The sequence below is a fragment of the Triturus cristatus genome, chromosome 5_2, assembly GCF_964204655.1.
Source record: "Triturus cristatus chromosome 5_2, aTriCri1.1, whole genome shotgun sequence".
Lineage (NCBI taxonomy): Eukaryota > Metazoa > Chordata > Amphibia > Caudata > Salamandridae > Triturus > Triturus cristatus.
The window spans coordinates 887,735,746-888,889,178 of record NC_140588.1 but is presented as its reverse complement, the minus strand read 5'-3'; the positions used below and the strand labels follow the sequence as shown (position 1 = coordinate 888,889,178).

Sequence of the window (1,153,433 nt, the reverse complement as noted above, 5' to 3'; positions counted from 1 at the left end):
GCCTCCTCCCAAGCAAAATGTTTTCAAGTCGAGCCCTCATCCCTCCACCCCCCCCCCACCTCCAAACACTATGGCAAATATTGGGGCGTGGGAGGGGCATGGCCGATCACATGTGGTGGGAAGTATGAGCTCATTCATTTCAGGGGTGCATCTGTGTAGATCATAGTCCACACTAAATTGAAAACTTACAAAAGAGCAAATATATCAAACAAAACTGACCAAAAACACTACTCCCTGTAATTGGGGTTCTGTGAGCTCCTTGCACTCCTAAACCTTGCTGCTGCACTGATAGCTGTGTCCTGTTAAAGACTGAAATGAAGTCTTCAAATACCGGAAGAGTCAGTCATGGGGTGATTTCCAGTATCCTTTTATTCTGCTTCTGCAGCAGCAGCTGAGTCTGAGCATTGGCCAGAGAGTGTACTTCAGCTTACAAACTACCCCGCTTATATACATTTGTAGTCCGATAGGAAACAGTGGCAAACAATGATCCCAAGAAAAAATATATCTTGAAACACAAAGGTCCTTGAGAAATGCAGCCCTAGCAGGAAGATTTAAGCCAGACTCATGTGTATCATTAACAGCTAATGGGTTTTCTTCCTTTCTCATAATGGGTGGTTACGCTTTAAATGAATCATTATTCACCAATCTTGACAACACAATGGGGAGTTTGTAGTATGTATAACTAAAACTTATGAGCAGCATCAGCTTCGCTCCCAGGCCCCAGCTACAGTTTACAAGAATAAGTGAGAGACCATGCTTTCCTTTAGGGATCTTTGAACAGGAAAGAAATGTTCTGCAGTCGAAGCTTATTCTTGGGCACATAATTCAACTAACCTTTCCATGAACCCCAGCTACACTCTGCTAAACTAAATAAACCTGTTTATCCTAGAAATAAGTTCTTGTAAAGAATACAGAAGAGTAAAAAAAATATATATGGTTGAATTCCCTCCTCTCATAGTTTGCTTTTACTGCTGGCATAAGGACGTCCTAATAAAGATATCTGAGTAGCTTGGAGTTAGTTTTATCTCACATACACTTTCCTCTTTTTAGGTCTTGCCTAGGCAGCGCTTGCACTGTTTCTTCGAGAAATGTGGTATTCAGTCTATGGGCTTATAAACGCGCACATCACTTTCCATTGGTTCTTTCCTCCACCTTTACAAATTTCTTCGTTTTCGTTTCGGTTGCATACATTTGTCCCGCCTTTCTGCTGTTTTGTTCTCCCTGCACACTGCCCCTGCTACATGAATCCTTCCACTATGGCCCATGTGTTTTCCTTCAGTGCACTACTGAAGTCTATTGCTCTGTCCTCGCTGCTGTTCCCAGTCATTTAATCTCCCCTGTCTTTCCAGAACACCACCTCCCGCCCCTTGTTTTCATTCTGAACAGCTGCTCTTCGCTCCCTGTCGGGCTGCATTTACCTCCTACTTCTAGATTTCTTTTCTCCCGTACATCCTGCATGTTGCTGCTGATTCACTTCCCCGTATTTAGAAGTGAGCAATTACAGCTTCTAGAGCGTGAGTTTCTCTGCTTTAAAAATAAGAATGAAGATCTGCTTCATCTTCTTGAACTTCCCACCTCTTGTGTCTGGCAGTGTCTGTTATCTCCTCGTAAGTTGATGTGAAGGCTGCAGTTCCATTAGAGCATATTTGTATATTTAAGAAATAAAAGAAGAGACCTCTGGGCCCCCTGCCTTCCTGACAGACCACCCAGCCCTGCTCCCCAGGGAAAATGACTCCTTGACCCCTGTGACTCTGGGTCAGTTTCCTTTTACAAAGCAGTCCTTGTCCACACACAGCACGAGTGACAGGGAAAGGAAAACATGCTTCAAAATGGCCAGCCTATTTCGCATGTTATTTTCCAAATGCGTTCATTTTGTCGTGCTCCCAAGTATGATCATGTAGCTAAGAAGCTTGTTCATTTTTTAGGTCGAGCATTCGAGAACTCTTGTATATACTTTTTTTTAATTGATATTTTCAATAAGTACAAAACAATACAATCAATAAAACAAGCCAGTCGTTGTCACATCTTATCAGTATTCGTGGTGTTGTCAGATTTCATGCAATAATATACATACTAAACATTTGGTCATGTCAGTCTTACAATGAAATGTACACACATTTAAACTTCCACTTGGGTTCCGGGGGCTGTTCACAGCAATATAGTCTCACACAGATGCTAGAACATAGAACCCTCCGTGAGCTGCCACAGAATCGTATAATCCTATACATGCCCATGCATTTGTTTTCGTCGTTCACCAGGATCTTAGCAATAGTGGTCTAACACTTAGTTTACATTCTCCATGTACCGTCTCTATCTACTCCAGGAACTACACACCTAAGGTGTTCTCGGCTACAGTCGCCTCTTGTTGTGTCTGAGCCCACTGCATGAACGGCTCCCAGATGTCGCAAGGATGGGAAGTTGACGGCATTAGTTCCCAGAACGTGTTCAGTTGTGTGTGGCCATAAGCTACATCAGCCAACCAGCCCTTTATCGAAGGTACCCTTCTTCTGCCCCAATACACTGCCACTTGTCTTTTAGCGAAAAGGAAAAGCAAAGCGTGCAATTTGCGTGATTTGGGTGGAGTATACTTAACATATCCCAGTATACCCAGTTCAGGGGATGGAGTATCCGATCGCCCAACAATCTGATTTACCAAGTTAAAAATCTTAAACCAATAGCTCTCGATCATCGGGCAGGACCACGCTATGTGTAAAAAAAAAAAAAGAGGCAGGGGAGTACCCACATCTCCAACATCCATCTTCCTCCCTAAGCCCCATCCTGTACAGACTAATGGGTGTCATTTGAAGCCTGTGCAAGTATTTAAAATGTATCAACCTTAACCTATAGTTTGGAGAGAGCTCCGGAAGTTGCCCGCAACAAAAGTTCCACTGTTCTTCATTCAGCGGAGATTGAAGGTCCTCATTCCAATATTGGAGGGATTTAGGTCTGACCACTGGTGCTGTGTTCTGCATTTGCCTATATATTCGGGTGACCAGTCTACGTGGGCCGGGCAGCCCACCAAGCTCTCCAAGGCAGGGAACATCTGGGGGGCCGACGGGAAGTCCTCGCTAAGTGCGCGGCATGCCGTTCGCAGTCTGATACCAAAACAATTCAGAGAAGGGCACAGTCTGTCCTTCATCTGCCATCGGAGGGGACATAAACTTGTTGTCGGGAAACAGATCAGCAAATGTATGAAGGTGCAGTTTCTGCTCTAGGGGTTTTCCAATGCTGTCCTCAATACATGGCAGCAATGGGTTTTGTGCCAGTGAAAGCGAGGGGGCATATAGCATCGGGACTCCCACCCTTTTGCGCAATTCCTCCCATACCCAACGCAGTGTTCCAGCAGAATCTACATCCCCTCTGGGGCGTCGCGTCTTTACGCAAATGGCCACTTTTAGCGGAACTGGCGCTACAGCATCTTGCTCTACCGCTACATGGGGTTGGAAGGGAGTTGGGTGGACCCAGAAGTGCAAAAATTGGGCCTGAGCGCAAAGTGTATAGAGACGCATGTCTGGGGCACCCAAGCCACCCTGCTTTAAAGGTAGTGTCCGCATATCCCAGGAGGCTCTTGCCTGTCCACCCGCCAGCGCAACCAGATGTGATCTTAGAGTTGTGAAAAAGTGCGATGTGAGTGGAATCGGTATTTTGCAAATAAATACAGAAATTTGGGTAATATGACCATTTTAGCCACAGCGTTCCTCCCCGTGAGTGACAACGGTAGTCTTGCCCATATCTTCACCTTCTCTTCCAACCACATGACCGCCCTCCCATAGTTTAAGTTCCAAATTTCTTGAAGATCCCGGCTTAGCCATATCCCCAGATACTTGACCGCATCAGCCTCCCACTTCAGGGGATATTCAGAAGATACCTGCGGGGTATTGTCCGTCAGGGGGAAAACTACCGATTTGGACTAGTTTACAGAAATCCCAGCCAGACCCCCAAATCGAATAAATTCACACAGCACTGGGTCCCGATTTTCTTTCGGGTTTATAAGGTAGAGGGTCACATCGTCTGCGTACAACGAGATGAGAAGGCTTCTGGAGCTGAATCCTATACCCAGCGCCGTACGATGTTGCCGGATTCTAGCAGCCAAAGGCTCCATTGCTATTGCAAACAGTAGCGGGGACAGGGGGCATCCCTGCCTCGTACCTCGGGAAAGGGTCTGAGACCAAGCGGTTCACCCTGACCCGGGCGCTGGGCTTGGTATACAACAGGCGAATCTTTTTAATGAGAAGCGGGCTAAAGCCCATCCGACCCAATATGGCAAATAAATATGGCCACTAGAGTGTCAAAGGCCTTAGTGGCATCTAAAAACACCACTGCAGCCTGAACATCCGGGTGCAGATAATGCAAAGTGGAAATAATCGTACGTATGTTGTGTGAAGTCGATCTCCCTGGAATAAATCCAGATTGATCAGGGAGTGCTATCAAAGGTAGCATCGGCTGCACCCGGTTAGCAATGGGTAAACAAGTTTAGTACGTTAGCAGTTCAAGAGAGATTCGCATAGAAATGCCTGCAATCCAGTGCGCAGCTTAGCATACGCCTGAGGCCATGTGACAATTCAGCTGAAGGTAGTCAGCATGTCAATAGGGAGAGTTTGTTATTTGCAGTCCATTTGCATTCTGCTTTATCGAGAGAAAAGGGAACAGCGCGTGGGCGCTTGAGTGAAAGGCATGGTAACCATATCTAACAGGAGATTCAGCCAAACTCCTTGAGCCAAAAGGCGCTACAGCACGTGTCACGGAAAGCGCGTCAGCATAGTATAGTTTCTACTGCAATTATGGTTGGAACACAGAGGGTGGGGTAACAGTTTGTATTTTTGCCAACCTGATTTTTGAGACAGGCTATGTGATTGAATAAGTGGGAACAGTGTCGGTATTGATACATGAGCCACAGATGTTGGCAAGTGAAAATGTTTATGTAAAATTTTGAATAGTTGTAGAATATGGCGCGGTGTTTTGTTCACTGTACTATTAGTACCATTATGGAACTGACTATGATTAATTTCTTTGTATTTTAGAAAGCCCTGAAGAAGGGATAATTCCCGAAATGCATTGGGTTTTTTAAATAAAAGTGTGACGTGTGGAAACAGTCATTCTCCTGCGTTATTATCACCAGCAAGCAAAAAAGGATGAGTATAATGGATTGAAGAAAAAGAAAAAATAGGGACGAAAAATATTGGATTAAACTGTGGAAAAATAAGATAGTTGAGTATGAATTTAATTCATTGGATTCATTCTAATAGGCTGTGCAGCTTTTATGGGAACCGAAATGAGGTTCCCTCGTCTTCTTTTCATGTTGCAGCGCAAGCGGGCAGAGCGCGGAGTGAGCGAGCACGCCGACAAAGTTTAAATTGTGGAGGACATCAATAATGGAATTAATTTGTGGAAAAAGACGGTGTGCATCTCAACACCATGTCCGTGTTAGCAATTAACTTGGCCAGAATTTTCACATCTACATTTATCAAGGAGAGAGGCCTGTATAAGTCCATCTCCTCTGCCGGTTTATCTGGTTTTAGCAATGTGATGATTAGAGCTTCTCGCGTGGTTGCAGGCAGGATCCCCTCTCCCAAAGCCTCTTCGTATACGTATATGTAGTTCATGGACATATGTCATGGATCTTGGTGGTCTTAGCATGCCTGCCAACGTTCGACCCTGCCTCTCCCCGTACCTCCTGGCCTCTGCATATTTTCCCAAGAATTTCACCTCAAGTTGTGCTTCTTCAGCATAGTCTAATAGCTTAGTTTTCAGCAGACCAGTTATTTCTTGGTCGCCTGTTTCGTAGAACTTATGTTCGAGTTCTTTTATACTAGTCTCCAGGGATGCGAGCGTGCCTCTTATAGCCTTCAGCACTCCTGCCTGGCAGGCTTTACATTGGCTTCTGATTACAACTTTAAATGCCTCCCATAGGGAGGTCTCGGTGTCCACCGACCCTGTATTTAGCTCAAAATAATCAGTAAAATCCTTCCTAATCTCTTTAAAAGCATCATCAAGTAGGGCATGCGGTGGGAGGCACCACGAGAAGGCCCGTCAGTAATTTCAGCAAGCAGGGAGCATGGTCGGATAGAGAGCGGGGCATGTGTTCCACATCCGTAGTCCACATAGCCACATCTCGTGTTACCAACCAATAATCCAAGCGGGACCATGCACTGTGATCCGAAATACAGGTACCTTCCCTCAGTGATCCATGCCTACCCCACCATACATCAATTAGTCCTCCGTCAGCCATTATCGCCTTCAGGGCAGTGCTAGCCATTGGATGTTCGAGCAGCTCCCCTCCTGTCAAGCGGATCATCAAGGACAGCGTTGAAGTCGCCCCCCAGAAAATCGTATTACAACCGGTTGCCCTAATCTTCGCCCAGACCTTGTGAAAGAATTCAGGGGAGTTGACATTTGGACCATATATAGCCACAATGAATGAATGAAGCGGGACTTGTAACGCGCAAACTTAGCCCAATGGGCGTCAAGGCGCCTAACAGAAAAGCTGACTGGAAGCGAGCATGAGAGCTTACTGGTAAGCCTTTATAAAGTACCAGGTTTTAAGCGCTTTTCTAAACAAAGACAAAGAGGGAAGCGCCTTAATCTCTAGAGGAAGGCCATTCCAGAGTAGAGGCGCAACAGTGGAAAAGGCTCTGCTCCCCCATCTAGATTTTTTAGAGCGAGGGACTACAAGCTGGTTGGCGTCTGCAGAGCGCAAAGACCTGCTAGGAATATATCGAGTAAGCAAAGACCCCAAAGCATTTGAGGGGCCAGCCTGCACGGCTCTATAGGTGAGGCAAAGGAGTTTGAATGAAATTCTAAAACTGATGGGGAGCCAGTGCAAGTTCTTCCTGGCCATCGTCGCCGAAGAGTCCCTAGGAAGTGCTAAAACAAATCTAGCGGCAGCGTTCTGTACCACCTGCATACGTTGTATCAAATATTTATTAGACTCCGCGTATAGTGCATTGCAGTAATCTAATCTGGAGCCCACTAGGGCAGTGACTGTATGTTTTCGTGCCTGCGGGGACAGATAATGAATGATACGTTTTAGGACTTTAATAATTCCCCAGCAAGTGGCCACGGTCCTGTTAGTCTGGCTGTTCATGGCAAGTGAGGTATCAAAAATGACACCAAGATTCCTAGCCGTAGAGGAAGGAATAGGACAGGTTCCAAGGGAAGGAGGCCACCACTCATTGGACCAGATGTTTTGATCTTTGCCGAACACAAGAACCTCCGTTTTATCGGCATTGAGTTTTAAAGAATTAAGCACCATCCACTCAGCGACCAACTGCATGCAGGCCCTAAAGCTCGCGGCGGAGACACCCAGGGAATGGTTGAGGGACACCATAATCTGAGTGTCATCCGCATAGGACGCTACCTCCATCCCCTGCGATCTTACTAATCTTGCAAGGGGGGCCACATACAGATTAAATAGGGTGGGGCTTAGGGCCGAACCCTGGGGCACTCCACATTGCAAAGATTTAGCAGGGGAGAGGTACTCACCCAGCAGAACTCTTTGCTCTCTCTGATGTAAGAAGGAGTCAAGAAGGCTGAGAGCCTGTCCTGCGACCCCTGCCTCCCTCAACCGCGATGTAAGGGTAGAGGGAGACAGGGTATCGAATGCTGCAGTCAGATCCAGCAGAACAAGAATCGTCGACTGACCCAGATCAACTTTACGCCGGATGTTATCCACCACCATAGTCAGAGCAGATTCAGTACTATGAAACTTCCTGAAACCGTGCTGAGAACTATCCAAGAACCCAGAGGAATCAAGGAAGGTGGAAAGGTGAGAGTTTAAATGGGCTTCAAGCATCTTTGCAGGGGCAGGCAAGAGGGAGATGGGCCTAAAGTTCTTCATCACTCCAGGGTCCAGGGAGGATTTTTTTAAAAGGGGTTTCACTATGGCCTTTTTCCAGACCATTGGAAAGATGCCCTGAGTCAAGGCCGCGTTCAAGACTGCCAGTAACGGTGGCAGAAGTGATTCCCTACAGTCCCTTAGAACTTTCAGCGGACAGGGATCAGCCGGGGAGGCTGACTTGGTCCGATCCAACAGTAAGATAAGATCCTCAAGGGAAAGAAGCGGAAAGTGGGTAAGAGAGATATGTGAGTCTCTCCTCCAGGATTCCGAGGCCTTAATGTTACGCAGAGAGTGCTCATCCAGCATCTTCTTCTGGCTGTCAAGGGCCGAATGGATATCCGAGATTTTATTATAAAAAAAATCGGAAATATTATTGCAAAGCTCTTGTGAAGCCACCACTGGATCAGGGGTCTGAAGCGAGCACAATGAGCCCACAATCTTAAAAAGCTCTTTGGATGAGGGGAGCGCAGTTGTCAAATGGGAGAAATATTCCTGCTTCTCTTTGATAACTCGAGATTTATATTCTTGAAGTATCCGTTTATGATCTTCTCTGTCAGAAGGAGCCCATGACTTACGCCATTTCCTCTCCTTAGTCCTGCAGGTTTGTCTTAAGAGTCTTAGAGGCTCCGTAAACCAGGGTGCATAAGGTTTCCGCCGCGCAACATAGCGTAGAGAGGCGGGAGCTAACGTATCAACCGCAGTAGTGATAGAGTTGACAAGCTCCTGAGCAGCCCCATCCACATCTCTTGAAGCGGAAATATCACAGTCTCTTAGGAAAGGAACGAGAGATTGATTATTGATTTTCCTATATCCTCTTTTCAAGACTCTGTTATGAGGAGCAGCAGTGAAAAGATCCTTGGAGACAGATGAAAAACCAAGGGGAACCGCAAAGTGGTCCGACCAAACCAAGGGGAGGGGAGAGCCAACAGAGAGTCTAGGGTCATTGGTAAACACCCCGTCCAAGGTGTGGCCAGCCCGATGCGTCGGATAGTTTACACGCTGAATGAACTCACAGGCTTCCAACGCGTCAAGGAGCAAAGCAGAGTCCCTAGAGGCCACATCCTCTAAATGAAAATTAAAATCCCCCAGGATAGAAAGATGAGGTTTGTCAAAATATGGTTCCAGGATACGGAACAACTCAGAGCAGAAGCTGGTTCTGGGACCCGGTGGTCTATAGACCAGGATACCCGTAAAAGACTCTGTCGGAGAGCAAGTTATACAAAAGTATAAGGCCTCAAAAGCGTCCGCAGGGTCAGACAGTGTTTTGATAGAGCCCAGGAGTGGGGCCCTACAGATGATTGCCAAGCCCCCCCCTCTCCGTACCAATCTGTCCTGTCTGTATAAGGTGTAGCCTTCCGGTATTGCCAACAGATCATTGCCCGACGAGGCAGATGCCCAAGTTTCAGTCACAAATACCCAGTCGGGTTGCCTGTCATTGACAAACTCATGGAAAGCTATATTATTTTTTATAAGTGACCGAGCATTAATCAAAAAGCCAATTCTAGGGGGTAAGACAATCAGAGGTGGTGGGAGTTTAGCACGTACCTTTCCACCACAAGCCACGGGGCAGAGCACCACATGACACCATGGACAGGTAGAATAGCGTGTTACCCCATACGGCGACCAGCTGTGATGACAACGTCGGGGCGGAGGTCTAAGAGCTAACGGCTCATGTACTGAGTACCACCTCCTCGTCAGTGTGGAAGGCACGGAAGTACTAGAGTCCAGCCCGCCCATCAGCCCGTCCTCAGCGCGGACGGGCGCAGACGGGCTGAACTCAGGCGTAACTCCGGCGGAAATGACCATGGATATGCCACATAAGAGCCCCTGAACCAAGACATAGCGTCCCTCCGGGTCTCCCTGCACCGACCCCTCCCTCCAGTCTAGTCCTCGTTTGATCAGTACAGCTACCCCGTGGGCATAGTTTGAGTATATAGCAGAGTAACCATGACCCCATCTATTATGGCGAAGTCGTTGGGACGGCGTGGTATTCAAGTGTGTTTCCTGCAGCAGGCAGATATCAACGTTGTGGGGGGCTAAATAAGCATGAACCAACCTGGACTTCCTACCATCGTTAAGCCCCCAAACATTCCAAGTTAAACAATTCAATGTATTATCAGACCTGTGTGCATCGCGCTTTGGTTCAGGTTCGTGGAACAATAAAACAGACATGGCACATACCCTCCGAAAATGCCATCAGACACACACCCATTTGCATTTATACTGGCATTTAACAACAAAACAAACCCTTCCCTCCTTCCACCACCCACTCCAACCCCCAAATCAGGTTGTAGATTACCCATCCCAAACATTAAGAACAAACCAATTCTCATCAAGAAAGGGAGCTTTCCCATGGGGGTGTAACTATGCCGGCGACTACCCTGTATTGGCCGGAAAATCTGCGGGTGACTCAACTCGCCCAGAGCCACATTTGTTTGAAACAGATAAAGTCAGCGTGGGAAGAAACCTTGAAATTCAAATGCACAAATAAAGCAACAATTCTCTGGCTTCTATCTGAATAGCGTAACAGGGTCAATATACATTCAATACGATACCCAGATCAGTCATTGTCATTTAGCTGGCCTCCTGCTGCCCCCGCACCTTCCTGATGTCCCTTGGTTTTCTTTCCTCCAATATGCTTAGCGAATTTCAATGTTGACTTGGCATCCATAAAAAAGTGGGCAATTTCGTCGAACGATACTTTGAGTTTAGCTGGATACAGAAGAGAATATGGGATCTGCGCCTGTAGAAGGACAAGTTTGGCCGGGAGGAATTCTCATCTGGCCGCCTGCACCGCAGGGGTAAAGTCCGGGTAGAACGAGATATTATTTGCTTTATGCGTAATTTTGCCCTTTTCTCTAGCCAACCGCAGGATGAGGTCCCTGTCTTGATAATTCAGAAGTTTCGCAATGATAGGCCTGGGCGGCGCACCAACAGGAGGTTTCTGTCCCAGCGATCTATGTGCTCTCTCCATCACAGACACCTCAGAGGTGTGGGTCAAAGAGCTCATGTAGCAGATCTGCAATATAGGTCTCCATTTTGGATATGGCGGTCGTCTCCGGAATATCTGTAACACGGAGATTGTTGCGTCTTGATCTGGCCTCCAAATCGTCATTTTTAGCTCTGATAACCCCGAGTAGCCTGTCCATGTGTAACAGCTGTTCCTTAGTTTCTACATGGAATTCATGGAACTCAGTATGATGATTTTCCAGTGTGTCCAGACGAGTCTCTCGTGCGTTGACACCTGCGACTTAAGAGTCTAATTGTGACGTCAGGGTATCCAGTTTAGTGTCAATGTTGCGGAGACTAGACCGCATCTCCAGCATAAGTGTCCTCAGATCTTCTCCCTGATCTTCCGCATTGGGATCTCGTTGGCCCTCCGCTTGTGTCTCCGGCTCCCAGTCCGCATGTCGTGTTGAACGTTTATGATCAAAGGTCAGCTTCGGCTGCTTAGCATCCTGCTTGCCCATTGTGGTTGAGATGTCTGTCTTTTCACAGAGAATAACAGTCAATGCTCCCCCGACGAGGCGCTGTGAAGGTTTCACGACGACTCAGCCCCTGCTCTGCTCCTGCCACAGTGGTGTTCACGTGCCGCTACATCTGCCCTGACGGTCCTCTCTTGATGCCCCGTGGTATGTACAGGCTGTATCTTCTTGGAGCAAGAGCGCACTTCCCGTATCTAAGCTCCCTGTTTGGTTCCACATACAGATAGGGGCGGAGGTACACGGTGATATGGTCAGTTGCAGAGCAACACGGTTTATTCCCAGGCCACAGCTGTTTCCACTTCCCGTCTGGGTCCACTATCCCGCTCGGGCTTGGCAGATCAATGTTCACACTCTAAATTCAAAAAGCAGAACAGATGCAGCCAGCCAGAGCACATCGTACGCACCGTTCCGTCTCCGCTCCACCACAGGCAAGCGATCTCCCCATCTGCACCACAACAATAGGGGGCAACAACGGCTTCCGCGCTGATCAACACCCGGTCGTCGCCTGACCGCTTCTTCTCCAAAGGACATCAACACCTGCCAGCAGCGCAGCCGTCCTCAGTCACTATTCGCCACAGGCGCGCCCCTCGCAAAGTAGGTGGAATGTTGTCTTGGCAGCTTCGCAAGTATAGGACTGTTTTTGGGCTGGAGGGAAAGGTGCTACCAAGCTGCGGCGCAAAGCGCACCTTCGGGGAGGTCGCGGGCTTCTAGAATCTGGCCCTGCAGTCATGCACAGGAGAGTGTGCGCCCCCCCTACAGCCACCGCAAGTTTGTATTGCAATTACGCCCGCACTTGCCAGCGTAGTCTCAGCTTAGCAGCTCTGCAGTTCAAATAGCCGCATCGGGCATCGCCGGGAGTGCCACATAAAATGGCGGCCGTGTGTTCATTTGCTGGAGTGCTTTTGGGCACCGGAGACCGCAAACTTAACAATCATGGGGGTGTCCTGCGGCTTCCACGGACTCTGCACCCCAGCCGCACCACACAAAAGCCAGCGCCTGCTGTATAGCACCGGCACGCTGCAATTTGTCTTCAGCGTTCCCGCAGGCAGCGCCGCCGCTGGGCGCACACTGCGAGGGCTCGCAGGCCAGCCAGCACCGCGCTCCACTTCTCCTCCCCAGGCACCTGACAGGACCCTCGCAATTTTACTCACCACGCCCGTAGGATGTCTGTTGGCGGAGTAGATGTTCCTCCGGCAGTGGCAGGTGATGCTCCTCCCCTTAGCTAAAGGCCTTAGGCAACGGGGCAGCCTTGGCCTCGAGTTTCAGCGTGTCCCGTCGGCCCTCCAACGTGATCTCCAGTAGTCTCCCAGTGCAGACGCTGTCGAGCCCATATCTCGGCCTCCGTGCACAGATTAGCTGCGAGATTGTACCCACAGCTGTCCCACGCCATCCCCCGTCCCTGCAGGTGGTCTGGGCTGTTTCTGGTCGATCTGAAGTGCAGGATTTTGCAAGGATTTCAGTCCGGCCGGCGGAGCATACTCAAGGAGCGGCCATTCTGCTGCTCAGCAGGCCGCGCCCCCCCCCACCCCCCACTCTTGTATATACTTTAGTATACCTATATGTGTATGTAGTTTGGGCTCTGAAGATCAGACCTAGGACATGTCTGCTTCCACTTAGGGACTTTTTTTCTGTTCAACTACCTCTATGTAACTGTCTTGATAGAAAAAAAACAGGAAAATGCCAGAATTGCTCTCTGCTGAGGGACTTTTTTAAAAAAAATTGTTCTGGCAACTGCCTCTATTTAACTTTCTTGATAGAAAATGACCAGCAGAGGTCAATAAAATACCAGAACCACTTTAAGCATTCTCTAGATTCCAGTCAATAGAAATTGTCTTCAACAAGCAACCGTAGACAATAATATTTTTTTCAAATCTTGTATTTTCAGTGAAATGACCACCGAAGGCTCTGATTTTATATTAAAAACAGAGCTTTGCCACGGACTCAGACTGAAGCGAGAGGCTGTGAGACATACTCTTGGGGTGTGGCTGTCAAAACTAGAATAATGTGTAGCAGTCCTGCCGAGGGGTGGGATATAGTGACCATTGCGCAAAGGTTTTCTGCTGTGGCATTAATGTGTACACGGATACTAATGCTTTGTACTGTTGTAAATCAAAATAATAAAAATTGTTTAAAAAAAAAAAAACAGAGCTTTGGACTATACCATTTACCGCTGAAAGGCAATATTTCTCTCCATGTGTTCCCATACCTGGCATGTCACGCAGTATGGTGCTTACTTTCCCTCCATGTTAAAGAACAGTAGATGTTTCAGCACACAGGCTAATGTGCTGCATAGCTAAATACATATAAGGTGCCTAAGGCGAGACCGATTGCATTGCAAATGCTTGTTCAGGCAGCCCCTCCTGTCTGGATGCTCTCGCTCATTCTACTCCCACTGCTCCTCTCACTCCTGTCCCCCCATTCCTTTCACTTTCTTGTCTCTCCTGTGTGCCAGGTATATAGAACCCAGCACTTGTATTTACAAGTCGCACTACTGTCACTGTCCCGCCACACTGTTCGTTACTCCGCCCCTCTCACTGCTCTTCCAGCTGCTGCTCAGGCTCAGTGTTGTCTTGTCCCACACGGCTCCCTTTCAGTCTGATTCTACCGTCTCTCATTTTACATTGCTGCTGTCTGCTACTCAGACAGTTCTTACTGTTTACCTTTCTCAGTCTGCTGCGCCTGTATGGCAGGTCCCACCCGCTCTAATCCTCCTGTCCTCCCGCTTCCCCCTGTCGTCCTGTTCTTGTTGTCTCCTCTGTCCCTTGCTTCTGTGGTCGCAATGTTTCTCTCTGTGACCCCATTGGCCATAAAGGCTCCATTTCAAATGTATGATTATGCTTTACTTTTGGAATGTGATGCTTTAATTGAAATGTATACTGAATGCTCGTTTTCAGGGCATCCCTGTATCTACTGTATACTGAGCGATGTTGCAATAAAAATTGTTTGCACACAAAAACATTTTCTCTCACAGTGCTCCTGTTACCTTCTCCCCCTCGCACCTCTGCACCTGCTGCTCCCGGTCTCCCTCACACTTCTCATCTTTTCACTCTGTTGTATTTTAAGGCGTCACAAAATGCTCCATCCACCAGCAGCCTCTTGGACCTGCTACTGAGTTAAGCTGCCCAGTTAGGGAACAGACATGCGACCTGTGCCTTTCGGATCAAAAGCCAGAGGAGTGAGGCTCCTGGGTCTATACCTCTGCTGATGCAGTAGGTACAAATGCACTTGTTATTAATTAAGCACAAACTATCAACTCAAGGGTATCTTGAGGTTAATAGTTCATGACTATCTATCTGAACAAGTGATAGAACAAGAAGAGAGTGTTAAGGCCGAGTTCCTTCCTACCAATTTACTGTGGAACTCTTGGCCGATGGACCTTTGTTACCTGCTGAGAAGTGTAGAGTGGAGAAATAACTCATTAAAGCAGACTACAATTTTTAAGAACCATGACTGAAGAATCACAGACTCCGAATTCCAAGTTAGTGGGTTTATTACAAAGCCAAAAACAACTGGATATACGAGTTTGTAGAAGTACATGGGAACTAATACAAATTCAAACCTATGAGCTAGTTTTATGCGATGAATCATAAACGGAATAACAATTTCCAGAAGTAAAACGCAGGCAATGATTGCCCCCACGTCAAGATCAGACAATCTGAGGCTCGTGAACAGAAAGCATTAGTCTGTCCCTACACTACCACTACATCCCTACTTCGCATTCCCCAGGCAAGATCAGGAAAAGGTGTCGGTGCATGAAGACTTCCTAAGAGGTACACTCATGTTGTATAGGTCAAGTAACCAAAGCTACGGAGCTCATTCTAAGATGCTCCTTCTCTCTCCTTCAATACCCTCATCTCTTCTCCTGACTCCACCCTAGGGCAGTCCCTAATACAAAACATAGAACACGCCCACAGATAACCTCATTTCGCTGGACACTTCTCATAGGTGATTTTCCATTCGGGTCAACTTTCAGCTACTGGCTCGATTAGCTTGATTCCCAGGCCTCCCTCAGTGAGAAAGAAAACCGTCTCCCAATTAGCAGCGTTCCTTACACATAGTATCATCTCCTCTCCGAGCCTAGCTCCTAAAACAAAAGGCGTTATTCTAACTAACAAAAACAACTTTCTCCACACGCAACAAAAATGTGAGAACAGAACAAATTCAACATGCGCATGAATTTCACTAGTAAGCCTTGCCTGAGAGCTTCCAGGGAAAATGCATTTCAGGCCGACAAAAATAGGACAACATAAGAATGAAACATAGGCCCTTCAAATACACGCATTGGTGAACATTTCATTTGGGCCATTCTTCATCATTGTACTTTAGCACACCAAATGCGTCAAGCAACTTATGAAATCCTACACGTTAAACACAATTAGTAACATCTACTTGCAACTTTAATATGGTGCACTTTTAAATCAAATGCATTATTACATATAAGCAACTTCGTTAAGGAAATTCCATCAAATACTATGGATTACAATATTGAAACACAAATGCCACGTTTCTTCACATGACACAATATCTTTCTATCATTACACTTTCACATGTTATTACTGAATATGATCTAATAACTGTTAGACCTGGCATCTTTGGCGTAGTTTCCCCTGACATTTTTGCCTCTACCTCCTGTATTTTTGACGCTGTGCTGGATTTCGTTTTTGCTGGTTTAGATGCTTTGGGCACTTTGCCACTGCTGATCGGTGTCAAAGTGCAAGTGCTTCCTAGGTAAATTGTTATATTGATTGGTTATCCGTGATTGGTATATTTGTTTCACCTGTTAGCTCCAAGTAAAGTGCACTGAGTGTGCCAGGGCTGGGGATTCAAATGCTACTAGTGGGCCTGCAGCACTGATTGTGCCACCCACAGGAGTAGCCCTAAAATGGTGTCAAAGGCCTGCCACCACAGTGCCTGGGTGCAGTTGCTAACTGCCATGCTGACCTGACCAGTGTCCATACTGGCCAGGCCTAACCCTTCCCTTTCCGTACACATTGGACACCCCTATGGAAGGCCCTAGGTACTCCCCTGGGCAGGGTGCAGTGTATGTGAAAGGTAGAGCATGTACTGGTGTAAGTGACATGCTCTGGTAGTGAATTACAGCCATTTTTGTTTTGCACTATTGAAAGGCTATCTTGCCCATAGGCTATAATGGGGAATGCGGAGTATAATGTTTACCTGCATATCTTCCCATAGGAGCAAGATAGAAAATTAAAGTTTAGTATGCCTGAACTCAGAATGTTAAAATATATCTTTTAGTGAAGTTGGTTTTTACATTCTGTGATTGGAAAATACCACTTTTAGAAAGTAGCTATTTTCTTGTCTAACCATTCAAACCTGCCTCTGCTAGGTTGTGTATTTCTTGTCTGAAGTTTGAGTGACAGGGGCTGGGGAATTCCAGGGGGCTGCGGATTTCCCGGAGACAGGGTGAGTCAGCACAGGGCTGAATAGAGAAGATCTCCATGTAGATGGGTGGGAGGAGTTGCACCTGGGACCCGAATAGGACAGTGCCTGCCCCCCACAGTGCTGGCTCCACCCCCTGTGGTGCGTCTGATGTCTCTGCCCTGCACTGTGAAAGGAGAGAAGGAATCATGTCAAAGTGCTCCAGGGCTGTGCTTTCCCTCCACAATGCTGGCTCCACCTCCCGTGGGGTGTCTGATGTTTCTGCCCTGCACTGTGAAAGGAAAGAAGGAGTCATGTAAACAGAGTGCTCCAGAACTGGTTTGGACTGGGCAAAGGCCTCTCTGCCCTCAGAGGACAAAGGATTTGGGGGTATAAATATTGGGACCCTGATCCCAAGAAATTAGATCATCCTGGAATCAAGAAGGAACCTCTGCCAAGGAGAAAGCTGGAAGACTGAAGAAGGACTGACCTGCTGTAAGGCTGGCCTGCAGTTGCTTTGCTGCCAAGGAGAGGGGAAGGACTTTGCTGTGTGCTGTGTCCCCTTGCTTGAAGGAATCTCCAAAGGCCTGAGTAGAGTTGGTCTCCTGTTAAGAAGTCCCAGGAACAAAAGGACTTCACCCCAGCTCCCCCCTGAACTCTGCTGTGTGAGTTCTACCCTTCCTAGAGTGCTTGATCCAATTGTGGGGCCTCTGGAAGTTGTGCCTGCTGTTGGGAAGCTGACCAAGAGAAAAGAAGTAAAAGATCTGCAACTTTTTCACGCACCGCCGGCTTAGCGAGATAATTTCCGTCGCCGCGAAGATCGTCGCAACGCCTGTCGCCGCTGCAACATCAGCGCCGCGTTCATCTTCGGGATGAGACAACCAGGGTATGGACTCATAATCAGTAAGGCCGAGCCCAATTTACACAACAACCAAGAAAATGCCAATACTGATGATTATTTCCAAATTTATTATCAAAAATGGCACCTTGAATTAATCAAAAATAACCACCATCATTTTTTCCAAAACTTGTAATTTTTATCAAATTTTTTTTTTCACACAAGAATATTCCTCTCAATTACATATATCAAACCAATTTCACCCTCACACATTCTTCTTCCACATTCTTTAAAAGGGCATCAACTCAACCATACACATTTACACCTTTTCAAAAGATCTCCACATTCCAAAACACTTTCTCACACGCTCCAGCAAACTCACTTTCATCCAACCTTACATACCCACAAGAAATATATACAGATTTTAATTGAATAGTTCACAAAAAAAGACCTTTTAAGCCACAACAAAACCTATGGTGTAAACATTTCACAATATCTACAGTAATCCAACAAACTTGTTTCACAAGTATAAACACTCTATAGGTTATAACAAATAGGTCTACGCGTTTTGAACACCAGTATCCAGTTGTTGGTGTTCTCATCAGGACCAACAAGCTGCAACGACATTAACAAAACACAAATCAATTTGAATCTTATAAGCTAGTGTGAGACCAATTCACTATCTCGACCTTGCCACCTTCAGTGGCTTCAGCTTACCTCTATTTTACGAACAATAGATCGTCCAATCTATTAATCTCATGGAAATGACACAAATCTGTGTGAGAGGTCGCTGCAGAGCCTGCTCCTGAGACCTGGGACCTTGTAAGATGCCTAATATAGTACTACGCTGGTTGTCAACCTCAAATTTTAGTCTTTAATCTTCTATCGTCAACTCTAACTTCAACTGCCGGACCCTAAGACTCTTCAGATGGTGATTACGCTCAGTGTTTGCCAGGAGGACTGTGGCGCGGCAAGAAAAGTGAAAAGTGAAATGTAAGCGGACACCATTGCTTTTGCGGCACTCTTCTATCGTGTTTTGATTGCGGCAGTAACTGTTGCAACATGAGCTTTGTGCAATAGACTTTTTGCTCTGGGAGAGAAGTTGAGGCCCGCCACGTAAGGGGGGGAAAAAAAAAAAAAAAAGACACGATCACGCGGCTTGTGCGGTAAAAATTTTCTAACTTTCTTACTATCGGTTATAACTTACCGGCTACCCCCGGATCCCTGGACTTACTGCCTCGGTGCCGTAGCGCTAGCAGAGTTTGCTTGCTACGCATGGCTCCATAACGGAAAAGCGAGGAGCGAGGAGCGAAGATGCGATGCAAAGCCGGGATGTGATGTAAGCTGGGGGGGAGAAATAGTTAGAAAAGAAAATCAAATGATATAAGGGATCTCTACCTGCTCTTCCGCTCTTCCGCTCAGCGTTGATTTGCTCTCCCTTCCATTTTGATCTGTAGTGAAGCTTCTTCTTCGTGATTTGTGTTAATTGCTTTTGCCTCTCTGCCTCTCTGCCTCTCCGCCAACTCCCGTGCTCCGCTCCGCTTACCGCTTGCTGCTGCTGCTGCTGACTGACATCTGTCATCTGCAGACACGACTACGGGGGATATGTAGGCGGGAGATCGCGTCGTTGTCAAGGAGACGACGCCTTTAACCCTGAATGCCCGGGGGGGCCAAGAATAACAGAGAAAAAAAAAAGGGGGAGCACAGAACACTGCACAGTATAGTATAATACTAAAAGGGCAGAAAAATTGGAAATTGAAAAAAATACATTTTGGACAAATAATAATGGAACAGAAAATGGGGAAAAACAAGGGAAAGTAAGGAAAATTCCAAAAAAAAAAGAGAGAGCCAAAAATAAATATATACAATACAACAGCAATAATATACCTGGAGTGAAAGGAGCAAAAGGAGTTGAACCACGTATGGGCTCTCTGGTGGTTGGCCAAAACTCTCAGTTGATTTATTCAGACCTACAATTGGGGAAAAACACAGGTCTAGACATTAAGATTCTCTGGGGGAAAAGAGCGTATGCTGTATTCCCAAGTTTACTTAAATCAACTACAAGTTTTAAAGGCGGAGGACCTGGGGCCAGAGGTAACGCAGTACTGTTAGTAAATATAACGGAAATTACCATACAAACTTTGAACACAATCATGGAGAAAGATATGGAAAAAGATAAAGAGAAAAACAATGATAGAACCAGTGACTTTGTTCGGCAAGATGAAACTCAAACTCAAAAACAGAATCAGACTGGGATAAAGAATGATACAACAACCGATACAAAAGCTAAAGCAAAGGCCCAGGCCCAGGTTCAAGGAGGTGAGGCTGATCAAGAAAAACTGGAAATACAAGAAAATTATGAAAGAGAAGAGAACTTAGAGGACTGGGACAGAGGAAATACCAAAGAGATCCTTAATTTACAAGGATCTCAGAAGATAAAAGAAATACAAAGACGACCCGAAACCAGGGGCTACAAAGCAATGGAAAATAACGACGAAAATAATGACGATGGCAAAATAAGAGATATCAAGTCTGATGGAAGAGATAGAAACATCGAGAATGGACAGATTGAACAGAAACGGAATAAGGAAGCTGAGAAATTAAAAAAGAAAGCCAAGGAAAAACAGAGAGTAAAAGAAATAGAAAAGGAAAAGGAATTGGCAAGTAGAGAGAATCTTGACCTATTGGAGAAAAAGGCCAAAAGACTACAGACGATCAAAAATTTAAAAGCTGTGGCTAATATAACTGGGCATTCAACAGGCTCCCAACCTAGAATTTCAAATATATTCAGCCCCGCAATTAAAGAAAGACAGCAGAACGGCCCTTATAATGAAACTGCATCAATCACAATGGATCAACAAGGATTACAAAAAAGGACCATAACTGCTGTAGATGAGGTTTTAGTCCCGGTAGAACATCTAGAACAAGAAAATATGTGGAAAGTGAAAGGCAGCACTTCAGTAGAACTATCGAATATAAACCGAGCTACGAAGGGGTACGCTTCAGCAGAAGTTTCCGATGGCTCTGAATCGGAGATCTATGAGACAGGACTATCAATCTCCAGTGAATTCAGCAAATCCAGTGAAGAGACTGATCTTGGTGAGAATCCCAGACAGGAGGAACTGGACAAAAAAGTACTTTTACCGACAGAAATTGGATCTAAAAATGCTCTACTATATGATTATATATCAACAAAGAAAATGGGGAGAAAAAGAAACAAACATAAAAGGCACCCAAATATAATTCAGGATGAAACGACAGATCCTGGGAGCAATCCAGAACAAACAACAGTGAGAACCAAACTCTCACGCAAAAGTCCTCATCGTAAAACAAACGCAGAATCTGAAAGAAATAAGAATATTTTTGACAACCCGGATGACGATGGGCAGCTGAAGCATAGAGAACCTACACTGAGTGAAGTCTTCGAATCAATTAAAAATTTTCATCAAGATGTAAAGAAAGATAGCCAAAGAAACCATGTCGCTATTCAAAAATTGGAAGGAGCGATCAATAAAGTTGGAAATACATGTCAGGAAATCTCTGATAGAATGTGTTCGGTAGAAGTTCGTGCAGAAAACCTGGAATCAGACGTTGGCAGATTACAACTCCAAGCAAAGGAGCACAAGGGTATAATCAAAGACCTAATGACAAAGGTTGAAGACCAAGAAAATAGAACAAGAAGGAATAATCTTCGATTTCTTGGGATTCCCGAGGGCTCGGAAGGGAGTGATCCAAGAAACTTCATGATCAATTTACTAAAATCTTCTTTCCCGGAACTCAACTCCTGGGAAATGGATAAAGAAGTATGCCGAGCACATCGCTTTCCACTAACATTACCAAAACGGTCAGAGAAATCTCTAAAATATCCGAGAGCTTTCCTAGTCAACTTTGGAAACTTTTTGGTACGTGACACTATATATGACTTGGCTAGGCCAACGGCTCAAAGAGAATATAGGGGCTTTAAGTTTTTTGTAAGACCAGATTTTGCACACGCAACAGTTGAAAGACGATGGCGAATGCGACAGCTGTTTGCCCCTTTCGAAAAGCTTGGAGCAACGGTCTACCTGCAAAATCCGGCACGATTAAAAATAACATATAAAGGCACAACGAGGAGCTTCACAAGTGAGATTCAGGCGGAGGTCTATCTTAAGGAGGTTGAAGCAAGAATGAAACAAAACAATGGTAACTGAACAGAAGAAGACATTTAGTGCCGACAAACTATTAACTACTATTATTTGATATAAGGTTGACACTCAGTATGATCATATAGTATCAGGCCAGGTAGTAGGTCCAGGCGTGTGGAACACACGGCCATCAACAGCTGGGTGAGTCTAAACCCAGGATGCCTCAAAGGGTGGCAGGAGGGGGGGCGGTAAGAGGGGGGGAAGGGAGGGGGGGAAAGGGGGTTGGGTGGTGGATCTAGGGGGAGAAAATAAAAAACCGAAGAGAGTTCGTACTGTTAAAGGGATTTCGAATGAAGGAGGAAATTTGAAACAAAGGATGGGTTCTTATTATGAATTCAGGTATCCGGACAGGTTGATGTTATGGAAGTATTTAAAAATTGGCTATGCCGAAGCTAAGGATTGGATCTCTTAACATAGGAGGATTAAATGATTGGAAAAAGAGGGGGAAGCTTGAACAATATTTAAATATGATAAACTTAGATTTAATATGTCTACAAGAGACCCACTTACCTTGGAGCAAAAAACACTGGTTGAATTTTAAAGGCTATGAATTGTTGTCATGTACATCCCAGACTTCTATGATAAGAGGTGTGGCCATAATTGGCAAAGTGGGGTTAGGGGGGGCCAAAAGGTGTAAGGTGGACTCACTAGGAAGATGGGCAATATGCGAAATTAATTTAGGTTTCACTATTTGTACAGTATATGGATCCAACACAGACGAGCCACAAGTTTTTAGCCACATTGAAAATGAATTAATTGATTGGCATACCAACATAGTACTATGTGGAGACTTTAACATCTCTGCGAATTTTACGGATGGTAGTGCATACATAGGCAGGAAGCCAAGGGTGTTTAGAGCAATCATGTCAATGATGCAGTCACATGGCTTATACGATGTCTGGGGAAATTTACTGACCGGAGATCCAGGGTTTACTTATTATTCACATCCTTTTAATAAATATTCGAAATTTATGATCTCGACTACCTTACTTAAGAGTGTTCAAATAAACAAGCTTCCCAAAATCATGTCAGATCACAACCCCCTAGTCTTAAATATGGTCATCAATAGATCATACAAGGTTCCTAGACCTTGGACATTTGATAAAAAATTATTAGCGGATGTCGACTACATCACTCATATGAAAATATGGTCCAAGTCCTTTTTTGACGCTAATAGGTATAGTGCATCAAGGGGAGTGGTGTGGGATAGCTTCAAGGCAGGAATAAGAGGAGAGACCATAAGCTATACCACCAACGTATGGAAAAAGGTTAATAGGGAAAGGGAAGCATTGATGGGAAAATTGAGTGAGGCAGAGACACAACATAGACAAGATTTAATTACAGGTGATCAATCTGTTGAGAGCCTACATAAAGTTAACTCCTTAAAAGCTGAGATCCAGAAACAATTAGCAAGAAAGGCGGCAGCATACTACCAGGCACAGAGATCATGCCTTTATGAAACTGGTGAGCAAGCAGGTAGAGCTCTTGCCTTGCGAATCAGGCAGGTTGCAAGTAAAAACATTGTGACACAAATTGAATATCAGGGCCAAATATACGACCAGCCTGGTGAAATTTTGGAGGGGTTTAGGAAATTTTACCAAGAACTATATCAGGAGGAAGCGGTTGGAGGGCACCCAAATATAAGCTGGTTAGACATGGGTAGTAAGCTAAAATTAGGCCAGATCGAATTACTGGAACAAGATATTACATTGACGGAGGTATTGGAAGCTCTGCAAGATCTTGCAAGCGGAAAGGCGGCGGGCCCAGATGCCATACCGTTAGAGCTATATAAAAGTCTAAGGGAGGAAACAACACCACTGCTCTTAGATCTATTCAATGGTGTTATGAATACCGGAATAATACCTGAGTCTTGGCAAGAAACCAATATAGTAATCTTTCACAAAAAAGGGAAACCAAAGACCAACCCGGGCTCCTACAGACCAATATCATTGATTAACAGTGATAACAAGCTATATGCCAAAATCATGTGCACTCGTATGGGAAGGATTATTGCGTCCTTGGTCTCCCCCTGGCAGCATGGATTTATCCCAGGAAGAGGAACCACAAACCATATTAGGAGAGCAATTACCTTATTTGACATCGGTGCTGCTAGGGGGGAGAGGGTCGCAATGATCCTCCTCGATGCAGAGAAGGCATTTGATCGCGTTAGATGGAGTTTTCTATGGAAGGTTATGGAGGCAAGGGGATTTGGCCCTAGATTTTGTCAAGCTATTCAGGCTATGTATTCATCACCTACGGCTAGAATTCAATCAATGGGGGAAAGATCAGATATGATCAATATAACAAGGGGTACGAGACAGGGCTGCCCATGCTCTCCAATCTTGTTCGCGCTCTACATAGATCCTTTAATTACACAATTAATGAATAGTGCGATTATTAAACCAGTAATATCAAATGGGTTTCATACTAAAATTCTCGCTTATGCGGATGATTTAGCAGTCATTACAAAAGATCCAGAGCTAGCTATGAGGGAGGTAGTTAACATAACCGGTCAGTTTGGAGATGTGTCTGGCTACCGACTAAATGTTGATAAAACTCAGGTATTATGTTAAAAAAAAATAGCCAAGGTGGATGGAAGATATGTAGGATCTGTAGCTTACCTGGGTATAACAATAAATGCAGAACCAGGTAAAATAATTGACGATAATTACACCCCTCTTTTGAAATCTATGGAAACAGACCTAAAAAGAATGGACTCATTACAGCTGTCACTGATAGGGAGGGCTAACGTTATAAAAATTACAATGTTTCCTAAGGTGCTTTACAAATTAAGGTCAATCCCATTTAAAATTGATGAGAAAATTATTAGGAAGATTGAGGCCATTTTTATGAAATTTTTATGGCAATACGGCAAAATAAGGCGGTCAAATAGATATATGTCATTACCACAAGATAGAGGTGGGTTGGGACTCCCAGATATTAAGAGCTACCATCTTGCATGTCTCCTTACAGACATGGCTATTCTACTCCATCCGGGGGGTCCAACACTCAGACAGGCGGCTATACCATCAATTTTTCAGCTATTGGTAGGAGGTGAAGCCGTAGGGCTTTTATTAAGGAGAACTCAGAGGAGTTATTACAAGGAAATTGGTTACAAGACGCTTGAGGGTGTATGGTATATTTGGAAAACTGTTAAAAAAGCTCTAGATATACCTACCATCCATCATCGCACACCAGTTTGGAACTCAACACTTTTTCCAAATTTTAGTAGGGATGGAACGTGGCGTCATTGGGAGAGTCATGGTATAGTGGAGTTGGGGCAAATAATGATTGGTGATCAGTGCAGAACACTCGAAGAACTTACACAACACTATTCACTACGAGGCTATCAAGAGTTCAAATACATGCAGATTGTAAATAGAATTAAATCAATTAGGCCACGTATCACTCTGCAAGGGAAATACGAATTAATTGAGTATTTGAAGTCAGGGGGCCATAGAATTAGAGATATATATAAAATATTTAACGATGCATCAATAGATGATATTGGGAAAATTGAAGCTGCATGGTCCAAAAAATTGAGAGATCCCGAAATAGACGTTGATAAGGCGTTAGCTATGGATAAGAGGTTCTTGCGCTCCTCGAATCTCAGAGCCCAACATTACAAAACCTTATTTAATTTATACTATACGCCCGAAAAATTATTTTCGTGGGGGAAAGCGACAGATAGCAATTGCCCCAGATGTGGAAATGGTACAGCAGATCTTGTACACATGTTCTATGGCTGTGAAAAATTAAAATCTATCAAAACTGAAATAATACGGTTTTTAGAGGGGCTACTTGATGTCAAAATTAACCTATCCCCAACCCTGATAATAATTGGCTGCGACGTGAAACTAAATATAAGTATCGAGGTTGAAGCTTTAGTTTTCATCTCTGTAGCAGTCCTTAGGATTCTAATTAGCGCAGCCTGGAAGGATACAGAAGCCCCAACTTTTCAAATGTGGTTGTGCAGAATGTTGGGCATACATAATATTGAGGAAGCATTATATGATTTAAAGGGAGCAAAGCTAAGGGATGTGGGCAAGCGACTTTGGGCCCCAGTGGCTACATGGAGGACAGCAAAATTAACTACAAATGAATGACTTACTGGCTGTGTAGATATTTAACATGTCAATTGATCTCGTATTGTTTATCACTGTTTATCACTCTTTCTGTTTCTGTTTCGCATGACGGTATAATGCTATGCTTCTATTTTATGTATTTATGTATCCATTTAGGAATATGTATTTACCGGTACGAACTCTCAATAAATAATTTTAAAAAAAACAAAAAGGAAATGACACAAATCATCTGAAAAAACAAAGACACCATGTCTCCTTTAGCACCATTCCTAATAAACACTACAGCCACCTTATACTGAACAATTGTTGAACACTCACTTGGCTCGTTTTAAATGGCATAAGGCATGTTGTAATATCGTATCACTGCACCCACAGTGCAACCTCCAGAACGTCACCTTAAACGAAAAAATGCAAAGAATATTTAGGAACCCAAACACACTCCATAAGAGTAAACGCTTTTTATCTAATCCTTCCTGCACTTACTTGTTTGGAAGCTGCGAGATATTAAAACAGAAGCCGCTGCTCTTAGTGGAAGAATAAATTATTTCTGTATTACTAAGAAGAGGAACGGGTGGTTAACAGGCACCGCTCGATTTAGGTTCCATATCGCGGCTGAGTTCAGCGCGTATTTGTTTGCAAGTTACCTTATTTAAAAGAACCAGGGTTACCCGCTGGTTTAACACATCGGGAACCTGGTGCATACCAAATACGCGTAGCGGACCTTCGTTTCCTGCCAAGACCGGGGTATCGCGTTAGCGCTCTACTGCCAATATATGACAGAGCGTAACAACGTACGGGCTGCTGTGAAATGCAGTCCACGATCACAAACGCCCGTATGTTGAATCAAAAATGACAAAATTCACCATGGCAGCAATAATTAAACGATTATGCTCTTGCGTTTAATTATTGCTGCCATGGTGAATTTTGTCATTTTTGATTCAACATACGGGTGTTTGTGATCGTGGACTGCATTTCCCAGCAGCCCGTGGTGCTAAAGGAGACATGGTATCTTTGTTTTTTCAGATGATTTGTGTCATTTCCATGAGATTAATAGATCGGACGATCTATTGTTCGTAAAATAGAGGTAAGCTGAAGCCACTGAAGGTGGCAAGGTCGAGATAGTGAATTGGTCTCACACTAGCTTATAAGATTCAAATTGATTTGTGTTTTGTTTGTCATCGCAGCTTGCACTGATGAGAACACCAACAACTGGATACTGGTGTTCGAAACGCATAGACCTATTTGTTATAACCTATAGAGTGTTTATACTTGTGAAACAAGTTTGTTGGATTACTGTAGATATTGTGAAATGTTTACACCATAGGTTTTGTTGTGACTTATAAGGTCTTTTTTTTGTGAACTATTCAATTAAAATCTGTATATATTTCTTGTGGGTATGTAAGGTTGGATGAAAGTGAGTTTGCTGGAGCGTATGAGAAAGTGTTTTGGAATGTGGAGATCTTTTGAAAAGGTGTAAATGCGTATGGTTGAGTTGATGCCCTTTTAAAGAATGTGGAAGAAGAATGTGTGGGGTGAAATTGGTTTGATAGATGTAATTGAGAGGAATATTCTTGTGTGAAATACATTTTTTTCATAAAAATTACAAGTTTTGGAAAAAGTGATGGTGGTTATTTTTGATTAATTCAAGGTGCCATTTTTGATAATACATTTGGAAATAATCATCCGTATTGGCATTTTCTTGGTTGTTGCGTTCATCTTCGGAGCGCATCGCCCCCGGAGCGGGAAGATTCCCGTCGCTGCGAGTATCGTCGCAGAGCCTGCCGCCGCTGAGTGAGATCGTCGCACCGCTCGTTAGCGGGCCGCATTTTGTCGCTGCGAACATCGTCGCAGAGCCATCGAAGATCGTCGCATCGTGCCTTTGCAAGTAAATTTCTACCGGAGAAGCTACGCCTTGGGATCCATACAAGTATCACCTCACTCCCCATACAGACTGGATTCGTCGCACACGCCCGCTGCATGCAGCAGGGTTGTCGCATCGCCTCCCTAGGGTCTCAGGACTGACGCTGTTGCTTGTTTTTCGACTCGCCTGAGCGCTGCTAGAAACTTTTATCGCATCACCAGGTACTGTTGGCTAAAATCGACACTAATGTGGATTATTTTGTCGCTAAGCTAAGAACTCTTTTGAAACCATATTCTTGAACTGTGTATGTTGGATTTTTGTCGTTTTGGTCTTGGTCTTTGTGTAGTTTATATAAAAGTACTTTATTTATCTACACTGGTGTGGAGTCCATTTGTGGTGTTTTCACTGTGTTACTGTGAGTGTTGGTACAAATACTTTACACATTGCCTTTGATAAGCCTGTCTGCTCGTGCCAAGCTACCAAGGTGGTGAGCAGGGGTTATCTAAAGAGTGTATCCCCTTTACCCTGACTAGAAGTAAGGGTCCCTATGTGGACAGTGGTACATACCTCTGCCAACTAGAGACCCCCAGATCTAACAATAACCAATTGTTATCACGACAATTGAATGTATATGTGGATGTGGACTATCCACGATTATAATGAACCCCTACAAATGAAAGAGCACCCTCGCGCTACCTCAGTCGCAAGATACTATGATACAGCCAGGTCTTCAGCAATTTTTTAGGCAATGATAATTCCATTCTCAAATCCAGTGGCATACTATACCACAGTCTTACCGCTGCCACAATGAAAGCTCTGCCACGTAGGGTAACAGTACAAAACCTTTGTACTCTAGTAGAAAGAAAATCATTTTGATAGAGGACTCAAGCAAGAGTCTACCGACCAGGCCCAGATGCTTAAATATTACTCTTTGGATCACCCGGAGCCAATGCAATTTCCCCAGTACTGGTGATATGGACTCACATTTCATCATATCAAAAACAAGTCTGACTTTTGCATTTTTAACCATCTGAAGTTCACTCATTCATTTACTTGGGAGGTCCAAGTACAGAAGAATAATCTGGCCTGGCTGAGATAAAAGCATTCATGATCTGTGTTCTTTGTTGAAGCGTAAACAACTTGATTAAACATTTCAACACCCGTAATTGATAAAAACAAGTCTTCGCCACTGATTTGACTTAATCCTACATAGTGAGATTTGCATCGGCCTTAGGGCCCAGGTTCTTTACACACTTCACTCGACTGGGCATTTGGTCAAGCAATACTGGCAAGAACATATGGTTCGAAGCTGATGTTAGCTGAAAAGAAACCAACTTTTCTGGTTTTGCAATATTCATATGCAAATGGTCATAAGACATCAATTTCTGTACATTGGCCATACAGCTACACAAATTTGCTGGCCTCAGAATGGGTTCGACATCAACCACAAATAAACATGGGTGTCATCAGCATACATCAGGACAGTTAGACCAAAACGATTCTAGCAAGTACTCCACTACAGCCATCTATAAATTAAAGATCAAGGTTAAAGGCACTGAACCTTTGGGAACCTTAGAAGTCCATGCTTTTGTGTTAGACCTGGCACCATGGGTGTGGGTTTACCCTGTATTTTTTGCCTTTGCCTCCTGTTATTTTGCTGTGTGTTGGACTTCTTTTTTGCTGGTCTAGATACTTTGGGCACTTTGCCACTGCTGTTCAGTGCCAAAGTGCAAGTGCTCCCTTTGTAAATTACTGTTATGAATTGGAGTTTCCATCATTGGCTTATTTGATTTACCAGTCAGTCCCTAGTACAGTGCACTGTGTGTGCCCAGGGCCTATAAATCAAATGCTGCTAGTGGGCCTGCAGCACTGATTGTGCCACCCCTCTAAGCAGCATGTAAATGTAACTCAGATCTGCCACTGCAGTATCTCTGTGCCGTCTAGTACTGCCATGTTGACTTGGCAAGTGCACCCACTTGCCAGGCTCTACCCTTCCCTTTTCTTGCATGTTAATCACCCCTAATGTAGACCCAAGGTACCCCTGTGGCCAAGGTGCAGTGTATGTGAAAGGTAGAACATGCCCTGGTATGTGTGCGGCATGTCCTGATAGTGAACTACTGCCAATTTCGTTTTTCGCTATAGCAAGGCTACCTGTTCCCATAGGATAGAATGGGAAGTTTGCTTACAACATCTTATAAACATAACTACCCCTGGAAACAAGGTAGGACAATAACGTTAGTATGCCTGAACTCAGAATGTTAAAATGCATCTTTTAGGGAGGGTGATTTTTACATTGTGTTTGAAAATATCACTTTTAGAAAATAGGTATTTTCTTGCTTAGCCATCCAGTGTGCCTCTGCTGGGTTGTGTATTGACTGTCTGGCTTTGGAGTGGCAGTGGCTGGGAAAGTGCAGTGACTCCAGAGAGTCTGGATGAGTCAGGGCTGGGCTGAATAGACATGGGCTGCATTTAGAGTAGATGGAGGAGATTTCCTTTCACCTGGATGGGCCTGGTGCACAATGCTGTCTCCACCTTCTGCCAGGAAGCTGCACCAGAGAGGACAGAACTGGGTTTGACTGAGCACAGGGCTTCTCGGCCACCAGAGAACAAAGGCTTTTGCTGTATAAATATTGGGGCCCAGAACTTTTGATCACTTTTGGGACTTCAAGAGGAACCTCTGCCAAGGAGAAGAGCTGGAGGAGGAGTTCTGCCCCTTTGCTGTGTGCTGTCTGGGGTTGGCCTGCAGTGTGTTTATGCCAAGGAGAGGAACTGTGTGTGCATCCTGCTGGAGAAAGTATCTCCGAGGGCTTTGAAGTGGAGCTTGCCCCCTATTCAAGAGGTCTTGGGAACAGCAACGGTCTCACCATCCTTCGGGGCACTGCCTCTGGTTCTGCTAGTTATAGTCACTGCAGAAAAAAAGAGCAGCTGACTCTGTCACTGAGTCCGTCGCAGGCTCAGCGAGCCGCTGCTTGCACTGCGTCCTGTTCGCAGCGCACTCCGCACCGGTTCGCTACACGCTGGACAGACGTCACCGACTCCGTCGCTGCCCGACTTGAACATCAACCGGCTCCGTCGCCGCACCGTGACTTGCCAGCACCGCATCGAGCATTGTCTCACCCTTCCACGTAAGCCTTGGTCTCACCGACTCCGTCAACGAGCCGCTGCCTGCACCAAGCCGTGAGGACACCACATGCTGCAACGGTTCCATCTCACTTTGCAACCGCAACAGTTGCCCCTGACCGGCTCATACCATTGTGTCGGCCGCAACAAGAAAGGTACTGTCTCAGTCTTTCGACACTTTAGCTGACCCGTATCGACGCAGTTGGCTGGAATTGTTAGAATCTGTTGTGTTCAGTGTTGCAGTAGTCCCAAAAGGAGCTACCGAGTCGAACGAACTGTGTTTCAAAGTTATTCCTGCAATTTAAAGGTTATTTTGCACAGTAACTATTTTTACAAGAATCATTTGTTGGATTTTTGTTGTTTTTGGTCTTGTGGGTTTAGATAAAGTTTTGATTATTTTTCTAAACTGGTGTGGTGTCCATTTGTAGTATTGTAACTGTATTACTGTATGCATGCACAAATGCTTTACACACTGCCTCTGAGATAAGCCTGTCTGCTCATGCCAAGCTACCAAGGGGGTGAGCAGGAGTTATTTTAGAAGTGTATGCCCCTTATCCTGAATAGGAAGAAGGGTCCCTACTTGGACAAAGGTACCTACCTCTGCACCCCCATTTCTAACATGTTGTTACTAGTAGAAGTACCTAATGGGACTGTGAGGAGGGTAAGGATACCCAAGAAGAAAAAACCCCATACTTACCACCTTTTCCGCACCCCCTCATGTGAACACCGGCAATGCTGCACCTGGGAAGAAAACAAAAAAGGGGTTAAATTACAAATAGTTTATCCTTTTTCTACCCAGAATGTGAAAGGACCTCCCTGGATGGAGAGCCAATCAGAAGGCCCGGACCGGGGTGAAAAGGACACCATCCAACCGCAAGGGAAGAGAGACAGAGGTGAAGGACCCCTGCTCCTCTCAAACCGGACCCCCAGTATCGCATTCCACTACCCTAGAGATTCACTCCTGACACTATCCAAATACGTACCAAGCAACAAAACCTCTTGCACTAAAAGCCACCCAGGGTACATGGAGGGTCAGTTTACATGTCTTAACTGTAAATAGTGCAGCCTAGCACAGTCAGACTGGACACACAGAAGCAGATGACCAGTCTAATCTTAGCTGCATTTACTTTAATGCCAGGTCTGTACCCAAACACTCCCTTGATATTTGCGACACCATAAATGAGATGAACCCTGACCTAGTTTTCATAACTGAAACCTAGCTGGACGAAAAAAATTCCCCTGACATCACCAATGCCCTACCTGCTGAATACAAAATACTAAAACAAGACTGGCAGGGACGGAAGGGAGGGGGGATGGCTATTTTGTTAAGAGACTACCTCACTTGTGAGAGCATGAAATATTATCATTTCAGATGTCCAGGGAGGGCCACGCAATACTAGGTGGAGCAGTGATCTATAATCCACCTGGACATCAATCAGAACTCTGTGCCAAACTACTTACCCAATTATTTCCCTCATGTCGGAAACACAAAAACTACCTAGTAATAGGGGACTTTAACGTCCACTTTGAAAAAGCAAACAACCCTGCGGCAATGCACCTGGAAAGTGGTATGCAGATTCTCCAATTAAAGCAATGGGTCAACGGACCCACACATATTCGGGGCACACATTAGACCTATTATTCTCCAATATAGAATCCACTCTTGTCCAGGAGATCAAACCTCTCTCCTGGACAGACCATTCACTTATATCTTTCTCGCTCAGACTGCCGGCAACCCCAACAAAATCTCCTAAGCCCTATTGAGTGGCAAACAAAGCCTGGAGATTGGTCACCCAGGACTCATTTCAGTCCCACTCCCTCCACAACAATCCAAAGACTCTAGGTGTTCTCCCGGCTAATATGGGAGCAGTAAGCCTCGAAACCGAGATCACAAACACACTGGACCTGTGTGCACCTAAATTAAAACCTAAACTGATAAAGAGATCCCAATCCGTGAAGTGGTACTCATCTGAACTTAGGGCACTGAAAAGAAAGTGCTAACAATGGAACATTATTGGAGACTGCCTAAACAAGAAACTGATAGATTGCTATATAAGACAGAGTTGAGGAATTATAACAATGCTATCAAGAAGGCCAAGAAATCTTACGTTGTAAAGTGAATAAACAAGAATTGTAACTCGGCAAAAGAGCTGTATAAAATAGTAAAGGAACTCTGCAAATTAGTCAGTATGCCCCAAACTTTGCCCCCAAAGAAGAATGCTGCGAGGAGATCAGCAAATTATTTTCCAACAAAATTAATAAAATGTATTCCTCATTTAGTATAAATACCCCATTAGTCATGACTAATTGGGAACACCTGGCCCCATACGCAGACGCCTTAGCATGTATGGGTAGTTTCTCCCCCTTTACAGAGGAAGAGGTTGCAAAAGCAATGGGGGAAGTCAATTCAGGGTCCCCCCTTGATCCATGCCCACATTTCATTTCTGCTCGGATCATACCCGTAATATGTCCATATGTCACTCAGTTAATCAATCTCTCGACACTGCAGTCTTCCCAGAAACCTGAAAACAGGATATTGTAACCCCCCTGCTGAAAAAAGCAGGCACGGATGTTCACAATCCATCCAACTATCGGCCTATTTCTCAACTATCGTATCTCTCCAAAGTCATGGAGAAGTTGGTGAACAGACAATTATCCAACTACCTAGAATCCAACAAACTATTAGATTCTTCTCAAGCCGGCTTCAGAGCCACCAACAGTACGGAGACAGCCCTCTTAGCCATCCTAGACAATATAAGATCTTTGATCGATAAGGGGAAGGCTGCAGCCCTAATCCCGTTGGACCAGTCGGCAGCATTCAACACAGTCTCGCACAACCTCCTGCTGGAAATTCTTCATGAAAAAGGAAATCAGGCCAAAGCTCTAAAGTGGTTCAGCTCTTTCTTGAGCAATAGTACATAAACTGTACAAATGAGCACGTTCTCCTCAAAACCGAAAACAATCAGCTATGGTGTCCCACAGGGAGCGTCCCTGAGCCCCACACTTTTTAACGTCTACATATCATCCTTGGCAAAAAATAGTAAGAAATGGGGTTTCAGTATCTGCTCCTATGCGAGTGACACACAGCTGATGATAGCCATTGAAGAAAAGTATGAGGACACCAGGTTGAAATTGAACAATTGCCTCTTGGAGATGGCAACCTGGATGTCAGAACATTGTCTAAAACTAAACGCTGAAAAATCAGAAATTCAGCTCTTTGGGGGAGCCAGCTTTATCTGGGATGCTACATGGTGGCCCCAAACCTTGGGTGATGCCCCAGCACCCAAGCAATGTGCTAAAAACCTGGGCGTCCTTATCTATAATACCTTATCCATACAGGACCATGTGCGGGTCCTATGTGGAAGAAGCTTCACAACTCTGAAGCTCCTAAAAAGGCTTTTTCCCTGGATCCCATTGGAATGCAGAAGAACAATTACACAAGCCCTACTTATTAGCAAGCTAGATTATGGAAACGCACTGTTTGTAGGCGTGGCGAATTACCTCTTCACACGTCTGCAGGTGATACAAAACGCAGCTCCCAAACTGGTGTGCAATAAAAGTAGATTTAGCTCAGTGTCCGAGTGCATGAAACAGCTCCATTGGCTGCCCATGCGCCAAAGAGTGAGATTTAAGCTGCTCAGCCATGCACACAAGGCACCCCGCAATTCTTCAGAACAAAATCGAATTCTACGCCCAAACGAGGTGCCTGAGGTCATGCCATAGGGCGCAAGCCACGACAAAACATATAAAGAAAGCCAAGGCAGGAGGTTGTATCTTTTCATTCCTGGCGGCTAAGCATTGGAATGAATTACCACAGGATCTGCATCTCACTGTTGACTACATAGCAATCAGAAAGAAACTCAAAACCCACCTGTTCCCCAAGGCCTAATGTCGGACTTCCTAGCAGCACCCGGTACCCACTATCACCTCTACCATGAGACCTCGCTATTTTAGCGCAGTGATATCTTTTTGGATGAATGTCGCGCTCTATAAATAAATAAAAGGGTGGAGCCCACTGAACACTGATGACACTGGGAGCGCTAAGCCGAAGAAGACTTGGTCGGACGCCGAAGAGGGACACACCAAGGGAGCCTACCCAAAAGGAATGAAGACAAAAGCCGAAGAAAACCTTGAGAGCTGGAGTGAGGAGTGGTGGACACCCACAGAGGACACCTGTATGCTGCCGCAATGCAGGAGAGTGGTGGCATCTGCAGTACGTGTCCAAAACTTGGAAGTTCATTGAAGGGGAGGATTGGGATACCTAGGGGTTGGGGTCGTCTATTTTCCGTTGTGGTTAGGTTGCTGTTTTGTTTGTTTGTTTGTTAAGAGTCAGGCAGTTACTGTACGACCCCCCAGAAGGGAGGGGCGATTGGTAGAGAACCACATTTTTTCTCATTTCCTTCTTTTGGGACCCTGATAATCTCTCTCACACCTCTGTTTGGACCTTGATCTAAGGGACTATAATTGCATAGTCTGAGCTAGCGAGATTTGCTACCCGAGACCCCATTGTTTTTCCTTTCCTCTATCCCATCTCTCAAAATCCACTTGGGTATGGTAAAGGATTCTATCCTGACAATACCTGATGTAACCCTCATACTTATCACCACCTCTTCCTTTTTCTGAGCCTCCGGGGTAATCCCTCCTTGGAAAAGAAGACGATAATCTAAAAAGAGAAAAGAAGGAAAACTGAAGGTTCTAAGGAGGAAATAACTAGCTGTGTTAAAACCAACATTAACTTTACTCAATAAAAATACACCAAGATTAAACACATCCATCTTCTTCGCTTCTTTTTCCGCCCATCCCTCCCACAGGGGCTTTAATGTCCTGATTGATCAAAAAACTTTATATCCTGCATGTTAGTCGAAAAACTGATATCATATACAGGGATGCCGAGAATGGGACACAATATGGAGTGTTTAGAACTCGTATAAGGGACTGATCTAATGAGACTCTGAGTTTACTAGTGGGAGTGTGACACGTCCTTGGTGAGCTACAAGATTCTAGTGGGACAAGGTGAGGTGTTGATGTGGGCTGCTAAGGACAATTCTTGAATGTATTCTGATGCGTACAACAGTGTTAGTAATGACTGCTGGTGATGTTATTAAAGAATTTTCAATAAAAAGATATGAAAAAAAAGCCATGTACGGACTGTAGCTCTGATACTGAAGCCCTTCAGATGTTCCAGTAACACCTAGTGGTGAATGGTATTTAAGGCAGTTGAAAGATCCAGCAGGGCCAAAGCTGCCAGTGCAGCCTGCATTCGGCATAGAGGCATAAGTTGTCTGACATTTCAGTCAAATCGCCTTCAGTGCTGCAGCCGGTGCAAATGCTAGCCTGCATTTAAGGTAGTAGAACTTGAGATTTAACAAATGCTGATGAATGATTGAAGACCGCCTGTTCAGTAATGTAACCATGAACAGTAATTGTAACACGAGTCTTTAGTTACAAGGGAATTCAGGAGCCTTAGAAGGTTTTTTGTAGGAGTCGTCAATGTTAGCCCTTATAATTAATCTTGGACACAACCAGTTTCTAAATGAAATAATGAAAGTGTCAAATTAATTTTGTATTAGAAAATAATGCTCTACATAGGTTTGGTTTACTTGACATACATAACTAGGACTCGCTAGGCCACATAATGAAAAGAGCATGTTTAAATGTTGTGCACAAGCATTGTTTTTATTTGTTTTTTTTAGAAAATCATCAGAATTCAGCTGCAGCCACGGTCTGTGTAAAGTCGCATTCCTCAGCCAAAGTGATGTGTTTGAAACAATACCAGGTTATGTGCTTACTATGTGTTGCTTAGCTTCTCGTGATGGTTGTTCAGAAAAGTTCATTCTATTCATTTCCATTCCCTTGTTTATTACCTGCTTGCAACTAAATTCTGTGAACATTTTTTGTAAGTAGATCTTATGTAGGGTGGATTAGAAACTAAAATTGTAATTGGTATGCTGTGTAAACAACATTTTAGTGCTGCTTTTCAATGTAAGGTCATGCTATGAAATTGTGTTTTTTCATCGTCTGAAAGATTATAAAAGATTAGCTATTTGGGGAGGAGTTCATTCATACCCTCACTCTCATTTTGTCTTCTGCTGTTGTTCTAGAGAGGGCTAGATATGCGTCGTCCTATTTATTAAGACTCGTTATTATTAATTTGACTATTACCATATTTGGTGTGGTTATTTAATTTCTAAATTTCACATTGCATTTATTGATGAATCAGCTTCTGATGCCAACTAATGTTTTACTGCCTGTAATGATTCATTTGATATTTGAATTCATCCTAGTTTTGCACATATTGCCTTAATGGTCTTGGCTGATTATTTGAGCAAAAGATTCAGCTGCAAACTGCATTAACCACGTGGACGGAACCACGTGTGCCGTAACAATGCAAGCTTTACCACGCTTGCCTTTACCACGCATATGCCCTTAACATGCATATTCCTTTACCACGCATGCTTCTGCAATGATTTTCTTTGTAAAGGTGGTAAAGGAATGTGTGGTAAAGGCAGTCAGCACTCTAGACTCCGAGGAATCGGCGGGGGTGGGAGGTGATGGAGAGGAACTTCCTGCCTGGGGGAGAAAGGGAGGAAGGAAAAGGATCCGGCCGGTGTTGGTGAGTAGTTTTCACGTTTTCGGTTTTAAGAGCTCGGGGTGGTAGGGTTGGAGTAGTTTTTAGGGCTAGGGGTTTGCTTTAGGGCTCAGGGCGGGGGTGTAACAGTTATCACGTATAGGACTTTACCAATAATGTCTTCACAACGAAATTCGTTGTAAAGGCATGTGTGATAAAGGCATGCGTGGTAAAGACCATTTTAAGGCATGCAAAGTAATTGCATGCATGGTTCCGTCTTACAACCAAATTAAGCCTAAGAATTTATATATCTTACCTGGAATGATATCTGTATCAGAGCCTGATGGTTTGCTATTCTTTATCATGATCATGCAGTCCGCATCACTCAAAAAAGAGAAGTGGCTTATTACTTCTTTTACTTCTGAAATAGCTAGGCCTTTGAAGTCCTCACTTAAGGCTTAGTCTAAACTGGAAGTAAGCTTTTATGGCTTATATTTTATGTTCAAAGAAATCTTCAAATTGATTGCGTTTAACCTCTGACCAGGTGTTTGCTTAAATTGCTTTAAAGACATATGGTGCATTTCGGTTTTTTTCTGCAAAATATTCTCTCTTAGAATATTTTATCGACTTTTTGGAAACCTTATTAAAAAGTAGCCATTCATTTTTGTTAGTTGCCTCATAATCCTTACACCTTCTGAATTCCAATTGACGTAATTTATGTCTCTTCATTGGTAGTTCCTCATTGAACCATTTTTCTGCCTTTCTTTGAGCTGCAGAAGTATGTGTCAAGGATGCCACAGAATGCTAACATTTATAAGCTACACCTTTAGCTAATTAAATATTCTATCTGGCAAGTATTTTGTGAAGTATCTGAAAAAATCTTCAAAAATAGAAAAAGATATTTCCTATACTGATCAAAGGGGTGGGGAGGGCTATGGGTGTTATCTACGTTTAGCTGCTTGTTTTTTATTTTTTATTTTTTATCTGTGGGTGCAGTGCAGGTTAAATGTCTGCAATTCCACTTAATACAAAAGTTTTTGCCTTGGACTTGTTAAAATCCAAACTTTTGCTATGTGAATGCATAATTATCATCTTAAGAACAACTGATATAACTTCAAAGTAAAAAAGTTGCCAATAATGCTCCAACAACAATTTTTAGAATCCCATAAATATTTAATACACATAAAAAGCTAGTGGCATTTGTTAATATAGTTTATTATCCATTGGACTAGATGCATCATCAAAACATTTAGTCCGAAGCGTTTTTTTTTTTTCCTTAAATAATTTTTATTGAAGAATAGAAACATAGAAATACAATATAATATATTGTTCAGATGAAACTATAAGTATATACTTATACAATAATAACATTGGTAAGCAAATGAGCTAAAAACATAAGAGCATTAAATGGCATAAAAACTGTAGTGACACTTTTGTTAAAAACCATTGATAGATAGTACATAAACAATATAGAACTGAACCCTGGATGAAAAACATTGTATATCTGTGAAAATATGAGATAATATATTATGTTTCAGAAGTTTTTATAGTAAAATAAAGAAAGAAGAGAAGGTGTAGGCAAGAGAGAGGAATAAAAGGGGGAAAACTAGGAAGAAGAGAAGAGAAGAAAAGAAAAGACAAAAGAAAAAGAAAGTATTAAGGAAAAAGATGAAATCATAGTGAAGGTGAGTTCGATGACACATAAGTAGTGAACGGTAACCATAATAGATCAGATTTGATCTGTAAGTGAATTGAAGCGTGAGAAACCGAAGCAATTCTATGTTCATCACAGAGTAAATTCCACCAATGTAAAAAAGATAGCTTAGAGTTGTCTTTCCAGCAAGTTAATATAACCGTAAAAGCAACTGCAATACATAAGTCGAATAAAATTGATTTGGAGGAAATTTGGTCAAAGTCGGGTGACAAAATACCTAAAAATACATTGCGGATATTAAGTGGAATACTATAAGAAAAGATCATAAGACATTTTGACCAAACATTTTTCCAAAACGCATGTACCTAAGGACAGGAGTAAAGTAAGTGTATTAGAGAGCCTTCAGCAGTAAGGCATGACCAACAAGAGGGTGAGAGTGATGCGTTGAATTTATGCAGAAGGAGTGGAGTAATAACAACTCTATTATAAATAAAGTAAAGGGATTGAGTAATATTTGCTGCTTTGGATGTCATGAAACGTTTTTGCCATAATTTGTCCCATTGAGAGATAGATATTGTTTGGGATAAATCCTGTTCCCATTCTAGCTCGGTACAAGATTTATTCTGTTTACCATTAACTGTGGATAGAGTTTTATATATGAACAAAGCACTTGGAAGTATATCATGAGAAACTTGGTACAAAGGTGTATCTGGAGTAAATGAAATTGGGACTGGCTGGGAGATAAAATTCTGTAAACAACTCTGGAGTACTGGAACTAAAGTGTCATATTGTTGAATACATGAATCAGGAAGATTAAAATTTTCTTAGAATTGATGGAAAGGCAAGATCACATTATCAATCATTTGATTGACATAAAAAAGACCCTTTTCTTTCCAGTGCTTGTAGTAAAAGGATTTATGACAACATTTTATGTATTTGTTATACCATAGTGAGGATGCTAGGAAAGATTGATATTTGTCGAAGTGTTTGAAGAAAAGTGAATGTAGAAGATAGTGAGGGTATTTCAAAATTGGATATTTAGAAATGAAGGTACAATTCGACATAAAAGCAACATCCTGTAATGAAAATTCATTTAACAATGAGCGTTCAGCGCAACCAAGATGGCCGCGTAGGTGCGAGGCTCCCGAGGACCTCCGCGACCTCCTGAATTAATCCTGGCGATATCCTGTCCTGTTGAGGGGACTGTGTCGGGGAACCCGAGCAGAGGCGCCACCCGTTTTTCGGGCTCGAATCGGACCCCGGACACCGGTGGGAGCACCGATCGAAGGTTGCGGCCTTCTCCTCGCCGGCCCCCCGGATTGGAGTAGTGGGGCGATCCGGGGACATATTGAACAACAGCGGCGGGCAGGGCTGGGTGACTCGCGTACCCCGCACTTTCACTTTCGCTTTTGCGCCCTCCTTGCACCCAAGCGAGGCTGGGTTGCGGAGCCGGGTGCGGTGGTGTGGTCTTGTCCAGGAGCCCGGCCGACCCGCCGGCGGTGGGTTGACCTGCGGTTCGGTGGTCGCCCCCGCCCCCCCCCGGAGCCCGTGAATTGGTATAGCGGCCCGTTTGAGGAGATTGGCACGGCGGTGGGAGAGCAAGCATGGCCACCAAACAAGATGGCGACCGGGCGAAGGTGAAGACAACCCGCCGTGGCACGGCGCACCAAGCTAACAGTATGGACCGCTACACGCTCCAGAAGGGTTCTCCGGAGACATTGCGCGCATCCCCGGTGGGCCCGACGGAGGCATCTGCTCATCCGGTGGATCTGACCCTCCGGGACGTCATGGGCGCCATTGCAGAGATGAAGGCCTCGGTGGACCAGCGTTTCGACACCCTAGCGCAAAAAATAGACTCGGTCCTGGTGGATGTGAGCCTTGTGAGGGCAGACTTGTCCAAAACGAACGACCGGGTCGATTCCCTGGCCCACACCACAACGAGCCTCACGACGGACGTGGTGGCCCTCCAGAAGGAGGTGCGCCGGCTTGGCCAGGCGAGCGCCCTGATGGACCGGCGATTGGAGGATTCCGAGGGTCGGGCCCGGAGGAATAATGTCCGTATTGTGGGGGTGCCGGAGGGACGAGAGGCGGAGGCGGCGGATCTTTTTGTGGAAGAATTGATCCTGACCCACCTCCAGCCCGGGGGGCTGAGTAAGCTTTTTGCGGTGGAGCGTGCTCACCGGGTCCCTGGGGGCAGACCTAAGACCGGTGCCCCGCCGCGGCCTCTCATTGCCCGGATTTTTAATTTTCGGGACAGAGATGCTATCCTCCAGACCTCCAGGCAACAGGGACCGGTCAAGCTTGACAACATGGATGTGCATTTCTACCCAGACTTTACTCCGGCGGTTCAGAAGCAGAGACAGAGTTTTCTTGGTGTTAAACGTCGCCTACGGGACCTGAACCTCAAGTACTCAATGCTTTTTCCAGCTAAGCTGAGGGTGGAGGTGGATGGTCGCACGCACTTCTTCGACCGGCCCGAGGCGGCTGGGGACTGGTTGGACACTCTGCCTGGAGATCGGGGCCGGGGGGGCGGGGGGGGCGCGGCTGGCGAGGAGGGCCCGCCGGATCAGAATTGAGGGGTGACTGAATAGGCCTTGCTCTGGACGATGTTCCTTCACCATTTATTGATTGCATATGTTCCCCTCCTATGGAGGTCATGCGGGGTCTGTTGGGGGCTTCCCTCCTCCTCTGGGGGACTAGTTAGTTTTAGCTATGGGGCGACAGGCACACTGCACTTTGGGGGGGCTGTCTGGGCTCATGCAGGGGTGCAGGGAGGGGGGAGTTCTGTTGGGATGGGGGGGTGGGGGGGTGTGTTGTTTGTTTGCACCGCAAGGCAAACCCGCTACTGTGTTGTTGTTCTTAAGATGCCCGGTGGGGGACGACCGATTGTTTCGACGTATGATGGGGGGTAGGGATTTGACTGTGTTGTCTTGGAATGTTAACGGCCTGGGGGATAGGATTAAGCGTGGTGTGGTCCTGCAGTACTTAAAACGTATTTCACCAGCTGTTGTCTTCCTGCAGGAGACGCACCTTATAGGTAACTCCTTTCATGCAATGAATCGGCGGGGATATCGTTTGGCGGCCCATTCTGGCTTCACTTCGGGCTCGCGGGGGGTGGGCATTATGATCAAGAACTCGCTCCCGTTGGAGATTGATGAGGTGCGCCATGATGAGAGGGGACGCTACACTGTTCTGGTGGGAAGAATGGAGGGTAGAGTGTTTATTTTTATATCAGTGTACGTCCCGCCTGGGTTACAAGCCACCACATTTGCGGATCTGGGGCACCTCCTTCTGGACCTTCCGAGTGGCCTGCTGGTGGTTGGAGGGGACTTTAATGCGGTAGCTTCTGGGTCTATGGATCGCCATCCCCCTAGGGACCTCCCCCGGGCACAGGCGTGGCTGCCCGGCCTTTTAGACACGCTGGGCCTGGTGGATTGCTGGCGATTAAAGCATCCCGCACAGCGGCAGTACACCTTCCACTCGGGCGCCCATGGTAGCCTCTCGCGGCTTGATTACATCCTTGTCCCGGCGGCCCATGCAGGGAGGGTGGGGGAGGTGCGCCATCTGGCGCGGGGTATCTCAGACCACTCCCCATTGCTGTTACATTTCGATGTCTTCCCGAGGGGGGATGGCAGGGTGGCTCCAATCAATGCATGGTATTTGCGCGACCCCACCATTCGTGCCGATTTGATCAAATCCTTACAGCGATATTTCGACGAGAATGTGGGGTCGGTCCCTTCGGCCATCTCCCTGTGGGAGGCTTTCAAGGTAGTTCTTAGAGGGGAGGCCCTCTCCTTTATCTCCCATGCCCGGCGGCGCGAGCGGGAGGAGGTGACCCGGGTAGAGGCCGAGATTGCAGAACTGGAGGGTGACCTGGGGAGCGGGGTAACAGACGCCAAGCTGCATGTTCTACACCTAAAGCAGGCGGCCTATCGGGCCCTCGTCACGGAGGCGGCCAGGGGCCTCAGTAGAGAGCAGCAGGGGCGATTGTATGATGTGGGTGATAAGGCTGGCAAATTGATTGCGTGGTTGGATAAGAGGGAGAGAGTGAGCCGCGTGGTCCCTTTGATTGAGAGTGTGGATGGTGCGTGTGTCACCGAGCCGGAAGCCATTGTCTCCTGCTTTGCGGACTATTTCCGCGAAGTCTACTCCCCGGTTTCCCCCTGCTCGGAGGAAGATTCCCATGCCCTGCTTCGGGACATCGCACTGCCCTCCCTTACGGTGGAGGACAGGGATTCGCTGGATGCTCCTCCCACCTCGGACGAAATTGCCTTGGCTATTCGCTCGGTTGCATCCGGCAAGGCCATGGGCCCCAATGGTATTCCCATTGAGCTATACAAGCTACGCCCGGATGTGTTGGCGCCCCACCTGCGCGCGATGTTCCTGGCGGCCCACTCGCAGGGTTCCCTCCCGCCGGACCAGCGTCTGGCCACAATTGTTGTGATCCACAAGGAGGGGAAGCCCCGTGAACGGGTCACATCCTATAGGCCGATCTCGCTCCTGAACGCGGAGCCCAAAATCCTCGCCAAGGTGTTGGCCAACCGGTTGGTTGGCGTGGTGGGCGATTTGGTCCACCAAGACCAATCTGGCTTTATACCACACCGCAACACTGCGCTCAATCTGCGGCGCTTGCACGGGGTGCTCGTGCGTGTCCCATTTGTGCGGGAGCCAGCCATCTTGGCGTCCTTGGACGCCACCATGGCGTTTGACACGCTGGAGTGGCCATACATCTGGGCGATGCTGGCGAAATTTGGATTTGGACCGGGCTTTATCAGCTGGGTCAAATTGTTGTACTCGGGCCCATTGGCGCAGGTGGTGGTGAATGGGCGAGTCTCGGTCCCATTCGCGCTGGGGCGGGGCACGCGACAGGGCTGCCCCTTGTCACCTCTCCTGTTTGCACTGGCCCTGGAGCCCCTGGCGGAGTGGCTGCGGTGGCACCCTTCCATCCGTGGTCTCCGCTGGACCCCCGAGCATGAGGACCGTGTGTCCCTCTATGCTGATGATATCCTCCTGTATCTCGCCTCCCCGCGTAAATCACTGATCGTCCTGGTTGATGTTTTGCGCTCATTCGGTCGCAACTCAGGACTTGTCATCAACTGGGCGAAATCCTGTGTATACGTGCTTTCCGGGGAGGCTCCGGTCCTGCCACGGGACTGTCCGATCCAGATTGCTTCCCAGGGGTTTCGGTACCTGGGTATATATATCACTCTTGACCCGGAGGCCCGCTATGAGCGGAATTTGTTGCCCCCCCTCCAGCGCTTGAAGGAGGACGTGGTGCGCTGGCGGCGTCTGCCGCTTTCGCCGCTCGGCCGAGCGGCCTTGTTTAAAATGATGTCCTTGCCGCGCTTCCTCTACACCCTCCAGAATACTATGGACTTGGTTCCAGCACGCTATTTCCGTGAGGTGGAGGGCCTCCAGCGGCGCCTGTTCTGGGACGGGAGGCCGCGCATTGCTCTAGCTAAATTGACGCTCCCGTGGTACGATGGGGGGGTCGCCCTCCCGGACATTAAACGGTATTACTGGGCCTCCCAACTGGCTGCAATTAATCATGGCCTTTACGGGCCCGCCTTGAACCCGGCGTTTGAGATGGACAAGATGCTCCTGCCCGGTGGCGACTACAATCGAGCGCTCTACTCTGCCGCGCCCGACTCCCGTCTGACGGGACCGACGCGTGTCATGGTGCGTGTCTGGCACGCGGCTAATGCAGCCATGGGGTGGAAGGACCGTTTGACCCGAGCGTCACCGCTGTACGCGTCTGAGAGGTTGGGCTCCCTGTGGACGTCGAAGGGCTTCGAGAAGTGGGACACGATCGGAATCAGCACGGTGGGAGATCTCTGGACGAGGGGGGGATTCAAGACTTTTGCGGCGCTGCAGACGGAGTTTCAGCTGCAGGGCAGTGAGTACTTTCGGTACCTACAAGTCCGCCATGCGCTGGGCTCCGTCTTCCCGGATGTCGCGTCCATTCCGGAGTCTTCCCCCCTGGAGGACAGAGTGCTGGATGGCCATGTCCCAGACAGCACGATCTCCCTCGTATATAAAAAACTGATCAACGACAGATCGTGCCTGCTGACTAGTCTCCGCGAGGCCTGGGTCGCCGACGGGCTAGAGCTGGACGACGAGGATTGGATTTCCGCGGTGGCCTCTCCAAAAGAGGTGGCCATCCCGGCTCGCCTTCGTTTCGTCCAGCTTAAGATCCTTCACCGGGTTTACGTGACGGGGCCAAGGCTTCTACGTATGGGCTTTGCTGGTGACGGAATGTGTAAGCGTGGCTGTGGTGCGTTGGCAACTTTCATGCATATACTGTGGGAGTGCCCAAAGGTGGAGCGATTCTGGCGTGGTGTGCATGAGGTCCTGCGTGTGGTTACGCGTGTCGTGCTGTTGCCTGAAGCGAGGAGATGCCTGCTGAATGTGTGGGAACCAAATGACTATTCGGTCCCGCAGACGCGGTGGGTGACTCTGGGATACATGATAGCTAAGCGTGATATTGCACAATTGTGGGGATCCCAGAGGCCCCCTGCGGTGTTGGCTTGGAAAGAACATATGGATTGGTGTATGTTTCGTGAAAAGGTGGCGTATGTGGCGAGGGGTAAGCCTGGGGCGTGGGTGAAAATCTGGGGCCCCTGGAACGCTTACCGCGGGGGTATTTGTGAGCCGCCACTGCTACCGGCTGCCTCGCCTGCTCCGTCTCCCTAGATGGCCCCCCTCCCTCGGCCGTGGGCACGCGGTCCCCCAGTCCCTGATCTACTCCCATTCCCCTCGTCAGAGTTCTGCTGCTGGTTTGGATCCCCCACTTATGGAGCACATGCTGTCACTTTGGATCGCGGGTTGCCTTGCGGGTGTGGTTTTTCGTGTTGTTTTGTTTTGAGAAAAGGGAACCGTACTGTGGGCATGGAGCTATGCGGCCTGCAACATTGATATCTCCTGTTTCGCTACTCTGCACTGCCAAGAGACTCTTACTGTATGTATGCAATATGCTTTTGTCACTCTAGCGGCCGGCCGGGTGGTTGTAGGCCCATACCTGTAAATTTTTACAGACTGCAATAAACGGTTTCAAAAAAAAAAAAAAAAAAAAACAATGAGCGTTCAACAGTAACCCAAGAAGGTTTAAGTAAATCTTGGTAATCTTTGGACATAGCATAAAATTGACGAATCAAAAAAGCATTATGATATAGACGAAAGTAAGGAAAGCGAACCCCCCCCTCGGATTTTGGACGAATTAATTTGGATAGGGCAATACGTGCATGTTTATTATTCCATAAAAATTTAGTACAAATAGAATTAATCTGTGTGAAATAGTAATTGGGGATTTTGAATGGTAACATCGACAGTGTAAATAATATCTGGGGAACAATCATCATTTTAATTGTATCTAGTCTCCCCCACCAAGATAAAAATAAAGGAGACCAAGAGGTCAGTTAATTGTTAATTTTGAGTTTTAGAGCAGTTAAGTTATGCGATTAGGTATCACGGCTATTGGAGGAAAACCATGTTCCTAAATATTTAATTTTTTGAGGGCACCATGTAAAGTTGGTAGACTCAAACATGTGTTGGTAACGTGAGGAATTTAAAGGTAGAATCTCAGTCTTGGAAAAATGTAGTTTATAACCAGAAACATTAGAGAATAGTGAGATTTCATGTAAAAAGGGGGGTAAAGAGGAAATAGGGTTGGATATATAAATAAGAATATCATCTGCATATGCAGAGAGTTTAATTTGGTGGGATTTCAGTGTAAAACCAGTAATAAAGTGGTTATTTCTAATTCTTTCAAGGAAGGGTTCCAAACATAACAAAAAAAGTAGAGGTGACAGGGGACATCCCTGGCGTGTACCTCTTTGTTGACAAAAATAAGGGGAAAAAAGACCATTAGCGAAAACACATGCTTTTGGATCTGTATATAATAATTTGACATAAGAAATAAACTTTGGACCAAATCCAAACCATTGTAAAGTGTGAATCATGAATTCCTCATTTATTCGATCAAAGGCTTTTTCCGCATCTAAGGATAAAGCGGCTAAGGGAGAAGGATATTTTGCACTAAGGGTGAGAATATTGGAAAACATTCTGGCATTATCAGAAGCTAAACGGTCCTTGACAAAACCAGCTTGGTCTGGATTAATGAGAAGGGGAATAACTCTCTCCTAGCGAGTAGCCAAAATCTTTGCAAAGATTTTACAATCCTAATTAATGAGTGATATGGGACGATAATTTTTACAAAAAGAGGGATCTTTGTCTGGTTTAGGTATAACAATAATAAGGGCTTCTAAAAAAGAGCCACAAGCCTTAGAATTGGAGAGGAATGAATTAAAAAGTTCTAATAATTTAGGAATAAAAATTGAGGAAAAAGCTAAAATTAATTCAACTGAAAAGCCATCAGGGCCAGGAGCCTTAGATTTTTTCAAGGATTTGAGAGCATCGGATATTTCTTGGAGAGAAATATCCTCCTCCAATGGTGAGAAGATATCTGGAGGGGTTTGAGGTTTAGGAATATCTTGGAAGAAAGATCTAAAATCTTCCTCAGAGGGATTAGTAGATTCTGTGTATAAAAGATTATAATACGATTGAAATGTATTAATATCGGAATCAGATGAAAGTTGTTTATTATTCGTTTGAGTGGAGAGGACCAATATTCTTACGTTCTGATTTAATTTTTAAATAGTTAGCTAACATTTTCCCTGCTTTGTTCTGACCTCCGTGAAATTTCGATTTAACCTTAAGAAGAATGTTACAAGCGTCTATCGTAGCAATTTTGTTGAGGGTGGATTTAACTTTAATTAACTCTTCTAGTGAAGAAGTGGATTTGGATGAAAAATATTTATGTTCCAAGGTTTTGATTAGGGTATCTTTATATTTAGCACTCATCAGCTTTTTTTTCTTGGAGGAGTCAGCAATAGTAAAGGCTCTAAAGGATGCTTTAAAAGCATCCCAATTATTGTGAATTGAGGTATCTAAAGAATTGTTGAGAACAAAAAATTCATTGATAAAAGAGGTCGCTTCTGAAATAAAAGTATGATCTGTTAAAAGGTGAGAATTGAAACGCCAGCGACCTTGTTTGTGCGTATTGATAGATATATCAATAATGGTAGAAATGGGAGCATGGTCTGAAATAAAAATAGAACCAATTTCAGATGAGTGGAGGCAAGGTTAAAGTGATTTGGAAATTAAAATATAGTCAATACGAGACCTTGTATGGTGTACCGGAGAAAAAAAAAGTAAATTCTGAGACATCTGGGTTACATGTTTTCCATGCATCAAATAAAGGGCGAGATTAAATGACAGCTTGGAACGATTTGTGGGTTTTATCGGATTTAAATTTACAATTGGATTTTCTGTCTGAAAAAGGATCTAACCAATTATTGAAATCACCACCAACCACCACATTAGAATTAGAAATAGATAATAGTTTCACTTTTATAGAATGCCAAAATTCCGGATCTGGTTTAACAGGGCCATAAATATTAAAAAAGGTCAAGTGCAATTTATTGATGATGGCGTCAACCAGCACCCAGCGACCATCAGAATCACATTCTGATGAAATTATTTGGGTATTGGTAGACTTATGAAACAATATAGCAACACCACCATGACGATCAATAGCAGGAGAAAAACAATTTGATTAACCCATTGGCGCTTGAGCTTAAGAGATTCTGTATCATTACAGTGGGTTTCTTGTAAAAAAGCAACTTGAGCATTAAGTTTAGCTAAATGAGACAATACCTTTTGACGTTTGACAGGGTGACCAAGACCACTCACATTCCACGAAGGCACATTGACCACGATGGTGTATTAGGGGATACATGAGGGAACAGGAACACGATACTGCATAAGCAACAAAAAAGAGAAGAAAGGAAAGACAGTGTTTAATATGTGATGAGGAAAAGGCATTGTAAAGAGTAGTACATTCATCATAAAGCATAACTGTAATTAATAGGAAACAATAGAAATGAAAAGAAAGAAAGAAAAGAGAAAAGGGGAATAAAGGACAGGAGGGAAAAACAAGTGAACAGATCAAGGATGAACATCCAGATCTGTATTGAGAAAAAAGATTGAAGAAAGAGGAGCATAGTGACACCGAAGGACACGGACCACATTAATAAAACAAAAAGAAAGAAAATAGATAAAACGAGAACCTCATTAGTAAACAGAGAACAAATAGTCAGATAAATTCAGATGAAACAAACTTTTGGAGTCAAATTGATGAATCTGAAAGAGAAGGGCAGTCAAACATTTGTATCCATGCCATGGGAAGAGAGATCATGAAGAACGAGTTTAAGTTTATCCGGATCATCAAATGAACGTGACCGACCATTGTGTATAATTCTACAAAGGCACGGATTGAGAATGCCATATTGGATGTTAAGCTGTCTCATCTGAGGACGAAGAGCAAGAAATTCTTTACGTCGGGCGTTTGTAGCATTGGATAATTCTTGAGATATGAAGATATTATGGCCCGACCAGATAAGACGACGTTTAAGTCTTACAGCTTTCAGAACTTTCATAAGCTCAGTGAATTCCAAAAAAAGCATTGTGATACCACTTGGTTTATTAGCAGAAGGATGAAGACGACCCAGCCGGTGAGCTCTTTGTATATTAAGAGGGCTTGACAATGACTGAAGATCCAGAAGTTCTGGAAGAAATTTCTGTAGAAATGCCACCATGTCAGGACCTTCAATATTCTCCGGAAGTCCATAAAGGCACAGGTTATTTCTACGATTGCGATTTTCAAGATCCCCTGTATGGATTTTTAACTTGTGGATTTCTTGTTCCAATGTTGGGATCTTAGAGGAAACATCTTGTAAGTCGCTTACGCGCTGTTCAAGATCCAAAACTTTTCCTTCCATGACAATCCATCTCTCCTCAATTTGTTTGAGCTTTTTATTGGTTGCTGACATAAAAGGTTGAAGGCCACGTACCTAGTCTAATATAGAGTCAAGAACAGGATTTTGCGAGGAGAGGATAGGAGACGGTGGATCATTTTTGTGTCTTTTTGGCTTAGTGCCAGAGGAGGAAGATCTAGCAATATGAGAATCACTAACCATTATGATGACGAAATGCACCTCTGGATGAGTTAATATACAAAGATAGAAAAAGCAATTCGCTGTAATACAAAATGACAGGAGCACTGAGTAGTGGTACTGACTGTGGTGAGTATTCTGTGGTCAGGCTCCTTCTGTTATGGCTATCACTTCATCCAAATCTAGACAAGTGGTGCATCATACAGCTCGTTTCTGACACAGAGCAAATAACACCTGGCAACACAAGCAACCAACCGTGACCCTTACAGCATAGTAAAAACAATTGAGTTTCTAGTCCGGGGTTAGCACCTCAAATTCAAATGCATTCTGAGCTGGTGCCGTACGTTGAATGACGCCTGAAGCATAGAAATTGGCAGTCATGAGAACGTGAGCGCCGCGATGTAAAATGGCGGGCCGCGCTGAGGTGAAATCACCGCCACGGCGTATGGGCTCGTTTTTGGAGGAATAACCTCGCAAAGCGGTACCGGGACTCACCGCATCATTGCCAAGCATAAACCGCCGTCCGAAAGCAGAAATAAAGGCTGCAGGAGGTTCTTAACTGGAAAGAAGTCCCGCTGCGGTGCGGAGCTTACACCTGGTCCGCCATTACGCTTCGGCGCGCAGACCACGCCCCCCCTGGTCCGAAGCGTTTTGGTGGCTCCTTGAACCTTTATCCCACCTTCTTCAGGACCAATAACTGAATGAAAACTGGGAGAAAACAAAAAATATATTTCTCCATAAAAACAGTTGTTAAACAAATTATATAAACACATACGGTTGGGCAAACAATGCTATTCTTACTTTAATTCTTTTATACATATATATTAAAAATAAATAATTAACCGTACTGCAATCTCTGGGCATCTCGCTGTATGCGGATGATTTGGTACTATATGTGAGAGATCCAGTCATGTACTTTGCACCTATAATACGCAAATATATACAGTTGGGTCATTATTTGGGCCTGAGCATAACTGGTCCAGATCAATTATTTTTCCATTGACCCGATCTACTGCTTCCTATGTATTATACTAGCCCTGTGAAATATTTAGGGATCCGAATCCATAAAGATCCTGAATCTGTTGCTACAATACAACTATAAAAAGAACAATTGATGGACAGAATGCAGAACAATGTCATATATTCACCCCAGTACAGAGATCTGGGCCTAGATCCATCGTTTTTTTGCTCACCATGTCATTGCAGTTTGGACCCAGCCATATGCAAATCAGTCTTGACCCTGAGCCCAATGGGAACAGTCCAGCCCGAACTGCCAGGCCAGGTCATCCCTGGACTGGAAACAAGCATCCTAGTACCGGTTTTGGGGCTTTCAGCCCTCATCAGCCACGATAGCTTGACTCCAGAGGCATGGAGAGCACGGGACTCACGTCTGAGCATACCTGTCCCATCCGAGGTGACAAATGCAAAAAGAACAATTGATGGACAGAATGCAGAACAATATCATACATTCACCCAAGTACAGAGATCTGGGCCTAAATCCATCGTTTTTTGCTCACCATGCCATTCTAGTTTGGACCCAGCCATATGGAAATCAGTCTTGACCCTGCGCCAAATGGGAACAGTCCAGCCCGAACTGCCAGGCCAGGTCCTCCCTGGTCTGGAAACAGCCCTCAGCCAGGATAGCTTGACTCCAGTGGCAGTTTGGGCTGGACTGTTCCCATGAGGCACAGGGTCAGACAGATTTGCATATGGCCATGTCTGATTTGGGGTGGTGGAGTGAGCTAAAGAATGATGATGGATTAAACCCAGATCAGTTGACTGGGGGTGAGTGTTTGATTTGTTCAAACACTCTGCCCTTCATCCCCTTTGGTATCGCTTTGTTCACCCTAAGTTGGCAGGGTATGCCCACACGTGGGTCCCTTGCTCACTTTGCCACTGGATTCAAGATAGCCTGGCTGATGAGGGTTATGAACCCGAAACCGGTCCCAGGATGCTTGTTTTCGGTCCAGGGAAGACATGGCTTGGCAGTTCGGGCTGGACTGTTCCCATGAGGCACAGGGTTGGACTGATTTGCATATGGCCATGTCTGATTTGGGGTGGTGGAGTGAGCTAAAGAATGATGATGGATTAAACTCAGATCAGTTGACTGGGGGTGAGTGTTTGATTTGCTCAAACACTCCGTCCATCATCCCCTTTGGTATCACAATACAACTATGGCAGTTCCATGTCGCAGCTTGAAGATCAGGTACAAAGATAGTTTTAGGGTGGCTGTAATGAAAATGGTGATATTACCTACATTTCTCTACCTTTTTATTAACATCCCAATTGTACTGTCAGAACACTTATTCAAAATGCATTTAATAACATTGGCATGGGCAGGAAGGCAGCCCAGAATATGGTGGGAGACACTTACTTTACACTACACACAAGGGGGTTTTCATTCCCCAGACCTAGAACCCTGTTATCTATATGCACAAGCCCATTTCGTACACTACAGGTATCTCCTGCAGGTTTACATCCTACATTTAGCGATAGAGCACAATGATGCCGGCCACTTTAGTTGAAAGCTATCCTGCCACATAGACGATCTCACATTGCCATGACTGAATTTAACGCGATCCATTGTACCACCAAGGCCTGGCGCCTGCTTGGTGCACGTGCTGGCAAAGTCCCCTTGTAGTCGCCAGCACTTCCTCTATCATTTCACCTGGCCCTATCAGTTACACATGATCCCAGAGCACTGGAGATCCTTTGTAAGACAGTTTTGAAGACTATGGGGGACATGTTCCCTCGGGGAGCATTCTTCTTTCTAGAAGAGATCTCTCACACCCCATTGCTGACCTTCATATACTTCCATCTCTGTAAGAGGATTCCCACAATTCCCAAATGAACCCCCCATTCTCCATGCACTACATAGACTGCGGATTATCACCATGAATAAAGGGCTAATTACTAGGTTATACGTATCTGCAAAAAATGATATGATATCAACAACTGACCTGGCACTGGAGAATTGAAATGCAGTAATGGATCAACCAATGAAGATAGCGACTGGGCAGTCTGCTGTACACAAACCAGCATGCTTACACCTAGTTTTAATTGACGTATAATGTACCTTGAATGCCTTCACAAAATGTATTATACCCCTGCTATACACAGGTGTGGCTAGTGTGAGGATGCTGTTTAAGGTGCCTATGCTGACTTCATGCACCTGGCATGGTCTGGTAAGAAACTTGCAGTCAGTAATGCGCAGACTCACAACACACGTGGAGGCATTTACTGCGGACCGGATTTTGTGACCGGCTTGATTATTTCTAGCTGACCGGGAGGCGGTTACTTTTTGGATGTTTTGTTCTTCCAATAGAGAATAAGCGCAACGTGCGAGATAAGGGAGTACATTTCTGACCCCAGCGCCCACCAGGTGCCATAGAGGCGCAGTTTGAGGTTTTCAACTGTTGAACCTCATAGAGAAACCAGGCAATCACTGTTCCTTTGCCCTTGTCCTGAGGAGGCCGATTTAATTTCAGAGGCTGAAACGCATCGACGTTACGACTGTGGAGGAGTCCTTATTGAATATTTCATAAGTTATTGTTTTGTGACACAAGAGAGCTACAGGATAAGGGTTGGTTTGCCTCTGTGAACACATCATTTAGCTACCTCCAAGTGGACTGCCTCAAATAAATGGGCAGACACTAATGTGACAAACAATTTTCAGGGTATTGGTAACACTACGTTGTTTTTATTAGGATTCATGTTGTGTATATATTTTTCCTTATGTACATTTGTATGTCTTTATATATTTATTTTTTTTTTTATTTGAAGACCGGTTCCATCATGTATGTGTGCCCTATATCAAATTAGGTGATACATGTTGAATAGGATTGAAGGACTAAGGTGAGGGTAATTGCTTGTTCCCTACACTTGAATAAAAGTAATATATCAATTCCTCCGTATCATTATTCACTTATATATGATTGTGTCCATTACCCAGATACAGGAGGGTGAGTTGGGTATACTCCTGAGATATATATATATACAGACTCACAACAGTGGCACTATTGTAGGCCAAGAGAAGAATTGTGATATGCTGGGGCAATGGGAGATGCCCTCAAAACGACAATGGCTCTTGGACATCACCTACCGTAAAGAACATTTAGAACTGAATTGACGACACCCTCACAGCCAAAGGATGTATGCCCCCCCCCCCCCCACACTATACCTTCTAACCACTCCAGATTTCCCCTAAGGGTGGGAGTACGAATGATAACGCATAGTGAGGGACGTATTAGTTAACCGGCACTTCACTGATGATGGAGCGTAAAAGTTAAATAACGGTTGCCTTTATCAATTCTCACTGTCAAAAGAAATTTATGATAATAAATTCCTTCTAGAATCATGTAAAATTGTTAAAACGAAAAACGTGAGCTTTCATAGTGCATTGTAAAAGCATGCAGAAGTGTTATTCTTATTTTTGTGGTCCGGTTTTTAGCGAGGCCGATGTCAGCCTTCCTTTGCTTTGGGAGCTGTAATGGGAGGTAAAGCCCCAGGTCCCGATGGAATCTCAGCTGACATATTCCTTTTCGACAAACCTAAATGGAGCTAGTACATCATGACCCTAGCAAATGAAATTGCTAAGGGTGCTATCGCTGAGTCGCCGGCCTCATGGAAATGGGCTTAGGTAATCCCTGTTTTTAAAAAGGGGGATCAATCTCAGCCTGGAAACTCCAGACCAATTAACTTGATAGATTCCTTCCAAAAGGTCATGGGATGGCTCGTATTCAATAAGGTGCAAGATTGGGTGGATGAGCAGGGCATACTTTCACCACTTCAGGCGGGGTTTCGGGCACTATCGACCAGATATTTTGCTCTACAATGTTGTACTGGAAGACCGTGGTCCTGGACAAGGGCATCTTATATGCTGCCTTTGTGGACCTTAAATCAGCTTTAGACCTAGTCTCCCGTAGCAAATTATGGGTAGTACTGCAAGACCTGGGTATGCCCCATGAGTTACTATCTCTCATAGCTAGACTCCATGAGGGAAAGTATGCAAAAATCAGGTGGGGCACACAGGGACAGACCACTAATCCTTTCCCCGTAGAAAGAGGTGTGCGACAAGGTTGCATAATGGCTCCTACTCTATTCTCCCTGTTCATCAACGGGATCGCAAAATTCCTGGAAGCTACCCCAACTGATGCCCCGGCCTCGCTGGTGTGAGAATTCCAATCCTAATGTTCGAGGATGACACGTTAATAATCGCTAAAACACCGAGCAGTCTGCAACGAGCCCTGTTACTCTTTGAAGAGGTTTGCCATCTGCGGGGCTTGGAAATCGTGTCAAAAACGAAATTTATGACTTTTAACCCTCATAGATCATTTAGAGGAGGTGTGGTCTTGAACAACCAACCTTTAGAACAGGTAAAAGACTTTACATATTTAGGGGTTATAATGCAAGGAGATATGAAGTGGAATAAGCAACTGGACATGGTCACATTGAAGCATCGCCAATTGGCGGGAACTGTGCAAACTGAGTTTAAAAGAACCTAACCCTGAGGCGTCAGAAAAACAATTGGATTCCGAAAGTCACCAGAACAAAGAAAAAGGGCAATACTTTTCCTTTCTTGAGTCCCCTCACTCACCAGGGTTTCCCCACGGTGACATGCTTCATCATTGGGGTCCTCTCAGTCCTCTACGGGCTGAGGCGTGCTGCAACTTGCGGATTACGTAGGAGCACTTAAAACAGATTATGTGTAGTGCAGGTGTGGTGCAGTGAAAGGAGTGGGACAAAAATAATTTAAAATAATCAACTAGTGGGCCAAATATATTTTATTCTTGCTCCTAGCTAATTGGTTAAAAACGGGGTAATATGCTAAAGGCCCTAAATATAATGAATAGGTGTACCTAGCATATGGTCAACTAGTTTCGAGCTTCCCCAGCTCTTCTTCAGGACTACACCGGGACCAGCCCAGTGCAAGAAACCACTCCTAGTAGACCTAAATATGGTGAAGAAAGTGAGACGCCGCAGCTAATAGGCATGCTTTTAAATTAATACATACGTAAATATACGTCTGGAAATATATGTATTGAAGCACCAATATGCCTCGTGGTCAACGGAGAGGGTGTGGAAATCTCGTACACTTGTACTTTGAAGACCACACTCTGGCACACCTACTAGAGCCCAAGCCTCACGGCCCGCATGGGGTCCGTGAGGCTTGGGCTCTAGTAGGTGTGCCAGAGTGTGGTCTTCAAAGTACAAGTGTACGAGATTTCCACACCCCCTCCGTTGACCACGAGGCATATTGGTGCTTCAATACATATATTTCCAGACGTATATTTACGTATGTATTAATTTAAACGCATGCCTATTAGCTGCGGCGTCTCACTTTCTTCACCATATTTAGGTCTACTAGGAGTGGTTTCTTGCACTGGGCTGGTCCCGGTGTAGTCCTAAAGAAGAGCTGGGGAAGCTCGAAACTAGTTGACCATATGCTAGGTACACCTATTCATTATATTTAGGGCCTTTAGCATATTACCCCGTTTTTAACCAATTAGCTAGGAGCAAGAATAAAATATAATTTGCCCACTAGTTGATTATTTTAAATTATTTTTGTCCCACTCCTTTCACTGCACCACACCTGCACTACACATAATCTGTTTTAAGTGCTCCTACGTAATCCGCAAGTTGCAGCACGCCTCAGCCCATAAAGGACTGAGAGGACCCCAATGATGAAGCATGTCACCGTGGGGAAACCCTGGTGAGTGAGGGGACTCAAGAAAGGAAAAGTATTGCCCTTTTTCTTTGTTCTGGTGACTTTCGGAATCCAATTGTTTTTCTGACGCCTCAGGGTTAGGTTCTTTTTACCTGTTCATTCAGGTTGTTATCTAATTTATGTACTAAATGGAGGGTGAACCTAACCTCGAAAACCTCTAATTCCCCCTTTTTTGTATTTACCAAACTGAGTTTAACACATCTTTAACTAAACCAGTTAGTCCAGCTTTGTAAATATATAATATGAAAGTTGTCAGTTCCGTGTTATATGGGGCAGAGCTTTGGGGATTCAAGAACCTTTCTAAATTAATATGACCTAGGCAGGAAATCATTGGCTGATATAGCCAGATTGCGACCCTTGCTATATTGGCGGAGAATCTGGTCCACACCGGAACTGAGAGCTTATGCTGTGGGCCTTAAGGACCTAATTAGAGCAGACCGCCATAAAAAAAAAAAAAGTGCATGGTTGCAGGAAATTAGACTTATTCTAATAAGTATAGGTATGGCTACCCTATAGGAGAACCCAGAAAGTACCCAGTTTCCACCTAAAGCACTGTTGAAGGAAAAATATTGGGGCTGGGTGACCGATAACATCGTCAGGAATAGCGACTCCTCAACACTAACGGGCACTTTCTAAATGTGAAGCCGCCACAAAAGCTGGAACCATACTGGGATGTTATAACTAAGCCACATGACAGAAAGCTATATTTCCAATTTAGAGTTGGCTCATTACCAGTAAGGTCTTTCTCGGCTAGATGGGAAATGCAAGCTAATATTTCTTGTCCCGCTTGCCATGCTCATTCGGAGTCTGCAGCCCATCTATTATTTGCTTGCCCAGCTTATACGGCCCGCATTGCATGTGGTTGTCTCCAATCTGCAGAACATTGGGAACTAGAAGTAATGAAATGGCGCTCAGACTACTGCGCTCAGAAACAATGACACCTATTGTCATTGCCCTGGGAAAGTTCTTAGATTGGGCATGGTCTATCAGATATCAAGCAATATCTCTGTTGTGTAGTAGTCTGATCGTGAGTTTACTACACGCTTCTAGTTTCTTGGTTGTCATTTTGACTTTCTAGATCCAATCTCTTTATACTGTTGTCAAGAAATAATATGGCATGGTAAAGGCTGATATAATGAATTTGTCTGTATATTGCACAATAAGTGGCATAATGTACCTTATACTTAACTAGCAGCTATGAGTGTTTAATTGTCTGACGCTTTTTAACTGTCTTTTTTAACGGATTTTATGCTTTTATTAGAAAGTCTTATTTTAATGTCCTATTAATCCACGGTCATGTGTTTTATAAGCTTTTGTACATCTGCTTTGATGACTAAAATTGTCGAATAAAGCTAATATGAAAGTGACAGCATGCAGAAGTGTTTAAAAGATGTAAATGTAAAAACGTAAACAAAGAGCAACAGATATTTACTTATGCATGTAATCATGTAGTTTGAGAAACTAAACTTAATTAACTTTAAGAGGTGTCAAAATTAAACTGTTTATGAAATAAAGCACCTGACAATGATTAAAATGCTTACTTTCGCAATGACAGATAGTATAAAGGCTTGCAGCTTATTTTAGTAATGAATGATAAAAACGTGTACTTTAGAATGGAAATGTTACTATTTTGTTTTGCAAATGATGAACATGCAAGTAATTTTTGGTAGTGCCTAATATTGACATGTAACATCTAGAGTTATAATAATAATTGAATTAACTAAGAAAATTGAAAAACTCATATTAATATGTGCTGTATATTAATCATAACGTGGAAATGATTCAGCAAATTTTCATGTACGCCTCAAATACTTTGCTTTCCTGGTCAAAAAACAGAAGCTAGCTGAAGTGTTCATTTTAGATTCAGTGAGAACTTTTGGTGAAGTTTCTTTTCTTGTGCTCTAAGACTAAGAACTGTCTTTTGATTCAGCAACACTTTTGAAAGAAATGTATCGATAAAATTGCACACCCAGAGAGAGCGTCTGGGAACAGACAGTGAACAAAATCAATCCTCTTTCTTCCAAGGCAAGGATAAAATTATTGAATTTGATAAATTTGCAAAAGGATCACTTAATGGTTCCGGATTTTTCAGTGAGGTATCGATCACACCATGAACAGCCCATTGTGGATGACCAGTGGAAATCATATGGGGTGACCAAAATGGATACTTATGGGCGTAAACTAAACTTTTGGAAGTTTAATTGCCCCCGTGGAGGAGGAGTCTGGTTTGGCTGTCATTTATTTCCCTGCCTGGCATGCTGTCGGACTGAACTCTGATTTCTCTTTAATGCCAATCCATTTGAACTGAACTTTCCTGAACAGCCTCGAACCTTCACTTGCCGGCAGGTAAAGTGTGCAGGAGTTAACCTTTCGGCTGAAGGGTTACGGACTCTTTCCTTTGGCATCTTAAACTACGACTCTACATTATTTAGTTTGTATAATCTGAATGCTTAATCTCGATTTTCTCTATTTCTTTCTCATTTCTCTCCTAGGCAATCAGCAAATGTTTTCCTTTTTTAAATCTGAATGACATTGTATGGCTAATTTACTAATTGATATTGAATCTGATTACGAAAGGGTATTTCATGTTTCCTGACCATTCAAATTGAGGCTTTACATAAATGATTTACATGAACAAATCTTATCGTATTTGAGTCCCTCTTGGAGTGAACCTCATGTTTTATGGTTTACATTTATTGATAACAAAATGGAAATGGTTGATGGAAAATTGCATGTTTTTGGCATTTGTTATTCCAAATCCTCATAAGGAATTGCCACCTGTTCTCTGAATACCAAAGTCCCTGTTAGCTTACATAAAAGTTCCATTAGAGGACCCGTGAATTGTAGTAGGTTATGATAGGGGCCCAGTGTGTAAAAATGATGGGAATGATTATTTAGTAGTGAAGAGAACTTTTGCCCAGTCTTCTGCTGGATCACTGATGTACAGTGTTACAGTTAGTATACTCTGTCTTTCTGGATTTGGCACGGTATGTGTTTATGCTGTCTGCATTTCCAAATAACCTAAAATAATGAGAAAAAATATGAAAAGCAAGGTAAAAGGGAGTGAGTTAATGTTTCATTTGATATATGATCAGAAAAGACAGCAGCTAAGTATAACTTACCCCTTCTAGTTATCTCTGCAACTTAGCTTGCAGGGTAGCAACACAAATAATTTAGACAAATCTGAGCTCAGGGATGCCGCCCACCTCCAAGCAAAGCTCTTTACCTGCCAAGGTTTTTGTTTCCATGCATGCTTACCCCTTCATGCCTAGATGGTGCAGAACCATCACATTCCAATTCGCTTCACGTGGTGCGTTTAAAAGCAGGGAAGGCTGGCAGTGTGCACGGAGAATTGGCACTGCTTGGAGACAGGCTTCCATCTTCACAGGATGCGGTACGGGAAATGCATATTTTCAACAACCACATATCTCACAAAGCCACAGGACTCACAAGATTTTTGAGCAGTGGTGGCCATCTTGGAGTCAAAGAGTATATTTTTCTTGTGGTCCAAAGTGTCCTTGCTAGGCAATTGAGATACATAGTTGCTACGGCCAGAACCTTGTGACCAGTGGTTTAAAACTTTGCTGATTGTTGTTACATTTGCAAGTTGACAAATGACTGACCCAGATATAGAGAAGTATTCTAGAAAACTATTTATGTTTAAGGATTTGGGCATATGTTTACAAAATTAATTCAGGAGTCATTTATTGAGGATTATTGATAGACCTGACATCCTTGGCATGGTATTCCCTGACTTTTTTCCTTCACCACCAGTTTTTGCGTCACCCCCCCCCCCCTTTTAAAAAAAAATTAATTACCGCTCTGTGCACTTTTTTCCTGCTAACCAGTGAAAAAGTGCTTATACGTTCTCCTTCGACAAGGTAAAATTGACATACATCCAATTGGCAGAATGAATTTATTTATGGTAAATGACGAAAAAGTAATACTAGACCTGCTTGCCTTGATCCCAGGCTCCCCAGAACTGACTTCAAGGGTCAGTTGGCTGACAAACTGTTTCAGCTACAAGGACACAACAACTTCTATAGGGCTCCTCTGCAACTGCCCAGTTGACAAGCACCTATTTGACCTGCCTGAGCCCTGCTGCTGGCCTCTTATGGAGTGAGTCTGATCTCCAAGAGTTGCCCCTTAATGTCCTGGACCATTCGCTGGCATGAGTGAGCACTCCTGCCTCAATATCACAAGTCCGGAGCTCTAGTAAAAATCCAGATATTTTGGGGCTTTTCACATCCTCATGTCACCCAACAACCATCTGCGATGCCTGCTGCTGCGAATCTCCTGCAACGGTTAACTCCTCACAACAGCTCTCAGATCCCACTCCAATGGTGACCGCCTATGTCGACCTTCAATATGAAGCTCCAGTGACGGACAGCTCTTGGTGTTGATCATAACTGTCCCCAACGCCCGACCTATACCTTTCTCCAACAGTTTCCTTGCGTTGACCGCCAAGGCAAAACTCTGCTGCATCTCCCACGTGGACTTGGACTCATAAAAGTCAAACTCTTCAGCAGAACAAACGTAGAACCTGGATCTGACCCATGTTCCTTCATACCTCTGAGGAAAAACCAAGTGAGCAGGGGGCAAGGTGGACACCAGGCAGGCTGGTGACTGGATCGCCTATGTGTCTGCGGCGGGCTGATGGCGCGAACCCTGAAGAAGGGCGGGCTCTGCAGCTGGGCGATGTGGCGATGGAGCGGAGTTGCTGGGGAGAGTGCTGGCCTGGACCGGAGGTACAGATTTCACATGCGCTCCCCCCGCAGCGGCCGCCATTATGTAGGGGAGGGGGGAGGGGCTGGAGGTAGGGAGGCGGGAGTGGGGGCTGTGTCGGGGAGGGGCAGCAGCGGCGGGAAGAGTATGGAAAAGAAAACATACCCAAGTAAGATTAAAGAAAGTAAAATTAAAGAAAAAGGAGGAACCAGGTGCAAAACGAATTAAGTAGTAGTAGTCCTGAGGAAGAACCAAGTGAACAGGGGGTGAGGGGGACACCAGGCGGGCTGATGACTGGATTGCCTGCGTGTCTGCTTCCTCACAGTTTCGTAATATGTTGTTCTCAAAGAACTCCAGAGGAAGCTTTTTGTTACTTTCATGAATCTTCCTACTAGCTCGCTGGAGACAATTCAACAATGAGTCTTTCGGGTCTTCCGGACCCTCAATTCACTGCTCACCTCCTTGCTTTGGGCGGGGGGGCGTAGCAGAGTGGCCCTCAGGACGGTCGTGCGCACCTACGAGGAAGGGGGATTAGAAGCCCCACGCTTTGATTTATACTATTATGCAGTGCAGCTTCTCCCGGCAGCCAGATGGTTTGCAGACATGGAAGGGTGGGAGACGCAACTGTTGGCGGGCAGGGCCACGGTGAGGGACCTCCAGTTGGCTTTGATGCGGGGGTCGGGGGCAGACAAGGCGTTGCCCTACGTGATGACACATACGGCACGGGTCTGGCAGCGGTTTATCGTGCGGGTCTTTCGTGCGGCACCATTCCATAGGGACTTACCTATTTGGATACTGGCCCCTATGGTGGAACTAGAAAGCCAGGTGTCCTACCGGGACTGGAGGGAGGGGGGTTGTGAAGTGATCGGAGATCTATACCCCTCGGACACCTTCCTGTCATTTGAGCAGGCGGAGGACTTTTATGGCCTTAGTGGGGGACAATACCTACATTATCAAGGGCTGCGGGCGGTGGTGCGATCGGTCTGGCCGCAATGCCCGGAGATGCCCCAGATGACTCAGACTCTGAATGTGATTCTGACGTGCTGCCGGGGCCGCAGATTGATTGCCTTGTTATATGCGGCGATGAAACGCGATTCGGCTCCTTCGGAGCCTTCGGCGTGGGCGGCTTGGGAGGCGGACTTGGGAGAGCCATTGGATCAGGGGCAACGTACCCGAATCGGAGCCTTGACGAGGAAAGTGTCATGCAACGCGCGGTTTAAGCTTACTCATTTTAATTTCATGCACCACACCTACCTAACTCCACGGGCTCTGAGTCTATTTGGCACGGGCAGAGGGGACAACTGCCCACGGTGTGGCGCCGCGGGTGCGGGATTTATACACCTGGCCTGGGACTGCCCGCTGGTTGGGAGGTTCTGGGTGGGAGTGGTGGGCCGCATTGTGGCCGCCACGGGTATCCGAATCCAACAGACACCCCTACACTGCCTGTTAGCCCTGGTTCCCAAGCCGCGGAAACGGAAATTATCCTATAAATTGCTGCAGTTAAGGCTGGTTTTGGCGAGGCGTAGGGTCGCGATAACCTGGATGGGACGGAGGGCCCCGGAGCTTAATAGGTGGCTCCGGGATGTGAGGGAATGGATGCTGGCGGAAGAAACACATGCAGTGCTCTAGAAGGGACGACAAATTGCAGGAGGACCTTCTGGCGTGGAGAGTCCTGTGTATGGAAGGGTTGGCGGAGGAGGGGCGCTCGCCAGAGAGTGAGTCGGAGGGTACGAGTGGAGAGTTGTATTCCCCGCTGACTTCTGAGGGGGAGGGGGACGGAGAGGTAGGCGAGATTGCACCTGTACGGCACTGAGCGGGGCGGGACCGGATGCCCTCACGTTATGGCCTGTGACCTGTCTCACTCTTTGGTCCTACATATGACTATATTTGCTGCTTCAACCTGTATGTACTGCTTATCTCTGATGTCGGGGGGAGGGGGGGTTGAAATGTACTTGTTTGTTTTCAAAACGAAAAATAAAGTTAAACAAAAAAAAAAAACAATGAGTCTTTCATTGTTCATGTAATCAGTTTGTTCTGACATCTCTGATGAGATTAGGTCATAAGGGGTGAATCAATATTCATGAAGTGGGATAGTGATCACATGGCGGTATTGCTGACATTGCATTTTTCATTGCTCTCAATGATGAAATTCAATATAAATCACCCTCAATTTGGGGGTGAGCTAGATTCTTTTGAATCTCTACACAATGGACTCAGGGCCTCATTTACAATGAATTGGCGTACGGTAAGACCACTGCCTTATGCCAATTCGAAAGGGCAGGAATGCACTGTATTTACAAGATACAGTGCATTCCTGTCCTTTCTGCCTGCGCTGGCACACAATTCGGTGCGTAGCGTCATTGCAGACACCCATGCACCGTTACGCAAGGTTGTCTGCGTTGTTGGCAGGATTGTTTTTGTGCAGGATGGGACACCATCATGCTCATAAACAATCCATGGAGGCTTTTTCTTCTTTCTATGGGTGCTGCAGAATGCGGTACTCTTATACAGTTAAAAACAAGGGAGATACAGATATTTCTCCTCGTTACACCTCCCCAGGGTAGGCGTACAGTTTTGATGCATTCCCATGTTTACAGATCCTTGTAAATCTGGGAATGTGTCAAAACCCATGGGTGTTGGGTGGGAAAACCCACTGCAACGCCCATGGAATGCCCCCGGACTCAGCGTATGTTATGCTAGCATCCATCCAAAAGCTACAGGAATAGTACAATTTTGAACACGTCCTGCAATGGAATTCCTCCATCGACAATCCGTCGCTAGAACAACGCCAGCGCAACTGTGAAATCAAAATAGGCTTGATGCAATCCCGCCACCCTGATGGCGACAGAGTAATGTTAGCCAGCAGAGGAGTCCGCTGCATCAACAGCTGAACTGTTTACACGACAGAAAGCAGTCTTTCAACACGGACAGTGGATCAGCTAGCCAACATCTCAATAGGGCAGACGGGAATCCGTTAGCTCGATGGAGCACTTGTGAACTCTCGTGCAGAGAGATGATAGGAGTCACGCCAAAGTGTTTTGAGTGTGGAGTAGTGTTTCCCTTCCTGTGGCAGCATGGCCAGTGGGTTGTGCCTATGGTGTGATTAACTTCAGAGGAGGCCTCCTTTCCTGTCACAGGAATAGACAGCTAACATAAAGGCCAGTCCTCTCTTTCGTCCAGCTAGCCAGTCAGGCTTCAATCACAGTGGGTCGCTTTTTGACATTACAGTGACAGGTCTAGTGAACAATTGGGAAGCACTTCAAGGTGGTGAGGTCAGGATACCAAAACAGCTCTTGTATATTCACTGTCTTGCTGCTGAAAGGCAAGGTTTTGTTTTACCAGACTTCTGTCTCTGATTTTCTTGAGACTGCAAGGACTGCCTCAAACTGGATTTTGGTGTGTTGGATGTGGGAGAACACTCACAGTCCTCGGAGCCCAGTTTAGTGTAGCCACAGACTTTCACCATCTTGAAAATGGCCAAAGTGGGTAGGATTAGCCCTAGAAACCTTACCTCATTGATTAGGGTGTCCCCAGGGATCATTCCCACCCACTATCCCATGCCAGGCACACATGTGGGACCTCCAGGCACCCACTATCTGAACCTGAGAAGAACAGAAGAAGGCCTGCCCTGCTGTCTGTGACCAGAGAAGAGCTCTGAAGACTAGACCTGCTCTCTATCTCCTTCTTGTCCACAAGACAAAGAAGTGGGCTTCAAGGATCATACCGCTGACCTCCTATTAAAGCAACCAGGGCACCACAAGCTACAAGAAGCCTTTTCCTACAATGTTCAAACTGATGAATGGCAACTGGATACCACTGTGGCCTCCAACTTCCACCCTGTGAGCCTCTAAAGTGCCTCCTCAGAGGTCCTTGGCTCTTTAGAAGTGTACTGTGGTGGACAGGGACTTAAAGAGCTAAAGCCAGACGGTAATCTGTCCTGCACTCCCTTGGAGTCAGCGTCAAATTATGTACAGGTCCTGTTCTACCATGACCTTCTAAAATTGGCACTTTGTGTTTCTTTGTGGTGTGTTTACTTAAATGTTAAAAATTCATAACTCCGGTTGTCTCATTGGATTTATGGCATTTTGGTGTCAATTTGCTTATTATATTTTACTCTATTTTTCTAATTAATTATGGGATTTTTATTGTTTTTGCATTTTCACTTTATAACAGCTTTAGTACTGCATAAATACTTTACACATTGCCTCTAATTTAAGTCGGTCTGCTTTTTGCCAAGCTACCGGAGGGTTGAGCACAGGTTTATTTAGTGACTTTTGTGGTTCACGCTGACAACGATTATGATTATTTGAGATGGGTTCCCAGTTCCCCTCAACTAATAAATCCAATTCCTTACACTGTGCTGCTGGTGGGTAGGCTCTTGAATCTCTAGGCAGGTTCTTGGAGGTGAGTGTGGGAAAGTTATATCTTAGATAATCTGCATGATAGAAGTGCCCAGTGCAATGTCGGGGACAGTGTTATCCTCATAAGTAGATGAGGCAATGGGTCCCTAAATATAAGATTCAAAACAGCTTATTTACAGCTTTATTTTCATGCCCTTTGCACTGCCGGTGCATCACTTTTTATAACGCTCCGGTGGTGCAGAGTGCAGACTTTTCCGTTACTTTTCATGGCCTCATAGATATAGTGTAAGCAGAACTTTTGTCAGTGAAGTCAAGTTATTTTTTTGCTTTCTCTGTTACTTGAACCCTTTGTTCTTCTTTCATTTATTTTCTTGTGAGCATAAAAATGTTTTTCATTTCTTATTTGTTTTTATATTGGCAGGGAGGGGAACACCCCGTTTTATAGAGGGAGAATTGAGTCATGGTGGATGAAATTATTAGAATAGAGCCACAATTGCTTGCAGCCCAAGTACAAAATACAACCATAGCTCTGAAAAGATAAATGTGGGCCAGAATAGTTGACAGAGTGAATACTGTAGCAAACAACCTGCGCACACAGGAGGAAATTAGAGACGTGGAACGATCTGCAAGGGAGTGTGTATTTCCTGGCATCCAACCATCACCTGGAGGCCCAGAGGACTGTGGTGGTTCTCCCAAACCCCTTACATATTTTTCCCTGGGTGGAGAAGGTCTTGCAGATCCTACATCCTGAAGGTTTGGCCGGAATCGCAGGTTGAGTGGATACTGGTAAGTTATACTTTTGAATGTGTCACTTAACTAAATGTTGTGTTTTTACAAATGTAGCTATTGCTAATGTGTTTTGCAACTTTTGGAAACCTAGAAACCTATATATATTAGTATCATTTTTCCTTGTCCTGTTTGAATGTATTTTCTTCTATATAGTATTAGGATTTAGGATTGTAGGTTTCAATCTCCATTACATTGCACGTAATGTAATGGTGTTTATAAGTGTTTTTACACCATATAACATATTTCAAATATGTGTTTTATATTGTAAATGTATGTTCTTTTCTTACTGCCTATTTACACTAGATCTGTTAACTTACAATTATGCAAATGCTGTTAATGTTAAATTGAAATGACTACAACTACCATGATGCCTACATTTGGTTTGTGAAAATATTATGGTAATGTTATCTTGCTCATGTTCTCTTATCTATCATCATTTTCTCATATTTTAAAGTGTTATGTATTTAATAATCTCTATTTCATGATATGTTTAGAAATGTTTGTGTTTAAATGTGTAGGTTGTCCTATCCTTGCTATTTCATTGAACGGATGCTGTTTCTATGACATATCAAAGTTTGTTGACTTAAATGTTAAGGTATATAATTTTGTATGCTGAATATCAGTGTATTTTGTTTTAAAATGTACTCTGCAATGTGGATATGATAACTAATGCAATATATACATCTAAGTTGTGTAATTGTCAGATTTCTAGCCTGATAGGCCTTGGAATGGCTTTTCACAATTCTCTCTCCTGTGTTGCATTGAATCTTTGGAGTATTTTATGTGTACTTTCTGGTTTTAAATTGTTTACGACGCCATTTTACCTGCTTTTTTAAATAGTCTTCTTGTGTGTAATTTAAACTGTTTGTGTGATTTATTATAATACCATTGAAAGGTGCAATCATTAAAGTAATTTTCTTTTTCCTTTAAGTAGCTTAATTTTTAGCTTCAAACTATTCTGATGTATAATCTATACTTTAACAATATATATTTTTATTTAATTCATAATGCGTACAACACCCAGAGTACGTGGACAACCATCTGCCACTGAGGATACCTCTGCTCCAGACCCGGAACAAGCCTTCAATGAGAACTACACTCCTGCAATTCTGTATGACGAGGAGCAGCCTGGTACATCTGATCTTCCTGGGCATGCCACTCAAGTGAGTCTCACTTGGCCCAAACCTACACTTTCCAACCCAGCTGTTACCACACCTCATCCTATGAATACCTCCACTTCCAGTGTCCAAATCAACATGTGCCCCCGCAGTCCTGGCTCCTGTTGATCCAACACCACCTTTAATTCAGCCAGGAACCGGTGGGATGGGACACACCAAGTTAAGGGCACAGGGTGGTGGTCGTGGGAGGAAATTATGGGCCATCAAAGTGAGGCCACTGGGTTCACTGTCACCCAAGCCACCATCTACCAAGTCTTGGGATGCCTCCATCAGTCCCAAGACATTTTGGGCCAAGGCCTGACAGAGCGCCGACAGATGAAGCAGTTGCGGAGAAAGCTCAATGTACAGATGGGGAATCTAAACTCCAATCTGGGCTCCCTGACTGGGGGGGCTGCATGATATTTTTACCTATATGTGCAGGGCTTTTCCAGCAACATCTTCCCCTTTATGTGTTCTAACAACATCAGGGCCAACTTCGTCTGCCTCATGAATAAAATGGGAGAACCTGTCACAAGAGGGAGTAGCTAAGTACCAACAACTATGGATCCACCAGCCCCCCCACAAGAGGGGACGATTAGCCCGACTAGCTGGAGAGGATGACAAGACCCCCACCACCACCAGAAAGAGACAGTGGAACTAATTTCCTCCATTGTGAGACTGCCATTTACTCTGTGGACTAGTTTGTTGACACATTTACCTTTTTCATGCCAGTTGTATTTTGGACATTGGATTCCAAGCAATATAGGCTCTTCAATATTGGTTTCATTCACCATGATTGACTTTGTTTGATTTTTTTGTTAAAATCCTGTTTTAGTTAAAGAATAAAATAACAAATAAAGACTGGTGTTGTATTTATTTTCGCAATATGTTCATTTTTTGTAGTTCCATCATACATTTCAAAAAGTTAAATGAAAAAAGATTGTTAAATCCTTAATGAATTCCATATAGGTAATGTGTTTCACATTTTTAAAAAGAGGACAAAAATGAACAAAAATCACAAACTAGAATATGTGTTAATTGGAATAAAGAAATGTTATTCATATTCTCTTAATACATTATACATGCATATGTCAAAACTATCATGCAATATTTTCATTCACAGTTCCAGACCTTGCCACCATAGAAGAATAGGAGATAATCCAAATACTCAGATTAAGTAGGCAAACTCTTGTTGATGGATGTCATCAGTTGGAGCCAGATCTTCTGCCTCACAATAGGAAACACACATCAATAACATAAATAGTAAAAATTGCTTTGGAGGCACCAGGATCATTCCAATACACTGTTGCAGTATCTGGTGGAATGCCACTACCAACTTGAAGTGGTGCGCTACAAGATGTTCTGCCTTCAATGATGAGGCACATCAACAGCTACATACAGTTAACACAAATTGTGGATTTGGCCTACGTGAAGGGAGATTTGTATGCTTTTGGTGGCAGTTGCGGCCGGCATGACTCCCAGATGAGGGGGCGAGGAGTTGCGCTGTGACGGGGTCGTGCGGAGGGCAGGTTAATTTAAATAAAAAAATTAAAAGTTAACTAACCTTTGCCGGCCCGGTCCCGTGTCGTCTGCGCCTCTCCTGCTCTCGTGCCTCTGGCAGGAACAGGAAGCAGGCAGCTTCCGTCCCCTCCTCTAAGCCAACCACAACACTGCAATGGCAGCGTTGTGATTGGTCGGGACGCCCATAAGCCAGGCGCCTATGGGTAGGCCATTTTCTCCATGTAGTCTGCGTGCAACCTACATGGAGAAAAAGCAGAGTGCGCATGACTGGTTTGGCCGGCCCCAGAGGGCCGACCAAACAGTCAGCGCCCTCAGCAGTGGGCAAGCCCCTCCTACCCTGCTCTAGAGTGGCCCCACCTGCCCCCAAACAAACACTCCTGCTTTCTTGCAGTGCGAGAAGCAGAAACATAAAATGGTAGTTTTACAATTTTATGTTTCTGCTTCTTGCACTGCGAGAAAGCAGTGGGGCGATGCTCCTCCGCCCTAGTGGTCAGAGCAATTTAACCGGCACATATTGCCTTCGTGGAAACAATGAACAGAAAACAAATCTAATGCAATCTTTACAAATACAATTCTATCACTGTACAAGTTGTCTTTGTACGAGATCTGCACATCCAAAGTGTGTGCGTCTTTTACAGGCTCAAACCATGTTCCCTTTATACTACGCAACAGCAGCATATATCCTCAACTGTCACTTTGTCGAAATGTCCAAACGAAGATGACATGGTGAAGGAACCTAAAACAGATGAAAACAAAAAGAATATTGTGTATGACATTACAAAATAAACACATTAGAATTGACAGATTTTGAGGAAATATTTTCTAAAAACAATCAAAGATAAACAAAGTAAACAAACACAGTACTCCATGTGTCAAAACTTAGATCAGCAAACATCTTTGCCCTGGATTTACCTTAACTTGCCCTTCCTAAAAAATACATAGCAAAGGCTTTTATTCTCATTAGATTAAAATTTGGTTTCAAATGTAATGTAAGAATATGTGAATATGCACTTACACTCATGTGAAGAAGATGGCAATTTTTAACAAAAGAAATATGCTGTTCCTCTGAGATGAGTCAATGACAGGGAATATAGACCAACCTGACCAGGAGGGTTAAAAGTTGGGAATCCATTTTATTGGATTATAATGCCGTCACACACCCTATCGGATGTCATGCTTCATCATTGGACTGCTCGTCATCGGGTCGGCAGTGCAATACCCGACGGGCTCCCTATAGTAGGAGCACTCAAACAGAGATCTTTTTCCAATAACTGTATGATGAAGTGCGGGTGAGGGACCTAGTGTGTGTGTAGATGAGTGTGTATTGGTGTGTTAAGAGAGTATAAGGAGTTGAGCTGAGGTTGTCTCTGGTTATAGCACTCTCATACGTGGTAGGTCAACAGGTTTCTCGCCAAGTGAATAGTCTGCGGGCGATTCGTCAGGACCAAAGCAAGGGGTATTCTATCTACAACTAAAACTAAGATAGTGTTGTGGCTGCACACTCACAACACCCATCAGACTAACTTGTCGGAAACCTGGTAGTACTGAAACTACCTGCGGAGAGAGAATAAATCACAACGATAAATGTAGTTACAATGTAATGGATACATGCTCCAATATTCCCTGTGAGTAACTGACTCTCTAGACATCGTGGTGAGCATCAAACAGTTAAAACCAAGTAAAAAAACACAAAGTGCCACACGGTGAGTGCACAGGGTGAACTAGCGTAAACTTCAGCCCTTGTGGCACTTATTAAGACATTTCAAGAAAAACAGGGGAACCCTACTCAAGCTGACTGATGCAGCTTTTTCTCAATCTACAAGCGGAGCGCTGTCCCGTTTTTCCATTCTTCTACCGAGAAATACTCTCAGTGCATTGTCACTGTTAATCCACAGAGGGATTATACAACGCTAAGGCAGTGGCGTATATTTGAGCCCCTCTGGCCCACCTACATACCCCATTGGTTTGACAACCTGTCCTCACATTGAGTATCCGGACGGGTCCTCATGTGAGTAAACCATATATTCAGATGTCCCTTCATCAATAGTCCTGAAGAGACCCCACATTGTTTTGAGGGCCGAAACGCCGTCGACATACAGAAGAAGCAAACCATTTCCCCAGCACATATCAATGTATATAACTGCTGTTCACATTGAATTATTATGATAATGGTCGACTTTACAAACTGTGAAAACCTTGTATTTAGTATTCACATTGTCACTTAGGTTTAGGTTCCCTTTGTCACTTGGGACACGATGCACAAATGTTGTTTTGATGTATAATGTTTACTCCTAACCTTATTGTTTAAAAAATCCATAAAATATACTGCACTGTAATCGGTGTGTTAGTGGTTCCTTCGCGCTCTGCCATTATCTAAACCCTCTATATCGCGATTGTGCTTATGTATTATAACCTCATAGTATATTATTCCACAGGACTTAAGACATAGCAGAGAGCAAGAGGACTTACCCAGAATAATGGACTAATCAGGCTTCACAGTCCCCGGTAGGTAAAAGACACAAGAGGTTCCTCATGTACTAGGGTCAGCAAGAGAAGGGGGGAAGAAACACCAATTGAAAAGTAGCATTGAACAAACTAGGAGTCACATGTGTGGTAGAGACCTAAGTCCCGGTAGTGTGAGGTCCACACGACTGCTAATGTTAGTAAACACTTAAATTACAATAGCCATATGTTGAGAGGAAAAGTGGATCGTGTTACCATGAACTCACTGCTAATCAAGTCATGTCTATGTGATGTAGGTGGTGTAGTGCTATAGTTAGACGCCCACCTCACAGGTACTGCTGTTGGTAATGTATGCATAGTTTCTAAGTGTAAAAACCAAACGAAATGATGGACGGAGTGTTGAACATTGCAAGCACTCACCCCCAGTCAACTGATCTGGGTTTAATCCATCACCGTTCTTTAGCCCACTCTGCCACCCCAGTTCAGACATGGCCATATGCAAATCAGTCTGACCCTGTTTCTCATGGGAACAGTCCAGCCCAAACTGCCAAGCCATGTCTTCCCTGGACTGGAAACAAGCTTCCTAGGACCGGTTTCTGGCATTTCAGCCGTCTTCAGCCAGGCTTGCTTGTATCCAGTGGCAAAGTGAGCAAGGGACTCACGTCTGAGCATACCCTGCCAACTTATGGCGAACAAAGCAAAAACCATAGGAAATGATGGACGGAGTGTTGAACATTACAAGCACTCACCCCCAGTCAACTGATCTGGGTTTAATCCATCACCGTTCTTTAGCCCACTCTGCCACCCCAGTTCAGACATGGCCATATGCAAATCAGTCTGACCCTGTGCCTCATGGGAACAGTCCAGCCCGAACTGCCAATCCATGTCTTCCCTGGACCGGAAACAAGCTTCCTAGGACCGGTTTCTGGCATTTCAGCCGTCTTCAGCCAGGCTTGCTTGAATCCAGTGGCAAAGTGAGCAAGGGACTGACGTCTGAGCATACCCTGCCAACTTATGGCGAACAAAGCAAAAACCAAAGGAAATGATGGACGGAGTGTTGAACATTGCAAGCACTCACCCCCAGTCAACTGATCTGGGTTTAATCCATCACCGTTCTTTAGCCCACTCTGCCACCCCAGTTCAGACATGGCCATATGCAAATCAGTCTGACCCTGTGCCTCATGGGAACAGTCCAGCCCGAACTGCCAAGCCATGTCTTCCCTGGACCGGAAACAAGCTTCCTAGGACCGGTTTCTGGCATTTCAGCCGTCTTCAGCCAGGTTTGCTTGAATCCAGTGGCAAAGTGAGCAAGGGACTCACGTCTGAGCATACCCTGCCAACTTATGGCGAACAAAGCAAAAACCAAAGGAAATGATGGACGGAGTGTTGAACATTGCAAGCACTCACCCCCAGACAACTGATCTGGGTTTAATCCATCACCGTTCTTTAGCCCACTCTGCCACCCCAGTTCAGACATGGCCATATGCAAATCAGTCTGACCCTGTGCCTCATGGGAACAGCCCAGCCCGAACTGCCAAGCCATGTCTTCCCTGGACCGGAAACAAGCTTCCTAGGACCGGTTTCTGGCATTTCAGCCGTCTTCAGCCAGGATTGCTTGAATCCAGTGGCAAAGTGAGCAAGGGACTCATGTCTGAGCATACCCTGCCAACTAATGGCGAACAAAGCAAAAACCAAAGGAAATGATGGACGGAGTGTTGAACATTACAAGCACTCACCCCCAGTCAACTGATCTGGGTTTAATCCATCACCGTTCTTTAGCCCACTCTGCCACCCCAGTTCAGACATGGCCATATGCAAATCAGTCTGACCCTGTGCCTCATGGGAACAGTCCAGCCCGAACTGCCAAGCCATGTCTTCCCTGGACCGGAAACAAGCTTCCTAGGACCGGTTTCTGGCATTTCAGCCGTCTTCAGCCAGGCTTGCTTGAATCCAGTGGCAAAGTGAGCAAGGGACTGACGTCTGAGCATACCCTGCCAACTTATGGCGAACAAAGCAAAAACCAAAGGAAATGATGGACGGAGTGTTGAACATTGCAAGCACTCACCCCCAGTCAACTGATCTGGGTTTAATCCATCACCGTTCTTTAGCCCACTCTGCCACCCCAGTTCAGACATGGCCATATGCAAATCAGTCTGACCCTGTGCCTCATGGGAACAGTCCAGCCCGAACTGCCAAGCCATGTCTTCCCTGGACCGGAAACAAGCTTCCTAGGACCGGTTTCTGGCATTTCAGCCGTCTTCAGCCAGGTTTGCTTGAATCCAGTGGCAAAGTGAGCAAGGGACTCACGTCTGAGCATACCCTGCCAACTTATGGCGAACAAAGCAAAAACCAAAGGAAATGATGGACGGAGTGTTGAACATTGCAAGCACTCACCCCCAGACAACTGATCTGGGTTTAATCCATCACCGTTCTTTAGCCCACTCTGCCACCCCAGTTCAGACATGGCCATATGCAAATCAGTCTGACCCTGTGCCTCATGGGAACAGCCCAGCCCGAACTGCCAAGCCATGTCTTCCCTGGACCGGAAACAAGCTTCCTAGGACCGGTTTCTGGCATTTCAGCCGTCTTCAGCCAGGATTGCTTGAATCCAGTGGCAAAGTGAGCAAGGGACTCACGTCTGAGCATACCCTGCCAACTAATGGCGAACAAAGCAAAAACCAAAGGAAATGATGGACGGAGTGTTGAACATTGCAAGCACTCACCCCCAGTCAACTGATCTGGGTTTAATCCATCACCGTTCTTTAGCCCACTCTGCCACCCCAGTTCAGACATGGCCATATGCAAATCAGTCTGACCCTGTGCCTCATGGGAACAGTCCAGCCTGAACTGCCAAGCCATGTCTTCCCTGGACCGGAAACAAGCTTCCTAGGACCGGTTTCTGGCATTTCAGCCGTCTTCAGCCAGGCTTGCTTGAATCCAGTGACAAAGTGAGCAAGGGACTCACGTCTGAGCATACCCTGCCAACTTATGGCGAACAAAGCAAAAACCAAAGGAAATGATGGACGGAGTGTTGAACATTGCAAGCACTCACCTCCAGTCAACTGATCTGGGTTTAATCCATCACCGTTCTTTAGCCCACTCTGCCACCCCAGTTCAGACATGGCCATATGCAAATCAGTCTGACCCTGTGCCTCATGGGAACAGTCCAGCCCGAACTGCCAAGCCATGTCTTCCCTGGACCGGAAACAAGCTTCCTAGGACCGGTTTCTGGCATTTCAGCCGTCTTCAGCCAGGCTTGCTTGAATCCAGTGGCAAAGTGAGCAAGGGACTCAACGTCTGAGCATACCCTGACAACTTACGGCGAACAAAGCGGTACAAAAGGGGGTGGTGATGGACGGAGCATCAGAACCAATCAAACACTCACACCCAGTCAACAGATCTGGGTTTGATCCATCACCGTTCTTTAGCCCACTCTGCCACCCCAGTTCAGACATGGCCATATGCAAATCAGTCTGACCCTGTGCCTCATGGGAACAGTCCAGCCCGAACTGCCAAGCCATGTCTTCCCTGGACCGGAAACAAGCTTCCTAGGACCGGTTTCTGGCATTTTAGCCGTCTTCAGCCAGGCTTGCTTGAATCCAGTGGCAAAGTGAGCAAGGGACTCACGTCTGAGCATACCCTGCCAACTTATGGCGAACGAAGCACTAACCAAAGGAAATGATGGACGGAGTGTTGAACATTGCAAGCACTCACCCCCAGTCAACTGATCTGTGTTTAATCCATCACCGTTCTTTAGCCCACTCTGCCACCCCAGTTCAGACATGGCCATATGCAAATCAGTCTGACCCTGTGCCTCATGGGAACAGTCCAGCCCGAACTGCCAAGCCATGTCTTCCCTGGACCGGAAACAAGCTTCCTAGGACTGGTTTCTTGCATTTCAGCCGTCTTCAGCCAGGCTTGCTTGAATCCAGTGCAAAGTGAGCAAGGGACTCACGTCTGAGCATACCCTGCCAACTTATGGCGAACAAAGCAAAAACCAAAGGAAATGATGGACGGAGTGTTGAACATTGCAAGCACTCACCCCCAGTCAACTGATCTGGGTTTAATCCATCACCGTTCTTTAGCCCACTCTGCCACCCCAGTTCAGACATGGCCATATGCAAATCAGTCTGACCTTGTGCCTCATGGGAACAGTCCAGCCCGAACTGCCAAGCCATGTCTTCCCTGGACCGCAAACAAGCTTCCTAGGACCGGTTTCTGGCATTTCAGCCGTCTTCAGCCAGGCTTGCTTGAATCCAGTGGCAAAGTGAGCAAGGGACTCGCGTCTGAGCATACCCTGCCGGTCCTAGGAAGCTTGTTTCCGGTCCAGGGAAGACATGGCTTGGCAGTTCGGGCTGGACTGTTCCCATGAGGCACAGGGTCAGACTGATTTGCATATGGCCATGTCTGAACTGGGGTGGCAGAGTGGGCTAAAGAACGGTGATGGATCAAACCCAGATCTGTTGACTGGGTGTGAGTGTTTGATTGGTTCTGATGCTCCGTCCATCACCACCCCCTTTTGTACCGCTTTGTTCGCCGTAAGTTGTCAGGGTATGCTCAGACGTTGAGTCCCTTGCTCACTTTGCCACTGGATTCAAGCAAGCCTGGCTGAAGACGGCTGAAATGCCAGAAACCGGTCCTAGGAAGCTTGTTTCCGGTCCAGGGAAGGCATGGCTTGGCAGTTCGGGCTGGACTGTTCCCATGAGGCACTGGGTCAGACTGATTTGCATATGGCCATGTCTGAACTGGGGTGGCAGAGTGGGCTAAAGAACGGTAATGGGTCAAACCCAGATCTGTTGACTGGGTGTGAGTGTTTGATTGGTTCTGATGCTCCGTCCATCACCACCCCCTTTTGTACTGCTTAGTTTCTAAGCTTGGCGGGGTCAAGGGAGCGTGCTTTGAAAGGGTAGAGCGCGCTGACTAGTTTGTCCTGCATGGCTTGCGCTCAATGGGTGTGCAATGTGGCAGCGGGCATTAAACAGTGGATCGGGAGGCCCATTTAAAAAAAAAATGGCGCCAGACTGCCTCGTGTGTTTATCGTAACACCGTCGCAAACAATAATTATCGCGGCGCAAAGCATCTGTATCAAGTGCCGGATGGAGGGATTGAAGGCGGAAAAGGTGAGCCATGAAAACCGCTCATGGTGGCTCCTGGAAGAGTCCAAGTTCCAAAGTAGTCTAGGGAGCAAATAGTAAAGGGAAGTAGGAGCTTGCGAACATACGGGGTGACAGTCACTCCACAAACAACCATATCAGCCCCAGTACTTACTCAGGTGCAAGTAGCATGAAGTCTGAAGACCTACCCACTCCTACCAGGGGCGGGGTGGTAGAGAGGAGTGGGTCTGCACCGTATTTAGTGGTGCCGAGCATTTCCGGGGGGGGGGGGCGTGGTGTTAGTTTATGGAGGGTGTGATGCGTATAGTGTTAACCCACCTAACGGCCATGTTGGTAGGTGGTCATTCGTTATACCACAAGTGTAGCGGCCATCTTGGAGTGAGGTCGTTCTCTTCGTGATTAGGCGGCCATATTGGAGTGGTGTCAGCTGGCGTCAATTCAGAAAAAGGGGGATTGTTGGTCAAGGGATAGGTTTAAAAGTGTGTATGGCATGTTTTCCATCAAGTCTCATCTCGGGAGATCGTACAAGAGAACATAAGTAGGTTTCCCACAGTAAGGCAGTCAAGTGGGTTGTAGCATTAGCAGCATGATTATGTATGGTTACAGCTTTCATAATCAGGGACAGTAGTAAATTCACTCAATCGTGCAGTGTTACCTGTAAAATAGTGACCCCTAGTTGTCTGGTGTCAAGGGTGTGTATTGTAGTGAGGGGCAGGGCATGCCAACCTGAATCGAAAACCATGGTGTACCCTTGTGTTGATGAGTGATATGTAAGCTAAGCCAAAGTCCTATAGGTGATTGGAGATACGGATCTTAACAGTGGTTGGATCATACCCTCAGTGCACTCCAAGGTATATCGTCATTCAACCCTTGGGTGTGTGAGGATAGTCTGTGTATCCATCTCTGTTCAATCAAGATAAGCGCATGTTTGGTGATTTTGGCGAATGTCTCTAGGATCACCCATTTTAATGAGTTGGGTGAGTGGTGTAGTTCTAGAAAATGGGAGCACATTTTGGTGTTCGTCCTCTGACACCGGATGTTGCTCTGGTGTTCAGCAACGCGTGTCTTGATGGGGCGGGTTGTCATCCCTACGTATTGTAGTTTACAGGGACAGGTAATCAAGTATATGCAGTTTGATGTATTGCAATTGGTATGGGCCCGCAACTCCCAAGTAAAATTGTTGGAGAGGGTAATCGATTTACATATGTAAGTGGATGTGCACGCCAGACAAGACCCGCAGGGATAATTCTCCTTCACCGGTGGTAGATCCCATAAGGTCCTTTGGGCAGTTGGTGCACTACTAAACTACAATACGTAGGGATGACAACCCGCCCCATCAAGACACGCGTTGCTGAACACCGGAGCAACATCCGGTGACAGAGGACGAACACCAAAATGTGCTCCCATTTTCTAGAACTATACCACTCACCCTATTTATTAAAATGGGTGATCCTAGAGACATTCACCAAAATCACCAAACATGCAATTTTCTTGATTGAACAGAGATGGATACACAGACTATCCTCACACACCCATGGGTTGAATGACGATATACCTTAGAGTGCACTGAGGGTATGATCCAACCATTGTTAATATCCGTATCTCCAATCACCTATAGGACTTTGGCTTAACTTACATATCACTCATCAACACAAGGGTACACCGTGCTCTTCGATTCAGGTTGGAATGCCCTGCCCCTCACTACAATACACCCCCTTGACACCAGACAACTAGAGGTCAATATTTTACAGGTAGCACTGCACGATTGAGTGAATTTACTACTGTCCCTGATTATGAATGCTGTAACCATACATAATCATGCTGCTAACGCTACAACCCACTTAACTTCCTTACTGTGGGAACCCTACTTATGTTATCTTGTACGATCTCCCGAGATGAGACTTGATGGAAAACATGCCTGTCAGGAGTCCGCTGACGACGGGAGAACTGGTTGGCCTCCCGACACGATTAACAGCGGATTGCTACTTTACATGCAGGCAGGAGTGGAGCCCTTTAAGGAATCTCCTTCGGAGGACTTCCCGGAGGCGTGGCCTGTGACGTCTTCATCGTCCATCCAATCGAGTGTGAGAGCAGTCGGAACAAGAGAGATGAGCCCCCGCACGTATGCGGAAGACGAATCCCAGCCGAGAGCAGAGTCGGAGGCATAGAGGTTGGAGAACCCGGACGAGCGGAGAGGAACCGAGAGAGGAAGCGCTGTCCTTAAAGAAGACGTGAAGCCAGGAGGCCAACGAGACCGTGCTCCACCTCGCCACCCTCCAGGAGGAGGGTGGCTTGACAAGGTACGGGCAAAGCAGCAAGGGTTTCCAGGGCACAGGTACGGGAGGTGCCAAATGAGAGGGAGGTCACGATAGGGATCGCACGGTGTCAGCGTTTGTGGTGGTGACTCATCCCTCATTTCCCGCTCCCTTTTATGAGGAAGGAAGTCGCTTCCCCACTGACCACATTTTCATTTCTTTGACATTTTGGGTTTTTGGCCGCGTTAACCGAGACAAGCTTTGGAGACAATACTCCAAGGTACCTGAACCACAGACTGGTGGAGAAACCAGGATGGCCTTACATTTCTCGTTTTCCTGGTGACAAGGTGACAATTCCAAGAAAGCCCCCACCAAAGGAGGACTCGAGTACATAAGAGACTGATTGCAAAGTCAAATAAAGATTTGTTTTCCCTTCCACCTTGGTATTTTTATTGCCTAGTATCGTTCTGGACAGTAACCCGTCACAATGCCATACACACTTTTACACCTATCCCTTGACCCACACTCTCCCTTTTTCTGAATTGACGCCAGCTGACACAACTCCAATATGGCCGCCTAATCACGAAGAGAACGACCTCACTCTAAGATGGCCGCTACACTTAGGGTATAACGAATGACCACCTTCCAACATGGCCGTTAGGCGGGTTAGCACTATAGGCATCACACCCTCTATAAACTCACACTACTCCCTCCGGAAATGCTCGGCACCACTAAATACAGTGCAGACCCACTCCTCTCTACCACCCAGCTCCAGTAGGAGTGGGTAGGTCTTCAGACTTCGTGCTACTTGCACCTAGGAACTGTGGCTGATATGGTTGTTTGTGGAGTGACTGTCACCCTGTATGTTCACGAGCTCCTACTTCCCTTTACTCGTTGCTCCCTTGACTACTTTGGAACTTGGACACTTCCAGGATCCACCATGAGCGGTTTTCATGGCTCACCTTTTCCGCCTTCGATCCCTCTATCCGGCACTTGATATAGCTGCTTTGCTCCGCGATAATTGTTGGCGACGGTGTTACGGTAAACACATGAGGCAGTGTGGCGCAGTTTTTTTTAAACGGGCCTCCCGATCCACTGTTTAATGCCCGCTGCCACATTGCACACCCATTGAGCGCAAGCCATGCAGGACAAACTAGTCAACACGCTCTACCCTTTCAAAGCACGCTCCCTTGACTCTGCCACACTTAGAAACTACGCATACACGACCAAGAGCAGTACCTGTGAGCTGGGCATCGAACTATAGCACTACACTGCCGACATCGCATAGACATGACTCGATTAGCAGTGAGTTCATGGTAACAGGACCCACTTTTCCGCTCAACATTTTTTGTTCCAGGTGTGGATGGCTATTGTAATTTAAGTGTTTACTAACATTAGCGGTCGAGTGAACCCTATACTACAGGGACTTAGAAGGTCTCTACCACACATGTGACTCCTAGTTTGTTCAATGCTACTTTTCAATTGGTGTTTCTTCCCCCCCTTCTCTTGCTGACCCTAGTACATGAGGAACCCCTCGTGTCTTTCACCTACTGGGGACTGTGAAGCGTGGTTAGTCCCTTATTCTGGGTAAGTCCTCCTGCTCTCTGCTATGTCTTAATAAGTGCCACAAGGGCTGAAGTTCACGCTAGTTCACCCTGTGCAGTCACCTTGTCGCACTTTGTGTTTTTTTAGTTGGTTTTAGCTGTTTGATGCTCACCATGATGTCTAGAGTGTCAGTTTCTCACACAGAGCATTTATCCATTACAATGTAACTACATTTATCGTTGTGATTTATTCTCTCTCCGCAGGTAGTTTCAGTACTGCCAGGTTTCCGACAAGTTAGTCTGATGGATGTTGTGAGTGTGCCGAACCTAATAATACATAAGAGGGTCCCTGTAAAATCCATAACAAGGGGAAAAGAAGCAGGGAAATACAATCAAATAAACAACACAAAACCCCTTCCAATTAGAACACAAACAATGTCCCACAAAAGAGCTGACCAATATCTCTCATAAGTTTGTATATTATTATCAAAGATATTTTTCTTTTTTATATACAATAATATACATCACTGAGGGCCTCATGTAGGTAGCGAAATACCGGTCGGTAACGGCCGATTTTCGGTAAATATGCCGTTACCGACCGGTATTCAGACAAGTGAGATGTAGGAGTCCAAAAACCACTTTTCGGTAAATATGAGGCGGTAAATACCGATTCATAGTTACCGAATTCCAAAATACCGATTCATGTTTACCGAATACATAATTAACGAATCGGTAAATATGAAGTGGTAAATATGAAGTGGTAAAAATTTAAAATGACATGTAGGAGCAGGCGGTAATTAAGAAATCCAGGAAAATCGGTAAATAAGAGTCGGTAATTAACACGGATTGAAAGCAGGTGGTAACCATCAACAATGCACATAAGCAATCCCAAAATGCAACAGCGTGGACAACATGGCCGCCATGTACGTCATTGCAAGGCGCCTACGTCTACAGGCAGCAGGACTGAGGGTGTGGCGACGGGAGGAACAAATCTACAGACAGCGCATCACACTATTACAGCTGACTGATGCAGAGATACATGAGAGGTACAGGCTACACCCCGAAACCATCATGGACCTGATAAGGGACCTGCACCCACTCCTGGACCAGCCAATAAGAAGGGCGCACGCCATACCCCCACATGTGCAGGTGCTCTGCAGCCTACATCTACTGGCATCCGGCAGTTATCAGGTGGTGATAGCTGCGGTGGATGGTGTATCCCAGAGTTGCCTGTCCCGTTTCTTCAGGAAGTTCCTGGATGCCATGATGCAGAGAATGCACCACTACATAAGCTTCCCAAACACACAGGCTGCACTGCAGAAAACAAAAACAGACTTTTATCACATGGCACAGTTCCCCCATGTCATCGGCTGTATTGATGGTACACACATCCCAATCTGTCCACCAGCTGATACAGAGCACATCTACAGGAACAGGAAGTCCACCCACTCCATCAATGTGCAGGTGATCTGTGATGCAGGGAACATCATCACAGATATTGTTGCAAAGTTTCCTGGGAGCACCCACGACTCTTACATCTTCCAGAATAGTGGGATCTACACACGACTGAGTGCCGGTGAATTCGGAGAGGGATACCTGCTGGGTAAGTAACAGTGACGCCCCTTGAAACCTGCAAATCAGAGTGTATAGAGGCATGTAACTGATGGTTCCCTCTTACTCATCCAGGCGACAGTGCATATGCATGCCGTTCATTCATCCTCACTCCCTACCTACACCCAGCAACCCAGAGTGAGAGACGATACAACGTGGCCCACAAAACAACACGCAATGTGGTGGAGCGCACGTTTGGACTACTGAAGAGCAGGTTCCGCTGCCTCCACAAGAGCGGAGGCGCACGCCAGTACAAACCCATCACCTGCTGCAAGATTATTGCCACTTGTGCAATGCTGCACAACCTTGCCACGAAAAAAGGTACAGATGTGGAACTAACATATTTTGAGGACAACGAGGATGAGTCAGGCCAGCCAGAGGGCAGCGCAGCTAGAGTGCCAACTGCAATCGATGGGAGAGAGAGACGGGCAGAGATCACATGCAACTATTTCTGAGTAAGTGAGGGGACACAGCGAGTTGTGAGAAGTCATGACGTAGTTTAATGTGGCACCACGCCATGAACACATGAACAGGCCAATCTGGCAATATACCATCTATACAAGGAGTATGTCCAGGGTTACGTCACCCAATGGGAAGTGGCTAAGCAGGGCCACATCAATGTTTGCGCATACGCGCTGCAGTGGTGGATTGCACGGCCTGTGCATCCTCACTAGAGCCAACCCCAAGCCGCCTGCTGCTCCTGCGTGCTTCTGGGACGGGGGGTGTGATGCTGCTGCTGGTGTCGATGCGCTCCGCAGCATCCCCTGCAGCAGTTGTCGACGCCTGACTAGTCAATAGCACCCCTAGTGCACTTGTCACCTGCACCATCCCCCGAGACAGGTCGCTGCAGCACTGTGTTAGGCCCTCCTGCATCGTCACAGAGCGCCGGCAAAGTAGGGAAGTCGCAGTTGCCAGACGGTTGAGTGCCCTGCTGGTAGTGTCCCTTCTCTGGCGTTCCCGGCGCCGTGCTTCGATGTCAGCATCTAATTTGCTGCACAACTGCTGGATTGACTGGGACATGTCCCGAATGCCCGCAGCCATGCCGCCAATGTTTGTGTCCATGTTGACTAAGCTTGTCTTCATCACCCGCATGTGCCTCTGGACTGACATAACTGCCTTTGATTGCAGGCGCTGTTGCTTCAACATTTGGCCCTCGAGCCCCAAGAAGACACCATGGCCGTCAGTGGGTGCTGGTGGACTCTGGACACGCGACCTGCGGCGCCCTCTTGCTCCCGTCTGTGCTGCCTGTGAGGTGTGGGGCACAGTGGGATGGCTCCCTTCCTGGTGCCCGGTGCGGTCTTCTGGGCCCATGCTGTCGTCTGACGAGGTGTCGAAGGCTCGTAGCCTGGCTGCTGGACGCCTCCTCATTCTCACACCTGCAAGCGGAGATGTGGCCGGTGATTCGAACATGAGTGGCGATGCTGGCTGTGGTTGTGGTGATGCTGGCTCTCGGTGAGGTGATGCTGGCTCTGTGTGCGGCGAGGCTGGCTGTGTTGGTGGTGCGGCTGCCAGTGGGCCTGCTCCCTGGTCTGAACTCGTGCTGGCTAGAGGTGATTTTTGTGGCAGGTGTGCCGTCTCCCCTGCAGCATGCCCTGTACTGCATGATGTCACATCTGTGGACAGAAAAACAACATTGGCTCAGTGTCCCCGAAGGGCTGCATTGCAAGCGTCACAATAAATCATTTCACATTCCAATCTGTCCTCTGTCTCCTTGTGCCTCGAGTGCGTGACATGCCCTGTTGCCCTGTGACATTTACGTCATGGTTAGTGTTGCCCTGACTACATCTCCCGGAATGCATTGCCTGTCTGCACTGACACGTGTGGACTGCAGTGTGATTCTCGTTTCACAATGGGGGATGTGGGATAGGGGTAGGGGGGGCTACATTGCTGTGCTTTCGTCTTACCTTGGTGTGTTGCGGCTCTGGCAGAGCTGTCGGCGTCCCCAAGACCCACGACGCTCTCTTGCTCGATTGTGGCCGCCACCAGCTCCTCCAGTTCGGTGAGGGCAGGTGCCCTGTTGGTTCCACCTCCGGTCTGGCTGGCCTCCTTCTGGATGTCGCCCATCTTCCTCTTGGTCACAATCCTCAGGTCATACCAGCGCTTTTTGAGGACCTCAATGTCCCTGTGGGTCACTCCCACAGCATTGACCTGCGCCTGGATGGCCAGCCATATGTTGCGCTTTTCGGCCTCAGGCACTTGCAGGGATTGCCTCCCAAACAGCTTCTGGTGCTGCTTCACCACCTCCTCCACCAGCACCTGGAGTTCCTTGGGGCTGAATTTGAGCTTCCTCCTCCTTTCCCCTCCGTCTTTCTGTGTTCTCTGGCTGGACATGCTGTTCGTTTCCCGCTCGCACATGCAACTGCTCCCTGCCTCTCCTCTGCACTCCAAGCCTCTCCAGGGTCGGCTAATTATGTACACCTGCCTGGGTGTGGCCACGTCGGCTAATTGTGTACACCTGCCTGGGTGTGGGCAGTTCCTGGTTGGGTGGGCTGTCGTTGCACAGGATTAGCTGTTTCGTCAAGTCATGTGCTGTTATTTACCGAATCCGTACATACCGATTCGGTATTTTCCGATTCGGTGGATACCACCTCGGTCTTTTCCGAATCGGTAGATACCACCTCGGTATTTTCCGATTCGGTAATTATCACCTCGGTATTTACCGATTCGGTGAATTCCGATTCGTATTTACCGAATGTTACCGAATCGGTAACTGTTACCGAATTTTTACCTACATATAACTTACCGATTCTAATTTACCGATTCGGTACGGCTCGGTATTTAAGAACCGGTAAAATTTATTTACCTACATGAGGCCCTAAATCAATAAATATATACAGCTATATTCTTCATCCATAAATGGAGAAATTCAGAGCACGACGAAGCAAAAACAGTTAATCCAGGTACATGACTCAACAACAATAGACATACAGAAAAAAATATATATAGAAAATCAGAACAAACAAGAACAAATATAATACATAATACATATGACAATAATATACATCAAGGACAATATACAGAACAAAAACAAACAAATGCACCGACGCGCGTTTCGGAATCCAATGTGCCGTCCTTCCTCAGGGCGCTGAAGGTATAGGAAACCAATAGTTCACAATGACTGATGTATTTCATTCATATATTTAAAGATTCAAGTTCAAACATTAGAGTGATATATATTATTGTAGATAAAAAAGAAAAATATCTTTGATAATAAAATACAAACTTATGAGAGCTATTGGTCAGCTCTTTTGTGGGACATTGTTTGTGTTCTAATTGGAAGGGGTTTTGTGTTGTTTATTTGTTGAGTGTGTGCAGCCACAACACTACCTTTGTTTTAGTTGTAGATAGAATACCCCTTGCTTTGGTCCTGACGAATGGCCCGCAGACTATTCATTTGTTAAGAAACATGTTGACCTACCGCGTATGAGAGCGCTACAACCTGAGACATAACCTCAGCTCAACGCCTTATACTCTCTTGTTTTTACTTAGGGTAGGAGACCCCTTGATTAAAGTTGTTTTCATATGTACTCCCAACCCTATGACCTCTAACACACCAGTACACACTCATCTACACACACTAGGCCCCTCACCCGCACGTCATCACACGCCAATTGGAAAAAGATCTCCGTTAAAGTGTCTCTACTATAGGGAGCCCGTCGGGTATTGCACCGCCGACCCGACAAGGAGCAGCTCAATGATGAAGCATGACATCCGATAGGGTGCGTGAGGGCATTATAATCCAATAAAATGGATTCCCAACTTTGAACCCTCCTGGTCAGGTTGGTCTATATTCCCTGTCATTGACTCGTCTCAGACGAACAGCATATTTCTTTTGTTAAATACTCTCCAGGGGCCTTTATGCTGGACCTGTCCAAAAGTCCCCTGTCCCCCCTTGGGTACTGAAGAAGTTGGCAATAACATCTTGACGCAAGTCAATTCCTTCTTCTTCATCACTACCATATTATTTTGGCATTTCAACATCCTCACCAGGTGGCTCATCATGGTCTTCTTCCTCTGCAATGTATGAGATGTTCTGTTGCATGGCTGTGTAGTGTAACATGCAGCATACCACTGTGATTTTGCACACCTTATTGAGTGGGGGAACATAGAAATCTGGCTCTCAGGAGCCCAAAACCCACTCCACTGGCCTCTGTGTTCTTCCATGGTCCTCATTGAAGCTGGCTTCCCCTGTCATTGTTGGATTCCTTAGCAACCACGGTCGGTTAGTATAAGCTGAGTCTCCTATATGGGAAAAAAAGCCAAACTTACTATTTTTGCTCATTAGAATTGAAATTCACAAAAACTTCTATTGACAGATTGTACTTACCAACAAGCCAGGCTCGCTCATATCCAAGTTATGACCTTTGCATGGGTATGGTGCTGTTCCGACGTACAAAGGAATCATGTTTTGATCCTGAAAAACGTGCACACACGCATGTGATGTACAAATCTGATAAGCACACAACTTGCACATTGAGCGAATGTAAGTTTTTACGACTGCGGTAGACTTGTTCTCGGTCGTGTGGTGGCACTAAGGCAATATACGTGCCATCAATTGCTCCAACCTCATGTGGTAGACAACCCGAATAATAATAATCTCCCTTCACATTGGCTAAACACTCCATTCGTGGAAACTATATGAAGCTGTTGATGTGTCATTATTGAAGAAAAAACTTCTTGTAGCACACCACTAAATGTTGGTTGTGACAGTGTACCAGATACTGCCACAGTGTATTGGAATGATCCTGTGGCCACAAAATGAAGTACTGCCATGATTTTGACTATTGGTGTAAATGATGAGGCATTCCCATTGTGAAGCAGAAGATCAGGCTCCAGCTGAGACATAAATTAAGAATAGTTTGCCTATTTAATTCCATTCTTCCATGGTGGAAAGGTCTGGAAATGGTCTAAAAACGTCAGGTTGTCATCTCCTCACTCTCCCTGGATTCATATGTCTGCATTTAAAATAAAAAAATAGAAACTTTTTGCTAACATATTTTCAAAGCAAAACACAAATTTCAATCAATCAATCAATCAATCAATAAATCACGGCATTTGTAAAGCGCGCTACTCACCCGGGAGGGTCTCAAGGCGCTGGGGGAAGGGGAAATGTCACTGCTCGAACAGCCAGGTCTTGAGCTGCTTCCTGAAGGAGAGATGGTCTTGGGTTTGCCGAAGGTGGGTGGGGAGGGAGTTCCAAGTCTTGGCTGCCAGGTAGGAGAAGGATCTTCCTCCGGCGGTGGCTCTGCGGATGCGTGGAACGGTGGCGAGGGCATGGCTGGTCGATCGTAGCTGGCGGGTGGGCGTGTAGAAGGTCATGCGGTCGTTGAGGTACTTGGGGCCCAGGTCGTGGAGAGACTTGTGTGCGTGGGTGAGGAGTCTGAACGTGATTCTCTTGCTGACGGGGAGCCAGTGCAGGTCTCTCAGGTGTCCGGTGATGTGGCTGTGTCGGGGGATGTCCAGGATGAGTCGTGCGGAGGCGTTCTGGATGCGTTGGAGTCTTTTTTGAAGTTTGGCTGTGGTTCCGGCGTAGAGGGTGTTCCCGTAGTCCAGTCGGCTGGTGACGAGTGCTTGGGTGACGGTCTTCCTGGTTTCGGTGGGGATCCATCTGAAGATCTTGCGGAGCATGCGCAGGTTGTTGAAGCACGAAGATGTGACGGCGTTGACTTGTCTGGTCATCGAGAGGGAGGAGTCCAGGATGAAGCCCAGGTTGCGTGCATGGTCTGTTGGTTTGGGAGCGGTGCCCAGGGCAGGGGGCCACCAGGAGTCATCCCAGGTGGAGGGTGAGGATCCCAGGATGAGGACCTCCGTCTTGTCCGAGTTCAGTTTGAGGCGGCTGTTCCTCATCCAGTCGGCAACGTCTTTCATCCCTTCGTGTAGGTTGGCTCTGGCGGTGGTTGGGTCGTTGGTGAGGGAGAGGATCAGCTGGGTGTCGTCGGCGTAGGAGATGATGTTGAGGTTGTGATGGCGTGCGATGGCTGCGAGGGGGCTCATGTAGACATTGAAGAGGGTTGGACTGAGTGAAGATCCTTGTGGTACGCCGCAGATGACTTCGGTGTCCTCGGATCTGAAGGGGGTGAGGCAGACTCTCTGGGTTCTTCCGGCGAGGAACGAGATGATCCATTCCAGTGCTTTCTCTCGGATTCCAATGTTGCTGAGGCGCTTCACTAGGGTGCGGTGGCAGACAGTGTCGAACGCCGCAGAGAGGTCCAGGAGGATGAGGGCCGCTGTTTCCCCGTTGTCGATCAGGGTTCTGATGTCGTCGGTGGCTGCGATTAGGGCGGTCTCGGTGCTGTGGTTGGCCCGAAACCCGGACTGCGAGGGGTCGAGGGAGCCGTTTGTCTCGAGGAAGGCGGCAAGCTGTCTGTTGACGGTCTTCTCGATGACTTTGGCCAGAAAAGGAAGGAGCGAGATGGGACGGTAGTTCTTGAGGTCGGTGGGGTCTGCCGTTGGTTTCTTTAGGAGGGCGGTCAGCTCGGCGTGTTTCCAGCTCTCCGGGAAGGTGGCGGTGTGGAAGGAGGAGTTGATGATGTCCCGGAGATGGGGTGCGATGATGGCGTCGGCTTTGTTGAAGACATGGTGTGGGCAGGGGTCGGTTGGAGATCCGTTGTGGATGGAGTTCATCGTGCGGGTGGTGTCTTCGGTGCTGATCGGGGTCCAGTTGCAGAGGGTGGTGGTGGCAGGCGTTGGTTCGGTGGTAGGGTGCGTTGTCTGTGCGTCGAAGCTCTTGTGTATGTCGGCGATCTTGCGGTGGAAGAACGAGGTGAGTGAGTTGGCGAGGTCTTGCGAGGGAGTGATGTCGTTGTATCTGGCGCTGGGGTTGGAGAACTCTTTGACGATGCTGAAGAGTTCCTTGTTGTCGTGTGCGTTGTTGTCAAGTCGTTCTTTGAGTGCCGACTTCTTGGTGGCGCGGATCAGCTGATGATGTTTTTGGGTGGCGTGCTTGAGGGCGGTCCTGTTGTCTGTGGTCTGGTCATGCCGCCAGGCTTTCTCGAGGGTGCGGCAGTTTTTCTTGGATTCCTTGAGTTCGTTGGTGAACCAGGGGGTTTTCTTGCTGCCGGGTCTGCTGGGAGGGTTCTTTAGTGGTGCGAGGTCATCGGCGCAGGCGGTCAGCCACTCGGTGAGGTTGCTGGCTGCTTCGTTGGGGTCCTCTGTGCTGGCGGGAGTGTTCTGGCTGAGGGAGGCGGTGAGCTGCTCGGCGGTGATCTTGCTCCAGCTCCGGCGGGGGGCCTGTTGCGGGTGGTGGTGGGTCGTAGTTCTTCTGAAGCTGAAGTGGACGCAGCTGTGGTGGGTCCAGTGGAGTCCGGTGGCGTGGCTGAAGGAGATGTGCTTGCTGGATGAGAAGACGGGGTCAAGCGTGTGGCCGGCGTAGTGGGTGGGGGTATTCACCAGTTGCTTGAGTCCGAGGTTGGTGAGGTTGTCCAGCAGGGCGGTGGTGTTCCTGTCGTTGTTGTTCTCCAGGTGGAAGTTGAGGTCCCCTAGGAGGATGTAGTCAGCGGAGGGGAGGGCGTACGGGCTGATGAAGTCTGCGATGTCTTCGCTGAATTGTGTGTGTGGTCCCGGGGGTCTGTAGATGAGGGTGCCTCGGAGGGTGGTCTTGGGGTCAGTGTGTATCTGGAAGTGCAGGTGTTCGGCGGCGGTGAAGGTTTCGTCGGAGTTAGTCGAGATGCGGATGGTGTTCTTGCGTATGATGGCGATGCCTCCTCCCGTCTGGTTGATGCGGTCCTTCCGGGTGATCTTGTATCCGTTCGGGATGGCTGTGGCGATGTCGGGCGCTGAGGAGGCGTTCATCCAGGTTTCGGTGAGGAAGGCGACGTCAGGTGCTGTCGCGTCGAGTAGGTCCCAGAGTTCCACGGCGTGCCTGTGGATGGAGCGGGAGTTGAGCAGGATGCACTTCAGGTGGTTGCTGCTGGTGCTCGACTTGATGGTGCAGGTCCGGTAGCAGGTGAATCGGCAGGCTTGGTAGGCGAAGGGTCCGTGGGTGCGTCTCGGGGTGGCTCGGTAGCAGGCAGGGTTCTGGCCGGCATTGAGTGCATAGAGAGTGGCGGCGTCGTAGGTCCGTCGGGTTGTCTTGCATCGGCGGGGGCCAGGGGTTCCGGCATTGGGTGCGGTCCAGGCACGGACGGGCGTAGAAGGGCTTGCCTTTGGCGCGCCTTCGGCGCTCCCGCTGCGCGTCTGCGCGGTCGCCATTTATGGCTAAGTGGGAGGAAGGAGCAGCTGGGAGGCGGGAGCGGGGAGGACACGAAAAGGGGCGTGGCCGCGAGGACGACGGCGGAAACCGGAGAGCGGGGCAGACACAACAATCACCTAAAATCACAACATTTATGCACAAAAACAATTACAAAATGCAGAGATAACAGAAAGGAACTAGAACACAGCTGGGGGACAGTGCGAGGCAGGCAGAGGGCAAAACGAGTCTGCGAGCAGCAGCAGGGCACACGAGGGGGCTCACACAGCTGGGGGCCGTGCGGCGCGGGGGTGTCCTGAGAACAGGTCACACTCACCTGCGCCGCGCGGTCGCCATTTATGGACAAGTGGGAGGGAGGAGCAGCTGGGAGGCGGGAGCGGGGAGGACACGAAAAAGGGGCGTGGCCGCGAGGACGACGGCGGAAACCGGAGAGCGGGGCAGACACAACAATCACCTAAAATCACAACAGTTATGCACAAAAACAATTACAAAATGCAGAGATAACAGAAAGGAACTAGAACACAGCTGGGGGACAGTGCGAGGCAGGCAGAGGGCAAAACGAGTCTGCGAGCAGCAGCAGGGCACACGAGGGGGCTCACACAGCTGGGGGCCGTGCGGCGCGGGGGTGTCCTGAGAACAGGTCACCTGCGCCGCGCGGTCGCCATTTATGGACAAGTGGGAGGGAGGAGCAGCTGGGAGGTGGGAGCGGGGAGGACACGAAAAAGAGGCATGGCCGTGAGGACGACGGCGGAAACCGGAGAGCGGGGCAGACACAACAATTACCTAAAATTACAACAGTTATGCACAAAAACAATTACAAAATGCAGAGATAACAGAAAGGAACTAGAACACAGCTGGGGGACAGTGCGAGGCAGGCAGAGGGCAAAACGAGTCTGCGAGCAGCAGCAGGGCACACGAGGGGGCTCACACAGCTGGGGGCCGTGTGGCGCGGGGGTGTCCTGAGAACATCTAGTTTTAAAAATACTTTTTAAAAATAAGTACATACATTACATTTTTTTATTTAAAATTTTTGGAAATCATATTTGTAAATAATACATTGCATTTTTTAAAAAAAATTTGTCATCAAAATTCAGTCAACGGAAGTATAAACAAAACTGCACAAATATTGCATTTAATCACAGTAACGCACTATAGAACACTTTTTGTGAAAATAAATGAATAACATTAGCACTCTGTTAGACCTGTCAGCCCTTTGGGTGGTCCCTCCTCATCATTATTTATTTTGTCCCACTTTTGCCTCAAACCCTGTTAGTATTTTTTCCTTTTTGGGAACCACCAGACTTTTTAGTATTGATGCAGATTCAGGGAGCCATTTTATCTACCCCTGGAACTTCTGTCTGAGGGCCTGAAACACAAAATGGTGGCCACCCATTGTCACCTGTGACATCACTGGAACCTACCAGCACCTTCCAGAACATTCCAGAACCCTGTGACAGTGTGAGGCAGGTTTAGAATGTTGGGAAGGCATCTCCAGGTGGGCAGTTGGAGTTGGCAGTTGGCACCTGACTGGTGAAGAGAGAGGAGCACAGAACTGAAGGAGGAAGGAGTGAGGCAACAGGGGTGGAAACTTGTGCCTGGAGTGGGGTCCAGAAACCCACCCTTGATACTAGTCCCTGCTGACTGAGCCCAGCCTGGAGCCCTGTGTGGGAGAAAGCAAGAAAAACCATCTTAAGGACCTGGACAGCCGGAACAGGCCTTAAAAGTAAAGAACAGCAAGTTCCTGACCTGGTTACTGGTAACTTCCTGAAGTCCGACGTCGAGAAGCCTGGAGACCTGGAGCCCGAGGTGGAGAAGCGGCGCTGACTGGAAAGCAGACGTTGTACCCGGAGCCGCCAGAGGTCGAGAGAGGGCGCCGACGGAGGCCGTGGAGACACCAGAGGTCGAGGAGGAAGACACCTGAGGTCGAGTGTGCGGCGTCGACGGGGGAGTGAAGTCCGCCCTCCGGAGTCGCCGGAGACCGAGGTGAAGCGTGCCGGAGGTCGGGAGTGGAGATCGCACTCCGGAGTCGCCGGAACCTGAAGAGAATCGTGCCGGAGGTCGGGAGTGGAGGTCGCACTCCGGAGTCGCCGGAACCTGAAGAGAATCGTGCCGGAGGTCGGGAGTGGAGGTCGCACTCCGGAGTCGCCGGAACCTGAGGAAAGGAGCACCGGAGGTCGGGAGTGGAGATCGCACTCCGTAGCCGCCGGAAGTCGACATCGAGCCAAGGCCGCCCGACGTCATCGAACCGGAGCCGCCCGAAGTCGACATCGAGCCAAGACCGCCCGACGTCATCGAACCGAGGCCGCCGACATCGAACTGGAACCGCCTCCCGGCGTCGACAAGAACTGTCATTGAGCCGAGGCCACCGACATCGAACCGGAACCGCCTCACGGCGTCGACACGACTCCAGCGGCGTCAGAACTTCATAAAAAGGGCAGTAAGTGGAATAGAGGGCGCCTAAGGCCCTGTGAAGCCCTAAGAGACCATCCTAGAGGCTAGGGAGGTGCTGGAACCAGCTTGATAGTGCCAGGGGTGAGCTGAGACTAATACAGAGGGGTTGTGTAGTGTGGGAGAGCCAGATCTCTAGATTCCCCCTTGATCTACCTCAGTTTAGGCCTCAGCCTTGTCCAAGCCAGGTAGTACACCCCGCAGGTCATCCAAAACTCTACAAGCTGGGATTGGGCCAATTCATCCCATAGTACCTCAGGAATGTGAACTGATTTTCAAGTGTCACTGTTGGCTTTTATTATTTATTGAGAGCACTGTATTTATTGTATTCATCCTATTTATGGCCTCACAGTATTTATTGCCTCACAGTATTTATTGTTTCACAGTATTTATTGTCGCACAGTATTTATTGTCTCGCAGTATTTATTGCCTCGTAATATTTAATTGCCTTTTATGTAATGCACTTATATTTATGCCTTGATTATTTATGATCTACCTTATTTATTGAATCGTTGAAGTATTATTGATTTGATTTACCCTTCCACAGGAAAAGCCTTGTGTACTGTGATTGTATTATTATTTATTTAATCAGCAACTAAGAGAAAAGAAGATAAAGAGATATATTTTCAGTATAATTTTTAAGGTGTAGTGTCGTTTTTGGAACGGATGCACGCATGGTTATTGTGTGGGTATGACGTATGCTTAGCACGGTGCCTGATCCCTGACCCCTCGAGCCAAGCTACCACAGTGTATGTCTGGGAGAACACCACCACCCTTCCGGTGTGGGAGTGTTTTTCTAACACACTCTGTATATGTAAATGTAAACAAAGTAGCCACAATTTTGAGTCACAAACACACTATTTCACAATCGACCTTGCCGTCAGGACATTAGCAATTAGGCAGCTGTAGGCAGAAGTTGACCGGGTAGTGGGTGGGAAACTCATCGACAGACACTGTCAAAGGCTAACATGTTTGAAAGCAACATACAAAGCCAGTGGATGTTTCCGTCTCCGTTGACGATTGCGCACTTTGTGTAGATATTTCTTTTCAAGAAAACCTCACCTGCCTCATAACACTGCAACCAACAACACCTCCTAAACTTTTGCTCCTGTTTCTGACATCTGGGAGCCATGATGACAGGAAAAGCAGGTGACAGGACCCCAAACTTCTCACCAGAGAAGCTGGAGTTGCTGGATACAGAGGTCCTGTCCCTGTACAGCCATCTGTATGACTCACCAGAGGAACAGGTACATGTTAAAAATGAAAATGCAATACTGACTAACTTGGTTTTTTAATTAAACACAGACTAGAATGTCTCTTTTAGTTCCTGAGGGAACTTATGGTCTGTATTTTTAAACACATAATTAGACAACACCACAACATATGCATGTATTGTGTGTTCGATCCACTATTTTTTATTTGGTGTGTATTTCTATACACATCTATGCATATTTAAGAATTTCAAGTTAAATCTACAAAATTAACATTATGTTAAATTAGAAAATATTATACTTTCAATACAAATTAACACACACACACAGACACACACACACACACACACACATATATATATATATATATATATATATATATATATATATATATAATCTACTGGCGGTCGCCAGTAGATAGTTATAGTTAGGACTGTGTTTCCATAGGAAATCCGCAGCATTCTATTTGGAATAACTTTGGCGCCGGTTGACGAATCCTCGCGAAATTTTCAAAATAGGTGGGGCGCTCCGCTCCGACCCTGAAAGTCTCGGGGGGATTCGTCAAGCGGGGGCTGAGAAAAAAGGGGGGTCCCAAAATGCGTTTTCCCCATGCAATTTTCCATAGGGACCTTTAGTCCAAGGTACAGCCCGAACGGCTGAACAGAATTACTTGAAATTTGGCAGAGAGGTAGTCCTCAGCTCAGGGAAGTGCCTTTTGCAGGTCTGGTGTCAATCTGTTCAGTAGTTCCTGAGAAAATCAAAAGTAAAATCATATATATATGTGGGCGGAGCCTAACCACACATCTCATCCTGAGATCTGATTGGCTGTCAGCACTTCATCCAAGAAGTGTTGGCAGCCATCTTGGGACCAATATACATGATAGCACCTCATTAAAAAGCATTGCAGTTAATAGAAGGTTTTAAGACTTTAGTTACATTATAAATCATCTGTTGATGGTACCATACTCATTTTAGGAATTGTGGTATGTTCCAAGGTGATTTCACCATGTGAAAAAGCCTTCTGCTGGGATATCATGATTGAGAGAAAAATATTTTCTCATGCTTTTCCCACAGTGGTTTGGAAGGTGATCTATAAGCTAAACTGAGAGCTTATTTTCTGTAAATTCACATTATCTTTCTCAGTCATGTGAGAATGAAGTCTGACATTCTCAGTAAAACATGTACATCCAACAAGGGCAGAGACTGTCAGTTGATTCCTTTGTGTTCTACTGCAGCTTCCCAGAGTGTTCCAAAGAACAACTAGAGCGCTAACAGTCCTACTTATGATAAACGTATGGCACACCTGAAGCCATCTTGCTTGGATTAAAGTGGTAACTCTTAAAACATTTAATTTCAAAAGGAACAAAATGAGGGGGTTCATTTTTCCATAACAAGTATGATTAGCGCTGCAGAAAGAAAAACTAGGGCACATTTTGACTTCTGAAATCCTCTTTTATTTTATTAAAAAATTCTGACATGCAGACTGAAACATGCACTTTCAATACCAGCAGCAGTTTTCCCTGGTGAGCAGTAGCTTTACTACAGTGATCTAATGAGCAAAAAGAGTGCTAACATTCTGAATTTATGGCAAATGTGTGACACATCTGAATGCCTTCTTGATGGAATCAAAGTAAAAAGCTGAAAGTATTTCCTACTGAGGAGACTGCAGTAAATGAGGAAATTAGGAAACTTCATAACAAATAAGTCTCCCAAGATGGCCACCAGAGACAAAAGAGCCCAAATATAGCCCAAATATCACCCAGATGTAGCCCAAGTATAGCCCAATGACAGAATGTCCCAGAGTGTTCTTAAAAACAACTAGAGCGCTTACTGTCTTCATTATGACAAAAGTATGGCACACCTGAAGCCATCTTGATTGGAATAAACTGGTAACACTTAAAACATTTAATTTAAAAAGGAACACAATGAGGGGTTCATTTTGCCATAGAAATTATGATTAATGCTGAAGAAAGAAAATGAGGGCACATTTTGAGTGACTTCTCAAATCCTCTTCTATTTCGTTAAAAAATTCCGACATGCAGACTGAAACATGCACTTTTAATACCAGGAGCAGACTTCCATGGTGAACAGTAGTTTTACTACAGTGATCTAATGAGCAAAAAGAGTGCTAACATTCTGAATTTATGGCAAATGTGTGACACATCTGAATGCCTTCTTGATGGAATCAAAGTAAAAAGCTGAAAGTATTTCCTACTGAGGAGACTGCAGTAAATGAGGAAATTAGGAAACTTCATAACAAATAAGTCTCCCAAGATGGCCACCAGAGACAAAAGAGCCCAAATGTAGCCCAAATATCACCCAGATGTAGCCCAAGTATAGCCCAATGACAGAATGTCCCAGAGTGTTCTTAAAAACAACTAGAGCGCTTACTGTCTTCATTATGACAAAAGTATGGCACACCTGAAGCCATCTTGATTGGAATAAACTGGTAACACTTAAAACATTTAATTTAAAAAGGAACACAATGAGGGGGTTCATTTTGCCATAGAAATTATGATTAATGCTGAAGAAAGAAAATGAGGGCACATTTTGAGTGACTTCTCAAATCCTCTTCTATTTCATTAAAAAATTCCGACATGCAGACTGAAACATGCACTTTTAATACCAGGAGCAGACTTCCATGGTGAACAGTAGTTTTACTACAGTGATCTAATGAGCAAAAAGAGTGCTAACATTCTGAATTTATGGCAAATGTGTGACACATCTGAATGCCTTCTTGATGGAATCAAAGTAAAAAGCTGAAAGTATTTCCTACTGAGGAGACTGCAGTAAATGAGGAAATTAGGAAACTTCATAACAAATAAGTCTCCCAAGATGGCCACCAGAGACAAAAGAGCCCAAATGTAGCCCAAATATCACCCAGATGTAGCCCAAGTATAGCCCAATGACAGAATGTCCCAGAGTGTTCTTAAAAACAACTAGAGCGCTTACTGTCTTCATTATGACAAAAGTATGGCACACCTGAAGCCATCTTGATTGGAATAAACTGGTAACACTTAAAACATTTAATTTAAAAAGGAACACAATGAGGGGGTTCATTTTGCCATAGAAATTATGATTAATGCTGAAGACAGAAAATGAGGGCACATTTTGAGTGACTTCTCAAATCCTCCTCTATTTCATTAAAAAATTCTGACATGCAGACTGAAACATGCACTTTTAATACCAGGAGCAGACTTCCATGGTGAACAGTAGTTTTACTACAGTGATCTAATGAGCAACTAGAGTGCTAACTTTCAGAATTTATGGCAAATGTGTGACATATCTGAATACCTTCATGATGGAATCAAAGTAAAAAACTGAAAGCATTTCCTACTGAGGAGACTGCAGTACATGAGGAAATTAGGAAACTTCATAACAAATAAATCTCCCAAGATGGCCACCGGAGACAAAAGAGCCCAAATGGCGCCCAAAATCACCCAGATGTAGCCCAAATATAGCCCAATGACAGAAGTGTGCAAAACACTTATTATTTTGTGTTTTTGCAGTGTAATATAGTGCAGACTTGTCAGGTATTGGAGTGCTTTACATGAGCATTGGTTACATCACACAAGAACAAATTCATTTTGGTTGTAGACATGGGGAGACTAAGTGATTTGACCAGAATCACAGAATGTCGAGCTGAAGCAGAAACTCCAACCTGGTTCCCCAGTTGCAAAGTCTGCAGTTCTGGAAGTAACACCACATCCTCTCCCCTAAGTGCAACATTTAATCAAGTGGTCAACTGGATAAAAAAACATAAAGATAACAAATAATTTAAAAGTGCTTTGTCGCTATTTGAAAACTCAGAAAATATGTCCTTATTTTAGTCTTTTAGAGCACTAACCATAATTTTGATGCCAATAAGACCCTCTCATATATGTAATTTCTAAAGGAAATGCTCTAGGTATTACAGTTTTGATTACATCAAGATGACGTCAGGCGTTCCACACTTTTGTAATAAATATAGAATGTTAGCAATCTAGTTGTTCATTAGGATACTGTTGAGAGGCAGAGGCCAGGGGCACGGACTCTGAAAATTGAAGGCAGGTAGGAGGGTGCAAAGGCAACAATTTAACCACACTGAGCAGGCAGGAAGGGCCGTGGCAGCACAACAGACTATGGAGGGCAGTGGAAAGGAGGGCAGGGGCAACAAACCAACAATACAGGACTTGCAAGAGAGGCTGTGGCAATGTAATAGACCATTGTGGGCAGAAGGAAGAGGCAATGGTAGTACAACCATACATGCCAACAGACCCGATTCAGCCAGGAAATGTCCAATGTTTTTAAGCTCAAATGGGCTTTATTTGATCTGTCTCCTGTCTACAATCTCCTCTTTTTCAATGTAACTCAAAGGGGAAAATCAATACCCCAGTTGTTTTTCAAAATCTCCCTCTTACCAAGTTCAAAATGTTCGCAAGTATGGTACATTGGATCATGGAAGGAAATGGGGTAGGGACATGGACTTGGATAACAGAGGACAGGAGGGACATGGAGAGGTGCACCAAACTGACCCTGCAGGGCAGGCATCAGGGTTTGCAGCAGCACAATACACCACACAGGGCATGCGGGACGGGAGTGCAGCACAACAATCCATAGAAAGCAAGAGGGAGGGGACAGGACCATGCACATGGACAACAGAGAACAGAGGGGCAAGAGGCAATGGTAGCTAGCTGACCATAATGGACAGACAGGAGAGAAAGCTGCAGCATAACAGACCATAAAGGGCAGGAGGAATGGATCAGGGGCATTACAATGGAACAGACAAGCCAGGAGGGAGAGAGTAGGGGTCTGCACATGTAAACAGAGGGCTGGGGGCAAGGGGGCAGGGCAGGAGCAGCAAGATAGCCATGGAGGTCAGGCAGGATGGGCACTAGAAGCAAGACACACCATGAAGAGCAACAGTGAGACTGTGATGGCATACACACAGACCATGGAGGGAAGGTGGGAGGGGGTCCGGGGCAGCTAACTGACCACGCAGGGAAGGTGGGAGGGGCCATGGCAGCACAGAAGACCATGCATGGCAAGTGGGAGGGTTAGTGGCAGCACAATGGCTATGATGGGCAAGAAGGAGGGTGCAGGGGCATGCACAAAGGACGATGGAGGATAGAAGGGAGGGTCAGGACCTGTGCACAGACAAGAAAGTTCAGGGGAAGGGGCCTCACAACAGACCGCACGGGGCAGGCAGGAGGAGCAGTTGCAGCACAACAGACCAGGGAGGGGAGAAGGGTGTGGCAGTACAATGGACCATGTAGGACAGGAGGAAGAGGATAGGGGCATGGAATGTGAACAGGCAGGGTGGAGGTGGCAGGGACAGGTTACAGTCATCTGACAATGCTAGGCAGGTGGGAGGGGAGTGGCAGCTCAACAGAACACTCAGAGTAGATAGGAGTGGCAGGTCCATGGAACATGGTGGGCAAAAAGGATGGAGCAGGGGCATGCACAAAGACATCGGAGGGCAGGGGGAAGGAGAATAGGGGCAGCAAGCTAAGCACAGAGTTTAAGCAGGAGGTCAATGATGGGGCATAGAATTGGGCAATGGAGGGCAGGAGGAGGGGACTGGTACATCATACTAAATTGAGGGCAGTGGCAGCACATCAGACCATGCATGGCAGGAGGGAGGAGGCTAGTCCATGGATTCACACAACAGAGGATAGGGAGGAGGGGGATGGGGCAGCAAGCTAACTGTTCAGAGAAGGCGGGTATTAGGAACTTTATTGTTTTTAAAACGTGTGTCTGTGCGAACTACTTAAAATATGAACAAGTATGCAGCATATTCTCACTTTTATTCCGGAAGAAGAGGACGTTTGTGACTGAGACTCCGGGCTCACTTGGCAGAAACACCCCCTGACCCTCCACCACCTGACCCTCCACCCCCTATCGCAAAATGTAATGCCCGTGAAAAGGGTAGGTGAACTCAGTGTTATATAGAACATAGTCCTGAGAGCACGATTGAAAATGAAAACTAGATATAGTGTATGGTATAAACTATGCACCAAAAAGTGTGATATAAGATGAACCCGGGCGTGAAATATAATATGCAATACATTGTGCGCAATGACAGATTCATTGGAGAGCGCAAGATAGCACAGGCACTAGCGCGTGCTATGCGATGTGCGCCTTGGAGTGTAATATGCACAGGGCAGTGTTGTGTAACCTAACTAGTCTCTAAAGTTGTAATATAAAATATGTGCTGGGGAGTGTAACGTTGCGTATGCACTGTGACAAAGATATGGATCCCAGATTGTAATATGTATGGCATAGCACTGTGCGTTATAACATAGGCATCGAGGAAGGCATGTTAGATGGGGCAATATAACCCGTGCGAAGACAAGTGTGGCATGACATATTCACGGGGTGGTGTTACAGTGCACATGGGCTAGAGAGTGTCATAGCATATGCACTAGCTGGTGGAATACAACACAGAGGTGTGTGGCACTCGCCAGGCAATGGTGGGTGTAACACAGCATTGGGCTCTGCCAGGAGCGCGCTGTGACTCTCAAGTGATGTTCGTCCCCTTTCCAGAGAGTAAAATAAAAAGTATTACACATCCGGCAGTGGATGTGTGTTTTATTAACCGTGAGGGGAGTTTCTTACATAGTTTTGGTCGAATTTTTGTCGAATCCCCTTTGAATGGCTTGGTGTGCATGTGTATTAAATGTGCCCGTCAATAGCTACCCATGTTTGTATAAATTAACGACAAGGGTGTCTACAGGGATTAGGCACGGTAGGGCATCAGACATGTCAGAGCTTCACTAGTGGTGTAAATACATTCCACGTGGATTCATTGTATGCATAGTCGCCTTTTAATGAATATCACTCAAATCGTCATGGTGATTGGTACGTACGGTTTGTCCAGCATGTCCTAGGTGTGTCTATAAATATATATTTTTTTAAAATAATAAAAAACAGTGGCCGGCCCTGGGGATTGGGTTAAAAAAATATAATTAGGAGACAGGCCCTGGGGGATGGGGTCATCAGGGCCAATAAATTAGAATAAGAAGGGGAACCACACAGCCCCCCTTCTTAAAAAATTAAAATAAATAAAAGACTGGCATTGTGCCAGAGGCCACGCCCCCTCCTTGCAGCACTCTGCAAACACGCCCCCTGGCGAGTTGTAAGTTGGGGAATTAATTCCTCTTCAATACTGAGGGTCCCTGAGGGCCAACTAGCCCAACAGGCATCTCCAGTATGCGCCAGGGAGCTGCGCTGCAGACAGGTGTTCTGAGGCCAAGCCCCTTTTTACACCTCTGCAACGCAGCTCTGTGGCGCTTACTGGAGGGTACCTAGTGGTCTAGTTTGACCCTAGGGACCCTTAGGATTCAAGGGGACTTAATCTCTCAACTTAGAACAGCCACAGGGCGCGTTTACACAGTGGTGAAGTTGAAGGGAGGGGACGGGGCCTGAGGTGACGTGTGCAAACACGCACTATGGCACGTTTTAAATTGGGGATATAATTTCCCTTCAATACTGAGGGCCCCTGGGGGCTAACTAGCCCGCCAAGTGCTTCCAGTAAGCGCCACTGAGCTGCATTGCAGAGAGGGGATCCAGGCTGTGCCACTTTTTACACCTCTCTGCAACGCAGCTCTGTGGCACTTACTGGAGGTACCTAGTGGGCTAGTTGGACCCTAGGGACCCTCAGGATTCAAATGAACTTAATCTCCCAACTAAAAACGGACACAGGGCGTGTTTACACAGTGGTGAAGGGAGGGGACGGGGCCTGAGTTAGCGTGTGCAAAAACGCCCTGTGGCCTGTTTTAAGAGGTAGTTTTAATCCCCCTGCCCTATTATATACTAGGGGCTTACAGAGGAGGTCATGCTAATCACAGGGGGACCCCAACGCATAATGTTCCCTAGTGTATGTAGGTGTTTTCACTGTATTCTAAGTGTCTTTTAACATAGCACTGGCTCTAGGACTGGTTAGTCAGACTCAGTTACCACCAGTATCCATCTGAAAAAGTTGAGGGTACAGGATGATTTTGCAACAAGGATTCTTTCTGCTCTTCTTTTTGTTCTTTCTGCACGTTATCCTTCTTCCTGCACTTTTCTTCGTCTTTGAGGACTTCTGTTGCTTCTTTCTGCACTTCTTCTTTTTCTTTCTGTGCATTTTTTCTTCTTTCTTCACCTGTCCTATCTCTGTAGGCATAGTTAGAAATTAGCATTTAAAAAACCTTTGAAATTCACAGAAAAAACCATAGGTTTCAGGCAAGTTATAGTTAGGAATTAGCATTTAAAAAACCTCAGAAATTCACTGAAAAAACCATAGGTTTCAGGGGTGTTATAGTTAGCTGGACTTTTCACTTGTACAAAACCATTGAAATTCCCCCGTTATAGTTAGTTCAGCTAACTATAACTCGAGCGCCCGCAATGCACTGCTGATGACCTCACATATTACATCACTAATGACATGGTCAGTGACATCACTCATGACATCACTGATGACATCTCAAATGACATCACGCATGACATCACTGATGACATCATCCTTGTGATAGAGTGGCAGACCTCCTCTCACCCTAATATAACCTTTGATACACACATTCAAAAATAGAGACTAAAATTTTCAAAACAATGGACATACCAATACCAGTTACAACAACCTCTTCAGTAATTCTAAGATCCACATACACATCCACTCATTCACCAACAGTCCTATACAGTCACTCATACATGTACTCAATCATCATATGTACTCATACACCTATACATCCTGTTACACAATGCCACTCATCCATAGAGTTACTCACACACATAGTCACTCATGCTAATAAAGAATCAAACATACATTTACTTGCATATACAGTTATGCACACACCACCACACTTACTTCTACGGAAACTTACACATACTTAGTCTTTTAAACAATCACTTATAGAAACACATACTTATTCATACAGGAACTCTTTCAATCTCTCACTCTCACATATACTCACTTATATACACCAATAGTCACATATACTAGTTTAAAACATATGTAGTTACTCATAAAGACACTATTGAGACAGTCATTCACTCACTAACACACCCGTACACACACTCATCCACCCATACAGTCCTGCACACATGCTGTCTTCAACACATACAAACAGTGAGTCACTCATTCATGGACCTATGCACTACATAATACCCCCCCACCGAACCATGCAGACACTCAGACTGATACTCAAAAAACCAACTAATAACCTATATAGACACCCATGTAGCTACTCACCAACCCATGCATCCACTTATACACAAAGTGAGAGACTGATACAGATATTTACATATTTAAACATTACTCACTAAGCCATGTATTCACTATGATACACTTAATCAGTCAGTTACACAATCAATTTTTCAAAAACAAATCATCCATTTAGACACTTATATACCCATTTATTCTTCCATCGACCTTGAGATATACATATATAAAACATATTTAATTTTCAGAAAAACAGACATTCACTGGATGATGTAATCAGTGATGTCATCAGTGATGTCATTTGAGATGTCATCAGTGATGTCATGAGTGATGTCACTGACCATGTCATGAGTGATGTAATATGTGACGTCATCAGCAGTGCATTGCGGGCGCGCGAGTTATAGTTAGCTAAACTAACTATAACGGGGGAATTTCAATGGTTTTGTACAAGTGAAAAGTCCAGCTAACTATAACACCCCTGAAACCTATAGTTTTTTCAGTGAATTTCTGAGGTTTTTTAAATGCTAATTCCTAACTATAACGTGCCTGAAACCTATGGTTTTTTCTGTGAATATATATATATATGTACAGAGAGAGAGAGAGAGCGATAGATAGATAGATTTTACATGCCAAATACTTTTTTTGCTATTTGTATTATCCCACAAACCACTAAGCCTAGATCAAGTGTCTCCAACCAGTAGATCATGAGCTACCTGTAGCTTTCAGACACCTTCACAGTAGCTCACAGCCTTGAGTTAATGTTAAAATAAGCACAAGGTCATATTTTCCTTTTAAAGTTCAGGGAAGGCTGTGTTTATTTTACATTATCCTCATCAGGCTCCAGATGGCAGAGCATGATAATGTGCAGTGCTCAGTTGGATTGATGACCCAGTCTGTTGCTGGGCCACAGAGGTGAACAACCGAAGAACTGAGGTATTTAACTCTTAAATAAAAGTCCTTGGCAACTCAGTATTGGAGCTCTGAACAAAATGATGTTCCTGAATGCTTTTAATCGAAATGTAAAGTTACCTTAATGATTAAGTTAACTCTTCATTTCAATGCCCTCCCATTTCAAAGTCTCACATTTACAAAAAGTAGGCCCCTTATTCCCAGTGAACACTGTGTCATTTGTATAACAGAATAAATACAGCAATTTTTTAAATGAAAGACAAATGTTCCATATTATGAACTTTTTGCAGATTATTTTTCTGCACTTTAAATTTCTCCCTTTTATAAAAAAAGAAGAGCTTGTGTGTGCAATACAGGTATGTCCTGTGCTGAAAGTACATATGAAACCGGCTCTAAGTCACCCATACAAATATGTACCATTCATACACAGACATGTTCATACATCCACAAAGACTGCACTCTCATAGACACACATAGCAGCCCTTTTATCGTGCTCTTAGCCATAGTACGTTGTTCAAGCCATTGTATCTGGCTCTATGGACATTAGCCTTAAAGTCAATAAAGCTGGGCATGAGGGAGTCTGGTAACAATGTGCAAGTTGTTTAGCATTCAGTAGCTCACAATGATTTTTTTCTCACTAGTCAGAAGTAGCTCTCATTACAGAAAAATGTTGGAGACCCCTGGCCTAGATGATGTCACTGACCTGGATTTGTTACATAAGGACATTACTATGGATAAGGGTACTCAACAGGTTACTGCAGTTTTTTATTTTATAAAAAAAATATATGCTGTTGTAACTTTTTAAAAAATGCTTGTGATTAATTTCTCAAAATTGTATTACATCACTCCAGTCACAAAACATTTTTCATGTCTTTTTTTTTTTTTTTAATCCATACCGGTCAATGCCCATCAAAAGAAGACCATATGGAATGCCATTGCAAAGAAAGTGCGGACCCTGGGGACCCTACCAGCGGTGCAGCATTCACTGCGATGGGAGGACCTGCGACTCTGGACCAAAAAGTCAGCTGAAGTCTAGCTCGGCCAGTTATCCCAGCATGCGAAGGGTGTGCGCCTCACCCTGACTCTCCTAATGGCCTGCATACTTACGGTGGCCCATCCCCAGTTTAATGGGTAGTTGAGAGCAGCAACAGTTCTCTTTGACCTTGTCATGTTAAATAACTTTTTTTGTTACAGCAAGAAATGATGGCATCAACATAAAGGCTGACACATGTCCAACACACAAGAAGAGTTCTGGAAGGAGTACGTTTAGCACAAGGTGTATGATGATGTGTTTTGTATATTAATTTGTGGAAAATTATACCACTATATTTCTGATCACTACCTAAGGACTAGTTTGAGCATATACATGCCTGCCTAAAAAAACATAAATGAGTTTGTTTTATGTTATAAGGGACAGTTGTACCAAACAGGCCACAATCTATGATTCGGCCAGGTGTGATGCTAGATGTGGTACAGTGGATGTTTGTCAGGAGGAGACCGACCTTACGCCCTCCAAAGTGCCCCACCTACCTTGGAGAAAGACAACGCTCTCTTGAACCAGGAAATGCTCGGATGCTGCGGCAGCTAACCCTTGGTTTGCGACCCCTTCCCTACAGGGAGAAAGAGATGCTCGTAATAAGGAAAGCCAATCAGATGTTCGGGTGCCTTGAGAAAAGGCGTTATCGGATGAAGAGGGACATCAGGAGGAGGAGGAGGAGACCGGAAGGCGGAACCCAGAGGAGTTGCTGAACGCTGTGGCTGAAGAAAGTGAGGAGATTCTGAGAATGGGAGGCGAGGAGACCGACAACAACTGGAGCGGTGACGAGTGGTCCGAGGAGTGGTGGAGTCCTCCCAGGTGGAGCGGAAACTCTGCCGCAACTCAGGAGAGTTGCGGCCCAGATGGTGAGTAAACCGTACACTGTCCTGAGGCTGTTGTCTTTGGGGACTGGGTAGGAGTGCGAGGGAGTAGGGAGAGAACAGGAAAAGGGGAGGGTTAGCATTCCACAATCACGGGTGTGTGCTCTGTTCTCACAGTGACTGCATGTGAATTTTCCGTTTCATCACGTCCAAATCCCCCTCTTCACAGTTTTCTTCTTTTGTTTCTTTGATGTGTGAAAGGACAACCATACCGGTGTATCTTTAGTGTCACAGGGAGATGTTCCCCTGACTTCCAGGTGTGCAACAAAGCTGCATTTCCACACACTAAGGGTTGTTAACTGGGGAAAAAAGGAAAGGGAGGAGGTTGGGGGAAGATAAAGTCGATCCCAGCCGGGGACAGACCTGAAGAAAGCGAGGCAAAGCTTAACAAGACGGGGCATGAGACCAGAACCATCTTAATTTCTTCCACTCTGTATATACATACTAGAGCCCCTTTCTCCTCACTTACAGCGCGGTAACGGTTTCTAAACTAACCATAAAGAGGAAGATACCCTTCAAGACCACTTACCGTCCTGTTTCTCTCTCTTTAAGCTTCCTGCGGGGACAACAAACCACAGAGCCACATTGGTGAGTTGGGATTATAAACAGGCAATTGTGAGTATGAGAGCCCAAATGACTAGAAACATAAGAATAAATGGCTACATTAAAAAAAAAAACATAGTACAAATATGATTTTGCTAAAAATTACAATTACATTTTTGTTAAAAGTGACAGATTTGCTTGATATCTTACTAATTCACAAATGTGCACATAAGTCAGTCTGTTTTTTTGAAAAATGAATTTGATAGGCATACATTTTCTTAAAAATTAGACAGGGATGTGAACACATTGGTGACAGGGTAAAACATACCCCAAAACATCTTATTTTTGTCCTTTGTTATGTGCAGATGATAAATCAGTAATGAAAAAAAATAGATTAGTTAAAGGGACTTTGGCAGATGGAATTTTCCATCACATATATGTTGAAGTATCCCATCTGGGAAAAATACCAATCAGGCACAATAAAAAACTCATTAGGAGATTTTAGAAATGCATCAAGGATAAACATTTTTCATCTTTCGCCCACTGAAAAAACTGGTCAAGGACTTTCTAAGGGGACACTTCAGACACAGCATAGTGAAAACAAAACTCTATTTTCCCATAGATCAGGGTGGCCTCATGGCCCCGAATCTAGACAATTGCAATGGGTTGCCAGGTGGATAGCCGATTGCCACAGAGGAGACACTGCAACCACACCTCTCAAAACTGATAGGACTCTTTCACCCCTGCTCAAATACCAAGACGCCAGACTTGTTGCTGCTCAACGTGGTGCATAGGTGCTACCGTAGAGCACTATACATCACCCACGCAGTCACTCCATATGCACCAGCCTTGCCACTAGAGGGTGCCGCAATAACCACAGCGGCTGATCTACAACCCTGGCAAGATGCAGGGGTCCAAGACATAGGGGATCTGTCACACGAGGGAACATTAACTCCGTACACTCCGCTGGTAGAGGAAGATGAATTGCCCACTGGCCATTTTTCACTTCACCGGCGCTTGCCACCAAATGAGGTGATTTGTCCACCGAACCAGCGACGCACCTCACTGTACAATATATACATACATCATGGGATGGGGGACACCTAACCAAATTGATTGCTGCCTCGTTAAGACACCATACAGCGGCTGACTTGTCGCCACTCAGTCAGCCTTGGAAAGACGTAATGGGCTGTCCATTCACAAACTCAGAATGGTCCTCGGTACTGACAAGCCCGATACAAATTCCTAGGAGCGCAGGCCTACGCCAAATTCAATTCTACATCGCCCATAGAGCATACCTCACTCCTGCAAAAATTAACCAGTACTTCCAGTGCCAAGATGCTGCATGCTCTGCATGCTCACTTACTGATGCGGATCTATTGCATATACTCTGGGGTTGCGCCGCCCTATTTGGCTACTGGAAAGTGGTAGCAGATACCCTGTCACAATGCATGGGCCGTTTCCTCTCGCCCGAATGGCACACCTACATCCTGCACCTATATTGGAGAAGCCATAACAACAAAGCCACCTCCCGATTCCTGGACCTGGGGATGGCGGTAGCAAAACGTCTGATCATCAAACGCCGGAAAGCCCCCGACCCCTCTGCATAGCAATGTGGAGACACTCGATGCTTACCTGGGCCAAGGCGAAAAGCATCGCAATCCACGAGAATATATGCTGGGCCTCCGCAAGATCCCTATAGCTGTTAATTGGGACGCGATCCTAGCTGCACTAACCCTCATCAATAACACTAGCACGCCATTCGTACACCCATTAGCAGCATCACCTTAAAAAAGCTTGTACCACAAACAGATAATGACATGGAACAAGACACGTTACGGAGAAAGCAAACAAAAAAAGTGTGCACGCCCACCCTACAGCAGACCAAGTACCGTGCCCAGAATGCCAGTTACTCACACTGGTTCACAGAACGACAGCCAGGGTGTTCATGCGTCGGCTTCGCAGCTCAGTTTTTATACCCTATTCAGTTTTAATTTGTCACTGTTTCATTATAACCTGCCTCCACAGTTCAAACTGGTTTAAGCACCACACAATCAAACCACGGAGATAGAGAGCATGCCTCAACAACTCCAGAAGAACTGCGCTAATCAATAATTTGCGTGATAATTAACTGTTAATGCTATTGAACAATGCATACCTTGTTTGTAATGTTAATGGCTAATAAATGAAACACCTAATTAATGTATGTATGATGTTGAAACGCCTGCCAGCAGTCATACGTAATAAGCAACTGCGAAAAGCATCAGTTTGACTAATTTGCACAACTCATGTAAACCTGCAAAACAAAAATATGTAATAAAAACAAATTAAAAAAAAAAGATAAACATTTTTCATATTGTGGTAAGCAATTTGATTTATTTTTAAAAATATATCTTAATTAGTGTCTTTAAAATGTACTGTAATGTTGTACCAATTTCTGCATAAAATGAAAACCAGTATTTTTTAAAACTTTATTAACAATGGTAAAACAAACTTTTCAGAGGAGAGGAGTTGGCCTAACGGCTAGGGCGGTCGACCTCGTATCTGGGGAACTGGGTTTGAGTCCCTGCAATGACTCTGGACATCCTGTGATTCTGGGCAAATCACTTAATCTCCCCCCTGCCTAACAAAAATGAATGTGTCTTCATGTAATACAACTGGTGCTATGTAAAGTGCTCTGATACTGATTTCGGGTCAAGTTTGCGCCAAAATAAACTCTGTAAAAAGAAAACGTAAGATAATTTGGAGTCAAATGTAAAAATATGTGTGCTCTGTACTAAAGTGGGTCAGAAAAGTATCAAACCCTTTGTATTTACTTATGCCGTAAAAGTCATTTGAAAACACCAACGAAATTTCAACAGCAGAAGTAAATACATAGGGTGTGATACATTATTAAGCAACTTAAGTACTGAGGGTCTCTTTTATAATATTTTGACGCACTGCTGCGCTGCTGTGCGTAAAAAAAAAAAAAAAGGGCTGGAATCCACCGTATCTGCAAGATACGGTGCATTCCTGTCCTTTTCCCCTGCACTTGCGCACAATGGGTTGCCATGAACTAATCCAGCCCCCTTGCACCATGTTGCAATGGTGTCTGCATTGTAAGGGTGTTTGTTTTATGTGCAGGAAGGAACTCCTTCCGGCATAAAAACAATCACAAGTGGTGTTTACCTCTTTTTATAGAAAGAGGAGAAATAAAGTTATTTCTTCTCGTTGCGCCTCCCTTATGCCTTCTCTGTGGAGGCGTAGGAATCTAACGCATTCCCAGGTTTACAAAACCTTATAAATATGGGCATGCATCAGGTTCCATGGGAACACCCACAGCAACACCCATGGAACGCTCCTTTCACGCAGAGTAATGTGTGAAAGGGGGCCATATTTACAAGGCCAAGAAAAGCCACGTAGGATGGCTTTATGTGGCCTTTTAAATCTGGGCAGGCACACTGCGCCGCCAGTGCATCAAAAAAGTGATGCGTCGGCAGTGCAGAAAGCTTGTAACTAAGCCCTTGAATCCATAAAAATATTTTTTACATTTCAAAAATACTTACGTTACTTGAAGTAAGTGTTACCATTGTGAAATGCCCAAACAAAAGAAACAGAGTGTCAGTTTTTACAAATATTGGTACAGCATTCCAGTAAATATTAACACACATTAAATCATAATTGTATTTAAAAAAATATGAATTAATCCGCTATTTTTGCTTTATATGCAGAATGTACAAAGGGATATTTTCTTTATATTGATTTTTGAGGCATAAGTTCACTATTCAAAACAACCAAACAGAAGTGTTAAACAGTTCCTGGAGGGATTTGAAAATGGTTCGGAGAAATGGTCACAAATAAGATAGGAGCAATAATGGGAACTTACAAAACTGTGACCAAATGGTTTCTGAAGATGCATGAAATAATGATAAAACATAAACTAATGTTTGAAAGCCTTGGAGGTGGTAAAATATGAAAATGTGGAAAGATTTTTGAGAGAAACCTTCATGATCAGTTCTATTTACACAGATAAAACTATTGTATATGCCTTTACAGCATCTTCAGGAGGAGGTGAAGGGGATCTTGGCTACGTAGGCAGGGCAGCAGCCGGCCATTGTGTTTTGGGTGGTGAGACCTCGGACACCGATGGGCACAGTGGCACGGAGTGTGAGGGGACTGGAATGGAAGCCACAAGCTCATCATCATCTTTGGAGGCCTCCAGAAGTGACCAGTCTGTAGCGGTGGTGGACCCTACAGGAACTGTACCACCATCATCCTTGTCCACCACCCAGACACCCATTTCCACCCTTCTTCTTACTCCCTCCCCCTATTGGCCAAACCCATCCACCAAAACAGCTGGGGTCTCCTTCGCTACAGGCACCTCAACCCCTGTCCCTGTCACCTCGGCTGCACTGAGTTAGGGGGCTATTGACCTCTTATGCAGCGTCTCTGTAGGCCAGACTGCAATCATGAATGGTACCGAGGGTCTTAGTTTGCCAAATAAAACAAATGGTGGCATTTCTGGATGCCATTCAAAGTTTGATGTCGGGCATGCAGAGATCGCTTGCAAAAATAGCCTCCTCACTGACTGCAGCCTCCAAACCAGCCCAAACTTGTGCCCCAACTCAGGTCACTTCCTCATCCCAAATACCAAGTCTCAGCCCTATCCCAAGCACACTCACTTTTTTGCAGGCACCCACTCCAATAGACACACATAAACACAAACACACAAATAAACAGATACACCCAAACAGCATACACACACTATTGACACTACACCCACAGGAACCACAACACCACCACACCCACAACCACACCCACAACCCCAGCACACCCACAACCACCGCCACACCCACAACCACCGCCACACCCACACCCACCACAACCACACCCACCACAAACATCACTACACATGACAACCATCACTCCCACAACCACCACCACACCAACCACCTCAACAGCTTACTCATCCAAACTAACACACTCACACACAAGCACACTACATGTAAAACACCCACCAAACCCAAACGCACACACTCACGAAAATACCAGACACCAAGCAAACCACACACATCCAAACATACACTAGACCCACATGCAACTGCAAAACATACAGACACACACACACACCATAACCACATCATCCACCTCAACAGCACACTCATCCAAAACAACACGCTCACACAGAAGCACAACTACATGCAAAAAAGCACCCACCAAACGCACACACTCATCCAAACACCTGCCAAAAAAACACATTAAAACAAACACAACATGCAGCAGTCCCACATGCAACTGCAAAACAATCATACACATGCGCAACACCCACACCCGCTCCTTTTACTTCCCAAACCCAATCCTCTCCCACCCTTCCTACCTGTACTCCTCCTGGCAAATTTACTTCCTACCTGTCCCTAACCACAGTCAAACCTAAACCCCACCCTCCCAAGAAAAATCATTGAGGTGCCTGCTCTATGCCCACTAGATGCCCTGTCAAGAACAGGTTACCCTTGGATAGTATGTTTAGGAGGGAAGTTCTGGGCAACAATCCCACAGGCTGTTGCTGTGCATCATGTTTGTCCTCCCTTTATAATTCTTAAAATAAAATATTTGAGAGAAGTATCTAATTTATTAATAAAAATATTTTGTTTGCAAAGTGTGTCCTAAACAGTATTATTCATTTATAAGTGATTATTAACAATGTTCATGATGAAAATATCAGATACATATTCTTACTTACATTTATGACAGTAAAGACAAAAATGTTTTTCAATAATATGTGTGTGCAGTACAAACATGAGTGATAACAATTTGTAATGTACATAGAAATTTTGGTGCAAGAATTCATCTTGATAGCGGACACACCCATAAAAAATATTTATTTTTGTATTTTTAAGTGTTAATTCAGGTGTGTTTATTTTAACTTGATAAGTGATACAGATAAACACATATGCATTACACCTTAAAAGAAGTAAGAGTAAATTAATGTTTTATAATAATCAGAAAATACAATAGACAAGGGGAAATGTGAAATTAAGAAAAGTTATAAGCTGTTTCAAGTTTGGAGTTAACTTTGTTTTATATTTATTGAAAAACAAATGTTTTGTCTTGTTTAGTGCAATTGCTACATTTTATTAATTTTACATTATTCCAACAATGTGTAATACATGTGTATATAATTTGATAGTTTATGAAAAAACATTAAAACACACCTGTATGGAAACACTTTGAATTTTGGAATAATGTCAAATTTTGTGTAAGTGACCATTACCATGAAGGCAGCTTGCACCAAATATTGAAATTAAATAAACTTATACAGGTGGGTTTCTTTAAATTTCTTAAACATGACACGCTTGTAAGAGTGATTTAAAAATTCACTAGTCCTGAGCTAATGTAAATGGGCAATTCAAAAGGTAACAAGTAAAAAAGAAGTAGCAGCAGCAGCAAAGGCAGTACTTGGACGATCGGGTCTATGATGGAAAGGAAGTTGAAAACAACAGTTTTTCCAAAGACAATTTCTGTCTTATATTCCTTTGAAAATGCCAACTCAAGTGTGGAGTTTTACCTGCCACAATTATGTCGGCAGGAAGGCACAGCATGAGTGACTCGACCGAAACCCTGGCTGTACTCCCTCCGACAGCTGCTTTGCATATGGGACTTTCGATGCTTGTGGAAGAATCTGGCAGAGTTGGCAGCACTCAGATGGACTCCCGTCCATCCAACCACCAGCATCTAAATAGAGGGGGCGGACAGAGAATGAGATGGAAAAGCAACTGCGGCCAAAATCTAAATAAGGCCACTATTCGCTGTCGGTGGGCAATACATATATACCCCAAAGAAGCCATTTGGGGGTCAGGTGACACTGGAAATTAGCAGTAAAGCCTTTCAGATTTAGGCAGGAAAAAGACAACTTTCTAAAAGTGTCATTTTCAAAATAGTGATCTGAAACCTGACTTTACCATCAAGTTAGATTTGAAATTACTACTAAATTGAGTCTGAAATATGTCTCTAGTTGCTCCCAAGTTGAATCTAGCCTGTATTAAATATGATAGGGGAAACCAGTGCTAGTCAATAAGAGGCCTGCCTTGTCACAGTGAAAAACGACTTTGAAGAGTTTTTACTGCAAGACATGTAAAACATGAAATATTCATGTCCTCATTTAAAAAAATCAAACACACTGCCCTGTTGGCTTTTAAGGCCTACATTAGGGGTGACTTATAAGTATTAAAAAGGAAGGTTTTGCCTGGCAAAAAGGCTTTGCGAGGTCGAAATGACAGTTTTAAACTGCACGTTTATACTGCACGGCACGACTGAGACATGTTTTACAGTGCTACTTTAATGGGTAGCTCAATGGGTGCTGCAGCCCACTGGTAGCATTTAATTTACAGGCCCTAGGTACCTGTAGTACCATATACTAGGGACTTATAAGTGAGTTAATTGTGTCAATCATGTGTATGCCAATTCTACCATGTTAAAAAGGGATAGCACAGGCCCTTCACCCCTGGTTAGTAGGGGGTAAAGTCAACCTTGTCCTATGGCCAACAAAAACCTGTTTCAACAACAGAAGGCACAATCTGGGGTGAGCCCATAGAAAGGGCATATTTCCAACAAATGGTGAAGTGGCCATTTCAAGGGATTTACCCCCCTCCCCCTTTTTGCATCACCCCATACAGCACTGGGACACGGTGTCCCTTAGGGTTTAGCGCGTAGCCCTACCTTTTTTTTTACATTTCAATCAGACCACTGGCTGTAGTAGGGAAATCTTTTGGAATCTCACTAGTGTCATATGTTAACGACACTCAGCTACTCATCTCCTTTACATCAGAATTGCCCAATGACTGCACTGATTTTAAAAACTACCTAACAGCAGTCACTGGATGGATGCATGATAACTGCTTAAAACCTAACGCCAACAACCCGGAAATACTCCTGCTGGGTAGGCATACCCATGTTTGGAGTTACCAATGGTTGGCGGCAACATTGGGCTCCCCCTCCCCGAACCTAAATCAGTGGGGAAAAACATTGGGATACATATGGATAATTCTTTATCCTTTGAAACCCAAGTCACTGTTTTGGCATCCTTAGTAACCTAAAGCCCATTCTGGGTTTCTTTCCCCAGCAAATATGCCAACTGATTCTTGATCTTCTCGCGACTTGATTACTGCAACATTCTTTATCTGGGATTAAACAAATCAGTTTTTGAATCACTTGCAGGTCAATCAAAACGCCGCCGCAAGACTTATTTTTTCTCTCCCCAAATTCAGTTCTGCCTCCCATCTTCTTGTCAAGCTCCACTGGCTACCTATTGGAAAGCGCACCAAATACAAGGCCCTGTGTACCGCTCACAAAACTCTATATAAGCAAGGAGCCCCAGTCTGGCTACTCGGATGCATTTCTACATGCCCTCTAGAGCACTTCGCTCTGCTGATTTAAACCGGGCCTATATCCCTCGATATAGCAGACCCAGAATGGGAGGCTGCTCCTTTCGTGTCTTAGCCCCGACACTATGGAACTCTGTGGAACCTACCATTAGGAATATTCAAAATCACTTACGATTCCGGAAACATCTGAAATCCTGACTGTTCTCCAGCTAGGCTACTGTTCTCTGTCTTACTACGACCATATCTCACCTGTGACTAGCCCCGGGAGGCCCCTTTAGGGGTATCCGCGTGCTTCAGAAATCTTTACAACATAGCATGGTTGTCACCAATTTTATAAGAAAGAGGCACACTTCAGATGGAAGTAGACTGTTTTATTGGCAGAAACCTGCAGTATTCCTCTCGCCTAGACAGAGTAGGACAAGCATTTAACTTGAACCGTTTGTGAACCTCGAGCCTAGTGGCATAGCTATTAATAGTGCAGCAGGTGCACCAACAATGGGGCCCATATGTGTAAAGCACCTGCTACCATCTAATTAGGTCTGTCTTTTACTATACAGCCAGAAGCTCTGGGGGTGATGGGGAATTTTGCTTGCATTACGGTCTTGGTCACAGTGGCGGCCGCTGCAAAACTCAAGTGTTTAATGGGTTAGGTGTTTAGGGAAATATTTCATTTAAATAATTACAAAAATCTAACCTTCTCTGCCGCTGGCCGCCTCGGTGCTCATCTGCCCTCCTGATGGTATCCCAGCAGTCCCTGGGACACCAACACCAGCTCCCTACCTAATCCCCACCCTGCTCTCAAAATCATGAGAGCAGTGCCAGGATTGGTCTGAGCGGCTTGGTTTGCCGCTCAGACAGTGCCTGGGAGTCTGTGCTGTTTCTCCAACCGAGCTGTGCAACACAGCTGTATTGGAGAAACCCTAGTGCGCGTGATGGTTTGGCCGGTCAAACCATCATGTGCACTACTCCTCCCTTGCTGTCATCATGGCCCGCTAAGACTTGGCTGGCTCTAGCAGGTAAAGAAAAATAAAATGATAATAAATTGGTTTTAAATATAATTTTATTTTTCTGTTTCCCTCAGCTGGCTCTCAGAGGAGCCATAGCTGCCTGGTCATCTTGATTCACAGTTGTTCAAGCAATCACTGCAGGAAACAAATAATGTGAATATATATATATATATATTTTTTTAAGCCCTACATACTACAGTACCTGCTTTCCCAGGGATGTATCTAATTTTCTCTTTCTCTTTGTGACACCATTGCTCATAACGAATGGTAAATCTCTCTTTTAGCTTATACAAATTTTCCCACATGCTTTAACCATTATTCAGATTGAAATAGAGAACAATATGAAAACTTATGGCCTGTGCTTCTTGTGCATCTTCTCATTAGTAGGTAGGTTGGCACGTGGATATGTCGACCTCCCATCAACAACCAGATGGTAGCTGCAGAGCAGCTGGACTTGCCTGCTTACACACTGTGCTTTTGCAGTTAGTCTAGGGCAAGGGGTAAACTTTGGCTCTTGGGCAGAAGATGTCATGGCTTATGCTCATCTATTAATTGACTAACATTAGGATTAAAAGTATTTGCTTGAAACTAGGCCTGGGTGAAATTTCTGTTACACAAGTATATTCTTGCGCAATTCTTTGTACTTTTGCATTATGCTTGTTATGCAAAATGTAAACAAAATGCAACTATATGGCCACATTGCACTTTGTACTGTATACTGCACTAAATATAGCACCACATGCTGGTTTTTCACTCAATTATGCATAATTTTGTGTAACAATTCTAAATGTTTTCCTAACTACACAAATATCTCACGCCCCCGCGTGAAACGCCAAATGCCAGTTTTTAGGTCTTGTCTGAGCCAGCGCATGCGCTGCTCGGAGAGACATTTAGTATAAGGGTTTCCAAAGTGCTGCCACAGCCGGCCTAGCGCTTGCGTTCACGCGAGCGTGCACGTGCGCAGCCGCCATCTGCCTCCCTTCCAGCGCGATCACTGCTGCGCACGCACCACTCGCGTGATTACCACAGAGCACGTCCGATCACTTTCAGGCCCCTCCCCCGCCGCTTTCACTTTCGCGCGCGGCCAAGCATGCCGTAATTATGGGAGTCCTTTCAGCACTGTTCGCAGCCAATGCTTGTTTTTTAAGTGAAACACTTCCCCAGCTCTCCATTGATGGGCACCGTTGCAGCTCTAGGGTGCATTCACCAGCTCTTTCCAAGCTGTAGCCAATATTTTCAATCACTACATTTACACGCCCTTCATTTCATTGTAAACTTAGGAGAAATTAATCTGTCCTTCACTTGAGCTGTCGCACACTCCAATCAAACACACTGCAGCTGCCTCACTCATGGGGAGAGTTTTATTTTTCTAATGTCAGGCATAAGCACTGAGCAATAATCGGTTATGTTAGTTGTATGATGCCCGAATGCTAACTGCAGACTGTTTAACACATGTAGCATGCTTTAAATTAAGAGAAAATAACAGGAACCCTTCATTTTTTTGGGTAATTGTATTGCTGTCCAGACAGGTGCGTAACAAAAGTCCCTGCAGCCTCTGTGACATACCTGGGGCGTGCCCCAACCGTTCTGCTGCCCCTTTCAGAGCACGGCCTATTGATATCTGTGCGATGTGGGAGAGTCAGAGACCCTATATCACATTCTGTAGGGGCGGGTGCATCATTTCAAATTTTCCACTCCTACCAAATTTCTTTTCTAATGTCCATTGTGGTTTCCATGAAATCTCAAAGAATTTTCCAAAACCAGTACTTGAGCTAAATTCCGCAAAGTATATATAGTTACTATTTTCATGTATTTTATCATATCAGTACTGAGGTCTGCCGAGCCTCTTTCTACTGCAGGTTTGTCATGATGACGCCCTTTCTGTACTCGCCATCCTTACACGTGTACGTGAATGAGCCCCGGATCAAACGATCGCTACTGACAGGTTTAAAACACCCATCTGTCAATCTTCCGCGAGATTGTTAGCCGAGAAGGCTCGAGTGGGGCTTCCTCCTTATCTGTTTTCAGTGAAACAGTTTTTAGTTTCATGTTCGAAAGAATCTTTATCTGTTTCCTTTGAAAAGACCCTACTGTCTTAAGCGCTGCAATTCAAGGCGATTGTATTTCAAGCGGATCCTATTTTATCACTGAGGCTATATCTCCCCGCCTTTCATCGCACAGATAGATAGGTTCCTTTCAAGTGCCCCCTCTGCGTAAGTTCTTTATGGCGCATTGTGCTTCTGTCAGATATTGCCCTCTGGGTGTTAGTCGTTTTGTGGAATTTTGCAACTTAACACGGTTACTGGTAGGATGAATTGAATGAGAAAAAACCCTTCAGAGGTATTCACAAAATGCAACATTAAACACAGGTTGGCTACGTAAACGAAGCCTGGCAGAAGCTGGTTTCTCTGGATTATCTGGGCATCCAATACTCCATGGCCAGTGCCAGGCTCCCTTTCTCACGGTAGGCTGCATGCGTTATGTTCCACTGAGAAAGAATCTATGGGATTCCCAACAACAGACATTCGAATCGCCAATGAACCACTGCTTCAGCTCCTTCCCCTAGCAGGACATAACAGAGACAGCCTAAACAAGCATTTGCAATGCAATAGGTCTCGCATTTGCTAGATTTTGACATAATTGGCATTGTAAATGACAATGCTATTTATTTATGCGTTTAAAAATACACCTCCAATAATAAAAGGCAGTGTCATTTACAATACCATTAGGTCAAAGCGAGACCTATTACATTGCAAATGCTTTTATTATAGTGCTTTGAGAAATGGAATATTGACATAATGTTACAAAAGCTTAGATTATTACTACGTCTACTATGTCTGTGCTTTCAAGAACTCTTCTTAAGGACAGACTACCAGTCAGGAAGAACAGAATTACCGTTAGAATTTTGCTGTATCCGATCACGAGTGGGGTGGTGTTGTCACATCTAGTTTTCCACTGTGTGGAAATACCGGAACTGATTTTACCAGGTGGCAATTACGTCCGGTAACACCACAGGAGGCTTTAGCTGCAACAGCAGCCAAAGTTCATCCCTTGACTTTGCCTTCTTACAGGGTAGCATTTTTCGACCCCCACCAGGAGTATCTGCCTCTTCCCTCCCTTATTCTCTACTCCCCTCTCGCTGTCACTTCACCCTCACCTCCAACAGAGTCTGCCACACACCTTCACCACCTTCTCAGAGCAGCTGGTTAAAGTGTGCGTCAAACCCCAGGGAATCAGGAATTCCATGTGGTTTTATGCCTAGTAATACCGGGTCCACAGTTATTCCCCAGCCTGTGGTTTAATTCATACCGGCACAGTGTCACTGCATGTGAGCACACATTTCACATGCAGAGTTCGCACTCCACCAGTACCAGCCAACTTAAAATCAGGCCCTTGGAAACATCGATTTTTGTTTTTAATCCTTTCTTCTCACATATGCCATTTCTCAGAAAATATTTCAGCCTAACACTTCATATGTATATGCCATATTAATTTAAAGAGCGCAGCACCACCACTTCAGAATGATTCTGCACAACCACAGCATCACTCAGCGCCACCTCAGCATCACTCAGGGCCACCACAGCATCACTCAGCGCCACCACAGCATCACTCAGCACCACCTCAGTCTGCCCTCGGAATCCGGCATCTGTTGGATCTCCCCTAGTGTCCGTCCGCTGCTCATGTTGCAATTCAGGTACTATTTCTCAACCTCCACTCTCCTGTTGTTTATGTCAACCCCCTAAAAAAAAAAATGCAATAACAAACAAGCATTAGAACAGGCAGGAAGAAATTGCAGGGACAAAAAAAATACATTTTGTATGTTAATTCTTTTTTTAATTGGGTCGTTCAGTTGTACATATTGTCTTCTTGGTTATATATAAGGTAGCAAAATGCTTATAATACTCATAACTTCAACATGCCGCACAGCAGACACACTGCTCTAAAACATAGCTTAAAGACATTGACAAAGCCTAAATCTCTGGCTAAACACTTATAAGGTCCCTAAGGTGAGACCTATTGGCTATGCCAATGCTTGTTTTATTAGGACATTGTTGATCTTCCACTTTAAATTTCACCAAAGAACAGGGTCACGGCAACCATGTATTCTTCAGTGAACTCTGTAGCTCAGGTTAGTGTTGGGTTATCTCCACTGTAAATCTTGGGGGGGTGGAGAGGTTACATTTTCAGGAAAAGAAGACAAGTTTAGATTTCTACACCATTGGTGAAATGACACCACAAAATTGTTCTTTTGATTTTAAAATGTCTGTAGTTAAATTGTGTTTCCCACCCTATCTCATTGTTCTTAAGGAGTTGCTCCCTTTGTAATTGATTGCACGTAAGTTGTGACCATTTGAGGTCTACCACTCCCCCGTTTCATGACCAGTAGAATTTGCCTGTGCGCAAAACATTTGATCTTTGGCCCCGTCCAATTCAGAGTTAATTCAGAGTCCCGCTTCCTTCAGGGAGTTCCAAGAAAAACACCCACTTCATTCCCTCCCTGGCTGAGCAAACCTGAACACGCCATACTAATCAGATACACGACTGTGATAGTTTTCTTTTTTTTTGTAACATTTTTTATTTTTTATTTAGCATGAACTTAGTCTAAGCATATGACTGATATTATGGTTTGGTATTTATTTCTCCCATCAAGCCTGCTTTAATGTGCTCATATATTGTCAGATTAATGGACAGAGACACAGGGAGAGTGTGATTCGCCTAGGTTCAATCAGCTTGTTTAAAGTAAGTTACATCAATATGCGCATTTAAATACATACAATACCTAGTAACAAATATGGACATAGATGGACTGACCGGGAAGGCAGATGACTATGTATATCGGGCGCGCAACGCCCCTGGCGCACTGAGGGCTGCAGATACACCCAACAGCTCATAAAAAATATCGGCACATAAACTATGTATGTAGAAGCACGAGTTGAGTTCGATGTTTTGATTGAAGAAATAGTGAGTGACGTCCAAATCAGAATTTCGATAGAAAGAAATCCCACTCTTGTGGGACATAGGGTGGGTTCAGGAGTGAGGCTGGTGAATGCGCAGGCTGGTTTGGACAAGAAGCAGGAAATCCAGGGTTTAACGGCAGCAAGGGTGGAGCGAGGGAAAGTGGGCGGGAGAAGAAAGCAGAGGGAGTCAGGAGAGTTTTAGAAGAGGTATCTTAGGAGGAGGTGTTCCTTGAACTTTATTAAGATGCTGCCAGAAAAGGGACTTCTCTGATTGCTTTGGGAACATTGCCCCTTGTACCTGGAGCACCGTCAGAGAAAGAGCTCGCCCATGCGAATGTGTTATTATTGTACGGAGCTTCACCACGATGTGCGCTTTCGAGTCTGTACATATTCAGGATTTATCATGTGTCTTTTAGGTTGTAGGAAGTAACCATAGAGCCAGGGCCGGCGCTAGGCATGGGCAGTGTGGGCAGCTGCCCAGGGCCTCACACACAGCCTACCAGCATGGGGCCCCGCGCTGATCGTGTGTCCTGTTGTTTCCCTGCAGATCCAACTAAAAGAAAGGGGTCTCCTTGCAATTAGGGTCCATGGGAGGGGTCCCCTACCAGGGCCTCTCAGTAATGGTGTCTGGAGGTGATAGAGCGTCATGTTGCTCTGAAATTTGTAGGGCTGCATTATATTCACCGTTAGTCAGCACCCGCATATTAATCAATGTAGGCTAAGAAGTGACATAGAAATGTATTGCAGTAATCGTTTAACATAGAGGTGATTAGAAATGTAATAATGCTTTTCGTGAAGAGTAACGTTGTAGATTATTGCGAATATGTTTAGTGAATGCATACTGATTAGTTTATGTAATGCAATGTGTTAGGTTAAACGTGTGCTATACTAAAGTTAAACGTGCAGGTTGCTTATTCACGTATATGAGAATAATGAACTAATGCTTAGAGTGTGATTTAGTAATGTTTAATAGTGTAAAGGCCTGATCACATATACGTTTAAAAGAGAAAGGCCTGTTCATTTCTTATGTTAGCTAACGTTGTAGGCCGAAAATGATTTCCCTTGGTAAAGGCTTTGGGTTGCAGGGAGATGTAAATTCCTAGAGAAATGAAATGTTTTTCATTCCCATGTTTCTGTTGCAGTTGCAAGGATATTTAGCTCGTCAGTGAGACTAGGTCTTTGTTTTAGGAGTTAGGATGCTGCGAGAAGCCAACAGGGGAGTACGTTGGAATGTGAGGATGATACTTTCAGTGGAGAAGGTGCCTGGGACCCAAGGTCAAGCTAACCGTCGTTGGATGCGAGACAAGTTTTGTAGGAAGAGTACTGGAAGAAGACATAGCAGAAGAGGTGTGCCGAAGGGCGTGTTCTACGTTTTTGGGGTTTTGTATTAGGGATAGTGCCCCGTGGGTTGAGTAGTTGAGGTTTAGACGGGAAGCTAGAAGGAGCATCTTAGAACGAGCTCTGACTAAGTGAGTGTACTTCTTAGGAAGTCTTCACTTCTGACACCTTTAATTGTCTTGCCTGGGAAGGGGAAGGTTAAGTAGGGATGTCACCTTAGAGATAGAGTAGGGATAGACTAACGTTTTTTTTTCCTTTTAGACTAATGATTCCTAATTTGGACATTGGCTTAACCATTGCTTTCTTGATGCTTTTAGTCAGTGATTCTTTTTGTTTTGAGTCGGATGAGAATCTTACGTAGGCTTGCATTTGTATTAGTGCCCATTTACCTTCTACACCTTGTATTAAGGAGTTTGTATGTTCAGTTATTTTTGGTTGTAATAAAATCCTATACATTTTAGATTCGGAGTCAGTGGTACTTTCCAAATGAAATCTAATGTTGGCGATTATGTGTTGATAATTGTATTTCCTCCCCTCTACACTATTTAGCAGATAAAAAGATCCTGGCGACCTGAGAGGATTTTTGGAAATAATTAGGTAGTCAAGAATCCGGCCCCATCAGTTGGTAGCAGAGTAGGATGGTTATCTCTGATAGTGAGGAGAGATCTAGATCAGGATAAGAGATTCCAGAGGCCCATAGAAGTCAAGTGATGGTGACTCATCGGATGGCGAGCAGCGGATGGCAGCGGTTGATGGAGATTGATGGAGAGTAGCAGTGCGGCGGAAAGCGGCAGTTCGTGGAGGAGTGAGTATGAATAGGGTGAGATGTTTGTAGATTGCAGTGTTGATTTGTTGTGTGATGTCTTGCGGAGTCGGAGTGAGTGTTGAGTGATTGTGAGATCAGGCTGTGAGCACGTGCAGCCCGGGAAAATCTTAGGCTCGACGAGTAGCTTAAGTGATTGTGGTGTAGAAGACACCAGAGGTAGATTTTGTTGACCACCGAAAGGGGATCGTGAGACGTCATTGATTACCTGGACCGAGATAGGGGGTGCGAATGTGCAAGTGTGTGAGGAACCGACGCTGGTCGTGGGTTGTTGTACGTGGAATTTGAGCGTTTGTAACCTATCAGAGGCGATCGTCCGGTCGCTTTGCGGACAGACAGTTGCCAGTTGAGGTCGACAATTTCGAGAGACTGTGAACAGACAGTCAGAGAAGTAACTTGTTTGGGACAAACTGTTATTTCAGCGTGTGAATGGGACGAATGCAAGGATGAGACGTGAATTGTGAAGGAGGGGAACTGCTGCGAGCGGAGGAAAAGTGACGTCAGAAGGTGTCGCGCTGCGATAGGTTGGTTGGTGTGAGTTGCGCTGCTATTGGTGGATTTGACATCAGGTGAACGAAAACATTGTGCGCAAGTGAAAACTGTTCTTCATGAAATGTTTTAAGGTTTTCCGAGAACTATGTAGAGGTGACAAACATGTGGTTACTCGTGGGGGAGAAGAGGCCCCTCCCGAGGATACTCCGGCGCATTAAATGGCAAGAAATGTGGGGTTACATACCATAATTTGGCTTGAAAATTGGCATAAAATGACTCAAGGCAAGGGAGAATTGGCTTTTCCACGGTACGGCTCCTTCAGGTTGGAAGTGTTGTACCAGTTATAATCTGTGATGGCGGCACTACGACCTTTGCCGAGACCAACTCAGTTTGAGGCATTGCATGCATGGATCAGAGCAGCGCATGATAGGAAAAGAGATCGAAGTCAGGAAAGGGTGAAGAAGTCAATTAAGGCATTTCAGGATGCGAGGTTGGACGCAGAAGAGAAAAGGTGGAGAGTGAAAACAATAGAGGGAGACAGGTTGTATCCACTATTGGTAAAGACTGATGGCTCGAGGGTAAAGAGTGAAGACGATGATGACAGAGATTCAGATGACAGCTTACTAGAGAGGTTGTTGTCTGAGAGACCACCTCCATACAATCCAGATTCTTATGAAGGGAAGTCGGCTCCAGCAGAAGGGACTAGTGGATTACAGACTCAGTCAGAGGTTAGAGTAGAAGGGAAAACCTCGACAGGAACTGAGGGCATGAAAAATCAGTCTGTAGCAAGCACTGAGGTTGGGAGAGGTGTGAGGTTACCGGACGCTCTAAAGGTACCGGTTACCATTGGACCCATTGTTTCTGTTTATGACCCAGATCAAGAGAAGGTTGGGAGTTCAGTGCAGTCAGCTGTAGGAGCGAGGAGTGTTATCGAGGGAAATGGATCCGTGATGGAGCAGACTCCAAAACCTATAGACTGGAGTACGCCATTGCCAGCTACAGCAGACTCCTCCAGGGGACAGGCAGAGGCAAGACCAGTGAGGCCGAGGTCTTTGGCCGACTCAAGATCAGACTTGCGGATGTGGGTACAGCCAGTGAGAAATCAGAATCAGAGTGAGGGGACTGTAGAAAGTGAACGAGGCACTGTAGTAAATCATTGTGTTCCTATGAGTATGTCAGAAGAGAGTAGGTCCCAGGAACGGGAATGCGATTACGATGAACAGAACGGAGCAGCTTATCGAGAAATATTGAAGGGAGCTCTGAAAGGAAGAATGTTGGATGTTGTGAGGTTGAAAGCAGAAGTAGATGTGATAATAAGCGGAAACTTGCCTCTTGAAAGAACGTACATGTACGAACAAGATGAGTTACTTTTTGTTGCGAAGGAGGTGACTCGCAAGGCAAGAACTGCACATGAGAAGTTGTCAGATTTAGCGAAGAAGTATGATGTGGACCTGTCTAAAACAAAATCATTGCAGGGAAGCCATAGATTGCAGTATAGCAACCAAGAATTGGAAGAGAAAAGGGTCATGGGATTGAGGACTCATATCAAAGATCTGATTATAGCAATGCGTGCATGGACCATGCTTGACAAGTGGGAAGAAAGGTGGTCCAAGAAGAAGTGTTCTAGAAGAACAATAGGAGAGACGCCACCTCCAGGTGGAGGGATGATGGATGTAGGGAATTTCCCTTTACGAGAGGTACAGAATGGAGGCTATGTGCATGTGCCTTGGAGTAGGGGTGATTTGGCTGCATTTACAAATGATTTTTCCCGTTTGATGGAAAAGCCTGTGGAGTGGTATAAGCAGGTTGATCGGTTTGTTAAAATCTCAAAGGTGTTGTGGGTCGACTTGAATACATTTTTTGACCTTGTGGTTTCCGAGTGACCTATGGTCGGCATGCAAAATCGCCGTTGAATGGCCAACCTCAGAGCCAGACAGGGATCCAATTTCAAATGGTCCGTCACCTATAGTCATGAAGAAGTTCGAAGAGGTGATCACATGGTTGAAGTCGAAAATTGCACCTCAGGATATTGATTGGGTCAAGATAGATCGGACAGTGCAAGAACCAAAAGAGACAGTGCACGAGTTTTATGAGACTCTTGCAGGCCTTTAAGCAGTACAGTGGATTAGCTGTATTGGATACAAAAGACATGGGACAGTTTGTTTCGAAGTTTGTGTTGGGATTGAGGCCAGAGGTTAGTCTGATGATACAACAGCATTTGATTTGTTGGCAGAATAAGCCGGTGGATGAGATTTTGCGGTATGCCAGGTACTGTAGTGATGAGATAGAATCGAAGCACAGGAAGCTGAAAGACAAATTGATGTTTGTTCAGATGCAAACGGCTCAGGGACAGCCTAATGGAGGGACGTTAGGAAAAAAACAGGGAAATAACCAAGGAGGAAACCAGAATGTCCAAGGTCAGGGAAGACCAAAGTCAGTTGATCCCAAGACAGGGATGGATGTGGCGACATTGAAAAAGACCACTGCATGTCATCTTTGTCACCAGGTTGGACATTGGAAACGCGAGTGTCCCTTGAACCCGATGAATCAGGTGCAGCAGGAAGTGGAGCTAGTTCAGGTACCTGTATCTGAAATGGTTCCCACTGTAGCCAGACCTAGGATGGTGAAAGGGGGGACTAATAGTCCGCATGTGCAAGTTCCTCAGCCACCTAGGGTTCAAAATGTTCAGCAAGGAGTTCGAACTTACCAACAGATGCCCTTGGTCGAAGGGAATGAGGAGTTTGGTCCAGATCCGTTGGCATGACGATGCCTGACAGTGGCGGAAGACTGCACGCTTGGAGCAGTCTTAGAGGTAGACCAGAGGGGACCATTTGTGGAAGCAGACATTGATGGTCACCCTACCACCTTTTTGGTTGATACTGGTGCTACCCGGTCTACTGTAAGATCAGCAGTAGTCCCCAACCTACCCCTCTTGGGACAATCGATCCAAGTTGTTGGCGTAGCAAATAAGAAACTGACTAGCCCATTGACAGAGCCAATTCCGGTGAGAATAGGAACCTTCAAAGATCGAAACCAGTTTGTGGTGTGCGACTCGAGTCCAGTATGCCTGTTAGGTAGAGACCTGCTTTGCAAGTTGAATTGCACCATCTATTGCACACCAAAGGGAGTTGAAGTACAGACAAAAGATGATGATGTGACCTTTAAGGTTGCAAACCAGCGAGTGTGTATAGAAATTTACCCGGCGCTGACAGTGGAAGAGCTTCCACTTGATCTGAGGGATTCTGTGCCAATTGATGTGTGGGATCTCATTGGAGAAGAGATCGGATTGGTCAAAGGCCTAGATCCAGTGAAGATACAGGTCAAGCCGAATGTAGAATTCCCTAGGGCGCCACAGTACAATTTGTCACCTGAGACAATTGCAGGGATCAAACCGGTAATTGAGTCTATGATCAAGCAGGGAATTCTGAAAGAGATCATGGGTAGCCCATGTAATTCACCTACCATGGGACTACAGAAACCGAGTGGGAAATTCAGGATCGTGCAAGACCTGCGAATAATCAATGAGATAGTTGTTCCATGTTGTCCGGTGGTACCGAATCCATCTGTAATCCTGTTTCCGATTCTATGTGAAGCTGAGTGGGTTACAGTGATTGATTTGTGTCAAGTAGTCTTCTCGATCCCACTCCATGAGGAAAGCAAATTTCTTTTTGCTTTCCGGCTGGAGAACCGTGTGTTAACGTGGTGTCGTATCCCACAGGGGTACACGGAGAGGCCATCGATTTTTAATCAGATCTTGAAGAAGAATCTTGAAAGTCTTGTGTTGCCGCAGAACTCCGTTCTGGTGCAATACATTGACGATCTGCTCGTTGCTTCAGAAACTGAGGACGCTTGCTGGATCGATACCATTGCCTTACTGAATCATTTGGCAGAGAATGGACACAAGGTGTCTCTGAGCAAATTGCAGTACTGCTCGAGTGAAGTGCAGTATTTGGGTCACAGAATTGAGAAGGGCAAGAGAAAGGTGTCACCAGATCGCATTGAGGCAATTATGAACATGCCTGTGCCCACCACTCAGAGAAGTCAGAATGTTTTTGGGGATGGTTGGCTACTGTCGCCAATGGATTCCCAATTTCTCCTTAGAAGCGAAGCCTTTGCAACGGCTGACGCACAAGGATGTGAGTGATCCTGTACCATGGGATGAAGACTAATTGAGATCATTTTTGAGGCTGAGAGAAGCCCTGTGTTGCGCTCCAGCTTTGGGGATGCCAGATTACAACAAGGCTTTCTCGTCGTTCTGTTGCGAGAGAGAAGGTTGCGCATTGTCAGTTTTGACTCAGAATCATGGAGGTGTCCGTAGACCAGTTGCCTACTTTTCAGCTACTTTAGATCCAGTAGCTTCTGCGTTGCCTGGATGTCTCAAATCTGTTGCTGCAACAGGTGTCAGTATTGAACGATTGTAATGGGACATCCACTTACAGTTTATGTGCCACACTCAGTTGAACTGTTAATGACAAGGACTAAAACACAGCACCTCACGAACAACAGGTTGACACGTTACGAGCAAGTCATACTTGCTGCAGAGAACGTAACATTGAAGAGGTGTTCTGTTTTTAATCCTGCGCCATTGATGCCTATTCCAAACGTAGATGATGAAGATTGTGAGGATGACGATTGTCTCGATGTGACTGAACTGTGCACCAAACCGAGACCAGATATTGCTGATGAACCGCTCCTTGACCCTGATGAAATTTTCTTTGTGGGCGGTTCGTGTCTACGAGACAATGTTGGTCGACTGAGAGCAGCATTTGCTGTATGTACCATTACAGGGGTGGTTGAAGTTGCTTGTTTAGAGGGAGTACACTCCGCACAGGTAGCTGAAATCATTGCCTTGACCCGTGCCTGCTTGGCTGCTGATCAGATTCGGATAACGATTTATACCGATAGTCTGTACGGGTTTGATGTCGTTCATGACTTCGGACAGTTATGGTCACAGAGAGGGTTTATGACATCTTCAGGTTCGCCCATCAGAAATGGGGAATATGTGAGACAGTTGTTGGAAGCATTACAACGTCCGAAAGAGATTGCTGTTGTCAAATGTTCTGCCCATTCTAAAGGAAGCAACTTTGTGTCTATGGGGAATAACTATGCTGACGAAGTTGCGCGGTTTTGTGCAGAACAAGGATGCATATTTACTGGAGGGTATACTGGAGAAAGCCAAGAAAGAACCGATCTCAGCGTGATGTTAGCCATGGCCGATACATGGGAGGAGCTGAAACGACTGCAGGGTGAGGTTTCTGATCAGGAGAAGGATGGCTGGATAAGATTGGGATGTGAGAAGGGAGATGTGGATGTGTGGGTTTCGAGTGATGGACGAGCTGTGCTACCAGAATGCCTGTTGAGTCCAATGGCAAGATTAATTCATGGTGCAGTACATCTTGGCAGAGATGCGATGGTGCGAGTGTTCAGACAGACATGGTACAATCCGAAGTTTCGTGCAGTTGCCGAAGCTGTATGTCAGAGGTGCGTTACATGTCAGCAGATGAATGCGGGGAAGAGAACTGCTATGACTTTAAGTCACATTGGGAGGCCAGGAGGGCCTTTCAATAGGATGCAGTTAGACTTTGAGATGCCGAAGTGTAATGGGTTGAGGTACATCTTAGTTGTGGTATGTGTCTTTTCAAGATGGGTGGAGGCTTACTCAACACGTAGATGTGACAATCACTATAGCTAAGCTGTTGCTGAGAGAGCTTATCCCAAGGTTCGGTTTTCCGACCTCTTTGGAATCGGACAGAGGGACACACTTCCATAGTGGAATCATGAAGTTGCCGTGTGCTGCCTTGAATGTGGATCAGAGATTGCAGTTACCGACCAGAGGCTTCTGGGATTGTGAAACAAGTTAATGGGACTTTGAAAGCACGGATGGCAAATGTGTGTTCAACGTCTCTGAAATGGCCTGACGCACTGCCCTTGGTCCTCATGAGTCTTCGTAGTGTTCCTGATAGGAGGACTGGGTTGTCACCGCATGAGATTTTGATGGGGAGGGCAATGCGAGTACCAGCAATACCTGCCACTGCTCTGATTAACATCACTGACGACTTGATTCTCGAAAACTGTAAGGGACTGGCTGACTTAGTCCATTCTGTGTCCCAGCAGGTGTAAGCAGCAACTGTTTCAGCCACAAGTGACCTGTGCCACGACCTGTGCCCGGGAGACTGGGTGCTTGTGCGTAAACACATGAGGAAGAGTTGCCTGGACGTTCATTGGCGTGGTCCGTACCAGGAAATACTTGTCACGAACACGGCAGTGAAGTGTGGGGGACTGCCGAACTGGGTGCATGCCTCCCATACCCGGGGACTGCCGAACTGGGTGCATGCCTCCCATACCCGCCGAGTTCCAGCACCCTTGGAAGATACAGCCTCTCTCGTGAATGAAAATCCAGCTGAGGTGGCAGGGCCATCTGAGAGGGCAAGCCAAGCTGTGAGGGTTGCTGATGCAGTTGGTTGTGCACTAGATTGAGCTGAAAGGGGTTGTGCAAAACGAAGCCCCGAATTTGACTCAGACGGAGAAAGTGTTGTTGTGGGTGGAGTAGAGTCAAATCCTGTTGAAGAAGGAAGTAGTGCACAGGGTATTCGAAGGGAGAGCAGAAGTGCCACAGAAGCAGAAAGAGTTTGGCCCGTGAGTCAAAGGCGGCTGAATTTGAGATTGGCACCTGAAAGATCTTGCCCCAGTTTCTGAAACGCCTGAATCCGAAGAAAGTGACGAAGAGCAAGCTCGAACTAATCTGAGGAGATCAAGGAGAACAAGACTGCCGTGTCAAAGGTACGCCTCACCAGAGTGGACACACGCTGTGACTGATGCCAGGTGTATTGAGCATGGGGAGGCTGAGGTCCTTGACGTTGATCAGCAATTCTCCGAACCTGAATATAGACATGTTGTTTCTGGTTCCAGGGCTGGAAATCGAAGGAATACGGACTCTCAATATTTCAAATCCACCACTTCTGAGCAAGGTTCGTGAGTTGATCTTGGAGACACTAGTTTTTCCGACTTTTGGCATTGTACCACCGCATCAAGAGTTAGTGGTACTTCGTCTTGAAATTTTGCAAGGTGTCTTAGAGATTTTGCGAGCTGATCTTGTTCTGGATTGAAGGTAAAAACTCTGTTGTATATATAAGTCCAAAGAAAAAGATAACCTAGGCCCAAGTGGAAGAAGAATAAAGTTAGGGACTTTCCGTCAAGACGACAAAAGGAGGGCTAGGGAAGTCTTTTTGTGGACTGTGTAAATAAGGAACTGAAAATTGCAAGGGGATTTCCAGCTTTAGAAGTGTCGTCTGAACTGGTTGACAAGCAATAACCGGAGGAGAAATAGACTCTTACTTGTTGCTGTCGAGCCAAGAACTTTGAGAACTTTGCAAAGATGGCAGATGCTGGAAATACTCACCGTAGGGCTAAGTACACTTTTAGGGTTGGTGATAGTCTCTATAGTTGTAATAGTTGTAGCCTCATATATCATTTCACATGAGCAGGAGGGGTAGGTACAGGGGACACCTACACCTACCACCTCTAGCCAGAAGGAGGTTACTATAGGAGCTAAAAGAGGTTTGTTACTTGAAGAGGGTCGTAGGTTTCACATAGATCTGTCTAGAAATGATTTTAAGCTTAATGCGTATGCGAAGCTGTTGTACGAATATGTGGATGGGATGGATGCGAAAGACTGCTATGTGTGTATGCAGCTACCTTCTTCTGTAGATGAGGGTATTAGATACCATCACCTTCCACTAACATATGGAATTTCTTGTAGTTTGCAGATTAGTATTTTTATGAGAGAAAACAATTTGAGTATTTCTTTTCCAATTACGATGCAGTACTTCCCGAGGTTCCAGCTTACAAGCATTTGAACAAATATGATTATTACAAGTCAGAGGACAGACTCCGGAAGTATTTCATACCGTCTTTGGAACTGGATACGGCTTATGCTCACCGACATAGTTTGACATGTTCATTGTCAGATACAGAGAAGAAGTTTATAGGTTAAATAGAAGATAGATATAGAAAACTAACCCAGACACGAAATACAGGAGAGAGTCCAGTAGATTAGACTGATGAGGAGAGACTACACAGATCTAAGGGAAGTTATGGTCCCATAGCATTGGACCAGGTGCAAAAGGGGAAGTTGTGTGTGAGACGTCCTCAGACCTATTATGAAAAGGTTTCGGTAGGACAAAGTGCTTGTGGTCATGTCTTTACAATGGAAGATTCTGCTAAAAACTTTTTGCAAGGTCCGGTGCAAGTGATTCCAATTGTTTATTACGTGTGTGGAAGGAATGCCTATGTAAGGTTGCCTGTGAATTGGTATGGTACATGCTACTTGGCTATTATTTTTCCGAAAATATATCATGCAGAAGATTTGGAGCTTGTGGAGACTGGACACCATTCCAGAGTTAAGAGGGCTGCGAGTGCAGGAGCAGTGATTGGTGATATTTTTGGAGCAATGATACCAAGTTTGGGCGTGGTCTTGAATGATGTAAAGATCAGAAGGTTGGCAACTGTGGTTGATGAGTTGTCGATGAATACTGCAAGGTCTTTGCTACTGGTGGATGGAGAGATGTTGTCGATAAGAACAATGGTTTTGCAGAATCGCCTTGCTTTAGATGTATTATTGGCAAAGGAGGGCGGAGACTGCAAATTATTGACAGTTCAGGAAGGTTGTATGTATATTCCAGACAATAGAAGGATCTGGAGAAATATATAGACAACATTACCACGATTCATCATGAAATTGAGGATTTGACTGAAGAAGGGGTGTGGGAAAAGAATGGTAAGGGATTTGGTTGTGTGGGAAGTTGGTTTGCGAGTTTGAGAAAAGGGTTCCTTGGATTTGTGCTCAAGCCTCTCATTGTTGTGGTTTGTGTGATCTGCTTGTGGGGTCTCAGAGCTTACAAGTGGTACAGAGGCAACAGAATTGAAAGAGCTCTCAGAGCGAGTGAAGTGCGAATGGCTAGACTGCAGGGCAGTCAATATCAGAATATCAAGAATATGGAGAGGTTCCGACGGGGAAGGATGGCAACAAGTACTGTTTAGGTCGGTTCTTTCTCCAAAGGAAGAAATTGTGTGATGGTGTGATGACATTTGTCATCAAAGGGGGGAACTGATAGAGCGTCATGTTACTCTGAAATTTGTTGGGGTGCATTATATTCACCGTTAGTCAGCACCCGCATATTAATCAATGTAGGCTAAGAAGTGCCATAGAAATGTATTGCAGTAATCGTTTAACATAGAGGTGATTAGAAATGTAATAATGCTTTTCGTGAAGAGTAACGTTGTAGATTATTGCAAATGTGTTTAGTGAATGCATACTGATTAGTTTATGTAATGCAATGTGTTAGGTTAAACGTGTGCTATACTAAAGTTAAATGTGCAGGTTGCTTATTCACGTATATGAGAATAATGAACTAATGCTTAGAGTGTGATTTAGTAATGTTTAATAGTGTAAAGGCCTGATCACATATACGTTTAAAAGAGAAAGGCCTGTTCATTTCTTATGTTAGCTAACGTTGTAGGCCGAAAATGATTTCCCTTGGTAAAGGCTTTGGGTTGCAGGGAGATGTAAAATCCTAGAGAAGTGAAATGATTTTCATTCCCATGTTTCTGTTGCAGGTGCAAGGACATTTAGCTCGTTATTGAGACTAGGTCGTTGTTTTAGGAGTTAGGATGCTGCGAGAAGCCAACAGGGGAGTACATTGGAATGTGAGGATGATACTTTCAGCGGAGAAGGTCCCTGGGACCCAAGGTCAAGCTAACCGTTGTTGAATGCGAGACAAGTTTTGTAGGAATAGTACTGGAAGACCACCTGGCAGAAGAGGTGTGCCAAAGGGCGTGTTCTACGTTTTTGGGGTTTTGTATTAGGGATAGTGCCTCGTGGGTTGAGTAGTTGAGGTTTAGACGGGAAGCTAGAAGGAGCATCTTAGAACGAGCTCTGACTAAGTGAGTGTACTTCTTAGGAAGTCTTCACTTCTGACACCTTTAATTCTCTTTCCTGGGAAGGGGAATGTTAAGTAGGGATGTGACCTTAGAGATAGAGTAGGGATAGACTAAAGTTTTTTTTTCCTTTTAGACTAATGATTCCTAATTTGGACATTGGCTTAACCATTGCTTTCTTGATGTTTTTAGAGTCAGTGATTCTTTTTGTTTTGAGTCGGATGAGAATCTTACGTAGGCTTGCATTTGTATTAGTGCCCATTTACCTTCTACACCTTTTATTAAGGTGTTTGTATGTTCAGTTATTTTTGGTTATAATAAAATCCTATACATTTTAGATTCGGAGTCAGTGGTCCTTTCCAAATGAAATCTAATGTTGGCGATTATGTGTTGATAATTGTATTTCCTCCCCTCTACACTATTTAGCAGATAAAAAGATCCAGGCGAACTGAGAGGATTCTTGGGAATAATTAGGTAGTCAAGAATCCGGCCCCATCAGTGGCCTAGGGGAGTGAGAGGCTTCCTCTTGTCCCAATTGCAAGGAGACCATTCAGAGACACTGCTGGAGGCCCACTGTCCAGCATTTTAGCGCCCCAACATTTTTAACTTTTAGCCCACAAGCAATTCTCACACCTATCTGGCTGAAGGTTAAAACTGTGGGGGCGCTAAAATGCTGGACAATGGCCCTCCTGCAGTGTCTCTGAATGAGGTCACTTATGTAAATTAGAGGGGCCTTGCACATTCCCTTTTGGCCCAAGGCCCCGAAAATCCTAGAACCGGTCCTGCATAGAACAATCGTATTTCTTTGAGTTTCTCCTTTTCTTATTAAACGGCTGAGAGTTGAATAATCTTAGCAACATAGGCTGGTTTCCCCGAGTGGCGAGGTTAGTACTGGCATTGTGCCCCCCCCCTAGCAGTCTTCATGTGGTTCCCCAACACCCCCCGCACCCAAGCCCCGCAGTCTACTGAGTGCCACTAGGTCGGCGCACCATGCTGCATTTTGCAGGTTTGCCCCACAATTGTGACTTCTGCTCTGGTGTTTGCATAAAGGGCTCTGCGGGACGCCAATTGTCAGCCTTTCAGTCCTCTATGAGCTATCATAGAGGCTCCTGTCTGTGACTGGAGACGAGGCATAGCACTGAGTGGGGTTGGTGGGGGTGTCCTGTACAATCCACCCTTAGGAGCAAATTCCTTTATAGAGGTACAAATTCAGCCACTTGGCATTAACAACACCAAATATATGAATGAAAACCACACTGGGGATCAACTGAGAAAATGGTTTGGTATGTCTTTCATCACGCCTTTTTAAAAGCGCTCACAAATTGTCAGCTTACTTACTATACAGAGGCACAGGGACAGTGTGATTTGCCCTGGTTCAAACATCTTAATAAAGCATCAACCCGAGACTGCAACACTCCTTTGCTTGCTCCAAAAGCTAGACATTTACCTCCGCATGGTATTTTGATGAATATACCAAGGTACTGGGCAGTGTCCCCTCTCCCCCAGGTATTATCTAGTCCCGTTTATTTCAAGCACACACTTACTAACAGCTTTGACGATAACTATAAATACTGTCAGTTTTTCTAAAAAGGGAGTAGAAGAATAAGCTCAAGAAATGATTGCCAACAGCGCACAACTTGTCCGAATGGGAAGGTAGGAATTAAAATCCATGTCTCACGGTTCCAAAGTTTCCAACTAACCCACTAGACCACAACTAGGATTGGGATTCCAATGGCAAGGCTGAATGTCCACCATTCCCTGGGGAATGCCACTGTACAGAATACACTGTTTATTCCCAGTATATTTAGGTGGAGTGGTAAAGCCGAGGTTAGAGGTCAAGAGTCCTAAATCCAAAACTTATCCACTGGACCACATCTTGTTCAGTTGTCTGTCCACCCCAGTTAATCTTGATGGGGGGCATGTTTACTTGCATTTTATAACCAAAAGTTTGTTCCATTTTAGTTTGTTTTTGACTAAAGAAGACATAATTTCCTCCCAGACCAGGTAGATGGTATCCCCTAAGTTAGGGTCAGAGGTACTTTTTTATCTGCATGTGTATTTTTTCATATGACACGTGTTTGTTGTGTGGTGTGCAGTGTACCGTCACAAATGCTACACATGCCACACTCTGTGTCTGCATGTGTGAATCACTAGAAGATCCATTATTCTTGGATTGACACTAGTATTATTATTGTATATTTTTCATGTACAACTAAGAAACAAGGTGGGATCCACCTTGTTTTTATCACTCACTGTACTGGTGATTAAGCCAGCCCGTTAGCGATCCATGGTCCTGATGAATGCCCGTGACTGGTATTGGCAATAGTTAAAGACAGAAACATGTTGGCATAATGGAGATGGATTGAGCCATAGAGCTCATTTTCATTCTAGGTATTCGTTTTTAGGTCTCGCCTGACCCAGCGCATGCGCTGGTCTGGCGAGACTTATTGAGATGGCTCTAAAAAGTGCTACCAGGCCAGCCTAGAGCTACAGTGCATGTGCGCGGGCGCGCATCGCACTTTACCGCAAACACATTCACTTTCGCGGCCGCTTGGCCGCTTTGATGTTTGATCGCGATCGCTTTGCACAGCCAATAGGTCTCGCTTTTGGGACCTTATAAGTATTTAGTTATGCAACTGTTGCATGGCTAAACACTTATAAGGTCCCAAAGGCGAGACCTATTGGCTATGCCAATGCTTGTTATATGTACCAGGGGTTTGATAGCCTGGACACTTCTAGGTATTTTTAGTCTGTCTGGATCCCTTACTGTTCCCTAGCACTTTATCTAAGTACTCCCTCTGTTTCTGGAGGTTGTGTCCGCTCTAGTGGTATTATCCTACTGGGTGGGGAGAGGATGCTTATGATGAAGCATAACAAATAATGTGTGAGGCTTCCTCTTCCAAAAAGATTGGTCTCTGCTCACATGCCCACCAAAGCAGATGCGAAAAGACTGTCTGTACTCTGCATGTTACCTGCCCTGTCCACTTGTGCCAGACATCATCTCTGTGGACCCCATCCTACTCCCACACTTTAATCCCTGATCTATGGATGCGCCCCTCCTTCTCTTTTTTTGCCTGTGCCTGGCGTGACATGCTGCTCACATGCCTACCAGAGAGGATGAGAAGAGGCTGCCAGACTCTGCAAGTTACCTGTCTCCTCTGCAAGGACTCAAGGATGAGAACAAAGGTAAGCAGGGGTGTAGCTATCACTGGTGTAGCCAATGTAATGGCTCGAGGGGCTGGCCCGGCTTGTGCCAGCATTTTTGTTCTTTGCTTACCTTACTCTTCAGAAGGCTCTTCAAGCTAGTGTGAGTGTGAGGTGCCTAGGACAACGACAAGGCAGAGCATTCATTACCTGTATGTACGATTGAGGCTGAAGGCTATGATGAGAGCATGAGACATGGTTTTGTGTTGTCTCTGGTTCTGTGGTAGTTGGGAGTGGAGGTTGAGATAGGGGTAGAATTGGCACCTTTTCAAGAAACGTATTTACCAGTTGGGGGAATTGCTCAATTCTTAGTTTTCTATTGTTTCCACTGTCTTCACAGTGAAAGTACAGACTGCATGTTTTGTGATGCCAAGCTGTTTGACGATATGGTGCAAGCCAATTCATCATCATACATTGTTCTCTTACATGCGGCAGGTAATCGGTTCTTAGGCCTTGTCTCTCAAATGCAGGTAGTTCGATAAGAGTGGATGCAATAAATATTACTCCTCGAGTCACAGATTTTGAATCACTCAAAAACTTCCTATAATAAAACAATCTGTTGCACTTACTGAATGACAACTGCACTATCTTCCTTGGCCTTTATGGGTTATCTACGGTCCACTCTATGCTAACCAGGTAGACCTGAACTTTATGTCCCTGAGTTGCAGAATTAAGCCTTTCTTATACAGACTTTTTAAATCAATGAACACATTTAGTTTAAAGTAACTATGGACTCAATAATAATCAGGCAGGATGGCAGCCGTCCAGCTGCCACAGCTTGCCATCAGGCGTGACCGATGTCATAGCTGATGGCAGGAAAATAAACCGACATAAAACAGTCAGATGTTCAGACTTCAGCAGCAGCAAGTGCTGCTACCAGCTACTGATCAAAGCGTAGAGACTGGAATAACAAGCAGTGGCAAAGCCAATCAGGGCTTGCCTAGGAGAGCTATTGGCAATATTTTGTAGCCATGTTGTAAAGCAGCACGAATGCTTTGCAGTGTGGCTAAAAATCTTTCTTAAACTAGTTTCAGCCTCACTGTAAAGCATCCATGTACAATAAGGCTACAAAACATTGCGAAAGCCAATAGCTATCACATGCTTTGCCAATGCTGGTTTGAACTAGAGGTATAAAAACTATTTTAAAGTGCTCGAGTTCGGGCTATGTAACACTGAATGTAATTGGTGCTCTTGTAAAGCTCTCGAGTTTGCGCTATATAACACTGCACACAAAACCGCAGGAAACAATTTACTGTTAACATTCACCACATGGGAGCTGGCCAATAAATTGACACCAAAGATAGGGTGACCAGAACTTTAAAGCCAAAAACCAGGACATTTCACAAAAATAAAGGAAGGACTACAATTTTACTTAACCGAGCACACAGAATGACAGTGTCCATCAGCATAGAATTACAGAAGAGGCAGTGAGAAGACTAATAAAATGCAATTTTTAAAGCCAGTATCATGCCTCTTAATTAAATTGCTTTCTTATAACAGCTGCTAACTATCCCTGCGATAGAAAACATAAAAAGGCACCTGCCACCGTTTTGAGATGACCGTCTCTAAAAACCGGTACATGAGCTAAATTTCCCAAAATCTAGGAAAAACTGGGACTGTCCCGGCAAATCTGGGACACCAGATCACCCTAACCAATAGAGGAGTGACACAAATGGATAGCAATAGGCAGCCTGCAAGCCCTTTGTTATACACAATACAATACGCAAGCGAGACCTCAAATTACTAATGGTGACACTTAAGTATCAGTCAGGTGGTAACCCTATGTCAGGGACTGAGGATGGAGTGCCCTTTCCACTTCCGAAGGGTGTTTTTTGTTTACCTTGGCTCAAAATCGGTATTCCATAGCCCAACGCTTCCAACCTCCACCCACAAATACACTTTGAGAACATGCTTCTGTATTAAAGCATAATTTGTGCTTGAATGCTGAAATTGTTGAGACGCAGTGGAGGCAATGTAGGGCTCGGAAGTAGGGTAGCCATCTTTAAATACCACATGGCAGGACACGTGTTACATTCCATAACCCCCCTCCACAGGGCCCGTAACATAATGACAGTTACCATGCAAGAGTAGTCCAATGGCCTACCACCTCAGTTCTGATCCAACGGGTTAGTTGGAAATTGTGGAACTTGGCAATATTGCTTATTAGTCCTGGCACCAGCATTTGACTAAATGGAGTGCTCCTGGACAATAATTTTTTAATGTATTCCTCTTCTTCCTGCAATATACAAAAATAATTATAACACCATACTTCAAATGTATATTTGGTGTTGTATAATGAGAATTTAACACTTTGAAATGTTTGCATGCTTTACTTCCACCATTCACGTTTTCCTTACAATATAATTTGCCCCGAAACAGAAACTTTATTGCTTCTATTATAAGATTACCGAAGGAGTCTGTCACAAAAGGCACAATAGTACAACCGTAAGCTTTTCTTTTATACACATTTATAATCTACATCTACCGTCCAATTATAGTCATTTGTAGAAATAAAGACTAAAACTGCGACAGTGCATTGTGTTGTGAAAGAAAGGTTAAGGACTGAAGCATTGTTTCTTCGGTACCATACAGCCATCTGGTCACCTTATGAATGAAGGTGTGATGGCTCAAGGATGAAGGAGACCAAATGTAAGTTTCACGTAGTATTTATTTGAGCCTTGGTGAAAAACAACTGCCACAGATTCAAATATATTCTCTTTGCATATCAATTCCAAGGTTCCACAAGCCTGTGCAGTGAGTGCCAGCCATAACATACATGGATTCTACATGGTTTTTCCCTTTTACAAAAATGGATATAGCCCAACATGGTTCGTGAAAATTACTCCCAAATATTTGCTAGGCATATTATTAAAAATAATAGTTGGAGCACAGGAGTACAATCAAATAAATCTATATACATTTGTAAGTAAAATATATACAACTATTAGAAAACAAAAAAATATACACCATCACAAAATATAAACACCAATATCATTTTAATACACTTAAAACTGGAAGTCGATACAGTAATCATAAAAGCTAAAATTTTAATCATTAGAACAAAGAGGTAATTTCCTCACCCTCCCACTGCTTCTCACTGACAACCCCTGGTCCCATTTTGCCACACCTGGTCTCTGGTCATTTGTTTCGTCACCAGACCTGGTCTTCAAGGAATTCAAGTCATGACCCAGTAAATCACTCCCATTCTACTTGCTCTCCTCCATTACTCCACCACTGTCTATCTTCAACTCCCATACAGTTTTCTTTTACATCCACAACTTTAACTGAAACACCAAATTTGGTTTCACCCTTTGTTCCATGTTGTCTTTCCTACTTTAAACTGTAGAACCTTGACCTTGTTTCCTTCATCAAAATATTTCTTCTCTTTTTTTTCTACTCTGGACCTAATGCTCTCTTCTGACCATTTATGCCGACTCAATTTAACCCACTTTTTCATCCACGCTTGACAGAAGCAAGTCATGGCTCTCCTTCCCTGTAACAATTCAAAAGATGAAAACCCAGTTGACACATGGGGAGTGGTGCAATAACACTATAGCATACTCTTCACTGCATTCACCACAACACATCTGTTTGCAATAGCCCACTGAATACACACCTTATTCATGCTCTCAACCAGTCCATTTGTTTGGAGATGATATTATGAATTTCTGAGATGTTTAATGCCGCTTGTTGTCAGTAAACTTTCTACTTCACTAGAATTAAATTGAACCCATTTGTCTGATGGTAACATGGCAGGAAAACCTTTTTCAAAAAAACTTCCTTTAAAAACTCGACAACCACTTTAGATGTGGCTTCACTCTTAAATTTCACTACAGGCTATTTGCTATAATAGTCCATCATAACTAAAGCAAAACGTGAAGAGCTGGCCAAGGAATTGAATATCCCCAAAATGTTGATTGCACATTTTTCTCCCCAGGCACAGTGGGTAATTTAATTGGACACAATGGGGGAGTCCTTAATTTGATTGACTTTTCAGAGTTTAAACAGATAACTGACTCTTTAACCACTTGATTATCCCCTCTAGCCATAGAAGGCCACCAAAATGTAAATCTAACACGCCTGCTCATCGTGGTAGCACCCAGATGACCATCATGAGCTCTATCTATGATATGATTCCTTAAGGTAATGGGGGGGACCAAACATTTCCGCTCTTAAGACCAAGCCATCTTCTACTGATAAATCCTCAGCAATGCACAACGATGGCTTGGCAACGCATAGGGCGCATGTTGATTGTCGTCATACTTTATTCCCCATTGCTGCCCCTCAGTTATCATCTGAATATGCCCTTTCTCTTAGAAATTGCATCACTTCAAAGAGCGCACTCGCATTCACACCTGGGGGGACCTATTCCACAATGGTCGCTTTCGTACTATTGAACATGTCTACCAGGGCCTGCAACAGACCCCGTTGGATGTCTTTCTATATATTCGCCTTAGACACGGAATCTGGTCTATAATACCGGACTCCCCGGCGGAGCCGCAGGCTCTGACCCCGCTTCAATTAATACTTAAAAACACGACGAATAAACACCTTGTCTCCCTCATTTATCGGACGGTGCACACACACAGTGAATTGCCGGCCACGCTCTCCCGTGCACGGTGGAACGAGGAGCTGGGACTCGTCTTGATGGATGACCAATAGGAATATTGCTGCTTGCAAACTGAGAGGGTCTCGGCTAGCAGTAGGCTCCGTATACTTCATTATAAGTTCCTTCATAGATTATATTACACTCCGGCCAAGATGCACAGATATCACTTGCGGGATACGGACAGATGCGATAGGTGTCAAACTCCTAGGGCAGATTTTCTGCACCTGGAGTGGAGCTGCCCGGGGGTGCATGAATTTTGGGGGCAAGTGTTTGACGCTTTAGCTTTGATGACGAATGCGAGCATTGAACCCACGCCCCTGATGGCGCTGCTTGGTTATGTCAAACCAGTACAGGCGATACATCGTAAATACGTTGCTCTCGCCCTACTCATGGCTAAGAGGCGGGTGGCTTGTCGCTGGGGCAGGGGACGGGCGCTCAAATTTAAGGACTGGATCGATGACTTGGTGGTTTGCCAAGAAAGACTCACCCCATATGCTGAAATGTTGCCTAGTGCCTCTAGACCTAGGGATATCTGGGCCCCCTTGACATGCTATTTATTGGCGCGCCCGCATGGGCCAGATTCCTCTGACGCAGTAGTACTTACACGATAAACTTTTCCATGGTAATGGGAATGACATGGCGGTTCCTCTATCCGACACTTATTTCACATTCAGGTAGAATATCTCCAAGAGTATAATTGTGGTCGGCGGTACGGGCTCCTTACTAGCGATGCGTACTGACATTCTGAGCTCTGTAATGTGTTGCCGGATGTAACCAAGAGAAGGGGAGAAAACCCAGAGTATACAAGTCTGAATGATGGGTCTCCTGATATGTACAACAGCGAGATCGCATGCGACAATGATAGCAGCAAACTCACATAGGTTGCGGGTCTGCCCACATGCCGGCTCACATGGATGTGACAGAGCTGACAAGTGAGGGGGACAAGCCCAGGGTGTCGGGGGGCTGCCATATAACCCCTAATGTAATACTGATATAATATGATGTTCTGTTATAGTGTGTGTACTGTCTAGTGATATCATTGTTGGAGAAACACACGCACTGATGATGTACTAATTATTGCTTGTAATGATGCTCTGGATGTTTTTGGTTGAAAAACAATAAACAGAATTAAAAAACAAAAAAAAAATTCCTCAGCAACTTTGACAAAAGTTTTGATCAAAATCAAGATTCCTCTCCAACCTGACTCTATATACTTCATGACCAAACCCAACGTAGCATCTTCTTTCAGCACCTTGGGCCAATCCTGCTACGTAAAGGCACCCAATTGGGGTAAAGCAATAAATGACACTGTACAATCCTCCATATCTTCCTCATATCCTAATTCTTTATTCTCCTCAGCAAACTTAGATGAGTGTGAAAGGTAATCTGCGCATCCATTGTTCCCACCTGCTATATAATTAGGTACAAAATCATATTGTAAAAGCTTAGTCGAAAGCTTTGCAATATAGTGACAATGTCCTCTGATATTCATCCCACTCAAATTGTAAACTAATGGTTTGTGATCCCTCTGGATCACTAAACGATTACCCCACAGATAATTCTGAAATTTCATGACTGCCCACAAGCAAGCCAAGAGCTCTTTTTCAATTACTGAATACTGTTTTTCAGCACCAGTCAACACACAGGATGCATATCCAGTGATCTGAATCTGAGAATCCTTCACTTGGCTGAGGACTACATCCAACCCCACATTGCGTACATCCACCATGAAAATGCACTGGGGTTCAGGGTCATAATTTTCAATACCTTAGCAGAAGCTAAATGCTCTTTTACCCACTCAAAAACATTTTAACATTCCATGCTCCATTCAAATGTTATACCTTGCCTTAACATACAGGACACAGGTCTCAATTCAGTTGAACATTTTATATGGATTGAGAATAAAACTCACACAAGTCAAGAAATGACTTCAAACCAACTTTATACACTGGTGGTTTGTCTTGATGACACTTTTTAACTAAAATGGGGTTTGGTTTGAATCTCTGACCTGTTACACAATATCCCAACTACTACACTTTGTCAGTGATAAAAACAAAATCGTCCCTACTGACATGTCCCAAAAAGGAAACAAATGCTGTCAAATGCCTCGAATCTGTCTCCAATTCGATCTGATAATAGGCGGAAGCCAGATCTAGCTTAGTAAAAAAACTTCGACTCTTTCAACCCAGCCAACAGCTCCCCAATATTGGGTAATAGATGTGAATCGATCCAAATCTTTGTTGCGACAGCGGCGATGGACACAAACCCTCAATTCCCCACTATGTTTGCGAGCAACCACCAAAGATGGCAACCACTATGGGAAAGTGAAAGGTTCAATTATGCCACTTTTATACAATGAGTCTAATTCTTTTTGAAGATCCTTATGAATGCTGAAAGACACATTCCTGAGCTTATGTTTAACCGGTCTTGCCCCCTCTTTTGTAATGAACCGGTGTTCAAAATGTTTTACTTTCCCTAGTTTTCCAGAACATACATGTGGATATTTATTCACGATTCTTTCCAAATCCTCATTATCTCTAATTGCCAGCAATTGCTCTTTTGGTGCCTGTCATGCCAAAGAGTTTTTGGTGGAACCACCTTAGAATGTTAAGGTCTTTGTAGGCTAGATAGATTTCACCAGCTATCGTTCGCTCCTTAAACTCCTAAATGTCTTCAATGTATCCACACAAATCCATACTGCGTAATTCATATGACACTACTGTACGATCAGGAGGTAACAGTGGTCTGTTTGGCCAAACCTTGTCATATAACTCCTGCGTAATTATAGATATACGTGCACCAGAATCCACTAGTAATTTTAAGACCTTATCACCCGTGATGACTTCCACATACGGATCAATACATAAACTGGGGTCACCCATTTTTACATCTTCAATTTAAACAACAAATACCATGTCCCTCAAGTCTCTTCCAATACATTCTTCATTTTCTAGTACGCTTTCATCTGTAACACATTTGATTGATGATGCCATTCTTGGTTTTTGACTTTGACAGACTTTCACAAAGTGACCATGCTTGTTACATTGCCTGCAAATCACATTTTTCGCAGGGCACATACATCTTGTTGTGAGAAAAATGATTTGGACTTGCCCACTTGTTTTATATCTCTTGGGACTTTCCTCAAACTGGTATTGACTACTGCTACTATATCCGAATTCTTACTTTCTAATTCTTTAGCATACACCTGAGACCTTTCAATACTTTTACCTGATTTCATTGTTACTTCTAATGAAGGATTCCCCATGGACAAAAGCTTTTAATTGTTATTAAATTATTATCACTACAGTGATCAATAAACTGATCCCCCTCGATTTGATCAGCAAAGTTTTCAAATCAGCCACTAACCTCCTCAACGCAGTTATGTATGCATCTACATCCTTGCCTGAATTTTGAACCCTCTTAACGAATTTCTGTCTAACAACCAGTACACTTGGTTGGACAGCAAACCTGGCCTGTAGTTTTTTCACAATTTCCTGGTATTCATCTGACTCCTCTTCTTCCTCCACTTCTAATTCAGATAAATGTTTGAGAATGGCCCTGCCTTCACAACGCAAGGAGTACAGCAATGATATTTTTCTTACTTTCTGGGTGAAACATGGTGCCTCAATGGCACCTAGGTATATCTCAAAGGCATCGAACCATTGCTTCCGAACCACAGGAGAATCCCCTGGTGTTTGTAAGACGTGAGGAGGAGGATTTACAGCCTGCATTTTCCACAATAACAGTAATAAGAAAACAGTGGAAACAATGTATCTACTACAATATAGCACTCAGAAATGCAAGCCCAAAGCCTTCATACATAGGAATATGAGGTGAAAAAGTGCACTGTTTTATCGAGTGCTTTTTTTTAACCAGCTTTATATTTCCTAATATACTCTCCCAATACCTGCCATACAAAACTATAATAAAAACAACTGTGCTAGAATAGTTCCTGTTCATACAAATCAACTTGAGGTGGAAATTGCCAGCAAAGTTTACATTGAACAATATGTATATCCTTATGGAAAGGATGGGCGACTGGGAGGCCGGATGTGTCTATCAATGTTGGCGTTTTATTCTGTTTTTAAAAGAAATCCAATCAACAGTAATATAGTAACAACATGAAATGATGAAACTATAATTGGTATGCAAGATTGTTGATATATGTTTCGATTCTTCTTTCTTCTCAAGGTTGTTCTTCTTCTTTCCTTTGTTTTAGGTTCAAGCTTCCGTGGTGGTTCATCCCCCGAGAGCATGAGAGAAGACAAGGAGAAAGAGCGCTAAGTGTAATGCCCCCAATATTCTCTTGTACAGAATAGGGACAGTCACCACACCCAGGAGTGCTTGCTAGGACTCTTTTCCGGCTATGAGTCTCTTGTAGTAACAGTTTAAGTAGGTAGGAAAGGGAATGTGCGTAAGGGAGGTAAGTGAATTAGTCCAAATTACCGCTCCTTCCTATTTGGATAGTTTTATGCCAGCTGCTCCCCACTCGCCCTTTCTGTTATTGTTTACGATTTATTACTGTTGAATGGTAATCACAGTTATATAAGTTCACTGTATTTCTCCCTCAGACTTAGCCTCAAACTCAATTTATAGTTGATGCAACAGACCTTACTATTCCATCTGTCCCAAACGCATACCATTAACAAGAAAAGACAAGCATTGGCATAGCCAATAGGTCTCGCCTTTGGGACCTTATAAGTGTTTAGCTAGAGATATTGACTTTGCTTATGTTTTAAAGCTGTGCTGTACATTAGTTTGTAGAATGCTGAAAAGTTATAATAAAGAAGTGTTGATAGCATTTTTGTTACCTTATATATGACCAAGAAAGCATTACGTCCAAGTGAAAGACCATATTAAAAAAGTATTACTTTTAAATAATGTTTTCATCTAATTTTGTCTTATAAATGTTGGCAACTTGTTTTTGCTTGTGCCAATGCGAGCTTGTTATCGTTTTGTTAGTTATGGGGGGCATAAATAACAGGAGGCTGAAGCTTGGGAAAGAGAAAGAAAGTGAAAGAAAGAGAGAAAGAGAAAAAGAAAGAAAGAGAGAAAGAAAGAAAGAGAAAGAGAGAGGTTGAGAGAGAGTTAGTTAGTGATAGAGAGTTAGTGAGATAGAGAGAGCTACTTAGTGAGAGAGAGAGTTAGAGAGTTAGTTAGTGAGAGAGAGAAAGTTAGTACTTATTTTAAGCGTTATTTTTGTACAATCAAAGCACTGTGTACATATAAAGAATACTAATAAGGAGTGTAGCAAAATAAAGTAGCAGAAAGTTGAACTGCAATTTAAAAAAACGTAAATTAATTTTGTGAATGCTGTAGTGTATAAATATACGATTTTTCCTTTGATTAATTTGCAGTTACATTTGTTTTGCACATATAAAACACCCAATTAGAGTACTTAGAACTATAGTGAGTCTTTTAAAGTTACCTGAAAGGCAATTAAGGCTGGTATTCCTGCAGATAAAAAAAAATCCCCTGGGGTGACGGCAAAAATAGAGTGCAAGAGAACGACCCGTCCCCGCGCCTGCTTTTTAAAACTGTTGGTGCTGAGCACCGGCACTAGTGCTCTGCATATAGTCATTCATGGTTAGTTAATGCATCGTGAAGCTGGTAGGATAGCTCAGCGAGCGTAGTGCCCATTGCTGTGATTTGTGTTTGACATGCAACAGCTGATACTGCGCGCCATGGTGGGGGAAGTGTCGCATTACATAGCACCATAAGGCAGCTGCCTACAATGGCCCTAACTTAGCATTGGCCACGGGCGGCAATCACTAACTGAAAAATAGTGTTTAGCATAGTGTGTTGCGCGACTGGTATTTTGCTGCGTCAGTAATTGCATATATAAATTATCTACTGGCGGTCGCCAGTAAATAGTTATAGTTAGGACCGTGTTTCCATAGGAAATCTCAAAATTCTATTTTGAATAACTTTGGCGCCGGTTGATGAATCCTCGCGAAATTTTCAAAACTAATGGGGCGCTCCGCTCAACTCCTACCCTGAAAGTGTCGGGGTGATTCGTCAAGCGGGGTCCAAGAAAAAAGGGGGTCCCAAAATGCGTTTTCTCTATGCATTTTCCCATAGGACCTTTAGTCGAAGGTACAGCCCGAACGGCTGAACAGAATTACTTGAAATTTGGCAGAGAGGTAGTCCTCAGGTCAGGCATGTGCCTTTTGCATATATGGAGTCAATCTGTTCAGTAGTTCCTGAGAAATTGCAGTTAAAAGTACATAAATATCTATAGCGGCGCACCGTGCGCGCACAGTGCGTGCACCGTGCGCGAGCGTAATTCTGATTGGTGGTTACATGTCAGTCAACGTTTGAATCGGTCGAAATCAGGAAGTGTCGGCCGCCATTTTGTTTGTTTTGGGTGCGACACTGGAAAAGAGAGGTGGCCAACGTGAAAAGGGGGAAGGGTAGAGAGTTCCTGACCCCCTAGCCTTTGTCAGGGGGTGCCTGAAGGACCCCGAAGGGTGAAAAAAACATTACAGTTAGGAATTAGCATTTAAAAAACCTTGCAAATTCACTTAAAAAACCATAGGTTTCACACATGTTATAGTTAGGTGGACATTTCACTCGTAAAAAACCAATGAAATTCCCCCGTTATAGTTAGTTCAGATAACTATAACTCGCGCGACCGCCACTCTATCACAAGGATGATGTCATCAGTGATGTCATGAGTTATGCCACTGACCATGTTATGAGTGATGTAATATGTGAAGTCATCAGCAGTGGATTGCGGGCGCGCGAGTTATAGTTATCTGAACTAACTATAACGGGGGAATTTCATTGTTTTTTTACGAGTGAAATGTCCACCTAACTAGAACATGTGTGAAACCTATGGTTTTTTAAGTGAATATATATATATATACATATATATAGATATATTTCACAACACGTAACATTATACCTACAACAAGCCGGGACTCTTGGCTTTGTTTATGGTTGTTGGTTGCATAAAATAAATACGTAACAATTTTGGCTTCATTCCATAGCATGTTGAAAATGCTTTAGTTCTGATATGATAGGACTTAGAAAGAAGTATAGCGAGTCTTTTTGAAGTTACCTGAAAAGCAATGAAGGCTGGTATTCCTGCCGATTTAAAAAAAAAAGAAAAAAATCACCTGGGGGTGACGGCAAAAATAGAGAGCGAGATAACGACCCGTCCCCGCACCAGCCTTTTAAAACTGTTGGTGCTGAGCACCGGCACTAGCGCTCTGCATATAGTCATTCATGGTTAGTTAATGCATCGTGAAGCTGGTAGGATAGCTCAGCGAGCGTAGTGCCCATTGCTGTGATTTGTGTTTGACATGCAACAGCTGAGACTGCGCGCCATGGTGGGGGAAATGTCACATTACATAGCGCCATAAGGCAGCTGCCTACAATGGCGCTAACTTAGCACCGGCCACGGGTAGCACTCACTAAATGAAAAATAGTGTTTACTGACTTTGCAATGCTTGTTTAGTTACTGCAGCTGATGTCACCAGCGTCTTGAGACCTACTGTGGCTATTAATGCGCGATAATAAAGGCCTCGGTCAGTCATTCACCCTTGTCTTACTCACATGCACTTTTTTCATTGAGTGTATGTCAAACAATTTTTCAATATTTGTCAGACATCTCTATGGAGCCATACAAGTGCTAGTTAACTATAATAACGTAATGTCTCTCTTTTCTACTCTGGCAGCCAGTCGGAGATTTACAACCTATAGACACGTCGGCGGGGTCAGCAAAACAAGAATCAGGGCAAAAAACGGAGCCCCTTGCGTCTACTATAATCTATGAGTACCCTTTTGCATATTCACCTACACGGAATGCATGTTCAATAAGTAGAAACAATTATTCTGGTGAGAGAAATTAATGTAAAAATAGTGATGATTTTGTAACACATTTACGATATTCTGTTGTTAATGTTATTAAATGGGAAGGCCTTTCAGATAGCAATTTCTCTCCATCCTCTCTGGGATAGAGTGAAACTCACTCATGACAATAATGTTATAAAATAATTTTAAATGAATTAACGTTGTGACATGTTCTCCCTCTCCTTTTAAAGTGGATTATCTGCATACAGAATTAAATTAAGATTTCCTCTGGAAAGACCAATATCCTTGAAGTCTCCTCTTTGAATAAGTTACTCTTCATCGCAGGGTGGGGGGGAGGGGAACAGGTGTCTCCTCTGAGGCTGATGTAACCCCTTTAGTTTGGCTGCTATGAACCCAGTGTCCTGATATCTGACTTTTATTTGCGAGTCAGCAGGTCCCTAAAATCAAATTGCTCAATGGTGTGAAGAGGGCCGCGTGATCCATTCTGAATCAGAGTGCTGATGCTAATGCACCCCCGCCGTGACCACTGTGGGATGTCACTGGTGACGTAACACGCCAGAAATACACCTACTGGAACCCTCTGAGGAGGGAACATTCAGAGATCCTTTGTGCAGGGAAATATGTGGAGATGAAACGCGTCTCTCCCTGCACACTGCATGAATATAAATACGTCCCAATTTATCAAGCGAGTGAATCCCTTCTCTTGTGATCTTTCGAGTTGCGATGACAAATCAAAGCACAAGAGATAGTTAGAGCGAAGCAACAAAAAAAACAACAAAAAAAACAGGCTGCATATTAGGAAATATTTATGGCTTCGTCATTCCGCGAGGGACAAGGGCGCGATTCGTGACTAGTTAAAACAAGCAAAAAGGAAAGTGATCGCAATCGCGCGAAAAACATAAAAGCAGGGGTGCGTGCCTGCAAACACGCGAGTGGGACGGCAAAGGTGAAAGCAGGGGTGCGCGCGCAACGGCGCGAGTGGCACGGCAAAAGTAAAAGCAGGGGTGCGCGCGCGCGATGGCGGAAAAAGTGAAAGCTCCAGATGCCGCCTCGGGCGCTGAAAGCTGCTGGCTGCGCGCGTGAACGCAAGCGCTAGGCCAGCCAGCAGCACTTTGAAAACTCACCTACTAAATGTCTCCGAGCAGCGCATGCGCGCTGATTCGGCGAGACCTAAAAAGGAGAGAGAAAGAAAAAAGACAGAAAGAAAATAATGATACAGGTATAGCTGCTTCTCCCCTCATGCTATTCAATTTTTTCCTCAAGGTACCCCCCTCGCCTCTGTTTGCTTTGCCCCAGACCTTCCGCTCACCCTCCCGACATGTACCGCAGAAGCCACAACTCTCTCCGGAGTTGCGGAGGGGTGTTTACGCCTCCCAGGGCGACCACCACTCGTCGTTCCAAGCTTCCAGGGACTCGTCTTCTTCTGCTGCTTCTGGTGCGGCCGCTGGTATCCTCTTGCTGGCCCTTCCTGGTGGCGTCTCAGTCGTCCTCCCGGTTAACAGAACAGGCTGGTGTTTCCTTCTCCTGACGTCGTCATCCCTCCGTGCTCCACTCCTCGGTGTCTTCCGGATCCAGCCTTCTGTTCGCCTCTTCGAATCCGGCTGCCCCCTCTTTCCTCCCAGCCTCCTGCTTTTATTGGTCCCTGATGCTCATTTGCCTGCCTCCTTCTGTCGTCAGCGGATCCACAGCAGGAGAATTAACTCCTTTCTCTTTTGGTTTCCAGGAAAGGAGCTGATCGTGGTGCTGAGGCGAAAAAAGGTAAGTTAGGGGGAAATATGAATGTCGGGGCTAATATTATGTTCACAGAGTGGGGTATGATCTTACTCACAATCATATACAAACACAAACTGTGCCCTATCAAGTGTAGTTCCCACCAGGGTGATCACCTTCTACACAGCCACTTTGCAGAGTGAACAATGCACCAACTTTTGACCCTATACTCACTCATGTTAAGGGCACCAACCAAAGAATTTTAGTCAGAGACGACAAATGGTGTGAAAATTAGCATCTGCCCACACAATTCACATCAAACGGCTATGCTGTGCACACTAGGGTGAGCACCCACCGTGGAGCTTCAGTCATGGACAAAAAGGCTGTGCACCTCAGCATGAGCACCCAAGCGTAAGTCCATATTCCAACGTACTGTGTGTCAGCGGTTCGATACACACATACGCAATCCACCCTATTTTCGTTGTGCTCACCAGTGTGCACACCAGAATATAAGTCTGCGAATGAACATATACTGTAGGCATCAGCGTTTCTACACTCCCACACCTTGAATCAACCGCCTTCTTCCTTTCAGAGTTGACAGCGCAAAGATAGCTGGTATGTGGACTTTGCTCGTATAAACAACAAAAGAGTGATTAATATCGAACTGATAAAACAGCGTGGGAAATCAAAATTATTTTATAGAAGAACCCTCACTCACCAACCTGGTTGGTGACATGCTTCATCATTGGGTTCCCACCAGAGAGGCCAAGTGCCTCCCTGGTGTGCTTCGACGCCTGAACTACAGCGGAGCGGGTTTCTTTTGGAAGTGATTGTGAAAAGTGTGCTGTGAGTTTTAAAAGGTGGCTGGTTTTAACCAACAATGATTTATTCCAGGTAAACCAGCAACCGTTAAAAACCAAGTGGGACGGACAAGAACTGGCTGGTTAGGATAACGAGAGTTGTCCGATTAAAATAAGTGAAAGGAGATGGTCAACATGTTTCAGCTTTTGATGCAAATTTGCTAAGCATTCTTCAGGACCAGGTGAGATGAATCGCTGCCAGGATGACAATGCGCTGCGTGTCACATTCGCACAGGCGTTTCAGGAAGCAACTTGGCATTCTGTGCCCCTAGCTGCGGTGACACTCCTAGTAACATCATTGTGCCGCAATGATCATTACTGCTCTCTCTTACTTGAAGGGAACCTTGAAATGCCGAGACGTCGTAGTACCAAGAAGTCTCAACACTGGAACGAAGTGTCCGTGTCAGCAGCTCGTCACTCGCTCGTCATCAAAAAGATGTGGTGGCTCAAGGACACAGGCCGAAGGTAAGTTTCAAGTAGCATTTATTTGAGCCTAGATGAAGACGAGCTGCTGGTGGCACCCAAGTGAAAACCAACTGCCACAGATTCATAACTACATTCCACGTGGAACCTTCACATGACAATGACAATATTCTGTGAGCTTGTGCAGTGAGTGCCAACCATAACATACATAGATACTACAGAATTGCATGCGCATGTTGCTTGGTTAATTAAAAATCATTTACATTAATCTAGAGCAAGCCTAAGTATTTTACTTGAGACACCACTATATTCTGCACGCTTATCTCAGATTTCGAAATTATGGCTGAAAAGAGGCAAGAGGGTCACAAAAGCAAAGCCTTGGTATTTGCCTGCTGGCACTTGTACGCCTAATTTCTATAATGTGAACATTGAGACTACATCTCAGCATGCAAAGTCCTGTTATATGTGTTATCCCCAGTTTTATCTCTGGTGGTTCTTACCCCTTAAAATCTTATATAAAGGTATCAGTGGTGTCCGACCCTGTTCCCCAGACTTTATGGCATTTTTACTAGAAAACGGTGCAGCGCAGTGGCGCAAGCAATTTTGCTGTGCCGAGCTGCGTAATTTTTTGACTACAGGAATACACTGTACAACAATATGACTCACTCCTGCACCTGGGCAAAAAAAACAACAGCCTAGCGCCAGTGCAGGCTCCCTTACACCATGGTGAAAGGGTGCCTGCATTGCACAAATGATTCTGTTGAGCAGGAAGGGACACCTCCCTGCACAAAAACAATCATAAATGGTATTTTGCACCTTCTGTTTGCAGCACACATAGAAAAAACAAAGAACTAGGAGAAATAAAAGTATTTCTCTTGTTGTGCCACTCTAACTCCTCCCCTAAGGAGACATACGTTTTTGGCACTGCCTCAGACTGACAAATCCTTGTAAATCTGGAGCTGTGTCAAAAAGCAATGGGTGTTACATGGGAACGCCCAAAGCAACACCAGGGGCGTAGATGCGGGGGTGTTTGGGCTCTGAACCTCCCCCCCCCCCCCCCCCCTCCCAATAAATGTATTTTGTGTTAAATAGTTGAGTTCAGGTGCTTTAAGTCAGGTATAGTGAGTCGTCTGTTTGATTTCTCCAGGAATTTTTACACACAAACAAAAATGCCCTCACAGTCTCTCCTGTTTGGAAATACTTCAAAAATGTTGGTTATTTGAAAAAATGATGTACTGTCTCTGACTTAGTACCCCAACAACTACCCCCCTCCCCATCTTATTGACCAAGCTACGCCCCTGAGCAACACCCACACAGAAAACTGTGTCAAAGGGAATAATATTTACCAGGCAGCATTAAGCCACACAAAGTGGCTTCGCGCTAAATATGGAGCAGGGCACAGTGCCACCAGAGCATTGCAAAAAGTGACATGGCGCAATGTCCTTGAAATATGCCCTTTTAGTTTGAAAGTAAATTTGTTTGAGTCCTCTTCACAATATGTGACGAGACCTCTTCTTTACTCGGCAGTTCACATTGTTCTTCTATAGTTAAGAAAAAACCACTAGATGGCGATAAAAGCCAACATATCACGTTAGTATGTATCTACAGGCACCAGAAGATTTGTCAGAAACCACACTAATCAGGGCAAACCACGGATTTGGTGAAATATGTAATTAAATTTAAAGAAAAAGAATCATCGGTAAATTCACAGGCTTTGAAAAACTGTATCCTAAATACATACATTTATCACTCACGAAAGTTAAATTGCCAAGTAAAGCAGTGGCCCACCACGCCATGTGTCTTTATTTTTAGGTGGAAATGTGCATAGAATTAGGCACGATGCTATCAGTCTAAGTGCAAAAGAGCCGATTTGGGCTGACCCAATGCACCATGCTGTGTATGTTGTGGTAGGCCGCACTATGTGAATGACCTGAACAGACCAGTGGATACACTGGGCTGACCCACAGGGCGTGGGCTGACCCACAGGGCGTCTACATATGCATGCATTTGTATTTATTTATTTTTGTATTTTACGTAAAGCAGACGAGAAACAAAAGAAGCTCAGGGCAAGACAAAACAACCAAGAGAACTAGCTGAGGATAGGTAAAAGATAATCGCATCAGTGGCTACCATAAATAACACAACTTTACCTTTTGGTTTACCAGCTGCAGTTTTAACACTCATTTTACATTTTCAGGTTCGATCAAGACCTTCCGCTGATGTATTTTTCGTGTTTGCACCTGATACAATATGTTTCTTTGTATTTGTTTATCAATTTGGTATTTTTCGAATGCCTTAATTTTCTCCCTAATATAGGTCTATGAAACTTGGTAAACAGAAGGTCTGCTGGTTATGTTCTACTTCCCTTTATTTTATTTTTCTCATTTAATAAATCATAATTTCTTAGCTATGTCTCTCTTGGCCACTAAGAGTCCATTGCGAATGATGGCTTGTGCTTATTTATATGAGTCAATATTTGCCAGTACATCAAGAAGAACTATTTTAGCCGTGAGTTCTATGGACCACCCCATAATGCTTGATATGGTCTGTCCCGTCCCCGTGAGAACCCCTCAACCCCCTGGTATTATTACTTTTTTTTTTGCAGATTTATATCAGCAAACTCGACCCAAGGGTATTATTTTTTTTTTTTAGGTAGGCACCTGGAGATTAAGTGATTTGCCCAGAATCACAGGATGTGGAGTCCACCCTGAGGCTCGAATCTTGGTTTCGGGGCTCCAAAGTCGGCAGTGAGTCTAGCTGTGAGACCACATCCTCTCCCTTAAAAGAGTAAGTCAGTTCAGTTCAGTTCAGTAGTTCTTTATTCGGTGATTAAAAAACACCATAAAAGTCATATAGATACAGACAGTTTAGTTTTTCCTAAAAAAAACAATTAAATCATCTTAGGAACCCTGACTGGAATTACAATTCATCAAGGGGAAACACAGTTGACTCACCCTCGAACCGTTAACTAAAATCATATTACATTAGAACCACATGAAAAAGCAGACCACACATATCCATAATAATCACATTAAAACCTCCCCTCTGGTTTCTCTTAATCTCAGCGCAACTTTAATAAAATTCATCATACAACATAATGTCAACGGCTCGTTAGCTTTTTGTAAAAAGAGCAGAGCAGATTTAGCTTGCGTCAGTTTTGCCCTTTTTAAAATTTCTATTAAAAACTTCAGCCGTGGCATTAAATAAAAAGGACAAAAAAATACAAAATGAAGGGTGTCCTGCGGAGACCTATTGTCGCAGCCGCAGGCACCCTTCTGCTCAATTGACACTGTAAAACCTGGCGGATCTGCCAGTAAATGTGGTAAAAGATTGAGCCTAAAACTACACATTAAAAACCTCTCTTGGGTGTTGTGCATGAGATAGAGATAGGGTTCCATCCCCTCGGTGGTCTTAACCGTGTTATGAGCAATCACCGCACCTTTGGACCCTTCCCCTAGTGTTCTCCTTGTGTCTCTTTGGGCCATGAAGGATCTCTTTAGTGTCATTTTATCTTGAGCGGTGATTGCTTCTGGGTTTACAAACAAATCTTTACAGCCTAGGCTATCCAAGTTAGACTCGACATATTTTAGCCATGGGATATTCATACTTTTATCTCTTGTCAAGCAGTCTTTTAAAATGAGCCTACTCAGTGCGGCTTCTGGGTTTGTCCAGATTTTTAGTCAAGTTAAAATGGGTCTAAACTTGACCATATCTTCGATATAAGGCCTCCCCAATTCTCTGTGCGCGATAACAGCTGGAATACTCTGGGGTAATTTTAAGACTGACCTGAAAAATTTATTTTCCTCGCGCTGCAGCTGATCCGTATTTACATATCCCCACACTTCCGCACCATACATAGCTTTTGAGCAGCAGATAGAACTGTAGAGATTCATGGTTTGTTCCAGGGACCATCTGCCCAATCTCCTCCCATAACTCGCTATTGCTCCATTCGAAGCAATTAATTTTCCGCATCGTTCCTCCACTAGAGGGGAGAATTTTAGTGTCTCATCAAATCTTAGACCCAAATAGGAGAAGGACTTCACTTTTTCCAATATGTGGCGCCCAATCCTGTGCACAAGGTTGGAGCGTGATTTATTGCCTACTGACATCACATAGGATTTACCAAGATTAACCAACAGGTCTAAGGCTTCCATAAACTTAACAAAGCTGTCAATCAATGTCTGTAGACCTTTCGGGGTGCGGGCTAGCAACACCGCGTCATCGGCATATACCAGGACCGGGATATGGCGCGATCCTACTTTTGGACAGTCAGTGTTTAGGTTAATTAAACACTGCTCTAGGTTGTTGATGTAGAGGGAGAATAAAAAAGGGGCAAGAATACACCCCTGCCTCACTCCACTGGAACATGCAAAGGCTTCTGTTAGCCCCCCGTCAATGTTGTAACGTACCCTGGCTGTAGTGTCTCGGTGTAGTTCTCTCAGTATGTTAATCAGCCCTGGGTCTATTCCCAACTTACTCAATTATCGACTAGAGTTTGCTCCTGTTTACGTGGTCAAATGCGGCCGCGAGATCCATGAACACTAAATAAATAGTTTCATTGCTCGTTTTAGCATACTTTGCGGCCAGCATGTACAGGTTCAGACATTGGTCACTAATAGATCTACCAGATCTAAAACCGTATTGTATGTCTGAGACAATATTATTGTCTTCAGACCATTCAATAAGTCGGTTCAAAATGACCCTTCCTAAAATTTTGGCTGTTACATCAATCAGCGAAATTGGCCTATAACATTGGGGGTTGTCCCTATTACCCTTTTTAAAAATAGGGACTATAACTGCCGTAGACCAGGACCGGGGTAGACCACATATGACTGCTGTATTTATAACCCTTGTAATAATTGGAGCCCATAGGTCTACATTACTCAAAAATAGATCTGGGGGGGTCCCATCTGGGCCCGGAGCTTTGTTTTTGGTCAAGCCCTCAATGCCCACCCTAATTTCGGTTAAGGTAAAGTACACTAACTGTATATCTGGAATCGCCATCTCTTCCTCTATAATGGGGTCCTTGCAGTGGTTGTACAGACCCTGAAAGTGTGCCAGCCACTGCTCAGGCAAGATGTTTGGTCCGATCTCAGGGGCGTTGTCTTGAAAGCATGGGATGTTTATTAAGCTCCAAAACTTGGTGATATCCTTTTTTTCAGCCGCCTCCCTTAGGTCTGCCCATGCTGCTCCCTGCAGTGCAAGTTTCCTCTTTTGGACCTCATTCTTATATACCAATCTGCACTGCCTTATTTTCTGATTATCCCTCGGCTTAAGTTTCAGGCTACCTTTAAGATCTCTAAGGGCTCGTGAGCACTCACTATTAAACCATCTTGGCTGAATACCCCTTCTTTTTGGCGCATTTGTTGACAATAGCCCATCTACCAAGTTGGTTACATAGCCAAATGCTTTCATTAGTTGAAGGCCCTCAATGTCCAGGTCTAAACAGTCTTCAATCGGTTGCTTTCCCTGGGCCATTAGGGACCTGTAAAATTCTGTGCCATCTATTTTTGACCACCTGAGGCGCCTTCCTTGGTCAGTCGCACTCAGGGCAATGCCATCCGTATGACTCTTTCTCCCTTCCATCTGATAAAAAAGCTCCATTATGAGGGGATTGTGGTCACTGAATGGGCTCCACTCAGTATCCACTGACATAACCCAGTTTTTTAGAAGCCTGGAGACTAAAATATAATCAATAGTTGATGCACACCCTCTTCCCTTAAAGGTAGGAGGGAGGGAGCCATCACTCCCCGCCGTCATCATATTGACCGTATGCTCCAGGTCATGCTTATCCAGAATCTTACTCAAGGCCCTCCCCTCCAGTGTGTGATCAAAGTGGGGACCTTTCCTGGCTTGACAATTGGACCATTCGGTCTCAACTGGAAACAGAAGGGGGCACAAATGGATATTAAAGTTTCCCATAACTATATACAAAGGGGTCTTTGCCCCTATTGTTGTAGGATGCTCATGTCTTAATCGAGAGTCTAGCTCCCTAAGGATGGGGTTGTTCTCCCCTCCTCCTCCTGTGTTATAGACATTGAACATAGTTAACCTAAACCCATTAGATCTAAATCCCAGTGACTGAATGTGCTGGGAGGACCAAGTCATGTTTGTCCATACACCTTGCACCCTCAAATCTACATATATGGACAACCCACCTTTGGCCCTACCTGAGCTGGATTTCATAGCAGGGATAAAAAAAACATTTGTAACCTAAATTGTGAAAGGGACTATCATCGGTCACCCATGTCTCCTGCAAACTAATTATCTGGAACTGCCCCATATATTCTCTCCATTCCAGATTGTTAAATTTGCTTGCCAAACCAGCCGTTTTCCATTAAATGAATCTCAGGCCCTCTTTACTATTAATTCACGGCCCCTGTCTATAAGGCCTCTACTACTTATTACTGCTTTAAGGCCTCCTTCTAAGGGTAGTGTGTGCCTCCTTACCGCCCCCGTATCCTGTGTGGTGTCTCCCGCTGAGCCCCTACTACCTAAGTTGTTTGAAGGTCTTAGATCATTGCTTATTACCGGGTGAACTATAATCTCTGCCAGCCCCGGCGCCCGCATGTCCCTTGGTATTCCTGTCTTTTCTAAAAGAGTAAGTCACATGTAGCAAGCCTGCCTCTAAATTCCTGCATCTGAGGCACGTTGGACGAGGTATTGCTGGATGCGGCAGAGTCTCCTGTGTGTCCAACACACTCGGAGGAGTTATTTGAATAGAATGATTCAGAATTGAGCAGAGATTGTTGCCTCTCTCAGAGCCATGAGGGGGTCTCTCCTAATCACCCATGGGGCCAAAGTCTTCCTCCCTCGACTTCCACTGTGAATAGAAGGTTTCCAGCTTGTTAATCACGACCAAGAGGTAGAGAAGTGGGATCCAGTGCGGTTGTTTGTATCTTTGGTCTTTTAGGAGTTAGCTTTTCCTACTGATCAGCAGGATTGCATATTTTACGTAGACCTATGTGAGGGTGGAGTGCTTTGGGAACTGTTACAGGGTGGGTGGGAGCAAATTATTTTCTTTATAATGTTTGGTTAATTCTCTTGCTTCTTCTGGTGTGACATGAGGTGAGGGAGGTGACGACAAGGTACAACTAAGGCAGATTTGGGAGTTGGAGGTTAGTTGGCTTAGGTGTTGAGAGTTACTAAAAAGGAGGCAGGTTTTTGCTAACTTATGGTGTTGATTTATCCTTTACATAAGGTTTTCATCCTCTCCCCAACCTGCAAAAAGAACAAATGATGGACAGAATGCTGAACAATATCAAACACTCACCCCAGTACAGTGATCTAGGTCTAAATCCATAATGTTTTTGTTCACCACGCCATTCCAGTTTGTACTCAGCCATATGCAAATCAGTCTTGACCCTGCTCCCCCTGGGAACAGTCCATCCCGAACTGCCTGGCCAGGACCTCCCCAGACCGGAAACAAGCATCTTAGGACCGGTTTTGTGGTATCACCCCATATCAGTCAGAATAGCTTGACTCCGGTGGCATGGTGAGCACGGGACCCACGTCTGGGTATACCCATACCACTTAGGGTGACAAATGGAAAAAGAACAAATGATGGATGGAATGCTGAACGATGTCAAACTCTCACCCCCAATACAGAGATCTGGGCCAAAATCCATTGTTTAATTAATCACCACACCAATCCCCAATCCGCAGCAGCTGCTGCTTTAAAACATTTTCATTTATAACTTTTAAACCGTTCACGTTTTTTATTTGACCATATAGATCCTGGACATTTCTAGCTTCATCTGGATATTAACAGTGTTATCAAGGCTAAGTCCGTTCATCCCTCCTTTTCCCCTGTGTGCAGTAGGTATGTGTCTCCCAGGGTCTATGGTGGTCTGGGAGTGAGGCTGCAGTCAGTGAATTGCTAACCGGAGTTTTGCCTACACCATTCCTAGGATTTAAAATGTATGTCAAAGCCTACCCTTCTTTGGTCTTGGGTGATGCCAGGTAAGCATTACTTGACATATACCTCTGGGTTAATGCCCCGGTTACTTACTGGTAATCTTTATTACTCAGAGTCCAGTTCTTCCCTGATACAGTGCTCGCATGCGAGATGTAATCTCCATCTTGCTGAATCTGTTACATAGCAGACACAAATTAGTTCCTCCAAGATGGCTGATATTACCCAGCCTTCCTTATAAAATGGAGCAACTACCACTTATTATCCTGTACATTATCCAAGTACCAGACAATCATCAGAATAAGAAACCAAAAAAATATGATCAGTCCCAAACTCTAAACAGCACTTTATCAGGGAAGACCATGACTCAGAGTAATGAAGATTACCGATAGATAACTTGGTCATTCCTGACTATGAAACTGAAGACAGGACATGATCATCAAATGAAGTCGAGAAACCCTCACCAACTGAACTCTATAATGAGACAAGAAAGTGTGTGGAGTACTCTACATTTCAGCACAGCAAATATCCCTAAGGCAAGCCCGATCACAGGATGCTCTAATCTCACCGATCCTCATTCCAGAACAGATTGCCACCAGAAAAACTACTTTTTCTGTGAGGAACTTCACGTCTACAGAACCAAGAGGTTCAAAAGGAGGACTTGTCAATGACTTGACCACCATAGGCATATCCCGAGTTGTGCATGGGAACGAAGAGCTGGGCACTGCAAAAAGAAGCAACGTAATAAACATGATGCCAAAGGAGCAATGATAGAAACTCCATCACCCCTAAAAGCCTGGATTGCTGCGGAATGGGCTCAAATAGTTGAAACATCTAAACCCTGAGCAAAGCCATCTAGGAAATAAAACAATATTTTCACTGGCTCACAATGAATAGGCTACAATTCACCTGGATGTCTGTATGACTAACCCGGCTGATTCCCAATCATGGTGTGGAAGAAAATGAGGTTTACCCTTACTGCCAGAAACTCCCTCCATTTGGACGAGAAATGGGACTCCTGCAAGCTCCGCCTACCCTGAGCTGTGATGTTTACAGCACCACCCCATCCGTTTTTACTGGCTCTTGTATAAATGATAGGTGGCGGGAGTTGCTTCAATTGGTACCCCTCAGGTTGGATGGATAGAGCTACCTATGTAGATCCATCTTGACTTGATGGGTTACCGGAACCAAAGTCTTGGAGTCCTGTGAGATGAGGTTCCAATGAGCTAAAGATGATGAGCCAAAGAGGAGCCTGCTCCAAGGAACAACAGCTAGAGCTGAAGTAGAGTAGAGGAACACATCCTCAACCACAATAATCAAAACAAGCCCATCAACACTGAAAAAAACAAACTATACAAGGTAAAAATGATTCAAAGCCACAATAATTTTTTGTTTTGCCGGTTTCAAGTAAAGAAGCATTCTTTTTTAAAATGTATCATTGCATTAAAAATTTGAGCCTCACAATCCAAAGCAAAATAATTTTTTTTCTAGTGCATAAGCACTAATCTATTTCTTTGCAGGCCATTTGCAAAACTAAAAATTTCCAAGCAAAAACCTTTTAACATTGCGTCACTTTTTTCAGAAACAAAGAATCAAAAGCTCCAAAAAACCACACAGAGAAAGACTGAAAGAAAAATCCATCGACAACCAGCATCTACACCAGGACTTTCCAACCACACAACAGAAAAACCTTAAAAAGGTAACCTTTTTCATTCTGTCAAGTCTATCCAAAATTAACCTTTTTTCATCAAAGGTATCAAAGCAGCAAACAATTCAAAACAAACATTATCAAGCTAATTCAATTAAATCCTGGTACAATTTTGTAAAAAGCAAGCTGTAATATAAATAATGTACACAAACTTTTCACTTGCAGGCAAAGTATTTTTAAATGCAACCACTCTTAAAATCACTAGAAACAATTTTATTCTCTTTTTCTTCTTTCTACAGAGAATGGAAGCAAGAAATAAGCCAAATATTTACAATCGAGCAGGGTAAATAGACTATTAACCCCTTCTATGCCCATGACGAGATAGTCTCATCATGGAGCGCGGTTGCGCTGTGCCCATGACGAGACTATCTCGTCATGGACCCCGCCCGCTAATGAAAGGCCCGGCACAGGAGGGGGAAAGGGCGGGGCACTCAAGGGGTTAAGTTACAGTGGCTATGTTTATTGTAAGGAGAAATTAAGTGAGCCCAGGTGTCATTGGAGGTGAGTGCATTATTACTCATCTCATTGCAGAGGCAGAGTGGTTACTCTTGGTGACACTGTTGAAAGGACACCGAGCATAACCACTGTGCCTCTGTAATGGAGATAAAGGTAAGAGAAAATATAAATGAAATGAACGCCCTGGCATCGACCTCCAATGAACCCCGTGGCTCAGTTTTTAGGGAGGTATCACAAAACATTCCAGCACATGTAGCAAGTTGTATGCCCACAATTCCCAACCTACACAGAATTATTCAGTGTAAAAAACAGGCAAGTAACCACCCACGTTTAACACCCCAAACCTTCTCTGATATTAACATTCCTCTTAAACTTTCTGTAACTGTTACTAATGAAACCTTTCTTTAGCTTGACAACAAAAACCCTCTACAAGAATTCTAATCTTTAGCACACCCCATAATTTTGTTAAGTTAGAGAGTAGTGATATTTGGATGACACAAGGGAAGTTTAAATCCACACCCCATCCATTCACCCAAATATACACTATTCACCCCTACATTAATCATACAGTAGTGCCCTTGGTGTACAGTTTACTCCCAAATAAACATTCTCATAATACACTGAATTTGTCATTGATAAAAGCTAAAACCATGAACAAAAGTCCTAGAAAAGTGTTAATTGACTTTGAATTACCTATGATTAACACAATTACCAAAATGTACACAGACACCCCAATTCAAGGATGTTTTTTTCACATTTTATAGGCTTATTGGCGAAAAATGCAAAAAACATCCTTATTTGAGGATTACATATCAGACAATAAACTGCAATTTGAATTGAAGAAATTAACAGCACTTTGCTTTGTTCCTCCTGACAGTGTATGTGAATACTACACATCTATTACTGAATAGGACTATTTTACTGCAAACGAGGACAAATCGGTACCCCTTCTAAATTACTTGAAGACACATGGATTGGCCATCTAAGCAGGTCAGGTTGCAGGAGGAAGCCACGTTTCCATGTGAAGTGGTGGAACTGCTATTTGACCTGCTTAGAGGGAGGAGCAAAAACAAACAATGTCAAATTTCTAAAAGAACAAAAGGAATGTCAGAGCGAGAAACTAACCAAAATGGACACAGTTTGGCAAAGCCACTTTTTACAGCAAAAATTGTGCTGAAAACTGTACTGTGCTCACCTACAAAAACCGCATTCCCCAAAAAATCCCGAAAAAGAATATTTGTTTGGCAAAAAATCTATTGTTGCAATCCTCTCTTGATCAAATTCAGGTTAAAAGAACAAGAAAAAGAAAATACTTTTTTGAAAAAATAAATAAATAATCCATCGATGAATTCCTCTCTCGACCGAAACCAGCACAAGTCCCAAAAACCATACATCGATGTTTAAAAATGTCCCGAAAAGTATTTCTGCAATCCATGAAGTCTGTGTCTATATGTCTTCGACCTATCCGTAAAACTGAACAACGCAATAACTTAATTTCAAAAACCCGCTGCAGCAAAAAAATTAAAAAATATATTTGCTTTCAAAACACTATTGTTTAATAGAAAAAGTTACCATTCTTTTAAAATAATTTTATTGAACAAAAAGTGTTATGAAAGCAATGATGTGGGCCTACAACTGCTACCTGTTTTGGAAAACTTTTTAAAGTTAAAACATACAAAAATATCAAAATACAACTACCCTAGTTCTCACAATCTCACTCCTCTCTCCTTACAATCAACAAAGCCCTCATTAATCTATTTTTAATATTTTAAATTTGCCTTACCTGGATGCAGCTCTTCCTTGCTTCTGAACTGGCCCACGACGATCCTCGCAATTACAAAACTTAAGAACAAGCAGCACCGTCATTTCTTTCCGTAAAAAGGAAAAAAGGACAATTTCTCTAATTCACTGCAATGGGAAACTGTAGGAAAACCTAAAAAGAAAAATTATGTGTTACAATACAGTTTAAAATCTGTTTATTTAAAAAAAAAAAAGTATTTAAGTTTTTAAAAACATTTTTTGATTACTTTTTATAACTGTATTTTTAGGTCTCGCGTGGCGTGGCAGCGCGCAAAGCGTTGCTCGCCTCGGCGAGATTTATTGTTAATAAGGAGTTTTAGAAAAGGGCTTTAAGCCCCGCCCCTCATTTTCATTGGGTGGCGTCACCGTTTATGCTAAACGGAGGCCTGCCATTGGAAATGAGGGTTTTTGGGAGGGTTTTTGGGTGACGGCCTTTGGCCTCCGAGCCGGACTGGGTAGCCTGCTTTGCTGCTGTTGCAAAGCAGTTTCTTATCTTTATGGGGCCATGTGTTTAAACACATGGCCCCATAAAGACAAGAGATCCCCCATGCTAAGGCTGCAGCGCGGTCCTCTTTCACTTTCGGGACCACGCTTGTTATGTGTTGTTTCGGGCCAAAGTCTGGTATGCGCAATTCAGTCTCTGACTTTCAGAATAAAATATTTTCGAATCTACTCATTCACAACAAAATCGTTGTTATTCATGTGTCTGCGGTTGCTGACCAGCCTCGGCAGGACAAGTTGGTCTGGCTCATTGCGGTGTGTGTCGCTCTTAGTTGTGTCTTTCTTTATACAATAACACAAAGCACGGATCGGCGCACCCCTACTGTGGTCGGTGCCCCCTGCGTGAACCGGTGTCTCACGGCGCCATTGATAATGCCTCTGACAAACCGGCTTCACCCTACTTCGAAACCCCCAGGTCCGTGCTGCACAGACTCCTGGGTTGGCACCAGAGGGCCCCCTTCTAGGGCTCCCCCACCCCTGCCCCGACTCTGCGCTCTTTGCTGGCTGAGACTCACTCCCAGCTCTGCTCCTCGCACTCAGTGTGACACACGGCGGACTCAAAACTCCCGGGAGGGGCGGATGGGGAAGACGTTAGAAGTATACAACACCATCGCCCTCTGTGTACTGAAACGGAAGCCTGAGCAGTGCCAGCACTCCACTCCCACACTGCACCCGCCTGCCTCCAGACTCCCCTAGGGCTGAAAGTTTGACGGCCTCTACCCAGTCCTTATAAAGACGACATCCCGGGGCGAGGGCTGGCGTGTCTGACGGCAGATCACCCAGACTACACAAAGTGGTCCTCAAGGCAGGGCTCCGTCAGCCCAAGACCACACTGCCTGACAGGGCACACCCAGAGATCTCGGGTTTCTTCTGACTCGTACGTGAGAAGCACAGCCAACCCAGGTTTTGTTTCTGTTTTCTGGTATTTGAATTCATATTGATTACCTTACAACACAATAAAACTACAGAATACACAAAGCAATGTAAGCTTGGGTAGCTTAATTAAGTCACGCAGAGCCAGTGCTTGAAGTATAGAAATAGAAGACACTCCGACCCAGCGCCTGCCTACTTTATTCGAAATCTCGTTGTAACATTGGCAGCGCCCTTCTGCTACGAGGGGAATTTAGAAATTAAATTCTGCCTTCTCTAGAAGCATTTCTGACTCGCACATTAACATAAAATCTGACAGCGGAAGCTTCTACTCTGCTCCTTTTTCCTACTCTACGCCAGACTCGCAGATCTATTAGAACAGATAAACCATATTTCCATTTGCAAATGGCTCGATTTATAGGGGCACTGGATTTACAGATGGTGACCTTGCACATGCTCCTTATTTTACTCATGCACCATAGTACCTCGGGATGGATTTTGTTCAGCAGAGTAGATTTCTCTCCAAGAGTGTGGGGTGAGTACCCCAGGGTAGCATTTGCCTGGAAAATATAGGGAGTCCAAAATCCGAATGTGGCCCTGTCCTCCCTGCCCTTGCAAAAGAACAGGTCTTTACTCCTTTCCTTTCAAAGGGGGACGGAGAAAGGAACAGCCTCACAATTAGCGGCAATGGAGAATATTTGCCATTTAACAAGTGCCACCTCAGGACACACTGTATCACCACATGGTCTCCTAGTGAAGAGACTTCATCAAACAATAAAAACCAAAAGTCAGCTGGAAAACTATGCAAATTAAGTTTTCAGCGTCTGTATGTGGAGGCCTTTTACAGCTTTGATCCACTTCTGTTTTACCCGCTCTGTAGAACATCAAAGCAGGCCCCTGGGGATTTTGGTTATGTTGGCTGTGCGGTCCCTAAATCACTTTTTTAAGCCCCCCAAAACTGGTTAATAAATGATTACCAATTAATTCTTTGACATGATTGTTTTGAGCTTTGCTTCTAAATTTCAAATCGGTATCATGTGTATGAATGGCGTGTGAACATGATTCTGGTCGCAAACCATCAATAAGTTGCCAACTCCTAAGTTGAAGTAGTAACTGATTTACAAAGGGGACTGTTAGACCTGTTACCATTGGCATGAGTCTCCCTTCCATTCTTTCTGATTGCCGCCTCTGTTTTTGATATGTTTTGCTGGTTTAGATGCTTTGGGCACTCTGCCACTGCTATTCAGTGCACAGTGCAAGTGCTCCCTATTTTAAATTGATGTGTTGATTAGTGACTCCATGATTGGGTTATTTGGTTTACTTGTCAGACCCTAGTACAGTGCACAATGTATGCCCAGGGCTTGTAAATCAAATGCTGCTGGTGGGCTTGCAGCACTGATTGTGCCACCCACAGAAGCAGCTTGTAAAGTGTGTCTCAGGCCTGCCATTGCAGAGCCTATATGCAGTCTGGTACTGCCATGCTGACTGACCAAGCGCACCCACTTGCCGGTCCCTAAACCTTCCCTTATCTGCATATCAGACTCCCCTATGGTAGGCCCAAGGGCAGAGTGCATTGTAAGTATAAGGTAGGACATGCCCTGGTGTGTGTGGCATGTCCTAATAGTGAATTACAGCCATTTTCATTTTTCACTATTGCAAGGCTACCTGTTCTCCATAGGCCAGAATGGGTAGTTTGATTATTACATCTTATAATCCTAACTGACTCAGGGAACATGCTGGAAATTCGAATTTAGTATGCCTTAACTCAGAATGATAAAATACATCTTTTAGTAATGTTAGTTTTAACATTCTGTGTTTGGAAATACCACTTTTAGAAAGTATGTATTTTCTTGCTTAACTGTCCAAGCCTGACTCTGCCAGGTTGTGTATTGTGTTTCTGGTTCTGTGAGTGACAGGGTCTGGGGAGAGGGTGAGTCAGCCCTGGGCTGAATAGGAAGATCTGCATGTAGATGGGTGGGAGGAGTTGCACCTGGGATCTGAATAGGGCTGTGCCTTTCCTCCACAATGCTGGCTCCACCTCCTGTGGTGTGTCTGATGTCTCTTCCCTGCACTCTGAAAGGAAAGGAGTCAGGTAAACAAAGTTCTCCAGGACTGACCAGAACTGGTTTGGACTAGGCAAAGGCCTATCTGCCTTCAGAGAACAAAGAGAAAAGCAGTATAAATATGGGGACCCAAACCCCAAGATGTTAGATCACTTCTGGAACAAGAAGAAGAAACCTCTGTCAAGGAGAAGAACCAAAGGAAGCTGTAGGAGTTGGACTGGCCCCCTGCCAGTGTGCTGTGTTGTTGGGTTGGCCTGCAGTGGTGTCTTCATTGCCAAGGAGAGGAGAAGGAACTTGTGTGTACTTCATCATCTTGCAGAATATTTCTCCAAGGTCTTGAACTTGTGCTTGCCTCCTGCTGAAGTCTCAGGTATAACATTCTATCTGCAGAAGCCTGCGTGTTGCTGGGAGCTAGAAGCGCGACGCAACAAGAAGAAGCGTGTCGCCGCCGCCGCAGCTGTAGTCATCACATCGCCGGAGAAGTGAGCTACCGCCGCATCTCCCAAAAGCGTGCCTTCATCGCAGCTGTCTGCTGTCGCATCACCGGAGAAGCGCGTCGCAACCGTGAGGGTCGCCGTCGCATCATTGGAGAAACGTGTCGCAGGGCCTGTCGCGGCTCCAAAGTACGGAGTTCGGAAGGCTACCAGGGCGTGTTGCATCGTCTCAACGTCGTCACATCAAGGGCGCCATCTTATCGCATTGGATTGTCGCATCACATCGAGGCGCCATCTTGCCGCATCCCAACCGGGCTGCAGCACAAGAATCTACGCATCACCTCCCCTCCAGTAAGGATCAAGATGCATCCCCTACTCTGCACAAGCATAGAGGCGCAACGCATCGTCTCCCCCGAAGCAAGGAACCGACGCATCTCCAACGCTGCGAGCCATTTGTTTATTTTGCATTACGCATCCAGGTACTTTTGTGAGAACTGTGTCGCATTTACCAACAACTTGAACTAAGTTAACTCTACCATCATTAAGTCATTTTTGACTACAGTATTGTGGATTTTTGTCATTTGTGGTCTTGTGTTAAGTCTATATAAAGAATACTTATTTTTATAAAACCTGTGTGGTGTCCATCTGTAGTGTTTTCACTGTATTACTGTATGTGTTCACAAATGCTTAACACACTGCCTCTGAGATGGGCCTGTCTGCTCGTGCCAAGCTACCAAGGGGGTGAGCAGGGGTTATCCAGTAGTGTAATCCCCTTTCCCTGACTTAGAAGCAAGGGTCCCTATTTGATGAAAGGTACCTACCTCTGCCAACTAGAGACCCCCAGTTCTAACAGGGATGTGGCTCCCTTTCAAAACCTTCCCCTTAAGGAATCATGGACGTAACTTAAGGGGAGTAAGCAGGGGTCTTGCTGGTCAAGCCAACTCACACTGAAGTCTTTCAAAATGGAAATTTGTTTTTAAAGCAGCTCCGATTGCTTTAAGGAAATCAGGCTGCTTAAAAAAAGTCTTTTTGAAATGCAGTGAAAGGTATGGATGTCTGCTGTCCTGTGCAGGCCATAATCTCTGCCATCGCAGCCAATCACAAGCTGTCACATATTGCTTTTAACTAATGAGCAATAATTCAGCAGGGCATTCTGCCTACGCTCACATATTTTAAGAAGTGACCTATTATTTCATAGGTTGGTTTGCAAACTAAAACGATGGTGACAAAAGTCATTGCTCAATTTGCGACCACTTGTTGCAGCCAGTATGGCAGTACAGCCAGGCCAAAGTTTTTAAACATAACGTATCCTAACATGCACATTTTAGAACACACATTCACCCATGTGGTGGTCTTTTCATGTTTTTTTACCCAACTCAATGATAGTGATTTAGTCCGCTCGGAAGGATAAAAGACTGTGTTCACCTGCTAGGAGTCAAGCCTGTGACCATGGCATCAATTAGAGAGCCGTGGGGTGGATGCGTGAGTCAATTGAGCAAATGGGCTAATCTGTGGGGACGAAAAGTGTCTGTCCATTTCACAAAACCAATGGCATTTCTCCATGTAGAATTCTGCGAAATATATGGAATAAGACATGCAGAAATAGCTGCTCTTTGTCTCAAACAGGAATTGCTAGAAGTGCGCCTGATAGCCTGCAACTCTCGCATGTGTCCATGTATAGTTCTGAGAAATTTGTGGTGTCCTAAAAGTTGTAAATCTGCCCCAACAGCAAAGTCGTAAACAAATGTGTGCAGATTTAAAATCTACTTTGTATATCGGGTCATAAATATGACAGAAAAGAAAACACGTGGTTAACTTTCCCTTGGCCTTCTGTGTCCTAGTTCTTTCCTACGAATGACTGCTTAAGGCTTCTTTGGACTGGTTTGTGTCCCCAGCACTTTGCTGGGTTGATGCTTAGTCCATACACCCTGACCTTCTTGTGCAAACATCTTTTTTCATGGTACTCCTCTGTAATCGCCTACTGAAAATGCTTTACTAGTGCATTCACTTTATATCTTTTAGGCACTTCATTATCCCCTCTCCTCCCTTTCTTTGAAAGGGAACATTTTTATTCTTACACCTTCCCGCCTACAACCCCTTGTGTGTTCAGTGATCATAATGCATGCGTTGAATAATTGACAATTCTAATTGACATTGAAAGGATGAAAGACCAACACAGCCAAATTGGTCTTCTTTAGCTCAATCGTAGTAGATTAAACTTGTGAAGTGGTGATGTGTTGGTGACAAATCTTTGAAGGATGAAAGGCTGAGTCAGTCCTGTCTGTCGTCTTTTCCTCCCTCACAGGTTGTCGTTGGGTCGCTGACATTGTATTTGTTTGTCATGCACCCAATTGTTAGCAATATACACTGTCATCAGTCTTATCATACTGTTTAATTTCATGATTTTGTTTCATTTAGTGAATATGTTTCCCTTTTTACATTTAGATCAAAGTAGATATCGAGTTAGTGCTGCAGACTATCCATAATATCTTTAAAGGACACTTTGGCCAACGGTTTGCATTCAAGACACATCAGCACAGGGGGAGTTATGCATTCTGAAACAATTTTAATGTTTAATTTCATAACCCCCTTTTATAAATCAGCTCCTTTAAAAATATCTTGTGGTCTGTTATTTAGCGTATCAAGTTTGATTAGTGTGTATCATTTTCCACACAATTGCCATCACATATTTCCACTTCAAAACACAAAAGTTAAAAACATTTACATTCAACGTCAACAGCTCTAACTCTAAAAAACATAAATGTGAGACCGATGGCATTGCAAATGCTTGTGTTTTTCTTTTGCATCCATGACATACGGTTACATTTTCAAGTGCTCCGTTAGAGATTACTTCCTGTAAAATGCAACGTCACATCTCTATGTATAACAGCGCTCTTGTAAATTCGAAGGCTAAATCGAAATGAAACGCTTGTTTTATCAGACCTATGCAGACTAAGACTAAATACCGGTGCATCGTTATTTTCCCCTCAAAATATTATACAAACTTATAAATAAAGTATTTATTAATATTTTATAATCTTGCATGAAAGGCAAGAATGAGACATATTTTCAATACTATTGGACTGTTGTTTTCTTCGATTTTAGTCCAAAGTCTTTTTTTCCAATTGTGACATATTTGAAGAATGTCCTTTGCAAAGATGGCTGCTTTATTCAAGTCCACTTTCTGTCTCTTTATTTCGGCTCAAACAGATCATCGGAGTAGTCTTAAAACATGTTTTACGTTATTACACCAACACTCGAGTACAAAAAGCACACCTCGAACAGTCAGCACAGTGTGAACAAATTTGCAGTGGTACTGAGAATACCCTTTAAACAAGCATTTGCAATGTAATAGGTCTTGCTTTTGCGAGAGTTTGAGCTGTTGGCCTTGTAAATGACAATGCCTTTTATTTACGTGCTAGTTTTTAAAACATAAACAAAAGGCATTGGCATTACAATGCTAATCGCTTAAACTCTCGTAAATGCGAAACCTATTGCATTGCAAATGCTTGTTTTTAATGAAATTAATTTCCTTCAATACTATTAATGTGTCAATTAATTGTTTTGTTAACTGTTACATGTTTTATTACTTAAATTTATGTTTTTGAACATTTTCAATGTCTATGTAATGTGATTTTGATTTTAACCTTGCACTGTTTTAGCCAATAGTTTGCAGCACATTGCTATGTTTTACTGAATTTGAAACTGATAATTTGTCACGACTCACCGTAGTCTCTGCTCAGTGTAGGAATAGCACGTTCAGTGTTCAGCGGGGCTCGCTAGGTGCTGATTGGCTGTTGGGGACCCAATCTGCAACCCGGCGGGTCGGGGACTGGGGAGAGGGCAGACTTCGCCTACATAAGAGCATGTATGGCGCGACCACGCCGGTAACGTGATTTTGATTTTAATCTTGCACTGTTTTAGCCATTAGTTTGCAGCACATTGCTATGTTTTACTGAATTTGATATTTAAAATTTGTCATGACTCACAGTAGTCCCCGGAGCTCCGACTGTGCAATACCACAGGAATCTTGTGTGGGAACCCCGCAACTGGCAAAAACTACGCCCTAAAGAAAAAACTACGCCCTAAAGAAACGCTGCTGAAATGTAGAATTTTGCCGGCTGATCGAGAACGGCACCTTGTCCAAAGCAGATGCCAATCTTTAAATGGCAGCCGCGAACTAAACACCTGAGTAGCCGTGAATTCAATACTTGGCCCGCTTCGCATCAATTACCGCAGCCTGATTCTGGGACCTAATACAGTGTGGCGTCTTTCAGACTCGGCAATCATCAGCTGGATGCATTACCCTCAGCAAAGTGCAATCGGGAAGTCTCCGGCAGTAATACACGCGGCGTGTATAAGATGGCGGTGGCCCAGTCGTACCTGACAGCAGAGCTTCCAGTGTAGTGGTACAACAGTTTCCCTCCTCGAACAGCTGTTCCTTTAGGGAAAACCCACCCATCCACTCGCCAGATTCCATTTAAGGTACCCATTTACTATTTAAGCCAACTCATGCTGCACGCCGATCGGGTCCTCAATGCTGCCTGACCCTATGATAGCGACCACACCCGCGCTAATTAAATCTGTGCCGTGACAGCGCCCAGCTCACCATGCACACCGTCCTGCAAGGGAGCTTCTCCTATGCTTACCATGCCTGCTTCTTTTAGTACTGTTGATCAACGGCCAGTTAAACGCCCAAGCACACTAATCCCCAGATCCACAGCGGATGCGCTTCGGAGACGGTGAGTAGGGGAGCAGAGGACCTGCTGATGCCTAGATTGGTCCCCTGTGAAAGCTATGCTGGTACTTTTGAAATGAGAATCGCCGAGCCTAACCCTAAAATGGCGCCCGCCAAGGCAATTTTACCAATGAGGGAGGATGTCCCTTAAGACGAGGGGGTCCCGATGTTTAATCTGGTCAAAGGCTTTGCAGAGTAAAAGAAATACAGAACTAGAGGCAAGACCAACTGCAGAATCACAGGGATCAACCGACTTCACTTGCCAGACTTTAGGATGGCAGTCAAGCCCCATATCCTATCCTACCATCCATGTCATCTCCATTCTCCTGTTTCTGGACTCAAGACCTTTGGACACTTCATGATCTTCATTCTAACCCGGCGGAGCCCGAGCAACATGGCCGATTCCCGGAAGAGCTGCATCGACAGCTATAGGGGAGATTGGCTCAGGCTCACCGCTAGGTCTGTCACCTACCCAGCCAGACATCGGACATAGGTCTCGTCGTTTTCTCCACTGCTGCCTCCTCCCTATGGACTTCCAGCTCTCTTCGACACTGCTTTCAATGGAACTATGATGTTGCCCCCTGGGCGGAATTTTCAACTGTTTGGACTTACCGCGGAGCCAGGGTAACCTTTGGATGATCCCCGTGGAGCTATCATATGTAGCTATAGAGGAATTTGGCTCTGGGATTCCCCCCTCGGCCAGCACCTACCCAGCCGGACGTCGGACATTGTTTTTCCTCGTCTCCTCGTTTTGTTCCCTTCCCTCCCCCGCATCAGGGACACGATCACCATGAGACTCCTTTTTCTCCCTCTGCCTCTACTGTCCCCTACTGTTCTTCACCCCATGACCTTTCAGCTGTTTCCTGATATGCACTCAATCCCCTTTACTGTTCCCCCTTTAACCCTCCTTACTCCATCGGTTTAGTTTTTCTATGTCATGGAAAGCACTAGCAACGAATGTCACTGTAACTGATTTAACCCTGTATGATTGTTTAATCCTCATGTAAAGCGCTCTGATACCTCCGGGTCTAGCCAGCGCTATAAAAAAACTCAATAAATACATAAATAGTCTCTGCTCAGTGTAGGAATAGCGCGTTCAGCATGCAGCGGGGCTCGCTAGGTGCTGACTTGCTGTTCGGGAACCAATCAGGAACCCGTTTGGTCGGTGGCTGAGGAGAGGGCAGACTTCACCTACATAAGAGCACGGATGGCACGACTGGGCCGGTAATGTGAATTTGATATTAAACTTGCACTGTTTTAGCCATTAGTTTGCAGCACATTGCTATGTTTTACTGAATTTGAAATTGAAAATTTCCAGTTCACAAGGACATATGGGTTGCTCTTGTGTTTCGTAATATGGAATAGCGTGTTCAGCGGGGCTCGCTAGGTGCCGATTGGCTATTGGGGAACCAATCAGCAACCCAGTTGATCGGGGGCTTGGGAGAGGGCAGACTTCGCCTACATAAGAGCACATATGGGGCGTGACGGCACTGGTATTGTGATTTTGATTTTAACCCTGCACTGATTTAGCCATTAGTTTGCAGCACATTGCTATGTTTTACTAACTTTGAGATTGAAAATTTGTCATGACTCACCTTAGTTTCCGCTTGGTGTAGGAGTAGCGCGTTTAATGTTTAGCGGGGCTCTCTGGGTGCTGATTGGCTGTTGGGGAACCAATCAGCAACCCGATTGGTCGGGGGCTGGGGAGAGGGTAGACTTTGCCTACATAAGAGCACGTATGGCGCGACCGCGAATGCGTCGTGCCGAAGGCGGGCCAAAGGCAAGCCCGTCTGCGCCCGTCGGCGGCCGGCCAGGGCCAGGGGCCAGTTACTATGCCCCTTTCATCTCCTATGACAGAAAAGATCTGTTGGCTCTGAATCGGGAGACTCATATTATATCTATCACACTTATGAGATCCCTAAAGGAAGTGGGGCTACTGAGCTCTCCCAGAAAGAGCGACCTAGAGGGTGGTTGGCAGGTCAACCTCCACCCGGACAATAGTGTCACTAGTGTCATCCCTTTAGTGGAAAAGAGAGGTCAGGCTGACAGTCAGGATATATACCTGAATACGCGCTCTTTGGGAAAGCACCAAGATGAAAATTTCCACATCCTGGAGTCCCACTCGCCAGATTTGTTGCTATTAATGGAGACGTGGCTCACGGAGGAATCATCCCCTGATATACTGTCCGCACTGTAATGTACAAGATCCACTAACCTGGTAACAGGTGGGTTCCACGGGAACGAAGAGAATTTTCCCAACACTTCCCACAAACAGCTTCTAAATGAGATATGAATACTTCTCTGTTAAGAACATTGCTCATGGGGAGAGAAGGGGAAGAGACTATCCTCCGTCACTCCACTCTTCCCCTTATAGGTATGACAGGCCAATCCAAGAGATGACGCAAGGACAACGGCAACTGAAAGGGAATTCAGAACACAATCAGACCCTTTCTCTGAAATTCTCAGTAGCTAAGGGCCCGATTCACAGAACTAACTTAAGACAAAAGCCTAAACTTACTACCATTTTGGTATTCACAGAAGGCACTTACTCATTTTGAATACCGAAAGTCTTAAAATTAGGATTTTTCTCAATTTAGTAGTAGTAAAGTTAGGACTCCTAACTTTAGGACTCCTAAATACCTTCTGTGAATACCGAAAGCCTTAAAATTAGGATTTTTCTCAGTTTAGTAGTAGTATAGTTTGGACTCCTAACTTTAGGACTCCTAAACTGAGAAAAATCCTAATTTTAAGACTTTCGGTATTCACAGAAGGCATTTAGGAGTCCTAAAGTTAGGACTCCTAACTTCTGTGAATACCGAAGTGAGTAAGTGCCTTCTGTGAATACGGAAATGGTAGTAAGTTTAGGATTTTGTCCTAAGTTAGTTCTGTGAATCGGGCCCTAACACTTTTAATTACAGTGCAAGTTAGTTCTCCCAAGGTCACTGAAGAAAGTGGCGTAGAGTTGACAGCACTCTACATACACAGGGCTGGTAAAGAACAAGTTACGTACCTTCGGTAATGCTTTTTCTGGTGGATACAGTATCTGCCTGTGGATTCCTCACCTTGCGAATATCCCCTGCGCCAGCATTCCACGGAATTATTTCTTCCCCAGCACTCCACGTCGACGTGGACTGTGTCACAATACATCGGCTCCACTCGCGACTCCGTATGACGTCACCGGAGCCATAAGAGGCCCACGTCGGCGTGATAACGTCAGTTCCACCCATTTTTTCCGTGCCTTCTAGGCGAACAGGTGAACCAACGACAAACTCAAAGTATACACAGTATACAGTATACCAACACATATACACAGTATACAAAGGAAAAGGATGCTAAATAAATAAGCATTTCCAACGAATGTACAAGCATTCCAAACAAGACCTATTTCATGCTACACAAAGGTGGACAACGGGGAGGCGGGTGGGCCAGTGAGGAATCCACAGGCAGATACTGTATCCACCAGAAAAAGCGTTACCGAAGGTAAGTAACTTGTTCTTCTGATAGATACATCTGCCAGTGGATTCCTCACCTTGTGAATAGATTCCCACAGCAGTCCCCACTCCCGGAGGAGGGTGTCCACCTTCCTATACCAGAAAATCTTGCAACACAGAGCGCGCAAAGTGGCCCTCCCTCCTCATCTCGGAGTCCAAGCAATAATGCTTTACGAAAGTATGGAGGGAGGCCCACGTCGCGGTGATGAATACAAGCCCCAGCTAGGCCCGCAAGAGACAAGGGTTCGCTCTTCTGTAACGATATCTATAAGGAAGTTGGCACGGAAACTGCAAAGTACAAAAACAACGTTTATTAACCCTTAAGGGTGGTCCTACAATCCACACAACACTCTTCAGTATTGCAAGGAGTAGCACACCGAACTTGCGTACATTGTCCCCTTTTATACACAACAGAGGGGCTCATGAGTGGGTGGATACCACATGAAGTCGAAGAACATTACCATTTAGGGTCATTCTCGATACCAAATCAATACATGGGCGGAGCTAACACACTCCTTGAGCCCGCGAAAACACATGGTCAAGCAAAGCTAATTATAACAGATGTGGTCAAGTCTGGGCATGCGCCAGATGGACAAGAGAGCTATTTATAACTGTTGCTAGGCAGATTACAAGAGCAACTAACACAGAGGTCGGACTCTCCTCGTGGTGAGCACATGGCAGCATGTCAATACAAAATGGAGTCCGGACTTCGGCCAACATAATGAGGAAAACACGATAAAAGGGAAACACTAATGTTTTCAGTGAATGCTTAATCACATTCTGCCTTAATTTACAACAGACGACCCTTTCAGCATTTACTGAAGACATCCGGTTTCCAAGAATAATCATCGTATATGTCAATTATCATCATTCCTTTAACCTCTTTAGCTAGACCCTTCTGGCGTGCAACATCGGCAATAGCTTTCTTATCTGGAATGCAAAATGAAATGCATACGGAACAGCACAATGGTCCACATTGAATACACATACAGAGAAGGAACAGAATTGCTACAATAATGCAGAGACCAGTTAAGACCTTCCATCCCCAGGCAGTAACCAACGCCCAAAACCATCCAGAAAAGGACCAAGTGCCGTTTTCTGTGTGGATTTCAGCTGCTATTTTATGCAGCTTATTAATGGCGTTATAAACGGATGGCGTATGATCAGGAATGAACACACAGCAGCTACTTCCAATAATTTTACAGGCTCCTCCTCGATCTGCTAGCATTACATCCAATACCATACGGTTCTGCAATGCAACAATTCTGGTAATCTGTAATTCTTCCGTAAGGTTCCCAAGAGCAGCAGCAGTCTGATTAGTCACAGCTTCTACCACTCTTGTTAATCTTCGGATCTTCCTACTATTCAGAGCGGCTCCAACAAAGAAAAACAGTCCTAAATTGAAATCAATATACTGTTGCAAGCTGGTATCAGTTTGATCCACCTCATTAATAGATAGAGTACGTTTATATCTATTTACAGTAACATTATTCAGCAATTTCAAATCCTTATGATATGACGCGGGTGCTAGAAATACAGGAGGTAATAGGAATGATACATAGCATACCCCAGACCACCCAGCCGGCAAACGGTAATAACCTTTATTTCCACATACAAAATAGGTATTATGGGATGCTAGGAAGGTGCTGTTGTTCAGCCCATCGATGTTTAATACGGTTATACAATCACTGACACCAACAGGGATAAAACCCACACTCTGGACGCACAGGTCCGCTTGGGCTTGTGCCACTTGGATTACAAATTTTTCCTTCCCCACAGTGTCTCTGGTATTCGTGAAGATATAGGGAATGGATTCATTGTCCGGTCGGTACTCTTCCCATTCCCAAATTGTCCCATTCGCTTGTGGATACCCATTCTTGTCCTGATGGCATTCTTTATTAAGTCTGAAAAGCAATCGTCCCACTGTCGGTTTTCGAGTGGCAAACAACAGAGTGTACCATGCTCTACAAGAGCCATTGTGAGAGAAAGGAAGGGGTATGAATGGCGTACCTCCTTTCTTCTGATGGGCTGGCATCATCCCACATATCCAACAGTTCGTAGCATTTGTAGCAACGTGGGTGTGATGCAGCATCTGAATGAAAGTGTTATTCAAATAGGATTGTCGATGCTTCAACTCTTGGTATGGCAATGTGTAAAAGTAGTGCTCCGCAGGCACTGGAGTCGTCAACACAAGTGTCTCCCGGGCAGGAGTTGCCTCCTCCACAAACCATGTGGTTATACCAATGATAGCTACTGTTAGCATGAACCCCAGTGCACAAAGAATTTTCTTCTTCTCCATGTCAAAGGAAACAATACCCTGGTATCTTCCTGAAACTAAAAAGGTCTGTCAGAACTCTTCCCCTTGGGCAGCGGTTGATTTCTTCACCAGCGGGCCAAGACGGGTGTCACTACACTAATGCAGGGCTGATCCCCCCCCCTTGCCTCATCGGCTCTCCGTTTCACTAACCCAAGGGCCGTTCTGACAGTATGTCCCGGTACTGGAAACCTCACTTCCTTGGTCGCAGATGATATCGCCTTCCTCCAGAAGTCGTGTGGTCCGAAAAGAGCTCCTCAGTGTCGTTTGGCTCTGCAGCACGACCTGTCTCTGCTGCTAGGATGTCTCGTTGATCGGTCAGCACGGCAGATTCCACCAATCCGGGCGGTACCTTTCGACAGTGCAAGGAATGGATCCAATTCTTCCTGTTCGAGACTCGCACAGCCGTCCTCGTTGCAAGAAGAACTTGCTCAGGTCCGACCCATCTCGGCTCCAAACTGTTCGTTCTGTCGAAAACCTTCAGCATGACATGATCCCCAGGCCGGAGACCATGTCCTTCACCGGTAGACCGATCAGGGAGCGCCTCTCGGACCTGTTGATGAATAGAAACCAAGTTATCCGTTAACTGTGCCAGATAATCACTCATCATCACACAAGGTACATCATACACAGCCTTAGGTCTTGGTGGACCCCAAATATTCATTGGGCGTCCAAATACAATCTCATAGGGTGTAAGGCCGGTTCGGGAGTGTGGCACCGACCTAATTGACAATAACGCCAGTGGCAAAGCGTCTGGCCAAGTCAAAGACGTTGAAGCTTGAATTTTGGCAATCTTAAGCTTCAGTGTACCATTATATTTCTCGACTAGTCCTGCAGACTGAGGGTGGAACACGGCGTGAAACTTCTGGGTGATGCCTAGGCCCTTCAAGACATACTTTATAACATCCGCTACAAAGTGAGGGCCATTATCACTCCACAGAAGTCTACAGACGCCGTATCGGGGGGAAAAACTCTTTCAGCAATAGCTTCGCTGTAGTCATTGCAGTATTGTCTTTCGCAGGGTACGCCTCGACCCATTTACTAAAGGCGCAAACCACTACTAGAACATACTTCAAATTGTTACAGCGCTCAAGCTGGATGTAATCCATCTGCAGAACCTCAAAGGGTGCAGTGGGTGTCGCAAATCCTCCTGCTGGAGTTCGCGTGCCTTTCCCTGGGTTATACTTCAGACAGATCATACAGGTCTGCACCACCCTCTTTGCCGTGCTAGCAATCTCTGGATGCTCCCAGACTTGGGTAAGCAATTTCACAATTGCGGAAGCTCCAACATGTGCTAGCCCATGTGCCATCTGGACCATAGGTTGTACAAAAGCCGTGGGTAATTTCCATCTATCCATCTGCTTATTTCTCCAGCAACCCTCGTCATCCAGTTCTCCTTCGCTAGCCCATTGTTCCCGCTCTTTGTCAGAAGCGGTCTTTTGTATTTCTCGCACTTCCTCCTTCGCATCATGCCATCTCTCCACCTGTGACTTCACTACATACATGGCAGTAGTACCGGGCTGCATCGCAGTCTCCCGTGCTACTCGATCCGCTAACGCATTCCCTTCTCCAACCTTATCAACTACTTTCCTATGGGCACTACACTTAACAATGGCAATTTTCTTTGGGTATGTCAATGCAGTTAAAAGATTGTGGACTAACTCCCCATGCATTATCTGCACCCCATGTGACGTTAGAAACCCTCTCTCCTTCCAGAGTAGGCCGAAATCATGCGCTACTCCGAAGGCATAGCGGCTGTCTGTGTAAACATTTACACACAATCCTGTACTAAGCTCACACGCTCGTGTTAACGCTATCAGTTCCGCTGCTTGGGCTGATTTCTGTGGTATGCGTGCTGTCTCCACTATCGTCTGTAACGTGGTAATTGCATATGCTGCTGAAGTCGTACCATCTGGTAGCTTCAGGCATGATCCATCTACCCACAACTCTCCATCTACCTCTGAAAAGGGCGTATCCTGGAGATCAATACGACCCTTTGTTTGTTCCTCAGTCACAAGAATACAATCATGCGCTTTCTGTGCCTCAGGCTGTGTCTCGGGGTATGGCAACAATGTGGCCGGATTTAATGTCACGCACCTTTTTAACGTAATGTGAGGAGCTAAAAGCGTCAACTCATATCCCGTTAAACGGGCACTGGTCAAATGCTGCGTCTTTGTTTGATTAAGCAGGGCATCAACAGCGTGGGGAACTAACACCAACAGTTTATGGGACAATACAATTCCTTCACTCTGCCGTATTGACACAGCTGTCGCCGCAACCGAGCGAAAACACCCCGGCAATGCTCGGGCGACAGGATCAAGTACAGCCGAAAAGTATGCACAAGGGCGCTGCTTATCACCATGCATCTGTACTAAAACTGATAATGCACATCCATCTTTCTCATGCACATACAACGAAAAGGGTTTTGCATAATCAGGGGTCCCTAACACTGGTGCTGAACAAAGGGCCTGTCTCAATTGCTGAAAAGCAGCATCACACTCATCTGACCAAGGGATTGGGATAGGCGTATCTTTTGTCAAGAGGGCTAGTAATGGCTTAGCCGTGTGTGAAAACCCCAATATCCACTGTCTACAAAAAGAAACAAGACCCAAAAATGCACGCACATCCTTCTGCGTGGATGGCCTTGGTGTGTCCAAGATTACTTGGATACGATCTGGTGTGAGTGCACGCCCCTCCTTAGACAAAAGGTGACCCAAATAAGTCACCTTTGGTCTACAGAATTGCAATTTCTTCCTAGAGACCTTGTGATTGTGGGAGGCTAAAAAGGAAAGTAGGGATAGCGTGCTTTTCTCGCACAACTCCAGGGTGTCAGCCGCCAACAAGATGTCATCGACATATTGAATGAGGGCGACCCCCTCGAGTAAAACAAAGGAATCCAACTGTCGCTTCAAAGCCTGACTATAGATACTAGGGCTTTCTGTGTAGCCCTGGGGAATTCTACAAAAACGATAAGATCTATTGTTTAGTGTGAACCCAAAAAGAAATCGGCTATCAGGGTGAATGGGAATAGAAAAGAAGGCATTTTTCAAATCAATCACTGAGAACACGGTCGCCGTAGGCGGGACCAAGGTAAGCAACGTCGTGATATCGGAAACCACCGGGTACTGAGGTATCACGATCTTGTTTACCTCCCTCAAATCAATTATGAACCGATAGACCTTTGCATCCGTGTCCTTTTTCAGAATAGGGAGAATCGGACTGTTACAGATATTATAGGGAACTTCTTCCACTACTCCTACTGCGATCAAATCCTGCACAATCTGTATGAGAGCTTCCTCGCCCTCCTGGGAAATACGATACTGTGGGAGGCGTGGTAGCACCGCCCCCTCCTGGACACTAATGTGGACCGGAGGAATCACCATTTGTCCGACATCTGTGTCTGAAGTCGCCCATAAAGCTTGGGGGAGGGTAGCCAACAACGCATCCTCTGAGATCGTACACATCCGCCCAGATCGGGGGTAGTTGTCATTTAGAATCACCCTCACACCCTCAGGGGAACAACGAATTGTAGCCCTAAAGTGTTTTAACATGTCAAGGCCCATAATGTTATCCGGTGTGTACGGGGCAAGCAGAAACGGACAAGGCGCAGAAAAACAATCAACTTTAAACGCAAGGGGCTGTGAAAGAGGGCTTCGGGAAAGTGTACCGTCAAACCCTACCGATGTAACTATTGAGCCGGATGGGGGAGCCCCCGGAACCAAGTACCTAGACAATGCACTACGTGTCGCTCCTGTATCCACTAGGAACTGATCAGTAGAACCTAAAACCTCAGCCGATACATAAGGACCCGTCTGATCGACCGGCACCTCAACTGATTCGGACCCCCATCCTACGCATTCCTATGCATGCTGAGAATCATGATATCCTGAGCGATCGATGTCCGATACATGATACTGATGCTGGCGATCGAAAACATTTGAGCTATCTCGGTGCTGCCCAGCAGTGTCGAAACGGACATTATCGTTAGAATTCCCTCTAAAGTTCGAGAAGCCCCCTCTACCTCTCTGGCCACCCGCAGTGTGCCCCTGCCGCGAAGCACGCAATGCTGGGCACTCCCTGGCCCAATGGCCCAACTGCTTACAGTACGCACATTGGTTCTTATTCAAATCAGATCGGCCCGAAGGGGGACCATAAGATCCGCCCCTTCCCCTATTATTATTACCCCGGCGGGGCGGGCCATATACTTGTGCTAACATCACTTTGGTTTTGAGATCTTTCGATTTCTTCTCCTCCTGGCCCTTCGCCTCGTGCTCTTGACGCTCATAATACTGAGCGATGGTCAGAAGGGCCGTCGGTGTCGCGGAGGACCAAGAACTCTCACTCGCTTTTAACCGGGCCGCAACTGCCGGCAGCAGATTGGCCACATATTTGTCCGCGAAAAGGTGGCGGCCTGTGTCGTCGGTAAGCGACTGGCAACTAAAGTCATGGAACGTTTCTTCGAAGCGCGTGAAGAAATCTGCAACTGACTCATCAACTTTCTGCTTACATGCCGCTAACATATTCCAGTCAATCTTTTTAGGGGGGATTATTGTTTTCAATTTAGCCACAATAGCAGCAGGGAGATCTAGAATATTCTGGGGTGGTTTCTGTGCGGGCTTCCGTTCCCTATCCTCATCCTCAAGCTCAGACCACCGGGCCTTAAAAGCAACTGCATCATCCACCTTTCGGACAGACCGCCACGTGTCCGGTGGTAGAATAAGGCCAAAGAACAGATCTATATCCGCTAAGGTCATAATGCAAGAATTCAAGGCCCCCTCGACTTCTTCATAGAAGGCCGCTGGATTCTTGCGGGGGTCAGGCAATGCATTCTTTAACGCCATAACATCGGCCCTATGCCAAGGAGTATAAACCCAATTATACACAAAATATCCCCTAGCATCGGCGGAGTTAATGTCCGAGCTAGTCCCTGCTCCTTTCGGAGGGACATACAAAGGTGCCGCCTCTCGCATCGGTTTAGCATGCACTACATTATCCTTATCTGACTGGGAGGTGGATGGGTGGCCCCCTGCCGCAACTGAATCCGACCGCTTCTCCTCCTCCGCTCGTTGGCGTGCTTTCTCTCGAAGGGCCAGCACCTCGTCCCGCAAGGCGAACAGCCGCCGAGCCGCCTCAGGAGCCTTAGAGGGAGAAAAGGCACCGTTACGTATTGCTCTGGCATCCGAAGACACTTCGTCAGGCTCAAAAACATGAGAATATTTTCGGAAAGCATTAATCACTTCATCCGCGAAATGACCCAGAAAATACACTTTATCTCTCTCCTGCCATGGCCCCCAAATTTGAAATAATTCCTCCATGGATACCTTGCCTTTAAGCGCACGGAAGGAAATTTGCCGAAGCTCAGCCATTTGCTCGGCCGGCAGCATGGACCGTGTGTCTACCTTACCCGAAGCCGGGTCAGAATCTTGCGGCCGCGGAGCGGATGCGCCAACATAAGGGGGCGGAGAGCGATCTAGCAAATAAAAATCATCATCAGGATTATTAAGGACAGGATAAAGCGGCTGGCGAACAACATATTGACCCGAAACTTGCAGCCTACGCTCTTTCTCTTGTCTGTCCGTTTGCTCTTTGTCCTCCCGATGCTTCGCTTCCTGCGCTCGCATATGATCATTCTTTCGTTGCTCCTTATCAAACAGCGCTTTCTCACGTTTCTCTCGCTCACGCACTTCCTTCACCCATAATCGCACACACTCAAACATATCCTGACGAGCACGTCGCTTACACATACACTGTTCCACATACTCAATCTTACGTATATCAAACGATCCATACAAAGGCCATCGCAACTCAGGATCCTTCCTAGTATATTTCCTCCATAACGTGCTGTACATTATGGAAGAAAGACCATGCTTCACGTACATATCCCTATTAGGAGTCCCCTCTGGGGGAGCTGGAGCAGATTCCTCGAGGTTCAACCGGTTATCCAAACAGCAGCACCACTTACGGAGTGCGCTAAAAGCAGGCATGCTAGAAATAATGCAAAATATGCAGTATTATCAAGAAAAATGGCACTTAATCGTTGCGCCGTTCCAAGTTTACACGGCTCCGGAGAAATTTCTCCACATTACCTGCCTATATGTGTTGCAACGCATATATTTTCACAAAGACAAATTCAAAATATGACTAGTCACCATCAATCAAACTCAAATAGCCAGACCAGGCTTCAAAACTCGGAGCAAGTACCGTACAACGGTTCTTACCAATCAAGAGTCCAGGTTCCAACTGCCAAGCTCCACAATCGCCCAAACGGCTCTCACGGCAGGACCGACAGAAGAGGTCTCAGTCGATGACCGGCGCCACCCAGATGGTCAGCTCGGAAGGGAAGGAAGAAAAACCTCGGGATGCCAGGGCTAAGACGCCGCTGGCAGTGATCACGTCCCCGGCCAAACTCCTCACCTTCGTCGCGACCAGTCCTTCGAGCATCCGAGTCGCCGATGAGCCCCACGTGACGGGCGCCAATTGATGAATACAAGCCCCAGCTAGGCCCGCAAGAGACAAGGGTTCGCTCTTCTGTAACGATATCTATAAGGAAGTTGGCACGGAAACTGCAAAGTACAAAAACAACGTTTATTAACCCTTAAGGGTGGTCCTACAATCCACACAACACTCTTCAGTATTGCAAGGAGTAGCACACCGAACTTGCGTACATTGTCCCCTTTTATACACAACAGAGGGGCTCATGAGTGGGTGGATACCACATGAAGTCGAAGAACATTACCATTTAGGGTCATTCTCGATACCAAATCAATACATGGGCGGAGCTAACACACTCCTTGAGCCCGCGAAAACACATGGTCAAGCAAAGCTAATTATAACAGATGTGGTCAAGTCTGGGCATGCGCCAGATGGACAAGAGAGCTATTTATAACTGTTGCTAGGCAGATTACAAGAGCAACTAACACAGAGGTCGGACTCTCCTCGTGGTGAGCACATGGCAGCATGTCAATACAAAATGGAGTCCGGACTTCGGCCAACATAATGAGGAAAACACGATAAAAGGGAAACACTAATGTTTTCAGTGAATGCTTAATCACATTCTGCCTTAATTTACAACAGCGGCTTTACAAATATCTGCCACAGGAACACCCCAGGCCAAAGCAGATGTAGATGATTTCGCTCTAATGCCCTCAGGAGGAGTCTTACCAGCCAGGGCATAGCAGATCTTGATGGCAAGGATGATCCACCTTGATAGCGTGCGCTTGTGCACCGCTCTACCCTTCGAATGACCAACATAGCCAACGAAGACTTGATCATCTAGACGAAAGTCTTTAGTCCTGTCCAGATAAAAAGTCACAGCCCTCTTCGGGTCCAGGCGATGGAGTCTTTCCTCCTCTTTGGAAGGATGTGGAGGAGGATAAAAAACAGGGAGAGTAACAGACTGCCCCAAATGGAACGGAGTAACAACTTTTGGCAGGAAACCAGCCCTGGTCCTAAGAACCATCCTTTCAGCATGTAATGTAAGAAAAGGGGGTTTAGAACTAAGAGCTTGAAGCTCACTCACCCTCCTTGCCGAGGTTATGGCTACAAGAAAGACCACCTTAAAGGACAACAGCCTCAAAGGACAGCTATGTAGAGGCTCAAATGGGGACCCCATTAGAAAGGTTAAAACAAGATTAAGGTCCCACTGTGGCATTACAAAAGGAGTGGGAGGAAACATGTTTGTAAGGCCCTTGATAAACCTCAGAACAATCGGAGATTTAAACAGTGACGGTTGATCCGGAAGGCAAAGAAAAGCCGATAAGGCCGAAAGATAGCCCTTTACTGTGGCCACAGCACAGCCCTGCTGAGCCAAGGAAAGAGCAAACTGGGGTACATTAGATAGATGGGCCTTTAAAGGGTCAATGGACCTCTCTCCACACCATTTTACAAATTTAGACCACCTGTAGGAGTAAATGGACTTGGTGGAGTGTCGCCTGGCCGATAAAATAACGTCCACCACATCAGGCGGGAGAGAGAAGGAACTCAGGTTGCCCCGTTCAATCTCCAGGCATGAAGGTGTAAGCTCTGGAGGTGGGGGTGTAGAACCTGCCTCTCCGACTGCGAGAGGAGGTCTGCCCTCAGAGGGAGACGGAGCGGAGGGCACAAGGAGAGGTGGAGAAGATCTGTATACCACACCCTTCTTGGCCAATCCGGGGCGATCAATATGACTTGGGCCCGGTCTTGGCGAATCTTCCTCAGAACCCGAGGGATTAAGGGTATGGGAGGAAACGCGTAAAGGAGTTGTGAACCCCAACTCAACTGAAACGCGTCCCCCAACGCCCCCTGCATCAGAAACTGGAGACTGCAGAATGACGGGCAGTGCGCGTTCTCGCGGGTGGCAAACAGGTCCACCCGAGGAGTCCCCCACATCCGAAAGACATGGCGGAGAACTGCCGACTGAGACTGTCCGCACGTACGTTTAGAACCCCGGCCAGATGATTTGCCATCAGACAAATCTGATGGTCCTGAGCCCAGGACCATAGACGCAGAGCCTCTCTGCAGAGACAAAGAGACCCCACTCCTCCCTGCTTGTTGACATACCACATCGCGGTAGTGTTGTCCGTCAGGACTTGAATCGACCGACCGCGAAGGGAAGGGAGGAAGGCCTTGAGCGCCAAACGTATCGCCCGTAACTCCAGAAGGTTGATGTGAAGCAACCTTTCCTCTGGAGACCAAAGACCCTTGATCTCCAGATCCCCCAGATGAGCACCCCACCCTAAGGTGGATGCATTCGTTATCACTGTGGCCACCGACGGAGTCAGATGGAAGGGCTTTCCTTGAGACAGATTGCCCTCCACGCTCCACCAAGATAGATCCGCTGCAGCTTCTCTGGAGACCTTGATCGACTCCCTGAGATCCCCGTTGTGCTGATACCACTGCTTGCGGAGGCACCACTGGAGCGCCCTCATGTGCCAGCGTGCATGGTTGACCAACAGAATGCAGGAAGCGAACAGACCGAGCAGGCGAAGGACCTTCAGAACTGAAACAACCGCTCCATTGTGGAATAAAGGGACCATCTCCTGAATGTCGAGAATCCTTTGAGGAGGAGGGAATGCTCGACACACAGTAGTGTCCAGTACTGACCCTATAAACAGGTTGCGTTGAGAGGGCACCAGGTGAGATTTGGGCACATTGATTGAAAAACCCAAGTTGAATAACAGCTGAGATGTTACCTGCAGATGACGCTGCACCATCTCTGGGGACCCTGCCTTCAGAAGCCAGTCGTGCAGGTAGGGGAAAACTGGAATCCCCGACCTCCTGAGATGAGCAGCCACCACTGCCATCACCTTTGTGAAGACTCGAGGTGCGGTAGTAAGACCAAACGGGAGGACCGCAAACTGGTAATGTTGCGACCCAACCTTAAAACGGAGATACTTCCTGTGCGACTTCAGGATTGGAATATGGAAGTACGCGTCCTGCAAGTCGAGCGACACCATCCAGTCTCCTTGATGCAACGCTTGAAGAACCTGCGCAAGGGTCAGCATCTTGAATTTCTCCTGTTTCAGGTAAAAGTTCAAGACTCTGAGGTCCAGGATTGGACGCAATCTGCCGTCCTTTTTGGGAATCAGGAAATACCGGGAGTAGCATCCCTGACCCCTTTACTGCCTCTATTGCACCCTTTTGAAGCAAGGCTAGATCCTCTTTCTGAAGGAGAAGCAGATGGTCCTCTGAGCAGTAACCTTGGCAAGGAGGGTAAGGGGGAGGAAACTCCCGAAAGGGAAGGGCGTACCCAGTCTCTACGAGGTTCAAAACCCAAAGGTCTGTCGTAACAGATTTCCAACCTCGTAGAAATTAGGACACCCGACCCCCCACAGGTCTTACATGAACCGGGATGGGGGATCTAGGGCTGCTTCCCTGATGCCTCATTGGGAGCAGAGGAGGAGGAGGAAGAAGAGGGGTTGCGTCCAGAACCTCTCCGACCCCTTTGTCTCCCTCTATAGGATTTATAGAGGGGATTCTGCTGCTGCTGCTGTTGTTGCTGAGGCTGTCGGTAGGAGCGAAAAGACGATCTTCCAAAGCCCCTAAATTTTCTAAAACTAGCACCCTTTGCAGGAGCCTGCAGACCCAGAGACTTTGCTGTTAATCTGCTGTCCTTAAATCTCTGCGGTGCAGAGTCTGCCTTCTCACCAAACAACTTCTGCCCATCAAATGGCAAATCCACTAATGTGGCTTGAACATCTGCGGAGAATCCTGACGAACGGAGCCATGCCTGCCTTCTTGCAGCTATGGAGGAACCCATAATCCTCGCCACCGAATCCGCCGTATCCAATCCTGTCTGGCAGCGGCCTGAGTGTCCGTAACCACCTCCAAGAAGGACGCCTTATCGCCCTCAGGCAGCTTAGGGGCCAAAGTCTTCATTGAGTCCATCAATGCATGTATGTAACGCCCCAGCAAGTACGTGGCATTAGATGACTTTAATGCCATACTCCCTGAAGAGAAGGTCTTTTTAGCAGCCTGGTCCACCTTCTTAGACTCCCTATCTGCGGGAGACTGAGGGAAAGCACCCGAAGCATGCTTCGAGCAGGATGCCTGCACAACTAGGCTCTCTGGAGACGGGTGTATCAATAGAAAATCCGGATCCCCAGGCGCCACCCTATACCTTCTTGCCACCTGTCTGGAAACCGCCTGAGAAGAAAGCGGTTTCCTCCATACATCCAAAACAGGCTCCAAGATGGCCTCATTAAAGGGCGGTAAAGGCTCCGAAGTGGACGTAGGAGCGTGCAGAACCTCCGTCAACAAGTTCGATTTATACTCTGCCGTGGGCAACTGTAAATCTAACAGCTCTGCAGCCTTTTTGATCACAGTATGGTATAGAGCCAATTCTTGAGGCGGAGAGGATCTTGCCGAAGTGTGCTCCCATTCCGGGGTAGTGTCCAGACCACTAGCCTCTTGTATGCCCTCAAAATCATCAGAGGATGTGTCCACCTCACCTTCCTCCACCTCTGCTCTATACCTTCCTTCTTCTAATACTCTCTGGGCCTCCCTTCTCGATCGAATCCGAGGAGCCGGCGTCGTCGACGTCGTACGCGGCGTCGGTGGAGCCAGAGTTGTTGGAGTCAGCGGCGCCGGACGCGGCGCCGATGGAGTCGTCAGCGGCGTCGAAGAAGGCTCCGAAGTCTGATGGTCCATCCGAAGTCGTGTCGGATCCCCAGACGGTGCCGGAAACTGCCACGAAGGCGCCATCAGCAGAAAGGGCATGAAGGGGGCCTGAGCATAATGCTGCGGCACCCCCAATGAATACGCCATAGGACCCACGGGACCAGTTGGTGATCCGGATGGGAAGGCCACCCTATTGAAAATACCATACATGGCATTCAAGAACTAAGAAAAATCAGTACCTGGAACAGGAAACTGAGGATAAGGCACTGACCCTGTATCCCTTTGCGGAGTACTTGGCTGCGGCGCCGTAGTGTCCTCCACCGGAGCCATAGATTCTTCCAGCGCCGGAGTCGGTTCCTCCTCTCGCTCCTGATCCGAAACAGGCACCGGATCCGGAGACGACACTGGAGACGGCACCGGGGACTGCTCCGGGGACTGCGCCGGTGAATGCGCCGGAGCCCGCTTCGGCGACGGAGAACCTGCCGGAGTCTTAGAGGGAGAAGGAGATGGTGAAATGTTCTTACTCCGATGACGCCGAGGTGAAGCCGACCTCGACTTCCTGTTCTTCGAGAACCGACGTCGTGAAGAGTGTTTCCTCTTCTTATGATGTCTTTTTGACTTCGACGACCTCGAAGTCGATGACCCCGGCCTCGACTTCTCTTTCTTTCTCCCTCTCTTCTCCTTACCGATCTTCGCCATAAACAATTTGGCCTTTCTTTCCTTTAAAGCTTTAGGATTCATCCTCCTACAACATTCGCAGTCCTCGACATCATGGTCCGAAGAAAGACACCACAAACAGTCCTCATGTGGATCTGTCATGGACATATGTCCGCCATATTCCCTACAGGGCTTAAAGCCCGACTTCCTCGTCGAAGACATCACCTCATTTTGTAACACCTTAACACTACAAAGTAGCAGGAGTACTGGAAAAAACCGTTGCACGTCAACAGCGCGGAAAAAAGGGAACTGACGTCATCACGCCGACGTGGGCCTCTTATGGCTCCGGTGACGTCATACGGAGTCGCGAGCGGAGCCGATGTATTGTGACGTCGCCCACGTCGACGTGGAGTGCTGGGGAAGAAAAAATTCCGTGGAATGCTGGCGCAGGGGATATTCACAAGGTGAGGAATCCACTGGCAGATGTATCCATCAGAATGCTTCTTTACCAATAAATAAATAGACATCCAAAAAGCTGGATGCTAAGTGGCAGCAAAGAAGTGGAGTTCAAATAAAGCAAATGGCAGCAGCAGCAGCCTATAAGCAGAACAGCACAAGCCGGGTAAACTGGGTTGGCAAGGAAGAAACACAAGTACCAACTGTAGCTGCTACAATATGAATATCAGAAGCAAGATAGAAGGTAGAGGGAATGGGAACTGCTCTGATCAACTGCAGGGCAGTCTGTGGTGAAAGGGGATGCCGGTAGCGCGTGTCTGTGAGCAGTCTCCTGTTCTGTAATTGACGGGATACAATGCATCAATTATCCCGGAAGAAAGCAATGAGGTAAAGTTTTTCGCCAAAGCGAGATACAATATTGCAGTCTTCCCGCGTCCACCAGCAAAGAAGCAACGAGATACAATGTTGCCAGTATCTTAAGTCTACATGCACGTACTGCCGCGTACCGTCTAACTCGCGTCAGCAGGGAACTAATTAGCAAGGACGCCGAATTGGAAGGGTAAGGTTAGGTTTAAGTCAGCCCTGGGCAGAATGGAGGAAAAACAAGCATTGGCATAGCCAATAGGTCTCGCCTTTGGGACCTTGTAAGTGTTTAGCCATGCAACAGTTGTACCAAAGAAATTGTGCTGCATAAATAAAATACTTATAAGGTCCCAAAAGCGAGACCCATTGGCTATGCCTATGCTTGTTCTTTGTACAGAAATAGATGCTTGTTTCTATTTCTTTACTTTATCTATAATCGCGGCAACGGCGCTTTATTTTCAACATTAAAAGTAAAGCGCTGGTGCCGCGATTATACCAAAGGTAAAGAAATAGAAACAAGCATCTATTTCTTTACTTTTGCTATAATCGTGGTACCGGCGCCTCATTTTTAACATTAAAATTAAAGCGCCAGTGCCCGATTATAGCAAAAGTAAAGAAATAGAAACAAGCATCTATTTCTTTAGAAAGAAAAAAGCTGGGGGGAAAAATGCTACCGCCGGCCACAGCCTGCAGTGCAAGCACGCGCCCGCGCACATGCACTGCTGTAGCCGGCGGTAGCATTTTTTGAAGCCCTCCTTACTTAAGGTCTCCGCCAGACCAGCGCAAGCGCTGGGTCAGGCTCGACCTAAAAAGGGGGGATTCTGGAGTCAAAGCAAGTTCATGCAAATATTCAGGAATCTGTAGAGACAGGGCAAAGTCGAAACACACAGCAGTCAGGAAATGATCTCAATTGGGGGGGGGGGGGGCGTGGAAACCAGTAAGGACAGATAGCCAAGAGAAGTCTCTCTCTCACAACGCAGGGATATAGTCATAAGGGAGCGTGTACAAATACCTCTTCCAGTATCCAGGAGTATAAGTAAGGGAATCTCAATAAAAAGAGATACTCCTTATACCAGACATGCACTGAGGAACTAGATTATGTTCCACATCACGGAACACGTGGCCTGGTTCCTGACAAGCACTCCCTAGTGAGTATAGGGAAGGGGGGGGGGGTGTTGAAGCTATAATTAAAAAGTCCCTTCAGTTTACTAAGCTGTCCTATTGGATTTACCAGCGGTAGAAACGTTAGTTATTCATTTGAAATCCATGACTTCGGCCCTTGTGTGCGTTCCAGTATATAGACCTCCTTACTATATGCAGGAGTTTGCTCTGGCCTTTGCTGAGGCCATAACCCCTCTAATGGTAGATCATGCTAATGTTCTCCTGATTTGGGATTTAAACTATTAGGCACATGATGAAAACGGGAGGCACCAAGCCTCTGACCTCACAGCCGCCTTAAGTGACATGAACCTGGAACAATTAGTGAATCTCTCGACCCACATTAAAGGCCACATACTGGATCAAATCTGGACTTTGAAATTCCCTGTGCGGAATTTGAGCATAGTCCTGTGTGGGTAGTCAGACCATCATCTGATTTCCTTTTCTGTAGCTCAGCCAAAGGAGAAAAGCCTGAAGAGTGGCCCGGCTATTTTGTCTAGGAACTGGGCCCATGTCAATCTCACAGACTTCTGTAGGGACCTAGGGAAATCTTTTCCTGCTCCAGTGGAGGACATTGAAGGTTATGAGCAAAATGTCTCAAATTGGCTGAAGGGGGCCAGTAACATCCACGCCCACAGCCATAGTACCAGCAAGCTTTAGCTCCTAAACTCTGGAACTCCCTTTCGGTGAACATCAGAAGCATTCATAATCATGCTGCTTTCCGCAAGGCCATAAACTCATCTGTTCACTAAATAATTGGTTGTGGCGTTCTGTGGCCCTGCACCTTCTTCTGTCTGAGCTTAGCATTGGGAAGTCCCTTGGCTGGGGCAGCCATGTGCTCCATAAATTTTAAAACATAACAAGATGAGAAGCCATGAGGCCAATAAATTGTTCTCCGAAGATCTGAAAATGGTGAAACTCAACCACAGACATGCAGAAAAGAAATGGTGATTGGAATATTTGCCAGATCTGAGAACCAGATATCTCCAACAGCTCAAAGAGTATAAGTCACTCGTAAGGCAAACCAAAGTATACTACTTCAAGAGCAAAATCTTGAAGGCCTCAAACAAATCCAAGAAGAAGTTCATGATCACTAATGAACTATCTAACCTAGACAGGGTGACTCTTCCGGTCACACCCTCACAGAGTTTGTGTGATACCCTCAATGCCTTTTTTGTGAATAAGATTGAGGCTAAAAAAAAAAAAAATGCATCCCTTTTAGTTCTTCCGCTATCAATCCATCAGCAGGTGACATGAACAGCCACACGATCACGTGTTTTCCTAATGTTTCCCAAGACAATCTCATGGGGTTGATGGTGAAAGTCAAGTCAGGATCACCCAACGACATTTGTCCCCCAGGGTCCTAATAGTGGTAGCTACCTCTTGTAGAGATAGCCTTCTACAATTCCTCAACCGCTGTATTGACTCTGGCTTTGTATCTAGATCTTTTAAAAAAGCAGTCATCGTACCCCTCCTTAAGAAAGTGGGGGCATACCCTTCTGACATGAACAACTTTGGCCCTGTGTCCCTTCTTCCGTACTTAGCTAAAAGTCAGAGTTTTTGGACCCCTGTTAGGCGGGGTTTTCACCCGCACACTCCACCGAAGCAGTGGTCACGTCTGTGATTGACGAAATGCGCAGGGAGGTAGACAAGGGGAACACACAAGCTCTGGTGTTACTTAACTTGTTGGCGGCCTTGGACACGGTCGACCACTCCTTGTTGGCTGAATGGGTCAGGGCCGCTGGGCTATGGGGTGCAGCCTTGAACTGGATGATCTCTTTTTTGAAGGATAGATCCCAATCAGTAAGGCTATTCGTTTACACATCCACGGAGGTCAAGTTGAGTTGTGGAGTGCCTCAGGGGTTCCTCTCTTACTCCCCACTTGTTCAATATCTATATTCAACCTTTGGCCAGCTCCCTTAAGAAGATGGGAGTGAACATCTTCAATTACGCTGGCGATATGCAACTGCTGTTTGCGATCAATGATAGCGTCCCGGCCAGGCAACATTTTCAAAACACAATGCTGTTCATCCGTGATTGGAGGAACGATAACCATCTAAAACTAAACTTGGATAAAACCGAGATAGTCCTCAAAAAGAATAGGATTGCCTGCTGGAATCCCACGTGGTGGCTCAGTGAGATGGGCTCTCCCCGACCCCTAAAAAGGCAGAAAAAGCTTGGGGGTGATTATTGATGAGGATCTCTCACTTAAACAGCAGGCCTGTTTTCTGCAACTGTGCCAGATAAAAAAAGATTAGAAAATTCCTTATGAGGGAGGCCCTGGTCCAAGTAATAATGGCCTTGGTTACGTCCAGAATTGATTACGCGAACTCTATCTGGACCTCCAGAAATTCCTTTTGCTTAAGCTTCAGTTAATTCAAAATCAGGCCGCCAGGCTGATAGTTCATCTGCCCAGGGGGGACCACAACTCGCCGGTGACTAAAGACCTTCACTGGCTGCCAGTCATGCAGAGATCCAGGTTCAAGGTATGCTGTATGGCGTTCAAGGCGTTTCATATGAGCTGCCCGGCCTTGGTGAAAGCTCGGATCGTAAAATACTGTCCAACAAGAGAACTGAGATCCAGATCCCTCCACTACCTGGCTACCCCAATTATAAGAAACACAGGATTGGAGGTCACAGGTTCTCTGTCACGGTCCCTCGAGCATGGAACCCACTTCCCATGGAGATTAGGCAGTCTTCCAACTATATTAAATTTAGGCAACTGAAGACTTGGCTGTTTACACAGGCTTATCAGTAACAAGGTTTTTATGACATATCAGTACCCAGCGTCAAGAGACCTTCCGGTGAACGTGCACTCTAGAAATATTCAATAACATATATTCAAACTCATGTTGTACATATATGGTTTTTATAATTTTTAAACTAAATTTATATACTTTAAGTTTAATACTATTATCAAATTTAAAATATATCTTAATTTTTTTATGATAGCTTATAATTAAAACTTGATATCAAATCTCCCCCTACCCAGAAACACCCTGTTTGTCTGCATATCAATTTTATTGATGTTATTATAATTTTTGTTTTTTAACAATTACATTAAAATAAATTATAAATTAAGCAGTAGTTAATAATCAAGAATTAAAAATAATACCTGGGTATTAATACACTCCCCCACCCAAAACCCCCGTTTCCCATGCATCCCGTTCCAGAGGACAGGTGCCAAAGCCTTTGTTAATTCAAAAAAAATATATTAAGATATGCTATCACTAAAAATAAATAATCAGTTAACTGTCAAGTATTAAAATACCTGAGCATTAATACACCCTCCACCCAAAACCCCTGTTTCCCATTCATCCCGTCCCAGAGGACAGGTGCCAAAGCCTTTTTTTTTAATTTTCCATGAGTAAAACTAAATAGCAATTACTTCTCAAGTATTAAAATTAATACCCGAGTATTAATATACTCCCCCACCCAAAACCCCCATTTCTCATGCATCCCGTCCCAGATTATAGGTGCCAAAGCCATTTTTATTACATTATATAACAATTATTTTTAAAATTATCAATAAAATAAATATCAATTAATCCTCAAGTTTTAAAATTAATATCTGAGTATTAATACACTACCCCTCTGTTAACCAAACATCCCATCACAGGGAATACGTGCGAAGAACATTTAATTCTTTTTTTTAAATATATTATATTTTAGATATATATTGTTTATTTAAAAAATAATACCAACTAAATTTTAAATAATCAAGTTTAAAAAATATAACATTATTAATACACTACAACACCAAAATCAATCCCTTTTAATTAATTGTTTTGATCTATATCTTTTATTTTAAAACTTCAAACTTGTAAACTAAATATTAATTAATTTACAAATATGAAATGCAATACACATCCAGTTTCCCAAGCATCCCATCCCGGGGGGTGGGTGACGTGCCCTTTTAATAATTTTGTTTGATATATATTATATGAAAATAAAAACAACTGATAAAAAAATATTAAAACACCCCAACCCAAAACCCCAATTTCCAAACAATACTTGGATAATACTCAAATAAAAAAATAAAAAATATAAAAACTTACCGCCATTACTCACCTTACCATGTATTGTAATGGCACATGCGTTGTAATGCATGCATTGTAATATCACCTGCATTGTAAAAGTTGTGTTGTAAAGGCATTAAGATGTGATACCTGCATTGTAATGGACGTTTCCCCGAAAGTGACATGAGCGAAAATTTCAGGCTGTAACCCTCTCCTACCACTCTGACTGCACATTGATCTGGAGCCAAGTTCTTCCTAATTTTCTGAAAAAATACGACCCTCAACTGGCGACAGAATTTGTCCATTGGATAACGTTTTGCCAGAAATCTTAGAAAAGCAATCTTAACTTCTTTCCATTCATGGTCTGAAATTCGTCTAATAGCCCCACGTAAAGAAAGTGAGTCTGGCTCCGAACTTTGATATTTTGACAAACAGTCATCCTCTTCAGTCGAGGAATAAGGAGACAGATTTATATTTACCCGCAAATGCTGAAGAACTTCAGAAAGTTCAGGACCCTGAACAAAGGGCCCCTGACGGCCTGCCTTCTCCAGCAGTGATAGAATCTGTGTTCTTCGTTTCCACGCGTTTTGTCATCACGCCTTGCATGCAACCTGGGCACCATCTTGCTTTGGGCAGTTTCATTTCGTTAACTGGTAGGTTACTGAAAGAGCTTCTCAATCAGTGATGAGCTCACTAGCACGATTGAAGTGATATAGACGACGTGTTGCAGAGTCCAGTTTGCCAGCTTGTTACTGACTGCCAATCAGTGACACACACACTGCGTATAAACTAACAACGTCTGGTTACTGACAGCAGTGTGTCAGTCAGTGATACGCACACTATTTACAAATATCTCGGCGTGTTATTGATAGTGTGTTACTATTCAGTGACACACACTATATTTTAAGCTAACTGGTGTAAATACGCATGTTATTGATGTCTAAGGGCAGTGAAACGTAAAAAGTGACTTGCATATTGCCATAAAAACAATTTTGGATGCTATTTTGTACAGGGTTAGTCATTCTATTTTCATCTTTTGCAGCGTGTCACATTTAGAACATCACAGTGATACGTGCATTTGGGATAATATGTGTAACAGTGACATGCGCAATATTTTATATGCCTACAATTTGAGCCAGGTCTTGAGGTCCTTCCTGAACTGGGGCAGTGTGGGAGCGTGCCGGAGGTGGAGGGGGGAGGTCGTTCCAGGACTTGGCTGCGAGGTAGGAGAAGGACTTTCCTCCCATTCTGGTCTTGTAGATACGTGGGATGGTGACCAGAGAGAGGTCGGCTGAAAAGATGCGTCTTTTGGGTGTGTGAAAGAGAGGCAGTTGTTCTGGTATATCGGTCCAGAGCTGTGAATGGCCTTGTATGCGTGGGTGAGGAGTTTGAAGGTTATTCCTCTTTCAACTGGGAGCCAGTGAAGATCACGGAGGTGTTGGGTGATGTAACTGGGAATGTCGAGGATCAGTCTTGCTCTGGCATTCTGGACGGCCTGGAGTTTGCTAAGGAGTTTCTTGTTGATTCCGGCATAAAGAGCGTTGCCGTAGTCCAGTCTGCTGCTGATGAGAGCGTGCATGGCAGCAGTTTTTCTGGATTTGGATGTGATCCATCTGAATGTATTTCGAAGCATGCAGAGGTTGTTGAAGCAGGTCAAGGATACAGCGTTGATCTGGCGGTTCATTGTGAGCGATGAGTCTAGTACGATGCCGAGGTTTTGTGCGTGGTCCGTCGGTGGGGGTGGATTTCCGAGGGTGGGGGGCCACCAGGAGTCGTCCCATGTGGAGGGGGTGGAGCCAATGAAGAGGACTTATGTTTTCTTGGAGTTAAATTTCAGGCAGCTGTTCTTTACCCAGGTGGTGATGGCTTTCATCCCTTCTTGAAAGTTGTGTTTGGTGATATTGGGTTTGTTGGTGAGGGAAGAGTATAAGCTGGGTGTTGGTGGCGTAGGAGACGATGTTGAGCCCATGGTTCCTGACGATGGTTGCGAGCAATGTTCCCTCTATTTTTTCCACTGTGTGCGGCAGTATAAGGTCTCTGTGCACTGCAACTAAGGTTATGTGCGCTGGGAACTAAACCGCGCGTGTTGGTGTAGCGCCAAATATCACTCCGAGTGCATTTCCACACATGTAGCGTCTTTAAGGCAGGTTTTCAATTTGGAAATACACGCAATGACATGAATTGGTTACACAGGCAAGTACACTTTGAGTTTAGAAAAGCACAGGACTCCAAAGATGGTACTGTAATACGATTTTACTAAAGATCCTCAACTCGATCATTGTTCATAGCTTGGGGAATGTTGGGAGCCTATACAAGATCACATATATCCACAATTACATAACATATTTACAATTTGATGTGCAAGCTACGGAGTAATGTCTGGCTTTTCCGTCAGAGATAGTTTGTCACCAGTCCAAAAATTAGCCCCCTACAGCAAGTCGTCGTAACAACTTCTGGATTAAAGTAACTTGTGGTAAAGTCGCAGTCGGGGGTAGTGAATGCTTTGCAAAGGCTGGTCATTGTTGAAACTGCGAGGTAAAGGAGGTTTCCCGTGATTAATATTTCTGCTGAAGAGAGTGGTTTGTCTAGTTGCAGTTTTGACTCATCATAAAGTAGTACAGAGTGTTACTATGGCTGTTACAAAAATGTGTATGAAGTTTCAAAGAGCTGCTTGCAAACTGCATGGTATAGGTTAAAGAGTTAAGTTTTTTTCCTTATCTTTCACTATACTAATGATAGTAAAAAGGGTTGGTTTGGGTAGAAATACATTCTTATTATTAAAGATAACCCTAACCACTCCAGTACGTTTTAAACCCTTGACTTCTCCTGCAACCACTGGCTCAAATTAAGCACTAGCAACACAGTCTGTTGCCTTCTGCTGGGGCTCTAATTGAGTTTCAATTTAGAACTTTGAGGTATGAGTTCTGGCCTCAGCATTCAACCCCTTTATGAAAGTATAGCGGTTGGCACGAGCCACGATCCAAACCACAAGCTGCACAGGATTTAGGGCAAAACAGAAAAACAGTTCACATAGATGATTTTAGAGCTCCCAATCCAAACTACAAGTAATGTTTGTATTTACCCACGTTTTTATATTGCAGGACAAATATGCGATAGTATTTTCAATGGCACATTTAATTTTCTTTAAAAAAATTAACATATATGCTTTTTAAAATTAGATGAATATATTGAACCACATTCTGCCTGCAAAGCTAATAAAGACAGCATCCGCTTTACAACTACTTCATTTAAATAAAAACTGTCTTGCGTTTTCATTTTTTCTTTGTTTTGGGATTGAAACGTAGAAGACCAAAAGATTCTGATTTAAATATCCTTTACCTTTTGGAAAAATGATACAAATGGCTCGTGCCTTTGCATCCTCAAATGTGGAAGGCCTCTCTATTTCCAACATATGACAATAAGCAGCAAGAGCCTAGCGCCAATAATGGTCTCTCTCTTCTTTTGTTACCTGCTTGCGATGGGTGATAGCTGGTCACTGCAGGGTAATGACACAGTGATGGCTGGTGCCATAATTAATCCATGCAGGGCAGGAGAGCTTCGGCCTATCATTGGAGAGGGTGTGACACAGAATATTTAAAGAATTTCAAAAATAATTCACCATAAAAAGGAGACACAGGGAAAAGGGCACAATAAAACAAGTATGAAAAAAGTAATAGATGATGTAGAAGCACTAGAGTATAGGTAGCCTAAAAATGAATGTGTCCGTCTGGAATGCAACTGGCGATTATGTAAAGCACTCTGATACCTTCAGATTGAGTTAGCGCTATATAAAACTGCCAACAGATTTAACAGAACTCTGGCCATAGCAAGGATTTCCAACTAGCTTTGTTGGACATTGAATATTTCCATGGTCTACGCTGACTCATTTGTAAAAATAGAATTGCCAGGGCCTAAGCCAGATAATGGTGCTCACAAAAGTCCCTACACTGGAAGTTAAAGAGCACCTCACCTTTCATATTTTACTCACGGGTAAAAAGAGACTGCCTCTTTACCACTATTGTGAAATTTACCTCTTTCATATTATCTGGTAAAAAAGAGAATGCCTCTAGCACGATTGTGAAATTTACCTCTTTGATATCATCTGCAACCTGGCTCTGTAGAACCAGTCACGCTGATCTGACTTTGAAGAGGTGAATTTCGTGTTAATGATTCAGAAGCATGCTTTCTTCCTGGTGATTGCAACATAAAAGGTGAGGCGCTCATTTAACTTCCAGAGCGTCATGGAACCAGCCTGCACATGACTTAAAATAGTTTGCTTTCAACTCAAAGAAAGAAAAAAAAATAAGTTTTTCACCTAGGCATCCTCTCTTTCCGTTGAATAAAAATGAAAGGGGAGATGCTAATTTGACCACATTATGTGGTCCCTGTACAGCACCTCAATCTCTATTTGCTCAGCTCCCTTCCCAGAATACACCTAATTTTACCTTCCTTTTGGAAAGGCGTGTTAGTGGCAGACACTCCACGCACCAGAGCAAGTCATCGGGAGGTTCCAGGCCACATTACACTAAAGTGCAGTCAGGAGCGAGTAGGCGGGGGCGCTTACTTTGTAACATCAAGTGTTTGAAGTTGCACAGACCCACAATCAGCTCCGCAGCCCCGCACTAATAAAAGAAATGCAGTCTCAAACACGACGTGTGTTTTCAGAATCCTGGAAGCACAAGTTGTGCTTGTTGACTTTCTGCATTTCTTTTCCTAATAGTGCACGGCTGCGGGGCTGATGTGGGCCTTTGAGATAGTATTCATGTTAATTGCAGCGCCCGTGTGCTCTGCAATTAACATGAATACTATCTCAAAGGCCCACATCAGCCCCGCAACAGCGCAATCTCTAGAAAAGAAATGCAGAAAGTCAACAAGCACGACATGTGCTTTCAGGATTCTGAAAACACACGTCGTGTTGGTTAACTTTCTGCATTAATTTTCCTAATGGTGCGCGGCTGTGGGGCTGATGTGGGCCTTTGAGATAGTATTCATGTTAATTGCAGCGCCATTGTGCGCTGCAATTAACATGAATACTATCTCAAAGGCCCACATCAGCCCCGCAGCCGTGCACTATTAGGAAAATGAATGCAGCAAGTAAATGCCAGCCCTCCCTGACCCCACAGGCGGTAAGGGAGACACTTACCTGTCACTCCTTCGTGTCACCATTGTCTCTTCCTTCCTCCTGCAACCAGGAAATGACCATATTGCACGCTGTTCAGGTTTTAAAAGCGGCGCCGTGAACGGTCTCACAGGGATGCAGTGTGTGCGCTAAATCCAGGACACTGCGCTCTCCGGGTGACCATGGTGCTCGCGCTCACCTTATTGGGAACAGTGGTTGCGAGGGGGGCCATGTAGACATTGAAGAGTGTGGGGCTGAGGGAGGAGCCCTGGGGCACTCCATAGTTTGTCTCCGTCGGTTCCAAGAGGTAGTGAGGGGGTCTTACACACTGAGTTCTGCCGGTGAGGAATGAACATTTCCAATCGAGAGTCTTGCCGCGGATGCCAGCGTTGTGGTGCCCGATAATGTAGACAAAAGATTTAGCACAGACTGCTATAGTACACAAAAAAGTCGCATTACATCCCCCTCAAGCTAATGGCTTAGTTAAGAAAATAAATTGTACTTTAGTTGAGTGTATCAAATTGACAGTTAACAGAATCGAGATGAGAATGACTGTGGATCGCATGTTGTTTTCACATTGAACAAGTCTGAAGAACCGGGGTTTAACCCAGCGGCGTCAGGGACACGCCTAAGATCTTCGAGTTCACCTGTCTTGGTATACAGAGACACGGAATACTTCTGGATGGCATCAGAGACCAAGTTTATTAGCTGCAGCTAGTAACAGTGATCCTAGAAATACATCACGGTGTAAATTCTCAGGAGACTGCTCATTTTACTAAGGCGAGACGTCTCCTTTTATACCCAATATTCACATTAAAAATGTACACCCACTGCACAAAATTCTAGCCGATCAAGTACATTTTCAAACAAAGTGTCAGATAACAAAAACTCAATTTGCAGTATCCCAACCCAAAAGTTAATTATTAGGAATGTCCCAAATTCAATCTCCACAAGCCGTACAAACCTATAATTGAAAGCATAACCCATGTAATGTAGAAACATAAAAAAAGAAACGGTAACAGATGCTGAACAAGATAAGGCATGTGCAAGGAAACTAAAAGTTAACGATGTCCTGAACATTGATTGGCAATCTCAGACAAAGATCGATCAGGGAAATTGGCTTTGCGGGGTCAGTTTCAGGTGCAGAGGTCAGTTTCTTACAGTTCATTTCAGAGTCAAAAAGAAACCTAGTTAATGTATACATGAACTAAGAAGGCCAGGCCACTTTATTCGCCAGGCTACCTTCACAGGCCTACGTGAGGGCAACACAAAATGGTGGCACAGAACAAAATGGAGTCAGCCTGAGAATTACAGAACCTCAGACCCTCCTTTTGCCATTACCTAGGCAATAACCTAAGACTCATGTTAATCTGAATCTAGGTCTATGTCGATATTCATTAGGTCATCAAGGTGTTGCTGTAGCATCATCTTATTATTCTCTACTTCTCTCTGGACAGGTCTCCGAACACACATAGTAGCACAAAGACTACAAATGGCGGGACCACACTGTATGCAAAGACAACAAGAGAAAAGGATGGTTAAAACCATACCAAGGAATGTCAAAATCTTCCATCCCCATTTGGACAACAGTCCCCAAAACCATCCCGTCAATGACCAGTCTCCTTCGTCTACATGGATAGACTCAGAGATTTTATACAGCCTAGAGATGGCTTGGTACACTGTAGGGGCATTATCTGGTATGTAAACACAGTAACTGGATCCAATCAATTTACATACTCCTCCTCGATCTGCAAGTATGATGTCTAATACCATACAGTTCTGCAAAGTCATAAGACGGTCCGCTTGAAGCTCAGCTGTAACATTACTAAGAGCACCTGCTGTCTCATTAATAGTAGCTTCAACAACGCGGACAAGCTGTCGAATATGCCTACTATTGATCATAGGACCCCAAAAGGGCAAGAAGCCCTTGAAGAAATCTCCTACTTCGTGTGCTGCGGTATCTTCCTTATTGAAGACACCGCTACCATATCTCGTTCTATGATAGTCTGAGCAGTAGTGTATGTAGGGGGAAGTAGAAACGCCACATTACACGTTCCTGAAACATCAGGTGGCAACCATGTGTAGGCTCTGTCATGACAAACAAAATATGTGCCTTTAGCTGGCATAAACGGTGGAGAAGTCCGAGATGAATAGACATAGGTTTGAGCACACACACTCTTACCTAGCTGAGCTTTCGGATTCCGACCATTACCTTGAAAACAAAAGTGGCCTCGGTGGGGTACAATCCAAATAGGGGGAGACCTTTTTCGTCTCTCCTTCTCTGTCAAACTGGTACTATATCCAGTCACGTTCCAACCAACGTAAGCCTGCACCTCATCCTCAGGGATAGCATTATATGCATCAATATCTCGCATCATAGCTACTATTACCCTTATTAAGGCACTATTGCTCGAGTTATCTTTAAGGGAACGTAAGGGGCGTATCTCATTTGCATAGATAAACATGGTCTGAAAAGCCCACACAGACCCATTAAAAGAAAAAGGCAAAACCAAATATGGCATACCTTTATCTGTCGTATGAGGCATAAGACCACAAACCCAACAATTAGTGGTATTTACTACTAACTGATGCTGATGCAACAACTGTATAAACGAGTTATTGACAAATTCTGATCTCCTTGTCTGTTCATGTTCAGGCAACGTATAAAACTGGTGCAAAGAAACAGTAGTGAAAGAAAGCATAGGTTGGGAGGTGGGTGCAGATGTCTGTTGTGTAGCATAGACAGTCCAACCCACACAAGCTAATGTGATACTTAAAAACATCAAAAAGCACAATATTATAAAACATTTGCTATGTATCAATGTACAAAATCTTATCTTAAGATCTATTCTCTCAACATCTCTTTCAGTTACAACAGACTCCATCCTCTAACGTGCTGCTTGCGGCAATTTTCCTTCTTCACTCAAGTGTGCGTCCAGGCGTCCTAGACGTCCCTGGAACCGCAGACCTTTCGTCAATACGCGGGCCACCCCTTAAGTTCTTATACCGCGACCCTGCAGCTGAACCCGGATGGAGGTTCGAAAAAGAAAAATAGTCTCTTGTCTGAAAGAGTGTAATTCACAAAAAAATTCAAGGTCCTTTTTAGACCTTAAGTTGTAGCGTTCTTTACCAGGCACAGTTTGATCCTGAAAGAGTCTCAAACACGGCGGCACAGCTTCTTGCAAGACTTTATCATCCGCACGTTCTGACTGAGTCCATTCCAGATGTGCATCGCTAAAAGGTACAAATCTCGGAACCCTTTCACTCTCAGAATCGGCAACACCTTCCCGGACCCACTTATCGTACGGTAAGGGCAAAGGTATCTTCTTACAATGGGTACCATGTACCCAGTTTTTCTTGCCAAACACCTTAATAGCAGTCCGAGTTGATAACAGGACTTGGTATGGACCGGTCCATCTTGGTTCCAAGTTCTTTGACCTCTGGAAATTCTTGGTTAGAACCCAGTCGCCAGGTTGAATCGTGTGGCCTGCGTCTACAGAAACTGAAGGCAAAGTGTCATGGACCTGTTGGTGAAGAACACGCAATTTAGCAGTCAAATCATGGGAGTAGTCAACCAACATAGGGTACTCGATATCACTGTACTTCTTAGGCCTCGGCACACCCCAGACATTCGCCGGGCGTCCAAAAACAATCTTGTATGGGCTAAGTCCCACGCGAGAATGTACTGTCGTTCTCGTGGACAAAAGTGCCAATGGTAAGGCATCGGGCCATGTAAGACCAGAGCTCGCTTGCACCTTGGCCAACTTCAGCTTCAGAGTGCCATTATAGCACTCGACCAGGCCTGCTGACTGGGGGTGATTCGCAGCGTGAAATTTCTGTTTAATACCCAGACCCGCACATACTTTCTTCATAATCTGACCCACAAATTCACTTCCATTATCACTCCATACCATCCTCGGCAAGCCATATCTGGGAAAGAATTCTTTGAGCAAAACCTTGGCTGTAGACAAGGCAGTATTATCCTTTAGGAGGTAGGCCTTCATCCATCTGGAAAAGGCACAAACAACCACAAGGACATACTTCAAGGTATTGCATCTTTCCATATGAATATAGTCTATCTGCAGCACCTCGAATGGATACGTTGGAGGAGCAAAATGACCCGCTGGAGTTGGGGTTCCCTTTCCAGGATTATGCATCAAGCAAATCATGCAGTGTTTAACCAAATTCTCAACACACTTAGGAATTCCACCATTCTGCAATACCGGAGCCAACAACTTACATATCCCTTTTGAACTAATGTGAGCCAACCCATGAGCCATAGTAACCACCGGAAGCACATATGCATCCGGCAACAACCATCGCTGGTGCTCTCACAACTCAACCCAACAGCCTGTTGAATCCAACATTCCCGTACTCTCTCTCCACATACTCAATTCTTTCTCAGTAGCTTCTGCCTGAATCATCTTCACACTTTCTGTTGTATCTTCACACATTCCTCCTTCCACAACCCATCTGGCAGGACCTGCAACATACATCCGACTCGTCACATCTTTCGCCGTTTCTCTCGCTACTTCATCTGCAAACGCATTCCCTTGACCCACATCATCCGTAACCTTCTTATGCGCACTACACTTCACTATCGCAATTTGGGTCGGCAAAGTAAGTGATTCAAGAAGTTCACTCACTAATTGTCCATGCTGAATTTTCGTACCATGGGAAGTAAGAAATCCTCTCTCTTTCCTCAACCGACCAAAACTATGAGCCACGCCAAATGCGTATTGGCTATCAGTATAAACATTCACTCTCTTTCCTTTTGACAACACACATGCTCTAGTCAATGCTATCAACTCCGCTGCTTGCGCTGAATTCTGTGCAATACGTGCTGTTTCAACAATCGTGTGCAAAGTTGTGACAGCATATGCTGCAGTCGTCTCTCCATTCGGAAGCTTAAAGCATGAACCATCTACCATAGGGTACCATCAGGATTCGAAAGAGGAGTATCTTTCAGATCAACTCTACCCTTCGTTTCCTCCTCTGTCCGGAGTAAACAGTCATGCTGTTCCTGAGCATCCGTCTCTACAAAAATCGGCAACAATGTAGCTGGATTCAATGTGTTGCACCGCTTGATGTGCACATGGCTAGCCAAAAGCGTCAACTCATAACCTGACAAACGCGCACTGGTAAGATGTTGAGTCTTCGTTCTATTCAATAGGGTATCCACTGCATGTGAGACCATCACAATCAATGTATTATCCAATACCAAACCAGCAGACTGTCGGATAGAAACAGCCGCTGCCGCTGTAGCTCTTAGACAACTAGGCAACGCCCTAGCTACCGGATCTAAAGTAGCTGAAAAATACGCACATGGGCGCTGCTTGTCTCCAAATTGTTGCGTCAACACTGACAACGCACAACCTTCTCTCTCATGTACATAAAGTGTAAAAGGTTTACTGTAGTCGGGGGTACCCAACACCGGAGCAGAACACAATGCATCACGCAATTCGGAAAAACTCTTCTGACATTCGTCAGACCAAGGAAGAGGGTGTGGTGTGTCCTTAAGAGTAAGTGCCAACAAAGGTTTCGCTAGCAAAGAAAAATTCGGAATCCACTGTCTACAATACGAGGTGATACCTAAGAAGGCACGCACCTCTCTCTGTGTACATGGCACAGTCATTTGGGCAATCGCTTGAATACGCTCTGGGGTCAATCGCCTTCCCTCCTTCGACAAGATATGACCTAAGTAGGTCCCTTCTTGGCGGCAATACTGCAACTTCAAAGGTGACACTTTATGATGAAGGTCAGACAGGTGTCGCAACAAAGAAAGAGTAACTTCTTTACAAATCTCTTCATCATCAGCAGCAACCAACAGATCATCAACATACTGGATAAGAGTAACACCAGAAGGCAATGCAAGAGTATCAAGCTGAATTTTCAAAGCCTAACTGTAAATGGAGGGACTCTCACAATAACCTTGAGGAGCACGCTTAAACCGAAAACTGCGGCCTCCTAAAGAGAAGCCAAAAATATCCCTACTTTCCTCAGCAATCGGAATACTGAAGAAAGCGTTCTTCAGATCAATAACAGAAAACCAAGCAGCTGAGGCAGGGATCATAGTCAATAAAGCAGTAATGTCCGGGACAACAGGAAACTGTGGCACAACAATCTTATTGACCTCTCGAAGGTCGATCACAAACCGATACACAGGTGGCTGAGAAGAGTCAGTACGCTTAAGGACAGGCAGAACAGGACTGTTACACACATTACCTCTCGTTTTTTCAACCACACCTTTCTCAACCAAATCATAGATAATCGCTAAAAGAGCTCTTTCGCCATCACTGGAAATTTTGTACTGGGAAATGCGAGGTAATTTAGCATTCAACTTAAGGGTAACAACGTAGGGTGGAATCTGCAAGAGACCAACATCATTGGGACCTGTAGCCCAAAGTGTATCAGGGAGAGAACGCAGTTCCAGTGGAAGGCGATCCTTAGACAGATACATCGGGGCAATCACTTTCTTACTCACCGTAAGATGTACTCCCGGAGGAGAACAATGTAATGTTGCATGCAATCTTTTCAACAAGTCCAAACCCAACAGATTCTCGCCACAGCCCGTCGTTAGAATAAGGGGAGCCTCCAATTCACAGGGACCAATAGAAAGGGGCAAAGGACAAGAAACCGGATTACGAACTGGGGCGCCAGAAAATCCTACTGAAACATTGGTCAAGCCAGACAAAGGTGCGCCGGGGAGTTTAGAGTGCATGATAGAACTCTTTGCTGCATCAGTATCCAAAAGAAAAGGTTCTGCCACACCTGATGTAATCACTTCAACATAAGGTCCACTCTGGTCTACTGGAACTGACACTACTCCCTCCCTTTGTCCATGGCTGTCCTAACTATCATTAAAACCAGCACTCTCACTTCCAACATAATAATCATCAGTGTAGTACTGAGCGGACTGGACGGTCGGAACATTCTGTTGGTCAAAATAATTCATAGAATTCTGAGGGGAAAAGAAACGTTCATTCTGGGGAAACGTACCACGTCCCCTACCCCTAGGTACTTGTTGGAAACCACCACGACCTCTCAGACCAGACATACCATTCGCACGCTGTAGCAAGATCGGGCAACTATTCTTGAAGTGACCTTCTTCTTTACAATAAGCACACTGATTAGGGCCTAGCGGGAGTCGCGAAGCAAAAGACTCAGGCTTCTGCAACAGTTTCTGAAACTGTGGGGGTTGCTGAAACTGGGAAGGTTGCTGAAACTGACGCTGATTAGGGCGAGGCGGATAAGCCTGCTGCAGAAGAACTTTGGTTTTTAATTCTTTAGTCTTCTTCTCTACTTTATCCTTCTCATCTTTATCTCTATTCTCATAGTATTGTGCAGTAGCCAATATCTGAGCCGAAGAAGAACCAGCCCATGAACTCTCAGAGTCCTTTAGCTTATTAGAAAGTTCAGGAAGTAAATTAAAAACAAACTTATCTACAAACAACCTCTGACCACCTTCTGTACTCATATCCTGACCACTATGATCAATTAATGTTTCCTCAAACCTAGTGAAGAAATCAGACACACTCTCGTCTTTCTTTTGTTTGCATGCTGCTAACTTGTCCCAATTCACCCGCAGAGGAGGCATCATAGTTTTCATTAAATTAATAATCCTACCAGGTAGTTCTGCAACTAAGGGTTCAGGTTTGGTACCTCCTACCTGCCAACCATCTGCAGCAGTAATATTAACCCACGTATCTCCTAACTCTGGCAGGTGATCCTCGTGACGGATCTTCGCCCACAAGGGTTGAGGAACTACATTACCCATCAACATATCTATGTCAGCTAAATTCATAACACACGCATCAACTGTCTGAGACAACTCCTTATAATAACCAGCAGGATTTTTACAGGGGTCAGGCAAAGTCTGCTTAAGAGCCAGGACCTCAGCTCTCTTCCAAGGGACATGCACCCACACTCGCGGAAAATGAGCCGGTGCAGTCGCAATACCATGAGCGGCATCAGCCACAACTGCCTCTCTCCATACAGGGGGAACCTCTCTCATAGGATACTGCTTCACTTTTCTCCTAATAGAAGGGTCAGGCTCGAACAATGACTGAGGTGGAAGTCTAGACCTAAAAGTGAGTAGTGTCTCTACCGCTTCCTCAACATCGGAACCCACTATCGTCCCTTTAGCAAATTCAGACTGAACATTAAGCAATTCCAGTGGAATTGAACCCAACTCATTATCTTCCCACTCCTGACGAAGGAAGGTACACTTGACATCAAAAACATATCTTTGTTTTGGTGCCTCCCACTGTAGGAAGATATCCATAACCACTTGTGGACTGTACTTGGAGGTATTCGAAACCCATCTACGAGCAAGGAGATCTAACACTGCCCGCTCTTCGGGACCAGGGAGCTGACTACGTCTCTGCTTACGTTCAGAAACAGGGGTCATATTCAGTGACCCAAAGAAAGGAGACAAAAGACTAGTGACAGTCTCAGTCATTCGTTGCCGAGCAGAAGGAGAAGAAGTTGACATGAGGACAGGAGACAAAGTGTTTTGAGGTGACAGAGACGTAGGGACAGAAATAAGAGAAGTCGAAGATAAAGGGGTATAAGGCAAAGGAGTTTGAGGCAAGGCTGGTGGCAAGGCCGGCGGCCCTGGAGGCGGCTGCGCCGGGGGAGGAAGAACCACCTGTGAAGCAACGGGTGGCTGAACAACAACAGGGGGTTGAACGACAACAAGGGGTGCAACAACTGGAGGTAACGGAGGTGCAGTAGCACCCTGCACATTAGGGGGTGGTAATCTCAGTAAATGTGACATCAAAGGATCCTTTTCAGGGTCTATAGTCACATTTGAAAGGGGAGGTGGCAAAGCCGGGTAACATTTGTCAATGGCCATGCAATGTTGTCTATCTGACACTTCAATCGCACGATCTTCTTCATCTTCCTTAAACTGCCTAGCAGCTTGCATTACCGATATATTCCTTTCCTTCCTATCTCTCTTAGCTTGCTTAATTTCTCGCTGTTTGGCTTCCTTACGCCAAAGGCGGAAAGAGTCAAACATCGCCCGCCGGGCTTTCTTCTTAAATAGCGCAACTTCTAGGTTATCTAAAACATCTGATTCAAAACTACCATGTTGGGGCCATCGTAAAACACCATCTTTCCTTGTATAACGGATCCATACTTCATTAAAGGTAATGGGACCTACACCATGTTTGAATTGAGCTCATAAGTCGAAGTTCCAACCGGAGGTATCGGACACGAGTCCTCCAATTGGGAATCCCTATTACAACTACAACAAAACCATTTCCTAAATTTGCTAAAACCAGGCATCTTTTAGCTCACTAGTCTTGCTTCAAACTTCAAGGGGTTATCAAGAATGATACACCCGCAAATATACGAACCCCCCGGCTTCGACTATTGCAATAGCCGAATCAAAACCAAGAAACAAAACAAAGTCGTGGGAGCGACCCACTTATACTTAACCAAAATGTCTGTCACGCCACCAGAAGACCGTCTAACGTCTCGCCTTACAAATCATCACAAGATGGTCCAAGACAGGGCGACAGTCAGGGCAGCAGTCCTTCGCAGCCGTCGGAAAGGGGAAGCCTCGCAGAAAAAAACCTTCGGTCCACGACGACATGCAGGGGTCGATGAAGTGGCGGCCGTCCTTCAGAATTTCCTCACGGGGCTCCTCACAATCTTCGGGCTTGGACCAGTACCGCTGAAGTCGCCCCACGTTGGGCACCAGTTGAAGAACCGGAGTTTAACCCAGCGGCGTCAGGGACACGCCTAAGATCTTCGAGTTCACCTGCCTTGGTATACAGAGACACGGAATACTTCTGGATGGCATCAGAGACCAAGTTTATTAGCTGCAGCTAGTAACAGTGATCCTAGAAATACATCACGGTGTAAATTCTCAGGAGACTGCTCATTTTACTAAGGCGAGACGTCTCCTTTTATACCCAATATTCACATTATAAATGTACACCCACTGCACAAAATTCTAGCCAATAAGGTACATTTTCAAACAAAGTGTCACATAACAAAAACTCAATTTACAGTATCCCAACCCAAAAGTTAATTATTAGGAATGTCCCAAATTCAATCTCCACAAGCCGGACAAACCTACAATTGAAAGCATAACCCATCTAATGAAGAAACATAAAAAAAGAAACGGTAACAGATGCTGAGCAAGAAAAGGCATGTGCAAGGAAACTAAAAGTAAACGATGTCCTGAACATTGATTGGCAATCTCAGACAAAGATCGATCAGGGAAATTGGCTTTGCGGGATCAGTTTCAGGTGCAGAGGTCAGTTTCTTACAGTTCATTTCAGGGTCAAAAAGAAACCTAGTTAATGTATACATGAACTAAGAAGGCCAGGCCACTTTATTCGCCAGGCTACCTTCACAGGCCTACGTGAGGGCAACACAAGATGGTGGCACAGAACAAAATGGAGTCAGACTCGAGAATTACAGCACCTCAAGGGGTGGGTGCAGAGGACACCCAGCAGTGGACAGCCATGTGAGGGGTGGGTGCAGAGGACTCCCAGCAGTGCCCTGCAATATGAGGGGTGGGTGCATATCACTCCCAGCAGTGGACAGACATGTGAGGGGTGGGTGCAGAGGACTCCCAGCAGTGGACAGACATGTGAGAAGTGGGTGCAAAGAACACCCAGCAGTGGACAGACATGTGAGGGGTGGGTGCAGAGGACTCCCAGCAGTGGACAGACATGTGAGGGGTGGGTGCAGAGGACTCCCAGCAGTGGACAGACATGTGAGGGGTGGGTGCAGAGGACTCCCAGCAGTGGCCTGCAATATGAGGGGTGGGTGCATTTCACTCCCAGCAGTGGACAGACATGTGAGGGGTGGGTGCAGAGGACTCCCAGCAGTGGACAGACATGTGAGGGTTGGGTGCACAGGCCTCCCAGCAGTGGCCTGCAACATAAGGGGTGGGTGCATATCACTCCCAGCAGTGGACAGACATGTGAGGGGTGGGTTCAGAGGACTCCCAGCAGTGGACAGACATATGTGGGTGGGTGCAGAGGACTCCCAGCAGTGGACAGACATGTGAGGAGTGGGTGCACAGGACTCCCAGCAGTGGCCTGCAACATGAGGGGTGGGTGCACATCACTCCCAGCAGTGGACAGACATGTGAGGGGTGGGTGCAGAGGACTCCCAGCAGTGGACAGACATGTGAGAGGTGGGTGCACAGGACTCCCTGCAGTGACCTGTAACATGAGGGGTGGGTGCATATCACTCCCAAGAGTGGACAGACATGTGAGTGGTGGGTGCAGAGGACTCCCAGCAGTGGACAGACATGTGAGGGGTGGGTGCACAGGACTCCCAGCAGTGGCCTGCAACATGACGGGTGGGTGCATATCACTCCCAGCAGTGGACAGACATGTGAGGGGTGGGTGCAGAGGACTCCCAGCAGTGGACAGACATATGTGGGTGGGTGCAGAGGACTCCCAGCAGTGGACAGACATGTGAGGAGTGGGTGCACAGGACTCCCAGCAGTGGCCTGCAACATGAGGGGTGGGTGCATATCACTCCCAGCAGTGGACAGACATGTGAGGGGTGGGTGCAGAGGACTCCCAGCAGTGGACAGACATGTGAGAAGTGGGTGCAAAGAACACCCAGCAGTACACAGACATGTGAGGGGTGGGTGCAGAGGACTCCCAGCAGTGGACAGACATGTGAGGGGTGGGTGCAGAGGACTCCCAGCAGTGGACAGACATGTGAGGGGTGGGTGCAGAGGACTCCCAGCAGTGGCCTGCAATATGAGGGGTGGGTGCATTTCACTCCCAGCAGTGGACAGACATGTGAGGGGTGGGTGCAGAGGACTCCCAGCAGTGGACAGACATGTGAGGGTTGGTGCACAGGCCTCCCAGCAGTGGCTTGCAACATGAGGGGTGGGTGCATATCACTCCCAGCAGTGGACAGACATGTGAGGGGTGGGTTCAGAGGACTCCCAGCAGTGGACAGACATATGTGGGTGGGTGCAGAGGACTCCCAGCAGTGGACAGACATGTGAGGAGTGGGTGCACAGGACTCCCAGCAGTGGCCTGCAACATGAGGGGTGGGTGCAGATCACTCCCAGCAGTGGACAGACATGTGAGGGGTGGGTGCAGAGGACTCCCAGCAGTGGACAGACATGTGAGAGGTGGGTGCACAGGACTCCCTGCAGTGACCTGTAACATGAGGGGTGGGTGCATATCACTCCCAAGAGTGGACAGACATGTGAGTGGTGGGTGCGGAGGACTCCCAGCAGTGGACAGGCATATGTGGGTGGGTGTAGAGGACTCCCAGCAGTGGACAGACATGTGAGGGGTGGGTGCACAGGACTCCCAGCAGTGGCCTGCAACATGACGGGTGGGTGCATATCACTCCCAGCAGTGGACAGACATGTGAGGGGTGGGTGCAGAGGACTCCCAGCAGTGGACAGACATATGTGGGTGGGTGCAGAGGACTCCCAGCAGTGGACAGACATGTGAGGAGTGGGTGCACAGGACTCCCAGCAGTGGCCTGCAACATGAGGGGTGGGTGCATATCACTCCCAGCAGTGGACAGACATGTAAGGGGTGGGTGTAGAGGACTCCCAGCAGTGGACAGACATGTGAGAAGTGGGTGCAAAGAACACCCAGCAGTGGACAGACATGTGAGGGGTGGGTGCAGAGGACTCCCAGCAGTGGACAGACATGTGAGGGGTGGGTGCAGAGGACTCCCAGCAGTGGACAGACATGTGAGGGGTGGGTGCAGATGACTCCCAGCAGTGGCCTGCAATATGAGGGGTGGGTGCATTTCACTCCCAGCAGTGGACAGACATGTGAGGGGTGGGTGCAGAGGACTCCCAGCAGTGGACAGACATGTGAGGGTTGGTGCACAGGCCTCCCAGCAGTGGCCTGCAACATGAGGGGTGGGTGCATATCACTCCCAGCAGTGGACAGACATGTGAGGGGTGGGTTCAGAGGACTCCCAGCAGTGGACAGACATATGTGGGTGGGTGCAGAGGACCCCCAGCAGTGGACAGACATGTGAGGAGTGGGTGCACAGGACTCCCAGCAGTGGCCTGCAACATGAGGGGTGGGTGCAGATCACTCCCAGCAGTGGACAGACATGTGAGGGGTGGGTGCAGAGGACTCCCAGCAGTGGACAGACATGTGAGAGGTGGGTGCACAGGACTCCCTGCAGTGACCTGTAACATGAGTGGTGGGTGCTTATCACTCCAAACAGTGGACAGACATGTGAGTGGTGGGTGCAGAGGACTCCCAGCAGTGGACAGGCATGTGAGGGGTGGGTTCAGAGGACTCCCAGCAGTGGACAGACATATGTGGGTGGGTGCAGAGGACTCCCAGCAGTGGACAGACATGTGAGGAGTGGGTGCACAGGACTCCCAGCAGTGGCCTGCAACATGAGGGGTGGGTGCATATCACTCCCAGCAGTGGACAGACATGTGAGGGGTGGGTGCAGAGGACTCCCAGCAGTGGACAGACATATGTGGGTGGGTGCAGAGGACTCCCAGCAGTGGACAGACATGTGAGGGGTGGGTGCACAGGACTCCCAGCAGTGGCCTGCAACATGACGGGTGGGTGCATATCACTCCCAGCAGTGGACAGACATGTGAGGGGTGGGTGCAGAGGACTCCCAGCAGTGGACAGACATGTGAGAAGTGGGTGCAAAGAACACCCAGCAGTGGACAGACATGTGAGGGGTGGGTGCAGGGGACTCCCAGCAGTGGACAGACATGTGAGGGGTGGGTGCAGAGGACTCCCAGCAGTGGACAGACATGTGAGGGGTGGGTGCAGAGGACTCCCAGCAGTGGACAGACATGTGAGGGGTGGGTGCAGAGGACTCCCAGCAGTGGCCTGCAATATGAGGGGTGGGTGCATTTCACTCCCACCAGTGGACAGACATGTGAGGGGTGGGTGCAGAGGACTCCCAGCAGTGGACAGACATGTGAGGGTTGGGTGCACAGGCCTCCCAGCAGTGGCCTGCAACATGAGGGGTGGGTGCATATCACTCCCAGCAGTGGACAGACATGTGAGGGGTGGGTTCAGAGGACTCCCAGCAGTGGACAGACATATGTGGGTGGGTGCAGAGGACTCCCAGCAGTGGACAGACATGTGAGGAGTGGGTGCACAGGACTCCCAGCAGTGGCCTGCAACATGAGGGGTGGGTGCAGATCACTCCCAGCAGTGGACAGACATGTGAGGGGTGGGTGCAGAGGACTCCCAGCAGTGGACAGACATGTGAGAGGTGGGTGCACAGGACTCCCTGCAGTGACCTGTAACATGAGGGGTGGGTGCATATCACTCCCAAGAGTGGACAGACATGTGAGTGGTGGGTGCAGAGGACTCCCAGCAGTGGACAGGCATATGTGGGTGGGTGCAGAGGACTCCCAGCAGTGGACAGACATGTGAGGGGTGGGTGCACAGGACTCCCAGCAGTGGCCTGCAACATGACGGGTGGGTGCATATCACTCCCAGCAGTGGACAGACATGTGAGGGGTGGGTGCAGAGGACTCCCAGCAGTGGACAGACATATGTGGGTGGGTGCAGAGGACTCCCAGCAGTGGACAGACATGTGAGGAGTGGGTGCACAGGACTCCCAGCAGTGGCCTGCAACATGAGGGGTGGGTGCATATCACTCCCAGCAGTGGACAGACATGTGAGGGGTGGGTGCAGAGGACTCCCAGCAGTGGACAGACATGTGAGAAGTGGGTGCAAAGAACACCCAGCAGTGGACAGACATGTGAGGGGTGGGTGCAGAGGACTCCCAGCAGTGGACAGACATGTGAGGGGTGGGTGCAGAGGACTCCCAGCAGTGGACAGACATGTGAGGGGTGGGTGCAGAGGACTCCCAGCAGTGGCCTGCAATATGAGGGGTGGGTGCATTTCACTCCCAGCAGTGGACAGACATGTGAGGGGTGGGTGCAGAGGACTCCCAGCAGTGGACAGACATGTGAGGGTTGGTGCACAGGCCTCCCAGCAACATGTGAGTGGTGGGTGCAGAGGACTCCCAGCAGTGGACAGGCATGTGAGCGGTGGGTTCAGAGGACTCTCAGCAGTGGACAGACATATGTGGGTGGGTGCAGATGACTCCCAGCAGTGGACAGACATGTGAGGAGTGGGTGCACAGGACTCCCAGCAGTGGCCTGCAACATGAGGGGTGGGTGCATATCACTCCCAGCAGTGGACAGACATGTGAGGGGTGGGTGCAGAGGACTCCCAGCAGTGGACAGACATATGTGGGTGGGTGCAGAGGACTCCCAGCAGTGGACAGACATGTGAGGGGTGGGTGCACAGGACTCCCAGCAGTGGCCTGCAACATGACGGGTGGGTGCATATCACTCCCAGCAGTGGACAGACATGTGAGGGGTGGGTGCAGAGGACTCCCAGCAGTGGACAGACATATGTGGGTGGGTGCAGAGGACTCCCAGCAGTGGACAGACATGTGAGGAGTGGGTGCACAGGACTCCCAGCAGTGCCCTGCAATATGAGGGGTGGGTGCATATCACTCCCAGCAGTGGACAGACATGTGAGGGGTGGGTGCAGAGGACTCCCAGCAGTGGACAGACATGTGAGAAGTGGGTGCAAAGAACACCCAGCAGTGGACAGACATGTGAGGGGTGGGTGCAGGGGACTCCCAGCAGTGGACAGACATGTGAGGGGTGGGTGCAGAGGACTCCCAGCAGTGGACAGACATGTGAGGGGTGGGTGCAGAGGACTCCCAGCAGTGGCCTGCAATATAAGGGGTGGGTGCATTTCACTCCCAGCAGTGGACAGACATGTGAGGGGTGGGTGCAGAGGACTCCCAGCAGTGGACAGACATGTGAGGGTTGGGTGCACAGGCCTCCCAGCAGTGGCCTGCAACATGAGGGGTGGGTGCATATCACTCCCAGCAGTGGACAGACATGTGAGGGGTGGGTTCAGAGGACTCCCAGCAGTGGACAGACATATGTGGGTGGGTGCAGAGGACTCCCAGCAGTGGACAGACATGTGAGGAGTGGGTGCACAGGACTCCCAGCAGTGGCCTGCAACATGAGGGGTGGGTGCAGATCACTCCCAGCAGTGGACAGACATGTGAGGGGTGGGTGCAGAGGACTCCCAGCAGTGGACAGACATGTGAGAGGTGGGTGCACAGGACTCCCTGCAGTGACCTGTAACATGAGGGGTGGGTGCATATCACTCCAAACAGTGGACAGACATGTGAGTGGTGGGTGCAGAGGACTCCCAGCAGTGGACAGGCATGTGAGGGGTGGGTTCAGAGGACTCCCAGCAGTGGACAGACATATGTGGGTGGGTGCAGAGGACTCCCAGCAGTGGACAGACATGTGAGGAGTGGGTGCACAGGACTCCCAGCAGTGGCCTGCAACATGAGGGGTGGGTGCATATCACTCCCAGCAGTGGACAGACATGTGAGGGGTGGGTGCAGAGGACTCCCAGCAGTGGACAGACATGTGAGAGGTGGGTGCACAGGACTCCCTGCAGTGACCTGTAACATGAGGGGTGGGTGCATATCACTCCCAAGAGTGGACAGACATGTGAGTGGTGGGTGCAGAGGACTCCCAGCAGTGGACAGGCATATGTGGGTGGGTGCAGAGGAGTCCCAGCAGTGGACAGACATGTGAGGGGTGGGTGCAGGGGACTCCCAGCAGTGGCCTGCAACATGACGGGTGGGTGCATATCACTCCCAGCAGTGGACAGACATGTGAGGGGTGGGTGCAGAGGACTCCCAGCAGTGGACAGACATATGTGGGTGGGTGCAGAGGACTCCCAGCAGTGGACAGACATGTGAGGAGTGGGTGCACAGGACTCCCAGCAGTGGCCTGCAACATGAGGGGTGGGTGCATATCACTCCCAGCAGTGGACAGACATGTGAGGGGTGGGTGCAGAGGACTCCCAGCAGTGGACAGACATGTGAGAGGTGGGTGCACAGGACTCCCTGCAGTGACCTGTAACATGAGGGGTGGGTGCATATCACTCCCAACAGTGGACAGACATGTGAGTGGTGGCTGCAGCGGACTCCCAGCAGTGGACAGGCATATGTGGGTGGGTGCAGAGGACTCCCAGCACTGGACAGACATGTGAGGGGTGGGTGCACAGGACTCCCAGCAGTGGCCTGCAACATGACGGGTGGGTGCATATCACTCCCAGCAGTGGACAGACATGTGAGGGGTGGGTGCAGAGGACTCCCAGCAGTGGACAGACATATGTGGGTGGGTGCAGATGACTCCCAGCAGTGGATAGACATGTGAGGGGTGGGTGCAGAGGACTCCCAGCAGTGGCCTGCAACATAAGGGGTGGGTGCATATCACTCCCAGCAGTGGACAGACATGTGAGGGTGGGTGCAGAGGACTCCCAGCAGTGGACTGAGACATGGGGGGGTGTACATCATTATCAGATGACCACAACTCCATGGGTGTATGTACGCATCCCTAACTGTGGAAAATGATGATAGTGCCATAACAACACATCACTGACAGCAGTGTCCCACTCCCAGGAGGATGGATGTCACTCCCCCACTGCATGACACACCACATGTGGGTGTGAGGACAAATAACACATGCATACCCACCCCTGGCGGATGCAGCACAATACACACACTGAGATCATGCCACAAGACTGTATAGTCATGTCACTGCCTACTAAACTAAGAGAACCAAAGGGAACACACACTGTCACGCACATCCCAGGACTGATAGGAATGTTCAGGTGCTGGGCCAGCCACCAAGATGTTGTTTCTCATGGAAGGACTAGGGTGGAGTTCCCACAGATACAATGCCCACAATTGTGAGTCAGGTGCACAAATACCCTGAAGAAAAAGTACCAGATGTGTGCTAGGCCGGGAGTACACACATGCATAGTGCTGAAAAGGGAGAATGTCTCCATGAAGGCATTTCGACATACTCAATACACAAGTACAGTGACTAGCAAGGATGGCACATACGATGCAGCCGGAGACATTGCTGAGCAGGCATGGCCATAGTTGAAGGGATCCGTCACCAACTAAGGAAATGTAGACACAGGTCAGCACAACATTTGTGCAACTCTTTGCAGGGAAGATGTCAGGTGCCACAGAGGAAGGAACACTCCTTGGGACAATGTCTCAAAACCAAAATAACACACACTAACAATGATTCTTTGCAGAGACTGAGGAACTTCGATTTTCGATCGTGATCATATCGACCCGCCATTTTGTGCTCCGCCGCCATTTTGTGTTGCCCTCACTCAGGCAGCACGACGATCGAAGTCTTTTCTGCTTTTCCTGCAATATTGTGTCGAAGTAACGTTGTGCCTCTGTTTACAAAAGCTGGTGTTAGAGACTGGCCGAGTACACTAACCCCTGTCTGGTTTTTCTAATCCCTGTCTTTACTATCTGTTGGTTCACACTATTCTCTTCTGACTTAATCTTATCGTCTGGCCTTCGCTGTCCTCTGCTCGTATTCTCTTGTTTCACAACTGTCCTCCAAAACACACAAACGTATCTCGTCACCTGCAAGTCAGCTACAAGTCAGTTCATGAATTAGCTTGTGGGGAGGGGTGACAAACACAGTTAGATGAAAGGCTTCTTCGAGTTACTCGATACTTTATTTTCAAACCTTTCCTATTGGTTCTGTTCTGTTTTCCAACTATTCTTATTGGCTCCTTTTATATGTTTTAGGTGTGTTCTTAGTTAATGTATATGTCACCTATGTACTATATAAGATTGTGCGCCACGGAGTGAAGTGGCAGTCTCCTGAGAACATACCGTGTGTACTTCTAGGACAACTGTACTAGCTAAAGCTAATAAAATCTGATCTTTTACGCCGACAGAGTGTCCCCGTGTCTCTGTGTAGCTGAGCAGGAGAACCCAGGAGATTAAGGCGTACCCTGCGCCGCCAGGCCCAAATGGTTCTGGTTCTTCAAGACCTTGTGATCGCACGCAGAAACCATGGTCCACCTCATGACCATCAGAGTAGAACATTTCTCAGAACCATAACACATTACCACTACGCCAACGCCAGTAGCCTCAGCACCAACATCAATACCTGAAATGCAATAGTGTGCAAAGTAAAAATAAATGCTTTATTCAGCATAAAATAAAAAACATGAAATGACACTATATACAAAGGCCAATGGCCAGTCTACAATAGAAGTCCTTGGGGGGACACATGGGCACGCGTCTCCCCTAGCTTGCCTGCACATTGGAACACTCAGGTTCGTCGACCGGGGGGGGGGGCGTCATGTGGGGAAGGAGCAGGCACCGCAGGGACAGGAGGGGGAAGGGCAGGTGTGGTGGGTGCAGGGGTGGACGTCTCCCACGCAGGGGGTGGGGCAGTGGCAAAGGTGGATGGTAGCACGTCGCTGCACACTGCTGCCAGGGCGTCCAGGGTAAGCCCTGCACTGGAAGAAACCCCTGGGCCAACGGAGGGGGGGTGGGCGAGGGATGGGGTGCAGCGCTCGTGAGGGAGGGAGGGGGTGGACAGGGGGGGACTTGACTACCCTGGCCGGGGATTTCCTCGCCCGCTTGCGGGGTGGTGTCACAGTGTGGGTGATGGCCAGCTCTTCGGGTGTCAGTTTGGCAGGGGAGCCAAGGGGAGTGCTTTTGGAGGGACTGGGTTGTGAGGCCTGCGGACTCAGACTGTGGCTGCGTGCATGTCTTTTTGCCCCAGACCCAGTGGGTGTGCCTACATCCCCTTGAGTGTGCGTGACAGGAGGTGTGCGCTTGCCCTTACTTGGTGGTGTGCTGCCTGTGTCTGGTGGGGTGCGTGCATGGGAATGTCTGGGTGTGCATGGGACAGGTATGGGAGAGGGAAGTGTGGATGGGGCTGGGGTGTGGGGGGACGAAGCACTGCAGGAGACTCACTGCTGCTGTCAGTGAAGAGTCCATGGACCGCAGAAACCTGCGTTGTTCAGACATCGATGCTGACATGCCCTCCATGAACGACACCATCTGTGTTAGCAGTGTGGTGTGGCCATGGAGGACAGTCAGCACCGATGCCTGCCCAACCTGCAACTGCCGCAGTGTGTCCACAGACTCTGCACTGAGGGCAGCAGGGGTGACAGGGGCAGGGGGTGCGGTGCCTGTCCCGAAGGAGACATGGTGGTGCCCTGCAGGGACAGAAGGGACCGGAGCAACTGGGAGGGCGGTGCTGGGAATGGAGGAGGCGGGGACAGATGTTGGGCTGCAGTCAGGTGTTGTAGCAGCCTCCACCCCCTCGATGAGGTCAGCCTCGGACCCGTCTGCGTCGTAGTTGGATTCGCCACCAGACAGGTCCTCTGACTGACTCCCCTCGCCCTCCGTGCCACTGGCTCCCGCAGACTGGCCAGCACTGGTGGCACTGGCGCTGGGTCCCTCATCCAGGTCCATGCCGGTGTCTCCCTCAGTTTCCAATGATGATGCTGTGAGCAAGGTGAAGATACAGAAAAATATCAGTCACCTGTATACATCTGACACATGAGTACAAAAACAATAGGTCACAGTGCACATCAGGCAATGCATCATCATGCGTAACAGCTAGATTACTCCGCACATATGTAAGCCCTGTACTCCCCAGTTGGTAGACCCACCATGCCACTTGGACACAAGGAACAATAGGACACACCAGCCCAAAACTTGAATGAGAAAACACTGAGGAGCTAGTGTCTGGGAACAGGTGAGCACAGCAATACAATGAAGTCATGCCACCCCTTGTTTACCCTGAAAGAAACAGTAGTGGTGCCCTCAAGGCAAAGTAACACACCTCAATACCAAAGGTGTCCCCACACTCAGAGACCTGTAAGTACTTTGGAACACAAAACGAAAAAAAGTTTGTCCCTTGGGAATCACAATACTTGACACAATCAACATGGTCAGAATGTGGGAATGTGCCATTTTGTGAACAGAACACACATGTGCCTTCATAACAGATGGCTCCCAAGGAGGTGCACAGAAAAGTACATTTACCCAGTCATTGAAGAAGCTGGCAGCCTTCTTTAAAGAAGCCACTGTTAGAAAGAAATGTAGTTGCAGAAAGTACATATACATGGGCCACGGAGGGCTTGATGACTTGACACTCGTAAGTTGGTATCAACAACTAAGGACCTACCCAATTTCCACAACACTGGGGGAACATGTAAATGTATCATCAGAAAAACAGTCTCATTAGAACAGTGCCTTATTTAAAATTGTGCGTGTGTGTTCCCTGAAAGTGTAAAGGTGGTATGGTGTGCACTTCCTTGTGAGACATCTGTCATGCAGGCACATTATTGTTCTTAACAACAAAACATCAAACTAAAGCATAGGAAACATGAAGACCTGTTGACAAGTGTTGTGAGTGCCAAGGTACAATACCTTGTGACTAACAACTTGAATTATGTCAGTTGTCACATGGCCATCCGTTACCTGATGACACAGTTGCCAACACATCTGACCCACTGCCTGTCATGTGGAGTGGCACACATGTCCAAACCCAGGACAATGCATGAGCTAATGGGCCTGCTATTGTGTTGTAAAAAGGCATACCTGCACTGAGGAGACACCCCCATGGCAAGCCTGAATGTCCACACAGATGTCAGCACACACAGACCAAACTACGTAGCATCTTGACCACACACTGGTGCAAAACATGAATGAGCAGGAATCATGTATCTAAACAATTGACACATGCTGCAAAGCACAAACATTAAACCCTGGACAACATCACTGTGACACTGCACGTTGAGTCTCTGTCCAGCCACTTATCACACACAGGTCAGACCTGGCAAGGAGACATAAGGTCTGGCCATGTAGGCCTCGCCCGCACAAATCCCCCATACCTGAGACAATGTGATTGAGACAGACAAGAAGTGACACCTGTTAATCAGGCTTTACTCAAATGTGCAGCAAGACTTCCCAAATGTACTCCACATCACCTTGTGGGGCTGCCAACACATATTTGTGACAAACAACCATCAACAGATAGTTGTGAATAGACACACAGGCACTGCCCAGTGTGAGTATGCACAAGCCAAATGGGGTCTCCCTGTCCAGTCGACTCATGTAGCACACTTTGGATAAATACAAATGAGGCCAGGGAACAATGCCACAGAGGCAAACATATGCTGAACACACTGAGAATGGACATAGTGTTGGATGACACACATGATTACGAGGCAAGGGTGTCTCAAGGGACTGTAGTGGGCACACTGCTCCTTGTTCCTGGAATGATCTGACTGTAACATGAGCAACCGTCCTGGCTCTATGCATATCTCCCACTCATGCACATCATGTCTGAGGCCACAACATTGGTCATGCATGCTGCAAGGGTGTTCATTTGAAACCTCACACTCCCATGTTGAGACTCATCATCAGTGCCAACAAATATGGACCCCCAACAGAGTGAACAGGACAGGGCACAGGCAAGGTAACAACACATGTCACAGACCACCCTCCCACATGATGCTGAAAGCAATGTGCACTTGGATCAACTGGCAGGCTAGATGACCATGTGCAATTGTGATTACACACAGACATGGGGACACATGTCAAGCAGGGGAAGGGACGAATAAGAGCACCGGTTGACTTTGGGGAACAGAATATGCGCTGCCCATATAAACCCTGGTAGTGTATCCAGGCTACAGAGCACTTCCAAAAGCTGGGGACACACAACACAACAAACAGACAGGTACCTACCCCCTCCTTGCTGCTGTCCCTCCTGTAACTGCTTATCCAGGTCAGGGAACACCACCGCCAGGACACGCATCATGTGGGTGGTCAGGCGTCGGCGCCCGCCGTGAGGGCGTGGATGGGAGAGCCCCAGCTGGACCCGGGCAATCCGCCGGGTCAAGCACCGGATGTCCTGCCACCGTTTCCTGACTTGGGCTAGGTGCCGACTGCGACCCCCCCGCCACTCTCACGGCCCTGACGATCCGCTTCCAGATCCCCCCTACTCATAGGCAGTTAACTGTGAGGATGACAAAGTGAGACAACATCACTACACCTGCTCCATGTCACAGAGACACACATTTGAACATCGATGATTTGTTGAACATGGCATAGGATGCTGCCAAGGAATCCCATCTTACTCATATCGACATTGGCCTCTGTGGAAGCCCCAATGCACTACATGGCATTGAAACTACACAGGTGGCAGGAGTTGTGCGACACACTCCCTGATCATGGCACACACTGTGCATCACATGCAAAACCAGGCTGGTGGACAGCACCTCAAAGCAGTTACATGCCCCAGCCCACTGACGCAACCTCAGCAGAGTACACAGACACACACAGGCACAGATCAATCACCTGCCATTGGCTACAGCGGATACATACCTCACTCTGCACATGTGTCACTTGCCTGTGGGGTGTCACAGGTGTCGGGCTAGCCCAGCAAGTCAGACACACAGCACGGCTTACTCCTCACATCAGATGGGTAGAGCTGTTGCCTCCTCCATGCAGCTGTGGTGCACCACTTCACATAGGCACTCACCCACATGACAAGGAACCTTCACACACATCAATGTCCAGGAGGGCGTACACATCACTTGGACACTCTCACCACAGCTCCCCTCAACTCATACACATCTGTGGGTACAGTCACCTGTCACACCGGGGGGACCACTGAATCACCTCAGGACAATAGCCAAAAAATGCCACCCAGGATTTGCCAGGCTGAATGTGTCATGCACTATGCAGTGAATGTCACAGTAAGCATAATGCAAGTGAGGAGTGCACACAGGAATTACTTCATGCTCTGCATGACAGACATAAGACTTCCCCCCCCCCCCCGGGACCCACTCTAAACCTCATTGCATGTCTGTCACACCTGGACACAATGCCAGAAGTGACAGCCACGAAACAGGTGCACAGTCAAAGGTAGTGGGGTCAGCACTCACCTGCTCCCCTGGTCTCCCATACAGGCTGGGGTACTGTGGGAGGAGGACATTCAGCAGGGCCTCATTCTCCTCCATGGTGAATGGCTGGGCCCTCTCCACAGTCCGCAACATGGTGCCAGAGGAAGCACAGACAGCAGCAGTGTGGTAGACAGGAAAGTTGTGCAGGCAAGTGCCCTCTCATGGGTTCTGGCTGACTTATATCTGTCTTGCTGGGGGCTTTCATTTACAGGAGTACAGAGTGATTGGCCAGACTCATTTGCATCCTACGTTTCCTCCAATCCCTTTAAACATACACCAATGACACGCATTTGCATGGTTCAAAATATGAGCATCATAGCAAGGCAAACACCACTTTGCAACATTGTAATTTTTGGGCCAACTGACTTTTCAAGCCCACATGATGGCCACATTGCAACTGAAATCTCTGTATCCATGACAACCAGCATGCATTTTGGGCCTAATACTTGTCCCCTATGTAATTTTTTATTTAAAAAAACATGTACGGTGCGTTTCACACGTACCTGTACACGTACGGCACCACTACAATAGTGATACGGACCTTACACACGCTCTGAGAGCGTGTGTACGGTCCGTATCACTATAGTAGTGGTGCCGTACGAGTAGGCATGTGTGTACGGTCCATACCACACGTACTCCTACCGCACCACTACTATAGTGATACGGACCGTACACACGACGTGTGTACGGTCCGTACCACGCGTACTCCTATGGCACCACTACAATAGTGATACGGACCATACACACGCTCTGTGAGCGTGTGTACGGTCCGTATCACTATAGTAGTGGTGCCGTAGGAGTACGCGTGTGTGTACGGTCCGTACCACGCGTACTCCTACGGGACCACTACTATAGTGATACGGACCGTACACACAACGTGTGTATGGTCCGTACCATGCGTACTCCTACGGCACCACTACAATAGTGATACGGACCGTACACATGCTCTGAGAGCGTGTGTACGGTCCGTATCACTATAGTAGTGGTACCGTAGGAGTACGCGTGTGTGTACGGTCCGTACCACGCGTACTCCTACGGCACCACTACTATAGTGATACGGACCATACACACGACGTGTGTACGGTCCGTACCACGCGCACTCCTACGGCACCTCTACAATAGTGATACGGACCGTACACACGCTCTAAGAGCGTGTGTACGGTCCGTATCACTATAGTAGTGGTGCCGTAGGAGTACGCGTGTGTGTACGGTCCGTACCACGCATACTCCTACGGCACCACTACTATAATGATACGGACTGTACACACAGCGTGGGTACAGTCCGTACCACGCGTACTCCTACGGCACCACTATTATAGTGATACGGACCGTGCAGACGCTCTGAGAGCGTGTGTACGGTCCGTAACACGCGTACTCCTGCGGCACCGCTATTATAGTGATACGTACCCTACATACGCTCTGCGAGCGTGTGTACGGTCCGTACCACGTGTACTCCTACAGCACCACTCCTATAATGAAACGGACCGTACATACGCTCGGAGAGCGTGTGTACGGTCCGTGACACGCGTACTCCTATGGCACCACTACAATAGTGATACGGACCGTACACACGCTCTCAGAGCGTGTGTATGGTGCGTTTCACACGCTTACACTGGTGATAGGAGGCGCACACGAAAGGAATGGAGGTCTCCGACTCGCACAAGGCTGTACATCAAGCCATTGTCATTGCAGACGTTCATGTGCAGGGCCTAGGTGTGTCAGGCAGTGATCTTGCACATGTCTCCTCATGTAGTTGCACTATTGATGTGTGATGACCTGTGTACACATGTCATGTGTGATGGGTCACTATGTGGCACACTTCCCCTTCCATGTAGGGGACTCTGGCTATCCCAACATGCCATGGCTGATGACGCCTCTCCGCAACCCAAGATCAGCTGCCGATCACCGGTACAACAATGCACAGAGGCAGACCAGGCGAGTGATTGAGAGGAAGTTTGGCCTCCTGAAGAACCGATTCAGGTGCCTTCACAAGACAGGCGGGTCCCTCCCATATGCACCAGTGAAGGTCTGCAAAATCTTCCTCGTGTGCTGCATGCTGCACAACATGGCAGTGGAGAAGGCAGTGCCACTCATCCTGGACCAGGATGAGCAGGAACATCCACCCGTGGAGGATGAAGGGCTTGGTCACGAGGCAAGTGAGGAGGAGGAGGAGGATATCCGGAGTCAGCTCATACACAACGTTTTTTCATAATGGTGAGTCACTGGGTCTGAGTGTGCACGCTTGTAGCCTTGGGTGGCATGTGTTGCAATGTGTGGGTCCAGCTGACTGCATGCTAAGTGACTTAGATGTGTGTTCTGATGTGTCACTCGAGTGATGATGTAATTCTGCACATTTTAGCAGGGACACTTTCTTTTAAATTTGCATGGGGCCAACATTGTTCCTGTTCAGTAAATGACCATGTATGTTGAGATAAATCTGTTAGCTGACTTCTTGTGTGTCTGTCATTCCCAGGTTCTTGCGCATGTTGTCTGCTCGTGTCATCATTGTCCTCCTGCTATTCGTAAAGAGTATTGCAACGTGTGCTGAATCAGCGTTCCATGCACGGACATGGGGAATTTTCATTTTGGGTAAGGATTGCAGCAAGGCCTTTTGGGGGTGGTACGTGTTTGGAATTGGTGGGGACTGCTTCTGTGCATTTTGTGTTACCATGCATACATGTTGACTCACCATGGGGCACATAACATGTAGCATGACTCCCATGAATTGACAGTCACCCTTCGTGACAGTCATCTGTAATGGTTTTTGGATTCTGATGAAGGCATCAATGTGTGTAAAACTTTCCTCTGAAACATACGGGATGCTACGGGTGGACATAGTGTGGGACATCCCCATGACGGGCTCAATGGGGAATTGCAGCCTCTCCGTGTGCAGCAGGAGGTGTTTGGCTCATCCCCTTAACTTGTGTGCCAGTTCATTTGGATTTACTACATCCGTGTTGTGAAGGGGGTGTCCAGCGTAGGTCCCACATGTTCAGTCAAATGACCTGTGAGTCTGTTCGTATTGATGCATTTCCCTCAGTGTGAGCTTGAGTAATAAAGGTGTTCATCACCCTCCGAAGTGCCTCATCTCTGTCAATGCAGGACTCTTGCCACTTTGCATGCGTCATCTCTGGCATAGTTGTCAAAGATTGTGCATATGAGTGTATGTGTAGTTCGGCAACATGCATGCAGTTCTTCATGGATAATAATCTCTATTGTGCATGAAGTCCATGGTTGTGTATGTATTTGGTCAGGTTGCTTCCACCAACAGGCCGTCAACGCCTGCTGAGGGTGTGTCTCCTGTGCGCAGCTCTGCCTTCTGTTTCCTGATCCTGTGTCAGTCATCTTTGGTGATTGTTCATCCATTTTCTCTGGGTTAGCCATGAGTAACCTGACACTCCTTCCTTTACATGCACCTGTTCAAGTTGTCCTTTCTGACATCCTTGTCTTTCTGTGCTACTTTTGGCCTAGTTTCCAGTACATGCCGCCTGCTGCTGCGGGCCCTGCAGCAAGGGCCCACCAAGTTCCCCGATTCTGCAACCCACACGCCTCCAAGATGCTCCTCCCTTCCTCTCTCCACCCATTCATTAGGCTGTCATCAGCTTGTCTGTGCCACTGTTGCGGCCAGGCGGTGCCAAAGGCAGGACCGTCAGCGCATGCAACGTGCACATTGCACGACCCTCATGTCCTTGCATGACCCACATCACACAACAGTCTCATGATGCAGCCACCCTCCAAGTAATGTCCAAGCGAAAATCAACCGCCTGCTCTCAGGCATACCCTAAGCGCACACACCATACCTTCGCATGCTGAGTGTGCAACTCCAACTGCTTACACAGCACTGCCCCGCTTTCCAGGCCCTGTCACTCCAACCAGGTCATGTCCCTCCTACTCCACACCGGCTCCGTCCAACAGCACGCCATTGGACTCTGTTACCTCCTCAACACAACAGGCCCACACATCACCATCATGACAGTGACCTGGATGAAAGCATCCTCAGCACACAACTTCTTCATTGCCATCTCAGACGGATACAAGAGCACCCGCAGGGACGGCACTAACAATCCCGGAGGATGAATTGATATCTATTCCCAAGTACGCACTCAGGGTCACAAATCCGGTTTGGCACAAACCTCCTGCAAACCATCAGAGTAACACTCATCTGCAGATCTCCAGCCCTACATCCACAATTCCGCTAAGCCATCAACACGTCCATCGTCACGCACGCCCTCACATCCACAGGATACATGTGGCTGTGGGCCAGGAACTTCTGGCTGGATGAGAACAACACCAGCATCCATCATTGGTCCATCCACATTAGCATCCACGTCTCCGACGGGCAACACACTGCCAAACACCCCTCTACCAATCCCCCAATGATGCTTGATGTAAGTCAACACAGACATGCTGTGTGGGACACTGGAGCCAAGACCACCGCCACACCCTGCAACCACACACACTGGATCAGCAACTGATCCAACAATCTAGCCATGTTGACAGACTTTCCTGTGACGCACGTCACCAATTAAGCCACCTGGGACAAGGCAGACCTACTGGACTCATACACGTCTAGCAGGACTCTTGTGCCCAGCTTGCAACACAAATAACCATCAGTGGCCTTACAACCCTGGAAAACGGCACACACAGCCATCACCATATCATCAGCAAGGACAATTGGAGATCCTTCAGATGGGGACGTGGACAAAAAACAGCACAACATCAAGGAGCTCATCAGCATCGTGAGTGCACTGACGTCAGCTCTCCATCCAAAAGACACCCCACCCTTGCAAGGCTGAGCCAATCCCTTGCAACTTTCTACCACTGCAAGCTCATGGACATACACGCAAGCCTTGGCACACAGAGGCAGAACGCACGATTATACACGTGACCAACCACCCTCAGGTTTTGGACTTCCATCATCAGCAGATACAACACTCGGCTCATGTGCAACATCCCCTGGGGATCTCCATCAGACCCCTTCCCACACAACATCTCAACCACATCATTCCCCATCCTTGTAGCCCCCGTCCAGCACGTCATGTATGTATCTTTGGAGTTAGCCACATTCTATGGTAGATAGAGGCATGCAGTGACCCAGGCCCTTCTTAGACAATGGACGGCAGGAACGCTGGCTCTCAAGGAACCTCAACGTGTTTCCCTAGCCAGCAAATGTCATCAGGAAGACAGTCAACGAGCAACTGACAAACTTCCTCCACGCAAAGAGCTCCAGGCAACCTGCACAAGACCGTCTTCCACAGTAATCACCCCACTGCAACCGTCACCATTGCCACCAACACCGACAACTTTGCCCTGCTCAACAATGGTGAGGACACCCCCTTGACCTCTCCACAGCATTATGCACGATGTGCTCACACACTGTCAGCTCACACATCTCCAACACTGGTATCCAGGGGATGGACCAGGATGAAATCACCAAGTGGCTCACCAGCAAGGCCATGGGAGTGGGACTCACGCCTTCAGCATGTAGTACAGTGGCGTAATCTGGCACATGGCCCTGGGGTCATCTCTCAGCGTGCCAATCTTCAATGTGTCCATGACCCCACTCTCCACCATCACATGCGCACATAACCTCATCATCTCGTGTGCCATTGACAGCCAGCTGCTCCTCACCCTCACCAAAGACACAGCCATTGCCAGTTCCAACTTTCAAGACGGCATGAGGTCCGTTGATGAATGGCTGAACATCAGCCACCTGAGGCTGGACTTGTACAAGACTGAGGTAATCATCTGAGGATTGTCCCCTTACAGCTGGGTCAACTCCTTGTGTCCCACCCGCCAGGGCACTGCACCAGCACCCAGTGGCCACGCACACAAGATGGTGTGCATCATGGACTCGTCGCTCACAATTGCCATGCAACTCACCAGCATCTGTACCTCATGCTGCAACACCCTCCGCATGATGCACATGACCCACAGATAGATCCACTCCAAGGCAAGACAGACCGTCTCCCAGGTCCACGACACCAGCCGTGTCAACTACAGCCCCGCCCTCTACGGAGCAAGTACAGCCAAACTCCCAGAAAACTTGTCCACATCCAGGGTGCATCTGCACACCTCAGCTTCAACATCCCGCGCCCCAGCCACATCACCGTCCACCTGAGATAGCTGCAATGGATCACTGTCTGCTGCAGGATGACCTTCACACTCCTCATCCACACTCAGGAGGCAGTCCACAACCCCAGACCCCAAACCAACCTTGGAAGTCTGTCATCCAAGACCCTGTTGGGCCAACTCCGTGCATCCAACCTTGCCCTGGACAACATTCTTCACATCCACCGAACTCCAGCATGCAAGACATAGTTCTCCCACCTGGCTACACATACCTGGGACTCCCTCCCCGGGCACCTCCACATGAGCCATGACCTCTACACCTTAATGATGCTCTTCCAAACTGGTCTCTCCGCACAGTATTGCAAGCCCCCCCCTCAGCAGCTTGAGGCCATCACGGGTGAGTATTGTGCTCCATGTCTGTATTGGATGATACATTGTGACCCATGTGTGTCCTGTACCGGACTCAGATCCCAGGGAATGGATGGCTGGAGTTCGTTCAACACTCAGGCATAGTTTGACATTTCCCCACACATATGTTGTGGACTCATGCAAAATGACTACAACATCTAATTAAAGAAAGTTTGTTTTATTCTCGGTGGGGGGCGTCTATTGTGAGTGAAAATAGGTGCTATACAGTGTGGCTAGAATCCAAAGTTCACAGGGGGAGATGGGATCCTTTGCATTTGAAGTCATCAGAGTCCAGAACACAGAGTTTGTCATCATTGGTCAGACTGTGACCAGCAAGTCCATGTGGCAGAGAATGTCAGTGGATGAGGTGCTGCTGTTGCGCATGAAGGCCAGGTGCCAGGCCAGGTGACCTGAGAGATGTGGATGGTCCGCTGCCTCTCACGGTCTTTTCCGTGGACGACCCACCTTCCTCGGGGGACCCTCAGATGCAGGCCTTGACGATGTTTGGGACGCTCCGTCGGACGAATCCTCCTCCTCCTCCCACCCTGTGGCTGGTGTTGGTCTTCGCCTGGTGGCAAAGGGAGGGTTGCCCATGTTATCGCCGATCCGACGGAGTGAACGGCTTATGTCCGTTTGCACCGCCAGGAGCTCAGCCAGTCTTGCCTCCATCCGTCCTTGGTGTTGTTGTTGACTGGTGTGTTGCTCGGCCTGCTGGTTCTTAATCTCTGTGAGGGTCTCCACTACCTGGCTTATGGCCCTGGTGTCACGCCGGTATGCGTCCATGATGTTGCGTATGTGTGACATACCGGTCCCTTCAGCTGGTTGGTCAGGTTCTCGCCTCCGCCTGCCTCCACACCCACCACCCCTGCCCACACGAGCCTGGCCTGCCGCTGTGGGCACATCGGGTCTACGGGACCCCTGAGGGATGGCTGTTGCGGGGTTGTCTGCCTCCTCCTGGGTGCCCGGCGAACCTTGTCCCTCCAGGTCAGAATGGCTCAGTTGTTCACTGCGGGCAGGGCTACTGGGTGTCTCCTGGGATGTGGCAGGAATGGGGGTGGTGGTTGGCACAGATGTACCTGAGGCAGGTGCTGCAGGGGCTTGAACACCAGAGGGTCCAGGTGGGTTGGGGTCATCCGCGGACTGTTGAGGGGCATCGCTGCCGGTGGGATCAGGTTCCTCCCGAGCCTGGGACTGTGATTCTTCCCCCCCATTGTTGGGGGGAGATTCATGAGGTTGCCCTGTGTGTGAGAGAGAGACAATGTTAATGCTGTTTCATGCGACATCCATGTTTCATACATATTCAAGTTGGCACAGTTCCTCCAGGTAGTTGTATGTGCCTAGCATTCCCCTCACTGTTCACTTGTGGATGGGTATGTTGCGGGGGACAGATTGATATGTTCTCCTGAGTGTTTGACATGTAGAGTTTTTGCTTGGATGCTTCTTTGGCTATGAATTGATCTTGTTGTGTCACATGTCCATTGTGAAAGTGGGTAAATCCATTGCCTGCCCCGGGGGTGTGTGCTTGTGTAAGGGGTGTGTGTGACAGGGCCTGCTGGTGGGTGTAGTGTGATTTGGCTGTGGGTCTCCCAGGTGATGTATCTGTCCCCTCGTGGTGCATGCTGGCATGACAGTGAGTGTGAGTGTTTGAGTTTACAGTGGTCACAGGAGGGCCTTGTGCTGGCTACAGCAGGGCCAAGTGGCAGCTACCTTGTCAGTACTTTGCCAGTCCCTGTCCATTGAGCATGGTGCATGGGTATGTACCTGGGCCATATGGGCTGAGGGCAATGGTGTCTGATTCTGAGTTGAACAATGTGTTTTGTGAGCCCCACCCTCCCAGCATCCCGGACATCCAGTCTTGGGTTTGTGCTTCGTGTAGCCTGGGACATGGCATGACCTTGCTTTGTGGATTGGGCATACACATGTTAGTGGTATGAGTGTTGTTTTTGAGTGTGGTGGTGTCCGGTGAGGGCTTAGGGGTAGTTGCGTGCATTTTGTGTAGTTGGGGTGTGGGTGTCATTACCCCATGTTACATAAGTTGTTAGTGTACTCACCAGGCTCTGCAACTCCTTCGACTCCATGTACTCCCACCGGCGGAAGCATGGCCATCACCTTCTCCTCCCAGGGATGGTAATGTACCGGTCTGCGGGGCAGCCCACCTCCAGTGATGTTGCTCTGGGCGTAGTCCTCGTTCATTTTACGCTTGACTGCCCTCCGCAGATCGTACCACCTGGCTTGGCATTCATTCCTGGTCCTTCTGATGGGCGCAACAGTATTCACCCTATCGACGATCCTCTGCCACAGGCATGATTTTTCGGCTATGCTGGTCTGTCTGACCAATGTTCCAAAGAGCTGTGGCTCGACTCGATGTCCAGCTCCTCCCATGTGAACTTTGGATTCTTGTCTGTGGGCATGGTGTGGTGTGAGGGTGTGGATGTTTGTGGGTGTGTGGGTGTGAATGTGAAGGTGTGTGTGGGAATGTGGAGAGGGGGTTTGTGTGAAGGAGTGTGTGTGAAGGTGTATATGTTAAGGTGTATGGGTGCAGTTGTTGGGGTGTGCTCTGTAGCTGCAGTGAGTCTATTGCAAAGGCTCATGGTTTGTGTGTGGGCCCTTTTTATTGGTCCATTTGTGGGTGGGACTGAGTTTGAAATTTTGGTGGGTATGTTATAAGAGGTGGTTGTGAGTTTGGGCCTCTGTTTACCTGTTTGGATGTGCCAGGTCAGTTATTTTGATGTTTTTTGTACTGTAGACGTGTTTTGTGGTGTTGTGCGAGTCAAATTGACCCTCCTTGTGCTGTTTTACAGTGTCCTGGTTCAGTATGAGTCATTTTCGCGTATGTAAGGTGCGTCCATACACGATGTTGTTGTACCGTGCTCGCATACGCAATGTTGTTATAAGGTCGGTACATACGCGATGCTGGGGGACGGTTCAGGGGTACGGTGCGTACAAGTACGGTGCTGGGGTACGGTGCATCCAAGTAAGGGGCTGGGGGATGGTGCGTACAAGTACGGTGCTGGGGTACGGTGCGTCCAAGTACGGGGCTGGTGTCGGGTGCCCCACAAGACTTACCTTTGCTTGTGAAGCAATTCCGCAGAGACGACAAGAGCGCCCGTCCGTGTACCAACCTGACCCCCCTTGGACAGGGAACTCAACAGGGATGAGATGGACACAAGGATGGGAGCCGATTAAGGACGTAGGGCGGTGGTAGTGGAATGGAGCGTGCAGGGTATCCCGGGGCAGCTGGAAAACAAACAATAACAGGATTGGTAAACTAACCCCAGGCTATTCCAGAATATCCCTAAAACACACACAACCGTTCTCCTGCCGGGACTCACCAGTGCTTCTGTCTCCAGAATCCAGCGAGACTCTCCTACTCAAGGTCATGAGAACAAACGGGCAGAAGGCAACACAGCGATCCAGCAGAAGCCCTAACTGCATCCAAATAATAGCGCTCCTGCGCGGCTCCCCCAAAATAAACAAGTAATGCGCTCCTGCGCGGTTTTCCCCAAAATAAACAAGTCATGCGCTTCTGCACGATTTCCCAAAACAAACAAGTAATGCGCTCCTGCGCGGTTCCCAAAATAAACAAACAATGCGCTCCTGCGCGGTTTCTCAACAGACAAGTAATGCGCTCCTGCGCGGTTTCCCAAATAACAAGTACTGCGCTCCTGCGCCACTCTCCAAATAAACAAGTCAAGAGCCCCTGCGCTGCTGACTCAAAAGAAATGTGAGTAAGGCGCTCCTGCGCTGCTCACCCAAAGAACAAGTTCAACAACGCTGCTGCGCTGCTTCTTTACTGATCGAATGCAACAGCTGTAGCACTCCAGCAATGGTGCCAGAACGAGAGCGCTCCTGCGCGAGAACCCCCAACACCACAAGTACCTTCGTATTTGCAGCGGCCAGAAACGCTCCTCCGTCGCTGAAGCCTCGGAACAAGAATTCAAAGCACAGAGCCGGCGGGAAACGCGGTGATAAGGCGTTTCCCCCGGAAGTGCTTCCAGGACCCGCCTGTGGCAGGAGAAGAACTAGACCGGGGCTCAGCTTCCAGCCGGAAGTGAGGATCCCGGCAATGTTGTGCGTGCTTCGTGGGATGTCGGGAAACGGCAATCGCCGAGAACCCGACAGCTGGGGTACGGTGCGTCCAAGTATGGGGCTGGGGTACGGTGCGTACAAGTATGGGGCTGGGGTATGGTGCGTCCGAGTACGGGGCTGGGGTACGGTGCTGGGGTACGGTGCGTACAAGTACGGGGCTTGGGTACGGTGCGTCCAAGTACGGGGCTGGGGTACGGTGCATACACGTACGGGGCAGGGGTACGGTGCTGGGGTATGGTGTGTACAAGTACGGGGCTGGGGTACGGTGCGTCCGAGTACGGGGCTGGGGTACGGTTCGTACAAGTACGGGGCTGGGGTACAGTGCGTCCGAGTACGGGGCTGGGGTACGGTGCTGGGGTACGGTGCGTCCAAGTACGGGGCTGGGGTACGGTGCTGGGGTACGGTGCGTACAAGTACGGGGCTGGGGTACGGTGCGTCCGAGTACAGGGCTGGGGTACGGTGCTGGGGTACGGTGTGTACAAGTACGGGGCTTGGGTACGGTGCGTCCAAGTACGGGGCTGGGGTACGGTGCTGGGGTACGGTGCATACACGTACGGGGCTGGGGTATGGTGCTGGGGTACGGTGCGTACCAGTAAGGGGCTGGGGTACGGTGTGTCCGAGTACGGGGCTGGGGTATGGTGCGTACAAGAACGGGGCTGGGGTACGGTGCGTCCGAGTACGGGGCTGGGGTACGGTGCGTCCAAGTACGGGGCTGGGGTACGGTGCTGGGGTACGGTGCGTCCAAGTACGGGGCTGGGGTACGGTGCTGGGGTACGGTACGTCCAAGTACGGGGCTGGGGTACGTGCGTACAAGTACGAGGCTGGGGTACGGTGCGTCCGAGTACGGGGCTGGGGTACGGTGCTGGGGTACGATGCGTCCAAGTACAGGGCTGGGGTACGGTGCTGGTGTACGGTGCATACAAGTACGGGGCTGGGGTACGGTGCGGACATGGGGGGGTACGGTGCTGACATACGGGGGATACGGTGCTGACATACGGGGGACGTGCGGACATACGCAGGGCGATGGGGGGCTGTATGACTCGTATCCCGGGCACAAGTTTACCCGGGATACGAGTGGTACAGAGTTCGCTCCGTATGGGACGTTTTACATATGCTTGTATATTCGGAAGGGCGGTACGGATCGTACTTGTGCGCTCGGACTTCAGTTTTACGATTTGTATGTAAAACTGTCCGGGTACGTCTCGTAGACCTTTTCCCGCAGCGATCGTATGTATTTTTCACGTACGAATCGTACTTCACCGGTGGGTCGGGACTTGTACGATTCGTACGTAAAAATATACGGATACGAGTCGTACGGGAAATTATTTTACCCGAGCGGAATCGGCACCTAAGTGTAAATTCAGTTGAAGAGAAAACCCCCAAACCAGACCTGCTTATGCAAAATCAAACAAGTCCCAAATAGAAGCCTACAATGCTTAATTTGTAAAATATAAAATGCCAGGGCTGAAAGCAAAATACAGACGTATATTACTTCGGTTCTATCTAAACATAATAAGATACTAGTTTCAGCAATTCTAAAGTATCTCGCCAAGCTTCAACTCGAGTAATTCATAAAAAAATGTGTGTGACTTTTGACACAAAGACCTACCACCCCTACACATTAAAAAACACCCCGAACTTAAGCACATTATAAATTATTTTGGAACAGTAGTGATGGAGCGTGATGGTGTTCTGAAATTTGTAGGGGTGCATCATAATCACGGATAGTCTGCACCCTTATATACTCCTATGTTGTATTAATTTTTGATTATTTGAAGGTATTCAGTAATATCACGTGAAAGTGTAAGCGGTAGGTAAAGTGTCGTGCCACGTAGGGAGACAACGTAGCATTCATGTGAGGATAATAGTACTTGATGTCATTGGCCTAAAGAAATTACTTAAATGTGATGTGATGTGTATGATTTAAACGTGCACCATATTAAAGTTGCACACAGACGTGACTAAAGTGCCTTTAACGTGTAGACCTTCATAAGACGCACGTAGTTAACAATGGATTTAATGTGCCTTGCAATGTAATGAGATATAAAGGCGTAGATAAAATGTTCACTTACGTATATTTGAGAGGCCTATGTGTTACGCTCTTATGTTGGCCGATTTATGTAGGTCTGAAATGTATTTGCCCTGGGGGCTCAATAATGAGGGTTTTAGAGAATTTTCATGTGTATGTTGAATCTGTTCTGTTCTCACGTTTCTGTTGCAGGTGGAGAAAGTCGTCTTTGATAGTTAGAATAACGTCTTTTGTTTAGGAGTGTTAGGCTCTGAAGGATGCAATACATTTTGGTGAAGCAAGCTGATAATTGGGAGCCAGTGTTCTTTCTCATTGAGGGAGGCCGGGGAATCAAGGTAATCGAGCCAGGATCTGGGAGCACCGACTCTGCATGGAAAATCACCTATGGGAAGTGTCCAGCGAGATAAGGTGATCTGTGGGTGTGTTCTATGTTTTGCTTTTTTGTATTAGGGATAGTGTCCTGGGGTGGAGCTAGGAGAGAAGGGGTGAGGAGATCGAGGAAGAGAGAAGGAGCATCTTAGAGTGAACTCTGTAGTTTTGCCTACTTGACTCATACAACATGAGTGTTCTTCTTAAGAAGTCTTCACTTGCTGACACCTTTATCCTGATCTTGCCTGGGAAATGCTAAGTAGGGGTGTCACGATAGTGGTAGTGTAGGGACAGACTAATGCTTTTAATTCATACTCTGCAGATGAAGACCGAACTGTACGTGGGGGCAATTATTGCCTGCGTTCTGCTTCTGGAGATTGTCATTCTGTTCATGATTCATCATATAAAGTTAGCCCGTAGATTTGGATTTGGATTAGTTCCCATGTATTTCTACAACCTTGTAATGAGGTGCTTGCATATCCAGTTGTTTTTGGCTTTGTAATAAACCCACTAACTAGGGGTCTGTGATTCTTCTGAGTCATGGTTCGTTGGAAATTGTGATCCTGTTTAAATGAATTGTTTCTCCCCTTTACGCTTCTCAGCAGTCAATAAAGGTCCATCGGCCGTGAGTTCCACAGTAATTTGGCAGGGAGGAACTCGGTCCTTTTAGTTGGTTGCACAGTGACGTTGCCTCTGCAGCGTGGGGAGAAGATAGGAATATTAGGGACAGTTAGTCATAGTGTCCCAAAAAGCCCAGAGGATGAAAGGTCCGAGGATTGAAGGCGGAGGACGATGGACTTTGCCAGAGACCGATAGAGAGTGACGGTGCAGCAGGAACAACAGTTCATGGTGGAGTAAGTATGAATAGGGATGTATGTGTTAGATTGCGGTGATGATTTGATTGTGTGATGTCTTGCGGAATTGGGTCGAGAGTCGAGTGATTGTGGTTTCGGGCCGAAGGTGCGTGGTCCTGTCTGATCAGTGATTGTGGGAGTCGTGAGACGTCATTGATAAAACCCATTGGGAGATAGGGAACGTGTGTGAGAGAGCTTGAGAGAGTCATGTGAGAAGCTAATGCACAAGGGCAGACCACAGCGATTCGAGTGGCCGATGCAGGTCGTGGGTCACTGTGTGAGCGAGTGGATCCTATTGATTAGTTATATGACTTTCTGCCCGTTTGTGGGCAGATGGTTTAGGTGTTTGTCCGGACAGTTTGTGGACAGACAGTTGCCAGAGGTGAGGCAGACAATTACTTGTGAGACTGTCCGGTCGTTTCGTGGACAGGCAGTCGGTTAAGTGACTGTCCGGTCGTATGGTGGATAGGTAGTTACTTGTTTCTATGAATTAGGTGTGTGAATCTGTTAGGGAGAGATTGTGAAGAGGGGAGAACTGCTGAGCTCAGGTGACTGATGAGAAAGAGTGACGACGGAGTGTGCAGCGCTGCGATAGGTCGGTTGGTGTAAAGCCGCCCTGGTATTGGTGGATTGTCATCAGGAAGTAAGAACGACAACATTTTGTGAGCGAAAGGAGTTGGGGTTTAAACATGCGATGCTTCAGGGTGTTATGTGACCTTTTTAGGGAGATAGAGGAGTAGTAACTCGAGTGGGTGAAGAGGCACCACCAGAGGACACACCAGCACACCATAGGACTCCATACTATAGTTTTGATTGAAAATTGGCACAGGGTTACTGAAAAGGAGGGAGAGTTTGCTTTTCTACGTTATGGGTCTTTTAGGTTGGATGTATTGTACCAGTTGAGGTCAAAGATGGCTTCATTACTACACCTAGACCAACACAGTTTGAGGCACATGCGCTGAAGAGGGACCAAAGCCAGGAGAGAGTGAAAAAGTCAATAAGGGCGGTTCAGGATGCACAATGGGATGCACTGGCAAAAAGATGGAGAGTAGAGACTATTGAGGGAGAAAGGTTATTCTCGATGTTAGTGAAAGTGGGAAATATCCAAAAGAAGAAGGAAAAAGATGATAGTGACACCGATGATAGCTTGTTGGAAAGGATGATATCAGAGCATCCACCTCCGTATAACCCAACTACGGAGGAGGGAAGACAAACGCTTACAGAAGGGACAGGTGAAGTGCAGACAAGTCCTAGTGCAAGAGTTGTGGGGAAGATTTCAACAGGAACGGAAGGAATAGGAATACTGCAATCGAAAGATGCAGAGATGAGTGGAGCTAATGCTGTTACACGGTTACCGGATGCCCTTACGGTGCCAATCACCATAGGTCCCATAGTGTCAGTGTATGATCCAGGTCAAGCAGGAAACAATAGTATATCACAGTTACCAGCCGCAGGAGACATTGTTAATGCTGGAGGAAACGGTACAGTGAATAGAACTGGTACTCCTTTGCGACCCTTACTGGCTAGTACTCTATTGCCAGCCACTGCAGACTCTTCTAGAGGACATACTGAGTCTAGATCAGTAAGATCAGGGTCGTTAGCAGACTCATGTTCTGATTTGAGGATGTGGGAACCCCCAGTTAGAGGTCCCCTGAAGAGAATAGCAGAAGGAGGGATAGAGCAAGGATTCTCGGGGAGACAAAGTGTCTCACGGTCCATAGTTGAAGGGAGCCACCGAGGAAAGCAGAGCAGTGAAAGTGGGGAGGAAAGTAGTACATCAAATCAGGGAACAATCAAAGCTGCCATGAGGGCTAAAGTGCTAGATGCGGTGAGGTTGAAGGCAGTAGTGGATGAAATTTTAAGAGGAAATTTGCCTTTGGAAAGAATGGAACTTTATGAACAAGATGAGCTGTTATTTGTGGCGAAGGACTTAACTCATAAAGCAAGAAAAGCTCATGAGAAATTGTCCGAACTAGCGCGAAGATACAATGTAGATCTGTCCAAAAAGAAGATGTTGCAGGGAAGTCACAGATTAAATTATAGTGATCAGGAATTGGAAGAAAAAAGAGTAATAGGATTGAAAACACACATTCGAGAATTGCTTGTAGGGATACGTGCATGGAGCATGCTTGACAAATGGGAAGAGAGGTGGTCTAAGAAGAAGAGTGTCAAAAAAGGTATAGGTGAATCGCTGCCTCCGGGAGAAGGAACAGCAGGAGTAGAGGCTTACCCATTGCGGGAGGTACAGAGTGGAGGGTATGTACATGTGCCTTTGAGCAGGGGTGATTTCTCTTCAGAGGGACCTCTCGGTGGATGCTGCCTATTTGTGGAGCACAGCTTTATTTACACCTGTTGCAATTTAAAAAAAATTATGTATGCAATATTTGTATAGTACATGGTGAAAGACAGGGTTACAGTCAACAAGTGATCGATGCGTGTGATGTGATCTGAAAGCAAGACCTATGACCTCTGGTCTAGGCCTGCTCTCTCCCCAGCAGCTCCGCTGTGCCATGCTAAGACCTTGGACCTCCACCTGGGAGATTCGAGGCTGCTGTCTGCCGCTGGTTGCTCATCCCTGCTGCTGCCCACCTCCACCGTGATCCAGCCTGCTTCAGCCCACTCCACTATCTTTCACTTGATTTCTGCCTTACCACTGTACTTAGCTTATTTGATTTTTCCCACCGTTCCCCAGCCCCCGTTCCCGCCGCTAATGCCCCAGCCGCCCCTCCACCTGGATGGTCCCCGCTCCCGCCTCCCAGCTGCACTTCCCTACCCCTCCCCTATTATTGGCGGTCATGCAGCGGACGCGCCAATGGCAAGCCCATCTGCGCCCGTCCCCGACCCGACCGCAACCAGGGACCCGGGATCTCGAACCATCCACCGCTACAACACATCCACCCTCCTCGCACTCAACCCCGGAAGAAACACCAACTGCCAGAAGGCCACGCCAAACACGACCCACGGGCAGTTCTCCTACTGCTACTGCCGTCAGACCTTCACCACCGCTCCGGCCGCCAACACTGCCGAGGCCAACACCCCCAGCGCCCTAAGATGCATCCTCCTCAACGTGCACTCTGTGCACCGACATGCTGTGGAAATCTGGAACCTCCTGGACTCGCTCTCACCCGACGTCACCTTCTTCACGGAAACCTGGACTAACGCCTCCTCAGCCCCTGACATCGGCATCCCAGATGGGTACCAGATCCAGGGGAAGGACCGCCCCAACCACCCGGGAGGAGGCAACGCCATCGAGCACCTGCCCTTCCAGGTCCAGACCTGAACTTCCACCTTGACAATCTCAGTGACCCCAACTCTGCCGTCCTCTGAGACAACCTCGCCAACATCGGACTGAAACAACTCATCACCACACCAACCCAGAAGGCAGGACACACTCTCAATGCCATCTTTGCTGGAGGTAGCAGTGTTCACTTCAGCCACACCACGCAGCACCCCTGGACCGACCACCACTGCGTACGCTTCCTCGTCAACAAACCTAAGCCACCTGAACCTCCTCCGCACCTCCCGCGTAGGACCTGGAGCAGAGTCACTGAGGAACAACTCAAATCCACCCTCAACGGCAACACCCCCTCTGACGCCAACCTCGTGGTCATGGAATTCCACACTTGGATCACCAACTGCACAGACAAGCTCGCCCCGCTGCGCAACCCCGACAATCAAAACCCCAGGAAAGCCGCCTGGTTCACAACCGATCTCCAAGAAGCCAGACACACCTGCAGATGCCTGGAGGAGAACTGGAGAAACAGCAAGACGCCCAAAAACTACACCACCTACAAGGAAGGTATGACGGAATACCATCAACGTATCAGAACCACAAAGAGGACCTTCATCCACAACAGAATCCTCGCCAACTCCAGCAACTCCAAGGAACTTTTGAGCGTCATCCAGGAATTCACCAAGCCCTGCAGCGGAGCCACGGACATCACCCCCTCCCAGGACCTCTGCGACAAACTCGGATCCTACTTCCACCTAAAGATAAAGAACCTCTACGACAACTTCAACGACCACACGCCTGACCCCGCAGTCAGCCTGCCCTGCGGCAACACCAGCCAGACCCCCATCTTCGCCTGGACACCGATCAAGACCGAGGAGACCGCCGAGACCATTAAAGGCATCCACTCCGGGGCCCCCACAGACCCCTGCCCACCCAACATATACCACAGAGCCGCCACCACCATCGCACCCGTGTTACAATGCACCATCAACACCACCTTCAAGACCAGCTCCTTCCCTGACGACTGGAAATGCGCAGAAGTCAGGCCCCTGCTCAAAAAGCCCTCAGCAGACCCGACGGACCTCAAGACCTATAGCCCATCTCGCGCCACCCTTTTGCAGCAAAAGTCGCAGAGAAGACCATCAACGCAGAACTGACAAGGTTCATCGAAGACAACGTCATACTCGACCCTTCTCAATCTGGATTCTGAAGAAGGAACCACAGCACCGAGACCGCCATACTCGCCACTACCGACGACATCCGTACCCTCCTCGACAAAGGCCACACCGCAGCCCTGATTCTACTTGACTTGTCAGCAGCTTTCGACACCGTCTCCCACCGCACACTCGCAGCCAGACTACACGACGCCGGCATAAAAGGAACCGCCCTTGACTGGATCAGATCGTTCCTCACTGGCAGGAGCCAAAGGATCAGACTGCCACCCTTCCTCTCCGAACCCACAGAAATCAACTGCGGAGTCCCACAGGGATCGTCACTCAGCCCAACCCTCTTCAACATCTACATGGCTGCCCTCGCCGCCATCGTCCAACAGCACGGCCTCATCATAGTCTCTTACGCCGACGACACCCAGCTCAGTCTCTCCCTCACTAAGGACCCTACCATCACCAGACTCAACTTCAAGGAAGGAATGCAGGACTTCGCAGCCTGAATGAGCAACAGCTGCCTCAAACCCAACTCGGATAAGACAGAAGTCCTCGGAACCACCCCTTCGGCATGGAACAACACCTGGTGGCCCACTGCCATCAGCAGCCCCGACCCCCACGGACCATGCCAAGAACCTCGCCATCGTACAAGACACCTCCCTCTCCATGAATCGAGAGGTCAATGACGTCACCTCCAGCTGCTTCAACACCCTCCGCATCCTCCGTAAGACCTTCAAATGGATCCCCACCCCCCGAGGCAAGGAAGTCAGTCACCCATGCACTCATTATCAACAGGCTGGACTACGGAAACGCCCTCTACGCCAGCATCAACAAGTCCTAACTCCGCAAGCTCCAGACAACACAGAGCCCAGCCACAAGACTCGCCCTCGGGGTCCCTCGACACAAACACATCAGCAAAAACCCACGCAAGCTCCACTGGCTCCCCGTCGAGAAAAGAGTCACCTTCAAGATACTCACCTACGCCTACACAACACCGGACCCCAATACCTCAACAACAGAATCACCCTCCACGTATCCAAACAAAACCCCTGCTCCACCAACATCCTCCTTGCTGAACCCCGCACATCTGCAGAGCCAGAGCAGAGGGAAGATCCTTCTCCTACATCGCGGCCAAGACCTGGAACGAGCTCCCCACAGACATCAGATGTGCCCTGACCCTGAACACCTTCAAAAAGGCTCTGAAGACCCTGCTCTTCGACTGTCCCGAAACTGCTGACCCCCCCAGCGCCTTGAGACCCCTCACGGGTGAAATAGTGCGCTTATAATTCCCCCGATTGATTGATTGATTGATTGATTGATTTAGCAGCGTTCAAAAATGACTTTCCTCGGCTGAGAGAAAAATCTGCTGAATGGTACAAGCAAGTTGATAGGTTTGTTAAAATCGCGAAGGGATTGTTTGAATACATTGTTTGACATTGTAGTACCAAGTGATTTGTGGTCAGCCTCTACAATTGCCGTTGAATGGCTAACGTTAGAACCAGAACGAGATCCTATTACTCATGGTCCTTCACCTGTGGTTATGAAAATGTTTGAGCAGGTTATCACATGGTTACTGGCAAAGATTCCGCCACAGGACATTGATTGGAATAAGATAGATCGAACTACCCAAGAGCCCAAAGAGTCAGTTCATGTCTACTATGAGAGGCTCTTGCAAGCCTTCAAGCAGTATAGCGGGTTGGATACCTTGGAATCCAAAGATATGGGACAGTTTGTTTCCAAATTTGTTATAGGGTTAAGACCAGAGATTAGCTTCATGATCCAACAGCATCTCATCTGTTGGCAAAATAAGTCAGTGGATGAAATCCTACAGAATGCCAGGTACTGTAGTGATGAAGTAGGCTCAAAGCACGAGAAACTCAAGGATAAGTTAATGCTGGTCCAGATGAGAAACTCAGAAAGGATAGATCCGGCACAGCCCAGTGAAGGAACACTAGAACAAAGACAAGGGAATGACCAGAGGGGGGTCCAAAACGCATCAGGTCAAGGGAGAGGGAAATCTGTAGACCCAAAGACAGGTCTAGACGTTGGTAATCTGAAAAGACTACTGCACACCATTATTGTCACAAAATTGGGCATTGGAAGCGCGAGTGCAGGTTAAATCCCGCTAATCAGGTCCAAGATGAAGAGATAGAACAGGTACCTGAGATGGTAACTACCACAGTAAGACCTAGCTCTGTACAAGGAGGAAGCTTAGGACCACAAGTGCAAGTTCCCCAACCGTAGCAGATGCCACTCATTGAGACCTTCGATGAGTTTGACCCAGACCCATTACAATGACGGTGCCTGACGGGGGAGGAAGACTGTACCCTTGGAGCAGTCTTGGAGTTAGACCAGAGAGGACCACATGTAGAGGCAGATTTTGACGGTCACCCTATTACCTTTCTAATTGATACTGGTGCTACCCGTTCCACTATAAGATCAGAAGTAGTTCCAAACCTACTCCTCTCGGGACAATCAATCCAAGTTGTAGGAGTTGCAAATAAGAGAATGAAAAATCCTTTGACAGATGAGATACCTCTGAGAATAGGGACATTACACAATCGACACCAATTTGTGGTGTGTGATTTGAGTCCAGTCTGTTTGTTGGGTCGAGATCTCTAGTGTAAATTGAATTGCACCATCTATTGCACGCCCAAATGAGTGGAGTTGTAGACCAATGATAATGACATTGCATTTAAACTGGGGAACCAGAATCTCTGCATGGAGATGGTACCTGTGTTGACTTTTGAGGATTTACTGCTCGATTCGGGAGGTTCTGTCTCATTGGAGATATGGGATTTCATGGGGGAAGAAATAGGATTGATCAAAGGGGTTGAGCCAGTTAAGGTTCAGGTCAAGCCAAATGCTGAGTTCCCAAGAACGCCTCAATACAACCTGACGCCGGAAACGGTGGCAGGAATCAAACCTGTAATTGGGTGCATGATTGAGCAGGGAATCCTGAAGGAGATAATGGGGAGTCCATGTAATTCCTCTATAATGGGACTGCAGAAGCCGAGTGGGAAGTTTAGGATCGTGCAGGACCTGTGAAAGGTCAACACGATTGTAGTTTCATGTTGTCCTGTGGTACCGAATCCATCAGTGATCCTATTTCAGATACCGTGTGAAGCCGAGTGGTTCATGGTGATTGATTTGTGCCAAGCATTTTTTTCGATACCCTTGCACGAGGAAAGCCAATTTTTATTTGCTTTCCCTCTGGAAGATTGTGTGTTAACCTGGTGTCGTATCCCACAAGGGTATACAGAGAAACCATCGATTTTCAATCAGATTTTGAAGACGAATCTTGAGAGTTGCCTTGATGCTCATTGGAAGGGTCCATATCAAGTTATCCTAGTGACCAATACAGCTGTGAAGTGCGGAGGCTTGCTGAACTGGATACACACCTCCCACACCTGCAGAGTTTCAGAACCCTTGGAAGAAACAGCTCCTCTCCAAGAAGAAAATCCAGCTATGGTCGTGAGGCCACAGGAGAGGACAAGCCAAGCTGTGAGGGCTACTCCTCGCAGTCATTGAAGAGGCAAGGGGCTTACTGGATTCAGGAGGATCAGTGGCAGTGATCCTCCTGGATCTAAGTGCAGCCTTTGACACGGTCAACCACCGTGTCCTTCTGCATAGACTGGCGAATGCAGGACTTACCGGGACAGCAATCAAATGGATCGAATCCTTTCTTACAGGACGCACTTTTCAAGTGTGGGACGATAACCATCACTCATCCACCCTCCTACTCACCAGCGGCGTCCCCCAGGGCTCTTCCCTGAGCCCGACGCTTTTTAATGTCTATATGGCCCCCCTCGAGGACGTGGTAACACCATTTAACATAAAAATGGTGAGTTACGCTGACGACACCCAACTAGTCGTCTCCTTGTCCCAGTTGATCGACCATCCTGAAAATCTGACTAACTGCCTCATAGGTATCCACAACTGGATGAATGACTCATCACTAAAATTGAATGGGACAAAGACAGAAGTAATTCTACTTGGCAAGCAATGGACAACTATCCCTCCTACACTATGGCCCGATGTGTTCGGAGAAATTCCCCCCCCAAAACGCGAAATCAAGACACTCGGGGTGTGGCTTGAGCCACAGCTCACGATGAAAACCCAAGCAACCAAAACCTCGGGCACATGCTTCGGGCTCATGCGCACGACCCGTAAAATCCTGCCCTTACTCCCACCTATGTCCAGGAAGCTCCTCATCCAGGGACTAGTGCTGTCCCGCCTGGACTACAGCAACCTGGTCTACTTGGGAGCCCCCGAGTCTACTATCACGAAACTCCAGCGGACACAGAACGCGGCAGCACGCATGATTACTAACACTCCCTCCAGAATGTCCGCCAAGCCAGCCCTCAAAGCCCTGCACTGGCTCCCCGTGCGCCAAAGGGTGCACTTTAAAGCAATGTGTACCACACACAAGCTTTACAACGGATCTGGTCCAGCGATCCTTAGTAAAATGATCACACCTTACACAGCAACCAGATCCCTACGATCTCAAAATGAGAATTTAGTCAGCACCCCCAGATTCAAAAGAACCCGCACAGGAGGTCGACAATTCTCCGTTCAAGCGGCTAAGGGCTGGAACGCACTCCCTCGCGCCCTCAGACTAGAATCCAACTACCTTGCTTTTCGCAAAAAACTAAAGACCCATCTGTTTCCTAAATAACACCCTTCGGTCGCCTTCCCCCCTCTCTCCCCCTCACTAGGATTTCAAGTTACATAGCGCGGGGATGCCCTTGGGTCACCAGGCGCTTTAGAAATCGCTAAAATAAATTAAAAAAAAATCTACAAAATATGACTGGTTCAATTTGTCAAAAAATGACCATGTGCTGTGGAATACCAATTTCACACAGCATTCTGTCTGTGGTTGAGAATGATAATTTTTTGGCACAGCTTCATATGTTCATGCCCTTCGAACTTTGCTGTGGGTGTGAGAAAACATGGATGGAGTGGAATAAGAGACAATTTATTCTGCTCGCTGGGATCACCCTAGAGAGGTTTAGCATCTTTTTTCAGTCGGTGAACCTTAGACTGAGATAGTAACTTTCAGGGCATGTGGCTTGTTGCTTGGGATCTATCTATCTGTCTGTCTATCTACACATAAACACACCACCACCAATATAGGTAACCTTACGTACTTTCTGTGTGAAAACCATAGACATTTGAAGGCAGATTTCTAGCTGGCTTTAGATGGAAATACAGAAGCTCATTCACATGTTTGCTTCTGATAAGTGCTTGTACTCTATCCTAAAGTGTTTTTATAGCAGAACTGAGAAGCACATGTACTCTCCTTTTCAAATTACTCAGTACCGGACCATTTAACTCGTTCCGTGCTCATGACGGAACCACGCCGTCATGAGCCACGGTTGCCGTGTGCTCATGACGGAGTGGTTCCGTCATGCTGCGGCCGTTGGCGGCCGCGCCGCCCACGCGGCGCTAATTCCCCGCCTGTGCGGGCGATTAGCGCCGTGGGCGGAGTCATGACGGAACCACTCCGTCATGAGCACAGCCCAACCGTGGCTCATGACGGAGTGGCTCCGTCATGAGCACTGCGCTGCCCCCAAACCCCCCCCAGCGCTGCGGCGGAATTTCCGCCGCAGCGAAGGGGTTAAAGCACTGCTAAAGCCACAGCAAATTGCTAGTTTAAGTGAGCGCATGTGTGCATTGTCAATTTAAATAAATGTGGAAAAATACTAGCTGTAGCATCGTCTTTTACTTGTGGCAAAAATAAATGTGGATAAATACAGAAAAAATGCACAAAAAATAAATCTGGATAAATACAGACGGAAATGGCAAAAAAATAAAGACCATAAAACCAGGAGTCCTAGTTATGATATAAAAAAGGCCATGATAAAATGTTCACTTACGTGTATTTGAGAGGCCTATGTGTTATGCTCTTATTTTGGCAGATTTCTCTAGGCCTGAAATATATTTTCCCTCGGGGCTCAATAGTGAGGGTTTCAGAGAATTTTCATGTGCATGTTGAATCTGTTCTGTTCTCACCTTTCTGTTGCAGGTGGAGAAAGTTGACTGTGTTAGTTAGAATAACGTCTTTTGTTTAGGAGAGTTAGGCAATACATTTTGGTGAAGCAAGCTGATAATTGAGAGCCGGTGTTCTTTCTCATTGAGGGAGGCCTGGGAATCAATGTCATTGAGCCAGGAGCTGGGAGCACCGACACCGCGTGGAAAATCACCTATGGGAAGGGTCCAGCGAGATGAGGTGATCTGTGGGTGTGTTCTATGTTTTGCGTTTTTGTATTAGGTATAGTGTCCCCCGGTGGAACTAGGAGAGAAGGGGTGAGGAGATCAAAGGAGAGAGAAGGAGCATCTCAGAGTGAGCTCTGTAGTTTTGGCTACTTGACTCATACAACGTGAGTGTACTCCTTAGGAAGTCTTCACGTGCTGACACCTTTATCCTGATCTTGCCTGGAAAATGCTAAGTAGGGATGTCACGATAGTGGTAGTGTAGGGACAGACTAATGCGTTTTATTCATACTCTGCAGATGAAGACCGAACTCGATGTGGGGGCAATTATTGCCTGCGTTCTGCTTCTGGAGATTGTCATTCTAGTTGTGTTTGGCTTTGTAATAAACCCACTAACTTGGAGTCTGTGATTCTTGTGAGTCATGGTGTCTTGTAAATTGTGATCCTGTTTAAATGAATTGTTTCTCCCTTTTACGCTTCTCAGCAGGCAATGGAGAAACCGCGGCCCTCATCCTCCTGGACCTGTCTGCTACCGCACACTACGAACACGCCTCTACAACGCCGGAATCCAAGAGAAGGCCCTGGACTGGACCTCCACCTTCCTCTCCGGCAGAACACAGAGCGTCTGCCTTCCCCCTTCCGCTCCGAAGCCACCGGGATCATCTGCGGCGTACCCCAAGGCTCATCCCTCAGCCCAACGTTGTTCAACGTCTACATGGCACCGCTCGCCCACGTCGCACGACCGCAACATCATCTCCTACGCTGACGGCACCCAGCTGATCCTCTCCCTCACCAAGGACCCCCAAACCGCCAAAACCAACCTCCACGAAGGAATGAAGGCCGTCGCAAACTGCATGAGGAACAGCTGACTGAAGCTGAACTCGGACAAGACAGAGGTCCTCATTCTCGGATCCACCTCCTCGGCCTGTGACGACTGCTGGTGGCCGACTGCACTAGGAACACCCCCAACTCCCACCGACCATGCACGCAACCTAGGGGTCATCCTCGACTCTACCCTCTCCATGACGAAGCAGGTCAACGCCGTCTCCTCCTGCTTCAACACCCTCCGCATGCTTTGCAGGATCTTCAAGTGGAACCCCACCGAAACGAGAAGGACGGTCACCCAGGCCCTCGTCAGCAGTAGACTGGACTACGGGAACGCCCTCTACGCATGAGCCTCGGCCAAACTCCTGAAACAGCTCCAACGCATCCAGAACGCCTCCGCACGCCTGACCCTCGACATCCCTCGCCGCAGCCACATCAAACCCCACCTGGGAGATCTGCACTGGCACCCTGTCAACAAGAAGATAACCTTCAAACTCCTCACCCACGCACTCACGGACCAGCATACCTCAACAGTAGACTCAGCCTCTACACCCCCACCCGCCAGCTCCGCTCCACAGACCGCGGCCTCACCACCGTCCCAAGCATCCGAAGATTGACCGCCGCAGCAGATCATTCTCCCACCTCGCTGCCAAGACATGGAACACCCTCCCCATCCGCCTACGGCAGACCGAAGACCTTCTGACCTTCAGAAGACTTCTCAAGACCTGGCTCTTCGAACAGTAGCAGCTTCCACCCCCCCCCCTCTAGCGCCTAGAGACCCTCACGGGTATGTAGTGCGCTTTACAAATGCTATGAATGATTGATTGATTGATACAGGTCCGTCGGCTGTGAGTTCCACAGTAATTTGACAGGGAGGAACTCTGCCCTTTCATAAGTAATATAAAAGATGTACAGTGTTAATATCACAAACTAAACTACGTCATCTGTGCTACAAAAAGCTACATTTAACAGAAAAGTTTTTCAAATGCACGATGGAGGTTGACTTAATTAAACGGAGATTGCTGTAAAATAAACCAGGTATTTTGAACACATGGAGATAAATATTGCCTTTCAGTGGGAAATGATATACTCCAAAGCTCTGTTTTTAATATACAATCAGGGCCTTCGGTGGTCATATCACTGAAAATACAAAATTTGAAAAAAATATTATTGTCTACGGGTAGAAGACAATTTCTATGGACTGGAATCTAGAGAATGCTAAAGTGATTCTGGTATTTCACTGACCTCTGCTGGTCGTTTTCTATCACGAAAGTTGAATAGAGGCTGCGCCGGACTAAACCTCAGCGGCCGCCATTTTGAGACACACACGGTCCCTTGCCGTAGAGACACGGGCCCAGCAAATTAGCCACATCCTGTTCACTGCTGTGTTTGCTCGACCCCCGACGTCCTTGAATCCCGGCATTTCTTGGTCGGGGAGGCGATACAGGACACAATGGCCACACAGCGGGGACCCAAACCATCCACTCTCCATAAATTGTCCAAATTTGCTAACATCAAATCGGGCGAAAATGAAGAGCAACAATCAGATGTAGAGGCAAAGCGGCAGACAGCTGATGGGGGCTCGACGCTGGCGGACATAATGGAAGCTGTACAGGGAGTCCGCACGGCGCTGGAGCTCAAAATTGACACCGTTTCCATTGACGTTAATTTGATCCGTACTGATCTGCGAAACACGACCGACCTTGAAGCCCGGCTGGAGGATTACGAAGGGCGCGCAAGAAGAAACAACGTGCGTATTTTGGGAGTTCTCGAACGGGCGGAGGGGCCGGCTACCGATCTGTTCGTAGATAACTTAATACAAAATCACTTACAACCACGGTCCCTCTCCAAATACTTCTACGTCGAACGCGCCCACAGAGTACCTGGAGGCCCTCCGAAGCCGGGTGCTCCCCCTCGTCCCATCCTGGCGCGGATCTTCAATTTTCGGGATCGCGACGTTGTCCTTCAGGCCGTAAGAAATGGTCCACGCCTGAAAGTTGAGAATTCAAGTATAACCTTTTCCCCAGATCTTACCTACAAGGTGCAGCTGAAACGTCGCTCCTTTCTGGAAGTTAAACGTGCTCTCAGGGGGCACAATTTGAAATATGCCATGCTCTTCCCGGCGAAGTTACGTGTGCAGGTGGACGGCAAGTCGCTATTCTTCCAGTCCTCGGAAGAGGTCTGGGACTGGTTAGTGGGGTGGCGATCATCTTCAGACCGGGACGCTGCTTCCTGGGAACACCCACATGAATCCAAACGTCTTCAAGGTAAAGTTGGCTGAATTCATACGGTGCAGGTATCGATATATTTAACACGAACTGGGATTCATTCCTTGTACTTTGTAACTGGCTACGACATTGATTGCGTCCCTGGGCCATACTCCTGGGTTGTTGTGGATAAGAATCCTCTGCTAATCATATGTTGGTCACTGTATATCTGTCCTTACATAATTGAACATTTCTCGACATTCGTTAATTTAGGACTGGACTATTTGAGGGAATGGGAATGCTGGGTCATTTTTTTTTTAAGGTGCTCGGGGTCATAGACTTCCGGCTTGAAGCTATCCAACACTTTAAGCTCTACTATGGGCAATCATAATGTTTCGTTTGGGGGAAGAGGGTCAAATCTTGGAATACGTTGGATGTGTAACGTTTCCCTCTGATTGGGTTCTTTATGGGTATCCAAGCGCTCTGCAAGTTGGGGTGGTGGGCAGTTCTGAGTCCACGTTGCAGGGAGGCAGGGTGGGGGGGGTCCCAGGGTGTTTTATTATGGGGATTTTTTATTTTCTGTTTCAGGCTTTGAGCAATTTGTCCATGTTGATTATGCACACTTGTAAGGTAGTAGCTGTTGCGCACAGTGATTTTGTCTATTTCTGCGTTGTATCCCATTGTGTAACATGGCCATGTGGGCCCGGTGGGAGATGGGGCTCTTGTTTCATGATCCTAATGAGTGACACTCATGTATTTTCCACCTCCCTGGGCAGACTCAAATTAATCACCTGGAATGTGAACGGGTTGGGCGACCGGATCAAAAGGGGGTTAGTCTTGCATATCTGAAGTGTCACTCCCCTGACCTTGTACTTCTTCAGGAGACACATATCCCAAGCACTACATATAAAGCATTGAATCGCTGGGGCTACAAACTACTCGCTCATGCGGGGTACACCAGGGGGTCCAGAGGGGTTGGTATTTTTGCACGATCCTCCCTTCCCTTTCAGGTTGAGATAATTTCACGCGATCCAGATGGGCGATTTGTCACGGTATCCGGGGATTGGGAGGGCCGCTCTCTCAATGTGACCTCACTATATACACCCCCCAAACTCCATTCCTCCACTCTGACCACACATCTGCTGAATTTGCCAGAGGGGGACATTTTATTAGGGGGTGACTGTAACGCTCCCCTGGTCGGAGAGCTGGACCATTTGCAATCCCGACTGACTGAACCACAGGGGAAGTTATTGTCAGACTTTTTGACGGCCCTGGGATTGATCGACACGTGGCGTACACTCCACCCTTTAGATCGACAAAATACCTTCCTTTCCGGGGTCCATGGGAGCCTGTCTCGTATCGATTATCTTTTCTGCCAAGCCTTACAGCTTTCCATGTTTAGTGACATAACCTTTTTACCCAGGGGCATATCCGACCATTCCCCTTAACCCATGGTATCTCCGAATCCCGGAGATACGGGACAAGCTGATAAAGGCCACGTCGTATTCTTTTGCAGAAAATGAGGTCTCCGTCAACTCGGATGTAACGCTATGGGAGGCATATAAGACAGTGATTTGTGGGTGTGGGGTGGCAGCGGTGGCAGGCCATCGAAAGGAGAAACGTAAGCAGTTAGAGGATATTGAATTGGAAGTAGCTAATCTTGAACGCGACCTTATCGCGTCTTCCTCCCGGAAACTTCTCATAGGCTTGCAGTGAAACAGAGGGAATATCATGATATAGCTAGTGAGGCAGCCCGGGCGCACTATCGCTCTACTCAGTATCGGGTTTACGAAATAGGAGACAAGGCCAGTAAATTGTTGGCGTGGTTAGATAGGCGAGAAGCTGGCAATAGATGGGTTGCTGAAATTGTGGTGCCAGACGGAGAGAGACCAAGTGACCGGGATGGAATTGCAGAGATTTTCGCCAAGCATTTTGAGCGTCTCTATGTCCCTACGTCTACTTCTACGCAGGAGGAGGCCGCCGACTTACTTTCTACCCTCCCTCTACCAAGGTTGGACCCTCAGGATGTGGCAGATCTTGACGCTCCTCTTGATTATTAGCAGGTGTCTAAAGCTATTGGGGTATTGCGTTCTGAAAGAGCCATTGGGCCTAGTGGCCTCCCAATTGAGTTATATAAAACGGTCTCATCGGTTCTGGCTCCATACTTAATACGAATGTATGATGAGAGCGCAGAGCATGGGTGTTTGCCCGAAACACAACGTCTAGCTAATATTGCAGTCATATACAAAGAAGGGAAATCCCGAGATCAATGTGGTTCCTATCGACCAATTTCCCTCCTTGACCCAGAGGTCAAAATCCTAGCTAAACTTTTGGCCCTTCGCCTATCACCCCACCTCCATAAGCTAATCCACCCGTACCAATCCGGATTCATGCCGACAAAAAACACAGCGCTCAACCTCTGTCGCCTCTTCGGAGTATTGGGTAGGGCCTCCACTATACAAGAAGATGCGGTAATTGTGTCCTTGGACGCTAAAATGGCATACGATATGATGGAATGGCCTTTTTTATTTGCCTCTCTGGAGAGCTACAGCTGCGGTCCACGCTTTATGGCCTGGGTGCGTTTATTATATACCAATCCCTTGGCCCGAGTTTCGGTCAACGGTGGCAGATCGGCAATTTTTGAGCTTGGGAAGGGCACGAGGCAGGGCTGCCCCGTGTCGCCGCTGCTTTTCGCTCTGGCACTAGAGCCCTTGGTGGTGTGGATTAGAAGGGACCCATCTATTTGTGGGATGAATTGGGCTCCGGATTGGCCGGATAGAATATCCCTCTATGCCGATGATATTCTTTTATATTTAGCCAAACCTTGGTCTTCGCTACATATCCATATCCATACTCTTTTTTGGAAGTATTCGGGCTACACCATTAACTGGGACAAGTCCTTGATATATGTCCTCAGTGGGGATCCTCGACGGCTTCCCCTGGGCTGTACGGCCAGTGTCGTCACGGAGAGTTTCTGATATTTGGGTATTTACGCCACTAAAGACTTGGGCGTTTTCCACAGAAGGAACCTCCTTCCTCCGCTGCATCGCCTCCCAGCTGATGTGCAACACTGGAGGACATTGCCCCTTACCCTACTTGGTAGAGCCACCCTCTTTAAAATGATGGCACTTCCCCGCTTTTTATACGCCCTGCAGAATACGCCCTACCTTGTCCCACCACAATAATTTTTAACAATTGACTCTGAGGTCCGCTCGTTGTTATGGAATGGCGGAACTCCCCGAATCGCTCTGGTTAAACTCCTACGTAGCTGGTACTATGGTGGTATTGCACTTCCTGCAATTAAAACGTATTACTGGGCCTCGCAATTGGTGGTCCTCAATCACTGGGCCCATCATCCCATTACGGACCCTGCGTACAGAATGGATCGCTTTAAAATGACGGCGGGCAATTATATGAGGGCACTGTACGGTGGACCTAAGCATCTACCTTTATTTCCACCCACCTCCACTACTGTCTCAATCTGGCACGCGGCTACAACCGCGCTGGGCTGGAAGGGTAAAATCTCACGAGTCACTCCAGTATTGGAATCCTGTCACCTAGGGATGTTATTGAGTCTACCCGGTTTTGATAAATGGGACCTGATTGGTCTCTCTGCAGTTGGGGACATGTGGGTGAAAGGTGCGGTGGTTTCATTTGCTGAATTACGGGCAAAATACCAGCTGCACGAGGGTGAAACATTCCGTTACCTACAAGCGCGTAGCGCACTCACTAAGGCCATCCCCAAAGGCTTTGATCTCCCCGTCTCTTCACCTTTAGAAGACAGGCTCCTAGACGATTACCTTCCGGACAAGGCTATTTCATTAACTTACCGCAAGATACTAAACAACTTACCGGAACCACTTGATAAAATCCGCATGAACTGGGTGGACGACATAGGGAACCTGCCGGATGAGGACTGGAGGGAGGCCTTGGCATCTCCCAGGGAGGTGGCAATCCGATCCCGATTTAAATTTATACAACTAAAAATACTACACAGGGCCTAAATACTTCCACGGCTCTGGTTTAGATGGGATTAACAACCTCCCCACTTTGCCCCCGTGATGTGGTGCCTTGGGTCCTTTTTTGCATCAGTGGTGGGGCTGCCCGATTCTCCAACATTACTGGAATGAGATTATGTCTACTATGTCCCAAATATGTCAGAAACCGATAGAACCCTCTCCCAGGCTCTGTCTCTTGAACATCTGGGAAGCTACCGATCTTAACCGCACCGAACAACTGTGCGTCTCTTTGGGCTGTATTATAGCAAAGCGAAACATTGCCAGAACATGGAGGGGGGGGGGGGGGGGGAGTAGTGCCTCGACGTACGGACTGGGCAGGTGACATGGATTGGTGCATGCAAACAGAGAGGGTGATCTACGAAGGTAGAGGCTGCCCAGACAAATGGACTAAAATATGGGGTCCATGGAATGAGTATAGAGGACTTTTATGTACCCCCTTTGCGGAGGATGCCCCATACAATGTGGATAGGGAGTCCCCTTAAGGACTTAATATCATTATGTGTCTGTATGCTATTGTCATTGTTTATCTTCATTTATTGGTCGTATATGTGATGCATTTACTTTTGCATGATGTGCTATTCCTGACGATTGCTCTCTTTTATGTTGTTGTTTTTTTATTGTATGGTTATTTAGTGATTTTTCAATAAAAAAGATTTTTTTTAAAAAGAAAGTTGAGTAGAGGCAGTTGCCAGAATGTTTTTTTTTTTTTAAAGTCCCTAAGCAGAAAACAATTCTGGTATTTTACTGACCTCTACTGGTCGTTTTCTATCAAGACAGTTAAATAGAGGCAGTTGACAGAAAAAAAGTCCCTAAGCAGAAGCAGACAAGTCCTAGGGCTGATCTGCAGAGCCCACAAAGTACATACACATATAAGTATATACTAAAGTATATACAAGAGGTATCGAATGATCGGCCTAATGAAAAGAAAAAAGAAAACTTTTTTTTTTTTTTAACGCATCCCATTTTCCTTTAAGGAAAACGAGCTGCGTTTTTTTAAAATTGCTTTATTTAAAAGCAATCACGGACATGGCGGTCTGCTGACCCCAGCAGGCCACCATCCCCGTGATTTTAGCAATTCCTAGGGGGTCACAAATTGTGATCTACCTCATTAATATTAATGAGGCAGGTCGATTTGTGACCCACTAGGAATCGGTATATGAAACTCATGGAGTTTCATACATTGGAAATTGCGATTACCTTAGTGCGATTCTCAGGTAATCACAATTTCCAAATTTGATACATGTAGCCCTTAGCTCCTCAAAGTAAGATTGTCTGTGGCATCTGTGTACACTGGTTTTTAATCTTACCACAAACTTCATTTGTTTGTTATGGATTTTTTTGACTTTGGAGTATATATATGCATTAAAAACCAATAACGCTCACCGTTTAGTGGTAATGTAGCGGACGCTTCCAGCTTTCCCCCCGCCTAGGAACCCCCCCCCCTGCCTGGTATCCTTCCTATTTTCCCATTTTGTCTCAGTTTTCCCCCCGGTTAGTTGACTGTATTGTGGGCACTCTTGGTCTCAGGGATGGTCCCGGGGGCCTCGCGCACCACCCTATCGCTGACAAATCTGAAATGCCTTATTGCCGGCTTCATACAGGCGCGACTCGCCTAATAGCGGTTAAGCCACCCCCTGCCTTATAGGTCCCTGGTGAAAGACGCTGTGCTCCCATCGCCCTAGGCCCCCGCCACTGCATGCTGGATGTGTGACCATGAGCGGCTGGAAGTGAGGTGGGAAGGGTGGGGCTCCCGCCCAGAGCTGGCTTGTCTGGGCGTTGCTTCTCTTCAGGGGGCGGGGGTGACGGCGCAACTACAGTAAGTATACGTCAGGCATAGGAGGCACAAAGGGGTTTCAGATACCGATATCCTGCAACGAGCAGGTCCTACAGCGGGGGATGTAGCCATCCTTTGAGCCTGTTGCTGGCCTACGGCAACCCTGTGATTGTCTGTCTCCGCTGGTATACCCTGGGGCGGTCACTGGGTGGGGAGCTTCGGGGCCGAGGGACCTTGTGCATGGTAGACCTACAATTACAGCTATACCTGGGTCGTGGCATATACTCTTGATCGGTTGGGCCTTCGCCCTTTGTTAACTGAATGTGGTAGCTGCCGGCCCCTGAGGTTGTAGGCGAACAAGCTGTGTACTGCTACAGGAGTGATCCTTTAAACTCAATAAAAAGTTGTTTATAAAAAAACCAATAACGGAAATCCTGTGTTTATAATAAAATGTCAGCTGATGACAATGAGCACTATTTGAAATTGCAAAGTCATCTAAAAATGTAGTTGGGGCAAGCATGTATTCCTATATCAGACTGCATGGCCTACTGTATAGTAAATTTTATAGCTATTCAATTCCTGGCAGCACAGCACCCAGGATGATATACTGCATCGCTAAAAACGTATAAAGTCCCAAAGGCCACCTCACTCCAAACCAAAACGCATAGGTAAAACGCATTGTTATTTACAGCGACAATAACTCTTAACTCGCCCAAATGCAAAACCTATTGCCTTGCAATTGCTTGTTAACTTTCCTACTACAAAATGCAGTAAAGAAGGTTCGTCATAATGGAGCCTCCGGTTTTGTAATCATATAATAATGAGTTCCTCCTTATTAAATGACCTCTCTGGGACTTTTTATTGTAGGGAATCGAGTATCATGAATTACACGCCTCAAAAGATTTTACATGAACAACAGACTTTCAATTTTAACACGTACATACTATCTGTGGCATTTTGAAATACTAACCACAAGAGTGATGACTACGAACATTCGAAGTCAGAGCCGGAGCCGGAGCCGTCAGGTCCCGCCGGGTGTTGGGTAACACGTTAATTTCTGACGATAATTTAAAAGAAACCGCCAGTCAGAGGCCTGACAGAAGCACGGCATTTCGGAAAATGTAGTCAGACTCTTCAGCGTCCCTGGTTGTTTGGACGGTTGGTAACAATACTACATCTCCCAGAAGAAGTCGCGCTCTCAGCTGCTTTGTCCAGCGGCTGACGGTCTGAAGTCCAAGTGGGAGATGTAGTTCCTATGCACAGACCTCCGCCCAGCTAGCCTGGGAAGCCGTCCGCCGGCCTGGCTGGCAGGTTTGCTGCTTACGTGTAAGGGTGAGGAGGAGCCGTCAGGGAGAATGCGATAGGGGAAGGAGGAGGAGGATAGACAGACCACCGCAGCCAAGATGTGGCTGCGACCCGAGGAGGTGCTGCTGAAGAACGCGCTGAAGCTCTGGGTGACCGAGAAACTCAATAGTTACTTCGTGCTGCAGCGGAGGAGAGGCTATGGAGAGGAAGGCGGCGGCGGGTTGACAGGTAGGGCAGCTGCGCCAGTAGGGGAGCCCCGTGTCCGGATACCTCCGGAGGTCGAGGCTGGTCCTCGCTCCCACCGCCTGCAGACGCGGCGGAGAGGTCACCCCCAGGGGGTGCAGAAGCCCCGGCTCAGCCGGTCTGCAGCCCAGCAGGGCGAGCACCTGCTCTGCGTTTATTCAGGGGCAGTCGACACATGCTGCGCTTAGAAAAATGATCTTTGTCCGGACAGACCAAGTTTGGGAAAGAGACCCAGGACAGTGGTGGAGCATTACTTACTTAACATCATGTACTGATTGATGGATGTACACCTAAGTGTTGGCATCCACGTCAGGCATTTATATAGGATATTCTCCAGTGAGCTTTGTGTACATAGTGGCACATGCCCACCCATATTGCAATGACAGAATTTTTTCAGGACTGTTTGATAATGCCTATTAGTTTAACGTTTTATTTAACGTGCTGTTGCTTAATGGTATGATAGAACTTCCATTGTCAGATCCAGTGCTTGCCCGGAGGCTTGTTCATAAGCAGGTGTCGTAAATGGATGAATTAAAAAACATACGCTGTTTAGCAGGTTATATGGAATTTCCAGAATGGCAGAGAAGAGCTTAAAGGTGTATGTTACCTTGGCAAATAAAAGCAAAACCTGTCCATTGCGACAGGCTAATCAAACGATAGACTAGCTTAGTTATCTGCATCCATTTGATTGCTGCTATGTAGAATTATTGTATCTACTATTGGGGATGGCATGGGCTTTCAGATAAGGTTGTCAGATGATTCTATGTCATCAAGTATGCAGTGATCTACTCCTGGGATTTTCTTTTACTGAACATTGTTTTCCTGTTTGTTAGTCCAGTTTACTTAACCGAAGTGAACTAGGACTATAATTCCGAGAATGCAAATAAAAGAAAAACAGGACTAGTGCACTATCTTTGACATGAAGTCATCTGGCAACCATGTTTTTTCTGTGCTTTACTTGTCCTTCTCTCAATGACACTGACGAGAAGAATAGACGTCACTCTTGCTTTATTTCACTAATGATATTACCAGTTGTGCAGCTATAAAAAGGTTCGTTCTGTGCCCATTTGGCCTATGGGTTTTTAGATTTCTCATAATGCTCCATGCACATGACCAGCGAAAAAAGCAAGCATTCTATTATTGTACTCCAGCTGATACCAGCGGATGCTTGTAGCCCACTTCAGAAATCACGTGATAACAAATTTCAACGGTGAAGCTGGCATTTAACTACTGATTGCCTTTACATTGGTCATTGGCCCTCATTTAGATGTATTACTACTCATTCATACAATTTTCCAAGATTTAGAATGCTGGGTGGGATGCATCAGTTAATAGACATTTCCCAAGTAAAAACCACAAGCAAATGCGTGTTGATAACATTCAAATAAATTCAGAAAACATACTGCAAATTGTTCATCATTTTTACACTGAAACTCTAAATCTGAGTGCAATACCATCAAGTAAAGTTGTTACAATATCTGTTTTTTTACTCTGTGATTTTGACCTTGTTGACCCCCAAAACTTTATCGGAGCCTAGCATATCGATGTTCCAAAGAATTGTCAAGGCAGGGACTTGTGTGCAGCTGCCTTGAAGATCCATATCTAGTCGTGTCAGAGTCCCTACTTGGTCAGAGTGCACCAACCCTTAATTCTAAAGTGACATTGGTTCTTTGATTAGTTGGCACAGCAAGGGTGCCAATAGTCCTGATGCAAAGAAATAAACTGTGCCCTCATCTCCTGGTTTTTGTAGTAAAATACAGCCATTGGAATGAAGTGGGCCTCTCAGACCCCTGGGCCCAGGTGTCACTGCACCTACTGCACTCTTGTTAACTATGTCACTGCCTTGGTTGTAGCCAGTGTGTATGGTCCGTGCAAGCTCTCTGCATTACCAAGCATGCCCCAGGATTCACCTCTGGCGAGGCTGCATATTTCCCGTTGTTCTTTGCACTAACACTGATCAGTTGTTTTTGGAAGGGTGTGAAAAGGGTGTTATTTATTTGTACTGCAATGTCATTGGACTTATAGAGCACTTACTGTCCCTGATGAGGAGTTGAAAGTTCTGGCCAGTAACATACTACTCTATATCCCAAGATAACTGGTTAATCCAGCGGTTGTTGGGATTGCTGTTGTGCTCCAAAGGGAAGGATTCCAGGCACCTACTCCAGTTTCTTTGTGGTTGACTAGATTAATACGAGTTGTGTGTGTGTTCATTAGTGGGGCTGGTGTGAGATTTTATAATTGTTTGGTGGGATGAAACGATAGGCTAGAGGAGATTGGGTATTGTTAGGGCCATGGATATGGTTTCGAAGATGGGAGGTTGCGGTCTAAGAAATGAGGTGTAGGCATTTACAGTCAAGGAGACTAAGGGTGACGGGCATACACCTACAAACAAGTAGGCAACACTCGGAGAGAGGGAGAAGGCTTGAAGAAGATGGAAGGGAGGTGGGAGCATTCCAACAGAAACAAGAGGCAACAACAACTGAAAGTTCGTCTGTCAGATTTGTATGTAGGGTTTTAGAATAGTGAGAGGAGGGGATACTTTTGTTTTTATATCTGATGCAATCTGGGGAAGTAACACCATAAAACGTAATGTGAAATAGTATTTTTGGAAAGTACTATCTTATTCGTTATCTCTGCTTTAATTCTGCATGAGGCCAATGCTGACCTATTAATTAATATCCGAAGTGCGCCTTTCGCTGTCTTTCCCAGTCAATTTGCAGTCGCCCATCAGATGCACTACAGTAGAAGGTTTGACACATTACTAATCCTGCACCTCTCCGTCCCCTCAGGTGTGACAATCCATTTTCCCTCGCACTAGTGCCAGTGGGCACTGGGAGTTCCCTCACACAAGTGCCAATGGGAGGGCGCCCCCACCGGTTAAAAAGTGCACGAATTTTCCGCGCTCCACCCTGTGCCAGAAAGCAACGCAGAGCCTGGGGATGGGTGGGAGTATTTGACGGGAACACGAAAATAAACAGGGCTCTTTGCTTCTGCCTGACAGATCTGCCAGGAAAGCCCGGTGCCAAGTAGGCAGCAGAAGGTGCGCGTTTCTGTTCCCGTCTGCGGGGGAGGCCTCGGTAGTAAACATTGCAGCGCTCTGGATGGCACTGCCGTCGGAGCGGCGGATGATAAACTCACAGGGGGCTAGCAGCGCTGCTTGGCTGGCAGGCATTGGAGGGCGAGCAAGGAGGCCGCGCCCGCGTCTCGCCACGAGACAGTAGCGACATGCAAGGCTGTTGGCGTCCGTGCATGTTCCCAAGTGGCAAAACTACATCTCGTAGTTACGTTGTATTTTGAAGGTCTGCTCTAATTGTATTACGTCTGTCTTATTTATAAACCGGTCCGACAGCATACAGTCAAGATGCCCCATGACACCAACCTACAAATCCATAATACTTCAAGAACATTATCGAATTAAAAATTTAAAAACTCATCGAACATTGGCAAATAATATAGCGTTTTTTTCAAGAATGCGTAGCGCATTTCTAGAAGTAGGCCTTTTTCTAATAACTTTCCGAGGACTACATATCCTCAGTCACACCACATTGCTGCTTGGCATTTTTCCAAGTCAGACCTGGCCTTGCATGTAGTACTTACGTGCAGTGTGTATGCATTCAAGACTCCAGAAGAATGGCCTTTTTGGTGGAGTCCACTACCACCTTAATTCTTCTTTGTCGCTGTCTCTACTTTATTGAAGTGCGTCTACCGCTTCCCAGGCAGCACGCGACTTAGCTGATCTTCTTCCAAGGCAACTTCCACAAGAGCAGCCATAAAGAAGAGGTCCACCGGACCCAAGTCCTGTTTTTTTTTGTCTGGATTCCAACAGACAACATTGTGCTTCTGGCTGTATTTCCTCCTTCTCTGGCCCTTGTCCTCATCATTATGCATGAGAGTGAGCGGAACTTGCTGGCAGAAGAAATGAGGGGCGAATTTACCTCAATTTGCTTAACTGTGTTCCCGCCATAGGCAACATGTTATTTTCCAGCTGTTTGAACTCACTGCAAACATCGCCCCTGTGCTTCCGAGATAGTTGCCATGACAGGCTTTCTAGATGTCCAGGTTTTTGGGTCTTACACTCCTATTTTTTGTGTTGTGGTTCGTTAGGGAGCAGCCCATTTTTTTGTCCTACATTGGTTGGTTCTGCCTGCTTTGTCGTGTCAGGCAGGGGGCTTGGTGCTTATAGGCAGAGGCTCTTGGCTTCCTGCCATGGCTTGGGAACCATTTCTTGCCCTTCTCTTTCTTCTTGGTTATCATGGTGGGTTTTATGGTGAGCTCTTCTCTCTGCTCTAGGTGGACTTGGGGTGATGTGGGCAATTTGTATTCTGCTCTCCGTGACCATAGCTGCTTGGGTTCTTGAGCTGTAGCTGTTTGTTTCTCTTTTTTCTTCTTGATGCACCTGGGTTCCAGTTTTGCTCTTTCTTCTTAGTTCTGATTATCTTAGGCACTGATGGTTCGCCTTTATTGCTTTTTTGGGGGATAGTGCATGTGAAGGTGCCTGCTTCCCCTGTTGTGGGGTGCCCCATTGGCACAGTTTTAGGTTTCTGGTGGTGGTGCCCTCTTGAGTGGGCTTGTGTTGGTCTGTGCTGCAGCCACTGCCTTGTGCACTTCTGTTTGCTCACAAAACTGTGGTTCGTTCTGTTGACCTTCCTAGCATCTTTTCTAGGTTTTCTGTCTTCCACATCCCTGTTCAGTCCCTTGGAACTGTGTGCTTTAAGATTGGTCATCTTTTCATCTTACTTCTTTGACTTTCTCTTTCCCTGTGGCCTGGTTGTTTTTTGGGGCCAGTTTCCGGACTTCAGTAAGACTGTTTTTCCTCCTGGTAGGTATGCTGAGTTGCTCCCCTCGAAGGTTTGTTGACATGGACTCCGATCTGAACCTGAGTCTGGTTTCTGAGCTCATGGTGTGTTTCTGTCAGGGTTGTTCAATGGTGACGTGTGGGTCTCGGTGCTCTTCTTCATGATTCTGCTTTATTGGGGATAAGTTCATGGGCTCACTGCGCTTGTATATCCATCATTAAGTAAGCACTAGCGTGAGGAATGGATGAGAAGATAATGCAACCACTATTTTCCGTTAAACTTCATTTCTCAAGTTACCCTGCTTGTTCCATTACTTTTATACTGCATTACCTTCCCTGGGCCAAACTTCGATCACCAGTGCTTGGTGATGTCAGGGCCTAGGTCAGGTATTCCTCCTCTTTATGGTCCCTCCTGACGTAGTAGCCTGAGAAGAAAGTCAGAGGAGGGAGAATAGGGCTGTTTTCTTTTCCTTTTTAATTTTGCTAGATCATTTGGTGTCTGGGAGAGGAAAATGGGTCTATCTTAATTAAATATTCGGACTTGGAAGAGCAATTGGAGTATTGAGGATTACTGCTAAATATTCTGTGCACTTTCAAAGACCCAAAAAAGGTGTTCCAATGCCTAGTGGTAAGGCCTAGGGTTTCTACCAGTTTTCCACCATCTATGTTCACTCTGTAAACTTGGGACATTGCACAGCTCTCCATGAAGTTATCTTGTGCAGACTGGAGAGTATTTCTTGAAAGCTGAATTTCCACACCATTAAAAAAAAAAAAAAAAAAGTTATTTTTAGAAGTTCAGATTTTAGCACAGTATCTTGTTGCCTTTACCCTTGACTAAATGTCTCCACTTCTAATTGCAGAGCTTTGTGTCCTGCAGAGTTCTCAAGACCAAGTTTGTTTTGGTCGCACATAGCCCACAAGACAATTTGGCTGCCCTCAAGCCCTCTCGCTTTTTGTACGCTGAGTGACTGTTGGTAGAGACATAGCGGCGAGGCATGTAGTCCTGCTCTAGCTTCCTCTTTGCACTATGATCTGTAATCGTTCCGAATAAAGCTCCAATTTTACTTATCTGCTGGCTCCTGGAGTTATCTCTTCACAGATAAGTACTTTCCAGGCATCCACAGGGTATAAATGTGTTTTTGATTGAAATATTGTTCTGTCAGTCAGTGATAGTTTGATAAAGGATCAGTAAAAAAAAAAATGGACAAGTAGAAGTACAGAAAACTGACTAGTGCTTAATTTGTGCCTGTGGTTTCTGGTGCTTGGCACCAGCACTGTCTGTGTAATTTAGGGATGAGCACAACAACAGTTGATTATGAATTAATTATACATTAGAAATGACTAATGCCTGCAGCCCAAGCCATTCTTACAGTGTTGGGTGCCTGTAATAGTCCGAATTATCACACTTGTAGAAGTGTGATCATTAGTAGTTGTGTTGATACTATCATTGGCAGCGGCAATGTGTGGTGTAAGCTGCAGTGGCCTTCTGCCCTTTGCAATAATTTTTTGTTACAAATTAAGCACTGAAGCTCACCGCTTCTTAAAGTACCTTTATATGTTGGCCTACTTCCGATGGAGGCATGGTTTCAAAACTAGAACTTCGGCTGGACACGCCGAGAGAGATCGCAGTTGGCCAACTGGAGATTGGTGTCTGCATGCACTGGTATAATGCTTAACGGAGAGTTAATCGACTGAATATTCTTGTTTACACTGCATAGAACACAAGCATTCTGTTTAGGGTTGTAAGTTTGTTATGTCCAATATTACTGTTCAGCTATCGCATCCTTTTATGCTTACCCCTGAAGAAAGTTCCACACTTTCTGAGACTGATTTAAAAAAAAAAAATTATCTGTATTTCCCCAAAACATAAGGGTATATACCACCAGTAGGTAGCAAACGTGCCTTATTGCTAAATGAAAACAGTTTACTTCACCAATTGTGAAAGTCACTGTTAAATGTATAAATAACACAGGTTTGCTGGTAGGGTTGTATTTGCAACATCGAGACATTTGTAGCCTAAATGAAGAAATATTGAATGGCAGGAACAAATTCGTAGGCATATAGGCTTTTGCTTTAATTAATCAAAAGTTATTTTTTAAGAACAGCATTTGATAGTAGAAGGAAGATTAGCACTATCAACTCTATTTAAAAACGCAAGAAGTGTTTTGATAGATCCAAGTGGGATTACTGCTTAAAAATTCGAACTCACAACGACTGAAGCATCCTTCTCCAGGGTGGACGTACCAAGGCAGATGTTGGTGGGGTAAGCAAGAAGAGGTGCATTCAGAAGAAGTACATACGGAAATATGACTTTCCAATGAAGTACCTAGAGGATAAAGTGAACTTTCCTTTGCACTGTCTAGTATGTTTTGTAATTGTTCACGGGCTCACATTATCCGACTTTCGTTTAGGTTTATTTGTAGAAAATAGTTTGTTACAATCCCGGCTGTTCTGTTGTGCAGTGTGTATTTTAGGATTTTCCTCTCCTGCCATTTTCTAGAGGACTAGTAAACCAGCACTCAAAGAAGTTTCCAGTTATGTTATTTTGTAATTTTTAAGAACAGTGTTCCCTAGAGAAACAACAGTAAAAAGGGGGGGGGGGGAATGAATATAGACCCAGTCAGTACTATATTAGTATAACTTGTCCAGCAGGACAGAGGTCAGATATTTAATAATTCAAATTTGAACAATACAGACAAGACAATTTTGTAAGTGGGACACAAGCCTGCATCCAACTAAACCAAGAGGGACAATCAATGAAGAACACAAAAGGCTCAGGCAAAGCTGTAAGTTTGTTAAACGCACAATTTTCAATGTTACAAACAAATTGCAAGAAAACACCTTTACACATTAAATGACAATATAGAGCAGGTGTATTGTATGGAATGAACTTACACAAGGCAGTGAATTTCGTATTTCCTGCTAACAACTTGAAAATATATGGTTTTACTACATTTGACTTGCTGCGTTCCTGGTTTGTATTTGTGCCCGAAATGTTAGCTGAACCATTTGGTTTCCTTGCACAATTCTTTTACATTGACTCTCGTTGGACGATGAAGACCCCACAAAAAACTAGACCTATTTTGGCCTTTCCTGACTCTATTGAAAAAAAGAGAACCATTTTTGCTTTTCAGAAATTATTTTTTCCCCTTATGAGCAACATAACATAAAGCCTTATGAATTTTTGGATAACCAATGAAAATCTTCAAATTTGGTCTTCACCGTCGCGAAAATGGAGAGTTAGTTTTGACTCAAGTGCTTAAACACCTTGGTACCCGTTTGCGCTTTATTTTTATTCTTTAGCACATAGAAGCTGTTTCTTCATAGTTTGCGCTTTGGAATCTGCCCTTAAGACGCCAATAAGACAAGACATGAACCCTCCTTTTTAAATACCCACTTTTTCTGTCAATAAAAATTTTGGTGGGCTTTCTCCTTAAAACTTGTGTGTTTTGGTGCTGCCTGCTTCCCTGTCTGATAAAATGATAAAAATGGGTTAGAATCTCCAAGATGCTGCTGTCATTGTTTTGAAGTAGAAGAGCTGCATGTGAAAGACCACTTAAAATCAAATTGTGTAGTGTGTATCTGCTCATGCCTTATAATTGCAGCGTGAAAAGTAAAATGTCAACAAGCTGGAGAAAAACATGGGCGTGAAGAGATTTTTCCTCTGTACAGCATGGCTAATTAATGTGTTTACATGTGAGATTTCTAGACCACAATCCCCCACCCCTTTGTCCACGCCGCGCTGTTAACGTTCAAATTACCAGGTAGGTCTTAGTTTTAGGAATATACTGATGAAGCCTTACAGCAAGAAGAGTATTGACGGCTAAAAACCTTTCAACACATTACAACGGTAATTGAAAATATGCTGTTGGTGTTACTACATTCCACAGGAGGGCCAAACAATAAAAAAAAAATTCCTAGTCACCTCTAGGCATGTTTTTTATGACCTGCGCCATTGCAGGATATTGTTGTGCTGCAGCACAAAGGCGTTTTGAATAATTTAAGTTGTCATTTATATTTCTGCTTTGAGCGGTTGATCCATGGTAAGGACTCCTATTATAGTCTAAATTGTCATCCTGGAAAGATTCTCGTGTGCTTTTGAGTATGCTCATTGCGAGAGAAGTGATTTTGTATTCTTCTTTATATCTGCCAATTGTTTTTTCTCATGCTTGTGAAGGGCGCTTGGTCGAGCAGAGTGAAATAGGAGGCTTTACATAGTACCTAGAGTGGCAGCACGAAGCCACACTCCCCTGTCGTCATGGCTTAAAGTTTTTGTTAAAAATTCAGGTCTCTTGCCTACTACATAACTTTGTAGGTGAGAGTGCAAACCTTAAATGTAATTCTTGGTTCCACGGGCTGCCAATGGAGTCCTCTATGTAAAGGAGTAGTTAGTGTGTGACCTCCTCCGTGCTTCGTAAATTAGTCTGTCTTCTTGGCTCTGAACGACTTGTAATCTGTAGATCATCTTTTTGGGGAGGCTTCTGTATAAAGAGCTGGCATAGTCTAATTTAGATATGACTAGAGCTAAAATAAGTTATTCAAAGCATCACAAGAGAGAAACCTAGTGATTTAAAAACAAAAAAAATCATCTTTCTCAATACAAGTGTGCAGAATGAAATGACTGCACCGATTTACGGTTTAAGAGTCAGGTCTCTGTCAATAATGATTTCAAGCCTTTTTAGGTCTCGCTGAGCCCCAGCGCTTGCGCTGGCTCGGAGAGACATTTTATAGTTGGGATTTTTAGAGTGCTGCCTGTGGCCTAAAGCTTGAGTGCACGTGAGCGTGCACGCGCGCAGCCGCCAATCACTGCTGCGCGCGCACCACTCACGTGCTTGCAGTTGCCACACGCAGCGCTCCCATCCAAGCGATCGCGATCACTTTCGCTTTGATCGCGATCGCTATTACTTTCATTTTCACGGCCGCGCGGCCGTTACAGCACCGAAGCCCTGCTGCCAGCCTACCCCCACGGACAAAAACGGCCCCCACCAGCTGTGAAACAGACCCCCACCCTGATAGACCGCCAGGAAAACACTTGATGCCCGTGACGGCCAGTCTGGGCCTTAACATCTCTAAAGACGTCTGAGATTGCAATATATTTCTATCATTTCTCCATACCTTTGGGGTTTCCTGAAGGCGGGAAGCAAACGTCGCCCAGCTCCTTGGCACGTTCTTCCGGTGCCACGCGCGCGTTACTGGTGTGACCCGGTGTGTGCTCTGCAGTACAGTCGTGCTGAATACTGGACGCACCGAAGAGGGAAACTTCAGTACAGAGGTCACCGCGCAGTAATTATTAAGCAGATTCCACTCAAGGAAATGTCTGGTGAATACAACGTTAACCGAAGGCTAATTACCTTATCTACAACAAGTCTTTCAATTCTTTTTCACTTAACTGTGCGATTACAACCTTACTGTTAATGTTTAGGTCTCGCGCAGTCTTCGTCACGTTTTTCGAAGGCTCGCAAGTTTCTCTACAGTTAGGCGTCAGCACATTTTATTTTCCGTGCACAAAGAAACCTTTACAGCTTATCGTTTAGACCGCCAGGAAAACACTTGATGCCCGTGACGGCCAGTCTGGGCCTTAACATCTCTAAAGACGTCTGAGATTGCAATATATTTCTATCATTTCTCCATACCTTTGGGGTTTCCTGAAGGCGGGAAGCAAACGTCGCCCAGCTCCTTGGCACGTTCTTCCGGTGCCACGCGCGCGTTACTGGTGTGACCCGGTGTGTGCTCTGCAGTACAGTCGTGCTGAATACTGGACGCACCGAAGAGGGAAACTTCAGTACAGAGGTCACCGCGCAGTAATTATTAAGCAGATTCCACTCAAGGAAATGTCTGGTGAATACAACGTTAACCGAAGGCTAATTACCTTATCTACAACAAGTCTTTCAATTCTTTTTCACTTAACTGTGCGATTACAACCTTACTGTTAATGTTTAGGTCTCGCGCAGTCTTCGTCACGTTTTTCGAACGCTCGCAAGTTTCTCTACAGTTAGGCGTCAGCACATTTTATTTTCCGTGCACAAAGAAACCTTTACAGCTTATCGTTATGCAAGTCTATGAACATTTGCATTATTTCAGGTGTAGCTCTATTTTTCCTGCTTTATTTTAAAATGTTTGCATTTAGAGAAAAGTCATCGATTTTTGTTTTCTGATAAACCATGGTTTGCAATTACCATTAAGCGGACATTAATTGGTAGTTAAGCTTTGCAGGCATTAGACGTCGATAACTTCTGTGTTTATTTATAATGCAGGATCATTGTATTTTCCTGCTTGGTAAGTGAGTGGTCGTGATTTGACCTCAGTGGGTGATAGAGGGTGGTTCAGTTTTTAGGTCTCGCTGAGCCCCAGCGCTTGCGCTGGCTCGGAGAGACATTTTATAGTTGGGATTTTTAGAGTGCTGCCTGTGGCCTAAAGCTTGAGTGCACGTGAGCGTGCACGCGCGCAGCCGCCAATCACTGCTGCGCGCGCACCACTCACGTGCTTGCAGTTGCCACACGCAGCGCTCCCATCCAAGCGATCGCGATCACTTTCGCTTTGATCGCGATCGCTATTACTTTCATTTTCACGGCCGCGCGGCCGTTACTTTTACATTAAATGTAAACAGTAAATTGTTTACCATTTCTGCCACTACTCACAGCTTTATACAACGTGTTTCACAGTTGTTACTCCTTCCTGTTTGCTGCTTTCCTCTTCCCTTTAGTTGGTTTCTTATTACTCTTGTTTAATTTAGCATCACTTTTTACTTACATCAGGTGTCGCGGTTTTTTACCCGGTTTTCAGTTCCACATTATAAACTACGTTTCCCACTGGGACGCTTATTTACGTTTTTAGATGGAACTACACTTAGTCCATCATCTCTTTTCATCTGTATCATGTGACGAGGTTTACATCCGCTCAACTTCGTTTTAACCCCGTTTCATTTCCGCCTCGCGGTTAACTCGGACACTCAATGAAGCATTTCTCAGAAATTGGCTGCCATTGGGATTATTATACATTCACTGGTAAGCTGCTGTCACCACTTCAGCCCGTTCGCTCTGATACTTACATTTATTATGTCCCTCGATCTAACTCTGTGTTTTTTTTCAACATAGAGAATCACGTTTTGAATTATCTGCTAACAGGTATAACGACCCCAATTTTTCACCGGTTAATTGCTGTTTGACAGGTGAGTACATGGGTATTTACGATACTCATACCTTTGAGCATCACAATTATCAAGTTCCTCATTGACCGTTCTCTTTTTTTTTAATTTGTCACAGTTTCTATTTCAAACGTGTTTTTAACTAGGAAGACCCATAGAGTTTTCCATATTTCCTATGGTGAGTTATTATTTATCGAGATATTTATGGTATGATCACATCCTTTCCAGTGGCACACTGAGTCTAAACTTCTTGTCGGTCTTTGGGACGTTTTCCAGAACTAGTACATTATCATGTATTTTTTGTACCTTGGGTACTGATGGTCTCTCATCTTCTTTGCCCCTTATTTTTGAGCACTTTTTAGTGACTTTACACACAGGCATGCCACATAAGTTGTGTTTAAGACTGATAATTACAATATTGTGCATTTTATATATCTCTAATTGACGAGGAATGCTGAAAAAGAGATCTTGCTTACGTTACCGAGACACTTCTACCCTGAAGAAGTCAGTACTCCTTTTCTGTCACCCTTATTCCTGTTCTCCTTTCCCTGTTGTCCCTCGCTCTTTCCGTTGGCATTGTTGTATTGGCCATAATGCTGCTTATAGGTTAAGGAATCGTAGAGGATTTTCAGCAGGTTCGCCTTCCCTGAAACCTGACAACATTAAATGATATACATAGTACATATAATGACATCTACAGTCTCAGGAATGATAACATCAAAACAAATCCGTACAAAACCTGTTTGTGCTCCTAATTGAACACACGATGCACAAGTGAACAAGCATTTGCAATGCAATAGGTCTCGCATTTATACGAGTTTGAGCTATTGGCATTGTAAATGACAATGCTTTTTCTTTGTTTGGATTTTTAAAAACATAAATAAAAGGCACTGTCATTTACAATGCTAATAGCTCAAACTCTTGCAAATGCGAGACCTATTGCATTGCAAATGCTTGTTGCTTGGGAGTAGGATCCTGGCCCAGCTTGGAATTTCAGTACAGTTGGCAACATATACAGTCCTTGTTGTTTAGAATTACTATTTCTATCGTATCTGCTTTACGTTTCACCTTGTTACTGGCCATCCAGTTGCAGATGTAGCTCATGGTGTTTTGAAATTTTTTCTACGAGGTGGACAAACCGGAAGACAATCCGAGAGTCCCCAGTATAGTTATTTAAAATGCAATCTTTGTTCCCGAGGTCTTTGATGAGAGGCCTCACATAAAGATTAAAGAGGTGGGGGGATATAGAGAATCCCTGAGGCACCCCACACTTAACCTTGATTGCAGGTTTTGAATGAGCCAAGATGTACCGCTTGAGTGTATTATTTTGAAAAGATTTGATCCACTCAAGGGCGTGATCTTTTATTCAAGCGGCCTCCATACGGTCAACCAATAATTTACAGTGGATCGTGCCAAAAGCCACTGATGAATACAGCTAGAGCAAGGCTACTATTTGTCGGATGTCACCTGCCCCACGAATATCGTCAAGTACAAATAGCATATATAACTCTGCATTATGGGCTGGCCAAAAGTCTGCCTGAAGGGGATCAAGAAAGTCAGTTTCCTTTAAGTGGTGACATAATTTCTGTGCTGTTTGTGCTTCCATGACTTTGGAAGAAAACGGTAGTAGAGAGATAGGGTAGTAATGTTTTAAAGACAAAGGAGCTTCCCCTTTGTGTTTTTTGGCAGTGGTATAAGAATAGCCTCTTTAAAATAGTTAGGTGCAACCCCTTGAGAAAATGAGTCATTTAAGAGGCGTTGTTAAGGTCTAGCCATTTCAGATTGAAAACGTTTTAAAATACTGGAGGGCAAGGATCTAAGGGAGAGCCAGATTTGACCTTCGACATTAAAAGAGCTTAGCGTTCTTCATCAGTATGGGGGAAACTTATGCATGGTAGTATAATTCCTATTAGAGGAAGACAGTAGCATCATCGACTCAATAGGAATGTTAAGAATACTGTCTTAAATTTTGTTTATTTGTTTCTATGCTATAACTAACCGGTCACATAACTCTTGAGTATGTACGACCATCTGGACAATTCTGTCAGATGCTGAGAGTTCGTTTACTGTTCTAAAAATATATTTTTGTCTATTAGCAGACTACATAATCTTGTTGGTGAAGAAAGTATCATTAGGTTGATTTATTAAGATTTTATATTCTGTCATTTCTTTCTTAAAGATCATCCATTTTTCCATTGACGGTCCAGTTGGTGTAACTTACGTCATTTGGAAAACCAGGAAGCTGATCTAGTTTGGTTCTTTGCTTTGGACTTTGCTGGATAGGCATGTTGCTCACTCGCTGCTCTCAACCAATGATTAACCCCTTCCATGCTGCGCAGATTCCGCCGCTGTGCTGACGGAATCTTGCGCGGGCGTGGTCATGACGGAACGGTTCCGTCATGAGCACAGCTCAACCGTGGCTCATGACGGAACCGTTCCGTCATGTGCACCGAAGGGGTTAAAGTTATCAGTGACTATGTTGACTTCATATTTTCACACAGGCAGTAGATTATGTGGTACCATACTCTGTGTTTACTAAGTGTCAATTGCGAGGATTAATTGATATAGTAGTCCTAATGAGACATTGCTGAAGAACAGGCAGCCTATATTTAGGCATATAGTGGTCAGATTAAATGCACTGAATTGCTTCAAGTTTTATCACCTGGGGATTGAAAGCAAACAATAGGTCCAATAAGTTACCTTTAACAGGAGTAGGGTAAGAAATATACTGATCGAGGTGTAAGCTTTACACTAGCTCCAGCAAATACCGACCTTTATGGCCTCTGTTCTCATAATTGCCCCAATAGTTGAAGACCCCAATTAAAATTAATTATGAGTAATCAACTAACAGGAGAAATATAGTTTTGTAGAATTATTAGGGGAAATCAATCATAAGCTTAGGAAGTTGGTAAGTTAATAGATGTATCCACGTCTGTTGATGTAGCTCGATTTTGAGTATTAACAATTTCACAGCTGTTGTAGTCTTAAATTGTAGTAAGGATAATTTAAGTATTTTATGAGCAATCGCTGCACTCTCTTCCCCTTTTTTACTGCCATTTCTGTTAACTTGAAAAACAGTATAGTTATTTTATAGAGCTGCCAGTAAGTCCACAGTGGATTCCTCAGATAGTCATGTTTCATAGAGCAATAAGATGTCCGAGCTCACTGTATTTCGTAGAGCAAATATCTCCCCTCTGTGATTAGCTAATGATAGTGTTCAGATAAATTGCATAAGAATTGGTACAGCTGCTTGATAAGTGGGCACCATTAAACATGGTAACCTGTGCCGGAGTGGTGAGTAGAGAGTGGTGGATTTGCGAGTATGCTGTTAGCCTTCATAATATTCATTACATCAGAGCTGATGTGGCAACTTGATGAATGAAGAGTGTGTTTGGGGGGGGTTTTGCGCATGTGTATGCATGTATGTGTGTGTGTATATATATATATATATATATATATATATATTCACTGAAAAAACCATAGGTTTCACACATGTTATAGTTAGCGGAAATTTTACTGATAAAAAACCAATGAAATTCCCCCGTTATAGTTAGTGCAGGCAACTATAACTCACGCGACCGCAATCCTCTGCTGATGCTAATACTGTATTTAGACACTTATTTGCCCATGTCTTCTTCCATACATTTTTAGCTATACATATATTACAAATATTTTTTTTTCATAAAGACACATATGTCATCAGCAGAAGATTGCGGTCGCGTGAGTTATAGATGCCTGCACTAACTATAACGGGGGAATTTCATTGGTTTTTTATCAGTAAAATTTCCGCTAACTATAACATGTGTGAAACCTATGGTTTTTTCAGTGAATTTGCAAGGTTTTTTAAATGCTAATTCCTAACTATAACGTGTGTGAAACCTATGGTTTTTTCAGTGACTTTGTACGGTTTTTTAAATGCTAAGTTACTTTACGCCATTCGTGGCGTGCGCGCCCACTTAACGCAGTACGTTCCGTGCGCGCACGGTGCGCTTCGCGCACCGCGCGCCCACTTTACGCAGTTAGTGCCGTGCACGCACGGTGGGCACGCGGTGCGCTAAGTGCACCGCGTGCCCACGTTACGCTAGATGGGCCATGTACGCACGATGCGCTTCGCGCACCATGCGCACATGGAGGACATATGATGCACTTCGTTTTGAAAGGTAATATTTTAATTTTTCGTAATTTTTATCAGCCATGCACAAATGGTGCCCTTCGGGCACCATTTGCACACGGGGTGGACAGAGTGTGGATAATTTTTTTATTTTATTTTTTTTAAATATTATAGTTTATCTCAGCTGTCATAAGACATGCACAATTGGTGGCCTTCGGCCACCAATTGCACACGGGGAGGGGAGAGTGTGGATAATTTTTTTTTTATATCATTTTTTACCGTACGCGTACGGTAAGCGTAATCGGCGCAATTAGCGAAAAAAAAAAATTCCGTTTTTGGCCTTGGGGGATCTTTGGGGACTCCCTCAACATGGCTATGTGTGTGGGAGCTGTCTAAACAGCCCCTTTACATGTTTTTGTGCTTTGTATTTTAATCATCACTCTCAGTGCGAGAGAGAAAATGGCGGCCGCCGCTTCCTGGTTTCGGCCGATTCGAATGTTTACTAAGATCTAAGAGCCAATCAGAATCGCGCTCGCGCACGCCACCGTACGCGTACGGTAAGCGTACCGTAAGCGCACCGTAAGCTGGCTCAGATATATATATTGATTTAAAGGCTATTTTCTCAGAATCTACTGAACAGATTTACACCAAACCTACAAAAGGCACTTCCTTGACCTGAGGACTACCTCTCTGCCAAATTTCAAGTAATTCTGTTCAGCCGTTCGGGCTGTAGCCCTGTCTAAAGGTCCTATGGAAAAATGCATGGGAAAAACGCGTTTTGGGACCCCCCTTTTATCTCAGCCCCCGCTTGACGAATCCCCCCCGAGACTTTCAGGGTAGGAGCGGAGCGTAGCGCCCCACCTATTTTGAAAAATTCGCGAGGATTCGTCGACCGGCGCCAAAGTTATTCAAAATAGAATGTTGCGGATTTCCTATGGAAACGTGGTCCTAACTATAACTACCTACTGGCGACCGCCAGTAGGTTATATATATATATATATATATATATATATATATATATATATATATATATATATATATATATATATATATATATATATATATATATATATATATATATATATATATATATATATATATATATATATATTTCATATATTCACTGAACACCCATAGGTTTCAGGCACGTTTTAGTTAGGAATTAGCATTTAAAGAACCTTAGACATTCACTGAAAAAACCATAGGTTTCAGGGGCGTTATAGTTAGCTGGACTTTTCACTTGTACAAAACCATTGAAATTCCCCCGTTATAGTTAGTTCAGCTACCTATAACTCGCGCGCCCGCAATGCACTGCTGATGACGTCACATATTACATCACTCATGACATGGTCAGTGACATTACTCATGACTTCACTGATGAAACACGCCCTAGTGTCCAACTAGCCCACTAGGTACCTCCAGTAAGCGCCACAGAGCTGTGTTGCAGAGAGGTGTAAAAAGTGGCACGGCCTGGACCACCTCTCTGCAACACAGCTCAGTGGTGCTTACTGGAATAATCTGGTGGGCTAGTTAGCCCTCTGGGGCCCTCAGGATTGAAGGGGAATTATTTCCCCATCTTAAAACGCGCCACAGGGTGTGTTTGCACACGTCACCTCAGGCCGTCGCCTCCCTTCCCCACTGTGTAAACACACCCTGTGGCCGTTTTTTAAGTTGGGAGATTAAGTCCCCTTGAATCCTGAGGATCCCTAGGGGCAAAATAGCCCACTAGGTACGTCCAGTAAGCGCCATTGTAGAGAGGTGTAAAAAGGGGCACGGCCTGCGCCACCTCTCTGCAACGCAGAGCAGTGGCGCTTACTGGAAGCACCTGGTGGGGTAGTTGGCCCCAGGGTCCCTCAGGATTGAAAGGGAATTATTTCCCCAACTTAAAACGCACCACAGGGTGTGTTTGCACACGTCACCTCAGGCCCCCTCCCCTCCCTTCACCACTGTGTAAACGCGCCCTGTGGCCGTTCTAAGCTGAGAGATTAAATCCCAAGGGTCCCTAGGGTCAAACTAGCCCACTAGGTACCTTCAGTAAGCGCCACAGAGCTGCGTTGCATAGAGGTGTAAAAAGGGGCGTGGCCTCAGAACACCTGTCTGCAACGCAGCTCCCTGGCGCATACTGGAGATACCTGTTGGGCTAGTTGGCCCTCAGGGACCCTCAGTATTGAAGGGGAATTAATACCCAAACTTTCAAGTGGCCAGGGGGCACGTTTGCAGAGTGCTGCAAGGAGGGGGCGTGGCCTCCGGCGCGATGCCGGTCTTTTATTTATTTAATTTTTTTAAGAAGGAGGGCTGTGTGGCCCCCTTCTTTTTCTAATTTAATGGCACTGGGGACCCCATCCCCCAGGGCCTGCACCCTAATTTTTTGTTGTTGAAAACACAATAAATTTGTCCCTCCCAAGGCCTTAATCGGCCCCGGGGACCCCAACCCCCAGGTCATGGCCTTTTTTTTTTTTTTTTTTTTAAATTCTTTAGGAGGGGGGCTGCGTTGCCCACCTCCTCATGGCCCGGGGACCCCATCCCCCGGGGCCGGCCGTTGTTTTTTATTTAAAAAAAAATAAATATATTTATAGAAACACTTAAGACGTGCTGGAGAAACCGTATGTACCTATCACCATGACGATTTGTGTGATATTCATTAAAAGGCGACTATGCATACAATGAATCCACGTGGAATGTATTTACACCCCTAGTGAAGCTCTGACGTGTCTGACGCCCTACCGTGCCTATTCCCGGCGCCCCCGCCGGTGGGTACTCTCCAAGTAGACACCCTTGTTGTTTATTTATATAAACATGGGTAGCTATTGACGGGCACATTTAATACACACGCACACCAAGCCATTCTAAGGGGATTCGACAAAAATTCGACCAAACTATGCAAGAAACCCCCCTCACGGTCAATAAAACACACATCCACCGCCGGATGTGTAATACTTTTTATTTTACTCTCTGGAAAGGAGACGAACCTCACTTGAGAGTCACAGTGCGCTCCTGGCTGAGCCCAATGCTGTGTTACACCCACCAGTGCCCGCCGAGTGCCACACACCTCTATGTTGTATTCCACCAGCTAGTGCCTATGCTATGACACTCTCTAGCCCATGTGCACTGTAACACCACCCTGTGAATATGTCATGCCACACTTGCCTTCGCACGGGTTATATTGCCCCATCTAACGCGCCTTCCTTGATGCCTATGTTATAACGCACAGCGCTATGCCATACATATTACAATCTGGGATCCAAATCTTTGTCACAGTGCATATGCAACGTTACACTCCCCAGCACATATTTTATATTACAACTTTAGAGACTAGTTAGGTTACGCAACACTGCCCTGTGCATATTGCACTCCAAGGCGCATATCGCATAGCACGCGCTAGTGCCTGTGCTATCTCGCGCTCTCCAATGAATCTGTCACTGCGCACAATGTATTGCATATTATATTTCACGCCCCGGTTCATCTTATATCACACTTTTTGGTGCATAGTTTATACCATGTACTATATCTATTTTTCATTTTCAATCGTGCTCTCAGGACTATGTTCTATATAACACTGCGTCCACCTACCCTTTTCACGGGCATTACATTTTGCGATGGGGGGTGGAGGGTCAGGGGGTGTTTCTGCCAAGTGAGCCCAGAGTCACAGTCACAAGCGTCCTCTTCTTCCTGAATAAAAGTAAGATTATGCTGCATACTTGTTCATATTTTAAGTAGTTTGCACAGACGCACATTTTAAAAACAATAAAGTTCCTAATACCCACCTTTTCTGAACAGTTAGCTTGCTGCCCCATCCACCTCCTCCCTATCCTCTGTTGTCTGAATCAATGGACTAGCCTCCTCCCTCCTGCCATGCATGGTCTGATGTGCTGCCACTGCCCTCCATTTAGCATGATGTACCAGTCCACTCCTCCTGCCGTCCATTGCCCAATTCTATGGCCCATCATTGACCTCCTGCTTAGCCTCTGTGCTTAGCTTGCTGCCCTATTCTCCTTCCCCCTGCCCTCCGATGTCTTTGTGTATGCCCCTGCTCCATCCTTTTTGCCCACCATGTTCCATGGACCTGCCACTGCTATCTCCTCTTGAGTGTTCTGTTGAGCTGCCACTCCCCTCCCACCTGCCTAGCATTGTCAGATGACTGTAACCTGTCCCTGCCACATCCACCCTGCCTGTCCACATGCCATGCCCCTGTCCCCTTCCTCCTGTCCTCCATGGTCCATTTTACTGCCACACCCTTCTGCCCTCCCTGGTCCTCCTGCCTGCCCCGCGCGGTCTGTTGTGAGGCCCCCTTCCCCTGAACTCTTGTCTGTGCCCAGGTCCTGACCCTCCCTTCTATCCTCCATGGTGGTTTGTGCATGCCCCTGCACCCTCCTTTTTGCCCATCATAGCCATCGTGCTGCCACTAACCCTCCCGCTTGCCATGCATGGTCTTCTGTGCTGCCATGGCCCCTCCCACCTTCCCTGTGTGGTCAGCTAGCTGCCCCATACCCCCTCCCACCTTCCCTTCATGGTCTGTGTGTATGCCATCATAGTCTCATTGTTGCTCTCCATGGTGTGTCTTGTTTCTAGTGCCCATCCTGCCTGACCTCCATGGCCATCTTGCTGCTCCTGCCCTGCCCCCTTGCCCCCAGCCCTCTGTTTCCATGTGCAGACCGCTATTCCCTCCCTCCTGGCTTGTCTGTTCTATTATAATGCCCCTGATCCGTCCCTCCTGCCCTTTATGGTCTGTTATGCTGCAGCTTTCTCTCCTGTCTGTCCATTATGGTCAGCTAGCTACCATTGCCTCTTTCCCCTCTGTTGGCCATGTGCATGGTCCTGTCCCCTCCCTATTGCTTTCTATGGATTGTTGTGCTGCACTCCCATCCCGCATGGCCTGTGTGGTGTATTGTGCTGCTGCAAACCCTGATGCCTGCCCTGTAGGGTCAGTTTGGTGCACCTCTCCATGTCCCTCCTGTCCTCTGTTATCCGAGTCCATGTCCCTACCCCAATTCCTCCTGCCTACCATGATCCAATGTACCATACTTGCGAACATTTTGAACTTGGCAAGAGGGAGATTTTGAATAAAAACTGGGGTATTGATTTTCCCCTTTGAGTTGCATTGAAAAAGAGGAGATTGTAGACAGGAGACAGATCAAATAAAGCCCATTTGAGCTTAAAAATATTGGACGTTTCCTGGCTGAAACGGGTCTGTTGGCATGTATGGTTGTACTACCACTGCCTCTTCCTTCTGCCCACAATGGTCTATTATATTGCCACAGCCTCTCTTGCCAGTTCTGTATTGTTGGTTTGTTGCCCCTGCCCTCCTTTCCACTGCCCTCCATAGTCTGTTGTGCTGCCACTGCCCTTCCTGCCTGCCCAGTGTGGTCAAATTGTTGCCTCTGCACTCTCCTACCTGCCTTCAATTTTCAGAGTCCGTGCCCCTGGCCTCTACCTCTCAACAGTATCCCCATGAACAACTAGATTGCTAACATTCTATATTTATTACAAAAGTGTGGAACGCCTGACGTCATCTTGATGTAATCAAAACTGTAATACCTAGAGCATTTCCTTTAGAAATTACATATATGAGAGGGTCTTATTTGCATCAAAATTATGGTTAGTGCTCTAAAAAACTGAAATGAGGACATATTTTCAGAGTTTTCAAATAGCGACTAAGAACCTTTAAATCATTTGTAATCTTTGTTTCTTTATCCAGTTGACCACTTGATTAAATGTTGCACCTAGGGGAGAGGATGTGGTGTTACTTCCAGAGCTGCAGATTTTGCAACTGGGGAACCAGGTTGGAGTTTCTGCTTCAGCTCAACATTCTGTGATTCTGGTCAAATCACTTAATCTCCCCATGTCTACAACCAAAATGAATTTGATCTTGTGTGATGGAACCAATGCTCATGTAAAGCACTCCAATACCTGACAAGTCTGCACTATATAAAACTGCAAATACACAAAAAATAAGTGTTTTGCACACTTCTGTCATTGGGCTATACTTGGGCTACATCTGGGTGATATTTGTGCTGCATTTGGGCTCTTTTGTCTCTGGTGGCCATCTTGGGAGATTTGTTATGAAGTTTCCTAATTTCCTCATTTACTGCAGTCTCCTCAGTAGGAAATACTTTCAGTTTTTTATTTTGATTCCATCAAGAAGGTATTCAGATATGTCACACATTTGCCATAAATTCTGAATGTTAGCACTCTAGTTGCTCATTAGATCACTGTAGTAAAGCTACTGCTCACCACGGAAGTCTGCTGCTGGTATTAAAAGTGCATGTTTCAGTCTGCATGTCAAAATATTTTTATGAAATGGAAGAGGATTTGAGAAGTCACTCAAAATGTGCCCTAATTTTTCTTTCTGCAGCACTAATCATAATTTCTATGGCAAAATGAACCCCCTCACTTTGTTCCTTTGTAAATTAAATGTTTTAAGTGTTACCACTTTATTCCAATCAAGAGGGCTTCAGGTGTGCCATACTTTTGTCATAAGTAGGACTATTAGCGCTCTAGTTGTTCTTTGGAACACTCTGGGAAGCTGCAGTAGAACACAAAGGAGTCAACTGACAGTCTCTGCCCTTGTTGGATATACATGTTTTACTGAGAATGTCAGACTTCGTTCTCACATGACTGAGAAAGATAATGTGAATTTACAGAAAATATGCTCTCAGTTTAGCTTATAGATCACCTTCCAAACCTTCTGTGGGATAAGCATGAGAAAATAGTTTTCTCTCAAACATGATTCATGATATCACAGCAGAAGGCTTTTTCAATTGGTAAAATCACCTTAGAACACACCACGATTCCTAAAATGAGTATGGTACCATCAACAAATGATTTATAATGTAACTAAAGTCTTAAAACCTTCTATTAACTGCAATGCTTTTTAATGAGGTGCTATCATGTATATTGGTCCCAAGATGGCTGCCAACACTTCTTGGATGAAGTACTGACAGCCAATCGGATCTCACGATGAGATGTGTGGTTAGGCTCCGCCCAGATATATCTATCTTTTTAAATCTAATTTTCTCAGGAACTACTGAACGGATTTACACCATTTAAGCAAAAGGCACGAGTCTGAACTGAGGACTACCTCTTTGCCACATTTGGTGTAATTCCGTTCAGCAGTTCGGGCTGTAGCTGCTTCCTATGGGAAAATGCATGGGGAAAACGCGTTTTGGGACCCCCCTTTTTTTTCGGCCCCCGCTTGACGAATCACCGTAAAATTTTCAGGATAGGAGCGGACCAGAGATGGCCACAAGTTTAGAAAATTTTGTGCAGATTCGTCAATCGGCGCCACCGTTATTCCAAATAGAATGTTGCGGATTTCCTATGGAAAATAGGTACTAACTATAACTACCTACTGGCGAATGCCAGTAGGTAATATATATATATAAATATATATTCATCACTGTTTGGCATTTAGGCTCACTTGAGCAATACTATAGCACAAATAAGAACAAAAAGAGAGCGAGGAAAAAGAGAAAACCTGTCCTCTTCCCCAGTAACTTTAGAAAAACAAAAAGGACAAGTTTTTGGTGATTTAGAGCAAACATTTTTCGCTGTCACCTTATGGGAAACTTGAAAGGAGAGTGCACAACTGTTGTAGAAAAACCCCTCATCCACCTACCTAGTAGGTGGCATGCTTCATCATTGGGGCCCAACTGGATTGCCTAGTACAATCCAGCTGTGCTACGACGCCTGAACTACAGCGGAGCAGGATTTTTGAAGTTGAGCAGAATGTGACGTGCTATGTGAGGTGTAGCTATAGGTTAAAAATGGCTCTGAGGAATGCCCCTTGGAAAAAGTTTTATTAGAAGGGTCCCAGGACAAGTGTTAAAAATTATTCGGGATCTCTAAATAGGAATATTATTTTCCTTGGTATCCCTTGTACATAAGGTCTACTAGTTTCAGCCTACTGAATGGATCTGGAGGCTTTCGTCAGGACCGAAAAACTGGTAACTGGCCGCAAAAACATGAACAAGGCCAGGTGAAATGTGAATATCAGCACACACCCTAAAGTGTGCTGTGAGTGTAGTGGTAGTTTACTCACAGTATCTCCGTTTGAGAGTACTTGGGTATCGAGGTGGCTATGCCTCTGGTATCCGATCGACGTGTAAATTCCCCTCTTGACCCTAATGAAATAGAGAGGTAATGGCGATATGTAGATCGGGAGGTTGAGCAGTATGAGGCTACGTGGGGTTATTTTACACGGAGCATGTCAGCGCCACTTACTATGTGTGGAGCTCGTCTGAGACTCTGTAAGGGGCTAAAGTAGCAAGTATGGCGGCGTGCTCCGTGTTGGAGCGTAGTACTCACGTTTGTCAGGGAAAGTTAGGTCCGGAGTACCTAGGACGTTGATCGGGTCCGCTTGGTAAGCCCCGCACTGATGGTTGGAGGGGGCTAACAAGGAAGCAGAAGGGAGGCGGTGTGTCACGTGGGCAGCCCTGAAAGACTAGACCGTGGTGCCTGCGAAGGGTGAAGACTGTGCATGTGTGAGCGCGATGTGAATGGCAGGGGAAACTAGCATGAAGATGCCACGATAGATCCTGACTATGGATCGAGGTTTTGTGTGTCGTTCCGCTGCGGTGCTGGGGATCATCTGATGAAGACACGTGAGCTGGATGGGCAAAAGGAGGGAGGAGTAAAGTGTATGCCATCCTGTTAGGAGTGTATTCAGATATCTCAATAAAGTTTTTGAGATAGGCTAAGAAGAAAGCGGATGCCTTCCTGTTAACAATGTGCTCGAGTCTCTCAATAAAGTTTTGGGGATGGCTATCATTCATAAGGTCATGTGTGGTGTAGTAGTACTACCAGATAGTTAAAGACAACAAGATGGAAAATACAAAGTCTGGTGGATTAAAAACCTGTTATGTGTATTATGAAGTGTAGTAGATTAAAGTATCATTGTGTGTATTTAACATCTTGAAAGGTAGTGACTATACACAAGTTGTGTGGGCGCCATGGTCCCGGTGCAGCGGGCAGGAAATGGGAATGAGAGGTCGCAAATATGTTGTTAAATAATTACATGGACTTGTATGTGGGTTATTGATGCTGGTAATGCTTAGAGGACTCTTGTGACGTCTTAACGTCTATATAGAGTCCTAAGAGTAAGAGATGGAGTGCCGATGGCAGAATGTCAAACAAGCCAGTGTAGTAAAGAGTGGGCATGTGTCTATAATGATAATCCCACTGTAAATATCCTCGAGTCTATTTAGGGAACGTGCAGTTGAAACCGTGATTACATCTGTTACATACATGGGTTCTGGAATTTGTTCATGAGCGGTGTATGCCCTGAGATGTGGGTTGAGAGTCTATATACCCAACGTTGTTCTTTTTCGAACAATCGTTCCTGGATATTGAGCTGACGGAGCCGACCGGGGTGGTTCATTGGGCGGGACATCGATCCTTGGGGTTGTAGCCCAATTGGCACTCCCACCACTCTGTTTTTGAGCTCATGAGGTTATTTATCTCTTTTCAACAAGTTAATCGGATTATGTAAGACCTATTGAGGCATTACTACCTTCTGGAGGTTATTTACTTCCTTTACATTGATTTACTCATATTTTTGTTGTTTTTTCACACATCACAGTGAGTTGTAGGAAGGGATCCTTAAGGTCCTGACGAAGAAGCATGGGGAAGCTTCGAAACATGTCGACACCACTAGGAGGCATAGCTCATTGAGGCATACTCCCTCCTCCCCCTCACCTTTTACTAATACCAGCTCAAACGGCTGAATAAAATTTTCCTAGACCAGAGAGCCAGGTATTTTTTAATTCACCTGTCCATCCACTCCTGACCCTTCCTCTCACACCCCTGCATCACACATTGTTGTCTCAGTAACAACAGTGCTCCCACGCAAACGTAGGTCGTAGCACGCCCCGTCCCGTAGAGGGGCGGGAAGACCCCTATGATGAAGCATGACACCAAGGGCCCTTTTGGTGTGTGAGGGGTATTTAAACAACTAATGTGTATTCTCCACGACTGTGGGATACATATTGTACAAACGGGAGATTCTTGATTTACTATACCCGTGGGTGGATCCCTATGTTTATGTATATTGGGCTGATTAGACTCAAGTTGTTCAATTATGACCCAGGACATGTCATTGTTGGTGTGTCCCTTAGCTAGAAAATGTTCTGTGAGTTTTGTCGTGCTGCGTTTGCAGCGGATGTTGCTGCGATGTTCACAGATTCTGATTTTAACTTTTCTGCTGGTCATCCCCACATACCGTAGTTTGCAGGGGCATGTAATAAGGTAGATTACATTTGCCGAATTGCAGTTAGTATGTTTCCTGATGGTCCAGGTTTTACCTTGTTCGAGATGTAAGGTTTTAGTTGTTTGAGTAAGATGGCAGATGCTGCAGTTGCCACATGGGTAGTGGCCTGTCACTTCTGGTAGCCCCCATGCATTCCGTACTGAATTGGGTGCGTTCGGGACTTTTTTTGGTCTGGTGAAAACAAGACTGTCTCTAAGATTGTGAGAATACTATAGCACACCACAAGTCCTAGGAGGCCTTACATGTGGCTGCGCCCATGAGGGCGTGGGATCTGAAAATAACCTCAGGTGTGCTACTAACTTCTTGCACTCCAGTTTTCAGAGCCAATGATTAAGGGCAGGGGCCCGAAACGCGTCTGGCTGTATTGATGGACTTTGCATTTCTCATGTCGTGCGCTGCAGCCATGAATAAATCATCCAGCTTTACTCGTCCGTGTGGGATCTCTCTTCAAGGTAACTTTTGCGGTATAATTTGGAACGGCTAACCTGGCCGTGAGAGAGTGCCGCTGCAGTTTTTCAGCAGACCTGGAGAACGCCATCTGCCGTCCATCGCAACAGGACGGGGGCCGTTATTCATGGCATGAAGGTGTGTGCGCAAACAAATGAGGACTGCAAAACAACCCACTGAGGTAACATGAATGAATTCATCACTGTTGGCATTTAGGCTCACTTGACCAATACTATAGTGCACCACAAGTCCCAGGAGGCCTTGCAAGTGGCCATGGATCTGAAAATAACCTCAGGTGAGCTACTAACTTATTGCACTCCAGTTTTCAGAGCCAATGATTAAGGGCAGGGGCCGAAGTACATCTGGCTGTTTTGATGGACTTTGCATTTCTCATGTCGTGCACTGCAGCCATGAATAAACCATCCAGCTTTACTCCCCCGTGTGGGCTCTCTCTTTAAGGTAACTTTTGCTTTATAATATATAGACTTCACCCCATCCTCCCCCCCGAAGAAAATGAAGGGACCGCACTCCATCAAAGGTGAGACTTGGTTATTTTTTTAAACCGTGATAAAGCACAGGACGCGTTTCGGCTTCGCGCCTTTTTCCAACTTTACAGAGTGCCATTCGTTCAATGATATTAAATCCTGTTTGTTTATTTTACTTCCGGTGCACCATCTCATCAACATAGAAAACAGACTATGACATTACTTATTTGTCCGCGCCATCTTAACACTGGTTTTTAAAACAAGCAAAGGAGAAAGAAAGTATATACATTTAACTCCTAATTCATCACGTTTCCATTTGCTTAAATTCATTAATGATTATTAAATTAAATTCCCTAATACATTATATTTTGAATAAAAAGTCTGTGATTATTCTCACTAACGACTGTTGCTCCATTTGTACAAAGATCAAATATAAGTGCATGATTAATGACAATTCATCAACTGTTATAAATGTGAACTCATTAAATTCATAATTAAATCGTATTTGAATTTGTACTATCTTGATATATCATCAGGCTCTCAAATGAGCAAACGACAGTCAACAACTAATGATGGCATCTAATTAAATTCTGCAATAATTACTGCACATCCGACTAAAATCATTAAGCCCTGTATGAGCAGATCCCAGCACATATTCTTGATAGAAATTCACATAACTGTGTACAATTCGACTCTCAATGAATCCCAATAATGAAATGAAAGCATATCTCTAAAAAAGAAGAAGAATGAACTTATCCTAAATGAATTGCAAGTTCTTCTTCTCTATTTAAACCATGGGGCATGGTGGTTAGAAGATTAATTATGAACCTTGATTCTAACCTATGTAGCTTAAGTTCCCGGTTCCCCCCTCGTTCACTTGGGGGAATGTGATCAAGACAATAGAATTTCAATGAATTCTTATCACTTTTATGGAATAAAAAAAAATGTCTAGACACGGGATAAGTAAAATCTTTGTTCTCTATTGCCCTGGCATGTTCAAGAATCCTGCGTTTGGTTGGATGTATGGTGCTTCCAATATATATTTCAAATTGCAAGGAAATACCAAGCAATACACACTGAACGGTGTATTGCAGGTCATGAATTTGTTGATCTTTCTGGGTTTTGCTACGCTGGTAATCTTATATGTTAAGGTCTTTGTACTTGTCCTGCAGGCCTTGCATATTTCACATGGGGAAAAAAGCCTCTTAATGTACTTAGTCTTGGATTGTAAGGAATTGATTCACGATGACTATGTACTAGTGTGTCTTTCAGGGATCTACTATGTCTAAATGTGACTTGAGGGTAGTCGGGCAGACTTTTTCCTATTATCATGTGCGATTGCAAGATATGCCAGTTGCGACATAGTATTTTCCTTAAAGGACCCGCATCGTTGGAGAAGGTGGTAATGAATCTAAAGGTTTCACCCTCTTGCTTATTAGATTTCGCATTGTCCTTTAAAAGACAATGCCTTGGAATTTTATCCACTTTATCTTGTGTACAATTTCTTTTCAGGTGCAGTAATTCTCCATACGGTATACTGATTTTCAATGACTTCATGTGGCTACTGTGGGCTTCTACTATGGAATTACCTGCAGTATTTTTTCTAACTAGAGAAGTGCATATTTTTCCATCCCTCATAAAGACCTTTAGATCTTAAAAGGCCACCTCTGTGGTACTGATATGCCCACTAAAGTGTTAAGTTCAATGAATTATTGAGTTCTGATATATACAAATCTGCTTCGTCTTGAAAGCCCTGCCATAGTATGAATAAATCATCTATGTATCTGTACCAACACCCAATGATTGTATCTGTCAACCCAGGCCACCTGCTTCTCCCACCAGCCTACGAACAAGTTCGCATAGCTGGGGGCGAAACAGGTGCCCATGTCCGTGCCCTGTACCTGACGATAATGCTGCTTGTCAAACAGAAAAATGTTATTAATTAGGCAGATGCGCAAAAATTCTATCAACGTTTCATTATGTTCTACAAATTTCAAAGATCTTCCCTTTAGAACATATCGTATTGCCCGTAGGCCGTCCTCGTGTTCAATACAGGTATACAGACTTGTAACATCAAGCACAATCATCAGCATGTCTTGTTCCCAACAAATATCTGAAATGTTTCTAATAATATCGGTTGTATCTCGCATGTATGATGGTAACATCCTTACAAACTCTGCAAGATTGTAGTCCATATATTGTGCCATTGATTCTGTTAGGCTGCCCTTTGAAGATACAATCGGGCGCCCCGGTGGTGATAAAGCCTCTTTAGGAATTTTGGGCAGATGGTAAAATAGGTACAATGTATACCCATAATCCAGGCAAGTTTTGAGCCAATACACTGAATGACGAAGACGGGTAAGTGAATCGACTTACCTGATATGAGCGATCAAAAATAATAATCACTCCCTTTCTAGTCCTGAAGAAGGCTCACAGACCCTTAGAGCCAATTAAGGACCGAAACATGTCCCCCTCTCACGACTAAAACACCAGGTGCGGTAGATCACGAACCTATTCACCTCAGCACCAAAACTTGTTAATATTTACGCCTTCCTGAACTATTAAACTCTCCAAAAAGGATAGGAGGTCATTTTTAATCTTTAGTTCCTCACCCTATTTTCCATCTCTTTACGATCGTCAAAAACCAGATGGTCTACCTCCGGCTGTAGGATAGTAGACCGCCTGCAGAACTGGAAACTCAGGCGGTGAAGACCCAATGATTACACTATTCACCTAACCAATAAGGCGGAGAACCAAGATATACCGCCCTAACAGAGTGAATTAGTTTTTTTTTACAACCTATAGACCCTGGTACCAACCAGACACGTGATCCATTCTCTCTTGATTGATACCTTTACCCACGGAAGCCAAATGTATCTCAGCTTCTATATACCTCTAAAGGATATATGAATAAGAAATGGACATCCATGCAGACCATAGGATAAGAAGTGTCCCACGAGGAAGTGAGTGAACTGCTGGCAGAGTTAGAACATTTCATATCAAGTAGTTCTTGCCAGCAGGTAACAGCTAGTAACAGACAGCAGTATGATCCAAAAGATAATACTGTGTGGTTCTAACTGAAACAACAGGAAGCATTGCTGTCCGGATGGAGAAAGGTCCTCTGCGTGGCTCTGATGAGCATGTGCCCTGCCTCAAATTTTGTTTAGCCAGCACACAGAAGAATCATGTGTATATGATGGAGGTAACTCTTGGAAAGAGAATTGAGACCCAGGTCTGGGCTCTGTGAGTGGTGAGGCACACAATGTGCACCCACCTTTAGATGAGCACAATTACTACCAGCCTGCTGGGCTGTCGTTGCACTGACAACGGTGGGAGCGACAGACCTTTATCTTTTGTTTTTAAATTAGTTTGTCAGTCCCCCTGCATGAGGATCCTTCTGCGATCCACGTGAGACACAGATATCATATGTGTGTACCCTTTAGTCCATGTTGAGGATGCACACATGAAGCATGTGTGACACGGGTGACAACAGCCACCATGTAATTCATTCAGTAGTTGCTACATTGTAATAATACCCAAGAGGATGGGTTGGAGGGGGAGCCCAGATAGCAGCTGTCAATTGCAGGGCTCTCCCCAGAAGATTCCAGATTTTCTTTGTAGTGGATCAGACAAAACAAGACAGATAGAGATTATGTACAGTTATTACACTGTGTGTTATTCATAAAGTGTGTTTCTTGTTATGAAGTACTGGCTGGTCTGTGATTTATTAATTCAACAGATATTCTATAGAATTTTTAGATGTTAACCCAACACCACCTCCCTAAGTAAGACTTGGACAGATCGTCTACGCTATCCTTTGGGTCAAGTGCTAAAGAGGTGGTCTGTTTTGGGTCCAATAGTAAGTCCAGACAGACACAATCCTATCCCAGTAACACTTGATTACCAATGGGTTCCCGAAATCTAGTTGCATGTGGCCTATAAAAACTGGCCATAACCCTGCCACTGACAGTTACGGGCAGGGTGGCACTGTCCAAAATGGTGATCCTTCCCAGACTATTGTACTATTTTGCCAACCTGCCATTATACATACCGGTGGCCTTCTTTGCCACGTTCTCTAAGCTGCTTTGGGATTTCATATGGGGGAGTAGCCGCCATAGGTTGTCCCTAGCGAAAATATATCTGCCCACGGATCAGGGGGGGGGCTGGCGATGCCCTGCCTAGAGCACTACTACTTAGCAGCACAACTGCAATGGATCGCCCGCTGGTTTGCGGATAGGGGTAGGGATGACAGGGCGACTGTGCTACCCCCGTTATCGCAGAAGCCTATTTCTCAACAGAAATCTGATCCGCCATGCACCGGTGCTGCCATTAGAGGGTTCTCCCAGCGGGATACAGACACTTGCCTCTCTAGCTCTGGCGAGTTGGAAAGAGGCAGATATACAGACTTTAGGAGACCTATACAGAGACGGCTCGTTGGCAACGTTGGAATCGTTAGTGGAGGAAGTGGGACTCCCGCCAGGGCAATTTCTCATGCACCGATCACAAGTCGCAACTCTGACTGCTAAATGGGGGGACATGTCAATGGAGCTAAAACAGCACCTTACCATACAATACCTTCACGTTATGGGGCGCGGTAGACACCTGGTCCGCTGGTTTGCAGCGTATCTACGCATACACGCAGCGATTACACTGGAGCCCCTCCGACACAAGTGGGAAACTGTTCTGGGGAGGCCATTAGCTGACAGGGAGTGGGAACAGGTATTGAAAGGGCCAGTATGCATCCCCAGGAATATGAGGCTCCGGCAGATCCAGCTGTTTATAGTACATAGAGCATACCTCACGCCGGAGGCTGTCAATCGGTTTTTCCATCGGGTGGACGCGGTGTGCCCCAGGTGTATGGAGCCTGTGGTGGGTCTTGTTCACATGCTATGGAGCTGTCAGAGGATACGCACTTACTGGAGCGCGATCAGTGAACTGCTCCATGTAAGTACCAGCCAAACTTTGTCCTTTGAATGGGAGGTGTATCTGCTGCACCAGTTTCGCAGAACCCTAGCCACGAAGGTGTCATCTAGGTTCCTGGATCTGGGAATAGCGGTTGCCAAACGATTACTCGCCAGACGATGGAAGGCACGGGATCCACCCCACGTGCAGGCATGGGGACACTCGTTTTTGCATTGGCTAGGGCAGAGGGGACAGCAATCAGGAGGGAGGAAACATTGGGATTAAGGAAGGAGCCAATAGCGGCTCGTGGGAAGGGCTACTCCAGGCACTCCAGAGGGGTGAAGAGGAACGTATGAGGGGACAACCTGAGGAGAGCGGCGCAGGCCCAGGGTAGACGTCAGAATCAAAAGTGGGGTGTGCGTGCGTTGCTCCATGTTTCATGTCTCATGCTTAATTTAAGTGTCATTTCACAGCCTCACAAGGGGATAAAATGATAAGCGCCATTGTGGGGGGATACTAGCCTGTTTGTACTGCTGGGCAAGGCTGCCGGGGAAGACAAGAAGGAGGGTGGGATGGGGACATTGTCATTAGCGCCGATCTGAGTTGGGATTGTTGGGTATTAACTGTTTTTTACACTATTACGTCTGTTAGCCAGTTCAGGAGGAAATACCAGAAGGACTTGTACATGGGACTCTCGAAACTATGCGGTAGTCATGTAGGGGTACATCCCACGCAGAGCAAGCACTGAATGTTATTCCTGCATCCACCCTGGTGTGACAGTTGTGTCGGGGAAAGATATGAGGCTAAGGTTATGTGAGATGGGAACTGGTACCTATAATGATTGGGTGACACCATACATGGAGTGTAATTTGTTTATGATGGCTTACAAGCAACTGAAACCTTTAAAAATGTAAAAACTTAATAAAATAGATGTAAAAAAAAAAACTGGCAATAACCCAAGTACACCCATAAACATCTTCCAGTTAATGCTCCCTCAATTTTCACCCCTACAGCAACACATACACCAGGCCATATCATACAACACACATACCTTAAAATACTAGACTGTACAATACTGTTTTCTGGCACATATCATTCACCACCATATCGCCACATAATGCTGGTCATCATCACAACACAGCAGACAATCCCACACTTTTTTGGTCTGTGCACTAGGACATTGCTAACCAGACCCCAGTGTATATGCTCTGACCCCTAAAACATGTCCGAACTGGCTTGCTAACTGACCTGTTTAATTTTCCTATACGGCCATAATATATGGTGTTCCAAAATACACTCAAAACATGGAAAATTAAATGTTAACTATAGACTGCAGCCATTAGTGTGACAAGACAAACAAGACTCCAGGCCTACTATTCTAGTCTTGTTGCAGCAATTTTAAAACCTACGCCTGACATGTCAAACTGAACCTCTCTGACAGGAGAAAATCTCCCTTTTAGATATTAATAAGCCGAAAAAAGTATTAATAATAAAATAAGCTAATTCTTTGTAGGACTTGTAGCCCACAAGTTAGAGTGCATGGCATTTAAAAGTAGAATATGTAAACATTTTAAATTAACATGTCTTTACGGTGGCTAGCACTCAAAGGTTATTTTCACTGTGGAAAGCTGGCTGGCCCATAGAGGAACACTGGGAAGCATTAATAAATATTAGTCTGCTATCCCAGGCTAGGGACCAGCTAGTAAAACAAACAACTATTTTTAAGATGGATTAAAATCCCAACCTAATGTTTTGAAAGTTACCTTTTCCCTGTAAGAATCTCCTGGAGCTCGATTTACATTAGCCTCCAACGATCACTGAGCTGGTGAATAGCCCAGATGGGCTGTGGAAACTGCTCCCAGACCAGAGACAATAGCCTGGGCTTGCGGAGGTGGTTTTGCACCCCTGGCAGAAGGACCATTTGGAGTAGGCAAAGGTACTTTATTAACTTCAAAGGGGTCTCCCCGTCACAAGCAGATGACACCTAAACAGGCCCCTTCCTGAGTCCTCCCATGCAGGAAGGTGCCAAACCCAGTGAGGGCAAAGGCGTTTTGGAGTGATCACAAAGAAGGGGCTGCTCATTGCACTGCCCACAGATCTGGGTGGGTAGGTACACAGGCTCTGCAAAATAGGAAAATGGTCTCTCCTTGGATTTAGTGAGTGAAGTGCACCGTGAGAACGTTTGCAGAAGGGCAGACTGGAACTGCTGTAAAAGTGAGTGGGGCTAACTTTAGGAACGTTTACCCTATTGGTTAAGGAACGTCCAGGAGTGATCCTCACCCACTAGCAACTCCAGTCATAAATGTGGCACCCAAAGCCATCTTCAGAACACTCAAGACCTGGGGAAGAAGTGAAGCACCTGCTGTTTAAGACCTGTGAGAACACCTGAAGGGCTGGACCGTCTCCTACTTGTACCCAAGACAAATAAACTGACTCCAAGGGTCAACTGACTGTCCTCCTGTGCGCTTACAGCGACACAACAAGCTACAAGAGGCCTTTTTTATCTGCCCAGCGGACCAGTACCAACTGCACTTGACCAGGACACTGCTGGTGCCCTCTGCTGGAGTGAGTCTTCACCTCCAAGTGCTGTTCTTGAGGTTCTGGGACCCTTGACTGTCTAACTGGACTTTTCCTACCACCTGCGAAAAACCTAGGACTTTCAAAATGTTTGGAATTCTAGACCTCCATAGGACCGAGACAAACATGGCTAGCCAATTAGCCCCGGGATTACCTCACTAGGCTGAATAAACAGGTTTCCCACCTTAGAGAATCTCCACAGAAGCAAATCAGATTAACTGCAGGAAAGTATCCGAAATTGTAGAGCCTGCCTCGGACACAGTCAGCAGCTTTACCCAGCTAGTGAATTCTGAGCTTCGAAAAAGAGACCGAGTCTGAAGGTAAAAATCCTGACCAGGCAAAGGCTGGAGGACTTCCCTGGGTAAAATTCAAATTTTACCGCTCAGTTTTTCCCGCTAAAATCAGCTGCTTCACTGGGACCTTCTCCAATGCCTATCTGTAATCCTGGAGCCCTCCTCGGATAAAGCCTGGTACTTTGCCACGCTGGAGGATTTTAACTTCCATTTTTTAAAACTAAGTACCAAAGTAAAACGTTAGACCAAGACCAAGCTAGTTGGTCGAAGCCTTTTTTCAACCAAGGGTTTCTGGAGGCAGCTGACTGTCTTAGTATTGTCGCAAGATGGTATGCAAATGTGACCTTCAGGGAATTGCCCCCTGATGCGGCTCTGTAGGATAGGTGAGTTCTTTCGACTAACGGATGTTCCAGGATAAAAACGTACACACACGTTTTCAATGTTTAGTAATGTGAGGCTAAGTATACTACTCCCAGAATGCTCTCTGATTAGATGCAAATATTTGCAGAAGCTTGAAAGCAAGATTGATAATTCTTTGCTTTCAAAATAAAATGTTCACTAAAAATGCAAAAACATTACGCTAAACTACTGTCACATTTTTGGTACCATTTCTTTGCAACATTATTTAGTAAAATGTGTTGATGTATGCTAGTATTTCCCTAAAATATATATAATGGAAAATCAGTGTAACCAGATTTAATAAGATTATGGGAAACAAAAATAAACAAGCATTGGTAAAGCCAGTAGGTCTGAAATTGTTGGTCAGCCTTTTGGTTTTGTTAATGTGTGACTTGTTTTGGTATGTTTTTGGTAAAACCATATTGGTGTGGGATTTGGGGGGGCCCTTACCATTATAACAAACATTGGCAAAAGAAAAAATTGTTTTGGTCTCAAAAAGCACACATTGCCACAGTAGTTCCTGGCACTGAACAAAACTGTGTGTTGATATGCTCCTTGTGAAAGAACAGAATGCTGTCACTCACAGTGAAGCTAGCTGATAGACCGAGAGAGAAAGACGGACTTTTAATAAACACAAAAGCTTGTGGTTAAAGCCAGACCTGAGTAGGGGCCAAATTATTAAATAAAGTCTCAAAAGCGCACCCATGTCCTTGCATTAAGTACAGATATACTACTTTTGTGAATTCACAAAACTTTACACAAGTAGGCCAAGAAATAGTATCCCAACCCTGGAAGAAGTATTGTGTTTGTTATTGTCAGGAGTAAATGTCCAACCTTTCTCAGTATGGGAACAGGATTAGAGAAGAGTTGGTGAAAACCCTTAAAACATGCAAATTAGTAGGTTTGCACAGACTCAAATGGGCATTCCAACCCTGGAACTGTTGCCTACCAATGCCTTCAGCTCCAGTATGTAGATCTGCGGAAACGTGGCAACATAAGGGAATTAGTAGTATTCAAACCCTACTATGGAAGGAGCCCTGGCATAATCGGAGAGGATATTTCAAAGCTTTTATATAATGAGATTGTTGACATAATTTGTCGCCGCATTACGTGGCACAAAAGGGACAAGTGGATTTTGTTACAGAACAAGTAGATTTATGAAGCAACCTGCCCCATGGACAAGTAGATATTTTATTAAATTCCACACCCCTGCAAACCACAGAACCTAGTCTGCCACTCGAGTAAGAGGAAGACAAGTTAACAAATGTGACATCTGAAAATAAGGACTTATTCTTTAAAAAAGCGATAGCTCTGACTGAGCATTGAATTTGCGAGATCACTATTTAATACTCTATTTGAGTTCCAAACATACTTCCACCTCTTAGAGTGAGTCTTGATTACTAGACTTGGATACCCTTAGAGCAACTTACTTGGTTATGCATCAGGGAACAATAGAACCCAAGGTCTTGGGACATCAGTGATAACCAATAGTAACCACTAACAATACTGTCAACAAATAGAAAAGAGACAAACTCTATGCAAATTAAAGGTCCAGCTAAAAGAGTTAATTAAAGACCAGCAGCAACAGAGGAGAGATATTGTGCACATGAACAACACAATTTTGAGGGAAGGATAAGGCAAGAGGCGAGAGCCACTAAGAAATACACAGAGCAAATCCTAACCACCACAGAGCGAGTCAGCTTACTGACAGAAGTCAACAAAAGAGTAAAGCACAAGTAAGAGGTTGCACAATATAAGGCAGGACAGGTACCGGCAGGAGCCTCAAGCAGGAAAAAGGACCAACTAACAAGGAGGCATAGAGGGGTAAGGGTGCAGTAGATGAAGATGGGGTTGGTGGTGCTAGAAACAGAGGATATAAGGCACAGCATGCTTAAAAAATTAAATAAAAGAAATCAGAAATTTGTAGTGAATTTATTTCACACCAATACTATCCAAGTGCAACTATATCAAAGTGAATAAAACACTTTTCAACCAGTCAGCGTTAGCTGTAAGAACCTAACCTTCCTCCATGGTTGCATGTTCTTTCCGCTGTGCGGTCTACCTATTTAAAATGGTCGTTCAAGGGGCAGGACGACAGATTATGTCATCAGTGCACACTCCGATATTTTCATACCATACTGTATCAATATATAAACGTAATAAAAATAACAAACAATTTCCAATGCTGGGTGAATAGGAAGTATCAAGCAATATGTTAGCAGCTAACGAGTCAGTCTAAAAGGCAATGCTATAGACAACTGATTATAATATTTTTTAAAGTGTTTTAAAGATATTGGTGCCAATGTAAGTTGCCCAGAAAGCATGGCATGCATCACCACTTTTAAACGGAGGATAGACTATCTTTCTCATTACAACAAATGACAGCTTTGCCTGGGTTATTGATGTGTTAGCAGTAGACAGCAGTAATAATGCCAAACAGGACAACGTTAAGTAGTATTATCTATTACTTAAAGCTGGGAAAAGTGCATGTAAATAGTATAGTAATGGTTCCTGTGGATAAATAGAACTAATATTTGAATTACTTATGCACATTCGCAATAAAAAGGACCATCGAATGTCAGAGGGCAAGAAAAACCTTATACACAGTTTGCTCAGTATAACATATTTTATGAAAAAATAAATAAATAAATGCACAATAGGTACACTTTTTTCAGTCAAAAGTAGTACTGTTTGTGCATTGTGTCCCCAAGTGAAGAAATTGAACCAATAAGCGAATATACAAAGTGAATTATTATGTATACGGTTTCCATCAGTTGTGAAAAACGACTATTCTTATACAGTATTTTTTACAGCTTCAGTACACAATGATATGGACTGGGTAATGGTCTGTTCTTTTTACTTGTCGACGGCGTTTCGACCCTTCTATCAATGGGGGTCTCCTCAGGACTAACGATGTCATTGCACCCAGAGCCTACTTGGGAGGCCTCACTGCAGCTGACACACGCTGCTGCCTAAGAAATTGATTTATCCAGACAAGAACAACAATAACCTACAGTGCATCGTCACTGTAATCAGCAGAATGCTATGGCTGTAGCGAAACTATAGAAGAGCTGACCAGCCATCTAACATCCTGAAGTGCCGGCCTGACCTCACTTTGAGAACCCGGCTGGGTCCTCACGTGAGTTTTTACTTTCACCTTTCACTTCACTGTCACAGAGGCAGCACTCTCTTCGTCCAGATGTCCCTACATCGTTCGTCCTGAGGAGACCCCCATTGATAGAAGGGTCGAAACGCCGTCGACAAGTAAAAAAGAACAGACCATTACCCAGCCCGTATCATTGTGTACTGAAGCTGTAAAAAATACTGTATAAGAATGGTCGTTTTTCACAACTGATGGAAACCGTGTACATAATAATTCACTTTGTATATTCACTTATTGGTTCCATTTCTTCACTTGGGGACACAATGCACAAACAGTACTACTTTTGACTGTAAGAAGTGTACCTATTGTTTATTTTTTATTTTTTTCATAAAATATGTTCTACTGAGCAAACTGTGTAGAAGGTTTTTCTTGCCCTCTGACATTAGATGGTCCTTTTTATTGCGAATGTGCATAAGTAATTCAGATATTAGTTCTATTTATCCACAGGAACCATTGTTTTCTTATATATAAATATTACCCTGGTTCCGTCGTGAGTAGGGTTCCCCTGTTACTTCCCTGTAAATAGTGTAGAGCAGCAGAATTACACAATTCAAACATGTTATACATTACAATGGAATAAAAAAATGAACAAGTTGTGTCTACAACAGGGGTCTCCAACCTTTTCTGTTATAAGAACTATTTATGTTGAATAATAATCATGCCTAGCTTTTAATAAATACTACTGATGTACTTGTGACCACATCAGACGATTAAAATTAGCGGTCTCCTTATGCAAGCTTACTAGCAGTCACCAACTCAGTGAATCATGAAAAGTAACAGCCATAGCTAGAATTCTGCTGACACCAAGGTAATGGTATTAGTAAAGAGTCTACCCAATACTACATGATTTATCACTCAAATATCAGCTTGTTATCTTTAGTTAAGTCAGCCATTTTTCTTCAAACATCAGCTTATGATTTGTAAAAATACACACATTTTCGTATCCAATACATACTCTCAATTTTGGTATGCATATATTATTTCAACCAAGCAAAAGCTTCTAATTTAGAAGTCTGGACTACATACGAGCAACTTGTTGGTAAAACCTGGCCTAGAACATTATCAGTGATACTGAAAATGAGTTGTATTACTCTAGAAAATCAGTGAGAAAAACAAATCACTCCGAAAACAAAAATGTCTCACCCATGCGTGTTTTCCAGACTCAGTCAATCACAAGAAAATGGCATATATGTTAAACAGGGTTTCGATCAAAATAGGTCATGCAGTGGATGTGAAGATTTAAACAGTGCTTAATTTGGGCCAGTGTTTGTAAGTGGTAGGCAATGGCACTCATTTTCATTGCGTGACTTTGACCGGGAAGGAGAAAGCCAGGAAAAGGTGAAATTGGGAGGGGAAGAAATAGATGAACACAGTGCCAGACGGAATAATGTAGGAGGAACAAGAGCCTACAGGAATTTAAGAGTGACTGGAAGTGCAGGGTGAGGTAGTCAACACCTGGTAGAAGGGCATGGGTTTGGCAACTCCAGCATTCGGCGGGGCCTTCTAAGGAAAACATTGGACCCGCTCAGTTATTTTATTTTTTATTTGTTTTGAACTGGTGGAGGTCTACCCTGAAAATAAATGGATTGTGTCTGCAGGAAGGAGATAAGTAAACTCTTGAGCACTCTTAACGGTCCCAGCTATTTGGACTTAGGCATGCGATGAATGGCGGTAGAGTCATCTCAATCAAGAAACCCTGAAACGTTGTGTTGAACTGCAGCTCCAAATATGCATTTACAATGCAATAGGTCTCGCTTTCACGCGAGTTTGAGCTATTGCCATTGTAAATGACGATGCCTTTTATTTATGTTTTGGGTTTTAAAACATAAATAAAAGGCATTGTCATTTACAATACTAAAAGCTTAAACTCTTGCAGAGGCAAGACCTATTGCATTACAATAAAGGGCCTTCTCGACAGCTTGCTAGATTGTAAATATCAGAGGAAGAGACTGGCCTGCGACTTCTTCAAAGTAGTGATAAATAGTGCAGTGAGGAAGATGTGTAAGTGTTGTTAATTACACAGATACAAAGTGTGAAGTGAGAGTTACATATGATCCGAGCTATAAACACTAACAAAGCGCCCCAACACCTTTTGCACTGTGATTACACTGTCGCGGCTCAGGAGGAAGAGCGGGAGAGGGGAGCTGTTTCCTGCCCTCTCCGTGATTTGAGTGTGCAGTGTGGCATTGCGTAATGTCATTGCTATCTTTGGCCTAATAAACACTCCAGCTGTATCAGGGCCCTGGCTTCACCTCCTGGTGCAGAACGGGCTGTGTTTTATGGCACGCTTGGAGGGAGGGAGGGATGGTCTCAGCTACAGCCTCGTACAGTGCCCCTCCTATTACTAGTGAGCGAGGCGCTGAGGTGGTGGTATTGGTGGTGCTGATATTGGTGGTGGTACTGGTACTGTTGGTGGTACTGGTGATATTGGTGGTGGTACTGGTGGTGGTGATATTGGTGGTGTTGGTAGTGGTACTGGTGGTGGTACTGGTGGTGGAGGTGGTACTGGTGGTGGAGGTACTGGTGGTGGTGGTACTACTGGTACTGGTGGTGGTGGTACTGGTGGTACTTGTGGTACTGGTGGTGGTACTGGGGTGGGGGTGGTGGTACTGGCGGTAGTGGTGGTTCTGGTACTGGTGGTGGTAATACTAGAGGTGGTGGTTGTACTGGTGGCGGTACTGGTGGTGGTACTTGTGATGGTACTGTGGTGGTGGTACTGGTAGTACTGGTGGTGGTGGTACTGGTGGTGGTACAGGTAGTGCTGGTACTGGTGCTGGTAGTACTGGTAGTGGTGGTACTGGTGGTGGAGGTTTTACTGGTGGTACTAGTAGTGGTAGTACTAGTGGTGGTACTGGTGGTGGTAATAGTAGTGGTGGTTGTACTGGTGACGGTACTGGTGGTGGTACTGATGGTGCTACTGGTGGTGGTGCTACTGGTTGTTGTGGTACTGGTTGTTGTGGTACTGGTTGTGGTGGTACTGGTTGTGGTGGTACTGGTTGTGGTGGTACTGGTGGTGGAGGTGGTACTGGTGGTGGAGGTGGTACTGGTGGTGGTAGTACTAGTGGTGGTAGTAGTAGTGGTGGTAGTGGTAGTGATACTTGTGGTACTGGTACTGTTGGTGGTGATACTGGTAGTGGTAATGGTACTGGTGGTGGTAATGGTGGTACTGGTGGTGGTAATGGTGGGTGGTGGTACTGGTGGTAATACTAGTGGTGGTGGTGGTTGTACTGGTGGCAGTACTGGTGGTGGTGGTGGTACTGGTGGGGGTGGTACTGGTGATGGTACTGGTGGTGGTGGTACTGGTAGTACTGATGGTACTGGTAGTGGTGGTACTAGTAGTGCTGGTACTGTTGGTGGTACTGGTAGTGGTATAGGTACTGGTGGTGGTACTGGTACTAGTGGTGGTACTGGTGATGGTCGTGGTACTGGTCGTGGTACTGGTGGTGGTAGTGGTGGGACTGGTGGTAGTACTGGTGGTGGGACTGGTGGTAGTACTGGTGGTGGTACTGGTGGTGGGGATACAAATGGTGGGACTGGGGGTGGTGGTACTGGTGGTGGTACTATTGGTGGTGGTGGTACTGGGGGTGGTAATAGTGGTTGTACTGGTGGTGGTACTGATGGTGCTACTAGTGTCGGTGGTACTGGTGATGGTACTGGTGACGGTGGTACTGGCGGCACTGCTGTTGGTGGTACAGGTGGTGGAGATGGTACAGGTGGTGGAGATGGTACTGGTGGTGGAGGTGGTACTGGTGGTGGTGGTGGTACTAGTGGTGGTAGTACTGGTGGTGGTGGTGGTACTAGTAGTACTGGTACTGTTGGTGGTACAGGTGGTGGTGGTGGTACTGGTGGAGGTAGGAGTTGGGGTGGTACTGGTGGTGATGGTACTGGTGGTGGTGATGGAACTGGTATTGGTGATACTGGTACTGGTGGGGGTGCTATTGGTCGTGGTACTGGTGGTGGCACTGGTGGTGGTACTGGTGGTAGTGGTACTGGTAATGGTGGTGGTGGTACTTGTGGTGGTAGTAGTGGTGGTACTGGTGGGAGTGGTGGTACTGGTGGTATTGGTGGTGGTGGAACTGGTATTGGAGGTACTGATACTGGTGGTGTGGTGGTGGTACTGGTATTGGTGGTGGTATTGTGGTGGTGGTACTGGTTGTGGTGGTGGAGGTAGGAGTGATGGTGGTACTGGTGGTACTGGTAGTGGTGGTGGTACTGGTATTTGTGGTATTGGTGGTACTGGCGGTGGTACTGGCGGTGGTACTGGCAGTGGTAGTACTGGTGGTGGTACTAGTATTAGTGGTGGTGGTGGTGGAACTGGTGGTATTGTGATGGTACTGGTCTCGTCTGAACAAAGGTGCGTGGCCTCAATTAAAGTGAAAACGCAGAATGGGGCTCTTTTACAAATAAAAGCATTTGTTTCTCAAGTCGACAAACAAATGCTCTCTTTTTATAAAAGCACCCCATTCCACGCTTTCACTTTAATAGCGGCCGCGCACCTTTGTTTAGACGAGCCCAGTCTAAAGAAAGTAGCGTGCCACCATTAAAGATAAAGCGCGGGAACCACAGACACACATACAGACATTCACACAGTTTAGTCACTAGTCTGCAGTAAGATACATTTAATGACTCACTTATAGAGTCAGTTACGCACCTAGAAAATCACCCATTCACACACTTGTACACCCACTCATTCTTCCATAGGCCTTTCTCTATAAATCTATCAAACATATTTAAACTTTACAAAAACACAGTCACCGGATGACGTCATCAGTGATGTCATCAGTGATGCCATCAGTGATGTCACTGACCATGTCATGAGTGATGTAATATGTGACGTCATCAGCAGTGCATTGCGGGGGCGCGAGTTATAGTTAGCTGAACTAACTATAACAGGGGCATTTCTAGGGTTTTGTACGAGGGAAATGTTCGGCTAACTATAACGCCCCTGAAACCTATGTTTTTTTTTTTTAGTGAATTTCTAAGGTTTTTTAAATGCCAATTCCTCACTATAACGCCCCTGAAACCTATGGTTTTTCAGTGAATTTCAAAGGTTTTTTTAAATGCCAATTCCTAACTAGAACGTGCATGAAACCTATGGTTTTTCAGTGAATTTCAAAGGTTTTTTTAAATGCTAATTCCTATCTATAACTTATCTCTAAAGAGATCATGTTTAATGATTTTCATTGGATTTCTATATTTGTCAAATTCAGTGTGTCAATTACATTATTAATGTTTTTTTGAAATTCTCTTATCACCATTGTTTTTAATTTTTTTTTTTGAATTTATTCTTTTAAAAACTTAAAAAATATTTGTTTTCATTGGGTTTTTCAAACATTTTGATATTTTTAAAAATATTTCTTTAACTACATGTTCAAAACTTTATTTTATATTTTTTTATTTTAATTTTTTTTTTTTTTTTTTTTTTAGTCCTCGATTTGCAATACCGGGTATTGAGATTTCTCAGGGATCTCTTGACGTTTGTGTTTCTCTCCTTCGCTACCCCCATTACGGAATGTAAATAAGGGAGCTTCCCTTGTTCTGTCAAGGTCACTGTATCTCTTTTACCCTTTTGCGGGAGGTGGGAAGAGCTAGCCTTTCAGGCTACTCCAGCAGCCGAAGCTTCTAGTGTATTGCCATTGCATAATCATTGGACCCATTTAGAACCGCATTTTGTTTAACTATCCAAGACTTCTTGTTGTTCCCAAATTTCCCAAAATTTAAATCTTTTATTAACCTTCCCACCTCTGTCTAATCGAGAAATCCTATGTATGTGATTAATCCACCCCATATGTGAGGGGGGGTTGGCTCTTATCCAATTCACACATATTTCCCTTCTGGCAAGTAAAATTAGGCTAAAAAGCAGTTTCTCTTGGTCTTTCGTTAATTTAACAAGATTTGCCCCCTCTTCTCTAACCCCAAAGATAACCAAATGGGTACTTACATCAACTGGATATTTAAATACCTTCTCAAGGGTTTTAGTCACTTCTCTCCAGAAGACATCGATCTGGGGGCACTGCCGAAACATGTGCAAGTCGTCTACCTCTTCTTCTCCACATTTCGGACATTTTTTTCCGATCTGAGTTTTTAAATTTTGAGAGCTTTTTCGGTGTCCAATACGCTCTATGAAGAGTCAACAGGTGATTCCTCCTTAGGGCAGCAGATTTTATAACACCCCAGCATTTCCCCATAGATACTTGCCATAGGTTCTCAATGTCGCTCGATGGCAGTGCATTCCTCCAGATCTTCTCTAGTGTCTTGAGATTATCCTCTCCTGATTCTATGAGTGCCCAGTACCATAGAGAGACTTCTTTCTTTTGGGCTCCAATGCTGAGCATTTTAAGTTCCAGTTCTCGGTCTCCTTCGTAGGGTTCCGTCAATGCCTTAATCCAGCTAGATAATGGATAGAACTTAAATTTGGATAGGGAGCCTCTCATGATATTGTCCAGGAGAGACCAGTTTATTATGTGGTCCTGTTTTATAAGTTGCCCCCATCTAGTAATCCCTGCTAAAAGTAAGGGAGTTGAAAGACTATCTTGGAGACATTCCGGTGTGCCTGGGGATTCCCAGATCGGGCGTATTCGCTGTAGTACGGGATTTTGATTGATTTTCTTATTTGCGTCCAGAGTTTAGCTGCTGATAAGAGAACCTTTAATTTGATTTTTTTTGTAGAATTTTGGGTGGCCAAATTTGTATAGAAAGTTTCCCACAGGTCTTGTTATGGCTTGAAGGTAAGGTGGGTAAAGTTCATAATCATTTAATAAAATTCTAGCGTATTTGAACTGGAAGGCCCTACAATACTGTAGTAGATCCGGGCTCGCTATACCCCCTCGATCTTTCATCTTTCTAAGCTTATTCCAAGCAATTCGGGGGCTTGTACCAGCCCATATAAAAGAATTTAATTCTCCCTGCAGTTTCCTTATTGATGTTCTATCAAACTCCAACGGAATCGTACTAAAGATGTAGGTACATTTAGGTAATATCATCATTTTGATGATATTTGACCTTCCCATAAAAGTCAGAGGTAAACCACTCCAAGTTTTTAACAATTTTCTAGTTTCACTTAGTAACCTTTTAAAATTTACTTCCGTTATTTTATTTATATCTTTAGTTATGTCTAGACCCAAATATCTTATTTTCGGTTTTATCAAGGGGTGATTGCTAGTACAGTTCCACTCCATAATTTCAGATTTGGCCTGATTAACCATGTATTCGGAGATTGCACTAAACTGATAAATAGAAACCTCAATGTCATGGAAAGATTTTAAAAAAATTGTCTGTGAAAATCATCCGGTCATCTGCGAAAAGGGCAACTTTTTTCGTCCAACCATTATAAGAGAATGGAGATATTTTAAAGTTGTTCATTAATTTAATTGCTAGAGGTTCAATATACAGATTAACAAGAAGTGGCGACAGAGGGCATCCCTGTCTGGTACCTCTCATAATCTGTATCCTATTCGAGAGGTTGTTATTGACTAGGACTCTAGCTGATGGATTTCTATATATTGATTTAATTGAATCTTGAAAATTATCTCCTAACTCATATCTGCTCAGGGCTGCGTTCAAATATAACCAGTTGACCCTATCGAACGCTTTAGCTGCGTCCAAGGTGATAATGGCTAATGGAAGTTTTTCCTGAGTTGCTATATCTATAGCTGTGATAAGTTCTTGGGTCAGTTCTTGTATCTGTCTACCCTTCATAAAACTTTTCTGGTTATTGTTGATTAAGGGGCTGACTACTTTGGTCAGTCTTTTTGTTAAAACTTGTGTATAGATCTTATAATCACAATTTAAAAGGGATATGGGCCTATATGATTCACACTGGTCAGGATTTTTCCCCGGCTTCAGTATGATGCTAATGATCGCTTCGTTCCATGAAGTCGGGAGGTCTTTTTTATTAATGAAGATGTCATTCATTAATTCTGTTAAATGTGAGATTAAAACTGTACTTAGTGACTGATATAATTCATTCGGTAAGGCATCTGGTCCAGGTGCTTTTCCTCTCTTAAGACTTCTGATAGCTTCTTCGACGACTTCTTCATCTATTTTCTTGTTTAACCCTATCCTCTCCTCGTTGCTGATGGATGGAAGGTCTATAGATTCCAGATAGTTTTGGAGTTGAGCTTCAGTCGGAAAACAGTCTTTGTTAGACCTGGCACCATTGGCGTGGGTCACCCTTCCATTTTTGTCTGTGCCTCAATGTGTTTTGTGTTGGTGTTAGCTGCTCAGGGCACTGTGCCACTGCCATCCAGTGCCACAGTGCAAGTGCTCCCTATGGTAAAATGTATTATGTGAATTGACTTCCACGTTTGGTTTATTTGGTTTACTATCAGTCCCTAGTAGAGTGCACCAGGGGTGCCAAGGGCTTGTATATCCAAATGCTGCTAGTGGGCTTGCAGCACTGGTTGTGCCCCCCCACCGAAGCAGCGGGGTAAAATGTGTCTAGGGTCTGCTACTGCAGAACCTGCGCGCGGTCTGGTACCGTCGCGCTGACTGAGCAAGTGTCCCCACTTACCAGTCCCTAAACCTTCCCTTAACTACATGTTAGTCACCCCTCTGGTAGGCCTAAGCGCAGGGTGCATTGTAGACCTAAGGTAGGACATGCCCTGGTGTGTGTGGCATGTCTTAATAGTGAATTACAGCCATTTTCGTTTTTCACTATTGAAGGCTACCTGCTCTCCATAGGCCAGAATGGGCTGCTGGGATCGCTACACGCTGTGACCCCAGTAGACTCAGGGAGCATGGTAGAAAGTCATGTTTAGTATGCCTGAACTCGGGATAATAAAATACATCTTTTAGTAAAGGTTATTTTAATATCCTGGGTTTGCAAATGCTACTTTTAGAAAGTTAGCCTTTGCGTGCCTGACCATCTCAGTCCGCCTCTGCTGTGGGTGTGTGTTCTGCCTAGCAACAGTACAGGAGCAGGGCTGGGGGGATTCCAGGAGACAGGTTGGCTGCCAGGTGGTGGGTAGAGAGATTACACCAGGATGGGTGGGAGGAGTACACCCTGACTCTTGAATAGACCTGTGCTCTGCCACCACAAAGCCGGCGCCGCCCCCTGTGGAGCGGCTGATGTCTCTGCCCTGCTGCTGAAAGGAAAGAGCAGAGTCACCAAAACAAAGTACTCCAGGAACTGGACTGAGCCGGGCCCAGGCCCCCTGGCGCTAAAGAACAAAAGAATCACTGTATAAAAGTAGGAGCCTGGCTCCTAAGAAAGCAGATCCAGATTGAACCACAAAGGAACTCTGCCCGACTAGAAGGACCTGGAAGAAGCTGAAGGAAGGAGTAACTTTCCCTGACCTAAGGGACTGGCCTGCAGTAGGTGCCTTGCTGAGGAAGGAGAGGAAAAGACTGAAAGAGACTTTGCACTTTGTTTTCAACTATCTCCAAGGGCTTGGAAGAAGAGCTTGCCCCCTGAACTGAACCCCAGGACCAGTGGGTTCACCGTGTCTCCGCTCGTCTGAGAATTCGAGCCGTGTGCTTTCTCCCGCCGGAGTGCCCTGCGCACCTTCGCATCCCTCCTAGGGCCGTGACACCCAGAAGCCTGGCCGCCTCCACTCGCCGAGAGCCCCGCTCTACCTGAGTCGCTCTGGACCCATCGAGTCTGGCCGTCCCGCTTCCCTGTCACCTGCCTGCTACTGGAGCGCGCTTGGTGCCCTCTCGCCGGATTTCTAGTGGGGAAGTGAAATCCAGCCTCGGACGGCCGCCCGTACGTCGTAACGTATCCGGCCGCCCCGCTTCACCTCCCAGCCTGAGTCTGACCGTGCCGCCCTCCGCAGTGACCTCCCGCACAGTCCGTGTCGGAGGCCCTGGGCCGCACCTGTCTACCGAGAGCCGCCCGCTGAATTCTTGATCCGGAGACCCACGAGGTGCAGAACCGGCATCTCCCCCGAAGACTCGTCCAAGCACATCGCACGTTCCCAGGTACAGTGAACTTTCTATCGGACTCGGGGTCCGCAACGTTCTGATTTCCCCGTATCACTGTATCCCGGGTGCACTGCGCATCATCGTGACTGGACCGACTCAACCGAGCCCTGTGAAGCGCTCGTGATCAAATAAGTTACCAAAGACAAGAACAGTGCCTAATTATTATCTTGTGGCTTCCATTTCGCAACCGTTATTGATGGTCTTGTACATGCCTGCGTAACCCAGAATCTTTTATATAAAGCATCCGTATTTTTGATACAACCTACGCCTGGTGTCCATTTGTGGGGGATCATTGTGGTTTACTGTGTGTGATCATAAATGCTTAACTGACTAGCGCCCTGAAGTTTAGCCCTGACTGCTCGCGCCACACTACCTATAGGGTGAGCAGGGGTTGTTCTGAAGGGGTAATTCTCTCGCCCTGAATAGAAGAAGGGACCACTGCTTGTCACAAGTGCTTACCTGTGCCAACCAGAGGTTCCCCATTCCAACACTGGTGGCAGCGGTGGGATTTCGAATTTGCATTTATGATTTACATACAGTGAATTATTGATCACCACGTAGCGCAGACCTATAACGCAGCCACAGATTGATTGACAGTTGTTGCTAAAGAAGAATCTCCACCTTAAGAAACCATGCCTAGCTCAGTCAGTGGGAGCAGAGCGTCCTCTGTATTCTCTGGAGTTGATGACATCGATTGGGAGGAAGGCGCACTGCGGAAGTGCAACAATGATATCTTGAAAGGATATCTCTCCAAGTACCGAATTAAACAAAGCGGACTAACCACTAAGGATCAGTACGTAAAGGCGCTGAGAGCCTGGCACGAATCAAAGTTTCCAGAGAATGCCCGAGAGGTGATACCCCCAGAAGGTGTTTCTGAGCCTAGCAGAGGCCTGTCGCCAGAGGAGATGGCCGACAGGAGTGCTGCACGAGCACATGAGGTGGAGATGGCAAAACTGCAAATGGAGATGGAAAGGCAGAAACTGGCCATGGAGCATGAGGTAAAAATGAGGGAGTTGGATCTCAAGGCCAGGAGTTTAGACAACTCACCCTCTGGTGGCAGCAATTCAACAGAGTCAAGGGTGCACATTCCTAAAGATGTAGTCAAAGAATATTATAAGCAGGATGATATTGGGCAGTGGTTCAGGGCCTATGAAGTAGCCATGTCCTCCCACCGGGTCCCTGAGAAGGATTGGGGAGCGGGGTTGTGGGGAAGGTTCCTGAGTGAGGGGCGGGACACACTGCTAGACCTCCCCTCTGATGTCCACACATCCTATCCACACATGAAGGAGGCTCTTATGACAAGGTATGGGTTAACTCCTGAATTGTACAGGCAGAGATTTAGGGATTGCACCAAGAAACCTGGTACCACTTATGTAGAATATGTGACCTTTTTTTGCAGAGCGCTGGATGGTTGGGTGAAGGGTAGCAAAGTGAACGATTACCAAGGGCTGTTTGATTTAATTGCATGGGAGCACTTGTCGGATAATTGTTTTCCTGAGCTACGCCAGCACCTGATCGATAGCAAGCTGTCCAACCCGAGGAAGCTTGCTGAGGAGGCGGACCTCTGGATCAGCACCAGGGTCCACAAGGGTCCCGTGGGAGGCCCCGCCAAAGGTGTTCAGGGTCCCCAGCCGAAGAGTGGGGGGGACAAGGGTAAACAGAGGGAGTTCTACAGAGGGCCCCAAAGTAATTCCCAAGGGAACCAAGGGAAAGGTTCTCAGCCACCCCCACCCCCGAAGCAGACCGGGGCCCCGACAGGTAACCCTGTTCAAAGAGGGCCCCTCAGATGTTACAAGTGTAACAACCTGGGGCACATTTCCGTGGATCCCAAGTGCCCCCTGTATGGTAAACCAGCACCCTCTGGTGCTCCACCTCCCAAGCAGGTGAATAGTGTAGCCTTGGGGAGGGAGATAGATGTCCAAGGGGCGGGGGATCCCGTACAAATGACCCTAGTCTCATTAGGAGACAGTGAGATGGTCGCTGAGGCCCAGCTGCCCCCCAATACTCAAAAGTATGGGCAGTGGGTGACCATAAATGGCAAGAGGGTGGGGGCTCTTAGAGATACAGGAGCCAGTGTGACTGCTGTCAAGCAACACCTGGTGTCTCAAGAGCAGGTTGTCCCACACGCATTCTGCCGTGTTGTCAACGCCGACAACACAGAGAGTCAGTGTCCAATGGCTCAGGTTCCCTTTGAGTGGGGGGGGGTCTCGGGTACTCTACAAGTGGCTGTGAGAGAGGCCATGCCTGTTGATTGTCTCCTAGGTAACGATTTGGAGAGCTCCCCTTGGGAAAAGGTGGAGAAGACAACTCACCTGCGGATGGTGGGCTTGCCTGATTGGGCGTGCGTGACCACCCGGTCGATGGCAGCCGGTAGGGGTGTTGAAGGAACCCTGGAGCCTGAGGGAGAGGCCCAGGATCCGGCCTTAGAGAGAGGGCAAGGGAGGCACGGGAATCCGGCTCCTGAAGTTCCCACGGCCCAGGAGGAAGCAGACCTTGAGGGGGATGCCCTGGAGCCTACCGGGGAACAGATAGCCGAACTGGGGGACCTGCCTGAGCTGACCCATTGGCAGCAAGAAGGAGGCCCCACCAGGGAGGAATTCTGCAGGGAGCAGAAAGAGTGCCCCTCTCTAGAGGGTATGCGGCAGCAGGCTGCAGCCCAGGCCAATGGTGATCAGTCCGGAACTCACTTGATCTATTGGGAGAACGACCTCCTATACTCAGAGCCTAAGGTTGCTGAACCTGGGTCAGCCCGTGCGCTGGTGGTACCCCAGAAGTTCAGAGCCTTCCTACTGGGGCTGGCTCACGACGTACCGTTAGCAGGACATTTGGGGCAGGACAAGACCTTTGAAAGGCTTGTCACCCACTTTTATTGGCCCCAAATGCGCAGGAGTTCCGACACTCACTGCAGGACATGCCAGACTTGCCAGGCAAGTGGCAAGAGTGGAAGGAAGCTGAGAGCTCCACTCCAACCTTTCCCTGTGGTCAGTACCCCATTCCAGCGGGTGGGGATTGACATTGTGGGGCCACTGGACCCCAAGACAGCCATGGGCAACAGGTTTATCCTGGTCTTGGTGGACCACGCCACCCGGTACCCTGAAGCCATCCCTCTGAGGACAGTGACGGCCCCCGTGGTGGGACGGGCACTGATGGGAATTTTCTCACGAGTAGGATTCCCTCTAGAGGTGGTGTCTGACAGGGGGACCAACTTCATATCGAAATATATGAAGTCCCTTTGGCAAGAGTGTGGTGTAACCTACAAGTTCACCACACCTTACCATCCCCAAGGAAACGGGTTGGTTGAGCGCTTCAACCGAACCCTGAAGGGCATGATTATGGGTCTCGAGGAACCCATGAGGCGAAGAGGGACGTCCTCTTACCATGCCTTCTCTTTGCGTACCGCGAGGTGCCACAAAAGTCTCTAGGGTTCAGTCCCTTTGAGCTTTTGTACGGCCACCCAGTACGAGGACCTCTTAGTCTGGTCAAGGAAGGCTGGGAGCAATCTCCCAGGAAACCTCCCCAGAATGTATACAGTTACATGCTGGCTTTCCGGAACCAGACTAGGCGTTTCAGGCAACTTGCTGAGGCAAACCTGGAAGCCAGCCAGGAGGAAATGAAGCGGTGGTACGACCAGAATGCCACTCTGGTTGAGCTTCAACCTGGCCAAAAAGTGTGGGTCCTGGCCCCTGTGGAGCCTTGTGCACTCCAGGACAAGTGGACCGGACCCTTTGAGATTGTGGAGTGCAAGAGTTCTGTCACCTACTTTGTGAACTTGCGGTCTCCTAGGAACCCCTTAAGGGTCCTACATGTCAATCGACTGAAGCCCCACTTGGAGAGGTCCGAAGTGGGCATGCTCTTGGCCACCGATGATGGGACGGAAGAGGAGTCCGAGCCTCTTCCTGACCTCTTGGTAGCCTCAGACCGAGACGGGTCAGTGGATGGAGTTAACCTCTCACCCACCCTGACCCCTGAGCAACAGGGTGACTGTCGCCAGCTGCTGGGGCAGTTCCCTGACCTGTTCTCCCTGGTTCCTGGTATCACAAATTGGTGCGTCCATGATGTAGATACAGGAGACAGCTTACCTGTGAAGCACAAGGCCTACCGGGTAACTGACAGGGTCAGAGCCTGCATCAAAGAGGAGGTCTCGAAGATGCTTGCCCTAGGGGTGGTTGAGTCCTCCAGCAGTCCTTGGGCCAGCCCAGTGGTCTTGGTCCCAAAGGCTGCAGCGCCGGGTGCCACGCCCGAACTCCGGTTCTGTGTGGACTACCGAGGACTCAACTCAGTCACGAAGACTGATGCGCACCCCATCCCCAGAGCTGATGAGCTCATCGATCGGTTAGGGGCTGCACGGTACCTCAGCACGTTTGATTTAACGTCTGGGTACTGGCAGATCGCCTTAACTGAGGGGGCCAAAGAGAGGTCCGCATTCTCTACACCAGATGGGCATTACCAGTTCCGGGTGATGCCCTTTGGGATGAAGAATGCCCCTGCCACCTTCCAGAGGTTGGTCAACCAGGTGTTGGCTGGGCTGACCGAGTTCAGCGCCGCCTACCTGGATGACATCGCAGTGTTCAGCGGCACATGGGAAGAACACCTGCAACATCTCTGGGAAGTGTTGATGGCGCTGCGCAAGGCAGGCCTCACGATCAAGGCAAGCAAGTGTCAGATCGGGCAGGGTTCAGTGGTGTACTTGGGACACCAAGTGGGGAGCGGCCAGGTGGCGCCCCTCCAGCCCAAAGTTGAAACCATCCTGGCTTGGGAGCCCCCAAAGACCCAGACGGAAGTGAGGGCCTTTTTAGGACTCACCGGGTACTACAGGAGGTTTGTCAAGGGGTATGGCAGCATCGTTGCCCCCTTGACAGAGCTGACTTCGAAGAAGCAGCCCAGAAAAGTGATATGGACTGACACCTGTCAGAAAGCCTTCGACACCCTGAAAACTGCCATGTGCACGGCGCCCGTGCTCTTGGCTCCTGACTTCTCCAAAGAGTTCCTGGTGCAGACGGATGCATCAGAGCATGGTGTAGGGGCTGTTCTCTCACAGATCACTGAGGAGGGCTTTGACCAACCCGTAGCCTTTATTAGCAGGAGGCTACTTCCCCGGGAACAAAGGTGGAGTGCGATAGAACGAGAAGCATTTGCTGTGGTCTGGGCGCTGAAGAAGCTAAGACCCTACTTGTTTGGGTCTCACTTCCGGGTTCAGACCGACCACAGGCCCCTCAGATGGTTGATGCAAATGAGGGGTGAGAACCCAAAACTGTTGAGGTGGTCCATCTCCCTACAGGGTATGGACTTTACGGTGGAGCATCGCCCTGGCACAGATCACGCCAATGCTGACGGTCTGTCCAGGTTTTTCCGCCTTAGTGATGCAGAACTCCCTGGGGTAGGGTAGTTCTCCCCACTTTTCAGCTGGAGGGGACACGTGTTAGACCTGGCACCATTGGCGTGGGTCACCCTTCCATTTTTGTCTGTGCCTCAATGTGTTTTGTGTTGGTGTTAGCTGCTCAGGGCACTGTGCCACTGCCATCCAGTGCCACAGTGCAAGTGCTCCCTATGGTAAAATGTATTATGTGAATTGACTTCCACGTTTGGTTTATTTGGTTTACTATCAGTCCCTAGTAGAGTGCACCAGGGGTGCCAAGGGCTTGTATATCCAAATGCTGCTAGTGGGCTTGCAGCACTGGTTGTGCCCCCCACCGAAGCAGCGGGGTAAAATGTGTCTAGGGTCTGCCACTGCAGAACCTGCGCGCGGTCTGGTACCGTCGCGCTGACTGAGCAAGTGTCCCCACTTACCAGTCCCTAAACCTTCCCTTAACTACATGTTAGTCACCCCTCTGGTAGGCCTAAGCGCAGGGTGCATTGTAGACCTAAGGTAGGACATGCCCTGGTGTGTGTGGCATGTCTTAATAGTGAATTACAGCCATTTTCGTTTTTCACTATTGAAGGCTACCTGCTCTCCATAGGCCAGAATGGGCTGCTGGGATCGCTACACGCTGTGACCCCAGTAGACTCAGGGAGCATGGTAGAAAGTCATGTTTAGTATGCCTGAACTCGGGATAATAAAATACATCTTTTAGTAAAGGTTATTTTAATATCCTGGGTTTGCAAATGCTACTTTTAGAAAGTTAGCCTTTGCGTGCCTGACCATCTCAGTCCGCCTCTGCTGTGGGTGTGTGTTCTGCCTAGCAACAGTACAGGAGCAGGGCTGGGGGGATTCCAGGAGACAGGTTGGCTGCCAGGTGGTGGGTAGAGAGATTACACCAGGATGGGTGGGAGGAGTACACCCTGACTCTTGAATAGACCTGTGCTCTGCCACCACAAAGCCGGCGCCGCCCCCTGTGGAGCGGCTGATGTCTCTGCCCTGCTGCTGAAAGGAAAGAGCAGAGTCACCAAAACAAAGTACTCCAGGAACTGGACTGAGCCGGGCCCAGGCCCCCTGGCGCTAAAGAACAAAAGAATCACTGTATAAAAGTTGGAGCCTGGCTCCTAAGAAAGCAGATCCAGATTGAACCACAAAGGAACTCTGCCCGACTAGAAGGACCTGGAAGAAGCTGAAGGAAGGAGTAACTTTCCCTGACCTAAGGGACTGGCCTGCAGTAGGTGCCTTGCTGAGGAAGGAGAGGAAAAGACTGAAAGAGACTTTGCACTTTGTTTTCAACTATCTCCAAGGGCTTGGAAGAAGAGCTTGCCCCCTGAACTGAACCCCAGGACCAGTGGGTTCACCGTGTCTCCGCTCGTCTGAGAATTCGAGCCGTGTGCTTTCTCCCGCCGGAGTGCCCTGCGCACCTTCGCATCCCTCCTAGGGCCGTGACACCCAGAAGCCTGGCCGCCTCCACTCGCCGAGAGCCCCGCTCTACCTGAGTCGCTCTGGACCCATCGAGTCTGGCCGTCCCGCTTCCCTGTCACCTGCCTGCTACTGGAGCGCGCTTGGTGCCCTCTCGCCCTCCCGCCGGATTTCTAGTGGGGAAGTGAAATCCAGCCTCGGACGGCCGCCCGTACGTCGTAACGTATCCGGCCGCCCCGCTTCACCTCCCAGCCTGAGTCTGACCGTGCCGCCCTCCGCAGTGACCTCCCGCACAGTCCGTGTCGGAGGCCCTGGGCCGCACCTGTCTACCGAGAGCCGCCCGCTGAATTCTTGATCCGGAGACCCACGAGGTGCAGAACCGGCATCTCCCCCGAAGACTCGTCCAAGCACATCGCACGTTCCCAGGTACAGTGAACTTTCTATCGGACTCGGGGTCCGCAACGTTCTGATTTCCCCGTATCACTGTATCCCGGGTGCACTGCGCATCATCGTGACTGGACCGACTCAACCGAGCCCTGTGAAGCGCTCGTGATCAAATAAGTTACCAAAGACAAGCACAGTGCCTAATTATCATCTTGTGGCTTCCATTTCGCAACCGTTATTGATGGTCTTGTACATGCCTGCGTAACCCAGAATCTTTTATATAAAGCATCCGTATTTTTGATACAACCTACGCCTGGTGTCCATTTGTGGGGGATCATTGTGGTTTACTGTGTGTGATCATAAATGCTTAACTGACTAGCGCCCTGAAGTTTAGCCCTGACTGCTCGCGCCACACTACCTATAGGGTGAGCAGGGGTTGTTCTGAAGGGGTAATTCTCTCGCCCTGAATAGAAGAAGGGACCACTGCTTGTCACAAGTGCTTACCTGTGCCAACCAGAGGTTCCCCATTCCAACAGTCTTCTTTATATAGACCATTGAAGAAGTTTTGAAATTCTTCTCTGATTTCTGCATCTTCTGATGTTGATATTCCCGAGTGACCCTTGCGTATCTTGAGTATCTTGTTCCTAGTTTGTTCTGTTTTTGATTTCCATGCTAATAGCTTCCCACAGCCTTCTCCATACTCGTGGTGTGAAAGTTTACTCATCTCCCATTTCTCCCTTAATCTCATCTCTAGATGATCAGCTAGATTTTCCTTTTTTTGAGTTCTTTCAGCTATCAATTGTACTCTATTTAAAACTGATGACTCTCCTTCAAGTTTAGTATCAAGGGTTTTTAGTTCTTCCTCCATAAGTCTGATCTTAGATTTATTTGTTTTTACTTTCCAAGCTGCTATGTTTTGAATTTTGCCTCTTATTACTGCTTTGTAAGTGTCCCAAACTATTTGCAAGGGCATCTCTTCTTTATTTATCCTAAAGAATTCTACTGTTTCAGTCATGAGTAGATCTATATACTGATTATCTGAGAAAATCGTACGATCTACTGTCCAGCGCACTGGGACGTTATTTTTTTCCACCTGAAAGTCCAGAACTATTGCTGAATGGTCTGATAGGTGTGCCGAGATATGTTCTACTCTAGTAGTGTTTGGCACTAGGCTGGAATCTAAGAGGAAAAAGTCAATTCGGGAAGAGTGGCCCAATCTTTTATTTTGGAAAGTGAATCCCTTTATTTCAGAGGTTTTTTTTCTCCAAATGTCTACCAATCCAAGATCTTTCATGCTCAGTGAAATCCATTGTCTCCTTTTTGGTAGATTTATTTCTTTCCTTGGAGGTTGTCTATCAAGTTTTGAATCTAGAATTATATTAAAATCTCCCCCCCAAATTATGGGGGCTGATGATGTTAGTAGCTGAGTATAAAGGTTTTGCAGAGGTTCAGGGTCATCACAGTTAGGGCCATAGTAACCAACTATAGTAAATGGATTACCTTGTAATTTTATATTAACAATAGCCCATCTCCCCTTGTTGTCAACTGTGCTTGCTACTACACATGCTTTTGCAGTTTTTTTAAATAAGATAATTACTCCCTTTGTATTACAATTCTGATTAGTATAGACATATAAAAAATCTCAGATGGATAGATTCATAATGTTTTCCCACTCATCCTTCAACAAGTGTGTCTCCTGGAGAATCAAGATATTGCACTCAGACAATTTCAGATATTCTAGAATCATCCTCCTCCGGTTTTTAATCCTGAGACCATTAACATTCCAGGATACATTTTTTACTGTCAATAGATCATCCATGAGGTAATGTCTTTTTCTCGGTACTGGAGGTTGTTTTTATTTGCCCTTTGATCCCCTTCAACGTTTTTTATTTTTCCCTATTTTGCTCCCCACCCTTTTTGTGCAATATTTTTCTTATTTGATTTACAATACATCTAAAAGCCCACCCCAAGGAAGCCTCCCTTGTTTCTTTCATTGGCAAATTGATTTGCCCGTTTGAACTCTCTACCTACCAGGCTAAAAACTTATTCTCTTATTTTTGTTCCTTCATCTGTATCAGTAATTGCTCGACCTCCTTTGGATCTCTAATGTTGTGCATTTTATTTCTCCACATAATCTTCAAGGAGGCTGGAAATTTCATCTGCACAGTCACCCCAAGAGATCTTAGCTCAGTCATAAATTGTCCAAGTTGCCATTGCCTATCCTGTGTGACCTTGGCAACATCAGATCTGATTCTGAAGGTCCAGTCATCCTTATTGTAACCTCCCTTTTTTAGAGCTTCACCCAGTATTCTTTCCTTAAGGGAATAAGTTTTAAAATTAATAAGGATTTTTCTTGGATTTTTCTTGAGTTTATCTTTCCCAAATGGGTCTCGGTGTGCTCTTTGTATGTCTTCTGCTAAAACTGCAGTATCTGCCCAAGGGAAGTGGTCTTTAAGTAGGCCTGTTACAAAACCTTTCATATCTCCGCCCTCTCGACCCTCTGATATATTCAGAATTTTTATGTTGTTTCTCCTAGATTGATTCTCGAAAGATTCCAACTTATCTCGAAGAGCAGCTTCGTTAGATTTTAAAATGCTGATCTCACTTTGCGAGGATTCTACTTCCTTACTCAGAAGTTCCACTGCTGATTCCACTATTTTAACTTTCTCCCAAAGCATTCAGCTTGGTATCAAATGCCTCGCATGTCTCTTGGATTTTTAATTGATTCTTCTCCGAGATAGCAAAGTTATTTCTCATTTCTGACAGAACGGTTTCGAGGAGACTACTCGATGTAGTCATTGATATGTGTTGAATGATCATTTTAGTATCTGAGGGTATAACCTCGGCTGAATCCGCCTGGGGGAGGTCATTGACTATAGTACAAAGATGTTCACTCCCTAAGCTCCTCTCCCCCCCTGGCCTTTGAAGCAGAGTCAAACTCAGATTCAATCATGGTCTCTGTCTCGGTTTCGATCGGGCTGCTCCTGGCCTTAACTCCGCTACTTATAGGATCCATCTTCGCTATAATGGTGGTATCTATTAAGTTGTTATCTCGATCTAAGGTAGCGCTGTCGGAGATAGGTTCCAAAGTCATTTCAGAGTTTTGTTTGTTCGTTTGTTTCTCCTCTTGGATCTGGATTTTAAAAAAAGATCTGAGGGAGGGTGTAACCTTGAGTTTAAGATCTGTCTCCAGAAGGGGTTGCTTAGCCCTATCCTGTTTATTTTGGTTTTTAGAGTAGGAGGCTGATGGAGTTTTTGTGGTTATACCTCGCTTTTTACCCCTTATTTTCGTAGTACTGGCAGGAGTAATCTGTGGGGCTTTTGAGTTAAGATTAGTCAATGGGCAATCTGCTAAAAATTGTTTATTCCTGAGGCAATAGCTAGCTCCTCTGTTAAATCCACAGATATCTCTACTAGCCCCCCCTATATTCCCCGGAGTCAAGTTACCACCTAATGGTATCGTTAAGGAAATCAAGTTCGGCGTAGAATTGTCATTCGGGGTTTTATTCTCCGTCTGCTTGACAGTTGGCCTTTCACTATAAATATATAAAACATATTTAAACTTTACAAAAACACAGTCACCGGATGATGTCATCAGTGATGTCATTTGAGATGTCATCAGTGATGCCATCCGTGATGTCACTGACCATGTCATGAGTGATGTAATATGTGACGTCATCAGCAGTCCATTGCGGGGGCGCGAGTTATAGTTAGCTGAACTAACTATAACAGGGGAATTTCTAGGGTTTTGTACGAGGGAAATGTTCAGCTAACTATAACGCCCCTGAAACCTATGTTTTTTTTGTGTGAATTTCTAAGGTTTTTTAAATGCCAATTCCTCACTATAACTTATCTCTAAAGATATCATGTTTAATGATTTTCATTGGATTTCTATATTTGTCAAATTCAGTGTGTCAATTACATTAATTGTTTTTTTGAAATTCTTTTTTATCACCATTTTTTTTTATTTTTGAATTAATTCTTTTAAAAACTTAAAAAATGTTATTTGTTTTCATTGGGTTTTTCAAACAATTTTTTATATTTTTAAAAATATTTCTTTAACTATATGTTCAAAACTTTATTTTATATTTTTTTTCTCCATGTTTTTGTATCTGTGCACCCTATGCGCACCGTTCTCGATCCCTACGGATCAATGTACCATACTTGCGAACATTTTGAACTTGGTAAGAGGGAGATTTTGAAAAAAAACTGAGGTATTGATTTCCCCTTTGAGTTACATTGAAAAGAGGAGATTGTAGACAGGAGACAGATCAAATAAAGCCCATTTGAGCTTAAAAACATTGGACGTTTGGTGGCTGAAACGGGTCTGTTGGCATGCATGGTTGTACTACCACTGCTTCTTCCTTCTGCCCACAATGGTCTATTATATTGCTACAGCCTCTCTTGCCAGTCCTGTATTGTTGGTTTGTTGCCCCTGCCCCCTTTCCACTGCCCTCCATAGTCTGTTGTGCTGCCACTGCCCTTCCTGCCTGCCCAGTGTGATCAAATTGTTGCCTCTGCACTCTCCTACATGCCTTCAATTTTCAGAGTCTGTGCCCCTGGCCTCTGCCTCTCAACAGTATCCCAATGAACAACTAGATTGCTAACATTCTATATTTATTACAAAAGTGTGGAACGCCTGACGTCATCTTGATGTAATCAAAACTGTAATACCTAGAGCATTCCCTTTAGAAATTACATATATGAGAGGGTCTTATTTGCATCAAAATTATGGTTAGTGCTCTAAAAAACTAAAATGAGGACATATTTTCTGAGTTTTCAAATAGCATCAAAGAATTATTAGTAATATTTGTTTTTTATCCAGTTGACCACTTGATTAAATGTTGCACTTAGGGGAGAGGATGTGGTGTTACTTCCAGAGCTGCAGACTTTGCAACTGGGGAACCAGGTTGGAGTTTCTGCTTCAGCTCAACATTCTGTGATTCTGTTCAAATCACTTAATCTCCCCATGTCTACAACCAAAATGAATTTGATCTTGTGTGATGTAACCAATGCTCATGTAAAGCACTCCAATACCTGACAAGTCTGCACTATATAAAACTGCAAATACACAAAAAATAAGTGTTTTGCACAATTCTGTCATTGGGCTACATGTGGGCTAAATCTGGGTGATATTTGTGCTGCATTTGGGCTCTTTTGTCTCTGGTGGCCATCTTGGGAGATTTATTTGTTATGAAGTTTCCTAATTTCCTCATTTACTGCAGTCTCCTCAGTAGGAAATGCTTTCAGTTTTTTACTTTGATTCCATCAAGAAGTTATTCAGATATGTCACACATTTGCTATAAATTCTGAATGTTAGCACTCTAGTTGCTCATTAGATCACTGTAGTAAAGGCACTGCTCACCATGGAAGTCTGCTGCTGGTATTAAAAGTGCATGTTTCAGTCTGCATATCAGAATGTTTTAATGAAATAGAAGAGGATTTGAGAAGTCACTCAAAATGTGCCCTAATTTTTCTTTCTTCAGCACTAATCCTACTTTCTATGGCAAAATGAACCCCCTCATTGTGTTCCTTTTTAAATTAAATGTTTTAAGTGTTACCACTTTATTCCAATCAAGATGGCTTCAGGTGTGCCATACGTTTGTCATAAGTAAGACAGTAAGCGGTCTAGTTGTTCTTAAGAACACTCTGGGACATTCTGTCATTGGGCTATACTTGGGGTACATCTGGGTGATATTTGGGCTACATTTGGGCTCTTTTGTCTCTGGTGGCCATATTGGGAGAATTATTTGTTATGAAGTTTCCTAATTTCCTCATTTACTGCAGTCTCCTAGGTAGGAAATACTTTCAGTTTTTTACTTTGGTTCCATCAAGAAGGCATTCAGATGTGTCACACATTTTCCATAAATTCTGAATGTTGGCACTCTAGTTGCTCATTAGATCACTGTAGTAAAGCTACTGCTCACCAGGGAAGTCTGCTGCTGGTATTCAAAGTGCATGTTTCAGTCTGCATGTCAGAATTTTTCTATGAAATAGAAGAGGATTTGAGAAGTCAAAATGTGCCCTAATTTTTCTTTCTGCAGCACTAATCATAATTTCTATGGCAAAATGAACCCCCTCATTTTGGTTCTTTGTAAATTAAATGTTTTAAGTGCTACCACTTTATTCCAATCAAGATGGCTTCAGGTGTGCCATACTTTTTTCATTAATTAAGGGGGCTAGTTGTTTGTTAGAACACTCTGGGAAAGCTGCAGTAGAACACACAGGAATCAACTGACAATCTCTGCCCTTGTTGGATGTACATGTTTTACTTAGAATGTCAGACTTCATTCTCACATGACTGAGAAAGATAATGTGAATTTACAGAAAATATGCTCTCAGTTTAGCTTATAGATCACCTTCCAAACCTCTGTGGGAAAAGCATGAGAAAATAGTTTTCTCTCAAACATGATTCATGATATTACAGCAGAAGCTTTTTCACATGGTAAAATTACCTTAGAACACATCACAATTCCTAAAATGAGTATTGTGCCATCAACAAATGATTTATAATGTAACTAAAGTCTTAAAACCTTCTATTAACTGCAATGCTTTTTAATGAGGTGCTATCATGTATATTGGTCCCAAGATGGGTGCCAACACTTCTTGGATGAAGTACTGACAGCCAATCAGATCTCACGATGAGATGTGTGGTTAGGCTCCGCCCAGATATATCTATCTTTTTAACTCTAATTTTCTCAGGAACTACTGAACGGATTTATACCATTTAAGCAAAAGGCACTAGTCTGAACTGAGGACTACCTCTTTGCCAAATTTGGTGTAATTCCGTTCAGCAGGTCGGGCTGTAGCTGCGTCAACAGGTCCTATGGGAAAATGCATGGGGAAAATGCGTTTTGGGACCCTCCTTTTTTCTCGGCCCCCGCTTGACGAATCATCGTGAAATTTTCAGGATAGGAGCGTCCCGGAGCTAGCTAAAAATTTGGACAATTTCACGAAGATTCGTCAATCGGTACCAACGTTATTCCAAATAGAATGTTGCAGGTTTCCTATAGAAAATAGGTCCTAACTATAACTACCTACTGGCGGTCGCCAGTAGATAGTTATAGTTAGGACCTATTTTCCATAGGAAATCCGCAACATTCTATTGGGAATATCTTTGGCGCTGATTGACGAATCTTCGCGAAATTCTCCAAACTTTTGGCCAGCTCCGCTCCGCTGCTACCCTGAAAGTTTCGTGGTGATTCGTCAAGCGGGGGCCGAGAAAAAAGGGGGGTCCCAAAACGCGTTTTCCCCATGCAGTTTCCCATAGGATCTGTTGTCGCAGCTACAGCCCGAACCGCTGAAAGGAATGACACCAAATTTGGCAAAGAGGTAGTCCTCAGTTCGGACTCGTGCCTTTTGCATATATGGTGTGAATCTGTTCAGTAGTTCCTGAGAAAATTAGGGTAAAAAAGTTAATGATATCTATGGCCGCGGAGGATCCGCGGACCCTACCCGCACCGTAAGCGCACCCTCCCCGAACCGAGCGCGCACCTTCCCGATCGCGCGCTGAATGCTAATTGGCTGTTGAGCGTCTCTCTACATTCGAAACCAGGAACTGTTGGCGGCCATTTTCTGCCTCGGTAGAAGCGAGGCTGAAGATGCAAGGGGAATAAGTGTGTAAAAGATATAAAGGGGGCAGAGTGGAAATACTCTGACCCTCTAGAGGTGCTTAGGGGGTCCCAGAAGGACCCCATGGGGCCCCCCCTTTTAAAAAAAAAAAAAAAAAACCACGCCGAAATGCGCGCATGGTGCGCGCATCCTATTGCTTTGGGTGCGCGGATCCGCCGCGGTGGGTGCGCGGATCCACGGCAATGTTTTTTGAAAAAAGAAAATAAATCATTGGTTGTATGACTACTTTCTACACTGAAAGGTAGGGTGTATATTTTTAAAGGTATGATTCTTATTGGTTAACAAAAACAGATTGTAAGGAACATTCTATATGATAAGCTGATATGTTGAAAAGTCAAGCACACTTCCTGTCTTGATTAGCAACATTGTGTGCTGAACTTGTGACCTGTGAGCTCAGTGTAGTGTTCCATGACCTGTTTCTATGGTAACAGGCAGAAGGCAGATTGGGGGAAGGGTTGAAATGTATTTCAGTTGGAAAGGGTTGAAATGTTTAACCAATCGAAATGTGTGTTTGCTTTTGAGTTTATGTGCGAAGGATTGTGATTTGATGTTTACATGTATATGTGTGGAAAATGGAAGGGAAACTTTTTCATTCTTTGCTTTTGCTGAGAGGTGCACAGTGCAGAGATTCGGTAAAAGAAAATATGATGAGTGATTGATATACTTCTTCATCTACAAAAGAACTTGAAAGATGAGTTATTTAATTGTGAGGGGATGTATGTAGACTATTTTGATTTTAATCAGACTAATGTATTTTTCCTGCTAAAGTGTAGGGAGTACTTTTTTTCTCTACAATGTGTGTGCATGTAGAAACCATTCTGTGATAAGCATTTGTGTTTTTCATGTGTTTGTAAACAGATAACTGTGCAGTTTTTATATTTTGGTAGAATTAGAAACCAGCCATTGTTTATGAACTTGTGAAATGAGTTATGTTATGTTTCTATACTAAAATGTAGTACTACTTCTAGATGAAGAAATGTGTTTTGGTATAGTGCAAGGGATAGTGTTTGTCTAGAATCACACAGTGAGTCTGTGTGCATTTGGGAACCACTGTGAGAGAAGCATTTGGTAACATTGTGTATTTGCTGACAGATAACTGTTTTAACTTGTCATGTTGTGAAGTTTTAGTAGCATTAGAAGACAGTTATGGCTTATGATTTGATTGAATGAGTCAGGCTTTGACAGAAAAGTGCAGTCCTGAAATATGTAGATTGTGTGCAGTTCCCTTACCAGTTGCACTGTAGTGAATGAGTTTTGGTAAACTCCTAGGGATAGTGGTGCATGTCTAGAATCACAGTATGAGTTATTGTGTATTTGGGATCAGTGTGAGAGAAGCATTTGGTGATATCATGTATTTGCTTACAGATAACTTTTTTTAAACCTGTCATGTTGTGAAGTTTTAGTAGCATTAGAATCCAGTCTTTGGTTATGCGTTGATCAAATGAGTCATGCTTTGACACTGATGTGCTATACTTAAATATGTAGATTGTGTTCAGTACCATTAAGTCTTCTAGACTAGTGAATGAGTTTTGGTAAACTCCTAGGATAGTGTTGTCTGTCTACAATCACACTGTGAGTCTGTGTGCATTTGGGTAAGGATTGTGAGAGAAGCATTTGGTAATATCGTGTATTTGCTGACAGATAACTGTTTTAAAACCGGTCATGTTGTCAAGTTTTAGTAGTATTGATGCCAATCTTTGTTTATGCTTTGATTAAATGTGTCCGTCTTTGACACAAAAGTGCAGTCCTGAAATATGTAGATTGTGTGCAGTTCCCTTACCACTTGCACTGTAGTGAATGAGTTTTGGTAAACTCATAGGGATAGTGGTTGTTGTCTAGAATCACACTGTGAGTTTGTGTGCATTTGGGTAAGGATTGTGAGAGAAGCATTTGGTAATATCGTGTATTTGCTGACAGATAACTAATTTAAAACCTCGTGTGGCTCACTGGTTAGAGGCGGCAGACCCGTAAGCAGAGAATTGGCCAGGGACCAGGGTTCAATTCCCGATGCGGCAGGGTCGTGGACCAGGGTCAAAAACGGACTCGATAATTCTCGCCTCGGTACCTACTCTAACAAGGAACACACTCGGCAACTCTGGGCATTAAGCTTGCCTCATCTCTACAACGGCCCCCCACAGACACCGGGGATGCCTGGTTTCACCTTGGAGATACCCAGAAAGGGACCATTCCCCAGTGGTCTTCAGCGCCAGGATACTCCATGGAGTCACAGTGCGCTTTACAAGTACACCTACATTTACATTTACATGTTGTCAAGTTTTAGTAGCATTAGAAGCTAGTCTTTGCTTATGCATTGATAAAATGAGTCAGGGTTTGACACTAAGGTGCAGTACCATGTACTATTCTGTTCACTGTGGCAGAACTGAAAATTTAAAGTTTTACCTAAGCACTGTCCTAGAAGTAGTCTGATTATTTAGTCAGTTTCTAAGTACCAAATAGACTGCTTCAAATGTCTATGCAGTATGCATGTAGTGTTCTAACATACTATACACTTGTCTTTTACACCTTCAATTCCCTAGTCAGTATCCATACACTTCCAGGAAATATCCTGTCACTTCCTTTGCAGTCCTCTAGAGACCCATTCAACAGCATGTACTAATCCATTCACTGTGCCAAAACCCAAACACTTATAAATTCACCAAGACACTCTCTTTCCAGTACTCTAATGATGCAGTCACTGCCTAAGTATTCATGTCAGGTCTTAGCATATGGACTTCTTCAAACCCCTATCCACTATGCGTGCAGTCCTCTAAGCACTTGTCTTTCACACCTTCAATTCCCCAGTCAGTATCCGTTCACTTCCAGCAAACACCCTGTCACTCCATTTGCACTCCTCTAGTGACCCATTCAGCATCATGTACTAATCCATTTACTGCGCCAACCCCTAATAAATTCACCCAGGCACTCTCCTTGCAGTACTCTAATCATTCAGTCAGTACCCAAGTACTCATTCAGTGACCCAGGCCTTAGTATATGGACTGCTTCAAACCCTTATCCACTATGCATGCAGTCCTCTAACCACCTACACAATTGTCTTTCTAACCTTCAATTCCCTAGTCAGTATCCATACACTTCCAGGAAATACCCTGTCGCTCCCTTTGCAGTCCTCTAGTGACCCATTCAGCACCATGTACTAATCCATTCACTGTGCTAAAACCCAAACACTTATAAATTCTCCAAGATACTATCTTTGCAGTACTCTAATCATTCAGTCAGTGCCTAAGTATTCATACACTGAGCCAGGCCTTAGCACATGGACTGCTTCAAACCCCTATGCACTATGCATGCAGTCTTCTAACCACCTAGACACTTGTCTTTCAAGCTTTCAATTTCCTAGTCAGTATCCATACAGTCCAGCACTTGTGACTGCCTTTGCACTCCTCTAGTGACTCATTCAGTACCAAGTACTAATCTATTCCCTGTGTGAAAAGCCTAGCACTTATAAATTCACCCAGGCACTCTCCTTGCTGTGCTCTAATCATTCAGTCAGTACCCAAGTAGTCATGCAGTGAGCCAGGCCTTAGCACATGGTCTGCTTTAAATGCCTATGCAGTATTGATGCAGTCCTCAAATCACCTACACAGTTGTTTCACACCTTCAATTCCCTAGTTAGTATTCATACTCTTCTAGCAAACACCCTGTCACTCACCCAGTGTGTCTCCTTATAGTACTGTAATCATTTAGTCAGTTAGCATGTAGTCTTTTAGTGAGGTAGGCTTTAGGGCATGAACTGCTTCAAAGTAGTATGCACTATGCATGTAGTGTTTTAACGATCGTCACACTTGTGGTTCAGGGCTATAGTTTCTTAGTCAGATTTTATATAAAATGTGTTTGTACAATAATGGAATAGTATACATTTGAAAGTTATTAATATACATTTATTTGTGATTCTTTTTTACAGATACAGAACAGGAGTGTTTCTCATCTGTTTGCACTCTTCTTGTGCAAGATTGTTTGGATGAAGGGTCCTTAGGTGTTTCATCATACTTGCTGTGCCGCACGAGTATTTTTTGTTAGGATCCCCTCGTAACAGAACTCTTTGGCAAATCTTGCGTATGAAGAAGGTGGCATTGGTCTTTGTTTGCCCCTTGGAAAAAGTTAAAAATTTCTTCACCACTGAAGAAAAACGTTGTGGGCGTGGTGCTTTCTGCAAAAAAAAATCCTCAGATTCGGTAAATATTTTAAAGCGGCAACATTTACAGTTTTTGTAAGTTAAACTTATAAAATTTTGTTAGCTGTATACATTTTATATATCTGTGATTTGTTTCTTGCAGTATTTTGTTGAGAATACCATGTTGTTTTTTTTTTAACAATCTTTTTGATTTTCCAGGTCTGTCGTCGACATCCGTGGTTCCCACAGGAGTGTTCCGCTTTGTTGTTTTGTATTATTGTTGTTACATTTTGTTTATTAGTTTATTGTTTATATTTATTTTAATAAAAAAATAAAGTTTGAAAATAGTTTTTCGTTTATATATTTATTATTATAAAAAATAAAGTTTGGAAAAAAAATTAATAATGTTTTTGGTTGTTCTCTTAACTGCTGTGTGACTCTTTCTTGTTCTTATTACTGTTATTTGATGGAGTCCACCATGGTGTTAATGTTTGGGGCACTTATCGCTGGAATACTAGTGATATCTGCAGTTTGCACCAACTACTGAATAGTGTGTTAGATTTTTCTCAACTTTACTTCCGTTAAAGTGCTGATAATGAAATGGAGAGTAGCCGTTCCCGTGCAAAAAGACATGAGGTTCACCTTTGAGATTTATTCTAAATACTAAAATCCTGTATTGTATTCCACTGAGGTATTGGCTGCACTTACAGTGTACACACGAAATCTATTAAGAAATCTCATTGTATTTATATTGATTGGGAATAGTGCGTCAGGTGGTGGATCTTGACTAGATACACTGCTCAGTTCGTATATTGTTGTGCACACGAAAAAAATCACATCACAACTTTCACACCAATTGCAATGCGAAACAAATTCCGGCGATAAGACACGTTAGCACCAGGGATTTTACACCTGCTTTCTGCTGGTGTTAAGCAGGACAACTACCTGCACCATGAAAGGGAACACAGCCAAGAGCCACACCAGAACACCCACTGGTGCCATAGAGTCAATGAGCATGATACAGGGATACCCATGAGGGCCAGAAGACTCATCTCTGCAACTCAAGGACCGCCAATGCCCCCCCAAACCCACATCTTCGTAAGTGTGTCCCTGTGGTCCTTGTCTTAGCATGATAGGCACGTGCCCTGCAACATCATAGTGTGCTGTCACCTCAGCTTTGGCAGTGAGTCTGGATGTGTAGCTACGTACGCATTCTCCTGCATGCACAACTGGCGTGTTCTGGTCTGGGGTTCACAGGTCAGTGCAGGGGTGTGCCTATCCGGCAAGGGGAACGGGGTGTCCCGGACATGTCCGTGTACAGGAAGTGCAGTAAGTGTGTCTCTGTGTTCTGGTGTGGCCTGTTACAAGAGCCGCAGCAGTCGATGTTGTAAAGTGGCATGCACCACCTCCAAACGGCACTGTGATGTTGTTGTTGGATTGTAGCAGGACATGCGCAAATGGGCATTACAATGGCGTGCCGTACGAGTGCACGAGATACAACAGCTCACCGTACAAAAGTGTGGGGGCTTGTGGGAGGGAGGAGCAGCCGTTTGGCAACATAACACACAGTGAACTCGACCATGTGCCACATGCTGGGCACCTCATCCATGATGACCACGGTCACAGACATCCCACAACACCAACGACTGGCCTTTGTACACATCCTGTATGAATGCAGCGTGGTTTTCACTTCTATGCTCGTTCAGTGGTGTGATGTTGGCAGGTTGTGTGACTTGTGCTCCTTGTTGGTGTGTTTCATTTTGGCCATTGTTAGTCTATATGTGTGTTGTACTTAATTGTGCATGTGTGCCATTCAGCCCATCTCCCCCCTCCCCCCACTCCCTGCTTCTTCCTCTCCCTAGTGCTGTTGTGTCTATAATTTTGTTGCTGCACACATAAATGCATGTAAAGAATACATTAGAATAGTTCCTTGATTCTTTTAGGTTTCAAAACTTCTCTATTGGTTTCTTTTTAAGTTTCCATATGAACCGTTTTTTTAAATATTCAACAACACATAGAAGTTAGAAGTGCAACGTATTCTATCAACACACTTTCTAGAACATTCTACAATACGTGCAGATTAAAAGTTCATCAATTTTTTAAAACTTTACGATATTTTTTTGTAACATTTTCTTGAACATTTAACGACGCATGCAGGTTAAAAGTTGACGATTGTTTTAAGTTCGAACAGTGCCTTCCAAATGCAAGTAGCAGGTGTGGTTGAGCTGAGCAAATTTTATCCTATGATATGTACTCCACGTTGAAACTGCTTTTTCTTAACCAATCACAAAGATGCTTTTCCACAAAACTAATGTGCACCCTACTTTTAAAAAAAGAATGGTTTTCATGATATCTTCAGTGATAAGTTATAGATAGGAAGTGGCATTTAAAAAACCTTTCAAATTCACTGAAAAAACCAAAGGTTTCAGGGGCGTTATAGTTAGCAATTGGCATTTAAAAAACCTTAGAAATTCACTGAAAAAACCATAGGTTTCAGGGGTGTTATAGTTAGCTGGACATTTCCCACGTACAAAACCCTAGAAATTCCCCTGTTATAGTTAGTTCAGCTAACTATAACTCGCGCCCCCGCAATGCACTGCTGATGACGTCACATATTGCATCACTCATGACATGGTCAGTGACATCACTGATGACATCACTGATGACGTCATCAATGTGATAAATTAGTGCATCTTCTCACACCCTAATATAACCTTTGATACACCGACTCAAAATTTCAGACGGCCATTTTGACAACCATAGATACTCCAATACCAATAACTACTCACCCACTCATTGACTTTTAGGTCTACATACATGTCCACTCACTCACCCCTACAGTCACTCATACTTAAAGTCACTCTGTGCATTTATACACTTATATAGACACTCACACACCGCCAATCATCCATTAAGGTACTGACACATCTAGTCAGTCATGCAAATAATTAATCACAGTCCAATTTACTCACCTATACAGTAAAACACACTCAAGTTCACTTACTCATAAAAATACTAACAAATTCTGTGTCTTCCTGCAGAAAAAACAAACAGCACATGCCACAGATATCCTTGCACTATGGCGCATACAGCCACTCCCAAAATCTCACACACTCCCATATAGGTAGTTATATACTCTTACGCATATATACACTGCGTTTCACATATGTAGTTAGTGACACATGTACAATTGAGATATACATTCAATCACTAACACACCCATACATACACTCACCCAACCATACAGTCCATCACAGATGCACTCTTAAAACCATGCACCCACTGAATCACCCACTCACACATCTAGTCACAGAGTCATACACACCCTACCCACACAAACACTCAGGCACCCATACAGATACTCTGACAACCAATCAATAACCCATATAGACACTTATATAGCTATTCACAAAACCATGCAGCCACCTATACACCAACACACAGACACAGACATCCACACAGTTTAGTCACTAGTCTGCAGTAAGATACATTTAATGACTCACTTATAGAGTCCGTTACGCACCTAGCAAATCATCCATTCACACACTTGTACACCCGCTTATTCTTCAATAGGCCTTTCCCTATATATATTAAACATATTAAAACTGTTCAGAAACACATACTCAATGGATGATGTCATCAGTGATGTCATCAGTGATGCCACTGACCATGTCATGAGTGATGTAATATGTGACGTCATCAGCAGTGCATTGCGGGGGCGCGAGTTATAGTTAGCTGAACTAACTATAACAGGGGAATTTCTAGGGTTTTGTATGAGGGAAATGTCCAGCTAACTATAACACCCCTGAAACCTATGTTTTTTTCAGTGAATTTCAAAGGTTTTTTAAATGCCAATTCCTAACTAGAACGTGCATGAAACCTATGGTTTTTTCAGAGAATATATATATATATATATATATATATATACATATATATATATATATATATATATATATATATATATATATATATATATATATAATATTCACTGAAAAAACCAAAGGTTTCACACACGTTATAGTTAGGAATTAGCATTTTAAAAACCTTGCAAATTCACTGAAAAAACCATAGGTTTCACACATGTTATAGTTAGCTGGACATTTCACTCGTGAAAAACCAATGAAATTCCCCCGTTATACTTAGATCAGCTAACTATAACTCACGCCCCCGCAATGCACTGCTGATGACGTCACATATTACATCACTCATGACATGGTCAGTGACATCACTCATGCCATCACTGATGACATCTCAAATGACATCACTGATGACATCATCCAGTGAATGTGTGTTTTTCTGAAAATTAAATATGTTTTATACATGTATATCTCACGGACGATGGAAGAATAAATGGGTATATAAGTGTCTAAATGGATGATTTGTTTTTGAAAAATTGATTGTATAACTGACTGATTAAGTGTATCTTAGTGAATATATGGCTTACTGAGTAATGTTTAAATATGTAAATATCTTTATTAGTCTCTCAATTTCTGTATAAGTGACTGCATGGGTTGGTGAGTAGTTACATGGGTGTTTATATATGTTATTAGTTGGTTTTTTTAGTATTAGTGTGAGTGTGTGTATGGTTCGGTGGTGAGTATTACGTAGTGCATAGGTGCATGAATGAGTGACTCACTCTTTGTATGTGTTGTAGACAGCATGTTTGCAGGACTGTATGGGTGGATGAGTGTGTGCATGGGTGTGTTAGTGAGTGAATGACTGTCTCAATAGTGTCTCTGAGTAACTGCATATGTTTTAAACTAGTATATGTGACTATTGGTGTATATAACTGAGTATATGTGAGAGTGAGAGATTGAAAAAGTTCCTGTATCAATAAGTATGTGTTTCTATAAGTGATTGTTTAAAAGACGAAGTATGTGTAAGTTCCCGTAGAAGTAAGTGTGGTGATGTGTGTATAAATGTATATGCAAGTAAATGTATGTTTCTTTCTTTATTTTCATGAGTGACTATGTGTGTCAGTAACTCTGTGGATGAGTGGCGTTGTGTAACAGGATGTATAGGTGTATGATTACATATGATGAGTGAGTACATGTATGAGTGACTGTATAGGACTGTTGGTGAATGAGTGGATGTGTATGTGGATCTTAGAATTACTCAAGAGGTTGTTGTACCTGTAATAGGTATGTCCATTGTTTTGAAATTTTTAGTCTCCATTTTTGAATGTGTGTTTCAAAGGTTATATTAGGGTGAGAGGAGGTCTGCCACTCAGTCACAAGGATGATGTCATCAGTGATGTCATTTGAGATGTCATCAGTGATGTCATGAGTGATGTCACTGACCATGTCATGAGTGATGTAATATGTGACGTCATCAGCAGTGCATTGCGGGGGCGCGAGTTATAGTTAGCTGATCTAACTATAACGGGGGAATTTCATTGGTTTTTCACGAGTGAAATGTCCAGCTAACTATAACATGTGTGAAACCTATGGTTTTTTTCAGTGAATTTGCAAGGTTTTTAAAATGCTAATTCCTAACTATAACGTGTGTGAAACCTTTGGTTTTTTCAGTGAATTTGTACGGTTTTTTAAATGCTAATTTTTGTATTTAATGAAAAAAAAATTTTTAGATTGAAAATAAAATTCCTATGTATTCATTTATATATTATCTGTATCTTTTTATTTGTTTTTGCTTTTTAAACAAAATTACAATTAGGATAAAGTTGAACAGTTTTTTTAATTTTTGCAATTAATTTTTCTCCATTTTTTTTTTTTATATAAATTCTTGGAGTGCGCGCTCTGAGCGCGCTCCTAGTACAATTTCGTAAGTTTTTATGAATACCGCCGTACGTTATTTACGTACGCAAATTTACGTTCTAGTGCGCGCTGGGAGCGCGCACCCAGTAGGTATGCGTACGTACGTACGTATGCGTACGTGCGTCCTACGCGCTCCACGCGGTTTACTTCCGCATACGCTAAAATTACGCGCAATAACGGTCGCGTATACACGTGTTCAACGTATGCGCGCTACGTACGCGCATATGACGTATGCACATGCGCTCCTACGCGTTCGCGCATACGTAATCACGAGGTGCGCGCTCGGAGCTTGCGCAGTGCGCGCACCTCGGGTTTATGCATAATAAAACAGCACTTCTTATTGGTTATCATTACTTTCAGTTTCTAATTGTTTCAACACCACACCCAATCCCTTCATGGCAAGTCATGTGATCAAGAATCATCACTTTTGATTGGTTTGAAGTACTTTCAGTTCCAGATTCTTCCCAAACCACACCTACTCCCCTCATTATTAGTTCTGATTCCTTTTGAGAAGGAGCTATTCTGTTGTTGAGAGACAATGGCTGAACAGCAACCATCTTCAGACAGTGACCAGGACACTCTTGAGAGGCAGAGGAACAGGAAGCAGAAAGACAGCTTTATATGGCAGTTTTTCACTTTTCCAGAGGGAGAAAAAAAGGTAAATGCACATAAAGTTACATGTAAACTTTGTCAAAAAGTCTTGTCACGTGGGAATCCTAACAAGAAATATTCTTTTAGCATTCACGCTATGTTGAGGCATGTTGACAAAATGCATCCAGTGACTTTTCGTCGAGCTTCTGGAGCAAACCCTCCACCTGCTCTACCGACGACATCTGCAGCAGCTCAGCCGAGCACATCTTCGGCAGCTCAGCCGAGCACTTCTTCTGCAGTGGTGCCTTTGCCTTCTTCCACACCTCTGTTTGGACCACCTTGTTTGGCTAGGTTGTCCACACGCTGCACTGATTGCGGTAAACTTATTTCTGTGGGTGAGACCAGTCTTGATCTCATTCAGAGAAAATTTGATGCCCATGAGTGCAAGTAGGCCATAGATGTTTTTTCTTTTTTTTCGTTTTTCTCTTCCTGTTTCCCTCCATTAACTCAAGGGCTCTTTTAAGAGCCACTTATAAACTAAACCCCATAAATTTTTTTTTTGAGGGATTTTTTTTAAAAAATTTTTTGAGGTTCATAAAGAGGTGAAGAAATGGAAGCATGAAAAGGGAGAATTGAGTAATACTATTATTTTTCACTTATTTTTTTAAAAAAATAAATTTTTTCTAAAAAAAAAATTAAAGTATTTTGCAAGGGAACAGATTTTATTTTTTTTTTTTCTTTCCAGTTCTGCAAAAAAAGAAAAAAAGTATTAATATTCAATCATACATTACAAAAAGCATTACATCTTTTTACATATCTTACTAAGCAATTTTTTGCCCTTTTTTTGCTGTTTTCAGAATTTTTTATTTTTCACTTAAAATAGTGAAAACAATTGTATTCATCATTTAACAGCGGGCAAAAAAAAACCAATCTGAAAGATTGCTTAAAAAAAGCCCTAAAACTTTCCTCACTAAAATATACCTTGTTAGAAATATTACATATATATCACAAGTACTTCTCTAGATGAATAAAAAATTTCTAGACAAACCGTCTTTAAACCTTGTCGCAAAAGCACACATGCCAAAATAATTTCTGTCAAAGGAGTCCACAATTGTTTTTATTACTTTTCCTTTAGGCCAAATAGTAATTTCAAAATCCTTTTTAAGTGATATCTTCAATTATAATCATTTAAAATTACAAAAAATGCTTCCTTCAGATGCAGTTTTTAGTTTTCAAAATTTAGGTTTCAGAAAAACTAAGTAAGAATTGGGTAAATCATAAGGCAAACGTTGCTTGAAAATCAATTGGGAATCATTACACAGTGTCCAGCCTTTTTCACATTTAAGATAAACTGTGTAATGTCCAGAAGTTACAGTAGGTCCTTCATGAAAAATTATTGCAACTGTAACAAAAGTTTTTCCAGAAATTGATAATTGCTGTCCTGTAAACTTCTTTATTAAAGTGTCCAATTTTGAACCATCAGCTCTACAACGTTGCACCATTAAAATTACATACTGACCATATTTCTGTAAAAATAACGTTGAAAACATGTCTGATTTACATTCAGAACATTCCATGTTGTGTTTGGCATCTTTAACTAATTTACTAAAAGTCACTGATTTACTTTGTGGTAATGGTAAAAATATGAACCTTTATGAATCAACATTACTACTGCATGTGTTCATACAGTTTTCACAGCAATGTTCCCATTTGTAAGAGACACCAAATAAGTTTTCTACTTCTCCTCCTTCATCTTCTAGTACACTCAAAATATATATTAAGAATTCCTGAGCATCTTGCTGGACATTTTCTTTAAACTGTGTAGAACCACAACATACATCTAAAAGATTTCTAACATCAGTAGCACTTTCTATTTCAGTTTTATCAGTACTCAGCTTCTCATAAAGGAGACTCAGCAGAGAACACAATCTTTTTCCATGATTTACTATTATCTGTTCTAGCAACTTTTCAAAATAAAATACAACATTCAGCACTACATTTGCATAGCAGTTGACACCAGAGCTATTTTCAAAATGGCAACCAACAACCTCTTCAACACTGTCCTTTTTCTTTTTCCTTGCTATCACATCATTGTCCTTTTTTTTTTCTCTTCTGTACATCCTCATTACAGATATTCTCAAATCTCCTTTTCCGACAAACAACATGTTTTTCAATCACAGGATACTGACCTAAATGAGGAGCATATGTTCTTCTTAATCTGTTATACTCCTTTACACAGTTTGTATCAGCACTAACTTTTGAGTCATCAAAGTCTATCATAAATAAACCAGATAATGTTTTCACGCGTGACAAAGCAACATATGCCATACCTTCTTTGAACACAGTAGATCCAATGTTTACAAAAGCACTTTCTACAGTTAATCCTTGAGACTTGTGAATAGTTACAGCATATGCTAGAGAAAACGGAAACTGCTTCCTACGTACATATAAGTCTTTCACTAGCCTGAAACGAACTGAACAACGACAAATGTCTATAACTTCTTCTATCTGATCAAATTTTATTTTTAAACATTCAATTCCAACTTTTTTCTGGTAATTAATAAAACCCACAACTCTTCCCATAGCTCCATTCACTAAACCTTTTTCTACATCCAAATTTCTCCTTAAAATCACTCGACAATTCATGCAAACATATAGATTTTTTTCTAATCCAGCTGTTTTGAAAATATTCTTCTCTAGTGAATCCAATTTATTTTTCAGTTTGCCTGTTAATGTAAAAGTAATTCTTTCATGCTGAATTTTGTCCTCTGCTTCCATTTTCTTAATCTCTTCCTTTTCCAATTTCAAAAGTTCCTCATTGAATATTGAGCACTCACGTAGTGTTGGCATTAAGCAGATTACAGTATTTTTGTTTGCAATGTTCTGGTATATTTTCGCTGCAACTATTTCTTCATTTGGAAATAAGTTATGTAGCAACCGACTCTGTAATGCTTTTTTGCCAACTTCTGTGAGTAGTCCAATTCTGATATCTTTCAGAATACTTGCATAATCTTCGTCGTTTGCTTGTCTCATATTGGTAGTGAGTTCTTTGTACTCAAAGAACAACCAAATATTCGCATTACCAATGCTTCCTAATGACTTCTTCGTTTCTTCATGTGTCACAGTATTAAACACTGGTTGTCCTTTAACTGGAGTGAGCTGCAGAAGATCCCCAAAAACTATGACGTGTTTACCTCCAAATAAAACGTCATAGTCTCTCTTAAGAATTTGTTGCATTCCTAAATGCACAAAGGCAAGCATTAAATTTGAAACCATGCTCACCTCATCAATAATGAGAACTTGCATCTTCTTCAACACTCTTGAAACTTCGAGGCATGCTTCTCCAGTTAGCTTGTGGTATTCTATTTTGTTCTCATGCTCCACTGGTAACATTAGCAAGCGATGTAAGGTAATTCCTTTTATGTTATAGGCTGCTAACCCAGTTGGAGCAGTTACCACACAAGACAAATTTGAAGCTGTTTTTTGCTGTAGGTAGCTTCTGATGACTTTTATTAAGAAACTTTTACCAGTTCCAGCTTGTCCACTCACATACATCCTGATTGGTTCAAATGATGTGCATGAGCACTCTTTCTTTTCATGTAGTAATCCATGATCAATTTTTTTGGTGACTTCTTCATGAATTTCTTTTTGTTCTTCATTCAGTTGTTGTTCCAGATTTAGTAAGTCGATTGAATCTTCCTGTGCTTGATTCATAGCCGTTTCTACTTCAGTCATGGCTACTGCAGCTTCATTTTCTATGATTGGTTGTCCTAGGGGATCTTGACTAAGTGTTACTGAACTTTGGCTGTCTTGAGAACTGTCTCTAGCTACTTCAGCTGCAATTTTTGCTTCCTGTTCATTTTCTTCATTTAACATTTGGACATAAGTTGAGAAAGTACTGCATTCTATACTGTCTTTGCTAGCATTAAAAGAATCTTCATAGCTTTGAAATTCTCCCAGTAGTTCGTCCTCTGAACGCCATGGTTTAAACAGCTGTAAAAGAGCCAAGTAGTAAAATTCCTTTTTGTCAGTAGCTTCGCAACTGAGCTTCCTGTGATTTATCAAACTTCCTTTTGTTTGCTTCACCAAACATCCTTCCTCACCAATGACTTTATATTTTCCATTATTGATGTCTTCTGTGGCTTTCCGTGAATAAATGTAGTTCTGCAGCACTTCATAGAGACACATGTTCTCAAGATGATGACTTCTCTTTGGGTAATATGTGTCCAACATGTTTGATTTCAAAATATCTGTACTTTGTGGGTCATTCTCGGCCAAATATTCAATTTCTCCAACAGATTTCAGTACCCGATTTCTCATTCCTGCAAGGCCTAAGCTTACCCAAATTATTCCTCTGGATTTCGAGTAAAGACTTGCAGATGATAACCTATCTGAGCATTCGTAGGATCCAATTTCTCGATGCGATAACATCTTTAAACTGAAACTGTACAGCTTCTTACTGACAGTCTTCTCGTGAGAAATCTCTTCCCACATTTCCTTCAATTCTGTGTTCTCAGATTTAGTGATGTAAGATGTGACATACCGAGCAACAGCAATAGAATTGTCTGCCACATGCTGAATATCCATGTTAGCATTCCACATGGATAAAATGACTGGGTTGAAGTCATTTATAAATTTTGACTCTTCTTTTCTTTTTAGGTTGTATGTATTTTTGGGAGATTTTCTGGTTATAGTATGTCGCACAGCTGACATAAAACTGTTTACTCTTCCTTTTGAAATAACAGGTCTAGGAAATCCAAATCGACACTTTGTGTAGAATTTATCTTTCGTCTTGTACTTCCGTCGACAGTATTTTCCACACCGATGACTTTGGAAACGTAAAACTTGCTCTTTTAACTTTTTCTCTTCTGTGCTTTTAGGTATAGCACATGTTGCATATTCTTCAATGAAAGATAACACTGCTTCATCAGTATCTGTTCCAAACTTTGGAGCATCCTTGATCCACAACAGCATATGAATATGAGGAGCACCTCTTGCCTGGTACTCTTTTCTCCAAAAGAAATCCACTACTTCTCCAAGAGGTGGATTTTTTTTATTGCAGATGAAGGACATCATAGCCTCAAATCTATGATTGAAATATCTGCAAACATTAACTGGATCCAATGAGCACAGTTCTCCAGCTGTCTTGTATTCAATGTTTTTAATGTTTGAATTTGCCTCTCTTAGAAAATCCAGTAAATCATCCCAAGCGTACTCGGCACAGCTTAGGGTTAGAAACCATGTAGGAGTTCCTAAATTCCGTAACATGTATTTTATTTCACCATGGCGTCGGTACCAATATTCATTTGTTCCATGCTGACAAGCCATCAGATTGATCAGTTGTGTTTCCAAATGATCATCTCGGTGCTGCACTTTCTCCATAAAATCCTTAGCAGACACATTTTGTAAATGTACTCCACTTTTTAAAATGTGATTTACTGCATAAGATAATGCAGACAAGTCGCTTTCAAATAAAAGATGGAACAAATAAGGAATACTTTGACGAAATCTTGGATCTTCTGCCTATAGTCTTGTAGTCCGATACTCAGAAGCTGGAATCTGTTCTGGACGTTCATCGTATCGTCCTCCTTTTCCTGTAGGAAACAGCTGGGGAAAACATCGAGCTTCCAAGCTCTCCTCCCATACACTCACGGGAGTTCCTTTTGCTTTCTTCATCTGAAACAGATCAATAGTGTCTCCCATAACTTCTTTTGAATGGAGAGGATGTATGCTAAAATGTTCATAAATTTCTTCTTCCTTTGACTTGTCCACTTTTTCAATTTGACCAGTTGGTGTTTCTGTGTCTTCTTGTAAATCTTCTTCTTCTTCTTCTATATAAATTGATTCATACCATTTGTTATTTTTTTTCAAATACAAATTTGCTCTTTGTACTTTTCGTACATCCACCAGCTCTTGCCAAATCTTCTTATTCTTTGTAGGTACACCATTAACCAGAATTACTAATGGTTCAGTTTCCAAAGTATCTGCATCAATAGTTTCCATATTTTTTTTCAAACCCAAGGGCAAATATACCACTCTTCCTTTTAAACCTCTCAGTAAATCTGAAGGAGTTAATTTACCAGTTTTGGGCTCCATACGTACTATGGTCTGGAACGGATGAACACATTGAATGAGTATAGACTCATATGTATTTAATTCAGAAAGTTCGGCAGGAATAGCATCCAATTCTAAATTATTATGTACAGCTCTGGTCGGCATTCTATTTTCTTCTAACTTATTATAACAGTATTTACAAATATGCTGATCTTCACCCAACTCAAAACAATTTTCAAGAAATATATATGTTGCAAAATCCTTCCACTTATAATTATCTTCATTTTCACTTTTTTTATACAGATCAACACTCCTTGTTTGAATTTTATAATGACTTCTGCGGCAACAAATACAAGTAATATTTGGTCTTTCATTAGAGGTGATAGTAAATTTTGTCATTTCATCCTCAAAATTTTTAGTAATAATGAGTTCCTCATTTTCCTGATTTACTGTGTCCTTTTCTGCACTTTCTTGTTCTGGACCAAAGTAACAAAACTGAATCTCATCAGTAACCTTCACTACATCTGATACAGATCCACGGAACCGAGCATTATTCAACTCATTCAACTTTACTGCTGGACTTTTAGCAAAATACAATGTTCTCACAAACTTTCTCATTTCAGTATGATGAACAGCCAGCATCCTAAAATGAAGAAAAACACTTTTACACACTTTTCTAGATAGACAAGCCAGAGAATGTCCCTGCAAACCAGTATTTTCTCTCACTCTGCATGGATCTAGTGTTTGAAGCACCTTCATCTTCTGTTTTACACTCTTTTTACTATATTCTCTTAGAAAGTCACGTAATTTATCAATAGATTCCTGACGCACAGTACAAATACTACTACAGTTCCAAGTGTACACTGGGGCTTTTGGACGTCTCCCCATAGCCTCAGCAGCCATTACTTCTTCCTCATTTCTTGGGACCATTTTCTCTTTTTGCATCACACAACCATCCTTAACTTCATATGCTCTACCATTGGGGTCAACTGCATGCAACAAACTATTACTTTGAAGATAACTCTCTTCATTAAAAAATGGTTCATTACTTGAACTGTGTTTCCATTCTCCCAAGAACACTTTACAAAAGTTACTTTTCTTCACTTCTCTTTTCCTTTTGCTTTGTGACTTCATTGCACTCACTAATTTTTCTAATCTACGCATCCTATTCAAAATTAGAATAAAAAGTTTTCTTTTTATTTCCAAAGCCTTACTTACAATATTTTCTATAAATCTTTTTTTCTTAATAAATTTAGTTTTTTTCTTATATTTTTTCACATCCTTTAGCAAATTTAACATCACTCTTCTATTAAACATTTTTCGACGAATGTTTTTAAAATCTAATTTTCGTGTTAAATCACTTTGACATACTTCTGATTCTACATTAGCTTTTTTTTTTTTTGCTGTAGACTGTGTTGTTGCTTTGTACATAAAACTGTCTTTGTTTTACAGTTATTTTTGCCATTTTTTTGTTTTTTGAAAATCTTTTTTAAGAAATCTTTGCTCTGCTTACCAGTAGACTTTTTTTCTTTTTGCCATCTCCAGCTTCTCCTGCTATTTTTTTTTTCCCAGTTTTGTCCAGATATACTTGTTGTTGCTTTTCTTTCCTTTTTCTTGTCCTTAAAGGCATTTTTTTTTTCACTGTTGCTCAGCAATACCTGCAAGAAACTAAAAAAAAATCCTTTTTGTAATTATAATTCATTAAAATATTTTTTTTTACTTTTCATTTATTTCAAATGTTTTTCCATTTGTCTCTCATTTGTGATTTACTAATTTGTGCACAGTACTAACCACCACAGTTGAAAAAAAACAAGCTGCCCCTTTCCTGCAAGGGCATTTTTTAACAGAACAACCGCAACACAAATTATATCTGTGGCCACAATTCCTGTGCGCACACAGCCTCATGGTGTGCTTCTAAGCAGAAAACAGAATTTGATTTGCAAATTCAAAGCACATTTACTACTCTGGTAGATCAAGTGATAATTGCTGTTACAGCCTTACACATTTTACCTGGAAAATCACAGAGGCAGAAAAGAGCACATTTCCTAACAGCTACTTCATACCATAAGTATCTGCAACCTGGGTGAGTGTTTAGAGTAGAGCAAAGAAAAAGAGGCCTTGGTGACGTTGAATGTGTTTGCATTACACACAGACCTGAGTAGTACGCATGGGAGTGTTGGAGAAGCTGCTGCGTGTCTCCCAAGAGTGTGTTTCTGCAGACTATATATTGTCAGCTGCAAGAGACATGAGCAAGGAGATTTCCAGAACTGCATGAAGACTACAGGGATGTACGTAACAGTGCATGTGTGCTAAGGGATAATTTGTGTAAACACAACAGGCTGCCCCTTTCCTGGGACTGCAATTCTTACTGAACAACAACTTCACAAATTTAATCTCTGCCCACAATTCCTGTGCGCACACAGACTCATGCTATCATTTTACGCACACAACACAGGCTGCCCCTTTCCTGGGACTACATTTCTTACTGAACAACAACTTCATAAATTAAATCTCTGCCCACATTTCCTGTGTGCACACAGAGTCATGCCATCATTTTAGGCACATAACACAGGCTGCCCCTTTCCTGGGACTGCATTTCTTACTGAACAACAACTTCATAAATTAAATCTCTGCCCACATTTCCTGTGTGCACACAGAGTCATGCCATCATTTTAGGCACATAACACAGGCTGCCCCTTTCCTGGAACTGCATTTCTTACTGAACAACATCTTCACAAATTAAACCTCTGCCCACAATTCCTGTGTGCACACAGACTCATGCCATCATTTAAAGCACATAACACAGGCTGCCCCTTTCCTAGGACTACATTTCTTACTGAACAACAACTTCACAAATTAAATCTCAGACAACAATTCCTATATACACACAGACTCATGCTGTGTTGGTAGGCACAAAACACAGGCTGCCCTTTTCCTGAGTTATCAATTCTTACAGAACTAAAGCTTTTTTCAAATGTGCTGCCATTTTCCTCTCTTTTCTTTCAAAGTGATTTCTGCTAAATGCTAACCATCACAATTAAAAAGAAGCTGTCCTTTTCTTTCAACTGCAAGTCTTACTTTTCAACAGCAACACAAATTAAATCTCTGTCAACAATTCTTATTGGCACACAGACTCATGGTTTGATGGTAGGCACAAAACAGTATTCCTCATTATTACCAGTATACATTAACTTATGGTGAAAACATACTCCATAATATTTTACATATTCAAAACAGTTAAATATCTCCCAAAACAGAAAATGTAAATCACAACTTTAAACAAATAATCACAATTCTTTTTTTATATCTAAATTAACCACAAACGCCCCCTCTCAAACTCATAACTCACCTTTAAAATTAATTAGTTGTGAAAGAAATGTGGCAGTCACACAGCAGTTTATCAGACCAGAATCTCTGAGCTGAACACCTCTCTCCTCTCAGCAGAACCAGTTAATGGCACAGTTTCCCTCTCTTTTTTCACACATATACATGTTAATTTCAAATCTCTGTGCTTCCCACATTTTTTCAAATGAAATCACACATTTCTATTGGTTGAAAACTTCAACCCCTTTCCAAATGTACCCTTCCCCCAACTTGACTTCTGCCTGCTACCATAGCAACAGGTCATGGAACACAGGTGTGAGCAGAGAGGTCAGAAGTTCAGCAGACAATGTTTCATTTTCAAAGAGCAAGACTGCTTGACTTTTCAAACCTAACAGCAAATCCAAACTAATGTTCTTTGTTCACACATTTTTCTCAACCAATACAAAACATGCTTTTTAAAATTTAAACATACAGCCTAGTTTTTAGTGTAGAATGGTTTGAAACAGCCAATGAGTTCTTTTTATAAAAAAAAGTATGTGTGCCTCCTTTTTTCAACTGTCTTTCATTTCATATTGCCTTTCTACTGAAAGACACCTCCTGAGTGCATCCAGATCTCCTTGGAAGATGTTCACAGTGTGGATTGTAGGTCACAGCTATGTCTTCTGGAGTGAAAAGTATGCAGAAAAAAGAGGTATGGTGAGAGACCTTGCTTTGCCAAATGTAGACATTAAATGGATTGGTCAGAGAGGGTTAAAGTGGCACCAATTAATGCCTTTGGTGAAAACCTTTCTACATCTCCCACTGCCTAACCTTATTATTGTGCACTGTGGTGGTAATGACCTAGGCACTTTAACTGGGGTAGGTCTGGAAATGCTTATTAAGGACACCTTTGTGCAATTGATGTCGCTTTTTCCTCAATCTGCCTTCGTATATTCTAACATATGCCAAAGGCAAAAGTGGAACTGGTCCAACCAATTTTGTCCGCAGATTGACAAAGCAAGGAAGCACGTCAACAAATCTATTTCTGCTTTCCTCAGAGACTATGGTATGGGTTCTATATACCACAACAACTTGCGTTACAACATGCAAGACATTTATAGAGGAGATGGTGTACACTTCACTGATGAAGGAAGGCAACAGAGTCTTCCTCTTGAACTTTAGATTCTGCATCGGTACTTACTTGTAGGTACCGAAAAACACACAATAAACACAAGGGCTCTTTTTAGAGCCACCTTATATCTAAACACTTAAATGCAATTTTTTTTTAAAGGTTTTTTTCGGGTGCGCGCTGGGTGCACGCACTCGGCGATATTTTTTTTCAAAATATCAATCTTTTTTTTTGCCTTACAATGCCTAGTGGGTCAATATCTCCCCACTCTGCCCCCTTTTCAATTTCTCCCCCTTTGTTTATCACCCCCTCTTTATGCGAGAGACAAAATGGCGGCCGCCACTTCCTGATTTCCACCGATTCGAATGTTTACTGACATCTAAGAACCAATCAGAAGTGCGCTCGCGATCGGCAAGGTGCGCGCACAGGACTTGCTCAGTGCGCGCACGGTTCGCGCGTACAGATATATATATTGATTTAAATGCTAATTTCTCAGGAAATACTGAACAGATTTACACGAAACCTGCAAAAGGCACTTCATGGACCTTATGGCTACCTCTCTGCCAAATTTCTCATAATTCTGTTCAGCCGTTCGGGCTGTAGCTGCGACTAAAGTCCCTATGGAAAAATGCATGGGGAAAACGCGTTTTGGGACCCCCCTTTTTTCTCAGCCCCCGCTTGACGAATCCCCCCCGAGACTTTCAGGGTAGGAGCTGAGCAGAGCGCCCCATTAGTTTTGAAAATTTCACGAGGATTCGTCAACCGGCGCCAAAGTTATTAAAAATAGAATTTTGAGATTTCCTATGGAAACACGGTCCTAACTATAACTACCTACTGGCGACTGCCAGTAGGTAATTTATATATATATATATATATATATATATATATATATATATATATATATATATATATATATATATATATATATATATATATATATATATATATATATATATATATATATATATATATATATATATATATATATATATATATATATATTAGATAGATGATAGATAGATGATAGATAGATAGATGATGATAGATAGATGATGATAGATAGATGATGATAGATAGATGATAGATAGATAGATGATGATAGATAGATGATAGATAGATGATAGATAGATAGATGATAGATAGATGATAGATAGATAGATAGATGATAGATAGATAGATAGATGATAGAGATGATAGATAGATGATAGATAGATAGATAGATGATAGATAGATGATAGATAGATGATAGATAGATAGATGATAGATAGATAGATGATAGATAGATAGATGATAGATAGATAGATGATAGATAGATAGATGATAGATAGATAGATAGATGATAGATAGATGATAGATAGATGATAGATAGATAGATGATAGATAGATAGATGATAGATAGATGATAGATAGATGATAGATAGATAGATGATAGATAGATGATAGATAGATGATAGATAGATAGATGATAGATAGATGATAGATAGATGATAGATAGATAGATGATAGATAGATGATAGATAGATGATAGATAGATAGATGATAGATAGATGATAGATAGATGATAGATAGATAGATGATAGATAGATGATAGATAGATGATAGATAGATGATAGATAGATGATAGATAGATAGATGATAGATAGATGATAGATAGATGATAGATAGATAGATGATAGATAGATAGATAGATGATAGATAATAGATAGATGATAGATAGATAGATAGATAGATAGATAGATGATAGATAGATGATAGATAGATAGATAGATGATAGATAGATAGATAGATGATAGATAGATAGATAGATGATAGATAGATAGATAGATGATAGATAGATAGATAGATGATATATATAGATATATATATATATATAGATATGAACCAACAAAACAATCCACCTCCCACGGCGACACCATGGAAGGAAGCACGGACACAAGTGGTTCAGGATTCGGCATCACTTTATTTCATTGCAGTCGCCCTCAATCCCAAGCATCATGAGAGACGCGTTTCAGCCTTCAGAAGGCCTTTGTCAATCTAATTTGGTGTTTCTGAAATGCTTCATTTAAACAGCCCTTCCCACCTGACTAAGGTGTAAACATAGAAAACATACTGTGATCCACTAACGCCTCCAGTAAATGCTGTCACCATCCGAAAATCGGCACTAACACAGTTAAAACATAACATTAGGAATGAATATTACACGCAATGCTTGCCTATACGTTTGCAAATAATGCTGAAAAATACGGACAGCGTATATAAATCAATCATAAAAACATTGTGAAACATTAGTCACGATGGGATTACTGCGGGCATTTAAAGGTATATCACCAAACTCTTAATCCTGTATTATCGTTTTAAACATTCATCATGATCAAAAATATACTTGTTAAAAAGAAAGGAATGTCAGCAGTTAAAATGTATGTCTTGTGGTTACTGCCGATGTTGTTTGAAGTTCACCCAAGCAAATGCCATGTCTGTGCATGCGTCACATATATGCGTAATATATATATATATATATATATATTATCTATATATATCTATATATATTTAGTAATAAAATATATAATGGACAATAAAGTCACTACACTAGCCTATCCTTGTCCTTTTTGTAAAAAGAGAACCAAATCTGGAACACAGCCAATCAGGCTCCAAAACACTCTACAGAGAGGCAAGTCCCACAAATTTTCAATCGCACGTCGTATGACAGGGACTCTCCCTGAGCTCTGCTCTGTTTTTTCTCAAAGTCTGCTGAATACTGTGAGTACAGGATATCTGAATCTTCTAAGAAAGGATTATTCTTGCCTTGTGGTTCCTGTGGGAAAAAGAGATTACATTTTGAGGATCCCCACAAGGAGTGTATATACTGTTTGTATCCTTCTCATAAGGTCAAGTACTGCAGGATTTGTAGAACATTTTCTTCAAAGACCTTAAAGGATAGAGAAGACAGGTTATTGATCTGGCTGGAGAAATTGAAGGTGAGATCTGAGGTGGTGTCTGAAGAGGATAATAGTGAGAGCCTACCAGCTTCTAAGAAGAGAGATAGATCTTAAGATCCACCTGAAAGAGCTGGCAAAACATCTAAAACGTCTCACCATGAGGCTAGCCACTCTGCCTCTAAAAAAGAGAAGCTTTCTATATCTTCTGAAGGAAAAACTGTGCAAACATCAAAAATGCCACTTAAAACGGCATTGAAACAGTCCAAGATTCAGTCGGAGTCTGTCAGATCCTCGTCATCATCAAAAAAGACCCGGTAATATCTGTACCTTAGACAAAATCGCCTCCGTCGACGATCAAAGTCTCGCCTCCGTCGACGTCCCATCCGTCGATGGCACCATCGACAACGGTCCCATCCTCGTCGATGCTCCGACCGTCAACGACGGTCTTACTCTCGTCGACGCTTCCACCGTCGACGACGACCTCCACTTTGACGACGACATCGTCGACGACGGGTCTTCCGTCGACGACATCGAAGACCACGTCAACGCTAACAACGGTAATGGCAGCTTCCGCTGTCCCTATATCTTCCATGATCATCTCGTCGATGATCATGCGGAAAAGGTCTTCTTTACTACAAGTAACTCCTATTTTGTCATCTAAATTATCGTTTACGCTCCTGTCTACGAGTGGCTATTACCATGACCCTTCATACATTTCACCATTGCCTCCCAGTCCATTTTTTTAGAGGAGTCAGAGGATGATGGGCTGTTCAGTCCTGCACGCAGCCCCTCTCAGCTTCATGTCGAATACAAAGAGGATGATGAGGACAAAGAGTATTATGAGCCTTATCAAACAGTACAAAGGCCTCAAGTTTTATTGCCACGTCAGGAATCTGTGGTGCAGATGCCCGTGACTTTAGTACAGGACTTGGCAGCTATGCTGAAAGATTACCATACTTGTTTACCAACTGCGGCTGATCCTGTTCAAAGACAGCCTTCTCCTTCATCTATTTTGCATATTTCAAGTTCATCTGTTCCGGTTGCTGGGTTTCAGGATATCGTGTCTATACCACAAGACCAAGAGGTACAAGATGATGACGAGGATGCAGTCGCCGAAGAGGGCGAACTCCCTAAATCACCAACAACGGTGGATCAATGGGAGGATTATGTAATCCCTACACCATCATCGCCAGTTCCTCAGTCAATTGGTTCCCCTCCGGAGGACATCGGAAGTTTTCATGCAATAATGGAGAGGGAAGCAACACGACTTCACCTGCCTATGCCTGTTAAGCAGTCCGACTGCTTTCTCTATGATTTTAAGTATCAGAGCAGGAAATCGGTGCGTGCCATTCCCATTATCGACCATATTTGGAAAGAGGGCGTCAAGATTATGAGGAACCCTCTCTCTGTACCGGCAATTCTTCCCAGGATTGCTAAGAAATATAATACCCCGGATGATGCCCCTGCTTGCCTGTCCGGTCATCCTAGACCTGACTCTGTCATCTCTCAGGCTGCTCAGCGCAGGTCGAGAAATCCAGTGGTACCGATTACTGCGTCTCCTGACAAGGATGGTAGGAGGCTTGATAATATAGGGAAGAGGTTTACCACCATGACAGGTGCTTCCATTCATGCCGCTAACTCGTTGGCAATCCTAGGGAGATATGACCGCCAAATGTGTTCAGATATTGCTCCATACCTTGAGTTTTTGCTAGAGGATAAGAAGCAAGAGGCGAGAAAAATTCTCCTGGAGGGGGAAAGAGCAGCATCGGAAACGATTGATATTTCCATTGTTCTGGCATCCCCAGGGTTCCGACAACTGGCTGGAGCAGCGGTCCTCCGTCGCCAGGGTTGGCTTAAATCTACCTCTTTCCGCCCGGAGATACAAAGCAATATCCTCGATATGCCATTTGATGGGGATGCGCTCTTTGACAAGCACATCGATGATGCCCTGCAAGAGATTAAAAAGGACACCGACACTGCCAAAGCCCTGGGTATGCTTCAGTACAGGAAGATTCCTTTTCGAGGCGCCTGTGGCAGAGGCTCTTTCTCCTTTCGTGGAGGTTACCAAAAGTACCAACCCCAAAATTACCAGGGCAGATATGGTTTTCAATAGCAATAAAAATCTTACAGAGCCCCCCTGCTGCCGCTTACAGACAACAGAACAGGAGGAAGCAGCCCCAACAGGGCAGAGATAATGGAAGGAAACAGTGACGTCTCCCCAGCACCTGCAACAGTTCGGCCGCACTTCAACATCAAGACGCCTAACATTTCTCGTCATTTCAACCAATGGGAAAAACTGACCTCTGGCAAGTGGGTTTTGGAAATAATCAAATTCGGACACACCCTGGAATTTGTGAACCTCCCCCCCGCCCCATCTGACTTTAGAGAAGCATCCACCACATCCTAACTCTTCTCAAGAAAGAGGCAAGGAGTATGCTACAAAAAGAAGCTTTAGAGAAAGTGCCTCGCTCTAAAGTGTGAAGAGGTTTTTACTCCCGTTTCTTTTTAGTCAAGAAAAAGTCGGGATAATGGAGACCAATCCTTGATCTGAGGAAGCTGAACAAATACCTGCAAAAGAAAGCCTTTCGCATGGTTACTCTTCAAGAGATACTACAACTCCTAGACCATGCAGACTTCATGACAACATTAGATCTACAGGATGCATACTTCCACATCCCGATCCACCCCAAACATTGAACGTTCCTCCGTTTTACTGTGGCAGGTGCACATTTTCAGTTCAATGTTCTCCCTTTTGGCCTGCGTTCAGGTCCAAGAGTTTTTTCACAAAATGCCTTGCTCCAGTTGCGGCTCATCTCACGCTGCAGGGCCTGCAGCTTTTCCCATATCTGGACAATTGGCTAATAAAAGCTCCTTCTTTTCGGCAGGCCTCAGAAGCAACGCATACCTGCCTTCGTATGTTTCAATCTCTGGGACTGTGTCTCATCTCCCAAAAGTCAGTTCTTCTTCCATCTCAAAGGATTCAGGTTCTGGGAGCAGTTTTGGACACTATCCAGGACAAGGCTTCCTTGTCTATAGAAAGACAATCGCATCTTTCTCTAGCATCAGACCTACAAAAAAGAAGGTTCACTTCTGTGAGGAAGATGAAATCTTTTCTCGGGATGTTGTCCTATGCAATCCTTTTGGTTCCTCACTCCCATCTCAGAATGAGACCTATCCAAGAAGAACTGGACAGTCAATGGCTTCAAATAACAGGGTCGTTCGACCTGGTGAGGATAACCCCGGCTATGGGGTGGCTTTGCTTTGGTGGCAGCGCTCCAGCAATGTCTGGACCGGGCTTACCTTCCTTTCTCCCCCACCGGAGTTCATTTTGACTACAGATGCATCTCTCAAAGGATGGGGTGCGCACCTCCAAGATCTCTGTATAAGAGGGAAATGGTCCAAAGCATTGCAGAGAATGCACATCAATTTCCTGGAGCTTCGAGCTATTTTTCTGGCTCTACAGTCTTTTCTCCCAAGACTTCAGGGGTCTTCAATTCTCATAAGAACCGACAACACCACTTGCATGCATTACCTAAACAAGCAAGGGGGGACTCGCTCTCACATCCTATATCAGGAAGCGCAAAACATATGGAAGTGACTCCTTTGTCATCACATTACTGTAAAGGTGGAGCATCTGTCAGGTATAAACAACACTCTGGCGGACACTTTGAGCAGAACATCAAACTCTTGCCACGAATGGGAACTAGACCAGTCAGTCGTGGAACAGATTTTTCAGATGTGGGGCAGACCCAACTTGGATCTCTTTGCCGCCAAGGCAAATCGGAAATGCCCATTCTGTGCCAGTTAGGATCCAGAGAAGGGCTCTTGGGGAAACGCCATCATGATGTATTTTCGCTTACGCTGCACCCCCTTTCCGTTTCTCCGAGGCTTCTAAGAAAACTGTAACTGGAACTGGGCCGAATGATTCTCATTGCACTATGATTGCCACATCAGCACTGGTTCACAGAGCTTCTCCTACACTCCGAATGCAACCCATATCGCCTCCCAGTGTCTCCAACTCTATTGACAATCAGCAGGGGCCAGATTCTCCACCTGCATCCAGCCCCTCTGCAGCTTCATGCCTGGCTTCTGAGCTCACTGAATTCAAGGAGCTAGATTTACCGCAAGACTGTAGGGACATACTTGCAAAAGCAAGAGCCCCTTCTACTCTAAAAACGTATTCTCTGAAATGGGAACATTTCTGTTCTTGGTGCCGTGATAATAATACACATCCCCTGGACTGTTCTCCGGAGCTGGTTCACCCTTACCTTCTTTCACTAGCTAAGTCTGGACTTACGTTTTTATCTGTTAAGCTGCATCTGGCCGCAATCTCGACTTACAGGCGCTCTACTGACGGCCCATCTCTCTGCTCTAACCGTTTGGTCAAGCAATTTTTGAAAGGTCTCATCAGAGCTTTTCCGCCCATCAGAGCTCCTCCCCCTGAATGGAGGCTTAACCTGGTTCTATCACAGCTCATGAAGCACCCATTCGAACCCGTGCACAAAGCTGAGCTTAAATATCTCGCCTGGAAAACTGCTCTTTTGTTGGCGCTTACCCTGCTTGGAGAGTCCGGGGAAATTCAGGCATTTACTATCAAACAACCATACCCAAGGTTCACCAATGACTATTTTCTCCTAAGAACTAATCCTACCTTCATTCCAAAGGTTCCATCTACTTTCCATCTTAATGAGCCCCTTATTCTATGTACTTTTTTCCCAGTCCTTCCACCCCGGCTGAGAAGGCTCTACACACTTTGGATATTAAAAGGTGCCTTAAATTCTACTTATCACGAACTGTATCCTTCCGGAAGTCGGATCAATTGTTTGTATCTTATGGTGGTCAGAAACCAGGTACAGCAGTAACGAAATCAACAATTGCAAGATGGATTGCATCTGCGATTCAATTTTGCCATTCTAAAGCTGGAAATCCTCTATCCGTGCAGCCTAAAGCTCATTCCACAAGGGCTGTGTCATCATCTGCAGCGCTTTTTGACAGAGGGCCGTTGGAGAAGATTTGCCGTGCTGCAATCTGGAAGAATGTGCACACATTTACACTGCATTATTGTCTGAATCTGGCTACAGAAGTTGTCAGCAGTTGGTCAAGCAGTGTTACGCAACCTGTTCAAATAAGGTAAGCCTCTATTGAGAGGTGACTATCTTATTTCATGCTTTGAATGTAATCTCTGTTAATTGTTAATGTTATTAATGTCTCTCTCATGATATAGCATATCTTATAAGTATGTTCGCAAGTATATTTTGCGAGGTATCTAATGTGGTCTGTTTAATACCCACCATCCGCTAAGGAACTAAGATTCTTACTGCTAGCTATTCTGATTCAAGCATGTGAATCTATGAAAGATACCCCAATACTGGATAAGAAAACTAGTTACTTATCTGTAACTTCAGTTATCCAGTATTGGTGTCTTTCATAGATTCACATGCTAATCACCCTCCTCCCCGGAGACGCTTCCCTTATTACTATGTTATACTTACTGGCACTTGTGCTACGAAAATGAGAGGGACTTGCCTCTCTGTGGAGTGTTCTAGAGGTTGCTGGAGCCTGATTGGCTGTGTTCCAGATTTGGTTCTTTTTTACAAAAGGAAAAGGATAGGCTAGTGTAGTGACTTTATTGTCCATTATAGCCTATTGTATGATATTTTATTATATATATATATATTTTTTTTTTATTTTTACAATGAGACTCCCACCTCCACGGCTGGGATGATTCAAGCATGTGAATCTATGAAAGATACCAATACTGGATAACTGAAGTTACAGGTAAGTAACTTGTTTTCTTGTAAAGTATTTGTACCAACACACACAGTAAAAGTGATGACACCACAAATGGACACCACATCAGTTTAGAAAAATAAAGTATCTTTATCTAAATTCCACAAGACCAAAACAACAAAAATCCAATGTACAAGTATTAAGAAAAATGACTTTCAAAAAGGTTTTAGCAACTGAGTCCATAGAAAACTATGGATGCGCGAATATTTGCAAAGTACCTGTCATTGCGACAAACTTCCCCAAGCCAAACAGCCGCAGCAATGGAAAGCGTAAAAAAACAGATGTGTTGATTCCTGAGACCTTCGTGGCTGCGATGCAACAGTTCCGCTGGACACAGGGAAGTGGTGCGTTGGGTCCGGTCTGTTTGGGGAAGCGATGCGTTGATTCTGAGATGACTCCGATCCGTGAGTGATGGGTCGGGGAAACCTTGCTGCACAGGGATGATGCCTGGAAATATGGGATGTGTCGGCGAACGGTGCGGCGGCGTCGAGAGGCGATGCGTCGGTTTCTTCAGCCACGATCCCTTGATGCGTCAATTCTTGCAGCGGCGACAGGCGATGCGTTGGTTTCAGCAGCGGTGGTGCGGGGAGATTCTTCTCGCACCACGGCGTTGCATCGGAAAAACTGTTGCAAGAAGAGCTATGCATTGATTTTCTTGTTGCGTTGCTTTCCAGCTCCCAGCAGCAGAAACAACCTCCAGAGGCCCCACACAGTCACAGGCACTCATGGCAGGTCAGAAATCCCAGCAAGGAAGTTCAGGGGAGCTGGGGGTCAAGTCTTAGTGTTCCTGAGACTTCAAAACTGGAGGCAAGCTCTGCTCCATCGCTTGGAGACTGTCCTCAAGCAGGGGACGCAGCACACAGCAAAGTCCTTCTCCTTTCTTTGGCAGAAACAGCAACTGCAGGCCAACCCCAGACCCACAGCAAGGACAGTACTTCTCAGTTTCTCCAGCTCTTCTCCTTGGCAAAGGTTCCTCTTGATTTCAGAAGTAGTCTAAAGTTTAGGGGTTTTAGGTCTAATACTGATACCCCAAAATATCTTTGTTCTCTTTGTGCAGAGAAGCCATGTGCTCAGTCAAAACCAGTTCTGTCCTCTCTGGCGCAGCTTCCTGGCAGGGGGTGGAGACAGGATTGTCCTTGGCAGACCGGGCCCATTAAGGTGAAAGGAAATCTCCTCCCCCTACTCTAAATGCAGCCCAGGTCTATTCAGCCCACTGCTCCTCCCCAGCCCCTGACACTCCAAACCCAGGCAGTCAATCCACATCCTAGCAGAGGCACACTGGATGGCTTAGAAAGAAAATACCTACTCTCTGGTTTAAAAATGCTTTATTGAGAAATAAATATGAACCACGTGCAATTACATCAAAACATAATAATGATCTATAAGACAATCCAAGTGAATGTAAGAACAAGTATTAAAATACAATATAAATAACCCGATAAAAAACAAGAAGGTATTAATCCTTTAAAAGATGAACAAGCTAAACCTATCAAATATTATAAGAATATATACTAGAAAAACTTGAATTGTAATGCGAATTATAATGCTAAAGTAAATGCATTTTAATTTTTTGAAAGGTAAAAGGAAGAAAAGAAAGACGAGACCAAGGGAAAAAAGTGAAAGAAGGGAGAGGAGAGGGAAACTATATTCCAAGATAAGGTTGAAACAGCGAGTGTCTAACAACTATGCAATAGTATAAACAGATAATTAAAGAATTATAATTTAAGGAGGTTCGTAATTACAAACTTTAGAAATAGATCGGTTCATACTTCTAGATAAAAATGAAGTAAGAGGCGACCCTAATCTTTTTGAATTTTTAAGGGAATAGATGTGGCATGGGCACGATCTAAACGGTGATGATGACATAACAGGTTCCACCACGCCATTCAAGAAATTTTAGCTGTATCCGTCCAATTAGAAGTAATTATTTGAAGAGCCAAGGCAATCATTAAGTCAACAAGTTTTCCAACAAAACTTTGAAAAGCCCAAAAGGTGGAAGCACTACCCAAGAATATATATGTAACATCAAAAGGAAAATAAATACACAGAAAGAATATCATTCATTTTGTGCCAAATCTGTAACCAGAACTTTTTAACAAGAGGGCATTAAAAAACATATGAAACAGATCACTCTTATCATGCGTACATGACCAACAGTTAGTATTAGATGATGCTTTAAATTTATACAAGCTTGTAGGTGTGATAAATAACCTGTTGTAGAAGTAATATAATGTTTGTGTTGTGTTTGCTGAGGAGGACGAAGTATTTCTCTTGGCCCATATCGATTTCCAAGTGCGAGCTGAAAATTCTTGATGTAACTCTGATTCCCATACAAGTACTATCTTATGCTTTGAAACAGATTTAGAGGAATCCATCAATAACTTGTATATGGTTGAAGCTTTTCTGTTGTGTAGAAAAATCAATTGAGGAGGAAGGAGGCTGTATGTCTGTATCTGTAAGAGTTTGCTGGGAAGTGTAGGTAATAAGGAGAGGTCTAAGGAGTTCAAATTGAGAAGCATATTTGTTAGATATATGAATTTTGTCTTGTATCTCAGAAAAAAACAAAGTGTTATTATGAAAAAGCAACAGTTTACAGAACAATTTACAATCTTTACACAGGAATATTTCACAAACAACCTTCCTTCAGACATGCAGATGAATTTTGTTTGGGATGTGTTTAAACAACTGCACGAGGCTTTAGAATTGATTATGTAGCCAAGAAAAAGAAAAAACTTCTTAAGGATTCCAAACAACTCTTAAATCGGATCAAATCCTTGGAACATGAGTATTTTTCCTCCAATAATAGTGAAACGATATCTAAACTTATTAAGTCCAAATTGCAATATAACAAACACTCTAGGGATGATGCCTGTGGTACACTGCTTAGATTTAATACCTACTTTCTAATAGTGGCATTTTCAAACACAGAATGCAAAAATCACCTTCCCTAAAAGATGCATTTTAACATTCTGAGTTTAGGCATACTAAACTTTATTTTCCGACCTTGTTCCCAGGGGCAGTTATGGTTATAGGATTTAATAAACAAACTCCCCATTCTGTCCTATGGGAACAGGTAGCCTTGCAATAGTGAAAAAACAAATTGGCACTATCAGGACATGCCACACACACCAGGGTATGTCCTACCTTTTACATACACTGCACCCTGCCCACAGGGGTACCTCGGGCCTACCTTAGGGGTGACTGACATGTAAGAAAAGGATGGTTTGGGCCTGGCAATTGGGTGCACTTGCCAAGTTGACATGGCAGTTAACAACTGGGCATAGACACTGCAGTGGCAGGTCTGAGTTACCGTTTCAGAACTACTCATGTGGTTGTCATAATCAGTGCCGCAGGGCCACTAGTAGTATTTGATTTACCAGCCCGGCACACTCAGTGCACTTTACTAGGGACTGACCAGTAAATCGAACATGCCAATCAGGGAGAACAAATCATAATAACAATTTACACAGGGAGCACTTGCACTTTGACACTGAACAGCAGTGGCAAAGTACCCAAAGCATTTAAGCCAGCGAAAACGAAATCCTGCACAGCATCAAGAATACAGGCGATAGAGGCAAAAAGCCTGGGGAAACCACGCCAACGATGCCAAGTCTAACACAAACCTACCAGCTGCACTTTTTTTGAACTATGCAGTTGGTACACTGGTCCCTCCCCCTCTCCCCCCTACACCCCCCATCACTTCCTGGTTACCAACTCATATCCTCATATAATCTGAGAGGTTGCTCAGCCATAAACAAAGCTTTAATACCTCCAACAAGTGCCTCCTGAAGCAACTGTAGAAGATCCACTATGGGTTGTGCATGCAATTTTAAACAAAGAGCCACACGTAGCAATCATAAGTAGGCAGGAACAGAGGTCTCTGAGAAGAAAGTGTTCTCTAAAATAAGTGAGCTGCTTTTTAAGAACCTTTAATTAGGAGGTGGGCCTGAAGGTTCTGCAATGAAAGGCTCAATGAATAGCACCCCAAACAGATTAAGAAGTGGAGTCCAGTATGAGGTTTGGATCATTGGAAGGAAAACTCAGAAAAAGGTTACTCAGACGATAAAACCCACACATTAAGAACAGAATATCAAATACCCATGTCATTTATCCCACTCGTATGACTTGGTAGTGCTGTTAATCTAAATGGAAGCTCAAGCTACCCCTAGGAGACAGATCATTGTGGGAGGAGATGTTAGTGCAAAGCTATGCCAACTGATTTATGCCAGAAGGGGCAACAGGAGCGGGAAATTCGAGCTGTAACTTTCCTGTGGAAGACAAAAATGGAAAACGTTTGCAAACATTTGTGTAACATTGGCACGGTCAACGACCTCCATATGCTGGCAGAAGAAAATGTGAGCATGCCTTTATTTTGTAACAGATGTGTGATGTCTCATTATAAACCTGATTCCTATTCAAAGAAGCAACAGTTTCTATAGGAATCAGAAGCAAAGACAATCTTCTTAAAATTAAGGCGGAATATGGTTTCTGAATAGCACAACAATTTGAAGATCAAGGTAAGAAAATAGAAAAAGACATAATAATTAGTACCAAGTTAAGATGGATGTGTAATACAAAGAGGTTCCTATGAGTATAAAAGGAACTCCTGGAAACAGATGGATTCTGGCAAATTGTTCTCTGAAGTTTGGAGGAAAGCGGAAAGGAGATGAAACATTATCAGCTTATGGACAGCATATTTTACTTCAAGTAGCATCCAATGAACTGCAAGAGTCACTAGGCAGTTCAACAATTTTAGACCAAAAATACTGAATTTGGAAAAATTCCAAAATGACCATGTGTCAAAATAAAATGCGGTCAATGTATAAGAAAGAAGTGAAACTGTAACTCCATACCGGGGAAAAAAGCCAACTTGCACCAGAAAAGCAGTTTTTCATGGTCACCTGGGCCCTCTACCGAACCGAAACCCAGCAGCTGAGCCTGCGCAGAGCCAACTCTTTGATTAAAGGCTCCAGCTATGTCTTCTAGATGTTCGTATTAGGTTGGTCAAGGTAATCCCCACCAAAGCGCAAAGGAACACCCAAGGAAAGTGCCACATAGTGTTCCCCATCTGATGTAGAGAATTTTTGATCAGCTAGCTTGTTGAGAAGCATGTTCAAAGGCCTCTTTGGATTTGCGTTCTTCATCCATCCATTCTTGTGCAGTTTATAAGATGGCTTCTCTAAAGATTCTAGAAAGATTGATACTGACATATAAATGAAGAATGTAAGCCAGTAAGATTTTAGGTCATCAATCATAAATCTATTTGATCACAATTACTCCAAACCAAGTAAGGAACAATACATGACACATTCTCCCAGCACTCCTCTGCCCCTGTGACCGGGAACACACCCAGTCAATCCACCAAGAACATTATGTTATGTGTGTTTGTAAAGTGCACTATAACCATTGAGGGTATCCTGGTGCTAAGCAGGTGTTTGTGCTTAGCCCGGTGTATGGTAGGTTGCTTACATGAAAAGCTAGTTCTTCAGCTTCTTGTGGAATTGAAGATGAGAGGAGGAGGCTCTGATGTGGAGTGGGAGACTGTTCCACACTTTAGGAGTGATGTAAGAGAATGCCTGTTCTCCTGCTCTGGTTTTGTGTAAGCATGGGATGTGTGTGCAGAGCAGAGGTGTATGTGTGGGTGTATAGGTGGTAGACGGAAGTAGATGCGACTGTTCAGGTAAGTGGGCCGTGAGTTGTGTATTGCCTTGAATGTGTGTTGAGAAGTTTGAATTGAGTGTTTATGTATCGGGAGCCAGGAGAGCACCATGCGATGTGGTGTGATGTGAGTTCTGTGTGGCAGGTTCAGGATGAGTCTGGCTGCTGAGTTCTGGATGGTACTAATCCCTCACAGGCAGTGCTAAATGTGTGCCGGTGGTTGCAGATAGGTGACCCTGGCATCTCATTTTTGGGGCCTTGCACTTATTTTTCCTCCTCAACCTTTAACCCAGAGAAAGAAAGTGAAAAATATAAAACATACAAGGTGGAAAGGAGAAAGACGAGAAAAACAGAAAGGAAAAACACGACAAGGGAAGAAAGCAGGAACCTTCAAGAGAGTTAAAGTGACATGGAGTGTCTGGTGGTGTATTAAAGAGGCATGCGATGCAATCAAGACTACACAGCTTTGTTTTTTGGCATGCCTACGTACAGTAGTGCCGGCCATGGGCTTTAAACAGATCTTTGGATGCAGCACTTATTATATATGTTCACCCGCCTGGCAGTTTGGACTCTTTTCAGACTTTGCAAACTATGATGGCAGTGACCATTGGGCCACATCAGCTGTTTTATATTTTCATGAGCCAGTTGCAGGGGAGAAGATGCTGTCCTTGAGGGTATCTTACCTCCGGAGGTTCACAACTCGTCTGACCCCGCCCATTTTCAGCTTCTAGCAGCATATCAATTTACGGAAAACACTGAGGTTCTCTCCGTGGGTCATGAGAACTCAATTGTGTTGTTTAATGAGATCCTGATTAATATGTTGGACTGCATACACGCAAACATCAGAAATGTTAGGTCAAAGGTAACTTCTCATGTCAATGGGAAGAGTTTGTTTGACTCAGCCTGTCCGCAAATGAAATGCCAGGTGAGGAGTGCAACCAAACAAGCCAGGCTGCACCCAGATGGTGGTTAAATCAGGAGTTGGCCAGGCTCAAGTATCAATACAGACCTCTGATTAAAGAGAAAAAGGCCTCTTTCTATCATAGCAAGTGGGATGAGATGCTGAAGATTATCCAATCAGGGGATCAACGAGGCTTCTGGGCGAAAGTAAATAAATCCAGTGGCCCTAATGGAAGGACTTTAACATGTATGATCCCTGAGGATACATGGGCAGCGTATCTGGTTTATCTGCATGGTAACCCTTCTACCTCATTTAGTCTTGAATGTGTTGCTTATGATAAGAATCTCCCTCCCACCTGGTTTTCAGTAAAAGAGGTACGGGCGTTAATTGATTGGATTAAGCTGTCATGAGCTGCAGGCCCCGACAATATCCCAGCAGTGATAATTAAGTCTAATAGCAACTGTTGGGCAAGGGTGTAGCCTCAATGAGCCACTACTTTGTCATGTAAGGGGCCAATAGCGAAACCCATATTAAACAAGCATTGGCATAGCCAATAGGTCTCGCCTTTGGGACCTTATAAATGTTTAGCCATGTAGCACATGTTCTTTGGTGCTACAACATCTACTGTTACATCATGTGCGCCTTGTGAACGGCCACACACCCAAGGTTGGTTGTCCATGCTTAAATAATGCATTAAATAAAAACATTTTTTAAAAAATGCTATTTAATAAACAGTGGAAATACAATACATGCCCAGATAGGACAAGTCTGCATGTAAAGGAATTGAAATGATGAATAAAAATAATGTTACTTTCAGTAACTGCACCAGTCAGTGATGCAACGATAAAGTAAAAAGTACCAATGACGGACCAACACAAAGGTAAGATTCCTCACTTGGTGCACAGGCAAAAACTCTGGTCCCTGATTTCTCAGCAACACCTAAAGCAAATTGGACATGCTTGCAAGCAGCAGCGGAAGGTGGAGCATACAGGCACTAATGAGTCACCACAACAAGCAGCAGCTGTTTTGAAGCACTCATGCTTGTGCTGGCCTCTGCCTTGCTCCGGCAAGGTGGATGCCAGCACAAGCACGAGTGAAAAGGAGCAGACCGATTTTATAAAGGTCATCTCCGACCTAAAAATTATTGATGTTACTTTATCCGGGGATGATATCAGGGCTGGAATATGCACAAAGTGCTATATAGTCGGAAAAGGGTTAAGTTCCCAAAGAGAGAAGGCGCCCATGCCCCCTCGTGCGCAAAGCATTCCAGTGGACTTTCACAGGACCCCTTGCATGGTTGTGCAATGCTTTCTGAAAGGGGGGGTTACCCACAAGCTTTTGGTGATGCAGGGAGGTGCCCCGCCCCCACGAAGCGCTGTAGAGCCCCCGTCATGCAGCGCTAGGTGCAGAGGGACAGTACAGGATGTCAAAGTCACCACCCTTGGCTCGGGGAAGAAGGTGGGTTCGGAGCCGGAATCCTGACAGACTCTGACTTTCTTGGCGAAGAGTCGGTTCACCCCTGCTGAGAATAAAGAGCACTGCAGTCCCTCAGTTGCCACAGACTCGGACTCTGGGCTGAATGAGTGGGACTGTGATAGTCACTCATGAGAGAGCCAAGGAGCCCCGCCCACTAACAAAAGACTGGATGTACAGCAGGTAGACTGTGCTGGGGCACGTGCACTCTCAGTGACATCCCATAGCAGCCAATGAACAACTGGCAAGCCCGTCTCTCAGCCAATCTCAAAACTGTAAAGCTCAACAGCCAATGAACAATGAGGACTTCCAAGAAACCCCCTTGACAAGCCTCCATACAACCAATCCACTGCAAGGAAACTTCTTCTAAGCTCATAAAATGTTTTTCCTAAATTTCACCACGCTTGTGAGGTAAGCATTTGGATAGCTATGCTGAGCTCAGCTCTAGGCAAATGTGGCTGGGGCAGAGAGCGTCATAACGTGACAAAGGACCGCAGTTTCATTTAAAATACTGTCAGTAAAATTCTGCGCTGATATTCATTGCTGGAAATGGAATTTATTCTGGTGTCCCATAAATTTGTGCGAAGGTGGGAGAGCTAGAATTTAAGCGAGTGGCAACATACAGTGGGCTGAGTCACACTGCCGATTGGAGGTTGGGAGCGCGGCAGCGAATGCAGCTGCAGCATCCTGCGGATGGTGTGCGCGCTCCCGCAACAAGCAGCAGCTGTTTTTAAGCACTTGTGCTTGTGCATGCGCGCACGGTCTGCTCTTTTTCGAAGCACATACTCGTGCTTGTGACACGCCCCTGCGCGCTCCCGCAAGGTGTATGCCGCCACAAGCACTAGTATGTGCTCCGAAAAAGAACAGAGCGACATGCGCGCTGCGTAGGCGAGACCTAAAAAGGGGAATGGTTCGGACCCTTCATATTATAGACTGATCAGCCTTTTGGACATCTCGGTTAAGGTGTTCTCAAAAATCATTTGGCAAGGTTGACGGACTGGACTTCTGAACACAAAATTGTACTGATTGAGCAAGGAGGATTTCAGGAGGGTCACTCAACCATAGAGCATTGCTTTGCTCTCTGGGTCATAATCTGGTAGGCGCTAGAAGTGAACCAAAGCCTATGTTGTTGTTTACTTGAATTCTGGAAAGCCTTTGACTCAGTGAACATGGAACACCTATGGGAGAAACTTGTTGCCTTGAAGCTCCCAACCAACCTTCTTCATGTATTACATGCTTTACACACAGACAGCTAGGCATAGGTCAAACTAGATGGATAAGGTAGGCTATCTAAAAAAAAATCCATCAAGAATGGTCTTCGAAAAGGGTTCTAGTCCCCTTGCTATTTAGTTTATTTCTAGCAGACTTTCTGGCATCTATAGCCCAGGCAAAGTCATTTTCCCCCAAAGGTGGGAGTCAACATATTCCTTGCCTGCTATATACAGACGGTCGCGTTCTGCTGGATTATACCCCATTCGGTTTTGCAGAGAAAACTAGACTCCACTGAAGCATACATTAAGCACAATATATTGAAAATCAGTCTGGAGGAAACCAAGGTGTTTCTCTTTGGGGAAAAAGTAATAAATCTTCAAATGGTACCTGCATGCTTGAGAGCTGGCAATAGTGAATTTTAACTAATACCTATGTGTCTTTTAACAAGAGATTAGAATGGGACACACATGGGTTGTATCAAGCAAGGGTCTATGCTGCAAGCCAGTTGCCTGAACAGATTCAATTGAAAAAACGATGGTCTTGCCCTCACCCCACTTAATAAAGGCTTATAAAGGGGAAATACCCTCTTTGGGGTTGTATGGACCTGAAGTACTTGCCCTTGACCCCTCTTGCGATCAGCATCAGTTAGAGATGGCAGTTCTCGGAAGGCTCTTGTTGTTGCCTTCAGGTACTATGGTCCAGGGCATAAGGAGGGAACTGAATCTCCTGGAACCTGTTGGCGCACTCCCGGGTCCTCATATTTTTCAATAAACTTTTGGTGGATGCTGAAGCCTCAAAGGTGTCTTTACTGTGTTGGGAGGAGATCCAAGGCAGTGAAAGGAGGTGGGCAAGGGAAGCAAGGAAAAGGCTAAGGGACCTCACTCGCATTCTGAGTGAGGTACAATCGTAGCCTAGTCCCCTTTTTCTGCTAAACAAGTGCTGAAAGAAGCTGTGGGAAAGGTTGCCAAGTTACTTGACTTGACTTATCTGAGGTAGAAACCTTCCATCAGCTTCTGATTGAATACCTTTGGCCTTGACATGGTTTACCCCTGTCTAGCCCAGTAAACATACATGCCAATTGCGAAACAAAATTCTAAAGGTGAGAGTGGGTTGTAAATGTCAAGATAACTATAGTGGTTGATGTTCCTGCTAAAGAGAGGGATCAGAGTTTTGTATAGTCGCAGTTTTCACTTGCCATAAAGTAGCGCAGAGGTTTCGTATGCCTGCTGCAAATAACTTGTACCGTGCCAATCAAGGATCTGTATTTAGTATGGATTGCTGAGTGGATCATTGCTTTTGTCACTCTAGTCAGGGTAAGGGAGTTACACACACAAGATGACCCCTGTCACGCCCTTGGTAGCTTGTCATAGCAGTCAGGCGTATCCCAGAGGCAATGTGTAAAGCAGACACACACACACACACACACACACACACACACGCACACGCACACGCACACACATGCAGAGACGCGCACACAGAGACGCGCACACAGAGACGCGCACACAGAGACGCGCACACAGAGACGCGCACACACCCCGACATACACACCCCGAGACACACACACACCGAGACGCACACACCCACAACGCACACACCCACAACGCACACACCCACAGACACACACACACGACACACACACACGACATACACACACACACACACGACACACACACACGACATACATACACACACACACACACACGACACACACACACGACACACAAAATGCACCATAAAAGAGACTTCACAAAAGGTTATGTAAAAATATCACTTGTATTATACATAAAGCACATAGACCACCATTACATAAACCACTTTGCCACTAGGCTATGGTCATAAGAAGGCATAGATAATGAACCACATAAATCACTTTGCCAAATAGCAATTGTCATGACATTACATGTTGTGCACTGAAGTAAATAACTATAAGTTGCACATGTCCTAAAACATTGTGAAAACATATAACACCACATTCGGTGCACCTTCTCTGTACATATGGTGCAGTTTCTGAGAGGGTACTCATACCCCTATCATGGCCAGGCATAACTAGCATATCTCACAACATTAGGCCATCAAACACTTTGTATTATGCAGTTTCAGAAAATCACAGCATTTATCATGGTCTTACTGCAGGGCATAAACCTGTAGTAGTTCCTGCATCAATCAACGCAAAACGACAAGGCACAGAAACACCTGTGCTCCTCTTAGGTGTAAAATGGTACCCAAGCACAAGCATATGAGGTACCTGTTTTCGTATTACACTTGCAAAGGTAATAAACCCAAGGCGACCGAGCGCGCCAGCAAGCCTATCCTAGGCAGTACATGGATTAAGGCATGTGTATGCACCCTACAACCCCCTCGCCGCATGACTTTCCAGGGAGGCTGCCCATAAGTGCGTGGAGCAGCTGACTGCGAGCACATTGTCCCTGTGTCATTGCGCTTGTTAGCATGATGGGGCCTCTGTCCCCGAGGTGGCTGCATGGAAATCCAACGCAAATGCTGCTGGTGCTGCTCGGCATGCAGGTGTCCCTCCGGCAGCCTGTCCTTGGAGCAATGCTGGCGGTCCCCATGTTATCAGGGAAGCAGCTCCGGCTCAGCTTCTGCTGAGGTGTGCACTCCCAGAGCGTCGGGGTTGCCATGGCAATTGGGAGGGGCGGTTCACAATCACAGCTCCCTGCTAGACTCTGCCAGGAGGCGCTGATCCGGTGGCCAGCAAATCCAGAGGAACGCTGCCTCAGCCGGTTCCTGTGTTGCTGTATGGCCCGGCCGCCCTATCCAAAGGGAGGAGCAGCGCTGAAGTGGGATTTCGGTGGGCGGTGCTGCAATAAGCCTCCCGCGCTCCTTCCTCTTTTTATTGCAGAGTGAACCCTCACCATGCGCTAGTTTGAAAAGTAAGGTGAGAACACGGCGTTTACCATGCACTTGCTTGTGATTTGTTTCTCTTTAGAAGGAAGAGCACAGTAAAGCACTCTTGCAGGCTGTTTTTTTAAAAAGGGTGAAGAACAGTCCAGTGCTTCTCCTGCTCCAGGCCGATTCTTTCTAAATCCAGCAAGTATCTTTCCTGAAGTCTTTTGTCTCCCTGAGACTTTCTTTTTTTTTTTTTTTTTTTTTGAAACCGTTTATTACAAGTCTTAAGAGTATACAAGTATGGGCCTACAACCTTCCGGCCGGCCGCTAGCAATGATAGGAACATACGACATACATTTATGGAACACGTGGTGTTACGGAGGAGCATTTCTCAGTAGGTAACAACGTCAAAAGCCACATCATCCAGACCCCATTATGCGGTTTCATTTTAATTTAAGAACAACAAGAAAACCACACCCACAAGGCAACCCACAATCGAAAATAGCAGCACGTGCTCCCCTAGAGGGGGGATCCCAACTATCCACAGAAGTCTAAAGAGGGGGAAGAGAACAGAGCGAGGACTGGGGGAACCCAATGCCCGGCAGCGGGGGAACGAGTCGGCTAAGGGGATGGGGCTGGCGAGGTATCAGGCAGCAACGGTGGTGCACGGATACCCCCGCGGTAGGCGTTCCAGGGGCCCCATACTTTCACCCATGTCCCAGGCTTACCCCTCGCCACATACACCACCTTTTCCCGAAACATGCACCAGTCCATGTGTTCTTTCCAGGCCGAGACCGTCGGGGGCCTCTGGGATCCCCACAGTTGAGCAATATCACGCTTGGCTATCATATATCCCAGAGTCACCCACCACGTCTGCGGCGCCGAGTAATCAGTCGGTTCCCACACATTCAACAGGCATCTCCTCGCTTCAGGCAACAGCGCCACATGCGTAACCAGTCGCAGCACCTCATGTACACCACGCCAGAACCCTTCCACCTCCGGGCACTCCCATAAAATATGCAGAAAGGTCCCCAAAGCACCACACCCACGCTTACACAACCCATCTCCAGCATAGCCCATACGCAGAAGCTTTGGCCCCGTCATGTAGACCCGGTGGAGTATCTTGAGCTGGACGAAGCGAAGGCGAGCCGGTATGGCCACCTCCTTCGGGGAGGCCACCGCGGAGGTCCAGTCCTCGTCGTCCAACTCCAGCCCGTCGGCAACCCAAGCCGCACGAAGGGCAGTCAACAGGCCCGAGCGGTCGTTTATCAGCTTTTTGTATATCAGTGAGATCGCGCTGTCCGGGACGTGCCCATCCAGCATTCTATCCTCCAGGGGGGAATATTCCGGGATGGAGGCAACGTCCGAGAAGACGGAGCCCAGCGCATGACGGACCTGCAAATACCGAAAGTATTCACTGCCCTGCAACTGAAATTCCGTCTGCAGCATATCGAACGTTTTAAATCCTCCCCTCGTCCAGAGATCCCCCACTTTACTGATACCTATTATGTCCCACTTCTCAAAGCCCTTAGAGGTCCACAGGGAACCTAACCGCTCAGACGCGTATAGTGGTGACGCCCGGGTCAAACGGTCCTTCCACCCCATAGCTGCATTGGCCGCGTGCCAGACTTGCACCATGACACGCGTGGGGCCCGTCAGACGAGCGTCGGGCGCGCTAGAATAGAGCGCTCGATTGTAGTCGCCACCTGGCAGGAGCATCTTGTCCATTTCGAATGCCGGGTTTAAGGCGGGCCCGTATAGGCCATGGTTAATTGCAGCGAGCTGGGAGGCCCAATAGTACCGTTTAATATCCGGGAGGGCAATCCCCCCGTCATACCATGGGAGCCTCAGCTTCGCCAGGGCAATATGCGGCCTCCCGTCCCAGAACAGGCGGCGTTGCAGACTCTCCACCTCACGGAAGTAGCGCGCCGGGACTAAGTCCATAGTGTTCTGCAAAGCGTACAGGAAACGCGGCAGAGACATCATCTTGAACAATGCCGCCCGGCCGAGCGTCGAAAGCGGCAGGCGCCGCCAGCGTGCGACATCTACCCGCAGGCGCTGGAGGGGGGGAAGCAGGTTCCGTTCATACTGGGCCTCCGGGTCCAGAGTAATGAAGACACCCAGGTACCGAAATCCCTGCGGGGCGATCTGGATCGGACAGCCCCGCGGGAGAATAGGAGCCTCCCCAGAGAGAACATACACGCACGATTTAGCCCAGTTGATGACGAGACCGGAGTTACGACCAAACGAATGTAAAACATCAACCAGCACTATAAGTGATTTACGTGGGGAGGCTAGGTACAGAAGGATGTCATCAGCGTATAGAGATACGCGGTCCTCATACTCGGGGGTCCAACGGAGACCACGGATGGAAGGCTCCCACCGCAGCCACTCCGCCAGGGGCTCCAAGGCAAGCGCAAAAAGAAGCGGCGACAAGGGACAGCCCTGTCGCGTGCCCCGGCCCAGCTCAAACGGGGCCGATACTCTTCCGTTCACGACCACCTGCGCCAATGGGCCCGAATACAACAATTTGACCCAACTGATGAATCCTGGGCCAAATCCGAACTTCGCAAGCATCGCCCAGATGTATGGCCACTCAAGCGTGTCAAACGCCATGGTGGCGTCCAAGGACGCCAAAATGGCCGGTTCCCGTATAAATGGGACGCGCGCGAGCACCCCATGCAAACGCCGCAGGTTAAGGGCTGTGTTGCGATGGGGAATAAAGCCAGACTGGTCCTGATGAACCAGATCTCCCACCACACCGACCAGCCGATTGGCCAGTACCTTGGCGAGAATTTTGGGCTCCGCATTCAGTAGTGAGATAGGCCGATAAGAAGTAACCCGGTCCCGATGTCTCCCTTCCTTGTGGCTTTCCACCATTGTAGCCAGTCGCTGGTCAAGCGGGAGGGAGCCCAGCGAGTGGGCCGCCAGGAACATTGCGCGGAGGTGAGGCGCCAATGTATCCGGTCGCAGCTTATACAACTCGATAGGGATACCATTCGGGCCCATGGCCTTGCCAGAAGCGACCGAGCGTATGGCGAGGGCGAGGGCGATTTCGTCGGAGGTGGGAGCGGCGTCCAGCGACACCCTGTCCTCCCCGGAAAGGGAAGGCAGCGCGATATCCCTGAGCAGGGCACGGGAATCCTCTTCAGAGCAAGAAGAGACCGGGGAATACACCTCGCGGAAATAATCCGCGAAACAGGAGACAATTTCTTCTGGCTCAGTTACACACACACCATTCGTTTTCTCAATCAGCGGGACCACACGATTCGCTCTCTCCTTTTTATCCAACCACGCTATCAGTTTACCAGCCTTATCACCCACATCATACAGTCGCCCCTGTTGCTCTCTACTAAGGCCCCTGGCCGCCTCCGTAACGAGGGCCCTATAAGCCGCTTGTTTGAGCTGGAGGACATGTAGTGCAGCATCCGTCACCCCATCTTCTAGATTACCCTCCAACTCGGCTATTTCAGCCTCCACCCGGGTCACCTCCTCCCGCTCGCGCCTCCGGGCGTGGGAAATAAGGGATAGGGCCTCCCCTCTGAGTACTGTTTTGAAGGCCTCCCACAGGGAGATAGCCGAAGGCACTGACCCCACATTCTCATCAAAATAGCGCTGGAGGGATTTAATCAAGTCAGCGCGAATGGTGGGGTCGCGCAGGTACCAGGAATTGATTGGGACCACCCTGCTCTCACCCCTCGGAAAGACATCGAAATGCAACAGAAGCGGGGAGTGGTCCGAGATACCCCGTGCCAAATGGCGCACCTCCCCCACCCTCCCGACATAGGCCGCCGGGACAAGGACATAATCAAGCCGTGAGAGACTACCATGGGCCCCCGAGTGGAAAGTGTACTGCAGCTGCGTGGGATGTTTTAAGCGCCAGCAGTCCACCAATCCCAGTGTATCCAAGAGGCCGGATAGCCACGCCTGTGCCCGGGAGGGGTCCCTAGGGGGGTGACGATCCACAATCCCAGAAACCACCGCGTTGAAATCCCCCCCCACCACCAGAAGCCCCCCCGGAAGGCCAAGGAGGAGGCGCCCCAGGTCTGCAAAGGTGGTCGACTGCAACCCCGGTGGGACGTACACTGACACAAAGACAACCACTTTGCCCTCCATTCTCCCCACCAAGACAGTGTAACGTCCCCTATCATCGTGGAGCACCTCATCAATTTCTAACGGGAGCGAGTTCTTTACCATGATACCCACACCCCTTGAGCCTGACGTGAAGCCCGAGTGGGCCACGAGGCGGTAGCCACGCCGATTCATGGCGCAGAAGGAATTGCCAATAAGGTGTGTCTCCTGCAGTAAGACTACATCGGGCGAGAGTCGCTTCAGATACTGCAGGACCACACCTCGTTTGATCCTGTCCCCCAGTCCATTAACGTTCCAAGACAACAAAGTTAATTCCCTACCCCCCATCATACACAGAAACCATCATTCGTCCCCCCGAGAGCACAGTAGAACCAACACAAAAAAAGGGTTGCCTTGTGATAATAACGAACAACACCCCATCCCTGCCCACCCACCCCAACAGAACTCCCCCCTCCCTGCACCCCTGCATGAGCCCAGACAGCCCCCCCAACGTGCAGTGTGCCTGTCGCCCCATAGATAGTTAAACTAACTAGACCCCCAGAGGAGGAGGGAGAACCCCCAAGAGACCCCACACAACCTCCATAGGAGGGGAACTTAAGCGAACCGACGTATGGTCAAAAGTGGCATCATTTTTGTCCCGAGCGAGGCCTAATATTAGTCCCTCAGTCTTGATCCGGCGAGCCCTCTCCCCCGGCCGCTCCCCCCCCACCACCCCGATCCCGATCCCCAGACAGAGTATCCAGCCAGTCCCCGGCCGCTTCGGGACGATCAAAAAAGTGCGTGCGACCATCCACCTCCACTCGCAGCTTAGCTGGGAAAAGCATGGCGTATTTGAGGTTTAGGTCCCGAAGACGGCGTTTGACACCGAGGAAGCTCAGTCTCTGCTTCTGGACCGCAGGGGTGAAATCAGGATAAAAATTAATGTCCATATTGTCAAGTCTAATCGGTCCCTGTAGTCTGGAGGATTGCAGGATAGCGTCTCTGTCCCGAAAATTAAAAATCCGGGCAATGAGAGGTCTCGGAGCGGCTCCGACCTTAGGCCTTCCCCCGGGAACCCTGTGGGCCCTCTCAACAGCAAAGAATTTACTCAGCCCCCGTGGCTGGAGATGGGTAACAATCAGGTCTTCCACGAAAAGGTCCGCCGCCGCCTCCTCACGTCCCTCAGGCACCCCGATGATACGGATGTTGTTCCTCCGGGCCCGACTCTCGGAGTCCTCCAGGCGGCGATCCATCAGCGCACTCGCCCGAGCAAGCCGGCGCACCTCCGTTTGTAGGGCCGCCACATCTGTCGTAAGGCCCGATGCGGTGTGGGCCAAAGAATCGACTCGGTCGTTGGTCTTGGAGAGATCGGCCCTTACCAGGCCAACATCCACGAGGACCGAGTCGATCTTCTGCGCCAGTGTATCAAAACGCTGGCCCACCGAGGCCTTCATCTCGGCGATGGCGCCCATGACATCCCGCAGAGTCAGATCCGTGGGCAGATCGGGGGCATCAGTAGGGCCCTCAGGGGACCTGCGTGGCACCTCGGGAGATCCCTTCTGGAGGGTATATCGATCCATGCTGTTGGACTGATGGGCTGCGCCACGCCGGGTCGATTTTATCTTTGCCCGGTCACCATCTTGTTTCGTGGCCATGGTCCCAGTCTCCCGGTCGCACCAGCCACGTCGTGAAGGGCAGGCAAGCCGGTCCACGGGCTCCGGGGGGGTGCCACCCCAGATCTGCGGGGCGGATCAAAGCCGGCGGGCAGGCAGGGTCCCCCGGCGAGGCCACACCAACACACAAAGCCCCGCGACCCAACCTCGCAGAGACAGCAAGGGGGGTGCGAAAGCGAAAGTGAAAGTGCGGGGTACGCGAGCCACCAAGCCCTGCCCGCCGCTGTTGTTCACTTTGTCACTGGATCGCCCCACAGCGCAAATCCGGGGTTCGGCTAGGAGAAGGCCGCAAACCTCAATCGGTGCTAAAGCCGGTGTCCGAGGTCCGATTTGGAAGCGGAAAACGGGTGCCACCTCAGCTCAGGCTCACCAACACAGTCCCCTCATCTGGGACAGGATATGTTCAGGATAGTCATCCCTGAGACTTTCAATGTAATCAAAAGCAATTTCTCGTGGAAGACTTTATATCCTTGATCTCATCATACGCTCATTCATTTATGCACTCTTCAATTATCCATAACAAATTATTTAAACAGGACCCAAAAGGACTATTAAAAATAATTTTGAGTATATATCAATACATATTTATTAAAAATTATAATTATAATGCTATGCAACACAATTCATAACCGCAATGTTATTCAAGATTAAAAATGATCCAATAGTCAGTGTATAATTGTCTAAAAAGCAATCCAACAGCTATAAGGATGAGAGACAAACAGAGTGACAAACATCTGTCATCATAAATATGTTAATTCGGTTGAATCAGTATTGTCTGAGTCTATAAAGGTTGTTGCGTTTAGACTGTACAATTCCTCGAATTTAACTAAAGAGGACTAGCGTTGACGCGTTTCGGTGGACAAAGTATTGTTAATCCACCTTCTTCAGGACTAACGATTTTTTGTCCCTCCTGAAATAGAATAATATACATCTTATGGATAAAAGTATTCTTGCCGATTAGAAGGATATCAAATATGTCTCAATCTAACCTGTATAGCATTCTCTCCTATTCTAACCCTGAAGCATTGTGTTTTTCAAATTCTTGGGCAATCCGTTTCAATTATATTCAAAGCACTTTTTAACGGCGCAGTAAAAATTATATCCCACACGGTTTTAAAATCCTCTAATTTTGAGATATAATGATGGGAACTAATCATTTCCACCGGTTTATTTCGGTGTTGTGCTCATTGATGGTATGCTTCCGAGCATTGCAAAGGTTTGTTTATTTCCTTTTTGCGGGTTGTTAGGTGTCTTCCATCTTGGTCAGGTTTCCGGGAAAACCCTGAAACTTTCAACAGGAGGCCAGCACACACAAGCCCTTGGAGATTCTTCACAAGCAGGATACCACAGCAGGGCAAAAAGAGTCAAAAGGCTGTGCTCCTCACACAGTCCTTCCACTCTTCTTTTTGGCAAGCTTCTCTTGTTCCTCGAAGTAGTCTAAAGTCCTGCTGTCTTCGGTCTAGTACTTGTACCCCATTTTGCCATTGTTCTCTTTGTGGCAAGGGTCTCTGACCCCAGTCCAAACCAGTTCGGTCCTTCCTGGTGCAGTATGACCACAGGGGGCGGAGACAGCATTGTGAAAAGGAGACACAGCCTATTCAGGTGCAAGTAAAACTCCTCCCACCACTCTAAATTCAGACCTGGTCTATTCATCCCAACTATGAGTCGAGGCAGGCCACACCTCAACCTCCCCTAGTGACTGTCTAGAGTGAATGCACATCCCCAGCTTCTGTCACTCCAACACTAGACACTGAAGACACAAACAGTCAGAGGCACACAGTATGCTAAAGTAAGAAAACGCTCACTTTCTAAAAGTTGCATTTTCAAACACACAATTGAAAAACCACCTTTACCAAAAGGTGCATTAATAAATTCTGCATTCAGAGAGCCTTAACTCCATTTTTCTGTCGTGTCCCTATTGAAAGCTACACATGTAAAAAGGTTACAATAGTGAAAAGCGAAATACACAATTTCACTATCAGGACATGTCACACACACTAGTACATGTCCTACCTTTCACATACACTGCACTCTGCCCATGAGGGTACCTTGGGCCTACCATATGGGTGCCTTACATGTAGGAAAAAGGAAGGTTAGGGCTTGGAAAGTGAGTGCACTTGCCAGGGCAACTTGGCAGTACTGCACCCGCGAACACTACAGTGGCAGGTCTGAGATATATTTACTGGGTTACTTATGTGGGTGGCACAACAAGTGCTGCAAGGCCACTAGTAACATTTACTGAACTTTACTAGGGACTTACCTGTAAATCAAATATGCCAATCATGAATAACCAATCATCACAATTTATACAGAGAGCATATGCACTTTAGCACTGAGCCGCAGGGGTAAAGTGCCCAGAATCCTATAGCCAACAAAAACATGGTCAGAAAAATAGGAGGCAAAAGGTTTGGGGAGAACCCTGCGAAAAGGGCCAATTCTATCAACCCGGTAGTGATATTCCTGGATAACTCTAACTGTGCCATCTCTACAGAGAGACTTGGATCATTGCTTTTAAAGACGGGCCAGAAACTAGGGGACAAAGTGACTTTGAAGGTGTGCCCCGTGGCTCAAGGAGGCCTGTTTTTTTAAATTGTTTTTCCTTTCATGCAAATGTTTTTTGTTGAATTGTGTCCTATCTTGAAAAGGGGGCATTTTGGCACAGATTCACACACTTTGAGTTACGCGCACCTGGACCATTTTGATGTAAATGAGATGTGCAGGAAATTATTGGAATTGCATCGTGAAATTCTTGTGGCTACCAGCACCGTGCTTAATTTGATCTGGTGGTTGCCGGTGCTTGTCTCCGGCACTTAATTGTCAACACTAGCGCTTAGACAGTTATGTTATGTTAATAGTATTTATAACGCGCACAGCTGCCCCAGCTGAGGGGCGTCCTGGCGCGCGACAAGGTATAACACAACAGATACTAACACAGAACCGAGAGAGAGGGAGCAATTAAAACAAAAAAGTTTTTAATGATTTCCGAAACAACAGAAGATCGATTGCGCGGAGCTCAAGCGGAAGCGAATTCCAGAGCGCTGCAGCTTTTATCCGGAAAGAGCGCCCACCAACTCGGCAAAACTTGAACCTCGGGACTACTGCAAGCGCTTGACCCGAAGATCTTAACGAGCGGGTCGGTACATAACCGGACAAGAGATTCGAAAGAATCTGGGGAGCAGATCCTTTCAAAATTTTAAAAGCCAGACATAAAACTTTAAAATGGATTCTCGACTTGATCGGCAGCCAATGTAATGCTCGAAGAGTGCTGGAAGCCGAGCATAACCTAGGCAAGCCGACAATGGCTCTAGCAGCGGCATTTTGAACGCGATGAAGACGAACAATTTCTGCCTGATTACTCCCTATCAGAAGCGAACTGGCATAGTCCAGGCGAGATAAAACTGTTGCCTGGACCACCATCTGCCTGGTAGGGGGTCAAAAAACTTAAGGACAGGCCTTAAGCCCCGAAGGACTCCAAAACAGCATGCTGCGGTTTTCTTGGTGTGCCCCACAAAGCTGAGAGTAGAGTCCAACCACACTCCCAGATTTCTCAACTCCATAACCGGAGTTGGAGCCACACCAAGTTCCGGCGGCCACCATCTATCACCCCAGAGATCCCTACCCTTCCCGAAGATCATAACCTCGGTCTTCTTAGCGTTAAGCTGGAGACAGTTGGCAGTCATCCAGCTAGCCACCTCCCTCAGTCCGTTCTGGAACTTGGGGGCGTCCACATCGGCATCCCCACTGATAGTAACCGCCAGCTGAGTGTCGTCAGCATATGAGACCATATACATGCCCCATTGTTTGACAACATCAGCCAGCGGTCTCACGTAAAGATTAAATAAGGTGGGACTCAGTGAGGATCCCTGCGGCACCCCCAAGTCCAGAGGATGGAATTTGGACTGATAAGGAGGTGTAGCAACGCAAAAAGACCGATCGTCGAGAAAGGAACGGAACCACTGAAGGGCCGACCCCATAACGCCAATCTCTTCCAAGCGGTGCAGAAGGATACGGTGCGAGACCGTATCGAAGGCGGCGCTCAGATCTAACAACACTAGCGCCGCCGTCTGTCCCTGATCCAGCACCGAACGCAGATGTTCAACCATGGCGAGAAGGGCAGTCTCCGTGCTGTGCCCAGCCCGGAACCCATTCTGGGAGTCGTCCAGAATGTTAGCTCGGGTGAGATGGTCGGTGAGAGCCTGATTAACATGAGCTTCCATCAGCTTGGCCGGCCAAGGGAGCAAAGAGATGGGCCGGTAGTTCTCTGGTCTCAAAGCGTCCAAGCTTGGCTTCTTCAAAATAGGAGAAACCACTGCACGCTTCCATTTGGTTGGGACCGTGCCCGTAGCCAGCGAAATGTTAATCAAGGAACAAACTGTAGGACGTCCCATAAAAGACTGGTTCCTAAACAAAGCAGGACAGACCGGATCCAAAGGTGAGCCAGATTTGACCTTCTGAGCCAGTGTGTCAAAAGCCTCAGGTAGAAGCTGCGGAAGAGAATACAGCATAGGAAAGGCAGGGACAACCACCACAGCCTTCTGGGAGGGTCCCACACCAGGAAAAGCACGATAGATGCCCTGCACTTTTTCCAAAAAGAAAGATGCTAGGGCTTCACAGTGCGAGGTAGAGGCCATAACTGGAGAGGTAGTTCGCTTAGAGAGCAGATCCTTGAGAGCTTTGAAAATCGTTTTAGATGGATTTGGGCTGTTGCGGAATTCCAGAGAGTAGAACGTCGCACGAGCTCTACATATGGCACGGTGATAGATCTTAATTGAGGCCAGATACAGCGCTTTCTTCACCGTATCATAAGATCTCCGCCATTCTCTCTCGGCACGCCTGCAGTTCCCTTTCAGTGTACGTAGTGCACTGTCATACCAGGGGTTAGACTTTCTGGGACTGATTTTACTAGTCAGTATGGGAATCAAGGAGTCAAGCGCCCTGGTAATCCAATTACAGAACTGGTCATAGCCCAATTCAACATCATCCGAAAGTTCAAGCGGATCAGTGGTCAGAGCAAGATGGAAATCCTCTAACCTAAGCTTACTCCAGTGTCTTCTAGGGATTGATCGGGCTAAGGGAATTGGAATAATTTCAGGTGACAAAACCCGAATATCCACTAGAAAATGGTCCGTCCATCCAAGGGGTGAAACGGAAAGAATTGAGGCTTCCGTTAAATTTGTAAAAAAAGGGTCCAATATATGCCCTCCTATATGGGTGGGTTGAGAGACTTTTTGGAACAACTGAAGGGCCTCAAGATCCGCAAGAAAATTACATACAGCCGGGGCACTCTGATTATCAAAATGGAGATTCAAATCTCCCAATATAGAGAAGTTGGCACAACCAATTGCCAGAGTGCTGACAGCGTCAGGGAAAGCCTCTCTAAACGCAGCGTCATTACCTGGGGGGCGATAGACCACCATCCCCGAGATCGAATACTGGGGGCTAATCCCGATCTTAAAAGAGGCACTCTCACACCCAGCAATGTGTAAAGCATTCCAAATACAGGAGAAATTGGATTTCACCGCAAGTGCGATACCCCCCCCCCCTCTAGTAGGGCGATTAAGGGTAAAAATAGAATATTCCGGAGGAAAGGCAAGATTAATAATCGCTGCATCATCCTCCTGCAGCCAAGTTTCAGTAATGGCGAGAATATCCGGGGTCTCATCATGCAAAAGGTCAAAGATATCTTGATGATGCAATACCAATGACCTAACATTCAGGCTAAATATCCGCAGGGCGTTCGTCGAACTCGGAGAAGTCACAGCAGCAGGCTTCTGGCGAATAGGAGCGGGTGGGGCCAAAGCCCAACCTTTACAGGCGCAGCAATAAGGGCCACTTAAAGGGTGGACAACCTGATTGCATTTAGTGATGGTCAAACCAATGGACCGTAACGTCTCATTAGAATACGTAATCATCTTTCCTCCCTAGCTAACAATACAAGCACACCCACCTGCAACGTCCCGCACGTCCCTAGCGCGGACGGGCGCAGACGGGCAGGACTCAGGCACGACTCCGGCTAAGCGACGGCGTCCCACTGCGCGGGAGGAAGCGACTTTAAGTAGGCGTCCCGCGAGGCTGACCCGGGCGCTGTAGCGCTCAAAATGGCGCCCGCCAGAAAATACCCTGCCCAAACCAAAATGGCGTCCACCCCGGGGAATCCCCGTGACCCGGACCCACCAAAACGGCGGTGATCAAGACAATTTTACATGCGGTAAGAGGGGGGGGAAAGTTACCAGCCTAATCCCAGCCTGAACACAATTAAAATCAGGGGAAATGAGTAACGCAACAAATCAAATACAGAACAGGAATAGTTAAAAATTCAGTCGGTGGCAGCAGCGCGAGCGAAGTTTAGCTGTAGAGCAGTGGTTCCCAAACTTTTGACTCCTGAGGACCCCCATTGAGTCACCACTGGAAGCCGGGGACCCCCTAGCAAATTGTTGGATTTAAATTTCAAACATTAAAACAGTAATTCCAACAAAAAAAACAAATGTGTGCACACAAAACAAATACTCAAATTTCTAAGGATTCTAGGGGCATATTTACAATTCCCTCTCCCAATGGGAATGTCACTTTTTGCGATGTTCCTGTGGCGATAGGGGCTTCGCCTTATTTACAAGGCAGCGTTAAGCCACTTATTGTGGCTTAACGCACCCTTGTAAATAAGGCCCCCTTTCACGCAATGCTTAGCGTGAAAGAGGTGGGCAGTGGGAGTTGCAGTGGGCGTTCCACCCCAACACCCATTGATTTTGACGCTGCTCTCTATTTACAAGGGCAGCTTAAATAGGAGACAGCACCTAAATTAAGACCATGAAAAACCTGGTCTTAACTTGGCGAAACGAGGAGAAATGCCTTATTTCTCCTCGTTTTTGCTTTTTCCCACGGAAAATCCGTAACCCACTGTCCTATGCATATAAAATGCTGTTTTTTAAAATGCATAGTACACGTTCTTTGCAGTAGGCATATTAACCCTCTGTGTCACATTAGATAAGTCAAAACTGACACTGGACAAAACTCTCATCTCTCTCCAGCAGGTACATTAATCACTGGCATTTTCTTGACACTTTTATAGTTGCTGGAAAACTGCTAATTTTACAATGAACTTTGCAGTGCTTTTAAAACTGCTGCCTGCGGACCCCCTGAGAATGTGCCACGGACCCCTGGGGGTCCTCGGACCCCAGTTTGGGAAACACTGCTGTAGAGAATACCTTGTCAGGCATCCCACGTAGAGAAATCCGTCTTAAGTAGGCGTCCCGCGAGGCTGACCCGGGCGCTGTAGCGCTCAAAATGGCGCCCGCCAGAAAATACCCTGCCCAAACCAAAATGGCGTCCACCCCGGGGAATCCCCGTGACCCGGACCCACCAAAACGGCGGTGATCAAGACAATTTTACATGTGGTAAGAGGGGGGGGAAAGTTACCAGCCTAATCCCAGCCTGAACACAATTAAAATCAGGGGAAATGAGTAACACAACAAATCAAATACAGAACAGGAATAGTTAAAAATTCAGCCGCTGGCAGCAGCGCGAGCGAAGTTTAGCTGTAGAGAATACCTTGTCAGTCTGCCACATGGTGATGTTGTTTGTCTAAATTAGAGATTAACACAACAATAATTGTTTATTGATCCAATATACATCGAAAATGCTTCATACATGCTGCTAAAGCCATTCAGTTTTGGAGGCCCCTCAAATAGTCTGACTTGTTACGCTTCCAGGGTGTGATGCTTAGTAGTTGTGTTAGTTCTTTCATTGGCAGCTTTGGCAGGGGTAATGGGTGGTGCAAGCTGCAGTGACCTCCAAATAAACAAATGAGGACACTGGAACTTATTTCATTTTACAAATTAAGCACTGTACCCACAGTGTTGCGTACTGTTGTTCGAACTACTTTTTGCACTCTCGTGACCCTCCAGATACTTAACCGAAATTCCCCTTACTGTAAATATGTGGTTGTATTTTTCTGTGCCTATGTGGAAACTATGCATGAGTTCTGTACAGTTTCCAAATGGATTCTGCGTGCACGCATGTCTTACGCTGTCTTCGCACTCAGTAACTTCGGAGTACGACCTGCATACATACATGCATACATTGCGAGTTTTCCTTACAGAAAACTGCTATACACCTGGAAACATCTTATTACGTCTGCTCCCACAAGTGATTAGGATTCCTACACATGACATGAATGACATTCCATTTAAGTGTATAAAAATGATACGTTAGATGGATTGTCACAAATGTTTAACTCGCCACAACAATATAACAAGAATAAGTGTGCCTGTAATAAAATAATCCAATGGAATAAGTAGATAGCGGCATAAGGGAATTCTTAGATCAATTAGTCTTCTGTTAAATTGAGGTAGCTTGAGTAACTAAACCTCTTCTATTTACAGTGCATTTATTTCCGCAAGGGTAATAATGCCTTAATATAGTCCCCTTATTCATTTGCCTTCCAGATATGAATTTTAAATGGTATAATGCTTTTCATGTAAGAGGTATTTAAATATGAATGAAGAAAAGCATGCGGCTGTGGGTTTCATTTGCGTTTTTCTTTTGCTTTTAAGGCCTACACACTACTTTCCACACCTGCCCCTCTAGACTAGCATAACGAGATAAAGACAGGCTTGTGACAAATCACAGCTAAATACTAATTCTGTTTATTGCATACTGTGGCTGAAACTCGGTGGGTGCATCTGGAAGCAAAATCACTTCCCGTAAAACGCAGCGGTGTGGCTCAGAAGTGCTGCTGTACTCCGTCCCTGGAGGGTATGAATAAAACATCAGTGAGTGCACGCGGTGCTTTACTGCCTGTTTCCTCCATTATTTCCCCTATTACAGTCCACAGGAAAAGCTCAAGCGCGGGGGGATTCGTTAGAGCCGTGAATCTGGCGACGAGCCCGCGGGTTGTTGTGCTGAAGGATACGGGCAAGCTCTGTTTGTACAGCCAACAGTCGCTTATAATGACGGGAAACAGAACACATTTGAATTACAATTTCCTACTGGTAATGCACTTTTGCATTACAAAGCTCCGTAATTTGCAGCACTTTACATGCGCCTACTCAGTGCAGATTAACAAAATACCCGTCCCGTCTGAGCTGCTGCAGTTGCCGGTATTGTTCTGGAAGGATTTGAATGGTTATCCAATAGATGTTGACATTCCTAGTAGAAGATTTGCCCCTGTCCAAAATACCGGATCAGTTACGTTGAAAGATAGAGGTCCTCGAGGTGGAACAGGAACGAATTGACTGGTTGTGTCTACGCATGTCGATTAGTATTGTTTTCCAATTGAATTTATATAGCGCGTTTGCAATTTAATTAATATAGCGCTTCTTACCTCAGACATGGCATTAAAGCGCTTTGCGCCGGGCAGCACGCTGCTCCGGAACCCTTGGTTAGTCGTTAATCTAGTAGTTGTTGATTATTGTTGGTTATTCGGACGAAATTTGTCTCTCAAGGAAAGGATTCCGTGCATGTTCTCCACTTTCTTTGTAGAAGACTGCATTAATAAGAGTTAAACGTGACAGTAGTGGGGCGGGAGGGTATGTGTGTTGATGCAGATGGTTGGTGGGGATTAATAGATGAGGTAGAGGAGATTAGTTGTTCTTAGGTTGCAGGGGTATGACTTTAAGATTGTTTAGAGGAAAACCCATGAATAAAGTATGCTATCCCTGCTCCGTGGCATTTTCAGAACATACCCTTTAATGCTCTGAGGTTCAGTGGATTTAAACCTACCCTTTAAAGACTTCTAAAAGGCCATCATTATAAGGGTCAGAGAGATGACTCTCCCATATGGGATCTGGGTTAGTTAGGTACGGGATGGAATGAAGGCTGGAGCAACGTGTTCTCATCCAGTATGATCTGGGGTAGTGCTAACCCAGACCAGACTGCTGTCAAAATGATAGAGGGTACTCGAATGGTATGTATGAGTACTTCCTGGACTTATGTGGCAGCACCTTTGCAGGTTTTGTGTTCTCCCAAGCATCTGTCCCCCTAGTCATTTCTCCCTCTCTCCTGCCCTCTCACTCGTTACCCCAGTGAATGTGAAGAGATGGAGGGCTGTTGAGTCCTTAACATTTTTGATGTAGTGGCTCATTAACATCAATAAGTTAAAATCTGCTGTAATTGTACACTAGATAGATGGCAGAGACTATTAGATAAAATACCCTATTCCACCTTCGCAACGGCATAAAGAGTGAGCATACCAATATATCTCATTGCAGCGCCCTTTTTTTTAAAGTCATATTACAGACATGGGAATCCGCAATTTTCTTTTCGGGGGGGGGGAGGCATCATTTTAACATCATCTATCCTACCGACATGTTGTGCCAGGTGGGGCCAAAGCAACACTGGCTGCAGAAGGAGCCATGGGACGCAGGAAGCAGGCCGCTTATGTTCCCTGAAACCATGGGTTTGTTAGTCCACAGCCATCTTTCTTTTGTGGCCTTTGGTAGATATCACACCTTCTAGCAGTTGGCTAAGAAAAAATCAGAGCTGCAGGCAGGAGCGGCTTCTGGCCAAAGGTGAAAAAGCACAGGCATCCAAAGGGTTGAGAAACCTGATGTCAAACCTTACTAGAAATATCAAGTTGCCATTGTTTGATTAGGAATTTCAAATCTGTTTTTATGTTGCCACTATTGGATGCAGCACATAATTCACACACACATGATCAAGGCATTATAACTGAATAATAAAAAGAAAAAAGTAGAATCTGCATTTGGTGTTAATGTGCACAAACAAATGGCAATTAATATATATGAAAAATGTATTCATTCTGAAAAAGTCTTGATTTAAATATAGTAAAATAAATAACATTAAATATATATTAACTTAAATAAAATAACAGCTGTTTTCATCCAATTTGGAAAAAAAACACAAACTTAAACTGGGTAACTGTTGCAGGTTAGGTCCTGCAAACATCTACACTCTTGCTAAAATTTAACAATCAGATTCTCCAGTGAGTAGTTTTATACAGTTTTTGTTCCCTGGTTAGTGATCTCGATAAAGGAACTGTAAACGTCTGTAGTCGTGTTCAAACTTATCAATTACTTTTTCAATCAGCTTTTTGTTTTCGTAAATTCTTGCTCAATGTATGCTCATCATGCATAAACCAGATAAATGATCATTGTCATTGTCTACCTCAACCAGGTTTTCACTCTTCTCGTTGTGCTGAAAGACCCTTCCACTGTACAGGTGGTCACTGGTAATGTGAGAGCAATAAGAATTGCTTGCTGGACTGATGGAAATAAATCTGCGTGGTTTAGCAAATCTAAAAATCTTCTCATACTTTGTTGACCAGATCTCAAACCATGTGACTGCTTCAGCATCCAGGTTATCAATGTCGTAAATTTGTCTGATGTTTGCAGTCCGGCATTTGTATTATTCAAGTGTCATTTTTGCCATGTATTTTTAGTAAAGTGAGAACAGACACATTTTTCATGTTTTCATTGCCAAACCGGCTTTCTAATGATGCAATGATGAAGTCCATGTATGGCACATAGATTTCCATGCAATAGTATTCTTCCACAGAAGAGGGACCACAATTTGAACAAAACACTTGCTGGCCACACTATCTGGCAACACAAAGTTCAGTGTTCAATTTTTTCTGCTATTGCTTGAGCATTTTAAAATATGTCCTTATGATTTTTGTCTGTGATCACGGCACCCAGTCAGAAGGTCTTACATGTGATTACACACTTGAGGATATCAGGCTGTACTGTCTGGAGAGCCTGGCTTACAGATTCCAATCTTGATGAGTAATTTGAAGTTATGGACAAGCAAAAGAGAAAGCTCACTGTGCTGGAGGAACATTGCAATTGATATGCATTCTGAAGTGTTTTCCCTGATGCTGCTGTAGCCAGTAAGCCTAATTGCTGAAAAATCTCTTTTGAGTTTGAGCTATAAATTCTAATGCTCTTGTATTTTGCTGCCCATCGTGCTTTTCTCAGTAATGGCACACTGAGAATAAGAGATCTTCTTTTTGGATACTCCTGGAAAAATTTGATGATGGCTCTTACTGTGCCATTAGAATTACGTGTATCGGGAGTATCATTCAGGTCATTAACAACCAAATGTAGTTTATGCGTAGCACAGTGAGCAAAAGCAGCTTTAGAATATTTTCTCTTTATTATGGCTTGAACGCCACCTTCCTTTCTTGCCATTTTAGAGCATATGTCATATCCTTGGCCATGGAGTTTTTCTAAGTTTAATTCAAATTTAGAACATGTATCTCATTTCATATTTTCAATTGATAGCATCCATTTCTTTTAGAGCTGTAAATCCAAGGAATTCTTCTCTGATGACCGCCATTGTGCTACTTGTGTTTACAAAACATACTCCTATTGACATCTGTTCTTTTTCTGATAGGTCAGAACTTTCATCAACAGTGATTGAAAATCCATTTGACCTATTGGCTGAGGATACTAGATCTTCTCCAAATGTTTCTTCCCATAATGTAATCAATTCATTTTCAACTTTAACTGATGTGTAACGTGCATTAACTGGTGCAATTTCCATATGATTCTTTAGGATCACATCTCCTGCCTCAATGCAAAATTTTGCCCGTTTCCAATTGTACTTTTTGCCCATGTAATTGAAAGTCATGTGTGCCACAAAATAAGATAGTGGACAAAATTGAACATATATTTTTCCTATTTTCTAAAGCTTGCCTTTTCACAGTGCTATTTGCCGAACAATACTTGTTTCTGATTTCTGTCTGATCCCCAAAAAGTAAGTTGCATGCACTTGTGTGTTTTGATGCCAAGACAATGAAACATGGCAGCGTGCACCTTCAATTACGTCTTTATATTTAGTGAAAGGGGTAGTTATGAATGCTCCTTGTGTCACACGTTGAACTGGCTGTGGAAAAATTGTGCAATACTTGCAAATGGCACCTTTCAGTTGTAGAGAGTAGCAAAGCCATGGTGAATATTGATCAGTCTACACATGATGTAAATAGCGTGGTCCACTTGAATCCTTCTTAAAGTCATACGTTTCATGTGTAGTATACTTATTTATCAGTAGATTGCACTTAAAACAGTCTTAGTTTTTTTTTTTTAAATACATTTTATTAGGTTATTTTGCAATATGTAGGGATCTCAGCCCCACCATGGCCAGAGAGATGCACAGTGAGGTTGTTTCAATAACCACATTTCCAATATTTAACAACACCCACCAAACACATCGGTGACATAAATGAAAAACGTAGACAGGTTCAGGTCTCCATGTTCGTACAGGCGGTGCAGTCGTCATGGTGTGCCACATTGAATACATACACATACATGTTTGTCCAAAACTCACGGGGATACAAAAACAACATAAAACTGAGCCACTCATTTTTAGGGGTCCGCCTCGGGCAAGGTCGATACCACGATAGTCTGCCCATCGAGTCCAGATTTTGCAGTGTTTAGCGGGGCATCCCCGGGCCTCAAAAAGGGCTATCTCAGCCCCCCATACAATTATCTAATTCAGTTTTCCATTTGCCCAGGGTCAGGGGTGATGTTGCCTTCCACATTTGTGCTATGTCCCGCTTGGCCACCGCGAGTGCTAAGAACAGGAGGTGCTGCTTATACCTATTCCTCCCTATGTCTTCTGTGAAGTGTAACAAGAACAGGCGAGGGTCGAGCGGGAGATCCCATGACAGCACTTCATGGAGGCACAAACCAATTATGCTTCAAAATGGCAGTAACGCCAAGCAGCTCCAAACCATGTGTAAAAATGACCCCTCCTCCCTATCGCACCTCAGGCACATGGGGGACTGGATAACGCCCATCCTCCATAAACGTTTCCTAGTGTAATATGCGCGGTGTAGGTACTTAAATTGAATAAGCCGAAAGCGCATGGACTCCGACGCCCCCTAGGGCTGGCGATGGCTTCGGCCCAATCATCGTCGGTGATTTCAGGTATATCTGCCTGCCACGCAAGCCTTGTCTTATCCAGTGTGGTGGGTGCATTGGTAGTCAGTGTCTGATAGACCTGTCTGATCTTGTGAGGTCCCAGGTCTCCTGTAAGCAGTCGTCCCTCTTAGGGTTGATACCCGGGGAGGGATTCTAATGTGTGGATCTGGGGCAGAAGTGCGTGTCAAAGCTGAAGGAACTTATAGAATTGTGATTTATGTAAATCAAAGTCGGTTTGTAGTTGTTGAAAAGATTTAATTGTGGCGCCATGCATTACATCGCCCAGGAACGAAATCCCGACACGATCCCACCCCCTGAAACCTGTTAATATCGATACAGATCAGAGATATGTGCCCTGCCATAGGGGAGTCATTTGAGTAAGTGTCCCACGCCAGCCCATCTGTCGGGTCTTAGCCCGCCAGAGTTGTATCACCACCCTGCCAGCCGGTGGTAGGTGATCGAGGCGAACCGTGCTGTATAATAAATGGAGGAGCGGGACCTGATCCATAGCAGCATGTTCCGCCGAATATGCTGGATCTGTGGGGGAGCAATACCACCATTTGTTTATTACCATCACATGGGACGCTGCTTAATAAGGATAGACATCTGCTGCGGCGATCCCGCCACAATACGTGGATTGTACACCTGTGCCGAGCCCCACTCTGACCGCCCCGCCGTTCCACATAAATTTATTTTGTATGGCTGCCACTTGTGCAAACCATGTTCGCGGAATGGGATATGGGTAATTCTGGAGGCGGTACAGAATACGAGGGAGCGATACCATTTTAAAGATGGCTGAGTGCCCATACAGGGACATAGGGAGAGAGGACCGCACGGTGGTTTCATTGTGAAGGCTTGTCAATAAGTGAGAGATATTGCGTGCCTAGGAGATTTTCGGACATGGGGAAATATATATACCAAGATATTTGAAGCCCTCCGTCGCCCGAGATAGCTGTGATGCCCAGGTGTGATGCCCGCACACCGGGAATAGAATAGATTTGGTGGGGTTAGCATGGAGGCCTGAGGTGCCCCCAAAAACTGAGGATTTCCAATATACGGAGACCCGAGTTCCAGGGATCAGTCATTAAAAAAAAAAAAGGACATTGTCTGCATATAATGCTATACGGTTCGAGCGTGACTGGGACCAGTCGAACCCTCGAAGGATTGGATCACTCCGAACCCACGCCGCCAGAGGCTCTATCGCCAGAGCAAATAACTGGGACAAGGGGCAACCCTGTCTGGTACCCCGCTGGATAGAAAAGGGCAGTGAATGATGTCCCGCAACTCGGACCGACGCCGTCAGCTCCGTGTATAACAGTCGCACGCAAGTCAAAAAGCGAGGTCCCAAATTTAGCGCCTCGAGGAGCTGGAATAACCCAGCTCAGGGAGTCGAACGCCTTGTCTATGTCGGCAAGAAGCAAAGCGTCTGGCCTACCCACCGCCGGGGCTGCCGCCATGACATTGTGCACTCATCGGATATTATGTCTAGTTGCCCTGTGTAGCATAAAGCCCGATTGGTCCGGGTGGACCAGTTTATCGATGCAGCTGCGCAGGCGATTAGCTAATACCTTCCCCAACAGCTTTGGTTCGAAGTTTATAAGGGAAATGGGGCGATATGAGGACGGATCTTCCAGGGGTCGACCCGGCTTGTGAAAAAGCAACATTTCTGCATGTTGCCAGTCCCGAGGCAGAATTGCAGACTCCACAGTCTCCTGAATGGTCGGCAATAGACGGGGTCCCAACGTATGTCTGTTCGGCTTTAGGAATTCCATTGGAAATCCATTAGGTCCGGGGGCACGGACCGAATGAAGTGCATTGAGGGCTCCAGTGAGTTCCTCCATGGTAATGGGGGCGTCCAGTTGTTCACGGAGGTGATCGGAAAGACGACTGGGGGGAATATCCACCAAGAATTCAGTTCCGGGGGAATTTGTTTGCACCTTGTATAGAGGGTAGTAAAGTGCTCAGCGAATGCCGCAGCAACACCCTGTGGTGTCATATGGAGGAACCCGTCGTTACCGCGAATTGCAGTGTCAACCGCCAGAGACGCATCCGCCCTGCAGAGTCTACGGAGCATCTTACTGGACTTATCGCCCCATTGATAAATTCGGTGCTGTGACGCCTATTATATATCTCCTTTGCCTCGCCCTTGAGGTGCTGCCAAAGATTGTGTTGTGCCTGCAACAGATTTCGTGCCATATGTCCGCCCACCCCAGGGTATTGACCAAGGTATGCAGCTTAGTTTGGCCCTGTAAGGGTGCACTGTCTGGCGCTGACGATCAAGGGGTCCCATGGTGTCATTCCAGTCACTCCCCAACAGGGTTAAATTCTCGTGTACCTTGCCCCACGTTGCTACTAGTTTGTCAATGAATGTAGTCCCTAGAGGAGGCGGCGCATATATACTGCCTATAGTGATCCACTCCCCGGACAGTGTGCATGTGACAAAGAGGAGCATCTGTCGCGGTATGTAACCCAGGAAATCACCAACCGGTGGGCCCCTGGATCCACCCCAATGGATCCCATCCCACCCACATCCCACCCCACAAACATTCACAACAAAGGGGCACAATGAGTCTGTGGCCTCGCAATCACATGGCCATGCCCCACGCCCACCCAGAGGAGATTAATAAGCAAATGTTACTAAATAGACCAGCCCCAAGTCAACTTGCAGTTAAGACGTAGACACGACTTCCGGATCATCAAGGTGGCCTCTCCGGACTTGCGGATCTTCTGCTGGATCCAGAGCTGCGCCGCTTTTGGGATTGGATGCGAGAGGAGTCCGAATCCACTACAGGCGGAGAGTTAGGCTTCAGTTGTGGGCGCTCATCAGTCCATGCAAAAACAGCCTCAGGGGTATCAAAGAAAAAGGATTTGGAGTTGTAAATCACCCGCATCCTGGCTGGATACAGCAACATGTATTGCAAGTTCAGCTCGCGTAGTCTACGATTCGTAGCCGTGAAGGATTGGCGCTATTGCTGAACCAGACGCGTGTAATCTGGGAACACCATGATTGGGTGAGAGTCATGCTGGAGGCCGTCTTTGTGAGTTCTGGCAAAACTTAAGATCGCACCGCGGTCAGCATAGTTCATAATCTTGGCGATGACCGGCCTTGGGGCCGCACCTGGTGGAGGTTTGTGTGTCAAGGCTCGGTGGGCCTGTTCCAATACAAAGGACGATGAAAGGAGATCTTTTGGTAAGATATCTGTGAGCCATTTGGCAATGAAGGTGGTCATTGAGCCACCCTCACATCCCTCCCGCAAACCCACAAAGCGTAGATTGTTGCGTCGTGCGCGTCCTTCTGCATCTTCCACTCTGGAGGCCAGCTCCTGCGACACCACGGTGAGCTTGTTCACCTTTTGCTGGAGGGAGGATACCGTGTCCTCCACCGTCGAGACCTGGGTTTCGGCTTTAGTAATCCGGTCCACTGCTTTGCGGAGATCTTGGCGCAGGAAGGAGACTTCAGACCCCACTGCGCCTATCTTGGCATCGTGAGTGTCTCTTGCGTGGTTGATTGCTGCCAGGAGGGCTGCATTGTTGGGTGTAGCAGCGCCCCGTCTCCTCCCGCGGCCCCCCCAGTGGGCGTCATGAATTGGTCAATTGTGCCCTGCTTGGGGCCCGCACCCCCGGGCCCGCCCTTGCCCATCTCCGAGGGGGGGGTGGGAGGGGAAGGCAGGCCAGTTGCTCAAGGCACCCACGCACTTACGAGTGGAAGGCATGAGTCTGGAAGCTGGGAGCGTGGGGAAGATGCAGCCGTCGTTTTCCTGGGTCCACTCAAAACCGGGCCTGGCCAGGCCGCGGAGCTACGTGCACAAACCGGACCAATCAGTGATCCCGTGCCGCCTCATCCCACTCAGGGTCCCCACCAGGGCCTGGGCCGTGCCCCAGGTCAGCAATCTCCTGAAGGCCACGCAGTGGCATGGCTGCGCCCCCACCAGCACGGATGCCCGAACAGGATGAGGGCAAGGGGGAGCAGTTGCAACAGCGAGGATCAGCGCAGGGTCAGCTATGGCGGTGGCCCCACCCGCTGAGCGCGCTAAGGCGACACGCACCTTCCAATCCTCTCCCCACAGGTCGACACCGCCAGAATCGGCTTCCTGCAGTCCGCTTCAGTCAGGTGGGCTCAGGCCTCCACCCGCGTCGACCGCGCCTCTAGATGGAGCACCGCAAAAGTGGGGAGGAGGGATGTCAGTTGTGCCCCCACTGCGGCGGGGGGCCATAATCGTCCTGCGGTGCCACCCCACCCCAGGAGGCAGGGGCAATCCTCCCCAGCCGGACTCTGCAAACAGGAGCCTCACTCACCGGCAGGGGGTGGGGGGGAGCCAAAACACCAGTTACTGCGCTTCAATCTGTCCCTGGCCCCAAAGCAGTCCTCTGGAGCCTCACACGTGGCTCCCGCAATGATTCAAAGCGTTAAGGCCAGCCGGAGCCCAATAATTGGCACTTCTTTAAAGGGCGGGTCTGACCGGGCCGAGATCCCTGAGGGCGCCGGTCGGAGCTCCGCAGTAAACGCTGGTGAAATCGGAGGCCGCGGCGTGTCACGGGACGGCCCAGCTGGGAACCGCCACAGTAGCGCCGCGATCAAGGATGTGAAGCCGCGGCCACAGCTGATCAGGGTGTCGATCAAGGTAGGTCACAGCTCCTCAAGGCAGGATCTGTGAAGGATTATCGGCGGATTTGTGCGTGGGTGGACAGAGCCCGATCAGGCTGCGTCCGCCATGCTTGCTACCCAAGCCACGCCCCCCTCTAGTCTGTTAGTTTTAATGATGAATTAAAATACAATCCAATATAATTTACAGGAGCTTCAACATCATGGCTACATTCTGTTGAAGCTTAAACTGTACCTACAGAACTCCTTGTGCTTGGTTCTTCAGCCTCCTGTTCAACATGTCTAGAATATTTTCTTGCTTCCTTGATATCAAATTCTAAATCATTTAGTTTGCGTTTTGAAAACAAGTTGCAAATGTCCATTTCTAAAACAAGAACAAAAAAAATCCCCCAAAAATGGGGTCATTAAATGCTCTGCTCATCACCAGGCGAGCTGTTTTTAATAAACTGTGAGTTGTAGATGAGCTGCAGGGAGTTGAAAAATGCCTTTAAATTTCTCCTGTAAGGAGAACCAAGCTTCCCTTGCATAATGCATATTTATATTAGTAAGGTGAGATTTGTGAACTTGAAATATCTCACCAACTATGCACTGTTTATTGAATATAGCCCTGTATGCAGTAATAGAAACTTGAAAAATTAAGTGTATAATACACATTCAAAGTCTGACGCACGCGCACACACACTACAGATGTGTGTGTATATGTGTGCATATATATATATATATATATATATATATATCTCATTGTATCCCAACTCGTAACCCAGGATCCGGATGAACTCCACAGCAAAATGTTTCAGCAAAGGTTTATTTGAGAGCGTGCAGAGTGACTGTCTACGTGTTTCAACTGCTCACAGCAGCCTTGATCACGACAGTAGGCGCCATTATTTTCCAAAATATATATAGTAATGTGGGTGAGTAATAGACATGAACAAAAGATGCAATGGACATAGAAAACATATCCAATTAGAAATGTGTACTATACATAGGCATGATTATATTCGTAGGACTTTCTATATTTTCAGGTTTAAATCATGAAATTATAAATGCCTCCATATCAGAATAATAGAGTAATTCTCAAACTATACATTTAGGTAATCTAAATTGATCCGCTAAAATATATGTTGCCCTAATAAAGGGAAGAGAAAATCCTATATGCTGTCCCTTTCTGAGGTAGTGTTATATTGCATAATCATTAAGCACAGTGCCATCCATAATTCAGATACTACATAGTTTCAACCACAGTTGGTACGAAACCTCAATATCAAAAGCAAGGGTGTGTGACTACATACAAACCTCATGCCTCGAATATACATAAATGTCCAAAGGGATTTTTTTAAGAGATGAGAAATATTAGTGGGCAAGTGCCCCTATGCAATTTAGTGTATCTATATCACATATCATAAAGTGCACTAGTGTAAAATAAATCCAAACAAAAGTACTTACAGCTCTCGCTAAGGGCAGGAATATGCCACATCAAGATAATTCAAAGTTATGAGCGGACAGGGAATATGCTGCATCTCCTCATAGTGTCATTTGACACTATAATACAGTAGAGAGAATGACATGCCGAAAGAGGAAAGAATGCTAAGAATGCTAAATACAATAAACAATAATTTTTGCTATTTTAAATTTTTCTAAACTACAATGTATTCCAGTGGCTACTTATGGAGCCGAGATTTGGGGTACTGCAAACAGTTCCTGCATCCAGCAGGAAGAAAACGGATTTTGAAGGAAACTGCTGGGCATCCCAATCTCCACCCCATAATATATTTGCCACAAAGAATTAAACTTAAATGATATAACTGATTTTATGCGTGCTCGTCCAGCCCTTTTCTGGTTATCGGTCTGGAAGAACGAGGCAGCGACTTTAAATAGAGACATTATTACCGATTGTTTGAAGTGTGAGAAGGGGATGGACATTCCCTGGCTATCTGGAGTATATCAGAGTTTATGCAGCATCAATAAAGGCTGTATCTTCTTAAATCCCAGCAAAGCTGACACTCTGCATAAAAAACAACTTAGAAGCGCCCTCTATTTGTCATATAGTACAGAAAGATTCGCGCTGGAATCGAAGAAACCCTTTGTTTCTAGTTATATGTCTCTTGAGCGGCATTGCCATCCTCTACCAAATTATCTTATTTTACCTATGAGTTACTGGGAAAGGAGCCTTCTATTCTGCTTGAAAGCAGAGACAGTTAAATTTGCATTGTGTTTTCCTCTTGGCTACCATTCAAAACTTGATTTAGTACCCTGTCCTTGTGACTGGGTGAGTGGCCAATGAACCTCACATTTTTTGTTTTTCTGTAAATATTACATGAAATACAGCAAGGGGCTTCTTTACCCTTTTTTTATTAGGAGCAGGCCTATTAGCTTGAATTCTGCCTTTTTAAGTATACTTGCCTTGACCGACGAAGAGCTTGTTTTTCGTATAAGTACATTTCTGAGAATTGCTACTCTGGCACGTAAGACAATGCTCAACCTTTGAGTTTCTAAGTAATGAATGGATACATTTATAATTGCTGATAATGAATCTTCCATTTTATTTACAACTTAGAACCTGTAACGTTGTGTTTTATAACTCAAAATTTTTATTAGCATTTACTATTAATCTTCTTTTGTCACTTACATTTCTTTTAACTATTTTGTACTGTTATGGATACAAATGTTTATCCAAATAAAGTTTATGAACTGAACATAAACAATAATAATGAAAAGTAATAGATACAAGAATGAAACAACACAGTTCAAAGTCTATCCTTGAGAGAGTCAGATATTGTCTCTTGAAGGAGGCAATTCGTAAACGGCTCAATGGCCAGGTGGGGAACAGAAGGGAAAACTCACCACGAGTAGGAGGGGTTTCTTTGGTTCTTTATTTGTCTCTTTTATCTATGCAGTAATCTTTTTCTGGGATTTTGTTTTGTCAGTCCCATAGAGTCCACATAAATAAAAATAAAACACAACAACTAGGGATCCTCTTCTCCCACTAGGTCGTCGTCTTCAGGGGAGGGGGGCTTTTGGAGCTTGATATCAGTGTGGCCCTTGGCGTCGTCCCACAGACCGGGAAGTCCAAACAAGGAGGGAAAACAACAACAAACCGGGATTAGCAAATGTCCTTTTTGCTTTCTGGCTAGTGTCAGTGCTACCACCACCAAAACGAAGTGCTGGGGAAAAACGGGGAATCGCGTGCAGGTGCCTTGTGCTAGGGAAAGTGCACGAAAACAAACACGTGCGTGCTCTATGTCCCCATGCCGCCACACAACCACTAAAACGACCCTCTTAAGGCTACTTGCCTTGAGCCACGGCCCAGGACCAGGACCGTGGTGCTGGGACCTGGGGCGTCCTCTGCCTTCTCTGGGCCGCCGGGCTTATTCGCAGTGTACTCCGCTTCAGGGGTTGTCTGTATGCCGCCGCTGGGCTCCTCTCGCGTCTCATCGCACTCCACTCCTCTCTCCGTTGCCTCCGAGTTACTTCCTCGGTCTCGCTCTCCTCCGCTTGAAACCTGGCTTTCTTGTTGGTCAGCCCCCTGTGTCTCGGCCCGTTTCTCTACGCTTTTGGTTCGCCGGCTCCTCGGAACTCTCACACAGGTGTACAATTCTTCATCCATAATCAGAACCATGTTTCAAGTTTGTGTAGTTCTTTCTCACTGTCCCCTCCTCTTTTCTTTTTGGGTATTTGTGCCACAAAGCTATGCTTCAGGACTGTTGGGTCGCCCTGGTGGACTTGGCGGGCAACAGGGTAGCTGCGATCTCTATGTGTAATGGCACAAATATGTTGTAATAATCTTTTGTGTGCCAGCAGCGTGGTACTCCCCACATAGATTTTCTTGCAGGGACACAAAAGAATATATACAACAAAGTTAGATTTGCATGTTAAGTTGCCCCTTATCTTAATGACTTTGTTACATGGTGTCTCTATGCAAGTCCGGTTCTCACCGTTCCTACAAGCCTTACACTTGAGGCACTTTCTTAAGCCATCATATTTCATCAGCCATGATTGTGGTCTGGCTTGTCTTTCAAAGTCACTTTCAACTAGTTAATCTCTCATGGCCTTTGATATCCTATAGGCGATCATAGGGCGTTTAGGAATTAGACAACCTATAGTAGGATCTTCTCTCAGAAGATGCCAATGTTGTGACAAGATCTGACATACTTTTTGATCTTCCTGATTATATGTTGTTATGAATCTAGGTTTGTTGTGGTGTTCATTCTTTTTATGCTAGTTTTAGTAGGATCAAACAATGTTTTGTCCCTGTTTATGCATCTAGTTCTTTGGCAGGCTGTGTCTAGGATTCTGTCAGGGTAACCTCTTTGCTTGAACCTTTTTAGAATTTCACTTTCTGTAGCAGCATAGGATTCGTGGCTGCTGCAAATTCTCTTGGCTCTATACAATTCCCCAAAAGGAATGCTTCTAATGAGTGGTGCAGGGTGGGAGCGTTCATGAAAGTTCTCTTTGATTGACGTATATTGTTCCATATTAATAGGGATGTAGCAGTTCTTATCATTTAATTGGGATAAAGCTTCTTTTTCATAGAGATCTCGATCCCAGAGAACCACGTTCCCACCTTTGTCTGAAGGTTTCACTATCACTTCATCCATTTGTTTGAGTCTCCCCATGGTTTCAAAAAAATCTTTATCTCTCCGATTGGATGAGTTGAGATTCCTTTTGGCTTCCATTCCAAGCACTTCCTTGTTCTTGATGTCCGCGAATATATCTATATATATATGTATATATATGTAGGGTGGGTCATCATGTGATCTTGGGGGTGAAAGCTTCAACCAATGGGAGTTCTTTACAGCATTTAAAGGTGTGGGTGGAGTAGTGCCGGGATTTTAATGGCATCTGAGGAAGGCGATTACTCGCCGAAATGCATCCTGCCTGTTGCCCTATTGAAGACTTCCAAGATATTCCCCGGTGTGGCCTCCAACTTCTCTTCAAATCTGAGGGGTTTTGTTTGGATATGTATGTATGTGTATATATGTATGTGTATATATGTATATATGTTCCTCAACTCGCTCTGCATGCGCCTTTTCCAGGAAAAACGAGCGTGGACCCAGGAATCTGTGCAGTAATTTTTTATTTAATTGCCAGCTCTGCCATTACGCGTTTCTGGCGATTCCCGCCCTTGATCACATGACAACTCCTTGTCTTTTGACATCGCCCTTTAAAGTGCAAGTGCAATTGACAATCCCATAGACATGGAAAAAATACTCTTTTTTTTCTGACATATAAATCAGTCACATATTAGAAACATGAATGTTATAACGTGGCTGATAAATATCCTATTGAGACGGATTCACAGATATTAATATGTATTTTAAATATATATTTTTATATCCGCTTAAAATGCCTGAACCACGTCCACAAATAATACCATGTCCAACTCCTGAAACCCTGCAAAGTGCATATTTCCTCAGTGCAAAAAATCAAATTTCCCTTTGTAAAACCCAAATGAATATAAATCCAAACACTTAACCAGTTTCAGTTACCAGCATGGCAATACCCTAAATCATCATAGTCAACGAACCCCTAATGTAAACATATTTGCCAAAGTCCTTAAGTATATTCTTGTATCATACTTGTTAACCCAAGGAACACGGACATATTGTGCAAAACAACATTGAATTTTAAAGTGCATTAGTGCAAAGGACAAATTTCATTTGTATCATGTATAATAAATGGTTGATCCCTCAGAGAAACACATTAAATAAATAGAAGCATAAAATATACTTTCTAAAATACGTTTTCTAAAATCCAAACATAAGTTTCATAAATACGTAAATATCCTAAAATGCAAGTAAAAATATCATGTTTAGTAAGAGTGAATTCAAATCGTTACTGGAGAGGATGTGTAATTTTATGTATCTTACAAGTCAGAGTGTTCCATCTTCTCTAGTTATTAATACATCAGTCATTCCATGTTTCTCATAAAAATGTGTATGTCTTCACTGGCAGTGAGGCCCCTAGGTTGTTTGGAATCGAATTGTAATATGCAAGTTGTTTCCAACCTCCTTAATTTCGATTCCCTATCTCCTCCTCTTTTCTGAGGGGCTACGGCTTCTACAACAAAATATTTCAGATGTTTCGGGTCACTGTTATAACAGATCTTAAAGTGCCTGGCCACTGGATAACTTTCATCCTTGTTGATGATAGCACGAATATGCTGCAGGATCCTCTTGTGTGCTGCTACTTTGGTGCTACCAATATATTTGAGATTGCAGCTACAAGTCAACACATACACGGCATATTCCGATTTACAAGTAAGATGTTGTTCTATACTACAAATCCTAGTGTTAAATGCCATTGTATATGTAGTAGTATTGACACCATATTGGCAAGCTTTGCAAACAGAACACTTATAGAATCCTTTTCGTGCAGATAGCCAGGAACCCCTACCCTGCATTTCTAGATTACTCCTTGTGAGTGACATAACCGTGCTGTTTGCCTTTCTAAAAGAAACAGCTGGAATAGAAGGTAATGACTTGCCTATCACAGGATCGTCTCTCACAATTCGCCAATTATGTCTTACAATTGCTCTAATCTGTTTTTCTTGTCGTGAGAAAGACGCAATTAATCTAGTGGGTTCCTCAGTGACATCCTTCCCTGTGTTTTTCTCTCTATATTTCAACAAATCTACTCGTGCCATGGTTTTAGACTTGGCAATTCCTGCATCAATTACCTCAGTTCTATATCCTCTGACCAGGAACCTGTTGCGACTTTCCCTCTGTTTATGTTTACAGTCGTCTTCCTCACTGCATATTAGTCTAATGTGCAACATTTTCCCATAGGGAATGCTTTTAACAAGATGCGGCGGATGTGCGCTTGAAGCATGCAGTAATGTATTTCCTGCTGTTGGTTTCCTGAAGAGAGTTGTTGATAATTTGTTGTCAACTATCTGGATCCTCACATCTAAAAATGAGACCATGTCTTTACTGATGTCAAATGTAAAATGTAGATTGACTGCATTATCATTCAATAAGTTAAAATGTATATGTGTGTGTATGTGTATATATATGTGTGTATGTGTATGTATATATGTGTGTATGTGTATATATATGTGTGTATGTGTATATATATGTGTGTATGTGTATATATGTGTGTATGTGTATGTATATATGTGTGTATGTGTATATATATGTGTGTATGTATATATGTATATATGTGTGTATGTGTATATATATGTGTGTATGTATATATGTATATATGTGTGTATGTGTATGTATATATGTGTGTATGTGTATATGTATGTGTATATATATGTGTATATATATGTGTGTATGTGTATATATATGTGTGTATGTGTATATATATGTGTGTATGTGTATATATATATGTGTGTATGTGTATATATATATGTGTGTATGTGTATATATATGTGTGTATGTGTATATATATATGTGTGTGTATATATGTGTGTGTGTATATATGTGTGTATGTGTATATATGTGTATGTGTATATATGTGTGTATGTGTATATATATGTATGTGTATGTATATATATGTATGTGTATGTATATATATGTGTGTATGTGTATGTGTGTATGTGTATATATATATGTGTATGTGTATATATGTGTATGTGTATGTATATATATATGTGTGTATGTGTATATGTATGTGTGTGTATATATATATGTATGTGTATATATATATGTATGTGTATATATATATATGTATGTGTGTGTATATATATGTATGTGTGTGTATATATATGTATGTGTGTGTATATATATATGTGTGTGTGTATATATGTATGTGTGTGTATATATGTATGTGTGTGTATATATGTGTGTGTGTGTGTGTGTATGTGTGTGTATATATATGTGTGTGTGTGTGTGTGTGTGTATGGGTGTATGTATATATGTGTGTGTGTATATATGTGTGTGTGTGTGTATATATGTGTGTGTGTATATATATGTATGTGTGCATGTTTATGTGTGTATGTGTATATGTATGTATGTGTGTACATGTATATGTGTATGTGTATATGCATTTATATATCAAATCCTCAAGAAAGGGTCATTTCGAGACCAAGCCCATTGCCAGTTGGTGCATGACGCCGGAAAACCCAAATACCGGCAAATTAATAATCCACGTAAGTTCCAAGTAAATGTAAAATCGGAGTTCAGATTGCAAAGCTTGGTAGCTATTTAATGCTAGTTACGTGTTTCGACCGTAGTCTTGATCACACGAACATAACATTTCTCGCGTGTTTAAATAAAGTAAAAAGCACCATTACTTGTGATGATCGACAAAGTACTACAATTCAGATAACCCTCTGCAACATTTTCGGCGGCAGATATTTTGTAATGGGCAAATCATACATATGGAGATGCAATTTCATTTATGAATAACATGTCAACATCAACCTAATAATTGATATGTGAGGAATTATTATATTTCAGATTGGCTATCGTATTTCATGATTTAGCCACGTTGTACCGACCTATTCTCAAACATAATAAGTCATTGTGAGCCTTTCCGGTATGATGCTACGTTTCCATATGGTGCTACATATAGCATAGATATCAGTCAACTATGCCAACTGTTATAATCATAATTTCGTTGCACTAGTGGCAGTAGCTTAATGACAGTACCAATGTTATTCCTTTTAAGCGGACATACCTGATCGGTCTAGTGCCATATTCCGGATTCATATACGCTGTAATCCGCTATGCTCCCCATAATAAATTACCACTTGTTCTCAGTAGCCTATACATGCGGTCTAGTGCCACAATATTTCCGGTAATTTCTGCATATATTACATTAGTATATACATGTAGCCCTGTGAGTACGTACTTCACAAAAATTATGTTAAATCATGTTAAAACAATTCACAAAATTCTGGTTGTCCATTATATATCATGTCCATGTCGTTATAAAAAGTCAATTTCGTCGTGAATAACAAAGTGCTGTGAAATAAGTGCTAGAAAATAATTAGAAAATGCTCCTCATATAGAATAGTCCGCGGAATTCAAAATTTAAGTAAATTATAGTGAGATAAAAGTCTCTTATCTGGATTCGGTGTTGACCCGAGCCCGGGGAAGAAAAGGGTAGGGAACCCGTGAAGTGACCATGAAGACGGTGGGTCCCTGCCTTTCCTCCTGTGAAAGGAGAACACCAATAAGAGATATACATAAAATGCAGTTTCTTCCACAGAGCACATTATATACAAAACAACAGTATCTTGCAGCAAAAGACATTTCAAGTAATCATAGGACATGTTGATGTGAGGCTAATTCCTCATCGAGGTTGTGTCCTCCTGGGAACTTGGATTCTAGTTCTAATATCCATTTGGATTCCTTTTGTCTAAGTAACAATTCCCTATTGCCACCCCTTATACCTTCAACTATTTGTTCAATAGCAACAAATCTAAGTAGGGAGTTATTAGATTGATGGTATTCCAAAAAGTGTCTGGCAATAGGGTAAGCTATGTTTACATTTGTTATGGCTCTAAGGTGTTCCATGACTCTTTTTTACACCATGCATGTTGTGCTGCCCACATATTTAAGTTTACACTGACACTCTAGTACTGACACAATGAAAGTACTACTACATGTCAAGAATTGATTGACTTTCCAATTTTTGATTCTCCCTGGGATACTGAATTCATTCACTGAATGGCTAAATCTACAAGCCCTGCAGTGCCCACAGGGAAAAAACCCTTTTAACTCATGGAAATCATTATTTTTAGTCTCCGTTATATCACCCCTCACTAAGATATCTCTCAGACATTTTCCTTTTCTATAGGTGATTTGGGGTCTCTCTCCTACCTCTTTACCTACGATGGCATCTGTTTGAAGAATCTTCCAATTGTCTGTTAAGACTTTGCAAATTTTATTAGATCTGTTGTTGTAAGTCGTGATCATTCTGATACCACTGTCCGTTTCCTTATCTTTTTTGTTAGTCAGTTCAAGTGATTTCTCTCTACTAACTTCATTAATCTTGCTGAGAGCCCCATCCAGGACCCATTCGGTGTACCCCCTTTGTCGGAACCTTTCAAGCATGATCCTTTGTTCCTCATGAAATTTCTCATCAATACTACAGTTCCTTCTTGCCCTCAGTAGCTCCCCATACGGAATACTCAATTTGAGAGATTCTGGATGTCCACTGAGGGCATGAAGTAGGCTGTTTCCAGCCGTCTCCTTCCTGTAGAGACTGTGACAAGGTTCCTATTCTGTACCTCTCTACGGGTATCTAGGAAGTCCACACTCTCGTTACTGATGGTATGTGTTAGAACTATATTGTATGGATTGTTGTTGAGTTTGTCAATAAAGGCAACAGCATTCTCTTCAGTTCCCTTCCATACAATAAATAAATCGTCAATATATCTTAGCCATAAAGCTACTGACTCAAAATCTTTGACGAGTAACTGACCTTGACAAATCTCCTCTTCCCACTTGCCCAGAAAGAGGTTAGCAAAGCCAGGTGCGAAGCACATTCCCATTGCCGTGCCCCGCACCTGCTTGTACAATGTCCCGTCAAACATGAAGATGTTGTTTTTTAAACACATTATCATGTCTGCTGACATACGTGTGTGCTCTAAGTACATGATGGATCTTGTTCCTAGATAATACATGCAGGCTTCCACACCCTGGACGTGATCAATTATAGTATACAATGAATTCACGTCCAGGGTAATGAGGTAGTAATTTTCCTCCCAGATAAGACCTTCTATTTTATTTCAAAAATCCTTGGTATCTTTTCCATACGATGGTAATTCCATAACATGTTCTTTAAGAAAATGATCAACATACTTTGATACGTTTTCGTTCACATTGCCCACCGAGGAAACGATGGGTCTCCCAGGTGGAATAGTGGGGTGTTTGTGAATCTTTGGTAGGAGGTACAGAATTGGCAATTTGGGGAAATCCTGTTTCAAGAAACCGTATTCCTTCCATGAAATAATGCCTAATTCTTGCCATTCTGATAATTTCTGCCAAGTGGTAGTTATACTGGCATTATATGCTGCTGTATCACATGTACAACTCTGAGTGTGCGTTTACTTGAAACTTACGTGGATTATGTATGTATAGGTGTGTATGTGTATGTACATGTATGTGTGTATGTGTATATATATGTATGTGTGTATATATGTATGTGTGTGTGTATATATATGTATGTGTGTGTATATGTATGTGTGTGTATATATATGTATGTGTGTGTATATATATGTATGTGTGTGTGTATATATATGTCTGCATGTGTGTACGACTTGACTTGTCTACGGGTCTATTCTAGTTTCTACCTCCTGCAGTGTGGGGCTAGGTTGAACAATTTTTGCTAAGTTTGATTGTAGTTACCCCTCTTGCCCTGGTCTCCCTATGTTTCCAGGGGCGGCTATTCCACTAAGGCAGAGGAGTGTCGCTCCACTGCTTCACAGCAGTGAAGTACAGGAAACATAAAATGATAATATCTTGCGTTATTATTATTTTAAATATTGCTTCTGCTGCGGCAGCTTTTGGGGCAGGGTGGTGCTGCTCCGACTACAGAGGAGCAGGGGAAGAGTGGTATGCCCACTCCTAAGTGCAGATGACTCTTTGGCCAGCCCTCTGGGACCAGCCAAACAGTCATAGGCACTTTCCCTGTTATCAACCAAAGCACCTTTGAGGTTCTGGACTTTTAAGAGTCCAGAGGTGTCAGGGAAACAACACCCGAAGACCCCTGAGTTCCCCCTGTCCCGGTGCACAAACAAACAGAGACACGGGCTTCTCGATGGCGGCGTCAAAGACCAAGGTTTATTTACTGCAGGGATACAGAAATCATAGGAACCACACAGAGGCAGAATCTAGGAGACTGTTCGAATTGCATTAAGTGGGTTGTTTCTTAAATACAAGAAAAATGTCTTGGGGCAACATTACACGAATATTTCTCATGCCCAACCCGGTATCCCAAACAGATAATAAATAAACATCAAACAATGATTAGTTGTAGGTTTTCGGTATTCGATCAGGCTCTCTTGTCAGTTCTTCATTCTCTACTTGATCCTCCCCATCATAAAAATCGTAACCTCCCCATTGTAAAAGCCCAGAAAGAAAGGAGCAGAGCCAGGTGCAAAGGATTGAAATGTAGGATAAGAGGTGTTTATGGATCATAAACGGGCAGGGCAATCGTCTTCGGCCTTCAGTCAGGACAACGGACACGAGAACCAGTATAGCAGGACTGGCCTCAGGCAAGGGAGGCAGCTTGGTTCTGCCTAGTCATGTAGCGTCAGCCTTTCTCGGGGCTCGAGCTTGCGTGTCCTTAACAAGGTGATCCTGCCGGGGTCATCGTCCGTTCATTGACTATGTGAGGACAAGAAACAAGATGGATGCCGTAACTAAAATGGGTGCCATGGCATTTACGAGAGAATGCCCTATTTTCCAGTGAATTCGTGCTAGTTGCGCAGCGAAAACACTGTCACGTATACAATGGATCATTTGCGGTTCATTGGTACCAAAATCGTGTCAGTACTATGATACCGAATTCACGGGTTCGGATCGCTACAGAACCTCAGACCGTCCTTTTGCCCTTACATAGGCAATAACTCACTCGATGTCAGAGTCCAGTTCTATGTTCATCAGGTCACTGATATGTTGTTGTAGCATTACTCTATCCCGTGGCGTATCTCTGAAAACAGGTGGTCTTCTTACGCATGATGAAACACAAACGCTACATAAGGCAGGGCCACACTGAATAATGAGACAGCACGAGAATAAAAATACTAACGTAACACCAATGACCATTAGAACCTTCCACCCCCATGCAGATAACAGATTCCAGAACCATCCCATGAGTGACCAGTCACCTTCTTCTACATGAATGGAGTCGGAGATTTTGTGTAGCTTAGAGATGGCCTTGTATACTGTTGGCGCATTATCTGGGATAAAAACGCAGCAACTTGATTGGATCACTTTGCATACCCCACCTCGATCTGCAAGTAACACGTCAAGAACCATACGGTTCTGTAACGTCATGAGGCGATCCGCTTGAAGCTCAGCTGTCAGGTTACTAAGGGCACCTGTAGTTTCGATAATGGTGGATTCAACTACTCGTGTTAGTTGACGCAGGTTTCTACTGTTGACCATAGGCCCCCAGAACGGGAGGAAACCTTTGAAAAAGTCTCCTGCTTCTTGGCCAGCAGTATCCTCTTTACTGAATACACCTCTCACAACTCTCGTTTTGTGATAATCCGGTGCAGCAGTGTATGTCGGAGGTAACAGTTGAGCGATATAACATGAGCCTGAGAAGTCAGCGGGCAGCCATGTATATGCTCTGTCTTGACAAACAAAATAGGTACCCTTAGCGGCTAAGAATGCAGGGGAAGATTGTGACGGGAACACGTACGTTTCAATACAGTCACTCTTCCCTAGTCGAGCTTTCGGATTCCTCCCATTTCCTTGCAAACAGACCTGACCTTGGTGGGGTACGACCCAGATCGGAGTTGAGCTCTTACGTTTGTTCTCACCCAGAGTGATGCCATATTCTGTAATGTTCCACCCCATGTAAACTCGCAACTCATCCTTGGGAATGTACGGAGTATTAGTGACATCTCTCACCATATCAGTGATTCCTTTTACCAAGGCTCTATTAGCAGAGTTATACCGGGTGGAACGCGGAGGTCGTGGAGGGTAGGTCTCTAGAGCATAGGCGAACATGGTCTGAAATGCCCAGAATGATCCATTATAACTGAAAGGCAGAACCAAATAAGGGATGCCCTTGTCCATGGTATGTGGTATCAGGCCACATACCCAGCAGTTTGTTGTGTTAACCACTAGTTGATGTTGGTGCAAGAGCTGAATGAAAGTGTTATTTATAAACTCAGAGCATCGAGCTTGCTCGTGGGCAGGAAAAGGATGAAAAGAATGAATAGAACCAATAGTCGGGGAAACAGAAATATGGGGAGATACTGTAGACGTAACAGGTGCAAAGATCAATTGAATACCAAAAATAATTCCGCCTATCAGAGTTATAAAAACAATCAGAAGTGTCAGGGCACATTGCATTAGGAAACATTTACTATACAATATGTCATATAATTTTGTCTTGTGCACCTTTATGACTTTAACCCGTCGTGATTCAGGAAGCTCCATCTTCTACAACCGTTCGCAACGGATGGTTTGTACCTGTTAGAAACTTACCTCTGTCTATCCTGGGGGTTCCCAAGACAAACAGAAGAAACCGACCTAATGTCTGATTCCGTGTAAATTAAAACAAGGCACACGTTACGACCCTACGGTAACCCAGATGGCAAGGGGAAAGAAACATAAAAATAAAAAATAAAAATTCTAGCAAACTTCCTCATTGACTGGAATGCAGTATGATCAAAACAGTTTTACAGTCTTTAAACAGAAGGGCAATAATGCAATGTCATTAGTTCATAACATGAGAACGTAGATTATATCTGTACTTTCCGGGTCTTGTTTGGTCTTGAAATAGCTGGTCTATAGGTGCAGAAATGTTCGACTCCACAGGTGACAAGTGTTCACTTTGTGCAATACTTGGTTCAGGATTCAAAGGAGCGGTTTCTGCTGAGGTGTCAAAGTTCTGCGTTTCGGTTCGTGGATGGTCCGTTAGGTACTCTGCATCACTGAAAGGGATGTGCCTAGGAACAGGTTCTGTCTCGGATACACCAATTCCCTGTCTAACCCAATTGTCATAGGGGAGTGGGAGAGGGACACGCTTCGTGCGGCTGGCGTGCACCCAATTTTTCCTGCCAGCCAGGCGTACTGCAGTTCTGGTTACAAGGAGGACCTGGAACGGGCCCACGAATCTTGGCTGAAGGTTTCGAGTGCGTTCAAAGTTCCGCACCACAACCTGGTCGCCGGGTTTCAACGTATGACCTGGACTCTCCGGCAGTTTAGGCAAGGATTCGAATACCTGTTGATGAATAAGGCTCAGTTTAGCAGTCAGATCATGAAGGTAATCAATCAACATTGGGTATTCTATCTGTCTGAATTCCTTTGGCCTAGGGACTCCCCAAACATTAGCAGGGCAGCCGAACACAATCTCATATGGGCTAAGCCCTACTCGAGAATGTACAGTCGCTCTGGTGGACAGTAAAGCTAGAGGCAGTGCGTCTGGCCAAGAGAGACCAGTGGAAGCTTGAATTTTCGCAAGCTTCAGCTTCAGGGTGCCATTGTACCCTTCCACCAAACCTGCTGACTGTGGATGGTTCGCACTGTGGAATTTTTGTACAATTCCTAGACCTGCACACACACTCTTCATAACTTTCCCTACAAACTCACTTCCGTTGTCTGACCAAACAATCCGTGGCATACCATACCTAGGGAAGTATTCTTTGAGGAGGATTTTGGCAGTGGACATGGCAGTGTTATCCTTTAATGGGTATGCCTCAATCCATCTTGAAAAGGCACATACTACCACTAGGACATACTTAAGATTGTTACACCTGTCCATGTGGATATAATCCAACTGAATCACTTCAAAGGGACAAGGAGGGGGAGCAAAATGACCAGTTGGGGTTGGGGTTCCCTTGCCAGGATTATGCATCAGGCATACCATGCAGTTTTTCACCACTCTTTCCGCACACTTAGTAATTCCATCGTTCTTCCATACTGGAGCTAACATTTTACAGATCCCTTTCGAACTGATGTGTGCCGCTCCATGTGCCATCGTGACTACTGCAAGTACATACGCATTGGGTAACATCCAACGTTGCTGCTCAGACAGATCAATCCAACATCCACTCGAATCTATTTTACCCGTTTTCTCCTTCCATTCATTCTTCTCATTTTCAGTTGCCTCATTCTGGATTGCTTTCACACTGTCAATCGTATTCTCACACATTCCTGATTCAGCAATCCATCTTGCAGACGTTGCAACATACATTCGGCTCGTCATGTTCTTGGCTGTTTCTTTAGCGACCTCATCAGCAAACGCATTCCCTCGGCCAACATTATCCGTAATCTTTCGATGTGCACTGCACTTCACAATCGCAACTTCATTCGGTAGGGTCAGGGAGTCTAATAGATCGCTGACTAACTGTCCATGTTGGATCTTAGTTCCATGGGACGTGAGAAAACCTCTTTCTTTCCAGAGACGTCCAAAACTATGTGCAACGCCGAAGGCGTACTGGCTGTCAGTAAACACATTCACTCTCTTTCCCTCAGCTAAAACACACGCTCTTGTCAATGCAATTAATTCTGCTGCTTGGGCAGAATTCTGACTCACTCTTGCAGCCTCAACAATCGTACTCAAAGTCGTAACTGCATACGCGGCCGTCACATCACCATTCTGTAGTTTAAAACAGGACCCATCGACATATAACGTGCCGTCTGGGTCTGATAACGGAGTATCTTTCAAATCAATTCTACCTTTTGTCTCTTCCTCAGTTCTGAAACAACAATCATGGGGCTCTGAATCACTCGACTCCTGAGTAGTCGGCAACAGTGTTGCTGGATTCAATATGTTGCATCGCTTGATCTGAATGTGACTTGCCAAAAGCGTCAGCTCATAGCCTGATAATCTAGCACTGGTGAGGTGCTGAGTTTTCGTTCGATTCATGAGTGTATCCACAGCATGTGGAACCATGACTACTAGCATGTTGTTCATGACTAATCCGGCAGACTGTCGAATAGACACTGCGGCTGCTGCTGTGGCTCTCAAACAACTTGGCAATGCTCTGGCTACCGGATCTAACGTGGATGAAAAATATGCACAAGGCCGCTGTTTGTCGCCAAATTGTTGCGTTAATACGCTCAATGCACAACCTTCTCTTTCATGGACATATAGTGTAAACGGCTTACTGTAGTCAGGAGTACCCAACACAGGAGCTGAACACAGCGCATCACGTAAGTCAGAGAAACTCTGTTGACATTCATCAGACCATGGCAAAGGGCTCGGAACACCTTTTCCAGTCAGGGCTACCAACGGTTTTGCCATGAGAGAAAAATTTGGGATCCATTGCCTACAGTATGACGTAATACCCAAAAACGCACGCACTTCTCTTTGTGTGCTTGGTACAGTCATCTGTGAAATTGCTTTGATTCTCTCTGGGGTCAACCTTCTTCCCTCCTTTGACAAAAGATGACCTAAGTAGGTCACTTCTTGGCAACAATATTGCAGTTTAGAAGGTGACACCTTGTGATGTAAGTCTGACAAATGACGCAATAAAGAAATTGTAGCTGCTTTGCAAGTTTCCTTGTCATCAGCAGCCAGTAAAAGATCGTCTACGTATTGGATCAGAGCAACACCATGAGGAAGTACAAGAGCATCTAATTGACTTTTTAATGCTTGGCTATAAATTGAAGGGCTTTCGCAATAACCTTGTGGAGCGCGTTTGAATCTGAAACTGCGTCCTCCTAAGGAGAAACCAAAAATGTCTCTACTTTCTTCTGCTATGGGAATGCTGAAAAAGGCATTCTTCAAATCGATCACCGTAAACCATGATGCCGATGCAGGAATCAACGTCAGTAATGCAGTGATATCTGGTACCACTGGAAACTGTGGAATCACAATTTTGTTAACCTCTCTGAGGTCAATCACAAATCTGTAGATTGGAGGTTTGGAAGGGTCAGTGCGTTTCAAAATCGGCAGGACAGGACTATTGCAGACGTTTCCTCTAGTTTCCTCAATCACATCTTTCTGTATCAAGTCTTTCACAATCAGCAAGAGTGCTCGTTCACCCTCATTCGAAATCCGATACTGTGGGATTCGTGGAAATTTAACATTAGCTTTCAGACTTACCACATAGGGGGAATTTCCAAGAGGCCTACATCGTTTGGACCAGTCGCCCAAAGAGTATCGGGGACAGAACGTAGCTCCGGTGGGAGCTTGTCCATCGACATGTACATCGGAGAGATGACTCTTTTGCCTAATGTGAGCTGTACTCCCGAAGGAGAACAGTACAGTGTCGCATGCAGGCGTTTCAACAGGTCTAAACCAAGGAGATTCTCATTACAACCAGTAGTTAGGATAAGGGGTGCTTCTAGCTCGCATGGCCCAACAGAGATAGATAAAGGACTAGACACAGGATTGTGAACAGGGGCGCCTGAGAAACCTACTGAAGTGTTCGTTAAGCCGGACAAAGGTGCGCCAGGGAGTTTCGCACGCATGATTGAACTTTTTGCCGCACCAGTATCCAACAGAAACGGTTCGACCACGCCTGAGGTAACTACTGTGACATAAGGTCCACTCTGATCAACTGGAACTGATACTACTCCCTCTCTCTGCCTGCGGCTGTCCTATTGCTCGCTTCTATGAATCTCTTCATTATGATCGTAGTAATCTTCAACATGATACTGTGGAGATCTACCTGGTTGCGTAGGTTGTATATTTCGCTGGTCGAAATAATTCGATTGGCGATCAGCCTGTGGTGTCATCGTACCACGCCCTCTACCTCTAGGAGCTTGCATAAATCCAACATTACCTCTCTGAGCTGGGACACCACTAGTTTGTGGGTGTAGTACTGGACACTCATTCTTAGAATGACCCTCCTTTTTACAATAGGCACACTGATTCCATGCTAACTGTTGTCGGGGAAAACTATAATTAAATCTCTGGGCCGTCCCTTGCTGGAATTGTGGCTGCTGTTGAAACTGGGGTCGCTGCTGTGAATCTGACTGATTCGAACGAGGCGGATATGCTTGTTGCAACAGAACTTTGGTTTTTAAATCTTTCGTTTTCTTTTCTGATTTTTCCTTCTCTTCTTTCTCTCTATTCTCGTAATACTGTGCAGTTGCAAGTATCTGTGCTGTCGTCGACACTGCCCATGCACTTTCAGAATCCTTTAACTTGTTACTAAGCTCAGGTAATAAATTAAACACGAACTTGTCAACAAACAATCTCTGACCTCCCTCGGTACTCATATCTTGCCCACTGTGGTCTACGTAAGTCTCTTCAAATCTAGTGAAGAAGTCAGAGACGCTTTCGTCCTTCTTTTGCTTACATGCTGATAATTTATCCCAATTTACTCGCAACGCTGGCATCAGCGTTTTCATCAGATTAATTATTCTGCCAGGTAAGTCAGCAATTAGAGGTTCGGGTTTAGCTCCGCCAACCTGCTGTGCGTCTGCCGCTACGATAGCTGGCCAATCACCTCCTAAGGCGACTGGGTGGTTCTCTTGCCGAATCTTAGCCCATATAGGCTGTGGTACTACATTACCAAATAGCATTTCAATGTCTGCCAAATTCATGATGCATGCTTGGACTGTCTGCGTTAATTCTTTGTAATAACCAGCAGGATTCTTACGAGGATCTGGTAATGCTTGTTTTACTGCTAGTACTTCAGCTCGCTTCCAAGGTATGTGTATCCACACTCTCTGGAATTGTGCTGGAGCAGCTGCAATACCCAAGTTCGCATCAGCGGCAACTGCTTCGCGCCATATGGGCGGAACTTCTCTCATCGGATACTGACCTCGTCTTTTCCTAGTTATCGGTGTACCATCAGGGTCTCTTGTCGCCCGAAAAGGGGACTCATCCCTATAAGCTAAAATTAATTCTATCGCTCTCCCTACTTCTGAACCTATCACCATTCCTGCGGCAAATTTCTGCTGAATTATTATTAAATCAGAAGGGACGGAATCTAAGTCATCATCTTCCCATTCCTCACGCACAAGAGAACACATCACGTCAAAAACATAACGTTGAGTTGGTTCATTCCACTGCATAAATGTGTCTAACACTCTTCGTGCATCATACTTCGCAGCTTTCGACATCCACCTAAGAGCTGTCGAATCTAACGTCTCTCGTTCCTCGGGACCAGGAAGCTGGCTACGTCTCTGTATAGAGTCAGAAACGGGGGTCCCAATTAAAGACCTGTAGAGAGGAGTTAATATATTAGTTACAGAGTCGGTTATTTTCCGACAAACGGAAAGCGGAGTCAGAATGACAGGGCTTGGGGACAGGGCAGCTGAAGCAGATGAAGTAGTAAGGGTAGGAGTAGTAGGTAAAGCAGTTTGCGAAACGATAGGCAAAGGCGGAATAGGCGACCCAGGAAGAGGGGGTGCCGTAGGATCATTGATCACGGGAAATACAGGAGCTGGATTCAAAGGGAGTGGAGCACCTATCCCAGGCTGACCAACAGCTGGCTGTACAACAGGTAGTAACTGTGGTACTGTAATACCCTGTGCATATGGTGGAGGTGAACTCAACAGATAAGACAACAGGGGATCCTTTTCAGGGTCCTCTATCGGCTTAGCAGGACAAGATGGCAATACAGGGTAACATTTATCAATTGCCAAATTATGTTTTCTATTCGCTATTTCTATTGCTTTCTCGGTCTCGTTGACATGCAGCTGCCTAGCAGACTCCATTAAAGTCAACCCTTTCTCTTTCTGTTCTTTCTTCGTTTTCCTAATTTCTCTCTGTTTGGCTTCTTTGCGCCATACGCGAAAAGAATCCAACATTGCCGGCCGGGCTTTTCTCTTAAACAACTTCATTTCTAAATTATCTAGAATTTCCGTTTCGAAACTACCAAGCGGTGGCCAACTAAGGACACCATCTTTCTTGGTATAACGGACCCATACTTCATTATACGTAATAGGACCCACACCATGTTTACAATAGAGCTCATATGTAGGAGTCCCAATCGGAGGAACCAAACACGAGTCCTCCAACTGTGAATCCCCGTTGCAACGTAACCAGGACAAAAAACAATTTTTACCCTTAATCATGACTATAAAGACAAATTCTAACCAAAATGCGCAGAGAACTTAGGCCTACCAAAATGAACCAATACCAAATACAAAGATTATCCTAACAAGAGCAACCAATGATAATCTACAAATCCAAAACAAACGTATCCAAATAACCAGACTGAGCACAACCCAATTAATACTTAACTGAAATGTGGAAGACGTCACCAAGGAGAACCAGTCTACGTCTCGCCGTACTAAGGTCTGCACCTCGGGTCCAAGACAGGGCGACAGTCAAGGCAGCGGTCCTCTGTAGCCGTCTGGGAACGGGAACCCTCGTGGAAGAGATCGTCGGGCCACTTTTACGACATGCAGGGATCGATGAAGCGGGGTACCTCCCTCCGGAATCTTCACACGAAACTTCTCGAACTTTTCAGGCTTTGGACCGGTACCGGATGACGTCGCTCCACGTTGGGCGCCAATTTGAGGTTCTGGACTTTTAAGAGTCCAGAGGTGTCAGGGAAACAACACCCGAAGACCCCTGAGTTCCCCCTGTCCCGGTGCACAAACAAACAGAGACACGGGCTTCTCGATGGCGGCGTCAAAGACCAAGGTTTATTTACTGCAGGGATACAGAAATCATAGGAACCACACAGAGGCAGAATCTAGGAGACTGTTCGAATTGCATTAAGTGGGTTGTTTCTTAAATACAAGAAAAATGTCTTGGGGCAACATTACACGAATATTTCTCATGCCCAACCCGGTATCCCAAACAGATAATAAATAAACATCAAACAATGATTAGTTGTAGGTTTTCGGTATTCGATCAGGCTCTCTTGTCAGTTCTTCATTCTCTACTTGATCCTCCCCATCATAAAAATCGTAACCTCCCCATTGTAAAAGCCCAGAAAGAAAGGAGCAGAGCCAGGTGCAAAGGATTGAAATGTAGGATAAGAGGTGTTTATGGATCATAAACGGGCAGGGCAATCGTCTTCGGCCTTCAGTCAGGACAACGGACACGAGAACCAGTATAGCAGGACTGGCCTCAGGCAAGGGAGGCAGCTTGGTTCTGCCTAGTCATGTAGCGTCAGCCTTTCTCGGGGCTCGAGCTTACGTGTCCTTAACAAGGTGATCCTGCCGGGGTCATCGTCCGTTCATTGACTATGTGAGGGCAAGAAACAAGATGGATGCCGTAACTAAAATGGGTGCCATGGCGTTTACAAGAGAATGCCCTATTTTCCAGTGAATTCGTGCTAGTTGCGCAGCGAAAACACTGTCACGTATACAATGGATCATTTGCGGTTCATTGGTACCAAAATCGTGTCAGTACTATGATACCGAATTCACGGGTTCGGATCGCTACAGAACCTCACCTTGATCCTGGACGCAACAGCAAGATGCAGGGTACATCTAAGCAATGTGTCGGTGTCCATCCCGCAGTTGAGGTGATTATTATTTTTTCCATGCAACAATGGCGATGAGCTTGTCCCGAAGATGAAGCACCGGTTCCGAGAAGCGATGGTTCTGAAGCCGATGCGATGAGTTTCTCCACGCACTCCAGAGGATGAGTAGGTTCTCTCGCTGCAGTGGCGGTGATGGCGTGGTTCCGATGGAGATGCACTGTTTCAAAATGCAGTGCGCAAGTTCTGTTCCCGCAACAGCATTGATTCTGCTTTCACAGCAGAGGATGTGTCGGTTCTGCTGGTACAAGCACCTGCGTCCACTTTCAGTCGACTAGTGATAGGAGCATGTACCTGAGTCTTGAAACAGGAGGCTAGTCAGGTAGCCCTTAGAGTCACTCTGGGTTGCAGTGATGGAAGGCCAGCCTTTACCCAGGTACAGAGAGCAGCATGCAGCCGGACAGCACAGCAAGGTAGCAGTCTTCCAGATCAGCAGTCCAGCAAAGTCGCAGTCGTTAAGCACCAAACTTTTTCTTCCTGGCAGTGTGGTTTCAGGTCCGGAAGTGTACTGAAGAGGTAGGGTCAGAAATCCTGTTCTCATACGCAGTGGTGCATTTGAAGTGGGTATTGGCTTGGCTCTAGACTCACTCCAGGGGGGTATGCCGCCCATTGTGTTGGGACAGGACACAGCCAATTTAGGTGTAAGTGCCAGCTTCTCCCTCCCATCCTGCCCAGGATGACCCATCAGTATGTAGATGGCTTCTCGGTCACCCTTAAGCTTCCTTTGTGTGTGCCTGTCTAGAGGGAATGCACAAAGTCCAGCTGTCATCCACCCCAGGCATGTATTGGAGACAGGCTGCAGACACACAGGACTAAGGCCAGTAACGTGCCATCTTTCTAAAAGTGGCATTTTAAAAATTTGTCTTTACCAGTAAAGAGTATTTATCATTACCATTCCAATAATAAGAAACCTGACAGATCTACTCCTTCTCAATCAGGAATTACAGCTTATTAGTTTTAATAAGGAATTCCCAATGTTAAACTATGAGAGGGGTAGGCCTCACAGTAGTGAAAAACAAATTGGGGTGTTTTTCAATCAGTCAATCAATAAGCATTTGTAGAGCATGGTTCTGTCACTCCTGAAGGTATCTGGGCACTGGGGTGTGAGGTCTCCTTCGAAAGTTAGGCTTGAGGAAATGGCAGCAAGAGGGAAGAAAGGAGCAGAAAAGGGCAAAACAAAGGGCATAAGGAGCTAGCAGAAAAGGCAAAACCAAGGGCAGAAAAACCAGCAGAAAAGGCAAAACGGGGCAGCGAAACAAGCCGAAAAGGCCAAACAGAGGGCAAAAATTAGTTGAAAAGGCAAAACAGGAGAAGGGCAGAAAAACCATCAGAAGAGCACAACAGAGAGCAAAAAAACAAGTAGAAAAAGGCAAAATAGAGGGCAGAGAAACGAGCAGAAAATGCAAAACGGAGAGCAGTACAACAAGCAGAAAAAAGCAAAACAGAGAGCAGAAAAACTAGCAGAAAGAGGCAAAACAGAGGGCAGAAAAATTAGCAAAAAAGAAAACTGAGCATAAAACAAGCAGGGGAGGCACAAACTGAGAGCAGCAGATAGACAGACATAAGAGGGTAACAGACTGCGGGCAAGCGGCATAGGAGAACTGCTGTAGGGGAGCTGGCACGAGGACCTGCTCTTCTCACTACCAGGGCAAAGTAATTAATTGTCCTCCCTTTTGATTACACAGCACCCTGCCTTACGGGCTACCTAGGGCCTACCTTCGGGGTGATTTATATGTAATAAAAGGAGACTTTAAAGGGTGGCAAGGTGTTTAAATTCCAATTCGACATGACAATGTAAACTGCACAGACAGACTCTGCAGTGGCAGGCCTGAGACCCCCTTTAAAGGGCTACTTAAGTGGGTGGCACAATCAGTGCTGCAGGCCTACTAGCAGCATTTAATTTACAGGCCCTAGGCACAGGTAGTGCACTTTACCAGGGACTTATAAGTAATTGAAATATATGCAACCTGGGTATAAACCAGTATTACCATGTTAAGAGGAGAGAGCCCATGCACTTAAGCATTGGTTATCAGTGGTAAAGTGCTCAGAGTCCTAAAGCCATCAAAAACGAGGTCAGAAAAAGAGGAGGAAGGCAAAAAGATGGGGGTGACCCTTCAGAGAGTGTCATTTCCACCAGTTCTGAACTAAACCTTGTCTGTTACTGAGGGCTGCATTTCTTCTGTGGTTTCTAAGGGTATGTGGCTTTTTTGCTGCCTCTAGTGCCAGCAAACATTTCACTGCCCACACTGTGCAGTGTAAACAAACAATGCAGCAGATGCAGGCAGCGAAATGACGTGGCAGGATGGTCACAGAGAGCGGGTGTGTCGGTGTGGCACCTTTCACCTGTAAAGGACAAAGCAAGTGGGGACATGGAGAGGGTTATAGACAGACTGCCAGAGTCCCCATTCACATCCGGGTCAAGGTCTGCCCCACCCACCCCAAAAGAATATTAGGGAGCTATCTGACGCTCTTCCACAGCAGTGTGAAAGAACGGCTAAATGCCACCTTCGAAAAGGGGATGTGGTTAAAATAATAATGATAATCCCATAGGTATCATTACAGGGCAAACACCTGCACATAGTTAATCAGTGTCCCTGGGAAAAATATCCACAAATCGTGTGTGAGGTGAGGTTCAAGACATAACAAGATTCTGGCTTTTTTCTTTACCTTTTCTGAGAGCCACATGATTACTAATATGTAGACAATAGTAAAGAGTAGTTAGATTGAATCCCTTTCATAACCCATGGCCAGGCTCTGACGTACCTGATGCTATACCCACTGCCTTTTAGTGTGGGTTTATGGGACTCGTGCTTTAGTGACTGCAAAAAGGTGTATACATTATTCTCCTCTCAAGTCATCCACCTCATTCTTGTCAACTAAATCCCTGGTTTCACACTCGAGTCTGCCCTCACTTTTAACCCACATATCAATAACATGGTGAACGCTGCAAACTTTAATCTCCGTTTATTAAAGCATGTATGTATTCATCTTTTAAAAACAGATGTCCACTCGCTAGTAATCACACGAATTCATTTTAGCATAAACTGGTACTTTATCTGGCAGCTAGGTTAATCCAGTTAGCAAGGGAATTTGACTGCATAATCCCATTTATTTTGAAAGTTGCATTGGGTGTCCACTGCGATAAGAACTCAGTTCAAAATCTGCTTCTTTGCCCAGGAGGCCATCTATGGAAATTCCCTGCTGTATCTTGCTGATTTATCTCATATTTCTGGCGGTGAAAGAGATCTAAGAAATCATAAATCTCTTCTGATTGAAACCCCCATACCTTAATGCCAATCCTTTGGTGCAGACCACTCAGCTAGGAGAACTTTTCCACATATTCTCAGAATACTGATACTGATCAGCTCTGTGGATTATATGTGCTACATAAGGGAAAGTTCAAATGTTTAATTCGGTTAAAGATGCCACTATGTTCTTCAACTATAAACTGAATTCGATGTGGCTTAATTCAAGTACTGAAAGGAGTTGAGGTTAAAATGGAAGGTATGACATCCACTCATGGTGCCGGTAATGGCAAGGGTGTTTAGAGCAGGAGGTGGGACGAAACTCCTGTCAGAGGAGTTAGAGGCGGGGAGGGGGTGGCAAAAGGGACATTATTGAGCGAACAATAAGGAGGACTGGAGTAACAGAAAGGAGGCCTGGAGTGACAAGATGGCTGTGCACAGATTATATAAGCACATACAGTATGCACCTTGGAGTTGGCTAAGATACTGGTGTCCCTAGTTGCACAAATTCTCAATAGCACCTATGATATTTACTTTAAAAGATGAATTTTATATGTGAAAAATGCGCTAGGCACTTTGAGTGGGGGCCCGGGGGGCTCAACTGGGGAAACTACTGTGATACTTCAAGGAGAGATCTAATTGGATTATTTGCACAGTGTGCTATGCGAAATTGCACATTGGATGATGAAGAGTCTAAATAATTTGAAGCCTGCTGGGAGCCGGGCAGCTGAGAGAGGGAGGGAAACTCTTGATTGGGGAGGAGGCTTTTGTTTTAACAACAGTAGGGGTGTTGTATATGCCATATATGCTCTTTTTATAAGTGTAATTGAAGGCTTTGTCTGAAGACCCATCAATGGGTGAAGCATTTGGTGGTTTATCAGTGGGAGATGAGTGTCTTGGATGGGTGGAATCCTGTGGATTCACATGGTGGGGGGAATCTCCACTTATTAGCTAGTTATTAACTAGAGTATGACTGAAGGGAGGAATGCTTTACGATTTTCAGATAGTTGCATTTTTTCTTTCAATGCTAATGGTTTAAAGTGAATGGTATAATTTGCATCTGGTGCTCATCAGTGGGGAGGGGATGAGTGGAATAGATGAATGTAATCCTGTAGATTCAGATGTCGGTAGGAGGCTCCATTTATTAGCTAGTTATTAACTAGAGTATGACTGAAAGGAGGAATGCGTTAAGATTTTTAGCTAGCCTGAGAATGTTTTCTTTCAATGCTAATGGTTTAAATAATAGGAAGAAATTACATACCATTAAGGCTTTGGCGGGGGGATGGGGGGGGGGGGGGGCGCGCGTAGATTTCAGTTTTCTACAAAACTCAGAGTTTGATACTACAATGGGCAATAAGAGAAAACATAAACCTAAGAAAGCAATCATTTTGCAGGATTATCAGAACATTATGATTTTGATAGATTAATGTAAAGATGCTTTTTCAGAAAAAATCATGTGTTTCTGCCGGATTTAAAATGGTTGCATGGATTGAATCATTTTTAGCGTCTTCTAGAATGGGATTTGAATATCTGACAACACTGCCAAATGTATTCTCCTCTTATTTGGCTCTTGAGGTATGTATATCTGGAGGTAAAGAAAGTTTTAAACCAAAAAGATTGTTTTTAATAAGACATATTTGGAGGATAATAAGTGGGTTGAAGTGTTCAGGGAACAGATTCATGAATTCCTGATAATAAATCAGGACACGACCCCAATGAATATAATTTAGGATGCTTTAAAAGCATCTCTACGAGCATAAATAATTGCTAAAGACATAGCTGCAAATAAACTTATGTCAGAACCCCATTCAGAGGGCTACGGGGCAAGAAGGGGGTGGCTGGGCCCAACCATGAGGGTTAAGGCCTTTTACTCTTGATGTCCCATGGCCTGACAATATGGCTCTAGAGCATCAGGGCCAATTACCCCTTCAGCACTTGACTCTCCGTGGTAGCACTAGTCCAAGACTTAAATGAGGTGGGGAGGTGTGAGGTAGACACATGGGAGTGAACACAGGCTCACAAATTAACTCAAAATACGAGCAGCAGCAGCAATAAATGAAAAATAGGAGCATTTATATACAACCACAAAGTATAATATGACATTCACCAACAATACACACATACCCATGAGTGTTTCATAGACAGTAACCTGAGTCCCTCTCCCCTCAGGCTAGCTGTAGTGGTTATTCCGAATTCACTATAGGTGACATTCAGGTTAAGCCCCACTAGTAGCCTGAGTCTAAGATATCCCACTCTGACTCTTGAGTAAAGTCAAGTGTTTCGATGACAAAGCTCTATTTGGCAAGCAAGTTCCCCAGGGGCCGCCTGACCCAAAAATGATCTTACCCACACCAGTAAGATCTGAACAACCATAGTATCTGAGTGCGCCCCCTCAGCGAGTGCTGAAGCTGCAGCGGCGGTCTCAGTTAAGCCTTTTAAACGCGGCCCTGGTGGGCTGTGGTCTGCTGCCCTTGAGTTCCTCACACTAGGTCCTGCAGCGGCCAGGGGGTTCTCAATGCTCCTCTGATGCTGGCTAAGTTCTTTGGTTCCTTCCACAGGTTGGGGGGTGGGGGGGGCAACGATCCTGGTACTGGTCCTCAGTCATGACTCAGGCACTCAGGGCACCACGGTGGCCTCACTCCTCTATTGACGGTCTCAACCAGACCTCGCTTCTTTCTTGGTCCTAGTGGCTCCCACTGGCATATGGGGTCACCGTTCCTCCTCTGTGCACGGGCTCCAGCACACTTGGCGCAGAGGCCATCTTCACGGCAAACCCACCTGACATACGAAGTCGCCGACCTAACACTGCACATGGGTGATGACCCATTTGGTGCAGCTATGGTCTCCGCTCACTTCACAGCAACTCTCCTCTGGCATATGGGGGGTTGACTACTTTTCCCTGCTCATTTGCAATTACAGAATCAGTGCAGCAGCCGTCTCCTCACACCTAGCTATGGGGATCCACTCGCTAGGATTCCCCCACTGGACCTCGTTGTCAAGAATTCCTGTCATGCGAGGGGAGGAAAACGGTAACCAGCGAAAACGGACTACATCTCCCAGGATGCTTAGCGGTTGAGAGGTTATGTAAACAGGAGAGCTGTTACATAACTCAAGGAAAACACGCCCTTATGTAAAACAGGAGAGCTGTTACATAACTCAAGGAAAACACGCCCTTATGTAAACAGGAGAGCTGTTACATAACTCAAGGAAAACAACGCCCTATAAAGGGAGGAACCGGGAGGTACAACGCTGTTGGATATTGTGTTTACAACCGACGTACCTGCTTAGTGAAGAGCAGTGTTCCGGAGTGGTGCTCCAGTAAGGCAAGAACGGAGGTAGGTCGAGTCGTTACTCCCTGGGCCGTGTCTTGCCCCATCGTCACCTGTGAAGGACCCGGAAGCTCTACCGGATAACCATTGAGCTTCGCTTTTTGACTCGGCTGAGTCAAAGCGCAGTGGCGCTTTTGCTGGTTGGAGTCGTAACTCCCAGCCCGACCAGAGATACAGGGACTGCCAGCTGTAACGCACACCAGGAGGTGTTTGCCGCGTTACAGACTCGGAAGTCCACAGGATCGATCGAGCGGCTGCTCTCGGTTCAGTCTTCTTTGCTTGTGATTGGGGTATCGGTGACGCATCACCAGGAGGTGACTCCGCGTCCCGGTGCAGTCTGAGGAAGAGGTTGAGCGGCTGCTCCCTTCAGGTAGAGACCCCGGCTGGGTGTTTCCCTGACTCCTCGATTCTCCCCAACACTCTTCGTGCCCCTCACAGCCTACCGATTGGCATTGTCGGCCCTTTCATTTCTGCCCTCTGTTGGCATACGCCGGGATCGGCGTATATGCAGAGGACGGTTAGGACCATCCGTGCTGTGGGCTGGTAACGTACTTAGCCTGGAGGATTCCAGTGACTATAACCTTTGTTTATTCCTTGTATTATTTTTGCCTTCATTAAAATAACTAAACCTTCACAAGTGGTTGCGTTCTCATTATCGTGTCTGTTAAACGATCCTGAGACGTTCAGGGCGTTACAAAATATCCGACCTTAATAACACTAACTGTCTCCCGGTCGATAACAGACATGGCAACACTTGATGATGTGCTGGCTGCTTTAGCGACCGTGCAAATTGAATTGGCTGCCTCCAGGCAAGAAACAGCCGATGTAAAAGCCAGACTGGATGCTATCCAATTGGACCCGCTCACGCCCAGCACCTCCCTCACGAACCAGACCCCTGCGGTAGTAGTGGAAATGCCGGTAGCCGTCCCCTTGGCAACACCAGAGAGGTACAGTGGGGATCCTAACACAGTGCAGGTATTCCTCACACAAGTGGCGCTACATCTATCGTGCAAACCAAGGGCGTTCCCCACGAGTCAGGCTCGTGTGGCTTTCCTTATATCCTATTTGGCTGGAAACGCGGCACAATGGGCCGTACCTCTGGTGAGCAGGGACGACCCCATCTTATGTGATTGGGGTGCTTTTCGCGAGGAATTCCTGAAGGTCTTCGACAGAAGGGCTGACTCGTACACGGCGGACCGTGAAATGCTTGAGTTGAGACCGAGATCCAACGACCTGGTGCAGTATCTCAACGCGTTCCGAAGGCTGGTTGCGGAAACCAAGTGGCCTGTTGCTAAACAGACGGCGCTCTTCCATCACGGGCTGTGCGATGAGCTCAAGGACGCCGTGGCTCATATTGACCCACAACCCAAGACATGTGAGGGCCTTATCAACCTGGTATTACGGCTGGAACATAGGCTAAGTGAAAGAAAGGGGGATCATGGGAAAAAGGAAAATCCCTTCCATCCTATGTGACAGTGGGAAGTCCTGAAACTTCCACCGCATCCAAGGGAGAACCCATGGACATCGGCGCAATACGAGCGAGCCTCACAGCCACGGAGAAAGAGTCACGCCGTAAACAAGGATTGTGCCTATATTGTGGCAAAAAAGGCCACTACGTACGTGAATGCCCTGCCACACCGAAGACGTCACGTTATCGGGCCAACCGGTCGGTAACAGCCGTGGTGGACGTACCGGCGGAAAACTAGAGGACTCCCAGACCAAAGAAGGGGCATCTCGGAGTCACTCATCCATCCCTTCACTTTCCAACTTGGTCACTAAGGGACAACGACACCTGTTTCTCACGGTGCACGTGGGAGTGCATGACCAGTGGATACCCGTTGTGGCCATGGTGGATTCAAGGGCCACTGGCATGTTTATGGACCACAACGAGGCATGCAGGCTAGGGCTAGTGCTTCTTCCCAAAGCTGTACCCGAAGACGTCTATGCTGTAGACGGAAGGCGATTGGTGATGGGGCCCATCGGGCAGCACACGGGGGTCCTTCCGATGAGATGTGGGAGGAACCATTTGGAACAAATCGATTTTAACATCATCCGAGCGCCCCAATATGGCGTCATATTGGGATTGCCGTGGCTACAGAAACACAACCCCTCTGTGGATTGGCCAACACATCGCATCGAACTGACGTCACCGTATTGCATCCTGCATTGTGGAATAGGAACGGAATCCCTTGACGCAGATGAGAGCGGGAGTCAGACGGTGGCTACAGCGGCAGAAAAAGATGTGGCTCTCCCCCAGGCTTATCACAGTTTTGAGGATGTATTTGATGAGGTGAAGGCGGAAGTGCTACCACCACATAGACAGTTTGACTGCCAGATCGACCTGGTGCCAGGGGCCAGCGTTCCCAGCGGCAGGCTGTATGCCCTGACGGAGCCTGAAAACGTGCATCTCCGGGGGTACCTGGATAAACTCCTCAAGCTAGGATTCATCCGCCCGTCCAAGTCTCCGGCCGCCTCGCCACTCTTCTTCATCCCGAAGGCTAATGGGGAGCTGAGAGCCTGTGTGGACTTTAGGGCATTGAATGCGATAACTGTAAAGAATCGGTACCCCTTGCCTCTCATCAGTGTACTCCTGGAACAGGTCAAGAAAGCTCGTATCTACACCAAGTTGGATTTGAAAGGGGCATACCATCTGGTGCGCATGAGGGACGGAGACGAGTGGAAGACCGCCTTTAAGACCAGGTTCGGCCTTTTTGAGTACCTTGTCATGCCGTTCGGTCTGTGCAACGCCCCGGCAGCCTTTCAGTACTTTTTGAATGAGGTATTCAGAGAGGAGTTGGATATCTACGTGGTCGTATATATCGACGACATCCTCATCTATTCGTCCAGTGTGGAGGAGCACGTACACCACGTCAAAGCTGTGCTCCAAAAGCTGAGGGAAAACATGCTGTTTTGTAAACTCAGCAAGTGTGACTTCCACGTCACATCCGTGGAATTGCTCGGAGTGATGCTGAGTCCAGAGGGACAGGAGATGGCAGAACGAAAGATCAAGGCGGTGAAAGAATGGCCGGTGCCCCAAAGCGTGAAGGACGTCCAAAGTTTCATTGGCTTCGCCAACTTTTACAGGCGGTTTATAGATGGATTTTCAGGATTGGTGGCCCCAATCACACAGCTACTGAGGAAGTCCAAGGAGTTTGTCTGGTCCCCTGAAGCGAACAAAGCCTTTGAGGCCCTGAAAAGCGCCTTTGGTAAGGCACCGGTGTTGGCTCACCCCGATCTGGATCTCCCCTACGTGGTGGAAGCGGACGCATCGGATGTGGCGCTGGGGGCTATCTTGTCCCAACGCAACCACGACACAGGGGTGCTTCATCCCGTTGCGTACATGTCCCGCAAACTCAACGATGCCGAACGCAACTACCATATTGCGGAGAAGGAGCTTCTCGCAATCAAGGACGCCTTCACCGAATGGAGGCATTGGTTGATGGGGGCAAGACATGTGGTATCGGTGTACACGGACCATCGGAACCTACAGTTCATGACGGCCACAAGACACCTTTCTCCCAGACAGCTGCGGTGGATGATCTTCTTTGCGGGGTTCAACTTCCGCATCACATATCGGCCGGGGACGGAAAACCGGAAGGCGGACGCCCTGTCCCGTCAATCTGCAGTTAAGGAACCATTGCCTGCGACCGAGCATTCCATCATTTCCCCGAGGATGGTATTGGGGGTTATCCAACCGGATACTTTCCTGAGGGGAATAAAGAGAGGGATCAGGTCATTCGCATGGCGGAGGTGGCTCCTCAGTCACAGAGAATGGCAGCTGAAGGACGGGATACCCCTGAAGGGCAGGTGCCTATTGATACCCACGCCTAGGCTAAGGAAACAAGCATTCATCTGGTGCCATGACTCTCCATGCGCAGGTCATTTGGGCTTTGAAAAAACGGTGGCTAGCATGGGACGGCATTTCTGGTGGCCAACCATGAGAGTGGATGTCAGGAGGTGGGGACAGGAGTGTCCTACGTGTGCTACCATGAAGGCCGACCATGGCCGAACCCAAGGGCTCTTACATCCACTTCCGACCCCGGATAGACCATGGGATAGCATATCACTGGACTTCGTGGTGGGCCTACCGGTAGACCAGGGGATGACGGCAATACTGGTGGTGGTGGATTACTTGACGAAAATGGGGCACTTCATCCCCTGCAAGAGTCCCTACGGCCGGGGAATTGGCGTCACTACTCCTAAAGAATGTGGTACGACTGCATGGATTACCTGGGGTGATCGTGTCGGACCGGGGGTCGCAGTTTACTGCGCAATTCTGGAAGACTTGGTGCACTGCGCTGCATGTTAAGACCGCCCTGTCCACCAGCTACCACCCTCAAACGGACGGCCAAACCGAGCGCCTGAACCAAACGCTCAAACAGTATCTGCGATGTTTTGTGGACCAGGGCAGGGAAGAATGGGTCGACTTGCTATGGGTTGCAGAGATCGCCTATAACAACGCCACTCACAGCTCCACACAGTCATCTCCGTTCTATAGCAACTATGGCCAACATCCCAGGTTCTTGCCATTTCTACATCCGTTCAGAGAGGACAGGATTCCCGCTACAGCGGACAGGGTGGCACACATAAAAGACACGTTGATGCGCTCAAGGGCTGTCCTAATAGAGGCCAAGAGAAGATACAAGGCTGCGGCAGACAGGAAGAGAAGGCCCGGGCCACTGTACCGCACTGGAGACTACGTCTGGATATCCACAAGAAACATGAGGTTTCGAAAGAACAGTGTGTTCCATCCCAAGTACATGGGCCCCTATCGAATTACCAAGTGTATGGGTCCCGTGAACGTGAAGGTGTGCTTGCCCCAGTCATTGCGGATACACCCTGTCTTTCATGTATCATTGCTCAAACCAGCACCCTCCAAGCCGTCTGGGACACCTAGGCCGGTATGCGTGGAGTCGGAGGTGGAGTATGAAGTGTCGGGCATACGGGCGTCCCTATGGCGCAGGGGGAAGCTGTGGTACCTGGTTGTGTGGAAAGGCTATGGCCCGGAGGAGCAGTCATGGGAACCGGCTGAAGGGGTTCATGCTCCGCGCTTGGTCTCCTTGTTCCATCGGCGTTTTCCTGCCAGCGCTGGACCCGTGGGGAGCCGCTGAGAGGGAGGATGTACTGTCAAGAATTCCTGTCATGCGAGGGGAGGAAAACGGTAACCAGCGAAAACGGACTACATCTCCCAGGATGCTTAGCGGTTGAGAGGTTATGTAAACAGGAGAGCTGTTACATAACTCAAGGAAAACACGCCCTTATGTAAAACAGGAGAGCTGTTACATAACTCAAGGAAAACACGCCCTTATGTAAACAGGAGAGCTGTTACATAACTCAAGGAAAACACGCCCTTATGTAAACAGGAGAGCTGTTACATAACTCAAGGAAAACAACGCCCTATAAAGGGAGGAACCGGGAGGTACAACGCTGTCGGATATTGTGTTTACAACCGACGTACCTGCTTAGTGAAGAGCAGTGTTCCGGAGTGGTGCTCCAGTAAGGCAAGAACGGAGGTAGGTCGAGTCGTTACTCCCTGGGCCGTGTCTTGCCCCATCGTCACCTGTGAAGGACCCGGAAGCTCTACCGGATAACCATTGAGCTTCGCTTTTTGACTCGGCTGAGTCAAAGCGCAGTGGCGCTTTTGCTGGTTGGAGTCGTAACTCCCAGCCCGACCAGAGATACAGGGACTGCCAGCTGTAACGCACACCAGGAGGTGTTTGCCGCGTTACAGACTCGGAAGTCCACAGGATCGATCGAGCGGCTGCTCTCGGTTCAGTCTTCTTTGCTTGTGATTGGGGTATCGGTGACGCATCACCAGGAGGTGACTCCGCGTCCCGGTGCAGTCTGAGGAAGAGGTTGAGCGGCTGCTCCCTTCAGGTAGAGACCCCGGCTGGGTGTTTCCCTGACTCCTCGATTCTCCCCAACACTCTTCGTGCCCCTCACAGCCTACCGATTGGCATTGTCGGCCCTTTCATTTCTGCCCTCTGTTGGCATACGCCGGGATCGGCGTATATGCAGAGGACGGTTAGGACCATCCGTGCTGTGGGCTGGTAACGTACTTAGCCTGGAGGATTCCAGTGACTATAACCTTTGTTTATTCCTTGTATTATTTTTGCCTTCATTAAAATAACTAAACCTTCACAAGTGGTTGCGTTCTCATTATCGTGTCTGTTAAACGATCCTGAGACGTTCAGGGCGTTACACTCGTTCCCTCCAACGATCTCCTCTTCCTTATGGGGCACACTAGTCTTGGCAAGCAGGCAGAGGCTGATGCACCTGGCTCCTAGGCAGGTGGTCTTGGATTTTCTGGCTGATGTCTCCTTACCCACCTGGAAGAATAGCAGGCCTTGGTCCCCAAGTCCAGGTCACAGGCAGAAGTCTTGTAGAGCTTCTCCTACCTGCACAGCCAATCTGACTGCCGGAAAGTTGGAAATGTTTAGAGTCTCAAACTCCCCTTCCTATAGTCCGTTTTTAGTCTCCAAATGAGATTTAGAGTCTGATCTTTGAAGTTTATGTTGGGTGTCTGCTTTCTTTTGAAGTGCCCTTTCTTCTATCTTCCTCCTGAAAGCCGTCTGTTACAGCAGGAGCGACTCTGTATGTTTTTCATATCAGCACCATCTCCTTTCTGAGATGTATTTAGGCACCTTCCCAGTGACCTCTCTCTGAATCAAAAAGCACCCTTTGAAGTGTACTGTAGAGCCTGGCTCTCCCTTCCTCCAGTGTGTCGTACCCAGGTTACAGGAATGCAGCAATACACGCAATTGTCTAGGTGGATTACTCGTCGTCCTCTCCTCATTTCTCTCTTCAGCTCTGGGCCTCCCAAAAGGGAACCTAGAGTTGTCCATGTATTGTACCATTCACAGGCACATATACACTCAGTACATGCATATATAATACAAACGCAGCACTACATTTTTTATGTACTTTGTAGGGGATGCTTAGTGCCACCGGGCTGTGATGGACCACAAGACACAGTATTAGGGAGTACGTGACTTCTTTTATTTTCTTTCTAGGATTAGAGTAGGTGAGGTTATATCGGGTTACTGGTAGGATAGTTGCACAAGAATAGTTGACAGTCTTTCTTCTGGTTTCCTTGCTCCGAGACAGGGTAGGCTGGGGTCCTCCAGGGTTCTTTCTGTTTTGCTTGGACACACGCGTTGGGCGGGGAAGGGAGAAAAGAAAACAAAAGAACAGGTCGGTGTTCAGTACTGTGCTCGTGGGTTAGGGTTTTGTTTGTGCTACCTTCACCTGTCTCTACATGCGGGAGGGGGTCGTGAAGGTCCTTACTACGCGAACCACCACTAAAGTGCCCTACCTCCCCACACCTCCTCACCACCAAAATGATCCCCGAGGGGTACTCGCCTTAGGCCACGGCCCGTTTCCAGGACCGTAGCGTTGGGACCCGGGACGTCTTCTCTTCCCTTCGGCCCACCGGGTTTGGTCGCAGTAAGGAATACCTTGTCCTGGCTTTGTCGGATTTGATGGATAACCAGTATCCCACAGACCTGTGCCATTAGATGGGACATGAAAGGAGTCCCTTGGTCGGTGAGTATTTCTGACGGAAAGCCCACCCGGGAGAACAAAGTAACCATGGCCCTGGCTATAGTAGGGGTAGTCATTGATGACAAAGGAAAAGTCTTCGATAACTAAGATGTACTTATGGCCCCTGGCTGATGGAGGCAGGTCCATGCCAACGCGCTTGAAAAGGACATTTATGACAGGCAAGGGGAACAAAGAGGCCTTTCTTATCCCTTCAGGGTTCGTGTACTGGCATCTTACACAGGCCGCACCGTGCTTTGCCACATCCCGGTACACCCCTGGCCAGTAAAATCTATTCAGAAGGTACTTCAATGTGTTTTCTTTTCCATAATGCCCTCCCCCAGTGTGGTTGTGGGCCAGGTGCAGCACATGGTCACGGAAGGAAAGCGGCACAATTAGTTGTATGTTGGTATGTTCTCCCCCTTTTACAGATCTATACAGCAATCCCTTTTTAACGAAAAAATATGGTCCTAACTTGTCTGGCTCTTGTTCCTGTACCTGCTCCCAGGCATGGATAAGGGTGTTATCTTCCCCCTGGGCTGAGCGAAAGCTAACCGGGGCTGTCTCAACTGGGTTTGTAAGGGAGAGAGGAAAAGCATGGTGTGATGTCTGCGTCTGTTTCGCTCTCCGTCTCTCGCTCTTGCTCTTCCTGTTCTTTCCTGCTGTGCCCTCCAAGTCGCAATGACTGAAGGGGGCTTCTCGTAACCAGGGCAGGCCCTTACTTTTCGTCTCTTCCAAATACTGGTCAAACCTGGGGTGATCAGTGCCAATAATGACCGCCACTGGTAATGACGGTATGACCCCCACCTTCCGCATCTGTGGGTCGTTTGAAACCTCAAACAAGACCTCCGCTACCGGATATGACTTCGTGTCTCCATGAACACAGGTAACTTGTACCCTTTCGGTCTCTCGTACTTGGGGTCGGGGTACCAGGGCTCTATCTACTACTGTCACATATCACCCAGTGTCCAAAAGAGCCTGTTGCTTTTTCCCATTCAGTAATACGTCCTTCCTGTATTGTTGGGGACCCTTGCCGGTTACACATATTCGCCCCCTGGAATACCCTACTTCCATGGGTTCTGCTGCTGGGGCTCGGTGGGGACACTGCCAGGCTATATGTCCCCACTTGGTGCAATAATAACACTGTGGTACTTGCCCACTTGGACCTGAGATGGGGTGGGCCGGTCTAGGAGCTGCACGTGGTACTGCCTGGGGTTTGGTATCTGGTCTGGGTGTGTTTCTCAGGGCTAATAAAGGGGTTCGTGGTACACCCGCCTTGAACTCTGGGGATCTAAAAGTCACACGGCAGATCCACAACCATCTCAGTGGTGAGGTTGGGATGCTGCTTCACCCACAAACGGGTTGTTGCTGGTAGGGCGTCGAGGAATTGCTCCATAAACACTTTTCGGTCACTTCTTCCATACTAGAAACATGAGGAGTCAGCCAGCGAATGCCCAGATCCTTGATCCTGTAATACAGGGCACATGGGTTGTCCCCAGCGCTCCACCTCTCTTTCCGGAATTTGGCTCTGTAATATTCCTGGTCACACCCCAAGCGTTCCAGGATGGCTCTCTTCACAGCCTCATAGGCTGTTGTACCGGCTGGATTGGTAGCCTGGTAGGCTGCTTGGAGCTCTCCGGACAAGAGGGGAGCAATGTATTGGCTCCATCTCTCTTGGGGCCAGGCAGCGGTGGATGCAACCCTCTCAAAGTTAATAAAAAAGTAGTCTGGGTCATCCCCCTCTTGGAACTTTTGCAGGACAGACCCAGGGACGTTTAGGTGCTCTCGGGTGCTTACAATGGCGTCTGTAGCTGGAGTATCGCCATGTCCTGTATCTGCTGGTTTGAGGCGAGTAGGGTGGCTTGGTTCCTCAGGGCTTCTTGTAAGGCTTCCCTATCTTTCTGGGCGGTTTGTACCTGCTGTTCGAACACCAGTTGTAGGTGGCGTTGTCCCTCTACAAGTTGGTTGATTATGCTCTCCACGGTCATAGGCACGGGTTGTGTCATGGTCGAGACCTTGGGAAGTTAAATCCCACTTCTGACACCAATTGTAGGGGATGCTTAGTGCCAGCCGGATGTGATGGACCACAAGACGCAGTATTAGGGAGTACGGGACTTCTTTTATTTTCTTTCTAGGGTTAGAGTAGGTGAGGTTATATCTGGTTACTGGTAGGATAGTTGCACAAGAATAGGTGACAGTCTCTCTTCTGGTTTCCTTGCTCCGGGACAGGGTAGGCTGGGGTCCTCCGGGGTTCTTTCTGTCTTGCTTGGACACACGCGTTCGGGCTGGGATGGGAGAAAAGAAAACAAAAGAACAGGTCGGGGTCAGTACTGTGCTCGTGGGTTAGGGTTTTGTTTGTGCTACCGTCACCTGTCTCTACGTGCGGGAGGGGGTCGTGAAGGTCCTTACTACGCGAACCACCACTACTCAAGTGCCCTACCTCCCCACACCTCCCCCATCAAAACGATCCCCCGAGGAGTACTCGCCTTAGGCCACGGCCCGTTTCCAGGACTGTGGCATCGGGACCCGGGGCATTTTCTCCTCCCTTCGGCCCTCCGGGTTTGGTCCCTTGCGGGGTGTCCAACTGAAGACCAAGAAGGGTTATTATTTCTCATACTTCAGTTAATGGGCTTTCGACTAAATCCTAGAGGGATTCTTGGCTTTTACACCTAGTCATATGCTAGGTACACTTAGGTACATCTAGATAGGCATCGTAGGAGTACGCACACTTTTATCATGCATTTTATATTCATGTATTTATTCCTGCTAATTGCACAATGGTAGAACTGTACTATCCGTTTATAATCATAGTACTGATAATCATATATCTCTGCTACTGTCTAATGGTTGTTACAGCTCATATATTCTACACAAGAATAACAACTGTTTAATAAACCTTTTATTGAAATGCCCAGACTGTTTATTCTGTGTACCTCTGAGATAAACTAAACGAGCACGAGTGACTGAGCGAAAAGTTATACATTGTTTCCACGATCTTGAGGGATCAGGGTTGTCATGTTCTGAGGCTGCCAGAAACTAATCTCTCCCCGATAAGAGAAGACACTAGTGGCACTGTGAGCTAGCTAATGCGAAAACTGGCTAACATACTTGGTGGGGGTGCTCAGAGTTAGTCTATCGCCAATCCTCCAGTTTGTTACCAAAATGCACAGGTCCTGCATGGGTACTATAGGAACTACACGACATGGTGCCACCAACGTTGGTTGGGTAATTATTTAACAGTAGAATCTGAGTAGTTCAGTCGTTCTATTTCTCAGAGACCCCTACTCACAAAACACAAGAGATGTCTGGAGTGGGTGGGCACAAAACTCCGCCACAGCTGAGTAGCCAAAATAACCTATTTATTGGCTGCTGGTTAATCAAGCTTTACAGGACATAGTGTTCCTACATTGTGCATAACACCTTATTTTAGTTCCCTTGAACAAACTTTGTTTAAAAATGACAGACAGAATAACCCTGTGGTGGCTAGGCGCCTCTGAGCAGAAAATGAAGAGGTGGATGGAATTCTAATTCCACCTAAATTCAGACATACCATCACCCTGAAACTATTAGAAATGGTTTACCAGCTAGGAGTTGTTTAGTAGCTTTTGTTATTGAGGCACACAAATCAAACAGAACAGAGGTATTTTGTTTGTGGGCTACATTCCCAGAAGCAGATGCTAGAATACATACATTTCACTCTGACACAGAGGGAGATGCACCAGCTAAATACAGTCCCTGTGAGGACATAGAAGTTCCACTCAATTACTCATACAACACAAAGATTTAATTAAAATCTTCAGAAACTTGACGCAATTCGTCATGCGGACTTTCACAGTCCAACCAACATCAGTTGCCACAAATGGAACTCAATCACCGGGTACAGCAACTAAAATAACTCCACAAACATTTCACGCGGTAATGAGCAAAATGCCCACGAAACGTGAACAAATACCATTCTGGGTAGCTCAGAAAATAACTCCGCAGGAGGCAGTATTCCCAAATACTACCATGTTTGAAAAACACAGAATGCTAACAATTTGCTTGCCCATGGGGATAACACCACAATTAGAGGATTGCACCTCTTGGTGTACATTCTTTGCTGCCCTATATACCAGAACACATGGTATTCCTTCATTAGCGGTGGTACCAGATATATTAAAAAAAATACAGGAGTACGGGGCGGAGCCTGCTCTGAACTTAGGGATGAAGTTATTAAATAACTATGACCAGGTATCAGCCCTAATTCTAGCTAATATTAAAGGGTAAGAAGCATCAGTGGCAATCTGCCAACGCCTAAGAGAGTTCGGTCCATTGGATCAACAACACGAACTGCCCGAAATAATTGAAACTGCATATGCAGAGTTGGGCAGAGACAGTTTCGGTGGGAAAGGTTTAAAACCACCTCTGATGGGCAGTCCTGAAAAGGACACTTCTAAGCAGACACCTGCATCTTCTAAAAAGAAGTGGGATAGTAAAAAACAAAATAACGTTACAGAAAAGAGTCTCAATCCCTAGGTAGATCTCCTCCACAGGAGCCCTCTGAAAAGCGGTACAAACTTAGGAATAGGGATAATATTAGGAAACCTGACGGGTATCAGGATACTGATGCACGTTCCTCTCGTTCCTTTCAGGGCTCGATGAAAAACGGAGAGAGAGAAGGACGGTCAGAACACAAAGAAGAGCATACAAAGTCCAGGGACAAGCAGCACGCTCAAAACTACACGTCTAAAAAAGAAGACCAGACAAAATCAAAACCTCAATTTAAAAAAAAAGAAAGTTGCAGGTCTGAAGATCAAGCATGCCTAGAAATCTGAGGACCCAGCTTCTGAAGGGGGATTGGGCTCAGACGATGCTAGACAGTGCGGCAGAAGTAACAATAGCTCACCAGAACCTGAAGGAATGTCTGGTGACAGCCGACTTGAATGATTACATCACAATAGAAACACCAGACACCAGGATGAGAATCCCACATAAGTTGCACAAAATAACACTCCAATGGAGGGGGACAAGCCCAGGAAAGTTAAGGGTCTCTTTTGGTAAAATCTGTCATCCGGGTATGACATCCTATTAGCATAACATTCGTTATGGAGTGCCCAAGGGGAGAAAATGTAGTTTTTCCAGCATTCTCTAACCTCGTTCCCATACACCTTAAACATGCATATGCACTGGAGTGGGCAGTAGTCCTAGCTCCAGCATTGTATAAAAATCCTGCAGGGTGGGATTAGGAGTCAACCCTCCATGTGATCCCGTTAAGTTTCACCAAATGCACAGAGGCAATACCCAATAAAGCAAGAAGCTAAAAAACAGGTCAGGGAGATCTTAGATCAACTTAAATACCAAAGGGGTGATTGAAAATTGCACCTCACCAATGAACAATCCTTTGTTTTCCGTATCAAAACCAGATAATTCATATTTTCTAGTTTTAGATTACAGACATCTAAACATATGCACAAAGACATTTTCTGTCCAAAATGCACACAGTGCTGCATTAATGAATAACATTGTGCGGAAAAATACAAGACAACACTTGATGGAAAGTTCCATCCAAGTTAGACTAAAACGCAATCTCTAGGAGACTGCACGGCTCAGTTGGCAGAACTAAAAGCACTGATACTGGCACTTGTAAATACCGATCACGAATTCCCCACACTAATTGTGTGATTCCTTTTACTGTGTACAGTCGTACAATGAGTACTTACATCATTGGGAACTAAACGGTTTTAAAGAGCCAAGAGGATCGCACAATTAAGCATAAAATACTATGGGAACCGGTAGTAGAGTTGAAAAGCGAACTACCGCGGGCTCATGTGATACTCACTGAGTCATCAGCGTGATGGCATTCACGTTGAAGGGAATCCATTGGCTGATGAAGCCGCAAAGGGGGCTTTGCGAACGGCTTCCGTAGCTGCAATCACTCGCTCTAAAACGAGAATAGATGGCGAGATAATGGTGGCTGTCATTGCTTCAAGCAAGGGCAGCTCAGCAGTACCTCAACAAAATTCCACTCAAATACTCCAACAAGTTAGATGCACACAACATTCCATATGCTCAGATTTCTGGAGTGGGGGATAGAGTAATACCAAATATGGATCATAGACAAGGTTTGATTGTTGCAGCACACGAGGGTTGGGGTTCTGTGCACACAGGCGTTACAGCTACTATTTCCTTGTTGAAACAGCGCTATTGGTGGCCAGGTCTAGCGAAACAAACTAAAGAATATGTCTTGAAATGTGACATCTGTCAACAAATGAAAGGCTCTACAGTAACATGCCCGGCACAGACACCATTATTAAAATCTGACAAACCTCTTGCTTGTGTTTATCTGGACCACTGCAAGTCGAACTCATCAGGGGTATACCCAAATAACCCTTTTATACCTGGGCAAGGGACATAGTTTTATACAATAGCAAGTGGTATAAAGGAATAAATACACAATAATTTCTGAGTAGAACACATTTAATTACCCTCTCCACAATTATTATTTCTTGATGAACTGAATCAAAACATTTTTATAATCTACATTGACAATAGCTCCTGATCAAAGTAGGAAAAAACACACAAAAAAGTGACATATATCACAACATTTATATACAAAACCAAAAAGACATCAATGTATAACATAATAACCCTACAGAATTTATTCTCACTAGTGTCCTCCTTACAGTTCTGGAAGGACCACTAAGGGGTAGTCCGGATGGCACACTTAAAACTAATCAAATAGTACCACTTGTTCTGGTGTGACACCCTATGATTCCAAACAATCACTATGATTCCATCGACTCCTCCTTAGAAGTGTCTACGTGACCACGTTTCAGCCTTAATACTTCTTAGGCCTCCTCAGGACAGGGTCAATACATTAGTCTCTCTAACCAATAACACCGCCAAAAATTCATGTTATGCAGCAGTACAAAGCCTTCTCGGTATTCAGGACACAATACGCCTCCTTGAGCAAACAATGGAGATCCCTCCTCAAGGGTACATCTACGTATGTACCGTTATCATTATTTCTCCATTCTGAATTTTCAATACTACAGCGCAACTTAAAGTTGATCTCGGGGGAATCAATCTCCTCTCTTCCTCTTCTTCTTCGGTCCGCAGCCACAAATAGTCAGAAATTGTGTATTTATTCCTTTATACCACTTGTTATTGTATAAAACTATCTGGACCACTGTGGCCCTTTACAATATGATGGGGCTTACAAGTATATCTTGGTGGCAGTGGATTCTTGCTCCAGATTCCTTTGGGTTTGGCCTCAGCGCTCGGCTGATGCTCGAACTGTTATAAAAGATTTGCGAGTCTTTATAGGGACATACGCAGTTGTCACTTTACATTCTGACCGTGGCCCGGCATTTAGCTCTCGGGTTTACAAAAAGGCTGTGGAAAGTATGGGTGTTGCATTGCGGTACTCCTCTCTGTACCATCCTGAGGGAAATTCGGTTGTCGGGAGGAAAAACCGGGACTTAAAGCAATCTTTAACAGCTAGGGTATTAGGCAAGGGCAGTAGTTGGGTCAATCACTTATATGGGGTTGAGAGAGCACTCAACAATCAGCCAGGAAGTTCTCTAGGGGGTGTCACTCCATAGGAGGTCCTATTTGGGATGAGAATGTTGGTACCTGATCTTGATTGTGGAGGCACAGTGGCGGATGGGAAACCATTTGATATCCATGATCGTTTGGCTTTTTTACAGGATCTAAATGAATCCAGGACAAGACAAAGTAACGTCCGCACCAAACAGACCGCCACTGGGGAACTCAAGGCAGTCACGGCAAGACCTGTCTGGATCCCAAAAGTCGGAGATCTGGTCAGAGAAAAAATACAAGAAAGAATTCGGGCCATTCTACAGAAAACCTGTACCAGTCCTAGCAGTACAAGGAACAAGAACTGTACTCTTGGCGCCTCTTGCTGGAAAAAAGGAGAAAAGATTTGTCTCAATTGACTTAATCAAACCACACTATGTGGCCGATTCTGAACAGTAGGCCTTGTGAACTCCACAGTAGCAGACGCTACAATCTAAGAAGTTCAAACAGAAAGACTCATCACGTTTGAAGAGCTTCCTGTACGGAATGAAGGACTATGCAACAATACTATGGAACTCATTCCCTTTGAACCCGAAGTTCATCTTCAAAATCAAACTCAAAATAATAACCAGATTGCAATTAGAACAAATACAGACGTCTGCAGCAACATGCCTCGACGAGAGCAGAATACGACTTTAACAGATCCCGATGCAATTCCAGCAATTGATCGAACTGCTTCTGGATACTCAATGAACTTTGATACATTTTCTTTGGGTCCAAGTGAACTGGAAACCACGCCAGTCCATCAATCACACAAGCAACAAATAAAGAACTTTCTTCACTTTCTTCAAAAGACATACCTAGTATCGCCTTGGGTAGAACTCTGGGTAATTACTGGGATACAGTTTTTTTCTTTTTTGGCTAGGCTTAGTAATAACTTTTAGCATACTTGTTAATGGAAGATACCTTCAGCAAAGCACAACAGCCCAAAAAGTAAACTTAATTTTAAAGCCACATCAATCATTACACCGTGAACAAAGAGACTTTTCATCAGTGAACATTTCAGCAGTTCCAATACCGGATGGTATAGTTTGGGACAAGGTTGATTTAGATATATGCGGCCCGACGGAACTTTTAAAAATTCCTCATTTATTTAAAATTTCTTTAAGTGATATTACCTCCAGTACATTATCTGATGATTGGGACACTGAAACTGTTCATAACATGTTTTCTGATTTATTACAAATGGCTGCATTTCTAAACGCTGAAATGTTACAAAGTAATTCAGACTATGACACTTTGTGCTGTTAAAGCAAACAAATGATGGACGGAATGCAGACAATGCAAACATTCTCCCCCAGTCAAAAGATCTGGACCTAAATCCATCGTTCTTTTGCCCACTATGCCACCCCGGTTTGGACCCAGCCATATGCAAATCAGTCTTGACCCTGTGCCCCATGGGAACAGTCCAGACCGAACTGCCAGGCCAGGTCCCCCCTGAACCGGAAACAAGCATCCTGGGTCCGGTTTCAGGGTATGTCACCCTTCTTTAGCCAGGCTAGCTTGAATCCAGTGGCACAGTGAGCAAGGGACCGACGTCTGGGCATACCCATCCCACATAGGGCGAAAAGTGTTAAAGCAAACAAATGATGGACGGAATGCAGACAATGCAAACATTCTCCCCCAGTCAAAAGTTCGGGCTGGACTGTTCCCATGAGGCACAGGGTCAAGACTGATTTGCATATGGCTGGGTTCAAACTGGAACGGCATGGTGAGCAAAGAAACGATGGATTTAGGCCCAGTTCTCTGTACTGGGGTGAATGCATGACATTGTTCTGCATTCTGTCCATCAACTGTTGTTTTTGTACTTTATACTGTTACCAACATTATGGTCATTTTATACACAAATCTATTTCACCTAGAAATATATTTGAGTACCATCAATGGGAGCATTGCCCTACACCACCCAAAATTAGTTCGCAAACTTTTGCACTAAAATTTTCATTTTTTTAGGTTTGAATACCACTGACCTGACCTCATTTTATTGTAAGGTTATGCCGACATCTGCACTGAAAATTATGCTGACTAATACCTTTATTGTCCAACTGTCTGAACAGGTTGTTGACCTATGGAAGGACACAATAGACTTAAAATCAGTCTGGGGTTCTAGGGACTGGCAAGTCCAGGGAACAGAAGCGCTATTTAGAGCATGCCTCATTCTATAGCAGATGATATTTCTAAATGAAACTGTGCAATAGACATTCTGTCTTGGATTAGCCAAGATAAAAGACCTTAATACACCTCGGTTTCCAACACCATCACAGGGGTGGCAAAATTCGACTACACAGGATGGGGCAACAGTAGATGACATTTTACAGTACAATAGAACAGACCCCAATCGGAAAGAATGGGTGGTATGGCCCTTAGACACGAACATATGTCACAAGAGATTCTTGGGTATTAACGAAAAGTATAGTATCTACAGGCCAGACCCACATTCTGTACAGCAGGAACAACCGGGGGTAGTGAAATCCTATAGTGTTGGGAAGTTGTGCCTTGATTGGCTAGACAACTCAACACTCAAAGAAGTGAAACAACACTTATCTTTACTCTCACAAGACATGGATCATAGAGATTTTTTATTAGGTCCCAGAAAGACACGTCCATAACGTTTCATATATGCTGGCATTTACACTGCCTATAATAAAATCTGGAAAATTTCCCAACAAGAGGCTGCGGAAAGAATACGGGAAATAGACCTTATTAACTTAGAAAAATCGTTAGCTCTGGTAGACAATGGGTTAACAACTTTGTCCTCTAGGATATATTCTTTAGGCAACATTGTGTCTTCTGCGATAGAAATCCTAGAACAAGATTTGGCCATATTACAACACGGGCAATCTCAACCACGTTCCATCATGTTATTGAGCTGGACGCTGCAATCTTTGCGTGCAGGCTTTGTGCATTGTCGTTTTATAAACAGTACGTCTCTGTTTTCTGAATACAATCTTACAGATAAACAGGTTGAAATGGCACAAAGGGGAGCGTATTGAAAAAGTGGAACGACTACCATTTACAGTAGCCGAAGCTCCGTCTACTGAATGGCTTATCCATGGCCACATAACTCTACCGGTCACTACTTTTCAGTTTCAATATTGCCTTGAACATAGGCAGGCGGGCAAATATGAAAAAATGGATAAGGCTTACATTAAGGCATCCTGGGATTTACCATATAGATTTCGATGCCGGAGTAGGGATCAATAAGTGTTTCTGAGTGGTACAAACTGCAAGAACGCTTTGAGCGGTTCTCTCATGTGCCAGGATATTTCATTGCACGTAGCGTGTAGTGGTTCGATAGTAAACTTGTCCTGCCGCAGGAAAGGAACTCCAGCTGCTGTGATTAAACTAGTTTTCGAGCTGCTCTTGAATGGGAGTTACTTGATGCTGAACAATCAAAGTTGCTGTGGCATGCTTCCGGGCATTGCCTATCTGGTCACTGTGAACTCCAGGGTTACTTGCTGTATGCAAGTATTGTTTCCCCCAACAAGTACAGTCAGGGAGGCGCTGTTAAGGCCTTTGTTGAATGTTTCTTTTATACAGTTTGATCCTTTGAGCAGACTGAAAGCCATGCTTTTACAGCAAACCGTACACTTAACCTCCGCTCGAGCGACCTTTGATCTTCAATAGCAAGGACCTTCGACTGAGATACAGACACTTATACGTACAAACTGCCCCATTCATTTAGCAGAAATGGTGGGTCGTATCTTTAATATGTCTGATATGAGTGGTATTTTACACCTATTTAAGACCATAGGGACAGGATTTCTTAGCACCTTTCAGACAATCCTCGGAGTTATTCCAAACTTTATACACTCCGTATTTGGAAGTGTATTTGGAGGTCTACCTCTGATCCTGCTATCAATAGCGGGAATCCTGATTGTCATCTGCTACGCAATGAACGACACAATCACCAACGAGATGGCAAAAGCGCTCCTGGAGCATAAGTACCGTGAACACATGGTACAGCATCTGGGCGCACCTCGCCTACGAGAACTGAGCGCCTCTTGGTTCTTGTCATTTAGACCAGTCTGGAAGGACTGCATCTTACCTGTTATTCGATGCCCGTTTTGCGGAGACAAATGCGTGTTAGATCTCTGTCTGACATATTCATCAGCTATGCCTTCAGACTTGGATGCTTTACTGGACCCCGTAAAGGCCCATGCTATGCATAGTCCCCAGCGTATTCCTATACTGGTGACTGCATTCCTCAAGAATCCACAGGTGCCGTTCGCTCCTGCTGGGTTAGGTGGTGACTCTCCACAGGCACTCGGGTAACAACTGCTGCACAAGCTGCCCCAGCTCTGGCTGTTGCCAGTACTGAATATCATCAATGTGCAATTGATGTCCTCTGCGAGGTGTTAGACTCGTCATCTGCTGCTACAAGCACCAATATTGTTACATCTCCCAGCCAGAACATATTATCTCGAATTAGCTCATCGTGTGCTGAGAAAGAATTCGGCTTCTTCCTTCTCATAAACAAAACACACGAATTTTGGAGCATTTCCTAAATTGACACTTTGATTTTGAAAGACATGGCCTTCTGCTCGTAGTAATGCAACTTCTATAAAAGAACACATTGAACTTTTTGCCTGAGTGACAATCCAACAGATCTGAACTTTTCCTTTTTATTTTTTAAACACTATTGGTAAATGCTTTTAAAAAGTCAAATTTGTATTGTGCGCTAGTTACCTAAATAGCATTTATCATTGTCATCCGTTTCGGAAAAGGAGTGGGTGTTATGTGGAGGCCCTAATATAGGCATGACTCTAGATGTCCTAATATAGGCATGATTCTAGATGCCCTTATATAGGCACAAGGAGGGTTTTTCCCTAAACAAAGGCCTCCTATAACATCTCCGATGGGCTCATACATTATGTATGAACATTCATGAGGGTTCTTGGAAACGAAGCAAAAACTACATCACCTGCATAATATCTATGTACAAGGTTCATCCCTTACGTCTTCCTCAGTCCGATAATGACCTATACAAAACATACAAGGGACAAAGAAGCCCTAGATATTTTCGGGAATAAATACACCACATCTTGCAAAGATAAGGCAGAGGGAACCGAGACTTCCAGGCCGACACACTGACCAGAGATGCTGAGGCTCTTGCATGCAGATGCTCCAGCTGACAGTGGTCTGAACATCCCTTGCGGGGTGTCCAACTTGAGACCAAGAAGGGCTTTGACATTTCTCATACTTCAGGTAATGGGGTTTGACTGAATCCTAGAGGGATTCTTGGCTTTTACACCACTCGAATTCTAGGTACACTTAAGTCCATCTAGATAGGCATCGTAGGAGTACGCACACTTTTATCATGCATTTTATATTCATGTAGTTATTCCTGCTAATGGCACAATGGTAGAACTGTACTATCCCTTTATACTCTAGTATCATATACCTGTGCTACTGTCTAAATGGTTGTTACAGCTCATATATTCTACACGAGAATAACAACTGTTCAATAAACCTTTTATTGAAACGCCGAGACTGTGTTTATTCTGTGTACCTCTGAGATAAACTAAACGAGCACGAGTAACTGAGCGAAAAGTAGTACATGGTTTCCACGATCTTGAGGGATCAGGGTTGTCATGTTCTGAGGCTGCCAGAAACTAATCTCTCCCCGATAAGAGGAGACACTTGTGTCACTGTAAGCTAGCTAATGCAAAAACTGGCTAACATACTCGGTGGGGGTGCTCAGAGTTAGTCTGCCACCAATCCTCCAGTTTGTTATCGCGCAGGTCCTGCATGGGTACTATAGGAACTACACAACACTTTGTTCGCCCTAAATTGGCAGGGTATGCCCAGATGTGGGTCCCTTGCTCACTTTGCCACTGGATTCAAGCTAGCCTGGCTGATGAGGGCTGTTAGCCCGAAACCAGTCCCAGGATGCTTGTTGCCGGTCCAGGGAAGACATGGCTTGGCAGTTTGGGCTGGACTGTTCCCATGAGCAAAGGGCAAGACTGATTTGCATATAGCTGTGTCTGAACTGGGGTGGCGAAGTGAGCTAAAGAAAGATGATGGATTCAACCCAGATCTAGGACTGGGGGTGAGTGTCTGAAAAGTTTCAACGCTCCGTCCATCATCTCCTCGTGTTCACGCCTACTGATCACTACACAGTGTGCTGCCACCACCACATTCGAGTTGCTCTACTCGTGGAAAAGGCAAGAAGTACCCTTTCACCACTGAGAGTAGCAATTTGGGCGCCCCTCCACGTCCGAAAAGACTGCCACCCGTGAGACAGGCCAATGTCATGGCGCACACCTGTAGTCCTTGTTCACCCATCACAATGAAAATCAGCATTAGGGATCAAGACATTAGTACAGTTGGGGCAGTCAGGGCAGGTGTGCACGTCCTTCATCCATGCAAGGGAATTTCTGTCCCAACAACTTGCTAAAGCACAAACGTGGAAGCTAGAAAGGCAAGTTAGAAGTGAATATGAGAAGTTCCTGTTATTTTTTTACTGAATGGAGCAGAAAGGTGTTTTAAAGAGATATCGGATTTGATGGAGCAATATTATGCTTAGGATATTTAAATAACTCCACTTAACATGTAGAAGTAGTATAAGGAAAGTAATTATGTAGGAAGATTCATGGCCAGGAAGGCACAGAAGAAAATATTAAACACTATCCTCACTGTAATATGTCCTAGGACAGGTGTTGGTAGCAGGAAGACAGAAAAAAAGAATTTAGTTTTTTTAGAACAGTATAATCAAGTCCACAATCGTATCCAGTTAGTGGATAGGAATAAATTAGATAAATTCCTAGCTCAAATTTTGACACTAACACTGTCAGAGGAAGATTTAAATAACATTGTTAACCCTTTTACTATAGAGGAGGTTATTAATAATTTATTGAAGGCTAGGTTTGCGGCCCAGATTAATTTCTTTGTGAATTTTATAAGACATTACTATCCAATTTTATTCTAGGCAGAGGTCCAATCCCACCTTTTTTTAGCGTTGGAAATGTTTTAAGTTTCTTTAAAAAGTGTAAGAACCCAGTGAACCCAAATTCATACTGCACTTCCACATTGTAAAATGCGGATTACAAAACCATTATGAAACTGTTGGCAAATTAGTTTAATAATGTGGCATCCAGATGAATTCACTCACACCAAAATGTCTTTGTCTTCAGTGGTCAGCTGTTTACCAGCCCGCTTAATGGAGGCCCTGAAGGTCATCTCTGTAAAACAAATTCCCTCTGCAGTTTTTAGGTCGAGTCTGGGCAGCACATGCGCTGCTCTGCGAGGCATGCTGTAATCAGGTATGGACTTGAAGCTAGGCCCACTCTCTGCCCCTATTTTTCATTGGCTTCTGTCTTTTCCACTGTAAACTGTGGCTTCTCATTGGTCAATAGTCTTAGTAGTCCCTCCTTAGTACCGGTGTGACTCATTTTGTAACCTCCCATGAGGACAACCCCTGTTACCTATGTTGTTACTCTGTAGGCTTTAATTACAGCCTCCGAGCACTATTTTCTTTAATAGCAGGACACGCTCACTCCTAATGTTTTAACAAGAAAATCTTTATACCACGGGCGACAAACTAATTTGCAATGCAATAGGTCTTGCTTTTGCGAGAGTTTAAGCTATTGGCATTGTAAATGACAATGCCTTTTATTTATCTGTTTTAAAAACAACACATAAATAAAAGACATTGTCATTTACAATGCCAATTACAAACACTTGTAAATGCGAGACCTATTGCATTGCAAATGCTTCTTCAGTTAGATATTGTGAAGGCCTTTAACCCCGTGTTCTTGGGGATGCTTTTCTGTATTTTGGAGAAATGTGGGGTTGCCTCCCAGATTAGTGCTTACACAGAATATGTGTAAAAACGCAGAGGTAAAGTTGATTTTTAATGCATCAGAGGCAAGGACGTTTAAAGTTCAAGGGACTAGACAAGGCCGTTCCCTCTCCCCACTCCTGTTTGCCTTTTTTTAGGTCTCGCCTGGCGTTGGAACGCACACGCGCTCCTCGCCTGCGAGAGCAAGTTTCAAGGAGGGGACTCGAAGCCCCGCCCCTCATTTTCATTGGGTAGGGTTAGCAATTATGTTAAACACTGGCTTCCTATTGAAAAGGAGGGTTTTCGGTTGCCGCCCTTTGGCCTTTTTGGACGGCCCCCAAGGACTCGGTCGCCTGCATTACGGCTGTCGTGACGAAGTTTCTTATCAGAAGCTCCGTCACGCTGCCTTGCACGCGCCAGTCCGGCTTTCTCATTGGGCGCTCTGAGAACGCTCGTCCTGTCTGAACAGGCTTCTTTTGGTAGGACTCCCGCATGTTTGGGCGTCTTTCCAAGGCGTGCATGACTTGCGTAGCGGCTTTTTCTCCTCCTGCTTTCGGCGGTGTTAAGATTTAAAGAAACACAACTCTAATAGTTGTCTTCAGTCTCAACTGTCACTAACTCATACCTACAATTACTCCTGGGGTCTATAGTTTCAGTTTCAATTCCCAGCCTTTGCAGATGCGATACCCCTAGACGAGAACAAACTATGAGCGATTTTCCTCGAAATGTAAGTGCGAACAGCTTAACACCGAAGAGGACAAACAAAGAGATGTAGGCTACCTGCCAGCGCTGCCGACTTTGGAGCTGAGGAACCAGGTTCGAATCTCCGCGTCGGCTCAACATCCTGTGATTCTGGCCAAGCCACTTAATATCCCCGTACCTTTTATAAAACAAGCACTTGCAATGCAATAGTTTTAAGTTACACAGTAGGAGGAATTCTGTAGTTTGTTTCACTTGAGGACTGCTTTAAGTCCATTTCAGTAGATCATATTTATTTATCGTCAGTTTGGGATCAGTAACTTGATATGCGTGTTCATGCTCCCAGGGCTGTGACGTGACGTTTCTTCATTTAAAATAAGGAATCTGTAGAAGAATTGCTAACTTGCGTCGTGAAAAAGAATAACTATTGCTTTCTTTACAATGGAGATATGATATCAATCAATCAATCAATCAGTGACACTTGTAAAGCGCGCTACATACCCGTAGGGTCTCAAGGCGCTGGGGGGGGGGGGAGGGGGGGGTGCCGCTACTGCTCGAACAGCCAGGTCTTCAGCTTCTTCCTGAAGGAGAGGTGGTCTTGGGTCAGGCGCAGGTCGGTCGGGAGGGAGTTCCAGGTCTTGGCGGCCAGGTAGGAGAAGGACCTTCCTCCTGTAGTCGCTCTTCGGATGCGGGGGACGGCGGCGAGGGCGTGGTTGGCTGATCGGAGGTGGCGTTTGGGAGCGTGGAAGTTGACTCGGCTGTTGAGGTAGCTCGGGCCTTGGTCGTGTAGGGCTTTGTGTGCGTGGGTGAGGAGGCGGAAGGTGATTCTTTTGTTGACGGGGAGCCAGTGAAGGTCTCTCAGATGTCCGGAGATGTGGCTGGTTCGTGGGATGTCGAGGATGAGTCTGGCTGAGGCGTTCTGGATCCGCTGGAGTCTCTTCTGGAGCTTGGCGGTGGTACCGGCGTAGAGGGCGTTGCCGTAGTCCAGTCGGCTGGTGACGAGGGCCTGGGTGACGGTCTTCCTGGTCTCGGTGGGGATCCACCAGAAGATCTTCCGTAGCATGCGTAGGATGTTGAAGCACGCCGAGGAGACGTTGTTGACTTGCCTGGTCATGGAGAGGGAGGAGTCCAGGAGGAAGCCCAGGTTGCGTGCATGGTCTGTCGGTTTGGGTGCGGTGCCCAGGGCGGGAGGCCACCAGGAGTCGTCCCAGGCGGAGGGTGAGGAGCCCAGGATGAGGACCTCCGTCTTGTCCGAGTTCATTTTCAGGCGGCTGGTCGTCATCCACTCGGCTACCTCTTTCATCCCTTCGTGCAGGTTGGATCTGGCGGCGGCGGGGTCGTTGGTCAGGGAGAGGATCAGTTGGGTGTCGTCGGCGTAGGAGATTATGCTGAGGTTGTGTTTGCGTACGATGGCCGCGAGGGGGCTCATGTAGACGTTGAAGAGGGTGGGGCTCAGAGATGATCCTTGAGGGACGCCGCAGGTGACTTCGGAGGCCTCTGACTTGTACGGTGGTAGGCGGACTCTCTGTGTTCTTCCGTCGAGGAAGGAGATGATCCAGTCCAGCGCCTTGTCCTGGATTCCGATGTTGCTGAGGCGCCGTACTAGGGTGCGGTGGCAGACCGTGTCGAATGCCGCAAAGAGGTCTAGGAGGATGAGGGCCGCTGTTTCTCCATTGTCCATCAGGGCTCGGATGTCATCGGTGGCGGCGATGAGGGCGGTCTCGGTGCTGTGATTGGCTCGGAAGCCGGACTGTGAGGGGTCGAGGGATCCGTTTGTCTCGAGGAAGGCGGCCATCTGCTTGTTGACGGTCTTCTCGATGACTTTGGCTGGAAACGGGAGGAGCGAGATGGGGCGGTAATTCTTGAGGTCGGTGGGGTCCGCTGTAGGTTTCTTTAGTAGGGCGCTGAGTTCGGCGTGCTTCCAGCTCTCAGGGAAGATGGTGGTGTCGAAGGAAGTGTTGATGATGTCTCGCAGGTGGGGTGCGATGACAGCGTCGGCCTTGTTGAAGACGTGGTGAGGGCAGGGGTCGGTCGGTGATCCGGAGTGGATGGAGTTCATCGTGCGGATGGTGTCTTCGGTGCTGATCGGGGTCCAGGCGTGGAGGGTGGTGGTGGGGGGTGGTTGTTCGGTCATGGTGTGCGTTGGTTGGTTGTTGAAGCTGTTATGTATGTCCGCGATCTTGTTGTGGAAGTATGAAGCGAGGGAGTTGCAGAGGTCTTGCGATGGGGTGATGTCGTTGTTTCCTGCGCTGGGGTTGGAAAGCTCTTTCACGATGTTGAAGAGTTCCTTGCAGTTGTGTGCGTTGTTGTCCAACCGGTCTTTGAATGCTGTTTTCTTGGCGGCGCGGATCAGCTGGTGGTGTTTCCGGGTGGCAAGTTTGAAGGAGGTCCTGTTGTCTGGTGTCGGTTCCCTTCTCCAGACTTTCTCGAGGGCTCGGCAGTTCTTCTTGGAGCTCTTGAGTTCGTCGGTGAACCATGGGGCCTTCTTGCTGCCGGGTCTGCTAGGCGGGGTCCTCAGTGGGGCGAGTTCGTCCGCGCAGTTGCTGATCCACTTCGTGAGGTTGTCGGCGGCTTGGCTGGGGTTCGCTGAGCTGGCAGGAGGGTGCTGGTTCAGGGAGGTGGCGAGCTGGTCTGCTGTGATCTTGTTCCAGCTTCTGCGGGCTGCCTGTTGCTGGTGTTGGTGGGTCGTCGTTCTCTTGAAGGTGAAGTGGACGCAGCTGTGGTCCGTCCATTGAAGCTCTGTGGCGTGGCTGAAGTCTATGTCTGTGCTGGATGAGAAGACTGCGTCGAGTGTGTGTCCGGCGAGGTGGGTGGGGGTGGACACCAGTTGCTTGAGTCCCAGGTTGGCGAGGTTGTCGAGCAGGGTGCTGGTGTTGCGGTCGTTGTTGTTCTCCAGATGGAAGTTGAGGTCTCCCAGGAGGATGTAGTCGGCGGAGGGGAGGGCATGCGGGCTGACGAAGTCGGCGATGTCCTCGCTGAATTGTGTGCGTGGTCCAGGGGGTCGGTAGATCAGGGTGCCTCTGAGGGTGGTGTTCGGGTTGGTGTGGATCTGGAAATGCAGGTGTTCGGCGCTGGTCAGGGTGTTGTCGGTGCTGGTCGTGAGACGGATGGTGTTCCTGTGGATGATGGCGATGCCTCCTCCCATCTGGTTGGCGTTTCGGTCCCTCCGGACGACCTTGTAGCCCTCTGGGATAGCGATGGCGATGTCGGGAGCTGAAGAGGCGTTCATCCAGGTCTCCGTGAGGAAGGCGACGTCAGGGGCTGTGGCGTCTAGAAGGTTCCAGTCACTGTGCATTACTGTGAGAATGTACACGTCTCTATGTCGAAGCAGCGAATCCTGCTGATAAATGTATGCTCAGAAGAGAGGAACGCACAGGGCCATTGAAGCCGGGGGTCTGCCTTTCAACACAAACACTCAAAGCCCCATCCTTCCTGCTGGTTTGGTATTTACGCGCAATAATTAGTTTTAACGCCCATGGCCTGTGGTAGGGTTTTTTGTAAACCCAATGAATTCCTGACTAATGGGTTTGGAATGGAGTACTAATCAATGTGCATTTTTCTAGCCTAAAGAAAACAGCGCTGCTTGTCAATCCCTAATTCTGGCTTAAACACAAAAGCACCGAGGCCGTGTGCACCGCCGTGTGCAGAGTGCACTAGCCCGGGGGAGGCAGCCGCAGATGCAGGAAGCTTCAGGACAAGCGAGGGCCACCGTCCCGCTACCGGTCCTCGAAGGCTGCCCTCCCTGAGGCTTCAGTTCAGGCCTGCTCCCAGCATACCTGCGCCACCGCCCACAAAGCTGCCGCCAATGTGTGCGGTGCCATCCACACGAATGCTGCCTTCCCTTGCAAGAGACATACTCCTCTCAAGAAGTGCTGCTACGTCACCCTGCGAAAGTGCTCTCACCCCACGAAACGGCTGTCACCCCACTCAAGTGCCGAACCCATGCAAAATATGCCCCTCGGTGCAAAGACTGCCCCATGCTTTCCAGCCCCTAAATACGTATTTCCCCTTCTCGCAAGAGAACGGGGACAGGACGTACAGTCTAGTAGCAGCCCCCCTCCAGGCAGCACGCTGTCCTCATCTCATATCTGCTGGCACTATATAGTAAAGCGCTTTCACTCAAGCGGTTTCCCGTACAAGCTCTCTCTTCCGTATGTGCTTTCCCATAAGTGCTCTCCCCTCACGAACAGTATACATGCACGAGAAGCGTATTCTCATGTGCATTCTAAGCTCTGCCCCATGTACTAAGAGTTTGCTCCTCATGTGCATTCCAGTGGCTGCTGTCCCATTTACTAGCTCTGCAGTCCACACGTGCATCCATTCCCACGAGTGCAGTCCTCTGGCCTAGTCTTGTCCTCATGCGCGTTCTTGTAAGTGCTGTCCCATGTTGTAGCACTCTCCACTCGTGATTTCCCCTAAGTGCTGTCCCATGAACCACCTCTGTCCTTCTCACGTGCCTTCCCGTAAGTGCTGTCCCATGTACTAGCTCTGTCCTCACGTGCATTCTCGTAAGCGCTGTCCTAGGTACTAGATCTGCCTTCTTGATCTTACTCAGTGCTCCTCCTGTGCCCTAAGCGCTCTCCCCTTGTACTAGCTCTGTCCTCCACACGTGCATTCTCAGAACTGCTGTCCCGTGTACCAATTCTGTCCTCTTCATGTTCCTTCCAGTAAGTGCTGCCCCCCTGTACTACCTCTGTCTTCACGTGCCTTTCCATGAGCGCTGCCCCCTGTACTACCTCTGTCTTCACGTGCTTTCCCATGAGCGCTGCCCCCTTGTTTTAGCTCTGCCCTCCTCACGTGCCTGCATTCCCATAAGCGCTGCCCCTTGTTCTAGCTCTGCCCTCCTCACGTGCCTTCCCATAAGCGCTGTTCCTTTTTTAGGTCTCGGCCTGGCGAAAGCAGCGCATGCACTGCTCTTGCCATGCGAGGGCTTCTTGGAATCAATACGGATTCCGAAGCCGTGTCTCCGCTCCGCCTGCATTTTTCATTTGTGCGCGTCGTTTGGCTTCACGAATTATGCCAAAGGCAGTGCAATGATTGCACCGGAGGCATTTCAATCCCTCCCGGTTGCCACCCTTTTGGCGCCGCCCAGCAGGATTGCATCTCTTACTGCGGCGTGACACAGTAGGCTTATTAACTTGCTGCACTTTTTATTTTTTTTATTTTTTAAACCACTGCATGCATTTCTGTGTGGAATGCATTGTATGCTTGTACGCTACTATGTATTCAATTCTTATTATTACGCTACTTTGTTGTTATAGGTTTCTTTTTGTATGTACGCTATCTGTTTGTGTTTGTTTTTTTTGTTTTTTTGTGCTTTGAAACTGAGCGCGGCAATGCTTCAATTACACCGCGGTCGGATTAGTTATATATTTCTTAACTTTCACACTGAGTGCAGCGCCCGCTTCAAGGACACTGCGCTCAGTGTTAAAGTTAAGAAATATAACGAGCGCGGTGTCCTTGAAGCGTCGCCATGCTCAGCTTTAAACTTAAGCATTTGCAATGCAATTGGACCAATTGCATTGCAAATGCATGTTTTTTGTACCAGGTAATTAACAAGCAAGAGGCAAGATTCTCTTTAAATAGACCGTGCAGAGTTTTGAATTGTCGCGGGTTTTATTATGTAGATGTGGTAACGCTTCCCAAGCTGCAAAAGTTAATTATTTTGCCCCAAATCTTCACCCGTGGGCCGCTTTAAACCTGCTGATCCCCAGACAATCGGAGAGGGGGAGGGGCCCTTGGCATAGAAAAGGCCTCAGGGGCGCTCAGTGTCTGGTTACAGTATTTCACTGTTGACCCCCCCCCCCATAAGGAGAGGAGCACCGGCGCCTCAGTCATTTCCCCCTCCAGATTCCCTGCTGCTCTGCCCCCCACCCATCTCACTACGAGGCCCCACAGTAAACAGAGCCTGGTGCAGGACATCTGTTAAACCCCACAGAAATTGTTTAAGAGTGGGTCCTGCCTTGGGGGTTTACAAGTTACAAGGGCCAAATAAAAATGACCGAATGGCAAAGCCACGTGTGCAGTGGGCACACAGTCGCAGCCAAGAGACTACAGGCGTGCACACCTGCATCGTGCAAAGATGGCTTGAATTTTTACATTTATCCAGAGTTACGCAGCGGGCTAAATTGTTTTTTGCTGCTGTATATAGTGCGAACTCAACTCGAAGGTGCTGGAGTGCTTTACATGAGCCCCAGTTACATTACACGGGGTCACGTTCATTTTCTGTGGGCATGGCGAGATTAAATGATTTGCCCAGAATCACAGGAGCTGACGCAGATACTCAGACCTAGTTCCCCAGTTCCAAAGTCAGCAGCTCGGGCCGCTACGGCGCAATGAATGTAATTTGTCAGTTCATGTACCTCGAAATCATGAAATGTTGAGCTGAACCTGCATGTTGCACCATAAGTCAGACTTGTTTGTTTTGTTTTTAAACCCGCCGAAGCCAGCATTTTAAGTGCAGCCAGGAAATGGCACCCCGGCCGGAAAGGGTCCTTTTATTTACTTTGGGTTGCCACCCCCTCAAACTCAGACAAAACGGACTGGGACGGCAAACCACTTTCTCAGAAGTGGTGAGGTGCATTGTGGGAAGCCACCGAGTGCCCCCGTTTCCAGTGAAACGTGGAGAGCTGGATCGGATTTGAATGGTCGCAGATGTTGAGAAAGTAACGTAGAAGGGTGCCCCTTGAGCTGGTGAAGGTGAAACCGCTATTGAACGGACCATGAGTTTATTTATTTTGTTGCAGTTTTATATAGCATGAACTCGACCCAAAGGTACAAGGGCGCTTTACACGAGCACCAGTTACATTACACAAGGACACATAAAGACCACACTCGAACCTGGCTTCCCAGCTCCAAAGTCAGCAGCTCTGGCCATTACGCCACAGCCTCTTGCTGGCTTGTGGATTTAGAGGGCCGGGAAGATTGGGGAGGTATTTCCCCGTGCAAAGACTCACCACTATTCGTGTATCTGTGTCCAGTAACAGGTGGCAGGAAGCGATAAGGTATCTGGTTGCTGGGGGCGTAACTGGTGCCACTGCAAACAAGCATTGAAAATGCAATAGGTTTTGCCTTTGATTAAGTTAAAGCCATTTGCTTTGCTAATGGTATTGTATAGCAAAGCAAATGGCTTTAACTTAATGAAAGGCGAGACCTATTGCATTTTTAATGCTTGTTCTAGCTCAGTCTTCAAGTGTTTTCCCATGAGCACTGTCCCACGTGCTACCTCTGTCCACCTAAGATGCCTTCCCTTAAGCGCATTTTCAAATCAAATCAAATGAAGTGCGACTACTCACCCGTAAGGGTCTCAAGGCGCTCGGGGGTGTGGGGAGGGGAGGCTCGCATGTTCCAGTCCATCAAGGAGGGGGTCAGTCGAAGAGCCAGGTTTTGAGGTTTCTTGCGAAGGTGGAGAGCAATGTTATCTGTCTGAGGTGGAGCGGAATGTCGTTCCAGGCTCTGGCCACGCGGAAGGAGAAGGAGCGGCCTCCCGATCTGGTCTTTCTGGTGCGGGGGACAACGGCGTAGGAGAGCTGGGTTGATCTTAGGATCCTTTGGGGTGCGTGGTATTTGAGTCGGCTATTCAGGTATGCTGGTCCAGTGTTGTGGAGGGCCTTGTGAGCGTGGGTTAGCATCTTGAAGGTGACTCTAGCTTCGATGGGGAGCCAGTGGAGTGTGTGCAGGTGCTGGGAGATGTGGCAATGTCTTGGCAGGTTGAGGACCAGTCTTGCGGCGTTTTGGATGTTCTGTAGCTTGGGGGTGAGGCTTTTATTTATTCCGGCATAGAGTGTGTTGCCGTAGTCGAGCCTGCTGGTGACCAGGGCATGAGTGACGGTCTTTATGTGTTTGAGGGGGATCCATTTGAAGGTCTTACGTAGGAGGCGGAGGGTGTGGAAGCAGGACGACGAGACGGAGTTGATCTGGCGGTCCATTTTGAGCTCTGAGTCCAGGATGATTCCCAGGTTGCGTGCGTGGTCTGTGGGGGTGGGCGGGCTTCCGGGGAAGGGGGGGCACCAGGTGTAGTTCCAGGCATCTGGGTTTGGGCCCATGATGAGTACTTCCGTTTTGTTGGTGTTTAGTAGTAGGCAGCTGTTTTTCATCCATTTGGCGACGGCTTCCATGCCTTCTCGAAAGTTGTGTCTGGCGGTGTTGGGTTCGTTGGATTGGGAGAGGATGAGTTTGGTGTCGTCTGCGTATGACACAATGCATTTTAAAGGCGGGGAGTCCTGTAATAACCATGTTGTCCTCGTGTGCTGCACGATAAGCGCTGCCTGCGACGCTCGATGCGCCCGCCTGAAAAAAAAAACCACACACACACACACACACTCACTCACACACTCACACTCTCTCTTGGCTCAAAAGACTTGCGAGGTGCACTGCAGTCAAGACCTATGTCGAATATTCCTACAAATGTGAAAGGCTGGACACACACATCCGTCATTAAAGCTGCCCCTTTGGGAATGGTCGCACGCGCTGAGCACAGACCATTCCAATCACACGAGTCACGGATAGCTGCTCTACAAACAGGCAAACACAGACCTATCTGGACTCGCACAAAGCGCGGGCATTCCAAGCACCTGCAGGGAATTATTTGAATTTGTGGGCGTTAAACCCGTGTGGTTTAGATTACCAACAGCCCGCCCGACTATGGCACACATAATAAAGTTGTGTGAAGGCACAGATACCACCGCATATGCGATGCCATCCTCTGGGCGAGAGAGTCTAGCTCTGCTGGCTGCATGCTGCCAGGTGAAGTCCGGGTTAGGAATGGAAAGGAGCGCGCGTCGATTCAAAATAGATTCTACGAAAATGCGCAATCCAGCCAGCCAGAGAGGGCGCGATGAAATATGTGCCTGTTCTAACATCAAAATCTACAGCGGGTAAAGGTGAAACCACCAGAAAACACTGTCTGGAGTGTTACTCTGCACAATCACTCCCGCCAATGGCATCTTGAATAACACGAAAGACCAATGGCATCTTGAATAACACGAAAGACGTGCGAGCTGTTTTAAATGAAAGTACCACCAAAGAAACGCGGCGCACTTCAACATGCTCGGTGAAGAAACCCAATGCATGTCAGGTGGAAACCCCGTCATCAGCAGTAACTATGGACCAAGAGAATGGTTCACAATGAATGACCTGATGGTCAGGTAATCATCGATATTCACTGAAAACATCGGAAGATGGCAAAGTAGAGCAATTAGAAGAGAACGAGAAGAGCAAAGGAAAAAGTCCATGCTGAAAGTGGTAGTCAGAGTCACACCCTGACTGTATACAGTTACCCAGCATGCAACTCGGCGAGGTTGGGTATGTAACTGTGATTGTACTCACTATCAACACCTAAACTGGGTTCACGATCCCCTTCGATATGGAGTGCGCTCATTAAATGCTAAACCGCAAGCCTGTAATAATAAAATGCTGTCTTTTAAAACTCCGTGATGCGCGTGGTGTCATGAAATCGGAATCTGAAGGATGCGCGTGAGACTCAGTACCTGTGGTGGCGGCACGAGGCATCTGGTGCTGTACGGACACATCCTCGTAACTACGGGGCCCACTTAAAACAATGTGCCCGCTTACTCCATGTTAAGTGCAAAGAACAAACACAAGAAACAAAACATTTATACACAGGGCCGGCTTTAGGGCGGTGCGACCGGTGCCACCGCACCGGGTGCTGGCTTCCTGGGGGCGCCGTGTTTGAAAGTTAATTATTCTTTTGAAGCACCTGCTGCAGCATTTCTTTTCCCGGTGATTACCAGGCCTCACATAAATGTCAAGATAACTTGTGTGATTAATTATCTTCCTGGAGAGAGATCAGCATTTTGTATAGTTGAGGTTTTGACTTCGGTGAAGTTAGTGCAGAGGGTTAATATGCCTGCCGCAAAGAACGTGTATCAAGTAGATTACAGAGTGCGTATGATGTAAACAGATCAGCAGGTTACTGCTTTCAAAAGAGACATCCTTTTGTTACTTGCAATTTATAACTTAATGTCCTAATATAGAATAGTGAGCTATTAACTTTCATCTTTGAACTGCATACACACTGCAAAGTATACATTATTAGAACATTGATTAATGTTGCAAAAAGGGTTAATTTGTCTATAAATCAATTACTATTATTAAAGAAAACTCCCAACTATGCTGTTTCTTTTTCGACTCTGAGTTTGTGCTTCTCCACACCAACCACTCTTAACCCCTTGCATGCCCGCCCCTTTCCCCGCCCAGTGCCGCGCTTTGTATTAGCGGGCGGAGTTCACGACGAGCTGGACTCGTCATGGGCACAGCGCCACCGCAGCCCATGACGAGTCCAGCTCGTCATGGGCACTGAAGGGGTTAAACTATACTGCCTACCAGCATGGATGAAATGTGACACCTACACTTTTAGTCCTTTGGCTTATGTAACATTTCCTATACACTGATTTACACCGGTATGATTGATTGTCTCTGTGTAATGTGTGTGTGATGCAAAGTGCTCGGACACCCTACACTGGTATGAGTGGCGCTATATAACTAATTCAATGCATCTGAGAGAGTGTGGTTATGGAGACTTGGTCACTGTTAAAGGGTGCTAGTGAGAGAATCCGTGGTGAAGGTGGTCATTGGGGGGGGGGGGGCGCCAACAAACATTGTTGCACAGGGCGCCACCAGCACTAAGGCCGGCCCGGTCAATACTTAATGGTGCCTGCGGTGGGCGAAGCTGCCTACGAATAGGAATCCAGAGTTATGTGCTGCATGTTACCTGGAGAAAGATGCCACAGGATAACCTCGTTATGTCATGAAATGCAAGGCAGTGTGTATGCATGATCGGAGTTAAACCAACCAAAACATGCGAGCTGTGATAACCGGTGACAATAGATATGAAAAAAAGATAACCCGTGGAAAGTTTAAAAGAATAAACAACAACAGAAGACTAGTGACTACGATCGCGTATACATATTCTAACGTGAAGTAGTGTGTATATGTGAATGCTAATTAAATTAAATGTTCAGGAATACATGTATACATATTTGATGATAAATTGTTAACCGTTACAATAACAAGCATTTACAATGCAATAGGTCTCACATTGACGCGAGTTTGAGCTATTGGCATTGTAAATAACATTGCCTTTTATTTTTGTTTTCTTTTTAATTTACAATGCCAATAGCTTAAAGTCGTGTAACTGCGAGACCTATTGCATTGCAAATGCTTGTTTTATCGAGCAGCTGGATATTGCCATTCCACAGAATGGGATCATTCAGTCACCTCTGCCACAGATAGATAAAACTCAACTTTATGCAGATGACAAAATGGTGATCCTGGATCCAAAGATGGAAACACAAAAAAGTGTTTTTGAAATCTGCTCAGTGTTTCGAGCCTTAGGAGACTATTAAAGGAATAAAGCCAGAACTGACATCATACTATTCAATTGTTGCATGGAGAGTTATTTTCTGAATTACAATGCTGTATACACACTCGACCCGAGAGATATCTGGGAGTGAGATTTACAGAAACTGTGGACTAACTCTTTGACCTGAATTACAGAACGCTTTTATTGAAAGTGAAAGCGCTGCCAGCAAGATGGAGTCCGCTGCCACTTAACTTATTAGGCAGAGTGGATTTGATAAAGATAGATGTTCTTCCATTTTTTTCCCGCTCCCATCCCCTGTATTTTATGTTTAACTTGCTTCAAGGAAACTGAATCTATGATTTCTTCTTTTATCTGGCAAGAGTCCAGCTCCAGGCTAGCACTGAGCACCTCATACAGATGTGTGGGGAATGGAGGCCTATCACTTCCCAATTTGAAAACCTATTGCGCACATTTTTGACAATATGTATTTGGATTTAGATGGGTGCATACATGATATCTATATTTTAACAATGACTTAATGAACGTACATTATGATACTGTATAATAGGGAATTGGTTTTTAATTTAATCGAGCATTCAGTGATTAAAAAAAGCTGGAGAATAGGGCAAAATAGCTACAGGTATAGAATAAAGTCGACGTCTTCCAAAAGAATGGGAACTAGGTGGAGAAAGTGGAGGACATTGTCTTAACCTGAGAAATATTGGGAAAATGAATAAACTCCGTTTCTCTGCTCTTTGGAGAGCCAGTTTTTGCAGAGCGCAGTTCTACACAAAGTAGTTAATTCATTGGACACTGCAATTCTTAAATAAAATCAATCCAGAAATCTTGAGTCATTGTTTTAGATGTGAATCTATGGATCGTGCAAGCTGGTCCCACTTTATAAGGTATTGCAGTGAACTGAACTGTTTTTGGGTTTTGATTTTTCAGTATTTAGAATCTCATTTTCAGATTCTATTTTCTCCCCAACCCAATGCTGGTAATACTGTGGATTATCCTACGCAAGGGACATCAAAAATTAATTGACATCTTAATGCAGTGGCTCGTTCATTGTTAATACAAAGGTGAAGGTCCAAACTCATTCCCTCTATAAGAGAGGGGCTTGGGAAAGAGAAGACAGTAAGGCAAAGGGAACATTTGCCTGTTTCCCGTAATGGGACTACTGTTAAGTTTAATAAATTGTGCGGCCAGTGTATTGGGTATACGGAATAAAAGGCTGTTAGGAATGAAGCATCTGGAAATCAATGAGATAATGTTTATGACGCGGTTTAAGAGAGTCATGTGAATACGTAGTTTGGGAATGGTTATTTTTCCATTTATTAGGGAATGTGTGTTAGGGAGTAAATTGTGTAAAATAATTTGTGACGTGTTGATAACTAATGTTCAAGCATGGTCTTTCAAGGTCTATTGAAATTAGAGATCTGTGCTATGTATAATATAACATGAATGTATTCTTTATAGTGATGTATTAATAACGCATGATCTTCTTTCGCATGCTTTTGTCGGATAAATTGTACCCCCGAATTAAAAATATTAAATTAAACATTTTTTTAGCTTTATAGTTGATTTGCTTGAACGGAAGATGGGTATTGCATTTGAAGTTTTTGCTACTGTATTGCATATGATGCTTGTAACTCTGTTTCATAACATCACATTTTCCAGTTATGCAGACCGCTTATTACAGCTGAGACATTGGTGTGCATATGTATGGGAGGGGGCCAAACTGATTTCTTGTAAGTTAATAGATTCTATTTGGAATATGGCTCATGTTATATTCATAGTTTTTTGCGTAAGAGCACAATACCATTGCTGGTCTCTTGGTGCTAAGTAAGTCACATTCTATTCTAACCTGACAAAACAGAGCAAGCAGTTCAAGAGCATTAAAGTGTAGGAAGTTTTCTAAAAAGCCATGTTTAAATAGTTTGATGGAAGCCAAGGAAGGTGAGAGGGATCGAATAAATATAGGGTGAGTATTCAATGATTTAGGAGCAAAGTCTGAAAATCTTCTACTGCCTGTCCGAGACATAATAAACTTCAGGTTACATTTTAGAATCTGGGATAGCAGCGGGGAAAATGAAGACTGGGCTGTTCTTAATTAAGGCTGCTATAGCTTTGCAGAATTTCAAGTGTCTAGATGAATTTTCCCCTGCTAAGGCCATTATTATATGTTGCACGGACCCGACCCCTTACATTCCCCAAATCTATCTCTTCCCACTGAATATGGATGTTTCACCACTAATGCACATTAAGGTAGCCTACATTAAAATAATTCAGTTAACGATTCTTTGCACGATAGATGAATTCTTGCTCACGACAGCAGTGTAAACCATAGCAATACCTAACTTAGTTGATCAAGAATAGGCGAGAAGAGCTTGTACGTCTGGTTTCAAAGTTTGAGTAGAGCCATGCAATCACATTGCACAGTTGCCTCAGCATAGCTTGCTCTTGGCTCTAATCCGGTCTGAAGGAGGCCAGGAAAGCCTGTTTTAGGCCTGCCTTGTGTGCACTTGAGCCAATAACAAACTGAAGATGTTCTAATATAGCCCTTATCCATGCGGAAGTTCACTAGATAAGGTGAGAATAAACATCCTACATATCCCTGTCTGAAGAAGAGGCCTGCAACTGGAAAAGTAAGGAAGATCAGGAGTTAACAAACCATACTACTAAATTGAAATAGCTAAAATAAGCGTGAAAGTTCTAAATGTTAAGCGTCCAATTAGATCACCAAAAAATGTCAAAAGCAAACTAAAAAATAACCTGCCGCTTTATACAAGGGTATTTCAAGCACCATCCCAATTACAAAGTGCAAGTTGTGTAAATAAAACAAGCATAAATATTTGATTCTAACAACAATTATAAGTAACTGCAAGAACGAAGGACAATAGCTGTTCCAGTCTGAGTAGCGCACTCAATGTGGGCGCAGATAGGCAGCGGACTTCCTATTAAGGCCACTTCCCATGGAGTGAGTATAGTAGGCGGGACAAGCACGTAGAGTAACCTGTCCTTCCTCATGTAGCATGTGCAATATTTACTTCTGCTGTAACTTCTGTTGTTGTTCTGTTCAGACCACTAAATAAGCTAATCGGCTCCTCAAGTGAAGAGAGAAGCTGCCTATTAATATTCCACTAGTTGCCTGGTAGATCGAGTGTATATATATATATATATATATATATATATATATATATATGTAAATGCCTATTTGTTACCTGCGAGTGTCAGAGATTCAAAATATCTGGTCAGTTGGCTTTCCTGCACTGCAACCCCAAGAAGCTAACATACGTTATCGCAAAGTATCCCCCTAAATGTTTCATTTGCTAATATCCGGATATATTAAAACAAATAACAAGGGTGTTCAGTATTTGAGGATTACATTCGAACTACGCTAACAGAATTTGTGATATTGAGCCATTTTGGACAGATGTGTTTACATTTTAGGGACAACTTTGGGTAAAACTAATAGAAGAGCAATACCATTTAGTCTTGGTGCTGTCACTGAAATTCCTGGGACAGAGAAAAGCCTTTTCTCTTTTGGAAGCTCACTAAACTGTTTGAATGTTTTGAGACAATGGACGTCAGGTGTTACCTAACCAGAGAACAGAGACGGCAATTAACAATCAGCAGAGGACGCTCAAAGCTCTTTGATGTCCAGTTATACATTTCTCTTACATTTAGATTAATGGCAAACAGAATTGTTGAATTCGTTTTAACAATAATATTTTTACCCAACTACTGGAAACATGAATTTGTTGGACAAAATCAGATTTAAAAAAAAAAATGAATGCAATGGAGGAGAGATTTCTACCCATCTGGGAATCACCCAGGAACTTTCTGTCTTATCTTAACCTCACCGTTTGGGGCATTATTAAAAAAACCTGACCACATTTACACTAAATCTGAAAAAGCACACACAATGCATTGGTCTCTCTCTTCATGCCAAGATTGGTGTTGATTTGTACAATGTATTTTTTTCTTTAGTCTAAGCTAAACATCATTTTTCAAAATTTGTATAAGAAATTTGTTTGAGAACCCCCATAATCTTTTCCCCGTTTTATAACATTGGCTAATCTGCACTATTGAGGCTTTAGATCAATGACATTGATTTTTTTGGTTTGTTTTTGGCGAGGGGTGAGTTAAAGTAGTGCATTATGTCCTCAGTGACCCAGAACACATCTGGGAATATTGAATTAATTACATTAACCTTCCATGCACACTCGGACAGCTATATTATCAACACAACACTAGCAAAACAGCAACACAAAAAGCAGAGCAAAATTGCACAGCAACATATTTGAGAATAACCAAATACAACATCACTTCACAATGGCCAACTAAAGCGGCAGTTGCTCACAGCTCAGTAATACAACTTGACAACTGTAATGAAGCTCAAGAAAAACACAATACAGCAACAAAGCACAAAATCAATAATACAGCAACCACATAATAACAACGAACCCCATTATCCACCCTACAACCTCCAACATCCATTGGCTTCCATGAATTTTGTACATTTACTGTTCCTAACTTTAGTAAAATATGTACCATGTAGGTTTTTTGATGTAAAAATATTATCATTTTGAAATAGACATTATTCTTTTCTGGTTCAAAAAGCTTGTCTGTTGACCCCTGGGGAGGTTGCAGTGTCCCTGTGGACCTCACTCTGCTGGCTTGTGTTGTTTTAACACTCTTGCTAGTGCAACAGGAAAAATGCAACTAAATTTGCCCTGGCGCCGGATAATACCTACTATATTTCTATAACCTGACGAGGGCTCAGTGTATCAGTTTTCATCAGTTTTCATCCATCAAAGCAGATTTGCTTGCTTGTTGCTGCTTTATTAACATCCTAAAATAAAATGTCCAACTAATCTCTCTAAAGAATTTCTTTTTAGGCTACATGACCTTCTCTTCTACAACATATGGCCTTTTAGCCTGTGGTTTAAACATCTGTCTGCACACAGCAGAGGCTGGCAGCCTGTGCAGAGATTTGATTCATCTCAGCTTGGCTTGTTGTGAAAAAATGTAGCCTGGCAACCAATTACTGTGATCGCTGTTCAAAACATGTTTTTATTATCTATTGCAGGTATTCTAGTGGGAACGCTTGATGCCGTACTAGACTCCACGTCGAAAGTCGCGCCTTATCGCATCCTCCATCAGACACCAGACTCTCAGGTCTATTGGTCTATTGCCTGTGGTAAGCATGGGAAGTTTAAATGGGGTTGACATCTAGTTTATTGCTGCACTTTATCCCCAATCGGTTCTAAATCCATCAGTCACTGCAGAACACTTACATTTATAGAATCCTTTACAAATGGGTAACTTGAATCCTTGGGATCTGAACTGTGGTCGAATATTATTTGGCTGTATTTTACTATGTATGTAGTCTTGCTCCATTTCTTATAGCCGATTGATTTATTGTGGCACTTTAATCTGCAGAAGTATATTTCCACGTTTTCCTCAGTGGTCGTGTTCTCCCCCTTGTGCTTGCTGACATTTTCTAGTTTCATGCAGTACAAGTACTCATTTAAATATTCAGCCACAGCATAGGATGTAAGGAAAAGAAAGAAAAGAAAGTTCAGACCAAGGGAAATAACAACAAGCATTAAAATGCAATAGGTCTCGCCTTTAATTAATTTAAAGCCATTTGCTTTGCTATACAATACCATTAGCAAAGCAAATGAATAACTTAATTAAAGGCGAGACCTATTGCATTTTCAATAAAAGCTGAAACTGGGGGTCAGTGAGAGAAGAAGACACTGGTGACCAATTAAAGCTGGAACTGAAGATCAGTGTGAGAAGCTGGCCCTGTGGGCAGTACGAGTAACTAGAGCTGGGGGTCAGTGTGAGAAGCTGGCACTGGTGGGCAATAAGAGCTGGGCATGGGGTCAGCATATGAAAATGACACTGGTGGGCAGTATGAGAAGCTGGAACTGTGGATCAGTATGAGAAAATGACACGGGGGAAGTAAGAGGAGCTGGAGCTGGGCGTGAGTGTGAAAAGCTGACACCGGTGAGGAGTAAAAGTAGCTGGAGCAGAGGGTCAGTGTGAGAAGCTGACACTGGTGAACAATAAAAGCTGAACCTGGGGGTCAGTGTGAGGAGATGACACTGGTGAACAATAAAAGCTGAAACTGGGGGTCAGTGTGAGAAGATGATAATGGTGAACAATAAAAGCTGAAACTGGGGGTCAGTGTGAGAAGATGACACTGGTGGGCAATATGAGGAGCTGGAACTTGGGGTCACTTTGAAGAGCTGGCATTGGTGGGCAGAATGAGGAGCTGAAACTGGGGGTCAGTGCGAGAAGATGACACTGGTGGGCAATCAGAAGAGCTGGCTGGGGATCACTGTGAAAAGATAACACTAGTAGGCAGTATGAGGAGCTGAACTATTGGGTCGCTGTGAAAATCTGACCATGATGGGCAATATTTGCTGGAGCTGGGGGTTTGTGTTATAAAATGGGAATGGAACTGGCCTGGCGGGCAGTCTGAGATGGTGAAATTGACGGGATGCGTAAAGGACTTCCATTAATGCTTACTCCAGGAATCCGGTGGGCAGCATGAGCGAATGGCACTGCAAAGCTGTGTGAGACGCTGGATCTACCGGTCAGTGAACGATATGGCGCTAGCTCCTTGCGTGAGGCGCTACCATCGGTGGGAAGCACGGGAAACATGCACCGGAGGGCATTGTGGGGCGCTGGAACTGACCGGTAGTACGAGGAACTTGCTCAGTGAGCAGTTTGAGGAACGGGCACTGACTGGTAATTCTTTAAGATGGTGATGGTGGGCCGTGTGCGTAACAAAGGGCACAACCCCCCCCCCCCCCTCTCTCTTCTGCGCCACTGCTGACCCTCGGAGAATCTGGCTATTGTCAGTATCCGGTCTCCCCGGCTCTCTTTCACTTGCCTGGAGCAACGTAAAAGTTTACACGACCTCTCGCATACTTTTCTGACATACCTAAAATCACCCAAAATCTCACAGAAAACGAGCACAATTACCTGAATTCCTAACGGCAAAGATTACAATTAAAGAGGTGCCCGGGTTTAGATAGAAAAGTTATCGGTAAATGGGGGCGCAGGTGACAGCAGAACCAACACAGATGTACGGGGTGGAGGCGTAAGCAACCCGTAAGGCACATGTGGGGGAAAGCAATATGGCGGGCACGGATGGGGGGGAACAACACAGGAAAAAGGTGGGCGGATGCCACACAGACGGTGCAGGTTTGAGAAAAGCAAACGGACGAGAAAAGCAACGTGCGACTTGCAGGCAGAAACATAAGAGATCTAACCGCTTCCCAGCAATAGCCCTGTTCCTGGCTGGCAGCCCCCGGCTCTGCTCTCAGTCCCCAGTGCGGCAACCCGGTCACATGGGCGTGTAGACACGCTGTCGCTTTAGAAAAAAAAACGCGCGGTCCCGTAAGTGAAGGAGGACTGCTCTGCATACGATATCTTGTCTTTATGGGGCCATGTATTTAAACACATGGCCCCATAAAGATAAGAAACCTTTTGCGACGGGAGGAAGTCAGACGAGCCCGTCCAAGTGGGCCGTCTGAAAAATGGAAATGTCTACGTCACAAAGTGCTCTTTCCCAATGGCTGGCCACCGTTTAGCCTAAATGGTGACGCCAGCCAATGGGAAAGAGGGGCGGGGCTTGAAGCCCTTTACTGAATTCCCTCAGAATCATTCATTCTCACCGAGAAGCTGTAAGTAAGCAAGGGTGATGTGCCTTTTTCAGCAAACCTCTCTCAGCTGGGCCTCCTCAGGCAGCCCTGTCAGTCCTAGGCCTTGCATTCATAAAGTAACCACTTGAATAATGGGCTCTGCTATATGAATATTTAGCGCCTGGAAGTGTTTTATTGTTTTATAAAGTGCCACACTAGTATGCGGCATTTCATTTTACATTATAGACAGGCTGTCCTATTTTCAGTGTTTATTGTTTGGAATATTTCAATGGTGTGTTTTCAGTGTTTCCAAACCTTTTGAAACCATTCTTTATCAGTGTTTTCTCAGCTGTCTTACCCCCAAAATAGACAATAACTGTATTCCAGTGTTTATGAAATGTTATTTTTTTTGCAGTGATTGTTAAATAGCACATATTTAATTTACAGTGTAAGTAATGCAGGGTATGTTGTGTCTTTCGATTGGCAGTGTCCCCAAAGAATTAATTTTAGACTTTAGTATGCATAGAAAGTCTATGTATTGAATGCTCGCTCACACTGTCATCTCATTACCGTCTCTTACATCGCATTAACTCTCAGACTCAGTCTGTCAGGACTCTGCCTGGTTTACAAAACTATTAATAGATTAAAAAAAGAGTGCTATGTTCAAATGTTTTAATAAACAAATTCATGGACACAGTTGGGTATCATTTTCCTACTCCTTGCCGAGTGTTATGACATTGTAGGGGTGATCAACCTTGACAACAGCATAGTACTTTGTGAATCTTTTAAAATGTTGAATTACACCAGATTCATTTGTATCCTTGCATTCTAAGGCACTTGAAAGTTGATGCTTTAAGCATGCCCACCATTGCTTTTGTTCAAACTTTGCTTGACTACATTAAGTTGCCGCTGCTGTTGTGCAGACTCATCGCCGCCAAGTGTCCCCATGGCAAATATCTCACTTTTAAGTCAGTCCTGACCTTTTAAAAGCCTTCACATTGTATTCTGGGACTTGAATTGTTGCTGTTAACATTTTATCTATGGGCTCAAAACCCCCAGCAGTTTGCTAAAAAGCCTAGATTAGCAGAAGGTATCACACATAACAATAGGACACCTTGCAGCTATGAATTTTGTTGGTACGCGGAAATTCCTGATTCATGTTTTCACCAGTAACCCATGCGCATGATGACCGTTTTCTTTTCACATGCGCCGGTCACTACACCTTACATTTAATTTTTTAAGCCTAGGGTGTTTGGCATTTGACCTGCTAAAAAAACTGACTTGTTAAAAAAGGGGGCTGATGCCTCAATGAGTTTTACCCATTCTGTGAGTAAATGTGATAGTACATATTGGCCAAAATTCTTATGAGCCAACCATTTCACTAATTGGTGAAAGAATTAAACAAAACCGAAGATCAACTATGATTTTAATATTCTCTGTTTCTCTACACTATATAAAATATGTAGATCAGACCTAAAACATGGTTCTAAACCCTGCACCTTTAATCCAAGCACACAAGACTGAAGGAAAGAAAAGGAAGAAGAAACCGTATTTTAGTGACATCCCTAAGAAACAAAACTTAATCTTAGACCAGCCTTTCTTGCTGCTACTGTGTATTAGAAAGTTACATTGTGTTGGCCACTTCAAGATGAAACAAGAATTGGCATAGCCAATAGGTCTCGCCTTTGGGACCTTATAAGTGTTTAGCGAGAGATATTTGGAAAGAAATTGTACAAATCGCCGTGCAGCTCAAACACAGAAGAGCCTCTTTATCTATACTTCGCTCATGTACAAGGCCGTTTATATCAAATCAGTGAGCTCAACCGTAATGTTTTAACAAATGTGAACTCAAAGGTATGGCTCACTTAATTGTAATGGGCTGAATGTCATACGAATACCCACAATTTTTAGGTCTCGTAGACCTGCGTTGCAGCGCGCATGCGCTGCTCTCGTCTGCGAGACATATTGTGGGTGAGTATATTTCAGAAGCGGGCTTGAAGCCCCGCCCCTCATTTTCATTGGGTAGCGTCACCATTTATGCTAAACGGAGGCTTCCGATTGAAAATGAGGCTCCTGTGTTACCGCCCTTTGTCCTTTTGGGACGACCCATCTGGACTGGGTCTCCTGCTTCACGGCTGTCGTGAAGCGATTTTTTTTATCTCAGAGGCGTTTTATGTAAACAAGCATCTGAGATCTAGTCCTGATGGGCCTCCCAAAAGGAGACAGGGCGCATGTGTTTATTTTTTTATCGTGCTTTCGCTTTCACTGAAAGTGAAAGCGCGATGCAAATATAAACAGCGCTATGGTGCTACCGGTAGGCAAGCAAAGGCAGAGGATCAATAGGAGCTGCGTTGAGCAGCCGGGACCTCGGATGTGGAGATGCACATGACTCTAAAGCTACAGCGACCCCAGAGAGTGATGCTGCTGAGGCGAGGGTGGTGGCAGATGAAGCCTGATCCAGACGCACCCTGAGGCACCTCGGCCGGGACCAAGAGTACCCACTGTGTCCATCGACACACATTCTGAGTGAGGTAGGTGGCGTGTGCGCCGCTTCCCAGCCTGTGGTAACGCTGCCAGGAGGGAGGACCACAATTAGCCTGGGGTTGCCCTCATTCATCTTGCAGGATGCTCACCGTGCCTCACGCAGTTAGACTTCGTCTGCTTGTTAATGTTTGCACATCGACAGAATCTTCTGAGAGATGCTCATGTGCACTCAGGATCCAGCCACAGGGATGCGGTGCGTCGAGTATAATGCACGTGTGGTTAAAGCATCAGCTACAGAAATTTGTGCGCAACTTGCAGGGAACAAGTATATATGTCATCGAGTGGCGGGGTAGCTAGCAGGGGTTGCCATGCTCTAAAGGAGTACCATGGAGTTGGGTGATTAACATTATAAGTTTTTGTTGTGCTTTATATAGTGCAAACTAGACCCGAAGGTATCAGAGCGCTTTTTGTTACGCACGGGGGGTTTCAATGATTTTCCCAGAATCATAGGTGTTTTGAGCGTCCCTGCCAAGACTCGAACCCGGTTCCGCTGCTTCGGGGAGGGAATCCTCTAACCATGAATGTAGAGAGGAAGAAAACTACCTCATAGTCTCTAGAATGCGTGTGGGAAGGAGAGCTCAGAGAAGCTGTACCCCTAGTGATTTTGTAAACGTAACTGCATTCAAGAATCAGATAAGAGGCTCTGGATTTCCGTCTCTTCCTCTGGTCATCCTAATGCCCCTTTCAGTCTCATTAGGGCACTCACAGCAATCCCAGATTTGCAGGGCTCATCCTTCTTAAGGATTGAACAACTGCCCTGCTGACAGCTGTAGTTAAAGTGCTGCAATTAAAGACCGCTCTTTCTGACCCTGTAACCCGGAATAAAAAGAAATCTGGAGAACTGGATCCTGGCGCAGTGCTCTTTCACAGGCTGCTCCTTCCCATGGCTGTTGACAGGACGGTACCACCCCTCATAGCTACCTTTGATTTAGTTGTAATTGCATGCCTGTGTTTAGAGGGGCTCTAACGTGTAATCCTCACTTCACACACCCTCACAAAGCAGTGGTTCGCCACCAACTGGAAACTAGCAGATCTGTCCGATTGACTTTCCCTTGCCTGTTACAGAAGACAACTATGAATCTTCGCTATTCCAATCATTTCCCAAGCCACGATGGGAATCTGAATGTTACACCGGATAGGGCCCAGCACTGATCACACATACATGACTTGCATTATTAAGTACGGTAGAGGATGTGGCCTAACGGCCAGAGCTGCCACCTTTGCAGGTGGGGATCCAGCTTCGTGCCTTGGTATTGTAAATGACAATGCCTTTTAATATTATAAAAGGCATTGCCATTTACAATGCCAACAACTCAAAATCTCGCAATTGCGAGACCTATTGCATTGTAAATGCTTGTTCAAATGTGATTGCCGGCTTAATAATGCAATTTGGCTTGAAATAAACTCCAACAACTTACCAACACCCTATACAACCAATCCTAATACTACTAATATTTCAGACCATTAATTGTATCACCACACGCACAGCATCAAAAACATACAGTTGTCAATGTGACACTTTAAAAAAAAAAAAAAAAAAGTACAGATATGATTATATAAAACACTCCAACGCAAACAACCATATTTCTCGCACCTGGAAAACATAGGAAATATTAATGAAACCAATTAAACACACTTGACAGAACACTCTCATGCCCATTACACATCATTCTTATTCCAAAATATAACTGATACAACAGCATCTAACACTGCTGAGCGCAAAGACCAAACCCAACATTCACGGACCAAACAGAACACTTTTAGCCAGACACTACCGAAATTTAACACAGAAGTACAAGATTAGCCGCCAGTCTATGGCTAATCATCACAACAGGATAACAAAAAAATACACATGGGTTATTCAATAAGACACAAAATCTGAATGTAAAGACTAAATTAATTATGAGCAAATACCCAAACACAACAGGGCCACAGAGTGATCGTTCAACATAGCAAGTAAAAACTTCACAGCGTAATGAGCACCAGGTGAATCAGACGTACCACATGCACCAAGGACCTGGGTGAAACACACCCCACGGCAGACTCCCAGTCACATTTCTCAACACATCAGATACGCTTTGTAATCTCCACTCTGGTCAGTGCGAGAGCCAAGAACAGGGGCGGTCGCACAACCCTGGCCGTTAAACTGTGCCATGCACTCCAAATTCTGATAGCGTATCATAAATATGAAATAATTTGAGTGATTTCAAAAGGTTGCAGATTTGTTTTCTGATTAATCAACAACAAGAATGTTAGATTTTCTGCAGTTAATTGGCTACGAGTCTTTTTTAACAGTGTGACTCGTCTCGAGGAGATGCAGTCGAATTATGCCAGTATCAAGAAAACATAACTAAAAATATTTTGCAGAGTTGGGATAACCGAGGGGTTACTCTGCTGTGCCGTCCTGAACGCATACAGAGCTTGTGCAGTATATTGGACTGCTATTTACAGGACTTCGATGCAGCCCTATCCTTTCCACGCCAACAGCTATGCAAAGTCAAACACAATTTACCGTGAACTAATTCAATACCATCTGCTGTTAGTACCTATGATGCACATTCTCACCTGTGAGCAAAATATTGGGAGCCTTCTGGAAACCGTTCGAATCTGCCATGTCACGTCCAGTTATTCAACTCCTGTACAACATGCGTAGGCACAGAGTAGCCCTAACAATGACAAAAGAGGACCTTACAAACCAAGAGTGTGCTCTAGGGTGTCAACTAACCTTAAGGTGGCCTGGCAGTTGTCTGCATCCAATGTAGTGAGCTCTTCCGTCGCCTTTCACTGCTCCTGCGCTCATCGGTCGATCTTTGCTTGTAATGCTATACGACAGGAAGTCGCAACTCATAACAAGTGAAAGCATGGCGCGTTGTGTATAACCTGACCCACGAGAAATGCAGCTGCCACCCTGCACAATGCTGCTCGCACCCGAGAGCAAAACGCCGTGGTAGTCAGCATTACAAAAAGAGGTGGGACATGCACCCGCCTTTAGCCATTTGCGTGCTTTCATTCTTGAAAGACACATGCAAAAGCCAATCCTATGCGTGGGGGGAAGCCAGAATCCACACAGAGTAGTTTAGAGTGCTTACAAGAAGCCTCGCAGAGCAGCGCATGCGTGCTGGCTCAGGTTCGACCTAATAAAAAGGACTCATTCTCACTCTCTTTGCTTTTTTAAATGGCATTTTAGTTTTTGATTGTACATGTGTTTAGCAGCGTTTATACATTTCTTTTAGACAGTCTTGCACTTTTTTTAGACCGCATTACAATGCATGTTGTTTTTGAGCCGCTACTTTCAATGCAAGAAGTTGAAAAAATTCCCCAGACTGTAATTTGCTGTTGGCAAAGAAGCCAGTGCTGGCTCAAAGTAGCATGCGTATCGCTGGGGCATTTGGCAGTAGCGGTGCAGCTCGAACTTGATTGCATGATTAACTTGCACGTTTGGGAGCTTTTCTGCACATTTGGTGTTGTGGTAATAGGCTAAATCCGCAGTATGTCCATGCAAAGCAGGAGTTGCCCACACTTTTGGTTTATGAGGTTGCTGCATAACAACAGCTTTGTTTGCATGCCGACCCATGAAAATCTGGCGCCTGCAGCATTTTTACGGGGTGGGCAGTTTCACTTTGTTTGCCATTCTCAGTGCTTAATTTGAGCCAGTGGTGGCAGTGGGGCCCACCAGCTCTTATTCTGGGGTCAACACTTATGTTTCCTCACAAAACATATGTCCAAAGCAAGAACACAAAAGGGGGATAAAATGAGGAAGGGAAAGACGGCAAACAGTGGACGAAGGGAGAAAGCAAAGATTAAAAGGAACCTGCACCAATGAGCTAAAATGGTAGGAAGTGTCTGATGGTGGAATAAATAGGCACACAGTAGAATCAACACTACACAGTCTTCTTGATACATGGCACCCCGACCTTCGATATTGCCATCTGTAGGCTTCGGAATAAAACTGTGGGCCTGGCTCTTATCTTATTTATTTACTTATTTTTGCAGATTATGCAACGGCCACACTTTTGTGACGCTGAGAGCTTGCACAAGTTTGTGTTCATTATGTTTTTTGGGGGTAAAACCTCATAAAACACATAAAAATACATAATACAGAGTAAAATATATATTTTTTTTAAATCATCAAAATATTCAACAACTTGACTGACTACCTCCTGCTCCACTTATTCCCACTCAGCTGACAGTTGGTAGGGAGTAGATCATTTGACTCCAATCTGGTGGTGCCGAGGAGGCTATTACGCAGGAGGGGAATCAGGCCATGGCAATCAGGTGTAGATGTTTCCCTGCCCTCATGTAGCATTTCTCATAGTGATGATGTTACATCACCCTTAGTAAGTCCATTAGTTTTTCGACTGGGGACATTACATCCAAGGTAGTATGCACCCCATTCTAGCCTAGTGGAATGTTTCGGGCTTGGCCAGTAAGTAGGGGAGGTTTGATTGTCATGAGTGTGTGAAGTCTCATGCGGTCATCTGTCTACAGGAGAGATGGCTTACTGAACCCTTGTACTTGGATGGTGACGCCACGTATTTCACTCGTGCTCTTACAGGCTCTGTTGTCTCTATTGTGCTTCCAGCACAGCTTGAATGGATGTACCTGAGCTCCCCACACTACCAACTTATTCTCTGACAGTGATTAATAACCCAGTTGCTTTTAATCAATGTTTATATCAATGTTTTATATCAATTTTTTATATCAATGTTTTGATACCTCTATGGCTGATTTTCCCTAATGAATAATTGGTGACGTGGATGACTATGTAAGTAATATACAGCGAAATTATGTGGTGATGCTGTGGGGGATTTCAATCTGAGATGTCAGTTTTCTGTGTCCTTGGTTTGTAGGTTGTTGGACAATATGGGGGATCCTTTCACCCACAGTCCACTCTGGGACGAATTCAGCAGTCTTAATGTGAAATACAATTTGATGTTTTCCTTCGACTCACTATTGCTGAAGCCTATTGTGTCGCCCACTTTTGTAAGAAGAGGCACCCCTAGTCAGATTGACGCTATCTTTTTTACTTTTTCCCCTGAGGGGCTCGGTGGTGGACTTTAGTTTGAGGTACTCGCCACTTAGTCATCACATGCTCTTGTGTCTCTCCCTGCATGCTTCCTTCTTGACCAAACACCTAACTACACGCAATCCTCTCTCTCGCTCTTCAATACATTTAAAATGAAGGGTGGATTAAGAAGTGCTCCAAGGTAGACATTGCTTCATTCATGACCAGTTTAGTACCCCCTTTGGCTGAAGAACACAGCAGGAGGTAACTGACAGTTTTTATAAAGGATCTGCCAGACTATCCTTAATTTACTCTTGACCCCTCCCAACCATAATCGGGAAAGAAGCATCAAATGGTTTGACGCTGACTGAACAGAAGCACACAACCAGCTATTGGTGTCCCTTAAAGAGACCCCCAGAGTGCAGGAGAATGTGCAGAGTGCCAGGTGCGGTTAGTCATGTGCTGAAAGCAAGGAGAGCAGTTATCGGACAGGAAGCGTTCTCTGCCCTACTTCAGGCTAGTTAAACACATGGCACTAAGGCATTTTGGTGACGGTCAGCCACAATTATTTTACCAGTAGCAATGAGTCAGGGTTGGATGTGGTTATCCCTCCTGATGTTTGGGTTGCCCACTTTAAAGAGCTTTATGCGGACGCCCTTGCTAAGGCTACAGTTGCTTGTAAGCCAGCAGTGGATAGCTCGACCAGGTCTCCTCCAGATTTTTTGCCAGGGTCAGTCCCTCCGGCTGGACCGGAGATTGAACTTAGCGAGGTCCAGCTTGCACTACTAGGCGGTTGCCCCGCCACCAAGGTGCCAGGTCCCATCAGGATCCCTGCTGATTTGTTCAAGGCTACATCTGAGCTGTGGGCCCCAATTTTGACAAATGTCCTTAATGTGTTCCTAGTCATTGGCCCACCTAAATTTTGGACCCGCCACAATTGTCCTCTTTCTTTTAAAAAAAAAAAAAGGGCTCTAAGAGTAAACCTCCACTGTTATCACCCAACTTAATTGATTAATTCCATCGCTAAAGTTATGGGGAGAATTTTGTTGGAACGACTGCAGACATGGGCAGAGGATCGTAATGTATTGTCTGAGCTAAAGTCTTTGGCTTCAGGCTGGGTCTGAGAATGGAGCAGGCCTTGAACTTTTATCTTATAATAAGCAAGTGCACATTGGCTAAAAAAGGCAGGCATTTACGTATTTAAGCTCCGGGTTTTACTCCATTAACAGAGCCAAACTGTGGAGCACTTTGTCAGATATGGGAGTGGAACACTACCTAGTTGATATTTTGCAGCAAATGCACAGGGACATAACGGCCAGTGAACGATATGGCCTGGGGGGGGAGCACTGAGGGTGAGTGAGAGAGAGGGGGAGTGAGACCACGGCAGCCTTTAACTTGACATGGGGCATGCGACAGGGCTGTGTGATGACCCCATTTCTGCTTTCCCTGTACAGTTCATTTTTATGCTGACTACATGCCTTTTACTGTGCACTTTGTTATAAAAGACCCAAAATCTGAAGGTGAGTCAATCTGGGTTACCCCAAAACTTTGAAAGCAGACTCTTGTTAGGCTGTCTCTTGCTAGGGACTTAAAATACTTTACTCAGAGGCTTCACTTCAGGTCAGGTTCTTGCAACATTTGACTGAGCCTTATGCTTATTTCCTATATTTGATTTAACTTGCATTTTGAATAACCCAACTTTTTGTTTGTTTTATCGCACTTTAATTATTTAATAAACCTTCATGGTTTCTAGGTTATAGTGGTCATGTTAGCGCTATATAAAACTTTTTTTTTTAGCTCCTACGGTGAGCATTTACCCACTTAACTGCTAATTTTAAAAAATGTGAAGGAATATTTGCTTTATGGGGCAGGTAGCCTTACAATTATTTTTAACCCTCTACATTGTTTCCTTGCAGAGAGTCACATCACTGCAACCACCATCTCTCTCACACAGCACTGTTCATCAGTCACCAGACAGAAGATTAGAGAGAAAAAACTTACATGTAAGGAGCCCAAAACATACCCGAATCAAGTAACAGCGAGAGAGGTTAATTGGAAAAAACAGAAATCTGGGAAACCACAAATAGGTCACCAAAATAGGGAAATATGGGAACAGAGGGCTTGGGGTGCAGAGTACAACACCTGATAGATTTGAGGAAGCCAAGCAAAAACAGCAGAAAGGAACTCAAAGCTTGAATGAATTATTAAAGACTGCTAACTACTAAAACCAAAAAACAGGACAGGCAATTAGTATCCGTATTCCGTTTCGGCCACTGTCTAAAGAACACCAACAAAAGGGCAGCTATCAACTTAGGCCGCTGCGACTACCAAAAGTCACTCGAACAACACATAGGAAAGGGCAATTCACCACACCGTGCAGTGAGGGCTCCAACAAGACCTCAAGCGAAGGAATACACCTGCATAGCTGACAGAGTTTAGGCAGGGGATCAATAAACCCACACCCTCACTGTGATGCAAACCACAGAAACACCACAAAGAGATACTAACTCCTCATGAATTTGTATGTCAGGTCGCAAGGCCTCATGGAACGGGGAAATCTCACTCCATGCTGGACTGACATTTGGGCCAGGACCGGTTGACGGAAGGTTCACCATGGACAATCCACAATCATAGAAAGGCTTTAATCGAAAATCGCTAAGGGGCCAATTAATTGGTAATGTAACATAAAAATAAGTCACCAATTATCAGAACTGTTTAAGACGTAATATATTTTTGGGTTTTGCCATACTTCCTCTGAAGTATGTTTGTTGTGCATATATCGGCTTACACGTACAGTAGGTTCTCGCTATCATCAAGTGCTCCTGAAAAAAGAAATTAAACACACATTAAATGTATTTTCTTTTAGGAAGTATTTTTCTCTAGGAATTAGCACGAATTTCGGGTAACACAGAGTTTACAAAATTCTTTCTCTGTTAAATTCAGACCATTACTTTACATTTTTGGATTATCTGTAGTCTTCCTGCATAAACATACAGATCTAAATGTTTGCACCAGGTGTTACCCAGACATTCAAACTCGCTGTAAGCCCTATTCATCGACAATTTTTTGCCCCATTTGTTTTATGTGTTCATTGTTTTTATTGCACATTTCGAAGGGCGCATTTGTATGTTCCCGTGTATCTTAGGCTGTAAATACCTCGAAATATATGTGTAAAGCTGTCCCTGCGGCTGTAAAATGGCTGTCAAACAGCCTCTGGCTTTGAGAGCTAGCAGTCTATTATTAGCCAGTTTGATTTGATTAGACAAAGCCACCTGGCTGGGTGAAGTGACGGGTGTGTCGTTACAGACATGCATTCTGCACCTTATGATATGAGACTCCTGCTTCTGGGTCGCAACGGAGATCGTGGTTCAGAAACAGATAATCCCGGATGAGGCAGTGTAATGCATGTATGCGGTTACCAGCGAGCGAGTGATCCTATTAGAGCCAGCCTTCTAGAAACTAATTGGTCCTTATGTCCTCCAAAACTTATGTTTCAGATTGCCAATCCTTGTTACATCACATGCTTCATTTTTGAACTCTCTAGTGTAGAGGAAGAGTTCTCTTTAACTAGCACTGCCTCGCTTGCAATGACCAACAATTGGCATTCTAGAATGTTCATTTGTTTGATAGTGTCAGGTCGGGTTTTAAGATCTTTTGTGACCTCATTTAGTGGATGACCCCTTCAAATTTGAAGTTTGCTTAAAAACACTGCTATAGAGTTGGTGACCAGACCCAGCAAAGTAAGGTTCTTTCATTATGTGAAGTAAGTGAGGTACAGTGCTTGGCACCCTAGCTGCTACAGCTAATTTCACCCAATCCAGCCAATAGTTAACATTGGTAAATGCGGATCCAGAAAGAAATATAACTTTCTCATAGACACCAGACTGGATCTGGAAATGTTTTTCACAGCAGTGGTTTTGTACATTGCTAGGCAGTGTTGTGTTGCTCTATGCTGGCCCCTTACCACCCTGGCAGAGTTGGAGAGGAGCTGCATATAAATGCCACACCTGTGTGCCAATGTCAGTTCATTTATTTCTGTGACTTCCAACACGGATCTGGAGCTCCACTCCCATTTTATTTCTCCCTCTTTTTAAAAATCTTTTTATTAACAAAAGCTCGAGAAATCACATTACACAGCATAAATGTCATGAGTGCATTAAGTTCCATTTGTAGAGATACATAAGCAATACATTCTCGGGCGGAGCAGGCTCCCACGTCATCCATTGTCACAATACTATGCTGCCTCCAACAGCCCTCTGTATCTTCCCCACCTTTTTCCATTTCCGGGCACACCCACCACTCTTGTACACTGTTTCCTCCGCATTTTAACACCAATCAAGATCACGTTTCCATTCCTCAATCAGAGGGGGTGCCGACACCCCCCAATGTTTGGCGATGTTACGCTTTGCCACCCCCGCTGACAGTGCTAGCCATATACTCGAATACCTGGACCAGTCTGCCTCCCCCCATATCATTAAGAGAAGTCATTTTGGTTCAAGGGGGACAGGCGTGTCCACCTCCTCCGACATAACTTCCGTAACCCTCTGCCAGAATATGCAAATTGTGGGACATTCCCACAAGATGTGTATGAAGGTTCCCTCCTCCCCGCACCCCCTGATGCACCCCGCCAATGGAACACGACCCCAGGAATAGAGATGGGTGCGAGGGTACTAGGTGCGATGCAGTATCTTGAGTTGTACCAGCCTCAATCGCACGCGCATAGCCACCCCTCTAGGACTCTGGAATGCCTCCTGCCAGTCCTCATCGTCTAGAGTCCCCAGGTCTCTAGCCCAAGCTTCCCTAAGAGAGATCAAGGAATCCGGGAGGTTGTTAATCAGTTTGCGGTATATTGTAGAGGTTAGTTCCCCTGTATGGGGTCCAACAGCAATCGATCCTCCAGTGGTGAATATTCCAGAATGTAGACCCCCAGTTGGATGTGGGCGCGTCGGGCATGTAAGAGCCTCAGGTGTGTGTAGCGCTGCGAGTCATGCATGTTGTACTCTTCCTGTAGATGTTCAAATATGCATTGAGCTTCTCCCCTCCATACATCCCCCAGGTATTCAATGCCTATTAAGCGCCAACCCCTGAATCCAGATAGCCCGGCTACCTCTCGAAGGGGATCTCCCGCCCAAAGCGGAGTTTTGGCTGTCAATCTCCCCACCCAGCTGAGCAATTTATTGGCGTCCCTCCAGCACTGGACCACAACCTTAGTGTGTTCCGGCCAGTCCTGGCCCATCCGCTGGGAATACAGAAGGGACTCGCAATTGTCCTGCGACATCGCTGCCCTATCTACTCTATATGCCGGCTCATACATTCCGACATATACCCAATCATTAATCCCGTGCATTTGGGAAGCCCAGTAATAAAACCTGACACCTGGAAGTGCAAACCCCCCATGGAAGACCCCTCTGTGCAGCTTGTGTAAGGCAATTCTCGGCGACCCCCCCAGCCCACAGCAGAGTTTGCAGTTCCTGCGCTATACGCTTAAAAAGAAGCTGTGGTACCTGATACGTAGAGTAGCCGCGGTAGCATCAACATCTTGTAGAGGGCCGCCCGCTCCGCAGGAGAGAGTGGGAGTGAACGCCAATGACTGACATTGGAGGTGAGGTACTCCAATTGGGGCCCCAGGTTTTTTGCTAGGAAGTCTTTCTGATCCCTGGTAATGAAAATCCCTATATACTTAAATCCACCCAGCACCACCGGAGCCGCGCAGCACCACGGTACCCTAGGGGGAGGGCCCGAGAGAGGGAAGATTACCGATTTTGACCAATAAATATTGTATCCTGAGTAGCTACCGAACAACTTAAAGATGTGAAGGATCCTCGCTATAGAATAATATGGCCTCGCTAGGTATAGTAAAATGTCGTCGGCATACAAAGAAATCCGTTCCTCCCAATCCTGCTGCGCCTGCAACTCCCAAATCTTGGGATCTCTTCTAACCCAGTGAGCCAGAGGCTCCAGCACCAGGGCAAACAAGAGCGTGCAACTCCGAAGCCGAAAGGATCTAGACAGAGTACCATTCACCCGCACTCGCACCGTGGGCTCCTCGTACAGAAGTCTGACCCAGCTGCAAAAAGAGGGGCCAAACCCCATCCTCTGAAGGACCATGAAGAGGTACGGCCATTCTATACTGTTGAAGGCCATGGAGGCATCAAGCAACATCAACGCAGTCTGCTGAGACACGTTCCCTTCCGTCATATGCAGAACTCCGTAGAGCCTCCGCAGGTTGTGCCTAGTGCTTCTACCCGGCATAAATCCTGACTGGTTCACATGCACCAGTTCTTGGATTACCGACAGCACCCTGTCTGCCAGCACCTTTGCCAGGACCTTCGCCTCGACATTTATGAGGGATATTGGCCAATAGGAGCTGCATTTGTCAGCTGGTTTGCCCTCCTTGTATATTACTACGATCGTGGCATCCATTTGGTCAGCCGGGAGACGCCCCCTCTCTCGCATTTCTTGCAGCATCTCTAAGAGCGGGGGGAGGATGATCAATGCCTGCTTCTTTTACATTTCTACCGGAAGCCCATTAGGTCTGGAAGCCTTCCCCGGCCGAAGCGAACTCTGAGCCTTACCCAATTCGTCTACCATTATGTCTGCTTACAGGCCATCATATTTTTCCGGGGGGGACCGTTGGCAAGTCAAAATCCCAGAGAAATTCCTCGCAATCACTCGCTGATCTCGTACTAACTAGAGCGTACACCTTTTCAAAGTGTGCCGCAAATGCCTCTGCGTTATCAGGACTAGCAGACCGAAGCAACCCCTCCGAGTCTCGGATTCCAACCACCCAGGATCTGTCCCTGTCTCGCTTTTCCAACCATGCCAGGAGTTTGAGGGCCTTATCCCCAACATCATAGAGGCGATGCTGGATCGGCAGCGCATACGCCTGTGCCTCCCTGCCCGCCAAGGCCCGCAGCTCTCGCTGTTTCAACGCCAGCTGGTGTCGCGCCTCCACAATTGTGAGCAATGCCGCCTCGCCCTCCATCTGGCTGATCTCCTGCTCTAGCTGCCTACATTGCAGGGTCTCTTCCTTCTTTTTGGCCCCTATTAACGTCTATGCCTGTCCCCGCAGCACCGCTTTGTAGGCTTCCCACAGTGTGATGGTCGATTGGACCGTCCCCCTGTTCTCTTTAAAGTAAAGCTCGGACCCCTCCCTCAGTTTGTTACTCACTGTCGGATCGCACAGTCTCCACGCATTAATCCGCAGGAAGGCCGCCCTGTCAATTAATGGGCCTTTGAGAGTAGCACAGACTGGGGCGTGATCCGATATCCCCCTCGCCATATGCTGGGCCATAGAGAAGTCACCTACTTTGTCTGTGTGCGTGAACAGATGATCAATCCTAGAGACAGAACCATGCCTTGCCAAGTAGAAAGTATATTGTCTCAGTGTAGGGTTGTGTGCCTGCGCAGTGCCCTCGCGAAGTCTGTTAGGCCCCGTTCCCCCATTGTACTCGATTGAGAGCCTGACCTATCCATTTCCGGGTTCATTACTGCGTTGGTGTCGCCTCCGAGAAGCAGAGTGCCCATGGGGAGGTCTGTAATAAGTGAACAGAGCTGAGGGAGTATCACGATTGGAGCCCCGGCGGTACATAGCAGGACCCAAATATCAATACGCGCCCCTCCCACTTACCCGCAGCCACGGCATAACACCCCACCTTGTCTGACCAAGTGCCTGTGATCACTAGGGGTAGCGCTCTGCGCACCAGAATAACCACTCCCCGCGCTCCGGATGTGAACCCAGAGTGCACAACCATCGTGTACCCAAAGCGGTCCGGGGCTTTACAGCTGTTGCCCCTCAAGTGCGATTCCTGAATGAGAACTACGTCTGGGGAGTGCCTCTTCAAGTACTGCATCACCAGTGTGCGCTTGATCTGATCTCCACTCCCATTTATGTTTGTTTTCCGATAGCTTCTTAATGATCTCACAATGTGCTAGTGAACAATAATACCACCGAAAAAGACGGGTTTCAAGTCATGCTGTGACTGCGGGAATCCGATGTCAGTCATAGACCCTCACCAGGTGTGTTTAGGCTTGGGACACGACTAAGTATTGTGAGAAAAGCTCCCTCATGCACCCTAAGGCGATCCAAGATTGGGAAGCGAAGTTGTATGTCGTTGTCGGAGCCTTCACGTAGGTCCAGTCACACTCTGAGCTGCAGGCCGAGTCACACTCTGAGCTGCAGGCCCACACTCTGTCACATTGCTTCTCCCTCTACCATTCAACTTTGCCATCAAAGTCCTCCAGTAAATCCAAGTCTAAACACAAACATAAGTAATCGAGGTGGAGCTCAATCCCATCCCACTACTGTGACTCCAAAGAGATGGCATGAGAACATCACACTGTCAGTCGCACTCCTTTGAGGTCTCCAGTTTGGAACCAATTCCTCAGTCAACCCCAAAGCAGAATGAGGCCTTTGAAGAAGCCATGCTGCAAATTGTCAGTGCACTTTCGGCTTGCTCCGGTGTGCCTTTGGGCTCCATGGAACCATAGGGACTTTCAGTCGCTTTACTGCCAATGGGTCCCGTCCTGATGCAGTCTATCCCATTGGACCCATTACTGGGCTCGTACCGATGCCGCAACAGACTACTTCAGTCCAATTTCCAGCCCAGGCTGGTTCCTGTCACCCAGGCGCTGGTACCAAAGTCAGAAGTGCTTGAGGATGATCCGGTGCAGACACCAGTGTCGGACCCCTTACTGACTTTAGCTTTAGTCTCACCAATGTAACACTATGGAATAAAATAGCACTGCCGGTTTTCAATCAGCCTGACTCTAATAAGTGCCTCAACTAGGTCACAACTACTACCAAAGGATCCATTATCTTCTTGGTTCTGACTCTGACACTACGGCAGAGCTCAGGACACCCCAAGCTGTTGATCGTGATTAGGATGGCTTGCTTTCCCCTCGTTATACTGATGCCTTGTATATTGATTTACACAATGCAGTGGGCTCGATCTCTCTCCTGAGATGGCACTTGACTTGCACTATGGCCACTTGTGGAAGAGAGTGTCTTATTTGCAGTGCTGGTTTGAAGGTAGGCCTGGGTGGTGTTTTCTGCTCTCCGCGGAGCTCGTGGAGTGTAGAAAACTCTGCTTCGTGGTGTGCAGCGGAGTTTTTTCTACACTCGCGAACGGTAAGTTTGCGAGCGCGAGCTGCTGCTCGGGTAGAATTTCTACCCGAGCGGCAGGAATACCAGCACAAACTGCAGTTCGCACTGCACTCCGCCACTCGCGGAACTTCGCAGAGGTTTTTTGTAACTTCGCGGAGTTCCACATAGCAAAACTCCGCGAACTAGGCCCAGGCCTATTTGAAGGTCAGCTGCGACTCTAAAATTCCTGCTACTTTCTATCAAGACCAAAACAAATGTTCAGACTAAAATTCTGCAGCATGGGCCAGCGACCTCTGAGCTTTTAACGATGCCGTCACAGATACTGTGGCTGCTATGTCAAAACCATGTTCTTGTCCACCTGTTAATAGGCAGATGGCCAGACTGCACAAACCAATGTCAGATGATACAGTTTTCCTCTCCAAGCACCCCACCCCAAAGAGGCTTATTGCAGAGGCCTCGACTAGTAATGTGAATCTAAGCTCCTTTCCAACCACTACTCCAGATAGAGAATCTACAAGAATTGATGCTTCACTGAACCACATGTCTCCTTCTACCAGTCTAGTACTGTAGTTCATAAATGCAGTTTGTCTTCTGGGTTTCTATGCACATGCCCTCTTGGACATGGCCAGCGAGATCTTGCTGGCTTCTTGGAAGATCTTAGGGACTCTTTGGCCCAGATGATACATGATAAACAGCATGCTGCCAAATATGCTATTTGCTTAGGTCTAGAAACTACTGATTACTGAAGTTGGGTGGTCAGTACAAGTGTTGTCATTTATAGATATGTAGGGATGTGATCCACAGGATTGTCTGGTGACCTACAGTCCTCTTAAGTGGTCATGCCCTTTGCTTGGTACCACCTCTTTGTTGAGAAGGCAGACTCAACGTTGAAACACTTTTTTGTTTTAATTTTCAAAAACCTTTATTGGAGGTAAGAAGTATTGACCACAGCATGGTGCCTACATCCCTGAACGGGCCGGCAACGCAAAGTAATGTTCAGCAAAGCACTATAGGCTGGGGAAGGATACACAGCAAGCCGCCTACAACCACAGCGGGCCGGCCGCGTCAGTTGGGACAAGTTGAGTTAGTAGCATCATAAGGTCATAAGCATATTGGTCCAAAGAACAAACAAGAAAACAACAGTACCATTTAAGCATATTTGCAGGTGGAAGATGCCCGTGTATGCTGACATATGCCAACCGTTGATTGAAGGAGTGATCTCACCCTTTACACTGTCGCCCCTTTGGGCATTATACCCTGGCCTGAGTGAGATCCCTCATGCATCAGTTCACATCCCTGGTGTGTGCCCCATCCTCATTAATGCAAGGGTCAGCGGCTGAGTGTGTCGCGGTGGTGTGTTCCAAAAAAAACATTTGGAGGGGGGCCCATATATCACGTGGGTGGGAGGAAAGTGGTAGGAGTTCTGCATAAATATGTAATTGCTCTTGACAGTAGATAAGATCTTGCAGCCAGTCTTTGAATTTGGGTGCCCTCCCTCTTCCCCACCTGCAAGCGATCCGCCTTTTGGCGAGAAGAAGCACCAGGGACACGTACCTCTGTACCTTGGCGGCCAGTGTCTCAGTGTAGCCTAGAAGTGTGGTTAGGAGGTTATCGGGAATATGTAGCCCAGACATATGGTCAAGCTCTGCTAGCACCTACGACCAGTAACTGCGAATGGGCGGGCAGTCCCAGGCAACGTGCCTAAAGTCTGCTCCTTGACTCCCGCAGCGACCGCACCGGTCATTGTCGTGGAGGTGTAGACAATGCAAGCGTGCAGGCGTGTAGTAAAGACGGTGAATGTATTTGTAATGAATGATGCGCAATCTGCTGCTGGCGGAGATGCTTCCAGTTTGTCGGCAGCAGAAGGACCATTGGTCCTCAGTGAGGGTGGAGCCCTCCTCCTTGGCTCGGGGGGGCCGTATGTACGGTCTCTCTGAACGGTGCAATATAGTAGTGACACAACGTGTGTAGGGGTAGTTTGCTGCAGAAGGGCATGTAGGGTAGACATGATGGGGGCCTCCCTTGGGAAGCAGGGTGTGAGGGCCTTCACATCCTGCCGCAGTCTGACATCGAAAAACTGTTCTAGTGGGGTAGGAGATGTGGAGCCGAAGAAGTCCTCACTGGTGCAAAAAGTTCCTCTAATATAGAGTTTCCCCCAGGTCTGGAAAGACAGTTTCCGAAAGAGCCGATGGCAGCCTCCCTCGTGTGTGACCGGAAGATCATGTCTTCCGAGGAGGGGCAGGAGGAGAGAGTATAGCAGGGAACATTGCAGCAATCGACCTAGGTTGCGCCACGCGCTGGTGGTGCATTGTACAGTGGTGGTGGCGAAGCGCCGTGGGACGGCAGGGGTGCTCAGGTAGGCAGTGCACGGGGTTGGCACCATATATCCGTCCTCTATCTGAAGATGGGGCATGTAAGAGGGGATGTATCCAGTATGATGCAAAGTGAGCCTGAGCGCAACTGAAGTATAACTCCAGATCCGGTACTTCGAATCCTCCGGCATCAAAGGGTCATGTGAGAGTGTCCCAGAGCAGCCTGGCTTGTTTCCCACCCCAAATGAGGTGTATGAGTTTTGTTTTTGCAGCTTTTAAAAAATGTCGGCTGGGGGCGTAGGGGATATTAATGAAGAGGTAGAGCAATTTGGATAGGACCACCATTTTTATCAGGGCAACTCTTCCAGCCAGGAAGAGGGGTAGCGTGATCCATTTGGTAATTTTTTCAGTTATTAGATCAAGTGTACGTCCATAGTTGGCCTTCATCAGCTCCTCACGATTGCGAGTGATGACTATGCCAAGGTATGTGAGTGTATCGTCGCACCATGTAAGTGGATAGTCAGGCTCAAAACGCATAGTGGCATCAGTGAGGGGATAGATCTGGGACTTTCCCCAATTGATATTGACCCCAGAGAGGCGACCAAATAGAAGAGGTAACCTGAGAATAAGGTTGAGACTTTCGTCCGGGTTTCATAGATAACGGGTGAGGTCATCAGCGTATAAGGAGATTAGTAATTGTGTCTCTGGATAGATGAGAGCATGATCACGGAAGTGTTGCCGGACTTTAGCAGCCAGAGGTTCAATAGCCAGAGCAAAGAGAAGGGGCGAAAGAGGGCACCCCTGTCGAGTGCCTCTGGCTATTGTGAAGGGGGAGGATCGAGCGCCATTGACGATCACGGTGGCCCGCAGGACAGTGTACAACAGATTTATCCAGGCCAAAAAAGGGCCGGGTAACCCATACGGTGCAGAACAAAAGCAAGATAGTCCCATTCCAGCGAATCGAACGCCTTAGTGGCATCAAGAAAGATGGCCGCAGCGTTCATATCAGGGTCGATATCGTGGAGGACCGCAAACCGGGTGCGCAGGTTATGAGATGTGCCTCTGCTTGGTTCAAACCCCGACTGGTCGGGAAGGACCAGAACGGGCATAAGGGGACTGATGTGATTTGCGATCAGTTTAGCTAGGATCTTCGCTTCGACGTTAATGAGGGAGAGGGGCCTGTGCGAGTCGCACTGCGAAGCTAGCCTACCCGGTTTTGGCAAGGAGATGATGAGCGCTTCTTGAACTGTTTGGGGTAGTATGCCCGTCTCACGGGCCTCTTCGAAGACATATCGTAACACAGGGATGGGTAAGTGGCGGTATAATTTGTAGAATTCGGCCAGGAGGCCATCAGGTCCCGGGGCCTTGCCGGATTGTAGTTGCATTATAGCGGATATGATCTCCTTGTCCTCATGATGCGCAAGGAGGAATTCTCTTTGGTTGTCTCCCAGCCGGGCTATGGCAGTATCTTCGAAGAAAGGGGTGAAGTCTATGGGCTAAGTTCTGTGTGTCTTGTACAAGGTTTTGTAACAACGTTTGAAAACATCTACAATATCTGTGGTGTTTCTGTGTAGTTGGCCTTCCTGGTCAACGATTTCGAGGACAATATTGGAGAAGCTTGGGGGGGGAATCAAGGATGCTAGCGCTTTCCCCGGCCTTTTACCTTCTCCATAACGACGCACTTGGTGGTATTTCCCCCTGAATTTACATTACCCTTCGGCCATCTCCTGGTAGTCCGTGAGCATGTCTCTCAAATGCGCTTTCAGTTCAGAAGTGGGTGTAGCCTGTATCTGCAATTCTGTTTGCTTAAGCTCCAATTCTAAATTTCGAAGTGTGGAACGGATATCCTTCAAGACACCCCCACTTTTGACAATACAAATACCACTTATGGTGATCTTCAAGGTCTCCCAGACCGTCGAATATTATGAGACTGAGTTGTCATTGCGGGAAAAAAAAATTCTGGTATTTCCTGCTCTAGTTCGGTCTTGAATACTGGATCTAATAGGGTCTGTGGGGCCAGGAGATATAGGATGATTCTTCATGAGGCGGCGTGAGCGTGATGAGGACAGGTGAGTGATCGGAGTATGTGCGCGGGAGGTGAGAAGCGTGTGACAGCCAGGGTGTTAACACTTTAGTGAGGAGCCATCCGTCTATGCACAACCAGGAGGAATGAGCAGTAGAGGAGCAGGAACCCTACCGAACTTGCGGCTGAAGGGCTCGCCAGGCGTCAATTAAATCATGGTCCCCAATAATGCGGTTGAGGGTGTAGTGTGCGTTGGAGTAGTGATGGGGTTGTGACCGGTCTATTGTCAGATCCAAGGTGACATTAAAATCTCCCCCCACATCAAATGTGTGGAACTGATGTAGAGTATCTTGCCCCAAAGGATGAAAAAATTCTGGGTCATCAGTGTTAGGCCCATAGCAGGAGTCGAGAGTTCTAGATTGGGCAGACAGTCTACCCCTTGCGTAAGACCCGATGGGGGTGTAGGGAAGCGTGCGTTTCACTAGGATAACCGTGCCCCGGGCATAGGAGGAGTATGATGAGAAGCATCTACAGGTCGCCCATGTGGTGGGTGTGGTGGAGGCAAGGTGCGTTTCCTGAAACCTAGCACAGTGGACATTGTGCGATCTAGATAAGAAAGGATATGTCGGGGTTTACGGGGATCACCCAGGCCACATACATTCCATGTCAGGAAATTATATTTGGGTGGAGTAGGTCGGGTCTCCATGACAGTTGTGTAGATTGATAATGGAGGAAAGCGGGTGCTGTCAAAGCTGGTTAGTCAGCCAGGGCATACATGTGTTGATCAGTGCAATAAAAAGTGGCACAAAACATTCCCCATTCCCTCTCCCCACCCACAGCTGCAGCCCAACCCTGCTGTGACGTACCCCCCTCCCCCTTCCCCAAAGTCCCCATGTACCACACTCCCAACAGGGGAGAATGGGACCAACATGTTAAACATTTCAAACCAAGTCAGTTTAGGGTTCACTTGAGTGGGTAGTAGAAAGAGGGCAGCCAATAAACCCTCGCTTCAGCAAGGGTGCTCGTGGGGTATTAGAGGTAGTCTTCACCAGTCCAGAGCGATTGTAGAAACGGGCAGCGGAAGTTGTGTCGCAGTTTACCGCAGGTTGCGCGGACTTCCAGTTAGTAAAAGAAAGGGGGGGCCCTCCGCCGTGTAAGTTACCACGTGGAGATGAGTATTGAAGCCTTGGCTCAGGCTATGGTTGTCATACCACATCCAACGTGCCGCCATCATCCTGGGATCGGTTGGAGGGGGAGGAATGGTCCGCTGCCATTTTAGGTAGAGTTTTTAGGAAGTCATAAACGTGCTGAGGGTTTGTTAAGAAGTGCTGTTTCCCATGGTGAGGGACCTTGAGGCACGCAAGGAAGAGCATGGCGTATTGGATGTTCATTTGTTGGAGTTTTTTCGTTACTGGGAGGAATTTTCTGCACCCCTCCTGAACAGCCAGTGTAAAGTCCGGGTAGATTGAGACTTCTGTGCCTTCAAAGAGTACCTTCTTGTGTTCCCTGGCAAGTCGCAGGGCAGCATCCCAATCCCGATAGTTAAGTAGCCTCGCAATAATAGGGCGAGGAGGGGCGCCAGGCACGGGAGGTCAGTGAGCGATGCGCTGTTTCTATTATGAACACCGATGAGAACGCCTCCCTGCCAAATGCGGCGATGAGCATACGTTCTACATAGTCCTCCATTTTGCCAGTGGTGGTGGATTCCGGTACTCCCAGGTTTCGTAGATTATTGCACCTGGAACGCGATCCCAAGTCCTCATTCTTTGCGGCGATAAGTTTCAGAACTTTCTCCATAGCCAACGTTTTAGTAATGGTGGTTGCGGAGGCATCGTCTAAGTCGAAGATACGTTGTTCAGTTTCCTTGAGGCACTCTTCATGTTGATCGCTTTTGTGCGCTAGGGTGTCAATGCGCGCATTCATAGTGTACATTTTAGTTTCAATGGAGGACAGGCTGGATTGTATGGCGAGAAGGAGGGCCTTCAGGTCATCTGTGGATGTGGGTTGATCAGGGGCGGTGGATTGTTCGCCATCCATTTCGGCCTGCGAGCGCGAGGATTTCCTGACTTCTTAGGTAAGTTTGGGTTGTTTACCATCTGTGCAACCCACAGCGAGGTGTTAGCTCCACGGGGGCAGGCAGCGTCTGATCGGACTGGAGATGCGTGAGTCAGCCAGCCAAGAAGGGAGGACGTTGATTGTTGCTCGTGATGCCGCCACGTAACGCAGCGGAGCCTAGTGGCTCGACCGTGTGTAGGCCAGAAGAAACTGCGGCTTCTCAGTCCTAAGAGGCCGGACCGCGCCACTCTTCACAGGCGGCCTCGGTTGGGCGGGCCGGTGGGGAGTGTGCCCAGTGGTGGTGGCGGGGTTCCTGACAGGTGTGTTAACAGTCCTGCTGCGGGGACATCCCGCAGGTGAGAGAGTATCCAGGGGGGGGGGGGGGTCAAGGGTCCGTGCTTCTACAGGCCCCCACCACATAAATCCTCCAGCATGTAAGTTCACGCGGCAGCAGCACTCCCTCCCCCCACCCCCCACCCACCGCCTCCCAGGGGGCTGCAAGCAGATTGGACCGGGGCAGTTCCCTCCTCAGTGGAACACAACAGGCAAGCGGCGCCACCAGTTCCCCGCGGGCCCCAAGTGCGCATCTACGTAGTGCTTTAATGGGCCTATGTGCAGCAGCTCGCATGGGTGAGGAAGCTTCCACCAGGCGCTGGGTGAGATGAGACAAGGGCCGTACCAGGCAATGGCTGCAGCAGGCAGGGAGAAGGCGTAAGCAGCGGGATAGTCTTCAGACCGGCAGCGGCCTATAGTGAACACCCTATGAGAGGGGTGGTCGGCGGGCCACGCATCACCAGCGGGAAATACCAGTAGGGCGCGGGACAATAGGCGGGGGTAGTAGGACACCGCAACCGACTCACCAGGGCCACAGAGGTAGGGTGTCGCTTCTCTGGAACGGACGGGCCCTCTAACCGCAGGATGTGCACTGGGACAGCCACTCCAGTCCACTTTCAGGCCCAGGCAAGGCCGCGCCAGATTCGGGATAGAGCGCTCACTCCCGGCCGCAAGAGCAGCATCGGCATTCACCGCAATTCCCCCGCCAGCGGACCCTCAGTCTAGGATCTTCAGGGCGGGCAGGTGGTACAGCGGAAGCGCGGGTCACAGGCACCCCTCCAGTCGGTAGAATTGTGACTCTTCCGGGCTTCAGTGGGAACCGCTCTACGCAGCCGAACGAGACGGCGGCAGCGGGAACTCAGGCACACTGCAGTGGGCGGGGCAGGCTCGTCGATCAAGCTGGTGTAGCGATGTAAGCAGCGTTCTTCACCGGTCTCAGTATGCAGTAGGAGCCGGCGGATCGCACCGCAACAGATTGCTCGAGGCCGCGACCGTCGGGGCTGCCATTTTGAAGCAGCCGGGTGGAAAACAATCTGAGGCGGTTTCTGTAGCTACTGTTTGATTTTCGGCAAAATATCTGCTATGGGAGGCGGCGGATGGCTAGAGCTACCTCCCTAGTAAGTTCTCAGGCGTGCAGGGCTGGATTAGAGGAGGATGGCAGATGGATTATGTCCCAAGCAGCAGGAGCCTCACTGAAGTGCGGCCATCTTGCTTGGCCCCCTCTAGTGCCCCCCAATGTTAAAACACTTTAAAGAGAGAAGGGCTACAGTGCTTTCCTTGGGGCTGTTGACTCCTACCAAACAGTGTCTGCATCAGTTCCTAACATTTAGAGGCCGCGGTCCAGAGGGCTGACATATAGACAGAGACAGCCTTCCCAGCCAGTGAGGCAACAGACAACCCGATCCTTTTCAGAATGTGGGTCTGGAAGGCAGTGTGTGGACCAGCAAGGCCATCAGTCTTCCAGTTCCTCCTGCCCTGCTGCAACGACCAAGAAAGCATTTTAGTTACCCAACCAGTGAGGAGCAGGATTTAATGTTTCCTGACAGGTGGGTGATCTTTCACATCCACCGGTGGGTCTTATAGCCTCCCACTATTCCTCCTATTCCACAATGTATTTCGTACGAACACCTGTACATCTTCTTACAAAATGTGTGGCTGTTGCTCTCCAAGGGTGGCATAAAGATGTTGGCATCCTCTACAGTATGCTTGGGTTGTTACTCCATTTCCTCTTCTTAAACAAAGACAGTGACCTCAGGCCTATTCTGGACCATTCGCCTCTGAATGCGTTTTTGCAGAAGGACAAATTCAAAGTACTCATGCTGGCCCAGGTCCTGTTTGCTCTGGATCCTGGTAACGGAATGATGTCCTTGGATTTTCAGGATGGATTTTTTTACATACCCATCCTGCAGTCCCACAGGCATTGTCTGCAGTTCAAGGTTGAGCTAGGTGCATTTTCAGTTAACTGTGCCCTCCTTCAGTCTAGTTAGCGCGCCTCAGGTGTTCACGAAAGTGATGGTGGGGGTTGCTGCCCATCTTCAGAGGCTGGGGATGCTTCTGTTTCTGTACCTCAGTGTCTGGCTGTAGAAGGCAGGCTTGCTGTAGCTGGTTTTGGTCCACGATGGCGGAATCCTTGCAGATCTCAAAAAATAAGCTAATGGCCCAGCTGATTCGTTTTCAGAGGCTTCTAAGTATTCTGTTGAAAATGGAACCATTTAAGATCAGGGCTTTTCTTCTGCGGCAACAGGTCCATGACATTTGGGCTACGATCCCGATGTTTCTGGATTTGTTCTGGTTCATGGTGAAAGCAGCTCTGAGGCTTCTTGGCCTTGTGCATTCTCCATCAATTATGCCAGGTGGCACATCCATGTTCTTCATTTGAACTCCAATGGAAACTCCGCATCAGGTAACTTTGCCAACACCCTCTAACGCCTCAGAGGAGATGGCTTGAGATTATCAAAGGTGGCTGCTTAAACACAAAACATCCGGAAGCAGGCCTTTCTGCCTTACCCAGACAGAGCTGATGTTGGTGACTTACATGTCACTTCTGGGCTGGTAAGGTCACCTGGGAGAGGTGGCGATCAGAGGACTCTAGTCTCCGGCGGTGGGGTAGCTCCACATCAGTCTGCTGGAGCTGTGGACCATTTGTCTGGCTTGAAAAGCCTTCCTGCCATCCATCAAGGGGACACTGGTGCAGGTTCTCATGGGCAACACCAATGCCAAGTGGTTTTGTAACAAGCATGGCAGAGTTGGATTCTTGGTCCTCTGCCAGGAGGCTTTACATCTATGGAGATTGATAAAGCACCATAGCATCTTCCTGGTTGCAGACCCCTTGGCAGGGTCTTTGAATGCAAGATCAGGGGGCGTCTGGCAGATCAAAAGTGGCATTTTCATCCAGAGGTGACTCTGGGCCTCTTCCTATAGTCCCTTTAGGTCCCTCTAGCCAGCATCATCCACTCTCATGACATCAATGTCCTCTCCTATACCAACAACACACAAATCATTCTCTCCACAAGTTCAGTGCCTGCATTAGTGAAGACCAACTGTCTAAAATTAAGCACCGACAATTCTGAAATCATGATCTTCGGGAAGGGCACATCACCGCGGGACTCCACCTGAGTGGGACGCCAGCTGAACTTGGTCCTACACCCTACACACACCACCCACGCCAAGAATATCTGGATCATCTTCGACAGCAAACTCAATATTACTGCCCAAGTCAATGCTTTCACTGCCTCATGCTTCCATAACCTGAAGATACTGAGGCAGATTTTCAAATGGGTCCCAGTCATCACCCGGAAGACCATCACGCATGCCCTGGTCACAAGCAACCTGGACTATGGGAACACCCTCTATGCTGGTATCAACAAAAAACTCACCATAAGGCTGCAGACCATTCAGAACTCTACAGCTAGAATTCCCGTCAACCTCCCATGCCTCACTCACATAACAAAACTCCAGAAGGAGCTTCACTGGCTCTCAGTTTACAAAAGAGCACAATTCAAACTCCTCACCCACACTTTGAAGGCACTATATAACACTGGCCCAGCATACTTCAACAGTCGCAACTGCTTTCACAAACCTTCCCGACACCTCCACTTATCTGGACTCCTAATTGCACACATCCCACCCATACAGAAAACCAGATCCAGCTGTTAAGCTTTCTCATGAATTGTGGAATGACCTGTCGCTACACATAAAAGCCTCATCCACAATTCTTGAATTCCGCAAGATGCAGAAAACCCGGCTTTTCTAATAGTCCCACTAGTACTTAGGTGTGGTTAGACTCGCACTTGTTCAGAGCCAGGATACTCTCATGGGTGCTAGTGCGCTCTACACATCTGCATAACATAACATACAGTGGGGAGATCACTGGTCAGTTTTTTTGCCACTGTTGAGAATGCACAGTATTTAAAAGATTATGCGTTGGATTTTCTGCAATAACACTCATTAGGAGATGCATCCTGGATGAAATGGAACACTGACCTTCCCGCCTCAGCCTCTCTTTGCCCCCAAGTTCAGAAGAAGAACGATCGGGCCCAGCCATCCTAGTTTCTCTGAATTTGGCCAGGAGAGTGTGGAACTTGCAAATACTGGACATGAGCATCTGTCCTCTGATCAAGTTGTCTATTCGTGAAGACTCCCTGTCTCAGCAATCAAACAGGGTCCTCCACTTGAATCTACACATTCTACACCTGCAAATGTGGAGATTAAGTAATTGCTTTTGACTGAATTTGATTTGCCGCCTGAAGCAGTGGATGTTATCTGTGCCGGGCGCAAGAACACATTTGTTACTGGGCGTGGTGTTCACAAGATTCGCACCTTGCAGGCACAGCTGCTGGGTATCCTATTTGTTTTGTCTTAAGCACAGCAAGGTCTTGCATTGAGGACTATTAAAGGTTATTTGGTGGCCCTTTCGGCCTTTTTACGTATACTGGACATAGGATTTGAACAAGTGACTCTGGCTGGTCCCTGCAGTCTATTGTTTTTGTTTATAAGGTCATCCTTCGCTGTCTCGCTCTAAGGGAATTATATCCTTGGTGGATAAGTAATGCTCATTGCAAGTGTTGAACCCAGTGCTGTTGGATCTAAAGTAGCCTCTCCACTCCAGCTCCGTGTGAAACCAGGCGTTGTCACCTTTGCCCCCAAAATACCCAAAACATCTGCAGAAGGTTTGATGGTTCTTCCTATTAGGCGCAAAAGCCATGAATTAACTCGCCAAGCATATTACTCCCTTTAATTCCTTCCTTGGAAAACTAGTGGAGAACTCTACCCCATTGTGAACCTCCTAGCAGGTGAGGATAAAATACCTCTCTGGGCTTATCTAAAATGTGATTCACATTGACTCAGGTCAGTGGGTGAAGGTGACTCGCCCATACAAGCCAAAGTTTGGAAGAGACTTCTATGAAGGTTGAATAAAAGAGGTTGACTTTTCCAGAGCTAAAACGGAACTAGTGAAGTCGTGTATGCTCGCATTGGGGGGGGGGGGGGGGGGGGGAAGGGGGGGAGTCGAGGGGTCATGACACACATCTATGTGCCGAGCACAGTGATGAGCATGGCTCTGAATTAACCATTTTTGAAGCAGTTTCTAACCCACTGCCAGTTGGCGGGACGTTCATGTGTTGATGATAAGAAAGACCCTATGAACTAGAAGTAACCGAGTCGCTATCAAAATGACTTCACTGTTTTTAGCGAATACCAACTTTAAATTTCTGTTAATTTAAAAATTCTGCAATGATTCGTATGATATGATATATACAACAGACTAATAACAGTATTGTGGTTTAAGAAGGCCGTTATAGCCTTAAGTACAGGGTATCTGACTTAATCCTATTGTCTTCTGCAAAGGGGTTTTCTTCACAGATTAGTTCTGCCTAAATTAATGTAGTCAATTTCTTAAACACTGTAAAAATGCTAAATGCAAAGCAAATTTCGTATCTCTTCTGAAGTTTTTTTAAATGTTATTTTTCACACGTACTGGCCTCAGGCAGAAATGTAACACTACTTTTAGTTCATATTCTTAAAACAGAGCGCAGAAAACAAATGATCAATAACTGAGCAAAAAGAACGTCTAACCAGCTCGAACCACACCGAAAACAACTGGCAAGCTGCAAGAAACGAACCCCTTGTTCCTTGCTCTGTTTTGCTTCCACCTAGCTATAGTAACATCACTGGGTTGAGGTCTGGAAAATTGCGGTATAATTTTGTATGTTTGTAGATGTACAGTGAATACACACCTATAATGCTTATGCTTGAACCCATATTATGTATTGTGCAAACTCCACTCGACCTTTTCTTTTGCTAGAAGGAAAATAAAAGGTAATTTCAAGCTCTAGTCCAATCTTTGTTTCTACAAATACTGAGCAAATCCTAGAACATCATGTGTTGGAGTCCAAGCCAAGCATACAAAAGCCCAACTAAAAATCAGGGAAGAGATGCCTAAGTCTTACCAAGGCCTCCTAGGCAACCACTGTTTTGCCATGCCAGAGGCACTCGGGAGAAGCCTGTAAACCTGGTCCCTGTCCGATATCATGGGATCGTGAAGACCTAAACGGGTGTTCTCGTTCCCAGCAGTAAATGGCATGTTGGAAGAACATATTGGCAAGTTTTCATTCACCAATCCTCCGGTCATTTTAACAAACTAGTTTTTATCGTCACTGAGGAATATAGCTTGAATCCATGGGAGAGAGCCCGATGGATTTCTGCAGCACCTCTGAGGAAAGACCACTTCTGCTTTTGGTGGATGGCGCAGGTTGGTGTTCCTAAACTGGAAACGATGCAAGTCATGCATGGGTTTCTCCAAAGGTAAAGACTGACCTCTGCTTCAGGCAGAGTATTCCAGGCAAGCCTTAGTATTTACCTCTGCTTGATCACACCCGGTGGGTGTCATGCATGGGAGAACTAAATCATTTTGTGTACAAGAGAAGATCGTTCTTGTCTGTGTGTACTCTCTCTGGAACATTAGCCATTGGCATTCCGATAACTTGTCAACGAGTATGCCTCTTCTACACTGTACTATTTGTACCTTAAACTGTTCCCAATTGAAATGAAGCATGTACTGTAATCTCCATTGCCTTTTAGCATTCTTCTATTGGAGGAGTAGGCGAGGGATATGTAATTCACTTCTAAATAAAGAACGCTTATCTTTATCTAAATCCGAATATATCCCAATAAACTGCTCAGGGACAAGGGGGCGAGGAGGGAGAAGAGTACTGCCTTAGTAAGGAATCGGGAAGAAAGGAACTTCTTAATTGATCGGAAAGATCTTTAAGTTCAGAATCTGCAGCAGCCTTGACATGTTCATCTCCCCATTAGCCTGGTGCGGTTACGGCGCAAACAACCTTGAGATCAGCTAGTACGGTACATGTGTGTGTATGTTTCATATCTTTACATGAGCCTATAAAACGTGAGTAACATTGCTAGTCTGTATTCAGGGATTCGGATATTAATTTGTTTTTAAACAGGAGTCACCAGAGAGGAGATATTCAAACACTGGGAATGGTTGGAACAAAATGTCATGAAGACCTTGTCAGTGTTCGATTCAAGCGAAGATATCACCAGCTTTGTACAAGGAAAAATCAGAGTAAGAATTTTATTACAACTACATTGATGCAAAAGTAATGTGCGTAAGAAATAATATTACTGATGACCCCTTTGGATGCACTTTAAAGGTTTACCATTGTTGGAAAGCCTTTTATTGCTCTGCTGCAGAGAATTTGCCGAACACTATGGCAGCAGGTGACATTTTTATTAATCTGCAAAGACCACAGGATTCAATAATAGAAAGACAATTGATAGAAATTTACGAAACCATTTTTATATTTTCTATGTGGGGACATGTTTGCTAATTATAAATCAGTGGACTGGAAAGATATGTCAAAGGTAAATCAGTCTGCCTGTTTAGAAACATTCACAAGGAGTATTGTCGAGGTCAACTCTCTAAGGGCTAGATGTACAAACATTAGGAATCCCATTTCCCAATTGCGATTCTATCCGAATCGTAATTAGGAAATCAGTATTCCTAATGAATGAAACTCACTGAGTTTTATCTACGGATTCCTTGTGGGTTCCAAATCGATCTACCTCATCATTGAATATTAATGAGGAAGGTCGCAGTTTGCGACCCATTAGGAATCGCAGCCATCACAGGGATGGTGGCCTGCTGAGGTCAACAGATCACCATGTCAGTGAATGCTTTTTAATAAAGCAATTTTTTTTTTAAAAATGCAGCCTGTGTTCCTTAAAGGAAATGGGATGTGTTTAAAAATAAAACAATGAAACTTTGTAGTCTCGTTTTTAGGAGCAGGCAGTGGTCCTTTCGATCCTCTGGCTGCTCTTAAAAAATATTATTTACATTCTCAAAGGGTCCCTTGGTGACCCCTTCTCCTTTGTGGATGGGTTACTACCAGTTTTAAATTGGTGGTGAAGCATTACTGTTTTGTAACCAGAATTTAGTCTCATAACAGTAATACATATCATACCGATTCAGTATTTGGAAGGGACGCCCTAAGCACACCCCTTCCAAATACGAATCGCAAATGCAAAATCCGATTCGGTAACAGTTTACCGAATCGTACTTTGTTCATTTGAAAAAATGTTTGCAACTGGAAAAATGCTTTGTACATCTGGCCCTAACTTTGTTGGCGTTCCTCCTTTGGCACATATGCTACAGTATGTAAACAACAAACAATTTATACAGCACACTCTTTCATTACAGAGTAAGTATGAGCTTGTTGTTAGTCGTTTGCATTGGGGAGTGTCTAGGATGCCATGCTTAATTGCCTTTCAGGCAATACAGTTGCTTCTCGACCACAGCTTCTATTTCTTACTGCAAATACCTGACAATTGTCCAATACCAAATTCGAAGATGTCATGAATGAGGAGGTTATCTGGTAACACATTCTCGTTTGCCCTTCATTATTTCCTAATACTTTCTTTTCAGTGATGCCTGAAATTGTGTTTACATTAATAATTGCACTGGATATTTTAGCGAATTATACTTCTAATAAGAGAATTTGCATGAGCTTTTTTTGTCTGTGCCAGTTCTGACAGACAGCTAAATGCTTTCTCTTCAGTGCTCTGTTCTCACAGTAACTGTATCCCTGTCAAAAATGACAGCAGTCGTCTTTATTGTTCATTAACCATCTTTGTTATTGTTTCACTAACGTTTATAAATATGTCTGCACAACTTCTATATTTGTGACAAATGGTTGTTAGATCTATATTCCCCCTGGAAGATTATTGCTATTTAGTTATTGTAAGCTCTACCATCTGCACTTACTACATTACTGTGCCACAGTGAGAACCAAAATGGTTCTTCTTCAACAAATATATTATTAAAAAAATATTAACTGAATTGCTTGAAACTTGGTCCTCAATTGTTAATCTGTATTGATCACAAACATTGTTATAGGAATGATATAGCATTATTTAATTTCAAATTGTAATGGTTAACCATATCCTTTGGCTACTGATAATTTTCAAGCTGACTATTCTCAAAACAGTGTCATAACATTCATGAGGTTTTGTTGCTTGTAGATTAAGTACTCTGAATATACTATACTTGCAATGAGTTAAATCATTATGCCTTTTAGATGTCAACTTTTTTGGTATCCTTATTGCAAGGGTTTCGTTGTGATATAATATAGCATGAATTAAACCGTATACTATCACTATATAATCACTACCAAGCCACCTGTGATGTTTTTAAACTGGTGGCGTGCGTACATTTTTGTTGCAGATAAGGAGGGTTTTATTATTAGTGCTTAGGTACTACTAGAACTCTACAAAGTGCTAATTTGCAGACAACTACTCTTATATACCCATTTTGAGATGTTAATAGTATCTAAAGGATAATTCAGCTCTTGCAGCAAAGACAATTCAGTATGTCTCAAAAAAAGCTGCTTCATCTGCACAAGACAATGTACAACGTCTCATGTTTTCTCACAATGAGTTTTCTGCTCCATTTACAAACGTTCCTACCTGTAGTGGAGATAAACCTAAATAAGTCAAAAGTGATCCTGTATGACATTTTGATATTTTTGTCCTGGATAAAATACTGAATGAAATAAGGGTTCTGCAGAACTTTATGGAAACCACTAACAATACTACCCATTGATGATAGAAAGCTGGTTAGTAAATTCTAGATGTTGAATGGATAATTAGTGATGTTCAGCTTGTATCTCGCTAAGTTATTAAGTTACAAAAAGTTGCATTACTCAAATAATAAGTAGAGCATTTTGAAAACCGAAAGGGACATAAGGCTATTAGGGCTTGATCCACAAATGTAACTTACACTATTGAGCAACTTATACTTTTGAGTAAGTTTACTACTTTTTGGCCATTCACGAAATCGGAGTGTAAATTTACTCCAAAAGTGTGACTTACATGTTTCTACCAAAGTGAAGGGCTTAGGGGCTATTTGCGAACTGCAGGTGCTATTCAGAAAGGCACCTTGCAGTTCTGAGTAATTTACACTTCTGAACAGATTTACAGTAGACCACAAAAGGGGCCTTTTCTGAGTTGCTTTAATATTAATGCCACATTTGATGCAAATAGAAAAAGTAGTTTATCTTGACAATGTGAGCATAGAATTTGAAATAGAAAATATTACCTTTATGGCCCCATTCATATTGCCTACCCTTGATGGATCCACAAGAAATTTGGCGTAAACAATAAAACTGAGGTTACTAATTGTCTACTAAATTTTGTGCAGGTGCCTCAAACCAGGGCAAGTTATTAGATTATGAAAGCTTATTTGGCTCCCCATTTAACTTAGCCCTGCTTGGTGAATCTGCATAAAACTTGATTTACTAAAACTAGGCAGGGTCAACAAATGTATTAAGGTACCTAGAAATGGCAGCTTAACTATACACTTGAACTTGTGATTTATTTTCAAAAAGGCATTTTTTTTGAATCAACATTTTTATGAGTCCGAGTTTGAGCAACAAAAATGTGATTTAAAAATTGTGATTTTAGTTGTTTGAAATATATGCACATTTAGTTTTAACTCAACAGACCCCTTCTTTTTTTGTGTTTTTACTTAACAGATTTCCACAAAACCAAAAAAGAATCACAAGTTGGTTTAATGTGTTTCATCTCATCTAAATATGGTGCAAATCCGTCAACCTTCTTTTTCACTTCTTGCTACAGACTTTTATGGCATGACACGGAGGCTAACATTATGCAAACCTCCTCTATTGCCCAGCTCACAGCAGCAACAATTGAAGAGAATATGGAACTTCAAGAAACATTCTAACATAGTATAAAGTCCCCCTACTCGCAGCTATCTACCTTTGTTACTGGTGCTCACAAGATAAGTACAGGTCTTTTTCATACAGCCTTTTTACCCTGCTCCTGCTAATTACCCCACCCATCCCCATATATACCTACTAACTTAATGAATGCTTTCTAACTAAGATATTCTTCTCCTCTGTTATACTGGGGAATATAAGGTGGTTGGTGTTGCATGTAAGGTAGGGTGCTCGGAGCGATATTTTCCTAATGACCTCTAGTCAGGCCAGATGTCCCCCCTCCTCCGCACCAAACACACTTTCTACATCCCCCCTTAGCTCTTTGAGGTAGAGAATCTACGCTATTTTTTCCCCCTTAGGACGCCGCCCCACCCATTTCTCAGCATCCTTTAAACGCCTCCATGAAGCCAACCGGCTCCCTGGCAAGCCATGAACTAAGCAACAGTACCGCGCTGGTCATAAAACCACTACGTGGCCCAGGAACAAGCATGTTCAATCTTGCGAGCCAACCTTGACTAGACAGGCTCGCTTCGTGAAATCCGCTTGCCTCCACATCCCTCCTGCCTTCCCAAGAGCAACCTTAACTTGGCGGGGAGCTGCGCTGAATGCGTACAATCCGGAAACTCTCTGGCTCTCCCCGCGATCACACCTAGGCGTGTCCCGCCGCAAAGCTAATAATTAAAAAAAAAAATTTAAAAAGGGAAAAAGGAGAAACTAAGGAGGGACTACAACCAATAATTAGAGGAAAGGCAGTGGGCAAGTGACTACGCACGTCAAATACGTGCTGCACACAGATGAGTTAGTTACCTTTTGACACTGAACAGCAGATCCTTTGCGAACACCAATCAAACCTCCCAGACTTGACAAACAAGGATGTTCCCTCATTTTTCACTACCTTTTTAACCCACTATAACCATGTCTACAACTCCCTCTGAGAGTAATATAGAGGAGAGACTTTAACTCCAGGTAAATAATGCCCTGGACAGGGTACTAGTGTCCCTAGACGACACTATTAATAAAAAAGTGGAGATCATCACTAAGAAGAGATGGCCTAGCGCCCACCAACCTGTAGGTTTGGAAAAGGCATCGGAAGGGGCAGCTAAGGCCCCAAAGAAAAGACCAGCAGGCGGGAAGCCACAGAAAGGGACAAAGAAAAGATGGGTGAGAGAAGATATGCTTAAAAATTTGGTGTGGATATCTCTATATTTAGGGCACACTCCCTTAGAGGTGCTTCAGCCTCCAAGGCTTTCATCATGGAAGGAGGCCTTCAAAAGATTCTCAGGGCAGCAGACCAGTCGAATGAAAGTATGTTTAAGAACTATTACTTTAGACCAATCAAAAACGCGATTGATAATGTACTAAATGCACTTTAAACTTGCATAATGTTACCTTCTGTGTCGTGCCATAAAATTTTGATTTTCCACAGCCTGATGGGCAGAAAATCTGGGTTTTAATAAAGACACGGAGGCTAAGATTATCCCTCCTCATACAATTGTAACCCACCCAGATGGTACTAAAGATATTACGTAAACCTATTTTTTTCTCATTCAGAATGAGAATTTTAATGTACTGGGATTCACTGTTGGGAAACTGTTATGGACTGGAGTTTAAACCTTTTTCGTTGAAGTTATCTTGTTCGCAGGACCACAAAGAAGGAAGATGGCTGCACATAGGGGGACTTTATACTATGTTAGAATGTTTCTTGAAGTTCCATATTCTCATCAATTGTTGCTGCTGTGAGCTGGGCAATAAAGCAGATTTGCATAATCTTAGCCTCTTTGTCTTTAATAAAATCCCAATAGTCTGCCCACCAGGCTGTGAAAAATCTAAATTCTTTCTGTCGGAATTAAAATGGAAAATTCTCACTTAGAAGCACACGTAAAACTTTTTCTCCCTTGAGGGATCTTTATGTAGTTTTGCAATTTTGAGCTGCTGAATTTAAGTCATGCTTTCTGAAACTTTCAAAATCTCTGTTCCTGTCAAGAGATCTGCTAACCATAACCATGTGGTAACATTGCAAAATCTAAAATAAATATTACAGATCCGGTATTTCCCATAGCAAAAGCAGTCTTTGCCTCCTCCCTTAATCAGTCTGCATAAAAGTTTGCAAAAATGAACTACATAAAACTTAAATCTGATAGAGACTTTTAGCCCCAGATTCCTTGCTTTAAAGTATTTCCCAGAAGGCAGACTGGATCCTGATACTTTCTAGCAGTACCTCTGCACGCCAGTAGGTGGGGTCGATCAGTTCTGTTTCGTGGTCCGCACCAGATGTGACGTATGAGGTGTCAGTTTTGGCAGCACCCCAGTCTGTTGCCATCAGTTATTTTCTTTCTGTGCATCAGCACAGATCTAGAGAGAGCTACCTCAGTGCATTTTTTGGATATTTTGTCCAACTTTTCGAGCTTTGCTCCCAGTGTGCATAAGGATGTTCCCTAAAAAGCGCTCCCTGAAGTTCTTGGTCACCAAACTTTGCAAGTCCCGGTCACGCGGAAGGGCTCGGGCCCATTTGCGGAGCCATTCCCTATGCTCCTCATTGCATTCGAAGTCGTCATCGGGTAAGTTACACAAGAAGTCAAAGTGCTCTTTGACTTCATTATGCTGATCCAAGTATTCCGATGAGGTGCGGAAATGACTCCATAGGTCTAGGCCCACTCCCACTCGTTGAGTCTGGGTCTGCATCGCACCTAAACGAATTTGGATTCGCCCTCGGAAACAATTGACCCCTTTGGATCGGTTTCTGGATCAGCTCAGATCATGACACTGAAATCTTCCCTTGAGCTCGTTCCAGTCATCGACCCCACCATTATAAGCAACTCCTATAGTTAGCTGGATCAGGGCGGCCCATGTAGGCTCCGGTGCCAGCCAGCACACAACCTTCTGAGCTGGAGACAGGACCTACTTTCTTCGATAGGCCTTGTGGAGAGTATGACTGGGGAGGATCTGAGAATCCTTATGGTTATTCCAATCCCTTAGTCTGTGGATAACTGGTACGAGGAACTGGCGGATACCAGTTGTTTGGACATTTCCCCAGACACTTGATTAGTCTCTCCTCCTTGTGTGGCTTCAGAGGAAGGGGCCTAATTTGCCGGGAGACATTGTTTACCGCGAAAATGTTTCTCTGCAGGGAAGTACAACGCGGTTGTTACAACGAATGCGTTGTAAAGACTCATGTCATTACTCCGCAAGTCGGAACAATGACTTGCGGAGGGGTCAGAAGGTGTTGGATTTAAAATCCAACACCTTCTCTACTGTTGCACATACCAGAGTTTGAATAGTAAATTATACTATTCCAACATCCAGCGCCCCCCCTCCGCAAGTCGTTGTTATGACTTGCGGGGAAATGGTATGCGTGGTTACAACGAGGTCGTTATAACAGCCACGTTGTAATTCCCTGCTGGGAAAAAGCATGCATTAAAAAGCGGTATAGTCTCATTTGCCATGGTGGCTGAGGTACTGTACCTTACGTTGCCCTCATTGGCAGTCAAACCAAACATTTTGACAGAGGTGCTTGAAGTGGGAGTTACCCCCATAGAACCTCTCCTCCCTTTTGACAAAACCCTCACAGAATTACTGCTCGGGCATAGGCCAGCCCTGCACAGGGATTCCTATACAAAGGACGATTGCCAGTCACCATCGCCCCGCTTGCGGGGGGTTCAGCTTTCCTCACCCATTACCCCACCCTGGAGAGTCTGGTTGTCTAGGCTGCCACAGCTAAAGTCAACCCTGGCGCATTCCCTATCACACCACAGGATAGAGAATTGAAGAAGTTGGACACCCTCTTGAATAGGATATTCTCTTTTGCCAGCTTTACACTGCGGTCAGTGAACACCATGAGCCTGTTGTGTCGGTATTCCCATATAGTCTGGAATTCAGTTGTGCAAATGCAGCTCATAGTCTAGGAGGGGGCTCGAGCCATCCCCACCCAGGCTACCACCAATGGCATGGCTAAAGCAAAGTTCACCACACACTGTGAATTGGATACGGCCGATTCACTAGGGAGAGCGATTACTTCATCAGTTGCACTCTGTTGCCGCATGCCTGGCTGAGGTTTATTGTCTTTTTGGGGGATGTCCAGGCATTCCTTAAGGACCTTCCCTTCAATGGCACTCACCTTTTTGGTCATAAGGTATATTCGGCGCTCAATCGATTTAAGGACAGCAGGGCCACTGCCCCATCATTGGGATTCTCCGCGGCCCTGTGCCGGCCCCACTCAGCCTTCCCCCCCTACTGTGCCTATGGTAGGGGCTACATAGTCCATTTCTGCCCAGCCATCACGGCCAACAGGCTCCCAAGTCCTTTCGTGGCCGCGGACACGGTTCCCACAAGCCCTGTGGAAACCAAGGCCAGAGATCTGCCCTGTCTGCCACTTCCAAGAAACCGAAGACTCCAAACCTCTTTTTATATTCCCTCTTACCATCACAGGTAACCAGTCAGTGGCAGGATCAAGCGCCATCTACCCCAATGGACGTCCTTCAACTCTGACAAATAGGGGCTTCTCCATTCATCGAAACCCTGCCACCCATGCCACCATCTTCAGACTGGCAGACGGAGGACCACCTCTCCCTGCTTCATCATGAAGGGCACGCTCTTTTGGCCAAAGAGACATCAAGATGGAGCCAACATCAGAAGTAATTTGTGGGTGCTATTCCCCCTACTTTCTGGTGCCGAAAAAGGACAGAGGCCTCCACCCTCTGACTTCCTGAAAAGAGTAAAATTCAAAATGCTCAGGTCCTGTCTGCCCTGGACTCCGGATACTGGATGGTAGAGTTGGACTTGCAGGAGGCCTATTTTGCCATACCTGAACTGCTGACGTTACCTACAGTTCACGTGGGCCATGAGCACTGCTGTGCTCCCTTTTGGCCTTACCAGCCGCCCTCGGGTGTTCACAAATGGGATGGCGATAGTTGCAACCCATCTGTGAAGGTCAGGGTTTTTAGCCTTCCCCTACCTCGACAACTGACTGCTGAAGCCGGGTTTGTGCCAAGCAGTCATCACTTTTCCTCCAGACTGCAGTGGAACTACTGCATTCACCAGGGTTCATCATTGAAGTGCCTAAGTCACACCTGACTCCCTCTCCAACGCAGTGTAGTTTTGAGTCTATTGTCCAAAATGGTAAGTCCAGGATATTCAGGAGTTAACCATTTGTGTTTAGTTGGTCAGTCTGACTTTGTGGCATTGTGACGCATGAAGTGTCTTCTGAACGCATACTTTCATTTATGCTAGAGTTCGTCAATGGTTTTGTAGGACCCGCAGCCTCTGAGCTTCTCAGACAAAGTAGAGCCATGGTGGTGCTGATTAAGTAAGATTGGTTCGCGAATCCAAATTTTTTATTCCTGTCTTTTCCATGCTTAAAGGTACATGTGAGCAGCTTAGTATATGATAAAGAATTTAAATGTTTGATTATACAAACAATCTACATTTGAACCTAATTGATAGACAATGTATGATCCCCTAAGATATACAATAAAGTGATCAATTTATCTTTAAAATATCATTTTTTTATCCAGGGTTTGATTGCGGATGAAGGGAAAGGTTCTTTTATGAAGGAGGAAGATCCTGAAAAATTTCGAGAAGCTCTACTGAAATTTGAGAAATGCTTTGAAATAGCAGAGAAGGAGAAGCTGGTGACTTACTACTCGTGCAGTTACTGGCGAGGACGCGTGCCTTGTCAGGGTTGGCTGTATCTCAGTACCAACTTTCTAAGTTTCTACTCCTTCCTTTTAGGTTCTGAAAGTAGGTATTGCCTTTATTGAATTGAAGGCATCATTTTCTTTCTGTTGCTTTTAACTTATATTTATGTACACATTGATGTTAAAATTAAGATAGTATGAAGCAATATACCAATGTAAAAGTGTCTTCTAACAGACTTAGCTTCCCAACGATGACAGATGTTTTAAAAATGATATCCTGATTTTGCCTTCTGTGTTATTGGAACAATCGCTCAGATATTTGTTGTTGCTAGTTGTAAATTCAGTTTATTGTAATTTTGTTTTGGAAGATGAGGGGTGGCTGATGCAGTATCTGTTAAGTGTGATATAAGCCTCTTCTAAACTCATTCTAACGAATGATCCACTCAAACTTGATGCAAAATGTGAAGCATTATTGTTTAGAACCCTATAGCATTAATCACATTTGAAAATTTGCATTTGAGTTTATCTAGATTCAAAACATTCTGTAAAGATGCTTATGCAGTATCTGTTAAGTGTGATGTAAGCCTCTTCTAAACTCATTCATAACAAATGATCCACTCAAACTTTTTTATTTTTTTATTTTATTTTTGGTTCATTAACATTAAGTGGTACAATTAGAGCGTTGATTTACCTACATCCCAGTATGGATTTAAACAGTATAAAACACTTCAGTTTACATCAACGTTAGAGTACATAATACGTTTAAGGTTCTCAAGTCCACATGTCCACGATCCACTCAAACTTGATGCAAAATGTTTAGCATTCAGTAATTATTGTTTAGAACCCTATAACATTAATCACAGTTGAAAATGTGCTTTTGAGTTTATTTAGATATAAAACATTCTGTGAAGTTGTTGATGTCAAAACTTGTACATCATGTGTGAGTTAAAAGTATGGTTCACCACTCAAACTTTATACTATCACCCTTCCCACCTAGTAAAGATGTTCAATATCCACCACCTCCAGTCTTCTGTACTCTGCACCAAAATACCTCTTTTGATGGCATGCAGGACAGAGGTTTGCTAATTTCCTTGTCTTTATATAGAATTGGTGTCCATCGTGCACACAGTGTGTTCAGATTTATGCCAGATGTTTAGGATTCCCACTTAAAATGAACTTGGGTATAATGACTCTTAAGTAAAACTAATTTAGGTAGTCGGTGGTTATCCTTATAACCCAGCGTTGATCATGTGCTCCTGGAAATGACATACATTTCTAATTTGCAAGTTGGTTTTATTTTCATTAAGAGGAACACGTTTTGTGCTGAATACACTTAGCTATCTGTGTTTGTATTTAATTACTGTGAGAAAGTAGTAGAGTATTGAAACATGCATGGCATATGTTTGTGTGGCCCAAAAAGGTTTCTTGCTGTGGACTTGAGCAGTGATGAATGTTGTGAGAAAGTGGATTATTAGTTGGGGTGGATGATAGTTGACCACAAGTATTGGCACTATTTGTGTTGGGGCCAATAAAGGTTTCAGTACGTTAGACCTGAGCTCAATCCCTGATAGCTAGGACATAGAGCAGACAGACTCAATTTAAAAAAAACATATGTAAAGCATATAGAAGTGCCAACAAACTTAGTCGAAACCACCACTCAATAAAAATCCCACTCCAATTTATAAGAGGGAATGTTTGAATGAACAAAATGACTACAAAATTTCAAAAATCCAATGAGGGGAACCAGAGCTAAGATTTTTTAAATTTTGAATTAAATTATAATCCCAAAAAGTGCAAATCCTGGGCAACTGGTCACGCAAGACCAGGACAAACGCAAGGTGCCAGACTAACCACAATGAAGCGCGGGTCGGATACAAGGCCCAGACCAGGGCCGCTCCCCCTAGTGGGCTTAAGAGTGCCGTCCAGTCTTTATTTTGCTGTCTCTCTGCCTTAAATTAAATACTAGAAGACATAATGGTGATAAGACGCACACACTTGCATTAGCTCTTGTGGCCACAGTCACTCTTAACAAATACGTGCACGCACACACACAACTTAACTAACTTCTACCACACACACAACACTCACCATTTGTCCCACTCACTAACTCCAGGGATGGCACACGTGCACTTTGTGCAGCCTTTGTTCTAAGGCTGCCATCAACAAACTGCCTTGTTGACGATCTCACATCCCTAATGTCTTTAAGGTCATCAAGCCGGCATAGCAATAGGCTCCTGGACTGAGCTCCACCCCAAGAGGCCTTTTTATTAAAGTTAGTCCCAGGCGCTTCAGGCTAAATCCCTGCAGCACCAGAGGTTTCCAGTCTGTCAAAGTTTGGAAACATGCCACTCCACCTTTCCTTAACTTGTCACAGGGTGTGGTGTGTACAGGGAACCTCACTGACCCACCCTACTCTGTGACGAGTTGGGGAAGGGTGGGGTTAGAGGATGCAGGACAGACTCTGAGCACTGGATTCTGCGCAGTGTATCAGCTCGAGTTGTTATGACCCACTGCGCAGAATCCAGTTCACAACTTTCCATGCTGCTGTTAAAAGTGCGCAGCCAAGGAATCCAGCTGATTAAACTCTGCAAGAGCGTTCACGCTGCAGAGCTTAAGAAAGACGTTTAGCTTTCACACTCCATCTCGTGGCTCTGAATTGCAGGCTGCCTGAGGTGAGAGAATCATCAAATTAGCAGCACTGCCACGTTTTCTGTCTCCTTATGTGACAGCAGGAATATCAACAGCAGTACAATTGCCCCCATTTGAAATGGTTTGTGCAGGAATCTGCCATTGTACGGGATCTGTGCCAGAACTCCGTTCATCATCATCTTGAGGTTCTTGCCTGCGCTGTAAGCCCATTCTTGAGCTCCATCCCAATAAATGTCTGAAGTATTCCCTCCTTTTGGCTCCTGCATGATATGTTCCTTTCTTCCCAGCTCTGGACACACCCTCTCTCATCACTTCTCTCTGCAGCACACCCTTCTGTCATTCTAACTCCTTCAAGCCTCCCTCCGTCCTGGGTGATGTAGCACCTCATTTCACCTGGCCTTTACAGCATTTTGTTCTGTAGTGTATGTAATGTTTTGTAGTGCCTCCCTCGTTCCATACTTCTGCTGCATTTCTGTTTTCTATGCTCCTGCATTACTTCGATCCTTCCAGTTCCCTGCAGTTGTCCCTCTGTCCAGACTTCCGTTTCAAGTTCCAGTCTTTGTTCAAACACCCATTTCATTCTTTGAGTCTCTTGCAACACATGCCTCCCCAAGATCCTGAAGCACTTACTTTCCTCTTAAACTCCTTTCCTCCAGGTTGCTGCAGCACTCCTTCTACAAGTTATTGCACGGCTTCCCTCTCCCCAGGCTCCTATAACTCTTCCCACCATAAAGGCTCATGCTGAGCTACTCTCGCACTTGGCTCCTATAGCTGCTTCCTTCTTTCCTATAAGTGTATATTAATGAGAAAGTAAACATACAGGCCGGTAGCTGTGCATGCAGGAGTGAGTGGCTGCTAGGGTTTTGGTACAGGCTGATAAAGGGCGTACAAAAAACATTCTAGACAAGAGAAGTGCGGCAAAATGTTTGCTATACATGGTGACCTGTGAAGCGTGATCGAGTGCATGTAGGGAGGGAAGAGCACCTGTGTGTGAGACTGCATGCATGTGTGCAAATAGAAATGCTTCCAAAATCAAACGCTGTGGAACACGCCAACATTTGGTGCTCAATTTTGCCTTTTGGTGGTTTACCCGAGGACCGTATCGTGGCTCTTGAAAACTGTTTCGCTACATTTGCCTTTTCATCAACCCCTGCAAGAGATGGGACTGGAAGGTTATTTGCACAGCCCACCTTGAAACCTAAATAATGACTTACAAGATTCAGTGAAGGGGTAGCCCTGAACACAGTTGTAACACCCCTTGCCTCTTTCCCAACTCTCTCTTTGAATGAACGCCAGAGGTCCCCCCAAAAAACCTTGTTTAACATGCATGGGGAAAAATGCCCAGCTCCCTAAAGAGTAAATCACTTGGTTGTATTGAAATGCAACTGGAAGGCTATTGCAAGGTAGGCTTCCTCTGCATGAAACAAAGCCACAAGTGTTAATGACTGAAATAAAAAAAACTGACGTCCGCATTTTGCCTGCCTCATTGTCACAAACAGTCCTAGAAAGACTTTTTAAAAAATGTCGACAACTCTTTTTTTTGTCAGTGGGCAGACTTGAAACAGTTTAAATCAATTTTCACCTCAGGTTTTGATAATTCAGCTCCGGCCGTGAAAGTTAGTTGTTTCTTTGGGTAAAGAAGTGTGAGGGGAGGGCCTCGAATACACAGTAACAGCAGTGAGGAGAGAGGTGATGGGATAGGTTTTTTAAAATGTTTTTTTTTTTGCTCCTATGTGCAATGCTTTCCTAGCATTTATGTGGATTTAGAAATGTACATCTGTGCATGTTAGAGTGTCAGCTTGACCTGTTCTCAGATTTTTTAGTACGGGTGAAAGATTTTCTTACTCGTGTCTCCAAGAGTCTTTGTGTGGGGGAGGGGAGCAATGAGAAAGAATTGCAATACACTCCACGAGAAGCAACAAATCCTCCCATACGGAGGAGCTCTGATTCTGGACATTTGTGATTTAGAAGCATCCCAAATTTGCCTGCAGTCGTTGACGCAGTGTCCGATACTAGCATTGCTAGTGTGTGTTCTCCAAGTCAAACAAAAGGTTTTAGTTGCATCCTTCAGGAGTACGCATGGTCACTAAGAGAGCAACCATCCAATTAAGGGTATGCAGTTAAGAGCCCCTTTCTTGAAAAGGCAAAAAAAACTACCTGCGATTATACTCGGGGAGGTATGGTAATTTTACAGTTCCTCCCCACGCCGTATCATCCTCCGAAACCAGGGAGGCTCCGAATGGGCTTTGCGGGGACAGGCATGACAAGTAAGTTTCATGTAAACTGAGGGGGTAATCCGTATTAGCAGCACCACCACATTGGGAAGTGTCTTCGAATTAGGAAAGAACAAGTAATGTCCCAAAGCTAGCGCGTGTTCTGCCAGTTACACAGGGCGGTTGCGATGCGTCTTTACCAGACAACACATGTTCAGCCAGAAACAATGTGTCCCGCACTAGCAACACTAGCGCATATAAAGAGGTCTTTGCCGAGTCCCACGCTGTCTAAACATAAAGCGATGTGTCCCAATAGCCACAGTGTCCAGCAGACCAAAAGTTGGGGTGCTCCCTTTAAGATAGTTATGGTACACTCCTGGTGCACAAAAGATAAATAACAAGGACAGGAAATGAAGGGCCTGCAAACCTTTCATCAAGCTGCGCACGGAGTAAACAAAACACAAACACCTAACACGCGCAGAGGCAGGCCAACAAAAAAAAGAGTGCTCTCTAAGTATTCTAAATAAACTGAAGAGAAAGAGCACATGTAAAGGGGGCAGTCCTCATGGGAGGATACAAAAGTCCATAAGGAGGGACTACTAAGCGTATTCACCAAACAAAAGCCAGCATTTACAAAGGACAGTAGGAGTAACCAATGAAAAAGATGAGTGGTTCTTGAAGCCCATATTGTAGATACAGCATGTCTCGAAGGGACAGTGTGCAGGCGGTGCCTGGGCGAGTTCTAAATACTGCACAATTTAAACAACTCCTCTAGAGTCCTGTTTGTTGTTGCTTCTGTTGCCTTCTGTGCCCCTCGGACCCACGGTAGCAAGGACCGGTCAGAAGTGAAAGCCAAGAATACACCAACAACACCTACCACAACGTAGACCTCCACATCAGTGTTCAGAACATCACACACACATCAACATAGCTCAGACACCACACACAAACAACAAGGCCACAACTCAGACTATTTTCAAAGGCTGGGTATCAAGCTTATTACCTACCTAAGAGTCTCACTGCCTATCACCAGTCCTAATCATCCACACCTTGAGGAAGTCAACATTGCTGTTCAGTCATCCAGGAGGAGCACAACCAATGCTACTGTATAAGTTTCCAATTCCCTATCCAGATTACACTGCACAGTCCCATAAATGGACCAAAATGAGGGGTTGACAACGTGCCACAGTACTGTTCACACTCTAGTTTACAATGGAAACCTCTGAATCCTGCAAAAGAGCACAACTGGACAACCGTGAGCTCAATACTGCAATAAGCTGCACTATACAAATGTCAATAACGTAGAAAACAAGGAAAGTTCAGTGTGATATAAATATGCGATCGGAAAGAGGTTAATTGCAATCACTGCTGATTGATATACATGTTTCTATTTTGTTATAGCATAGTACGTTATTACAAAATGTTGTAACAATAACTTATGAAAGCTTACTGTGTACCTTCAGGTGAATCACTGTTTTGTATATGTCTGTTGGATAAGCACTGTTAACATTTTTGGCAGTTCATAAAGTAACATATGGCCTTATTAATTTCTCATGTGTTAATACTACATAAGAATTCCAAATTTTTAAATATTTTTTAATTATGCTGTTCCCGCTGGTATGTATCCAAATGAAGTAGGCTATTAATATGCTAATTTCCATCAGACTGTTAGAACCATGGTTTTGGATTGAAAACCATGCATTCAGGAAAACTGAGCCCTCTGAGGTTTCTTTTAAGTGTTTGTGATCATGATGCTATTCCACATGTTAAAGAGGGAGACTGCAAAGTGTACATTCAAGATGGCGGCACGGCACACCCCTGGCAGATCGCGGGGTTGATTGCGGATGCCGATTGAGAGCAGGGATTGTAGCACCCTGACCCCCCTGCTCTTAGCACCTGGACTTGAATATAACTCTTTGGTAGCGGAGAGCGGGGCAGGCGGAGAGCTGCCAAAGTGGCGAGTGCAGTGGATCAAGGAGACCCTGAGACTGCGGTGAATTACAGGGGGAGTACCACGTGGAGTCCAGCATGCGCCACTGTCGGTGCGAGATCCTGCACTCAAAGAAGGCTGAGAAGCACGTTGGACTAACTGGGGCGTAAGCTGCGTGACACCTCGTGGACTGGGGACTGTTGACCTGGATGCCTGGGAGGGATGAGTAGCTTCAGAGATGGGCGCTGCCATAAGGAACAGTAAAGAGAGTGGTGCTGTGCTACTGCCTGGCTACTGCACCCTGACAGGGAACTGGAATTGTGCTGCTGTCTTGGAAGGAGCCTCAGACTCGCTGAGTGACTGCTGATTGCCCTTGTGTGATCCGGGGTGACAGCCTGAAACCCCCACGGAACGAGGACATCCGTCTGCCCTGTACATGGGAGGCATCCCCGCTGTCTACTGACTGAGGGAGTGACTGCACTTTGCGCCATCCTGAAACCTCTCCCGACAAGGGCCGGTGATACAGAGAGCGAGGTCTGGGAGAACCTGCCGACTGGGGAGAATCTGCTCCTCCGTGATCCTGACGGCTGCCTACAAACAAGAAGATGCAAGAGGTTGGAAGGGCCCTAACCCAAGAGCTGCAGCGCTATCACGTGTAAGAGTAAGGTGCCATATCTGGGAAGACTACTACAGTGGGTGCTGGCTGAGACCTTGATTTAGTGGGCCGGTGGAGCAATTCCATGTGGTTGTGGGACAGGAGACTGAATTCGGGGGAGACCCGGTGAAGGAGATATAGGTGCTGGAGGTTGGCACTGGGTGAAGGAAGCTAGGACTACCGCATTTGTCACCGTGCTGCGCTGGCTGAGGAGCGCGGGAGCGCTATCACTCTGATCAGGAGGGAAGAGAGAATACCAAGTTGCTCTGAGGGACCTGAGGGGGGTGCCTGTTCGATCAGACTGCACTGTTGCGGAACACCGTGGTGCGATTTAACCTCTCCTGCGTTCCTACGGGGACCTGTTCGACCAGCCAGAGAGTGCTACAGGGCGGCATTGGCGATTGTGTACTCCCTCGCTTGGTGAGAATCGACACGGCCCTCGGCAACCCGCAGTGATGGGGCGGGTATCCAAAAAAAAGGGCTTTGAGGCCTTCCGGATGGACGGAGCGGGCACTAATCTGACGACTAAGAGTCAGTGGCGGAGTCCCACAGTGTAACTGCCCCGGGGAGCCTCACGCTGGAGGACATAATGCAAGCCATTACCTCGTCAAGGGAGGTTCTCGAGACAAAAATTGATGCCATCGGGGTGGATCTCTCGATACTCAAGGACTACAACAAGAAACTCAAAGAGCGGGTGAAAGAGACTGAGAAAGCTCTGGAGGAGGTCCCGGATGCGATATCCGCCTTACAACGCTCCTTAAAGTTGGTGGAGGACAAAGTTCGCGTCTTGGAAGCAAGAGCAGAGGACAGCGAAGGGCGCTTCCGAAGGAATAACATCCGTATAGTGGGAATACCGGAGCGGGCGGAAGGAGATGACGCTGTACGGTATCTGGAGGGGTGGCCTAAGGCGGAGGTTGCCCCTGAAGGCCTCTCACCAATTTTCACCCTTGAGCTGGCCCATAGAGTCCCGGCCAGGCCTCTGAAGCCGGGAGCGCCGCCGCAGCCGATGGTGGTGAGGCTCTTGCATTATCATGAAAGAGACCATCTTTTGCAGCAGTCCCGGGGGCAGCAACATCTCAAAATCGAGAACTCCAAGGTGATCTTGTTTCCGGACTTCACCAGGGAGGTCCAGAAGCAGCGTGCCTCCTTTCTCGCCCTAAAACGAAAATTGCGTCAACTTCAAATACCTTATGCCATGCTCTTCCCGGCGTGCCTGCGGGTGGTAGACAATACAGAAACACACTTCTTCACCTCGCCACACGCGGCTTGGCAGTGGCTAGAGATGCGCCAGACGAGGCCCAGGCGGAAGTCTGCGACAGATAGCATGGGGAGGGGGTCACTTATACATGGGGGTTCCCCGAGAGCCCTCCCGTTGCTTGATCGTCGCCTCGAGAGGGACAGAGCGGTGCACGCAGTTGCAGAGATCAGTCGGGGCGAGGCCAGCCCAACGTCTGTCTCCACTGGACGAGAGCTGGGTGGATCTGAGAACTCTCCACCTGGAAGCACAGCAGGGGACTTGGAGACAAAATTGCCAGTGGTCACTCCGCAGACTTCGGATATAATAGTGTGACCTGCAGACTGTCGGATGGGTGAGAGGGACTTGCATCACTACTCAGAATGAGCCAGAGAATGGGCTATGTTCTATGGAAGGAGGGCTGGTGATACTGGCTGAACAGAATTGTTGGATGGCCCGAGCTAATATAGCGTGGGGGAGGGGACCGGGAGGCGCTGTGGGTCCCATGGGGTCAACACACGCCTCACTACATTTTTGTCTTTTGGGTGCACAGTTTAGTAGTGCCGCTTTGGATGGGAACTAGTTTGAGGGGACCTGACCTGGGGAACGGGAGTTTGGGGAAAATTGGGAATAGGGGGGAGGTTTTTTTTTGGGGCTAGGCATGCCGTTGGGGGGGACGATGGAAGGTAACATAAGGGAGGATACGCCATGGGAACCGCCGTAGGTATTACGTGCTTGTCCTGGAACATCAGGAGGATGCATACTACGCAACGCCGTCACAAGATACATACATATCTTACACGAAGAGGGCTCCAGATTGCCGTACTGCAGGAAACGCACTGAAACAAACAGGAGGTCCTGGAGCTACAGCGCAGATGGAGAGGGCAGGTGTTCTGTACCATATATTCGGCTTTTGCATGGGGGGTTCTGATTTTGATCAGGGCCGGGGTCTGTCTGGAAACCTGGCGCCTATGCTTACAGGCTCTGTGTTATTGGGGGACGACTTTAACTGTATACCTGTCTCATTGGACCGCTCCCATCCCTCTCTTGTAGATGCCCCTGTACATAGATTGGCGGCGGCGCGGCGAGCCTGGCAGCAACAGTAGGGATTGACTGATACATGGAGGGCCCATCATCCCACCAATAGAGATTATTCTTACTTCTCGTCGTTGCATGACCTGCATGTTAGGCTGGACTCGATCCATTGTTCTCCGGACGTACATGGGGGAATGGTGCACAGCGAATATTTAGCTAGAACATCATCCGATCATAATCCACTGCTGGCGGTACCACACTGGCTGCGAGATCGTCCTGCCGTCCCCACGTGGCGACTCAGATCGGAAACATTAGAAGACTCAGTGTTCCGTCACACTTTAGGGACAGCGATCGAAAAGTATTTTCAGCTTAACACTAACACGGCATCCACTCTACTTGTTGAGTGGGATGCTTTTAAGTCGGTGATTAGAGGGCACAGTATAGGAGAAATGGTGGGAGTGCGGAAAGTGCTGCTACAGGGTACAGCAAGGGCGGAGCAGAAGCTAAGTGAGGTAGAGCAAGAGCGCCCTGAGCAGCCAGACAAGCATGATGAGCTGCTTGCGGCCAGGGAAGAGATGGCGGTTCAAGTCGAGAGATTAACGATGTTTCGATTATAAGGCCTATACGGATAGGGTGCATGCGTAGCGGGACAAGTCTGGTGTGCTGCTTGCATGGTTGGCCAACCCAGCACGGAGAGGGACAGTGATATTAGAACTGAGAGGCCAGGGAGATTACGTTTTTTATACCCAACAAGGTATCAATGACCAATTCTTGCAGTATTATACTACGCTGTATCAGAGTAGACTGAGCCCTGGGCCCCCAGGAGATGAGGACTTTTTGCCGGAAGCAGGTCTCCCTAAACTTGAGGCGGATGAGGCTGAAGATCTTGGTTGGGACATTGAGGCGGGTGAAGTGCGGAGTGCTATAAAACATATGACCAGGAACAAGACCCTGGGCACGGACGGACTGCCAGTGGAATTTTATGCGGCAGCCCTGGTTCCTTCCCTAGTAGCAATGTACAATAGAGCTCGGCAGGAGGGCGTCCTCCCTGCTTTCACCCGAGAAACAATCATTGTCTCCCTCCTCAAACTGGGCAAACCCGCTTCGGATCGCTCCTCTTATTGGCCCCTTGCGATGTTAACCTGGACTGCAAGATCTTGAGTCGGGTACTGGCTAGTCGTCTATTGCCACATATGAAAACGCTGGTTCATAGGGATCAAGCTGGATTTATACCATAAATAGAGCAATGAATGTTCGTAGACTCATTCGCATCTTGGGGTCCGACACCTATGGTAAAGACGAGGCCTGTATTTTTGTGGTCGACCTTGAGAAGGCTTTTGATAGCCTGGAGTGGCCTTACCTTTTTAATGTTCTACGGGAGTTTGGCTTGGGGGCCAATTTTATTAAGTGAACCGCGCTGTTATATAGTGCCTCCACTGCCAGGGTTAGGACGGGGGCCTTGATCTCTGCTGCCTGTGAGGTGGCTCGAGGGACGAGGCAGGGGTTTCCTTTGTCCCCTCTGTTGTTTGCCCTGGCGGTCGAAACCTTGGCTGCACATGCAAGGACCGGGAGATTCTACTCGGGTTTGATGGTGGAGGGGCAGGTGCAACACATAGCGCTGTACGCAGACGATATGCTCCTGTTCCTGGCCAACTTTGGAGAGGGATCCCATGGGAGGCCCACTGTTTACCTTATTTAGGAACCCGGATCTACCATGACTCTGAGGACCTTTTGGAAGGCACGTGGGGCGAGTGATACGCAGTACGAAGGCTTGTTTAGATTTTTGGGGGACTCTTCCTTTATCTGTAGCAGGCAGAGTTGCCTTGGTAAAGATGGTCATCCTCCCAAGATTCCTCTATTACTTTGGGACACTCCCTGTTTGGATACCGCGTAGGTTGTTTACACAGCTCAACACCATGTTCACAGGGTTCCTATGGGGGAATGGGAGAAGAAGGGTTGCCCTGGTCACTATGCAACGGCCCAGGGCGGAAGGGGGTCTTGCGCTGCCGGACCTCGAGGCCTATTATCATGTGACGCAGCTTCAATGGTTCACAAAATGGGTGGCGTGCCGTATACGGCAGCCGGAGGAAGAAGGGGGGCAGATCCGAGCTGGCGTCTGTTGTCTAGTGTATTGTGACGGGTGCCGCTGAGAGATGGGGAAATGCTGCTGGATTTGCAAGTGGTGCGACAGTGCTGGACGCGACTGACTAGGAGGTCGCGCATCCGAGTTCCATATGCACCCGAGATCCCGCTGGGAATGTGCAAGGTGCTGCCCCATGGAGGGGACTGGAGCAAGCGGCGAACCTGGGAGGAGGCAGGGATCATTGCAATCGGGGATCTCTACGAGGATGGAAACCTCCTTCCCTTCAGTGACCTCATGGAGCGTCATGATCTCCCATGGGGGTCTTTCTATTTTATGCGGCCCTCAAGGCGGCTATTAGAAGGCACTGGCGGGGAGGATTGGTGGAGCCTAAACTGTCTCTCACTTATCAATACATAGTGATGGCAGCGGGAACTATTAAAGCGGTGACCTGTCTGTATCAGAGGATTACCCAGGACATGCGTCAACTGCTGACGGCGCTACGCCTTAAATAGGAAGCGGATCTGGTGGGACCCATTGAGGAGAAACCATGGGGGGAGGTTGTTGAGAGAGCATGGAAAAGCACTCGGAATGCGCGCTTTCAACTGATCCAATTCTATGTGTTACATAGAGCATACTTAACTCCCGGCAAGATCGACTATTTTGGGGCGTCGACTGCATGTCCCCGGTGTGCCTTAGAGGGGGCGGGGTTTTTACACATGTTCTGGGACTGCCCACAGTTGAGGGACTACTGGCAAGGGGTGACGACTACATTGACGACAGTGACGGAGAGGGAGATAGCCATGACGCCAGGGGCTTGTTTGCTCTCTTGGTTTCCATACACTGCTAAGACCAAGGTCACCAGCAAGTTCATTGATTTGGGGTTGGTCCTGGCAAAAAGAGAACTTACTACCCGTTGGAAGGCATGCATAGGGCCTTCTCTTGCGCGTTGGCGCGGGGAGTTTGGGAGGTGGGCAGAGAGTGAAGGGAACTGCAGGCTACGCCAGGCTAAGCGCACTCAGAGCGAGAAATCAATGGAAATGGCGGGGCGTGGGTGGCGCTTGTGGAACTAGTTAAGCACCCAATCGAAGACGAGGGAGTGCCAGATGGGGTTGAGGGGGCACAGGCTGAGTGAGGCTGAATAAAATGATTGGTGCTTGAGTCCGGGCTAACTTTGCAACAAATTCCTCTGGTGTCCCTGGACCTCATTACGGTGCGGTCTATGCGGCAAGTTTCCTGGCGTGGGTTGCACGGGGTTTAGCTGACCATGTGGGTATCTCATCGAATCAACGTCATGCCTGGGGGTGGTGGTAGGGGGTTTGCATTGGGGTGTTTGGGGACTGGGGGGGGAGAGGCAGGATTTAGGTATCCTTGTTTGTAATTCGCTGTTAGGCTGTATTGGGCGCGGAGAATTGATAACCTGAGGGCTATATCGACCGCTGGGAGGGAGAGGGGTCAACTGACAGCTCACAAGGGCCTTTTGATGAGAACCCAGTTGCGACTGGATCTACGAGGATACTGATGATTGTATTTGCAATGTATTTTGTCTACCCAACTGCTCCTTTGCATTGCCCATGTGGTTGTACCGCTGTCCTTTTGGCATTTTCTTTGAAAATCAATAAATTCTGTTTAAAAAAAAAAAAAAGATGCGCTTTCTTTTTATCAACTGTAAACTGATAATCTTGTGTGAGGACTGGAGGCTGAAGGCGTCCAAAGCATTACTGCAGGTAGAAGAATCAATGCAACACAGCCCTCTTATGAAGTGCTCCCTAAAATGCTTGGAACTCACCAGTGCAAAGACCATTGTCTTATCCTGAAAGGTGTGGGATGCCGCTCACCTGCTGCAGTGTTTACTGGTAGTGGTCAGCCTTCATCTGCATGCCTATCTACTTGAGACTCAACGGGGGTCAGCCTAAGCTCATCATGACGTTTCTCAAACCCCATCATCCTTTTGAGATTTTAGTGGGTTGGGGGTGTGGGGAGATTGTAATTGTTTGTTGTTAGGTTAGGGCTCATCTGAATAACTGTTAATTCTCCATTGAGGAATATGCACATTTATCTTTCAGAAATGCCCCTGAAGCCTCTCATGCACTATGATACTGCCCTCTATAAACATCCCCAGTTGTAGGCAGGAGTTGCATCCGGTGTAGTGTCACCGTCAGGCAAGTCCTCCCCAAATAGATTCAGGACTGCTAAGGGTGTCTTATGACATTACAAAATAGTTTTTAAAAAAAAATGAAAAAAAAATGATACTGTGATATTTACCTATCCATGTCTAAACTATCTTGACTTCATGTTAGCAGCTTCACGGGTTCTCATTCAGGGAAAAGAAAGTGGTGTTGTGCCAAGCAGCAAATTCTAGCTATGTGTATGCCCTTGGAACAGCAGATGTAAGTCCATTGTGCATACAGGCACCAATGTGCAGTGACTCTACATTACACCGTATTTGTGTACCTGCTCTTGCTAAACTGTAATGAGTGTGACTATGCCGATCAGGTATGGCTACATGAGACAGCCGTGCCATGTCCTTGAGAAGCACAGGTGTGAAGATTAGGTGCAGATGTGAAATGGAAAAACGTCACATATAGTAGAGCCCTTCTCCCTTGGTTTTGCTTCTTGAAGTGGCTGTGAAAACATGCTTGTTTGGATTACTAAAAGCAAAGCAAGGCAAGTTGTAGCGAAAGGCAGTAGAATGAATGCTGCCTGCGGGTACTCGCTGGGAATAGATGTGTGATTGAGATGTGAATCTCTCTAGGAAGACCCAGTAACACCACATCTAGAGCCACCGACCATCCTAGTCTACGAGGCAAAATGCAGACAAAGTAGCAGAGTAACTGGACCATGTTACTAGCGGTGTTCTGGATAAAGAAGGGACTTCAAGTTTCACAGGGTCTGGAACGGAATCTCTTGTTCTCTCTAGCAAACTAAGTGAAAGAGTCTCTGACTGAAGTGAGAGACGGCTCAGCTGTGGCGGTCAAGAAGGTGAGACCTCCATTCACTGGTGTTCCCCCTACCTTTCTGTAAATGCCCCATTGTCAACTTTATACCTGGTATGTGCTCTCTTCATCACAAGAGATATGCATAAAGTTGTATTGATTCTGCACTGCTCAGCAAGCTATGGTTATTGCTATCGTCAGCATCATTAAGGACTGAGGTCAAATGGAAGCAAAGCTTAGCAAATAGCAGATGGGCATATCCTTTAGGGATGCAACGGTGTCCCCGCTATCCCCACAAATTACATTATTAGACCAGTCACATTCCTGATGCCACAACACCACCTCTGGCACAGTTGATAACATACCTGTAGCTCCCACAGTTGCTTGATCAGTAGACGCTCTGCTTTGGGCTCCTGTTCTTAATGTCCATGGGTCATACTTTTTTTTAAAAAAACATACTTTATTAATGAGCTTCATATCAAAGCCGATGCAATGAAAATTACAAAAATAGTCTTTTTTTTTTTTACATTTTTTTTTTTACTTTTAATGGATACAACATATACGTTAATGAGGCTGCCACATTGTCTCCTTATTATTGATCAGGAAACGAAGAATAAATGGTCTCAGTAGACAATGTAAATATCAAATCATTGCAGTCATGGCAGATGAATGTACATCACAAAGTAGTGATATTTCCATTTATCATAAAAAATAAACTGGTTTAACCAAGTCCCCGCCCTCCCTAACCCACCCTCCCTGCTCCTGGTCGGTCGGTGTCTATGGTGTCTATTGTAATCTAATGGGGGATGCCAGCAGTGTCGTACTGGGGGATCCGTAGTAATCATGGAGTGCAATGTACGGGTCCAGGTCCTGAAACCTACTATGAAAGAGTCACGCATGGACTCTGTGTTATGAGGTTGGGGTACCCCGTGGGGGAATAAGTCAAGTGATTCAAGCTCATGCAGCATGGCCACCCATTCCAGTAAAATGGGTTGTTTACGGAGCCCCCTCTCTTCTTCTCTCCGAAGGACTGCACCTTCGGCCTTTCCCCATTGAACCATGTCATCTTGCCAGCTGGATACCGCTGGACATCTAGGGGATTTCCACCTCATGGTGAGAGCTCGTATCGCTAAGATGAGGGCTAGGTCCACAAACCTCAGTCGTACCTTCTGGACCTTCCAGCGTCTACGGAGGCCCATGAGGCAGGTCAGGGCGTCATCCGGTACAGGAAGCTGTGTGACTTTGTTCAGGGATTACCGTACCCCCTCCCAGTAGTCCCGGAGACACGGACAGGACCACAGCATGTGGAGAAAGTCTGCCTCGTCCCCTTTACAGCGGGGGCAGCAATGTGAAGCGTCTGGGAACATGCTGTGTATCCGCTTGGGGGTGAGATATGACCTATGAAGGATCATAGCCTGAATGAACTTTAATTTAGCATTACGGGAAACTCTTTTTGGGTGTTCTAGCATACCCTGCCATGCTTTATCTGTGATTTCCGTGGTAGAGTCCACTGACCATTGTCTCCGAAGTGAAGTAAGTGTGGTCGCGGCGTGTGCCCTTATACCCGTATATAGCCAGTGGGCCAGGTGTCCCCCATTACCCATGTAGTATAGGAGGTGTACTAGGTCGTGTTGTGGGGATTCGCTGCGGGGACAATGTGTTTTTATGTAATGGGATACGGTAGCGTGTAGTAAATATAGTCGTGTCGGTGCGCCCGTACTCTGCAAAAAGGAGTCGTGGTCTAGCAGACCACCGTCACCAAAGAACGCCCCAATGTCCTCCACTCTCGACTCTATCCAATCTTGTATCCTGGTCTTCGTGAGTCTACCTTGTGGGGTGGGGATACCTAGGAGGGGGATATTAGTCGAGTAGGGGACCGTCAAGGAGGTATAATTTAACGCCTTCTTCCAACAGTGCAGGGCAGTCTTTAATAGGGGGGGGGCATGCCATGGGAATTTTGGCCTTGGGTAAGAATAGGGAGTGTAGTGCTCCCTGGTCTAGTTCCCTTGGTGTGTACCCGATTTCTCCTAAGTTTCTCCCAGTGGTCCAGAAAGATAGCCATTGGAGTTGACCAGCATAATAGTAGGCCTTGAAGTCAGGAACTCCCAGGCCTCTACCGCCGGCCTCCAGTTGGAGGTTCCGTAGGCTTAGTCATCTGCGGCCCTTTCATTGTATTAAAAATAGATTGCGGGACCACTACCGGCAAGTTCACAAAATAGTATAAGAGGCGAGGGAGCATCACCATCTTTAAAATGGCAATACGTCCCATCACCGACAATGGCAGGGATGACCAGAAGGCCACACTAGCACGAAGGGCTGTTATGGCTCGCGCTACCTTCTATTTGTTCTGCCTGTGTTCTGTAAACTTGGATACCTAAGTATTTAAAGGTGGTGGGGGCCGCTGGCAAAGCATAGTCACCAAACTGCAGGTTATGTGGGTATTGTGTGTGTCTGGGAAAAAAAAGGCCACAGATTTTCCTGGGTTTATGGCCAGACCCAAGAGATGCTCGAAAGTGGTAAAGGTATCGGGAAGGGGAGCATTCTTGGCCATCAAGTCCCTTAGGTACAGAAGGATGTCATCAGCATAAATGGAAGTTATGTGGGTCGCACCATCGATAGGTATGCCAAGCCATTCCGCTGACCTCCTGAGCGCTATTGCCAGGGGTTCCAGTACAGGAACGAATAATTGCCAGGGGTTCCAGTACAGGAACGAATAATAATAGAGATAACGGACATCCCTGTCGCGTGCCCCTATGGATCGTATATTGGTCAGAGATGTAACGCCCCGTACGGGCTCGGGCTGTGGGGGATGTGTAAAGTAGGCTTACCCACTTAAGATGTGTGTCTGGGAACCCAAACCGTTGAAGAGCCGCAAACATAAAGTCCCATGAGAGAGAATTGAAGCCCTGTCGGAGAACTAGTGCTATGCATCCCGCATACTGACAGGCCTGCGGAGTGGCTGTCATTACATAATGCAGTCGTCTGAAGTTGAAAAATGTGCTACGGTTCGGCAGGAATCCACACTGGTCAGTATGTATTGAGGTTGGGCTGTATGCGATTGGCAAGGGCTTTACTTAAGATTTTATATTCCATCGCCGGCAGGGAAAGAGGGGGTCTATAATTGGACAATTCCAGGCCATCGCGCCCTGGCTTAGGTAGGGATGTGACCAGTGCTTACATGATGGAGTGTGGGAGATGGCCAGCTTTGAAGGCGGCTTTGTATACTAATTCCAGTGTGGGCACCAGGGCCTCCGAATATGTGTGGTAAAATTCAATAGGTAGCCCATCTATCCCAGGTGCTTTATTTCGATTTAGTCCTTTTATCGCAGCTCGAATTTCGTATTGTGTTATGGGACCATCTATACCCTTTTGTATCTCGTCGGCAAGTACTGGAATAGGTAGATCCTGCAAGAATGCCGCAATGGAGCAGTGTTCCAAAGGCGTGGGTGCCGCATAAAGTGTGTTGAGGTAATCATGGAAGGCTGAGTTTATTTCTCGTTAGGTGTGGGCTATATGTCCATTAGGTGTGCGGATGCTAGTGATGACCAGTGGGTCAGGCCTGTCACGAACTATACGGGCTAACAGTGTGCCAGACCTATCTGCCTCAGTGTGTTTGCGTTGCAGGAAAGCCCTATGATCAATTATTCGTAATGTTTCTAGAGTTTCGGCATGTTCAATACGGGCGGACTGCAATTCCTCTTTTCTGTCATGGTCTGTCACTGCTTCCTGTTCTAGCGTAGCCATCCGGTTTTCGACCCCGAGGGATTTTTTGGTGTGGTTACTGTCGGGCCCCTACTAACTGTCCAAACGATGCTCCCCGTGCCACCACCTTCAATGCATCCCATTCGATCAAATTAGAAGAGGCCTTGTTCCAGTTTTCAGCTATATAAGTTGTGATAGTGTTGGAAAGGGCTGTTCGAAATGGGATATCATCTAGTAGTTGCGGGTGTAGTTTCCAGGTGGGCACAGGAGTGGGCACCGTGCCCCAGTTAAGATCTAGGGGGTTGTGGTCTGAGAAGGTCTTAGCTAGGTATGTGATTGGCTGGCCTGAATGACATGAGATCTAGAGCAGAGGATTCTGTCAATTCTCGTATGGAGACATGTACTGGGGAATAAAATGAGTATTCCTTATGAGTAGGATGTAGACATCGCCACACATCTGAGAGGGCCCAGCCGTCAGCCCAGGTAGCAAACAGTTCAGTCAGTTTACTGGCGTTCGTACCGTGAAGGGGAGGGTAATGTCCAATATAGCGTTCCAATCTCCCCCCAACACCCAGGGGATGCCATCCCAGTCTACCAGTGCAGCGCCTAGCCAGTGTAGGAAGCGGTCCTTTTCAAAGTTAGGGGCATAGACACTGCCTAGGATCACCAGGGAACTGTCTAGCGTGGCTTTTAGCAGTATGTACCTCCCCTGGTCATCGACCCGGCGTTCCAGTTCAACGAATGGGACCCATGGCGTACCCAAATAGTCGCTCCCCTGGCAAATGGTGAGTAGTTAGTGGAGTAAATCTGTCCCCTCCATTTTTTACGAGTTTTTAGTGTTTCCGATTCGGTTAAGTGGGATTCTTGTAGAAACACTATGTGTGCACTACGCCTAAGGAGATACGCATGGACCCGATGTCCCTTCTGGATCGCCCCTAACCCCCGTACATTCCACGTAATTAGGTTGTAAGCCCCCTCCCCTATGAACAAAAACAAAACATGGCCTGAACTACACTGGGCCCAACAACAATTCACAAAAATCATAGAACAAATAACGGTGCATACGCTGTTAGGGGGGCGTCGCCACCGGTAATGGACTTGTTTACAGTAAGAGTGGTTGCCTGGCGGCTGTACGGTGCCCAATCGAGGGGGGGAGGTTTGCAATTAGACCTGTCATAGACAGTAGTTCCGCAGTAAATGAGCATATAGAAACTATACTAAAGCCGGAGTCCCTGCAAAGCAAAACGCATTGGTCTGTAGCTAGAGGTAATCTGGTTATACATTCTTAACCCCGCTCTCAACTCACAACATTATTTATACAGATCAAAACATGATGACAGTGATCAAATGAAGGGTTACAGAGAAAAAGGATATGGTGGACCCTGGGAGTTGCGGTCCATGTCATCTGCATAAGTACTTGTCGAGGCTCTGTTCAGGGAGTATTCCAAGTTCGTCGGGCGAACACTGTGGCTATCAATTATCAAGGATATCGTCCGCTGCCCTGGGGGTGACCTTGGGGAAAAAAGTTGTACTGTGTTCGGAATCCGAATTCAGGGTGCTGTCATCCGAGTCTGTAGGGGTTTTATTGGAGTCTTCACGAAAACCCCCGGCAACAGTCCGAGCCTCTTCTTGGTCCTGACGTTGTTGTTCCCGTGAAGGTCCTGCACTCCCCTTACCCTGGTTTGAAGTCTGAGAGCGGCGAGATCCTGGGCGTGAGAGTTTGCCGGAGCCCTGCGAGGAGGATTCTGAGTGGCTAGGTCCAATGTACATAACCTCGAGCCATTCTTCAGCATCCGCGGGGCTCTCGAAGAAGTGAGTCTTTTTATCGTAAATAACGTTCAGCCGGGCAGGGTACAGGAGTGCATATTTGAGTTGTGCTTTTTGGAGTTTCTTCTTTACAGCTTGGTAGGCTGACCTCTGCCTCTGAACCAGCATGGTGTAATCGGGATACAACGAAATGCGGTGGTTTTCGAACTGGATCAGGGATTTTTCCCTCGCTTTCTGTAACAGCAGAAGCTGAGCTACCGGCCAAGGCAATGTCCAGCTGTCCAGTGCAGGTCTCAGATCCAGACACTAGCCCGAAAGGGGCCTCCCGCCGATGGTGCCGGTCGACCAACCCCCATGCGCACAGCTCGGGGTGTGCAACGGGGATTCCCCTGTGTCCTCAAGCCGGCACCGAGTCCCAGCACTGGCAATGTAGGCCCCAGCTCCGGGTGCGCGCGTACGTGTTCAGCGGCCAGTTTTGAGACGACGCGAGGACCCAGTAGTGGCGTCGCCTGCCGTGAGGGGGTGAGAAACCATCAGTGTCAGTGGGGCGAAATCCAGGGCACACAGTCACTCCGAAGGGGGCCGTCGACCCACGCGCAGCACCACGAGGCCGCCCCGAGCGCGAAAGCGGGACTCAGAGGCGTCCCCCGTCACAGAACACGGGGGCAGAGTGTTCACTCAGTGACGCAGGGGACTCCAGTGTGTCCGTCTCGTGGTCCCCGGTCTCTGGTGGCCGGGGAAGGCGGCTCAGGATACGTAAAACCCCCCCGACGGTCCGGAGCTCTACCAGGACTCGACCGCCATCTTAGACGGCTAGTCACGCCCCCGTGGGTCATGCTTATCTAGGGAATCCATGTGGTCTGTGAAAGAATGGGCACTTCACAGGTCTACTGTTCACCGACATTCATGTTGGCATACAGAATAAGACCTTGCCGTTTCATTTTTATTTCGATTGTTTTAAATTATTCATGCAAAGAACAAAAATCAATATACTTAAAAAAAAAAAAGCCTTTAAACACACTTTCAAAAAGACGCTATATATATATGGGTGTGTATATATGTATGTATATGATAAATGACCCCTTGCGTACCTTATAAGGATATTGCAAATCACAAGGAGTTTCGTAATCATTTAGAGGAACAGGGCTGGAGGCAGAGTTCCTTTATAAGGTTATGGAATTCTAAGAGGACTTGCAATGGCCTTGTCATGTATGCCAGGAGGTACTTTATCCTATATAATACATGTCCACACCATCACCTTTCCCACAAATGACTTAATTCCGTGGTGCGTAGCTCTCTCATATGAAAGATAGCATGTTTGCAAACATGAAAGCTAAAAATAAAACCTCTTGTGTAAATTGAAATCCATCAAAAACCTGTTAGATATTTGTTGCAAAAAGATATTATGAACAGTTTAATACAAGTCCTTTTTAACAACAACAAAAAAGTTGCAATAGCTCGGAATGTATAGAAACATGCAGAAAGATTATAGCTTTTCTCTAACTATGTAAGGAGTGTAAAAATTAAACATGTTCTCTCGCTTGCCATTGCAAGCTCAAAAATAGAGCAGAAGACAGAAAAGCAGCATTCTGTGTTCGTTGCTTTCAAACAGCTGCTTCAAATATGCTCTGTGTCCTGACCTGCCTTACACCTCCTCTGCTGGCTCTGGTGGCAGGCATTGTGATGTCAGAACGTGACTGAAATAATTTATAATAGTCTAGGACTGACGTCTTATTCTATAATCGGGGGCTACGTGCTTCACAAGACACTGATTATAAAGAAATTAGAGACTGGTGAATATACAGGGATTACAGCATGTATTGTAGTTTTCTTTTAAAAGCAGGAAATCATGAATTGACAATCATAAGGTTATAAGTACTATTTCCAGTGTTAATATGGAAATGATTTGGGCACTCAGAAAAATTATTAACAGCATAGCATATGTTTTGAAATTTGGCCAGACATTTCTCCTAAAACCAACTTTCACATCTTTTATTTTCAATCTCAGATAGGACGTCTCCAAGTCGTCACAAGAGTGCTTTGTAAAACAAGCTAAAGTGCCTCTAAACTGTACTACTATAGTTGAAATTAATGTTGATACTGTGAAATTGTCAGTTGAGGCCCAATCCTATCAAACATATTAAATACTGTAATCTCTACCCCCTTAATGTTGCTTTTCCACACAGTCACTTTGAAATAACCTTGTGGACAGGTTAGTCATATTTATTATAATTCATTTCCCAATGATACATAGTTGTATACATTCGAAGTTAAACTCCAATTAGGACTGACCTGATATTGATGAAGTTAAGTCTTTCCAGATCATTAAATATTTTCTTCATGCCCTCTATTTAGTTCTTCTCAAACAGGTATTTAAGGTATTCCATGGTAATCAATACTAGGAATTTGCAAATGGAATTTTCATTGCAAATAGATTTAAATAGGTGTAAAATGGTTGTTCCAGTAATATTTACCATTTAAGTTGTTAACATCTTAGCCCTTGCCAATACAGTTTGCAAAACATTTAAAATACAGTTCTAATAGAAATGTCATGATAATGAAAATAACCAGATAGACAAAATTGTAGAGATTGTTCACATTCAGCATGATGTGCTAATGTGAAACTTGAAGATACAATTAGTATCATACCAATTAATAAGATACCACTAGCTAATCTGCCAGGATTTACAATTTAAAAACATTTAAATCTTTGGGATGGAGATTGCCAGTAAAATCTTTGCTATAAATGCGGAAAATATTTTACCACTCGGCATATTAAAAACTCATATTTGCTCAGGTGATATTGTTTTTCAGTCTGATAACTCTCACGTTGTTCATGTACTTACTGAAAGAAGACTCCAGTCATCTAAATGTGTAACGTGAGTGGAGTTGGAGTACTGTAGGAGTTGTGTTTAATATTGCTTTAATGTGAATGTAGGCTGCTTAGTGTTTGGGTGGTTGTCTGCATTGCCTTCAGTGGCGTCATGTGGACACCTCACATCTCTGTGAGTTTGAGAGGGAAAGCCCTTGGCCCCCTCTGACATCTGAAATGATTAATTGATGGAACTACTTCAGGGGGCAAGGCCTTATACAAACGGGCCCAGTCAAACAGAAAGGTGTAGTCTCTTGTTGTTTTTTGGGAGTTGTAGGAGGCTGGCTTAGTATATGGTGCACACTTACTTAAGTGAAGCACCTTGCACTAATCCAGGCAACGCTTTTGGTGATTTTAGTGGTCTTAGACAACCTTAGAAAGCTCTAGAAGTGGTAGCTGTGTCGAGCAGCCTTCAAGCTTATCTTGAGGGAGTGTTAAGCAGCTTGTTTAATCAGATCTAATCATGTAGTGTAGGTGAAACAAATAAAGAACCACACAGTGTATATATAAAAATTGTTATATTTATTACACAACACTCACTAACACATTGGTATATCTCCTATCCGGAGCTATAAACACAAATATACAAGAATACTTCAATTGTAACAGGTAAGTAAGCCCAATACACAGTGGTCTCCAGGGGGAGACCAAACCATATACTACAAAAGTGGAAAGCGAACTTCGACCAAAGTCGGTACTTGGACCAGGAGACTCAGAAGAGTGGAGAACCCAAGGAACCAACAAAGGTAAGTACCCAGGAACCCCCACGAAGGCTCTGTGCAAAGTGGAAACACTACCGCGTACTCAATAGAAGTTAACGGGAAAGTTGCGGTTGCAGTTTTGAAGAAGGACCCTTCCCAGTGGACCCTGAAGAAACCGAGTGGAAGACAGAAGTTTGGAGAGTCACCCCACCCGTGGATACCTCGGGAACCAGGATACCTACACCAGGGAAGCCGGGTGCATAGGTGAGAAATTACATCAGAAACCTCTGTGTACCACAATGTAGGGCTTCAATAGAATTGCGACTGGCGAAGACTATGCAAGAGTCCGGTGGAATCCAAGGGTAGATTCTTGAAGAGAAGAACCTGCAAGCAGAGGGGACAGAGTCTATGCCACGTGGAGGAGACCAGGAGGCACAGAAGAGCAATGCCCACTGATGTCCAAAGATTCAGGAGTTACGACTGTAACCTCGTCGCAGCAGATGTGAGGACTAGGCGATGCTGAGGAAGACCAGGAGCCTGTCCTATGTCGGAAGTCGAAAATCCGGGGGTCAGTGTCTGGCGGGAGCACCAACAAGCCATTGCATCTGCAACAGACGTGGAAAGTGAAGGTGGAGCAACGCTGGGACCGACAAGGTCCAAGGGACTCGCACAAGCAGGAGATTCAGAGCAGGACCTGATCGAGCAGGATAGCCCACTGAAGCAAGAGAAGAGCCTCGAGACGACCTACAGGCCAAGGGCACAGGAGTCGCAGTGGCCCATCAAAGATGAAGGCCCATGGTGTGGAGGATGCGGTGATTATGCTGATCTCGGCAGGAAGAGACGCTGGAGCTTCTGGTAGCCCGAAGATCTCTGGAGTGCAGAGCCAACAAGCCTTGGCAACGGCAAGTCGACGCGGTGCATAGGGGTTTGGTCCCAGTGGTTCTGACGAGGGATACTGGCCTCAAAATTGCAGAGAGGACATGTCCGGCCTTGAAGGAATTGCAGAACCACCACAGGTGTTGCTGAGCCTTTCGAAGTCTGTGGGATGTCAGGAGCAGCAGACCAGTCAGCTTAGTGGTGGTTCTTACAGATGCAAGGGAGTGACTCCTTCACTCCAAGGGAGATTACTTCAGGTGTCCTTGACGTCCACAGATCTGTTGAAGATCAAAGAAGAAGCACAGACTATGACGGAGACTTGCAGAACAGTGAGACCAGCAGCAGCAGGAGTCATCCTTGATGCAGTCTATGCTCCAAGCGAAGTCCAGGTGTCGAGACCGTTGAAAAGTGACGTTGTTTCAGGCTTGATTCTTGTCCCACAACGAATCTGAGGACCCATCCATAGGTAAGCCCTTTTATACCTAAGAAAGGGGTTAGGACGACTCTCCCAATGGAGGGGCTGGAGAGAGGGGAGGATAATCCCATATCCTTTGTCCACTTTCGCTCCAGAGCAGGAGCCAAGTGCTCCCAGAACTGGTCCCAACTGGAGTATGCAAGGAGGGCACCAAATGTGCCCTTCAAAGTAGTCTAGTGGTGCTGGAAAGCTCCCCCACCCCAGTCCAATACACTAAGTCCTGTCTGGGAGGCTGTTGCATCTCCCTGTGACGAGATACCTATTGTTCTACCTTCCCCTGCTCAGCTCAACAGCAGGAGGGCAAAAGCGTGTCTGGGGTCAGCAGAAGTACTAGCTTGCTGGCAGACACTGGAAGGCTGTTCATGGGGAGCTTTCCAGAGGAGCTCCCCCAGTGCATGGAATCATACCTCCAACACTGGTAACGGTGTTGGGGTATGATTCCAACATGTTTGATACCAAACATGCCCAGGTGAGTCACACCCACTATATACTTAGCTGTCGCGTAGTGACGCATAGCCACTTTATGAATCAAAATGGCTTACCACACTTACAAAGCCTAGAGAATCGACTCTGAGGTTTGTAGGAACGTCCTGCTCGTGCAGGGGCACCCACACACTTATAACCCAGCACCCGGCCTTCAGGATTGCAAAGCCTGTCTCAGGGGTGACTTATAGCTTTTAAGTGTAGTGACGTCAGATATAAGAAAACTTACATCTGTCGTAAGTGGTGCTAGCACCCGCTTACACAGGCTGCAATGGCCGGCCTGTAGTCACAGTTTGAGTGGTCTCTCATGGGTGGCACAATACATGCTGCAGCCCAGGGGATACCCTGTGGTGTAACTATGCCCTGGCTACGTCAGTACCATATACTAGGGACTTATAAGGGTACAGCAGTAGCCAATTTTGGAGGTACAGAAGTACTTACCATGTCAAATTCAGGGAGGAGGCACAGTGACTGGGGTCCTGAATAGCGGGATCCCAGTCAGACTAGTCAAAAAAACATACTGACACCAGCAAAAAGTGAGGGTAACCATAAAAGCAGATCCTACTTTCCTACAGGAGTGTATTGCTGGGTGTCTAATTTCTGCTCCCTATTAGCAAGTCTACATCAGTAAAGACCACCACACAGCCATGACTCAGCATCATTAGGCTACACTGGATCTTTCTGATGAGGTAGCTTGGCACCCTTTGCGGGTCTGAGTGAATGCTGCTAATGTGCTGGCACCTATAATATTCACTGGAGTATGATGATGCGGTGAGTTAGTCTGCTTTAAGGTGTGCTTAGGTTTTAATGTGGATGGATTGGCCTTCTGCCTTTGACACCAATGTGACTGAAACAACAGTGGCATTATCCTGGAGTCCCGTACTTCCGGCATAAGCATTGAAGTTGTGCAATTGTGGGTTTATGCCATATCTCTTCTATTCATAAGTCAACACACCGTAATATTTTTAGGTCTCGCGAGCCAAAGGCTCGAAGAGACATTTTATAACTGGGCTTTTCAAAGTGCTGCCGTGGCCTAAAGCTACAGTGCACGTGAGCGTGCACGCGCGCAGCCGCCAATCACTGCTGCGCGCGCACCACTCACGTGCTTGCAGTTGCCACACGCAGCGCTCCCGTCCAAGCGATCACTTTCGCTTTGATCGCGATCGCGATCACTTTCTTTTGCTGCTGGTGGGTGACAGTGTGACAGCTGAGCTCACTTGTTGTCAGATATCTCATGTCTTTCATTGCGATTATTGTGTGTGAGAGTTTGTTTGTGTTAAAATGAATGCCCAGATGGACGGCCCTTGTTTAAGTGCATCTGCATAATGTTTCTAACAGATTAATGAGTAATTTACCGCACGCACCACGCCCACCTCTCCCACGGCTCTTGGACGCAAACTTTCAACATTACAGACGCTGCCCGTCTGGAAGGCTCGTGTGAGGCATCCCGGGAAGGGGCAACAAAGGTGCGCACGTGCGTTAAAGGTTTAACAATGGATTTTACATGGAAAGCGCCCAGTATAACGCGTGACAGGGGGACTTTCAAGAGGGCGCTAAACAGGAAAGTACCTTGTGTACACCGACAGTACAGCCACACGTGGAATCTGTGTTAGTCGAATTAGTGACAAGTTGTGACGCTGGCTTTTGCACGTCTGGTTCTTGCATTTCTTCGTGCTGCTGTGCAGACCATCCACAAAACAGACACTGTGGTCGTGGCCCCGCCTTGCCTTTAATGAAGTGAATGGATACAATGTTACAACGAACCTTTAACCAGTGTAGCGCAAACCCTGGTTAAAACGCTGTCGGTTCGTCGCCGCTCACAAGTTACTGGCACGTGTTAATTCACTCATTCATCGGTTGTTCAACACTACATTAGCAAATTGTGAACTGCGGCCCCTTACTTGTGACCGGCGTCCATCTAACCCGACTCCATCACTTCGGACATGGACGTCCGAACCTGCACTCGTGCCACCTCTCTGTTTTTTGTCGGCAGTTGTGGTTCAGTTGTGTCGGTAAAACCTCACCATGTGTTCTGCTGGATGGCGACGAGGCCTGCGCCCCTTCTTAAATCCGCCGACTCCACAGCAACCTTTCTGTCTATAAGAACCTCGGTGCAGCAGTCTGAACCTGTTCCTGTGTTGCTCCGGGGAAACAGAAGCTAGTGTGAACGAACTTCGTTTTCCAAATGACAAATTCAAAACAGATGCTGTTTCTTTTAAGTCTTTCGCGCTGCCTGTATACGCCGTGGTTTGATCCTCGGCAGACTTAGCACGGTTAAGAGTGCTGCAGTTTGAGCTGGAAAACGCCTCCCGCGTTTATATTTGGGAAGGAGCATTTTGCAGCTGCATCGCTCTGTTGCACACTTGGTGCGGGCACTGGTGCCCACGAATCTGTGGACTTGAGGCACGGGATGATTTTCCAGTTTATAGCACTAGTCCTTAAATAAAACCTAGTATCAACTGTGTGGGAATTTTGACTTGAAAGCGAGCGTGGAAGCATTTGACTGTTTTTTATTTCTATACTTGCCATTGCACACAAGCGTCACGAATTGGAAACAAGCTGAAGGAAAACGAGCAAAGTGCATCTAGCGCAAAATGGGTGGATTGTGTCTCTGTTCTGAAATGTCTTGTGTTCTTTTTGGGGGATCGCGATCCTTCCACAGCAGGGCAGCCATGTCACTAAAATTCAGTCAGAGCTGCCAGTTCTCGCTTGGAATCACACACTTCTTTGTGCTGCCCTTTGACCTGCCCGGGAAGGCATGGACATTGTCACCTGCTTCCTGGGCTGGGCCGGTTAAGGGCTCGCTTCGAACACGACGCACGATAATCTCAGGTTCCTGACAGAACCGACGAAGCCTTTCCTACCTCTAAGATTGGTACTCTAAACCTACTAAACATCAGTAGATAAGCATCTGTTACTAAGTGCTATTTTAAAACGGTCACATTTTGTTTATAAAACATAATTAGTTACCATAGTGACAGAAGATACTGGTTATGCCCCCACCTTGCCTTCCCACGGGTCATATTGCACCCTGTTGCTGGTTTTGCCTACGCGATCTCAAATTTATGTAGCAACTTCATATTTCTGATGCCCTCTGTCCCACTCAAAATGGTACTTCACCTCGGGTGTTTCTGGGTGGGAAGCACCAGAGGAGCGGAAGCCAAGCCCGTGGATCTGTTGGCATCTCGGCGCTCTGCCCACGCACCCGCCCCTCTTGCTGCCAGACAAATGAACACAATAATAAAGCAAGTGCTGGGGCGAAATGTTTTTCCAAGGAGCCCAATCTCGGGGCTACTGAATGCCAGGGTTGCCGAATACTAAAGCTGCCTAGTTTTCTTCTTTTATTTCACCTTATGCCTTTGTTTTACACCTCTCTACGCACTCTTTATCTCTTTCATGTTCACGTTCATCACTATCTTCCCACTTTCTGTCATGTTGGGTTTCTCTTAATCTCTCTTTCTCTTTTCTGCCTTTCTATCGCTTACTCTGAATCAAAGTCTGGTGAGAAATTAAGCCTGAGTCCCAAAAATAAACACCGGTGTTTTCTTGCACAAAGTAAACACTGTTTCCTGCCCCTACAACAATCCTGCATTATTCTCCGAGTATTCGGGGAATCTTGCAGATTAGATCTTGTTAGCAGACCGTGCCCCCCCCCCCCCCCCCCACACACACACACACACACACACCACGAGTGCCAAAGGCTCGAAGAGACATTTTATAACTGGGCTTTTCAAAGTGCTGCCGTGGCCTAAAGCTACAGTGCACGTGAGTGTGCACGCGCGCAGCCGCCAATCACTGCTGCGCGCGCACCACTCACGTGCTTGCAGTTGCCACACGCAGCGCTCCCGTCCAAGCGATCACTTTCGCTTTGATCGCGATCGCGATCACTTTCTTTTGCTGCGCAGACCCATCCTCCTCTGCCGGCACACCCACAATTGGCAACATTACTAGCGCTTGTTCTCTATCTCATTGTATTCTTACCCCCTTGATTCCTTCTCCCATTCTCTTTCTCTAGACTCTCTCTCATCTTCACGTTTCCTCTTTCTGTCTCTCACGCAATCTTTCGTTGTCACCCCTCAATCTCTCAACATCTGTGTGTTCCGCTCTCTCTCTTCCTGTATCTTTCGCTCTCAACTCTCTCGCACACACACCATAATTATCTTTCTTTTTCCTGTAATCCTCGCTTCCTCTCCTGGGTCCTTTCTGTGCCTCTCTGTCTATTAATCTTTCTCCCTTCCGTTGTCGCCCACATTGTCTCTTCACCTCTCCCTGTCTCTCCCGCACCGCTCTCATTAACCTACTCACTCTTGTCTTGATTGCTCTCCCACCCTAAACAGTCCCCTTCCACTCACTCCCTCGCTTTCCTGCCCTCACCCCCTCCTTACCTCTCGATGTCGCGTGTTCGAGAAAGACCAGAGGAACATTAAAAGAATTCTATAATAATCTGTAAAAATAAAAAATAACTAGAAAAGTGAAACGCGAACAAACTCAAAAGTAAAAATTTAAAAAACATACACGCGGTTTACTTGTTTTCATCTTCGAAGTCTTAGCCGTTAATTGTGATTTTATATTTGGGGGCCCGCCGTTTCACTCGCAGTAAGAAATTGTCCACCCAAACCTCAATGCTGCCCTTTTCCCACATATTAAAGCCAGGGTTTGATATTACTTATTCCAGCGGTGATAGCTTCGAGGACAGCCTAAGACATACGGAGCGGTTCTGACACGGGCTATGGAGCCGCCCTCACCTGATCAGCGGGCAGCGTGTAGGGCTGCCCACGTCCGGTTTTCTATTGGCACCGACGGTAGTTTAACGCCTTGGAAGGTACAAAAATAAGCAAAATAACCGAAAGCAGGTATTTTCCCCATTGCCGGTACATACTTGAAACAGCAAACATGAGTAGAAAGCACTTTTTTGTATGTGTTCGAGGGAGCCGCTAACGGTCCCGGGCTAATAATTAAAGAAAACAGAGACAGTAAAGTGATGCTATTAATTAATATATACGATTTTGTTTAAAGTCACATTTAGTATCATGCCCGGGCCTTTCACAGACTCTTAACACAACAACACCTGACTGGTATGTTTCCTTTGGGAAGGTGGCAACCCTGGCAGTGTGGTACGTTTCAGGTGCAAGAGAGAGGTCTGAGTTTTCTGACGTTAACAATGGAACTCATTTAAATAACTTCAAGAGGTGTGGCCTTGAGGTTAAGTGCGGATTTCTGCAGCAGGCACCATAGCCCACTGAGCTACAAGCATTTGCAATGCAATAGGTCTTGCACTTACGCAAGTTTCAGCTATTGACATTGCAAATAACAATGCCTTTTATTTTTGTTTTCGTTTTTAAAACATAAATAAAAGGCATTGTCATTAACAATGCCAACAGTTTAAACTCACGTAAATGCGAGACCTATTGCATTGCAAATGCTTGTTGACCATATCTCCAAGCTGCACACATTGCTTCATTTTAGCAACAACTACTGAGAAATTCGAAGTCTTCCTTTCATCCAGTAGACTTTAGGTGGTAGGTCAACTTCTAGCGCTATTTCATTTGGACCGTGAATATGAGGTCCTTGTGTGTCTTCCCAAATCATCCTCCTCTGCTGCCTTCAGGGTCATCTTCCATACGTCAGTCAGTATGAATCCAGTGACATGAGTCAAAAAATCAGACCATATCCCCCACAATCTTAGTCACACACTGGTTCCCCTTGGATCCCAGAATTCCATCCATTTAATAGGATTTACATGACTCCAAAATCCCACTAAGCCTACTTTCTTATTTAAAAGTAGAACTACATACTTCGGGAAGCATATGGCCACCATACAGTAGCACTCGCTTAATACTGGCGATATCCTCAGTCAAGAAAACTAGGAGTCAAGCATTCTTTTTTTTTTTATGCCAATTTTATTGTTTTTCCATATATAAACAACATACTGTCTGAAGCATTCAACACAGTAACATTCCTTCTCTGTCTCAGACATCACATCATTTGCAAAGTGAGAATTGAGGCCTGTCAATAGCTCGCCACACCTATTATTGACTCAGGAATGTGTAGCACCCTCTGATTGCTTGCCACCCTCCAGTATCTCCTGTTTGAGTCACTCTTCGAAGTTTCAAGAATATACCACAGTTTAAGCCCTGGCATTGCATGATATCTCGCTGTATCTGGTCCACTCATCATATTTTCTCGTGTTTCTTCAAGCAACCTCTGGCTCCTCAGACAGTTTGTTTTAGGGCCATTCATTTATCTAATCACGCACCCTATTTTGCCAGGGATGGAGCTTCTGTAGCCGTTTAGTGTCTAGCACTGCCTTGTTTGGTCAACACCAGCCCCAGCCTTGTTATTTTGTAACTGTTGCCCTCTACAGTATCTGTGATTTGTAGGAGGATGAATTTGGGTTCCTGTGGAACAGACTAACTCAAGATCTCCTCGAGGCATTCAGTCACGTCCTCCCAGTATTGGGGCAAGAAGTCCCAGGGTTATTTGGAACAACTGAGACAAAGTGGGGAGTAGATTGCTCCTATTCGCCACAGGTGTGTTCGGGTAAGGTAAGTCTGATGGAGATATTTAAATTGTATGAGTCTTTATTGGGCGGCAGTTACGGATTTGCTGAGAAAACTCAGTGCTTCCCACCAGTCATCATCGCTTATCTGTCCCAAGTCGCAGGCCATGCCTTCTGCAGTATGTGGAATGTGTCTGGCATGTTTGCGACTAATGATTTGTAGATGAGACTCAAGCATTCTTGTGATTTTGCCCAGATGGTAGAACATGATGAAAGATCATATCAGGCCACACCTGAACCTCTTGGCATTCAGAAGGGGCCTAAAAACATACTTTTCAGACTCCACCTCTTAGCCGAACTATAATTTCCCCATTTTTCCCTTGTATTTCCATGAGTTTACTATTCCTCAAATTATACCTAACCCAACTTCTGAGGAGTGTGTCTTTTCTCCCAATAATGGCAATGAGTGGCTAGCGAGCCCAGGGAACACCACCACCTACCACTATTATGCAGCACAGTTTCCTTGACAGTCGCCATGCATCAAGTAGGCGTGCCATTTTGGCGAGGAGAGAAAGGCTGGAGAGCTGCATGTGAAACACATTGCTTGCCACTGATTGTGCTGCCATTTGTAAAGAAACACTCCAGCTGCAAATTGGTGTGTGTCAGCACAATGTACAGTGGGAGGGGAGCCTGTGCAGCTATGGAGGTTACACACGGCCCGGCTGGTTGGACCACATGAGAGCACTGAATGCCTTTCCATTGCGGCGGGCGCTATATTGAATTTACTGGGTGGTGTGCTCTTAACTGGCGATCAGGGCTGTGGAAGAGGCCCAAAATTACCTTAGGGCTGGGAAAGACTGACTCTGTGATTTTAGCTTTGCCTCAAAAGTAACTTCAAAAGGGAAATAGAAGAAAAAGGTTTAGGAGTGAAACTGATGCAGTAGCTGCTTCTCAGGTACAGTGTATCACATGAACAATTTACTGGTGAATAACGTTTACAGTATCTAGAATATTCATCAGTTTTATTTATGTTCTCCTTACTGACACTGGGGACATCTTTCTCTTAGTTTCTTATAGTTTCTACTTTTTCTGTATTAATTACATTTTTTTCTTGGTTGTTAATGTTATCTTCAGCATTTGGTCTAGCATACTACTTTCACTATTTCTTTATACGGTCAAACAGATTGTTATGGACTTTGGGTCTAGATTCCAGTGTCGTCCTAAGTGTTAGTACATAAAGGAGGTCCAATAGGCTGCCTAAAGGCACCATTTCTCGTGATGGTCTTCAAGCTCGAGTTGTGGTGAACTCATGCGTCTGGTTTACCATTTAAGGCAATCAGATAGTTCAGGAATTATGGAAGGGGAGGAAGTTGCTACCCACCAGTATTCGCTCAGCTTGCTTGTACAGAGTATTAAAACTCTAGCCTATTTTTGAAGTGATATGGACTTTTAAGGGTTTAGAACTTCGGAAAAGGTATATTTCTTTGGGAAAGGTGATGCCGTTTTGGGTTAGCTTCACCAGGCAGTAATGGTAATCGGACTGGACCACAGAGAGCAGAGCTCCCTGTTTATATTATGATGTTGGGAATGAAATCCAGAAGCTATCTGAACAGGAGTGTAAAACCATTGTGAATGACAGTAGTGACTGAATTGAATAATTTGCAAGGGAAGTTTCAGAAGGTTTTCTCTGGTAATTTGGGTAAATACAAAAACTTTGAGCATTATTTCTTACTGTCTCTATTAGAGAGTGAGTGAGAAATGCACCACTGGCATATAGGAAAAAGTTGAAAGAAATATCAAAGGTTTAGTGCTTTCAAAAGCACTCGAATCTTGTGATTGGGTGTCAATTTAAGCAGCTTAAAAGGTGTAATTTGGGTCAACCTCCATCTACTTTTTTGATGTGCTTAAGATGACCGCCACCCTGGAGAGGGCCAGCATATTCTCAACATTAAATTTGGCTATTGCATACCACTATGTTGTCCTAGAGGAAGGATTTGAGCATTTAACAACAACCGTAACCCCTTAAGACATGCCCAGTACAAGCAGATGCCTTTTGGGCTTGCAAGTGTATCACCAGTCTTTCAGAGGATCACAAAAGACACTGGAGGGAATAGATGGGGCTGTCACCTTCCCGAACAACATAGTTGTGTTTGGGAAATATGTCAAGCTATTTATTTTGAGGTGAAGGTCCTTTAAGTTTTGTCTTAGAACGGATTGACATTGGAGGTCAAGTAGTGTTGATTCAGGATAGACAGCGTGGAATATCTGGACCATCACATCTTGAATAACAGAATTAACCCAAAAGAACCCTGTTGTTGAAGTGATCCTAGAGGCACCAGAGCCTGCATCCAAGGAGCAACTGTCAATGTTATTTTTTCAGAAACTCTTTCTACGCAAAGTTTGTGGAGGACTACCCCATGACGACTGACCTACCTTGAATGTGAATGATGAAAAATGTTAAATGTGTGTGGTGTGAGAAAGGGGTGGGGTCCCTTTGGGCAGGGTGGAGTCAAAAGGATGCTTTTACTTTACTCAAGGACAGTAGTGCACATGCCACTTACGGCGCTTCATTACGGGTAAACTATTTGTTGTTGCAGTGGAGGTAAGCACATGGTTTGGGAGTCGTGTTCCTACAGTACGACAGCCAGGGAGAATAGATGGTCTATTATGGCTGCAGAGCAGTGTGAGAATCTTAAAGAAATTACTCTTTGATAGGAAGGGAACTGTTAGCAAGTGCATGGGCTGTAGAATTATTTTTTTTAATGTTTTTGTAGAGGACAATATTTATATTGAGGGTGGCTCACAAACCCCTAGAAATTATACTTGCTTCAGGCGGTGACAGAGTGATGGTGGCAATATTAGCCAGGATGGCTGCTAAGATGCAGAGTTATCAATGTTATTGAACACGTGTCACAGGCAATTAAAGTTTGGCATTGCTGGTTCTTGAATCTGAGGAGGTGGAGTCTGACAGAGAGGATGTGTTCGGGGTCAACGATGCAGTTCTTTTGTAGAGTCCAATTCCCGGAAGTTTGTACGGAAGAGGAGTGGGCAGATAAATCTGTCTTGAAGTTTAAGGACTATCTGGAGCCAGGGTGGGTGAAGGAGCTGAAAGTTAAATCATTTGCCACAATACAGGGAAAGCTAGCGTGGGATGGATGATTTCTCATGCGGCGTGAGAAAGCATTATCTCCTCATGTGCTGATAGGGATCACCTAAAGACACAAAAGCCACGTGGGAATTTCTGCTTCCAAGAGGTGATGGGACTATGCTCTGTGCCTTGAGAAAAGCCCTGTTTTATTGTGGCAGCTGTATCCAGAGTGCTACCAAATTCTGTGGTTGACTTTGAAACGCTGATTGATGGAGCCAGTGTTCTGCACCATGTTGTAGGAGTTTACCAGGTCTGTGAAAAAATAAACTGGGCTGTTTAACTGTAAAGAGATTACTTCATGAAAGGTTCATCAGTAATTAACTACTAAGTGAAGGTTGGTAAAGGGGTTAAAGGATTTAAAGAGTGCGTCCATCTCAATGAAGAGGAGAATTAGTGAAAGCAGCCTTATTGAAGGCAAATTTCTGTTAAAAGTTAAGTGTTCCTTTTTTAGAGGGCTACCGTAATCTATTTCTGATGGATACATCTGCCTGTAGATTCCTCACCTTATGAATAGCCCCTGTGCCAGCATTCCGTGGAATTTTTTCCTAGCTCTCCACGCGGACGTCACAATGCTACGGCTCCCCTCGCAACTCCGCATGACGTCACCGGAGCCATAAGAGAGCTTCGTCGGCGTGATGACGTCAGTTCCCTTTTTTCTGCGCCGACAGCGCCTAACGGTTTTCTAGGACTCTCCATATTTTGTCAAGTTACTTTGTTGTTCCTTCATCTTGAACTGTTGCAGTTGCGATATCGTCTTCGAGGAAGTCTGGGTTTAAGCCCTGTAGGGAGTGTGGGGGTCACATGTCCATCACTGACCCCCATGAAGATTGCTTATGGTGTATGTCGTCGGATCACGACGTGGAAGACTGTTCCAGTTGTAGAAAAATGAACCCAAAAGCTCTTAAAGAACGGGAAGCCAAGCTTTTTATGGCAAAAGCAAAAAAAGGAAGGAAGAGGACGTAAAAGATCTAAGTCGAAGACGTCGACTTCGCATCGTCGTAGTCGAGAAAACACAAGAAGAAGAGGAGGCATGGTTCTCGGCGCCATTCGATGAAGGGTAATGCGTCGAGGTCTCCTTCGCCGGCTCCTCGACGTCATCAGAAAGACTTTGTGTCCCCTTCGCCTTCCCCATCTTCTCGTGTGACTCTGGAGAGATCTCCTTCTCCAAAAGGCACTCCGGCACAGTCGCTGGCGCCAAGAGGTTCGCCGGATTTGTAGGGCTTGCCTGTTGAGGATGATCCTTCTCCACGAGATTGAACCTGTGACTCCGCAAGTGGATCTGGCTGTTCCGACGTTGGATACTCCTCGTCCGGATGCTGGCTCGACTCCATATCCCGTTTCCATCTCCAGTTTCGGATCCAACGCATTATTTAAATGCAATTTATGGAGTTTTTGCTAAGGCAGCCTTCCCCTCTGGAGCACCTTCTGGTCCCGTGGGTCCACTGGCCTTCAACTTGGGCGTGCCTCAGCACTATGCACGGCACCCTTCGTGCCTTTCTTGCCGACGTCACCGTCATGGCAGTTTCCGGCTCCGAGAATTTCGACGCTGTTTATGGAGTCCCTGGCGCCGTCTGGTGGGCCTTCCTCTCTGCCTCGTACGGTGCCGATTCCACCTTCGCATCCTACTTCGACGCCGGCTCCGGAACTGTCGGCGACGCGTGTGGCACCGTCGATGCCGCAACCAAGGTGTCGTTCAAGGAGAGAGGCACAGAGGCTATAAGGGAAGGAGCAGTATCAGTGAGAGGAGGCTGAAGAGGGTGAGCTAGATGAATCTGTGGATGAATTTGAAGGAATTTGGGAGGCAAGTGGACTGGACAACTCTCCTGAGTGGGAGCTTTCTTTGTCAAGGGCTTCTCCACCTCATGAGGTAGCTCCTTATCATACTGTCATAAGAAATGCTGCAGAGCTTTTAGACTTACAATTACCTACTGCTGAGTATAAGCCTAATTTGCTCACTGAAGTTTTACATTCGCCTTCTTCAATTGTTGAGCCCTTGTTGCCCTTTTACGAGGCTTTCACTGAGCCTGTCACGGATGTGTGGCGTAAACCACTATTCACCTGCTGTGTCTAGATCTGTGGCAAGAAGATATAGAGCGGCTCCAGGGGACCCTCTTTTTCTTTCTTCTCACCCGTCTCCAGAAAGTTTGGTGGTGCAGGCGTCCTGCTCTAAACAATCTTCAGGCGCTTTTCCTCAGGCTCCTGCCAACAGGGACTCTAAGAAACTAGAGCAGTCGGCTAAAAAGGTATTTTCTTCATCTAGCATGGCACTTAAGTCTACCAATGCTACCTGTTTGTTGGGCCGTTATATACATGCTTTGATGGATTCGGCAAAGCAATTGGCGCCCAAGTTGCCTGATGAAGAGCAGGGAAATTTTATGGAGGTTCTGTCGGGTGCTCAAGCTGCTGCTCGACAGTTAATTCAATCGGGCCTGGATACGGCTGACTCAGTGGCCAGAGTTATGGTTTCCTCCTTAGTTACCAGGAGACAAGCTTGGCTTAGATCCTCTGGATTTTCCCCGGATGCTCAGGCTACCCTTCTTGATTTGCCCTTTGATGGTTCAAAGCTTTTCAGGGAGAAGGCTGATTCTGCTCTTCAAAGGTTTAAAGATAGCAGAGCCACAGCGAAGTCCTTGGGGGTTTGGTTATAAAAAACTTCTGTGGTTTTGAAAGATCTTCATTTCGTGGCTTATGTCAACCACAGCAGCAGCACAATCTGCTCTATAAGTCATATAGAGGACGAACCAGAGGTCGCCAACGTGGTTCTGCCCGCAATCTCTCCTCCTCCTCCTCTTCTACCTCCCCTGCTCCCCCTGGTAACACAGGAAAGCAGCCCTAGATCCCCCGTCCTGGATCATGTGGGACCTGTAGGGGGCCGGTTGTCTCACTTTCTACAGGGTTGGAAATTGGTCACATCAGACCTTTGAGTTTTAAACATTGTAGAGAATGGATGCGCCCTTCCCTTTCTGGAATTTCCTCCTCCTTACCCTCCTTGCCAAGGTTTTTGTTCGGAGGACCATTTGCTTCTTCTACAGAAGGAGGTCCTTGCTTTACTACAAAAAGGTGCGATAGAGGTGGTTCCGGAGCAGGAAAGGGGTCCGGGATGCTATTCCCGGTATTTCCTGATCCCCCAAGAAGGATGGCAGGTTGCCTCTGATTCTGGACCTCAGGGTCTTGAATTTTTACCTGAAGCAGGAGAAATTCAAGATGCGAACCCTTGCTCAGGTTCTTCTGGCGCTGCAGCAGGAAGACTGGATGGTGTCGATCGATTTACAGGATGCGTATTTTCACATCCCCATCCTGAAGTTGCAAAGGAAATATCTCCGTTTCACGGTGGGGTCGCAGCATTATCAGTTTGCGGTCCTCCCGTTTGGTCTTACTACTGCACCTCGAGTCTTCACAAAGGTGATAGTGGTGGCAGCTCATCTCAGGAGGTCGGGGATTCCAGTTTTCCCCTATCTGGACGACTGGCTGCTCAAAGCGGAGTTGCCAGAGATGGTGCTTCATCATCAGCGAGTAACAGCTCAGCTGTTGTTCAACTTGGGTTTTTCAATAAATGTGCCCAAATCTCACCTGGTGCCCTTTCAGCGCAACCTGTTCATAGGGGCGGTACTTGATACTACTGTGTATTTTGCTTTTCCTCCTCCACAAAGAATTCTCGACATTCAGGAGATGATTCCTTTGTTTCTCAGTGGAGCGGTTGTTCCGGTCCTGAAGGTCCTTCGCCTGCTCGGTCTGTTCGCTTCCTGCATACTGTTGGTCAGTCATGCACACTGGCACATGAGGGTACTCCAGTGGTGCCTCCGCAGGCAGTGGTTTCAAGACAACGGAGTTCTCAGGGAGTCAGTCAGAATCTCCAGAGACTCTGCAGCGATCTGACTTGGTGGAGTATGCAGGGCAACCTGTCTCAAAGCAAGCCTTTTCAGTCTCCTCCACCTGTGGCCAAGGTAATCACGGATGCCTCCACTCTAAGGTGGGGTGCTCATCTGGGGGATCTGGAAGTCAAAGGTCGAAGGTCTCCAGAGGAAAGGTTGCTTCACATCAACCTGGAATTGCAGGCGATACGTTTGGCACTAAAGGCTTTCCTTCCTTCCCTTCGCGGTCCGTCGGTTCAGGTCCTGACGGACAACACTATCGCGATGTGGTACATCAACAAACAGGGAGGTTTAGGGTCGTATCGTCTCTCGAGAGAGGCTCTGCGACTCTGGTCCTGGGTTCAGAACCATCAGATTTGTGTATTTGCATATCATCTGGCCGGCGTGCTGAATGCTCGTGCGGACAGTCTCAGTCGGCATTATTCGGCGAGTCACAAGTGGCGGCTTCATCCAGAGGTGGTCCATCACATCTTTCAGATGTGGGGTTCTCCTTGGTTGGACCTATTTGCCACTCACGAGAACGCGCACTGCCCGTTGTTCTGCAGTCTCCAGTATCCGATGCAGGGAGCGTTGGGGGACGCGTTTCAGCTGAATTGGAGCTCGCAACTCCTTTATGTGTTTCCTCCATGCCCTTGATTCCTCGGGTTCTGAGGAAGATTCGCCAAGACCGGGCCCAAGTTATAGTGATTGCTCCGGATTGGCCAAGAAGGGTGTGGTACACAGATCTACTTCACCTCTCATAGCACCCTCCGCTCCGTCTCCCTCTCAGGGCAGATCTCCTCTTGCAGTCGCAGGGGCAGGTTCTACACCCCCACCTCCAGAGCCTGCACCTTCATGCCTGGAGATTGAACGGGGCAACCTTAGTTCCTTCTGTCTCCCGCCGGATGTGGTGGTTGTTATTTTATCGTCCAGGTGACACTCCACTAAGTCTATTTACTCCTATAGATGGTCTAGGTTTGTTAAATGGTGTGGAGAAAGATCCATTGATCCTTTAAAGGCCCACTTGTCAGATGTTCTTCAGTTTTCACTTTTCTTGGCCCAGCAGGGTTGTGCTGTGGCCACTGTTAAGGGTTATTTGTCGGCTTTATCGGCATTTCTATGTTTGCCAGATCAGCCATCTTTATTTAAGTCTCCCATTGTTTTGAGATTTATTAAGGGCCTTACCAATAGGTTTCCGCCTTCCCCCTTTGTTATGCTTAAATGGGATTTAAATCTAGTTTTGACTTTCTTGATGGGTTCCCCGTTTGAACCCTTACATAGTGGTCCTTTGTGTCTTCTGTCTTTTAAAACGGTCTTTTTTGTGGCTATTACCTCAGCAAGGAGGGTAAGTGAGCTTCAGGCTCTTAGCTCAATACCCCCATTTTTGACCATTCATGCTGAAAGGATGGTCCTCAGGACCAGGGCTGCTTTTCTGCCTAAGGTAGTTACTCCTTTCCATCTAGGGCAGTCCATTACTTTTCCTGTGTTCTATCCTCCCCCTCACCCTTCCAAGGAGGAGGAGAGACTTCACCGCCTGGATCCTAAAAGAGCGGTAAGCTTTTATTTGGACAGGACTAAAGACTTGCGAGTGGACGATTGGCTCATTGTGGGCCACGTTGGACGCATGAAGGGCAAGGCTGTGCACAAGCGCACTTTATCCAGATGGATATCTTGTGCATCAAGATTTGCTACGCCCTTGCTGGTAAGGAACCGCCTGAAGGTATTAGAGCTCATTCTACTAGAGCCGAGTCATCAACTTCTGCTCTGGCTAGAGGTATTCCTGTAGTAGACATTTGTAAGGCAGCGACTTGGGCCTCCCTCCATACTTTCGCAAAGCATTATTGCTTAGACTCTGAAATGAGGGAGGGAGGGTCATTTTGCACGCTCTGTCCTACAGGACTTTTTGGTATAGAAGGGTGGACACCCTCCTCCGGGAATGGGACTGCTGTGGGAATTTATTCATAAGGTGAGGAATCTACAGGTAGATGTATCCATCAGAAGAACAAGTTACTTACCTTCGGTAACGCTTTTTCTGGTGGATACAGTATCTGCCTATAGATTCCTCACTGACCCACCCTCCTCCCCGTTGTCCACCCTTGTATACCCTAAAGGTAAATTTGTTTGACATGTGTTTTATATTGTATCTTCTATCTATCTGATACATTTCTAGGAAATGCTTATATTCTTTAGCTTTACTTTTGATTTTATACTATGTGTATTTGTTTGAATATTGTATACTGTGTATACTTGGAATCTATTCTCAGGCCACCTGTTCGTCTCGGAGGCACGGAAAAAATAGGTGGAACTGATGTCATCACGCCGACGAGGCTCTCTTATGGTTCCAGTGACATCATGCGGAGTCGCGAGCAGAGCCGCAGCATTGTGACGTCCTAGGAGAGCTAGGAAAAATTCCACGGAATCCTGGCGCAGTGGATATTCATAAGGTGAGGAATCCACAGGCAGATTACTGTATCCACCAGAAAAAGCGTTACCGAAGGTAAGTAACTTGTTCGTTTGTCATTAAAATAAATTATGTAAACGGGACTGAACATTCATAAATGGTCAGTTGGAGTGACTTTTCCTAACCAGTTTAAATTGCTTGTGCTATCCCTTTAAACAAGGTAAAGTTGAAAATTTCTGAAATGGCACATTTACTATGCTTAAAAGTCCCTAATATGACACTACATGACCCCAGGGCCTGTAAATTAAATACCACTCATTGTTCTACCCACCAAAGTAGCACTATAAAAACATGTCTCCAGGTCTTCCACTGCAGCCTGGTATGCTGTTTTAAGCTGCAATTTCTACCTGCCAAAATAGACCTTTGCAAAGCCTAAACCTTCCTTTTTCATACCTATAATTCACTGCTAAGATAGGTCCTTAGTGCCCATATTGCTGGATACATGGTATTTATACAGTAGGACATGTATATTTAATGGTTTACATGCCCTGGCAGTGAAAAAACCCAATTTTTTTTTTCACAGTAGCAAGGTTGGCACTCCGATAGGAAAACACTTGCTTACATTATATAAGGGCAATATACCTCCTGCCATGCAAGTCGCAGAGGAGTTCTATAACCATGTAGAGGAGAGAGGCCAAAGGCCGAGTTGCTTTATAAGGTTATGGAACTCCAAAGCAACTTCCAATATCCTTATCATGTATGCCAGGGGTACTTTTTCCCATATAATACATGATTACACCATCACTTTTCCCACAAACCACTTAAAACCTTGGATTTAATATGAAACCGCAAGCATGTTTGCTATCATGAAGAATACAAATAAAACCTCTAATGCAAAATTAAACACATCAAAACCTGTTACAAGACCGTTTTGGAAAAAAACAAAGCTACAGTAGCTCGGAATGTGTGGAAACATGCAGAAAGATTCTAGTTTTTATCTAAGGAGTGGAAAAAACATTCTCTTTGCTTGCCATTGTAAGCTATAAAAATAGAGTAGAAGAAAGAAAACAAACATTCAGTTTTTCTTGCTCAACAGCTGATTCAATTGTGCTCTATGACCTGCCTTTCACCTTGGCTGCTCGCAGCAGGCATTGTGACATCATAACTCGACTGTAATAACTTATAAACGAGTTCTGACGTCTTTTGTTTATAAATGGCAACTAGGCTCGTAACGAGTCAATGATTATAAAGAAATTAGAGACTGGCAAATATACAGGCATTACAGAATCCCATGTATTATAACATGCTTAATTTCAGTTTGGCGGCAGCTATAAAAATGATTCAAGACTCATTCTATTAGTAATTTTTAACATTCAACTTAATAGGCAGGGCGGAGTTTATATTACTCCTTTAGAAAATGCATTTTTAGAAAGTAGCACGGGGAGCTCTGACCTGTAGAATAGCGGTTCTCCTGTGTTATTTTTAAGATAAGAGTGGTACTGTGGGATTGCTTACATTTCACTTTCACGGAATGCAACTAAAGTGGGTGAGGTCACCCCTGGTTATATTCACGCCATTGGATAGGGAGTGGCCAGGAGTTTCCCCTACTCACAGGTTGGCACTGGGTATAAAGGTGGCAACCCCAATACCCTCCTCAGAACACTCCTGGACCTGTGAAGAATCAACTACTGTCTGATGAAAGACTGCATTTGCTTGGCTTGAATCCAGGACCCTAGAAGTGACTCCAATGGTCAGTTGGCTGAACTCTAATTAGAGCTGCAGGGACACAGCAAGCTTCCAAAGGCGCCCCTCCCTGCAACTGCCTACCTGACCAGTTCCAACTGGACCTGCCCTGAACTCTTCTGTTGGCCACTGTTGGAGTGAGTTCTAACCCCCAAGTGGTACCTCCTAGGTCCTAGACCCTTGGGTGGTGTTAGTGTATACTCTTTCTGACCAAACCTGCAAAAAATTGGACTTAGAAACTTTTTGCCAGCTTTCCCTCCAGAGAACCAGCAGGAGACCGTGCCTGTTGTTGAGCCAAAGCCATCTACATCGAATTGCTGGTCGTATTTAAGTTGCTGGTATACTCTGTTGAAGGAGAGCTGACTTCCAGAAAAATATACAAGTCCGAATGTAGAGGGCTTCACTGGGACAAATGTAAAGGCCTTCATTGGCACAGATTTTGAACTTCATCTGCTCTGAGCTTTCCCGCAAGCTGCTGTCATCATGCCCTGCTATTGGTCCAGCTTGCCCCATCCATGACTCATCGATGACCACTTTTTCTCCAGAAAAATTTCCAATTCAGAAGGTAAACATTCCCCTAGGTCAAATGTGGTCTCTGTAGCCGACCCGTGCTCCATCGCAGTTGACCTTAACTTTTGACCTTGATTCAATTTAGTGCAACAAGATAACGACAATTGGTGCTTTGTGGCGCTATTTCTAATTCAAATTTTAAACATTCATATCTCCAGTTCTACTTATTGAATTTCTGTTGTTTCTTTATTATATTTTTTTAAATGTACTGCATTTCTCAAAATTGGTGTAAGATTGTTCGTGTTGTGTTTTAACTTTATTACTGTTTGAGTTCTGCATACATACTTTAGACATTTTCTCTACGTTAGCCCAGACTGTTTTTGTGCCAGGCTACCATAGGGTTTAGCACAGGTTTATTTAGTGACTTCTTAGTTCACCCTGAACTGGGTGATGATTTTTATTTGAGGTGGGTTCTCACTCCCTTCAACTAATACTCCAATTTCTTAATTATATCCTCTGTATTTTTCGGAATATTCATTCGTCTGCAGTACTCCTACTTGAAAATAAAGAAAAGTGAATGGGGGGCCTGTATGGCACTGCACTCCAAAGGAAGTGACCTCTAAGTACATCTTTATTGAAGAGCAGAGCGTGAGCCAGGCAGGCTAGTAAACTTACTTTTGCGCAGTCCTACAAGGCCACTCAAAATTAATAAAGTGATCTCACAACAGCATGCACTGATGTGCCAGGTGCCCTTCTGAATGGAAATATTTAAATTATATGGGTGCGCTCCTAAGAAAAGTGTACAACTTTTATGACCTACGACATAAATACAGCGCGTCACTAACCTAGAATGAGCGGAGGCAAAGGCTCAAACGTATACAGCACACAAGTATTTCACGAAGCAAGTAGAGAAATTCAGACATACTATTAGTGTGTGTTAAGTAAGATGCAGTCATCAAACGCGTATACATTAACGGACCTGAACGCAGATTTAAAAACTAATAAGTCATTTTTTCCCTTGCCTCTGTCTGCAGTAAAACTGATCATTGCCTGGGATGAAATCTCCAGACTAGAGAAGACGACGAATGTTCTCTTGACTGAAAGCATCCACGTGTGTTCACGCGGGGAGGACCACTACTTCTCCATGCTCATGCACATCAACGAGACCTTCCTGCTCATGGAGCAGCTCGCGAGCTACGCCGTGAGGAGACTCTTTGACAAGGACACGTTCGAACGTGACCCGGTACTGAATGACCCCCTGCAGATCACGAAGCGGTAAGCGCGGGTCACAGCCCTCTCCTTTTGTTCCTATTGTACGGAGCCTGCGTGTTTAGACCTGGAAGCGAAGATGTGTACGTGATGCTAACCGCTTTTTTCACAAGCATTGGCAAAGCCCGGTGGCCTGGGTTTAGTGTGGAGGTGCATACAAACAAGGGCACGCACAAATGCGCATGGACTGTTTGTCTCGGTGCAACGTGCTTCCCCTCTTTGTGTGTTCTATTTGCTGTATGGCTTCGCAGCCACAAGTTTAGGTAGTTAAAGTAGTAGCAGCGGAAGCTCAGGAAATGAAAAACAGGGTGAAGACATAGGAGGAAACGAAGAGGCAAGTTAGATAGAAGCAGAATAGACATTTGTGCATGACTGTGTTTACAGGCGTTGTTATTACATTTAAGCTAGACTTGAGGGCTTTACAATTTCCGGCGGTCAGTATGTTCATGAATTAGATAATACTTTTGTCTCACTCTGGATTAGTTTAGAGAGATTGTTGTTTGGGTTAGAATTTTGAAAGGAACAAATACATAAGATAAGGCAATCCAATTTGTGAAGGTTATATATGTGTATGTGGTGTTTATTAAACTGAAATCGAGGGTGGAGCCCTTATAATGGAAGGAATGATGCAGGATTGCAGAAGGTTGTAATCCAACAGAAAAGATTTGAGTTGGGTTGTGTACGTGTTTAAATCCCAGTGGTGGTGGAAATCTCCCAGGAAAATCAGATCACAAGAGGAGGTGGGTTGATTAACTGTTGAATGCAACAATCAATGTCATGTTTTTTGCTGGCCAGTGGGTGGTATATGCCTCGGTGGTTTAGGTGTGGTGCTTTTTTTTGTAATTTCCACAGTGGAGCATTTGAATAATAATGAGAATGAGTTAGTTAGTTTGCAAAGCGATTCGTCTGACGCTGCTTTACCAGATTCATATTTGATTGTATAACGGTTTTGCAGCTGTGGTGACTGTGGTAATAGGATGTGTTGTGGGATCTGTGATTTGAGTGTGTGTGTGTCATTATTAATATGTGTGAAGGAATGGTCCAAAGTATTGCGGTTTGTCTGCTGGTGGAACTCTTCATTGTATGGGGTTAGGAGAGACATCACATTGTGATGGATTGGCGGATTTATTCCCCAAATAAATGAACAAATAGATTGGTCTAAGAGTGAGGTTTGGAAGCGTGATCTAAAAAAATGAGACTGCCAACACAGGATCTATTTCAGATAAGCAGACTGGATCTTAGTGACCGTTTTGTAACCAGAAATATGAAAAGCAGCACCAGTCTGCCTAAACCATTAAATAAATCGGATTGAAAAATACCCTTTCGTTCGTCGTGCTCTGCAATCTAGACTCAGTGATTGAAATGCATTATCCTTCTTTGCTATGGATTCCCAGAGGTCAATGTTATAGACATGAATTGTTTGGAAAGAACTGTCTCTGTATGAAATATTGGGCACCACATGTTTAGCTGCTTATTATCTATCTTATATTTAGCTATTTATTTTGTTCGGTGTATTATATTGCTTTGACATGGAAGCGCTATAAAAACAAAGGGGCAACCCTGTATTCCAAGGAACATGGGTAATTAGATATACATGTATAAGTAGAATGTTTCAATACGACCGATTCAAGAATCTTTAAGCTTTCAACTGGGAACCTGGGAGCATACCTCCGAGAATATTGGGGGGGGGGGGGATGAAATCCTACTCAAGCAACAGCCAAAATCCTTGTTAGGGTGAATCCCCAAACCTGTGCTTAACCCTCTGGTAGCTTGGCACAAAAGCAGTCAGGTTTACCTTAGAAGCAATGTGTAAAGTGTTTTTGCAGCATACAAACAATAATAAAGTGAAAATACAGCACAAGAAAATGCCCACCTCAATTTAGAAAAATAGAGTGAAATGTTTTGAGAACAAACAACAAAAATCCGACCAGTAGAACCGGAGATATGCAATTTGAAGGATTTAAGGTAAGTATAGCGCCTAATAGCACTAAGTGCCATTCCCGGATGTCTGATCGTGTGAGAACGGGAGAAATTCACAAGTTCAGGTCGACTGAGATGGAGCTCAGAGCATATACAGGGACCAGGTTAGACCAGCTGAAAAAGGCAAAGTGTCACGGATGCTCGTTGCTGTAGCACGAAGAGCAGGCCGGGTGTCGCAGACAGTTGTCGCTGTAGTGCAGAGATCCTGTCAGGTGTCACGGCAGGTAGTTGCTGGAGTCTTGTGTTGGCGATTACTGCAGGCTGTTAATGCTGTAGCGTGAAATGCAGGTCTTGTGTTACTAGTCAAATCTGGCAGTTGCTGTAGAGCGAAGAGTTGGTTTCACTAGAGCTTTGCGTTGGCGGGCAGCCCAGTCAGCAAGATCTTGTTGCGAATGGGCCTGTGCTGATGGAGTGTCTTTGAAGTGCAAGTTGTGCTGTGCATAGCTCCTCCTGCCATTTTACTTGGATGGCCTATGCTGCCAACATCCTGCCCCTCTAAGTGGCTGTCTGGGAGAAATACACAAAGGCCAACTATACCTAGTAATGTGAATCAGAAAACAGGCTTCAGTCACCAAATCATTAGCACGAGAAAATGCCAACTTTCTTTTGTAGCAGCTCCACATCGTGGGACACGTTATTCGAGAACTGAAACTCTTCCATGCGGATTGCAGCACGAGGGAATTCACTATATTTTCCCTGAGTGACTAGTGCCCCTTCTTCCTGACTGACTCAAATCCGAGTCTGCTATCTAATTGACAGGGTGACCAGTGCCCTACACATATTCACCATCTTTTCTGACTCTTGGTACCCTTTTGACTTCAGACAAATCATTGAAAGCCCCATTGATGGATTCCTTGTGGGAGTCTGCATGACCCACGACACGGTCACTATACATTGTCAATCTACATCAAGAAGACTTTTCCTAAACCTCCGGCTAAATGTAAATACCTGGGTCCCCAAAACCCCTTGTCCTGAATAGACCCTGTAACTCGAGAGGGTCGAAACGTCGTCGACTACAAAAAGAGGGGAGAGTCCTAGTACATTAGAAAAACTTTAAATAAAGTGGATTGAAACTTTATTCCATAAGGGACCTCCCCCATCACTCCAATAACCAACTGTTTCTTTTTATTAGTCACTGTACAAATTTGTCACTGTTGGTTATGGTCACTACTCTGGGGCACATAAGTCACTTCAATCACTTTTTATCTTGTATATAGTGTGAATACACAACAATTGTTTTACTCCTTTTTCATATGATTGATCTGTGCAAAATAAAAACTATGGCCATGTTCGGCTGAAGTAGGCTTGATAGAATCGTTGTTTGTGGGCTTTAAGATCTATAAACGTTGATAAGTTCATTATTGAACCAATACAATAACAATGTTAGAAGGATACCAATCACCATTCTAATTACAAACTCTGACTTGTATGCAAGGACCTAACACTCCATGTTTTATCCTTACATTTGTTGTTAAAATGAGTTCCTTGTGAACAATTGTTTGTTGGCTGATTAGCTATACCCAGTTCACAGGGACATATGGGTTGCTCTTGTTTTTTGTTTCATCAACTTTCTAAAAGTGCCATTTTCAGAATTGTGACTTAAAATCCAACTTTATTATTCAAGATAATTTTAAATTATGATTCTTTAGACATCAGATATGATATTTCTACCTGCTCCTTATCAAAACATATAATTTTTTTAAAAGGTAATAAGGTAACCCAATGTTATCCTATGGTAGTGGTAGGCCTCACTGTAGTGAAAAACGAATTTGAGAATTTTCCACTGCCAGGGCATACAAGACTTAAAAGTACATGTCCAACTTCTTAATTACACTGCAGCCCGCCCTATAGGTTATTTAGGGACTATCCTAGGGGTGAGGTATATGTATTTAAAATTGAGTTCTAGGCCTTGCAAGGAGTTTATTTTGTCCAGTCTATTTGTCAGTTTAACACTGCACATAGGCTGCAATGGCAGGTGTGAGACATGTTTTAAAGGGGCTACTTAAGTGGGTGGGACGATAAGTGCTGCAAGCCCACTATTAGCATTTAATTTAGCTTCCCTAAGTATATGTTATATTACTTTACTAGGGACTTCTAAGTAAATTAAATATGGCAATCAGATGTTTTAGGGAGTGGGCACAAGCTCTCGAACACTGGTCAGCAGTGGTGAAGTGCACTAAAGTTCTAAGACCAACAAAAACAAATTCAGCAAAACAGATGGGGATAAGGCACAACTTTTGGGGAAAGAACTCCCTAAATCTGACCGGTCTAACCTTGCCCTCCCTGCTAACAACTAGCAATAAATACACCACAAAGGGTAATTCTGCTATGTAGATCATTTTCTAATTAGATCACAAAGATGTAGTCAAGACAGTTCAACAATACATAAAGGTGCTCCTGGTGATGGCACAGTGCAAGTATGACAGTGAACAAATGATGCAGTGTACAGGCAATATATACAAAAAGCCCTAACCGCTAGGACTGAATCACATCAAAATCCAGACAAATAAGAGTTCAGGATATTAAGACCAGCAATAGATGAATGGTAAGACATTAGCGTGATATTTAAAAATGCATAATGGGGACCATTGGTAGATTATTTTTATGTGTAGATATTCCCAAAAAGGAGCACATAGCGAATCGGAATAGCCAAAAGTTTGCCTTTGTACTTGCGCACAATCCAAAAATTCACATGCAGGCAGCCCTACAAACCATGGACAACGATTGGTAAAATCCGGAAGAATTCATGCGTCAATATTGTGGTCTAGTGAAGCAGTATACTGGACTTATTAAAAAAGCAATTATAAATGAGAGAGTGCCGAACGGTCACATGGAACGTAAATCAGTGCGAGTCATCGCCACCCAATGAAATGTAGTCCAATTATAGATGCACAGAGGTGACTGCACCGTTGTAGTGATGACCCAATAGAAATCATCTTGTGTGCCCAGAGACAGTGAGTGCCCCAGTACCTACGACAAGCCCCAATCTGCTGACCACAAGAAGCCTACCTGCCGATTTTACATTGACTTTAAAGAAAATAAATTACATCAACGCTCACTGTAAAAAATGTGGAAAGTGAAATGAAGTAATTTGAGATGCATCGAGGAGAGAAGGTCTCTCGGAAGCGTGGGAGGTACATGTCCTTACCTTTGTGTGTCAGTGGCTCGAACAACGCAGGGGCCTGTCCATCAGATGGGTCAGTGGAAGGCTGGCTACAAAGCCCAACCGGTAGGGCAAGGTTACTGCCCTGTCGGGCAAGAGCTAGAGCATAAATCTCGGGGTGGAGATGCACTTGTGGAGTGTCTGTGAAAAGTGCATGCGGGGGGGTGGGGGTGTAAGTAAAGAGTGCGAATCATTGTACACAGACAAGGCAGAGATGCACTTGTGTGGTGTCTGCAATAGAGATAACGATGTGGAGATGCACTTTTGGTGTTTGCAAGAGGGGAAAGTGAGACATGCTTGTGAAGAATCTCATGGGAGTGGTCTTTGATGGAAACGAGTCCTTGATATTCTCATAGTTCTTTAGTGTTTACATGCAAGCACTGTCTGTGTGTGACATAGATGTCTGATAAACGCAGCACATGCATGTTGTTCTGTATAATGAAAAAGTAAATCACATTAAAAAGGGACACGTGACTGAAATTCAATAATCATGTGCATACAAATCAACATATTGTAAATGACACAGGCCAGGCATGGATCATCAATTACGGAGTTACGGACCTCAATCAAAGGTGCTGAACAAAGGAAATTCAACATTGCGTGGAAAGACCAAAGTCTGCTACATAATTAAATGTACATCATAGGCGTAAGTTCACTCCATTAATCAAGTGAATAGAGTCCATCTTTTATGGATCATACACGATCAGTCCATTTGTAGTCCTGAATCAAAATTATTGCGGAAAAATTGGAACATACGTCTTCCACGACTTAACAGGAAATATAATCAGAAAGTGTGCCCATTCTCTGTAAAATGTTTGACCAGGGGAGCTTCAGTAGTAACACAGTTTATACGACTGTGGTGTTGCAGTGTCCTGGTTAATACGACTGCAGTTAATAAGGCATCTGTGTTGCAGTATCCTGTTTTTAGGTTGAGCCTGGCAGAGCATTTGCTGCTCTGTAAGGCATGTTCTATTGAGTAAGGGACTTGAAGATCCACCCACTTTCCACTTACATTTTTCATTGGCTTGTGTCATTGTTCGATGTAATCTGGCTGTTCATTGGTCAAAAGGCTTAGTATAGTACCCCCATGTCTCATTTTGTAGTCTCCGATGGCGACACCCCATGTTGCATATGTTGGTGCTCGGTAGGCTTTAATTACAACCTCCGAGCACTATTTTCTCAAATAGCTTTGTCCTGCAGGCAGGACACGCTCTTTTAATGCTTTTTTATTTTTATAGCGCACATTTACAATGCAATAGGTCTCGCATTTGCAAGAGTCTAAACTATTGGCATTGTAAACGACAATGTCTTTTATAACACACAAATAAAAAACATTGTCATTTACAATGCCAGTAGCTCAAACTCTCTTAAATGCAAGACCTATTACATTGCAAATGCTTGTTTTTACTTTTTGTGTGGTTTGTCCAATGTAAATATTATGGCAAGGACACCAGATTGCATAAATTACTCCACTGGTATTACAATTTGCAAAGGTGTTCAGTTCATGTTTAACATTCCTGTGTTCAATAGTTTTAGCTTCAAAGGTATTGTCTGCATGCTACATAACCCCTTCATTTATAGTGTCCTTTAACCGGGCGGAGACCACACTGTGAATGGAGTATTGGTGTGGTAGTGGTCGGAAGAGGTGCTCTGACAATCTAATCCCTGATATTTTGCCCTCTTGAACCTTTACAGTGGTGGTTCCAACTGTTAAGAGTTTCCAGAATAATGTGCCGATGTCTGCAAATTACTTTCTTAATAGCATTGTTGGCACTGTTGAAAGTGCTTCCAAAGATTACCCTGTTGTTGATAATGGAACATACTTTTAGGACCAATATGTGGTCTCTGTGTGTACCAGGCCCATTTTTCTTGATTGTCTAATAAGTCTACTGGATAATCTCTGTAGCATAGAAGTGGAATTGGATTCATAAATAAGTCACTTTTCAGAGTACAAATCCAACATATCCCTAAAAACGGATCTATGGGGTAGGTTGTCATGTAGTCCCCTGGGGTGGTAACTGAAAAACATTAGAAACAAGTTACTTTTAGTGGTCTTGAGAAAGAGTTTAATGTAAAGTCTGCCCTTACCTACATATATTGTCAAGACCAAAAAAAGAAATAGCCTTTGGCTCAGATGCCACTGAAAATTGTATATCAGTGTACCTGTAGTTAATCCAATGCAAAAAAGGTTTGATGGATGGTTCGTCATCATATCAAATCACAAACGTATTCATGATGTAAGTAGCCAAATGGCACTATTCTTGCTATAAGAACTGTTATTGAATAGATGTTTGTGTTGATAGTCACCAATGAAAAGATTTGGCAAATCTTGAATCCAGCTCCCATTGCTATGACTTTCTTTTGATAGTAAAATGTGTTCATGAACTGGAAAAAAATCTGTCAGAGCTACTTCAATAAGTTTCATTAAAAAGGAGGTAGGCGCCAAGACCTACATCAGTCTGTCGACAGGACCACCGAAGCCGAAGAATGCCTGTCGACAATGGTAGACGTGATATAAACCCTGCAATAGAAGGTCAATAAATTAAGAACCTCCACAAGGAAACTGGAGGTCAGAGCTGAGTTTGCAGAGGACCGTTCATTCCACAGCAATTTAAGATTTGTGGGAATCCCAAAGGACTGTGGGGCATTTAACTGGTAAATTTCCTGAACCTGTTCCCTCCAATTGGATTACATGCTTTACATGGATTTCATGCTTTGTGATTGAGTGGCCCTATTAGGCACTAACCCCTAAACCGCCACGGGGGAGGAGGAATGGGAAGGAGGCTCACTCCGAATGGCACTCTTGAGTACTCTTAAATCTCACAATAACGCCATTGCCACTAGGGTTATACAGGGAAGTGGTGCAATGTGTAACTCATACTCTCTTGAAGTAATTCTTTACCTTGCTGGATAAAAATTGAACTCAAATTATCTTCAATGAGACGTACTGGTAAACCTTCTTCCGTGAAAGTATCATCAAGAAACGCTAATACTGCATCTGTGTCTACTTTCTCTACAATTTTTATAACTGGCCACCATGAGAAAACATCAACAGCAGCAGGAATAAACTTTGAATTATGACCGTAATATCCATAGCAATGGTGTCCCGTGGGTTCTCCAGAACAACATGTTCTCCCATGTTTGGCCTCCGAATTTTATGGGATTTATCTGAATTTGCACACGTAAAACTGTTCCTGACTAAATGCTCAACACAAATGTTAACACCTGGCCACCAAAATCCTTTTTTTACAGCCTGTTTGGTTCTAATGATTCCACTGTGTTCTTTATGTCCATGTAGAACTATTTTGTGTCTTAAACCAGTGGGAGGTATTGCTCTATCACCTCTTCTGAAAACACCCTCCACACAAGAGCACTCATCCCGTACTTCCCCAAAACACCGTAGGTCAGCATTCATGGAGCTTTTACTGGGCCACCCTCTTACAATGTACTATTCTACCTCTTGTAGCACTCTTATCTGCGGCAAATTCATCGCGCCAAACAAACTTATCAATAGGCATGGTACCTTCATCATGCACTAAAGCAATTTGATAATCATCCCACTCATTATGGGTGGATTTAAGGGCATCCTGGACAGGAAATCAACAGTAACATTATCTCTCCCTGGAACATAAACTACATTGTAAACAAAATGCTGGAGCCTCATGGACATTCTAGCAATGTGCGCCGACGCTTTGACCATTTCCTCAGTGGTGAGAACGTGCACTAAAGGTTTATGGTCACTTCTTATCACACATTGCTTGCCTCAAATAAAACTCTACAATGTTCTAGTGCCCATACACAGGCAAGAGTTTCCCTTTCAATAGTGGAATATTTTTCCTCAGTAGGTGTAAGTGCTCTAGATGCATATGCTATAATGAATTCTTTGCCACATTTAGATTTTTGTGCCAGCACAGCACCTAAACCTTTTGAACTCACATTAGTGGTAATGATGCATGTGCGTTGGGGATCAAAACTACAAAATGACGTAGCCTCGCAAATTGCCTTTTTCACATCACAAAATTCCCTTTCACACTCAGCACTCCATACAAACTTGTTCTTGTTTTTAACCAATCGCCTAATGTTATATGTTCTGCAAGAGAAATTTTGCACACACTTTCCTTAGATAATCTTAGGAACCAGGAGGAGGAGCAGCACGTATGGCTTCTACCAAATCAGCTTTGGGTTTTATACCTTCTTCACACAACACATTAATGAACAAAATGAGGGGATAATTTTACCTTATGAATTAAATCTACCCTGTGCCCCGTGCCCCTTTCCTCTCTGTTTACATCTTTCAGTCTAGGCAAAAGCTTCAGTCATAGCAATGGTGTGTTTGCTGTATCATGGGTCTGCCTATGGCATTGTTTGCTACAGAGGTTGTGTTGTCCAGTTGTGTGTCTGTGAGTTGTGTGTGCACACACACTTGGGTCTGCCAGGCAGGAGGCCTGTCAAGCAATGGACGTACGTGTGTTTGTTTTTAATTTGCCTCTTCAGGGACTGTCTGAAGGCTGTATGTGTGTGGATGCGATAAGCAGGTAGGTTTGTTTTATTGACTATTTGTGTCAATAGAAGGCGTGCCTGCAGTGTGTGTATGGAGCTCTCTGTGCAGAGTGCCTGTCTTAGCAGATGTATGCTGTTCTAGGCCTCTCCTCTGTGTTTAGTGCTCTTTAGGATTACCAGCTGAAAAGCAGTTGCTTTTTAAGTCATTCTGCTCTACCTCTCACTTCAGCAGGAAGGATGAAAAAGATGATATAGCGTACAAAGAAACAAGAGGCCAGAGAAAAGATATGAGTGGTACTGAGAGAAAAACACTAAAGTTAGAGTAAAGTAAATAAAAAGTATTAGCCAAAATATGAAAGAAATTAGTCTGTAGGGAACCAGAGTGCGAAAAGAAGGCTAGAAAAGGGAAACAAGCATCAGCAAAGCCAATAGGTTCTGCCATTGGGACTTATTGGCTTTGCCAGAGGCTTTTAATGATGCTGTACACCATAGGAACTCCTAACAGTTGTCCCAGAAGCCAAAGATTATGGTCTGTAATGCAGTAAACTAATGCATTGATACTAGCAGGGTGGTTGTTGGCGGGGGGTGGCAGGTGACACGTGGACGTAAGTTGGGTGTAGTTAGAGTGAAGGATGTACATGATGTGGACTGAAAGTCATTCCATACTGCCCTTTAAATAATGCAGCTAGTCTCTAGAAGAGACCCAGATTTGATAATACAGGACTATACTGTATCTGAGTCGCTGCTCCTCCCCCACCCCTCCCCACCCTGGGGTAAATCTTTTATAACTGCTGTCACGATCTTTAGCGAGTCAAGTGTGCAAAGAAAGTACTTGGTTATGGAATTGGAATGAAATAGAACCTTAGGCCTCACAGTCTTCTTTTTTATTTAGTCTCTTATCTGTAAACATTAGGAACGCTTAGAGCCCAGCTCAGTTAAGGTCGCAAGTGCTATAAAATCCACATGCTTTGTCAAGGTGTTCACTATAGGTGTTCCTGGTAAAAGTAGCATATTGGGTGGTTCTTCTAATTGTCATTTTAAATGTCTGTGCACACACTTTCTTTATTGCTTTTTTGAGAATTAGGGTTGTTGGTTGACTAGAGTGTGAGCCCTGGTCAAGCAACAGCCACATTACCTTGAGTGCTGGACCACAAACATTAATTAAATTATCATGTGCTTAACTCTGGGTAGCTTGGCACAAAAAGCAGTCAGGCTTAGCTTGGAGGCAATGTGTAAAGTATTTATGCAGCACACAAAAAGTAATAAAGTGAAAACACAATACAATGAAAATCCCAAACCAATTTAGAAAAATAGATCCATTTATATAAATTATTTGACACCGAAACAACAAACATCTACTCAGTTGAACCAAAGTTAAGAATTTAAAAAAGATTTTAGTAAAAACTAGTGCCTAAAAGATCAAAGGGCCAACTGCGGACATCTAGTCGCATGATATGGCCGACCGCGATGGAGAGTGGTTCGGATACACGAAGTGGGTTGGGCCCAGTCAGCACTTACCTTCGGACTTGGAAGAAATTCTGAGAAAAAGTGTCTGAGAAGGTGAAGTTCAGTGGAGAAAGCCTGCTAGAAGTATCCGAGGAGGGAGCTCTATCAGCAGATGGCTTTGGGTTGAAGCCGCAGGTGAAAATGTCTACGTTTGGACTTAGTCATTGAATTGGTAGGCAAATATCTCCAGAGGGACAAGGCAGAGGGCTGTTGCCGAAGACGGTTCTACAAGGTCGGATAACCCTGTAATGAAGGACTGCTGAAATGGATTTGGTGCTGCAGAAAAGAACGTAGTGGGGGAAGCCGCAAAGTCAGTCCTACCAGCGATGCTCCTCGGACAGATAGGCGAGTTGGTTGGTTGGTTGCGGTCTCCTCCTGGTTCACAGAGCAGTTTTTATCCTCAGTTTTTAAAATTGGCTATCTGGGCATCTTAAGCACCACAACTAAGGGCTTAGGACAGCTGGGATACTGCTTGGGGGGCTCAGGACCCACTTAGGCTGGGTGCAGGTGTGGGATCATGATGGTGGGAGCCTTTTATGTCCCTCTGGCTCTGACAGGAAGCCTGCAAACTAACATTTGGAGTCACTTCTGGTAGTTCTAAGCAGGTAAAGATGTAAGGCCCAATAACCGGGATGGCCTCTGAGTTCAAGGCAGGCTTCAGGCAGCAACACAGCCCTTCCAGGCACGGCAGCATTCTGGCAGAGTGCACAGCAGGTTACAGCAGCAGGCATTCCTCTGAGTCCTTCCGCAGGTCCAGTAGTGAAGTGAAGTAGTACTGAAGAGTGGATCTGAAGGTCTTATTTTTATACCTTGGTGCCCTTCTTCTGGCAGGTGGGAGAAGTGCCTGGTAAAGTGCATGGAATTTTCTGACTCCCCTGCTCTGGCTCCAAGCTGGGCGCAGTGTCAATACAGGGACATTAGGCCCCTTGTGTGAAAGCAGAGTGCAGGCTATTGATTTGTGTGTGGGGCTGTGTTTACCTGCACCTCCTCCCCCTCCATCTTGCCAGCAGATGGCCGATTCAGGCACACCTAATCCCTCTATTGTTTGACTGTCTGTTAGGAATTTATAAACGTCTAACAGTAAATCACACCCAGTCATGTGCTCCAAGGCAGGCTACAAGCACAAATTGGCTAAGGGCAGAAAAATGCCAACTTTATAAACGTAGCGGTTTTGTAATTGTGATCAAAAGCCTGACTTAACCATTGAATAGGGCTGTCCATCACACTTCCAACAACACCAAACATGATATAGCTATTGTATCCCAATTAGAAATGACAGCTTATTAAATGTAATAAGGAATCTCCTATCTTTTCCTACGGTAGGGGTAGGCCTCACAGTGGTGAAAAACGAATTTTGGAGTATTTTACTATCAAGACCTGTACAACTCAAACATACATACCCAACCTTTTAATTACAAGGTATACTGCCCTATGGACTACCAAGGGCCTCCCTTAGGGGTAAATATTATGTAATAAAAGGGGAGATTCAGGCTTGGCATAAATGCAAAGTTGGCATGGCAGATTTAAACTGCATTCAGACAGCAATGGCAGGCCTGGGGCATGTTTTGAAGTGCTACTTAAGTGGGTGGCACAATAAGTGTTGCAGGCCCACTGGCAGTATTTATTTGCAGGTCATGGGTATATGGCATACCCCTCTGCAATGGACATCTAAGTAAATTAAATATCCCAATTAGGTGTGTTAATCAAACCATGTTTAGGGAATTGATTACAAGCACTATAGCGCTTACTGCTAGCAGTGGTAACGTGCACAGAGTACTAAACCCAACAAAAACGAATACTGCAAAAGTGGAGGAAAAAAGGTAAAAGGTTTCGGGGTGACCCTGCAGAGAGAGACCAGTCCAACATTTTTGATTATATCACTGTATAGTTTTTGATTCTTGGGACAAGTCTTCTAAATGTATCCCTGCAATGTTTTCATTGGCTCCTATTACAATCTGCCATAATGTTTTGTTGAGATGTGAATTACAACTGATACGGTAATCGGAATATTAGCTTCATTGAGGAAACCTAGTATTTTTCATCACTTGTGTATAAACACCCAACACTAAAATAAAAGCTGAGACGGGCATGTCAGATATTGGAGCAATTTAAATAACAGTATGCTGCTTCCTGCAAGACCTGTGTATAAATAGGATCATTGAAAAGAAGCGTGCCAACAAAGGCTCATGTATGAATGACATTTCACAATTGGCATGCACCAACTGTACTGGAACAATGTGACGGAGTACGCACTGGTATCGGCTATGCCTGAGCAGGTTACAGCCGCACGTTACAGCTGCAAGCTCACGCTGGTGCCATCTTGGATGTATGCCAGACAACGCATACTGCATCTGAGCGGCTGGAGGGCATCGGAGAGGTGCCAGGACCTTTCTGCAGCATTGTGCATGAATGTGTGATACCATATCAGGAGGGGGAATAACTGTGCATATCACAGGCATACGCGCACCTGATCCTAGCGGCATCTGTGAGTAATGATATTGAGTGGTAAAGGGGGCATATTTGGTGAGCGTCTGGTGATCCGCACACCTGATTCCATCGTTATTTCTGAGCTATGGTAAGCAAACTAAGCTAGTGTTTTTCACAGTGATACACACACCTTAAGTGAAAATACTGTATTAATAGTATGGGGCACAGTTAAAATGGAATTTTGTAGGGAATTACTATTTAGTGGACATACATCACTGTGATCCACACGCCTTTATTTTACTTACACATTAATACCTTGTCCACTAGTGTAGTTTGCCATCTGGCTAGTTAAGGTTAACTACTGTTAGAAGAGGCTATCTTTTACTACTTGGGGGAGAGAATTAGTATGCACATATCTGTAAATTGAGGTTGTCTATTCTGTAAAGACATAGTATCTTTGCTATGTGTGCACAAAATCGTGATCTCACCCCACCAGTACCTTTTCCTTCTATGTCCGGGTGATCCTTTATTAAAATGGCCAGACTGAAAAGAATATTTCATAAATTACATGTCAGTTATAGAAGAAAACTATGATAAATTTTCCTCATCTACGAAGAAAAAGATTCTCTTGCATAGTCTTGGCCAACAGTGCAAATGTATTTGTGGAAGCTTTGAAAAATCTTGATGCACATTATCAACCAACTATATGTGCTGCTATTGACAGGTATACTTTTTTCCAAAGCAAGCAGGCACAAAGGGAGTTGGTAGAGGACTAAGTAGCTGTGATTAAATGTGGGGCTCTACATGATGATCTCATTCGAGATCATGTGGTAATACATTTGAATAATGATGGTATTCAGGAGAAGCTATGGGTATGTGGTGACTCACCTTTGAAAGAATTCATTACCCTGGTGAAAAAAGCAGAGATGTCAAAAAGATGTGCCATGGCTGCGTAAAAAAATGGTAGGGAAACTTAAGTCTGTGTGTAAGGTATCTAATTCCAAAGTTGATGAGAAAAAAATTGAGAAAAGTAGTAGCAAAAGCCCTGGGTGGAAAAAAATCAGTTACGGGAAGACAGATTCAGAAGATAGGCACCCAGTGTTTTACAGATGTGGTAACAAGGTCCATATGGCCAGAGGCAGGAATTGTCTAGCAGCCAAATCCAAATGTGCATATTGTGGGATCATAGGCCATTTCGCCAAAGTGTGCAAGAAAAAGAGTAACAGAAGGGACAAGAACTCAGTTAGATGTGTGTCGGATAAAAAAAGACTTAAAAGGTGAGACTGAATCTTCGGGGGAGGAAGGAATCCTCAGAATTAAAGATGCAGTATTAGATGTGAATGTTGACACCAGGAAGAAACCTTTGTCCAACAGGGTTATTGGGGAAGTACACATACAGATTGTGGCAGACTCTGTCACCATACACCATTAAGCAAAGGTCTGTGCGGGAGGACAAATTTGCAAAAGTTCCGGGAGACCAGTTAAATTCCACTGACATTCACCCAGTCACCTTCACGGGTGAAAGCATTCCTCTGATGGGGTTTAGATAACATAAATTTGAAGTCAAGTTCGAATAGCTCAAAGAAAATTGTACATAGCAACAAAAGGACCCTCTGTACTTGGTTGGGTTGACCAAAGGAATTTAGGTATTACCCTGGATCCTAATAGTGGAGACAAAGTGATGCTACTAAATGATCAGGTTGATCCCATGGTTAATGAGGTCAAGGAACAGTTTCCAGATGTGTTTTCGGGGAAAATTGGGCAGCTAAGTGGGTTTGTTCATTACATTATGTTGAAGGAGAATACTACACCAGTTAGTCACAAGGTCAGGAATATACCTCAGGGTATTAAGGAGAGTGTAATTAAAGAGTTGGACATTCTGGAGAGTAAGGGGATAATTGAACCTGTAGAAATCGCAGAATGGTTGGCACCCTTAGTCGTAGTTTGGAAGCCTGTTGCGCCTATGCATTGATCTCAGGGACTTGAACAAGAATATAGTGATATATAAGTTCCTCCTACCTAGGATTGATGAACTTCTGTTGAAATCTATGGGTATAACATGGTTTTCAACAATAGAGTTGTCTACTTATCACCAGGTTCAGCTGCATCTATCTAGTAGAAGTCTTACTGCGTTCATCACCCCTTTTGGGTTTTATGGTCGCGCTTTATAAAACACTATAAATAAATTCAAATATGCATGCCATTTGGCCTTGCGACAGTGCCGTCAGTGTTTCTGCGTTTTATGCACACACTTTTCAAAGGCATTGAAGGAGTGACATACTGGTGATGAGCCGAGATAGACTTAAACATGACACCAGGCTAAAGATGGTGTTAAGGAAGTTGGCAGACTCACGGATGACTTGAGAAGATGCAAATTTGCATTGAATTCAGTCCCTGGACAGAGACGGAATTGCCCCAAAAGGTAGATATTATTGTGGTAGTCAGGAATGCCCTAGCGCCTACATCCAAAGAAAAGGTTAGGTCATTACTTGGCCTTGCCGAATTCTACTCGAAGTTTGCAGAAAATTTTGCAATCAAGACTCATGGGTTGAGAAGATTGTTCCAGGTGAGCATGGAATTCGATTTAAGTAATGAGTTGCAGGCAGATTTGGTGAGGATTAAGCAAGACATTGTCACAGTGGTTCCCTTGCAAGGATTTGACGTATGAGCAGACAGCATTGTCACCACTGACACCAGTGGTAAGGGACATTTAGTGTGTGTGAAAAATGCACTTTGGCATATGCTTCCCGGTCATTGTCTCCAGCTGAGCGAAACATTCTCAGTAATTGAGTAGGAAATGTTGGCTGCAGGATGAATTGTCCCTTAACAATGATGGATATAGCCTAAGGTGGGACAGATTAGTAGCTCCTGCAGGCCTAAGATTAAAGATTCTGGAAATAAACCTTGGCATAGTCTAACTAAAAAAGGAGAGTCGGGCGTGGCCTGTCCGGCTGCAAGATGACCGCACTCTGAGTGGGCTCTGACGGCCAAGCATCGAAATCTGTAATTATCCTGCAGACATCGACTACCTACCCGACATCCTGAAGTGGATCTGGACTTGGCGACCTGCAAGCCGTGGAATGCTCCTCTTTCCGCCCTCCAGCGCTCTCCATGGGCCTTGACCTCCACCTGGCCTCTCACGCCGAGGGGTTGCCTCGTGGCTGCCGGTGGCCGGCAGCGCCTCCGCTCCTGCCTCGTGCTGATCCTGTTGCTGGCGGCGGACTCCTCCCTGTCTCATGCCCGGTGAGTGGCACGCTTGCGGATGCTCTCTCTGGCGGGGCTGGGGTCCATGGGCTGCACCGCCGGGCCCGGTGTGCTGCGGCCTGGGCGCCATCTTTCATCTCACTGCACGCTCGAGGTGAATGTAGGCCGCTAGCGCCCGGGCCCTGAGACGAGAGTGGCGGACCCCCTACGACTCTCTGCTAGCGGGGCCTGCCTCTGGTCTGCTCTCCCCTGCTTCCTGCCTGCCGCCGGCCGAGCGCTCTGCCTCCCGCGCCCCGGCTGCCGCCTCCTCCTGCCGGGTGCCCCGTAAGCACGGCCGCACTCACTACTGGTCGGCCCGCTCGGGACCGGAAGAGCCCACACCTGCACCCCCCACCAGCTGCCGCATCCATCTTGACCTACGGGCCCCGTGCTGGACGGCAGCCCGCACCACCCGGCTGAAAGGCTTTCAGAGAAAGCACCCCCAACTGCACATTCCACGCTGCTGCTGGGACTTCCTGGGGCGCCCGCATCTGGTTCTTGACCTGCCGCTCTCTGTTCATCTCCTGGCCTGCACACCCTCCACTGGCCGGGGCCCCGCTGTGGTCCCCCATGACTGACGCTATACCGGGGCCTGGGTCTGCCCCCGAGCACTCTGCCACGAGCCTCCTTCTGAGTACGCTGATCTCACGCTCCTGACCTGGAGGGGGTGGCTGCGGGTGGTCCCTACAACCTCATTTTACTACTGGATCCGTTGGGGCCGTTCTTCTTGAGCGGCCACGCCGTTGGGCTTCCTTGGGTCTGCCATTGGGCCTGGACTGCCTGCCGGGTGTTTTCCCGGTCTGCCATCACCTGCTGAGCTGATCTGGCCACCTCCACCCCACGGGGGCCGAGTCCTGGTCTTCACACGGCCCGGTACCTATCCCGGTGGCGCCTCTCCATCGCCCTGCTGGGACTCCCGGTTCACCCTCCTCCTCCTCCACCACTCACTCGCCATGGGACGGTCTGACCCGAAGCAGTCCAGGTTGACTTTCGAGCAGCACCGGTCCACCCGCCAGGACGGCACGGGTTCGGACTGCGGCGAGTCTGCGACCTCTCTGGAGGCGCCTCCCAGCCGTAATGTCGATCTGAAGGCCATCATGCTGGACGTGAAGTCCACGGTCACTGGGATCGCCTCCCAGCTGGACCAACTCTCTGCCCGGCTGGACTCTGTGAAGGCCCGTGTGGACTCTCACGATGCTCGCATCCTCTGTCGAATCCCGGATTTCAGATGCTGAGGACGCCGCCACCCAGGACCATCAGAAACTCCTGCAAATGGACAAAATCCTGGCACTCATCTGCGAGAAGAACGAGGACCTGGAGGCGCGCTCCTGTCGGAGTAACCTCTGCATCACGGGAGTTCCGGTGTCCACCAACATAACGCGCATGGAGGATTTTGTGGAGCAACTAGTCCAGGATCTTTTTCACCGGTTTTCATCGTGGAGCGCACTCACCGCTCCCTTGGCCCTCGCCCCGGGGCTGCCCCCTCGTCCCATCATAGCCAAGATCCTTAACTTCCGGGACCGAGATGCCATCCTCCGGGCGGCTCGCGATATGAGCAAGATCAACCACCGTGGCAACTCTTTCTTTCTACCCGGACTACAGCCCTATGGTCCAGGCTGCCTGGCGGAAATTCCTCCCTACCAAGCGCATCCTGCAAAAACTTGAAGTATCGTATTCCTTGGCCTACCCGGCAAAGCTGAAGGTCCGACAAGGGGCAAAAACTCTGGTGTTCCCGGACCCGGAAGGATGCCCTTGCCTTTGCCAAAAAACTTGACAAATCCTCATGCTCACCTTAATCCAGCTCCCAGATTGCCGCCTCTGACCACTGCTTGATGTCTACTAGCTTGGCCACCCTGCTATCATGCAGGGGAGTACGCTGAGCCCTGCCATGCTCTCACGGGATAATTCCCATCTTTTATGCTATTTCCCCTCTTCCTGGTTGTGGGTCCCCGGGGTGGGATGGGGTGGAGTCTCAGCCTAGTTGGGGGTATGGAGTGGGTGTGGGGTGGGTGGTCCTTCTGTTTCTTCCTGGGTTCTTTGGGTTACTGGGTTGGGTGGGGGTTGCGACTGTGGGCCTGTCGATATTTGTCTGGTTATTGCCTAGTACACCCTCCGTTCCCCCACTGCACAGCGGTATTGTTTGGGGTAGGGGTGATTTTTGTTTTTGGTTCTGCTCTTCAGTTTGGGACGTTAGTATTGTTGTTATGCTGCTCTGATCCTATTTCTCCAGCCATATTGCATCACCGCATCGATTCACGCATCCATCAATGTAGGACTGTGCTCGACTACCCCGCCACTCGGACAGGCACTGCCCCTCTCCCCTTTGCACTGCACCTTGGTGCCCTCATTCTGCGCCAGGCTTCTCTGCATGGTAAGTTGCTGCTCTCTCCCACTGGGCTTCCCGGGAGGCTTGCGCCGCTCCGTGTCCACATTCCCCTCGGCTTCGCAGCGCTCCTCTTTGTTGGCTCTGCGTCCCTGCTGCGTGCTCTGCATCCTCTGCCATCACATCACCAGGCGCCATGACTGACACGGTCTGCTGGACCTAGAATGTCCGAGGTCTAAACGACCATCGGAAGGCCAGGCTCATCCACTCTAATCTGCAACAACACAAAGTAGATATTTGTCTCTTACAGGAGACTCACCTATTACCTGGAACCGTCTCCCGTCGAGATATTGGGGGGAATCCCACTCCTCCTTCTACTCCTCATATTCACGGGGTGTGACTATTCTACTTCGCAAGGGTCTCCCATGGCAGACTTCTCAGGTACTTACGGACCCGGACAGCAGGTACGTCCTCCTGCTGGGCGCTCTCTCTTCCCAACCTACAATCATTGCTGCAGTGTACGGCCCTAACCAGGACAACCCCGATTTCTTCACTAATGTTTGGCACCGCATTTCTTCCCTCGGCCCGGCGGCTATTCTTTGGGGTGGCGACTTCAATGTCGCTCTAACAGCGGCCCTGGACTGCTCCGGTCCCCACTCATTCCATCTGCGGGCTACTGCCCTTCTTCACTCCCTCTTGGTGGAAATCTCCTTATACGACACTTGGCGCCATCTCTGGCCCGCCACCCGGGAGGGTACATGCGTCTCGGGTGCTCAGGGCTGCTGGTCTCGCACCGATCTATGGATAACCTCACCTGACGTTCTCACTTGGGTCTCCTCCGCCACCCTTATGACTCGCACATTTTCAGATCACTCACCAGTACAGATACTGGTTCGTTTCCCACACCTCCCGCAGCGTGCCTTCACCTGGCGGCTACCCTCGAACGCCCTCTGGGACACCGTCTTCTGTGCCGACATCCACACTGCCATCACCAACTACTTCGAGTTAAATGCTGGCTCAGTCGATTCCGCCTCCACTCTATGAGAAGGTTTCAAAACCGTGATTCGTGGTGAGTGCATCTCCAAGCAGGCCGGTGTCCTCCGCTCTATTCTGTCGACCCTGGCCAAGCTGGAGTACGAAATAAAGGCTTTAGACCCCGCTCAGGTGGCCCACCCTGGGTCAGAGACTCATGCTCGTTTGCGAGAGAAACATACGCGAGGAGGCCAACCGCGAACTTTCGTTCCTTGGCAGGGAGGCGCGCGCGTCATTTTGGTGAAGGTGACCGGCCCGGGAAGACCCTAGCCAACCTTTTATGCCCTCCTCTGGCCGCGTCATATGTCGCGGCGCTCCAGAATGCCGGCCCCTCCAGGACCACTGATCATGGCGAGGTCCAATCATGTTTCATGGCTTATTACTCTCAGCTGGCCCCCCTCCCATACGCGAAGCCTTTGAACAATACTTCGATACAATCTCGTTGGTGTGGCTGGAAGATTATCATCGTGAATATCTCGACGTGCCCTTCAGCAAGGAGTAGATACTGGCCGCCATCAACAGCCTACCCGGTGATAAGGCTCCCGGCCTTGACGGCCTTCCTGCCTCTTTCTACAAAACATTTGCGGCGCTTCTTGAACCCCACTTGGCTGCGATGTATAATGAGGCCTTTGACAGCGGTCTCTTCCCGCAGTCGCTGTGAGAAGCCATGATTACACTGCTCCTAAAACCGGACAAACCGGCGGACCACCGTGATTCCTACCGCCCCCTTTCCCTTATTAATATTGATAACAACGTTTTCGCTAAGCTGCTGGTGGCTTGCCCCTCATCGCTCCCCCTGACCAATCCGGATTCATTCCAGGTCGGTCCACCTCGCACAACCTCCGAACCATTTTCTCGGTCCTACACCAAATCAACCCTGGACTGCCAGCCGTGGCCGCCCTACTGGACGCCACCAAGGCGTTTGATACCCTGGAGTGGCCCTTTCTCTTTTTTCTGCTGCCACGTTTGGGCTTCAGCAACATGTTCATACGTAAGATCTCCCTCCTTTACACACGCCCTTCCGCACGTCTTCGGATAAATGGCCAGATATCGGAGCCCATACACATCGGGCGAGGCACCCGTCAGGGGTGTCCGTTGTCCCCCATGTTCTTTGCTATCGCAATGGAGCCCCTCGTGGCCAGGCTTAGGCAGCACCATACACAAAAGGGGTATCGGCTTCTCTGCGCGCTCTCTGCTCGTCTCCCTGTATGCCGATGACATCACTTTGTATGTCCGGCACCCCCAGGACAACCTTAGCCCTCTCGTGCGGGAAATCATACGCTTCGGCAGCCAGGTCAACTGGGGTAAATCGGTCTTGTTCACTCTCACCGATGCCACCAGCCCTTACACGACCGACTTTCTCTTCGTCTGGGCCTCGGGTCCCACCCGCTATTTGGGTATTTGGCTGAGCAGGGATCTGGATGCCCACTGGAGGGCCAATTTTGGGCGTGCGGTGGACTGGCTGGAGACCAAAATACCCCACTGGAACAGACTCCCTCTGTCCCTCGCGGCCGTATCGCCATAGCCAAGATGGTGGTTCTCCTGAAATTTTTACATCTTTTTCTTAATATCCCCATTCCTCTCACTGCCCATTTCTTTCGAAAACTGAGCTCCCTGCTTATTTCTCTTGTCTGGGCTGGTAAACAGCTCCGGATTTCATATGAGATTCTCACTTTGCCCATGGCGGCTGGGCGGTATGGGCGCACCAGACTTCAAACTTTATGCCCTCAGCGCCCAGGCCAGCTTCTTACATTTCTGGATACGCCCCTCCCCGTATCAGCCCCACACCGCGTTTGAGTCTGACATAGCGATGCCCTGGCCGCTGACCACTGCACTGTTCGCCCCGGCGACCCGCCCGCGCAATGAAGTGGACACAGTTGAGACACTGCGTTGGGCCTGGTCCGGCCTGGTTGTCTGTCGGGTGCTCCACTGCTGTCAGCCGGCGCCATGCCACTTGTGCGCCACCCCGCCTTCCTGCCGCTTCAACCAACGGGCATGTCTAAACATGCCTCCCGCCTGGGGCTGTGTACACTGGCGGATTTATACCTGAGCGATACCTTCTCTTCTCCACCGGAGGCGGCAGGGCAGCTGGACACACTATTTTTCTACCAGCTGCGACCGATTTGCAGGAAACTACACCCAACATTCCCCCAGCCTCCGCTGTCGATGCCCTCCCTTGATTTTATCTACACATCTTCATCCCCCCCGCAAGTTGGTGACTAAACTCTATGCCCTTACGTTAGTGTCCACCACCATCTCCTCTGACCGTGCACGTCTGGCCTGGGGCGAGGACCTGGGCATGGACATTGCCCAGGCGGACTGGCTTTACTGCTGCAACCAGACGAAGAAATTATTGCCCAATTACCGGCTCCGCCTAATACACTTCAAGTACCTCCACAGGCTGTACCGCACCCCGGCCCAGCTCCATAAACTGTGGCTCGCCCCAACGGATCACTGCGTGAGCTGCACTGCCCCTGCCGCGGACTTTATTCATTTGGCCTGGTTGTGCCCCAAGGTCTCGGAGTTCTGGCTGGCGGTGTGCACCGCCATCTCCGAGATAATCTCCACTACAGTGCGACCTGACCCACCACTATGTCTTCTGGGCTTTGTTAAATTTTGCCCGGACCTGTCCCGGCGATTGACCGCCATGTTACTTGTCCTCGCTAGGCGTAGGGTTGCCATGTGCTGGTGCCGCCGGCCGCAGTCCCAACTCTCCCAATGGCTGGGGGATGCCTGCGCGCTCCCGCCTGATAGATATATGGGGCCCTTTGGTAGCGTACCTCAGCACCGACACCTCTTCCGGTGCCGCCACCTCTCCCGCACTCCCCGCCAGCTCTTACTCCACGGCGGCCGCCGGTGATAGCCGGTGAGTGCTCCGTCCCACCCCCGGATCGTCCCCCTGGGCAGTGCCTGCCTCTATCCCTACAGTGGCCTCCCTCCCCCCCTCAGTAACGGACTGCAACTTCCCCGTCAGACAGGCCGCTCCTGTCTGGGCCTGTGAATGTCTGTACTCCTGAGGCTGTGATGACATGTGATTTATGTCCTGCTGTACCAGGTGCAATTGTTTGATGCTTTCCTATGTGCTGTAGATGCTGATTATGTCAATAAAGGTTTTTTGAAACTCAAAAAAAAAGAAGTCACATCATCTTATTGGTGGCCAGACGTAGATATTGACACTGAAAGGTTTGTGAGGGTTTGTCAGATATGCACCAATTCTAACAAGGCACAGTGTTTCGACCATCTCTTGGAGACCGCAGTGAGCCAGAGGGCCCTTGGGAAGATCGGAGTGTGGGCATTCTGGGACCCATTCAGATGATTTGGGCATTTCCAAGCATGTCATTATGGATTATTACTCCAAATGGGCCGAGACGGAGGTGTCAGAGGTTACAGATGCGAATGCAATCATTTTAATTTTGGAGAACACATTTATAAGAGAGTGCATTCCAAAGACGGTGACAATGGACCACAATTTGTTTCAGAAAAGTATGAAAAATTCCTGATCAAGAACTGAATTTGTGGGAGGAAGAATCCGGTTTAACTTCCTCCAGGTAATGGAGTTGTGGAATGCTTCAATGGAGTGATGATGGGTAGTGTACAGGCAGCCATCAGTGCTGGGTGGGATTGGGTGAAAGAACTGCACAACATGAACTGGAAATACAGAATTACACCTACAGTATCTGGCTACAGTCCTTTTAAAATTCTTAGGGTGTTGCAGAGATTCTGCCCAAGAAAGGAACTGGGCGTAGGATTAAGGGACCTTGGTGCGCAGGGACTGACACATCCTACCACCTTAGTACCCATGAGCCCAGGACCGACCAGCTATAGTGTCTCACTTGCCCTCCTGCTCACTCACAGAATCTCTCAGAAATCGCAGTTACAAGACGCCCTTTCGCTCGCACTCTTGTACTCGTCCACAATAAGATCTGACAGAGACACAAAGTAGTTGAAAATATTTATTTTAACGAACGTGCTCTAAAATGCAGTATACGTGCCACATCAAGCAGGAAAATGCATGATACAAATGCAGTCAGCATAGCAGCTAGTCCGTAAATCATGAAGCGAGATGTCATCATGAAAAGACAATAGAGCCTAACCTCCCTCCCCTTACTGAGAAGCAGTATTATTATATATTAGAACATCTCTGGGTTTTCTCTGCAGACCCCATACCTTAGACTACAGATGAGAGTTCTACATCATAGGTGCTGTCTCGCTCTTCTCCCTGGAAAAGTCCCTCTCCAAGTGTGTTTTTCCTATGCATGTATCCCTATAATATCAAAGTACAATTTCCAAACAACAACTGCATTGGTATGTTTTGTCTAAGTGCTAGGGCCTGACCAGAAGCTAATAACAAGGGGCATTGTTTGTCGACCTTGCTCAAAATTTTTAGACTAAATCCCAGGAACTGGCAGAGAATGCAAACAGCAAGCAGGTCTCATGTGAAAAGTACGAACAAAGTCTTTGCAAAAATAAAGGCTGGTAGTAACGTGTGCAAAGCCGCGTCTGCAGAGCTCATGCTAACTTAGAGAAGACGGCAATGTCCCCATGGGCCACGTGACACCCTCCCCTTGGTCAAGTCGGTAGTTCCGGGGCAAGACAGAAGGCAGAGGTAAGCAGAGGCAAAGATGGTTGAGCAAAGGCCAAACTTGTTTGCATGGTGGAGAAGCCAAAAATACACATATATATATTTTCTGTAGAAAACGAACAATGAGAACACAAGGCTTTCGCAGTGTATCCCAGTTCTCAAGTTCTGTGTATCTTCGGAGCCATCGCGGAAAAAATGGAATGCCATGCGCTCTAGTAGGCTGCCCGAACCTTCCATAGTAAAAAGATATGCCATCCAATTAAGCAAATCGAACGAGCAGACATGCTCCTCATATCCAGAAGTCGCCAGGAGCATTTCAGGGCAACCTATGTTAAATTAGATGAAACTCTGGTCCAAGAGGCGCTGTGCATGAGCACTGGTACTCAAGCCTGCCGACTCTCCAAGTGTAGGATCATACACAAAACGCCTACCTAGGGAACACTCCTGGTCATGGGCCATTTATGGACCCATCAGCAGTTCACTATCCAGGGCAATGTGTGAAATATTGGAGAGGCAGACAACCAGAGCCCATTGAAAGGGGCACCGGAGGCAGTAGAACACAGGTTGCACACAGGTGATCCAAAAGTCTATGTTAAGCGCTTCCAATGGCATTAAACCAAAAAGCTGGCGCAGCTGTTCATAGTACAGCTGCAATTGGTCCCGCTTGGGAGCACCACAGATCAAGCAGCCATTACAGAGCAGCAATAGAAGTTCCAGTACGACACAAATCAAGAGGAGCAGCAAAGGAAACCCTCCGAAGGTGCTGGGAAAAATAGAATGAATAAAGGCCGAGATTATTCCCAAAATAGTTTGAAAAGACAAGAGCAGGCCGGAGCCCACAAGTTTAAAAAAGTGCGCCAGGCCCGTGGTATGAGTCGCATTAAATATTTGGTGAATTAATTCTCCAAAATGTAGGGGTAGATTCGTGTTCAAAAGTGTGTAAATATCACATGCTGTTCTAGCCACCTGCAATTCGAAGGTCTAACGAGCTGAAGTGAGAGCGACTTTTTGTTGAAACAATAGTGCTTTGAGTCTGCTTAGCTTTATGAAATCTGTTTTCAAAGTTGGAATGGAAGGCCACAACGAACTATCTACAATCCCGTGTGGGGGTGAAAAAAGAACATTGCTGCAACATATAACACACTTTGAAACTGTTACTGAATAAGGAATGCCTGCCCGTAAGCAGCAGCAGTTCTGATTATTTAAAATAAGATAACTGCCATTAGAAAGCTACGTTTGGGTGGGAATAATAGCTGGGACCGGAGTCCCTTTCAAAAAACAAGCTAAATTAGGGCCGAGATTTTGCAAGCGCCGTGTAGTTTCACTTGTTTACAGACAAGGGAGTGTCCAACTGTAGAATCACAATCTTCACCAGTAATCTGCTCGTTGACAACGAAATGCAAAAGGCAAAGACCATAATTCATGAATATAGCTACTGCCAAGTGGTTCATATCTACCCACAGGATAATGTTTCATGCAGGCCGTGAACTGCAAAAGTGAGAAGGGCAAAGAAATAAACTCCTGTATTAACCACACGGCAGAATTAGTATCCGCTATTGAAAATGGTAACTGTTCAAGTTTTTCAATGTGTAACATTGTGTATGCGATGTGTCCTTCATTGACAAAAGTTTCTTTTTTATCTGTATAATTAAATGGTTAAAACAGGGCTGTAGTATTCAGATAATCTCACTGTACTTTCCCACTTTTAAGTGTTTGCGAAGTCCAACTAAATTGCATAACAGAGGATAACTGATTTTGACCAAGACACTTAATTCTGAACAATGTCAATTACAGATGATACAATATTATCCAAAGTATACATACAAGAAGACAAAGTGTTAAAACTGTTATAAACCATGGCTAGAACGTTTGCAAGATTTATCTTGATCAATTTGTCGTAAGCGTACTGCCGCTTCCATCTGGGACAGTTTCCAAAACTCCTTATATGCTGCAAATGCAAAACATTTAGTTATACGGGTATTGGGACCTGAAAGAAAATCATCTTCCAGATCGATCTCACCTGACAAAAGAGAAAGGTGTGGTTTCACAGATGACAGTGTGGAATGTTCTATCCATTGTTGACACAATTTACCTACTGAATACGTAGTAACTGTGTGAGAATGTGGGAAACGAGGATCAGGTCTGCTTGACGTATATTCTGTAGAGGCATTAGAAAAGCGTACTTGACAAGCATTAGTACTAGTTGGCCACTGTAACCAACCCAAAAGATCAATATCAGAGGAATTAAGAGTACCATTTTGAAACATTTCAGCTAAGGTCTCTATGTATAGTTAGTATATGTTTGCCATTCATCATAGGCACCCAAAGACGGAATTGCAGGAGCATTAAAAAGATTTTGCAGTGGCCAATCCAAAACCTGTAGTTTGTTAAACCGTCTGATTCAAAAATATAAGTTGCGACGGTATCAACATGCACGATGCAGCGACTCTATGCGCTGCACCTGCCAATGCTTGGTACCCCAAATAGATTTTAAATCGATTGTGTCTTTCCAGTAATCAACCCTTCAGGGACAAATCTGATATAAAGGAAGAAGAATAGATTAATTTAGAATGGGTCAGCATGAATTTAGTGCTGGTAGTCAAATTTAATTTTTAAAAATATGATCTTGGTTCAGAAAGATTGTAACCAGAAAAATATACAAATTTACTTTTTTTAATTTGTGAGCTGCCCTGGAACGTTGTTGGACAAATGGCCTCTCAGTGTTGGTTTTGTGTAAAAATATTGGCCATAATGTTGGTAACAGAATAAATCAACATAATTTGAAGAAGTTAAATACAGATCACAGGCAGTATATTATTTTAAGTCTCAAAACAGTGAATAAACAGCGTTCACATCCCAATCATCAGAGTATATTCCAGGTATAATAACATCACCTAAAGAAACTCGAAACACATATGGAATTTGTAAAGTTTCGCTCAGGCCATAGATGTCAAATGGTATGTTATCCCATGCGATGCCATCAACAATTGGGAATGCCGGAATGTTAACCTGGGATTGATCACTTTTCATTTTGCGGGACGAAGTGTGAGGGGCCAGTACACCATCCACCAAGTGTACAGCAGAGCGTTTGGCCATTTATAAGGAGGAAAAAAACTGTCACAAAACCAATCCACATAAAGAGTAACACCATCTTAAGCACCATCCACACGTAGGTCCAAGGAGGGACAAGGTAAATTATTTTAAACCAGGAGATGAAAACACAAATCCGTGACGAGGGCTCTGCCTCAGATGAAGACGAGGAAGATGTTTCATTGGAATGTGGAAACGTTGCACGTTCAGGAATATTAACTTCAACGGTGGAGATTCATATGTAGATGTCGAAGGTAAAACAGGTAATAAGTCAATGTAAGATTCCATCTCCCCTTTAGGTTGTAGAGGAGTGGCAGGGGAGAGAGCAGTCATTGGATATTGTGAAACATCCAGTTGGGGAATGCTTGCAGGCATACTATTGTGTATCCGCCAGATGGTATAACTTGACATGTGCGATGGAACTAAATCGATTCTCCTTGCGACCAGGCAGCGGAGGTAAGATCACAGTACAGGTACCTTTCAGTCCAAGGACTGGGATTGGTATGAAGGACCAAATTCTTTTTTGTTCTCCACCTTTTCTCGGACCAGGACTCCAACTTTAGGAAACCAGCCTGTAACGGGAATTAGCACTGCATCTGTGGATGAGGGCAAAGGGTCTTTCACCAGTGTGTCACAAGTCTTTTGTAGATCCTGTAACATAGTACAATGGTTATCTACGTCAAACCATCAAGGTCCGGCACAAACATTTTAATGCCAAAGAGCGTTTCATATGGGGTCTGCCCACCCAGACATCTTCTAGGGAGTTTATTATGTGCACTTTGGACTCCACAATGATGAGTCAGTCAACCCCTGCCAGTACCTAATACTCTAGCTGTTAAAGATTGCCTTAAGTCACAGTTCATCCGCTCCACAACAGAATTGCCCCTAGGCCGATATGGAGACGAAAATTCCACCTGCACCCCCAGAGACTTCATCGCATCACTGTAAGCCTTAGATGCAAAAGCCGGACCTTGGTCAGAATGGAATGTGCCACAGACAAATGTCCCGACAAAGACACGTAAATCTTTTATAACAGTTCGAGCGTCAGCACTGTGTCGCGGCCAAACCCAAAGGAATCTAGTGCAAGAATCCACTGCAACCAAGATCTATTTAAAAGCAGTGTCAGCAGTTAAAGGACTGCAGTGATCAAGATAAATACAGCCAAATGGCTGATTTGAAATAAAAAGTTGACTATGTGGTGGGCGTGAAACAGTAGAATGTTTATTTTGTTGACAAATGCCACACAAAAGAACATATTTACGTGCTGGCTGATATGAACCACGCCACCAAAAACGTTGCTGTAAAAGCGAAAGTGTCGCTGTCACGTCAGCATGGGCAGAAGCCACTACTTCATGTGCGGCAATGATCAAAGAAAGCTTGCGGTCCTCGTTGGGAATCAACCGATCACCATCGGATGGTATAGTTGCAAATGAAATTTGATCGGATGTCAAGTCTTATGTATAACATGAAGGGAAACCCTGGGGATACTCTGTTCCCTCCTTCGTCACAGCCATAGCAGCCAGAAAATCATCATCAATTTTAGTCATAGACCTAGTGACTGCTGCTACTGAACAAGTGGCTACTGCAGATTTGGCTGCTTTATCAGCCAATGAATTACCAACAGCGTGTGCTCCCACATGCTGATGTCCTAGGGTATGAATAACATGTGTGAGAGGCAATCCTTCTTTAAGAGCAGCCACTTGGGCGTGGCTTAGGAGCCATTGATGGCAGACAAGTGAGCTGAGAGCTCAGCGGCAGCCGTGCTTATTATCCAGAATTTCGTGGATTCCACCCGTGCCCGGGGATGAGCTTCTGGGGTTCTGACCCGCCAGACGTGCTGGGGACCACGATCCCATCGCTTGCGGGTCGAGAAATAAGCAGGATGTGGCAACAGAGCAACTTGGGACTGGTTTTGCTGTAGCAAGATGGCGGCCTGAAGTGGAGTCCGAGCAGCGGGTCAAGAGGCAGCCACAGACCACAAGAGACGGGCTGCAGACTCTGGAGCCCGAAGCACCGGCGTGAATCGGGGCCCAGCTGGGGGCCGCTGTGGAAGTGGATTTGGTGCCTGTAATCAGCTTGATTGATTTCCCCTCAGGGGACGCTACTGCAAATGTAGCGTGGAGGACCCCGCAAGCTGACTGCGCTGTGGAACGTAAGATAGCCTCCTCAGGACATTGATCGGAGGGTGCTGCTTCTTGCCTGGAATGCTTTTCTGACTTGTACGTCACATAAAGAGGGCCATCCGATCCCCATTGCAGCTCAGCAACCTGACGAGAAGCCGGTGATGCCAGGTATCATACTCCCCATAGCAGATGCAGATGAGGGGACAGGCTGTGGCCTGCTCCATCGGGAGGTAGATCGTTACTGGGTGCAGCTCTATTGGGTCTTCCCCTGCCTCCGGGTTGGTAAACGGCAGCCACAGCTGGGAGCAATGTGAGCTGTGCGAGATAGCACCCGTGCTTGCGGAGGTGAAGCCTCCTGCTGGATTTGTATGGCCAGGCGGCCTGGAGCAACAGAGCCAATTTTGTGGACAGAGCTGGGCTGTGCCAATGCTAAACCGCAAGCGACCGCATATGTAAGGGGATGCTGGTGGCCAGTACGCACTCCTTGGCTTCACGGAGATGCGGCTCGGCCCCGTAGTTGGAAAACCAGGGTAGGATTGACTTTGGCGTGGCAAAGCGGCGCTGCGCCGGGTGCACGATGGAGGAATGCTGAGCCCTGGGCAAGCTCTTGAAGTTAGTGTTCCCTGGGGATTGGGGCATGTTGGCTCAACTGAGACTTGAGGTCGTCCTTACAGGGATTGCTGCCACGCGATGCTGTCTGCCACGCTGTGGACTTGGTGGTATTTGGCTGTGGGACTCTCTGGTGGTGAGCTGGGAAGATATCTTCACCTGAAGCAATTAACTACAGTGCTGTTATTTGCTGTTGCTGGGGCCCTTTCAGTTCTAAAAAATTACCCGCTGACCTGCACCCTGCATAGATCGTAAAGCCACATCAGGACATCGTTGGTATTGTTTTTGGGGGATCGCCCAGGTATTCTCTGCTCACTTATGGGTCACAGGTCCCTTGACTGACGACTGAACTGAGGCCTGGGCAAGCCAGGCTAAGATATGTTGTGAAGTGGAACGGCTTGCTGCAGTGAGGACCCTCTACTTGAGCAGCATGGCCTGACCCGGGCACTGTCTGTGCGAGATTTTAGTGGAAGACCCTGACTATCATGCCCAGTGGTTTTCTGGGACGAGGCCAACTACAGGGAGGCCAACTACAGGGAGGCCATCACCAGAACAATCCGACAGTAGTAAGTAGGGTATTGCCAGTACGCTGGAGTGATGTGGGGCAGAGGCGTTGGCCGCAGCTCCCCGGCCGCCCAGAGGAGGGCGCACTAAATCTGTGGCTGGAGAGCGGACCCCTCTGGTGATGGAGAATCCTTGGGGAAAGCAGGTGGGACCCCCCCCCCCCCACCCGGAACAGGAGCACAGTGCGCCAGACCCAATACCAAAGGAATCTGGAGGCGAATCATCGGAGGTACCTGTGCACCAGCAATTGGCCAAGATATTGGGGGCCATTGCCGATACCAAGGTGACACTACATCAAGACATTAGCACGGTTGCGGTGGGCTTGGGCCTGCTGTGGGCGGAACATGCTAAACTGGCTGATAGTGAAACAAACTGAATCGACCCTGGATGTGCTCACCCCATGGCTGCAAGCTTTGATTGAGCTGGTCGGAGACCTATCCAGTAGGGTTAACGTACTGGAGAGACGGGCAGAAGACGCAGAGGGGCGAAACTGGAGGAACAATGTGAGGGTCCTGGGATTGCCAGAAGGAGTGGCAGTCCAAGACATGGTCAAATACCTGGAGGCATGGCTCCGAGAGGCGGTGGCACTATAAGGACTGTCAAAGTTCTATACGCTGGCAGGAGCTCACTGTGTACCCGCCAGGCCACCAGCACCGGAAAGGCCACCGCGTCCTGTGGTGGCCAGACTGCTTCACTTAAGGAACAGAGATCTGTTGTTGCAGAGGGCATGCTCGAAGGGGCCATACACAGTTGAAAATAGTAGGGTGTCTCTATTTCCGGATTGCACATTTGAGGTCCAGAGACGCCGTACCCCTTTCCTTGAAGTTAAAAGATCCCTGCGAGAGGAGGGGATTCAATATTCTCTGATGTTCGCGGCTCGGCTTAAGATAATGATGGAGGGGTAAACCCACTTTTGCGAGGACCCCAAGTCTGCCTGGGAGTGGATTGAGGCCTATAAAATGAAGGGTCAACATATGAAACAGGGTGAGAGAAACCCGACCAGAGCCAGAGACCCTGGGAAGAGATTACGGAGACTCCAAAAGCGGAGGACTGCTAAGAGGCCAAGTCTGTTGCGGACAGCGACAGAGAGAGCAGAAGCATTACAGGCCGTAGCAGTCATGATGCAAAGCAGGAGATCGTCGTCTGAGAGAGGTTCGGGGTCGAAACGAGGAACTGATAGTCGGACTCCGACACGTCCCATAATGGCAGTGTCTGCTTACCGGTGGTGACTCCTCAAACAGCGGATGGTTTAATGTGATTTATAACTGGTGATTTTAACCTTCCCCCTTCATCCTTTCCTTTTCTACTCTATTGGGCTGGATAGCCGTATTCCTGTTCTCTCACACCTGGTTTTCGTTCTCACAATGGGAGTCCATGAAGGCGGCGGGGAGGGTGGCCGGAGGCGCTCCTGGGCACGGGCTGGAACGGCCAATCAAAGGTGAGGCGCCACAAACGAATATTTGTATCTTGTTTGGTATTAGTTGAGATAGTCGCACTCCCCTGAAGGCCCTTGCGCTAGCAGCTTCGGGCCTTAATTACTTGCTGTAGTTTAGTATAATGCAGTATTTTTGTGAGTTTGGGCAGCTGACCGTTGTCAGTCCTCTTATGGGTTGGGGAGTTGAACTGTTGGGTTTGTTGTTACATACCAGGAGGTTCAGGACAATTCTACTAGCTGATGCTCTGGGGGGTGCTGAGGGGGAGGGGGAGCTGTGTTGAAAGATGGCACGGGATATTGGTCAGGCCCAGGAGTTTAAATTTCTCACTTGGAATATCCGGGGTATGGGTTCTCCCTCAAAATACGACAGTATCCTGAACTATATAAGGCGTCGGGGAGCACATGTGGTAATGCTGCAGGAGACCCATCTTACAGAGATCGAGGTAACTAAGTTGAGACGCAGCTGGAGAGGGCAACTATTTGCAACTACTTATTTGGCTTTTGCAAGGGGGGTGCTTGTGTGGGTCCGGCCAGGCGTCCCCTGCCAGGTCTCCCGGAAAATAATAGATGCAGATGGGAGATTTGTAGTGATTAGGGGCAAATTGACGGGCAGGGAGATAACGCTGGGAAGTGTATATGCATCAAATCGTGATCAAATTCCCTTCATGGAACGGATTTCTGGAACACTGGCAAGGGTGGCATACGAGGATTTGATACTGGGAGGAGATTTTAATTGCATATACGACGTAGGATAGGATAGATCTACTTCTTCACTACGAGGTACACTTGCAGCCACTATGGCTAGGGGACTCAGGAACTGGACTGCTGGGTGGGACTTGATAGACGTCTGGAGATTACATAATGCACAAAAGAGAGAATACTCCTACTACTCCCACCTATATGATTTGCACACAGACTAGATATGTTCCTTTGCTCCGATACACTGGCCCTGATGCTATCTGGGGTGGAATGCCTAGGTAGATCTATTTCAGATCATAGTCCCTTACTATTACGATTCGCCCCAACTCCCGAGAGGGCCCCAATCCCACTTTTGAGATTAGACCCTGCCCTGTTGGAAGATGATGGATTAAGGCAGCTCCTCTCTGCAGCCCTAACTGCCTATTGTGCAGAAAACCAGGGAACCGCTAGCACCCCCTTGGTGGAATGGGATGCATTTAATGTAGTAACCCGAGGACAATGTTTAGGAAAGGTGGTAGGAGCTAGACGGGAGATTACCCGGAAACCTGAAGCCTTGGAAGCTCACCCTCTGCGCCGTCATCCAAGAAGTCCATTAACATTTTGAGTCTCAATTGTCGGTCCCTGGCTAAACACTATTTGAACGTATATGATCTTATATGATGTCTTCTTTCTAACAGAAACCTGGCTCTCTGATGATATGGTTGCGGAGCCAGGCTTAGCTTACCCTAAATAGGATATCTAGAGGAGTGGGCATCGCGGTGATCTTTAAATCGTGTTACGGCTGCACGTTTGTTAAAGAACCTGTGACTGGCTGTGAATGCTCTCGTTTTGCGATCTCCTTTAGTGCGAACTACACTATATCTGAGCTGTTGGTCTACTGCCCTCCTGGACCCTCTAAGGAGTTTAAATCTGCACTTATTGAGGTCACTAGTGCTATGGCAATGACCTCTGCTAATTTCACTATTTTTGGGGACCTGAAACTACATTTTGACGATCCCACAGAGATTGAAATCAGCAATTTGCTCGCAGACCTGGCAGCATGTCAACTTAATCAACTAGTTTCTGGTCCCACCCATGCTGCAGGCCACTTACTAGACCCCGTCTTTTCTAACATTCCATCCTTAATTGTGAGTCCTCCTAGCCCAGTCTGTTGGTCTGATCATTTTTTGATCTCGGTGTCCCTACTTGCTCCAGTACCCCCTATTAAGGGTACCCAAAAATCTCTAAACGCCCATGGCGTAAATTGAATCTTGAGCAATTCCACGCTCTTCTCGCTTTAAAATTGCCCAAGCTACCTCCGGATCCAGATGCAGCTTATAAAATCTTTTGCGACTGGATCCTTCATGTACTGGATTCTCTTATCCCAGCCAACTGGTCCAAGTGCTGTACTTCTCATGCCAATCCTTGGTTTTCCGACAGCCTGGCTGCTATGCGTGAAGCCTGTAAAAAGTTGGAATGGGCGTGGAGAAGGGATTATGATCTGCCTGTTAAGAGATGTTATCAGACGGCCATCAAAAGGTACCATCGGGCTATACAGGCCGAGCGGGCGGCCTACTTTGCTAAAGAGATCCAGTCTAGTAGTAATCCTACTAAATACATTTTTAAAATACTTAATGATTTCAAACTTAGGAAATCTCCGGCAGTTTCTGTGATTACGTCTAACCAGCACAGTGAGGATCTCACCACTTTCTTTGTAAAAAATAGTGACGACTATATATAAGTCCTTCCCTCTGGTCCCTGTCTGTCCCAGTCCTGTATCTAGACCCCCATACTGTTCATACCCTTACAGCCTTTCCTCATATAGATCAGGATGAGCTTCGGCGGCTCTGCAGCAAAATTAAATCTGGCTCTCCTGCAGACCCTCTTAAGCTGGACCTGTTTTTAAAATCTTTGCCTGTGGTCTTGGCACCTCTGTGCCAGTTGGTCAACACCTCTCTCTCCACAGCAACGGTTCCAAGGCAGTGCAAACAGGCTATGGTAGTTCCCCTTCTCAAAAAGCTGTCACTGGATCCAGCAAGATTGGAAAACTTTTGCATAATCTCTCTTCTACCTTGGGCAGCTAAAATCGCTGAGGCACAAATTAACACCTGCCTTACAGCATTTTTAAACACCAACGGCATTCTGGATCCTACGCAGAACGGTTTCCGCCCAGGGCACAGTACGGAGCCAGCGCTTCTTACTGTGACTGAACATCTGCGGACAGTTCTTGATGTGGGCAACACCGCGGCACTAATCCTGTTGGATCTTAGTGCCGCGTTTGACATGGTATCCCACCAGATCCTCTTAAACCGTCTAGAGGAGGCCGGTATTAGTGGCTCTGCCTTGAATTGGTTTAGATCCTTCCTTTCTGAAAGAACTTTTCAGGTGTCTGCTCCGCCTTTTCTCTCCCGTGTCCAGTCTGTCGGCCAGGGTGTGCCACAGGGCTCTGCCCTGAGCCCCGTACTCTTTAACCTGTACATTCAACCTCTAGCAGTGATAGCTAGGGACAGGGGGGTCTCCATTGTCTCTTATGCCGATGACCCGCAGTTGGTGGTGTGTGGTGAGGACACAGACTTGGTCTTGCCGCTCGAGTCATCCGGGGAATCCAACATGGCCGCCACCGCATCACCTGCAAGAAGTAGCGATGGCGGTCTAGTCGTTCTTCCCCTCCACGTCGGAAGCGGAAAACTGGAGAAGGGACTAAAAACGGAGCTGGGGAAAGAAGAGGGCGGCGAATCACGGACCGCAGAGAAGGAGGAAGGAGTCGAACGGCGGGCGCGAGTGTAGCAAGGCGGAGGAGACATCGAGGCCAGAAGAAGACGAACCACAACCGGACCAACCAGGAAGAGAAGGAGGAGAGTACACAAGAAACGCACACAGGACCGGTTCTCCGGAAAGAGACACGGAGGCGGGTTCTCCATACACCACGGCATGGAGGGTCGTGGCACCAGGCAAGTGACGACACATCCCTTCTCACTAAGAGGGTGGTGGGCAGGACTGCGGGCCACCCAGGGAACAACACGCTGAATATCCCCTCACCTAGGCACCGCACATACAGGGCACCGGTGGCGGAGCACTCTATACCCCCCCCTCTTCCCCGGGTAGTAGAACAGCTGACTAAAAGCGTTTGTATTTTCTTTTCTCTTCTTTTTTTTTTTGCTACCCCTACCCGGCCCCTTCATTTCGGAGACACCAGCCATAAAGGGAACTAAGCGGGACCCATTCGTAAGGAGAAGGATCTCTGCGAAGGCCCAGACAGTTGAATACTGCAAAAGAGACTGTGACTTCACCAACGTTTTCTTTTCTTTTATGTTTTTGTTGTTTCACCTGCCTGAAGATTCCGTGCTTAAACAGAGAAATAGAAATAAAGAACGTGTTTGCATCACACGGTCCAGCGTCCCAACCTCCTCTGGGATAAAAGGGTACAGGGGATAAGGGACGTCCGGTGGGGGGGAAAGCCCGACATGGTGGTTCTCTCTGACGATTCTACGCAGGATACCCCTAATTTTAGGTGCGGGCTGGCGGCGGTCGCAGAGTGGATGACCGCCATTGCCTCCAGCTTAATGCTAATAATTCGGAGATATTGTTGGTGTGGAAAAACATCAAACTCTGGAGTGAGAGCTGGTGGCCCAACACCTTTGGAAGTGCTCCTTCCCCCAAGGCGGTGGTGAAAAACCTAGGGGTATGGATGGATTCAACCCTCAGTTTTCAGGACCATACCAAGAAATTAGCAGGCACTTGCTTTGGTCTACTTCGAGGACTGAAACCCCTTCTGGGCTATTTTGACCCATCCACTAGACAACTGATTGTCCAGGCGGCCATACTGTCTAGGCTTGACTATGCTAACTCGCTTTTCTTGGGCGCGAATAAAGCTGAGGTTATGCGCCTACCAAGGGTCCAAAATCCAGAGCTCTTTTGGGACTTCCGAGAAGTCGCCCCATCTTGGGTGCAATCCAGCGTCTACACTGGCTGCCTGTGGCCAAGCGCATAGAATTTAAAGCTCTTTGCCTGGCGTTTAAAATCCTGAAACTTTCCTCCCCGTGTATCCTAACCAATGTATTGGTCCCATATACACCCATGCGCCATTTGCGCTCATCTCTTACCTGTGGCCTATGCTCTAGTTTTTAGTCTGTTTGCAGTAAGCGCCGGGACACCTCTTTGCTGAGGCAGCTGTTGCGCTATACAAATTGGACTAACATAACATATTGGATAGACAAATAGAGGGAGGGACTGAGGTGCAGAGTTGACTAGCAGATGTGAGGAGCATTTAAAATTTCACATGGGATAGGCTGCGGGCGCTAGACTACCGAACTAACCAAGAACGGCGCCATGTAGAGGGGGCAAGGCCAGGAGGCTATTGGCCTAGTTGATTAGACTGGAAGGTAGGGGAACTCCAATTCCCAGTATCAGAGACATAGATGGGCAGGTACTCTGCTCTCCGAGGGCCATTAATGATGTGTTCCGGGAGTACTCCGAGAGACCAGGAGTTATCCAGGGAGACTTATTAATGGCATATTTAGACGGGTTGCGGTTACAGAGATTAGATTGGGACTCTTGGGACTTGCTGGCGTTGCCAGTTTAGGCAGGGAAATCAGAGCAGCCATCAAGGATATGGCACGGGGTAAAACGCCTGGGTCTGACGGCCTTCTGGACTAATTTTATGCTGCCTTTGTGGATATATTGGCCCCAAGGTTGGAGCAGATGTATGCATCTGCACTGCAGGAGATGCAACTAGCGCCATCAATTAGGAAAGCACTGGTGATTCCCTTACCAAAGACCAAGAAAGAACATGCAGAGGTAACAAAATGTAGGCCTTTATCAATGTTGAACATTGATTTCAAAATCTTAAGTAAAGTGTTGGCAACCAGGCTCCTACCGCGCATGCAGAGATTGGTCCATGCAGACCAAAGCGGTTTTATCCCCTCACGTTCCACATCTAATAACCTGAGGAGACTATATAGTGTTCTGTTCCAAAAAGACTTGGGAGATTACCCTGACGCAGTGGTAGTAGCTGTAGACGTGGAAAAGGCCTTTGATTCCCTGCGCTGGGATTTCTTACTCGCAGTAATGGGGAAGATGCAGATGGGAGAAGGTTGGTTAAAATGAGTCTGCCTCTTGTATGAAAATCCTAGAGCTCGAGTGCGCACAAGCAATACGGTGTCAGCCCCATATTCCATCTATAGAGGAACCCCCAGGGATGTCCCCTGTCGCCATTGGTCTTTGCTCTAGCAATGGATCCATTGGCAGAACGATTCAGACAGGAAAGTGACAGACTAGGGGTGGTTCTTGACGAGACACCGTCACATAGTATCATTATAATCAGACGATGTGCTAATATATCTACGTGATGGGTCTAGTGGGATCCAGTTAGCGTTACACAATTAAGAGGAATTTGCTGAGCTCTCTGGATTACGCATCAATAAGAGGAAGACCTATGTGTTCCCGTTGCGTCCTGCTCTTGCTAGGCCTCTGACCCTTCTGCTGGACCTGGAATGGGCATCGGCCTCCTTTAGGTACCTGGGGATTCAGATCTATCATAGATAGGTGGATCTGTTAGAAGGAAACCTGAGAGCACTACGGGCGAATGTGGCCTTTTGGCGCACACTGAAACTGCCAGTCATGGCTAGAGTGGCATTGTCTAAAATGGTGGTATTACCATGACTCCTATACTATTTTGTGAATTTACCGGTGATGATGCCAAAGAGTTCGTTTAAGACCTTGGATGCGCTATTGAGGGACTTAGTGTGGGATGGCGGACGTAATAGAGTATCTCTACAGACTCTGCGGCTTTCGCTCACGGGAGGAGGATTGGGGGGGCCCCCGATTCTGAAGCCTACTACCTGGTGGCACAGCTCCAGTGGATGGACAGGTGGCTCGATGGGAGAGAGTCAGATACATTATCACTGCCAGTTGGCATCGCACAAATGGTCTTGCTTCCTAGAGTGCTCAACCGTCGCCAGAGTATCAAACTTATGGGGACGTTACTCTCGGTGGCGGAGAAGTGCTGGGTTGGATGCACGGCACGATCTAAAGATGCGCCGCTCTATGCACCAAGTATTCCCCTTGTGGGGTTCCCGCAAGTGGGAATGGGTTCCCCCCCCTTACGCAGCTGCAGAGCTGGGAAGGCGCAGAAGTACAGATGGTTGGAGATTGCCACCGGGATGGTGAACTACTCCTGTTGGATGTGTTCCTGGAATACCAGTAGTTACCACCGGGGCAGTTTTTGAACTAAGATAGGGTACGGGGGCACTGGCGGAACTATGGGGAAGAGACGTGAAAAAGCCGGTCACCCATGCGGCCCTTCAGGCAATGGTGACTCTGGGATCAGCAGAACATCTGGTGAAGTGGCTCTACCTGGCAATAATGGAAATAACACATCGACCATTGCCTCGACTACAAGAGATCGGAGGGCACCCTGAATATGCAGTTGACCGAGAAGGAGTGGAAGATGGTTTTGGGAAGCCCGAAAAAGGTGTCCAGGAGCGCAGCTTTCAAACTTATACAGTTCAACATGCTTCATAGAACCTATCTTACCCCACACCGGTTGAACGTGGTATATAGGAGTGATAACCAGGCCTGTGTCAAATGTTCGCAGAGAGATGCTGATTTTGACTACATGGTTTGGTTCTGTCCTGGGCTTAAAGGTTACTGGACTAAAATTGTAGACATGGTCAACCGGGTTTTGTCTCGCAATTTGGCATGCTCACCGGAGGTTTGGCTTCTAGCCCTTTCCCGAGACCCAAATCCAAAAGAATGGGTCATAGGTTTATAGACCTGGCTTTCCTCTTGACTAAGAAGAGAATAACTCTCAGGTGGAATGCAAAGCAGAATCCTTTAGTAGTAAACTGGGAAAATGACGTTTCCTGCTGGGCTAGAGTAGAGGAAAAGGCTTTGATTAAGGAAGATTAGATTACAAAGCGGTGTAAGCCACTGGCAGAGCCCTGGGCAGACATATTGAGAACATGGGACACACAAAACACACCTGATCAGACGTCACACACGAACTCGACTGACTCTGAGCGGCTGGGAGAGGCACACTCACCTTAATGGCTGGATGACTGTTGCGGAATGGGTAGGTACATCTGAGTTCTCGGGGAGCGGGTGGGACTGGTCCTCCAGTGTTGTACACAACTAAGAGGTACCTTTGGGGCGGGTTGGGTACTGGGTGTTGCCCTTGACGGTTTGGAGCTTGCTTAGCTTTTTCTCCCTTTCATTCCCCCTTCCCCCCCTGGGTGCCCCTGACCTCAAGGTAGCGTTGGTCAAACTGTTGCAGACGTCTGTGCTGAGTGAGGACCCCTGGTAGTTTAACACTAGTTGTAGTTTGTCTTCTTTTTGTGATGACAAGGAGTTTGTTTTCCTTTGTTTTTCCTTTTTTCTTTGTATGGCTTTTTCTTTCTTCTATGCAATTTCTGAGTTATTTTCTATATGGCAGACTTATGCACTCTTAATATATACACATCTAAGACGGATAGTGTTGATAGTAGGTCCGATCACTCCCCATCAGGTATGTTGCCATAGTGAGAAATTATCTTACCTATGAGATGAAACCAGAGGGGACTGACCCTCTGGAGACAAATAGGTCTGGATATGAGAATGTGAAGTAAACAACTGTTTTGTCTCAGAGATGCATAAGCAATGTAACATGAAAAGAAACTGATGGGTACAGTATGCTGCTTGATACTCCTACTATGGCTTTGTCATTGTGTTGAGTGTAATCTTGTTAATCATACAAATGCCAATAAAACGGATATTTAAAAAAAAAAAAAAGAAGGTGGCCAGTCATCGATAGCCGCCTAAAGCTAACCTCCGCAGCCGGCCCCTTCCCCACGTCTATCCTATCCACTGATCCGACCTATCTGCCTGCATTCCCGCAAATCAGAACGGAAGAGGTTGTGAACCCGCCCACCCCGGCTCGCCACCGGAGATACGAGCTTCCTTGTGGTGAGGCCTGCAGGCTGCACACACGCCGGGACCAACAGTACTGCGGGAGGCCCGGGGATAGACCCGGCACGAACGAACGAACGACTGTGCCCAGGAAGAGCTGCCGCGGAGAAGAGATTTCCTTCCCGGACTGAAGACTGGGACCCGGTCGACCCAGTGGCAGACAGCGACCCACTGAATCGACTCAGCGAGGCTGAAGGGGACCAGCAGTTCGCGCTGGTCCCGTGCACAAAGCCGGTGGTTTGCAAATGGCGGCATCACCCCTCTGAGCCCTGCTGTGCCCTGATCAGCTCCCCCCAATAATAACAACATTGCTCAGTGACCTTGCCGGCCGGGCGCGGCCTCTTGGGGCCCAGCTACCACACTGCTGTTGTGCCTTGCGGTACCCTGGAATTTTGGGGGGGAGGGCAGAGACAGGGCGGTCGGACTCCCACAACACATTTGGGGTCAAAGAAGAGTCCGCCACCAGAGAGGGGGAAAGGTTCCTCCCAGCCAGGCTGGGAGGGCCCATAGCTTGGCACGAGCGACGTTATAACCATTGGAGCCCTCCGCGACTGGGGCAGATCAGCTCCTGGCACCATGAGTGGCCCTACGACCGGCGCTAAGGTGAGCATCCCCCCCAGCAGGGGACGGAACTAGAGGGGGCTCCTCCAATATCCGCGTTGGTACATGGGCAACTCTCTCAACCGGACGACCACAAGTATGCAGTAGGAGGCGGTGTGGCCGCTTGCCCTGAGTGCCCTCGAGTCGGCTGGGAGTGGACTCTTGGTGGCATGATGGAACGCACTACAGGCACGGGGGCCAGGGGGTTGAAAACAACACAAAATAACAAACTAGACCGTTACACCATGTCCAAAGAAGTACAACAGAACCGACTGTCCAGAGATGCCGCCCAGGGGGACTTGGGTGAAGAGGAACAGGAGCTCTCGCTGAAAGATGTTATGGAAGTCATTACCGGTGTCAAGACCTCTTTGGAGCACAAGATGGACACTATGGCGATTGAAGTAAATCTTATCAGGGCTGACTTGCCGAAACTTAACGAGAAAGCCAAGCAAGTAGAAATCACCACCACTAATCTTGTCAGTGATGTCACGCAGCTTTAGGGGGAAATCTGCGAGCTCCAAGACTTTTGCAAGCTTACTGACCTCAAACTGGACGATTCTGAAGGCCGTCTGCGATGCAATAACCTCCGCATCCTGGGCGTTCCGGAAAAATCGGAGGGGCAATCCCCTGATCTCTTTGTCGAAGACCTCATTCTCAAACATCTGCAGCCCAAAGGCCTCAGCAAATTCTTTCTCATCGAACTTGCCCACAGGGTCCCGGGCGGCCGTCCCAAACCGGGCGCTCCCCAGCGGCCCATGCTGGCAAGGGTCCTGAACTACCGGGACAGACGTTATCCTCCAGAACTCTAGGGCAGAGATACCTCTTCGGTACGAAAACGTAGAAATTTCCTTTTTTCCGGACTTCGCGCAGAGGGTGCAGCGGCAGAGGAGGTCGTTTCTATCAGTGAAACGCGACCTCAGAGAGAGGGGTCTGAAATATTTGATGTTGTTCCCGGCGCGTCTACGGGTTGAAGCGGAGGAGAGAGCGTGGTCCTTAGAACATCCTGAAGCAGTGGCAGAATGGGTGGAACGCTGTGGACCGAGGAGCCCGAACGATCACGGTGGCAGAGAATGTGTGGACAAACGCCCTGCCTGAAATAGAGACTTGGCTGGCAGCTGATGTTGAACTGAGTAATTGGGGCCTGGAATGGGGTGGGTTTGGGAGGGGGGTTTCTTGTTTCGTATTCTTGGGGTTGCGGACTCATTTGGACTGGAGGTATTTACTTTCGTAGAGTGTTATATTTGACCTTGTTTTTCTCTTTTCTATCTTGAATTCTTTACAGGGGCAACAGGCACTCTGCAAGTTTTCGATGGGCAGTTCTAGGCCCAGAGTGCAGGGCAGCGGGGTGGGGGGTTGTTGGGTGGGAGTGTTTTTTGTTTCGTTTTTATTGCATTCATTGCATCAGCGACTTCTATTGCAATTTTGGAAGGGAAAGTAGTAACATGTGCTGTACTTTCTGTGAAGGAAGAGGAGAAATTTCTTAATTTACTATGACTGCACGCTGGAATTAAACTGTTAAGCTGGAATGTCAATGGGTTGGGGGACAAGATAAAACGTAGTGTTGTCTTCCAATACATAAAGCGTCAGGCACCTGACTTTGTCCTGCTTCAAGAGACTCCTCTCATTTTTAATACATGCAAGGCATTGCACAGAGGGGACTATGTCATGTTGGCCCATGCGGGATTCACCTCGGGCTCCAGAGGGGTAGGTATCATGATGAGGAAGTCCTTTCCTCTTGTAGTGCAGGCGACCTGGACAGACGACAGGGGGCGGTATATTGGGGTCTCGGGCACACACATGGAAGGGACACCCCATTACACTTTTGTCAGTTTATGTGCCCCCCTGGCCTCCAGGCCGTCACCTTCAGGGACCTAGGCACAATATTGTTAGACATCCCAGATGGTCTTTTGTTGTTAGGGGGGACTTCAATTCAGTCATCTCGGGTACACTAGACCGTCATCCCCCTCGTGAACTTAAACACTCCTCTGGCTGGCTTCCCGAGTTCCTCAAGTCTATGGGACTGGTAGACAGTTGGCAGGCCTATCACCCAAACACACTGCAGCACACTTTCCACTCCGGGGCACATGGGAGCTTATCCCGTATAGATTATTTTTTGATCCCCGCATCCCAAATTACCCATGTTCAGGAGATTAAATACCTCGCTAGAGGCATTTCTGATCATTCACCAATTTGGCTTCACGTGGTTTTTAACTATAAACAGGTGGGTTGGGTGGCCCCACTTAACCCGTGGTATTTCCGTGACCCCAAGATTCGTAAGGAACTCCTCGCGACAATAGACAACTACTTTATTGATAATGAAGTCTCGGTAGAGTCCCCGCAGACACTATGGGAGGCCTTCAAGACGGTGATTCGGGGTCAGGACCTCTCCTTGATCTCGGGGAAGAAAAAGGACCATCGGAGGGAGATGGTGGCCGTAGAGACAGAGATTAGCGAGCTGGAATCTGACCTGGAATCAGATATCACACCTGACAAACTTCACCATCTCAAACTCAAACCGCAGGAATTTAGAGCGCTGGAGACTGACCAAGCTAAGACCTTGGGGAGAGCAGTGCAGGGACGGCTGTATGAGGTGGGAGACAATGCCGGGAAGCTATTAGCGTGGTTAGACAAGAAGAAATGGGCAAGCCGACTGGTACTGGAGCTCCATGGGCAGGGGGGGGGTAGGCCCCTTTGAGATCCTCAAAATTTTGTGGACCTGTTTGCGGCCCATTTTAGTACTGTCTACTCTTCAGTTGCTCCATATTCTATAGAAGACTCCCAACAAATGCTAGCCGGCATAACTCTGCCTAAGCTATCAATGGACGACCATGACTTCCTGGATATCGATATATCCAACGACAAAATAGCAAAAGCAATCAGATCCCTTAATTCAGGCAAGGCCTCTGGCCCTAACGGGTTGCCGATTGAACTCTACAAACTTAAACCAGACAGACTGGCCCCATATCTTAGGAATATGTATGAAAAATCTAGGGACAAGGGATTCCTGCCACCAGACCAGAGGACCGCCACCATCATCACTATTCATACAGGCCGATTTCCCTTTTGAATGCGGAGCCCTAGATTTTGACTAAACTCCTAGCCAATCGGCTGATAACAGTGATAGAGACCCTAGTTCATCCGGATCAATCTGGATTTATTCCGCACCGTAACACTGCACTCAATTTGCGCAGGGTACATGGAGTGTTGGGCAGGGCAGCTTCTATCCTGGAACCGGCTATCATAGTCTCCCTGGATGCCGCCATTGCTTTTGACCCCATTCTGTGGGCGGTGTTGGAGAAGTTGGGCTTGGGCCCGGAGTATATTCAATGGTGCAACTATTGTACAATAAGCCCCTTGCCCAAGTAGTAGTCAATAACAAAAAATTGGCCACCTTTGAGATGGGTCGGGGGACCCGGCAGGGATGTCCGCTGTCCCCCCTCCTGTTTGCTCTTGCGTTGGAGCCACTGGCGGCCTGGATATGCAGAGACCCGATGATTCGGGTTATGCGCTGGTCCCCGGAATGGGAAAACCGTGTCTCCCTTTACACAGGACGATATCCTGCTTTATTTGATCTCTCCAAGCCGGTCCTTGATCGTGGTACTAGATAGCCTAACTGTCTTCGGCAGATTTTCCGGATACTCTATCAACTGGAATAAATCCCTGTTGTTCGTGGTGGCAGGAGAGCCGCCGATCCCACCGCAGGGGTGTCCCATACAGACATGCACTGGGGGCTTTAAATACCTGGGGATATTTCTCTAGACCCCTCCCTTCGCTATACCCATAACCTGCACCACCCCTTGCTCAGGCTGTGAAAAGACATAAGCAGATGGAAGTCACTCCCCCCTTTCCCTACTGGGAAAGGCGTCCCTTTCTAAAATGATGTCTTTGCCCCGATTTATATATGTCCTACAGAACTCCTTAGACCCGATTACTGCGTCCTACTTCAGAGAGGTGGAAGGCCTCCAGCGCGACCTGTTATGGAATGGCAAGTCGCGTATCGCTCTCAATAATCTTTCCCTGAACTGGTATGATGGAGGCATCAGCCTCCCAGATATTAAAATGTACTACTGGGCGGCCCACTTAGCCTCCGTTAATAACTGCACCTACAACCTACCTGAGAACCCGGGTTATAGAATGGACAGATGGCTCCTCTCTGGGGGGAACTTCAATAGAGCCCGCTATTCTAAGCCACGGCGCTTGACACTCACGGGCCCTACCAAACACTCAGTACATATCTGGCACGCCGCCACTAAAAGTCTTGGCTGGGGGCACAGGCTTACACTCGCGACACCATTATGGGACTCAGAACAGCTAGGTAGTTTGTGGAAGAGTAGGTGATTTGACAAGTGGGATCTTATAGGTCTTCCACGTATAGGTGATATGTGGGACAAATCAGATATTACGTCATTCACCGCATTGCAACAACAATTAGAATTAGCTGACTCGGAATACTTCCGCTACACACAGGTTAGGCACGCTTTGTACACTCATTTGCAACGAGGGGCCACACCACCAGAATCTTCCCCGCTAGAAGATAGAGTACTGGACGGGCACATCCCTGATAGGACTATTTCACTGATCTATAAAAAGCTAGTAAACAGGCCAGACCCTCTTCAAACCCTCCAAGAGAAATGGACTAACGATGGCATAGAAATGGACCATGAGGAATGGCAGGAGGCTGTTTCCTCGCCTAGAGTAGTGGCAATACCAGCTCGTCTCCGGCTAGTCCAACTAAAAATCCTCCACAGGGTTTATGTGACCGGGCCCCAATTGGTACTGATGGGGAGGGTAGATGGAGGGGATTGTAGACGGGGGATGTGGTCAGTTGGGCACCTTTATGCACATAATTTGGGAATGCGAGATTATTCAACCATATTGACGTAACATACACAATATCATTAATACTGTCCTGTCTGCGCGTCTCCACGTAGAAGCCCGTAGATGCTTATTAAATATCAGGGAGCCGACAGATCTGAATGACTACACAACACAATGGGCCACACTGGGTTTCATGCTAGCCAAGAGTAATATTGCTCAGCGGTGGGGTGCGCTACTCTCTCCTATGGTGGGTGACTGGGAGAAGGATTTGGATTGGGCAATGTTTTGCAATAAAACGGTATATGTAGCCCGAGGTTGTCCTAAGAAGTGGACCCGCATATGGGGCTTGTGGAACTCCTATCGAGGAGATATATATCAACCGCACCTCGCCTTCGACAAAGAAGATCCCCCCTCACCCTAGACAATCCAAGGACTATAATGTAATGTTTGAATTGCCTATTGTTCCTGTGAAGCCTTGCTTTGTTACTTCCTCTGCAATGTAATTGAAATGCCGATATTTGTTATTAAATAATAAAAAAAGTTTTACAAAAAAAAAGCGACCACTCGGACCCAAAGCGTTTTATGCTTTATTGCGCTACCTTTTAGAATCACGAAAAATAATTTTGTGACCAGAAGAACAAGTTGTCATTGAAGGATTGTACACAGTAAAATGAACCGCACACCTCTAGCGTAGGGACTTCAGGATCAGCAAATTCTAGAGCGAAGACCAAGGGATGTAACCCATCTAATTGGGCCGAACAATCCCCAAGAAATTGTGTGTGCACCAAGGAAGATTTAAAATCTCCATCTTGAATCTTGCCTGCCACAATTGTGCAGGCTGCGGAGTAAGCATGCTTAGAACAAATGGCAGGATGTGTTGAAACATCAGTGTAGATAATGTATTTGTACTGATCAGGAGGAAGAGCAGACAATGGAGGAGGATGAACATGTTCATATTGTAAAATCTCCTGCGTTTGCAAAGAAGGATCAAAAATAAAATTGACATCAGCCGACGTCAATGAACTAGCCCGTTGTATCCAGCGGGAATGTAAAGCCTTGGAATTTGGAACACTCCTTCATGACAGCTTCTAAAGGAGGCACTGGCGAAACCATGAAAATGCATTTTCCCGGAGCCAGAAAGCGTTCTTTAAGAAACGCCCTCTGCACAACGGTTAAGATTTTTTCTGTCGAAGAAAAACGCAACTCTGCAGGAGTATACAAATGTCACTTATTAGCAATGGGGACCGTGTCCCCTTCATTGAAAATTACGTAGGTAAAACCTACCGCCCCCGGTACAATCTGTGTGACCAAATTTGTAGTATTGTCTCTTGTTAACAAGAACTGCGTCATAAGCAGATCAGACTGCAAAGACCGAAGAATTGCGGTATATTCCGGAAGACAACTGGAAGAGGAAAAAGAAGGTTGGATCAATGTGTAAAGTGGTTTGATATGCTGGACATAATCAAGAATGTAAGTCCTCCTGAAATTTAAAAAAACCCAGCAAACATTGCAATTTTTTAAGTGTAGAAGGAGGTTACAATTGAGCACATTTTTCAAGAAAGTGGGGGGCCAAGCCCCTACCTTCATTGTTAAGTTCATAACCAAGGAAAAGAACCGCCAAAAAGGCAATATGCGACTTGGCACAATTAAACTTGTAACCCAAGTCTGCAAAGTGTGAAATAATGCGTCAACACGCACAAAATGCGGTGTTAAGTCGTCATCCGTCAAGTATATGTCATCGACATATGAGAAGGCATCAGGGTCAATCATGTAAAATCGACACTATGCATGCTGCAAAAGTACCTGGGCTATCCATTAGGCAATCTCGAATATCTTTTCTAATTTCCTAGTGCACTGAATGCTGTCAAGTCACGGCTGTGAAGAGCCAAAGTGTGACTGAAAAAACCATTAGAAATATTCAAAGTAGTTTTATTTTATTTTTCTAACAATGTTGTTAACCAATGCAGAGCTATGGGTGTTCTGTACCGCAAAGGTACGAACATGACTGTTTAGGTGTCTGTAATCTAAAACTATGAGACATTAACTGTTTGGTTTCAATATCGGAAGAAGAGGATTATTCATTGATGAAACACAGGGTTCAATCACACCCTGATAATCCAACTGGGTAAGAATCTCACCAACGGACGCTTTAGCATCACTTTTAATTGGGTATTGGGGTTGGTGCTGCAGTGTAGAATGCAAAAGAATTAAATGCTCTGGCGAATCCCTGTCCTACCCGTCTGATTTCGATACAATGCAGGCACCAGGGCTAGTACCCACTCTGCTGCATAAGTAAATCTAGCTTCTTCTGAGACATAGTGCTAAAAACTCGGGAGAATAACATACTCCCCTTTAGAGGAAGCCAGAACAAACGGTAAGGCCAACTGACCTCCGCCAAAAAGATATCATAAGAGAAGGTAAGGTTATCCCAAAAGACTGCCTTAATAGTGCGTTTAATATCACCTTCATTTTGGAGGCCTATTTCATAAAGCCTATCAGGAGTGGCAACATGAGTGTCCGCTGTTTCCACAGTAATAAAAGTATTGGTTGTTTTTGCCTCTAGACAATGGTGGAGTGTCTGTCGCACTATAGTAACCTCCGCTGCTCTGTCTAGGAGGGTTACCGCCCCACTCTTGTCCAGAAGCAGGGTCCTCACCATCTGAGGCATACTTTGCAGTAAAAGCAGCAACTATTTTCTTCTAAAATGGGGCTCTAAATTGAGGTGGTCCCTCCTGCTTGATTTTCATGTCAAACTGGCGCTGCGGGTCACGTCTCGTTTGCATAGACTCGCCATGTCTGCGATCCTGCCGCTCTCCTCCGCCGAACTGTTGATCCGACAATTCCTGAAAGAAACAAGGAGAATGAGGATCAGGAACTTGGAACGTCTTGGGTGTCTTAATTTTAGAGCGTCACTCAAATCATACCTAAGTTCAGAAGCATCAGGTGGAGGCGAATCTGCACGAGAACCTGGCTTCTGTTGTTGCTGGCACATTTTTGTACCAAACCTTTTTAGGAAAGGCCGGACGCTCCTCCTTTTCAGGAGGGGTTTACTTTGTGCCTGTGTGAATGGGCTTACCCCCAAACTATTGCGACCCAAGGATGAATACACCTCCGCAGTAATAATCAGTAACTGATGGTCCCGATCTATATCCGCCACCAGGCTTTGACGCACTTGTAAGCAAACTGCTTCACCTTTAATGTTGGCCAGAATCATGTCGGAAACAACAGGGAAGATTCTCACTAACTTCATCCCTAAATCCAGGGCTGGATCAGCCCCGTGTTCATCCTGTACCTTCTTCAGAATGCTCAGTAGAGCGCTCATGGAGGGAGTGCCAAAGCACAGCGTATATACAGAAGCAAATACTGTCCCCGAGGTTGTGCAATCCGCAAAAGGAGGAATAAGACCACTCTGTAAACTAATGGTAAGGATCCTGTATGTTTCAACAGGAGTAGTATGTGAAAAAACAGTTTCAAGTTGCTCAAATACATTTTTGTGTAAGCCAAAATGGCAAGTCATCACAATTTTGAGGACGTTTGCCCATCACGGAGTTAATCACGACGGGACTAATCACGAAACCTCCGCCCTAACCAGGTGCCGGAGGAGCAGCTCCAGCCGGAGTGACTTGAAGTGCACAAGCCATAAATTGTATGACTCTTCTATGAAGAAGGACCAATTGAGTATAAAGTGTACGTAGCTCTGCAATAGTAACATTGAGATCATTTGGATGTAGTGTAAAGCCTGCCAAAACAAGCCAAGTGGTTCCATCGATAGACAAGGGGCCTATTTGAACAAAAGAAACAGGGTGAGGAGGGCGCCATTAAACCAAATGGTATGCTCCCAGGACGTCAACGGCACTTCAGTTAATGCATATGGCCTATACGCTGCGGAAGAGCAGTGGCCGTGTAAGTGTGAAAAGTATTATCATTCGCATTCACCGCAGGAAAAGTAACCCAAGAATAGAAGACTTCAAAGCGGTATGCTGGATCGGCTTTAACCACGAAAATAATATTAGCTCCCGCATTGGGGACGACGTGTTGAGTCAAAGCTGTAACCACCGTGCGGTTAGGAGCAGCAATAGTGTCCGGGTTTGCCATATTTGGAATTAAAAAGAAGAAAAAGCAAAACTGTAGCGCAAAATTGGGTTTAAAACCCTTTTAAACTTAAAGCTTGAAAAACCTATAGAAATGGGTATACCCTACCAATATAGAAGGCTATTCCCCCCTCACCACGGACATCTCCAAAGACAGTGAGAGGGTATTGTGGACAAGCACAAGTGCTACTCAGGGGTCCCGTGAATAAGTACCAGTCCAAACGTTGGCAGCTCCATGTTGCAGGGATTCTGCTCAAGAACACAACTATGCGTAGATTATGGGATTGTGGTGCGCAGGGACTGAGTCGTCCTACCACCTTAGTACCCATGAGCCCAGGACCAACTAGCCATAGTGTCTCACTTGCCCTCCTACTCACTCCCGTAGAATCAAGTGGTTAGACACCCCTGAGCACAACACTCCCGAATCTCAAGGAATCGTGGTTACGAGACACCATTTCGCGCGCACTCTAGTACTCGTCCACAATAAGATCTGACAGGGACACAAACTATATTTATTTTAACTAACGTGCTCTAAAATGCAGTATATGTGCAACAACAAGCAGGAAATTGCATAATACAAATACAGTCAGCATAGCAGCTAGTCCATAAATCATGAAGGGATATGCCATCATGAAAAGAAATAGAGCCTAACCTCCCTCCCATTGCTAAGAAGCAGTATTATTATATATTAGAAGATCTCTGGGTTTTCTCTGCAGACCCCATACCGTAGACTACAGATGGTAGTTCTACATCATAGGTGCTGTCTCGCTCTTCTCCATGGAAAAGTCTGCCTCGAAGTGTGTGTTCCCTATGCATGTATCCCCATAATACCAAAGTACGATTTCAAAACAGCTGCATTGGTATGTTTTGTCTAGGTGCTAGGGCCTGACCAGAACCTAATAACAAGGGGCATTGTTTGTCGACCTTTCTCAAAATTTCAGACTAAATCCCAGGAACTGGCAGAGAATTCACACAGCAAGCAGTTCTCATGTGAAAAGTACTAACTAAGGGGCTGATTACGATGGCGTAACGATCGCCACCGCATGCCGGCGATGGCGACCGTTACGCCATCGTAACGTGAATTACCCACTGCCATATTACGATGGCGGTGGGTATCTTGGCGGACGGAAAGTCCGTCTGCCACTTTTCCGCCGGTCGTCAGCCGTTACGATTGCTGGCCGGGCGGAGCTGGGGCTCAAATATGGTGGCGGTGCCTAGCAGGATGTTGGGTTTTCATGGCCTTTCCATGGCGGTATTGCCGCCATGGAACAGCTGCCGGGGATTTGCTTTGGTGGCCCGTTGCGGGACCCCAGGGAGGGTGGGGGGGTGCACTTGGGGGGTACCTATTGTACTCCCCCCTACATGTGCATGCACAAGGTGGCAGGCACCGCGCGGTGCCTGCCACTTTGTGCATGGAAATGCACAACATGGCATTTTACTATTGTGGCGGTTACTGCAGCCAGCAGCACCCGCCGCAATGTTCAAATGCCAGATGCAACCGCCGCGGTGGCAGTCGCATCATGATCAGGGGTGCGAGACCGCCGCATGGCAGGCGGGCGGTCCCGTTCCCGCTAGGATGGCGGGCGGACTCTGGTCCGCCCACCATCCTAATATGCCCCAAAGTCTTTGCAAGAATAAAGGCTTGTAGTAACGTGCGCAAAGCCGCGTCTGCAGAGCTTAGAGCTCAGAGAAGACGGCAATGTCCCCATGTTATAATATATATAATATAATGTGCTTTGTGTACAAAATATGGTAACAAAACTTTGAAAAATTACAGACTTCCGAGTTATGGTGGTAATGTATTCTTGTTCCCTTGGGGCCCATTTTCCTTTGTGAGTGTTAAGGAAAAAAAGGTTGTTGGCGAGTAGGCAGTGGTCCAGTGGGCCATTGTCAACTATAAAACAGACTTTTCAGGAAAAGCAAACCTTTCTTATTAAACGCAGCACTTTTTCCTTTAACCCCTTCCCCGCTCATGACGGAACCGCTCCGTCATGAGCCACGGTTGCCGTGTGCTCATGACGGAACGGTTCCGTCATGCCACGACCGTTGGCGGCCGCGCCGCCCACGTGGCGCTGTTTCCCGCCTGTGCGGGGGGACAACGCAACTGGGCAGAGTCATGACGGAACCGCTCCGTCATGACCACAGCTCAACCGTGGCTCATGACGGAGTGTCTCCGTCATGAGCACAGCGCCACCGCGCTGCCCCCCCCGCACCCCCCAGCGCTGCGGCGGAATTCCCGCCGCAGCGAAAGGGTTAAGGAACAGGGGCTGCACTAAACATAAATTTTGCTTTATTGAAAGGTTATCACAAACGTGGTGGTCTGCAGACTTCAGGAGGCCACCAATCGGAGCAAGTCGCAATTTACGACCTACCTCATTAATATTCATGAGGTAAGTAAGATTGAGAATTGGAATTAGCGAACCGACCTTTTAGTTAATATGTTGATGCATTAAATTCTTTCTGATCTTCAAATTGCAACCAAATGTTTGCCTCCAGTAACTCGTACATTGGGTGGATAATGCGTCGTTGACCTGTACTGCATGCGTTTCAGCATGCGACTCCACCAGCATTTCTTTCTTTTTTAAGCAAACGTATTAGATTGAAGCGTAACTGTTTTGTGAGTTTTGCTTTGCCAGTAGCGTATTCCACAGCTTTTTACCTACTTGCTTTTGCGCCAATGTTGTGTGTATTTGTAATGGAGCAATGATTTCCCCCTTAGAGGTCTTGAAAGCCGAGCCCACAGTGAACACTTCTGCATATTCTTCAGGCTACCGAAGGAAGAGCGCTTAGTGGAAGTTCATGAATGCTTCTTATGGGTCCCGTCCAGTCACTATTACACCCTGGGAAAGATGTGTATTTCCGAAAACTACGTCTGCTTTGCCAGCCAGGATGGGAGCCAGTGCAGCGTGATCATTCCACTGAGGGAGGTAAAGCAAATGATGTTATGACTCATCTTACTGAAATGATGCAGGTTTATGCAGTGATTACTCCTTGATAACATTTTTTATTTGAGATTGGAGCCTCCCCTTCTAAGTAATAATAAGAGCCTGCATCTGGCATGTGAATCCTCTCAACAGGAGGTCATTTAGTAGCCTTGTAATCACCAGGTGTTGCCCGACTCCCTCTTCTCTCATGTTTAACACGCAGCATGTTTAAATCAAATTTGATATCAGTCCTGATGCAATTTTCAAAAACTGTCTGAGACATTCATCATCACTGCAAAAACATTCTGTTTTAAATGTGGGTAGATATTTTCCATAATCCAATAATTACTAAAAAAACGGAAATCAAGGGATTCTAGCCGAGGAGTGGGGGTACAAACAAGTGCAGTCGGTTCTGCTTGTGTTGTTGTGCGATCCCGGAAGTTGTTTGCAAACTTTCCTTTGAAGATATTTATTACTCAAGTTTTGAGGACCATAAATGGTCTGAAATATGTATGCTATTTTGTTCTTTGATTTCTCTCAAAGTTTTGCATTTGCTTTCGTACTATTCTGGTCATGAAACTAAAGTGCATTAAAGGAAGATGTACCAACACTAGTTGACACTTGTGAATTGAATCAGAATTCTTTTGACAAAAAAGTGTAATGAAGTAGCTGGTGCTGGAACGTCCATAGAAATTATGTTTACTTGGTTCACTCTTTAAAAAAAAAAATAAAAAAAAAAAATACAAACACAGAACTAGAATACAACTGACAGGGATACCCAACTGATCCAGGACCATCTTGCTTCTATGCACAACCCTCACAACTGTCCACGACCCCATTGACAAGCAGAGGTCAGTGGTACTGTGTGTTACAGGTTGTAAAGACATCCATACTGGTCCTACGAGACTCAGAAGGGACATGGACAGAAACGCATCTTCTGCTCCTGCAGCCCTACCTCAAAGAAGTAACAGGTCACCAGTACATCGTTTTTGCGCCTTCTTCACACAGTACTCCATCGGATCCTGTGATCCTTAAAAGGCATCAGCTCTTTTTCAGATACATTTTCACATGCCTGTGAAGCTATCATTTTATGTTCTTCTGCTGAGGTAGAATTTCACTAATGCATTAATGAGCATACATTTTTCTTAGCACCGTTTGGAACCCATAAACCGACTTGTCTTGATTGTGACTATTGAGCACCAGTTAATGACTCCACAGTGACTAAAACGCAACAGTGCAATCTTGTCCTGAAGAATACTTTTACCAATGAAATATATTCGCCCCAGTTGTTCCATAGCAAAGTTCAACACATTAGAATTATGATTTGAATAAAATTAAATGAAGGAACGTACCCTGTGCTATCTGTTACACTTTCCAAGACTATTTCTGATTGTAATAGCTACATAGCTGTTATGCAGCATATTCGGCTTCCATTCTTACTTTTAGGTCTGGTGTAGAAGGCATGTTTAATTGCCCCCTAGTCTCATATAGCCAGCACAAGTCGTAAATAAACAACATACACATAGAATACATTGAAGGGCTTGGGTTCAGGGCTCTTAAGCCATCGATCTATTCAACTGTCATTCACATTTAGCTTTCGACCCCACCACATATAGCATGAGCCAGTGGGTAATCCCACTTCAGCCATTGCCTCTCCTACACTGTACATGAGGTCATTTAGTCAGATCACATGTACATGTCCACTGAAAAAGAAGTGCACTTCAATGTAAGTGCTGGTTGACCAATGCCTTTTTTTCTTTCCCTTCTATATAATTTATTATGTCTTGCCTATAGAACGTTTGAGCTGTCTGGGGAGGCCTCCTGGCCTCACACACCACACACAAACATATTCACATACATGCAGATACAAAGAAGCTTTTGGGCAGCCACTTTCAGTCACAGCCATTGGCTAATGTGGGTCAGCTGGCTTTTAAGCATTGAGCGGCAGGGTTGTCCTTCAAACTTGATATCAGCACAGGGCATATTGTGAATGTGAAGTAGTTTAAAAAGCAGTCCACATCTCATTGCCTTTTATTCTCTTTTGTTAATATAATTTCTTTAAGGCCCCCACCCACCTATTCAATGTTAGCCTGAGCCTTCAAACCCCCAACCTTCACATCCACCCTGCCACCTGCGACCACTCCAGTGCTCATCCTTTCATCTCTGTTTGATGAGGATGCATGTGTGTGGTTGTATCATGACATTTAAGATTTCTGATTCTAAGCTGTGTTAAGCATATGTGCACACAGTGGTCACCTAAGAATGGTGCATCAGATGGCCACCTAGGGCACCCATGTGAATGCTGACCTTACAACCTGCTGGTTAGTAGAGATTGCAACACTTGCACAAGCATGTGTTGTGACATGCCAGAAAGATGCAAACATCCACTGGCACAGCCAAACAGTGGGTGTTTCCCTTTGCAGGCAAGACGTGCTGTCTTTGTCAATGCTCGTTTTCCCCCCTAGTCATCCTTGTGTGCTTAAACTATCTCTGAAGGTTACATTTATAGCCAATAGTACCTTTTTTTACTGCAGTAAGAATCATATTGACCTGTGCCTACTAGGAAGCACTTGCACTATTCTGTTTAAATAATATACAGTAGTTAATTTTTGCAAGCATATGGCAACCACATTTAGGGAATTATATGTTTGTTTGTAGTATATGCTTGTAATAAAAACATCGCACCAGTTTGCCAAGTCCATTTCCAATGGTTTTGCCAATGCTTGTATGATAAAGTTGTCTACCAATGTGAATTGTTCTGCTATCCAAACCTGTAGTTTCTTTCATTCAATTCCTAACAAGGCTGGTGTATGCAAAGAACCACAGCTGTCTTAAATCTTCCATGCCTTGCATGGCTATGTCTTCATTTTCAATTTTTTCATCAAGGTTTGACAGAAATTGCCCTAAAAAGTCTAGTCACCAAGTTTATATGTATTTCAGTAATGCATTTCTTGTGTTTCACAATTAAAATAGTTAAGGATAAATTGTGGCTGTATGAAGAGAATCGGTGTTAGAGAATCTAAGTGACCAATTAGTTAAGGCCATTTTGTATTTTTTATGTAGCACGTTCATTCTGTGCATAAATGACTAGTGTATGTGGGCTAGTGCATGTGCGGGTGCAAATCAAAACTAAGAATCTGTTAATAGATTTAATTCTATCATCAGGTAATCGGGGTCGAGAAAACGGACCCAGCCAATAAAGTTGTGAGCATCAGTACGAGAGGGAACAGACCTGTCCGTTTCACAGAAGTTAGGGATTTTGAGAATCTTGTGGCACGGCTCAGAAACAAGTGTGGAGCAACTTCGAGTCCCCAACACACCGCAAGTTCAGAGGTATAGCATCTGTATATCCAACATCAATTGTATGGTCATAATGTGGATAGACAGTTGTGTACTACACTGACATTTTATATTTGTATCATGCAAATTAAATATTAAAGTTAGCTCTCAGCTGAGTAGTATGCAATATGTTTATAAACTGTTTGGGAGTATAATAGGAAATTATGTATGTAATAAGCAAAATCACTGAATATACCATAAAGATACAACAGGTTTGAAATTAAGAAGTGTTATGAATATTTAGCTCAGTAGTAAAAGGAAAAGAGAAGAGGAGGATATGAATAAACACATATCTGTCATCACAAAATACAATATATAAATGTGTGTGTGTATGTATATATATATATATCTATATATATATATATTCACTGAAAAAACCATAGGTTTCACACATGTTATAGTTAGCTGTACATTTCACTCGTAAAAAACCAATGAAATTCCACGTTATAGTTAGTGCAGGCAACTATAACTCACGCGACCGCAATCCTCTGCTGATGATGTCAGATATTACATCACTGATGACATATGTGTCTTTATGAAAAATAAATATTTGTAATATATGTATAGCTAAAGATACAGTATTAGCATCAACAGAGGATTGCGGTCGCGTGAGTTATAGTTGCCTGCACTAACTATAACGTGGAATTTCATTGGTTTTTTACGAGTGAAATGTACAGCTAACTATAACGTGTGAAACCTATGGTTTTTTCAGTGAATTTGCAAGGTTTTTTAAATGCTAATTCCTAACTATAACGTGTGTGAAACCTATGGTTTTTTCAGTGAATTTGTACGTTTTTTTAAATGCTAAGTTATGTATTTATTTTTAATTTTTGCGCGCACCGAGCGCCCACATTGCGCATTTCGTACCGTGCACGCCTCGCCATTTTTTTCAATATATCAATTGTGTTTTTTCTCCCTTGGGGGTCCTTAGATTTATATATTAAATGTGATTGTTAATTTATTTATTTTTTTTATTTTTTTTACCGTACGCGTACGGTAAGCTTACCGTACGCGCACCCCGCGATTTTTTTTTTAAATTATTAAATTTATTTTTCATACTTTTTGGCCCTTCGTGAACCCCCTGACGAACGCTAGGGGGTCTGCAACTCTCTTCGTTGCCCCCTTTTCATGTTATCTACCTTTTTTTTTCAGTGCGACAGACAGAAAATGGCAGCCGATACTTCCTGGTTTCGACCGATTCGAATGTTTACTTTGATCTAACAACCAATCAGAAACGCGCTCGCGCACGGCACCGTACGCGTACGGTAAGCTTACCGTAAGCGCACGGTAAGCGCACGGAGCGCTGCCACAGATATATATATATATATATATTGATTTAAATGCTCTTTTCTCAGGAACTACTGAACAGATTTACACCAGACCTACAAAAGGCACTTCCTTGACCTTATGGCTACCTCTCTGCCAAATTACAAGTAATTCTGTTCAGCCGTTCGGGCTGTAGCTGTGTCTAAAGGTCCTATGGAAAAATGCATGGGGAAAACGCGTTTTGGGACCCCCCTTTTTTCTCAGCCCCCGCTTGACGAATCACCCCGAGACTTTCAGGGTAGGAGCGGAGCGTAGCGCCCCATTAGTTTTGAAAATTTCGCGAGGATTCGTCAACCGGTGCCAAAGTTATTCAAAATAGAATTTTCAGATTTCCTATGGAAACATGGTCCTAACTATAACTATCTACTGGCGACCACCAGTAGATAATATATATATACATATATATATATATATATACATATATATCGACATTTCCAACATAATATAGCAATTATGGAGGCTTGGATATTCCATCTTTTAATATATCAGACACTTCTCCTAGGTCCAATGTGCATCTTAAAAACGTGCCAGAAGGAGCCAGATCTGCATTCCGTTTAATCTTACAAATGTATCAACTGTGCATATTCATTCTATAAATACCATTCACCAGGGTGAAAAAGAAAAACTTTGTGCACACGTCCAAAATGAAGTTTTCTTGAATAGCATTAATCGCCATATTGGTCTAATCGTCTGTAAAGAGGTGTCTTTAGCCAGATCCAGAACTGTGTTTAAAAAGTAATATCTTGGAACCTTTTCAAGCAGGATTTTGTGCAGGTAAAAGTACTGAAATGAAGTCCTTGATGTTCTCCAGAGGCTGGAAGATAAGGGTGAGTTGGAGGTCCAAATTATTTTGAGCTTCTCCAAAGCTTTTGAGACCATTGATCATGGCTTCCTACTAACCAGTCTCCGAGAAGCTGGAATTTCAGAAATTGTGCTTATGTGGCTCTCCTGCTATCTAACATATCAACAAACAATCATACCGCCTCTAAATCAATCTAAACTTACTTAGGTAAATTGTGGTTTACCGTAGGGCTCCATTCTAGCTCCCATTTTCATTTATATCTATCTATATTTGACTTTTCCTCACTTGCTGAATCAAATGGTAGGGTAATACTATATGTATGCTGACAATACCCAAATAATTTATATCCTTTTTCTTACCAGTTCCTATAATTCTTGCTGAACAACTGCCTCCCCTGGGTTTGTTAATGGATATCAACAAATTTCATGAAATTGAACCCCACTAACGCCTTAACTGCTGGGCCTTCAGCTCCTTACCCCCACGAGTCCTGAGCCATATTTTGGCTGTTTGGGGTATACATCTAGAAAGTGGCATGGTTACATGGCTGCTCAAATCCATGTGTACCAAAATATCTGTTAATTCACAAGTCTCAGGTGCTCCAAGGAGAGAAAGTAGCCACCAGATCCTTCATGTAGGAGATAAAGCACCCTACAACAGTTGCATAAGTTCCTGACCACCAAAGTTCAAGAAAAAAACTCCTCTTCAGCTTTGATCAGTCCAAAGTACCCAGTATTCTTTAATTCAGTTCATATGTATCCAAACAGTTCCAGAGAAATCACTGTAACTCCATGTATCCATCAGTGCAGCCAACACGTGTTTTGTCATCGTGGTTTCAGTTAGCACTGACTTCTTCAGGTCTACGAATAAATAAAAGCATGTACATACTTCCATCACCATCTCCTCTGTGACATGGTGCCAGATACATGGTGGGAGATGAGCAAGTGAAATCTCCATTACTAGTGCCTGGCTCCTGCAAAAATGTTGATCATGTGAGATTATAACACTGGTACTCGTACAAACACCGTGGTCAAATTCAAGTAGCCAACATGCAGCCAATAGAGGAGAGCAAAGACCCTCACCCATATATGCAGTCCTTCCTGGTGTAAACGTGTGTCAAATTTAAATTCCTAAATAGAACTTAAAAAGTCTAGAAGACCTTTGATATGCCCCTCCGGTCTCTTAAGGACAAGAACAATGTTTGATTTGTTATGTGACTAGTGATGTGATTAGGTCTAGGAAGTATAAATAGGTGCTTCAAGATGGCGCTTGAATGAGACACTGACGGATACACGTGTAGATCTGAGCACTCACCGATAAGATAATATATATTACGGTAAGATCAAAGGGGATGCCTCTTAACTGATAATGTGTGTGAACTGTACTCTTTATCTACCAGTGTGAAAACATGGATACAAACTAATGTAATCACTGTTGCCATCAGATAATAGCGCAACAATGTTTACTACAAGTGTCGCAAGAAGGATCATAAGTTAACAGAACCACTCAGAGAATCTGGCATAGACTTAGCAATTAGAGGATAACAGTAAAAAACAAGCAACAGAGTGTACATGGTCGAAGTAGCTGAGCGTACAAGAGTCCATGGTCAGGGAGGCCCTGTCGTCTCCTGGTAGACAAGGGATGGAGGTTGACGGGAAGGGAGATGCAAGACATACCAAACATGCCAGTGTCACAATCCACCCAATTCTAGATTAATTCAATTGTTGTAGTGCCTTACATTTGGTAGGGGGGATGAAGCAAGTGTACCCCAGGTGCATAAAATAGTCATTGAAAGGCCACCAGATATGAGTAAACATTAGTTTCGGTGTACGCAATCCTATGGGTCAAGCGCTTCATGGCCATAACGTGTCACAAGCGAGTGAACCAGGAGGCCACAGGAGGGGCAGATGGCTGCTTCCATTGAAGGGCAATATGTTGTTTAGCAGCCGCCAGCATGTTGCCCGCCAGGCGCCAATCCGTGTGTGTCATACCCTCAAGTTCCATAGGCCGTAAACCCAGGATAATAGTAAAATAGGTGTTCGATAGGGCAAAGCGCAGCACACCCTTGATGTGGCCCAAATTTTCTTTCCAGTAAGTGGTTATGACCTAATACGACCACCAGATGTGTTGAAAATCACCTGGGGCTGCATTACAGCTCCAGCAAGATCCGATGTAGTGCGATAAATAGTACAATGGCAGGATGGCATATAGTACCACCGTCTCATCAGTTTGTATGCCGTCTTATGTTGTGGTATACTGCCGTGTATTTTGGGGATATCTCTCCAGAGCATCTCCCATTGATTAGTTGTGTCTGAGGGCCCTTGTGTTTGAAATGCACGAGAGCGTGTCATACTGGAACTTTAGAGAACTTGGTAGGTGCAGGAGATCAGACCTCTCGTGCCATCCTAAGCCCCAACTAACACTTCAAAAAGAGTAAGTTGTCTGGCTGCACCCTGAGTGTTCGGAGTGTACCTTGGTGACGGAATTGGCAGGATTGCAGGCGGGCCGTTTTGGGTATGTGAAATTGTTTATGGTGATCAAATGTTTTGATAGATAGGTGCCATTTACGACAGTTGCCCGCTTCCCAAGTACGGAATGAGTGTGGTTCTAATGCTAGAGTGAAGTCTGGATTGCGTGCCAAGAGAGTGTTGGGAGAGGGGAACGTAGTAAGCCTGCGTTGAAGCGCAATCTTGTCCCAAATTTCAAGGATGGTCCTGATAGGGGTCACAATATAAAAACACTGTGTCGTGCACGTTTAGGGAGCCAGGCAAGGTCCCAAAGAGGTTTGAAAGCGAATGCCCGGTCCATGTCAAACCAATGTTTCTCGCCCTCCCTCACCACCCACTCAGATATAAAGTGAAGAGGCTCTGCCCAGTCGTAATCCCCCTCTTAGCATTGCTGTTTCAAAGCAAGCAAGGCCTTTTCTGCTTTGTTCGCTCTGTGGGCGCGCAGTTCGCCACACAGCAGGGCCAGCTGTCTCCTGTTGAGGTGGGAGGGGGCAGACTGGTCAAGATGCTCAAGAGATTTGATCTCTGAGGTTAAACTCGCCTCTACCAGACAAGATTCCCGAGTGCAGGCAATTGCAACGGAGGTGACCCGACCCCCCACCGATGGCAGCCTTAAAACCACCTCAAAGGCTGTGAGCCAAAGTTCCGGGAAGCTCATTCAGCTCAAAATAGTCGATAATCCCCTTTCGAATATCTGCCATGTCTACAGGATCACAGAAGAGGTATTGGGGGGGAATCACCAGCGAGGTAGAGTCTGGGGGGAACGTACAACCCAACTCCATACAATTTCCACATGTGCATGATCCCAATATGGATATGTCTGATATGGTGACAGTTTCCAGATCCCTAAGGAGGGAGTCAGTGAGACATAAATAATCTATTCTGGAATAAGAGGTGGGCACATGCGAATAAAAAGAGAAATCGCGGGTGTCAGGGTGTTTGTACCTCGAGGTATCCACCAAGCCCATATCAGCAAGGTCTCTCTTGACATCGCCCCTACGCCCTTAAAGGTGAAAGTGATACGATCTAGTCGTGGGTCCCAAACAAATTTTAAATCTCCACCCATGACAATATCACCCTCCACAGATGCCAGCTGGTCATGCAGTGAGTCTCTAAGGAAGAGATCCTGTGCTTGATTGGGGGCATAAACATTCAAGAGTGTGAGGAGGTGCGAGCCTCATTGAATGGTAAATTTCACAAAGCGACCATTGGTATCCTGCCCTGTCTTGAATACGTGTGCAGATGCCTGCCTTATGCATAATGGTCACTCACGCTTTTCTAGTGGTTGCATGCGCACTAAAATGATGGGGGTATTTCGGGTGGAGCATGCACGGGCTGTCGACCTTCAAGAGATGGGTCTCCTGGAGGAAGATGACATCTGGGTCGTTTGAAAGAAGATGGCGCCATATTTGTTTCTTCTTATTTGGAGAGTTCAAACTCTTCACATTAAAGGAGAGCAATTTAGTGTGTCAAGGGGCGGACATTGCAAGGGGGAAGAGGGTTTGTGGCTGCGTCATCTAGTACAGACTAAAGGGGATGGCATCAATGTATCCCAGCAGGGCGGCATCACCCCCAGATGTGCAGATCTCAGAGCAGAGCCTGGTGAGTGACATGATCCCAACAAGAACCCGGGAAGAAGAGGGGACCTGGGATGGGATGGGACTGTTATTTGCAAGCAGATATCCGTTAAGTGTAGACAGAAACTGGGTAGGGCCACTCCCTTTCCAAGTAGTCGACCCTTATCAAAAGAAAATTACAAGAAAACAGTAAACTACAGCAGGCAAACGAGGCCTAACCGCTCCATTCAAGTCCTGATGCGACCTGCCCACAAGTATGCCAGCCACAACGGAGAAGTCAAACTCCAGAGGTATGAATTGAGGGAGGGCGGTGCCCAGTAGCCGGGGGCAACCCAAAGGCTGCAGGGAAAGCATCCCATCACGGAACAAGGGGGGACCTCAGATCAAAGACGTTGTCCACGCATCCCACTAGGCTCAAAGTCACCATCTAAGGCCGCCTATGCGCATATAAGCCTTGTGTTCCTAGTCCATCACAGTCAGAAAGAGCAGAACACGCCAGTGCACATGTGTCGCACCAACCCCGGGCTACCAGCCAAAGTCCCAGGCAAGTGGCCCGGTAGCACTAGTTTCAGCACCCACAGACAGTGTCACAGGGTTGGGGGTTCTCCAACAAGGTGGACTTCATACATTACAGCCCCTCCACCCGGCGTTGCAACCGTTGGTAGTGCAAGTTACTGGCGAGTCCGTGATCAAGGGAACTTGGGAAGGTGTTGAGTCCGTATCACAGAGGTTCTAAATTATGTCCCTTTTGGTATCCTGAGATGCCGCTGCCTTGTGGGCCTCGTCCATGCGGTGGGACTGCACCAGAGACCAGACAGGCCTCGGAGATTTCCTGCGGGGGAGTCAAGAAGGTGATGGTGCGCCCTCCGGTTGGTCCGCCTGGACCCCGAACAGTTGCTTGGCTTCAGCCAAGAAGCGGATTGCACGTCTCTTGTCCTCTCATGTGAACATGATAACAAAAGGTTGGCCCCATTGATAATGTATGTTAAGGTCCCGCGTCTTGCCAGTGATTGGACGGAAGTTCATGCGACGACGGAGAGTAGCAGGGGGGAGGTCCTGGAAGGGTTGAACAGAATAGCCACGGTACTCCAGGGTTTCTTTGCTGCATGCTGCTCTAATGATGGCCTCCTTTCCATTTAAAGAAATGGACGTTTGTCAGAATGTCTGGGCCATGCTCCATTCGCCCTCGATGAGGTGACACATGATGTGCCCTGTCCAGGGTCAGAGGGGAGGTTTCATCATCATCATCATCGCCGCATATCGTATGGAGAAGCCCAGCAGTGAATGCCATGATATCGGTCCCTCTGCCCCCTTCGGCACACCCCTGATGCGGATGTTGTTCTGCCGGGTCCGATTTTCAAGGTCCTTTTGCTTCAGCTGTACTCGATGAGTTGTTATTCCAGCGTCACTACCCTATGCCAAAGCATTTCTTGTTCTTCAGACCGAGCATCGACAGCACGCTCTAGGTCATCTACTCATCCTCCCGATCAGTGATCTCGCAACGGATATCTTTTAAGCAGGACTTAAAATCAGTTTTCGGAGACCCAAGCTCACGACGAATTTCTTGTAGAAAATGGTCCATATAGTCTTGAGAGATGGTCGCCGATGATGTGGCCCCCTCCATACTAGGAGGCCGTGTACGGTGCTTGGGTTTTGCTCCAGAGTGAGGTAACTGGGTTGTCTCTCTCAGGCCCACTCGGAGTGCCCTTCATTGTCTTGCCATGGGGCAATGACAACCATCTGCTGTGAGACTAGAGATGCAAAGAATCAAGGGGCCCCTACTGGGGTCGTATCAGAGGGAGGCCAGGAGGGGTCCAGTGGCCCATTGGATCATAGGCCACACAGCAGCAGCCCAGAAGAGGAATGTCGCAGAGGCAGCGGTTGTATTGGCCAGCCAGAGAAGCTCCAGTGCAGGTTTCGGCATGAGGGTTATATGGCGGATACTTTGGGTGAAGTACCTGAGCCCAGTGCTTGGGGCACATTCTAAGAGGTCGTGGTCCCCTCTTTCCACTCTTAATGAGTCACTACTCAGAAGCCATTCGAAGAGACCCTCCAGAGCCTTGCTAGTCATGGCACAGTGTGGGAAGGTTAGCAAGCCCACTGGAGGGCAGAAGGACCGGTAGAACAGGCCACTGCAGCGTTCCCCCAGTGTGGTGTATTCTGCAAGCAAGGTCATCTCCGATGCCCAGCCCTGCCACTCCATGCAAAACAAGGGCAGTCATCCACAAGGCAGATGAGTCAGTGGGGGTGCCCAGCGCCGGTAGTGGTCCGGGCACTATTGCCAACAGATGCGAGTGGAGGACCCCTCAGTGATACACACACATCTCTCCCCCAAGGCCAGGACACAAGCAAACAGAGTCCACAGCACAATGCTGTCACCACACATCTAGCCAGAGTGAAAGGCTGAGAGACCACACATCTGCGTTCCGAGTGTAGCACGCCTAGGGCTCCAGGCAGTCTCATAGGCAAATTCGGGCCATTCCTCCCCGGGGAGAGGAAAGGCCCGCTCCCAGCTCGCCCCGGGCAGAACATCATCCAGCAGCAGAAGCCCAGGCAGGTCGCAGCTCTTCAGGCCTAGCCAATGCCCAGCCCCATGCAGCAGGACATTCATCCACCAGTCCAGGAGTCGGGGGGGGGAAACTGCAGTCCAGGAGCCCCACAGGAGGCGTGCTCCCTTGCCCCCAAGGATGGGCAAGGGCCGCCCGTCACCAATGACTGCAGCGCCCCAGTGGTCAAGGGTGAGCCTCATGGCCCCTAAAATGGCAGCTCATCCGGTCCAATGTCTCTGGATGTGTGACAAGACACGTCCTACTCCATGTGCTCCTAGGCCAACCCCCTTATATTTATGAATTTTAATTTGATGTTGTTTTTTACACCAGGAACGACTTCATTTATGGGGGAGGGTCTTTGGTCTCCTCTATTGGTTGTATGTTGGCTACTCGATTTTGACCACGGTGTTTGATTTTTGTTTGCATGAGTACTATTGTTATAATCTTGGATGAAAAGAAATATTTTTGCATGAGCTAAGCGCTAGTTATTGAGGCTGCACTTGCTTGTATCCTACCATGTATATGGCTCATGTCACAGAGGAGATGGTGAAGGATGTCTGTATTATTATGAAATGCGGTGTTAAAAATGGTGTGTATGCTTTTACTTATGTGTAGCCCTAAAGAAGTCAGTGGTGACTGAAACCACAAAGACTAAACACGTATTGGCTATAAGGATGACTACATTGAGATTAGCGATTTCTCTGGGCCTGTTTAGATACCTATGAACTGAATTAAAGAATACTGAGTACTTTGGAGTGATCAAGACTGAAGTGGAGTTTTTGTCTTGAACTTTGGTGCTCAGGAACTGAGGCTATTTGGGGTAGTTCACACTTACGGCTCCATAACTTTTTTTCGACATAGGGCATTCATACCAAATTCTCGTCCTTTTTTCTCAACATCCTAGGGATTCAAAAATTACCCAGGGTTTTGGGAAAAATAGGTAAAGGTGCTACAGATAAGTGTCTGGTCAATCTACTTTCAGTTTGCTGTGGAAACCAGTGTGAAACCCCGGGTTGATTCAGGGAAGCTATAGATTTATGGAAAGTAGACATTATTCCAAATTCAGCAAGGGCTCATATGTGTAGATCCCTCGAGCTTTTCAGAAATAAACTAACTTTTGAAATAAAGCATTATCAAAAATGAGTAGGAGAAAACAGGCTTTTGTGACAGTTTTCATCTGTAACCTTTTGTAACAATGGCCAATTTACAGAAGCAATATACCATTAAGGCCAGTAGAACCTTCTGGTTGTTGTTATATAAAGGGTTTGTAGGTTCTCCATGAAGTCAAGGTACCCAGAGTGGACAGTTGAGTTGCACCGTACAATGGTTTTTCATTGTATACCGACTATAGACCAATTCATATGGAGAAAAATAAGTATAAAGGAAACCTAAGCATTTCTGAAGTGGGTACAAGAAACGGGCCAAAACACAACATGGATGCATAACATTTTTTCACTGAAAACTCACTCTTTTTTTCAACCTGGGTAGCTGTGGAGTTTTGGCCCTAGCTTAGACTTTGTCTAGGAAAACCTAGCAAACGTGCACATTATTGAAAACGAGACAACTGGGAGATTCCAAGGTGCGGTGACTTCCGTGCCTCTCACTAGGTTTTTTTAAAATTCCAGAATCCATTGCAAATCTCGAACTTCGATCAAAAACACATTTTCCTCACATTTCAGTGATGGAAAGCTTTGGAATATGCAGGGAGCCACAACTTCTTTCCACCCAGCATTCCCCTAAGTGTCCTGATAAAAATGGTCCCTCGCTTGTGTGGTTAGGCCTAGTGTCCAGGACAAGAAAAGGTCCTAAACGCAACATGGAAATACTACATTTTTCCACTCAAATATGACTTGTTTTTTTAGCAAAGTGGTAGCTGTGGATTTTGGGCCCTAGCTCTTCCTGAACCTAGGGAAACCTAGCAAGGTTTTACATTCTTACAAACTAAACACGTAGGGGAATCTGAGCTGGCGTGACTTGCGTGGGTCTCTGCAGGTCTTTTTACCTACAATCCCTTCCAAACCTCAAACTTGGACTTAAAAAACAAATTTTCCTCACATTTCTGTGACTGAAAGCTCTGAAATCTGCCAGGAGCCTCAAATGTCCTTCCAACCAGCATTCCCTTAAGTCTCCTGATAAAAATGGTACCTCACTTGTGCAGGTAGACCCAGTGCCTGCGACAGGAAACGGCCCAAGTGCAACACGTATGCATCACATTTTTCCATTCAAAACTGATTGATTTTTTGTAAAGTGGGTTGCTGTAGATTTTGAGCCCTAGTTCAGCCGGCACCTAGGGAAACCTAGCAAACAGCCGCCTTTTTGAAACCTAGACACATGAGGGAGCCTGAGGTGGGGGGACTTGTGTGGCTTTCACCCGGTCTTTTTACTGAAAATCCCTTGCAAACCTTGATTAAAAATAACACATTTTCCTCACATTTCTGTGACGGAAAGTTCTGGAATCTGAAAGGAGCCACACACTTCCCTTCCAATCAGCATTCCCCAAAGTCTCCCGATAAAAATGGTACCTCACTTGTGCGGTTGGTCTACTGTCTGCGAAAGGAAATGACCCACAACAAAACATGGATATATCACATTTTTCCTCTTAAAACAGACTCTTTTTTGACAAGTGGATAGCTCTGCATTTTGGGCCCTAGCTCAGCTGCACCTAGGGAAACCTATGAAACCTGCATATTTTTCAAAACTAAGGGAGACCATGGGAACTTGACTTGCGCAGCTCTCACTTCGTAATTTTACCCAGAAGACATTGCAAACCTCAAACTTTGAAAAACACACACATTGTCCTCACGTTTCTGTGACTGAAAGTTCTGTAATCTGCACACATTTCTACCACCCTGAGTTCTCACATGTCCCCCAATAAGAACGGTACCCCACTTGTGTGGGTGGGCCAAGAGACCACAACACAAAAGGCCCTCTGGCACTACATTGATAGATCAGCAATAGAGGTAGTTGTGGGATTTGGGGCAGTGCTGTGGTCCTTCCCATGCAAACCTAGGGACCGCAGACATTTTTGAAAACTAGACAACCAGGGGATTCCAGGGTGGTGTGCCTGGCATGGATCTCATAAGGCTGTCTTACCCACAATGCTCGGCAAACCTCCAACATTGCCTAAAATCACTCATTTTCCCTTTTTGAGATGGAAATTTCTGGAATCCAGAAAATTCCTACCACCCAGCGTTACCCTACATGTGCCAATAAAAACACTGCACCACTTTGGCGGGCGGGGCCTAATGCTGGCGATAGGAACAGATCAAACCAAGGTCAATTGCAGCCCTTGCGAGGAGACTCCCATTGATCTCCGTTTCATCTGAACAGGAGACCAGTAACTGTCCTGTGTCTGAAGCACAAGTCAGTCATAACAGAAACCATGTATATTTTAGGCACTGATCTATCTGAGCTTCTCAGGGTCTGCCTTTGCTGACATGCCATACTCTTTTATTAGGTCTCGCCTAGCGTTGCGGCGCGAATGCGCTGCCATCGCTTTGCGAGGCATGCAGTATACACTATAGTGTGGAAGCTCTGCCCACTCTCCGCCCATCTTTTTGATTGGCCTGTGTCGTAAATGCTGCCTTCTGATTGGGTTGTAGGTTTGTTAGTCCCGCCTTATGACAGCCATGTCGTCTTTCATGTCCTTCCATGGTTGCTGGCCCCTTTACTGCAGACTACTTGTTTCCCATCGCACCCCCACCCTCCCGCAGTCCGATGCCTTCTCCAGCCCCCCCCCCCGTTCCGTGCCTTGTCGCCCACATGCATTCCCGCATTAATCATCATAGACTGCTCTGTCCCGGTGAACCCGACTACAGTCAATTATTCTAGCGAGAGTGTCCAATAATGTAGAAGGGACATAAGCATAGAAAAAGGACACAATTATCAAGTACACCGAAGCTTCTTACTATATTTAGCTTTGCCCACCAACCATTTTCGAGATCGGTATCTCCCTTCGAAAACAATAAAACCAATGTAGATTGGCATGTAATGCTACACTTCTGTAGCTTATATACACCATAATGCCACTACTGTGTGTAAGATATTAAATACCTTTACAGGGACCTTAACACTGCTACTTGTTTTTATATTTAGCCAAAATGTGTTTTCAAGCAACTTTGTTAAATATAAAAAAACTGTATTTTACTGTAACGTTTCAGACGATTTGATTATTTCTACCACCAATACATTTAGAGCTGCCCGTAGCAAAAAGCCACTTCGGTGACGTCCTTATTTTCTGTACGTTGTTCTGGTTGTCCTTATTCCATGTCGGCGCTGGTGCAGGTCCTGCTGGAGCAGTGAAGTGACAGCAGCCAGATAACAGCTTGCAGAAATCTGAGCGCATCCTGCGGAAGCCATGGACAAACTGCCGCCCTGTGAGCCCAGTACAGTGTCTGCAGCATCAGTAACCTCAGCCAGGAAGCCCCACATACCTGCCGCTCCACGAGCTGTGCTGGTGGTAGCAGCAACAGCATCCGTCAGCCTAACATCGGTGTCCGCCAGCCGAGCTTGGAGACCCTAGACAGGTGAAGTGTCCCTGCTTTACTCGGGGTGGTACCTGGGTGACAGCGTAAAAAGAGTATCTTGTTGATCCAGTAGGTGAGTCCAACTGAGCAAGCAACGGATTGTGAAAATCGACCATCAGGGTGCCCTAGACCAAAAGTGGGGTTCAGAGAACAGTGCAAAAAGAGTGGTACTCAAATAGTGGTGAGAAGACGGGGACGACCAGGTGATGTTAAAAAGAGGGGATGCTACGGAGTACTACAAATCGAGTACTTGTATATCTAATCTGGCCAATGAAGCTGTATTACGTTATACTGTAATTTATTGAGAGGATCAGCAAGGTGCATTCCACCTGTTTGTAATTGTATATGGCGCTTACTACTACTGATGGGGGAATTTGGGAGTGAGCTGCTGCGGGGGACCACCCATCATCCACACTTACAGAAGGGCAGCTCTTGACGCCCTTTGATCTCCGATCCCCTAACAAGTTACTTTTTTTATTAACAATCCCAGAAGTTTGGTATGGCCGTTTATCACTGTCCCCTCCGATTCTTATCCTTTTTTTCAGTTTTATATAGCGCGAACTCGACCCGAACGTATTGGAGTGCTTTACACGAGCACCAGTTACATTGTGCATTCATATTTAATAGATACAGGGAGATTAATTGATTTGCCCAAATCACAGGATGTTGAGCGGACGCCGAAACTCAAACCTGGTTCCCCAGCTCTAAACTCTGCAACTCTGGCCGTTAGGTCACATCCTCTCGTGGCCCACCACTGACGCACTCCCGCCAGCTGCACTATTTCATGTTAATGAATGTTTCATCACACTCACTGCATATCTCAAGGAAGGCCAAAGATCACAGCGCAGACGGAGGTTCCAGCCAGATCAGCCCACTCCTCAGAACATGCACATCCCCTGCTGGGACCCCACCCCCACTGCATATAAACAAGGGTGTGCCCCTCCTGTAAATGTGCTGCATTAACGTGTCATGTTTGGGGGCACAGTGTAAGGAGGATGGCAGGACTGCTGCCCTGGCACTATTCTCACCTGCATTCATGTATTACAGATCTCTTGAAGTCCCAGCATAAACAAGGGGTGTGCGCCTCCTGCGAACAGGCACAATTAACCAAGATGGGGCAGAGAGGAAAGGAGAGCTGTGGGAATGCTCTCTCCACCATCTCATCTCAGTCCTGAACGCCTCCCTGCCCCTGTAGAGCCTAAGCCCTCTCTCTGTGGGTTCCCCACACCTCACAACAAAAGACCTCTGCTTGTTTTTCTACCTCCAGTTTTTTTGGCTGTTCGACGCCTTTCGATTCACCCACCTCCTTATTTCAAGCAGTGGCTCATCGGGGACCAAAGCAGTACACTAGTGCATGCACCAGGTAGCATTAGAACTAGTGCCATGGGAAAAGTAGGTCTGCAAGATCCCCACGCATCTGTAGCTAATACACCTTTTCTTAACATGTATGCTCCTTGTCCAGCGTGGTGTTTATCTTGTGTACGGAACACATGAAATAAATAAATAAATAAAACATGCAACACAAACACCTTTCTTTTCGTAGTATTCCTTCTAACTAGACGGCGCACTTACACAGATCGAAAGACGCATACAAAACTGCAATCAACATACAAAGCAGCTAGTCGTGCACTATCAAACATATCTCCTCATTTAGACGCGTGTGTTTCACAAGGTGACATAAATTCAACATTATCTCACAGAGTGAAAATGGTATTGTGCGCCGATGTCGCAGTCCCTTTCTGACTACATGGCTGCCAAAATGGGAAAGACTCATGTTAGTGCCATTAAGGCATTCATGCCCCATGTCCACGTTCATCGCGACCTGTCTTGACCTATCCCATGACACCCAGGGAATCAAGTAGTCCATTCTTACAAGCATCTGTGCACCAAGCCTTCCTTGAAAACCCCTATCGATAAGCACACACTCATGAGCGAGAGGAAATAAACATGCACACGATTACTTGCAGAAAATCAAAACAGGTGTGTTTAAAGGTCACACGCCTCCCCACCACCCCTCACTCCGTAGGTATTTTGGCACTAGTGATAGATAACTGGTGCTTCTTTCACAGACACATGCATCCTGTCCCCCGGCGCTCAGAGGAACGCACAAACTAATGCTATGCACACACTTTACCTCTGACAGACAGATTCACACACAAGGAGACACAATAACTGTACTCACGTATACAAAACACACACTTTCACAAGCACCCTGTCCCCGACACACTGGTGAATGCACACGCACACAAACTGATGCAATACACTGATTCACACGCTGTCCCTCTCACAGACAGATGCCCCCACAAGGAGACACGGAGTACTCACATATACAAAACACACACTTTCATTAGCACATTCTCCCTCCACACATAGGTGAACATTGTTGACATGCAGAGATTGTGAACATGCACTTTGCAGAATGTGTTCCTTGCATTGCAATAGTTTCACAATAGAGGTGGTTTAACCCTACGCCTGTGTGTTTGTGTATATGTTTGTGTGTTTGAGCTTCTGGTGTTTTTGTATGCATGTTTCTGTGCGTGTTTGTGTGTTTGCGCATGCACCTATGTGTATATGCGTTGCTGTCTGTGTATATGTATGTCTGTATATGTTTGAGCTTCTGGTGTGTGTGCATGTTTCTGTGCGTTTGTGTGTGTATATATTTGCACGTGTCTGTGTAGATGTAGGTGTGTGTGTTTGTATATCCTTGTGTTTCTGGTGTGTGTGTTTGTTCCATACACAGGTGAACATTGTTGACATGCAGTGATTGTGAAGATGCACTTTGCAGAATGTGTTCCTTGCATTGCAATAGTTTCACAATAGAGGTGGTTTAACCCTACGCCTGTGTGTTTGTGTATATGTTTGTGTGTTTGAGCGTCTGGTGTTTTTGTATGCATGTTTGTGTGTTTGCGCATGCACCTCAGTGTATGTGCGTTGCAGTGTCTGTGTATATGTATGTCTGTATGTTTGAGCTTCTGGTGTGTGTGCATGTTTCTGTGTGTTTGTGTGTATATATTTGCATGTGTCTGTGTAGATGTAGGTGTGTGTGTTTGTATATCCTTGTGTTTCTGGTGTGTGTGTTTGTTCCTGCACGTGTGCATATTTTGTGTGTTTGTGCACAACCCTGTATCTTTGTGTGTAGGTATGAATGTGTGTTTCTGTGTCTGTATGTGACACAGAAGCTACAGATCTTCTACACTCTGATTGAAATAATTCTTTGGCCTTTGAAACAAGCAGTAAAGTATATGCCTTGCTTGTCTTTTCACTCTTTCATTAGAGGGTACATTGGACAAGAGAAAACAGGGCTTTGGAAGCAGACAGGGGCCCCTGGCTCCCTCTGCCCATCTCCAGTTGCACTCCAAAGCGCAAAATAACCAGCTTCACCCTGCTTCCCTTGTACTTTTGTGTAAAATAATTTAAAGAGTGTGCCTTCACCATGTCAGCTGGGAGAGTGGCCTACGCACTCAGTCTCTTTTGGGTGAATAAATATTTCCTATCACCACACACTGCCCCTCCAGTCTCTGACTTCTTTTTGTAGGAAGGTCTCCTTTACTAAAAGATGCATCCTGGTGCACTCCTTCGGTTCTGTTCAAGAAGTTGCGGCATGCTCTAATAAGCTGGAGTTTGAGCCAACTCTGACTTTGATTTTGTACTATAAATTGTAACCTTGCACTTCAGGCCCTTTTCGGCTAAGGAGAAAGTTAAACACACATACCCTTCCTGTGTGATTTGCTTCTCTTAACCGCGTCCCAGAAGGCCCCGCTCTCCCCTCCATATTTTAGCACCCAAATTCATCAATAAGCAACTTAAAGTTGACTAGTCAAACTTTGCGAAAGCACTCTGGTGTGTGGGCACCTAAGTCGCCATATTAACTTTTGCTCTGTTTGAGCTACATTTTCTTTAAATCTGCAGATGATGCAGCGGATGATGGATAGAAGACAAATCCTCAATTATGCAAAAATTGCTGCGGTCGCAGAATCTTATAATTCCGGTGGCCCTGATCTAGAGCTGTAGACTATAATGTGGTGAACCATTTTTCATCTAAGATCAGAACATAAAAAGGGAAAAAGAGAGCACCTGCATCAATTTTTAGGTCTCGCGTGGCGTAAGCAGCGCGCATGCGCTGTTCTCACCATGCGAGGGCTTCTAGGAATCAATACGGATTTCGAAGCTTTCGGAGGCGGACTTGAAGCCCCGTCCATCTTTTTAATTCGCCGGCATCATCCTGTATGCTAAACGCTGGCTCACGATTCAAAAGGAGGCTTCTTAGTCCCTCCTTGTTACCGCCCTGTCCACTTTTGGCCCTGCCCACCGGGATTGAATCTCTTACTTGCGGCGTTACACGGTCTCCTTGATTAGCTGGGACGCACAATTTTTGTGAATGGAAAGCAGTCTCTCTCCTCTTCCTATTTCTCAATGAAGGAGCTACAGCTGGAGGCCGGTCATGGTTTGAGTCGGGATTTGGAAGCTTTCCCTGCCTGGACTTGCACAAAGACGAGGAGATGAAATGCAATAAATGAGTTCTCTTCCCTCCCCCTCTTTAATCTGCTCTGCTATACCGCACTCTTACCTCTAATGGAATTTAAACTTTTTGAAAAGGGAAAGGGCAGAGCAGGTGACCCTAAACCGAGCTCACCCCCCCTCAAGCCACACTTGAGGCATGTGCGAAGGAACATGTTGACTTTGAGAGAGCTCTGGGGTAAAGGTCAGAAGTGTGATTTTTGGCACCACGCTTTGCTAGATCAGCAGGTATTTTCAGCAATAATAAGCGGCCTTTAAAGAACAACGCACTTAGACCAGTCCCAGCCAGAAATTATTCCAACAATTCGTTGGTGCTTGCACAAGATCACACAGTTCATTAACTGTCGCGACGGCTCCTGGCTGTAGTTGCGGAGCTGTGATCGACAACTTCTAATATGTAATAATAAAAAGCAAGCTCTTCTTTAGCTGCTGGGCATGTGGGGATGTAACATCCCAGCCCCCCCGCACTTTTTGTGGCTAGCCAGGCTGTGGAGAAGTTTTGTGCTTAGCTCTTGCATTGACTGGCCGGTCCTGCAGTAATGTAATTATTGTCGTCAATAGAGCTCTGCAGAGGGTGTCATTAGAGGATGCCAGTGATAAACGAGCTGCGCACAGGGCCCCTGATCGGAATACGCCGTGGACCCAGCCTGGCAGCCCGTGTCTCGGTATAGCGCTGTATGCAGCGCTGAAGTGCTTTCCCAGCAGTCGTGGATGTGCTGTTCCTGGGTGGGAGAAGATCAGATGTCAACAACAGTAGCTCCGGGAGGCCAAAGGGTGACCGTGTGCTTATGAATCCATAGTAACATAAAAGAAAATCAGCTCACAGCGCTTTATGTAAGTGCTGTATGAAACGGTCTTTCCTGCATTACTTCGTGCTGCACTTGCGCAATACTTGTAGAAGAACAGATGAAGTATTTGTGTGTTGTTTATTTAAACAAGCCCAACTTGGAAAACGGGTAGTAGAGATTTTTAATGCGAATCTGTAGTAAGTGAGCAGTATAGCGCTCACCAGTACACCAATATTGTTTTTAGACGATATTGGAAACATGGATATGCTGGTTAATTTCTGATAGCAGCTCTTTTGATGTCCGGGGCTCAGGTGTCGTTTGCGGTGTTTATTTTAACCCCCCCCCCCTGCTCCTTTCGGCTCTGCCTGTAAAGTCGCTCTGAGACAGCAGGGCTGTGTCATCCATCATCCCCCTGTCAGAGGGAATCTGTCCCAAAGACAGGCTGAATGCAATCTCCCTCCAGAGCCTGCACCAAAGAAACCGACGAAAATGAAAACCTGCCTTCAAACGATTCGCCCCCTCACACCTCCCGCTGTCCACGGATTCTAAGGGGGAGGGGGCACCCCAACCGTAACCCATTGCAGCACCCCCACCAGCTCTGCCCTGGCCTCGACACTCACACGTGTTGTAACCTGCAGACTGCACAAGGCATGGATCTCTGTACCCGCTGCCCACTGTTCTCTAATCTGAGCCCCCCTCCGCCCCCAATCATTACATCATTACACGTCTTCACAAAAAGGCAAAGGAGGAAAATGCAATGTAAGGATTTGAAGGATGTCAAAACGTAATTGAACAGCCATTAAAAATGCAATAGGTCTCGCCTTTCATTCAGTTAAAGCCATTTGGTTTCCTATACAATACCAATAGCAAAGCAAATAGCTTTAACTTAATCAAAGGTGAGACCTATTGCATTTTCAATGCTTGTTTCTTCTTATGCCGTCGTTGCTGTAGCCTGATCAGTTGTTGCTTGCTCCCCTATAGTTTGTGCTTTCCCTGTGTGCCCTCCTGCATCTTTGCTTGCTCGTTGTTCCTCTTCCTCACACCTCCTTACTTGACCGTTCATTGTGCTTGCCTCATACCCTCTATCTACAGTTGTGTCGTGACTTGCCCCTCTCGCATTGTCTCCTGCCCCTCTCCCTTCACCCCACCCCACATAATTCTACTCCACACCACATACATCCACTCCACTCCAAACCAAAACCCATGAGTAAAAGACATTGTCATTTACAGCGCCAATAACGCTAGCAAATGCGCGACCAATTGGCATTGCCAATGCTTGTTGGATAAGGTGTCACATTAAGCCTTACTTGGGCACAAGGGTGCTAGACAGAGGTACTGTAAAGCATCCCCTCCCCCAGTGCGTATGTCAACAAGCTCCAGTTATTTTAGCTGAAAGAAAAACAAAGCCTTTTGTCAACGTTCTAAGCTTCCTACTCAACGTCCTGCAAGATGGAAGGAGTTCAGAAGCTTCAGCTCTGTCAGAGATAATCACAGTAGCATTTTATAGGTTTGTCAGTATTTTTTGTGAAATGTTTTGGTTTTGATATAGACCTTTGTTCCGATTCAATTAGGGCATGCGTCTTTCAAGAGTTGTTTTACTGGGGGCCCCCTGCTCAGCGCCACACATCACGGCTTATGTAGCAGAATAATTATAGTCCATGGGAAGATTGACGCTGAAAGAAAATACTTGCCTTATTCAGTGGTTCCGAAATGATTTATTGTGATTGTCACCATTCGTTCCTTTCTCAGCTTGTTATGAGTGCTAAAACCTTTTTTTGCCTCAAAATAGGTTACAAGATCGTTTGGTGTGAGCACGCGTTTTGTAACCTTTAATACCATAAGGGAGTGTCTTGAAAAGGTAGCCTGCTGCCAGTACTTCTCCCTGGCGGGTCAGCCAGTTCTGGTTTTATGGCAGGGTCACAGGAGAGGAGAAGCATTGTTCGAGGGCAGTAAGAATATGTCGCTCTGCCCTGCAGTGCTGACATTAATGAGCATCTAACCTCTCGCTGGAGAGATCCGCCTGTAACTTGTAGGTCCTGTTTTTAAATCCCCAGAGGGTTGACTTCACTTTTGATTCATTCGCGAAAACACAGCTGCACTTTACATGTAGGTTTCCCCACTGTGTATTCATTCCCCTGTTGCCAGTATAAGACACTTGAGGTGTGCTTTCATTGTTATAATCCTCGATACACAGCGGAGCTCAACAGCCACGGAACTTTCCTTTGATATTTAGCCGTCTTCTAAGTGCCAGTTGTACAGAAGTGCAGAGGGGCCTATTATTCCACATTCAAATCATTTAACACGTTTAGCTGGACTTTTTTTTATATTTCACTGTGTGTTGCGTGCTTCTGCAGCGAGGACATGACTGGTTGATTGATTTGTTCCAGTCATGTACTTTGTGTTTTTCCCTTCTGAAAATTTATGCTTTACTGTGTTAAGCAAATTTAAAGTTGTTGCTGTACAACGTTCCGACAGATCAGCCTTTCTTAACCTGTGTGTCATGTCTGCCAATTCATCCTCCATGTGTTCCACCTCTTGCCACTTATTCTTTAAATCCAGGGTAGGGAGCTGTGCAAATCTCATTGCCATAGATTTATTCTCGATGGTCACAGAGTATGCTCCTTCCAACTAAGGCTGTTCGTATTGGGCATCGTAGGAATTTAACACCAGCCACCCATGTGCTCGCTGGCTAGCGTCATTTTATCCTTCAACCGACTTTTCAGGCAGATGCATTTATTTATTGATTTCTTAAGAACGTGTTCACTTGTGTCCAGGTGCCATAATTCAGTGAGGCCGAGGGTCTCTATACTAAGTTGCAAATTCTTATTGAAGCATCATTTCCCTGTTCGTAAATTAATTTCAGTCCAAACTCAAAGCACCATGTATTCTTTAGGAGCATATCATATTTTATGACAGTATTTTTTAAAGTCCAATTGTCTGGCTAAAGATTGTTTCCACTTAAGACATTTTAGAATTTCTATATGAGCAGGATTCTGACGCAACCGAGTCTACTAATGTTTGCTCTGATCAAGATTTTTGCGGTTGATGATCATGTTCAACACAGTGATCGATTTTGAAGTCAATGACTTGACTGTATAGACTAAAGCTTGCCATGGAGTAGTCAAGGTATGAAACAGTTATGTCCGAGGACATGTTTCATGTTGGCGGCATGACCCCCGTGAGGCAGCCAGTCAGAACCTTTAGTCCGACTGATTCACAGACTGAGTTTTTTCCCGGTCTTGCCTCGTCACCTGTAGAATGTGTAGCTTTGGGCTGGCATGGCACCTAGCACATCATGGTGATCCTCATCTGGGGCTGGAAAAGGTTTAGGTTAAAGTCTCCTGTGATAAGCAGTTTGGCTGCCATACAATCCTTTTCAGCTCCAGTAAGTAGATGGTAATCAGCTTATCCACTACCATAGTTTTTTCTCTTGGGTTAATGTAGATGACTAAAAGCAGGGGGTTTGCCAACTGCCGAGGCCAGCCATCCAAACATAGGACCAGTAGCCATGGCTCCTGTAAGCCCCTCACTGTGACCTTGCGGTTAGATTGGAACTCGTATAAATGGCTAGACCGCCTTTTCCTCTTCCAAAGGTGCCGCGTTTGTGTGCGAACTGCTATATTCTCTGAAACCTATTAGTGGTATGCTGGATTACGCCCACGTCTCTTGAACAGCTATTGTATCAAAGTATTTTAAGTATTCCAACATGGAGGCATTCTCGATTTTCTCTAAAGGTCCTTCCAGGTTCCAGGAGCATATGCTTAAGTTACCCTGCTCTGTTGTCCATATCATGGATTGCTTCTCTTTTCAATCCTTGGGATGTTCCACTATCAAGGCTGATGGAAGCCAGCTCCAACTATCCATGTCAATTTGCTTGATCACAGATCTTCTGTAAGCTGTGGCTGTTTGATCCAGTGACACTTGGATTGTCAACCTGGGGAGACCGGAGTGTGGTAACCAGCTCAGTGTGCTTTTCAGTGTTGAGGTTGTTGAAGTTGTTGTTCCTTTACCCTTTGCTGGTTGATCTTGTGGTTAAAGTAGGGAAGAGTAGCGATCCTTCTGTAATATTACTATCTTTATACCCCAGCTCTTTAACAAGTGCTTATTTGCTGGTATTTTTGCTTGAAGGCACATAGAGTTAAATGTAACCAAGGCGGCTTCTGATGCCTCTGTAAAGTAAGAATTTGATAGAGAAAAGGTCCTGTGACTCCACATGCGCCAATCTCCGGAGGCTCTTGATTCGTTTATGGACATTTACTCGGTTTAGGCTATCATATAGTCCCCTAAATTTAAATTCTGGAATGCACAATAGACCTGTCTTGAGGCCATTCTGTTCTATGAGATCGGAGTGCTTACCTGTATTTCAACACTTTTTTTCCTGGAGTGCCTGGTAGCTGGTATGCTTGGGACATTTTTCCTCAGCGCGGGTTCTGCAGTGACTGCACCCGAGTCTTGAATGGACTCTTCCTTTTCCTGCTTTCTTTTGGGAAAATAAAGTATGTCTAATGACAGCTGTGCATATCCTTGGCAAGAAATGTTCATCTAAATCCGCTAGAGCATTGGTAAAAATAACTATGTCCTCTGCACCTCATTGTTGAAGTAGCCACCCTTGAATGTTATGTGCATATGCTGGGAGAATTTTATATACTGAACAATTCACTCCGAATGACCAAACAGCACTGCAAGCAACTAGAATGGAGGTGGAGAGCGAACCAGGAAGAATCGGGCAAGGGAGTACACAAATCTGCCAGTGACACTACTAGCAACAGAGCCAGTAAAACAAAAGGCAGGCCCAAGCTGAGCGCATCAACAACCGCTCTAGCAGCAGCAAAGAAACTTTTGATTATTAAGGACTTCACCATATCAGTAGCAACCGATAGTGACTTCACCCCAACACAAGATCTGTGCAGTGACCTCAGAGTTATTCTGGAGTTATTCTGCAACAAAATCACAGCCATATACACCACCTTCAACCCACAACCAGACCCCCATTAACTTTGCAATAAGTCTCCCGGTATTGATCAAAGGCGACACCCTCACAACAGGGAGCCCCAACACTACAGAGGAAACCACAGCAGTCATGAATACCATTCACTCTCAGCCGTGTCAGACTATTGCCCCCACCACAGCTTTGACAAAGCAAAGCTTGCATCTCCATCCTCAACATTTCCATTAACACAGCCACCTTCTGGTAGGCCTGGAAACACACAGCTGCCAATGCCCTCTTGTTGAAGCCCTCAGCAGAACCAGCCAATCTTGCAAGCTACTGACCTATCTTTCTCCTACCAGGCCCAGCCAGGTCCTAGAAAAAGCCATTAACAGAAGCCTTGCAGACCACCTTGACAACCACCAGCTCCTCGATGCGACACAATCTGGTTTTAGAGAAAACCATAGCACAGAGACAGCCCTCATCGCAGCAACCAACAACATCCGGATGATGCTCGACAGAGGAGAAACCACAGCCCTCATCCTACTCCATCTATCTGCAGCCTTCGGCACAGTCTCCCATCCTATCCTGATCAGATGACTTTACGAGGCTGGCATCCAAGAACCCGCCCTCAAATGGAGCTGTGCCTTTCTTACTGGTAGAACACAAACAATTAATATGCCATCATACTCCTCATAAACCCAAAAACTCATTGGCGGAGTCTCTCAGAGTACCTAGCTCAAATAGAGCCTCTTCAACATCTGCATTACGCCACTAGCAGACCTCATCTGTGCACACAATATCAACATACTCACCTAGGCCAATGGCATACAACTGATATTGTTACTCCCGGACAAAACACTCTGCACCAAGAACAACTTCAACTCATACATGATCAAAGTGACCACCTGGATGAAGTCCAACATCTGCAAACTAAACGCAGACAAGATAGAATTGATGAACTTCAGAAAAAATGCCTTGTTGTAGGACTTTGCCTGGTGGCCACATAACATAGCATAACATAACAACAAAGCAAAAGCAGGACAAAGTTTGTCTCTATCAGTAGTATGCACTCCCACAACAAAGACCCAATCACAACCCTCACCCCCTTCAATCAAAGGAGCAGTGATTGTGTATCACAGAAGCAAAATCCAAGGCCTGTTCCACATAAACCCTGAAAACCGACTGCCACAATGCTTTATTGTTTACACTGCCCTACCTGTTTTTCTCCAGATTAGCCTCTATGCATTGATAAGCATCCATATTCATGCTCATCTGCAATTGCCACTGTCTTGCTACCGCCCCTCTACCCCACCAGGGCTCGGGGGACAGGACATCCCAACTCTTCCTCCCTATGTTTTTTAATATTCTTTTTCCAGTACAGGGGACAGAGTCCTAAAATGGCTGCTGCCACATCTTTGTTAATGTAGTTGCAGCCAATCAGATCATATCTTTTCATTTTTTGGATCCGCAGATCCTTCGTATATATGTGTGTTTGTGTATCAGCAACAGACTCTTCGAGTGATACGAAAAGAAATCCAGGACGCCCAGGAGTGCTAATTAAAGATTTATTAGGCAAGGTGACGCCTCACCAAAGCGTTTCGCTTTACAGCTTTATCACGGTATGGCGATTGTTCGCTTGCACACTTATTTACATACATCTTGGTTCAATGACACAAAGAAAGGACTTCAAAAGTGCATGAAAGTACCTAGGTTAACATAAGCGCCATTTTAAGAGGTCATCCCTGAGTAGGAATACACCAACAAAATATTGTGATCGGCAACATTTTGGACATGTTGGTTGAGTATCCCATGTCAAACACATTAGCACATTGCCTCATACAACATGTACGGGCTGAATTATGGGCTGAATTATGCATGATACAATTACATGTGATCAATTAGTAACGTGATCTATTATTAACTTCAGGTATGCTAAAAAATGTTAAAAGCCTTTGCTGATGAAGCCAGCCACAATAATATTTCATTTGAACATACGCCCACTTGGGCTTTAAGTTTCTCTATGCAGGGCATCAAATAGACTCTGTGTCCCTGAACATCTCTTTACGCTCGCATAATATATTTGTTTGTATATAGATTGTATATTTTATATTTTATATACATGTTGTATGAGGCAATGTGCTAATGTATTTGACATGGGATACTCAACCAACATGTCCAAAATGTTGCAGATAACAATATTTTGTTGGTATATTCCTAGATATACGGGTGTCCGGAACCCGTCCAGGACTGCCGTGACAGAAGTGCCGGACTTCTGGGGTTTAGTAACTATATATATATATATATATATATATATATATATATATATATATATATATATATATATATATATATATATATATATATATATATATATATATATATATATATATATATATATATATATATATATATATATATATATATATATATATATATATATATATATATATATATATATATATATATATATATATATATATATATATATATATATATATATATATATATATATATATATATATATATATATACACATATACACATATACACATTCATTCATTCATTCATTCATTCATTCATTCTCTTAATTTTGTAGAAACTGATGAATGAATTTACACCAAACCATTAAAATCAAGCTTTATGCCAAATTTGGTGTAATTCCATTCAGTTACTTTGGTTGTACCTATGCCTAATTTAACACAAACGCAGGGGGAAAGTAGATTTTGGAATCCCCCCTTTTTCTCTACCCCCGCTTGACAGATCAGCCTGAAACTTTCCAGGAAAGAGTAAAGGCAGATTAGATTGTTTGGGTAAAGTTTTGTGAAGGATTGTCAATATATCTATCTATCTATCTATCTCCCCATCTCTCTCTCTCCATCTCTCTCTCTCCATCTCTCTCTCTCCATCTCTCTCTCTCCATCTCTCTCTCTCCATCTCTCTCTCTCCATCTCTCTCTCTCCATCTCCATCTCCATCCTAGTGGCAGTCGCCACTGGGTAGTTTGAGAAGAGCATTTTTTGGTTTGCTAATAACGTTGGCACCATTTGATAATTCTTCACAAACCTTTCCAAAGAAAAAAGTTCACCTACCTCAGCTCCCTCATTGAAACTTTTGGGTGATCCGTCAAGCGGTGGCTGAGAAAAAAGGGGGTCCCAAAACACAATTTCTGCATGCAGTTTTCCATGGGTATATTGAACACTGATATTGCTAAAATGGCATTACACCAAATTTGCCAGAAAGCTAGATTTTGGTCCAGGAAGCTTGCTTTTAGTGAATTGTTGTAAATCTGTCCACTCATTTTTGATAAATTAAGGTCAGAAAAAAACATTGTCTATTTGGACTGTTGGGTTTGTGGGATGCTCGTGAGAGCCCTGCGATCATGCAACTACAAATAATAGAACAATCTGATTGGCTGAGGGGGCTTTTTTTCTCCATCGGCCACCTCACTCCAGCCGGGTCTCTACAACATGAAGAGAACTGTTGTGACTGCCATTTCAGGACAAGGAGACTCAGTACCCGTATTCTGAAAATTAAAGCAAATAAGGTATAAAGTGGTAGGATTGGAGTACCCTGACCCTCCTGGACCTTGTGCGGGGGTTCCAGTGTGGGGAAGAAAAAAATTATTTGGGGTTTCCATGATCCCGCAGGTGCCTTGCAGGAGTTACCCCAGCCTCTGGACCCTCTGTGGGATTCTTACGGGAGCACTGAGAGCTGCTTTGTTTCCTGTGAGACTCTTGCACTGTTGGGAAAATTGGGGAAAAAAGGGAGCTGGTCTGAGTGTGTGTCCGGAACCCGTCCAGGACTGCCGTGACAGAAGTGCCGGACTTCTGGGGTTTAGTAACTATATATATATATATATATATATATATATATATATATATATATATATATATATATATATATATATATATATATATATATATATATATATATATATATATATATATATATATATATATATATATATATATATATATATATATATATATATATATATATATATATATATATACACATATACACATATACACATATACACATATACACATTCATTCATTCATTCATTCATTCATTCTCTTAATTTTGTAGAAACTGATGAATGAATTTACACCAAACCATTAAAATCAAGCTTTATGCCAAATTTGGTGTAATTCCATTCAGTTACTTTGGTTGTACCTATGCCTAATTTAACACAAACGCAGGGGGAAAGTAGATTTTGGAATCCCCCCTTTTTCTCTACCCCCGCTTGACAGATCAGCCTGAAACTTTCCAGGAAAGAGTAAAGGCAGATTAGATTGTTTGGGTAAAGTTTTGTGAAGGATTGTCAATATATCTATCTATCTATCTATCTCCCCATCTCTCTCTCTCCATCTCTCTCTCTCCATCTCTCTCTCTCCATCTCTCTCTCTCCATCTCTCTCTCTCCATCTCTCTCTCTCCATCTCTCTCTCTCCATCTCCATCTCCATCCTAGTGGCAGTCGCCACTGGGTAGTTTGAGAAGAGCATTTTTTGGTTTGCTAATAACGTTGGCACCATTTGATAATTCTTCACAAACCTTTCCAAAGAAAAAAGTTCACCTACCTCAGCTCCCTCATTGAAACTTTTGGGTGATCCGTCAAGCGGTGGCTGAGAAAAAAGGGGGTCCCAAAACACAATTTCTGCATGCAGTTTTCCATGGGTATATTGAACACTGATATTGCTAAAATGGCATTACACCAAATTTGCCAGAAAGCTAGATTTTGGTCCAGGAAGCTTGCTTTTAGTGAATTGTTGTAAATCTGTCCACTCATTTTTGATAAATTAAGGTCAGAAAAAAACATTGTCTATTTGGACTGTTGGGTTTGTGGGATGCTCGTGAGAGCCCTGCGATCATGCAACTACAAATAATAGAACAATCTGATTGGCTGAGGGGGCTTTTTTTCTCCATCGGCCACCTCACTCCAGCCGGGTCTCTACAACATGAAGAGAACTGTTGTGACTGCCATTTCAGGACAAGGAGACTCAGTACCCGTATTCTGAAAATTAAAGCAAATAAGGTATAAAGTGGTAGGATTGGAGTACCCTGACCCTCCTGGACCTTGTGCGGGGGTTCCAGTGTGGGGAAGAAAAAAATTATTTGGGGTTTCCATGATCCCGCAGGTGCCTTGCAGGAGTTACCCCAGCCTCTGGACCCTCTGTGGGATTCTTACGGGAGCACTGAGAGCTGCTTTGTTTCCTGTGAGACTCTTGCACTGTTGGGAAAATTGGGGAAAAAAGGGAGCTGGTCTGAGTGTGTGAACAGGCGAATGACAAGCGCAACGAGGTGGGCTGCCCCAGGGGTTAGACGCAGGGCCTCGCCACTGGCACTGCCTATGACCTCACATATTACAACGCTCATGCCATTTTCTTTCACAGCACTGATCATGCTGCTGCTGACATCTGAACTGACATAATTGACAACACTGTGCATAGCTGGGGCTAGGGTTTTAGTTACTTGAAATAACTAGCTTTAAATTTTAGTGTTATGGCTTTTCTTTTTTTTAGTTTAAAATGTTACGTTTTTTAGCTAACTTGCCCCATTTATCTTTGGTTGGTTCGCCTGATACCCAAAGCGCCTTTAGACGTGGAACTGCCCTCAGGAAGCTAAGGTCTTAAGTTCAATCCATAGCTGCATCAATACTTACATGGGCCTTTTGATACGACATCGCTAACCATCCATTAGACAGCCTGCATGTTATCCCCCCCCTTCCTATTAAGGATATGTGTAATAAGTCCAGTAGCCGAGGTGTAAAATAAAGCTGAAAAGTTTATTGATGAAGTTCTCAGATGTAAATAGGTATCAAGTATAGAGTCCCACCGGGAAAAGCTTCCTTGCTGCTCAGCCCATACTCCCAACTGACACTCCACAACCAGGCACCCCAACATTCCATTACCTCACCATGCACACCAACATTCACCCGCATATCCACACTGGCTGAACAGCAAGGTCAACGAAGCAGGAAAGATGCATTGCACTGGAAACCATATACAACACTTCTTCCCGCTTCGAAAACAGCAACAAAATGATACTTCAAGAAATAAGCATAGCAATAGCAAAAGTAACATAAATGTGAACAAGGTGAAAACAACATAATGGAAACTTACAAAGCAAGAGCACAGAGCATTTCATGGAATGGCATATGATAAGTACATAAGATGAAATTCAAATGAAACACTACAATAAGGAAGGAGAGGACATTGCAAATATAAAAATGGTGACACGACACACATCTTCCCCTTTTACGGAGCAAAAGAAAAATAGAACAATGAAATGCAAGATACAAACCCTGGTTCCAATAAAAGAAATGGTGGATTAAAAATAACTCTGGTACTCTAACTGATAGTTACTTTATTCCCAGTGGTCCAGGGTATATTTAAAAACAATGAGTGGATAACGTTATAAAGACTGTTAATTGTGTCTTAGTTATCTGCCGGTCAACATGTTTCAGCCCTTGGTCAAAAATAATGGGACTTTCTTCAGGACCTCTCTCACACAGAATTAAATAGTGAAAGTGAGTGGTAAAAAAGTTAAACCACGTGTGTGCGCATTTTTAGCACATGATCTAAGGTGTGCTAATTATGCTTAGTGGACTGACCGTAATTGTGGTCCACTACTGTGTATGTACGTTATTTATGAACAAACACTTCAGATCTGGTCCCGGGAGGGGTGGCCCCCTATAGTCAAACTTTTTGTCAAGGTGTTTGCTGCATTGCTATCTACTCCCCATAATTGTTGACCAAGAGCTGAAACATGTTGACCAGATTTGGATTTATTACGACCTCTTTGTCAAAACTAACATTGATCACACTATTAAGGCTTCTCAAGCAGCTGATTTCTCCCTGAAACGCCTCAGTGCTGTTCTAGTGTAGTTGGAATTGTTTCATCATCCAAACCAAATTCATGTCTGAAAATGTCTATGGGAATGCTTTACTTACTGGAGTGACGAAAACCTCACCGGCACAACTAAAAAACCCCTTTTACTCTGCTGCGCATTTGACCACAGGTACCAGGATAATTGACTACATAATACCAGTACTGACAGACCTCCAGTGACAACTGTTGGAGGCAAGAGATGAATTCTAACCAGCCTGTTTGACATTCAAAGCCCTCCAACCTAACCCACTACCTTTACTCTTCCCTTCACACCTCAGGTGGGATGAAAACCTTAAGGAGCAAAGAGTCTTATTTCTAGAAATCAGAAGATTTAAAACCAACTCAGCAGTACATAAATCGTCCTCTGGTGCTGACCCCTCACCCCCTTTTTATGGTTCCCCCTAACAGACAACGTCGGACATCAAGAGTCACTTTCCAGAAAAATTTATTTAAAAACTCTCCCATCCAAAAAGGATTAAAATGTCTACACTACTCCTTCTTCCTCTGAATCAATCGTGTAGATCCATTCTTCATGTATGCTATCTCGTCTAACTTTTCTCCTCTTCATTTACTCCTCCTCTAAATTGTTAACTCTATAATATGTACATTTTCTGTTGCTACCAGTTAAGTTTACTCCTTCACGTTTAAATGAATGCCTGACACACAGCCTCATGTCAAATTGCACCATATATAAGGGGTTTGACACTCCAAGGAGCAGAACAATGCTATATAGAAAAAGTTAATAATTAATGTACATTGTGTAGACATTGGTCCTCTTACAGAATTAAATAAAAAATGTCATCTATTCAATTGAAAGGGTTTTGCAGATTCAATGGCTGTATCAATGCATCCACGTTTCTATTCAGGTTTGCGATCCTGATGTGACAAATTATTATGAAGGCCAGTCAATGGCGGATCAGAAAGGCAACAGCAAGGCAGTGAGTACCGAAGCACTGATGACGGTCTTTCATCCCCAAGATTCAGAGAACCTCGATCCAAAAATGGTAAGTGGATGAAGACCTATTTTCAGCCTCCTGCACAGTGTTGTGAAAACGAAAGCATTGAATCTATGGATTCACATATCAAGGAATAGCTAACCTTCACCATATCATTCCAAATGGTACATACACCATTTTTTTTATAACAGATTTATTGCATGCCTGCCTTTACCCTGGGCGTGAAATGAGGATTTCCTTGGCATTAACAATGCATCTCTGGCCATTCCGCAAGAGAGAAGACATTATTGTACTTTCTCCTTCACTGGACTCTTCTGTTCTTGAGGGACTTGGGCCTGTCAGTGTCGCCCCTGAACTGTGTCCTGAGAGTAGCTGAGAACGTCCTTCTTATACCCTACAGTGCTGGATTGCCAGTTATGTTTCATATGTCTCCGGAGCAGCAGACATTCTCAACAACATCCAGAGTGGGGTCGCAATCTCTTATGGAGTGTCAGAACATATCTCCTTTAACAAGCTCTCCTTTGAGCAGTTCCTTCATCGTCACATCACAAGCCCCATACTCATAAGTTAAAAGGCCCACACTCATATATATATATATATATATATATATATATATTTTAAATTTAAACTTTATTTGGCCAACACATTATGCTCCCAACAAATGGTGGAATGCTTTATAAACAGGTCTCAGTTCTTCCCTGCCCACCCCCCCCCACACTAAAAAGGCCCACTCTCTTTGTTTGTGGCTGAAAATGACTAGTTAATCGAAAATTCAGTACAAACTTGAAAGTAAATGGGTGACTTAAAACGTGATAAAGTATTGTTGTATAAGTCCCTCACCTCTCCCCTCCCCCTGACTGTTCTACGTTTATCCAAGAGTCGGCTTATATATATTGGGAACACAAACATGACCATTAACCAAAGAGGTGTACATGGATAGAGTGGGGGACTGAATATCAACCCACGCCCTTGTGGAAGCCCACATATACAGGCACTAGTCAGCCTACCAATACTCGCACTAGTCCACTGGAAGTGTAATATCCAAGTCGTTTTGCTGTTTCTTACTTGTGCTATACGTTATATTATGGGATGGTTGTTCCATAATGCACTGATATCATCTGACTGCCTGTATACACCTGTCATCATGTATTAATAAACAGTATAACGATGTACCATGAAAAGTAAAACTCCCAATAAAAAAATGTAAACAAAAAAAGTATTGTTGTATAAGTCCATCATAGCACTGTTATGCACAAATATCAACTTGAAAACCTTTTAAATTGTTGGCACATCCATTTTGTTTTCATTATCTACAGTTGAAAGAAAAGATGAAAGAACAGTCATGGAACTTCCTTTTTAGAGAATGCGGAAGAGGTGTAAGCATGTTCCGGGAAAAGAGAACACGTGACCTGGTTGTAAGAGGCATTCCGGAAACACTGAGAGGAGAGCTTTGGCTGCTTTTCTCAGGTACAATATTGAGCAGTTAAACTAAAGTTCTAACGCTGTGTGCCCCTGCCTTTGCGATAACACTATACATAATGTCAATATATATTTTATATTATACATATGAAGGTCTGTAAGCAGCATACTTATTATAGGGTGCTGTTCCTTTTATATTTGTCTCCGTGTGTTTTTTATACAAATATACTTGTATTTTTACTGTATACATGCCAATAGACCCGATTCAGACAGGAAGCAAAACATGATTTTATTTCAGTTGTCTCCCACCTGAAATTGCCTGTAGTTCAATAGACGTCCTTGGGGAAAATACCTCCCCCCCCCCCCCCCCCCCCCCAAGATGTATCATTTTGAAACATCCAAGCAACAACACTTCTAGCGCAATCCTGGAAGATCATAGAGCGGAGAAAATGTGTGAAAAGGAAGCGTTTTTTGACAGTCAGGCACTCGCAATTTCATTGTGTGTACTCCTGTCAGCCCGTCCAACAAATTGTTATGTATTACCTTGGAGTGCCCCAGGACCTGCGCATTTTGGGTGACCTAAACTGAGTGCTTGGTGTCCCAACTGCTTCCTGGCACCCCCACACGTCAGCCGTTCGACCAGCTAGCTCTACAGTGCCACTACAACACCCCTGTATTCTACCCTGGTGTAGGTAGTCTCTGACAACCACTGAACATGACAACCCTGATTCCTCAGGGATCGTGGAAAAAAGTTCAGTACTTTTCGCTCAGACACTCATGCTTGCTTACTCTCAGAAAATACACAGGATGGCGATTAGGATGTTTCAATAAGTGGTCCAGAGGCAGCCTTGTGTAAAACGTGTGCTGCGACAATCCGGAGACAGAAGCATACAAAAGAGATTGCTAGTACCGATATAGTGAATAGTGGATACATTTCTATCATAGTGCTAAGAAGATGAACAGAAACAGTTCAGATAAAACAGTAGAACTTGCATATTGTAAAATGCGCGCCCTAAGTAATTTGCTAAAATGTACCAAGCCTAACCTGGATGTGTAGGTGTATATGCGTACAGATGTGTATCTGTAGCCAAGAAGCCCCCAGGGATGAACCAGTCTCTCACCTGATGGTTTAGAACGAAGGACCCCGTCTCTGCATCGAGGATGACAACCCGCAAGGAATGTCAGACCACTGTGTGTCAAAGATTCAGCATGCAGGACCCCTGTCTCAGCTTGGAAGGAATTCACGTCTAATTTGTAGGGGGAATGAGGGTTTTTTGTACTAAAGTTGTCACTCCAGGGTTTCTTCTAGAATCGATACGTTTTTAAAACAATCATGGATGTTTTGTAAACAATCATAAATGTTTTGAAAACAATCACCAATGCTTCTCTAAACAAGTGCGATCATGCACAGCTGGCAGTTGACCAAGGGTGAAAAAAAGTGGTGACCCTTATACAGAATAAATCTGCTGTGCCTGGGGACATGTTATGTACGTCAGGTGCAGGGATTCTGATAGAAGACCACAAGCCTGGTGTCGAAGAGACAGAAGCAAGCTATTAGGTAAAAGGTCATCTGTTTAGAATAGTTACGGTTGTGTGGATGGGATAATGTATGTAAAACGGGGTATATATGATGGTACTATCCTAAAAGACATGGCAGAGTCCATCCTGTCCGTTCTGGCCAGGGTGAAAACACTGTCTCAGAAATTGTAATGACAGTGGAGAAAAGCCAAGCTTCATTTGACAGTTTTGTAAAATGCATATGGTAGAATACCTCAGAGCAGTCCTGAAATTGAGATTTTATTTATATAGAGCTTACTACCCCTGACGAGGTGTCAAAGCACTTTCTGTCAAGTAGCACAGAACTTAAAAAGGATTAGTAGTGAATTAGTATGGAGAAACATGAATTTATTTGAGTGATGGACATGTGAGTCTATTAATTGGGTTAAAAAGAATAATGGAGGGATAGAAGAGGAAAGAGTCTAGAAAGTGTTAATTGGGAAATCCTATTAGTTAGGGTAGGTTTGGGATCAGTAAGGAGAGATGGAGTGGGAAAGAGTCTCTAGGAATGAGTTAGGGAGGTCCTAGTAGTAAAATGAGGTATTGTATGAGTCAAAGTAGGGATACATGAGGAATTAATTTAAAAAGGGTTGTTTGGGAGATCTTAGTAGTAAAATGAGGTTTGGGGTGATGCAAGGAAGGAAAAAAGTAGGTTTGAGTTATTTTGGAGATCACAGTATCAATCAAGCAAGCAATCAATCAAGAATACTTTATTTCGAGTTTAGAATATAAATTCATAAAAGTCACAAACAAGCACAAATTTAAATACACATCCAAGATAAAAGGAACAAATCACATCAATATATTTAACAGTCCATGTCCATTCTTGATTTCAAAGTGGATTTTAAAAAACGGACAAAAAAATATGTACAATCCATGTTTAGTAGTTGTAAAAACATTAAAGCGGGTTTGACTTGAATAAAATTCAGTTTCTTTAAAATTGGGATCAAAAAGGATTTTCTTGGGACTGAATAAAAAGTGCAAAAAAACATGAAATGTTCTAAATCTGGCGGCGATTGCCCGTTACAGCCACATACTGGAAACAGCTGACCTCTAGTAGCCCCTTTTGGTCTAGCCAATAAAAAATGGAATGTATTACATGTGAACCTGGTTAACAGAAATTTTTCGTGTGAGGTAAGAGTGGCCAGCAGGTAGAGCTCAGCAGTGGGGGTCGTGATTAAGGGAAGATAGGACCGGACACTTGGTTTCATGACCTCAATCCCCTCCCTTTCTTGCGTCCTATGATTCAAGAAAGCGGTTTTAATTAGTGGGATATAATTCTTAAGGATTTCTTCGGGATTGGTAAATAGGGAACCCCTTCCCAGTAGGTCGAGTCCCTTTTTAATATAATTAAACCAGGGGATTCGTGCCATGTTCTCTAATGCCAGGCAGTCTTTAAATATGGCTCGGGTCAGAGGAATATCCGGATTAAGCCAGCACTGTAGCCAAAGGATCATAGGGCGCAGTGTTAATTGGTCGGATATATCATAGTAGTAGAATGGGTTATTTTGGATGAGGTATGGGATGAGTCAGAGAGTGAAGGTGGAGGATATCCTGAAAGAGGTATAGGGTGAAACATGGGGTAGTGCATTGGAGAGACACAAATGTGTTTTTATTTTTTGTTTTAAAAAATGTGAAAAATATTAGGGGAAGCCTGGAGCCGGAAGCATTATAGTATGCCTGTATGACCTTAGACGAACATTGCAAAACTCTGACAACTTTCTTTGAGAATACAATTGTGATGATCTGGCCAGCATTCTCACAGAAGTCAGACAGTACCTCCCGTCTTATTGTTCCCTCACACAAGAAAACCTTGTTTTTATCTCTTGCCTTGTAATGGTCGGTTATTTGCAGGACTGCAAAGCACTTTGCATGCTTACACTTTGTACTTCTTAGTTGAGCACTGCTTGCCCACTACAACAAATGTCTGCATTCCTAAGATTGGCTTGCCATAAACTGAATAAACAATGGTTTACTCGACAAGCTGAATTTCCCAATACTTTCTCTACCTTGCTAAAGACCTGTTCAACCAACTTGCTGAAACCAGCTTGAAGAACTCTGGGAGTAGAACAACATTATACACCCTGGACAATCTAGTTTTATACTGCAGAGAAGGACTAAATCTGCAAAATCTGAAAACAGAAATGCCCGACTCTCTTCCTTTGATGTGGGGCCATCTGAAATCTTATTCGCCTTCTCTTCAATAACTAGATTTCATTTGTTCACTGTTTTATCTGTTATAAACCATATACAAATCATTCTTGACCTTCCCATAAGGAAGAGTCCAGCCTCAGAAGAGGAGCTAATGACCCTAGACATATTTTGGTCTTTAGCGTCATCAGTGAGGTACAGTTTGACTCCCAATAGCACACCAACAAGGGCATTATGGCCACTAAATGCAACTCACTTATTCTCCAAGAAGGTGATGATTGTCTTGGAAAGGCAGAGTTCTACCTATACTTTAAGACTATCACTTGGTTACCAAATTAGTTGACTGCCTACCAAGAGGTTGGCGAGTTGGCTGGGCGAGGTTGTGGCCTTATGGCCAGAGCTGCTGACTTTGGAGTTGGGGAAACATGTTCGATCCTAGGCATCGGCTCAGCTTCTTGTGATTCTGGGAAAATCACTTAATCTCCCCGTGCCTGCCAAAAAATGAATATGTTCTTGTGTAATGTAACTGGTGCTCATGTATAGCGCTGCAATACCTTCGGGTCGATATCATAGGCAGGACCCAGCCACAAAGTGTGTAAAGATAGATGGTCATGCAAGAAAGCACAGCAAATACGTAGTGTTTCACACCTTTCCTTCAGAGGCAGACGTGCTCAGGACATCTCCCCTTGTGTTTCTGCCTTTTTTTGGAGAATGTTGTTAGCTGGGTATGGCAAAAATGCTCATTACATTTATGAAGACTGTTCAGATTTTCCCAAGGATAGAACATAAAATGAGCATTCGTTCATCTGGAAAAAGTAACCAATATTACAGCTCTCGCATCTCACATTTGTCATATTACAAAATGATTTAAAATGTTGAATTTGTGGTTGGCCATACCATTCTATGAGTTTAGGCTCCAAGTTTACTTTTATGAAGGCTTGAGCTGATAACATAGGCTGCCTGCTTTCATGGTGCTCAGGGGAGGCCTTGTGAGACATTTAACTGTGGAAAACATTACTCTATTTCCCAGCCACATAACAGTTGTGTAATTGAACAGAGTGGCTTGTACTACTGCAAGTAATTAATAATTTGTTGCCCGTTATTATTTAACTCTTAGTAGTAGCCTGGTGACCTGTCAAAGTGGCTGCTTTGTTGGATAGAAAGAAATTCATTTTACAGTGAGCACATGTGTAGAAAGAAGGCCAAGTCACTAGACCTCAGTGGACCAAGACTGATGACGTCTCCAATCTGTAACCTCGTTCAGGAGACACCATATGCAGAGCCATTCAATTGACTAAATAATGTGGCAATTTAATCCCCCTTAGATATTTCAGCAGAATGAGAATTCATGCGAAAACATAACAAACAATGCTAAACTATTGCTAGTGGAGCTTTCTTCAACTTTGAAAAAGGTATATCCAAAGGTTTCAGAATGTAATTCAAATAGCAAATTCCAAGATCCTTTGTCCCTTTGTGGAAAAAGCTATAATAGACCTATACTAAAAAGTCATTATTGCAATGTTGAAAGAAAGGCGTGTGTGGTAGGTAGGTGTTTGACCTGACATCCTTGGCATGGTACTGTCCCAAAGTTTTTCCCTTCACTCCCTTACTTTGCTGAACTTGTTTTGTTGGCATTAGGGCTATGTACACCTTAGCCCTGCTAACCAGTGCTTAAGTACTTCTGCACTTACCTTAAAACATGAAAAAATTAGACTACACCGAATTGCTCAGTTAATTTACTTGTCAATCCCTATTAAATGGTGCTACCTGACTTAGGGCCTGTAAATGAAGTGCTGCTAGTAGGTAGCAGTACTCCTTGTGCCACCCACTAAAGTAGCACTGTAAAACATGTCTCAGACCTGCCCCTGCATCATATAGTGCAGTTTTAAACTGCCATTTCGACCTAGCAAAATTGACCTTTTGCCAAGCCTAAACCTACCTTTTTAAAGCGTATGTCACCCCTAAGTTAGGCCCTAACCACCCTAGGACAGAGTGCATTGTATTTAAGAAGTAGGACCTACATGTTATATTTTTACATGTCCCTACTGTGAAACTACTAAAGTTATTTTTTACTGTTGTAAGGCCTCACTCTCCCACAGACTAACACTGGGTTACTTTATTACACTTAAGTGCTAACTACAGTTTGGGAGCTAATGGAGACATGCTGCCTTTCTGCGAGTGTCCTGCACCCTAGCCTGATTACATTTCATAGGGCACTGTCTGGAGCACACACAAAGGAACCCAACTGCCGACCCACCCATGCATTTATCACCCTAGATAGCTGCAATCAATCAATCAGTGGTTTATAGAGCGTGCTACTCACCCGTGATGGTCTCAAGGCGCTGGAGAGGGGGGAGAGTAGCTCCGGGTCAGTCGAAGAGCCAGGTCTTGAAGTCCTTCCTTAACGTGTGGAGGGTTGGGAAGCGTCTGATGTTGACCTGGAACTCGTTCCAGGTTTTGGCTGTGATGTAGTAGAAAACTCTCCCGCCGGTTCTGTTTCTGTGGATGCGGGGGACCTCTGCCAGGGCGGGGTCAGCGGAGCGGAGGTTCCTCTTGGGTACGTGGAAACATACTCTGTCGTTGAGGTATTTGGGTCTGATGTTGTTGAGGGATTTGTAGGCGTGGGTGAGGAGTTTGAAGGTAACCCTCTTCTCGACGGGGAACCAGTGGAGGCTTCATAGGTGTTGGGTCATATGTTCGTGGCACGGTGTCCCTAGGACGAGCATGGCTGCGGTGGTCTGGATGGTCTGGAGTTTCTGTAGAAGAGTTTTGTTGATTTCGGCGTAGAGGGCGTTGCCGTAGTCTAGTCTGCTGGTTATGAGTGTGTGGGTGACGGTCTTTCTGCAGTCGGGAGGGGATCCATTTGAAGGTCTTACTGAGGGTGCGTAGGCAGTTGAAACTGGTGGACGCGACGGCGTTGATCTGGCGGTTCATGGAGAGGGAGGAGTCTAGGATTATGCAGAGGTTCCGAGCGTGGTCTGTCGGGGTGGGTGGGCTCTCGAGGGCGGAGGGCCACCAGGTGCTGTCCCAGGCGGAGGTGCAGGGTCCGAGGATGAGGACCTCGGTCTTCTCAGAGTTGAGCTTTAGGCAGCTGTCCTTCATCCAGGCTGCTACGTTTCTTATTCCTTCCTGGAAGCAGAGTCTTGTGTTTTCTGGGTTCTTGGTGAGGGAGAGGATGAGCTGGGTGTCGCCAGCGTAGGATACGATGCTAAGCCCGTGCTGTCTGGCGATGGCGGCGATGGGGGCCATGTAGATGTTGAAGAGCGTCTGGCCTAATGAAGATCCTTGGGGTACTCCGCAGATGATGTCAGTGGGATCGGAGAGGAAGGGGGGGGAGGAGTCTGATCCTCTGGGTTCTGCTGGAGAGGAAGGATTGGATCCAGTTGAGGGCGGATCCCTGTATTCCTGAGTTGTGGAGTCTGGCGGCTAGCGTGCGATGCGAGACGGTGCCGAAGGCTGCGGAGAGGTCTAGGAGGATGAGGGCTGCGGTGTGTCCCTGGTCTAGCAGCATGCGGATGTCGGTGGCGGCGAGGAGGGCGGTCTCGGTGCTGTGGTTGCTGCGGAAGCCAGACTGGGATGCGTCTAGGATGGAGTTTTCTTCTATGAAGGCGGTCAGCTGGGCGTTCACGAGTCTTTCGGTGACGAGAGAGATGAGCTGGTAGTTCTTCAGGTCAGTTGCGTCGGCCGTTGGTTTCTTGAGGAGGGGTTTCAGCTCCGCACGCTTCCAGTCGTCTCGGCAGATGCCGGATGTGAGGGAGGAGTTGATTGTTCGTCCTAGTTCGTGTGCGATGACAGCGGTGGCCCTGTGGAAGATGTGAGGGCACAGGGGTCCGTTGGGGCTCCTGAGTGCGTCTTCTTCATGGTTGAGGAGATGAGCTCGACGAACGCGGGGGCCCAGGAGGTGATGGTTGGCTTCTCGGCGGTGGTGGGAGGTGTGGTGCTGTTTATTGCTGGCTCACTGAAGTTGTCGTAGAGGGCCTTGATCTTAAGGTGGAAGTAGGAGCTGAGTTTGTCGCAGAGTTCCTGGGAGGGTGTGATGTCAGTGGCTTCGCAGGTGGGCTTTGCGTACTGCTGAATGATGTTGAACAGTTCCTTGACATTGGATGCATTGGTCTTGACTTTGTCTCTGATGAAGGTCCTTTTGGTGTCCCTTATACTTTGGTGGTAGTCCTTCAGGACACTCTTGTGGTTGTTCCATGCTTCCGTGGTATTCAGGTTCCGCCAGAATTTCTCCAAGCGTCTGCAGGAGTGTCTGGCTTCTTGGAGTTCGGTGGTGAACTAGGCAGCCCTCAGCGGGCATTGTTTGGCGGTAGAGGGGCCAGCTTTTCGGCGCAGCAGGAGACCCAGTGGTGGAATTCCCCGGCTGCGGAGTTGGTGTCGGTCGTGGCCTTGGCGGGGGGAGGGTCTAGGAGGAGGGTGGAGTTCAGGTGTTCCTCGGTGACCTTATTCCAGTTCCATCGCGGCGGGCGTGGGTGCTGTGGTGGTGTTGAATGTGAAATGGATGCAGTGGTGGTCGGTCCAGAAGGGCTGGGTGGTGTGGCTGAAGCGGATGTTTGATCTTTCTGTGAAGATGGTGTCGAGGGTGTGGCCCGCTCTGTTGGTGGGAGTGCTGACGAGCTGTTTCAGTCTTAGGTTGGCGAGGATCTCGAGGAGTGTCGTGGAGTCAGGGTCCTGGCTGTTTTCGAGGTGGAAGTTAAGGTCCCCGAGCAGGATGTAGTCCATTGAGGTGATGGCGTGGGGTGCGGCGAGCTCGGCGATGGTGGTTGCAGGCTGGGCGCGGCGTCCTGGCGGGCTGTAGATGAGGGTGCCGCGTAGCGTGGTCCTGTGGCTGGTCTGGATCTGGAAATGGAGGTGTTCCGTGATGGAGTGGGGGTCGCTCGTGCTGGATGTGGAAAGTCGGAGGATGGGTCTTGTGCGCGATGGTGAGTCCTCCTCCCTGGAGGTGTGGGCGGTCCTTTCTCTGGATCTTGTAGCCGTCAGGGATTGCTGTGGCGATGTCGGGGCCTGAGGTGGCGTTGGTCCAAGTTTCCGTGAAGAAAGCGACGTTGAGCGAGAGGGTGTCGATCAGGTCCCAGATCTCTACGGCGTGTCGGTGTAGGGAGCACACGTTGAGAAGGATGCAAGTCAGGGTTTCAGTGGGTTGTTCAGTAGGTGGCCCTTCGGCGGCTGCAGGCGTCTTGTCGACAGTGAAGGATTTTCGGCAGTGTCCCCACGAGAACTGCCCATTGGTCATGTTGGGTGAGGATCTTACGCAGTCGGTGTGGCCTCCGGGGTTGAGAGTGTGGAGGGTGGCTGAGTCGTAGCAGTGGGGACCGGGAGAACCAGGGTTCCTATCGCTGGTCGCGGTCGGGTTGCGGAAGGGCGCAGACGGGCTTGCCTTAGGAGCATCTTTGATGCGCCAGCAACGAGCGTGCACCTGCTGCGGTCACCATTGAGTTGGGGAGGGGGCGGGAGTAGAGGTGGAGGCGGAAGTGGGGCTGGATCAGGGGGCGTGGCAGGAAACTGACTAGGAGCGGCGGCGGGGACAAAGGTGGACTGAGCAGGACAACACAGTGGCAGAAGCGCTAAAGGCAGAAAAGCGCTATGAGGAAATAAACAGGAAGGCAAATACACGGCTCAAAAAAATGGCACAAAATGACCTGAAAGCAGAGGCGGGCGCAAGGCTCGAACTCTGCTAGTGACGGACTGCGGCCGTGCGAACAACAGGTGGAGCTGCCGGGGAGAGTGCTGCCTGGACCGGAGGTCAAGGCTTTACCTTGACTAGGTAATCCAGGAGTAGTGGAAGGAGAAGTGACCAGAACCAGTCTTTCAGGTGGGTCAGGGAATTTCCACCACACAAAGAGGTTAGCACCAGGTATAAAAAATGGGGGCCTTCAGAACCTCTCATTAGAACACTCCTGGACATGTCGAAGATCAAATGAAGGACTGCACTGGTGTCTGAGGAAAAGGAACTGCCCTGCTGGCCGAACAAGGAGTTGACCTGCTTGATTTCAACCGAGGCTTTCCAGGGTGACTTCAAGGGTCAGTTGGCTGCCCTCCTGTATGAGCTACAAGCACGTACAAGCTTCCAAAGTCGTTCCTGCAACTGCCCAGCTGTCCGGCAACTGGACCTGCCTGTACCTGCCTGAGCTCTGATGCTGGTCTCTGCTGGAGCGAGTCCTGGTCTCCAAGAGTTGCCCCCAGGTCAGGACCCTTGGCTGGCATTATAGAGAATTCTTCCTGAGGAAATAAAAGGTAAAGTTACAGAATTTTAGGGACTTTTGCGACCCCAAAGTGCCCTCTACGCGATGGGAATCCTCTGCCAATGCAAAGCTCCAGAAGTACTTGCTCGTCACACTGACAACAACTTTCCATGGTGAGCAGCAACTCGAATCCTGCACTTCATGCTGAGAGCTACTGTCCGGGACGATCGACCAACGCAAACTTTGAGTGACAACGAGCACTTCGTACTATAGTTACAACCGTCCGTGGCGCTTGACTTGCACCTCAAGCTGGTAACCTCCCCCTCACTGCCCCCAACGCAAACACAAATCTTTGCATGGACTTTGAGAAGTTAACTCTTAAGCACTAAACTGGTCCCTGTATCCGACCCATGATCCATTGTGGTTGGACCCACGATCCACCATGGTCTGCCTGAACTTCTGACTTTATCCTGGTCTAGTGCAACCAGATAACCGTAAGTGGCTCTTTGTGCTTCATGGCACCTAATATCTCTGGTTTTACTGATTGGATTTAATTTGTTTTGGTGTCATTTCTTTATTAGAAATTAGTCTATTTTACTAGATCTGTTTGTGATGTCTCTGTGGGTTATGTTCTCACATTTTTACTGTTTGAGTGCTGCATAAATACTTTACCAATTTTCTCCAAGTTATGCCGGTCTGTTACGTGCCACGCTACCCACAGCTTAAGCACAAGTAAATTTAGTTACTTTTGTTGTTCAATCTGATAAGAATTAAAGTTATTATTTGAGTGGACTTCAACACTCTAAACTAATAACCAATTTTCTTACAAAAGGAATTACATAGATTCTCCAGCATTGCCTGTTTTCTTAGATTCCCATCCTTGAATCTTTCCCAGTCATCGAAGTGAGAGTCCCTCAGTAACCTTGAAATAGTTGTGCCAAAGCACCGACTGCTGTAACAGCCATAGCAATGCTCCATTTATTATTACATTCATCTTTTATTAAAAAAAGCTCTATCTTCAGCCAGAGAGTTGGTAATGCTCTGTGTCTCACCTTACCCAGAGGTGTTCACACCTCTGATTTCTACTGCATGTCATATGAAAGGGAATTCCAGAGCTTTGCTCATCCTCCGAAAACAGATAAGTCAACTTTTGACCATTTTCCTGGGCTTTAGGTGTGCTATCGCTTTCTTGCCTCTGAAAAATGGCGTTGACGGAGAAATCTAAGAGAAACCTCTTCAAGGTGTGTGATTTATTTGGAAAAAATAGGGTTTTCACTAATGACCCTCACAAGAGATTCCTCTATTGCCTCTATCCTGATCACAAGGCCAAAGACTAAAACATGCAGAATCTTTTTGGCCAAGACTCTCAATGCAAGGGAGGAAAGACTTCTCAGGCCCAGACCCTCAGTGATACAGAGGGAAGACTACTCGGGTGGATCCTGAAGAACAAGAGTTGAGAACGCCATCTTCAGGAGATAAACCTGGTGCTCCTTCCTCTGACTTGAAGAGGAAAGAGAAAAAGGAAAGATTGATTACACAAAATCTTCTAAAGCTAGCTCTAAGCCTAAATAGTCCTGTTAAGAACAACATGAGGTCAGAAGGCAAAACAAAGCCTCTTAAAAACAAAAATCCTCAGTCTCCACCAGAAAAAGGGAAGAATAAGAGGCACTCTCCAACTTCTTTGCCCCCACCAGTATCCCCATTGACTAAAATAGTGAAGATAAACCCTTTGTCCACAATATCTATCAATGATTAGGCAGATTATCTCACTGGAACATCCCAAGACTGTCACAAGTGGAAGCTGAAAGACTGTGCACTGAATCAAATAATTCAACACTGGGGCAAGCCAAATATAGACCTGTTTGCAATGGACAGCAACAAACACATGCTGCTTTTACACAAGCACGGGGCACCACTCAATATCCCTAGAAAGAACAGGAAGTATGCTGGGCTGAGCACTTTCAAAGATGTCTTGAACAGACCAACACCAGCAAGTGAAGCGCACACCCAAGAAGAAGCGACAGACTTGAATATGAACGCCGCCCCACCAGAGAAAGAAGAAATTGTCACTGCCATCCGATCTCTTGAGAACGGAAAAACTCATGGCCAAGACAACCTGAATGCAGAAACATTCAAGGAAGACACTGAATTGTAAGCCAAGATCCTCTATACACTGTTTACATCGATTTGGGAGGGAAAGAAAGTACCAGACGACTGGAACCAAGGCATCATCATCATCAAGATTCCAAAAAACATAACCAACTGTAACAACTAATGTGGAATCACTCTTCTGTTCATCCCAAGTAAAATCATGGTGAAAATATATATTCAGCTCATTTCTGTTGCCATGGACAGGCAGTTAAGAAAAGTACAGGGTGGGTTCTGCAGAGGTAGAGAGTGTGTTGATTAAATCCTTATTCTACGATGCCTTGCATAGCAGTGCACGGAGCTGCAGAGACAACTATACATCCGCTTCATTGATTTTGAGAAAGCCTTTGTTAGTATCCACTGTGACAGACTCTGGTGTATACTGAGAGTTTATGGCATACCACAGCAGATAGTTCTCCTCATCAAGAGTTTTTATGACAATTGTACCTGCAAGGTGGGAGATCGTGAGTATAGCTTTGAAGTCAAGACAGGGGTAAATGAAGTCAGAGTTGTTCTTCAACCTAGTCATGCACAAGAGAAGACCAAGCCACAGATGGACCTTACTCTCTACAAAGGAGGATCATAACTACGTGGTTAACCTAGCCTTGCTCTCTCACAAACACCAGCATATGCAGGAAAAGACTTCTCACCTCAACATCTAAGCAAAGCAAGTGGGCCCGAAGGTTAGCTTGAAAGAATCAGAAGCCATGCAAGTTCACTTCCCAAACCCTTTACCAATCAAGGTAGATAGTGGCCCTTTCCATGATTGAAGAGTTCATCTACCTAGCTATCAAATCAAACATGGAGTGCACATGACGGGTGCTCCACCCTAAGAGGCTGGGTTTTCATACGCGTCGGCCGTACATCATACACTTTAGCGACTAGATTACATATTTCTTCTGCACAGTTATGTACACAATCTGATAGAGACTACTAGCCGCAGATTCCTTCACGTAGAATTATCCCCAGGCGTGAGACTGGATCCGGAAACTTTTTGCCACAGCATCCCTGCGCGGCAGGGGGCGGGGCGATATCATGCGACTCCCCCTAGGCGTCGTCCGCGTATGTGACATCAGCGAGGTCACATAAGCCCCACCCCGGCGCACCTACATCAGTTTTTTCCTTTTCTGCGTGCAACCCGCATCCGATCTTGCTATGAGCCTGTTTCGGGCCCTTTTTTCTTCATCATTGTCCTTCTCTTGGTGGAATAGTGTGAGAATGCCTTTGGGCTTCAAAGCTTGCACGTCGTGTGAGCGTCTTATGTCAGCGACGGACCCTCATCGCATTTTTATGTGGTGTTTGGGGGAGGATCACGGCACCACAGATTGTGAGGCGTGCCAACAGTTGAAACCGCAGTCGCTGCAGGAGCGCCGCATGAAACTTCTCTCGGCGCATCTCTCCAGGCCGACATCCTCCCCTCGATCGGCAGACGGCTTCAGATATGACGTGGTCGTCGTCATCGCCCTTCCCTGATGTCGCCAGAGCGACGCTCACCGGTGGGTAAGTGTCGCAGTTTGTCCCCGGGAGGCGGGTTTCGGCCTGACGGGGGCGTGGACTCTCTGCGGGTGATGCGGTCCCGCGTGTCCTCCTACCCACCGTTTCCCGGTGATGGAGCATCAAGGGTCCAGATGGAGGGATACATGGCGGCTTTGCAGGCCTTGCTGGCGTCTCCTCCTGGTGCATCAGCGGTTCCCTTGTCTTGCGCAGGGCCTTCCGTGGTGCAGCTGGTGGCTCCGGCCCCGGCGCCGACTGGGTCGGATCCAGGCTTAGAGGATGTGGTGCTGTTGTGGTGCGGCTCCTCTAGGGTCCATCCTTCACACCACGGCGTCTCTGCCTCGCCGCAAACTCCCGCGGGAGTCCCTGTGGTGTCACGTGAGGCCGCCGGGACTCGGGTCGCATCCCCGAGACCTTCTCGGTCCCTTGACAAGGTGTCTAAGGCCGAGGTGAAGCCGCTACGGCGCCGGCAGCTGCTGGACCGGGCGGTGCCACAGGGGTCGGTGGACTCTCCTCGTCCCGCTTCGGGTCGAGGTTGGGTGCAAACCCCTCGCCCTCCTCCGGGACTTTCTCGTCCCTCCACGCAGGCGGCTGCCTCGTCGGAGGGCGAGTCGGCGCAATTCCGACGCCGCCCCCTGTCCACTGCGACTCCGGCCCGCTCCGGTCCCCGGTGCAGTGTGACTTCGAGGAGCCCTATCCAGCGTCTCCTTCGGCGCAGGCTGGCATTACCACTCTGCCTCAGGCGGCGGGCTCTACGGCTCCTGACAGGCGCCGAGTTGCGGATTCGTCTTTAGACGCTCTCTCTTCTCTGGAGGCTACCTGCATATTGGTGTCGTCCTCCCCGGAGACTGGCCGCCAAGTGGTGTCTTTTTCACCAGCATCGTCGGAGGGTGGCTCCCTGCCGTTTCTGAGGCCGCAGTGTTCGCCGGAGGAGTGGCAGGTCCCCCATTCCTCGGCTCCTCCTACCTTCCAGGTCTGGCCCCTGCCGCTTGGCTTGGGGGACGGCCGCCTTGAGTCTGCAGCTGCCGTCCACGGAGGAGCTGCTTTCTCCGCCACGGGGCCCTACAGAGGCGGGTGCGGCCTTGGTTCACGCGGTGTCCACAGCGGTGGATATTCTGCGCATGGGTGACCCGATTGCTCATTTTTCGATGGATTATCTCTTGGAGGTTCTCCAACAGGGCTCAGGTGGGAGGGAGATCCTGCTTCCCTTTGAGGGTTCGCTCATTTCGTCCCTGATGGGGGCTTGGGGGCATCCTGCCTCAGGGGATCCGGTGCCTCAGCACCTTCTACATCGGCACCTTCCGGCACCTCGTGACCCTGCGTGTCTCTCCCTCCACCCCTCTGCCGCCAGTCCTCTTTTGCGGACTGCCTTTCCCTCCTTGCCACCGCTGTTGACTCCACCCTCCCGGGAGGCCCGCTGGCTCGACTATTGGGGGCGCAACATGTTTGCCTCGACCAGCGCGGCTCTGTGGGCCCTGAACACCTTGTGTGTCCTGGCTAGGTCCTCCTCTTGTCTATGGGACTCTGTTGAGTCTTTGGGGTCCGCAGCTTCTCAGGAGACTGTTCAGGCGGACTTACGGCGTCATGCGTTGGATGGCCGGGAACTAGCGGCGTTTAGCCTTCACTCCGCTCTGGACATCTCGGAGGTGCTGGGCCGGGCCATGACTTCCTCCATCACTCTCCATCACCATGCTTGGCTTCGGGACGGCGTCTTCCCCGAAAATATTCAGGAACGGCTCATTGATCTCCTGTTTGATGGTAGTCTGTTGTTCCATGCCTCAGCTGACTCCGCCATCCAAAGGTTCCTGGTGGGGCTCCGTCCTCCTCCTCCCCCTTATACTCCTCCTCCTCCTCCTCCGTGATTAAGGAGTTGAGCTGGTTCTGGTCCTTCTTGGGTCGGTCGCTCTTGCAGTGGAGTGTTTTCTGGCCATTGAGTCCTCCTTGTGGGGACTTTGGCAATATTGGCTGCTGGATGGCCCTTGTTCGCTGTGTTTCTTGCTAGAACTGTTACGCAGACTTGGCCCAGAGATTAGGTCTTCTGTTTTCTTTGAGCTGATTGTCAAGCCGTTCACGGGGTATTTTCCCTGTGGCTCTTTTGTTTTTCCTCTGTTGCGGAAGTTCTTCCAAAGAGGGTTCTCATGTCTTGGGACTTAACGTACCCTATGTGGGGTAGTGGTAGCTGTTATACAGCTTGCGCTCTGCTGGGGAGTTCTGGTGGCCCTTTGGTGCCTGTTCTCTGTGGCGTTTCTGTATGTTGTCTTGCTTCTTGAGGGCGTGTGCGCGGCCCCTCGTGGGGGTGTGTCCCTCCCTTTTTCTCTTCTCCCTGCTTGGGATAATTCTGTGCCCTCCCTTGTCAGGTGTTGCCCACTCGGTCTTCCTGGGGCCCTGGGCTGTTTTTTCTGTTCTGGCGGCTTGTCTGTTAGCGCCGCTCTGGTTGACCTGTTGCCTTCCATCTGGTGTGGCTTCGCCGCCTTTTTCCTCATTTCCTTGGGCTCTCTGGGCTCTCCCCCTGGCTTTGGAGGGAAGCTTATTGCCTTGGAGGGGTGTGGAGTACTTCGGCCTCTCTGGCCTGGCCCTTGGTTCCTCTATCGTGAGTGTGCGGGCCCCTCCCACCCTTTTTTCTTCTTCCCCCATCCCTCTGGGATCGGTGGTGGTGTTCTTGTCGGGGGCTCCTCTTGCCTGGGAGGGGCCGGGTTATTGCCCGGTCCACAGGTCTGGTCCCCTGTGTGACCCTCTGTCCTGTTATGGATGGGGGGGGGGGTCCTTTCGCAGACCCTCCTTCTCCGTGGGTATTGCTAGGGTATCTATTCTACGTGAAGTAATCTGCGGCTAGTAGTCTCTATCAGATGTACGAGTTACTTACCTTCGGTAACTATGTATCTGGTAGAGACGATTCTAGCCGCAGATTCCTTCACGGCCCGCCCTTTCTTCCTGTTCTGCGAGGACCCGTGGGTTGGTCTCAGCACTCGCCTCCTGGTGGAAGGCTGTTTTTCTTGTGAGTGCATTCCTTTGCTCTTGGCGGGTTGCTCCGTCTTGTTGCTGTTCCTTCCTCCCCTTGGTTCTCTGGAGGATGGGGTTATGGTGCTCCTGTGCCCCGCTACTCGGGCTGCTCCAGGTTTGGGGGGAGAGGGGAGTTTCCTTCAATCTCCCCCCTTCCTCTTGCTGCTGGGGGTCCCTGCCCCTCTGCCGTCCTCTGTCTGGGGGTCAACTGGCCATGCCCTGCCCTTGTTCCTTGGGGGATGGTTGCCCTCTGTGCTGGGGTGGCTTGGAGGGTTGTTGTTGTTGTCCTGTCTGTTCTGGAGCTGGCTCCCCGTCCCTATTTCCTGGTGGGGGTTGTAGGCCTGCTACAGCTGTCCTGCCTGTACATAGGTTCCCTGTCTCAGGGGGAGGGGGGGAAGGCAGTTGCATGCTGGCAGGGTGGCTGCTCGGGGTTCCACCCCTGCCTTTGGAGGCTGCAGTGTGGCACCGCTCCTTATGGTGTCGCTTGTCTCCATTCTTTGTTTCTACTCTTTCGCACACTGTTCCCCTGCTTCCACAGTTTGCCTGGTGGCTCCCCGTTGCGGCGCGGAAAAGTTCTCCGAAGAAAACTGATGTAGGCGCGCCGGGGTGGGGCTTATGTGACCTCGCTGACGTCACGTACGCTGACGACGCCTAGACGGAGTCGCGTGGTTTCGCCCCGCCCCCTGGTGCGCAGGGATGCTGTGGGAAAAAGTTTCCGGATCCAGTCTCACGCCTGGGGATAATTCTACGTGAAGGAATCTGCGGCTAGAATCGTCTCTACCAGATACATTGTTACCGAAGGTAAGTAACTCGTACGATTAGCGCACACCTCTATCTTGCCCAGAGGTCTCTCTGACCACTCGCCTGTTCAAATTAAGCTCCGCCTCCCCGTACAGGTGGCCTATGTCCCCTTGGCTCCTTCGGGATGCTAAGTATCAGGAGACTTTACGACTTGACATTGCGTAATACCTCTGGTTTAATGTAGATACATCTCCATCGCCTATAACACTATGGGAGGCTCTTAAGCCAACGATCAGGGGGACCGACATTAGCTTTCGTACAGGCGAGAAATGCAGGCACCTAACATAGGTGTTGGAATTGGTAAACTGTCAAAGTCAGTTAGAGCTACAAATGTTAGAAGGGTCGGACCCAAGCTCCTGGCGCAATCTTTTACATGTCCAACAGCAAATTCATCAGCTCCTTACTGATGAGGCCAAGGAGGCGTGGCTGGCGACCCAGCGCAGGATTTATCAATGGGGTGATAAGTCCAGCCAAATGCTTCATCTGCTATGCCAGGCCAGGTCAATCCCGGTACAGGTTCCTCTCCTGAGGGCCCCAGATAGCCCATTATGTACCTCCCCTGAAGCGGTGGTCCAAGCTTCTGCATCCTTTTATTTAGATCTTTACTGAGAGCGGAAGTTGATAGCGGAGCCCCTCATTGATGACTTTCTTGTGGATATTTCCCCCCGTAGGCTGTCCGATCAAGTACGTGACCTGCTAGATAGTCCCATAACGATAGATGACTTGCAGGCGGCGTTAGCAATCATTCACCCAGGGAAGGCCCCGGGCCCTAATGGTTTTCCCAGTGACTTTATGCACCCACATATGGCGACCTTGGGCCCCCACCTACTTGAGGCTCTGCATGAAGCTCTAGAACAGCGTATTCTGCCTACGAATTGGCGAAAGGCCGAGATCGTGGTGTTCCTTAAGCCCAGCCGTCCTCCTGAGGACCCAGCCTCATACCGTCCTATCTCATTGGTAAACTACGAGCCCAAGCTCCCTGGGGAAAGTCCTTGAGGACCGCCTCTGGTCTAGCATCCAAGATCTCATACACCCGACCAGTCTGGCTTTATACCGCAGCGCTCCACCAGGCACAACATCAGGCGAGTTCACAATGCCATTGCGGGAGCGCACAGCTTGGGTCGCCCGGCGACATAGATAAGGCGTTCGATTCCCTGAGCTGGACTTACCTCTTCAAGCTCCTGGGGGCCATAAATCTGGGTCCTCGGTTAATAGCTTATACTTGGCTGCTGTATACAGACCTCACTGCTTCGGTTCGCGCAGTGTGTTATTGTTCCGGCCCCTTTCCCATCCATCGGGGCACGAGGCAGGGATGCCCCCTGTCCACTCTCCTGTTCGCCTTAGCGATAGAACCCCTGGTGGCATGGGTGCGTCAGGACCCACTGATTCGGGGATGGACTGGACACAAGAACACTCCGACAGAATCGCGCTCTACCCTGATGATGCTCTTTTCTTCATGTCAGACCCGTGGTTCTCAGGGCCCCACGCTCTCCAAATCCTTCGAATCTTTGGCAAAACCACAGGATTGAGCACCAACCCATCCAAATCCACACTTTTCCCTATTTACGGAATTGTTCATTGCCGATACTGGCTTTAAGTACCTTTGGGGTGTTTATATCGCTGTGTCCCATAGTCTCCTGGATGTACAACATAGCCCCACTGTTCCCGACTGTCCGTAATGAGACGACGATTTGGTCCCAGCTACCCTTGTCCTCATACGGACGGTCCACTATCTTTAAGATGGTGTCCTTACCGCGCCTACTATATCAGCTTCAAAACTTTCCATAGCCTATCCCCCCCCTATTGTGGTTTACACAACTTAATGCACTGCTGAATAGATTCCTGTGGCACGGAGGTGTGATTCGGGTTGCGCTTTTCACGTGTACCCAATCCAGATACTGCGGGGGATTGCAGCGGCAGATGTCCACGCGTATTACTCCTCCTCACACCTCCTGGTGATCAACGAATGGTGGTATGGGCCCCAGTCGACCCCTTGCTGCACCTCCTATATAGCAACGCATCTCTAGACACTCTTCCTCCAGCTTGCCGGACAGTAGTAAAGATCTGCAGACGGGCGGTTCGGTCAATGGGATTGTGGGGTAGACTATCCGGCTGCACTCCCCTTTGGCAGGGCACCTATCTACGGCCTGTTTTTGCGCTATGTGGGTTCTGTAAATGGGACCTTATTGAGATTTCCACGCTGGGGGATGTCATGCAGGGCACTACCCCTAAATCCATTAAACGGCTGCAATCGGATTATGATGTACATAAATCACAGTTCCATCGTTATCTGCAGCTTCAACGTGCATTAGACCCTCAGATTAGTCAATTGGAGGCCCTGCCTGAGTTCCTTTCCGTTAGAGGGTTGCTTACTGATGGGCAACATAGGGGATCACAAAATGAGGCAAATTTATCAGACACTTAATACACACACTAATACCACCATTCACCGAACCCGAGCGGCGTGGGCGGCTGATCTGCTGGCCCTCACAGATGATGACTGGGCAGAAGCCTTGGCTAGCCCTCGGTATGCGGCGGTGTCCTCAAAATACAGACTCATCCAGTTTAAGTACCTCCATCGGGTGTATTACACTCGCCACATGTTGTGGAAAATGGGTGCAATCCAGTCTCCTATGTGCCTCCGTTGCTGCGCTGATGACGGTTCCTTTCTGCATACGGTGTGGAGCTGCATGGCGATTCAGCCTTCTGGACCAGCGTGGCATCCTGCCTGGGCCAGCTCCTGACGTGGACTATTACGCTTGACCCCAGACTGGTGCTTCTACATAGTACAGACGACCTCGGGGGGAACCATTACAAGCAGCACCTTTTATTTTTGGGCCTCACATTAGCTGAGAGACACAGCACAGCACTGGAAGGACTCGTCCCCTCCCATTGTGACTAGATGGAAAAAGGCACTGGACAGATGTATGACTGCCGAAATTGTGGTTTTTCAGGTGAGAGGGTGCCAACAGAAGCATGGGAAGATCTGGACCCGTTGGGCCTCCCACAGAAGTATAGATCTGCCCCCAATGTCGCAGTCCGCCTCCCATGACCCCATTGAACGATTGATGGTTAGCAATTCACCTGTTTAGTTCACTGACTTTGATTATCTGTGGCTGGAGATTTGTATATAATGTACATCAAGAGCAAACTGAACAAGGCCAGGAATGCCTTCATGATGCTGAGCAATATGTAGAGGTCATCTCATAACAGCAGTGTTAGAAATAGGAGTTCTTGTTGTTAGAGTATGCACCTTGTACAAGCAGGAACCACCACTCTTGTCAGGGTAAGTTAGATACACACTTGAAGATACCCTATGCTAACATTCTGGTAGCTTGGCACAGAGCAGTCAGGCTTATCTAAAGTGGTGATGTGTAAAGTATGTGTACAACACACACAGTAACTCAATGGTTGCTTTTTGTTCTCCCTTAAATCTGCTTTTGGAGATGCCCATGCTGTTGGCTTTGGCTTGCACGATGGAGTGTTTCTTATTTTCTGTTTAACCTCCTTTTTATGGGGCTCTTAGGGGGTGGGAAGATTATGGGGACTTCTCTGTTGCTCAATGTTACAGAACCTGTTGAGAGCCACACAAGTAACCCCATCCCGTATTCCCTAGGGTGTCTAGTTTTCAAAAATGTACAAGTTTGCTAGGTTTCCCTAGATGCTGTCTGAGCTAGGGCCCAAAATCCACAGCTAGGTACTTTGCAAGAAAAGGGCCAGTTTTCAGTGGAAAAATGAGATGTGTCCACGTTGTGTTTTGGGCCGTGTCCTGTCGCTGACACTAGGCTTACCCACACAAATGAGGTACCATTTTTATCAGGAGGCTTGGGGGAATGCTTGGTGGAAGGAAGTTTGTGGCTACCCTCAGATTCCAGAGCTTTACATCACAGAACTGTGAAAAAATGTATTTTTAGACAGATTCTGAGGTTTGCAAGGGATTCTGGGTAACAGAACCTGGTGAGATCCACACAAGTCACCCCATCCTGGATTCCCCTGGGTGTCTAGTTGTCAAAAATGCAAAGGTGTGCTGGGTTTTCCTAGGTGTCAGCTGAGCTATTGCCCCAAATCCACATTTTTAAAAAAGGGTAAATTTTCAGTGGAAAAATATGTATCCACGTGGCATTTCCTGTAACGGGCACTAGGCCTACCCACACAAGTGAGGTACAATTTTTATCAGGTGACTTAGGGGAACATAGAATAGCAGAACAAGTATCATTACTATTTGGCTTTCTATGCATTTCTGCCTTCCAAATGTAAGACAGTGTGTTTAAAAAAAAAAGGACATTTTGAAAAATGCCTTCTAATTCACATGCTAGTATGCCTGTAGGAGGCTGGCTTAGTATATGATGCACACTTAAAGGAGTGGTGCACGTTGCACTATTCCAAGCAACACTTATGGTGATTTCAGTGGTCTTTGATAACCTTTGAACGATCTCAAAGTGGTAGCTATGGAGAGCAGCCTTCAGGCTCATCTTGAGGCAGTGTAAACCAGCTTGTTTTACCACATTTAATCAACAGTGTAGATTATAGGAGGCCACATAGTGTTTATAAAAACAAGTCTATTTATTCTACAATGCAATCACTAACACTTTAGTATATCTCCTAGCAGGAGATAGCAACAATACACATGAAAATACGTAAGAGAACTCAGGTAAGTAGCACAAAAATACACTGGTCTCCAGGGGGGGAGACCAAACCATACACTAAAAGAGTAAAATGGGAACTTCGAGGAAGAACAGGACTCAGTCCAGAAGACTCAGAGGAGCTGGGAGAACAAGGAACCACCAAAGGCAAGTATCCAGTAACCCCACGGCTGTGTGCAGACTGGAAACACAGCTGTGTGCTCAATGGAGAAGTTGTGGTTGCAGTTTCAAAGAAGAAGGATCCTTCCCAGGGAACTCTGAAGAAACCCTTTGGAGGACAGAAGGTTGGAGAGCCTCCCCACCAGAAAATGGCCCTGGTACCAGGTTACCTGCACTAGGGAAGCCGGTTGCATAGGGGGGAATTGACGTTGGAACCTCCTGTTGATGACAATGGGAGACTTGATGCAGCTGTGGGGAGGAGGCGATGCTGAGGAAGACCAGGAGCCATTCACGAGATGTCGGATGTCGGTGTCTAGGCAGTCAGTGTTGATTGGGAGGACCAACAAGCCTTGATAGCCGCAACCGGCATGGGAGACAAAAAGATGCAATCGTTTGGACAAGCAAGGTCCAAGGGACTCACCAAATGCAGGAGAGTCAGAGCAGGCCCCAAGCAAGCAGGGAATCCAGCCAAAGCAAAAGAGCCTTGTGAGAACCCACAGGCTAAAGACACAGGAGTCGCAGGAGGACCTCAAGCTGCTCACCAAGATGTAGGCCCACAGTGCAAGGAACGCAGTGAGGATGCTGATCTGTGAGGGAGGAGGTGCTGGAGCTTCTTGCAGCCCGAAAATCTCTGGAGTGCAGCGCCAACAAGCCTTGGCAATGGCAAGCTGACGCGGTGCACAGGGGTTTGGTTCCAGCGGCTCCAATGAAGGATACTGTCCTCCAGATTGCAGGGATGACCGGTCAGGCCTCTAGAGAGCTGCAGAACCAACACCTGTGATGCTGGGCCCCTGGAGTTCCGTAGGACATCAGGAGCAGCAGACCGGTCAGCATTGAGGTGCCTTGGGATGCAGGGGAGTGACTCCTTCAATCAAAGGGAGATTTCTTCAGATGTCCTTGATGCCCACAGGTCTTCTGGAGTACCTGACCGGAGCACAGATGCAGACTAGGCAGAAGACTTGAAGAACAGCAAGACCAGGAGCATAAGGAGTCTTCCATGATGCAGTCTCGGTTGCAGTCGAAGTCCAACGATGTTCAAGTGTCCAAATGGTTTTCGCGGTGAGTCTTGTTCCATGACTAATCTGATGACCCACCCACGGGGGAGCCCTTAAATACCCAAGAAAAGGGTTGGAATGTCTTGGGGTTTGGGGTTGATACTTCCCTGTCCTTTGTGCAGGTTCGCGCCAGAGTGGGAACCAAATGTGCCCTTCAATGCAGCCTAGTGGCACTGGAAAACGCCCCCTCTACAGCCCAATACACTAAGTCCTGTCTGGGAGGTGGTCACACCTCCCTGTGACAGGAAACCTATTGTTCTATCTTCCCCTGCTCAAGCTAAGCTCAGCAGCATGAGGCCAGCAGCAGCACAAGCTTGCTGGCAGACCTTGAAAGGCTATAACCGGGAGTACGGGGGTCCCCTAAGGGGCCCCTGTACATGGGATCATACCACCTACACTGGAATTGGTGTCGGGTATGATCACAACAAGGTTGATACCAAACATGAATAGGTTTGGCACAGCCATTATATAGTTAGACATCTCGTAATGACCAATTTCCACTATATGACTTGAAATGGATGACCGCACTTACAAAGCCTGGAGAATCGACTCCGGGGTTTCTTAGAACTTAGAACCAAGCACCCTGCCCTCAGGACTGAAGGCCCTCTATAGGGGTACCTCATAGGTTATAAGTGTAGTGACCTCCAATATAAGGAAACTGCTATCTGTCGTGAGAGGTGCAAGCACCACCTCACACAGGCTGCAATGGCAGGCCTGTAGTCTGAGTTGAAGTGGACTTCTATGGACCCTGGTACCATATACTAAGGACTTGTAAGGGTACACCAGTACCCAATTGTGAAGGTACAAAAGAAATTGCCAAAGCCATTTTAGGAGAGAGAGAACAGATGCTGGGTTCCTGGTTAGCAGGATCCCAGCAAACTACAGTCAAAACACACTGACACCAGGTAAAAAGTGGGGGTAACCTTGAAAGCAGATCCTGCTTTCCTACTGTACCCACAAATTCAGAGGTGTGCAAATAACTACTGCTTCTTAACTCCATATCCTGTTCCTGAAATTCATAGGCTTCCTTGATACCTATTATTCACTCTTTATATTTTACCAAAGCAATTGCTGTATACGCTGTACACAATTTGAAAAACCATTGCAAGGTGCAGCTCAGGTATTTGCTCTGGTTATCTTGGTTTCTTGGTGAACCTACAAGCCCCCTGGGATCCGTTATTTGTCACATCCATTTCTACCACTAACTGGAAGGAGGTTGAAAGCACAAAAAGTAGGAAAAATAGGCTATATCCTATCAAAATGCCAAAACTGTGTAGAAAATGTTGGTTTCTCACAAAAGTCTGCCTGTTCCTGACAGCTTGGAAGATGGTGATTTTAGTACCTCAAACCCTTTGTTGATGCCATTTGCAGGGGGAAAAAAGATCAGCAGCACTTTTTCCCATTTTCCCTCCAAAAACCAAAAGTTTGCTGATTTATTTATGGATTTCTCAGTCCCCTCCAGGGGAATCCACAATCCCAGTATACCTTTAGAATCCTCAGGATGTTGGAAAAAAAGGACGCTAATTTGGCATCCATACCTTATGTGGACAAAAAGCTATGGGGACTTAAGTGCAAACTACCCGAAATAGCCCCAAAAAAAAGGCTTGGCACAGGAGGCCTGACAGCGAAGGGGTTAAGGACAGCACTCTGTTTGAAATTGCCCAACAAGCCATGAGACGATTGGGAATCTGATCTTTAAATGTATCACCTACCATCTGTAGTTTATTTAAGAGTGTGACCTGTGCAGCGCTTGTGGTGATATGATTGATTGACAAAAATCGGGGGAAGAGAAAATTTCAACAAGTAATGAAGCAGCAACAAACAAAGCACTGCATACCTCCAAAACTAGAAGTATCTGTTTTATGGCTCATGCAAGATTCTGTCGGAGGGCAGAGAATCCCCTTTGTGGTCATAGAGCCATGTTCCCCTAAAATATCTCCTAGGAAATCTGAAAACAAAAGTGATTAAAAGAAAGCCAAACATCACGGAGTTGGGCCACGGTGGCACTAAACCCCCGCACAGTAAACTAAAGGATTCTGTCTGTTGACCTATAAAGGGGAAGAAAGAGACTATATAAATATCCCCCCTCCCACTTTTCCCTGGGTTCCATTATCTCGCCCTTGCCCCAGATAAGGAAGATGGACCCATCCATAAATAGCAAGAACCATATAGTGCCCTGAGAAAGGAGTCCAAGCCCGGCCCAGGGTGTCCATGCGGTAAGGACCCAAACATGAATAAATGGGCTATTTATGTGACCGTCTCAAAGAAGCCAGTAATGCAGTGTCCAGAGTTGCTACTGTCTGCCATCAGTTCTTCTACGAGGTTAGTCTCCGTACCATAACCAGGATGTGTCGATTTGCAGGGCGTCCTGGTCCTTTAGCAGCAGCGACGTCTCCGTCGCTGTTCCCTGGGTCCCGACATCATGAAGTCATCTGCAGCAGCCATCCGGGAATTCAATCAATTGATTATATGGATCGTCTTTTGCTCAGCTACCCAGACCCAGACTGCCTCTGGTATTTCCAAAAAGAAGGCTTTAGATTGCTGAAATATTTGGAATGTAGCCAGGTACATCAAGCGATAATCGAGCTTCATTGCCCGCCGCTCCTGTTTAACTCCCTGAAAGGATTTGCACTGTCTATGGATCAGTCTAGTATAGTTGGAGAATATAATTATTTTCCGTAGCTGTAGAGAATCTGTCCTTTCTTTCTAGCTTCCTTGAAAACCATGTCACGGTCCCTGAAATTAAGCATCACAGCAATTGTAGGCTTTGGAAGAGATCTGGATGGTGGGTGCATGGCTAGAGCCCGGTGAGCCCTTTAAACAATAAATTATGATGACAAGTCATCAGCCAGAACCTGGTAGCACAACCAACTGTAAACAAATTGTTAATGGTGAGGGACATCAACCTTCTCCAGGAAATTAACCAGTCGAATTCTTATTGCAACTTGATCTACTCTGCATCCTCCACCCTGTTCAGCAACATGTAATTTGAAGAGGAGAGTTCATGTACCTCCATTTTTAGATTTTAGACTTCATCTTTAAGCTCTCCAATCCTACTTTCAACCTCGGAGACCCTGTCCATGGCATTGCCAAGTTCTATCGCAGAAGGAGGACATCCCATCTCACCTCACCTATACAAGTTTTAACGGTCCGCTTAATATTCTCAATCGCCAATAGAATGGCAGCCATATCAGAGGAGGTAGCATGCACTCCCCCATCAGTTGTCGGTCCTTCTATCTCACCAACTTTATTATCCGCGCCATCGCCAAGCACCACCTTGGTAAACTTGTCAGTTATAGGTTGGTGGCGCACTGATGTTGCCACGTACTTCAGCATAATGTTAGAGGCAGTAAACGTAGTATGTCCCTGCATAACGAGGGAGTACTGCAGACCAGGCTGCTAAAATAAGAGCAGAGGCAACCACAGGACCGTTGAAGGTGGCCCTCCATATTAGTCAGTTGGTTACTTCCTGATCTATGAGGGATCTGGTCAAAACAAAGCCATGTGGCTGGACAAGGTCATAGGTCCACTTCAAGTTGCCACCACAAGAATGGTAGGGCCTGTAGAGTGCCACCCAGCCACTATGCTATAATGTTGCAGATATACACAGTGGGCTGAGCGCAGCCTGAGGTAGATAAATAAATTCTGGAGCGGCTGCTCGCAGCACTCCGGCTACAACTATACACTGTGTAGGCATCGCAGTCATTTAATGCTGCATGCCTCGCTATACCTACCTATTCTCCCGAATCCACAGCAGGTTTACATTTGCAACAAAGCTGGTCAAGGACTCCATGGTGCCGTCAACATGGCCGGACTACGGCAAGTAAAAAGATTACTGTGCCGCTCACAGTGCAGCACCCATGGTGTCATCAACGGGCCTGTCGTTGGGCCGCTGCGTTGCTTTTTCTCTGCATGATGGGTGCGCATGAGTGACCTTCCACCCCTGGTTGCCTGCTGAGGCCTGGCTGGTTACGGCGATGTCCGGGGCCATTTGCTGCCTCTTTTCAGGGCTGGGCAGTTGGAGGTCTGCAGTGACAGAGTATACAGCTCCACCTTTGGGGGCGTGAACAGTACCAACACTTGCCTGGCCTGCCCTGGGGCATGGAACGGTTGCCACTGGTGGAAGTAGTGGAGGTGGTAGTGGTAAGCAAAGGGAGGTTAACAAGGGCCCGCTTTCATGTCACAGAAGGCAACACTGGCACCCTCCTGTGCTGCCACATGGTTGAGGACCTGGGGCTCGTCGTCTTCGCGAGGCAGAGCCATGAGTTGCAAGCTACGGCGATAAAGCAGGAGTTTCTACAGTTGTTCAAAGGATTGGGAGGGCTCAAGAACACAAAATTGCGGCTCCACATTGATGACACTGTGAGGCCCATGGCGCTCTGCCCCCAGAGTGCCATTCTACTTGCGACCATCAGTGGAAAAAGAACTGCAGAACCTTGAACAACAGGGTGTGATCTAGAAAGTCACTGGGCCCACACCCTGGGTCTCCCCCCTCGTGATTGCGCCCAAGCCACCTGGGGTAATCCGGCTTTGTGTGGACATGGGCTGCCCTAATAAGGCCATTTGGGCACAATCAAGTGAACCACCAGGACACGGCTGCAGTGCATCTCCCCAGCTGCAGGGCTTCACTAGGCCAAGGCAGGAATCATTCTTCTGCTCTCTTTACCGGCACCTCAGAGGAGCCCGCAGTATGCCACTCCTACATCCGGCCCCAGGCTCGCCATCATCTGTGTCAAAATGCACCACAAATCACAACACTCTGCCCACTCAAAGCTGTCAGTGGCGGGCCACGCACCCTTCCCAGGCCGAGTCCATAAGTTGGACACACTCAGCAACTCCTTAGGTGGACCCTGTCTCAGGCAGCAGTACAGAATAAAGAGCCTAGGTCAGCAGGCATCACCACAGGAGCCCCTTCCCCCAGCACCGCCAGTTGGCAAACACTGTTGCCAGGCTCGACAGCAGGGCAGCAAAAAATGGATTATGGAGGATACTGCTGAGTTCGGGCCAGAGCACAGAAATTAGGCTGCCAATCCATAGCACCCACCGGCCCATCATCATTTATAGAATGATAAAATGAATAGGATGATAAACCTTCACCCACATAACATGGCATGCTTCATCATTGAGTCCTCTATCTAACAGTGGAGGGCATCAATGAAGAAGCTGGGTTACCTTATTAGAAAACTGTTCGAAATTCAATTATGTGGTAAAGTACATCATGTCTTGAAAAGCATCACTAGGTGTTCTGAAATGGTAGTGTGTTGAGTTTTCCAGAAGAGAATGTTATGATTTAAACTGAAGAGGACTTGTAGCTGGGAAGCTGGAGTGGCTCTGACCTCTGAGAAATAAATAGTTTTTTTTATTTGGTGATCTACTGGTTACAACTCAAGTATCTCATTGGGCACTGCCGATTGGGACCAAGAGTGCATGTGGATAATATAGAAGTGTGTAGGTTACTTTTCTTTATTATTATGTTTTCCCTACTTCTTTTAATATGTTGAATGTGACTGCACCTCCTTTCTTTCTTTCCTTAGATGAAGTTGATAGGCTTAACGAATATGAAGTTTGCCTTAAGCTTGATTTACACTACTTGCCGAAGAGAAGTACCATTTTAGAGTGATACCATTTCAGGAGAAGGATGCAGCATGTGGGGGAGTCAGTGCAGGGCTATATTACAGCATTGAAGAAAATGGCTTCCACATGCAAATTTGATGTGGTAACTGATAAAAGATTGCACGACCAATTTATGTTAAGATGCCTGTTGGATAAATCAAGAAGGCTTTTGCAAGCATGTGTGGAAGTTTTTCGCGACCAGAGGTCTAGTGCTAAAAACAGGGAAACAGTGCAAGTGGTCAAATCTAAGGGCATTCCAGCTGCTGCTGGACGGCAAAAAGAAAAGGCGATAAATAAATCCCAGATTAGATGTTTTAGGTGTGGAAATATGGGATATGTGGCAAATTTCAAAGTGTGACCCGGATGGAAGGTCACATGCAAAACACGTGGAAGGCAAGGGCATTTTATATCTTGCTGTGGATCTGTGAAAAATATAAAAAAGGTAGTGTATGATTCTGATCCTTAATGTGAGGAACTTGTTTTACAAATTAGAAAGTGGAGGGCTGTTTGAGGTGGAGCGAATTCATGTTTCCTAAATTTTTTTGAAAAGAGAATTTGAAAGGTTCAATGAGTTTTGTGACACCTTATATTAAGCCCAGAGGTTATTGATGACAGCCCATCAACTTGATGGATTACTTTTAGGGCTCTATTGAGTTATTTGACAGAGTGGTTCCAGCTAAAATATGTGTCTCTCTTAACGGAGATTCCTTAATTAGCTGTTTTCATCAGAGAGATTTATCTATGTTCCTTGATCTGAACGAAACTGTGAAACTAAAAGATGGTTGGGTTGCTAAGAAAGGTTGACAATGTGAAAAACACAACTGATTTTGAGACACAACTCCCTGAGGTCTTTGGAAAGGAGTAAGGATACCTGAAGAATTATGTTCACCCCATACAACCTAGGACTGGTGTGATTCCTAAGGTGGGAAAGGTGACAAGTGTGCCTATGATGGTCAAGGATGCGATGAAAAAGGAGTTGGAGAAGTTGCGAGAGTGTGCATTCAAGAAGTGAAGGCAACTGAATGGGTGTCACCAGTGGTGATTGCTTGGAAGGTAAAAGGTGGCGAGCTACTTTGTGTGGATCTGAGGTAGTTAAACAGGGCTGTAGTAGTGGATCGCTATCCATTAACAAATATCATGTGGTGGTGTGAAGATATACCAGGATGATGTGTTGGTGCGTGGAAGGGCTCAGGAGGAGCATGATTTCAGAGTGTGTGAGGTGTTGAAGAGACTCAAAAGTGCAAACTAAGTGTGACATTTTCTTGGACATCTAATTATGGCAGATGACATTTGGCCTAAGGTGTTAGAGCAAGTGTCTGCTGGAAAAGTGAACACAATTTTATTCATGTGTAGATCATTGCGTGGAGCCTAGAACAACTATTAAGCCATAGAAAAGGAGGTTCTGGCTGTCTATTGGGCAGTAAGAAGACTGAAACAAATATCATGGGGAAGCCCTTTTGAGGTAAAAAACGGAGCATAAGCCTTTGAAAGAGGAATTGAATTTGTAGAATTTGAAGATGGGTAGTAGCATTGCAAGAGATTGACTTTGTTGTTTCGGATTTAGCTGGGGTTATGAATATCATTTTAGATTGTTGCTCTGGGCTGTGAGTGGATGAGACAAATGGTAAAGAAAATGAGGTTTTGGAGATGAATTTGGTGTGTTTGATATCAGGTGGCACAATTCAAGAGGATGAGTGTAAAAAAACAGGAGAACGTTACACAGTTGCAGGTGGTAATATGTAGGTCAAAGGAGGGATGGTCTGAAGAGGATAAGGTGTGGTGAGGTAAAGGGATTGTGGCAAGTGAGAGATGATCTTTGATTGGAAGATAGTTTGGTAATGAATGTGGGTAGACTAGTTCTGCCTGGAAAGGTGAGAATGAGACTGATTGGTAGGGACATGAAAGCCATCCACGTATATCTAAGACTAAAGAAATAGTGAGGGTAATTTACTGGTAGCCAGGCATGGATCTCCTGGTTGAAGGAGTAGTGCATGATTGTATTGAATGTAGAAAGAGTTGAAACATTTTAAAATGCAGAACACAACCTATGGTGATCAGAGAAACAATATCTGGCCCTTGGATTGAGGTAGCACTGGACATTGCGGGTTCGATTAGGGTATCGAGTGGTGATAGGTTTATCACATGCATGGATATGTTTTCCCAGTGGCCTGAGTTGAAAGTGGGTATTGCAGTGGAAATGTAATGTTATACTATTGTAGGAAGAAATATTTGGAAGAGAAGGGTTTCCCCTTTCCCCATTGACAGATAATGGTGTAAGGTTCAAGATGATGGAGGAGTTTTAGAACGAGAGGGGCATTAAACATAAAGAAAATTCTTAGATCATCAGCCATTGGAATGATCGAATACTTTATTAAAGTTGTCAAAGATTGCATACAGCATGCGCTGACTAATGGTTTGAATTGGATGGAGGAACTTAAGAGAGGTTTGTATGTACAGGTTAACTCCTCACTCTCCAACAGGAGTTGCATCGTTTCTGTTTTCAAGAAGAGATCCCTTGATGACATGGTGGGTCCAGCGTGAGGGAACAGCATGAAATTGCTTGGAACTAAGCAGGTGCCTGGCTGTGAGGAATTGAGAATGGAGAAAATTGAGGATGGAGAGAGAAAGAGAGATTCTAAGAAAGAGAAAGGAATTGTTTGATAAGCGGATGGCTGGGAAGAATACAAGAGTCAATGTTAGGGATTGGGTGAAGATAAAAACCCAAGTAAAGGGTTGCTGGACACATTTAGTTAACCCATAAGAGTAATTAAGCTGTTCAAAAACACGATTAAAACAGAGGATCACTGCATTTGGAATTTGGGTAGAGTTGCACTTTGAAAGCGTTCTGCACACGATGAACTTGTCACAAAGGGCAGGCAAGAACACAATGAACTTGTCACAAAGGGCAGGTAAGAGTCTGAGAAGGTCTGCACTGAAGAATATCTTGATGGTGGTGAAATGCAGGCTGTCAAAAGGAAAAGTTTACATGTGAGTAGGAGACCATGGGGTCTTGAGGATTTCGTGTAAATTTGTATCTTACCATGATATTAGAATTAATTAATTAGTGTGTGCATTGTTGTTGTGGTGGTATGTTGAATTTAGCATGTTTTATTTTGTAATACGAGGGGGTGGTATGCTGTAATAGGTGTTCTGGAATAGTAGTGTGTTATATACTCCAGAAGAGAATGTTGGGATTTAAACTGAAGAGGCGTTGGGAAGCTGGAGTGGCTCTGACCTCTGATGGATGGGGTCCTATGTACTGGACTTATAAGCTTGAATAAAGAGGAAATACTTTAATCCTTGTGCAGATCTCTGCTTTTCACTGGAAACCTTAAAGGAGTTAATATTGTTTGAGAGTGGGATACTCCTTAGAAACAGACTTTATTTATGACTCACGTCCCAAGATTACAAACAGGAGAACCCGATTACCCAGCCCAGTTATGTTTCAGTGCTGCACATCAGTGTAGCGCTTTCATCAGAACTGGTTCTCAACACTGCACAAGGATACAGTGTTACAAGACTTTAACCATTTGGAATGACTGCACAGTTCCTAAGGTAACAATTTACAGATAAGTAATATAATGTACTGTCAAATTTGAACTAAGGTGTTCCAGTGATGCTTAACCCGCAGACAAACATGATTACAATCACGTTTCTTCATCTCTGTGCATAATTTAATGATTTTAATCCCTTTGTTTATGGAGTTATTACAGGATAAAGTCATTAAGATTCACCCATAACTATGTCTCAATTCTATCAGTAGAGTATGTTGAACTTATATTTTATACTCCTAATTCATATTAATTTGGTTCTCATACAGGTTAAGCTTCTGAACCTATCTAGGGAGTTTAAAGTTCGAAAAAACACATATAGTGTTGTAATAAAATAAGATATTGAACAAGTCCATTGACAAATTGCTTAGACCGAGGGTGTTTTGCAATGAAGGAATTCAAGCATGAACGTTTTTGTGACCGAATTGAAATCCTGATTAATCACATTAAAAAGCTATATTTTTGTTATACAATCCATACTGAAACAAACAATTCTGTCATGCTTAGTTCTGTTTCTCTTGCGAAACCATGATTTTCCCCGAAGTATAGAAATCTCATAACATGGGTAAAATGAAAGCAGTGTAGGGTTATGAAAGTAATTTCCTCCAGATATTCTAATAATCACACAAGTATTTTTCAAAAATATTTTCCAGCCATTCCTGCCATCGGTGTTTTCTGTAGTCCCCTACCACTCAAGACGTATCTTCTGGATCGGTGTTGAGTTTTTTTTAAAATTGTGCTGTACAGAATACAGCATCCTTAAGCTTTTTATAAAATGTTCATGGTACTAATGCTCATGCCTAGGACATGGTTTAAAGTATTTTCAGACATGTATTTTAGGCACATCTGTAAATTTAGAAAATATTTCATCACTGTACAACCAAATTAACATTGACAGGTGCTGTTAATGACATGGCTACCAATTCCGGGTACTATAAAGTAATCGTAGAGAAATCTTTGGGTACCTGCACATTGGCGACAGATGAAATTGAGCGTGATTTGCGGCGCTCTCTTCCCGAGCACCCAGCTTTTCAGAGCGACACTGGGATTTCTGCACTGAGGAGAGTCCTTACAGCCTATGCATACAGAAATCCCAAAATTGGATACTGCCAGGTAATGATGGCCATTTACTTCATTTTTTATATCTATTGGAAAAGTTCAATTTTGCTTAAAAAAAAGTTAGGTCAATTTTGCATGCATATTAAATTGTTTGCCTTTCCTATTTTTAAGTACAGTTGCTTGACAATGCTTTTATGTGCGTTCTTTTGCTGCTAGTTTGCTGAGAAAATATAAAGCACAAATATATGATCGGAACAGAAAACTGGTTGGAGAGCTTGCCTATTATAGGACAAAAAGTGCAGGGTAGTGGCGTAAAGATGTGGTCATATAGAATAGGTTATTCCGGTTATACATATCAGAGTATCGAAAAATTGTTTGAGGTAAATTCTGGCTCTTCTCTTATTACAAAGTATATGACCTAGAATTATAGGCAAATATTTATTGCCATAGCTCTTATTAAAATATTGATCAATGGAAAATAATTCAGCATGCATAAGCTCCAATGTTCACAAGAAGCACCCACATAGATCACAGGTCCACCGTCCTCCGGAGCCTCTGCCCTAAGGGACCTTTGTTGACTTCCCATTGATAGAAAGTTTTAATTTACATACCTACAAACGTATATATGAAGTAAAAAAAAAAAACAATCCGCTTGCATTAAATAGTAATGACTTTTACAACAGCAAAATCCTTGTTTCAATCTATAAATATATAATAAGTCTAGTAGTCATTGGCCTCGCAGAGTTTGGAGACATGGCATAATATGGCTTATTGTGCTACAAAGTTCCATAAAACTAAAACTTTCTATACTCAATCTGAAAAGATGCACACGTTAATTAATATACCGATGTATTCCGTTATTTCTAAATACCTGGGAAAATTAGCTGAGGAAGAGATATGGGGTTTAAGTTGCTAAAGGTAATCAAAAAGCTCATAGAGCGCCCGTTGTGTGGTAGACATTAGACTTTGCCTGTGAGGACCAAAAAGCCCCAGCCGCCAGTACAAGATTTATGAAATCTGGCAACCATGAGAAGATTAGCAATAGCAAAATTGTAAGACATGTTTGTGGTGAAGTGGAACGACAACAAGTTAAAAGAGGATGCAAAAGGGTGTTGTGACAAAAATCGAGAGCTTTGAAGATGCATTTCTTGAGATTGGGTAGCTAGTGTAATTTTTTCAGGTGATGGGAAATTCTCGTAAACCAGCTGAGACCAAGAATCGTTCAGAGACTGACTAGAAAGATGCTATATCGTACGCAGTTGCCCCGTTCTTCAAGGTTCAGTGAGGCGTACAACGGAATGATGTCAATAGTTAACATTAGTAAAACTATCCTGACATAATGTAATAAAGTTTGAAATATGAGGTGGGTGGTTGGAAACATTTGCAGTCAGAAGGTGTAGTGTTTCTGCATGGGACTTGGTAAGAGAGTGTAGTTCTTGCAAGCAGTTCTTAAATGGGGTCCTACTTTTGATTAGACTTTCAGCATTACCAGTGCACATGCAAGATCTCTGTGAGCCAACATGGTCATCGACAGAGAAGGATGGCTAATCAACGTGAACAAGAGATTTACCTGCAGAGCAGGCCTTTTGCAGCTGACCTAAGCATACCTGGAAATTAAACAATTATCCTTGCTAGAAAAATTCTGGTTACAGGGTATGCATTTGTTTTCTGACTTTTAAACTGTGATTTACAAATTGAAGTTAACTGGAGTACCTCCCATATCATGTGATGTATACAGCATTGTTGTCAATATTAATATGTGTCTGACTAATATAGCATTAGAGGTTTTGCTCCAAAATATCTTAATTAGTTTGAGTTAAAAATTAGAGGCGACGCCCTGCTGTTGACCATGCGCTCACCTTGTTTCAAATTCTAATCTGTGCGCATGCTTAGTGACTATTCAAGATGACGTTTGTTCTGTTGTAGGATGGTCTCCCAATGTATGTGGGGGTCTGGTATTGTGAGAGAGTTATCCTGACTAATTACTATGCATCTTATGGGGGCTCTCAACCTTTATGTTTCTGTTTTGTACCCTCCGTTCTCCTTATATCCAGGAATGCATACTGCAACACCTGCATTTGAACTAGGTTACTTTTTATTTTTTGGTTGAGTGTGCCTAGAAGCCGACATCATTTTACAAATCGTTTTTAATTGGGGAGAGCATAGGAGCTGATTTAGGGATGTACTGATTTCCTGCAAATGCAGTAAGCTCGCCATTGGTAGGATGTCTGCTAGCAGAATACAGCTGGATAATTACTGCAACCATAATAAAGCATAGTAGCTGCTTTTGTAATGGCATTGGCAGATTTAATGCATCCAACAGGATTTGCCACATTTTATATTTTTCTTGAGCTCTAGAGCACGTCTATAATGTTCTGGAGTCACAATGAAGGCCATTTTCTATTTTGTGCACCTACTCAAAGACAGTGGCTGTCTTCAATACCGACCAAACATTAACAGAAGTGGAAATACCAATCATCTCCTTAAAGGTATCAAAACCACGGTTTTGGAGGTCCCCGTTACCAGTAGATGGGGATAGTACATCGAGGGGCCCCTTCCTGATTCAGTCAAGAGCTATCAGGCCAGGGTACTTGTAAGAGGTAGCTCCCGGAGTTTAGGGGTCACCCCACATCACAGGGGCTGTGGTGGCCTACGTAACACCACTGATAGGCAGTACACTTAAGAGCAGGATCTCATGACTATGCCACCATGCTCCCTCCCTATTTCTATCTGAATGTAAAATCTTGACCTCTGATTCAGAAAGGAGTATGACAGACTTTGAGTCCATAAATAAGCTTAGGACTGGTGTTTTGTTCAAATCTGCAGAATATGCAGCAGATGATGGATTATGTGGCAAATGCGGAAAATGTATAATTGTGCAAATGTCAGTGCAGCCAAACAGTCACATCCTATTACCTCCAGTAAGTCCCACACAGCAGGATTGCTAAGTTCTCAGAGCAGGCCACGCCCACCACTCTGCAAACACGCTCCCTGGCGTGCTCTTGGATGGGGATTGAAGTCCCCTTCGTTGCTGGGGGTGGTTAGGGGCCAACTAGCCTACTTGTTACCTCCAGTAAGCGCCCACACGGTGTGATTGCTGAGAGGTGAACACAGGGCACGCCCCCTTTGTCCACCACTCTGCAAACGCTCCTCCTGGCGTGCTCTTCGTTGGGGAAGGAAGTCCCCTTGCCTCCTGAGGGTCCCTATGGGCCAACTAGCTCTTCTGTTATCGCCAGTAAGCACCACAAAGCTGGATTTCTGAGTGTAGTCCGAGGCCATGCCTCTCTCATGCCATGATCACTCTGCAAACGCTCCGCCTGGCGCACTGCTGCTTGTGGGATGAAGTCCACTTTACTCCTGTGGTCCTCAGGAAACAAGAGGACCTCATCACCCCACCAGCAGTGCGTAAAGAGGTGTAAAAAGGGGCGTGGCCTCAGACCACCTCTCAGCAATCCCACTGTGTGGGGATTACTGGAGGTACCTGGTGGTCTAGTTGGCCCCTAAGGACCATTAGGATTGAGGGGGTCTTAATCCCCCAATTCAGAACGTGCCAGGAGGTGCGTTTGCACACTGGTGCAGGGATGGGACGGGGCCTCCGGAGAGATGCCATCTTTTCCTTTTTTTAAATATTTTTAGAAGGGGGGCTGTGTGGCCCCCCTAGTTTTAGTATTTTTGTGCCCTGGAGACCCCATCCCCCAGGGCCTGATCATTTTTTATTTAAAAAAAAAAAAAAAAAAACGGGAATGGGGCTGCCTGGCCCCCCCTTCCCTGGGCCACTATTGACCACGGGACCCCATCCCCCGGGGCCTGTCCTCGTTTTAATATACATTTTTCTTTTACCGGGGAGGGGGGCATCGTGGCCCTCCTCCTCTGGGCCACTTCTGGCCCCAGGGACCCCATCCCAGGGGCCTGGCCTCGTTTTTATTTTTATTTTTCCAGGAGGGGGGGGGGGCCGCGTGGCCCCCCTCTCCTGGGCCACTTTTTGTCCCGGGGACCCCATCCCCCAGGGCCTGGCCAGCCTGTTATTTTGCCGGTGGGGGCCCGTGTGGACCCCTCCTGAGGCCAATTATGGCCCCGGGGATCCCATCCTCCGGGGCCGGCCCTCAAGTTGGGGACCCAATGCCTCCATGGTCCCTGCAGACTCCTCGCCTCCTGCGGAAGCCGGCATTGCTTTTGAGCAAGGGAAGCTGCTAACATGCAGCTCCCCTTGCCCAGAAGCAATACTGCTCGGCTTCATGGAGGCGAGAGCAGGTTTCCTGCTCTCGCTTCCAAGAAGCAAAGCAGTGTTTGCTATAGCAGGGTTAGCCCCGTAAGCCCCCGCACTATTATTAAATATTGCCCCCGGGACCTGGGTCACCCGGGGGCTTTGAGAAAACGAAGTGCCGGAGACCGCACTTCGTTTTAATTTTTTTTCTTCCAGATTCGCGCACCCAGCATGACTTCGGCTGAAAATTTAAAAAATAAATACTTTTTGGGGGCCTGGGAGTTCCTGTGGGACCCCCTGAGCCGACCTAGGGGGTCTGGTTGTTTCTACCCTGCCCCTTTTTTCATTTTTAACTTTTTTTACTGTTTTCTTGTGACTCGGTTACTGAGTCACAAGATGGCTGCCAACACATTCTGGTTTGGAGTGTTGGCAGCCAATCAGAATGAAACTCAGGAGGGTTCGCGAATACTCCCCGGTGGTCAGCTATCAATATTTTTTCTTATTTGAATTTCTCAGCAACTACTGAACGAATTTACACCATTTTAAAAAAAAAGCACGCTTTCTGGACCAAGACCTACCTACCTTGCTAAATTTGGTGTAATTCCGTTCAGCAGTTCGGGCTGTAGTCTTTCTAGACTAGGACATATAGACCTTTTCCTAAACCCTGATAATGCGAGAACCCAGGATAAGGCACTCATTAAAGACCTGCACTTTAAGTATGCTATGGGGCATCGGGACGCTATAGAACTCGCCAAGCCCACGGTGAGAGAACATGCATCAGTGAAATCAACACAGGGAATAGAACCTTACTTACTGTTTGCAATCAGCCCACACAACAGATTTTTACTCACCCGTTTTAGATTAAACATTTCATTATTTATTGGCCGTTCCTGAGGGTTTTTACATTGAACATAGAAGATAAGGGGCCACGTGGCTGCGACAATGGGTCTCTACAGGATACCCTACACTTCGTCCTACTCTCCCCGTTTTATGCATATCCTAGAAAAATGTACCTGAAGGGCCTTTTAAAAAGATCACGTTTTAGACAAGCACGTGTAACCTTGTTGTTTTTAACCCCTTCAGCGCTGCGCGGATTCCCCCGCGGTGCTGAAGGGTTCTAGCGCGGGCGTGGTCATGACGGAACGGTTCCGTCATGAGCACAGCTCAACCGATGCTCATGATGGAACCGTTCCGTCATGAGCATCGAAGGGGTTAAAGTTGTCATCAGATGATTTTACGCTTTTCTGTATTTCCAATTTCTTAAGAGCTGCTTTAAAGTTAAGGAACACGAAGAGGGTCTGAACCATGGAGAAATTTTTGCGACTTTTCACTAGGACTTGCTGCTGTATAAGTTTTAGTGGATTATTACAAATAATAATTATAATCAGAATGGGTTGGATGATATATGATATGTGAGATAGGGGGATAATGAAAGTGTACATACATGATCTTTGTTTGGCATGTGGTAACCTTTTGAAAGATTTTTTTTTTTCCTTCCTGTTTACATGATGGTGTATTTTATAAAAATATGTATCTTTTATGGTATTACTCATATGCCGAATAATGATTGTTATTATTATTATTATTATTACATAAGAAATATTTATATCGGAACACATTGTTTCATGGGATTGATTTTCGAATGTTATGTGTTTGTACCGAAGTCCCTGTTTATATATAAAGTGAATATTCAAATGAAGATGGGCTCTATGGACAAAAAAGTACAGAAGATACAAGAAAGTAATTTTTTTCCTGGTACATTATTTCACAGCTGTGTGCGCAGTAACCTATGCATGGCGTGTCAATTGCTTGAATTTTCTCTTTTACATTTTTACAGGCAATGAACATCCTGACATCTGTGCTGCTTCTGTATGCCAACGAAGAAGAAGCGTTTTGGCTGCTTGTTGCGGTTTGTGAAAGAATGCTGCCTGATTACTTCAATCGCCGAATCATTGGTAATAACTTCTTACTATAAGAAGCAATATGTATATTTTTTTTAATTTGTCTCACTAGTGTGTTGACATCAAAATGTCGTTTTTTTCCCTCCAATTCAGATAATCTAAATAAAAATAAAGGGTGGTGATGATTTCCAGGACTAGAAGACAACTCTTTCGAAGCAGTTTAGATTTTTTGGGAGGTGTGTTATACTGATATAAACATTGGTTAAATGCGAACCAATCGGCATTTGAGCCTTTAGAGTCATATCAGATTTACTCTTGATATGTGTTAATATTGCTGTTCTCATTGGATTTCGTGCCACGTGTCAGTGGCACAGCACTCAGCAGTGCGCGCCACTTCTATCTCCATTGATTGTTGGCTGTCACTGTGGTTGTATTCAGTTTTTTGGAGAGGGTGGTGGTGGTGGTGGTCGTCAACAGATCAATATATGTCAGTCCTACACACAGCCTGTGGCATGAGGGACGTTTCACCTGGAAATTTGGGAAAGGCTGTTAATGTATGTATTCTGCCCAAATGAGCATCCAAGAGTTCCGTGAATGGGGAACTCTGGGATTTACCATCAACCTTCGCTTTAGTGAATTGGCAGCTAGCAGTGTAGTGAGCAGAGGAGATTGTCTTCTGGGAACTCCCCGGTGTTTGTCTGAATGTCGTTGCCATACACCGAGGGCTAAGATAACTAGCCTGCTAAACATGTACATGCCCGGCACTTACTGCTTCGTTTTCACAAAGAGTGTAATGCTCTGCTTGAAAAATCTCTCGCTGGCCCTCTTCTCCTTTGCGGTGCTCCCGATATTTGCTTCCGTTTCACTGTGGCATAGAGGATAGTCGTTTTGAAAAAGGTGGTTTTTCATTTTGGTTCTCATTTTCTAGTTTGTACCTGGTTACCGCCTGCCTACACTTCGTGGTAAATTGCAGGTGCAATTTGCTGTTTTTGTCCCTTTTTGCTGTTTTCAAATGCTTTGTACATGCATTTTCCTAATCGCTATTTTGAATGGTTATTTGAAAATCTCAGTTGCCACTCAATTTGTGGATTTAATATCTATTTGGCTTGCTGTGCTATTTTCACAGAATGGTCCCTTGCACTGTTTCCTACATCACTGCGTGCGGTGCATCACTTCGTGCACCAGGCACTGATTTTCTTACTGTTGCAATACAATAACTGCATGAGATGAAAAATAAGAGATTCTTTTTTGCGATGGGTTTCTGAATATTTAGGACAATTGCAGATGTGTCTGAAAAGAATACGGTATGGTAATGGTCCTCAAAGATAATCTTAAATGTCATGCAGTAAACTAACATTTTCATCGGAGTATGTTAAACATTGTCTTTATAAAATAAATATTGTCCTGCATAATATGAATACTGATTTATTGTGGTGGATCTTCACCCGAGCCTTAGGTGTTCTGTTTCTCACTTGACCCTATGTAGAGTACTATTTTGAAATCTCACAATGTGCTTTTGTAAGCCGTGGGAAGCAGTTTAAATGTGTTTCCTCTGCATTGCAGTAAATGTCTCTTTCTTGGGTTCTAGGGGCCTTAGTAGACCAGGCCGTCTTTGAGGAGTTAATCCGAGTTCATCTGCCTCAGTTAACTGACCATATGACGGACATGACTTTCTTCTCCTCTGTGTCCCTCTCCTGGTTCCTGACTCTCTTCATCAGCGTCCTGCCCTTTGAATGTGCAGTGAACGTTGTGGACTGTTTCTTCTACGATGGGATAAAGGCCATATTACAGCTTGGTCTGGCTGTGCTGGAGTACAACATGGAGAAATTGTTGCTTTGTAGGGATGACGCAGAGGCGGTAACCATTTTAAACAGGTAAGCATTCCAGAACGTATACTGGCGAGAGGTATGATAAATACAGGGCTACATACTAACAATAAAGTACAAATGAATCACTCCGTTTTAACTATTTTTTTGCTTGGATCTTTGGTTATGAAACTGTATAGCAATCCATAAAATACTAGACCTAAAATTGGAAAAAATAAAAATCTCTGCACTACGTTTTGCATATCTCTCATTGATAAATGATGCTTTATCCAGATAACCATTCTGTGCTATTTCTATATGTCTGAGGCAATACATGAAAGCAGACTTCTTTCAAGAACTCCTCTTTATGACCCCTAGGTTTGTTTGTAGATTTTCAAACTCCAGTGAAGCTCCAACTTCTTTTATTTGACCAAGAGAAAATGGAGGTTGTCAGTACAGCATTTTAAGTACTAATTTAAGCAGCAGGTGGTAGTAAGGCAATGAAACTTCCTATTGAAAAGGCTGACTCTTCATTATGTCTTGTAAAGGACAAGAAGGATACTATTCAGCTTTGTGGCGCATCAATATTAATTTTGAATTAAATGACTCTGATGAATTAACCGGAGGTATCAATTACTTTATAGTCTATGGGAGAGCGTGAATAGGTTATCTCCTGTCACTCATGTTCTTACTGCAGGCACATTCTGATACCAGAATAAATGTGCACCCATAAAATGGTCTCACTAAAACAAAGTGACCAGTCCATCAGGGCAGCACAGAGCTGGGTGCCGTCTTCCTCCAGAGTCTGTGAGAGAGGGTGATGTGCGCCACCCGAGCTCACAGTTTGTGCTCCGGATGCAGGGAAAACCTCTGCCTCTTCTAGCCGGCAAAGACTGCTTGGGTGTCAGCGCACCGACTCTCACGTCCTGAGGGACGGGGATCCATCCGTTCTCTGCCCGTCTGCTGCAGTCATGCGGCAGAGAGGCCTTTCTTCATAGGCAACCCCTCCAGATGCAGATCAGTGGCCGGGTTCTGCCCTGCAGCAGAGAGGAGCAGCAGCACGCGGGGCCGCTTCAGTAAAGATCGTGTTTACACGTGAGATCCTGCCGAGGACAGCTGTAGTGTCTCCTTGTTTACAGGTTGAATGTGCCCTAGGGGCAAGGTTCAGTGTGCATTTGTCATGTGAATCTACAGCACTACAAGCGGCAAACCAGTCTGTGCAGGTAAGTTACGTCTTCCTTTTATGTGAACAACTGTACAACTAGATTGTCTATAGAATCACAAGTATTGATTATGATTAGTCTTGGCTCAGCTCGTTCTCTAGGTCTTCATTCATTTGGTTTTCATAGAAATAACACACCCTCATTTCAAACACTTCTACACAATTCAGAAGAAACAGACAAAAAGCGACATTTAATTTTTACACACCATCAAAACGTTTTACTATGTTTTATAATATATGATGGTTCAATCTAAATTAGAATTAACTTCGACAAGGATTGTTACCTGACAGGAAGATAGGAAAACCTCTTAGCATGATTCTCTAACAGTACTGTGCTCACATTATGAGGCTGTTCCAACAGTCAGTGTGCCAGTTTAACATTAGGCCAATATATCAAGTCAGATGTATAATGTACGTGTACGTTCCTTGTTGCAGAAGGAAGGTGCAGCTGATTTTCAATGACTGTAACTAAATACTTACCGTACAAAGACCACTTCAAATATCATTCAACGCACGTTTTCTAGGCTCTCTTAGCAGTCTCACTAAAGCAGTTGATGTAAATCATAAATTCCTCTGAACTCCACAGTATAAACATGATTTTTATGTTTTATTTTAGACAACTGAGGTGCACCGTGTAATGGAGCATTAAATGAGAAATGTTTAGTGTTTTTTTTTTTGTTTAAGAAATTTTTATTGAATTTTCAGAGAAAGAAAAAACATATGATACTATAAAAGAATATTCCAATATAATGCCATACAGAAATATTATATAAACGAAAATGGTTTATAATAACTGGGCAGACAATGAAAGATCCATAATAAGGTAATTAAGGAAAGGGCACTGGTAAACAGGATAGGAGGGAAAAGGGAGAGGAAAAGAGGGAAGACAGAAGAAAAGAGAGAGAAAGAGAAAAGAGAAAACCAGAGAGAAAAGAAAATGAATTATCACATGGGAGGGTGCGAGGAAAGATAAGTAGTGAAAGGGAGCCAGAGAAGATCAACTTTGATTTTTTGGGAAACAGAAGAGGAGGAAACGGATGCAATCCTATGTTCGTCACAAATAAAATTCCACCAAGTAATTGACGACAATTTAGAATTATCTTTCCAGGAAGACAGGATCACTTTAAATGCTAATGCAATAAAAAGATCAAATAACCTAGAACTAGGTAAAGTAGTTTCCATATCAGGAGCTAAAGATCCTAAAAAGATATTAACAAAAGTTAAGGTAGCATTAAAGTTGAAAATTAACATGCATACATTCCAAATTGAATTCCAAAAAGATAGAACAGATGCACATTCATATAGTTGATGAACTAATGTACCAGTTTCGCTAGAGCAGGACCAGCAAAGAGGAGAGGATGTAGGGGAAAACTTACAAATAGCAACAGGAGTAACAATAGCTCTATGATACAAAAAAAACAAAGATTGGGTTATCCTGGCTGCAGCCGAAACTTTAAATAATTTCGACCATAGTGTGTCCCAACTATCAACAGAAAGAGAGATGGATAGGTCCATTTCCCATGCACTTTCAATGTTGGATTTAGAACGAACATTACCATTAGATAACAATAACTTATAAACAGTGGCAGCTTTAAGTTTATGAGCCGGGAATAGAGAATATAATGGTGAAGAGGGTATTAAAGGAGGTGGTTCTGATGGGAGAGAGTAAGTAGCTAACTGGGTTTGTATAGCATTAGTAATGATAATATATTCCTTATAAAAGGAGTCAGGTAGCTGATAGCATGTTTGTAGTTCTTGAAAGGAGATAATAGAAAACTCATTCAAAAACTGATGTACAAAAATAATCTCCTTTTCCTTCCAGTATTTGTAGTAAAATGATCTACCTTTATATTTAAGAAATGTATTATACCATAGGGTAGAAGATAAAAAACATTGGATAGGAGATAGGTCTTTAAGAAATGTATTACACAGCAATTCACGGGAATATTTTAATACAGGGCTTTTAGACAAAAAGGTGCAATTGGACATAAATGTAACATGATGAAACTGAAACTCTTTTAAAAGCGAACGCTCAAAAATAATCCATTGAGGTATAGGCGTAACCCCAAAATCGAAGGCCAATGAGAAAGACTGTTTAATCAAGAAAGCAGAGTGGTACAATTTAAAATTAGGAAAGCGCACTCCCCCCTCTTCCTTGGGACGAATAAGTTTATTCAAAGCAATGCGGGAGTGTTTATTATTCCATAAAAATTTGATACATAAAGAGTTTAATTGGGAAAAAAATATATTAGGGATTTTGATAGGGAGCATAGATACCGTATATAAAATATGAGGAGTAACCATCATTTTAATAGTATCCAGTCTACCCCACCATGATAAAAATAAGGGGGACCACACGAGGAGAAGAGATTTCAATTTATTCATTAGTGCGTTAAAAGTGAATTTAATAGTATCCGTTATATTGGAGGCAAACCAAATGCCAAGGTATTTAATTTTAGAAGGACACCATGCAAAGGCAGTATCAGAAAACATAAATTGATAACATATCGAATTTAAAGGGAGAACCTCCGTTTTAGATAGGTTAAGTTTGTACCCAGAAATGGAGGAATAAAGGCGGACTTCCTCTAAAAAAGGGAGAAGGGATTCACTCGGATTGGACATGTATACCAATATATCATCCGCATAGGCAGATATTTTAGTTTCGACAGACGCGGAGGCAAAACCTTTAATTTTGGGGTTGGTTCTAATACGCTCCAGGAAGGGTTCCAAGCATAAGATAAAGAGTAACGGGGAAAGTGGACAACCTTGTCTGGTACCTCTAGATAAGGGGAAAAATTGAGAAAATTGGTTATTAACAAAAATACTAGCCCTCGGACATGAGTATAAAAGTTTAATAAAAGAAATAAAGTTAGGGCCAAATCCAAACCATTGTAGTGTGTGAAACATAAATTGCCAATTTATACGATCGAATGCTTTTTCAGCATCCAGGGACAAAGCAGCCAGAGGATCTTTATAATTTTTACCATAGGAAAGGATGTTCATGAACATTCTAGCATTATCGGAGGCCAATCTACCTTTGACAAAACCAACCTGATCAGTCTTGATCAGTAGAGGTATGATATTGTCAAGCCGTGACGCAATAATCTTAGCGAAGATCTTGCAGTCATAATTGATTAGTGAGATTGGGCGATAATTTTTACAAAAAGAATGATCCTTATCAGGTTTAGGAATAATGACGATCAAGGCATCCATAAAGGAGCCAGATGCTTTCGCGTCAGTAATGAAGGAATTAAAAAGCTGCAATAGTTTTGGGGCAAACAAAGATTGGAAAGTACAATAAAACTCCACCGGTAATCCATCCGGACCAGGGGCTTTTGACTTCTTCAAAGCTTGTAAGGCAGTAAGTATCTCTTGTAAAGTAATATCCGCCTCTAAAGCAGAGAACTCAGCATTCAGAGAAGGAGGTGCAGGGAGCCCAGAAAAGAAAGTATCAAGATTTTGAGAAGAGGGGAATGTATCATCAGAATAAAGAGACTGATAGTAATCATGAAAGACCGCTGCAATTTTTTCATCAGAGGACACCAGATTATTGGTGGACTCATCCATGATCGGACCTATGGTCTTACGTTCAGAGCGGATTTTTAAGTAATTCGCTAGCATTCTGCCTGCTTTATTTTGACCTCCGTGAAATTTAGATTTTATTCTAAGTAAAATATTACAGGCATCGACTGTTGCAATCTTGTTAAGGTCGGTTTTAGCTGCAATTAAATTCTTTAGTGCGTCTGAAGTTTTGGAGGAGAAATAATCATGCTCTAATTTTTTAAGCTGTTGTAATTGGTCCTCATACTTTTTCACATCGGCCTTCTTTTTCCGAGACACAAAAGAAATAGTAAAAGCACGGAGAGCCGCCTTAAAAGTATCCCAGTTATTAGGAATGGAAGTGTCTGATGGGTTGTTAAAGGTAAAAAATTCATTAATAAAGGAGGTGACTTCTTTAAGATAAACTGTATCCGATAACAGGTGAGTGTTAAATTTCCAGCGATTAAATTTAGTGGAGGTAAGTGAAAGGTCAAAAACAGCATAAACGGGGGCATGATCCGAAATAAAAATAGAGCCAATCTCAGATTTTTGGATAGACGGGAGTAGGGGTTTGCTAACTAAGATATAATCAATTCTAGATCGGGTGTGATGCATATTAGAAAAAAACGTATATTCCAATAAATCAGGGTTACAAGTTCTCCAGACATCATACATTGGGCGAGAGGCAATGGCCGATTGAAAGGATTTATGGGTCTTATCCGGTTGAGATTTGTACTTGGATAAGCGGTCCGAAAAGGGATCTAACCATTGATTAAAGTCGCCTGCAACAATAATGTTAGGACACTCAACAGTGGAGAGGAGAATTTTGATGATATTCCAGAATTTTGGATCCGGTTTCACAGGACCATAAATATTTAACAAGACTAATGTTTTGTTGTGTAAAACAATCTTGGCCATTACCCATCGACCTGCATCATCATTTTGAGAAGATAGTATTTGCACAGACAAAGTTTTATGAAACAGTATGGCAACCCCCCCTTTTTTGTTAACTGCAGGAGAAAAAACAACTTGGCCTACCCACTGCCTTTTTAATTTCAGCGACTCAGCATCATTACAATGGGTTTCTTGAAGAAAGGAAATTTGAGAGTTGAGTTTAGATAAATGAGATATTACCTTTTGTCTTTTAACGGGATTTCCAAGACCACGGACGTTCCACGTAACAAAATTACACATACGCGAGGGTCAGGGGTATGAGATACACATGGTGTAGGAATACTTCAAAGACAAGACGACACTGGAAAACAAAATGCACATGGAAATTACAAGAAGAAACAGCAAAACACAAAACCACACTTCTAAGAAAAATCAACAAGCCCTTGGCATTAAAATATGTAGAGAGAAGTCTAAAAGCGCCACAAATGAGGAAAAAAGAAGGGGAAAAAACAAAGAGGAAACATGAGAAATCTCGAAAGAAGAAAAGAGTGATGCACCAACCAAAGAGAGACTGAATTAAGAAAATGCGAGAAAGAGCAGGGGAGGGAAAGGAGATAAGTAAACGTAGAAAGTATAGAAAAGTAGAGAAGAAAAACAGGTCAAGGAGGAAAATCCAGACCTGAAAGACGCCAATAAAAAAGTGAGGTTGGAGCGTGATGAGACCGGAGAGAAGACAGTGGTACATACCACATGGATAAGAGTGAAAGCAGGAATAAACCTGGTATTGTAAGGAAGGAGCAAAGGATGGGCGATATGAAAGAAAGTAGAAAGAACTGAGCAAGTAAGAGCCATTAACGAAGAAGAAGAGACGTGATTAACAAACATGCGGTGAGCAAGAGAGAGTACGAAGAACTATATATAAGAAATATCTATTATAACCACATAGAAGCTTTTTGAGCACATCACATTAAAGCAGTAATGAGAAGAAGCACTCAATGATTTGTGTCCATATTCCGAGAAGAAATGCTATTAAGGAACAATTTCAATTTTCCCGGATCATCGAAGGACCTTGTCTGGCCATCGTGCGTGATCTTGCAGATGGAGGGATGAAGTATGCCATATTGGACGTTCAAGTGTCTCATTTGTGGACGTAATGCAAGAAATTCTTTGCGTCGGGCGTTGGTCGCATTTGAGACATCTTGCAAGATAAAGATATTATGACCTGACCACGTAAGGTGACGTTTAAGTTTAGCTGCTTTGAGTACAGTCATAAGTTCTGTGAACTCCAGAAAAAGCATGATGATACCACGTGGTTTGGCAGAATTCGGTTGAAGACGACCTAAGCGGTGAGCTCTCTGTATATTCAAGGGTGAGGATGACTGAAGGCCCAAGAGATCATGAAGGAATTTTTGGAGGAAAAGCAAAATATCGGGACCCTCAATATTCTCTGGCAAACCAAAAAGACGGAGGTTATTCCTTCGATTACGATTTTCCAAATCCTCAGTATGGAGCTTTAGCTTATGAATCTCTTGTTCCAAGAACGGTATTTTTGTGGCAACATCTTGAGTGTCACTGACGCGTTGTTCTAACTCAGTCACCCTACCTTCCATGACAATCCATCGGTCGTCTATTTGTTGCAACTTTTCATTTGTGGCGACCATAAAGGGTTGAAGACCACGTACTTCTTCTAATATATTATCTAGTACTGGGCTTTGTGAAGAAAGAATAGGTGAAGGCGGGTCATTTTTCTGCCTTTTAGGCTTTGCACCAGAAAAAGACGGCTTACTTGGGGGATGGGAGTCACTAGACATCTTGGCACTTTGACTTGACACCTTCTTAGCAGGAAAGAGTATGCGAAGTTCTCTCATACGTGGTCAAGATGCACACACCAAAGACAATAGATAAACAACAGTGACTTTGCAATAAGCTGGTGTGCTGATAAAACAACAGAGAAAAAAGAAAAAAGAAAAACCACTTTTACAATGTCAGTCAAGGGAAGGGACTTTCATATTTTAGCTTCACCCCTCAATTGATACTAACATCATATGAGAAGACTAGTAGCACATAACTTTGAATACCAGGGAGATAATGTAGCCATTAGTTCATATTCTGAGCGAGCGTGACCAACGAAAAAGGCAATGCTATTATATTCAGGGGACACACTTTCTTGTATAATTTGACAAAGAGTCTCATATAGCCATTACAGCACCACCTTAGAACATATAAAGCCGTTCCATATATCCAGCCTGCAGCTCTGTATGTACAGGGACAGAGGGGTTAACCACGGCTTCTGAAAAAAAATAAATTATGAGACCTTCCCCTGTCAGAAAAACGGCACAAAACAAGCATGGCCAGGGGTTAATGTCAAATGCAGGACTTAAAACAGACTCCCTCTCGGGGAATAATGAAGCATTATAGCATGTTTGGACCCTGGAGGTGCGTGCGCGGTAATGCAGGGATGAGATACGGGCGCCGCGTCGCAAAATGGCGGCCGCCTGATATTACCTCAGGAAATCGTACCGCCACGTCTCCGGGTGATAGGAGCGATACAAATCGCCGTTGATGGGCAGTTCCGAGTCACGGCATGCTCCGCTGACGAATTCTTATGAAGACAGCGTCCGCAGCTCGCTGGGAAGCCTTCCACGTAGCTACATAGCACCGCGTCCAAGCGGAGCTATCGGAGGTCCGCCATCTTCTCTCGGCGTCCAAGCCACGCCCCCCAATGGTTAGTGTTTTCACACAATGTTATGTGGTCCCTGAAGCACTAAACCTTTAAGTTGTAAAGCATTTTTAATTCATACTGTGAGGATTCCTTGCCTACTGGTACTTGTTTAATCCTTATCTTGTTTCTCTACCTCAGACAGTCATTGTTGTCTGTCTTGTTCTGGAGCATCAGTAATTGAGTTCAAGGCCTTTCTTTCAGGTGCTTGGTTGGTAGACTTTAGACCGCGTTCAATCTGTCTTAAAGTCTATGTTGCACCATTCTGAAAGATCTTCGATCTTTTCGTATGTTTTCTATGTCATTTGTCACGTTTAGTAGAAGTTTTCTAATTAAGCGTCTCACGCGTTTCCTATTTGTTTTGGCTTTGTCTTTTCGCTGCTCACAGAACCATATTTTAGGCACCAACCAGTGCACTGACATCAGTTCCTGTTTTTCCACTTGTCTTTCAATTCTCTCGGCGTTTCACTGACATAATTCCTCAGCATTTGAACAACATCAAATGTCCCCTTAGAAAATATCCGGTTTTAAACCCTTTTGCAGATGATGCAAGAAGATGATGGCATTTTTATTGCTGATGCAATCCCAAGGGATTTCCTGCCACCTGCCTTACAACCTCCTTATCTTAATTAAAGAATACATTTTCAGTGCTCTATATGAAGCAGATTAGCTGATCGATTGTCTAGGATGACCCACCTTTGGTCTTCAGATTGACCTTGAGGAAATGGAGCAGGTTTTGGGGTAGTATTCACATGTGAAAGCTGGTTTGGGAAAACGAGGCCATTTGGATAACTAGGTGCCAGGTTCCTCTTCCATTTAAACACCCAGCAGCCTATTTTACCAGACCGGAAAATAATTTACATGGAAGTAGGCTGCTGGATATGAACTTTTTTGCCAACTCCAGTAAAAATCTGTACTGCTGCATTTTGTGCCAGAAATCCAAAGATTTACACAGTGGTCAAATCTTTAATTTATTGCTGCTCCCATAACTGTGGACTTCTGACAGGGAGACAGTAGAAGCATGATAGCCAGTTGGTGATGCCACAACTGATTACTTTGCTTATCTGAATATGGTGCATGATCATCATACCAGAGTAGAAAACTCACTAAGCAGTATGTAGCTCTCTAGGCCAAAAGCAGTGAATTCTGAATGAGCGTCTTCCCCACCGCTTTCTGTTTAGTTTATTTGGCCTCACATTACAGTCTCTTGCTATGCTGCACTTATTTAGGTTGAGCGTAAGCGTACGACCTTTTGTATACTTTAGTATACATATATCTCTGCGGGCCAAATGCCATTGCCATTCCTTGCTTCTCATTTGTTTGTTTCAATGTCCTTTAAAAATCCTTGCTTACTAGTGGCCAGTCCTGCCTCTTTGTCCCTCCTTTTTCCCCTCCAAGGAGCAGGGACTTAGTAACATATCATTACACTTTGTTCTGTTGATCTGCTTGTGAAGGGACTATTTTATTATGTTTTCAACCTTGTGTTACGCTGTGGCTGCTCAGACCCGTAGCTGCTTACATTTTATTGCAGCATTAACCCTCTCAGTACCTTCCATGTGGCTGGAATTCTTTTGTATTCTTCCTGAAGACAGCTCCCAGGCTGGCTTGGAATGCAAGCAATAGCACCAGTTATGTTATAGACCGACCCCTTCATTTTTGGATAGGCACGGGGAGATTGTTATTTTCCCAAAATTACCGATGTTGAGCCCACGCCGAGGCTCGTTTTTCTTGTTCATTTGTCTGGGCGCCTGTTTTAAGCTTCTGGTGTCTTCCTTTTCTAACGCGCTAGGCCCACAGCTGCTTTTTCTCCTGTCCCCCAATCACCCTCCTCCCACTGTTCACTGTGACTGAATTCGCTCTCCTGTCCGAGCCTCTCATCTCTCCACCCCTCCTCCATTCTCACCCACTTCCCTTTTGCTGTATCCTCAGCGCTGCTCGTATCTGACATAAAGCACAGCCCGTCCTGCACCGAGGGCCCCTGCAGATGGAGGTGAAGCCGGAGTGCTGCTACTGCAGTGCGCGCAGAGAGCTGTTTTTTACCAAGGACTTTCAAACAGGCTTTATTTGATGACACTCGTAAAACTGACAGCAATGTACCAGACAATACCTCCTTCAGAAGCACATCGGAGATTTTTCTGTTTTGTTTCTTGGGCCTGTTAGCTTCTTACTCTTAATTCTGATGACATGGTAGGTTTCTAGAAATCCTATCCTGGAACATAGCGGGGTTACCCAACAAACTAGATTGTTGCGAATGGGAAGACTTCATCAAAAATTATGATATATGTATGTTCCAGGAGACATGGGCCAGAGAGAACCATTATTATGCTGAAGTTCGCAACTTTTAATGTTCTAGCCACATGGGGTGGGAAGGGACGTCCGTCTGGTGGCCTGTCAATATGGGTTGGTTCTCATCTCGGCTGCAAGGCAGAGATTGTAGAAACAAACTCCTTGGATATTCTGTGCGTGGCCTTGTGTTGGCCCACTGGGATGGGTCTAACATTGGTAAACGTATATTCAAGACCGGTTGGAGTAGCGGGCACCTCAGGGACAATGGAGGACCTGGCTACTTTTCTTGATTCTGTTTCTAGTTCAGCAACACTCCTTGTCGGAGGCGATTTTAACATCCAGTATGAACCACTCCCGGCATATCTAGACGGGGTCAGCAGTGAGGAGGACGATCTCTGGAACATTCCAATTATTGCGGGCCCCCCGGTCAGGGCATGTTCACCACTTGTATCCCAACTAACATCTATAACCCTTGCAAACTCACTCAGAGCTTGCAATGGCATGTTCAAAGGTGACATACCACCGCGACCAACTTTTAACAGACTAGGCCACGAGTCCCAGATAGACTACATACTAACTAGATTACAGGACTGGAAACTAGTTAAAGAATTTAAAATAGTCCCTAGGCCGGATAGCGACCACAATGGCCTGTCCCTCTCCCTAGCAGCCGATGGATTCCTTTATCCTGCTGTGGTAGAAAACAAAGCAGTGGCGACAAGTTTAACTATATCTAGTAATAGGCGAAGAATAAGGTGGGAAAAACTTCTGGAAAAACCAAATCGCATCCAGGCGATTTATAAGTTAGTGGCCCCAGCCCTCGACAAGGTGGGTAGGCTCCTCCCACAATTGCCTTCGCCCGATGGTTGCCGCTCCTTGGGGGATATTCATCTGTCCCTGTGTAATAATCTTGCTGAGGTATTGAACCCAGTGGTTCGGCAGAGGAAAGTGAGAAGGGAAAAAGCATCTTGGTTCAATGCTAGCTGCAGGAAAGCCAAGGCAGACCTCCTTCAGGCACTTAAAAATAGGGAGGCCCATTCGGCTATTACGGAGAGGCGGGCTGCTTACAAGTTGCTCCTTGAAAACGCCAAAATAGACTGGGACTGGGAGAACTGGTCAGAAATGGCAACAGCTCTCAAAGTCAGAGACTCCAGGAAGTTCTGGCAAATAGTGAAATATGGCTCTGTCTATAGAGGCTAATATTGCGCCCGCAGTGTGGGAGGAACACTTTTCTTCCCTCTACAGTGTAGCAGGTCTGGATCACCTGGGAACCGAGGTTGGAGAGATAGCGTCCCTAACCAGTGGCAATTCTCCCATGTTGGAAGATTTTACCTTAAAAGATCTGGAAATGGCGATTGCTCGCCTTTCCTCGGGAAAAGCGCCAGGACTTGATAAGCTCCCAGGAGACCTCTTAAAACACGAGGTTAGAATCTGGGCCCCCTACTTCCTCGTACTCTTCAATGCCATCGTCCACGGTATGCCGGTTCCCTCTACCTGGCTGGGGGCAGAGATTGTCCCCATATTTAAAAGGGGTTCACCTCTGCTTCCGGCCAATTACAGACCGATCAGCCTGATAGACGTCCCTCAGAAGCTTTTCGCGAGGCTTCTGCTGGATCGCCTTTCGGACTGGATCGAAGATAGGGAAATCTTGAGCCCTCTCCAGGCTGGGTTTCGGCAAAAGGTTTCTACCGTGGACCAGGTCTTTAGGCTTTCCCTCATACATTGGAAAACAATACAGTTGGAGAGTAGCAGCCTCTATACTGTGTTTGTGGACCTGAGGGCGGCCTTTGACCTGGTTCCACGAGGTAAGCTGTGGGAAGTGCTGGCCAGAATGGGGGTACCGAGCGCCTTACTGTCGATGATTATCCGACTTCATACCAACACCTACGCTCAAGTGAGGTGTGGTAAGCAGGGCGCTCTATCCAATAAGTTTCCCGTTGGCAGAGGGGTAAGACAGGGGTGCGTACTCGCACCGACCCTGTTCTGCCTCTTTGTCAACGGGGTCATCGACCACCTCAATGGGATCCCTAATTCTGACGTCCCAAAGCTGGCAGGGAGGAGGGTTCCGGCAATTATGTTTGCGGATGACACCCTCCTCCTCTCCAAGTCACCGATGGGAATCCAGCGTGTTCTGGACGGCTTTGTGGACTTCTGTAGAGAGCACGGACTGGAGATTAACACCACGAAGACCAAATTTATGGCCTTCAACCCCCCCGATTAGATTCCACTGCATCCCTCGCATTGGAAATAATACGCTAGAAAGGGTTAACACCTTCGAATATCTTGGTGTAACCCTTAACGAGAAAATGGGGTGGGGTCCGCATCAGGAGAAAGCTAAGCTAAAACTAGTTCAACACGTGGGCGGGATACTGAGGTTGATGGGGAAGAATAGGTCGACTCTTAAACCTATAGGCCCTCCACTCCACATTTATAGGGCCCAAGCCAGAGGAGCCGTTACTTATGGCAGTGAATTATGGGGCCATAAAGTCTCATCTTGTCTGGCCAAGGAGGAGAACAGGTTCCTTAGGTGCTTAGTAGCCCTCCCCCCAAGCACACCCCTAGTGCCATTAAGACTTGACCTAGGTATTAGACCCCTGGAAGAAGATCTGGCGCTCCGTCCTCTGATCTACTGGCGCAGATTGTGGACGGTGCCCGAATTGATCCACTACAGGCAGGGCTTGCAGGAAGTCCTCAGCCTTCCGAATTCGGGGAATATTAGCTGGCTCAGATTTGTGAGGAGTAGTCTGATGGGCTTAGGCCTTGATACCTTATGGAATGATCCTCTCGAGGCTTGCTCTAGGCTCCTAAAAAAGGCCCTCACCAAAATCTACTATGATTCTAGGGCTCCCGTATTGCTCCCTTCCAAAACCCCTGGGACACTTACGGAGCAATTTATTTGTACAAAAAAATGTTTATAGTCTGGAACCAGCCTTGGATAACATATATCCAGTACAAATAAGGAAGCTGTTCTTGCAATGGAGGCATGGGTCCCTGCCAATCCGTGCATTTACTAGCCATTGGATTGAGTCCGCCCCCAGCACTTGCCCGGCCTGCAGAATAAGTGATGAAACTGAATTGCATATCATATTCTTCTGTCCGGTCTATAGCGAGGTGCGGAGAAAATGGATTGTCCCCATTTGTAGGAATTTGAGTTTTACCAGGTGCAATGAAGCCTTTAGAATTCTGAAGAGTGAAATGGCTCCCCACATTGTGTTTGCTGTGGCCAAATTCCTGGGGGCTTTCTGGCAAACAAGGAGACGGTACTTGAAAACGCTTACTTGATTTATCTGTACTGGCTCAAATTGTATGTGTTTGTTGTAATGAGTGGCCATATAGATGTCCTGGTTCTAAAGGTTTTCAAACATCTTAAATTATCTTTTAATCCATTTCATGCATGTTTCTTTTTAAACATTTTAATAGCACTATAATTGTATAATTTTATGTATCTTTTATGGAGATTCTCTCCGAAATAAAGTTATATTGACTTGGTAGGGAGGGGGTCATTTGTGGTTTGTCCCAGTTTGGCCTCCGAGGTTATGTTGAGCAAATTATGAAACAGAAGGTGTGCTGTATTACTATTAAACTAAGGGATTCCACTAGATGTTTGGTGAATCTTGAGCCCTTTTGCAGATCCTTCGTTCTTTACATGATGCATAACACTGCTCCCCCCCACTACATTTACATCGCAAACAAGCATGTCAGGTATTAGCTATGTTTTATATATCTATGTATACGTAGAAAATATATACATTTCAGTGGGAGCGCATAGTTTCTGATATGCTAAAAACGTCAATTTTTAAAGCACTTTAGTTGTTGCACGTTTTAACTTTTACACCACACTTTGCAATTGACGAGCATTCAGCTCACTGAGCCACATTTCTTTCCTATGTTTAGATGGCTGGAATTGGGGGGAACACTCTCGTCATAATTAATATGTCCAGGTTTTGTTACCATAGGCTGTACATTTCCCTGACTGCAGGCATTAAAACTGGACTTCTGCTGATGTATTTTAAGCAAATAATATTTTCCTAGTTACATACATTACTATTTCACTTGTACTATTTACTTGGGCATTAACTTTATTTTTCAACGCTACACGCATTTAAATTATACTTTAGGTGATACATTTCCGAAATTTTTTTCCTAGTAGGACGCACACCAACATTTCTTTGTTTCTCCTAACCTTTTATTGTTTACATTTTAATGGTTGTATGTATTAAATTGTGGTGGCAAACGGTATACTTGTCTCTGTGACCAACGTTATTTCTTTAATTGATGTATAAAACCTCTTGAAGCACCTTTTAACCTGCAAAAATATAAGGAAGGCAAAGTGCACATGGCTATTAGCATGGTTAGGAACTCAAAACTATCACTACTGCCCATGCTGAAATGGGTTCTATTGCATTGAGATTGCATTTAGATAGTGCTTACTACTCCTAACAAGGCATTAAAGCACTTAAGTTATTGCATGTTTCTAATTTTACACCCCTTTTTGTAAGTGGCAAGTATTCTCTCACTGAGCCATCTTTCTTTCCTGCATTTAGATGGCGGAACTCTCGCTCCACTCTTAGAACAAGGTGCCCAAAACCTCTTTAAACACCTTTTAACCTGCAAAATTAGAAGGCAAAGTGCACACAGCAATTAACATTGTTAGGTACTGAAAACTACCACTACTGCTCTTACTGAAATAAGTTCTATTGCATAGAGATTGCTTTTATATAGCACTTACTACTCCTATAGAGGCATTAAAGCATTTAATTTATTGGGCGTTTCCAAATTTACACAGTGTGTAAGTGGCAAGCATTCAGCTAGCTGAGCCACCTGTCTTTCCTGCGATTAGATGAGCTGAACTCTCTCTCCATTCTTACAACACCAAGGTGCCCAAAACCTCTTTAAGCACCTTTTAACCTGCAAAAATGTAAGGAAGGCAAAGTACACACACCAAATAGCATGGGTAGGTACTCAAAACTATCACTACTGCCCATGCTGAAATAGGTTCTATTACATTGAGATTGTATTTAGATAGTGCTTACTACTCCTATCAAGGCATTAAAGCACTTAAGTTATTGCATATTTCTAATTTTACACCACACTTTGTAAGTGGCAATTATTCAGCTCACTGAGCCATCTTTCTTTTCCATTTGTAAAGAAATTCACGTTTAAATTGTATCACAAATACACAAACATTAAGGATTTATATGCTATTTTACAATATGTTAACAACACTATACCACATTATTTTTTTATGCTGCATGATTTTCTAAAAAGTTGTCCTTTCAATGGTATTTTAATTCCTCACATATACAACAGTGTATTTTGTAATTGGAAAACATTCACATTACTAAGGTACCTTTCTTTCATTTGTTACATAGATGGAAAAGTCTATTCCCGGTACATTTATCTTTGGTGTATTGCCTTAGCCTCTACAACTAAAATATTGGATGCATTTGATTTTAGATATGTTTTGTCCAGCCCCTGCCCTTTTAAGCCTACGAACCAGTGTATAAAAAATAACACACAAAAAAACAATATAGAAAAAAAATGTAAACACTTGCAGCGGTGTGCAAGCGTGCACGGATGGATACTGGGGCCCCCTTTATATGCTACTTTTGTGGGAAAGTGGCTTTTTTCAGGCCCTGCCTTTCTAAGCGTCTAACACAGCCTATAAAAAAGTAACATAACAAAAAAAAAATAATAAACATAAAAACTTTCACAGGTGCGCAAGCGTGCACAAATGAACACTGGGGTTCTCTGTCCATCATAAGTGGCTGTTCTGTAATTCGCATAACACAACAGCCAGGGCACATTGTTAATGCTGGAGTCGCTCTCTAAGGGTTGTTTCTGGAATGTGCATCTACATATACTTTTGGACATTTGCCCATTATATTTGAAACCATAAGAGAAATTAACCTGTGCGGACCTCCACCCTTCCCGTAACTGCTTCATATTTTAAGCGTGGTGCCCAGCTGCATTACAATACCCATATAAAGCAACAGCAAAAAATGATAAAAAGGCAAGCTCCTTTAACAAATTTTAAATACAATACAGCAGTAAACTGGTGTTCTCCTTCCATGTTAAAATGGCGGGGGAAGCAGTTCTTTTGTCATCAGCATAACACTGAGGGCCTGCACACGTTGTTAACGGAGGACTAGCAGTCTAGGGGTTATTTTGGAAATGCGCATCTATAAACCCTTCTACCTATTCGCAAATTATATTTGAAGACCTATTTGAAATTAGTCTGTGCAGTACACTACCCTGCCTGTAGCTACTTACTACTTTATATTTAAAACGTTCAAATAACTGCTCGCTTTTGTAGATCATTTGTTCTTTACATAATGCATAATACTGCTCCCCCCACTACATTTACATCGCTGGCCATGTCTGGTATTAGGATGTAACACAACTACTTTTTTATGGTTTAAATCTTTTTATTGATATTTTCAACCGCACCAATTAAATACAGTAGCTAAAGTAAGTCTTTGAGGCATGCAAACATCTGAGAGCGAGTCTGGCTGCCGGCCTTGCTAGAACTGGTACATAAACAACCCACAAAAGAAGAGAGCAAAAGAAAAAGAAACCCAATAAAATAAAAAAAAACACAAAAAAACTCCCCCTTCCCCGTCCTCACTCACCCATATGCTATGCCTTCACCTGTATGTGTGCGTACGTGTGATTATTCCTCGGTGGGTCGCTCCGGTTCGGGGATCCCGGAGAGGCGTAAGAGTGTGAGGTATTTAGGGTATGTTAACTCATGGAATTCTTGTGACAGTAGTAACACGTATGAGTTCCATACCTCCTGGAATTCGTCCCCCTTCCCCGCTAATGTCATGGAGATCTTTTACATTCCTAGAATGTGCCAAAGTCTGTGCAGCCAATTTGTATTAGTCGGAATATGTGCTGTGTCCCAATGGGCAAGGATGGCCTGGGCTGCCGCTTCCAGCGCTATGCCAATCTGCCGGCCGCGGATGGATTTCAGTTTCAGATCTGGGATTCCTAGCCCTCTGGCCTCCTGGAGGAGATAGCTCAGGGAGCGCTTCATACGCGGCTTCCGTCCCTGCCAAATAAACTGTGCCAGTTCTGATTGGAGTTTAGCGATCATACCCTGTGGGGGAAAAAGGGGAATGGTCTGAAAGAGGTACACTATCTTGGGTAGGGCCGTCATCGTACAGGCCGCGATCCGCCCCAACCAAGAAATTCGAAGGTGCTTCCCCCTCCCCAGGTCGTTTCGAATTTGCTGAAGATGCGCCCTATGGTTGGTATCTAGCGTCACCTGAATAGTGCTAGTCAATTGAACCCCCAGATATGGAATAGTCTCTGGGGCCCACTGTAGTGTAGTCCTAATAGTACCCTGTCATGCAGGACCTACGCTGTTTACGGATAACATATACTGTGGGTCTGGTGGCAGACTGACTCCGTGCACCCCGCCGCATACGTTAGCCTATGGGTTGGATTAGCTAGCTCACAGTGCCACTAGACTCTCCTGCTATCTGAGAGATTCGTTTTTGGCAACCTCAGAACACAACCTCAGAACCGTGGAATCAATATACTACTTTTCACCCAGTCACTCGTACATGCTTGTTTTGTTCTCAGAGAGATACAGAGAAGAAACAGTCGAGCATTTTTACAATAAGAATTAATTTTACCGTTGTTCTTCTCATGTAAAATAAGTGCGCTGTTACGACTGTAACTCAGTAGCAGAGATATAGAACCAGCAGTACAGTGAATAAAAAGAAATAGTATTGTTATACCATTTTTCAATTAGTCATGAACATATTCAGGAATAGGAAATGCATTTATAAAATAAAGTGTGTACTCCTAAGATGCCTGACTAGATGTACCTAAGTGTACCTAGCATGTAAGTAGGTGCTATAGAGCCTAAGCCTAAGAGCCAAGAATCCCACTAGGCTTTAGTCGGAACCCCATACCTGAATAGTGAGAGTGTGGGACTTCATCCTGGACTTGAACTGGACACCCCGTAAGGGGTCGTCAGACCACTGTCAGCTGGAGCGATTGTAAGCCGGAGCCGCAGCGTCTCTGGTCAGTGTGTCGGCCTCGAAGTCTCGGTTCCCTCCTGCCATCTGATAGCAAGAGGTGCTGTATTTATACAGTCTATGTATGTGTGTTACCCATTGTTCAGTATGAGGATGACGTTGGGGGATTAAACCTTGTGCTTCGATGGGAGAGGTGAAGTGTACCCCCTGGAGAGTGTACTCATCAATTATTCATGTGCGCTAAGGATGACGTCTTAGCAATATCGATTGGGAATAACCCACCCTCGGCATGGAACTAGGTGAAAGGTTTAGTCCATAAAAGGCTTCAGCCCTTCTAAGGCGTGATGTCCATATAATGCATTCTGTCCTTATTTGGAGTTATGTCCTTATAAGGCTCGTTCATATGAAATAACAGGAGCTGATGTAGGGAAAGTGTACGATGTTCCCTGGACATATATTAGAGCACCGATATGAAACATAACACCCACTCCACCCTATACTTAACAATAATAATACACATTTCTGAGATACACATTTTTATAAGTGTCAGTGTATAAAATTATCAAGCAGTCATTTAAAATGTTTCTAAAAACCATTTAAAAACAGTTTAACAAAACGAGGAAATAAATGTTATTTGGTAAGGTTTGACTTTTTATTGTAAAGTTCCACAAATCACAGTTCCAAATGAGTTCAATCACACAAGTTGAACTACTGTAAGCGTACTTAGAAGGCCATGCTTTCTGATAGTGTCAATTTGAAAAGTTATTTTGAAAAAGAAAGGGAAGGAAAAAGTTCCATATTCGTTCCCAGCACACGGTGAGCCAGATTCAGATTAAATGTCCTGGCTGGGAGACATAACATTTTCGCTGCCTGCTACAGTAGGGGACAAACATTGCAATACCTCACATAGCACGTCAATTGTGCATAGATGTAACTCCTCATTGCCAGTAGCTGTTGTGTAGGCTTCCGTTACCGCATTCGAAACCTCAGTGTCAATGCTGGTGCTGAAATTTAATTCAGTTGTGAAAGGCACCTGCGGCTCCTCAAGGAAGGCATGCGTCAAGATGGGAATACGCTGGGGCCAGAGCCATGCATGGGACCATAAAGGTTCCAGCCTGTAGTCTACATTCACTGGCGTCTCCGTCAGAGGTGCCAGACAGATGTCCAACTCGCATTCTCCTCCGCAGAACAGGCATCGGAAGGCAGGTATGACGCAGTCCTCAAAGACTGGTCTGAAGGATAAGAACCAATAAGCACTTAGTTCTCGTAGGCGAGGTGCACCAAGATGCTGTACCATGCGATCATGGTAATGTCTTTCCAGGAGAGCTTTCGCAATCTCGCTGGCGGATGGTCCGTCCATTGCGCAGCAGGTAGACGATCATCAGGATTCCCGCTACAGCGAGCAGTATCAGAGGTAGACCCCCGAAAATGCTTCCAAACATGGAGTGTATGAAGTTAAGAATAACTCCGAGGATAGTCTGGAAAGTGCTAAGGAATCCTGACCCTATGGTCTTAAATAGGTGAATAATGCCACTCGTATTAGACATGTTAAAGATACGTCCCACCATTTCTACGATATGTCGGGGGCAATTTGTTCAAATTAGCACCTGAATCTCTGTCGAGGTCCTTGCAACTTGAAGTTCAAAGGTTTCTCGAGGGAAGGTCAGCGGCACGGTTTGCTGTAAAAGCATGGCTTTCATTCTGCTCAAAGCATCAAACTGTATCAACGAAACATTCAGTGAAGGCCATACTAGTGCCTCCCTGACTGTATCTGTTGGAGGATACAATACTTGCATTCAGCAAGTAACCCTGGTGTTCATGGTGACCAGATATGCAATGCCTGGAAGCATGCCACAGCAACCTTGATCGTTCAGCATCAAGTAACTCCCATTTGAAAGTAACTGGTGATATTATTGCAGCTTGTGTTCCTTTCATGTGGCAAGCCAGATTTGAAACTGAACCATTACAGGCTTTGTACAAAACGATATATTGGCACATGAGAGAACTGCTTAAAGCGCTCTTGCAGTTAGTACCACAAAGAAACACTTCTCGATCCCCACTCCGGCATCGAAATTTATATGGTAAATCCCAGGATTTTGTAATGTATTCTTTACCTAATTTTTCATATGTGCCCGCCTCCCTTTGCTCAAGGCAATACTGAAACTGGAATGTAGTGACCGGGAGAGTGATTTGGCCATGGATTAGCCACTCAGTTGATGGTAATTCAGCCACTGTAAATGGTAGCCTGTCCAGTTTTTCAATTTGCAGCATTGTATATTTAGCTCCCCTTTGTGCCATTTCTATCTGTGTATCAGTTAGATTGTATACTGAAAACAGAGACGTACTGTTTAAAAAAAAACACCAAGGCACAAGGCCTGCATGCAGAGATTGCAGCGTCCAGCTCAATAACCTAATAGAACGTAACTGTGATTGGCCGTGTTGTAATATGGCCAAATCCTGTTCCAATATGTCAATAGCAGAAGATGCAATGTTGCCCAATGAATATACTCCGGAGGTCAAAGTTGTTAACCCATTATCCACCACAGCAAAAGCTTTATCTAAGTTAATACGGTCTATTTCCCGTATTCTCTCTGCGGCTTCATGTTGGGAAATCTTCCAAATGTCATTATAGGCAGCATAAATGCCTGCATATATGAAACGTTTTTGATGTTGTTTTTTAGGTCCTAGTAAAATGTCCCTGACATCCATGTCTTGTGAGAGTAGAGATCTTGGTACAACCTTATAGTAAAATGAGGCTGGATCTGTTGTGTTAAATCCTGAAAAGTATGCAAATATTTGTGCAAACGCTTGTGAACTAGTTTTTGGTAGTGTCAGGCAATATTCCCGCTGATACATTCCTGGGTGAAATGGGTTTGTGCAGGAAATGATTACCAAAATGTTGATAACAGTACAATTTGGCATAATCTGATGAACCATCTAACATTTCATTATTAGAAAATGCAGCAGTTTTCTCTAAATCAGATAACATGTTATGAACTGTTTCAGTGTCCTAATCATCAGAAAATGTTCTGGAGGTAATGAAATCACTTAATGAGATTTTAAATACATGATTAATTTTTTAAAGTTTGGTCGGTCCGAATATGTTGAATTCAACCTTGTCCCATACTATACCATCGGGTATAGGAACAGCTGTGATGTTGACTGATGGCAAGTCTTTGTTCACGAGGGGACGATGTGTGTGGCTTCAGGAGGATGTTGACCTTTCGGGCTGTGGAATCTTGTTGCAGATAATGTCCATTAATAAGCATACTAAAAGTCAATACTAAACCTAGCCATAAAAGAAAAAACATTATCCCTGAAATTACCCAGATTGCAATCCAAGGTGACACCAGGTATGTCTTTTGAAGAGACAGAAGAAATTTCTTTAATTCTTGCTTGAATGGTGTTTTGGCTGGCGTTGTTTCCAGCTCACTTGGATCCAGAGAAAAAGTATCAAAGTTAATGAAATAGCCAGAAGCAGTTCAATCAATTTTTTGAATTGCATCGGGATTTATTGAAATGTCTTTATCCTCTCGACGAGGCATGTTGATATAGACATCTGTATTGGGTCTAATTGTGACTTGTGAATTAGTCTGATTTTCATTTTGATTTTGAATGTTTGGTTCAAGTGGAACAAGTTCCGTAGCATTGTTGCTTAGTACTTCATTTCTTACAGGTGGCTCATCAAACGTGATGAGTCGTTCTGTTTGAACTTCTTGGATTGTAGCTAGAGGAGGACGTCTGCTTCATCGGAGTCCACTAGGCCTACTGTTTAGTATCGGCCACATAGTGTGGTTTGATTAAGTCAATTGAGACAAAGCTTTTCTCCTTTTTTCCGGCAAGAGGCGGGAGTAACACAGTTCTTGTTCCGTGTACTGCAAGGACTGGTACATGTTTTCTGTAAGAGGGTCTAAATTCCTTTTTGTCTGCAATTTTTTCCCTGACCAGCTCCCCGACTTTTTGGATCCAGACAGGTCTTGCCGTGACTACCTTGACTTCTACAGTGGTGGTCTGCTTTAGATGGACATTGCTTTGTTTTGTCCTGGATTCTTTTAGATCCTGTAAAACAGCCAAACGATCATGGATATCAAACGGTTTTTCATCCGCCACTGCGCCTTCACAATCAAGATCAGGTACCCACATTCGTGTCCCAAAGACGACCTCATATGGAGTGACACCCCCTAGAGAGCTTCTTGGCTGGTTATTTAATGCCCGCTGTACCCCATACAGGTGTGTGACCCAACTACCACCCTTGCCTAATACCCTAGCTGTTAAAGATTGCTTTAAGTCCCGTTTTTTTCACTCCACAACAGAATTTCCCTCAGGATGATACGGAGATGAGAACCGCAATGCTACGCCCATTCCTTCCATGGCCTCTTTGTAAGCCCGAGAGCTAAACGCAGGGCCGCGGTCAGAGTGTAACGTGCTAACTGCGTATGTACCGATAAGGACTCGCAAATCTTTTATTACAGTTCGAGCATCAGCAGAACGCTGAGGCCAAACCCATAGGAATCTCGAGCATGAATCCACTGCCACCATGATATACCTGTAAGCCCCGTCTGTTTGTAGGGGGCCGCAGTGTTCCAAGTACACACATGCGAGAGGTTTGTCTGACTTCAGTAATGGCGTCTGTGCTGGGCGTGTAACGGTGGAGCCTTTCATCTGCTGGCAGATGTCGCATTTCAGGACACAGTCTTTAGTTTGCTTGGATAACCCTGGCCACCAATAACGCTGTTTCAGTAAAGAAATAGTCGCCGTAACGCCTGTGTGTGCAGAGCCCACACCCTCGTGTGCAGCTAATATTAACCTTTGCCTACGATCCATATTTGGTATTACTCTATCTCCCACTCCAGGAATCTGAGCATATAGAATGTTTTGTGCATCTAACTTTTAGGAGTATTGGAGTGGAATTTTTTTAGGTACTGCTGTGCTGCCTTTGCGTGATGCATTGACAGCTACCATTATATCTCCGTCTATTCTCGTTTTCGAACGAGTCAGCGCAGATACGGAAGCTGTGCGAACAGCCCCCTTTGTGGCTTCATCAGCCAATGAATTCCCTTCAACGTGTAAGCCATCACGTTGATGACTCAGTGTATGGATCACGTGAGTCCTCGGTAGCTCGGATTTCAGTTCTGCTACCTGTTCCCATAGCATTTTGTGCTTAATTGTGCCACCTTTTGCGTCCTTAAATCTGTTTTGTTCCCAATGTTGTAAGTACTCATTGTACAATTGTACACAGTAAAAAGAATCGCACACGATTAGTGTGGGGAATTTGTGATCCGTATTTACAATTGCCAGTATTAGTGCTTTTAATTCTGCCCACTGAGCCGTGCAGTCTCCTAGAGATTGCGTTTTTTTGCAACTAGGATGAAACTTGCCATCACACATGCGACCTTTAACGATAGCACATGCTGAAAAATATTGTTGCTTACTCCCTATGGCAGGTTGCGCAGATCCGTCCATGTATATAATATATTCATAATGTTCAAGAGGCAAGATTACATTAGGTAGAGGATATTCTTGTTCATATTGCAGGAATGCATGAGTTTTTAAGCTGGGATCAAATCTGTATTCAACGTCTGTTGCAGTAAGAGAATTCGCCCATTGTATCCACCTAGGATGTAACGCTTTTGCATTTGGGATGCTGGCCTTTGTAACAGCTTCTAAAGCTGGTACTGGAGTCACGACAATGATGCGTTTCCCCTGAGCCAGTGCTTTCTCTTGCCACAGCAGTCTGAACTGCTGTCAGGATCTTTTCTGTTTAAGTGAAGCGCATTTAGGCATTTGTGTACAGGTCTGATTTGTAATTATTCGCCATTATTCGGATCACTAAGTTGCGTATGTTTACACGTGTTTGTAAGTGTTTTGAAGCGATCATGTCTTCCTGGAGTAAACAAAGAATATTAGTATGTTCTTATGTCCAATCTCTGGCTGAAAAGTCGTGTTTTATTAATTCATAGAAAGGTTTTACCCTTTGTGCGTAATCTAAAATGTAGGTCCTGCCAACATTTTGGAATCCTAATATTAATTGTAAATTTTTCAATGATTTTGGAGGCTGGAGCAGCGCACACTTTTCCAAAAAGTTAGCTGCCAGGCTTTTGCCTTCACTTGACAACTCATATCCCAAAAATAGGACATTGATGTGGGCTATTTTCGACTTTTTAAAGTTGAACTTGTAGCCTTCTGCGGCAAATCTCATAATAATGGTGAATATCATCCACATAGGACTACGCTTCTTCATCAACATTTTTAAGTAACTGTTACTCTTGATGAAAATACACCTGGGCTGTCTTTATACCCTTGTGCCAACCGACAGAATTGTCGCTGTGACCCTAACGCACTGAAGGCTGTTAGATACCTGCTTTCAGGCGCTATATTTTGACAGAAAAATCCATTTGAGCTATCCTGTGTGGTTTTATATTTTATGCTCACAATGTTATTCATTAGTGCGGCACTATGTGCGTTTTGGATAGCAAATGTTTTTGTGTAGGAGTTTAAATGTCTGTAATCTAAAACTAAACAATATGTATTATCGGGTTTAGAAACTGGAAACAAAAGATTGTTCATTGGCTGATCCCTGAAGCTCGGGTTGTGTTCAATACCCGCCAGGTGAAGCTCCTTCTTTAATTGTAGCCAACTTTTAACTCGTTTTTACTGCTGCTGTTAATGTGATTTTTAAACTTGCCATATTTCGCTGCTAACGTTGGTTCAACACCGCTTAGGCTGCTAGTATAGGCTTTTTTGCACAAACTTACCGGGTTGCTGGGGTGCGAGCTGCTCATTCTCCCGAAGTACCCGGTGACGCCGAGTGAGAGGCGGCTCATTGGTTGCAACAGGGAGGTGGGAATCAGGGCTCTGATTGGGCGCTGGAGCGGGCTGGAGACTTAAATTCCCAGCTGACTCAACGCGCGGAGCTGATCCCTGGAGCTCGGGTTGTGTTCAATACCCGCCAGGTGAAGCTCCTTCTTTAATTATAGCCAACTTTTAACTCGTTTTTACTGCTGCTGTTAATGTGATTTTTAAACTTGCCATATTTCGCTGCTAACGTTGGTTCAACACAGCTTAGGCTGCTAGTATAGGCTTTTTTGCACAAACTTACCGGGTTGCTGGGGTGCGAGCTACTCACTTTCCCGAAGTACCCGGTGACGCCGAGTGAGAGGCGGCTCATTGGTTGCAACAGGGAGGTGGGAATCGGGGCTCTAATTGGGCGCTGGAGCGGGCTGGAGACTTAAATTCCCTGTATGCCGCGACCGCAAGGCAAGCCCGTCTGCGCTCGGTTCGGGCTCAGGGCGCGTCACCCTGGTTCAGGTTCAGCAGAGGTTTTCAGTTACTCGTCCGACCAGCTCAGAGGTTTGAATCCTGAAGGTGGGAAGTCTGGTTGCCCTAGGCTCCATTCTGAGATGACTTTTAAAGACTCTTTTACCGACTGTGGGTGCTGTCAGCACCCACTGCGAGATATTTTTGTGTGCCAGGGTAGTTCAGGGGGTAGAGAGAGGAAGGGCCCGCATTTTCGAGAGAATAGAGCCCAACCATGGAAATGCTTGCTAGTGAACGCGAGGTCTCTGGTCAGGCATAGTCTGGAATGCAGTCTGTTCATGGAACAGCACCAGATTAAACTTGCTTTAATCACTGAGGCTTGGACAAACAACTCCTTAGGCCCCGATATTGTGAAGGCCCTCCCTGCAAATTTCCTCTGCTTCACATTGGACCGACCGTCAGGAAGGGGGGTCGGGCTTGCGGTGATCTAACACAACATCCTGGAGCCTTTATTTTCCACAGCCTCCAACCATGCGTGTGAGGCCCTATCTATCAATGTTCGTCTTTCTCCCCATAATACGTTTAAAGCGCTTTTGATCTATCGGCCCCCGGGGCCCAGAAGCACGTTTTTGGAGGCACTCGGCACTTTGATAGAGGATGGATTTTGTGCCCACTCGTTAACCGTTATGGGTGATTTTAATTTTTATCTGGATGATCAATCCGACCCAGACAGTATGCAACTCACGGAATTTATGGCTGCAGGAGGGTTGGTTCAAAGGGTGGTTGGACCTTCGCATACTGCAGGGCACACCCTGGATGGCATTTTTACTAACAATCCTGATCTTGATATTGTAGATATTCTGCCTCTCCCTTGGTCCGACCATGCTGCTATAATTTTTACACTTTCCTCAGGGACCCAAACACAGCCAAGGTCCAAGCCAAGGGATAAGATTGTGAACCGGGCTTGGAAAAATATAGATAGGGTAGAAATGGTGAAGTACCTAAGGTCTAATGCCCCCTGTATCCCGTCGGACGTAAATATAGCGGTTGACTTGTACTCCAAGTGGGTCGAGAGGGCCTGCGATATTTTTGCGCCAGTAAAATCTTTCACGCCCAGAAGGGCGATGCCCTCAGCGCCGTGGTTCTCAGACTCTCTGCAGACCGCCAAAACGGAGTGTAAGAAATTGGAGAGAAATTGGTGGAACGGGTACAGTACAACTAAGAAAGAAATATATAAAAGGAGCCTCTCTATTTATAAATATCTAATAAATGAAGTAAAAAAAAATTATTTCACGGAGCAAATAGAGAGGGCAAGTTTATCCTCCAGAGAGTTGTTTAAAACCATAACCAAACTCACGATTCCAGCTGAACCTATCTCAGCGACTAGTGCTGATATGTGTGAGACCTTAGCCACCTTTTTTCAGAATAAAGTGGCGGGGATTTTCTCCTCCTTTGCCGAAGTTTATGGAGAGGTGGGAGTTGCAGCACGAAGGGCGGATGCTGGGTCAGCTTGGTCGCAGGATAGATTAAGGGGCTTTAGCCCACTACAATCGGAGGAGATCACACGTCTTTTGTTGGCTGCCCGTTCGGGAGCCCCTAGTGATCCGTGTCCGGTGGCGGTCCTTAAAAATTGTCCAGAAGTGATTGCCACCACGCTTACCCCGCTGTTTAACTCTATTATTGAGTAAGGCATTTATCCTAGGAGGTGGAAAGTTGCTTCTATCCTACTTTTAATTAAAAAACCCACTCTGGAAAAAAGTGACCCAACCAGCTATAGACCAATTTCGCAGCTCCCTCTGCCGGCGAAATTATTCGAGAAGGCCATAAACAGGCAACTTAGCTCTTTCATGGAGAGAACTAAGGCCCTTGATTCTACGCAATTCAGGTTTCGTGCAGGACATAGCACGGAACTGGCCCTGATTAAGGCAACGGAGGAGGTTAGAGAGGCAGTGGATCAGGGGGTGAGGCGGTCCTGATTCTGTTGGACCTGTCGGCGGCGTTCGACACTGTGCTTCATGGAGTGATGATGGACCGGTTGGCAAAGACAGGGGTGGAAGGCACGGCCTGGAGCCTCCTGAAGTCTTTTCTGGCTGATAGAACCCAGACCGTGGAGTTGGGTGCCGAGGTGTCCAAACCAGTTTCCCTCCCGTGCGGGGTTCTGCCAGGTTCCTCCCTGAGCCCCACTCTTTTTAACGTTTATGTTAGTCCGTTGGGAGCCTTGATTAGATCTTATGGCCTCCAACTTACTTCGTACGCAGATGACACGCAAATCGTGTTATCGATACAAAGAGAGTCCAAAGGGGGTATGATAACTAGGTGTCATGATTGTCTTAAAGATATCGCAAGCTGGATGGCCGCAAATTGCCTCAAACTAAATGCCGGTAAGACTGAGGTCATGATATTTGGAAATTATCCAGCCATCTATGTGGCCCGAGGCCCTAGGGAAGCAGCCAGTGCCTACCCCAAAAGCTAGGAATCTGGGTGTCATGATGGACCAGAAACTGGACTTTGGAGGACAGGTCAGTGGAGTGGTGTCTTCGTGTTTTCACATCATCAGGATACTGAGGAAAGTAAGAACATTCCTGCCCTCGGATGGCTTCCGGCTAGCAGTCTCAGCTTTGATCCTGTCGCGCCTAGACTACTGTAATAGTCTGTACCTCAATCTGAAAAAAAACATCTGTACAGACTACAGATGGTACAAAACGCGGCAGCGAGACTGCTGACAGGCTCTCCTAAGTATGTTTCAGTCCAAGAAGAAATGAGGAAACTCCACTGGCTCCCGATTCACAGACGCTCTCAATTTAAGGCCATGTGCACGGTTTTCAAGGCATTGAAAGGCATTGGCCCAGAGTTTCTGAGGGATTGTTTCAGGCGGTATGTGCCAGGGAGGGCACTGCGCTCTGTGGAGAACAACCTAGTGGTTGTTCCCAGGATAAAAAAGACCAGCTGGGGTGGAAAGATGTTTTCCTATGGCGCGGCCACCGCATGGAACTGACTTTCAGTACATCTTAGGAAAGCGGAGGAACTTCTGTCTTTCAGGAGGGGGCTGAAGTCCTGGTTGTTCAGGGATTAGACCCTCGTTCTTCAGGGATGCTCAGCATGACAGCGCCAGGACACCCTTGGGTATTAGTGCGCTTTATAAGCTCCTAAATAAATAAATAATAAATAAATAAATTGGTGAGGTACATTTTTCAATGACCGCCTGGTATTCAAGTTGATCTAAGATCTCCCTGACCTGTTTTTTAGCTTCTTGCTTTATTGGGTATTGCCTCTGAGCATTAGGTGAAACTTTTAACGGGATCACAAGGTAGGTTGAGTTCTCATCCCACCCTGCATGATTTTTGTACAATACTGGAACTTGGGCTACTGCCCTCTCCTGTGCATATGCATGTTTTAGGTGAACAGGAACGTAGTTGGAAAATGCAGGAAAAATTATACTTTCTCCCCTGGGGCACTCAATTACAAATGCAGGCGGCCAATCTTGTTCTGCTAACAGGATGTCATAACAAGATGATAAGTTCTTCCAAAAAACAGCTTTTACATTCCTGGGCTTGTCCCCCTCCAGCCGTAGTTTTACTTCATATAACTTATGTGGGACTCTCACGCTGGTTTCTGGTGTTTCCACCTTGATGTAATCATTCAACTCCGCTGTCACCAGAAATTCCTTCAGGTTCCGGTGAGCTATTGTTACTTCTGCCACGCTGTCTAACATCGTAAGAGCCCATTCCCCGTTCAGAAGTTGTGTCCTCAGAATTCTGGGCAGGTCTGATTTTCAGACCAGCAACTTTCTTTTTCTTAAATTGAGGTTTTGGATTTTGCTTATCTTCTTTCTTAGAAGTAAAGTCTTGAGCGCGATGCTTGTCTCTGGACTGTGTGCGCTCCTCTCTGTGTTCTGACTGTGCTTCTCTTGTGGAGCCTTTCTTCAAGCCCTGAAAGTAACGAGAGGAACCTGCATCAGTATCCTGATACCTGTCAGGTTTTCTAATATTGTCCCTATTCCTAAGGTTGTACCTCTTTTCAGAGTGCTCCTGTTGAGGAGACCTACCTCGGGACTGCGATATCGTGTCTTTAGAGTTTTCTTTTTCATCACAATTCTTTTTAGAAGAAGTAGGTGTCTGTTTAAAAGTGTCCTTTTCAGGATTGCCCTGTAGTTGAGGTTTCAATCCTTTCCCCCCCCCAAACTATCCCTGCCTAATTCTGCATACGCAGTTTCAATTATTTTGGGCAGTTCATTTTCCTGTTCTAATGGAGTGAATTCCCTTAGGCGTTGGCGGATTGCCACTGATGTTGCCTCCCCTTTAATGTTAGCTAGTATTATGGCTGATACCTGTTCATAGTTGTTTAACAACTCCATCCCTAAGTTCAGGGCAGGTTCTGCTCCATAGTCGTTTTGTATTTGTCTTAATACATCTGATTCTACCGCTAATGAAGGAATACCATGTGTTCTGGTATATATGGCAGCAAAGACTGTACCCAAAGAGGTGCAATCCTCTAACTGTGATGTAATCCCCATGGGCAAACAGATTGTTAACATTCTGTGTTTTTCAAATGGTGTTGTGTCTGGGAATACTGCTTCTAACTGGGTTATTTTCTGAGCTACCCAGAAAGGAAGTTGTTCGCGTTTAGTGGGCACTTTGCCCATTACCGTGTGTAATGTTTGTGGAGTAATTTTAGTACCTGATCTCTGTGTAGGAGCTGCAGTAGATGTAATTACTGTTGGTTGAACCGCTAGTGTCCTCAAGCCAAAATGTGTCATGTTTCTGTAGAGTTTTATCAACTCTTTGTGTTGAACAAGTAGTTCATCCTGTGTGTTAGACCTGTCAGCCCTAGGGTGGTCTTCCCCTACATTTTGTTTTCGCTTTTTGCCTCGTATCTGACAGCCATTTTTGTTGGACATACGACTCTGGGCGCCTTACTGCTGCTTAACAGTGCTGAGGTGCAGGTGCCCTCTCCTAAAAACATGGTTGCCACAGGCCCCTGCTACTGCGGTGAGGCCACCGTCCTAGTAGTTGGAATCAGGTTGGGACTGAATGTTACTGTAACCCTGACAGCCCCGCCTCTTGTCACCATAGACGGACAGGACAGAAGGGACAAGGAACACTACTGAGTCCCTAGATTCTTCCAGAACCTTCCAATCCCCCCCAGGTTGCTGCCAGAACTTGCTGCCTTTTTGGTCACCTGACTAAGGGGTATAAAAGAAAGGGAGGGAACACAATATCACTGTTACACTACTGGACCTGGGGACTCTCCGCTGGAGTGAAGGCTGCTGAGCTAGGGGGATTTCTACACTACTGAGGCTGACTGCTTCCAGGAACTGCTGCCCCAAGTTAGCTGAGATACCCTGCCTGCTGATCTTGCCCTGCGGGGGAAGAACCCAGGATAACACTTCCAGTGTGTCTCCATAACATCTTCAGGGACTGCCTTTTGAAACCATAGCGCCGTCCAGGAATTGCTCCCTGCACCGCTGTGCCTCTGACCTTTCAAAACCAACCCTGCCGACCGGGGCGCGTGCCTCTGCACCTGATTTGGAACTTCTCACGTATTCTGCCCTGCTGGGATGCCCTGGAGCGGTAAATCTCGCCAGGAGCGCTAAATCTCGCCAGGAGCGCTGCAAGCCTGAAGTCACCACTGCCGCCCAGGACCTAGCTGAACGGTATAGCGCTGTGAGCAAAGGCGCCATTTCATCCATGGAATCGCCATCGCTGCCTCGGACCTGAGGGTGCTGGGTAGCGCTGGGAGGAAAGAAGCACTTGTCGCCGTCAACTCACCGCATCGGGTGCGAGCGCTGTCGCCATGTAGAGCGCTGTGAGGAGATGGCGCTGCGTTGCCCAGGATCACCGCCACAGCCCCTGAGGTGAGAGCGGGAGAGGCGCCGAGCTGCTGCTGAGGCCGGGAGCCGCCGCCGTAGGTGTGAGGAATCCCCAGCCCGGCCGGAGAGCGCCGCACTGGGATTGGGTGCCAAAGTGAAGGAGGGTCGCCTAGCAAGTCTTCGTGTGCCTCTATCACGAATATTACTACACATCCTCTGGGTTGTAACCCATGTTTGACAAGTTTAACTGTCAGAGTTTGTCTTAGTTTGGGTGCAATTTTTATTGCATCTGGGTCTTCCTCCGATTCTGGAAGTGGTTACTCTAGTGGGTTTAGAGTTGGAGTAGTCATTGTGTATAGAACACATACTAACTGTCCAATGAAATTAAGAAAATGTTTTATGCACAATTTTGGGAATATTATCCTTTCAAGCTTGATTAACCAACAGCCAATACATAGGATGTCTCGCCTACTCAGCTGTGGCGGATTTTTTTCTTACTCCAGAGGTTTTGTAAGTAGGGTTTCTGAGAAATAAGCACTACTGGGCTACTCAGATTCTACTGTTGAGTAAGTGTGCCTTCAATATACCACATTGGGCGCCAAGTAGTGTAGTCCTAATAGTACTCTGTTATGCAGGACCTACGCTGTTTATGGATAACATATACTGTGGGTCTGATGGCAGACTGACTCCGTGCACCCTCTGTGGGTGAAAGCGAGCAACCCTGGCGAGTACCTCTATGTATGAAGAATGAGGATGAGGTGAAACCATTAATTCGAACTGCCGCGGAAGGGACTAAGTAGCAATTTAGGATGTGAGTTCTGCATTTGTCCCGAAACCCGAAGTGCGTCAGTACCTGATCGAAATACGGCCAGTGGACCCGATCGAATGCAGTCTCTGCGTCAACCGCTAGGAGCATGTATTCTCCCTGAAACCTATTCGCCTTGTTGATAATATGCAACGCTCTCTTTGTGTTATTGCTGGCCTGTCTGCGGGGAATGAGGCCCGCCTGATCTGGGTCCACTAAGTAGGGGAGGCATTCATTGATTTTATGGACTATGATGCTCGTGTAGAGTTTGAGGTCGAACAATTACTTTTTTAAAGCACATAGCTCCTTCTTTTCCAAGTCACAGACAGTAATTTACTGTTGGTGTCACTTCAACATATGTTAATTCACAGTACTTCACACTGTTTACAAGCTATTCACTATGCAGCCCTTAGTTAGTTTTAGGAAACCTGATAGTATCTCTTCACAGGAAAGAACTGCAACACTGTAATGCTTGTAAGAAATGCTTCAGTTTTTTTTTCAGGGAAAAAAAGGAAACAATACTGTAATAGGCCTCGCATTTGCAAGAGTTTGAGCTATTTGCATTGTAAGTTACAATGCCTTTTATTAGTGTGTTTTGAAAACCTGAAAGCGGTGCGTAAACACGCACTTTGTACATATAGTCCTTGTTTTTGAGAAGCAAGGCTGGCAGTAACTGCGCCTCTTTTACTGCCAGCCTTGCTTCTCGCAAGCAAGGACTCTAAGTACAATGTGTAGGTTTACGCACCACTTTCAGGTTTTTAAAACACATAAATACAATACATTGTCATTTACAATATTAATAGCTCAAACTCTGCAAATGCAAGACCTATTGCATATGCTTGTTTTTTTATCGGGCCACCCTACTTGCATCTATGGTAGGGGCCGCATCAAAAGCCACAGCCGTACAGCCCTGTCCACTCCCACTGCAGCACACCTGATGTGTGCTGCGTAGATCTGGCCCATTCTCTGCCATGTTCCCACCTCATGGGGAGCAGACCTGCTGTGCTTTTCTCCTGCCCAGAGGCGGGACCATTGAGGTCCTTGGTGCCTTTCATCTTCTATGTGTCCTGGAGGACAGGGTCCCTGACACATCTTGGACTCATGCCAATCTTCCTCCTTATTGGGGTGCTGTCACCCAGTGTTATTGTGCCTGACCCTGGGAAGATGGGAGTCCCTGGGGAAAATCTGGATTCAGGTGGAGAACCCCATAAACACCACTCCCCCCAGAAAAGCAAATAACTAACAGTGCGCTGACCACCGGGGGCTTGGCCCCTCCCAGGAGAATTGGAACTGAGATCAAGCGGAAGATCATGCACTCATTTTCCTCTTTTGCTATGTTAAAATGGGTTAATCTTTACAATGGCATATCTCTGGCCCCATAGGGCAGATTCTTTCCATATATTTGGCTAGCTTTTCTCCTGGTGACCAAGCCTCATCACCAGGTGATTCTTCAGCAGACATCCTGGCCTCCAAAAGGGCGCATTTTTCAAGGAACTGGATTTTCTTGCTCCCGTTCCGTTAATACAGTGAAAACACCATAAATTTTCCAGTGAGAACTACAGACTTACAGTATGACTCCCCACTCATATTGTAAGGCCTACCCAAGATCTGTACCAATCCTTGCAGAGTCCCTTTTGTGACAGGCTATCTGTGCGCAGAGGACATGGTGGTATACTCCCACCTGCAGTCCTCACACTTGTTCAAATGTGATCAGCCCAGTGCCTCTTCGCCCACTGTGGAGCAGTGACCATATCTTATAAAGGGGACACTGGTGGTAAACACACTTGGTCTAATGACTGTGAATTTACAGTGAATAAGACTCTGGTAATGAGACTCGCAGTCAAAGTAAAACAAACAGGTAGTCAATAGTGAAAAATCCTGGTGGACTAAATTGGCGGAACCCATTTGCTACTGTCATTTCCATTTCTTTTATGTTCTTGCTTGTTCTCTCAATGCAGCACTTTATAAGGCCCACATGCAGATGAATAATCACTATGATAGCTATAATTCCTCCAATCACTGCCAGCGCTAGTTCTACTTTGTAGGTTCCCCCGCTTCCTCTTAAACCATTATCTTTTTCCCTATAATCCAGATGTTGATATCTGATGTAGCTTTCTTACTTCCTTCTTAATTCTATCTATTGCCTTGTATATATTTCCATAATTATTGCAACACTTTGTGCCAATTGTCTTACAAACTCCTTTCTTGCTGGCCAGTAGGTACTTTAATGCTGTTCTATTCCGTATCACTGTTTCTGTCATTGGAGTCAGTTCTTTTATCATATTATTAAAAGCCTCTGTAGTGGAACTAGCCATTTGTTCTAAAACACTGGATAGTATTCACTCCTACAGGTGCCACCATCACCATCATGGTATTCAAAACCAAAAATTACTGGATGCCACTTCTCTTAGATTTCTTTGGGCCTGAATTTGGGTTTAGCACAACATGGTGTATGGTAAACATGATCCACATAAGGCCCTCCCCAATTATTTTACAACCAGGTGTAAGCGCTAATTCCACAAGTAAAAAAAAGTGTTTAAAATGCCACAAGTAGCTAATTGTGTATATTATTCATCGACTAAACTCAAATATTTTGTTCCCAGATCTCGTAATGTATAATTCTCCACTCATTTTAATAAACAACTTCAAGAAGGGTGTGAGTTTTGCAGTAGAAGCATTTGCAACCTCTCGAAAAATATGTATCCTTTCTCCTACCTGTGCTATGCAATACAGATTTTTACACCAAGAACTCTGATAAGAAATATATATAGCCAATATTCCTAATCGTAGAATGCTCTAACTGTTATTTTTGTTTGTTAAAATAATAAAAAACAAGAATACCAACACCAAAAAAGGGAAGATGATTGTTCAATGTAGACAACCCACTGGTAGCACTAACAGGAACTTGTGCACTGATGCAACAAGTGGTCACATTCACAATCGTTGATAACGCAGTATCATGTGTACAAAAACATTATCTCTCATCCGTATTGTCATTAAGGGGAAAACCTCTCTTCACTGCTTATTTGATGTGAAGACACACAAATCACCACCATATAGCCACACCGAGCAGCGTATATTAGTACCAGAGATGACTTTATTTAGTCTTTTAGAATTCGCGCATCCCTTTTAGTACTTCATCAATTATTACTCTGTTTCCCCTAATCATAGGTGTGATACTTGACATTATGGGTGCCATCTGGAAGTGCTGATTCTCCATTTTCCTTGACTGCTAAGATTGGTGGACCAAAGATTTCCATCAGATCAGTTCACCCTCTTTTTCCTCTTTCTGTAGGCTCAGAGGTCCTTTTGTAGTGACTAGTATGCACCCAAGTGTTGTATCCTTGACACTATTTCACTATTCATCACCAGAAGTACCTTTTAAGGGCTCTTCCAGCAGTGCAGAACAGCTGACTTTCTCTTGTGCACTTTGGTGTGTACCCAATCACCGTGTAGTAGGTTGCCGCAGGCTTCTGCTGGCAGCTATAGCAGGGCTGCTGAAACTTGTGAAAGGAAGGCTCTGAAAGGTTTGATCAAAAACAAGGAGTTTCTGGGCCTACCATGGGTTTTTTCCCATGTTCACGTCATAGGGACACAGAAATGTCTTTTTGTTTGGGATGCTTCTCATGATCATACAAGTTGATGGTAAGTAATCTGGCCACTTCAGGTTGGTGTCTGCACCGATTGTTGCTTTTTTGTGTTCTTTTTAATTCCATCTGAATGCTACAGCCCCCAGGATTAAGGATGATCTGGGCATTCCATAATGCGTAATAAATTCTTTCAACAGACATTTCACTACTGTCCTTTCATCTGCATGGGCATGAGCATCTATCTAGTCCAACAACAAACAAATAATGACCAGTACATGTTCATATTGTTGGCATACATATTCGTATCTTTGGCATCTAGGCAGCTATACGAAAACAACTTGGATCTATACCAATGACCCCCATGGATGGGATTGTTCTCTCTGCTCTGTCTTTCTACATTTACCACCAGGAAATGGCTTAATAGCCAGATCTGACGACTTTTAATCTTTGGAACTGGGGAACCAGGTTTGAGTCTCGGCGCCGGGTGAACATTCAGTGATTCTGGGCAAATCGCGTAATCTCCTTATGCTAATTTTATTTTTTTATTTTTTAAAGTCCCCTTGTATAATGTGACTGGTTCTCATTTAAATCTCTGTAATACTTTCGGGTCACATCACGTTATATAAAACTGCAAAAATAAAAGGGTGAAAGGAATTGAGTTTGCGCTATATAAAATGCAAAAATTTAAATGGTGAAAAAAATGTAGTTGAAAAGAGGCTATAACGCTTAACCCCCTTCTCCTTGCTTAAGCGGGCTACTCTGTGGTGCATGAAAGCAAGATAAGGTAATATGGAGGATAGCGCCTTCACCTGGCCTGTAGGAGATATCCATGAGCCACTTAAACTCTTATTGCAGTCAAGTCTGATGTGCCCATCCTTTTCATCCTCAGGGCAAACTTCTTAAAGGACAGTGATTGTGACCAGCAGAAACTGTATTGATGACTTGGAGACAATGTGTGAAAAAAGGATCAACCGAGGATTTTGTTCAGCATTTGGAGATTGGTCTTGCGTACTTGGCTGCCCCTTCTCCTCAAGCATTACCTCTAGTGACATTGTCATCAACTTTTTGATGGGTAGTGCACTTGACCCCAGCCTGCTCAGATGGCATTTGAATGACAGAAAGCAAGTGGGATACCCATAGTTCATTCCTAATAGGTGTGCCAACTAATGTAAAGTAACCTCTGTAAGCACAGTTGTTCAAAATCATGGACCGCTCCAGCAGCAAACATTGAATCTGTGTAAACAGTTGGTACATTTTCTGTGCCCAAAACGTATGCGATCATAAAGGCAATAAATTCACCAACTTGTGCAGACTAAATTCCTCTTAATTCATTTGCTTCTACAAGAGGATATACCGTGCAAAAGGAAAAAGGTGCAATCCGATGGCTTTGTTGATTTCGGAGTCAAGAACCATCTACGAAGAGAACCCAATTACTGTTAGAAACAGCTCCATCCAGGACACAAGTTGGGGGTGGATGCAAGTGAACGGAGCCCCACCGCCCCATTTTATTTTTTGAGGGAGCGGTGCGTGTTACCCTTACCTGAGGCCAAAAGAGGCTTGCACCAATAATGCAGCTGCTTGCATTTACAAAACTCTGGGTAAGTATAGCCTTGCGTTGGGGTGTTTTTAACCTCCTATCCTCTGGCAAAATCCCCTTTCTTTGTGAAAGAGTCCTTGTCGGTGTTATCTAAGATATGAGATTCAAAGAAGTAACAAAGAACTTAACACCATTAAGCCCCCATCGCCTAATGAACTTCAAATGTGCAGTACTTTTGTGCCTTGAAGCTAGATAAAGCACACCAGGAGAAATTAGGCCTACATTTGCACCAAATATACCCAGCACATTTGGTTTACTCTCTTAAACACAGTTTAAACATGTTATATATTCCTGTTTAAATAGTGTTCCTTTCAAACATTTCTGAGCTCAGTTACACATAGATTTGTGGCCAACCTAAATGTGTTTTATAAAAAGTAAAACAACCTTAGAATGACTCAATTCACATTTCCTTGTGAGTATGTGAACTTTCAATTTTTTTCATTTTTTTTGTAAAATGGGCAGTTTCAATTGAAGAATATTGAAACAGTATGACATTTCGAATTCCAAATGCTAATTGGCCCCTCCCCCAATATTTTTCTTTGGACTTGTACCCTGGGTGAATTAAAAAAAAAAAGTCCACTCAAAGATTAGCAGAGAGCAGTAACAGCTAAGCAATCTTGAGGTTCTCAACCAGTTGGAGCAGGAAATAGAAATTCAGGATTTAAAGGGAAACTCTGACTAAAGAGAACATTTTAGAAGGTGCATGAATGTAGTTACATTTTATAGTGCAGCGTTCGTAAGATACTGTGCTTTACTCTTCACGAAAAAAACGCTACTGCATGAGGATCTGCCAACGTCACGGAAACGCCAGGAACACTGTTTTCTGTGGCTTGTGCTAGTTTAGCTACTGCGACAACAGATTTTAAACGTGGAGGAAAATCAGCTGCTACACTATCCAATGCAGTAGGATAATACGCAATTGAGCATTTTGGTCCCTCATGTTTCTGTGTCCAGACTCCCATAGCAAAATAATCTTCTGAAAATAAAGGATACATAACTTTCCATAATCGGAGAAACCTAACGCAGGTGCAGAGGCTAAAGCTTGCTTCAGTGCAATGAAAACCCTCTGCCTCCTCCATCCAAGGGTCCAGATTGGGACAGACCACATGATGATGCCCTGCAAATGCTAGTGGGTTCAGCATAGCCTGCAATCCGTTGGCAACAGTATCCTGCAATTCCCAAAAAGATGAGAACATAAGATTGAGTCTCAGAACAGGGAACTGCCTTTATTGCATTCACTCTGTCGGTGGAAATGTGTCTTCCCTGGGGTTAATATCATAATTCAAGTAATGCAGTATTATCATACAACATTGCAGCTTGTCCTTTGAGACCTTATCCCTATTTTTAGCTACGTGGGTCACAGTTCTACCACTTTGACTGAAAATTGCACAACAGGTCTTTATGATTGTGCTAACCATCATGGCGGCTTCTCTGCGATGCTCAGGAGTCCTTGTATTTCCATATTTAGATCACTTGCTTGAACACCATTTGCGACAAAGACCCACCTCTGTGACTTGGCTAGTACCATGAATGCTCAAAAAGTATCACCTCCCTCCAATGAAGTGGCTAACCTTCATAAGAGCAGTGGTATGTTGCCAGAGTATCATGGTCTAAATATCATCTGACAAAAATATTATATCCCAAATCAAGTTTATAAAAATATTGCTCTACTGGGGTTAATAATAGAAAATCTAAATCCATTGAAGCAACATGCGTTTAAATTATGTTTATGCCACAATATCTGATCAATATTCTGACATACAACTTGAGTGGTGTTGGACACAATCGCCATTAAGACCTTTGCTACTCCTCAGAGGATTGCAGATATTCGAGAGGTGATGCTGAGGTCTCTGACTCAGACTCAGATTCTGGTTCCGCAGGTCTTAGGTCTGCTTGGTAGCAATGGGAATGTTTCCCTGTTGAAACTCATCTTGCAGACTACTTCAGTGTGAGAGTGAACCCCTGCTGTCTCACTGGAACACTACAAGTGGGAATGGCTTCTTGAAGTGATGCGAAGTGGTGATCTTCTCCAGATTGGAGTTTTAGTATGTGAATCTTTATTCTGCGGACTAGAACAGGAAGTGCCCTCAGTTTTGTGCCATGTACTTCCCTCAGAATGGTTCTCTGGGGGATATCTTCAGTTTCACCTGGTTTCAGTACCTGCTATATGCATTTCCACTGAGTCCACTTCTTTCAGATGTCTTGCAAAATATGCAGGAGAACTGAGCACAGCTGATCCTGATTGCCCTAGACTGGGCAAGGAGGAGCTTGTACACCAATTTGCTGGATCTTAGAATTCAGACACCACTTCCCCTTCCACGTAGGGTTGACCTGCTCTCATAGCAGGATGGTCAGGTTGTCAATCCCTAAACTTGCAGATTGAGAGGCGTCTGCTAGAGTACTTTTGCCTTCCTGATGGAATTGCAGATGTTATTTTGGTTATCACGAAACCTACTACAAAATCCATCTTTGCAGGTTGCTGGAACCACTTCATCTATTCGTGCGAAATCAAAGAACTAAATCTATTTAGATCTTGTCTTTATGACACCCTGCGTTTCGAGTTGTTCCTTGCACCTGAGGATCTGAAAGTGCAATTCGAGTTGTCCCTTTTACCACAGGCTTTGGCACTGGCTACAGTTAAGGGCAGTTAGTCTGCCTCATCTGTCTTCATGTGTCTGTGTCTTCCTGGCCAACCATTCTGATAGAAATGAGTTTCTCGCTGGCAGAGGTGAGCACCCTGTCCAAGTAGGAACCACAATCCTAATCCGGATAAGTCAGTAACACATTCTAAATTAACCTGTGCTCATCCTTTGGTAGCAAGGTACAGAACAGACAGGCAATGTGTAAAGTATTTGTACACACAGGAACAGAGTGAAAACACGGGAAAGGTAATCCACACCAGTTTCGAAAAATAGATACTGGTGTCTGCTGTTCGTGCAGTGCCTGCAATGCGTCTGTTTTGAAGGAAATGTGCCTATTCTGATCAGCCCAACATTGTCGATGCGTGGATTTTCTGGATTGCAGCACTGAAAGCCACTTTCAAGGGCCCAGGACTGTATTGGCACCACTTGGCAGAGCAGGACTCACAGTGTACTGAGTCAAGGTGCTGGTTGCAGGGTGACATCTTTGATATCCCTGAGACTTCAGAAACAGGAGGCAAACCAACAGACACTTGGAGATACTTAGGTTCTGGGATGTAAAGAAGCAGGCCCAGTCCTTGTCACTACCAGTCAAGAAGCAGCAGGTAGGAGGCTAATATAGCAAAGCAGTTCAGCAAAGTAGCAGTCCCTCCTGGCAATACAGCAGACCTTCTTCCCAATAGAATGTCCTCAGTTCCAGAAGTGTTCTGATTTGGTGGTGTCAGATGTCCAGTACTTATATTCAGTTGGGCCTGGCTGATGAAGGGTGATAGCCAGAAACCGGTCCTTGTTTCTAGAGCAGGGAGGACCAGGCCTGGCAGTTCAGACTGAACTGTACTCATGGGGAGCAGGGTCAAGACTGATTTGCATATGGCTGGCATAGCATGGTGAGCAAATAAATTATGGATGTAGGCCTAGATCTCTTTACTGGGGGTAAGTGTTTGACATTGCTCACCATTCCGTCCATCATTTTTGTTTTTGCAGTTGTTTTCTGCAACTTTCTAAAAGTGGCATTTTCAAAATTGCAATTTAAAAACCAACTTTACTGTAAGTTGTGTTTTTAAATTGTTATTCCAGAGACCATATTTGGGGGTGCCATTTTTTACTAATTGTAATTACACTTATAACATGTAATAAGGCAATCTCAATGTTGTTCTGTGGGAGAGATACTTCTTGCAGTAGTGAAAAACACATTTAAGAGTATTTCAGGACATGTAAAACTTAAATGCACATATCCTACTTTTTGAATACACAGCACCCTGCCCGTGGCTGTCCAGGGCCTATCTTAGTGGTGACCTATATGTAATAATAAGGAAGGTTTGGTCTTGCAAGTAGGTTAACTTGACAGGTCATCAAGGCAGTTTACAACTACGCACACAGGCTTTCAAGTGGCAGGCCTGAGACATGTTTAGGGAGCTAATCTGATAAACCCTTCTAGTTGCAGATTCCTTACCGTTTGAGTTTTACTTGGGCATCAGACTAGATCCCGAAGATTTTTCATGAGCAGTACCCCTGTGTGCCGGGAGGTGGCGTCGATCGGGTCCACGGTCTGCGTAGTTCGCGCAGAAATTGATGTTCCGGTACCTATATAGGCACCACCCAAGCATGTTGATGTCCGTTCTTTTCTTTGTGCGCCAGCCAGGGCTGATCCCGAGAAGAGCTACCCCTCTGTTGTTTTTTTAAAGGCTTTTTCCAACATTTTGTCAACTGTTTTTGAGGTTTAGCGCCTGGTGCGTTGAGGATGTCTTCACCCAAGTCTGGTTTTAAGCCCTGCAGCTCCTGTCACTGATTGATGTCGGTGATAAATCTGCACCTTGTCTGTCTGTGGCGCCTGGAGCGTGACCACAACACTAGGTCTTCTCCAATTGCTTGGCCATGGCCCTGAAGGCTTTGAGGGAGTGGTCCCTGTAACTGCTGGCAGCCCGGCATTTACACACCGCAGAGGTCAGGATCCCAATTGAAGGGAAGGCCCTGGTTGTTAACAGAACCCGAAGTAGTCCTCTCCCTATTCAAAGTACTCGGGAAGCACAAAAAGAAGAGCAAGAAGTCGAAGTGCTCTTCAACTTCTCCTCGTCTGCCCGTTGACGAGACGAGAGCCTCTGCATTCTAGGCCTTGTTCACCGGAACCTGTGCCAACTCAATGCCTCTCTGACTTTCAAACGGCTAAAGTGACTTCTGCCTAACTGAGGGAGTTTATGAGGCCATGTGCCTCAAATTTGGGCAGCCCTACCCCATCATCGTGCCTTCAGGGCATGCAGGGTTGAAAGGGACCCCATTAGATTCCTCACTGGTGACTCCCCAGAGGTCCATTCCTGGATCCAGACTAATGCCGGTCGTTCTATCATGACCTTCCCGGGCGTCGGTCCCAATGCTTCCAGCGGTGTCATACCCATTGTCGCCCCCGACTCTGACACAGAGCCAGATGGGCATCATCGGCTACAACTCCAGCAGGAGCCTTGCCTCCTAGACCCGGAGCCTTATTCTCATGGGCTAGGCCTTGGGTAGTCTTGAAGGGGTCATTGGACCCTTTAGATTGCCAACCATATGAGGAAGAACAGAGTAGGGACTGGTGTGAGGAACTGGATTACACCAGGGGCCTAGATACTTCTCCAGATGATGGTCTGTTTTCTCCCTCTACCGTGGCTATGGAATGGTCGTGCGGAAGGTGGCTGAGGTCCTTGACCTTCAGCTACCCTCCAGTGGCTGTCAAGACTAATCTCTTGACTGAGGTGCTACAACCGGGAGACTCCACATCGGAAACCCTACTCCCATTCAGTGACACCCTCACTTACATCCTTTTGGGAACCTAATCCAAACCCAGCACAGGGGCTCCTGTGAATAGGACAATTTCCCACCACCAATGCCCAACAACCGGGGACTTAAACTTTTTCATGCAACACCATACCTTAGCCCTGAGAGTTTGGTGGTCTAAGCCTCCACCTGCCACGGAGCTTTCCTAACCGCCCACCCAGATAGGGAATACAAGAGGTTGGATTCATTTGAGAAGATGTTTTCTTCCGCCTTTCTAGCATTGTGGTTTGTGAACACTGCAAGCCTTTTGGGCCGTTATTCCCACACTTTATGAGGTAGGGTTGCACAAGTGCTGCCTGAGGAGGCCTGTGTTGTACTCTCCCAAGCTGTCATCGACTGGAGAGACGCTGCAAAGTTCACTATTCGATGCAGACTTGACACAACCGACTCTCGAGGCAGAGTGGCTTCCACAACAGTGGCCCTTAGGTGCCACACCTGGCTGAGGACGACTGGCTTTTCGGGGATGTCCTGGCTTTCCTTATGGACATGCCCTTCGATGGCACCCATCCCTTCGGAGACTAGGCAGATTCTGCACTTTAGCGTTGTAAGGACTCTTGTGCTACGGCCAAGTCTTTAGGCCTCTCTGCATCCCACGTACGCCCCAATCTGCCTTTTGCTCCTTTCGTGGCTACGGAAGGGGCTTCCAGCCTCACCAATTCCCACCCACTGCACATGCTCGCTAGCCTCTGCTTAGATGAGGGTGTGATACCCACAGGCCTCGTGGGTCAGGTGGCCAGCAATCTGGTCAGTCGACCACCCCCTCCCACTGCAATCACCTCCGAACCCTCCTAGTCTGCCCCTTTACAACCATGGGTACCCAGTTGGCGACAGGATTCACCATCCTCTGCCTCACTGACAGTCCATAACATTGGACAGGTGGGTTTTGCAGATTGTTCCGAAGGGGCTATTTCCTCCCCTTTACGACTCCTTCCTCCATGCCACCATCTTGCGATCGGCTGACGGAGGATTATCTGTCTGTTATCCGCGAGGAGGTCACAGCTCTCATGGCCATGGGAGCCATAGAGAGGGTTCTGGTGCCAGAAGTAGGCTATGGTTGTTATTCCCTCTACTTTCTGGTTTCCAAAAAGGAGAAGGGCCTTCGTTCTAACCTCGATCTCCAAACTCTCAATCTCTTACTCAAAAAGAAGAAATTCAAAGTGCTCACATTGGCTCAGGTCTTGTCTGCCCTGGACCCATGAGCCCAGATGGTAGTGCTGGACTTGCAGTATGCTTATTTTCATATTCCTGTCCTGCCTGCCCACTGGCGTTATCTTCAGTTTACAGTAGGCCACAAGCACTTGCAATTCACAGTCCTTATCAGTGCCCCTCAGGCGGTGGTTGTAGCTCATCTGTGGAGGCCAGGGGTGCAAGTCTTCCCCTACCCTGACAACTGGCTGCTAAAGGCGGGCTCGCACCGGGATGTCATCGTCCCACCCCTAGACTTGGCAAACCTTCTGCACTCGCTGGGGCTCACTCTCAGCATGCCGAAGTCACACCTAACTCTCTCTCAGATTCTCCCTTTCCTCTGAGCTGTTCTGGACAAAGTGGAGTTTCAGACTTATTGTCCCAGGTGGCAACCCAGGATATTCAGGCTATGATACAGATATTTAAGCCTCTATCCTGGATTTCGGGGAGACTGACAGAGGCTCATGGCCTCCTGCTGGTGATGTGACACATGCCAGATGGCTTATGTGGGCTCTGTAGTGGGACCCAAAGTTCCATTGGGAGCAGCATCGGGGGAATCTTTCCGATCATGTCCAGATCTTGGAGGGAAATGTAAACAATCTAAAATGCTAACAAACAGCTATTGGTTCAGAGGCAGACACCTCTCCCTTCCCCAACCATTTCTCACAGGAGTAGCAGATCCCTCAATCCTGGGATGGGGCGACCATATGAGAGAGGTAGAAATTAGAGGACTTCGGTCTCTGCCAAAATCAGGACTCCACCTCAACCTGCTGGAGCTCAATGCGATCCAACTGGCATTGAAAGCCTTTTTGCTCTCCATGTGGGGAAGTCTGGTATAAGTGTTCCCGACAACACCACCACCATGTGGTACTGCAACAAACAGGGTGGGGTGGGGTGGGGTTGTGGACCATTTGTCAAGAGGCGCTGCGTCTCTAGACATGGCTGGAACTGCAGTCCATATCCCTAGTGGTTCAACACCTGGTGGGTTCTCGAAACGCCAGAACGAACAAACTCAGCTGAAGATGCCTAGTTGATCACATATGTCGTCTCCACCTGGTGGTGGCCCAAGGTCTCTTTCAGCAGTGGGGAAAGCATTGGTTAGACCCGTTCACCTCAGCCATGAACACGCAATGTCAGCAGTTTTGCGCACTGGGGTTTCCAAGTCAGCTCTCGCACAGAGAAGCTTTTGGTCTTAAGTGGAGTTCAGGCCTCCTGTACGCCTTTCCACCCATACCACTCCTCCCCAGAGTTCTCAAGAAGATCAGGAATGACCGGGCCCAAGTCATCCTTGTGGCTGTAGACTGGGCACGGAGAGTCTGGTATTTCAAGCTAATGAACATGGCCATTGAGCCTCCGATCAGGCTGCCTCTTCAGGAAGATCTGTCGCAGCCGCAGGGGAGGGTTCTCCACCCAAACCTGTCCACTCTCCGCCTTCTTGCATGGAGATTGAGAGGTGACATGTGACAGCTTTTGACCTTCCTACCGAAGTATGAAATTACATCTTGGCATCCAGGCATCCTCCACCAAGACGATCTACACCTGCCATTGGAAAAGATTTGTGGCATGGTGTGCAGTAATCCCCTTTCTGCCCATCTTTCTTAAGTTCTGCTTTTCATTCTTTCTCTTGCCCAGCAGGGCTCTGCTCTGGGCACTCATGTTTTTTTGTTCAGTTATTTATATTTTATACAAAACGGCAAAGAAAATAATGAAAGAGATGAGCAGTACACTCCAGTTGCAGGAAAGAGAGGAAAGGCAGTGTCATCAGTTGTATGTTATTTCTGGTAACAATATGCCAATATGTCAGAGGTATAACCTAGCAAAACAAGTGGCTACCACATGTCTTCTGTCACAAAACAAACACGGCAGTAGTTATGTCGAGTGACTGACAGGCCTAGCCAGTGCCATTTTTGCTTGTCTGCCCGTAGTGTATATCCGAAGAGAACCGCCAGCTCATGAGGGGGAGAGAGAAGGTATGAGGGAGGGAAGGAAACCTGAGGGAGGAGTGCAGGAGAGCGAGAGAGAAGAAAGAAAGATAGGAGTAGAGGAAGAGGTGAGGAAGAGGCGATGAAGATCGGCTACACTGGGCAGGGAACACAATACCTGTCAGGAGGATTGGGCAGGAGTAAGCGGACTGTTGGGGTAAAGTCCGGGCATTACCCCAGGTTGTAAGGTGATCTAAGAGGTAAGTTCATGCAGGTTTGTTCTCCTACAAGTATTTATCGACAGCATCCCAAAGGCGCCTGGGGACATAAGTGCTGTGAAGTTTATTATTTAGAGTGTTGTCAGAGTCTCTGACAGAACATAGTAAATTTCACCATTTGCTAAAGGCACTTGGAGATGTTGATTTCCAGTCTGAGAGAACTGTCTTAGTGCCTCAGGAGAGGAGCAGGTCAACTAATGAGGAAGTGTGGAAGTTGAGTTTGGAGGAACAGGGGGTTGTCATTTTATTTTCCATCCAAATTTTATTGGTTTTTCAGAACACAGACATCATTCATTAAACAAAATCAATACATAGTGCATATATTACATACAATCATCTTCTTCTGGCATGCTTAACGTAACATTCCCAAATAACAGAAGGTCCCCCCCTCCCTCATTGAGTTGCAGTTGAGTAAGTATTGGTGATCTTTGCGTGTCTTCGGGATTCTGTGATTCAGGCTTTCTACTTCAGCGTGTGCCACAGCGCTATTCAAGGTCCCACTAATCGGTCTCTTTCTCCACCCCCTTGTTCTAGTGCCGCTGGCTGTGGAGTGCTTGCCCTGCTGTCGGGGTCTTGTTGGCAGTCCGCTCGCTCACTAGTCCTTCCCAGGCTCTGGCCCTGTCCAGCGCACCTATCCCCCTGCTGGCTTCCCTGAGCAATATCCTTCCTTCCGCACCTGCCCATTTCTCCAGTTCTTTTGTCCAAGTAACGATCCTTGGCCCTCCTGGTGCCTTCCAGTTTCTGGCTATCTTTCTTTTGGCCAACACGTAAGCCAAGTAGCCAAGTCTTGAAACTTTCCAGTCGTTCTATTCTTGGCCGTATGTGGGAACCACCCTAGCAGGAAGTGTTCTGGGATGCATGGGAGCTCCTTAGCTATGAGGTCGCCTATCACTTGTCCTATCTCTTCCCAGAAGGGTTGTATCACTGGACAGCTCCAGAACATATGAAGTATGTGAGCCGCCCTCTCCACATATCGTGGTCACACCGCTGTGTCTGTGCCAAAGTATCTCCTGATTCGAGATGGGGTGAAGTACGCTCTATGCAATACATAAAAGTTAATCAGCCTAAAACGCGCATTTCTGGAGACCTTCGGGGTGCGCTCTAGAAATTCTGCTTTCTCCGGTATTTGTTTACCCAAGTCGTCCTCCCATTGTAACCGCAAGCGCTCTAGCGGCTGCTGCATGTCCTGCCTCATTGCCTTGTATAAGCAAGACACTGTCTTAATTCTTCCAGTAGACAACGCCACATACCTGCACCCTGCTAGTCCCCTCAGCTCTGTGCCTCCCGCACCCCAGAGGCGGCCAATCCCTCTAGTGAGAGCCCCATACTTCAGGAAGTGGCCTCCTGTTTTTTACGCAGCTTGTAACTCGGCAAATTGTAGTAGAGTGGAATCCAAATACAGGTCTCCCATCACTTTCAGTCCTGCTTCCACCCAGTCCTCTAGTCCTGCCCAGTACTCCCCCTGTGGTAGGTACCGCAGTAGCGTAATGGATATTTCTGGGGAATAAGGGGTTCTAGCTCCTACTCGTCGCAGATACCTAGCCCAACAACGTACCACCACTTTGGTCTCCACTGGGTCGTCCGACGAGTCCCGCCGAACTCGTAGCAGCATTCTCGTGAAAGTTGTAGTGTCCGGCGTGGACAGGCACCGTTTTCGATTCGCTGCTAAGCACGGAATCAGCCAATACAGTTGGGCAGCGACATAGTAGCCCTCAAAGTCTGGTACCGCCAGGCCCCCTTCTGCTGTGTGGCGCCGCAAAGAGGTCAGAGCTACTCTCCTGCGTTCCGCCCCCCAGAGGAAGGCCGTGATAGGACATGCTAGCCGAGTCAAGATCCTTGAATGTGGCTTGAGGGATCCACACTGGGAGCGCCCCAAAGTAGTACAACAGGCGCGGAAGTGCTATCATCTTCAGAACAGCTACCCGCCCCACCACCGGTAGTGTCCCCCAAAATTCCATTGCATTCTCTCCTTGCAGCTGATCAACGCCACCACCTGCATTGCGTTCTGATGTTCAATCTGCCTCTCTTCCTTTGTCTGCACCAAGTTCTTTCTCGTTATCCGCCGACCCTTAGATCGATACCTCTCCGGCTCTCTGAGCGGCGCCATCTCCTCGTGTTGGTCCAGCCAGTTGGCTACCTCTTTCGAGTTCTTGAAGAACTCCGTGCCCTTTGCTGTGGTGACTCGTAGTGTGGCCGGGTACTGCGTCGCATATTTGTAGTTTAGCTGCCGTAGTCTCTGCTTCACTTCCCGATAAGACCCTCTTTGCCGTTGGACCTCTCTAGAGAAGTCTGGGAAAATCCTCACCACCCAGTTGCCCATCTATGTCTCATTTAAGGCGCGCTTGAGTAAGGGTGTGGTCCCTATCTCTGAAGTGGAACAGTTTCGCTATTACCACTCGCGGAGGCGTGCCAGGTATGGGTGGTTTCGTCAGAACTTGATGCGGCTGCTCCAGGGCGAAGAAGTTTGATAGGCCTTCAGATTCCACATCCTCTCGCAGCCATTTCTCCAGATAGGCTAGCATATTACGGCATTCTATTTTCTCCGGCAGGCCGATGATTCTAAAGTTACTCCTTCACGATCTGCTCTCCGCGTCTTCGGCTCGAAATTCCAAAGTTCTTATTTTCGCCTCGAGCCCCTCTAGGCGCTACTTCTTGGATACCATGTCCGGCATTGCATCAGAGAGTTGGTTTGCCAATTTTTTGTGGTCCTCTCTGAGTAGGCCAAAGTCCAGGCCCAGCGAATCTATTTTTTGTTTGTTTTAATCTAGTTTCCAGGCACTCCCTGGATGAGGTGATGGCCTGCAGAATGTCGTGCAACATGGGGTCTCCAGGGTTTTCTGCCTGTGGTGGGGTCGTCCCCCTCTCCTCCACCAGCTTATCCGTAGGGCCCTCTTCTTGGTCCTTCTTGAGGACCTTTCCCATGGTGCTCTCTCTCGTTTGGCTTCGCTTCAGGTGCCGTGTGTGCTCCCAGGGCACCTCCAAGGCAATCACGACTGCCTTCTTTGATGCTCCCCTACAGTTCGCTCACTTCCTCTGGCACCCTTTATATTGTCAGTGCACGCTGCGGCCTCTCCACCCGGCAGGGGGTTCAAAATAACATGGTATACAGGCCCCACTTGTCCACTGCAGTCACGCACACTCAGTCCGCAGCCCGATGGCTCCTCATGTTGGGCTTCTTCAGGCTCGTTTGCTGCGATGAGGGCGGTCCCCTCTCCTGACTCCCACAGTGGTGGAGGGCTCCGGCACTCGGGTGACCTCCGTACGAGCTGTAATTCTTCCTTTCGCTTGGGTCCTGCCACACAATTGGGGCCGGTAGCCCACCCTCAAGGAACTCCACTCCCAGAGTGAGACTCGTAGGGCGCCTGCTCAATTGAGGGGATTCCAGTTGTCCTGCCTCTACACTGGAGCCTTGTCTCTCCCTGGACCCATTCGCCAGTTGGTCAGACTCTGCAGGGCACACTCGCGCTAGTCTGGCTGGATACACAGGTTAGCTTTTCAGTCCCGCAGGCCTTCGTGTCCCAGCAGCTGCTCTTTTCACTCTCTCCTCAGGGGAGCCGATCACCCTCTGCCGAACTCTCAATGCAGCCTTCTGTCTCAGGGCCTCTGAGTCACCAGCTGATCTTGGGCAACTTCAGGCGGGGGTTCTCTCAGCCCTTGCCCCGCTCAGCCGCGTCTGTTCACTTCCGTCACCCAGTGGCCCAATTGGGGAGCGGGGCTCTGTACTTTTGGCTATCCCCCGGCCTCCTCAGTTTGTTAGCGCTTATGCCCTCTCACCTCATAGGGCCAGCACTGTGCTGTCGACCGGCATCTCCACTCCCACAGTGAAGCTTGTAGGGGGGGAGCTTAGTTGGGGGGGGGGGGGGAGTTCGGTTATCCTGACTCTCCACTGGGGTCCTATCTCTCCATAGGCCCAATTACCGGTCGGCCAGGAACCACAAGGCACACGTGCGCGAGTCCAGCCGCTGCCATTGGCTCGCGCCTCAGTCCTGCAGGCCCTAGTGTCACAGCCGCTGCTTTGCGTGTTCCCACCTTGGGGGGTGGATCTCATCTGGGGGTGCTGATCACCTTCCACAGGGCTCTCGCTGTCCCCTCTGTTTTGGGGCCTCTGAAAACACTAATTGACTCGAAGCATACTTGGGCGGTCTCTCTCCGTCGTCCCCCCTCGCCTGGTAGTGTCTGGTCGCTCCTGTTACCCCGTGACTCAGAGGAGGGGGCTCCATACTTTTGCCTTCTCCCACTCTCCTCCGCTTGATAGCGCTTCTGCCGTCTCACCTCGTAGCGCCAGAGGGGCACTGTCTGGTCACCGTCTCTGCCTCTCTGATTCCCTTCGGACACTGCACCCGGACCTACCACGTGTGAGCTCGTTCAGGTCTACAGCTGCTCCCTTCCTCCTGCGTAGCTTTAGGGGGAATCTCCGAGGTTCAATCCAGGTTTGGCATCGGTGCGAAGAGGGAAGAGGGACACCCGTCGCAGCCAGCTGCCACTACTCAGTTGTGTTTGTCCTCACTACCCCGTCACCTCTCACAGGGCGCTGCCATCTTGAGTCGCCTCGCGGCAGTCAGCTATGTCCTCCTCTTTCGTCAAGTTCGGCCGTTCGTCGCAGTCTCTGTTACTGTAGGACCCGCCGACCACTTTGTGCCACTGTGGGGGTGCACCGTGGAGGCTTTATTCCTGCTCAAGGTGTCAGGATGGCTTCAGATGGCGGCTGACCGACTGGAGCTCGCAAGGTTGCTGCTCACTCCATCTGCGCCAATCCACGCCCCCCCTCAGAAACAGGGGTTGTCATGTTAGGTCCAAGAGAGTTGGTAGAAAGTCAATCTCTATTGTAGGCCTTTTGAGTTGATTTAGCAGATCCTGGATCTTTATCCATAAAGGGGGTGTCATTTGCATTTAAGAAACATATGTTGTAGATCCCCTGGGACTTCCCCACACCACCAGCATCTGTTTGAGTCCCTCAGAGCCAGTTTGTGTAATCTGGCTGGGGTCCAGTTTTGCGGATGGACCAGAATCCAGATTGTTCTAGGGCAGGGGGGATTTTGGCATCAAACGCAGATTTCCATATCTTTTGCCATGTCGTTTCGTTGAGGTTTGAGGAGCCTGCTGATCATGTATGGGGTTGCCATTTTGAACTTAATTAACTCCGAGCCTGTCCGTTAGATGTGTCGAGACGTTTGTACAAATGTTAGGCGGTGTGGCATATCCTTGTAAGTGTGCCTGATAGTCCTGGGAGATCTGGTTCATATGGGGGTCTCAGTTTATTCAACACAGTTTTGAGTCTTAGAAATCTATAAAAGTAAATATTGGGTAGATCAAATTTCATTTGCAAGGTTAGCAGAATAGGGTTGGTGCACAAACGCAGATTATTTTGGAGTTTAGGCCTTGTTGAGCCCATGTGTCCCAGAATAGCGTCTTCCCCTCAAGTTCATTTGTGAGGTCGAAACATAGAGAGGTTAGGGACGAGCGATGTAGTCTGTGTTCTAGACGTTTGTTGAGGAGTAGGAGTGACGCAAGTGTGTCCATTATTTGTCTGGAGTGTTCCAGAGGGAGTTTCAAGATATTGTGAAGGTGAAAGTTAGGGGCAGTAGACTGGATTCCGTGGTGAACCACGGGGTTACTTGTTTCCTGTGATCACAGCCACCATGCACCCGGGTATATCAGGATTGCAGGTAAATTTGGGACGTTTATCCCCCTGGAGAATATGTTCCTCTTCAAGATTTTCATAGAAATTCTAGTTTTTTTTACCTTTCCATATGAACTTGGAGATGACATTATTCACCGACTTAAAGAAGGAAGGGGTGAGGACTACTGGAAGCATTCTAGACATGAAATTAATAAGGGGGTGTTATTACATTCACCATTCCCACTCGCTCCCACCGTGTGATATTTTTCGGGGACCAGGTGTTGAGAAGCATACTTAATTTTATCTTTATTCAGTGAATAGCTCGTTAGTCATGAATATTTTTCTATTCCTTTCATGATGATTGGTATGGCTTATGGGGCATCCTCAGTGGATAACAATACTTCATCTGCATAAGCAGCTATCACTTGTCTGCCTGAGGAGAAGTTTATACCTGTGATCCTTGGGTTTTCCCAAAAGGCAGAGATGAATAGTTCAATCACAGGTAGGAAGAGAAGGGGTGAGAGTGGGCACCCTTGATGTGTTCTTTGTGTGCATGTGAAGGGTTGAGATAGGTGGGCGTTGACCCTGATTCTTGCCGTGGGGCCCGAGCACAGGACCATAATCCTGCAGATAAATTTCTCCCACAGGTGGTATCTGTGTAATGTGGCATGTAAAAAAGGCCAAAAGACTTTGTCAAAGGCCTTTTCTACATCTTTTGATGAATGGGATAGTTTAGCACTTTCTAAGACATGGCAGAATGTTCTGATATTGGCCGCCGCACGTCTGTCATTGAGGAAACCTGTTTGAGTTTGGTATCAGGGTTTCAATGACCGACGCCCGTCTGCGGGTCGCAAACTTTGCTAGATCATCCAGTCAATATTGACAAGGGAAATCGGTCTGTAATTTTTGACTTTTAAAGATCTTTCTCTTCCTATGGTATCACCACAATAGTAGCTTTAGTGGCGTAGCCAGTAATGTAGCCTGATCAGGCATACTGTTGCAAAACTGCATAAAGGCGATCTGTCACTTTGCTGGCAAATATTTGATAAAATCTGCCGGGTAGCCGTCTGGGGCTTTCCCAGTTTTGATGGAGCATATTGCCAAAATAATTTCCTCTTCTGTAATGAGCTTATTGATGGTGAGGGATGTGAGAAGTTGACCTGGTATATGCTATCCACTAATTAAAGTGGGCACCCTGCACCAGTCCAAACGACCCTTTTTGATGATTAGGTTAAAGAAAACCTTAATTGAAAGCTATCCTAGTGGTAGCTATGGAGAGCAGCCTTCAGGCTAGGTCTCAAAGGAATGTAAAGCAGCTTGTTTTACCAGTATATAACCTCCTGAATGACCAAATGAAAGGTATATATAAAATATATGTATTACTACACACTCTACACTAACCTCTTTATGAGATTAGAGAACAAAGCACACAATATCAAATCACTAGAACAACAGTAAATAGCACAATACACAGTATGCTCCAGGGGGAGACCAAACCATATACTAAGAAAGTGGTATAACAACCTCGACTTGACTAGACACAGTGCCTAGAGCACTTAGAATTGCTGGTACCCCAAGGAACCACCCAAGGTAGTGACACAGGGGACCCACGGAGTTAGGGTGCAGTGTGTGAACACAGGCACGAACTCCGTACAACTCTATGGGAAAGTCGCGGTTGGAAATTTAAAGATTAAGGACACTTAGGAGAGGACTTCAAGCAAACCCTTTGGAACATAGAAGGTTCTAAGGCCAGCACCCTTGAGAGTACTGAGGTACCCGTGGTACCTATCCCAGAGGAGCTGGGTGCATAGGGGTCTAGTGGTGTTGGAAATGCTTGTTGATTTCAATGGTGTGATGCGAAGAAGTGCTGCTGCCGGGAAGATGAAAAGTGTCCGGTGTGATCCAAGGCTGGATCGGAGCTGAGAAGAACCTGAAAGAAGAGGGGACAGAGTCTGGGTCACTTCATAGTGACCAGGTACACGATAGACGAATGCCCACCGATGTCTGGTGTTTCAGGTGAGAAGAGGTGAAGCTTGACTCTGCAGCCACGGGGACCAGGAGACGTCGACGATGAGCAAAGTCCGGAGGTGAGCTGTCTCACGAAGGATGTCGAGTGCTGGGGGTATCAGTGTCCAGATTGAACACCAACAAGCCTTAGCAACTGCAACCCACTCGAGCAGAGGAAAGATGCTTCGGTGAGGTCCTGCAAGGTCCTGGGGACTCTCCAAGCTATGGAGAGTCATGGCACGCCTGGAGCAACCATGAAAACCCACGGAAAGTCAAATTACCTTCACAGGGACCCACAGGTCGACGGACCAGGGATCGCGAAGGGACCTAGAGCTGAATCACAAGGTACCAGCCCACGGAACACTAGAGTGTAGGTCGGAAATCTTCGGTGGAAATACTGCTCAGGGTCAGAACTACAAGTAGCCCAAAGCACAGCCTCAGGGGTCACCAAAAAGCACCTGCTGCTGCAAATGTACGCGGTGCACAGAGGTTCGGGTTGCATGGTCCCTACGAGGGATACGGGCCTCAGAATTGCTGAGAGCACAAATCAACCTCCGAGACCTCGGGAACCCACCTCCTGTGTTACAGAAATCTTTGGAGTCCTCAGGAGCTCGGAAGATGCAAACCGGTCAGATGCGTTTTAGGTGCCTGCCTTGCAGGGTAGTAACTCCTTTACTCCAAGGGCGATTCTTCAGTCATCCAGCGTCGTGCAGATCGTCGAAGTACTTGGTTTCTGTAGCAGAGTTTTGTCCAGGCAAAATCTAAAGTCCTGTAGTCAGGGCTTCCTACTTTATACCCAAGAAAGGGGTGGGACAAACTCTGGCGACCCACCTATGGGAGGGTCAGGACAGAGGGGTGGCTACACCCATGTCCTTTGTCCAGTTTCGCGCTAGAGCAGGAGCAAATGGCTCCTGCAACCGGTTTGAGCTGGACTATGCACAGGGACACCAAATGTGCCCCCAGTACAGACATCAAAGCACTCTCAGAGCGCACCCACCCAGCCCCAATACACTAAAGCCTGTCTGGGAGGTGGTCACACCTCCCTATGACAGGAAACCTATTGTCAAGCCTTCCCCTGCCAGAGTTTCGTCCAGCAGCTGGAGGGCAGACTCATGTCTGTGGCTGTCAGCATCCATTTTGTGATGCCAGGGTCGGGAAAGCTGGTACTGGGTGTACTGGGGTGTCGCATATGTCCCTTTAGGAGGGTGGAATCATACCTCCCACTCCAGTTACTGGTGTGGAGGTATGATTCCAAGGTGTGTGACACCAAACACGTTTCCTTGCAGCCGTTTTAAAGTTAGCATTTACCGCGAGGTTATAATGCACTTAAGTATATATGCTTGGCTGCATCACAAACAACCCCGGAATATAGGTCCCGAAGTCTGCAGAGGGGCTCTGCTCATGCAGGTACACCCTCGCACATAAAACCCATCACCCTGCCTTCAGGATTGCTAAGGCCTGCCATAGGGGTGACTGATAGGTTTATATGGGCAGTGATATAGGATAGATATACTGAACTTCTATCTAAGTAAGGGGTGCATGCACCACCTTACACAGGCTGCTGTAGCAGACCTGTGGTGTCATTTTGAATGGTCTCCAAGGGGTGGCATAATACATGCTGCAGCCCCCTAGAGGCCCCTGGGGTACCTATGCCCTAGGTACAGAGTATACCATATACTAGGGACTTATAAGGGTACCCCAGAATCCAATCTGGAGTGTACCTAAAGTACATGCAATCAATTTAGAGGGGAAAGCAGATAGTCTGACAGGGATCCTGCTATTCAGGACCCTAGTCTAAGTCCAAAAGAGTGAAACATCAGCAAAAAGTAGGGGTAACTATAAGAAGAGGATCCTAATCTCCTACAAGGGAGTCCTTTTGGGAGATTTTAGGGAGATTGCAGTAGTAGAGATATTTGGTAATCTTGGTTATGGAGGTGCGTGCGTTGGAGTTGTAGAGTTTTCCATAAAATGCTTTAAAGGAGTCGAGTGTACCATATGTCAATGTAGTAACCACCCCTTCCGAGCTTTTTATGGCCGATATGAGGCATTTGTTTTTGTGAATTTTAAGTAGTTAGCTAGAAATTTCCCAGCTTTGATGTTATTGCAAAGCCTACCCTCATTGACCACTTCGATCAATTTCTGGGCCCTCTGGATAAGGATTTGGTTGTATTCATATTGTGCTGCGTGCAATTTAGATAGGAGAGATGAATTTTGAGTGTGTCTAAGTTGGGTATTTCGCAATTGGATATACAAGTCTAGTTCTTTGAGGTAGTTGGATATAGCTTTGTTTTTTTAGGGACGAGATGCGAATCAGTGTTCCTCTTACGTGGCTTTGAGGGCATCCCATCGGGTTGTAAGGGATGTGTTGTTCAGGAGGTTTTCTTTGAGGTTTCTTTGAAGTTTTTATGGCCGTCTCGATCTCCGTCCTATTTGGGTCATCTAGGAAATCATCATTCAAGTGCCACTGTTGAGATGATGGGGTACGGTCACAGAATATTATTTGGATGGACACACAAGTGTGATCAGAGATCACTATCCGTTCAGTTTTTGGGGATTGAGAGAAGTGGAGTAGGGGGTAGCTCACCATAATACAATCTATTTGTGAAAATTTGTGATAGGGTGCGGAGTATAAGTTGTAATCACTTCCAGTAGGGTTATGTAACCACCAGACATTTACTAGGCTATTATAATTACAATAAATGTTCATTTGTGTGTGTGCTTTATTGCATATACATTTGTGAGTTGATATTCTGTCTAGGTTACAGTCTATAGGCAAGTTCATATCTCCACCTAAGATAATGCCTAGGTTGTCTGGACGGTCCGAGAGCTGTTTGTATAGGTCCCTCCAGAAATCAGTAGCATTGTCATTTGGCGCATAGATGTTTACAATTAAGAACTCTAGAGCTCTTTTTTTCACCTTAGAGATGAGTCATCTGCCCGATTGGTCACGAGTGTGTTGTATGACTGAGATGTCAGCTTTTTTTCTTTTTTATAGTTATTAGTGTTGCCAACCCGTTCTTTTTTTGTGGGGCTGGGGAGAGGCCAATGTCTGTAATCCATGAGCTGTAGAATTTTGCGTCTTGGATAGATTTCAGGTGAGTCTCTTGTAAGAGGATGCTATGCCCCTTCAGTTTGTTACAATAATCTGCCACTACTTTTTACCAGTTGGTTAACCTCCTTTGTGTTTAGTGAGAGGGTGTTTAAGGAAAGAGTCATGATGAGTAAGCTTGGTCTCTTGGGTCATTTGCTGATTGTTTTGTGGGGGAAAACCTGTGGGAGAAAGAGAGACGAGGCGCCTTGAGTTTGATTGGATTGTTTAGTAAGCAGCTGCAAGCTTTGACCATAAATGTGTGTAGTGACCTGGGTTAGATTGTGTGTATTGAGGCAGTGTATGTCAAAGTACCACCTAGGTAGCCGAAGACGAGCGAGAAAGGGTCGGTGCAAGGGAAAATGATAGAGTAGAGGAGATAGAGAAAAGGGAGAAGTGCCAGTGTAACAAAACGTACTTCTAAAACTATAAGAAAATCAATAATCCCAACTCCTACCCACTCTCCATCCATTACTTGGAATGTGTATAAGAAGCATTCCCCCACCCTTATTCAATGGGGGACACACTGAGCCACGAGCTGGCCTGTCCCAAACCGGCTGGGTGGCTACCCAGCCGTGCAGGATAGATGGTTGGTAACAATCGGAGAGAGAGTGCAATACTATAGAGAGTGAAGGGAGTACTAATGTGCACTGGTGGTGTGTGAAATGAATCATGGCGGAGGTCTGTTGGGATGAAAAGGATGTAGGTTATCGGACCTCTGTCACTTTGAGGAGACAGGTTTTACAAAGATAAAATGTAAGTGTGGTAACTAAAGGTTGCACCCTAGGACAGTTATGGTTGGTTTTTTGATGCGAGATGGGGTTAAACAGAGAGGGAGTTAAACAGAGTTGGCTACTGAGGTTGCATGATAGGATGCATTAAAGCACAATGTGATATGCTGAGGGAATTAGTCAGTGTAAGGACGTGGAGGAGGTTCATACACTGAGTTGGGAGGGACATATTGAGGAGTCCATTGTTGGGCCAAAAAGGCAGGATGAGTGGCAGAGGCCAGCATTCGTAATGCAGGTGGTGGGGGGCTCTATGGGCAAAAGCCATCCCTGACCGTCGTCCAAATCACCGTGTGGGACGTGTCAGATAATGGCCTATATAAACATAGTGAAACAATAATATTTCAGACTCAATCCTCAGCAGTTTGAACTGAGACATCAATCAGTGAGATATCAATGAATCATTATACAAAATTCATTATACTGATATCATCAAATATTTATGCTGAAAAGATTAGCGTTCATGCAATGAGACATGAATACAGAGCTTATGAATCTAACATGGTGTAATGAGGTACGAGTGCGTTCCAGCAGGGCCCATCTGGGTCGGCCCCAAGTATCAAACAGGGAGTTTGTGTTCGGTAACATCAGATTAGAGCAGAATAGCGTCATCAGTGGGGACTAGGTGCCACCCTGTAGGGTAGCTTAGTATAGCTTGACGGTAGCCCACTAGATTAGGGAGTCATGTTGATGAGCCAGGAAGTATAGGTTAGGAACTGTGGCTGTTCCCAATGGGGTCTTGGCAGATCAACATGAAGATAATTCGAAACACGGTAAAATCCAAAGATGTTAGCAATCCAGAGGGACATTAGATGCTCATCGCAGCTAGGACAGAGAGTCCAAGATCTTTTGTAGATCCACCCGTGTCAAGAAAAGCAGAGTTTTACCATGTGCGACGATCTGAAATTTCGATGGGCCTGCAAAGCCCTGTGAAATGTTGTGGTCTTTGAGAGACTGAGGGATAGGCAAGATGCCTTTCCTCATGGTCATTGTGTCCTTTGAATAGTCCTGAGCAATACTGATTCTAGCTCAGTTCCAGAGGATGTGTTGAGCTCTCCTCATATGGCTTCTGCGTGGCTATCGTCGTAGTCAAAATATCATGACTCTAGGGCACAAGTTAGGAGGGTTAGAGTGGGGCTTGCCCATCAGGACTCTGTGAACTTGTTCAATCTCAAAGTCTCTGTCAAATTTGTTTCCCAGCGTGCCGGGTATCCAGGCCTCCAAATATTCGTCACAGGAGTTTGCGTTGTCTTCAACCTTTTTTGGCAGCCCGAATATGCACAGATTACCTATGCGGTTTGGATACTCCACCTTAGAGATGTCTTTCATCAGGGATTTGATCCTGTGTATTGCTGCGTCCATTCTGGTCTTATCAGAAGATGCAGAGTCCTCCAGTGTGCCAATCCATGTCTTTTCTTATGTAAGTCTGCCTGCCATATTTTGAAAGTTGTTCCTTAAGGCTTGAAGGTCGTGATGCATCCCCACTGTCGGTGGAACAGTGGAAGTTCTTCTGCTAGCTGGCTGGCCGACTGACGGCAAACTGTAATCTCCGTATCATTCACTTCAAATATCTGCACAGCTATATTATACACCAAGTTAATTGCGGAAGTTTGGCCTGAGGGAGAATGCATGCTGTGTCAGATGTGGGCAGGATGATGCAGACTTTATACATCTTGCATGGAGCTGAGCTAAAATATTAGCATTTTGGAATCAAGTGTCAAGAGTGCTCATTGAAGGTTGTGCTAGAAAACGTTGTGTGCACTCCGGAAGTTTGCCTATTGGGGATGGTAAAGAAGCTTAAGCCGTGCAATCGGTAAATTGTCGCTGTCTCTACCCTGTTTGCCAAGTGGGCAGTGGCACAATGCTGGGGTGCCAAAACTACCCCAACTGTTCAGAAGTGGATCTGAGATTTGATATACTGCAGGGAGCAGCTGGGGGCTTATGCAGAGGTACTACCCGAGGCCTCCAGGCCGAAAGACTTTTGGGCTCCGCTGACAGTGTACCTACTTGGGAACCCTGACTTGCAGCAGGCATAATGCATAAATGTGCGGGTAGAAAATAATTGCATAGGTTGGATATGCTGATGTAGGATGCCATAACTATGATGTACAAGTTGCTATGTGTCTAATAATAGAGATTGCAGTACGGGGAAGGGTGGGGGTGGGGTTAAGGTTATGTTTGTTGTTGTACTTTTCAGAAACAAAATGCTTCTACTACTATATGGCTATAGCAGACCTGGCTGGATCCTGTTGTGGAACTATGTACTCACGTGTTACAAGATGATCAATACAAATAATTAAAAAAATTAAAAAGGTCTTGATGCATGGCATCTGTGTATGCTTTTGTATCTTGAGCCAGGTTATGTAAGGCGCCGAGTCGCTGTAGTATCATATCCAGGCTGGCCCCAGAGTCTTTTTTTGGTTTGATGTGGGAGTCTTTACACTGGAGGCTCCGCCTTGGCCTGTTTTAGTGTAGATTTGTTGTCTTTATTTTCTCTGGTGTCTTTGCCTCTGTAATCTGTCATCGTGGCAGCTGTGATGGAATCAAAGGGATGTTTTGTAGTTGTATATCCACACAAGCGGTTTACAAGATCAGTGTTGGTCACTTAGTAGTGTGGGAACATGAGGTCTTAAGTTCTTATGGAGCCAGGAACCGTTTAGTTGGACAATTGATGTGGCAGTATTTGTTTCCCTTGCACAAGAGCTGTGAGGAGTCCAATCTGGTCTAATCCACAGATCTAGTGCCACCACATCTCAACCCCCAGTGCTTAGTGTCTCCGTGGGTGTGCATTGGGTGCCTGCTGACAAGATTATTCTCTGAAGCCCTAGAAACTGCTGTCTGGTTAAGCAGCGATCTTGCTCAAGCTATGTCCATCCTGCTCTGGGCACCCTCAAGGGCTATCTATCTGCCATTTCTACCTTCTTGGGTTTGCCCGATCAACCCTTTTGTTCAAGTCCCCTATTATACGTAGGTTCCTCAAGGGTCTAACTCATCTCTTGCTTCCTTCCATATTAATTATGCCTCAGTGGGACTTTAATTTGGTTTTAATTATTTTGATGTGTGCTCCTTTTGAGCCGCTACACAATTGTGCCCTCATGCTTCTCACAGTGAAAGCAACTTTCCTTGTGGCAATTACATCTGCCCGTAGAGTGAGTGAGCTGCAAGTGATCTGCAGGCCTAATCATCTATGCTGCCTCTGTCTATCCTGACAAAGTGGTACTTAGTTCAAGAGCCTCCTTTCTACCAAAAGTTGTCACCCCTTTTCATGTATGCCAATCAATCACTATGCCTACCTTTTATGCTTCGCTACATCTCTCTCAAGAAGAGGATCAACTCCACTGTCTGCACCCAAAAAGAGTGTTGTCGTTCTACCATAATTGCACAAAAGAGTTCCAAGTGGACGGCCAACTCTTCGTGGGGTATGTTGGTGCAAAGAGAAGTTGGGTGGAGCAGAAGAGGACCTTAAATGGGTTATGCTCTGCATCAAAATCTGCTGTGTACTGGCTAAGAAGCAAACACTTGAAGGCTTGCAAGCTCATTCCACCAGAGACAAAGCTGCAACCGCTGGGTTAGCTCGCGGCGGTCCGGTCCTGGACATCTGTCGGGCAGCAGCCTGGGCTTTCCTGCACATGTTTGCCAGACACTACTGCCTGGACAGTCAGGTCTGCAGGGATGGGCACTTTGCTCATTCGGTCATTCAGGACTTTTTTGTTTGTTCGTAGACCTTATTCTTGGTTGGGTATCTATTGAAAAGGTAAGGAGTTTGTGGCTTGAAGTCTCTATCAGATGAACAAGTTACTTACCTTCGTTACTTATCTGGTAGAGACTATATCTAGCTGCAGATTCCTTATTGACCCACCATCCTTCCAGCTCTGCGAATGGATTTCTAGGGACTAGGATGACCCCTTTTTAGGCCCTAGTTTTTGTCAGCGTTTTTTATGGCTCCATGCTTCTGGTGTGGAAAATTGTGAAAATAAACTGATGGTAGCGAGCCTGGTGGTGCCTATAGAGGTACAGCAAGGTCACTTCCAGCGCAGGCGATGCTGCCAACGGACCCAGAGCCGATCAATGCCACCTACCGGACATAGGGATTCTGCTCACAAAAAATCTTCCGGACCGAGTCTGACACCTGAGTAAATTCAAGAGATGAGGAACCTGCGCCTAAATATAGTCTCTACCAGATAAGGCTTTACCGAAGGTAAGTAACTTATTCGTTGAGTGGGTGGCACAGTCAGTGCTATATGCCCACTCGTAGCATTTAATTTACAGGCCCTCGCCACATGTAGGGCACTTTGCTAGGGGCTTATAATTAAATTAAATATGCCAATTGTGGATAAGCCAATGTTACCATGTTTAAAGCAGAGAGCACGTGCACTTTAGCAGTGGTAAAGTGCTCAGAGCCCTAAAGCCAACAAAAACGAATTCCGCAAAAAGTGAAGGAGGAAGGCAAAAGGTTTGGGGGTGACGCTGCAGAAAGCGCCATTTCCAACACAGTCCTATTTAGTGATGTGTTTTCTGTAAAGGTTTGCTTTACTTATTGCCTCACAGATTGTGTATTGTTCCTCAGTGGCAATCTAATCTTGTGTTTCCTTTCTGATTACATCCTCATATTAGCCAATGCACAGTTGTCTGGTTATTTTCTCACATTTAAGATAGTATTGTTTGTGTCAATTGCATCAGTTCATAAGATCTGAGAACTTTAGGCCTCCTCAGCTCATTCACCTTTTTAAGTTTTCTACCCAGATACATTGGTACTGATTAGGGTCACCCGGGTCACTAACGACCACCTCTCAGCCTTCAATGCAAATGAAAAGTCAGTTAGACAGTAGAGAATACAAACCAATATATTTATTTAGATAAACTTGAGCGTAGCCCAGTCTCTTAAGATTGCTGCAGAGGCACTGACATCAGCAAACATGGTGATACAGATACATTATGTACGATTCAGAACCAATGAAGGCACGCCCACAATGGAATTTTCCAGGCAGATGCATCTACAAGAAAAAGTACAGAAGGATACATTTCGATCCTGAGGCAGGGCACACACTATCTACTTCTCAAGGTCGCTCCATCCGTGCCCACCGGTAAACTAGTGGCAGAAGGCCTCTAACTAGTGGGAAAGGTATGCGCTGATAAGAACAGTGTATGGCGGCCATAAAATGTTGCTGCAAATGCGAACTTACATAGAACAATACATAATCAACACAGTGAAAACATTTTCATTCTAACAGACCCCCCTTTTAGCATGAGGTAATATGTTATCAAGGAAAATATAATATTTGCAAGGACAAGAAACATCACTATGCGGAGGAGTTCATATATTCAGTAAGTCTCAAATACCTTCATCTATCTGCATCAAATCATCAATATCCTTTTGTAGCATAATAGCGGCATTAGTATCATGAACTGATATTTCCTGTATGGGGATGAGAACACTGACGCAATGGGTGCAACAAGGTGGGAGACAGTGTATACAGAGGCAACAGGTAAAGAAAATACCGGCAACCACAGCCAAGAAAGTGAGGATCTTCCAACCCCAAAATATTAACGTGTTCGACAACCACCCCAACAGTGTCCAAGTACCTGCTTCTTGGTGTATCTCAGCCTATATCCCATGTAATTTTTGTATAGCTGAATAAACATTGAGAGCGTTATCATGTATGTAAACACAACAGCTGCTGCCTATGACGCGACTGCCCCCCGCCCCCGATCTGCAAGGATAACGTCTAGCACCATTGTGTTCTGCGAAGTGACTAATCTTGTAGCCTGGAACTCAGCACTGACATTCGCCATTATCCCAGCAGTTATATTAATAACCGCTTCCACAACTCTAGTTAACTGACAAACTTGAAGGCTATTAGCCATAGGGCCCCAAAAAGGTAGCAGGCCCTTCACAGCCTCTCCAAATTGCTGTGTGGTGGTGTCTGTCTGATCTATATCCTTTGTTTCAACAACCGTTTTTACTCGGGCCAGGAATGCACTTTTACGTTACACTCGGTGAGTTTTGTGATAACTAGACGGGACAACATATACAGGTGGAAAAAGGAAGGAGAGATAACTGTGCCCGACCATCCCTTCGGGAGCCAGACGTAAGCCTGTGACCCACAGACAAAATAGACATTATTGGGTAGGATCAAAGGCGGACTATTAGTCGTATTCAGCTTGTAGGTGAAATTACATTTACTCTCACCCACCTTTATCCCCCCTCCCAGTCGCCTGGACACACAATTGAGCTGTGCTATTGACCATTGGCACAGGTATCGATTTATCTTCTGTAAGACTTCGACCTTGGAAGTATTGGAAGTATTCAGAGGTGTTAAACCTTTGGAAATCAGCCATTTCCATTTGAAACCAGGCATTGTCCTTTACTCTATGGTATGTGTTCAAACAAGACTTTGAGGACATTATCCTAAGAGTCCCTTATCCTGCCGGTCCCATAGGAATAAACCCTTGGTAGAAGCGTAAATATTCATTCGCATTGTGAATATCAGTGGATGTTATATCCAAAGCAGAAAGATGAAATTAGAAGTACACCAGTCGAAACAGTTCATACCAACCCTCGCAGCTGCCAATATATGACAGTGGCATAGACAACAGATTGTCACTCCTATGAGTGACCGAAGGTAGTGACCCACAAACCCAACAATCAGTTGTATTGGACACATCAGCATGATGCAACATTTGTATAAGTGCATTTTCCGATTAGGACTGCCTATGTGGGGCTAGTGTAACAAACATGTGTTCAGGGGGAGTGGGGGTTGTACCTACCAAGGAATGTACAGGAAATTTCTCCTCTAGAAACCAGGATATTCCAAATATTGTCACTAGTGCAATCACAACAATTAATATGCAAATTATTTTACTCTTTGTCGACCAAGCCCATGCTAAACGCTGTGATGCAAATGGTTGTTCCTCCTCATCAATAGGCCGACCAAAGGGATGCATTATTAAGCAAGGAAAGAAATGCAACAAAAATGATAGTAAAGGTAAGTGTTCCCAGTGTCCGCCAGAGCCTCATTCTTACAGGCTCCTATTGTTCATCAACACGTTGGCGCTCTTGAGCACCAGCGGTGGAGCTCGCTCTGTCTTAAACTCTTGATGTATCCCATGCCGATCAGGATAATGTACCCCCCTCCAAGGGAGTATGTTCAATCTATCCTGTCCAATGTCAAAACAGTGCACAAATGTCTCTTCACCCTTAACTAACTCCGTTGGTGCTACAGACAGCAAAGTACATCCTAGCTTGCACAGTCCATCCCTGTTTAATCGGACTTCTCCTTTTGTGCACTATTCCTCAGCCGAGGACGCAGATTGTACCTGGTGACTCCATGCACAGAAGGGCCAGTGAAAATGGGTTCCTGAATAGTTTGTATCTCCGGTGGAACTGCTGCATTCAGCACTTCATCCTTTTCTGCATCCGTTTGAGTCCAGGTCATCTTGGCGTCACTAAAGCGGACAAAGTGAGGCACCGTCTCACACTCTGAGTCCCCTACGCCATCCTTGATCAATTGATCATAAGGCAAAGGCAGAGGCATCCTTTTGCAATGAGTGCCATGCACCCAATTCTTTTGGCCAGCGACCTTGAGGGCTGTGCGGGTGGGTGGCCAGAAGAACCTGTTCCGTCCCTTCCAGCGCGGCTCCAAACTCTTCTTCAGCTGGAAGTTCCAGAGTAATACAAAGTCCCCAGTCTGGATGTCGTGTCTGGGTCCCTCGGGTGTAGCTGGCAGGGACTCGCGGATCTGTTGGTGAATAGAACACAATTTTTCAGTTAACTGGCAATGGTAATCCATCAGTAACGGGTATTCAATATCTGAGAACCGCTGAGGATGCGGGACGCCCCAGACATTTGCCGGGCATCCAAACGCGACCTCGTACAGTGACAATCCTGTCCTAGAATGTGCTGCTGTTCTTGTCATCAAAAGAGCTAATGGTAAAACATCTGGCCACTGTAACCCTGTTGTCTCCTGAATTTTTGCCAATTTCAGTTTGAGAGTACCATTGTACTTCTCAACCAAACCTGCTGACTGTGGGTGGTTTGCAGCATGAAACTTCTGTTTTATGTGCAAACCATCACAAATTAACTGAATGACCTTGCCATTAAAATGACTTCCGTTATCACTCCAAATCAAATGGGGCAAGCTGAAACGAGGAAAGAACTCCTTCAGGAGTACCTTTGCAGTCGTAAACGGCTGTATTGTGTTTAGTGGGATAAGCCTCAACCCAATTACTGAATGCACAGACAACCACCAGCACATACTTAAAGTTATTGACCCTATCTAACTCAATATACTCCATCTGAAGGACCTCAAAAGGGGAAGTGTGTGGTGCAAAATTGCCGGGTGGGGTAGGAGTACCTTTTCCTGGATTGTGCATCATGCACAGCATACAATACTTCACTATGGGCCATTGTAACTACATGGAGAACATATGTATCTGGCAACATTCATCTCTGCTTTCCTGACTTGTCAGTCCAACATCCCTCATCATTCAAATGGACTGTACTTTCTTGCCACACTGCTAACTCTTCTGTTGTGGCCTCTCTTTGTATCTCCTTCACATTCTCAAGTGTATCTTCAAACATGGTCACCCACCTAGCCGGACCTGCCACAAACATTCTTTTAATTTTAGTCCGGGCAGTTTCCTTAGCTGTCTTGATCTGCAAAATAATTTCCCCTACCAACATCGTCAGTGACTTTCCGGTGAGCACTACACTTCACTATTGCAAATTTCTTGGGGCGTGTCAAAGCAGAGAGAAGCCGCAATATGAGGTGCCCGTGTTGGATTTTTGGTGCCATGGGAAGTAAGACACCCTCACACCGCCCAGAGTCACCCAAAATTATGCTCGACTCCATAGGCATATTGGCTGTCAGTACAAATATTGACAACCAATCCCTCACTCAATTCGCAAGCTCGTCTTAGGGCAATGAGCTCTGCAGCTTTGGCCGACTGACAGGGAACTTGCGATGTCTTAACTACTGTACGCAGCGTAGTAATAGCATATGCAGCAGTTGTAATGCCATCTGATAATTTAAAACAAGAGCCATCAACATATAGTTCCCCTTGTGGGTCTGATAAGGGAACATCGGTCAAGTCTACCCTGTCCTTTCGTCTCTTCTTTCGTCCGGAAGATACAGCCATGCTTATCAATCTCATCATTATCAGAAGGGAGGGGCAGTAACGTGGCTGGATTCAGAGTGGCACATCTTTTGATCGTGATGTGTTTTGCAAACAATGTTACTTCATAGCCTGTCAGACGTGCACTAGTGAGGTGCTGTGTCTTTGTTTTTTTCAAAAGTGTTTCCACAGCATGGGGCACCATGACTGTGAGATCAGTATCAAGTATGAGTCCAGCCGATTGCCCTATTGAGACAGCCATAGCCGCGACCGCTCTTAGACAATTTGGGAGGGCTCATGCGACAAGGTCAAGCACAGCAGAGAAATAAGCAGACAGCCGTTGCTTATCTCCATACTTTTGTGTTAAAACAAAGCGCGCAACCAGCCATCTCATGGACGTACAACACAAACTGTTTAGTATAGTCTGGGGTGCTGAGTACTGAGCCGAACAAATCGCAGTCTTAAATTGCTCAAAAGACTGCTGACATTCAGGTGTCCAAGGCAGAGGTTCATGCACATCTTTTAACGTTAGAGCAAGCACAGGTCTGATTAATAGCAAGTCGCTAGGTATTCACTTCAGGCAATAAGAAGTGATACATCTTTCTGAGTCTGCGGGATGGGCATTCTAACAGCGGTACTGATACGCTCCGGGGTCAGTCCCCTACCCTCCTTTGGCAGTAGGTGACCCAAATAGTTGACCTCCTGTCGCCAATACTGAAATTTAGAAAGGGAAACTTTATATCCGTGGTGTGCCAAATGCAACAACAACTTCACCGTACTGTCCCTACAACCTTGTTCTGTGTCAGAAGTGATGAGAAAGTCATCAACGTACTGCACCAATACATTACCTGGAGGAAGTGAAAGGGAATCCAATTGTCTCTTTAATGCTTGACTATAAATGCTTGGACTTTCTGTTTAATCCTGAGGAGCTCGACAGAATCTAAAGCTTCTACCAGCTAGGGTGAAACCAAACAAATACCTGCTATCTGGATGAATAGTAACACTAAAGATTGCATTTTTCAATTCGATAACTGAAAAGAATTTAGCAGTAGAAGGAATCATCGTCAAAAGAGTGGTAATGTCCAGAACCACCAAAAAATGGAATCACTATTTTATTAACTTAACCCAAGTCAATCACAAAACGATAAACATTTTCATGGTCATCAAGAGAATCTGAGGGCATCCTCTTAAGAATGGAAAAGATAGGGCTAGTACAAATATTAGCTGTTGTCTCCTCAACCACTCCCTTCTTAATCAAATCCTGCACAATGTGCAATAAGGCTCGCTCTCCCGCCAGCGGGGTAAAATAGCATCATTCTTAACCCGTATCGAAACAGGCGATATCTGCAACAATCCCACATCTGTGTCGCCTGTTGCTCACAGGGTGGCACATCTTTAAATTCAACAGAAAGGGGCACATATTTAGACACACTGCTTAGCGCACACCACATCTGGACCCATTGTCATATAGACACCTGCTGGGGAACAATAAATCGTAGCATGCAGTTTTTTTTTATCAAATCCAAACCCATCAAATTCTCACCAGTTAGATGTCAGCAAAAATGGGGAATCCACAGTGAAGGGACCGATGGTCAATGCAAGGAGTCTTGAAATGGGGCTTACAACCGGTAGACCAGAAAAACCTACTGAAACATTATTATGGCCAGACAGATCTGCCCCAGGGGCCATATTTCGTCGCACCTGTGTCCACCAAAAATTGCTTAGTTGAACCTTGCAGTTCCGTTGTTACATATGGACCACCCACGCTGGTCCACAGGTATTGGAACTGGTCCCCCACTCTGTCCCTGGCTGTCCTAGCTGTAAGACATTCCTGTCACTTCATCATCCACATCATAATCATCGTGGTAGTACTGTCCATCCTGAGGGTCATCAAAGTAATTATTATCAGAACGACCCTGTAAGGCTGCAGCGTTCTGAGCCCTGCCTGCCCCACCAGCTCCACTACCCCTTCCACGAGAAACTCGTCCTCCAGGGACCGCCACCTTCTGCAAAAGCACAGGACACTTGCTATGCCATTGTCCCTCCTCTTTACAATACAGACACTGATTCGGGCCCAGGGGCATAGCGATTGGCTGCCTACTAATGCGTGTAAGCTGTCGGGCCAAACCACCACGTCCTCTACTATTCCCTCTAAAAACCTGTTGCAACAACACCTTTTGTCTTCTAATCCTTAGGCTTTTTCCCTGTCCTCTCCTTTCTCTCATTATCCCTATGCTCATAATACTGTGCCATATTCAAAATAACAAAAGGGGAAGAGGAGGACCCGGTGCTTTCGGAAGTCTGCAATCGAGTCGCAATCTCAGGAAGCAAATTAAAAACAAATCAATTAACAAACAACCAAACACCTCCCTCAACGGGCAGATCCTGCCCACTGTAATCCAAGAATATATCTTCAAACCGAGTGAAAAAATCAGACCTACTCATCTTTCTTTTGTCGACAAGACGTTAACTTGTCCCAATCAACCCTCCTCTGTGGAATAAGAGAATGCATATGTTTAATGATGTGGCCTGGCAAAGCAAGTATCTCTGCTCTAGGCTTATCACCTGGCTCTATCCTAAAATCCACGTACTGGTGTCCCACTACTCAGTAATGTCGAGGGATGAAAAAACAGAGCGGAAGTAGCAACGGAAGTAACAGGCACTAACGTCGTTGCTGGCTGCGTCCCAGGTGTAAGAGCTGGTGAAAGGGAAGATGAAACAATAAGAGTGGCAGGAGTACTAACAGTCATAGTTGCCGCAGACGGTGAGGACAAAGAAAGGACAGGAGGTGCTGTGGCCAAAGCAGTGTGATCAACAGTAGCAGGAGCAGAAACAGCAGAGACCGAAGGAACGGGTGGCTGGGACTGTGTGGGAATAGCGGGATATATCCTCTGTGGGGCATATGGAGGTGGGGGTCGAGTATCTAGCAGTTCTTCAACAAAAGTAACATTGTCTTCTTGGGCCACATAAGATTTATCAATCTGTAGTCAAAACCTTCTATCTTCACATTCAATACCCTTCTTCTGTCATATGCTATGGCCTTCTGAGTTAACGTCTGCATTCTCCCTTTTTGGGCCTCTTTCTCTACTTTAATTTGCCTCGGTTTAGCTGCTTTTTGCCACGTTCTGAGGGAATCCAACATCGACTGTCTACTTCTTTTCTTAAACAACTGTTCTTGTAAATACTCGATCTTATGCTCATCAATAGTGCCCGTCAAAGGCCACTGCAACTCGGCATTGTCCCTCGTAAGTTTTTGCCATAGCATACTAAGCATAATGGGCCAAGGGCATGCTTCACATATATATCCAAATTCGGAGTGCCTTCTGGAGGCGCTGGCTGACTTTCTTCCAGTCGAGCATCAGCAGAACAACAACGACAGCACAAAGAAACCAGTTTACTTATTCCAGGCATTCTCAAAAGAAAACAAATTCACTACTTAAGCCTGGCAAAGTTTTTGCAAACACGTTTCACCCAAAATCAGTTCCCAGACGGTACCAAATACAAACCAAATTGGTACCATACCATAAAGAACCAAAACAAACTCACCTGATGTATGCAGGTCAAACAAATTTTTTCTCCACTGCCGACTCTTCAGACCAAACAGTCAGATGCAAGGGTTTCGCTGTTCAGGACCCCAGTCGGGATGACCGCTGGACGAGGCATAATCCGGCGGGACAGAAGGCGCAGCTGTGGGTACAGGAACTCTCTTGTGCAGGGATCCCTGATCCGTCCGTCTGACCCGACGATGGCCTCGACTTCCCTACCCGTCCTCAGGAGGGGATGGGTCACTCACCTGATGGAGTCTTAGTTCAGGCGCCAACTGAAGGAAGTGACCCGATTAGGGTCACCCAGGTCACTCACGACCACCTCTCAGCTTTCCATACAAATGAAGTCGGTCAGACAGTAGAGAATACAAACCAATATATTTATTCAGATACACTCGAGCAGAGCCCAGTCTGCCCAGTATCTTAAGATTGCTGCAGAGGGACTGACATCAGCAAACATGGTGATCTACATTATGTACGATTCAGAACCAATGAAGGCACGCCCACAACTGAATTCTCCAGGCAGATGCAGCTACACAAAGAAGTACAGAAGGATACGTTTCGATCCTGAGGCCGGGCACACATTATCTACTACTTAAGGTCGCTCCATCCATGCCCACCGCTAAACTAGTGGCAGAAGGCCTCTAACTAGTGGGAAAGGTATGCGCTGATAAGAACAGTGTATTCATAAGGAAAAAGCAAGGCCCAACCTTGGAGAACCGAGACTTACCGAAAGCTGTTTTCTCAGGAAGGGAAAGATTAGTTTCAATCATGGTTCAAAATGGCGGTCAAACATAAAATGGTGCCGCAAATGCTAACTTACACAGAACAGTACATAATCAACACAGCGAAAACATTTTCATTCTAACAGTGCTTCGCAACTACCTATGTTTCTTACCCAGCTGATATCTACATTTCATTGGGGGTCAATCTAAATTGCTCTTATCCTTCTTCCCTCCCTACTGAGACTGACCCCTACGGACCTGATATATCCTGTTAAACCTGTCAGGATGGTAATTTCTTCATGGGCTTTTCTGGGGCTAAGAAGGAGAAGGCATTGGCCAAAAACTCCATTCCACTTTGCTGCATCTTTTGTGTTAAGGTTTGCTATGCCTCACCCTGAAAAGACCCTCCTGAAATATCATGCCCATTCTACTAGGGCCAATGTTTCTGCCAAGGATCTCTCAAAAGGATTTTCCTATAACTGATAACTTTGTGTGGCTACATTGTCATTTTGGCATAATTTTGCCAAGCATTGCCGCCTCTCGTCTCACTCGCGTAATGACTGGTATTTTCCCCATCCATATTGGAATAGTGGCCAGCACACTCAAGGCATGCTGGGGGCTCGGACATGCACCTGCCCTTTAAATATGGTTTGAACACCAGGAAACCAGCAGCTTTTAAGTTATGTGGACATAGTTTAATAGGCTTCGTGCTGTGCATGGTGGAAAAACTCACCCTGTTCATCTAAACTGGCCAAAGCTGTTCGTCATTAGTAAACATTCCTCATTAAAGTGCTTGAGAAACTCTACCAGTTGTTGTATGAAAACCTTGAAAGATAGAGATAACAAGTCTTGTGAATTTTTACCATTCACATAATTTATTTTAGGAAAGAGGAGCTTGTCACCACTTGAGGAGGTTTGATTGGTGAGAAATTATTTAAACAACTAAGATAAGGTGGTGTCTGATAGTTCCATCCACTCATTCCAACAACTTAGAAACACGCGTGAGTTTATATCAAAGAAAGCTGGCCCTCCAGTATTAGCGCTGAAGCTAGCCCTACTCTCCACTGTTCTTCCGGAGTTTCCTCTGTAACATCAAGGAGCGCTGGCTGGCCTCTAAACCGAACATTGTATTATGACCTCCCTTCACAATATAAAGTTTTCTGACTTAAAAGAAGCGTCACAAAAATGTATGTATGACTACTGAAGCCCATCCTAGCGTTTAGATGAAGCAGAAATATTAATCTTCTCTTCAGTCAGTCCTGCTTCATAAAGCTGTGTTGTCACTGGAACCTGAAGAAACACCATCCACTGCTTTCAAATTCCCATGTAGATTGGCATAACATATATCCAGGGCCTGTGAACTAAATGCTACAAGGCCTGCAGCAAGTATTGTGCTACCCACCTAAGTAGCACTCTAAATCGTGCCCCAGACCTGCCATTGCTGCCTGAATGCAGTATTACACTGCTTGCTATGTCGGCTTGCCATTTAACTGCCACTGCCAAGCCTTAAGCTCCCCTTTTATTACATATGTCACCCCTAAGGTAGGCCCTAGGTAGCCCATAGGGCAGGATGCTATGTAACTAAAATGTTGGACATGTACTTTTAAGTTTTACATGCCCTGGTGGTGAAAAGCTCCTACATTCGTTTTTCACTACCGTGAGGCCTACCCCTCCCATAGGACACTGGAGATTCCTTCTTATATTTAATAAGCTGCAATTCCTAATTGGGAGCAGATAGATATGTCATGTTTGGTACCTATGAAATGATAATGATAACTCCTCTTTAATAAAAAAATATGATTTTTTTCATTACAATGTTGAAAACACCTCTTTTAGATTGTTGCCATTTTCCTGTCCTTCGCCTTTTTGTGGCTGTAGCCTCCTGGCCTGGGTAACAGGACTGGTTGTAACTGACAGACTTCATGAATTCTTACCAGACAGTCACACAAAAGAGTGATTAGTCTTATCTGAATGGGCCATCTGCTGGCAGGATGGGGGGCGGAACTGAGCACAGCCCCACTCACACCTGAATAGCCTGTGCTCTGCCCTCACACAAAGGGCTTAACCCTGTATTGTCACTGCAGTCAGCTTGGAACCAGGCCAAGGAAGTCATGAAATTCCATGCACTTCAAATAACTTTTGCAGAGGCTTCTCCCGCCTCCCAGAAGAACGGCACAATGGTATGAAAATAGGACCTTCAGACCAACTCTTCAGTTCACTAACGGACCTACGGAAAGACTCTGAGGACTGCCTCCTGCTGTGACCTGGAGCCTGCCTATGAGGCCAGTCCTGCTGTTGAACCCTGCATCTACACCTGCACCCAGGACGACCAGAAGTGACTCCCAGGGCTAGTTTGCTTGCTGCATCTTGAACCCACACCTGGACCCAGACTGAGTGAGTTCTGAACCCCCAAGAGGTCAAGGGCTCTTGGTTGTGGTACTTAAGGTGTCCAAATGGTCAATTTCCAAAACTGAGGACTTAGAAAAAATGAAGCTAAAATGTGCTCTGAGAACCAGGAGGAGACTGGAACCAATCTGCTCTCCTATCTGCCTGAGGTATCGCCGCTTGGACTGGCTTTGTAGCTTCTACCCCTACGTACTTCTCCGCAGCAGCAAATTCTTTCAAAGAGGTATCTGACTACATGGAACTGTGTTCGGCTACAGCCCTCTGTCTTGTGCCGCTGGAGATTTTTGACTTCCATTTAGGTGACTAAGTCCAAACGTAGAAATCTTCACCGTGGCTTCGACCCATGGCCATTCGATAACGTCGTTACCTCCTCAGACATCACCTGCAGCCTTGCCCTGCTGACCTTTACCTTTAGCACTTTGCAAATTGCCTAAGAAACTCCCTTGAGATAGAGGTACTGACTCCCTGCAGCCGCAGGCCTCCAAAACAGCAAACTCCGGTTCAGCATCGTCCAGCTTGCCAGCTCAACTGACGTCTGAGTGCCTGCCGAAGGTGCCCTTACTCTGGAGGGTCAGGTCGGCATCTGCAACAAGTCTTGAGGCCCTAGGACTCACTGGAGCAGAATGCACCAATACCCAGGGTACCCGACCCCTTGCTGCAAAACCAAGTCCAGGTGGACTCCAACTCTACAGTGAGACAGCACCTGACTTCAGGACTCTGGAGCTCAACCTCAGTAGAGGCCCAGCAGCTCCAGGATCGTCGCTACATGGCACCAGCCCCTGTCTGTGAGGTGTCTGTTTGCGTGCCATTGCCCAGCTGCACGTCGTAACTGCCCTAGTCCGCCCAGCCGGGGCATCTTTTTACCAGCGTTGCTCCCATGGCCCCAGAGCCCTTGCGCCCTGCCTACAAGTCCCCCTTTGCTTTGCTTTTATAGGTGTCCCCTCTGTCTTCGTAGCGCGCCAGCTACAAAGTCCCCTTTTTCCTTGTTCTCTGAGAAATCCGGGATGCTCCTCAGAACTTGGCCTTGAAATTTTGGACCTTAGCCCCTAAACCTTCCGATTCTAAAAGGTATACCACCACAGTAACTGCATTGCATTGATTTTCCAATTGCCTTTTTCCTTCCCCAGGAAATGTATTGTGTGTAATTGCGCACAACTGTGATTATTGCATTTCTTGTAATTTTTTCGTATTGCGAAAAGTATTTACCTTGTACCCAAAGTGCTTGGTCTAAATATTTATATAAAAAGAAGTACAATATAGGAAACCCACCTTCCTATATAGTGCACCACAATGGTTTGCAGAGGCAAAATTAGATCATATCAATGCTCTATTTTGGGGTAGTGTGGGCGAGCAGTTTGGCTTAGAGGGTAGTGCTAGGCATTTGTTTTACTCACAGAGGCAATAAATGATACACACACTCATAAAATGAAGTCGAGACCAAATTGAAAAAATAGTACCTCCTTTTTATGTAACTATTTAGACCAAGAACTTTGGATACAAGGTGAATACTTTTTGCAGTACGAGGGGGCACTACAACTCTTAGTGGTACCAGGTTTGGGGTCTCTGGCCTCAGTGTAAAGGATCCCCTCCTCCCAATAGGTCCTTTTGGAAGCACTGAGATCACCTCCTTCCTAAGCAGCAGCTTGCTGTTGCAGGCTTTTAAGGGTGGGGCAGGTCCTCTGCCCCTGGCACAGATCTTCCCTGGCCCTAAAAGCTGAGACTGGAAAGGCGCCAACTACTGAGGCTCAGTTCCCTCTGGGGCTGAACTATTCACCCTACTGAGGAGAAGGGTCTGGTGTCTGACTGGAAGCTGGTCCCCCAGTCTTTCTGCCTTTTCTCTTGGATGGCTGGGCTATTATTCCAGACGCCAGCACCTCTTTTTCACTCTGGGCTCTTCCCTATGCTCTGGTTTTCACACACACCCAGTGTGAGTGTCTATGCATTTCTGCATGGATTCTCAGTTCTGCCTCAGCCCTGGCTAAGGACTCCAAATCATTACCAATCCCTCCCCACTCAAATGACCCCATCACTATGGGATGGATTTTTGTCACATTGTCAGCATTGGTGACTGGATAGGCCCTTCCAGATAGATACCGTTTAGAGGACACAAGTTGCTCAGCCACCATGGTGACACTAGTACCAGTGTCTCTCAATGCCTCCAACGTAATCTCAATAATAGGATGCTGTCTTTATTTTTGCATATTAGTGGGCCAGACTAAGGTGGTTCAATCCACATCCCCCACTAGAGTCGCTTCATTGAGGTCCCTGACATGGCTAGTACTCTCCTGAGATCCCATCTGGAGATTAGCAACTGAATTTACTGCAGGTGGACTAGAGGCATGTTTCTTGTTTTTACAGCTAGTCTCCAGTTCGGTGCCCTGTGGTTCCCAAGTCGTGGCTCCAAGCCTTCTTGGGATCCCAGTTCTTTCACTCATACTCACCCTTTTGCTGTGAAAGGTCTCTGGGCCCACCCTCCTGAACACGTTTTGGGGGCCTGAAGAAGACTCTTTGTTTTTAGGGTTACCCTCTATCCCTTGGAGGGGCTTTTTGGTCTTTCTTTTGGTCTCCCCCACCAGTGGTAGTCTTGGTCACCCTCATATTGATCCAGTGGTCTGCCTTCTTCCCCAACTCTTGAGGAGAAAGTGGACCTAGGTCTATCAGAAATTGATGTAAGTTTTCTTGGTAACAATAACTTAAAAGATGCTCTTTCCTTTTCAAATTCTAAAGCCCTACATAGCCCAGCACATTGTTACCAGCTAACCAACTCCCTAGTGATTTCCTGGAGTAGTCTAAAAAACATCTACCCAGGTCTGGCTCTGGGTTTTTCTAGTCTCCCTGAACCGGATTCTATGCTCTTCAGTGGTGAATCCAAAGGCCTCAATCAGGGTACACTTCATGAATTCATAGGTTTCAGCATCTTTCTCATTGAGTGTCAAGGATCTATTCCTGTACTTTTCCTGAGAATATTTCCCTCAGGATGCCACTCCACAGCTTCCTGTTGATCTGTCTGCTAAGGCATGCCCTCTCAAAAGCAATGAACCACTTGGTGATATCATCACCCTCAAAGAATTTTTGGGACAATGCCTTTGGGGATTTTAGGGTCAAAAGAATCACTTTTCTCCCTATTTATTATTGTGCTGCCACCAGAAATGGATCCTAGACCCAACTCCTTTCTCTATAGCTAGGAGTTGTACTTCTTTAGTTACCCTCTTGGCTAGTCTTTCAAGAGCAAGCTCTTGAACTAGAAGTGCTCCTCTGTCCTGGGGTGTTGAATCATCACTCCCATTTTTAGTATTCCGATCTTCTGCAAGATCAGTGCCATCCTCTCAATGCTCTTAGTCATACTCTGCCAAAAGCTCCTGGAGCTGAGATTTGGTAGGGTTTGAGCCAGTTTTGAGGCCATAAGTTTTACACAAGCCTCTAAGCTTTTTCATTGGCAGAGACAGGTAAGGTGTGAGATTGTGATCCTCCACCTTTACCTGCTCTTCTGAAGTACTTTTTTTGGTTTTTTTGCGCGAACTTGATTCGAATCGCGTATCAGAGCGCTTTACATAGCACCAGTTACGTTACTTGAGGACACATATTCATTTTGGTTAGGCACGGGGAGATTAAGTGATTTGCCCAGAATCACAGGATGTTCAGCGTCATTGCCCAGACTCAAACCCAGTTCCCCAGATTCAAGGTCAACCGCCCTAGCCATCAGGCCAACTCCTCTCCCCTAGTACTCATTTTGTTTACTAAGTTGGGAACTGTTTTGGAGAGGTGAAAAAAAACCTAACCACACTGGTTTCCTAACTATATTGAGGTCTGGATTTTTAAAACCGTTGCACTAAAAGGGACCTAACCAGGGCCCTAACCATTATTTTCAAGTGTTAAAAAAATAGTAAATTTGAAAAATGCAATTGAACTAAAAGCAATTTGTGACTTCACTTGTGTGTGATCGCTTTATTGTCAGAGTGGCGCAGCAAACGCAAAGTCATAGACCCCACAGCTGATCCACCAATGGAGGCTCTCCCTGGCCTCTCTGCACAGTTTAACCCATTGTGATTCAATGTGTATAGAGTTGGGTTTCCTGTAGTCCCTAGCTTGGATTTGTGAGGAATCTGGCAGTGACTGTGGTGCAATATTGGTAGGTAAGTACTTCTCCCATTTTATGATCACTAAGGGACTGCATGTATGGTTCTAGCAATTCCTGCCCCTCTGCCCCTTCATGCACTTCTTTAAGATTGGGCTCTTTGACAAAAGTTCTCTATGGAATGTCTTCACTGGTGTTAGCAAGAATTAGTGGCTGGCAATCTAGTCCTTGGATTCGATCATCTTGGCACTCGTCCTTATCAAGCTGGTGGCTCTAGTCTATCAGGGTGCCTTTTTTGAGGGATGATATTCGGTCCATTAGCAAGGTTGAGGTTCACAGTGCAGCTCCTGGATAGTACTCGCAAGTGCTGCTTTGCCTACACCAGGGAGCAGCTTCCATCCCCAGTTCACTAGTAACCACCAGAATGTTCAGCTCATACTCTCCCAATCACACGTGCCCTGCCAGTCATATGACAGATCAACCCCCAGACATGCAGGAAGCCATTACTTGATCAGCCCTTGCATCATTCTTTCTTCTTAGAGGAGATAAATTAGCAATATCTAAAATTGTGGCCTTACTGGTGGTCAGCTGTCAGTGCACCGACTACTGTTCTCCTAATCCACACTTGCATATAACTAACTGCAGAAAAAGTGGACCTACATTAACAAACTTGTGAACTTGGTTGTGCATGTTACATCCTTGGTAGGTTTATTATTCAGTTTGACTTTATAAATTGGGGGTGATAAATTACATTTTAAATTTGAAGATGGCAAATTTCTTGGTGAATCTGTTATTAACAGTTATACAACAATTGAATTATTCCAGATTTTTTGACAGTGTGGTTAACAAGGACAGTCCATTGCCTACTACTGTACAGCAAGCCCCAAGCATGACTGAAGGGAAGGGCTTTGGCACCAAAGTGGATATCACAGATTTTATCAGAGAAGCGAACAATGTAAGAATATTTTATATATGTATTGTTACAAAATTATTTGACATTAAGCATTGAATGCTGTACATGTTATTGAATTGCACATTTTGAGTTTGTGTCTTCAAATCATTCATGTTTGAGCATCTTTTTACAAAACTCAGATGGCTATGTCCTCATCATCTGTAGATTAAAGTTGAGAATGAGTTACATTCAGCTAACTGTTCAGCAGAATTGACTTGGCCAGAGACAAATTAGTCTATGTCCCTTCCTTCAGTTTTGTGCAAGAGTACAGATGAGGTTAGACATGTTGCTGCAAACTAAATGCTGAGGGTGATGAGGCACAATGCAATCAAGGAGCGAAAGTAGGGCAGAATAGAAGAGAAAGGTGGGAGAAATGTCTCCCTTTTAGACTTAAATGCTGTTTGAAACACATCATCTAATAACTGTAGGTAGGGATGCATTATATTCCCCTTGTTTCTGCATTTTCTGGTAATATATTCATCTATTGAGTTCTCCAGAGATAACCTTCTCTTTGTCTACAAAGTCTTAGAAAATCATCCTCCCAATTATTGTAAAGAGTCCTCTGCCATGAATTCATCAAATAATGTTATTCTGATTACCACTACCATGTCATCTCAATGACTATGTGCTGGCTATTATAAATACACTACTCCATATCTACAAACTAGACAATGCTACAGTGCTTACAAGCCATGGCTCATCTGCATTTACCCCCATCACAGGTTCCGTATTTTACCGTAGTTGCAGCAGCCCCTGACCGTAGAAATGAATGTGTACTATCATATAAAGTTTAGTAATTGCTTTGCAGTGATCAGTGTGAATAAAATTAAGAAGGAGTGGTAGGAAAAAGATCATGATGGAGTTATGAATGTTGGATATTTTGGTTGTGAAGGTTGTGGATATGTTTTGTGCAGCTCCTGAGTAATGATAATCATGGATATCAGAGAATCCGCTTTGGGGAAGCTTGCAGCTTTTGCAATGAGTTCATGAGGAATTTTTAGCCTCATATATTATGAGGAATACTTTTTCTACCAAAAGAACTAAACACCAGTACGAGAGACTTATATGCACTATGTATGCTCATCTTTACAAGTGCTTAGGCAACTCACTTGATGAATGAACTTGGCAGCCTCAATGCCTCAGGTGCGAAGGCCTTTGCTATTCCTAATGCGCTCTGCTGCTCACATTTGTTTGATTACAGAGAGTGACTCTCACTGCGCATCTAGAAATATTGGCCAGCCTTTTATTCTTGCCAAGGCCGATGATAGGCAGCCCATTGAAGGCACTAGTGCGAACCAGCAGTGAAATGCTAACTTTTGCATTCCAGCAGCTGTGAAGTGGGAAACCATGAGGCTCTCTTGCCAAAGTACATCGCGGCCACAGTGACTGTAAAGTAAGGCCAATTTCCCTTTAAAACCATAGAATTTATGTGAGCATATTTGTGCAGCCCCATCTTGTTGTAGAAATTGGTTATGTCCTAATTTAAATGTGATGCTGTAAGAACATATCCCATAGGATGATGTAGCAATTCACATCGTTTTGAGTACAACCAAAGTTCAACCAATCAGAAGGAAGCTTCTGCCTCACTCCTCCTGTCCAGTGACTTCATTCCTCAGATTTCTTACCGCACGTTGGGAGTCTTTCTGAGCTCTGCTCAGTTTTCTCTTCAGAACTTGACTTTGTCACACCAGTGACCTCCAGGTGAACATTAATTTATTGAGGAGTATACTGGCTACACTGACAGGTTTCGCAGCATGTCAAGAGGGTTCAAGAAAGAGTTTGTTCCACCCATGTAAGACTTGTGGGAGATGAGCCTCTTCTCTGCAGATCTTCACAAGGAGTGCCTGTATTGCCTGCACTCTCACCATAAACCCAAAGACAGCAAATATTGCAGAACATTCTAGTGAAAACTCTTTAACCCCTTCCCCGCTCATGACGGAACCGTTCCGTCATGAGCCACGGTTGCCGTGTGCTCATGACGGAACGGTTCCGTCATGACAATCCTGTTGGCGGCCGCTCCGCCTGCGCGGCGCTGTTTCCCCGCCTGTGCGGGGCGACAACGCAAATGGGCGGAGTCATGACGGAACCGTTCCGTCATGAGCACAGCTCAACTGTGGCTCATGACGGAGCGGCTCCGTCATGAGCACAGGCCCACCGCGCTGCCCCCCTGCCCCCCCCAGCGCTGCAGCGGAATGTCCGCGGCAGCGAAGGGGTTAAGACAGGGCAGCAAGACTGTTATTCTGGCTTCAGAAAAGGAAAGCATCTGAAACTCTATTGTCTGGGGAGGAAGGGGCCTTTCCTAAGGTGAAGAAGACATTAAAAAGGGAAAGACCTGTAAAGGATTTAGATGAACAGCCTAAAAAGAACCATAAAATGGCAAACAAGAAGCCAGAACTGGAGAAGATGACTTTCCCAGCACCTCCAGGATCAACAAAACAAAAGGCATCAGTATCAGAGCCATCAACACCCTTTGAAAGAGCATTGGCCTCTGCTGACACCAGGAAGCCTACATCAGAAAAATCAGGCAAGTTGTTGACTAAGTCATTAACTAGACTGTCTATGGCACAGTTGACAGCAAAGATGGCTACGCCTACGACTTTGAGTTCTATGGAGTCCATGACACGGTCAATGGTAAGACTCATGTCCGCTACATCCTCGTCGACTGCAAGATTGTCAATGTCTGTCTCCGTGTCAGCGCAGAACACTGCCTCACCACTGTCGATGGATGTGTCAGCGCCAGTTCCTATGACAGCGAGGTTGACTGTTGAAGCAGAAGTAATTATCCTCAACTAAGGTACCATTGATGGGACCAACGACTGTCACCATTCATGAAGACTACGTTCATCAGGTAGATAACAATGATGAGCCTGAGGAGGGTGAGATACTACAAGATCAGACAACTACCACAGGTAGTGAATGGGATGACTGTGTGATCCCTATATCGGCCCCACCAACACCCCCAGCAGCTAGGTCACCGCCAGATGATATTGGGGTATTTCATGCACTTTTGGAGAGAGCTGCAGAGCGATTCAATCTCCGGGTCTCTGTCCAGCAAACAGAATGCTTCTTGTTTGATTTTAATGAATCAAATAAAACATCTGTAAGATCCATATTAAATGTTGGATACATTTTGGGGTGAGGTACTTAAGGTCATAAAGAACCCTGCTCCAGTGGCAGCAGTAATGCCTAGGCTTGGTTAAAACAAAATGCCTAGGCTTGGTTAAAAAAAATGCAAGGCTCCTGAGAACTCGCCAGCCTGCTTGTTTTATCATCCAAAACCTGACTCAGTCGTTGTGCAGGCAGAACAAAGATCATCAGAGAACCCGATGACACCCAGTTCAGCTCCTCCAGATAAGGAGGGTAAGTGATTGAACAACTTACGGAAGTTCTTCTTTGCAATGGCGACTATCACCATAAGGGCTTTCAATGCCCTACCCATACTGGGTAGGTATGACCGTTTGATGTAGTCAGACCTAGCTCAAGTTCTTGAGTTTCTGCTAGAGGATAATTGATCAGCATCTATAGCTATACTCCGAGATGGGGAAAGGACATCCTCAGAGATAATAGATATAGCAATGGATGTAGCTCTCACCAGTTTCAGGCAAGTGGCCGGAGCAGCGGACTTGAGAAGGCAGGAATGACTTTTGGCAACTTCATTCAGACCTGAAGGGCAATCAAAAATCTTAGACGTGCCATACAACGGAAAAGCTTTATTCGGAAAGCACATAGATGACTCCTTACAATCAACCAAGGCCGACACGGAGACTGCAAGGTCTTTGGGTGTATTACAACAAAGAAGGATTCAATCCTTTCTAGGTAGAGGCAGAGGACAATATTTATTTAGAGGGAGATACCAACCCTATCTAGATCACCCGTATCATCCACAGTTGCAGGGATATCGGCAGCAATATAGACCTTCACAGTCAACAACTTTCTCCAGACAACCAGGTGGGAGAAGATCTGCAGCCACAGGAAAAGGACAGGGATCCTCCAGGAGACAGCCTCTGAACTAGTAGGTGATGGTGTGTGGTTTCACATTGACTCTGCTCCAACCCCAAATTAACAACTGGATCCTTATATAGGCACCACCCATGTGCACTAACATCAGTTCCTTTCTTTCCATGCCTTCACACGTGGATCCGGAGCTAGCTCAGTATTTTCTTGTCAATTGATTAGCTTTTTTCTTTTAAAATTTTCCAGTGTGCAAGGTAAATGTCACCACCTAAGACCACTACCTTTAAGCCGTAGAGGGACTGGCACAAATAAATGTCTAACAGAGCCCCACGAAATATGTCTCCGGTGCCTAGAGTCAGACCACGACTCCAAGTCTTGTGGCCTGATGAATTCAAAGGCAATATAGGACTGCTAGGCCAAGCTGTACATCACTGCACAAAACCAGAAATCACATTAGGACCGCTCCTGCTTGTAATCTAGGACTTGGACGCACTTCTGTTCTTTGAGCCAGTTCCTTGACTGATTTTCATAGTACTCAAAGTCTTCAGGAAAGTCAAAGTAGTACAAAAAGTCCCAGCAGGCCTCGTCCCAGTCTCACTGCTCTCCATTGGAAAAGTTGAAAGATGTCAAGGTGCTCTGTGTCCTGGATCTCAGTCCCATACTGAAATACAGATTCTTCAACTGATCCCAATGCACCCTGAGTTTCCAGGTCCGACCAAGCCAGATGCATATACAGACTCTGCAGTGGGATCCGAAGTCTCACTGGGCTCATCACTGTGGGAAACTTTTGGAATCCATCTGGGTGCCAGAGGAGACTGCACAAGATCTGCAGTAGTTCTTGCTCGACCTCAATTGGATCCAAAGCAAACACCTCTTCCTACCCCACCCAGAGCTGTCATTGTTCACATATATCATTACTGGGTTGGGAATGTCATTTAGTCTGATCTTCAGCAGAGGCTTGCTTCCATATCATCCTATTTGCTCACATACTCTTGACGCTGAATGCCTTCCGTTCATCCATCAAGGGGAGGCCGGTACAGGTTCTCGCTGACCGTGCCACTTACTTGTGGTTTTGCAACAAGCAGTGCGGAATGGGGTGCGGGACTATGTTTAAATTGTCACTGCTCATCCTGAACCCGGTTGAATCCTCAGGGCATCTTCCTGATCATACAACTACCTTGTGAGATCTTTAAGCACCAGAGTCGACTGACTCAGCTGGCGGCGCCTATTGATTGACAAATAGCAACTGCATCCAGGGGTAGGGAGCACCCTGGCTTGATCTTGATCTGGCTTTAACTTTTTGTCACTGCTCAGAAAGCACAATGTGACTGTTTTAGACTATTGGAGTTTCCAAGACCTCTTTCTCTCAGAAACAAATTCCACCTAGAGTGAAGCATGTAAGTTCGGTATGAATTTCCATAATTGCCTCTACTTCCACGAGTTCTGAAGAAGATCAAGAACAACCGGTCCAAGTCATCCTGGTGGCTCCGGATTGGGCAAGGAGGGCGGGGTACTCAACACTTCAGGTAATGAGCACCCGTCCTCCGATCAGGTTGCCACTTAATGAGGACCTTCTATTGCAGCAGATGGTCTGGGTCTGGCACCTCGAAGGCCTGCTCAATCTAAACAATCCATGCATGGAGAATGAGTGTTGTCAGTTAACATCTTTTATCTCCTTCCTGACGTAGTGGATGTCATCTTCGTTGCCAAATGTCCTTTCATGAAATCTATTTACACAGCGTCGGGACACATATGTGGTTTGGTGCTGTAATCCTTATCTGAACCCATTACAAGCCTATAGATTAGATGTGCTACTATTTGTGTGGTCTTTGGCCCAGCTAGGCCTTGCAGTTGTACTGTTGAAGGTTATTTGTCAGCAATTACAGCCATTTTACATTTGCCAAACCAACCATCTTTTTTCAAATCACTAGTAGTGATACACTTTCTTAAAAGTTCTATTCACATTTGGGTCCTGAAACCTTTTGTGACGCCGCAGTGGGACCTCAACTTGGTCCTCGGTTTCCTAATGCGCACTGACCTTGAGCCACAACACAGTTCCCCACTACATCTGTTGACTCTGAAGATGATTATCTTCATTGCGATCACATCAGCTCATCAATTGAGTTATCTTCATGCTTTGTTGATTCAGCCACCTTTTCACCACTTTCCATCTGGACAAACTTGTGATAAGGACCAAATACGCCATTCTCTTGAAGGTTGTGACATTTTTTTATATGTGCCAGTCCACCACTCTTCTGACGTTATTTGCCCTTCCTGATCCTACGAAAGAGGAAGAGGATCCCAAAAGAGCGCTCAACTTTTACATCATTCCTACCAAAGGCCACAGTATGGATGTTCAGTTTTTGGGCATTTCTCTGGGGTAAAGAAAGGCAGACGTAGACCTTGTACAGATGGATAGTCCTCTGCATTAGGATCTGCTATGCTGTGGCGAATAAGCAGCCTTAGGAGGGGTTGAGGGCCTATTGTCCCAAAGCCATGGCTGCTAACACAGCGCTGGTATGGGGTGTGCTTGTCCTGGATATCTGTCAGGCTGCAACGTGGACATCTGTACAAATGTTTACCAAGCACTACTATCTTGACAATCAAGTATGATGGGCAGAGGATTTTGGCTGTTCGGTCCTGTAGGGTTTATTGGTCTGAGCCATTCCAGGCGCACCACCTTGGGAGGTATTGCTATGGATAACAGTCAACCTTCATAAGTCTCCTCCATTCCTACATTTTCCAAGCGCAGACATAGACACTAAAAAGCTGTGGCAACTTTAACACCAGAGAAAGTTCTTACGGATTGTGGCGACAATTCCCATTTACCAGCTGCCCCAGTGTCTGCATTGACTTACTAGTCAATGCATGTCTGCATATGAGGCTGTTGCCGCAGTGGCTCAGGTGTTAACGATGTCACGCTTTGGGGACTAGGTGGATGTATTAGTTGCAATAGGTAATATAATATACAATGACGGACACCATGATGCATTTGTGATATTTCACTGGTCTGAGTACCTGCAGATGCCTTGCATGCGTTTGTACTTGCACAGGAATCTTAAAACTCAAATCACTTTGGATAAGGTTGAAACTTCGAAACATATCAAATTCTTTGACCTCTGCACAACTGGCACAGTTTTACAGGTTTTCTAACATCACATATATGAATAGGTCAAGCAGAGCCTTAGAGACAGCACCATAACATCACAGCAATATTTCACTTCATCAACCACAGGCAACCATGTATAAGGCAACCTCATATCCAAAATAAAGAGGAGACAAGCAGGCGCCGGGCACAAGGGCAGCAAAAGTGGTTAGGAATATTTTAGTAGACTGGGTACTTCCTCAAATAAATTGTTTCCATCTAAGGAAAACTAAAAAATATATATTTTTAACTCTAAAGTCATAGTGATAAGAGAAAGTAAATTGCTAATCAAATCTTTGTTTGCAGTCAACTGGGACCTAGACGTGGTTTCAAACTGACTGCAATGGAGCAGAGGTCGGCTATGCCAAGTTGGTTGCCCCAGTCAAAGTTGTTTCCTTCATACTCGGTCTCTGAAAGGGTAGTAAAAATCTTCCAGCAGGTGAAAGTTCAATGCTGTGACTGGTGAGGTTCCCTCAAAGTTAGCTATGTCCTTTCAGTGCCAGCTGAAGGTATTGGTTTTCTCCCACGACTCTATTTCATATATATGCTGAAGTCACTTTGAAGTTTGGATAGATCAGATGTCTCTCCCTGGTCCAAGATTTTACTTATGTATTATGTCACTTCTTTGGAAGACAAAATCCTATAGGGCTTAAGGCTGGAATCTAGCGTGGCAGAGCTCCATAGGGCTGGATACCTTCCCTGTGAGACAAACCTAGTTTTATTGCCCACCTAGGGTGTGAACTTACTGAGCAATCCTGCACAACTCAGCTCCTTGGGACATGCTTCTTGGTACAAGATCACTATCTGGTCATTGCCCCGGCAGGATCCAGTACTCTGGTCAGCAGGGCCCTGTTGGAGTCTGGAATCCCCTTGCTTTTTGAATCTCTGAAGCAGGCAAACAGGAAGCCAATCACTTGACATTTGGAGACCAGTTCCAGTCCATGACTGCCAGCAGGGTCTCGAGTGAGTCCTCTTATTCCAGCAGGAATATTCTTTCAATATGGCCTTCTTCTTCAGGTGCAGTCTTCTGCAGCCCAGAAATGTTCTGAGGAGATGGTGACTGAGATGCCAGATTTATTCCATGCCCTAGCCATCTGCTCCTAACTATTTGCTTGCAGTTCTTTCACCTCCTTTTGCAAAACTTCCTCTTTGTCTTACTATAAAATTACCCTGTTTTAATATGGCAGAACCATTCAGTGACATGGCAAGCCTGTGTTCAGCACCTTGGCTGCGTTAGTAGGTAGATGAGCTCTCCGCTCACCTGATGGAGTCCAAACTGTTTCTCTCCCATTCTATGATTGGAGCCTGGATATGTAGGAGGGTCCTAGAAATTAAGCCCTCCCTGACATCACCAAGTCAAAAGAGGTAGTATTATGAATGTCCTTTGTTCTGCCAACTGTTCATGAACACTCACAGATAAGTATTCCATGCTAACTGGTTAGCAGGTAACACTCACTTACTTTTTAAGGGCTCCGAGTAAGATATTGTCCTCTGAACCAGAGTTATTAACTGTCCCTGCCATAGATATTTATTTCAACTTTGGAGGGATTGAGCAACAAAACTGCTTTTAGGTCAGTGTTGGCTCAGTCAACACGAAGTACAGTTTTATAAACTTACTTTTCCTCTAAGTTATCAAAAATCTTATTTCACCATTAAATATGTTTTTGAAAAAATCAAGCATGAATAGCTTAGAATAATTTTTTCAGCATTTATTCAAGCTGAGGTATAGAATATAGATTTTAAACCCATCTAGGCCTGTTCAGTGAAACATCTAACAATGCATACACCATGAAATACCTCTTAGGGTTACACTAATTAATACCAATAAGTAGTGTGCCCTATATTTTTATGTTAGCATGCTTCCTTATGCGCTCACAAGTGCACTTTATGGGTTATTCGTGAATATATAAAAATAGCTTTTCATATGTGACCAATGCCCTTTTCTGTGCCATCTGTCACTGTAGCGCATCATGTAAACTTCATCTAAGCCACAGAATAATGGGGCTCTTGACAAACATATTTTTGTCCTCTACGTGTGCTGTGTAAATGCACACTGTAGCCCACATTTAACTTCATCTCATCAGTAATGGTGCATTTTCAGCACCATATACAGTGGACTTTACAGGAAGTTAAATAGACCTATTAGGTGAAACTAATTTTTCCACTGCCATTTTAAGGACAGAGCATACAAACTATGGCTCAAATTAGCAGTGTCACATGGCAGAGTCTTAATACTGACACAATTAGGGTCCAGAAAAAGTCAAAAATATGAGCATGTGCATGCTTAAGAGGGAACTGAGCTACAGATATACAGACCAGCCATAGCCCATTAATGTACCGAGTCCACAATACGTTTCTTTTCTAATTACCTTTCAAAACATAAATTTAGCTTTTAACAGTATCTTTATAATATGAGCACCATACAAAGGTGACCCCTTGACCAAAGCGCTACCACTTTCTTCTTTTTATTTTAGAAATATGGGGATGTCCGAAGTGAGTGTGTGGAAAGTATGCGCAGCAGGAACAGGCTGTATGTCATACAAACTCTGGAAGCCACAACAAAGCAAAATGTGGTGAGTATGTAGCAATACAGTCATATAAACACTGGTAAATCCTACACCTATGCCTATGCTGATTCATAGAGGATGTGTGCCTTTTTTTTATACCCTACAAAAATAATTCTGATTTAAGTGTATTATTTCTCATATGTAGTTTAGCAAGAATGAAGAGCCAGAAGTAAGCAAATCACACAAGAACAAGGAGTTGGTCTTCATGCTGAGTAGCAAGTGAGACCAAGTCCATAAGAGACTCAAAAGGAAGGCAGATGTAAGAACAATGAGCTCTGAGTTCACAGGGATTATGTAGCTGCCTGTTCGAATGAGGAATACAAGTGGAAGCGTGAAGCTAAATGTGAGAAACTATACATTCACTGGAAATCACACCTTTGCCTAGACAGTGAAGGGTGCACAAGGACTGGGAGTTAGAAAGACTACAGCAGATAGTATGCATATGAAGGGTAAAGGGGAAATCAGAAATTTAATGTATATCGGAGCAGAGAAAATGAGTATGCATCCGTCAGTGCAACTGTAGGAATGAGGAAACGGGGTAATGCACAGAGCTCCACCCTTAGGCCATAATCTTAACAGGAAGGGTAGGACTACATGGACCAGTATGGATTAGTATAATAGTATGAACCAGGGCTAGAGTAAAAAATAGAGCAGCAATTGTAATGTTTCCGTGGGTGTTTGTAGTAAATAGGATTTCAACTGGATCCACAGGGCTAAATTGAGTGTTACATTGTGCCAGGATGTTGGAATGCTCACAATCCGAGCCAGTCTCAGAAAAAATTGTTTTGTCCACTCTCAAAGTAGCTATGGAATAGTATATGTATTCTCTTTTCACTCAAGCTCCTGGGTGTGGGGGTACGTTTCCCAGGAACTGAGACATCTGTCAGGAGATGCAATACACAGGTTTCCTTACTGATCCCCATTGGTTCCCAAAGGTAATAATTGACTGATCTTACTTCAGAACCACTTGCACAGCCCCTAACTATAAGCCCTTTACAAGATTGTCGTCCTAGTTATGTCATGTTCTATCTTACCTTGAAAGTTGCTTCATTGTACCACTTACTGATATCAAATCAGAGCTTACTCTGATGTACTACTCTAAAGGAATGCAAACAGGCTCCACTTAAAGAATGTACTCTTTTATCAGGCTATTATCAGAGACTCTCCTTGAATGTTCTTTCATGCCCTAAAACATGCACCTTCTAGTCAGATAGATGCTGTTGAAGACTGAAGCGTTCATGCCTCCCTATTCTCTGGAACTTGGAGGGGAAAGGACTGCAACTCTGAGTGGACACAGCATAGAAGAACCTCCCCAATTCCTGAGGCTTCAGGCTCTGGCTCAGCTGTCCTCTCTATATGAGTCTTGGCCTTTGGAACACTGCCTCTGCTCCAAACCTTGTAACAGATGTCTGAGGTCAAAGCTTTGAAAGTGAGTTTTGGGAACTGGGGGGAACACAGTTGGAACATTCCATGTGTTCTCCACTGAAACCATTTTTTCAATGTTTAACCCCTGTTCTTTAGGGGTCGGGCTGCACATTTAATTTTATCATTTTGAGAATGCCATTGTCTGAGTGAATGTCATCTGCTGTTCATTGCGGGCCTCCATCCATGTATTTGCAACCATTGGGTTGGATTTATATGGCTGTTTCAGCACAAAAATTGTAAGGTCACAATACAGTCACTGCAAAAACAATGAATGCTACACCCTGAGCCTTTAATATGTATTTGTCTCTGATCCTGTTACCTATAAAAATGTTGAGAATATACAGAGCTGTATCGTGGGTGGTGCATGGGGGAATGGAAGGCAAAGTCATGCAGTGCTTTTGTCCGAAATATATTCTAGAATTAAAGGTATTGGGCAGCACAATAAGTAGTAAAGTGAAAAGTAAAGGCTACACAACATAACCAGGCTTTCAATAAAAGCACAAATAAACAAATATGCATACTGTAAACACTGTATCTTTGGGTTTTCTGCCCAATAGGCCAGGAAGCAAATGAGTGAAAAGGGAGTATGGGGTTGGAGGATTTAGATTCAGTCTCAAATTAGGACCTCCAACCACACAGTTACCCAGTGCGGGTCGCCACTGGGTAGTTCTAGTTAGGTCAGCATTTCCATAGAAAATGATTTTTTTGTTTTGCTAATAACTTCAGCCCCGTTTGACGAATTTCCTAAAAACTTTCCAAAAAGGTACTACTTTTGGACTCGTTTATGCCTGGAAAGTTTCGGGGTAATCTGTCTAGCGGAGGCCAAGAAAAAAGCAGGTCCCAAAACGCAGAAGCCCCCAAACATTGTCCATAAACATCTTTAAAAAGCACTACCGGGGGCGTGGCCAGGAGTGTCAAGATGGCAGTCGCACTTTAGGAGTGCTCCGGACCCCTCAGTCATCCGCTCCTAATCTGCCACCATCCGGGAATCCTTGGACCTAAATTCTGCATGCCGGTGTCCCCCGAGCAGTGGAGCCCCCTTCGGCGGTATTGAGGCCACCTTGACGCCACTGACGGTCATTACTCCAAGAGCCCTGCCTCGAGGCGGCCCTGTGGAGCGGAGCTCCTGACCCGACTGAACGCTGAGCTCTGGACCTGCATGCGGCGCTGTGCCAGAGGTGGGTCCTAAGGGGCTACGGGTGCCATACACACTTGACCTGTGGTGCCGCGCCCTCCCCGTCCTCCGAGCCGATACAGAACTGGGTCACCTGGGGTGGCCATGTGCGCCGCACACCGGTGGTGGATCCTGAGGTGCTGTTGATCTGGGCAGCACGAACGGCCGTCGATCGGGCAGTCGCGCAGTGTGGTGCCCCGATCCCGGCCCCCCATTGGTGCCCAACCAAGTCGTACCTGCCTTGATCCTGCGGGGGCGGTCTTCAGCCCTGGAGCTGACAGGGGCTGCTCTGGGAGTTGGTCCTGCACTGACTGGACGCGGTTCCGCCTGCGGGGTCCCCGGAGGGAGGTTAAGCCTTCTCCCCTCAGGACATCCTCCTGCACGGTGGAGGGGGTCTCTGTGGCGCTGTTCCATCAAGCAAGTGATCGGCCGTCGATCGGGCGGCGGTGTGGAGAGGCGGTTCTCCTCTGGCGCCATTGGATGCCCTGGTCTTGCAGACCTCACCTTGCCCCCGGTTGGCGGTTGATTCCGGGCCCTGAGACGAGACCTCCGATCCAGAGGCTGGGTGGATTACTAGCTGGGTCCCCCATGAATCCCCCGCTGCCCCCGGCTGTCGATCGGACAGCGGCACCGGGGTTGTGAGGCCCTTCTTCCCCGACGGCGTCCTCTGAGCCCCGGACTAGACGTGGGCCCCTATCCCGGCAACGCGACCCGCTGGAGGGTGTCTGTACTGCATCACACAGTGGACTATGGAGGTGAGAAGCTGGGTTGACCACTAGTTCTCCCCTACTGCCGTGATTGACCGGCCTGGGTGGTCGAGGCTCGGCCGTCATTTCGGGTGGCGGGGGTGGGGTCTGCCTCCTTTCAGGCAGAGGCCCCTTCCACCTTCACCCTGACTCTGGCAGTCCCGGAGTCCTCGTGCCCACCGGCCGGATGCAGCCATCGCATCGGGCGGCGCCGGTGAACAGTCCTGTTGTTTCTTCTTCCCCCCCGCCCTTTGGTTGGCCCTTCCACACGCGCCCAGGGGCTGTGTCCTGTTCTCTCACCTAAGCCATCCCTAGAGACTTGGTCCTGATGACAATCCCATACTACCTGTGGCTCTCTGCACGTTCAATTTTGAGAGGGGGTGCAGACGGCCCTGTCGAAGGAGAATACTGCCCGTTGACTGACCGGTGGAGTGCCGGGATTGATCCGGCTGTTTTCACTCCTCCTTCCTCCTCGTCCTCAGGGGCTTTTCCTTCCTCCCCATTGGCAGACGGGGACACGCAAGGGACCCCCTACCTTGCTGGACGACAGCCATGGACTGAGACAGGCCAACAAAAACTCCTGTCACCCAGACTAAAATAGATCGCTTCACCACCACAGACTCTGGGAAGACTGGAGGAACCACGGATAAAGATGTTCCACCTGCGGCGGACCAGTCCACAATCCTTAAGGCGATCCACGCTTCACAATCTTCGGTGGAGGGCAAGATTGCCGAAGTCCTGGTCGATGTGACCCTCATCCTGCAGGATCTTCGAAACGCCACGGCCCGGATTAAAGAAGCTGAATCCCACATTTCCACCGTGGAGGATGAGGTCCAGCAGCATAAAGGCCAAGTCGCTCGTCTCCAGTCTGACACCCAGGAGCTTCATCGGCGGGCAGAGGATGCTGAAAATAGGTCCCGTCACAACAATCTTCGCTTGGTGGGATTTCCGGAGGGTGCAGAGCAGGGCTGGACGGCAGACTTTGTGGAATGGTGGTTGCGCTCATGGATCCCCGAGAGCTCCCTCTCCCCATGGTTCACGATCGAACGGGCGCACCGCTCACTTGCGCCTAAGCCTCCTCCGGGGGCACCCTCCAAGCCGATCATAATAAGGATCCTTAATTTTATAGATCGCGAATCTGTCCTGGCCGAAGCCCGGAAGCAGCAGCACCTCAAATATGAGAACTAGGCGATAATGATTTTCACCGACTACACCCGTGAGATTCAGGGCCAGCACCGCTCGGAGGTCAAGCAGAAGCTGCGTGCTCTCAATATACAATACAGGCTCCTCTTCCCAGCTCGCCTGCGAGTGGTGTTTTCCTATAGAACCCTCTTCTTTGGTACCCCGGAGGAAGCATGGACGTGTGCAACTGCGGACCGCCCCCTACAGACTGGCAACTGGAACCCGCCATCCGCGAACACCGCTGCAGGTTTACGCTGAGAGTTCCCGGCCCCCAGCTGCAATGCAACCGCTCGCGCAGGCGGCGGGGTCAGAGGTGAGCCCGCTCAGACTCCCCATTAGGCCCCTCTCGCCTGCCGACACCTGGGACGCTCCCTGGGGGTCCCCTAGACGTGCTGCGATCTCGATCCTACGGCCGCTGAGACCCTGTGGGTGCTTCACCTCGACCATCACTGCTGGACTTGCCTGACACGGATCTCTCCCTTAGCCCCACGCTTCTCACGGGCCCCATGTGAGCCCGCCTCTCCCTTCTGGCTGCATCTGGCTCCGCGACCGGGGACTACGCATCAGCTCATCACCACTTTAATTCCTGATGGACACAACTATGCACATCCTAATATTAGGAGGGGTCCTCCACGGTTCCCCATTCCCAAGCGTTCTAGTTTGGTTCTCCCTAGTTTTCACTGTTAGGGCGACCGATGCTTCCATTCCTGAAGTATAGGGTGGGGGGTTGTGGTTGGGTTAAGGGGGGACTTTTGTTCCAAGTTGTATTGCTTGTTTCCTTCGTTCACGATACCAGCACTTTTTTTTCAGCTCCGACGCGAACACGCAGAGCACAACGCTATAGATTTGCGCCCGCTACCCCACACGAGCACATTACCTTGCTTGTGCCCATTGCCCAGGCCGGATGCCTGACCCTCCTCCCAGTCTCCTCATGTCTGACAGTCATACCGGGTTGACTCCGCTCCACATCATGTCCTGGAATGTCAATGGCCTCTTAGATAAGATCAAGCGCACTGCGTTCTTGCGATACGCCCAGCAGCATACTGTGGACATATTGATGCTCCAGGAGACACATCTAGCAGGCAATCACTGCCCCTTTCTGGCACGCTATGGTTATGGTGAAATCTGGCACTCTGGCTTTACCCGAGGTTTACGAGGGGTGGCTGTCTTGATACGCCGTGCTCTTCCCTATTTAGCGCATAAAGTAACACATGATCCTGATATCTTGGAGGGCAATATTGGGGACTGGTCCCTGAACCTAATCACTGTATACTCCCCCTCCCCCCCCCCCCACCCACCCCCACTCTGGTGTCTCCCACACTCCAACGTCTTGCCACTCTAGTAGCTGCCCTGTCCCTGGGAATGACCATCATTGGGGGAGACTTCGGTGCGGTTATGGACCCTGACCTTGACACAGCGGCGCCTCCTTCCGTCTCTGGAGTTACACAGTCTACTCTTCTCTTGAACTAGGCCCTCGGTGATGCCTGGAGGCTCTGGCACCCAACCACTTGACTGTACACTCATACATCGGCCTCCCACCACACACATGCCAGGCTGGACTATTTTTTTCCCACCGGCCTTGGATTGTCGAACAATTCAGGCCATCTCCATCCTCCCCAGGGGCTTATCAGACCACTCCCCAGTGACTATGCAGATGGGCACCCTCCCAGCATCTTCACGTCCGATCTGGCGGCTAAACGCCTGGTTTCTCCAGGACAAGGACTTCCGTAGACAGATAGCGGAAGAACTTCGTCATTATTTCTCCACTAATCAGGGCTCGGTTTCCTCTCCTGGCACCCTATGGGAGGCCAGTAAAGCCGCCATCCGCGTCTTCGCCAAAGGCCAACTTCAACTCCAGCGCACGAAACAAGACTCCCTGCTCACACTTCTAGAGGCCCAGGCTGTCCTGCTTGAAGCCCAACCCCCGGAGGACAGAACTGAGGCCCAGGACCGAAAGTTGGCATTTCTGAGGGACGAGATCAGGCAGATGTCCCTGTAGGCCGCTAAACTGCTATGGAGGTCCTCCGTGGCTCAAGTATATGGATGGGGAGATAAAAATGGAACACTCTTTCATCGTTTGGCCACCTACTCTATGGCCAATCGAATCATTCCTGAGATAACTGACTCACACGGGGAGACCCAACGAACCCCCGAGGCAGTGGCCCAGTGCTTCGCCACATATTACACTACTCTCTACTCCGCGCAGGCCCCCGATCTCTCACTCTCAGAACTCCTCCAGAGTGAACGACTCCCCCTTCCAGTGAATCCGAGGCAGAGGAACTAGATCTTCCGATTACCCCGGACGAAATCAACGATGCCATTTCACGTATGGCCGCGGGTAAGGCGCCGGTGCCGGATGGACTCCCACAGGAGTTCTATGCGTCTTATCGAGACATACTGGTTCCCCACCTCTTAGAGGAGTATCATGAAGCAGCCGAACGTGGCTCTTCCCGTCTGGAGATGGACCTGGCCACCATTTTAGTGATTTCTAAGTCTCAGCCTCCTTCGACCCACTGCTCCGATTACCGCCCAATCTCCCTCATTAATTCAGAGATCAAAATGTTCGCCTCGGTCCTAGCTAACCGCATGCGTCCATATCTGGATAAGCTGGTCCATCCAGACCAATGTGGATTCATACCTTCCCGGGGCACCAGGCACTGCCTTTGACATCTCCACCTTGCTCTCGCGAATCGGCAGCAATTGACCCCCTATCGGTCTCTGCTTCATGTGGACTTTGCGAAAGCATTTGGCTCGGTGGACTGGTGATACCTAGAGGCAGTGCTGACGGAGATGGGTTTCGGGACCCTCTTCCACAACCTAGTCAGGACACTATATTGTGAATCGCGGGCCCAGGTAATGGTCAATGGCGCCCTTTCTCACCCCTTCCCAATCCGGAGGGGCAGGAGGCAGGGGTGCCACCTTTCGCCCCTCCTCTTCACGCTAGCAATGGAGCCTTTTGCTTCTTTCGTTCGTACTGACCCGCTACTCACAGGATGGAGATGGCCCGGCTTGGAAGAGGACAAGACTGCCCTTTACGCTGACGACCTGCTCGTATTCTTGTCTGATCCAGCCCGATTGCGACCTCGGTGTCTCTGGGCCCTACATCTCTCTGGCCTCCGATTGAACTCAACTAAATCTACCCTGGTCCCTCTCCATCTGTCTAGAGAGTGCTTTGATTGGCAGTCGTTGATACCCCTCTGGCAGCAGTCATTCAAATACCTGGGGATCTGGGTGGCCCTCCTTCCTGATCTCGCCTGGTCCCTCAATGTAACCCCACTAGTGAAACGGGTTCGCACGGACCTCCTTAAATGGCAAAAGTTACCACTGAACCCTATGGGCAGAATAGCCCTTCTTAAAATGATGGTCCTCCCAAGATTCCTCTATATGCTCCAGAACACGCCCCTCTCCTTCCCACGGTCATCGTTCCGGGAGATGGATGGCTTAGCCGCCAAATTCTAAAGGGGGGGGGGGGGGGGTCGAGGCTGGCCCTCGCCCAGTGCCGGATCCCACCCTTTGACGACAGCCTGGGAATGACAAACCTCTATCTTTATTATTTAGCAACTCGGCTCCTTACCGTGCATGACTGGTTTAATGGTGGCTGGACCGACCCGGCATACCGCCTGGAATTACACAATTTAGGTTTCACCCACATTCAGGGGATGCCTCCCAGTTCTACCGCTACCTGCAGCTGCGCCACGCCCTACACTCTCACATCTCGGAAAATACCTCCCTGCCCGAGTATAGTCCACCCGAAGCCCAGGTCATGATTGGCAACCTGGGGAAAGGTTGAATCTCCCGCATTTACCGCTCCCCTCACACAACACCCCAAGCTCCCTATCCCGTTTTAAGGGCAAATGGGAGGGTTGGCTTGGATCCCTGGATGATGCAGATTGGAGAGATGCATTTATAGCTCCTAAGACAATCACAGCCTCAGTATGGCTCCGCTTAGTTCAAGTATACTATTTGCACGCTGCCTACCTCACACCGCTGCGTTTTCACCGCGCTCTGCTCCGACCTGATGCATCCTGTTCCCGCTGCAGATATCCCCAGGCCGACTTTTATCACATGGTATGGCTTTGTCCTACAATCACACCATTCTGGGAATCGATAACATGGGAGCTCACTGAGGTCCTGGGAGGTTCCCATTAACCCAATGGACGTGCTTCTGGGCATTACCGAGGGCCTAGATGGTTCTAGGGCTGAGAAACTCCTTTTTAAATATGGCTCTGATGGTGGCCAAGAGAGACATTGCGGCCAACTGGCTGAATACAACTTCACCCACTTTGGCGCGCTGGCGCAGGGGGTGGATTGGTGCGCTACGCAGGCACGGCACATGCATGCAGCCAGAGGCTGCCCGAAGAAGTTTCATAGAATGTGGGGCAAATGGGTCGGGGTGGTAGAGGACTGACCATCTCGGAGGGTCATTATCGGACTTGGGCGATGGCGCTGTTACTTTTATCTTGTATGTCAGTCTTTGTATGCTGGTATATTAACCTCCTATTTTCGGTTCGCACTGGCAAAAGTGCTAAGAGCTAATATTGTTTTTCCTTTTGTGGCCTTCATAAAATCAATAAAATTGATTATCGAAAAAAGAAGCACTACCGCAAACACTGCTTAATGGAATTGCACCAAATTTGGCAGGATGCTTGATCTTGGTATGGAGATTGTGCGTCTTGTGATTTGGTGTATATCCGTTCAGTAGTTTTTGAGATAATAAGGTTTAAAAATATTTATATATCTGGACGGTTGGGTTCGAGGGGCTCTCCCTTGGGCCAATTCCCTCTTGCGGAGTCAGAGACCCACGAGTGAGTGCACAGTTTGGCTGCCAGCAACATGAGAGAAATGTTGCTGGCAGCTATTAAAGGACTCCGGGACATAGTCCCCTTTCCTGAAGTTTAAGAAAAAAAGATATAAGGGGGCAGGGTAAGGATACCCTATCCTCTTATGCCCCATGGGGTGGGGATCCCGTGGCTGCATTGTTTAATTAATGGTAGGGGTGCGCATCCACCCTATTTCAATGATTTTAGCCCCGGGGACCCCATCTCCCTGGGCCCAATCTAGTTAGTATGTTGGAAGGGAGCTATATTTGGCCCTTGGGCCCAATTTGTTTATTATTGGAAAGGGGCCACACAGCTCCCCTCCCTGAGCCTTTAATCGCCCTGGGGACAACATACCCCGGTGGCGGGCTCACTTGCTGTATCCCTCCTGGGGCCCGCAGAAATTTCCCTGCCAAACATCGGCAAGGGCAGGGAAACTCGTGTTTGCGCTCATCCGTTGGGGGCATTTTTGAAATTCCACCCAAACGGGAGCAAACACAAGTTGGTAGCAGACTTGTATTCCGTTTCCTTGCCTGCACTGATGCATAACATAAATAGCTGCTCCTTCTGGGTGGAAGCAATGCAAGCTGCTGTGCCATGCGGCGGGGGCCCCAAGGGATGTCATCCCTGGGGGATATAGGCTCAGGGAGGGTGGCTGTGCGGCCCCACTCCCCTTTAAAATAAAAACGTCCCTGGGAGATGGGGTTCTCAAGGGCCTATGAGGGTTGGGGAGTGGGGCCACTGGGCCTACCTTCCCTTTAAAATAAATTCGGCCCTGGGGGATGGGGTCCCCAGTACCTAATAAGGCTCGGAATGGGGGCCATATGACCCCCTCCCATAAAGTTTTAAACCTTGAGGGAGTGTGTCCCTGAGACCCACTCCCTTTATTAATTACTTGGCTGCAGGCGATGGGACACCTGGGCCCTAATAAGCTTGTGGCATGCGGCTCCTCCCCCCGTTTAAGAAACGGAGAGCCCTAGTGGATGGGGTCCCTGGAGCCTGGAAAAGCCCGGGGAGGGGGCCATATGGCACCCTCCCCCTTTTTTTTATTGTATCTGGCTCCAGGGGATGGCTTCCCCAGGGCTATAAGTGCTTAAGGAGGGAGGCCAGGTGTCCCCCTCCATCCATGTATTTGCAACCATTGGGTTGGATTTATATGGCTTTTTCAGCACAAAAATATTAAGGTCGCAAAATAGTCACTGCAAAAACAGTGAATGCTACACCCTGAGCCTTTAATCTGTATTTGCTTCTGATCCTGTTACCCATAAAAATGATGGGAATATACAGAGCTGTATCGTGGGTGGTGCATGGGGGAATGGAAGGCAAAGTCATGCAGTGCTTTTGTCAGAAATATATTCTAGATTTAAAGGTATTGGACAGCACAAGTAGTAGTAAAGTGAAAAGTAAAGGCTACACAACATAACCAGGCTTTCCATAAAAAGCACAATTAAACAAATATGCATACTGTAAACACTGTATCTTTGGGTTTTCTGCCCAATAGGCCAGGAAGCTAATGAGTGAAAAGGGAGTGTGGGGTTGGAGGATTTAGATGCAGTCTCAAATTAGGAACTCCAACCACACAGTTACCCAGTGCGGGTCGCCTCTGGGTAGTTCTAGTTAGGCCAGCATTTTCATAGAAAATGCAATTTCTGTTTTGCTAATAACTTCAGCCCCGTTTGACGAATCTCCTAAAAACTTTCCAAAAAGGTACTACTTTTGGAAAGTTTCGGGGTAATCTGTCTAGCGGAGGCCAAGAAACTCCGGGAACGGGAGGAGGGAGATGGGCCGGAAGTTCTTGCGGTCCTTGGGGTCTGCCTTGGGTTACTTGAGTAGGGCGTTGATCTCGGTGTGCTTCCAGCTCTCAGGGAAGGTGGCGGTCTCGAATGAGCTGTTGATGTTGCGGAGATGGGGTGCGATGGTGGAGCTTGCTTTGTTGAAGATGTGGTGCAGGCAGGGGTCAGATGGTGAGCCGGAGTGGATGGTGTTCATGATTTTGACGGTGTCTTCGTCGTTGATGTGGGTCCAGAAGAGCAGGGGGTCGGTGTGGCTGGGGGGCAGTGAGTCTGAGGTGTCTGTGTCTGTCGGGTGGGCCTGGTTGCTGAAGCTGTCGTGGATGTCTGCGATCTTGCGGTGGAAGAAGGTGGCTAGGGAGTCGCAGAGGTCTTGTGATGGCTGGATGTCGTTGGAGTTGAAGCTGGGGTTGGAGAGTTCCTTCACGATGTTGAAGAGCTCTTTGCTGTTGTGAGTGTTGTTGTCAATGCGCTCTTTGAAGGAGGTCCATTTGGCGGTTCGGATGAGTTGGTGGTGTCTGCGGATGGCGCTCTTGTAGGCTGTGTTTATGTCTGGTGTCTGTTCGTGGTGCCACTTCTTCTCAAGCCTACGGCAGGCCTGCTTGGATGCCTGGTGGTCATCGGTGAACCAGATGGCTTTTCTGTCGGTGCGTCTGTTTGAGGGATTCTTGATCGGGGCGACAGTGTTGGTGCAGTCGTCGATCCATTGCCTGAGTTTGAGGGCAGCAGAGTCGGTGTCGGTAGTGTCCGTTGGTGGGTTTCGGGTGAGGGTGGTGGCTAGCTGGTCTTCGGTGACTTTGCTCCAGCTGCGGTGAGGGCCCCGTTGTGTGCGGTGGTGCGTGGTAGGCTTCTCGAAGGTAAAGTGGACGCAGCGGTGGTCGGTCCAGTGGAGTTCGGTGGTGTGGCTGAAGGTGACATGGTTGCTGGCGGAGAAGATGGGGTCGAGCGTGTGTCTGGCAGAATGGGTGGGAGTCGTGACAAGCTGTTTGAGTCCGAGGTTGGCGAGGTTGTCGAGCAGGGTGGTGGAGTTGCTGTCGTTGATGTTCTCGAGGTGGAAGTTCAGGTCTCCGAGGAGGATGTAGTCCGTAGATGCAAGGGTGTGCATGCTGACTAAGTCGGCGATGGAGTCGCTGAACTGCGGTCGGGGGCTGGGTGGTCTGTAGATGAGGGTTCCTCTGAGGGTGGTGTTGGGGTCGGTGTGGATCTGGAAGTGCAGATGTTCGGCAGCGATAAGCGCGTCGTCGGAGCTGGTAGAGATTCTGAGAGTGTTTCTGTGGACGATGGTGATTCCTCCTCCTGTTCCGTTGGTGTGGTCCCTGCGGGTGATCTTGTATCCGTCAGGGATGGCTATGGCGATGCCGGGTGCCGAGGAGGGGTTTATCCAGGTCTCCGTCAGGAAGGCGACGTCTGAGGAGGAGGAGTCGAGTAGGTCCCAGAGTTCGATGGCGTGCTTGCGGGCGGAGCGGGTGTTGAGTAGAATGCATCGGAGGCTGTTGCGTCCTACACCGGTGGATGTGGTGGTGGTTTGGAGGCTGGTGTAGCTGCAGTTCTGGCAGGAGAAGGGTCCATAGATGCGCGTCAGGGTGGATCAGAAGCAGGTGTGTGATCGGCTGGTGTTCAGTGCATGGAGGGGGCTGACGTTGTAGGGGCGTCGGGTGTCGTGTTTGCGACGGCCAAGGGGTCTGGTGATGGGCATGGTCCAGGCGCAGACGGGCTTTTCTTAGGCGTGCCAGCGGCCGCCATAAGGGAAGGTGGGAGGGAGGAGCAGCTGGGAGGCGGGAGCGGGATGAATGGGTGCGCGGGGGGTGGGGCCACGGGGGACGGAGTGGCGGGAACGGGAGAAAATGAGAGAAATGTTGCTGGCAGCTATTAAAGGACTCCGGGACTTAGTCCCCTGTCCTGAAGTTTAAGAAAAAAAGATATAAGGGAGCAGGGTAGGGATACCCTATTCCCTTATGCCCCATGTGGTGGGGATCCCGTGGCTGCATTGTTTAATTAAGGGTAGGGGCGCGCATCCACCCTATTTCAATCATTTCAGTCCCAGGGCCCAATCTAGTTAGTACATTGGAAGGGAGCTATATTTGGCCCTGGGGCCTAATTTGTTTATTATTGGAAAGGGGCCACGCAGCGCCCCTCCCTGAGCCTTTAATCGCCCCGGGGACCACATACCCCGGGGCGGGCTCATTTGCTATGTTCCTCCTGCGGCCCGCAGAAATTTCCCTGCCAAACATCGGCAAGGGCTGGGAACTTGTGTTTGCGCTCATCCACTGGGGGCATTTTTAAAACTCCACCCAAACGGGAGCAAACGCAAGTTGGGAGCAGACTTGCGGCGGGGGCCCCGAGGGATGTCATCCCTGAGGGATATAGGCTCAGGGAGGGTGACCGTGCAGCCCCATTCCCCTTCAAAATAAAACCGTTCTGGGGAGATGGGGTCCTCAGGGCCTATGAGGATCGGGAGTGGGGCCATGGGGCCCACCTTCCCTTTAAAATAAAATCGGCCCTGGGGGATGGGGTCCCCAGTACCTAATAAGGCTAGGGAATGGGGGCCATATGACCCCCTCCCCTTTTATAAAATGTTAAGCCTTTAGGGATTGTGTCCCTGAGAACCACTCCCTTTATTAATTACTTGGCTGCAGGCGAAGATGTTCCTGGACCCTAATAAGGCTTGTGGCATGCGGCTTCTCCCCCCGTTTAGGAAACAGAGAGCCCTGGTGGATGGGGGTCCCTGGAGCCTGGGAAATCCCAGGGAGGGGGCCATATGGCTCCCTCCTCCTTTTTTTAATTGTATCTGGCTCCAGGAGATGGCTTCCCCAGGGCTATTAGTGCTTGAGGAGCGAGGCCAGGTGTCCCGCTACCCATTTTTTTGGAACTGGCCCCAAGGATGTGATCCGTGAGGCCTATTAAGGGTCAGGGAGGGCGCTGCACACCCCACTCCCCTTAATATATATGTTTTGCCCCAGGGGATTAGGTCCCTGGGGTTAGAAGGCCAACCCTATACTGTGTACACCAAAGGCTGTGTGTGATTAGCAGACTGCTGCAGGTTTGGCTATAGGGGCTTGCAGCAGCCCAAGCCATGTGGCCAACACCTCGCTGTGCATGGCCAAAGGCTTTGTGCAGTGTCGGGTTGGGTGCCTGCAGGGAGTTGGAAACAGAGCCTAGCTGCAAGACAGGCCCTGCGGCTACCCCACGTATGATTCAAGGTGGGTTTGGGTGCTTGCAGGTGACTGTCTCTGGAGAATTGGACACAGGTCCTGGCTGCGCAGCAGTGGAGTTGGCTCACGTATGGTAACAAAATATCACTTTACATTAAAAAACCTTGGAAATTTACTGAAAAAAGCAAAGGTTAATGTAATGTAATATTATAGGGAAATGTAATAAAAAAGAAAACCTTAAACATTCACTGAAAAAAACACAATGGTCAAAGTAACCTTAAAACTATAAAAATGTGTATATGTGTATATATATATATATACACCAACGCAAGAGTTACCCCCATAGAAGAGCCTCCAGGCAAATGTTAGATGCACGCTTTTAATGAGGTGCTGCAGAGTCATTCCGTCAGGAAAACAGGTTTTAAAATCATCATCAACCTTAGCCAGACGCGTTTCAGGTTTCCCCTTAATCATTGGCATTGGTACTGCAATGTTCACAGGCAAAATGGTGCTGCTACTTATGTTCTCGATCCCGCCCCAGTGGGCATGGCCGCCCCCGCAGCCTGCTGGTTCCTGTAGTAGCGTTTAGTATTACTCAAGTGAATTTTGCCCGGAACGTGCGTTTAAAATAATGAACACCCCAGTGGGTAAAAGCTACAGTCCTGCAAAAACGCACTGCTTCTCTTGTGCATCTCATTAGGCAAATGCCTCCCGTATCACCGATGCCTAGATTTGTATAGACATCACGGGTCCGCAACAGCAGTGGGGCTTCATCTGCGGCTGGGTCAGCCGCTACATTCACCAACGCAAGAGTTACCCCCATAGAAGACCCTCCAGGCAAATGTTAGATGCACGCTTTTAATGAGGTGCTGCAGAGTCATTCCGTCAGGAAAACAGGTTTTAAAATCATCATCAACCTTAGCCAGACGCGTTTCAGGTTTCCCCTTAATCATTGGCATTGGTACTGCAATGTTCACAGGCAAAATGGTGCTGCTACTTATGTTCTCGATCCCGCCCCAGTGGGCGTGGCCGCCCCCGCAGCCTGCTGGTTCCTGTAGTAGCGTTTAGTATTACTCAAGTGAGTTTTGCCCGGAACGTGCGTTTAAAATAATGAACACCCGCCCAGTGGGTAAAAGCTACAGTCCTGCAAAAACGCACTGCTTCTCTTGTGCATCTCATTAGGCAAATGCCTCCCGTATCACCGATGCCTAGATTTGTATAGACATCACGGGTCCGCAACAGCAGTGGGGCTATATATATATATATATACACATCTCTATTCACTGAAAAAACCATAGGTTTCAGGCACGTGATAGTTGGGAATTAGCACTTAAAAAACCTTAGAAATTCACTGAAAAAACGATAGGTTTCAGGGGCGTTCTAGTTAGCTGGACTTTTCACTCGTACAAAACCATTGAAATTCCCCCGTTATAGTTAGTTCAGCTAACTATAACTCGCGCACCCGCAATGCACTGCTGATAACGTCACATATTACATCACTCAGGACATGGTCAGTGACATCACTGATGACATCTCAAATTACATCACTGATGACATCATCCAGTGAATCTGTGTTTTTCTGAAAATTAAATATGTTTTATATATGTATATCTCAAGGTCGATGGAAGAATAAATGGGTATATAAGTGTCTAAATGGATGATTTTGTTTTTAAAAATTGATTGTATAACTGACTGATTAAATGTATCTTAGTGAATACATGGCTTAGTGAGTAATGTTTAAATATGTAAATATCTGTATCAGTCTCTCACTTTGTGTATAAGTGGCTGCATGGGTTGGTGAGTAGCTACATGAGTGTCTATATAGGTTATTAGTTGGTTTTTTGAGTATCAGAATGAGTGTCTGAGTGTCTGTATGGTTCGGTGGGGGTATTATGTAGTGCATGAATGAGTGACTCACTGTATGTGTTGAAGACAGCATGTGTGTAGGACTGTATGGGTGGATGAGTGTATGTATGGGTGTGTTAGTGAGTGAATGACTGTCTCAATAGTGTATTTATGAGTAACTACACATGTTTTAAACTAGTATATGTGACTATTGGTGTATATAACTGAGTATATGTGAGAGTGAAAGATTGAAAGAGTTCCTGTATGAATAAGTATGTGTTTCTATAAGTGATTGTTTAAAAAACTAAGTATGTGTAAGTTTCTGTAGAAGTAAGTGTGGTGGTGTGTGTATAACTGTATATGCAAGTAAATGGATGTTTGATTCTTTATTAGCATGAGTGACTATGTGTGTGAGTAACTCTATGGATGAGTGCCGTTGTGTAACCCGATGTATAGGTGTATGAGTACATATGATGAGTGAGTACATGTATGAGTGACTGTATAGGACTGTTGGTGAATGAGTGTATGTGGATCTTAGAATTACTGAATAGGTTGTTGTAACTGGTATTGTTATGTCCATTGTTTTGAAAATTTTAGTTTCTATGTTTGAATGTGTGTATCAAAGGTTATATTAGGGTGAGAGGAGGTCTGCCACTCTATCACAAGGATGATGTCATCAGTGATGTCATTTGAGATGTCATCAGTGATGTCATGAGTGATGTCACTGATCATGTCATGAGTGATGTAATATGTGACGTCATCAGCAGTGCATTGCGGGCGCGCGAGTTATAGTTAGCTGAACTAACTATAACGGGGGAATTTCAATGGTTTTGCACGAGTGAAAATTCCAGCTAACTATAACACCCCTGAAACCTATGGTTTTTTCAGTGAATTTCTGAGGTTTTTTAAATGCTAATTCCTAACTATAACGTGCCTGAAACCTATGGTTTTTTCAGTGAATTTCAAAGGGTTTTTTTGTGGCCCCCCTCCCGAGGCCTTAATCGTCCCTGGGGACCCCAACCCCCCGGGCATGGCCTTTTTAAAAAAAAAAAAATCTTTAGGAGGGGGGCTGCTTTGCCCCCCTCCTCAGGCCACTTATGGCCCTGGGACACCATCCCCCGGGGCCGGCCTTTTTTAAAAATGTATTTTTATTTATTTATATATTTATAGAAACACCTAGGACATGCTGGACAAACCATACGTACCTATCACCATGACGATTTGCGTGATATTCATTAAAAGGCGACTATGCATACAATGAATCCACGTGGAATGTATTTACACCGCTAGTGAAGCTCTGACGTGTGACGCCCTACCGTGTCTAATACCGGCGCCCCCGCCGGTGGTTACTCTCCAAGTAGACGCCCTTGTCGTTTATTTATACAAACATGGGTAGCTATTGACGGGCACATTTAATACACACGCACACCAAGCCATTCAAAGGGGATTCAACAAAAATTCGACCAAAACGATGCAAGAAATCCCCCTCACGCTTAATAAAATACACATCCACCGCCGGATGTGTAATGCTTTTTATTTTACTCTCTGGAAAGGAGACAAACCTCACTTGAGAGTCGCAGCGCGCTCCTTGCTGAGCCCCATGCTGTGTTACACCCACCAGTGCCCACCGAGTGTCACACACCTCTGTGTTGTATTCCACCAGCTAGTGTGTATGCGATGACACTCTCTATCCCATGTGCACTGTAACACCACCCCTTGAATGTCATGCCACACTTGCCTTCGCACGGGTTATATTGCCCCATCTAACGTGCCTTCCTCGATGCCTATGTTATAACGCACAGCGCTATGCCATACATATTACAATCTGGGATCCATATCTTTGTCACAGTGCATATGCAACATTACACTCCCCGGCACATATTTTATATTACAACTTTAGAGACTAGTTAGGTTACACAACACTGTCCTGTGCATATTACACTCCAAGGTGCATATTGCATAGCACGCGTTAGTGCTGTAGTGAAGATTACTATCTATATACGTACAATGCTAAGTTAGCACAACCGCGTTAGATGTTAGAAAGCCATCTTGCCGCTTTTGCTGCTTTTGCACACAACACTGTAGTCACATGTTATTAATTGAGAAGTGTTTGCTTGACTTTGCTTCACATGAGAATGGCCTGTTGTTCACATCGCTAACAGTGAGCAGCGACCTTGGTCTGCACATTGTGTAAAGAAACAGTCTGGGTCGCTAGACGGTGCATGTTGTTGGGTTCAGGTTGATCGGCCTACTATTTAGCCATAACACGCACGTAGCTGCAAATACCTGAAAGTCGAGTGCTTTTTATATTGCAGGGCTGCATGCTTTAGACACATTCGGAAGAAGAGCTTTCCCAGGAGCAGAGACTAGCTGATCCTGTGATGTGATTCCACTAAGCTGATCTTTATGGTATGGGGTTCCCCATTCAAGCCTAGAGACCTTTTATTAGTCTAATAATAATAATATTAGTTTACTAGCGAAAGGAAGGTGGCTGATATCCACTGTAATTTTTGTATGATTACTCCTTTCATTTTCTATGATATTGTAACTATGCTGATGGTTTTGATCTTAATCATTTGTCTGCTTATGTTAGCCAAAGTACTGCATCTTAGGACACGAGGTTTATAAAATAAACTCTTTAAACTTTACTGTGTCTCTGTTTATTCTGTTGTGGACTGATATGAGAATAATTACGAACAGGTATTTCTGATTCCCACCATTCCTGAGAATACCCTAAGTCGCTTGTTCTGGGTTGTCTATACATTGGGACCGCCAAGATAAAACTCGGATAACGAATGGGACACTGATGCTGGTCGGATAAGGGGTTCTGGGTTCTGAGGTGAGTTTTTGGTACACCACAATTCACTGAGGTCCTAGTTTCCTGTGCATAGTTCTGTGCATAAGCAGAATCCCTGCAACAGTGCCTGTGCTATCTCGCGCTCTCCAATGAATCTGTCATTGCGCACAATGTATTGCATATTATATTTCACACCCGGTTCATCTTGTATCACACTTTTTGGTGCATAGTTTATACCATACACTATATCTAGTTTTCATTTTCAATCGTGCTCTCAGGACTATATTCTATATAACACTGCGTTCACCTACCCTTTTCACAGGCATTACATGGGGGGTGGAGGGTCAGGGGGTATTTCTGCCAAGTGAGCCCGGAGTCACAGTAACAAACGTCCTCTTCTTCCTGAATAAAAGTGAGATTATGCTGCATACGTGTTCATATTTTAAGTAGTTCGCACAGACACACATTTTAAAAACAAGAAAGTTCCTAATACCCGCCTTCTCTGAATAGTTAGCTTGCTGTCCCATCCACCTCCTTCCTATCCTCTGTTGTCTGAATCCATGGACTAGCTTCCTCCCTCCTGCCATGCATGGTCTGATGTGCTGCCACTGCCCTCCATTTAGCATGATGTACCAGTCCACTCCTCCTGCCCTCCATTGCCCAATTCTATGCCCCATCATTGACCTCCTGCTTAAACTCTGTGCTTAGCTTGCTGCCCCTATTCTCCTTCCCCTAGCCCTCCGATGTCTTTGTGCATGCCCCTGCTCCATCCTTTTTGCCCACTATGTTCCATGGACCTGCCACTCCTAGCTACTCTGAGTGTTCTGTTGAGCTGCCACTCCCCTCCCACCTGTTTAGCATTGTCAGATGACTGTAACCGGTCCCTGCCACCTCCACCCTGCCTGTACACATTCCATGCCCCTATCCCCTTCCTCCTGTCCTCCATGGTCCATTTTACTGCCACACCCTTCTGCCCTCCCTGGTCTGTTGTGCTGCAACTGCTCCTCCTGCCTGCCCGCGTGATCTGTTGTGAGGCCCCTTCCCCTGAACTCTCTTGTCTGTGCCCAGGTCCTGACCCTTCCTTCTATCCTCCATGGTCCTTTGTTCATGCCTCTGCACCCTCCTTCTTGCCCATCATAGCGATTGTGCTGCCACTAATCCTCCCGCTTGCCATGCATGGTCTTCTGTGCTGCCACGGCCCCTCCCACCTTCCCTGTGTGGTCAGCTAGCTGCCCCTGACCCCCTCCCACTTTCCCTCCGTGGTCTCTGTGTATGCCATCATAGTCTCACTGTTGCTCTCCATGGTGTGTCTCGCTTCTAGTGCCCATCCTGCCTGACCTCCATGGTCATCTTGCTGCTCCTGCCTTTCCACCCAGCCCTCTGTTTCCATGTGCAGACCCCTATTCCCTCCCTCCTGGCTTGTCTGTTCCATTGTAATGCCCCTGACCCGTCCCTCCGGCCCTTTATGGTCTGTTATGCTGCAGCTTTCTCTCCTGTCTGTCCATTATGGTCAGCTAGCTACCATTGCCTCTTTCCCCTCTGTTCTCTGTTGTCCATGTGCATGGTCCTGTCCCCTCCCTATTGCTTTCTATGGATTGTTGTGCTGCACTCCCTTCCCGCATGCCCTGTGTGGTGTGTTGTGCTGCTGCAAACCCTGGGTCAGTTTGGTGCACCTCTCCATGTCCTCCTGTCCTCTGTTATCCGAGTCCATGTCCCTACCCCAATTCCTCCTGCCTTCCATGGCCCAATGTACCATACATGCAAACATTTTGAACTTGGTAAGAGGGAGATTTTGAAACAAAACTGGGGTATTGATTTTCCCCTTTGAGTTACATTGAAAAAGAGGAGATTGTAGACAGGAGACAGATCAAATAAAGCCCATTTGAGCTTGAAAACATTGGACGTTTCCTGGCTGAATCGGGTCTGTTGGCATGTATGGTTGTGCTACCACTGCCTCTTCCTTCTGCCCACAATGGTCTATTATATTGCCACAGCCTCTCTTGCCAGTCCTGTATTGTTGGTTTGTTGCCCCTGCCCCCCTTTCCACTGCCCTCCATAGTCTGTTGTGCTGCCACTGCCCTTCCTGCCTGCCCAGTGTGGTCAAATTGTTGCCTCTGCACCCTCCTACCTGCCTTCAATTTTCAGAGTCCGTGCCCCTGGCCTCTGCCTCTCAACAGTATCCTAATGAAGTACTAGATTGCTAACATTCTATATGTATTACAAAAGTGTGGAATGCCTGACGTCATCTTGATGTAATCAAAACTGTAATACCTAGAGCATTTCTTTTAGAAATTACATATATGAGAGTGTCTTATTTGCATCAAAATTATGGTTAGTGCTCTAAAAAACTAAAATGAGGACATATTTTCTGAGTTTTTAAATAGCAACAAAGCACTTTTAAATTATTTGTTATCTTTGTTTTTTTATTAAGTTGACCACTTGATTAAATGTTGCGCCTAGGGGAGAGTATGTGGTGTTACTTCCAGAGCTGCAGACTTTGCAACTGGGGAACCAAGTTGGAGTTTCTGCTTCAGCTCGACATTCTGTAAATCTGGTCAAATCACTTGATCTCCCCATGTCTACAACCAAAATGAATTTGTTCTTGTGTGATGTAACCAATGCTCATGTAAAGCACTCCGATACCTGACAAGTCTGCACTATATAAAACTGCAAAAACACAAAAAATAAAAAGTGTTTTGCACACTTCTGTCATTGGGCTACATGTGGGCCACATCTGGGTGATATTTGTGCTGCATTTGGGCTCTTTTGTCTCTGATGGCCATCTTGGGAGATTTATTTGTTATGAAGTTTCCTAATTTCCTCATTTACTGCAGTCTCCTTGGTAGGAAATGCTTTCAGTTTTGTACTTTGATTCCATCAGGAAGGTATTCAGATATGTCACACATTTGCCATAAATCCTGAATGTTAGCACTCTAGTTGCTCATTAGATCACTGTAGTAAAGCTACTCCTCACCACGGAAGTCTGCTGCTGGTATTAAAAGTGCATGTTTCAGTCTGCATATCAGAATTTTTTAATGAAATAGAAGAGGATTTGAGAAGTCACTCAAAATGTGCCCTAATTTTTCTTTCTTCAGCACAAATCATAATTTCTATGGCAAAATGAACCCCCTCAGTGTGTTCCTTTCTAAATTAAATGTTTTAAGTGTTACCAGTTTATTCCAATTAAGATGGCTTCAGGTGTGCCATACTTCTGTCATAAGTAAGACTGTTGGCGCTCTAGTTGTTCTTTAGAACACTCTGGGACATTCTGTCATTGGGCTATACTTGGGCTACATCTGGGTGATATTTGGGCTCTTTTGTGTCTGGTGGCCATCTTGGGAGATCTATTTGTTATGAAGTTTCCTAATTTCCTCATTTACTACAGTCTCCTCAGTAGGAAATACTTTCAGTTTTTTACTTTGATTCCATCAAGAAGGCATTCACATGTGTCACACATTTGCCATAAATTCTGAATGTTAGCACTCTAGTTGCTCATTAGATCACTGTAGTAAAGCTACTGCTCACCAGGGAAGTCTGCTGCTGGTATTGAAAGTGCATGTTTCAGTCTGCATGTCAGATTTGTTTATGAAATAGAAGAGGATTTGAGAAGTCACCACTTTATTCCAATCAAGATGACTTCAGGTGTGCAATACGTTTGTCATAAGTAGGACTGTTAGCGCTCTAGTTGTTCTTTAGAACACTCTGGAAAGCTGCAGTAGAACAAAAAGGAATCAACTGACCGTCTCTGCCCTTGTTGGATGTACATGGTTTACTGAGAATGTCAGACTTCATTCTCGCGTGACTGAGAAAGATAATGTGAATTTAGAGAAAATGTGCTCTCAGTTTAGCTTATAGATCACCTTCCAAACCTCTGTGGGAAAAGCATGAGAAAATTGTTTTCTCTCAAACATGATTCATGATATCCCAGCAGAAGGCTTTTTCACATGGTAAAATCTCCTTAGAATACACCACAATTCCTAAAATGAGTATGGTACCATCAACAAATGATTTATAATGTAACTAAAGTCTTAAAACCTTCTATTAACTGCAATTTTTTTTAATGAGGTGCTATCATGTATATTGGTACTAAGATGGCTGCCAACACTTCTTGGATGAAGTGCTGAGAGCCAATCGGATCTCACGATGAGATGTGTGGTTAGGCTCCGCCCAGATATATATGTGATTTTACTTTTGATTTTCTCAGGAACTACTCCTAAATGGATTTACACCATTTAACCAAAAGGCACGACTCTGAACCAAGGGCTACCTTTTTGCCAAATGTGGTGTAATTCCGTTCAGCAGTTTGGGCTGTAGCTGCGATTAAAGGTTCCTATGGAAAATTGCATGGGGAAAACACGTTTTGGGACCCCCTTTTTTCTCGGCCCCTGCTTGACGAATCACCCCAAGACTTTCAGGATAGGAGCGGACCGGAACGCTCCACCAGTTTTTAAAATTTCGCAAAGATTCGTCAACCGGCGCCAAAGTTATTCCAAATAGAATGTTGCAGATTTCCTATGGATAATAGGTGCTAACTATAACTACCTACTGCTGATCGCCATATATATCTCTATATATATTCACTGAAAAAAACATAGGTTTCAGACATGTTATAGTTAGGAATTAGCATTTAAAACACCTTAGAAATTCACTGAAAAAAACGTACGTTTCAGGGCTGTTCTAGTTAGCTGGACATTTCACTCGTACAAAACCATTGAAATTCCTCCGTTATAGTTAGTTCTGCTAACTATAACTCGCGCGGCCGCAATCCACTGCTGATGATGTCACATATTACATCATTCATGACATGGATTGAAGGGGAATTATTTCCCCAACTTAAAACGCGCCACAGGGCGTGTTTTCACACGTCACCTCAGGCCCTATCCCCTCCCTTCACCACTGTGTAAACGCGCCCTGTGGCGGTTTTACGTTGGGAAATTAAGTCCCCTTGAATCCTGAGGGTCCCTAGGGTCAAGCTAGCCCACTAGGAACCTCCAGTAAGCGCTGTTGCAGAGAGGTGTAAAAAGGAGCACGGCCTGCACCACCTCTCTGCAACGCAGCGTCACTTACTGGAAGCATCTGGTGGGCTAGTTGGCCCCCAGGGGCGCTCAAGATTGAACAGGAATTAATTCCCCAACTTAAAACACGCCACAGGGCATGTTTGCACACGTCACCTCAGGCCCCGTCCCCTCCCTTCACTACTGTGTAAACGCACCATGTGTCCGTTCTAAGTTGAGAAATTAAGTCCCCATGAATCCTAAGGGTCCCTAGGGTCAAACTAGCCCACTAGGCCAACTGGGCCTATTATGTCCCCGGGGACCCCATCCCCCCTGGCCAGCCTGCCTTTTTTTTTTTCTTTTATTCTAAGGCGAGGGGGCCGCTTGGCCACCCTCCCGGGCCACTTGTAGCCCCAGGGACACCATCCCCCATTGCTGGCCCTCTCCGTTGGCGACAGTGGGGGGGGTCCCCAATCCCCCCACGTCCTGCGGGAGCCGGCATTGCTTTTCCACATGGAGAGCAGCTAACATGCTGCTCCCCATGTGGAAAAGCAATCTGCTTTGCTTCATTGAAGCAAGAGTGGGTTTCCCTGATCTCGCTTCAAAGAAGCAAAGCAGTTTGCAATGACTGTGCGGGAGCCGTAAGGCTCCCACCCAGTCATTGCAAACAGCAGTGTCCTGGGATTGGGCACCCCGGGACAATGCAGGAACCGGCCCTGGGGCATGGCGGTCCCAGGGCCATCACTTACAAAGCCCCAGGGGATGGTGGTCCGTAACGGATCCCCAATTTTAAATATTTAGTGCCCCGGGGAGGTGGTGGTCCCCGGGGCGAGTGGGGGGGCTCAAGCCACCCCCCACACAGGTAGTTTAATTATTTTTAAAAAAAGCCCCGGGGGTGGTGGTCCCCAGGGCCATCACTTACAAGGCCCCGGGGGATGGTGGTCCCCGGAGCTTGGGGGTGCGTAACGGACCCCCTATTTTAAATATTTAGTGCCCCGGGGAGGTGGTGGTCCCTGGGGTGTGGGGGGGGGGGTGGCTCGAGCCCCCCTCACACAGGTAGTTTAATTATTTTTTAAAACAAGCCCCAGGGGGTGGCGGTCCCCAGGGCTGCGGGGGGCCATGAGCCCCCCGCAAATATGTAAATAAAGCCCCGGGGGCTGGCGGTCCCTGGGGCTTGGGGGGCCTTTAAGCCCCCCCACCCATTTCAATTTGTAGCCCCGGGGGGTGGCGGTCCCCGTGGTTGGGGGGGCTGAGAGCCCCCCCACATAATTTCAAAAAAGCCCCGGGGGGTGGTGGTCCCTGGGGCTGGGAGGCCCCATTGGGCCCCCATCACTATAATATATTGCCCCCAGGACTTGGCCCCCCTGGGGGCAAATTAGAAACGAAGCGCGCTTCATTTTGTTTTTGGCAGTGAGATGCGCAGATCCTAAGCGCATCCCGCAATTAAAAAAAAACAAAAACTTTGGGCCTTGGGGGCCTCGTGGGACCCCTTGAGCAGGCCTAGGGGGCCAGGGTGTTTCTACCCTGCCCCCTTTGTGTGTGTTGCGTGTTTTTTTTCACTGCTTTCTTGTGCCTCGGTTATCGAGGCACAAGATGGCTGCCAACACTTCTTGGTATGACAGCCAATTAGCATAAAGCTCGTGCTCGGGAGGATCCGCGGTCCTAGATATATATATGTGTTTTTACTTTTGAATATCTCAGCAACTACTGAACGAATTTACACCATTTAACAAAAAGGCACGAGTCTGAACCAAGGACTACCTCTTTGCCAAATTTGGTGTAATTCCGTTCAGCAGTTCGGGTTGTAGCTGCGACTAAAGGTATGGGAAATTGCATGGGGAAAACACGTTTTGTGACCCCCCTTTTTTCTCGGCCCCCGCTTGACAAATCACCGTGAAACTTTCAGGATAGGAGCAGATCAGAGCTCGCCAAAAGTTTTGAAAAATTCGCGAAGATTGGTCAATCGGCTCCAAAGTTATTGGGAATAGAATGTTGCGGATTTCCTATGGAAAATAGGTCCTAACTATAACTACCTACTGGCGACCGCCAGTAGGTAATATATCTATATATATATTCACTGAAAAAACCATAGGTTTCACACACGTTATAGTTAGGAATTAGCATTTAAAAAACCTTGCAAATTCACTGAAAAAACCATAGGTTTCACACATGTTATAGTTAGCGGAAATTTTACTGATAAAAAAACCAATGAAATTCCCCCGTTATAGTTAGTGCAGGCAACTATAACTCACGCGACCGCAATCCTCTGCTGATGCTAATACTGTATTTAGACACTTATTTGCCCATGTCTTCTTCCATACATTTTTAGCTATACATATATTACAAATATTTTTTTTTCATAAAGACACATATGTCATCAGCAGAAGATTGCGGTCGCGTGAGTTATAGTTGCCTGCACTAACTATAACGGGGGAATTTCATTGGTTTTTTATCAGTAAAATTTCCGCTAACTATAACATGTGTGAAACCTATGGTTTTTTCAGTGAATTTGCAAGGTTTTTTAAATGCTAATTCCTAACTATAACGTGTGTGAAACCTATGGTTTTTTCAGTGAATTTGTACGGTTTTTTAAATGCTAAGTTACTTTACGCCATTCGTGGCGTGCGCGCCCGCTTAACGCAGTTCGTTCCGTGCGCGCACAGTAAGCACGCGGTGCGCTTCGCGCACCGCGCGCCCACTTTACGCAGTTAGTGCCGTGCACGCACGGTGGGCACGCGGTGCGCTACGCGCACCGCGTGCCCACGTTACGCTAGATGGGCCATGTACGCACGATGCGCTTCGCGCACCGTGCGCACATGGAGGACATATGATGCACTTCGTTTTGAAAGGTAATATTTTAATTTTTCGTAAATTTTTATAAGCCATGCACAAATGGTGCCCTTCGGGCACCATTTGCACACGGGGTGGACAGAGTGTGGATAATTTTTTTTTTTTATTTTTTTTTTTAAATATTATAGTTTATCTCTACCGTTATAAGCCATGCACAATTGATGGCCTTCGGCAACCAATTGCACACGGGGTGGGGAGAGTGTGGATAATTTTTTTTTTTATATAATTTTTTACCGTACGCGTACGGTAAGCGTAATCGGCGAAATTAGCGAAAAAAAAAAAATTCCGTTTTTGGCCTTGGGGGATCTTTGGGGACTCCCTCAACATGGCTATGTGTGTGGGAGCTGTCTAAACAGCCCCTTTACATGTTTTTGTGCTTTGTATTTTCATCATCACTCTCAGTGCGAGAGAGAAAATGGCGGCCGCCGCTTCCTGGTTTCGGCCGATTCGAATGTTTACTAAGATCTAAGAGCCAATCAGAATCGCGCTCGCGCACGCCACCGTACGCGTACGGTAAGCGCACCGTAAGCGTACCGTAAGCTGGCTCAGATATATATATTGATTTAAAGGCTATTTTCTCAGAATCTACTGAACAGATTTACACCAAACCTACAAAAGGCACTTCCTTGACCTGAGGACTACCTCTCTGCCAAATTTCTAGTAATTCTGTTCAGCCGTTCGGGCTGTAGCCCTGTCTAAAGGTCCTATGGAAAAATGCATGGGAAAAACGCGTTTTGGGACCCCCCTTTTATCTCAGCCCCCGCTTGACGAATCCCCCCGAGACTTTCAGGGTAGGAGCGGAGCGTAGCGCCCCACCTATTTTGAGAAATTCGCGAGGATTCGTCGACCGGCGCCAAAGTTATTCAAAATAGAATCTTGCGGATTTCCTATGGAAACGTGGTCCTAACTATAACTACCTACTGGCGACCGCCAGTAGGTAATATATATATATATATATATATATATATATATATATATATATATAGATAGATATATATTGCCATCAAATTATTCCTTTGACAGCGCGCTCACGATCGGTGCGAGTGATGCAGCCGAGGAGTCGAGAACCACAATTATTATGACCACTCGCACTCCAGGAGATTGCTTACAAGGCTTGTTTAATACATTAGTATTACAGCCATCACCAGTTAATAAACAAACGCGTTTCGACCAGATTGATCTTGATCACGGTTCGCGATGATCCACCTGTTGTGTCTGTTTATACACATATGCCCTTGTAGCCTATAATGAGGCATGATGGGAGACGCAGTTTACTCAGTGCCAAGTGCATATTTTGGAATCTCCAAAAAACAAAACAAATAGTATAATTGGTATGATTAATCACACTATTTTTGGAGATTATATCAATGTCATTATACAATCTATTGATTTGTCTAGTAGCTCACAGTCTAGATTATGACCAATTGAGTCACATCCATTGTTCCATTGTTCCATAAATTATGGCCCAGTGCCCTCCTTCAATTGTTCTGGTGACTCTGGTTCAAAATTACTCCGCAATTCAGCTTAGAATTGTCTTTTGGTAACTCTTGCCTCCATGACTTTTATTCTGGTTTACCAAATACTGCTGTATAAATTGTAGGTTTATTGTGGTGTTCAATGAACTTCACGCTTACACACCACTCTATCTTTGTTTCAGGTTCATAACATATCCTCCTATACAGTCCACTTATCCCTTGTTCTTGGTAGTGCGTGTCAACTCAACAAAGGATACAGGGACGTTATAGTGATGCACTGCGTATGACCTCACTTATTACATCACTCATGACATGGTCGGTGACATCACTGATGACATCTCAAATGACATCACTGATGACACCACGGGAGTTTTTTTTAAAGAGTTTATGGGTGTTAAACATATACCAACCTACTAAAAAAGTTAATGTATTAGGGCATTACTACTGAGTGATACTACTTCTAAAATATATTAAGTGAGTAGCTGTGTGATTGTATGTATCCTTGAGCGTATGGGTGTGTAAGTGGCTGTATGGGTATATAAGTGGGTGTGTGAGTAGCTGTGTGGGTGAGTGACATATTTTGTGAGTGGTGGTGGTGGTATTGGTGAGTGAGTGGGTGTATCAGTGGCTGTACGAGTGAGTGAGTGGCGGTGTGAGTGGCTCTTAGGGTCCGCGCAGCGAGTGGAAGCGTCTCCCACTCTGTCTGCGCTCTTTGTATTGCCTGGTATATTTCCCCGTCCGTTGGACCTTTCTCGTTGGCTGCTTGCTTTGATGTTACATTGGTTTCTTGGCCTCTCCTGCCTAACCGGCAAGAGCTAGAGCCGGACTGCTGTTGTCTATTTCCTTGGTGGTATATTCCTGAAGTGCTAGTGGGGGCGTTAGGACGTTAACGCACCTACCGGTGCGTCCAGACAGAGGACCTTTGCAGTATTCTCCTCCTTGCAGTGTTCCTGACCTGTTTCCTAAGGGGACTCTGGAGGTTATTCGTGTGAACCACACCAAACCTAGAAGGGACCTTGTCTTACCACTACACGGCAACAGTTCCACTTCCCTCCACAACCTCCCTAGTGTCCTCTCATTTCTTTTTCCTTTTGTTCCCCGGGTGGCATCTTCACACCTCGAGATTACGATACTCTAGGTGGGGGGTTGTTTCCAGGGGAATAATTGGTCCTATCTATACGACATCGTCCCTGCTGGCCGCCCTTGCAGGTTAGTGGTCTTTTCACGTTACACTTGGCCTAACAGTCACGACGGATTGTCAAGCCTACAGTAACTGTCTAGCCCAGACGATGGACACCAGTACGGTGTTGGCTTCCCTGGTGGAGAGCATTTCGTCCCTCCAGCAGGAAGTGCACACCTCTCGCTTAGAGAATCAAGAATTGAAGAAAGACATGAACACGTTACGTAGAGAGGTAGCCGGAATATCTCGCAAGGGTCCGGGAAAAGAGACATACATCAGAGACTGGACACTTCCACCTTCCACCACGACACGCGTCCAAGGGGGGGGGGGTGCATTTGAACCTGGGTTTCCCGCCACTTCATCGAATATCTTACCTCCTGATAGGCCAGTACCCACTGTTCATATAGTTCAGAATCAAGGGATTCCTTTGGCACCACCCAAACGCTTCTGTGGGGACCCCAAGAAGTTCGAGACATTCCTCCACCAATGCAGACTTCACTTCCTGTGCAAACCGCAGGTGTTTCAGGAAGAGGTGGCCAAAACATCCTTCGTCATGTCATATATGGGAGGAAACGCCGCCAGCTGGACCATTCCTTTAATGGAAAGGAACGATCCGGTCCTGCATGATTTTCAGGGCTTTTGTCACGAAATGAGAAAATTATTCGATCGCAAACCGCACATGATGACCCTGGACCGGGAACTGCTTACCTTAAAACAGGGGTCTCAGGGTTTATTATCCTATATTACGACGTTCAACCGTCTTTTGGTGGAGACAGACTGGCCCCAAGAGAAGAGAACCACTCTTTTCTATCAAGGCCTAAGAGGAGAGCTAAAGGACGTTTTATCCCAAGTGGTACAGCTCCCCCGTACCTGTGAAGAACTAATAGACCTCACCGTCCAACTCGATCATCGGTTGCTAGAGAGAAAAGGAGACAGAGGCAAAAGCAACAACCGTCTTCTGCCAGCTCGATTTAAACCCGCCCACGAGGAAACCCCAAGACCGGCTGACGGATCAGAACCTATGCAGATCGGAGGACTCAGAGGTCCGCTTTCAGTAGAAGAAAGAGAGAAGAGAAGGCTACAGAAGCTATGCTTATATTGTGGAAAAAGCGGGCACTTCATAAAAGAATGCCGAGCCAGAACCAGACTCCCTGAAAGATCAACCACCTCCAAAGCGCAAGCTACTGCATCCCCGCAACCGCCGGAAAACTAAAACACCCAAGCCAGACAGGGACCTCTGACTTGGGACCAGAAAATAACACGGTCTCTCTACGATTAGCAAACACTATGCAACCTTCGGTGGCTCACATTAATGTAAGTGTATCTCTATGGGTTTCACAAACACACGCCATCACCGTTCCAGCCCTCTTGGATTCTGGAGCCACTGGGAATTTCATGGACCAACAGTATGCCGGAGAACTAGGAATCCCCTACGAAAATAAGGATAAACCGGAAGCGGTAAAGGCCGTCGATGGGACGGCTTTAACCTCCGGACCAGTGAGACACCACACCTGCCCCCTACGGGTGCTGATAGGAGAGACACATCATGAAATGATTCAGTTCGACCTCATAGACGCTCCGCATCATTCTTGGTATGCCGTGGTTGACCCTGCATGATCCTGTCATCCGATGGGCGGACCGCACTGTTTCCTTGACCTCCGCTTATTGCAGGGAGCACTATCTTCCCCATCGCGCCCTCTCGGAGACCGGCACGAAAACGCAAGCAGGGTATCTCCAAGAAGGAAGTGAAGAACGCGGTTGTTGTAGCATTATGACGCTTCCTGACGTTTACCAAGAATACAGATCCGTTTTCGACAAACAGGAAGCTACTCAACTGCCCCCACACCGGGCGTACGACTGTCGGATAGACCTTGTCCCCGGAGCAGTCATTCCTTGCAGTAGAGTTTACGCCCCAACGGAACCTGAAACTCGCTACATGAAAACATACTTGGAAGAAATTCTCGCCTCAGGCTTTATCCGGCATACTTCCTCACCCGCATCATCTCCACTCTTCTTCATCGGTAAAAAAGACTGTGATGAATTGAGGACATGCATCGATTATAGGGCTATAAACAAACTAACCAAAAAAAAACGGTATCCCCTGCCCTTAATACCGGTTCTGCTGGACCAACTCTAAGGAGCTCGGATATTTACCAAACTGGACCTTCGAGGGGCCTACCACTTGGTTCGCGTAAAAACTGGAGATGATGGAAGACCGCCTTCAGGACCAAGTTTGGGTTATACGAGTATCAGGTCATGCCGTTCGGGCTATGCAACGCCCCGGCAGCATTCCAGTATTTTATGGATGAGGTGCTGAGGGGCTTGCTAGACCTTTTTTGTATCGTATATATCGATGATATCCTGATATATTCATCCACCCCCCAGGAACATATTACTCACGTGAAGACGGTGTTGGAGAGACTCCAAAGACATTCATTATACGCTAAACTAGAAAAATGCCAGTTCCATGTCAGCGAGATAGTGTTTTTGGGATATGTTATCAATGCCCAAGGATTCCAAATGGACATGAGCAAGGTCGAAGCCATTACCCAGTGGAAGGCGCCCCAGCACGTCAAAGCCGTTCAGAGTTTTCTTGGCTTTGCGAATTATTACAGGAGCTTCATCAAAGATTTCTCTAAAGTCATACACCCGATATCGAGACTGTTGAGAGAGAACACCACTTTTTCCTGGGATCAAGAGGCTGATGCAGTTTTTCAAGAACTGAAGAACCGTTTCGTCCAAGCACCCATATTGCGTAATCCCAACCCGAACCTACCGTACCTTTTGGAAACGGACGCGTCACAATGCGCCATCGGGGGTGTGTTGTCACAAAGACATCCAGAAACAGGGCAGATACATCCGGTGGCATATTATTTCAAAAAGATTTCCCCTAGTGAGATAAACTATTCCATCACGGATAAGGAATTACTGGCCATAAAACGGGCCTGTGAAGAATGGAGGCACTACCTCTTAGGGGCCGTCCACACCATCGAGATATACACCGATCATCGCAATCTGCTTTTCCTGAAATCAGCTAAGGCCCTCACACCACGCCAGCTGATGTGGTCACTTTTCTTTTCCGATTTCGATTTTATTATCCGATATAGGCCAGGAGCACAGAACGGAAAAGCTGACGCTCTATCACGATTGGAGGACCACACACACCAAGAAACAGAAAAACAACCAGAGCCTCCTTGTGTTCTCGCTGAAAAATCCTTTCCACCAGACATAATCGCAGCACTTACAGCCCCGGATTTCCTTGAGGACCTGAAGGCGTCTTGGGATCCCCTTGAAAGCAATACCTGGATCCAGGAGGACCCCGGACATCGAACCACGAAACATCATTTACTGTTTAATCAAGATGCTCTATACCTACCACAATCCGCCCAACAACTACAGATGGTGGCCTGGGCTCACGATTCCCAATTAGGAGGGCACCTCGGAAATACGAAAACCATATCTATCCTCGAGAGGTCCTTTTGGTGGCCCTCCCTACGGAACGACACCAAGAACTGCGCCATCTGTGCCCAAAGCAAGGCTAGTCATTCCAAACCTGTTGGATTGCTCCACCCCATCCCGGTGCCTCCGTTCCCCTGGCACACTATTTCAATGGACTTCATTGTGGAAATGCCGCCCTGTGACAATTACACCACCATCCTAGTGGTGGTTGATCACTTGTCCAAAATGGGCCATTTTATCCCCCTAAAGAAACTGCCTACATCCGCTGAACTCGCTACCATCTTCCTCCAGCATGTAGTACGCGCACATGGACTACCCCGAGTTCTCATTACAGACCGTGGAACCCAATTTATCTCACGATTCTGGAGATCATTATGCGCCATCATGGGAGTGGAAGTACGTCTGTCTACCAGCTACCACCCACAAACAGACGGAAAAACGGAAAGGTTAAACCAAACCCTTGAACAATATTTACGATGTTTCACCCTCCAGAATACTCCTGATTGGTATTCGTTACTCTGGACTGCCGAATTTGCTTACAATAACGCAAAACATTCAACATTAGGGTGTTTCCCTTTTTTTTGTCTCTATAATTTCCATCCGTATTTCCTACCCTTTGAAGGGCCTATAGAAACGCACCATCCCACCATACACGAGCACCACACCCATTTACGAGCTGTGCTCACAGAAGTTAAGGGTCAGTTAGATCACGCGCAGAGAGCGCAGAAACAATATGCAGACAAAGAGAACCCCCGAACCCTCATACACGGTAGGGGACAAGGTATGGTTATCCACGAGACATTTGTAGTTAAAAAAAGGGGGTAAGCTGACTCCCAAGTTTGTAGGGCCCTATTGTATTCGACAAGTTATAAATCCTGTTGCCATGAAGCTGTCATTGCCCCAATCATGGAAAATCCACCCCGTGTTCCATGTGTCTTTACTGAAACCCTGTCCAGACAGCACAAGAGTCGCCCCGTTGCCGGCACCACTAAACATCGACGGACAAGAGGAACACGAGGTGAAAGAGGTACTGGATTCCCGACGTGTGAGGGGACGTTTGCAGTACTTAGTTGACTGGAAGGGCTACGGAGTGGAGGAGAGAACCTGGGAACCAGTTACTAATCTACATTGCCCTCGGCTGGTGGAACGGTTCCATCGAAAAAACCCCGGCAAGCCGGGTCAACCGCCGAGACGGCGATTCTTGAGAGGGGGTTCTGTCGCGATCCTCGAACTCCTCCCGAGTCCGGTGCCCAGCAGACTACAAAGCCCAGAAGGCCAAGGGGCAACGACGTGCGGGACTCGCCGCGCGCTGATTGCGTAAGCGCAGTGCAAAAGCCCCGCCTCTTCCAGGAAGCGGGGCTTGACAAACGTTCCGAATTTTGTATTCCTGGAGTTCGAGAGTAAGCGCGTTGTGGAAGGTATTCCCCGCGGATCATATGCGCGCTTACTACTTTCAAGCCCCGATTCGTTTTCGTGACACCTTCGTTCCTGAAAGTCCCGGAGTTCGCGACTTTGCTGCGAACCTGCCTAGCGAGCCTCGGAGCTCGTTTCAGGTATTTAGGTCCGCGCAGCGAGTGGAAGCGTCTCCCACTCTGTCTGCGCTCTTTGTATTGCCTGGTATATTTCCCCGTCCGTTGGACCTTTCTCGTTGGCTGCTTGCTTTGATGTCACATTGGTTTCTTGGCCTCTCCTGACTGACCAGCAAGAGCTAGAGCCGGACTGCTGTTGTCTATTTCCTTGGTGGTATATTCCTGAAGTGCTAGTGGGGGCGTTAGGACGTTAACGCACCTACCGGTGCGTCCAGACAGAGGACCTTTGCAGTATTCTCCTCCTTGCAGTGTTCCTGACCTGTTTCCTAAGGGGACTCTGGAGGTTATTCGTGTGAACCACACCAAACCTAGAAGGGACCTTGTCTTACCACTACACGGCAACAGTTCCACTTCCCTCCACAACCTCCCCAGTGTCCTCTCCTTTCTTTTTCCTTTTGTCCCCCGGGTGGCATCTTCACACCTCGAGATTACGATACTCTAGGTGGGGGGTTGTTTCCAGGGGAATAATTGGTCCTATCTACACGACATCGTCCCTGCTGGCCGCCCTTGCAGGTTAGTGGTCTTTTCACGTTACACTTGGCCTAACAGTCACGACAATATGCCACTGGATTTTCCGTCACAGCGGGTACCTCAGCTCTCATCACAGTGGGTGCCTCAGCTCGCGAGGAGGGACTTGCGCCAGCACTGCAACGTCCAAAAGAAAAGCGCTGAGCACTCCAGGTGTTAAAAATTGATTAGTCACTTTATTTGTTATGCAACCATTGATGAAAAAAACGGACAAACGCGTTTCGGCCCCTTGGCCTTCGTCAATGTCAGGGAATGCCCGTGAACAGTCCCCTTATAACCACAAACTGAATTCATTGGGCAGTAGGTTGCTTGTAAAATCGACACCTATTTGCAATGCAATAGGTCTCGCATTATAAAAGTTTGAGCTGTTGGCATTGCTAATAATAATGCAACACTAGAAGCTCCAAGATTCAGTAATGTTAGACCTATTGCATTGCAATTGTTTTTTTTTTGTTGTTTTATTTTTATATAGCACAAACTTGAGTGAAAGGTGTGTATTTATGATGCATTGAGTACAATGTATGTGGCACAGATTGGAATTGTGTGGAGTGTATTTATGTTGCATTAAGTAGAGAGTAATTACGTGGCATGCAATTATGTAGTACTGAGTGGTATGTGGAGTGTGTTTATGTTGTACTGAATACAGTGTAATTATGTGATGTGTAATTATGTGGTACTGAGTGGTATTATGTTGAGTGTAGTTATGTACTCTACTCAATGCAACATAAATATACACCTTTCACTCAAGTTCGTGCCATATAAAAAAAAAAAAACAATTGGCCCTGAGTTTATCCTGAATCCGATGCTGCTGTTGTCCGTCTGGTGAAGCCACCACACGGTTCATCGCTCCCATCGTAGCTGGTAAATCACCAATAGAGGGGGCTGAGGGGTTATGCGGACTAGCACATAATAGAACCATATCTACTTTAGAACAGCGGGCACTGCCCTACTCCCATACCGGCCGCTGGTAGTGGTGCTACTATGATGAGTAACAATGGCAGGTGATTGCCCAGTGTACAGCAGAGTAAAGATGGTCTGCGCGGATGAAGATATGGCGAGTGTTATGCCCAGCCTACAGTGCAGAATACAGCGGCTGCGTGTCGGGGCTGCAGCCGGGAGTGATGTAATGAGCAGTTACCCATGCAGAGTGGAGCAGAATCCCTACCAACCCGCCTCTCCCGTGTTTCTGGCTCAAATGCTGGTATTTGTTGTTTCACCCCCACTTCTAATCCGTGCAGTTCCTCACGTTCAGACTTCATACCAGATGTATCTGTGGTTTGCTTGTGTGTGTGTGACGTCCCTTGTGTGTCCTTGATAATAAAAGTAAAGTGAACCAGCTGCAGTACTTCACTGGGATTCCCCTGGCTGTGACTCAAATATGCTTGCAATACAAGGGTTCTTTAGTTTCAGGTTGGGAGGGGCAGTGCAGTACATGTTTTGCATCGCTGCTGAGTGGCGGTGTGTGTGACGTGGGATATATTTTCAGCCAAGCCTCACTTGTTAGCCAGCAGTACCGTTCATAGTGTCATTTTGAGCAAATGTTTGCATTGTTGTTGAAAGTTAAGTGTGCAAGCTGAGTGCACACAGCGAGGGCTGTGATCTGTGCATTCTGTTCAACATCCTGTGATTCTGGGCAAATCACTTAATCTCCCTGCGTCTACCAAATAATGAATGTGTCCTTGTGTAACGTAATTGGGGCTCGTGTAAAGCGCTCCAATACCTTTTGGGTCGAGTTCTTGCTATATAAATCTGCACACACAAAAAATAGACTGAGTTACCTGCGCACTAGCCGTGTTCTCTTGGGTCGTTATTTGCATTCGCTCCTGTGGTAGTTTACAACCCTCATAAATGCAGTAAGTGTCCCTTGTTCAGATGGCTGGGATAAAACGTACGCAGTTCGGCCGACTTCCGTAACACTGTAAAGACATGCTGCCCAATATTCTTTTCCCACAACAGTCTGCCGTGAATAGTGTGGTGACCTGGTATAGGCCACACGTGCAGGACGCCGGGCACACAGCACAGACCACAGGTACTCAGTGGGTGGTTTACCGGAAAGACTCAGAGCGGTCTTCCGTATCTTTATTTATAGCCCCGAGGCAAGCCCGCCTCGAGGGGTGGGTGATGCATGTACAGTGTGTACATTGTAGGGTAGAGGCCGAGTGGCTCTCTACATCCCTCCAACATTTTAGATAATGTCAACCAATGCAGTGTCTCTTCAGGGCGACGGGCACACAGAGTCTCTGAGTCTTTGGCTCGGGGCAGGATTACCTCACAGCCGGGAGCCTGCTCCTCTGCTGGAAACACCTCTGTCCTCCAGGCTCCGGGAAACGGGCTCTTCTCTGTGAGCTCGGTTTTCCTGGTGGCTGCCTGCGGTTTGCTCCTGTCCGCTCTGTTGTGTGCCTTCACTTCGTCTTGGGGACCCCCTCTCCGGGGCGGCCGACCAGCCTGGGAAATCGTCACACTCCATCCCTACTCCTTCACTGTCCAGATCTCCTGCTATTTCTCCGTCGACCTTCTTGAAGTACGAGGCATTCCTTGTTGCTCTCACGTCGCCTCTTCTAGCCGTGATCATAGTTCCCTTTGTTGACAGCACTGTCCACACCTCGGGTTCAAGAGGCGTACGGAACTTCCAGCCAGGATGCAGATCTTTCACTACCACCCTGTCTCCAGCCACTAGGTGGTGCTCTCGGGCTCTGCGATATTCGCTAGCCTTGTTGTTAGTCTTCTCCCTTCGATCTTGCACCGCTTCATCATCATGTGCCGGTGGGCTCCAGGACGGGTCGGTAGGTATCCCGTCTCGCGGGGCTTCTTTGAAGAGGAGGTGGGCCGGCGCACACTTTGTCGTGCAGTGAGGCGTGTCGGTACGCGTCGAGGAACTTAGTCAAGGCTGCCTCCACATCCTGTCCTTGTTCTACTGCAATGCGCAGGGCTCTGTTTAGTGTGCGCATTAGCCTCTCCAGGTCCCCATTCGCCTGCGGCCACAGAGGGGTTATCCGCCTATGTTTGGTCGCTCGCCTCGCCAGGTATTCCCTGAATTCTTGGCCGTGGAAGGGCGGCCCATTGTCCGATCGGATCACCTTGGGGTTCCCTAGCAAAGCGAAAGTCTTTTCCAGAGCCATCCAGATGTGTTGGAACGACGTGGACTCTACTACCTCTACCACCGGGAATTTCGTGTAGGCATCCACAAGTACTAGCATCTGTCTTCCATTCGGAAACCTACCAAAATCCACACTCATGTTGGCCCACGGGTGGTGGCATGGCTCTTCGGTGATGACCGGGGCTGCTGGTGGGTCACCTCCTGTGATTGTGCATGCTCGGCATCGCCGTACCAGCTCTTCCACCTTTGTGTCCATGGTTGGGATCCAGACCTTGTTCCTGAGACGTGCCTTGCTCTTCGCCATGCCCTGATGACCTTCGTGCACCAGTTGCAGAAAACGCCCTTGCAGTGTTTTTGGGACAACCAGCAGGTGACCTCTCAGGACCGCGCCACACTCCCCTATACTCAGCTCATGACGAACTTGCCACAGCTGTTGCTGCGCGTGCTTCTCTTCTTCCGTGAGCGCTTGGTTGCCTTCCAGAAACCTCTTCAGTCGTGGGACGCTAAGGCCTTCTTGACTTTGATCAGGGTCTCGTCACTGTCCGTGGCTAGGCCAACTTCTTCCAGGGTGACCGCATCTGGGCAAGCATCACGGCCTATCATCTGTACGTAGGCATCGGAATATTTCACATCGGTGGGGACGCATGCAGGGGGAAGGTCCTCTGGGTGCCGGGATAAGAAGTGCACAGGGTTTTGTGCCCCCGGACGGAAAAGTACTGTGAACCGGTATGGTTGCAGCTGCACTGCCCATCGTTCAATGCGGGGAGGTGCTAGCCGTGTAGTGCCTCCGAACAGTGGGACCAGAGGTTTGTGGTCAGTGATCACATTGAAGTCTTGTCCAAATAAGTATAAGTGAAAATGTTGGCATGCCCACTTTATCGCTAAGGCCTCTCGTTCAATTTGTGCGTACCTTGTCTCCGTATCGGAGAGTGCACGGCTGGCATAGGCAACCGGTTTCCATGTGCCTCTTTCGTGTTCCTGTAACAGCACGGCTCCCATACCCACCGGACTTGCGTCCACAACGAGTTCAGTCGGCCTTCCGGGGCGGAAGTACGCCATGACAGTTTTATCTTGCAAAGCCGCCTTGATTCTTACGAACGCTGCGTTGGCTTCCAACGTCCATGTCCAGGGCTGGTCACTGCACGTGAGGGCGCGAAAGGGTTCGGACAGGGCAGCCAGGTTAGGGATGAACCTCCCACAGTACGTTGCCATCCCCAGGAAGCTCCTCACTTCGGTGGGTGACTTGGGGATGCTGGCCGACCGTAGGGCCAACGCCTTCTTCGGATCCACCTTAAGGCCGTCTCGCGTGAATGTGTAGCCAAAGAAATCGATTGATTCTTGGTAGAACACACATTTCTCCTTGTGTAGCGTAAGGCCATGGTCTCTGAGCCGTTGGAGAGTTGCTCTCAACTGGGCATGGTGATCTTCTAGTGTACACGAGAAGACCAGGATGCCGTCGCTTACATTGATCACCCCTGCCAGGCCTGACAGGGTTTCCTTAATGGCATTCTGAAATACCTCCGCCGCCGAAGATGCTCCGAAACTAAGTCGCTTATACCTTCTGAGACCCACATGTGTCGCAAACGTCGTGATGTATCTGCTGTTCGGTTCTAGCTCCAACTGGTGGTACCCCGAGTTGAGATCCAGTTTTGAAAACCATTTAGCGCCGATTAGGTCCGCTACGATGTCATCCATGGTCGGTGTTACATGGCGCTCTCTCTTGATGGCAGCGTTAGGTAGCCTCATATCGACGCACAGTCGAATCGCTCCCGGTTGTTTTGGCTTGGGAGCGACCACTTGCGGGGATACCCAGGGCGTGGGACCGGTGACTTTCTCGATGACATCCAGCGCTTCAAGCTTCTCCAACTCCGCTTCGACCTGGGGCCTCAAGTTGTACGGTACCCGACGGTGTCGCAGGGCGATCGGTTTGACTGTGGGATCTATGTGGAGCCGAAATTGTTTTCCTTTCAGCTTTCCCAGCCCGGAGAAAAGTTCGGGGAACTCCTTCATGATGTCCTCGGCATGTGCTTCATGTACTTCGTTTGTGAAGAACACAAGCCCCAAATCTTCAGCTGTGTGGCAGCTCAGGAGGGTGCCTTTCCTCCCTTCCGTCACATGGAATCTGGCCGTGGTGGTGAGAGGACCGCTGGTAACAGTTGTCTCGAAGGTACCTCTAAAAGGAAGGGGGTCTACGCCTCCATATGCATATATTCTCGCTTTGGTTGGTAGCAGAGGGGGTCGGTGCACCAGTGCTTCGAACTGCTGGGAGTCCATGACGTTCACCGTTGCCCCGGTGTCTATGAGCGCCCGGAGGTCGGTACCAAACACCTTGACTGAGCACATGGGCGGCGGCCTGCGCCGGCTCCCGGATTGTCCTACGAAAGAGACATAGTATATCTCGTCGTCCTCGTCTTCCAGGTCAAGATTCGGGTGTTGTGTTGCCCCCTTTTCTGCTTCATCCGGGTCTGCTACCGACAGTTGCCGTACTCTTTGTGTGAACCCTCTCGGTCTCCTTGGGGCAAACCGTGATTGGCCACTGCGGCACACCTTGGCGTAATGGTTCAATTTCCCGCAGCGGGAGCACTCTCGTCCTTTGGCTCCGCACGTGGCTGTGGGAGGATGATCTTCTCCGCAATTTCCGCAGGGCCCTCCAGGTGGCGGTCTCGACCTGACCGGTGCCGGCGCCGGTCGCCTGCGGATCACATCGACGCGTTCCTCTTTGATCTGAGGAGGCCGCGTGGTGCCCTGTGCCGGGTGCGGTTTGTGGAGGGCTGCAGCCATCTCTTCTGCCCTAATGTCCGAGAGTTCATGTGACCTGGCTAGCACCAGGATCTGATCCAGGGTGATGCCTGGCTGACGCAGTATCAGCTTCCTGAGCAGTGTGCATTTGCATCCCAGTATAATCTGGCTTCTTATCTCCTCCCTCTGGTCGGCAAACCCGCATGTGGCCGCTAGCTTTCGCAAGCGCGCATGAAACGTGCCTACGGACTCATCCTCCAACTGAAGGGAGCTTCGGAACTTGAAGTTCTCGAAGTCCGGGTTAAGTTGCGGATCAAAGTGTTCATTGAGAGCCGCGACCGCTGCGTCGTAATTGTCCGCGTTGCCTGTGTTAGGGAGGGTCTCGAATAGATCGTATATCTCTGGCCCCCTATAGAAGATTAGCAGGGAGTGCTTCACCGTGCCGTCCGTTTCACGGGTCCCCGTGAAATAGTTGTTGAGCTGGCCGACCCAAGCTCTCCATTGGGGGGCTGCGGTTGCTGGATCCGCCATTTCGCTGAACGGCGGAAGTGGATTGACAGGTGCATGATTGTGGCGTGGTTCATTTGCCCTTCCCCCTCCTCCTTGGGCCGCCTGCTGGGCTGGTGGGGCGTTGTTGCCTGCTTGTGGCGGGATGCTCATGCTGCTGGCGAGTCACGACAGCGTGACGGCCGCCGCGCACGGGAGGAGCGTCGGGGCCAGGGGAGGCGGGAGGCCTACGGGCGTAGTGCGAGCAGGGCGGTGCACTGCCCCTACCGTGGAATGGTCCACAGTTCGGCCTTGCAGTCAGCTCCTGGCAGCAGGTGGGGTGGGGACGGCACACTCACCCTGGCGGCGCAGCTCGGCAACCCAGATGGATCCCACAGCAGCAGATGGGGGACTTGCCGTTGCCAATGCTTGTTGGTAACTCGAACCATGCAGTTGCCAATGCTTGATGGGCCAGTGGTGCTTGGGCCGTTGCTTATGCTTGTTTCTTGCAGATATCAATGTTTGATGAGGGGGGGGCAAGCCAACACTCACCCAGGCGTGGCTGTCCACCAGGCAGGCGGTTGTCTCCCAGCGCTCGGAGCCACGCTCCTTCTGCACGGCTGACGATGGGGGCGGGGCGCTTCTGCAGCCACGTGGAGGGGCAAACCCTTGCAGGCGAGGTACCCCGCAGGCCTTCCGAGCCGCAGATGGTGCCGATGCAGCGCGCACAGCGCTCGCCGTGCAGTTCGTTCCAGGACGCGCCCTTCCCCTGGAGCTTGTCTCCGAGAGATCGGGAGGCACGCGGGCAGGCGCGGAAGAGCCGGGCAGCTGGGCGCTGCTGCCGGGAACAGCGCCGGGTGCCGGACAATCCCTGGCAGTGAAGGAGCGTCGCGGGTGGGCTCCGCTGACGCCACGGCAACGGCGGTCACACGCTGAATGCACGCAGCGGGACTTCCGGCCTCGTCGCCAGTGTGGTGACCTGGGACAGGCCACACGTGCAGGACGCCGGGCACACAGCACAGACCACAGGTACTCAGTGGGTGGTTAACCGGAAAGACCCCGAGCGGTCTTCCGTATCTTTATTTATACCCCCGAGGCAATCCCGCCTCGAGGGGTGGGGGATGCATGTACAGTGTGTACATTGTAGGGTAGAGGCCGAGTGGCTCTCTCCAAATAGGAGGGCTTGTTTACTTTAATGTATGGCTGGCTGACCGCCTTGTCATCACATGGCGGCTAGCCGCATTGCCCGGGAGAGTGTATGAGGGCATAACTGACACGTTTTCATGGTGCATATGTGTGATATTTCTAGGTTTACAGTGTGCAGTTGGGTGACATTGGCCTGCCTCCCACGTGACGCTTTAAGTGACAATTTCTGCAAGCGATTCAACAAGAAAACGGGTGTAATGCTAAGATTTTCAGAGCCGTTTTTTCGCTTTGCCTGGTAGGCATTATGTAGATGCTATCCATAAAATGACGGCTGGGAAGTCCATCAGTTATTACTGCACGTCATACTATCTGCAGTGGACTACCAGCTGTTCCCTGTACAATGCTAAAAGAAAGGCACAGCGTAGTGTGAAAAGGGCTCGTCATACAAACTCTCTGATGTACTTTTTAAGTGTAAGAGTCTGTGTCCAACGGAGATTGATTTCACTTTGTTTCCCGTGGCATATTGGAACAAGCGCACGCTGAAGCTGACGAGGAGGGAGTGGGAGGGCGGAGTGGGGGCATGCACAGTGGTGCGGCCGCAGTTGTAAAAGGCAGGGAGAGGTGAGATTGAGAAAGGGAAAGATAGGGATCAAAGGAGAACAAGCGCGTGGTGAAGCTGACGAGAAGGGAGTGGGAGTGCGGAGGGGATTCACGCACTGGTCCCAAAAGCGAGACCAATGGCTATGCCAATTCTTGTTTCTTTTGGGTATCTGGTCACCCTACCCATATGGAAGTGCGAGAAGTTTCCGAGTGAACGGTCACTGAGTGCTGCAGATGAATACAGCGCCCGTATAGGTACACCGTATAGAGAGGGATACCTCGAGCAAGGTCTCGCTGACAGAGTAACACGTGTCACAATACTAAATCCGAGCTGCACAATGGTGTAACCCGAAGCGGGCACACAAGAGGCCGTTCCCAAACAGTGTCTGTCTAGCACCCATGCCTCGTGGCTGATCCGACGCTGCAGGACGGGCATGAGCCAGCTGCTCGGCAGCTCTCCCCTGTGGTTGTTCTCCTGTGGGAATCATGTAAGTACACATCACAGTACTCGCTGGTAGACCACACGTGTGTGCACCAGTGTTGGCAGCCATCGGAGTCTCACGGAGCAGTCCTCCCCGGTGGGCACTGGTAACAGGCCCTCAGCACAGTACTACGGCACAGAGAAGCCTGGAGCGCACTGATGCAGCCACTGCTGCCTGCGCAGGAAGTGTGCTCCGCTGAGCCCCATCCACGCGCTCCCTCATCAGCTCTCAACAAACATTGGCGCATTCAAACTGAACACGCGTGCGGGTTTATAATCAAACGTAAAGGAGGCGCAGACATATGTTGCGGTACAGCACGGCAGCTTTGCGCAGAGGTAGATTACACAGACCAAAAGCCATGTTGCATCTGGGCGCACCCAAAACACCAGACCCTCTGCAGCCTGCTGGGGAAGAAAGCTTCACTCACAAGCGTCCAGCGCAGAGGAAAGGACAAACGGAGTCACACAGGATGGTAAACAAGCAAAACGAGTGGTGTGCGTGCTTGCGAGCAGCAGGCCAAAGTGGATGCCTGCTTGTGCCCCAGGGGGACTGTTGAGTGCGAGTGGTGCATTGGCTGCGCGGCCGTGCCATATGACGCCTCTGTTCATGCACTGCAAGCTGTTGGCCGGCGGTAGCATTTTTTGAAGCCCTTACTTAGTCTCGCCAGACCAGCGCAAGCGCTGGGTCAGGCGAGACCTAAAAATGGACACAGTACATAAATGCCATTATTCTTGTTGCAACTTTGGCGGCCATTTTGTAACATGCAGATCGATGATTTTTATACCACATATATCAAAGTGATTTCCAATTGTTATTTATTGGAGACAAACCCTTTGGACTTGTATTTTATAATGAGTGTAAAGAATCGATAAATGTGAAAAAAAATGTAGATTCATAAATCTTAACCATTAGTGATAAAAAAGTGAATGAAATTAAACAGAAAATCGGTTTTAGATTCTTACATATGACCAACAAAATGTTTTTTAGGCTCCCGACCATATAAATTTGTACTCCAGATTAGCCGAACAATAAGTCTACTATGGATGTGGGCTGCTCTTACCCTATATGTATCCATAATTCTACTTTACTGTTGAGACCCATTAGTGTCCTAGTTCTGAATTCTACTATATTCCTCAACTCCATCTGTCTCAAGGATTTAACTCTATCTCCACCCCTGTCTTTGTGTTACCTGATTGATGCAGATAAAATTTAATCTATCACTTCTGTTTTGATGCTGTTCTGCAAAATGTCTTGCTATTGGATAGGTGCTCTCCTGATTGGTAATGGCCCTTGTATGCTCCAGGACACGTTTCTAGTCCTGATGTACAGTGCTGCCAACCAATTTCTTGCCACCAGGGCAAGCTAAGCAATGGACCACAAAATCAGAATTGCAATTAAGCAATTTGTTTTTTTTCCACTTCTCTCTTTTCGCCTGGAACTTCATAGACTTTCACCTTGGTGCTATTCCTGCATGCTTTACATTTGACGCAGGGATAGAAACTGGTGATTTCTGCCTTTTTCATAGGTCTGTCCATATGGTGACTGTGGACCAGGATGTCCTTCAGGGACACACACTTCCAATGTGTTCTATCCGGTTTATTTGGCAGCACATTTCCTAATGTCACATCTGTTTGAAGGATGCCCCAATGTTTCTGAATAGCGCCACAAATCCGAGTGGACTCAATGGAGAAATTAAGTATCAGCCTCACTTTATCATCTACAGCATCTCCTCCACACTTCTTTTGTTTGGGAGTTAGGAGGTCTTGTCTTTCTTTCTTTGGGACTTTCTAACAAACATCCTTCAATACTGTACTTGAATATCCTCTTTCCCTGAATCTTATGAGTGCCTCCCTCTCTGCTACAATGTAATCAGTTGGCAGAGAACAGTTGTGTTTAACTCGCAAGAGTTCCCCAAATGGAAGGCTGTTTATGAGACCACGTGGGTGTTAGCTTTGCGTGTGCAATACTATGATACCGGCTGTAGGTTTTCTAAACAACCTGGTACATAATCAGTTGTTAGAGATAAACACAGAAAGATCTAAAATTGGTACCTCATTTGACTAGTAAATTTCAAGTTCAAATTGTTCTTATTCAATTTTCGATATTGCAAGCAACCTACTCCCCAATGAATTCAGTTTGTGGTTATAAGGGGACTGTTCACAGAAATTCACTGACATTGATGAAGGCCAGGGGGCTGAAACGTATTTGTCCGTTTTTTTTACATCAATGGTTGCATAACTAATAAAGTGACTAATCATTTTTTAACATAACAGCTGAGTGGGAATGCAGACCAGCTAAGATATCAGTTTTTCATTATGAGTAAACAGTATTCTGATAAGATTTTTCTATTTGGGATTGGCCCAATGGGATGGGATGTGTTTATTCAAACAGGCCAAGGAATATCAATACTGTGCATTTTTTGTAATTGAGTTCAGTCTGTGCTATATTAAGTGTTTTTATTCTTTTTAACTTTAACTATTTAAATGATGACACATTTGCACGGATAATTCTATCTTTGTAATGATACTAATCTTTATATGAGCATATGCCCAATGGGGTTTGATCGTTTAAGAGATCCATAAATTAGTGATTAAGCATGACCTTTACAGGTCTTAACCAGGTGTAAGCCCAAATATTATTAGTTATAAGATACATGTAAGTGAATGTGCATAGATGTACTTTTATTAAAATAATTGAGCATTACAAATGTTCAATTATGTTTATTGTTTGAGATTTCATATCAAATGTGAAGAATAAGGCAGGATTTTACTCATTACAAAATGGCTGCTGTGTTTACTCTCAAACAGTGGAAGTTGTGAGTCCTTTCTCATGTTGTGTTCTTGTTAAATGCAGGCTGTTGTAATACACAGGTGTCGTGACTATGGCTCTGCAGGAGCCGAAACGCATCTGACGCTTTTATGTTTGCCATAGGATTTCAATAAATTGACTATTCAGCACTACGCGGAGTGTTGTTTCTCTGTGGACGCATACGGAGGATTTACATATATATAGAAAGCTGCAGTGGCGAAACACGTCTGTCAGTGCTGGGGAGGTTCTGCACTATGAAAGAAAATACACGTATGAGTTCTTGTGAGTGCCCTCTTTTGTGCCGGCCGACACAATATTCATCTGCTGTTGTGCTTCTAAACGTAAGCGGCTCACCACCGCTAGAGAAAGGCACCTAGGGCGTGTGGAAGGGCAGCGGTGATCGTGTGTGTGTGTGTGTGTGTGTGTGTGTGTCTATGAGTTTAAAGCATTCAGAGGCCTCCAGCACGCGGCGAAAATGAATGAACGAACTCCTCTTCGTCGGTGCTTAAATTTTTATTCACTCCCTTCTGTTTGCCATGATGCGTTTCGGCCGGAAAACGGCCTTGATCACATGAGGCTGTCTTTACAGGAAGTTTCTTTTAAGTGGATAGCACCTGTGTCACGTGATTCATAGACATGGAAAATATACTATGTTTGCTAGGAATGCTTTTCTCAAATGAATAAACAGACTAGGTAACGAATCAAATTGCAGAAAAATGTATCAAAGTCTATGTCTAAACCTGATAAATTGATATGGTCAGATATGTTATGCTCTTGGTAAAAATAAAAGACCTGAATGCCAATCATAATGGTGCCTAGTCATCGCATAGGGTATAGTCACTGATACAGAGTGGAAGATCACATTATCTGAAAAATACAGTAAAATAAAAGCATAAATGCCATTTTATAAGGTGGTCGACCATCTAATACAGTATATACTGTTTAGCATAATGGATGAATCAAGGCAATCCAGACATGAGCATAAATATAAGATAAAAAACCGCAAGTAAACACATATTTATATGTTCCATGTTGTTAATAGATAAAATCACATTTAAATAATCCCAATGAAAGAAAGTGCATATGTGTAAAGAGTGCAAATGTAAATATAAAGTGCTAAGTGCAAGTATGTGCAACATATAGCTGAGTTTTCCTGAATAAAGGATTTCATATGCATGATAAAATAGATTGAATGTAAAAACCTAACAAAAACCCCTGTTGTTAATAAAGTTATCACATTCAAAATATTTGGGAAGTGCTATCTCAAACATAAAAAACACTGTGTGTTATGCGAGGCGAAGTTGTATGCCATCAAGATGGTGAAGGTGTGGCTGAACTCGAAAGACGGACTCACCCAATGGAGACAGATTAGGCAGGGCTTAAATCTTATAGAAAGTTGTGCATGTCTTCCGTGGTGTTAAGTCCAAGTGGGGTCTTACTATCTAATTCCAGTATGTAACGCATCTCTAGTTGTCTTAACATACGTTCTCTATTGGCCCCCCGTTTGAATTTCGGGATGGCATCAATAACAAAGTATGTAAGGCAGCTGAGATCATTGTTGTGTACCAATTTGAAATGCCAGGCCACCAGGTAGCTGGCGTCGTTGTTAACAATGGCTCTAAGGTGCTGCAAAATTCGAGCATGTGCCTGAAGTTTGGTGCTACCTATATAGTTAAGGCCACAACTACATATGAGGACATACACCGCATATTCAGTGCGGCAGTTGTAATGACCACCTATTTGGACTGGGGCAGAGCGGAATGGAGTATTGTAGTGAGTTTTGTTGACTCCAAATTTACATGCCCTGCACAATGAGCATTTAAAGAACCCCTTAATAGGTTGCAGCCAATTCTCCTTTGTTGTATGTTCTGGGTTTTTCCTAACCAATTGATTTCTCATAGAGACTGCCCGTCTAAAAGTGATGTTGGGTACGGATGGAAGTCTAGGCGCCAAAACCGCATCAGTTTTAAGAATTGGCGAGTTGTTGTTAATAATGAGTTGTTTGTGTTGCCGATTGTAAGTGGTGACTAATCGGGATGTGTTGCTTACCAGTGGATCAGTGGTTTCAGATATTGCCTCAATTCTCTTGTTTGAACTCAGTAGAGTTTCTCTGGTTTTGAGAGCGGCCTTGGCAGTGGCTTGTTGGAGGATATTGTTATTGTACCCCCTGGCCTTGAATCTAGCCAATGCCTGTTGTGAACATTTAGAGTATTCCTCCTGAGTGCTACAAATGCGTTTGACTCTGAGGAGTTCTCCGTAAGGGATACTCCTGATAAGGTGGTTGGGGTGAGAGCTGGAGGCGTGGAGAGTGGCATTACCAGCGGTTGGTTTCCTGTATAGAGTGGATCCCAACCGTTTATTGGATACATAGATAGAAGTGTCCAAAAATGCGACTTTAGATGGACTGATGTGTGCAGTGAACCTGAGGTTAATGTTGTTGTTGTTAAGTTCTGATATAAACATTTCAACACTGTCCTGGTCACCTTTCCAAACAAAAAACACATCGTTGATGTATCTAAACCAATGTAATACCTTTTGTTCGTAAATATTGGCAAAGGTGCCCATGAGAGTCTGTTCCTCCCATCAGCCCACGTGTAAGCACGCGTAGCTGGGAGAGAAACAGGCTCCCATAGCCACGCCCCGTTTTTGGCGATACACATTGTTGTCAAACATGAAAAAATTATTAAGCAGGCACCACTTGACCATTTCCAAAAGCATCATGTTATGATTATAAAGGGCCAAAGGTCCTTTGTCCAAATAGTATTTGATGGCAGTTAAACCAGCATGATGGTCTATGCTGGTATAGAGTGACTCTATGTCCATCACAACTAGTAGTAAATTGTTCTCCCATTTGATGTTTTGAATTTTGTCCAAAAAGTCACCCGTATCCCTAATGTATGACGGGAGTGATTGCACAATTGGTTGTAGAAAAAAATCTACATATTCTGATGTGTGTTCACTGATACCGCCGATGGCAGAGATAATAGGTCTGCCTGGTGGAGGATAAATTTCTTTGTGAATTTTTGGTATTAGATATAGAGTGGGGATAATGGGAAAATCAATCATCATAAAATTGGTCTCTTGGTTGGAGATGAGTCCTTGCCTTTTCCATCCCATAAGATCTTTTTTAAGGGTGTCTTTAGCTTTTAGATATTCAGCTAGGGTAGTCTTGACATAGCAGTCTTCATTGGATAGTTGTTTCAGGGCTTCTTGAATATATTGCTCATGTGGCCAGATAACCACATTGCCCCCTTTGTCTGACATGTTAACCACAATATCCTTTTTGTTTCTCAATTTACGAATAAGTCTTTCATATTGTACATTTTGATATTTAGATCTAGACTTGCTGTGGTTAGTTTTAAAGTACAATTTTTTGATGTTGTCTATTATTCTCTCGTGGAAAATGTGTATGGCATTTTTGGGCATCATCGGATAGAATTTAGATTTAGCTTTAAAAGGACTGATGCCAGCACTAGGTGTGGTAAGGTTGAGATCAGATAGTCTAACTTGAGTAGGAGTTTGACTATTGGACAATATTCTTTCTGGAAAAGTTTCATTGTCAAGCTCGCTGATGGTGAGCATGGTGGTAGCATCTGACGCCAAAAGATTGCAGAGATTGCTGGACGTAGAATTGGTAGAGGTTTTGGTCATTGTGATTTGCGTGTTGCCATTCTTGATAGTAAAGAATTTCTGTAATTTGAGCTTCCTGATATATTTGAAGATGTCGAAACGGGTTTTACTGTAATTGAAGCTGCTTTCTGGGCAATACGACAGTCCAAGGGCTAATATTTGCGTTTCTGCTCTGGATAATGTGAGTTGCGAGAGATTGACTACTGTATTGTTATCAGTTGTTATCTCCTGCGCCATTGCTTCCTTGTTTTTCCATTTCCTGCATTGGTGCCTTTTGCGGCGCCGCTTGTTCCTCCGTTTGTTTCTGTCTGAGGAACATTGCGATTCTGCGGCCGCAGCGTCTGCAGGCGATCCTCCGCTAAAAAATTCAACTCCTCTGCTGGACTGAGAATGTTAGTTGCTTCCCCAGCTCGCTGTAATCTGAGCATCCCATCTTCTGAATTAATGTCACTAGTGAGAGATCCTGTTTCCGAGCTTGATTCTATCATGTTAGTTCCAATTGTTGGGATTTCATTGCTTTGTGTCTTGTTGTTGCCCTTTGGATTGCCTAGTTTGTTTTTCTTGACGTGATCATATTTACGTGAGAACGTAAAAACCTGTCCCAACTCATAATTGGTTTTATCCCTTGCATATTTGAATGCTTTACGTGCCTTGATTCTGTCCTCGTGCTTTATCATTCTCTCTGTGATTTCTTTTTTGGTTTTAATGATGTACTCCGTTTGCTCGAGTTGATTGAGCTGTTCGTTTATACTTTCAATCTCTTTCAGCAGAATCTCCCGGTCTATCTTGGCGTATTTAATAAGAATTACGACCATGTTCATTGAGGCTGTCAGGTTATTAGATGCCCATTCCTTGAGCATTTCAGGGTTGGGTTTTTCGTACGAGGGTGCTACAATAATCCTCAGTCCTCGAGGCACCCTTCCTGCTTCCTCATATTTTTGTAATGATCTATGTTCCCACCATTTCGTGATCTCATTTTTTGTGCATTTTTCCAAACGTTTAAGTAAAACTTTGACATCATTGCTGTTATCGTTGGATGGAATAGTTGAACATTGTGCCACAGTATTGGGTAAATTGCTAAATAGGGCATCAGCTGCTGCCTCGCGTTCTCGTAAAGCGTCCATAGACATAGTCAGAAACGTGTGGGAGTGCAGCGTTGAAATGTACAAACGCTGAAAACGAATCAATGCCGACACCTCCCCACCTGTGTATATGCCGATTTCACTCACCACTTACACCGGGTAAGTCGCTGCTGGCGCGTCCTCCGACCCGTCTGCTGCTCGTCTCCACGGTTGGATTAAAGTGCTTTTCCTCGGTAACACAGGGGGCTGCCGTTCTTCGTTGTCCTACTGGACTGCTGCTCGTACACGTTGGCTGGTAACGGCTGCCTGCTTCAGAGGAGGGGGTTCGTGACAGGAAGCAGACCCACTTCCTATAGATAAGAATATGAGTTTAAAGCATTCAGAGACCTACAGCGCTCGGCGAAAATGAATGAACGAACTCCTCTTTGTCGGTGCTTGAAAATTTTTATTCACTCCCTTCTGTTTGCCATGACGCATTTTGGCCGGAAAACGGCCTTGATCACATGAGGCTGGCTTTACAGGAAATGTCTTTTAAGTGGATAGCACCTGTGTCACGTGATTCATCGACATGGAAAATATACTATGTTTGCTAGGAATGCTTTTCTCAAATGAAAAAACAGACTAGGTAACAAATCAAATTGCAGAAAAATGTATCAAAGTCTATGTCTCAATATATATATATATATATATATATTTTCCACAAAGTGCCCAAAGCATTGAGAATGCACACGACTTCGAAAGAACCATCCGGTTTATTTACACAAGGAAAACGAGCTTCAGTATTCATGTAAGAGTCTTTATCCGACGCGTTTCTAGGCTCCTGCCTCTTAATCATGGATCTCTCACAAACAGTCAGCAGATGGCTCCGATTAAGCCTGCTTCATTTAAATACCCTCAGTGGGCCTCGCACATTGCGTGATTCTATTATTGCAGGCTGGGACTTGTAGTCTCAAGGAGTTAATTTTTACCTTTGGTAGGCTCTGCATTCTGTCAAATTAATTGTTACCTTCCAGTAGGTCATGATACTGAGCGCGTTTATTTTCGCCACTTTCGAAGTGCTGTAGAATGAGTTTAGGCACACCGGATGGTTCTTTCGAAGTCGTGTGCATTCTCAATGCTTTGGGCACTTTGTGGAAAATGTTAATACACGGCAGCCCTGCCGTGGAGAATAGCACCATTTCCGAACAAACTGCAAATGGAAAGGCTGTGAGTAAGGACTGTGCCTAAACTCATTCTACAGCACTTCGAAAGTGGAGAAAATAAACGCGCTCAGTATCATGACCTACTGGAAGGTAACAATTAATTTGACAGAATGCAGAGCCTACCAAAGGTAAAAATTAACTCCTTGAGACTACAAGTCCCAGCCTGCAATAATAGAATCACGCAATGTGCGAGGCCCACTGAGGGTATTTAAATGAAGCAGGCTTAATCGGAGCCATCTGCTGACTGTTTGTGAGAGATCCATGATTAAGAGGCAGGAGCCTTGAAACGTGTCGGATAAAGACTCTTACATGAATACTGAAGCTCGTTTTCCTTGTGTAAATAAACCGGATGGTTCTTTCGAAGTCGTGTGCATTCTCAATGCGTTGGGCACTTTGTGGAAAATATATATATATATATATATATATATATGTATATATATATATATATATATGTATATATATATATGTATATATATATATATATATATATATATTACCTACTGGCGGTCGCCAGTAGGTAGTTATAGTTAGGACCACGTTTCCATAGGAAATCCGCAACATTCTATTTTGAATAACTTTTGCGCCGGTCGACGAATCCTCGCAAATTTTTCAAAATAGGTGGGGCGCTACGCTCCGCTCCTACCCTGAAAGTCTCGGGGGGTTTCTTCAAGCGGGGGCTGAGATAAAAGGGGGGTCCCAAAACGCGTTTTTCCCATGCATTTTTCCATAGGACCTTTAGACACAGCTACAGCCCGAACGGCTGAACAGAATTACTTGAAATTTGGCAGAGAGGTAGTCCTCAGGTCAAGGAAGTGCCTTTTGTAGGTTTGGTGTAAATCTGTTCAGTAGATTCTGAGAAAATAGCCTTTAAATCAATATATGTATCTGAGCCAGCTTACGGTGCGCTTACCGTACGCGTACGGTGGCGTGCGCGAGCGCGATTCTGATTGGCTCTTAGATCTTAGTAAACATTCGAATCGGCCGAAACCAGGAAGCGGCGGCCGCCATTTTCTCTCTCGCACTCTGAGTAGGGCAGCATAAATGAAGCCCAAAAATGGGTAAAGGGGCAGTATATTGAAATAATAATCCCCCAGCAATGATATACGGGCCCCCAAACAACCCACAAGGCCAAAAAAAAAATGGTTTTTTTTTTCGAAAAATCGCCGATTACGCTTACCGTACGCGTACGGTAAAAAATTAAAAAAAAAAAAAAAGTATCCACACTCTCCCCACCCCATGTGCAAATGGTGCCCGAAGGGCACCATTTGTGCATGGCTTATGAAACAATTGAAATTAATAAACAAAACATTTCACAACGATGCGCATAATATGTCCCCCATGTGCGCACGGTGCGCGAAGCGCATCGTGCGTACATGGCCCATCTCGCATAATGTGGGCACGCATGGCACTAACTGCGTAAAGTGGGCGCGCGGTGCGCGAAGTGCACCGCGTGCTCACTGTGCGCGCACGGTGCGCGCACGGAACGAACTGCGTTAAGTGGGCGCGCACGCCACGAATGGCGCAAAGTAAGTTAGCATTTAAAAAAACGTACAAATTCACTGAAAAAACCATAGGTTTCACACACGTTATAGTTAGGAATTAGCATTTAAAAAACCTTGCAAATTCACTGAAAAAACCATAGGTTTCACACATGTTATAGTTAGCTGTACATTTTACTGATAAAAAAACCACTGAAATTCCCCCGTTATAGTTACTGTAGGCAACTATAACTCACGCGACCGTAATCCTCTGCTGATGACATATGTGTCTTTATGAAAAAAAAATATTTGTAATATATGTATTGCTAAAATTTAATGGAAGAAGACATGGGCAAATAAGTGTCTAAATACAGTATTAGCATCAGCAGAGGATTACGGTCGCGTGAGTTATAGTTGCCTACAGTAACTATAACGGGGGAATTTCATTGGTTTTTTTATCAGTAAAATGTACAGCTAACTATAACATGTGTGAAACCTATGGTTTTTTCAGTGAATATATATATACACATTTTCACTGAAAAAAATCAAAGGTTGCGTCAACGTTGTAGTTAGGGTCAGATTTCACTCATACAAAACCAGTAAAATTCAGCATTTATAGTTACCTGAGCTAGCTATAACTTACGCCCTTGTAATTAACTGCTTAGGATCTCACATATTACATCACTTATGACATCACTGATAACTCCATCCTGTGTGTGTAAGTCTTGTAAGAGTTTGATTGTTAAACATACATTCCAATGCACTATAAAACTTAAAGTTGTATACTAGGTGTACTACTAATGAGTGATACTACTTTTAATATATATCATGTGAGTGGCTGTTTAACTGTATGTATTCTTGTGCGTATGGGTGAGTGAGTGGCTGTATAAGTAGCTTTGTGGGTGAGTGAGATGCTGTGTGAGTGGCTGTATTGGTGAGTGAGTAGGTGTGCCAGTGGATGTATGGGTGGCGGTTGAAGGATCTTCAAGGCTGGTGGGAGTAGTCTTTGGATATATATATATATATATATATATATATATCAAACTATAGGTATACTCCTTTCAGGAAATAAACATCCAGCACTCCGGTGAAAGAATGGGCACTCGGTCTTTATTTTCAAACAACGAGGTATCACATCAACGCGTTTCAGCAGACTCGCGCTGCCTTGTTCACGATGTATATATTATCTACTGGCGGTCGCTAGTAGATAGTTATAGTTAGGATCGAGTTCCCATAGGAAATCTGAAAATTCTATTTTGAATAACTTTGGCGCCGGTTGACGAATCCTCGCGAAATTTTCAAAACTAATGGGGCGCTCCGCTCAGCTCCTACCCTGAAAGTCTCGGGGTGATTCGTCAAGCGGGGGCTGAGAAAAAAGGGGTGTCCCAAAACGTGTTTTCCCCATGCATTTTCCCATACGACCTTTAGTCGACGGTACAGCCCGAACGGCTGAACAGAATTACTTGAAATTTGGCAAAGAGGTAGTCCTCAGGTCAGGGATGTGCCTTTTGCATATATGGTGTCAATCTGTTCAGTAATTTCTGAGAAAATTGCAGTTAAAAGTACATAAATATTTATATGCGCGCACCGTGCGCGAGCATAATTCTGATTGGTGGTTAGATGTCAGTCAACATTCGAATCGGTCGAAATAAGGAAGTGTCGGACGCCATTTTGTGTGTGGCAGTGAAAAACAAAGGTGGAGAACATGAAAAGGGTGCAGGGTAGAGAGTTCCTGACTCCCTAGCCTTTGTCAGGGGGTCCCTGAACGACCCCGAAGGGTGAAAAAAACATTTTCTTTTTTTTTTTAAATCGCGGGCGCGCACGGTGAAAAACCCTTAAAATCTATAACTATATATATAGGTAGTTTATTGTAAAATAAATATATAAAAAATATAATAATACATACATAAATTAGCATTTAAAAAACCTTACAAATTTACTAAAAAAAACATAGGTTTCACACACGTTATAGTTAGAAATTAGCATTTAAAAAACCTTGCAAATTCACTTAAAAAACCATAGGTTTCACACACGTTATAGTTAGAAATTAGCATTTAAAAAACCTTGCAAATTCACTTAAAAAACCATAGGTTTCACACACGTTATAGTTAGGAATTAGCATTTTAAAAATCTTGCAAATTCACTGAAAAAACCATAGGTTTCACACATGTTATAGTTAGCTGGACCGCAATCCACTGCTGATGATGTCACATATTACATCACTGTATTCACTAAGATACTGTTAATAAGTCAGTTATACAATTAATTTTACAAAAAAAAAATCATTTAGACACTTATTTACCCATTTATTCTTCCATTAACGTTTATATATACATATATAAAAAATGATGTCATCAGTGATGTCATTTGAGATGTCATCAGTGATGTCATGAGTGATGTCACTGACCATGTCATGAGTGATGTAATATGTGACGTCATCAGCAATGGATTGCGGTCGCGCAAGTTATATTTAGCTGAACAAACTATAACGGGGGAATTTCAATGGTTTTTTACGAGTGAAATGTCCAGCTAACTATTACATGTGTGAAACCTATGGTTTTTTCAGTGAATATATATATATATATATATATATATATATATATATATATATATATATATATATATATATATATAAGTATCACCGTCCCATCTGTTCTCGGATATCCGGAAAACAGGTACAGACCACAGCGTGTTGAGAGTTTCAGTGCAGTTTATTGCTCGAGTTGTCAGCAATTTTGGCTTAGTAGCAGCATTACGCGTTTCAACAGTAAACAACTGTCTTGATCACATGACATGCTTGCGGCCAATCAGAGCTTTTATATCGGTGACCAAACAGTGAAAACAGACATCGGTTGCCGCCAATTTTTGAAATCTCAATTGTAACCATAGTACAAAATATTTTTAGACATATTATTAGAGATTTTACAAATAAGTATTTGTATACGGACAAATGTGCAAGATTCGCAGTTTACATTAAAAAAATAAATATGTAAATATAGTGCAAGTGCTAAACAATTAGATTATAAAGGATTAAATTCAAACACCGATAAAAATAGTTAAAATACAAATTGATAAAATATCCATATTAAAATCACATGAACATCAATCAATGTCGAGAAGCTGAGTGCCTATACTGTGCAAGTGTGTATTGTGTAACAAACTCATACTATGGCAGAACTAGAAGTGAAGTAATAAGATGAATGAAGACTGGACGTAATTCATATTGTATCAACCTCCTGTGTGGTTGTAACATGTACTTCACATCAACCCGTATATCTCATATAAAGTGCTAGTGCTAGAAAGATATCTTTGGAGTTGATAATATAGTCTGCCAAACACGAGTTTACATGTAATCAATATTCACAGATAGGGGCGGATGCTGAGTATGTATTAGACCAGATACTTGTGCCTGTATCGGCGATCATGTCATAAATAGACTGTTTAAAATCTTGAGTAAAACCGGAGCCCCAGTGAAACTCTTGATAAAAAACATATCTAAAAATTCGATAAAAGCCTGATAAAATAGCATAGTATTATGGTATAAAACATCAGCGAGGCGAGCAGAACCGGATGGTGGGGGAGAGCGTGTGTGCCCTATTGAAGCTCGAGGGCTCATTTGTTGGATACTTTAGTACACGGCTACCCTTGGCCGTGAATAGGAGCACCATCAACGTCCAGTACCAGAGGAGGAGTTAGGACGAGGAGACTCTAGAGGGGAAACCCTTCCCTTCTGTGGAGTACGCTCTTCTCAGGAGAAAACAGCGCGCACACCAGAATGGTTCCAGCCTACTATAGGTATAAATATGTGCAAATTTACAACGTGGGGACTCAGCCTACTCAAGGTTAACGTTGTACTCACCCTGCGAGGACCGCAACTACCAGCATGCAGCTGGGGGTTCTTCGAACTATGCCACGCCCACTTGGGGCGGTTGCTTCCGTTAATAAAAGAATGGAAACATGCAGTGGTGTGTAATTGTGTCCCCACGCTCACAGTCCATGAGGAAGGGGCGGAACAGCCTTGAAACGCGTCGGACTCGCCAATTATTGAATGGAACACTGTTGTGCGTGCATCAGCGAGGCGAGCAGAACCGGATGGTGGGGGAGAGCGTGTGTGCCCTATTGAAGCTCGAGGGCTCATTTGTTGGATACTTTAGTACACGGCTACCCTTGGCCGTGAATAGGAGCACCATCAACGTCCAGTACCAGAGGAGGAGTTAGGACGAGGAGACTCTAGAGGGGAAACCCTTCCCTTCTGTGGAGTACGCTCTTCTCAGGAGAAAACAGCGCGCACACCAGAATGGTTCCAGCCTACTATAGGTATAAATATGTGCAAATTTACAACGTGGGGACTCAGCCTACTCAAGGTTAACGTTGTACTCACCCTGCGAGGACCGCAGCTACCAGCATGCAGCTGGGGGTTCTTCGAACTATGCCACGCCCACTTGGGGCGGTTGCTTCCGTTAATAAAAGAATGGAAACATGCAGTGGTGTGTAATTGTGTCCCCACGCTCACAGTCCATGAGGAAGGGGCGGAACAGCCTTGAAACGCGTCGGACTCACCAATTATTGAATGGAACACTGTTGTGCGTGCATCAGCGAGGCGAGCAGAACCGGATGGTGGGGGAGAGCGTGTGTGCCCTATTGAAGCTCGAGGGCTCATTTGTTGGATACTTTAGTACACGGCTACCCTTGGCCGTGAATAGGAGCACCATCAACGTCCAGTACCAGAGGAGGAGTTAGGACGAGGAGACTCTAGAGGGGAAACCCTTCCCTTCTGTGGAGTACGCTCTTCTCAGGAGAAAACAGCGCGCACACCAGAATGGTTCCAGCCTACTATAGATATAAATATGTGCAAATTTACAACGTGGGGACTCAGCCTACTCAAGGTTAACGTTGTACTCACCCTGCGAGGACCGCAACTACCAGCATGCAGCTGGGGGTTCTTCGAACTATGCCACGCCCACTTGGGGCGGTTGCTTCCGTTAATAAAAGAATGGAAACATGCAGTGGTGTGTAATTGTGTCCCCACGCTCACAGTCCATGAGGAAGGGGCGGAACAGCCTTGAAACGCGTCGGACTCACCAATTATTGAATGGAACACTGTTGTGCGTGCATCAGCGAGGCGAGCAGAACCGGATGGTGGGGGAGAGCGTGTGTGCCCTATTGAAGCTCGAGGGCTCATTTGTTGGATATATATATATATATCTATATATATATTCACTGAAAAAACCATAGGTTTCACACATGTTATAGTTAGCGGAAATTTTACTGATAAAAAACCAATGAAATTCCCCCGTTATAGTTAGTGCAGGAAACTATAACTCACGCGACCGCAATCCTCTGCTGATGCTAATACTGTATTTAGACACTTATTTGCCCATGTCTTCTTCCATAAATTTTTAGCTATACATATATTACAAATATTTTTTTTTCATAAAGACACATATGTCATCAGCAGAAGATTGCGTTCGCGTGAGTTATAGTTTCCTGCACTAACTATAACGGGGGAATTTCATTGGTTTTTTATCAGTAAAATTTCCGCTAACTATAACGTGTGAAACCTATGGTTTTTTCAGTGAATTTGCAAGGTTTTTTAAATGCTAATTCCTAACTATAACGTGTGTGAAACCTATGGTTTTTTCAGTGAATTTGTACGGTTTTTTAAATGCTAAGTTACTTTACGCCATTCGTGGCGTGCGCGCCCACTTAACGCAGTTCGTTCCGTGCGCGCACGGTGCGCTTCGCGCACCGTGCGCGCACAGTGAGCACGCGGTGCGCTTCGCGTGCCCACGTTACGCTAGATGGGCCATGTACGCACGATGCGCTTCGCGCACCGTGCACACATGGAGGACATATTATGCGCTTCCTTGTGATAGGTAATCTGTTGAAATTTTTGGGGGAAATGCTGTGCTCTTATATGCCATGCACAAATGGGGGCCTTCGGCCACCATTTGCACACGGGGTGGAGAGAGTGTGGATTTTTTTTTTTAAATTTTTTTTTACCGTACGCGTACGGTAAGCGTACGGTAAGCGTATTCGGCGAAATTTTCAAAAAATAAAAAATTATCGTTTTTTGCCTTTGGGGATCTTTGAAGACTCAACTAACATGGTTATGTGCATGGGCGCTGTCTAAACAGCCCCTTTATATGTTTTTGGCATTTGTTTATCAGCTCCCCCCTCAGAGTGCGAGAGAGAAAATGGCGGCCGCCGCTTCCTGGTTTCGACCGATTCGAATGTTTACTAAGATGTAAGGGCCAATCAGAATCGCGCTCGCGCACGCCACCGTACGCGTACGGTAAGCGCACCGTAAGCGCACCGTAAGCTGGCTCAGATATATATATTGATTTAAAGGCTATTTTCTCAGAATCTACTGAACAGATTTACACCAAACCTACAAAAGGCACTTCCTTGACCTGAGGACTACCTCTCTGCCAAATTTCAAGTAATTCTGTTCAGCCGTTCGGGCTGTAGCTGTGTCTAAAGGTCCTATGGAAAAATGCATGGGAAAAACGCGTTTTGGGACCCCCCTTTTATCTCAGCCCCCGCTTGACGAATCCCCCCGAGACTTTCAGGGTAGGAGCGGAGCGTAGCGCCCCACCTATTTTGAAAAATTCGCAAGGATTCGTCGACCGGCGCAAAAGTTATTCAAAATAGAATGTTGCGGATTTCCTATGGAAACGTGGTCCTAACTATAACTACCTACTGGCGACCGCCAGTAGGTAATATATATATATATCCGTATTGTACAGAATGCCTGACACTTTTGTTACAGAAATCACAACTGTAAAAATCAATTCCTAAAGTTATGTAAGTTATGATATAACAACTATTGCCTCCACTCCATTACAAAATCATCAAAACAATAATGCTGAGTAAAAGCACTTAATTTATATTTGTGCTTCAGAACAAATTGAGCAAGTAACAACTTAAACTAAACACACAAATATTTCTATGTATTTGCTTTGAAAAAATGAATAAACACACTGCAGGTGTAAGTTAAATATTTTTTTATAATTTAACCCCTTCCATGCGGGGCGGATTCCCCCGCGGTGCTGACCGTTACCTGCGCGGGCGTGGTCATGACGGAACGGTTCCGTCATGAGCACAGCTCAACCGACGCTCATGACGGAACCGTTCCGTCATGAGCGCCGAAGGGGTTAAAGCAACTACCACATAAATATTTGGATTGGTTGAAAGGACTACTAAACAGATGTTGCTTGTGTGATGTTAGTATGAGTGTAAGGGGTTCTTGCATAATGTGAACTCTGCACACAGTCAAAGTTAAGATACAGTCCGTTAATAATTAGAGGGGTAGCTGGGTTCTGAGAGTGAAAGTGAACTGTTACCTCCTCATGATGAAAAGTTCTGTAAACACATGCTTTCAGCTCTTTCCTAAACTGAAGTTGGGCTCTATGGGTTCTGATGTATACAGGGACCATGTACGTCCAAATGCTTTCTGTGTAGACAGAGAAAACCTTTTCTCTTTTTTGCACATTTCCAGCTCGCAGTCCACTGGTACCTGGCTGCAGGTGTGAATGTCATCAAAGGATGTGAGCCCCGTCTGCCAGCTAGCCAAGGGTGCCATTTGTAATGGCTATGTAGGTGATGCTGCTGGTTTTGAAGGTGATGCATGTCAATGTTCCATCAGGGTGAGGGTAATGTGGTCGTATTTCTTCAGGATTTTGATGAGTTGTACTGCAGCATGTAGAGTGCAGGGGGTATGGAGGAGTCTAGAAGTCCATCAAGTAGGGTGCTGTACCCATTCTAAAATGATTATGAAGGCTTGAAAGGCACTTTTGTGGTTGATTTCTGAAATTACTTTTATTCTGGAGGAACAGATTTCTTTAATAGAGAGAGCAGGTACCTAGCCATCTTGCTTCTCCTAGCAATGCTTTCCTTGAGGGTGAGGTTTGTGTCCAGGTTAAATCAGAGTGACTTGGCATTGGATGAAAGTTGAGGTTGAAATCTGTCAAGCTTTCTGTTATTTAGACAGGTTTGGACTACTTGTTACTTTTAGTTCTTTGTGAATAATAGAAATTGTGTTTAGTTGCTGCTGCTGAGCTTCAGGTAATTATTTGACATCTGACTGGATGCGATGCAGGCAGTGACTGAGGCATTGAATGTCTGGGAGAGAGGTGGTCTTCAATCAACTTGTGCATCGTCTTGGTAGATTTTGATGCTGTTACTCATTAGAAGAGTCCCAAGGGGATCCATGTAGAGGTTGAAGATATCTTGGAACAAGATGGAACCCTGGCTGATTTCACAGATGAGAGGGGTCTTCTGTTGGTTGGAAAGGTGGCAGGAGATCCAATGAAGAATTTTGTCATTGAATCTCATTTGAGTCTCCAAGGTATGAATGAGGGTGGATTGTAAACCGTGTTGAAGAAAGCTGAGAGGTCCAGCATCATCTGGTGGCAGGCGGTCATCTTTTTTGAAAAATATATATTGAACTTAATCAAATATGCAATACAAAACAGAAGAGATAGTTCTTACGTGCTAGTCCCACAAAGGTATAACACATCCCAGCAAAGATCCACCTCATTTTCTGTACTATACTCACTTCAACCTTTCATAGTATGAGAACATAATATATATGCCATCATATTTCCATTTACATATCTTTAATCTTAGCACAAAATGAATACCATGCAGATTTAGTAAAATAAACAGTGTAGATCCAGTTGCTAGACACAGTTATGCTGCAAGGTCATAAGTAATTGTATAATAGTTTGAGAGGAAACATTTGTGCTGTAACATTCATATATACAATAATCCTCATGAGGTTAATGGTCGATGTGTAGTAGCAAGTGTATGAACAAGAAGGTTCTCTGATAAAGTCAAGTCTGCTGTAATTATGGAAGGTATTTGGTCATAAAAAAAGATTTGGCTTCATTTTTGAAGGCAGAAATGGACGAAATGTTTCTAATGTTAGGGGGGAGAGCATTCCATATTCTTGGAGCTGCACCAGCGAAAGCTGGGTCATAAATTATTTTCTTTCGAAAGAGGGCTGGTTTCAGTAATAGATCTCTGGGAAAAGCGGCATCCACCTGATGTGTGATTTTCTGGGCTAGGTACATTGGTGTTTTGCAATGTATCGCTTTGTGAGAGATACATGCCATTTTTAGTTGAATTCTTGCTTCATAAGGCAGCCAGTTGAGCGCTTTCAGAAGAGGGGTTATGTGGTCACATTTTTTAGAGCCCGTTATGAGTCTTGTAGCCGCATTAAGACAGGCTTTTAGTGGTGCTGTTGAAATCTTGGGAAGACCGGCTAGGTTTGTGCAACCATACTCGATCCTTGAAATGACTAGTGCCTGGACTGCTGTTTTAAGGTCTGATCTAATTATGAAAGGTTGTTTGTTACAGTATATTAGAGATTCACTCCAGCTCTTATATTTGGGTTATCTCCCTTGTCCCCAACATCATGTTACCAATCTCTTTGCCTGTAAATATGCTAGGGCCGTGTAGCGTATGTGTGACACGGATTTCCCATACCCACCCCAGCCCTGCAGTATATTTGTGGATATGCCATAAGTACCTCCCCCCAGTAAGATTGGATTTCACTACATAACCAGGCCTAGTGCAAAATGTTTGCCCCCCTTTGACTGTATCTAGTGCAGCTGGTGTTCTTGCAGAAATCAAATCCTAGCAAAGCTAAAGGGGTGTAGTATGCGTGCTGCTACATTTTATAATGGATTATATGTAGTCTGTTGCTGGGGGACTCCATTCCATTTTACATATAGCAAAATTTCCACATTGTCTCTGTTATTTCCAGGCCTTTTTCCTCGTCCGACTTAGACTGCGCAGCAAGACCCAGTCCCCGGAGTCTTCTCTAATGATGGCAAGGGTGATCTTTATCTGTGGTCAGAAGGCCTAATTAGGTCGAATCCAGTCTGGTGTTGGTTGTGTTCCTTTTCAAAGGGGACTTTGCCTAGCAGTTTGGGATGGCCTATTTCTCTTGGAACATGACCAAGGCTGATTAGCAAATGGCTGGTTCCTGTTTTGAGGTGGCATGTTGGGCAATAGAACAGTGTACTGGAAAGCAGACCTAAGCAATTACCAGTTGCTGAGATTAATTCAAGCATTCCATTCACCACCAATTTTTAGTTTTCCTCAGTGCAGCAGGTATGCTCGGAAAGGCATCTATCTAACTGTCCCACTGGACTCAAGCTGCACCTCACTGATAAGGCCTAACTAAGCCAAAAACAGTCTGTAATTTATTGTTTTCCCATCCAGAGTGTACCTGGCCTGATATTACAGGCTGAACTGTTCTTTTTGGATCAGGGCCAAGTCTATTTGTAAATGGCTGGTTCCTGTCCGAGATGACATGGTGGGCAAAAAAACACAATGAACAGCGATGGAGCCCAAGTCTTTACAAGTGGCTGGGATTTATTAAGACATTTCACTCATGGTTTGTTTTGTTTTCCTCGTGGAAATGTAGTGATGTTATGTCCTATAAATATGGATGTTGAAAAACTGCAGTGACATGAATACCAGTATGCTTGGATGCTGGACTTTATTGGCTGTAGCTTCTGAAACGTTTTTCCACATACGAATATATATTTTATACATATAATCAGTTCAGTCTTTCAGTAGTTAATGTTCTTGACTGTGAAAGCCATGCAGTTCAGTATAGAAATGCTTTGCAAAATGTGTAAAGTACTTACCTTCGGTAATGCTGTTTTGGTGTAGTCTCTATCCACCACAGAATCCTCACCTTTAGACCCAGGTGCCAAACAGTCAGCACCCTCAGACACAGGGTCCAAAGACCAATTGTTCATTCCAGGGTGCAGATCTCTAATTAGCAACTGTCCCACTTCCTCTAGGAGAGCAACATGCTGGACCCATCCCAATTAGGATTCCGCAGCAAGCATAGCACCGAAACTGCCCTCATCGCTGCCACCGAGGACATCAGGACCATGCTGGACAATGGCGAAACCGCGGCCCTCATCCTCCTGGACCTCTTGATCGCCTTCGACACCGTCTGCCAACACACCCTCCGCACACGCCTCCACAACGCAAGAATCCGCAGCAAGGCCCTGGGCTGGATCGCCTCCTTCCTCACCAACAGATCCCAGAGGGTCCGCCTCCCCCGTTCCGCTCGGAAGCCACCAAGATTATCTGCGGCGTGCCCCAAGGATCATCCCTCAGCCCTTTTCAACATCAACATCTACATGGCTCCACTCGCCAACATCGTCCGCTCGCACAACCTCAGCATAGTCTCCTACGCCGACGACTCCCAGCTGATACTCTCACTCAGCGAGGACCCCGCCACCGCCAAAACGAACCTCCACGAAGGACTGAAGGCCGTCGCCGACTGGATGGAGAACAGTCGCCTGAAACTGAACTCGAACAAGACGGAGGTCCTCATCCTCGGCTCCTCCCCCTCCGCCTGGGATGAGTCCTGGTGGCCAGCCGTGCTGGGAGTTGCACCGACTCCCACCGACCACGCACACAACCTGGGACTCATCCTGGACTCATCATTCTCAATGACCCAACAAGTCAACGCCATCTCCTCCTCCTGCTCCAACACCCTCCGCATGCTTCGCAAGATCTACAGATGGATCCCCACCGGAACCAGAAAGACAGTCCCCCATGCCCTCGTCAGCAGCAGACTGGACTACGGCAATGCCCTCTACGCTGCAACCACGGCCAAACTCCAGAAAAGACTGCAACGTATACAGAACGCCTCTGCACACCTTGTCCTTGGCATCCCCGGCCACTCCCACATCACTGCCCACCTGAAGGACATGCACTGGCTCCCATCAACAAGAGGATCACCTTCAAGCTCCTCACCCACAAAGCACTCCACAATGCCGGACCAGCATACCTCAACAAGCGTCTCACCTTCTACACCCCAAATTGCCAGCTTTGCTCCGCCGACCTCACCACCGTCCCACACATACACAGAACCACCACCGGCGGCAGAGCCTTCTCCTACCTCGCCACCAAGACATGGAACACCCATCTGCTTCAGACCCAGGACCTGCTGACCTTCAGGAGACATCTCAAGACCTGGCTGTTCAAACAGTAGCTGCTTGACCCCCCCCCCATTCCCCCTCTGTACCTTTAGACCCTCACGGGTAAGTAGTGCGCTGTACAAATGGCTGATTGATTTTAAGATGGAAAAGAATCCATTCCTCTGAATGGGGAGATGGGTGGGCAGTCAGGAAAACTGTGGTTAGAGTATCCACCAGAAAAAGTGTTACCAAAGGTCACTTACTTATTTTGTGATGGATACTTCTAACTGCAGATTCCTCATCTTTAGAATACATACAATAGCAGTACCTCCCCTGGTGGTGCATCTGGGGAATCACTCAGACCAAAAAACCTGAAGGTCCAGTAGAGCAAAATGCCTTTTCCGATGGACCTGGCTGTCAACATGTGTACTGACGGCTACATCATAGCCTGACAGATGTCGAGTACAGCCCTCCTCATGTCAGCGCAGTGGCAGTAGCCTTGGCCCTTGTTGAATGGAACCCCAACCCCTCAGAGGGCTGCCTCCTGGCCGATACATAGGAGATCTTGATCCGGAGGACTATCCACAATGAAAGAGTCCCTTTTTGCACTGCTTCACCTATGTTTTTGCCGCAGAGAACTCTTCAAAGAGCTAATCGGCCACCCAATGGTGTTTGTATAAATTGAACGCTCTCTTGGGGTCTAAGCGATGGAGTCACTCCTCCTCTTTTGAGGGGTGTGGTGGAGCAAATATCATCTGGAGTGTGATGTACTTTCCTACCTAAAAGGGAGTCACAACTTTTGGGAGAAAGGCTGCTCTATTCCTCAGCTCAAATCTGTCTGGAAAGACTGTGGCGGGGAGCGGTTGGACTAAGAAAGCTTGAAGCTCACTTATGCAACAAACTGAGGTTAGCTTGATGAAAAAGAGCATCTTCAGGGTCAGTGGATGTAGAGAACAGCTGTGCAGTGGCTCAAAAGAGTACACATAAGGAAGGTAAGGACCAAATTCAGGTCTCACTGTGGCATCACGAATGGTTTAGGAGGAAAAGTGGATAAAACCTTTAGGAAATTCCATAACTGCAGCTGATTTAAACAAGGACCTTTGGTCTGGTGAACGCAAAAAAGCTGAAAAAGCCACCAGGTAACCTCTAACTGTGCCAACTGCAAGTCCTTGCTGGACCGAAAACCAAACTAACAGCATACCATCCTACAGTTTTACGTGCAATGAGTCCATATTGTGCGTGCTGCCCCAGGCCAAAAATATGTCCCAGCTAACACAAGCTTTGTAGAAGAATGCGCGGCCACAAGGATGACATTCAAGACTTAAGGAGGGAGATTGAATGTAGTCAGCTACTGCTGCTCAATCTGCTTACATGGAGGTTTAGATTCCGCAGGTTGAAGTGCAATACAGAATGATCTTCTGAAGCGCCAGCCGGATCACAGGACTGATGCTCATGGCAAGAGGTTCCAAATACCATGCTATCCTTGCCCATTCCAGAGCCACAAGGATGACTTGGGCCTGTTCATTTCTGATCTTCTTCAAAACTCCTGGTAGAAGATTTAGCAGCGCAAAGGCATAGAGGAGTCCTATGCTCCACTTCATGCAGAATGCGACTCGGAGAGAGAGTTCTTTTAGAAATCCCAGTTGGCAAAAGTGCAGACAATGCGTGTTCTCAGCGTTGGAAACGAGATTGAGCCATGGTTCTTCCCATTGATGGAAGATCGTCCACCCTGGCTTATAAAAATCCCCCCGGTTGGAGCAGGATCAGGGAAATGCCATGATGATTCATCCGGTTCCCAAGATTCAGGGCCTCCTGGCATAGAGTCCAAGATTCAACTCTGCCGTGCTTGTTGCAATACCACCTAGCAGTGTTGTTGTAGGCCCTGAACTGTGATTAAAAGCGTTTTTTCTGGACAATTGCTTTCCCAAAGTTTTTAATCCTGCCAGATTGTGACCACCGTCCTCCTTTAATCAACCAAGTAAAAAGATGCCAGTTGAGCTTTTTTCATTTGAAATTATGGTTATGAAAAAAGTTGCACATCTCAAGAATAAATTTGCGTATATCCCCTACAACATCACACTGTAGGAAAGACAGACATTTTTGGCCATTAAAGATAAAAAAGACTTGATAAAAAACCCGCAGATAAGGGTGGTGGGATTGTCGTTCAAAAATTAACATCTTATAAATCAGAAATCCACCAATAACTCTCAAATAGAAACCATTACTCTCTGTTTAAATTAAGCCACTTACCTGATATTCCAAAAATTATTATGTACACCACTACTTCAAAAGCTAAAAGTCTTGGTTTTGTGAGTTCACAAGAATTTGAATATTTGAAGTCCAAAAATCTGAGGGCTCCAGTCCTCTATATGAAACACAAAAAAACACAAATACACAATACAGTATCCTCCCACTGGGGTTAGAGCAATCATATCCGGGTGTCGTTCTGTACTTGAGAACCAATGCACGTATTTTGACATCTTTATTAGGGGCCATGACAGCAGTGACATGATAAGAGATATTGAGGACGCAGATTTTAAAGCATCTGAGGAGCTGTTGGCGTGCTTGGATATTGAGTCTTTGTACACCAACTTCCCTCAGTTGGAAGGCATTGATGTACTAAGCGATGTACTGGACAAAAGATCTGGTCTGGTGATTGTCCCCACGGAGTTCATTATTGATCTCCTGATAAATGTACTAACTCTGAATTATTTGGAGTTCGATGGTCGATATTATTTGCAGACTAAAGGGACTTCAATGGGAGCTTCTTATGCCCCAAACTTTGCCATGCTGTTTGTGGGCAGTTTTGAAAGAAAGAAAATGTATGACTCCTTCACTAATCCATTCTTTGACAATACACGTCATTGGAAGTGTTACATTGATGAAATCTTTTTTTCTTTTTTTCTTTTTGTTTTTTAGCGAGGGGACAGTCTATCCCTTGTGAATTTCCTTAAATGGCTCTATAATTGCTCCTTGGATTTGAGCTTTACATCCCATTCGCATAATGAATCAGTTGATTTTCTGGATCTAACCACCAATTTCCCTTGAGTGTAAGCTAGCAACTAGACTATACACAAAACCAACTGCCCAAAGCACTTTACTCCAATATAAGAGTCACCACCCAAAGGACTTAAAGGATGGTCTCCCATTTGGTCAATTTCTATGAATCCGAAGAAACTGCAAATTTAGATAAGATTACTTTCGAGAGGCAAACATACTGGCCAAAAAACAGGAGGATAGGGACCATCGATCTAGGCTGATCAAATGATCTTTAAAAAGAGCCTGGTTTAACCACCATGAGTTCTTGCCCACAAGAACCGAAGGAGCGGGCTGTTTGTGTTACAACCTTTTGTACACAAAACATCGCATAACAAAGATGGTCACAAAACATTGGCCTCTAGTTCAATTAATCGGTATCATCGATGATCTGCTGCTGTTTTCATTTAAGAAGAGCCGCAATCTAAGTGTCATTTGGTGCATGCCGCCATACCAAAAAACACTTTCTTGGATCTGGCCTTAACATGAAACCTTGATAAGATTGTGGGGCACTTTAAACATGGAAAATGTATAATGTGTCATTCCACTTCTAACACAAAATAGTTAATTCATGGCAACATTACTTTCAATCTTAAGGATCATACCAATTGCAACTCACAAAATGTTGTCTACCCTGTCTGGTGCCCCTATAATTTAATTTATGTGAGCCAAACAGCACAGGTTTTTAAAAAAGTTTTCCATTAAGTGAAACAGATCATATTCATACATAACATCAAGTCAATCCTGCATTATACTTTCCAGAAATACTTTTACATAGCACAGCAGTTTTAGCAGCATTTAGCGTATCAATGCTACAACCCAGTAATGGTATACACCCCTAACATATACAGTAATTATACATCCGTTTTTAGGAGGTCAGGGTGTTCTCGCAAGTAGTTGGTAAGTGGTTTCTAGAAGTAAGAAGGTTTAGCATCTGCATAGATCAGAAAATTATCCTTACAGTAGACAGAGTCCATTACCCATTGAACTACAGTAGATGCCCTCCTGCTGTCCCAATGCATGGCTACTCTCCGTTTTGCTAATGGTAACATGATGGCGGCTAGCTTTTTCTTAGTAGATTTCAAATGTGTTAAATGCCCCAATAAGCACAATTTTAGCGTGCAGTCTACTTTACAATTCAGGATCACATTTAATAACTGTACCACTTGCTCCCAAAACAGTTTCACTTTACTACAATACCACGCGAGGTGTACAAAATCAGCCTGATCTGCCCTGCAGCGCTTGCATTTTGCATTTTCTCGTAAACCATGTTTATGTAAATGGAATGGAGTGTGGTAGGTTTGGTGCAAGTATTTATAATGTATAATACGCAAATTGCCATTGGGCGTAAGAAGCTCAGTGAGTGCACAGCAGGTTTGCCATTCCTCCACTGTTAGAGGCGTTTCTAGTACCAGGTTCCATTTGTCGTGTGGTTTATGCGCGTCCGCGCCAATTTCTCTCTGCAAGGTCTTGTAAAGTCGTGCCATCATGTGTTTGGAGCAGTTATTAATAATTGTAACGTCTCCAGTGAAGGAGGCACGTTTGGAAAGTTGGGGTAAAGTTCCTGGATTGCTGGGCGCAGCCTGTGGTAAGCAGATTTGAATAGAAGTGTCTGATTGCCTACATATGTCAATTCGGTCGGTGTTAGAAATGTTCCATTCGGGTATAAGTCACCCATCACTGTAATGCCAATCCGCTCCAGTAATCCCATACTACCCTCCTCTTGTGTTACCGATAAGGCGGGGTGTTGCTCTAGTGGTAGATTCGGTGCGTATAGTGGGGTTTTGTCTGTGAGTTGGCTAATTTGTCTACACGCCAAGGACGTTGTGCGGACTGTATTAATTTCGTGTTTGGTCAGATGAGGTCTCTTGTGTGGTAATATATTTGCCAATTTAACGGGATGGGCATCGCCATCTTCTACTGCAAGATGTGGCATATATTGCACTGGATGAAACCAGTAGTAGGCATATTGTGCTTGAGCACATAAATAATATAGGTAGAGATCAGGAACTGTAAAGCCCCCCGAGGCGTATGGTAATGTCATCGTGTGCAGACTGATCCTTACTTGCTTGCCCGCCCATATCAATTTATTCTGAAGAAAGGGTAAGTGGTTGAAAATAGGAGCTGGGGTAGTTATGGGAATGTTGGTAAAAAGATACAGGAGTTTGGGCAGGAGCACCATTTTTACAAGAGATATCCTATCCGCTAGAAATAATGGTAGTGTAATCCACCAATCTATTTGTGTGTCTAGTTTATCTATTACGGTGCCATACTTACTTCGAATCACTAGCTCAGAGTCGTGGTGTATCCAAATGCCCAGATATTTTATAGGATCCTCCTGCCAGACCAACGGGAAATCCATTTGTGGTGATTTTGTACTGGTTGTCAGCGGTATCACTGCTGATTTGGATCAGTTTATTTGTTAACCGGAGTGTCGCCCGAACTTAATGTATTCTCGAAGTACCGGTGATAGGTTAACATTGGGATCTCTAATATGCAACACCATATCATCCGCATATAATGATATGCCAATTAGGCTCAAATTAAATTGTAAGGCTGTAAATGCATATTTCTGGCATATTTTACAAGCCAGAGGTTCTAAAGCAATTGCAAATAGCAAAGGTGAGAGCGGGCAGCCCTGCCGTGTTCCTCTTTGTTACAACAAACAAATGATGGACGGAATGCTGACAATGCAGACATTCTCCCCCAGTCAAGAGATCTGGGTTAAATCCATCGTTCTTTTGCCCACTACACCACCCCAGTTTAGACATGGCCATATGCAAATCAGTCTTAACCCTGTGCCTCATGGGAACAGTCCAGCCCGAACTGCCAAGCCATGTCTTCCCTGGACCGGAATCAAGCATCCTAGGACCGGTTTCTGGCTATGTTCCTCTTTGTATCGGTATTACATTCGATATGTGTCTGTTTACTTTTATGCGTGCAGTGGGTTCCGTGTAAAGAAGTTTGATCCAGTGTATTAACATGGGTGGAAGACCTATCCAGTGGAGAATAGTAAATGGGTAGGTCCATTCAACGGAGTCGAAGGCCTTGGCCGCGTCTAGTAATACAGCCACAGCCTCCAAGTTCAATTGGTGGAGGAGGGCAAATATCGTACGCAGGTTATGTGTAGTGGATCTGGATGGTATAAACCCAGATTGATCCGGTAGTACAATAGTAGTCCTAAACGGTTGAAGCCTGGTTGCAGTTATCTTGGCTAGTATTTTTGCGTCTGTATTGTTTAAGGAAAGCGGTCTATATTACTCGGCTATTTCTTGTATTTGTTTCTGGTTTAAGTAAGGCGAGTATTAGCGCTTCACGCAGTGTTGGGGGGAGAATTTTATTATGATATGCTTCGTCATACATCTCCAATAGGTATGGGCTAAGTAATCTTTGTAGAATTCTCCTGGGTAGCCATCCGGCCCTGGTGTTTTGCATGTGGTAGCGTCTTTATAGCATCCTGCCCTTCCTCTATAGTGACTGGCTGTGCTAGATACTCACGCTGGTCGTCTGAAAGCCATACCAGCACTACATCCCCCACATAATCCAGGATCTCTTGTGCGCATGCTGTATCTTGTGCTTTATATAATGTGCCGTAATTGTCCTTAAATATCCGTAGAATACCGGCCGTGTCATAATGTTCTGTATTATTGTCATCTAACATTCGTAGTATGGTATGCTGTTTGTATTCTATGCATATTTTTTGGGCAAGTATACGGCCCGGTCTACCTCCCTCACCCATCCTGCATGTTGTATGTTGTCTCGCTATGTATTTCACCTCATCATCTGCTAGAGTATTGTAGGCGATTAGTTCTTCTCTGATAGCACTTAAAATGTCTGCTCTGTGTGTATCGTCATATTCTGCTTCTAATCTTTTCACATTGTGCCATTTGGGTACGAATATCTTTAAGGATTCCCGCCGTTGTACTTATGCAGACGCCTCGCAATATCGCCTTTATGGCTTCCCACCGTGTGCTCGCGCTCTCTAACGACTGCTTATTGGTGTCAAAGTAGTCTTCTATTGCATTGTGAATCGTTTCAGCATAAAGCGGGTCCAGTAAGGCTGTTGCATTAAATCGCCATACGAATGGTGGTGGGGTGTGTGTCGGGATTTGTATAGTCAGTAGAACAGGCTTATGACCCGACAGCATTTTTGGAAGGTGACTGACATCCTAGGTCCATGTGCATGCTTGTTCCGTTATAAGCCAATAATCAATTCTGGACCAACTATTATGTGCAGTTGAGGAGTGGGTGCTATCATGTGTATGTGGGTTACGTATACAGCATTTATCATGTAGTCGAAAAGCACTCATACTGTGTATGAGTGCTGCAGCCGCTCATTGGTGATGTTCAGCCGTAGCGTGTGATCTGTCACAAGTACTGTCCAGTACGACATTCATGTCACCCCCCTCCCCACCCTCACCCCAATGAGTTCCATATCTGGAAGTTCCCATATTGTGGTATACACTTTAATAAAGAAATCGGGATCATCCACATTTGGACCATATGTATTAATGATGCCTACTCTCGTACCTCGTAATATACCTCTGATTATGGCCTATCGTCCTTGCGTATCAGTTAGAATTTGTTTTGTTATAAATTGAGTAACTTTTCGCACCAGAGTTATTACCCCACGCGCATATGTAGAATAAGAGGAGGCCACAAATTTCGCCCATCTTTGCCCGAATCGATCCGCTTTGCATTTGAGTAAGTGTGTCTCTTGAAGCATGGCTACGTCAATGCCATGTCTGTCTAGGTAGGCGCAATCTGCCACATTTTTCTAGGGTTATTTAGACCTCTTACATTCCTTGTCGCTAGCTTTAGGGGTAGTGCTAGTGCGCATTGACATGTCTCCAGTCATAAGGAAGGATGGATATACTTGTGTTACTTTTTCGACGTGCAGACATTCCTATCTGTATGTTGAATAGATGCATAGTGCTTTTTCATATAATGATAGTAGAAAACAGCATTGATCTGGTGACTTGATAAAACAATTGAACAGTATCTTGAATCCCCATCCCCCCCTCCCATCCCTCCCACTTTGTCATCCCAATTACGACGAAGACATTCCCCTTTAGAAGAAAAAATACCCCTCACCCCCCCAACCCGTCCTGTTGAAAAAAAAAGGAAAGAATAACTTTTGCTGTGGTATACAGAGGTGGGCGGAAGCTGCCATCATATAGCGACATTCCTGACACCAGTAGCCTCCAGGAAGTGGTCAGCTTATTATTAACTCAGGTTTAACATACCCATGAGGATAGGTATGCAATTTAGTAAATCATAACATTGGCTGTATTAGAAGTTCGGAACCATGATCTCCCCTGTAACACTTATCGGTAATGCTCTGTAATTATAATCATACAGTTCGCCATATATAGTCCTGTCTAGGCAGCCGTACAGTGGAATGAATTATCCCATTTATTCAATATCTGAGGTCTCAGGTTGCTCTTCCAGCACGCCTCTGGGCGATTTCCGGCGCACAGTTTGAGATCCTTTCTGCTGTAAGTATTTGAGCACAGCTTTTGGGTCATTATAAATGACAGTTTTCCCACCGTCAGATATTCTCAGCCTAGCTGGATAAATCATTGCGTATGGAATGTTTTGTTCTCTGTTTCTTTTTGACGACTAATTTTTTTTCTTGCTTCCTGGACTTTTGGTGTGAAATCTGGGTACATGGATATGTCAATGCCTTGGTGCTTTAGGTTACCCAGTTCCCGTGCTTTGCGGAGCGCCGCATTGCGGTCTCTATAATTTAGAATTTTGGCAATAATTGCACATGGCCTGGCCCCAAGCGGTGGCGCCGGAGCCAATGATCTATGAGCTCTCTCTACAATGAAAACATCAGAGAAAGTGTCTTTGCCCAAGAGTGTTATAGGTAATTGTTCGACATAGTGCTCCATGGGTCCTGTGTTGGTCGTTTCCGCTATTCCCATAAGGCGAATATTGCTACGGCGAGACCTCGCTTCAAGATCTTCAGCCTTTGCCATCAGTGCTTCCATGTTTTTGTCTATCTTGCATTGTTTGGTTTCCATTTGACGTTGAGCATCTTCCGCATCCGATGTACATCGCTCTGCCATGTCAATGCGTTCAGTGTGCCGGTCTAAGTGTTCGGACATGTGATCCACACGGTAAGTTAGATTGTCCGTAGTAGATGTGGTATGTTGCATCCTTTTGTCCTTCCGGATCATTTGCAGGAGGTTTCCTTTGCTGGTCAAATGTCGGCTTTGGCTGATTTCTGTCTGGTTTCCCCATATTGTGGTGATGTGTATCAGGCTAGCATCTGTGGTATTGTTGTCGCAATTTAGCACAGAAACGCAGCTGAGCAGGCAGCTCTCCAGAAGATTGAGTTGTCGGCAGCGTAGTTAGGCGGGTATGCCATTAATAATAGGATTCTCATGTAATCCTGCGGGTGCCCCGAGCGCCGCAATATATTGTTGTCGGTTATTCAGTGCAAGAGCGCGTGGCTAGTAGTAGTTCCACTTTGGGGGTGGGTGACATTATTCCCACTGCAATGTGAGTGTCTAACTGCGAATACTGCAATAGGTTCTGGCTTGGTAAGTATGTTCTGTCTGTAGCATGTGCGCAGGTTTGGGATTCGCTGATTCGTTCTGTGCAGCAATGTCTTTAGATACAGGCTTATCTCGCATGCCGCGCCATGCTAGGCATGTGCTCTCTTCCACATGGTGCGCTATATGTGGTTATGGTGGCAACCGGCCAGTGAAGCAATCCACCCGCAGCGTCCCGGTGGTCAATATGGGGAGTAGAGAGGTAATTTGAGCTTTCTTTCGCATTCAATTCCAGTTAGTACGGCCTCCGGACAGTTTTGGGGCGCAGCGTGCAAGACCCAGCAGAAGCCTCCCTCCGTGCAGTCCCGGTCCGGCCATTTTGGAACTTAGCGCCAACGCCCCTCACTGTCCTGTGCTGGTCGGAGGGCCGTTAGGCTGCGCGCGTGTGGACTGTGGACACGTGTAGAGAATCTCGTGTAGCGGTAGTTGGGCCTCCCGACCTCAGGAACTCAACCTCCACACGCGTTCTGTCTACTCTTCTAGTAGGCAGCGTTGAATCGCTGAGTGCGCATCTTAGTAGCTCTCACCTCCAGACACCTAGGCGATTACGGGGATCTCGGTTCGCACTAGTCGCCACTTCAACTCGATTCGATTGTCGGCCTCTGCTTGCCTTGCGTGGGATAGCTGCTGCACAAGGGACCGCACCAGGCGCGCTCCCGTCTGCACACGCCCAGCGCCGTTCGTCTCTTCGCGGGCAGGATCACGTCTGTACACGGCGTTCAGGCCGCTTCTCGGCTGATTTTTTCCGAAGCCGTTTTTCTTCAATTGTATGTTATTTCAGGATATGGGAGTTAGTTTAACACAGTTGCGGGGTGTTCCGATTTTCCATTCTCGCTTATCTACTATCTACCTCTGGAGCATCGTGGTGCAGGATATATTCAGGATAATTTGAGCAACCAAGGAGCTCACTTACAAAGCGGCCATCTTTGAGCGTGGCTAGCTCCACCCCCCAACAACACAGAAGGTTAAGTCATGCTTGTCCCAGCATAGGAGTACCATTGTAAGTTGTAAGACCCTTTCTGCGCCTTTGGTATCCCATTTTTTGGAATCTAACTAATCACCTAATGATATTAAGTCCCAGATTATCAAACAAATAAAAAAGCTGCCTTGTGGTGGGGACATTTAAATGATACTTAACAGAGCGGAATCTAGTTGGATCCTTAAATGTGACAGTATAAATGCAGGACTTAACATGATGGAGGAATGCAATTTCTAGTTTTACTCTGAATTGTGATTACTGTCTATTTTGCTTGTATCCTTTGTGGTCTGCAATCTATTATATTACATTGTATTAACAACATGACCAATGTGTAACATTTCAGAAATTGGGGTTTGTTGTCGCATGAAAAAATGACCCTGTTAGTCATTATTTGTGAATACATTATATAATGTTAAGGGAGTAACAACCCTGAACATGGAATCAAAACATCCACATAGTTGATTGATTTTTTTATTTATGGGTACATTACAACTTTGTTCATATTTCACCCTGACTCTTTATTGGTAGTTTCGATGTAATCACTGGCCAGATTCTATATGGGCATGATGGATTACTATGTAAATGGCAGTATTGGCTATTTACTGTATTGTCATTTTGAGCCTCTTCTACGGGTTAACAATGTTTAAGCTCTGCGCATGCATCTTTTGTCGGGTTGCAATATTGGGGAAGTTTAAGAACACGTTTGCTAATATCTTTTTTTTCTTGAATAGTTTAAATAATCTTAATTGTTGTTTTGGATTAATTGATTTAAATTTTATAAGGGAATCCCAACCATGGGTTTCAATTGTGAACGACACCGATGGGTAGTTTGTCTTTTGTTTTTGCACGGATCAGTGCAAATTTAAATGCTGAAATTTTTTGCAATTCCTTGGGAGACCCGACAGTGTGGCATTGCCAGAGTCTGTGGCGAATTTAGTTCCCCTGTAAGTTTGATTAACTGACATGTGAGGATTTATGCAAGACTTCTAAACTATATTTGGAAGCCGCTTTAACTGAAACCCTCATATTTTCCCTAAGGAATTGAACTTCTTGGATGCCACTGACTGCACTAAAGTAATAGAGCTCAGTGAATTCACCTGGATTGACTTTATGCTGGCATGGGAAGCTCGTTCCCTGGTAAGATCTGAAAGTGGTGAGTCAAGCAGCTCTCAGGGATCACGGGGGCTAACACATACATGCCATGGAGACAGAATTGGTTTGGTGGGATGCATCTCCATTTGCATTAGCTTTCTGGGAACCGTTCAGTTTGGGTAACGTTTCTCATCATTAATACCTAGTAATATATTTAAATCGCATATGTGATAACTGTGGAACGCGACTCTTCGCCTTAATCTCAGAAACAACAATGTATGCAAGGCAATAGATCATTTTAAATGTTGAAATGAAAACTACTTGGCCGCAATCAGTGAAAGCAATAAATAATATTATTGCGTACTGTTCATTTTTTCATCATGTACACTATCAGCTGCAACATAACAATCGTAAATCATTCAGGGATATGCAGTCTCTCGTAAAGAGGTTGAAAAAATCCTTAGGAGAGCTTTGCTTGAGTTCAGGAAAGATGCTCACCTTTGACGTCCACATTGCCACTGCAATTAAAGATAGTTAACGCTACGCTGTAATAATTGCTGTATGCTAAAGCCCTGATATACATCATAATAAAGGCACGGTGCATTTGCAATAGTCCTGCAACTAATCATGGTTCTGTTTGTATGTATCATATATCACCATGTTTCAATTGAACCCATAAAAAATAGTTTGCATCTACTCAAATTCTCGAGGGTCTATGAAGTAAGACGTAGCAGAAAGGGTCTCTGACAGAGCATGACGTAATTGCTGTCATTGCAATCATATTCACAAATTTATTTTAGTGAGTCTCCAAAAGCAATGATGGAAGTGCAGGTATCACGTATTCCAAGCAATGGCAGCAACTGTGCTACTCCATCTCATACAATAACTTAGAATCAACTTGTGCAGCAGCATCCGACATGAATTGACCACTCCAGAAACATTACCCCGCAGCACAGCAGAGGCCACACTAACCAGTGAAATTTCAGTTACTCACACACAACTGCACAAGGCAAAGGGCGGCACTAATGAGACCTAGCACTCAGCCGTTTCATACAACTGTGGAATATCTTTATAGGCATTGCTGGTAAACAACTGGGACCAAACACCTCCACTGGAAACAGCAGATCTGTAGCCTGCCGAAGAAGACCCAACAGTGAACACTTCGTCTCCCCCATGAACCAAAAGCAAAGGCGCTTCACCAGAAAGCAAGCAACTACATTCACTGCCCTCCAGGCAGCTCTTGGCAAAATAATTAGGACATTGAAGATCACTGAGTGAACGCGAAAGAACAAAGGTTTCACTTACCGATGTTGCTTTCCACCACTACAGTTCCCGAAACACTGCCAGTCAATGAAACTCAGAACGGCACGCAGACGCAGTACTTATTCAGTGTAATTTGAATACAGGAAGAGAGCACATGAACGTAACCAATCGTGGAGCTGCTATCATGGATTTTTCAGCATGAGTAGCTCCATGATTGGTGGGAGCAGACTGATGCGGTTCTCCGTTTCAGATTAGGAGCCTGTGCCTGTAAAGCGCCCGCTGTTAATACAGATAACACTTGCAGTGGTCTGAGTGCGCATGTCTGTCTGGTCGGTGGAAGCCAGCCAAGCAATCTGACATGCACACTTTAGGCAACTGTGAACTGCCTGCCAGTCAGAATGGTAACGCCTCCACCCTCATTCTTAAAGAAGACGTGCACTTAAATGGTAATGACAATTACCATTTTTTGTTTTCTGCAGCTGCTGTGCTCGCAGCAGGTGGGGCGACTCTCCTCTGTCCTCAAGGAGAAACCGCCTCTACCCATGGTAAGCCTAGTATATTGAGCATTTGGGTTGCATGTAGTTCTTTCACCACCACTCCCTCCCGTTCCGAAGTCCACACATATGCTTTATTTTTTAGGTAAATCTAAACTGTGATGGCGCTAAATTGGCTGTATATACGTACCAAAAGAAGCACTGGGCTTCCAGAATTCATACTGAGATTGGAGTGCTATATGCTATTAGTGAGTGGCATTTTTCCCATGAATTTCTTTTACCTGTGAAGTCATTTTTTTAAGTTCGGTTGCACGCTTGGATTTTATCTTATTGATGGATGATGTTTTATTCTTTATCACAGGTGTTGGCCTTTTTGCCTCCTTCTTTGAGTAATGAGTAATACATTGGTTGAGCCAGTATTAATGGACGAACTATGAATGACGATTGTTTTTCAGCATTCTGCATCATTCATGTTCTTTAGACATTGGTTGTTTGATGTAATGGTGTCTCATGTCATCGCCTGGCCTTTGATTCATCACTGCCAATGATTGGTATTTAATTCTTTTGGTGCACTCCTATGTTTTTATGTATAATTTGTGTCATTTCAGACTGCTTCGTGTGTGGTTGCTCATAAAGTAGGTTTTGTGTCCTGATTATGACCTACCAAGTTGTAAAGGGTCGAAACGCCATCAACGTACCTTCGGGAAAAGCATTAACTGTGTCATTTTCCTGTCTTCAATACGGACAAACTTCATTTGAATCAATAATCCATTTGCATTGTATATTGTTAGTATGTTTGTCTAGTGTAACATTGTGAGCATAAATTATTCATTTGCATAGTGTATTGTGGTGTTGTTTTTGGATGCATTTTCCAATAATAAGCTTTGCTGCTTTAAAAAATGGCCTTTTTGTGGGTATTTTTCTTTTTTCTTTTTGGTATATATTTGTTGTTTATGAAATAATTTCCTTCTCTGAACTATTGTGGTTTTTACATTGTTAATAACCCCAGGTTGTGGGTAATAGGGCTGCCCTTGTTGGGTGTAACAGTTTTTTTTACATACGTCAAGAAGACTTTCAACGCCATACCAATGGACCCCAACTCCAGCAGGTTGATGTGGAGGCAGGTCTCTACTGGGGACCAGTGGCCCCTGATCGTCACCTCTCCAACAAAGCAATGATGTATCTGTCACTACTGTCCGCTTTTGGTGGGGTAGGGAGAGGAGTTTGCTGTGGTCGAGCAGCAGCCATTGAAGATCTTGTGCAGTCTCCTCCGAAACCTAGATCGAATCTGGCAGGTTCCCTTGGTTCTGGGTCCACTAAGACTTCAGATTCCATTTCTCAGCCTGCATGGTCTAGCTGGCATGGTCGACAAGCAGGCTGTAGGAGAGGCCAAAAGGCAGAGACACCACAGAGCCACCTTCGCTGAGACCCAGAACCAAGGAAGAACCATCAGGATCAGGATCAGAGCCCAAATGTCCAGGACTCGTTGCTCTGGAGGGAAGACCTGAAAGTGCACCGTATCTAGGTTGACTCTAATGAAGGTAGCCTCTGCAAAGGAGTCAGGTTTACATTGGTCTTGAATTCCAATGATAATAGGAGGTTCGCTGTTTTCTGGCGGTGGACCATGACTGACTGTGACGAGCACGCATTCAACAGCCAGTAGTTGAGTTGGGGAAAGACTGGTATACCAGACCTCTGCAGGTATGCTGCGACCACTACCATCACCTTGATAAATACCAAAGGGACATTGGTGAGGCAGATATGGAGCACAGCAAACTGAAAATGCCTGTGGCCCACCTTGTCGCCTATTGGCCGCAGGTAGCTTCTGTGGGCATGCAGGGCGGGAATATGGAAATAGGCCTTTTTTTAGCACTAGGAAGTAACGGCAACACCATCAAGTTCCAATAACCGAGGGTGGCAGGCTCTCTATTGCCCTTTCTGTAAAAGAGCCTAAATGTTCTGCAGTGAAATGGACAAATAGTACTCAGAAACCCTTATTGATGTTGGTGGAAAATGCGTTGAGACTGAAAGGAATGGCAGGGCATAGTCCCGCCGGCTAACTGCAGGACCCACCTGTTGCATGTTATGGCTTGCCACCCATGCAGAAATTAGCTAATTCTATCTTCCACAGGGTGGTCCACTGGGAGCAGGCCAGGCCCTCCTTGAACTGAAACACTAGCAACTCTGGGCCATTTTCGCCCCTACTAGGATTCATTAGCCAGGTACAGCTTGGTTCCCTTCATCCTGGGAGTTGGGCTGGGTTGTCCCCAATGGAGCATGGTCAAGACTGATCTACGAATGGCTGGGTCCAAACTGAGGTGGCATGGTTTGTAAAACTCTATTGACTGGAATGCGTCCCTGAGTGAATTTTAGTGGCTGGTATTAATTTAAGAATTCAATCCATCACTTTTTTGTATACTTTAACTTCTCGGTTTATAGGTCGCCAGAAGCAGGATTTCGCCCAAGTGCCCATGGGTGTGTTGGCGAATGCTTCGTTGAACGACAGTAAAGGTTCAGATGATGGCTGTTTAGGTTGTAAAACATCTGTGAGGACACTGGTTTTCACCATAAGAGAGGGTAACTGAAACTCCAGAACTTCAGCCACTTCCCTGACGACTACAGTGAGTGAGGTTGACGTTTCCATTGAAGGGCCAGGGGAATAACCCAGCCCCATGTCAGAGGAGTATCCAGCCCACTCTCCTCTTCTAGATCCAGAGAAAAAATTGTGGAGAAAAGTCAACCCTATCGTCACCAAAAGCTGATTGACTCAGGTCTAAGTCTTATTCAAAGAGTTGTTGGAGCACTGAAAGACCGATCCTAGGCAAAGGCACTGTCATGTCAGGGTGTGGGGCGCATTGGAACTGTGCTGGATTGTGACTTCAGCTGACGTTGAGACTGCTTTATTTATGAGTGGGACAGGACAGTGGGATCGGTGTCCTCCTCTGGTGTTGGTGGCATAATGCCCTATATAAGCACGTCAGGAACCAGCATGTGTTGCGTGCTGGATGTGAGGTGACAGTGGAACCTGTAATGGCTTTTAGAGGCACAGACAGCGCCGAGGTCAGACCTGCCTGCCGTAATCCGAGTAGTGTGCTGTTTGGACTGCTGGTTCCTGAAGCAGTGACAGAGGGAGTCGGAGTGCGAAATATTAAGTATTGCCTCCTTAAACACATCCATCTGTTGTGTTGTTTCTGATGGCACCGGAAGTTTGGAGTCAATGGGATCAGCTGCAGAATATGCTCCTCAATATGGGACCGTGAGCGAGATGGAGGGGCATTTTGATTTTCTAGTGACTTCCCAGAAGGAGAGTAATGAGGCTGGGGCGAGGACCACTTGGACTACTTTTGCTTCTTTTTGGGTTTGGACTTACCAGAAGACTTGGACTGTGACGACAACCTTTTGTGAGAATAGGTCCACATCCTCAACTTCAAACAAAGGACAGCCTTACGTGGCTACCTGTGGCATGTAGTGATGTACAGCTTGACTTTGCATCAAGAACAACTCCTTGCACCTCGTGGAGATCTGTCAAAGACATCTGTTTGTAACTGTCCCTCCATAGGTTTAGGAGGGGGCATGTTCCTTGCACACTGAAAAGCAATTTTTAAGAGAAATAACTTGTCATTTGACAAAAAGATGTAGGAGCTATCTCCGGATCTGCATACGAAGGCGCGGAAAGAAAGTAACAGACATCAGCGCACTTGAGTGGCACCTATATGTGTCTCCAGCCATGACTTCTGGGACAAAACAAAGTTGACATGGAGCCGCACAACGCCACCTACTGGAGCGCAGGTGCAATTCTATGATATCTTTCCGATCCAGTGTGGCACATGGGGATATTCCACAGTTGAAGAATCTGCCATAATAAATATTTATCGGAAACATTTTTTTTCAAGCTTTAGGCTGAGCCCAGAATTAATGCTGATTTTTCACTAAAGTTAAAGTATAAATTAATCAATACTGTTGGCGCACCACCGATTTACTGCAAAGTATAAACATTCCTGTGCCATTGTTCCTTTTTGAAATTTTAAATGCTGACTCTCTGGCGCACCAGCTATTTACTGCAAAGTATAAACATTCCTGTGTCATTGTTCCATTTTGAAGTTGTAAATGCTGACTCTCGTATTCATGTATACTTCCATCTGTTCTTTGAGGAAACCAATCAGTGTAAAGTCTTTTAAAAATTACATAGACTTCACATTGTTCCCATCCCAAAAAAATGTAACGATAACTGACAATTGTTTCTTTCTTACTGGTGTGAATGGCCCTTTGTAAAACTTACTTTATTTTCTTAGTATTTGAAGTGCTGTGGCCTTGACATTTACCATAAATCTCAACAGGTCTGTAGCAGGGAATACATCTTAAGAAAGCTTTATCCTCCACTCCTGCAGAAACTTTTCAGAGCAGAACCATTTGCACCTAACAGCTTCTGTAACTCTCCTGTGTTTGCACTATAGGAATTCCCTGCCATTACCTGTGTATACAATGAATGTTCAAATTCGTACTTCACTGGACTAGATTTTCATGAAGACTGAGTCAGTGCCTTCCAATGGAGAAACCCACCCGCCTATATAATCCAATATACAAATACAGTTTGCAGTATCTCAGCTTCTGGACAAACATAAATCACAATGCATTCTTGTTTAAGACAATACTAGGAACCAGAATATATCATTTAGTTCAGTCATAAAAATGTTTGTACCATTACATGTTTAAAATAGATGAAATGCTTAGACCACTTCTTCCCACCAATTATGACATTCTAGAGTCATAGGAACATAAGAGTACAGAGTAGAGTACATTGTACTGCATTTTCAAATGACTTAACTTTATAAATGCAACATTTTATAAAAATACCTTTTCAATTTGTATTAACTCAGTGTTTAATTCATTGTATATGTTGAATACAAGAGTATGTTATTAACAATCCATATGACCTTGATTGAATCGTTATTTTTAGAAAGAGAAACATACTACATGGACTAAATTGTGTCAGCATTAATATCTTTTATTATACCATTAATACTGTTTATTATATCTTCAGGAAAAAAACAGTATCTTTACTTAATGCTTTATTACTTCACTGTCTGCACATTACAACTCATAAAGTTCTTCTGATCATTATTTAATTCTTTATAGATAGATTCTGTGAAGTCTGATTTCTGTTCAGCTGGTGCTAAGTCTGCAACACTAAGGATTTCTGATTGTATCTTTCTATATAGACCGTTGTGCTTTGAGATCTATGCTGACATTCACTAGAGTGCACCTTTAGTTAAAGAATCCACCGTCGTGAGTCATAATAGTTATATAGATCTATAAATATATACACAGATTTGTGTATTTCTGGAACTGCATATCCTCACCCCTAGTTTGTTCTTCAACAATCAATTCAAATAGCTTCCCTTTTCTAGTTTAAAGAAAATGTATTGATAGTATGTTATAAGACACTTCAAATCTTAAGAACAATAAAGTACGAATACAATTATGAATATTACTGAATAGGGAAAACATAGATACAATGCATGGCGTTTGGAAGAGAGGAAAGGGAAAAGGTTGAAATTCTAAAACAAAATCCAAAATTAGAACTGTAATGACAGAGAACATATAATACATAAGCAAGTATATAATATGAAATGAAACTGTAAGTACATTAGAATTATCCTTCTAATGTTTTGCAATGTTGAAAAGCTACAGCTATAAGATCAAGAATTTGAACTTTAAACGAACAATTGTTTGTTTGGTAAACTTCCCAGAAGAGATCATTGATATTAAATGGTATTTTAATTTGTAATATAGAATTAATCTGCAACTAAACTTCATTCCAATAGTCTGAAACGTTCTTCTACTCGAAAAGCATATATTCATATATATAAAAAATAGGGGTTGTGTTGTATTAGTAGTAGATCATTTATGTAAACTGAGGAACCTTTAAATCTTGTTCCTCACATTAGATTTTGGTCTTTCCACAAGAGAGAGGATTTTAATACTTTTTTGATTGAAGAGGTTTTTAGAATGGCAAGGGTACTTCTTAGGAGCTGATTATTTGATTGAGAGAGAGAATTGAAGTGGTTATATTTGTGTAAAGCATCCAATAGAGCCTGTGATAATAAATTATATTCTTTTTTACAATGGAAAGGAAATGTAAATGATGTCTGAGCATCCGAAAAAGGGATCAACTTGTCATCTGAAACTAGGTTACTACCTTTACATCTCCAAGAAGGCCAATATATAGGCGTTTGTTGAATTCTAATTAGTGTATTGTACCAATACAGTTCAAAGGAAAATTTGTCATTTGAAGTGGATGAAAACAAAGGTTGAAGTAGAGGTGAATTGTGTTTATAAATAGATGAAGATAAGGTAGTTGGTGGTTTAGTAAATTGTAAACCTTTCTTAAAGGGCAATGGGGTTATAAGTGATTTTTCATTATCTATCCATATAGGTAAGAGGTGTTGGTAGCAGAGAGTCAAAATGCTGATTGTTTAAGGTGAAAGGCTTCATGATATCATTTAAAATCCAAAAAATTAACACATCCTTAATCTTTGGAAAGTTTTGAATCTAGAGATTGAAATATGCCCTTTTTTATTTTCTATAAACGTACAGGTTGGTATTCATACTATTTGCTATAAGAGATAGCTTTCTTAATGTTGTCATATTTTATTTGATGATATGAAAAAATTCTAACTGCAGTTAATGCTTTTCCTTCTTTTTCAGCTTCGAGTTGTATCACAAGATGTAAAATTAAAAGTGAATGAATTGGAAGACCTTTATGACCTGTTCAAGGTAGTCAGTTTGTTTTAATTAACTTATCAAGAAACTGAATGTTTAAAATGTATGCTAGAGACCAGGTCTGCATTGCATTCTTTTGAGGTTAGTCATAATAACATATTTTCAAATAGCCTTTTATACTAGCTTTTGTCTCTTTCTAAGTATTGTAAACAAAGTGTACAGTTACCCAACTAAAGGACTAAATGTGTGTACCACACAAGGGTGAAAGTCTGACACCAGTTGCTGTAAGCTTGCTATTTTCCGAGTAAAACATGTTAATATCAAGCACCGTTGTATGTAGCCAGGTATTTGCTCACCTCGATACCTATTTTGCTAACCATTAAGAGTATTAACAGTGAATGGCCCAAATCCCGTTGTCTGCAGAAACTATTAGCCAGGCTCGTAGCATTCTTCAGCATCCTCTTTCTTTGATTCCAATTTCATTCATATGTCTCATTGCACTGCTCAACATCATGTCCATTTACAATATTAGCCATATGCTGATGATACCCAGTTACATACCATGGTAAATGTGATTACTTCAACAGAGTGCATTGACATTTTCCTGAAAGAGTGTTGATTGACCTAAGCTGTTGAGGAAAGGGGCAAAATTGTGCTAAATGGTTAGAAAAGAGAAAACTCAGCTGCCATATAAGGCATTGTGACGGTTATTAGGGCCTACACGTCCAGTAACAGAGTGCTTTTGCTGGAGTTTTTGGAAACAAACTTAGATTTCAAAAACTTTAGGGCATTACCATAAGTAGTTTTATTGCAAATACACACACTTTTAAAAAGTGCACACTTTTGAATGAGAAGTCAATGGAGAAGTGACGTGATGGATGCAAGAGACGGAAGAGGAAGAAGCATGGTTAAAGCAGGTAACTAATTTAATAGGTCAGAAGCTCTACATAAAAAAAGTTGCTGAAATCCTGCTGAGAAAAGATAAGTGACTGGATTGCTGCAAAACGGCAGCATAAAAGACAATTTCAATATTTTGTGGTACAAAAAACATAACAACATGACCTTACTGATTTGACCAATTATCGAAAAAACTTTCTACTTCCTACGTCTATTTTTCTGACCTTCTTTTTGTTGGGCACTTTACTACTGCTAATCAGTGCTAAAGTGTTTGCTTATTTATTTGTGTAAGTTAATTCAAACCATTGCATTACAATAAAATACAGTTTAAAAAACCCCAAAAGAAAGCATTGCTCGTGAGGTTTAAAAGTTCTGATAAAGTGCAGGTGTTATGTGCCTTTATGTGCCTGGGGGCTTGTTTTTGTCATTACGTGGGTCCATTACTCAGCGACCCGCGCCGATCGAGAGAGTCACCCGGCTGGCACATCGGTTTCCCGGATCTTCGTTCCTTTCCGTTCTCCCTGGGCACCTCATGTTCTAACGGTAGTCCTTGTTTTCTCATAAAGTGCTCACGCTTTGCAACTCTGGCTGTAAGTCCTCAATCAGCCCCGGATGGAGAGACCCATCTGGCTCATAGATTGACCTTGTTTTCCTTCCTTTCAATTCTTTTAGAGCACCGCTGGTTCTTATCATTTGTCCTAATTCTCTTATAAAGTGCTCGTGCTTTGCGACTTTATGGCGATGACATCAAACTGTAGTTTGGATAAAGCCGTTCAATTTCTCCGAGCTCAGTTCTTTCCTGCGTACTTTCGGGGTGTTATATTTAAAGTCATCCAAAATCAGTTTTTGGTCTATATGTGGGTGAGGTAGGGGACTAGAACGGGCTGGAAAGGGTCCCTGATAGATTGTATGAATCTTCCGCAGTGCGCCAGGATATGAGGTTCCTTTTGTGTAAAACGTATTGCCAAGGCCTTGAGGCAGGTGCTTGCTTTTTCAGTCCGGTATAATTCCCTAAGCAGGATTCTTCTTTCATTTGCTAAGGCTGGGCTGCAGTACAGGTGGTTGTAGCCATGATTCACGTTTGTAGTCGCACAGTCGACATGCACCTCCTGTATATTGGTTTGCCCGGGCCCGGCTAAATTCCGCTGTTGGGAATGCCAGCAGTTGCATGTACATGATGTCTCTTCTAGTTTTTGGATTCAGCGAGGTGGAGAGATATGGAGGGGTTTGGATACCAGTTAGAGGCATTTAGTGGGGCCAGGAAAGATGGTGTTTTTAGTGTTGCTCGGTCTTGATGGAACAAATCTAATTGAACTTGTTTATTGATGCCCTTTTTCCAGATAGCATATGAGATTAAAGGCAGAGCGAGTGCTGGTTTATTTGTTTCTATGGCGGCCATAGCTCTCTCAAGCTGCATGTTCCACGGGGAGCCAGATTTATCAATTATGTCTCTGAGGCATGTCTTTAGGGATTGCTCTGCGGATTTCAGAATTTGAATATAATATTTTAGGAGGTCGGCATCAAGGGTTAGTGTTTGTTTGACCAATCCAAACTCCAGCCTGAGTCTTGCCCTGGAGAGATGTTTTGGAAGTTGAAAGATCTTTTTGTAGGCCATGCACTGTGCCCGCTCCAATATTTCCGAGCAGGTGCCCGGATACGCTTGATGTCCATATGAGAGAGCTGAGAGGAGGGAAGCTTGGGTGACTTTCTTTATGCCCTCCGCTAACGGACTTTTTAACTTGTTGTTGAGTTTAGATATACCGTAAGTAATGGCTGTCGATTTCTTAATCATATCTTTTTTGTGGGCCCCCAGGTACTTATATTTTTTCACTGAGTTGATTGTTGTGGAGCCTATGGTACATGTGGTTTGTCTTTTGTTCTTTTGCCTTCCATGTACGAGGATCTTGGTCTTGTCTGGGTTTTTGATGAGGTAATTTTTCATACAGTACTTGTGGAGACTGGTCAAGGCGCTTTGCAATCCCACTTTGGTGTGATCCATAATGACAATGTCATCCACGTATTGGAGGATGTGTAGAGGGCAGTGGCCTAGACGGGAAGGCACCAGATAGCTGTTGGAGAGAGCTTTTCCCAGGTACGCTGTGTACTGGTTGAAAGGTAGGGGGGCAAGTACACAGCCTGGTTTTAAACTACCGGTCGTGCTGATTTAGCTGAAAGGGATATTGGGCCGGTTTTCACTCGTACCCAGGTTTCCGAGTAGAGGGACATTATGGCTGTTAGTAGCGAAGATGGAATGCCCCAGTTTGCTGGTTTCTGCCAGAGAGTTTGTTTGTCGACCTTATCAAAAGCTGCAGTTAGGTCGACAAAGCAACAAAACAGTGGGGTTTGGTTCAACTGGGTGGCTTGATGACACAGGGCCGAAAGACCTATTATGTTGTCGGTTGTTGCAGCTCCTCCACGAAAGTCTGTTTGGAAAATGCGGAGCTGCTCATTTTCGTCTGCCCAAGTTTCTAGTTTTCCCAGTAGAATTCAGGCATAAGCTTTTGCTTCCAGATATAACAATGCAATTAACCGGTAGTTACTTGGAATAAGGAGGTGTGGGCGATTCGGAATGACGACTCGTAACACGGCGTCTGGTAAGTGAGGGTTTTATTCTCAGAGGTAAGTTTGTGCTCTTTTTATCCAGGATGCAAAGTCTCTTTCCCCAATGGTTCTGGTTCACAGCTCCCGTCGGTGATGGATTGATGAAGGGTCAGGTCCCGGGTGTGGATGTCTGAGGACTCCCGATGGCGGCCGCCCCAACACAGGAGAGAAAAAACAGAGGCGGGGGTTAATAGGATGCTTACAGTAAAGTAATGACCAGGGCCGGGGAAGTGAGGGGACACTCCGGTGCTCTCGTGTCAAACCTACTACACTCTCTCTGTGACCGGTGTGCTCCGGGAAAGTAGTGCAGGGGGGGGGGGGGAACGGAAAGGGTCAAGTGCTCTCGGTATTTACAAGTGAAACGGCGGGAGGCTTTTAGAATCTTTCTCTGCCTTCTCCCTCCTCCCTACCCAGCCCGTGAAACGTTCACGCACCTGGGTCAGCCACGCTCCTCCGTGGGCGCGACTCGGCGAAACGTGGGTGCGGAGTCCTCCCTTCTCCGACCTCTCCTTCGACGTAGTCTCTCCCGTCTCCGACCTCTCCTTCGCTGTCTCCGACCTCTCCTTCGCTGTAGACTCTCTCGTATCCTCACTCCTCGACTCTCCTTCTCCCGCTCCGGTGTAGCCACACACCACGGCTCTGTCGTCCTCCGATCTTATTGGGTGATCGATGTCCACGTCATTGTAGTGGGCGTGAGTACTAGGGAGTGGATTCCAGTTAAAGGGGAAGACGTCCGTGGATACATCCTCCGCTGTGGTCGATTTCAACTCGTCTTCCTGTAAATCACAAAAGACACTGTCCGTGACCTCCTGAACCTCCCACCAGTCCGCCCCAGGTAGTTCGTCACCCCCGCTCTCCTCGTGACAGGAGGCCACCTTTTTTGTAAATCAGGCATAATATTGAGCCTCTCCAAGATTCAGGTGTTTTACCCAATTTGTGTGCGATTTTAAATAACTGGGTCAGTAGCACCGCCCAGCCCACTGGGGCTGATTTAAAGATCCCAGAGGGGAGCTCCTTTGGGCCAGGTGCCCCGCTGGCCTAAATAGATTTTTTTAGTTTAACTATTTCCGGGGGAGATCAAGCTTGATGTTCTTCTGCTTTCAGCGGGACATAGGCTATGTTGTCAGTAAGGTTTGGGTGTAAAAACTGGCTCCTCACATGGCTCTTCCACACTGGTGCTGGAACTGCGTTTACCCTTAGAGGTCCTAAGAATTTTAGGTTGTTCACATTCTACCAGAATCGGGCTAGAGATCCTTCCTTGAGCATTCCCCCCAAAACATTTATGAGCTTTCCATGCATCTTTTACAGCTGCTAAATTTCCGGCTCTTGTGCTAAAGTGCATATGCTATCTCCTCTAAACATGGTATGATTGGTTTACACTTGTTTGGCATATTTGTTTTACTTGTATGTCCCTTTGCAAAATGGTATCCCATATACCCAGGGCCTGTAAATTAAATGCTACTATTGGGCCTGCAGCACTGCTTGTGCCACTCACAGACGTATTCTTTCCAACCTGTCTCAGGTCTGCCACTGCAGTTTACTGCCACTTTGACTTGCCATGTAAAACTACTTGCCAAGCCTTAAACTCCCTTTTTATTACACATAGGTCACCCCTAAGGTAGGCGCTAGGTAGCCCTATGGGCAGGGTGCTGTGTAAGTAAAAGGTAGGACATGTGCCTTTAATGTGTGGCATGTTCTGGTAGTGACAAACAGCCTATTTTGTTTCTCACTGTTGTGAGGCCTACTCCTCTCATAGGCTAGCATTGGGAATTCCCTTATATATTTTTCAGTAGTAATTCCTGACCTGAAAGAAGTAGCGTTGCCATGTTGTGATAAATCCTGCTTACTGGTGTAGTTAGATTTTACATTACTATTTTGGAAATTACATTTTTAGGAAGTGGGCATTTCTCTGTGCTTATGACTTTTTGCTTTGCAGCCTGACTCCAATCCACATATGGGCCTGGGTGACAGCTACACTTTGTGCATACTTTCCAGACAGTATTCACACAGGAAGAGCTGGGTGTGACAGGGTTACAACTGCATTCATCTGCATACTGATGGTCTTCCTTGACTGGGAGAGGTCATTCACACTTTACATTTGTATAGGCTGTGTCCTGCCCTCACAAAAAAGGGTTTATTTACCCCCGACTGATGTCTGGAGCCAGGGTTGATTTGAAGGGGATTGTTGCACACTTCTAAAGGTTCTCTTTGAAGTTTCCCCTTGAACAAAGACATTTTGGAGGATAAGTACAGGGGCTTTGACCACATGATTATAGACACTGTGTGCAACTTTTAACCAGATGCTGCTGGCTCTATATGCTGGACAAGAGGAAACTTCAGTAACTCTACCTACTTTGTTGTGCTGACCTGCTGCCTGTTGGTCTGCTGGAGGGACTGCCACTCAGCTAAGGAGATGTGTGTACTGGCCTGCCGCCTGCCACTCCCTGTTTGCCCCCCAAATGTTATCCCTGGAGCTCAGCACATGAGCGCTGTGCTGCTCCTTGCTTTGCCGTGTGACTTGCGCTTCATTTGGCATATAACTCGCGCTTCGCATTTGCTGGCAGCACTCATTTGGCTGGGCATCGATTCTGGATCAGTGCTTCCCAGTGTCGCATCACACGAATGCTATGTGCTGCGGCATGTAATGAGGGAGGACTGCCACCAAAAAAGAAAGAGCGGAAGTAAGCCCCTCTCAATGCGGCAGCCCTCGACATGCTGCCCAGCAACCAGGGGCAGGCTGGGTACTTGAAGTTCCTTCCGGCAGGCCCATCCCCCCTCATATGCTTGTCGGGAGGATAACGCTGGTCCCAGTTGCAAGGCCGCCGACCCGTTCTGACATTGTGGACTCCCTGGACTTGGCCCAGCCATCAAGAAGGTATTGTGCGGCTGATCAGGGCCATAAAAGAAGTAGAGGCTGCCTCGCGCTCCTTTGCAGGCAGCCCTGTTGTCTGTGATTTTTCTGAATTTAATTTTAGGAAGTTCAACCAGGCCTAAAATGCTTATAGGCATTATTTAAAGTTAAACTGAGCAAGCAGCCTGAATGCCACAATCACAAGTAAGAATAATCTGGGTATCAATATTGTAGCCATTGAAGAAGAGACAACAAATGGGGGTGTACAAATTAAAAAACAGAATGCGGCTCATAAAGGAGCTATATACTACACCACGTAATAGATTAGAGAGAGGGTCAGTAAGTGGGGAGGTTAACCACCTTGGATCATTGTGAAAGAAAGTAGTAAAGCACATTAGTTGCTTTGGAACAATTGCTAAGGTTTTAAAGCGGAGGTAGACACAGTGACAAAATTGTGTCAAAGCCCACTGAGAGGTCTATTGAACGAAGACAGCTGAGCCTCCCGTGATCTGTTATGATATGCAGCTGATCAAGCAGAGACTAGATCATGTTGAGGACGGAAACTTGTATGTGCTGGGTTCGAAAGATTGTTAATCAATGATTGAAGAAAGTTGACATTTGTCTTGTTTCCCAGCAACTTTAGCAGAGAGATGGAGTGAAATGGGCCAGTAGATTGGGAGATTGCAGCTGCTGTTGTAGAAAACACTGCATTGCTGCAACATAGCAAGTATGCCGGTTGTCTGCTGAAGAAGTGCCAATGACAAGCCACTCTTCACCCAATGGTTGAGCCCATTGCCTTGCATACATGGCCTTATTTCCCACCACCACAAACTCAACTACCTCCTTTCTGTCTGTACCTTTGTGATCTTAATGCTGCAACCTCTAATAAGTCTGTAAAGGACCTTAAATTCTTCACCTATGCTAGTAATCAATCCTAAGTGTCCTCAGCCATGTCAGAACTAGGTCAATATAGTTCGTATTTGAAATGTTCTCAGTGTCAGGTCTTTGTGCTGTAAACTTTGGAAGCAGCTGCAGGGTACGTTTCCGTTATATAATAATGGGCTTTAAGGCCGTTACTAGAGTGTAGAGAGGGGTGATTCTCTGACAGGAGTTTTCTTTTCTATGCCCTTTGATGCAATCAAAGTTGCTTGCTCTTAATACTTTGCTTTGTATTGCTTTTAGGACAGTTTACCCAATGAGGAGATATTGATTAATTGATATCACTACTATGATTCTCGAGGTTCCTCTTCAGGCCCCCACAACGCCTGCCCTGGACTTTTGATCCTTCACAGGTGTCAAGGTTTCCTTCCATCATGGCTTTTTACCTTCGACAAACACGAAGGACCAAAGGGGTGGGATCCTTCTTTTGCATTTGGAGGCCACAAACATTAACCGAGTTGGTGGCTTGTCAGGTCTCATTCCAGGGAGAGAAATGTTGAGGCGGCTTTATTCCCAATAAAGTGTTCTGGCTCTGAGTTTATGAAATATCAAATGGAAGACTCTCGGTCTCGCTCCTGATTCCACAAAAGGTCTACCAGTTGGTGGAGCCATTCCTGGACTCTGACCTCAACATTTGCCTCCGATCTGTGCCCTGCTTTTGTGGGCATCTGTTCTAGCAACTCATCCACCACTGCTAGATCTGATCCCGACTTTCTGGCCCCTTACACTAGCCCTGCTCAAGTGGTAGCCTTTGTCTAGACTTTACTGATTATGTTCCAGCATTTTCCTGTCACTTTGGTGCATTTTTAAGTGCCTCTGGGACTTTTGACCATCCCCATTCAGCAGCCAATACCCCGGTGCTGAGTGCCCCTTCTGATACTACCGATGCCACCTCGACTTCGGAAATCTCTATTTTACAGCTGAAGGCCTTTGTTTCAGTGTCAGCAACGATACAAACATTCAGTCTGTGGTGCTGGTCTAAGTTCCATTTTTGGAATAGTCCGTGGACAGGATAGTTCTGGACATAAAAGTTTGATGTACTTTGAAGGTCAGTCTTGGGCTTCCTAATAGCCTTGCTAAAGCTTCACTGGATGGCTTTCATGTCCAGATGGGTGCCAGTGAGGTGGATTTCCTTCTCTTTTACTTGGACTCTGACAAGGGCTTCATTTTGGTTCTCTGGGACCCCAGGGACTTCACTGCATCTTCTTAGGATGTCCCTCAGATGATTTTCTTTTTTTTGTTTCAGGTGCTCTTAGACACAACAGTAGAGGCCCTAAAATTATCTTTGCCAGTTACAAAGATTAGGTCAAACATTTTGACAGAAATTCTCCCATGTCAGTCATACTTATTGAATTCTCTGCTAGACCCTTTTATGCCATAGATAGACCTGCTTATACATTGATTATCCACTGGGAAGTTGCTTGTCATCATTGACCATTTCCAGATATCCCAAAGTTTTGTCCTCTCATTTGTCTTCTGGGGCTGTGGCTACTGTGTTTGCATGAGTTAATATAGGCTCCTTTAGCTCTCCGCCATTTGACATAGAGTCTTAGTGTAAAGCAGCGGTTGGAAAGAAGTTGTTTTCATAGAGGACCATGCAACACGTGGATCAGCATTCTGTCCATCAATTGTTCTTTTTGCATTTGTCCGCCCCCCCCACCCCGTCCGAGTGGGACGTGTATGCCCAGACATGAATCCCATGCTCTCCATGCCTCTAGAGTCAAGCTATCCTGGTTGAGGAGGGGTAATACTCCGAAACCGGTCCTAGGATACTTGTTTCCAGTCCAGGGAGGACCTGGCCTGGCAGTTCGGGCTGGACTTTTCCCATTGGGCGCAGGATCAAGGCTGATTTGCATATGGCTGGGTTCAAACTGGAATGGCATGGGGAGCAAAAAACAATGGATTTATGCCCGGATCTCTGTGCTGGGGTAAATGTATGACATTGTTCTGCATTCTGTCCATCAATTGTTCTTTTTGCATTTATAGTTTTCATTAGCAGGATGTGGGGTGATAGTAGACTCTGAAATTAGGCCTTTTCACAGTGGGTGTGAGGAGACACTGGGATTTACTGACACCTCCACAGCCTAATAAATGTGTATAGTAGACTTTGGGAAGAGACTGGCCTCCATTGAGGCTGTATAGAGACCCTGTCTCTCCACTCTCACCTTTCCCCAGACTCAATAGCATATATAGCAGGGTGGCGGAGGTATTCACCTAATATATAAGACCTCACTATGCATAGTAGACTGTGGGGAGAAAGTGCAATGCTTGCTGACACATCTCTCTTGCATAGTAAGTCTTCGTAGTACAGTGTGGTGGAGAGAATGCCCACCCGCCTGTGACCTTTGTCTTAGATGATGTGTGTGCAATTTAGGCTGTGAAAACGAGCTCACCTTTCTGGTCACAGCTCTCCCCCAGTTGTACAGGTAAGGTGTGGAGATGAAATTACCTCTATGCCGAGAACTCTGTCTTGCATAATAACAATATAGACTAAGATGTGTAAACACACTGCCCTTCCAGCTGAGACCTCTCCCTAGAGTAATATAGGTGCAAAGTAGGCTGTGGCTAGTAGGGTATCAAAATGGAATATCCTCTCTGCTGAGACCTGTGTCTTGGTTTATTGATGTGGATAATTGAATGTGGAGACACACTCCACTCTCCCTCAAACCTCTTCCCATGGAGACAGTGAGGCATTGTAAGGTGTGCACAGGTACAGACTTCTCAGCTGAAACTCCTCTCCAGAGTCATAAGCATATATAGTAACCTGTGCAAAAGAATGACCCTCTTCACTATCACATCTTGAAAGACTGGGCTATTCTAAGGCCCAGCGGTGCCAGGGGACAACACCTGAAACCTTCGTGGGTTACCTGTTCCGGCGTACAAAACACAGAGACACGGGACACTTCCTGCAGCGTCAAAGATCAGCATTTATTCACTGCAGGGATACAGAAATCGCAAGAAGTACACAACGTGTAGGTTCTGAGAGACTGCTTCGAATTGCACAAGTGGATCGCTCCTTTTATACACATTTTCGTCATTGAACAGCATGGCGAACAAAAGGTTACAGCTTAGTTCCCACAATAAACTTCAAAAAGGTCGCATTCATGTTTTCAGAAACCCGAAACATAATTACAGCAGCATTGCCGGTTCCCAACTGTAAAAGCACATTAAGCACATTCCATTCTGACCATAACGAATTAGAGGAAGGGACAGAAACAGATGCAAAGGAAAAAGATATGGATGTACAACAGTTTAGAAAACAGTGTAGAGAGCAATAACGGAAACTTGATTGCAGGATCAAAGGATTCGTGCCTAATGTATGCACGACTGAAACAATAAACGGCATGGCAAGATGAGCCTTAAGCGGGGCCATCTGCCTTTGCCGTGTCAGCCCCCTCACCATAAAAGACACCTTCAAAGGAACATGTGTCCTCCACGAAAGCTTGGGAATCCCAGGGTCACGAAGCGGACAGTGTCCGTTCGCTGGCTACTTGAGGGCAAGAGACAAAATGGACGTCGTATCTAAAATGGAACCCAAGGGTTCAGATGGACATACCCAAGAATGAGACGAACCATACATAGTAGCGTAGCAAAAACGCGTACACCCACTAAACTCGTCATTTGCGGTTCGTAGATACCAAACTCATCCATATTCGAACATACCCAAAATGTCAGTCAGATTCTCACGGAACCTCAGACGCTCCTTTTGCCCTGATGTAGGCAAGCACTAGTCGAGATCAGAATCGATTTCGATATTCATCAAATCGTTCAGTTGCTGCTGGAACATCATTCTATTCATCAACGTCTCTTTGGTAACTGATGGCCGTCCTATACACGTTGTAGCACAAAGGCCACATAAGGCCGGACCACACTGTACGCAAAGACAACACGTGAACAGAAACGTTACAACAACCCCCATGATCATCAGAATCTTCCAACCCCAAGTTGATATCAGACCCCAAAACCATCCTAGAAGCGTCCAATTACCCTCGTCCACGTATATGGACTCGGAGATCTTATGCAACTTCGAGATGGCTTGGTAAACAGTTGGAGCGTTGTCAGGAATGAAAATGCAACAGCTCGAATGGATAACTTTGCACACACCACCTCTATCTGCAAGAACAACATCTAGAACCATACGGTTCTGCAACGTCATAAGTCTATCCGCCTGAAGTTCCGCTGTTAAATTACCAAGAGCACTCGCAGTTATGTTAGCAGTCAATTCTACCACACGGGTCAACTGTCTCAGGTTCCTACTATTAACCATAGGTCCCCAAAACGGCAAGAAACCCTTAAAGAAGTCTCCTGCTTCTTGACCCGCAGTGTCTTCTTTGCTGACAACGCCTCTCACAACTCTAGTTTTATGATAGTCGGAGGCAACTGTAAAAGTCGGTGGCAAAAGATTCGCAATGTAACAGGTTCCCGAGAAGTCACGGGGCAACCATGTATATGCACGCTCATAACATACGAAATAGGTACCCTTGGCAGTCAGGAAAACAGGGGAAGAGAGCATCGGTAGAACGTACGTATCAGTACAAGCACTGTCCCCAAGCTGGGCTCTCGGATTTCGACCAAGACCTTTCAATCAGAAATTACCGAGGTGGGGTACGATCCATATTGGAGACGAGCTCTTGAGCTGTCTATCACCCACTGACATACTATACTCAGCCTCACTCAGATCTTTGTATGTTTGTATCTCTGCATATGGAATAAGCGACACATCAAAAATATCTCGATCGAGATCAGCAATCGCTATCGCCAAAGGCTTGTGGTACGGACCAGGACCAAAGTTCGCGGAACGTGGCTCTCGACTGGGGTAGGAATCTAGTGCACTACGGAACATAGTTTGAAATGCTCGAGCTGACCCCTGGGAACTATAAGGAAGAACCAAATACGGAATACCTCTATCCATGGTATGTGGCATTAACCCACACACCCAACAGTTGGTAGTATTCATCACCAACTGATGCTGATGTAGGAGTTGAACAAAGGAGTTATTCATGAATTCCGCACGTCTAACCTGCTCATGTTGGGGCAGAGGATGAAAGGAATGTGGAGAAACAGTAGTAATGGAACTTAATTTAGGAGAAAAGGTAGGTGAAACAGAAGGCAATAACGACTGTATCCCAAAATACACTCCGCCCACCAATAGCATAGAAACAGTCAGAAACAGTAGAAATACCTGAAACAAAAAACATTTCGTTCGTACAATCTTATGCAATTTTGATCTTTGCGCCGACATCCTTTCTACTTCCAACAGCTTAGAGAACGCCATCCTCTAAAAACCGTCCGTACGTTCTTGACGCACTTCGTTCTGAGTAGCAATTATCAATCCCCAGGAGTTCCCAGGAATCGACAAAAGGTAACTGACCTAGTATCAGGAACCTGCTAACCAGAAGGAAGTACCCGCACGGCCCTACGGTTAACCCAGATAATAGGTTTTCTTAAACAAACATCCAAAAAATCTCTTAGCTGTAAAAAATGCACGTAGAAGGAAACTCAAAAATCAGCAAAGGATGCAATGGTTCTTAATGTTCGTGGCAACAGTAAAGGAAAATATAGAAAAATTATTAGTTTTTGTCATGTGAACGAAGAAAATATCGACATCTTCCAAGTCGAGTCTGCTCTTCAAATAATTGTTCAGCTGGTGAAACAATGTTCAATCGATCAGATGACAATTCAGACCTTGAGTTTTCCAAAACTGACGACTCAACAGATGTGTCCGGCTGCAATGAATTGTCTACTACAGGTTGAGCATCGCTAAACGGCACGTAACGTAGAGGAGTCTCAGTTTCCGCTGTCGCAATACCAGTTCTCACCCAATTATCTGCTGGTGAAGGGATCGAAACCTTTTTGGTATGGGTGGCATGCACCCAGTTCTTTCTGCCTTCCAACCGAACTGCAGTCCTTGTTGCCAGCAGCACTTGAAAAGGGCCCACAAATCTTGGCTCCAGATTGCGTTTTCTGCCAAAATTGCGGGTAACAACCCAGTCACCCGGTTGGAGCCGATGTCCAGGACCCTCTGTCTGTGCCGGTAAAGCTTCAAAGACCTGTTGATGAATTAACCTCAGTTTAGCAGTCAGATCATGAAGATAATCAATTAACATTGGATACTCAAGGCTATCAAAGGCCTTAGGCCTCGGGACTCCCCAAATGTTTGCAGGGCGGCCGAACACAATCTCATATGGGCTAAGCCCTACTCGAGAGTGCACAGTCGCCCTGGTTGACAAGAGAGCCAGAGGCAAAGCATCAGGCCATGACAAACCAGTCGTAGCTTGTATCTTTGCAAGTTACAGTTTCAGAGTACCATTGTACCCTTCAACCAAACCCGCTGCCTGAGGATGATTGGCGCTATGGAATTTCTGTCGAATTCCAAGGCCCTTACACACACTCTGCATCACACTTCCCACAAACTCACTTCCATTATCTGACCACACAATCCGTGGCATTCCATACCGAGGAAAGTATTCCTTCAGTAGGACTTTCGCTGTGGACAAGGCAGTATTATCCTTGAGAGGATAGGCCTCTATCCATCTGGAGAACGCACAGACCACAACCAAAACGTACTTCAGATTATTGCATCTCTCCATATGGATGAAGTCCAGTTGGATAACCTCAAAGGGACATGTAGGAGGGGCAAAATGGCCAGGTGGAGTGGGAGTGCCCTTGCCAGGATTGTACATCAAACACACCATACAATTCTTAACCACTCTCTCAGCACATTTAGTGATACCATCATTCTTCCATACAGGAGACAATAGCTTACATATACCTTTCGCGCTAATATGTGACAAGCCGTAAGCCATAGTCACAACGGCTAGCACATATGCATCCGGTAACATCCACCTCTGACATTCTGACAAGTCAACCCAACATCCATAGGTATCTAACTTTCCCGTACTTTCTTTCCACTTGGTCTTTTCAGTTTTAGTGGCCTCATTCTGAATTGCTTTCACGCTCTCAACAGTGTCTTCACACATACCAGTCTCCGTCGGCCACCGCACTGAACTCGTAACATACATTCGGGACGCAAGATTCTTAGCCGTTTCCTTAGCAATCTCATCCGCAAATGCATTACCACGACCAACATCATCCGTAACCTTTCGATGCGCACTACATTTAATGATCGCCACCTGTTAGGCAATGTAAGTGTATCCAAAAGATCATTCACAAGCTGTCCGTGTTGGATCTTCGTACCATGCGATGTCATAAATACTCTCTCTCTCCACAATCGGCCAAAGCTATGTGCAACACCAAACGCATACTGACTGTCAGTAAACACATTCACTCGCTTTCCCTTAGACAAGACACACGTTCTCATTAACGCAATCAACTCTGCCGCCTGCGCTGAATTCTGACTCAATCTCGCAGTTTCCACAACCGTACTCAACGTCACCACAGCATACGCAGTCGTCACATCACCATTCGGCAACTTAAAACATGAACCATCAACATACAAAGTGCCATCGGGGTCTATCAATGGAGTGTTTTTCAGGTCCACGCGACCCTTCGTTTCTTCTTCAGTTCGTAAATAACAATCATGTGGTGATACATCAGTTGATTCCACATTAATCGGCAACAATGTCGCCAGATTCAGCACATTACAACGCTTGATCTGTATATGACTTGCCAAAAGTGTTAACTCGTAACCGGACTGTGGTAAATATTTAATTACCTGTACTATTTTTTATGCGGTAAAGTCTAGTAAGAATAACTCAGTAAAAATAAGAGGCAGAATCCGTGGTATTAGAGGTTCTGAAAGGCTTTATTCCTTACAAGGAATTATGGTTCGAACCATAGGCATCAAATTCCATCACCACGAGGGTTCAGGAAGGGAAGGCAATACATTATTGACAAGTAAAGATATTTATATGAAAAGCATTACATTAAGACAGATGTAGGAGGCGTAACAGCTGATAATACAGATAATAGTACACATACGTAATGAAAAAAGGCGTAAACATAGGCGTAAACTAGAAACGTCATTAAACATGATGTCACAGGTGGGTGGATCCATAAAAGAATCCTGCAATGTCAGCAGAAATACTTGGCAGAGATGCGTGCGCAGCCGCATGACGTGTGATTGACGTGCAACTAGAGGGTGAAGGGGACTTGACATTTAGCTCTACATGTGGAGACAGAAGTCTGGGGGGTCATGTCAACCTAATCCCAAATCATATCTAATATCTTATGTTTAAAGAACTGTATTATCCAAAAGGAAAGGTCTCTCGGATGGAATCTATTCTATACTGACTGTTAGTGCGTGTACAAGCGTCTAAGTGTCTACATGAAATGCGAGGGGGCAGGAATCCTCCATAGTAACAGGGGCTATGAATTATTTGCATGAGGACAGTGAGGCCTGGCCCTTTGCTCGGTAGCTGGAAGAATGTTTACCTAAAACTACTAGACAGGAATGCATCGGATGAGGAGCGGAGCAGATAATCTTGAAGGTGAAATACAGTTTTTGGCAGGCAACAGGCCGGATCAGGCATCGTTAGCCGCGCAGGGAGTAGGACAAAGTTCATGGATACAGATGCGGGCTCGGACTGGAGCTTTCAGAGGTAGAAGGCAGGAAAAGGCTTGATGGCAGAATTCAGGGCCTACTCGCCTGAACTGTAAAACGTGGAAAGTGAACCACATAAAGTCGGTGGCCTTTCATACTTAGGAATGGAATATCTGACCCATTCATGGCGGATCTGAAAGAGGACATGTTGACGGTGGACGCACATGTATTTGCGTCTTCATAACTGGAACTGGAGGGAACATACATGTACTTGTAGCATGCACATGGAGCCGTTGGGGTCTAAGATAGGGGACATAACTGATCATAAAATTCATATTTCCTCATTCCCTCCTTGTCCCCTACGGACCCTCAGGAGATATCGATCTTCATCAATCCATCAATCTGTTCATAGAGCATCATTTGTTCTTCTTTCTTCTTCCGGGATCTTGAACGAAAACTTGAAGGCGGGATACACGATGTGGCACACAGACCACAAATCGCTGGCCCACATTGTAGACATAAGCAGCAACTGAATAGTATGAGAAAGCCAATACCTAGGAAGGATAGAATCCTCCATCCCCAGGCTGACAACACGCTCCAGAACCAACCGGACCAAGTCCAGGTGCCTGGACTCTGGTGTATCTGGCTTATAATCTTATGAAGGCGAGTTATGGCTTTATATACTGACGGCGAGTTTTCTGGTATGAAAACACAGCAACTTGATCCGATGACCCTACAAGCTCCGCCCCTATCGGCCAGAATGACGTCAAGGACAAGACGATTTTGAAGCACAACAATCCGCATCGCAGACTGCTCCTCTGTTAGGTTGCCTAGGGCGGAAGTAGTCTCATTCACTACTGCTTCAAGGGTTCTGGTTAATCTACGTATCAGCTTACTATTAGTGACCGTACCTATATAGGGAAAGAAACCTTTATTGAAATCTGTGTATTGCTCCCATGCCGTTTCAGTGTAATCGACAATCGGGAGATCTCTCTGCTGTCTATTGTGTACTAAATGGGTATTTCTGTGATAGTCAGGAGGGGCTAGGAAAACAGGTGGCAGAAGGAATGCTATGTAACAGGTACCATCCCAATCTAGAGGTAAACGTATATATGCAGTCTGGCCACATATGAAGTAGGAATGACGAGAAGCTCTGAATGTAGACTTGCCTTGATCACAGAATTTTATCACAGTGGTACATTTACTATGGCCCAGGTGTATGGAACCATTCTTCTTTACACATAATTCACCTTTAACTGGAAATACTGACATAGCGGGCAAGATTGGTGTAGCTTCGGATTCAACATTCAGAATCATGAGGTTAAGTGTAAAGTTACCTAATCCATATACTTCATTTTCTAGATCAGTTCCTGTTCTTTTGGGAAGTCCCTCCTTGTTACGGTAGCAGACTTTAAGCAAAACTAGGTTCAGGTTTCCCCATACCCAGTTGTCTTGATAAACTACAGAATTTGAATCTAGGGAATTAATCAAACTAAACCATGCTCCACAGGAGCCATTGTGTGTGAACGGATACGGAAAGAGAGGCAAAACTCCCTTATAGTTCTGATAGGGAGGGAGTCGGCCACATATCCAACAATTGGTAGCATTGCTGGTCTGATGGGAATGATGTAACATACTAATAAAAGTGTTGTTGCGCAGCGCAAATCTATAAGACAACTCATGCGGAGGTAGTTCGCTAAAAGAATGTTCAGCAGTAGCATTGTAAGCACGCTTAGAAATAGGGTAATACATATGTAGCAATACACTAGAAATGATGATCAGAAGACTTAGAAAAAACAAAATTAATAATGTCATTATGCAGTGACTACGAAGTGATTTACAGTACGCATGTTTTTTAAGCTGTATCTGTCTATTTCTCTCTCTATTTCGGTCTAGAGGATACATGTCAGAGACAAATTCAACCGATTCACCTTGGAGAGGACTTAAACAATCAAATTGTCTGACTTGTTAGACCTTAGTTTCAGTTTATAGAGTTCGTTCTCCGACCTTTCAACCAAGGGGAGCTTTGAGTCTGTCTGTGAGGAAATACAGGGCTGAGTGTTCACATCGGACGGTAGTCCATAAAATTTCTTGATATGGCTCGAGTGCAACCACCCTTTACGTCCCTCAATCTTCACGGCTGTCCTTGTAGTCAGCAGGACGAGCTTGGGCGACTGCCACCTAGGCTCCAGCTGGGTCTTCCGGTCAAAATTCCTCACAAGAACCAGGTCACCTGGAACCACGTCATGGGGCTTCACCTCAGTGTTATCGGGAAAAGCTGCAGCTACCTGTGAACGACAAGATTGTAGTGCAGACATCAAGGAAGCCAGGTAATCTGTCAGCATATTACAGTCAACATCAGTGATTTTACGAGGTATAGGCGTCCCCCACATATTTGGTGGTCTACCGAAGATCACCTCATACGGGGATAGCCCTGTTCGAAAATGTGCTACCATTCTCATGTAAAAGAGCGCAACTGGTAAGGCTACTATCCAATCGACACCTTTTTCTCTACATATTTTGGACAATCTAATTTTCAGAGTTTGATTATGGCGTTCCACGAGACCTGCTGCCTCGGGATGTCGGACACAGTGGAATTTCCATTGGTAACCTAACAGAAGTGAAACGTGTTTCATTAGTTCGGATGAGAATGGCTGGCCGTTATCTGAGTACACGACACGTGGCAAACCGTACCGTGGGAAGAATTCTCGGACTAGCTGTTTGGCAGTAGTCGGGGCAGTGTAATCTGAAACCGGGTAGGCTTCTGTCCAACGGGAAAGAGCAGAGACAACTACGAGAACATATTTGAATCCTCGACATCATTCCATCTGGATATAATCCATCTGGAGGACTTCAAAAGGGTGATCGGGAGGTTGAAATCCACCCTGCTCTACGGGAATGCTTTTACCTGGGTTGAACTGACAACATATCATACAGGTACGTACTTTCTGTTTGGCTGCTGCTCGCAAGTGTTTGTTGAACCAAATGTGTTGAATGCTGTCTAGCATAGCTTTTTCTCCTAGGTGCGCTGGACTATGTATTGTGTTAATGATGACTTGAACCATGGAATCGGGAAGAAACCATATAGATTTTCCCTTCGTCATCCATCCTTGATCCGTTTGGATCCCTCCTAATTCAGTCCATTTCTTTATTTCTTCTGGTGTAGCATGTGTCTGTATGTCAATTACATCAAGGGCGGGATCCTTAACTGTCATGCAATGTGTTGGTGTCGGAACTATTGTTTTTGTCGTGTCAGTTGTATGAGTCTGGTTCTGAGCAGTCTGTTTAGCTGTTCTGTCAGCTAGGTCGTTACCCTGAGAAATGATATCGGTAACTTTTGTATGGGCTTTGCATTTCATAATCGATATTGCAGTAGGTAGATGAATCGCGTCTAATAGAGCTTGAATGAGGGGTCCGTGTTGGATGTGGGTACCGTGAGAAGTTAAATAACCTCTCTCTCGCCACAGTACGCCGAAGTCATGGACGACTCCGAATGCATAACGTGAATCTGTGTATATGTTGACTTTCTTATTTTTGGCTTGAATACAGGCTTGTGTCAGAGCGATGAGCTCGGCTGCTTGAGCTGACAGAGTGTTAATACAATTTGTTTCAATGACTTCAGTGTCTGTTGTGACTGCGTAAGCGGCCACTAACTCTCCTGTACTTGTTCTCATACATGAACCATCTACATACAATGTCAGGTCCGGATCTGATAAAGGGATATCTGTCAAGTCTTGTCTGGGTTTCGTCGTGATAGTAATGACTTCAATACAATCATGTGCTAATGGATCTGTTCCGTTTACTGGCAAAAGTGTGGCAGGATTTAATGTATTACAACGTCTGATTTCTATGTGTGGCTGAAACAATGTTAATTCATAACCGGTGAGTCTTGCTATAGTCAAGTGTTGTGTTTGTGTGCGGTTCAAAAGAACCTCTACTGCGTGTGGTACTTGTACTGTCAATTGATGTCCTAACACTATGGCATCACTTTGTCTGATTGCTAAAGCTGTTGCTGCCACTGATTTCAGGCACGCAGGAAGAGCCTGAGCTACGGGATCTAATGTACTGGAAAAATAAGCACATGGTTTGTGTGATCCTGCTTGTTCCTGAGTGAGTACTGACAAGGCAGTACCTTCGCGTTCTGTAACAAAGAGTGTAAAAGGCTTACTGTAACATGGTGTTGCTAAAACAGGTGCTTGGCATAAAGCTTTCTTTAAACTTTCAAAGGTTTGCGTATGTTCTTGAGTCCAAGGGAGGACAGTCGATGTGGCTGCCTCCTGTGTTGTCAACTGAATGAGTGGTTTTGCTAGAAATGCATATTGAGGGATCCACTGCCTACAGTATGAAGTGAGACCTATAAAAGCCCGCACCTCCTTTTGTGTCTTAGGTGGTGGCATGTTAGCAATTAACTGGATGCGGTCGGGTGTAAGCTGTCTTCCCTCCTTGGACAGCAAGTGCCCAAGGTAAACAACTTGCTGGACACAGAATTGCAGCTTAGAAGGGGACACCTTGTGCCCCTTGTCGGCCAGAAATTGTAAAACCGTCAGTGACGCTTTTTCACATTCAGGTTCGCTTCGGGCGGTGATCAGCAGATCATCGACATATTGAAGCAGAGCAGTGTTAACTGGCATGTGGATACTGTCAAGTTCTCGTTTCAGTGCTTGGCTATTGATGCTGGGGCTTTCTGTGAATCCTTGAGGTGCGCGTGTGAATTTAAAACTTCGCCCATTTAAACTGAATCCGAACAAATATTGACTTTCCGGATCTATTGGTACGCTAAAGAAGGCATTCTTGAGATCAATTACAGTAAAGAACGTTGCTTCTGAATCAATAGCTGTTAATAATGAAGAGATATCTGGGACCACAGGGTATTGTGGTACAATACATTTATTTAATTCGCGCAGATCAATAACTAATCGATATACTGGTGGTGCTTTTGGATCCGTTCTTTTAAGAATCGGAATTATCGGTGAATTACATACATTGGAGTCGGTTTCCACAACCACTCCTTGTGCAATGAGCTCGTCAATGATTTGCAGTAAAGCCACAACAGCATCTGGTGGTAACTTGTATTGTCGCATTCGTGGTAGTACCACTCCTGTTTTTAGTGTGACTCGATATGGTGTAATGTTCATGCAACCAACATCAGTGGGGCCTTGTGCCCATAAATGTGTAGGTAAATTCTGCAGCCGGTGATCCATGTCTCTGGACACGTAGTGACCTTTGAAGTCACGTAAAAATAATCGTACTCCTTCCGGAGAACAACATATTATAGCTCCTAGAGCTTTCAATGTTTTTATACCTAACAAGTTTTCTGGACATGATTTAGTAAGCAATAAATCTGTTGTTCGTGTCAATGGACCAACCGTAAGTGGTAGGGGTTGCGATACTTCATTAATGATAGGCTTTCCTGAGAATCCAAGGGAAATATTCTGTGAGCCTGAGAGGGGTGCCCCTGGAACTTCACTGCGTCGTATAGTTGTTCTGCTTGCCCCTGTATCAAGTAAAAACTTTCTGTCTTTCCCTAATACTTGACTATGTACATAAGGACCCTCTTGATCTACGGGAACCTCAATAAGGGGTAAGCCAACTTCCCTCTCTAGGCTATTTCATGTGTATCGCTGATAATCGGGATAATCAGTTTGTGCGTACTGGTACATCTGTTGTGTCGTTGCTTGTGTTGCAGCAATAGGCTGCGCTTGTGGTGTTGCTACGGTCTGTTGTGGAGCTGCCTGTTGCGGAGCTGGCCTAGATTGTGCATGCTGAGGGACTTGTTGTTGGTTCTGATCCTGTCTAGGTGGACGTGGTCTTTCCTGAGTTTTACCCGTGGCGATATTATGTTTCAGAACTGCACAATCGTGTATATAATGACCTTGTTGTTTACAATAGTTGCATGTCCCTTTCGCCGGACCTGCGGAATCACCCTTTTTATGACCATCAGCTGGAACTGACTGAGCCACAAGCATTTTCATTTTCGTGTCTTTCATACGTCTTTGTTCATGTTCTTGTTCTTCTCTAATTCTATTGTGGTGATATTGTAACATCTGTAACATCTGTGACGGGGTGTTACCTTGCCAGGTACTCTCAAATTTCAATACTCTATTCTTAACTTGCGGTAGGGAATTTTCAACTAATTTTGTCACAAACAGATGTGGATATGACTCGCTACTTGCTTTTATGCCACTATTTATACCAAAACATTTTTCAAATCGGGAATAGAAATCACTAGTGTCCTTATCTTGCTTTTGTTTACAGGCTGAGATTGCACCCCAGTCCTCTTTTTTCGTAGTTAATAAACGTGGCAGTACCTGCACTAGTAATCCTGGTAGTGCTGTAGTCTTTTCCCCAAGCCCTGATCCTGCAGCTCGGGCCTTTTCTTCGTTTTCTAATGCTGTCCAATCTATCTTTTGGTCTCCCACCTCCCATTCCTTTTCTTTGAGTTTCTCGTAAATACCGGCAGGCATTAATACTTTTAATATTTTCATAATGTCGGGGTAGGTATACTCTCCCATGAGTAACATGTCTTTTATCTCACGGTGGAAACCTGCTGGATCCTTGTCATGGCTGGGAACTACTTTCTTCATTTCTAATAATTCAATTTTAGTTATGGGCGTGTACACAAACACGCGTTTAAAATTATTGTCGTCACCTCTTATTGGGTGCACTTCGCGTAAGGGATTCTGTCTATCTATGTGATACATTTTTCTTCCCATAGTGGGAACTGGAACATGTTCTGGGCATACGAAAACTATATACTGGTTTCGAAATTCTAGAATTTCTTTAATTAAATCAGTACCTGACCCTCTCCATTTATTCGTGAGTAATTCTGTCAATATGTCAGGTAGGGGTCCAGGATCAGAGTGTTGGCTTTTATATAATATAAGGAGGTGTTGAATCATGTATATACCAGCTAAACGCTGTTCGTATGGGGTAAGGTTCAGAAACGTGTGTGCTAGTGCATCTTCACTGTATTTGCCGGGACTGTCAGCCCATTGTACTGCTGACCTGGCCAATTCTTGTTCATCCATGGAATCGAGCATATGGTACCCCCTTCGGTCTCGGAGTAGTTTATCAGCAGCCTGGAATAGGTGTTCAGGAGACCTTGTATTTAACATAGGGGCTTGAAAATTTCTGTTACATTCTGGACGCGTCGGATGTATCGGATCATTAAAGCATCTGGTATTATTAAAAGATCTTCCTTTACCTACATAAGCCATTGTCTCTAAGTGTCCTGTGTGCATTTCTGATTCTTCGTCCTCCTCTCCCTCTGATTCATGTTGGTCTGTCTCTAGTCTTTCTTTATGTATTCGTTCTACTTCTTTGCGGATCTTTCGGCACATAACTACTATACATGTCTGTCTATCATGCTTCCCTTCTGATATATTCTGACCCCATTTGGTAAGTACCTGTATTTCCTTCTGCTCTACCTCAGGCCTGTCTTGGTTTCTGATCACACAGTTTATGAAGAAGCGTAACAGTTGTCTCTGTACATCCACTTTCTGGTATTCCATGGCTTCGTCAATACTTTCAGGGCCTCGTCCTGATTGGACAAAGTGATCTATATTGTCTAAATGTGCCACCATTCCTGGTAGCGTCGCTAAATACCTTGAAGCTCGTCGTATACGTAGTGATGACAGCAGCATACCGTCCCGTCTACCGGGCACAGGATCATATCTACAATCCACTAGATGCTCTTTAAACATGTCGGAAGTTGCTAGTTGGGGTGTACGTTCGTATGCTAAATCTCTAAGGGATAATTTATTTCCTCGGGGTGGCGTGGCAAAAATTTCTGTCGTACCTCCTGTCGCACCGTCTGAGGTGCTAGGCACGAAAGGATTTGTTGGATGTAAGATAGAAACTGTAGATGTAGGAAAAGCGGTAGAAACAGATGGACCTGTGGGAATGTGCGTAGGAGTTTGTTGTTGCGGGGATACAGACGGATGATCTTGGTGTTGAGTACCATCGGTGGGCGGTGTGTGTGGCGGAGCATTAGCATATTCAGGAGCTACATCGTCTAAATAGGAAGAAAGGAAAACGTCTTTTGCTGTTTTGGGATGTGCTTTTATCGGGAGTAATGGAGGCGTCAAGTCTTTCGGTATTTCCGGGGTGGCCTGAGGTAACCCTTCGGCCAAAAGAGGATACATACCATTCATAAGGGTGTTTCTTTGTCTGTCTACTTGTTCTGCTTTTACTCGGGTACCTTCCTCAATTAATATATTTTCTCGGGCTTTATTTGAATTCTCCCTACTTTTCTCTTCCTGTCGGAGCGCCTTTTCTGTACGTCTATATGATTCTTTACGCCATAATTCAATGGCATCTTTCTGTGACTGTCTGGCTTTATTTTTCCATAATTCTTCTTCTACTCTCATGATGCAATCTGCATCCCAGGTCCCAGCTGCGGGCCATCTCTGACTTTCTGGTAAATCTTTGGTGTAGTCCACCCATAAATCAAGAAATAATACGGCATCTAGGCCATGTTTATGATACATAAAGTACCCTGGAGTGTCCCTAGGTGGAATGGGAACAGCTTCTTCGAGTACCCCTTTTCTGGTTTTGATCTGTCTTAATTTTGAAAAGAGCGGCATTTTTAGACCTTATTACTTAATTTTGAACACACTTAATACAATAGACACAATAATGAACAATCATTCACACCACAATATGTAGAACGTATTAAAACATTTAACATTTAACAGTTAACGAACAATGATAACTAATAGGAAACTAGTTACTGACATAATACTAACACTAGATAATACTGAATTATATGCAAGACATACTAGATATACTGCTAAACAGTACAGATACACTGCTGAAACAGTGCAGACCGGATTTGTGTACCCAAACCCGTCTTGACCGGCACAACCTATGTGCACGTCTGAATGCCTCCCCGGCAACGGTACTCACCGGGTAGCACGGAACGGAAGGCCTCGGAACTGAACTGAACTGGACCGGACTGGACTCGACTCGACTCGGAAACTTCGGAACCTGGTGGGCCTCTGTATACCTCGGATCTTGCTCTCTCAGCTAGGCTCTGGTCGGGATACTTCGCACTTCTCACCGCCTCGTCTGGGTGTTGATCGCAGCCTCAGTCACCCCCGCTTGGCCGGAGGGAGATACAGGAAATCCTGCGGGTACGCGTTGTTGTCCGTCCAGCTGTGGCAGGAGACCGGGCCTGCAACGCACCTCCGGCGCGTGAGATGAGAAAGTGTCCCTATTCGGGCGCCATTTTATGTGGTAAATATTTAATTACCTGTACTATTTTTTATGCGGTAAAGTCTAGTAAGAATAACTCAGTAAAAATAAGAGGCAGAATCCGTGGTATTAGAGGTTCTGAAAGGCTTTATTCCTTACAAGGAATTATGGTTCGAACCATAGGCATCAAATTCCATCACCACGAGGGTTCAGGAAGGGAAGGCAATACATTATTGACAAGTAAAGATATTTATATGAAAAGCATTACATTAAGACAGATGTAGGAGGCGTAACAGCTGATAATACAGATAATAGTACACATACGTAATGAAAAAAGGCGTAAACATAGGCGTAAACTAGAAACGTCATTAAACATGATGTCACAGGTGGGTGGATCCATAAAAGAATCCTGCAATGTCAGCAGAAATACTTGGCAGAGATGCGTGCGCAGCCGCATGACGTGTGATTGACGTGCAACTAGAGGGTGAAGGGGACTTGACATTTAGCTCTACATGTGGAGACAGAAGTCTGGGGGGTCATGTCAACCTAATCCCAAATCATATCTAATATCTTATGTTTAAAGAACTGTATTATCCAAAAGGAAATGTCTCTCGGACGGAATCTATTCTATACTGACTGTTAGTGCGTGTACAAGCGTCTAAGTGTCTACATGAAATGCGAGGGGGCAGGAATCCTCCATAGTAACAGGGGCTATGAATTATTTGCATGAGGACAGTGAGGCCTGGCCCTTTGCTCGGTAGCTGGAAGAATGTTTACCTAAAACTACTAGACAGGAATGCATCGGATGAGGAGCGGAGCAGATAATCTTGAAGGTGAAATACAGTTTTTGGCAGGCAACAGGCCGGATCAGGCATCGTTAGCCGCGCAGGGAGTAGGACAAAGTTCATGGATACAGATGCGGGCTCGGACTGGAGCTTTCAGAGGTAGAAGGCAGGAAAAGGCTTGATGGCAGAATTCAGGGCCTACTCGCCTGAACTGTAAAACGTGGAAAGTGAACCACATAAAGTCGGTGGCCTTTCATACTTAGGAATGGAATATCTGACCCATTCATGGCGGATCTGAAAGAGGACATGTTGACGGTGGACGCACATGTATTTGCGTCTTCATAACTGGAACTGGAGGGAACATACATGTACTTGTAGCATGCACATGGAGCCGTTGGGGTCTAAGATAGGGGACATAACTGATCATAAAATTCATATTTCCTCAGGACAACCTTGCACTCGTCAGATGTTGAGTTTTTGTACGATTCAGGAGAGTGTCAACTGCATGCGGAACCATCACTGTAAGCATATTATCCATAACCAGACCTGCGGATTGTCGAATAGACACCGCAGCTGCCGCTGTCGCCCTCAAGCAACTCGGCAACGCTCTAGCTACCGGGTCTAAGGTCGAGGAAAAATATCCACATGGACGCTGCTTACCACCAAATTGCTGTGTCAAAACACTCAACGCACAACCTTCTCTCTCGTGAACGTATAGTGTAAATGGCTTACTGTAATCAGGAGTACCTAACACAGGAGCCGAACACAACTCATCACGCAGTTCAGAAAAACTTTTCTGACATTCTTCCGTCCATGGCAAAGGAGTCAAAACATCCTTGCACGTGAGAGCTATCAATGGCTTCGCTAACAGTGAAAAGTTTGGGATCCACTGTCTGCAGTATGACGTGACACCTAGAAAGGCACGCACATCTCTCTGAGTTGTTGGCACCGTTATTCGAGCAATCGCTGCAATTCTTTCTGGGGTCAACCTTCTTCCCTCCTTTGACAATAAGTGACCGAGATAGGTTACTTCTTGGCAACAATATTGCAATTTAGATGGTGACACCTTGTGATGTAAGTCACATAGATGCTGTAACAGTGATACTGTAGCAGTTTTGCAAATCTGTTCAGTGTCAGCAGCTACCAACAGATCGTCAACGTACTGAATCAAGGCCGCACCAGTCGGTAATACAAACGCATCAAGTTGGCTCTTAAGCGCTTGACTATAGATCGATGGACTCTCACAGTAGCCCTGAGGTGCGCGTTTAAACCTGAAACTGCGACCACCTAACGAGAAACCAAATAGATCTCTGCTTTCCTCAGCAATTGGAATGCTAAAGAAGGCATTCTTCAGATCAATTACCGAGAACCATGCTGCAGAAGCTGGAATCAGAGTCAGCAAAGCCGTAATGTCGGGCACTACGGGGAATTGTGGAATCACAATTTTATTTACCTCCCGTAAATCAATGACAAAACGATACACAGGAGGCTTAGATGGATCAGTTCGCTTCAAAATAGGTAACACAGGACTATTACACACGTTACCCCGAGTTTCTTCGATGATATCCTTATCGATCAAATCGTAAATGATCGCTAATAGTGCTCGCTCTCCATCAAGAGAGATACGATACTGGGGAATGCGTGGTAAGCGCACATTTGATTTCAATTGAACAACATAAGGCGGTATATCCAACAGGCCCACATCGTTGGGACCCGTCGCCCACAAAGACATAGGAAGAGAACTCAATTCCGGTGGGAGCTTACCAGTCGACAAATACATAGGAGAGATCACTTTCTGACCCAACGTAAGCTCCACTCCCGCAGGAGAACAGTACAAAGTCGCATATAACCGCTTCAACAAATCCAGGCCCAAAAGATTCTCACCACAACCAGTAGTCAAAAGCAAAGGAGCTTCTAACTCACGAGACCCAATTGTAAGGGGCAACGGGCTAGAAACTGGATTGCTAACGGGGGCGCCAGAGAATCCAACGGAAACATTCGTTAAGCCAGACAAAGGCGCGCCAGGGAGTTTCGAATGCATGATGGAGCTTTTCGCTGCACCAGTATCCAACAGAAAAGGCTCAACTACGCCCATTGTGGCAACTGTAACGTAAGGCCCTCTCTGATCAACCGGAACCGATACCACTCCCTTTCTTTGTCTATGGCTGTCCTAATAATGACCGTCAGCAGCAACATCATGCTCGACATAATAGTCGTCCACATGATACTGTGCAGATCTACCAGCCAATAAATCGCGCCGATCAAAGCAATTTTGCGAGTCTGCTGAGGTGGCAAGACGCTCATTCTGATTCTGAGTAACACCGCGACCTCTACCTCGTGATGCTTGTTGAGGACCACTACGACCTCCTCGAGCCGAAACACCATTGTTTCGGTCACGCAAAACTGGACAATTAAACTTCAGATGACCCTCACCCCTACAATATGCGCATTGATTATACCCCAACATAGTTCGCGGTGTAGAGGAGTCGGTACGCGACTGCGACCTAGAAAACTGCGACTGTAATCGATTTTGCTGTTGCGAGTTATTTTGATTCGAGCGCGGAGAATACGCTTGCGGCAATAAGACCTTAGTTTTAAGATCCTTCGTTTTCTTATCTGCACGTTCGCTTTCCTCTTTCTCTCTATTTTCGTAGTATTGGGCCGTAGCTAATATTTGAGCAGTGGTAGAAACAGCCCACAAACTTTCAGAATTTTTCAATTTGTTGCTTAGTTCAGGCAGCAGATTCGATACAAATTTATCAACAAACAGTCGCTGACCTCCCTCAGTGCTCATATCCTGACCACTGTGATCAATGAATGCCTCCTCAAATCTCGTAAAGAAATCGGAGACACTCTCGTCCTTCTTTTGTTTGCAGGCGGACAGTTTATCCCAGTTAACTCTTATTGCCGGCATAAGTGTCTTCATAAGTGTAATTATCCTCTGGGGCAGATTCTCAATGAGCTGTTCAGGTTTAGCCCCACCAACTTGCCGTGCGTCAGCCGCAGCAAGAGCAGCCCAATCACCGCCTAACTCGGCTACGTGATTCTCTTGGCGGATTTTCGCCCAAATCGGTTGAGGTACTACATTACCGAACAACATGTCGATATCGGCAAAGTTCATAATAGTAGCATCCACTAGTTGGGATAACTCCTTATAATAACCTGCCGGATTTTTGCGGGGGTCAGGCAAAGTTTGCTTCACCTGCAAAACTTCCGATCGCTTCCAGGGGAGGTGTATCCAAACTCTCTGAAAGTGTGGCGGAATGGCAGGGTTAGCAGCAGCATCACCTGGCATCCACACTGGGGGAACTTCCCGCATAGGGTACTGACCAGATTGTGCCATCCGCTCCTCAGCTTCGTCCTTAAACAATGCTCGAGGTGATACCGTGGATCGAAAAGATAACAGACGCTCTAAAGCATGTCGGACATTACTACCCACAATCATACCACTCGAAAAGTGATTCTGAAGTTCAGTCATCTCGGGCGGTACATTGTCTACTGCATCAGTATCCCACTTTTCTCGCAAAGATTTACACATTTCCTCGTACACAAATCTTTGTGTGGGCTCATTAAACTGAGAAAATGTCTCAAAAACTATACGCGAAGTGTACTTCGCAGGATAACTAATCCATTTACGCGCCAGTTTTACCAACGACTCACGTTCTCTACCATCAGGAATTTGACTACGCCTCTGAGAGACATCAGAAAGATCGGACCCAAGTATCGGCCCAAAAAGCGGAGAATAGAGATTAGCGACAGCATTAAATATGCGACTACGAACAGAAGGGGAAGAAGAAGGAAGCACAGGAGTAACTACATCAGGGGTAACCGTAAAACTAGTAGAAGTAGTCGAGATAGCAGGAGTAGTAGTAACAATAGGCTGAAGAGGTACAGGCAAAGGATCAATAGTGAAAAGAGCGGGTAACGGAGGATGAACAATTTGTGGCACAATAGGATTCGGAAGAACAGGAGGAACAACAGGCTGTCCAGCAGCCGCCAAGACAGCAGGTTGGGGAGCAGGAGGAATCACAGGACCCACAGTATCTGGTGCATAGGGAGGTGGTGATTTCAATAGATAAGACAATAAAGAATCCTCGACCGTTTCTTCTCCCGTCTTATCAGGACTAGACGGTAAAACCGGATAACATTTATCCACCGCCATATGATGCAATCTAGCAGAAACTTCCTGCTCCTTCTCATCCTTGTCTCGCTGATACTGTTCTGCATTCCGCATCACCGCAATAACACCTTCTCTCTTATTTTTCTTAGACTGTTTAATTTCTTTCTGCTTGGCCTCTTTACGCCATAACCGAAAGGAATCAAACATGGCTGGCCTAGCCTTCTTTTTAAACAATTTAGTTTCAAGATTATCCAATATTGCAGTTTCGAAACTACCATGTGGTGGCCAACTAAGAACACCATCATTTTTAGTATATCGAATCCAATATTCATTATATACGATAGGACCTACTCCATGGCGACTATAGAGCTCATAAATTGGAGTTCCAACTGGAGGTATCGGACATGAATCCTCTAGTCGGGAATCTGTGCTGCAACATTTAAAGAAACCAAACAAAGTACTACGGCCAGGCATCGTGCACACTAACCGAGTTTACAAACTTCAAGGACTATCGAATTACGATGTCCTCGCAAAAACAATGCAAGACCCTCGGTTTTTGGCAATTGCAATTGTCAAATAAAACCCAACAACTAAGAACCAACGACTAAGAACCACAAATGCAATGGAACCATGCAAACAACCAAGTCTACTTTGGGAGCGACCCACAAATACTTAACTGAAAGAGCAATGGCGTCACCAGGAAGTCCCGTCTATCGTCTCGCCGTACAAAGGACTACGCCAGGCGCCAAAACAGGTCGACAGTCAGGGCATCAGTCCGTCGCAGCCGTCAGGAGGCGGGAATCTTCGCGGGAAAAGTCTTCGGGCCACTTATTTCGACAACTGGATCGATGAAGCGGGGTGCACCTTCCCTCGGAGATTTCACACGAAGTTCCTCACGATCGTCGGGCTTCGGACCGGTACCGCTGATGTGGCCCAACGTTGGGCGCCAACTGAAGGACTGGGCTATTCTAAGGCCCAGCGGTGCCAGGGGACAACACCTGAAACCTTCGTGGGTTACCTGTTCCGGCGTACAAAACACAGAGACACGGGACACTTCCTGCGGCGTCAAAGATCAGCATTTATTCACTGCAGGGATACAGAAATCGCAAGAAGTACACAACGTGTAGGTTCTGAGAGACTGCTTCGAATTGCACAAGTGGATCGCTCCTTTTATACACATTTTCGTCATTGAACAGCATGGCGAACAAAAGGTTACAGCTTAGTTCCCACAATAAACTTCAAAAAGGTCGCATTCATGTTTTCAGAAACCCGAAACATAATTACAGCAGCATTGCCGGTTCCCAACTGTAAAAGCACATTAAGCACATTCCATTCTGACCATAACGAATTAGAGGAAGGGACAGAAACAGATGCAAAGGAAAAAGATATGGATGTACAACAGTTTAGAAAACAGTGTAGAGAGCAATAACGGAAACTTGATTGCAGGATCAAAGGACTCGTGCCTAATGTATGCACGACTGAAACAATAAACGGCATGGCAAGATGAGCCTTAAGCGGGGCCATCTGCCTTTGCCGTGTCAGCCCCCTCACCATAAAAGACACCTTCAAAGGAACATGTGTCCTCCACGAAAGCTTGGGAATCCCAGGGTCACGAAGCGGACAGTGTCCGTTCGCTGGCTACTTGAGGGCAAGAGACAAAATGGACATCGTATCTAAAATGGAACCCAAGGGTTCAGATGGACATACCCAAGAATGAGACGAACCATACATAGTAGCGTAGCGAAAACGCGTACACCCACTAAACTCGTCATTTGCGGTTCGTAGATACCAAACTCATCCATATTCGAACATACCCAAAATGTCAGTCAGATTCTCACGGAACCTCAATCTCCACCAGCTGATACCAGTGCATGGAAGAATATGAAGGCGCACTGGCCTCTGTGCCAAAAGCTCTCTCTTGTATGAGAGGTCTGTATACTACAGTGAGTTCAAGGACTGATCTATTTAGTGAGACCTCACTGTTGCATGAGAAGTCACCATAGTTGGGTATTTAAATAATTGGCTGGTCCGTTATCAATTCTTTGTACCATAAAAGATGTGCATAGTACCATATAGGTATACATATACTTGCAGGGGCACTTCTGCACTCCTTGAAGATTGAACTGCCAGTTTTAGTCAACATTACAATACTGTAATAATATTCAAATCTATAACAACTATTAAGCAAACAAACCAGTAGTAACTATAAACTTTTTTTTTAAACTTAACATTACAAAACTACTACTACATTAACAAACTTTATCAACAACTATGAAACAAACAAAACAACCTACTTTACTAATTTATAATGTTTTCATGTACCTGATGAGCAGCCACCACCAACCCATCCTTTCCCTTCATTTATCTTCTGGATTTTGATGTGGGAAGACCTTCTTCCCTTGCTCAATTTCAGCCCTTAGCCTACCAAAGAATCTTTAGTCTGGCAATTTTGTTCATATCAAGCCAAGTTCCAAAATAGTTTCAGCAAAGCTTCTCATGCAAACTGTGTAAAAAGCAGTTAAGCCAGGGAAGTGGCAAGAAGCGTTGTTTATAATCCATGCATTTATAAAGCTTAACTCAGGCAGTTTCCATGCCCTTTCAACTGTGAGAAACTGGGTCTCCCCAGGTACTTACTGCTCAAGGAGACACCAACCATTCTTACCTAGAAAAGCCCTTTTTTGCTGCTTATGTAACAGATCATTTTCTCATCAGAAACAATTAGAGCTGCACAAAAAAGCTTCTGCAAGACTACAAATGACCCCCTTGGCAGTTGGAATATAATCAGTTCTGCAATAAAGTTTTTGCCTATTTCTTCCTAAGTGAACCCGTTTTGTTTTCCTCCTCCATATATTGTGAGATGTGGTACTTATCTTTTCCAGAACTTCTGTTTCCAATTTTCCTTTTTTTTAAAGACAAAATAACCCAAAAATGTAAAGTTGCATACTGATCAATAATTCTTAACAGTGGTATATCACTATATTCTATAAACCTTTCTACATTTTTAATCCACAATCCCATATTTATTTGTAGTGTACCACTATCATGTAGTTCCTCGCTCTTGAAAAATTCCACACACTCAAGCGGTGCATTTTTTTCACAACTAAATTACAACATGCCATCAAACATGATTCCATAACAGTTTATAAATAGGCTTTCCTGTTTTCGGTTTCTATTTTTGGTCAATTCTGGTGGAGTTTTGTCCGTGTTTTCAAGTGATTTCAGTACCTTTAAAAAAACAGTGGTTGTCAGTGGTTACACATTTTTGCACCATTAAAACCAACAGAAACAGTGTTTTTCCGGTCTTTATAGAATGTTTTGCTTTTATCATTGCTTGCTTTATGCACTGATAGTGCATGGTATATAGACAGTGTACGTATAGTGTATATGAGGTCCAAATACATTTTTGCAAATTTAACTTATTGTAGTACACCATACAATACTTCTTCAGTGAGTCTTTGGTCATATGCGCTCACTCTTTCCTTCCGATGTAAACTATTTTGTGTGAAAAGGCCCTCTCAACATTGGCACTTGAGACGGGCAACGCCAAAACAGCCAGCACACAATTTGTTAACTCTGGCCATTGACATTTCTTTCCATGCCAATAATGGTGAACTTGAAGAAACCGATTCTCAGAGGAGGTTCTGTAACATTTGCATTGAGCAGGGCACTTATGCCCTCAGAGGTATTGAAGCGGTCAAAAATGAAGCAGCACTTTTGAAACTAGAGGAAATTTCCCTTTACGGAAGGGGTCTAGAACTTGTACAGAGTACCACTGTGAGGTTTCATTGACTTCAAATGCCATGGTTGGTGAAAGGACATTTCTATGCATTACTGCAAGCCATTTCTCATACATTGTAAAATAAAAGTTCCTGAATTGCTCTTCAACATTGCTTTGCTTACCAAGTGGCAAGCATTCTAACAGGGAACATGTTGCAGTGCCAGAGTCACTAAAGGTGTTGCTCAGCCTACTCTCAAGGAGATGCTTCACATCTACACCAATTATGCTGAACACTTAGCAAACAAGGTTGTTTTCAGCCTCTAGTTTTTTTATTATGCCCACTACAGCAGTTATGCTTTTCTGTAACAATCGAAGAATGCAGTAGAGTGTACTTTTTTTCACATCACTATCAATATGCGACCATAGATCGATCATCACTCAGCAAAAAATCTGTAAACAGTCGTCACATGGATAATATAGCATTCATCTCCCCTTGGACTGAGAGCCATCATCTATGTGACACAGTTGGGATGACTCTTTCTTTGATGCCACACAAAGCACACGATTAGAAATATTTGCATTTTAATTCCTGTAGCTATCAAAACAGTGCACCAGAATGGACTAAAAAGTCAATAGCATTATTCATTAACTCTGAAGATTGTAAAGATGCTTGCAGCATACGATTTAACAAGTGGCAAGGATCTCTTACAGGGAAGAACTTCAGCTCAGGTATCGATTTTGACAGGTCATCACACAACATTTTCATATACGTAGCTGAATCACTGCAAATACAAACAATATCACTCCAATCTTTGTTGAACTTGGAAAGAACCTTTTTGCAGAGCATTCCAAGCAACACTGCGTTCCATGTTTTCCAAAAATCTTGGGTCATGTTTTCACCACTATCCCAGATGCTTGGTGATTCGCACTCTTTTCACATATACTTGTCACTCTACCTAAAGCCTGAGGTGTTGCCAATTTACCTACTATCAATACTGATTCCCTAGAAACTGGGGGCTGATGTATCAAGAGTGTTTACCCATTCTCTGTGGGTAAATGTGATGACACCTATTGGGAAAGATTCCCAGCCATTTTACCTATCAGTGAAAGAATCGAACACAACCAAAATATCAAATATGATTTTGATATTTCCTGATTCTCTACAGTTTATAAAATAATTAAAAGACCTAAAACATGCTTCTAAACCCTGTATCTTTATACCAAAGACCACAAAACTGAAAAAAGCAAAAGGAAGAAGAAACAATATTTTAGTGACATCCCTAAACAAAACTCAAGCAGAATAATGCTAGCCCAGTCTTTCTTGCTGCTAGCTTGTATAACAAAGTTACATTGTATTGACCCCTTCAGGAAGAAAAAAATGACTTTCACTCTCCTTTTTCTTTCTTTGAATGGAATTGAGTTTGTGGTTGTGCAGGTTTTTTTCAGTGTTTATATGTTTTTACTGGTGAGGTATATTTCTCTTTCAATGGTGTTTTATCAGTTATTATAGGTTTAAAACTAAAGCCAGACAGCCTATTTATAAAGTAATATATTCCTCTTGACGCACCTTTCCGAACAGTGAGCCTGGTGTTTTGTTGTAGGAATAGTAATATCTTCACTCAAACTTCTCATAGAGGTAAGTTATGTGTACAGTAAGGTTCATAAAAACACTAGGTCTTGTAAAAACAGATTCCAGATTCTTTGTTTTATAATTTGATAAACACTGCCTCTTTTACTTACAACTACATACAAAGTGAACACTTCATTTTTTAACACAACATGCAGTACTTGCTGATATCTCGCTACATTCTAATGTCTACTTCTCAAAAGCTATATTGAGAGACATAGACCTCTACAAAAAGCTTTTTAGTCAGTAAACCTTTTGTAGGATAAGTTTACCAACAGTAGTGAAATACTAACACTTCTCAACAAAATTCATAAAGTATATTATTAATTACCTGAACTTTGAGCTCTTTCTTAAATGCAGCTGAAGACACCAGTCTCTTTCAGTTTGAAATTAAGTCACATCTGGTGAGCACACCTCAAACAGACTTCCTTCTCCAAAGCACCAAGGACAATCTGATCTATCTCTGCCTGTGCAGCCAATCACATCACAGCATTTCTTCAACCATCTATTAAGAATATTACCTAACTATTGGTTCGCCTGGGCCCTTTTTTCCATACTTCTCCCCATATTATCTCGCAAGACTCTTACGGGATCATAAAACACCTGGCAGGCAGGCCCAGTAATTTTTTGTGCGAGTCTCACGAGATGTTGACAGGATCAAATGAACCTCATGCAACAATCTTGTATTGTAGGTAAATTGTATATGGAAGGGACTACCCTCATCAATGATAACCCTCTCTCCCATGAGTGAGTGTACCAGGGTGTAAGGAAGGGCTGCTCTCTTCTTTCATACCTCTCTCTCAAATGACAGGTATGCATAGTAGACTGTGTGTAGGGACTGACCTCTCCGCTGAGACCCCTCTCTAGATGACAGATGTACATTGTAGGGTGTGAAAAGGGTCTGGCTCCTCCACTCAGACCTCTCTCTCAGATGACGGGTGTGCATAGCTGTAAGTGGGAAGAACTGGCCTCTCCTTTGAGACCTCTCTCTCTGATGACGGGTGTGTATAGTAGTAAGTGGATGGACTGGCCTCTCCTTTGAGACCTCTCTGTCAGATGATGTGTGTTCATAGTAGGGTGTATTGGAACCACTGCCCTCTCCTTTGAGACCTCTCTTTGAGTGTGCGTAGTAGGGTGCATGGATGGACTGGCATCTCCTTTCAAACCTCTCCCTCAAATGACAAAAGTGCGTAGTAGTGAGGGAGGAGGCACTAGCCTCTCCTTTCACACCTCTCTCTCAAATCACAGGTGTGTGTGGTAGGGTGTATAGAGGGACTTGCCTCTCCTTTCAGACCTCTCTCTCAGATGACAGGTGTGCGTTGTAGGGTGTGAGGAGAGGGACTGGCCTTTTCGCTGAGACCTCTCTCTCAGATGACGGTTGTGCTTAGTAAGGTGTGTTGATGGACTCGTCTTTCCTTTCAGACCTCTGTCTCAGATGACAAAAGTGCATAGTAGTGTGTGGAGAATGACAGGCTTACCTTTTCAAAACTCTCAGATGACGGGTGTGCATAGTAGGGTGTGTTGAGTGAGATTGGCCTCTGCGCTGAGACCTCTCTTTTAGATGATCGGTGTGAGTGGAAAGGAACTGTCCTCCCCACTAAAGCCTCTCTCTGTGATAATAATGTTATCAATACTTGTAAAGTGCACTGTGACCCTACGGGTATCCTGATAGGTGTGCATAGTAGGATGTAAGAAGAGATTGTACTCAACTCACAACTCTTACTAAGCCAGTGGGCGTAAATAGTAGACTCTAATAAACACCATCTCCAGTTATACTGCTTCCTACAGTAGCAAATGTGCATACTACAGTATATTCAAAGATCACCTACTCCTTTCTGCTTTACACGATCCCGCCAGTCTTGCGCAATCCTAACATTTTTTTTAAAATAAGAATTGACTATTTACTCATCACACTACTTCTCTGTTACACATTTCCTCTCAATAACCAGGCCTGGGATACCTGTGCTTTTATGGCTTAGTGATAAGAGAAGCCTAGAGGAAAGGTGTCTTTTGGTCCCAAAACAGACTTTAATCTTCAGGCTTAAGTTTCGCTGGAGGATGGAATTGGACCCAGAACCTGTTTAGAGTGTTTGAGGGGGAGGAAACTGCTTGATAACACACCCCCCAGGAGTGCCATAAGCTCTTTCCAGGGACTGGCTTTTACTGAATATGGTGTACTGGGGGGTAGTTTGCAGCGAAAAAAGCAGTGAGAAAAACAGGACGTGTAGGTTGGAAGGTTTGCCCTTCCAACCCGTTTCCCCATTAGTCAGGGAATGGAAACGAGTCACTCTACCCACTGGCTAGTGAATTAAAGAAAAGTAATACTTCTTGTCCAGCTCCTCAGAACCCTTACAGGACCTGTGGCATAACTGAAGAGGACTAGGCCTGCTTTCTGTAGCCTGTGAGGTAATTTAAAGGGTCAGACCCCCTTCAACGTGTGCCCGCGACTACAAAGTGACTCCAGTGGTCAGTTGACTGATTTTTTGTGTGGCTACAGGGACTTACCAAACTGAAGGAGGCCTTTTTCCTGAGTGACCAATAGACCATTTACAGCAGGAAATGGACTGGACGTTTCTGCTGGCCTCTGTGTAGGTGTCATTTGGCCCATCACATAAGTGCTGCCCCCTGGTATCCTGGGACCATTAGATATGGCTAAGAGAAACTACTCCAAAAAATCTGAAAAGTTGGTACTTCAAAAAAATGTGAACTTCCAAGACTCTCAGAGCGTCAGCCAGACCTCGCTGCAAAGGTGCCCGATTTCGATGTGGATTTAATGGAATTTATATTTAGTCGGACGGGAAATCAATCGCCATTGTGATGGAGTAACCCTTCCGCCAAGATCTAAATCAGGCCCTAAGTCCGAAGGTAGAAACCTGACTGGGCAAAGGTGTGAAAAGTATCTGGCCAACAAGAGTTCTTCAGCGGTCATGAAATCAGATTTCCTCCTGGTCAGAACATGACACTGCAGCTTGAGCAAGGCCATCAGAGAGCAGGAAGCCAAGTTATTTTTGGATAAGTGTCACAGGGAGACTCCCAGACTGACTCAGTCTCCCAAAGGCAAGTAACCTTCCAGCGAACATTCTCCTAAACGACTACCCATAAAAACCATTAAATAGCACCATAGTTAGGAGAAGTCTTCTTACTTGTGGAAGCGGTCCCATCTTGGGGCTGCTCAGAGTCTCGGCATAATTCCCAGACGATGAGGCCTTCATTGATGTAGAGAGACTCCCAGCACCTAAACAGATGAGACCAGAGTTTCCTGATCCTTCAGCCAACCCTCACTTTCTCCTCTTCCCCTCCCTTCCACAGGTCAAGGCCTTCTGGCTAGCGTTAATGGATCTGTTCAGGACGGCTCCCCAACCCTCTGGACTGTTTCCAGGTGTGCAGGTTCCATTACTTTGGGCTTGGAGACTCCTGCAGTTCAGACTCTGGTGCTGCACCTTCAAGGACTTTAGCGCCGGCAACAATGGCGAAATCAAAATTGCTTCTGTGCAGTGCCAACTAGCACATGCCCTTCTTTATGCAGATTTTGGAGTTTAAGGCGCTGCCAAACATGTAGCTGATTGTTTCAGTGGCCTAAGAGTCAATAGAAGAGAACATTATCTGTGTCACAAAGGAGAAGCTCAAGGAAAATGTTAACGATGAACCCTAATGTCAACACCTCCCTAGGGATGGAATGTTCGCCATCTTTGATTAGATGTTTGGGTTGGATTCAGACACATTGGCAGTGGAGGGTAAGGACTACTCGCTAAATGGAGTGGGACTTCTCATAGGATGTTCCCCTTCCTGTCGTCTTACAATATAGATCCTGGAATCTACTTGGACATTCAGAATATCGGTGAGGATGTTTAATCCACCTCTGGCCTGCTTCTGTGGAGAGTTAACTTTTTACAACAGTTGTTACAAAGGCATTGGAATTGACTTTGTCTTCTGAGTATGTCAAGTCTAACAAGCTGTACTCATCTGATGAGTCCATAAGGGTGAAACCGGTCCTGTGTTGCTTGTGCTCCGGTTCTGGGAGGACCTGGTATGGTATCCTGCTCTTCGTGCTATGTATTTCTTCATTTGTATTCTGTGCCCTGCTGCTCATCCATTGTGTGAGTCGTGTCATAGAATGTTCATGCATGTGTGCCTGGTTGTGTGAATGTCAGTTGGAGGTTGTGGGCTCAGCAGCTGGAATGCTGCTCCCAGTGGGGCAGATTACTTACTTCTTACTATTTCTGTAACCAACTACTCCTACTTGAAACTGAAGAATAACCTTCCACCTGATTTCAGCATCTACTCTGCCTACCCTCACTCTTGCATTATTTCACTGGTGACGAGGATGGCATCCAGATTGAAACTGGAGTGTAATTTAGAGTAGTTCTAAGAAAATCTGTTTGAAGCCTGCTATGATGAAATTCTCCTAGTAGCCCGACCGGTGTCTATTTCCATCAGACAGCCTCAACCTAGGGCATTTGTACAGGCGTTGCTGAGCTAACATTACTTTTGAGCCAACAAAGATTTGTGCTGGCAGTGCTGATACTAAGTGAGTTTGCAATCATCTCAAGTAAGAAGTAACATGTCAAATGAATAAGGAGAGCAGACCATGAGTAACAGGCTTGTTGGCTGCACTTTATGGGACTTGCAAAATGTACGTGATCCGGCTCCACTCTTTTGTAATGAACGGACAGTTAGCCTTTGTGTCAAGGAACTATGTTACATTTGAGTTGGTTTGATGTACACTTTACAGTCTGCAAATTCCAAAGAATTGACCTCCTGAATTTCTTTTTAAACAGTTGAGCCCCAGAGCCTGTTATAAGTGGTGAGCTATGCTATTATCTACTAGGCACTTTTAGCCTTTGGCAGTTACCAGCGGTGAGTTGATTTTTTTATGGTGGAGGTCTGCCTGGTGTTTTGAGAGGGCAGGAGTGAATGCATTTTTTAGGTCAAGCTTCAGCGGCAGCACGCAAGCGCTGCTCGCTCTGCGAGGCATGCAGTAGTCCAGTATGGGGTGACAAGCTTCCCTCACTCTCCGCCCATATTTTTCATTGGCTTCTGTCTTTGTCCTTCGTAAGTTCTGTCTTCTCATTGATTATGAGGCTTGTTGGTCCGGCCTTATTATGTCCATGTCGTCATTTGTACCCTCCCATGGCTATTGGCCCCTTTACTTGGAGTGTTCTCAGTGCTTTTAAATGGGCCGGTACACACCGGTACTGAGTACCGGCACTTCTTATTTTTACCAAGCCGAGTACCGGCACTTCTCCACTGTCAAGGAGAGTACCGGTACTCAGAATCAGATTGATGACTTGGGCACTGGACTGGACCCCGAGGGCCAACTGTGAGCTGGTTCTTTTGGGCAGCATGTTTGCTGTCTGTCAGTAATATTCAGCTGTGGCAGCCTATTGGAGGCATGCCGTAAGGGCAAGAGGACCTCTGCTCTGTTCCTACCCAAATGGAAGCTCTTCCTATCCTCACCACCCCCCTGCCAGGTGTCGATGCTGGGTCCTCCTGTTCGTGTTTGGGATATTGGCGAGGGCCTGTGCCTGACCGTCCAGGGAGGAACCCAGGCTCCCTATATCCCAAAGATGCGCCTTTAAGATGGGCTGCATCATTTTTAAATCTCTGAACGGCAAAAACCCCTAATTTATCAACAGCTTGATTAACAGATATATCCCAAACTGGAACCTGAGATCCACCCACATGCACCACCTGGCAACACCCTCCTTTAAACAGAAACGATTTGGCGGCTCTAGGTTCGCCACATTGGGTCCTAGGTATTGGAACTCTATGCCCCTAGAGATCAAATCTTGCACAGATCTCTCGACCTTCCGCAAACTGCAAAAAACATGGCTCTTTAAACAGGCGTTCGAGTAACCACTTGATTCATCTCACTACCCATTACCTACCCAAGCAGCGCCAAGAAACCAATACGGTGTACGTGCGCTATATAAGTCAGATATAACATAACATAACATAACAAACAGAGCTCTTTTCACCGCATGGCCTCCCACTGGGGTCTGCCTTTCTTCTGATTCACTTGGCCCTTCAAATCCACCTCCAACCCACCAGCCCGCCTGGCACCTGCTGGGACATTGAGCCCATGATGGGCAGGGTTGAGGTGGTGAAATTGGCCTAAGCGGCCTCCCTGGTGCCCAGGTGAGGTGGGAGGAGGTCAAATGACCTCCCCATGGGAGGCCAGTGTTGTTCTTCTCCATGACCTCGATCCTGCTGGACTCTGCACGCGCTCGTGACCCTCCTGTGCTCCCTGTCTGCCACAGCAAGCTCTACGGCCCTGGGGCCTTCTGTCGAGGGGAGAATGGGGGTGAGTGAAGGTGAAGAGTGAGGTGAGGAGCAGAGAGTTTAAAGTAGGAAAAGATAAAGAGGCAGAAGGGGGAAGGGCAGATAGATAGGGGAGAGATCCAGACCGCTATCAAAAGTAGAAGAGAGGCGCAGAGATGGCAGATTAGAAATACAGAGTGATGTTACAGAGAGTGACAGGGTACAATTGGGGTAAAGAATTAGCTACAAACGGCAGTGAAGTGAGTGCGGGAGGGATCACAAGATTTGAGATGTGAAAACAGATAGAGAGTGTATCTTTGTCTCTGAGAGAGAAAAAAACTCGTAGAGGAAGAGAATCAGCAGGTATTTGAAAAGAAATGCGTGGAATGTTATTGTTTGTGTGTGCCTTCTTGAGTATATAAGGATTGCTCCAAATGCAAGCAAGTAGGAACATTAGAATTATTATAATAAGAAGCTGCAAATCTTCCAAAACAAAAAAATATGAACATTTGGCGTTTGGCCTTAATTTTGTGAAACGAGTTAACACATTTTGTTTATATTCCTACATTTCTAACATGTTATTTCCTATCCTGAAACCTGTGTAAGTGCCAGAGGCTCTCCTGTCCTAGACATTGATTATTAGCCTGAAAGTGATAATAGTAGGGTCGATGGATTGGCTCATTCAGGGTTTTAGCTGTTGAACTGCTTGTATGGGAAGTTTGAGAGCACTATCCAGGGCAATGCAAGGGCACAATGAATACTCCATAGAAGTGATTTGTATCACCATGTCTCACTCCGCCTCTAACCCCGCCCACTAGCCACGCCCCTAGCTCCATTTAATGAAAGCTTGTACTTATTTTTCCCCATTTAAAGCACTGAGTGTTCTACTGTACCATATGTGTTATTTAGAAGTACTATTTTTCCCGCTCCCCCACCCGCGCTCCCGATGTCCTTGCTTTCTCGCCCACCCCACCCGTACGCACTCCTGTTTGCAATGCAATAGGTCTCGCATAAATGCAAGTCCATTGCATTGCAAATGCTTATTTAATAACTGTGAACATACTTTACCAGCGCGGCACCCGTTTCACGAGCACCGTGCTGGTTTTACTTTAATTCTTGTGTCTTTTCCCAGCTGCTGTTTCCCACTTTCTCTGCTCTCCCTCCCGAGCCTTTTCTTTTTTCTGTCGCAGTTCGTCAAGCTGTATTTTTTCTAAATTGTACGTTGTGCATATATGCCAGGACACAATCCTCAATCCCTCGTTTCAAAATCTGAACAGCTGACCGTAAACCCATTTGATAATTTCCCTTTAATCCATGAATGTAGCCCCAGTGCTCTGGATTTTGTAAAAGACACGCCCTCAACACGCAAAGCGTGCTTGAACAAGCAACGTTGTTTTAGTCCTCCCCACTCTAATGACGAAATAGCCTGATCTTGGCATGGCTACTGCCTAGGACTTGGCCCCACCTTTGCACATGCGGACTCGCGCAGCAAAAGCAGTTCCTTTGTAAGTGTGTGATTCAACACAGCCGCTGGAGGTACCCTTGCAGAGTGAAAATGACAAGTAGGCAGCCAGTAAGTAGCATGTCCACTGTGCTATGGCAGACCTCACATGAGACCAGCAATCAATGGGAGTCGGAGCGCTGAACACGTGACAACCCCATGCATTGGTTGCTTTCTTTTTAAAAGAACAGCGCTGCCTGTGCCAATGATTGCAGTCCATGTGCCTTGAATCTGCGAAACGCATCACTTGTTATTTCAGACAGAGCGAGTGCTAAAAAAGCCAATAAGTCTTCTGTTTTTGTAAAGACAATTTTATACGAGTGGTTGTGTCGGTTGGCGCCTGGGTGAAGGCGAGAGCGTGTCAAGGGACAATCGAATGCAAGTATAAGGATGTGAATGGGTAAATCGGTTACTGACCGAGTGCAAGGCAGAATGAATAGGTGAGTCAGGATGCATGGGTGAATAAATGCTCAAAAAAGTGAGTGTATTGATGAATGATGCATGAACGGATGGAAGAATGAGAGTGCATGAATGGGTGAAAAGCAAGTAACTGTGTGGCTGGATGAACGCTTAAGACTGACTGCATGAATGAGATGTGCCAAGATGATGTAGGTTCCTGTCGCCCTGCTGGTGCCTGCTCTCTGCCACTACTCATTTTTTTAGGTCTCGCCTGAGACAGCGCTTTAGCGCTGTTCTGGCGAGACTTATAGTAAGCACTTTTGGAAGTGCAAACGAGTGCTTTCAGGCCGCCAACTACTGTGCATGTGTGCCGGGCGCGCGCACCATTTGGCAGCCTGAAAGCACTCGTCTTTCACTTTCGCCTGTCACACAGCCCGCTGTTGTTTCCAACCTCCCCTTGAACAGCGTGAGCAGAAAGGCCACAACAGTCCCGAGTCAGCCTCCCCCTCCCAGATGGCATCGGCTGAGAGGACTCTGTAGCTCAGCCTTCTGCTTCCCCCTGCCCCCCTCCCATGCTGCCTTCGGACAGTATCAGCAGAGAGGCCACGCAGCACAGCCCTCTTCTGCCCCCTCAACCACCACCATCGGACAGCATCAGCAGAGAGGCCTCGCAGCCCAGCTGTGTTCTGCCCCCCACCCCGCCTTTAGACAGCATCAGCAGAGAGGCCGCAACAGCCCCCCCTCCCCCCACGCCACCTTCAGACCGCATCAGCGGAGACGCATAGATGCCAAGGTTTCATATTGCTTGTGTATGACATTTTCATAACTTCACTTTAATTCTGAGTGGCATTCAGCGATTATGGGTGACACTTTGTTGCAAGCAAAATGAAGACGAGGGAAACATATACATCAGAAATTACCTGTCTTTTTCAAAAATAAATTGACTGCTAAAGGTGACATTCGACATCTTGAAATCGTAAATAATAAAAAAAAAAGGCAAGGCATACACGTGCATACGTCATCACACTGGGCCGCCACTTATTTTTGCTGGTCTGTCCCTTTTACATCCATCTGTCCTCTTTGACCCCCGCGCCTCTTACATTGTCCCGCTGTTTCTGCCGCTCTTATATCCACATCACAAAAGTCTGATGCCGCAGGGACGCACACATATACCGCAGCAACTCAAATGGACTTGGGAACCTGCATATCCAAGCAATACCTGGTCCCCGTCAGAATTTTTAATGAGCAACACCATTATGCTTACTGATCTGTGAAAGTTAAGTGCATTAACGCATTTAATAACATGAAGCCTACATGAGTCTTCTAAACCTGGACAACAAATACATAACCTACATGGACCACCATGATGCGTCCATAGATTGTTTTTGCATTGCAATAATAAATATATAAAGTATGACAACACAACGTGACACCAAAATATATATCAGTAGCTTTGGGAGCAGCTTCACCCTGACTATGCTTTTTACAAGTATCCCCGGCCTCCAGCATGTAACTCTACCTTTCTCTAACTCTCTTTTCAATCTCTATCTCATTCTCTTTCTCTCTCTCTTCACTCTACCTCACACTTGTATACGCAGATAACTCGAACTATCTCTATGTAGCAACTCGCTCTCCCTTTCTATCATTTTCGCACTTGCTCTCACATAAGTAAAATACATTTCCATTACAACGCCAATAACTCTAACTCTAAAAAAATGCGAGACCTATTGCATTGCAAATGCTTGTTATAAATACGTCAATGGACCTACTATTGCAGCTACTCTTTCACCAATTGATTCGTTCTCATATTCATTCTGCGTGTTAATTTCAGATAGGTTGTCTTCTGTCACCACATGGGCCAGTGTTTCAGAATTTGACATTTTCTTTTATTTATCTCTCACCTTTCTTGCAGTTGAGCAATACAGACAGAATTGTGTATCCTTCTTTTGAGGCCATGTTAGCATCAAATTCAGGAAATAAAACATAATAAAAACAGTCAACTAACCTCTTTAAATGTCCATTTGCTCTTCTTAGATCTGACATAGAGCTAGATTAGGCTGTTTGTCAGTTTCTTGTAATTGTAAAAAATAATGATACATAAAAATACATATACAGAGTCAGACCTTGAGTCAGCCCCTACAACAAAGTTAAGTTAATCATATTTGGATGCAGTTTGCAGCAAGGAACATAAGCTCGAACAGAAGTTGCACGAGATGTCCCAAGTAACGTGCAAACTAAACAATTACAGCAGCATTCGTATTTTAAAGCGTTCAGTTGCCAAACCAGGCAAAAACTTGCAGAGTTCCTACCCCAAAATGGCTCAGTGTCTGAAGAGTCAAGTCTAGAGCTGTTTCCTAAAGAAGCTACTGCATCCTTTTGTGAACGCGTAATAAATTAATAACAAAATGTCTAAACACCCCTGCGCTCTTACACCCAAAGCCTATTTAGCATAGCCACACGTTTAGCATTCTTGGCTTGTTTATTTGTGCATTTGACAAACATTGCCTCCTATGTCCTTGTTTCATATTTGCAGTGGCTTGATGTAGTAAACAGGTCTTGACTACATAGAAGGTCAAAGATTCTTTTCTTCATTCTACATAGTCGCTGCTGCACAGTAGTAAATAAATAGGAGTGAATGATCACAAAACGCTCTCGAAACAAATCATTTAGGGATCTCTATGGAAGGATGAACTTGCTTGTGCCTTATCTCTCCCTAACTTGAATTTACAGTTCCTACAACCTGGTATGCCCAGCTTCTTCAATGCCCTATGTGCATCACTTCGCTTTCACTCCCTATCTCATTCTTTTTCTCTCTCTTCGTGCTACCTCTCACTTATATATGCCAATAAATCTATCTATATACCATCTCACTCTCCATTTCTATCACTTTCGCACTCACGTTCTCTCTCTCATAAGTCAAAAACATTTCCATTACAACACCAATATCTCTAACTCTAAAACAAAAAAAGCGAGTGTATGGTGTAGAATGTTAGCATGAGTGTATGATGTCATAGAGTGTTGTGTGCGTGCATGAATGTCAGTTGAGAGTAGGGCTGAGCAGCAAGCAGGCTGCTCCTGTTGGGGTTTGTTATTTGTACCGTACTTCATTTATTAATTACTTAATAAACTACATGAACTTACCAACTTGAATTCGGACCATTTATTCCGTTACAACACTATTGCATTGCAAATGCTTGTTTAAGCTAGTCGCCACACTAGTCTTTTTAAAATTTAAACATCACAGACTCGTGCTAGTGCTCGAGCTCGAACTGCTTACCTCGAGCCTTAAGGAGCCACATGGGAGACTGGATGCTTTTTCTTCGGCGTCGCGTTCTAATGGAGCTGCGTGCCGGCAGTGTGGTAGATGTCGTGACGTTCCCTCCTGGATTCTTGACTTCATCTGACAGCCGCAGGCCGTGGACGCGTCATATGAACGCAGCGTCATATCCCTAGTGATGTGCTTCATCACGTGGAAGCAGCAGGAGACTAGTATGAGTCACTTCTACGTACTACAGACCGTGTTGAAGCATCTGAAGTGCGCACTGCAGCGGCATGCTCTCAGATGCTATGACAGTTTAATTACCTCTTTGCCATTTGATTTTAAATGCCGTGAGAAGAAAAACAAGCATTTGCAATGCAATAGGTCTCGCATTTGCAAGAGTTTGATCTACTGCCATTGAGTATGAGAATGCCTTTTAAGTTTTGGTTGTCAAAACAGATAAATAAAAGGCATAGTCATTTATAATGCCAATAGCTTAAACTCTAGCAAATGCGAGACCTATTGCATTGCAAATGCTTGTTTTTCAGATGCCACTTCTCTGTGTGTGTCTCCCATTTATGAGAGAAACTCTTTCTGCTTCTGTAAACGCCTTTAGCTCTCAGCAGATGGGGTAAATGCCATTAAGCATCCAAAGGCAAAAAATATTTAGATGTTTACTCCTCTCAAAATCCGAATGGTTGTATTAAAAATGCAGAAATGGCTGCTGTTTGTTATGGTTTAAAATTATACATTCTTTAATGTTCAACAATTAAACTCAGAAGCCACACAAACGTGATTTGCCTCAGTAGTTAGGCCAGTGGGGAAGAAAGATGCTTGTGTGACCAGATACAGTCCTTGCGACACTGGGTCTGGTTTGATCCGTGCAGATATCACGAGCAGTACCATACGGTGTGTCTAATAATGGAAGGCCAGGCTCAGACATACAGGTGTTTCACTGTGTAGAAGGGGTAGGGAATGAGAGAGAGAGAAGTAATGTGTCTTTGTTAGTGTGTGAGAGCGAGACAGAGGTGCAAATCTGTGTTTGTGTGTGTGTGACAGCGAGACAAAATATTTATGTATTTACATGTCTGCAAAAGACATATTGTTTCTGTTCGTATGTTTGAGTGGGAAGCAGAAACACGCATACACAAGGGGTGTGTGTGCGTGCAAGCGAGAGTGAGTGTGTGTGTGAGAGAAGAGAAAGGGGAGACGTGTGTGGTTGTGTGTGTGTGTAGAGCGCGTGAGAGAAACAGAGAAATACGTATGGCTGGCAGGTCTGCTGTCACGCGCATCTGCTGGGCACACGGTACTGCAGACACATTCAAAGGTGTAGACTGTACACAAGCACACTCGCGCCTGCCAGTACAAATCCCCCGTGCCAGGGACTCTGCCCACTACAGAAGATGGCTTGAAATGACGAACCTCCAGCCTGCGCGAGTTCTGATTGGCCCATCCCCCTCTCGATGTCTGTAATTGTGGCACAGGGGAGGAGGGCACCCTCTCCCGGCCGCATATCTGATGGAACCTCATGCATGTAATGAACACCCCAGCGTGCCCCGTCCTTACTGCAGGGGTGAGCCCGTTTTTGTCAATTCACTTTGCTCCAACGAGGCACACAAGTCAAACTGTCATCGCTTTGGCAATTCCAACAATATAAAATAATTGGCTTGTATTTTTCCTTCTTTTTTTTTGCATTGAGAGCAACCCTTCTTTTAAATGTGCCTTTTCAGAGAGTGGCTGCCTGACTGTAAAACTAGCAGGTACAAGCAAATCTCTTAAAGAAAGGGGTTGGGGGGTGTCCCGCTATTACCACATTGCCACTAATTAATCCCTGAAACGCCTCGCGCATGAGTAGCAATGCAAGATCTGGACTTGACACGTGTCCTCGCCTTTGTTTTCAACCAGGTCGTCTCTGTGATGCAGACGTGACCTCAATTTCCTATTATCACAGGTGCATTATATATCTTTTAAAAGGTGGCTGCAGGATTCAGCGAGGCCCCACCGGATACGCCCATCGCACAATAACCCACTAGCTGGCGTTTGTGAGCCCAGGGTTGTGCCGATTCCAGTGTATAAAACATCTGTATGGTCTAGAGTGCCTTATTCGTATTTATAGTAGCTATATATTTCCTCATCATATGAATGCATTTTTAATGCTGGCGTTACTGAAATAATCAAAACCTAAAACACAAAAAAGGACCATGTTTTGGAAGGCCCAACTCTTATATTTCGTAGCACTATCCCTGGACAGCATGAACAAATCTCATCATCGGTTTATTTTGATTGCAAGTTTCATCTACATTATGATCGATGCATATTTTTTACAAAGGGTGGATCGTCTGCTAGGATGGAGCTGCTGCACTTTTTCTCATATTCTGAGTTAATCCAAAGTGTTACAGACCGATTAATATCAAGTAATCTGTCTGATTACGTTTAATTAGATCAGTTAAAGATTGATTTTCTGTCCGTGAAATTGCTCTGCCTCCATCGCAGCTCCACCAGTAAGTGAAGCCTTCCCCCCGAGTCCCTGCACTCTCGAGTGTTGGTGTTCGAGGCCCTCTTCCACCCGCAGGTTTTACCTGCGCCTCATCCCTGGTGGTCCAGTGGACCTCTGTCTCCATTCTCTCGCTCCGCTTTTCTCTCCTTTTTCACTAGTTTTTCCCCTCATTTCAAGCTCCCCCTTCACTCTCCTTCTGTGTTTTTCCTCCGTTTTTCACTCGTTTTTTACCCTCATCTCAATCTCCCCCTTTCACTCTCCTTCTGGGTCTTTCCTCCGTTTTTCACTTGTTTTTTACCCTCATATCAATCTCCCCCTTTCACTCTCCTTCTGTGTCCTCTGTCTTTCCTCCACTCTTTCTTGCCCTTTTGCAGCCTTATTTGCACTTTTCTCTTTCTGTTTCCCTTTTTCCTTTTGCCTTTTTCAGCCCGTTTATCCCCGCCACTGCTGCCCCGCAGCCCCTCCCCCCTAGCACGACCAGTGCGACCTGCCCAATCCAGCTCCCCTCCCCACTCCCGTCTCCCAGCTGTCCAGCCCTCCCCGACCCCTACTTAATGGCGGCCACTGGGGCACCAAAGGCAAGCCAGTCTGCGCCCGACTGCGACCAGCGCCAGGAACTCTGGATCTCTGCACTGCAACGCTACGACCCAGCGGCACTCCACGCTCTCAACCCAGGCCGCAACAACAACTGCAAGCTAGCATCACCAGCCGACACCCGCGGACCCTTCAGCCGTCACCGCTGCCGGCACACCTGCAGCACCGCCAAGACCACGGACCTAGCCAACCCGCCCACAAGAACACAACCGAAGACCCTGCATTGCATCCTCCTCAACGTCCGATTCCTCCAAGCAAGCAGTAGGCGGGATAACCCTCGCTATATGGATTACTAGATGTCTCGGAAAGACAGGGCATGCGCACTGCCTACACGAGACCTAAAAAACGCAATGCCTTTTCGCTGGACTTCTGTATCTCCTGAAGTGGTGCGGACTACAGCAGCTTACTGACAATGTCTTGTAGATCCAGTCCAACTTGGAGCAACGGCAGCGATACTCAAAGTACAGGCCGGGGGCTGCATGGTGCCCTCCTGACCTTTACATGCAGCCCCATGGCCAACAGCAGCACTGGGCTGCTTTTTACTTGACAGCACTAACAGAAAAAAAATGTTAAATAAACAGCAGCATTTATTTAAAGGTTAATTACAGTTAAAGTAAGGAAGTAACTAGAGTGTACTGCACCCCTTAACTTAGGAACACCTGCATCTTTAAAGACCACAAACATGTAAAAATATGATAGGCTCTTCAGAATTCAAAAAGTGCATTTCATAACCTGTTTCACCTTATGAACCAGATTTTAGCAGTGCATCCAGAAGTATTTTTTTTAAAAGTGGTTGTTTCCAAACATGAATTTATAAACAGTCATGCCCCCCACCCTGACAACAATGCCAGTAGTGATTCAGATCAAACCTAAGAGAAGATTTTGTACAGCACGCATCCTGAAGTCATGTATTTTGAAGTCCTCTTATGTGTAATGTTGAAGAAAAAGGAAGGAACTTAAAATAAAATAATTGCCCTGGATCACACAATTTGGTCAAGTGGGGAGGCCGGGATTCATCCCAGCTTTTCTGGTTCAACATTGTGCAATTCATTTCAGCCACCAGCTGTACATACTTATCTTCCCTACAGTCACTTTACGCCCCCCAACCTGGCCAACAGTGCGGCCCTCGGTTATACCAAAGACCAAACTTTGGCCACCGGGAAAATGTTTGCGAATACCCATGCGCTACACTAATAATTGGATCCAAGTGAACATGGAGGCTGATGGGACTTTGTCCAATAAGGTACTTGTTAACACAGGACTAAAGCAAGGATGTGTCCTGATTTCGATTCTGTTTATTCTGTTTTTTGCCCATATAGAGTTGACAGCTGCAAAAACAAGACCATGTCCACCCAGCATCAATGGGCATCCATTATGTGTCTTGCAATTTGCAAATGATACAGCTATCCTGACGATACCATAATAGATCTCCAACACTTGCTTAACTTATATACTTATGTATTTAAATACGTACTGCGGAGCTAATAAACTTGAAATAAACCAAGAAAAGACTAAATGCTAACTTAAAAAAAAGAATTAACGCATCACTAGATGAACATAGAAGTTATGTCCCATCCATTTCCAGCACTACATAAAAAAAATAATGGTGGAATTTTAAGTCTCGGGGCATCAGGAACTGCATATGCAAGTGCTGGAAAGCAAAGCAGTGGGGCTAAGATTCACGCTTGCCAAGACCAAACAACATCTGGTGAGTCCAACTTTAAAATCACTGCTCAGAGTATTAAATGCAAAGTTTTTACCAACTTTACCCTGTGGGCTGGAAGTATTCGCAGGAAACTGCTAGCTCATTTATTCACAGACTACACTTTATAAAGTAATGTTTAGGTTGGCAAACTCAGTCAGCCAAGACCAAATTTGATTATAAATTAATTTAGTAGAGCAAACACTGCCACTAAACTATGCACTGCTATGATATTGGGTAGGTGCTCTTTCAAAGGCCACCTTTGCCACAAACTGGAACTTGGGAAAACTACTCTATGGCATTTATCTATTGACACTATATTAATAGAACTCCAAATGGTACCTCAGTGGAATTGCAATCTATCCTACGGTACCTTCAAAGACATACGAAAGAGGAACGTAAACATTAAATCTAGACATATTTACCTGGAATATTTTAAACCAAGAAAAACTACTACTAATTGCCCGAACCCATGAAAAATCAGCACCACAAACTTATTTTGATCTTACACTTTCATCAGAAACAAATGTTTAGGTTTCAAGATTGCATTTTGGACTATTTGATTGGGGAGAAGTTGCACACACCTGGAAATATAAGAGTAAATGCAGCCAGCCACCCACGTCTGTTCCTAGATCAAGTCCTTTGCACACCTTCTGCATTTGTCCGGTCTTTATACTGGAAAGAAAAGCCAACATTCTATGCAGTTAACTTAAGAAGCTGTTCATCAGATCAGTCATTTCTATGTGTTTTAGTTGTGCGGATGGTATTTTAATAAGTACTTTTGTAAACTACATGAAAGTGATTTCAAAATATATATAGGCCGACTTTATGCCACAGAATGAATTTGAGTTCATAATGTATGATTGTATATACTCCGTTGAATATTTAAGGAATGTTTTAGCTAACTAGCAGTATCAATCAATCAATCAATCAAAGGCATATATAACGCGCACTACTCACCCGGAGGGTCTCAAGGCGCTTGGGGGGGGGGGTGGGGGTGCGCTACTGCTCGAACAGCCAGGTCTTGAGCTTCTTCCTGAAGGAGAGGTGGTCTTGGGTCAGGCGTAGGTCGAGAGGGAGGGAGTTCCAGGTCTTGGCGGCCAGGTGGGAGAAGGACCTTCCTCCTGTTGTCGCTCTTCGGATGCGGGGGACGGCGGCGAGGGCGTGACTGGTCGATCGGAGATGGCGTTTGGGAGCGTAGAAGTTGAGGCGGCTGTTGAGGTAACTCGGGCCTTGGTTGTGTAGGGCTTTGTGTGCGTGGGTGAGGAGCCGGAAGGTAATTCTCTTGTTGACCGGGAGCCAGTGCAGGTCTCTCAGGTGTCTGGAGATGTGGCTGTGTCTGGGGATGTCGAGGATGAGTCTCGCTGAGGCGTTCTGGATCCGCTGGAGTCTCTTCTGGAGCTTGGCGGTGGTTCCGGCGTAGAGGGCGTTGCCGTAGTCCAGACGGCTGGTGACGAGGGCCTGGGTGACCGTCTTCCTGGTCTCGGTGGGGATCCACCGGAAGATCTTACGTAGCATGCGCAGGATGTTGAAACAAGACGAGGAGACGGCGTTGACTTGTCTGGTCATGGAGAGGGAGGAGTCCAGGATGAAGCCCAGGTTGCGTGCGTGGTCTGTCGGTTTGGGTGCGGTGCCCAGGGCGGGGGGCCACCAGGATTCGTCCCAGGCAGAGGGCGAGGAGCCCAGGATGAGGACTTCCGTCTTGTCTGAGTTCAGTTTCAAGCGGCTGGTCGTCATCCATTCGGCTACGTCTTTCATCCCTTGGTGTAGGTTGGCTCTGGCGGTGGCGGGGTCGTTGGTGAGGGAGAGGATCAGCTGTGTGTCGTCGGCGTAGGAGATGATGTTGAGGTTGTGTTGGCGTGCGATGGCCGCAAAGGGGCTCATATAGACATTGAAGAGGGTGGGGCTGAGCGAGGAGCCTTGGGGAACGCCGCAGATGACTTCTGTTGCTGCAGATCTAAACGGGGGTAGGCGAACTCTCTGTGTCCTTCCAACGAGGAAGGAGATGATCCAATCCAGTGCCTTCTCCTGGATTCCGACGTTGTTGAGGCGCTGCACTAGGGTTCGGTGGCAGACAGTGTCGAATGCAGCGGAGAGGTCTAGGAGGATGAGGGCCGCTGTTTCTCCGTTGTCCAGCAGGGCTCGGATGTCATCGGTGGCAGCGATGAGGGCGGTTTCGGTGCTGTGGTTGGCCCGGAAGCCAGACTGTGAGGGGTCGAGGGATCCGTTCGTCTCGAGGAAGGCGGCCAGCTGCTTGTTGACTGTCTTCTCGATGACTTTGGCTGGAAACGGGAGTAGCGAGATGGGGCAGTAGTTCTTGAGTTCGGTGGGGTCCGCTGTTGGTTTCTTTAGTAGAGCGCTGAGATCGGCGTGCTTCCAGCTCTCCGGGAAGGTGGCGGTGTCGAAGGAGGTGTTGATGATGTCCCGCAGGTGGGGTGCGATGACAGCGCCAGCCTTGTTGAAGACGTGGTGAGGGCAGGGGTCGGTTGGGGATCCGGAGTGGATGGAGTTCATCGTGCGGATGGTGTCTTCGGTGTTGATCGGTGTCCAGGCGCTGAGGGTGGTGGTGGGGGGCGTTGGAGCGGTCGCGGGGGGCGTTGTTTGTGTGCTGAAGCTGTTGTGTATGTCGGCGATCTTGTTGTGGAAGTACGAGGCGAGGGAGTTGCAGAGGTCTTGCGATGGGGTGATGTCGTTGTTTCCGGCGTTGGGGTTGGAGAGCTCTTTCACGATGTTGAAGAGTTCCTTGCTGTTGTGTGCGTTGTTGTCCAGGCGGTCCTTGAATGCTGTTTTCTTGGTGGCGTGGATCAGTTGCTGGTGCTTTCGGGTGGCGAGCTTGAGGGTAGTCATGTTGTCCGGTGTTGGGTCTCTTCTCCAGACTTTCTCGAGGGCTCGGCAGTTCTTCTTGGAGCATTTGAGTTTGTCGGTGAACCAAGGGGCCTTCTTGCTGCCGGGTCTGCTGGGCGGGGTCCTCAGAGGTGCGAGTTCGTCCGCGCAGTTGCTGATCCACTTCGTGAGGTTGTCGGCGGCCTGGCTGGGGTTCGCTGAGCTGGCGGGAGTGAGCTGGCTCAGGGATGCGGCGAGTTGGTCGGCTGTGATCTTGTTCCAGCTTCTTCGTGCAACCTGTGGCTGGTGGTGGTGGATCGTGGTCCTTCTGAAGCTGAAGTGGATGCAGCTGTGGTCCGTCCAGTGGAGTCCGGTGGCGTGGCTGAAGACGATGTCCTTGCTGGATGAGAAGACGGCGTCGAGTGTGTGTCCGGCGAGGTGGGTGGGGGTGGTCACCAGCTGCTTGAGTCCGAGGTTGGCAAGGTTGTCAAGCAGGGTAGTGGTGTTGCGGTCATTGTCGTTCTCCAGGTGGAAGTTGAGGTCCCCGAGGAGGATGTAGTCAGCGGAGGGGAGGGCGTGCGGGCTGATTAAGTCGGCGATGTCTTCGCTGAATGGTGTGCGGGGTCCCGGGGGTCGGTAGATCAGGGTGCCTCTGAGGGTGGTCTTGGGGTCGGTGTGGATCTGGAAGTGCAGGTGTTCGGCGGTTGTCAGGGTGTCGTCGGTGTTGGTCGTGATGCGGATGGTGTTCCCGTGGATGATGGCGATGCCTCCTCCGGTCTGGTTGCCGCGGTCCCTCCGGGTGATCTTGTAGCCCTCTGGGATGGCGATGGCGATGTCGGGCGCTGAGGAGGCGTTCATCCATGTTTCTGTGAGGAAGGCGACGTCAGGAGCTGTGGTGTCGAGGAGGTTCCAGAGTTGGACGGCGTGTCTGTGGACGGAGCGGGTGTTGAGCAGGATGCACTTCAGGTGGTTGCTGCTGGTGTTCGGCTTGGTGAGAGTTGGTGCAGTGCAGGTCCGGATGCAGGTGAACTTGCAGGAGTGGCAGCTGAAGGGTCCGTGGGTGCGTCTCGGGGTGGCTCGGTAGCATCCTGGGATTCGGCCGGAGTTGAGTGCGTTGAGGGTGGCGGCGTCGTAAGTCCGGCGGGTGGGCTGGGGTCTGCGGGGGCCAGGGGTCCTGGCGCGGGGCGCGGACGGGCGTAGATGGGCTTACCTTTGGCACACCTTCGGCGCTCAATCGGTGCTCCCGCTGTGCGCGTCCGCTGCGCGGTCGCTCAGGGGGCGTCATAAGAAAGGAGCCGGGAGGGAGGGTCCGCTGGGAGGCGGGGAGCGCGGGGGCCAATCGGCAGGCGGGGGGGCGGGGTCGCGGCAGGGAACGGCGGGAAACATGTTTACCAGTGGCACGAGTTGGAAAGTATTAATTATCTTACCTGTATGACATCAAGAGGTTTGTATTGTCTCTTGCATAACAGGGTTTGTCAGTGGCTACAGTAAAAGGCTACTTGGCTGCTTTGTCTGCATGTATGTTCATGCCTGACCAAAATTACCGGTTGAAATTGCTACTGGTGCATATGTTCGGAAAAGTTTGAATTATTTGTTGACTCCGTTGAGCGCTCCTCACTGGAATTCAAACCTTGTTTTGACCTTTCTCGTGGCATCTCCATTTGAGCTGATTAACAGTTACCCTGTTCAACTTCCAAGTCTAAAAACAGTGCAGTTGGTGGAAGTTACTTCCGCTTGCTGGGGTTGAGAACTTCATGCCCTTTTGGTGCTTTCACCCATCACAGTTTTCTACCTGGAGATGTTGGTTCTACACACCTCGCCACTCTTCTTACCCAAGGTAGTTTCTGGATTTCACATAGGCTAGTCATCCTTCCATCTTTCTCTCTTCCTCTGCATCTAAACAAGGATGAGGCACATCCACATAGGCTGGGCCCCAGGGGTGCAGTGGTATACTTCATCGAATGCATGCAACAGTGCAGTATTGATGACCAGATATATGTGGGTTTCATTAGAGCTGAAAAGGGCAAGACGGTGAACAAAAGTACCATTTTGCCTTGTGCTATTCTTTGTATTAAGGTCTAAATGCTCTTTCCAAGAAAAATTCTCCAGAAGGAATTTGTGTTAATTCTGCCAGGGCTACAGATGGTGTCATGACAAACTTCAGAGGCGTCCGGGTGGCTGACCTCTTCCGGACAGATATTTGGTCGTCCTTGCATATTTATGCAAATCACTACTTCCTTATATCGCAGTGAGGGTTCTTTGCCTCAACTGTGTTGAATTATCTAACTAGCATTACTCAGTCACACATCCCAGTGAGGTGCTGCTTTAGAACTGATTCATAAAGCGAGGAATCTCTGTGACCATGTATCCATCTAAAGAAAAGGTTTCCTTTGCTAATGATATTTGTGGTAAATACATAAGGTTTCTAAAGATTCCTCACGGCATTCCCTCCTCCTTGATGTGCTAGTGACAAGATTATTAAGGGCTCAAGGTATGCAAACATGTTGTGTGCTATATTTGTCACTTGTGACTCTGTTTCTCCTCCCATCCAATGGTCAGGCACAGGAATAAAAATTGGAACTAACGCCCACCAGTGTGTTGGTTGACGACTAATATACTCCGGGGATGTCACAACTAGAGGAGGTGTCACCACTCAAGCCACTTGGTGTAACCTGGCAGCACTGGAGAGTCATTACTGGGGAAAATATTCCTTCAGAAGCCTGAAAGGAGTTTTTAAAATGTCAGGAGGATTATGTATTCACCTTAAATATCATTACCATGGATATGTAACTTTTCCTTGTATATCATAAACAGATACATCTTTCTTCATTGTTGTTGCCTTGTCTATTATAAAAATGTAACCAAATGTTTTAAATCTGTTTTTTTTCTGGCCAGAAAGAACATTTTCTTTCTTGTTACTGGAGTATCAATAGTCCGGTCCTGAAACATCATGATCCCAGCCTGCCTTACCTGGAGCAGTATCAGATCGATTGCCAGCAGTTCCGTGTCCTCTATCACCTCTTGAGTCCATGGGCACATTCTGCAAACCGGGATTCTCTTGCCTTGTGGACCTTTAGGTTACTAGATGAAAATTCTGATAGCCTTATAAACTTCAAGGAATTTGCCAGTGCATTTGGTAAGGTAATACCCACTGTTCTAATAACTATAGATTATGCTTGCAAGGGCGTACACCCATATGCTGAAGATGCATCAGAGCCAATTCATGATCTATTTTCCAGTATACCTGACAACTAAGAGAGGATAGCAGTGATATTGAAGAGCATACCTTTCATACCCTCAGCTGTGTGATGTTGGCAGGTCCCCAATCATATGATCTCGCCTGCCGAGATGGGACTCCAAAGCACCCATTACGGGTATCCAATATAAGTCTAAGGGAGCCATATTTTCATTATAACCAACAGCTATGAATAAGAATTCCTTTAAGATTCATTGTATAAAATGTGTTAATTGAGATTGTCATAAAAATCTAGCATGGATCCAATTTGAATTTTATTGCATTGTATTAGTAGTTTTCTTTAGTACGGAGTAAACCCAATGGTAACAGAGCACTTTGCAAAAGAGCAGCTTATAGTAATAACACAAGACCATACAAATAACATATGAGAGTTCCACCTAAATTAGCTAAATATATTGAGAGAGAATTTAGATTAAATCCTGAAGTCGAATGTATATATGAAATGCAAAAAGTATATACATATACAATAAAGATAGAGAGTGAGCTAGGTTAAAGTCGTTTAGCTCAGAGTAAATCACTAAAATGTATAATTTCATTTTAGATTACCACAGTAAGATTTGATGTTCCTAGAGGTTAGAGAATACGTTTTAACTGAAGATTTAGAAGTTGTTCTGATGTTTTGATGGATCGTTTTCCAGATCCTTTGGGCACTTCCAGAGAAACACTGTTTAGGCTTCTTTGCTTTTTTTAAATGAAGGGATTTCCAGTGGAGGGGAGTCCGCACTTCAAATATGGCACTTTTTACCTGTGGTCGTAAGTTACTGTGTTAGATATCGAAGGTCTTATAAGCTAGTTATTTTCTGTGTTAAATATGTAAGGTTTTATAATTAATGCAGGCTAGTTGGAAGTTACTGCAAGACTATGGGGCGCCAATCCAGTGAGGTGAAAGTTGGAGATATATGAGCAGGTTTATATAGCCCATGGCCAGTGTAACCACTGCATGAAGTATAGTTATCAGCGGAAATTTACACATTTTCAACAGGAAGTTAACTTTAATTGTCAAGCCTTGATAGCAGCAATGCTTGAATAACTTGTTAAAAATCCCTTTCAGGGGAAAAGAAGGGTTTAAACCTTTGACGCTGTCTTCGTGGATAATGAGTCTCATGCCTTAGTGAGAACTTCTAGGTTTGCATGTATGTCCAGGAAAAAACCTAGGGTCTTAGCACATTCCACAGTGGTGGGCTCCAGTCATCCTGAACCTCTGTTGGACACTCATAACCTGCATATTTTCTTTATGGGTTACTTTAAAATGAATCCAGTGCCAAATAGGGACATTGCCCGTTCTCCCTATATGCTTCTAATTGTTGCCATTGCTGGTGACACTTTTGAACAATCCCAATTGATCTTGCCTCAACAATGTCCTAGCGATGCCAGGCTGACGACTCTCTCACATTAAGTACAGACTATTTCTGCCCAGACACCAGCAATTTTTGTTTCTTATTTTTCTTCTACTTTCTTTCAGTGCAAGTAATCTTTTTTCAACACCTGGAATCTTTGAGACTCTGGGAGCTAGTTGTTATTCTTATGTGAAGTGGAGATTGCCTACTTTTCTTTCAAATTGCTTGATAGAGTTACCATTAATGGCCACAGTCACGTATAACTGGATTTAATCCTTATACAGCACACTGACACTGAATCGTTTCGTGGTACATATTCGGATTTTGCAAAGTCCACTCCAGAAGAGCTTAGGAAAATAAATGGTTTCAGTATCTTCCTGAAAGTCAAAAAGACAGATATCTGCTTAAGATGTACATGAAGCTGATTTCACAGTTTTGTCACTAGATACCTAAAGTAATGCCCACCCTGCCCTCTTCTATTATTAGCTGACTCTTTTAGTAGGTGGTGCTCTTCTGAAAGTGATGTCTGAGCTGACTTTACTGTTTGATAGACGCTTAGGAAACCTTTCTTTCATTGGTAGATTGCTTAGAGAATCAAGCATAAACATTTAAATGAGATTCTCAGTGGAAAGACAGGGCAAATGTCTACATGCATATTAGACCTGGCTTTTTCAACGGGTTTATCCTCAGACTTTTTTCTTTTTGGACTCCTGTTTCTGACCTCTTTTTATGACTCTGGGCACTTTACCACTGCTGATCAGTGCTAAAGTGCATACGCTCAGCCTGAATAGCAGCCTTTCAAAGGATCCTCAGACCTGCCACTGCAGTGTCTGCGAGCGGTTTTTACTGCCATGTGGACATGGCAAGACTTGCCAGGCTCTAACCTTCCATTTTCTTACATGTAGGATACCACTCAGGTAGGCCCAAGGTACTCCTATGGGCAGGGTGCAGGGTATTTGAAGGGTAGGACATGTATGAATGTCTGTGACATGTCCTGAAAGTGAAGTAGACTGTATTTTGTTTTTCACTATTGAAAGGCTTTCTGTCCCATAAAATAGAATGGGGTGTCCTTTGTAACTTCTTACTAGTATAACTTTCCATGGGGAAAAGATAGCAAGATGGAGTTTAGTATGCCTGAACTCAGAATATAAAAATGCATCTTTTAGTAAAGGTGATTTTTATATTGTTCGTTTGACTATACCACTTTTAGAAAGTGACTATTTTCTTGCTTAGCCGTCGTGTATGACTGCTGGTTTGTGAATTGACTATGAGTGACAGGGACTCGGGATGTGCATTCTCTTCAGACAGCCACTGGAGGGAAGGGGGGGGGGGGGAGTTGCAATATGTCCTGCCTTTCCTGGATGAGTCGGGGCTGGCATGAATAGACCTAGGCTGCAATTAGAATAGTGGGAGAAGATTTCCTTGCACCTCAATGGGCCATGTCTGCCTTACACAATGCTGTCTCCACCTCCTGTCAGGAAGCTGGACCAGAGAGGAACAAACTTGCTTGGACTGAGCTAAGAGACTCCGCCACTAGAGTATTGATCAAAGTGTGGTATAAATATTGAGGCCCAGAACTTGAGATTGCTTCTGGGCTCAAGAGGAACCTCTGCCAAGGAGAAGAGCTGGGAAAACTGAAGGAGAAGTACTGCCTCTTTGCTGTGTGGGTTTGGCCTGCAGTGGCTGTTTCTGCCATGGAGAGCACCAATACTTTGCTGTGTATCTTCCTTGAAGAGCTCCAAGGGCTTGGTGTAGAGCTTGCCTCCTGTTCTGAAGTCTCAAGGACACAAAGACGTGATTTCCTTTGTCCTCCTGCACCTGGAACTGCTGTTTCAGCTACCACAGAGGAAAATTGTAACACTGACTCCGGCGAGCGATGCCGCGACGTGCAACAAAGCCATGGGCCCCGCTCGTAAAGTGCACGAGGCACCGCCCCGACTCGCACCGCAGCCCAGACACCGACTCTGGCGCTGTCACTGAGGCCACTGCCATACCGGAGCCGAGGGCAACGCTAGTGACGCACCAGCCCGACTCGCATCGCAGCCCCAACCTCACCAATTCCGGTGCTTCATCATCATGACGTGGGTGACCTCCTGAATTCATCGACCCTGCATCCTCATAAGGAACTGACGCCAAAGAGACGTCACCTCCCCGGCAACAGTAAGGAAACGATGCCTCAACTCCGCTGCATCGCAGTAAGGAACTAACGCCTCACCTCCCCTGTGGTCGGAAGGAACCGATGCCGCCCGACACTAACGAAGCATCACCTCCCCCACACCATGCACAGTCTTTGTTTTTATTGTTTGCCAAGTTACTGTTCTTTGGGGTCCATGTGACTCGGGGCCCAACGCCGCACATCTCGCGGTCGGCGCCCTACATTTGGATTTTCATCTGTCACGTCTTCGTAATAGCCCCAGGTGGAGCTATTTGTTGCTACAAGCTTTATTTTTGTGAATAACCTATTGTTGGTGATATCTTGATATATGTATGGTGGGTATTGTCATTTTTGACTTGTTTTGTTTAGATAAGGATTACCTATTTTTCTAAGCTGGTGTGGTGTCCATTTGTAGTGTTTTCACTGTATAACTGTATGTGTGCACAAATGCTTTACGCACTGCCTCTGTGATAAGCCTGTCTGCTCGTGCCAAGCTACCAAGGGGTTGAGCAGGGGTTGTCTATGGGCTTTACTCCCTTTCCCTGGCTAGAAGCAAGGGTCCCTACTTTGAGAAAGTTGAAAACCATTGCCAACTAGAGACCCCCATTTCTAACAGTGCACCTGGGATATGATCGAATTTCCTCATTCAGCAGATCAGCCAAAGAGCTTTGTTTGTACAAAGTACATGCCAATCCATTGTTGCAGGGATTCTGCTCATGCACAGAACTATGCGCAGGAAACCAGGACCTAAGTGAATTGTGGTGTACCAAAAATGCACCTCAGTACCCAGAACCCCTATCCGACCAGCATCAGTGTCCCATTCGTTATCCGTATTATCTCGGAGGTCCCAATGTATAGACAACCCAGAACAAGCGACTTAGATTATTCTCAGGAATGGTGGGAATCAGAAATACCTGTTCGCTATTATTCATATATCGAACCACAACAGAAGTAATCAGAGACACGGTAAAGTTTAAAAGGTTTATTTTATAAACTATGTGTCCTAAGATGCAGTACTTTAGCTAACATAAGCAGACAAATGATTATAATTAAAACCATCAGCATTGTTACAATACCATAGAAAATGAAAGGAGAAATCATAGTACAAATGACAGTGGAATGCAGCCACCTTCCTTTCGCTAGTAAACTAATATTATTAGGCTAATAGAAGGTATCTAGGCTTGAATGGGGAACCCCATACCGTAAAGATCAGCTTTAGGTGAATCACATCACAGGATCATCTTTGCTCTGCGCCTGGAAAATGTTCTTCTCCAGAATGTGTTTCAAACGCATGCAAACTGTAATATTAAAGGCTCTCGACATTCAGGGGTTTGCAGCTGTGTGCATATTCTGACTAGAGAGTGGGCCGATCAACCCGGACTCAAAAACATATATTGTCTGGCGGCTCAGAGTGTTTTGCACACAATGTTCAGACCAAGGTCGCAGCGCACGTCTAGGGATGTGAACAACAGACAGTTCTCATGTGAAGAAAAGGCAAGCAAGCAGTTCTCAAATAATGTCTCAGCAGTGTCGTGTGCAAAAGCAGCAAAAGTGGCAAGATGGCTTTCTAAAAGCTAACGCGCTTATGCTAACACAGCAATGTATGCATCTAAATCGCTACCTTCACTACACCCCCCCCCTTGATCGGACCACGAACAAATAGGGATACAAAAAGTAACGCAGAAGTTCGAAAAAAACGAGAAAAAAAAACCCAAAATGGTGGGGAAAAAAAATGGGAAGTCAGTACATCATGCAAAAGCTCAATGAGCCCAGATGTAGCAACACACATACAAAAAATGTGTGGTTTGTGCAAGAGAAGCTGGACGATAATGAAGTTAATCCATAAACGTGTAAGCACAGTACGTAGCAGCAGCTTCCAAAAGGAAGTCATTGGACTGAGTTGCAAAAGTGTCCGCCATCCAGTCTAACAAGGTAAATGAACATACATGTTCTTCGACCACTGGAGCCTCTAGCACGTTCAGAGGACAACTGGCGTGTTCTTCTAAATAACTTCGTGCCAAGAAGGGGATACGCTGCCGTTCCGATGTCCCAATTCCCAAGAACTCCATGTGCCGCTCCACAGGCCATAATCCTAACATCAGAACAGTCCAACTCATGAGCCACTAATGGACTCATTAGTCGATCATAATCCGTGGCAGGAGACACCGAGTTTGACAAGCACAAATCCATAGCCCATTCGAAAGGACAATCTAGGCAATGAAAAACAGGTTGTTCGCATGTAAAGTAGGCAAACCGGAAGGTTAATCCATAGGCCATGTCAGGGTTGCCAGTGGTAAGGTTCCATAGTATTCAAGCATCCGGTTACGAAGATGGAGCAGCCGGGACAGGCCCTTGCATGACACACAGTGTGCAGCCATTGCGCAGTACGCAGACCAACAGCAGCACACCAGCCGCGAGGGCGAGACTCAATGGGAGCCCTCCAAAGACGCTGGAAAAAATAGAATGAAAAAAGGCCGGTATCACACCAAAATAGTTTGGAAGGAGGTCACGAGGCCGGAGCCCACAATTTTGAAAAAATGCACCAAGGCGTTAAATATAGTTTGAATCAGCGCACCAAAATGAAGTGGGAGATCAGTATTTAAAAGTGACTGCACGGTACGAGTGTTAGCTACATGAAGGACAAATGTTTCACGGGACGAAGTCAGAGCGACCTCTTTTTGAGACAATAGAGCCCTTATTCTGCTCATCTTGTTGAACTTTGCTTTCAAGGTTGAAATGGTAGGCCAGATGGATACATCTAGCCGCCCATGCGGGGGTGGGAAAAGGACATTTTTACAGCAGACTACTCTCTGTGATACAGTCACAATGTAGGGGAATTCCCACTAGCATTCCGCAGCAAGCATCGTTATTCAAAAGCAAATAACTACCGTTAGCTAGCAACGTGAAAGAAGGTGTAACAGCTGGCACTGAAATCCCTTTCAGGACGCATGCTAAATTAGGCGCTTGCACATTGCATGCACATTGCAATTGGATGTGCCTACAGACTACAGAGTGATCAGGTGTGGAAGAACATTCCTCACCCTTCAAATAAACTTCTTTACCTTCTCTCATGCACCTGTATGTAAATGGGAGTGACCATACTTCATGCAGGAAAGCAGTACCCAACGGTTCATATCTGCCTAGGGCATAATGTTTCATGCACAAACTGAATTTAAACAATTGAAATGGCAATGTGATTAAACCGTGGATAAGCCACACAGCTGAGTTCAATTCGGCCACTGAGAAAGGCAAAGGTTCTAACTTTTCAATATGCAGTAATGAGTATGTTGCATCTTTCATGGACATGAATTGTTGTTTCGCAGTTAGATTAAAAGGAAGGAATAATGATGAAGTATTCATATAGGGCCAGGGGACTTTCCCAGTCTTTAACGTTTGCAGTGTCCATGCAAACTGCATTATAGAACGTAATTGATTCTGACCATGATATAAAACAGACATATCATCCTGCACGATATCAACTACAGATGAAACAATATTATCTAATGTGTAAATTCTGGAAGAAAGGGTGTTAATGCTATTATCTATAACAGCTAGCACTTTTTCCATATTGGCTTTATCAATAGCTCTCAATCTGTAAGCAGCTTCAATTTGTGATAACTTCCAAACCTCGTTATAAATAGCTTACACCCATCTTTTGGACCTGCCAATCACAGGACCCTTAACAAAATCATTCAAATCTATTTTGTCATGTAATTTAGATAAATGAACTTTAACCGATGCCAAGGTGGAGTGTTGCAGCCAAGACTGGCATAACTTCCCAACGGAGTAGGTAGTAGCAGAATGAGAAGATTCAAAGCGAGGGTCCACACGATCCTGTGTATACCCAGGCTTCAGACCTAAAAAACGATGTTGACAGGAATCTGAACTAGTCTGCCAAGTCAACCATCCCTCAGAGTACAACTTAGAAATATTGAAGGATGAATTAGTAATGTACGACTGCAACGCATCAAGGGACAGATTTGTATGATTATCCCAATTTGGATAAGCACCCAGATCAGGAATAGAGGGGGATGTCAGTTTTTTAGAGGTAGCCAATCCAAAACTGGTGGCACGAAAAATATTCAAATTAAAAAATAACATGTGGTTCGGGATGAGGCAGGCACGATGCAAAGCTTCTGTTCCTTATACCTGCCTTGGTTTAGAACCCCAGACAGATTTAAGATCAATAGTATCTTTCCACAGATCATAACCCCTGACCGCTAAATCATCCATAAAGGATTTGGAATATAATAATTTAGTGTGTGTCAGCCTAACCTTCGATGCAGACTCAACTGCCATTTTAAAATAAAAGGCAGCAGGTTTTGAAACACTGAAATCAGTAAAATAGGCAAATTTGTTCACCAATGTGCTGGAGCTGCCCAACATTGGCGTTGGACAATGTTCCCATTGTGTATAATTTACAAAATTACAAAACGTATTGGCTTTATGTAGGAAATGATTGCCATAATGTTGATAGCAAAACAACTCTCCGTAATTAGCAGTGTCTAAATACAAATCTTCAGCATCAAAAGCGGCATAGTATTTCAAATCAGAAAACAGTGCTTCTATGGCCTGAACGTCCCAATCATCAGAGCGGATGTTTTGTTTGACCACATCACCCATAGAAACACGAAATACATTAGGTACATTGATAACCTCAGTCGGACCATGAATCTGAAATTTAACAGCATCCCACGCAATCCCATCTAACACAGGCCAGGCAGTAATATTCACAAAAGTCTGGTCTCTCTTCATGATGTGTGATGAGGAGTGGGGGGCCAAAGTTCCATCAATTAGTCTAATTGTAGATCTTTCTTTTAGGTAGTGTCCGTTCACAAGACGAAAAAATACCACTACAAATCAGATGGACATAAATAAAAAAAAAAAATATGAGCATCAGCCAAATTCCCCAAGGGGGAATCAAAAAATGTCTTTTAAACCAAACAGCAAAAACAGAAACTTTTGACGGGGCCCTGGAAGTCATAGAGGTTGTATCAAAGGAGAAACGTGACTGTGCAACAGCGGTTGATTGTAAAACAGGCAATGACACATCTTCGGGATAAGTGTACTCAGTATCTTCAGGTAGACCACCAGCCGGTGGTAGCAATAAAGGATCAATAACTGTATGCATCTCTATGACAACATCAGGCATGGTGGTAGGAGCCGGAGCCAAAACAGAATTTCTCAGCATCGCAGGGCAAGAGACCGCTGGAGTCATACTAAGAAGCATCGGCCACTCGCTGTAGTTTGACATTGTCAATTGAGATGTACCTGTTATCCTTGTGACCAGGAAGTGGAGGTAAAATGACTGTTCTGTACCCTGCACGCCAAGCACTGGAACCGGGGGCAAGAGGGGCCGAACTCCTTCTTGTTCTCCACCTTCTCACGGACCAGGTCACCAACTCGAGGTAGCCAGCGGACTACCGGAATCTGAAGCGCAGCATCAGATGTGGAGGGCAAGTGTTCCTTCACGAGACTATCTCTAGTCTTTTGTAGACTCTGTAACACAGCACAATGATCATCTACGTCAAAGGGTGCGGCAGACGCCGCCGTGTCTAGACCATCAAGCTCCGGGACAAACATTTTTATGCCAAAGAGCATCATCCTCCCACCCAGAGACCTTCTAGGGAGATTATTAAGTGCACGTTGGACGTTATACAGATGGGTTAACCAGTTCCGGCCAGTGCCTAAAACCCTAGCTGTCAAAGATTGCTGTAAGTCACGGTTCATCCGCTCCACTACACTATTACCCTCAGGTCGGTATGGAGACGAAAATTTGACTTGGACCTCCAAATTTTTCATGGCTTCTTTATACGCCTTAGAGGCGAACGCAGGGCCCTGATCAGAATGAAAGGTGCCACACACAAAACTTCCCACAAAGACACGCAAATCCCTGATGACAGTATGGGCATCAGCACTCCTTTGTGGCCATACCCACTGAAAACGTGTGTACGAATCCACTGCAAATAGGATATACTTGTACGCAGTATCAGAGGAGAATGGACCGCAGAGATCCAGATAAACACACCCAAGTGGTTTATTGGATATGTACAACTGAGTTTGTGGTGGACGCGCAGCAGTTGAAGGTTTAATCTGCTGGCAAATGTCACAATCAAGAACATACGTGCGAGCTTGTTTATATAACCCGCGCCACCAGTAATGTTGTAACAAAGAAACAGTAGCTGCAACGCCGGCATGGGCAGATGCCATACCCTCGTGAGCCGCTGATATCAGAGATGGTCTGCAGTCCGCGTTGGGAATCAATCTGTCACCAACGTCGTTAATTCCCACTAATGGGACTTTATCAGGACTTAAGTGATAATGGTAACGAGAAGGGAAACCCCTCGGGTAATTACTTCCTTTCTCTGTAGCAGCAATAGCTGCCAAGATGTCTTCATCGATCTTACTTTTGGATCTTGTAACTGCTGCTACTAAATATGTCGCCACTGCTGTTTTTGCTGCTTCGTCAGCTAAGCTGATACCGACAGCGTGGACACCAACTCGCTGGTGCCCAAGAGTGTGAATTACATTCACGAGAGGCAGATGTTCTTTAAGTTCTGCCACTCGAACCCGAAGCATTTTATGCTTAATTGTGCTACCTTTGGAATCACGATATTCATTTTGAGACCAAAAGAATAGATTGTCGTTTAAGGACTGAACACAGTAAAACGAGTCACTTACTATAAGAGTAGTGACTCGAGGATCAGCAAACTCCAGTGCAAGCACCAGAGCACGTAGCTCCGCCAACTGTGCAGTACAATCACCCAATGACTGCGTATGCACGACGTCAGATTGGAATTCACGAAAGTACCTGCCACAATTGCGCAAGCTGCTGAATAGGCGTGCTTCGATCCCGTCGCCGGTTGCGACGAACCGTCAGTATAAATGACACAATGGTAATCTTCGAGCGGGCGCAAAGACAGAGGAGCAGGATGAACGAATTCATATTACAAGTACTCCTGCGTCTGTAATGAAGCATCAAAGATATAAGTGACATCTGGCGATGTCAGAGAAGTGGCCCATTGTATGCAACGTGGATGCAAAGCTTTTGAATTGGGTACACTGGCTTTCGTCACTGCCTCTAGGGCAGGATATGGTGGGACCACCAACATGCGTTTTCCTTGTGACAGCGCTTGTTCTTTAAGAATCGCCATCTGCACCGCAGTCAAAACCTTTTCGACAGAGGAAAAGCGCAGTTCAGCCGAAGTGTACAGGTGTGATTTGTATGCAATGGGGACGGTGTCGCCCTCATTGAACGTTAAGTACGTGAAACCCACTGCACCTGGCACAATTCTTATTACCAGGTTTGTGTGGTTATCACGTGTCGGTAAGTATTTTGAAGCAAGAAGATCAGCCTGCAATGACTGCAAAAAAGCTGAATGTTCTGGCAGCCAGCTTGATTTGGAAAAAGTTGGTTGTACCAAGGCATATAGCGGCTTGATACGCTGGGCATAATCTGGAATGTACGTACGACCGAAATTCAGGAAGCCCAGTAACTATTGTAATTTCTTCAGTGTTGTCGGAGCACGCAAGCATGCGCACTTTTCCAGAAAGTGAGGAGCTAATCCTCGACCATCATTGTTGAGCTTGTAGCCCAAAAACAACACTGTATACTCTGCAATGTGAGACTTCGCAAAGTTGAATTTGTACCCGAAGTCTGCAAACATAACAATAATGTGATCTACGCGACACAGATGCGGCCACAACTCGTCGTCCGTGAGATAGATATCATCAACATACGAGTACGCATCCGGGTCAATGCTCTCTAACAGAGAGACTACAAGTGCGGCAAAGACGCCAGGGCTGTTTTTATAGCCCATGGCCAATCTTTTAAATTGTTTTTGCTTGCCGCCAGATGTAAATGCTATCCACTGACTACTAATAGAGGACAGGTTATGGCTGTAAAAGCCATTTGATATGTCAAGTGTGGTTTTAAACCTTTTACGCACAAGACTATCAACTAGGGCAGAACTGTGGGTATTCTGTACCGCACACGTCCGGCAATGAGAGTTTAGGTGCCGGTAATCCAAAACTAGGCGGTACGACCCATCAGGCTTCATTACAGTAAATAAAGGATTATTCATTGGTGACACACATGTTTCAATAACACCCTGAAATTCCAATTGCTCAAGGATTTCCGCGACGTGATATCTAGCTTCGCGGCGCATGGGATATTGGGGTTGTGGTTGAGGCATAGACCGTAAGGGAATCTCATGGCTGGGGGACAATTTATCCCAGCCTACCTGAGTACGATACAAAGCCGGTGCAAGCACCAGAGCCCACTCTTCGGCAAACCTTTCAGCATGCTCCTTTGGCACAGTATGCGCAAAGGACGGGAGGATTACCTCCTCCCCTCTAGGAGCATCTAAAATGAAAGTTGGGGCCAGTTGGCCTCCGCCAAGAGAATGTCATAGGAAAAATCCCTTGTATTGTGCGTTGTATGTCACCTTCAATTAAGAGGACTATGTCATATAGTCTGTCAGGGGTAGCCACTCTAGCGTCCGCAGTTTCTACAGTAATGAACGTGTCAGTTGCTGTCGCCTCCAGAAATGGACGTAATGCTTGCCGCACTACTGTAACCTCCGCTGCGCTGTCGAGCAGCGTTATTGCCCATGTCAGGTTCCGAAGCTGCGACCGTACTATATGTGGCATACCTCGCTGTTAGCGCAGCAACCTTCTTCTTCTGAAACGGGGGACGTTGACGTGCAAACTCGTCTTGCTTTCCTTTGCCGTCAGCCTGACGGGGTTGCTCACGTCCTTGTTGGGCACCCTGACTTTTGCCACGTTCTCCTCCACCGGACTGCGAGGCCGATGTTTCCTGTGAAGAACGAGGAGAACGTTCAGTAACCTGAAATCTATCAGGTGACTTAATACTAGTGCGATCGCGCAAATCGTATGTGCGCTCACTAGCCGGCTGTATGGGAGACGCAGGACGAGACCCCTGTTTCTGTTGCTGCTTTCCCTGTTTCTTTTGTCGCCAATTTTGCTTTGGAAAAGTTGGACGATCGTCTTTAACAGACGAGCTCACCTTAGTTTGTTGTATCAGGTCAGGAATGACTATAGTTGGTTTAACCCCTAAACTACTGCGACCAATTGTTCTGTACGCCTCCGCAATAATTTTAGGCAACTCTTTCGGCTTATCGAGTTCATCGTTGCGGGCTAAGCCATTAGCCACTTGGAATTGTACCGCATCTCCCTTGAGATTACCAAGGACGAGAGAGTCAACTACGTCGAATACTCCGACAAGTTGCATTCCCAACTCAACAGCCGCCTCCGGACCGTGGTTATCTTGAACACGTTTAATGACGGAGGGAAGCGCAGCCAGAGACGGAATGCCAAAGCACTTTGAGTAGACCGCGGCAAAATCCTTACCCCAGTTGTCACAATCGGACACTTCTGAGACTAAGTCTTTCGGCAAACTAATGGGGAGTATTCTGTGTTTCTCCACTGTTGTAGAGTGTGGAAACACTGCTTCCAGTTGGTCAAATTTCTCGGCAAGCCAATAAGGCAAATCGTCCTTATTCTGGGGGCGCTTGCCCATCACCGAATTAACTATGACTGGGCTAATAACAACCGCAGGATGACCAGCTGGTAGACCCGCAACAGCAGGTGCCCCCACCTGCACATTGCGCGAAACGTATTGCACCAAAGCCCTATAAACTGTAATTAGGGCAGTATGGAGTGTACGCAATTCATCCACCGTAATAGTCAAATAGCGGGGGTGAGGCGTAAATCCGGCCAGCACCGGCCACGTGGCCCGTGGAATTGACAAAGGGCTGAGTTTAGCCGGTGCAACCGCATGGGGAAGGGCGCCATTAAACAAAATGCTATGCTGCCAGGCTGAAAGGGGAATCTCCAGCGTCCTATATGGCGTATAATTTACTGGGACCCGTGTGTGAGTATACGAGTGAAACGTATTATCATTCGCATTCACTTCCGGCAGCGTTACCCAAGAGTAAAACAACTCGTAAGGGTGAGACGCGTCCGCACTCACCACAAAAATTACGGCCATCCCATCGTCCGGTACCCCATACTGCGTCAAATGACGCCGCAAAGGAGTACGACTATGCGCTGCAATTTCGACCGCCATAAGGACACAGAGAAGAAAAACAACGGATTTTACAGTAGCACAAGGGTTCAGAAATATAAAACACCTTTTTAATTAACAAGCTTGTATGAACCTATTAGGTTACTAACAGGTAGGTGCAATCCGTCACTCCCGCTATCCGGAAACAAGAGTGAGGGTGTTGTGGACTAATAAAAGCACTACTAAGGCGTTTCAAATCAAAAGACCAAACGTTAGGTGCGCCATGTTGCAGGGATTCTGCTCATGCACAGAACTATGCGCAGGAAACCAGGACCTCAGTGAATTGTGGTGTACCACAAACTCACCTCAGTACCCAGAACCCCTATCCGACCAGCATCAGTGTCCCATTCGTTATCCGTATTATCTCGGAGGTCCCAATGTATAGACAACCCAGAACAAGCGACTTAGAGTATTCTCAGGAATGGTGGGAATCAGAAATACCTGTTCGCTATCATTCATATATCAATCCACAACAGAAGTAATCAGAGACACGGTAAAGTTTAAAAGGTTTATTTTATAAACTACATGTCCTAAGATGCAGTACTTTAGCTAACATAAGCAGACAAATGATTATAATTAAAACCATCAGCATTGTTACAATACCATAGAAAATGAAAGGACAAATCAAAGTATAAATGACAGTGGAATGCAGCCACCTTCCTTTTGCTAGGAAACTAATATTATTAGGCTAATAGAAGGTCTCTAGGCTGGAATGGGGAACCCCATACCGTAAAGATCAGCTTTAGGTGAATCACATCACAGGATCAGCTTTGCTCTGCGCCTGGAAAATATTCTTCTCCTGAATGTGTTTCAAACACATGCATACTGTAATATTAAAGGCTCTCGACATTCAGGTGGGCCGATCAACCTGGACTCAAAAACATACATTGTCTGGCGGCTCAGAGTGTTTTGCACACAATGTTCAGACCAAGGTCGCAGTGCACGTCTAGGGATGTGAACAACAGACAGTTCTCATGTGAAGAAAAGGCAAGCAAGCAGTTCTCAAATAATATGTCTCAGCAGTGTCGTGTGCAAAAGCAGCAAAAGTGGCAAGATGGCTTTCTAAAAGCTAACACGCTTATGCTAACATAGCAATGTATGCATCTTAATTGCTACCTTCACTACACCATGAACAAACGCTAATTTCCAGGAAATTAAAGTTGTCTGCTTTACAGAGGGGATAGTTTTGTGTTCGTATAAAACACTTGGCACATTGATGAAAAAATAACCTAAAGGGACATTGACAAGAGTCAGAAGGGACCCCATTAAGTTTGAAACTGGTGGCTCTGGCGGGCCCTCATGGAGCCGATCGTGGTCGACGCCCGTCGTGCCAACGTGACCTTCTCTGGCGTCTGACCTGAAGTCGGTGATGCCTGTCCCCACCAGCAGCATCATCCCGTCCTTATTCTCAATGACGTGGAGTCGGAATGAAGTTGTTTGATGCCAATTACAGTGCAGATTGAACCCAGGGGTTCTATGTTGTCGCCTGAGCACTTTGAGGCTATGCTAGGCTCGGGAGAGGAATGAGAGAGGTCTTTGGACCCTCTGGAACACCAGGATGACTCTGCAGAGCATTTCAACTGGTATAGGGAACTTGTGGAAGCCAGTGGACTGGACACTTCTCCAGATACTGGTATGCTCTCTCCGCCAACAGTGGCTAAAGAGGAGGGGGGCATAGTATGCCATAATGGTAAAAAGGGCAGCTGACGTCCTAGGACTAGAACTAATCTCCTGACTGAAATGCTTTAACCTGGGGCATCCACTTCCGAACCCCTTTTGCCCTTTAATGGAGCATGTCCTTCTAGGCACATGGTCCAAGCCTGGCACATGGTCCAAGCCTAGCACAGGGGCTCCTGTGGAAAGAACAATTGCACGTTGCCATTGCCCAGCACAGGGTTTCCCGAAGTTCCTCAGCCAACATCCTACCCCTGAAAGTTTGGTGGTGCAGGCCTCTACTTCCCAGGCCGTGTTTCCTTCCGCCTCTCCGGATAGGAATCCAAGAGATTGGATTCAATTAGGAAGAAGTGATTTTCTGTCTCCAGCCTGGCATTGCGGTCGGTGAATACCGCATGCTTATTGGGCCGTTTCTCCCACTCCCTTTGGGAGACAGTTGTGCAAGTGCTGCCACAAGTCCAGGAGGAGGCCCGGGCTGTGCTCTCCCAGGCAGAGATGCAGCAACATTCTCCATACGGTGTGACCTAGATAGAACAGATTCGCTGGGCAGATACATTTCAACGACAGTGGCCTTAAGGTGCCAGGCCTGGCTTAGGAGAACTGGCTTCTCGGGCGATTTCCAGGCCAATTTGATGGACATGCCCTTTGATGGAACCGGTCTATTTGGGGAAAAGGCAGATTAGGCACTGTTCAGGTTCAAAGACTCTCGAGCTACGGCCAGACACTTGAGCCTCTCCTCTGCTCCTTGTCGCCAGTCTACCATTCGCCACTTTCGTGGCAATGGAAGGGGTTTCCATTCCCTGTCCCAGCCACCGTCCTAGGTAGACTTCCTAAGCCGTGCGGGTACTTCCTTTTTTTCCAAAGGTCGTGACTCCATTCCATCTGTATCAATGCATCACGTTGGCCCCCTTCTTTGCCCCCCTGCATCCCTCTAAAGAGGAGGAGCGTCTTCAACATCTGGACCCAAAAAGAGCGTTGTCTTTCTACCTTGACTGCACAAAAGAGTTCTAGATGGACGACCAACTCTTTGCGGGATACGTGGGAGTGAAGAAGGGACGGGCAGTGCAGAGAAGGACCATCTCTCTCTGGGTCGTTCTCTGCATTATGATCTGTTATGCCCCGGCAAAGAAGCAGCCCCCTGAGGGTTTAAGGGCCCATTCTACCAGGGGAAAGGCTGTGACTACGGCCTTGGCTTGGGGTGTCCCAGGCCTGGACATCTGTCAGGCAGCAACGTGGGCGTCTTTGCACACGTTTGAAAAACACTACTGCCTGGACAGTCAGGTCTACAGAGAAGGGCATTTTTCCCTCTTGGTTCTGTAGGACTTTCTAGTTTCAGGTATTGGTCTGCAGCCCACCGCCGGGATGGTATGGCTTGGTTATCTAATTCAAATCTGCAGCTAGACGTCTCTATCAGATGACCAAGTTACTTACCTTGAGTAACGCATTATCTGGTACAGACTCTACCTAGATGCAGAGTCCTTATAGCTGCACCCATGCCTCCCCGCTTTGTGGACTTTTATTGTAGGGCTAGGGTTACTCCCCCTTTCAGGCCCCTAGTTTTGCACACAACTACGTCAGTTAATTTGTAGCTCTGCACTTCTGGCATGGAAAAAATTTAAAGTACTGACATCCGCTCGCCTGGGTGACGAGACATCATAACGGATGCTACCGACGCAGTCACGCGGAGTCGAATGCAACCACCCGACTGCGCATGCAAAGGGTATTGCTCAGCAAAAGTTTCCAGATCCAGCCTTACACCTAGGAAATTTAAAGGTAAGGAATCTGCAGCTAGATAGTCTCTACTATATAATGCATTACCGAAGGTAAGTAATTTGTTCTTTCACAGGAAGTGTGTTCCAGATCCTTGAAACATTGATTTTGAAGAGCTAGAAATAGGGTTTTATCTTGAAGCGTGGGGTAACATTTGTTAGTAGTAGTAAACTATTATTGTATTATCAAATAGATAACAATGAATGAGTGACACATGAAAAACTATGTTCTAGAGAAGATCATACACATTTGTTCAAAGAGAAAGAAACCGTCATTAATTTATAAAAATAAAAAAATTAAGTATTGAGAATTGGCAGACAGACTTCCAACTCAATATATGCAAGATTTCAATATTTCATCAGTTTGTTGATTTTATAGAAAACAATAGTTAATAACCTCCTTAATTGTTCTAATATTCATTTTGTTGAATGATGCCTAAAAATTCATGTTCCTCAGTGTTAGCTGCTTTGGAGAAAGACAACTACATGGCGTTTCTACTTTGTTCCCCCGCAAACAACATTCACTCTACTCTTTGAGTTTTAAATTCCAGGTTCCCTCGAACTAGGGTATTTGTGTATAGACTAGCCTGAATCTCAAGTACTTTCTTTTTAATTAACCTTGTAGATTAGATTCAATGTATTCTTGATTTATTGAAGACTAGGACTCATGAACCAGTTCCATGTGCAGAATTTGTCAGTTTGTATTTACTTCCGAGATTCTTGGAACTTTGATATATCTTGATTTTTTTGTTATAGTTTTTTGGATGTGTTTCTTTAAAGCCTTGTATGTTACACAGGTAGCTTTGAACGATCACCTAATTGGGTAGGCTTTAAGGGCGGACATATGTGAAGTCAAATAAACCGTTTTCTTGGTATCTATTAAAAAGCACGTTTCAGCCTTAGTTGGACAATCATTTTTAGGGAAATAAGTATTGATGGAACATCCATACTCCAGGAGAGTAATCATTAAGGTCTTTACCGTTTTAAAATCATGTGTAGTCAGTAGGTCGTTAAAGTTTTTATTTTGTATATGTCCATTGAAGTGCATATTTTAATTGAGTAAAAAAATCTAGGAATTTTACCATAGAGGGTGTTAATGGAGTGATATATTAATTTTTATGGCATTACTCCAGTCTTGTTTATTGGCATTATGCAATTTCATATATTTTTGTATTGGTCCAAACAAGATTTTGAATTAGCTTTTCGTATGACAGTCTTTAGGTACAATTGCGTATCTCCAGCATACGTAAAGTCTCTATCAGCCTCACACTTCATTACCAGTAACATCATTAATGAGGCAGAGTGGTGGATATAATTGACTTGTAAATGATTCATGGTCATGGAGGTGGCTGAACGGTCCATTTGCTCTCAAAATAGCCATGGATGCTGGTTCTGGTGGACAGTGGTAGTTAAAACGTGCCCCATGCACCAGCATGCACTAGTTTGTAGTACATGGATGACTGATTCCGTAGAGCACGAAAAGCAAGAAGTGAACTTATTATTTATAAGGCTCGCATGTGACTATCTTTGAAGTTACTATTTATTTATTTATGGATTTATATCGCGCTAGAATCGACTCTTAAAAGAATATCTCTGCGCATAGAAAGAAAGGAAAAAGATCTTGGCCGCTACAGGAGGCGAATGGTACAATTCAGCTCAACTTGGCCATATACTACTAAAATGATTGATAGTTACTAGAACAAAAACGTTTTAAGCTTTTTCCTAAAAAACAGGAATTCTGAGCATTGCCTGAGCTCAAAAGGTAATTTGTTCCATAGTGTTGGACCTACCACTGATAGGGCTTTCCCACCCTGTCTGCTCCTCTTAATGGTAGGTACTTTGAGTAAGAGTTGGTTACTGGACCTAAGAAATCGAATGGGGTTGTAAGGAATGAATTTGTCTCTCCAATGGGAGGGTCCGGATCCATGTATGGTTCTGTGAATAAGGCAGCATGTCTTAAAAGTAATCCTCTTATGGATTGGGAGCCAGTGTAGTCTGTCGAGGAGCGGTTTGGAAGGTGTTCTTGGGGGGGGGGGGCATTCTGCACAAGTCTAGCCGCAGTGTTCTGAATCACCTGGAGTTTTTCTATGACTCCCTGGTTAGCTGACAATAGGAGCCCATTGCAGTAATCCAGGCGACTCAGCACTAAAGCCTGTACCAAGGTTTTCCTAGTGGAATCAGGTAATAGTGGGAACACTTTGCGTAATAGTCCAATAGCATGAAGACATTGGCTGATCACCCAATTACCATGTTGTTTAAGGGTGAGCTCCCGGTCAAGACGAACCCCTAGGTTTTTTACAACCAGCTTGGGTTCAGGTACTTGACCGAGCTCACTTGGCCACCACTCAGGAGTCCTCAGATTTTTAACCTCCCCAAATAGCATTACTTCTGTTTTATTCACATTGCATTGAAGGTAGTTAGACTTCATCCAATTTGCTACAGCTTTCATGCCATCTGAGAAGGCTGTCTTCACTTCGTTGGTAAGATGTTTAAAAGGGAATAAGAGCTGCGTATCATCAGCATAGGAGACAGGGACAAACCCGAAGTTTCTCAGTATGCTGGCCAGGGGTGCCACATAGATGTTAAAAAGAGTGGGGCTTAGACAGGAGCCCTGTGGCACCCCCTTGGTAATATAAGTTTCTTTTGACCGAAATTGGCCCATGCTGACAGTTTGGGTGCGGTCAAATAGAAAACTCTTTAGCCAGGTTAACGCTAAGCTCTCAATCCCAATTGCGGCCAGACGTTCGATTAAGAATTTATGAGATATAGTATCGAACGCCGCCGATAAATCCAACAGTACCAGGATCGCTGAGTACCCTCGGTCCTGATACATGTGAAGATCGTCTGTCACAGATAGCAAGGCGGATTCAGTGCTGTGTTTGGGTCTAAAGCCAAACTGAAAACTATCTAGCAGACCAAATTGTTCAATGTAATGTGAGATCAGTTTATTGACATGTTTCTCTATCACCTTCCCCAAAAAGGGAGTAGCGAGATGGGCCTCAGGTTGGATAAGTCAGTCCAGGGGATGGAAGAGTTTTTTCTGATGGGCCTTACCAGCGCTTTTTTCCATTCCCCAGGGACTTGTCCCTCAATCAAAGAGAGATTGATAAGATTTTGGATTTGCGGACTCAGACTTTTCCCTACTTTTGAGATAATTCTGGCAGGGATTATGTCTGAGGGACTGCCGCTTTTTATCTGGCCAAGATAACCCTCTGTATCAATCAAGGAGATAGGAGAGAAGGAAGATAAAGACATGGTTCCCCTCTCTAGTTCCTTTTCCAGAACTGCTGATGTATCTCCAATAATGGATAAGTTGGAATTTGAGATATCGTCATGGATCTTATTTATTTTATTTGTGAAGAATTGGGCCACCTCGTTACAGAGTTGTTGTGAGGCTAACTCCTGAGTGTCACAGGCTGCTGGTTTCACAAATGAATGTAAGGTTTGATATAAGATCCTAGGGGAATTCCCTGCAGCTGAAAGAAGAGCCTGTATATGGGATTTCCGAGCATGACGAATTTCTTTGTGATATTTGGTTAGAGCTATCCAGAAATAATTCTTATCAGTGTCCTCATGGGTCGATCTCCACACTTTTTCTAATTTCTGTAAACCATACCTCCTGTTTGCGTGCTAAGCGAGGTTTATAGGTTTTCATAGGAGCAATCATATTTACCACCTGAGATATGGCCTGATTATAGCGGTCCAATGCCTTGTCGACATTAGCTCCAGGGCAAAAAGGAGAATCGGCAAAGTGCTCCTGAAAATTCTCTGAAGTGATCTTATGCCATGGCCGACGCCTGATAGGAAGGACTTGTGCCTTAGGGGGATCTTTACCTAAGTGAGAGATAAAAAAATTCCAGGACAAAGTGGTCTGTCCAGTTGACCTGAGTAGAAGAGGCACATTGCAGGGTGTTGGGTTTGTTGGAAAATATAAGATCCAAAGTATGTCCTGCAGAGTGTGTGGACCCGTATTCATCAAGGTTAATCCTATCAGGGACATATCATTTAGTAGGGATTGCGCCTCAGTATTATCTTTCAGGTCGCTGTGCACATTAAAATCTCCTAAAAGTAAAAAATCCTTCTCGGTGTCAACGTATCTAGCTAGTATCTCCAGCAGCAGGAGATTAGAGGAGGTATAAGGCCCGGGAGGGCGATAAACCAATGCCCCTTTATAGCTGATTTTCATCGAGATGCTGACTTTAAATACAAGGATTTCTAAATCAGTAGTGCTCATTTCCTCTAAAATGGAGACTGATAGGTTATTTTTATACACAATAGCAATACCTCCCCCTGTCTTGACAGGCCTACCGAGTCTGGCAATTTTATAGCCCTCTGGGATCCCTAGTGTGATGGCTGGGACAGAGTATGATTTTAACCATGTTTCTGTTAAGTAACAGAGGTCAGGTTGGATCGAAGCAATCATATCCCACACCTCACTGTGGTGTTTAGACAGAGATCTAATGTTACAGAGGAGATTTCGGCTCTTACAGGAATCCAGAGGCAGAGTGTTTATAGATGGTAATTCCTGCAATACATTTTGCCGGTGATCGATGGAAGCTTGATATTGACATTTCCGACATGAAAAAGGGCCCTCAGGAAGACAGCCTTCCCCTAGCCCTCCAGTACAGCCCTGGAGCACAGACTTGCGAATACGCAACAGGTCTGCTGGAGAATATCTTACCCGGGGTTTGAAATGGGCAACCGTCAGTGCAGCACTCACGGCCATAACCTCTAGCCCCTAGCCTCGTCCGGTCGCGGACGGGCGTAGACGGGCTTCTCTTTGGCTTGTCTTAGGCGAGTTCTTAGGCACACCCCTGCGCGCAACCGCTGCGCGCTTAGAGTGACGAGCACCCTTTATAGTCCTGAGACTCCGGAGCTAGAGCGCTAACCGCTGGTGATGCGGAAGTGCTTGGGTCTGCCTGTCCGCCCTCCGCTCAACGGTGTTAATCACCGAGTCGGACCGAGGCGTGCAGGCTGTTGGCTGAACCCAGACTTCCCTAGCAGCAAGTACGAGTAAGTGGGGAGCTAATAGTAAATAGTGCAATTTCTTGAGCCTAATTTTAAAAAATATTTGTTCGATTAAAACAGTTAAAAATCATCAACACTTTGCAATATAGGGCGCATTAATCTCGCTGACTTCACACACGTTTCCTGTACCGTAGCCAAGCAGCTCGGGTAGACGCTGCCACCGTCCACACCTAACAGCCTATACCTGATATACATCATAAGTGTGCATTGTTTAATGAAATAAGTTTTCTTTTCCAAATCATTGTTCTGCATACAACTAATTGCTGTAGTTTAGCTAAGTATATCAGTAGTCAGGTTAAGAATATGTCTGTATGAGACTTATAGCAAAGAGTGTAGAATAGTATTGTATTTCTGTTTTTATGAGACACTAATCTATAATGAATATATCTCTATGTAGGACAGCCATAGCTATGGGAGCAAAGAACGAGGGTGGAGGGTGGGAGGTTGTGTGGGAATGGCTGAAAGATAGTTTTCAAAGGTAGATATTGGGAGCTATGTTGTCAATGAGGAGGCCACTGGGATTTTGATAGTGAACACTTGACATCCTCTTAGGTGAGAACTTTTTTCTGAATTGGAAGAAATGCAATGAGTCTGATGTAAAGGGGGATGTTTTATTTCATGGCTTGAGTGCAGTGCATAGATTGAGAAGGCTTGATTGTAGTTATTGCAGTTTTGAAGCTCTAGTCTGATGTTTGATCTCAATTGTTGGATGCAAACGTTTTCTGAATGGTACACTCAGGCATAGCTTTGTGAGTGATACAGTTAATCCTAAAGAAACCGTGGACTTGCAGAACCAGCTAAGATAGCTGCATCATTAAGGTCACCTCATTGTGGAGCTGTGATTTTGATTGAATTTCCATTGTCCCTTATTGAGGCCAGCAGTTACATTTAATATGCGCTTCAGGGATGCCACAGGAGCTAGTTATGGTGATGCAGGAGAAGGCTTAAAAGGTGAGTTCACACTGTCAAAAAAAGCTTGGTCCATACGGGTGTGGAAATGTCCTGTAATTGCAGGAGTCAGATGTTACAGTTGTCCATTATGGGGAGGTGTCCTTCCCACCTTGAGTGGTAGTTATTGCAGCAGGTCAGCCGCCTGAGAAATAGTCATGCAAATTACAATAATACATTTTATTCTTGGATTCTGTTCTTTTTTTCCTAGATGTAATGTACAATGGAAGTTTTACTAACAAACTGAAGTTACTCTTCAAGCTGCACATACCTCCAGGTAAGAGAGCAATCATGTTTAGAGATTTCGATTTGTTTGTTGCCATCTACAATTATAGTAAGAATTTGCTTTTAAATGTTTTTGCAGTTTTAAAAGGAAGGATTTTTATTTATAATTTTAAAGAAATAACTTCCTCATTTCCCTAAAACGCAGTGAGTGTCTCTGTTAACACCTGTCTGTAGCTCTGCAGCACCTTTTCCTTCTGCAGGTCCGCATGCTACATGTCCTCCACATGATCAAAGCCATAGCTATCCAAGTGCTTCAAAGAAGTCTTCCAAATCCGTGAACCTCAAATCATTCAATTATTTTCGTCAGAAATGCTTCTAAGTTCCTGAATTATTTGCCATTTCTTTGCCTCTGTTTATCAATGTTGACACACCACGTACACGAGACATGATCTTCAACCTTTACTGATGCTGGTTACTGTATACACTCGCCTCTCATCATCCTTGCAGGGTAGTTAATTTGTTAAATTTATTTAATTTAGGGGCAGTATTAGGCAAGAGGATGAGAATATTGGTCAGTGACAGCCTGCATAATTTATCAGAGGTTGTTTAGGCCATATGCTCAAATGGACATTATATTTGCATATGTCCCGCATATATGCTACATACGTTGTCAAATTCACAGTAGTTTGTTCAAATCTATTTCCGTTGCCTCTCTTCCTGTATCTTTAAGCGGGTTCAGTTTACCTGTAGTTCAATTGCTTGATTAGGCATTGATAAATGTCTTCCAGAATGCCTTAAGTTTATTAACAACTACAAGAACATTGGATGTTTTTACTGGGCATGTGTTCCTGGCCATTTGTTATTCAAAATATCCCTAATTTGATCATTAATATCACACCCTGTATCCAAGAGACCATTTTCCTTAGCCAAGAATTGGAACAACTTCAGTCCTATCCCATTAGACTGATCATATTTCTGATTACATATCTGTATTCATATTTCCAACAATTTCCTGTTGAAAGCTCAATATCACCCCCATGCTTGGGGAAATACCAGTGCCACACAAAATCACAAACTAAACTGTACTGACACTTCCTTTTCCAACGTTCGGGTCAGTTATGTCAAGCCGAGTAAATCGGAGTCAAAGTGAAGTCATTTCTCCTACTTCACATGGAAGTGTACACTATCCAAATCTTGCCAATACGTGAGCATTTACAGCTGAGATTGACAGCAGTATGTCTTAATGTAAGTGACTGAGAATTCACTCTGAGTCTTATTAAGCATGTGTATACACATGAATGCGTACGTACATATATGCCTGCCTACCTACCTCACCCCATAAATTAAATTCATATTCTGACCATGAATAGCATTAACAAAATAGGAAAGGGGTACGGGGTGGTATGTTTTGGACCACACTGAAAAAATTGGAGGCGCCTCCACTTGTATTTATTTAATATTTCAGCGCAAATGGTTTGTCAAAATGAAAGTTTTATTCTTATTAGTTAGATGAATAGTCAAGTTTTCCTATTACTTTCTCAATGCTGAAAATTTGTAAATTAATTCTTAATTGCATATCTGATATTGTGATCTGCAGACATTTAATGCATTGTTGCAACAACATATATAGCATTCAACAGTATCCAGTTGTCTACAGCAGGTTAACTCTTATACAGTCTTCTGTTTTACAAACCACAGTATGGCTCTACAGCGCTGAACCCATTGCAAACTGGAGCCAGTATGGTATCACTGTATTTCTAACCACTAAACATTCTCCCTTCTTATTCCTTGTGCCTCTTACTTCTATTTGCATGCATTGCGGTCCTAAAAAATATACTAATAATGGTCACATAGGATCTGCCACTTAGTATCACTGTTTGTATTCAAATTGTCCTTTAATCACAAATCGTTTTTGGATTGAAATGTGAATGCGTATTGTCAAAATCATATTATGAAGTTGACACTCGAGTGTATTTATTGCAGACTCAAACCCTAAAACCAAATGTTCATAAACCGGTGAGTAGCTCTTGTGCTACCAGCATTGTGATTTGCTTTCATTTGCTTCTTCCCTCCTTTTTTGAGTTACATTACAAATCTGACTCCAGACGTCCTTGCAAGTTCCCATTTTGTGTACTTTAACTGGATTAAGTCTCCTAATTAATTTGTTTGTAGCAAACATATTCACATCAACAATTGCGTGGATTACACTAAATCTAAATATATATTCATTTAGTTTAGTTTCTATGTTATATAATCCAACCACCTTAATCTTACCAGTGCTTAATTTGTCAAATAATGAGTGCCGGTGCCCAAAGCTCTGCTCAGCAGCCCAGTGCCAGTGAAATTAACTACTGGTGTGCCAAATGCCATGGCTTCCTAGTCTTGATTCCCCCTCATGCCTTTTTAATTCACTACTAGATACTCCCTTCCTTATCTCACTCTTGCAGGTTCCTGCTTTCTCCCTTTACAACAGTTACTCCATCTTTCTCTTCCTCTGTCTTTCCGCTTCATTTGTATTTCCCTCTCGTGCTCTAGGTAAATGTATTATGAGGAAAACTAAGTGCCTGTCCCCAAAACTTAGTGTCCACGCCCCCCACTGGCAACCACTGGCTCAAATTAAGAATTGAATCTTACACAACATATGACAATTTTTACTTTTTTAGTTGATCTTGTACTTTTCATTACCTCAGCAAACATTTGAGCATATCAATGTACTCTCCCTATTTTATAGTCTCTCTTTGTCGACCTTTTCCATGACACTTTCTAGAATCTCATTGCTTTTTCTGGTTTCTTGCTTGAACTAGAGTTCACATATTTCATCCTTGCTCCTTTTTAGGTCTTGCCTGACCCAGCGCATGCGCTGGTCTGGCGAGACTTATTGAGAGGGCTCCAAAAAGTGCTACCAGGCCAGCCTAGAGCTACAGTGCATGTGCGCGGGCGCCACTTTTACCGCAATTACTTTCACTTTCGCGGCCGCACGGTTGCTTGGCATAGCCAATAGGTCTCGCTTTTGGGACCTTATATGTGTTTAGTTATGCAACTGTTGAATGGCTAAACACTTATAAGGTCCCAAAGGCGAGACCTATTGGCTATGCCAATGCTTGTTTCAATTTCCTTTTACAATTTAGACATTTATATTTCATTTTTTTATTTCACCCTGTTTCATCAACATCTTAATCATGATGAACCTTTCAAATTATTTTCCTGTCTAAGTTCTTGTCAATGACTTCCACTGGGGTGGTCATACACTCTTCAGTGGCATCACCCAACGTATTACCAAGAGTAACCGCTTCACTGGTACAGTAAATCTGTATTACCAAATATCGAACGTTCCCAGGTACCTTATAAGAAATAAAATCCTTTCTTAATTGGACCAGTCGAAGACCATTTACTATGAAGGCTTGATTTCTTGCCAAAACCTTGGATATTATTGTATATCCTTTAAGATTCCTGAAATAGAAGTAGTGAGGTTTGTAGACGGGTATGCTTCATGTAGAAAGATATCGTCCGGAGAGATATATTATTGTTACTACTCCCCATCTTCATATTGTCGTTCTTTGTTTGTCACAAACTAGCACGGGCTCCACTACCATAGCTTCTAGCATGTTGGAGAGGGGACATCTCTCCCAGTTACACCTCTTTGTTGGCAGAAGTGCCTACTTTGACTGGAGAACTTCATAAAATAGTTATGAATGGCAATACTGTTTGTTCTGATGTTGAACTTATTCAATGTTTGCGCTGAAAATATTTTTTGTTAGATAGGGATACAATTTCATCCCAAGTCCATATCCTTAGTAAAACCTGTGAGCATATAGACCCGGATTACAAAATAATTAATGTCCAGTTGTAAGCCCTGTAATTTTTCCTTCAGGTAGACAACTCAAAGGAGAGAGATAATGGTGGAAAAACAGGACCGCTCAGCCTATGTCAAGCTAATTTCACTCACCACTCCTGTGTAGTGGTGGGTGGAAATGGCATCGCTCAGATGATAGGGTCTTTAAGCCGCACCCTGACTCCCTGGTATTGTTGGTCATGGTCAAATGTAGGGTAAAACATGAGGCACAGCCATTGGGATCCATGATTGACATATTTAAAATATGGTTTCTACTTGAACATAAAAACAGGGAGCAGGGGAGGAGTGACAGACCAAGACACCTGACTCACTTATCTTTCTCAGGTAGACCAGTTTACTTTGCTTCCTACCCCATCCCACTTGACCTAATGTGCACCTTTCTCACTAGTTTCCTAATTATCCTAAAGTGCTTTTCTGTGCTTGCGGTTGGAACGTGGTTGCAGGGCATTCACATGTAGCAAACTCCCATGCAAATGTGTTCCTGCTTCCTTGGTGGAGCCAAGCTGTGTTATTTACCAGACTCTAAGCCACACCTGTGACAAACACTGCTCAGTTCTTCTGCATATTGTGTACAGTAGGCGTGGTTACCATTTGGTCATCTTTTTATGTGCAAGCATAGCCCCTTTGCCTTCATCAGATTGCATACTTGGTTCAAGGGCATCTATGGCTTTTATTTTAGGATATATTTGCATCTAATCTAATACCTTGCTGCACAAAAAAGGTCATATGATTGGCTGCCTGGCGAATATGCAACTTGATATTCTCTGCTTGCCCGGCTGCCCGTTTGGAACAAGGATCATCATCATTCATGCACTGTGGTTCAAGACTCCAGTAGATGAAGGAAGTTGTACAAAGCAGTTGTATCACTCTCGGGGGGTGCGAGGGTGGGGGGTTAGATGTGACGCACCGGTGTGGCATTGTTCATTTCATATGTTGCCATAGTCAAACTAAGTTAAAAAAATATGTTCCAGTATTTCCCTATATTTTAAAATGTTTCATTATTTGTATGAACTTTTATCCCAATTGTTTCTTTCAGCCTTTACTGAAGTTGAATCTTTAAGTCCTTCAAAAGGAACTAAGCTGTCCAAAGAAGAACTGATACGTTTCAGCCAGCTTAACGGTCAGGGGACATTTTCTTAATTCATTATTCATGTGCATGAGGAATTAGGCTTATGAGTCCATTCCTTTGGGTATTGTATTGCTCATTGTAACGTTTGTAATCACTGTTCTTTCATTTAGGGGCTTTTGCAAAGAGGGGGGTAGAAAGTGTGATACGGGGCATGTTAATACCAAGGCAAAGCTGAAATTAATGCGGTCTACAACTAGTGCAAGTTTATCTCTTTAGGTGGCACAGGCCCAGTAGATATATTAAAGTGCTGTAAATAATGGCACTAATGTTGATGCAAGTTACACTAGTATAACTTATAAAGGGAGGTACATGTCTAACTTTAACATGATAACAATTGTTTGTGCTGTAAAATGCATCCTTGCTCACAAAAACAGAGACTGATGGAACACAAAAACGTGTGTTAGCTGCCCACCTATTGTGCCTTTTTTCTGCTACAAATGTGCATATCACAAGTGCAAGTTTGGTTTACCAATAGTGAATGGAAAGTTCTAGCTGATGAGTTCCTTGAAATTGCTGACTTGTATATTTACGAAAGTGGTGTGACAAAGCTCACAATCTCGGTTGCTGTAAAACAAATGATGTCTGAATCATGAAGGACACTGAAGAAAAATAAAAAAGAGATGCCATTATTTTAATTTCTGCATAAAATAGTTTATGATGTAACGAAGATTTGTAAACTGGATTTGGCAGCCTAATCCAAAGGAGGAACTTTGTCATAAATGATACAAGATACTTAGAGAGCCAGTGGGGTAGGGAGTAGTCGATAAAGACTGATGCCATAGAGCCGTAAACTCAGTGCTTAATTTGAGCCGGTGGTTTCCGCTGCTAGTCACCCGCACTTTCTCTACATCGGTTCTTATGGCAGCCTGCCACATGGTGGCGCTGTTTGTCTAATTTTTTTGAGGAGCACAACAGCTGTTGTTTAATAATTAAATGTACATTAAAATCCCTAAAACCTGCCACCCGAAGCTATAAGAGTAGCTTGGGTGGCATATATTCGTCATTTTAATGTACATTTAAAGTGTGAATTGTCACACTTGTATGAGTGTGATGGCTAGTAGTGATAGTACTGTCATTGGCAGTGCTAGTGGGAGCAGTGGGGGTGACATTTGTAGTGGCCTCCTCGCAAAGGCCCTGGCATTTTTTTTTTTTTTTTTTTTTATACAAATTAAGCAGAGCGTAAACTGAAGGTCCGTATAGTCTTGTCTTTTTCCTCTCCACTATCTCTCCTTAGGATTCCGTGCTTGTTGTTGAAACATATAATTAGCAAGATATTTTGCACGTCACTTTCTGTCTTTGACACATCCTAAGTTTATCCACTTTACGTCATCACAGTCATACAAGCCGTCATTGATCCAAAATGCTGCCTTGCGCTTCTTTGTTAAGAGGCATTACATTGTCTGATTCATGCATCTAAATGGGGAGCGCTGTTTTATCATTCCCCCCTTTGTTCAGTCATGTGACATGCTCATCTTCAGATGTAATGTGTCATTGCTTAGTTTGCTGTGACATTGCTTTAGACATCATCTAAGGTAAGGGATCTGCAGCTAGATAGTCTCTACCAGATAAGGCGTTATTGAAGGTAAGCAACCTGTTCATTAATGAGTGACCCTTGGTAAGGTGACAGTAAAAAGGCGCATCACTCTGCCAGTTCTATATTGGTCATTTATAAGATCATATAGCAGAGCGTTTTCCATGCAAGCAATTCAAAGTGATAGTCTTGTAGCTTAGGAAGCTGTACTGATCTCTAGACAACTATATTGCAGGGGCTATGTCTCACTCAGATAAATGTAATTTAAACAATTAACCTACATCTGGAGTTTGTTAAATGTGATACATACCACAATTATTGTGTATATGTAATTTGGACTGTAGAGGTCAAATAAGAACTTTTTATTGTTAGTTAAGATGGCTGTCTACCTTCATCTCATTTGTGACGTGGACAATGGGAATTGATGAGGTACCCACGAACTTTGTGGAAGATCAAAGACATTGCACCCTTTTGGCTGAGTGACCAATTTGTTTCAAAATTGTTATCGATCCTGCCCATGACATCCTCCAAGCCGATACTACGCAGGGAATACACAATGCTGATGAATATAAAATCAGGGACTGAATCGAATTCACATCCTAATATTTGTTAAAGAATAGCACCACTGTTGCTTAGCTGCTTTCAAAAGGTGATCTATTTACATTGTGTTTACTGCAGCATGGAACTTCTGGGATGGTGTTAGCAGAACTGGTTTAAGGGGAGCGAAGTTGGAGGACAGAAAGGACCTCCTTAGCTTTAAGTTGTGGATTTTGTTACCACTAGCCAGACTTCTAAAACAAGAACTAAATCACACTGTAATAAAATGAGTGTAATGTATGGAAACCCTATAGGGACTACATTTGAATCACCTACATGTGGCATTCTAGAGCCTCTTTTAAAACAACAGTGCTTGCCTATTGGCACTTCACAACCAGTGTGCATCCAGAAGAAGTGGCAAAACTCTGTGCCTGCTGCAAGAAGACTTATGCGGCCTGTCAGAGGAAATTTAGAAGAGCTTAAATCTTTGCTGCACTGGCTTGATTCAGGACCTGGGAAATTCCGAAATGGGGAAAACATTTTTTTTGACTGAGATCCACAGAGAAAGATGGGCTTATCTTCTGAAAAGGTTGATTTCTCCCGAACTCTTTTATGAAAGTCTAGGTGCTAAGCAGCATAAAGCTCATAGAAGTAAAGGGAGCAGCTAGCCTTGGATAACCTGCTCTAGTTGGACTGAGTTTTGAAGAACCAGCCTCTCAACTGCCCTTGTCAAATCATGAGGTCTGCAGTAGCTTCTATATCGAATAGGTTACTCACTTGAAATGCCAGCAGTTGACCTTTATTCTTCATTTGGATGGATCTTCCCACCTCTGGAGCGCCTGATTCACGGGCGCTTGTAGGCGTGTCCAATATTAACCCTTCCTTAAGTGGAGTTGCATTGAAGTTTGACTCAAGCAGATCCACAGCTGGTATCATCCCTTGCCCTTGGATGACTTTGAGCTCTGTTAGATATATCCGAGTTGCAGTTACTGGTCAAATATAAATGAACCGGCAACTGAGCCTGGAATCTCTATCTTAATGGATACCTCGTTTAAATGTACCCTAATGTCACGGTTCTGACTTTGTCTGGTTCTTTGTGACTAAGCCACCTGAATCTCTATCTGAATTTGGCCCAGTCTGATCAGGCACATCTTTTGCAGCTCTTGTAAAAGCCTTAGAGGAAGCCTCTGGCCCAGAAAATAAAACAGCTGATGTCCTGTATGGGAATGGCTGAATCCTTTTCATAGTATTACTGGAGTCAGCCCATTTTGGTCTTTGAGTGGGGGGCGAAGTCAGAGGATGTAGTGTTTCTGGTGAGGTACTGTTTAAGGAGGTGGTGTGATAACCTTTGTAAACAAACAAAAAGTAAAAGACAAAAAAGAAAAGAGTTTTAAAAGAAGACACAACACTTGGAATAATGCAAAGAAGTCGAGCATGTGTTTATGAAAAACAGCCAGCAAGCATTCAACAATGAAGCGTAGCAATTGCTGTTTCAATGAGCCAGAGCTTTATTCTTAACCAATTAGGGTATGAAGTGCTACAATCAATAAATTTTGGTTACATTTAAACTATTTTGATCAATATAAGTAAATGGAAGGAGAACACATGACAGAAGAGAAACTTGCAACTAGAGACGAATGAGCAGGTGCAAGGATCTTCTTCTGGGAAGGAATGTGAGTAGAACTTGGAAGAGAGATACAGTTAACAATAACAGTCCCTAAGGGCCAGATGTACGAAGATAGGAATAGCGATTTCCTAATGTCTAAAACTCTCTTGAGTTTCATGCATATTAATGAGGCAGGTCACAATTTGCGACCCACTAAGATTCGCCACCATCACAGGGATAGTTGCCTGCTAGAGTCAGCAAGCCACCATGTCTCCGATTGCTTTTAAATTAAGCCGTTTTCTTCTTTAAATGCAACCCATGTTCCTTTAGGAAAACGTGATACGTTCAAAAAGAAAAAAAAAAATATTGAAATTTCATTTTTTAGGAGCAGACAGTGGTCCATGGGAAAGTACTGCCTGCTCTTAAAAAATATTTTTTCAACCATTCTCAAAGTTGAAGGCGTCCCAAAGGGGAAGGCATCCCTTCGGGACCCCTTCCCATTTCGAGTGGGTTATCATCAACTTTGAGTTGGAAATAAATTTCAAATGTTTTGCGACTGCATGTCGGTCACAAAATATTCGTACCCAACTCTGCGAATGGGTATTAGGAAGGGACCCTCAACTCTCTTCTTCCAAATACTGAATCGCTAAACCCATTTTGCGATTTAATAACAAGGTACCAAATTGCAATTTGGGCTTTGTTGATCAGAAAAAGCATTTTTGTGGTAACAAATTGCCCGATTTTGCGAATTTGGCGGTTTGCTAGTCGAGAAGTGCTTTGTACAGCTAGCCCTAAATCTCCTATTTTCTAAAATCATCTCTTCACATTTATTGTGCTAACTTCAGAACGAGACTACTCTGCATACTAGTTAATTTAAAAATGTGTAACTATTCAACGTTTCTAAGGCATTAGTGGTCTATGTATATTAGCTTGTGCAAAAACGAAATCGTAATTGATTATTAAAATGAGAATGTTAATGTGCAGGTTAAGGTTTACATAAGCATTATCATTTTCACAGTAGACATACATATAGACCTGCAGGTACATATGCAGGTAAATGCATTTTCTCAAAGCCTGCTAGGAACAGGTTAATCGATGTTCAGATGAAGTGTGCTACAGAAACGAGTGTAAATGTTGACAATGTGGTACAGATTATTGTATTGTAGGAGGGGAGAAGTGAGACATGGCAAGGAAACGGGCATGGTTGCCTTGGCCAAGAATGTTGTCCAGGTGGCAGATGAACCCTGGTGGAATCTTGGAAGTGTGGTAAGGATCTTGAGCCATTCTAAAGGGGAAAGTGGTATGGCTGAAGAGACATGCAGCGAGTACAAGCCTTTTGGAGAGTTTACAAGAAAATCAGCTAGAACAGACTTCCAAGATGTTCAGGACCCACGGAGACAGCAGGAAAGTTGAAAGGCATACCGCTAAGAGGCAAAAAAGGTGTAATGACTTTGTTGGAGTGTAATCTTGTAATCATTCGTCTGTCTTTTATGATTTGACGTAAAGTTTTTTCCCCCAGTCATTAGTGCATCTTTGTAGATGTTTTGTCTTTTGCGTGTAGGGCTTGTTTATGTTCTAGTCTTTTTTTTGTGATGGTGTACGTTGTGTTATGAAGAGAGATGTGTTTTTTTCCCTTGTGCTATTTACTTGTATTGAGCCTTACGGCTTATCTTAGTAGTAGAATTCATGTTGTAGGTTCTAGAATATGGGATGCTGGAAAAGGAGTCAGTTGGAGGTGGTGATGTACTAGAAGAGGCACAGAGTGTTATTCTATTAAAGGCTTCATCTTGGGTCTGTGTACCTAATAGGACCATTGCTTTGGCATAAAAATAAACATAGATGAGCCTCTCAGAATGCCATAAGAGCCACAAGCACTTGGCACCTCCCATGTACGTCCTACACCCGACAAACCATGTAGTCCGAAATGGAGCCGAAAACTGATGCATGTTGGAGTGCTGGACGGCCTCATCAGGTATATAAAGCACTCGGGACTATTGTTTGCTGCTGAACAGGGAGTTAGCCCACAGGACTGCGAGGACCAGCAGCCCGCAAACACTCACCTGCTGCCTCTTCCTCTGGGGCTCCGCCTCCCCCTGTTGGACTCTACAAAACGCCTCGCGGCCCCCGCTTCGCCGGCGCCGCTCGGGACTATCGTTTGCTGCTGAACAGGGAGTTAGCCCACAGGACTGCGAGGACCAGCAGCCCGCAAACACACTCACCTGCTGCCTCTTCCTCTGGGGCTCCGCCTCCCCCTGTTGGACTCTACAAAACGCCTCGCGCCCCCGCTTCGCGGGGGCCGCTCGGGACTATCGTTTGCTGCTGAACAGGGAGTTATCCCACAGGACTGCGAGGACCAGCAGCCCGCAAACACTCACCTGCTGCCTCTTCCTCTGGGGCTCCGCCTCCCCCTGTTGGACTCTACAAAACGCCTCGCGGCCCCCGCTTCGCAGGAGCCGCTCGGGACTATCGTTTGCTGCTGAACAGGGAGTTAGCCCACAGGACTGCGAGGACCAGCAGCCCGCAAACACTCACCTGCTGCCTCTTACTCTGGGGCTCCGCCCCCTCTCTCAGGTAGATTACAACGTGCGCATAGTTATGCAGCGCGGGACGCAGCGCAGGCGAAGCCCGGGCCAAGGGCGGGCCCGTTTTAGCCCGTTATAAACCGTGCAGGACCGGACCGGGCCACATCTCTTTGTTGCATATTCCATTTTATTGTTTGTTTGTAGTCTGTTGACCCAGAATTATATTATTCACCCTACATAGAACATGTCGACTAGGGAGACTAGAAGTAAAGCCCTTTCATCTAGTACTTCAATACCGGGCACTTTGGATTGCTTCTTATTGAGAGCCAACTCTTTGATTTCGAATGACATTACTATTCTGGAAAGGCGTCTCTCGCATGGCATTGATAACGTTAAAAGATCATCTCTTGGTCATATAGCAAATGCAAGAACACCTGATAGACATGAAACGCAGCTAGAGACTGTATCTCATAGTGATTGTCCACAGGCAAATATGTCTTTGGTCCCAGTACGCCCATACGACAAAAATATCGATAGCCTCTCCCCTTCTAACAGTCCTAACCTCCCTTCTGGACCTAATCAACGGCTTCATAGTGGTCCAGAAACAAGCCGCAAGCAATCGCGAGCTAATATGGAGGGGGCTGTTCCTAAAAGAAAACGGGGAGCACAGGCTGCGTGTGGTAAAAAAAAGTTAAGGGTGGCTGGTGTTTCATCTTACACAGGCCCCTCCCGAGGGGCAAAAGACAAGGCAATTTCCACTATAATAAAAGATCCAATCATTCCACCGGCTCCCCTTTTTACCCTGAGCTCTCCGGTAGCTCATCCTCACACTATGAAAATCAGTGATGATACACCGGTTAGGGCCGATTCTCAATCTCAAGTTTCTGTAGGTCTTTTGAAATCCCTTTTGAACCCCCTTATTGCCAGACTGAACCAAATAGATCTCAGGCTGGCAAATATAGAAGGGTCCATAAAGCCAAGGTTTGAACCTCTCCATACCATGCAAATCACAGAAAGAGTGAGGGATGTTATTACACCAATAGAGTCCATATCTAACCTTTCTTCTACAGCAGCTGTTCCAAGTTTGGCAAATCCCCTTCCCCAATTACTGGCTGTCTGCAAAGTAACAAACTGTGTTGTCCCCCCTCCTACTCCTGAGGTGCCGGACAAGCCTATCTTGGACATAGACCAAGAAAACCAGGAGGTTAATGGTTCGGGCAAGGGCCAAATATTACATCTCCCTCCGGAAGCAGCGCCACTGGTAGTTGTCCTAGCTGGAGTCCCCAAACTTACTAACACAAAAGATGAATCATACGTTTCTTTAAAAAACAAAGTAGTAAGTTGGCTAAATAAGCATAGACCTCTTCCCCCAAAATTTTTGGGTGAAATTATAATGGCTAGAAGGGTTTCATGGCTGGGATCTACTAAGAAAAGTATTACCGGTGACTGTGTTGTTGCAAACTTAAGGGACTCTGGAGCTGTTTCTTTTATTCTTGGCTGCCCCCATGTAGAGGAAGAGTCTCTGATTCGAACTCTCCCATTGGCATTTTTTTACCCACCATATGTCAAGCACTTCGGTGAGGTCCTGGAACCTGGGTGGACGAGGGTGGGCCGAAGAAGTCATTCAAGAGGGGTTATGAGTAATTATCCTCTCCCAAGCACTAACCCGTATTTTAGGGATCATAATAGGTTCAGATGCCTGAGTGAGATAGATTGACTAAACATTAACTCTGATCCACTGAGTATCCCACCCTCTGTCCCTATGGACAGTGATAATATTTTTCACATAGTTCCCAGAGCCATATCAGCAAGCAAGGGTGGTTTTGAGGGCTTTGATGTTACCAAGAATCCACTAACTAGAGCTCCTCCCGCCAAAATAACCTTGGGCGAAATGGACAAGTTTATTCACAATAGCTTGGGGGATGCCAATCTGACAGTTACTGTGGATACTGTGGCCCCAATTCCGGTAGCTCTACCTCCTTTCGCACTACTAACAATTTTATCATGGAACTTAGCCGGCATTGGCAATAAACTAATGTGCCCAGATTGGGGCCTATTTATAGATAAGCATGACATATGCCTCTTTCAAGAAACATGGGCAAGGGGCGAACATCACCGTAGTGGTTTTGCCTCTATTTGGATTCCAGCTAAGTGGGAGGGGAGGGGTAGACCATCCGGACGTTTGACAATCTGGGTTCGTACCCACTTGGGTTGCCAGGCGACGGTGGTGGATACTTCATCCCCGGATGTGCAATGTGTGATCCTGGCATGGCCTAATGATTATCGGCTTGCTCTGATTAATGTTTACTCTAGACCGGTAAACATCACAGCGGAGTCTAATACCATTGACGAGCTCTCTACATTTCTAAATATTATTCCTCAGGGCTCTATTATGCTAATGGGGGGAGACTTTAATTGTCACTTTGAGCCGCTACTGGGCTTGATAGATGGTGATATCCAGGAGGAGGATGATTACTGGGCAATACCCCCAGCTGTGGGTTTGTCACCCAGATCATGGACGCCTCTTGCTGTTCAGATCACGGCCCTAACTTTAAAGCATTCAATTAGGGCGTGCAACGGCCGTTTTCAATCTGATGTCCCCACTAAGTGTACTTACAATAAACCGGGTAAAGAGTCCAGGTTGGATTATATATTTGTCGAGACACGTGCTTGGGATAAGATTCAGGACTTCAGGGTTGAATCAAGGGAAGACAGTGATCATAACCCATTGATTCTCCAGCTTCTATCCCCGGGGAACTCAATTGTATCAAATACTGAAAACAAGGACTTAGATACAGGCTGTGATTTATCCAGCAACAGGCGTAGGCTGAGGTGGGAAAAATTAGTTAATCACCCTGCCTTACTACCCGAACTATATGAAAAGATAATCCCGGTCCTGGAAGTTGTTGGCTCTCTACCATTGCATGCTCCCACTCTTGAGACGCACAAAAAATTTGAGGAGCTAAATCAGGAGCTAAATACTATTCTGGCCAGTGTTTTAAACCCTATAGTGACTAAAGAGTGTAGGAGCCGTAATACACCTACTTGGTACAACACTGCTTGTAGAAAACTAAAAACAGAACTCCTTGAAGCTGTTAAATCTAACAATAATAAGGCATTAGTTAGACAAAACGCTGGGAATACAATCAATTGATTGAACATGCTAAATCTGAGTGGGATAGTGATAAATGGGATAACTTAACTGAGGCTCTTCATAAAAAAGACTCTCGTAAGTTTTGGCAAATTGTCAATACGGGCTCATCCGAGCCCATATCGGCTATAGCTCCTAACATCGCTGCTAGCGTGTGGGAAGCCCATTTCTCCTCCCTCTATGGTAGCGAGCCCTCCACCAACGGTATTGTCCAGGGGGAAAAAATGTCCAAACTTACCCTAGTCCAATATGGGGACGATTTTCGGGTACAGGAAGTTTTTGACATAACTTCTAGTCTTCAAGCAGGTAAAGCGCCCGGCTTGGACAAACTTCCTGGTGATCTTTTTAAAAATGAACCAACGATTTGGGCACCTTATCTAATGGTGTTATTTAACGCAGTTCAGAAGGGTATGGCAATACCCAGTACTTGGCTGGGAGCTGAAATAGTTCCGATCTTCAAGAAGGGCTCTCCCTTACACCCGGCAAACTATAGGCCTATAAGCCTTATAGATGTGCCACAAAAGATGATTTTAGAGCGCCTTGGGGACTGGATAGAGGAGTTCTCTATCCTGAGTCCCTATCAGGCAGGGTTTAGGAAGAATGTTTTAACTCTGGACCAAATCTTCCGCCTTATGATGTTATATTGGAAAACTGTAAAGGTCGAGGGTGGCTCTTTGTATATCGTATTTGTGGATTTACGTGCGGCCTTTGATCTGGTACCTAGATCAAAACTATGGTCCGTATTATCTCAGTTGGGTATCCCTGCCTCTTTACTGAATATGATAATTCGTCTTCATACGGGGAACTTTGCGCAAGTTAGGTGTGGGAAGAATGGGGCACTAACATCTAGATTCTCTGTTGACAAGGGAGTCAGACAGGGGTGTGTTTTGGCTCCAACCCTTTTTTGTCTATATTTCAATGGAGCTTTCTCACACCTAAACAAGGTGACAGATAACGACGCCCCCAAACTTGCGGGTAATAGGGTCCCAGCGATAATGTTACTTTCTAAATCCCCGATGGGCCTACAGCGAGTGCTGAATGGCTTTGAATCATTCTGTTTGGAGCAGGGTCTAGAAATCAATACCCTTAAAACAAAATTTATGATTTTTAATCCATCAATTACGACACGCTCAAATCCATGTATAGGTGGAATTGCTTTGGAAAGGGTCCATACTTTTGAGTATTTGGGGCTTACCTTAAACGAAACAATGACGTGGGCCCGCATCAAACTAAGGCCCGACTGAAATTAGTCCAAGCAATCGGGGGTATTATAAAATTTATCAACACATCAAACTGTGAAACAATTCGCCCCACCTCTTGAAATTTACAAAGCTCAGGCAAGAGGTCGAGTGGTCTATGGAGGTGAACTCTGGGGGACTAAATGTTCCCCGGAGATTACATCCATAGAAACTAGGTTTCTAAGGCAATTGCTTGCCCTCCCCTCAAGTACTCCCTTACTCCCACTGAGACTCGATCTGGGTCTGCGACCAATTGATGAAGTTCTTGGCCTCAAGCCCCTAATATTTTGGCGGAGGATCTGGACTACTCCAGAGCTTCAGGTATATAAACGAACTCATGGAAATTCTGAGCCTACCAAATGCAGGGAGACACCCTTGGCATGTGAAGAAGGAACTAGCATCGCTAGGCTTCCCACAACTATGGTCGGACCCGCTGATAACATGTTCTACTGTCCCCCGGAAGCTTCTTATAACTCTTATTATGAAGCTAAGTTAGTAGCCCTTATTCGCAAATCTCAATCTTCCATCTTAACACATGCTTTTTTAAACTTCAAAGATTTTTATCACTTTGAGGAGGCTGTGAGCGAGATTAGACCCCACCTTGCTAGAAAACTATATATACAGTGGAGGTACGGCACACTGCCCATAAGAGCTTTCACTAGCAAATGGATGCCGCTCTCCCCTAAAAACTGTCCAGGCTGCGACACAGAATCTGAAACTGATTTACACGTAATATTCTTTTGTCCTGCTTACAAAAAAATCAGGAAATGTTGGATTCTGTCTGTATGTAGGAATCTGGGGATTACCCGATGCATGCCTGCCTATCGGGTCTTCAAAACAGATCTATCTACTCCAATAGTTTTTGCTGTATCCTCATTTCTTGTGTCTATGTGGAGGAAGAGAAGATTTTGTGTAACTATAGCTTGAAGTCCAAGGCATCTAGTTTGTTATTAATTTTTAATTCTGATGTATGTGTATGTGGACTATTTATCGTACTTGTTGCTAAATTGTTTGTACTTTTATGACTATGTGTCGAAATAAAGATTGAGATGATGATGATAAAGCACTTTTGTAGGAAAGTAGGATCAGCTTTTATGGTTACCCCCACTTTTAGCTTGGTGTCAGTGTGTTTTTGACCTAGTCTGCTGGGATCCTGCTAATCAGGACCCCAGCAACTGTGCTTTCTCCCCTATATTGACATGGGGAGTATTTTGGTTCCTCCACAATTGGCTACTGGTGTACCCTTGTAATGCCTAGCATATGGTACTAAGGCACCCAGGGCAATAGGTACACCAGGGGTCTCCCATGGGCTGCAGCATGTATTATGCCACCCATGGGAGTCCTCTTAAACTGTGACTATAGGCCTGCCATTGCAACCTGTGTGAGTTGGTGCTTGCACCTCTAATGACAGATAAGTTTCCTTAAATCACAAGTCACTGCACTTAAAACCTTTGAGTCACCCCTATGGCAGGCTCTTCGGTCCTGAGGGAAGGGTGCTTGGTTATTAGTGTGAGAGTGCCCCTGCATGAGCAGGACACCCCTACAAATGCTGAAGGCGATTCTCCAGACTGAGGCGGTCTATCATTTTTAGACATATAGTGGACACCAGTTGTTATGAGATGTCTAACTATATAGTGCCTGCACCGAACCTGGTCATGTTTGGTATCAAACATGTTGGAATCATAACCCGACACTGATTCCAGTGTTGGAAGTATGATTCCATGTACTGGTGGGCTCCTTAGGGGACCCCGCTGTACTCCCTTTCGGGGTCTGCAAGCAAGCTAGTGCTGCTGCCGACCACAGACACAATTCTGCCCTCCTGCTGCTGAGCCAAGCTTGAACAGGGGAAGGTAGAACAATTGGTTTCCTGTTACAGGGAGGTGTGACCACCTCCCAAACAGGACTTAGTGTTTTGGGCTGGGGTGGGGGCGCTTGCCAGTGCCACTAGACTGCTTTCAAGGGCACATTTGGTGCCCTCTTTGCATTCTCCAGTTTGAGCCAGTTCAGGAACCATTGGTTCCTGCTCTAGCGTGCAACTGGACATGGGAGTATCCTCCCCTCTGTCCAGCACCTCCTCTGGGAGGGACCCAGCGTTGTTCCAAACCTTTCCTTGGAGTACTTAAAGGCTCCCCTGTGGGTGGGTCCTTAGATTCGGTGTGGGAAAAGACTCAAACCTGAAACTATATTGCTCTTCAATCGTCTGGACACTTCGACTTCGTTGCACTTTGACTGCAACCAATACTACACCAAGAAAGGCTCCTGCTGCTCCTTGTCTCACTGTCGCCAAGTATTCTTCGTCTTTGTCTGTGCTTCATCCGGGTTCTTCAAAAGACCTGTGGTCATCAAGGACACCAAAGACACTACAACTAAGCTGACTGGTCTGCTGCTCCTGTCGTCCTGCGGACTTCCCGAGTCTCAGCAACACAGTTGGTGGTTCAGCAACTCCCTCGAGGCCTAACCAGTCCTCTCTGCAATTCTGAGGCCAGTTTTCCTCGCCTGAACCGCTGAGACCAATCCCATGTGCACCGCATTGACTTGACTTTGCCAAGGCTTGTTGGCTTTGCACTCCAAAGATCTTCGGGCCACAAGAAGCTGCACCCTCCAGCACCTCTTCTCTCAAAAATCAGCGTCCTCACTGTATCCTTTGCACCATGAGCTGCTCGAGGTCCTCTTGCAACTCCTGTGCCTTCAGTCTGTAGGACCTCCTTAGGGTCCCTCTTGCGTCAGTGGGCGCTCCTCATTGCTCGGGCCTGCTCTGACTCGCGTGCTGTTGGTGAGCACCCTGGACCTTGCTGGTCCCAATGTTGCTCCTTTTTCGTCTTCCATGCTAGTTGCGGCTGCCAAGGCTTGTTGGTGCTCTCTCCGGACTCTGACCACCTAGTCACCGACATCCAGCGTGGGACAGCCCAGGCATGGCTCTTGGTCTTCCTTAGCATCGCATGGTCCTCAGCTTCAGCGACCAGGTCGTGTAGACTCTTCAGAACCTCCTGACATCGCTGGACATTGTGTCTCCGTGCTTTTTGGTCACCTCCGAGTGGCATATACTCTGTCCCCCCTGTTTGCAGGTTCTCCTCTTTAAGAATCCAGTCTTGGATTCCACCAGACTTCTTCACAGTGTTCTCCAGAGGCATCTCCTTCAAAGTCGTCCAATGTTGTCTACGGCAGGTTCTGACATCCCTTCACCCTATGCACCCGACTTCCCTAGTGTAGATGACCTGGTCCCGGGGCATCCACTGGTGGGGTGGCCCGCCAATCTTCTGTCTTCCAAAGGGTTTCTTCAGGGTCCTCAGAGAAGGGTCCTTCTTCAAAACTGCAACCACAACTTCTCCAATGACTTCTATTGGGCACGTGGCTGTGTTTCCACTCTACACACAGCCTCCGTGAAGTTCCTGGGTACTTGCCTTGGGTGGTTCCTTGTGTCCCTGGCCTCTCTGGGTCTTCTGGTCCAAGTTCCCTTCCTGTTTGCAGTTCGCATTCCACTTTTTAATGTATGGTTTGGTCTCCTACTGGAGGTCACTGTGTTTTGTGCTATTTACCTGATTACTATTGACGTATTCTTGTGTATTGTGTTGATATCTCTGGGTAGGAGATATACAAATGTGATAGTGATATTGTGTTGTAATAAAAAGACTTATTTTTGCTAAACACTGTGTGGTTTCTTTTAATCTATCTTGCACTACAGATTAAACTAGAAAAACAAGCTGCTTAACACTCATTCAAGTTAAGCCTGAAACCTGCTCTCCACATCTACCACTTTCAGAGCTTTCTGTGGTTCTCAAAGACCACTAAAATCACCATAAGGGTTGCCACAATTAGTGCAAGGTGCGCCAATTGAATAAGTTTGCACCATATACTAAGTCATATAAATCATTTAATGCAACACAACAATATTGTTGATGATATATGCGGTATATTAGCTATAGAGTATGCAAGTCATATTTCCCTACCTTGCAGGAGAGGGACAGGGAAATGTAAACTTCCATCACGCTAGACTTGATGACTAATGTCGATATCCGCCCAACCAGTTGACGTCGCCATGTATCCCCTAAAAAGGAAGCACTGGCTTTACTGTTAATGGCCAACAGTCCCTTGATGCAAGAAGAATGGGTGTGAGACATAGCATGCAATAGTCGTTGTGCTGTACCTGAATCTCCTGCACCTGTATTTGCTGTAAAACTAAAATTTTCTACAGCAAACTCATGCCTGATGCATTCTATAAACTAATTGTTTTTGTTGACACAACTTTAATTAAAGTTTCTGGTGATGTTCGTTTCTGTGTCGAAATGCTGATCCATTTTTGTCTGTTGTGCTTTTGTTCTCGGTGGCTTTGGGAGGTGCAGTTGGTGGTATGCTTCCCCAGAGTGCACTGCACGTCTGTGCTGGGCTTTCCGGTATCCCATAACGATAATTTTTGTCAATATATGTTTGTGCGAAAGTTGATTGTGGCTAACCTGTTGACTGATGATAACATGAACAAACAAGATGTTCAGCCCACCTGTTCTTGATTAATGTATTTTAGCTTGATTTAACATTTCGTAGTTGATGTTTATCAAGCATAAGAGGTACCAAATACGTTCCCATTGTTTTTTGTCTTTTTTGTTGCTCAAATTCAGTTTATTAGATTTTCAACGAACATAACAATAGCAGCACATTATAAGTGGCAACATATGCATATAACCATTTACATAGTTCCAAAAATGCAGAGATACAAGGAGGAGGAGTCAACCCAACATTAATTATTTTATAGCATTGCATCATACTTGTAGGGGGTTGGTGCTGCCATACTGGTCTTAGACTTATTTAGCCATCTTTAGGGTACCTTACAGAGATGTGCATGCATATAGTGAACAGGGAAAGAAAAAGAAAAGAGAAACCAAAGTATGTCTACATGTATAACGGTAAAGTCCATATCAAACGTTGAGGACAGGTCAAGGTACCCTGTAAGGGGGGGGTCACGGACTATATGGTTGCGCTACTCAGAGGCGGTGGGGTTAAGTCTCCTGTGCGGCCCGAGTGAGTGACGTGCTCAGTTAAAGAGCTGAAGTGTGCGAAGCTTCAATGAGCTAAAGCAGGTGAACTCTATGCGCATGAGGTATTGAATTAGTGTTTCCGCAGGTGCTGACATTTCTTTTCTGTTTTCGTCAAGTTGCGTGACAGTCGTTCCATGGCAATGATGTGCCAGACACGGGCAAACCATTGCACCATGGCGGGGGGCTTCTTCTGTTTCCACATGAGGGCTATGAGCTGTCGTGCTGCTAGAAGCAGGCAGCATGTAAGCTTCCAGTCAGTGTGAGATATCTCCTGTAGGTTTGGCGGTCTAATGCCTGAGATAATCGTGGAATATGTGGGTGGGAGTGGATATCCTAGGATCTCCTTAATATGTCCCAAGACTTTCTTCCAGAACATTGTTATAACTTTTTACAGTACCACCAAGTATGTTGGAAATCTCCCCTCTCCCCCCGCAACGCCAACAAAGATGGGTGGTTCCCGGGTATATTACAGAAAGCAGGGCTGGAGTGCGATACCATTGATAGCTCAATTTATAGTCCGTCTCTCTGAGGGAGAGGCTGCAGTAAGTTTTAGGTATGTCACGCCACAGAGTCTCCCATTGCTTGGATTATATCTCTACCTGTGGCATGGTCTGCCATGTCGTTTGGAAAGAATGTGTGTTGGCTGGAGTGGCATGTTGGAGCACTTGGTAAGTGCTAGAGATGAGGCCTTTCGATCCTGTGTAGTCACTTACATGTTTCTCAAAGAGGGAATAAGGCCTAATGGCTGCCGGGGTGCACGACCTAGTGGCATAGCTGACAGTACTGTAACCGTGAAGCATCTGTGACTTTATAGTCTGTTTTGCACTGTTAAAAGGATTTCATATCACCTCCCTGGAGCAAGTCCCAGATTGTGTGACATTCCCCATCAGACCATTGGCAGAACGAGGGGGGTAAAAGTGGTGGGGGGAAGTTGGAATTGCGCTCTATCGGTGTATTTGGGGAGGGGAAGGAAGTCAGATCTTTTTTGCGTGCCACTTTATCCCAGATTTCAAGAACCTTCCACGTCGGGGTTGTGATAAATGCACTTCGCGGGCGAGCGTGTTTGGGCAGCCTTGCCAAATCCCACAGTGGCCGATACACTGCTCGATCCATATGGAACCAGTGCTTCTCACTCTCTCGGACCACCCACTCAGAAATATACCGGAGGTGGGCAGCACAAAAATATTCAAAAAGATCGGGGCACGCAAAGCCTCCCCTTTCTCGCTGCACTATTAGGACTGTATTGGCTATGCGGGGGCTCTGGCTGTTCCATATAAAAGTTTGGCTGTCCTGTTGGAGATGCAAGATGTCATTCTGAGGGATCAGGGTGGGTAAGGTCTGAAAGATGTAGAGGACTCGTGGCAGTACATTAACTTTTACTACATTTACATGGCTCAGCCAGGAGATATGTAATGGTTTCCATCTCTGGAAATCATTTAGGATAGCACGGCACAAGTGGGGCCAGTTGGCTGAGGACCAGAGAGAGGGCGTTCGAGGTGATATTTAGGCCCAAGTATTCAATGGCAGTCTCAGACTACTGGAAGGGTGCCTAGTGTTGCCGGGCCGGGAAGTCTTGTGTGAGTATGGTCAAGTTGAGCAGCGAGGACTTGGCCATATTAATCCGGAAGCCTAATACTGATTCGTAGTCTTGAAGACAGTGCACCACCACCGGGAGGTAGACGTCCGGTTGAGTAAGTGTAAGGAGTAGGTTGTCTGCAAAAAGGTCAATTTTGTGTGGTTGGCCCCCAAAGGTGATGCCCCTCACCAAATTGGATTTTCAGATTGGGATTGCGAGAGGTTGTACTGCTAGGGCAAACAACAAGGGGGACAGGGGGCATCCTTGCCGTGTACCTCTCAGAATGGTCACAGGATTCGTGAGTTGGCCATTCACACTCACTTTTGCCACTGGTGCAACGTAGGATGCTATTATTTTAGAGCACATTACCGGTCCTAGCCTGATTTTAACTAAGTCGGTACAGTAAAAGGACCAGCCTACCCTATCGAAGGCCTTCTCCAGGTCCAGCGAGAGGAGGCAAGCGGGTAAATTGAGTTGGTGGACTTTTTTCACCAGGTGGGCTAGACGGCGAACGTTGTCCGCTCCTTGTCTATGGTGGATAAAGCCCACTTGGTCAGGGTCAATGAGTCCCGGGAGGTACGGTTCAAGCCTCTGGGCTAGGATTTTGGTGAAGAGCTTTGCCTCCGTGTTGATCAGGGCTAATGGGCGGTAGGAGGAACATAGGGCCGGGTCCTTCCCTGTTTTGTGGATAAGAGAAGTTTAAGCCGCGGCCATTGTGAGCATGAGTCCTGTCTCTCCTGAGAAGGAGTTGAATAAAATGTATCTGAAAGAAACACGTTAGTTAGATTCCTCACCTTAGAATATCCCCAGGCATCAGGCTGGATCCGGAAAGATTTTTCGTCAGCAAAACCCCTTGCGCGTCGCTAGGTGTCGTCTGCGGCTCCGCGTCCGTCGTCGGCGTCGTGCACCGGAATGAGGTCGTCGGAGTACTTAGACGCCGACCTCGCGCGCTGACGTCAGTTCTTCTTTTTTCCGCGCCAGACAGCGCCGATCCGGGAAGAGCTTACCCCTTTAGTCACTTTTTGACTAAACCTTTTTGGACTCTTTTGTCTACTCGACTCGAACTGGTGCCGGTAGGATGCCTGGGGTTAAAGCCTGTGACTCCTGTCACCGACTGATGTCGGTGACGGACCACCACCGCCGGTGCCTTTACTGCCTGGGGGCTGACCACGATGCGAAGTCGTGCCTCGACTCCCAGGCCTTGACCTCGAAGGCTAGGCGGGAGCTGTCCCGCAAGCTTCTCGAGCTCCGACACTTGGCACCGCGCCGTTCACCGTCCCGGTCCAGGAGGAGGTCGAAAGACCGGTCGCGGAGCCGCAGCCACCATCACCGCTCGTCGGGTTCCAAGTCTTCGGGTAAGTCGAAGCATGGTAAGAAGTCCAAGAGACGACACCGCTCTTCGGACTCCCCTCGCCGGTCGCGCGATTCGGTCGAGGGTCCGTGTGGTACCACCCCTGCGGCTCCGCAGGAGCCGCGTCCGTCCCCATACCCACCGGTCCCTGGGACTGTCACGACTCCGGCGGAGATCAGTGCCTTCCTCTCGGCCATGAGGGGCCTGGCTCCGCCGTCGATGCCTGCCGGCGCGCCTTTGGGCCCCGCGGGCTCAACAGGGCGACCTAGCACGCCGGCGGCTCTGGCGCCGTCGTCGACTCCAGTCCCGACGCCGCAGGTCCCCAGGCCTGGATCTCAGTAGGTGCCGGTCAACCTCACGACGCCTCCTCTGCCGGCACCGACACCGGTTCCCCCCCCGGCGCCGTCTCCGGACGACGTCATTCCCCGGTTCAGTCCAGGTCCGGGCCCGGCGCCGGTGCGTCACCGTCCGGCGCCGCTACCGACGCCGATGGATGACAATTTCATCTACCATCCGGCTCCGATTATTCCCACTGTTTATCAGGAATCGGATGACGGGGGCGACTGGGAGGGGTCTGAGGATCCTCTGGCCATGCAGGCCAACTTATCTCAGGACTGGGCAGATGAGCTGGGGATGCCAGTGGTCTGGACACCTCCCCGGACACTGGTTTCATCTCTCCTCCGACAGTGGCTTTTGAGGAAGGTGCTGCATTTTCCGTGGTGCTGCGCAAGGCAGCCGAAGCCCTTGGGCTGGAGCTGCCTGCTGTGGCCGTGAGGACTAACCTCCTTACTTAAATGCTTCAACCGTCAGCAAGCTCCTCGGAGCCTCTGCTGCAGTTCAATGAGGCACTAGTGGACATTCTGAAGGGCACCTGGTCCAAGCCCTCCACTCTACCTCCTGTGGATCGGAACGTGGCCTGGCGCCACCGTCCTGCTCTGGCCGACCCCAGTTTTCTGTCACAACACCCCACACCCGAGAGCCTGTTTATCCAGGCCTCTTCTTCCCAATCCTCCTTCCCGTCCGCTCCCCCAGATCGGGAATCCAAGAGGCTGGAACAGTTCAGTAAGAAGCTGTTCTCTTCCCTTAGTTTGGGACTGCGGTCCTTGAACACCGCTTGCCTCTTGGACCGTTATTCTCACTCTCTGTGGGATACGGTGGAGGACATGCTGCCCCAGTGTCCGGAGGAGGCCCGGACACGGTTCGCCCAGGCTCTTGCCGACGGGCGGGATGCAGCACGACATGCTATTCGATGTGGACTAGACACTACGGACTCGCTGGGTAGGGTGATGTCAACCATGGTGGCGCTCCGCCGCCACGCCTGGCTGTGGTCCACGTCTTTCTCAGGGGATGTCCAGAGCTCCCTCATGGATATGCCCTTTGATGGCACTCGCTTTTTTGGTGAAAAGGCGGATAGTGCTCTGGTGCGCTTCAAGGACTCCCGGGCTACGGCCAAGTCCTTGGGCCTCTCGGGCCGCGACCACAAACTTCCGCGTTTCGTCCCTTTCGTGGCCAAGGAAGGGGTGCCCTCTCACGTCCGCCTAGCCACCGGCCGCAGAACCAACCTGCACGCGGACGTGGATTCCGCCGAGGCGGTACCGGGGGTCAACGTGCCGGTCAGTCCACATCAACCCCGGCAGCATCCGCCTCAAAGCCCTCCTAGTCCGTGCTTTCAGGCCCATTCCACGCCAGTGGGAGTCAGAGTTTGCCATCACCTGCTCCACTGGTGTTCCATCACGTCGGACAGGTGGGTGTTGCAAATTGTCTGAAGGGGCTACTCCCTCCCCTTCGAGACGACCCCTCCAGCCATGCCACAGCAGTGCCACTGCATCACTTAAATCTTCTACGGGAGGAAGTTGAAGCCCTCTTTGCCAAGGGGGCCGTCAAGCGCGTTCCTGGTCCAGAAGTAGGTTGTGGTTGCTATTCCCACTACTTTCTGGTTCCCAAGAAGGGCAAAGGGGGTCTATGCCCTATCTTGGACCTCAGGAGCGTCAACGCCTTCCTCCGGAAGGAGAGGTTCAAGATGCTTACCCTAGCTCAGGTTCTGGCTGCCCTGGATCCAGGAGACTGGATGGTAGCGTTGGACTTGCAGGACGCTTATTTTCACATTCCCGTCCTGCCGGCCCACCGACGTTACCTGCGGTTCACGGTGGGTCAGGAGCATTTTCAGTTCACGGTGCTCCCCTTCTGCCTCACCAGTGCCCCTCGGGTGTTCACGAAAGTGATGGCGGTGGTCGCAGCTCATCTGCGCAGATCAGGGGTTCCGGTCTTCCCCTATCTCGACGACTGGCTGTTGAAGGCGGGCTCGCCCCAGCAAGTCGTCTCCCACCTCCAGACTCCGCTCGACCTCCTGCATTTGCTGGGGTTCTCCATCATCGTGCCGAAGTCGCATCTGAGTCCCTCCCAGAAGCTCCTTTTCATTGGGGCGGTTCTGGACTCGGCGCAGTTCCGGGCTTATCCTCCGGAGCAGCGGGTCCGGGATATTCAGGCTCTGATTCCCATCTTTCAGTCTCTATCCCGGGTTTCGTTCAGGTTGGTGCTGCGGCTTCTGGGTCTGATGGCCTCCTGCATCCTGTTAGTGCATCCCGCCAGGTGGCGAATGCGGGCTCTGCAGTGGGACCTGAAGTTTCAGTGGGCCCAGCATCGGGGCAACCTGTCCGACCATGTCTTGATCTCAGAGGGCACTGCAAAACAGTTGCAGTGCTGGCTCACGAACCGCGATTGGGTCAGCGGCAGATCCCTCTCCCTACCCCACCCGGAGCACGTAGTGGTGACGGATGCGTCCCTCCTGGGATGGGGGGGCCACATGGGGGAGGCGGAGATCAGAGGACTCTGGTCTCCGGCGGAGTCTCTGCTCCATATCAACCTTTTGGAGCTGAGAGCGATCCGACTTGCACTGAAGGCATTCCTTCCCATTGTCCAGGGAAGTGTGGTGCAGGTGTTCACGGACAACACCACCACCATGTGGTATTGCAACAAACAGTGCGGGGGGGGTCGTGGACCCTATGTCAGGAGGCCCTTCGCCTCTGGACATGGCTGGAACATCAGGGCATCACCCTGGTGGTTCAACATCTGGCGGGCTCTCTGAACGCCAGAGCAGATGAACTCAGCCGCCAGTGCATGATGGATCATGAATGGCGTCTCAACTCGGACTTGGCGCAAGGCCTCTTTCGGCAGTGGGGAGACCCTTGTGTAGATCTATTCGCCACCGAAGAGAACGCGCAATGTCAGCAGTTCTGCGCGTTGGAGTTTCCAAGGCGGCTCTCGCTCTGGGACGCTTTTCGTCGCGAGTGGATTTGCGGTCTGTTGTACGCCTTTCCGCCTATACCACTTCTGCCCAGAGTGCTGAAGAAGATCAGGCGCGACCGGGCCCAAGTCATCTTGGTGGCTCCGGATTGGGCACGAAGGCACTGGTATCCCGAGCTATTCAGTCTGTCAATCGATCCCCCGATACGACTGCCTCTTCAGGAGGACCTTCTGTCGCAGCAGAACCTGTCCAGTCTCCACCTTCATGCGGGGAGATTGAGCGGCGACAGTTCATGCCATTTGACTTGCCTCCTGACGTCTGCGATGTGATTCTGCCAGGCGTCCCTCCACTAAAACGGTATACGCCTGTAGGTGGAACAAATTTGTGGCATGGTGCACAGCAAAGGCTGTGGATCCTCTTTCCGCCCATCTTTCTGAGGTTCTTCTCTTCCTTCTTTCTTTGGCCCAGCAGGGCTCTGCTCTGGGCACTCTTAAAGGTTATCTTTCTGCTATCTCTGCCTTCCTCCAGCTTCCTGATCAGCCTTCTCTTTTCAAATCCCTTGTTGTTTCTCGATTCCTTAAGGGCATTACTCACATGTTTCCTCCTGTCCCTTTCGTAATGCCTCAGTGGGATTTGAATCTTGTTTTGACATATCTGATGTGCGCTCCCTTTAAGCCACTTCATAATTGTCCTCTTTGTCTGTTGACGCTTAAGACTGCTTTCCTGGTAGCCATCACCTCTGCTAGAAGGGTGAGTGAGCTCCAGGCTCTCTCTTCTAAGCCTCCTTTCCTTTCTATCCATCCAGACAAGGTTGTGCTCCGCATTCGCCCTTCCTTCCTTCCTAAGGTTGTGACTGCCTTTCACATTGAAAGTAAAAACAATGGTTCTGTCGGGAAGTAAGCAAACTAGCTTAGACGTGTACTGAATACACTTTAGAACTGTACAGGACACACACCGACCCAAAGAAACAGAACTGAATTTGTGTTACTTGATGGAATAGTATTAATTATTGTAATGAAAACACCAAAGTGTTTACTGGGTGAACCAACCAGAACACATACAAAATGAAACAATTTGTGAAACAGTGATTGCTTGAACAAAAAATCACATATAACAGATATGTACAATGGACAATACATAGAAATAATAAACAAACAGATCCGGCTTGAAGTACATAGGCCACTATAAGTTGTGATTTCCTTGTTCTATATGTGGATTTGCACGGACGCATAGGACAGGTAACGTCGACGTTTCGACCCAATATGGTTGTGCCAATTAGTATGCATCAAAGGGGGTCTTCATCAGGACAAGAAATAGGTTGGGGACCTGTAAGCGCAAAGAGTTTGGTGTCAGGGCAATGTGTGCGTCACAAGTAAAGGAAATGTTTAACTTCCCTTATGCGGCAATATAGCTCACCTGGGAAAGCGATTTAATTAATTGGAAATAGATTCCTCGTGTCTCTTATGCAGGGGGCCGACATCAATTTTGAGGGTAAATTCTGTTCAAATTCTGCAAAAATTAAAGAGGAGGGGCTGTTGCATGGATTAAGCAGACTACGTGTCAACGTAATTAAAGTATACCCGGTTTAAAAGAAAAACACGTACCTGTAGGACGGTAATTTTGTTTTGAAAAGAGGAGTGGTGCGGTCTCAAAAATCGCCACGTACTGCGGACAAAAAAGGGGGGGGCACTATGATTAAGGTAACCAAGAAGGTTAAATTAAAAGGGGGTAATAATCGCTTGCGAGATATCTAAGGACATATGTACACATTTATACATCAACCAATTTAAGGAACAGCGTAAATTAAGCTGTTTCTAGTAAAGGACTATCATAGCCCCAATATTACCATTTAAAAATGGGAGCCATAACGGAGGCTAATTAGACACTTGTGGCAAAATCGTTAAACAAGGATACTAAGTTGTAGGAATGCCGAGCGCTGGAAGGCAACATTAGGTAGAAAAATTAAAAATTACGGCACAGGGGTATCACAACGTCTTAGTGAAACTGAGCGAAAGGGCCATTACGTTAATGAAACAACTTTAGAGGAGTTAAAGATACCGAACGCTGAGAAGCAATTACGGCACAGTTGTTTCACACCATCGTAGTGAAACTAACGTTAGGGAGAAGACTTACTTCAAGTCCGCGAATTGGACGTCTTGATCCGTCAAGGGCTCTGCTGCAACTGACAGCGAGCTCTCGCTAGAGCCGACTATATGACGTAATCGGATAGGCCGTGTACGTGCGGGGACCTGAACTGGTAGGCCGATCGGGAAAACCCGGGATGGATTAGTCGGAGATAGACTCGTACGGAGTGATTGAAAACAGAATGGGCTTGTGCAGTTTGAGGTACTACAAAGGCTGAGGACAATTTTATGCAAAGCAAATGAGAGCCAACCGTGTATCTTCAAATGTAGTATTTGTACATTGCAAACAAAGATCGTGACATGGGATTATGCACAGCGAATGAGAGCCAAACGTGTGTTTTCAAACGTAGTATTTGTACATTGCAAACAGTTTCATAGCTCGTGACACGGGATTTCCTCACATAGTCACTATCAATGAGATTATTAACATAGTCAAACTGCAATATTACATGTGTCAGAAGATACGGATGTTTCAATTATACAAGTTATAAAAACGTCATAAAATACAACCTGGATTATCCCACAGTATACGTGACAATATCCCAAATGATTGGACTGCACGGTATACATTATGGTTTCATGATGTACATTATTCCAATAACATGACGATGATAATGGCATATGACGTATTACACACTGCCTACATGTTATGCTAAAAAAGTCAAGTTCATACATATGCCAGGATTGCAAGAGGGAAAAGATCCAAGTGATATGTCTTACTTAAAGCAGTTGAAGAGGTAAGGAAAATAATGTATACCGTGAAGTCCAATCATTTGGGATATTGTCACGTATACTGTGGGATAATCCAGTTTGTATTTTATGACGTTTTTATAACTTGTATAATTGAAACATCCGTATCTTCTGACACATGTAATATTGCAGTTTGACTATGTTAATAAGCTCATTGATAGTGACTATGTGAGGAAATCCCGTGTCACGAGCTATGAAACTTTGTTTGCAATGTACAAATACTACGTTTGAAAACACACGTTTGGCTCTCATTCGCTGTGCATAATCCCATGTCACGATCTTTGTTTGCAATGTACAAATACTACATTTGAAGATACACGGTTGGCTCTCATTTGCTTTGCATAAAATTGTCCTCTGCCTTTGTAGTACCTCAAACTGCACAAGCCCATTCTGTTTTCAATCACTCCGTACGAGTCTATCTCCGACTAATCCATCCCGGGTTTTCCCGATCGGCCTACCAGTTCAGGTCCCCGCACGTACACGGCCTATCCGATTACGTCATATAGTCGGCTCTAGCGAGAGCTCGCTGTCAGTTGCAGCTGAGCCCTTGACGGATCAAGACGTCCAATTCGCGGACTTGAAGTAAGTCTTCTCCCTAACGTTAGTTTCACTACGATGGTGTGAAACAACTGTGCCGTAATTGCTTCTCAGCGTTCGGTATCTTTAACTCCTCTAAAGTTGTTTCATTAACGTAATGGCCCTTTCGCTCAGTTTCACTAAGACGTTGTGATACCCCTGTGCCGTAATTTTTAATTTTTCTACCTAATGTTGCCTTCCAGCGCTCGGCATTCCTACAACTTAGTATCCTTGTTTAACGATTTTGCCACAAGTGTCTAATTAGCCTCCGGTATGGCTCCCATTTTTAAATGGTAATATTGGGGCTATGATAGTCCTTTACTAGAAACAGCTTAATTTACGCTGTTCCTTAAATTGGTTGATGTATAAATGTGTACATATGTCCTTAGATATCTCGCAAGCGATTATTACCCCCTTTTAATTTAACCTTCTTGGTTACCTTAATCATAGTGCCCCCCCCCTTTTTTGTCCGCAGTACGTGGCGATTGTTGAGACAGCACCACTCCTCTTTTCAAAACAAAATTACCGTCCTACAGGTACGTGTTTTTCTTTTAAACCGGGTATACTTTAATTACGTTGACACGTAGTCTGCTTAATCCATGCAACAGCCCCTCCTCTTTAATTTTTGCAGAATTTGAACAGAATTTACCCTCAAAGTTGATGTCGGCCCCCTGCATAAGAGACACGAGGAATCTATTTCCAATTAATTAAATCGCTTTCCCAGGTGAGCTATATTGCCGCATAAGGGAAATTAAACATTTCCTTTACTTGTGACGCACACATTGCCCTGACACCAAACTCTTTGCGCTTACAGGTCCCCAACCTATTTCTTGTCCTGATGAAGACCCCCTTTGATGCATACTAATTGGCACAACCATATTGGGTCGAAACGTCGACGTTACCTGTCCTATGCGTCCGTGCAAATCCACATATAGAACAAGGAAATCACAACTTATAGTGGCCTATGTACTTCAAGCCGGATCTGTTTGTTTATTATTTCTATGTATTGTCCATTGTACATATCTGTTATATGTGATTTTTTGTTCAAGCAATCACTGTTTCACAAGTTGTTTCATTTTGTATGTGTTCTGGTTGGTTCACCCTGTAAACACTTTGGTGTTTTCATTACAATAATTAATACTATTCCATCAAGTAACACAAATTCAGTTCTGTTTCTTTGGGTCTGTGTGTGTCCTGTACAGTTCTAAAGTGTATTCAGTACACGTCTAAGCTAGTTTGCTTACTTCCCGACAGAACCATTGTTTTTGCTTTCACTATTACGCCCAGGTTCTGAGGGTTACTGGGTTGCCCCATTATCCTTAATGCCTTTCACATTGGGCAGTCTGTTACGCTGCCCACCTTCTTTCCGCCTCCGCATCCCTCGAAAGAGGAAGAGAGGCTCCACCGTCTGGACCCAAAATGTACGCTCTCCTTCTATCTGGACCGCACAAAACAGTTCCGGGTGGATGACCAACTTTTCGTTGGCTACGTGAGTGCTAAGAAGGGGCGGGCAGTGCACAAGCGGACCATCTCTCGGTGGGTCGTTTTGTGCATCAAAGCTTGTTACTCCTTAGCTAAAAAGGAACCTCCTGTTGGGCTCGGGCCCATTCCACTCGGGCCACGGCGGCGACGACTGCCCTGGGTCGGGGAGTCCCCTTACAGGACATTTGTCAGGCAGCAACGTGGGCCTCGCTGCACACGTTTGCCAAGCATTATTGCCTGGACAGCCAAGTCCGGAGAGACGGCTTCTTTGGCCATTCTGTTCTTCAGGACTTTCTGGTGTGATCTTGGTTCGCAGACCCACCACCGGGGTTGGTATTGCTGGGGTATCTATTCTAAGGTGAGGAATCTAACTAACGTGCTTCTTTCAGATGAACAAGTTACTTACCTTCGGTAACGATGTATCTGTAAGAAACATTAGTTAGTTAGATTCCTCACCGGCCCACCCATCCTCCCCGTTCTGCGAACCGACATCTAGGGTTCAGGTTACCCTTTTCAGGGCCCTAGACTTTTTGGCACTAGTGTCGGTCTCTTGCATGGCTCTGCGTTCCTGGCGCGGAAATTTATGTACAAGAACGGACGTCAGTGCGTGAGGGTGGCGTCTAAGTACTCAGACGATGTCATTCCGGCGCACGACGACGGACGCGGAGCCGCAGATGACGCCTAGCGACGCGCAAGAGGTATTGCTGATGAAAAATCTTTCCGGATCCAGCCTGACGCCTGGGGATATTCTAAGGTGAGGAATCTAACTAACTAATGTTTCTCACAGATACATCGTTACCGAAGGTAAGTAACTTGTTCATTAAGTGGTCTTGCAGCTCTGGGAGTCAGTAAAAGGACACAGGGAGACCGTCCAGGCTGGGGGCTTTATCTAGGGAAAGGGACCCGTCCGCAGTTCCTCTAGGGTTATTGGCTCATCAAGGAGTTCTGCTTGGAGCGGGGGTAAAGGTTCCCAGTCACAGGCGTCGAGATAGGATTTAATCATATCGAAGCGTGGCTTTTTTCGGGAGTGTAGTGTTTGATAATAATTGTGGAAGGTACGGCGTTTATCTTTTTCAGATATCGCACATTCCCCAGTTGTGGACCTCAATTTGGCGATGTGGGTCCTGGCTCGATCCTGATGGAGTCTACGGGCCAAGAGTCTGCCTACTTTGTTGCCCTCCTCGTAATATCGTTGTTGCAGTGACAAAAGAGCTCATTCAGCCTTCCCAGTCCGGAGTTCTCTGAGCTGGCCTTGCAACACTGCCAGCTGACGTTTATTACCACGCGTGGGTTTCGCTTTGTCCAGACGTAATAATTGCTTGACTTCTGGAGTAAGGCCAGACTCCACTAGTTTGGATTCCCATCCTCGAGCAATAGCAATGGATGTGATCACACTTCGGATGGCGGCTTTAAAACCGGCAGAGGGGTCTCCGGCTGGGCATTAAGCGAGACATATTCTACAATGCCCTTCCTGATATCATCAATGCCCAACGGGTCTCGCAAGAGATGTGGGAGCAAACGCCAGGTCGGCAGGGCCAGTGAAAGGAGGGTGCCACCCTTCCATGTTAGCTCCAAATGGGCATGATCCTAGATAGAGGTATCCGACAGCTGTACGGCAGTTAAGCGGCGAAGAAGAGAATGAGAGACCAGGGCCTAATCAACACTGGAGTAGGAGGCGTGCACGTGTGAGTAAAAGGAGTAGTCCCTTGAGTCAGGACGTGTGTATCGCCATGCGTCTACAAGACCCAAATTCTTGACATCCCGGTTTAGGTGAGTTGACATGGCCCCCGCGTGTCAAAATGTAGTGTTACTACGGTTGCAGCGTCCCATGCCAGGTTAAAGTAACTGCAGACGATTATATCGCCCTCCACCCCCTCCTGTTGTTCCTGCAAGGTCCTCTTGAGGTAGTAGTCCTGGAAAGTATTCGATGCATAGACATTGAGCAGTATGAGCTTTCGACTTCCCCTGATGAAGTAAAGAGTGAGGTAGCGCCCCTACCACTTTGGAGACTGTATTGGAAAAGCCTCCTTTGTACAACACTCCCACTCCCAGTGTCTTTGTGTTGGTGTACGCCCAATAGCGCTTAGGATATCTAGGGTTTGCCATGCGGTGGCAGTCTCATCTCACAAGTGAGTCTCCTGCGAAAGTATGATGTTGGGGTAGTGTTGCAGTAGGTAGTGCCAAATTTGCTTGAGCTTATTTGGAGAATTTAAGCCCCACACATTCCGGGAGATTAGTTTAATGTCACCCATCTTTTATATGTCGCCCAGTAAGAGGCGTACGACAATCTGTAGCTGGAGGTATGAAGCTGTACCAAGTTCAGTGTGGTCATGCATGAGGGAAGGATCAGATTCCCCACCCCACTCCCAGAGAGAAGTAATCGTAGAAGTGTCCCTGTGTTGCACCCAATGCTGGTTATCTACTGTGAGCAATGGTGTGGAGGGAGGACCACATCATGCGAAATGGTAGTCCCCACCTTTCTTGTAGTTAAGGGTGACCCCCATTATTCTAGATAAGGGTTGCTTGTGACCTGAAACGACCTGAAGGGGAAAAGAGGGAGCAACACAAATTGCCAACGGACCAACAGGGCCCAACTGGGTCTTCCACTTGTTGCAGAGGCGGACACTATGAGCACTGGATCCGCTGGAGGAGTCACCCTCGTGGGGGTAAGAATCGTAGGGGGCTGGACATCACAGGGGAGCCAAAGATTATGGTGATGTATAAGAGGGGTGTCGCGCCTGGTCCCCACGACCCTGCGCCGCCAATAACAGGTTCATGAATCCATGGGACAACAGACCGCTCGGGACGTTGGTTCACGCCCAGGCAGCAAATTGGTCACATTCAAGTAGTCTCTGCCTCAGGCGTGTTAGGGATGACCCACCTCCCAGGTTGCAGAGATGATACTTAATTTCTTTTTTAGTTTCTAGAGTGGACATCTCTGCTTGTCGTTTATGGAGGCATTGTGGCTTAACTGTGGTCGAGACCGGATGAAGATCTCTTCTAGCTGTGGCACTTGTCCGAGGGTTCTGCGCTAGAGGCTGGGTCTTCTGGGATTCCCACCAGGTGCTTCGCCTCTGTGAGGGATTGCACGGCACAGCTTTTACCTTCCCACAGAAACAATAAGGCAAACGAATGGCCCCATTGATAGCAGGTTCCCATGGAACAAAGCTAATCTTTAACAGGCTGAAAGTCCTGTAGTTTCCGAAGCGTTAATGGGGACAAGTCAAGTCTTAGAACAGCTGCACACTGTGGCCCCTGAAGACCAGTTCGGTCTTGCCTCTGGCTGCTTGTAGTATCGCCTCCTATTCAGTAAAAAAGTGCACTCCAGTCAGGATATCTGGTGCTATATCCTGACGTCCAGGCGCCATGGCCACTCTGTGTGCCCTGTTGAGGGTCGGTGGAGAGGCATCTTCATCCCCTTGAATCTCCTGGAGAAGATCCGCTGTGAATGAAAGGATGTTGTTGTCCTCTGCTCCCTTGGGTACCCTCCGTATGTGGATGTTAATTCTTAGGCTTCTATTTTCCAAGTCCTCCTGTTTGGCTTGTATTTCAATGTTTTACTCCTCTATTTCTTCTACCCTCTGCCACAGCATTTCCTGGTCCTCTGAGTGAGCGTCCATGGTGCGCTCAAGACTATCAATGCGTTCCCCTATGTCGGAGACGTCTTTCCGGATCTCTTTGATACATGACTTGAATTCTACCTTAAGGGAGCCAAAGTTTTTGCGAATTTCCTGTAAGAAGTGCTCCATATATCCTTTTGTGATCGGTGCAGTGAGTGCGGATTCTGTCTCTGCGCAGAGGGGTGGCACCGCCGATTCAGCCAGCGCCGTTTTGGACCAGTGCGACATGACTGGGTTGTCCTTTTTAGTTTTAGAGGGTGGCATAGCAGCTCTTATCTTTAGTAGGGTAGGGTGGGCACACAAATTTGTCACTCTCCCAGGGCGGCTTGGGCTGTCCGTCCAGTTAAGACGCAGAGGAGTGCACCTCTGTGGCCAAAAAAGCTCCAGATAGAGATGGCAGAGATTCAGTTTTGGGATCTGGGAGAAGAGATGGGTTGGCCCCCGGGCGCTCTCCACATTCCAGCAGGCAGTGATGCCGTTATGTGCATAAAACAGTTTGGATCGCCTGTCGGTGGGGTAACAGGCCCAAGTGAGTGGGGGATATGCACAGAAGCCAAGGGAAACACAGAAGGAAGTACTCAGCTTTTGGAAATTGCGTCGGGTGAGGAGAGGTCTCTGCTCTATCCACTCTAATTTCCTGAGTGGTTGCTAGTTCCAATTCTGGGGCCTCTGGACTTTCCCCTCAGACGGTTCCAGTCCCAGGACAATCCCGCTCACATGTGCAGTACCAGAGGGTCACGCCTTCACCCGTAGATCAATGCAGCCTTCCATTGGACACTAGTAGGGGGTGTAGCTGCCTCAGTGACCCCCGCGGGCAGGCTCAGGAGTCTACAGAAGCACAGGCCGATCACAAGGCCCCCATGATCCCCCTGCTGCTCCTCAGACTCTCCTCGGTGATCTCGCCGCCCAGGGAGGGCAAGGAGAGCCCCAAGGTATCCAGCAACTGCCTCCTGGCAAGGAGAGCCAAGATTTTCGTCCCTTCATATGCTGAGGGCCCCCCCCCCTAGATGGCGGCTCCAGGCAAGCAGCAATTGCACACGTCTCGTCCCGACCCAGCTTATCCGTAGGTGAGTACAGTTCCCCACCGTCCCCTCGCCGCCTTTAGAGTCGTCCCAGTGCTGATGATGGCGATAGATGGGCCCGGAAACACAGAGAACAGCCAAAGCACGTCTCACTCCATTCCCCCCAGGCACCGCCCCTTTAATCTTTTTTTACTTTCAAATGCGGGATGGGGTGAGGTAGTACATACATTACCTCCTACCAGTTATGTAGCTGTGTTGTCTTGCCTCGTTGAACTGGATGTCCTACACTGCAAGCTAATGCTGTGCTACTATTTACTGTAGTGAGATCTCGTGTGTTGTGCATTAGTGTTTTGTTGCAGTTCTTCACCTTATTAAAACTTGTAATAGTGTATTCTTTGTCTCGCAAAAAGTGCACGAAAGATTAACCTGGAATTGGCACAAATGTACATTGTTGCACTTTTTATTTTACACTGATAGCTATCAACACACATCTAGTCTTTGTTTATGCATAACCATTAAACCATCCTTCTCCACTCCATCTCCACTCTGTTTACATCACACTTCACTCCTCTCTCAGAAGGCCACATTCACAAAACTCCCTAGGTTTACATTAATTATTGGCACAGGGATGCACTTTCGACTTGTATGGAATTCCATGTGTAATCCTGGGAAGCTTTGGCTGTTGTGTTCTTTCCAACTCTGAAAACCGGTTTACTCATTCACTTGACTGCAGGATTCCTTTAACTCCTAGCGCCAAGAAACCGTTTGGTGTATGTGCGCTCTATAAGCACTTTTAACATTACATAACTTGACAGGCGTGATAACCTAACTTAAAAAAAATGATAAAATCTTCATACAGGGTGCATTTATTACCAAGGGGTGAAATCACATTTCAAGAATCGTATAAAAAAGCATCTACAAACATGGCTAGTTTAGCTGCTGCACAATGTTTATTTTTGTTTTTGGAAGAAAAATTCACTTATATCTGAAAACAGAGCAGGCTGTTTTCAGGTATATGTGGTTTCATTAAAAGAGAACTGCATGGTATGGGCGTATCTTTCAGTTAATTAACTGCAACTTGGGGTTGAGATTCAAATGGTGTTATAATCAAAGATAGGGGAGATGATGCGGCCTAACATCTAGGGTTGTTGCCCTTGAAGCTGGGGAACCGGGTTCTTGGCTCAGCAGGAACGCTCAACATTCTGTGATTATGGTCAGATCACTTAATCTCCCGTGCCTAACAAAAAAATGAATGTGTTCGTCTGTAACACAACTGGTGCTCATGTAAAACGCTCTGATACCTTCGGGTCTAGTTCCCGCTATATAAAACTCCCCCACCCCCCCCATCCCCCCCTCCTCCCCACAATGTCTTTTCTCCATCACCAGGTAAGCATGAAAACTCTGCTTGAAAGATGTGGTCACTGATGAAACCGAACGACTTAGTAGGGAGACCGTGTGATCGAAATGTGTATTTATATCAAATATAATTACACATGTCTTTGCTTTCCACTTCTAGTGTCTTCACCTGTGGAGAATATGGAGAATGAAGAAATAAAGAGCCCAGAAAAAGGTAAATAATATAACTAGGGATGATGAAAGATTTTTTTAAAATCACATATGTACAGCTAGTGGCTACCTGTATCTCTCGTTAATTGAATGGCATAGCGAATGCTGTTTATCTTATACTAGCTTGTCCCGGGTTTTATAGTGTGGTCTTGAAGATGGATTTTGATCTCCCGATAGTCATAGTGGTTAGTCTGGTTTGTAAATTGTCACACAATTGATTGGCTTATGGATGTTAACTGATGATGCAAGAGTTGTCTTACACCATTGATTTCCATTTCTTGACGTGAACAAGGATATGTGCAGTCCTATCACATCTAGTCACTGAAATCGTGTTATGGTTGTAGGCTGCCAAGTTATTCTTTGTTGGACTTGGTCCTTTCTGCAGGGTCATCTCAAAACATTTTGCCTTTATCTTCCTGTTTTCTGAACCCTTTTTTGTTGGCCTTTAGGACTCTGCTCACTTTCCCACTGCTAAACAGGGCTTAAGTGTGTGTGCTCTGTCCTTAAAACATGGTACATTTGTTTCACACCCAATAGGAATATTTCATTTGCTTGTAAGTCACTAATAAAGTGGCATTACCTGTGCCCAGGGCCTGTAAATTAAATACTACTAGTAAGTCATTCAGCACTGATTGTGCCACCCACTGAAGTAGCCTTTTAAACATGTTTCAGGTCTGCCTTTGCAGCTTGTGTGTGCAGTTTTAACATGCCATTTCAACCTGTCAAACTAAACCTTTTGCCAGGCCCAAACCCTCCTTTTTAATAAATGTAAGTCACATCAGGGTAGTTACTGGACTTCACAGAGTGCAACTTGCAATGTATTTAACAATTTGGATGTGTACTTTTCTGTTTTACATGCCCTGGCAGTGAAAAACTCCTAAATCTGTTTTTCACTACTGCAAGGCCTTACCTCTCCCCTAGGATAACATTGGCGTTACCTTATTACATTTATTAAGTTGTAACTTTCGAATGGGAACAGAAAAATCCTCTTTTATGGTGAAGTCTGATTTATGGTTAAAAATATTTAAATGCCTCTTTTAGAAAGTTGTGAAGTAACAAAATGCAGAAACAGCTGGTTTGCACTCAAAGAAACAAATGAAACAACCAAATCATCAATTGTAACAACAATATACAATTATGTGTGCACCCAAAGAAGAAGGCACAGCCCACCCCCATTATTCAAAAGTGAGAAAACTAGGACAGTAGTCATAGACTTCAGGTGCACTACCAATATCCACTCAAAAGAGTGTTCTTCATCTTCATTCACTAGTAATCAGATATCACAAATAAATTATCAAAAATTAAAATCCAAAGACCACATTCAAATGTATACAAAGCCTATCATGAAGTACTCTGTGGAACGCTGACTGTTGCTCATTCAAATTTTTATTGAGTAGACTTGTGCATATCCCAAGGGAAAACTTCATTCACATGCGTTGAATGATAATAGTAAGAGTAAGAGGTGCCGCTCGGAGCCTGTTCTCTGTTCGTGGGCTGTGCGAGGTTCCTTCAGCTACCGGAGGAGATTGCTGACTGTTGCTGGGAATAGGTGCGGGAGCACTAAGGACGCCATAACAACTCACCCGGGACTGCGAGTACCAGCGGCCCCTCTGCTGGCTGGACATTGGCCGCAGCTGCTGACTCTTCCCGGCTCCTCCCTCCCTCACTACATAGCACCTCGCGGCCCCCGCTTCGCGGGAGCCATTTGGAGCCTGTTCTCTGTTCGTGGGCTGTGCGAGGTTCCTTCAGCTACCGGAGGAGATTGCTGACTGTTGCTGGGAATAGGTGCGGGAGCACTAAGGACGCCATAACAACTCACCCGGGACTGCGAGTACCAGCGGCCCCTCTGCTGGCTGGACATTGGCCGCAGCTGCTGACTCTTCCCGGCTCCTCCCTCCCTCACTACAGAGCGCCTCGCGGCCCCCGCTTCACGGGAGCCGCTCGGAGCCTGTTCTCTGTTCGTGGGCTGTGCGAGGTTCCTTCAGCTACCGGAGGAGATTGCTGACTGTTGCTGGGAATAGGTGTGGGAGCACTAAGGACGCCATAACAACTCACCCGGGACTGCGAGTACCAGCGGCCCCTCTGCTGGCTGGACATTGGCCGCAGCTGCTGACTCTTCCCGGCTCCTCCCTCCCTCACTACAGAGTGCCTCGCGGCCCCCGCTTCACGGGAGCCGCTCGGAGCCTGTTCTCTGTTCGTGGGCTGTGCGAGGTTCCTTCAGCTACCGGAGGAGATTGCTGACTGTTGCTGGGAATAGGTGTGGGAGCACTAAGGACGCCATAACAACTCACCCGGGACTGCGAGTACCAGCGGCCCCTCTGCTGGCTGGACATTGGCCGCAGCTGCTGACTCTTCCCGGCTCCTCCCTCCTTTCCCACTATAACTAATTCCACACCCACGCGTACGCGGGATGCGTCCGGGGCGTGTCCCGGGCAAAGCCCGGGCCAAGGGCGGGCCCGTTTAAGCCCGTTCAAGCACGGACAAGACCGGACCAGGCATACCCCCTGTCATCCGTTATCTGCCATATTTGTGGCCTGGACCTGCAGAGAACTGTAAGTACTATCCCCATCTTAGACTGTCCTCGTACCATGGCTGCTTCCCAAACTAGAAGCAGGACTGCATCCAAAAGCGCAAGTCTAACAGGAACCCTCGACAATTTTATTACAAGAGCAAATTCTGTAATTGACCAGGGGATAACACTAATGGAGAGAAGGGTTTCACAAGATTTAGCCTTTGCTAAAAGATCCTCCATGGGCCATATTGCCAGCGCACGTACACCGGAGACTACTAGGAGGGAAACTCTAATAAATGCCCTCCCAATTGATGATAATGCACATAGAATTGTTCTGTCCCAGTCGCCCCCACTCGAACAAATTTTAGATTCCACCATAGCATCCACAATGCCAAGTTCCTCTGAGAGATTAAATCTCCCCCAGTTGGGAGGTAAACGTGAGGGGGCTATGCCAAAGAGGAAGAGGAATGTGGCTCCTGGGGACGGGGGTAGAAAAGCAAAGCTTGCTAAAGGCCACACCGGTAGTGAGATAACCACCAAACCAACCTCAACAGCAGCACCTATCTTGGCTCTAGTTCATGCCCCACCCACACTTATTGAAACCCTGACAGGAACACCTAGTAGTAGCGATATTATACCGGAGATACATGCTACTGTAAGTGCCCTATTAAGTACGATTATTAAGCCCCTGGAAATGAGATTGTCCCGCATTGAGCAACAGCTTCTGCGGATCGAGCAGGTGGTGTTGGATGTACAGAATAATGTAAAGCCAAACATCTCAAACTCAGGTACTGCTGCATCTGATACTAGACTTACACAGTCCGACATAGTTATAGCTAATAATTCCTCGTCTGCTCTACCAATAGCACCAACTATAAGTCATCCCCTAACTGGAGCACTATCCACCAGACCCTCGAGGGAGGAAACTATCCAAGATACCAGGTTGCGGGGCCAGATTGAGACTAAGGGTTAGTCCCCTAAGGAAAGTATCATTGACCTGCCACCCGAATGTAGCCCTTACCTGGTAATTTTGGTTGGAGTCCCTGAGCTACCAAGCTCAACTATAGAATCATTCCCGTCCCTCAAAAATAAAGTTAGAGATTGGCTAAACAAAAATCGACCATTACCCCTCCACATTACGAGCGAAATCTTGATGGCACGTAGAGTTTCGTGGGTGGGACCTAGCCCTAAAAATATCAGGGGTGATTGTATTTTAGTCAATTTCAAAGATCCCCGAACTGTTGAATACATCTGCAATTGGAGACATTGTAACCAGGGAGCGACGATACAAACACACTTCCTGTCCTACTTTTATCCCCCTACTCGCTGGAATAGTTTGGAGAATGGGTGGACCTTGGTACAACATAGAAGAGGAGAAAGGTCTTCCAGGGTTCCATATGATCAACTGCCAACAGCTGGTAAAATACCAACTCAAAATAGATTTAGCTGTCTGGACCAAGTTGATTGACTTGGCCAGGCAATGGGAGAAACCCAAATGCATAACAACAGTAGGGGTAAGGCTACCCGCGAGGCTGAGTGCTTGTTAAAAAAGGATAGTATGATAAACACTGCTCTAGTGCGTTGCACCCCCACTGTAGAGTGCCCCTTTGTAATTGATGAGGTTATATCTGATGGCAGTCGCCCAGAACTCCCAGTGGTCACAGAGCAGCAACTGTGTACAGTTAGCACCATAAGAAGGAGTGACTGCAATTCTAGGGCAATCACGAATACCAAACCTTTGGTGATTGCATCCTGGAATGTTGCGGGTCTACATAGCAAATTATCCTGTGATGATTGGGGCATTTTTATTGATGGGATGGATATATGTCTATTTCAAGAGACGTGGGCCAGGGAAGAGGAAAGGAGATTGGGATTCGCGGGCTTCCATATACCTGCTCGATGGGGGGGGAAGGGACGACCGTCTGGGGGTCTCACTACATGGGTGGGTACCCATCTTGGTTGCATAGCTGAGTCTGTCTCCACCCACTCAGATGACATACAATGCGTGATTTTGAAGTGGCCCAACAGCTTTAAGCTCGCTATTGTGAATGTTTACTCGAGACCTGTTGGTGTAGCTAACGAGTCCACTACGGTGGATGAGCTATCAAATTTTTTGCATTCTATTCCAACGGATACGTTTTTATTATTAGCGGGAGATTTGAATTGCCATTTCGAACCTCTTCCAGGGATGGATTATGGCGCCCTTGCGACTGAGGATGATTATTGGTCCATTCCCCCAACTCAATCTCCACACTCCAGGTCATGGCCTCCTCTAGCGATACAGATAACGGCCCTCACACTAAGTCATTCAATAAGGGCCTGCAATGGATGCACTCGCTCTGATATACCCTCTAGGTGCACATACAATAAAAAGGGCCATGAATCACGCTTAGATTATATTATGGTTGGGACAAAGCTGTGGTCGAAGGTCATTGTCCTGGAGGTAATTGCCAGGGATGACAGCGATCACAATCTATTGAGGCTGGAAATGTTTTTTCCGGCACCACGAGCGAAAGAATCAGGATACCGGGATGAGTTGGGAGATAGGGCAGTTTTAACAAATGATCGGTGCAGGGTTAAGTGGGATAAGGTGGCGGCATCCTGCGAGGACCTGGCAAAATTATATAATTCAATCTTACCATGGTTTATTGAATTAGATACCCTAAACTCCCAACAACCTTCCCCTGATTTTAATATTAAATTGCAGGCTCTGCACACAAATTTAGCTAGTACATTACTTGCTGTTTTCAATCCACCAGTTACTAAGAGAAAGAAAAGGATTCCATTTCCCTCTTGGTTTAATGATGCATGTCGCTTGGCAAAAAAAGAATTGATTAGTGTACTAAAACTCTCATCTCTGGTAAGAGAACACATTATAAAGCTATGCTGAAGCAGGCTAAACGTGACTGGGACCACGCAAAATGGACTGATCTATCCTGTGCTTTAGAACAGAATGATGCCCGTAAATTCTGGGCTATAGTTAATACTGGAAGTGGTGATCCTAAACCCGCAACCGAACCCAATATAGAGGCAAACGTTTGGGAAGAACATTTTAAGACCCTGTATGCTGCTGAACCTAATATGGACATGAACTTGGTTCTAGCAGCATTGAAAGACCCCCACGACACCTTAGAGTTCATGGTTGAGGAAGTTGCCAATGCTATTTCTAAAATTGCAACCGGGAAGGCGCCGGGGCTAGATAAATTGCCGGGAGATTTTTTTAAACATCAAACGGGGATCTGGGGACCATACTTGTGCATTATATTTAATGCAGTTCTGAGAGGAATGAAGGTTCCCTGCACCTGGCTGGGTGCAGAAATTGTTCCCATCTTTAAGAAGGGATCCCCTCTGCTACCGGTCAATTATCGGCCCATCAGCCACATAGATGTCCCGCAAAAAAATTTTGTGCGGCTCATCCTCAACCGACTACAGGACTGGATGGAGGAGAATGCTATATTGAGCCACTACCAAGCGGGGTTTAGGAGGAATACCTCTACCATGGATCAAATCTTTCGCCTGCTTTTACTATTCTGGAAAACGGCAAAGATAGAGGGTGTCAGCCTCTACATGGTATTCGTGGACCTCCGCTCCGCCTTTGACTTGGTACCCCGGGGAAAACTTTGGACTGTGCTGCTTAGCTTGGGTGTCCCATTACCAATTCTGGAAATACTGATGAAGCTGCATGAGGGGAATTTTGCCTGGGTTCGTTGTGGGAAGAATGGGGCACTGTCATCTAAGTTCCCCATTGACAGAGGGGTCAGGCAGGGGTGCGTACTAACGCCTACCCTGTTCTGCCTATATGTCAATGGTGTGATTTCCCATCTTAACAGTGCCCCTAACAACGATGCCCCAATTTTGGCAGGTAGCAGGGTGCCGGCTACTATGTTCGCGGATGACACTCTGCTTCTCTCAAAGTCACCAATGGGAATCCAGCATGTGCTCGACAGTTTCGAGGACTTCTGTAGAGGTCGTGGCCTGGAAATTAATGTTAACAAAACAAAGTACATGGTCTTTAATCCCTCGCCCTCTACACGCCCGAATCCCAAATTAGACTCAGTAAGTCTGGAAAGGGTTAAAACCTTTGAATACCTGGGAGTAACCCTAAGTGAAAGTCTCATATGGGCCCCACAACAAGCCAAAGCGCAACTGAAATTAACCCAGTACACACGGGGTATCCTTAGGCTCTCTAATGTCTCCACATATAAACCCATCAAACCTCCGCTGGAGATCTTTAAGAGTCAGGCGAGGGCTGCAATTTTGTATGGTGCGGAGCTATGGGGGCATTCAACAGGGTCAGAATTTCTTAAAATAGAAAACAAGTTCATCAGGCAGCTATTGACACTTCCGCAAAGCACTCCGCTGCAACCTTTGAGGATGGATTTGGGTCTGAGGTCCATCGATGATGAATTAGCTCTGAAACCCCTCAGGTATTGGCACAGGTTTTGGACAACGCCCGAACTTTCGTACTACAGAGCAGAGTTGAAGGAAATATTGTCTTGTAGTGGTTTACTAAAAATCCCTTGGTTTATGTTTTTAAAATCCCAGTTTGCCAAACTTGGGTTGCATGACATGTGGTATGACCCTGAAAGGAGTTGTCAGGTGATCCCGCGGAAGCTCCTCGCCAAGATCTATGCGGCTGAGCAACTTACAAGAGCACAGTCTGCACCCAATATGGGAGTTTTAACCAAATCTTTTCTAAGTTTTAAGTATTTTTATCAATTTGAGAACTTTATGGATATTATTTATCCCATCTCATCAAGAAAATTATACCTCCAATGGAGATATGGTACTCTACCTTTGAGAGCTTTCACTGGTAATTGGTCACACAACTCAACCAGGGCTTGCCCTGGCTGTAGCTGTGACAAAGAGGACGAGCTCCATGTACTGTTTTTTTGCCCTGTATATACCAAAGCAAGGAAACATTGGTTGGTACCTATCTGCAAAAATATGGGCTTTCGACAGTGTAGCCATGCTTTTAGAATTTTTAAGACAGATACATCTGAATGCATAGTTTTCGCAGTCTCCCAATTTCTATTAGCAATGTGTAATAAGAGAAGGGGTCTGATGAACATTTAATGAAATGCAATGATATATTATTATATAATGTATGGTCTGTTCTTGTATATGTCTAATTTTGTATTCTTTTTAAGGCAAATTGCCGAAATAAAGATGATCTTGATCTTGAATAGTAAGAGTCCCACGAGTTTTAAGTAAATCCCAATGCATTTCGGGCATAAACAGCTGCCCTTTCTCAGGGGAATCTACAAATAAATGAGTATAATATCAAAATGCATTCTCTGTTGCCACGGTGATGGGCTCTTCGGTGGCTACCAGGAGGCATGCCTGGTTAAGAGGTTCAGGGTTTTTCTCCGAATTAGCAAGCCACTGTGCTTGATCTTCCTTTTGATGTTTCCAGGCTCTTTGGGACAAAAGCAGATTCTGCTTTGCATGCTTCAAGGATAGCAGGGCTACTGCGAGATCCTTAGGCCTGCAGCCCCAGCCTAGGGGCTATGGTTACAGGAGATTTCGTGGATTTGGGAAGGCGGCTTCCTTTCGAGTCTGTCAGCAGCAGCAGCAGAACCCCCTCTACAAGTCGTACAGAGGTAAGGGAAGCGTCGGTCTGCAGGGGGTTGTCCAGCAACAGTCCTCCTCCTCCTCTCCTGTTCTCCCCCCCTACGCTGGTTCCACAGGAAAGCCGCTCTATATCCCCCATCTTGGAGCATGTTGGTCCAATAGGAGGCCGGGTGTCCCATTTTCTACAAAACTGGAAATCTGTTACATCAGATCTTTGGGTTTTGAATCTTGTAGAAAAGGAGTATGCCCTACCTATCCAGGAGTTTCCCCCTCCTTACCAGGGCTGGTGTTCGGAGGACCATCTGCTGCTCCTGCAGTAAGAGGTCCTGACCTTGCTACAGAAAGTTGCGATAGAGGTGGCTCCAGAGCAGGAAAGAGGCTGGGGTGTTACTCCCGATATTCCCTGATCCCAAAAAAGGACGGGCAGTACAGACTGATCTTGAACTTCAGGGTCTTGAATTTCTACCTCAAGCAGGAGAAGTTCAAGATGTTGACCCTAGCTCAGGTTATTCTGGCGCTGCAGCAGGAAGACTGGATGGTGTTGATCGATTTTCAGGATGCGTATTTCCACATCCCCATCCTGATGTCGAATCGGAAGTATCTCCGTTTTACTGTGGGGTCCCGACATAATCAATTTGCGGTCCTTCCGTTCGGCCCTACTTCCGCACCTCGAGTCTTCACGAAGGTGATGGCGGTGGTTGCACCTCCTTTCAGAAGGTCAGGGATTCCGGTATACCCCTATCTGTACTACTGGCTGTTCAAAGCGAAGTCTCCAGAGTTGGTGCTGCATCATCTGCAGATAACTTGGGTTTTTTGATAAATGTACCCAAATCTTACCTGGTGCCCTTTCAGCGCAACCTGTTCATAGGGGCAGTACTGGACACTACTGAGAGTCGTGCCTTCATGCCTCCTCAGAGGATTCTAGACGTCCAGGCTATGATTCCGTTGTTTCGAGAAGGGGCAGAAGTTCCAGTCCTGAAGGTCTTACGCCTGCATTCTGTTGGTCAACCATGCGCGCTGGCATATGAGGGCTCTCCAGTGGTGCCTCTGCATGCAGTGGTTTCAACACAACGGAGATCTCAGGGAGGTGGTTAGAATCTCCAGAGACACCGCGGTTGATCTGTTATGGTGGAGTGTTTTAGGCAACCTATCTCAAGGGAAGCCATTTCAACCTCCTTCTACGGTGGCCACAGTGATAACAGAGGCCTCAACTCTGGGGTGGTGTGCTCATCTGGTGGGCCTGGAGATCAAGGGTCTTTGGTCTCCAGAGGAAAGATTGCTTCCTATCAACCTTCTAAAATTGTGGGCGATTCGTTTGGCTCTCAAGGCCTTTCTTCCCTCCCTTTGCGGTCAGTTAGTACTGATCCTGCTGGACAACACTACCGCGATGTGGTGCACCAAAAACAGGGAGGATCAGGGTTGTTTCGGCTCCACAGAGCAGCTCTGCGGCTTTGGTCCTGGGCTCAGGACCATCAGATTTACGTGATTGCAAATCATCTGGCCGTAGTGCTGAATGTGCGTGTGGACAGTCTCAGCCGGCAATACTCTGCCGATCACTAGTGGCGTCTCCATCCGAAGGTGGTCCACCACATTTTCAGGCTGTGGGGGTTTCCTCGGTTGGACTTGCTTGCCACTCACGAGAACACGCACTGCCCGTCGTTCTGCAGTCTCCAGTATCCAATGCGGGGAGTGTTGGGGGGACACATTTAACTGGATTGAAGTCTTCGACTTCTTTAAGCATTTCCTCCTATACCCTTGATTTCTAGTGTCCTGTGGAAAATTTGCCAAGACCGGTCCCAAGTCATATTGATTGCCCCGGATTGGCTAAGAAGGGTGTGGTACACAGACCCTCTTCATCTCTCATTGCACCCTCTGTTCTGTCTCCCTCTCAGGGCAGACCTCCTTTTGCAGTCACAGGGTCGGTTCTACTGTTGCTGGGATTCTGCACATACACAGAACTATGTGCAGGAATATGGGACCTCGGTGTATAGGGGCTAAGCCTTCCCACCACCTTAGTGCCCACTAACGCAGGACCGACTAGCTATAGTGTCTCACTTGCTCTCCTACACTCTCATGAAGAAGCAAATGATTAGACACCCAGAGCACAACACTCCTGGATCTCTCAGGAATTCCAGTAACAAGACACACCTTTTCGCAAGCTCTCTCGTACACGTCCACAATAAGAACTGGCTGAAACATGAATATAGTTAAAAATGCTTATTTTAACTATCGTGCTCTAAAATGCAATATACAAGCCACAACCAGCAGCAAAATACACAAACCTAACACAGCATTGTAGCAAGGCCATATATCATAAAGGGAGATGTCATCATATAAAGACAGTGGATAAAGGACTATAAGGCCCAAACACCCTCCCCTTGCTAAGAAGAAGCTTTATGATATAATAGAAGATCTCTGGACTTTGTCAGCAGACCCCATACCTTAGTGCCTAAATGGTATATCTACATCATAGGAACCGCAATGGTTCTTCTCCCTAAAAAACTCTCTCTCCAAGTGTGTGTTACCTATACATGCTAGAGGCTGTATTTGGAGCGCGTACTTAAGGCGGGTAGGAGAGAGCCTCACTTCTGTTTGGATATCGCCTTGCACATAGCGCTACTTGTTGGATGCCTGCTGTAATTTTAAAAGCCCTGTTTTTTCGTTTTCGTTCTTTTCATTTTACCCACTTCTACCTCGGTTTTAATAATTAGTTCAGAATTGCTTAGATATTTCATAGTCGCCCCTACCTGTGTTCTTAGACCCGGACCGCATCTCTGCACTATAAAATTCTGTTGCATTCACCGCCATTTGGGCGGCCCGGTCCCCGCGCTCTGTTTACCTGGGGCGCCATCTTGGGTGGGTCTTAGAAGCACTCCTCAGCCATTCGCTGGAGCCGACACGTGGACTGGCTAGAGCCCTACTTAATTAGTTGGGTATGACGCGCAGCGTGTACGCGCATCGGGGACGCCACAGTCACGCCAGAGTCCAGCCCGTCTGCGCCCGTCCGTGTTGAGGACGCGCTGAGCGGCTGGACTCTGGGCTCAGACGAGGCCTTTGTCCCCTCGTGTAGGTATACTCATCAGGAGATGCTACGCCTGAAGCCTCGTAGTTTGAGGTGCTCGCATACCTATGAACCAGACGAACTTCTTTGCCCCCTACGATGTGGCTGCCACCATACGCGTCTGTCTGGTAATTCTGTTCCCCTTCACCCCTCATTTGACCACCCTGCCGTCATCAGACCCAGGACAGTGGGAGTAGAAGGCATCCTGATCAATGCCTGCTCCCTGGTCAAAAATAAGGTAATGTTTAGGGAGATGGTCTTGGATAGAAAGCCTGCCCTAGTGTTTATCACTGAAATGTGGGCTAAAGACTCATCTGGTCCTGATCTGACTGAAGCGGTCCCGGAAGGGTACTGCCTGGCCAGACTGGACAGACAGGGACGAGTGGGAGGGGGGATAGCTATCCTCTATAAAGACCACCTGCAATGCCACACAGTACCTATACCCGATTTTCCGGATAGCGTTCAGGCTTTCTACTTTACGGTAAAGGAAGGGCAATGCCCGTTTTTCAACGGAATTCTGCTGTATCGACCTCCTGGCCCGAGGACCGATTTCATGCATAACTTCCTCCAGTTTTTGGAACCCTACTTTGGTCGAGAAAACTTCTCCATTCTAGGTGATTTCAATTACCATTTAGAACGGCTTGACTTATCAGATACCTCGTGTCTTATTGATGCTCTGGCGTCCTGTGGACTCACGCAGCGAGTCCGCGGGGCTACCCATCATGCAGGCCACACTCTTGATGGTATTTTCTCCAATGACCATCGTCTGACCGTCAAGGATCCGGTACATCTGTCCTGGTCCGATCACCTTGCGGTCCCATTCCTCTTGGAATGCCCTCGGATGGATGGAAGTAAAATAGGGAAACACACAGTGGGAACTGGCAGAAATTTTAGGAATATCAGTAATGACTCCCTCTCGCCATGGGTTGTCAGCCTTTCTACTACGGGTATGGATAGTGTTCAGACCGCGGTTGGTCATTTTGAACAGGTTATCACTGAGGCCCTGAATGAATTGGCCCCATTACAGACCCGTCGTCGAGCCAGGAAGAGACCCTCTGCCCCATGGTATTCGGAATCCCTCAGACTCCTCAGGCAAGAAGTGAGGAGGATGGAGAGGCTCTGGCATTCAGGTTGGGACCTCAAGAATAAGGAAGCTCATAAACTCCTGGTCAGGAAATACAAGACTGAGATTGTGTAGGCCAAACAAGATTACTTTGTGGCCATGACAACTTCGCTCTCCTCGCCGAAGGAGCTCTTTAGAATCGTTGACTCCTTAGTCAACCTACAAACGTCTGACTCTGTTGTACCCTCGCAAGATCTATGTGATAATATCGCCTCCTTTTTTCATACCAAAATACAGGATATCTACCTGGCTCTTGAGGTACAAAGAGCCTCGATCAGTGGGCCCCCTGCTCTGGTTGAGATGAATAGGACCACCCCAGACATCTCCCTTCTGAGCACCCTGGACTCTTTTCCCCCGCTGGTCTTACAAGATCTGGAGATCTTGCTTAATAAAATCAAATCTGGCTCCCCCCTAGATATCTGCCCTTTGAAGATTATTAAGCAGTGTAGGGAAACCCTCCTACCGCCTCTACTATAAATCATGAATCTAGTTATGAGGGATGGTGTCTTCCAATTGGAGTGGAAGAGTGCAGTAGTGAAACCCTTGTTAAAGAAGGCTTCCCTTGATCCGGACGTCCTAAAAAACTTCCGTCCGATCTCACTGCTCCCAGCCCCTGCGAAGATGCTTGAGGCACATCTAAACAAGCATCTCGTTGCCTTTGTGGAAGGCTCGGGCTGTTTGGACTTCTCCCAGCATGGATTCCGGAGGGAATACAGCACTGAGTCGGCCCTCACTATTGTGCTTGATAAAATCCGCACTAGAGTGGATGGGGGCCAGACCACCCTCCTGGTCCTGTTGGATCTAACTGCGGCCTTTGATACCCTCTCCCCCTCAGTACTTACATATCGTCTGAGGGAAGTGGGGGTGAAGGACGCAGCTCTAGATCTACTGACCTCCTTCCTTGAAGGAAGGGAACAAAGAGTCAAGCTGGGGGAGTTCCTTTCTCCATCCCGACCGGTGCTATGTGGGGTCCCGCAGGGGTCGGCCCTCAGTCCGACCCTATTTAACATCTATGTGACCCCACTAGCCAGATTAATTAGAACTTTCGGGATGGAGGTAGTCTCCTATGCAGATGACACCCAAATCCTCGACTCTCTTTCCCATTCAGATGTACCAACTGCCTCCAATTTTAGATCTTGTATGGAGGCGGTTGGTCAGTGGATGGTCCAGAATTCACTCAAACTGAATGGGGAGAAGACTGAGGTGATGGTGTTTGGAGGGAAAGAGAACATCTGGTCAGCCAGCTGGTGGCCTGACTCGCTAGGAGTGTGCCCTTCCCCCACGATATCTGCTAGGAATCTTGAGGTGATGATAGACCCTGCCCTGGATATGGGCGGACAGGTTAGTAGAACCATCTCTACCTGTTGGGGCTTAATTCACACCCTGCGAAGAATCCGGAAATATCTCTCTCAGCAGTCCAGAAAGCAAGTAGCTGTCGCTCTCATCGGCTCACGACTGGACTACTGTAATGCGCTGTATGCGGGGCTAAATAGGAGCCTTCTACAGCGCTTGCAGGTAGTCCAGAATGCCGCAGCCAGATTTGTTCTGGATGTTCCCAGACGCTCCTCGGCCACGCTGGCCAGGAAAGCGCTGCATTGGCTACCGGTAGAGCACCGAGTACGGTTCAAAGTCTTATGCATGACTTATAGAGCCATTGCAAAGAACAGCGACACGGGAGTTGGTTCTATCATCTCCCACTATACTCCTGGAAGGGACTTGCGTTCCTCCAGGAAACTGCTCCTGACAGTCCCCCGCATACGAAGAGCCAAGTAGGGTGGCAGGGCTTTCTCCACTCTGGCTCCTAAATGGTGGAATGATCTTCCTTTGGATCTCAGGTCCCTACCCTCCCTACAGATATTCCGAAGTGCCCTTAAAACTCGCCTCTTCCTGCGAGCCTATGTGTAAGGATGTACATTTCCATCTTTGTTTTGTTAGGCGCCTTGATACCTGCGGGTTATTGTCTTGCGCAATATAAATTTTCTATCATCATGCATCCCCATAATATCAAACCACGAGTTTCCAGTGGCAGCTGTGTTAGCATGTTTTGTCTAGGTGCTAGGGACTGACCAGAACAGAATAACCAGGGGCATTGTTTATCGACCTTGTTCACAGGGTTCAGACTAAACTCCAGGAACAGGCAGAGAACGAACCAAGCAGACTGTTCTCATTTGAAAGCCATAAACAAAGTCTTGCAAAAATAAAGCCATGTAGTCACGCGCGCAAAAGTAGCATCATGGGTGCTGGGCTCATGCTAACTTAGCGATGTCCGACAATGTCCCTATCGGCCATGTGACACTACACCCCCACCTCCAGAGCCTGCACCTTCATGCCTGGAGATTGAACGGGGCAACCTGAGTTCTTTCTCTGTCCCACCGGATGTGGTGGATGATATTTTATCGGCCAGAAGACACTCCTCCGAATCTGTTTTACTGTAGATGGGCCAGATTTGTTAAGTGGTGTGGAGAGAGTTCGATTGATCCTTTGAAAGCCCATTTATCGGATATTCTTAGCTTTTCACTTTCTTTGGCTCAGCAAGGTTGTGCTGTTGCTACTGTTAGGGGTTACTTGTCGGCTTTATCAGCCTTCCTTTGTTTGTCGGACCAGCCTTCGTTGTTCAAGTTCCCCATAGTTATGAGGTTCATTAAGGGCCTCACTAATACATTTCCTCCTTCTCTCTTTATGCCTCAGTGGGACTTAAATTTGGTTCTGACTTTCCTGACGGGTTCTCCTTTTGAGCCTCTTCATAGTTGCCTGTTCAGTCTTCTTACATTCAAAACAGTTTTTCTGGTTGCTATTACATCTACCAGGAGGGTAAGTGAGCTTCAGGCTCTTAGTTCTAAGCCTCCTTTTACAGCCATCCATGCATTCAAGATGGTTCTTAGGACCTTTTCATCTAGGGCAGTCTGTCACCTTTCCTACTTTCTATCCTCCTCCTCCTCCCCCTTCCAAGGAGGAGGAGAGACTTCACCACCTTACCCTAGAAGGGCTGTCAGCTTCGACTTGGACAGAACCAAGGACTTGAGGCTGGACGATCAGCTCTTTGTTGGTTATGTGGGAAGAATGAAAGGCAAAGCTGTCCAAAAGAGAACGCTTTCCAGGTGGATCATCTTGCTGATTGGCTCCTGAGGCGGAAAGCCGGGAGCAGGGACGATTTTAAAAATTGTATTTTGTGTAATATTCACTGTGCTTTTAAACTGCCATCCACTCTCACCTGCATCTTGGCATCTTAGAACAGCGCTTCTCGCTGCAACGACCTCTTCCCTTCAGTCGCCACTCCCGAGGGCGAGGCGAGACACGCCCCCTCGGCTGGCCACGCCCCCTCCAACCTCCTCACCCACCGGCATAAAGTATGTGTCTTGGTAGGAAGCGCAGCGGACGAGCGCAGCGGGCGCGCCGTTTGCGCGCCGAAGGCGCGCCTAAGGCAAGCCCGTCTGCGCCCGTCCGCGGCCGGACGGGGCTAGGGGCACGACTCCATGCCAAATCTACATCCTACTCTTCTAAGGATCTTATTGCCCTTCAAGGTAAATGGTTACTTCCAGATTCCACCCGCAGATTGATTTCCTCTTTAGGCCTTGCCCTCACTTCCCCCATAGCCCCCCATCCCCCGTTACACGCTCCCCCGTTACCTTGCCCCCTTCCTCCTGACCTTCCCCCCCTGTTCGCCGGCACTGTCTGTCTTTTTACTCAATACCAGGTCAGCGGTCAAGCACCACCATGAGTTGTTCGTCTTACTCGATTCTGAGAAACCGGACCTACTGCTCCTGACCGAAACTTGGTACTGTGACACCTCCCTCCCCGTTCTCCTGGCCACCCTACCCTCCTCCTATGTGGCCCTTCGAGCCGACCGGCCGCCGGGCAAGGCAGGCGGGGGGGTTGCCCTGATCGCTCGGTCGGAGCTGAACTTCCAACCACTTCCCTCACCTCCCATTCCCCCTGCTGACTTCCTGGTGGCCCGCTCTTTTTCATTTTCCCCCCCTATTACTTGCCTATTAATGTACCGGCCTCCCCAGCCCTCGCCTGCATTTTTGCCGGCCTTTCAAGACCTATTGGCCAACTTGGCGGTCAACTACGCCTCGGTCTTGGTGCTAGGGGACTTTAATTACTGGCCCTCTGACCCACACGAGTGCTCAGCCTCAAAAGAGTTTACACATTGCCTATCAACCCTTAATTTCGTGTCGCACATATCCGTCCCCACTCACTCCCATGGACACACATTGGACCAGGTCTGGTCCCTCAACCTCCCCGTGGCCTCGGCCACTGTCTCGCCGTGCCCTTGGTCCGACCATGCCCTCATTTCCTTCTCTATTCCCCGCAACGTGATGCCTAAAATTCCGTATGCCAAAAACACCTGGGCACGGAACTGGAATAGATTGGATTACCCCTCCTTGACCTCCATGCTCCGCGACTCTACTCCTACTCTTACTGGCTTAACATCTACCTCTCAAGCCAAGGCCATTAACACCTGGCTGGCGGATGGCTGCGACTCTGCGGCGCCCCTACGCCGCATCTCCGTCCGCCGACCAAAGGACTCTAATAGATGGTTCAACGACCACCTAAAAGCTCTCAAACTGAGCGCACGACAGGCAGAAAGGCAATGGAGGAAAAATTACGATCCTCTATTAAAAACCCACTTCTCATCAGCTCTGGACAAATACAAAACAGCAATCCTGGCTGCTAAGTCCGCCTACTTTTCGTCCAAAATTACTTCTGCCGAAAACAAACCCAGGGTAATCTTCGGGATAGTGAATGACCTGGCATTCTCAGACCGAACCTCGCCCATTATTCCTCCCTCCCAACTTCTCTGCGACCAGCTTAATACCTATTTCTTAGATAAAATAGCAACCATCAAGCTTAATATCCCTCCACCCTCCTCTGCCTTCGTCGATCCCGCCCCCCCTCCCCTCCCCCACCTTCTTACCTCTATCCCCCCCCTCACGCAGGACTCTTTTCTGGAGATACTCCCTAAAGTGAAGTCTGGATCTCCCGCGGACGTCTGCCCAGCACGAGTCCTGCAGCAAATATACTCCAGCTGCCCTGGCCCCCCCATTGCCTTCCTCAACAGCTCCCTGGCACAGGGCGTAGTGCCCTATTCGCTTAAAGCAGCTACCTTAGTGCCCATCCTGAAGAAAGCTGGCGCTGACTCTTCTATCTCGGCTAACTATCGCCCCATCTCCCTGCTACCCTTCCTGGGCAAGGTGATGGAACGCCATGTTACCGCGGTGCTCAGCGCCCATGTGGAGGCAAACGGGGGACTGGCTTCCCGCCAAGCCGGGTTCCGTCCCAGGCATTCGAGCGAGTCAGTCGTGGTCTCAGTCTTGGACAAACTCAGAAAGGGTATGGACGAAAATAAACACCAGGCACTGGTCCTCCTTGATCTTTCCGCCGCCTTTGACACGGTGGACCACACCATCCTACTCACCCGTGTCAAGGCGGCCGGTATCGGGGGATCAGCTTTGATCTGGCTCTCCTCCTTTCTGAGGGAACGCACTCAGGCGGTCCGGTTAGGCGACTTTACGGCCACTCCCCTTCCTGTCACTTGCGGTGTTCCCCAGGGATCCTCGCTCTCCCCCTTACTTTTCAACCTTTACATCTTTCCTCTCATCTTTGCACTACAGCAGCTGGAGGTCACCGTCTATAACTACGCGGATGACCTCCAGCTCATCTTTGATCTGTCCCCTTCTCCTCTCTCGGTCTCCAATTTTCAGTCAACCATGACACTCATCAGTGACTGGATGAACCACAACCACCTTAAGCTGAACCCGGATAAAACCGAGCTGGTTCTCACTGGTGGTCCATCCAGTCCCTGGAACTCTCTCTTCTGGCCCCCTTCTCTTGGCTCTGCACCGACCCCCTCCACCACGGTCAAAACACTTGGTGTCAAAATAAACAGCCAACTCACTCTCCACTCACAAATCAGTTCTGTGGTGTCCTCCTGTTTCTTCTCTCTTCGCACTATCCGCACTGTCTCCCGCTTCTTTTCCCCCCAGGCACTTAAGATCATTGTGGCCGCACTCGTGATATCAAAATTGGACTACGCAAACGCTCTTTATCATGGTACCCCCGCTTTCAGTTTGCGTAGACTCCAGACCGTCCAGAATCAAGCAGCCCGGCTTGTGTACGGCCTCCCTCGTTATCACCACTCCACCCCCCTTCTTAGAGAGCTTCACTGGCTCCCCATAAAGGAACGGGCCCTATTCAAGATCGGGTGCATGGTCTTCCAGGCCCGCCAGGGCTCCGCCCCTGCTTTCATCTCCTCACTAATCAAGTCCTATTTACCCACAAGAGAACTTCGATCTTCCTCCAGGTCCCTCCTCCAGATCCCTCGCTTCACTCGCAAAAAGTGGGGCGGGGCTAATTTCTCCACCCTAGCTCCAACCTTCTGGAACTCACTTCCTGACCACCTCCGGTCTGCCACCCAGTATCTCCCCTTTCGCAGAGATCTGAAAACGATCCTTTTTAGCCAAGCCTTCCCTATTTAATCCCCTTCAAATATCCCTTTCTTCTCTCCCTGGTCTTCTTGTTTTCACCTCAGTTGCCGATCTCCCCAGCGCCAAGAAACCGCATGGTGTATGCTGCGCTTTACAAGTATTTTAAATTAGAAATTAGAAATTAGAAATTAGAATCTTGTGCATCAATATTTGCTACGCCTTGGCCAAGAAGCAGCCGCCTGAAAATATTAGAGCTCATTCTACTAGAGCAAAGTCTTCATTTCTAGCTTTGGCTAGAGGTGTTCCTGTGGTAGACATCTGTAAGGCGGCAACGTGGGCCTCCCTCCACACTTTCACGAAGCATTATTGCTTGGATTCAGAGGTGAGGAGGGACGGCCATTTTGCATATTCTGTGCTGCCCGGATTTTTTGGTATAAGTAGGTGGACACTCCTCCGGGAGAGGGACTGCTTGGGGTTTCAATTCAAAAGGTGAGGAATCCACAGGCAGATGTATCCATCAGAAGAACAAGTTATTTACCTTCTGTAACGCTTTTTCTGGTGGATACAGTATCTGCCAGTGGATTCTTCACTGACCTGCCCTCCCACCCGGTGTCTACCTACGTATACTGAAAAAAAATTTATGCATGACATTCTCGTATTTCTTGGTTATTGTTATTGTTTAGATGATTGTTGCTAGGAAATGTCTTATCTTTAGCTTGTCCTGTTTTCTTTCTTTTTTCAATCATGTACTGTGTATATTTGTGTATATATTGTATACTGTCCAACAAAACCTCCAGCAGCGCAGAAGGAAGAGGCCACAGGCAGGGACTTCTGACGAGGTTTCTTTATTAAACAGCAGATATGGCATGATGCATTTCGGCGGCTTAACGCCTTCTTCAGATGCCGCTGCTAAACTGAAGGTAACTTCTGCCCAGCTTTAAATAGTTCTGCACCACTCCCCTGATAAGGAGTTGACGCCTCCCCCAACCATGTGATCGTCTACCATGCTGTAGCTTCAATGTGTACTACAACTCCAAGAAATCTTCATACCTGGGCGGGTGGGACATGGGGAAACAAAAAGTTACATCTTGATGTAATTGAAGCGTTGCAGTATTGAGCGCACTATGTTCAGTTTAAATAAAGTCATGAAACCTCTTGAGTCCCCACACAACGTTTCTAACCTGATTAGCGCAAGTCCGCCGGGTCGTGGGCTGATTGCAATGAATCAGTGACCTCTGTGGAGTCACAGACTGCCAGCTGGCAGCATCCCTGGCTTGTTCCGCACTCAGGAGGTGGGCTGCCGCATGTCAATACCTTGACCGAAGAAAAAAAGCTGCTTGCGCAGGAACCAGTAACGCAGGCAGCCAACTTACTGTGTATACTTGCGATATGTTGTTGGGCCACCCGTTCACCTCAGAAGCATGGAAAAAATGAGTGGAACTTTCGTCAGCACGCCGACACAGCATTCTTATGGCTCTGGTGACGTCATACGGGGTCACGAGTGGAGCCATGCTATTGTGATGTCCTCATCGACGTGGAAGAGCTATGAAAACTTTTCTGTAGAATTCTGGCAAGGAGGTAAATTTGAAAGGTGAGTAATCCACAGGCAGATACTGTATCCACCAGAAAAAGCGTTACCGAAGGCAAGTAACTTGTTCTTTACTCGCATATGTTTAAGATAGTTTTTTCTTAATGTTACTTCCTACTGCACTTGATAAAATGTATTCTTCACTAAGACCATAATAACGACACCCCACAGGACAGGATGGTGCCTCCTTGAAACGCAATGCATGTTATAAACAATTGAATGATCAGCAGCTTCCTCCTTTCTTTGGAATGATACCTGGTGTCCATTTTTATTATTAACTGAATTCCTAGGAGGGCATTAACATCTCTGCCTCCCAAACTGGTACCATGGCTCCAGCTATGTCTTGGCTTACGGAATATGGACCAGGTGTGGTTGGTTAGATGCAGCAGCTTCCTTCATGTGTACTGTCCTTCTGAAGCCTTTTCATTGCACAGCTGCACCGATGACGAGCAGAGCAGTGGAAATGTACCATTTTTACTTGTGCATCTGTTGAGCCCATGCTGTACAGTCAAAGATGGGAGGTGGTCACTGATGGCAGTTTTTATACCCCATCATCAAATGCAAGTCTGTTTTAATTCAATACTGTTTTGATTGTAAACAAGACTGTTAATGGTGAAACTATTGTATATAAATTATGTGTTGCCAGAAGAGCAGAGAAACTAATAAGTTTGTTTTCCTCTCCTTAAATCGTGCATCCGGAAAGGAAATTAAATTTGCACCAGCACCACATACTTTAAATGTGTAGTTATATGCTGTACAAAATTATTTTCAAACCGTGTCTTAAGTACAACATTGAATTTACTATAGAAACATAATAAGGCAGGGAAAATGTATCCTTAATTGGAAGCGTTACCTGTACTCCCTTCTCTTCTGATACTTTGCTGAATCTTGGACATGTGTGACTTGTCTTTTGATTGTTACATAAAACACAGGCCTCGGAGAAACTTGGGCACATATTTCTTTTCGGTTACTGTTATTTGGTTGTTTACCCTTGGGGTGAGAATTACTGAAGATTAATTTCAAAATATGTACAGCTAATGATCCACTATTATATGTACGATCTCACCGTTTGTCATTTGTGGAAGTCAAAAGTAAAAAAAAAATAATAATAATAATTAAAACAAAAAGTCATACAACACAGGCCTTGCTGTATGCTAGCATGTTTACTGTCACACCAAGGACCACTCACCTGAATTCTCAGGGCCATACAACGGGGAACATACATCACAGGCAGAACGGGGTGTGACATCATGGTGTATTTTATGCATTTGAGTTTGTGTGAAGAAAGTACAGAGTCTAGATAGTAGGCCTTCTCGTTTCTAACAAAGTGCTGCTAAAAAGTTAGCATCATTTTAAATGTGTGCTCAATAGCCATGTTTTTCCTAAGCTCACATTAACAGGCGGTTGAATGAACAGGTTAGCTCAGTGGTACCCAAACTTTTGACTCCTAAGGACCCCCACTGAATCACTACTGGAATCCGGGGACCCCCAAGCAATTTGTACGATTTTAAATTTCAAACATTAGCAATGAATTACAATTATTCAGGAGTGGCAAAGCGATCTAAGTGACTGAGTTACCCATAGCGAGTGAAATAATATGCCTGTATCCCCTTGAAGTCAAGTCCTCTATTTATTCAGGTGTAGGGCGTGGGCGGAGCAGGGCACTAGATGAAGAGGTTGTCTTAACTGTGTTTATTCAGATGCACTTTTTTTAGAAAAAGTAACCTGGATTTTTATAGCGTTTACTTTCACTTCCATGAGGCTGATTACAAAAGACAGAAGCACATTGTAATTATAATGGTATTTACATAGCGATTACTACCCTGACGAGGGTGTGGCTGCAGTGAGCATCAGGTGCCAAAAGGACCTGGTCCACAGAGTCCTGTTTTCAGGTATTCAAAGGCAAACAGACTACAGTCTATTAGAATACATACCCTGTAAACCTACAGTGGATTGGGGAAGATTAGGCTACCCACTTACCTAGGTGCTGCTCAGTCTTATGGGAGGCAAAGGGCATCAGTGTTAATAGAAAGTTGTGCACAGGGGTGCCGAAAAATCTAGCAGTGCAGAGTTGGTTAACCTTTTAGATCTCAGGCACTCACATGAGGTTGCCAAACCACCTGGTGTGACGTGAGTTGATAATAATACTCCATATTTATGGCGCTTAAGTCATCAAACCAGTGTCAGTAAGCCCTCTGCACACATTTTAATTTGAATAAACTTTAGTTTATTAAAGATTACTCCTATAAGTTATTTGGCCTCAAACCTACTTGCAGAAGTGGACTTTATTTCATGGTGCTGTCGAAAGCAACAGGACATCAGACACCATAAAACATCATTGTAAAATGCACTGAAAAAGACGTATGTGCAAACTTTATTATACTTATTGCATGAATCCAACATCTGTTAAAGGCGTTTACATATATTACCGCAACAACAAAAAATGGTGACAGTTAAGGATATACAAACACATCAGCGATTCACCCATTCCAAAACCCAATTATCTTTTAAGTATTATTTTGGGAAAAAGTGCAAGGCTCAAGCCCACGTTAGGTTGTGTTATCACTTCCAGCAGGCCCCTACCTCCACGCCTCTCCTCCCATTTCTCTCGGGCAGAACTCAGTACTCCACTTTATCTGTTCATGACTCTCGGGCAATAACACTCCTCAGCATGTCCATTTGACCTACGATCTCTTGGCGTCCCTAATTACTATCTCAGCCTCCTGTCGCAAACCGGGAGTTTGGCTCCTCACCTAATGGCCTCGGCCTAAGATCGGAGTTTTTAATGCATGCACAGGCTTTTACGGTATGAGCATGTCATCAAGGCAGAAAAGTTGTGTATCCTGCGGGGGAAAGTACATCAGTTTATGTGCTGACAATCACGCTGCACTCGCTTTGAGTAACTACGATATGCATGTGTGTTAAATTATTAAGTACGTGGGTTGAGCCGCAAAACACTCCTGTGTTTCTCTTTGAGTGCTACACAGATTCAGTGGGACAAGTGCTTTCCTGCTCACCCGAGGTGCCCACACGCTGTCCAGCGTCGAAGCAAGGCACAGTTCATCCATGGCCAAAAATGAAGAGGAGACTGGGAAGCAAAATGCTCTGGGGGTGGGCCAAAACACAAGTGGGCATAAATAAGTACTTCCGTACGGACATGACTCAGAGGCATCCAGATAGAATCCGATGGTAAAATAAGGCCGATCACCACCCTGCCTTCAGCTTGCAGCTAAAGCTGAATGGGCAGATTTTATTGAGACCCCGCCACCCCAGCGAAGTCATTCACAGCTCTTGTGTGCTGTGAGGGCACATGAGCGTTTTTTTTATTATGACGAAAGGCGCTCGAGAGACCTGCGGACCCCCTGGGAGGGTGTCACGGACTCCTGGGGGTCCGCGCACCACAGTTTGGGAACCACTGGGTTAGCTGAAATATGCGTACAAGAGGTGACTTTGCAGGTTCCATCTAGCAGTGAGCAGGCAAATTCTGTGTGCTACATATATTTTGAACAAGAATTGCTGTCCATTGCCCTGTGTAATGAAATATCTTAGTGATCCCTCATTGCTCCACAGAGCTTCATGTATGATAAAGTTACAAAAGATGCCAGTATTAGGATGGTATCAAGTAATAATGCCTTCAAGGGATTCTTTTTGATATCAAAATCTTTTAGAAAATATACAAAATGAATTCTCTTTAATCCCCAATTGGTGGCTTAATGTAAACAAATCTCATAAAATTAATTAGTTAACTAATGAATCAAACACAATAAATAAGCTGCATGCGGCAAGAAAATACAATTATATACGGGTGTACACTTCAAAGAGTCAAAGTTCATATACAAAGTTGCTTTCTATAAAAGGTTACAATCTATAATTCACATAAAGGCAAAGGTAACTGAGAGGAACTTACTTTCATATAGATCTTTCTATCATGAATACTTTTGCCGTAAACCATTTCACATATTGGATAACAGGAGTAACATCCTTGGCTATACAACGAACATTTCCTCAAACACTAATGACAAAGAAAATGAGTCAAATTGTCAGTGTTTCGGTCTTAATTGTGAAGATATCTACAAGACCATCTTCAGGACGTAAGTTCTTATGTGTACTGTTGACCCCTACAAGAATGGAATAATCCGGAGAATTGTACATCACAAAAAGTTATCAAAGGATAAAGAAGTAATACACCCGGAAAGTGAAAAGAAGAGAAAATATAATAGTGATTTAAAGAGAAAAATCACTAAAAGAAAGATGTGACAAGATTTGTTAAGTGAAAGTGATGGCCTAGACAATGGAAATCACTCACCCTTCACGGACTCAGTGTTCATGATAAATCATTGAAAAAACTTACTGAAAAAATTGGGAACCTAGTCCTAAGTACCAGATTGATACTAGACAGCAATCAAAGTTTTTGGCACGCCACAAATCTAAAGTGAATACGAAACAAAAATTGTTTTTAAACTCTCTTCATAATTTAAGGGAAAACGACTGTAATCAAGTCATGGTTATATGCGTATTTTTTTTGTATAAATCTATACGAGACGTTGGTAATGTATACCAATTCCTGGTCAAAAATTCCCTACTTCTTTTAAAGGGAAGAGATAATTGAATCATTGTGTATTGGAGCATTGGACCCCCTAAATAGGGTTCACATAATTCTAATTATTAAATAAACAGCTGCATATTTGACTAATTAGAATTGGAGTATCGTATGGCTCAATGAACAATATGATTGACTTTGTTGAGCGACTATACTATTTATGAGATGAGATCAATATAGAAACATAAATTCATGCTAGTGTTGATGGTTGCACCAGTACTAGTTGTGCAGAAGTGTACTCACTAGAATCAATGGCCGAAGTGGAGCAAACGGTCACCACAAAGTTATTTTCACGTACGTTGAAGACAACCCAAATTATAAAAGTGTCAGCTGTCGTCCTGCAATGTAAAATTGCCAACAAACGAGTTAGAGCGGCGCCAAGGTCGCACTTTTGAAATAACACAATGCGAAAAATGTAGCAAACACTTTATCGGAGTTGCTTTGGTCTTCCTAATTGCCCTTACTTTCCGATCTAGTGACGGAGAAAGGTCAACCGCGGAAGCATATCAATGCTTCCGGGTTGGTCTGACGTCAAAGGTAACAAGGCTCAATATCCTAATGAAAATGGGCGGCCATCTTAGCTTAGTTACACCAATATGGGATAAAGTCTAAAAATATAGTGCCAACAAAACGGGGGGGGGGAGGGGAGGTTGATGCATTACAGACTCTACAGATTTATGTCATAGTGAAAAGAAAGATGTATAGCATGAGATCAAGCCTCAGACTACAACTGTATTGCCCTCAACCAGGCCAAACACTAATTTAAAGGACGTTGACAATCTCGGAAGAGATATTGAAAGGAAAAAGCTTTATTGAGCAACTATTCTATCTGAAGGAGACTATTAGTTATGGATTCCTTACCTTAGAATAGCCTCCAAGAGTCAGACTGGATCTGGAGAATTTTTCTTCAGCAGTGCCTCTGCGTGTCGTTAGTTGGTGTCGGTCGACTCCGCGTTTGTCGTTGGCGTCATGATCGCCAGAATGGTGTTGCAGTATCTACTAAGATGCCTCCCCTGTGCACTGACGCCAGTTTTCTTTTTCCGCGCCGGCCAGCGCAGATCCCCTTAGTCTTTTTTGACTCGAGTTTTTTCGACTTTTTGTGGACTTCTTTTACCGAGTCGTTCGACTCCTAGTGCAAGGGATGTCCCATCGTCGGATTGTTGTGGGGATTCTGCTCATGCACAGAACTATGCACAGGAAACCAGGACCTCAGTGAATTGTGGTGTACCAAAAAACTCACCTCAGTACCCAGAACCCCTATCCGACTAGCATCAGTGTCTCATTCGTTCTCCGTATCATCTCGAAGCTGCCAATGATTAGACAACCCAGAACAAGCAACTTCGAGTACTCTCAGGAATGGTGGGAATCAGAAACACTTTTTCGTTATTATTCTCATATCAGTCCACAACAAGAGTAGTCAGAGACACAGAAAAGTTTAAAATGTTTATTTTTAACTACGTGCTCGAAGGTGCAGTACTTTGGCTAATATAAGCAGGCAAATGATTAAAAACAAAACCATCAGCATTGTTACAATACCATAGAAAATGAAGGGAGAAAACATATTAAAAAATATAGTGGAAAACAAGTACTATAATACTTTGTGAACCACCCTCCCTTGGCTAGTAAACAAGTTTTATAAACTAATAGAAGGTCTCTAGGTTTGAATGGGGAACCCCATACCTCAAAGATCAGCTTAGGTGAATCACATCACAGGATCAGCACTGCTCTCTGTCTCTGGAAAGGTTTCCTCCAAGTGTCTGAATCATGCATGCAAATGCAATATTAAAGGCACCCGAATTTCAGATATTTGCAGCTGTGTGCGTGTTGTCTAGAGCGTGGGCCGATCAACCTGAATTCAACAGCATACATTGTTATTTGACCTTGACGGCTTCTGCACACAGTGTTCAGACTAAGGTCACGGTGCGCATCCAGGGATGTGAACAGACCGTTCTCATGTGAAGAAAAAGCAAGCAAGCAGTTTTACTTGTAATAACAGCTACCTGTAGTGTCGTGTGCAAAAGCAGCAAAGTGGCAAGATGGCGTTTTACTTCTAAAGCGCTTATGCTAACATAGCAATGTGTGCACATAAAACCCCGTCTCCACTACAGGATCGGCTTCAAACCTTGTGACTCCTGTCACAAAATGATGTTGGTCACCAACCCCCATCTCGTGTGACTCTGGTGCCTGGAGTGCGACCACGACCCAAAGTCGTGCTCCGACTGCCGAGCCAGGAACCCGAAGTCTTTGCGGGAGCAGTCCCGAAAGCTTCTGGAGGCCCGGCAGTCGCTCCACGCCGTTCGAGGTCCCGGTCGAGAGGGAGGTCGCGGGACCTATCGCGGAGTCACCACCATCTCTCCTCTTCGAATTCTTTGTCTTCTGGTAAGTTAAAGCACAAGAAGAAGGCGAAGAGGGACTGTCGCTCCTCGCCTTCTCCCCGTCTGTCGGCCGACGCGGGATGCGTAAGGTAGTCGTCCGGCTCAGCCCGCGGAACCTTTTGGGTCGACTCCGAGCTTCCCTCCCTTCCCAGGAGTCTGAGCGACCCCTGCTCGACTTCTTAGCTTTTACGAAGCCCTCCACTCTATCTTTGGGCAACCCAACTCCACGGGCGTTCCTTGACCCCGCGGACTTAGCTGGGGGTTCTAGGCCTTTGATGACGGCGGCTTTGATGCCGCAGGGCCCTCGGATCAGTGCTGGTCAACCTTACAACACCTTCTCCGACGCTGAATCCATTGGCAACACCGCCGCCGCTGGTTGTGTCCCTAGCCGGCGTCTACCCCGGCCTCCCCCTCGACATGGACACGGAGCCAGACTGACTCCGCGGAGTCCGGGCTCCACATCAATCTTCTGGAGCTCCAGGCGATTCATCTAGCACTGAAGGCATTCCTTCCTTCTGTCAAAGGAAGAGTAGTGCAGGTGTTCACAGACAACACTTCTGCCATGTGGTACTGCAACAAACGTGGCGGAGTGGGGTTGTGGACCCTCTGTCAGGAGGCCCTTCGTCTCTGGAAGTGGCTTGAACATCAGGGCATATCCCTTGTGGTTCTACACGCTGCAGGTTCCCTGAACGCCAGGGCGGCTGAACTCAGCCGCTGGTGCTAGATGGATCATGAATGGTGTCTTCACTCGGAGGTGGTGCAAGGTCTCTTTCAGCAGTGGGGAGAGCCTTGGTTAGATCTATTCGCCAGCGAAGAGAATGCGCAGTCAGCAGTTCTGCGGTTCTGCACGTTGGAATTTCCAAGGTGGCTCTCGCTAGGCGACGCTTTTTGTCACGAGTGGAGTTGCCGTCTTCTATACGCCTTTCCGCCTTTACCACTAATGTCCAGAGTGCTGAAGAAGATCATGCAGTACCGGCCCAAGTAATTCTTGTGGCTCCGGACTGGGCATGAAGCGTCTGGTATCCTGAGCTCTTGAACATGGCCATCGATCCTCCGATCAGACTGCCTCTTCGGGAGGACCTTCTATCGCAGCAGCATGGAGACGGTCCTCCACCCGAACTTGTCCAGCCTCCACCTTCTTGCAAGGAGATTGAGCGACGACAGTTGACAGCCTTTGATCTTCCTCCTGAAGTCTGTAATGTTAACATGGCAGCCAGGCATCCCTCCACTAAAACAGTATACACCTGTAGATGGGACAGATTTGTGGCATGGTGCGCAGCAAAGTCTGTGGTTCCACTTTCTGCCCCCCTTTCTGAGGTTCTCCTCTTCCTACTTTCTTTGGCTCAACAGGGCTCTGCTCTGGCCACCCTCGAGGGCTATCTTTCGGCCACTTCGGCCTTTCTCCGCCTTCCTGATCAACCTTCTCTTTTCAAGTCCCCTATTGTAATTTGTTTCCATAATGGCATTACTCACCTGTTTCCTCCTATTCCTTTCGTAATGCCCGAGTGGGACTTGAGCCTTATTCTGACTTACCTTATGTGCGCTACCTTTGAGCGGCTATTAAATTGTCCTCTCAGACTCTTGACCTTAAAGACTGCTTTTCTGGTTGCCATCACCTCTGCTCGCAGGCCGAGTGAGCTTTGGGCTCTTTCTTTTCTTCTTCCTTTCCTTTCTGCTCATCCGGACAAGGCTTTGACCTTTTCTTCTCAAAGTGGTTACCTCTTTCCACATAGGACAGATAATCACTTTGTTCACCTTCTTCCCGCATCCTTCTACAGAGGATGAGAGGCTCTACTGTCTGGATCCAAAATGTGCGCACTCATTTTACCTGTATCACACAAACCAATTCCTGGTGGATGATCAGCTCTTTGTTGGCTATGTGAGTGCCAAGAAAGTTTGGGCCGTTCTTTGCATTAAAATTTGTTATTCCTTGGTGAAAAAGGGACCTCTAGTCGGGTTGTGCGCCCATTCCACCAGGGCGATGGCAGCTACTACTGCTTTGGGATGTGGAGTCCCCCTTCATGACATCTGCCAGGCAGCCACGTGGGCTTCATTGCACACGTTCACTAAACATTACGGCTTGGACAGCCAAGTCTGGAGAAACAACTTAGTTGGACGCTCCGTTCTTCAGGACTTTCTGGTGTGAACTTGGTTCGCAAACCCAACTCCGGGGTTAGTATTGCTGGGGTATCTATTCTAAGGTCAGTAATCCATAGCTAAAAAGTCTTTTAAGAGTCTAACCGTACTATTTTATAAGCAGCACCCACGAGTTATTTTACATTTGGAGACACTGGGCAATATTTACAATCTGGAAAGACTAAACTAGTGGTAGTGAATCTCCACACTCCGGACTTGTTTGTAGTTGAGTTTATTGATAATTACCTGAACAAAATAAGGAGCTTCATCTACGACGTTGTTAGCTCCTCTAACATCCCACATCAAATCTAGTGAAATTACTCATTCTTTCCTGCCTCACCACATTCCCTTTCCTGTACGGTATTACAAGATAGGCATACTTCATGATGATTACATAAATTACCTCATAACACATCTTCCCCTTATATTAAAATATGAGAGCAAACTTATACAATAAAATAGGAAATAAGATGGGAAAAATAGAAAACTTAAATAGATATCTAGTAACACTGTGAATCGTCAACAAGTGGTGTACATAACATGCTTAATCTTCATCACAGTAATGTAGCTTGATTACATATAGCCGACAATATCTCTAAACTTGGATGGTTTGGCGATCCTCCTTCCAAACCTATTCCTTGTATTAACTTCCCCTGCTCCGTCACCACTACTTGGCAAGGGTACAGGCGTGATGTCTGATGCAGGAACATCCCACACTGTGACTTTCCCCTCTGCATATGTTCCTAATGTAATCTTTACCTTGATCTTCTACCCATTGCTTCTTTCAACATCAAACTTGGATGGTCATTCGCTTTTGTTTGTCCATTACACTGGGCAATGCGACTCAAATGCCACACTTTACTGTCACTTAATAAAACAGCATTACACATTACTTTTACCACACTTAAAGGGCGGTAGAATCTCCCCTCAGTTCTCCTGGTCATACCTGGCCTCTTAACTCTCACTAAATCTCCTACTTGTGTATCAAGTAGTTAACATTTAGTATTGCTTTGCACTCCCAGATAATAAAGAATACCACCCTCCCACACAGAGGCTCAAACACGACAAAGCAATAAAAACAACACAACACCACCTGGAAAGGGATTTCACTTTATAAAATGAAACACATCAAAGAATAAGGCATGGCGTTTTATTCCTGCATTGGTCTCTAACAGAAAGGCTTTCCCAGATGTCAAATGAACAACATTCATATGTATATGGATATATATATATATCTATATATGCAATGCATGGCATATATATGAATTAAAATGCAAGCAGATAACAATAATAAAATGAAACTCAGGCAGATAATGCTGGACGTCCTGCAAGAAATCGGAAATATATATACCTTAAATAAAACACCTCAGATGATTATAGCCACTGGAGACCTGAATGTGCACAGACAATCACACATCACAATTCCATGCTCAAATCCCTGTCTCTAAGTCAACAAAACGCAGCTATATAGTCTCAAAACACACTAGAAGGGTCAGAGAGGCTCTCCTCTGCGCCAATAAAACTAACTGGAATTGGCCACTTTCCATGCAAGCATTTCAAAGGCAAAGGAGTTCTCGCGTTCCTTCTGCATTCTCATGTGTTCCAGCCTTTATCTTAATGAAACTTATGAAAGTCTCTGGCAGTACATTCAACAATCTCCCAAAAAAAGCAACCTTGAACGTGAATAACCCAAATAACTTGAGTAATCTGGGGGCCTGCCTGTGCGTGCCAAAAGCTCAAGCAAGACAGAGTCAGAATTCAAGATGACATGAGGGGATGTCAAAGCCAATAGTAAGAACTTCATAATACTTCCCAATGTACAACACAAAGCATATTTGTGCCTATAGCATCACACACTTCACTTCATCTCCCAATGTACAAAATAATGCACGTTTCAGCACCACTGGTTATAACACTGCACTCTGATACCAAGAAGTCTCTCTCACTCTCTCTCTCGCTCACTCTCTCGCTCACTCTCTCTCTCATATCCCACACGTTCTATTCCAGGCAAGGCTGTTCTACTCTGTGAAAGCTCTCCCACTTTAAAACTACAAGATTACATGACAGACATCTGCAGGGAAAAATGATGTACATTCAGGCTAGGATAACATTTCTGGCTGCATGGTATATTGATGTAGTGTAATACTTTATACCATTCCTTTTCAACTACGTTTTGACTGCATCTGATGTAAATTGGGTTCTGTTATCTGTCCGTATGATTTTCGATAACCCTTCTCTCAAAAATATTTTATCTAACCAACTTACCATGGCATGAGAACCCACTCTCGACCTGATGCTTATCTCTGGTTTCTTACAGAAATGATCACTCAATTCTACTTTATACTTGGGCACGCTTTCTTCACATATAGGCCCAACATACTCTTTCCCATGGCATATCTGGAGATTTAATGGGGCACAATGGCGGCTTGAAAGTTGTTAGCATTTTCTCTGACTCGTTACATAGTGTACACTTCTTTACTTTCCTCTCAATTGCCACAAGAATTCCTGGCCACCAATACATATTTTTAACACAGCTTTTGGTCTGTTAAATCTTTAGATGTCCATCATGGCAAATGTTCAATATCCTTTCTCTAAGTGCTTCTAGGAGAACTACTCTGCCATTGTGCAGAACCATACCATTTTCTATAGATAACTCATGCTTCAGCTTCCAAAAGGTGCGCAAATTACTTGCCACTTCACTCTTAGTTGACCAACCTTCTGTTATACATCTACATACTTCTGTCTGAAACATATCTGTACTTGAAGCCTCTTCCCATTCCTCTTCTAGAATGCCCTGAATTCTTTCCGTAACTTCTGATACACAATACTTCTCTGTTTCACATTCTGCAATTTTATTCTTTGCACTAGGCACATATTGCCCCTCATATTTGTAATCTAATAATTTGATGGACATCCTAGCTATTTGTGGGGATGCATAAAAAAAAAAAGCCTTGGTGAGAACTTTTGTGAGCAGCTTATGGTCGGAACACAATGTCACCAGCATTCCCTGTACAAATGGTCAATATTGCTCCAATCGCCACAAACACCCTGCCAGGCGGTTGCATGGATGATATCCTGTGTAATCACCCCAAAAGCATATTGACAATCTTGAGACCACTTAAACTCACATTTGTTTTTGAGTAGCTGTCTTGTGTAATACATTTTACTAAAGAAATTGCAGAATTCAGCTTGCCCTAAAAATGCTCTGACTTTTCCTTATTAGTCATAATTGGCTCATTTATGATCATCTCTACCATCAGCTCTACCAACCCTTCTCTAGGTACTATGCCTTTTCCACTTATTTCATGTCCTAAATATGTAACTTGTTTTTGTTGCAATTGTTCATTTTGTGTATTCTGACGTACGCTCATTAGTGTCTAAAATCTGCATAACTTTTTCCAACTTAGAATCATGTTCTTTCTTGGATATCCCCATAATCAAGATATCATTTTTTTAAAACATCACGTTATGGATCCCTTTGAAAAGCTTAAACATGAGCCTTTGGAACAAAGCGGCTGCAATGCTAACCACAAAGGGACTCCTATAAATTGGTAGCATCAGAAAGGTGTGATTGAGGCAGTCAGTCTGAGAGTGTCTGAGTGCAATGCCACCTGATGGTACAGTGAGGTTAGGTCAATGGTGGTGAACCACTCCACTCCCTTGGTTAGTGATGTCCTCTCATAAATGTTTAGTATGGGAAACTGATCCACCATGATGTTCTTCTGCAAATCGATTAAATCCATGCGTAACCTCGGCTTACCATTTGCGTGTCTTGCAACCACCAGCGGTGCAACCCAGTCAGAAGAATCTATGGTCTCTATAATACCAGTTGTTTGCAGCTTTTCTAACTCTCTTGCTACTTCGTCCTTAATTCTCATTGAAACATTCCTAGCGTTGTGACTATAGGGCACAGCATTGTCTTTCAATACAATTCTATGTTGGAAACCCTTTAGTTCCCCAATGGTACCTGAAAACACCCTTGGATATGCATTTATGATGTTTACATCATCCATCACTTCTTCGTGGACCCTGGGACATTGGTTCAGGGCTGTTAGGGTCAAGGGTTATACCTAACTCATCCTGATCTCACCATCCAATTACCGAAGGACCAGATTTTGAGGCATATAACTTACATTCTGCCACTCTATCTTTGAACATGTAGTGTAATTTTCTGAATACCAACAATACAAAAGTTTCTGCAGTCGCCCATCCTTGTCGCCGCTTTCTGTAGTGAACCTCCACACTCCAAACTTTGTAGTTGAGTTTATTGATAATTACCTGAAAAAAATAAGGAGCTGCATCTAAGACGTTGTTAGCTCCTCTAACGCCCCACATCAAATCTAGTAATATTCCATATTCTTTCCTACCTCACTATATTGTATAGTTTCCCCTGTACGATGTTACAAGATAGACATACTTCATGACGATCCCATAAATTACCTCAGAACACAAGTCTAGCATGGTCATACGGCCTTGGTTCTGGGTTGTGCTTGGGATCCAGAGAGACTGGTAATCCTGTTCATAAAAACTTCAACAGGGACTAGGGTTATTACAGTGGATATGGTGGCCGGAGTAACCCCTGAGAGTTGTGAATACAACCTGGATATTGCCACACACAGCACTTAGGTTATGACAATAGATACCTTACACAGTAGGTCATCCCCTCGTGGTCCAGTTATATTTGTTCATTGGTATGTTTTGAACATGAGCTAACATTACTTGACTTCTTCAGCTTATATAGAAAGCGCACAAGACGAAACACAAGTCTGCCCAATCAGCGTAACCTCGACATCGACATTTTCGTGGAAATCATCAGCAATAGTTTTGTTCTCTGGAAATAGCAACTAGGCTGGGCTGATGTTTGAATTATGAATACCTACATTGTATATGTGTATCATATATTAATTGCCGCACTATTGCACTAATGAGCACTGTGCTGTTTTCACTTTTAAATCTCTGGGTCAGCACCATTAAGTAATGAATACAATAAAATTATTAATTTTATTTATTATCCATATATGATCCATAGTATAGTACCTCATGGGATTACTGGAGTAAGTCCCACGGAACCATCTTGCCTTTATTTGTTCACATTATGCAGTAACATTTATGTTCCGGCCTGTAAAGCAGTTACATTTGTTTGATTACAGATTTGCAGTGCATTGACAATGCTACCTGAGAAAGGGCTCCTGGCCGAAAGTGCAGTGGGGAGTGGATATAGTAATGTGTACAAAGGATGAGGATAAATCAATCGATTTGAAATGAGAAAATTAACATTAAAAAGGAAAATAATATATAGACTCACCGCTGGCACACCACAAACTAAATAAAACCTCTTTTTCGTCGTCTTGTATTTTTGTAAGCAGTTATAATACGTCAGAAAAGGTTACTGGATTGAGATCATACTGTGATGATGTTTAGAACTGAATGTTGGACCTATGATGTAATGGAGTCATAGTCAAGGTAGGGTTCCAATTTAAACCAGTACTAAGATGTAATGCTGGAGGTTGCTGTGTTCAGATTTACTTCAAATAAAGAACCAATTTTGATCCTGAATCTGGACAATTTACTACATATTGGCGGCGAGTAATCTTGTGCAGAGGGCAAGCGAACAACCTCCACCTCTGGAACGACACTGATTTGGGAATTGGTGCTATTGAAGAAATTTTCTGCTGTTTTCTCATCTACTGTAATTTCTCACATACACGATTATCTAAAACTAACTAAATTAATATATATAACTACAGTAAGAAAATATTGGTAAAGTTTGTGTCTACTTTGGAAGGAATCCTTATTAACGTACATCCAAATAGGAACTGTCAAAGGACTTCAAGTTGGAAGCTACTTGTTAAACAAATTAATTATTCAAGCTCATTCGAGGATTTGAGGTTTATTAAAACGCTGTCACATTACTTTCATCAACATAAACACACGCAAAAGATAAACCAACATTTTTTTGGAGCTTAACAAGTAAGCAAGTGATTTCGCTGGCGCGTCCGTGCACGAATTCGAATGTAAACACGATGCATAGTAACCATGCGCGTGTTCAACATTAGACGTCCCGATTCCTATTTACGCGCATTATTATTCAAGTACAAGAAGCCTTTCAATATGCGTGTGCACTAATTTAATGGAACGCGTTGTGGGATACACGTACGATTGACACCATCGAAGCGCATGGGCGAAGTGAATTCCGAACTGCACAAACTCAAATTTAGGCATCGTACTTGAGTAGTGACATCCGGTGCCTCGCAAATTAATTTTTAAATAAGAAGACACATTTTTTCAAGCCTATCTACAAAAAGATTCACAAGTCAAATACCTCTTGAAGTTCGTGTTACTTCGTGTGCATTGTAACCGGTGAAGAACTATGTGAGAAACACAAGCAGTGAAAGTAAAGGAGGACTTACTTGGGAAAACAACGTTCAAGGAAACAGAAAAAGGACTTACGTGGTGGAACAAAGTTGTTAAAGAAACTAAAGAAGGCCTACTCGACAAAAAATAGACAGTGGTGAAAATAGATGAACTGGATTTTTTGAATTGTTACAAATGACTATTTTGGTTGTTTTAGTTAATTATTTTAATTAATTGTTTTAATTGGTTATTTTAATTAATTATTTCAGCTAATTATTTTAGTTTTTTTTTTACTAAACGTCAAATTTGAAAATGTCTGAAGAATCTGTCAGCCCCACCAAAATTTTTACCTGTGCCTGGAGAACCCATTATCCCATGGAAACGGTGGAAACATTTTTTTTCACTTATTTATTAGCGATTGGTGGCGATAAATATGGACCTGTCAGAAGACACGCCATATTACTGCATCATTTAGGTGTAGAGGGTAGGAGAATTTACGATGACTTGCCAGAAATTTCATTAGGGATGGGAGATGGGCAACCAGTAAACATTTATGAAATGTCATTGCAAATGCTGGAGAAACATTTCACACCAAAAATTAATGTTGTTTTGGAGAGGCATAGATTTTTTTCCAGGGGGCAAAAATCCGATGAGAGCTTTGTGTCTTATGTAGCAACTCTACGTGGATTGGCTGTCACATGTGAATTCCAGACTCTCTGTGACTCGTTGATAAGAGATCAGATTGTCAGGTGCACAAATAATAAAAGAGTTAGGGAAAAGTTATTATCCAAGAATCCTACTCTAGAACAGGCCATCCAAATTGCTAGAAGCATGGAAGATACTGATCATTGGATCAAAGAGATTGATAAAGAAAAAAAAAATCCAGAGAGTTCCTTAACAGTAATTGAAAAGGAAATATCAGCGGAAGTTAAGGATGTAAAGAAGGAAGTTAAGAAAACATCATATAAGGGTTATGGGAATGTACCGATCAAACCAGGAGAGAGGAGGCCCGTAATTTTCTACAGGTGTGGGTGTCCTGGCCATATAAGTTCGAGTTTTGCATGCGGTGCTAGGAATGCTACATGCAGGTCTTGTGGGAAAAGGGGTCACTTAGCTAAGGCATGTAGGTCAAAAGGAAGCGTGCCATCAACAGGTGTGAAAGAAATAGGAAACGAAGAAGAAGACAGTGAAGAGATATTTTTAACTATAGATGGAATTGAATTAAATGAATGCCATTTGACAGGAACAGTTGAGGAAGCTAATGTAGAAATTGTTTCAAAAGTCAATAACAATCCCATGAACTTAAAAATGGAAAGTACAGAGAAACTAGTAAAACTCCATTGTGAAATCACTGTGGGGGATGGAGTTGTGAAATTACTAGTTGATTCTGGTAGTCTGTTCACTCTTATTTCAAAAGAAACTTTTCAGGAGAAATTGAGTGGGAAAATGAGTGAACTTATATCTCCTGATGTGAAAGCTGTTGGATATGGGGGTTCAAAAATCAATATCTTAGGAATGCAGCGGACAAGTATTATCTTTGAGAAGAGAGGGGTTTATGGAAGGGTCTATGTCACGGAAGAGGGATCCAATTGGTTAGGGTGGAGACATCAGAAAGACTTGAGCATAATTCTCAATCCTAATGCACCAGAACCTGTAATGACAATTGAGAATAATGTGGGAGAAAAGTTAGTTAAAGTAAATGCAGAGGACGAATGGCGTGAAATGATTATGCATAAGTACTCTAAAGTGTTTACTGAAAATTTGCGAGTGTTAAAGGGATTCACACATAGAATTGTTTTGAAAAGTAATGCAAAACCTGTGGTACATAAAGTAAGGACAATACCTTACATGATGAAGGAACCCCTGCAGAAGGAATTAGAAAAACTCTTGCAAGCCAAGGTTATTGAACCAATTGAGTCGTCGGAGTGGTTATCTCCGATTGTCGTGGCCCCTAAGGAGGGAAATAAAATTTGTTTGTGTATTGACTTACGAGACCTAAATAGAAACATCTGGGTAGATAGGCAACCCTTGCCCAATATTGGAGAGATATTAAGTGTGATGGGTGGGGGGGGGGGTGTTTTTAGTGTTTTGGATATGTCCTCGGCTTATCATCAGATAAATTTGCATCCAGATTCACGACATTTGACCTCGTTTGTGACACCACTAGGAGCATTTCGATATCTGAGGATGCCATTTGGTCTGGCATCAGCTTCTGCTGTATTTCAGAGGGTGATGCAGAACATATTCAAGGGTTTGGAGAGAGTGATGTGTTTCCAGGATGATATAATGATAGTAGGGAGGTCATTCAAAGAGCACGATGAGATCATGGAAGAAGTTTTACAGAGAGTTGACAAATGTGGTTTCACAATAAAGAAGGAAAAGTGTCAAGTCAGATTGGGAGTGGTTAACTATCTTGGACATCAAATATAAGCCGAAGGGATAAAACCAAAGAACAGTATTGTGAAGGCAGTTAAGGATGCACCTTGTCCTACCAATAAGGAGCAATTGAAATCTTTTCTGGGGCTTGCAGAATATTGTTCCAAGTTTATTCCCAAGTTTAGTGAGTTAGTGGAACCAATGAGACTCTTGTTGAAAAAAGGAGTTGTTTTTGATTGGGATTTGGATTGTGAAAGAGCATTTGGGGATTCGAATACTTATCTTGCTAGTGCACCATCGCTAGGGCATTTTGATCCGACAAGGAAATCTATTCTAGTTAGTGATGCAAGTAATGTGGGAATTGGTGCGGTATTGTTACAGGTGTCAGATGGAGATGAAAAGATTATAGGATTTGCTTCTAGGAGATTGCAAGGTGCAGAGAGAAGCTATTTGAAAATTGAAAAGGAAGCGCTTGCCTGTTGTTGGTGAATAGCGCATTTTAGGTATTATTTGTGGGGGATACCTTTTGTACTTAAGACAGACCACAAACCTTTAATTCACATATTCAAGGGTGGTCGTGGACTGGATGGTAGTGTAACCCCCCGCATATCAAGGTGGTTGACATCGGTACTGGATTATAACTTTGTTGTAGAGTATGTGCGGGGAAACAGAAATGTGATGGCTGATTCTCTTTCCAGGTTGCCAGTAGAAAATGACCTGGGTATATTAGATGTGGATGTGGAGGATTTGGTTGTAGAGGTGGACAATGAATTTTCCATAAGTCAAGATGAATGGAAGGAAGCAGTGGAGAGAGATGAGGAGTACAAAGGGTTGAAAGAACTCATTATCAATTGTTGGGTTGATTCTACTGTGACGCATGAATATAAACAATATTTACAAGTCAAAGATGAATTGAGTATGCAAGGAGATAGGATTTTGAGAAGGAGCAGGATTGTTCCTCCAATTTTGTTGAGACTTAAGATATTGAGAATTGTACATGAGGGACATCTAGGTAGGAGTTTGACCAAGCGAAGGTTGAGAGAGTCGTTTTGGTGGCCTGGAATGGACAAAGATGTGGAAGATCTAGTGAAGGAATGTTATGTGTGCAGTTATAGTGACAAGGTAAAAATCACAAGAAATCCTCCTTTGAAGTGCATTGAGCATCCGAAGAAGCCATGGGAGAAATTGGGATTGGATATATTAGGCCCGGTTTAGAAATTAGGTAGTAATAACCGATACTTAGTAGTGTTGGTAGACTGCCATAGTAAATGGTTCACCTGTAAATCCATGGGTGAAGTGACTTCAAGAAATGTAATAACATTTCTGAAGGAAGTTTTTTTTAGAGGAAGGGGTGCCAAAGACACTTGTGACTGACAATGGTGTACAATTGGTTTCATCGGAAATGAGCAATTACTTAAGTAGTCTTGGAGTTTTCCATAACAAGGTTGCTTTGTTCCATCCACAAGCTAATGGTTTAGTGGAGAGGATAAATCGTATTGTTATGGAATCTGTTCAACTTTCATTGGCGAATGGTTTGTCCTGGAAAGATGAACTAAGAAGAATGATGTGGGGTCATAGAATCACACCTCACATGGTAACAGGAGTTTTCCTTTTGTTGCTTTAAGAGGAAGGGAGCCTGGAACTAAAGAATCTCCAATGTGGTTGCAAGATAAGAGGCAAATTTGGGTTGATAGAGAAGGAAGGAGATTAAGAGTGCTGGAAAGTCAGAGACGTAATAAAATTGGGTATGATCATAGAAAGGCGGTTAAGGAATTGGTCTTTGATAAGGGTGATTGGGTGGTGGTAAGAAGATTTGGATTTATAAAAAAAGGTGAGAGTAAGTTTTCTCAACCCTGTAAAGTAATATCGATGGAAGGTTCTGTGGCTCTTCTTGATGATAGAAAAAAATGGAGTGTGGGAGATTTATGTAAAGTATCTCATTTATGAATGGAAGATTTATGTAGTGTATTCCAGTCATTTATGAATTTCAATGGATGGAAGATTAATGCAGAGTGTTCCAATTATATGCATTGGTATTCCAGTCATTTATGAATTTCAATGGATGGAGGATTAATGCAGAGTGTTCCAATTCTATGCATTTACAGTTTTTTCTGAATCTGCGTTGCTTTCTTGTTCTATGGGGTGTTTTGGAAAAAATATTTATTTATTATTTCTATAAGGGAAAAGATATGTGATGATGTTTAGAACTGAATGTTGGAGCTATGATGTAATGGAGTCATAGTCAAGATAGGGTTCCAATTTAAACCAGTACTAAGATGTAATGCTGGAGGTTGCTGTGTTCAGATTTACTTCAAATAAAGAACCAATTTTGATCCTGAATCTGGACTATTTACTACACATACATTTTCCACTTCATGGCTTGTTTTTTAGAGCACACCTCATGCTTGTACAAAAGCCACCAAAGCAGTCCCCTGCCCCTACACTAAAGGTATTTTCTGAGGTTACTAGGTTGTCTAGTGTTGCCAGATTCCCAGTGTTGCTTCAAGATTCTACCCCCAGTTAGGGAGTGCTGAGACACACTTGTCAGGAACACCTATCTCCTACAATGATGGTGAAAGACTTTTAGTTGGAGTATCTCGCCCATCTTGCCAGTGTTCGAAGCAAGTTAGTTGTACTTAGTAGTTTTGAACATTTGTTCTGCATGAAGAGGGGGTAGCTCCTGATTTTATCAGCAAAATACTGGCCCTAAAAAGTTGAATTTGGTGAAAAGTAAGGCAAAGCAGGTTCGATGCGCATCAGTTGAGAACTCTTCTACAGTTAACTGACACTGATGGTGTGTATGGCATATGCAATGCAGGTAGTAGAGTTATGGTGTTTGTAGGTCTCGCCAGACACCACACTCACTATGTGTTGCAAGACAATTTATCTTACATCAGGCTAACAGTCCCACCCATTATTCACCATAGGTTAGCTACATTCTCTCTCATTTTCTTGCTTCTAATTCTTTAGTGTGTGTGTGTGTGTGTGTGTGTGTGTGTGTGTGTGTGTGTGTGGTCCTCTCTTCCTCTTCTTGGGTGTGCTTGTCCCCAGGAACCTGGATCCATTACTTGGGTCCTACCACTGCTCCGTTTTCAGGTACTGCTGTCTTATTTTTGCATTAGCAATCTACAAAAGTGTGTGTTTTCCTGTTGTCTCCCTTATGTATGTCTTCCCATTTGCTGTGTTCACTGCATGTGTGCTTTCCCCTGCCCTTGAGTGTTTATTCCTCTACTGACTTGCTTTTTCACCCGTGTATTACCCCTATACGTTTTACTCTTGTTCATTTGCTCCCTGCAAGTTAATCTTTCTTAGTTTGCTCCTCTCTCCATTTTCCTTCCCTGCTCCCTCCATGTTGTTTACTTCGCCCCGGTCCTATTGATTCCGTCCTCAGTGTTGCCCCACCTCAGTGTTGCCCTCTCATTGCATTGCCCTCTCACGTGCTGTTTTGCCCAACTCCTCCTGCTGCTTTCTCTCTCTGTGTTGCCTTTCCATACCATCTGTGATATCCCCTTCTTGTTTCTTCTCCCTCCCCTGTGTTGCTTTCCCCCACCTGTGCTTCTGTTTTTTTTCTTCATTTTTATAAATCCAACTCTGATTGGCAAGCAGAAAAAAAGCAAAGACGAGACCTATTTGCTTTGCCAACACTTGTTTGTATAGGAGTGTAAGATACCATACCAAACCAACAAGTAGTTTGTGGATCTGTATTTCAAATATTATTATTAGCAAGCCTTGACAAAGCCAGTAGGTATGATTTTGACAAGTCTGCAATGTTATTTATTCTGCAAACAATGCAACAGGCATAAAAGTGTAAAAGAATAAAAAGTAAAACTGCTGCCATCTAAAGGTGAACTTGCATGTTATAAATAAAATAAGTAAAAAAGACACTTTGCAAAAATAAACAAATGCAACATAATAACAAGCAGAATTAAATGAAGAGCTGGCCCTGTCAGTCCTGACACAGGCAAAAGTATCTGTAATATGGTTATATATTGCAGTCTTGGGGTTCTGATGATGCCAGCAGAACTCCTCAATGGCAATATTGGAATATATTACCCAGTTACCTATCATGTATTGTGAGTGAGTGGGTGAGTGAGTGGGTGAGTTGGTGAGTGAGTGGGTGAGTGAGAGACCCAAGACAACATGTTGGTGCAATTTAAACCACTGAAATAAAAAGATTTATATCATATTTTGCGGGCCAAATAACAGCTATGAAGCATGCTCAAGTTTAGTCCGTCATGACTTCTATTTTCTACACAGACCAAAGGATTTTCCAGAGCACCCATACTGTATCATCATTTCATTAATACAACGTTGCATTCAGATTTACAATTAAGAAATAAAAAAAATTATTTTATTTAAACGTAATGTTGGATAACTTTCTGAACAGAATTCCAATATATACAAAATCTATTAAAATATTTATATGCAATAATATATATTTTTAGAGCATTCTTCTATGTAGGTATGGCAGTCAAACTTAATTTTTAAACGTTGTCTCTGGCTCATCGAATATACCACGACTCTGGCCCAAAATATCTATTTCACAGATTTCAGCATTATAAACCAGTTAGGGGCCTGAGATCCAGTAAACGCTAGACTTACTCGGCTCCTCACTTTTAGATTAAACAGAATGACAGGCAAAACTTGTTCTTTTTTAAAAGCGAAATTATGCAATAACCTCCCCTTACCATTGCGGAAAGTGGTGCTTTACAAATCGAATCATTCATTCATTGTAATTGTAAAATATTTATAGAGCGCATGGTTACCAAAGGCATCCCTGCGCTAGAGGCCGAAAGCTAGTGAATAGTGTCGATTTATGGAAACAGGAAAGTTTTTAAGCATTTCCGAAAGCCCAGATGGTTAGTTACACGTCGAATATCTAGGGGAAGCGAATTCCAAAGCCTGGCTGCATTATAGGAAAAGGAGCGGCCCCCGGCACGTACTTTCCTAATTCTGGGAACAACTGCAAGCCACTTGTTGCCTGAACGAAGGTGTCTGACCGGGTGATAGAAGGAAGCAAGGGAACAAATAATAGAAGGGGCAGAACCTGATAAAATCTTATGTAAAATGCAGAGAGCCTTAAACTGTACTCTCTGCTGAATGGGCAGCCAATGCAAAGTAGTTAGTGCTTGCCGTGCTGACTGTCGTTTAGGAATGTTTAGGAGTTTGCGTGCCGCACAGTTCTGAACAACTTGCAGTGTCTTGACCGTGGAGCAGGGTGTTCCTAGGTAAAGAACATTGGTGCAATCGAGCCTTGATAAAATAAGGGCCTGAATCACCACTTTCCTTGCACTAAAAGGGAGTAGAGGAATAATTTTCCGTGTCATCCTCAGTAATCCATAGCAGCTGCCAGCAACCTTCCTTGCTTGTTCCCCAAAATCAAGGTTACGATCTAGCCACACCCCCAAGCTTTTATTATGATCTTTAGGGAGTGGGAAGGGGCCGAAGCAGTCTGGCCAGGATTATATTAAACTAGGTACAGTAGAATTACCCAGAAACATCAGCTCTGTTTTGGATCCGTTCAGCTTCAAGAAGGAACGATCCATCCACGCTGAAATACCTTCCAAACACAGAGCGAGGTCCCCGGTAGAATTATTCAGCTGATTAAAGGAAACGATCAGCTGCGTATCATCGGCATAAGTAAGTATTTGAGTGCCAAAAGGTTCCACAACACCTGCCAAGGGGCTCATGTATACATTAAAAAGCGTAGGGGACAGGGAGGATCCCTGAGGGACCCCACACCGAAGTGGCTGAGGATCAGAAATACAGTCTTCATAAAACACTTGAAAAGATCGGTCCTCCAGGATTGAATGGATCCATTTAAGAGCCAAATTAGTCACTCCTACCTGTTTGAGCCTGTGGATAAGCAAATGATGATCGACCATATCGAAGGCTGCGCTGAGATCTAAAAGAATAATAGCAGCGCAGCCTCCGTTGTCTAAAATCTTTCTAGTAGCCTCAACTACAGTCAAAAGAGCAGTCTCTGTACCCTGCAAAGGTCTAAAACCGGTCTGGGACGCATGAAAACAATTATTGGTTTCCAGAAACCTAGGCAAAACACTGTTTACGTGTTTTTCAGCAATTTTGGTAACAGGGAGATAGGGCGATAATTTCCCAATACCTCCGGGTCCAGGTTTTTTTTTTTTAACAATGCTTTCACCATAGCTTGTTTCCAGGAAAGGGGAACTATGCCTTTCTGAAATGATGCATTAATCATGCCCAGGATAACAGTAGCAACTGTGTCAAAAATTCGATTTAAAATAAGGGGCGAAACTGTATCTTTAGGGGAGCCTGATTTCAACTGGCCAAGTATACCTTGAAGAGAAGAGTGGTCCAGGATGGAAAAGGCAGTTAAAGTACAATTATCATTGCATCCTATGTTATCAACTGAGGGAGCGTCGATAAAAACTGCTTGGTGAAAAGAAGTATAAATCTCTTGAATTTTATTAAAGAAAAAAGAGGCTAACTGATTGCAACGCGGTAACATGTCCTCGCACAAGATGGGCGAGGTGGGGGGTTTAATAAGAGATATTACTATACGAAAAATTTCACAGGAAGAATTAGAGGCTGACAGTATTTGATTTTCATAATGAAGAGATTGAGCATGCTTAATTTTTTCCTTATACTTTCTAATATTTTCCCTATAATTTGCTTTATTGATAATGGAGTAATCCTTTCTCCATTTCCTTTCAGATCGCTTACAAGCCTGTTTAAGTTTACGTAGTGTAGGAGTGTACTAATCTTTTTTTATTCACTCCATTTTTATCCTTGATACACTTCTTTGGGAGTACTATATCTAACGAGGAGCTCAGCCAATTTTCAAAATTGAGATTTGCAGTGGTTGGGTTAGACTCTGGTGCCGGTCTAGTATCATTAAGTATTGATACCCAACGCTCTAGTGGGAGTTGTGACCATGGCCGAAGCATTTTAGTAGATGTAGTTACTGATCTACTACTCGCCTGTTGCGTCCAGGATAAGGAAATAAGGTAGTGGTCCGTCCAGGGTAGCGGAGTAGAATTTCCAACCTGGAGATCAATGGCATTAGTAAAAATAGGGTCAAGTAAATGGCCCAAAGAGTGGGTGTGGCCTTTGACCTTTTGGAATAACTGGAGGGATTCCATGCTATCCACAAATTCCCGTATGACTGGTAGAGCATTATCATCAAAATGCAAGTTATTGTCATGGAAGCATTTTGAACCGAGAAATGCGAGTTTCTCTCCTGTTGCCTTTGCAAACCCATCAAAAAGGTACACAGAATTGGAACACAACAAAATCCCAAAATTACAAAACCACTTGAGGCTTAGCACCCAGGGTTAGACCCCACTCTCAAGTTTAGGATCCTCATATTGCTGATGCTTCCACCCCAACTGTCTTGTTCACCTAACAGGGAAGAAACCTGTCTTCATTACCCAAGCTATGTGGTCTCCTTGTGCACTTTCTGCAACTTCTGATGACTTCATTATTTTGGAATAGCTTTAATATTTTTAAATAACCTAAATTGTCCAGTGCACAGTTTTAATAACCAGGTAATGTTCTTTCTGCACAGGGCACTCTTTCCTGGTATTGAGACATAACTAATCGAATACTAATTAGCATTTGCTCTAAAAGCTCATTTTTTTGTATCCGAAAACAAACCGCAGCACCTTTTTGTGGCTGGAATATTTTAAAGTATTCTTATTTCAAGTCAGCATACTTGGAGAGGGAGGTTGTGCTTTAATTGGGATGACATGCTCTCTACATTGAATCAAGAAAAATATCTCACAGAAAGCTTTGTTTAGATATCCTTCAAATATTTGATCACTTAACTTTTTTACATGTTGGTTGAGGGCGTATGGGAATAACCCCAAATATTAGACAGTTACAGCAGCATTCCTGGTGGTTTCCTATAAAGTGCTTTTCATAGTAGTCACCCTCAAAAGTATAGAAATAACATTGACATTCTCCTTGAAGCTTGTGAAGACACTTTGTATTTAAGGAGTTAGTGATAGTGTATCTGTATGAAGAAGAGCCACTTTAACGGTTCAAGCAGGTCGCCTAATGAACTTGATCCCTGTAATTTTGACACAATCATCAATAGCTTGTGATTATTCATTAAAGTGTTATGTAGGGCAGTGAGAATTTCATTGTCAGCATGAAGTACAAGCATAGTACTGCCTCATCTACATTTAGGATGGTTCTCATCAATTTCTTTAAAAAGACAGGTGAGGGAGATGAGATGATTGAACGTCTTTTGAGTTGTTGACAGTGAAATTTATGAACAGTAGCTTCTTTGTTACCCTAATTGTCTATCAACTTACCCCAATGCAGTATTCCAGAAGTAATCCTAAAAGATTTCTTTCCAGCTGCTCACCAAGTGAAAACAAAAGCCCAGTTCTAGGAGATTTCAGTCTCTCACTCAATGACCAACTATACAAACCTGCTCAAGATATGATTATTAGCATGAGGAATCTGGACTTTGAACAACAAATCCTAGGTTCTGCTAAGTTTGACCATACCTTTGACCTATTGTTCTAATATGGATTAGAACTTGAGGACACAGTCATCCCCTCACAGTTCTGGTCATGTTATTCCATTGCAATGTGCCAAATTATCAAGCTGGACAAGAGCCAGAAAAAACAGCCCTACCATGTCATTGAAACCAGATGGATAAGACCTTTAAAATACACCTCACGTGAAACCTTTTCCAGCATATTCAACTATATCCCTCTCAGCCAAGATTGTACACCATCCCATAATAAACTTCTGAGCTACTGCCACTGTGAACTCACTAGAACTCTTCACATACTCGCACCACATAAGAAAAATCATAAAATCACTCTCTCTTCTACAAGCAAATAGTAGAAGAAAGAGCTGGGGATTTAGAAAAGGAAGAGTTCAAGGCACTCCTGGCAGAAATCAGACTTAAACAGGGGACAAAATGTCATGTAAAATCCATGCAAAGGACTACCAAAAAACAGAAAAGTGTCAGAAGAAGGCTGACTGTGTTAAACGAAGCATACAACACATTAAGTGAATTTTACACTTCTACAAGAATCTCACTACAGCTTCTCAAGTTAGAAATGGAATTGCTCCATCCCAAGAGCTTGGTTATAATCTTCTTGAGTTCTTTTTTGGTAACAAAGTACATGCTATCAAGCACAAAATTGCTGCCTAACCCAAACTAAAGTTCAAACCAGCAATCAAACGGTCAACCATCATTATGACCTTCTCAGCTTTCTCACCTATGTCAAAGGAGGACCAAATTGCTTAAAAAATAAAAACTTGCATTGCATCTTTGCAATGTTGCCCAGACAACTTTATCAAATCACACATTAACTGGGTAGCCCAACTCTGACTGATTTTGTAAATTCTTTCCTACATAATGGAATGGTGCCAGACAAACTGAATACAGGCTATTATCATATCCTACCTTCAAATATTTAAGGCAGTTCTACTGATTTATCCAACTAACTCTAAATTTCCAATCTTCCCCTTGAGGCAGCATTCCCAGAAAAGTAGTGATAAAACAACTGCAAGCATCCAGTAAAGATCTAGATCTTCACGACGACAGTCCAGATACTGACCAATTAGAAACAAATAATTGTTTAATATGACCCTTATTGAGATTCAGGAAGAGCTAATGAGAGCTCTCTGTGGCAACCAGTGAGCAGCCTTAATCATATTAGACCTCTCAGTGGCTGGAGATACTGTGGACCACAACAATTCTAATCAACCACATGGCAAATGCCATGGATATTAGGGGGGTCCGTCTTTGCTTTGGAGTACTCCATTGCTGCTTACCTGTACTCAACAAGTTGCCCTTGATATGAACAACTCCACGCAGTACACTAAAGATCATACTGTTGCCCTGCCGCTTTAACGTGTATCTCATCCCACTAGCTGATGTGATTGACACGGTTTCATACTTATGCGGATGATGCTAGATCCTGATCTCCATAGAAGACAGAGGGACTTCTACATATATCAAGTCATGCTTCACATTGGAGCAGGAATGGATGAGGAGTAACATCCTCTGTCTCAACGGATCAGAAACTGAGATACTCCTCCTCAGCAAGGCTGACCTAAGGCAGCTCTTGTCCCATGGCAAGGCATCGATGGTGGATCATTCCAACCCAGTTCTCAAAGGGAGAAACCTCAAACTTCTCTTGGTCCTACTCTGTTTGTTCACTCATCAAGTCATTGCAGTGTCTTGGAGTGCAGAATACCTTCTAAATGTACTTAGTAAAGTAACCCTGGTGGTAGGTTTTCATCACAAGTTCACTACTTTCATCACACCTTTTCTACCACTGCGGCATGCACATCTTGCAGCACCTTCAGTTAATGCAAAAAGGAACTTCAAGACTCGTAGTTTTCTTAGAAAACTCAGATAACGTCACACCTGCCCTCAAAAACCTACACTGGGTTACAGTCTAACAGAGGGTAACCTTCAAGATCCTGTATGTTAGCCAAAGACCGTTTTGGAACCTGATGGGCTAGATAGGGTGCTTTCAGATGCACTGCTGGCCAGCTCTAATAGCTGGATGAGCGTTCTTTCCAAGGAGTTCACTCCTATCTACAGCAACCACGAGATCCAACAAACCTGGAGGTAGAACGCAGTATGGAAGAAACCTGACGCCAGCAAAGGTAGACCAATCAAATAACTGGAAATAAAAGCCAAGATTTTTTAGAAGTTCTATCTTTGGAGGATGGCAGAAAATTAAATAATGAGGTTTTCAAATAAATCATGACAGTATAAGAGCAGGTGCTTTATGAAAGGACCAGTGCATGTTTCTCATCTTACAATGTAGCAATACATACAAAAAAGGAAGGACACAGTCTCCACATGCTTCCTATACTTCCATATTGCATTCAACACTGTAATGTCCCAAACTATGGAATAAGCATGCAAGCATTAGGATACAACACATGGTCCTACAAAGCTTGATGAGTGCCTTTCATAGGGACATTTGAGCGAGGGTTGCACTAAATCAACATGGCTCTATATCTGTCGTGGCTCAGGTTCACAGAGTACTGACAGTGGTGTATCCTATCTTCCATACTCTCTAATCTCTATATTGGAACAGCAGTGCAAGCATGTCCAATTCATCCAAGACTGATAAAAACCCACCCCCTCAACCTATTAGGTTGGCTCGAATATTCTTAAAAGAAAGTTAATGGAGCTACAAATTCAATTAAACCTACAGCTAAGATGGCATACCAATCTTAGACTTGAGATGAAAGGGCCCAATAAGCATTACAAAGCGTCAAGCATGTGATGGAAGTGGTAGCAGAATACAATAACATTACCCTAGTTTTCCATAAAATGATCAGAAGGACCAGGTAACCACAAGGACAAGGTCGAAAATCGGTGCTCCTCTTAAATTTAACAACCGATATGGAGGGAAGTCAGTGAAACCAGCACGATCACTGAAGGCCTTGCACAGTTGAGGGTTTCCTTATGAGAGGTTGGGCGAAGGGTATGACACATCATGAGCAATGCACTGCTTAACTGGTGATTTTTTTCTTTTTTAATTGAAAATTGTATCCATGACTTAACTTGTGGTTTATCAGTGAATGTCTAATGTTTTTTTAAAACCTATTTTAATAAACCATCATCTACCTTTAAAGCTTTCTTATGATACATTACATCCAATCCTGGAATTTTGTATTTCACTAAGCAGACCCATCCATGAGGTACTCCCCAAGGCACTTGCCTGTTGATATCTCATTGGTTATTACATACCCCCTTTTTTTAGATTGTTTTAATAGTTTTTCAGCATTTTGTCAGACTTCCAGTTTCTAACTTGTATTAGGACCTAATAATTGTATGTCTCTATGTCTGTACAGTTGCTTCTGATGCTCACATATTGGGCGAAAGGGAGGTTGTCCCTGCAAGCTATAGGATGATGGCATGATGGAGCTAAGCGTTTTTGTTTATTGTTGTGATGTCACTCTGGTGATCAGTTGATCACCTCTTGCTACAAAGAGACGTTGTGAATGATGATTTCATTGCGACTCATTGTCATGGTGAGCTTTGAGAATTTTTCTGTCTGCTGTAGGTCTCGGTTATGACGCCAGTACTGCCACTCCTAGGCCACTGTATCCTATCTGTGTTTTTTTTTTATTATTAAGGAACAAGTCTTGATAAAAGCGTTTTTAGTCACATAATGCTGAAACCTGTTGACTACAAACACATGCAGAGCCTGAGACATGGGCCTGCTCATTTTTATCTTATGGGCGGAGAAAAAATAAATGTGTACCTGATTTGTAGCCAACTCAGTAGTTTCTTTCCACAGACACCAACTTCCTTGACACTTCAAACAACTTGCCCTCTTAAAGGTATCATCAACAGGAGTCCCTACAGTACTAGGGTGATAGATTCCTTGTTGTTTCCCAAAGCTAGATGGGGAATCTGATGATGAATCATGCCACAACAGATAAGTGAGTTTCATCGTCCTTTAGGTACTATTGTCCTATACTACATTGGCTACTAATTATAACACTCACTAGATTACCTGATGTCAAAGTAGTATGTAAAGATCTGTTTCTTGAGGGTGCCGGGTTACCTCTCTTCAGATGAAAAACTCACCATGGATGCTACACCTAAATTGTAATTTGTAGTGGGAATTGACTAATGGGTTTAGCTTGCGGCTAAGCCATGCACTCAACATGCTTTATGTCTAACACTTGTTGTGCACAGCCTTTGGGATGGTAGCAAGGCCCTGTATCCAGGCTTCCTAGTGGCCAACACCCGATGCACAGGACCTATGGCCATTCGTTGTGGGGGGATGACAGCCGTGCCTGGTCAGTGACCAAGCCCAGCAACTAATCCACCTTCGGTCAACTCCCACTACATGCAGCTTTGAGATTTGCTCAGAACTCGACTTACCAACACTATGATAAATATGCTAAATGTCTGCCAAATGTAGAGCAGATTTTTCAATTTGCACAAAGTTATGAGCAAATAGAAAAAAACATTTCCAGCTGTTTAAGTAGCCAAAAAATGCAAGCCTTCAAAGTGCACTGGAACCTTTTTTTATGACTTATTTCAAAAAAGTAGTTGACAGATTTGCAGCAAACCAAAAAGCACCTACTCTGAGCAAACATCTAATTCCATGTCCGGTTTCCTGCAATTCTGTCCAGGAGTATTTGCTGTAGTGGAGATTAAAATTCCCCATGGCAACTAAAATGGAGAAGTTAGGTTTTTTTTGTCACCCCTTATCTTTTTTCCTCTTACACGATTCTGCATGAAATTTGACATGCTGAAATTTTGCCAGATGAGAAGTGCCAGATTTCTTGCAGATTTTTCAAACTGCACTATGGTTGTTGGAAAACCCGAATGTGCTTTTCAGTGGGAACATTCAGTTCAATCGTAATTAAAGAGCTGTTATCACTAACTGTGTGAGGTACATATTGTGTTTTTTTACCATTACATCTCATGCTTTAATGCTCTGTACATCACCAGGCAGAGGGAAGATTGACATCCAGGCTTATTTGAAGCAATGGCAAGATGAATTAGTGAAAAAAGAAGAAAACATCAAGGATCTGCCAAGAATGAATCAGGTAAAAATGATATTCTCTGTTTTTTTTGCTGCTAGAATACATTGACCCTTTGTGTTTTGCGTCATTTGTATGGGACACCCACAGGTAATGATGTGTACAAATATCAAACAGTACATAGATAGAGAATGCTTGTTGTAGTAAACATCTATATAGATTTACACACAGCCCACTGATATCGATAAATAGACCATATCTACTCCTGATTGAAGGTCCACTACCTGTATCTGAATTCAGCTAAAACATAGGTTCTAGTGATGTGTGCCACATCGGTTAAGAACATCCAGTTGGAGTGGCCTGTTCTAGCTTCAGTTCTGAAAGTTCACATTTTTATTTCACGTAAACAAAATAATCGCCAGTGGAATTTAATCTACAGAGGTCACCCAGATAACGAGTGCAAGCCTCAAGTTGAAAAAGCAGTTGAGTCCAAAACTAGATTTAAGATCCTACACATTACATGCTCACCGGTAATCTCTTATTGGCCACTTGGCCATGGGTCATGCAGTTTGCCAACCACTTCAAGCACAAAGATAATTCTGAAGCAGATCCCTTGTAGTACAGCGTTTTAGGGGATGTAATGCTTTCAACCCAATATTTTAAGGAATATCAAATTGCTTGCTCTTTAGAAATTTATTCGGTAGGATTCACAAAGTTGGAGTTTTGCTTCCCTAGGATTACTCCTAGACTTGAAGCAATTTCTGTGCTTCTATTCAGAGGGCATGAAATGAAAGCCCTGAACACTTCAAACAATCAGTCTATCAGGTTTTTTTAAGCATGCTACTCACCTGCGAGGGTTTCAGGCGCAGGGGGTGTGGGGGGTGCAGTTCCGGTCAGTTGAAGTGCCAGGTCTTGTGGGCCTTCCTGAAGATGTGCAGGGTGGGGGCATGTCTGATGTCTATCGGGAGGTTGTTCCTGGCTTTGGCCGCAATGTAGGAGAAGGTTTTGCCACCCGTTCTTGCTCTGCGGATGCACGGGGGTTCGAGGGCAAGGTCAGCTGATTAAAGGTTTCTCTTGGGTACGTGGAAGGAGATTCTGTCGTTGAGATATTGGGGTCCGGTGTTGTGGAGGCATTTGTAGGCATGGATGAGCATCTAGAAAGTTAATCTCTTCTCAACGGGCAGCCTGGGGAGGTTGCGCAGGTGATGTATTCGTGTAGAGGGATGCCGAGGACGAGTCTGGCTACGGTATTCTGTATGGTCTGGAGTTTGCTGAGCAGAGACTTGTTGATCCCGGCGTAGAGGGCGTTGCCGTAGTCCAGTCTGCTGGTTGAGTGCTTGGGTGACGGTCTTCCTTGATTCGGGGGGGATTGCATTGTATTAATCTACTTTGCTTGCTTGGTTGTTAAAGAGATCTGCATAGTGCTGAGGAAGAGAATATGTGTTGGCGTAAAAAAATTATTAAAGAAGGCAATGTTGTTGCATCTCCATAATATTTTATGTTAAGTTGTGTATGTTTGGTAATTTTAGATGAGATGTATGAGAGAAGTTGAGTTTAGGAAATCTGAATCAGATGCAGAATACATATGCAAATAGATTTAAGAATAACTTAATTTTTGCTCATTTCTCTCATTTTTCATTACAGTTCCAGTTCATTCAGTTCTCAAATACTTTGTACAACTTATTCCAAGGAGACCCTGAAGAGGAGCTGATGTATCGGGCCATCGCTGCTGTTACCACCCTCTTGATCAAAATGGAAGAAGTTGGCCGGATTCTACAAAGTCCCACTGCAACAGCAAAAAGCAAGCCCTTTGGAGAAGAGTCAGAGACTCAACCTGTTCATCACCCCCAGAAGAGTGGTGCAGCAGAAATGACTGAAAAATCTAATTCCCAGCCCAAGGTGGAGAGTGGCTGGTCATTTTCCTTTGAGCAGATCCTTGCCTCCTTGCTAAATGAACCTGCACTAGTCCGTTTTTTTGAAAAATCGATAGATACCAAAACAAAACTAGAAAATGCAAAATCCTCACAACTAAGAGTTAGGACAAGAGTATAGTTGTGATTTATCAGCACCAAGCCATCTTTAGGTCTCTGGGCATTTTCCGTCTATTTTTTTTCCCCAACAATGAGGTGAGAGCATTGAACCATCATATAGGGAACACTTTGGTTACTACTCTTACACTTTATTGTCCTCACTAAAGCAGACAAACTAATCTGTTATTGGTTTCTACAAGAGCTATCAAAGTAGTCCGTGTACTATTGGCTAAGCTCAAACTAAGGGTGAAATTAACATTTCAATCTTCTCTTCCTCCTTCGACTGTATCTCGGCAAAAGCTTTACAGATTACATGCACGGTCTTTATGAAATGCCCCTATTTGTTATTTTCAGATCCAAATATGTGCACTTTTAAATTTTTCCTGCTCAGTGAAATTACAGAAATAGCCATAATATATACGTAATAACTATACTATTCTTTCAAGTCTGTTTTTTGGCACTCTTTCTCTATTCAGACTGTGAGTGCAAACACCCTTTTTCCACATTTTAGGGCTAACAGTGGTACTGTACTATAAAGCATCTGATTTTTAATATTTTGAAAATGAAAAGTCTTTTGTTGTTCAATAGAGCATTCAGTCGCACATTCTTCCAGGTAAGAACTAAGTGCTCTTTTTCATTATTTATTTTTTCCGAGTCATCACGGGTTTTTGGATTAAAATGTGTTGATAGTCTGTTTAATTGTTCGGAAAGAGTGCATGGAAAAACTGTAAAACCTTACTGAGTTGTACTTAACTTCTATCTGACAATGCAAGTGCAAAATCAAAGACAAAAAATACACTTCTGCTGTTATGACTAGCCTGTGCAGAGAGATATCCAGTACATTCCCTTGGATTGTGCAGCACTGCATTCGCTGCTGTCATGAACACAATCTCCTTCCATAGTGTTCACATTTTGAAACCATCCCAGGGTAAGACTAAGAATATATTTTGCCTAGCTCAGAGATCCATCCACTGTGTAGCTGGCCACCCATCACCCAGGAGTAACAGCCAGAGTCTCTCTTTTTGTTTGTTGAATATCAGATTTTTAAAACCTTCTGTAGCTATAGTTTTCACTGATCCCCATTACACATTGCACATCAAAATCGTACTGTGTAGGAGATGTTACCTTTGATAACCTTAGATCATCAAACTACTTGGCGATATATCTATATTTATATATATGTGTGTGTGTGTATATATGTGTATAGTCACAGATTTACATATAGATATATATAGATGTAGTGAGAGAGAGATGATTCATCATGTAATAGGTTTTATATTGCTATTAAGGGGTTCCAGAGACACCATCAACATTGACACCAAAAGACAAGTCATTCGTAAATATCATTGTAACTCTGAGATGCAATATAGCACCATATTGCACATAACCCTTTATGTATTTGTTCATATTACATGTTTATGTTGGGTCAGTTAGCTTGAATATAGAGTTTATTGAAGACCGTTAAATACTGGGCCATACTGTTTGGTAATATGTGGGAAATAAGGCAAGAAAAATACCGAACATAATTTTGTTGCTTAGAGTGTAAACATTTAGAAAGAACACCCCTTGCTAGAAAACATTATATTTGTAGAAGTGTGAACTTGTTGAAGCTGTCCTCTGCAAGGTTCCCTTAACAGCGGACCCTGATTGGGAATAGAATTGTCAGGCTTAGCTTACCTTTCGTGAATAGAAATGAGATTAAACAATGGAAAAGACTAAAATTGTGCACAATAGTTTGGATCTGTCATTTTGGTGATGAAACCCATATTTCATAGAAAACCTGTGAAATATTTTGCCTTTATTAAGGTTCTCTGTGCTATATGGGCTTCTACTTCGCTGCACTGCAGTTTGTTCAATAAAACAGCCCAGACGTGTAATATTTTAATGTAAAACATTGGGTTTGTAATTCGGAAGGGGGGGGACCTATACCAACTCAATAAACCCACTCTGGTTAGTTCAAAGCACAATTCTGAGCGAACCCTAGCTTAATCCCTGGTAGCTATGAAATAAGCTGCAGGCAATCTCCAAAGAGGTGTATGTTGAGTTAAAGCAGTACCAACAATGTTAATTTAAAGAACACAGCACCAAAAGAAAGACACCAAGATTATCATAATAGGGCACGAAGAACCTGAGATGTGAACATTGAAGTTTCAAGTCAAATCGCTCCTATAAGAAGATAAGTTATATTGAAAACACAACAGTCATGGTGGACCGGGACCTAAGAGCAATTTCAGGTCAACCGCAATGAAGAGGAGGTAAGCTACACCAAGTGAGTGTCCAAGGTTTTATCTTCATACTTTATATCCAACTTCTGGAAAATCGTCTGCTGGTCAGACCTGCAACCCCTAGCTCCTCCGAGCATGCTTCAAAACTCCTAGCTCCTCTGGTCATGCTTCTGGGTACAAAGTCTCTCTCCTGCAGGATGTAGGTATCTTCACTGAGCTCGACTCTCTTGGTCCTTCTGCATTTATGTCCCTGAAGCAGTAAACATAAGGCCCGCCACTTGAGCCTTGGAGAGCAGTTACAGTCCCTGGGTGCCTGTAGGTTTCAGGATGCCTTGAGTCCCCTTGCGTAGTCTCCCAGCAGGAGTCAGTAGTCTTCTTCCAGCAAAGCATCTTCTTCAGATGGAGCCTTGCCAGGTCCAGTGTTGTTCTGAGGAGGTGGTAGTTGAGGTGCCAGATTTATCATGTGCACTAGCCAGTGATTGGTGAACTTCTTCCACCCAATCCTAACTAGTTTCTCACAGTCCCCACCTCTGTATGCTGCACTTCATCTTTGTCTCACTTACAGATTGCCCAGGATCCCCCGTTTCAACATGGTAGGACCCAGCTTCCCTGTAGCCAGAGCCTGGCTGTCTCCGGAGGTCCTGGGGATGAATAGGAAAATCCTTCCCTGGCATCTCCAAGTTAGGAGTGCTAAAGCTGCCCTTTGTTCTGAGAACTATAGCTGTCCATTCCTGGATGCCCAATCCCTGTTTAGTGGTCAGACGTTAACACCTGTTATCCATTCCTAGGCCCAGAGATAAGCAAAATGTGCCCTGAGCTGGAGTTGTTAATTCCCCCAGCCAATGATGGTTATTTCAGGTCTAGAGGTGTGATGAGTGGCATGACTGATTTTGAACCATCAGCCAAAAGTACATTTTCATAAAGTTACTTTTCTGCTTAAGTTATCAAAAGTCTGATGTCATAATTCATTTTTATTAGATTTTTAAAAATAAACAGGAAATAACTTTGAAGTATTTTTCTAGCTCTTTCCTACGTGGAGGTAGAAAATAAATGGATTAATCCCACTTAGGCCTGGTAGGGAAAAATCTAGCTAGACTTACGCCCGTAAATCGATTTGGGGATTTATTTCACTAGGGCACACTAACCCCAATATGTAGTGTGGCTTATTTTTAGATATTAGCACCATGCCCTGTGTGCTTAAAAGGCACACTTTATGGGTGACTTGTGAACATATAAACATAAGCTTTTTCTACATGACAAATGCATTTTTCCGTGCATATTTCACTGCAGTGCATTTAAGCTACAGTCGAGCCATAGTACAGCAGTGCTCCTTCCTGAAATCTATTTTTGTCACTTGTTGGTTATGTAAATATGTACTGCAGCCCATATATGACATTTAACTTCCCATACCATAGCTGCACTAAATGCATCATTTGCAATTCATGGACTTATAGGTAAGTATAATAGGACACATACGGAGTTCCAATGTATAGCAAATGTTTTAGTGGGGAATCAAAGGCACTTTATTATTTCTGAGTTCATTCAAAAAGGCAGATTTGCTTATGTATATGTTTACATTTACGTGTGTTTGTGTATATATATATATATATATATATATATAGTTACGTGTATTGATGACTAGAACTATATATAATATATATATTTTTTCTTTTCCTATATATGTATATATATATATATATATATATATATATATATATACACGCGCACATATATACACACATATATAGTTACATGTATAGATTACTGTAAAAAAAAAATATATATATATATATATAGAGAGAGAGAGAGAGAGAGAGAGCAAGAGAATACATAATAGCTAACTGTTCTGTTTATTATGGTACTATTTTACCGTTGAGGGGTTCTGGTAACATCAAAAACCAGAAGACTGGGTGGTTTATTAATGTTAAAGGAACCCTATGAAGGCAATATAGAAACATGTTACACATTGCATATTTTTTTTTTTTTTGTATTGCATTACATTCTTGGGGTGGTTAAAAAAACAGTGACTGTGCCATTTGGTTGATTGCAATAAAACAGAAAATACTTATGTAGTTAAGAATGTAGACTTTAAAAAAACACTATTTAAAAACTCTGTAGAAGAGAGCGGTTGATGAAAATCATCTTTAAGGTGCCTTTAGCAATAAACACTGATTAAAATTCGACTAAATAGGTTTTGTGTACTTTTTATGAGTAGGTTGTTAATAAAACAACAGTGAGGGGCATTGGAATTGTGATTCTGCGGTGCTGTATTTACAGCATAATTATGGGTTTAGCAGACTTAGCACATAAAGTTTGTGCTTAATTTGCAGATTTCGATAAAGTTTTTTGTTTTTTTTAGCTCAAATCGATCAAAACAGTACAACAACAAAATGTCCAGCAAAATTTGACTTTTCGTGACCTATTAGTTTTTTGATAACCTTGCTACAAAATTTGGTCCTTTATTGCTGCATTTTCCTGGTGACCTGCCCACTTTTTTAAAAAAAATTACATTTATATGTGGGCAGCTAGCTGGAAAAATGAATTTGCTTTTCAAAGACGGTAATGAATATTGAAAATAGAAAGCTAAATATTGTACTGTAGTGTTTTATTGCCTCCAGGAAAAAGTTGAGAAAAAATAATTATGTAATCTAGATGCTTTTATTGCAGAAAATGCAGTAACATAAAAATCCATACTTCACTGGGGCCTGAGAAATATGCCCAATAGTTCATGGCTTCCTTTGAAGTATTGGTTGCATCATCATAATGACAGTCCTGAAACCACTCTGCAGAGCTTTGCAATTGTTTGGGTCACTACTATCATGTTGCCACAGAGAACCAGATTATGCTACGGGTTATCTAAAATTATGCAAGAAGAGGCACAATTTGTGGTATTGTATGGCACATTCTCTGGCAGTATTATTTTGATCCATGTGAAATGGAAAGAGTATTTATTAATTGAAATGTGTGAATTGTGTGGCAGTAAATACTAACTATGCAATAAGCGCCTTAGCCACAGGTTCTTAGTATTCCACTGGCACAGACATTTAGAGTAATCTATTCAAGTAAGGTAAACAAAGTCTAATCATTCTAATTCTAATCTGTGCCTGTTAGCTGCACCGTGAAGAGAACAGCTTGAACAATCTCCCACTTCTACAGTTGAAATGTGTTTAACAAGACAAACTCTGTTTTTGTTTTAAAATCTCTCCATTTTTACCTAGTCAATTATTTTTGTGGTGCAGACAACCAGAGAGTAGAGCCCATTATTTCAAATACCACGTTCAATATATAGTTCCCAGTTTTACATCTTTTTAAAGCCAACTGCTTCAAACTAAACATGCAATCTTAAAACTGCCCAAATTGTTAATATATCTCGTATATGATCCTGTTTCGCCATTGGATGACATTTGAAAACCCACTCGATCTTCAGGCTCGTGGTTTACAATGTCACCAGAATCTCTATTATTGAACCATAATACACTTTTACTCATTATGTAATGTGTGTGTGTGTGCGCAGATGTTGCTCGAATGTGAATTTACCTTGTAAAAATAAAAGACAAGAGGCATTTGGCAAAATAGGATCAGCTGGTTTAATGAAGCGTCATAAAGTGTTTGTACGTTCCTTTGGAGACAGATGTCTGGGCCTAGACACAGGACTATAAATCCGGTCATTTGATAAGAAGCACAAGTGGGTCTCAACTTTGCATGGACACAATGTGGGGCCACTGGGTACGTGTCCAGATGTCCGGTATGGTGAGCACGTGCCCACTGCGTTTAATGTGCATGCTGTGTTCTGACTGGCTGAGTGTTCCTAACTTAGTGTGACATCTGACTTTACGGTGTTTTGGGAACTCGAGCCCCTCCAGCCAAGCGTGTTTTATTGGGGCCAATTTCCTAAGACCATTGTGTTTTTGCTGCCTATCTGTGGGATCAATCTTGGTTTTCCTGTTTGCGCATTTGTCTAAGGGTTACTTGTCACCCTACTTGTAATCTGTCCATCAGTTGCTTCAGGCCTAGGTCACAGGGCCTGCCTGACCACATACTTCTGACTCAAGGTTGAGGGGGAGGTCATATCAGGTGATTTCAACAACAAGGGTGATGTGAGTTTGTTATTTCCAATATTAACACGTGCATATATGTATGTATGTGTGTGTGTATACTGCCTTGTTCTTCCCTAAGCAAAGTCCCCTTTTACCTTATATGAAGTATTTTGACTGTCAGTGATGCATGTTTCAGGATGTAGTACACAATAGTGCAGTATTGTGGGACATTTAGTAGAATAAGCCAGTACAGGCAAAGCTGTAATACTAGTGCATTATTCTCACAATCTCTAGCTCTATGTTCACACTTAAAGTGGATTTATATGCAGTACAAATCAACCTTACCTGATGATGGTTTTAATCAAATGTGTAAATTAGGATTTTTTATTACTCTGTTTTTACACTCACTATGTAATTATTAGTATTCTCTGTTGCTGGGATTTTGCTCCCTATTATCGCCAAATATTACAAACACAAGTGAACTGAAGATGTGCTTTTTGCTGGCATAGCCATTGTGGAATTTGAAAGTTTGATTAATCAACACTGTAGTTTAAGATGCGTTCATTCAGTCTCATTTTCCCCCTGCTGTTTACTTATGGCTGCATGCTGTTTTGTTATCTGTTTAACTATATTTGTAGAGGGCTTCTCTCTGTTCATGATGAAATGATATAATATGCAATTCTCCGCAGAATGTATTTAAGCTTGACGTTTGAACTGAATGACAGAGCTAATTGTTTGTGCGGGCTTCTTTTGAGTGCTGCTCTATTTCAGTCACTACCACATCCATTTCTGAACAGTAGCATCAGTCCTTTTTTGAGCAGTTTATTTTTCCCCAGTTTGTGACAAATATTTCTAAATAAAATGTCTCCATTTTATCCTTGCTTGTTTAAGGGCTGTTGCGAAATTATCTAGCACATTATTTTCAGAATGGAGCATGCATGGTTAAATCTGTTTTCTTGCTGTAACTGAGGTTAACTACCGGTGTTTGTTTTTCTTAGATTAAAATGCATTAACCACTAAGAAAGGACATCATGTGCTTTTGAAGCATGCATTGCATCTCTTTGTTTAGACTGGTAACACTGAAGTTGTTCTGTCACTTATGAGTTGTTAAAAAATGGAGCATGTGCAGTTCCTCCAAATGTCAATGAAAGTTGCTACGTTAATTACCACCCATGAGGGCAATGTGTGAAAAAAATTCTTTCAATGTTGGCACGTCCAGATTATGTCAACAGCACCATGGTGTTGTAAGAAACTTAACTGAAAAAAAGTGACTGTTTCATATATTGTTGAAAACAGTAGCTTCATTTAATTACTGGATGTTTGTAACAGTAAGTAACCAACTGTGTCAATTTTGGCATGATATTTCTCAACTGATATTAACCCCATTTGTAATTGTGCAAGGAATCAATGTGGGTGCACAAACCTTTAAAATCTAGCACTTTTTCAAACTAAAATGTTTGGTAAATTGCACTAAGATTTTTTTTTTATTTCACATGGTGCTTTGGTAGAGTATTTTTCCTGGTGGAATTTTCATGTGACTATTTAGAAATGGTGTTTACTGGATTGAGGTTGTATCATAAGGGCTTTTGGTCATGTAATGAAATGCACAGAAAAATAATCAATTTGATTCCAGTCCATTGGTGTCTAATGCTGAAAACTGATATTACTTTTTCATTCAGTAGATCTTGTCTTGATTTTGTTTCTGCTACTGATGTAATGCCAATTTACAAAGCAGTCTGAAATCCCATCAGCCATATGTTAGAGTCTACAATTGCAGAGATTTGATACTGCATGGTCTTTCACAAATGGCTCAGGGGCAAATTATTTTTGTAGATTTCCTAGATTATGCCATTTCACCATTGCAGTAGCTTTGCGCTTTTGAAACTCTTCTTTTACAAAGGGAAATCTTCTTGTGTGTGAATAAACCTATCTTTCCACCTAGAAAATGATTATCACTTGCTTTTTTAGGAATACACTTTAATGTGATTTGGGGTGGAAAGATTAATTGAGAATGTTGTGAATACCAACAAAAGTCCAGTATCCAGAAACGTTTTAGTTACACTTGATCCAATGAAACAACATTTGCAACTGCTTCACTGGAACATTTACCTGTTAATAGTATTCCAATTCAATTGCCCAATTGAGATGGCAATAATTGTTGCCATTAGCTGCAAACTATTTGATAAACCTCTTTGTTAGTACATAAAGTAACTACGTACCTAACGTCGTCATTTTTATAATGCATTTGTGTAAACCTTTCAAGAAACCATTATTTGTAAACTAAATACATTGAATTGTTACATGAAAAACTGTCCTTCCTTGAACAGCCTCAGCCTTAATTGATGATGTATACCGACGATAACCGTGGTTGAAGGTATGATGTACAGACAATACTTACCTTTAACAAATGTATTTATAAGGCAAAGTTGTATATTATTATATTCACCAAGAATTATATTTGAAAAGTGTAAAAAAGATAAATAAAAACATAATTGTGTACTTGTGTAGTTATTTGTGATAAAATGACAGGTTGGTGTCTCACATCTAGTTTTTACTTTCCTTGTATGCAACTTGTGCAGTTTTCAGAGTTGTCTGGCTTCGTGGAAGTTGGATGCCATCTTAGGAGATCCAGCCCATTTTTATGCTCTGTTTAGGTTTTATTTTCTCACCTTAAATTTCGGTTGATTTAAGTTACCGGTATTTGCACGACATTATGGGAGCCTGCGCACTGCAAAGGGTGTTGCTGGACCCCAGTTACGTTTTTATTCCCCCCCCCCCCTTCTGGTTTGATAGGCTCACACTGCAAAGCTCGGTGCTGTCACCCCCCTGGACGCTCTCTCTTCATGATGGGCTTTTTAGATAATCGTAGGGCACGTCTGCGCAGCCTATGACAGGTTGGTGTCTCAAATCTGTTTTTCTCTTTCCTTGTATGCACCTCGTGCCGTTTTCAGGGTTGCCTGGCTCCATGGAAGTTGGGCACCATCTTAGGAGGGGCAGCCCGTATATATGCTCTGTTTATGTTTTATTTTCTCACCTTTAATTTAGGTTGATTTAAGTTACCAGTATTTGACCTGCGTCAGGGGAGCCTGCGCTCTTCAAAGGGGGTTGCTGCACCCTCAGTTACATTTTTATTTCACCTACCTGGTTTGATCGGCACGCACTGCAAAGTGTGGAGCTGCTACACCCCTGCACATGCCCTCTTCATGACGGGCTATTTAGATGATCGTAGGGTGCGTCCGCACCACTGGCTCGCCAAAGACACGCCCAAAGCAAGCCGGTCTGCGCCCATCCACGCCTGGACCAGGCCTAGGGCCCTTTCTGGCAAGTTGAAAATCCAACTTCAGAGCCAATTGGACAAGATAAGATTTAAAGGCTTCTTTATTGCTCACAAAGTAAAAGAGCAATAAAAATGCCATTAAATATAGTTATTTTGTCACATTTGCTGGCTTTCAGAGACAGGGGTCAAAAGTCAGCTTATCTTATAAAAATTTTAGGTCGAGCCTAGCAGCGCACATGCGCTACTCTGCGAGGCTTCTTGTGTTTACTCCCACAGCGTTTTGCTCTCAGGAGCGAGCGTGGCAGCTGCATTCCTCGTGGGTCAGGTTACTATTTAAACACAACGCGCCGTGCTTTCGCTGCGAGTGGTAATGCTCTTTCCAGCCAGACATACAAGTGTGGGCGGGGCAGCGGGTGATAGAAGATTGCGTTGTTTACCAATCCAGTCCCTCTTCAATGGCGCAGAGTGGGGTGTGCCTTCTGCCTGCCGAGGGCCACTAAAGGCGCTGCCACGCACCTGGTAAACAAGCCAGCTGGCACATGTCTTGGTTTAATGCTCGCCCTGCCCAGGAGCACACGGCGGCTCACATTGCAGCAGATCCAGAGTGACCGCAGACACTCCCCTGATTTTTTTTTTTGTTTGCCGCCTCTGCCTGGCCCGCTGAGCTGCTGGTTTATTTACAGGGTGGTTAGTCACAAGAAACAAACTTTGTGTTCTTTTGCGTTGTCCTGTTTTATTGCGCACGTAGCACAAAGATGGGAAGAGTGCACCTGCGGCCGTCTTTCTGACACTCTGGGCAACACTAAGGGCACCGTGCCCCACCCTCTCAAAGTGTCCCATAGAGTGTCCCGGGCGCTCCGAGGGGTGCCAGCAGCTCTTTACGACCAACCGGACAATACAAATATGGATGGGGCAAGGGAAGGTGGAACTGCTCCTGCCCTCGGCCTTGCAAGAGGCACTGTGAGATGCCCCTTGCGGATGTATGTCATTACATCGCATACTAATACCATGCGTGCCATATCAACGCTGGTATTACTACGCGATGTCAATGACAACGAAATGCAATTACATCGCAATCTTTTACCACGAGTATGCTTTTACCACGCATGCCATTACAACGCAAAGTCATGCGTGGTAAAGCTATACTCGTGGTAAAAGTTTTCAAGGTAAATGACTCTACACTACCCCTGCACAACCCTCCCCCAACCCCCAGTCCTCTCCCTACAATTACACTACACTACCCTGCACAATCCTCCGACACTACCCTAAAACACTACACTACACAAACACTACAACACCACCCTAAACCCTAAAACACTACACTACACAAACACTACAACACTACCCTAAACCCTAAAACACTACAATACACAAACTCTACAACAGTACCCTAAAACACTACAACACTACCCTAAACCCTAAAACACTACACTAACACTACCCTAAACCCTAATGCACTACAATACACAAACACTACTACACTACCCTAAAACACTACACTGCACAAACTCTACAACACTACCCTAAACCCTAAAACACTACAGCACTTCTCTAAACCCTAATACACTACACTAAACAAACAGTACAACACTACACTAAACCCTAAAACACTAACACAACCCTAAAACAGTACACTACACTACAAAAAGCCACCCTAAAACGTTAAAAAAAGCCACACAACACAAACATTCCACTACTTTTACACTACCCAAAACCCTACAAAAGTGACCCCCACCCCAAGCGCAAACCCCCTTACCTCTCTCCTCTCCAGCATTGCCGTCTCTGCTCCCGGTTCCTGCTTCGAGGGGCGGTGCACGTCGTTGTGAGGAAACAGCCTCAGTTTCCTCACAACGACTTGAATAGCCGCCATTACTCATTACATTGCATGCGTTGTAAAAGCGCATGCGATGTAATGGCTACGCGTGGTAAAAACTGCATTGTAATAGCTGTCCCCCCCCCTTGCAGTTTGTTCCCCTCTGTGCTCCACTTTGCGTTTTTCCTGTCTGTCTGCTTCCCCCACCTGTGACCGTGTTGCTTCCTGCCCCGAATCCTTGTTGCTTTCCCTTAATCCTCTTTAAAAAATATATATATATATAATCCTTTGCATTTTATCCCGGTTCTAGTTATCGATCAAACATTAATCGATAACTACAAAGAAAAGAAGAATTCACATCGGGGATGCTGTGCCAGCATGGCTAAAACATCGACAAAGCGAATAAGTCCCAAAAGGAAAAACCTTTTGGCTTTGCCAATGCTTGTGTTTTTCTGTGACTGAAGCTCGAGGATGTTGTAAATGTAAGATGTCTGGCTTTTTTGTGACACAACACTGAAATAGCTAAGTGAACTATTCAAACATTTCAAATATATTTCATTAGTTATGAAGACCCATTTATGTAATTCTGTGGTCAAAATATATTTTTATAGGATCAAAACAAATTAGAACACTTTACTGGCTGATGTGCAAATATTTATATATTTTTGCTGAGACCCAGTTTCCCAAAAAATTGTATGCGCCATTATCAGTAAAACTACATGTTAGTGGGAAAGTTTTGTGGCCATTTCAATGGAAAATATGCAATCTGTATATGACAATGCACTACCACATCATGATTTGGTAATATATTCATGAAAAGTGAGTTTTTAAATATGAACTAGGAATTATTACTGCCCCTGCCCAGATGACAATGCTATTAGTGAACTAACAGGCAAGCCAGGAATCATGTGGGCTTGAATCATGTTCTACATGGAGCAAACATTTAGTCTAGCGAATAACAAGTTTTTTGTACAGCAGAAATAATGAGCTTGCAAATTTGAAGGTGCTTTCATATGTGGTAAAGAAAAAGGAGACTCCATAAGAAAATATTTGCCTAGGATCACACAATTTGACACCAGCTCGCAGGTCAAGTACATTACAGTTAGGTCAAGTAGATTATTCAAGTTACTAGACCTGCAGGCCTAGTAACATTTTTTTGATTTTTCAAGCCCTGTAAAATCTTATGAAGACAAGCGATCTATCAGGAAAATCTCTCTCACGGACCACAAGGAGCCCAGGTTTCAAAATTCACATCTGTACTGATTAACGCCAGATCCATGTTAAAACATCAATTGGAACTGGTGGATTTTATTTATACAAGCTGTGCTGATATCATCTTTATCACCGAAACCTGGGCAGACTTAGCTGCTGGCCCGGAGATAACGGCAGCATTACCAACAGGTTACACTATTGCTAGACTTGATAGACCACTAAAAAACAGGAGGAGGCTTAGCTATTATATATTGTAATTTCTTTAGGCTACATGTACTCCTGCCTCTCTTGATATTCATTGTTGGATGTGGGGGTCTCCAGTCGGCAGAGGTAGGTACCTTTGTCCAAGTAGGGGCCCTTGTGTCTAGTCAGGGTAAGGGGGTACACTCCTAAAATAACCCCTGCTCACCCCCTTGGTAGCTTGGCACGAGCAGACAGGCTTATCTCAGGGGCAGTGTGTAAAGCATTTGTGAACACATACAGTAACCAAGTGACAACACTACAGATGGACACCACAAAAGTTTTATATCAAATATAAGTATTCTTTATATAGACTTATCACAAGACCACAAACGACAAAAATCCACAATACTGTACTTAAAATGGTAGAATTAGCCTAGTTCTCTTTAGATGTTAAAATGCGACACTTTGAGTTCAATGTACCTTAAGATGTGTAACGCTATACAGTGAAAGTGTTGCAGTGAAGGTGATGCGTCGGTTCCTTACACGTAAGAATGGTGATGCGTCGGGTCCCTACTGCTGTGTAGGGGATGCGTTGGTTGATCTGTGTGAGGGAAGGTGATGCGTCGGTTTCTTACTGTGCTTCTGTGGCAGTGCGGCAAGCAACGCCGTGATGCGATGAAGATCCGGTGCAAAGAAACAAAGATGGCGTCTTTTTCTTGATGCGACACAATGAGGAACGCGACAGGCCCTGCGACATGCTTCTCGGTGATGCGGCGGCATCTGATGCGATGTCGATCCTCTTCTCCGGCGATGCGAGACGCTTCGGCAACAATGCGAGCCACGACAGGCCCTGCAACACACTTCCCAGTGATGCCGCGGTATCTGATGCGACGTCGATCCTTCTCCCCGCCGATGCGAGCTGCTTCGACAACAATGCGAGCCGCGACAGGCCCTGCGACACGCTTCCCGGTGATGCGGCGGCGTCTGATGCGACGTCGATCCTCTTCTCTGGCGAGGCGCTTTTGTGGCCCTGCGATGACTCAACGGTTCTTCTGGGCCGCGACAGGCCTTGCGACATGCTTCCCGGTGATGCGACGGCTTCTGCTGCGACCTCGATCCTCTTCGGTGATGCGACAGCGGCAGTTCGGTGAGATGCTTCTTGCTCGTGAGTCGTGCTTCCAGCTCTTTGCGACACGCAGTCCCTCAAAGTCTCGCAAAACAGCAGGCTCTTCCAAAGAACTCTTGGGGAGCTGGTTGGTGAAGTCTGTTGTCCCTGAGACTTCAGCAGGAGGCAAACTCTTTTCTCAAGCCCTTGGAGATCCTTCACAAGTTGAATAAAGTATACACAAAGTACCTTTCTCCTCTCTTTGGCAGTCAGGCAACCACTGCAGGCCAATCCCTCAAGCTTAGGGATAGTCTCTCCTCAGTCTCTCTGGTTCCTCTCCTCAGCAAAGTTTTTTTCTTGTTTCCCAAAGTGATCTAAAGTTCTGGGGTCTGGGTCCCCCTTTTTATACACAGTTTCTCTTTGTTCTCTGAAGGCAGAGATGCCTTTGCCTAGTCCAAACCAGTTCTGGTCAGTCCTGGAGCACTTTGTTTACATGACCCCTTCTTTCCTTTCACAGTGCAGGGCAGAGACATCAGACGCACCACAGGAGGTGGAGCCAGCATTGTGGAGGGAAGGCACTGCCCTATTCCGGTCCCAGGTGCAACTCCTTCCACCCATCTGCATGCAGATCTCTCTATTCAGTCCTGTGCTGACTCACCCTGTCTCCTGGAATCCCCCATCCCCGGTCACTCAAATTCCAGACAAGGAATACACAACCTAGCAGAGGCAGGCTTGGATGGTTAGACAAGAAAATACTTACTTTATAAAAGTGGTATTCTCAAACATAGAATGTTAAAACCAACTTCACTAAAAGATGCATTTTATCATTCTGAGTTCAGGCATACTAAACTCGAATTTCTACCATGTTCCCTGAGTCAGTTTGGGGAACAGGTAGCCTTGCAATAGTGAAAAACGAAAATGGCTGTAATTCACTATTAGGACATGCCACACACACCAGGGAATGTCCTACCTTATACTTACAATGCAGCCTGCCGTTGGGCCTACCATAGGGGTGACTAATATGCAGAAAAGGGAAGGTTTAGGGACTGGCAAGTGGGTGCACTTGCCCAGTCAGCATGGCAGTACCAGACTGCACATAGGCTCTGCAATGGCAAGCCTTAGACACACTTTAACAGGCTGCTTCTGTGGGTGGCACAACCAGTGCTGCAAACCCACTAGCAGCATTTGGATTACCAGCCCTGGGCACTCCTGGTGCACTGTACTAGGGTCTGACAGGTAAACCAAACCAGCCAATCATGGAATCACTAATCCATACATCATTTTATCATTTTACAATAGGGAGCGCTTGCACTGTGGCACTGGATAGCAGTGGCACAGTGCCCAAAGCACCTAACACCAGCAAAAGCACATGAGGCAACAGCAACAAATGGAAGGGAGACCCAAGCCAAGGTGCCAGGTCTAACATTCATGAAGCCTTTTTATTCAGTTTTATACTCACAAAAACCGAATCCTTTAATGGTCTACCGATTTATCGTCCGCCAGGGCCAAGAGGCCCTTTTTTTCTGTTTTTAGAACCATTTTTAGAATTATCTATCTCAAAATCGGATTTCACTATATCGGGTGATTTTTAATTTTAAATTAGAGAAGCATGGAGACCGAGACACTGAAGTGCTTACAGAAACCCTAGCTTGCTGTGCTCTTGCTCAGTCAGTAATGGATTCTATACACATAGCAGGACACATACTTGATGGAATATTTACAAATAATTATTTTTTTCTCTTCTCCCATGACGTTGCCTTTCTTATGGACAGATCACAAAGCAATGATCTGGGAATTAGAGCTTCACTGTAAACCTCCCTGTGTAAAAGGTACTAGGAAATTAATACCTTCGCAACAATGGCATAAGCTACAAGTATCTGATCTTAGCACTCTGTTTGTAAGGTCGCAACCAGATGTGGTGAACAACATCGACTTGATGGTCCATATTTTCACAGGCTGGTTAAATGCTGCGGTCTGCTTGTTAGTTCCAGTTAACCCGTAACCATCAGAAGAGGTAAACCTACTTTCGGTTTTAATGATTCTGTTAAAGAGGCGAAAAGGAATTGTCCTAGACAAGAAAGAACTTGGAGGAGGAATATAACCCCCAGGAAAGGGAAAAGTACAAAATGTATAGAAAACTAAAATAAAGCTGCTAATGGAAGCCAAATCAGCCTATTTTGTTAAACAAATTCAAGCTGCTAATAATTCTGCCATGGCTCTTTTCCAAGCAGTTTCCAAACTTTCCTCGTGGGTCAGGTTACTATTTAAACACAACGCGCCGTGCTTTCGCTGCAAGTGGTAATGCTCTTTCCAGCCAGACATACAGGTGTGGGCGGGGCAGCGGGTGATAGAAGATTGCGTTGTTTACCAATCCAGTCCCTCTTCAATGGCGCAGAGTGGGGTGTGCCTTCTCCCTGCCGAGGGCCACTAAAGGCGCTGCCATGCACCTGGTAAACAAGCCAGCTGTCACATGTCCTGGTTTGATGCTCGCCCTGCCCAGGAGCACAAGGCGGCTCACATTGCAGCAGATCCAGAGTGACCGCAGACACTCCCCTGATTTTTTGTTTTTTTTTGTCGCCTCTGCCTGGCCTGCTTAGCTGCTGGTTTATTTACAGGGTGGTTAGTCACAAGAAACAAACTTTGTGTTCTTTTGCGTTGTCCTGTTTTATTGCGCACGTAGCACAAAGATGTGAAGAGTGCACCTGCGGCCGTCTTTCTCACACTCTGGGCAACACTAAGGGCACCGTGCCCCACCCTCTCAAAGTGTCCCATAGAGGGTCCCGGGCGCTCCGAGGGGTGCCAGCAGCTCTTTACGACCAACCGGACAATACAAATCTGGATGGGGCAAGGGAAGGTGGAAGTGCTCCTGCCCTCGGCCTTGCAAGAGGCACTGTGAGATGCCCCTTGCGGATGTATGTCATTACATCGCATACTAATACCACGCGTGCCATATCAACGCGGGTATTACTACATGATGTCAATGACAACGAAATGCAATTACATCGCAATCTTTTACCACGAGTATGCTTTTACCACGCATGCCATTACAACGCAAAGGCATGCGTGGTAAAGCTATACTCGTCGTAAAAGTTTTCAAGGTGAATGAATCTACACTGCCCCTGCACAACCCTCCCCCGACCCCCAGTCCTCTCCCTACAATTACTCTACACTACCCTGCACAACCCTCCGACACTACCCTAAAACACTACACATACACTACAACACTACACAACACAAACACTACAACACTACCCCAAACCCTAAAACACTACACTACACAAACTCTACAACAGTACCCTAAACCCTAAAACACTACAACACCACCCTAAACCCTAAAACACTACACTACACAAACTCTACAACACTACCCTAAACCCCAAAACACTACAGTACCCTAAACCCTAAAACACTACACTACACAAACACTACAACACTACCCTAAACCCTAAAACACTACACAAACACTACTACACTACCCTAAACCGTAAAACTCTACACAACACAAACTCTACAACACTACCCTAAACCCTAAAACACTACACTACACAAACACTGCTACACTACCCTAAACCTTAAAACTCTACCCTACACAAACTCTACAAGACTACCCTAAAACACTACAACACTACCCTAAACCCTAAAACACTACACTACACAAACACTACCCTGAACCCTAATGCACTACAATACACACACTACTACACTACCCTAAAACACTACACTACACAAACTCTACAACACTACCCTAAACCCTAAAACACTACAGCACTTCTCTAAACCCTAATACACTACACTAAACAAAAACTACAACACACTAAACCCTAAAACACTAACACAACCCTAAAACACTACACTACACTACAAAAAGCCACCCTAAAACGTTAAAAAAACGACACAACACAAACATTACACTACTTTTACACTACCCGAAACCCTACAAAAGTGACCCCCACCCCAAGCGCAATCCCCCTTACCTCTCTCCTCTCCAGCATTGCCGTCTCTGCTCCCGGTTCCTGCTTCCTCCTTCCTGCTTCAAGGGGCGGTGCACGTCGTTGTGAGGAAACAGCCTCAGTTTCATCACAACGACTTGGATAGCCGCCATTACTCATTACATCGCATGCGTTGTAAAAGCGCATGCGATGTAATGGCTACGCGTGGTAAAAACTGCATTGTAATAGCTGCCCCCCCCTTGCAGTTTGTTCCCCTCTGTGCTCCACTTTGCGTTTTTCCTGTCTGTCTGCTTCCCCCACCTGTGACCATGTTGCTTCCTGCCCCGAATCCTTGTTGCTTTCCCTTAATCCTCTTTAAAAAAAATATATATATATATATATAATCCTTTGCATTTTATTCCGGTTCTAGTTATCGATCAAACATTAATCGATAACTACAAAGAAAAGAAGCATTCACATCGGGTATGCTGTGCCAGCATGGCTAAAACATCGACAAAGCGAATAAGTCCCAAAGGGAAAAACCTTTTGGCTTTGCCAATGCTTGTGTTTTTCTGTGACTGAAGCTGGAGGATGTTGTAAATGTAAGATGTCTGGCTTTTTTGTGACACAACACTGAAATAGCTAAGTGAACTATTCAAACATTTCAAATATATTTCATTAGTTATGAAGACCCATTTATGTAATTCTTTGGTCAAAATATATTTTTATAGGATCAAAACAAATTAGAACACTTTACTGGCTGATGTGCAAATATTTATATATTTTTGCTGAAACCCAGTTTCCTAAAAAATTTTATGCGCCATTATCAGTAAAACTACATGTTAGTGGGAAAGTTTTGTGGCCATTTCAATGGAAAATATGCAATCTGTAAATGACAATGCACTACCACATCATGATTTGGTAATATATTCATGAAAAGTGAGTTTTTAAACATGAACTGGGAATTATTACTGCCCCTGCCCAGATGACAATGCTATTTGCACTACCACATCATGATTTGGTAATATATTCATGAAAAGTGAGTTTTTAAACATGAACTGGGAATTATTACTGCGCCTGCCCAGATGACAATGCTATTAGTGAACTAACAGGCAAGCCAGGAATCATGTGGGCTTGATTCATGTTCTACATGGAGCAAACATTTAGTCTAGCGAATAACAAGTTTTTTTGTACAGCAGAAATAATGAGCTTGCAAATTTGAAGGTGCTTTCATATGTGGTAAAGAAAAAGGCGACTCCATAAGAAAATATTTGCCTAGGATCACACAATTTGACACCAGCTCGCGGGTCAAGTACATTACAGTTAGGTCAAGTAGATTATTCAAGTTACTAGACCTGCAGGCCTAGTAACATTTTTTAGATTTTTTAAGCCCTGTAAAATCTTATGAAGACAAGCGATCTATCAGGAAAATCTCTCTCACGGACCACAAGGAGCCCAGGTTTCAAAATTCACATCTGTACTGATTAACGCCAGATCCATGTTAAAACATCAATTGGAACTGGTGGATATTATTTATACAAGCTGTGCTGATATCATCTTTATCACCGAAACCTGGGCAGACTTAGCTGCTGGCCCGGAGATAACGGCAGCATTACCAACAGGTTACACTATTGCTAGACTTGATAGACCACTAAAAAACAGGAGGAGGCTTAGCTATTATATATTGTGATTCCTTTAGGCTACAAGTACTCCTGCCTCTCTTGATATTCATTGTTAGATTTGGGGGTCTCTAGTTGGCAGAGGTAGGTACCTTTGTCCAAGTAGGGGCCCTTGCGTCTAGTCAGGGTAAGGGGGTACACTCCTAAAATAACCCCTGCTCACCCCCTTGGTAGCTTGGCACGAGCAGACAGGCTTATCTCAGGGGCAGTGTGTAAAGCATTTGTGAACACATACAGTAACCAAGTGACAACACTACAGATGGACACCACAAAAGTTTTATGTCAAAAATAAGTATTCTTTATATAGACTTATCACAAGACCACAAACGACAAAAATCCACAATACTGTACTTAAAATGGTAGAATTAGCCTAGTTCTCTTTAGATGTTAAAATGCGACACTGAGTTCAATGTACCTTAAGATGCGTAACGCTATACAGTGAAAGTGTTGCAGTGAAGGTGATGCGTCGGTTCCTTAAACGTAAGAATGGTGATACGTCGGGTCCCTACTGCTGCGTAGGGGATGCGTTGGTTGATCTGTGCGAGGGAAGGTGATGCGTCGGTTTCTTACTGTGCTTCCGTGGTGGTTCGGCAAGCAACGCCGTGATGCGATGAAGATCAGGTGCAAAGAAACAAAGATGGCATCTTTTTCTTGATGCAACACAATGCGGAACGCGACAGGCCCGCTTCTCGGTGATGCGGCGGCGTCTGATGCGATGTCGATCCTCTTCTCCGGCGATGCGAGACGCTTCGGCAACGATGCGAGCCACGACAGGCCCTGCAACACGCTTCCCGGTGATGCCGCGGTATCTGATGCGACGTCGATCCTTCTCCCTGCCAATGCGAGCTGCTTTGACAACGATGCGAGCCGCGCAAGGCCCTGCAACACGCTTCCCGGTGATGCGGCGGCGTCTGATGCGACGTCGATCCTCTTCTCCGGCGAGGCGCTTTGGGCCCTGCGATGACTCAACGGTTCTTCTGGGCCGCGACAGGCCTTGCGACACGCTTCCCGGTAATGCGACGGCGTCTGTTGTGACCTCGATCCTCTTCGGTGATGCGAGGCGCTTTCTCGTTGTGAAGCGACAGCGGCAGTTCGGTGAAATGCTTCTTGCTCGTGAGTCGTGCTTCCAGCTCTTTGCGACATGCAGTCCCTCAAAGTCTCGCAAAACAGCAGGCACTTGCAAAGAACTCTTGGGGAGCTGGTTGGTGAAGTCTATTGTCCCTGAGACTTCAGCAGGAGGCAAGCTCTTTTCTCAAGCCCTTGGAGATCCTTCACAAGTTGAATAAAGTATACACAAAGTACCTTTCTCCTCTCTTTGGCAGTCAGGCAACCACTGCAGGCCAATCCCTCAAGCTTAGGAATAGTCTCTCCTCAGTCTCTCTGGTTCCTCTCCTCAGCAAAGTTTTCTTCTTGTTTCCCAAAGTGATCTAAAGTTCTGGGGTCTGGGTCCCCCTTTTTATACACAGTTTCTCTTTGTTCTCTGAAGGCAGAGATGCCTTTGCCTAGTCCAAACCAGTTCTGGTCAGTCCTGGAGCACTTTGTTTACATGACCCCTTCTTTCCTTTCACAGTGCAGGGTAGAGACATCAGACGCACCACAGGAGGTGGAGCCAGCATTGTGGAGGGAAGGCACTGCCCTATTCCGGTCCCAGGTGCAACTCCTTCCACCCATCTGCATGCAGATCTCTCTATTCAGTCCTGTGCTGACTCACCCTGTCTCCTGGAATCCCCTATCCCCGGTCACTCAAATTCCAGACAAGGAATACACAACCTAGCAGAGGCAGGCTTGGATGGTTAGACAAGAAAATACCTACTTTCTAAAAGTGGTATTCTCAAACATAGAATGTTAAAACCAACTTCACTAAAAGATGCATTTTATCATTCTGAGTTCAGGCTTACTAAACTCGAATTTCTACCATGTTCCCTGAGTCAGTTAGTATTATAAGCTGTAATAATCAAACTGCCCATTCTGGCCTATGGGGAACAGGTAGCCTTGCAATAGTGAAAAACGAAAATGGCTGTAATTCACTATTAGGACATGCCACACACACCAGGGAATGTCCTACCTTATACTTACAATGCACCCTGCCATTGGGCCTACCATAGGGGTGACTAATATGCAGAAAAGGGAAGGTTTAAGGACTGGCAAGTGGGTGCACTTGCCCAGTCAGCATGGCAGTACCGGACTGCACATAGGCTCTGCAATGGCAAGCCTTAGACACACTTTAACAGGCTGCTTCTGTGGGTGGCACAACCAGTGCTGCAAACCCACTAGCAGCATTTGGATTACCAGCCCTGGGCACTCCTGGTGCACTGTACTAGGGTCTGACAGGTAAACCAAACCAGCCAATCATGGAATCACTAATCCATACATCATTTTATCATTTTACAATAGGGAGCGCTTGCACTGTGGCACTGGATAGCAGTGGCACAGTGCCCAAAGCACCTAACACCAGCAAAAACACATGAGGCAACAGCAACAAATGGAAGGGAGACCCAAGCCAAGGCGCCAGGTCTAACATTCATGAAGCGTTTTTATTCAGTTTTATACTCCCAAAAACCGAATCCTTTAATGGTCTACTGATTTATCGTCCGCCAGGGCCAAGAGGCCCTTTTTTTCTGTTTTTAGAACCATTTTTAGAATTATCTATCTCAAAATCGGATTTCACTATATTGGGTGATTTTAATTTTAAATTAGAGAAGCATGGAGACCGAGACACTGAAGTGCTTACAGAAACCCCTAGCTTGCTGTGCTCTTGCTCAGTCAGTAATGGATTCTATACACATAGCAGGACACATACTTGATGGAATATTTACAAATGATTATTTTTTTCTCTTCTCCCATGACGTTGCCTCTCTTATGAACAGATCACAAAGCAATGATCTGGGAATTAGAGCTTCCCTGTAAACCTCCCTGTGTAAAAGGTACTAGGAAATTAATACCTTCGCAACAATTGCATAAGCTACAAGTATCTGATCTTAGCACTCTGTTTGTAAGGTAGCAACCAGATGTGGTGAACAACATCGACTTGATGGTCCATATTTTCACAGGCTGGTTAAATGCTGCGGTCTGCTTGTTAGTTCCAGTTAACCCGTAACCATCAGAAGAGGTAAACCTACTTTCGGTTTTAATGATTCTGTTAAAGAGGCGAAAAGGAATTGTCCTAGACAAGAAAGAACTTGGAGGAGGAATATAACCCCCAGGAAAGGGAAAAGTACAAAATGTATAGAAAACTAAAAAAAGAAAAGCTGCTAATGGAAGCCAAATCAGCCTATTTTGTTAAACAAATTCAAGCTGCTAATAATTCTGCCATGGCTCTTTTCCAAGCAGTTTCCAAATTTCCATTCCAGTATCCAATATTTCAGGGGAAGGAACACAGGAATTCTGTGGCTCCTTAGCAAATATCTTTCAGCAGAAGGTGAAAGGTGTCTTTGACAATTTCACCATTAATGGACATCTAGGACAGGTGCATGTAGAACCTCTTAGAAAACCACTTGCTCAGCCTATCATTTCCAGTTTTGTTTCATTTACAAAAGAGAAAGTCACACAGACCGTACAAAATTCAAAGTCGGGATCGCCTGCTGATCCTTGTCCCCCAAATATTTTCCAACTAATATCAGAAGAGGTTGCTCCTCACCTGACAAAAAATTTCAAGTCCATGTTTAGTTCTGGAATATATCCTAAGGAGTGGAAGACAGCCCCAGTGCTCCCGCTTCTGAAAAAAAACTATTTGGTCGAGCAGGACTTAAATAACTATCCTTCTATCTCTAGGCTCCTACTACCAGCAACAATTGTTGAGAAAGCCATGAATGTACAGCTGGCAGTTTTCTTGGAGGAAAACAACATGCTGGGTGACAGTGTGGTTTTCGGAGTGGTTTCAGTACAGAAACCGACCTTATGGTAGCGATGGAAGAGATCAGGCCTGCAGGGGCTAAGGGAGGCAATGCCGTTCAAATCCTTTTGGATCTATCTACGGCCTTCAATATAGTTAACCATAATATCCTGATCAATTGCCTGGAACACTTGGGGATTCAAGGTGCAGCATTAGAGCTGCTGAAGTCTTTTCTGACGGGCCATGCGCAATCAGTTACCTTTAAGGGCTTTACATCTGAAGCTTACTCACTGCCTTGTGAGGTACCTCAGGGTTCATCTTTTAGCCCAATTCTTTTCCATTTTTATATAACCCCCCCCCCCCCCCCCCCTTGGGGTCCTCAAGTCTTTTGGGTTATTTCTGGTTTCATACGCCGACGGTACCCAAATTGTGGTATCATTATCGGATATAGGCCCTGATGAGTAGGATTTTTACAAACTGTATTGTGGCAGTTGGCCATTGGATGGATCAGAACTGTTTAAAATTGAATTCAACAAAGACAGAGGTCATTTTGTTTGGAAATCGTCCCTTGTTCTAAACTCCTAGCTGGAGGCCCGAAGAAATGGGCTCTCTCCCCAAGCCAGTGCAGGTTAAAAATCTGGTTGATGACAAACTATCTTATAGGGAGCAAGTAAACAAAGTTGTTTCAACTGCCTTTTTCTCTTGGCGCATAATTAGGAAAATTGCCCAATTTTTACCATCTGGAATGCTCAAGACAGTGGTCATAGCATTAGTTTTTTCAAGGATAGACTACTGCAATGGGCTCTATTCTGATCTACTTAAATACTTGAAAAAGTTAGAGACTGTTCAAAATAAAGCAGCTCAACTCATCACAAAGATTCCTAGATTTGGCTCAGTCTCTCAAGCCATCAGCAGTCTTCATTGGCTGCCAGTGAGAAAACATATCATTTTTAAGGGACTTTGCACAGCCTTTTAAGGCCCTGCAAGGCCAATATCCGATGTACCCTAGAGACAGGATTAGATGGTATTTACTAAATAGGACTCTCCGTTCAAGCTCTGTTTGTGATCTGTGTGTTCCCCTGCACAGATGAACTACCTGAGGTTGCAGGCGCCTTACACGATGTACGGCTTTGCACTGGAATCGCCTCCCTTTGGAACTGAAAAATGCTACTTCTCTGCTTTGGTTCAGGAAGGAACTAAAGACCTTGCTTTTCACCCGGGGTCTTTGAGTGATGTCCTTTCTGGGAAAGTTGATGTTCTGTCTGTTGGGTCCTTTCTGTCATGGGTAGCGCCAAGATGCCTCCGGGCAATTGCTAGTGCTTTATGAAAATTAAATCAAATCATAAAAACTACTGGTTTACTCCTCTTCCATTTTTTTCCCCTGCAATAAGTTTTTCTTTGTAAGGTTTAGAATGTCCTGACATACTCCTTCCCTGCACCACTTTTGTTATCCTAATTCCCTGTTCTGCTTCCTCTCTGAAGCCACCGTTTCAAAGCAAAGGAGGCTATTTTAGTAGTAGTATTTTATTTGATCAATATATGATCATATATAAATATAAAATAACAAAAATTACGATAAATATTACATCCTCTGGATTATACAGTGCATTTCCTATAACGGAGATAAGGAGACAACGCCTTCTACGCCGGAATCAACAAAACTCTTCAACACAAACTCCAGACCATCCGGAACGCCGCAGCCGGACTCATTCTCATGAGCACATGACCCAACACCTACGAAGCCTCCACTGGCTCCCCGTCGAGAAGAGGGTCACTTTCAAACTCGTCACCCACGCCTACAAATCCCTCAACAACATTGGACCCAAGAGGAACCTCTGCTCTGCCGACCTAGCCCTGGCAGAGGTCCCCCGCATCCACAGAAACAGAACCGTGGGAGAGCCTTCTCCTACATTGCAGCCAAAACCTGGAACGAGCTCCCTGTGAACATCAGATGCTCCCCGACCCTGCACACGTTCCGGAAGGACCTCAAGACTTGGCTCTTCGACTGATCCGGAGCTGCCCCCCCCCTGCGCCTTGAGACCCTCACAGATGAGTAGCGTGCTTTATAAACCACCTGATTGATTGATTGATAGGGTGAGGTTCAATAGCGAAGTTCATTTCAGCAGTCCCATTGCTTATGAATTAAAAAAGATTAAAAGCTTTTGTGCAATTGATGAAATTACAAGAGTTCTTGCTTCGTTACCAGGGCAAATTGTGGAACCCAACATCTTAAAAAGGCAAAAGGTCTAGCTTATCGTGAGTTTATAGAATTAATACATAAAACCTTGATTAACAAAAAACTGTTCCTAAAATAACCAATTCCAAATTATTTTACAAACGAAGCATGGATATACAGGCAGTAGGGTTGTCAACTATCAGATAAGCGTCCGCATTTTACAACGAACTCGCCATGCAAACATTAAATAACGTGATACTGCGAACAGAAGCCATTCAGTGTTCTGATCTTAAGATACCAACGGCATCAGCTAGTAGAGAGATAGATAGTAACCGACCTACTGGGATTAACCACCTCCTCCTGGTTTTCACATATGCAGGGCAAGAAAACAAAGTGTTCCACAGTCTCAGATGAAAAGTTGCACGCCGGGCATACCAATATAGTAGGGCATTGCTTCCATTTAGCTTTTGCAGAATTTTAAAAGCAAGGATCTTTCCTGAGGGGGTTCTATCCGATCCCTAAATGCTTCAAACATTAAAATGCTTTTAATATTGATAAAATAATTTGTTGAAGTGGTATTAAAAAAGAAACAGTTTTCCAAAATGTAGGCCCAGTATCTTGACTTCAATTTAATTAACGTTCCTTTATTCTGGTCACTTGGATAATTTGGTTTGTCAGTTCTTGACATATCTAAACCAAGAATTTGCTCCCTCTTTATCCATAGCTTTTAACTTTACTGCAGCCTGTTAAATGGGGACACGATATTTCCCCATCCAAATTTTAACCCAACAAATTAATGGTTTTAGTGCAGCAATATGTGATATGTTCTTTAATCCTAGATCAAGATGCATGGGATTAAGGGTAGTACTCTGTGGCATAGATAATAAATCTCTCATAAATTTGTTTTTAGTTTTTTCCAATCCTTTTGTTTGGTCTGTCCCCCACAATTCTCCATCATAAAAGGCAGCTCCAAGGCCCCTGTCACGATATAATTTTAGTGCAGGGGTGATCGGGCGTTAGATCGAGTGATTCATTTTTCGATTCCACTTGCTGGAGGGTCAGTTGACACTTCAGGACCTGAGCAGACCATGATAGATTATTCGACAACCTTAAACCTAGAACCTTGACCTGTTCTAGGTTCAATAAACCAATCTTAATTCTCCTTTTGAAGGACTTATGGGGGCAAAAGTTCATAAATGTTATTTTAAGCCCATTTAATTCTAGGTCAAATAACTTGCACGCCTTTGTGAACCAGTTTGGTAAGCCCATAGGTGTTTTCGAAGTAAGTAGTGTATCGTCTGCAAATAAGAGAGCAGGGATATGCTGAACTGCCAGTTACCTCTCCATTACAATCAAAAAGCATGTTTGTAAGCATATTCATGTATAATGTAAATAATGTGTGGGCTAATACTCAGCCTGACGAACCCCGCAGGAGGCTGCAAAAGGTTCAGTTAGTTTACCTTCTCCACCACAACTTACTTGGGTATAATTCCCATTGTGCAGGCAAATTTACTAAATTAAGTAGCTCCATGGGCATTCTTATTACTTCTAATACAGTCCACAATTGTTCCCAGAAATCAGGTCAAAAGCAGATTTTAGATCTACAAATACTACATAAAAGCGCCCCTTATTAACTAAAACCCATTTCCATAAAATCATAAAAAATGAAACGCCTGATTAATGGTGCTCGTATGAGCCCTAAACCCTGCTTGTAGGCGAGATAAAATCTGTTCCTCCTCTATCCATGCCTGAATTTCTAACAGTACTCTATTGCTAAAAATGTTTGTGCTGTGCCTATTTAGCTAATGGGTCTGTAATTAGCTGGGTCCCCTTTTTTATATGTGTGATAATTCCTGCCCCTTTCCATGTGTCTGTAACTCGACCCCCCTCGCTATGGCATTTGTGATCCTATTTAAAATATAGCCCTAGATGACAGGGATTTTGTCTAATACTGGTGCCGTCCCCTTTTTCATGCTTGAAATTGCTGCAAGGTTTTCCTCCATGGTAAATGTGACTGTGACCAGACTATCCTGTGCCCAAGCTACGATCTGGTATTCTCTTCGATGTTCTTGTAAAAAACTCTGTTATTTTGGTGAGGTGTTGCTACCAAATATATGGCTATAAATGGAAAACATCTTCACTCACAATATAGATTACTCCTTTTGCAAGAAGATGCCAGAAGGATCGACTATCTTTTAATGAGGCCACCCTTTCCAATTCTCACCAGTATTCTTCTTCCCAGCTTCTCTTGTCTAGCGTCTTTGTTCTTTTGTAAATCTTCCTCCCTTCAGTCATTAAATTAAAATTAAATTTGTAGATTTATATTGCCTGGTTTATCACCCGTGAGGGTATCAAGGCGCTGTCCATGGGCATGTGAACATTGGGATCTGTACCAGAATCAAAGGTTCTTGAGCTGATGCTCCCGAATTTCCAGCCCTTGAGTCGGCAGCTCTGTCCGCTGCGCCACATCCTCCACCTTATGGCTATTCTATCCCCACTTTAGATGACAGTTACTTAGGGGCTGATTATGATGGCGGGACTTCCCCATAGGATGTTGGCGGTCCTGACATAGGCATCACAATGCGACCGTCACTACGGCGGTCGCAAGGACTATATTTTGTACTGCGGCGGGCACTGCTGGCTGCAGCACACGGCTCAAGACAAAAAGGGGTCACTGGACCTATTCCCGCACTACGTGACAGGGATATCCCAGTCCTCACAGTTTGGGGCAGGAGGGTGCCCGCTACAGGCCGCCAAAATCCCTTTCCGCCAGCCTTTTCATGGCTTGTTAACCGCCATGAAAATGCCAGCGGAAAGGGACATTGTAATCCCTACGGCGGTGCCTGGCAGGCGCCGCCACAATGGTAGGGACTACAGCCCCCTCCGCTGCTCCGGCGGGCTCAAGGAGCCCGTCGGATACATGGTGGTCGGTCTTTCCGCCCACCATCCTAATGTGGCGGGCGGTGAAAATGGCTGTGGTGGCGGTGAGACCGCCACCAACAGCCTGTCGTGGCGGTCTCACCGCCATCTTAATCAGGCCCTAAGTGTGCTTTGGCTAATTTGCAGTCTTTGTTAAACCATTCTGCCTCTTTACATCTAACAGTTTTTATTTTAGATGTTTGGTAATAAAAATACTCTTAATTGATATAATTGAGTCATTAAGTATTTCCATGACTGCTAGTTCCCAATCTTTAAGGTCTTTTGCAACTGCGTTATACAGTAGTACAAGAGTACCCCTATTCTTTTGGACATGGGGCCATTTTAATCTTCTACCATCATTAGTTGTTATAATTGGCAGATCCATCCTTTGCAGATTACAATTACTCGATGCGTACAGATTATATTTCATTTGAAAGATCAAACCATTGTGATCTGTCATTTCTCTGGATGACCACCATGTTATCCAGATCTGGCCATAAGTTTAGATACACTGGGATATAATCTATCCTACTTTAGCATTTGCCCTTTTAAAGGTATATTTAGTCCCTCTATCTGGTTTAGTGCACCCATTACACGCTCTTAGGCCCATTCGCAAGAGTAAACGAAGCCAGTTGCACAGCAAGTTTAGCACATCTCTTCAAAGTTGGATTTAACAATTGTGGAAAGCCCCTCTCCTCATCTTCTTCTAATGTCAGTATAAACTGTATGGGCTCAAAAGTTGTGTTCATATCTTCCGCTATAACCAGATAATTCTTTGTATTTCCACTTGCTAAAAAATCAACAGGTGCGCCCAGTGTTTCTGAATCATAATTTGGGTTAGCAGGACAATTATACCGGATGAACAGCCATATGGCAGAATGCCCCTTATTTGAATTAATATCCAAGCCCAGGGTATCCTCAGAATTCAATTTGTCTTTTGGTCCTGCATGCGAGTGAGGTTTTTATCCATATTATTAATCCGCCAGCCGGGCAACCCACAGTTGACGGACTGGCTACTACACTAAAGTTTATGTATCCTGACTTATAGATAGGTTTTTAGTGCACATGTCTCTTGAAATATGCATATATAATACATATCTTTGAGGGTTCCTGTTAGACCGAGCTGTTTCCGGCTGGTTGGGAGGCATCAAGTCAGTCGGAATCCCCCATCCTAGATAAGATGAGTATGATACACATGTCCGATAACCTGTGCTGAGTTTGGCACAGATCATTCAGGCTTATCCTTTGGGTCAATGTGTAAAGTATTGGCACAACACCCCCCTCACAACACACTGTGTATGTTACAAAAAGACTCCACTTGTATGTATAAAACACTGATCTTTGTATTACACACACACACACACACACTCATCGCAAAATCAACATGATATATACATTGGAATCAAAACGATCTGCACATTGAATATATATACTTTACAGGTATATGCAATTTTCAAACTTTCCCATTAGCAGCAGAACCGCATAACCATATATGCCCTATTCAGAGGTAATCAACAAACACGACATTCCCAATATCGCATACCCCAACATTTCCAGTGGTCAAGAAGTCAAAGGTCTTTGACTACACCTCTTGACCCAGCCCCTCAGTCACTCAACTGCACCAGCCAATGATACACACTGCTCATGCCGGCGCCACATTAATTAGATTGATGGAACCACCTAAAAGGGAAAGAAACGGTTACTTAGTTTTGTCCATCCGAATTAGACCTCCAGGCGGCACCTGCACGAGTGCAGGATCGCTACCCCCACTCCCGTAGACAAAAGGTTGTGACCCAGGAAGCAGGCGCTCTTCCAAATCTGGAGACATGTTTCCCCTCAGGCATGAGCTGCCGTAGCTCCCCACAAGACACGATGAAACCCCTTGGGCCCGATGTTCTCCACAATAAAGTACATTGTGGTGTGGGCCTTGATGGAGGCCTCAAGGTCAGGCACTGTCGTCCTCCCGATCGGCAGGTCGAAGACCGTCTCAGCTTAGGTACCCCAGACACCACACACTCCGAAGTGCAAGCTAGCACTGGTCCCCTGGTTGCAAGCATGGGGCCCTCGGACTCTACAAGCTTCCCCCGTTCTCTTTGCACTTCTTCCGTCCTGGCATCTCAGGTGCTGATCTTTATGAGCACTATTCTGCAATTTTTTCATGAAAGTGTATGTCGGGACAGTCCTTGTCTCATCCGACAATCCCTTCCACCTGTTTCCGCCACTCCTCTGCACTGTTCTATAATCTTGTGGAAATGGAGAGATCCTTTTTGTCCCTGGGATCTCTTTGAATAGGAGGCCAGCCAACCGGCCCTTGGAGAGTACTTAGGCACCTGGGCCACGACAGTTAGCACTAGCTGCAGGCCATTAACTTCCAGGCACAATCCACCAAGCGATAGTCCCCTTCCTGGAGCACAACAAGTTCCAGGACACCAAGTCTGCGGATAATCCAGTTGCATCCCTCCTGCCCTAATGATTCCTCGTTTCAATGTCCATTTGTCGAACCAGTGTAGTATGGTTCCACATCCAAAAGCGTCTTCGATTTCTGAGGCCAGAGCCCAAGTAGTTATACCCACAATGGCCTTTGAAGATGCAATTAAGTTCAAAAGACCACTTTTGAAATGCACAGGCCCTCGTAAAATTCTGTCCCGTCTGCCATCCTACCCTGGGAGGTTAGATCACTATCTTTAGTGGGGCCAAGATCCTGCCCCTTGGAATGCAGGTGCCAATTCCACCCCCACATAACTGTCCTAGAGAGACCCCTCAGAGACAGAGGTCTGCAGTTTACCTTGAGTCCTTAGTTTATGGCCTTCTATAAGAAATGCACATATGTAGCTGTCCCTCCAGCACCCAGATGTGAATTGGAGACGGGCCGACAGGCACTCTGAACCCTGAGCATCGAAATGCACACTTTCCCGAAGTGACATTTCCACACACGTAATGTCGTATCAACGCGCACTACCAGAGAGGATGTGCCGTTATGGACTCATCGATGCCATACACTATACTGTTACCAATCTGCCTGTAGGGAATTCTGCTCAGTAGCCTTTCCCTACGTTTCCCCCATGCTAATCCAATGCGAGAAGCAGGCTCCATCGTACCGAACACACTACTCGGTGCCATTCACAACCCTTGCATGTTATGCACACCCGCACATGTCCTACCACTTCCCGACACCGCACCCTGTCACCAGAGAGAATTCCGATATAGCAAGTGACATGCAGAGCCTTGGCATTTAGATTTTTGACAGCCAAGCCAAGTAACAGTAGGCTGTTCACAGAGGCCCCAGCAGGGCAAACCTGTGGCATGATCGATTAACTACCTCTGTGAATGGCACAACCAATGCTGCAGGCCCATGGAGGAGCATTTGAGGTACATGCCCTGGGCATATGTTTTACAGCTAACTCGATTCAGCCAATCATGTATACACCAATCACCAGTATGTATATGACAAGCACAGTGCTTTGGCACTGAATGGCAGTGTCGAACGTCCTCAAATTCCTAAGCCAGCAAAACAAGGTCCAAACATGAGGTCAGCAGCCAAAAAGGACAGGGAGACCACACCAAAGGATGCCAGGTCTAACAGTTGCCCATTCAGGGTCCATCAATTTGGATTTAATTGCCGCTAGATTCCATGATATCCTAAGATATGTGCTGTCAACCTTATCGTGAAACAGAATGTGCATTTGATTATCCTTTCCCTTCATCCATCCACCCTCTTCACCCTGAGGGGTTGGAATAAGTTTCACCTGATTCTGTTGTGCGGTAGGGGGATGTGTGTGGCAGCAGTGGTACAAGGCCCCTTAGTGGATGTAAAGAAAAAGGGGTTGACCTGTTTGTTGATGGAACACTATAATTCCTGAGTCAATCAACATTTTTTCTGCCCCTTTCTCATTTGCATCAATAGGGCTTTATGTGCTATTAGTTGTTCTTTTACGAGCCTGATCTTTCATATTAATATTATTTTGATTATTAGGGGGTAAATTATGTTTAAAAAGAATTTGGGACCCCTCGGTGGACTAGAGCAGAAGTCCAAGTTCACTAGACCCAATTCCATGTTCACAAGGCTTAAGCCTAGGGCTATATAATCAAACTGTGAATTCTGCAGTGAGACACGTTTCACTTCCAATAAATAATTTATGTATGTGTAAAGCACACGTTCACCCAAGGGTATCTGGGCACTGAATAACAGATTTTATCAGGGAATAGTAATATCTGTGGCTCCTCAGCCAATGGATCACTTAGCTTTTGAAGGACTCAATATTGTATTTCATTTCTATAGGAAGTTTGGGGACATTGATCATGTACAACCTCCTCGATGTATTCACTTTATGATTTAGCTTGGAACATTTCCCTCCTTCTGGATAACCCAATGCTCGATTTCCACCTTTGGTTATGGGGTCTTGGGGGCTGTAGAATTCTTATATTAAAACTAACCTCAACAAGTGGGAATTGTTTAGCTTCTTAGGAACAATTCTAGGATTTAAGTGTAAAAGTCTGGGGTCGCCCGTTAACATTATTTCCCCTATAATTATCCCATCTTGCATAACACTCTAGTACCCTGTCCTGCATAGTTGTATGAACCTTCTCAGAAGGGGTATTCCTCTGCAGGCTTGCCACGCATTTGGCCTCTTTTTGGGGATATGTTTGCTCCCTCGTGACTCCTGGGCCAAGCCTGTGTGTTCATGTTGCCTAGGAGAGTAGCCGCACCCATCTTCTCTAATCTAGAATGTATTTTGGTCAATTGTAATCTCAGGTTATTAATTTCACCCCTTAGTTCCTGAACAAGATCTATCGGTTCTTGTGTTGAATCTCTATCGCTTGCTATACATGATCCTTTACCCCCCTGGGTCCCTTCATCCAGTTTACGTTTTCCATCATTGTCACTTGCCCTACTAGCAAGGAGACTCGATCGATTTGTACAGGGCGACTCAAATATGTTATTGAATCCAGGTTCATTTTGTCCTACGAAACATTTTATAGCCTGTCTCTCCATAATGATAGCATTCGATGTGTGGTTTTGGTTGCTGGGATCTTCCCTCACTGTGGCATTCTTAATCTGCTTCATATGTCTAGCTTTGGGTTTAACCGGTTTTTGACCCTTTTCAAACGTCTCCTCGATCTTTAGTCCACTATCGTTACTGTCCGACGTTTTCCTTGTGTTAGGAATAGTTTCTACTTATTCAATAAAATTATCGATTTCATCCATCACACAATTTCCAGCTGCGTGTTGGGCATCTCTTTTACTTGTTGCAGTACTCTGTGGGCTGTTCCATGCTTTTCTTTCCCCATGTTTCTGCTAAGTTAATCAGAAAGGGAAATTACAAGGGAAATAGAAGTAGGGCTTGCAACAAAGTACTGCTTAACGAGGTCTACTCCGTTCAAGCTTCCTTATGGGGTCCTCCACCTGCTCATACTCCAGAGGGCTGGGGCCAGTGTAGGTCCTACGCTAATGCGGAGGCGTTTCGCCCCACTGACTCAAAAGGGAAAATACAATGATAACGCATCGTTATTATCATGGGCGTAGGAAGTGTGGGGGACGCGGGGGATATATCCCCCCCAGATTTTGGAGTGGGGGGGACACGGGGGACAAGGGTGGGGGGGACGAGGGGACAAAGGATTTTCCCCTCTCCCTTCTGTTATCACAGGGCCATTAGCACGTGAAAGCGCTACCTAATGGCCCTGCACTTGACCTGCCTGGAGTCAGAGGCCACCAGCCCTCTGCCTTTTGTTATGCTGCAGGAAGGCTCAGCCGTTCTGGGAAGGGGAGAGAACGGAGAAAAAATAAACGCTGTCTCTTTTCCTTAATGGCAAGGACCGTGTCCACTACTCCTGATCTGCCTCTGGCGGCTGCCCTCCTCTCTTTATTCCTCCATCTCGTTCTGTCTCTGTCTCGCTCCTGCTTAGGTGCTGATTTCAAGAGGCAGCTCTTAAGGTACTCTCTCTAGCCTCTCCTTTTCTTTATTTGTTCCCCTGTGAAATTGATCCAAAAAAGGCTGAACACTTTGGCTGTAAATGTCCTCATTTTCTGACCGTTTTCTATTGAAAAGAAAAACCTCGGAATGGAGAGAAAAAATAGTTAAATACCTAAATAAAGCAATACAGAGTGGACAGCAGACAGGCCAGACTGTTATTTACACCCACACACATTAGCACCACTTTACAGAGTTTGCCAGTGAAAGCGCTACTTTCTTTTTATTTTCTTTCTTTGAACAACATTGTTTTCCCAGGGTGGGTAAGTGCGCCATTCCTAAAGGGACTGCAATACCTGGTTGATGGGTAGAGTGGAAATGTTTAATATGATCGTTTTCAACTTTTCAATTATTTTAGCTTATAAAATGCGGCTCTGTGTTTGGGGATGTGGTCTTTTTTAAACCAAACTGCATACATTTTGAAAGGATATAAGCAATGGACATTGAAAGGGGTCCCTTCCTGGTCCTGTAGCCATGTCTTGAACTTTTCAGGCAAAATCACTTACTGATTTCTGAATAATGAGTTTAAAACCGTTAAGGTAACCATGTTTTTTTCTGATTACAGTTCACATGCTTTGCTTATTCTTGCATTCCCTATGAGTGTTTGCTTTTTCCAGGGTGTTATTCATTTTTTTTGAGGCAGCATTTTACTGTTGTCTAGTGCATAATTTGAATTTAGTAGCAGCACAATTGAGCTGTGCTGAAGGCAGTGCGAGTTTCTCTCAGTGGGGCAGTATGGTGTTCAGTTTGGGAGAGAATGTGGCACTCTGGCCAGAGCTGCTGAATTTGGAACTGGAGAACCATGTTCAGACCTTCATGACCAGTTCACCATACCACACTCCTGACAGAGCTTATTCCGATGCTACACCTTAGAAGGCCCGATAGACCTTAGAAGCCCAGGTGTCTTAGCACCCGCAGGTGGACCTGTCCACCACAATCCATACTGCAGTTCACTTCCAGTCTTACGGGCAGGCATATGAAGAAGCACATCCTAGATCGACAGTGAATCTGTCACTGAGGTCACAAGATCCTTGAGGCCAGTCCACCTCACCCATTGGTACCTCCATTGGCCTTTTTCCAGCACTAGCAGTGCAACTTGCCAGGGGTTGGCAATGTAGGATTTGCATGCACATCAAACTTAGGGGGTGATTATAATGGCAGTGGGACCGCCACGTCACCCCGTCGGTGGCGGTCCCACCGCCATTGGTGACTGCATCACAGCCCGCCATATTACAATGGCGGGTGGTTACCTGGCAGTCGGAAAGACCAACCACCACGCACCCGACCGGCTTCTTGAGCCCGCCGGTGTGGTGGAGGGGCTCGTGGTTCCTACAATGCTGGTGGTGCCTACCATGCACCGCAGCAGGGATTACGATGTCCCTTACCCGCCAGCTTATCAATGGCGGTTCACCTGCCATGGAAATGCTGGCGAAAGGGACATTGGGGGCCCGTAGCAGGCCCCTTTACCCCTGGCCCCCAGACATGGGTCCTGGGGGGCATCTATGATGCCCCACAACATATCACTGCACCATGTGGCAGGCACCGATATATTTAACATGTTCCTTTTTTTTTACTTTGCGGCGGATGATGCAGCCAGCAGCACCTGCTGCAATGTAAAAGATAGGCACTGCGAACACCGTAGTGGCAGTCGCATTGTAATGCCTATCGTGGGGCCTCCACCTTGAAGACCAGCGGTCCCATTCCCCAATTCGATGGCGGTGGTACTGAAGTCCGCCTGCCATCATAGTCAGCCCCTAAGTTTGCATTTTATGAATATGATTCAGCGGGAAATAAATTGATGTTTGCAATTTAATTGTCTTTGGTTGGCCTCTTATCTATGAGATTTCCCTGTTGAATGTGCCTTTACATTATACATTTTCGGTTGTATGAATTGATTGCATACTACACTCTCCTACAGGTATTAACTTGAGTGTCATTAGGAGTGTCTGGGACCAATTGTTTTCTTAGGAATTGTTTTCTTTACTAACCTTTGCAAAGGGCCCTAAACTTCACAGCAACACAAGTCACATTTCTTTTAGTAATTTGGGATACGTTTGAGCTACAAAATTGTTTTGGAGGAAATCGTTAGATTATGCAGCAGATGATGTATTATGTGGCAGATATGATACAGCCATAGTTAAGTGGAAAACATTTTTCCACTTAATTTTGCCCCAACATTGTAGTTGAACAATTTGTAAGTTCATCAAATCCAAAAGTCGAGTTTGGGCACAACTTGCATTTTAAAAGCAGCCCTATAACACAGGGCTACTTTTAAACTCACCTCAGGCTTCAGCAGTGCACACATGCAAGAGCAGAAAGGGCTGCTGGCCTCTAAACTGCCATGCCTTATTATATTCTAGTGACTTAAAAGTAGTTCTAATCCCCCTGCCCTATTATGTACTAGGGCCTTATAGGAGAGGTCATGCCAATCATAGGGGTACCCTAACCCATAGTGCACCCTAGTGTATGTAGGTGTTTTCACTGTATTTTTAAGTGCCTCTTTCAGAATAGCACTGGCTGTTTAGGCAGAGGCCAGGGTCAGTCAGTCAGGTACCACCAGTACCAGTCAGCAAAAAGTTGGGGAGTGCCCAGGGCGGCTTTGCAACACTAGAGAAACACAAACTCAGAATGTAAAACATAACACCATGGTTAGGGGGTTCTCTTCAATAATCAGAATTGATTTCTATCCTAATGACCCATTTTCCAACATTAGGATAAGGAAAGACTGGGGAAAAATCCTAACGTTCTAATCTATACATTGAAGTTTTTATGCAGCTCTGTGATGACGGTTAATAGCTCACTGTTCAATGTTAGGATTTTAACTTATAAACTTCAAATACCAAAAGAATATCTCAGACAAAAGCAGTAACTCACTGACCTTTTGAATTAAAACTTTCACTAGACAAGCCTTCGATCTCTCTCAAAAAAAGAACATTAATCACCAAAGTTATCTTCACACATTTTTATTGTTGCCTGAAAATTGCTGGAGACCAGGAATGCAGCAGCAGGTACTTTTCAAACCATAATGCACTTGCAAACACGACGCCCCCACCCTAAGTCAGCGGCCTTTGTTTGCTTTGTGCATTAAGATGCAAGATTCATATATATGTTTTTTTTAAACATTTGGTCTCATTACTATATGAATGTAAATAACAATAAAGCATACATGCAAACTGTGACTGCATGCCTGCTTTTCTCAATATTTCATTTCGAAAGTATGCGATTGTATTTGTTTAACGGGCGGTGATTTGTATAGGGTCACTGGAAAGTGCACAAGGTTGTCCCTGTCCCCCCCAGAATTTTAGTGTATCCTACGCCCCTGGTTATTATCATTGTATTTTTCCTATTGAGTCAGTGGCTCGTGGGGAGGTGCTGGGCAGCACAGGGAGAGGAGTGGTTTGCACTCCTTAAGTGCGCAGGACTGCCGGGCCTCTCGGGCAGCCCAGAAGTCCTGTGCACTTTGCATCTTGCCCACCAGGCTTGCTTTACAGGGCCTGCTGAGGAACATGCACAGCCCCCCTCTGAGTGCCGCGGTTTGGTGCTCAGACCAATCACAAGATTGGCTATGGGGTGCCAGGTGCCTCCTGGTGCTTCCTGCTGCCGGGGGAGACAGGAAGAGGACGGGTGAGAGGCAGGGGCGTAACACAGACCCCCCCACAGCCCCCACGGTGCAGGGGGCCCCCGAGCTGCAGGGGGCCCCCTGAGCACTGTACTGAGGCCTGAAAGCTCCAGATTAAATCCAAAGCAGGGGCCCCTCTGTGTACCTTGCAGGGGGGCCCCTTTAACTTTCGTTACGCCACTGGTGAGAGGTGGCGGCCGGCCGAGGTAAGTGGGTTTTTTTGTTCTTTTTTCTGTTCTTTTTCTAATTACTTTCCCACCCCCAAAATCACCCCCCTCCGCTCCTCACCCGCCCTCCCCACCACTTCCAATTCGTAGCAGATGCTACTGGGTAGGGCTAGCGGTTAAAATCAAGGAATATCAATGCACTAACCAGGGGTAAAACTTGGATTCTGATGAAATGTATGCATTCAAAACATGAAGCCATTATGTGAAAATAAATGCTGTAGGCAGAAATAATCTCCAGGCAACAAGGCTGCACACAATGAAGGTAAATGTCAGGACCCAAAGAAGGTCCAGGCTGAAGAATAACATCAGACAACTGATTAATTTGAGGTCATAGACGTCGATTCAGCAAAATGCCAGGGGTTGCAGATGTGACATCACAAGCCCTTTGACCCCACTGATGATGCCACAGCAAGTGACATCACAAGTCCTTTGACCTGGTGACATTACAGGAAGTGACATTGTTACCTTTGAACCACATTACATCACAAGAAGTGACATCGCACAGTGTTTTGGCTTGGTGGCTTTAAATGAATTGGCATAGGTGACATTTGGTTAGTTGCACCAAACAAAAGTATGGAAAATCTCTAGCAGATACTCTATAAAGAAACACATTTTATTCAAATCCTAGAGAAAATGCTTCAACATACTTTGTATTTGAAAATATTGTCTTATAGCAACAGAGTTGCGGAATGCAGCGCCGTTTAAGAACCTTTTAAACATTGTTCAACAAAATATGCTATTGAAATCACCCAGTATCAAATAAGTGATAAATAATGGGAAGGTTGATGGGCATAAAATAATTGGCACATGTTTACCTTGCCATTTGTTTTAGAAACTAGTACGGTGGAGTGAAAGCTCAGTATTGGAAAGTAGGTTGCAGTGCTAGTCAATGCAGGTCATGTTCTCCCAGCAACCTTCCTTTCCACAACGTGGTATACATTTGTTTTCTCAGGTGACTAGCCACTGCACCTTTCCAGTTTTACTATAATTTAGTTTATTCTACAGATAAAAGTGAACATCACCAGCAGAGTACTTGTGTCAATCAATGATATGTTTGTCCCCTATTTAGTGTACTGACAATGTTTTACACTGTTAAGAAAAGGTCTGCCCCAGAATGAGTGGGAAGGTGTTGGCTTCAGATTTAGGGGTCGTCTAGCAGGTAGAAAGGCTGCATGAATATTGAGAAGAGAGTAGTGTGTGTCAATTAGTACTTTTATGGCTGGAAATCGCAACGCAGCACAAATCGCTGTGTTGCGTTATGTTACTGTGCCCTACGGAGGCATTTTATGGGTGGTGTGAGAACCTGCATAGTCTTCTAGGCTGCTGTCGACAAAGAGCTTTGCATTGCGAGGGCCTGCTTTGGGGAAGCTTTGCACAGCAGTGGTTCCAGCGTGGGTTGCGAGGTTGATGTGGAGTCCTTACACTGAAAGAATCCTTGTAACAGGGACAATGTTTCTATTCTGCTCGGGATTGTACCATGCAGCAGAGGATATGCGTCCTTTCTGCTAAATGCACAGATGGACTCGCAGAGCACCTTCAGGCTCCCCACCAAGGGTGCAGGACTAGGATGTGCCACTTGGCAGTCTAGGACTCACAAATGGCAGAGTCCAGGTGCTGAGTTCAAGGTTGTTGGAGCCTTCTGTCCCTGAGAGTCTAGTCAGGAGACCCGCCAACTAGCCCTACCTTGGGCCCTGGGTTCAACAGATGCAGGTCTGGTCCTTCTCACCCAGGCAGGAGGGCGGCAGGCAGCAATTCAGCACAGCGGGGCAGCAGTCCTTCAGAGCAGCAGTTCAGATGCACAGGAGTCCTCCTTCCTGGCAGAGTATCCACAGGTTCAGAAACATACTGAAGAGTTGGTGTCTGAGGTCCAATATTTATACTTAGGCCTTCCTTTGAAGTTGGAGCAGCTTTCAGAGGTTTCCCTTTGAAGTCCACAGGCTTCCTGCCTTCCCTGCCCTGGCTGTAGACTAACTGCAGTGGGTATGCAGCCCTTTATGTGGAGGCAAGACAGGCTAGTCAAGTGCAAGTAGGGCTGTGCCCAGTTCCCCCTTCCCATCTTGCCAATAATGGCCCATCCAGGCACACATACACTCTGTATTGTGTGTTGCTGTCTAGGATGAATGCACAAGCCCCAACTCTCAGCCACACCAAGTTATGTGACCCAGGGACAGACTGCCGGCACTAAATCGCAAAGGCAGGAGAATACCAACTTTCTAAAAGTGGAATTTTCAAAATGGTAATTTAAAATCAGACTTTATCATAAGAGGATTTTTCATTACAATTCCAATGACACCAAGCACGAACAGGTTACCTATTTCCATTTAAAAATTACAGCTTATTAAATGTAATAAGCAATTCCATTGTTATCCTATGGGAGAGGCAGGCCTTGCAGTAGTGAAAAACATTCTAGTTTTTCACTACCTGTATATGTAAAACTTAAAAAGTACATGTCCTGCTTTTTAAGTACATGGCACCCTGCCCCCTGGGCTTCTCAGGGCCTACCCTAAGGGTGACATCTATGCATTAAATAGGAAGGTTTAGGCTTGGCAAAAGGTTTATTTGCCAGCATGCATGGGCTGCGATGGCAGGCCTAAGGCATGTTTAAAAGGGATACTTAAGTGGGTGTAGAAATCATTGTTGCAGGCCAACTAGTGGCATTTACTTTACGGGCCCTGGGCACATGTCATACCACTTTACTAGGGACTTATAAGCATAATAAACATGCCAACTAGAGACAAGCCAATGTTACCATATTTTAAAGAGTGAACACATGCACTTTACAACTGGTTAGTAGTGGTAAAGTGCACAGAATCCTAAGGCCGGTAAAAGCAAGATCAGCAAAAATAGGAGGGATTAAGGTATAAATAGTATGAGGAAAGACCACCCTGAGGCTGACCGGTCTAAAAATCAGCTACTCTAGTCTCCACCCAGCCAGATGGACAGTAAGGAACATCTGTCAACAGTTTTCACTCAGGATCTTGGTCAGATTGGCTGGTATGGCATAATTCATTTTTGTTCTTAAGACCTTATGATACATTACTGTATTTAGCCTGGGACAATGTTATGGTATTCAGATTTGTAGAGTGCACTATTATCAGAGCTGAGCAAGTATAAGTCTAGCCAAACATAGGGCCTAAGTAGACTTCCAGAAAAGCCAGGTCTGCAGCTTCTTGCAATATTCTAGAAATGAGGAGGCTCTTATGTGTATGTTCCACACTTTAGAAAAGATGTAGGGGAAGGCTTTACCTCCAGATCTGGTTTTCCATATGGGTGGGATGTGTGCAATCAGGATTCCGGAAGAGTGGATATGTCTGGAGGATTTGTGAAAGCAAATGCGATTGTTGAATTATGCTGGATGAGTGTCATGTGGTGCCTCAAAAGTATTTGTGAAGAGTTTGAATTGTGCTTGTTTGGGGAGCAAGCGGGGCTCCTTCAGGTGTACAATGATGTGAGTTGTGTGTCAGTTATTCTGGCTGCTAAGTTCTTAATGGTCTGCAGCCTTCTGGTAAGTTTTTTGTTGATCGTAGCATAAAAGGTGTTCACATAGTCCAGCTTCCGTATGACCAGGGTTGACAATTTTCTGGGTGCAGATTGCGAGCCATTTCAAAATCTTCCTCAACTTCTTCAGGGTATGGAAGCATGAGGCGTTGAGTGTGATGACTTGTGAAGTCATGTCGAGTTTGCTGTCAATAAGGATTCTGAGGTCCTTTGGCATGTCGGTCTTAGCTCTTTTGGGGTGTCGCGGTGCAGTGCTCTTCCTGTTGATCACGATTTCAGTCTCTTTGGTGTTTAGCTTTAGACAATTGTTCTACATCTAGTAAGAGATTTCAGTCATAGAGGCATTGCACTTGATCCAGGTACTAGGTGTCTTGTCTGTGAGGGGGGAAAATTAATGAGTGTGTGTCATCGGCGTAGGAAATGATGTTGTGTGAGTAGATGACAGTGGTTAGAGGGATCATGTATGTGTTGAAAAGGGTCCGGCTCAGGGAGAATCTTTGTGTAAATTTGAAGATGAGGTCACAGGTGTCCAAGGTGTACAGTGCCAGGCAGATTGACTGGGTGATTTCAGTCAGGAAGGAGCAGATCCGTTGGAGTGTGTCCCCTTAAATTCCAATGTATGGCACACATGGCTCTTGAATGTGACTATGTGGCACCTTGCAGGTAGCATTGTTCCGGACCCCTACATGCCCTTGTGCACAAGTCGAAACTGTGGCCTGCGGGGTTTGGGCGTGGGACGAATTACAAAGTCAGGTTCAGGTGGACCATCTTTTTGCATCTTCGGTACACTCATCGTAATCCTTTAATGCCCAATATGCATGATCCCGGTACTTGTTCCATGTTGCGTAGGCTTGGTCTCAACTTCATGGGCGCAAACTATCCTAATGATACATCCATAGCACCAGAGGACACTTTGCAGGCCGATGCTGCCACACCTCTTGATACATTTACATATTACCAATTGTGCGCTGCTATTCGCACATTACATACTACGTTTCCCAATGCCCCACCAACTTTTCAGGTGCTAGAAGCATTTCTTACTTCCCCCTCACCACGCTGGCTCCTCACAAAACTTTATATCAGCATGCAAACATCGGCACTAATACGCCCCCCCATGCAGTAGGGCAGCCTAGGCTACATCACACCACTACTGACTGTTGCGCGCAGGCGCGTGCTCTGTCCCCCTGTTATCACCTTCCCCTCATTCATTTGAAATTCATTGACAGACTATATTACACCCCAGTGAGAATGGTGAGATTGGGACTTAGCACGAACTCTAGTTGTAACAGGTGCCATTTCCCAGATGCCGACTTCTTGCATCTGCCCTGGTCGTGCCCGGGCTTCTCTCTGTACTGGGAGGAAATCTTTACTACACTTGATAGCATTCTGGGATGCCCCCTTGAGCGCTCCCCCTCAGGTGGCGCTATTAGGATTCATGCATAAGGTACCATTGGACAAGCTAACTGTGCTTCTCCTGCTGTTGGCTAAGCACAGAGTGGCAATGAGATGGGTATGCTGTGCCTTGCCATGCATAACAGATTGGCTTGCAGATGTGGTTTACTGCCAGTACCAGCTCACCCTGTGCTGGGAGTTAATGTCCATACAATCACAGCCAAAAGATATTTTGTTCCCATTGATGCAATATCTGCGCACTCAGACAACTGCGGTGAGACTGGATGATGACGTACCTGTTCCATCCCAATAGAACATCCATTATTTCACTGTATGTAGACCACCAATACTGCTCTGTCATATATTTTTGCAATGTCACTTAACTACCATGATAGTTGTTGTCCTTTGATGTGATGAACTAAATCAAACACATGTGAGTTATACTTGCATGCCGATACTATTTGTTGTTCCGCTGTTTATTTATTGTATTGCTTTTTCGTTCTTCCAATATTGATGGAATTTCAATTTTATTTATTATGTTTTGGCACTCCGAAGAGGGCCACATAAACAAAATACTAAGTACACAAATATAGATACATATTCCCAAAGAAAAATAACAATTACGACGCTCTCGGCTGAAAAAGACAGATTACGACACAAACCTCCATATTTCATCAATAAATAGCTAAAAAACCTTTAAAAAAGTTAAAAATATTGAAGCAAAACATTTCATTTGGAGGAGTATATAAAGCCTGCAGAAATGAGTTCATATCCAAAATACCCAATTGCAAACATATTGATCTTAACCACTTTAAGCGAAGTGGACGCAATACTGGGCATATAAACAATACATGATTACGATCCTGTACAGACATATTACATAAGTTACATAAAGGAGAGGACCCATACCATTTTGCCAAAAGAGTATTAAGTGGCAATAGGTCCTGCCTCAAGAGGAACCAAAATCTCCGAATACCATGAGGTAAATTCCAGATGACATAAGGTTGGACAAACTTCCTTAGATATGTATTAGTCAGAAGAACACCTCCCTTCTTAGCTACCATGGACTTTTTGTCCAACATAAAACAAAGAGTCCAGGAAGGCTGTTTCAGAAGAGATTTTAGCTGGGAGGGAGAAATATTAAAAATAGTGCTCTCATCTAATTCCAGAAGAGCCACAGCCTTTCTGAAGTTTTTAACAATTTGGGTGAACTCTTTAAAACTTCCCAACAATGATGGAACTTTCAGTAACAACGCTTTGAATAGTATTGATACCTGGGAATTTATTTCATGTCATGAGATCAGTACATTATAATGGAAACCCTCACAATGTTCCATGGCTGTTAATGCCCACTGTAATATGACTAAATTTTTAATAAAGAGAAGGGGGAAAAAATTCCTATGTTGTGTAGATGTTGGATGAGGATGGGGTGGGAGGCTGTGTCAAATGCTGCAGTCCAGAAGGATGAGGGCCGTTATGTCTCCTCTGTTCAGAGTCATGCAAATGTCATCTGTGGCGGCCATGCGGGCAGTTTCCATGCTGTGGTTCGGTCTGAAACCAGACTAGGTGGTGTCAAGGAGTTGGTGGTCGTTGAGGCATCTTTTGACTATAAATGCTATGCTGCTCTTTTAGAACACTAACAATAGGAATGAAGGAATTGCATGTTTTTGTAAACGAAAAATGCAGACATTTCAGCACTTGGTATTTGTCTGCATTGCAGGAGGCTGAAAATTCTGACAAGGTGATTTGAGGCCTGAATGAAATGCTGTGGGAAATTGGGGTGTTAACCCTGCTCACTCAACAGCCACAATCCCTGTCAAGGTGAACCTCAATGTCACTAAAGTAGCCTGTGCTTAACTCTGATAGCTTGACAGAAAAGCAATCAGGCTTAACTTGGAGGCAATGTATTAAGTATTTATGCAGCACACAAACAGTAATAAAATAAAACACAAGACAAGAAAAATCCAACACTAATTTAAAAAAAAAAGTACGTTTTAATAAATAATTTAGCACCAAAATGGCGAAAATCCAATCAGTAGAACCAGAGTTATGAATTTGTAAAGTTTAAGGTCTTGTGCGAATGGGTCAAAGTCGAAAAATATGGCCAGCACCATGCAGCGGGAAATCAGATACAAAAAGTGGATTGGGCCCGGTCGGCTCTTTCATTCAGACTCAGAAGATATTTCAGTAAAAAGTCTCTTTCGAAAGTAGAAGTTCAGCAGAGCAAGGCTGCAGGTGGTGTCCAAACAAAAGTCGTCATCGTCGGGGAGTCAGTAGATGAAGTTGCAGTGAAGATTTCCAAATTCGGACATACGGACTGATTCAGACTTCCGCATGCGTTGGCAGGTGTCCTGTCTGCCGAAATATAAATCCCATTATATCCTATGGGATTTATATTTTGGCAGATGCGATATCCATCACTGTTGTGACGGAGTAAGCCATCCGCCAAAATCTAAATAAGGCCTGTAGTCTCTTTTTTGGAGGTTGAAAATCTCCAGCGGGACTGGGTTGCACCTGACGAGGGTTCCACAAGGTGGGATACCCCTTCTGTGAAGGACCGCTGAACAGGATTTGCTACTGTGGAGAAGAACGTACCAGGACCTGTCATGAAGTCTGGCTGGCTGGTGATGCACCTTGGGCCTGGTCTCCTGTTCATTCTCAGAGCAGTTTTTAGACAAAAATGTCCCGAATTTTGGATTTTTGCTATCCAGAATATTGGATTTTATCACCACTTCAAAGGATCCAGGACTAGGGAGACACCCCACTTGGAGGGTTGGGACTCACTCAGACTGGGGTCCAGGTACAGGTTCAAGATGGTTGGAGCCTTTTCTGTCCTTGAGGCTCTGATCAGGAGCCCAGCCAACTAGCCCTTGGAGTCACTCTGGTAGTCCTGAGTTCAAGCTGTGGAACAGGGCTCAGGAAGCAGGGCAGGCCTCTGAGGGTTCTAGGCAGGCTTCAGGGAGCAAAGCAGTCCTTCTCTTCTGAAGTACACAACAGGGCACAGCAACAGGCAGTCCTCAGAGTCCTTCCGCAGGTCCAGAAAGTAAACTCAAGAGTGAATCTTAGGGCCCTATTTCTATATCTGGTTCCTTCATTGAAGCAGAGGTTTCTCGAGAATTTCCTTTGAAGTTCTGTGAGTTTCCTGCCTATCCTGCCCTGGCATCAGTCTCCCTGCATGTCAATGGAGTGGTGTGATGTTCTTTGTGTAAAGGTAGAGCATAGCGTATTGTTTTGCAAGCGGGCTGTGCTCAGCTCCACCCCCCCATCCTGCCAGTAATGACCCATCCAGGCACACCTTATCCCTCTATTGTGTGGCTGTCTGGGAGGAATAAAAAAAAGTCCAACTGGCAACTACATAGTCATGTGACCCAGGAACAGGCTACAGGCACCAAATATGCCAGGAATATCCCAACTTTCTAAAAATAGTAATTTTCAAAATTGTAATTTAAAATCTGACTTTTAAATTTAAATTTCTCAGACCCCAAGCCTGAAGTCCTTCCCTGCTCCTAATCAAAAGTAAGCACTTATTCACTGTAATAACTCAACCCAATGATATCCTATTGGAGAGGTCGGCTTGCTTTAGTGAAAACAAATTTGTGAGTTATTCGCTACCAGAAAGTGTAAATCTTAAAAGTACATTTCTAACTTTTTACTTACAGTGCACTCTGCCTTATGGGCTACCTACGACCAACCTTAGAGGTGACTTATATGTAATCAGAGGGAAGATTAAGGCTTGGCAAGTGGATTATTTTGCCAAGTCAAATTGGCAGTTTAAAACTGCATTTAGTCTGCAACAGTAGATCTTCGACATGTTTTAAGGGGCTATTTAAGTGTGTGCCACAATAAGTGCTGCAGACCCACTCATACCATTAAATATAATGGGGTTATCCTGTGTCCCTCAGAACCTGGGTATGCAGTAATGAGCTACAAACAGTTCTGTCGGGTGAACGAAATCTCCTCAAGGGGAATTGTAAAGTAATGTTTTTTATTAAACAATAAAAACTATGAGGGCCAATAAATGATCCCTCAAAACATGTGTGAAACTTCTCCTACTCAAAAACACAAATAATTAAAGAAAAATGATTTCTGAAAACCACTGACAAAACCAACTATTTATTTGTTTTAAATATATTATTTTTCACATATCAAAAAATGTATATCCATCTTTTTTCATATTTCTCTTTTCAACGGCTGTCCAGAGAACATAAAGAACAATGTATCACAATAACAGCCCATCGGGGAAAGGGACGCTTTTAGTCAAACCCTGTAAAAACGGGAGAGAGGCTGATATTAGCAGGAAAATAGGAAGAAAAGAACCTTGATTGCACTCGAGGGTATCTCGGCTAAGCCGTACTGATATCATCAAAGCTACTCCCTTTCAATGAAAAGTAGCCTGCCCGCTGCTCTAACGTTCTCAGTGGAGTGCGGTAAACTCTATTTTTGACAGGGGGACGGGACGATGTATAGGCGTCCTAGTGTTGGGAAAAGCTAAAATGTTTTTCAAAAGGGTCGCTCGTAATGGAACTACTTACTGGATCCTAGTGCCATTCCTTATTTACGTATCGGAGGCAAAAGAGTGACAGATTCCAATGTAGAAATATTTCTACAAAATGAATTTAAAAAAAGAAAAGAGGGTTCTCTGTAAACCTGTTTCTGATAGATATCATTGAGAAATTGTCAGAGCGGGTGCTTAAAAGGTGATTTATTACATAAAAACTTTGGAAAAATGTATTTTTCCTGTTCAATTCATGATTCAGAAAAAAGGTATAATCTCACAACAACATGTTAAAGGGGAGTGGTGAGTTTACCGCCTATGTAATGTTTGAGGTAAAAACTGCTTGTGGTTAGAAATAGGCAAACAGGTGGATAACTTCTATTGAAAGGTTGGAGGACCGAACAGAATAAATTAAAAATAGGTTGTATATGGGGTAAGAATATATTAAAGGTAGCAGGGAAAATTTGAAAAAATTAGATAAAATGACTCCAGGGTATATTATCATTCAGCCCCTTGGAATGGGTTTGCCATCTAAACACCCAGCGTTTTTCTTTTTCGTACAGTTGAAAGTCAGTACGGATTTGTTCAAGGACTGTCCAGTGGAAGTCTTGTACTGTATGTTTTTTCTCCATAAAATGTACAGACATTTTCGTAGTCGCCCAGTCACAATCTCAAATTGCTGCGATGTTCGCAGTGTCTTGATAGATTGTTTTGTCATCTCAATGTAGTAGAGCTGACAAGGGCAAGTGATCATGTATACAACACCTTTCGAGTTACAGTTGGGGAATTGTCTTTGTTCCCAAGTTGTGTTGTTGTTGAAAGTCAATTGTTTGGTTTTCTTCATCAGGTGACAGACACTGCAGTCCCTGCATGGGTGGTGGCCTGTGAGGTGGGAGAGGAATCTCTGGAGTATGACTGTGGTTTCCCTATTTTGTGGTCTCGTATGGACTATGTCTCTTTATGTGAAAGCATTGGTTTTAGAAAATTCAGAGATCCACTGTTTAGAATGCACCAGTGCTTGTTGACTATTTTGCTTACTTTGTTAGATGCTACGTTGTAGGTGGTGATGCATAGTGGTCTAACCTCACGAGGTATGGTTTCTTTTAATGCAAGGAGACCTTCTCTATTGTTGTTTCTGGCCCTTTTCATTGCTCGGGAACTCATTTTAGAAGGGTAGTTGCGTTCCTGCAATTTTGAGAGATGCTTGATTAATGTAGTCTTGTATTTCAGAGCAATTCAGTTTGGACAGTTCCTCAGACTTAAACGGTAGGTTCTCCCTCAGGTGTCTTGGGTGAAAACTGTCAAAAACCAAAAGGCAGTTCTTAGCTGTAGGTTTAATGTGTGTGGTTGTTTTTAACTTGCCGTTGTCTGAGATAAGGTTCAGATCTAAGAATACTAGTTATTTGTTTTACAGGGTCTGTGTGAATTTGAGGAAATCATTTTGTCTGTTGAGCCAGGTCAGAAAAAGCCATGCCATTTCTTCATTACCTTGCTAGATAATGAGAATATCGTCGATGTACCGATTCCACATTTTTATGTGGGGCAGGTATGAATTTGTGAGGTTGATGATCTTCTGTTTTTCCAGATGGTGGACATAGAGTCCAGCCACAATCTGAGCAAAGGCGCCTCCCATGCCGGTCCCTTGGTTCTGGAGCTAGAGAGTGTCCTCAAACTGGAAGAAGTTTTCAGTCAATGCCTACTTGCAGCATTCCATCACTACATTGTGTGGTGTTTTGTATTCCCAGTCTATTTTGAATAACACGTCTTCAATGATGTTGAAGGTTTCACCGTGTGGGAGTCTGGTGTATAGACTTTAAATGTCCAAAGCCATTAGGAGTTCTGTGTCTTGGTTGAAAGAATTTTCTTGTAAGAGTTTTAGTACATCTTTTGTATCTTTTAGGTAAGTATCCGTGTTTTGAATAATTGGTCTTAGGAAAGCAGTTTGTATCACTATGGCTCCACCTTTGTCCGCTTGTTTTATAACCAGGTTCTTGTTGTCCGCCAGGTCCTTTATCGCCAGTTTCTGTTCTTTTGTTGTGATATACTTTTATGCTGAGCGGGTTGATTTCAACAATGTCTTTTAGGGCCGCTTTTTCAAAAGCTATAAGTTCCACTGGTATGGATGTATTTGGTGGGGAGAAAGTGGATTTCACTCTCAGTCCAGTATCATCCGTCATATCCATTTTCGGCTGTTTGATGGCAAAAACCGCTTTAAGTTCTCTGCTAAATTTGTTGATCTCAAAGTGTAGTCTGAACTTGTCTAGTTTTTCCGTTGGAACAAAGCCAAGTCCGTTTCCCAAAATCTCCACCTGCTGGGGTTTGAGAGTATAGTTTGTGAGGTTTCCCACTAGACTGGTCATCTGCTTGTTCCTGGTTGATCGCTGTGTGTATTCGTCATGCTCCTGGTTGATATTCCTCTCTGTTCTTGGTCTGAGGCCCAGTGCGCCTGGGTTCCCTCCTGAGTTATCTCCTTTGGGGGCCTTGGCGTGTCCCTAAAAAGGGCTAAATTGGTTGTAAGGGGGGGGGGCTGTGCCCCAGGAGTTATAAGGTAATGGGGGGCTCTGTGCTGTATGGGGTCCATGGAAGAAAGGCATCAGATACATGGGGGGGCCTTGATGTAGCCCCCAGTTTCAGAAGGGTTGTGCCATATTGAAATAGTGATTCTGAGTAATTTACAGTAATGCGAAGAGGAAGTGCTGCAACAAGAGGTGGGGGACTTGAAGAAAACAGGATTGGGAAGCAGATGCTCCCTAATCAGCAACAAGACAGGATAAATGTGACATCTTAACAGCTTCAGAACATTCTTGGTGATCAGATGGCTTAATCTGAAGAAGGCCATGCTGGAAGAAGACAACTCATTCAAAGACTCCTGGCCTCCTCTCTTGCTAACACCCAGGGACTAAGAGGGGTCAGGTGGTTGGCCTCTTAATTCTCTGCTTCAGGGACACAAAAAGAATAATACTTGATTCGAAGAGGGCTCCGATGACTACAGACAAATGGCTTGGGAGAGACCAGGTGTCTTGAAGTCTGCCCGGAAGAGCTAGGGTCTGCAGAACTGAGCAGGGGGCACATTCTGCCAGTTGGAGAACAGTGAAACTTTTCATTTTTCCACTTCTGGAGGATCAAGACAAGGTGGTAAAGTGTGCACATGAAGGTTGCACCCTACGTTGGTAAGAAAACTAGGTTTGTCCCGCTTGCACCCTTTTGCCAACCTCAAAAATATTCAGCAGGACATCGCGGTAAAGCTGTCCAGCCTCATGGAGCTTTCCTAGCTTTCATCTGCGCCCTGCTGAAGGATTTTGGCTACAAAAAAGGGACTGTCAGACGGTAAAATCTCAGGTTGGGGCGAGTTGGCAAATCTATCTGACCATAAAGCACACTTGGTTGGGCATGAAATCCAGTTTTGTCCCACTCTGAGCTTTTTATGCCCAAACTAACAGCTTCAGCGGTAGCTTGACAAGGATTTGTTCAGCTGCAAGAGACCCTCAACGACCACAGCCTTTGACTTTTCCTTACTGGAAGATTTTGACTTCCATTTTAGAGACTACGTTTGAAGGTCAAAGTTTGACAGAGACACACTGCTTGGTACGTACGACGTGCTCAATCATGGTCGGCCTTAAATTGCACCTAGGTCCCAGTCAACCTCAAACTTCTTTTCCTATAGTGCCTTACTTTTCCTAGGCGCTGTTTGCCTTAAAGCATTTTTTAAAAAACACGTCTCCGGTTCCCATAAACTTATTTTGATGGTGTTGGTATAATTTTACTTATTAGATTTTGCCTATTTTCCTAACTGTGTTTGGGATTTTATTTGTGTTCTTTAGTTTACATTTTTTGGTATTACTTGAACTGCTTGCCAGCGGCTTGTGCCATAAATAACTACCAGGCTTTGAGAAGAGATTTTCTCAAAACTGTTTTTATGGAGGTTTATAATCGCAGAAGTCCAAGCGGGACTCTGCTCTGTTCTACCACTCTTTATGGTCCGAGAAGGCACAAGGGCACATCATACCTTCAGGTCTCGCTCCTGAAGTCTTCCACTTCAGAGCCGGTTCTGACCCTTGCCCCGCAACCTCAAATTCCTGGGCATTCTGCAATGCTGCAGCAGATTGAGGAATTCCATGACGTCATGCTGTACATATTCGTTATGACGATGCTGGTAGCAGAAATCTGCTGACCAGTCCGAAGACTATCACAGGTAAGGCCCATAGGCTCAATCCATTTAATTCCAATAAAATTATTGATCTCCAAATTCTACACATAAAAATGTTTGATGCTTGAAAAATTAAACGCAGCACAGACACAAGGACAATCACCTTTCTGGACGTGACCATCAATGCATATAACGGGAAACTAGGAACAAAAACATACCAGAAACCAACTAATCAGAGCACACTGCTACAATTTGACAGTTTCTATCCCAGATCACTGAGGAAAAATCTGCCATGCTGCCAATATTTACACCTAAGAAGGAATTGCACATAATAATCAGATTACAAGATACAGCCGAATGCACTGAAATAAAAACAAAGGCAATGAAAGTATCCAGAGACCATAATAAAGAAGACCTACAAACAAGCAGAAGACCAGAAAAGGAAAGTGATACTAGATCCAACAGTCAGGAAAGACACAACAATCCCACTAACATGTATATCAACATACAACAGAATTTCAAACCAGATGAAGAAGATAATAAAAATTGGAAGGTACTCACATAGGAAAACTGAAATGGGAAAAAACATTCTTCTCTTTTAAAAAACATCGGAGTACAAAGGATACTTTGGTCTCAACACAACCAAAGAAAAAATTCACATCTACAGAAAGCACGGTTCTGAACAGCTGGGGCCTACCAGAAGTAACAGGCCACTATGCATGTGGAAATTGCAGCGCCTGTCATCTCACAAGTACCACTAAGTCACTGAACCTAGAACCAAGAAAGACATGGATACTGAAGAAGCACACTAATTGTAACTCTACAAACGTTGTTTATCTCATCCCCTGTCCATGCAACCTACAATACGTAGGGATGACCAGAAGAAAGCTCAAGACATGCATCTGTGAACATCGCAGCATTATTAGGTGCAAGAAAAACACAACAAAAATGAGACCATTTTCTAAGGACTTGACACACAACAAATGACATGAAATATGTGGTTATTGAAATAATAGAAACATCAACGGAAAACATATAGGGATTACTGTTAGAAAAAGAACACCGGTGGATCTATTGCATGTCCTCCTATAAGACTGGATTGAATGACAATATCTCATGGAATACAGTACTACAAAAATAGATGGGTATCAGAAAGAAGACATAGTAACCTGAGACTTATCGCACATACATATGAAAGTAAAGGAGATTACGTCCCTTAAAATAACTGGGGATAACAGCTAACCTTAAAAATTTTTTTTTAAATAGGACACACTTCCCTCCCACCTCTCAGATGGATAAACCATATAGGGAAGAATATCATATACACCAGTAGAACTAGTTCCCTTAAAAAAGATGATGTGACTATAACAGCTTAACCAGTTACCCATACCTAGAGTCAGATTGTATGCATACGTGAAACCACTATAGATCACACAATAGAAGTAAAAAGAAAAATGCCCTTCACTTGACAACCTTGGACCAGGGGATCTAGAATATATAGATTGTAGCACAAGATGAAGAATAATCACACTAGTACAAACAACCTTGTTGGCTGTTAAGGTTAACTCACATAAGAAAGAAATGATATGTGGTAATTGATGCATAGCAGAGCATCCATTTGTTTTTTAACATAAATCATGTTGTGCTGTGAGGTACTCTATGCAAGGCAATATAATGTGGATATGTTCATAAACATCCAGTAGTGCTAATAAAAGAGGCTACAACATCCGATCTGAATGACTGGGCCATTACATATAAAAAGAGTAGGAACCAATCGGAAGAATTTCCTACTATAAGCAACCAATGACATCACAGAATTATGCCTTCTGGGGTAGGGCAGCTCAACAAATAGGAAAAGAGAACAGCCCGACCTAGTTAGCCAATAGAACTCCTTCCTCTGGGGAAATGCAACTCATGAGAAGCGAGTATAGCACGTCCCAGAGATGGCGAATAGAATGCTGCAATGGAACGTTCTGGACATCGTGTGGGTCAAATTAGAAGACACAGGGAAGACCAATGAATTTCTCATTGAGTACATTCCTTACATGCTGTTGGGTGGCAAAAGGGGAGTATTTAACATGAAATATCAGATACTCACATTAAGAGACGGGGCCCGAGAAGATAACAGGATGCGAGAGGGTGAGACACCTTGACGAAGTAAGTGGGGGCTAAAGAGCGAGCATTTCTAGACTTACCAGTAATGAATAGGAACGCTGTCTCACAATATGCTGCATTCCTTCTATCAGAGTGTGACTATGGGGCCCTGTGGGGGGGGAGGAGGGGGGGGGATTAGAAACGCGTAGACAGACTCGTGGAAGTGAGGGTTTTATTTTTCCTAGTACTCTTCTTCTGTGCGAAGCCAGAATTACAGTTTACAAATGGTTCAATGTTCGTCTTCTCTTCCCTGTTGGTCGATCTGGACTGCTCCGGGATCTTCCTCTCGTCCCAAAGAGGCCTGTTGGGGTATGGTACCTCCGAAGTGCCGGAAAAGGAAGGAAACCAGGGACGGAAGTGCCGGGCTACAAGCTGTGTCTTTGGGGAAAGGAGTGAGGGATGAACGCGTGATACACTTCTATTAAATAAGTGAGGGTGCACACGTCTATGAGGAGTGGGTGAGGGTGCAAGGGCAAGGTTCAGGCTGGTTAACTGTAGAGGGCTCCCGTATTACTTCGCGGGGTCCTCCCTCCTTCCAACTGCACGGCTCCAATCTTCTCTCCCTGTATTCTCTTTCCATTCGTTGCTGGCGTCTTTACAACCCTCCGCTCTCTCCACTCCGGTGATCCCACACACCGTTGTAAAGATGAATCATCAGGTGACAGCTTGTAGATAAGTTATTTATTTAGTTATAAGGACGACACACCAAACCAGGAGGGCTCAGTGCGAATGACAAAATGCCTACCAACTGTAATCAGCAACTGTCATAGTAGAACGTCCAGCTGTCAACATTACAGCTTTGTATTTTCTGGGTTTAACCAAGCTACGACCAAATTTACTGGTGCTGGCCACTTCTTCCAAAGTGTTTCTTTCCAACACAAGTTCATGACCAGATGCCTGGCTGTCTCTTGACTCTAAAGAGTTACTAGTAACACTAGTGACAGGATCACTCTTCTCATCACTGGGCTCCACAACGTCTTGGTCATCCACAGATGTGGTAACACTACTATTGCCAGGGGATGCCTCAGAGGCACTTGTGCTCAGCTCTCCGATCTCACCAATGGATTCAATGATATCACGTTCCAGACCGCCCCTTGTACCGTGCTTAATAGATGGTGAAAATATGCTATCACCTTCTCCGTCTGAATCGTATGATTCTTGATGCAGCCATCCGTACTTGTCTAGCACAACCCTCTCTCCCCCTACATCCTTTTGTTTTTGTTTGTTAGTGTCTTTTTGGACAACCTCCAATTTTGAACAAACCGACTACGCGGAGGCATGCCAAACCTTGCCATCAATGAGGAGCGCTGAGTTACAAAACACCTTTTCCACAATTAACAGCTCTGAAAACCTACTTTGTCCTTTGACAACGTGTCCACTCCTTCTTACTCTCACTCTGTCACCTTCTTTAAGGTTGATTTTTTTTGCAGTTATGCTTGCTGTCAAACTTTTCTTTACTCCGAACTTGTGCCTCTTGGATTCTTTTTCTAACGGTTTCCGCTGACCACTCAGATTTCTTTGCATCCTTGAGCCATCCAATATTATCTTTTGAGATGGGTGTCCTGCCTCTCAAACGGACTTATCAAAGTTTTCTCTCCAGGAGTGATCCTGTACCCCCAAATCATTTTGTTTACTTCCTTCCTCCAACACATGCCGTTGTTGTTTGCTAACTGGATGGTGCCTTTTATCACCCTATTAAACCTTTCTACGGCCCCATTGCCAGCGGAGTGGTAAACCGAAGTAGTCTTGTGTGTAATACCATTCCTGACAATGAATTTTTTGAAAATGTCTGACGTGAATTGACTTCCGTTATCACTTACTATAGTTTTCGGTATACCCTCGCTCGTGAATATACCGTCCATAAATGTGATAATGTCCGTAGCATCCACCCTCCTGCAAATCTTTATTTCTGGCCATTTTGAAAAGTGATCTACTAAGACCAGTATGTGCACATGTTCCTCTTGCCATCTTACAGGACCCATTATATCGATTCCTACTCTCTCCCAAGGCATGTTCGGACACTTCAACGGTTGTAGAGGGGGTCTAAGAGTCGTTTGAGTCTTATCTGAATTTTCGCATTGTATACAGTTCCCCACAGCTCTCTCAATTTGGATATCGCACCCTGGCCACCAATACCAATTCTTAATTCTTTGTTTTGTTTTGTTAATGCCTAAGTGACCCTCATGGCAAATATTGACAAGTCTTTCTCTTAATGTGGTAGGTGGTATCACCTTTCCCTGTCTTAAAACAAGGTCGTTCTCCACAGATAACTCATTTCTCAATTCCCATAAAGGCCTTAGCTCTCTTTTAAGATATTTCTTCTTAGGCCATCCAACAACAATGAGTTTACTAACCTTTTTTATTGTTTCGTCCTTAAGATACTCTTTTTCCCAGTCCTCTTTTGGTATGCTAGGGAATTCTTTGTTGATGCTAGCAACACAGAGTTCTTCTTCCTTCGCCCCTTTTTCCACATTCTGCAAAGGCAACCTGCTAAGAAAATCCGCGACCACATTTTTGGTTCCAGGCAAGTATTGTACCTCATAATTGTAATCCAACAGTCTTATAGATAATCTTGCCAACCTGGGTGAAGCATTGTATAAACCTTTCACAGTAAGTACTTTAGTTGATGGTTTGTGGTCACAACGCAAAACGATCCCTTTTCCCCAAATGTACTGCCGGAAATGTTCCAGCCCCCACACACAAGCTAAGGCTTCACGCTCAATAACTGAGTATTTCTCCTCAGTGGAAGTTAAAGAGGGGTTTGCAAATGCAATGGTGACTTCCTTACCGTCGCTCTCAACTTGTGTGAGGACTGCACCAATTCCCTTTCCACTGGCATCTGTAGTGACCACACAGTTAAGATTGGTGTCAAACCCTTTAAGAGGTGGAGCGTCACAAATTTCCTTTTTAAGGCTTTTGAAACTGTCTTCGCAGTCTTGAGACCATTCAAATGTGTTCTTATTTTTTAAAAGGGTTCTAATGCTGTAAGTTTTCATTGAAAAGTTCCTTACAAACTTGGAGTAGTACTCCACCAGTCCCAAAAATGCTCTGAGTTCTTCCTTATTTTGTGGAACTGGGGCATCCTTGATAGCTTTAAGTAGTTCTTTCTTAGGTTTTATTCCTTCTTGAGTAATTTCATGACCCAGGTAGGTGACAGTTTTATTGCTGAACCTGCACTTCTTGTACTCTGCCGTCATGCCACTTTTTTCCAAAATCTTAAGTACCTGTACCAACCTGTTGTCATGGTCAGTCTGGTCTTTTCCCATAATAAGAATGTCATCCTGAAATATGAGTAACTTTTTGACCCCTTTGAACATTTCATTCATTAGTCTCTGGAATAACGCCGCTGCCGACGCTAAACCAAAAGGTACCCTTTTGAACCTGAAACAACCGAATGGTGAAACAAAGGTGGTGAGGTGTCTGCTTTCGGGATGCAAAGGTACCTGGTGGTAAGCAGCGGCTAGGTCTATAGTGGAAAATACTGTCATATCTTTTGTGAGAGACAACATCTCATTAATTTTTGGTAGGGGGTATTGGTCAATAAGAATATTTTTATTGAGGTCGCGCAAATCTATGCACAATCTCAATTTTCCATTGGGCCTCCTAGCGACCACCAGAGGTGCGACCCATTCCGAAGATTCTGTATTTTCGATTATTTCTGCTTCAAGTAGCTTATTAATTTCTGTTCTTACCTCCTCCCTTAGTGTTAATGGAATTTGTCTTACCTTATGCAAGCAGGGCACAACATCCTCTTTGAGTTTTATTTTGTGTTGGAACCCCTTTAATTTACCAATTTTCCCATTAAAAACTTTGGGGAACCTGTTAACTAAGTTACTGCCAGGTAACACCTCCTGTTGCGTGACTAGTACAGGCTCAGCACTGTTCGGGTTGAGTGTAATCCCTAGTTTTCCCTGGTCCTTCCAACCAAGCACCGAAGGGCCAGTGGCAGCGACATAGAACTTGCTGCTAGTTTTTCTCTCCTTAAATGAAAATGTAAGTTCCTTGAAACCCATAAGCTCAATTGGTTCGCCCGTGAATGTTTTAAGTGAGATATCTGGTTTTTCCAAATGCTTCTCAACTTTTGCTCTAAATTTCTCCCTCCACACATCACAGTTAATTATCGTGCAGGATGAACCAGAATCCGCGACTATTTCAATATTAACACCTCCTATTTCAACTAAGCCCTTGGGTTTTTTTTTTTGCATTTCTCTTCCTCCTCACTTACTGTTACCTCCGTTACATTTAGTACACACAAGTTGTAGTCCGAGTCATCCGAGGAGTCTTGCTCACCCTCCTCCTCATCCTCAACAAATTTTACTTTTTCTTTAATTTTTCTTTTGCAAGCTTTTTGAAAATGACCAATGACACCGCATTGAGTACATTTATTGTTCCTTGCCGGGCACTTCCAGTTGTTAGCTAAATGCTTACTGCTACCACAACGGTAGCATTTTAATTGTTCATACGTACTAACATTCCCTTTGAATCTTTGTACGTCCTTCACTTTGTTTTTGTAAGTTTTCTTGGTTCCACTTATTTTTGCCACTACGCTAGCTTCTTCAGCTTTGCACTTACTCTCATTAATAACCTCTTTAGCACAACGACCAGTCAGTTCAGCCTTCTTAACGATATCAATAACCTGTTGAAGAGGTTTCTCTCCTTTAGCCCATAATGCGTCCTGTATGCTGGAATTGGCAGCACACATTACTATCTGATTCCTAATTAAGTCATTGTGCATGTTTTCAAATTTGCATGAGAGTGCCAAGTTCTTTAACGCAGATACGTAGTCATCTATGCTTTCCTCCTTACCTTGTTTCCTTCTGTAAAATGTATATCTGTGTACTGCGACACAAACAGCTGGTTTATAATAACCATCTAAGTCTTCCATCGCTTCATCATAAACATTTCTCTATTCCCCTACTCTCGCCTTTTTCGTAATATTGTTGTACACCTTAAGTCCTCCATCACCCAAACAGTGTAACAATATTTTTTTCTTTTCCTCTTGTTTGAGTGGTTCATCATCTTTATCAAACGTAGAAATGTAGTTACAAAAATATTCCTTCCACTCCTCCCATTTCACTGGTGGTACCCCTGTACCCTTCAAAAACGATTCTGGAGGCTGCAAATTATATATGTTCCCAGAGGCCATCTTAAACCTGTGTGCACGAATATATGTTTTTCTGAAAAGTCACAGTGCCTAAGGACCTTAAGTAGTTTCCCAGTTCCTTATTAAATATCCAACTGGGTTATCGAATTTAACTCAATCAATTTCTCACCTGCGTGTTCAGTAGCGCTTCCATATAGTCAGCATGTGAGTCAGAATATCCCTTCTCCAAAGATGAGTTCGCTTTTGAACATCAGAGTTCCCAAAATGCTCCGTTTTGTGAACGTTAGCTCGGAGCTTTGTTTACCTCTTTTTTTTTTTCTTAAAGATGGCCGCACGCACACTTCCTGTACGTGAAAGCGGAAAATAAACTAGAACGACACATCCACTTCCAAGATGGCGTCGCTATTCTCTGACGTCAACGACGCTTCAAAACGACTGCGCCACAACATCTGAGGAGAATTCAATTCAATGCCTTCTTTCGCTACGATAAGGTTAGTTCACTTAGAATAATACACAAAGTCACCTGTGGGTATTGCGGCAGGCTGCACGGCTCGTTTTAAAAATCGCAGTGTATCGATAACATCCAACACTTGCACAACACTAGACAGTGGATTCACCTTCGCTAGAAGTGCTTTCCCCGCTTACGATTACTTTTCGATGCCACCGAACCGCTACAACCAAGATTTCTTCTTCTTTAGATTACAACTTTTACTTTTAAAAGTTCACCACCACGGACTCCAGTATAAGTACAACTAATCTCATATCCATTTTATCCGCTGCACTCATCTTTTTCGCTCCGCCTCCATTTTCACTTCAAATTAATTCAACTTGCCGTAAATCCAGCTGAATTTAGTTCCAAAGCAAAACGGTTTCTAAATGTCAAAGTCCCGTTAATACTTCTCAATGTTCATTAATAATTATATATCAATTTCCATGTAAATCTTCAATCACGTGGGTTCTTCTGTGTGCCGTCCAAATACCTCGTCGCCAAAATGTAAAGATGAATCATCAGGTTACAGCTTGTAGATAAGTTATTTATTTAGTTATAAGGACGACACACCAAACCAGGAGGGCTCAGTGCGAATGACAAAATGCCTACCAACTTTAATCAGCAACTGTCATAAACTGTCATAGTAGAACGTCCAGCTGTCAACATTCCAGCTGGTGTAACAGCCCCGCGCAGGGAAAGGGTAGTGCGCGGGAGAGGGGAGGAAGAGAGAGACAGAGAGAAAAAACAAGGTTAAGCAAAAGACACAACAACCGTCGATGGGTGATTCCCTCTTCTTATTGATCCAGGCGTAACGACGTCAGCGGGACGGGGACGTATAACCTCATCAGGGATTTCCCAGTTAAAGGGGCCGCTGCATACTCCCTCCATGTGTTCCTGTGGTGTACGGAACGGTGTAGCCCAGTCATCCTGCTGCAGGGAAACAAGAGGGGGAGATAGGGGTGTCGTAGTCCACCAATCCACTGGGTCTCCTCTCTGTCCCTTTCCGACCCCACCTCATCACACACCCCCTCACCAGGATTCTCCCGATCGGGGAGAGGGAACACCCGGCGCTCCCATTGTCCTTCCATTTCTGTGCAGAACCGTAAATGAAAAGGGTTGCAGGGACAAAAACCATGAAGAACCTTAGGGTTTTGTGATCTGTTTCTCGCCATCCACTATAAAGGGGCATTATCGGTGTACGAGGTGAATGGTCGGCCCTCAAGGTAATAGTGTAGCTTGTCTATTGCCCACTTAATGCCCAAGCATTCTCGTTCTATAGTGGGGTATTTGGTCTCCCTGGGGAACAGCTTCCTACTAATGTACAACACTGGGTGCTCAACCCCATCATCTGCTAGCTGAGATAAAACGGCCCCCAACACATAGTTAGAAGCGTCTGTATGCAAAATGAAGGGTCTGTTGAAATCGGGAAAGGGCAATACAGGACTGGAGGTTATGGTGTTTTTTAACGTGTTGACTGCCTCTATCATTTGTGGAGATGGGTATACCAGGCAACAGGGGTTTACCTCTTTCCTCAGGGTGTCTGTTAGGGGTGCCGCAATGTCCGAGAATTGGGGTATGAAGCGGCGATAATAACCTAACAGACCGAAGAAAGCTCTCATGTCTCTTCTCGTAAAAGGGAACGGCGTTTCAGCGATGGCTCGTATCTTTTCTTTCCGAGGTGATATCGCTCCGTCTCCTAGCAGGTAGCCTAGGTATCTGACCTTATGAAATGCGATTCTGGACTTCTTGGAGTTGATATGTAACCCCGCTTGCTCAAAAACCCGAAGAACGGTCTGGAGATGTCTCATGTGGGCCTCCCAGGTATCACTGAAGACCACAATATCGTCCAGGTAGGCCGAACAAAATGAATGATGGTCTTGTAACACTGTATTAATCAGCCGTTGAAACGTGGCAGGTGCCCGTGCTGGCCAAAAGGGAGCACATTAAATTTGTATAGGCCGTCTGGGGTGGAAAAACCTGTTTTGCGACGGTCTTCCTCCCTTAAGGGCACCTGCCAATAGCCTTTGGTCAGGTCTATGGTAGTTACATACTTGGTGTCCCCCAACTTCTCTCGATCAATTCGTCGACCCTGGGAATGGGGTAAGCGTCAAAAGAGCAGATGTCGTTCAATGCGCGAAAATCCAAACCAACGTGTGGATCCATCGGGTTTAGGCACCATCACTATCGGGGAAGACCAGTTGTTCTTGGAAGGTCGTATGACCCCTAGACGCAACATATCCTGTACCTCTTTATTGATCATGGCCCTTTTTGCTGCAGGTATCCGGTATGGACGGTATTTGACGATCTTCCCCGGGGTCGTGTCTATGCAGTGTTCTGTCAGAGATGTCCATCCTGGAACATCAGAGAACAATGGAGCAAAAGACCTCAGAGCGATGAATAGTTTATCTTGTTCCTTTTTAGCGCCTCATTGACAACCAGTTGTTCCAATGTGTTCCCACTGGGTTCGAGATTTGTCTCGTGGGCGGTTTTTGGGATTGAACCCAGCCATTTTTTCAACAAATGTATGTGATAGGTCTGTTTCTTGGTAGGGGTTATCTGTGGCTGGTATGTCATTTTCCCTATAACCCCTACGACTTTGTAGGGACCTATCCATTCGGATTGGAATTTCCTGGTAGATGAGGGTAGGAGTACCAAGGCCCAGTCGTCTAGGGTCAGCTTTCTCCATCTTTTCCCCTTATCATAAAAGACCTTTTGCTGTTTCTTGCTGTGTTCCAGGTGTGAATATGCTATCCCAAGGAGTTTTCCTATTTTGTTCTTCAGCTGTTGGGTGTATTCCAACACCATTCGGGTCTCTGCTGCTTCTTCCTGTTCCCATGCGTCCTTTGTCATCTCCATTAACGACCGCGGTTGTCTCCCATAAAGGAGCTCGAACCACAAGCACCCCAGACTGCTCTGGATTTGGGCCCTAATCACATATAAGGCCAGCGGTAACAGGCGGTCTCATTCTCTACCTTCTACGGAGAGCATCTTTTTTAGTGTGGTCTTCAGGGTCCTGTTGTATCGTTCCACAAGGCCATCTGTTTGGGGGTGGTAGACGGACGTTCGTATGTGCCGAAGATCCAAGATGTGACATACTTCCTTCATCAGGTGGGATATGAACGGGGTGCCTTGGTCCGTCAGGATCTCTTTCGGGAACCCCACCCTAGAGAAGAATTCCACCAGCCTGTCGGCTATGTTCCGGGTGGTGGGTGCTCTTAGGGGGAAGGCCTCCGGGAAACGTGTTGCATAGTCCACTATGACGAGGGCGTACTGGTTCTCCTTTTGTGTCTTAGGCAGGGGTCCAATGAGATCCATTCTGATCCTCTCAAACGGGGTTCCCACTATCGAAACTGCTGGAGTTCGTTGTAGGCTCTTTTTTGACAGACCCCACATTCTTGACAATGGGTTTGGATGTCCTTGTAGATGCCAGCCAGAAGAAGTTCCTTAATATGTTCTGCGTTGTCTTTTCGGTCCCTGTATGTCCTGCTGTGAGGTGGGAATGTGCAAAAAAGAGTATCTGGTCCCTAAAGGATTTGGGGACCAGCAGTTGGGGCGGGTCGTCAGGCTTACCCTTGCGATACAACAACCCTTCCTGTATGAGAAATTGGGGATATGTAGGGGAGGGAGCGCCTAGATTCTGATGGGCGTTTTCCCAGTAGCATCATTGGCCTGGGCAAACTTAAAACTTCAGTCCATCAGCCACGGTTTGGGGGTAAGGAGAGCGGATTGTGGCTTAGGCATGTTTGCTTGGTGTGTGAACAATGTGCGTCGAAACAGGATCAGGAACTCAGGGTTATCTGTGCCTATAATAAAATCCTCAGGTAGTCCTTCTAGAACCCCTACCTTCACTCTACATGGGGGGGTCTGTTTGGGATACAGGACCACTGAGGCCAGGGGATACGGTCTAACGTCCCCATAGACGCACCTTATGTGTACCAGAGTGTCGGGGAGGAGTTGGGTGGGATTAATAAGGACCTGTTGTATGATGGATTGCTTGCACCCAGAATCTAGGAGTGCTTTTACTTCCCTCCAATTCACCTGTACACTTACATGGAATGTGCCTCCCATCTCAGCAGTATAAAGGATGGCCTTCGGGATATAACCCACTCCCATGGGTTCTTCAGTTGGTTCACGCCGGGGAACCAGGTGGGCGATGTGGCCCCAGTCCCCACAGTTGAAGCATTGGGGGCCCCTGAAAGTGGGTATCTCAGATTTTGAGGGTCTTGGTTTAGCTGGTTTAGCCAAGGGGCGCAATGTATTTTCGGCCTTCAAGGGAAAGGAATGATTGTGTTTCTCCGCTTCCCATACTGGGGTACGGGGTTGGGCCCTTGAATATGTGGTGACCATCTCAATGGCTTGTTCAGGGGTAAGATGAGTGCTGTTTTAGCCATCTCTGTGTATTATAGGGAAGGGCTTCGAGGAATTGTTCTAAGTAGATGCGATTCATAATCTCCTCCTTAGTGCTGGTAGAGGGACGCAACCATTTATGAGCAGCCATCTTGAGGCGAAAGTATAATGTCTTGGGGTTCTCTCCAGCTACTCCCTTCTCCTTCCTGAAACGCACTCGGTACGCCTCTGCATCAAGACCAAGGTGGTCCACTATAACGTCTTTGATTTAAACATATGGGGTAATACCGGTGGCATTCGCCACCTGATAGGCGGCCTGTGCTTCCCCGGTGAGTAAAGGAGCCAAGAAGAAGGGCCACTTCTCCTCAGGCCAGCCGCATGCCCAGGCGGCACACTCAAAATTCAAAAGGTAGGCGTCGGGGTCCTCACCGGGTACGTACTTCTGTAGGGACACCCTGGATGGTCCGTGGGGTGAACCCCGATATTCTCTAGGCGTGGGGGCTGGTGTTTCCGTCACAAGTTTCTGCAGCACCCCTATCTGTCCTGCGATTGTATCTCTGAAGACGCCGACGTCATCTGTCTTTCGACCGCCCATTCTAACTTCTCTTGTCCTTTCACTAGGTGTTGGATCAGGGCGTCCATCATAGTGTGGAAATGTGGATTTTCCTGATCAGTTATGTCCCCTATCTTGGACCCCAACGGTTCTATATGCATGTTACAAGTACATGTATGTTCCCTCCAGTTCCAGTTTCTAAGACGCAAACATATGTGTGTCTACCGTCGACATGTTCTCTGTCAGATCCGCCATCGATGGGCTGGATATTCGATTCCTAAGTATGAAAGGCCACCGACTTTATATGGCTAAGTTACTCCATTTTTACAGTTCAGGCAAGTAGGCCCGATTCTGTCCTCAAAGCCTTTCCCTGCTCTCTGTCTCTGACAGCTTCAGCTTGAGCTCGCATCTGTATCCATGAACTTTGTCCTACTCCCTGTGCAGCTAACGGTGCCTGCCTCGGCCAGTTTTCGCCTGCCTGCCAAGAAGCTGTATTTCACCTTCGAATTATCTATTTTGCTCTCCAGCCGATGCATTCCTGTCTAGTGATTTAGGTAAACATTTCCTTTAGCTCACAAGCAAAGGACTCAGCCTTTCCGTCCTCCTGCAAATGATTCATAGCCCTGCTGCCATGGAAAGTTTTCTGCCTCTCGCATCTCATATAGACACTTAGGCGTTTGTACACGCACACAGTCAGTATAGACTAGATTCTGTCCGAGAGTCCTTCCTTGTGGATAACATAGTTCTTTAAACATAGGATGTTAGATATGATTTGGGATTAGGTTGACTTGACCCCCCAGACTTCTCGTCTCCACATGTAGAGCTAAATGTCAAGTCCCTTCACCCCCTAGTTGCACGTCACTCACACGTCATGCTGCTGCGCGCATCTATGCCAAGTATTATCTTATAGATCCACCTATGTCTGATAATCCTAACCAATCATGTTTCTTTTATTCCTTATTACGCCTAGTTTCGATTACGCACCTGTTATGTCACTTTTCTTATCAAATGTTACGCCTTCTACATTTGTTTCATTGTAATGTACTTATTATAAAAATGCATGTCTGTCAATAAAGTATTGTACTTCACTTCCTGAACCCTCGTGGTGACGGAACCTGAAGGCCGCGACTCGAGTCGGCCATTTTTGATGGAATAAAGCCCATTTAGAAAACCTCTTATACCACGGATTCTGCCTCTTGTTATTTTGAGCTATTTTACTTTATTTTAAGATTCCGTATGAAATTCAGTCCGGTAAAGAAGATTTTATTTACCACATAATGGCGCCCGAACAGGGACACTTTCTCATCTCACGCGCCGGCGGTGCGTTGCAGGCCCGGTCTCCTGCCACAGCTGGACGGACCATAAACGCGTACCAGCAGGATTTCCTGTAAGCTCCCTCCGGTCAAGCGGGGGCGACTGAGGCTGCGATCAACCCAGACGAGGCGGTGAGAAGTGCGAAGTATCCCGACCAGAGCCTAGCTGAGAGAGCAAGATCCGAGGTATACAGAGGCCCACCAGATATTTCGAAATCCCGATGTCCAGAGGGTCCGCTGTCCGCAGTCATCGAGTCCTGTCCATTCTCTGAGGCCTTCCGTTTCAAGGAGCTACTCGGTGAGTACCATCGCCGGGGAGGCGTGTTGACGCGCACATAGGTTGTGCCGGTCAAGACGGATTTGGGTACACAAATCCGGTCTGCACTGTTTAGCAGTGTATATGTACTGTTTAGCAGTATATCAAGTATTCCGAAGTATTCAGTTACTGTCAAGAATTCAGCGTGGTGATTAGTTAGGCAGACTGTCATCATTGTCGGTCATTGTTAAAATATTTAATGTTCAATATTTAAAGTGTTTAAATGTCTTGCATATTGTGGTATGAATGATTGTTCATTGTTCACTGTTCATTATTGTGTTTTTCGTATTAAGTAAATTCAAGAGTAAGTATCAGATCAGTTGTCAATATGCCGCTTTTCTCGAAGTTAAGACAGATTACTACCAGAAAAGGGGTGCTTGAAGAAGCAGTTCCTATTCCTCCTAGGGACACTCCAGGGCATCTTATGTACCATAAGCATGGCTTAGATGCCATATTGTTTCTTGATCTATGGGTAGATTATACCAAGGGATTGCCGGAAAGTCAAAGGTGGCCCGCAGCGGGAACCTGGGATGCAGAGTGCATCATGAAAGTAGAGGAAGAGTTATGGAAAAGAAAGGTCAGACAGTCACAGAAAGACGCTGTTGAGTTATGGCGTAAAGAATCTCATAGACGTACAGAAAAAGCACGTAGACAAGAAGAGAGGAGTAAAGAAAGTTCAAATAAAGTTCAAGAAAATCTATTAATTAAGGAAGGTATCCGAGTGAAAGCAGAACAAGTAAATAGACAAAGAAATGCTCTTATGAATGGTATGTATCCCCTTCTAGCCGAAGGACTACCTAAGGCTGTTACAGAGATGCCAAAAGACTTGCCACCCCCATTATTTCCAATTAAGGTACATCAAAAAGGGCATCCCAGAACCGCAGAAGATGTTTTTCTTTCCTCATATCTAGACGATGCAGCTCCCGAGTATGCTAACGCCACACCACATAGACCGTCTGGCGGAGGGGTTCAACGTCAGGATCAGGTATCTGTCCCCGTGCAACAGCAAGTCCCGACACAAGCTTCGGCAAGCACATCTGTTTCCGCATCTGTCTCCGCAGTCGACTCTACAGAGGTATCGACACCCATAGTTGCTGTGTCACGTTCAACGAACCCATTCACACCCGACGCCCCAGATGGGGCCACGGGAGGTGCTAGCATTACCTTTACACCACCTAGAATAAATAAACTTGTCTTTCAAGAGTCAGCACATTCACGTACACCTAAATTCGTAAGTGAACGTACGCTTAAGGAACTCCTTGTAAATTGTAGATATGACCCGGTGGTTGGTAAAAAGGATGAAATGGTCCTGGCATCATTACGTATCAGGCGAGCCGCAGAGTATTTAGCAAGGTTACCAGGAATGACTACGCATCTAGATAACATATATCATTTTGTTCAAACAGGACGAGATCCAGGATGTATTAACAGAGCTATGGAATTCCAGAAAGTAGAGATACAGGGGGAACTGTTACGTTTCCTCATAAACTGTGTGATCAGAAATCAAGACCGTCCGGGGGTAGACCCGAATGCAATGCTTATTCTTACAAGATGGAGTCAGAATATATCAGAAGGGAGACACGATAAGCAAAATTGTATAATAGCCATGTGCCGAAAAATCCGTAAAGAAATAGAGCGTATTCATGAAGAGAGATTGGGAACAGACGAGTTTGAGCAAGATGAAGTGTCCGAATCAGGGAATTCCGCAAGACAGTCAGAGACCATAGCCTATGTAGGCAGAGGAAGATCCTGTGATAATGCTAGATGTTTTTCTGATCCCATACACTCAGTATGCCCAAATAATAGCAGAACGTATCCGACACCTGTAATAAATCTGAAGTCTCCTGAACATTCGTTTCAAGCCGCAGATAAAATACTACGAGAACGAAGGGGTTACCACCTCCTCGATTCCATGGATGAGCAAGAATTAGCCAGATCAGCTGTTCACTGGATTGACAGTCCTGAAAAATACGGTGATGAGACCGTAGCACACACGTTTTTTAATCTCAGTACAGATGAACAACGTTTAGCTGGAATCTATATGATTCAGCAACTCCTCATATTATATAAGAGCCAACATGCTGACCCTGGTCCTTTACCTGATATATTAACGGAACTACTCACGAACAGATGGAGAGGTTCTAGTAACAAGCTAATTAAAGAGATATTAGTGTCACGTAAGCAGTATGTCCTTTTTGTAAGTCCGGATTCTCTCTCGCTGCCCCGCAGAGAAAGAGCGCCGTACTATATGGATAGACAAAATCCCCTACGAGAAGTGCACCCAATAAAAGGCGAAGACAATGAGTTTCACCGTGTATTTGTTTACACACCCATATCAAAAATGGAATTATTGGAAATGAAGAAAGTAGTACCTAGTCATGACAAAGACCCAGCGGGTTTCCACCGAGAAATTAAAGACATGTTACTGATGGGAGAGTACACCTTTCCTGATATTATGACGATATTAAAGGTGCTTTTGCCTGCTGGCATTTATGAAAAACTGAAAGAAAAAGAGTGGGAAGTGGGTGACCAAAAGATAGACTGGACAGCATTAGCAGAGGAAGAAAGGGGCCGAACTGCAGGTTCAGGGCTCGGGGATAAAGTTAAACTGTTACCAGGTTTACTAGTACAGGTACTGCCACGTTTATTAACTACAAAAAAGGAAGATTGGGGTGCAATCACAGCCTGCAAACAAAAGCAAGATGAAGACACAAGCGATTATTATGCTCGATTTGAAAAATGTTTTGGTATAAATAGTGGTATAAAAGCAAGTAGTGACTCATATCCACATTTATTTGTGACAAAATTAGTGGAAAATGCATTGCCTCCAGTGAAGAATAGAATATTGAAATTCGAGAGTACCTGGCAAAGTAACACTCCGTCGCAAATGCTACAAATGTTACAGTATCATCACAATAGAATTAGGGATGAACAAGAACACGAGCATAGACGCATGAAGGATACAAAAATGAAAATGCTAGTTTCTCAGACAGTACCAGCAGATGGTCACAAAAAGGGTGTGACACATTCTGGTGATTCTGCAGTTCCTGTAAAAGGAACCTGCAATTACTGTAAACAACTGGGCCATTATGTACACGATTGTCCAGTCCTGAAACGTAATATAGCTACAGGTATTGCAAAGGAGAGACCACGATTAGTTAGACAAGATCAGAATGAACAAGGAGCTATGCAGCATGGACAGTCCATGCCAGTTCAGCAACAGTCCATGCCAGCCTCACAGCAACCCATACAGTTTGTGCCAGCTGCACCACCGTTGCCTGCTACTGCCACACAAACCACAACACGACAAATGTATCAGACTGCACAGTATGAATACCCTGAGTATCAGCGTTACGCATGAACCAGCCTAGAGAGGGAAGTTGACTTACCGCTTATCGAGATTCCTGTAGATCAAGAAGGACCTTATGTACATAGTGAATTATTAGGTCAAGATAGAAAATTCTTACTCGATACAGGGGCAAGTCGAACAACCATAAAACGTAGTGAAGTTCCAGGGGCACCCCTCTCAGGCTCTCAAAATGTTTCCCTTGGTTTTTCAGGAAAACCTATTGTTAATGAAGTATCACAGCCTCTACCACTTACGATAGGACCTTTGACACGAACTACAGATTTATTGCTTACTAAATCATGCCCAGAAAATCTGTTAGGAATTAAAACTCTGAAAACACTAGGAGCCATAATATGTTGTTCTCCGGAAGGAGTAAGGTTGTTCTTACGTGATTTTAAAGGCCACTATGTGTCTAGAGACATGGATCCCCGACTACAGACTTTACCAGTACATCTATGGGCACAAGGCCCTACGGATGTTGGCTGCATGAACATTACACCCTATCGAGTCACACTGAAAGCAGGAGTGGTACTACCACGAATGCGACAATACAAGTTACCGCATGATGCTGTAGTGGCTTTGCTGAAAATCATTGATGAGCTGATTGCCCAGGGAGTAGTTGTAGAAACAGACTCCAATGTATGTAATTCACCGATAATTCCGATTCTTAAACGAACTGATCCTACTGCCCCACCAGTGTACCGATTGGTTATTGATTTGCGTGAACTAAACAAGTGTATTGTACCACAATTCCCTGTGGTCCCTGATATATCATCATTGTTGACAGCAATTGATTCCGAAGCAACGTTCTTTACTGTAATCGATCTCAAGAATGCCTTTTTCAGCGTCCCAATAGATCCGGAAAGCCAATACTTGTTCGGATTCAGTTTAAATGGGCGCAGCTTTAAATTCTCACGCGCTCCCCAAGGATTCACAGAAAGCCCCAGCATCTACAGCCAAGCACTGAAACGAGAACTTGACAGTATCCACATGCCAGTCAATACTGCACTGCTTCAATATGTCGATGATCTGCTGATCACAGCGAGAAGCGAGCCAGAATGTGAAAAAGCTTCTCTGACAGTTTTACATTTCCTAGCCGACAAGGGGCACAAGGTGTCTCCTTCTAAGCTGCAATTCTGTGTCCAGCGAGTTATTTATCTTGGTCACTCGCTGTCCAAGGAGGGAAGGCAGCTTACACCAGATCGCATCCAGTTAATTGCTAACATGTCAATACCCCAGACACAAAAGGAGGTGCGAGCTTTCATAGGCCTCACTTCATATTGTCGGCAGTGGATCCCTCAGTACGCATTTCTAGCAAAACCACTCATTCAGTTAACCACACAGGAGGCAGCCACATCGACTGTTCTCCCTTGGACTCAGGAACATACACAAGCTTTTGAAAGCCTAAAGGAAGCTTTATGTCAAGCACCTGTTTTAGCAACACCATGTTATAGCAAACATTTTACACTCTTTGTCACAGAACGCGAAGGTACTGCCTTGTCAGTACTCACTCAGGATCAAGCAGGATCACGCAAGCCATGTGCTTATTTTTCCAGTACATTAGATCCCGTAGCTCAGGCTTTGCCTGCATGCCTGAAATCAGTGGCAGCGACAGCTTTAGCAATCAGACAAAGCGATGCCATAGTGTTAGGACATCCATTGACAGTACAAGTACCACATGCAGTAGAGGTTCTTGTGAACCGAACACAAACACAACACTTGACCATAGCAAGACTTACCGGTTATGAACTGACATTGTTTCAACCACACATAGAGATCCGACGGTGTAATACATTGAATCCTGCTACACTATTACCTGTAATTGGAACAGACCCACTAGCTCATGATTGTGTTGAAATCATTGAAATAAAGACGAAACCTAGACAAGACTTGACAGACGTTCCATTGTTAGATCCAGACCTGACGTTGTATGTAGACGGATCGTGCATGAGAACAAGTACAGGAGATTTAGTGGCCGCGTATGCAGTCACAACAGACACTAAAGTTATTGAGACAAATTGTATAGATACTTTGTCAGCCCAAGCAGCAGAACTTATTGCTCTAACGCAAGCCTGTATTCAAGCCACAAATAAGAAAGTTAATGTATACACTGACTCACGTTATGCATTCGGAGTTGTACACGACTTCGGCGTGCTGTGGCGAGAGAGAGGTTATTTAACCTCCCATGGTGCCCACATTCAGCACGGACCCCTCATTCATGCTTTGTTAGACGCAATACATCTACCCACTGCTATATCGATTATGAAATGTAAAGCACACACGAAGGTTACTGATATCATTTCTCAAGGCAATGATTTAGCTGACAGAACAGCTAAACAGACTGCTCAGAATCGCACATTAGACATGACAAAGCCAATAGTTCAGACACCAACACAGTGTATGACAATTAAGGATCCCGCACTTGACGTAATTGACATACAGACACATGCCACAGCAGAAGAAATAAAGAAGTGGACTGAACTAGGAGGGATCCAGACAGATCAAGGATGGATGACGAAGGAGAAATCTGTATGGTTTCTCCCTGATTCCATGGTTCAAGCCATTATAGCTACAGTTCACAGTCCAGCACATTTAGGAGAGAAGGCTATGCTAGACAGCATTCAGCACATTTGGTTCAACAAACATTTACGAGCAGCAGCTAAACAAAAAGTTCGTACCTGTATGATATGTTGTCAGTTTAATCCAGGAAAGAGTGTTCCCGTAGAGCAGGGTGGATTTCAGCCTCCTGACCATCCTTTTGAAGTCCTCCAGATGGATTATATTCAGATGGAACGTTGTCGAGGATTCAAATATGTTCTCGTAGTTGTCTGCGCTCTCTCCCGTTGGACAGAGGCGTATCCCGTATCAGATTACACTGCCCCGACTACTGCCAAGCAGCTAGTTCGAGAATTCTTCCCACGGTACGGTTTACCACGTGTTGTATATTCAGATAACGGCCAGCCTTTCTCATCCGAATTAATGAAACATGTCTCACTTTTGTTGGGATATCAGTGGAAATTCCACTGTGTCCGACACCCCGAGGCAGCAGGTCTCGTGGAACGACATAATCAACTTTTAAAAATCAGATTGTCTAAAATATGTCAGGAAAAAGGTGTGGACTGGATAGTAGCCTTACCAGTTGCGCTATTTTACATGAGAATGGTAGCACACTCTCGAACAGGACTATCCCCTTATGAGGTGATCTTTGGTAGACCACCGAATATGTGGGGGACGCCTATACCCCGTAAAATAACTGATGTTGACTGTAATATGCTGACAGATTACCTGGCTTCCTTGATGTCTGCACTACAATCTTGTCGTTCACAGGTAGTCGCAGCTTTTCCCGACAACACCGAGGTGAAACCTCATGATGTAATTCCCGGCGATTATGTTCTCGTCAGGAATTTCGATCGGAAAACCCAACTGGAGCCAAGGTGGAGGCTTCCTAAGTTGGTCCTGCTGACGACCAGAACAGCTGTGAAGATCGAAGGGAGAAAAGGCTGGGTGCATTCCAGCCATATCAAGAAATTTCATGGACTTCCTCCTGACACAAACAGTACTCCCCGTGTGTCTTCCCCCATTGACTCAAAGCTACCTTTGGCTGAAGCCAGTAGCACCGAACTCTATAAGCAGAAACTCAGGTCCAGATCCAAACTGTCGGACGATTTGATTGTTTAAGTCCTCTCCAAGGTGAAGCGGTTGAATCTGTCCCGACATGTATCCCTTAGGTCTGAATGATGTAGAGTCCAGAATCATAATGAAACGACATGCTTATTGTAAATTACTGCGTAGCCACTGTATTGTGACTTTATTAATTTTGTTTTCCTTGAGTTTTTTAATAGTTACTGCAAGTATATTGTTGCATATGTATTATCCTGTTTCTAAACGTGCTTTCAATATAACTGATGAACATTCTTTTAGTGAACTACCCCCACATGAGTTGTCCTATAGACTTGCGCTGCGCAATAACACATTCATTAGTATGTTACATCATTCCCATCAGACTAGTAATGCCACCAATTGTTGGGTGTGTGGCCGACTCCCTCCCTATCAGAATAACAAAGGAGTTCTGCCTTTCTTTCCACATCCGTTCACACACAATGGCTCCTGTGGAGCATGGTTTAGTTTATTAAATTCCATAAGACCCAGACACAGCAGTTTATCAACAACATTGGATATGGGGAAATCTGAATCTAGTTTTATTCAAAGTCTGTCACCCTAATAAGGAGGGTCACCCCAGTAGAACAGGAACTGATTTAGAAAATGAAGTGTATAAATTAGGTAATTTTACGCCTAATCTTATGATTTTGAATGTCAAATCCGAAGTTGAACTAATTCTGCCCACTATGTCTGTATTTCCAGTTAAGGGTGAATTATGTGTGAGAAAAGTTGGTTCCATACATATGGGCCATAGCCAATGCGTTACTACAGTAGAATATCGTGATCAAGGTAAATCTTCATTTAGAGCTTCTCGCCATTCTTACTTTATATGTGGTCAGACGGCATATATGCGTCTGCCTCTAGATTGGGATGGTACCTGTTACATAGCATTCCTTCTGCCACCTGTTTTCCTAGCTCCCCCTGATTATTATCGAAATGTTCATTTAGTACACAAAAGAGAGCGTAGAGATCTCCCAGTTGTCGATTATACTGAGACGGCATGGGACAAGTATGTAGATTTCAATAAAGGTATCTTTCCCTATATAGGTACAATATCAAATAGTAAGCTGATACGCAGACTCACCAAGACTCTTGAAGCTGTAGTAAACGAGACTATAGCCGCCCTAGGCAATCTGACAGAGGAACAATCAGTGATGAAAATTGTTGTTCTCCAGAATCGTCTTGTCCTTGACGTCATCCTGGCCGATAGGGGCGGAGCTTGCAGGGTCATCGGATCCAGCTGCTGCATATTCATACCAGAAAATTCGCCATCTGTATATAAAGCTATAACACGCCTTCATAAGATTGTAAGCCAGATACACGAAAATCCAGGCACTTGGACGTGGTCCGGGTGGTTTTGGAGTGTGATATCAGCCTGGGGATGGAGAGTTCTATCCTTCCTAGGTATTGGCCTTCTTATGCTCTTCAGTTGTTGTTTATGCCTGCAATGTGGACCAGCGATTTGTGGTCTGTGTGCCACATCATGCATTCCATATCACAGTTCTCGTTCAAAATACCGGAAGAAGAAGGAAGAAGAAATGATGCTCCATGAGCAAATCGATGGAATGATGAAGATTGATATCTCTTGAAGGGCAAGTAGGGGACAAGGAGGGAATGTGGAAATGTGGATTTTCCTGATCAGTTATGTCCCCTATCTTGGACCCCAACGGTTCTATATGCATGTTACAAGTACATGTATGTTCCCTCCAGTTCCAGTTTCTAAGACGCAAACATATGTGTGTCTACCGTCGACATGTTCTCTGTCAGATCCGCCATCGATGGGCTGGATATTCGATTCCTAAGTATGAAAGGCCACCGACTTTATATGGCTAAGTTACTCCATTTTTACAGTTCAGGCAAGTAGGCCCGATTCTGTCCTCAAAGCCTTTCCCTGCTCTCTGTCTCTGACAGCTTCAGCTTGAGCTCGCATCTGTATCCATGAACTTTGTCCTACTCCCTGTGCAGCTAACGGTGCCTGCCTCGGCCAGTTTTCGCCTGCCTGCCAAGAAGCTGTATTTCACCTTCGAATTATCTATTTTGCTCTCCAGCCGATGCATTCCTGTCTAGTGATTTAGGTAAACATTTCCTTTAGCTCACAAGCAAAGGACTCAGCCTTTCCGTCCTCCTGCAAATGATTCATAGCCCTGCTGCCATGGAAAGTTTTCTGCCTCTCGCATCTCATATAGACACTTAGGCGTTTGTACACGCACACAGTCAGTATAGACTAGATTCTGTCCGAGAGTCCTTCCTTGTGGATAACATAGTTCTTTAAACATAGGATGTTAGATATGATTTGGGATTAGGTTGACTTGACCCCCCAGACTTCTCGTCTCCACATGTAGAGCTAAATGTCAAGTCCCTTCACCCCCTAGTTGCACGTCACTCACACGTCATGCTGCTGCGCGCATCTATGCCAAGTATTATCTTATAGATCCACCTATGTCTGATAATCCTAACCAATCATGTTTCTTTTATTCCTTATTACGCCTAGTTTCGATTACGCACCTGTTATGTCACTTTTCTTATCAAATGTTACGCCTTCTACATTCGTTTCATTGTAATGTACTTATTATAAAAATGCATGTCTGTCAATAAAGTATTGTACTTCACTTCCTGAACCCTCGTGGTGACGGAACCTGAAGGCCGCGACTCGAGTCGGCCATTTTTGATGGAATAAAGCCCATTTAGAAAACCTCTTATACCACGGATTCTGCCTCTTGTTATTTTGAGCTATTTTACTTTATTTTAAGATTCCGTATGAAATTCAGTCCGGTAAAGAAGATTTTATTTACCACAATAGGGTTACTGACGGATGATGTTAGAGTGCCCGCATTCTCCACCAGTTGTTGGGGGGGAATAAGGAACGCGTGGACCGACTCATGGGAGTGAGGGTTTTATTTTTCCTAGTACACGTCTTCTATGTGAAGCCAGAATTACAGATTACAAAGGGTTCAATATTCGTCTTCTCTTCCCTCTTGGTGGGCGATCTGGTCTGCTCCCGGATCTTCCTCTCGTCCCGAAGAGGTCCGTTGGGGTATGGTACCTCCGATGTGCCGGAAAAGAAAGGATATAAGGGACATAAGTTGCGGGCTACAAGCTGTGTCTTTGGGGAAAGGAGTGAGGGATGAATGTGTGATACACTTCTATTAGATAAATGAGGGTGCACACGTCTATGAGGAGTGGGTGAGGGTGCAAGGGCAAGGTTCAGGCTGGTTAACTGTAGAGGGGCCCGTATTACTTTGCGGGGTCCTCCCTCCTCCGACCCAACCCGCAAAGCGCTACCGTACCTGAGTGAGCCACGCTCCTCCTGGAGCATAACTGGGTGAGACGCGGTGCCGTTGGCCTCCTGGTGCGTCTGGTGTTCCGACTGCACGGCACCAATCTTCTCTCCCGGTATTCTCTTTCAATTCGTTGCTGGCGTCTTTACAAACCTCCGCTCTCTCCACTCCAGTGATGCCACACACCATCGATGGGGGATTCCCTCTTCTTATTGGTACGGGCATGACGACGTCAGTGGGAGGGGTGTGGAAATATGGATTTTTCTGGTCAGTTATGTCCCCTATCTTGGACCCCAACGGTTCTATGTGCATGTTACAAGTACATGTATGTTCCCTCTAGTTCCAGTTATGAAGACGCAAATACATGTGCGTCCACCGTTAACATGTCCTCTGTTGATCCGCCATGAATGGGCCGGATATTCCGTTCCTAAGTACGAAAGGCCACCGCCTTTATATGGTTCACTTATGCCATTTTACAGTCCAGGCAAGTAGGCCCTGATTCTGTCATCAAGCTTCTCTTGCTTTCTGTCTCTGAAGCTCCAGTCCGAGCCTGCATCTGTGACCATGAACTTTGTCTCATTCTCTGCGCGGCTCACGAAGCCTGACATCAGCTTGCTGCCTGCCAAGAACTGTATTTCACCTTCGAAAATTATCTGCTCCGCTCCCTGCCCAATGCATTCCTGTCTAGTAGCTTAAGTAAACATTCTTCCAGCTACCAAGCAAAGGCCCGACTTCTCTGTCTTCATACAAGTAATTCATAGCCCTGTTACTATGGAAGATTCCGCCCTCGCATCTAGTGTAGACACTTAGACGCTTGTACACGCACTAACCGTCAGTATAGTCAGTATAGAATAAGATTCTACTCTAAGAGACCTCTCTTTTGGATAACATAGTTCTTTAAACATAGGATGTTAGATATGATTTGGGATTAGGTTGACTTGACCCTCCAGACTTCTGTCGCCACATGTAGAGCTAAATATCAAGTCCCCTTCACCCCCTAGTTGCACGTCAATCACACGTCATACTGCTGCGCGCGCATCTCTGCCAAGTATTTCTGCTGATACTGCGAAATTATCTCATAGATCCACCCATTTGTGACATCACAACCAATGACGTTTCTCTGTTACGCCCTATTACGCCTCTTTTCATTACGTATGTGTATTCTTATCTGTATTATCAGCTGTTACGCCTCCTGCATCTGTCTTAATGTAAATGCTTTTCATATATATATTGTTACCTGTCAATAATGTATTGCCTTCACTTCCTGAACCTCCGTGGTGATGGAACCTGAAATCCCTGACTCGAATCAGTATTGGAATAAAGCCCATTCCGAACCTCTAATACCACGGATCCTGCCTCTTATTTACTGAGCTATTTTTACTATGTTTCCGTATCAAATTAAGTCCCGGTAATTAAATTATTTACCACAGGAATGGCGCCCGAACAGGGACACTTTCTCATCTCACGCGCCGGCGGTGCGTTGCAGGCCCGGTCTCCTGCCACAGCTGGACGGACAATAACGCGTACCAGCAGGATTTCCTGTATCTCCCTCCGGTCAAGCGGGGGCGACTGAGGCTGCGATCAACACCCAGACGAGGCGGTGAGAAGTGCGAAGTATCCCGACCAGAGCCTAGCTGAGAGAGCAAGATCCGAGGTATACAGAGGCCCACCAGTTTCCGAAGTCCCAAGTCGAGTCCAGTGTCCGAAGCGTTCGAGTCGAGTCCAGTCCGGTTCAAGTTCAGTCCAGTTTCTGAGGCCTTCCGTTTCCGAGCTACCCGGTGAGTACCATTACTGGGGAGGCGTTCTGGCGTGCACATAAGTTGTGCCGGTCCAGACGGGTTTGGGTACACAAATCCGGTCTGCACTGTTTCAGCAGTGTATCTGTACTGTTTAGCAGTATATCTAGTATATCAAGTATATAAATTCAGAATAATTCAGTTCAAGTCGAGTATCATGTTTAATGATTAAGTTTTTCTTAGACCGTCATCATCATTGTTGCTCAGTTAAATGTTAAATGTTAAATGTTTATAGTACGTTCTGCATATTGTGGTATGAATGACTGTTCATTATTGTGATTACTGTATTAAGTTTGTTCAAAATCAAGTATCAGATCAGTTCTCAATATGCCGCTCTTTTCGAAACTAAGACAGATCACAACTAGAAAAGGGGTACTCGAAGAAGCTGTTCCCATTCCTCCTAGGGACACTCCAGGGTACTTCATGTATCATAAACATGGTCTAGACGCCATATTATTTCTTGATCTATGGGTAGACTACACTAAGGAATTACCAGAAAGTCAGAGGTGGCCCGCAGCGGGGACCTGGGATGCAGAGTGCATCGTGAAAGTAGAGGAAGAATTATGGAAAAAGAAAGTTAGACAATCACAGAAAGACGCCATTGAATTATGGCGTAAAGAATCATATAGACGAACAGAAAAAGCACGTCGACAGGAAGAGAAGAGTAAAGAAAATTCAAATGAAGTCCGAGAAAATCTATTAATTGAAGAAGGTGCACGAGTGAAATCAGAACAAGTAGACAAAGAAATGCCCTTATGAATGGTATGTATCCCCTCCTGGCTGAAGGATTACCTAAGGCTACTCCAGGGATACCAAAAGACTTGCCAACCCCATTATTTCCAATAAAGGTACATCCTAAGGGGCATCCTAGAACCGCAGAAGATGTTTTTCTTTCCTCATATTTAGATGACGCAGCTCCCGAGTATGCTCATCCCGCCCCACATAGACCGCCTGCCAGGGAGGTTCAACGCCAAGATCCAGTACCCGTATCGTTACAGCAACAAGTTCTGACACAAGTTCCGGCAAGCACATCTGTTTCTGCATCTGTTCCTACAGCCACTTCTATAGCTGTATCCACGCCTATACTTGCTGTATCACGTTCAACGAATCCTTTCACACCCGATACCCCAGATGGGGCTACCGGAGGTGCTACCAATATCTTTTCTACGCCACCTAGAATAAATAAACTTACTTTTCAAGAATCAGCACATTCACGTACCCCCAAACTCATAAATGCCCGTACGCTTAAGGAACTTCTTATAGATTGTAGATATGACCCTGTGCCCGGAAAAGAGGACGAAATGACCCTAGCATCATTACGTATCAGACGAGCCGCAGTGTATTTAGGGAAATTACCAGGAATGACTGCACATCTAGATAATATATATCATTTTGTCCAAACCGGGCGAGATTCTGAATGTATTAACAGAGCTATGGAATACCAGAAAGTGGAAATACAAGGGGAACTGTTGCGTTTCCTCATAAATTGTGTGATCAGAAATCAAGACCGACCGGGGGTAGACCCGGAAGCAATGCAGATTCTTACCAGATGGAGCCAGAATATATCAGAAGGGAGACATGATAAGCAAAACTGTATAATAGCCATGTGCCGAAAGATCCGTAAAGAAATAGAACGCCTACACGAAGAAAGATTAACGGTAGACCAGTTCGAGCAAAGCGAGGAAGAAGCATCAGGACTGCCCACAGGACAGTCAGAAACTATAGCCTATGTAGGTAGAAGAAGATCTTGTAATAGTACTAGATGTCTTACTGATCCGATACGTCCGATGTGTCTAGAAAATAACAGGAAATTTCAAACACCAATAATAAATATAAGGTCTAACGAGCATTCATTCCAAGCAGCAGATAAATTACTCCGAGAACGAAGGGGTTATCATTTTCTCGATTCTATGGATGAACAAGAATTAGCCAGGTCAGCTGTCCATTGGGTTGACAGTCCCGGGAAGTATAGTGATGACACAGTAGCACACACATTTTTGAATCTCACCCCAGATGAACAGCGTTTAGCTGGGATTTATATGATTCAACAACTTCTTATACTATATAAAAGCCAACGTTCAGATCCTGGTCCCTTACCTGATATATTGACCGAATTACTCACGAATAGATGGAGAGGTTCAGGTACTAAGCTAATTAAAGAAATACTAGAATCAAGAAAGCAGTACATTCTTTTTATATGCCCAGAACATGTCTCACTGCCCATCAAGGAAAGAACTACGTATTACATGGACAGACAGAATCCCTTACGAGAAGTGCACCCAATAAAGGGCGAGGACAATGAGTTTAAACGTGTATATGTATATACGCCCATATCGAAAATAGAATTGTTGGAAATGAAGAAAGTGGTACCCAGTCATGACAAAGACCCAGCGGGTTTCCACCGAGAAATTAAAGACATGTTACTCATGGGAGAGTATACCTATCCCGACATTATGACAATATTAAAGGTATTGATGCCTGCTGGCATTTATGAAAAACTCAAGGAAAAAGAGTGGGAGGTAGGAGACCAAAAGATAGATTGGACAGCATTAGAAGCAGAAGAAAAGGCCCGAGGTCCAGGTTCGGGGCTTGGGGACAAAACTAAAGCACTACCAGGTCTACTAGTACAGGTACTGCCACGGTTATTAACCACGAAAAAGGAAGACTGGGGTGCAATTTCAGCCTGTAAACAAAAGCAAGATGAAGACACTAGTGATTTCTATGCACGATTTGAGAAATGTTTTGGTATAAATAGTGGTATAAAAGCAAGTAGCGAATCATACCCACATCTGTTTGTGACAAAATTAGTTGAAAATTCCTTGCCCCAAGTGAAGAATAGAGTATTAAAATTCGAGAGTACCTGGCAAGGTAACACTCCATCACAAATGTTACAAATGTTACAGTATCATCACAATAGAATTAGAGAGGAACAAGATCATGAACAAAGGCGCATGAAAGACACGAAAATGAAAATGCTAGTCTCCCAGACAGTTCCAGTTGAAGGACATAAAAAGGGTACGACACATTCTGGCGATTTAGCGGGACCTGTAAAAGGGACATGCAACTATTGTAAACAACTAGGTCATCATGTACACGATTGTCCAGTCCTGAAGCGTAATATCGCCACGGGCATTACAAAAGAAAGACCACGGCCACTTAGACAGGATCAGAATGAACAAGGAGCCTTGCAGCATGCACAGTCCATGCCAGCTCCACAACAGTCTATACAGTTTGTGCCAGCTGCTCCAGCACTGCCTGTTGCTGCCACGCAAACCACGACACGACAACTGTACCAGACCGCACAGTATGACTATCCTGATTATCAACGATATGCATGAACCAGCCTAGAGAGGGAAGTTGACTTACCCCTTATCGAGATCCCTGTAGATCAAGAAGGACCTTATGTACATAGTGAATTATTAGGCCAAGACAGAAAATTTTTACTTGATACAGGGGCAAGTCGAACAACCATAAAACGTAGTGAAGTTCCAGGGGCACCCCTCTCAGGCTCACAGAATATTTCCCTTGGTTTTTCAGGAAAACCTATTGTTAATGAAGTGTCACAACCTCTTCCACACTTACGATAGGACCTTTGACCCGAACTACAGATTTATTGCTTACTAAATCATGTCCAGAAAACCTGTTAGGAATAAAAACGCTGAAGGCTCTAGGAGCTATAATATGTTGTTCTCCGGAAGGAGTAAGACTGTTTTTACGTGATTTTAAAGGTCATTATGTGTCTAGAGACATGGATCCCCGATTGCAGACTTTACCTACCCATTTATGGGCACAAGGCCCTACTGATGTTGGTTGTATGAATATTACACCATATCGAGTCACACTAAAGGCAGGAGTGGTACTACCACGAATGCGACAATACAAGTTACCACCAGATGCTGTAGTGGCTTTACTGCAAATCATTGACGAACTCATTGCCCAAGGAGTGGTCGTAGAAACAGACTCCAATATATGTAATTCACCGATAATTCCGATTCTCAAACGAACAGATCCGAAGGCCCCGCCAGTATATCGATTGATTATTGATCTGCGCGAATTAAATAAGTGTATTGTGCCACAATTCCCTGTGGTCCCCGATATCTCATCATTACTGACAGCTATTGATTCCGCAGCAACATTCTTTACTGTAATTGATCTCAAAAATGCCTTTTTCAGCGTCCCAATAGATCCGGAAAGCCAATATTTGTTCGGATTTAGTTTAAATGGACGTAGCTTCAAATTCTCACGCGCACCTCAAGGATTTACAGAAAGCCCCAGCATCTATAGACAAGCACTGAAACGAGAACTCGACAGCATCCACATGCCAGTTAACACTGCCTTGCTTCAATATGTCGATGATCTGCTGATCACCGCCCGAAGCGAACCTGAATGTGAAAAAGCATCACTGACAGTTTTACAATTTCTAGCCGAAAAAGGGCACAAGGTGTCCCCTTCTAAGCTGCAATTCTGTGTCCAGCGAGTTATTTACCTTGGTCACTCGCTGTCCAAGGAGGGAAGGCAGCTTACACCAGACCGCATTCAGTTAATAGCTAACATGCCAATACCCAAGACACAAAAGGAGGTGCGGGCTTTCATAGGCCTCACTTCATATTGTAGGCAGTGGATCCCTCAGTATGCATTTCTAGCAAAACCACTCATTCAGTTGACAACACAGGAGGCAGCCACATCGACTGACCTCCCTTGGACTCAAGAACATACACATGCCTTTAAAAGCTTAAAGAAAGCTCTATGCCAAGCACCTGTTTTAGCAACAGCATGTTACAGTAAACATTTTACACTCTTTATTACAGAACGCGAAGGTACTGCCTTGTCAGTACTCACACAGGAACAAGCAGGAGCACACAAACCATGTGCTTATTTTTCTAGTACATTAGATCCCGTAGCTCAGGCTCTGCCTGCGTGCCTGAAATCAGTGGCAGCGACAGCATTAGCAATCAGACAAAGCGATGCCATAGTGTTAGGACATCCATTGACAGTACAAGTACCACACGCCGTAGAGGTTCTTGTGAATCGAACGCAAACACAACATTTGACTATAGCAAGACTTACAGGGTATGAACTAACACTGTTTCAGCCACATATAGAAATCAGACGTTGTAACACATTGAATCCTGCCACACTTTTACCTGTAAATGGAACAGACCCACTAGCCCATGACTGTATTGATGTTATTACAATCACGACGAAACCCAGACAAGACTTGACAGATGTCCCATTGTCAGACCCAGACCTGACGTTGTATGTAGATGGTTCATGTATGAGAACAAGTACAGGAGAGCTAGTGGCCGCGTATGCAGTCACAACAGACACTGAAGTCGTTGAAACAAATCGTATTAATACCTTGTCAGCTCAAGCAGCAGAGCTCATCGCTCTGACACAAGCCTGTATTCGAGCCACAAATAAGAAAGTCAACATATACACTGATTCACGTTATGCATTCGGAGTCGTACATGACTTCGGCGTGCTGTGGCGAGAGAGAGGTTATTTAACTTCTCACGGTGCCCACATTCAGCACGGACCCCTCATTCATGCCTTGTTAGATGCAATACATTTACCCATTGCAATATCGATTATGAAATGCAAAGCACATACGAAGGTTACTGATATCATTTCTCAAGGCAACGATCTAGCTGATAGAACAGCTAAACGGACTGCTCAAACTCAAACATCCGATATGACAAAGACAATAGTCCCGACGCCAACACATTGTATGACGGTTAAAGATCCTACTCTTGACGTAATTGATATACAGACACATGCTACACCAGAAGAAATAAGGAAATGGACGGAATTAGGAGGGATCCAAACGGATCAAGGATGGTTGATGAAGGAAAAGTCTGTGTGGTTCCTTCCTGATTCAATGGTCCAAGTCATTATTAACACTATCCATAGTCCAGCGCATCTAGGAGAGAAAGCTATGCTAGACAGCATTCAACATATTTGGTTCAACAAGCATTTACGAGCTGCAGCCAAACAAAAGGTTCGTACCTGTCTGATCTGTTGCCAGTTCAACCCAGGAAAAAGCGTTCCCGTAGAACAGGGTGGATTTCAGCCTCCTGATCACCCTTTTGAAGTCCTCCAGATGGATTATATCCAGATGGAACGATGCAGAGGATTCAAATATGTTCTCGTAGTTGTGTGTGCTCTTTCCCGTTGGACGGAGGCATACCCGGTTTCAGATTACACTGCCCCGACTACTGCCAAACAGTTGGTTCGAGAATTCTTCCCACGATACGGTTTACCACGTGTTGTTCACTCAGATAACGGCCAGCCGTTCTCATCCGAATTAATGAAACACGTTTCACTTTTGTTAGGCTATCAGTGGAAATTCCACTGTGTCCGACACCCCGAAGCAGCAGGTCTCGTAGAAAGACATAATCAGACTCTGAAAATAAGATTATCCAAAATATGCAGAGAGAAAGGTGTCGACTGGGTAGTAGCATTACCAGTTGCACTCTTTTACACAAGAATGGTAGCACACTCTCGAACAGGGCTATCCCCGTATGAAGTGATCTTCGGCAGACCACCAAATATGTGGGGGACGCCTATACCACGCAAAATAACTGATATTGACTGTAACATGCTGACAGATTACTTGGCTTCCTTGATGTCTGCACTACAATCTTGTCGTTCACAGGTAGCTGCAGCTTTTCCTGACAACACTGAGGTGAAACCCCATGACGTGGTTCCGGGAGATTTAGTCCTCGTGAGGAACTTTGATCGAAAAACGCAGCTGGAACCTAGGTGGAGGTCACCCCAGCTGGTGTTGCTCACAACAAGAACAGCCGTGAAGATCGAAGGCAGAAAAGGATGGATTCATTCAAATCATATCAATAAATTTCATGGACTGAAATCAGATGTGAATAGCACACCTTGTGTGTCTTCACCCATTGACTCAAAACTTCCTTTTGTGGACAAAAGTGACTCCGAACTTTATAAATTAAAGCTCAGGCCCAATCAGTCGAGCAATTTGATTGTTTAAGTCCTCTCCAAGGTGAAGCGGTTGAATTGTCTCTGACATGTATCCCTTGGACCTGAATAGAGAAAACACCCGAAAAATGTTGAAACGACAGGCGTACTGTAAATCACTGCGTAGTCATTGCATAGTGACGTTATTAATTTTGTTTTTCTCAAGTCTTTTAATAATTACTGCAAGTATATTGTTGCACATATATTATCCTATTTCTAGACATGTTTACAATGTTACTGCTGAACATTCTTTTAGTGAATTACCTCCGCTTGAATTGTCATACAGATTTGCGCTGCGCAATAACACTTTTATTAGTATGTTACATCATTCCCATCAGGTTAGCAATGCTACAGATTGTTGGATATGTGGCCGACTCCCTCCCTATCAGAATGATAAAGGAATTCTACCTCTTTTTCCATACCCGTTCACACACAACGGCTCCTGTGGAGCATGGTTTAGCCTAATTAATTCTCTGGATTCGAATTCCGCAGTTTATCAAGATAACTGGGTATGGGGACATTTGAATTTAGTTTTACTTAAGGTCTGCTATCCTAACAAGGAGGGACTTCCCAAAAGAACAGGAACTGATCTAGAAAATGAAGTATATGGATTAGGTAATTTTACGCTTAATCTTATGATCCTAAATGTTGAATCCGAAGCTACTCCAATTTTGCCCGCTATGTCAATACTTCCAGTAAAAGGTGAATTATGTATAAGAAAGAATGGTTCCATACACATGGGCCATAGTAAATGCACCACTGTAGTAGAATTTAGTGATCAAGGCAAGTCTACATTTAGAGCTTCCCGCCATTCCTATTTCATATGTGGTCAGACGGCATATGTACGTTTGCCTCTAGATTGGGATGGTACCTGCTACATTGGATTCCTTTTGCCACCTGTTTTCCTAGCTCCTCCTGATTATCACAGAAATATTCATTTAGTACACAATAGAGAAAGGAGAGATCTCCCAATAGTCGATTACACTGAAACGGCATGGGAAAAATACACAGATTTCAATAAAGGTCTCTTTCCCTATATAGGTACCGTTACTAATAGTAAACTGATACGTAGATTGACTAGAACCCTTGAAGCAGTAGTGAACGAAACTATTTCCGCCTGAGGCAATTTGACAGAAGAGCAGTCTGCTATGCGGATTGTTGTGCTTCAAAATCGTCTTGTCCTTGACGTCATCCTGGCCGATAGGGGCGGAGCTTGTAGAGTCATCGGATCAAGCTGTTGCATATTCATACCAGAAAATTCGCCATCTGTATATAAGGCCATAACCCGCCTTCATAAGATTGTAAGCCAGATACACCAGAATCCAGGCACCTGGACTTGGTCCGGTTGGTTTTGGAGCGTGATATCAGCCTGGGGATGGAGAGTTCTATCCTTCCTAGGTATTGGCCTTCTCATACTATTCAGTTGCTGCTTATGCCTGCAATGTGGACCAGCGATTTGTGGTCTGTGTGCCACATCGTGCATTCCACATCAAGATTTTCATTCAAGATCCTGGAAGAAGAAAGAAGAACAAATGATGCTATATGAACAGATCAATGGATTAATGAAGATTGATATCTCTTGACGGGCAAGTAGGGGACAAGGAGGGAATGTGGAAATATGGATTTTTCTGGTCAGTTATGTCCCCTATCTTGGACCCCAACGGTTCTATGTGCATGTTACAAGTACATGTATGTTCCCTCTAGTTCCAGTTATGAAGACGCAAATACATGTGCGTCCACCGTTAACATGTCCTCTGTTGATCCGCCATGAATGGGCCGGATATTCCGTTCCTAAGTACGAAAGGCCACCGCCTTTATATGGTTCACTTATGCCATTTTACAGTCCAGGCAAGTAGGCCCTGATTCTGTCATCAAGCTTCTCTTGCTTTCTGTCTCTGAAGCTCCAGTCCGAGCCTGCATCTGTGACCATGAACTTTGTCTCATTCTCTGCGCGGCTCACGAAGCCTGACATCAGCTTGCTGCCTGCCAAGAACTGTATTTCACCTTCGAAAATTATCTGCTCCGCTCCCTGCCCAATGCATTCCTGTCTAGTAGCTTAAGTAAACATTCTTCCAGCTACCAAGCAAAGGCCCGACTTCTCTGTCTTCATACAAGTAATTCATAGCCCTGTTACTATGGAAGATTCCGCCCTCGCATCTAGTGTAGACACTTAGACGCTTGTACACGCACTAACCGTCAGTATAGTCAGTATAGAATAAGATTCTACTCTAAGAGACCTCTCTTTTGGATAACATAGTTCTTTAAACATAGGATGTTAGATATGATTTGGGATTAGGTTGACTTGACCCTCCAGACTTCTGTCGCCACATGTAGAGCTAAATATCAAGTCCCCTTCACCCCCTAGTTGCACGTCAATCACACGTCATACTGCTGCGCGCGCATCTCTGCCAAGTATTTCTGCTGATACTGCGAAATTATCTCATAGATCCACCCATTTGTGACATCACAACCAATGACGTTTCTCTGTTACGCCCTATTACGCCTCTTTTCATTACGTATGTGTATTCTTATCTGTATTATCAGCTGTTACGCCTCCTGCATCTGTCTTAATGTAAATGCTTTTCATATATATATTGTTACCTGTCAATAATGTATTGCCTTCACTTCCTGAACCTCCGTGGTGATGGAACCTGAAATCCCTGACTCGAATCAGTATTGGAATAAAGCCCATTCCGAACCTCTAATACCACGGATCCTGCCTCTTATTTACTGAGCTATTTTTACTATGTTTCCGTATCAAATTAAGTCCCGGTAATTAAATTATTTACCACAGGGGGACGGACAACCTCATCAGGGATTTCCCTGTTGAAGGGGCCGCTGCATACACCCGTCATGTGTTCCTGTGGTGTACGGGACGGTGAAGCCCATTCATCCTGCTGCAGGGAAACAAGTGGGGGAGATAGGGGTGTCATAGTCCACCAATCCACTGGGGTCTCCTCTCCATCCCTTTCCGACCCCACCTCGTCACAGGCCCCCTCATTGTATGAAAAAACGCACAGCAGGTGGGTCAAAAGAAAATATGTTTATGCTCATTTTAACACAAAAAAAACTTGATTCATAACTTTGTGTGAAAGCACAATATATTGCGTCATCACCATCACTCATGTGGGCACGGCTTGCGAAAGAGCCATAGCAGGAATAGGCCTGCGGTGGCTAAATGTGATAAGCTTGCTGGAGGTTCCAGCATGCATGTAACTAGTGGATGCCTGCTGCTGCGCCCTGCAAGGGCTTAGGCCAGGGTTCCGTGTCTGTGAACATAGAATATACTGCCAAGAACTGTCTCTCTCCTTTGAATTTGAATCTTTTTATCTCAACAGGTAAAGTCGTAAGAGGCGATTCTTGAAATGAAAGTTCAACAACAGAACCTAACAGAACCTAGCAGCGAGTGCCTTAGAGTGCATGCACATCACACTTTTTATGGTCTTTACGAAAGACAAACTGACATTTATGGCCACATAGTAAATGTCTGAAACATGTTGACCACACAACAAGGAATATAAAAGAACCATTGAAGTCCCCAAAAAAATCCCTCACCTTTTAAACTTGCCCATGGTGATCAATAAATAAAGCTCAAGATCATGTGGTAGAACTTGAGACAATTTTAAATCCCTTGCACTTCATACACTTCTAAAAAATAAAACAGTTCTGCAGTAAATATGGTATTGAAGCACACTCTGGGGGCATTGGGCACCCATTGTAGCATGTCACCAACAATGCTGGTAAGTGAGGATTCTTTTTAAAAAACCTAAGGGTTCCTTTTTTCAGAAGGATTAAGAGACTGAAAACACCTAACATTGAGTTGGTAGTGAGTCCGTTCTTTATGTTTTGATGTTATCAAATGTCAACCAGAAACTGCTGTAAATATCACAATGTCAATAACAATCGTGGTAAGTAGCAGGATGTAGCTCATGCCACGTTAATGCCAGAATGTTAGCAAAGCTATAGAAGTCCACCGTCCCTGAGTTAAAGATCCACCATAAACAGATGGCCGTTAAAAACACATGCCGGGAGTGTGTAACAATGAAAGTATAGAGATAGCCTTGGATCATCATGCTTATGGACTCTGTGGAACCCCATGTACATGTCTGACCTGCACTTGTCTTGGATCCTATCAGTCTCGTGCAGACAAACAGTGTACATCAAAAATGATATTATTAACAAATATTTTGAGTTACAATTAAACACTCTCCCCTGAATAATAATAGCAAAAGCGGAAAAAAGTAATCACAAGAAAAAACATGACAAAAAATAAAACAAATGTGATGAATTTTAAAACCACCAAGGGTGCCATCTTGAAAGAGGTGCACTTAATGGAAACAAGGCTAATACATACCACTTATACCCTACAGTACTCATTAGTACATATATGCTATTGTTAACATGCCCCAAACAAATACAGGGAAAAAGCAAAAATAGCATATTTTGAACAATGTTATGTATTTAAAGAAAACATGACATTTCCAGTGTATTGTTCATGCCTTTCAGTTGTAAGGTATCCAATGCTTGATCCATAATATTTCTTTGTAAGAGTTTTTTGTGATTATCTGTACCAAATTGATATTTAGCAATTTTCAGAAATTGAACTTGACTGATGTTATGACCTTTTTTTATCTGATGTGTAGCAACATTCTTCCTCTGATTTTTAGGTCTCGCGAGCCAAAGGCTCGAAGAGACATTTTATATCTGGGCTTTTTGAAAGTGCTGCCGTAGCCTAAAGCTACAGTGCATGTGCGCGGGCGCGCGCGCCGCGCTTACTTTCACTTTCGCGGCCGCTTTGATCGCGATCGCGATCACTTTCAATTTCGCGGCCACACGGCCGCTTTGCTGCGCAGACCCAGCCTCCTCTGCCGGCACACCCACAACTGGCAACATTACTAGCGCTTGTTTTCTGCTTCTTATCTGCTGCTTCTGGAGACCTGAAGACAAAGCGGCCCCTCTCTCCCAGGTGTTGTATTTATTTATTGATTTAATTATATCTGTTTGTGTGTGCGCCCTCGCTTTAATATAATCAATGGTTCACACTTCACAAACGTGCAGTTTGCGCGATGTTTATGTGTCTGTACCCCTCCGTCACCCATCACAGAATAGATTCTTCTGCGTAGACGCGCTCCTATCTCCTAACACAGGCGGTGGCGTGTGATGGAGTGGGAAAACGTGAGTGGTTTTTTTTTGCTCATAAATCATGGGGAGCAGGTCTGAGAAGTACCCCTTTAATCATCCCGACCAGGGAGCCTGTCTGCTTCTAAACAAACACGAGGCAGGGAGGGCTGGCATCGCTCGTTTTGAGTTCTGCAGAATAAAAACAAAACAGACTTGAGAGCAGCAGAAACATTCAAGTCTGGGCAGAGCTTTTATTTTTATACTTGCAGAAATATCCCATGGCTTGGTAGAAACCGAGCCTGCTGTGGAATAAAAGGCGCAGGTCTTTAATTCTGACACATTTACAACTTTTACATTCTGAGGCGGGGTATTCTGCGGCGTCCGATATACTTGTTTATGCAATCGCAATACACGTTCGCATGCTTCAGCAAGCGGTTCCCCCACCGATGCCCCTAGGCACAGACTGAATTACTTACACAAGCATTTTGGTCCCCAGCGAGCCATCAATTCCCCGATACTAAACGAGAAACTGGTGAATGCTGGAACGTACCTTACTATTAATGTTACGACTGGGTAAAGAGAAATGCTTTTTTTCTCTGCACAGGACGACCCCTTTAATTGCTCCCTCTTCCTCTTCACCATTTCCCTCCTCTTTGGAACCTCCGACTTCGCTCCCCCCTTGTCCACCAATTCTCAGATTGTGCACGTGTCCTTTTAAGCCCAAACTCTTTCCCGTGTTCCGCCTACCCGCACCCTAGAATCCGTCTCCCAACTTCCTCCAAGTGAATCCACGAGGATTGAACCGTAATAAATGTCGAGATTTCTTTTATTTCTACCATTGCACACAAAATTCCAATTTCACTCGGATAATCAATCTTTATTCTCTTTGTTCGATTAATGCTTCGATTAATGCTGAGTGTGCAATCGGTGTGTATTTTACACTTAAAACATTAAATTGTTTGATTCTGTGTCTCGTTCATGCCTTTAGGTGTTAAGGCTTGTCATCTATTAATTTAGATATTATTTTGAGTCGTTCTTTGTTCTCACTCGCCCCTTCTGGGGGGTGATTATACAAGTCTAAAATATGGAATTTCACTTCAGCGATGCTGTGTTGAATTTAGAAAAAATGTATTGCCACTGGATAATGCATATGTTCAGTCTGACCGACTATCACTCTCCTGGGATGCTCTGCTCCAAAATCCCAGTCTGTGTGGGCATTTCCTCATGTCTATTACCACATTTGTGTCACGTATAAAATTGTTTCATTCTGTTTGCTTTGTTTCACTGTAGATTCACTGTTGGTCCTTTAATTCCATGTATGCAATTTGAAATAAACAGGCAAGCATAGGTTCCACCTTGTGTTTTTGCCAATGGTTGTTTAATTTCACTAGTATTCCATTTGTCTGTGCAAATTAATATGTCCCTCAAACTGCACCCTCTTTCAAAACCAGGCAGTGGTTTCACTGTGAATAGGTATGTGAAAACATACCAAATCTCATGTGGTTAAAATGCTCAAAAATGATCCTTTTATTCTTTGCGGATATCAAGTTCTTGGTCACAAAGGACCTCACATGATCTTTCTGCTGTTATTTATTTTCTTATCAACAACATGTCCATGCTCTGTAACTATGCTTTGCTCTTGCGTCTAATGGTAGCTCATTATCTTATCATCATGTTATCTGACTAAAGCTTTACAGAAGCCTCTCTTTTTGCTCAAATGTATTTTAGGCAGATATGTTTTTTCAATCTCCAACGTGGCTGTATGGTAATACTTTAATTAAACTACTTGGATTATAATTCCCTGGGTCTAAAACGTAATTTCTATCTCTCGATTTTTGTCTCTAGATGCCCTTTTGCTAGTGTCCCTTTGAAATCTATAAAGTTATGTTTTGTTTTTCAAAGCTGTAAAGATGTTTCAGCACCCAGGCTAATGTGCTTCACAGATAAATACATATAAGGTTCCAAAGGCGAGACCGATTGCATTGCAAATGCTTGTTTATATTACTTTTGTGTTCTGTAATTCTGGTTTTAATTTTCCTTTCTGTTTTTCCAACATATAAAATGCGACACAGGCACTGTAGACTGTAAACAACATTTTTAGTGTTGCAATCCGCATGCAGGAAAATATTGCCAAGTATAACATCATTGCAATGAATACAATTTGTGCCATTTCCACAACCCATGCTAGACCACGGCCCACCAACACCAATCCCAGCACCATCAACTCCGGAGCATAACAGCCAACTCATAGTGCTGTCTGATCCCGAGAAGGTGACTTCCCAACCTCAACTGAGGCTATGTGCTGCTATACCTGCTCCGCAACCGTTTAGCCACCAGTCTTATTCTGATACAAGGCCTCTGGCCGCCTGAAGAGATCATGTTCTACATGAATTGTTTGGCACATATTCTTTCAATGGTGGTTATAATGCTGGGGTTGAGTTTTCCCAGCCTTATCATAAGAATAATTGATAGTAGGATGCCAATTTGGTTTTACCTCCGGGACCTGTCAAGGAAGAAAGTACCTCCCTCGCAATGGTTGTGTAGAGGGTGGCAGAGGTTCTTGATCTACAGCTTTCTATCCAATAAGTAAATGCCAATATCTTGACAAAGGTGCTTCAGCCTGGCTAAACAAGTTCTGAACCCCTTTTGCCTATAAATGAGACTTTAACAAACACTCTTATGGGACCTGAGCAAAGCTCTGTCAACCAAACATTTTGCCTACACCCCTCCTGTTTTGCTGAATTCATTTTTGTTGGCTTTAGCACTCTGTGGACCTTACCACTGCTGCCCAGTGGCAAAGTGCTCTCTCCCTAAAACATGGCACAGTTGGCTTACACCAAATTGGCCCATTTAATTTACTTTCAAGTCCCTAGTAAATGGTACAACATGCATCCAGGGCCTGTAAATTAAACGCTACTAGTGGGCCTGCAGCCCTCATTGTAGCAGGATGGGCCATCCTGACTAGATGGAAAGGGGAGGATCTGTCACCTACCATACTTGCACTTGAAAGAAGCTGCCTCAGCACACTAGCCTTTTGTGACACCAGACATCCTGGGACCAGGGCAGGGGTGGGAATGAAATTACAGAACCAGATGTGGAGTGGGGGGGGGCGGGGTCAAGAAGTTTCTCCCACTTCAAAGTTGGCACCAGTATAAGTATTGGACCCTCAAACCAACTCTTCAGTACATTCCTGGTCCTGTGGATACTACAGAAGGTTGGCTGCCCTGCTGCATGAGGCCTACCATTCTGTCTGAGAAGGAAGACTGGACCTGCTTCCTTCATCACAGGCTATCAGAGAGACACCAAGGGCAGCGGACTGAACTCCTGTTCTACAGGGACATAAAAAGCCCCAGAGGCCTCCCTGTGTCTCCCCAGCTGCCCTGCTGCACTGGACCTGCCTGAGCCCTGCTGTCTTCTGCTGAAGTGAGTTCCTAATCCCCAAGAGGTACAAAAGTTGTATTTTTCCAGGTTTAAATGGTAGTTCAAAACTGCACTAATGCTGCATTGGCACACCTGCGACATGATTACAAACCTATTTGAGTGGCACAATAACACTGCAGGCTCACTAGCAGAATTTAGTTTGCAGGCCGTGTGGACATGTAGTATAACTTTACTAGGGACTTACATGTCATGTAAATGTGCCAAACCTTTTGCCTTCACTCTTCCTGTTTTGATTAATTCATTTTTGTTGGCTTTAGGACTCTATGCACTTTACCACTGCTAACCAGTGGTAAAGTGCTTGTGTTCTCTCCCTAAAACATGGTACAAATAGCATACATCTATTTTGCACATTTATTTTACTTGCAAGTCCCTACTAAATGGTATTACATGAACACAGGGTCTGTTAATTAAATGCTACTAGTGGGCCTGCAGGACTCATTGTGCCACCCACTGAAATAACCTTTAAAAGCAGGTCTCTGGACTGCTAATGCGGCCTGTAGTGCAGTTTAAAACTGCAATTTCAACCTGGAAAAATAAGACTTTCGCCAGGCCTAAACCTTCATTTTTAATACATATACATCACCCCTAAGGTAGGGCCTAAAAGCTCATGAGGTAGGGTGCATTGTATTTAAAAAGTAGGACAGGTGGGTTTGTTTTACATGTCCTTGTAGTTAAAATGTCACTTTTCACTTTGCAAGGCCTATGTCTCTTATAGGATAACATTGGGTTACCTTATTACAATTAATAATTGATAACTTAAGTTTGGTAGCAGATAGAAAATTATATTTACATTCAAATGAATTCTAAGTTAATGGTAAAGTTCGATTTTAAGTCACAATTCTGAAAATGTAACTTTTAGAAAAATAGAGAAGTAGAGAAAGAAAGGGAGGTCCCCTATTAGTCCAATTCGGGACGGGGGAAAGTACAAGAAAAGTCCCTAATAACAGTAACGTTCTGTCAGAATGTGAGACAGTCTATTCAACAATGCTGGTAATCAAAAAAGTACACAGTTCAAAAGGAACTAATAATGCTACAATGTCAAAAAACAACACTACCATAGAAAATACAATTACAAATTAACAATAACAAATCATATATTGCAAAGAAATGTATTTGATACAATTATTTACATATATCATAAAAACATTTCATTAAAAATATTTAGCATTGTGGAAAAACAGTTTTCGACGCAGCGTTTCAGTATTTGAATAACACCACCTTCAGGACAGTTTTTCTAGATAGTAAAAACATACAATTAAGATCTTTAAAAAAACATTTTTTAACATCTTATAGAAATTGACATTGAACTTATTGTTAACAAGCAGCATTTCTTTTTTTGTTCCTTATAATTAAACATCTCAAATATTTAACATGACTACCAGCACAAACTACAGACAAATTAAACAGTAATCGTTAGATACAACATATCGCTAGTCAAAAATATAGTAATTATCTACAGGGAATAGTCAACTTTCTTACATAGGAAAGTTTCATACATACAGTCTACATACCTAAACACGTCAGAGGTAATGATAGACTTCAAATTATCTACCACTTCTGGTGAATAAAATCGTTGGAGTTAAAAACACGAAATGAGAGGCAAATGATGAACTTCTCAGGGGATTCGACCTTTGGTAAAAAGAGAAATGTACAGTTCATCTACTAATTGCACTAGAATCATTTATTGCAATATCAAAGAATAGGAGCCTTTCTTAAAATAAATAATGTACCTTATAATGCCAGATATCCGCAGTGTATGTATGTACACTGGAGCCACCATGGATTTATATATTCGGTGTGCTGAAAAAAAGTGATAGTGCGTGTTCATTATTTGCTGTGTGATGGATGTTCTGCCCAAAGGTTACAATTTGAAATTGCCATAAGTTACCCAATAAAATTATTAGATGAAACCAATCTTGCTGGCGTGATTGGATTGCTGAAGCTGAGCTGATGTGCTTTCCTAGGGGTGCGTCAGCCCAGCCGTGGGGTCATTGACGTCCGCCTGGTCTGGCCTTTGACTGACCACCTATAAATGAATGACGTTTTGTATAATTCGTGTTTTTGTCTTAATTTTTTTTTGCACGCATGGCTATGTTGGTTCTTTAGGCCTCATGTTCTAATAAATATTTACTTCTTGTGTATTTACTCAAAGAGATTAATTCTGTCTTTCGTGATATCGTTATTGTGCAATTAAACTTAACGTATTTATGTTAGTCGCAATGTGGGGCTTCTCACCTCGGCACACCTCAATCGCGCCTGCATTTCTTTAAAGGCTGCCGATGGACATACTATCACTGCGCTAGATAGTTTTAGTTAATGCTAGCAATATAACCCCAGTTGCGATTATTTTATATATAGCACATAGGGAACGGGCGGCCAGATATTCTACCTTCTTTTAAGCAACTGGTACCAGGATGTACGTAGTTGAAGGCATTTGTTGCCGCGGGACTACTCCCCTCGGCACACCTCAACCGTGCCTCCATTACTTTAAGGCTACTGTTAGATATGCTACGCTGAATATTTGTAGTTAATGCTTGCAATATTACCTCAGGTGTGGTGCCTACTTTTGAGTAACTAGTACGGGGGTGTCAAAGCGCGCTGCAAACACGTACCTGAGGATTTCCTTCTGGCCTCCCTGTTCGCAGTGTACAGCTTCCGGGTCAGGATAAAGAAAAGAGAATCCTGACCGGAGAAGTTTAAATACGTCTTTGTATGTGTACCACGGGACTAAACCACGTGGTGAAAGTAAAACTACCGCTTTTTTTTTATTATAAAGGAATTGAAGGGAAACTTATTGACTACTAATGGGCGTCGCTACATCCTGTGTATTAAATACATCTGTGCGTATACCACGGAAATAAACCACGTGGGGAAAAGAAAGCTTCCGCTTGTTTTAAAAAAAAAAGGATAAAGTGAAATTTTATTGAGTACTATTGGGCGATACTGTTCTCGTGAACAAGCCTCGCCACATCCTATGTTATGCAAACAAATATACATCAGAGAGACAAAATTATTTGTCTTATGTCATGAAATCAGATATTAACAGGTCGTTATTTAGGGGGCACCTATTTAATGTAAATGGACAAATTTTATGCGTGTGCAAAAAATATCACTTAAAACGGCAATAAAGGGCACAATTATTTGACCTTTGTCATAATGCCAGATGTTCATAATTCCTGGCTAGTCGCCTCTCACTCACTCAATAAATTTATAATGTGTGTAGCCTGCCTCTCCATCTCTTACCGGCATCTGCCTGGAGAGCGAAGTTTTGGAATGGAGGCTGCACCAAACAATAAAGGTAGGTGGCATTATCTCCTGTAGGATTTATGTTGGGCGCAAGAGGAACGACAATCACATGGAGTACACCAGGATGCGATATGTGCCTAAGGGAGATTCTCTTATTCCTATTGGTTGCTCACTGAGATGCAGATAAACTTTCAATTAATCCACCAGAGTCTATGCGTTAGGTGGAGGAACACAAGAAGGACCTAAATAAGTCGCTCCCACTCCTCTTTACTATTCAGTCGTTTCCTGAAGGTGTTCAACCGGGACATAAAAAAGTGTTCACGTTTTTTCCTTTTAGAATTGATGTCACCTCCCCTCGCATTCATTTGTATTACTTCAGACCGCACCACTTCAGATCATCAATCGTGTGGTGCTCTTTGATCCAGTGTTCTACAAGGGGGGCACATTTTTTGTTGGTTCTGATAGCTGATTTATGTTCGCTTATTCTTGCGGAACTTCTCTGGATGTCTCACCTACGTACGCTAGTTGGCATAGGCACATAATGAAATAAATGAGGTTTTTTGTTCGACAGTTAATAAAATTCCTGATCTTTAAAGTGACACCATTATGGAGTATAGAAGGCCCTTTTATGATGTTCTCACAGTTGGAACATCCTCTACACGGAAAAGTGCCAGTTGGTAATGGGGCATTGTTGATACAGGGTTGGTTGGTAATCATTGTTTCTCTGTAGGTATACACCAAACAATTTCTTATTGTGTGATTGCGCCTAAATGAGAACATAGGTTTAGGTAGAGTTTCTTTCTTCTTGTTAGTGATCAGGTGCCAATTTCTGTTGATGTTGTTTTTGATTTTATTGCTAACGTTGCTGTAATTGGTTACAAATATCAAAGGCTGAATAACAGCATTGTCTTTCTCACGTTTATTTTCAAATAGCAGCTCTCTATTGAAATATTTAGCTCTCTTGTAGGCATGTCTGATCATCCGCTTGGGATAGCCTCTGTCGAGGAACTTTTGTATCAGTTTATCAGCATGTTTGTCATAGTCTCTAGGATTGGTACAATTTCTTTTAAGTCTTAAGAACTGCCCAAAGGGAATATTGTCCTTTTGGCAAGGTGGATGATTGCTCCTGTAATGGAGCATGGTGTTTCTGTTCGTTGGTTTGGTGAACAGTTCAACATTCAGTACTCCATCCACATGTTTTATAATGACATCTAAAAATTCACATTCCATCCTGCTACTATGGGATGTGAAGTTAAGATTCACATCTCCTGAGTTCCACCATTGTATGAACTTTTCTAAGGTATCAGATGTTCCAGTCCAGATAAAAAACACATCATCGATGTATCTTGACCACTGGGAGATGTTCTCATAAAAAGGTGCCGCTATGTTAAAAATGTGGGTGTCCTCAAATTGGGAGACATTCAAACAAGCCAGGCTGGGAGCACATGTGGCTCCCCTACTGGTCCCTTTGATCTGTTTGTAGAATTCGTTGTTAAATAAAAATACATTATTTTTAAGTAGCATGGTGACGCAATCAACTATAAAAGTCTCATGAGAAGTAAGTTCAGCGTCTTCTATCCTAAAAAGGGACTCAATCATACTGATTGTATTATCTTGGGGAAATTCATGTAGAGTGCCTTGATATCTAGAGTCACTAACAGTTGGGTTTCTGGATTAAAATCAAGGCATTCTACTTTCTGGATAATTGATGTTGTGTCCTTAAGATACGCTTTCTGCTTTGTTACTAATGGTTGTAAGAACACATCAGCATATTTGCTTAGAGGCTCTGTTGATGAATTAATGCTAGACACTATTGGTCTCATCGGAGGATTATGCAGATTCTTATGCACTTTGGGAAGACCATAAAGTGCGGGAATGGTTGGATTTGTATTGCAAAGAAAATTAAATTCCTCATCGCATATAATTTCATCGTCTTTGGCTAAACTAAGCATGTTCCTAATATTATTCGCTAGCACTGTCCACTCTTCTCTGCTTGACTTTTGGTAATGCTCTTTGTTATGAAGCAGGGCATACATTCTCTTGTTATAGTCGTCTGTTTTCATAACAACTATGCTAACCCCCTCGTCGGCAGGTTTTATGATTAAATCGTGGCACTATTCTAATGTGTTAATGCTAGCATTAACTAAAACTATCTAGCGCAGTGATAGTATGTCCATCGGCAGCCTTTAAAGTAATGCAGGCGCGATTGAGGTGTGCCGAGGTGAGAAGCCTCGCATTGCGACTAACATGAATACGTTAAGTTTAATTGCACAATAACGATAATATCACGAAAGACAGAATTTGTCTCTTTGAGTAAATACACAAAAAGTAAATATTTAATTTAACATGAGGCCTAAAGAACCAACATAGCCATGCCTGCAAAAAATAATTTACGTCAAAAACGCAAATTATGCAAAACGTCATTCATTTATAGGTGTTCAATCAAAGGCCAGACCAAGCGGACGTCAATGACCCCACGGCTGGGCTGACGCACCCCTAGGAAAGCACATCAGCTCAGCTTCAGCAATCCAATCACGCCAGCAAGGTTAGTTTCATCCAATAATTTTATTGGGTACGTTCTGGCAATTTCGAATTGTAACCTTTGGGCATAACATCTATCACACAGCGAATAATGAACACACACTATCACTTTTTTGCAGCACACCGAATATATAAATCCACGGTGGCTCCAGTGTACATACATACACTGCGAATATCTTGCATTATAAGGTACATTATTTGTTTTCAGAAAGGTTCCTATAATTTTATATTGCAATAAACGATTCTAGTGCAATTAGTAGATGAAATGTACATTTCTCTTCTTACCAAAGGTCGAATCCCCTGAGAAGGTCATCATTTGCCTCTCATTTCGTGTTTTTAACTCCAACAATTTTATGCACCAGAAGTGGTAGATAATTTGAAGTCTATCATTACCTCTGACGTGTTTAGGTATGTAGACTGTATGTATGAAACTTTCTTATGTAAGAAAGTTGACTATTCCCTGTAGATAATTACTATATTTTTGACTAGCGAGATGTCGTATCTAACGATTACGGTTTAATTTGTCTATAGTTTGTGCTGGTAATCATGTTAAATGTTTGAGATGTTTAATTATAAGGAACAAAAAACGAAATGCTGCTTGTTAATAATAAGTTCAATGTCAATTTCTAGAAGATGTTAAAAAAAGTTTTACAAAAGATATTAGTTGTATGTTTTTACTATCTAGAAAAACTGTCCTGAAGAAGGTGTTAAATACCGAAACGCTGCGTCGACAACTGTTTTTCCACAATGATAAATATTTTTAATGAAATGTTTTTATGATATATGTACATAATTGTATTGAATATATTTCTCTTTGCAATATACGATTTGTTATTGTTAATTTTTAGTTGTATTTTTTATGGTAGTGTTGTTTTTTACATTGTAGCATTATTAGTTCCTTTTGATATGTGTACTTTTTTGATTACCAGCATTGTTGAATAGACTGTCTCACATTCTGACAGAACGCTACTTTTAGAAAAATGCCATTTTTGTTTTCCTAACCATTTGTGCCATCTGAGAGTGTACTGGGTATGTCTGCAATTAGCTTAGCTATTGGCCTTTGTGTATTCCTCTCAAACAATGAGACAAAGAGGAACTAGGTATCGGCAGGATGGGCCATCCTGCTTGGATGGTTGGGGTGGACCTGTTCCCTGCCCCACTTACATTTCATAGGGCTGCCTCTAGTACACACACAAAGGAACTTTACAACAGTCTTTTGTCACCCAAGACTACTTGGAGCCTTGAAAGCAGAAGTTAAGATCTTTCCAGAACCAGAGGGGAGGGAAGTATAGGGAGTCCCCCTCCGCTTCAAAGGCTGGCACCAGATAAAATATTGAATCTTCTGATCGTCTCATTAGAACACTTCTGAACTTGTGAAAGACTCAGAAGGAGGACTACTCTGCTATCCTGCTGCTGTTAAGACTTCCCTGCTGTCTAAGGAAGGAAGCCTCAATCTGCTCTTTGTACTTAGGACTTACCAGAGTGACTCCAAGGGCTATCTGGTTGGCCTCCTGTGTGAGATACAGGGACATAACAAGCTCCAGTCTTGCATCTGCCCAGTTGACAAGATCCAACTGGACTTGCCTGTGCCCAGGTACTGGCATCTGCTGGAGTAAGTCCTGATACCCATGAGGTGCACCTCAGGACCCTTGGCTGGCATCAGTGTGTACTCTTCCTTGCCCAACTGAATGTTCTTTGAAAATCAACGCAACTCTATGCAGGACCTCGCATCACAGCACTTCGAGGCTCCTGATTGGCGTCCTCATTGGAACTGACACAACGCTATGCAACTCAATGCCAGACCTCGCATTGCAAACCTCACAGCTCAGCATCTCACAGCTCCTGATCAGGGGCCTTCTAGTAACTGACCCAGCATGGCACATCTCAGCTAGGGGTGATCGTAACTGGTGTAATTCTATCTAGTGTAATTACTCGTAATTGCTGCAAAATTGCTCATAATTCTGTGTAATTACATGGGAAGCATAATCCATCATTTAGAGCTAATGGGCCAGAGGATGCATTTTATGCAAAGAAAATAGCACTAAATGCCACAGGACATGATCAGTGGTAGCCAGCAGTCACTCGCTCTCTCTTAGTTTACTGTTTTTGTGCTCCTGCTATAGGATGTTTGCCCAGCATTACTCTTAACTACTCAAGCTGGTGTAATTAGTTTTGTATCACAAGAGTAATGAGTAAATACTGGGATTACCCTACTGGAAATGATACAGCTTCAATACAGTGGGATACAGGACATCACATCTCAGCCCAAGTACAACCAGGTACACGGCATGTGCTCCATCGAGGTCGGCCTCAACTTGTACATTTGTCCTGTTCTGGTGCGACCATATAACCACAGTTGGCTCTATGTGCTTTGTAGCGTCAGTTCTACTGATTGGATTTTTGTTGTTCTGGCATCATTTTATTTATTAAAATCTACCCGATTTTTATAGATTGATGTGGTATTTTAATTGTGTTGTGTTTTCACTTTATTACTGTTTGTGTGCTATGCAAATACTTTGCACGTTGCGTCCAAGTTATACTTGACTGCTTTTGTGCCAAGCTACCAGAGGGTTAAGCACAGTTTAATTTAGTGATTTTTTTTTTTGTTCAACGTGACGAGGATTGTGGTTATTGCTTGAGAAAGGTTTCATCCCCTTAAGCAATAACCCAATTTCTCACAGTCCGGATGCGGACAAGTTTATTATCTGTTGTGGGCTGGATACCTCTGACTCGCTTGGTAGATTCATAGACACCAGTGTGACCTTTCGTAGGCAGACCTGGTTGCTGTCCTGACTTTTTAGGGGGACTTTCAGGCCAGTCTTATGGACATGCCATTCAACTTTTCCTGTCTTTTTGGGAACTTCACAGATTCAGCCCTGTAGATCTTTAAAGACAGCAGAGTCAAAGCGCTCTCTTTGGACCTTTCTGCTCCTCAGTGCCAGCCTTATCAACAATTTTGCCCTCTCACTTGACCGTGGTAGGGCTTTTCAGTATTGCAACAGGTCCATCCAGCAGTGCAACAATCCTGCCAGTCTTTTTGTGGCTGCAGTACCCACCAAGCATAGGGGTAGCATGCTGTGCTGTCTTCCGCCCTTTCTGCAGCCCCAAAGTCTCTTTAGCATGCCCTTCAAGGCACACAATCACCTGGTCAAAGAAAGAATCCAACATTTTCTGCCAGTGTAGCAGACAATCACTTCGGACAAGTAGGTCCCGCAAATTGTACAGCTCGTTTACTCCTTATCATGTCTTGCAACTCCACTAGACCTTTCACCATCTTCAGACTGTCTAAGGGAGGACTATCTGTCCCTGTTACAGCAGGAAGTGGAGGCTCTTTTTACAAAAGGGAGCCGGAGAGAGGGTACAAAAACCAGAAGGTGGTTGTTAGTCCAGGACTTCCTGGTGTCTAAAAAGGACATAGCTCTCTGTCCCATCTAAGATCCGCCCTTTCAAAACCTTCATGCAGAAGGACAAATTCAAGATTTCACCCTGTCTCCAGTTTTTGTTTACCCTCCACCCTAGACACTGAATGTTACTTTTGGACCTACAGAACATCCCAGGCGCTGTCTGCAGATCAAAGTAGGTCATGAGCCTTTTCAGTTTGCTGTACTCCCCTTTGGCCTCTTCAGTGCCTCTCAGTTGTGCACGAAAGTGATGGTAGCGGTTGCAGCACACCTAAGGCAGTCGGGGGCTGCAGCCTTCCTCTACCTCAGTGACTGGCTGTTGAAGGCAGGCTCACCCCAGGCAGTCACCCACCTCCAGACTATGACAAACCTCTTAACATCATTTGCATTCACTATTAACGTGCCAGTGTCATGCCTGACTTCTTTGCAGATGCTCCACTTCATCTGAGCCATTCTATAAACGGTGTAGTTTTGCACCCAACTCCCAGAGTAGAGAGTCCAAATCATTCCAGCTTTGATCCTGATGTTTCTACCTCTACTCTAGATCTCAGTGATGATGACTCTGAGGTTACTGAGACTGATGGCATCCAGTACCCTGCTGGTCAAGCTTGCAAGATGGCATATACGGGCTCTGCAATGGAATCTGAGCTCCCAGTGGGCACGGCACCTGGGGAATCTTTCCAATCTAGTCCAGGTTTCAGAGGAGACTTTGAAAGTTCTGAAGTGGAGGCCGTGGGAGCACAATTGGGTCAGTGGCAGACCCCTCTCCTTACCTGAGCGAGTGCTTACTGTGGGGACCAATACATCGCTTCTGGATTGGGGATGCAACTTGGGAGAGGTGGAGGTCAGATACATCTGGTGTTTGGTGGAGGCTCAGCTGCATCTCAATATTCTGGAGCAGCGAGCCATCTGCTTGGCATTGAAAGCCTTCCTACCATCTATCAAAATGTCGCTAGTGCAGATGCTCAATAGCAACACCTCCAACATGCAGGGTAGGGTGGGGTTGTGGACCCTGAGCTAGGAACCTTTGGGTCTATGGTTGGGGCTAGACTGCCAAGGAACTTTTCTTGTGACGCACCACCTGATGGGTTCCAGCAACACCCGAATGGAGAAACTGAGCCTTCCACACCTTGGGAGTCACAAATGGCAGTTACATCTGTAGGTGGCACAGGGTCTTTTCCGTGAATGGGGAGAGCCCTGGTTCAGCACTTTTGCTTGTTGGAGCTTCCTAGGCATCTCTTACTCTGAGAGAAGTTCCACGTCAAGTGGAACTCAGGACTCCTGTACGCCTTCTTGCCTATACCTCTACTGCCCTGAGTTCTGAAGAAGATCAGGTCTAACTGGACCAAAATCATCCTAGGGGCCCAAATCGAGGATGGAGAGTATTGTATCCCTAACATAGGGGCATGAGCATTTGTCTTCCATTCAGGGTGACCCTTTGAGAGGATTTTCTGTTGAGCAGCGTAGCAGTGTTCTGCATCCGAACCTGCGCAGCCTACACCTCAATGCTTCAAGACAGTTGAGTGCTTTCAACCTTCTTCCCAAAGTTGTCATCTTGGAAGCCAGACATCCCTCAATCAAATCTGTATATGCCTGGGATTGGGATAAGTTTGTGGCATAATGCTCTTCTAAACAGATCAGTCCACTCCATGCCAAACTGTCTGAAGTAGTTTTATTGTTGGTATTATCCCTAGTCCAGCAAGGTTTTACTTTGGCCAATTTAAGTTCTCGGTGAATATTCAAAAGGTTAGGAACCTGTGGTTAAAGTGTTTCATCCAGAAAGAGCATTACCGAAGGTAAATAAATGATTTGCTTTGATGTTACTAATTGGTGTTTATGAAGCTGGTATGCTTTATATTTATTAACCCAATTTCTGATAATGGTAAAATATCGAAGAAAAATAGGAGAATCTTTGTGGGAAAGGCAGTGGTTCTTAAATTCACTGATGTTAATTTATTAAGAGGAATTTACTGAATAGGAGTAGTAGAGTTAGTTTAGTGAATAAGAAAAAAAGACATACAGAAAGAAGGCGAAGACCTCTGATTCTGTGATGGTGCTGCTTGTACCCAGGTCTCCGTCCAATTTGTTCGGTCTTGTACATCAAACGAAGAGGTAGAGAACATGCCTCATGTTGGAAAATAATATCAGTGTTCTGATATGGAATTTAGTATGTAAAGGGTTGGTTTATGGTAGTGCAGATCCAAGCAATAGCAAGGTCATTCTAGACCAACATAAGACAATACACTGCTACCCATGGACGGTGACCCTCTTTATTGAGAATGTTAACAGGAGAAAAGGGGCAAGAATAGTAGCAGGTTCATAGCTGTAAAGGAAGCACTTGCATCACCGAGGTGTCCACTGCTTATGGCTTAATGCATTCTAGGAGCCCACGGTTGATACAGAATGATCACAGAAGGTGCTAACTGACCTGTGCTGCGGATAGTGGGGCTGGGGTTGCCATCCACAGGTTCAGGTTTCAGAATGGTGAGGTTCGGACTTAACCCACAGGTTTAGGATTCAGAACAAAAGTGTTTACTACGATAGATAATAGCATGAAAACTAGTAAATAAGTGTAACATTCCCTGCAGACACTAACAACACTTACATTGGCTCGAACTAACTGAGTTAAACGCTTACCCTGCAGAATTGTGCCAAGGTGACTTCCTGTTTATGGCTCATTTATATAGGTTTGGTAATCCTTTAGTGTGGGTGTATGTCCTTTGGCTTCCCAACAATGAATCACAGACAGTACTGGCCACGGTTCCTTGGACCGCAAAACAGCCATGCTTTCTAGAAATGGCTGCTAACTAGCTGGGAAGTAAAGCAGTCATGTGGGCGGCAACTTTAGGATTGGTAAAAAGGCAAGAAACTAAAGCAAATGGGGCAGTCACATCTTTCCCCAAACGTGGCCGCAATGCAATGCAAAGCATAGCTGATATGCACAGCTGAAGTGATGAGGCTGGAGACAGCTGCAGCATATATAGTATGTCTGGACAAGATGGTGTCGTGTCGCCATGCCTGACGGTGTCCAGGACTTCCTGGACAGGCATCGCCGGATGAGGAGGTGCGGCGCGAATGCGCGCCAGTTAAGTGGTCTATGCAGTACCATAAAGAAGCATTAACATACAGCTCGTGTTGGCGCGTTATTTCAAGCGTCTGATGTGAAACCTGGAGACGAAGGTGGGATGCGAGGACACTCCCTAGCTATACACAAGTGAAGATTAGCGTTTTGCAGAGCATCCAGCGACAGAAGGAGGTGCGCTGTCAACCCGGTAGAGGAGCGCCACCGATCTGCTCATTTTACAGTCTTGACGAGGACACCCGGCGAGGCAAGTTCCTGAGGCCTGAAATGAATGAAAGGCACATGGCATTGGGGTAAGAATACCAGTTCCCTACCTCTCAAACCAGCATACAAGCATCGTGTCCGGCGGCCATTTTAAAGTCAGGCGCGCTCCATAGGAAGACATTGGCACCAGTCCGGCGGCCATTTTGAGGTCAGGCGAAAGTCAGGAGAAGCACCCTGAGCCCGCCAAAAGAGCTTTTGAGGCCTTGAAAATGCTGTAGGAAGCATCAGGTGGGACAGTGAAGATAACAATACATCACCATGTCCACTCGACCTGACTCCACGCAAAATGCAACACCAGGTCCAGCTTCAGCCGCACCACATGGGCCCATACTAATGGGAGTATTGTTCCTGCATCCCCCCGATCCTCTAATACTGACTTCAGGAAACAGCATGGGCCCCAAGTGGAAGAGCTGGATAGAAGATTTCGAAGATTTTATGAAAGGCTCAAGAGTAGAGGACCCTGACCATAAACTTATAGCACTGAGAAACCTAGTGGGCAAAGATATTGGGCAAATAATCAAAGAATTGCCCCCGGCAAACACTGCGTCATAGACAGACGTGAAGGACGCTCTGAACAGAAAATTTCTCCACAAACGTAACCTAGATTACGAACTCTACACCTTCAATCTTGCATCCCAAGAATGCGATGAATCCATGGGTGACTTCATTTCGCGAGTAAAGCGTCTGGCACTAGTATCATCATTGGCATCCTTTCCCACCCCTCCAATATAACATATATGTAAATACATTTTTGGGTAAAGTTGCTGCAGGTTTATTACATACACCGTTACGTAATAGGTGGGTTATCTTACGGGCGATCCAAGGGCAGGCAACCAACTGGGCCGCCTGCCCGCCTGATGTGCCAGGCAGCACTGGGGCGAACCCCACCTGTGCTGCCCTTACTGGTGATCCTCTTCCCGGATCACGTGACACTTGGTCCCATATTACTCACGCCCCTTTCAAGGCGGAGCGTAGCATAGCAAACCCCCTGTTGTTGAGGCCCACAACCGCCCGAAGGACTAACGGGGCGCCGACACGGTTTTCCAGGAACCTCACATGAGGCTCCTAGGATTTGGCTCTGGCACCCCCTATGGTGCCGCGCAGAGGTACCTTTCTGTAACGCCCTGCTTCCAGATCGCACTGTAACTCCGCCACAGCTCTGGAGGTGGCCACCGTCGCCGCCAGAGCCCTCCACCAAACAGCTATGGTTTTACCTGCAACCTCTCATCTCTCGCGCCTAGAAGAAAGAGATCCATCCCTACTGTTGATAGTTGAACCCCATCTATATCACAATAGCCCTTGACGGATAACCTGGATCAGCTAGTGTCTGATGAAACAAAAGGCCCTTTTGGCCTATGAACTTGTGCCAAGACTATTCACCCCATGCGGGAAAGTTCCACTGCATCACATGACACAGCCCCGGGCCAACTCTGGGCGGGATGGTTTCAGACACTATGGCTCACATTGCCCCATCTATTTGCTGATCTTACCTCGCTGCCGTACTTTTAGCACTGTGAGTGCTTGGACACTTGTGTCCCTTATCTATGGGACAGCAGCCCACTTGCTAGGTGACAACTCCCCCAACCCTTAACATTTGAACAGTCCCTTTGCCTTCTAAATCATGACGCACAGGAATGTTTATAACTAGAAGTATGTGACAATGAGCAAGGGTGCCATCCTGCCCTTGCCAAGCATCCCTTATTCCTTATGGGAATTTCGCCTGCTCATCTCCCTCAGTGGTGGAACCTCCTAGGCATACCAGCTAGAGATTCTGTCTGATTTAATACAGTGCACGCTGTCTGAAATAAGGTGCCTAACACTAAGGATTGACTAAGTCCTACTTACCCCCATCCTAGAATATTCCCAGATAGGGGCGTGGGGGTGGTTCACACTGCCCACCCTGCGCGGCCTCAGCGGTGGAAAATGACCTGCTCCATTAAATTTTTTTTTTTGTTGAACACTGGACGTGCCAAATGTTCTATTTGCATAGTAGCCTTTTGAGCTTGACACTTTGTTTTCCCCTTTTCTTGGGACAGCAGCACACTATTTTGATTGACAGCATCCCCAACCAGCGAGGCAAATGTAGCTAACCGAGCGGGGCATTAGAGCTTAACTGCAAGAAAATGTTACCTACCCTTTGTACTGGGGTGCCCTTACTTCGCCCCGTTGACCAGACGATTGCACTAACCCCTTTGATTGCTAAACCCTGGTGAACTCTTTAATGGTGTCCAATCTGGTTTGAAACAATATTTGTCGTGTGCCCACTATTGGCGACACCTCACCCGATCGTGCAGTGACAACTTACGCAGAGCACCCCGCTTGCTTAGCTGCCATCGGCTCACAGATGCACAGAGTTAGACACGGGGTAGCGTGGTGCAGAGCGGGTGGGCCAAACTCCAGAGGAAATGTGCAAAGCATCCACGCAGTACACACAGGCGACACACAAGGCACAGTCCAAAAAGAGACGCTACACAAAATTGTGTAAGAATAACTTTTGTATTGTAGAAACACATGATAGTAATCTCTATACTGCGCCAACCGGCGCCAAGGCAATATTTACAGGGGGGAATTATATACATGGCAGGGCCAATCGGGCTCCTGCCGGAACCATTGCGACATACAGATAAGATAAATTTACATGTGAGGAATAAAGGTAAAGTCCATCAGCCTCAATCCTACAATAAAACACATCAGGGCATAACATTAGGCATTTGGCCGGAACGCCTGCAATAAAACATCATGGCATCACCATAGGCATAAACAATATGAATGACCCCTGAGGCAGGAACGCTGTAAGGGGACAACATTAGGCATCCACCTGTGGGCATAAACATAGCAGGCATGAAGCATTCTCATTAGGGTAAAATGCCAGGCAACTTCACATTAGGCAGTAGCAGATGCATAAGGCATTACTCTCGAGCCTGAACCTGTGGGCATAAAAATTAGGGAAAAGAACCCATTCGCATTATAAACACATGCATTAGGCATAAGTCTCATCAACACAGGGGCTGGGTCATTAGGCCTCAATGTAACACCATCAGCAGGGGCATTAATCCTGAGCAACACATTCCTGTAAATACAGGCACTCCCCAACAAGTTAGCAGTCCCAGTCAGTAAAGTACCGGGGACGTGGGCGCCCCTCTTCTGGGACTCCCGAAATTATGCAGAAGTAATGATGCTCCCCCAGAGTACTGGCCCGTGGGAGTCCCCCTCCGGGATTCTATTGTTCAATAATGCCCCCAAAAGACCACGGAGCAATTGGGAGCCCCACTCGGGAACTCCTGAAAGGAAAATGCCCCCCAAAGCTTTGCAGCGGCCCGCAGGTCGGGTGCCGCTGGGAAAAGCAGACACTCGGGCCACCACGATCCTTAAACTGCAGGCCCCACTCACCGGGCTCTCTCTGGCGTCCCCAGGCAGCTCTGTTCCTCTCGCTGGCGGGAGGTGGCTGCTCTCACTGGGACTCTTCTCGGGCTGGGCTGGTGCTGCGGGGCATGTCTCCGGACTTCACCCGGGCCCCCTCCTGGGACTCGGGACTTCGATCTGGAGCCTGCGGGCTCCGGGCGGCGCAGGCTTCACGCGGGGTTCTCCTCTGCTCACGGGGAGCCCCGCCAACGTCGGCACCTCGCCGAACTTCACCCAGGCCCCCTCCTGGGACCCGGGACTTCTAGGCAGGGCTCGCTGGGCTCTCCCTCTGCCTCCGGGGAGCCCCCCCCAACACGGAGCGAAGTCTCCGCCGAGTCTTGGGGCTGGGCCAGCGCGGGGTAGGCTCCCGCCTGGCTTCCGGGTCACTCCTCCCCTTCTGGGTCGCCGCAGGCAGAGCGGCGGCCCGCTTCTCTTCTGCACCCCGGGCGGCGGCGGTTATTCCGGGCAGTCGTAAAGCGCGGGTAGGCTCCCGCTTGTATTAGCAATACACCCGCGGGGTGGGCACCCGCTGGGTTTCTAATTAGGCTGGAACGCTGGGTGGGCACCCGCGACAGTCGGTAAAGCGCCGCCATTACGCGGGGTGGGCACCCGCTGTAAAAATAAAGTACCCAAGTGGCAGAAACACGGGGTGGGCTCCTGCTCTCTTTTTAAATAAACAGCTCTCCCAGGCCTCACAGCGCCGCAGGTGTCACTCGCCCCTCCTTCCTTCTGGGGCAGTGAAATATAGCGCTAGGAAGCCCCACAGCTCTAGGGACCAGAAATAGCGCTCTCTTCTTCTGGCGCCTCGAATATAGCGCTCACCTTACGCAGGGCACACGGTCAGGGTCCCACGAGGCGCTAGGGTGCAGGCAGGGAGCACAGGCCAGTCCAGTATAGCGCTCTTCTTATCCAGGCGCTAGGTAGCAGAGCAGCAGGCACTACTGGGCGAGATCAGCAGTCAGTGGGTACTCATCAGAACAGGGCTGTAGGTCCTAGGAAGCATCCTCCTCTGCAACATGGCACTCCTCCTGATACAGCAGCCTCCACTCCAGCAGCGGGGCTCTCACTAGCCCTATGGACAGCAGAGGGGTTCAGATAAGCTCAGGGCCCAGCACACAGGCCCATGTGGCAGTACCCCCTGGCAGCAGGTCCCCTCTCGTTCAGGTCCACGCTCTGACTGAGCACATGGCAGCCCAGCTCCGCTTTTTATATGCCCCTCACCCCACCTACCAGACCGTGCCAGAAGCTTCTAGAAGCATCTGGGGAAACTGGTTCTAACTGGCAGGCTTCCCTCCAAATGCAGGGGTGGCTGGGAAATAACAACTAGACTGGTAACCCAGCTCAGTCAGGCGGCACAAACACACAGCCATGGCATCCATTTTAAAAGTGACCTCTGTAAATACTGAAAGTCAGTCTGCGCCCACCATTGCACAGCACGTCTTATGGCATCTCACACCACACATGGCCTATACATTTCTCTACCATTGTGGGAGATAAAGGTGCGTACACCAGTGCACAGCATTTAACATATGCATTTACATAACATGTGGTTTCCCATAAAAAACGAAAATATTCAGGGAAAAGGGCCAAGTCCAACACACACTACCTACTGTCCATCTCTGATCCTGGGTGCTTTAAACCCGCAACAGTGTCGGAATCCCAGATCCCCAGTTACTGTTTAGCTGCAGTACACCTTCAGTGGATCCGCTAGAAGATACCACAAACCGCATTGGTCATGCGACATTACGAAGAACTGCTCCACCCAGTTTGACCCCCAAAACTTTGGGACGACTTTAGTAAGAACACTCCCTTAATGGTATGTGACATTCTAAAGCCCTGCGCAGGAGTCCCCCTTTGACCTGCTCGAGCCTGTGGCCATTCTGCTGTAAGCCCTGTGGGCCTGGGGAGGGGGGCGGTTCAGGAGTGCTACTAAACCTCAAGTCCTGGGCACTCAGGAAGCCTCCCTCACTGCTGCAGGTGCCCCAAAGCATTTGTTATAAAACATTTGATGGGTAAAAACCGGGATTGCGTCCGCCTTAATGTGGCATGCTGTGAGCAATTAAATACCCCACATATCTCTTCACTGTGAAGAGATGAAACAAACCGGCAAAAGCACAATGAATGGGCAGTGAGTGTGCCCACTGAGATACCGCCAGCTCTGTGTGGCACAAATCCTAACGCCCTAATGTGCCCCTATCCCTGGATGATCCCCAGTACGAGGGTACAGACTGATGGCCAGGTGAAACACCAGCCAATAAACATGTAGACGTGTGTAAAAACCAGCCGCATCCAAAACTAAACCACTGGAAGCAGTTTATCACCCATACTTCCGCAACAGCTAGACAGGTCACCGGCGCGTATGCCAGGTGCCAAAACCAGAAAGCGGCAGCCCTTTTGAAAACAGAATGGCGTCGCACAATCCCCACATTGGAGACAAAATTGACCTCTTTATACTGCGAACGAGGCACGTGCGGCACTTGAATGAGACAATAACTATTCTTTGCAAAAAAGAGCCTGCCCGTAACTATAACTATAACCTCCCATCACGTGAGGTTGCACAATAAATATTAAGGGAGCAGTGGGCTAGTTACTCTCCTGAGGCCCCCATACCTCTGCACTTGCGGCGCTAATGAAACTTTGTCGTTTTGGCTGTCAACGTTGTTGCCTGCGCCACCCTTCAGCCCCATGGAAATAGTGCTGATCTCTCGCTTACTACACTGCGGAGTGAGCCCACTGTCTTCACCAAATTCCTTCACCATTTCTGCTTCTGACTGTAACTAGGAACACGTTCACCCCATGGTATCTTGGGGCTGCATAACATGTTTATTGTTACTTAACTCCAAGGTACTCGTTTTATTGACCTCAGAAGGATGAAATGCTGAGTGGACCTACCAGGACTGAGCCTATGACTGAGAGGTTGAAACAAGCCACATTCTGCTCTGCTGCTCCACAGGCCTGTGAAATAGTATCCCTGGGCCAACATCTGGCACTTGAACCCTTACTTGGACAGGCCCGAGCTGGGAACCCAGATCTAGGCGGCCTGCCAATCGGCTGACAACTTCCAACACCAGAGTGCCACGCAGCCACTCCGTGGCCTGGATACTAAGCCATGTATAGGTGCATTGGAAGACCCATTTCTTGTTGCATGCCACAAGTTTCGCTGCATGTCCTAGTCTGTTAAAAACACGGCCGCAGGGTAGCCTGCACAATAAGCCCACGAAGAAATCGCACGACATCTCCAGCCAACGCCTAGCCAAGCAAACACTACTGGCCAACTCAGCCCCGTTACCGAACCTCCCGTTGCAGTCGTTGTGTGAACCCAAGTCCACCAACATGCCAACACCGGTTTGCCCAAAATGGCAGTACAATTCACGAGGAAAACATGAAAATGGTGAAAAAAGAAAACACCACGTCCCCCCGCAACACTTACTTCCATGTAATGGCCAACGGGATGGGGAGCACAAAACCCCTGAACACACCAGAGGACATTTGTCAACACTGAAAGCCAGAAGCGCCCAGCGAAGCCGGAAAACTTCAAACAAGTCCACAAATCTCCCGGCCCTTGGGACTAGCCAGCGGCGGAGCCCAGGCAGTGATATTAATGGTGCTTTCTACCTGCACCGGTGAAAAGAGACAATATTATAAGCAAGGTGTGGACTTGTTACTGAACATCTTAGCATGTGGCCACCGGAGCACCTTTAAAGAGGTGCACAAAATTTCACATTTGTGAGTTGAAAACCTACTAGAATTGGAACGGGTTGCTGAACAATCGAGCAGAGCCACCTTGTGACCTAAACAGAGTATGCCCTTGGGGGAAAACGTGAACGTGAACTAACTTCTCTTATGGCAATTCGATCTATTGTGCCATCAACCAACCCTGTAAATTATTCACATCACTCCAGTTGGGGTACAACATTTATGCAAAGATACAATCAGTAGCGTATTTCGGTACACAATTCATGGTGTCCTTAACATACCTCTACTCTGAAGTAACATTTACGCTGAAAATATTTCAACCATACCATGGTTTCATACTGCTTATAACGTTTACAAAATATTACATGAAACGCTTCCAAGGCTCTTTGCCATAGTTGGCTAATGGGCATAAATAATTGCAAACTAAGGCCCGGTGAAAGTCCAAACACATGGGAAATGCCGAAAGCGGATACGCTACCCGGTTGTATAAACCTTGTTCGGCGCACAATGAAGGTAGTGGCCTTAACCAGACGGATATAAAACTGTTACAAGCATCCGTCTTACTCGATGGCTTCCAGCACCCAAATATTGCCTCGGTGAAGTAAGAGCAGATAACACTTGCACTGCGAGAAAGTTTTTGCTTAAAACATGGGCCGCCGAGACATGACGTCGAGTTTGGATAAAGAATGCTTCGCAGTAACAGCAGTATAGTGCAATGGACCGCACACGCCTATCAAGGCAGCCATAAGCCCCCCAGAAATCTACTGGATGCGCATGCCCCCAGCAGGACCACCCCTGGCGCCGACCAGGACAGGCGGAGGTTCAAACCGGGCATCCAGAATCCAAAAGCACAGCACGACAAATAACCACAAGCTGCGCAATCGCTCGCAAAGGCCCCAACATAATGACCCAACCTTAATCATGCCACCTCCATGAAATTAGAGTGCCCCCTTTAAAACCTAGGCTGTGGTTTGCCAGATACACCGCTTGCAGACCAGATTAGGCAGAATCGCTGATGCTTTCCCTATCCAGCTCACTTCCCAGCAGTGAAGTTGTTTATCTGGACAGGCAATTCAGTGAAAACTGTTCCCGTTTGGAGAGGGGCCAGGGGATGACCTGGGTGGGAGACCCGCTTGCAGCGCGTTTTATAATCAAAGGCGCAGCACCCTACCAGGAGCGTCAGTCACAGGCTACACTTAGGCCCAACTGCATGATTACCAAATGTGGTGGAAGCAGGTCAGAGTGATTTAGGAACTGTGACATGCTCCTTCTGCAAAGTGAGATTAGAACGCAATGGGAAATAGCTGGGGCTATATAGTAGATAGTGACAATCAGAGAGGTTGTACAATCTAGCGTGACATTCCAGAGACGCTGCTTCCTAGAACCCTCCCTACAACTAGCATTCTTTTAAGATTAATGATACACTATAACGTTGTGCACCAAACTACTCCTATATATTTGACTCCATTCATGGGAATAGTTGGTTATCCGTAGGATAACGTCACAATCCAAGTGTTGTAAGCGGGGAACTGAGAAGTCGGGTATCAGTACACTAAACACCCAGAAATGTCACATAAAACAATTGAACTTTGCAGTTCTGTTCGAAATACTTCAGTCTCCTCATTACCTGGCAACATCCAGGTTCCTGGGATATCTACTAGGACGGCGAGACCCCTCATCTAATCACAATGTCAAACAGCTTCCTGAGGAATGAGGCATGGCCAACGTCCGAAATCTGAGCCCAACTCAGCCTGCATCGACCGAGGAAGGCCTGCTACCACCCGTGCGTGACTCACTTCTGAGCTGTCAGCATGGACAGGACTGAGGGGGCCCTGCTGATTGCCTGCCTCCAGCTACCGGGCACCAGCTCCGTCCCTAAAGGCAACTGAGCCTGGGCTATGCACCTGAATTTAGAAAGGCGCCCAGCACCACTGCTGCCACTTGTGATTCACAGAGCCCGCCGCACACCCCATGGTATGCCTACTACTCCAGCACGCAGGACCGACCGCCAACGCTTAGCACAGACTCCAAACTTCTCAGATTTCAGCCCGCACACAACAAAAGGCACTCTGCACTTCAACCCACAGAGGAATGCTCTTCTACCCAGTGGACGCCAAACACTGCCAATCATCGAAATGTGTCAGCAACAAATAAGGCGGCGTATACAAAATATTACTGCTGCGGAACAGGTCGACCAACTCTTCCAGACACACTTGTGAAACTCAAATCTCAACCCGTTTGATCTGGCAGGCATCGCATGCCGTCGGGGCGCCAGGCCCCAGCAGGTTGAAAGCAGTGAAGGTCACGGACTCAAATGCAGGGACCCGCGACCAGCACACAACACAACTCACCCCAAACCCCCCAAGGATGACAGCCACACTGGCCTGGAAGCGACGTGCACACCACATGTCCCGCCTGACACACCTGGACCACGCACACTGCCTCCCGTCCCCCAACCGCGCAGGCCTGGCTGCCTTGCCAAAGGCCCCTCCCGGCCTTGGACTAAACACTCAAGCACTCGAACATTACTCCCCAGGGGTGAAACTGGCCGGCTGTGCGCGTGTGAAGATGCGCTAATTACTCACATGACCGAGCCCGCGACCTACACACAACTCGGCTTGGATGCCCAACTGACTAAAACCAAGCCAGTATTTGTCCACGATCACGCAATTTAGTAGAGTGGGAAAAGGAACCCGGCCCCGACAAAGGCCCCCTCATGGCCTCTCAAGGCCCGCACTCACCACACACTTCGACAACCCGACGAGGACAACCACGACAACCCTTGAGATGAAACATCATCGTTATGCAGCGTTGTCTACAAACACGCATTGGTAAGGGCCATGGATCTACAGTGCATAAATGACTCAAATAGTTTGGACATCAGTTTCACCAGAATGTATACATGGGCCAAACAGTAAGCGTGTATCCATGCGCTGTGCCCGTTCACATCAGACCACACTGTTATGACCTTGAGCCGGCAGCAGAGTGAGCCATGTGCCCATGGGTAGCTTAGTTGGTCCATGTGCAGCACTGGGGGCGGGGGCGGGCGCCAGGCTGAGAACACCCTCATCTGCAAGGTATACAACCTGCGGGTCCCAGCGGTGGGCCAACTGTGGTCATTATCAACAACACAAATGCGACTGCACTCTCCACTACAATCAGGTTCCAACTATTGACATCCCACTACCAAGCAAGGCGCGGTCTGAACGAGTTTGAGTGTGGGGGAGGAGAGAAGCATGGCTTTAATAATCTGGGTGCAATTAAACTGAACACTTGTTTCTCCGCGATGACTGAGCCTGACCTCGCGTGTACAAGAATTTCACTCCACATCTCTCGGCAATCCTTATTTTGTAAATGCGCGTGTGTCGCTACCGGGGAGCGGGGGCATGGCGGGCTGCTCGCTCGCCACCCATCCCCCCCCACTGATGCCTCTGTTGCTGACCGTGCCCCACCCTGCTCAGACGTCACGAGCGGGACACAGTAAAGGATAAACGAAAGGCAGGGGCATACAGGAGTGACCAGTGCTCGCACGCAGAGACACACTTTAAAAGTGACATGCCGCTTAAATGTTACCCTTGCTGAAGACATTGCTCAGCCAATGCATGGGAATGCACGAACACGGAGACCTCTGCAACACCGATCGACCGATCGGCGTAAGCAAATGTGGCCAACAATCAGACAATCAAGCCATCCCCCATTGTTAGTGCGACCCCTGACAATGCATCCTGGGTCACTTTTGTGCGGATGGGACTCAGCCCTGGAACGTAACGCCAATCAGTACCTCACTCACAAACCGATGGCGGATTTAAGCCGCGTAACTCGGCAGAAGTCCGAGGAATCAGGAGCTCGGACTTGCTGCCCACCCCGTTTCACCGGCCCGAGTGCCAGCTGCAATTCGGAACGAAGAGCGGAAGGCGGCACACACCGCCCCTTAAGCCCAACACACCAGACAGAGCCATCAGGATAGCCATGGGCTCCCCGACCGGGAAATACTTGCTGTGCCGTTGCGCCCCCACCCTGGGTGCCGTAACATCAGGAGGTCGGAGCCACAGGGCCCCACACGGGGGCAAATAGGAGGAGGCTGTTTAAAACCGGGAATGGCCCCTCCTGGCACGCACCCACGCACGCACTCACCACAATCAACTTAAAGCTGAAACCGGACGACGCCAATACCGGCGGGGCAGTAAAGCGTGTCCCGCGAAGCACACTGATAGTGTGCCTAAAGACGGCGTCTCGGGTGCGCAAAAGAAGGTGCTAAAATGGTGGGAGAGGCATATATACCCTCCCCCAAGTCCTGGCGCCTAGGAAGTGATGCCCCTAGCGCACCGCGACCAGGCTGGGGGTACTCCACCCAGAGTCCCTGCACCTGATGGGGGCGGGGGTGTGGGGAGCCCAGGTGACACTAGAGTGCTGACCTCTCTAGTGGCCCCACTGCGGGGGCCTCGGCCAGCCGCAGATACTGCGAGTTTGACAATTTTAACACTGAAGATGCACTTCGCTTATGCATCATCGAAGGATGCCAGTCAGAGTCACTGCGACATCGACTACTCAAACACTACTCGCTCGATGACATTGAAGAACTCGCATGCATAAATGATCAAGCCGAAGAACACACAAAGAGAATGGAAGTTGGAAAAACAGAAAAACGTGAACAAAACCTCCGAGTTCAATCACACACAGAAATAAGACATCGACCAGATCATCGGAGGCCTGACAAACCCACGAGTTCGTCCCGCGATGGGACCAGAACCAGTAAAAGCCAGAAACAACTGCCGCATTGCTACAGCTGCGGCCTGGAATATCCACACACCGGCACCTGCCCAGCCCTAATTCAACAATGCCACCAATGCCAAACACTGCGTAAAGAAACAAGCCCAGTCAGACGAAGTGCCGGGACATGCCACCACGCAAGGGCGGTGCATGGAAGAAGAGACCGTTCAACCAGCTCATCCAGGTCTAGCGCCCAGTCCAAGCCTTGTATCGATCTCACCGGTCGACATCAAGAGAATCGTCCGCCCTCACTCCTATATCACAAGACAATGACGAATATGTATGCATGGTGGCAGACCCAGACCATTTGAAGAAATAAGCCCGATTAGACATTCGAATGCGAAACTATTCCGCCAAGTTTGTTCACTGAACTATATCTGCACAACGGAATATGAAAAAATGTGCCCGAAACCGAAGCTAGAACCGGCCGCAGTGCGTGTCTACACATGGATGTCCAAGGAGCCACTGCCCTGCATAGGACGTTTTCCCACCACGCTAACTTACAAGAAAAGGACAATCCAGGCTCAGATTCATGTCATAGAAGGCCCTGAAGCTGCTGACTGTTTACTCAGCCTACCTACAGCAGAACGGTTGAGGCTAGTAGAGATCCTATTAAAAGTGGATGACTGACCTGACATGATCAACAAATTCCCGAAGCTGTTCTCAGGTCTAGGAAAATTAGCCAACGTCAAAGTCAAATTACACATCAATGAGCAAATAACACCAGTGGCCCAATACCACAGGAAAGTACCATTCCACCTCCAACAAGCAGTCGATGACAAGCTTCAAGACCTGCTGAGAGCGGACATCATAGAATGGTCATCCGGACCCACTCCCTGGGTGTCGCCTGTGGTAGCTGTGCCCAAACGAGGTCATGAAAACAAAGTGCGCCTGTGCGTGGACATGCGCGCCCCGAATACGGCCATAGAACTGGAAAGACATCCCGGACCTCATATTAGCAACATGATCACTCGCCTAAACGGAGCGACTGTCTTTTCAAAATTAGACCTTAACAAAGGATACCATCAGCTCGAACTTCATGAGAAGTCAAGATATATCACCACGTTTACCACCCATCAAGGAATCTTCAGATATAAACGCCTTAATTTTGGTATCTCGTCAGCGGCGGAAATCTTTCAAGAAGCCGTTCAGCGAGTGATCCACCACATTCCCAACTCATTCAACTATAGTGATGACATACTCGTATTTGGTATGACACGCGAAGACCATGACAAAGCCCTAGACCGCGTGTGCCATGCCCTTCTCAACGCCAACCTCGCACTCAACAGAGACCAGTGTGAATTTCACAAGTCAGCTCTCAAGTTCTACAGACACATCTTCTCTGAAGACGGCATGAGACCAGACCCCGACAAAGGTTCAGCACTCGCTGACACTCCGCAACCTTGCGATGTTAGTGACATTCGGTCATTCCTGGGCATGGCCAGCTACTGTGCCAGATACATCAAAGACTATGCAACCATCAGCTATCCACTGCGAGAGCTAACAAGACCAGGCCAACCATTCCACTGGTCCAAGGCATGCAGACATGCTTTGAACAAGATCAAGGGAGCCGTAAGCTCTGCCGCCCCCCTGGCCTACTTCAATCCCAAACGGAAAACGGAAGTCACCGTCAATGGCAGCTCCGTGGGCCTTGGCGCCATTCTTGCTCAGTACGATGATGAAAGGGACCAGCGTCACATCATAGCCTATGCAATACACAGCCTCACTGACACGGAGAAGGCATACTCGCAACCGGAGAAGGAAAGTCTGGCTGTCGTGTGGGCATGCGAGCACTTCCATTTATTTGTCTACGGGAAGCACTTCACACTTATTACTGACCAACAGGCCTTAATTATCATCTTTGGCAACCCACGAGCAAAAATGCCTCCTAGGATCGAGAGATGGGGGATCCGCTTGCAAGATTACATTTACAATATTATTCACAAACCGGTAAAGGCAGAAAACCCAGCGGACTACATCTCACGCATCCACAAATACTGACGCAGACACGCACCTCGCTAGCCGAGGAATACCTCCACTTCATTATTGACCAGGCGTGCCCACCTGCCGTTCCACTAGATGCCATTATAGAAGCCACTGCCAAGGATGCCACACTTCAAGACGTCATGCAGCGCATTCGAGCGGACTCATGGAGACATCTGGAGACCTCCCAAACCACCACGGCTATTAACATGCAAGAACTCTCATCCTTTAGACATGTCAAGGATGACCTCACAATCAGTACAGATGGGTTGTTACTGAGAGACAACACCACACAGCACCACCAACAGGTGCTCCGCCACCCTGATGCTCGGGAGAACCCCGCACACCAGGATCCCGACGTCGGATGCAGTCATACACTCCAGACTTTCGACCTCAGATCATGAGACACTGATGAACATTGACAGAGACAAGAAAGCAAAAATGAAAGACGATGCTGATAATCGGCGCCATGCAAGACATCCAGCATTCAAGAAGGAGATTGGGTATTGGTAAAGCAGGAACAGAGAACCAAAGCCGACAGCCGATACCATGCCTACCCGCTACAAGTAGGGAAGAGAAAAGGAACCATGATCACAGCAGCCTCCCCAACAAAGAGGACCACGAGAAACATATTGTACTACAAGAAGTGTAATCCAGCAGCCTATAGTCGAGAAGATGAAACGAACAGAGACACAGACACCTCAGGTGCGGACAGCCTCGAAGAACGCCTTTGTGTTATCAACACGGATGAACCCAGAGAACAGCATCCTCCTCGCCGGCCAGAGGACTTCTCGAAAGCCAGTCCGACTCATTGAAGAACTTTAAAGAATAAGGATTTAAGGTAAATGACAATTTACAAAAGGGGGAGAGGTTGTGTCGCCATGCCTGACCGTGTCCAGGACTTCCTGGTCAGGCATGGCCGGATGCGGATGGGGAGGGGCGGCGCGAGTGCGCACCAGTTAAGTGGTGTATGCAGTACAATAAAGAAGCATTAACATACAGCTTGTGTCGGCTCGTTATTTCAAGCGTCCGATGCGAAAAATGGTAGCTGTAGTTTTCATCCCTACATATGCAGCTGGAGCTTAGGTCTTGGCTTCTGTCATGTGCCGCCGCCATGATGGTATATGGGGCCCAACATGATTGAATCTTTAGGCAGATCTACAGTCGCTGATTCTGGATGTGCAGTGACAGTGGCCAGACCTTGACAGTGTGTTGAGGTTGTGATATCACTCAGACCTACAGCTGCAATGTTCCCTGGGAACTTTCGCAATGTAACTACCTAAATACGGAAGGTTTCAACTTCGTCCTCTGTAGTATACATATTGCATGAAACCAGTTGATTTAAGACTGTGTTTTCATTTTCTCCTTTGAGACTCCCCTGCGCCATTATAATAAAACACAAAAACTATCATTGTAACTATTTTGTTTCATACATATTAAAGTGCAAGGGGATAAACCGAGTGACTCTGTCACGAATGTGATAGGTTAAAACCCATGATCTAGGGGCGTGACTCGAAATGGTGTAGGGCACATTTCATCGGAGCTCTGGACTCCCGAGGCCTCTCCAGCCGCTATCCATCACATCGATGCTGCAATCCCCCCCTCCCCGCAGCTGATCAGTGACCCGAGCATCCTGGTGGCCTTGGGGCTCTGCCAGGGCCTTAGCCAGAAGTATGAATTTTGGGGGCCCTGGCCCCACCTAATGACAAGTGGTGGACTAGTTGGGAATTAATAGTTTCTATCTACAGAATCCGTTTGAAAAAATTCTTTAATTTTGATGATATTTGCCACGCTTCCTGTACGCTCTCCAGAATACTATGGATTTAGTCCCGGCGCGCTACTTTCGTGAGGTGGAGAGTCTACAGCGCCGCCTGTTCTGGGACGGGAGGCCGCGTATTGCCCTGACGAAGTTGACGCTCCCATGGTACGACGGGGGGATTGCCCTCCCGGATATTAAACGGTATTACTGGGCCTCCCAGCTAGCTGCAATTAATCATGGCCTTTACGGGCCCGCCTTAAACCCGGCATTTGAAATGGACAAGATGCTCCTGCCTGGTGGCGACTATAATCGAGCGCTCTACTCTGGCGCGCCCGGACCCCGCCTGACGGGACCTACGCGTGTCATGGTGCGAGTATGGCACGCGGCTAACGCAGCTATGGGATGGAAGGACCGTTTGACCCGGGCATCACCGTTGTACGCGTCTGAGAGATTGGGCTCCCTGTGGACCTCGAAGGGCTTCGAGAAGTGGGACACGATCGGCATCAGTAAAGTGGGGGACCTCTGGACGAGGGGGGGATTTAAAACATTCGAGACGCTGCAGACGGAGTTTCAGCTGCAGGGCAGTGAATACTTTCGGTACTTGCAGGTCCGTCACGCGCTGGGCTCAGTCTTCCCAGACGTCGCCTCCATCCCGGAGTCTTCCCCCCTGGAGGATAGAGTGCTGGATGGCCACGTTCCGGACAGCACGATCTCCCTCATCTACAAAAAATTGATTAATGATCGCTCGGGCTTGCTGACCGGCCTCCGCGAGGCTTGGATTGCCGACGGGCTGGAGTTGGACGACGAAGACTGGGTTTCCGCGGTGGCCTCTCCGAAGGAGGTGGCCATACCGGCTCGCCTTCGCTTCGTCCAGCTTAAGATACTCCATCGGGTTTACATGACGGGGCCAAGGCTTCTGCGTATGGGCTATGCTGAGGATGGGTTGTGTAAGCGTGGGTGTGGTGCTTTGGCGACTTTTTTGCATATTTTGTGGGAATGCCCGAAGGTGGAACGATTCTGGCGTGGTGTGCATGAGGTCCTGCGAGTGGTTACGCATGTCGCGCTGCTGCCTGAAGCGAGGAGATGCCTGCTGAATGTGTGGGAACCAACTGACTACTCGGTTCCGCAGACGCGATGGGTGACTCTGGGATATATGATAGCTAAGCGTGACATTGCTCAACTGTGGGGATCCCAGAGGCCCCCGGCGGTGTCGGCCTGGAAAGAACACATGGATTGGTGCATGTTCCGAGAAAAGGTGGTGTATGTGGCGAGGGGTAAGCCTGGGGCATGGGTGAAAGTATGGGGCCCCTGGAACGCCTACCGCGGGGGTATCTGCGCGCCACCATTGCTGCCTGCGGCCTCACCAGCCCCGTCCCCTTAGTTGACTCCTTTCTATAGCCCCGAGCACGGAGGTCCCCCAGTCCTCGACCTGTTCCCTTTCCCCTCTTTAGACTCCTGTTGCTGGCTGGGATTCCCCATCCGGGGAGCACGTGCTGTTACTTTCGATTGCGGGATGCCTTGCGGGTGTGGTTTTTGTGTTGTGTGTATAAAATGAAACCGTATTGTGGGGTCAGAGTGATGTGGCCCACGACGCTGATACCTCCTGATTTTGCTTCTCTGCACCGCCCAGTGTTTTTGTATGTATGTCATATGCTCCTGTCATTCTAGCGGCCGGCCGGAAGGTTGTAGGCCCATACTTGTATATTCTTGAGATTGCAATAAACGGTTTCAAAAAAAAAAAAAGAAAAAAAAAATTTTTTGATGATATTTGAAAACAGACAGTTTTATATTTGGCTACAGTATGATCCCACTAGGGTGTTTGGAGGAAATGGGTGACAAATCGTAATTTTTTTAAACATGCTAGCCAAAACAGAAGATAAGTTAAAGAGACTTTAACAGTGGGCTGGGGATATTCCGAAAGATTGCTGAAAACATTTGTGCCCAGTCGTACGACTGAAACACATTAGCTAACAACCGTATACAAAACGGAATAAGACTTAAAGCCAAATTACAGGAGAATTGAGGGTCCTTCACAAGGGATCATTGTGATAGTTTGTGTGCATGTTGCATAAAACATATTGGAGCAATCTCATTAATCAAAATGAAATATAATTCAAATATGGCTTTACAGTAGATTTGGAGACATTGCCATTACTTTTTTTGAGCAAAATTATAGTAAATGGCACATGGTTCAGTAATATACAAGTTAAGGATTTTATTGAAGATAACATTGTAGGCTGGGTTGCTGTTGGTTTACTAAGAAATGGCAGGGGTTATGCCAGTTAACCTCTCTGGTGTGTAGGAGTAGTACATTTTAAAGCTTGTCTAGCCAAACGTATCAGTGCACTATAACTGGAATTTAATGATAATGCAATAAAACAATTGAACTTAATAAATGGTTTCAACTGATAAATATAAGTGTCTTCACTGTGGAACCTAGTAGATATGCTTATAATCAACAGATGTCCACCAGTAATCCTCCAAAAATCCTAACATGACCAATTATTTCCAGTCCTCGATCAGCTCCACAAATCATTGCCAGTATGTTCAAATGACCAAAATTATAAGCCTGAAAGAAATGTACCTTATCAGTAAAGAAGAACCCATAAGTTTACAAACACACACACTGATAGATGCAAGGCTTTTTCTGAAATGGACACACAATGTAGACTGATTATTTATATGCTTTCAGAGCATTGTGTCCGTAATTTTAGCTCACTGATCCTCTTGCAGATTTGAAAGACCACTTATAAGGTACAGTCTCCTAAACATAACCCCTATGAGCTCCTGAGATATATATATATATATATATATATATATATATATATATATATTACCTACTGGCGGTCGCCAGTAGGTAGTTATAGTTAGGACCCTGTTTCCATAGGAAATCCGCAACATTCTATTTGGAATAACTTTGGCGCCGGTTGACGAATCCTCGCGAAATTTTCAAAATAGGTGGGGCGCTACGCTCCGCTCCTACCCTGAAAGTCTCGGGGGGATTCGTCAAGCAGGGGCCGAGAAAAAAGGGGGGTCCCAAAACGCGTTTTCCCCATGCATTTTTCCATAGGACCTTTAGACACAGCTACAGCCCGAACGGCTGAACAGAATTACTTGACATTTGGCAGAGAGGTAGCCATAAGGTCAAGGAAGTGCCTTTTGCAGGTCTGGTGTAAATCTGTTCAGTATTTCCTGAGAAAATAGCATTTAAAAGCATATATATATGTGGGCGGAGCCTAACCACTCATCTCATCCTGAGATCTGATTGGCTGTCAGCACTTCATCCAAGAAGTGTTGGCAGCCATCTTGGGACCAATATACATGATAGCACCTCATTAAAAAGCATTGCAGTTAATAGAAGGTTTTAAGACTTTAGTTACATTATAAATCATTTATTGATGGTACCATACTCATTTTAGGAATTGTGGTATGTTCTAAGGTGATTTCACCATGTGAAAAAGCCTTCTGCTGGGATATCATGATTGAGAGAAAAATATTTTCTCATGCTTTTACCACAGAGGTTTGGAAGGTGATCTATAGGCTAAACTGAGAGCTTATTTTCTGTAAATTCACATTATCTTTCTCAGTCATGTGAGAATGAAGTCTGACATTCTCAGTAAAACATGTACATCCAACAAGGGCAGAGACTGTCAGTTGATTCCTTTGTGTTCTACTGCAGCTTCCCAGAGTGTTCCAAAGAACTACTAGAGCGCTAACAGTCCTACTTATGATAAACGTATGGCACACCTGAAGCCATCTTGCTTGGATTAAAGTGGTAACTCTTAAAACATTTAATTTAAAAAGGAACAAAATGAGGGGGTTCATTTTTCCATAAAAAGTATGATTAGTGCTGCAGAAAGAAAAATTAGGGCACATTTTGAGTGACTTCTCAAATCCTCTTCTATTTCATTAAAAAATTCTGACATGCAGACTGAAACATGCACTTTCAATACCAGCAGCAGTTTTCCCTGGTGAGCAGTAGCTTTACTACAGTGATCTAATGAGCAAAAAGAGTGCTAACATTCTGAATTTATGGCAAATGTGTGACACATCTGAATGCCTTCTTGATGGAATCAAAGTAAAAAACTGAAAGTATTTCCTACTGAGGAGACTGCAGTAAATGAGGAAATTAGGAAACTTCATAACAAATAAGTCTCCCAAGATGGCCACCAGAGACAAAAGAGCCCAAATGTAGCCCAAATATCACCCAGATGTAGCCCAAGTATAGCCCAATGACAGAATGTCCCAGAATGTTCTTAAAAACAACTAGAGCGCTTACTGTCTTCATTATGACAAAAGTATGGCACTCCTGAAGCCATCTTGATTGGAATAAACTGGTAACACTTAACACATTTAATTTAAAAAGGAACACAATGAGGAGGTTCATTTTGCCATAGAAATTATGATTAATGCTGAAGAAAGAAAATGAGGGCACATTTTGAGTGACTTCTCAAATCCTCTTCTATTTCATTAAAAAATTCTGACATGCAGACTGAAACATGCACTTTTAATACCAGGAGCAGACTTCCATGGTGCAGTAGTTTTACTACAGTGATCTAATGAGCAACTAGAGTGCTAACATTCAGAATTTATGGCAAATGTGTGACATATCTGAATACCTTCATGATGGAATCAAAGTAAAAAACTGAAAGCATTTCCTACTGAGGAGACTGCAGTACATGAGGAAATTAGGAAACTTCATAACAAATAAATCTCCCAAGATGGCCACCGGAGACAAAAGAGCCCAAATGTAGCCCAAAATCACCCAGATGTAGCCCAAATATAGCCCAATGACAGAAGTGTGCAAAACACTTATTATTTTGTGTTTTTGCAGTGTTATATAGTGCAGACTTGTCAGGTATTGGAGTGCTTTACATGAGCATTGGTTAAATCACACAAGAACAAATTCATTTTGGTTGTAGACATGGGGAGACTAAGTGATTTGACCAGAATCACAGAATGACGAGCTGAAGCAGAAACTTCAACCTGGTTCCCCAGTTGCAACGTCTGCAATTCTGGAAGTAACACCACATCCTCTCCCCTAAGTGCAACATTTAATCAAGTGGTCAACTGGATAAAAAAACATAAAGATAACAAATAATTTAAAAGTGCTTTGTCGCTATTTGAAAACTCAGAAAATATGTCCTTATTTTAGTCTTTTAGAGCACTAACCATAATTTTGATGCCAATAAGACCCTCTCATATATGTAATTTCTAAAGGAAATGCTCTAGGTATTACAGTTTTGATTACATCAAGATGATGTCAGGCGTTCCACACTTTTGTAATAAATATAGAATGTTAGCAATCTAGTTGTTCATTAGGATACTGTTGAGAGGCAGAGGCCAGGGGCACGGACTCTGAAAATTGAAGGCAGGTAGGAGGGTGCAAAGGCAACAATTTAACCACACTGAGCAGGCAGGAAGGGCCGTGGAAGCACAACAGACTATGGAGGGCAGTGGAAAGGGGGGCAGGGGCAACAAACCAACAATACAGGACTTGCAAGAGAGGCTGTTGGAGGGAAGATCTATTACGGGTCAAGGAAGCTAGGGGCGGTCCCCAGATCCCCGGGAGCCACCACAGAACTGAGCAGGAGAGTGAGTCAGGGACAAAAGGGGCACCTTAATTTGAGCCGGGGTGCCTAGGAACGCTTGCTCCAAAAATGAAGAAAACAGACATATGAGACATGGAATTGGAGGCAGAATACAATGGCAGTTTAATGAGAAGATGCAACTTCAAAGAAACCGCAGAATAGAGACATAAAGTACAAAATACAGAATCCAGATAATCATACAGCTGTCATAATATTCTCTGTATCTCAATTAATGTACTGACAGAGAGAGAGAGAAAACACATCTATAAATGCATCATGAGAAACAAGTTACACCAAGGAAAATGTTACCTAGGAACACTCACGTTTACTCTTAGAGCAAGCATTCCTGCAATTACAATACAAAATCTTTTAAATGCAAAAGTAAAGAGAACAATGGTTAAACATAACATGACATTTCATATAGGTAAAATAGAATAAGATACTTCAAGCAAAGCAGAGCAAGACATTTTAAGCAAAGGAAGACAAGAGCTCCCAGCTCTTGGGGAAAACCTGCACTGCCCGTTAACCTACACACAGACGGCGAGGTAGTCCGTCGATATCTGTGGGTGCTCCCTTTTTATATCATTTTGTGGGCTCCTTTGCACGCTACATCTACCTACGTATGCTACCCAAAAGCTTCGTCTGCAGATTTTACCAGACATTTCGTCATTTACCCACTTAATGCTGACAATGGACTGGGTGAAAAGGTCAGTCTCTCAGGCCAATCGCTTATCGTAAGTTCCATAGAGCAAGCAGAAAATAATGGGTATTGTACGGGAATTCAATATATTCATGTATAAAATCTCCTCAGTTCTCCTAACTTGACGCTCTGCGGTTGCCACTTCCTTAAAAGCGGGAAACCTGCCCAGGAAGCAAGTACCAGTCCAGGATGCAGCCTACTGTATGTCGACAGCTTCAGGGGGATGTTGAACTTTGATACCGAGCACGGAGCACTCGGGTAGGGTGGGGGCTACTAGTTTGGATCAGAAGGCCTCGCAGACCTGCCTTCAGACTGCTATACACTAAAATTGCAGAGCTATGGTCAATTTAACAAAGAGGCCTACATATTGAACAGAAGGGCCTACACAGGGGTTTTATGCTGGCTGAGTGGTAAGGATGTCTCAGGATAATTATATAGCAACACAGGACCCGCTGGTCAATTTAATACGGCCTACAAATGCAGCTGGCAGGGCAAGGACAAGGGTCTCATACTTCAGGTGTGGACAGAACGGGTCAGGGGCCCCCTGTGATACAAAATCTACCCTCCTTCAAGGCTGTGGCAATGTAATAGACCATTGTGGGCAGAAGGAAGAGGCAATGGTAGTACAACCATACATGCCAACAGACCTGATTCAGCCAGGAAACGTCCAATGTTTTTAAGCTCAAATGGGCTTTATTTGATCGGTCTCCTGTCTACAATATCCTCTTTTTCAATGTAACTCAAAGGGGAAAATCAATACCCCAGTTTTTTTTCAAAATCTCCCTCTTACCAAGTTCAAAATGTTCGCAAGTATGGTACATTGGATCATGGAAGGAAATGGGATAGGGACATGGACTTGGATAACAGAGGACAGGAGGGACATGGAGAGGTGCACCAAACTGACCCTGCAGGGCAGGCATCAGGGTTTGCAGCAGCACAATACACCACACAGGGCATGCAGGACGGGAGTGCAGCACAACAATCCATAGAAAGCAAGAGGGAGGGGACAGGACCATGCACATGGACAACAGAGAACAGAGGGGCAAGAGGCAATGGTAGCTAGCTGACCATAATAGACAGACAGGAGAGAAAGCTGCAGCATAACAGACCATAAAGGGCAGGAGGGACGGATCAGGGGCATTACAATGGAACAGACAAGCCAGGAGGGAGGGAGTAGGGCTGGGGGCAAGGGGGCAGGGCAGGAGCAGCAAGATAGCCATGGAGGTCAGGCAGGATGGGCACTAGAAGCAAGACACACCATGAAGAGCAACAGTGAGACTGTGATGGCATACACACAGACCATGGAGGGAAGGTGGGAGGGGGTCAGGGGCAGCTAACTGACCACACAGGGAAGGTGGGAGGGGCCATGGCAGCACAGAAGACCATGCATGGCAAGTGGGAGGGTTAGTAGCAGCACAATGGCTATGATGGGCAAGAAGGAGGGTGGAGGGGCATGCACAAAGGACGATGGAGGATAGAAGGGAGGGTCAGGACCTGTGCACAGACAAGAAAGTTCAGGGGAAGGGACCTCACAACAGACCACACGGGGCAGGCAGGAGGAGCAGTTGCAGCACAACAGACCAGGGAGGGCAGAAGGGTGTGGCAGTACAATGGACCATGTAGGACAGGAGGAAGAGGATAGGGGCATGGCATGTGGACAGGCAGGGTGGAGGTGGCAGGGACAGGTTACAATCATCTGACAATGCTAGGCAGGTGGGAGGGGAGTGGCAGCTCAACAGAACACTCAGAGTAGATAGGAGTGGCAGGTCCATGGGACATGGTGGGCAAAAAGGATGGAGCAGGGGCATGCACAAAGACATCGGAGGGCAGGGGGAAGGAGAATAGGGGCAGCAAGCTAAGCACAGAGTTTAAGCAGGAGGTCAATGATGGGGCATAGAATTGGGCAATGGAGGGCAGGAGGAGTGGACTGGTACATCATACTAAATTGAGGGCAGTGGCAGCACATCAGACCATGCATGGCAGGAGGGAGGAGGCTAGTCCATGGATTCACACAACAGAGGATAGGGAGGAAAGGGATGGGGCAGCAAGCTAACTGTTCAGAGAAGGCGGGTATTAGGAACTTTATTGTTTTTAAAACATTGTGTCTGTGCGAACTACTTAAAATATGAACAAGTATGCAGCATAATCTCACTTTTATTCAGGAAGAAGAGGACGTTTGTGACTGTGACTCCGGGCTCACTTGGCAGAAACACCCCCTGACCCTCCACCCCCTATCGCAAAATGTAATGCCCGTGAAAAGGGTA

General features: G+C 45.5%; 1 protein-coding gene across 1 annotated transcript; it reads left to right on the top strand.

Moving 5' to 3' along the window:
- The first annotated feature begins 259,737 nt into the window (after positions 1 to 259,737).
- Positions 259,738 to 1,024,815, top strand: TBC1D8B (TBC1 domain family member 8B). Its single transcript, XM_085608029.1, has 21 exons — positions 259,738 to 259,990; positions 457,949 to 458,059; positions 490,861 to 490,979; positions 500,160 to 500,385; positions 545,077 to 545,317; positions 598,739 to 598,946; positions 602,109 to 602,276; positions 633,560 to 633,697; positions 634,966 to 635,116; positions 668,321 to 668,535; positions 674,523 to 674,640; positions 676,175 to 676,460; positions 755,127 to 755,256; positions 764,827 to 764,925; positions 850,765 to 850,833; positions 907,947 to 908,187; positions 931,517 to 931,582; positions 936,420 to 936,503; positions 969,409 to 969,462; positions 1,021,030 to 1,021,127; positions 1,022,706 to 1,024,815. The coding sequence occupies exons 1-21, from the start codon at positions 259,861 to 259,863 to the stop codon at positions 1,023,111 to 1,023,113; spliced, it is 3,360 nt and encodes a 1,119-aa protein (XP_085464155.1). The 5' UTR covers positions 259,738 to 259,860; the 3' UTR covers positions 1,023,114 to 1,024,815.
- Positions 1,024,816 to 1,153,433: the final 128,618 nt, after the last annotated feature.

Bases quoted from the DNA above. Each gene is read 5' to 3' on its own strand.
- TBC1D8B (XM_085608029.1), top strand. From the start codon at position 259,861: ATGTGGCTGCGACCCGAGGAGGTGCTGCTGAAGAACGCGCTGAAGCTC. The intron at 259,991-457,948 runs GTAGGGCAGCTG...TATCTATTGCAG, and splicing joins AGGCGGCGGCGGGTTGACAG to GTATTCTAGTGGGAACGCTT. The intron at 908,188-931,516 runs GTAAGGTAATAC...TTTTTTTCCTAG, and splicing joins GGAATTTGCCAGTGCATTTG to ATGTAATGTACAATGGAAGT.